This window comes from Chrysemys picta, chromosome 6 (genome assembly GCF_011386835.1).
Source record: "Chrysemys picta bellii isolate R12L10 chromosome 6, ASM1138683v2, whole genome shotgun sequence".
NCBI classification, from domain to species: domain Eukaryota; kingdom Metazoa; phylum Chordata; order Testudines; family Emydidae; genus Chrysemys; species Chrysemys picta.
In genome coordinates this window covers 102,966,536-103,904,882 of record NC_088796.1, presented here as the reverse complement: position 1 = coordinate 103,904,882, position 938,347 = coordinate 102,966,536, and the positions used below count along the sequence as shown (strand labels likewise).

The 938,347-nt window shown below is 42.3% G+C and overlaps 5 protein-coding genes, 2 long non-coding RNA genes and 1 other non-coding gene across 25 annotated transcripts; 4 read left to right on the top strand and 4 right to left on the bottom strand.

Annotated features, from left to right (window-relative positions):
* Window positions 1-14,423: 14,423 nt before the first annotated feature.
* LOC135972498 (uncharacterized) lies at window positions 14,424-28,583 on the top strand. The gene is made up of 5 exons (XR_010588958.1): window positions 14,424-14,544; window positions 15,273-15,345; window positions 23,698-23,842; window positions 24,094-24,184; window positions 25,037-28,583. It is a non-coding gene; the product is annotated as an uncharacterized LOC135972498 (long non-coding RNA).
* Window positions 28,584-70,474: 41,891 nt separating this feature from the next.
* On the top strand, window positions 70,475-761,044 carry ADAMTSL1 (ADAMTS like 1). Of its 10 annotated transcripts, none has more exons than XM_065549471.1 (30): window positions 70,479-70,933; window positions 256,512-256,631; window positions 470,871-470,927; window positions 529,572-529,699; window positions 548,167-548,212; window positions 562,253-562,489; window positions 584,876-585,002; window positions 592,008-592,082; window positions 594,030-594,187; window positions 605,514-605,625; window positions 613,347-613,485; window positions 628,677-628,727; window positions 633,634-633,838; window positions 635,258-635,405; window positions 639,677-639,761; window positions 650,640-650,941; window positions 659,761-659,890; window positions 680,808-681,018; window positions 689,656-689,809; window positions 691,265-692,393; window positions 702,798-702,925; window positions 707,844-707,972; window positions 721,153-721,332; window positions 724,922-725,056; window positions 743,835-744,035; window positions 747,614-747,794; window positions 751,098-751,305; window positions 756,154-756,263; window positions 757,176-757,396; window positions 759,071-761,044. In XM_065549471.1, exons 1-30 carry the CDS (start codon window positions 70,847-70,849, stop codon window positions 759,175-759,177), a joined length of 5,301 nt encoding a protein of 1,766 aa, XP_065405543.1. In that variant the 5' UTR covers window positions 70,479-70,846; the 3' UTR covers window positions 759,178-761,044. The 10 variants fall into 10 exon arrangements, 9 of the variants coding, with proteins under 9 accessions (XP_065405545.1, XP_065405543.1, XP_065405542.1 ...); XM_065549470.1 differs by lacking the exon at window positions 707,844-707,972 and adding an exon at window positions 686,311-686,490; XM_005297670.5 differs by lacking the exon at window positions 470,871-470,927 and adding an exon at window positions 686,311-686,490 and having other exon boundaries at window positions 70,480-70,933.
* A 154-nt stretch (window positions 761,045-761,198) lies between these two features.
* Window positions 761,199-800,237, top strand: LOC135972245 (uncharacterized). Its single transcript, XM_065549475.1, has 3 exons — window positions 761,199-762,058; window positions 795,299-798,798; window positions 799,727-800,237. Exons 2-3 carry the CDS (start codon window positions 798,249-798,251, stop codon window positions 799,891-799,893), a joined length of 717 nt encoding a protein of 238 aa, XP_065405547.1. The 5' UTR covers window positions 761,199-762,058; window positions 795,299-798,248; the 3' UTR covers window positions 799,894-800,237.
* Window positions 775,839-787,358, bottom strand: SAXO1 (stabilizer of axonemal microtubules 1). 2 transcript variants are annotated; one of them, XM_042847697.2, is made up of 3 exons: window positions 787,185-787,358; window positions 783,836-784,038; window positions 775,839-778,421 (listed from the first exon to the last, which is right to left on the bottom strand). In XM_042847697.2, exons 1-3 carry the CDS (start codon window positions 787,196-787,198, stop codon window positions 777,394-777,396), a joined length of 1,245 nt encoding a protein of 414 aa, XP_042703631.2. In that variant the 5' UTR covers window positions 787,199-787,358; the 3' UTR covers window positions 775,839-777,393. The 2 variants fall into 2 exon arrangements, with proteins under 2 accessions (XP_042703631.2, XP_065405546.1); XM_065549474.1 differs by lacking the exon at window positions 787,185-787,358 and adding an exon at window positions 785,221-785,309.
* A 48,200-nt stretch (window positions 800,238-848,437) lies between the features above and the next one.
* On the bottom strand, window positions 848,438-870,136 carry HAUS6 (HAUS augmin like complex subunit 6). 3 transcript variants are annotated; one of them, XM_005297675.4, is made up of 17 exons: window positions 869,735-870,136; window positions 868,302-868,397; window positions 867,425-867,503; window positions 865,895-866,027; window positions 862,584-862,731; window positions 861,368-861,433; window positions 861,204-861,255; window positions 860,824-860,997; window positions 859,591-859,784; window positions 858,651-858,780; window positions 857,949-858,051; window positions 856,073-856,160; window positions 854,853-854,925; window positions 854,002-854,187; window positions 852,916-853,051; window positions 851,378-852,424; window positions 848,438-849,836 (listed from the first exon to the last, which is right to left on the bottom strand). In XM_005297675.4, exons 1-17 carry the CDS (start codon window positions 869,848-869,850, stop codon window positions 849,739-849,741), a joined length of 2,919 nt encoding a protein of 972 aa, XP_005297732.2. In that variant the 5' UTR covers window positions 869,851-870,136; the 3' UTR covers window positions 848,438-849,738. The 3 variants fall into 3 exon arrangements, with proteins under 3 accessions (XP_005297732.2, XP_065405535.1, XP_008166706.2); XM_065549463.1 differs by having other exon boundaries at window positions 868,826-869,993; XM_008168484.4 differs by lacking the exon at window positions 868,302-868,397.
* LOC112059538 (small Cajal body-specific RNA 8) lies at window positions 854,999-855,130 on the bottom strand. The gene has a single exon (XR_002888846.1). It is a non-coding gene; the product is annotated as a small Cajal body-specific RNA 8 (non-coding RNA).
* A 1,987-nt stretch (window positions 870,137-872,123) lies between the features above and the next one.
* On the bottom strand, window positions 872,124-893,817 carry PLIN2 (perilipin 2). Of its 6 annotated transcripts, XM_065549464.1 has the most exons (12): window positions 893,548-893,684; window positions 891,400-891,490; window positions 889,621-889,721; window positions 888,307-888,363; window positions 888,028-888,223; window positions 887,198-887,280; window positions 885,334-885,619; window positions 884,836-885,020; window positions 883,879-884,013; window positions 882,249-882,539; window positions 873,071-873,822; window positions 872,124-872,771 (listed from the first exon to the last, which is right to left on the bottom strand). In XM_065549464.1, the coding sequence occupies exons 3-11, from the start codon at window positions 889,645-889,647 to the stop codon at window positions 873,688-873,690; spliced, it is 1,395 nt and encodes a 464-aa protein (XP_065405536.1). In that variant the 5' UTR covers window positions 889,648-889,721; window positions 891,400-891,490; window positions 893,548-893,684; the 3' UTR covers window positions 872,124-872,771; window positions 873,071-873,687. The 6 variants fall into 6 exon arrangements, with proteins under 6 accessions (XP_065405536.1, XP_065405538.1, XP_065405537.1 ...); XM_065549466.1 differs by lacking the exon at window positions 889,621-889,721 and having other exon boundaries at window positions 893,548-893,706; XM_065549465.1 differs by lacking the exons at window positions 889,621-889,721; window positions 891,400-891,490 and having other exon boundaries at window positions 893,548-893,817.
* Window positions 893,818-893,945: 128 nt separating this feature from the next.
* LOC112059530 (uncharacterized) lies at window positions 893,946-902,919 on the top strand. The gene is made up of 3 exons (XR_002888841.3): window positions 893,946-894,630; window positions 900,848-900,933; window positions 902,787-902,919. It is a non-coding gene; the product is annotated as an uncharacterized LOC112059530 (long non-coding RNA).
* The last annotated feature ends 35,428 nt before the right edge of the window (window positions 902,920-938,347 follow it).

The following is a 938,347-nucleotide window of genomic DNA, read 5'->3' as shown; positions in this document are numbered from 1 at the left end:
AGCCTTAAGGAACATTTCATAATACCTAATTGCCGGACCTGGCACTAGAAACTTCAATGAATGCATTGCCACAAAAAGGGAAACAGAAAATCCCCTGACACTGAAATATTAGCAGCAGAATGTATCAAAATGTTCTTACATATTAAGATGTACACTGAGGTTACGTGGTGTAAGGCTCTGTTCAGCACACCCAGAACCATAAGCCAGTATAACCCCTCTGCCTCAACAAGGGGGTGGGGGATTTGCTGGAATTTAAGCTTTGGTCAGTTCCGACACGCCAGTCTATGTGCCACACCAGCAAACTCCTCAAGACATTGGTGGTCTTAACTTTGTCTCACAGGTAACAATCAACGAATCCCAGTTCCCACATTCCCCAGAGCTCTCTCTCTGCAGTGTCCCATTCATCTAACTGGCCACTCACTCCAAAGAGACCATATACAAACCAGCCTGTTAGGTTAGCAGAGGAGTCAGTCTTTATTTCAGCATAACTGCACTGAGATGGTTTATAGTAAAATGAAGTTTATTAACAAAGAACAGCAATTTAAGTGATACTAAGCAAGAGAAAAAGGCACAGATATGGTGTTCCAGCCTCTTGGGCCTCTCAGCTTCACTAGACTGGCCCCACTTAATTTGCTGTCAGTGAGGTCAGTGTTTGGCCCATCACCCTCCTTAACAAATTAGCCTGTCACGTTCTAGGCTTGTCATCTCTGCCAGTCACCTAGCTTTTTTCTTGGAGGCAGCCTGGTGCAGGGCTGTCACCACCTTGTTACCCCCAGGCCTTTCCGCCTCCTCTTCCTTCTTTGCCCTCTTCCCTTTATAGCAGGCCCTCTTTCCTTTAATAGTTGCAGCTGTGGGGGCCTGCCTCCATGAGTGGCCGCTCTGGCAGCTGCTTGCTTGTAAACAGAAGGGACTCTCCTCCCTCCCTCTGTCTATGTTCAGTATGGGATTTGTAGACCCCCAGTACATATGGTTACAAACAAAAACAAAACAAGCCATGCTTTTTAGTGACTAAAACTCAATTTTAGCAAGTTACAATCTTTGCCTAAGCAGTTTTCTCACTTCAAATTACTAGCATACCAAAACCTTCAGCTCAGAGGATCAGAATCAGAGGGTGCTGTTGCCTTTGTTCTGGAAGTGATGGATAACAAAGGGGTTTTCCCCTGCTGTTTTTTATAGTTCAGTAAACCTTTGAAATATATTCTTGGAAAAGTAAACCCAAACAAAGTTCCTCTGCGCTGCTGGTGTGTATTTGTCATGCTGTGTTCCCCGTCCTCTGATCAATTTGCTTTTTCGATGGGCTTAATCAGTTGTTTACCATAGATGTAAAGATACTTCCATTGTCTTAGCCTCACCTTGCTTAATTTACATTGGAGATGCAGGCAAAGAAGCAAAACAACATTCCTTTGTATGACAAACATGTTTATCTGCTCTACTCAGGTTGCTTGGTCTGAACATATTTTAGAAATGTATTTCCAGCATATAGACATAATTCTTTACATGTTAACCATATATACATCACTCAATAATATTAATGACCAGTGTGTCACCAGTTTTTATCTACCTTACCAAGACACTGTTTGGCTAAATAGTCTGACAACAATGTATGTCGGTGGTGCCCTTTGCCAGTTGGCATAAAGGGGCTCGTAGGGTCACCATGGGGCTTTCCCCTTTCCCTTATATTCCTTGTTATTAAAAACTCACAACCTTATCAGTTCCCAAAACAGTTTTAAGAGTAGAATTCAAATAAAACATAAACAATTGACCTCCAAGGGCCAAATGTATTCTTGATGTAAGCCGGCGGAGTTTGGATACAAATGGAACATGTAAATAGCCTTGTTATGATATACTATGGCTGTGCACTGTGGTGCTCTCCATGTTGTTTACCTTTAAGAGTCCAGTACTAACAGACCCCAAAATGAATGAATGACTTACTTGGAACTGTAAAGACATCACACTAGTGGCCTTCTGACAATCTAAATAATGAAACCCTAGCCCTACTACCCTTCTGATTCCTACTTAAATCACAAGCCAGAGCTCAAATTACACAGCAGAGTCTCACTCAGCTACATAATCACATTTGCTACATGTCTTAATTCTGTTTTTAATCCTGGAGTATCTGGTTGAAAATTCATCCAAAGTTAATAATTGTCTCGACATCCCTCTAATTAATTTCTCAAGTGATCTATATTTGAATCCAATGTGCTGACACATCAGCTAGTGAATGACAGCAAGTGAGAACGAAATGACAGCAAGGGAGAATGAAATAATTCTACATAGTTTTATACCCTGTGGTAGCTGTAAAGAGGGTGATGGGTGCCTTAGAAATACCTTAGAGAGACAAACAGACACAGAGTCAATTGAAAGTAAGGGTACCAGTGAATTCCAGTATGAAAGTTACTCATGTATCTGACAAGTTTGTGAATAAGTGTAACTTGGAAAATCATTTGTGATTAATGGCACTTCAAGCTGTAGTTTGGAAAGGTGACCAGGAAGTTACGGCAGAAGCCAGGCGAGGGTGGAATGGCTGACAGTAGCTTGGCTATCAGTGCATGAATTTAGGGCAAGTCAATGAGAATATTTCAATAATATTTCTTTGCAGTGGAGATGGGGGGGCACAACCCTGGAACAGCTCGACTCATGCCACCCAAGGCAACTCCCCTCCTCCCCCCGAAAGCAGCCCCTCATGTGACCAAGCAATCGGTGGTGGTGGGGGGGCACATGACCCCGCCTTCTGCCCCCCATGCATTGCTTTTGCAGAAACTTATATAAATGTTTCTATTTTTAATATTCTGTATCTTCCTCTGCTTACGAGGATCGCTGAAGTGCTGGCTGGACTTCTCTTGGCTTTGGTCTTCTTTGGCTTTAGCCTCCAACTTTATGTTTTGCCCAGTTCTATTTTATTTTCAGCTTTGATTTCCTGCTATGGGAAATGTGTTCATTCCAGGGAAGAGGTTCAAATAAGAAAGACACTTTCAAAATCAGAGATGCTTCTGCCATCCATTAGTGATTGATTAATCTATGGGTTACATTTGCCTCAAGCTTTAACCTTGAGACTTTTAAATGACAAGTTCGCTGCTATCCTTGTCCAAATGGCTGCAATTCTCTCTTGGGTGTGTTAAATCAGTATTTCCCAAACTGGGGGATGCCAGATGAATGAAAGGGGGAGTGCTGGGGAGAGGAGAAGAAAACGGGGGCGGGAGACTGCAAGACACCATATCCCATACCACCCACGCACACAGTTCAAACCTGCTGCTGTGTGATAGGGTGAGGCAGTCCTTTCCTCCCTGTTCCTATTTTGAACCCCTAACATGTACAGGGCTGGAGGCCTAGAAAAGAATCTGCTAGCCCACTCTTCTCCTTTCTGTTTCCACAGCCATATAAGTGTAGGACTGGCAGGGAACTCAATAGATCATCTAGTCCAGGCCCCTGCACTCAAGCCAGGAGTGCACGGATCAAGGAAGGGCAAGAATATCTTTGGATACAGACTGGCTAACCTAGTCAGGAAGGCTTTAAATTAGGATAGATGGGGACAAGAGACAGAAGCCCACAGGTAAATCAAAAAACATGGAGACCTGAGAGAACAGTTGGAAGCTGGGGGCATAGGCAATTATAGCAGAGGCAGAGGGAACCTAGAGGGGAAATCAAATCAGTATCTTAGATGTCTGTATACTAATGCAAGAAGAATGGGGAATAAATAAGAAGAACTAGAAATATTAGTGAATAAGCACTACTCTGACATAGACATTTAGATCATCCTGGGGTGGCCAAAAGTAGTCTTTTGTTGAATGAGGGACTAGGATGGAACTGGAGCAACCAGAGGCAAACTGGGAAGAGAAGAGTAAGGAAAATAAAAACCACATGGAAAAGACTAGTAAACAGAAAAAGAAAAATACATAGAAAAAGGCAAGGGGAGGAGGACAGAAAAGGAGAAAAGAGAGAAAATGCATAGAAAGAAGCAGAGATGGCAGCCACTGTATCAGGACATGGTGCGAAGGGTGATGGGAAGATAGGAGATGCCCATTCACCAGTCCACCCAATGGGGAGTTGTGACAGGGTGTATTAGACCCTTTGAGCCCCTGCTGGAGGAATCCTGGTCCTACCACACCTTACCCTAAAAAGGCAGCAGTAGAGTTGGTCCTCCAGCCTGCCTAGAGAGGTTGCTGGGAGCAGCCAATCAGAGCCCAGCAGACACCTATAAAAAGGAATTGCTGGCTAGAGCAGGAGGGATAAGGATGGTGCTCCTGGCTGGCTACAGTACCTGGCCAGAGCAGTTGCTGGCTGGAGCAAGGAGGGCATTCTTGGTTGGCTTCTTCAGCCCTAGCTTAAGCGTGAAGGTAAATCAGGGGTTGTGGGGAACTGGCCCATGGAACAGTAGCTGCAGATTAAAAGAGTTGCAGCATGTGGCTGCTGTTTATAGGGTCCTTGGGTCAGGACCCAGAGTAGTGGGTGGGCCTGGGTCTACCCACCCACCCACTGGTGGAATGGCCAAAGCCCTGAAGAAGGGGAATCTAAACAGGCCCATGGGGAGGCTGAAGACCCTGAATAGGATCAGCATTTATGCACTTTGATACCAGCCAGAAGGAGACTGAACTGAGAGGGCTGAAGTTACTAACTGAATGTACTGGGATAGGCTCTTGTTGGACTGACTGAGGACTGAGCCCAGGTCCAGGGCTACCAATAGAGACATAGCTAAGGGCACTGTGAGAGGCCCTGTTGGACTGTGTACCATGGAACGAGTCTGTTTTGTTATACACCTACAGACTGTGTGAGCCTTGGCCAGAGGGCTGAGTCAGTGGAAACCTGCTTGAGAGCTTAACTGCCAACAGGAGACCCTGTGAGCAGAGCCGAGAGACAGAGAGTGCAGGTGCAGACACACCCGACAGGAGGCACTCACAGGAAACAAGTGGCCCCTCACAGAGGCCCTTACCAGGAAAAGGTTGAGAGCCATGCCCTTATAATATGAAATTAGTGACTATTTTAGCCATGGTGTTGGGATGTGAACTGGCACCCTCCTTCCCATGTTTGCCCTTTTCCAGCTATATTGTATTCACTACAAACTACTCCTGCTTGGTATTTGGTTTTGAACTCTAAATAGTTCACACACACACCCCCGATGGGCCAGACTGAGTGCATCTCAGCCTCATACACAACCAGTCACAAGTGATGTCCCTGACAGTGCACCTATCCCAAAGGGTTAGGGAGGAGATAGGGCTATGCCCCTGCCTTCCCTCCTCCTGGCTCTTGATCAGACACACTGAGGGGAGCAAACTAAAAAATGCTGCAGCAGTCCCCGTGAGGCTAATTCCACAATTTATCTCCCCAAAGATGGGGGGGCTGAGAATCTCTGCAGACCCAAGGTAGTTTGTTACCAATGTTTTGGGCCCTATCCTGCGGCTACTGAGTCAGTGGTAAATGCAAATTGAAACAGGGGGGAAGATCTCCCAGCGGGAACCACAAAAGAGAGATGCTGTTGGGGACTGCTGCTATCCAAAGGCAGGGAGAAGAGGGAAGTGAACTCTTTGTTTTAAGCAGAAATTGTGTGTTGGGATGAGGTTGGGGGAGCTCCACTTTACTTTAACCCTGCACTGAGTAGCACATACTTATTCCGGGATTCCCCTTTGAAGTCAGTGGGACCACTGGAGCATGTAAGTGCTACTCCTTGTGAGTGAGGCTGACAGAGTCCTTTATGTGACAAATACAGTGAAATACATCCCACATTGACTTTAATGGGCTTGCAGCTGGCATGAATTAATCCCGGAGTATATACTTCACACTGTGGAAACTTGATTGCCCTCTAGTGGCAAAACTAACGTCTATGTACAAACATTCTCTGTTTTAACTGATAGTTTCCTCATGCTGCAGAATGAAGACTGAAGTTTCTGTCACAGTTACAAAGCTTTAACAACATGGGGTCATAGTCGCAGCCTGGTGTAAGTGAGCATAGCATCATCAGGATCTACTGGGGTATGCCACTTGACACCAGCTAAGGAGCTGGCCCACAGTTTTTTAGTGCACAGAAAATCTTTTCCTTGCTGGATTCAATCAGCTATAAGCTTAACTGTTTCTCCATCCGGTATTGATTTTTCCCCCCCGTATAATAAACAATTGGTGTTCACTGAATATATTGTTTTGTTGATTTGATAAATCCATGTATAATTCTGATTTCAGAGAAAAGGTTCTACAACAGGACACAACTGAATGACATTTTATTAAACTCTCTCTTTCAGTTCACTGTATGCACCATATGATTTAAAGCAAAATATGAAAATTAGCTCAAAAGGAATGTAAATTGTTTGTGTGTAAATTACCTCTTGTATGTTCAATGCTTCCTTTATTTTAGGATTGAACTTTTCAGTGCTCAAAAATTCTGTTAACTAACACGCTAGCTGTTCATGCATGAACTTCCTATTATTGGGATCCTTGTACTTGCTGTACCAGGACAGAACAATGATCCATATGGTCTGGTAATCTGTCTCTGAGAACGGTCTACATAGGATACTTCAGAGGAAAGCCCAGATACCTCTAATAATTAATCATAAACATTTATTCAGACCTTTTCTTCCATAGAACTGAAAGTGATTTAGAAAAGTGGCTAAGTATCTTTGGTCAAAATCTTCAAATTTGGACAGGTAAAGTTGGGCTCCTAATGCCATGATTAGTTTGTGAAATAAAAATTCTCAGAGGTCCTAAGCAACCTGAGCTCTTTTACTGATCAATGGCATTCCCATGCTGTAAAATTAGTGTTTAAAGTACATCAACATACAAAAACTTAAATTTATAGTGGCTGTCATCAGAGGTCGTGAGATCATATGGGAATGAAGTGTCATTTTACCTTCTGACAGCAGTCTGCAGCAAGGGGAACAATCTGGGGATAATTATGGCTTTATACAACACCAATCACCATACTCTGAGAGCCAGGCTTTAAAATATGTTTAGGCACCTAAAGGTGGAGACAGGCACCGAGTGGGACAGATAATCTGTGAGGTGGAGGTGCCAGCAGATCGAGGAACGTGATCGTTCCCCTTTATTCGACATTGGTGAGGCCTCATCTGGAGTACTGTGTCCAGTTTTGGGCCCCACACTACAAGAAGGATGTGGAAAAATTGGAAAGAGTCCAGCGGAGGGCAACAAAAATGATTAGGGGTCTGGAGCACATGACTTATGAGAAGAGGCTGAGGGAACTGGGATTGTTTAGTCTCCAGAAGAGAAGAATGAGGGGGGATTTGATAGCTGCTTTCAACTAATTGAAGGGGGGTTCCAAAGAGGATGGAGCTTGGCTGTTCTCAGTGGTGGCAGATGACAGAACAAGGAGCAATGGTCTCAAGTTGCAGTGAGGGAGGTCTAGATTGGATATTAGGAAACACTTTTTCACTAGGAGGGTGGTGAAGCACTGGAATGCGTTACCTAGGGAGGTGGTGGAATCTCCTTCCCTGGAGGTTTTTAAGGCCTGGCTTGACAAAGCCCTGGCTGGGATGATTTAGTTGGGAATTGGTCCTTCTTTGAGCATGGGGTTGGACTAGATGACCTCCTGAAGTCCCTTCCAACCCTGATATTCTATGATTCTATGATAAAGGACTCCCACCTAGGATACCTCATCAGATCCCTCTGCTGCTCCATTGGCTGATGGGGAAAGGTTCAAGACCCAGAAACTCCCCAAACCAGACTCCATCTTTTTCTACTACATTCTCTTCAGATGCCCCTGCCTCACCAGCTAAAGACCAAGGGGATGCCTAGGAGGAAAAAATAAGGAGGAAAGCTCTTATGTATCTTATCTCATTTTAACAATGGGATCAGAGCTGTACTTCCTTTGTCTTAACCCCTAAACAAAGTGAAATCAGAATCAGGCACTCTGTTTATCTCAGCACTTCCACAATAGAGTAAAAAACAAGCTGCAAAACAATGACAGGGACGCATTAACCCCTCTGCCCTTTTCTCAGCACCTAAAGGAAGGATAGTCTTGTGGTTGAGGCACTAGAATGCCTCATTCCAGTGCATACAAACAGCTAGTGACTGGGATGTTCTCTGGGTTCTTTTTTGAAAGAATGCAATCTTGAACTATTGAGTGAAAATATTTGGGTGAGAATGATCGACTTGGACTGCAGCATATCACTCTTCTTTCTTCTGTTACAATGAGGCCTAAATTAAATGAGTCTGTAAGTGCAGCATATTCACCTGATATCAGGGTGACCTTCTGGCCTACTGTTGAGTTCAGATTCTGAGTGATGAGCAGTGAGAAAGTAAAGATGATGACAAGAAAGCTGCTCAGCTCACTTAAATCTGCAGATTGTAGTCAGACTCAGTGCCCATGGAGAAGGAGAACAAGGAATGGACACTGAGAAAATAGGAGAGAGTCTGACTCTGCCTGACAGCATTTTAACACCCTCTTGTTTATCTAAAGTGTCTAGGACACAACAGGAGAAGTAATAAAGGCAGGACCAGGCACCTCCCTGTAAGAGGTAACATTGACAGTAACCTGATGAGATTGCAAAAAGGCTGAGAAGAGTTTGGATCCTAGGAATACTGCTGAAGGAGAAGGCTTTGAGAGCTGCAGAAAGCTCATGATCTAGCTGGAATTCTTCCTTTCAGTTGCTGCCATTTGCTTTTGTCTCTGAGCATTTAAACATTAATATATTGACTGCCCTGGGAGACTCTTGGTGCAGAAGATGAACCTCAGGTCACCCAGCCTCAGACTGCCTCCCCCACACACTGATACTATGTAGCAGAAGGATGGTCTTGTGGCCAAGGCACTTGGTATGTGACTTAGGCAACATAGGTTCAAGTCCCTGCTGTAATAGAGAAATGTTTTTGTGTGACCATGGGGGGCAAGTCACTTAATCTCTCTGTGCCACAGTTCACCATGTGTAAAATGGAGCTACTAATTCCCTGCCTCACAGATGTTGAGACATAAATTAATATTTATAAGCCACTCAAATGATGGGGGAGCCAGATAAACACCTACAGGGAGTAACCCTGGTAGGCTCTAAAGACCATTTCCTCTCTGCAAATGTTATTTATGTAGATAAATAAATAACTGCTGTAGTTGCCCTCGGCTAGAAACCTGGCTCAAGTTCTATGTCAGCTCTTTCACCAAGGTTATAGAAATATTAGGCAGCAAGGGTGTAATAAAAGGTTACAGGGCCCCAAATGAAATCAAGCTGCAGGTTTCCCTGTATTGTAGTCTTAAAGACTGCTGAGCAGCAGGTGGTAAATGCCCTGCAAATTCAGAATGTATCTGGTAGGTTTCTAGAAGACTTGGATTCAGAGCCATTGCTTCAGCATGTGTGTGTGAGAATGAACTTCCAAGGATTGTTTATCTATTTAGGTACAAATGTGGCCCTCCCACCCCTCAATATCTAAATACCTAACAAGTATTTAAAAATATAAATAATAGCAACAGTGTCTTTCTTTCCTCCTTCCCAGCTTGTAAAAATAAGAAATAGATTTAATTTGTTTGTAGATTTCTGGTTTGAAAGACAGTGGATAAAGATGTTAGTGAGGGAAAGCTAAGTTGAAAGATAATAGCGTCCTTCCCTCCCTACAAGTGAAGAAGGGTTCCATAAGTTCTGGGGGTTTTTTGCTGCTAGTTGAAACTTTACTATAAGCAGGTTCCACCTGTACATGCAGAGAACCTAACTTGTAGCATTGTAAGCAAGATGCCATTCTCCCAGTAAAAGACTGCTTGTAGGCCAAATTGGCAGCACAGCTACTGCCTTGTCTGCAGACAGCCTATTTCTAAAATGCTCCCTAGTCATAGATTTCAAGGCAAGAAGGGACCACTGTGGTCATCTAATATGACCGCCTGTATGACACAGGCCATAGATCTTCCCTAAAATTCCTAGAGCATCTTTTTTTTTTTTAATCCAATCTTGATGTAAAAATTGTCAATGATGGAGAATCCAGTATGACACTTGGTAAATTGTTCCAATGATTAATTATTCACTGTTATAAATTTATGCCATGCAGGGCCAGCTCCAGCAGCCAAAAAAAAACAAAACAAAAACAAAACAAAAGCAGCGATCGCGATGGCAATTCGGCGGGAGGTCCTTTGCTCCCAGCGGGAGTGAGGGACCGTCCGCCGAATTGCCACCGAATACCTGGACATGCCGCCCTTTTCCGGAGCCGCCGCCCCAAGCACCTGCTTGCCAGGCTGGTGCCTGGAGCTGGCCCTGATGCCATGTTGCAAATGTGCGGAGCAGAGAAACAGCATGCCTGCCGTTTTCAGCAAATCGTTCCATGCTATGTCAGGGACCTCAGCCTGGTGTCTGAGGAGATTTCTTTCTGTGTTCAAATTATAAACCTGTTTACCAAATTAACCATAGGCTAGTGCCCATAATTGTCATTGATCCCCAGGGAATGGGATTGGAGCGGGATTGCTTTAGAGCGGTGGGGAAGATCACAATGAATTCTTGGGGATAAAGTCCCACAAGCTTCATAAAGTGTAATGGGACATACTTTGTTTCTATTTTCATACCTTACAAAGGATATTTCCAGTTGTTGCTGAAGCATAATGATTAAACTCTGATAGCAGCAAGATCAATATGCTTCATGTACAGACCTGATCAGCAGTCTCTGGAGAACAGTTCATCATCCTCTTCCAGCTGGATACTGACTTTCCCTTCTCCACTTCTTCAGCACAAATGAGAAGGAACCAAATCTGTGTAACTGTTACAGAATGTTTCACCATAAAGGCACCTGCGGTTAGTTCTTAGCATTCATCCCACAATTCTACGCTGGTTTTACAAAAACTTTGTGTTGCTTGGTGTTTGATAACAGCCAGTAGAGGGCACTCTGGCATTTTATAGGAATATGATTTAACTTTAAGGTTTATATTTTCTTTTTTTAGCTTAACATTTTTTAATAGATTTTTGTTAACAAAAGCAGGGGCTCTCACTAAATTCTGCTAAGGGCAAATATAGGAAGGCAACAAAGGCTGCTCTTGCATTTGCTGAATGAAACTTGGATATTTAAACTACGCATGAAAATGGCTAAAGTTTACTATAGTTGCACTCATAAATAGTGTCAGAATGGAAGCATTTTACATACACATCTAGAGAATTAGCTAATGCAATCCATTTAGCAGTTGAAAAAATGACAGGAAATGGGGCAGCTGACTAGCACCCTTCTATTCAGACCATCCATCTGCTCTAATAAAATTATATTTAGTTACCTGTAGCTGCTACAGTACAGTCCCTTCCAGCACAAAGCTTAATAATTTTAATCAGGTGCACACGTGCTTGGTGGATTTTTTTTTTCCTCCCCTGCTACAATAAGAGAATTGAAGATGCTCACCGTCAGAAGAGATAAATAATAGGAATCGCTTCTGCAACTGTTCGGTCAAGTGCAAACTATTCATCATGAACTGCATTCATCAGCCTTCAGCTACAAGGAAAGTTGTTTGTGTTCCAGTCAAACTGTTGCACAGACGGTATTATAATAGTCATACTTTGTATGTATATAACACCTTTCCTCTGAGTCCCCAAATACTTTACAAGCATTAATTAAGCCTCACAGTTAATTGCAAATATTAATTAAACCATTTGTGGAGGGAAGAATTTTTATTATATCCACTTTACAAGTGGGGGCCCTGAGGCATAAGAGCAATTAAGATCAACATTTCCAAAAGCTTGAGGATGGGTTCAAATATTCATTTGGGTAGCTATCAAAAGGATCAGGAAGGCATTGGGCACCCAGGGTGTTTTGACGGTGTTTTTTGGCTGTGCCCAAGTTGTCTGAGCACCCACTGCCTTAAGCTTTCCAAATGGTGGGGTTTGGTCTTGGGGATAAATGCCCAAGGAGCCTCAAGGAGTGCTCCAAAATTGTCTTGTCAGTGGCATGTCTACACCAGGAGGCACAAGTTAAGTTGCTGAAACAGCAGCTCCTCATTGTTGGGCACCCTTAAAACTGTCAACCCCCAAGGCTAGGATCCACCCCAAACATACGTTTGAGAGAAAGTGTGTGGGTGAGTGGATTTACTGAGGATTTACGGGACTAGTATAGGGAAGGCAGAAAAGAGTCAACCTGGATGCATCATGAAGTAACATGGGAAGGAAGTGCTGGCTGAGGTTTAAAGGAAGCGGAGGCCTTACTCTCACAATGTGGGCTAGGAGCCTCAGGGGATTTTCCTCAACATTACAGAGACACACATCATACAGATAGACTCAGTCCCTAGAGTCTATTGTGCCCCTTTGCAATGAGCTGAAGAGGAAACAAGAGAGGCTGTGCTGGAGGAGCCATGCCTGGTCTATCCTGACTAGGATAGAAAAGTAAACAAAGAGATGGCAAGGGTGGGGAAGGAAGTCAATAAATATAAAAAATATACTCTTTTGTTAATGACTGCACACAAATAGCACAGGTGTAGAATCCAAGATCATGCCACGACTCTTCTGTTATGCCATTGCTACCACAGCACTTATCCAGTTTACACATTAACGCCACATCCTGTGCTTTATATGGGCCTGGAGAGTTTGCCCAGTAGCTTTTCCAAGAGGAGGATCAGTTCTGTAATTATAATAATCAAGTTCTGGCTCTATGCAATTAGGATAGCCCTTGTCCTCTCATCTTCTGTCATCACCCATGCCTGCCCCAAATCCTGACTCTGTAATGGAGTCGAAAATAGTCCTTTTTTACCCTCTTACCTACCATTGCCCCATTTGCATATGTACATTACTAAAAATGACAAAAGGTTTAGAAAACCTGGCCTATGAGGAAAGGTTAAAAGAAGTGGGCACATTTAGGCTTGAGAAAATAAAAATGGGGGAGGGGAAGGGACACCTAATAACAGCCCTTAACATATTTGAAGACTGTTCTAAGAGGATGATTGTTCTCTATGTTCACTGGTGGTAGTATAAGAAGTAATCTGCAGAAGGGAGAGTTAGATTAAATATTAGGAAAAATTTTCCAACTATAATGGTAGGTAAGGGCTGGAATAGGCTTCCAAGGGAGATTGTGGAATCCCCATCATTGGAGGTTTTTAAGAACAGGTTGGACAAACACCTGTCTAGGTTTACATGGTCCTGCATCTGTGCAGGGGACAGGACTAGATGACTTCTCAAGGTCCCTTCCAGTCCTACATTTCTATGATTCTATAATGTGCACCTCATATGCATTGCCATTGTGCCATCAGCACCCAGTAAAACTTCATGGGCTCTTTTGAAAATCCAGGTTGCTCAGCCATCTTGGGTAAAGCCAGTCACTAGCTCTGAAAGCCCTTTGGGTGTGCAGCTCCCACCTGAGCTCCTAGATGGGCAACACAGTGCATATTTGCGTCTGCCCATTACGTGGTTTAATCCTATTTCTGCCACACTCAACTACAGAATGAGAGAACCTGCCTTATAATTACTTTAAAAAAAAAACAATGACTAATTCCTGTTCCCTTTGCCCCATCTGTATCTGAGCCTTCTCCACCAGTTCAAGTCCTGGTGAGGTCATTGCACTGTTTCAGTAGGTGTGCAGATGCCGTATCAGAGAAGTGGTGAAGTATCTTGAAGACTTTAGAAAGGGAGGGGGAAGACTGAGGCTTCTTGAATTAGTGAGACAGCAATGTCATAGAGTAGTGATATTTGAGAATTCCAGGAGTGGGAAGCCAGATAAGTAGCCAAGGGGCTGCAATTGGCTGTACCCACGTTGGCTGAGCTCCCAGGATTTTCAAAAGAGCCCATGAAGTTTTACTGGGTGCTAAGGGCATGACTGCAAAGTGAGCATGTTTTCAGCGAACAAGCACTAACCACGTTCTGCTCTGAAACATCCCCTTTGTGTTCTGAGCACCCAAAGCTAACCACCTACTTCTCTGCAGAGCACCCAAAGGTCCTTAGAAAATTCCCCTCTAAGGGCCTGATTTTTTCAGAGATGATAAGCATCCACAACTGCTCAATACCTCTGAAGATGAGGCTACCAGTGACATTTTCAAAAGTCAGATGAAAGCTAGATGTGAAATCAAGAATAGAACTCAGGATTCTTCACTTTTGGTCCCCTGATGTAACCACTAAAGTTGATCTCTCAATAAACTGTATTTAATGGCTTTTCATTTGATGGGATAGAAAGAAGTCTTAGACTAATGATAGGAGAGCCATGCTCCCCCATATGTTCAAACCACATTTCTTCTGTTTGGGTGGCTCTTGCCAAAGTCAATTGCATTAATATCCTTGCCAAAACTTATTTATTTATTTATTTATTTATTTATTTAACACCAAGTAGCATGGTTTTATTTTGACAGCCAGGGACACCAAGATGAAGTTGTTCTTGTGTCAGACCCAGAATTTCCTGCAGTTGGATTGCATTCTTCTCATGCCTTCTAGGAGCCTTCATTAAGAACTACCTCTTCTTTTATCCATCCTACCACCCAAGGTAATTGGTATCGTTATAAAGTGTCTGACATAACATAATTGTTATACAGTCCCTAACAGATTAACATCTTTCATTCATATTTTGAGACTGTCCCTTAGAGGACACCATGTTGTTGTCTATCAATTTGATTCAACCTGAGTGCTGGGGTAGAGTTTGGAAATCTCAGGAATAAGAGCTTGTAGGGCATGTTAAACACCACAGGTATGTAGTCACCTCCTCATGTATTTTTGTAAAATAACAATAAAATATACGTAACTAGATATAGCCTTCCTGGTGTGGGTTTGGTAAACTCCAAGAAAGTAAATAAGATTGGATGACATGGAAGTAGCAGAAACTAAACAGGGATAGGATTTATTTGCCTCCAGAATGAACGTTCCCTAGCTGTGAACTCATAGTAAAACCAGCAGGCTTACAGGAGAAGATTGCCTCTATTTGTGCATCTGAAGAAGTGAGGTTTTTACCCACGAAAATTTATGCCCAAATAAATCTGTTAGTCTTTAAGGTGCCACCAGACTCCTTGTTAGTAATGATATGGTCATGCTCTCAAAAGGCTGCAATAAAGCAGCCACCCACCAATCCGTGGGCAAATTTGTGTGGCTCACATTCTTTCTGGTGTTTGCAGCCTACCAGGCATGAAGTGGGCCATTGGAGCTTTCTTTTTGCCTGGGAATAAATAGCATTGCTCCCACACTACCAGGTTGGCTACGGAAATCCCCTGCTCTATATGCTGTTGTCTCCCTTGGCTTACGGACTGGTCAATTCCTCAGCCACTCTGAGTTTCCTGCCATATGAAGTTGACTTTTTTGGATTAACTCTTTTTGCCTGAGAAGTCTGAGTGCTGGTAAATGGGCTTGGCAGTCACTGGTGAAGTGTTTACTGGTGCTGTAGTGTTTACTGGTGCTGTAGTGGGCTTTGTTTGTTTTTTCCAGGTGCAATATACAGGCACACTGTTCTGCTTGAAAGGGACAGTAATGCCAGTAGGATTTAAGGGGCAAAAAAAAGGTAAAATTTATCTTTTATTCTTTTAACTGTAATGGAATTTTCCAGGTCCATTAATTACATTATCAAGTCAATGAACCTCTGATCAACTTTCACTACATGGTTCTGAGCAAATCTAGAAACACCACTCCCCTTTTTATTTTTTATTTTTTTAATTATATGCTTAGTAAAACAGGGGAAATAGTTTTCCACCATCCTAGAAAGAGGCCATCTCACGAAGTGTATCTCATGCACTTTAAAGCATATTTCCTATAATATAATGATATCCATATTAACTAATACCTGACTTTAAATTACTTGACAATCTTCACTCGCTTCCCACATATTCTAGGTGCTATTGTAACACAAAGACTCAATAGTAATATGCATTAGAGGTTATTCCATAATGTCTTTTTATGGGATTTCTTGGAAGTATCTGCCCCCCCCCCCCGCTCTGAGTCTAGCTTATTAGTACGCATGTGTGGCCGGTCTCCTCAGTTCCTTCTCTACTGTCCCCAGCCTGAGACGGAGCTCAGCAGACTCGTTTAGAAATCCTTTCATCTAGTTACAATTGCCTTCTAGTTAGTTAGTTTGTTGTTAGTATAGTTAGTTACCACTTTTATCTGTTACAAAAAAAAAAATTCCTGTCAACCGCAGCCACTTTAGACATGCCTGGCTCCACAGGCTTCAAGCGCTGTTCTACATGCAAGGAGGCTATCCCACTGTCAGATGGCCATTCACAATGCATAAAATGTTTGGGGGAAGCCCACATTCCCCAAAAATGTGCCCACTGCAGCAAACTTAGTTCCAGGGCACAGAAGGATAGGGAGCTTAGACTCAAACTGTTCCTCCTTCAAAAATCTCTGGGGTCAGTTTCAGACCCAGGCGCTGATTCCGGCTCCACTGCCCGCCACAGCCCCCAAGCCTCAAAAAAGCTAAAAAAATCTACAAAAAAAGGGCAACCTTCTTCACCAAAGAAGGTTATGAGGCACAAGATTTCTTCAGGCAGATCAACTGTCTCCCTGCCTGTGTTTCCATGCCTGAGCAACTTTGATGAGCCGGGCTCCTCCGGCACCGTGCGAAAACTGCCTGAGGCTGCGGCAGCGGCGCGAAGCTCCGGTGCCAAGGCTTCAGGCTTTCAGCTGCCTGCCTCTCTTCTGGCACCGTTCGGCACCACGACGGACGTGGTGCCGACATTCCACAACCTGTCTGACCCCCTGCAGGCTGATGTTGCCCTCCCAGCACTGACCACAGCACCGGCACCCGCGGAGCTGATTGGCAGTGAGCCAAGAAGCAAAACCCCGACTCAGAGGAATGTTCCCTCACTGCAACTTCCTCCTGCACAGCCTTCACCTCACGCAGGAGCCTCAGCACTTCAATTTACTCAGGCAAGAGATCTGTTGGTGTCACCTATCCTGCAGTCTCCCCTGCTGAATGCCTGTTTCTCTCCAATGGCTGAGTCAGGGTCTGAACAGCCTTCCTCCAGTGAGGAGGAAACTGGACCACAGGAGGTTTTTTCTCCGTATCAAGACTCCCATCCCGAGACCTCAGTCAACAGAGGTTATAGAAAAACTACCTCATCCTATTCTCAGGATCCTGCCCCCTGGGGGGTGAACCCCTGGATGGCACCACCTATTCCCTACCCACCACCATGGCAATATTGGGCACCATGGGCATCGTACCCTTGAGAACATACGCGCTACTCCACTTCAACCAGGCGCAACACCAGTGTAGCACCACCACCTGACGAATCTGCCAATGACACAAGGCATCAGGCAGCACCGTCACTCTTGCAGGATCAACCAAGTCCTGTTCTTATTCCAGTAGAGCTGGAGGTAACGCCTGAAGAAGCCTTACTTCCCTTTCCTCCAACACCGTCAGATGACTATGCAAAATTCCAAGACCTTTTTAAAAGAGTTGCCAGTGACTTGAGAATTAACTTGGAGAAGTACCTGAACAACAGCATGAGTTAACGGACATCCTACAGCCCTCTTCTTCCTCTAGGGTTGCATTACCAATCAACATAGCCCTTTTAGAACATGCTAAGTCCATCTGGCAGACTCCAGCTACAAGCCTACCTACCCGTAAACAAGCGGACCGGAAGTACTTCATCCCTTCTAAGGGCTCTGAATTCCTTTTTGCCCATCCGGCGCCAAACTCATTGGTAGTAGACGCAGCGAACCAAAGGACCAAACAACAGTATTCCCGCTCCACCCCGGCCAACAAGGAAAGTAAACACTTGGACCTCTTTGGTCGTAAAGTATATGCATCCTCAGCGTTACAATTTCATATAGCTAATTATACTGCAGTTCTTGCAAAATATGACCACAGAAACTATAATAAATTCATGGACTTTATTGATGACATCCCAGAACAGAAAAAACAACAATTCACAGCTCTGGTTTCCGAGGGACAGATCATATCACGTACCGCTCTTCAAGCAGCCCTCGATGTAGCCAATACTGCAACAAGATCGACCGCCACAGCAGTGGTCATGCGCCGAGGTTCCTGGCTTTCTTCCTCTTTCTTTCCTTGAGAGGTCCAGAGTACGATTGAAGATCTTCCCTTTGACGGTGAAAAACTTTTTGCTTCCAGCACGAACGACGTGCTTCACTCAGTGAAACACTCAAGGGCAACCCTCCGGTCCTTAGGTTTCCAGACACCTACAACCAGAAGATGACAATATAGATATCAACCTTACCAACGCCCACGCTACCCCACATATACACAACACTTCCACAGAGCACAGGAGCAACAACAGCAACAGCAATGCCAGAGACCGAGATTCCAGCGTCATCGTCCCAATTCTGTGGGGGCGCCTCAACCCCCTCCAACTAATAAGCAGATTTGAAGTCTTGGTTGAGGGTTCAGAAAACAGTGTTCCCACTTCAGCCAGCACACCTATTTTTGGACACCGCCTAGGACCATTCTCCCATCAATGGCAGAACATTACCTCCGACAAGTGGGTTATAGAGGTCGTTACAATTTGATATGCCATCCCCTTCCTCGCCTTGCCTCCCACCCACCAACCCTTCCCGTCCCTCTTCAGGGACCCTTCTCACGAGCAACTACTCCACCAAGAAGTGCAACATCTCCTTCAACTGGGAGCAATAGAAATTGTGCCAGAATGACACAAAGGGAAGGGCTTTTACTCCCATTATTTCTTAACAGAAAAGAAAATGGGGGGATGGCGACCAATCCTCGACCTCAGGTGGCTCAACAAATTTGTCAAAAAGCAAAAGTTCAAGATGGTTACTCTCACCACCATAATCCCAGCGCTGGAGCAGGGTGATTGGTTTTCAGCCCTCAATCTACAGGAAGCCTATACACCCGGCCCACAGATGCTTCCTACATTTTACCCTTGGCTCAACACATTTTCAATACAGGGTTCTCCCCTTCGGATTGTCCACGGCCCCCCGTGTTTTTTCCAAGATCCTAGCCATAGTCACGGCCTACCTCAGGAAACAAGGGGTCGTAATATTTCCTTACCTCGATGATTGCCTCCTCAAAGCCTCAACGTTGGACGAAGCTCTCCGATTCACGCGACTTACCATCGATTGTTTCCTATCTCTAGGCCTGCAAATAAACAGAAACAAATCCACATTATGCCCCACACAACATCTGGAGTTCATAGGAGTATACCTCGACTCCCGGATGGGATTGGCATCTCTCCCACCCGACCGCTTCAACTCCATAAGCCTACTGGCCACAAAACTTCGCAACAGTCCCCAGGTCACTGCCTGAGACTGTCTACAAATACTAGGTCACATGGCCTCATGCACCTTTGTGGTCCAAAATGCACGACTCTACATGAGGTGCTTCTAAGCATGGTTGGCCACGGTTTACAGACCGAATGTGCACTCTCTAAACAAGACTCTCTCCATACCCTTCCAAGTCAAAGATTCTCTACTGTGGTGGACAGTTCACTCCAACTTCTGCTCTGGAGTCCCCTTTCTTCAGGAGGCTACATCCCTCATACTGACTACCGATGCATCTCTGACAGGATGGGGTGCACATATGTCTCACTACACAGTCCAGGGACTATGGTCTTCAACCAAAACCTCTCTGCACATAAATGTCCTAGAACTTCGAGCCATACGCAATGCATACCGTCACTTACTCCCACTAATCAGGAATCACCATGTACGCATAATGACAGACAACATTGCATGCATGTTCTATGTAAACAGGCAGGGAGGGGCTCGCTCCCACTCGCTTTGCACAGAGGCTATGAAGCTCTGGAATTGGTGCCTTGTGAACAACATCTGGATATCAGCTGCCTATCTTCCCGGACTGATGAACACCACAGCGGACGAACTAAGCAGACGCTTTCCCTGGGATCACGAATGGGAGATAGATGAGAGAACCATTTACAACATATTCCGCATTTGGGGTCCCCCAACCATAGACCTTTTTGCAACTGCGAAAAACATGAAATGTCCCGACTTTTGCTCCAGAGCGGGACTGGGCAAACATTCCCTGGGAGACGCATTCATGATTCCATCAAAACTTACTCTATGCGTTTCCCCCGATACCGGTTCTCAACAGAGTCCTGATAAAAATACGAACAGACCGTGCCAAGGTGATCCTGATTGCCCCGTCATGGCCCAATTTCATTGCCTCTCATCCCGAACCTCCTATCACAGCAACACGGCTGATTTCTCCACCCCAACCTGTCCATGCTTCACCTCAAAGCCTGGTTCCTACATGGTTCTCCCAAAACGAACTAGATTGCTCTGAACAAGTTCAAAGAGTGCTCCTACATATCAGAACACAATCTACTCGCACCAGCTATCTACGAAAGTGGAAACGATTCACACATTAGTGCTCAGCTAAACAACTTTGTCCCACGTCGGTACCTCTCCCGCTCATACTTGACTACCTATTGGACCTTAAGCGATCCAGCCTTTCTTTCAGCTCCATCAAAGTCCATTTAGCTGCTATTACAACCTTTCATGACAAAATTGATGATACCTCTGTTTTTGCTCATCCAATCACCAAACGTTTCCTCAAGGGACTCCAAGCCCTATACCCAGCCATTAAACCACCTACCACTCCGTGGGACCTTCATTTAGTACTATCTTGCTTAACTCAACAACCATTTGAACCCCTAGTCACATGCTCCCTTTTACACCTTTTGATGAAAACAGCATTTTTAGTGGCAATTACCTCCGCCAGACGTGCAGGAGAAATAGCAGCTCTTATGGCAGACCCACCATATACGCTATTTTTCAAGGACAAGGTTACTCTCAGATTACACCCCAAATTCCTTCCAAAGGTGCACTCCTCATTCCACATTAATGAGCCGATACACCTACCAACCTTTTCTCCGAAACCACATGCGAATTCGTTCAAAGCCACAATGCATACATTAGATGTACGCAGGGCCTTGTCCTTCTATTTGGATAGAACCAAACCCTTTAGAAACTCTTCTAGACTCTTTGTCTCCATCACGGAGCGTTCCAAAGGGACTCCGATTTCTACCCAGCAACTGTCAAACTGGATTTCTCAGTGGATCCGGTTGTGCTATCAGATGAAGAAGGTTACACCTCCAGCTGGCATCAGAACTCACTCCACTAGATTTCTGGCTACCTCTGTAGCTTTCTTACGCAAAGTTCTCCTGGCTGACATCTGTAAAGCAGCCACTTGGTCCTCTGAACACACATTTGTTAAACACCATGCCCTTACTCAAGACCCTCTCTCTGATATACGTCTGGGCAGGGCTGTACTATCTACGGCATTCCTATCAGATCCAAAGTCCCTATCTCCTTGAGACACACTGCTTTTAAGTCACCTGGAGTGGAGCACCCACAGGGACATCTCTCTCTCTCGAAGAGGTTACTCACCTTGTGCAGTAACTGACGTTCTTCGAGATGAGTGTCCCTGTGGGTGCTCCACTACCCACCCTCCTCCCCTCTACTTCGGAGTTGGGGTAGCCTCGGTTGTAGAGAAGGAACTGAGGAGACCGGCCACGCATGCGTACTATTAAGCTAGACTCAGAGCGGGGGGGGGGGCAGCCTCTGCGCATGTGTGGCCAGTACGAGTACTGCTATAAAAATCTCAGAGCAAAGGCACAGGGACGCACCAACACCTGGAGCGGAGCACCCACAGGGACACTCATCTCGAAGAACGTCAGTTACTGCACTGGGTGAGTAACCTCCTCTTATGACACATATCAGGTGAGATTCCCCCAAACGTGCCTTTCATAGTAGCAGTCATGACCATCTTTGGATGCTGCAATTCAAATAAATGTCACAGAGAAAACATATAAGAGGCATAGTGCCTTTATACCAATTTGCAGTGACAATATTGGAGTTTAACTTCTGAGAGTGGTAAGCAGACTAAAATCTTAGCTAGATAGCTGTAGGCAGAATGTTTAAAAAGCTACAGATGAACATTTCTAAGGCAGAACTTCTTAGTGATAAAGAAGAGGTATCTCTTCAATCCAGAATGAATACTGATTTTTAAATTATTTTAACTTGCAATTTAAATCACACTGGATATAGTTTCACTAGTTTTCCAAAAATTGCCAAATTGTTTTTCTGTCTGCAAATATGTACAGGGTGTTGATCTTTCAGTGTGAACAGAACCCATGAAATAGCTACGCTAATTAAGATGAAAGTTTTTTTTCCCGAATAGGTGTGCTCCTGGAATCATTTCAGGTGGGCATGTAAATCCAGGGTCATGTCAGACCTCCCTCTGCTCAGTGACACAAAGGAGTGAGAGTAGTGATGTCCAAATATCTCAGAAAGATAGGAGGAAAGCCAATGGGATTCCCACTCTTTTCAAGCCTGCAAAAGTCAATTCATATGAACATCACCTGGTTGAGCTTTGTGGCATGGCTAACTAGTTGGGTGGGGGATTGGAGGAGGAGAAGCCATCTGTGCAGTAGGAGACTTGTGCAGATAAAGTTCTGTCTAGGTTTTCATATTACACCATTCACTGTATTGGTGCAGACTATGCCACCATTAACTCCTGCCGAGTCCTGTTATGCACCATCTGTCCCAATACTTGACAAGTATCCTCTAATAAAAAAAATTGCAAATTTGCATTTACTCAGACACAAACTTCCCAAGCATGTGCCTTCCCATGCCTCCTAATTAGCATTTGACCACACATTTGCCTACATAATTTAATATGGTATGACTGATTGTGACTGACAACCTTTGCTCAAGAGCTTGGAACAACAGAGGTGATGTGGAGCAGGACTGAGATGCATTGTTGATAAAGCTTGCACTGAATTTCCTTCTGCGATACTTGGCCTTGGTCAGTGCTTTGTGAGCCGCAGATTCTCACATGTACATTAAAAAAAAAAAAAAGAAAATATAGCAAATTGACATTTCTAGCAGAGGTTACAACATGGAAAAGGGCCATTTGGCATGATGGAGGCAAACATTTTCAGCATCTCCACACATATTCTTAACTGAAAATTTACCTGGCTCAATCTGTTTCAGTTACAACAGAAACTTTTATGTCAGAAACTGAGGAACCAGGAAATCCATTCCCAACACAGAACATACCTTTAAAATCATTAAATGAATGCGACTGCACATTAACTGGAACAGCAATATATTCATCCGCAGTATTTAGAAACCTTGTAACCTTACGTTCTACCTGCATAGTGGAATAACTCTTAACGTTATCATATTTAGGATCTCTGGCTTGCTCATGTGTAAGCTCTCTCATTTTCTGTTATAAGAAACATTCCTAGTTCAAGCAACATTAGCACACCTTCTGGATTCTCTGCATATTTTCAGTTTATAAAAGAAGCTCCATTGTCCTAGTTCTTTTTGATGTAGCAAGGGAAAGAAAAATCTGTTCTCTCTTCTACCCACTATAAAAAGAGAGACAAAAGTGTGGGGAACTGATGAAATACAGTATTGCAAACCATTTTTGAAGTCAGTGTAAATGAGAAAAGAATATAATGTAAAAGATCACACAGGCTTTTGGCTGGGGATATATCAAAGCAATTGTTGGATGACAAGAAGGACAAAAGGAAGAACGAGAGATCTTTTAACAAATTATATCACACCCATTCTCATGCAAAACTAGGCAGGTTTTGTCTTCCTCCTAGCTACTTAACAATTTTGAGCCATTGGCACTAGGCCAAGACAGAGAGGAATAGATATCTGCACATACCTGTAGTGCAGTGGCAAGGCTTACATGCCATCCAATCAAACTGCCTTGCAAGAATGTCAGAGATGAAGAGGGAAATATTGTTTGCACTAAGAAGTGTCTAATAGGTTGTTTCATTTTTGCTTTGTTCCAATGAAAGCACCTATTAACCAGTGAAAATCTAAGTTGTATTCACTTTTCATGAGTGACTGTAATACTTTAGCCTTAATACTTTGCACTCATTATGCTTTCCCCCCCAAGGTTTTCAAAGTAACCCATCAGAGGATACATCTGAGGCAGAAATCAGAGCTCCATGTCACACATTGTGTCATTGGCAGAGTTGAGAAGTGAACCCTTGTCTCAAGTCCTTTGTTTAGTCTAACCACTACAGCACACTATATACCAGGTACTGTAATGTATTATCTAATATCTAGACATTCAGCATATCTTTAATTGTTCATTTTATGAATGGCACTAAAATAGAGCTTTTACATTTCCCAAACGTTACACAGACATTAGTTTAGGTAAAATCAAAACTTCACATTATACTCACAGTTCCATTTACTACAAATTTCTCTTATTGGATACCAGATGGTAATAAGAATTTAAACTTTCTAATAGCCCTGTAGTTAACTCTTATTTTTCTTTCTTAATAAGTTGTTTCATTCATGGATTGCCTACTCTTAAAAAAATATGCCAGAAGAAATCTGCAATAATTTGTATCCCTAGGCATCATACCTTTAGAGAGGTAAGTCAATCATATGTATTCTGTGCTAATACCAGGGGTGCTTTTTATTTTGCAGAATCTCATTATTTGGGTTTTGATTTTGCAAAACCAGAACCACGCGTGGTTTCAAACCAAGTTGTATTTCATCCACACCCTTACAGTTCCGGTAGGGGAGGTGGTTTCCAGATAAGTAGTTTGTTCCAGTTTTGGTTTCTCTTTAATTAAAAAAACTTATTGTGTCATTCAGAGGGATCATTTATTTACACAGGGCCAGATTCTGATCTCTGTTACACCAAATTAAATCCAGTATAACAATTAGTTTCACTTGTGTTTCTCCAAATTTACACTGATATAACAGATCTTTCAAAATCTAGCCAATAGATTCTTATACTGTCCATTAGGCATTCATAACACAGTTTTCATCTCTCCTGAATTTGCTTATTCCAATTTTTTCCACATTATACCGGTATGGTAAGTGATTACTGTAAATAGCTAGGCCCTGTACCCTGGAATCCTCTAGATCAGGGAAGAAATAGTTAATTGCAGAAAAAAGAAATATTACAAAAATATGTAATCCACCTGCATACAGCAGACCTACCTATCTCAGTGACTGATCTGTAGTCTTCACGCTAAATTATTATCTACTTTCTCTGCATCTCCTTTTGGTCAACAAATGGCCTACATACTTTGCCAAATGATTCAATAACTGTTAGCCAAGAGACCTGGGATCTATTCCTGGTTCCAGCATTGACTCACTTAACCTCCCTGTGCATTGGTTTCCCTATGCCACTCACCTTTGTAAAGCACTTTAAGAACTGCTGAGGAATGCTGCTATATATGCATGCTAATTACTTTATCATTTCTTTTCCTTAGTTCCAAATGCCAATTTGCTCCAACTGTGACCATTATGTATGAATGGGCATCTGAATCCTCCTCCATGGCTGAACTATAACACAGCTGTTGTATCTGTAAAGAATAATCCTTCCATTTATTTATTTTCTTCATCTTGGGTGAAAAGCCATCTCTCTGAGCAACATCAGTAACATCTACTTAAAGTGGTGTCTACACCATGCTACATCAGCGGGAGACGCTTTCCTGTCAACATAGCTTTCATCTCTCATTGAGGGGGAGTAATTAAGTCGACGGGAAAGCACCAATGTAGCACAGAAGTATAGACTAACCCTAAGACAAAGCGTGGATTTGATATGTCCTTCAAAGCCTGTTAAACTCAATGGACATCTTTCAACTGACCTCAGTGGTCTTCGGGTCAGTCCCTAAATCCTGTACTTAGCATCATAGACTCAGTGTTCTAATAGATCTTTTCCAATTATGTCTGTTATTAGCTAAATACTTGCCTGGCACACCCAGCACTACCTGCAAGGGAGTCTGACAGAATATTAAAGTCTAAACCCTGTTTAGTCTGCTTATACGCATTCCTCCTGGCTGGGCATGACGAGAGAACATGATATAGCATGCCACTCTGAGCACACTCCCTGTAAAATAATGGGGAATAGTTTTTACTGACCACGTTTAATCTAATACGCATACAGCACATCCTTGTTGTTGTTGTTAGTTTACATTGTATCTCACTGTATGACAGGGTTATTGAGCTCCCAAATATCCATTCATTCATCTAGTTCCATTTCATCTTAAGGTCTCAAAGCCATGTGACAATACAGTTCAGCTCTGCAGCCAATCCTAACTGGCATAGCATTTTGTAAATTCACCTTATGTGTTGGACTCGTGGAGTTTGCAGGAGCTTATGTTTCTGTGCCAGAGGGAGGGTCACAGCTAATGTCTGATATAACTTTAGCTAGTGTCAAAACTGCATATCTATAAGGTGATGTGCCTGCTCTGAGCTCCATTTTAATGACAACAGAATTCGGGACTTAGTAAATTATTGTTTCCATTTGTTTTTCTCTCAAGTGTTCTGCAGGTAAAAGCCTGTTTGGTTTTATCCCTACATTTTCTCAGTGTGCAGTCTCTTCCCTCAGGCACATAAATACATTTTAAACTTTTTTTCTCCATTCTGCCTTTTTATTCTTCTCTTTGCCTAGTTACTTTCTGTCCTATCCTTCCCATTTCTTTTGGTCTGCCTTTCCTTCCCCACCTGAGAACAACTCATGTGTTATTTCAGACAGAGTCAACTAACCCTCGAAACTTCTCTCTCTTAGCTCAGAACTTTCCTTCCTCAAGGCCATGTTGGATACATTCTGCCCTACTTGGCAGGGTTTCAGGAGCCCTACATTCTAAGAACCAACATTTGTAGTCCAACTGTGAAATCCTAACTTCAATGGAAATTTTCAGAATTCTAACTCTACTGTTCTATTGCTCCTCTTGTTTAAAAGGATACTTCACTACACAGTGATCTGGTTTAGCCCACAATAGGTTAGAAGTTGAAGTTTCACTGCAAAATAATATTTCCTGGGATGCCCACTCCCCATCCATCAGTTCCATTTTGAAGTGACTTCAACCATATTCAGGGCTTCTTGCTCGGGTTGCCAGGTGTCCATTTTTTGACCGGAATGCCCGGTCAAAAATGGACCCCAGAGGCTCCAGCCGGCACCGGCGACTGGGCCGTTAGAATTCTGGTCAGCGGTGCAGCGAGGGCCCGGGGCTAATGCAGGCTTCTTATCTGCATTGGGTCTGCGCAGCTCCCGGAAGCATCCACCAGATCCCTGTGGCCCGTAGGCACAGGGAGGCTCCACGTGCTACCCCCACCCAAGTGCCGGGTCCACAGCTCCCATTGGCCGGGAACTGTGACCAGTGGGAGCTGCATGGGGGGTACCTGTGGGTGTGAGGGCAGCATGTGGCTCTGCGGAGCCTCCCTGGCCACCCATGCGTCTAGGGACCCCAGGAACGTGGCAACTACTTCCTGGGAGCCGTAGTAAGCGCCGCCAGGACTCCGCACCCCCTCCTCCACTACAATCCCCTGCCCCAGTCCAGAGGCCCCTCCCACACCCAAACTCCCTCCCAGAGCCTGCACCCCATACCCCCTCCAAGCCAACCCACTCCCCCACCCATAAGCCCTCTCCTGCACCCCAAACCCCTCATCCCTGCCCCCACCCCAGAGCCCGCACCCCCAGCCGGAGCCCTCACCCCCCCCCATACACACCACAACCCCCTGCCCCAGCCCAGTGAAAGTGAGTGAGGGTGGGGGAGAGCAAGCTATGGAAGAAGGGGGATGGAGTGAGCGGGGGCAGAGCCTCAGAGATGGGGTGGGGCAGGGATGTTCGGTTATCTTCTATTAGAAAGTTGGCGACACTACTTCTTGTTAATCTCTTCCTTCCACCCGTTACTGTTTTTTGCCTCCCCTCCAAGAACTCATGTCTGAGTTGATTGATCATTATGGATGTATGAAATATGTCTGGGTGCTTTTCAACAATATGCGTACACTATGTCTAGCTAGCTGCTTTTAAAAGATAGTGACAGTTTTCTAGGAGAAGTAGGCTATCCAAAGGACCATTAATGGGTATTCCACTGCTCACAATCTCTCCAAATTCTTTTTCATCTTGGAATATGACCTTTTTTCTTTAAAGTCCTGATTCTGCATTATTAAAATCATTGGGATTTTTGCCAGAATAGGATCAAGCCATAAAATACGACTCATAATAGAGGAAACATTACAATTGTGTCAAATTTGTCACCCAAATCCACTTACAATGCAGTCACATCTTTCTGAAAACCATTCTTGCCCTATTTGTTAGTTACTGGTATCTGTGTTTAATAGACTTTTGCTCCTTTCCAGTCCATAGCATCTTCCAACTAGCTCATTGGATCAAGTTGTAATAATGCTGTATTTGTAACACTATGTTAATTTCTATGGCAACACAATGCAATATCACAAATGTAGGATTATGGTTGTCAGGGAATAAGTTCTTATCTAAGCACAAAAATGTCAGATAATAAATTACAAATGGAATATAGAAAAAGATGGGCCAGCTAAATTATTTTGCATATAAATATAGAGAAATCGGTCTTAAGTGACCACCCAAGAGATCAACAAAGATTGGTCGCCTAGCAGTGGATGCCTTTAATTGCCAGTCAAATAAAACTGCACTAGAAAGCTGAGGGATACTTTTTAAAATGGTCAATTAAGGTAAGAGGCTTCTTTCTGGAAGTTGGATCCTTGGGACAAGTGGCAGGATATTCTCCTGTTGAGGGACTCCAGTATGAAAATCACACTTTAACAGAAGAACTTTGAAGGGGAATTTTTTTTTAACGCAGACTATTTTCTCTTACTAAATTTAACTCTCACTGACCTTGAGGAATGCTATGGAATTGTCCACAACACAGACCCTGTAAGGAATCTTTCAGGAGTGGATTTGGGATCATTGTGACCAGGTGTCCTTTGTACAGAATCTGTGAGAGTTTCCCTAGAAAAGGGTTATTTAGCAGGGCAGCATCTACCTAACCTCACTGCACTACTATTCCTTTTCTGCACCTTTTGAATAGTAAACACTGTAGCCAAAATCTTAGCCTGAAAGAAGCAATAAATTCCATTTGGTTTGTGTGATTACAATTAGAAATCTGCCAAACTACTCAGATGTTGCTTGTGTATTTATTTCAATAAGTGTTAATAAGTGTTCTTGACTTGTTTTCAGCCTGGCATGTATGAAATAAGATAAATATTTTAATGTGCAGAACAACTCTGGGACAATTATTGGGTCTGCTAAATTCCCTCTGTGCTGAATTGACTGAGCAAAGGCATCATAAATCCAGTTTAATTAGCTATTTGGGAATTCCTTTTAGCATGGTCTCAATCCTGATTCTGCTTAAGTGAATAGCAAAACTCCTGCTGACTTCATTGGTGCAGGATCATACCCCCTAAGTGGAATCTCCAGTTGATGTGGGCTAACCCCTCCTCACAGTGCCCAGCATAGGGGCCATGGCTGGAGCATCTCTGTGCTTCAAATAATAATAATAATAATAATAATAATAATAAAATAACGAGGAGTCCTTGTGCCACCTTAGAGACTAACAAATTTATTTGGGCATCAGTGTTCGTGGGATATAACCCACTTCATCAGATGCCTGGAGTGGAAAATACAGTAAGCAGGTATAAATATACAAGACATGAAAAGATGGGAGTTGCCTTACCAAGTGGGGGGGTCAGTGCTAATGAAGCCAATTTAGTTAGGGTGGATGTGACCCATTCCCAACAGTTGACAAGAAGGGATGAATATCAACAGAGGGAATATTATTTTTTGTAGTTACCCAGCCACTCCTAGTCTTTATTCAGGTCTAATTTGATGGTGTCAAGTTTGCAAATTAATTCCAGTTCTGCAGTTTCTTGTTGAAGTCTGGTTTTGAAGTTTTTTTGTTGAAGAATGGCGACTTTTAAGTCTGCTATTGAGTGTCCAGGAAGATTGAAGTGTTCTCCTACTGGTTTTTGAATGTTACAATTCTTGATGTCTGATTTGTGTCCATTTATTCTTTTGTGTAGACACTGTCTGGTTTGGTCAATGGTCAGAGGGGCATTGCTGGCACATGATGGCATATATCACATTGGTAGATATGCAGTTGAAAGAGCCCTTGAGGGTGTGGCTGATGTGGTTGGGTCCTCATCGTTTTTACTGCTACAGACTAACATGGCTACCCCTCTGAAATCTGTGCTCCAAGTTTTCCCAGCTGCTGGAACCAACCATTAGGACCATAAGCAAACAGGCTTAGTTTAGAGTAGCTATGAAGCTGCTCTAACTTACAAAGGTGGCCAAAGTGCCCCACAACCAGAGAACCACAGTAGTGCTATAATGCCACATTTGCACTTCTCCAAGCCAGCTCTGCACTGAGCACTGCTCAGCCAGTCCTGTGTATCTGGATACACTGAATAATTAGATTTTTTTGTACTTTAATTACACAATGTGAAATTTGGCACAACGTCTGGAATAAGAGTCAGCTACCATATTCTAGTAAACAATTAGTAATACTTAGCTTTGAACAGCTAGTAGACCTCAAATTGCTTTACTAAGGAGGTAAGTATCATTGCTATTTTACAGATGGGGAAACAGAGGCACAGAGAGGTGAAGTGACTTAGCCAGGGCCAGTGGCAGAACTGGGAACAGGATCTGTGTCTCCTGAGTCCCCAGTGCTTTAGTCACGAGCCCACTGTGGTTGAAATGCCTGAGTGGGTTACGTTTTGTTTGAGTCTGTATTGTTCTATTTATTGTGGTTTCATATTGGCGTTTCTGTCACTTTTCAAGCTCCAATACTGATTTTTTTAAATGTGTAGACATAATGCACTATTATGTATTTTCTTTTGAGTGCTCATGAGCGGTACCAGTAGTGGAAACGCAGATCCAATGGCAGAGCAAACTTCCCCTTACTGTCTTATCAATTATTCTCAGTCCTAAACAGTCGGATCACTTCTAAGGCTAAGAGGGTAACTCAGTCTCTAGGATCATTAAGTTCTAGGTTTCTCTGCTGAAATTGCTAACAAGGATGTCAGTTAGTATTGACAGTTATAATAGCTTTTATGCCAGGGAATCTGTCCATTTGGAATTGGGCTGAGATGACTTTGAGCTAGACGTAAAAAGCACCATATCTCATTACCAGTCTTCTGAGATATCACTCATTATATGACATGAATTGGCATCCATTCTGCTGCCACTGTCTTAAACTTTAGATCTGCTATCCACTTTAATTGCATCTATTCATCTTGTAAATGAAATGGCTGCAGATACAAGGGGTGAGTGATACATTTGAAAGGAGGCATTCCCCTCCCCTAATTTCCACATCACTCATGAAGCATTGCTAGTTTGAAAAGTAGGCAACTTAACTATTAATACATAGAACAGTAACCCTATGTTTTGCTTCATGTTTCAATGAGCAAAGGATAGTTAAGGGCTACAGTAGCAGTCTCCAGTGAGAGCAGATGCATGTTATCCTATTACCTTGATCATGATTACTGAGGATCTAAATTTCACTCGTCTTACCTGATCTTCAGTGAAAAGAGTCTCGCCTCGTGCAATCAAGTAATGTACTGGCTCCTTCTCCTCAGTTCTGAAATAATCCAATCCCTTTGTGCTGACTTGGTTGAACATACTGGTGCCAATGTAAAAGGACCCTTGGGAGTAACACTCAATAGCTAGTTCCTTGCCCTCCTTTAAACCTCAAAACTTAAATTACTTACACACCTGTGCCTTGACATGAACTTCAGCCTAAATGATCTGAAGTCTATTTTGGTGCTGCACCTGCTGCCAGCTCTTATTATATAAACCAAAGGATGGTGGGGAGGGGGATATTATGTTCAGTGCTAATCCCATTTTGAATCAACATTCGAGAAGAGGTTCTCCATGCTGATACTTCTGACACGGTTTCAGTGCTGTATGGTGAGACTACAGGAATTAGATTATTTCTCTGCTGGTGTTTTGGCTCACTTAATCAGTGCTGCCAACTCTCAGAATTTTATCATGAGTCTTGCAATATGTAATGTTTTACTTAAACCCCAGCTCCTGGAGACAAAAGATTATACAAGTATCTCACCTTTCTTCAAAAAAATCAAAGTGTCCATCCTTTATGGTTGCAAAAAAAAAAAAAAAAAGCTAAAAAATGTGTCCCAAAAATGTGCATCCTCAAAAAATAGAAGAATCCCACAATTTTTAAAACCAAAATCATGAGATTTCTTTTTGGGGTCCAGTTCATGATTTTTGAGTGATTGGCACTACTACTTGATGCATATCTTTCTCAACAGGCATAAAAAAAACCTCTTAAAGCAAGTACTACGGTGTGTGTGTGTGTGTGTGTGTGTGTGTGTGTGTGTTTAAAGGCTTTTCTTATATGCTTCAATAGGGGGCAAAAGTTTTTTGGCCTGTAGAAAATTGGTTTCCTTCTTATTTGCTCTTTAGTATAATGAAAACAATCAATCTAAGCAAGCACCCTCCGAGTGTTCTTAGCATTTGGGATAGTCTTCAGAGTCCATTTCTGCATTTAAGGTGAAATTCATTCCTGTGGAGAAAGCCAGAGCAAGACCAATGCACAATTTAAGTCCCACAGGAGTTGGGCATGAAGGCATCAATGATGTATAGTTCTTATACTGTCTGCACACTACTTAATCTCCCACATTAAGAATCCTATTTTGCTCCCATTGAAGTCAATGGGAGATTTGCTATTGACCTCGACAAGAGCAGGATTGGGCCCCACAAGTCTCTGCAACAGCATGAATTTTACTCTTTGGGCCAATGTGAGCATCATTAAGTCTTATGTGAACTGTCTGCAACAGGAACTGAATTTCACTTTAAAGGCAGAGATGAACACCAAGCATCCTCCAAATACCAAAAATACTTGGCAGGTCTCCATGGTTTTGACTGGCATGTTTTCTCCATACGAGAGATCAAAGCAATGAAAAGAGAATCCCAGGCATAGCTTTCTGTATACTCAGGAATGGGAGTGAGGGTGGAGATGGGGGAAGAGCAACCACTGGATTTGGTGGATACTCACCCACATTGTGTGACAGTAGTATCACCCCTTTGAAACTATGGTCACCCTTCTGAGGAGATTGGGGCAGATAATAAAGTTCAGGCTCTCTCAGCAGTGTACCTGTGTGTCCCACACATATTACAGTGGGGTTCAGATTTTATGGATTTAATTTTTGGACAGAATTTGTTAGTCTCTGAGCTCTATGATTAGTCTTTTGTGTTTTGTGAAGTATTTTTTATGGCACGAGTGTAGTTCACCCACTCTGTGAAATAATTGGCTTTAAAAAGAATCCAACCACACTTGAACAAGCTTTGTTTTCATCTCTGGCGTGACAGGATGAATGGATCTGTATGACAGTAAACAAGGAAACAAGGAAGTGTTCTTTGCTCATATTTCTGTTCAAACAGAAAAGGTTCTTATCTTACTATTGAAAATATTTTGGTGAATACCACATATCTTCAAGATTTTTTGAAAAGGCTTAGAAACAGTGTTGAGAATTCTGACTCTTGTGTGAGAAAACACACACTATAAAGAGAAGCTTAATTCAATAGGTGATGTTTAATGTTTCCATTGTGCTTATCACAAATGAGTAATGCTATACACGTACCAGAGTGAGAGAAGCACTAGGTTACCTAGACTAAGAGCTAGACAAAAAATGCAGTTTCGATGAGACTGAAATGTTTCACGAATTTGTTTTGGTTTCGGCAAATTGTTTTGGCGGAAAAAAAAAACTTTAAAAATTGTAATATTTCATTTTTACTCTTTCAAAATAAAACATTTTGAGTTTTTGGATCATAATAAGTTTGTTTCAAAATTTGCTTTAATGTTTTTTAAAAATCAAACACTTGGTCAAAATCAAAATGATTTATTTTTATTTTTGTCAGAACAAAGTATTTAGTTTGTTTGACCAACACAATTTTTTCCCACCCCAGAATTGCTAGCTAACCAAAAAAGCCTTTATTCAGACAGCTCTACCCTTATGCATATACAGACTTGTAACCTAGGACAGATCCTGCAAACACTTGCACGTGTGATTTATTTTATGTAGCTTAGTTTCAATGGACTACTCACAGTGTGCAAAGTTACAAATATACGTATATATACAAATATACATGATTGCGACTTAAGCAGAAACAACTTGGGCTAATTTTCTGGTGTTCCTTACAGGTATGAAGAGAATGGTGTGGTAACACCTTTCTTTTGTGCCCCACAAAACTCAAGTATGTGTTAGTGGATCAGACATGTCAAAGACATGCTTATTATAGTTACAGATGGGCCAGAGCTGTGAAGTTTGAATCCAGATCCAAATGTCTTCAAAATTCAGATGTGTTCAGATCCAGGGTTTTGCTTCAACTCGTTATGAGGCAGCTGCAAAGTCTGGATTTTGATACTGTAACTTCCTCAGGGTTTGGAGTGTCCAGATGTTAGATTTTTGTTTGGGCCTATGTTTAATTAGAATTCTTCTGCTTTACTTTTTATATTATCTTACACTTTGTTTTTGTTTTTTTCCCCTATGTGTTTTTTGAGACATGAGGGGTGTTTTGCCCATCTTTACAGGTTTTAAAAAAATATTTGATTAGTTTGAAAATCTCCCATTTTCATTAATTCTCACTTGAAATTTAAATGTATTCTAGGGTAATTCAATTTGCAATAATTTATCAACTGTTCCTTCCAAGTGAATCATCATCTTACAGCTTGTATCTCTAGATGATGAAGCAATACATACTAGAGGGTAGTGAATTCTAAAGTGTACCAACATGTTGCGCATTAACTGGTCCATGTATACCCTGCTGGCATGCACATAGTTGTATGTTACCATGCACTAGGGAACTTTTAGTGCATGCTAGCAAGGTCTTCACGGGCCAGTTAGTGCACATTGTCACACTGTCTAAAAAAGCCCTCAGTACTGAAATACACAAATATGTTCATTGAGCTCAGGTGCCAAATACGGCATTTAATTGTGTTGAATATGCCGTTGTACACTGCTTACAGATCTGGATTTGTTTTCATGTATTGCATGCAATACTTTTTATAGGCTGTATTTTCCTCTCAGATCCACAGGGCAGCTCTTGACTTCAATATTCTGCTCACAATTGCAAGCTTCCATTGATGTTATAAGCAGTGTAGGTAGCACTACCAATAGTTAGGGCTGCCTGACCCTTCCTATTATAAGATCCTGTTTTTCAGTTGCTTATAACTTTGCCAAACTTCAACCACTCAGGCTAAAATTTTCTATGCTGCATATCTGCCTCAAACTGAATTTTTGGGTGAAACCTTGAGCAAAAATGTTTCAGTCATTTCTCAGAGCAAGGATGGGGAAAATATGTTGTTCTGCTCATGTTAAAAATTCTCATATGTTTTGTTGAGAAGCTCTAGAGCCTCCATGCTTTGGAGCAAGGACTGGAAATTTGGCAGGACAATTGTTCTGGTGTCAGGGATGTGCCTTTTGCCATCACTGTGAAAATCTGCCCAAATTTGGCTAAATTATGAGCCTCTGATAATCTTGGTTTGCACATGTTCAACAGAGACTTGTTGGAATTTGGCAGTTAAATTCTCCGAAGATTCCGTGTGCACTGAACATGCTTTAGCCCAGGGCTGCAGGGCTTTCCCTGCAATTGCTTTTCCTAGCTTCTGGAGACTGATGCGGCCCTGGGCACAGGAACTAAGGGCAGGGAGATTCTCTCCTGTGCTCACAATGCTGCTGCTGCTGGTGGTCAGGTGTGGAGGAGGAGCAGCTTGAATGGAATGCATAGGGGTGAGGAACCAGGCCTTGGGAGTGGCAACAGGGGAGACCAGAAAAAGGAACTCAGGGGACAGGGGGAGGGGAGAGACTAGAATGAAGAGCTGATGGAGGATAGTGAGGATATGGGGGGAGAAGGAGCATCATGGGAAGGGAATTGGGATGTGGAGTTGAGTGGGCGAGGGGTTAGACAGGGATGGGGACATGGTATCCAGGGCGGCAAGGAACTAGAGTTGTTGAACTATCATATGTGGCTGATTTATTGCTTGTTTTGTAAACATTAATAATTGCAATTGAGTTGAATGTGCTGTTATCGTTGATTGACAAATACCTAGTTTGAATATTTTATGAAAATGAGCCTGGGAAAAATAATCCTTATGGGATAACTTGATGACATCACCACATGTCTTAATTGTTTTTTGTTTTTTAATAAATCTAAGCCCTGGTGAGGTCCTGGAAGCCAAAAACGTGGGTGTGTGTTTCTGTGTCAACATATTGAATTTGAACAATAAATACAGTATGCTACAATAGCTAATAAATGTGTAAGTAATTGTTCTTCTGATTGAGGCTGTGCAGTGTGGGGATTTTCATCTAGGAAGAGGGTCTAGTTGAAAAACTCTCCTCATCATATGGGACATAAACAAATGGAGAAGATGCATTATCTAATCTCTTAACATACTCATCCCGGCAAAAACAAACAGCAGGTGGTAATAATCAGGAGCCAGCTTTGGAAACACCTGTAAGCAGAATACAGGAAGCCATGACACTTGTGACTTTGCTTTCCCATTAGAAAATCATTAGCAGTAGAATGTTTTTTTTCCCCCATTCTTTCTGTCTCTCCCGGGTCCTAGGATCAGTGTTCACTTGGAGCATGTTAAACGCAGTCAGTATGATTTCATTCACATGGGACACTTTCCACATGTGGGGCTAGGAGGACAAGTGCCTTCCTCTAAATCACAGGGATGTTGACAAAGCTGAGTCTGAGCTGAACGGGAACTGTGTGCGGACAAATGTTTGGCACCGGAATCACACTTGGGCTCCAGCAGTTGAGCTGCTGAAGTCCGGTGAGGCTCCAAAGCCAAAACCACAGCATTCTGACTTCTCGCTTTATAGAGCCCAGTTTTATATTAAGCATCAAACCATGCTCAGTTTAATCTGCTTCACAGTGTGCTAGAAGTAACTACTCATAATGTCCTGTATTGTTTAACCAGGGATACATATTTCTGTAAAGCAGATATTTATTAAGGGAGAGAAAGAGCGGTACCTGTCTTTTTGTTTTATTATAGTAATTTGAAAACTTACTTGCAATGGGAGTGTGGTGGTTAAAATCCTACTGGACTCTTTGCACTATGCACCCATTTAATAAAACTGGTTCAGGACACACTGTTTTCTTTCATAGGGCTGGATCCTGCCACCCTGTTCATTCTGAGCAGTGTAGGGTGACCAAACAGCAAGTGTGAAAAATCGGGACAGAGGGTGGTGGGTAATAGGCATCTGTATAAGACAAAGCCCCCCAAAATTGGGACTGTCCCTATAAAATCGGGACATCTAGTCACCCTAGAGCAATGCCTTACTTCACAATTGTCTCATTGATGTCAGTGGGGATATTGGCATGATGAGTTACTATTCAAAGTAAGTAAGGGTAGCAGAACTGGGCTGTAAAGGAGGGCCAGCCTTACAATTTGTGGAGACTCCAAGTAAGAATGTGGATTAGGTAAATGGTCCTGCAGGGGAACTGGGACTTGTTTGCCTTCTTCTATAGATCCACCTTCTAATCTATTAATGTAAACTTAATCTGTAGCATTTGGCCACACTGCTCTGTTGGGGGAAGCATGGAACTGCACTGGTCCCTGAGGAGAAACAGGAGGCTTCTCAATTGGACTGGAAGAAGTGCAGTCTGCACCCCTTTAAGGTGTGTTCCTAGTGTGGCTGGCCATCTCCTTTTGTCTGCACATAGAAGGAAGAGTTATGCCTCCACCTACTCCCCTTCCTCTTCTGGCAAGGTGATCATGGTAACATCCCAGTAATAGTCTCTGTAATCCCCTCTGCACAGGGGCTGCAGTTCTGGGTCTTGTGCTTAAGTCTAGTCCTGTATTAAAGGCAATTCATTATTCGCTGGTTGTACTAAGACAGTTTTTAAGTATCCCTAGATCTTGCACTTTATAAGCATTGTCCACCATCATACTGGACATTCCTCACACAACATAAATTCCAGCATGCTACAGCAATGATTTTCCATTTTAAAACACTTTGTGTCTGAAAACATATCCAAATGATTTACAAACTTTTCCAGCTTATGGTGTTAACTGTATATACTGCATGCAGCACTAAACAGGTGGCCTCCACTGGGGCAAAAATCAGCATCCAATTTAACAGTGCACAACAATGCTTCACAACGGTTTAGGACAGACTCTAATCCAATGGTTTTGTATGTGTCTTCCACATACCATCAATAGCAACAGTGAAGTCCCTAGCAGATTTTATGGAGTTTCTCTGGTTCTTCCCTCTTTTTGGGGTCAAAACTATATTTGGCATAGTTTGTTTATTATTGGGTGCGGGAGAGAGATGGTAGGAGTTAGGCAATAGAAGGGGTATCCATATTGTGAGCATCATTGTGACAGAGTGCTGGAGGTTAACAAGTGAGACAGCCTTCTGATCACTTAGGCACCAATTAGTTTTCCTGGAGAAGGCTGATTGGGGAGTATGTGGCTAATTAGCTGATCAATCTGAACACTGATGAACCAATTAGCCATCAGCTGAGGGCTATAAAAGAAGATAGGAAGGACGTGGCAGAGTGAGGATTGTGTAGCTGATCCCAGCATGTTCTGAGGTCCCAAGGGAGGGAGATCTCTGTTCCTCTCTGGCCCTGTGGGAAAGGGCAAGAAACCACTGTAAACACTTGGCTGCACAAGGCTGTATTGGTGGTGGTGGGAATATAAATAAATAACATGGGGAAGCCACTCACTAGTGAGCCTAAGAGGTTTCTGGACATCAGAGGGTGGAGACGGTGTGCCATGTTACACCTTATGATGGAAAGAAGTTCTCTGTGATGGAAAGACGTTCTTTAAGAGGAAGGTTTTGCATTGTTTTCTAAAGATGGTCAGCCTTGGGATTCACTTGATCTTCTCTTGACTGAGACTGTTTTGTCCTTAGCTCTCATGTGCTTAATTCTGGGCTTTATGATCTCCGCTGTCCCAGAGAAGCTCAGCTGTTTTGGTGGTTCATAGATCAAAATTCAGTCTTTGAGCTTTGGTTGCTCACCACCCTGATGAGAAGTGGGAAAGATTCTGATCTTTGCCTGGATGAAGTGGTGATCGGGCAAGGAGACTAGTATGTTGGTGACTTCTCCAATATCCAGACCTAGGCTAAAGTTAGGATCCAACATATGTCCGGCTGCACGTGTAGGTCCAGAGGCTGCCTGGGAGAATCCCATGATTTCCCTGTAGGCCACGAGATCAAGTACTACTGTGCTCTTGAGATTGTCTATGTGAAAGGTGAGGTCACTGAGGACAAGGAATCTGGGGGACAGGGTTTCCATCTGGTGGTCTGTACATCATTAGCAGTCATAAGTGTCTCTTATATCCTCCACCTCATTAATCATATGGATATACTCTAATATTTTTTCCTGCAATGGAATGTCTTCTGTAGCTGAGGCTGGAGTGGAACTACTTCTCTACCTCCTCTTTTTTTTTTTCTGGTGTATTCTGGAATCTGTCCTGGCTTGTGACATAGAGTATCCTGTGTGGACTAGCTGTACGAGGGTGCAGTTGGAGGTGGCATATCTCAGCTATGCAAGGAAGGTGAGGTGCTTCACCCAAAATGACATGGTGCTGGTTTGATGACTGACCTTGCATCCAGCAGCTTCAGGCTGTTGTTTTCTTGTACTCTGCTGTTTCACATTGATAATAATTGAACAATTGGCTTTGAATGCCTAGTTTTAGGATTTATGCTAGTGTGTGGTGTTCTAGAATTTATGCTGGTTCATGGGAAAAGTTTCCTCAATCCAGTGATAGCTGGGGTTTGGCAAGGGCTGGAGTAATGTGGTTTGAAATCCTTCTGAAGGGGTTGTGTTCCACTTCTCCAGATTCTGGGGGTCTGGCAGTGCTGTGCTATAGGTCAGAAGATTTTCAGGATGGTCCTTTAGCAGAAGTAGTTGGTGAAGGTTGCTGCTGGAGTAGTGGTTCTGGTGTGGAGGTAGGATGCATGTCTTCCCTTCTCCGTTTACTCTCATCTTTGTCATCAACAAGAGGCACTTTGCATTTCTGTGAACTTGAAGGCTGCTGTTGTGGGGAAGATATGCAGATGAGAGGGCTAGGTGACAGTAGCAGGAGGGGGTAGCCAACATGGTAGAACTAGCCCTTTAAATCTTCTAGATGCTGGGAGAGGGGCAGAGTGAAAAGGAGGAAAACAAAATTAGTTAAAACCCTACATTTACCAGTAAAGTTTTGAAGGAACTTTCAAAGATTCCTGGCTAGCCACAGTAGAAGTGGCTGTGTGATTCCCTGCAGGCAGTGTCCTGACTTATATTCTAACAAATGCATGTATTTGACTCGGAGAGTGTAAGACAGCAAAATTCTGGCCGTTGTATCCAGTTGGAACTTCAAAGAATTGAAGCAGGCAAAAAGTATTGCCCACATTTCAATTTGACCTGGACATCAAAGCTAATACTCTTACACTCACAAAAAATAAATGTGACTTTAAATGATCACAGCTGGTCATTACCTTCAGAGAGTATGGCAGAGGTGTCAGCTAGTGATGAAAGTATCAAACTGGCAGGCAGGAAGTCCTTAATTGTATAATACCAGTTCTGACACTTGACTTCCACTGTGACTTGGGCAAATTCCTAACTCCTCCATGCCTTTGTTCTCCCATCTGTAAAATGGGGCTAATAATACTTAACTACCTTATAGTAGTGTTGTTGAGATAAATTAGTTAGTGTTTGTGAAGAAGAAAGGTCTTAATGCTAATGTTGGTGAGAAGGTTAATCTGGAGCAACTAAGAGTTAGCAAGGTATTAAATAAGGCCAGATTCTCTGCTGATGTAAATTGGCCCAGCTTGATGCAGAGAACTTCGCCCACAATGTGCACGTGTGAGAATTCAAACAAGAAACAACTCGCTCTCTGGCCACCTAGGAAAACTTGAAAACCTCTTTAGTGCATGAAACAATTAATAAATCCCATAGCACAAATAGTATATCTGTGGTTGGAGAAATTTTGACAGAACCCTATTCCGTCAGAATATGCAGGTCCATTGAAACTGAAATGCTTTGTGAAATTGGGTTGATCAGGGGACTTTGCTGAAATTCCATTTTGAAAGAAAACTAGAGACAAAAAGTTCCAACAGTGTCAAAAGGTCCCGTTTCAACATTTTCAGTATGAAATATTTCAATTTGCATTTTGAAATGACTTTTGTTTTTAATTTTATTATATTATTATATGTATAATATAATATAGTCAAAACAAAATATTTAGATCAACCTGATTTTTTTTTAAATTTTTCTTTTATGGAGAATTTTGATACCTTTGGCTTTTCTTCCAATCCATGACAGACAGTCAGTTTATGAAATCTCAAAATCTTTTTGGCAAAATAGAACTCACCCTCCTCACAGCTGTAACAGAGAGGCATAAAAAGGGGAAGTCAAGACGAAATTCTGCCCTCTGAACAGTGCACCAGAGGGCTACACAATGAATGGTACACCATCCCATATCAAATGTTAACATGAGGTATATCAAAGACACCTGTTTGCCTAATTCTGCCCTTCTAGAAACAAGTGTGAGACATCTTACAGAACAATAATGTATGTACAGGTTAACATAGTGAAAAGAGGAACCTGCTTTTTCCTGAAATTTTGAGAAGGTGTTGAAAATAAACAGTAAGGCAGGAAGGAGAGTTAATTGTGCTCGGTGATATCATGCAATATATCTCGAAGTAATGAGATGAAATGAAAAAAGGGAAAAAATAGACTGACCAATTGGGAAAGAAACTCCCAAGGGCAAGGGACATAGTAGAAGCCCAATAGTGTGAAACTTTTAACATTAGACTGGATCAGGTACTGCAAAATGCATTGGATTAGGAAACAACAATGCATTGGGTGGGGGAAGGACTAGATAATGTAATAGGTAGTTTCAGAGTCTAATTCTTTGCCAGTGTAAAGAGCAAAACTCCATTGAATTCAAAGATGTGCCCATTTACACCAGAAGAGGATATGGCCTTCCATACTTCTCTGAACATAACATAGCCTTGGATGGGAATAATTAGTCCTCTTGTGGCAGAGGCCTATGTGAGTTCTTGGCTTGGCATCTGGTTTTACCAGTGTGATAAGAGCCTGGATGACAGTAGACAAATGAAGCATATTACTCTTGTTTTTTTCTGAAATGCTGCATCTGTTTAGGTCTTCCATGTGCTGTATGATTGCTTTCTGACTAAGTTGTGGTTCCACAAATGGAATGTAATTCCCATTTTTATATTTTAATGAGAGTATAATTGATATGACTAAGTGAATATCTAAACAAGGAACAAGCATTCTTATAACAGAAATCTTTACCCTGGCCTTATTTTGTCATTTTGTGGACTTCTGTGTTATTACAGATTACTTAGTTCAGATGATGGCTAAATATCTCACAAAAATAGACAATTTCATTTCAAATAATATATGGTCAAATGTTGGTTTGATATGTATCTAGGGAGATTATTTAACCTAATACTTTCAGACCACCAGGTTCTCTAGGTTTAGCGGCAATTCAAAATTTGCTTGAACTTATTGCTAGTGTTTTTGCAAGGTTTTAGGGAATTATCAAGACTTGCTACCAATTGCAGTGTAGAACTTTTCGGCCACAAATGAGTGTTGTCATTAGGTATATAAAATCATAAGTGATGTAGTCAGAAATCAAAACCACGCCAGCATAAAGCTGCAGGACTTGTGACCCTATGTACCCTCAATACCAGTAGGAATTTGCTGTAGTAGACCTCAGTGGAACTTTGCCCAAAACCCCAAAGGAAAAGAGGTAAGTGTGCATTGATTCAGTTCAGCAGTTGAGAACTTTTATAAGCTAATTAGAATATGTTTAATTCTAGGCTGGGGATCTGAATGGGCTTGAATCTTCTTCCTATTCCTCTTCATTCTGGGACTGCTCCTGCTCCTGTTGCAGTCAAGAGGAATGTTGCCATTGGGAGAAGGAGCAAGCTCCATGTATATTAGTGTCCCAGTTGGTCTGTTTTGGACAAACATTATTCTTTTATGACAGAATGGCATGGATGTGGATTCGCTTTAAAAGAAAAAGTGCTTCCTTGCTGCTGCTTTCATTGCTTTATTTTTAATACTTCTATTTTTAGAGAGGGGGGAAGGCATGTTGTAAGTGAATACCCTTTTCTATTTACATTTATGGAATATATATTGTAAGGTTTTATAGTAAAAGAACACTTTGTTACAAAGCACTTGCGTGCACTCAACCTGTCCAGAATGTGCCCAGCTTACTAGACAAAAGTTTCCTTTTTGATTTCACGTCAATGTTTTATATAGCTTGGGATTTAGTCCAATTCAATTCAAATGGGAAAAAATGCTTTATGCAGCACTCTTGTTTAAAGGGGTGCTGCCATGACGTGTAGCCTAATGAATACCTGTACCAGCTGTGTTTTGCTATGCAGGTATGTTCATGTCTGCTGTCTGGTTCCATTCTGATGAGCAGAGCAGCAAAATAAAAAAAATCCTCTATGACTCTCATGTATTTCTAAATCTTGACTGCAAACATACCTGTCACCTACATGCATACGTCAGCTCATATATCATGTCATACATGTCACCACATTGCAAAATTACCCAGTTCCCTAATGGTTCCCCCCACTCACAGTTGCTATTCAGTCTAGTGGGAGGGTTGCTCAATAGAGTATTTTAATTCTGCTGTAGCCCTCCTATTAGAAAACATATTTTGGGGGAGGTGAGGGCATAGAGGGCAGTGGTTCTTGGGAAGAAGAGTTCAATATGAATGAAAATACATAATTCTCATGTAATTTTTAAAGTACTGTTAGATCCCTTTTAATTATGTGATGTCAGTATTTCAGCTCCTGGAATTAGGTGCTGATTTTGTAGAACTTGCCAGATAACATGTCCTTAAAAAAATTAGGTTGGAGCAAATAGAAAAGAGTAAAGGAGCTGATTTAAATAAGCAAGTTTTATTCTCTACCAAATGTTCTATAGTCTTGGAAAAATTGGGTGTATAAGTTGAAACCACCTCCAGGCAGCTTTAATTCATAGGATTGGCACTTACACAGCCGATCAGACTAGGCCTTACTGAATTTGGCAACAATATAAGGGTAATATTTTTCACATGGATGGGCTGTTCTTGAACAATTTCTCCAAAGTATTAAGCACAAACAGGCTTTCCTCCTGCATCAAGCATGCTGGTGTTTCTCTCTGTCTCTCTCCCTTTCTCTCTTTCATCTCTCCCACAACAACAAACAAGTTATTGTGGCTGCTCTAGTGGAGTGGATACCATGGTGCTATTAAGAATAAGGAATTGAAAAGAAAGATAGTCACTTTGGACCTGACTGTGGCCAGCACAAGTATGCAAGAGAGGAAAGTACAAGGAAATTCCTCCTCCCTTTACACCTTATATACAGGGGCCAGCCACAACTGCAGTCCCTGAAGCAAGAACTGCGCCAGTATAAACTGTTAGAACCTTTAAAAGGGGTGGAGAGGAGACAGAATCATGCCCTTGAAGCACATCTCATCCTGGACCAGCCAGCAGAGTGCACATTGTATCCCTGTCAGCATAGTAGCTTGTGGGAGCACTCCTACTCTACACCAGGGAGCTCAGGGAGGCAAAATGCTGCCCTCAGCTCCATCTAGTGCAGTGTAGCTCCACATTGCTCCCAGTGCAGACCAGTGGCTTATGGGTTGCCATTAAGAGTGGGACTGAAAGGGAATGGCTGTCTGACCGTTCAAGAAAATACCTCCTTGGGTGTCATAGGCACATGAGGGGATAATATGCAAATGAACTGCGGTATATGCAATGGTGGGTTATGCAATATTGCTATTCTTCTTTCTATCTATTTTAAGTACACCTCTACCCCGATATAACGCGACCCAATATAACAATAATTTGGATATAACGTGGCAAAGTAGCGCTCTCGGGGGGGAGGCGGGGCTGCGCACTCCGGCTGATCAAAGCAAGTTCGATATAACGCGGTTTTACCTATAATGCGGTACGATTTTTTGGCTCCTGAGGACAGCGTTATATCAGGGTAGAGGTGTACTTATATAGCTCCATTCACCACAGTATCTGAGCATCTTAACACAATAAAGGGCCTCTTGAAATGCAGAGAGGAAATTGGAACAATAACTACAGAGAGGAGAGCTTTCAATAAATGTTATATCATGGCTATTGTATGGGGAAGGGACCAAGGATTATTTTGCTTTCCAAAAGTATTGCACTTGAGCAAACATTTTATGAATCCAATATAGGACTTCAGGGCTAATATGAAAATTTAGATTCACACTTTGATTTGAAAGATTATCAGGAATGTAGGAGGGGAATGCTATAGAGGTTGGCCACTAATTTTGAAATAGCATCGCAGCATCTCAAAGACTAAGAGCTAGTGAAAGACTTTTACACTCCATAAGAGGCTGACACAAAGACAGGAACTCTAAATAAATGAGGCCTTAGTGGGAGCTATGTCATTTTACTGAAGCTGAGGCTATAGCCCAAGGTTTTTTTCTGTTCCCAAAAGTTTTGGCCCATCTGAGTGAAGTCTGAGGGAAGGTTTAAGCCTAAGCATGTTTCATCTTGTTTATATTTCATCTGATTTCTCTCCATTTTCTAATAAACTTAGATTTATTTAAGATATGAAGATATCTTCGGGATAATTCACTGTCTTTTGTTCTCAAAAGACAAATCTGTTTTTGACCACAGGGAGAAGAAAGAAAAGCTACTAAACCTGAAGGTATTACCAAAAGGTTGACTGATACTGGTAAAGATACAGCAAGTAATGAGAGGTTAAGGAGACTGAAGACTTCAGCACCTACACAGAAAATCCCATTGTCTACATATGTGCTTTTTACATTGTCTCTCTGTCTGAAACACTCTATGATCCTGTTTCGCTCTCACGTCTTTTTGGAGAGATCCTCATTAGTGTTTCGGTGCTAATGAGAAATGTATTATTCTTTCCTATCGTTACCTATGAAACTCAGAGGCAGAGGGATAGTTAGCCTCATCTCTACCTAAGATTCTGGCATGCCTTTTGTTCCATTTCTTCAGGGTGGACATGGGCACAACCAGTCACCACAGCATGGGCTGTGAACACAGAACATAGAAATGACAGCATTTGGACTGAGTATTGTGCTGAGGCTGATCTGCCATGTATTTCCTATAAATGTGAGTAACTCTTGAGGACTTGAGCATTCATTAACAATGCTGCATATTCTTAGAGTACCAGCAATTTGGTGCTTCTCTCCATATTATTTATTTATATATCTTTTGTACAGCACTCTCATAACACTGAATGTTACTCACTGGCAGAGAGACATCTCTTTGTGCCAGAGTGCTGTGTAAGGTACAGATTCTGCTATATAATCACATGGACCCCATTTGGACATATTGATATGTGTCCATGCACTCCTTTCCTATTACTGTACATGCAAGCATTTTCAACATCCAGTGGGCAAAACATCATCTGTAGGGCTGCCAAGACCTGGCTGTTAAAAGGATGAGTGTGGGTTCTCTACATGGAGACCATTCCGACAAAGCTCAGATGTAGTAACTTATGGAACCACTTTTTCTATGAAGAGCATCTCGGAAATTCATAATATTAACTTGTGTTTTTATAGAGCCTTTCATTTGAGACGCTTGGTATGTTTACAAACATTGATTACTGAAGCTCAAGCACCTCTGTTTATACTAGGGGTTGGTAGCAAATTTTATGTCAACTATTTTTCAATGAAAAATTAGGTTTTTGACTAATAGAAATTGTTTGCAAAAAGTCTGCTTTTTGAGCTGTGGTTCTCTGGTGAAATGCTTTTGGATGCAGCTTTGTTAAACTTTGTAACTTTTCTGAGGAAAATTTTGAGTTTCTGTTTTAAAACAAAACAAAACAAAGTTGAATGCTCCGGGATGGGGGCAGAGGAGGAAGGGAGTTTTCAGCCAAAACCAGAAATATTTTGATTCTGGGAACCCAAGGTAAACTACATTTCCCATAAAACATTGTAGCCATGATGGTATTGTCTTGATTCATGGCCTGCCCTCACCAAGAAGGGAAACTCTGGGGCATCATGGAAGATGTAGCTCAGCAAGGGAGCCCAGCCTATAGATGAGAATGGCAGCATGAAGTACCCAAGCTACAATTCCCATGAGGCATTGCAGCAGCATTTCAGAATGAAACTAAGGGCTGCAATATTTTGGTTTTAAACTTTTCCCTGAAAAACTCAACTTTTTTCACAGGAAAGAAAACCTATTTTCCAACCGGGTCAACTTCATACAGCAATCCAGCACAATGGGGCCCCAATCTTGATTTGAAGCCCTTTAGATGCTGCCATACTATAAACAAATGTATATAATTGTATATTGCAAATGGTATACAGTACAATACTGCCTGAAAGTGTCCCTTATATCAAAGAATAAGTGGGCTGTAACAAAATTACAGTAATAAAAATATGTTAATGGCCTGATTTTCAAAGATTCTGGACAACTCCAACTCCCATTGTAATCAGCAGCAGCAGCTGGTGCCCTGCGCCTTTGAAAATCAGGCTATATATACACGATCATACTGAAGTACCGCGATTTAAGGAGTTCCTGAATGTAAAATGAATGTATAAAGAAGCTTCCTAAAATCCATGCAGTTGTGCTTAAATAAAACTGATCCTTGCTGAATAGTGAATATTCCCTGTAGTACATTCTAGCATGATGATGTAAAGTAGTTCGGGTGTGGGAGGCCATACCATGAAGCACAGGAAATAGTTTAAATCTTTTGAAATGTTTATAATGTTCAGTAAATGGGAAATGGCTACAGCTGAGGTTGCCAACCACTTCAGAGTCATTTTTACTGGCAGAAGGTCATTTTTTACTTTCAGCATTTCTCTGAAATCACATACACAAGCAAGGTATGTGGGCACTCCTGTGCACTAATCACAGGCTGTGCTCTTAAAGCTGTTGTTTTCAATCCAACAAGTTTCTCTCTTGATCACTCCTGTCCTGTTCAGCCGGGCTTCTGAAAATTACTCTCCCTTAGGATAACAAGGAGTCCGGTGGCACCTTAAAAAGTAACATTTATTTGGGCATAAGCTTTCGTGGATAAAAAAAACCACTTCTTCCGATGTGGGTACAGACGAACACGGCTAACCCCCTTGATACTTGTCCCTTAGAATGTGTAAATAGTTTGTTTTGCCCAAGGGATTTCAGATGCCCCTTACTGTAGTACAGCTTACATGATTATAAAAACACCTTGACACAAAAGCCAATGGGGTCTGATGCTCTAGGCTTTTGGGACAGCTTTACACCAGCCTGCCAGTGTCAAGCTGCTTACTGAAGGATTCCCCTGCAGCAGGGTGCTAAAGCAGCCTCCTCTTAGATGCCTCCATGGCTGGGGTATAGGGTGTAGCCACAGCTCCTTTATGCCTGGCCGATCACTTGCTTCTGCAGTGGTTCTTTGATGCTTTTGGTAGCCAGCACCATTTAGAAGGGCCTGAAGGCTGATCTAGATTACATAAAGAATAAGGATGGTCCAGGATCAGGGGTGAGCACATGAGATTTAAAAAGCATTTTTTACCCCCACACTGAGGTCCTGATTCAGGAAAGTATCTCTGTTCAGTAAAGCACTTAAACACATGGTTAAAGCTATGCATGTGTTTAAATCCTATTGAAGTCGATGAGATTTAACTGTGCACTTAACATTAAAGATGAGAGCTGGCCAAAAATATCCACATTTAAAGTTTTTGAGCAAGAAAAAAATGACCTTTTTTCCCCCAAAACTTTTTCACAAGCAATCACCCCTTTTTTTCAGCCAGCTTATAGCCGATAAAAATAAATCAAAATTTGAATTCCTGACAAAGTATACATTTTTCACACACCAATTTTTTCTTATTTTCCAACCAGCTCTATTAAGCAAGCACTAAAGTGCTTTCTTGAAATGAGGCCTGACGGCTCCAAGTGCTCCTTGACTATAGGCCAGGATCTGAACCTAAATCTCTTTCCTAATAGAACTTGTCAGGACTACTGCTATCTATTTTCTGACATTATGACCATGCAATCATTAGGAACTTATTTGATCTATATTAGCTAGAGGGATTACATTGAAGAGGAACTTTAGGATACATCTGCACTAGCACTTTTGTAGATAAAATTTTTCTGGTCGGGGTGTGAAAAAAATCACGTAAGTTTCACCAACAGAAGCACTGGTGTGGACAGTGCTATGTCGGCGGGAGATGCTCTCCCACCAACATAGCTACCGCCGCTTGTTGGGGATGGTTTAATTATGCTGATGGGAGACCTCTCTCCTGTCGCCATAGAGCAGCTACACGGGAGACCTTACAGTGGTGCAGCTGCAGCGATACAGCTGTGCCACTGTAAGGTCTGCAGTGCAGACATAGCCTTGGAGTAAACTTGGAGGGGAGGGAGAGAGAATATTTATGCAACATGAAATATGCCTGAGCAGTATTTGGTGTTCCCTTGGCTATTGGTGTCTGGTTAAGCAGTTTCTTCTTTTATAGTTCATGTGCTGTAACTTGCAAGAAAAGCATAGCCTTGTGTTGATTATATCACAGTCGATTGTGATGGAAGTGACTATGATGTCCCAAATACAACAGCAGGACTTTACTTCAGGAACAAGTAAAAAGAGATGTTGGCGATGTAAAGAATAAGCCCATCTTCAAACACAGACATCACTGGGTGAGACTTTCTTATTGTTTGGTGTGAGTGAATTTAGTGCTAGGTCCGTGGTTTATCCATAAAGCAGGAACAGCACAGACAGCAGTAATGCAAACTTCCCCATCAGCATGCATCAACCCTGAACTGGATGGATCACCATAACCATTAATTTTCAAGCCCATTCATTCCTTGTCCTCTCTGAGACTCCCCACCAAAGGACCAGTTATGGTAGTGGGGGTTTTGTTTTTGTGAGGTGTACACTTAGAGAGTTAGAGAGAGAGAGAGAGAGAGACCAGCTATTCATTTCAGAAGTTGAACAATCATGCACAAAATATGACTTAGCCTGTGCTGAATTGGAACTAGTGGCCTACGGTTAACAAGCTCTGTATGCCCTTATCAATCTAGTAGCCAATGAATATCTCTGGAATAGGATTTGATCCTATATAGCTTGAAAATCAATTTAACTAGGGACTCAATCCTGCAGTCCTAAAGTTAGTGGGAATTCTGTCTGTGAAAGGACTGCAGAATCAGATACTTAGAGCTACTTTATTTCCTCTGAAATTCTTATCCATATTACAATAATTATTCAGGACAGGTCTTAAGTCATTTGGGAGATTTTAGTTTGAAACTTAAGTTAAATGAAAGTGGGCTTAAAAAAAATCTTAAATTTAGACAGAAAAATCTGTGAGGACCCACAGTGAGACTGTTTCAAGGCATCCTGAAAAGTACTAGTAGCAAACCATGGAGTTATAGTTCTTTGACACAAAAGCTAGCCATGAAAATATTTATTGTTTACTAAAAGACTCTTTTTCAGTCCATTCAAGTAATTTAATATACTGTGACTTTACAATCCTATCTGATAAAATGCCATTTATAAATAGAATAACAGCAATTTTGCCGTAATGCCCCTAAAATAGCTATAAGTCTGCCCATATACACAGCACCCTCCAGTATGACTGCTATACTTAGCCAACTGTTTTGTCACTAAACTCTGGCCCAGTTTACTCTTAACTATAATCCCCATGGATTACCTAATACCTATTAATTTTTTTTCCCTTTTATAATGTCATAGCTGTATGACCACTTTGTATCACATGTCTCCATTATGACATGGTTATGGCTTCCTCCAATATATGCATGTATTGAAATCCTGGATCTGCTTCTGATTAAGGTAAATTTACCTCTGGTTGACTTCATATTATAAAAGAATTATTTCTGCAAGCAACCGTACTCATGCTCTGGAAAAAATGTATATAAAATAAAGCATCCTACATTAAATTCTGACATGGATTAAAAGTGAGCATTGTTTGAAAAATATATAAGTAACTTTTTTTTAGCAAAACCAGATTTAATTCTAAAAAAATGGTGTAACACTGTACAAATATAGGGCCAGATCTTCAGCTGGCATAAATTTACGTGGCTCCACTGAAGTCAGTGAAGCTACACTGATTTACACCAGCTAGGATCTGGTCCTGCCATCTATGGTTAAACATTTGCCAGCGTATCCATTCTAACCCCATATTTTCAGTGGTTTATTATACCTTGGGCAAATCAAGTCACCTCTCAGTGCTTCAGTTTTCCCATATATAAAATGGGGATAATGATACTTACCTCCTTTTATAAAGTGCTTTGAGATCAATTGATTGAAAAATGCTATATAAGAGCTAGGTATTAAAAGAAAAATTATAAAACAGGTACAAAAGATGCATAAACATAACACCTTAGGTTACAGCTGGATGCTGGCTCAGTCACTATAAAATTGTTAACCAATTAATCTTAATACATGCTCTTTCGCTAGTTATTTTAATTTTCAATTTAATGGCTCAAATTCTTTTCTTGGTTACACCAGTTACATCATTAGTCAGAGGAGTTATTCCAGATTTACACCAGTATAATCAGAAGGAGAATTGTGACCAATGTTTATGAAAGGTGCCATTTCAACAGCATTGGAAAATGCTGCCCATAGAAGAAGTACAGCACAGGCAGCAGCAGTACACATACATTACTTTGCCAATGTGCATCAACCCTGATCTTTATGGACCCTACTATAAGTATAGTTCAGCTTCCATTTCATTCAGTCTCTCTGCTGTCTCTCTCAATCAACGGCTCTCCATTGTGGTGGGTTTTTTGTTTTTATTTTTGATGTTTTTGATGTTAGACACCTGCTCTCCAAAAACAGTCCACCAGTATATTTCAAAGCCTACTGAATAAGTTTAAGTGGGTAATAATTTTTTGTCTGGGACAGATTTTAACATACTCTCATAGGGCTTGTCTATACTTACCGCGCTGGTTCGGCGGCAGGCAATCGAACTTCTGGGTTCGATTTATCGCGTCTTGTCTGGACGCGATAAATCGAACTCAGAAGTGCTCCCCGTCGACTCCGGTAATCCTGCTCGCCGCGAGGAGTACGCGGAGTCGACGGGGGAGCCTGCCTGCCGGGTGTGGACCGCGGTAAGTTCGAACTAAGGTACGTCGACTTCAGCTACGTTATTCACGTAGCTGAAGTTGCGTACCTTACTTCGATTTGGGGGTTTAGTGTAGACCAAGCCATAGTGATTAAGAAGAAGTGGAATCTAAAGTCAGAGTACTACTCTACAGTTTATCATGTAACTGTTTGGCATAATGTCAGTGCTAAAATATTCCTGTAGTCTTCTGGATGTAAAATCTTGAATTCTTTTTTTAAAAAAGATTGGTTTATCCATCTGTCCTTTATCATCTCTTTTTCTAAATAGTTGTTTTTCACTGTTGAAAAGATCTTATAAGAAATTATTTGGCAATACTCATTTTCTTTTGATAAAAAGTGGGTACAGATAAAAGGAGGAGACTATCTATGGAAAATATGTGAATGCTATCTGTAATACTCAATATATTCCTAACCATTTAAGGTCCTTTAACTTTTTGTTCCATTACATCTAAAAATGTAATCGCTTCTGGCAAGCAAGTTATGCATAACTGGTTAAGTCTAAAAAGAAAGGGACAACTGAGTCTTTAAATTTGTCTCTTTAGATTGATGGGCTGTAGCCTTTTAATATATTTTGAAATTAATATCTCTTGGCAATATAATGAAACATGTCTTTCGTGATTCACTCAGTCTGAGTATTGATTTTGATTTAGCCCTGAAGGGTTCAGTTCATGAAGGAGTTAGGCATCTTCCACAATAGGCTTTCTTAGGAAAGTGTGGAATGCTGCACAAACAAGTAAATTCACAAAGACACTCTAACTTTTAAGATTAACACTCCAAGTGAACTCTGAGCTTTCCCTCCCACACCTCTCCCCTTCCCCCCTTCCCCGATGAAATATAGAATTCATTTAAATGGGATGATAGTCCCATTGTAGTGAAGCCTTTGATAAGGGTATTTTAGCTTTTGGAGAAATTTCAAAGTGTGATCTCAGGAGCAAATTTTTTAAAAAACACATTCAGCTTGCAAGACTAACACAGAGTTTAGCAAATGTTATTGGATGTGCCAGTTCATGTTAGTTGCAATGTTTGCATCCAGGAGATTTTTAATTAATCTGAGTTAGAGTGTACTTTTCATTGTACATGCAAAAATTGCCTTTTGCAAAGGTGGGTGAGGGGTGGCATGGATGAATATTTGTATGTGAAATTGCAGTGTTGAATGTTACATATTAGTGAATAGGAAACTGCAAATGTATAGTCACATCCCCACAAGTACAAAGCACTTGCTTTTCACCTGCACCTGTCATTGACCACTCCTACTGCATGTGATTGTTACCTGTCCGCAACCTGTTTATGGAGCAGCAGCAGGGAGGTGATGCAGCTAAGCAAGGGCTGGGAGAAAAGTAAGATGTGGCCAAAGGATCCACGGCCATGTGGATCCACCGATCAAAGGGCCCATGTATGGACTGTGCAGCACCTGTACTGGCACTCCATGGTGGAGATGTCTGTTCCTAGAGTTTTCCTGTGCTTTCCACAGGGGTCCAGATTCTGGCTTTTTCTTTTTTAAAGAAGAGGAAACTAGTTTATAATGTGGTTCAATTTTCCAAAATTTCCTACCCACCCTGGACTATTCTTGTTGCTGTATGATTACTCTTTATTGACCTGTTGTGTGCAATGAGTTTATGATACTAGTCTGGGACTCCTGTTCCAAATAAGCGAGTGTCCATAATACAGAAGTTGCCACTATTTGTAGGCACCCTCAGCCAACAGACCAAAAACTGAATGAGTCCTGGAGCTTGAACTACATTTTCACTCCAGCAGAGGTTTCTCCAACCATAGTGGTGGGGAAGGGAGCACCACCATTATTCATGCTCTCCTTGTTATGTGGATCAGTTTCCAGTGCGATCAGACACACACACACACCCCTTTCACCAAAAATGTTCTTCATCGTTGTAGGCTTTAATTGCTTCTAAATGTTTGAGATCAATATTTTGTGTTTCGCTCCAGGTGTGAGTGAGTCAATGTCCCCTACAACCTAAGGTCAATGCAACTTTTCTCATTCCTGGTGCAGAACTCCCATTGACAGAATGTAAGCAGAAGCTGTCTTCTACTGTATGTTTGTATAGTCCCCAGAACAATGAGCCCACAATCTAGGTTGGGGTCTCCAGGTTGGGTGCTACCATAGTACATATAATTTGATAAGAGTTGGGTGTGCAGATGGAGGGCAGTGCATGGCCATTCATGTTTGGATGTTTTTAAACCCCATTCTGTATGTTTGATGTACTTCGAGCACAAAGAGAAAAGCTACTGAGAAAATTCTAAGAATGTGCACATGCAATTTCTGTTGCAAACCATCAATCAAAATACATGTACAAATTCCTACGTAAAGTTCTTACATAAATAGAACTATTTTGTATTATTTGGGACCTCTGATTAATTTTTTTTAATATGTCAGAGCTTTGAACATGCAAATATTCATGTACAGTTCAACAAAAGCTGGTGTAATTTTTATGGCTTGACTATTCTTGAAAATAGAGCTGTTTGTGCTTTTTTTTTGGGGGGGGGGGGTAAAGAGGTGGTGGCCTGCTGATAAAACACCCCAATTAAAAAAGAAGGTATTTATCCAGTAAATTTTGGGAGAACATCAGAAATGGTTATTTGTTTCTAAGGGCTTGTGTACTTGGAGCAGTGTTGTGGACTACAGGGGTGTGATTTCTAAAGTGCACTAATGTGTTACATGTTAATTGGTTCATGTAGACCCTGCTGGTGTGCACTAAAGGCTCCCTAGGGTACTTTAACATAGTTCTACTTGAAACAGTACTACGTGAAAGCACACTAGGGAAGAGATTACTCATTACATTACTCTTTACAGTGGTATTTAATGTAATACACATTACTCATTACAGTAAAAGAAAGCTTTGAAAAACCCTGATTTCTTTGGGCACACACATGAAAAATGAAAAATTCTTTAAAATAACCCACCCACAATGAAATTAACAAACCCTGAGAAACAGAAGCCAGACTTATTTTGTTGTAGTAGGTTAAATAATTAGCATAAATCAAAACTGCGCTCTTAACGATGCAAGTTATTTTAAAACATTGTGTGTTCAAATGTTCTAGTGAAAAATGCTGTCACTGGACAGACAGTAGCACCAGCTACCACACACAGCTCTATTCATATATCTCTGCCTTGACCATGGAGGGGTGAGAGGGTAGTTCAGTATCTATAACTATTCCTTTGCCTCTCTGCTAGAATGAGAGCCTTGACACGTAAACATCTGCGGCTTTATTCTTACTGAAATTCCACCATATTATCCCCTTAGGAAGTGGGACTATTTGGTGAGAAAGTGACAGGAGTATGGTCAGTGGAATACACGTAGGCCAAGGATCTACTGATGTGGTTTTCAATGCCTCTCTCTTCTTCTTAGCAATGGCAGCTTTGCTAGTTCAGTAGGCATTCTGCAACTGGCCTCGCTCAACTCCTCTGATAATATATAAGAATCTTGGGCCTGATCCAAAGCCTGCTAGGTCAATGGGCTTTGGATCAGACAATTAATGTTTGTTTTGTATTATACATACTTGGAACGGGACTGTGCTTCAAACAGAGATCATTTGCTGTGTGCTTCTTCGTAGGTAAGAGATGCAGAGTGGCTGTTGGTGCTGCAGAGTAATGCTGCTTAACCACCCTCCTCAGTGAATCTGCCACTATCCCTTTTTAGCATCGCATGTCCTTCTGTGCCCTCTGTGCTGCATAAAGGGAAGGGAAAATCCTCCCTAAAAGTAAGAAAATAGTCAGTCTTTTGAATTATAGAATCTTAGAATTGTAGGACTGGAAGGGACCTCGAGAGGTCATCTAGTCCAGTTCTCTGCACTCATGTCCAGACAAGTATTCTCTAGACCATCCCTGACGGGTGTTTGCCTAACTTGTTCTTAAAAATCTCCAATGATGGAGATTCCACAACTTCTCTAGGCAAGTTATCCCAGTGCTTAATCACCTTGACAGCTAGGAAGCTTTTCCTGATGTTCAACCTAAACCACCCTTGCTGCAATTTAAGCCCATTGCTTTTTGTCCTGTCCTCAGAGGTTAAGGAGAACAATTTTTCTCCCTCCTCCTTGTAACAACCTTTCATGTACTTGAAAACTGTTATCATGTCTCCCTTCAGTCTGCTCTTTTCCAGACTAAACAAACCCAATTTTTTTCAATCTTCAAGTTTTCTAGACTTTTAATCATTTTGTTGCTTTTCTCTGGACTTTCTCTAATTTGTCCACGTCTTTCCTCAAATGTGGCACCCAGAACTGGGCACAATACTCCAGTTGAGGCCAAATCAGCATAGAGTAGAGTAGAAGAATTACTTCTCGTGTTTTGCTTACAACACTGCTGCTAATACATCCCAGAATGATGTTTGCTTTTTTTGCAACAGTATTACACTTTTGACTCATATGTAGCTTGTGATCCACTATGACCCGCAGATCTGTCTGCAGTACTCCTTCCTAGACAGTCGTTTCCCATTTTGTATGTGTGCAACTGATTGTTCCTTCCTAAGTGGAGTACTTTTTATTTCTCCTTATTGAATTTCATCCTATTTACTTCAGGCCACTTCTCCAGTTTGTCCAGATCATTTTTAATTTTAATCCTATCGTCCAAAGCACTTGCAACCCCTCCCAGCTTGGTATCGTTATGTACTTGCATGTGGTTCTAAAAGTACTTTCTCATTGAAATGTCTGTTTATTATACAAATTAACAGGGATCTACAAGCAGTAAATTAATTAGAAAGGGAAATAGATTTCTTTTTCACTAGTCACTAGTAGTATAAGCTGTATTTCCAATCTGCAGCTCACTCCTCAGTGAATCAGCTCACGATCACTAGTGCAAAATGATTGCTGTTGCTCTAATAGGGAAGAGATCAAGTTTTTCCAAGCACTGTTCCAGAAAGTCAAATGCACCTGTAGAATTTCATAACGTCCTGCTTCAAACTATCAAGATATAACATGCATTATTGTTGGCTACTGCTTCCGTTTTCACAAGAATTAGTACAGATAACAGGATTTCTGCTTTATTTTGCGTTTGTACTTTAACACAGAAATGTGAAGTGCTTCTCAGTTCCAAAGGAAGGTTACTTAAGATTGTCTAAACTGTTCAGATTGCTTTGGTTTTTCAGACTAATTTAAGCCCCTGTTCAATTATTACTGGCAAAAAGAAAAACATTTCAGTTATTTCTTCATGCCATTGATGAATGTAAATGTTTTCACTATGCATGCACTGTACGTGCAAGGTAAAGAAACACATCTTAAAAGAGATTCCATGCAGGCAGTTTTTCCATAGAATCTCAACATTCCCTCAAATGACATAATCTGGTAAAGGTACATGTGCCGGGCCTGACTTTTTGATCTTGCACCTCTGCAAATCAGGAGTAACTCCACTGAAGTTATTTAAATTACTCTAGTGTGAGAGGAGAATCAGGCCAATGAACAGCACTGATGGGCCTGATTTTCAGAGATACTGAGTGTTCACAGCTCCCATTAACTTCATTTGGAGCAGCAAGGCGGCCCAAAGGATTCAGGGGGCTTGGGGTCTTTGGCGGCGGGGGCCCCCACCGCCGAATTGCTGCCAAAGACCCTGCACTTTGGCAGTGGGTCCCGGAGCGGAAGGACCCCCCGTCGCCGAAGACCCGGAGGGGAAGAGGCTCCGGGGGCCCAGGCCCCGCGAGAGTTTTCTGGGGCCCTCGGAGCAAGTGAAGGACCCCACTCCAAGGGCCCCGAAAAGCTCTCGTGGGGGCTCCTGCGGGACCTGGGATCTGGGGCAAATTGCCCCACTTGCCCACCCCTCTGGGCAGCCCTGTGGAGCAGTGGGTGATCGACACCTGTCATAGATCAGGCCTGGTACATTCAGTATCAGGAGGTCAGTATGATTGCAGAATATCTCACAGATTATAGATGCCTTCGGGGAACTCTGAAAGGTATTAAAGAAGAAGAATGTCCAAATGGTCTTCTTGGAGATCCTTCCAGTCCCATGGACAAAAGAAGACACAAGGCAAAAGATTATCTAAATGAACTGCTAAACTAAAAATCAGTGGTTCCTTAGATGCAAATGATCCCTACTTGATTACACTTGTTATGTGCCAACAGAATAAAGTCCAAACCAGTTAAATTTATATGTACTTGGTTCTTCAAAAGGGGAAATTTCACAAAGCTGAAACAATAATGAGCCAGATTAGATGGGAGAAGGAATTTAAACAGAAAAAATATAAATGATTATTGAGAATTGTTTAAGAACATTTTTACTAGATGCCCCAAAAGCCTCAATACTACAGGCTACTCATGCTTAAAGAAACCTCACCCCACCACACTGGCTCAGATGGAATGAGAGAGCAGCATGATATATATATTAGAATAAATGGAAAAATAAACTAGTTATTGTAGAAAATTGATAAGGGAAGCAAAGGGACATAAGAAGAAATCTATAGCCAGCAGCATTAAGGACAATCAATATGGGTTTATGGAAACAAATCTTGTCAAACTAACTTTATCTTTTTTGATGAGATTACAAGGTTGGTTGATAAAGGTAATAGTGCTATATAATAGACTGCAGTAAGGCATTTAACTTAGAACTGTACAATAGTTTAATTAAGAAAATAGAGTGACACAAAATCAAAATGGGATACATAATGGATTAAAACTGGCTGATTGATAGGTCTGAAAATGTGATTGTAAATGGGGAAACATCATTGAGCGGGTGTGTCCTGCAAGGATCAGTTCTCAGCCCTATGCTATTTGACATTTTATCAATGACCTGGAAGAAAACATAAAATCATTACTAATAAAGTTTGCTTAAGACACAAAGACTGGGGGAGTGATAAATAATGAAGAGGATATATTGGTGTGTTTAATTTATAAATATGTCCGCATCGTTTGCCTGTCTTTAATCAATGTCCTTTTACTGACTTAAAACAAATAGATCTAGATTATATGCAACAGACTATTAGATATTATTCTAAAAGGAGATGAAGCAGCGGGTTAAACGAAGTCATTGCCATCTTTTGGTATTGCAAGAGGAAACTAATGATAAGTTACTTCAAAGTAAGGAAGCCTATTTTGCTTTTGACTGCAACCAGATAGAAAGTATGGATGAGAATATAAGTAGAAGCGTATAATATTGAAAAGTTTCTTAGAAAGCAAATTGGACTGCCTGCTTCTATTGTGAGACATAAAAGACTATTAAGAAACATTCAAAAACAAGCTCCAAGGGGCATAGTACAGATACTCTGTGATAGAGTGTAGGAGTTGCAGCTGTTTGTTTTGGAATAAGTACCTTAGTTCAACTATGAGTTTTCCAGGTATGCCTGTAAGCACACACACACACAAATTACTCCTATGCCTGGATGATGTTGTAATGAAGGAAAACATACCAAAATATGCAAAAATATTTGGCTCATGTCAGAATGCCATTCTAATATAGTAGAAAACTGCCTTTTGTGCTGGAATGTGTAACTGTCTGAGAACTACTGTATCACTAGAATGTTTCCCATGCCATTTAAACTTCCTGTATTGGATACATCATGCACTGTGTTAAAACACTTAGGGCTATATTGCAAGTGGCCTTGTGCAAGCAAGCAGGAGAGAGGGAAGGCTATTCACTGCTACCCCTTGTGTGGTCTGAACAGGGTTCTTCACCATAGAAGTCCTGCTTGTGTCCTCCTCCACTGGGTGATAAAGTCACTTGAAAGGGCATGGGGAGAGGTTCCCACACCAGCACGTGGAACAATGCCAGTGTACTAGGGAAGGAGGGAGCAGATCAAGCCGCACCCCCTAATGGACGACACAGCATGTGTATACTCTGCGTTCATGGAGCGTCCCTGAGAGAGTTTGTATTACTTGTGGTACAATGTGTGTTAATGCTCCCCCTGGGGTGGCTCTGCACTGCCCCCTTGCAGTGGGCTCTTAACAAGCAGGTCAATAGTGCCTTGCTTGTTTGAGTTCATCCATTTGGTTGAGGGGGTTGATTTCATACCCCAATACCTAAGGGAATCCACCCTGCGTGGGGGCAGGCAATTCTTGCACCCCGCCCTCCCTCTGCTTTAATGATGATGAAGCTCTGCTCCCAGAGACTGCTCATGAAATGCCCATCATCGACTTATCTCCTGGCTCGTCATTCACTCCCTGGCCACCAACACTGACTTATGGGGTTGCCCTGGCTAGATATAGGACTTCAGTGAAGTAAATATTGAGGGTTTCTTGGACCACCACAATTCCCATCCAAGCAGGTTTTCTGTTACTGGGGTCCTACATCCTACTATACTCAGGGATGATTCAAACTGCTCATGGAGAAATAGAATATGTGCCAGGATATTACAGGCAGAAGATGTTAAATGAGTTAAAGAAACATTAATAAACCACTAAATGCACATCAAAGTTTCTCATAGCAATGGTGGTGCTGATATTATTTGTAATTCTCTAGCACTTGGAGGCCCATCAAGATTGGGGCCCCATTGTGCTAGGTGCTGTTCAGGCACATGGATTGAGGCAGACCCTGCATCAGAGAGCTTACAATCTAAACAGAGAAGGCAGACAGAAAACCACAGGCAGAGAGGTGAAGAGACTTACTCAAGGTCACATAGCAGGTCATTTGCAGTGCCAGGATTAGAACTCAGTTGTCCAGACTTGGTGTCCAGTGTCCTATCCACTGGACCATGCTGTCTCATATAGTTGATCTGAAATGAGGGGTCTTGAGTTTCCTATCTGTAATAGCGCCTTTGTGTGCACGTATGAGGAGCTAAAATGAACCTGGGCTGAGATTTTAATAAGAACCTAATGGAGTTAGGTGCCCAAATTCCAGTAACTTTTAATGGGAGCTGGGTATCTAATTCCCTTAGTTGTCTTTGGAAATCCCACCCGATACTTAGGGAACTTATTGGTGTATTTACCATTGGCCAGGTTTCCACTGGTATTTCTAAGGTGTTTCTTCCTGTGCACATGCTTTGTAGTCATTATGGCTTAGGACAATTCTTTTTGAGATACTTCGATGACACACTCTGCTTCTGTGTTAAGAATGTAGCTTTTGACACTTATTGTCCCTTTTGCCATCTGATTTCTGTGGTAGTCATATGGTCCCTAGTGATAAGGTGCAAGCTTTTTAATAACTACCTGTCAGTACATTATATCTGCTTTCTAAAAACTGGATTATAGTTACCCAGGTATGTCAGTATAGACTCTTAGAAGAAAACCTTGCAATACTGTACCTGCAACTGAAGCACTTCATACCTTAATACTTCGCATACCTCCAACACTTACCATCTTTTGTGCCCCAAGACTATGATTTGGAGAGATCTTTAAACACCATGAGTGACAATTTCAGCAATTTTTTATTGTTATTAATCCTAGATTTTGTGTGGCTGGTTAAGCCTCACCCAGCACTGTTTATATATGTTGTTATACTCTGGAATGTTAAGTGTTTTAGATGCAGTCCCTTTTGGGAGCTTTTCTATAAAGAACAGGTTTTCTTCCATGATGCAAGCAAGGATTAAAAAAAATAACAATACTGAAGCTGCACTGTATTGTTTAACCTCTTAACAGTTTGTGATATCATTTTTTTAACGTGTTAAGAAAAACAAATGTCACATTTTGAGTTTGAGATTTAGCCAAGCCAACTTCAAGAGATTAAGTGTACATGTTCCAAACATACTAATATTTATCCAATTAGTGAGTGCCAATAATTCATTTTAGCCCTCTTCTTTCTGGCTCACTCTCTAGACCTCTTCAAGTAAACTGTAGGTTGCAAAACGAAAGGATAACCTATTGATAAGCAATAGATAACATTGAGACATTTTTTTGCCCCTGTGAAAAAGAGTTAGTTTTAATGTTTAAATTTTGAGTGTGAATTTCTAGCAGCTATTTTCTGCTGGTATTACTATGCCATTTTATCTAATTATTTTCCACATTCTGTTTTTCATATAGGGCATGTTCCAAAATCTGCTGAAGTCAATGGGAAGGCTATGACTGAATTCAATGGGTGTTGGATCAGGGCTACAATGGACAGGAGAAAAAAATATATAGTAGCTAAAATTAAAAGACAAGTGCTGATTCAAATACAGCCACATTAAATCCAGGGGATGTGTGTTTAATCAACAAACTGCTTCCTTTGTTTATGTTAAAAATGGTTGGGTGAAGATGTAAACATTCTTATTTTTATTAGCACATAATTCTAGGGGTTGAAACTCCTACAGCTGTGGAATAATGTGGATGGGAATATACCATAGAGACAGCCTAATACAGGAAAGATGATGTGGCAGAATAGAAAATGACATCCAATTTGTCAGGATTGAGATCTTTAACTCACTGAAATATTTCATACTATAAGTTATGGTTGTTTACTGAAATGCCTTCTCTGTTGATTGATTATTTAACATCTGACAGAAGGTTGAGGCCAAAACCAAGCAGACGTTAACTGCCAAGAAATGCCTTTTTTGCTGGTCATTAATTATGTTAAATAATGGGAAATTAATAAACATGAAATATAGAAATTTGAAGAACATTTATGAATATGATTTTTAAATTAATTAGTTCAAAGTTGAGCATCTTACTGTAAACAAACCTAGTGGAAGTGGCATTAACCAATAATAACTTACATTTACAAAGTGCCGTTCATCTCAAACTACCCCAATGCACATCTGAAATGCCACTACTTTCGAAGAAGAGGGTTACAATCAACCTGCAAACGGCCTTTTAGCTGTCAACCATGAAGAAAAGGGAAAATTTGGACAAAGCCCAGGGCTAACTCTGTTCTTACAAAAAGTGCCATGCGATCTTCAATGTCCATTGTGAGAAGTCATCTGAAATATAGGAAAGCAGGGCTTCATTCTGTTCAACCCTGGGTGAGACACAAAGGGTCAGATTTTCAGAACGCTTAGCACACCCAAGCGGAGCCAAAAGAGCTCAGCTCCCATTTGGGCATCATGCTAAGTGACCAGATTTTTAAAAGATTTCAATGTCTACAATGGATGCTGCTGGGTGATTCGCTCTTGAATTCTAGTCCCTTCTTTAAATCTAAATGGAAGCTGCACTCTTCTGAGCAATTGAAAAATCTGATCGCAAGGGTCTGATCTTGCAAAGTTCTGAGAACCTCAGGCGTAGTGTTCAGGAACATCAATTCCCATTGGCATTATGGTACTAAGGGGCATTTGGACAGTTGTGCCATAGTGTTGCTATGGTCTATAGCACAAAGGGGTGTGTGTCCCAGGAATGCAACTTAAAATCAATCTGCCATTTTACAGACAGCCTCTGTAAAGCATGCAGAGTACGCATAATAGATTTACAGAGGCAAACATGTGAGGAAAGATGCTGCAGCATTCTGCAGAAACAGCAGCAATGGAAAAGACCGACTCACAGTTTGAGAGAGAGGGAATTACAGTAATCATGTCTTATGGTCATGAGCTTATCTTGTTTCATAGATTCCAAAGCCAGAAGGGACAAGTGTGATCATGTAGTCTGACCTCTGTATAACACAGAACATAGAACTTCCCCAAAATAATTCCTAGAACGTGCCTTTTAGAAAAAAATCCAGCCTTGCTTTTAAAATTGCCATTGATGGAGAATTCACCCATGGCCTTTGGTAACCTATTCCAATAGTTAATTATCCTCACAATTAAAAATGTACCCCTTATTTCCAATCTGAATTTGTCTAGCTTCAACTTCCAGCCATTGGATAATGCTATACCTTTGTCTGCTAGATTGAAGAGCCCATTATCAAATATTTGTTCCCAGGTGGGTACTTATAGACTGTGATCAAATCACCCTTTAACCTTCTCTTTAAGCTAAATAGATAGACTCCAGGAGCTCAGTCACTATAAGGCAAGTTTTCTAATCTTTTAGTCATTCCTGTGGCTCTTCTCTGAATCCTCTCCAATTTATCACCATCCTCTTTGAACAGTGGACACCAGAAGTGGACACAGTATTCCAGAAGCAGTTGCACCAGTGCCCAATACAAAGGTAAAATAACCTCTCTACTTCCCTTGTTTATGCATCCAAGAATTGCATTAGCCCTTTTGGCCACAGAGTTGTACAGGGAGCTTATGTAAAGCTAATTATCCATTATGATCCCCAAATCTTTTTCAGAATCATACTTCCCAGGACAGAATCCCCAAAGCTGTAAATATGGCCTATATTCTTTGTTCCTAGATATGTCTTTACATTTAGCCATTTTAAAATATATATTGTTTGCTTGCCCTCAGTCTGCCAAGCGATCCAGCTCGCTCTATATCAATGACCTGTCTTTATTATTTAGTGCTCCCCCAATTTTTGTGACATCTGCAAACTTTATGTGTCATGATGGTATGTTTTCTTCCAGGTCATTGATAAAAATGTTAAATAGCATGGGACCAAGAACCGATCCCTGCAAGACCCCACTAGAAAGACACCTGCTTGATGTTGAGTCCCTGTTCACAATTACATTTTGAAAGCTATCAGTTAGTCAGCTTTTATTTTATTTAATGTGTACCAAGTTAATTTTATATTGTTCCAGTTTTTTCATCAAAATGTCATGCAGTGCTAAGTCAAACTCCTGGAGAAGTCTAAATATATTTTGGGTTGCAAATCCAGACCAATGTGGGGTTGTCACTACCTGTCCTGTAACCTTGGGAATCTCACAGTGCTTTGCTGCTGCAGCTCCCACGTGGGCCACTCAAGCAGCCTGTCGGCCTGCAGGTCACACTCTGAGAGTCTGTGTGAAAGACAGTCCTGATTCAGCAGCAGTGACTCCCAACAGCCTGGCTACAGCCCCACTCTGGCTTCCACCAGCCTTGGTTACTAGTTGCAGGGTGACCCTAACACACTCCCAGTCCTGCATATTCCCCAAACCATGTGCTCTGCAATGTCCAGCCCTCTCCTGGACAATTCAGAGAAATCATAAGGTTCATTGCTCCTGTAAAGAAACAAAACCACATCACAGTTTATTAACTTAACTGGGGTGAATAGACCCTTCCTTTTAAATACCACACTGAGTTGCTTTCCAGTAAAATAAAACAAATGTATTAATCCTAGGTCATAAGTTAAGTGATGCTAAGTAAAAGGAATAAAGTTAGAAAGGGTTACAAGCAAATAAAAGTGAAAACATGCTTCTAAAAGTCTACAACTTAATCTAGCAAGACACAGGCTTTGTTCAAGATGGTTTCTCTCATCAGTCATTTCCTTCCCAGCCACAATTGACTTTCCCTCAGTAAGGACCTTCTACAAAAATACAAGCTTCTGGCTTCCCTTGTCATCTTAGGTGCAAGATCTTTGCTTAAGCACATAGGCGCCAACTTTCCCCGGCGCCGGTGGGTGCTCGCGCCCCCTGGCCCCGCCCCAACTCCACCTTTCCCTGCCCCTGCCCTGCCCCCATCCCAACCCCTTCCCCAAAGTCCCCACCCCAAAGCCGCCCCCTCCATGCCCCTATTGGCCCCCTTCCCCAAATCCCTGCCCCGGCCCCGCCTCTTCCCCAAGTGCGCCGCATTCCCCCTCCTCCCCCCTCCCTCCCAGCACTTGCTGCATGAAACAGCTGTTTTGGGGCGCAAGCGCTGGGAGCTAGGGGGAAAAGGTGGGGATGCAGCGTGCTCAGGGGAGAAGGTGGAGCGGAGGTGAGCGGGGGTGGGGAGCTGCCAATTTTTCCCCGTGGGTGCTCCAGCCCCGGAGCACCCATGGAGTCCGCACCTATGCTTAAGCAGGATTCTCACCTATATTCAGTTCCAGACACTTCATCACCCTCCCTCCGCCGCCTCCCCCCAACCCCCCGCGTGGTTGAAAATCTCATCTTTCTCAGCTTGCAAAGGCTGTGTTCCCTTATCTGTTTAGGATGGATGCCAAAGATGGCTTCTGTCCTTACTTATATTTTCCAAAGCCCAAGGCTTTGTTTCAAGAGGCAGGATGACCTCATGGTGCTTTTCCCTTCCTTTGGGCTTCCTATCCCCCTGCTGGTTTCTATGTAAATGGAGCTTCCGTTGTATCTGGTCACATCATGCTTAATTTACATACATAGGAGACAGGTAGATAGCTGTGACATTCCCTCCAGTCTGGGGAGACTGTACAACCTAATATCTATGAGCATCCATAATTCCATATATAGTGGTAATACATACATTTCACAATGATATTAATCAGCACTGTGTCATTAGCTTTCAGAAATGACAGTACTATGCACTCTTATAATACAATAATATTGTATACAATCACTGGATTCAATTGCTTATCACTTGAGGTTCAGTCCCATCTTAATAGAACAGTAAACCTTTGAAATGGATTTTTCTGAAAAGTAAAACCCAGACCAAGCTTCTCTGTCCTGCTGGATGTAGATGCCATGCCGTCTTCTCCCCGTCTTGTTAATGTGAGGTTTGCCTCTATACCTTCTTACCTGGATGGGTCTGTTTACTGCTTATATGAAAATTGAGGTAAACACACATTTTTTGTTTAGGATGGACCTGTTTAACAACTCCCCGACATACCTGATTCACACACACTTTAGTTATAATTCCATAATCCTTCATACCCATTGCGTACATACATCACAAGAATATTAATGATCAGTGAATTATTAGTTTTCAAATGATACCTCACAAGGCACATTTTGTACAAAGATTATTACAATGGTATGTAGGGTGTGAATACAAGGATGCTTAGTGTCACAGTGTGCCAGGCTAATTTTTTATCGTTCTAGTTTTTTAATCAAAATATCATGTAACAAGTTAAACCCCTACAAAAGTCTAAGTATATAACATCAACACTATTATCTTTATCAAATTCACAATCTCATAAAAAGATATCAGGTTAGTCTGTCAGGATCTATTTTCTATAAACCTATGTTGACTGGCATTAATTATATTATCCTTGTTTAATTCTTTATTATTTGCATCCCATATGAGTTGTTCCATTATCATACCCTGGATCAATGTCAGACTGACAGTTCTATAATTACCAGGATCATCGTGAGGACTCAAGGTTATTGTGTTCTAAATAAAAGTGCAGCCTGCACAAATGGTGCACTTGGTGGGGAAAAAAGCACTTTAATACCATGCCAAACCACATGGCTTGTCAAGCTAAAGGTCTGGCTGAAACTGACACCAGGGTTCTTAACCTGACTCAGTACCCCTGAACAAGAGGAGTCACATAGGAATGAGCCTCTTTATCTAAATCAGGGGTTCTCAAACTTCATTCCACCCTGACCCCCTTTTGACTACAAGCAGGGGGGCCAAAGCCCAAGGGCTTCTGCCCCAGGTACGGGGCCTGTAACCTGGGCCCTGCCACCCAGGGCTGAAACCCTCAGGCTTTGGCTTCGGCCTTGGGGCCCAGCAAGTCTAAGCCAGCCCTGGCAACCCACAGTTTGAGAACTGCTGATCTAAATTATCTCTGTCCAAATCTTCTGTTTCCCAGATTCAAGGGCTGCTGCTGAAGTAGTTTTGATACATTCAGTTGGCAATATTGTTCAAACATTCCCAGAGATCAGGCATCAGACTTTGCAGAAATGAACAATGAGCATCCTACTATTCTACCTCATGGTTAGAAATCATTTTTCCAATTGGCCTCATGTGTGATTTAAAAACAGAAGACAAGACAGTGACCTTTTCTTCTGCGTATAATTGGAAAAAAAGGAGGGCGGTTCTAGGCACAGCAGCAATGTATCTTTGTCACCAAAGCAACAGCCCAGCGTCATTTGTATCAGAAGCTGCAGAAAGATCCAGCATGGCCAATATAACCAGCAGTCATAGCTCTACTATCCATAGGAAGTTTACTCACGACCCTAATCAGGGTGTTCTCAGCTCCAGATGAAAGCCAATCTAGTCTAAGTGCACCTGAATAGTCACTGCAATCTCAGTCACCTTCCCCAAAAGGTAACGTGTGAGAGTTGGCAACAGTGCCTGTGCCAGGCTATTATCACATTATAACATTAGTAACTGTCAATAAAGAAGGAGTTTCCTGGCATTTAATGACCACCTTGGTTTTGCCTTGAAGTCTCAGGCCCTCTTTCAACCAGTAATTTAAATGCCAGGAAATGCCCTCTCTGTTGGTCATTATTTCTTTAAGTAGATAAGCTTCTCTGGCAATATGAAATCTGCCAGTGAGGTAAACAGCTCATTCCTAACAAACTGGGTGTCATGTTCTGTTTAGCCAAATCACTTTTCTTGGACCATGCATTTTCTATGGCATATTTCCATCCATATTATTCCAAAGCTGTAGGAGTTTCAACCTCAAGAATTATGTGCGAATAAAAATAAGAACTGCAAACAGAAAGTTTACATATTCACTCAACGGTATTTTTTTAAGTAAACAAAGGAAGCTAGCAGTTTATTCACTGTACACACACTTTGTGGATTTTAGGTGGGTGTATTTGAATAAGCACTTGCTTTTTTAATTTTAGCTACTATATTTTGGGGGGGATGTTCATCATATGAACAACAGATTGTAGAGAGTTATTAGATGAAACAGGGTATGAATCCCAATAGAAAATAGTTGCTAAGAATACACTTTCAAATCTAAACATTAAAACCATCCTGCTCTCTTTTCAGGAGTCAAAAATATGTCTCAACAATGGCTGACATAATATGTAAAAGATGAAGAAAGATGAGGCAGTCTTTAATCCACACACACATGCTGCTTCATCAACATATAGTTTTAGTTAGGATTCCCATATGATGTATTTGGCTCCTCACTGAGGTGTGCATTTTCCAGGAATAATCCAAGTATGTAAATAGTATATGCCCAGATGCTATGGGAGCATTCACATAAACGCATGGTGGGAGCTTCAGAAATGTGCATAATAATAATAATACAGTTTCTTGTGGTTTTGGAAGAGACTTATGGGAGATACACTGAACCTTTCACAAGCTGCCAACACAAATTCATCCAGGTTGATATTCCTGTTTGATTGCTAGTTTGTTTTGTGACTTTTCCATTAGCAGATGTGTAGCTGTACATTCAAGCCAACATTTTCAAACCTGAGTGCCTAAAGTTAGGCTAATAAATCCATAGGTCAGCACCTGACTAGAAATGGCTTGATTTTCAGAGGTGCTGAGCAACTGCTGTGCTGACTTCAATGGGATTTGAGGCTAATTAACACCTCTACAAATCAGACCAGTTCTAATTAAGTGCCTAAATATATATATTTATAAGCACTTTGAAGACAACAGGGCTGCTCACATAATTGTAGTTAAGCATGAGCATCAGTGGTTGCAGGCCTGGGACTTTACATTACCATCAGGGAATCTGATTCTCCACTGCCTTGCATTCTGTGTAGTTATTTACACCAGTGTAAAGTGAGTGTGCAACACTACCATTCTGATCTGATAACATTTTGCACCCATGTTGAACAGGTGCAAAAGACTCCACAGGTCCTCAATCATCCCTACCTGCTCCCTAAGTGCTTCTTATGAAAGTACCACCAATAAGAACAGACCAGGAAATAGATAGACCAAAGTCTATCCCAGCCTTATGCTTATTATCTATCCCATATGAATTCAATTGGACTACTCACACTGCTTAAAGCTAAGCATTTGTGTAAGTGTTTGTAGAATTATAGTCCTCCTTAACTTACTGCTACTCTTTTTTTTAATATTTGGCTAACTCTAAATTAGCTTAAGAACTCATTGCAATTAATGAGACTGTATACTAGCTAAAGCAGAGATTTCTGTTGAATGATAGATTCCTGTTACATCCATCCTGCCAAGAAATGGGAAGACAAGTGTTGTAATCCTTTAGAAAACTTCCTGGGTAAAAATGTAGTCTGTGGTAGAGAGCTTTCAATACCACCACCCGAGGAAATATACTGGGGAAAAAAATATCTACAAGAAGAGACATTGTAGGAGAGAAAGAGGGACTCACCTGGTCTGCTGTAATGATGAAGTGAAAATGTGAGTTTTGTTTAGAGAGCAAAACAAAAAACTGACAACAGTACTGTATCTTACAACAATAGGGCCTTTGCCTCCATACATAGAGACAACTAGCAGGTGTGAATTATTGCACGGATGATAAACTGTTCTATTTGTTTCTATATCTTAATATGCATTTCCTTTGCTGATGGAAACAATACTACAGGGTTGGTGGATTTCCCAATTACAAGTTTCTCCTCTGAAATACTATAAGGTCGTGGCTCTCAGAGGCTCCTGCCAGACCCTTGTTAAAATTCCATTACCAGACTGCAGGCAGGGCAGCCAGGGGATTTCCCTGCCTCCCATGGGAATTCACCACCTCTCTCTGCAAGCTGCTAAATGTTCCTTACAAGAGATGGTTCCCCAGGGACTCATAAAAACACTTAAGAGGAAATATTTGGCATTTGCTTTGCACCGAGCATCAGCTAATTTAAAATAATTTCCTGGGCTATGATTCCCAGCGTGGTTTTAAACTCCTTGCTTTTCCTCCCACCCAACCACACAGGCTGAACACTGATCTAGGGGATTCTTTGCAAGCTAAGGGTTATTTGTTTGTTTTAAACAGGAGCCCCCTAATTAGACTATTGATAGCAATATTACCCGATTTTCCGTTTGAAATTCCAGTTGCAGTTTCTCATTTCTAATACTACAGGACTGGTGAATTTCCTCACTTGGAATCCCCTTACTTGCCACCCGAAAACCTACTGGCTCGGGAGGGTGGTTATCCTAGTTACAGTTTCTGGCTAGGAATGCTGTGGGATCCAGTTGGAATCCCAGATTTTTTCAGCTGAAAGGCAATAGGATGAATAGCTCAGCTGTAGGAGAGAGAGAGATGTGGAGTGGGGGAAGCCTCCAGAGCAGAAGTGGAGGAGAGTGACAGTGGGCTGGGACGTGGGTGAGATGAAAACCTTAGACCTCCAGGGAAAGCAGCGGTGTCTCTTTAAGGCGTGCAAGGTGGGGCTAGTCCCTCCCCAGCCAGCCGCCCGCTCAGCAAACTTATAAATTTAGTAACAATATGTTTTAGGCGCTTGGATCCTGAAATTAACACCGCAGCAGCTCCGGGCGGATCGGTGTCTGTTACTCTCCGCCTTCTAGCAGCCCGGACACGAGGAGGGGAGGAGCAGGGGGGAGCGTTTCAACACATTATCCTGCCCTCCTGAGCCAGGACAAGTATCCCCCCGCCCATGCACCATTCACACAAGCCTGCCTATGCCCCATGGACAGACTGCCTTGCCACCAAGGGAGAGGCACTTGGAGCTTGAGCTGCGCCACCAGACGCGGAGCGTAAGCAGGAGCAGCCGCAGTCGTCTCTGGACGGACTAAGGCAGGAGGTCCGAGGTGAGGGGAGGTTTGCTGGCAGATTTCCACCTCCCCCGCCCCGGGGAGAGGATGTCAGCGCCAGGGGAGCAGCACAGCTGGGCTGCTAAGACCCCCATCCTCTCAGCCACCTTGTGGCTCCTGTGCTCCGCTACGCAGGTAAGAGAAGTTGCTTCCCATTTCCTCTGCTAGCCTCTCGGGTGCTGGGCTTCGCTCTGCCGCCCCCGTGAGGGCCGGGCACGGTTATCTCCAGCCGCCCCCATTACCGAGGGGCAGCAGCGCCCGGCTGTCCCGCGGCTCTCCCCGGAGGGCGGCCCCGGTATCGCGCCGCCGGCCGGCCGGCAGCAGGTTCCCCGCTAGGGCGGGCACCGGGTGGCTCTTGCTGGCTGCAGCCGAGTCCGGCGCGCTCAGCCCCCGCGCACCGCTCGCGGTCGGCGCAGGCCGGGGCGGCTCTCGCAGGCGTGCGGCATTCGGCGCTGAGCGGCGGCTGCTGCTCCTGCCCGCCCGCGTGTGCCCAGAGCGGCTGCCATCCCGGCAGGCTTGGGGGCTTGGCACCTCTTGGCTGCTGCAGCGGGAGCAGCTGGGATGGGGAGGAGGGAGGAGCCGGGTTTGGGGTCCCCACTCTCCTCACACATGGCCCCAGCGGCGACTCCTTACTTCTGGGGGCACCGCGTGGGGCAGGAGCCCCGCACATCTCCTTGGGACAGGGTCACAACCTCTGCATGCAGTAGGCCTGTAGTAGTGGGGGGCCAGGCAAATCCAGGTCAGGCTGTGCCCCTCAGGTTTGAATAAGGTCTGGGAGGCCTACACTATCCTCCAGGCACCATCTGGGGCAGGTGCCCTGCTTCCGAGGTAGGACAGCAGTAACAGCACCCCTTTCACACCCTGCATCCAGCCCATGCACCAAGTGGCCTGTCCTCTTCAAATGTACCATGCAGGGCAGGAGACCCTCCCTCACCTGGGGGGCAGACACACTTCCTGGCTGCTGCTAGAACACCATAGCAGCTGGTAAGTGGGGCACCTACAGAGATTTTTTTTTTTTAGAAGTGCCACTGTAGGTCTGGAAACTTGCATACTGGTGGGTGTGATGGCATCAGGTCTCCGCTCATCCTGTAAAAGAGGAGAGCTGTTGTTGTGGGGAGGCAGGCAGAAAGGACGCTGGGTTAACAGCAGCGGAGCAGATTGCCCTGGTCAGGCAGGGAGTGGATAGCTTTGGGGAAACTAATAGCGGCAGTAAAGGTGAGCCTGCAGCTAACTAGTTTTGTATTTTATATGTAACATTTTGCTGATATGTTGTGTGTTTTGTTTAAGAAAACAAAGAAACCCTATCAAAACAAACTCTAGACTGTAAACACAGGTCTCCCAATGGGGAGAGCAAATGAGCCACCTGTCGCCAATAGTAGTAAAGTTGATTGATGCACTACTGAAAGGTGGTGGATACTGCTTGGATGAAGGTGATATAAGAACCTGTATAGGACAGAGCTTAGATAGGCAGGGTCCCTGTACCAAATACCTTAAATTCTAGGTATAGTGCCACAATAGGTTCCCCAGTCTGCAAAGGGCCTACATCAAAATACAGGGAAGAAATAATAGTCAGTTCTTACGAACTTGTGTGTCCAAAACAGACCACTACCCTCTGCAGACTTATCCCCTCCCTTCCTAATCTATAGCCAGATGCACTAACATCAGTAATGGCTGATTTTGTGCATCCCTTTTTATAAATGGCCCTGTATTACAGTCATGCTTTCCCAGCAAAAGTTGTTGAAACTCAAACTGAGGTTAGTTTTAAAGCTCTCAGGAAGGGAGGATGGGAGGGTCTTTATAATAAAAGTTGTGTACTATTAAGCTTTACTGAATGTCAGGAGTGCAGGTTTTTATCCTCTTGTGGGGAGGAAATGTTTCCAAGAAATAGAATAACTTTGGTAGTATCCTGTCTGTGTTTTCAAATGAGTATTTCACTTTCTGAGAGCAATGTGCTGAAGTGGGCTGTGTCAGTGGGTTTCTCATGAGTATAATTTACACCCACTTGCATGCTCTGCAAAGTAATTTACTTTGCTTAGTCATGGATTCACAGTTATGGAGCTTTTACTTCAGGGAGTGTAGTCATGGGGAAATAAGACAGGGGATCCCCATTCAGTGCTCTTGGGACAAACAGTTAATGAAATCACTTTCAGAGTGTGTGTGTGTGTGTGTGTGTATGTGTGAGAATCTTTGATCATTGTGTTTTTAAGGTATAGGTTATTTTCCCAGGCTTGAGAAATAACATTGAGAGGTCTGTGAAAAAAACAGTGCCACAGACAAAATAACTGAAGTGTCGATGTAGAAGTATGATCCTCTCTGGATAAGTGCATCACCAGAGTACACTTGGGCAAAATACTACTATTCTAGTATTGGTGTACTTACAGAGCTTGCATATTAGCCTGCTTAGGTAAATGTCTTCAGATTGCACCATAATATGGAAACTGATGCTGGAAGAGACTTGTTTTGAGAGACAAAGTAAGCCCTGCACCTTATTTTACAGGTTATTAAAGCCACATTAGCCTGGATTCCCTGGTGGAACTCCTGCCTTACCCTTTCCTTATCTACCTTCTCAGTCCTGCCCCTAGACCAATCAGATCTGCCTCTTAGCACTGGGTTCTGTCTCTGCACACCTGCTCTTACTCTGTTTATCTGGTTCTCAGCTTTCCTCTGCTTCCAAAGCAACTTTTCTTTGGGGGGGGGTGTCAAAGTAACTTCTTGCTTTTTGTATAAGGATTTTTTTTTTCAAATTATTCCAATCATGTCTCAGAGTTCGTGGAGTAGTTCTACAGGGCACAGAGGGGCTGGGTTAGAGCTGCAACAGAAATGCAGTGAAGTTTTCTTTGGCTCTTATGTTGAATACTTAACTCTAAATTGAAATTCATTTAGATACTCAGTGTAACAATTGAAGTAGTGGAATTTGGCATTGCCTCTTCACTGTATGGCTGCCTTCGATTTTACATTTAGATGGTTTGGATTGATGAACAACTTCTCTTGGGGCTACCCCAGCACACCGTTGCTGTTTCTTTGTAAAGTGCTAGCAAGAGTCCCCAGGTTAGGATCAGGGTCCCATTGTGCTAGGCACAGAACACACACACAATTAAAAGATGGCCCCTGCCTTGAAGAATTTACAGTTTCTTGGAATGGCATAAAAATGTACATATTAATATTTGGGTTTTTCTGCATTAAATGCTATCTTGACTATGAACTAAGCGTTTAAATGGCATTAAAATATCATGGTAAAAGATAACACTCGAAGTCTTCTGTTGCCCCACATTGATTTGAAAATAAAATTGAACTGTTTATTGTATTTAATAAGATTCCCTCTGGAATTATGAAGGCTGGAAGTGTCAGGTAACAGAAAATAAAGCAGATTTCTGCCTCTTGAATTTTTGGGAGCAAGAAGGTAGACTGACTCTCTAACTTTGTCGAAGTATTATGCTGATGGTGCTGGACTCAAGATCTGGATTCAATTCCTGGCTCTGCAACATAAGAACATAAGAACGGCCATATTGGGTCAGACCAAAGGTTCATCTAGCCCAGTATCCTGTCTTCCGACAGTGGCCAATGTCAGGTGCCCCAGAGGGAATGAACAGACATGTTATCAAGTGATCTGGGCCCTGTCACCCAATCCCAGCTTCTGGCAAACAGAGGCTAGGGACACCATTCCTCCCCATCCTGGCTAATAGGTCCATCAATGGCTATCTTCCATGAATCTATCTAATTCCCTTTTGAACCCTATTATAGTATTGGCCTTCACAACACCCTCTGGCAAGGAGTTCCAGAGGTTGACAGTGCACTGCATGAAAAAATACTTGCTTGTGTTTGTTTTAAACCTGCTACCTATTAATTTCATTTGGTGGCCCCTTGTTCTTGAATTATGAGAAGGAGTAAACACTTTCTTATTCTCTTTCTCCACATCACTCATGATTTTATAGACCTCTATCATATCCCACCTTAGTCGCCTCTTTTCCAAGCAGAAAAGTCCCAGTTTTATTAATCTCTCCTCATACAGAAGCTGTTCTATACCCCTAGTCATTTTTGTTGGCTTCCTATGTGATTTTGGGCAAGCCGCTTAATCTCTGTGCCCCTCATTATACTTCCTGTTTCCCCTCTCTGTGTTGTGCATTTAAATCGTAAGCTCTTTGCAGGGACTGCATCTCGCTTTGTACTAGGCGCTGAATGTGCACAATACACTGATCCTTATTGGGGCCTCTAGGCACTATTATAAAATATTAACAAGTGGCATAGGAAGCTATTCTTCGGAGTGAAGGACATCCTTTTACTGTACGTTTGCAGTGATGAGCTGCCAAAATATTAACAACCGGTTCCCTCCTCCTCACTCCACGAGAGGGTCGTGCCCCCCCCATCCCCAGGCCTCCTGCCCCATCCAACCCCCCACATTCCTTGACAGCCCCCCTGAGAGCCCTGCCCCATCCACCCCCCCTTCCCTGTCCCCTGACTGCCCCCTGCTGCCCCATCCAACCCCTCCTCTCATTCCTGATGCCCCGCCGGGACCCCTGCCCCATCCAGCCACCCTTTCTATCTGTCCCCTGACTGCCCTTGGAATCACTGTCCCTGACTGCCCCCCACTGCCCCGTCCAACCCTGCTCCTTCCTGACTACCCCCCCGTCCCTTGCCCCCATTCAATCCCCCTGTTCCCTGCCCTCTGACCGCCCCAACACTAATCCACCCCCCACAACTCCTCTGCCCTCTATCCAACATCCCCTCCCTGCCCTCTTATCGCGCTGCCTGGAGGTGGCGGCTGGGCCGGGCCACTCGGCCAGAGCCGGAGCCGCTCGGCTGGGGCTGGGTTGGGACCGGAGCCACTCGGCCGGAACCGGGGACAGGGCTGGGCCGGGGGATGGAGCCGGGGTGCCCGGCTGGCTGGGGCCGAGCGGGGTGCCCTCCTTGCGCCCCTGCCCCAGCTCACCTGTGGAAGCCGGTGCTTACTTCTCAGCCCTCCCAGGCTTCCCGCGCGAACAGCTGATTCGCGGGAAGCCGGGGAGGGGGAGGAGAAGCCGGGGGAGCGTTCAGGGGAGGAGGCAGAGGCGGCGTGAGATGAGCTGGGGCCGGGGGAAGGGCAGGGAGCTGCTGGAACTTTTGTTAAATTTAAAAGCCCTTTTCGAACCAGTTGTCCCTCACGGCACAACCAGTTCTAAAAGTGCTTCTAAATTTAACAACTGCGAACCAGTGGGAACCAGCTCCAGCTCACCTCTGCATGTTTGTAGTACAGTAACATTACCCATTGAAAGCTGCAGAAGGTTACATCTAGCTTTGCCTTCTCTTCCATGCTATATTTACTTCATGCTAGTCTACTCCAAGGACATGTTGATTTGTATTTCACTACACAGAAAAATTACCTAATTAAAAACTAGGTTCAATTTTAAATAGGGTATTTCACTGTCAATAGAGATGCTTTTGCAATCCATATGTTTTGAAGACTACATTCACGTTACAATTAGGGAGTTAGTCGGGTTGAAAGATCAAACTACGTCAGCCTTAAAACATATGGGCTGTTGTAAAGACCATTTTTATCTCCAAAAATGACTTGGAGACAGAATCCTATGAGAATAGCAAACTTAAATTATCTAGTCAACCAGCACTTTGATATCAAAACGTCCCTCTTGATTTTTTTTAATCTTTATTATAAAGCAACGTTGCCTCAGAAATCATTAGTATCTATCAACCTATTCTGATGTACGTGTATTGTGTGAATTATGATAGTACCTTGCATTCTGGATCGAGGTTCTGTTATGCAAGGTGTTGTTCAAACACATGAGAAGGTGCTGCCTGCTCTGAAAAGCTTACAATCTAATTAGATGTTTGTCGTCTTTAATAGATAACCTCTCTTTTTGAGCTTTACTGTATACTAGTTTTGGATCTTGGTATACCGTGCGATGAAGGTGTGAGCCGTGTGGGAGAATATTTTCTTTACAGCAACATCCATTAATGTATGTGGTGCTAGTAGCACTACTTGTTGTTAAGGTTGCCTGCTGGTTTCCACTATGAGACTCTGTTTTCTGTTGCTTATAATTTTGCTAAACTTAAACTGAGCTGAAATTTTCCATAAGGGGTGTCTGCCTCAGGCTGATTATCTGAAAGTTGCAGCCAAAACAATGGAGCTATTTCAGAGAATAAGGTTAAGAAGAAATAAATTGTCTTGTCACTTAAAAAAAAAACTTCTGGTGACTCTTCTTTGAGAATCTCTAATACTCCCATGCTTTGGAGCAAGGCCTTGAAATTTGGCAACATGGTGATCTTGTGTCAGGGATGTGCCTTTTGCCATTTCTGTGAAAATCCACCCAAATTTGACCAAGTGATAAGGCTCAGTCTAAACTACAGAGTCGGGTAGATATAAGGCAGCTTACAACCAGCTAATTATATCAGAAGGTTACAATGCTACTTCCGCTTAAGTACACTGACATTGTAACTCCGCCTCCATGAGAGGGGTAGCACTTAGGTCAATGTAGTTAGGGCGATACAGTGTTGGTGTAGACGCTGCATTAGTTAAATTGTCTGTTGGCTGCCAACTGCAAGTGCAGCTGACAGCTGGAGTGCTCCCCTCACTGCCCCGGCGATGACAGCCTGAGCAGTCAACCAGATGTGGGCTCACAACTGGGCCTCCACCCTGCTCCAGTGCTGAAAGCATGAACAGTCAGCTGGGCACAGGGCTCTCTCAGCTTACAGCTTGAGCTGTCAGCACCGGGGTGGGTTTGGGGGCTTGGGCTGTCAGTGCTGGGGTGGGGGGAGAGGAGGCTCGGCTGTGAGCCCCACGCCTGGCTGACACGCCTGAGCCTGTCAGCCCCAGGGCTGCTGGGCTCCAGCTGTCAGTGTCCCACAGTCCCCCACTTCAGTCAATGGAAGCCCTCCTGGTGAGAATGTGCACCACTGACAGAAGGAGCAAGTGTGGACATCAACCACCTCTTTAATTGCTATGGTGGCTGTACATCAACTTGACTTAAGTCGACTTAATTTTGTTGTATAGACAAGTTCTAAATCTTTGAAAAATCTCCACTTGTATATGCCCAGCAGAGACTTCTGAGATTTTAGCTACTAAACATTGAGAAGATTCTGTCCTTCCAAAATAACTGCCATCCCCTCACAGCTCCTAATGCTGGCCAGGCTGCTCATGCAGCATTGGCACAGAGTGACTGAGCAGGTTTCATCCCCTCATAGCTACTATGCTGCTGTGGTGGGTTTCTTTGGTATTTTCCCTGCTACAAGGATTTTACATTTAATTACATTATGGTTGCTATTATGGAGGAGTTCAACTATATTCATTCTTGGACTAGATCCTGTGCTTCTCTTAGGACTAAATCAAGAATTGCCTTTCCCCCTTGTGGGAATTGCTTTTCCAGGGCTAGCTGCTCCAAGAAACAATCATTAATGGTGTCAAGAAATTTATCTCTGCATCCCATCCTGAGGTGACATGTACCCATCAATAAGGGAATAGTTGAAATCCCTCATTATTGTTGAGGTGTGTGTTTGTTTTTTTTCCCCCCCCCCTAGCCTCTGTAATCCCTGAGTATTTCACAATCACTGTCACTATCATGGTCTTATTAAAGCACGGAATTTCTATCCATAGAGATTCTATGATACAGTTTGATTCATTTAAGATTGATGTTGTTTGATTCATTTAAGATTGATGTTGTTTTCTGACCTCTGAAGAGGTCATCTCTTTCTCTGATTGCCTCCAAGAACCAGTTCTTCTGCTATGATACCTCACTCAGGGAGAGGAGACGAGAAGGACTGCACGCAATAGGTCAAACTTCTAGCTGTTGGCCCATGAGTTTGTTCCCTGTATCTGCTGCGATGCCATTCTACCTTATTCCCTTTTGAGGGTAATAGGCACCACCTTTTGGGGGGGAGGGAGGGAAGAGGAGGGAAGGAGAAATACTTTGCCTTGGATTTGATCTGTGCCAGTTAGCCAGTCATCTTTGGTGCCCAGCTGTCTCACGAAATAAGCTGATGGTAATTTCAGTAGTTTCATTCTTTATGCAGGCTAGGAGTTATAGCTGAGAGAAGGACTCAGATTTGCCATATATTAATAGGGGTTAAGGCTGCACTCCTTGACTGTATCATTAACAGTGTTGTCTTCTATATTTGTACAGCACCTAGCACAGTGTGCCCCCAAGTCTTATGAGGCTTTTAGACTCTAAACAAATGCTGTTGAGATGTTTAGATAAGCAGTCCCTTGCTGGATACCTGTAGCATTGTTCTTGGTGTCTTGATGTGTTTTTTTCCCCTTCATTTGGTTAAGTATCAGCAAGTCAATACTATCTTGCAAACTCCACCCTTTTAATGCACTCTATCCCTCGAGGGGTGGCTCAAGACTCCTTCCTGGTATTTGCTACTTGCAGTGGCTTCTCCCAGGGGTTGGATCCTGGTTTCTTTTTCAGACATCAGGTGCCTCCACCCGGGTGACTCCTCACTATCCCCAAAACACAGGTGGTGCTGTCCCTTGGGAAAATGAATAATGCTACTCCCAGGCAAGAGTTAGAAATCCAATACACAAGAAACAATAAAAGTACATCAGCACCAACCATACCAGAAGAACGACACACCTAAAAATAACAGTATAACAAAGAGGGACTTTATTAGGACCAGGAAAATAGGATGTGGGGAAGGAAAGGGATACGGTTAGCTAACAAGTACTAAACACCAAATCAACCACTTCCCAGCACACTCAAATCTTCTCAACCCCAGCTCCCTCCCTGGCACCTTCCCAGGCAGATGGCACATAGAGGCTGGAGTCCTGAGATGAGGGCTGCAGAGCTGTGAATAATGGCCAACTTAAACAACAAGGGTTCCCTTACTTGTTCCTGCCCCTGGGCGGGGCAGGGTCCTCACCTGCCTCCTACCAGCGAGCCGGGTAGGGAGTGCTATGGAGGCCTCAGTTGGCTCTTGCAAGTCAGTGCCAAGTTGGAGCTCTGCTACTTTCTGCAGGGTTGGAACTGCCTGACCCATGCACCATTTCCTGCAACAGGTCAAAGACTCCCTTTGTGGAGAGAGGGAGTTAATCATGTTGTTCTGCTTCTCTCACCGCTCCCACGCTCCAAGCTCAAAACTGAAACTAAACCAAGTTTCTTTGGCTAGATCTAAACTATAAACTTACATGGGTATAACTGTGTTGCTTAAGGTGTGAAAACTCCAAACTCCTGAGTGATACAATTGTACTGACATAAACCCTGGTGTAGCCAGTGCTATGTCGATATGGGGGCTTTCCCCATCATTGAAGTGCTACAGCGACATTTTAAGTGTAGACGTGCCCTTGTCTCTGAGTCAGGCTGTCCTGTCCTGTCCCCCCCCCCCCCACTGAAGGGACTGAGCAGCCCTGGCTCAGAATTGGCCCAGCAAACTGCTTGCCCAGGTCACTCCATGCAGAAATTTCCATATTGGCCTCAACGAGAGTTTCTACTCCAATCTTTCTCCTCCCCTGGCTCCAAGCATTATGGGAAGTGGATTCAGGGTACTCTGGTAGCCATTACAGTTGTAGTCCCTAGGATAGGAACCCTTCCCCCACCCTCTCTCCCCCAATAGGCTCAGTCTGGCACTCCAAGAGCTGGCAAACACCAAGTGGAGTTTACATTAGGAAGTGCGAATAAAATTAAATAGAAACTAGTTCACCCACCACTCAAGGTACTAGTTGAATTCTTTGTAAAAATTGGCCTACAACATGCCTAACTTTCTCCTCTCCCACCTGATTTCTTAAGACAGAAGGGATCTGTGGATGGGTGCTGTGAAATTCTATCCTATATCTTAGCTGTATGGGCTCCATCATCCTCTGACTGATCTATTTTACTTGCCTATTCTAGAACAAAACACTTTTGTCTGCAATCTGGGTTTAGGGATGGAGCTGATCAATGAATTTGGGCAAAATTCTAAAAAAATTAATTAGTGAAGTAATGTCCCAACTCCCACCTGTGATGGTAACCTCGTGTAAAAGATTAGAAAAACTGTATCAAAGAAAGTGTTAGCCTTTTAATCTCTCAGCAGCTCCTAATCCATCTTTGTCTGGTAAAGGGATGATTCTGACTCTCCTGGAATGGGGAAGATGTTACTCAAAGGAAACATTTTATTTTGCACTTCAAGAACATCACTACATCTTTACCCCGATATAATGCTGTCCTCGGGAGCCAAAAAAAAAACTTACCGCATTATAGGTGAAACCGCGTTATATCAAACTTGCTTTGATCCACCGGAGTGTGCAGCCCCGCCCCCTGGAGCATTGCTTTACCGCATTATATCCGAATTCATGTTATATCGGGTTGCGTTATATCGGGGTAGAGGTGTACTTTTAATTACAAGAAAAAAACAATACTTCCTTGAACTAAGAAATAATTATTTTCTTTAAATTGAAAGGAAGATTTAGGGATTTGGCTGATTCAAATTTGGTGCCCACATTTGAAAGATATATTACTTGTATACTATCTATAATAGATTTTTATGTAAGCTGAATAACAATAATTAAAAAAAAAAACCCTGCCACTCTGGCCTTTAAATGGATTACTGTCTCAAATTACACTGGCCAGCGGCGGCTCCAGGCACCAGCGCAGCAAGCGCGTGTCTGGGGCGGCAAGCCGCGGGGGCCGCCCTGCCGGTCCCTGCGAGGGCAGCAGTCAGGCAGCCTTCGGCTGCTTGCCTGCGGGAGGTCTGCAGGTCCCACGGATTCGGTGGCAATTCAGCGGCGGGTACGCCGAAACCATGGGACCAGCTGACCTCCTGCAGGCATGCCACTGAAGGCAGCCTGCCTGCTGTGCTTGGGGCGGCAAAAAAGCTAGAGCTGCCCCTGACATTGGCATTAGCCCTCCATTGGTGCAGGTGCTGAGGAAATTGGCCAAATCGACAAGATCCAATAAGGGAATAAAGGCAGGGTAGAAATTGGCCAATACTGAAAGTGACAGAATATAAATACTCTTCTCCAAATCTGAGTTGGGGAAGTAGGTGTGTAAATTAAAGATCGAATTTTTATGGTCAACATGTACATCTGATCCATAGACGGTGCATGATGTATACAGAATTATAAGTATCAGAGGGGTAGCCGTGTTAGTCTGGATCTGTAAAATGCAACAGAGGGTCCTGTGGCACCTTTAAGACTAACAGATGTATTGGAGCATAAGCTTCGCGGGTGAATGCCCACTTCATCCCATGCGTCTGACGAAGTGGGCATTCACCCACGAAAGCTTATTCTCCAATACGTCTGTTAGTCTTAAAGGTGCCACAGGACCCTCTGTTGCTTTTTACAGAATTATAAGGATCACATTTTTGTACAGCGGAGAAAGTGTGCAAAAACTAAATTCAAATACTTTTCATACATCATAACCTGGTCTTTAGTCTCTAGTTTTTTTTCAGGCTAGTGAATTGTGGCTGTTGCAAGGATATGATCATCTTTGTCTAATTTCCTTGCCATAGGAGCAGATGGTATGTGTGTATCGGATTTGGTTCTGCACTAGTATATTCAGGATTCCTATTTCAAGATGTCAGTGCCATAGAGCAAAGGGTATAGTATGTGGTGTTGCTGTTCTCTATTTCCATCAGTAGCTGGGTTAACAATATTGTCACGCAGATAGAGCAGTCTGAATTCGCACATATCTTATCTCCCTCGGTGTTAACAGGAGCATTGATTGTGAAGACCACGCTCTTCAGGAGTCAAAAGTGACCACATCAATTTTGGTAATCTAGGTTTGGTTAGTCTTATTGCCCAGGGTAAATTTGTGGTCTCTTCCCAGGCTCCCACTCATGGCAGCCATGGAGGTGGCCCCTTGCCTCAGTTTCCTTTTTGGGTCCCCAGTAACGCCATTCAAGTTTGTCTTCTAGTCCATCTACACAATTTATTAACAAAACATAGTGCAAATAATCCATAACAGTCTCAATGTATACTCCATATTACCCCAGTGCACCTATTCCCTGTGCTCACCATACCCCAGTGTCTTCTGTCACAACTAGGTTCCTTAGCCAGTCTTTTCCATCACTCTGCCAGGAAACCCACTCCAGCCCTTCCTTCTGAGGTGCAACCCTGCTCTTCCCACTGGGAACTCCCAAACTCTAGGTATACCTAGACTTTAGTAAGGCATTTGATACGGTCTCGCATGATATTCTTATTGCTAAATTAGGCAAATACAATTTAGATGGGGCTACTATAAGGTGGGTGCATAACTGGCTGGATAACCGTACTCAGAGAGTTGTTATTAATGGTTCCCAATCCTGCTGGAAAGGCATAACGAGTGGGGTTCCACAGGGGTCTGTTTTGGGACTGGCTCTGTTCAATATCTTCATTAACGACTTAGATATTGGCATAGAAAGTACGCTTATTAAGTTTGCGGATGATACTAAACTGGGAGGGATTGCAACTGCTTTGGAGGACAGGGTTATAATTCAAAATGATCTGGACAAATTGGAGAAATGGCCTGAGTTAAACAGGATGAAGTTTAACAAAGACAAATGCAGAGTGCTCCACTTAGGAAGAAAAAATCAGTTTCACACATACAGAATGGGAAGAGACTGTCTAGGAAGGAGTACGGCAGAAAGGGATCTAGGGGTTATAGTGGACCACAAGCTAAATATGAGTCAACAGTGTGATGCTGTTGCAAAAAAAGCAAACATGATTCTGGGATATGTTAACAGGTGTGTTGTGAGCAAGACACGAGAAGTCATTCTTCTGCTCTACTCTGCTCTGGTTAGGCCTCAGCTGGAGTATTGTGTCCAGTTTGGGCACCACATTTCAAGAAAGATGCGGAGAAATTGGAAAGGGTCCGGAGAAGAGCAACAAGAATGCTTAAAGGTCTTGAGAACATGACCTATGAAGGAAGGCTGAAAGAATTGGGTTTGTTTAGTTTGGAAAAGAGAAGATTGAGAGGGGACATGATAGCAGTTTTCAGGTATCTAAAAGGGTGCCATAAGGAGGAGGGAGAAAACTTGTTCACCTTAGCCTCTAAGGATAGAACAAGAAGCAATGGGCTTAAACTGCAGCAAGGGAGGTCTAGGTTGGACATTAGGAAAAAGTTCGTAACTGTCAGGGTGGTTAAACACTGGACTAAATTGCCTAGGGAGGTTGTGGAATCTCCATCTCTGGAGATATTTAAGAGTAGGTTAGATAAATGTCTATCGGGGATGGTCAAGACAGTATTTGGTCCTGCCATGCGGGCAGAGGACTGGACTCGATGACCTCTCGAGGTCCCTTCCAGTCCTAGAATCTATGAATCTATGAAAAGTCTCTCTGCTGGTAGCACCTCACGCTTCCCCTGGCCCAGTCACGGTTCCTCAGGGTCCAGGATGCAAGCACGGAGTCATCAGTGGGCTCTCTACTGCTCCGCCTTCCTTCTGCCCTCTCTGGCCTAGAGCCATCCAGCAACACTTTCTTTCTGCTCTCCTGCCTTCAACCTTCTCCCATGAATCACTGTCTGTCTTGGGAAGCTCTCCTCTCCTGCCCTTCTCCTGAGTGACTCAGTCTGCTGTGACTCCCAGCTAATCTTGTATAGCCCCCTATATTCTTTCCACCCTCTTAATTGACCCAACTGGGAGCATCTAGTCTGGAACAGGAGAGCTGAGCCCAGTTCCGTGTAATGGGCCAGCTGCCCTGTTCCACCCAATTTCTTGTCCACCCAAATCCTCTCCCATGAATATAAACAGATTCTTTTTATTAAACTGCAGTTCTACTCTGGAAAAAAGTCTTTTTTTTTTAATGGCCACTCTCTGCATGCCCAGTGAAGTCTAATGCGGCTGCACAGGTATAACTGAAGACATAGTTTGTTTTGAGGGATATTTATTACTATTGCTGATGCTTGAGGAAGACCAAAATCAGCTTGGTTGTTAGATCAGATTGAGGTAGTGGCTGTAGCTCTGGCAGGTAGAAAATTTATCTTTCTATTTTTTAAACTGAATTAACTTAATATGGAGACATAATAAATGTGGAATGCTATTTTGTAATGACTTTCCATAGTAGGTCCATGATTTAAGGCTGCAGCTCCTCAGCAAAATAGCATAAAATATACATTGTTCATGCAGCTTTGCCTTATGTGATCAAAAAAGGAAATCAAACATGGAGGTATTTTAAATATTCACTTACTATCTTACACTTTTTATGTAGTTTCTTTCATCATGTTTCTTGAAGCACTTTGCACATCTGAAATGCAACCACCTCTGGGGTGAAACATGACATGTCTTTAACAGCACGTAGCAATGATAAAACATTAGTTCACAACAGCTGGTGAAGAATACGTTATCCAAGTGAAATTTGACCCTATCCAAAAAATCATTCTTTAAAGTCTGCCCAGACTTGTGTGTGTATGTATTTTGTATGCCCTTTAAGAGGGATATTGTGCAGTCAATATAATATATATTGGCCTGCTAAACGCAGGGTTGTGAGTTCAGTCCTTGAGGGGGCCATGTAGGGATCTGGGGCAAAAATCTGTCTGGGGATTGGTCCTGCTTGGAGCAGGGGGTTGGACTAGATGACCTCCTGAGGTCCCTTCCAACCCTGATATTCTATGATTCTAACTCTTAAATTATTTGCCTTCTATAACACTGATAGAGAGAGATACACAGCTGTTTGCTCCTCTCCCCCCCAGGTATTAATACCTTTCCACTGCTCTCCACTTCCCTCCTCTTCCTTTCAGACAGGAGGAGAAAGTATCTTTTCCCATGCTCTAGCAGACCCATCATTCCAAGGTACTTTACCTTGAATAGATGGCTGTTGAGTTCTAATGACCACCAGGGTCTCTGATCTGGCAGAGAAGTGACACAGCCCTGCCCACTCATGGTGGATACGTGTGCAGAGGTGCATTCATGATACAGCAATTTTCATAGTAGTAATTTCATAGAATCGGCCAGGATTCATAATTTGTACAGACTGATCCCCCAAATCATTACACTCATGATGAGATTCTCTAAAACTAGAAAGTTTTGTGTCATTTGGAATTAAGATAACAAAGATGTAGGTTTGGTTCAAACACTGAGCTCTATTACACTGTGGAGTAGCCCTTCTAAGGGAAGTAGTGGAAAACCAATTGCTTTAAACCTTTTAGAATATAGATTGGATAAAGCAGTAGCATATAGGCTGTACGGAAGAATTCTGGACTGGCAGGAGGATTGCCTGGATGATCTGATGGGCCTTTCTCATCTCTAATTTCTCTGATGGATGATATTGGAAAACAAATCTTGTTCTTGCATTCATGCTTCAGCTTGTTCAATCCTATGTGGCTGCGTACTATAAATAATGACTGCATTACATCAGTCTTAGATATGGGTCATGGAATCTAGCTTGATACCATTGCTTTTGATTTGACAAAATGTTTCCAGAATTTCCATACAAATACTTTTTTTAAACTAACCACATAAATGTGAGATCTTTTAATGAGGCATTTAATAGCGGGAGAATGGCTTTATGCAAAATTGCCAATAATTATTTCACTTAGCTTTGCATTTATTTTTATATGCATCATGTGAATACACTGTAGTGAACTGAATTTACTGTTTGTGGTTTTTGATGTGATTATAATGTCTCCATTGTGTCTAATGCACACAGCCTGCAGAATCCTTTCTTTAGATTGCACAGGTGTCTTTCTGTGGAGAGCTGACACAGAAGACAGACTTCATTTAAATGAATTTCACTGCCTCTGTGTAGCTCCAATAGTGAAAATTGGCCCTCCATGGCTGTACACATTTTCTTTTTATTTCCATCGTTAATTTTTTAGAGAAATGTGGGGGAGTCAGTCTAACTGTAAGCTGTATTAACTTCCAAAGAAATGCCTGGCCAACATCTGGGTTATGCTACATAAATGTGAAAAGTACCCCTCCCTTTTTTCCATATAAATATCTGGCCTTACATCCTGGGGTGGGGAGTTAGGCAGAAGAGAGTCTTTGGATGGATGGATGACATCATGCTTTTTTTAGATTTGTTAAAGTTGGTGTTTATAGCTTTAATGTTTTGTGATTGGTTGGTGAGTGGAACACAGAGCAGAAGACAGTCCTGCGCATGTAAATGAATACACATTCATTCTGGGGAATTACTGGTGGGGGAAATGGACAGCGTGCTTGTAAAATGACTACGCTTTTCATGTTTCTTCTCAGTTTTGTGAAAATGGGTCCAATTTCATGAAGTACCTCAAATGTCATGGCTTCTTGCTCAACTAGAAGGATGTGAGTGACGAATATGACAACTTTGAGTGAAACTGGACTCAAGTTTACCTCCATTTATGAAAGCCTCCTCATGTGACACTTCTGTTTTGATAGTCTTCGCTTTTTTGAAATCAGAAGCATCTGGCGTTAGGGAAGGTTGGGGTGGGTTTTTTTTTGTTTGTTTGTTTTTTGTTTTTTGTTTTTGCATGTTTCCATGTGAAATCCAAATTTTGCAAAATGTCTGTCATGGGGTGGTGTAGCCCTTTACAGGGCCTTGTTCTGTCTCCCAGAGATGGGGAGAAGCTAGCCTGGAATGGCGCTAATAAAGAATTAATGATTGGTAATTAAGGCATAGGGATCATCTAAAAGGGTTAATGTAATTGACCATCACCAAGGGTGGGTGTGGTTCAGGAGGAGAGAGCACTCAAGAAGAGGAAGTGCTGGAATTAAAAGGGGGTGGGAGAAATGGTAGTGAGTGAGGAGAGGAGGCTTAGAAGAGAAAGGTAGGGTGTAGAGGAGAGGAATGTCTTTGGGCAGTGAGCCCTGACTGAAGGGCAAAACTAAACTGAAACTGGGCCTTGGAAGAAGGTCTGGGCTGAAGGAAATTGGATCATGAAAGAAGGGTCAGAACTAAAAAGAAATGTATGGGAAGACAAGGTGACTCAGGCTCCAGCCACCCAGTCACTGAAAGACTGGCCCCTGGGATACTGTTGAGCAGGTGACCTGAAAGACATTAAAGACTCTGTAACACCAAAAGGGGCCAGACATTACAGAGAGCCTGGCTGGAAGGCCATGGCCCTCCTGCATGCATTGCATGTGGAGAACACGAAGGGGTGCTCTGCAGCAGGTGTGATCTATGACAGTCACACATAGCAAAAAGATGGGGTCACTAAAAAGTCTGGAATTAAATTCCAAATAACTTCTCTTAAACCCTCCTTCCTTCTCCCCGCCCCCAAATCACTATGGCCCTTATCTTGCAAATGATTAAGTGTGTGAGTGTAACATCAGTCCTGAATGATCCCATCAAAGTCTATGAAACCAGTCATATCAGTAAAGTTAAACACATGATTTGCAGCACTGAGCATGAAGTCTGCACAGTTCTAAAAATTGGAATAAGAGCCCCGTGTTTGGTATGCTCACTCTAATTCCTCTTTACTTCTAATCTTTAGCTTCTAGGTAATGGCACTGGATATTGCCTGGCTTATTGTGAGGCACCTGATATTTAGGACAATGCTTCACCTGTGAATTGTACAGTGCATTTATCGATTCTGTTTAGTGGCAGATGGCTGCCAAGAGGTAAGCTACTTAAAGTAAACTAGTAAATTATCTACGGAGTTTCTATACCATGCTGGAATGATTAATTGAAGGCAGTGTTTGCTCTGAGGGAAAGTGCTTTTCAGACTTCATGATTCAAACCTTTCTCTGAGATCCTCTTCGAGTTCCAGGCAGCTTTATACTTATCAACCCATTTACTTAAATGGATTACATCTGCCCCATATATGGCTAAGTTCCGAGAGGTGCTGAGTACCTACAGTGAAGAAGTTTGAGAGGAATACTCCAAGATGTTGAAAACTGATCTTGGAGAATGCTGCCCTTTGTATGAAACTGGCAGACTTCTGCAGATTCAGAGGTTAATACTGTAGTTCAGCTCAGATGATGAAAGGGTGAAATATTTGTTTTAACTTAATTTTACCATTTTTGTGTTCCATAGTTTTATGTACATAAGAATGGCCGTACTGGGTCAGACCAAAGGTCCATCTAGCCCAGTATCCTGTCTACTGACCGTGGCCAATGCCAGATGCCCCAGAGGGAGTGAATCTAACAGGTAATGATCAAGCGATCTCTCTCCACCCTCTGACAATCAGAGGCTAGGGACACCATTCCTTACCCATCCTGGCTAATAGCCATTAATGGACTTAACCTCCATGAATTTATGCAGTTCTCTTTTAAACGCTGTTATAGTCCTAGCCTTCACAACCTCCTCAGGCAAGGAGTTCCACAAGTTGACTGTGCGCTGTGTGAAGAACTACTTCCTTTTATTTGTTTTAAACCTGCTGCCCATTAAATTCATTTGGTGGCCCCGAGTTCTTGTATTATGGGAATAAGTAAATAACTATTCCTTATCTACTTTCTCCATCACTCATGATTTTATATATCTCTATCATATCCCCCACGTAGGGTTTTTTTTTTTTAAATGTGTAACCAAAATTTTGTCTCACTAGATGGTCTCTTAAAACTTCTGTTAATAGTTGTCACGTTCCATTCTGAATGTATTTGGGTGATGCATTCAGAGCTGCAGCCAGAAAAAAGTACATCCACACTGAAAGTGCAATAAGGTGGAATTTATCTCTCTGTTTTAGAGCTTACATGCCCCCCCATTATCATAGTATCTGAGTAAGCCTCACAATCATAACATATTTATCCTTGCAACACCCCTGTGAAGTAGAGAAGTGCTATTACCCCATTTTATAGATGGAGAACTGAGGAGGTAGGGAATGCCTTACGATAGCAGACCAGTGTGCTGAGATGAGCTATGCACAAATAGAAATGACATACAGTTAATATGTATTTAAAAAAAAAAAGCAATAGGAAGTTTGAAAGTGTCACGTCTCAGGTGTCATGCAGGCGGGAAAGTACTTTTTCTTTTTATCCAGTTGCTGATGCTGTATCTATATTTTTATTATGAGACTGTTCATGCCCTCTCTCCATCCTGTGTTTGTTCTCGGGCACTCAGCATCAATACCCACTCTCTGTGGTGTGTGTGTGTGTGTACGCGCGCACGCACGCACGCATGCTTGTTCAATTTGTTTCAAGGTACAAAGGCTACAGTGTTCCAAGGGAAAGCACCTCTAGGAAGGTTTCCCCTGGAACCACACCAACGCAGGAACCATGCCAATGCACATCCTTTTGACAGTAGTGTACATTGGCACTATGGAAAAAGGTCATTATTATGTTGTTTTGCTTTCTGAGACATAGGGCCTCTGCCTTGTTGAATCCCGTACTAGGATGTTCTCTTGCTTTGGCTTCTAATTTGTGCTCCTTGTAAAACAGAATGTGGCATTTTGAATTGTGAACATTTTTCTCTGTGTCAAGGAAGAAGAAACTGATCTCAAGGGGGAAAAATCTTTCTCTAAAGTGAAATCAGTACTTGTGGCAGGTGCTGGGTTGAATCAACTGGGCTGAATCTCTACTGGTAAACTTAGAATCTATAGCTCCCTATTGTTGAAACTCCCCCAGTGCTAGCAATGGTGGTGGCTGTAGTGTAGAAAGGGTTTAATTAGTAATTCGGTGGATATTTAAAGGGGTCTGAGGGACTATGTGCCCAACTTCTGTTGAAAATGGGATTTGGGTGCCTAGTTCTCAGCCCTGGTTTACACTGCAGAATTACTTCAGCATAACTGTTGCTCAGGGGTCTGAATAATCCATACCAACCTACGTGCTGGTGTAGCCAGTGCTATGTCGGCAGGAAAAGCTCTCTCCCATCAGGGCCGGCTCCAGCATTTCTACCGCCCCAAGCAAAAATTAAAAAAAAAAAAGCCGCGATTGGCGGTGGCAATTAGAAAAAAAAAATGCCGCGATCGGCGGCGGCAGTTCAGCATCAGGTCCTTCGCTCCTAGAGGGAGTGAGGGACCTGCCACCCCCGAATTGTCGCAGGTGCCAATTCCTCTCCCTTGGCTGCCCCAGGCACCTGCTTGTTAAGCTGGTGCCTGGAGCCGGCCCTGTCTCCCATCAGCTTAGAGGGTCTTCATTAAAGTGCTACATCAGTGCAGTTATGCTGATGCAGTGTTTTAAGTGTAGACTTGCCCTTAGGCCCCTTTGAAAATCTCAGGCTCTGTTTATTACAATAGTGCTTAGGGCCTCAGTCAAGGGTCAGGACGCCGTTCCGCTAGGCACTGATTGGACAAGTAACAAAGACGACTATGTACATGTCAGATAGGAGACACAAGGTAGATGAAACAGACAAATGGGGTGAAAGGGTGTTGGGAGGAAGAGGTGGTAATGAAATTAACAGAGTTAAGCAGAAATCTCAGCTTGCCCCTTGCATAACCAATGTCAGGCAGTAAAATGAGAACCAGCCAAGAAGGGCATCAATTTTCAGATCTGAAATTACATGTCCTCTATTTTATTCTATGTAGGCTTTTATAAGGCACTCCTCACTAATATCTGAGTGCCTTCCAGCGCACTGAGCAACTTGACAAAACATCTGTCACATGTTGTCTGTTCTCGCATCCTGTCCTTAAAGAGAGAAGTATGCACAATGAAGTGACTTGTGTAGGTTTTGTGTGTGTGTGTGTGTGTTATTTTTTAAATATAAATATACCCATTGCTCTGTGTTTGTATTAGAGAAGGCAACGTTAAAGAAATGTGCCTTTAATTTGAAGCAGAAAGTAGTGAGGTTTGTGCTGGTCCTTTGTTCTTGGGCAAGTTCATTCCACAGTCAGGGACCACACCTGGAGAAGGTTCTGTCTCCTGCACAGATGATCTTTACACTTATTATTGAGAGTTCCATTGTGCCACAGGAGCATAGTTGTCAACCACAGTCTTCATCCTGAAGTTTCAGACATCTTTTTTCAGATAATCTGGGCCCAGGCCATGGAGTGGTTTTAAGATAAGGACTGAGACCTTGAACTTGATTTGAGAGTCTACGGGAAGCCAATGTAGAGAGTGGAGGACAGGTTTGATATGTTTACTTTAACGTGTATCGCTGAGGGGAGACACTGCAGTATTTTGTATTGGATGGGGTTTCCGAAGTGCTGAAGGCTTTATGCCCACGTATGTTGCATTGCTGTAATCCAGCCGAGATGTGATGAAGGCATGAATAACTGGTGCCAGATCTTCATTTGCCAGGATGGGAGGGTGTTTCCTGGCCAAGAAGAGCGGATAGAAAGCATTAATTGCTGATGCTGATATGTTAGAGCTCAGCATCAACCAGGAATCAGATTATTTCTAGAATATGGACTGATCTGACCAATTGTGGGTGTATATTTTTGACCAATGGAGACTGCACTGTGGCTGCAAACTCTTTGAACAACTTTTCTGTGCCCACAAGCATCACTTCTGTCTTGTTCGGCTTCAGCTTCAGTCAGTCATTCTTCATCCATGAGCTGATCTCATCCAAGAACACCTCATCTGCATGTTCCAGGCACTTGAGTCCATGTTGTCTGACCAGTTCACCTAATGGTTGCATGTAGATTTTAAAAAAAGGACCGGAGAGAGAATCTATCCTTGTTGAGCTCTACTAATAAGGGGTCTAGTGGTGAAGGTGCATTTTCCCATTACATCTTATTGGGTCCATCCCTCCAGGAAGGATTCAAACCATTTTAGAACATTACCATGGACCTCTGTGTCAGGTGAGTCAGCTGAATCTCCTGGTCAACAGTTTTGTATGCTGCAAAGCGGTCCAGGAGGATACGAGAGGGTGTCTGTCCTCCATCCACCGATAGGAGGACATTTATCCATGAGTGCCACATAAGCAGTTTTGTTTCTGTGTCCTGGCCAGAATCCAAATTGTGCTGAGTCTAGAACGTTAGCTTCAGTTATAGATTCATAGATTCTAGGACTGGAAGGGACCTCGAGAGGTCATCGAGTCTAGTCCCCTGCCCGCATGGCAGGACCAAATACTGTCTAGACCATCCCTGATAGACATTTATCTAACCTACTCTTAAATATCTCCAGAGATGGAGATTCCATAACCTCCCTTGTCATGATCCATGCTGGCTGTTCCCTATCACCTTACCACCTTCCAAGTGTTTGCAGATGATTTCCTTAATCACTTGCTCCATTATCTTCCCTGGCACAGAAGTTAAACTAACTGGTCTGTAGTTTCCTGGGTTGTTTTTATTTCCCTTTTTATAGATGGGCACTATATTTGCCCTTTTCCAGTCTTCTGGAATCTCTCCTGTCTCCCATGATTTTCCAAAGATAATAGCTAGAGACTCAGATACCTCCTCTATTAGCTCCTTGAATATTCTAGGATGCATTTCATCAGGCCCTGGTGACTTGCAGGCATCTAACTTTTCTAAGTGATTTTTAACTTGTTCTTTTTTCATTTTATCTGCTAAACCTACCCCCTTCCCATTAGCATTCACTATGTTAGGCATTCCTTCAGACTTCTCGGTGAAGACCGAAACAAAAAAGTCATTAAGCATCTCTGCCATTTCCAAGTTTCCTGTTACTGTTTCTCCCTCTTCACTAAGCAATGGGCCTACCCTGTCTTTGGTCTTCCTCTTGCTTCTAATGTATTGATAAAAAGTCTTCTTGTTTCCCTTTATTCCCATAGCTAGTTTGAGCTCATTTTGTGCCTTTGCCTTTCTAATCTTGGCCCTGCATTCCTGTGTTGTTTGCCTATATTCATCCTTTGTAATCTGTCCTAGTTTCCATTTTTTTATATGACTCCTTTTTATTTTTTAGATTATGCAAGATCTCGTGGTTAAGCCAAAGTGGTCTTTTGCCACATTTTCTATCTTTCCTTACCAGCGGAATAGCTTGCTTTTGGGCCCTTAATAGTGTCCCTTTGAAAAACTGTCAACTCTCCTCAGTTGTTTTTCCCCTCAGTCTTGATTCCCATGGGACCTTACCTATCAGCTCTCTGAGCTTACCAAAATCCGCCTTCCTGAAATCCATTGTCTCTATTTTGCTGTTCTCCCTTCTACCCTTCCTTAGAATTGCAAACTCTATGATTTCATGATCACTTTCACCCAAGCTGCCTTCTACTTTCAAATTCTCAACGAGTTCCTCCCTATTTGTTAAAATCAAGTCTAGAACAGCTTCCCCCCAGTAGCTTTTTCAACCTTCTGAAATAAAAAGTTGTCTGCAATGCAGTCCAAGAATTTGTTGGATAGTCTGTGCCCCGCTGTGTTATTTTCCCAACATATATCCAGATAGTTGAAGTCCCCCATCATCACCAAATCTTGGGCTATGGATGATTTTGTTAGTTGTTTAAAAAAAGCCTCATCCACCTCTTCCACCTGGTTAGGTGGCCTGTAGTAGACTCCTAGCATGACATGACCCTTGTTTTTTACCCCTTTTAGCCTAACCCAGAGACTCTCAACACTTCCGTCTCCTATGTCCATCTCTACCTCAGTCCAAGTGTATACATTTTTAATATATAAGGCAACACCACCTCCCTTTCCCCCTGTCTATCCTTCCTGAGCAAGCTGTACCCATCCACACCAACATTCCAATCATGTGTATTATCCCACCAAGTTTCAGTGATGCCAACAATGTCATAGTTGTATTTATTTATTAGCACTTCCAGTTCTTCCTGCTTATTACCCATACTTCTCACATTTGTATATAGGCATCTAAGATACTGGTTTGATCTTTCCTCCCAGTTTTGTCCTGACCCTCCTTTCTCTCTGCCAATATAGCCCACACTCCCTCTCGTTTCCGACCCAACTCCCAGGTCTCCATGTTCCCCACTTACCTGTGGGCTTTGCTCACCTGTCCCCGTCGAACCTAGTTTAAACCCCTTCTCACTAGGTTAGATGAGCTTGCAGTTGCCATTTTGCTAGCTTCTCTGAGGCGTGTGCATTAGGTGTGCATTTAGGGTTAGGATGACATGACATGAGAAAAATGACTGCACCCTGTCCATGCTGTAGCCCCATTATTGCTATCATCTGTGAAGGGCAGTGGGTTGGGTAATGGGTGCTAATTTTCCTAAGGTAGATGAGACCATGGAGAGTGAAGGCCTCTGTCTGTAACTGATAAGATACTTTTTTTTGCAATACTTCTGGACTTTGGTACTCCTTGTCATTATTATGTCATTGAAGCAGGGAACTTAACAAGATTTAAAGAGGTATTGGGCTCCTACATGGAAAGCAAAAATGTCCAGTGTTGTTGTTGGTATAGTTAATGTTAAAACAAAAGTTTTGGAAGGGCTCTAAAACATCATGTTTCAGGACTTAAAATAATCTCTAACTATTAGGGATTAGATTGAGACTTGTATGGGGGACAGATTATCCCACATGTGCTTACTGTGAGGTTTCTTGCACCTTCCTCTGAAACATCTGGTGCTGGCCACTGTCAGAGACAGGATACTGAACTAGGTGGACCATCAGTTTGATCCAGTATAGTGATTCTTATGTTCCTAACTACTACAGCAGGGACCACACTGATGTAGGATTCCTACAATGATCTGCTAATGCAGCCTCAACCCTTACCTGGAGGCCATACCTGCAATGGTGATGGTTTACAAATGTTTGCTTACTGAACTTTTGTAGGCCCCTCCTCATAAATCTATCATCTGTATGGTGAAGTTTAGTGAGCCTCTGGCCATTTCTTTGCTTTTAAAGGAAGAGAGTTGGCAGCTATCTTACTTTTCCCTTCCAGTGACTGTCTCTCCCCTCAAGAGGGTGTCCTGCTCCCATACTTTGATATTTGGCGTTCTCCAAGACTACTATGGTGGCTTGCTTTCTGTAGAAGATTAGACTAAATGTCTTGGTCCCCACACCTTATCTTGTTCCAGTGAAGATGAGTCTCTCTTGAATTCTGCTTGTGTGCTGCTTAAACATCTTAATGTGCTCTGGAGCAGATACATCACAGTGTTACAAAATCAGGGAGTATGTGAAATCTCTCCCTCCAATACTGAAACTCTAAAGGGTAACTGACCAGTGCACTTTGTGAGATCAAATAATTTCTCCATGAGATTGAATGATCCTTGTAGAACTGGAGTAGAGGATCTAGTAGGATCTAGAATTTATTGCATGCAAGAAGTGGGAGGATACAGAGGTTAAGCTCATAATTTGGTTCAGTTTAAGGTAAGTGTCAAAAAGTTGATATTTGTTTTTCTGAACTTCTCCCAGACTTTCAGGAAAAATTCTACCTTGGCATAACATATTGGGAGTGATATTCCAGTGGGATTTCTCTCTTCTGGGGAAGCTGGACTTCAGGTTTAGAGTGAGAAACAACCTTCAACCTTTATTAGGAGCAGCTACTGCTTTTCTGTATTGTCACACTTTTAGCATTGGCACTTTTGCCTATGAAATAGCTGACTAGACAGAATGAGATCTGATATTCTAACATGATCCTTAAAACCCCGGGGTGTGTGGCACAGCCTTTTTCCCGGTTTTTGAGACTGTGGACTGACATGTTTTCATGGTTAAACACTCGGAGTACCTTTCCTAGACCTGACAAACAGCTTTGTGTAGCTTGAAAGTTTCTCTTTCACAGTAGAAATTGGTCCAAAAAAAGATATTGCCTCACCCACCTTGTCTCGCTAATATCTGGGAGCAACATGGCTACAATAACACTGGAAACATGTTTTCACAAATCACTTCTAAAGACTTCTGTATGCTGGAACCCAGTTAACATGAATATTTACTGCATCCCTTTTCAAGCAGTTTTACTACTGCAAAATATATTACATCTATAAACCATACCATTTGTGTGATATCGGACCTATATCTAGATGAAAACGTAAGAGTTAGTTAAAATAACTTGAAGGATTTGAATTAGAGCCACGAAAGCAAGAAAATGTGCAGTTAAGAATGGGTCAGAAAGATTTCCCCTTACTCCAGGCACTGTCCTAGACACAGTGGAGTTTGAGACTACAGTAAAACTGTGTCCAATAGAGCTGGGCAAAATATTTTGCATGAAAAGTTTATTTGCTGAAAGAAGCAGTTTTAGATCAACAGACCGTTTGCAAATTTAGGTAAATTTGCCATATAGTTTCAGATGCCTTTTTTGGATGGGAGAAAAGGGAGGTTACCTCATAAAGAACTTAGATACCATTCACAAAATTGCTGGTGGTTGTCCTGTCCTTATACCCAATAGCCCATTTGTTAGGGCACTCATTTGGGATGAGGGAATGTCAAGTTCCTGCTACAAAGATTATTTATTAATATGCAGTGGACAATGTCAACAGAAGAAATTGAGGCCCACCCCAGAATAACCTATAGTCTGGTGGTCAGGGCACTCACCTTCACCTGTGAGGGGTTCAAGTTCTTCAACCAGAGAGGATAATAAGGGGGCAGCCACCACAATCACCACCATTGTTTTTGTGAATCTAACCCTTAATTTCCTTTGCTTCTGTTGAACTAAAAGTTAAAGATGCCCAGAAATGAAACCGTTTTTAAACATGCTGAAAATTGCAAAATTTTTCATTTGTTTACCTTGATCAGAAACCTTGCTTTTTATTTTGTTGAAATTGCCAGCAAACTGAAAAATGAGTTATTCGCTCAGTTCCAGTGTGAACACCAGGAAAACAGATGCATGTTTTAAAAACATGTCAAAACCCTAACAAGGCCATTTGTATTCTAATGTTTTAGTTGGTAGAGGGTCAACTCCCATCTATAATAAGATTTTAACATGTTTTCAAAAACACACCTTTTCCCCAGCATGGACACCGCCTAATAGAAGAAAGGAGCCTATTTCAATACAGAACTTGGTATACTGAGTGACTCTTATTGCCACACAATGCCTAAATCACAACTGATATCTCTCTGATTGTGTGGAACAGGTTCTAATTTGTATGTTGGTACTTTTGTAAAAGCTAAAGGCTGAGATCTTCTTAGGTCTGTGAGACAATCTTAGCAGCCAAAGATAATAGAAAGTAAGAGGGGACATAGAACAAAGGTAAAATATAAAGCTTTATAAAAAGTTTATTTAAACCCTCATCAGGATTCTATACCATGTGTAACTAATCCAAATATGTCATCTTGTCTTTGCATCAGAAACCATAGCTATATCACAGGGTTAACCTGGACACACAGCAGTATAAGGTAAAACTGTTTGCCAAGATACTTGGCAAAATGATTTAGTAGGTGGTTAATCAAGCATTTATAGGACCCAAAAATATTTCATGATGTAATTGCTGTTGGGGGTTGCTGCAGCTATGATTATCTGACCTAGGAGATTGATAGAAGTGCAATGAAGCAGCTTAGATGACTACTATCTTTTGGTAAAATGTCTCCGAGGAGAGTAAAGGGGGAAAAATGTTCTTGCATCCTCTGCGAACAATTTCATTAGGAACCTGTTTGTTTTCCTGAGATAGCAATTAAATGATGTAATTAAATGAACAAATTGCACTTATAAGCATGAAAGAGTTACATGCGTTCATGCTGTGACAACTAATTGTTTTGCTAATGTTTTATTTGGGAGCTGTTCAGGAGTTTTGTTTGTTTTATTCTCAGAGAAGCCTTATTTTTTCTGTCCCATTGAAACAATTAGAAACGTAATAATACACCTCTATCTCGATATAACGCTGTCCTCAGGAGCCAAAAAATCTTACCGTGTTATAGGTGAAACAGTGTTATATTGAACTTGCTTTGATCCGCTGGAGTGCGCAATCCCGCCTCCCCAGAGCGCTGCTTTACCGCGTTATATCCGAATTCATGTTATATCGGGTCGCGTTATATCGGGGTGGAGGTGTATAAGTAAATCTGCAGAAGAATCATTTCAGGAATTTCCATTTTATGTTGAAATACTGAGTGTTTCTAAAAATAAGACGACGAGGTTGGGAGCTGGAATTCTTGTGTTCTGTTACTGGGTTTCCCACTGACTTGCTGTGTGTTGGATCCTGCAATCATAGAAGTGTATGGTAGCACTCGTGTGTAAAGGACTGAGCTCTTTACCATTTTGTGCTGAATGTACTCATTTGTAAAATGCAGATAAGATTATGATTCTGTATTTCCCAAAGGTTAATTAAGTCATGCCACTATATAAATCCATAGTATGCCCACACCTTGAATACTGTGTGCAGTTCTGGTCACCCCATCTCAAAATAAATAAACAAATAAATTAGAATTGGAAAATGCTTAAGGATATGGAACAGCTTCCGTATGAGGATCGATTAAAAACACTGGAACTTTTCAGTTTGGAGAAGAGATGACTAAGAGGACATATGATAGAGGTCTGTAAAATCATGAATGGTATGGAGGACAATAAATAAGGAAGTGTTGTTTACTCCTTCACATAACAAGAACCAGGGGTCACCCAATGAAATGAATAGGCAGCAGGTTTAAAACAAAAGGAAGTGTGCTGCTTCACATAATGCACAGTGGACCTGTGGAACTTGTTGCCAGGGGATGTTGCAAAAGCCAAAACTATAACTAGGTACAAAAAAGAACTAGATAAGGTTATTGAGGATAGGTACATCAATGGCTATTAGCCAAGATGATCAGGGATGCAACCCCATGATCTGGATGTCCCTAGTTTCTGATTGCCAGAAGCTGGGAGTGGGTGACAGGGGATGGATCACTTGATGATTGCCTATTCTGTTCATTCTCTCTGAAGCACCTGCTTCAGTGTCGGAAGACACGATACTGGGGTAGATGGACCATTTGTCTGACGCAGTATAACAGTTCTTATGTTTATGGTAAATAAAGCACTTTGAGTTCTTTGGATTTCTTTTTTTTTTAAGCTGTGTGATTGAAAAATATTACAGATTGTGTCTTCAGTTGGGGAGGAATGTTTGCACACATCCTTTTTTAGAGCATTGTGAAATAAATGCATTAAAATTGAAAGAAACCCTGAGATCTAGCTTTCGTGCATTTATGTTTCAAATTCGTAAACACATAATGACTTCCCAAAAAACTTATGCAATTTCAATTTTATGATTTTTTTTGCCTTGAAAATGACCATTGACTAAAAATGGATGTTTTCTCAAAAATGAAATTAATAAGTGAAATCCATTTTCACTTAAAATGGCCTATTTATGAGAAAATCCCATTAAAATTTTTGAAACTTCAAAATGTGGGGTTATTTTTGGATCCAGATCAGTTATAAACACATGGTCATGTCCAAATTATAATTTTGTAGTATTTTCAAGTGAAATGTCCTTTCTTAAAAATAAAAAAAGTTGGCAAAAAGTGAAATTTCTTGATTTAGGATGAAATAGCCAATATTTTTCATAGAATTTGTACTTCATTAACCCTTTCCTTCCCTCTAACTTACTCACATTGACTGAGAATAAAATCAAGTCCACCATGCAGCACTGAATCACAAAGAACAAACCTCAGACTGTAATGGAAAGGCTAACTGATTCCTTCATAGGAATATTGTGTATTGTAAGTGATGGTAGTGCACCAGATACTTCTCCTTATATACTGATCTGCCTTATCCCCACAAGATATCCACTGATTTTGAGTAAAATCTTCCCTGGAAGGTAGAGTCTGAGGCCACATGACATTCTCCCTCTTTCCCTGGTTATTCCCTATTCATCTCCTCTCCTCTAAAGAATCTATCTAATTCCCCTATCAGGCACTTTTGCTGCTCCATCTACTGGTGGGAAAGCCTGGGAGCCCCCAAAAATTCTTGAGCCAGACACCAGCAGTTCCCATTTTAAGTTTCTATTCCCTTGAGTGCGGTTACCTCACCTGCCAGAAAGGAGAGGGAGTCTTGCTCCGTCAAGCAAGAGAAAGGCGTGAGGGTTGCCCCATAGTATTTAGCAGCATAGGAGAACTGCAATCCCTCTTATTTAGCTTCTGGTTAGTAGAGACACTTTCTGAACACAGTTCTTACCCATATGGAAAAAAAGTATTTTAAAAATTGTTAGATATTTTCAACTTTTAAATAGTATTTTAAATATTACACAGTTGCCCCTTTCCCTTTTGAAATAATATTTAAAATACATAGGATATATGAAAAATCTGATGTATTTGATAAAATACATACTAATGTAAAACTTGACACAATAAATGTATATATATGTATTTTATATTTTTTCAAATGTCTATAAATTCTTGACTCAAATTTCACTCATATATTATAAATGTTAGAAATATCTAAAATGTTTTTAAAACTCCTGCAGAAGTGTTTCTTCCATTTATAGTTGTAGGAAAAGGTTAGTCACAGATTAAGTCCTAGCAGTTCAAAAGGGTGTGTGTGTGTGTGTGTGTGTGCATGCGTGCGCGCAAGGATAACCTCGCCCCACAAGTATTATCACGTCTAGTACTTGAAATGCTTCAAGTCCATCCCATTAGTGGGCTTTGATCTAGCAAAGCACTTAAGCATGTGCATAACTTTAAGGGATGACACTGGCACTAATGATATTCTTGAAGCTACATACATCCCTGAGTGATTTCCTGGATCATGGTCTAGAGAACAATAAAGTCTGTGGTCCTTAGGCTTTACATGCCCTAGCTAAACCCAAAGACTGTTGTATGGGTGTCCTTCACTTGTTTTCCTCAGCGTCAATTTGTTCTTTCATTATAATATAGCATTAGGGTGACCAGAGAGCAAGTGTGAAAAATCGGGTCAGGGGGTGGGAGGTAATAGGCACCCATAGAAGACAAAGCCTCAAATATTGGGACTGTCCCTATAAAATCGGGACATCTGGTCACCCTATATAGCATAGGGACTAGTCCTTCATCCTCTCTTTGAGATTATGACCAATAGGGCAGACAACTGGGTTAGGAGCATCTCCCAACTTCCACCATGGAAATTCCACAACTGATATGGTGCTATGTAGCTTTCTCTGACCAGAATGCCAAATGGCTCAATTCACAAGCCTTTGGTGTACATTTTCTCTTTCCTTGTATTAAGAACTGTCCCAAACAGGAATCCCCTAATCAGGAGTTTAATGTCTTTCTAAGGTCTGTGCACCTACTGCCCTCTTAAACACACAACCCATCAAACTTTCTCAGATGGGTCTCCCAGGAGGTTTACCCATGCCTGACCTCCCCAAGGCTAAAATTGCAATACCTTGTTTGCCTTTGCCTGAAACAGCCTTTTGGGGGATTCTGTACCTTTAAAATGGCAGTAGAAGACTGTTTCTCTAACTTTTTCTCTGGAGCCCAAGGATATGAAACCTTATACACTGGTAAAAAGCGACAAGGAGTCCTATGGCACCTTATAGACTAACAGACGTATTGGAGCATAAGCTTTCGTGGGTGAATACCCACATCGTCTCTGACCCATGAAAGCTTATGCTCCAATACGTCTGTTAGTCTATAAGGTGCCATAGGACTCCTTGTCGCTTTTTACAGATCCAGACTAACATGGCTACCCCTCTGATACTTGTACACTGGTGTCTTCCTCTTTCAATATGGGCACCTGCTGTGTGTCAGCTATGTTCCCTTGGTCTCAGCTAGTCTCTGCCATCTCACTATCCCTGTTCACCAGTGCCTCCTAGCCTTGTTATCTATGTTTAGTTTTTCCTGGGATCTCTAGCTGTGGCACTCTGCCCAGGCTCCCAGCTCACTTTGCAGTTCTGGTATCCTTCCCAGCTGTTGATATTGCTAAGTCTTTACAGTTCACCCATCTGTACCTATATGGTGATGAGCTGAATTTTCCACTCCACTTCCTCCCATCTTCTGAAACTTCCTTTTCTAATCACCAAATATTTGAAACTTGCAGTCCTGGGCAAATGGTCAATTCCCCTCTCTTCCCACTGCCTTACTGTAGGCATTTCTATTCAGATCTGCACTTGGCCATTAAAATATTTGGTTAAAGTGTAAAAATCTTATAAATTGAGGAGAGAGTGGTCTTAAAAGAAGGTGATAGATTATATATTGTTGCTTTAGCTTTTGATACTTGTTTTTGCTTTCTGTGGTATTTTATATCCTCTTATATTGCATCATACCAAATGTATCTTGCCCCTTTATGCATATTTTATGATGTAAGAGGAGTGTTCTCAGCTATAACTTCTCTACCCTCAGTCCTTTTGAACAAATTCACAAGGGAAACAAAAGCTGCAGTTCAGAATAAAAAGGAAATTCTGCCTTGAAATAAATGTTCAAAGGAAATAATTGTCTGTAGGCATGGATGTGTGAAAAACAAATAAACCTAGGACTATGGTTAATTGGTGAAATATATGCAGGAATATGCTTAGACTAAGTGCATTCAGGATATTGATTAAAGATAGTGACATATTGTTTGCACTATATGTATTTGTTTAGGGCTTCTCAGTATTAATCCTTTTTACATGAAACCATGCGTGCATGGTAGACAAAGTGCTGCAGCTTAATTACCGTTAATTCCAGAAAGATACAACTATTGGACAGTAAAAAGCAGTTAAACAGACACCTTTGTTAAAGCGTTTATTCACTAAAGTTAAATGAAGAAATGCCTGGTAAACATTGCTGTGACATCCTTGGCCCATAAAGGAGTATGGATGATGTGTAACGTTGGGTAGCAGTCTGAGGGCTTGTCTATACTTACGCGCTGGTTCGGCGGCTGGCAATCGAACTTCTGGGTTCAATTTAGCGCGTCTTGTCTGGACGCGATAATTCGAACCCAGAAGTGCTCCCCGTCGACTCTGGTAATCCTGCTTGCCGCGAGGAGTACGCGGCATCGACAGGGGAGCCTGCCTGCTGCGTCTGGACCCGCGGTAAGTTCGAACTAAGGTACGTCGACTTCAGCTACGTTATTCACGTAGCTGAAGTTGCGTACCTTAGTTCAATTTGGGGGGTTAGTGTAGACCAGGCCTGAGAGTATTTGATCTACCAAGGGAATTGTATTGTAACGTTTTACAGGGCTGCATAAAAGTGGTGTCTTGATTTTTAATTTAATGTCTATTCTATTTTTAGAACTGATCCTAGGCATTGATTTGTTTTTAGCATTTCTTTTTTAAAAGGTAGAATAAAGCTATGATAGTTTAAAAAGTAAGTAGAATCTTCCACAACCAACGAAACCACTGGTCCAAATAACAGTGTCCTTTTGGTGGCCATACTGTCGTACAGTGAGGGCTAAATTTAAAAAATAAGTTTTGTGGAAATATTATTTACTACTGAACTACATACTGCTGTTCATTATTAAGACTGCATGTATAGTGGTGCTTTACAAATATATAGTAAGGCATGTTTCCTGCCTTGAGAAAACTGAATAGTCCTTGAATGAGTTAAGAAAAACCTACACAGAAAGGCATTCAGTCAGAATACTTGATAAAAAGGTAGGAAGGATTGCTAGAGTGATCTGAACTAAAGGGAGGACACTTGGCAGAGAAACTGCTTGAGGCAAAGGGATTGGCATGACAGAAAAGCTGAAATGGGAGAAATGTTAAAAGGACTGGGAAGGGTATGAGGGGTATGAGAACAAAGATATACATGAATGAGACTGTGAATTGGTCTTGAAGGAGGGGATAAGGAGCTTGCATTAATACACTAAAGGTAAGGAGGCCAGTGAAAAGAATGGCAGGACAGAAAGGTCTTCATACAGCAGTATTTTAGATAGACTGGAGGCAGCTCAGGTAAAACTTAGGCAAAATCTGTGCAGTAAACTCAAGAGTGTCACTGTATGGGTAAGGGCATTAGTGACAGGGATGATAGGAAAAGACAGATTTTGGTGATATTAAAGAAGTGATGTGATGCCTTCATTCTATTCATAGTTGTGCACTTTTGTATTCCCAGAAGAGAGTGTGAAAAATTGTTTAACTTAATTGGAGCTATTTAGTCAATTAAAAACTTCAAGCAAAGTTTCATTTTCTTTTTTTAATTATTATTAAAGCAGTGAGTACAATACTCGGGGGAGAGGGACCATTGAAAGACTTGCCAGAAACAGACAGGAGTGGAGGAGTTTCGTCGCTGCCCTAAATGCCCTAAATGCCAGAGGCGTAATGGTAGGGTGACCAGATGTCCTGTTTTTAAAGGGACAGTCCCATTTTTGGGGACTTTTTCTTATATAGGTGCCTATTACCTCCCACCCCCTGTCCCGTTTTTTTCACAGTCGCTATCTGGTCACCCTACGTAATGGGAACGTGATGATGGTAATACTGGGGCTAAATTGTCTAAGGTGCCTCATCTTGGCCTCTAAAATTGTGCCTGCAATGTCTCCTGTTTTAAGTTTTTGCTTGCACAATTTTTATAGGGGTAAGCTTTTGACCAACTGAGCTGTGCGTGCAAATTAACTTGCGCACGAATCAAGCAGATGATTGGGCATTCAAATACAGGTACAAAAGTCAGACATGTAAAGTCACAGATGCTGTTTTAGAGGCTGCTTTTGAAAATTTGCCCCTGGAAGTTTTACTAATAGGATCCTAGATGCCAACAATTTAAACACTTTAAGATCATCAACACCATCAAAAGTTTAAGCAATGTTTTAACTTTTAAGTTTTGCTTTAGAATTCAGCACAATAATATTGTTCCCAACAGTCTTCACATTAGTTGTATTTAACTGCTGTAGCATGGCCTGGTGGTTGAGATAAAGGACTGTGGGTAAGAAAACTTGGGCTTTAGCTGTAATTTTGCTACAGGCTTCCTGTGTGCATCTTTCAGCAAGTCACTTAGGCTCAGATCCTCAAAGGTATTTTGGCACCTCACTCCCATTCATACCAATGGGAGTGAGGCACCTAAGTATCTCGGAGGGTCTGGGTCTCAACCCCTCCATGCTTCTATTTCTTCATGTATTTTTTTTTTAAATCTATAAAAATGTCAAAATGGCTGCACACTGTCTTTAAAATGCTAAAATTTAGGTGACCATAGACAACATTAAACTGAAAGGACTGACCTCACTCAACAAAAATGGTCCGAATCAGGCAAAGGCTTGAATAAAATGCCTTGTAATAATTATCTTAATGGAGGAGTTAACTGGAGACAGAGAGCAATTACTGCACTGGAGTGTGGGCCAGGCCCAACTGAAGATAAAGTCCAGCTCGTGGAGGAGCTTGGTGGTAAGCATAAAGGGAGGAAGCCCAAATGAGGAGCAAGAAGAGAGGGAGCAACGCTCTGGTTGCGGGAGTGGAGGAAAGGCCTAGAGAGAGGCAGGTGTACAGTGAGCTAAGGGAAGGGTTGTAGGAAAGGGCCTGAAGGAAGGCTAAGATTGAAAGAAGTCCAGGAGGCAGAGAGAATCTGAGGCAGCTGCTAATCACATAGTCCCTGGACTGGAACCCAGAGGAGACGGAGGGCCTGGGTTTCCCTACTGGTCCACTTGAAAAGGTCGTGTGGGAACACTGACACTAAGGGGAGGAGGATTATTGAACTGGAACCAGATCTCCAGGGAGAAAGCCCTGGAAGGTGTGTGTCTGCCCAAGAGCGGGAGGATCACCCCTTCCAATGCCTGAAAGGTGTGTGGAGGGCTGGGCCTGGGTAGGGGTGAAGAGTTGTTTGCTTGAGTTTAGTTTACTGGATTCTGTTTACCCTGGAAGGGGTAGGACTAAATGTGATATGGTGTGAGTGTCAAATTATGAGAACAGGCAGACCACCACAGGGCTAGAGTGGCTGCCAGCCCAGGATGATAAATGAGGAAAGCCTGATACACTATGCCCAGCCACGAAGAGGTGTGACAAGAGTAAGTCAACTCTTCAACATGGCCTTAAAAATGGGGATATTACTTCTGCATGGGGTGTTCGTTGTTCACACAATACCTAGAAACATACGAGGTCTTGTGGCCCAACATTGTTATGAGTAGAAATTAATATTGCGAAGCACTTGAAGCTCCTAAGGCACTAGAGAAATGCAACATATTGTAATATATTGTCTCTAAGCAAAAGAAACTCCTCCTTGATGGGATGAAATGATGACCTAAAAATAGTTCAGTCATAGGCAGGAATTACAAATCTCAGATGTGGATGGGAACATTTTTATTAGTCACCCAAGAATCCCCAAAGATATATTTCTTTGCACTTACCGAGTCAGCTCTGGAGGCCTGATTTTTGGATCCAAATATATATAATCATCTGTTGACCAAGACGTTCGGTGTGATGAATTGGTATGCTAATGGAGTGGAAAATTGCTAGGAAGGAAGCAGTACATGTTGAATCACGTAGAATCAGCTTGCTGCAACTCTGTATTAAGGATTTGCTCAGAATGAGGTGGGTTGTGGGCTGGATTTTAGGATTCTTCAGGACACACTTGGCATGAGCCACATTTTGGGTAGACTTGCTATAAAGGATTTTGCCTACTGTGTTTGTAGCAAACATACTTTTAAAAGGAGATTCAAACTGTGATGCCTCAAGTAGGGTGGACAAAACTGAGTGTTACAAATTATATTCCTCCAAATTACCAACAATGCACATTTATTTAAATTGTGTTTCAGAACAAGTCTAAATAGTTTTTATCCTTTTGTACATGATGATCTCCCTGAAGTGGTTTATATTTAAACTAGGCTAAAGTTAGCTCAAGTTAACGTCAATTGGCATATAGTAGCAGGATCATCGTGCGGCATCAGTACACTTGGGACTCAAGTAGGAGACAGCTATAAACACTTTGTTTCTGCTGCTGGCACGTTTTGCTGCAATCAGATTATGCACATCAGATCTGACAACACATTTTCTGTAATTGTTATAAGCGATACATCTTCTGCGGTAGAACAGGGTTTGAGGAAATGGGGTTAATCTAGCCAACCCCTAATTATTATTATCCTTCCACAAAGAGGAATTTGATACTGCAGTATGAGTTTTTTCAGTTTGTTTTTAAACTGAGGACTGGTAAATAACTGAATAGATTTTTTGAATTATTGGATCAAATAGTAATGATTTGACATGTGCCATTTCATCTCTTACCCCTTATATTAAATCTGAAGGAGATCTTCCTCCTTATATGAGGCTGTTTAAGGATGTATAAATGCCACCTTACAAAAACATTATTTCATGAATGAGAGAGGCTGTCCATAGGCATTCAAGTATGATATCAAATCAGGTATGATAAGTAAATTGGAATACAAGTGGCTAATATACTTGGAAATTTGTAAGCAGACTAACTGTAAAGGCAGGTTGTATGCTAGAATTGTATTAAACTGTAATTGTCTAGATCAATAAGGAAAGTAGTGATGTGTTTTAATCAGGAAGAAAACTTGATATACAGTACTCCCTTCTGTGTAGTCTTTTCAGGGGATATTTGGAAATACATTTCTAAAGGATTCTCATTTACTCACTGGAACCTCAGTTTGCTGTACACAAGACGTACGATTAACTAGACAGTATAGCTATTGATTATAATATCTATTATTCACTGCAACTACATTAAATAGTAGATATATTTATTGACTGGAAATAGATTTGTAGATTCCAATTTCAACACAATCGAGAGATGTCCATCTAAAGTACATTAATAGGTGATAGGCCATCACTCCATTTTAAAGGCTATCTACCCTGTCTACAAACATCTGTCTCATGGGGGGGCAGGTCCTCAGCTGTTGTTAATTTGCGTAGATCCAACTTGGTGAGATTTACATCAGCTGAGGATCTGCATCATTATAACAAATTAATAGGTACATACAATAAAAGACCATTTCCCCACAAAGAAAACATCATAAATGAATTAAATTTAATTACTTAATGCATATTCTCAATGCAATCTAAGAATTGAAATAGAGAAATATGTGGGACAACGGACTAATGATCTGAGCACAGGAATTGAATTCCAAGCCAGCTTTCACTTGTCCTCCTTTGTGACCTTCAGTAAATAATTTTAAACTTCTTTGGATTGTCCATATGTGAAATGGTGATATTGTGCCTACCTAAAGTAAGAGGGTATTATGAGAAGGATAGATTTGTAAAGCACATAGAAGATGTATTGCACTAAATACATGTTAAGTATTTTTTATTAGAAGAAATAATGGAATAGTTCAGTCACTTCTTGAATTTACACTAGGTTTTGAGAGGATATTTCATCACAAAAACTATTGCTATTAGTTAGAGATCAGCCACTGCTGAAGTATGATGGTTAAAAAAGAATTCTTAGGATGGGATATTTGACTTATTGCCAGTGTTTCAAAGAGAATTCTGTGTAGGTGTTTGATTCTGCTATGTTTGTCAAATGTTGTATTGCTCCTTTTTTAAAGAAAAAAAAATATTTCCTCTAATACAAAAGAGGATTAACATAACATTAAAGCATCAACCAAACCTATTCAGGTGCTTACACTGGATGTTCAGTATGCCAGCAAAGAGAAAAGACTTGTTAATGTAATCTTAACGATATAATAAACACAGAAACATTGGTCATGCTAAGTCTATAACTATATCTACTAGTAAAGCTGCTATACTAAACCTAAAATATTTTGATTTAATAATAGATATTAATACACAGTAGTGGCTGCCCATAATAAAAATGGTCAGGGATCAAATTTAGACAAGCCAGAGCTGAGGGTTAGAACCCCCCCCCCCCCAAGTTGTATTAGCTAATTTCCCAGATACAAATAAGTCCTTAGCTTTCCAACGAAAGGAAAGCTTTCCTCTTTATTGTGGTAAGGAAGCAAGTACTGTAGAAGGTTGAAAGGATATCAAAGTACCAAGTTTCAATAACTAGCATGTATCCATAACTGATGCAGAGGGTGGAGAAGGGCATGACATTGTTTGTAATGCCATAGTGAGGAATGGCAGAATTTTGAGGAGGGACCTCAACTAGTTGGGATGTGTTCAAACAGATTTGATTTATTTTTTTTAAGAACAGATAATTCTGTTGGAGAGAAAGCGAAACTTAGTTGTAGAAAAATGCCATCACCTATTGCTTTTTAAGATGATGATGGGTTAGGAAGAAAAGTTACCTTGGGATGTACGTGCAAATTCCGCCCACCTACAGAAGAAACAGTTTCAAAACTGATGCATACACAAAAGTAAGTTTAAAGTAATGGAGGAAGGGAGAAAGTTTAATAGCCCCAATACAGAAAAAAGTGTCACTAATATGGTAGGAAAGGGATGGGGGGATTAAGCATATGAAATTAACGTATGTCAAGGAGTAGAGAGGAAAGATGCTTTGTTCCCCATACACTGAAGTGTAGATACAATGGTTGAGATTCTCGCCCTTTACAGCAGGTAAAAAGACCAGAGCAATGTGAAGGGAACTTAAAATCCTTTTATCTGGTTGGAGAAAATTGTGTCGGCACAAGACTGTTTTCTCTAAGGACCCCTCTGCAAGTCCTGGTACAGCAGTGGGGTATAGAGTGGGAAGGGTGTGTTCGGTGTGGCTGAACTTTAGTCCCCTGCTATTGGGCTGCAAGTCCTGTGCTGTGTCTCTGAAAGTCTCAGAACTAGTGCACAGTCAAAAGCCTTATAGAAGTGGGATGTATTTCTGCTTTAGACTTCGGACCCGGAAATCAAGTCATGAAGGCAGCTTTGGCTCCTATTCAGAACTTCTTTCTTCTTGTTAACCCCAGTACAATAAGGATAGTAGTGTATCTTTTCTCATGTCTTTTAATCTATTTGTGTAGTGCCCAGTACAAATGAAAACATCTATCTTGGCTGCAGCCTCTAGATTACACTATTAAAATAACTGTAATAAGCAAGTAGAAGCACGGGTGTTAATGGCGGTGTATTTACAATCTGCCACCTTGCTGGCTAGCTATTCTAGGATGAGACATTTAACTACTAAGAATGATTTTCTAACATGTTCTGGATTTAGATTTTTGCCCATAAGACAATTCCAAATCTCACTATTGTAGGATCTGTTGATTTGCATTTTTACTACCTGTAAGATCAAGATTTAATGTCTCCTGAAATTCTTCATTTTGCAAAGAATCTCTAACAATCATGTTACAATCAGAAAATCCTTCACTCCAGAGTTTTCCCTTCGCTCTTATTTGCCTTGTCACTATATTCAGTTTCTCCAAGACTACAATTTCTGATGGTCGTCTTTGTAAGATTGTGTCAAACCATGATCTGGGAAAAAAGCCTATAGGGTAGAGTCAAGGGCCACTTTTGTTGCCAGCGCTTTATTGCTTTTGCCAACCCGTTCTGACATAGTTGGAATGAAAGAGACAGGAACAGAAACAAGGAATATGCCCTCCTGCTGCAGACTTAAACTTCATGAAGAATTTCACTGTTGTGAGTCTGAAGGCTGGCAAGCATATCTAGCTCTGGAGTGGACTCAATTTGAAGAATAACTTGGTGTCACAGAGGCTTTTCTCCACAGGCCATTGCATCTGGACAAGGCACTGGCTTCTGCACGCTCTGTCCCAGGAAGGTTTTGAGTTATACAGACTGTACTTCCTATTCTGGCATAACTTGAAGAGTTATATTGTCAGATTGGTTATTCACTCTCTGACCTGCTTCCCCCTGGCTTCGTAAGGTAAGACACTACAGCACTGTTGTCTGACATAGTAATGCCCTGAGGAATCCATAACCCGCTAACAGCTTTCAAAATTCAATGCATGTCTATCTTGTTTAAGTGTAACAAGTACCTTGAGTGGTCCCACAGCCTGTCTGTTTTTTGGTAATCAAATAAGGTCTAGCCTGTCTTTCAGACATCTTCCTGGGATTTGTATAGTGTGAAAATTTAGAAAGGAGTGGGGCCTAATAACACTGCGGTTCTCCCTGCACCAATATGAGGTTTGAGAAGGCAAACTGAAAAGATACATACATAAATCAGAAGCAGATATGATTTTTTTCCCTGTATGCAATAGACACCTCTGTCTATCCCTGTAATATAGAGTGGTTGAACTAAGAGAAGTGGATGGTAAGGCTTTTCAGACTGTAACAGCCTTGCTCAATTCCTCTGATGTGCACTCTTGACTAGAGCTGGGCAGTAAACTGTTTTCCCGTCCCACAGAAATGAGATTTCAAAAATGTTTCCTGTTCTGCATCAGGACCAAATGAAGACCTTTATTTTTTCACAAAAAATTTAAGAGATCCACCTGCCTCAGAATAGCCAACAGGCCAGTGGTTACAGTGGGTACCTGGGATATGGAAAACCCAGGTTCAAGTCTCTGCTCTGAGCAATATTTCTGTGGAATAATGAAAGTGTCCTCTGCATGAATTAGCATCTTTAGTCTGAGAATTCTGGAAACAAACAATTGGCCTCATAATCCTGGTACATATCCTGGGAACAGTGCACATACCAACAGTCGTCCGCTATTACAATACCCGTTTCCAGAAGAATATTAGGGTTTGTTTGTAGCTTGCATATATAGGAATCATAGAAATGTAGGACTGGAAGGGACCTCAAAGGTTCTAGTCCTGTCCACTGCACTGAGGCAGGGCTAAGTGTTATCTAGAGTCAGACTATCCCTGATATGTGTTTGTCTAACCTATTCTTAAAAACCTCCAGTGATGGAGATTCCATAACTTCCCAGGTAATTTGTTCCAGTGCATAACTACACTTACAGTTAGGATTTTTTCCTAATGTCCAACCTAAATCTCCCTTGCTGCAATGTAAGCCTATTATTTCTTGTCCTGTCCTCAATGGATAAGGAGAAAAATTTATCACCCTCCTCTTTATAACAATATTTTACATATTTGAAGACTTGCATGTCCTCTCTGTCTTCTCTTCTCCAGACTACACAAACCCATTTTTTTCAATCTTTCCTCATATATCATGTTTTCTAGATCTTTCATCATTTTTGTTGCTCTTCACTAGACTTTCTCCAATTTGTCCACATTTTTCCCAAAGTGTGGTGCCCAGAACTGGACACAAGTCCACTTGAGGCCTTATGAATGCTGAGTAGAGTGGAATAATTACTTCCTGTGTCTTGCTTACAAAACTCCTGCCAATACATACCAGAATGATGTGGGTGGGATGTGTTATGGGTGGTATTTTTTTTTCCAACAATATTACATTGTTGATCTCCTAATTCCCAGATCTTTTTCTGAAGTATTTCTTCATAGGCAGTTATTTTCCATTTTGTATTTGTGCAATTGATTATTCTTTCCTAAGTAGTACTTTGCATTTGTCATTACTGAATTTCATCCTATTTTCCTATTTATCTCAGGCCATTTTTCCAGTTTGTCAAGATCACTTTGAATTCTAATCCTGGCCTCCAAAGCACTTGCAACCCCTCCTGGCTTGGCATCACCCACAGACTTTATACATGTACTCTGACATTATCCAAATCAGTTTTGAAGATACTGAATAGACCTGGACCCGAGACAGATCCCTGTGGGATCCCAATAGCTATGCCCTTCCAGCTTGATTGTGAACTATTGATAACTGCTCTCTAAATATCATTTTCCAGCCAGTTGTGCACCCACTTTATCATAGGGTCCTCTAGGCTATATTTCCCTAGTTTGCTTATGAGACGGTCATGTGAGACAGTATCTAAAGTTGACATCTATCATGTCTACTGCCCCCCTGCCCCTGCCATCCACAAGGCTTGCTACCCTGTCAACAAAAGATATTAGGTTGGTTTGATATGTTTTTGTTCTTGACAAATCCATGCTGACTTATTGTCTGATCTTCTAGATACTTAAAAATTGATTATTTGCTTCATTGTCTTTCCCTTGTACTACAGAAGCATTTAGTCATATTATCTGTAAGACTCTCCCTTCTGTTCACAGGTATACAAAGTCTTTCAGAATGTCCTTGCGAAAGGCCAAACTCATAAAAAGGCTTAAGGGATTGCCATTGTAAAAACTCCACTGGAGATGAAGACCATTTTAAGACCGAACTTATTTGACCCTCTTGAAGTGTGTCCTATAGAACCTGAGATGTATGTGTTTAATTTTGTGAAGGATGAACACCTTGTACTGGATTCAAAAGAAAAGTAAACTTTTAGCCCCTCTGAAACCCACTTTAGAATGGATGGAAGGTGATACAGAAGTTCCAGAACTTGAATACAAACCTTCAGAATGCATGTCATTGACAAGGAAAGGTCCCATACCTCTGACTTTAGAAGGGCTACTCTAAAAGAATGGTGACGTTTTAAATTGGTTAGCTTGTAAGTCAGCAACCAAGAGCTTCTTACCTCAGCCATTGCTCTATGGTGCTCAACGCTGTTGAGTGTCCTGAAGGAACTAGAGAAGTAGAGTTGAAGGGCGCATCTAGAGCCTACTATTCCCTATTGAAAGGATGAAGGTGACTTTCCTTGTTGTTGACTTTGAGATTTTTCCTTTTCTTTACCATGGTGTAACTTGGTTCCTCTGAAGTCACAGTTAGCCAGGTTTGGGGGAATGATCTGAAATAGTGGGAGAGAAGAGAGAGTGCGTGTACCTGGGTTGTAGGTGCAGTCTGTTCCTGGGTTCATCGTCATTGGAAGGTGAAGCTAAAGAATAACTCATTTCTAGGTTCGTCTTTGAAACTGGTGAGACCATAAGGAAGGGAGCAGTCCATCAAGCCTCTAGACAGACAGACACATAGTTTTGGTGGGTTCTTTTGCCAGTTTTTAGGAGTGCGATCAGGCAGTCACAAATTTGGCATTACCTAGAAAGCATCCTTGAATGCTCTCATTAATTAGAGGTCTTCAAATTAACAATTGTGGAATTGAACATAAAGTGTCTTCTAAAATAGGTGTATTTTCCACCTTTCCATAAAACTTGGAAAGTGGTAAGTCTGTATGGGGCCACTGCTAAAGAAGCCATGTCAGAGGGGAGGAAGGGCTCCAACAAGTGACTATATAGTAACACACATTAAAGGGAAAAGTGCTTTTATACAGTGGAAGGGAATATGGACATTTGGAATGAGATATCTTGTTCGGTATCAGCTTAATGGGAAAATTGACAACCCAGTTCTAGAGACATAATAAACTATATTCTTTGAGGTATACCTGAAGAAAATCAGAATCATTTGACTCCTTAATGAGTTTATGGATGTGAAGCTTTGAGAGTGACAAGCTGGCAAACTTGTGAGGCAATTATAGCTCATGTAGGTTAATTCTACATTGTTTCCCCCATGACCACAGTATGTAGAAAGTGTGTGCAATAATGTATTGCATACTTTACACTCTCCAGCCTCTGCTGGTGAGGATCAAAAGAAATATCTGAATGGCTTACAGAATGAGGCAGAACAGTCATTGAAATAAAAAAAAAGTCTTGGCAGAGACAGAGAACACAATTTTTGTGATTTTTATATAGAATATACACACTCTCTTTCTCTTTCTCTCTCACGTGTTCGATTGGGTACTGGATAATCACCAGCTCATTTTAGATGTATTTAAATAAAATGTGTCAGCAATTTGCAATTGATTTGACAATGACTGAGTTAATCTCAATTGTATTTCAGCAAGGTAGCAACAAGTAGTCTGCAATGGTAGGTTATAATAATTTAAAATCTTATTTATCATTATTTAAAGGTAGTCAGTATAAAACTGTCTAGTTTTAAGGTAATTGGAAAGCATGTCAGTTAGTGTAAATAATTCATATGAACGGAATAAATTAATATAGCCAATTTGTATAATTTTTGATGAACTACAATCACAGTCTGGTTTGGTTTAATTAGCTAAAACCACAATTCCATATAAGTGTGTGTTTGAGCATTATAAGAGAAGAAATGGCATTTAGAATAGTGCTGTGTGTAACACAGTGATTGAAGTGGATACATACAGTACTGTTTCAAATAGAAACTCCCTAGATGTGGCATCCTTAATACAGTATATCATTATATAGAGGGGCCCTACCAAATTCACCGACCATTTTGGTAAATTTCATGGTCATAGGATTTTAAAAATAATAAATTTCATTATTTCAGCTATTTAAGTCTGAAATTTCATGGTATTGTAATTGTAGGAGTCCTGACCCAAAAGGGAGGGGTGTGTGTGTGTGTGTGGGGGGGGGGGGGGGGGTGTCGCAAGGTTATTGTAGGGAGGGTTGCAGTACTGCTATCTTTATTTCTGTGCTGCTGCTGGCGATGGCGCTGCCTTCAGAACTGGGCGGCTGCTGGCCAGGATCCTTGCTCTGAAGGTGCAGTCGCTGCCAGCAGCAGTGCAGCAGTAAGTATGGCATAGTATGATATTGCCACCCTTACTTCTGCACTGCTGCTTGCAGAGCTGGGCCCTTGGTCAGCAGCCGCCACTCTCCAGCCGCCCAGCTCTGAAGGCAGCAGCGCAGAAGTAAGAGTGGCGGCGAACAGCCATCGCTCTCTGGCCGCCCACTTCTGAAGGCAGCATAGAAGTAAAGGTGGCAATACAGTGACCCCCCTGCAACTTCCTTTTGGGTAAGGACCCCCCCATTTGAGAAACGCTGATCTGGCCCTGTGAAATCTGTACAGTAGAGGGTAAAAGCATACAAAAGACCAGATTTCATGGGGAGAGACCAGATTTCACGGTCCGTGATGGGTTTTTTTTTTTTTTTTTTTCATGGCTGTGAATTTGGTAGGGCTCTAATTATATATAATTACTTGTTATATGCCCGCCAGTTACAAATGTTTTGTAAACCCAGGGATCTGCTGAGGTTATCCACAGATTAGTGGTATGTAACATCCTTGCTAGCAGGCCAAAATACAAGTCTTAGAGGAAATTGTGAAAATGAAATAGACCATGAGCTGTATTTTCAGCTAATCGAGCCCTTTTGGAACATTAACAAGCAGGCAAAAGAATCTCTGATCTCGTGGGAGGCAGTTTGAGTAATAATATGGAACAATATGTTGCATTCTGAATGGAAGGGAGGGTTGGAGGAATATATAGACTCAGAAATACTTGCTTTAGAAGCTGAATAGAACTGTATTGTTATAAGTCATTATTTTCTCCTGTTGCTCCTTATCTTTCCTGGGCAAATCTCTCCTTTCTCAACAGAGCTCTGCCAAAATCTTTTTTTTTTTTCTTGAATTCTCCCTTTCATTTGGGCTTCTGTGGCTGTCAGTTTACCCCCGAAAAGAGGAAGGGTCCTCAAGTCAAGCTGAAGGGCCCTAGTTGTCTTCCCACAACTTCTCTAGCCCTGCATCTCCATTCCTCTTCCTGCCGCCCACCTTGAGTCAGTTTTCCAGCTCCACTCACTCTTCTGCTTCCCAGAATAACACTGCTAGTCTGCCAGATGAGAGACAAAATGAATAGCTTACCCCCACTTTGGACCATCACCTTCGAATTTAACTTCTCCTTTGAAGAAAACACTCAATTTTATTTTTTTGTGAATGAGTTGGACCGATTTCCACCTACAAATGTCTTCGGGCTCACTATGTACTAGTTAATACGTAGGGCTCTACCAAATCCATAGCCATGAAAAATGCATCACGGACCATGAAGTCGAGTCTTACCGTGAATTGTGTGTGTGTGTGTGTGTGTGTGTGTGTGTGTGTGTGTGTGTGCGCGCGCATGCTTTTACCCTATACTATACTATTTTTCCCAGGGGAGAACAGCATTTCTCAAATTGGGGGTCCTGACCCAAAAGGGAGTTGCGGGGGGTGGGGGGTTTCAAGGTTATTTTAGGGTGGCTGCAGTATTACCAGCCTTACTTCTGTGTAGGGTGACCAGATGTCCCGATTTTATAGGGACAGTCCCGATTTTTGGGTCTTTTTCTTATATAGGCTCCTATTACCCCCCACCCCCGTCCCGATTTTTCACATTTGCTGTCTGGTCACCCTACTTCTGTGCTGCCTTCAGAGCCGGATGGCCGGAGAGCAGTGGCTGGGTGCCCAGCTCTGTTTGACTGGGTTAATGGCTGTTCAGACCTGAGGCTCAGAGCACTGTCCATCTTTCCCTTTTCTTTGGTTGTATAATCAGAGCTCTGTTTCCAGTTACTGCATTTTGACCAACAGAAAGCTTTTTAGACACAATATACCAAATGTAGTTTGGGCATCAAGTCAGAATTTTGCTAGTCAGGAATTGGTTTTTCAGCTTGTAAAAAGACACATTTATCTCCTCATCTGACAGGAACAAATTCCGTCTTATCCCTAATGTGTGGGCTTGTGGTTTAAAACAGTTTTTTTGCCCTATTAATCAGGGACTGCCAGACAGCGATCTGAAAGCTTAGTTCTGTATTTAAACGTTCTCTTGCTATGCTAGAACCACCAGAATATGCAACAAGTTGAGCCAAATTCATCCCTTATGTGACATCATTGGCTTTGAAGGAGTTAAATCATGGATAAATTTGGTCCCTTATGAGGGTAGGAGTTCTACAGGCATTTTGACAAAATTATTCAGAGGTTCTGTGAAACAAAAAACAAGACGTATCATCATCCCATATTTCCCTTCCCAACACACTCGCCCCATTTTATTATTCATTTATTTATACATACACCTTCACCCCGATATAACACTGTCTTCAGGAGCCAAAAAATCTTACCGCATTATAGGTGAAACCGTGTTATATCGAACTTGCTTTGATCCGCCAGAGCGTGCAGGCCCCCCCCCTCCCGGAGCACTGCTTTACCGTGTTATATTGGGTCACGTTATATCGGGGTAGAGGTGTATTATAATTAAAAAGACAGTGTAAATCAGTGCTTCCCAAAGTGAGATCATACTAGTGATGTGTAGAGAGCTTCGTGGTTTTATGGTGTCCTCCTTGTTTCCAGCTGCTGCTTCAGGTGTCCGGGCTTTTCAGTGCAAAGACCTGGAGATCTGGGTACTAAGAATTGGAACCAGCAACCCAATCAGCACATAGCTGTGGCACATGTGATATCCCCAGGGCCATACAGGTAGTATATATATTGTGTAGATGTGGCCCACAACACAGAGAGAGCTGAATATGTGGCTCACAATGGTAAATAGGTTGAGAACCACTGGTTTAAACACAGGGTGTGTGCCCTTAAAATGTTAAGCCATTTGGACGAGAATGTCACCTGGTGATCTTTGCATCTAGAGCAATAACTTGTGGGATTTTGAGTTTAGAATGTCTGTATGACAACACTGCCTAAAGAATAGCTAAAAGAATGGCACCTGTAGTTCAAAATAAATGCATAAATGGTGGAGAATAGCAGGACATAGCATTGCCACTTGGGGCAAAGGATGGCTTGTGTTGTACTGTAACCCCTGGGAGGAACCCATTACAATGATTTTGGATGTCCAAAGGTCTTGGAGATTGTGTAAACCCATTCCCAAGGCAGACTGTACCACCAAGAGATAGATCTTACCACAACAGGATGGAGGTGATCGAGCTAATGAAGCAAGCATTCCAGTAGGTGGGTGATATTTTGAGCACTACAGTAAGGTATTTGAAGTAGCCAGAAAAACAACTTTCTTAATGTTGCTTCTGCTTTGGAATCATCCCAGAATGCACAGGGAATAAATGGAAACTAAGACCAGAGTATAGCTGTCTAATGTGAAATCCTGGTGTTACTGAAGTCAATGACAAAGCTCTCTTTGATTTCAGTGGTGCAGGATTTTGAGGCTATCTGCAGCCACAGTGAGGCTTTATAGAAAGTATGCATTGAATATCTGCATTAGCAGTAAGTTTAAAGATGCAGTGAAAGTAGCTACTACTAGGAAATAAGTGTATACACTCTTTTGAAAAGGTCTCTGACTATGTTAGTGGAACTACCGTCCATGTATCAGAAAGATGTGTGAGTTAAGAGCAGCAACAATTAGGCTTTGCTTTTCTAGTCCTTGCTAAAACAAAGATGCCAGAATCCCTGTGTATGGTATACTATATAATGTTCTGCTCCTGATTAATATGTACAGTATGGTCTATGGCGTGACTTGTTCAGAATTCATTGGAGGCTCCTTTTAAAGAAAGAAAGAGAGGGAAAAAAAGGGAAGAAAAAAAAAAACAGCCAACCAACCCAAAAAATCTCCAACCATCCAACTTTTTTGATAATTTTTCTAAGAAAGCACACTTCAAAGGAACATATAGTCACAAAATGAGATGGAGAAATGAGTCTTCAGAATACTTGTCTGATATGATGCATAAAATCATAGCTCTATGGCTGGAAGGGTCCTCAAGCGGTCATCTAGTCCTGCTTCCTGTGCTAAGGCAGGACCAAGTATACCTAGATCATCCCTGAAAGGTGTTTGTCTAACCTGTTCTTAAAAACCTCCAATGACAGGTATTCCACAACCTCCCTTGGAAGCGTATTCCAAAATGTAACATTCGGTTTAGAATTCTTTTTCCTAATATCTCAACCTAAATCTCCCTTGCTGCAGATTAGTTGATTGCTACTTGTCCTACCTATAGTGAACGTGGAGCACAAACACCATCCTCTTTATAACCTTTAACATATTTGAAGACTGTTATCAGGTCCCCCCCATAGTCCTATTTTCTCAAGACTAAACATGCCCAGGTTTTTGTTTTTGTTTTTTTTAGATTTTCTAAACAGCTAATCATTTTATTTTTTTGCCCTCCTCTGGACTCTTTCCAATTTGTTAACATCTTTCTTAAATGTGGCACCTAGAAGTGCCCACAGTACTCCAGCTGGGGCCTCACTGGTGCCCGGTAGAGTGGGACAGTTACCTCCTGTGTCTTACATATGACACTCCTGTTAATACACACTAGAATATTAGTCTTTCACAGTTGCGTCACACTCTTGACTCATATTTTATTTGTGATTCATTATTGTCCCCAGATCTTTTTCAGCAGCACTACTGCCGATCCAGTTCTTCTCCATTTTGTATTTCTGCATTTGCCTTTTTTTCCTTAAGTATAGTACTTTGCACTTGTGTTCACTGAATTTCATCTTGTTGATTTCAGAACCAGCTCTCCAGTTTGTCAAGATAGTTTTGAATTCTAATCCTGTCCACCAAAGCACTTGCAACCCTTTCCAGGATATGATCTATTTGCCTGGCCCTGGAAGCATTTCTCATCAGGCGGTGCCATGATGATCAAAATGAAAAAAGCTAATCTTATTTTACTTGTCTATTTAAAAGAAATCAAAACTAAACCAAATTCTCATTTCAGCTGAGTAGTAGATTCATGCTGCTGTAGTATTCTACTGCTCTTTGCTGTTCCGTGTTGCAGTGGCAAAGTATCAGTTTTGAGGAGGATTTGCAATCTAAAGAAATATTGGTTTCTTTGAATACTCTACCTTATTAACAGGCTTCTTATCTTTTTCAACTTAGTATTAACTGCGTGTGACCATCTTATTTTTTTTCCTCTATAAGAGGTTGAGGAGTTGATACTTGTCAGGAGTATACTGAGGATATTGAGTAGCTGTTAAAGTAGTAAAGGAGGAGCCTAGTCATGCTGCCTTTATCTTTTTTGGCACAGCAATTAGTGCTAGATTGGCCCTTTTGCAGTGCTTAAAGGGCTCTTACTGATCCTGACTTGTTGAACTGGTTGCTCTTGATGTAGTTTCTTGCTATGGTAGGTGAGAGTCAACAGAGGGAACCATTGGCTGGTAGGAGTAGATGGAGGACTTGCAGTTGGAACTGGTGGAGTGGGGAAATAGTGAGAGAAACTGTGGGAGAACAGCTAATAGATATCCATAAAAATATATGTGAAGAGGGGTGGGACAGGTAGATGCTGTTGTCCGTAGATCTGTAAGTAAACACTGGTGTAAATTCCTTCCAAGTATTTGTTGAGGGTGGGATGGAAATGAACTATGACACAGCCTGATGAGAAATGCTTTCAATTTAGGTCGGAATGGTGGGTAATAGCCATTTTCACATCTTAAACTCTGTGCAGAGGTCTCTCTCTCGACAAAGATGAATGGAGGACTTTTCGGTGAGATGTCTCCCATCACTGTTCCTGTGCGAGCAAACGATAACTCTTACTCATAGCGTGGCATTGTAAAAGTACAGTACAATAGGTTTGTTTAAGCACCAGGTGTGAAAGCAGTACCAGTGTTTGACTTTTCCCTTGACAGATGACTAGATTTAAAGACTGTTATCTGGGTGCAAACATTACCTAAGAATATATTTAACATCAGCACAGTTGGCAGAGATTATAAAAGTAAACAATGTGCTAAAATGAAAAAATGGATGCGTAAAGGGAGAGACTTGGTGGAGTAACCCAGAGAATAGCTTATTTCACTGTAATGTAGGTGAATAAAGGGTGGTTAGTTGCAGAAATAACAGTAAGTTCACAGGCAGGGTATAGATGGGGGAATCTGACAATCTAAAATGTAATGATTCTGTGAAAGAGCAAAGGAGACTATATCCCTGGGGTCAGAAGACTTGAGCTGGCCTACCTGTCTGAGTATCCCTGCCCACTGCACTTGGAAAAAAGAGGTGGAACTTTATTATCTGGTTCTCATTTAAAAAAAAAAAAAAGGGGGGGGGGGGAGGGCAGCAGGAAATGAGAAAGCAGAAGAAAAATAAAAGCTGCAACACCTTCCAAGAAGTTGAGGGGCCTGAGATGGTCATCTTGATGGACTGTTACTGGAGTTTCTGCTGAGGGGAACTGCTCCAGAGAACTAAATAAGAGGGTGAGAGCTCTTTGCTGAGACTGTCAGGTAAGAGCCAGGAAATCTTGATACTGAAGTTAAAGTTGAAGAGAGGGATTTCGGAGAGGGACTACTATGCTTACACAGACTTTGAAGAAAGAGTCGGTAAGGCTTTGATTATGTTGTTAAGGCTTAATTAAAAGGAAATACCCTTGCTGAAAGTGGCTTCTGGATTCCTTGAGGTATCTCACGTGAATTAGCCTAGGGAGTGAGCAGAAATGGCAGAACAGAATTTGGTCCAAGAGGAAAAAGGCACTATAAAATAGGCCTAATCCTTTACAGATTCCTATTGCAGGTGGTGACAATGAGGGGAACTGTCTCATTTTTCATACCTAAAGAGGGTTAACAAATGGACATTCTGGTGGTTCTTGTAGTTGGCTACCAAGCTGCAGCTCTTTTGCTTTTTCTGCAGGACCAATTACCCAGTGAACTGCTTGGAAAGAATTCTTCAAGTGACACTTGGTAAGGAGGGGGCTGATCAACTACAGAGTTCCCTGCTGTGGAACTCACCCTGCAATCTGCTCTTAATTCCAGCAAACATTTCTGGTTTTGCTTTCCAGCCATTGGGAATTTTATGGACTGGTTTTCCTTTTTCTCTGTAGAACACACATCAGTAGAGTCAAGATCCATAAGCTTGCTATTGAAAAGTGAAAACAAAGTGCTGATTTAGCCACTGCAAGTTGGAACCCAAGTTGCTCTTGGAATAGGTTTACCTGCAAATAGCCTCTGTGTTAATTGGGAAGGGCTTGCAAGCTACTCTTTATTGAGATTTCCATTAGGAACCTGGAGTTGTGCTTTTGCGTGTGTTAAATTAGGCGTGTGTTTGGGGCTACTGAAATGGTAACGCCTGTAGTGTCTATCAGTATAGTTCAGTGTCTCTGAATCTTCACTATCTGCTGTTAATTATTGGATCCCCTTCATTCTGATGTTTGCAATACTTCACATTGGAAGTCATGTGCTGTAATAACTGAAGTGACAAGTGCAGGCAAAGAATGAGAGTGACTTGTGGGTACCATTTTATTTGTACAGATTCCTTTCTGACTGTGAAATCAGAACTATTCTCTACATTTAGGGGATTGGAGCTTTCAAACTTGGTAGCAGGTTCCCCAGTGCAAGGCATACAATATTGTTGTACTTCTACATTTATTTTTCACTGCAGAGATGATGTAACAAAACCGGTTATGTAAGTTAGTCTTAACTTCCCACTATGGGAAAGTTTATATAGTTATCTGGTTAACATGTGGGATAATATAATAGATGGTTCCAGGTTGAATATGCTGTAAGCCACTCAAGGGACACTGCTGACGTGATCAATCACAAGAATATTTGCTCTAGAGCCATGTGTTATTATTTATATAAAACTCCCTTATCAGTCCTTACCTCATTAAATCAATTTATTGAACAAAAAAGCCAAAAGAATCATCATTTAAAAAAAAAATCTGACTTCACCTGTCAGAAGTAGCCAAATAAATTTTTAACGTCTGTTAATGATTTTACTTTCCCTTTTATTTACGTCAGTAAAAGGGTGTTACCATTCCCAGTCCTCCGTGAAAGGAGACCTGCAATTTACAGAGAAACAAATTGTGCACGTGTATGTATATGTGCATGCATGAATGTATACGTATAATGTTCTACTTGATCAGCTAGAAACTAATGAGGAAATGATTTGGAGCCTAGAAACTATGGTGATGGGAGAACTAGAAATTTGTCAATGCTCGGTGTAGTATGGTAAAGGATTGTTTGTTTTTGTTTTTGGTAATTGAAACCCTTCTCAGAGGTTCCATAGTCTGGATTCACCTTTATTCAATTAAGCTAACAACAATTATTTAAAAAAAAAAAATAAACCAGGCATCATTCTGGTTTCTTTGTATCTTAGACACTTTAGGAGTATAGTTTAAGAACTCTCCAGATTGAAAGGGGATACCTCAAGCCTGGGGAAGGCCATCAAGGTGACACGTTGTCATGTGCTTTCAAGAATAAAGCCTGCTTACAAAGAAAACAATTTAATGAAAACAATACTTTCTTCTGAGACAGGGTGTGTAATGCACAAAGGGAGGCTGTTGATGAAGCCAGTGTTCTTAAAGAGGTCGTTAGCACCGTACTCTGTGCAAGGACAATGTAAGTTTGCTTGAAATGTCTACCCTAATTGTATGTGTGTGTGTATATTTTTGTTTAAATGGGCTTGCACCTCTTGAAAGGGTAAGGAATTTGTGTAATAGGGATAGTGTGGCTGCCCAACCTCTTTCTAGAAATGATTATGATTAATTAGTATTTTTCTTCTTAACTGCTAAGATCCTTTATCTGATATGTTTGAATACACTGAATTCCTAAATAAACTTGACATAATTTTCATATTTAATGTTGTCATTTGTCACACACTCATAGGTTTCCTGTACTTGCATTCTAATATCCACCAGCTATTCCTTTATCAAAAATCAACTTAAAACTGGAATCTGAATCTTATTCAAAATGCCCAATCCCACAGTCCTTTCTTGTGAGGGTAAGGATTATTTTGTATCCATTAAGGGTCAAGCCCTTATTTGATTATTTATTAGTGGTAGGAAATGGCTTATTAATAATTCTCTCCATGTCTGAACTCACTACTTCTATTCTGTTGCCACTCTATTTAGTTCTGATTTTCCATTACTGTCAAGAAGCTCTAAACACCAAATTAGGTCTTATTAGTGAAAAATACTTAACACATTTTTGATATGCTGTAACCATAGTTTCTTGCTGGCATGGCAGTTTATCTTTTTAAATGAATTAGCTGTTTGAATAATTCAGATGCAATATTTTTTCTTAGATTTTTATCCATACAGTATAATCACCTCATACTTTGCTTTGATATACAAAGGTACTATTTCATATCTTTTAAAAACAATGGACAGGGGACTTGAACTATAGGAAGGCATAATTGCCATAAAAGGATACTGTTTGAGTGTAGTTTGAAATCCTGAAGAAAAATTCCTGGTATTAATATGAAAAAATCAAGTCCTATTGTGTCACAGTCAGAGATGCACAATTCTGGTCATAGTGCTCATGTCCTTTCATGTTGGATCAGATGTGAAGGTGCTCATTTCCCATTAGACAGAATATGATGCAGGCAGGTTGGGAAGATCCTCTTGAGTGATCAGACATGTGAACAAGATAAATTGTCCTGGAGCTGTCCAACAAGAATTGGACACAATCAGCTATGTTCTACTGCAGGGGTAGGCAACCTATGGCACGTATGCCAAAGGTGGCACGCGAGCTGATTTTCAGTGGCACACACTGCCCGGGTCCTGGCCACAAGTCTGGGGGGCTCTGCATTTTAATTTAATTTTAAATGAAGCTTCTTAAACATTTTAAAAACCTTATTTACTTTACATACAAGAATAGTTTAGTTATATATTATAGACTTATAGAAAGAGACCTTCTAAAAACGTTAAAATGTATTACTGGCACGTGAAACCTTAAATTAGAGTGAATAAATGAAGACTCAACACAAAGGTTGCCGACCCCTGTTCTACTGCGACATGGTGGAGTTAGCGATGATGGAAGGGACAGTGAATCTGCTTGGAAAGAGCAGAAAGGTGACCCTTATGGATGTAGTCTGTCTGTATGCGTCTGGCTCCAAGCAGCTGAAACTTGCATAAAGGGTTCATTTAATGAAAGAGTTGTTGCCTGATGCTGAGATCTTGGGTAGACTAGAATGAATTTATTTAATTGTACGAGAGGAGGAGGCTGGGTTTGGAGCTCCCCTGACCCAGCCCAACCACGGATTAGTTGTAAAAAGTACAAAGAATGCAATGGTTGTAAGATGAGTTGGAATGAGGAATTATCTAAAAATTCTGGTTGGTGTGTGTGTGTTCCTTTTGGAGAGCAAGGGCATGGTATCATGCTGTCTGGAATGGCTCATGACTACGAGTGCCTACCACATGGCAGACGTTAGAAAACACACCCCAAGCTGGAGGTGTGTTAGATTTCACCAAACCAGTGACAAATGTGAACTCCTGGATCACTATAACAGTCTTACCATGGGATCCCAGACAGTCCCCTTGGACTCTCCAGTCTACCTTGCCACCCAGACAAACCGGACTTTGTCATAAAATGGTCTCTTACACCAAAAATCACACCGCATCAGGTTGCTCCCAGTCCCAAGAGACCAGTCACTTACCCCAGATCAATTGGTACTCTAGATCTTACACCAAAGACAACACTGGTAGCCAGTTCTATAGTAAACTAACAAAAGGTTTATTAGCCTTACTCCTCAGGGCACTCTGCACCAAAAAATTAAAATTCTGCACACAATATTTTAAAATTCTGCAAAATTCTGAAAATTTTATTTGTCAAATAAATGTGAGGTTCCAGTATTTCATTGGGGAGCACAGGCCACTGGCTGCACAGAGATGGGAGATCGCTGTGCAGCTCGCTCGCTCCCACCCCCGGGGCATGGACTCAGCAGTGAGGCGGCAGCCAACCCTGACACAGTGCAAGGACTGCGCCTGCCCCAGAAACACCCCAGAGCCCTGTATCCATGCCAGGCGCAACAGGTGTGTGCGGGCAGGCAGGCTCAGCAAGGCAGGATCCAAGTGTGGAGGGACTTAGTGTGGGGGGATCCAGGTGAGGGTTGAGAGGGTTCTGTGTGGGCAATCTGGGTGTGGGTGGCTGAGTGGGGAATCCAGGTGCAATGGTAATGGGACTCGACAGTGGGGAGAAGGTGGTTGGGGCTAAATGGGGAGGGGGGGTCTGAGTGTGGGGGGGATAGGGCTTGGTAGGAGGGTCCGGGTGTGTGGGGTTCAGTGGGGGGTCCAGATGCTGGGGGAGTGCGACTCAGTGGGGTGGGGATCCAGGTGCAACTGGTTGGGGCTCGGTGGGATGGGGATCTGGGTACAGGTGGCTCGTTGGGATGGTCCAGGTGCAGGGGCAGTGGGGCTCATCGGGAGGGTCTAGGTATGAGGAGGTCTGGATGCATGTGGGTTGGGTGGATGGGGGAGCAGCTCCCTGTACAGAGATATCTCCCCCTGCAGCTGAGGAGCAATGGGCGCAGGAAGTGGGAGGCAGGGAGTTTGCAAAGCTTCCTGCAGCTGGGAGAGAAATCTGGGAGTGGGTCTGACACAACCCTGGATGCTGTGCAGGGGAAGAGGAAGTCCCCTCCTCCCAGGGCCAGCTCCAGGGTTTTGGCTGCCCCAAGCAGCCAAAACAAACAAACAAAAAAAGCCGCGATCGCGATCTGCGGCGGCAATTCGGTGGGAGGTCCTTGGCTCCGAGTAGGAGTGAGGGACCGTCCGCCGTATTGCCGCCGAATACCCGGACGTGCCGCCCCTCTCTGGAGTGGCCGCCCCAAGCACCTGCTTGCCAGGCTGGTGCCTGGAGCTGGCCCTGCCTCCTCCCCAGCCCGGAGTACCAGCTGAGCCCAGTGAAGGGTAGGAGCCACCAGCCAGGTCTTCCCCAGTTCCGCCTCCTGCCCCATAGTGATTTATCTCTCTGCTGGCTGCCCTGGGCACCCGAAACATATTGCTGGGGAGAGTCGTATGACCACTCTTGTGGCTTCCCTTTGCTTCCCCTCAGAAAATAATCTTTCTGTGGGGAAGCGAAGAAATCTGCAGGGGACATAATTTCTGTGCATGCCCAGTGGTGCAGAATTCCCCCATGAGTAATTAGCTAACAAAAGGAAGTGAGAGGTCAAAGCAGGTGAAATATATGTACAGGTGAGTTAGAGTTCATAATTCCAAATGGTGGCAGTGATGTAATAAACTGACTATTTCCCCAAAGTCTTTTCAGGGTTCCCAGATTATCTCTGGGGATCTCTGTTTTGCATCTGGTACACTTCCCTGTAAGAGTCCAAACAGCTCACAGATGCAGGATCCCTTTTGAATCCATACTTATAGCTTCTTCTCACAGAAAACAAACTGACAGTGTCACTACCCACATGGGCTTTTCCTTTTGATGACAAAGTGAGGAATGCATTTTTAGTCTTTAACGTTCAGTCATCACACCCAATGACCACTTGTTTTGAAATCAGTTTTTTTTCTGTTAGAGTTCTTCATTTGCATTCCACAAGGCTTCTTTCTCATTTGATGGATTATTTATTTACAGGAGTATACACAATATAAACGTTTGCTGTTGCATTATAACAGAATACAGATAATTGAAGACCATGCAAGTGACAGACCATTGGTTTTCCTGCAGTTTAAACACCAAATACACTCTTAAACCTGTAACAATAATGTTGACCTATACTAATGCACAAGTGAATTGGTCCAGGGCTTCAGCAGGAGATGGCACCTGGTCTACCTGCATCATATAGGGATTACTGCTGTCTGACACACATTCCATGTCTTGGATGGATACAGTTCTGGTCTGGTTAGTGGTTGTTTGCCACTTAACAATTGATCTTCACAGGAGGCTACCTATCCCAGATAATTCTGCATTTGAGTTCTGTTGTGGCAGGTACCCTGCATTCCCGTGTGTTTTTATAGCACCCAACACAGTGTGAGCAGTTCTGTCATATAAATAGAAATAAATAATACTATGTTTCCCATGATGCCCCCAGCAGCTTTTCAAAGGCTGGTACCTAAGGATTTGTTTAAGATGGATGATCATTTATCGGTGGAAAGAATGTCTCTCTCATAGAGGAGAAGTAGCTTGAAGTTGGCGTGGGGGCAGGGGAAGGATGACTGAAAAGTACTAAGTGCGATGGTGAAGTACTGTTGTGGTGCAAGAATGAAAATGAGCATCTCTGTCCAGAATCCCTGCAGGTTCTATTAAAAATCAAACCGGGATCCTCCCCCCAAAGAAAAACCTAATTTTGTGGGGGAGGGGAGGGATTTTAAGCAGGAAACTGAGATATGGGTTTGACCTGTGATGTTCATGTCTGTTGTTGGGCAATCTTAATATATTCTTTCCTTAGATGAACATGTCCACTAGTGCTCATTGATGTTATTGCCTCTTGAGAGAGGGGAAGACCTACACTCTTTTTACTATGGGCATTTCTACACACAAGTGGTACCACTTTAACAATGCCAGTATAGTTAGTGGTACAACACCCATCCCTCCCTGCCTCTCCACAGTGTGGATAGTTATGACTATACAAGTGTGATTTATTCCAGTATAGCTATTCCTTTAGGACAAGGGGAATAAACTCTACTGGGACAGGCACACTTGTACTGGTATAACTGCATCCACACTAGGGACTGTACCAGCATAACTAATTTGGTCAATCATGCCCCGAAATGAAATGAATATACTGGTCAAAATTAGTGTGTGTAGACCAGGCCTGAGATCTTTCAAAGCTGTAGAAGGCATTAATAGATAATCCAGTCTCATAATAGGGAGCCAGTCTTGTCTGCTAGACATGTGAAGAAGTTTTCACCTAATGAGAGAGGAGGATTAGCTGGTCAACTGACACTGACAGGAGTTAGATGCCAAGTAAAATGTGGTAAAAATAGATATTGGCCTTTTCAAATAAGTATAATGCTTTCTCAGTGCTTTTTAGGTCATACTAAAGTTCAAGAACTTTCACTGTTTTTTTGACTTAGTTACATTAATCTAATCTCAGTTAACTCAAATGCCCACTGTTGGACTAGACAGCAAGGGTCAGACCAGCAGCCAATGTAACCCACTAGTCAGTATATATTACAGATTTCCTTTTTGCCTGATCATAAAGCATGAGAGTCTGTTACAGTTCCTAGCTATAGAGCCTGGCTCTTTAGCACAAACTGTAGTAGTATATGCTTTCAACTCTGGAGGTCCCTAGTTCATTCCCCAGTGTGCTTGCTGAGATGGTGGCCACCACAGATAAAGCTCATTGGTTTCATTAATGGAGTTGTTGCGATTACTGTGTCAGGTGAAGTTCTGATTCTAGCTTGAACAGGAATTAATCCAGGGAAGTTCTGTGGACTGTATTATACAGGATGATCACAATGGTCCCTCTGGCCTTGGTATCTATGAAATCTGACTCCTGGTATGTATGTGTATTCTTGTCTCTGTGCCCTGTCCGTATTAGGATGCATTCCCAGAATCAAAAAACCAAAATGTGTAGTATCCTATTCCCTCTTGCTGGAGCAGAGGCCCCACCCATAATCAAGGCTCCATTATACAATGTCTTGTCAGAAATGGAAGAACCTATTTCAGAGTCCTGACAATCTCAATAGACTAGACAGCCAAAAGGTGGGGGGGAAAGCAGGTGTTACCCCATCTTACAGACGAGAAACCAAGGCACAGAGGGATGAAGTGATTTCCTCAAGGTCTCACAGGAATTCAGTGAAAGAACCAGAACTGAACCCAGGTATTCTTAGGCCTAGTCCAGTGTCTTAAAGCCAGTATTTCCTCTTGGTGAAATTAATTGCACTGTAGCAGGCCTTACATTAAAATAAGTCACAGAATGGAGGAGGAGTTTTAAATCGCCAAATGACAGTCTGTGTGTGTGTGTGTGTGTGTGTGTGTGTGTGTGTATTATATACACATGTAGGGTTTATCAGACCAATCAAATGGAACAGCTTCTTGAACTCTTGGGATATCTTGTGGCCACTTTTGGTTACGCAGAACATGACATTGTTAATCAACAATATGATTTCCCAGATGTCTCAGGAATAACCATGTTGCTGGAGAAAATTAATTTCAAAGCTGTCTAAGGGTGGGGAAAACACTTTGAATTTGTGCTTAGGGGGCCATGAAAATACTATTAACAGCCCTGTCTAGTAGGCTTTCTGTTTGCCTAATGCAATAAATATTCTTTCAGATAGGTAACACCACTGACATCAGGAAGCTAATCATCGTGGAAAAAAATCCATTGAGAGAAAAGACTTGGTTTAATCATTGAAATAGGATTAAGAATGCAGTTAGCACCATAGTTTTAAAACATGCAGTGGAACCTGCATATAGTTAATGAAATAGTTCAACTATATTTAAAGAAAGTTCTGTAATAGCTGTTGTGATAGAGTAAAGTCCGTCATAGCTCATTACTTTAACAGTAAAATAATAAGAGCCAGATATTAAAACTGCTCCTTTATTTTTGAAGATATTATTTGCACCCACAAGAGAGATGAATAATGATTTGCTAACTGAAGGCATGAATGAAATGTGGGTGAGGTTCATTTCAGGTACAAAACTATGCTTGCAAAAATAGTGACATAGTAAGAAAATGAGGCTTACTGTTTCTAAATTTATGCTACTCTTTAACATGACAACCCCTTACCTTCGGATGCAAAGACAGCATATATTGTTGAAACTGGGAAGGCCATTTACAGTATCTGGCCTTTTAGAGCCTGGAAGTACTCAAAAGAAAATACCATGCTACATCTATTGGCCAAAGGGAAGCAAGTCAGTACATGTGAGTCAGAAAGCTAAAAGTGCGGTCTTATCTCTTTAAAAGGGAGGAATAATGAATGAATATTGTTTTCTGATGAGGTAATTAACCACTAATTGGCAGTACTTGAATAGAGCTGTGTGAATAAGTGATTCCAGGGTGAGTGTCAGTCTCTCCTGTTTAAGATGTTCCACTTCATGTGAATAAATATTCATGAGAGCAGGAACTGGAACTGAGGTGTCCTCCCTTGTGGGTTAGTGCCCTACTCACCAGGCTAGCAAGTCATTCTCATTCCCTGTGTCTGGCTCAGTAATTATCCTACAAAGTGGAGCTGCTTCAACAGGAGAGATTGAGAGACTCACCCCATAATAGCCTATTGTCTGGTGGTTAGGGGACTCCCGGGGGAGAGGGAGAGCTGGGTTCAGTGCGCCAGTGCCCTAACCACAGGACTGTTTAGTAAAAGGTGCAGTGGCCACTGCCACCACCTTGGTTTTGTGAATAGCACCTAAATCCCCTCGTGAATCTAGCCTGAAAAATGAAATATTTTGTTTTGATAATATTTAAATGATTTTTTTCTTTTCTTTCCGTTTAATTTCAACTGAAGCAATCAGCCAAGATCGACATAAATTCACAAAATGTTTTGGTTGACTCACATCTGCTTGTCTGGAACAAGGAAGAAAGGTTCAGATGAAAAACTTGCAGCTCTAAAACTTAGTTTCAGAGTCATTGTTCCCAGACTTAAGAGACTTTGTGTGTGTGTGTGTGTGTGTGTGTGTGTGTGTGTGTGTGTGTGTGTGTGTGTGTACACGTACCAATATTGCTTGAAAAGTTACACACAGACCTTTGCTTTTTAGGGTCCAGGTAGGTATATCATCCCGTGCATTCAAAATTCGAGCTATAAACGAGTTTGCAGTCATTTAAGGGTCTGATCCAAAGGTCACTGAAGTCCACGGTGCCTTTTCATTGACTACAGTGTGCTTTAGAACAAGCCCAAGATACTGATTCTAGAACAAGCTACTTTAGAAATAGTGATGAATATCTTTGGTAATTTATACAGAATAAACAACAGTATTAGATTTGCATCTGTTTTGGCATCAGTGAACAAGACCTATTTTGGAAAACTTAAAAATAGGCAAAATTTGCAAAAGTGCCATTTTAAACAATGACTTAGGGGCCTGTGTCCCACTGAAAAATCAATGAGACTTAGAAGCCTAAGGGTATGTCTACACTACGAAATTAGGTTGATTTTTATAGAAGTCGATCTTTAGAAAGCGATTTTATGCAGTGGATTGTGTGTCCCCCCACTAAGGGCATTAATTCGGCGTCCTCAATACCATGGCAAGCATCGACTCAGGGAGTGGTGCACTGTGGGTAGCTATCCCACAGTCCCTGCAGTCTCCGCTGCCCATTGGAATTCTGGGTTAAGCTCCCAATGCCTGCTGGGGCAAAAACATTGTCGCGGGTGGTTTTGGGTACATGTCATCTGTCTCCCCTCCGTCCTTCCCTCCGTGAAAGCAACGGCAGACAATCATTTCACACCTCTTTTCCTGGGTTATCCATGCAGACGCCATAGCATGGCAAGCATGGAGACCATTCAGCTCACTGCTGCTGTTGTGAGCATAGTAAACGCATTATCCTACAATATGTGCAGAACCTGGCTAGGAGCCGTCAGCACGAGGACGATTGTGAGGAGGACATGGACATAGATGTTCCTGAAAACATGGAATATGGCAATTGGGACATCATGGTGGCAGTGGGGCAGGTTGATACAGTGGAATGCCAATTCTGGGCCCGGCAAACAAGCACAGACTGGTGGGACTGCATAGTGTTGCAGGTATGGGATGATTCCCAGTGGCTGCAAAACTTTTGCATACATAAGGCCACTTTCCTGGAACTTTAAGTTGCTTTCCCCCACCCTGAAGCACAGGAATACCAAGATGAGAGCTGCCCTGATAGTTGAGAAGCGAGTGGCGTTAGCCCTGTGGAAGCTTGCAATGCCTGACTGCTACTGGTCAGTCGGGAATCAATTTGGAGTGGGCAAGTCTACTGTGGGGGCTGCTGTGATCCAAGTAGCCAAGGCAATAACTAACCTTCTGCTAGCAAGGGTAGTGACTCTGGGAAATGTGCAGGTCATAGAGGATGACTTTTCTGCAATGGGGTTCCCTAACTGTGGTGGTGCAATAGACGGAACGCATATCCCTATCTTGGCACATGACCACCTTGCCAACCAGTACATAAACTGCAAAGGGTACTTCTCAATGGTGCTGCAAGCCCTGGTGGACCACAAGGGATGTTTCACCTACATCATTGTGGGATGGCTGGGAAAGGTACATGACGCTCGCATCTTTAAGAACTCCGCGCTGTTTGAACAGCTGCAAGAAGGGGCTTGCTTCCCAGACCAGAAAATTACTGTTGGGGATGTTGAAATGCCAATAGTTATCCTTGGAGACCCAGCCTACCTCTTGCTCCCATGGCCCATGAACCATACACAGGCAGCCTGGACAGTAGTAACGAGCAGTTCAACTATATGCTGAGCAAGTGCAGAATGGTGGTAGAATGTGCCTTTGGACGTTTAAAAGCTCGCTGGCGCTGTTTGCTGACTAGGTTAGACCTCAGCGCAACTAATATTCCCATTGTTATCGCTGCTTGGTGTGTGCTCCATAATATCTGTGAGAGTAAGGGGGAGACATTTATGGTGGGGTGGGAGGTTGAGGCAAATCGCGTGGCGGCTAATTTTGAGCAGACAGGCACCAGGGCAATTAGAAGAGCACAGCTAGGTGCGCTGCACATCAGAGAGGCTTTGAAAACCAGTTTCATGACTGGCCAGGCTACCGTGTGAGAGTTGTGTGTTTTTCTCCTTGATGCAAACCCACCCCCTTTGTGGATTTCAATTCTCTGTAAGCCAACCACCCTCCCCCCCCCTTCAATCACAGCTGGCAAAGGAAATAAGGTCACTATTGTTTTGAAACCATGCATGCATTCTTTCTTTATTTAAAAAAAAAAAGTGAGATAACTGACAAGGTAGCCCTGATGGGGTGGGTGAGGAGGGACGGACAAGGCCACATGGCTTATTGTAGCCACACATTCAAAAAGTTTTGATTTGTAGACAGCCTTCTGTTGCTTGGCCATCCTCTGGAGTGGAGTGGCTGGGTGCCCGGAGCCTTTCCCCTCCCCCCCGCCCCCGCATTCTTCTGTGTCTGGGGGAGGAGGGCAGGCGGTTGTACAGTGGATGCAGCAGCGGTCTGTGCTCTTGTTGCCTTTCCTGCAGCTCCACCAGAAGCCTGAGCACGTCCGTTTGCTCCCCCATTAGCCTCAGCATTGCCTCCTGCCTCTTCTTATCGCTCTCACTTAATGATTTCTTGGCCTCTGTCACTGAATGCCTCCATGTATTAAGCTGTGCCCTATTAGTGCAGGAGGACTAAATGAGCTTGGAAAACATGTCATCATGAGTGCGGTTTTTTTCACCTTCTAATCTGCGATAACCTCAGGGACGGAGATGATAGAGGGAGCATAGAAACAAAAGGGAGACTTTCACAGTGAATCAAGCAATTCACAGCAGACAGCACATGTGCTTTAGGTACAAGGTCGCATTTTGCCTTTTATATTGAGTGCCATGGTGACACATCATACATGGTTTGGCAACAGAATTTGGTTTCCAGGCAGCCATGGTAAACTGCCTGGAAAGGGTACGTGGGGTTGGCTTCTTATGCCTTCATAACATGTGGGAATGGTTTCAAACTGCAGTGCCCTCCTTTCCCATAGCAAGCAATGCCGGTTGGATTTGCCATTTAAAAGGAAGGGCTGCGGTTTTTCGGTGGACATGCAGCACACCCCTCCCCCCCACCCCACCGCGTGACTATTCTCTGGGACGATCCCTTCACCCCTCCCTTCACCTTGTGGCTATTCTCAGGGATGATCCCTTTTAGCCAAGCACAAACAGCCAAGCATGAACGTGGTCCTTTTACTGTTCCCTTACAAAAATTCCCCTATTTCAACCAGGTGACCATGAATGATATCGCTCTCCTGAGGCTAACACAGAAAGATAAAGACCGAATGTTGCTTGAATGCGACCAAAACCCAGGACCATTTGCTGCCATGCTTTGTGCTGCAATGATTCCAGACTACTTGCTACTGGCTTGGCATGGTAGTGTCCTACTGTGGAGGACGAAATAAGGCAGCCCTCCCCAGAAACCTTCTGCAAAGGCTTTCAGAGTACCTCCAGGAGAGCTTCATGGAGATGTCCCTGGAGGATTCCTGCTCCATCCCCAGACACGTTAACAGACTTTTGTATTACACCGCTACCTCGATATAACATGACCCGATATAACATGAATTCGGATACAACGCGGTAAAGCAGTGCTCGGGGGGGGGGGGGGGATGCGCACTTCGGTGGATCAAAGCAAGTTCAATATAATGCGGTTTCACTTATAACGCGGTAAGATTTTTTTTGGCTCCTGAGGACAGCATTATATCGAGGTAGAGGTGTAGTTGTACTGGCCGCGAATGCACCCAAAGCCTTCAGGGTAAATCAGACATTAAACACAATTGTTTTTAAACCCTGTAGTATAGTTACAAATGTGCACTCACCAGAGGTGCCTTCTCTGGCTTCAGGGTCCAGGAACCCGCCTTGGGAGGGTATTGGCTCCAGGGTGATGAAAAGGTCCTGGCTGCCAGGGAGAATGGATTCTCCGCTTCCCTGCTATGCATTCTCCTCCTCCTCCTCTTCCTCATCCACCAAATCCTCCTCCCTGTTGCATGAGACTCCCCCCTTGCGGGTGTCCACGGACAGTGGTGGGGGAGTGATAGGACCCCCCCCCTAGAATGCCATGCAGATGATCATAGAAGCAGCATGTATGGGGCTCTGACCCGGAGCGACCGTTTGCCTCCTTTGTCTTTTGGTAGGCTTGCCTGAGCTCCTTAACTTTCACGCGGCACTGCTGTGTGTCCCTGTTGTAGCCTCTCTCCACCATGCCCTGTGCGATTTTGGCATATATATTAGCATTTCTTCTTTTTGATCGGAGTTTGGCCTCCACAGAATTTTCTCCCCATACAGCAATCCGATCCAGTGTCTCCTGTTCAGTCCATGCTGGAGCTCGTTTGCGATTCTGGGACTGCATGGTCACTGCTGCTGAGCTTGCCACGCTGACCAAAAAGGAAATGAAATTCAAAATTTCCCAGGGCTTTTCCTGTGTACCTGGCTAGTGCATCGGAATTCAAAGTGCTGTCCAGAGCGGTCATACTGGAGCACTCTGGGATAGCTCCTGGAGGCCAATACTGTAGAATTGTGTCTGCACTACCCCCAAATTTGACCCAGCAAGGTCAATTTTAGCGCTACTCCCCTTGTCGGGGAGCAGTACAGCAGTCGATTTTAAGAGCCCTTTAGATCGATGGAACGGGGTTGGTTGTGTAGTCGCATTGCTTATAAAATCGACCTAATGTAGCTAAATTTGACCTAACCACGTAGTGTAAACCAGAGCTAAGTCTCACTGATTTTTTTTTCTCAGTGGGACATAGGTTCCTAGGAGCTGAAATTCCGTTTCCAAAAGTGACTTAGGCACTTGTCACTTTAAGTGCTTTTGAAAATTTTACCCAATAACTTTATTATGGTTAGTCTTTAGATTTCTTTTAAGCACACTGCAGTTCTATTTACAATTTTTTGCATGTTATAAATATTTTTTTAAACTTTTTTATGAGCTGTAAATTACTCTACCTAAATCTTGTGGGAGTTCTCTTTTGCCCCACTTCAGTCTTCTTTATGCTCCTTCTTGTATACTATGCCTTCCATCTCCATTTTCTCCCTTTCATTTTAATGGCCAATACAAAAACTGTGCAGTACAATGGCACATTGGAAATGGAACATTTCTGCTCTTACTTTTTGTAACAGAATCCACTGGGGTCATGAATGCCCCACTATTTACCATCAATATACAAGTATTTCCATTTAACTGGAGATAAGAGTGCTTAATTGAACTCCATTTCTTTTCAGAGAGAAAAAAATAGTACTTCCATTTACTTAGTCAGGTTGCCTAAAACTTGATCTTTTGATAATGGGGTGCCCAGTTCACTACTACATTCCATTAGTGCTATTAGCCATTAGCAGGGTCCTTATGTTAGAGGATTAGTGTATGGAGCTGGATTTGTTCCAATCAGTTAGAGTGTAGCTGAAACTCATACAGAACACAAAACAGGAATATTTTGTAAATAAACAAGCTAACCTGCCAAAAGCAGGCTCCTAATTAATTTTATTGAGCTGTTAAAGTCAATCCTTGTGTAGCATTATTTGATACAAATAACCTAATTTGGGGTCTTAAAGAACACCCATCATTGTGGGCTCCTTAGGTTCTACTTTTGGTGTGTCTGAACCAGACTTCTAAGCTATATCTCTGGACTAAAATGGAAGATGTTTTTTATTTATTTTCAGACATTTTAACTAACATGTTACAACTTGTCTTGCCTACACTATGGTTTTATGTTGACATGTTAGTCTAGGCTTCACCTTAACCAGCTATCTTAAAAACACACTTTTTAAGCCTGGTCTGGACATCAGCTGTTTATAGATATGTCTAGTGAGTAGAGAAAACATTGCTGAGGTTATGGCTTGGAAATCTTGTGGATTTTACAGGCTCTAACATCAATGGTTCTGATAAAGTAGCCATCAACTATGTTAAAAGAAAACTTTCAAGTACGCTTTTCTGTTCCAAGGATGAGGATGCTGCTTATGTAGAGTTAATTAGAAGAGTGGAATAAGCAGAATGAAAAGGTCTTATTGTGACTCTTACAGAGAGGGAAAGCAATAAGGAGAGCTAGGTATTTAATAGTCAAAGAGGGAATGGATGGGGCTGAGATGCTTTTTGTTTTCCTCCCTCTCCCCCGTTCCCCAGTTGCAAATATCTGAATTCTGTAACTTGTCAAATGCTGTATTGTCTATAAAACACCTAATATGAATTTAACATGCATTCCGGCCTTCTTTTTGATGATATACACAGAAAATTCCCCAAAATGAGATAATTTGGAACAAGCTCAGATACTGTGTAGATACATTACAAAACCCGTAAAACTTGCTGTTGGTTTTTTTTCAAAAGCTCTGATAACGACAGGTTGCATGCTGCATCTGACAAATCCAATGGCCCAATAAAGAATTCAGCTTCTTTTTGAGTCTTGCTAAAGCAAATTTTATCAACGCCTAATATAAAATGAGTTTGCTGGCTGCATCTGCATGGTAAAGACGGCTAAAAGGAGACATTCAAAATGAGAAGTGCAGCATGGAACAAAGGAAGAAAAACAAACCACCAAAAGTTTGCTTTTTTTAAGCTGAATAAATGTAAACAGGGCACAGGTCTGTGTCTGCTTTAAGAGTAAATAAAGCTAGTAAAAATGGATTAGTCATGTGAGTAAGCACTTTTTTTTAAGAGTAAAATTTTGCGGGATCAGGTCCTAACTTTTCAGGCTCTAGTTTTTTGTTCTTTCTGAAAAAGGGAACTGGGTGCTCTGAACTGACTGAAAAATTATCTTAATTTCACTAGTTTTGGTTAGAATTCCTGTATCCCTGCCAGTACTTCAGTGCTGTAAATAGGGACATTTACAGTAACATTTAAATGCTTTTAGATAGTAGGGGATGGGGGAGGGAAATATGCATAGTTTTAAATACCACTGACATACAGTAAACTAGAGAGCTCTTTGGAGGGGTAGAATGGAGGCAGAAGGAAGTAAATGTTTTGTTTAAAAAAGAGGCAGTTGCTATTTGTGTATCTCTTATCTATTGTTGTTTTCTAACTTGTTAGAGCAGTACCCCCTCAGTAAACTGCAGAAGAGAATCCCTGTGCTTCCTGTAAAGACAGGTCATTAGAACATTGACTCTCTTCCCTTTTTCCCCGTATGTTGGGAGAATGCCACTATCAAACATTCTATACTAATGGTTTTCAACTTGTGGTCTGTGTACCCCTGGAGGTCCACAGACTATGTCTAATATTTCCAAAGGGGTCCATATCTCCATTTGAAATTTTTTAGGGGTCCACAAATTAAAAAAGGTTGATAAATGATTTTAAACCGTATAGAGCAGTAGTTATTTGCTTTTCTATAGTGGTGTGTACAACATACTGGCCCAGATCTTTAATGGCCAAGGAGTTCCCAGTGCTGCTACCATAGCAAAGTAAATGCAGTAACAAACACTAGGATGGCTTAATATATTACCAAATCATTTTATGCAACTTTCTTCTTTTGTTTTGAACTGGCATGTGTTTAAATGCAGAGTTAGCCTTTACTCCCTTGGGAATAAGTTGGTCCTCTTAAAATGCATCTTGTGACCTGGGCACCATCATGGAAGGTGCTGTACAAACATAAAAATGATAGCCCCAGTCCCAAATTGCTTGCAGTCTTAAATGCAAGACACAAGAGGATAAGATGCAAAGGTGGTTTGGGGGGTGGCTTGAAGGGTAATGAAAACAATAGGATGTGTGTAATTCTTAGTCAGGAGCAGTAACCACAATTTGCCACCTATGTAGCTGTTATCAGGGGGCCGGTTTTCTATATGCATTACAAAAGAGGAGTTTTGAGGAAGAACTCAAGGAAGGGTAAGATGGTGGCTTTACAGATTGGGTCAGGGCTGGATGGATTGTGAGCATTTCCTGGTTTTAAGGTGCGGGTGGCAGAGAGCGTGAAAGTACTTGCTGGAGGTGATCGTGGCTGGCATCTTTGGCAGAGCAAAAGTAGGAGTTGTAAGGTGGGATAATTCTACAGAACTGTCCAGCTGCACAACATTACAAATACAATACAATAATACAAATACAATAATTGAGGTCATTGAAGTGGGCTGCGTCCACTTTGTGCTAGTAAATTTTTTTGTTACACTGCTATGAATCAGGAGAAGGGCTGGTAACTTCTCTTTTTGCCACTTGTCACTCTGCTAGACATTCTGTCTGGTTTCGAACGTCAGTCCCCTCCCCAAGATGGGCACTGAGGAGAGAGCTGGGCATCAGGGCGATGTAGATCATGATGAACATTTCCAAGACTGCAACACTGTGCCTAAGCCAATATTATCAGCTGACTTTTTTTCTATGGAATTCTATAAGACTTACCCATAAAAGGCTAGCAGCCTCCCTAATAGAGATGAAGGACCAGGAATACCGTACTCCAGCAATGCAATAAAGGGGGAAATATTAAGTCAGTATACATTATAAGTAGGCAAATAAACCAGCATGAACTGGACTTTCCCATCTGGAGAGAAACAATCTTCACAGCCACTGTGGTGAGAGGCTGTCTCACCCATTCTTTGCCCAGAGCTATTATCTTGGAACTCTAAAAATAGCCATGGAAACCAGGATGATGGTGGTTAAAACTGTTGTCCTTTTTTAAACAAACAAACCAAAAATCAGTTCTCTCCCCTGCATGGTAGAACACTTCATCTGTGGATCTCAAAGCCCCAAGCAAACATTACATAGCACTGCGGGAAGCAGTTTAGTAGTATATTCATTCTATTAAGGGTGGGTCAGAACCAGAATCCTCTGTTTGAACACCTCTGAAATTGGGGCAAATTTGGACCTCAAGTTGACCTCTGTGATTCGCCCCTTCGATGAGTCTGTAATGCACCAAACCAAAACCCCAGAAATGCCTCCAAACTTTTGATCTAAATCAGAACTTCAGTGTTGTGATCCAGCTCTGTGCTTTACAGATGGATGAACTGAGGCACAGAAAGGTCATGAATAAATATAGGCTAGAAATGAGGAGTGAGGTTCTGGAATAGTCTTACAATAGGAGGAGCAGGGCCAAACAACCTAATTAATTTTAAGATGGAGCTTGCTAAGTATATGAACAGGATTATTTGAGTGGGTTGTCTGCAATAGCAGGGAAATAGGCTTGATAACCCAAGAGGCACTATGCTGCAAATCCATGACAGAGCCTAGGAGGACTAGGAAAAAATAATTCCCCGCACTGCAGGAATTACTGGGTGAAATTCTATGGCCTGTGTAATGCAGAAGGTTAGACTAGTTTACTGTTGAAATATACAAACAGACCTAGGTGTCTCCACCTGTAACCATTTGCATATGGACTTTCCAAGTGTAAGGTGCCATTCCTAAAAATCACCAGACTGCAGGGTGTAAACTTAATCACTGGGTGGACTGAAATTTCTCCCTATGTTATAGAACTAGACAATTAAGTGAGGTACATTAGAGGTTGTTTTACCCTTGTCTCTGAATTGTATGCTGTAGGCGACTCTGACCCCTTTTGAATCCTTGTTTTGTTCCAGTATATCAGTTTTTACTCCATGTACTTGCATTTAAAACATTCAAACTACAGGAAAAAAATACTTCTCAAGTAGACCTATTTTCTTTAAGCAGCGAAATTTTCTGTTAGCTCTTTGAAAGTTTCTAGAATGTTAGTTCTCCAACCCTTTCAAATTATGATTCCTTTCATTTGGAAACTGATTTAATTTGTTTTCTCAGCACTGTGATTGGACAAACAAAATGAATTAAAGGGGAACCTCAGACCAAAGACTGATCACATTGACATACAAAATTATCTCCTTTAATTTATCCCTGCTACCATTCCAGCATCTAGAGAGACTGAGACTGATATTGTTCAGGAGGTGTAGAATTCCATCTTGACAGTCCTCTGTAGCCAAATTGGGGTTCACTTATCTTTTTCACTTTTATTATAAAGCTGGATCATACAGAAGGCCCTTTCTGCCTTGTAATCCTATCATGAAGAGCAAGATTAGTTTGAAACGTTCTGAATGTCAATGTTGAAGTACATCTGTCAGCCACACCAGGATACGTCAAAGAAAGGTCACAATGTGATACAATATTTGAAACTGAGAGTCCCATCAGCTCTGCTACCACAGCAGAGGCCCCATCAATTTTTTTTTGTTTTCAAGGACCTCCATAGGCATCCAAGTTACGTTCCCAGCGGTCAGCTCTTCTGTTTCCTCTCAAAGTGCTGAATTATAATAGAGCAGTAGTTAATACATTGATGAGGGAAAACGAGGTGGTGAACAAATAGAGCATGCACAGATGTGAAGCATCTTTCAAGTCTGCTTATTCAGCTCATCCTTGCAACACCTAGCACAACATACTTTGACACTTGATATTCTCTTTACATTTAACAATGACCACGGTAAGACGTGGAAAGCTTCTTGGTCTTTCATCATTCCAGTCATGCTAGCACTATAATGTCAGATGGATGGGTTAAACCTTCCCTCACTTCAAAATTTCCCCTATAAAACATAATGACCCTGTGAAAACCTTTTGTGATTTCATATCAGTTCATATATAATTGTGTTCCTCCATTTTGCTTTTAGAGGGGACCCTAGCGAGGCTTGCCCATGCCAATAAATGTCTTGAAAGAATAAAGGTTATACAGTAACTTTATAGAACCCTTCACTCTTAAGGGAAAAACTTTAAAGGCTCAGTTTCACCAGTAACAACTTGCATCTAGCTCTGAAAGATTCACAGTACTGTTTTAATTTAGTTTTATTGTTTAAAAAAAATTACATTTTTTTTAAATGACTTTGTAGTGAACAATATGAGATTATAAGGAATTGTGATAATGAGTAGCACACGTGACACTAAAACAGAGCCAAAAGCTTTCATTTTTGAACATGCTTTATTATTAGCACTTCTGCCCCTCAGAATTGGGTCTCTGTTATACTCAACACACGGGAAGATCTGGTCCCTGCTGGCTACGGGCCTACCTAGGAAAACGAACTCCTTTACTAGGGGTGAAAGTATATTAATCTCTTACCAGTATGGGGGCCTGGCTCTGGGCCCCCGGAAGGCGCAGGGCCTTGGGTAGAAGGGGCTGGGCTGGGGGTCAGCCTCCCCCAGCCAGCTCATCCGCACTGCCTGGCTTGCATGCCCCGGGGCTCCGGCGACGATTTAAAAGGGTTCTGGGCTCCGGCCGTTGCCGCGGTAGCCGCAGCAGTGGCGGTGGCCAGGAGCCCAGGGCCCTTTTAAATCACCAGCCCCGTGGCAGTTGCCCCTTTCCCCCTGCCCCCCATCGGCGTCCTGGGGGGGAACAAAAGGGGCAGCGACATTAAAGCACTGGTACTGGCCCATATCGGCCTACTTTCAGCCTGTCCTCTACAGATAGTTGTTCCCTTGTCTCCATTCTTTTCCCTGCGCTATGTCCTGTCACACAGGGTGACGCAGTACCATCTCACTATATGATGATGTATGTATGGGTTTCCCTTCCTTTCATGATGGAATTTAACCAACTAGATATGGGATACATTTTCACTAATCTTTTTTCACTCAGCTTAGCTGGATGGTGGTTATATTAAACTCTTCTCCAGTATAAGAAGTTTAAAACGGGGGCTGAAATGCTGACTCTATTTGAACTCCTGAGGCTAGGTGTTCCTTTAAGATTGTTAAAATGAAGTAGATGTTTACCGGTAGCAAGTTGCCCAAAGTTCCTGTTATAACCTAATTTGCAATTGCATATAAGTAGGGCAGACTTTAATTATACAGGCTGAAATTTTCCATGCTTGGTCTCAGCTCCGTGTATGAAATTATTTTTTTAATGTTTGACCAAAACTGATGAAGCCATTTTTGAGAACGGCTATTGGCAAATTGGCAGTTTTGGCAATGGTAAAAATGTTCTGACTCTGATATATATTTTAGCAGCTTTAATAGAGTTGTGTTTTTTCAAGCAGGAACGCAAAATTTGGCAGAGACGTGCCTTTTCCTGTATCAGTGGAAATGCATCCAGACTTGGCTGAACTTTAATCCTGTTTAACAATTTAAAAAAATCTCCATTTGCACATTCACAGAAGAACTTTGTCGCTTAATTTTCAGGCTCCTACCTGCACTGCCTATGCTCCCAGCCCTCTGCTGTGTCTCTTGTATAGTTCTGAAGCAGCCACAGACAACCAAACATCCAGATGAGATACAAACAGAATTGCTTCTGGGGCCACTATATCCAGAGCAGTCAGAGTAAAGTGCCTTCGGGGGGGGGGGGGGGCGCCGGGAGGAGGAGAATAGTATGTGTTCATATAATTAAACGCTGCCTCATAATGTATTCACGGAAAGGGGCAGTGTTAAGGTTGGATTAACAGCCCTAATTGTGTCACTTCCTAATTTGGAAGCGCTTGACTTTACTGCCTACCTCACAAGGCTATTGTCAGACTTGGTGTCACATCCTGCCTTGACTTACTCCTAGTGCAAATGCATAGAAGCCACTAGATGTGAGTGCAGATCTTGGCCCTCTAATTTTTTTTTAAAGCATTTGGGGAACCTTAGTCAATATGTGCTGTATTAATTCTGTTCTGAGATATTGTATCGGTGCAAACAGTGTAGTCAAAATGAATGTCAGTCATTTCCATCACAAGTTAAACATCTGATTTTTATTGTTGAATAATCACTTTTAAGGTAAAAGCTGGCTGTAAAATCCCTTTGCAAATACCAGTACCTCCTAAAAATAGCATTAACAGAAAATACAGAACAGATGAAAGGAATTAAATTGTCATTGTGAAGTATTAGCACACTGTCGATCTAAGTCTTTTATGCTATGATGATGCTACAGTAAATATCATGGGTGATAGTATCACTGCCAATAAATTAGTAAGCTTTTTTTTTTTTCAGTTAGCCCAACTGAAGTTGTTTTTTCCTTTAAGTGGAATATCGTGGTGTGGTTACGGTTACACTAGTGCAGCCTAATAAGTATGTACGTACTTTATGTTTAATGTCTGTCGCATGTAAAATTTGCAATTAGAGCGCTTTGGCAGAGGATGGAAAAAATTTAGTTATTGACAGCCGTCACAGTGGTTTTATAGCTCACTAGATTAAGAACACCTGTTGGTTGGCAACCTGTTCAATTGGCTACATTAGCAACAGATGTTGATTGACAAAATGGTTCTATTGCTAGGCACTGCTGGGACATTGGCTTGTTTGCTTGCTTGCTTAGCAGCGGTGTGTGAAAACACAGAGGCATCCAGTTACCGAAGAAACAGGCATGTAGCTTATTGAAATTCCGAATGGCATCACTGAAACATACAAATACCTCTCTTGCATGCTGGAGCATCAGAGTGCATATCTCACTGGAGAGGATTTAGCAACCATTGACAAATTAAAGACTTCTGAGGCTGAAACTCAAGTGATGTTGTGTTGCTTATTGTTGTAAGACTCTGGGTCTGAAAAGTGCTTGTCAAGGGTTACTTTTCACAATTTTTTTTAATCTTAACACCTCATTCTTCTCAGTTATGGTGAAATGTGACTTCAAACAAATAATTTAAAATAGGAGGAAATATCCTAATGACTAGGTTTATTCCCATATTTTTTCCCCTGATTGCATTAGTGTGTGTTTTGGCTCTAAAAACGTTCTGGTTCATTGGGCGATGTTGGAGACTTTTCTAATTGTAAGAACTTCAGGCCAAGAATTTCAAACCCGGGTGCCTAAAATTAGACATCTAAAAAGAAGTGGTATGGTATTTTGCATTGGTGCTGAGCACTTTTTGCTTCCATGGTGAAGACCATGGAGTTGCATGGGTGTAACTGATGGCAGAATTTAGCTAACGTACTAGTGAGGATGTATGAGCTAGACTTTCAGAGCTAAAGATGCGTCTGTTATTCCAACTGCCAGGCTTAGTCTCTTTAATTGAAAATGAAATCAATTTCAGTGTTGAATCATTAACCCAACAAACGTGCCCTATGATGCCATTTTTATAGTCACTTAAACAAAAATACTGTGTCACTGGGTTGCATTAAAAAACAGAGCAGAGATAACATTTGAACTGAAGTGATAGTTCTGTTTGAAGCTACTGTACTTAATGAGTCCACGGGAATGGTATAGAATAGGTCGCCAGGTGTGCACTTTGAAAACTCATTAATTTCAATAAGGAAAAATCAACAAAAATCCAACATCTTCTGCTGAATTAAACACAATTAGAATATGATAAGAAAAATGCAATAACTTTATAAATTACAAATAATATAAAAACAATATTAAGAGAATAAATATAGTCATTGAGGATTTTCTTGTGGTTTAGACTCTAGGTTGAGACTCAAGAAATCTGGATTCAGTTCTTGGCTCCAACACAGGCTTACTGTTGGACTTTAGGACACACTCTGTGTCTCAGTTTCTCCATCTGTAAAATGGGGATGGTACTTTTAGCTTTTTGATTGTAAGGTCTTTAGGGAAGAACAGACTCTTACTACGCATATGTACCATGCCTAGCACAATGGGGCCCTGATCAACGTAAGTGCAATATATTATTTAATGCTATAACTCTCAAACTTGATCTGATTTGGAAATCATTATCATGAAATAAACAAAATAACTCCCTAAGAAGAGGTTAAATGGTAAGTCAGGCTGAATCATTTGTAAATGGAAACTAGCCACTAACAGAGCACCATTAATTATTAATCACATATCAATAAACCAATCTGTGTGCTTATCTTTATAAGTTATTTTAAGAAAAATCAATGTCTTTTTGATTTTCTTTCCCCCTTTCTACAGTGCTTTTGAATAAATGCAGAGTGAAATCCTGACTCCACTGAAGTCAGTGGCAAAACTCCTATTAACTTCACTGGGGCCAGGATTTCACCCAGTAGGTTCTAACTTTCCATATAGTTGATGTTGAGGGTAATTCTTTTTGGTATAGACTACCGTCCACCCATAACCTCCCGCCCCCTCCCCTCCCCCCCCCCCCCCCCCAAAAGTTTGTTCCTGCAGCCAAAATGATAGAAGACTGACCTTTTGCTATCTGCTCTCCCCCCACAAGTGCTAGAAACTCGTTACAATAGTCCTCATGCATTTAAACTGGTCTGCAGCCAAAATGTGGAGACAAAAATAATCAGTGTATTTTAAGTACAGTGCTTATAATTTCTTGAACAAAAAAAACCACTTAATGAATAAATTCATTGTGACTAAAACATTGGTCACCAGCTTTTTGCTTCCTACAATGCTGATTTTTTGCAAAAGTAGTTTCACTTGAAGAAATTAGTCCCAAGGTAAAAAGCTTGGTCAAATTCTTTACCTCTGCAGCTACCCTGGCAGTAAGATCTGATCATAGTGGTGCCAGAAGTAAGTTTTACCTTGCCACAGTACCTTGGAGGCATTGGAGAGAGCGCTGTTTTGATTATTTAGTATCTTTGGAGAGGGGTAAGGTGATCACTGTGAAACAAGGGGAAAAAGTTGAATGGTGATGAAGTAATTGTCAGATGTGCGTATTTCTGTTGTACCAAGGTTCTTATATTGCACCAGTCACTTTGGTTTCTGAGCTGTCTGGCTAGTTAGAATTTCATACCTCGGGTTAGAAAAATAGTCTCAGAACCTGCAGTATCTGTTTGTTAATCTCTGAACAAAACATCATGGTCCTTTCATCAAAAATCTAGTCTCTTTTGGAATGCATGCATTTCACAGAATATCTGAGGTTTAAAGTGACAAACCTGAATACAACCACTCCCAGAACTCAAATACCAAGTTTTTTCAGAAGTAGGTGCCTAAAGTTAAGTTACAAAATTTAGGTATGCAAATAAGCAACCTGTTTTTTTTTTTTTTTTTTTTTTAAGATGCTAAGCTTCTAGCAATGTGCAATGAAGTCATGGTGCGCAAGGCTATTAAAGATCAGGCTACTTGTTTTGGTGAGTGTGTAACTGATGAATGTGTTACATGTTGCGTACCCCACTGCCTCCAATCTGCAGAGGGTATCAGTTGTGACAGTCCCAACCTAAAGAGGATTGGCTCTACAGTTCCAGCTGTAGCAACTCATGCTTTTTGGCTCTAGAGGTCCTTGGTTTGTTGGCTGAGATGGTGGCTGTCACACCTAAAGAACGATTTAGGAGCCTAATTTTAGGTCCCTGACTTATCCCTAGTAAATATTATTGTAGTTATTTACGAATTTCTCTGAGTAGGGGTAAGGAGACAATACCAAAAAATCCATGAAGTGCTTTTACCAAATATGTTACATCCTAGCTCCATTAAAAAATGGATAGAGATAGGTGTCATCTGGACCCAGACTCTGCCAAGTATCTCAAACTCAAGCTAGAACATGAGCATGTAGAGAGGTAGCCAGTTTAGGCTTTCAGCTCTACTTCTCATCTGCTGATCCAGCAGAAAGTTTTTATCACTGTGAATACAAACTATTCCTGAACATTAAAAACAGGTCCTTGCATGAAATCACGAAGTAGCTAATGTAAGTGGTATTACACAAATTATTGTGATAGTAATAGTATTTAAGATAAAAGTAGCTTTCATCCCAAGGGCCCTGACTCTGCAAAGATGCACATGCTTAACTTTGAGCATGGGAGTAGTTCTATTCAGTGAGGGGATAGGAAACACATATAGCAGGAAAGACAGCAATAGCTATAGTAAAGGTTGCATAGTGGTTTCCATTTAGGGTGACCATAGGTCCCATTTTGGCCAGGACAGTCCCTTTTTTAAGTCATGTCCCGGCTGTCCTGATCTATTTGGCAAAAGTGGGTGTTCGTCCCATTTGCTCTTGCCAACTTGATCAGCTGGCAAGAGCAAATTGGACAAATGACCACTTTTGTCCAAAAAGGTGGGGTGCGGAGGAATGTTAGGGGTGAGAGGCAATGCCAACCCCACGCAAGGAAGCAGGCCTTGGGCAGGGGGCAGGTAGGGCTCAGGCGAGCAGCAACACCAGCCCAAGCCCTGTGCAGCAGGCAGGGCTTGGGTGAGCAGCTCGGGCCAACCCTGCCCGGGGAGAGCAGGCTGGGGCCAGTCCCGCACGGTGTCCCATTTTCTCTTTGGGAAATATGGTCACCCTATTTCCATTCCCTGCATCTCTGGTACAGAAAAAAACGACGGGGAGGGGAAATCAAGGCCGGGAATGCTTTCAGAACCGTGCCTGTCAAGGGCTGTAACAGGGCAGGCACGCCCTATGACAGTAACCACTGATTTCTATTAAAAAAAATTCTTCTTAATGTTTGACTAAAAGCTGTTCAGCCATCTTTGAGCTATTTCCCTATGTTAACAACCAACCAACAAACCAAACCAAACCAAACCCTTTTTTTAGCATAAACCTATGGGCAAAGTGCTGTATATTTTACTAAAGGGTGGACAAAACTGCAAAGCTTGTCAAATGTGGAACTAAGGAAGCCTCTGGAACTAAATTAACCACACCTGCATAGTGAAAAGTGTACCAAAGGTACACCTGGGTTGAAGCAAGGGCTCCTGCAGAATTTGTGGCATGGCTTTGCAAGGTGTACACATGAGTGCCTTGGTTATGGAACCAATAGTGAGCCTGGGTAGAAGTCAGGGTCTGGTTTCTAACCTATTCCTTGTGAAGTGCAGCATTATGCTGCCTCCTAGGCTGTATAGCAAAGATACTATCCAGACCATAGGTTGCAAGAGGGGGGCTTTTCCAGACTTTTACACCCCACTGGAATACCCTCTTCTATAGAGAGCTGCAGATTATGGAATTTACTTATATTATTGTCTATTCTCTTTTCAAAGCCACTAGCACTTTGAAGTTCTGGGGAATGGTTCTTCGCTTGGCTATTACAAATGCAGTCTGTTGTATAACTACAATTTACTATGCAACTTCCATATCTGTGCCATCCAAGGGCTTTGTCTCTCTCTCTCACACACAGGGGATGGCTAGGGAGAGCTCAAAAAATCAGAAGACAGTGCAAAATACCCCACAAATAGTCTCACGATATTTGGGGTCCAATTCATGATTTTTCATCTCTTGAATTTAGCAGTCCTGCACACTTTCTCCAATAATTCACTTTAAATTAAATATTTCTTAAAACTTTAATATGCATGTAGCACTGTGTACAACCATGTCCTATTCTGTGCATTCCAAATAAACAATTTGTGTTGCCAGTGCTTCCAAATTTATTAGGTAAATTTTTAAGGTAATTTTTGGCCCCTGTTGTAGGAGCTCTCACCTCTACATCTGCCCATCCCTTGCCCAGCAATTAATTCTGTCCACCCACTTCAGTTCAGCAACCCTCAGACCCTACCCCCACTCAGTTCAGCCTCCCCTCTGCTCGTCCTGTGGTTCTTCACCCTCTCTCCTAGCCTAGGGACTGCAACAGGGTCCCTCTTCCAGGCTGTGGGTGCAGCTCCAGGGGCTCTTGATCCCCTTCTGCCCCTTTCTCAGGATGGATGTTGCAAGGTGGCCCAGGATGGGGGCAGGCAGCCAGTCAGAGGGCTGAAATTCACTAGAGGGCTGGAGCCTCTCCAGTCATCCCAGACTGGCTCCAGCCCCAGCCAAAATCAAGCCACTCAGAAAAAAATCATGAGATCTGGCAACACTGATTGATGTGATCACACAATTGAAGACTGCATCATGAAGTGTAAACATGGGAACATCGTGAAGGTTGCGCCTACAGCCTTAATGTTGGCTTTCCTGACCTGAGTGATTGACCATGCAATTTTAATGTCCCATTAATGTCTTTTCATATGGAATAGATGAATCACTTACAATCCCTCCTTCAGTGCTTCTAGGAAGAAAAATGAAACTGGCTTTTTAAAGTATGACACCCAGTGTAAAGCATTTTGGGGAGGATTCATGATCACTTCACCTGCTGGTGAAATACAGCCACTTACAAGAACTATTATTGTCATTTATGACACTACAGGGAGGTTTCTTAGAAAATTAAGCTGCTTCTTCTCACTGTGTAATGAGTAGGTACATTTTTATTTTTAATGTATGTACGTCCCCTTTCTTTCCCAGTGAGGACAGGAGCCAGGGTTCACAAATACATTCAAAGTTTCTGCATTTTTGTGTTCCCTTTTATAAAAAAGGATAAGTAAATCATCCATCCCTGGAGTGGACAGTGGCATTTGTTTAACAGCATATAGCCAAGTTGTGACAAGCTAGGCTAGTTTATCCATCTGAAACTAAAGCAAAGTTGCCAACTCTTGTGATTTTTATCATGAGTTTTGTGATATTAGGTGTTGGGGTTTGTTTTTTTTTAAAGTTCCCCCTTTTGCAATTGTGTATGTGATGATGTCAGCCTCCCTGTTGTTTGTAACCCTCATGGTTGCAGAGAAAAGCTTGTGACTTCAGTGCCAGAAAACAAAATAAATTAATAAATTTGAGGCTGTTATCTCCTAATTATTTAAGATAATCTCATAGATTTTTTTAAAGAGGTCTGGCTCGTGATTTTTGAGTATTTGGGAATACTACAGACAGGATAAATGCAGTTATTCACACTAGAATTCAAACAGGACATTGGGGTCAACTCCCTTGTATTTGTGAGAAGTGTAATAGAATCTAAGGGAGGACCTGTGTGTGTGTGTTTTGAAGCTATCAGTTGCCTGAAGCCATTTCTTTTACCCTATAAGCAGTTGGTCTTGTTTTTCCAACAATTCTGTAGCTGTTGTGGGAGAGAAACAGATACAGTATGCTATGTGCTCAAAAACTGATCCCAAGCAGGATAAAATGCAGCAAAATCCCAGCCCATCGTTCACACACTCTCTTTGAACGGACAAAGCCTTTCTGCTCTGGAGAGTAGCCACATAGTAATCCTGGTAAAAAGCGTGCTTGAGTATGCTCAGATGTTTCTGCCAATTGAAAAATTTTGTTCCTCATGCTAAGCACCTCTGAGTACATAAGGGCTGCTTTTAAATCAGCCAGAGATGTCATACAGAGTTGATGTCTTGGAGTGTTGAGACTGGCTGCCTTTGCTGGGCTTTCGGGGAGGAAAAGAGAGCCTTTCTTTCGAATATCTCTTACAGATGCTTATCGTAAAACAATAATAGCTTCAGTGCAGGACAGTTGTGATCTGGGGTTAGACTTGCTAGGTGTCTGGTTTTTGACCAGAGTGCCTGGTCGAAAAGGGACTCTGATGGCTCCAGTCAGCATTGCCGACTGAGCTGTTAGATGTCCGGTCGGGGCTAAGGCAGGCTCCCTGCCTGCCATGGCTCCGAGCGGCTCCCGGAAGCAGCAGCATGTCTCCCCTCCAGCTCCTATGTGTAGGGGTAGCCACGGGGCTTCATGTGCTGCCTCTGCCCTAAGCATCAGTCCCATTGGCCAGGAACCACGACCGGTGGGAGCTGCGGGGGTGGTGCCTGGGGGTGGTGCTGTGCACAGAGCTGCCTGGCTGTGCTTCCGCATAGGAGCCAGATGGGGGACAGCCCAGATCTCCCTCCTACCCTCCAAACCCCTTGGTTCCAGCCCTCACCCCCCGCCCCAGCCCTGATCTCCCTCCCGCCCTCCAAACCCCTTTGTTCTAACCCTCCTGCAGCCCAAACCCCCGGCCGCACCCCCGGCTGTAGCCCTCACCCCCCCCCCCGCCTGCACTCTGAACCCCTCAGCCCCTCCCACACCCTGAAGTCCTCATTTCTGGCCCCAACTCGAAGCCCACACCCGCAGCCAGAGCCCTCACACCCTCCCGCACCCCAACCCTCTGAGTCAGCCCGGTGAAAATGAGCAAGTAAGGGTGCACAGAGCAAGCTGCAGAGGGAAGGGGGGAAGGAATGAGCAGGGGTGGAGCCTCAGAAGGGGCAGGGGCTTTGAGGAGGGGCGGGTCAAGGATGTTCAGTTTTGTGCCAGTAGAAAGTTGGAAACCCTATTTGGGGTCAACAGACAGATGCATCAGCTCTTCCCTGCTGGTCAGTGTTCGATAAAATACCCATAACTCTGAAAACCTGAAATGGTTAGCATGTTACAACTTGTGAAATTTCAATTAAAAGTTTGTTTATATTTTGGCAAAGCAGCTTGATTCTTTGAGGGCAAAAAAAAAAAAAGAGAAAGAGAAAGAAAAACACAATTAATACTAGTTCCTCCTTTACAGCAAATTGCTCCCTTTCACCCAAAATCAAATTAACAATGCTGTGTGCTTTGGAAACAGGGTCCATTTCCTATATCTTGATTTGTCCTCCAAACTAGTGGTTAAAATTTTCAAGAGCACCTAAGTTCCAGTGAATCCTAAGTAACTTAGATGCTCTTGAAAGTTTTACCCTAGGTCATAAATTCCTTGCTGTGTTAAACAAGTAATTATCTGTACTCCTTCGGCAAATTGAATGTTTGGCATCTGCTAATCCTAAGTGGGACAGTGCAGTAAAGGCTCTACATTAATTCTCATTCTGCAATTTATTAGTGTGCAGGAGACTGGTATGTTTCTTACAGAATCAGAACAATTGTAAGTTTCATAGGCCTTAATGCTACCATCACATGCACTGAGTGGATCTGCAGAAAATGGCAAAGCTTGAGGACTAAATTGTTTATGCTGGGGGTGGTGGGGAAGTATCTCATTGGGTAATAAGAGCTATGGGTGGTCATCACTTTTGAAAATAGGTCACTTAGGCCTCTATTTTTGAAAACTTTGGACTATAGAATTAAAGTGAGTTTTCCCCTGCATAGTAGTGCACTGTATATGAAACCTATATATGTGACTATGGCACACAGTAACAACGTGTTTTTGGAAATAAAAAGCATAATTAGTGGGAGGAGAGCCAGGAATTCCTTACTTTGACACTGGCTAGTTATATGGCCTTTTACCATGTGCCTGTGTTACTGACCATACCCAAGGTGGGGACTCTGTCAGGACACCAGGCTATCATAAGTGGACCCTGTAGTAGGAAGAGAACCTGAGACATAATCCCTTGCCTGGTATGAGTCAGGACCCGCTCACAGAATTTGGCAAGAACAGGGCTGATATTGCAGAAATAGACATTCCTAAGAAGTGCTAGTCAGAGAGTGGTCACGCAAACACATCTCGATATAAGTAGTACAAAAACATTCCGCAAGGATAAGAGGAACACACCGATGCCTCCTAAAAGATAAGGTCAGGATGACAGTATGTAATAGAGATGTTTTGATCTAACCAACATGTACAAGATAATGAGTGATAAATAGTGACATTGGGGAGCTAAGCTAACTATGTCAGAGAAGCAGTACTAACATGTTTGTATCAGGGTATAAAGATGCATCTCAGAGGGAGTATCTTTGTCCAGCAGAGGGGGAAATGGAAAGTCCTGCCGTTCACTGAGCTGCATCCATTGTCACAGGAATACCTGCCTTAGTATCCTCATAGAGTCGACAATAGAGTCGTGCTTTGTCGACAATAAACCTGGCCTGGCGCCTTTGTATCTTAATGGATCTTGTGGTCATTGAGCAGTTTGCTCAAGGTCTGCTGTGCTGTCTGTCTGCGCAGAGCTGGGGCAGCAGATGGAGAACATACACGCAGCCAAACATCTAACCACAGACCCAAACTTTGGTTCCAGCAAGTGGGCTTGAGTGGCACTATTTCTATTTTTGGCAAGTCAGGTACACTTCTGAGGGTGCAGACTCCCTGTCTGCCCCCCTCATTGGGATGAGGAACCCTGTGTCCAGCTGCCCTAGGCCTCAAAGTCAGTGCGGAACCCTCACACCACTCCCAGTCTCTCCAGTAGCTTATGCACCCTCTCCAGAGCTCCAGTCTCATGGGCATTCCAGTTTACCTCTCCAAGGAGCATGTGACAGAGAAAGCAAGGAACGCACAAGCTTTGCAAAGGAACTTCTAAAACACTCACTTGATTCATAGATAGCACAGAAGAGATACAGATCCAGGCAAAATAACAAAAACCTGAATGCAACCCCTCTCTCCAGTGTTTTCAGTCCTGGGAGCCTTTGGGTTTTGAACTGTAGTGTTTGGGAAGGTCTGGTCCATCCTACCCTCATTCCTCCTGTTCTGGCAATGGTCTCTCTGCCATTTTGTTAGAGAACCTGGCTCTTCTAAAAGCTGGGTTTGACATCTCTTCCTATTGTTTCATTCTTCTGGCCCTTGAGTGGGGATGCTGGCAGAGGATCACTAAAAGTTAATTCCTGAGTCTGTCATCCCCTTTCCCCCTAATACTGTCTGGCTAAGGCTAATCAGTTGTTGATGACTCTTGTTATGACCCTGTTTCAGGTTCACAAACATGGTCTGTCAACTATAAAATGGAAACTTTAATCTACATTGAAAGTTCTAGTCCTAAAAAGAGTTCATAAAATCAAATGGAATCCATAAGTGTACAAAGACAGGTTTCCAGAACTGTCACAGCTATTACCTCATTTATAAAACACTTCAGATTGATGTGACAGGGTGAAGATGGTAACCTACAAAAGAAACCAAAACAGGGCTCATGCCCGTGTCTGCTTCATGACTTATAAAGAGGCTTTTTCTTGCTTGTATTTCACACCAGAAATTCAGGTGTCATACTTCCATCATTCTTGTAGCTTTTTTTTAATGAACAGTTTTCAGACTTTCATCCTCATTTTAACTGTGGACAGCAGAACTGGACTAGAATCCAGTAATGTTCTCACCAGTGCTATTGAAGGAGAAGTAGATTTGACATTCCTATTGTTTTCCACCATGAGTGGGTGGAGGAGAGAGGAAAAATGTGTGTATCCCCCCCAGCACTTTGTCAGCAGTTTACAAGTAGGAATAATAGAAGGTGAGGAGTGTATGTATGTATGTATGTATATAGATAAAACCAAATCTGGGCCTTAGTCTGTGTGTCTCGGACTAAAACTCATGGCATAATCTGTAAAACAGAACCAAAGAGAGGAGGCCGCTAATAAATCCATAATCCTCACAATGGGAAAATAATTCATTTAAAATAAACAATGCCAAATCTCAGGAGTTGCTGATGCAAACAAACCTTGTGGTAACAAAAACCAAAAACATATTTTTAGATATGCTGTCTGAAGCTCGATAAAACCTCAAGGAATTATTTTATAAAGACATATTCATTTCAGTTGTGGATTATATTATTTGAATAAAGTAGCTTAAATGAATTTAAGTTCTTCGTATCTGACCATGCAGTTTGGCTTGTCAGTCACTAGCTGGTGCACACAGATCTGAAGGGCTCTGTGGCAGTGCATTTCTTGGTTTGAGTGGAGCTGTTGTGTGTAAATAAGATGGCAAATCTTATATTTTGTGGGCAGTATACCCCAAAGGCTGCCTGTAGGGCTACAAAATCCTTTATTCAAACTGATTTTATAGTTTAAAAAAATTAATTGCCAAATTCTGTCTTTAAACACCATGTGGAACTTTGATTAAAATCCATGAGAGTTAAATGCTCATATTTGTGGGCTGATTTTGGCCTCAAGAGCTCAGTTCAGCTCAGTAGTGGATGTGTTTTACATACATAGGGTACTATTTAAAAAGTATCTATTGTGGTATTATGTAAACTTATTATGTTTGCATACTAAATATAGAAAATGGTTCAAGTCAGTATTGTGGTCTGGTATTCGTTGGTGCTCGCTGTGGATAGTAAATAGTTTGATGGCTCCATTTAGGTAATAGTGAGCCATAATATAAATCTATGTTCACTATCAGTAGGTAATGAACCCACGATGTTAACTCTGTCTAGCATTTGGGTCTCAAATGGCACAGAGAATTATGGCTAAAAGAATTATGGCTATCCTCCTTAATGAATGGGGATCATTCGCTGTCAGAGCTCATGGCTCTTTGTGCCTTTGTTAGAAATACATAAACTAAAAAGGTCCTAACTGCATTGTGTGATACAAATATCAAGTGATGGAACATTTTGATGATAGACTTTCCATTGTGCCCGAGCAGAATTTGGGGGATGCAGTGAGCCAGTGATGGCTCTTGAGTTGTGCACCACCCCTCCTTGGTGTAAGTTAGTGCAGCTCAAGAGGAGATCTGTAAGTGACCTTACTCCAGTGCAAGGTAGACACAGTGGAGCTCTGCTACATCTCCCCCTGCTGCATATGCCTTGCCTCCCTACACCAGGTGGCTCAGGAGGTGGCTACACCACTTCCACCAGCTTTACACCAGTTGATAGTTCCCCTGATCCAAAGGGAATTCTCAGCTGGTAGCACATAGCGTGCTGGAGAATGTAGCCTCAGGCTACGTCTTCACTGGGGGGGGGGAGGGGGTCGATTTAAGATACGCAAATTCAGCTACGCGAATAGCATAGCTGAATTCGATGTATCCGAGCCGACTTACCCGCTGTGAGGATGGCGGCAAATCGACCTCCGCGTCTCCCCCATCGACGGCGCTTACTCCTACCTGCGCTGGTGGAGTACAAGCGTCGATTCAGGGATCGATTGTTGCATCCCGACGAGACGCAATAATTCGATCCCCGAGAGATCGATTTCTACCCGCCGATTCAGGGGGGTAGTGAAGACGTAGCCTTAGAGATTGATCTTCCCAGCAGATGCTATTGCTTATTCTGGATGCTGTTGCCAATAGAGGCCTTCTCAGTGCTGCTTTAGTTTCTAGTCTTCATGATGCTGTATAACTAGATGATATGGGTGAGATGGTATGCTGTGCCACGGTCAGCTGCAGCAGTGATGTTTATGGGGAAGACAATGGTGCCTGCCTCTGTCCCTTCTTTTGATATTGTAGGGTACTTGTGAAGTGAGAGAGGCTGGGGTTCATGCATTTTTAATCCAGGGCAGTGTAGCGCCAACCTACCCACATAAAGCATTCACATTACATCTCAAGATTGTCTGGTCCCTACCATAATGCTCTTGTGCACTACCCACAAGGTCTGGTCACAATCTGGGCCAAGGATTGAGCTAGGTATTTGTATGGCCCTGCTCACAGAAGTCTGAGTCCCTCACAAATACCCCTGTGTTAAGTAAGGAGATAGTCTCCTCATTTTAGTGACCCGGATCTCAGGCACAGGGAGAGCAAGTCAATTGCTCTCAGTCAGACGGCAGCCAAGTATGGTGTTGAATGTAAATCTCTTGAGTCCCAACCGTGTGCTTTAGCCACAACATCTTCCTTATTCTTCTTAACAGGATCATGAGGATCCTGGCTTGCAACCCACTTCACCTTTTGCTGCATATAGGATCATGGAATCTAGGATGTTAGTGTCCTGCTCTAAATATAAGTAGATCTTTCCATCTGCTGAACTCTTCTATTCACCCTGACCAACCTTACTTATCTTCACTGCACAAGAGAGAGATTTTAAATAACTGAAAGTATTTGAGGCAATTATAATTTTGGATTGACCTTTAGTTTAGTCATTTAGAGCCTGAATGATATTTAAAGGCTACTCTTTATTTTGTGTTAGCTATTTTGGAGGCTGAAGGTGGAGGAAAGCAACAGGAGTCAGACCTTGCTCCCCATGAAGTCAATGACAAAACTTTTGTTGACTTCAGAGAGCAGGATCAAACCTTGACATGGAAACCATCATTAGGTCTGCCTTTATAAAAAGCTTTGCTGCCACTCTAACAAAACACTTCTTCCCACCCTCCAGTTCTCATATTGTCTCCTTCAACCACAGTCATTTGCATAATGAAAAACTATACCTTTTTTCTTTAAAGGCACTTTCATGTTTGGGAGGTAGCTTTAACCAGCTTAATTACATTTCATTGAAGTTTAATGAAAGATTTTGCATTAAAACATATATCCAAATTGTGCAACCCTTGCTCACGTTAAGTAGTAACTAACTTGGATTCCCATTGATTTTTTTCAGCAGGACTGCTCTCAGTAAGGTACTACTCAGACTGTGCAAAGATCTTAGAATCTGGTTCTATGTAAGATTCCTGTTAAATTGAACAAAGAAATAATAATTTAAAAAAGCTCAAACAATCAACAATATAACCCACAGAGTGAAATTTGCAAAAGTTATTTATTTTAACTAATTTGGCGACTTTTGCAACATCTTCCAGTTTTGCCATGAATTCTTTGCAATGTGAAAAGGAGAAACTTTGCTCACCATTACTGGAACGTCCTGCAGTCATGAATCTTCTATTTCCTCAAACTGAAATTAAAAAGTTTGCTTCTGGCCTCCAATTCTTGTCTGAACTCGACTGTATGGTGCCAAATTCAGCAAACAGAATACTTCAAGTACATCGAAAACTGAATTAGTCTCATCGTGATCACAGACTCAGAAGTCAGTGTATGAGTGAATAATTTTGAAATGGAAATGCTTATGAAGAATCATCTAGTATATCTTTTTACTGCTGGATATTGTCCTGAGTCCTGCCCCATTTGGCTGGCTCATGAGTAAATAAAGCTTTGTCCTCATTAATCTGCACTGAATATTCCTTCCACATTAGAGCACTTTTCTCCTAGAAAAGCATGATCCAAATTCTTAAGTGTTCATATAATGTGTGATACTGCGCGAGTCTGGGATTTGTGTGCACACAACCCTGACTGACTTGTGCCATGTGCATGGAACAATTTTGTATATGCAAAGATACATATGCACTGTTAAAAATTTGAGCCTCTGTGTTTCAGTAATCTTGGCATCCCTTTGTGTCCACTTGTCAAAATTCATTGGCCAGGCACTAAGAGTCGAATGTCTACATGGAAACTCTTTTCCACTTCTTTTGTGTTTAGTAAGGTGTCAGATTCATAGGGATGCTGCGCAAATGAACAACTACTTGTGTTTCTGCACAATGAGACATTGCACAAGTAATGAGTCACAATATCCTAATATACAAGACCACCGAAAATTATTAGTATTTCCTGCAAGTTTTTAATTGAAAATTTTCAACAGCTTTTTGAAAGAAGTGCAGCTAACTGGGCGGTTTCCTCGCAATTTTCTCAATCATCGATATTTCATTGGTATGTTCTAAATTTTTGAAGATGGGAACCAATTGATTCATATGTGAATTAACCAATATTGGGATCATATCACTGTTCATCAAAGCATTCAATTTATAGCTCATCTTCTGTTTGGATGCTACTGCTTTATATTAGCTTAGCCATCACCTTGTTCTAATGTGCACTTTGACTTGGGTAACCTGTGAATCTTCAGTTCAGTTTAGGGGAGCTAACATTTACTTGGTGTTACAATATGCTGATATCACTATGCCTCAGTGCAATAGCTTTGAAACTGACACTGAAATGGAGAGCCCGGTTTAATTCTGCATTCTCTATTTCAGTGTCAAATGGTTAAGGAAATAAAAATAGTTTCCCTATCCATGTTAATTCATGCCGTGTATACCAAAAAACTGAATTCTATCACTTGAATACATGTTTAGCTGATAGGGTTTTCCACCTTATACATCTTAAAGTATTTCTCATTCCTTCTGCTTTACATGATCTTCCTTGGAATTTCTGCACATATGCAGTGTTGGAAAAATTCATACATTTATTGTGCTTCTCCTCACTCTGTTTTTCTGTGGTTTCAACTGTGACCAGTATTTCTTGTTGATATTTTTATACCTTTTAGCCTACAGTAAACAACTGAGCACGCTGGCCCAGATTTCATAATCCAACAATAGATGCACTGTCAGTGTGCCGTTAGTGTGAGTAAGTGCCAAGTGAATAATACTGTCGGAGCGATTACAGCTGTTAAACTTTGCAGTAACTTGGCCTTTGGATTTAACCCTCTCACTTTGCCTGGAGCCACAAATAAACTTGGGAGGACTTCCCAGGTCAGAAGAGAACGCAGACAAACTCCCTGCTGTGGAGATAGTATGTACAATGTTTGTAATGCAGGAGGATTGGTGGTGCTTATTTTGAACGATCTGGTTGCCACGATACTTGTAAAGTATTCCTTACATCAGCAGCTAGAGCTGGCATTGTGGTATGTGGCATGAACTTATACAGCTTAGCTTGATAGCGCCCATCAAACTCACTGGCCAGATTCCCACATACTTAAGTGCAGGATTGGGCGCTGTGGGAGTAGTCACTTGAGGAAAAAAATCACTTCCAATATTTGTGATAACTAGGTAAATCAGAGAAGAAATCCACAGAGACTGATTTTTACATAGTATTTAATTCTCAAGCCTGCGTATGAATACTGCTGTACATGGCTGATTAGCTGATTACTTAGATCTGGGTAGATGTTTTGGTTAAGTGAAGGAACTCTGGGCCAGATCTCAGCTGATGTAAACTGACCTAGCTCCATTGGTGGTATGTTAACTTATAACAACCAGGGATCTGGCCCTCTGCCTCAGGAAGAGGGCTCTACCATAGACGTCTACACTCCCTTTACTCCTTCTCTGCCATCACACAGCCCTTGAGAAAGGGGTATGCTATGAGAACGCTTGCTTTTTTCTCCTTGGTAAAATGGCTTTTTACTAGAGCAGGCTTTTGGAATTAGGGGGAGGGAACCCACTAAAAATACTGATGAAAATGGGAAGGACTTTTCCACCAGAACTTTGTCTTAAAAAAAAAAAAAAAAAACAACTGAGAAATTGTCAGATGACGACTGAAAGTTTTTTTTTTTTGTCTTTGGGCCAAAAGCTTTTGTTGAAAATGTTTTTCCATGGAAAGCACTCTTTACAAAACATATTTGGTTGAAAATCCATTTTTTCCCTCAGAATTTCAATGGAAGACTTTTGACCAGCCCTACTTTCCCTTTACCTTGTGATGCATTTTGGCTTTGTGGGTAAATATTTTTCTTCTCTGGTCCTGTGCCATGCAGTAAAAAATAGCAACTTGTACCAAAACCAGATACTTTCTCTAATTAAATATGGTAGAGTAGCTCTTACCCCCGTCTTGTCTGTGACTCTTTTTAGTATGTCCTTTTGGGATAATAGGTTGAAAAGTATAAGAATTTCATGAGTGCTACTGTTATTTATTGATATTACAACCAAAATAATTACATTAGAAGAACATTAAGGTTTCCAACTCTACTTTCAAAAGTTGGGAATACAGAATTAAGATTGTCTGTGCAACCTTAATTTGATCCTGTGTGGGTCTGCATTATGTTAGTCTGTACTTACATGATCACGTACTGCTTTTTTTCTATAAGATCCCTGCCTCATTCAGTGCTCTTGGTTCCTGAGCCTGATGCCTCGGGAGCTCCTGGCTCCTTGGAAGAACAGTTGCCAGAGAGGTCTGGCTTAGTCTCTGCTGCCTCAGGATAGAGCATGCCCAGTGCAAGTGGAACTTTCTGAGAATTTAGCATGCACTACTGAGCATGTGCAAACTATAATTTGTTTACACAGGGTTATAACTTGTGCAAATTTGGGTGGATTTTCTTAGTTGTGGCTAAAAGGCACATCCTTACAGCAGTGTCTCTCTCTCTCTCTCTCTCTCTCTCTCTCTCTCTCTCTCTAACCCCCCCCCTCTCCTCTAGCTCCCTTTGGCCAAATTTCAAGTTCCTGCTCCAAAACATGGAGGCACTAGAGTTTCTCAATGAAATAGCTGTACGGATTTTTTTAACATGGGCAAAACGATGCATTTTTTCCACAGCGTGTTTTCCCTAACCTTATTCTGAGAGAGAAAGCTGAACTCTTGTTGATGAAACTTTCCAAAAATAGTCATCCTGAGGAGACACTTGGCATGAGCAATTTCAGCCTGAATGGTTGAGTTTTGGCACAGTTATAAGCAATTGAAAACAGGGTCTTCTAAGGGAAAGCATTAGGCAACCTTAACTATAGTTTGTGTAGGGGCTAAAGAGAAGGGAAAGTGTGCAGCATCCCCTTCTCTGCAAAAAGTAGAGGAAGGAGCCATTTGAGGTTGGTCAGCTCCCCTTGTATCTTCCTTTTCAACTGCTGGTGAAATATGTACAATCTGAAATGGGGACTTTAGGAGGAGTTGGTGCCTGGTTGTGGAGTTCTTGGCCCTAAGTCTTCTCTCCAGTTGGTGAAGCAGCACTAGTTCCTAATAGAGGCTCCCTTCTTGGGCAATTCATTTTCTGCCTGCCTCCTCTCTCTACAGGATGGCTTTCCGGGGAAAAGGGAGGAGGGGGAGCCTGCATCATCCAACATTCCTTCTGTTCCAGAGGAAAAAGGAGTCCTTCCAGTGGCTTCTTATTTCCTACCCCCAAATCCAGGGGAAATGGATTCCCTCTCTTCCAAAGTCTCTAGAGGTCCCCAAACTGTTGGCATACACCCTCTTGGGGGGGCATGGAGGAATGTTTGGGGGGGGCATGGCTGGGGCCTGGGCCAGCCCCCACTGGGGATGGGGAGAGGCTCCACTCCTGGCCCCCAGCCCTGCATCTGGGGCCTCGGCTGTGGCCCCAGCCTCAGCCCCTTACTCCTGTCTGCATGTCGCCCGTCCCCCCCGAGCCATAGACCCGCTCTGATAGGGTGGGGTGAGTGGCTGACATCACAGCGGATGTTCCTCTGGGCAGTTCCACACTCTGCATGTGAGGGCGCACACAGAGGGAATGGAGAGGAAAACCAATTAAGCGACTTGCCTTAGGAGCTCTATGAACTAGATCGACCAGTCAAAAGCCTGGGTTCTACTACTTGGCCTGACGCTAGCTTGCTTTGTGAGCTTGGACAACATAGCTTCTGTTTCACCACCTGGGAAATTGCCAGAAAGGGACTTGGTATAATAAACTATAGCTGTTGCTATTGGTGGCCTCTACAAAAAAATCTGTGTTGGACAAAATAAGTGCAAATTCAGGCAGGTGAAATTCAGAGAAGAAAAACAGGTGAAATGGAAAAACTGTAAAATTTCATTTGTTTTGTCTGAAACAAACAAACCCTGTTCTCTTGCTCTTCAGTGAGTCATCCTTCCTCATGCAGGAGTTCCTGTTGAGTATGTGTTAGCAGAATTGGGCCCTTCATTTACATTCTTTAAGTGCGTATGTTAGTATACGTTGACTTCCCCCCCCAAAAAAAATGCTATAAAGATTGTTTTTTAAAGAAACAAAACTTTGATTTCAGAGTAAACCTAAATATAACTGAGGGCAAGTGCACAGAGCAATGTTTTTATTTTAACTTAGAATGGAATCAGGTTTGCTTCAACAAAAACTACACACTGTAAAGAACTTGTAACAGTCTTGGGAAATGCTGAATGCAGCTATCTCCCCTATAGAAAAATCACTGGAATTAAGGCTCGGGGCCATGCATTTTCTAGTGAGCCTAAGGGAGTATTTGTTGGCAATGTAAAGTCTCACTGTGGAGATCTGTATTTGGTCTCTGGGGCTGTGTGAGGGTTTAATCTTCTCCAAAACAAATAAAAGGACAGGACTCTATGCACACTCAACAGCTTTAGTTCTTTTCATATATATTAAATTGTTTAGGCATTGGTTAATTCCTTTGATTAAGGAACTTCCTTTACCATCTAATACTAAAGTTCAAATCTGTATTCCCTGAGAGAAGAGAAACTTCTAGTTTGAAAAGATATATTAAATATATTCTTAAATTTCATGTAACATATGATACAGTTCTCTCAAAAGAGGCCTCACACTGAAGAACTGTGAATTTTTAGGGGTAGTCATCTATATCATGAGGAGGAAAAAAATATGGGAAATTTAATGTTTAAGTGATTTGCATTTAATCTGACTCTTAGCTAAATAGAGGCTAAATGTATATTTAGTTCACAAATATGGCTAAACAGTGAAAGTTTTGAAACAGTACATACAACCATACATCATCTTAAATCACTCATAAGTTTTGATTATTTTGGAGACAAGTTTCCTCTGATTTGTTAAAAGCACCTTTCTTGCAGTGAAGGCTAATTCCATGTGACATTAAAATGTCGTAAAAAGAACCTGTTAAAGTACCAAAAAAAAACCATTTTTTTTAAAGGTGATGTCCTCCTATTGGTGGCTCAAAACCATCAATTTGTTCAAACCAACTTAGTTCAAATGTTTAGAAAACTGCTACTTGTATCTCTTGTTGTGTTGGGAAATGTACAAAAAAAATCTAAAACAAAAAAAAGCAAAAACAAAACTTTGCAGTTCAGCTCTTAAAAAAGCAAGTTTGCCAAGATGTAAAAATATACAGTAAGCACAATTTATGTGCATTACATCAGAATCTATCCATAATCTAGCAGTTTTCTGCAAGAACAGTTCATGGCCATGTCTAACTCTGACAAAAGATCCCTATTTTGTAAACTGATACTAACTTTCTGCTATTTGTTCCTTGGGAAGAAGTGATCCAGATATATTGGAAGATGTTGATACAGTAGTACTCTAGATGATATAGAACAGGAATCTCTCATTCATTACTACAAAGTTGAATCAAAATGCCCAGTCTGGAATATTCATGTGAATTATAATAAAATCAACAACCTCTTAATCCTAGATTAGTAGCGACCCATCAGACTTCCATAAATGCTTATGTTCACGATATTTCTACCATTTTCCTTCTCGGTTAATCCAACATCATGTTTCTTAGGATAGTTGAAATCCCTTATTGCCATATTTACCTGAATTTGCCGCCAATCCAACTTGCACCAAGGATTGCGTGATATGTCTACAGTGAAGATGAATTGGCATTGGTTAATACATAAAGGAGAGACCTCAGAGGGAAATTCAGTTTTACAGGTAGTGATTTTGTGGCCTCAGTAGGTGGCATTCTCCTCTCTGAATGTTTCCAGTTTTTAGTTCTATTTTGTTATTTTTAGGTGACCCTTTAACTTTGAATTTCCATCTTTCTATAATTTGGTTATTTTTCTATTCATGTTGAGAGCTTGGGAGGAACAGACTCTATTGCAAGATCTTCAGGCCTTCTTTTCACTCTATTTGTACTTCCTGGCGCAGGGCAGTGGCTCTCAACCTTTCCAGACTACTGTCCCCTTTCAGGGCTCTGATTTGTCTTGTGTACCCCCAAGTTACACCTCATTTAAAAACTACTTGCTTACAAAATCAGACATAAAAATATGAAAGTGTCACATCACAATATTACTGAAAATTTGCTTTTTTGTTTTTACCATATAATTATAAAATAAATCAATTGGAATATAAATATTGTACTTACATTTCAGTGTATATTATATATAACAGTATAAACAAGCTATTGTGTGTATGAAATTTTATGTTGTACTGATTTTGCTAATGCTTTTTATGTAGCCTGTTGTAAAACAAATATCTAGATGAGTTGAGGAGGAACCCCCTGGAAGACCTCTGCATACCCCCGGTTGAGAACCACTACTCTAGGACCCCTAGGTGCTATTGCAATATAGATAGTGAATTATAATGTTGTAGAATGAGGGGTGGTTTGTCCTGCTTATTTCCTGAATTTGATCTAATCAACAGTTCTGCAACTTAAGATATATCTGATAGAATTAAGGGCCGATATGTTTTCCTGAGTGTCGTCTATTGCTTTTAACCCAATTAAAAACAATATGAGGAAACACAGTGGCACACTTGGGTCCCACATAAAAATATTTACTGAATCTATGCAAACATACAAGACCAAGTTACATATAAACACTGCTGCTCTAGCTGGTTTCTGGCAGCTTCTAAAACTTAGACCACAGTGAGCTGGAGGGCTCACAAATTCATGGGATACTGCCCTATTCCAGTACAGTTATTTGCTGAATAAATCTGATTTTAGACATTGTGGTTTACTAAATTTAATGCTGGAAAAGGTTTTGGGGAAATTTTGTTTGTTGAGATGCTTCCCTTTCCAATAAAGTCGTGTCCCCTTTATGACATGACAGTACATTCTCCCTGCCATTCGAGGCAGTTGGCCCAACAGGCTGTTTGTTGATGGGAAATTTTGTATGGGGAAATTTAAAATGTCTCATTTAAACAAACATAACAGAATCCTCAATCTGGAAAAGAACATAATCATGGGTGCAGGAAAAACTGTGGACCCTTTGATCTGAGTATCTCTCAGCACTGTTCTATTGCTTTCTGCAATATTGAAAACATTCTCAATTTTCATGAACATAAAATAGCTTTGACCAGTTTATATTGTGGGGTAAATTTGGAATGACTCCAGACTTCTTTGGAGTTGTGGAATTACTCCAGATGTATGGCTGGATAGCAGAGAGAAGTCTTTCTTCTGTTGTTAACTGTGACTTAGGGCTGGTCTACATGGGGGCACGAGGGTGGAGTGTGGGTCAATCTAAGATCCGCAACTTCAGCTATGGAAATAGTGTAGCTGAAGTTGACATATCTTATTTCGACTTACCTCGGGTGCTCGCGGCGCGGGATTGACAGCCGCGGCTCCCCCATCGACTCCGCTACCGCTGCTCGCCCTAGTGGAGTTCCGGAGTCGACAGGAGCGCGTTTGGGGATCGATATATCGCGTCTAGACGAGACGCGATATATCGATCCCCAATAGATCGATTACTACCTGCTGATTCAGCAGGTAGTCTGGAAGTACCTGCAGGGTGAAATCCTGGCCTAATTGAACTGCTGCTCCCTTTTTAACCCATCTTTTGTGAAATTAGTTTCCAAACCCACCCGACTCCGCTCAGAAATAGTGGTAGCAAAGATGGGAATTACATTCCCATCTGTGACGTGTGAGCTTCAAAGTTTATTTTGGACCATGCAAGTGTGAATATTGTTAAGAATAAGCAGTTTCCCACCCTCTTTTTTAAAGGAAATTACAGGCTATAAGGCTTAATGAATCAACTCTAAAGTTGAGTAGCTAAAATTAGAAAATGCAGAAATGTAGATTCTACAGTGACACTAACTCAGCCATATTAAACTCTCTCTCTCTCTCTGTGTATGTATTCTAGAGTATTTGTTTTATGACACAAACAGTACTTTGTTTGAATAATACTTTGGGATCCTTCAGGAATAAAGCTATTAGCTAGCATAAAATATTAACATAATCACCCAAAAGACTAAGGACTTTTTACCCAGAAAATCTGTCTCATTGTCTAACTTTTGAAAGAAAAATCCCTGTTTATATACATCTGCGTGTAGACATACACAGATAAAATATGAGAAAACAGTCTTGCCTGCATGTCTTTTGTGTATATGGCGTTTCCTTTTATGAATAAGCCAAAGAGGAACGTTTGCATCCCATAAATCTTTTACCAGAATTATTCCAGCAAAAGAAACCACAGATGTAACTGCCAGTCTTAAGTTTCTAACACATTACTCTGCCAGTCCCATGTGAGCTTCCAAATTGAAAGTCTGTGTTGCTCTGAAATTCAATTGGGGTGCCTGCATTTTAGCTTTCTCAATTGTTTGCCTGACAGAGAATCAAAACTTTATTGAAAGAATAAGTGCAGCAGTGAGTCCTTGTGTTTGAATCTCTTCATTTTTTCTTTCATGCTGAGGATTAGGGTTCTAAATATCTCCCTTCAACTTGATCCCATCCTGGTGCTGCTCATTGAAGGTATTACTGAAAACTTCAAACAAACTTCATCCCTGCATTTGTGTATCACTGTCAAATATGATTAAATGCAGCATGGAACCTACCTGAAAGGATTTGGCTTGCAGGCTGCACACTACTTTAACCTGACCCATATAGTAGGTGTTAGGTGGATTACTCCTGTTTTATCAGTGTTTGCAAAGTTTGAAAATGACGTGTGCATTTGTGACAAAACAAAATAATACCAATAAAATGACACTGTTTGGAAGAAAAATCTCGGTGGTCTGAATCTCTTGATATCCTGAATCTCTTGATTCCTGTCCTGAATGCCGCTCTAATATCTATTACATTCAGAATCCAAGTCTGTGCCATGGTTTCAGAATCGCAATGTGACAAATGAGCCCACTTACATTGCTGTCTTGATCCTGATGTCTTTATTCATTTGCAAGCTAATTCATTGTCATTTAAAGAAGACAAGCTGGGTCTCCTACTGTTTTAGGAAGAGGTGAGAAGACTCCTCAGAAATCCATGGGGAGTTTGAACTGACCTGACACACTGGCATCCTAGATTATCTTCTGGGGTTACATAAACTTCCAGACATTCACAACCATACATGCCAGAGGAATGTGGGAACTCCTCTCTTCTGACTCTGCATGATGTGATCTCAGGATATGGTGATTGGTGTTATAACGTAAACACATTAAAACTGCTAACTGTGATGGATGGTTAAGCAATTGTAGTTTAGGTGAACAGCAGAAACATGCTCCAAAGGAACATAGCACAATTGCAGGCCAGATCTTCAGCTGGTGTAAATTGGCATAGCTATATTGCCAGTTTATGCCAACCAAGGATCTGGCCCTGAGGTGATCACCTTATTGACCCTGCCAGCAGGTAGGGGATCTTGGGGGACAACTACTGCACCGGTGGGGTGTAAAATAAACTTTATTAAGAAAATGCAAAAACAGGGAAAATTTAATAGTGAGGGGTATGGGGTTTGTTAAGGTAGACAATTGGGGAGGGGTTTCTTTTAGGATAGGGGGTTTCAATAGTGGGGTACAATACAGTTGGTAACCAATTAACACTGAAGTATAAATGTAACAGGTAGGTAACAATTTCTATGTAAAGAGTGTGTCACAGCAGCATATAACTAACTAACAGTAGGGGTAAAATATGTTAACTAACCAACAACTTTAGGTAAAAAATGTGTCACAGTGGTGTAAATGTAAACTGTGAGGTGTGTTAGAGAGAAAAGGGGTAACCAATAGGGTTTTATGCTAGACTTCAGTAATACAATTGAGGTTTGGCAGCAGTGGGAGCGGGGTGAGCACGTGAGGGAAGGGATTAAAAGAGAGAGAGTGAGGAAGAAAGTGGTAGGGGAGTGAGGTTGGGGGATGGGGGAAGAGGAGCACGTGGTGGAGCAGAGGCCAAAGGCAGAGGGAGATTTAAACTTAGGGAGACACAGAGAGCAGACAGGCTGCAAGTTTAAACAGCAGAGAGAAAGAAAGAGAGAGAGAGAGCAGACGGGCTGCAAGTTTAAACAGCAGAGACACAATTATACAGAACACAGCAAAATCTTATCTATGATTTAACTTAACCAAGACTACATAAATTAGCAAGTAACAAAACACAATGCAACAATTCTTTAAGCCTAACTTGCAGAGTACAATGCAAGCAATTTTCTAAACCTAACTTAACCACAACTATGCAAAATGAAATTACAATTTATCTAGACTAAAGGCTAAATTTAACCTAATGGGTGCACCTTATACTAGGGGTAGTTCCAGAGGGCAGAGTGGTGTGTGCCCAGGATACAGCTTCAAGGAGGGGGGGGTTAATTAGTGGTGGCTGCAAGCAGGCTTATTTCTAGCAGCAAAGGCGCTGCGGAGCTAGAAGCAGATTACAGATACAGACCAAGGAGTTAGCTTGGGTCTGCCTGAGAAAGCCAGCAGCTAGAACCAGGGGAGTGTGCAAGCGGTTTTTCCTTACCAATCCCCAAAGCAGCAGCAGGAACAGCAGTTTCAGCATCAGAGGACGCAGAGAGGGCTCAATTCACTTACAATAATCAGGAGATCTCCAGGCACAAATTCGTTGTTCGTGGGAGGGGAGTTTAAAAACGGGGGTACACTCAAAAACAAACGAGAGCAGGGAGAGGCCCCCCAAAGACCCCTAGCTGATCAGACCAGGTGGCAAAGCAAGGACCTTCTCCGGGGGTCTGATCAGAAAATGTCTGGTTTTAAGGGCAAACTCAGGCAGTTTCCCGCCAGTAACTTTGATTGGTTCCCCTTAATCCAGGGGAGGAGAGAAGGCAGGGAAACTGCAGGTAGGCACAGGACATGTCTGGGCAAGTTCTGAGTCACAGGTATGACTCGTATGCTCAGCTATGTGGCCACTTTAAGTCTTGCATACCTGGGCAGAGCACCCTACACCGAGCAGGGTCCGAACAAAGAAGCTAGACAAAGGAGCGAAAAAGCCCCCACCTCCCTGAGCAGAGCAATGGCTCCAGTCAGTCTGCACAAGCCATTTCCATGAGCTGGGCCAGGCTGTGACTTTGGTCAGTTCCATGGCCGGGGGGGGGCGGTCACTCAGCACAAACAGAAAGGAAGGGGAAAAGGGAATCCAACAGGGGGACAGCTGTAACAGACACTTATCACACAAACTATTTACACAGTCAAGGATAGCTGATGCCCTTGTGGTTTAGATGTAAGAAGTAACTTCATCTATAAGTGCTGTCCTACTCTGAAAAATGGCATCACACCGTGCCTTGTTTGGAATGCCTCCATAGCATCCACATGCAATGCATCCAATTTTACCAGTTAAAAAGCTGGGATTTCTAATTGCCAGCCTTGCAAACTCAATTAGGATCTGAGAATCAAGCTGGGGTTCTCATTTCCTGACCACAGCGAAGAGTTCTGTTAGCCAATTATGCTCTTTTACACCTGTGCAACCTTGTTACTATGAGGGGGGCTGCTTGGTCTTGGGATAGGAACTTCTGAAACCACTTTCCTAATGATGCACAAGAAGGAATAGAATGCGGCTCAGTCCTGCCTGTGCTGGCTCTAGTTGGCTAACGGGGAGTAGAAAGCAGAAGCTTACATTTGTCAGGTCAAAATATGCAATGTTGACTATGAGGAAGCAGATCAGTTGAGTATGAAAGTGCCACTTTTCCATAGTCCATTTTTCAAAATAAATCAATACCCCCCAAAAAGCAGGGACATTCTCTTCCTTGTGACAATTTTTATATTCTACATGGGTTTGTGGGTTTTATTAACTGAGAGAAGTTACCCTAGGAAATAATGGGCCACATCCACAGTGAAGAAATGATTTATAACACCCGAGGACCTGTCTGGAAATCTTTGGATACAGTTCTAAATATTACTGCCTTACAAAGAGATGATCATTGGCTTGTAGTTATTTTGCCTTTAGAAGGTGATTTTTCTCTGTGCATGTTGGCTGTCAGGTGGTCAGCACACTTTTCAAGGAGCAGAGAAGAATGTTATTAACTGATTAATGTAGAGAAAATGATGCGAGTAGTCCATAATTTAATCTGATATCACCAAATAACCTGGGGGGGGGACACTAATTTTGGCCAATAACTGCAGGTTTTCATAGATTCCAAAGCCACAAAGGACCATAGTGATAATCTAATCTGATCTCTTGTATAACACAGGACATAGAACTTCCCCAAAACAATTCTTGGAGCCTATCTTTTAGAAAAAACCTCCAATATCAATTTTAAAAATGTCAGTGACAGAGACCCAACCAGGACCCTTGGTAAATTGTTCCCGTGGTTAATTACTCACTGTTAAAAATGTTCATCTTGTTTCCAGTCTGAATTTGTCTAGCTTCAACTTCCAGCCATTGGATCGTGTTATACCTTTGCCTGCTAGATCAAAAAGCCCATTATCAAATATTTGTTCCCCACGTAGGTACTTGCAGATCATAGCCAAATCACCTCTTAACCTTCTCATAGTTAAGATAAATTGATTGCGCTCCTTGAGCCTATCTCTATAAGGTATGTGTTCTAATCCTTTAGTCATTCTTCTGGTTCTGTCTGAAGCCTCTCAAATTTATCAACATCCTGCTTGAATTGTGGGCACCAGAACTAGACATAGTATTCCAGCAGCACTTGCACCAGTGCCAAATACAGGGATAAAATAACCACTCTACTCATGCGCGAGATTTCCTTGTTTCTGCATCCAAGGGTTGCATTAGCCCTTTTGGCCACAGTTGTACAGGAAGCTCATGTCCAGCTGATTTATCCACCATGACTTCCAAATCTTTATCAGTCATTGCTTCCCAGGCTAGAGTCTCCCAACATACAAGTATGGCCTACATTCTGTGTTCCTAGATGTATACATTTACATTTAGCCATATTAAAATGCATATTGGTTGCTTGTGCTATGCAATCAAGATCACTCTGTATCAGCGACCTACTCTTTTAATTATTTACCACTCCCCCAATTTTTGCCATCTGCAAACTTTATTAGCCATGATATTATGTTTTCTTCCAGGTCATTGAAAATCATGTTAAATAGCATAGACCCCACTGGAAAGATGAATCCCCATTTACAATTACATTTTGAGGCCTAACAGTTAGCCAATTTTAGGTATAGTGCTTATTGTCATAGTTATAGGGTAGCTGAACTGCTGACCTTTTGCAGTCCTTTGAGTGCATCTTGCTCAGGAATAAGTCCTCATGCCTTTATTTTCTGGGGTGAATCCCGTGATTCTCACGTTCTTAGACCAGGTCTTAGGCTACAGTAACCTGCAGGTCAACTGTGCTCACCCCAACCAGTCCATCTGGGTTGGAGTATGTGTGGTTCTTCCCTTTCAAAGTTTGACCAGCAGCGAGTACAGTGACCCCAAAGAGGCCTTCTTAAACCAAAGTATTGTTTTATCTTATACTTTGTTCTTAACATTAAGAGGAAAAAGGATTCTAAATGCCCCAAAATGACTACATGTCTGACTACCTTACCTAAAGTCTCTAATCTCTGGGAGTCTGGGGATCAGTCTGTTCCCCAGAAGTCTCTGCAACAAATGCTACCCCTCAGAAAAAGTGTATCCTTTTAAAAACTAGTCAGAGCTTTTCTCCTCTCTTGCCAGACTTTTTTAGCTCTGCTAGTCCTGGTGGGCTCTGAGCCAGAACATCAAAGTGAATGGCTCCCGCGGTGTTTCAGGTGTTTGAGATTCAAGTGATAGTAAGAATATGCAACCATTTATTTCCAATATAAAATAAAATCATCATATGGCTTCTAACCCAAAGTTCTAACTAGCATTTTCAGCCATGCCTGGTTGAGACTATTCTTTCATGGATGCAAACTGGCCGTTTACTTCCTAGGTGAAGGATGTCAGGCTATCTTTGTCCCCCAGGTATACTGCAGCAAACCTTTGTTCACCTAAAGACTCGGGGGAAGGGGGTGAAAGACAACCCTCTGTTTACTCCTTCCTGTTACTTGTCTTCATTTGAAGTTTCTTCAATCCTTCATTAGCACTTGGCTCAGACAAGTGAGCAGACCTATTATGAACCATACACTACTTAACTTGCATATAAACAGCCAGATAGGGTTTCTGTCAGACAAGATATGTTTATCTGTCTTTTACCTTTGCTGGTGATCAGTCCCTAAATAGACTTTAAGAACATAATATTTAATGTATATGCCTAACTCCTTGCGTAACATCCATACATGTGTTTTGCAATGCTTTCACAGAATCCTAGGATTGGAAGGGATCTCAGGAGGTCATCTAGTCCAACCCCCTGCTCAAAGCAGGACCAGTCCCCAGACAGATTTTTACCCCAGTTTCCTAAATGGCCCTCTCAAGGCTGAGCTATCCCTCCCCCTCCAATTTATAATTCACCCACGCAGCCAGGTACAAAATTCACTCCAACAGAGTGACAACTCTGGGCTAGTCCTAAGCCCCCTGACCTGAACACCCCTGAACTTCAAAGAAGTTTGGATATGGATCTGTATTACTGCAGCCTGCACCTGCCTCCAATTTGCACAGAGGCTGTCTACTGCTCTCGAGCATGCAAGTTATTTTTCAAACTAACAATCTTTTATATCATTACAATGGTTGCCATAAAAAAGTCATCCTTTACCCACAGTTCACACATCATGGTATTGGAAATAATGTAGGGTTACCCAGGATTAGGAAGAGCAAATTATTTTGATACAGCATGTTAGTCAGATACTCTGGTGTGGTAACTGTTGTCAAGCAATTGGATGCATTAGAATGGACTTTCAGATCCATGAAGCCCGCATTGGTTGCTTCTGAAAACCTGGCTTGTTACAGTAATGTTCTGTTTGTTGAATGGATACATTGCAAAACCAGTCCTCCGTCAAGATTCTTTCTATTGACTGATTCCTGTGTCATGTTGTCTGGAGTGGCTCCCGACCAGGAGCCTCTTATTAATCTTATCACAGAGTCTAGTCTATCTTGTCATCCAGACAGACTGGACTTAGTGATAAACTCACCCACTCGCTGGGTAATCCCACTCCTGAATTTCTCCCCAAAGCATATTTTGCACTGTCCAGCCCTCTCCTGGACAGTTCAGATACTTCAGGTCCATTACCCTTCTAAGGGCATCAGTATCCAATGGTTTGCTACTTTAGAGAGTTACCCACACAATTCAGTTTAAACACAACACTAGATTAGCTTTGATAAATTAATAAAAAGTTTATTTAACTACAAAGAGAGGTTTTAAGCGAGTACAAAAATAAGGCATTAAAGTCAGAAATTATCACAAGAAAAATTCCTAGTACTAAAACTTAACAGCTAGACTTGGTTCAAGGTGAAATCTTTTACCACATCTTTCCAGTAACATTACTGACCAAATTCTTAGGCCAGCATTTGCTCCCAAAGGCTATATATTCTGTCATCTTCGGTGAATAAAAGAGGAAAAGATAGGGTGAGGGAACTTGGGGTGTTTTTGCCCCTCACTCTGATAGTTCCATCACCCTTTGAAATGCATTTTCCTGAGGATTACCCCTCGATAAAGTTCATTCCTGCAGTGAGGACAGAGACAAGGAGTCTTGCAGTGAAAGAGGTTTCATGCTGTTTGCTAAGTTGCAGATCTGTTTGTTCTTACCCCATTTCCTTGCCAAAGAATGGCCACTTGATAGGTGATGGCCCATCAACTTTGACACTTTGCTAAAAGCTTCAGCTTGTCCTTTGTCTCTGAGAAACATGTTAATCCAGACTTGTCTGGTAAACACATTTCATACCTAATTTCAGTTTATGTTTATAACGTTGCATATAATGTTACTACACACATTTCATCATGGTATTATTGACCAGTGAGTTATTTCATTTTCAAATGATAATTTACATGGCACATTTTGTGGAAAATTATTACAATGGTAGGATGTGAATACAGGGGTGCATTTGGTCACAGGATAATGAAAAACATCAATGACTTTTCTGGTTCCTGTTCAGTCTCCCTTAGTGTTCCATTTTAGGGTGAAAATGTGAATGATCCCTGTCAGAGGGCCCAGCCCCAGAGCAAGCCCCACCTATACAGAAATGAGCCACTGGTCAGTGTCCCCTGGTGGCTGGGTGTGGGGTTGCTGGGTCTTCACCTTGGTTGCCTCAGTCTGGACCTTCTATGACCTAGTCCTCTAGGCAGGTCACTTAAAAGTCAATCCCCTTCTGGATACTCAAAGTCCCCAAATAATCACCTTGGAGATTAGTTCCAAATTAACAGGAACAAAAGGTCTTTTGCTTCTCCTGGGTTCAGCTCACAGTTCTTCTCTTATCGGAGCACTGACTCCCCAAGTTTTTCCCAACTGGGAGTCTAAATACAACATAAGCCAGAATGGTCTTGTGCTTCTGCGGTTCCCTGTTCCTCTTGTGGAACACTGGTCCCAAGGCTGCCTCCTTGGAGCTGGCCCTATGTTCCAACAGGAGTTAACTCCACTCCCGTGGTTCGGCTCTCCAGCCACAGCCCAGCATGACTGCTTTTCTCCATAGCCAGTTCCCTATTGCTGGACTTTCTTCCTTTTTAAGTCCTGCACCTAGCACAAGTGTGGCAGGCTCAGTGTTTCTCAAATGCAGCCACCAGGGGCCTTTCTTGCGCCCACAGCCTCCTGGCTTGTAATGGGTGGGGGAGGGGGAGAAGCAGCAGTCCCTCCCTTTCTCTGGTGCTCCTAAATGTACCGCCTTGGTGTTGGCTGCCGGGGCTGCCTGCAGAGGATGGGCCCTGCCCCCCTCTGGAGATACCTGGGACACAACGCTGGAGGAGCAGGCAGCCTGTGAGTTCCCCGCCTTTCCTGGGGCATTGGGGCTCAGGGTTTGGGCTTCAGCCCTGCGGGGGGCTTCGGTCTCCAGCCCTGGGCTCTGGCTGTGCAGGGGCAGGCCCTAAGCTCTGGCTACATGGCTTCAGGCTCTGTCCCCCACTTAGGGTGTGGGGCTTCGGATTCTGGCCCCCCCACTGCCTCCCCAGACCATTTCCTTCCCCCACATTGTCCCTGGCCCCTGCTGCCTGCCTCTCTTCACCCCCCCCCCCCACCCACCGCACCCATATCCAGGGCTTAATTTGTCCCCTGGCTTGCCGGGGCTGAGTTAGTCTGCTGTGAAAAGTGATACGTGTATGTTTGTTAATATCACTTTTCACAACAGACTTACTAACTAGCAATAAATACATTTAGAAGGATTTGGATGTTTATATGTGCATGTTTATTTGTTTTTCCTAAAGCTAATTAAGTATTTTAGGAAAAAAATGTGAGAGCGGCCAACAGCAAGAGTTGGTGGCTGCACTCGGAGGCCACCAAATAATTTGTCCTGAGAACCTCTGGTCTAAATGATATTTCAGGAAAAACACACTGTGGTGAATGTCTCTGCTTTACTGTGTAATGAATCTGCTTCTCCACAGCTTTGCCCTTTGTAGTCATTTATACTTGTGCACAGTGTAGTTATAAATCATTATGGTAGCATTTTACACCCATTCGCCACAAACGTAAATGATTAGACAAGGGGAAGAAAGTTGAGATTCAGGCCCCGTGTTTAGTTTCTTGTGTTCAGGTTTCTTCAGGTAGAAATCCACCTTCTCTCCTCCCCCCCCCCCCATAACAAAACTGTCACAGATTGTATAAAATATATATTATTCATCTGAAGCTCCTAGCATAAATACTGTAGATATTTAGAAAGGATATGTAATGATAGCTAAGGCGAGCACAAATGTCATCAGTGCTGAGATGAAAGTTACATATTCCTGCACTTCCTTCCTCCCCCCCGCCCCGCCCAATTTCTGTGATTCAGCTCAGTGGTACTGATAGGATAGATCACAACATACACAGGACGCACAGCTTGCTGTGAGAAACACTGCATAGCAAAGAAACTGAGCGATAACAGTGCAGGGAAGGAGCAGTAGAGGTGAATGCCTCATGGTAGATCAGAGATGCAACTGTTAGAGAAGAACAAACATTGCAGTTTATGGCATGCCAAAAAAGACATGATTAAGCCAAGTTTGAAGAGGGAATTGCTGTATGAAATATTGCACTGCAAGCTGTCTTGGCATAAACAACTTAACGAATTGTTAATGAATGTTATTCAACTACTCCGCCTCCTGGCTTGAAAACAAAGTAAATTACTATGGTTCATTTTACACTCAAAAATAAAAAGGGACACTTTAGTGAGAACCTTACTGCACTACAGTGCACAATAAATAAGATACTAGGGGTGGGGAAAGGTCATGTCATACTGTGGGTATGATTTAGGGCCAGATTCTGGCACACTTACTCATGGTGAGTTGTATTTGCCTTAGTGAGTAGTCCCATGGATTTAACTGGAGTAGGGTATTACTGAATCAGAAGAATGTGGTCTTCAGAAAGATTATTCATTAGGTAGTACAGCTCAGTATAGATTTCTGCCCAGTAATGTATTACTGTTAGTTATCACTATTGCTCTACTATTGTAGTCTGATGAAGAGCCCAGTGAGGGAAGTTACTAAATACATATTTTGTTTCTTTCAATGTTTATAGAGCAAAAAGGGTGCCTAACCATTTGCTCTGGGCTCCCTTGATATAACTGAAAATACAAATACGGTATATACTCGTTCATAAGCTGAATTTTTTTTAGTAAAAAAAAGGAAGCATCAGAGAAGGGGGTCGGCTTATGAATGGGTATAGAGAGAGAGAGAGGTGGGACACAGCCCCTCCCCCCAACAGAGGGGGTAAGGAGAGGCAGCACAGCCAGCAGAGCCAGAAGGGAAGAGGAGGGGCCAGAGTCTCTCCACTTCTGGCCACGCTGCTCTCCCCCCAGCCTCCGAAGCAGCTGCAGCTCCAGGGCCGACAGGCTGCGGCCGTGCTGCCCAGCCTGCCAGAGCAGCTCCGGCCAGGCCAGAGACATCCTCACCTGGCCTGCCCCAGCTAAGGTGGGAAGCGATGGGATGGGGAGAGTGTGGGGGCCCCAGGCTAGGGGTGGGGTCATGTGAGGGGTGGTCACAGGGGTTACTCCCCTGAACCCCAGCTTCTCCCCCCCCCGCCCCCACCAAAAAAAAAATTCCCCACCAGTTGCTGTCCTGGCCTATCAGCAGACGCTCGAGGTAAACAAACTGTCTCGGCCCGCCAGCAGCTTATCCTGATGACCCTGGAGCCAAAGTTTGTCAACCCCTGAATTATAGGGTCGGCTTATGAATAGGTCATAAACATTTCCCATTTTTACTTCTCCATCTGGGGTGGGGGGTTGGCTTATAAACAAACCAGTTTATGATCGAGTATATACGGTATCTAAAATTCCTTTTGTTACAACAAGACTGCAGCCATTGTAACTCTGTTCTAGACTATGGGTCAGGACTGTCCTATTTATTTGTTCAGTACCTAGTACGTTAGAGCCCTGAACCCTGATAAATGATGCTTAGTGTCCTAGATGCATAGATTCCAAGGCCAGATGGGAACACTGATAATCTAGTATGACTTCCTGTATAACACAAGCTGTAAAATTTTCCTAGAATAGTTACTGTTTGAACTAAAGCATATCTTGTAGGAAAACGTCTAATCTTGATTTAAAAATTGCTAATTGTGAAGAATCCATCATGACCCTTGGTAAATTGTTAATATTAGTTAATTACCTTCAGTGTGAAAAATTTGTGCTTTCGTTCCAGTCTGAATTTGTCTAGCTTCACCTTTCAGCCATTGGATCTTGTTATACCTTTTTCTGCTAGAACAAAGAGTCCATTATCCATTTTTTGCTCTCCATGTAAGTATTTATACTGTGATCAAGTCATCTCTTACCCTACTCTTTGTGCTCTTTGAGTCTAACAATCTATTTATAATCGTATCATTATAAGTCATGTTTTCCAATCCTTCAATCATTTTCTTGGCTCTTCCCTGAACCCACTTCAATTTACCAACCACCTTCTTGAATTCTGGACAGCAGAACTGGACACAGGATTCCAGCAGCGGTTACATCAGTGCCCAATACAAGGATGAAAAAACGTCTCTACTTCTCCTTGAGGTTCCCCTGTTTATGTATCCAAGGATCACATTAGCACTTTTGACTACAGAGTTGCACTGGAAGCTCACATTGTTGACTATATACCCCAAACCCAAATCTTTTTCAGAGCCACTGCTTCTCAGGATAGAGTCCCCCATCCTGTTAGTAAGGCTTAGATTGTCTGTCCTAGTTGTATACATTTACATGTAGCCGTATTAAAAGACATATTGTTCATTTGCACCCATCTTACCAAGTGATCCAGATTGCTCTATCAGTGACCTGTCCTCTTTACTATTTACCACTCCCCCAATTTTCATGTCTGCAAACTTTATCAGTGGTTTAGGTTTTCTTCTGGGTCATTGATAAAAATGTTAAATAGCTTAGGGCCAAGAACTGATCCTTGTGGTACTCCCTGTGATGAGAGAAGAACAGCCACCAGCAAAACTTTCCCATCATTAAGCACCCTCATAAGCATTTTCCTCTTTCAGATGCACGGGAATGGGGAGAAGGGTGAGCTTTGTTAGGTAACTTTGAACACAATCAGATGGCTTTCAAGGGAACTGATGCATTTTTAGAATTGGAAGCATGCTCTAGTGGTTTGAGCACTGGACTGAGAGACGGGATTGGGGTTCTACTTCATTCTTTGCCATGGTCTCCCTGTATAGCATTGGAGAAATCACTTCAACTCTGTATGACCCTTCCGTAGAGTGGGGTTAACACCTACCTTGCAAGAGCATTGTGAACTTTGATTCATTCAAGTTGGTGAAGCCCTTTGATATATTTGGATTGAACTAAACTGTAACTAACAAACAACTGAGCATCACCATTCAACGGAAGCTGTGGAAAAATGCACTAGCAGTGATCTTGTGTGAAATGACTTTGGTTTGGTTGCACAGGTTGTGTGAACCTAAACCGATTAAGTTCAACTTGTTCACCCCTCAGGCTGGCTTGTAATTTCATGTTCACATTAAACCAAAAGAGATGAGATTAAAATAACCTATTTTGATCAGAGTGATTTTTTGTCTGTGCATTCTGGGATGCATGAAAGGACCAGAACAAATAGGTAGAAGCAGTGTATTCATGGTCCTGGTGCTCCCAAGGGGTGTATCTGAGGTGGCCTGCCCATCTACTGAAATTGGCAGTAGCAGGGAAGCCTGAAACTATTGAGTATCTGGAAGGACTCCAGACAGCATCTCATAGATACTGTGGCTTGAAGGAATTGTAGGCCATCAGCTAGACACCAGATGACAGCAGCCATTTGAGGGAGAGTTCCCAAGTACTATTGGAAAGGGCTAGATTATTTAGTCTTGAAGTTCTCTTGCATAATGAAACCTCAATCCATACAAGCTTCAGATGGTTACTTACAGTTTGCAGAGGTTTTGGTTTGTGCTGCCCTTTGAGCATCATTTGTAGAGTGCTCTGGAAGTATTGCAAGGGAAATTTAGATTGTTTTTAACTGTTTCAATTTCTTATGTGTATGGCTTCATAAATGTGTGTGTCTGTAATAATGAAAGGGAAAGGAGGAGAAGGAGCAACATGATTGTGAAATGGGTTTTGTTGTATAATTTGTTCAATTATCATGTTTGATAGGATTTTGCTTATTTATCATCCCTGTGAAGGATTTTTTTAGAAAGCAATATTTTACTCTCAAGTTCATACTATACCTTTTGGAGCCACTAACATCTGTTGTGTAGCCAATTAACTTGGCCACACTGTAAACGTCTTCATGATAGTCCTTTGGGAAGGCGTTATTACACATGTGAAATGGCTGCCTTTATACAAAGTGCTTTTATAAAGATTGTTCTCTGGATTTTAAGAGTGTGAGGCCTTAAGTTAGTGAAAAAGAAAAATGACTCCAATTGCAAGCTGATTTTGCTGCCCTTTTTGTAGTAAAAAGGCCCACATTTTCAGTCAACCTTATAGTTATGCTACAGCTTATATCAGTTATAACATTTGGAGTGAAGTAAACCCCTTGTCCTACTCTCACCCCTTTTCCCTTCCAGCTATCACATGGTTGAACTTTAGATGGCAATCTCCATGGAAGCTAAAATTCACACCTCCAAATTACAAACCGGTCACAATGCTGCACTGTACAGCTCCTTGGCTGCTGGAATAAGTCATTGGTACTTCACCTCTCCAGTGTCATGATTCTAGGCCACTGTAACTCTATAATCATGGATCTAGTGGCCCTTCCAACTTCATGCTGGCTTATTTGGGGCTAGTGTGGGCACACCACATGGGAATGCAGATAAATGTACTCCCATAAAGGATGCAATAGATCTGCATCGGTGGTTCAGAGGTCTAGGCACCAGCTTTCTGCTCCAGGAATGAATTTTCTCTGTGATTGATTGCTTTTAAATTAATCTGATATTTTAATCCTAAATATTTTTTTTTAAAACCTTATCAGGGTTTGGGGAGCACCTGCATTGGTGTGCCCATGTAATTTTTAAAATGCCCACACCCTTCCTTCCATTTTTTAAAAAAAAGGCTTCATGTGTCTCAGACTACAAAGACAAGTTTCACAACAGGAAATGTTTCCCTCTGAGTAAACCAAGGGTTTATAATGGAAATGTAGACAAATCACTAACTATAACTGTGTCCAGGTATCAGCAAAATACTGTACACAGTACACAGGTGAGATGATTATAAATGCTCTGGTTTTTAACCACCCACAAGCCCCATATATTTTAAAGAGACCCTGTTAAACCAAGGCTATGTCTATACTAGAGACATTGCAGTGGCACAGCTGTACCAGTGCAACATAATTAAACCACCCCGATGAGCAGCAGTAGCTATGTTGGTGTGAGAGACTCTCCTGCCGACATAGTGCTGTGCACACTACCACTTACGCTGGCAAAATGTATGTCACTCAGGGGTGTGTTTTTTCACACCCCTGAGTGACATAAGTTTTGCCGACATAAGTGGTAGTGCAGACATGGCATCAGTGGCCCAACATGTAAGATTTATAAAATAAAAAGGCCCGTATCCTTCCAAAGCCTTATGGATCTATTGAATTGCATGCATTGTGAGTAATCTGTAACTGATTAACTAGGAACTGACTATAAAAAACAGAGGAATGAACTACTTCCATTGTTCATGCTGGGGTAAATGCATACAGTTAAAAGTTACAAACGAGATATTAAAATTACTGTCTATTCTAACGTTTTAACGTTTAAGATAACTAAAATTGTAATATTTTGAAAAGAAAACCCTTTAAAGTAGGGTTAAGATTGCAAATAGGCCATTAATTGACAGCATTAGGACTATGAAGTGTGCTAACACAAAGTCAAAAGTCAGGGAATTTGTAGTGTTGTTTTTTTAGCAAAGAATTTAGAAGATTGTAGTTCAAAGCCTAAATACCACAGATATTCACTTGAGTTGCCATCACCAATCTTAACTCTATTCCTTTCCTAACCTCCCTTGCTCGGAGTACCTTTCCTGATATTTCAGAAATCCAGCCAAAATGCTACAGTTGTATAAGATTAAGGTTTACTCAAATCCATCAGCTGCCAAGCCAAACCTTAAAAATTTAGGAAATCCTCTATTTTGTTTCATCCTCCCAGCTTATGCAATATTCCCTTAATATCACCTTCTCAAACACAACAATAGTGATGATCAAGTGTCCATAACACACATCCACCATCACTTTCCAGCAAATGCACATCCAGTTACTACATGAAATGTATCTTCTCTTATGATTTAAAATACATACAATATTTTTATGAGAACCTGTGCTTGTGTAACTTGCATCAACTTAGTGTGGCAGCTCTGTCCCCCTCTAGTGATGGCTAGGCCACAGATAAAGGTTGATGAACCTACTACAGCCTACGCTGAGTGGGAGTGGATTGCACGTGCTCTCCTGGGCAACAATGGGTACACTCCACTCCTGGGGCCCACCTTGCAGCTATCTATAGGTTATTGAGTATCTGTGCCCTGTGCTCAGAATGGATATGAAAAAGTTAGTACATAGCCTGACATTGTATTGTGGTGTATCTGACCAATAGTGGGAAGGTGAATGGGGTAGGACAGAGTATCCAGCCCAAAAGTAAAGTAATGGGCAAGGGTAAATTCTAATGTTTTGACCCACTAGTGTAGAATCCTGACTGTTTCTTAGCAAGGGAAAGTACAATTTCAAGTAAAGTGGTCTACATTTGTGGACTGGTTTAGCATTGATTGGACTGTACTGAGCATGCCAGAAGAGACTTCTTGCTTAAGCCATATGGAGAGAAAGCTAGGCCACTTGGTTAGTAAAGGGCTTGCCATCTGACCAAAATAACTTCAGTTATGGTTTTATTTGCTTACCAAAGATATTTAGAATTCAAGGGTCACTTCTTTCTATAAAACTAAACTAAAATGAAGCTCAATTCTGAATGTCTGTACGGTGCCAGGAAAAGATGATATATGTGGTAAGTAAAATAATAAAAAGAAATTATAAGGAATATGTAAAAATCCAAGAGTGGGGAAATCTGTTCTGACACACAGTGAAAAAGATGAGCTAACTCACTTATAGGAAAGCAGTGTCAAATACTTGCAAAAATAATTTTAAATTATTTTTACTTTTCCATTGTGTGTAATAATCCTCCTGGAAAGTTAAAAATGGCATTTATTTCCTGCCTTGTCATCTTTTTTCCATTTGCCAATTAATTGTGTAGGGCCAGATCCAAAGTCCACTGATGTCTATAGGAAGACTCCCATTAACTTCAGGGGGTGTTGCTTTGTCTCTTATTTCTTCATTTTTCTTACAGTTCAATAGTACGGCTCTGCAGGCTGAGTTGTTTGTCAAATACAACTCTGATCCTATGATGAGCTTTATGCTCACTCGTCGTCCAATTGACTTTAAGGGGGCGTCAGGCAAGGATATCCTTGCAGGAAGCTCATTGCAGACTAGGTTCTTTCACAGATGCTAGCAAGTGTCCCCTCCTGGCCACCTAATAGGATGCTGTGAGGGGAATCCAAGCATTTATGCTCTGGATTTCTAGGGATGTTTTAAGCTACGTCGACTTGAATTATGCTATTCATGTAACTCAAATTGCATAGCTTAGATTGACTTTCCCCTGTAGTGTAGACAAGGCCTAAGTCTTTAGAAACCTGAAAGTAAGGGATAGAATAATTAAAAAGGAGAAGAATGACTTTCCAAACAAAGTAGCCTGTCTAAATACACATCCTGGAGGGAGTTGTTAACAAACCTATGGGAAATGGTTGCCAGACGACTGAGGTGAAGGCCTAAGAAGAGATGTGTTATCAGGCTTGGATACCACAAAAACATCAAAGGAAAGTCAGAGATTCATATGGAGGTGTTTTTTTGTTTTTTTTTTAGTACAACTTGGAAAACGTATATCACATATTGTGGGCAATTTTGCCGTGCTATCAGCTGCCTGCAGAGGTGTGGAGGAGGGAACATAAACTTTATATGGGATATGTAAGTGCTGCTAGAGATGCTGAATTCAGGTCTACATGTGGGGAAATAACATCAGCATCCTCTAAGGAAGGAAAGGTGGATGATTATGATCCAGGGAATAAACTGAATACAACTAATGTTCCTTCCCTTGGGACTCAACAAAAAAGAAGACTAGCAGGAAGTAGGAGCTCTGATTGTGAGAGGTTAAAGAAACAAGAGACAGCTGAGGACTATGAACTCTGGTGACCTCTTGAGATTGAATTGGAGGAGGAACAGGGAAAGGATGCTACATGATATAGCCAGATGCAGAACTACTGCACCTGCTATGGGAAAACAGCAGCCTGCTCAACACTACACTGGAATGAGGGGAGATATGAGGCTAACTAATGCACTGGTAAAGCAGGCAGAACAATGGAGGGAAAAAGTGTTCATGTTGAGGCTAACGGTGGTGTCTTTGAAATCCTATCTGATGTGGGAAATATACTGGCTGCCTATGACCACATGATGCTTATCTGATTCCCTTTCCACTGAGGGCAAAACTCCCACTGGAGACCAGAGAGTTACAGATCCATCTGAGAGAGGAGTCCTATTTAAAATGTCTTCATTACAATTTTGGCAACTGAGGTGGGAGAGAGAGCATGTTGTGGCCTGAAACACAGGACCTAGAGGCGAAAGGTCAGCTTCCTCAACTATACAGTTGAGCAAACGTTTCAAGGACATCAAGTGAAAGAGCAAACAGCTGAGCTCCTGAGGAAGTTAAAGGGCACCTGGAGAGTCAGACACATCAGCCAAACATTAGTCATCAGGATAATAACCACCTTAGTAGTTCTGGCAACAGAACCCTTCCAAACCTGCACTGGACAAATAATAGTCATTAGGAAGCCACCTGCACTAGAAAGTCTCTGTGTAAATCAGTTTCCTCATTCTGTTGTGTGGTACTCTGATATTTAAGCACTATAAAAACCTAGATAATCACTCCATGCCATGTCCTGCAGACCAAAGGCCCAGTGATTTCACCTGTCTGCCTCTAATATTTAGGGAGGTAACTCTATCTGTAGAATAGTGAATACCGCAAGTAAAATATTCCCTTCTCTCCTCTCATCTAAACGTTAGTAATAGCATTTAAAATGTGACTTTCCAATGCTGTATACATTTGTACTTAATCTGTCTGACCCTGTCTCATGTTTGGGGAAAGGGAGACTCAAATGGGGCATGTGAAGCAGTCTTAGAGTTTAACTCGATTTCATCCTATGAGAAAATTGTACAACCCTTTAAAGTCCCTAATTGGAAAAGTCTTTCCATCTGTGCTTGCTTAAGATTTCTACTGAAAAGCCTAATTGGGCAACCACACCCTTGGAATGCCCCTAGCACCATATGCACATAATTAAACTCCCAGTACAGACTCATCTTGTTCACACCTGTTGAAAATCATCTGTATATGCTGCTGGTGTGGTGTGAATCAGTTCAACACACAACAGTGAATCTCTACAAGTAATGCATGCAGAGCTAGAACAATCTATCCTTGAATGAATGGTACAACTTAAGAAGTCAGCTCTGTAAAGGCAAGCAGAACATCAAGGATATGAATATCATGTGAATAGTAGTCAGTGTCCCAGTAAGATGGTCGGATGACTTTTATATTTCTAGTCTTCAGCATTTCAGTTTATAGTGAGAGAAGAGATGCTGTGTCCAAACGTGATATTTAAGTAACTTCTCATTGTTTCCCCTGCCTTCTGTTAGTCTCACTTTATAAAACATTCTCAATCTTTAGGAACAGTTAACAAGCCTGCATCTGACCTTGTATATCGTAGTACTCTATAGTCCTATTAAACATTTAACAAGTCTTGCAAAAATTGCATGCAGGTGGATCTTAGTAAGAGTCATTTAAAATTCAGTATGTTTCGTATGGTAAAACACTGCGTGTTTGAATATTTTATCATTCATTCACTCTCCACTTGCTATATCCAAGATCAGTCAAGGATCTGTAACAGGTCCAACAGTGCTGCTTTCCTCACTGAATGCTTACGTCTTCAGTCAAGAGGAGAGAAAACAGGAATCCTCAAGCCTAGGCTATAGGGTACCCCCTTTGTTGAGATGGCCTCCTTGCTTGTAAAGTGAAAAGGGGATGTCAGTTTCTTGTGGTTTGTTTGTTTGTACCCATTTTGAAAGCTCTTTACAGAAGAACATATAACAATCCTTCCATAAAACATTTAAAATGGAGATTGCTATGCTTAGGATGGTGGGAAAAATCACATCCATTGAAACAAACATAGTTATTTTTAATATACACAAACTGGGTCCAATTTGTAAATGCTGCATTGTATAGCAATTACATTGTTTAACGACTTGTCTTCATTAACAGAGCAAAATACTACAAGATGGTGCTAATCAGAAACTACCATATTAGTGTTGGCAAATCCTTCCAGCTCCCTGTTAGTTTTCATTCTGTAGAACTCTAATATAGTCAGTGTACATAGCTCTCCTCTTTTTGGTTTTCTGAAAATGCTAATTATCTGCAGCAGACTAACCGTACCATTACAGTGCTTTTCTAAGATTTATGTTGGATCGCTCTTTGTTTACAGCAGTAGCATAGCTATTTTGATGTGGGTGGAGAGGAGGGTGGGGGAAATGCTTATTACGTGGGTTACACTAGTGTGGTTGTGTAATTAATAATGGAAACCTACATTTGTATGCATTGGTGAGTATGTTTGTGATTTAAACAGTCACATAATCATGACACTCTCTCATGTGATTATAAATATTTTTGGTTTTGGAGAGGTAGTATTGCACAGCAGATAGCCCAGTGATCTAAGATTAGAAGACCTGGGTTCTATTCCCAGCTCTGCCACTGACCTGCTGGATGACCTCGGCAAGTCACTTCATCCCTCCGCGCCTCTGTTTGCCTATTTGTAAAATAGGTGTAATGGTACTCCCCTCCTCCACTATAAAGCACTTTGAGCTCTACTGATGAACAGGGCTATAAAAGAGCCAGGTATGACATACAAAAGTGACCTTTTTTTTGTATTAAACAATTCATTATATGCCTCTAAGTACTTCTGTAGATGGTCTTCTATGTAAGAAACCGGATGGGGAGTCAGGAGACTTGGGTTTTGCTCCTGCTTCGGTCATAAACTGTGCAACTGTAGGTAAAATGTTTACAGCCCAAATTACCTTCAATTTTGGGGTGCCTATCAGGAGGCAACTTGAGCTGATTTTGAGGGCCAACATTCACAATTCCTTAGGACTCTATATGAAGTGTAGTTGCGCAGCACATTAAATCAGCCCTTTGGTGAGTCAATCTGGCACCCCAAACTTGAGACACTTATAATCAGTGGCCAGTTCTGAAAATATTGGCCATTATTCACTCTGTGCCTCACTTATGTTTTCGTCTATAAAATGGGGGCAGCAATACTTACCTATCTCTTAGAATGATGCGAGGCTAAATTAATATATGTAAAGGCTTTGAGATCATCTGATGGAAGGTGCCATAGAATCAAGTACTATTTGCAAATTAGGATCAAAAGCACTATTCAAATATGTAGTATTTATTTTAGTCACTGGAAACATCTTCTCTATAATTTGCAGATCTCTAGGACAGTTTTCTTGACCTCCACAAATTGCTTGAGAGATATAATTATCAAACAGGTGAAATGAGACTTAGAATCATAACACACAGTTCGGCTCTCTGTTATCCTGCTGTAAATCTGAAATCAGTGAAATCCTTCCAGATTTATGCCAGTGTAACAGAGAGCACAGTTTAGCCAACTGTTTTAGAGATGGATTAAGAATTCTGTTCCATCCTCTGCAAGGGCAAGATGCTTCCTTCAAGGAGCTTCATCCAATTGCTTTAGCTTGCATTTGATTGAGGAATGACTTCTCACTTCCCAGGAAATAAGACCGCTACCTTTCTCTACCTGAATATGTCAGTTAAAACTTCTGACCTCCTCTACTGGTGGGGTGATTTGCTGTGAAGGTCATCGTGTTTCCTTCCGCCAGATTCCTTCATTTGGCTAAACATTTGCCATGCCTGACTGTTTACAAAAATCAATATTTTGGGATTTGGGGGTTGTATGGTATGGGACATAGACACTTTTCAACAGGCAACTTAAAATGGGATTTAAATAACAAATGCAACCATGAATAAGTAAAGGAGTGAAGAGAGAGCACACAATAAATAATTTTACTGATATTTTTTCATGAAACAATTGGCATGCAATATTTTATATTTCATGTGAGTATTTTAAACATTTACAGACATTGAGCTAATGCTTAAACATACATGTAAGGTAGGTAAGTATTATCCCCATTTTTCAGATGGAGCAACGGAGACCTATAGATATGCCCAAGGTCACACAGGAAGTCTATGGTAGAACCAGGAAACAAATGTTAGGGCTTGTCTACATGAACATTTTAGTTCATGGCAAGCAGGTATGAATCTACCCCACGCTAGCGCTCTGTCCGTGTTAATCCTGCTGTAGTGCACGGCTCATTAATGTACTTTAATCTGTTCCTGTTTTCAAAGCAGCATAGATCAAAATGCACTAATGAGCTATTTACCCTTCTTCGAATCAGGAGTGGATTAAAATGCACTAATGGACTGTTTGTGTGTGTATCAGCAGGGTCCACAGAGACACTGCACAGCAAGCTAGTGCAGGGTAGATTGATACCTGAGCTTGATGTAAACTAAATATCCATGTAGACAAGCTGTAAATCTCTTGATTTTCCCGGTCATGTGCTTTCACCACTTGATATTTTTTCTTTAGCTAGTTAGCTACTTTTAAACTCGTATTATCTGTCTAAAAAGTCCATCTGCTAAACACATTAGAAGTGGTGTATTTAATACAGAGTGGAGTCAGGACTCAAGAGCTCACAGCTGCTCCTAAGTTTCTTGGGGTATGATTCCCACAAGCCTCCAAAGGCTTTACAAGGGAACCTGAGCTCTCCCAAGGCTCACTGGGGGCTTTCCCTCTTGCAGAGTCAATGGTTCCCAGGAAAAAGGGAATGGTCCTCTGAACAACAAAAGTCTCACCCAGTTCCTGCTCTGTGCAGGCCTCCTGAGGTGTGTAGCAAGTGGGTCCTGCTCCTGCAGACCTTGACATCTGCAAAGGTGGGTTAAGGCGGGAGAGAACAAGTATGTTCAGAGACCTGATTATGGAGGCAATCCATTCCTTCCTGCGAACTTAGGGAGGATGTTTGCCAGGGGGAGGATCTTCTGATGAGCCCCAAATTGGTCACTGCCACTTTCTGAATGTTCAGAGGCTCTCTGGGGCTCACCTCCCCAGCAGATTTAGATTCACTGGGGGTCCACCCTGTGCCTTAGGCAGTTGATTAGGGCCCACTCCTGACTCCTTGCCACCATGAGCTTTTTGGCTTAGATGAGCCTGTTCTGGCTCGTGTGGGAGGTTGTTGAGCTTTCTCTGGCTGTGTGGAAACCCTGGGAAGTCAACTAAAGCCAGCAGGCAATTGAAGGGCCCCAGCAAACATCCTGTGCCTCATGGAGAGGGCACAAGCCTATTAGATTCATGGTGTGTCTGAAGCACCTAGACCACTAAGCTGTGCCTGCAGCCTTAACTTTGCCATTAACATGGGATAATACATATCACACAGTAGTGTTGTGAGTTCTTCTAAGGAACCTGAAGATCCTCAAATGAAATATTCTATATAAGTGAACATGTTTTTTTACCAATGTTAATAATTTACCTTAAAGTAGCCTTTAAATTCCCAATACTGGGAATTGCCTTGCTGATGCTCATGCCCTTGCACACCACCAATTCCTACACCAGAATGCACCTTGTAATGACTTGTTCATCTGCTACAGCTTCCTCACTGGAGCTAGCGCAGCCTCCCACCAGGATAGTCTAGTCAGGTTACCTCTGGGCCACCAACAGAAAAGGGAGTTGCCAAAGTAAATGTTTTCCAGCAAGACTCATGCCTAATGAAATAGACATTTTTCCAAACTGTTACTTTAGAGCTTAGTTTTTCTTCAAGGTTTGTAATGAAAATATTTCATGACCTGTTGACATATTCATATGGTGATTTTCAAAAGGGAGATTTTGTTTACAAAATGGACTTGGCAACAAGCTGGAATATTTGGGAAGTAGAACAAGGCTGTTGACAGGCAGAATTAGGGATGAATCATAACTGACCCTAGCTTTGCAGCTGAGCCATTTTTAAAACTGACCAATGGGCCTGGGTGTGGTGTTGACTAGAGTTGAAAAATGTTGAGACCAGCAAATGAGTGCTGATGGTGGAGACAGAGAGGGAGTTGCATTGGTGGCAGATTTGACAAACACAGCTAATTGCAAACTAACCCAGTGACTGATCATGCCTAGCACAAACATGGCACAAAGAATGAAAGTCTGTCAAGAAATAACTTCTGGAGGGAAAAAAACCTAAATCTTTTCAATTATTTTTTTAAATTATCTTTCTTCTTGTATAATTACTTTTCTTTACAGTCTCATTTTGTGTTCTCTTACCAACCTCAATTACTTGGTAAATGCGTTAATATTTTGTGATACATGTCAAAACTCATGATGGTTTTTCTCCAAGCAAGCAGTTTGGAGGGGGGGATAGCTCAGTGGTTTGAGCATTGGCCTGCTAAACCGAGGGTTATGAGTTCAGTCCTTGAGGGGGCCATTTAGGGATCTGAGGCAAAAATCTGTCAGGGACAGTACTTGGTCCTGCTGTGAAGGCAGGGGACAGGACTCAACTCAATGACCTTGCAAGGTCCCTTCTAGTTCTATGAGATAGGTATATCTCCATATTATAATAATAATAAAAAAAAATTCTCAGTTCTCCAAGAAATAAACATGGCATAGAATATAGCGTTTGAGGACATGATCATGAACAGGACCAGATTTCCAATTAGGCACAATAGGCACGGGCCTAGGACACTGGCATTCTACAGGCACCTAAAAATTAAGTGGGTTAAAAGCTTTATTTTTTACAGAAAACACAAAAGTCAGCTTTAGGCGGGGGGCACTGAAGATGCTGCGCCTAAGGGCGCATAAGGTGTAAATCCAGCCCTGATCATGAATGCCCTCAGTTTAGATGTCTCACTCAGCACTTCATGGGGAATAGTCCTAGTATTTTAAGTGAACAGTGCACATCTTAAGAAGGAGCTCATTGTGGTATTGGAAATAATGGAGCTGCCTTTAAACAGTACGAATGCCAGGACAAACAAACATACCAGATAGGCAGTTGTCTGGTTGAAATCTATCCTTGTTGTGTTACAATACATTCCTGCTAATCGCTGCTTTGACTACACACTTGCATTGTAGTATCACACAGTGTATAATACCTTTAAATGTGCATTCAGGTGTAACATTTCTTGAAAGGTGTTTTGAACAAATGAAGCAGTATTGTGTAAGATATGGCAAAATTATCACATTAAGATACTAATTAATAACTAGTTTAAAGTGGATTTCTTTCAGTCTAATTACAATGCTCCACAATCTAGGGTGAAAGATTTTTTTTTTCTTCTGGTTTTCCAGGAGTCAGAGTAAAACAGTTTCTAGGACCTCTTCAGAGCTCCCCTGACTATTCAGGACACCTACCTAATGGTTGTGTCTGACACTTTCCTGGCTCTCTAGAAGCCTGTATATCTCCTCTTGGCTCAACCAGTCCTTCTTGCTGCCCCACACTTATCTCATAACTTTGGGAAACGACATTTTTTGTTTTGAACTTTTACTATGCCGTATTTTTATAAGTCAGGAGACCAGCCTTGTGTCTGGGATGCTGGATTGTCTGATATAGGGGAGGGGGCACAATACTCCAAGGATTTGTACAGCATGTTGTAAAACTCTCAAAGCAACATAAAAGAAGAAATGGAGTAAACTTAGTGATCCAGAGAAGCACAGCTTAATGGGATTTAGTTTAATTATGCCAAATGTTAACAAAAGGGTCATGGAATTTTTTCACGGAAAAGACACCTGAAATATTTAGACAGTGTAGATGGATATGAACATAATCCCATTTAGATCAGTGGCAAGGAGAGAATAGTTCTCCTATATGAGATGACAGCTGAGATGGTAAATTTCTCTCTAGAGGTTAGAAGGAAATCTGTGAATTTGGAACTACTGTCAGGTTGTGCATTAGACAAGCCATGAACACCCATCGCCACATTCCCCTTCTCCTTATAAATACTCCTTGAGGTGGTACTGGTATCTGCTTTTGACAATTAACTTTCTAAAAATGTATGTTGTATGTATTTATATCAGTGTTGGAATGTACCATCTTTCTCGTTCTGGCTGTAAGCATCTTGTCCTCTGGGCTTTATACAGTGAAAGACAAAATTTGGCCCCAACAAAGAAGAACTTTAATGGGTTCACTTAAATTCAGAAGGCTTATAAATTAGTTTGCTCAGGCAACAGGTATTTGTATGGGTATTTACATACATAAAACTATCCCTTGGGTGAAATTCACCACCTTTTGTATAAGCTCCTTGTAGTGTAGTTTAAAGCTATGCAACCTATCATCATAGTGGTCGGAGGAAAGCAGTATGTGGGAAAGGCGGATGCCATGTAGGACAAGGGCTGGAATGTGTGCATGTGTATGCTGGCTGATAGAAATATAATAGATTTGTTTGCTCTGTAGATGTACATAACGGCTCTTTGTCATCTCACACCAAGAACCATATTCTTTATAAGCCAACTGGAACTGATTTGACAGGATATAGGAGACAAGCTAAAGAGGAGTAACCCAGTCTTAGGATATTAAGGGCTTTAGTAAATAATAAACATCTTAGATTGCATCCAATAGCAAACTGGCAACCAGGGTGTTAAGTCTGTAGCATTGTCATTAGCCTACCCTAAAATCTAGGCAGTAACATGCTCCCTTGTCAAAGCTTCATTATATTGTATACACTAGAAATCAAGTTTGAGGCTTACTCTGAACTAGTGTATTTAAATGAGTAAACAACTTCAAACACTTTTTAAAAAGAAATACGTATGTACACACACAGATTGTATCAAACTCAAAGGAGCACCCTCTGTTTCCTCCTTCTCTCCTTCACCCCCATGCCTTCCCCCCCTCCCGCCAAAAAAAATACCCTGATACATTGTTAAGGTTGCAAAATTTACTTTTTCACTTTACCAGAACAACCTTAAACCTTCACTGGTAGCTTTGCGCTGTTGTACAATCTGTTTCTGTTTATAATAACAAATATATAAGGTTCACATTGAACAAAGGAAAGAATAGAGAATACTTGGCACAGCATGTGTACTATGCCTATGTTTCAAATATGCTATTTTTTGCAATATTCTTGTCTATTTAAAAAATAAACATAAATTCACCTTTACATAGAGGGGACAAAATCCTGGCCCCATTGAAGGTAATGGAAGTTTTGTCATTGCCTTAAAGGGGGCCGGGATGTTTACCCATAACTTCTAGCCAAAAGGTCAATATACCTGCTAGTTATGGCGAAAATTTATAATGGAAATATTTTATTTCTATGGCAGTTGACATTTCTCTCCCTATGATATCTGACCTGCTACAAGCTAATACTCACTCTCTAGCTGACTGACACACTGCATAGCTACATTTCAGCTTAGCTAGATTCTTAAAATCTGGTGCAGTCTTTGATTATGGGGGGATCTGAGTGAGTGAGTGTGTGAGAGAGAGCGAGAGAGATGATTCAAAACTGATCTTACTGTCACACTTCCTGAGGTAACTGCACTACTCACTCTTTTCTGGCTTCCTTGAGGGCATCCCACTTAGGTCTCTGGCCTCTGGCTGTCACCTTTCTCAGGGTGGAGTCTTGTGATATTTTTTCCCTCTAGACTGAGGATTTAGGCTGCACTTCACTCTGATCAATGTAGCAGGTCTGACTTTAGTTCAACATCTGCAGTCCTGTTTTCTCAGGGGCAATGATGGGATTAACCAATGTCCAGCCAGACTTCATAAAGCAAAGTATTATTTTTTCAGAACAAAAGCATTACAGAGAAAACCTACCTTAAAAACCATACCCTCCTCACTTGCAGATCTTAACTTACCAACCAGTCTCCATCTTCTATGTGAAGACTCTGATAGGAACTAAGTACATCTGGCCCTTTGTATAGGGCCTGTCTGTGGATCACCGTTGCATGTCAGTTCTTGGATTGAGTGAGTGACTTCTCCCCTCATGTTAGGGTGATCACTTTATACAGTTCTCAGTTCTTTGTTTGCACATACCAGTTTGACCTGGCTGAAGAAGCCTGACAACTATCCCAGAGGGTGAGTCTTCTCAGAGCTGTTCTTGGCCTAGGAATATGGATTAATTACACACCCCCTCACCACAGGAAATGCCTGGAACACCCCCATGGCGCTAAAATACAATCTCTAACCCATACCTATACGTATAACATGTAAAAAGTTGATGCAATAGTCTCAGATGTTCCGTATGTCCATAATATCTGTCAGACTTACCGTTAGAGGTCACCTAAAAGTCGTTAATCATTTTTATTTTAGTTCAACCAGTAAAGTGTGCTTGTGAGTAATAGGGGAAACAATTTACCAGAAAAGATGAATTTCTGCCCTCCCGGCCATGAACTAGTTATGTTGGATATAAAGCATTTTAATTTAATTGGAATCAGTCATATTGAGGGAAGCCACCGCCTGTGGAGGGACCTGTTGTTCACAGACGTCTTTAAATAGAAATTGAAACAAGTGAGATGTAACATGAAGCATAGAGGATTGCATCTGTATATACCCAGTTCATTTATTTTTCTATACTGCTGATTTTGAAAAGTCTGTTTCTATAACATCCTAGATATCTCCTGTTGTAACTGTCATAACAGACTAATACCCTTAAGTCTGGTGATGAGGCATTTAACCCTAATGTGTCTCTTTATTCCTACAAAAGTGAGGGGGGGGGAAAGGTATGGCACATGGAAACATTTGAAATGGGGTGTGTGGAAACTGCTGATGATTTGGATACCATTGCCACTTTTACTACTACCACAATTACCCCCATTTCAGCCCCTGAGGGATTTCATCTTCCATTAATTGATTGCCAGTTATCTTGACAGTTAATAATTTCATAAAGGCTAGTTTGTACATTCCCTATTCCGGGATACAAAGGTCTGCAATTACATTTAGGCTTATGTCTGGTATGGACATGCCCTGACAGGGTTAAATCTGGCCCAGGTTGATTGTGATTATCGTTCCTATATGATGAATGTTTGGCGATGAGCAAACAATGAACTGGTTGCTTTCAATCCACTTCCTAGTTCACGTCACAAATGGTACTAACTGGCAGCCTGGTTGCAGTGCTCAAGGACTTCATTCTCCATCGTCTGTCTGACTTTGTCATAAATGTGTTGATTGAATGAACAAAAAAGCCGGGAAGATTGGTGGGGGCTTCGGCCTTTTGATGCAATGTACAAATTCCACAACAGAATATGCTGTTCAAGATAAATCTGCTGCTGGTTCCACATCATTTGATGCTTGCTATATTGAGACTAGCGAGAGAAGACTGATTCTGGATTTCGCAATGCCAGGAAGAACTATTGTGTCATAATTTCCTTCTGATTAAACTGCTGGCAATCTGAAGAACTCATCAAGGAAACCCCTCAAACCTAAACTACAAGTGAGGTGGCTTTTGCACAAAAATAAATGTTTTGTTCAACAGAAGTGGATGTAATGGGAAACAATGCCAGCCATACAAGAGGAGGATCAAAAAAGTTTGAGAGAATATGTGTAATAAAAACGGATTTCCTCAGTAAAATTGCAACCGCTCTGTTGTAGTTCAGACTGTCATAGCATCATAACTGACAAGATGAGCAGGGGTAGCGTACTTGAATGGCTTTCCTTGGAAGTTCCCCAATGTGGTCTGTGTAAGTGTGCTGTCAGTTCAGCAGTCTGCACTCTTCCATCTGAGTCTAAATTAGACCAATACTCAAACCTGGCATTAGAAGGCAGTGTGTTGCTAGATGTTTTATTTTACATCTCATCTGAAGGTCCTTGCTATTTCTGATCATTCAATATCACATGCCATGGTACTTTTCATTCCAAGTGTAGAAGTGTTAACTCTGGTGTCCTGGCCAAATGATACCTTGTTCAATTATTTATTTGGATCGCAGTCGTGCCCATAGGCCTCAGCTCCATTATGCTAAACACCGTGCAAACAAATAACAAAGAGATGGACCCTGCCCTACAGAGCGTACAGTCTAAATATAGGAAAAGAGACAAGTGATCACAAAAACCAGATGGTGGAGCACAAAGTAGCAGTGAGATAATAGTGAGCATGTTAAGCAGGGGTTGCAATACACCACTTGCATCATGTATTAGAATTCTCCCTATGTAAATTCTGCAATCTCCATGGGACTTGATTGTCATAGTTTCAGGGCAGCTGCACCTGTGTACCCCCTTCATGGATCCTTGATGAGCCACTGCACTGGCTTAGTCAGAGGGCAGACTGCAGTGCATCGTGTAGGATGTAGTCTGACTAAAAAAGCTTGGCCCACAGAGGAGAACTGGCGCATGAGGCTTCTAAATTAGAAGTCCTAGGAGGCACCAGGGCATAGTAGGCAGATGCAGTTTCACGCTGAACTGACTGGAAAAAAATGTTTTGGTTCAGTTCAGCAAACCAAAATGTTTTGATTTTAGGTTGAACTAATCTGAAGAAAAAAAACATTGCATTTCTGTTTTGCAACAGAAACTTGATTTTTGCAGAAACGCCATTTTCTGTCTTAAAAAGCCATTTTGATGGAAAATTCCCCACTAGCTCTAACAGTTTTTATAGCACTTGTGGAAGCATGGTGCTATATAAACATTATTATTATTTATTATTATTTTATTATGGTAAGTGAACACATTGAGTATTGAGTACAGTGGTCTGCTCTAACAGACACAGGTTTAACAATAATTAGAAGAGAGATGATCATTGCTAAGCTATGGGATGGATTCATCGATCTGATGTAACAGTCAGTGTTGGATCTTTGTTTTTAATTTTGACTAGCCCAATAAAAAATGGGGAAATTACATTAGGAGTCCAAAATTGGATTTTGAATGTCTAGAAAACTCTGAACAGATTTCCATCCCTTCAAAACATAAGGACAATTCCTTATTTGCACTCTCCTTGCAGTTATTAATGAATCTTCCTATCAGACATCTTTTTCTCATTAATTCAATGATATTTTTTCATTGAACGTCAAGAGAATGAAATATACACTAAAACTCGTTTAGCTCACTTTCAAGGTCTTGGAAACCATCCAGGCAGTCTCTTCTAGGCAAAGCAGAAGGACTGTACAGCTGGAACAACAACAGAATCCATAGTGGTAATGAGCTCAGAACAAACTATTACTATTTATTTGTATTGCTTCTGGAGTGTGTTGTGACAAAAGTATTTAAAAACCTTATCAGTAAGTATTGATTGAGGGGAAAATTATAGTGACTGAAACATATCATCTGACAGATGTTCAGTGACTAATGTAACAGATTGTTGAGTTCAGTCTGCTTCCATATTCTGAAAACTACCACTACAGCTAGCACTGATTGCCACCCATGTTAAGAGTCTTAGTAGAGAGGTCAAGGACTAAGTGGCCATGGAGCCTAACCGAACCTCTTCCTCTATGCTAGACACATTGTCATGGCATTACTGTGCTTGTTTCATGGAAGAGTTGAAGATTTAACTCTTCGCAACTGTCAAAGTGGTAACTTTCTCGAGCATTAAATTGGCGCACAAATATTTTGTAATAAAAAAACTGACTAGAATTGGTACTCATGGATTCCCTTCAGTGAATACCGGCTTATTACTGCAGTGCAATGCAAATCCACCCTGCCCTGAAGTAGCCATTCTTAGATTTGAATGGTATTGTTTTCTAATCTAAACACCCTGCTTGTTTTGGAAACAAATTTTTATTTTACTTTGGAAAATGAGTTATGCTTTATTAGTAAATTGTCCAACTTTGTTGGCCATTGAATATGTGCCAAAGAGTTTTTGAGCAACATGTTTAGAAGATAATAAACTGAAATAATTCCCACCGCTTGAACTGTGGACTACAGAAAGTAGTTCAAGGTGGTTCCAGCTGTCTCTTTCCTGACTAAAGCATAAGTAGATATCCATGAAAATGAGCGGTCAAAAGAGGATAAGAAAAATAAAATAAAACTAGCTGTAGCCTGTCTTCCTCACTTTTCACTGGACATGTTATTTGCAAACATTTTTTGTGTTGGCATATGCATTCGTATGCGATGTATTCTTGCTCAGAGAGTATATGCTCCTGAGGCTAATCACAGGGAGAGAACAATACAGCAGAGGTGAGATGCTTAACAAATGGCTAGATCTAGCATTTTAGTCTTGTTTTTTGAAGCCAGTATTCCTACTTCCTTGCTATATTTTGTTTCGATATAAATAATAAAAAGGCATCCTAACAATTATTTAAAGTTAGTCAAACGCTGACAACCTAGTAGCAAAAAACAATAGCAAACAAATAATTAACTTGCCCAGCTAATCAAAGCAGCTAAATAGCCCCTTTAGCACACCTTTCCTGGAATGGGTACAGTCAGCCACCTCTCAAAACCCTGCCATGTAAATGGTGTTTGCAATATGCCCATAATGTTATCAAATTTGAACCATTTCAGACCAGTTGTGGACTTCAGTTCAAGTCACATTCCCCTACTGGCATTTAATAGTAAGTTAGATAGCACTGTACTTACAACTGGCATGTTACTATGCCATAGGATCCTCTCTGCTTTCTGATGATAAAAATCAGACCCCCAAAACCTCTATTTGAAGGGGGGGAAAGGGTTTTAAGATGAAAATGTTCCTGTTTTCAGGGCTAGGAACTTATAAGCGTGGAATGGAAGCCCAATCATAAAGCAATCACCTGCACATAATATATAGTGGAGAGGGCTCAGCTTTTATAAAACCCACATGAAAAATTTGTTTGACATAGATGAAAAGTTCAATTTTCAGGTCAGTTGTATCAGATAAGGATGGTGTTCTTTTCTGGACTGGCAACTCCGATGAAGAGCCTCTCTCCTCCTGCTTGAAGTGGAGAGGCACCTCTTCTGTTGGGTGAGGGACCTGTTTCTGTCCTCCAAGGCTGGTGCAATTAGAGGATTTTCAGACAGGAATTTTTTTTTGCCTCTGGATCCAGTCCATTGATGGTTCAGTGAGACTATGTAACAGTCTTTTGCCCTTAATATCAAGTAAGTGGCCCCTCATGGCTTTGTTCTCCCAAGTCACCTTGATGTACAGATGACTTGCATCAAACAAAGTGAGACAGATGACTAGTGTGTTGATAATTTGATCTCCTCAGTAAGAGCACTGAGGACTGAGCAGAGGGTGTTCTTTAAATGAAATCTTGCAATTCCAGCCTCCATCTAGCAGGGCTACTATGAGGCTTCTCCCTCTCTGCAACAGCAGTCCCAGTGCTGCTGGTGGCTGCTGCCTTTCCTCCCCGCTGCCCTGGAGCCCCTTCTTGTTTGTCTGAGAGAAAGGAAGTGGGAAGAAGAAAGCCAGAAGCCTTGAGTATGGAGGACAGTGTGGGAGCAGAGTAGGGGAACTGTGAGTAGAGGATGCTCAATAACTTATGTGATCGGAACTTCAAGAACAACTCATTAAAAGTAGCAGCGAGGTTCAGGCCTGCTGAACAGTTGGGAGCTCTTCCTCCTCCCACAATAAATGAATTTTTCATCCCCCAATCTCTTATCTGCTGTAACTCCCACCACTGTTCCCCATCTCCTCCTGAAAATGAGCAGGCAGCCCATCTGTGCTCCCTGTTCCCCTCCCCACTGCAGATCACAGCTTCCCCCCTTCAATGTCCCTTCACAGGCTTCCTGGTCCCTCTGTCCCCGCTGCCTCCTTAAAATCACAGGCTGGCCAGTGCCTTTCTTTCCCTAGTGCTGCCCCTGAACTCTTCACTGAGGCTATGCCTGTGCTCGTGTTTTGAAGCAAATGTTCTTTAGCCCCAAAGAGGACTAAGAAGGTTGCCCACGACCAGGCTCTGATCTCAGCTCAGCTCTGAGTTTTCAGTGGTGGGAGGAGCTCTCTTAGGGTTTCCTACACACCTTGTCTACCCCTGACTGTTTCTGTGGCACTACTATCCTGAGAGCTGCCAGCTCCTTCCTCACAAGATTGCACTTAGCTATGCTGTATTGAAAAGGCTAGACTCTGCCAGCCTCCACTTCTGCTTTCCCCACCTACCACATGTTGCTCTCTCTTTTGTACTGATGGAAACATGGGGAGGGACTGGGATAAAGAAGACATCTGTCCCATTGGTTTCCATAATGAAAGAAAGGGTAAGGGAATTAAGGTGGGGTGGTAAGTTACTTATGTATACATACAGTATGGGTCCCTTTATACAGTAAGAGGGCATCTTTTGGCTACCATCCATTTCCCTTGCTCCAAGGCATGTGGCACTCAGTATGTTCACCTGGGGGCCTTGCATAAGTGCAGCTATTTAAAAAAAAAAATCAAACCTTTCAAAGAGCTATTGTCTAAATAAAGCAGGATACTGGATGCCACTGGTCCCCCATCTGCAGGAGCATTCTGGGAGCACTTGTGTAAATTTCAGATTATTTTCGGTCTTTTTTCCAAATATTTAAGTAAAGAATCCAAAATAGCCAGCAATTTTATGTAACACAGGTGTTCAAAATACCCATCCTATCCATTCCTTCGTTCCATCCCCGTACAGATATATGATAGTGTTAGATGTGGAAATAAAATACCCGAGCATAAGTCAGGTATGTAAAATACACCACTTTCAGGTTGGTTTCTTTCTTGGCTTGTTTCCCCAGGGTTTATTCACCACTTTTTCTCTCCATTTGATTCCTTGAGCCTCAGTTTCTTCTCCTTTAAGACTATGGAAGTACAATTCTGTAAATCCAGTGTGGGAAGAGATTCAGGCCAACTATTTCTATCTCCATACTATTTTAAATTGTTTCACTTTGGTTCACTCTTTTCTTCTCTCCTTGTGTCAGGTCTCCTAGATTCCTGACCTGATTTTTGCTAATGCCTCTCTGTGATCCCAAGCAAGCCATTTTTCTGGACCTCAGTTTCCCCTTTTGTACAATGCAGGTAATAACTTCCTTTCCCACAAGGCTGTTATGAGATTTAGTGAAGATTTGACAGATTTGGGATTAAAGATGATACAGTAAAGCTAGTGCACGGTGTTGTTTGTTATAATATATCACTCTGCTAGACATTTATTAGAGTCTTGAAACCGTTTTTGGTACTTCAAACTATGAAAGAGCTGTTTTTGTGAGGCTTAGGGAAGGGGAGACTGAGGTTATCAGTGTAGCTAGTGACTATTATTAAGAAGAGCAGAGACCATGCAAAATAATTCAGACCCTTTTTCTGTGCTGGAAATCTAAGACACTGTGCTAAATACATTTCTATTTTTGTTTAAGAATGTTTCAGCAATAAACTATCACTTGTGCTAATAATTTTCCAAGGACACTTGTCTAATGTTAGCCTACCTTGTTTTAACATTCAGTTAAGGCAACATGCAGCAGTTGGATGAGGTCCCATTGTTAGGAACACCCCCTACACAAAATGCCCCTCATTACTCAAGATCTGAGTGGTATGTATAAAGAGGCATAGCGGCCAACTATGTCTGGGATTGCCTTTAATGGGGACAAGGGGGAAACTTTGGAGCCATGGAGAAGTTGAAAACAAAGAGAGACGTAGAAACAACATGGTCAAGAGCTGTTTTAATCACATAATGGAGACATGATGATTTTATCCAGTTACACTCACCACTTAAGAATAGATGGGGCTCCTGAAAACTGCAGTATGATCCAAAATGTGATTGAGTGATTGATTGAGTGAATGAAAATTCAAATGATCTGGATTCAGTTATGCTGAAAGATTAACTCTTTCTTTCAACCTTCATCCCTTCCTTTATTATTATTTAAATAAAAGGAGGAATTGTGTGGCATTACCACAGGATGATACCTAACTTAGTACAAGTTACATGAATAGGAAGAAGAGCAGAAGCTGGAATTACTGTTTTGTGTGTGTGTGTGTGTGTGTGTGTGTGTGTGTGTGTGTGTGTGTGTGTGTGTGTGTGTGTGTGTGTGTGCGTGTGCGTGCATGCAAAGGAACTGTTTTCTTTTGCATGGTAGAGATGTCAGAAGGCAGAGCTTTGGCATTACCCATTCCACTCCTTTGCAAAGGGAGGAGGGGTTGGTGGCTTTGGCCTGCTGCTTAGTTACTGTTTTTGGAAAATAGAAACAAAAAAGTTTTACAAAATCTTGAATTCGTTTTGCTTTTATTTTGGTAGTAGCACTAGTGCTATCATTTCTTAGGGTGCCCTTTTTGGGACTATTATTGACAATATCCTTTCTGAATAGTTCATAGCTAGCGCCCTACCAAATTCATGGCCATGAAAAACATGTCATGGACCGTGAAATCTGTATAGTATAGGGTAAAAGCACACACAAGACCAGATTTCACGGAGAGAGACTAGCGTTTCTCAAATTGGGGGTCCTGACCCAAAAGGGAGTTGCAGGGGGGTCACAAGGTTATTTTAGGGGGGGTTGCGGTATTGCCACCCTTCCTTCTATGCCGCTTCAGAACGGGGCAGCTGGAGAGCAGTGGCTGCTGACTGAGGGCCCACCTCTGCAGGCAGCGGCACAGAAGTAAGGGTGGCAATACCATACCATGTCATCCTTCCTTCTGCGCTGCTGGTGGCGGTGGCTCTGCCTTCAGAGCTGGGCTCCCAGCAGTGGCGGCTCCAGGCACCAGCGCTCCAAGCGCGTGCCTGGGGCGGCAAGCCACGGGGACTGCCCTGCCGGTCCCTGCGAGGGCGGCAGTCAGGCAGCCTTCGCCGGCATGACTGCAGGAGGTCCCCGGTCCTGCGGATTCGGCAGCAATTCGGCGGAAGGTATGCCAAAGCCGCGGGACCGGCGGACCTCCTGCAGGCATGCCGCTGAATCCGCGAGACCAGCGGACCTCCCACAGGCATGCCGCCGAATCCGCGGGACCGGGGACCTCCCGCAGGCAAGCCGCCGAAGGCAGCCTGCCTGCCGTGCTTGGGGCGGCAAAAAAGCTAGAGCCGCCCCTGGCTCCTGGCCAGCAGCCGCCGCTTTCTAGATGCCCAGCTCTGAAAGCAGCCGCTGCCAGCAGCAGCACAGAAGTAAGGGTAGCAGTACTGCAACCCCCCCAATCCCATACACAATAAGCTTGCAACCCCTCCCCCCCACTCCTGCCCCACAACTCCTTTTTGGGTCAGGACTCCTACAATTACAACACCATGAAATTTATGATTTTTAAAATCCCATGACCATGAAGTGAACCAAAATGGACACTGAATTTGGTAGGGCCCTATTCATAGCTCTAGAACAAGATAAGTACCAGTATAAATACTGTTTCTGTTGAGTGCTACCTCTGATTATACAAAGATAGTGACACTCTTGAAAACTGTCTAGTAGTTATTAAATATTTTGATGTTTATTGTAATAAGCATGGTAAACTTGAGTACTAAATGAATAACTCCAATAAGCTCCTCATAGGATTTCTACTCTGCTTCATTAATTAGTTATGCCATTTCTTTAATCAGGTACCACTATAAAGGAAGAACATTTTTGGATGCATGTATTATGTTTATAAAATGCATTGCAGTGATTCATATATGTGTATTGAATTGACATTGAGTAAAAACAGGAGTTGGACTGGGCAAGATAACATTGGATCAGGAACCCCATAATTTTTCCTCTTTTGAGTGATGGTCTTGCACTGAGGGTTATGTATATGCCCCATGGGCCTGAAGTCGGAGAATTCTGAAAGTAGCATCCATCGGTCCGGGCATGCACCGTGACTCACCTCATAGTTCCATCCAAGGCAACAAAGGGCAGGGTGGATCGACTGCGTCTCCATTTCCTTCTCACTGCTGCATGGTCCAGATTGGAACTTTAGTGTCCTCATCTCTGATGTACTTCGAAAAGATCATAGTTAGTTTACCGGTTTTATCTACAGTTTTACTAGTTTTTATCTCTCCTGGTTTAATAGTTTATAGTTTTTAACGTTAGTTTTAGGATAGCATTGGGTTTTTCCCCTAACCGCTCCCAAACCCCTAGGCAGGTGCCACACTATTCCCAGCACCTAAGACTTCAAACTCTACACCTCCTGCCCGTGATCCTTCTCTGGTAGCGACGACTATCAATGCTGCCCCTGCTGCCTGGGAGAAGCTCATGTTATGGCTAGGTGAAGTATTTGCTAATCCCTTCTCAGACAAACCCACGAAGGCCAGCTCTTTATCTCTGCAAGTATCTCATGGAGATGGCTGTGAGGATGCACTCAGACCCAGGCCAGGGAATCCCCCCTGTAGATCGGCCTGATTCAGTGAGAAGCATACCTCAGCTAGTATGTCTGACTCCGGTGCTGGCAGGACTACCCCACACTGATCCTATGGTGGGGCCTAGTCAGGAAGTTCGGAAGCACTCCCATAAGCATGGGATTGAGTCTTCTGCCAAGTCCAAAAAAATGGATGCTCCCTACACTAGCTCAGCACAAGGGATCAGTGCGTGGTCCAAGTCCCACAGACACAAAAAGAAGACCCAGAAACTATGATGTCCCACAGTCCCGAGCTTTGAACAGCCATAGTGCCATTAGCAGCACACCATGAGGCCACGACAACTGCCTGTACTGGGGAAGTCCTCAGCGCCAGTACCAAGAGGGAAAGAGTGCCCCTCACACCAGGAACATCTGGATCCAGGCCTGAACCTCATGAGGTCTTTGTTTTACAGACCCAGCTTCCCCTCCTCCATTGGTCCCCTCCACTTCCAGGGACATCATATCCCCTCAATGAGATGTTCTAGAGTACAGGTCTTTGCCTTCCTCACAGGTACTATACTCTGTTCCATTGGCTCTGGCAGTACCTCCACTAGAACTGCATCTGCCTTCTCTTCTTCAGATGAATCGGAGCTGGACAAAGAACCACCTCTTCCATACTGCTCCTATGTACCATCAAGGAGACATGCTCGTCCATGGGAACAACTTACCCCATCACCCTCCTTGGAGTCATTGGTACCCAAAGCCAGGGGGACTTCTATAACCTCCAGTGGATCTAGCTTACTGGCCATATTGAGGTTCCTGGACATAGTACACTCCATTGGAACCAACCTGTCTAGAAGAGAATCACCTCCTGTTTCTCCCCTCTCCCAACCCCAAGAGATCTATCAAGCACATTTGTGGATCTAATAGTGGTGGAAGATCCCTGGTCCTGGAAGTTCTGCCAGAACTTGCTAGGTTCCCATCCTCCTCACTGTATGATTGGTTGCTACATCGTTGTCTTCCCCATCAGATGACTTGAGACAGTTTTTCAGGAGCTTCTGAGGAGAGTTGCAGGAGAACTCCAGGTCCCACTGGAGGAGGTTCAGGACTCGCAGCATAAACTCCTGGATAGCCTATACGCTTTGGCACTGGCAAGAATTGCAGTCCCAATTAACAGTGGAGCCAGCCAGAGCTGTATGGCATACTCCTGACATTTGTTCCACCACCTCAAAGGAACGGAGAAGTAATACTACATCCTGACCAAGGGATCAGAATTCCTCTTCTCCCATCCTGCTCCAAATTTGCTAGTAGTTCAGGCTGCTGCAGAGGGGACCAAGCAGCACCCCCTTCAGTCCATTCCTGGGGATAAAAAAGGAAAACTCCTCAACCTTCTGGGGAGAAAAGTCTTCTCTTCCTTCAGTGTGCAGTTCAGGATAGCCAGTTATTAAGCCCTATTGACTAAATATGACATCCTGAATTACGCTAACTTCAAGGAACTTGCTGGTACCGTACCTCAACAAGACCGTGCCTGGTTCCAGAACCTCATCAAGGAAGGGGAACTTATAGCCAGAACTCCTCTCAAGTCCACCATAGACGTGGCTGACACCTCCTCCAGGGCCATGGCCACTGCTATCGTGTTGCATAGGGGGTCCTGGATTCATGCTTCTGGTTTTCTGAGGGAGGTCCAGAATATCATTGAGCACCTCCCTTTTGATGAATCCTATCTTTTTAACCAAATGACAGATGAGTCTTTACATACATTAAAAAAATCTAGGGCTAGACCTCAACTCCTTGGGAATATACACTCCTGCCCCAACACAAGTTCCGCTGGTCATTCATCCACTGGAACCCTGTGTGAAAATGCCAGAAAACTCAAAATGTTGGTTCCCTCCGCACCCCTCTTTTGGCTTCCTCATCTCAAACCCAGCCTCAGGCCAAGATGTATTTTTGACATGAGCTCGAGAGCTGCCAACCACAAAGCCTAACACCTTGTGACTCCTCCACTTCCTTTCGGGGTCACTTAGCACAATAGACAAATGGGTGCTGAATATCATCTGCATTTGCTATACAATCAAGTTTGTCAGGCTACCTCCTCCAAATCCCCCCTCCCTGTGCCCCTTTGGGGACCACTCTCATGACAGTATCCTCACTCAAGGTGAACACTTCATTGCAACAGGGGGCAATAACACGTTCCTATAGACAGAATATCAAAGAACAGGGTTCTGCTCAACTTACTTCTTAATCCTCAAGAAGAAAGGTGGTTGGAGACCAATCCTTGACCTTCACCACCTCAGTTGCTTCAGCCGCAAACTCAAGTTTCACTTGGTAATGCTGGCAGCAATAATTCCATCCCTATAAAAATGCATGTGGTTCATGGCTTGCGATATGAAGAATGCTTGCTTTTACATTGACATTTATCCCTCCCACAGACATTTTCTCAGATTTACAATGGGTAAATCTGTAAATTTTAGCAAATTTAAAATTTAGTAGCATTTCTAGTAGCAAGTGCTTCCCTTGGGCATAGCTAACGATCCCAGACTCTTCACCAAAGTATTTTCTGTAGTGGCAGCTCAGATCAGATGTTATGGCCTTCTTGTTTTCCCGTATCTCAGTGACTGGCTCCGGGCAGTCAAGTCCCCTCAAGAAGCCCTTGTGTCAACCTCTATGTTACTCAATCTCCTTGCTTCAATGCGAGTCAGCATTAACATTGAGAAATTGATCCTCAGCCCCACTCAGTCACTAGACTTCATCAGGGCTACCTTAAACTGTATCACAGCATGGGTGTACCAGCTCCCAGACAGATTTCAGACAATGAACATCATTTCTCACATCACAAGCAACCCACGGGTACCAGCCAGGACTTGCCTGTCTCTTGGAGCCATGTGGCTCTGTGCTCCCTGTGACCTTTCACAAGGCTCCACTTTCTCTCCCTTGAGACATGGCTCCAGATCGTGTATTCTCCAAGCAGTGACTCTTTGGACCTCGGGCTGACAGTCCCAGCTGTTGCCTCTTCTGTGGTGGACAGATCCACACCACGTACACATTTGCGTTCCCTTTCTCCCCTCCTCTCTGAGCAAGATTATAATCACTGATGCATCCCTCGAAGGCTGGGAAGCCCATATGGAGGCCTTCACAGTGCAAGACGCGTGGAGACTTCAAGAATCCTGGAACTTAGAGCAGTGTGAAGGGCATGAAAACCATTTCTCCCTCTCATTCACTTTCATCATGTCTGACACTACCTCGATTTTCTATATCAACAAGCAGCCTGGAGCAAGATTCTCTGTTTTTTGCACAGAAACAGTCAGTCTCTGAAACTGGTGCATCAATCATCAGATCACTCTATCTGCTACCTATTTTCTGGGGACACAGAACGGACTTGTGGACTCTCTCAATAGACACTTTACCATCAACCACGAGTGGGAGTTTTGCAATACGATGTTACACAACATCTTTGAGAAACGGGGGACCCCAATCAGAGACCTGTTAACTTCTCAGACAAACAGCAAGTGCGCCACATATTCCTCCAGAGGAGCCCTCGGTTATAACTCCCAGGGCAAAGCTCTCCTATCATGGCCAGACGAACTCAACTATGCGTTTCCTCCACTACTGCGCCTACCTCAAGTACTCCACAAGATGAAGTAAGACAGGGCGACAGTCATTCTCCTTGCCCCCTTCTGGCCCAGACAATTCTGGTTCCCCAGTCTCCTCTGCATATTGTTCCATCCCCTGATCCCTGTCCATTACTTCCCTGATCTCCTGACCCAGCATGATGGCAGAATCAAGCACCCCAATCCACATCTGCTCCATTCCAGGGCATGGTATTTCGATGGGCATCTATGCTAGAATGGGAATGCTCCTCAGCTGTACAAGCTATTCTCTCTAACAGCAGGAAGGAATCCACTAGCCAATGTTACCAGGCTTAATGGAGGCACTTTTTGTCTTGGGCCCAATATAAAGGGGTTCTACCAGACAAGGTGGAAATCCCCCTCATCCTACTACTAGGATTCTGTTCCTAAAGTCATGGGTCTTGCCCTCAGCACTTTGACAGTCGACCTGACTGCAGTCTGTGTGTTCCATCCAACTGTGGAGGGTCGCTCCATTTTTATACATTCACTAACTGCTAGATTTTGGAAGGGCCTCCTCAGAACTTTCTGCCCCCCTCCAGCCAATCACTCCTCGAAGGGACCTGAATTTGGTACTCTCCGCTTTAACAAAATCCCCCTTTGAGTCGCTGGCATCTTCCTCCATGTCCTTCTTGTCCATGAAAGTTGCCTTCCTGGTTGCTATCGCTTCGGTGAGGAGAGTTGGGGAACTCAGCACTATGATGGCAGACCCGCTGTTCACAATATTCCACAAGGTCTCCTTATGCCAGCACCCTAAATTTCTACCTAAGGTGGTATCCCATTTTCACATTAACCAAGCTATTCGCTTGCTTGTTTTCTTTCTGAAATTGCATGCCTCCTCAGAAGAATGTCGACTCCATTTCTGCTCTGTTCAGTATGTTCTGGCCTTCTCCCTACAGAGAATGAAACCTACGGGAAATCCCATAGACTGTTCATTGCCATAGCTTGGTCCCCAAGTCTCTTGGCTATCTCCATCCAGACAATCTTAAAGTGGATTTCTAACTGCATCAAGCTGTGCTATCAATCAGGCCTACCTGTGCCTGCAGGGATATGGACTCATTCCACTAGGGCTCTAGCTATAACTACAGCTTCCCTCCAGAACATGCCTCTCATCCACACACGTAGAGCAGCCATGTGGAGTTCGGTGCGCACCTTTGCAACACATTATGCTCTTGTGCAGGACTCAATGACGAATACCTCCTTTGGCATGACTGTCCTCTGAACGACCCTTCCATTTTCATCCTCTCACCCTCTACCAACTTAGGTACTACTTTTCAATCAACCTCAGTGGAATACAATAATGACTATCATTCAAAGAAGAGAAGATTACTTAACTGTAACTGGAGATTCTTTGTGGCGTGTGGTCCCTCTCTGTATTCCACTTCCTGCCCTCCTTCCCCTCTGCATTGGATTGGTCAGATTCGAAGTAGAGAAGGAACTGGGGATTCGGTTGGTCTGCCTCACCCTTTATGAACTCAGATGGAAGCACGAGGCGAGTCAGGGCATGTGCCTGGATCAATGGACCCTGCTTTCAAAGCTCTCCAACTCTGAGAGCATGGTATGTGTTCGTAACACTCAGTGGAATACAGATACGGACCACACATCTAGAAGATCATTCAATTACAGGTAAGTAACCTCCTTTTTGTGGATGACACACTGTACTCAAGGAAAAAAAACTTTTCACTAAAAACAAAAACTATGGGTGCGATGGAGCTATGACAATTTACACAATCTATGGCCTGGTCTACATTACGAGTTTAGGTCGACTTTAGTAGCGTTAAATCAAATTAAGCCTGGACACGTTCACACGACTAAGCCCTTTCTTTTGACTTACAGGGCCCTTTAAACCGTTTTTTTTACTCCATGTCCGACGAGGGGATTAGCGATAAAATCAGCCTTAGCAGGTTGGAATTGGGGTAGTGTGGACGGAATTCAACATTATTGGTCTCCGGGAGCTATCCCACAGTGCTTCATTGTGACCGCTCTGGACAGCACTCTCAACTCAGATGCACTGACCAGGTAGACAGAAAAAGCCCCGCGAACGTTTGAATTTCATTTCCTGTTTGCCCAGCGTGGAGAGCACAGGTGACCACGCAGAGCTCATCAGCACAGGTAACCGTGATGGAGTCCCAGGATCGCAAAAGAGCTCCAGCATGGACCGAACGGGAGGTACGGGATCTCCTCGCCATATGGGGAGATGAAGCAGTGATAGCTGAACTCCGTAGCAGTAAACGAAATGGCAAAATATTAGAAAAGGTCTCCAAGGCCATGAAGGACAGAGGCCATAACAGGGACGCACAGCAGTGCCGCGTGAAAATTAAGGAGCTAAGGCAAGCCTACCACAAAGCCAAAGAGGCAAACGGAAGGTCCGGGGCAGAGCCGCAAACATGCTGCTTCTACTCGGAGCTGCATGCCATGCTAGGGGGTGCAGCCACCACTACCCCAACCGTATGCTATGACTCCGTCACTGGAGAAACACACAGGGAAGCGGGTTCGGGGTACAAGAAAGATGAGGATGAAGATAATGTAGATAGCTCACAGCAGCAAGGAAGCGGAGAAACCGGTTTCCCCAACAGCCAGGATATGTTTATCACCCTGGACCTGGAGTCAGTAACCCCCGAACTCACCCAAGGCATGCTCCCAGACCCTGAGGGCACACAGGGGACCTCTGGTGAGTGTACCTTTGTAAATATTACACATGGTTTAAAAGCAAGTGTGTTTAATGATTAATGATTAATTTGCCCTGGCAATCGCGGCCAGTATAGCTACTGGAAAAGTCTGTTAACGTGTATGGGGATGGAGCGGAAATCCTCCAGGGACATCTCCAGAAAGCTGTCCTTCATGTACTCCCAAAGCCTTTGCAAAAGGTTTCTTGGGAGGGCTGCCTTATCCCGTCTGCCATGATAGGACACTTTACCATGCCAGGCCAGTAGCACGTAGTCTGGAATCATTGCATAACAAAGCATGGCAGCGTATGGTCCCAGTGTTTGCTGGCATGCAGACAACATCCATTCCTTATCGCTCTTTGTTATCCTCAGGAGAGTGAGATCATTCACGGTCACCTGGTTGAAATGGGGCGATTTTATTAAGGGGACATTCAGAGGTGCCCCTTCCTGCTCTGCTGAACAGAAATGTTCCCCACTGTTAGCCACGTGGTGGGGGGGAGGGGTGAAGTGATCATCCCCTATAATTGGGTGTCGGGGGAAGGGGGGGTTAGTTGGGTTTGTGTTGCATGTTAACCCGGAAACCGCAGCCCCTCCTTTTACATTGCAAACCCATTTTAAATGGCCAACCCAACGGGTGCTTGGTATGGGAAATGAGGGTGCTACTGTTTGAAACCATTCCCAGATGTTAAGAAGGTTAAAAAAGCCAAAAGACTGTGGCTTACCATGGCTGCCTGCAAGCCGAAATCTGTTGCCTGGCACTGCGTGAGTGATCTATCACACCAAACCGGCAGGCCCTCAATATAAGAGGAAAAATGCCATCTTGTAACGAAAGCACATGTGCTGTGTAATGTGAACAGCAAAATTTAACGTGAAAGAGTGTACCCATTGTTCTCTAAAATGTGTCTTTTTTAACCACCTCTCCCTTCTCCTCCACCAGCTGCAAATGTTTCTCCTTCACAGAGGCTAGTGAAGATTAGAAGGAGAAAACGGCGGACTCGGGATGATATGTTCACGGAGCTCCAGATGTCCTCCCACGCTGAAAAAGCACAGCAGAATGCGTGGAGGCAGTCAATGTCAGACTACAGAAAAGGACAGTATGAATGAGAGGAGAGGTGGCGGGCTGAATTGTGGGATGAACAGAGCAAGTGGCGGGCTGAAGATGATAGGTGGCGTCAGCTTGCAGACAGAAGGCAAGAGTCGATGCTCCGGCTGCTGGAGCATCAAACTGATATGCTCCAGCGTATGGTTGAGCTGCAGGAAAGGCAGCAGGAGCAGAGACCGCCGCTACAGCCCCTGTGTAACCAACAGCCCTACTCCTCAAGTTCCATAGCCTCCTCACCCAGACGCCCAAGAACACGGTGGGGGGGCCTCCGGCCACCCAGTCACTCCACCCCAGATGATTGCCTGAGCATCAGAAGGCTGGCCTTCAATAAGAGTTAAAGTTTTAAACTGCAGTGTGTCTTTTTCCTTCCCTCCTCCCCCACCCATCCCGGGCTATCTTGGCAATTATCCCCCTAGTTGTGTGATGAATTAATAAAGAATGCATGAATGTGAAGTAACAATGACTTTATTGCCTCTGCAAGCGGTGCTCGAAAGGGGGAGGGGAGGGTGGGGTGGTTGGTTTACAGGGATGTAGAGTGAACCAGATGGGGGGGGGCAGAGGGTTCATCAAGGAGAAACAAACAGAAGTTTCACACCGTAGCCTGGCCAGTCACAAAACTCGTTTTCAAAGCTTCTCTGATGCGCACCGCGTCCTGCTGTGCTCTTCTAACCGCCCTGGTGTCTGGCTGCGCGTAATCAGTGGCCGGGCGATGTGCCTCAACCTCCCACCCTGCCATAAATGTCTCCCCCTTACTCTCACAGATATTGTGGAGTGCACAGCAAGCAGCAATAACAATGGGGATATTCTTTTCGCTGAGGTCTGAGCGAGTCAGTAAGCTGCGCCAGCGTGCTTTTAAACGTCCAAATGCACATTCCACCACCATTCGGCACTTGCTCAGCCTGTAGTTGAACAGGTCCTGACTACTGTCCAGGCTGCCTGTGTACGGCTTCATGAGCCATGGCATTAAGGGGTAGGCTGGGTCCCCAAGGATCACGATAGGCATTTCAACATCCCCAACGGTTATTTTCCGGACGGGGAAGAAAGTCCCTTCCTCCAGCTTTCGAAACAGACCAGAGTGCCTGAAGACGCGAGCATCATGTACCTTTCCCGGCCATCCCACGTTGATGTTGGTGAAATGTCCCTTGTGATCCACCAGGGCTTGCAGCAGCATTGAAAAGTACCCCTTGCGGTTTATGTACCCAATAGCTTGGTGCTCTGGTGCCAAGATAGGGATATGGGTTCCGTCTATCGCCCCACCACAGTTTGGGAATCCCATTGCAGCAAAGCCATCCACTATGGCCTGCACGTTTCCCGGAGTCACTACCCTTGATATCACCAGGTCTTTGATTGCCCTGGCACCTTGGATCACAGCAGCCCCTACAGTAGATTTGCCCACTCCAAATTGATTCCCGACTGACTGGTAGCTGTCTGGCGTTGCAAGCTTCCACAGGGCTATCGCCACTCGCTTCTCAACTGTGAGGGCTGCTCTCATCCTGGTATTCTGGCTCTTCAGGGCAGGGGAAAGCAAGTCACAAAGTTCCATGAAAGTGCCCTTATGCATGCGAAAGTTTCGCAGCCACTGGGAATCGTCCCACACCTGCAGCACGATGCAGTCCCACCAGTCTGTGCTTGTTTCCCGGGCCCAGAATCAGCATTCCACGGCATGAACCTGCCCCAGTAACACCATGATTTGCACATTGCTGGGGCCTGTGCCTTGTGAGAGGTCTATGTCCATGTCAATTTCCTCATCACTCTCGTCACCACGCTGCAATCGCCTCCTCGGCTGGTCCTGGTTTTGCTTTGGCATGTCCTGGCTCTGCATATACTCCAGGACAATGCGTGTAGTGTTCATAGTGCTCATAATTGCCGCGGTGATCTGAGCAGGCTCCATGATCCCAGTGCTATGGCGTCTGGTCTGAAAAAAGGCGCGAAACTAGTATCGGACGGAGGGAGGGGTGAGTGACGACATGGCATACAGGTACAGGGAATTAAAATCAACAAAGGTGGCTATGCATCAGGGAGAAACACAAACAACTGTCACACAGAATGCCCCCCCCCCCCCCCCAAAGATTGAACTCAAAACCCTGGGTTTAGCAGGCCGTTGATTTCACGAAGGGAGGGGGAAGCAAATGAATACAGAACAAATCTATTTTTTACATCTTAAGCTGGCAGACGACGGTGCAGCATGACTGATAGCCCTCGGCATCTTCTGGGTGCTTGGCAGAAAATAGCATACTACGACTGATAGCCATCATCGTCGAGACTGTTCGATAGAACTGAGCATGTCTGCCCAGGTGCCCATGATTGACAGCGACTGCAGTATGACGACGACGGATATCAATCGTAATATACCATCTTCTACCAAAAGGCAAGGGGCTGCTGCTGTGTAGCAATGCAGTACCACGTCTGCCGGCACCCAGATGACATATGGTGATGGTGAGCTGAGCTGAGCGGGCTCCATGCTTGGCGTGGTATGTTGTCTGCACAGGTAACCCAGGTAAAAAGGCACGAATCGATTGTCTGCCATTGCTCTGACGGAGGGGAGGTGCCTGATGACATGTACCCAGAACCCCCTGTGACACTGTTTTGCATCATTCAGGCATTGGGATCTCAACCCAGAATTCCAATGGGCGGCGGAGACTGCAGGAACTGTGGGATAGCTACCCACAGTGCAACGGCCCAGAAGTCGACGCTAGCCTCGGTACTGTGGACGCAGTCCGCCGACTTAATGCACTTAGAGCATTTTATGTGGGGACACACACAATCAGCTGTATACAACCGATTTCTATAAAACCGGCTTCTATAAATTCGACCTAATTTCGTAGTGTAGACATGCCCTAAATCTCTGGTTCCTATGGCTGCGAAGATAATCTTCAGAATATGAACTGAATGCAAGCCAATGCTGTTTTGTCTACTTGAGTCTGCACAGAGACTTAAACAATAGCTTTTACAGGTGTGAATTGCTTCCTTTATCTCAATCGTGTGTTGATTCTGAAGCTTGATGATGATGATTTAACTGCGAACATTGTGTACTTTCACTGATGATCAAAGTAACAAACATAACAAAAAAACCCACGATTATTGTGTCATAAAGAGCCATACTGAGTGGTGCTTTCTGGCATTATAAATGTCAAATGCTTGAGGTATGGATGGGGCTTGGGGGAGAGTACCACCCTTTATCTGTCCCCTACAAAAAAGCAGTATAGAGCTGGGGGACTAAGATGGCATGACAACAGTGAAGAATCACAGTAAAGGAAACTTTATTAGAAAAATAAAAACACTAAATAGTTATTCCTATTTACGGCACAAATATTTTTGTAATCAAAAATAAATATAAGGTGATCCCTGTACTGTGTTCTGTGTTGTAATTGAAATCAATATATATGTAGAAAACATCCAAAAATATTTAAATAACTGGTATTCTATTATTGTTTAACAGTGCAATTAATCGTGTGATTAATTTTTTTAAATTGGTTGACAGCCCAACTCTGTATGCCTTCTGATCTTCTCATTCGGTATGTGATCATGGAGCGATATCTTACACATTCCACTTTCCATTGCTGTCTGGGTGACAGCGAATTTTTCTTCCTCCGCTTTCGTCATTGACCAGCTTTCATCTCCGTATATCATTGCTGGCAGTTAAAGTTAAGTTGGGAGTGGAGTTAAACAGTTCTTTCCTTTTCTTCATGGAGGCTCATCATCTGTTAGAGACATCTTTATTTTGTTGAAACTTGCCCACCCCACCTTTCTCCTCCTCCTCTTTTCAGCTGTTGACCCAGGTAAATATATTTATTGACCTCCTCGATTACTTTCCCATTTTCAGTGATGATTCCTTCTGCACAATGCTCATTCCGCATCCACTTAGTCTTCGACATGTTCACTTCCAACCCGATGTCTGACAAAATGTAAAGGGGATAAATGCTTTAAAATTTGCCAGTGACTGTCCGAATTAAACATATTGAAACTTTGAGCTAGTAACTCAGGATTTAAATGTACTGCAGTGTGGCTCACAAGTTTTTCTAGTTGATACTTTAATCCAGACATTCAATCTTTAAAATCCATTGGTATGATGATGATTAAAATACTTCGTATGTGTTTAAAAAGAGACTCCACTGTGAAATCCAGGCATTCGTCTCCTCTTTGGGATAATTTGAAGATGCACTAGAGTATAAGCACATCCATGTAACCAGTGGCAGAAATCCTGATTACACAGCTGTTACTTGATGTTGCTTGGACTGAGCTGAAGTTACTGTTAAGCACTTTACTTTCAGTTGGAGAGCATTAAATATGGTATTTTAAGCAATCTGCAAACTGTGGTAGTTTGACAGGACTAGGAAGTAAAAGGAAGGTAGGAACACATCTAAAGTTTTTAAAATCCTGGTTTGGCATATCCTTTGTGGCAGGGGCCAATTTTTCAAACTAAGCCTCTGAAATGCACATGTGAATGCTGTGTGTTCAAGCAGCTTATTACATGTGCAAATTGAGTAACTGAGATCTACCACAAATGGGTGTTGTGCTCATAATTCCTGAGGCTGGTTTGAAAATCTGACCCTATGCGTCAAATGTTGTTGCAGTGCTGGAAGTATGTTGTAGCTGCATTTTGAGAAGATGATGGGAGTTCCCAAACAGGAAGGTTGGTTTTAGTGTTTGCTGCCTCTATTGCCAGATGAGAGGCCAGGACAGATCTCTCAAACTGTCCCTTATCTTGGTATAATGTGGCAAGTGGAGACTTCTAAAAACTGTAAAATGAAAATTTCAGAATGTAACTGGGGACTCACTGTTAACATGTCAAGCATATGACGTAGCTGTGAAACTCTTGTGCCAGGCTTGGTGAGCTAGCTTATGAAGCTAAGCAGGCCATTTAAATCTATAGTACTGCTAGTAGGAAAGAAGCAGATAACATTTTTTGTAAAAGCTTAGAAAAATAGACTTGTGATTTATTACCTAAGCCACCAGATGTACTGTACTGTATTGTACTACATCATTGATGTAGCATTATCTGATGTAATAAGGATATAAAATGTGGGGAGGAGGAAAGGGGAGTAGGAGAATTAAGGGCAAGTTGAACAAATAGTTGCATAGTTGTTGCCAGGTTTGGTTTTTTTTTGTATTTTTGTTTTTAACTGTAAAGTGCAAAATCCTAATATGCCTATAACCAAAGGGCTCTTAAAAATAATGGTAGGCTCAGAAGGGCTGATTTTTTTTATCATAGTTCAAATCTCTGGCAAACCGTTCCCTGTATATGCAAAGTTGTTTTAGATTTTGTCATTCTTTTTCAGAGAGTCCTTGCTGTCAGTGCTGGGAAGGTTAGTGACCTAGGGATTGGGTGTGGAGAGGGGAGAGGTTCAAGTTACTCTGGCAACTTTCAGATTATTAGCAGGAAACAGTCATGAGGAAACTTGCAGTTTCTGGAGCCCAGTTCACTGCTTCTACAGAAATGAGATGCATGTAGCATTTTTGGTAGTATATAGATCTTACTGGACACGCAGTGCATGCAATACCCTGCTGTTTCTGTAAGGATAGTTGTTTGCTCTGTAGCAGTATTTAGAGAGAAGAGACCTTTCACAAAAACAATTTTAAAGGCGTCGGCAAAACAGTTAGAGGCTGGGAAGAGAGATCATCGGTAGAGATTGCAGGAAGGGAGGAAGGAGGGTCAGGGTTGGCAGATGGCCGCTGTATTTTATATAAATTGAAAACCTGCCAAGTATTAATTATTTATATAGAGTTGTCAAATGCTTTGCATTGTAACTACAAAAACTTCTATAGTAAATTGGACAAAAAGTGATGTAACTGAAAAAAACATGTTAAATTCACTCCACTTTATGATAGGATCAGAACCTTTTATAACTTTTTTGTAGTAAGAGATTCAGGTAGCTCTGGAAGGAGGAAGATGAGGGAGTAATCAACATTTGTACAAAGTCTGAACTTAGACACATAATGGGGCTCAGTATTTGTAACTGCAACATGGATTTGAGTTTTTGGAGATCAGCTCTTTCTTTGCATACTGGTATTATTACTGTGGGAGTACACTGCAGGGAAAACTGCCAAAATAATATTTTTGATGTTCCAGTTTGGAAAAAGAACAAATTTTGAAATTGCAGAATTTCCCATGAAATGGAAATTCTGATTCCCACATATCTCTAACTCTCAGCAAAAAGCTTTCTAGCTGGAGAACATAAACCTGTCCTTAAAGGCAGGGTCTGTTTGAGTATAAATGAGTAGTGGGTTGGGGCAGCACAAGGTGGGAGTAGGAAGAACTGAAGCTGGGTCCAGGAGCAGTGAATGAGCAGGATAAAGAAAACCTAACATTAATTTTTGGCTCTTTGTACAATTAACTGTCATTAGATTTTTTTTTAATTACTGAATAAACTATATTGACTCAAACTAATACAAAGAAGGTAGAATGGTTTGCAATTTTTTTAAATGATTAAATGCAAAAGTTATTTTAAAAATAATATTTAAAGATTATAAATATAGCTATTGTATTTCAAATGGATTGTGTAATTATGTTAAACTGTGGCCTAAAACAGTAACTCTCTCTGGCATTAAATCTTAATCATGTAAGGATCAGTACTGAATTCAGTGCACATTATCTAGCTGTCTTAGGGTTTTGTACTGCAACCCCTCAGTTCCGAAGTGTGTGTGTGTGTGGTGTGTGAACAAATCTAGGGTTTTCTAAAATAGTCTCATGATTCTTTGTTTTAGGAAGGTTCAGGTGACTGTGTAGTAGGGCAAGAGAATGCCTGGGTGGAAATTCAGGGAATAAGGTTATCTGAATGGAAGGTCAGAAAGTAAGAGAGTAGGGAGTCAATACAACAAGAAGAAATGAATGGCAGTTCCTCTCTCTTAGTGATGAGGCGAAGGATAAGGCGAGTCTCCTTTATAGCATCCAGGGTGAGGTATGCCTTAAAGGTTATTTTTTCAATCTGAAATTATTTCACATGTTGGCAGAGGAGTAGAAGAAAAAAGTCAAGGCAGGCTTAAAAAAAACAAAACCCTGTTTTTAAAATCCCATGATTTTAGGGTCAATCTTTAGGGGTCTACCTGCTGATTTTGATCTCTTGAGGCGAGCAATACAAACTGCATTTAGTTTCAAGTCAGCTTGACCTTCAATTCCATCTGCCTAGGCTTTTGCAATGCCTCATGGGTAGGGCCCTACCACATTTTCGATCAATTTCACGGTCATAAGATTTAAAAAATAGTAAATTTCACCATTTCAGAAACTTGCATCTGAATTCCACAGTGTTGTAATCGTGGGGTCCCAACCCAAATGGGGTTACAGGGAGGTCGGAAGGCTATTGTAGAGGGGTTGCGGTGTTGCCACGCTTACTTGTGTGCTGTTTCTGGTGGTGGCACTGCCTTCAGAGATGGGTGGCGGGAGAGCAGCACCGCTACCAGTAGCAGCGCAAAAGTGAGGGTGGCATGGTATGAGGGGGGGGTCCTCATTGCAGGGGGCAGGGCTGGCCTGGCCTGATGGATGGGCGACATGGGCGACCACCCAGGGCACCATGGTTGGTGGGAGTCAAACTCACCTCCCCCTGCTCTTGGCCCCGGTAACTCCCAAGTGCTGGGGCACTGAGCCTGAAGCCAGGGAGAGGTAGGGCTGGGGGTGCCCTGGCTGAGAGCTCCTACTGTATGCCAGACTCCAGCTGCTGGCCCTGGCCAGACTGGTGAGGGATGGGGAAGACCTACCTTCAGAAACCTCCTCCTGCTGCAGGAAGCTCTGCAGCTGCTGGCTGGGAGCCCAGCTCTGAAGACAGTGCCACTGCCAGCAGCAGTGCAGAAATAAGGGTGTCATGGTATGGTATTGCCACCTGTACTTCTGCGCTGCTGCTGGTTGTGGTGCTGCCTTCAGAGCTGAGTGGCCAGCCAGCCTCCGCCACTCTCCAGCTACCCAGGTCTGAAGGCAGTTTCCCAATTAAGGGGAAAAACAAATGTTGAAATATTGATATTTCCTGCAGAACAGAAATTTCAATTTTTTTGCACAATTGTAGTTAATATTCAATACCTGCTATATAACCTGTGTACTGAAGGAAGTAGGAGTGCTGTGGAAATCATTATCTTATCATGTAATTGAGAACTGTATTGTAACATATATGCCTAAGTGGGCAGAGTTAAGGTTGTGAGGGAAATCTAAATGTTATTACTTGACTTTGCAAACTTATTGTTCTTTTAATGTAGCTTTTTAAACTGAGTTAAATATTAGCCAGTCATATCAAATACATTAAGTGATCTTGCAGCAAAACAGCATTTAGGATTAAAGAGGTGGGTTTATATACAAATTAACAATCTCAATCCTAAAAAACTACAAGAGAGCAATTCAAAATAAACAGCTGTTTAGTTTAATTTCATAAGTGAAAAATAAAGGTACTGAGAGAGAAGGGATGAGGAGGAGGGATTATTGAATTATGGCATGTAAATAATTGTTCAGAAAACTTGTGTATATATAGATCCTCCTACTTGTATATTTAAGGAATACAGTACTAGAGTCCAAGCATATTGTTTTGCCTCCTCAAAATCATGACTATTATCTTCATAAATCTCCATTTGGCAGGATAAAAGATGGATGCTTGCCTACTTGTTGCATTAAACATTGCTCCCAAGGGCATTCTGTGCCAAAAAATTAAAAATTCTGCTCACAGTATTTTAAAATTCAGCAAATTCTGCACATTTTATTTGTCAAATAAATGTGGAGGATCCAGCATGGCATTTGGGAGCACAGGCCACTGGCTGCACAGAGGTGGAAGATCACTGTGCAGCTCCCCCCCGGCCAGGACACAGACTCAGCGGTGAGGCTGCACCCAACCCTGACACAACACAAGGGCTGGGCTTGCCCCAGAAATGCCCCACGGCCCTGCCCCTCTGTGTGGGCAGGCAGACTCAGCAAGGCAGGATCCAAGTGTGGAGCAGCTTAGTGTGGGGGGATCCAGGTGTGGGTTGATAGGGCTCTATCTGGGTGCGGGCGGCTCAGTGGGGAATCTGGATACGGGGGGGATCTGGATGCACAGGGGCTTGTTGGGGGGGGGGTTCTGGGTGCAACGGTAATGGGACTCTGCAGGGGGGTCCAGGTGAAGGTGGTTGGGGCTCAGTTAGGGGGGTCTGGGAGTAGTGGGCTTTGGGGGGGAGTCCAGATGTTGGGGGAGTGGGGCTCATTGGGGGAGTCCTAAGTGTGTGGGGGGTGAGGCTTGGCAGGAGAGTCTGGCTATGAGGGGGGGTCTGGATGCATGGGGGTTGGGTGAATGGGGGAGCTGCTCCCTGTACTGGGATCCCTCCCTCTGCAACTGAGGAGTGATGGGTGTGGGGGGTGGGAGTGGAGGGTAGTTTGCAGAGCTTCCTGCAGCCGGGGGGGAAATCTTGGGTTGGGTCTGACCTGGCCCCAGATGCCGTGCAGGGGAAGCAGAAATCCAGTCCTCCCCAACCCAGCCGGGACTAGAAGCTGAGCCCGGCGCAGGGTAGGCGCCACCAGCTGGGTCTTCCACAGTCCCACCTCCTGTCCCACAATGATTTACCTCTCTGCTTGATTTACCAAAGCATACTGCTGGGGAGGGTCGCATGACCGCTCTTCTGGTTTCCCTCTGCTTCCCCATCAGAAAGTCATTTTTCTGTGAGGAAGCAAAGAAATCTGCAGGGGACATAAATTCTGCTCATGCACAGTGGCACGTAATTCCCCCAGGAGTAAAACATTATTAACATCTTGCTTCTTTCATCACATTAGGGGAAAAGTGGGTTTGCTTTTTTAAATGTTTGTTCTTCACAATAATTATTCTATTTTTATAATAAATAGGAGAAAAAGAAAAAACATCTGATACTCTTGTAGACTGTTCTTTAAAGTCAATTATCTGGAACCTAAAGTTTTTAGTCTGTATCTGGCAAATAAAGGTTGATGTTGCTGGCTCACAATTTTATTGTGAATCTCACAATACTTGATGGGTTTTTTTAGAGAGTTCTCAAGAATTTCTTGATATTTCCTTCAATGACTTGAAATTTTGTCCTTACCCAAAATGGTCACAATCTCCCATTAGTGTCAATGGGACTGAACCCATAGGCTGTCCCCAGCAAAGAAGGATATCTTCTCCTATTTTTTCCCAATGGGGCTGAAGTCAGGCTGCCCTCAGGGAAAATGGGTGACATCTTGCTTTCCAGGTGAGGGCCAGGAAGAGGAGGAGAATGTGGAGGTTTCTGTAAGGAAACTCCAAGGGCAGCAGGCAAGGGAGGTGTTGGGAGACTGGATAGGAGCCTGTGCAAATGTAGGAGGAGGCTAACTGAGGGGAAGTGCAGGGGAATGTGGGGACAGGAGACTGGCGGAGGGGAGTAGTAGGGGAATGTGCCATGGCAGAGACACAATGTGATGGGCAGGTGACTGTGAGAAGAACAATGAGATGCAGGAGTCTGTGGAGCAGCACATAAGCGGGGCATCTGCCTATCATGTGTAGGTATGGGGGAGGAGAGAGAATGGCAGCTCCCACACCCCCAGAGGATAGGAGACGGTAAATAAAATACCCTGTGAGCAGTGAACTGGGATTTGTGAGTGTTTAAGGTTTTGTTTTGACCCTGAGATGACCACACAAGTTTGGACCACACAAAAATGGCAGTTTCCCCCTACAACTGAAAACGATGAAAAGGCAGACAAAAGCCAGTCTGACTCTTTATTTATATTATTATTTTTACATGATTTTAAAACCAATCTCATGTTTTTTGGGATCTGATTTAAGATTTTTGAACCCTTGCGGCTGGCAATTCTGGAATTCCAATTTTTTTCCCCCCCAAGTAATAAAATAATCCTCTTGTTGAGTCTGCAAATTCTAGGGTTCTGCCTGTGCTGTTGTCTTTGCAGGATCAGGTCTTAATGGAACTGAAATTCTAGGAAATAATTCCCATTTTAAGGCCCTGATTGAATCTTTTGGGAAAATCCCTTTGCATATGTGGAGCCTAACTGACATCACTGGGGCTCTTTTCAAATGGGCCTGAAAATGGCTTCAATGTGGCTGTGCGGGGGCACAACAGGGTTCTATTTACAGCATCAAGGCCTTAGGTCCTACTGCATTATAATTAAGGCTCTGATTTTGTCACAGATATTTTTAGTAAAATTTCACGGAAGCCTGTGGCCTGTCCTTGTTTTTTACTAAAAGTATCCCTGACAAAATGGGGAGGGAGGAGGGTCCAGCACCCACAGTGGCTGGACTGCTGCAGGGTCTCCCTGCCCTCCCCTGCCTGCTGTGGCTGGATTGCTGCGGGGTCCCCTTTCCCTGCTGCCCATCGCAGCTGGGCTGCTGCGGGGGGTCCTAGCTGCCCATGTCAAGTGGGAGCCCTGGGGTTCCCCTGCTGCCCAGAGGCTTGGAGCTGCTGGCCCCCCCCCCACCCGCAGCAGCGGCTGAGAGCTGTGGGGCTGCCTGCTGACCGCAGTCTAGCCCTGGGGCAGAAATTGTCAGGGTGGTCCCTGGAATCGTAGACCTAATCATAATGAACCAAAGACTGAGAATCTCTGCTTCAGATTTAACTGTATTTCCTGCAGGAAATAATACAATTTTTCTATGGAAATGAACCCATGTATTCCTGGGTTAAAATTATCCTAGGTTTTGAGAGCATCCAATTTACTATTGTTAGATTTAATGACCACCTTACACATTGAATACTTGAGATTTTTTATTTTTATTTTTTTACTCTAGAGTGGTGAGATGGAGCTGGAAAAATGGCACTAGGTGACCCTAATGTTTTCTCATCTCCAGTGCTAGTGGATGTATAAAAATAACAGCCCATATGCCTCTGCTGGTTCTTTTTTAGAAGACTTGCTCTGAAATAAGACTAACGTTTTAAAAATGTAGATTCTCAGTGATTTAGAAAAACAATTATTTGAAACAAACTGATTGCTGGGTAATTAATACTATTATAAAAAGTCCCTCGTTTTCAAGCCAATCCCTGTATCCACATCTGTAAAAGAGAAACTGTGTATAAACAAATGTAATGCCTACAAATGCCATCAGGCATGTGTGACAGATATTGAAATCGCATGCAGGATTTTTGGGGACCATCTTGTATTAAAGGTATGATTGTATTCCACTCCAAGGGGGGCAGGGTGTGTGTGGGTGTGTGTGCATGACCACAGCTCCTATAGGAACCAAACAGTGGGAGGTGATTAATTTGAAACACTGAGATTAACCACCTCCAGAGAACGGTATCACCCAATGGAGTGATCTACATGCATTGGTTCAAACTCCTTTTTCCAGAGACTAGGAGATAAAGAAAGGGCTTTTGGTATAAAAGGATGAGTTTGAACTGATTTAGGGCCTTCTTTCTGATCCAGCAGTTGAAAAGGACTTCTGTCCAAAAGGGAGGCTCCTAATCCATGTGGAAAGGTTGGAAGGACTTGAATTACTATGGCACCTTCAGAAGACTGGTGACCTCTTGTGAGCTTTTAGCATGTGCATAGGAATTTTTATTGGTTTTTGTTTCTGTAATGCTTTTCCCTTAAGAATAAAGGTGTTTGCTTAGAAAGAGCTATGTGGTAACTTGTAAATGTTGGTAATACAGGCTCTGGCTCTGAGGCAGACGGGCTTGCTTGGACTGTCACAGTGGAAGGCAGGGAGCTGTGCAGCCTTAAAATCCTCCAGTCAGAAGTGAGTGGGACAAGAGTCCCTATCTAGAGACAGGTGATAGTAGGAGACCTCAACGCCTGGAGTGAACCACAGAGAGAGGTGGGGAAGGGGGAATACAGGTACAGTTGCCCAGGAACTGTAACAACATGTATAGTGCTTCATACTGCAAGGGCATGATGACTCTCTTTATCAGGCATTGCAGTTATTACCAAGTGTTTGAAGGAACACAATCCTTAACCTGGGGGAAGAAAACACTGGCTAGCTAGGAGTCTTGCCGCTTATGATCACTCAGGATTTTTGCATCAGTGTAGTTATCCTGATGTAGCTGCCCCACTGCAAGGTAGAGATGGCTGAAACTCTGAATTTCCATTCCATGGGAAATTCCAACATCTTAAAATTTCCTTTCATCCTGAATCAGAAAAAAACATTTTTTTGAAATTTCCTGTGAAACAAAATTTCAGAAAAACAGAACACCTCATTTCGGCTGTATTGTTTCAGCTTTTATATGTATTAAGTTGAAACAAAGTGCTTTGACCTCATTGAAATGAAATGCTTTGATAATTTTCATTAAAAATGTCATTGAAATCTGTATGTTCCTGTGAAATGTTCAGAATTTGTCAAATCAGCATTTTCTGCCTGAAGACTGTTCTGTTGGAAAACTTTCAACCAACTCCATTGCAAACCCCTCCTGTGGACTCACTGCAGTGTGCATGCTATGTTTTACACCAGTGCTGTGTGTCTATTAGGGCTTTGCTTGGGTTAGGTTGACCAGACAGCAAATGTGAAAAATTGGGACAGAGGGTGGGGGGGTAATAGGAGCCTATATAAGAAAAAGACCCAAAAATCGGGACTGTCCCTATAAAATCAGGACATCTGGTCACCCTAGCTCGGGTGCAGCTACATCATTGTAGTTAAACCGGTAGAAAAATCCTTAATGTAGACAAGGCTTTAGGTAGGGATACCATATTTAAAAAATAAAATATGAGGACACTCCACGGGCCCTGGCCCCGCCCCTTTCCCACCCCGGCCCCGCCCCGACTCCACCCCTTCCCCAAAGTCCCCGCCCTAACTCCCCCTCCTCCCTCCCAGCCACGCGAAAAGGGCTGCCCGAGTGCTACCGGCTTCACGGTTTGCTGGGTAGCCCCCAGACCCTGCGCCCCTGGCCGGCGCTTCCCCAGCGCAGCCGGAGCCCGGGAGGGGAAGCGCCCAGCCGGGGGCGCAGGGTCTGGAGGCTGCCCAGCAAACCGTGAAGCCGGTAGCGCTCAGGCTTCGGGCAGCCCCCATGCCTCCGGACCCTGCGCCCCCGGCTGGACACTTCCCCTCCCGGGCTTTGGCGGCTGCTGTGCTCCCTGAACTCCTGGGCTCTGTAAGCGCCGAGCTGCCCCAGCGCTACCGGCTTTGGGCAGCCCCCATGCCTCCGGACCCTGCACCCCTGGAGCCCGGGAGGGGAAGTGCCCGGCCGGCGGCTCAGGGTCCGGAGGCATGGGGGCTGCCCGAAGCCGGTAGCGCTCGGGCAGCTCGGCTTTAAACAGAGCTGAAGAGTCAGGGGAGGAGCACAGCAGCTGCGGGAGGGGAAGTGCCCAGCTGGTGGTATTTTCCCAGACATGTTTGGCTTTTTGGCAATTCCCCCCGGACGGGGGTTTGATTACCAAAAAGCCGGACATGTCCGGGAAAAACCGGACGTATGGTAACCCTACTTTAGGAGGGAGAGCCTAGGTTCCAAAAAGGCTTGTCTTGGTGTTGCTTTCAAGTCACCAGAGCCATAGGTAGAAACCGGTTCAGACAGCAAGAGCCTCGTCCTAGTACTGCCATTAACAGCAGTTGGTCAGGGAAGCAGCAGATTGGGTATGCAACAGATGGCTACACAGTAGCGGTGTCACAGTGTGAGTAGTGTCATACCCTAACCTTGGTGGAAGGGTACAGAGGGTCCAGCACTAGCAAACTCAACTGGGCACCTTGAGGCCTGTCTCAGCAGTCCCGATGAAGGGTGAAGGGAAGCAGAAGCTGCTTTGGTTTGTATTTTAATTTAGCTGACTTAACTTTAAAAAACACTGTGTTTGATTTAGTATTTTTATTCCTCAAGTTTTCTTCCCTACGTTTTACTACATTGGGATTACTTTAATGGTCCTTGTTTCATTGATGCTGGATGTCAGCCATACTGTTGACCCCCATTATGGTTCCTTGTAATTTCCTCCTTTCCTATGTCTTACTTTGGGGAAGAGAAGCAACTGCTACAAGACTCTTTAATGCAAGATGTGGCCAAGCTACTCCCAAGTAAAAGCTGCCGATTCTGCAGCTGCAATTCCTTACTGGAAGATGAACTCTGACGGCCACTTCAGATTACATCATTCTATTAGTCACCACCCACCACTGTAGACAGCCAGCTGGAGGAATAGAATGAACAATTCTTTTTATTGACACTTAATGAATTAGCAGCATAGGTCTACTTTGAGAGGATCACTGTTGGCAGCTCTTCATCCTTGGAGACCCAACGTTGAAGATTTCCAAGGCAGAGGTTCAGGGAACAAGAGAGGATAAAATATAGTAAGTGTCTCATTGTCGCTCTGAAACCTTATTGTCCTTATGACAATGCGGGTTTTTATTTCTTCTGTGCTACTAGGCTAGTAAATCCAATAAAAAGATAAGCCTTTTTATGCAGAACACTTAGGGGAAAGTGCTAAAAATGAGTTCCCATTCTTCTCCAGTGACATCTTCCTGGTTCTCATTAAGAAATGACCATATGGCTCTGCTTTTTATCATCCTTGTTTTATATTTCAGCTCTCAAAATGTGGTGAACAAATGCTTCTTTCCCTATCTTCTCATTGATTTGGGATCTGCCTTTATAATATGAACTGTTGAACTACTCTGTTAGATGTGGTTTTATTTTCAGATTAGAAAATGAATTAAGGCTCCAAGAAAGTGTTTTGAGCCAGGGCTTGCTATAGAGAATCAAGCCAGAAAAGTGACCTGCTAAGTCTTTGCAAAAATAATTCTATTTCAACATCGGTAGACACATGTGGCTTGACTCTTTTCAGCAACCATTGAATGGCTTTTTTCCAAAATGTTATTGTGAGGCCAGTTATGATTAACCTTAATAATCTTCTATTCTCAATCATATTATTAATCATAGTGTGTCTTAGAATTTTTAAGCATCAGTACACTAAATGAATTTGAAGGAAATTGGAGATGCATTATACTGCTAGAACAGTATATACTTGGTAGACAGGTGTTAATGACTATAACGTCTTTTTTTGCATACATTGGCCAATACAGGTAAAATGAAATCTCTTTACTTGACTAGAACTATATTTGATTTCCCCCCCCTCCACCCCATCTGGAAGTGACCAGCTGTTCAGATAATGTCGACCACAAAGAGGTACAATTGGCTTAACTTCCCACTCTGTGCCAAAAAAACAGAGGCGGTGAGTAACCCAATGGTAAAATACAACATATAGTGTGAGTCCAAATCTGACAGATGCATGATTGAAAGATAATGGGTAAAATTTTGAAAGGAGCCTGAGTTACTTATGAGCTTAGATCCCATTTTTAAAAGGGACTTTGACTCCTAAGTGCCATTGATTTTTCAATGAGACTTAGGCCTCCAAGCACTTAAATCAGGCCTTGTCTATATTTAAAACTTAGGGTGATCTACCTGCATTGCTCTGGGCTACAAAAAATTTCATACCCTTGTGCAATGTAGCTATGTCAACCTATCCTCCACTGTAGATGCATCTAGGTTGGCAGAAGAATTCTTCCAGTGACCAAGCTACTGCCTTTTGAGGCAGTACTAGCGTGACAGGAAAAATCCCTTCCATGGCTGCAAGTGTCTACACTATAGTGATATAACTGCAGTGCTACAGCTGTGCTGCTGTAGTGCTTATAGTGTAGATTATCCTCATTATAGAAAATGGAACTTAAACTCCTTAATGCATTTGGGCATTTTTAAAAAAAATTACCCATTAGGAATTTCTTTGCTGACTTTATTTCTTTTTTAAAGTGATATTTGCAAGTCAAGTAGGTCAAGGAGAAAGGAAATACTTGAGCCAATATTAGATATTTTTCTGCTTAAAAAATAAAAATAAAATGAGTCAGCTTAAATGAAATATGAAAAGTCATAATTTGAAATAAAATGATAAATGTTTAAATGTTTATGGTTAATGCCAGTTTGCTCAGCGTTATTCAAAGTTGGCTTGAGAGCATCATGTTTGACAGTGCATTAGGGTTAATCCTCTGAGGTGTTAGATATGCTCCCTTTTCAGTAGGTGTTGGGGGTGATGAGAACATTGCAGGACTGTGCCCTGGGTGATCAGTTTATACGAGTGACGGGGAAGGTCACAAACCACAGAAGGTCTGGATTTCAGCTTAGATTGGATAAGCACCCAAGAGTTTTCATGCTTATCCCAAGTACTGTATCTGTGCTGCCTGAATCTGCAAAATTTGACCAGAAATCTCATGAGAATTTCTTGTGAGTCTTCCAGTACTTTCTGCCGCTTGTTGAGCTGGAAATACTGCAAGCACAGTCTTAAGGCGTTTAGCACTTCCAGACCCTGACAGAAATGAAACCTAATGGGAAAAACATGAACCCAAACACTTGAAACCTCAAAAAGTTTCATTTGTGGTTTTGGTTTTAGAAACATGATTTTTTTTTTTGTAAATAGAGGGAGGTATTTATTTTTCCAAACCAGTTCATGGGTCCCTAGTGAGTAATTCCAGCAGGAACTGTTACTTACTCTGTTCTTATACAGCACCTAGCACAATAAAACCCCAATCTTGTTCGGGGCGTTTGGTGCTATAGTAACCCAAATAAGAGTTTGCATCAAACTCAAATGATCATTTGACTTGCAAACAAAATGCTAAGTAATTAAACACATATGTTGCTTTCTGTTCTGTCTTAGAAATAAATAAATACATGAATAATTCTGGAATCAGGTCACTGTCAGGCAAGAAGAAAACAGTGAAATCTATTTAATAGAATAGTGCAACTGGGAATCAAGTTATTATTAGAGGACACCTGTTTCTTGCATTATTTTTGCAATATGAATATACTGTAGTGATCACATTTCCCGTTTTGCAAAATTAAAATTATAGGAAAAGAACCGTCTATATTTCTACTAAATACAGGAAGAGCTCTTGCAGATGGCTGAGAAAGTGTAATAGCTGAGACTATATATTGTAGAGTGGGTTTATGATTATTTGACATGAGTTAAGTGGTGATCTCTGGTTCATGATAGTCTTTAAATTCTTCCTAAAGTTTACATAAAAACTTCAGAGAAACACATTTTTAGGCATTACAAGGAGGTACCATTAATTTTCATCTGCTCTGTAATATGCCTGAAACTTGCCAGGATTCTTTTTTAAACCAGCCTTAAATAATCCATTTGTAAAATTTGCCAAAAGGTACTTTGAATTCATTCTTGTTCTTCAAGTTGAATATTAAGAAGAAAGTAGTATGTAAGGAAGCATATGCTAGGGGCGATTCATGCTATGCATCTGAGAACAAAACCTAGCCCGTGAAATAAAATGTGTGACAATACAATAGCCATTCTAAGGCCTTGTCTAGATGAGGAAATTGACAGGCAGAGCTATTGTGGAATAAACTATTCTGTAATAGCTAATCTCAAATAGCTCCCCTTAGGAACACTATATTCCAGAATAAAGATCACTTTTATTCCAGAATAATTACTCTGCCAAATCAATCAATTTCCATCTACACAGACCTTAATATTCTAAGAGAATTTTTATACCTTCTTGCTTCTTGTGTTGAGGTGAAATCTGAGATGATTCTTGATATTAATAGTATCCGAAAACATGGACCGAAGCATAGAGGGAGAGACCACCTCTTCTGCTGTGAGTACTATAGACAGCTTTGAAATGGAAGAGAAATCCAAAGCAACCAGCATATGAAATAAAGGAATAGGTAGTTTTAATAAATAAAAAGATAAATTATTAGGTTGTAATGAAAGAATGAAAATGGGAATTGGGAAGAGAGCTTGGTTTATCAAACTGTGATTGGGCTTTCTAATGGAGCAGATGTTTCCATGTGTCAGAGAGGAAGTTCTAATGAACTTTGTCTGAATAGCCTATGTTCATAGACACAGTGGGTAAGCCTACCCTACACTAAGTGATTTGATTGCATCATGTGTAGATATTTCTGAGCTAACTTTAATTTTGCTAGCTCAGGTGCCAATAATGAAGCCACACTTGCACAGACGTCATCCTGGGCTAGTCCCCCAAGTAAGGACCCCCAATCCCAAGTGGGCTGCTGCGCTTCACTGTTAGATTAAAGCTAGCTCGGGTATGTCTACATGTGCTGCAGTCACACACACACACAACCCCCCGAATGCTATATAGACATCATAGGGCCCGATTCTGTTTGCACTGAAGTCTGTGGGAATTATGCGAAAGGGTCTAAGCAAATAAAATACATTACAGTTGGCTCAAAGTCCAACATGATAGCAGGGATTTTAAATCTGCTAGTTTTCTACAAGTCTCTCTGGGTTGTCCAAATAGTTTTGGGAACTTCAGTCCTTTTTGTTTGAAGTTTCTCCAGTTAGAATTCATCAGCAAAGAGATGGCCAGGGGCCTTTCTTCTCCCTTTTATATCTTGACTCTTTCTGCTGGAAAAATCCTGGCTGTGTTGTGGGTCAGGCAGTTCCATGGCATACATGCTTTGCCATCAGTCCTTCACATGAATTATAAATTTTGCTGGCACCTCCTGCATATGTGTGATTTAGGTGTCTTTAGAAATGATATGCAGAGGCCCACGTTTAGTTCTTTTGTTATCCCCGAAGAGCTAATCTGTGGGTGTTTCTCAGACTCATAACATGTTTGAGTTACAAACATATAGCAAAATTTCATAACTCCACATACAATGTTGATTATACATGTTATAACAAGATAATACTCAGCAAGTTCCAACTTTTCCAATGATGCCTCACAAGGCATACTTTTGTACGGGATTTATCACAATTTTGTAACGGTGACCATATTAGTGTAGAAAGCCACCTTCCCCTTTAGATAGCATCACCCCTCACTCCATCCCTGATTGAGGAAAAGACTTACGCATGTGCTCAATGTAACCCTGTTCTAGTGTGCTAGTTTAGTCTCCATTCCCATGTAGCCCTTAGTCTTTGTGACAAGTGCCCCTGTTATGGTGGTGGCTTTTGTGATCTGGATCATCCGACCTCTACGAATTGGACCAAGACCACTACATCACCTGTCACTGGCCACTGAAAAGCCAACTTTCAGAAACCACTAGAGCTTGACAAATTATGTGCTGTAAATAATGAAACGAGTTAGCTCTTTCTGTTGAGAATTATACACAAAGAAATGTTTGTCAAGTATCGGGGTAGCCGTGTTAGTCTGTATCTGCAAAAACAACAAGGAGTCCGGTGGCATCTTAAAGACTAACAGATTTATTTGGGCATAAGGTTTCGTGGGTAAAAAATCTCACTTCTTCAGAAAGCTTATGCCCAAATAAATCTGTTAGTCTTTAAGGTGCCACCGGACTCCTTGTTGTTTAAACAAATGTTTGTTACTTTGAACTGTGAAATGAATATCCTATGTGAACCTATTCCAGCCTATGCATTGCTTTCAAACTATTTGCTTAAACAATATCCCCAACTGTATAGTGTTCCTAGTGTTTCTGCTTTTTGACTAGATTATTGGAACTGACTAAATGACAACTTCTTAGATGGATGAGGAAATAAGATTTCAAACTTCTAGTGTGAACCTTTATGCAAAAATGTTTGCATGAGTGTTTGTGAGACTCCAAGCAAACATTGTTGGGAACAAAACAAAACAAATCTCTCACACAAATGTTATTGGAACTTGAATTAAAGGGCTTTGTGAATACCAACAAAGCAAACTGTTAGGTTTTACTCTAATGAATAATTAGGAATACATTTTTTTAAAAGTATTTGCTCAGCTGTTGTCACTATTGATGTGCATTTGAACCAATGATGTAGAGGTGAAAATTATATCAATCCCCTGAGCTAGCTAGTGTCCGGTGTGTGTGTGTGTGTGTGAGAGAGAGAGAGGGGGAAAAAAACCAAACAGTTTAAACCCCTTGATAGAATAAGTAGATAGTCCTGTTTGAACCAAGACTACATTAACATGATTGAGGTACATTTTAGTTCACGGTAGCAGTGTCTACACGGGGCAGTTACAGTGGAACACTTCAGTGTGGTTGCAGTGCACACCTTCATAGTCCACGCTGCCGGGTTGTGTAGACAAGCCCTTAATCTGCCTGCCATGTGCTTTATCTACAGCTTCAATAATTTTCATAAATGGGCATTTCTGCAGGTGCTAATTAAAGATATTCCTTAGCATAAACATTACACTTTAAGTAGACCATAAGTTTAAAGTTTGGGAGAAATAAAGTTGCATGTGTTGAAAGGTATCAGGTTTTGTTACATTTTAAATGTGTTGAGAAACAGAAACCCATAAAATAACTGAGAGGTTTTTGAAGTGGGGGATTAGCAATATGTGATAATGGGATCCATTTTTAAGCAAGTAATGTGCTGTGAAACATGAAAATAGAAATATTGTATATGTGTGAAATGGGAAAAGCAGCAGGATAGCAAAAGTTTTCACTTCTCAGGTTCAAGCTAGTGAATAATATTGTTTGTGAGAATCCCTTGTGTCTACTGTGTCATGTGGTGTTTTCCACAACCAGTGTTCGACAATTTATCTTGCCTGCTTCTTCTGTTTTAGGTCATTTGAGAACCATGCCGATGGGTGTGGGAGCTGGGTGAGAGTAGTATTAGTAGCAGTAGTTAGGGAGTATGTGTGTGCTTTATCAGTTCTGCTCCTTGGTCTCTTGGCTCACTATATAGTTTAAGTAAAATTTAAAATATGGTTTTCCATGAACATTTGGAGGTGGGCCACAGTGGTAACTGCCTTTTGTCTGGAGTTTGGATAGGAGGTTTTGTGCCTCTGTGTTCAAGGCATTATCTGCATGGATGTTGAAGTCTCTCACCATGATGAGCCTTGTGAACACTGTTGCCATATCGACAACATCTCTGTCACTTTCTCTCAGAAACCTTCAATGTCGTGAGGCCTGTAGATTAGGAGGATGCCCGTGTTAGTCTTGTCTCTAGATTTGCAGACTGTGTAGCCACAAAGGACTTCATTTCACATGAGCCCCCTCTTGGTAGGTGGACGCGAAGGTGTCCTTCATCTTCCATACTTGAGATTTGAGATGAGTCATGGAATCTGTAAGCAGGGCTGAACATGGTTGAGGTGGTTTTCTATTCTACAAGCTATCCAGGTCAGACTGTTGTGTGGTACCCTACCTTAAGGTTAGTGGTTAACCACATTCCTTATTACCCATTTTAGTACAAACCTCTCAGCCTTCTCCAGAAGTTGACACATGAGGACTTCCTAGATGTTATAACCTGTTGCTGTCCTCTATGGTCACAACATGACACTGTGATATAACTTAATGGGCCAAGGTGTGTGTATCCTAGTGATGTGTAGTGCCAGTCTTGTTCCTGTTATCATGGCTGTTTCTGCTGATTCCTCTGCTGTGAAGCATACCACTTCTTGCTCACCTTTGCAATCCTTCATTGGGACAATGGGTTGGGCCAGTGTCTTCCTCTCCTTCCTCCTTAAATCCTAATTCTGGGCTTCTAGCTAGCACCAATGATATGTGAAGTGTACTACTATGGGCTGTACTCAGACACCCGGTTGCCACTGGGCAGTGAGTGTAGATAACAGGTGCCCATCTCATGAAATGACAATGATCGTTATTCTCGGTCTTACTGTAGAAAGCCCAAGGACTGACAAGGCATGATGGAGAATGAACTCCTCTCACTCCTGTAACAGGTTCTTCTAGGTCAGTTTGAAATATGCTGGTGAGTAGTGAGGGTCTCCCATATTGTAACTGTTCAATGAATGACTACTTCACTGGCTAACCAGCTTCATTTGCTGCTCCTCAAAATCTGGCACACTGAAGAAATCCCTGCTGACTTATGTAATGCTAACATTGTCACCATTTTCAAAAAGGGAGACAGGGCTGACTGTGGCAACTATCGAGGCATTGCCTGCCTCTCCATTGCTGGGAAGATTCTTACTGAATTGCCTGATCCCTCTTGCAGATCAAGTACTTCCAGAGTCTCAGTGTGGCTTCAGAACATCATGAGGCACAACTGATATGATTTTCGCAGCCAGGCAGATCCAGGAAAAAGTCAAGAGTAACACCTGTGTGTGGCCTTTATCGATCTGTGGAAAATCATGTCAAAGTTTGGCTGCCCAAGCAAATTTATCACCATTGCAAGACTCCTTCATGACCAGATGACTCCATCCTGTGCAGTGACTCTATCTCTGAGCCCTTTGTCATCTGAACTGGTGTAAAACAAGGTTGTGTACTGGCACCCACCTTTTTCTTTGTTTTCTTAGCACCTATGAAAACATTACCGCAAGACCATCTACCACAGGGCATTGGTATCCAATATCAGACTGATGGCAACCCCTTTAACCTTTCTCATCCCCGTGCCAGAACTAAAGTAACATCATCAACAATAACCGAAATCCAGTATGCAGATGATTGTGCTGTAGTTGCACACTCAAAGGAGGGTCTTCAAACAGCCCTCAATTGCTTCTCTGAAGCTTACAAAAGCCTAGAGATAACTCTGAACATCGGCAAAACAAAAGTTCTCCACCAGCCAGTCCCTGGTCAATCATGAGACCCAGCAAGGAAGATGTATATTGACAAAGAACTGGAAAATGTAGAATACTTTGCCTATCTTGGCAGCCATCTCTCACAGAGGGCAGACATAGACATTGAGATTCAGCATAGAATTCACTGTTCCAGCCTTGCCTTTGGCAGACTGTCTTACCGGGTGTTCAACAATCACAACATCAGAACAAGTACTAGAATTTTAGTTTATAAAGTGGGGGTAATCCCAACTCTCCTCTGTGGCTGAGAGACTTGGGTGACCTACAGAAAACACCTGAAAAACTTGGAACGCCAGCACCAGCACTTTCTTCGGAAGGTCCTCAACATAAAGTGGGAGGATCATCGCACTAATGTCAGAGTCCTCACAGAGGCCAACATCTTCAGTGTCGAGGCCCTGATTATCCAGCACCAGTTGAGGTGGAACGGGCACTGTGTGCGCATGCCTGATGTACGCTTACCAAAACAACTGCTGTATACCCAACCCACCAAAGGAGAAAGGAAATGGGGAGGCCAAAAGAAATGCTTTAAAGACATCCTCAAGACAAACATCAAGAGATGTGGCATCGACACTGCATACTGGGAGACAGCAGGATAGGGGTAACTGGTGAAGACTTGTCTGAGAGGAAATGTCCACTTTTGAGGAAAATCGCCTTGCCCTGGTCGCAGAAAAATGCCAGAAAAGAAAGGAAAGACGACTGTCCCGCAGCAATCGCAGCCCATCCCTGTCTTCCAACACCATTTGCAATGTCTTCCAATGAGCCTGTGGCTCAAGGATCGGACTCTTCAGCCACCAAAGGACCCATGAAAAATAAAACCTGTGAAAGAGATCATCCTTGACCTCGAGGGATTGACGACTTCACTCACCATGTATATTGTCTGTTCATTACTACTAAATTCACTTTATAAAAGAAAAACAAGGGATTGTAAATTGCCGAAAACAAAGAAATTTTCTGTTTTCCCTGTTTCTATTTCCCTCGTGTTTTACTTGTTTTAAGTTGGGTGGTGATACAGAAGGATATTCTTTGGAAGTGTTAATGTCATACGTACAAGTGAGTGTAAATGTGAAGACTCCAGTTTGGACCAAAGTCCCAATGGTTTAACTGTAAATCTGTGAGCATGGAGAGAAATTGTTGAATGACCTATGGTAATAAAACTGGTCATGGAATTTTTCAGCAAACATTTCATTACTCTGTAATAGTTGAATTTATCCCCTGGGGGTTGCACAGTTGCTTCAGGGAACCCAAAAGACAGTCTGAAATAAAACCCCAACAAAAGAAAAATCTCTTATAAAGAATTCCCACCTTAAACCCTGGAGCTCATAGAGTTTTATAATTTCATGTTTTTTTTCAACTCCTGCTTAATGATTGGTGACTTCAGACCTTCTCTGGGTTGACTAATTTGTAGTATTTTCAAGGTAACTTTTTTCTTCAACAGAAATGAAAGAAAAACAGATCCACATAAAAAGGTGTTTCTGAACAAATGACAGTCTTCCTTTGTTACATTTTTTTTTCTTTTTTTAATAGAACCAGACGATTTGGAGATGTAAAAATCATTTTGATCTGCTCCACATTGAGTGTTTTTTTTATTCAGTACAAAATGCTAGTCTGTGCAGCTCTATTTTGTACTCTTTCCTTAAAAAGATTCTAAAAACTGTAGCATCTCTCCCTTTATATAAAACAACTATTTTGTTTGCCACCATTAACTTAATGTGACTTTTAGTTCCTGTTAAAATTGCAGTCAGTGCTCTTCAACAGAAACTTCAGACCATTCCCACAGCTTTCTTCATGGTACACAGGAACTGCCAGACTGGTTCCAGACCAAAGCTCATTCTGTCTCTGCCAGTAGCCAGTTGCAGATGCTCTACTGGAAGGCGTAAGAGCCCTCCAGATGTGGGATAATCTGTGCGTCCCCTTTCCCTTTCCTATTAGGTCTTAAACTGATCTCTAATAGCGACTGGATGAATCATGACATTTGTTATCCTTAATTATAATAACTGGATTATTTTTTTTATCTGTGGGTGGGAGTTTCTACCCTTCAATAAAACATGTGCCTGGCCCACGTCAGCTGACTTAATTTTGGGCTGTGGGGCAATAAAATTGCAGTGTTGATGTTCAGGCTCTGGGATGCAGGCTCTGTGTGTGAAATTTGTACAGTAGGGAAGCTATAGGTTTCTCAAAGCTGCAGACCTTGGTAAAGAGCATGTGGTCACTGATGTACATATGTGTATGTATAACTGATTAGCTGAGTCAGGACAGCATGGGACCCTTAATCCCAGGGGTATGAGTTCAAGCCCTAAATTGGGTGCCACTTTTCTAACCAATCATGCTTGCATTAACAAAAAGGTTAGGATTTCCAGACCATCACTGCTAAAAGCACAAGCCTCTGCCTACTGAGTGAAATGACTAAATTAAATTAGCTAGAAACTGGTGCAGGTTCATAAACCTTTTATGTAGATTAGCCACTAGGGGGGCACAGAGATGCGCACACATCCATGGTGTATGCATATGGGTCTGATCAAAAGCCAACTAAAGTTAATGGAAAGGCTTTGAATCAGGAATGAAATTGACTTCCCTGGGCTTTGGATTGGTCCTTTGAAGGCATTTAGGTTAGGGACACTTACCACTGGGCTGGGATGAGTAGAAAGGTTGCCATTCATTCCTCCAGGCATTCCAGAATCCCTCACCCAATGGCTCCTCTCCTGCTCCAGCTTTCCTCTGTAGAGTCATCCTGGCTTTTCCTGCCTGCGTGTCCCCTGTGCACTTTCATATTCAGCAAGGTGAGCCCAATGGACCTTCCAAATCCTGCAATGCAGTAGGTAGCACATCTGTGTTTGGTGTGTGGGCAAAATCTGGATTTTGCTATCATTGGAAGTGGATCACCATGGATCACCCCAAGAAACTGGGACTTTCTTAGCTACCTAATAAGCTGATCACCCTGTGCTTTGGGAGAGGAGGAGGGAGGAGCACCCTCAGTGCTGATGAAACAAGACATTTTTTAATCTGTCAAAATGTTTAGCTATTTGCATACTTAATACTTGCACACTTGTTTCTATGGAATGTCCTGTCAAACTAATGAAACATGAAGCCACACAGGATAAACATATTAGCTAGATGTGTTGTCTAAGACCATCAGAAATAGTGAAGAATCCTATTTAAACTGTCAAGAGATTGCAATCAAATGAGCAATTTCTCTCCACATAGCTTTTCTGGTAGCTCACACGTATCCTTTGTTTTTTTTAAAGCAAATGCTAGCAAGGAACTCTGCACCCTACCCTTCAATTGTAAGTGGAGAAGAGCTGAAAGTAAAAATTAGCTGTTAGCATTCCAGATCAAGATATTTTACTTCGGAATATATGCCGAGCTTTGAATAGATGCAATAAATTCATCTGGTTTACACAGGTAGTTTACAGTTCCAACAACTTCAGTCTGAGTCTTCAGAATGAATCAAATCTAAATTCCCTAGAGCTAAGTTGGGACACAATGCAGACCATATTGCACAAATTCCTAGCTTCCTAAGAGTTTCCTCTTTTTTTTTTTTTAGTGGTCTGTCTCTTTCCAGAATTTCCAAGTTGTGGAATTCTGCTGCCTCTCAGTCATAACCTTAAATAAAAGGGGTACTCTCCTCGTGATTCTCAGTGGCTGCTGGACACTACTTTTTCTCAGTTTATGTTGTGTTTCTTTCACTCTCAAATTCAGGGGGAAAATAGCTCTAGTTCAGGTTGGGTGATAAAAGGAGAGAACAGCCATGGCTGTATCTCCAATACGGTATTCTTAAATTAATGCAAAAGATTACGGGCTCACGAAACCCATACAAGAGATATGTGTCTTGAGACCCCTAGGAGTCTTTCAATCAATTTTGGATGCATTTCTAAAAGATGTGCGCTACTTCAACCACAAGTTATTGATGAATGATGGCCTGATGCGGGAATTACTGGGTGAAATTCTCTAGTCTGTGTTATGCAGAAGGTCAGACCAGTTGATCATAATGATGCTTTCTGGACTCAGAAATCTATCAATCTCTGTAAATGCTCTGAAGCATTATCTGAGAGGTGCATGTTAAAAACAAGCTTCTGGTAACTCTGTTAAAGAAGCAGTACTGTTGGCATTCCAAGAAACTGTTATCCTGATACTACATGGATAGATTATGGCTAATCCTTGCATGGTTACACAATAGGGAGAAGAGTATTCTTTTTGCACATCCCTATAATGTGGCTGAGGAGGATGGACCATGATGGTGCTTTGAAGATGATAGCTGCTTGAAAGTAGGTGGGGAAAGTGGCTGGGCTCACCTGCCAGACATGGAGAGGAGGGTATGCAGCACCAGCCCTGGGGGCTGTGTGGGTCCTGTTCTGTTGTGCACCTGTCTGACAGAATTCTTCATGGGGACACATGATCTCTGCAAAAGGTGGAATGTAGGTCATAATACTTTAGTAAGTGACCGCCACCAAGAAGAAACACAGGGATGAAAATTTAAAAAAATAATTGCAAGAAGATGTCATCTTTTTGAACATTCTCAACAAGGATTCTACAAATGATTTTTTTTAAAGGAAGGAGTTAATGTTTCAGAGGAAGCAGCTATTGATTTATTTCCTCAGTTGGCATAAATCGCTGACTTAAAGCTATGCTATTTTACACCAGCTGAAAATCTGGCCCATAATTTGCTAATATATGTCAAATATCCCACACTTATTTTAATTACAGAAACTGTTCTGTTCCATATTTAGTGCATAAAGATCGGAGAGCAGTTTGATTCTGATTGTAAGAGTGTGGTCCAACTCACTTCATGAACAACACATGTGACAGAATTTCAGCATACCAAAAATGGAGAGAGGAAAAGAGAGGTCCAACATCATAAACATACATAAAATAAAAAACTACATCCACATACTGTACAGAATTAAAAAAGATGACTCAACAGTTATGAAAACCAGTTTTACTATTGGCAGGAAACATTAAAATTCCATCAAATGCATCCTTGAAACAAAATAGACACAAAAAATCAAACGTGGGAAAAATAATCCCTTTAATGTCTAGAAAATTGGTCTTGATTTAAATGAACCATATTTACCTCATTGTATGAAGTTAGTTCCCTAGAATATTTCATGATGGATCTTTTAAAGTTTCATTTCTTCAGAATCATGCAAAAACCCTGAGTTTTATTTTAGCCTTGTACAAGTGTTCATGAAAACTTACCAGCCTGGACACAAAATACGCACGATGACCCTCTGCCATGAGGATGGAAAATTAAGTTGTTTACTTGCCTATCCAAAAAACCAATTACCAGCCTAGATTTCATAAATTTTTTCAAAAACAGATCATAAATGAAGGAGGTAACCAGAGCAAAACTGAGTTGCAGGTTATATGGATAGGATTACTATTGTACTCTGACCTCAGTTTTTGGCCATTTCAAGTTGTCTAAACTGTTGTAAATACTAGATAAGATTTGAGAGAGACAAGGTAGGTGAGATCTTTTATTGGACCAACTTCTGTTGATGAGAGAGACAAGCTTTTGAGCGACACGGAGCTCATTCTCAGGTCTGGGAAAGGTACTCAGAGTGTCACAGCTAAATACAAGGTTGGATAGTTAGTTTAGTATAAGTAATTAGTGCACATTATAAAGGACCATTCAAGTTGAAGTGACCTGTTAACAACACTGTAGTCATAGTGGGATTAGTGGTTTACAGATTGTTATAACAGACTATAAATCCAGTGTCTTTATTAAGACCATGATTTTGAGTGCCTACCAATGTTATGAATTTAAGCTCATAGAATTGTCTTTTGAAAGCGTTGTGCATGTTTCCTTTGAAAATGAGGACTGATAGGTCAGATATAGAGTGATTGCTTTGTGAAAAGTTTTCACCCATAGGTGTTTTTGTCTTATTATTTTTCTGTGTGAGTTCATTCGAGAGCATAGTGAATGCCAGGTTTCACCCTCGTAGTTGCTATTGGGGCATTTAGTGCACTGCACGAGATAGACCACATGTTGTTGTGATAGGCATGTGTAGGAGCTATGGATCTTGAAAGGTATGTAGGGAAGAGGGTTGTTGTCATTGTAGCAGTGGAGATATGTCTGCAGTTTTGCATCGTTGTTCTGGCTGGGTCTGGTGACACTTTGAGTCAGAGTGTCGTGGTCTGTGGGGAACTTGTTTCTGATGATGAGCTGGAGAGGATGGGGGGTTGTTGGAAGACCAGAAGTGGGGGTTCAGGAAAGACTTCTTTCAGGATGTGGTGCCCATCAAATATGGGTTATAGTTGTTTGATGATGCCCCATATGGGTTCCCATGTGGGGTGGTAGGTCAGACAAGTAGGGGTGTGGTCAGAAGGGGTTTTATTTCTGTATTGAAGCAGGTTCTCCTAGGGTATTAGGGTGGCCCGTTCCATGGTGCGATCTACTTCTCTGGTGGAGTGTCCTTGTTTGGTGAAGGTGGTTTTGAGTGTGTTAAAGTGTATATCCCAGACTTTCTCCTCAGATCATATTCTGTGGTATCTGGGTGTCCGGCTGTAGATAACCGATTTCTTGGTGTGTTTGGGGTGGTTACTGGATTTGTGAAAGAAGGTGTGGTGGTCTGTGGGTTTCTTGTATAGAGCTGTCTGTAGGGTTCCATTGCTGAAACTGATTGAGGTGCCCAGATAGTTGATGCTGGTGTGGGAGTGTTCCAGAGAGAGTTTAATGGACTGGTGGTAGAAATCTGAGGGAGTTTGTCATCCATCCAGAGGATGAGAACATCCTGGCACCAACAGCTACAACACTACATATAGGATTTGCTCAGTAGAAACAATGAAAACAAAAGACATTTTTCCCTCTGCAATACATAGGCTGTTGTTGGAATTCTAATTCCTATTTAATCAGCTAACTGGTGTGATGATCAATCCTATGACAAGACTGCAAAGACAAGCTATAATTGCCTAGGAATCACCAAACTGAAGATACCATTATTTTGAGTTGTCTCCTTTCATGCCATTTAATATGACAGACGTACAGTAAGAGAATCTGGAACTTTCACAGCCAATAACTAAACTTCTCTGGGAAAATGCACTTTAGGGCCTGGTACAAAGCAAATTAAAGTCAATGGGAAGATTTCCCCATAGAGGCCCCTAGAGCCTAAATGGAATCTTGTCTGAACTTTGTTTTGTTTTGTTTTTTGGGCCATAGAAAAGAAACTGGACTCTGTAGGCAGAAGGTAGAATGAAGCAGAAAACAGATCTAAGATAGAGTGGAATATCACTTGTCCTCAAGGGAAATATTTTCCCATAATATTTTAAAAGAAAGTAGACTTCAGTCTCGACAAAGTGGGCAGCAAAGAGAACCTAATGGCAATGACCAAATGAAGGGTTATTGGTAGAGCTCTACCAAATTCATGGCCATGGAAAAACGTGTCACGGACTGTGAACTCTGGTCTGTTGTGTGCTTTTACCCTATACAATATCGAGAGACCAGCATTTCTCAAATTGGGGGTCCTGACTGTTGCATTAACCAGGCAAGGTACTAACAAACTTCAACAGGACTTTATTTTTAAAGTGGAAACCTCTTTACCAAGCTGCTGCTGCACCCTCTGTAACTCTCACTCTGCCTCCTCAACTCCTCCCTGTTTCCTGTCCTTTCAGACTCCCAACAGCCAGTGCTCCCAGTTCTAATAATTACAAGCAACATCTAAACACCACCCTGACCCAAAAGGGAGTTGCAGCAGGGGTTGCAAGGTTATTTTAGGGGGGGTGCAGTATTGCCACCCTTACTTCTGTACTGCCTTCAGAGCTGGGTGGCTGGATAGCAGCGGCTAGTGGCTGGGCGCCCAGCCTGCAGCAGCTCAGAAGTAAGGGTGGCAATACCATACCATGGCACGTTTACTTCTGCGTTGCTGCCTTCAGAGCTGGGCAACTGGAGAGTGGCAGCTGCTGATTGAGGGACCAGCTCTAAGTAAGGGTGGCAATACCATACCATGTCATCCTTACTTCTCTGCTGCAGCTGGTGGCCTCTCTGCCTTCAGAGCAAGGCTCCCGGATAGTGGCAGCTGCTGTCCAGCTGACCAGCCCTGAAGGCAGCGCCACCACCAGCAGCAGCACAGAAGAAAGGGTAGCAGTACTGCAACTGCCTCTTACAATAACCTTGCAACCCCCCGCCCCCCGAAACTTCTTTTTGGGTCAGGATCCCTACAGTTACAACACCGTGACATTACAGATTTACATAGCTGAAACCATGATATTTACAATTTTTAAAATCCTATGACTGGGAAATTGACCAAAATGGACCATGAATTTGGTAGGGCCTTAGTTATTGGCAATTAAATATCTTAATAATGTATATCTTACTTCTTGACTCCCTTGGCTAGGAGTTCACTGACTTAGTACTATGGCTCAGAGGGATTTGATGCTTGAGTATCAAAACACTAGCCCAAAGTAAAACTGTAACCCATCATTCTGAAGTTTTATTTTCGAGAGCAGAATATAGTGCAATGAGTTTCGAGGAAGACCAATCATATCTTCTGCAGAACACCTTATTATTTCATCTTCCAGGATCTCAACTAAGTTCAACAAAAAAGGAGCCTAAAGGATTTTATCTCAGTTAAAATCAAAATAATATGATGGCCTCTGCTTTTTTCAAGCTGAGAAATAAAGCCATGAGGAAAAACCTCTGTAAGCCACTGGAGGAGGATCAAGCGTTCCATTTGTCACATGAAATTTGGGTGGTATAAGAAGATATTAAAGGTTTTGCTTTACTAAATGTCTTCATTGCATCTAATTCACATTAGTTTTAATGATTCATGTGAGACTGGAGGTTGTATGGTTTGTCAGATCTTTAAAACAAGCCTAATATGCAACGGCCTTTCCTAGTACTCTTAAAAACAACAACAAAGTGGAATAAAATATATAGTAACCCAAGTACATTCATAACAATGTGTACTGCAATGTAATTGTACTTTTTGACCTAATTCTAGCGTTGTCTGATAATTAACTAATCCTGATTAGCTCTCAACTAAAAATGACTTGGGTCTCACTAATCCCAAGTAAATATTTATCCACAGCCCTAAACCACCATGTAATCTGCATTCTCTATGGCCTATCTCCTGGAATAGGTTGGAGATTGAGGTGTGTGGCAGGTCAGGACTGAAGTACATTGGTAAAGCTGTGTTTTGACGTTTACACAGTGCTTTCCCAAACCATGCCTTGATCTAGTTCCTCATTTTACACACATTTTAGAATGTGTTTTTGCCCTGAAAAGTGACTAAGAATAGCATGATGAGGTTTTATACTTGTCTAAGAAAAGCTGAATAATGCACTGAGATAAGAGACAGCAGGAATTCCCTTGGTTGTATGTTTTGGGGTTTTCTATGGCATATCCCACAGCAATTTATGTATCTCCAGTACATAACAACAACAACAGTTTGGCATGTTTTGCCAAGAAACACATGGATGGAATCCCAGCTTTGGATGGATCCCACTGTCAAAGTAGAGTAGATTGTTTTGTTTAGTTTTCATCCTGTTTTATTAAACTGAGCTTTAAAGAAATATAAATATTGTCTACGGAGTACCAGTAAATTTAAAAAATAGGTGGTACTGTTAAGCAGAATCTCAGCAGACTAGTACAGTACTTTTTTGCAGCTGCATGTTCTGTGGTGATTTGTTAATTGCTAGGAAGAAGGCTTTAATCAACAGGATTTAAAAGTAGTTGTGTAGCATTGATTTGTTTGCTTCTATGTTAGTTCATCTTTCATTCCCACAGTCTGGGCCTCATATTTTTTTTTTTTTCAGCAAAGGTTGCTCGGCAGCAGTACGACTGATGTGTTTTGTACAGTCTGCATTTTTGCCACTCCATTTGATGGGGCCATATTGGCTTTCTCCCTTGTCGGAACACTGTGGGTCAAGTATAGGCGTGTGGATGCTTTACAAATTTATCCCCATCATTGCTAATGTCTCTCTAAGATGTTAGTTGTCGGTGGTTTTGTTTGAGGGACACTTCATGCTGTAATTCTCGAGTGCAAATCACTTTGTTTCTTTTGTTCACTTATAATGAGAGACTGATGGAGCTTAAATAATTCCTCCAATGAATACATTAACCAGACTCTTCTATTGTGGTTCTTTAAGAACTGAAAATAATTAGCACAAAGCCACTTTTCCATCACTGAACTTTTAAAAGAAGTCAGGGCATTACCTTTAAGAGAATCATGAATTAAATCTTCTCTGTGGAAGAAAGGGGGAAAAAAGATTAAATATATTTCAAGCCCAGCTGAAAGATTTTCTGGTGGGAATGCTTCCCAGCTGAATAAAACATTCCCTGGGGAAATATATTGCTATTTGTATTTGTATTTTGTGACATTTGTGAGTATCTCCAGACAAGCTAAATAACAAGTCTCCTTTTCATTCACAGAAGTAAATCTACAAAAGCACCACACACAGTAGCTAGTTTCCAAAAAGACAAGTTGCTGGTTCAGAAACATCATAATCACAATACAATGGTTTGAAAAGGCCAGAGACAGAAAACCAAATTGTTGATATACAGTCTCCCCCTCCTCCCCCCCAATTTTGTTTTCCACTGTTAAAAATATTTTCTGTACTGCAACTGGGTAGGAGTTTAGGTGAAGGGGGGTGGTTTTTGTCCCCCTCCCCTCTTCAAGGTATGTACTTTTATCTTCAGTTCCCTGAAGAACACGTTGCAATATCTAGAAATGCCATTTTAGGATTGATTTTGATGAAACCGCAATTTCTCCCATTTCTAAAACTAGTTTTTCAAGCTCAGATGCAACAGTATCAAAATTAAAGGGAGATTTTCAAAGGCTGAAAGCAGTGAGGCACCCAGCTCCCACTGAAAATCAGTGAAAGTTGAGCACATAACTCCCATTTGTGCTTTGATAATCTCCCCCATTGTGATCCATGTGAACACAAACTCCTCTTCAAAACCAGTTTGGGGCAGTAAGTAGAGGGAATGCAGCCAATACTTAGACTAGAACACAGTGGAATGTGGTAACTAGCAGGGTCCCCTGAGGATCTGCACTAGGGTTCATACTTGATCTGGAAAAGGGAGTAAACAGTGAGGTGGCAAAATTTGCAGACGATACTAAAATACTCAAGATGGTTAAGTCAAAAGTGAACTGTGAACAATTACAAAAGGATCTATGAAAACTGGGTGACTGGGCAACAAAATGGTAGATTAAATTCAATGTTAATAAATGTAAAGTAATGAACATGGGAAAACATAATCCTAACTATGATTGAGTCTAAATTAGCTGTCACCACTCAAGAAAGAGATCTTGGAGTTGTCATAGGCCTTGGCTACACTCGGGACTTCACAGTGGTGTGGCACCGCTGTGAAGCGCGAGTGTAGTTGCGCCGCCAGCGCTGCGAGAGCTCTCTCGCAGCGCTGTATGTACTCCACCTCTCCGAGGGGAGTAGCTTGCAGCGCTGCGAGCGAGCATGCAGCGCTGCAGGCTCTGATTACACTGGCGCTTTACAGTGCTGTACTTGCTGCGCTCAGGGGGGTGTTTTTTCACACCCCTGAGCGCAACAAGTTGCAGTGTACAGTGCCAGTGTAGCCAAGGCCATAGTTAGTTCCCCGAAAACATCCGCTCAGTGTGCAGCAGTAGTGAGGGGAGAAAAGCTAAAAGAATGTTAGGAATCATTAGGAAAGGGATAAGTAATAAAATAGAAAATATAATGCCACTATATAAATCCATGGTATACCCACACCTTCAATGCTGTGTGCAGTTCTGGTTGACGCATCTCAGAAAAGAGGTATTAGAATTGAAAAAAGGACAGAGAAGGGCAACAAAAATGATTGGGTGTATGGAGCAGCTTCCATATGAAGAGAGATTAAGACAACTGCTACTGTTTATCTTAGAAAAGAGACAACTGAGGGGATATGATATGTCTATAAAATCATGAATGGAGTGGAGAAAGTGAGTAGGGAATGTTATTTACACTTTCACATAACACAAGAACCAGGGGTCACCCGATGAAATTAATAGCTAGAACCTTTAAAAGGAACAAAAGGAAGTACTTCTCCCAGTGCACAGTCAACCTGTGGAACTCCTTGCTAGGGGATGTTGTGAAGGCCAAAATTATAACTGGATTCAAAAAGAATTAGATAAGTTCAAGGATAAATCCATCGATGGCCAAGGTGGTCAGAGACTCAACCCCATGCTCTGGGTGTCCGTAGCCTCTGACTGCCAGAAGCTGGGACTGGATGACGGGATAGATCACTCCAATAATTGCCCTGTTCTGTTCATTCACTCTGAAGCATCTGGCACCAGCTGCTGTGAAACATGACACTGTGCTAGATGGGCCATTTGTCTGACCCAGTATGTGTGTTCTTATGTTCTTAAGAATTTCCCAGTTTTGGTGGTGCCAGAGTAGTTCTGGGAGTGGGGGAATTATGGAGTGGGTGAAAGGAACATTTGTAGATGAAGAAAGCAGTGAGACTCCAGAGTTAGCCCTCTGGAAGAGTGATTTGGTAATCTGTAAGTGTAGAGACAGGTGGCTCCTTAAAAGTCTGTTACCCTTCCTGCTCCTGTTGTGACTCCTAGTTTTCCTGGCTACAAGGGCATCTTATGTGTACAAGCAGTAAGCCATCACCCCAAGTTTCTTCTGTCTGCTCCCAAGGCATTCAACTCCAAATAGGTACACCCAGCAGCATGTAGCGTGTTAAGTGATGGAATGGAGAGGGGAATAAATCAATGGAGTTACATTAGTATTACCCCAGTCAAAATGTGAGTTGAATCAAACCCAGTAACTTTTAGTTGTTCCGAGCTTGTGCTGCCTTTTTAAATGGAAAAATTATTGGCATGTAATTCTCCAAGTTTTGTTTCTTATTTCTTATCAAAGTAACACTACCAAGATGCTAATCATAATGTGATATTACCAATGCCTTAGAGTAGTGTTTCCCAAACTTGGGATACTGCTTGTGTAGGGAAAGCCCCTGGCGGGTCGGGCCGGTTTGTTTACCTACCGTGTCCACAGGTCCGGCCGATCGCGGCTCCTGGCCAATGGGAGCTGCCTGAAGCAGCGCGGGCCGAGGGACGTACTGGCCGCTGCTTCCAGCAGTTCCCATTGGCCTGGAGCAGTGAACCGCAGCCAGTGGGAGCTGCGATCAGCCGGACCTGCAGGGCCTGGCCCGCCAGGGGCTTTCCCTATACAAGCGGCGACCCAAGTTTGGGAAACACTGCCTTAGAGTATGAACATTGGAAGCATTTTGGAAACTGAATTTTTCTTTTCACTCTTCATATTGTTTCTCTGTCACATCTAGTATTCTCTGTCTAAAAACTGGTTGTAAGAAAAGAGTTGGTTAATTCTCTAAAAGGTAAATTACCAGTAATTTGTTTTTGCTGCCACCTACCACCTGGTTTGTCCTTATACAACCCCAGGAATAAAAGGGTTCTCCTGTTGATCCTTCCCTATTTGTAACAGTAGTGCAGTTTTCAAGGTTTGGTCCTGTCTCAGCTGGTTGTTTAGCCATGTGTCTTTGTTTTATGATCGTAGAGAATTGAAATGGATCGGTATCCCATTAAAGCTCACTGCTTTGTGACAGCTAGGAAAGCTCATTGCTATCACACGGCCCCTACTCCTCTCTATCTGCAGCTTTTGGACAGCTGCTGCTGCTGCCATGCCACTGGATTGTGTGTGGGAGATCTTGATGTTAAAGGAGGGGGAAGGGCAAGGTTGATAGGCGTCCTGTACCTCAGAGCAGCAACTAGTGGCTGCCAGAGAGTCAGGAGGTAGGACAGATTTAGTGTTCCAATAGCATTCATGCTACCTATACACCAGAGACAGATTTTTGTATTTTGGTCATACCTGGTCTTTCAGTTTACCATTGGGGAAACATTCTCAGGCTTCGCTCAGTTTAATCTGAAAAGATGATTTACACATAGCAAAGCTGCCTCCTTTGGGTATCTAGATAGTTGACCTTGAACGCTCCTAATATCACTTTAGTATCCAGGATGAGTTGTGTAAACTTAGCATCTTGGGGGCTTGATTCTGCCAACCTTAACTGCACTGATGACAGTGGGACTGTACAAGTAAGGTACTTCCCAATAGGCAACATTCAAAATAGGGCTTCACAGAGCATAGCCTGCTGGCTATCAACCCAATGTTGCCCAATGTGATTAAGAGTGACAGACTCAGGCCCCAAAACTGCAGCCTCCCTTCTACGTTTAAGAAGTGTTTGGATTCAGCAATTTTGATTTGGCCCATTATAAAGATGAGGTCAACTTGCAAAATTCAGATCTGGATTCAGATTTTGAATCCAGGTCTAGTCAAGAACAAAAATGAAGAGCTCATATCAAAACCAGGGTCCAAAATTGTCAGAGATTAAATGCAGTAATAATTTTCATCTTATTTCAGCACTCCCCTAGGGAGTTTTTGTTAAATCCTTCTTTGAGGCAACATAGCAGTGCTAATCAACAAGTGCCTTTGGCAGCCAGCAGGTATGTGGACACACTTGTGACTGCTCCAGGGTGCCTTTTCCTGTTTAAGTAATTGCTGTGTAGAGTCAAGAGTTGCAGTGGGACTTTCACTTAGTGCTCATAGAAGAGGAAGAAGATAGCACTCTTTCACGTAGGAGAAGGCAGGCACATAAAGACTGAAACATTTCTTCCATGGGGGCTTTTTATAATACAAGCATTGCACACTTTGTACCCAGAATTCTGACAGTAATGAGTTTCCTGTTTGATTTTTAAATAGACTTTAAATAGTTTGAGTTCTCTGGACCGAACAGGTGTTATATCTAACCTTCTCTTGAGAGGTGTAAAAAGGTGTTCGAAATACGGTATATATATTTTGGACCACATTCATCTACTCATACTTTGTGAGTAGCCCTACTGGAATCAGTGGGGCTACATGCATGATTAAAGTGTGACAGACCCCGACCAGTGGGGTACAGGAGTCTGGTAGAGGGCAAATATACTGGTCACTGGATGAGTAGTTTTCTGTTCCCTGAGTGACCAGAGCAGGGGCTGCACTAGAGTAATCAGGAACCTGCTAGAACCAGTTAAGGCAGGCAGGCTAATTAGGACACCTGGAGCCAATTAAGAAGAAGCTGCTAGAATCAATTAAGGCAGGCTAATCAGGACACCTGGGTTTTAAAAGAAGCTCACTTCAGTTTGTGGTGCGAGTGTGAGGAGCTGGGAGCAAGAGGTGCAAGGAGCTGAGAGGGTGTGCTGCTGGAGGACTGAGGAGCACAAGTGTTATCAGACCCTAGGAGGAAGGTCCTGTGGTAAGAATAAGGAAGGTGTTTGGAGTAGGCCATGGGGAAGTAGCCCAGGGAGTTGTAGCTGTCATGCAGCTGTTACAGGAGGCACTATAGACAGCTGCAGTCCACAGGGCCCTGGGCTGGAACCCGGAGTAGGGGGTGGGCCCGGGTTCCCCCAAAACCTCCCAATTGACCTGGACTGTGGGTTCTTCCAGAGGGGAAGGTCTCTGGGCTGTTCCCCAACCCACATGGTGAATCTCTGAGGCAAGAAAATCTGCCAATAAGCTCAGGACCCATCAAGATAGAGGAGGAACTTTGTCACAAAAGATATAAATATAAATAAAGATATAAATATCTAGTCCTATGATATTATACTTATATTTGATATGGGCCAGATTGTGCCATCCTTACTCAGGGTGATTAGTATCTTACTCCATGACTAGTCCCAGTGAAGTCAATGAGACTGCTTGTAGAGGGAGGCACTATTCAACAGAAGTAGAAGTTGCATCTTTTCCCTTCTACTTAGTGTTAACTCATTTCTCTTGCTGTTCTGTATTTGTTCTGTAGGCTGATCAGAGCTCTCATCTGCATTGAGTTTACACCATTAGGTGTAATAGTTACTCATGGTTTACACGGATCTGAAGGAGATGGGAAATGAGCCAAATAAGCCTTGTTTTGATTTTTACACAATTAATGTTACCCCATTCCCATCTAATAAAACAATACTTTGTTTTTTTATAGCACCCTAACATACTGTACTGCAAAGCACTGTACAGAGTATTGAGCAACCTTAAGGAATGGAAGAGCACCTTCATCATTTAGTAGCACCAATGAGAGCCCTAAAACACGCATTAAATGATGCTCTGATCTCCTTCCTTATAGTGAGCAACAATTGTGCTGTTTGTTTCCTCCTTTCATATTCACCTTCATCAAATGTTGCTTTCAAAGTTGTTTGCAAGGCCTTATCATTGTCTCCTTTCTCCTTAATTCCTTCAGCATCTCCTTCCCTATAGCAGCTTCAGACTCCCACCCCCAGCGGCGGCTCCAGGCACCAGCGCTCCAACCGCATGCCTGGGGAGGCAATCCGCGGGGGGTGCTCCGCCGGTCCCTGCGAGGGCGGCAGTCAGGCAGCCTTCAGTGGCATGCCTGTGGGAGGTCCGCCGGTCCTGCAGATTTGGCGGGAATTCGGCGGCAGGTACGCCGAAGTCGCGAGACTGGCGGACCTCCCGCAGGCATGCCGCCGAAGGCAGCCTGCCTGCCATGCTTGGGGCGACAAAAAAGCTAGAGCCGACCCTGTCTCCCCCCCCCCCCCACCCACCCACACACCCTTTTCATCCCATCTGCTAAAATGTCAAGTGGTATTGCTAAGCTTCACAGTTAACAACACAATGATATTAATGAAGACTGGGGCAGTTGGGAGCTTCCAGAGCCTTTATTTCAGGTTGTCTGCAGGGTCTGGAAGATGACCATGGGTTGGTTTGTACTTGGTTCGTATTTGGAAGATTTCCTTTGTAACTCACTGCTTTTAAAATGAAAACGTAGTTTCTGCAGAATCTGAACATGTCATGTGGGCTACACACATATACAAATTTAGTGAAGTGTTACCCCTGAGCTTATCAGCTCCTGTATGCAGCTTCCCAAAACTTCACCTGAATAATTAATTGACCTTAGTTATATTCTTAGCTCACTTACCTGAAGTGATTAAATCACAGGTAGAGAAGGGCGCTTTAAAACAAACAAACCAAAAAAAACCCCAAATCCTACAATTTCTATTGTCAAAGTCACTTACTTTTTATTGCTGAATCACAGCTGCCACCATGGGATGAACCATTCAGGATTAATGAGTTGCTACTTTGGGAAGGTTTTGTAGTAATAAAATCTATAATCCATAATCTTTTTTTAATGGAAAATGTATTTTAGTGGTAATTTTTGGTCACAAAAACTTGTATATTTAATGGATCCATCATTGCTATGACACAACCATACATGAGTGTGTTACTCGATGTTCACTACAGTATCAGGCTGGATATAAATTAAACCTCACATCATAAAACCACATTCTTTTCATAGAAACTTTTTTTTTTTTACTTTTATAGCTGAGTAGCTCAAATGAGTAAGGTGCCCTTTACCAAGTCTGACATGTACCCAGAAGGGGCTATCTGCTTTCCGAAGAGGTATAAGCATATAATTCAGGTCGTTCTGTGCAGCCACACCAGGTTTTTCCATCCATTGCCCTTTTTGTATTATTTCCTAATTCCTCCCCTCTTTCCTTATTAGCTCTTCTCCTTCCGAACACCCCATTATAGTCATACTGACTTTGCAGCATCTTTGCTCTCACTGCCCAGCTGGAAGGGAAGACTCGCTCCTCTCAGGCTGCAATACCAGCTAGCTCCCAAGGAGTGATAAATATAGTCTTCATCCTGTCATTGGCCATACTGCATGTCATATTCATGGTGTTCCCAGATGCTCCTTGTGACGGGTTCGGTCATAGAGATCCCCTTGGGACTGTCACCTGATGTACTGAAATTACCTCTGAGCCTGTTTTTCCTGCCAGCTTGGGACTCCAGAACCCTCTGTATCACTGATAGAGAGAGAGATGCACAGCTGTTTGCTCCCCCAGCTATTAATCTCTTACTCTGGGATTATTAATAAATAAAAGTGTTTTTATTAAGTATAAAAAGTAGGATGTAAGTGGTTTCAAGTAATAACAGACAGAACAAAGTAAGTCACCAAACAAAATAAAGCAAAAACGTGCAAGCCTAAGCCTAATACATTAAGAAACTGATTACAGGTAATATCTCACCCTCAGGGATGTTCCAATAAGCTTCTTTCACAGACTAGACTACTTCCTAGTCTGGGCCCAATCCTTTCCCTGGTACAGTCCTTGTTAGTTCCAGCAGACATCTCAGGTAGTAAGCAGGGGTTTCCTCATGACTGGCTGGCCCCTTTTTCCTGTTCCACCCCCTTTCATAGTTTTGGCACAAGGCGGGAATCTTTTGTCTGTGCTTGTCCCCACCCCCACCTTATCAATGGAAAAGTACAAGGATTGAGATGGATTCCAGCATCATGTGACATGGTCACATGTCACTGTAAGACCCCCAGTCTCCATTCTTCCTGGGTTGGTCTACACATACACAGGAAGGTTTGTAGGTAAATAAACCATTTACAACCAATTTTCTGGGTCAATGGGAGCCATTCTAACCCACCGTTAATGGCCCACACTTTGCATAATTACAATAGGACCTCATAGTTATACTTCATATTTTTAGCTTCAGATACAAGAATGATGCATGCATACATATAGGAGGAATATATTCAGTAGGTTATAACCTGTGTTATGATACCTTACAAGAGACCTTTTGCATACAGCATATTCCAGTTGCATCATATTTACCCTCATAAACATATTTCCGTATAACATATGGAGTGCAACGTCACACTCTTCTCCCGCACAGCCTTTTAAAACTAGAGCTAGACTCATGGTAATTATGGCATCTAGTTTTGCAGGTGCAGGGATACAAGAAATAGTATCAGCAGAAGCCGGGGGGGGGGATCAGAACTAGATTTTTTTGTTTACAAAATAGCTGGTAGACGGGTGTGTAATAAGGAATTTGTGAGTAATGCTTCTCCATTTGTAAGTAATGTGCTCTTCTCAAGCTTGCAAGCAATTACCCCTGGTATCATACATTACTATAGCACTTGGTATTCCATATATACCCAAAGTGGTTGCGATTCCAAAATCAACAGTTAACATGTGTTAGTATCTGATCATAAATGTTGACTCTTGAAGGATGTATATATTAGGATTATATTAGATGTATAGGCTGTAGTCCCAATTACTAAAATATAAAAACAAAATGTCTTTATTTACATACAGACCTGGACCTATTTAGATAAAAACAAATCTAGCAAGACTGTACTTTAGCAAGTTGAGCCTTGTTCAAAACATGTTGCAACAGAAATTAAATTGGAAAAGTTACTAGAATTCCAGTTCATAATGAGTTCCCTATTTTCTGTTACTAATTTCCTCAAACATTTCTCTTTGCTGTGGAATTCCTTGTTTCAGCCCAAAGGTAGCTTTTTGTTTGTTAGAACTTTGAAGGAAAAAAACCATAAGTATCACTGGTTTTGAGAATTTAAAACATGTGTTCTAATTTTTAAAAATTTGTTTTGATTCTTTTTGGCTCTGATAATACCAAGGAACACAATGAGAAATTAATTATCATTACTAGCATTACAGTAGCACCTAAGGCATTGTTCTGGCATGTAATGAAATGACCGTCTCTGCCTCAAAGAGCTTACAAACTTTGCTAGGCTTGGAAATAACTACACCTCTACCTCGATATAAGGTGACCTGATATAACACGAATTCTGATATAATGCAGTAAAGCAGTGCTCCGGGGGGCCGAGGCTACACACTCGGGCAGATCAAAGCAAGTTCGATATAACGCAGTTTCACCTATAACACGGTAAGATTTTTTTGGCTCCCGAGGACAGTGTTATATCGAGGTAGAGGTGTAATTCAGAAATTAAATTAAAATGATCAACCATGCATGTATTTTATTTTCCTTACCCATTAAGGTGCATATGCACTTACTTGTATACCTACATGATTTTGGCCTTAGTAGCATCCATCTCTACACATACCTAAACATTTCCCCTTCTTACCACCCAACCTTTACATAGGCCCAATGGGTTAGGACGTCTCTGGGAGTTCTGTCTGTATAGTTCAGAATATGTTTTAAGAAGTTATCACTTCACCACATGGCATTTTAAATCAGTGATGAGCTGCCAAAATCTTAACAACCGGTTCCCTCCTCCTCACCCCACGAGGGGGTCATGGGCCGCCCCCGCCCCCCCGGACTCCTGCCCCATCCACCCCCCTTCCGTGTTCCCTGACTGCCCCCTGCCGTCCCATCCAACCCCTCCTCTCATTCCTGATGGCCCCCCGGGACCCCTGCCCCAGCCAACCACCCCTTCTGTCTGTTCCCTGACTGCCCCTGGAACCCCTGCCCCTGATTGCCTCCCACCGCCCCATCCAACCCCTGCTCCTTCCTGACTGCCCCCCGGGACCCTTGCCCCCATTCAATCCCCCTGTTCCCTGCCCTCTGACCACCCCGACCCCTATCCACGCCCACCCTGAACTCCCCTACTGCCTTACCGCGCTGTCTGGAGGTGGTACTGAAGTACATTGGTAAAGCTGTGTTTTGAAGTTTACACAGTGCTTTCCCAAACCATGCCTTGATCTAGTTCCTCATTTTACACACATTTGAGAACTGGTAAAGCTCTGGCAGCTCTCTTCTCCCCACCCCACCCCCCACCCCTGCTCACCTGCACGAAGCCACTGCTTGCTTCTCAGCCCTCCCGCACGAACAGCTAATTCTTGGGAAGGAGAGGAGAAGCAGGGTGGAGCGTTCAGGGGAGGAGGCGGAGCAGAGGTGAGCTGGGCCTGAGGGGGGGCACAGAGCTGCCAGAGCTTAACTAGTTGTTAAATTTAAAAGCCCTTTTAGAACCGGTTGTCCCACACGGGACAACCAGTTCTAAAAGGGCTTCCAACTTTAACAGCCGGTTCCTGTGAACCAGCTCCAGCTCACCAGTGTTTTAACTGTGAACTACTGCTCTGCAGGCCATACTTTTTGAGAAACAAAATTCCAGCTTGTTCCATCAACAAAGCTTTTGTATCATTGGACATCAGAGTAAACTATTAACTACTTATTTCTTTTAAATGCAGGTCTCCATTTTCATTAATGGCCATTCTGGTCAGAGCTGGAATTAATTTAGTAATCTAAGAGACAAAAGGCAATTAACAAATATGCTAGTTTACTAGGTCTCCTCTTTTTCTTTCTCGGATACATTCCTGATGGCAATGTTGGGGCATTGCTTTTTTTAATGTCATATTATCTTTCTAGGTTTGTGGAGACCAAAACCAAGGAGCTATTTTTCTGCGTGAATTTACATTGATTCGGAGAGAGAGCCTCCATGACGATTTCTTGTCTGACTTGCTGAATAACCATAAAACTGAAGATCCGGTAGGACTCTCCTTTTAAAAATATTTGTTTTATTAATACTTCATACTGAAATGAACATTTTCTGGGCTGTGAAATTTTGCATCTGGTCCTTTGCTCTGTTGTCCCTTTATGGAAAGGTTCAGGCCTTAGATGTTATGAAGAAAACAACAAATATGACCAGAATAGAAATGCAATTAGAATAGTGACAGGCTTGTGTGGAAAATTTCTGGTGCATGATATACCTGCTGTACATTTAGGGACAATTTTTTCAAAGAAGCCATAATGTAGTCCCTAAAATTATGGTAGCAATATTCTTCCTCTGAGATTTTGGGTGTCTAGGTTTCTGCCTTAATTTCATTTGCGCACACATTTCATTTGCACAATTTTTTTTGTGTATCACAAAAAGCTTTGTTGTGGAAAATAACACTTGCTGTTTCAGCATCTCTATTTGAAAATATCATCCTGAAAATTACTTCAGCGTTGACGTTCATTTTGAAGGAACAATAGACAAAACAAATGATGTTTTGTGAAAAGTCAGTAGATGGAATGGCACTAAAAAGGAAGAGAGAAGAATGGATTTAGAAAAAAAAGTTTTCTTGTTATCCAAAGTCTGATGGACTCTGTTTCCACTACCTCTTTTCTGTGTGTCGGTGCAAGATTTCGGTTTAGAAGTGTGAGGGATTTCAAACTGAATAGTTAGCAGTTTGTTCTCTGATACTTGTAAGTTAAAACATTTACAAAGCAAAACAGTTCTGAGTGATATGTTGAATGGTGCTTTAATTTGAAACGAAACAAATCAGATGATTTTATCATGACAGTAATTTGCCGGCCTAATCCTTTCAAAGGCGGTCTTCTTGTTTTCTAATACATTGTGGTTAAACTGGAATAGTGGCAAATCAGTAGCTGATATATTCCTGGATTGTTGATGTGTCTTAGAGGTTATAGCCCAGAATAATGATCCTGTTGGGGTGAAGGAAAGAACAAGAAGCTGAAAAGAAGATTGGCACGATGATGTTTACTGCATACTATATCTACTTATCTAGTAGTCTAGGAAAGCAATACCTCAAGTTATCTTTTCTAGGCCATGAAAGATTAGCCAGTTACCATTTGTGAGAACATAATTGTACTGGGACGTTGGAGGGATGACTTTTAATAAATCTTGTTGCTTAGGTTAAAGAACCCAGTTAACAAAGGGAATACAAAACATTAAACAATCCACTGTGTTTGTGCTAATCCATCTGCTTTCTGACAAACTGTCCTTGGCGTTTTACAATCCCACTAAAAGAGTTCACAGATTGGGCAAAATCAACACTTTGCTTTATCAGTGTTTGTAATTTTATAGGGAGTTCAGAGCAGTATCAAGCAACTGGTTTACTGCCAGTGCAATAAAGATTCTTTGTAAAGATACTATAATTTCTCCCCTCCTTCCCGCAATGATTAATGACGTGGGGCCTGAATCACTGTGTATTAGAACTATTGAGGCCATGCAGCCTAGTCTAGCAAGCAGCTTTTTTATTACAGTTTTGTCTGTATCACTGACTTGGCCTGTTGTTGTCTTGGAATGTCTTGGTCTTGTGCCTGATTGCAAGTGTATTAGGATATTGTTGACAAGTGAAAGCATTGTGTAAATTACCCAACGTTTTCCTCCATCCCTCAAAAAACTACATTAAAAGAGCATTATTAAGGTTGCACAGTCAAGCACTCCAAAGTTAGGAGATGCCAACTTTAAGGTTGCCTGTGCAACCTTAATTCAGCCCTCTTATGCATATGTATATTGACACCGTCTCTAATGACATAATCACGTACTGTTTTTTCCCACAATACCCCTGCCTCTTTCAGTATACAGGATAGCTGGTGCTTAACTAATGAGCAGCTATTCAATATTTTGTTTTCTCCTTGTTCAGTGTGTGGCCTTGTTTACGACACACAATTCAAACCCTGTTCTGAAGACACAATTATTAATATCCTCCTAGGCTTTTGTAAGTTGCTCACGGCTACCAATCTGAGTGCTTCACAGACATTAGTGAATTTATCTTCATGATACCCCTGTAAGATGAGAGAGGTATTATCTCCATTTTAAAGATGGGGAGCTGAGGCACAGAGAGATTAAGGTCAAAAGTATCCACTAATTTTGAGTGGATTTTTGAGACACCTTGGACCTAGTATTATATAGCACTTAATATGTTCAAAGCACAGCTCCAGTTGATTCCAGTTGTAGCTGTGAGTGCTCAGCACTTTTGCACATCAGACTCTCTAGGATCTCAAGTCAAGCACTCCAAAACTGAGGAACACGCAATTAGTGACCAGCTGTGGAAAGTTTGATTTTTAAGTGACTTGTTTAGCATCACATAACAACTGTGTGGCAGAGGCAGGGATAGAATCCAGTTCTCCAGGGTAACATTCAACTGCCTTAACCACGAGACCATCCTTTCTCTGACTGTAATTCACGGCTTCATTCGCTGCATCCCTTCCAACTTCTGCAACAAATAACAGGGATCCTACAGACAATTACCTTCCTCACTGCACAACCTTTATTCATCATGTGCACTGATTGAGGCAGGGGTCTTGTGGAAAAAAAAAATCTGTGATCATGTAACTTAAGACTATCATAATGCATACACACAAAGGGGGCTGAATTAAGGTTGTATGAGCAGCTTCTCAACAAAATGTTTGTAAGATTTTTTTTTAACATGGGCTAAACATTTCCCCCTAACCTTGTTCTGGGAAACAGTTGTACTGTTTTTGCTGGCATTCTATATATATAAAAAAAATAGCATGAGCCAGATACCAAGCATTGGAAATTTCAGGCTGGGTGGTTCAAGTTTGACAAAGTTGTTAAGCAACTAGAAAACAAGCTCTTTTAATGGAAAGTGGTGGATTGATCTTAACTGTAGATAGCACTACCTGCGCCATGTAAAATAAAATGAGACATTTTTTCTGAAAGTGTCTATTGTCTACTCTCTATACAACTTCTAAGGACATATCAGCAAAACACGTAATGAATCCTGATACATTTTTGGAATAAGAAATGCAAGCAGATAATGTTTCAAATAAAAACATTTCTAACAAAAAATGAAGTGACAGTTTAATACAAGGAAAGCTCATCTTGGGTATCTGGTAACATAGAATTTGCCATAGTGGATCAGAGCAATAATTTGTCTACTCTAGTATCTTGCCTCCAACAGAGGCCAATATCTCTGCTTCAGAGGGAACTGTGAAACCCTCCATATATTTATGAAATTATGTATCAGTGAGTGGGGGTGGAGGGAGTTTTCTTCTGATTCCTGCAGAGAATTGGCTTCCTTGCTTTCTACCTCAAAGATTTAGAATTAATTACTCTTCAGTATTTAAGATGGCAAAGCAATAAATGTTTAGTGGTCACCTGAATTATCCATTCACTGTATTTAATTTCCTGATCTTCTGAGTTAGTGAAATCAACAAGCTAACTGCAAACTGCATTGAGATATTAAAATCACTGCACTTTTGTGTGATAATTTGTTTAGAGTTTTCATGTTATGGGAAAGGAGGCACTAGACACATTCACTATCTAACCTAAGGATTATGCATGTGTTTCTGGCAGCCCAAGAAGTTACTCCAGTTCGGATAGCTGTAGGCTCTAGGGTCCCCTGTCAAGAATCCTTTTGAAGGAGGAGCAGTAGAGAGATGTTAACCAGCAGTTAATTATCTTCTTTACCTGGCACAATTGGGGTAATGACCACAATGTGCTAGGTAAGGAGTGCTGCTCTTTGGGACACATCACTGACCATAGGCATGCATATATTTATTAGACAGCCACAGTCAATGATGCCAATTGCCCCAGTGTGCTGTCTTTCATAAGGGAAATGTGTGTGGCTATATGGTGGATAATCTGGTTTACTTAGCACTGGTATTGTAACTACCTCATGCAGCCTCTGCCGAAGGGCTGGGTGTGGTCAAGTGTAGTTGTGCGACATGTGAGTAACTATTGCAGCCACTGTGGTTGGTGGGCTGTGCAGTCACTGTCTATTAGCAACCATATGGGGACTCTTGAGTAAAGTAGAATATGGAGTTGCCCAAATTTTTACTTCACTGCATATAACACCTGGTATAGTGCAGTACAGCACAGTAATTCCTATCTTTCAACTACAGTATCACACAAACCCCAGTTCCATGAGCTTGTGCACCACTTGCTCAATGGCCCGAGACCTCGAACAAATGCTTCTGTTTTCTTCCTTTTGCCTATTCTTCTGTGCAGTAAATCTTAGCTTTTTGACATTGTGGCTTTTAACTCTCATTTTGATACTATCGTCAAGAAACAAGCCTGTCGACCTAGTACTGCGAGCATTAACCTTGGGTACTTGAGATTTAAAAAAGGCTTCTTTAGCTGGGGAAAGATTTTATATTTTGAGTATTTTCCATTCTGTGCTAAACCAATAATTAAAATTATAATGAATGTAGCAGAGTGATGAATCTCCTATCCCCTGAACAGTTGTTTTTTCTTGAAAAATGAGAAAACAAAGAACTATTAACAAGAGAGGTGGACAGAGGGAAGCTGGGACAGAACTAACTAAGCTAGGACAGTTATCAGTGCACATGCATTTTGAGGCTTTAGCGGTAACCAAATGCAAACAGTTTACAGACTTGCTAGGTTTTTTATTTTATTTTTCAGAAATAGTGTCGTCTTATTTTTCCAAATGCTTTACTGTTTATGTTGCAGCCCGTTGTTAAATGGTGGTAATAACATCTGTGACACGCACACAGGGGAGTTGGAGGTATCAGTACAAGAATTATTTGTTGTAGCAAGCAATGATTTTTAAAACAAAGACAGTTAAAGTTTGAAGTATTCTATGGATATGTCTGATTTCGACACAGTGGAATTACTCCGGGCTTGCACCAGTGTAAAGTAGAGTAGAATTAAGCCCTCTGTGTTCAGTAATTGGATCTTAGCTTAGGTTTTACTCTGGTTTTTATAGTGTTTAGTTTAATCTTATGCTTCTGATATATTATTGTTTTTTCATTTCACATGGAGTGGACAATTCTTAGAGTATTTTAAATTTATATATATATAAACACACACACAGGTGCTTTTGCATTGACTTTGTTTTCTTTATACATTAGTTCCTGATTTCTTAAAAAAACATTTTACTCTGATTTAAGTGATGTGGAAGGGTAGAGAACACTTACCTACCCTCTAGTTAAGCAGTGTTCGGCTTTTCTAGGCTGAGGTACAAATGCACTGTTTCAAAAAGATTGAGGTCACAATTGATACTTTCTGGCAGTTTCTCTGCCCTGAGTGACACAAAGGGAATGGAAACAACCTCTAAACTCTTTGCTAGTGATTCCTTGGTAATGGGGGAGTCCCCAGCAGGTGCAGAGACAGCATAGCTTGCTCCCTTGTCTTCTTCCCCAGAGCCCTCGGCTCAGGAGGTGAAGAGGAGTCCATTGGGGAGAGGAGGGCATCAGTATCCTACTAACTATCCACTGGTGACATATAGCATTGCTTGGATGCTAGTTAGAGCATCCCCGGGGTGCTAGAACCATCAGTGTTGCCAACCTGAAGTGTGACATTTTGGCGATTGCCCAGACCAGTAAGGGGTTCTGTCACTACCTGCCTTGTAACTGTATGCCTTAATGCTACATTGCTGTGACACAGAGCTCTGACACCAGTAGCCAGCCTACAAGCGCAAAGGTTTCATACTGGCTTCCAACGGCCTAGTTTCTCCTTGCAGGGTTACCCCAATAGCCCATCTTGTCCTGAATTCACCCAAATCCATCCCCCGCCCCACCCTGTGGTGTTAACTACCAGACTTTTCCCTTATGGTTGTTCACCCCTGAAGGAGTGAAACCTTCCCCCAGTTATCAGTCCACTTGGGATTGCACGCTCTACCTAGTTGGCACAACAGAGGCCTGCATAGGGTAAAAATAATCTAAAAGTGTGTTTTAATAGAAAAATCACAGTTTCAAAGATGAAATAGTAAGACAAAACAAATGCATACAAGTTACATGGAAAAAAGAACACACAGATGTCACCTCAAGCTTTACGCTTCTATATTAGCTAAATTCTCGTCTCTAATACAAGTTACCTGTTGCCTCTGAACAGTTTCCCTGTGTGCCCTCTGTCATAGAGGAGAGCTGGAGTTTCATGGACAGCACCCTGCTTACATGCTGGCCCTGCGTTTCTGGGATCACCTTTACTTCAAACCCCTTCCCTTTTAACAAGATGGGCAGACGTTTTTTCTTTCTTTCAGGCTATGATCATTCATGGTTACATGGTGCAAGGAAACTCCCTCCTTCCTGAGTGTTCCAAGAGTGGGGTATCCTTTTTAGTTTCCATTAACTTCAATGGTCCACCCATTGTCTTTCCCAGGTTGTACAAAGCTAGGCGCTTCATGTGAACCACTAGTCTCAGAGGTGTCTCTCCATGCGTCCCCACATCACTGTGAGGTGATGCTGGAGTAGCACCCTGGTTACAACATGCATACATAGCCCTACCGTGCACACACACCTCCCAATGGCCATCAGATTCAGAACATTATGTGCATTCATAAAAAACTTTACTTGTCATCTATTTATACACAATAACATTGTATAGAACTGGCTGATTCAATTGTTTGTTCTGTGGGGATTGGGCCCCCTGTTTTCTCCAGGGGCTGTCTGGACCCTGATTGTCACACCAAACATTTGAAAACTGAGTCAGGCCCACCAAAATCATGAGACTGGCTTAAAAATAAGGAGATTTAACACGGAGTCAGCTGATCTCCTATTCATAATCTGACAAGGAATCAAGTAATGGACAACAGTTGCTCAGATTGCTCCCAGTTCATGCCATGGCTGCTCCTGGGGCGATAGGGGAAGCAGCAGAGGGCAGTTGGGGAGGTCATACACCCTACCTCCTCTCTTTATCAATAGGACTGATTCAAGCACTTAATTTCCGTTCCACGGTGAGGCTTAGGGAGCACATTTTCAATTCATAACCAAATATACATTTTCTTAATGAAGTCACCTTCAAGACCTCTCGTGGCTCCAGGCCACAGGTTGGTCCCAACTGCTGGAAGAGAATCTGAAAATCACTGCACATGAGTGCAACCTGAAAGTGCCATATAATTTAAACAAAATTCTAATTAAAGGAATTCTGTTCTTCCATCTGAGCTTGTTCCTGCGTTCATAATGTAAGAGAACTGATCGTCTGGTGTCTCATAAATCATATTGTTGTTTCCCTGTCAGTACTATGATGTTTTGCATTCAAGTTCAAAGGAGGTGATAAACTGCTCTCCACTTTGACGTCCCGCAACTTACTTGGAAAATATGTATAGCATTAAACTTCATGAACGTGAGTTGGACTAGGAGAGTGAGTGTCCCTGTGTCCACACAGTTCTTTGAATATAGGCTGTGCTTCTTTGCGAACAGCCTGTTTAAAGAACCTTACTTTATAAATGTCTCCAATAAATATTTCTGGGTCTATATTTACTTTATAAAAATGTTACTTGCTTCCTGCAGCTTAAATTACTTTTAAATTGCTAAATCCTTTTGTTATCTTAATGGTTTATCTGCTTTAAAAAGGCAAAGTTTTTAAAATATGTTTAGGGATCTGTGAATCTTCAAAAACTTAGACAGAGAATTGGCATTTCCCATGTGTCTCAATTCCAGCCCTTTTAGATGTACTCAGACTTTAAAGGTTCTTATTGTTTTCTGGTCCATTTGCCCTGATCTGCTCTTAACAATGACATTTTTTCTATGTCTCTTTAAAAATGGGAGCATGACCCTTTTAACGTTTGAGACCCATTACTGTGGCTATATATTTTTTTCTTTGTTAGAAAGCCAATCAAGATACCACTGCTGAATGAAAATTGCGCTCCAGAGCTTGGACTCTAAGTCCCGCAGCTGCCAAAATTGCCAAAACTGTATCTAGTGTGGGAGTTGACATAGGACAAAAAGGAGGATGTCTTGAAAAAGACAATGTTATTAGCCTTCTCCACGTTAGAAAAACTACCCTTTACTGACATTGGTGCTCTGAGCATGATTTAACTACTACTTGTGAAATGATCTAGAACACAGTTTGTCCTGGTCTACACTTATAGTTAATCAGTGTTCAAACGGATTCATATGTACCTCTCACTGACACCTGTTCTCAGCAGTGGATAATTTCCTTAATGTAGACACAGCAAGTGTGTGTATGTATGGGGTAGCTTTTCCGTTTGCTGTATGAAATTACTGTGGGCCCCTTTCCATCACGCTACTGCCTTTGCTGCTGTGTCCCTCTCTCTAAGCACTGCTACCCCTCTCCTACTGCCTTTTTGTTAGTCTGTCTTCTAGTATTTGCAACACCTGTAAATTTGATATCCTCAGCAAATGGTTGTTAAAATGGTATTTGTGAAAATTGCTGATTAAGCTAAATTGGGAAGAGACTATCAGAAGTCACCAGGATATGAAGGTATTCACCCAAGATATCCGAAGGAACTCAAATATGAAATTGCAGAACTGCTAACTGCGATATGTGACCTATTGCTTAAATCAGTCCCTGTACCAAAAGAATGGAGGATAGCTACCGTAACACTGATGTTTAAAAAGGCTCCACTGGTGATCCTGTGGCTCTTATGAGCCAATAAGCCTAACTTCAGTATCAGGCAAACTGGCTGAAACTATGTAATGAACAGAATTAGCAGACACACAGAGGAACATGTTTTGTTGGGAAAGAGTAAACAAGGCTTTTGTGGTGAGGCATGATTTCCCTTTAATCTATTAAAATTCTTTGAGGGTGTCAAAAAACCTGTGGACAAGGATGATTCAGTTGATATAGTGTACTTGGACTTTTTGAAAGCCTTTGACAAGGTCCCTCACCAAAGGCTCTTAAACAAAGTAGGCAGTCATGGGATAAGAGGGAAGGTCCTCTCAAGGATCAGTAACTGGCTAAAAGTTAGTGAACAAGGGGTCACTTTTCACAATGGAGAGAGATAAATAGCGGGGTCCAGGGATCTGTACTGGGACCAGTGCTGTTCAACATATTCATAAATGATCTGGAAAAAAGTGGTAAACAGTGAGGTGGCAAAATTTGCAGATGACAGAAGGCTGCTCAAGATAATTAAGTCCAAAACGGGCACTGAACAGTTACAAAGGGATCTCACAAAACTGGGTAACTGGGCAGGAAAATGGCACATAAAATTCAGTGTGGATAAATGCAAAGTAATGCACAATGGAAAACATAATCAAACTATGTATACAAAATGATGGGGTCTAAATTACCCGTTAAAGAGATCTTGGAGTCACTGTGGATAGAGGAAACATTCACAATGGATTCAAGTGAAAACATCCGCTCAATGTGCAGTGGCAGTCAAAAAAGCTAACAATGTTAGGAACCATTAGGAAAAGGATAGATAACACAGAAAATATCATAAATGCCACTACATAAATCCATGGTACACCTAGACCTTGAATACTGCATGCAGATCTGGTCGCCCCATGTCAAAAAATGCATTTTGGAATTGGAAAAGGTACAGAAAAGGGCAACAAAAATGATTAAGGGTATGGAACAGCTTCCATATGAGGAGAGATTAAAAAGACTGAGACTGTTCAGCTTGGAAGAGAGACAACTAAGGGGGGGATATGATAGAGGTCTATAAAATCATTAATTATGTGGAGAAAGTGAATAAGAAAGTGTGACTCACCCCTTCATATAACACAAGAACTAGGGGTCACCCAATGAAATTAATAGGTTGTAGATATAAAATAAACATAATAAAGTATTTCACACAACACAGTCAACCTGTGGAACTCATTGCCAGGGGGTGTTGTGAAGGCCAGAAGTATAACTGGATTTAAAAAAAGAATTGGCTGAGTTCATGGAGGGTAAGTCCATCAATGGCTATTAGCCGAGATGATCAGGATGCAACCCCATGTTTTAGATATCCCTAAGCCTCTAATTGCCAGAAGCTGGGCTGGATGACAGGGCATGAATCAATCAATAATTGCCATGTTCTGTTCATTCCCTTTGAAGTATGACACCTGTCACTGGGCTAGATGGACCATTGGTCTGACCCAGTATGACTGTTATGATATGTAGATGCAAATACCAGTAAGGACAGACAAATAATACAAAAAGACTCTGAATAGTGTTGGATGATAAAGTGGTAAGAACACCGACTTGTGGCTATGCTACATCTTCCTTTGTTGCTACCACTACTGGAGCTGTTCTGGTGGTGAATTACAAATTCTGTTTTTTCTGAAGTAGATGAAAACCTGCCTATAGACAGTTAAAAGTTTTCAGCAGGTAGTATGGTGTAACAAATTGCTAATTCAAATGTTTTGGTGATCAGTTTTCCCTTTTGTGGGACTTAGTATTAATCCAGAGTAACAGGAAAACTTTTTGCCTGCTTGGTTAGGACAGTGGGGTTTTTTGGTGTTTTTTTTTTTTTAAATGTTTTCCCTTCCTTCATGGGCATTAACAGATATAAAACCGATTGCTGTACTTTCAGAGCCCACAAATTTGCATTTCTTTATGCCCTCTTATTTCTGTGTTACAGTCAGCATACAACTTTGTTGCTTTTCTTCGAAGGCTTGATCGTCTTTAAAGCAGATAACAGGTATATGTCATGTCTACAATGTGAATTTCAGAACTCTGAAGTTTCATAGGAACCTAGTGGAATCTCCTCTAATCAAACTGCCTACAGCTAAGCTATCTAGAAATAAGTAGAGGAGCAGATCACAATTTCCTCCTGCACTTCATCTATTATTCAAATTAACCCAGTGAATGTGTTTCTAGAATTCTTAATTCAATGGATTTCTTGTGAGCAGCATGATACTGTAGTATATGAAATTTGATCTGTATTGGTGGTGGTGTTCATACATGTAAGCCTAGATTCTCCTCTGCATTAGGGCAGCCTTGTGCCGTTCTGCTGGCACAAAACTGGTTTAACTGGTCATCCACCACTAATATAGCAGCACCTATGCTGCCCTCCACCCTGTGGCTGGCATGAGGTGTGACCAGAGGACCTTATTCCCTGGTAATCACCAGCTGCCATTGTAGCCAACTGGAAATGTTGCCTGCCAGTGCCAACCTTCAGGTTGCTATAACTTCGCCTGGGGGATGGAGCAGCCTCAGAGGAGTTGAAAGTCGCCTTTGCAAAATGCTTCGCTCCATCATCCCAAATTGCACCAAGCGCTCCTCTGTCTAAATTTAATGTTGGAGCCAAAGACGGTAAGGACTTTGGGGGCAGTGACAGTCTCTTGCTATTCGTATATAAAGTGCCCAGTGCAACCTTGATCCTCACAAGAGCCTCTGAGCACTGTAAAGCAAATAAATATTTGTTCCTATTCCCTGTTTGCATGAGCATAAGACTTTTATAGCCAGTAAGGAGGCCTGAGAAGCCACTGGTGCTTTTAGAGTCAGGGAGAGGTAGCAGTTGCAAAGGATTAGAGAATATTAGAAATGTTTAAACCTCTTCCTTTGTGGATCACACAGAGCCTTGTGAAGGCATCGTTCCTAGAAAAAATTATAGTACTGTAAAATTTATTGCCAGGGTTCAGAGTTTAAATTTAGTTTTCTCTTGTAACATTCACACAAAGTAATTGTGCATGCCTGTGTATTTCTTAGCTGTCAAGTGTGCTGTCATATCCTGGTCTGGCTCATTTAATTGCCATTGATCCAGGAAGCTAATGAGGGGGTATTGGGAACCCTGCCCTGCTGTGTTAAGCAGGATACCATCATTTTCAGTGCCGGCAAATTCTCCATGAAAGCAGAGAGGGCATTGTATTGCACTGGTAGTCAGGAGACCTCCGGTGTAACTTTAGTCCAGTCATTTTGCCTCTCTGTGCCTCTTTCTCCTCCGATCCTTTGTCTTGTCTATTTAGACTATAAACTCTCTGGGGCAGGGATTGACTCAAATTATTGTGTGTGCAGGGCCTAGTAAAATGGGGTCCTGAACTCAGGGCTACCATAATTCAAGTAGTTAATGAAACACTTCACACAAACATTCATGTGAGCAAAACTCAGTCCTTTAAATGTTCCCATAAAGAAATGTAAAACAGAGTGCAAGTGTGGCAAATCCATGATTAAAATCAAGTGGATGCTTGCAGAACATTTAGGTGGTATTTGCCCAGCTTCCATTATGCATATTTAAAAAGTAATTGATGAGAAAGCAATGCATGAATGCAGTTGAGATAAAATGCTCATCTCCATTTTAAATACAGTGTTGCTGCTGCAGTACAGTCAAACATAACAATTTGGCTTTAATAATGAGTTGCTACATGCCATAATTGTTAAATCATAATGTATTTAATCAAATGGCATTTAATTAACATTCCATAATTCTTATTAAATCCTTATCCGAGGATTGCATTAATGTAAGCCCCAGAGTTTTATTTTTAGAAGCTTTTCTCTACTTTTCTTTGTGGGTAGCTAGCAATCTTGCTTGCAGATCAGTGAGACAGATGCATATCCATATATCTTGGCTCTGCTCCATCAATCCTTATCGTGAGATGTTTGTAAGATTCTGATTATTCCAGATTCAGATTTTCAGGAAAAGCAAACAGTAAGATCTTCTTGATACAGTCTGAACTTAGGGGTCTGAGAAGAATTTTCCTAAGAGATCTAATACAAATAAACTTTCTAGTTAAGAAGTGCCAGTTCATTGTAGTTTTATTTCTGTTGTGTAGAGGCTATAGTTTAGTGAACTTGAAAACAGTAGCCATTTAGATTTTTGCATTTTCTTTCAGGCAATCTTTTGCACACCCCTCTTTCCTGCCGAGGAATTCTTGTGATTCTGATCCAACAGGATAGTAGTTGTTGTTCAGCATGATCTAAAAGATTTGAATAGAAAATTGTATTCTGTTCTCTCTAGGGTTTTCATATTGCACTTATCACCATAGTATCTGAATCCTTCCAGTACTTCATTAAGGTATGTGACTAACAGCTGTCACCTGTTTTGTTCTTTCATCCTCTATCCATGGGGAGAAGTGCAGTGGAGTGTCTGTTTTCGGTAGGGTTTGGGCTTTTTAAAAAATATACATGTTGCTACGTATTTGTTAGAGAAGGCCAGGTCAAAGAAATGCACCTTGGACTTGGAGTGGAAGGTGCTGAGGTTTTTGATGGCCCACAGGTCTTGAGGGAGCTCTAGCCACAGCCTTGGATTGGCCACTGAGAAAATTGTCTTTCTCACAGATAAGCTTTACCTTTATTGTAGGGAGTTCAGTTGTGTCACAGAGGAGTGTAGCTGTTGACTCTGGTCTTCATCCCAGAGCCTTAGATGGTCTTTTAGATATCCTGGACCCAGGCCATGAAGTGCTTTGAAAATAAGGACCAGGACTTTGAACTTGATTAGAAATTCTATGTGAAACCAGTGTAGAGAGCAGAGGACTGGTTTGATGTTCGCAATAATCTGTGTTGCTGAGAAGCTGCATTAGTGTGTTCTGTCCTAGTTGGCGTTTCTTAAGTGCTAAAGTCTTCATGCATGGGTATATCACAGTGCAGTACTCCAACCATCATTGTAAAGCATTAATGGGAATGTTGGGAATCATTAAGAAAGGGATAGAAAATTATCATATTGCCTCTATATAAATCCATGTAATGCCCACATCTTGAATACTGCGTGCAGCTGTGGTTGCCCCATCTCAAAAAAGATACATTGGACTTGGAAAAGGTTCAGAAAAGGGCAACAAAAATGATTAGGGGTATGGAATGGCTGCCATACGAGGAGAGATTAATAAGACTTGGACTTTTCAGCTTGGAAAAGAGACGACTAAGGGGGATATGCTAGAGGTCTATAAAATCATGACTGGTGTGGAGAAAGTAAATAAGGACGTGTTATTTATTCCTCATAACACAAGAACTAGGAAAGAAGAAATTAAATTAATAGACAGCAGGTTTAAAACAAACAAAAAGGAAGTATTTTTTCACACAGTGCACAGTCAACCTGTGGAACTCCTTGCCAGAGGATGTTGTGAATGCCAAGACTATAACAGGGTTCCAAAGAGAACTATATAAATTCATGGAGAATATGTCCATCAATGGCTATTGGCAGGGATGGTGTCTCTAGCCTCTGTTTGCCAGAAGCTGGAAATGGGCAACAGGGGATGGATCACTTAAATTGGAATTTTCAAAGGAGTTAGGTACCCAACTCCTTTAAGCTCTACTGGAATTTTTGGCCTTCTCTTTTTATCCTGAAGGGTATTTCCCTTTTTTCTCCTACAGAGAAGGAATAATTTTTTTTATCACAGGATGTATGCCTGGCTTAACATGAGTAATGGGTGAGGCCTCATTTCTTGGGAGACAGTATTAGGGAGGTAAATGGATCAGCAGGCTGTAAACAGAATGTCTGTACTAGTTAAGATAAGGGGGACCACCCAGGGAACCATTTACAATAAACAAGTTGATAATGGATAAGGTAAGCCTGGAACGTAAGATGAGGTAAAGTTAGTCGTGCATGTACAGTGCGTGCTATATGAGGATTGGTTCCTACAAAGCAACCAAGTGTGATGCAATGTATATGTAGTGTAATATGTAAATAAATAAAGGAAGCTGCTTGCTATGTAACATTGAATGTATGGTAAGCCCCATATCCACCTCTATGCTTGAGTCTGATTAACTCAGCATAGCTTTGCAAATAAGGAACCTGAGTGACGAGACTGGAGTTGCGAACTGAGTTCCTGGGGAACCAAATGTCCCAACACAGGACAGTTAGTTAGGGATTATATTTCAAGGTCTGTTACTGATCTGGTGTGTGACCACGGGCAAATGACTTCTCGCTGCCTTTGTTTCCCCATTTGTAAAATGGGAAGAGAAGTAAAATAGCTTAGGGATTTTGTAAAAAAGTTTATTAGTGTTTGTAAAGTATTTTGAGATCCTCAGATGGAAAGCATTATAAAAGTGCAAAGTATTAATATTTCAAATGTATTAAGAAAAGTGTGTAGAATTTTGAAAAAATCCCAAAGATTAAAGGCTGATTTAGTAATAAAGCTGGGTGGGATATAGTAAAGTTATTCCCGCTGTGTTTGGAACATGCCCAAAAGAGTTTTTTCCAGCTTACAGAGAGTAGGAAACCTGAGTAATATATTAAAGGAGCAGCTGTATGAAAGAGTTTCAATTTTTTTTATTCTCACAGAAAATGCAGCCTATGCTACCACTGTGTCTGAGTTGACTGGTTTCTCAAATGCAGGTTATTAATATGTAAAATATGGCTGTCTGCGTGTATTGTAAGGGTGGGTGAATTTGTTTTGATCAGTTTTAAACCCATTTTACTATCATGGGCTCAAAAGTCTTGCCCCAAATCAAACAGGGTTGCAATCTGTTTAGGTGAGATTGTGTGGGAAGAGAAATCCTAATGAAAAATAAACCCTGCAAATAGGACAGCCACTTGTTATCCTTTTGAATGGGCTGGCTACTATCCCTAACCCAAAGCACAAGTAATGGAACCTAAATAGCAATGGTAGGGGCTAAAAATCACAGCAGACTTTTCTATCCACATGGGGATGTTGTAATTCAGACCTTAGCACTAGTTTAATGAGGATTTCTGTGAATGTACACACATACATGCACACACAGAGATAATGTATGAAAGATGGTCCTGAGCCACAAAATGGGAATCTGGAGCCATGTTTTCCCTGTTTGTGCCAATTCTGTGGTTCTGGTGCATGCCTTTTTAATAGTTATAACTTAGCATGTTTTAGAATAATAAATTTGTTCCTGACTCTCAGATATACAGAAACCAGTTACCATTTCAAGGCTCTTTACTGGGCTCAGCTTGAATGGTGAGGGACATTTCTTCTCATTAGCAAGGAGCACATAGCACTGAGGGAAATGTACCATTGCTTTTAATTATAGGAGCTTGTGCAGATATCTAAAGCACATGTTCCCAGTGTCAAAGATAATGTGATGTTGTAACAAGTCTCTCCCCCACAGATAATTCCATCTGGAGCTGTGAGGTTATGGTTTTCTGTTGAAATGGATGGGATCATTAATAACAAAAACAAACAAAACAAGTCTGAAAAAGATAAAAAGTTTGTCGTCCTTGTGGTGGGCAAACTATAGGCACGTGAGTCCCAGGAATGGCTCTGGTGCAGACTGGAAAGCCCATTCTCAGAAAACCAGCAATTATTTCAGGAACGTTTCTTATGCCCATCACCTTTGGGTAAATCACAGTCCTGATTGCCTCTCAAACCTCTGCCACAACAATCCTAGCAGTTGATTTGCCAACTCCAGATTGGCTAGCCATGGACTTGTAGCAGCCTGGGATGGCCAGTTTCCAGATGTTTAAAGCAACCTGCTTCTGCATCAGCATGGCTGCCCACATGTGCAGGAATGTCTGCTTCTTCATAAGAAAGTTCTGGACCCACTGCTGGTCATACCAGGCCCGCATGAATATGTAATCCCACCCAGTCTGTGCTTGTGACCCTGCTTCAGAAGCACCAGTCTACACAGAGGGAATCTGTAGGTAAAGCAATAACCGGCATGATCAGCATCAGCTTATTCACAGCTGGCATGTCAGCACCCTCCTCCTTTGGCAGTTCAAAAATGTCCACCAGTATCTTGAAGATGCTCCACCTATGTCTTGAAATAGGACTGACACCATTAGGTAGAGATTTTCTTTCCCCAGGGTGGGATCCATATTGACTCTAGCTGCAGGGAGTGCTCAGACACAAAATAGCTCAGCTGGATATGTTTGTGGGCTATAAAACCACACAAAACAATTCTGGTCAACTCTCGCAGAACAGACAGACAAGTTCTTCCACAACCCATGATGGAAAAAGCTCCAGAGCCGCTTCAGCTGGCACTTGCAACCTGGAGACCGTACACTCCCACCAACGCTGAAGTCCTGATGTGGGTCTGCGTACGGCAGTATGGCTGCACCAGCATGGTTGTGAACTCTGGGTTTCCACTGCTGTGCAGATCATAAAATATCAGGGTTGGAAGGGACCTCAGGAGGTCATCTAGTCCAACTCCCTGCTCAAAGCAGGACCAATCCCCAACTAAATCATCCCAGCCAGGGCTTTGTCAAGACTGACCTTAAAAACCTCGAAGGAAGGAGATTCCACCACCTCCCTAGGTAACGCATTCCAGTGTTTCACCACCCTCCTAGTGAAAACGTTTTTCCTAATATCCAAACTAAACCTCCCCCACTGCAACTTGAGACCATTACTCCTTGTTCTGTCATCTATTACCACTGAGAACAATCTAGATCCATCCTCTTTGGAACCCCCTTTCAGGTAGTTGAAAGCAACTATCAAATCCCCCCTCATTCTTCTCTTCTGCAGACAAACCAATCCCAGTTCCCTTAGCCTCTCCTCATAAGTCATGTGCTCCATCCCACCTAATAATTTTTGTTGCCCTCCGCTGGACTCTTTCCAGTTTGTCCATGTCCTCCTTGTAGTGTAGGGCCCAAAACTGGACACAATACTCCAGATGAGGCCTCACCAATGTCGAATAGAGGGGAATGATCACGTCCCTCGATCTGCTGGCAATGCCCCTACTTATACAGCCCAAAATGCCGTTAGCCTTCTTGGCAACAAGGGCACACTGTTGACTCATATCCGGCTTCTCATCCACTGTAACCCCTAGGTCCTTTTCTGCAGAACTGCTGCCTAGCCATTCGGTCTCTAGTCTGTAGCAGTGGATGGGATTCTTCTGTCCTAAGTGCCGGACTCTGCACTTGTCCTTGTTGAACCTCATCAGATTTCTTTTGGCCCAATCCTCTAATTTGTCTAGGTCCCTCTATATCCTATCCCTACCCTCCAGCGTATCTACCACTCCTCCCAGTTTAGTGTCATCTGCAAACTTGCTAAGGGTGCAGTCCACTCCATCCTCCAGATAATTAATGAAGATATTGAACAAAACCAGCCCCAGGACCAACCCTTGGGGCACTCCGCTTGATACCGGCTGCCAACTAGACATGGAGCCATTGATCACTACCCATTGAGCCCGATGATCTAGCCAGCTTTCTATCTACCTTATAATCCATTCATCCAGCCCATACTTCTTTAACTTGCTGGCAAGAATACTGAGGGAGACCCTATCAAAAGCTTTGCTAAAGTCAAGGAATAACACATCCACTGCTTTCCCCTCATCCACAGAGCCAGTTATCTCATCATAGAAGGCAATTAGGTTCCTTAGTGAATCCATGCCGACTGTTCTTGATCACTTTCCTCTCCTCTAAGTGCTTCAGAATTGATTCCTTGAGGACCTGCTCCATGATTTTTCCAGGGACTGAGATGAGGCTGACTGGCCTGTAGTTCCCCGGATCCTCCTCCTTCCCTTTTTTAAAGATGGGCACTACATTAGCCTTTTTCCAATCATCTGGGACCTCCCCTGATTGCCATGAGTTTTCAAAGATACTGGCCAATGGCTCTGCAATCACATCCGCCAACTCCTTTAGCACCCTCGGATGCAGCGCATCCAGCCCCATGGACTTGTGCTCATCCAGCTTTTCTAAATAGTCCCGAACCACTTCTTTCTCCACAGAGGGCTGGTCACCTCCTCCCCATGCTGTGCTGCCCAGTGCAGTAGTCTGGGAGCTGACCTTGTTCATGAAGACAGATGCAAAAAAAGCATTGTGTACATTAGCTTTTTCCACATCCTCTGTCACTAGGTTGCCTCCCTCATTCACTAAGGAACCCACACTTTCCTTGACTTTCTTCTTGTTGCTAACATTCCTGAAGAAACCCGTCTTGTTATTCTTAACATCTCTTTCTAGTTGCAACTCCAAGTGTGATTTGGCCTTCCTGATTTCACTCCTGCATGCCTGAGCAATATTTTTATACTCCTCCCTGGTCATTTGTCCAATCTTCCACTTCTTGTAAGCTGCTTTTTTGTATTTCAGATCAGCAAGGATTTCACTGTTAAGCCAAGCTGGTCATCTGCCATATTTACTATTCTTTCTACACGTCGGGATGGTTTGTTCCTGCAACCTCAATAAGGATTCTTTAAAATACAGTCAGCTCTCCTGGACTCCTTTCCCCTTCATGTTATTCTCCCAGGGGATCCTGCCCATCAGTTCCCTGAGGGAGTCAAAGTCTCCTTTTCTGAAGTCCAGGGTCTGTATTCTGCTGCTCTCCTTTCTTCCTTGTGTCAGGATCCTGAACTCGACCATCTCATGGTCACTGTCTCCAAGGTTCCCATTTTTGCTTCCCTGCAGCAGGTCAAGAAGAGCTCTGCCCCTAGTTGGTTCCTCCAGCACTTGTACCAGGAAATTGTCCCCTACACTTTCCAAAAACGTCCTAGATTGTCTGTGCACCTCTGTATTGCTCTCTCCGCAGATATCAGGGTGATTGAAGTCTCCCATGAGAACTAGGGCCTGCGATCTAGTAACTTCTGTTTGTTGCCGGAAGAAAGCCTCGTCTACCTCATCCCCCTGGTCTGGTGGTCTAGAGCACACTCCCACCACGACATCACCCTCGTTGCTCACACATCTAAACTTAATCCAGAGACTCAGGTTTTTCTGCAGTTTCATACCAAAACTCTGATCAGTCATACTGCTCTCTTACATACAATGCAACACCCCCCCTTTTCTGCCCCGCCTGGCCTTCCTGAACAGTTTATATCCATTCATGACAGTACTCCAGTCATATGAGTTATCCCACCAAGTCCGTTATTCCAATCACATGATAATTCCTTGACTATGCCAGACTTCCAGTTCTCCTTGCTTGTTTCCCAGCCTTCTTGCATTTGTGTATAGGCACTTAAGATAACTCGCTGATCATCCTGCTTTCTCAGTATGAGACAGGAGTTCTCCCCTCTTGCTCTCTCCTGCTTGTGCTTCCTCCTGGTATCCCACTTTCTCACTTACCTCAGGGCTTTGGTCGTCTTCCCCCAGTGAACCTAGTTTAAAGCCCTCCTCACTGGGTTACCCAGCCTGCTTGCAAAGATGCTCTTCCCTCTCTTCGTTAGGTGGAGCCCGTCTCTGCCTAGCACTCCTCCTTCTTGGAACACCATCCCATAGTCAAAGAATCCAAAGCTTTCTCTCCGACGCCATCTGCGTAGCCATTCGTTGACTTCCACGATTCGACAGTCTCTACTCAGGCCTTTTCCTTCCACAGGGAGGATGGACGAGAACATGAGGATGTTCATATGTGGGCTTGGAAACATGAGTCCACCAGCCCGGGCGTAGCAGGCCTGGGCTTAGTGTGCTGTGTAGACTTATCCTTAGTGGGGGTTGTCTACTTTCCTGTGAAGGGGTAGGGGTAAACTTTGGGAAAAGAGCAGTGTTGTTCTTTGACTTCCATCACTAAGATTCTTCAGGTCAAAGTTTCTCTCTTACTCTCTTGTGAAGCTCTGTGTAAATGTATGATACTACATATATGGTTTTTATTCATAAAGGATTAATTACATGAGATTTCTAGTGCCCTGATGTAAAAATGTCTCTGATTCTAGGATGTCTTAGTGTGTATTGGCTATTTTTGATTTATTAAATGTATCTATAAATACCTCAAGGCATATGTGCCAAATGTAGAATATTTCATGCCTACATCCCATCCTAATGTTCATCCCTCCATTTACTCCAAAAGCAGCTTGGTGAACAGATTGATTCTGTCTGACCCATGGGGCGGGGGGGGGGGAAGCACATTCTAGACATTAGTCATTAAATGGAGCCCCCTAGATCAGAGGTTCTCAAACTGTGGTTCATGAACTCCATTCAGGTGGTCCACGGATAGTTTCCTCTAAGGTGCATGCCTGGGCAGCCACATATAAGAGAATGAAAGGCCACCCACCTAATTAGTGGAGCCACACAGGTGCCTGGATCCTGGAGCAGATGCACACGTAAGGTGAGGTGGTGGCCTTGGAGGGAATAAGTGGGAGGAGGCAGTGGGGTGAGAAGAGGATGTGGGGGGAATTTGGGATGTGCAGGGCTGTGGAGGCCAGAGAAAGAGGCGAATTTCCCCAGCTCCAGGGCTGCAGCTGCCAGGGAGAGACGGCCCTCCTTCCCAGACCCAGCTCGAGGGCTGCCATGGCAGGGAAGAGAGGGAGAGACCCCCCTCCCCTTTCCCAGCCTCAACTCTGTGGGTCCTGTGGCGGGGGAGAGAGGGAGAGACCCTCCTCCTTCCCAGCCCCAGCTTGGGGGCTGCTGTGGCAAGGGAGAGAGGACACATCCATCGCATTAGAAAGGTAAGACTACTGATATTAAAATATGAATGGTGTGCTTTTATTTGAAGAACAAAAAAAGTTAATTATTATTAAAGTTTTTTTATATAGCGTTTTTATCCCAAGCCCTTTACAATAGTTAGCTAACAGTACAAAAAACATTTGGAAAGATCATTAAGTGGCCCGCCGAGACCCTCAGCAATTTTCAAGTGGTCTGCGGAAAAAAAAAGTTTGAGAACCACTGCCCTAGATGACCTCAATTGCTGGGATACAGTGCAAAGAAAGAGAGAAGTCGAAGGTAGCTAGGACCTAAGCTATATAAGGCTTTATAAATTAAAACCAACACACTGAACTATGAATGGAAAAGTGCAGTGTATAGAGCATTGTTGACGTGTAATATCCACTGTCCATAAAAAAAAGTTAAGGGCTGGGAAAGTGCATGGAGGTGGGGAAAGCTTGCAAAGGTGATAATTTTATTTGCTTTAGAATGAGGGAAAAAATTCAAGAATAAATACTTCTATGGAGAAATTAAGTGACTTGCTCAGGGTTGTACAAGAAGTCTGTGGTAGTGCAGGGAACTGAAAATTGAAAACCATATATTTTCTAGTTAAAAGTTCTGTCATCTTTCAGGGCATGTTGCAGTTGGAAATAAAATTGCTGAATTGTGTGCAAAATGCAGGACTTCAAAAGGGTCCTTAAAGTCTCCTTCTGAACCCTGGTGATATCACTGATTAACTCATAAATGTGCTACTAACTGTTAGATCTCTGTTCCATTTTCTTTTTTAAGCAGAAGAAATGTAGTGTATAGTCGAATAGTTCATCTAAAAATGATGAACAGACATAAGGTTAGATTAGATTTAAAAAGCCAAATTTAATGTCCAATGTCTGAAGAGAAAAGTCATTCTCTTGATGAAACAGTGATAAAATTCTGAAAATGGACTGCTGAAAGGCTTTGGTCTTGTAATGAAGTCTCCCACTGCTTCATTTCCACTCAATAGAAAATTCTGTAAGTATGTGAGAAAATAATGCATAAGTAGAATGGAGCAGTGATAGGCAATATGACTTATTTGACAGTTTGACAATATGAATTATATCCAGAAAAATGTATTTCTGTTTTCTGGGGCTGCTTAAAGCAGCCTATTAACTAGAAAAACTCTTGGAGTGAAATAGGTGTTGTAGATGAGAAAAATATGTGTGTAACTAGCTTCTACCTGTTCATCAATGAGATCAAACTTCCCTATTTTCTGTTTCTATTTTTTTAATTATATCTAACAGTTTTTAAATTATTTTATCCCAGCTTTTTCCTTAACTGGTATTCTTTGATATCTTTACCTGCTACCTCTTTGTTTTCCCATTCAAATGAAGAATATCTACTTTAAAGCATGGGTCTACTTTGCACTTTATAATAACAGCATCCCAATGTTCCAAGTTTAATGGGTCTTGGTGGTTTCCACATCAGATTTAATCATTTCACAAGTAAAATGTTTTTTGTAACTACTCGTCTAAAATGCAACCCCTCAAAGTCCATCTGGGATCTGAAAGTCAAGTTTTCTTTCTGTTTTGAGTATTACTACCAATAAGGATTCTACAGGCCAAAGGTTGCTGTCACGTACATTTGTGCAAACCTATTCCTGAACCTACAGTGTGAAGGTAACAAAGGGAAAAGAACAATGAGGATTAAAATAAATTCAGATAATGTGATCTATATGGTACTGTGTAGGAGTCCATCGCAATGTTGGAAATGGTCAGATAATCAGAAGCAAAATGAAAAACAAAGCAAGAAATGAAACTTTTTTGTCATAAGAACATATTCTAACTCCTAGATAGATCCCACAGAAAATGTAAGCCTTTGCAGGTCCAACTAGGATACTGGTTATTCACATTTGCCACTTTCAATGATAAACAGCACTTGAATAATGCTAGTCCAGGTTGTTTACTGCATGTAATTTTTACAGAGATTTGCCAGGTTCCATTTTTTTAAAAAGGGAATGAACAGTACAGCATCTTTTGATTGAAATAATTAAAACTCACCACTTCCTAGTAGTCAGCTATTTATTGACATTTGTAATGTTCATTAGATCTTCCCTTGATGTCTAAAATACCAACTAAGGGTGGACAAAAAATACATTCTCAACTATCTATAAGAACTTTGGCACTCCAGCTCTATAACAATAGTGCTGTGCACCAGTTATCATTGAGGATTAGTGTACAAAACATGATGGAAGCTTTTGTCATAAAGAGTTTTTTGGATGGAAGGTTGTTATGGATGAACAAAAATGTTAGGACAAATTTTAACGAGTAGAAAACATAGAACTTTTTCAAAGTCTCGTAATTCAAAAATGACTTGTCCAATTAACTTTAAGTTTAAAGAAAAATTCTTCTCTGGTTATAGAATATATCTGTTCTATTGTGTCAGGAAAGAAACCTTTTTGGGAGGTAGAAAGGGGGTAGGAAGGGGAGGGATAAATCAGATTTCAGATAGTGACATGGTTTTCATTTTAACTCACTATATTGACTCTACAATATCTGGTTATTAGAAAATATCTATATACCTGTTGCAGCTGTGTATCACCAAAGCTCTCTGTAATAATCTTTTCCTTTTTTGCTCTTCTCATGAGAAACGTAATGTCACAGAACAGTGTGTGAAATGATGTATGGTGTGAACCGCAGAGGAGCATAGTGCATTAGAGACATGTAACTAGATAATAATGGAGATTAATGATGGGAGATGCTGTAAAAAGACTGCTGTTAGCAAAGGTATTTTAAAAATGTGCCATCAAAATGAGACGTGAATAGCTTTAATATTTAATGCGGGGGAAAAAACAGGAATGCTAATGAGCAACTGCCATGAAAGGCTGACTTTTCAGGCACTAGTGACTGTGGAATATTGGATACTAACTATAGAGATGGCCTGTTAAACCATCTTATCCCTCCTACTTCCACAGCAGGAAAAGCAATTGAGTGCTTTATTCAGCATATTCTCAAGTGTTTTGCTCAGTCAAGCTCTAAATGATTTGAGCCACGGAACCTCCACCATTTCCCCCTTGGCATCCATTTCACAAACTGTAGCAGACCCCATGGGAAGACAACTTGTTTTCCTTTTCTGTTAGAGGAAATTCTTTTCTAATTCTTCCTTGCTGATTTGGAGTGTTTTAAATTCCTTAATTTTAGGTGAAATCACATAGCATCTGTCACGTGGCAAATTTTACATTTGTTTACCAGGATGAGTTGTTTTGGAGGAGAAATATATTAAATGGCTTATTTACTGTTTTTCAGTAGAGTCCTTAAAGAAAATACAACTGAGAGTTAATATTTAACATGCTCAGAGAACTTATTCACACTAGATCATGTGAGAAGTGTTTTCAGAAGTTTTGGGGATGGATGGATTGAGTGGGATAACCAAAAGGGAAGAGTTCTGTACTTTTGGGACCACAACAGTAAAGGTTCAGGCACCTACTACAGCCGAAGGGTTAATGGTCGAATTCCGAAAGGTGGTGATTTCCTTTAAAGTGCACTCTTATATTACTGTGATGAGCACCGTGTAAATGCATCTTATTCTAAGGCATGTGAAGCTAGAGTACACATACAAGAGCACAAATTTAGATATAACTAGGCATCATCCAGCTAAGGGCTTTAAAAGCCAACAGAGCAAGCATCAAATAAATGCACCATTTCATAAGATAGCCAGTGTAAAGAATCCAGGGCAGATAAAGTATGATCATGACTGCTCAGTCCTGTAAGTAGGTATTCCGGGGTATTGTGCGCTACCTTCAAGCAATGAGAAAGCACTGTTGAATGTTCTAGGAGGGAATTACAACAACAGATTCCCATGGTCCATGAAAGCATGTGTTGTGAGATAATCATAGGATACGTAAGGATACAACCTGTACGAGTTCTGTATCATGTTTGTTATATGGAAAGAGTATATCTGAAAATGACAACAAGGTCCTTGCTTGGTGCCCCTTTATGAACATTTGCCCCTTATAAATAGAAGACAGAGCTTCCTTGTGCTGATGACCCCTACCCAGCCATGAGACTCCTGTTTTCACAGAGATGAGAATGAGATGTCTCCAGTGCAACCATTTGGCAAGATCATCCTAGCATTCCTCCAGCACAGAGACCCAGCTAGTCAGACCCATGGGCAAAAAGACCTACTGTTGTGCATTATCACTGGTTGTCCTGTAGTCTGTGGTTTAAGAATGACTTTGCCAAAGAACAACACTTTGGAGTTAACTGGATAGAAAAAGAAATTGTATGAATTAGGGTTGCCAGCCCTCCAGGATTGGTCTGGAGTCTCCCGGAATCAGCATCCATCTCTCGGTGACTATTGAAAGCAATCTGGGAGATTTTAATAGGATATTTTAAGAAAATGACATTGCGTTATGTTGGGGGGGAAAAATCTCCCGGAATAGCTTCAGTCAGAGTTGGCAGCCCCTAGTATGAATGCATAAATTGCTTTCATTCAGATAGCTCAGAATAGTTCTTCAGTTGGAGTAATGGTAGCATTAGCAATACCTCCAGAAAAGAACAACATTGAGGCAGTTCTCTGTTAATTGGTAGGAATTTTTGACCTAAATTTCATGCATGGATTTTTTCTTAATTCTCTACTCAGGAATATACTCTATCTGATTATTAGTGTTAACTATATTAATTTAATCCAGGTGTGAAATACATGAGTTGAGTAGCACATGGGGCTAATTAGAAAATCCGTGTGTTTGCAGAGGACGTGTCAGAATGTCAAAAGTCCAGCTGAAGGTGTAGAGATTCATTTAATTCAGTAAAACCAAATGCACACAACCTCCGTAACTCATATTCTGTTATTTATAGCTTTGTAATAATTGGAAAAAACTCACTTCAGGCCATTTAGCTGTGCATAAAGTTGGCCTGTGCTTACACCTCATCTTGTTTTTGTTTCCCTCTCACCCCAGTACTATCTATTGCAGGGATTGGCAACCTTTGGCACATGGCCTGCCAGGGTAAGCACCTTGGTGGGCCAGGCCGGTTTGTTTACCTGCCACATCTGCAGGTTCGGCCGATCGCGGTTCCAACTGGCCGCGGTTCGCTGACTCAGGCCAATGGGGGCTGTGGGAAGCGGCATGGGCTGAGGAATGTGCTGGCTGCCACTTCCCACCACCCCCATTGGCCAGAAGCAGCAAACCGCGGCCAGTGGGAGCCGCGATTGGCCGAACCTGCAGCTGTGGCAGGTAAACAAACCAGCCCAGTCCGCCAGGGGCCTTACCCTGGCAAGCCAAGTGCCAAAGGTTGCCGATCCCTGATCTATTGTTTGGTACATCACATCCACAGTTGCACTTTGTCTTAATTTAGGCCTAAATCCTACAAATACTTAAGAATATGCATACTGATTTGCTGGACTGGGACCTTAGAAACAGGAAGGATGGTTCACTAGTTCAGGCTCTAGCTGAAATATGGGAAATGTGGATTGAATTCCTTGCTGTACCACAGACTTCTTGTGAGACCTTGGGCAAGACACTTAGTGTCTCTGTCCTCATCAGTAAAATGGGCTTAATAACAATTCCCTACTTCACAGGAGTGTTGAGAGAATAAATGCATTAACACTGTGAGATGCCCAGATAATATGCTGATTGGGGCCACAGACAGCAAGTTGTTGTTTTGGGGGGGGGGGGGCAGGGTTGTCTTGTACTCTGTTTGTGCCTAACAGAATGGGGCCCTAATCACACCTCCATGTTTTACCATAACAGAAATAGTTTTATAACCCACTGGTTACGTAAACAGATGCTCATTAGACACTGTCAGCTACAGGGCGAGCTGTGTCTTTAGATCCTTTTGTAGTCACTCCTGACTGCACCCCTCAGGTGGCAGACTTTGTTTCCTTCACCTCTCTCAAGATTGGAACCTCATGGTCCCACCACTCTTTGACTAGATATCTGGGTTGCAGCCCCCTGTTAACCATGTCACCACAACAGCGCCAACTGGCGTTTTGCACTTGTAAGAAACTCCTCTTCTGGAGCCTCTGACCAGTGGCTGACTAAAGTGATGTTAAAACAACTGCTTCAAAACAAAGTTATTGTTTTTTCACCCAAAGGTACATAGCAATCGGAGAACAGGATTAAAATGACAAAAGCCTAAGTGCACCTGGGTCTTACCTAAACTTATGATTTCCCTCAAAGCTTGGGCAACAGGTTGCCACAGATCCTTTCCTCTGGGCCTATTTTTTGGTATGCCTGTGTCTCCCCTTGAGCAGCTGCTGATGGCTGAACTGCTCTCCCTCTCTAGATATGGTTTTTAACCATTGTCTTTTTGATCTTAGCCCCTTAGCCATGGCAAACCAGCTGTGTTACTTTTGGCTGGTGCCTGGAAATAGCATCTTGCCAATTAATGGCCCAGCCAATGTTCTCTTAAGTCCTTGAAGTTATTTACCCAGAGGTGTCTTATCTCTGGCTATTGTTTCATTTCCTCCCTATTCTTCCTAGCAACCCCTTTTGAGTTAACTCCATGTAGTCCGATACAATAATATCTAGCAGGTAAATTGAAGTACACAATATTCATTAAAAATAATAGATATCCAGCTTGTTCTCCACAAACTTAATGCACCAAATAAATCACAAGTGTAACTCCCTTGGCTCGGTGACATCTTATCTGAGAATCTTCTTTTCCTGTGCGTGCTAATATAAGAACATTGGGTAAAGATTAGATCCATGTTTGGTGGTATATGAAATCGTGATATTCTGAGCAATTTGAGGACTTTTGTTGTGCAAGACTTGGAAAATATCTGTATTTTAAATGAATGTCTTAAAATGAATTACATAAATAATTCTTGTTGAAAGTGCCCCTTACAGCACAATTTAATATATAGCAGTGGGAAAAAAATGGAAGCCTGCATCTGGATTAAATATATCTGAATTGCATAATGAAACAAAAGCTTTTGGGGTGAGTTTTAGAGAGGATGTCATATGGTTTGAAGGATAAGATATTTCTTGAAGGAATATGGTCCTTTGTTTCTGGGCTATGTGATTTCTATTATTTACGTATTAAACATACTGGGCCAAATTCATTTCTGATACAATTTCACTGAAGTCAGCAGAAGTTTATTTTGCCTCTTTTTCTAACAGTAATTTACTGAGTAAATGTCTAATTTTTATGCATGTGACTAGTTCTATGCACACCTATACTTATGTATTGTATTATGTCATGTATTTCTCTTACTTTCCCTTTCCTTCCTCTCTCACGATAAAATAAAAACATCTTACCAGAAAATAAGATTATCTCAGAATCCACCAAAATATGTCTTAGCTCAACATCACTCCATTCCTCCCATTTATACTTGGGACCATGCGTAAGCTTCATCATTGAAGCCAATTTTTGTGAGGTCATTAGATTTTTTTTCTGAAAGGGGTAAGACACAAGTTTTGTCCTGATATATGGTAGAATGGAGTTCCATATCTAAGGGTCTTCCTTTGAGAAGTCAGTGGGAGGGGCCAGTGCTCAGCACTCCTCAGGGTCAAGTCTTGTCTTTGTGCAATTGCAGTGTGAGCCCACATCATTGAAATCAAGTAAGGACTCTTATTGCCTTCAGAGAGTATTGGATCAGACCCTTCAACTTGATCTTTTTTCCCAGTCTTTAAATAACAAATTTGTTAGTCTCTAAGGTGCCACAAGGACTCCTCGTTGTTTTTGCTGATACAGACTAACATGGCTACCACTCTGAAACAATTCCCAGTAGAATCTCTAGAACTGGTCATTTGTTGATTTAAAAAGAATAAATAAGCCCCACCACCACTCCCAACTTCCACACACGCATTTGGGTTCTAGCTTTGCTGTACTTTTTCAGGCAAAACTCCTGAAGGACTGTAGGATTGGGCTGCAATTTTTAAAAATTCACTATTTTCCTTCCTGTTTTATGGGACCATGTGACTTTTATAAACTCTGAGGAATAAAGTTGGGTTTCTGAAGCCATTTTAACTTATAATAAGCTATCTTGTCATGTTGGTTTCATCTTCATCTGTACCACAGCGAATGGCTTTTTCATAATGTTTTTGCAAGTTTTCTTCTGAACTGACTTTGGTACACATCTCTGGCTATGTTCATATACTAATCTAGCATAACTGAACAGAGGGAACAGAGGGAAGTTTTTTTAGTGGAAAATGTTTATTTACGAATATGTAATAGGTAAACCACCAACTAATCATCTAATTTACTGGAATTGAAAGATGGCAGGCGACACTGATTACATTCTTAACTTATACTGCCAACAAAAGAGCTTGCAAGCAATATTCCGAACAGCTTTATATGTTTAATGTATTGTATTATTTTATAATAAAACATATTTGATATTGCAATAAAATTAGTTTTGGGGGAAGGGAGGTCATAGTCATTTATTGCAATGATTAAAAATGCAGTTGTACAAACACATCACTGTTTATTGCCACTATTGCCAACTTTGACTAAGTAATGAGCAAGTAAGGCCTGGTCTACACTCGGGGGGGGGGGGAAAGGGGATTGATCTAAGTTATGCAACTTCAGTTCTGTGAATAACGGAGCTGAAGTCGACGTACTTAGATGGACTTACCGTGGTGTTTTCACCGCGGTGAGTCGACTGCTGCTGCTCCCCCGTCGACTCTGCCTGCGCCTCTCGCCGAGCTGGAGTACAGGAGTCGATGGGAGAGCGCTCAGGGGGGATCGATTTATCGCGTCTAGACTAGATGCGATAAATCAATCCCCTTTGGATCGATCGCGCCTGCCGATCTGGCAGGTAGTGAAGACATACCCTAAGAATAATGTCCGTTTTAAAAGCAGTAGTTTGAATGTTTTTACTGCATTCATCTCCAGATTTATGCTATGAAAATCTGCCATTTGATGTGTTAACTTTACATATAATTCTTTCTTTGGGCAAAATCCACCTTCCTTCTCCACTCTGAACCTAAGGAGACAGGTTTGATTCAGGGGAATTCTGTTGAGAGGAGGGCTAAGAATCCTCTCTCCCTAGATGATGAAGCAACAGCATGTGATAAAATGTCAACATCTGAGGCACTCATGTCAGCAACTGCAACTCTGAGGCTGTAATAGTCCCTCTCTGTAGGCTGTAGTGTCTTATGGACTTGAGCTACACATGAATCATCTGACTTTACTATCACTTGCTCCTTGTTCGGCCTCCAACCCAGCTGTGGAGAAGAGCTATATGGCAAACAGGAATTACAAACCAGTCTCGCCTCTTCAAATCACCTTCTTGCTTAACAGAACTAGACTAATTTTGCTGCAGGCAAAAGCCCTCTGTGGCTATAAACAAGGGGCAAAATTTGCCCTTTTAATTTTTGACTTGATTTTAATGTGCAGTAAAGTGGGAACTGCAGGGTATTCTAGCACTTTTGAAAATCAGGCCTTTTACTTAGTGACTGAATATGGGCTTAGAAGACTAACTTTAGGTAACCATTTCTTTAAAATGTTGGCCTTGGCTTTCAAATATGGTAAAATGAATGCCTACTTTTGAGATTACAAGTATGCATTTCCTAAAATGTGTGCTCTTCCTCAGAGCTACATGCTAAAAGAGATTACTTTCCTAATACAGATAGACAACTTGACAACGTGTTACTAAGTATTTAAAATTATTGCATGGATTTGAAGAGGTTGCTTTCGAACTTCTGAGTTTATCTAATTACAGGTGTACTGCTCTGACAAGACTGTACAATTGATAGTGGCTACTCCTTCCTAATTAGCTCTTAAACTGTCTAATTCTCTAATTAGTTCTAATGTGTCATTCCTTTTTAGAATTCTGTACTGTTACCTTTGATGAGCATGCTTTAAATATCTCAGAAGATGTATGTTTGCCTCGGGTGTATGTGATATAATGTCTCCAGAGCCCACCCAAGAGGTGAGAAAGCAACAAAATGACGGGTCTGTGTGAGCAGAAAGCTAGAATAATGTATTTGATTTGAAATTGTTTGTGGGCATAAAGACTGCCGAGGCAGAGACAGGAGAGTTCAGACTCAATTAAATTCTTTCATAAGGGAATTAAAAATGGAACGGACATCAGCGAATGAGATGACCATTGGGAAAAGACCATTTGAGGTTTTTGTGAAATTATCAATTAGGACGGGTCAGCAACCTTTCAGAAGTGGTGTGCCAAGTCTTCATTTATTCACTCTAGTTTAAGGTTTCGCGTGCCAGTAATACATTTTAACGTTTTTAGAAGGTCTCTTTCTATAAGTCTATAATATATAACTAAACTATTGTATGTAAAGTAAAGAAGGTTTTTAAAATGTTTAAGAAGCTTCATTTAAAATTAAGTTAAAATGCAGAGCCCCCCGGACCGGTGGCCAGGACCTGGGCAGTGTGAGTGCCACTGAAAATCAGCTTGTGTGCCGCCTTTGGCACGCGTGCCATAGGTTGCCTACCCCTGAATTAGGAGATGATTACCAGGTTTTGCTTTCTTACTGAGGCACCTACTTTATTACCCTTTGAGTCAGAAGCACCTTTTGAAACATGCATGATTACCACTGTGCTTTCTGTTTTAGGGACAGGCAAGTCCAATAGACATTTTATACAGGGCCGGCTCTAGGCACCAGCAAAACAAGCTGGTGCTTGGGGCGGCACATTTTTAGGGGCGGCATGGCCGGCGCCAGAATGCTGCCCCTAAAAATGTGCCCCGGCCGCCCTAGCTCACCTCTGCTGCTGCTGCCACAGCGTGCGAAACAGCTGATTCGCGCGCCGCTACTCGCCCTCCCTCCCAGGCTCTCAAACCTGGGAGGGAGGGGGAGATCCCGAGCGGCCGTTTCGCATGCCGCTGCTCCCCCTCCCTCCCAGGCTTGGGAGCCTGGGGGGGAGGAGGCAGGGCTGGGGATTTGGGGAAGGGGCGGAGTTGAGGTGGGGCTGGGGGTGGGGTAATTAAATAAGGGGGGGGGCGGTCAAAATTGTTTTTGCTTTGTGTGGCAAAAATCCTAGAGTTGGCCCTGATTTTATAACTTGTGCTGGTTTAAGGTATGTCTGCTAAACATTGTGTTCCAATGAATTTGTCTGATTAATGCTAGCAAATTTGTCGAGAATGCACATAAATGCAGTCAATTTGTTAAAACAGTTTATTGCTGGAGAAAAGCAAATTCTGTGGTGGGATGCACAGTTGCAGGAGCGTACCTCTCAGCCTGCCGAATTCCAAATGTGGGATTCAATTTGTTATAGGTCTAAAATGAGAGGCATACAAAATTATTCATGTAGGAAACTTTAAAATGCCGTTTTTATTTGTCCCTTTATTGTAAATAACATGAAACCGAAGTTACAGAGTTCTTTATTTCTGATTTAAATCATTTTCAACAGTGAAACAGAGGAGGCACCAAATTAGTGCAGAATCTAAGTAATTTCAGGACTAAAATTAATGATGTTCCTTGAAATTTCCCTTCTGTTCAGAGGCTAAGGATGTTAAAGAAATAGGCCACGCACAGTACTTTAAATCTGACAGAAATTAATCTTTGTGGTTTAGTGTCAACTTTTGCTTTCAGACCTCAGCACACAACAAAGCAGCTTTCTTTCAGAGGGAGATGGATGGAAATCATGGCAAAAAGAGTAGAATGTTGTATGAATGAGATAAGCTTGCTCAGAAACTTCATTTAATCCATGCAAACTATATTTATTTTTCAAGCAAGTCAGCTTTATTATGGTGGAGATTATAGAATTTCATATTGACCTCTGATCCTCAATTTTTCCTCCTCCCCTAACTTGTCTGGTTAGTAAATGATCCTGTCTGAAATCTCCTTTTCTGATTAACATCTAGAACAGTTGTTTCAACAGCCAGGAGCCAAATTACAGGCTAGATTTACCTGGTGGATGAGTTCTCTGTTCAGAGACACCAGTGTTCATGAAAAATATTTGCTATTTTTAACAACCTATAGAGATGTCAATTTTTTTTGAAAATATGAGTGCTGCTAAAAAGAAAAGAGATGTTGAACTATTGATGAAAATATTTCTGCATTTTTCAGCCAGTTCTTCTGTTTGGGATAGTTTTGATTTACACAAAGTGCTTTTTGTAGGAGGAGGATCTTCCGATCTGACTCCCTCCTTAATCTCCAGCTCCAGAAGTGGTACTTGTTACTCGTTCCTTTTTTGACTCTAGTGATCAGTTTATTCTGGTTTATAGTGGTTTATGTTTTCAAGGTTGTCTTTGCAAGGAAAAGAGCTCAAAATTAGAGCAAGCCAAGATGTTCTTGGGGGAAAAAAATGAATGACTTTTTAATGGAGTCTGTTGGCAGGATTGGGAAAGCTGAGGGGTAACTGTGCATGTCTGGGGCTTGGGAAGGAAAAAAGGCCAAGATTAATCTGAACCTCAGTTATCTTAAGCACATCCCTCATAACTCTCATTTTTACAGTACAAGATGAAGGGAGCAGGAAGTGATCTGAATATCTGGGGCTTGATTCCCTTTCCTCACTAAACTGTGTTTTTAAACCATGCTCAACTCTGATCTGTCCTGTATCAGTGGAAACTCACCAGTTTATTTATCCTTCCTTTTCCCCTGGGCAAGGAATCCATGAATTTAGGCCTTGTCTACATGTGTAAAACTGGCAAAACTTCCCCTTGTATAACTCTACTTGTATAGCAACCAATGTGGACACTCTTATTCTGGTAGAAGTATAACTCTTCAATTTATCTTAAACTGTTTCCCAGGCAACATAGTCCAAACTGAAAAAGTCTTGTTTATTCCAGAATAAGTGTGTGAATTTGGAGGAGGAGAGGGGCTTACGTTGGATTAAATAACATCTGAGATTATACTGAAAGAACGTTCCCATGTAGAAAAGGTCTGAGATTCGGAAACTTAATACTACAACATTCCGTGCTACAGAAGGAACAGTTTTAGTGATGCTGTTTGTTTGTTTGGCCTAAAGATCACAAAGGCCTAGTAACTGTTGAAGTTTGGCTTTGTGGGTGAATTTATCACCATGGACAGATTCTGTATAAAGCAGATGTCATTCTCCACAAGTCTTATTTGTAACTTGCGCAGAGACATTGGCTTTGCAGATGACAATCTGTTGTTTCTCTTTCAAATTGTTTTCCCCCAGATGAGTTTTTCTTGATGAAATTCAAACCTTGTGCCAGTTTACCAGACTTCTAACGAAGGTTTTAATTAGCTCCCTGAGCTGAGTGTGTCCTTGCAGTTCAGCTTTCCATAAATGTACAGCTTCATCATGGACCTCTGGGGGTTGGGGTGAGGGTTGCTTTAGCTCGTTTGTGATGTTTCAGGATAGTAACCCCCGTTTTTCCATCCCCTCAAGTCAATCCCAGATTACTGCTTTTACGTTTCTCAGCACCACTCTGTTGGGTTTGGCTCTTTTTCAGCAGCCAATAAAAAAATCCCCTTGGTAGTCATGTTGGCAACAAGCCTGCAACCCAACTCTGGGCTCCCCATACTGAGGATCCTGGCTGCAGTGGCTTATGCATGTTTAATAGTACAAATAACTCTCCCTAGTTGTTTGTGTGAGTCAAGCATTTAAAGGCATGTCCCATACCTAGGGTGACCAGATGTCCCGATTTTATAGGGACAGTCCCGATTTTTCTTATTCCTGTTACCCCACACACACACACCTCGCCCCCTATCCCGATTTTTCACACTTGCTGTCTGGTCACCCAACCCATACTCTGCAATTATACCTAGCCTATCAGAAGAGTACTGATTTTTCAGGTCAGGAAGTGGAAATGCATTGGATTCTCAATGCCCCCTGTCCACCCCTTTATAAGTTTACTTATATTAGTGGTTCTCAACCAGGGGTACACAGAGGTCTTTTAAGGGGTACATCAGTTCATCTAGATATTTGCCTAGTTTTACAACGGGCTACATGAAAAGCACTAGCAAAGTCAGTACAAACTAAAATTTCATACAGACTGTGACTCATTTATACTGCTCTATATACCTTACACTGAATTGTAAGTACGATATTTATATTCCAGTTGATTTATTTTATAATTATATGGTAAAAATGAGAGAGGCAACAATTTTTCAGTGACAGTGTGGCTGGCTGAGACACTTTTTTTTGTATTTTTATGTCTGATTTTCTAAGCAAGTAGTTTTTAAGTGAGGTGAAACTCGGCAAAGACAAATCAGGTGAAACTTACACAAGACAAATCAGACTCCTGAAAGGGGTACAGTAGTCTGGAAAGGTTGAGACCCACTGCTTTATATCACCACCTCTTCCCTTCCACTTGTCAGCCTATCCTTCTGCAAGACCATATGCTTTACTGAGAATCCCTGGGCTCATCATTTAGTTTTCCTGTATTTCTCTTTCCTTCTCAATTCTTTGGGGGACAGAGGGGGTGGAGGTGGGAGGGGGAATGGAATCCATTTTAATTGAACAGCAGATGAACAGCTAATTTAGTGAATTGTGGGCTTAGATTGTAAGATTTTTGGGGTATGCATGGACCACATGATCTGTATTTGTCTGCATTAAAAGATCACCAGATGCAGCAGTTTCACTGGCAGATTGAATGATGTTCAAACTGTACTTTACGCTGAAGGCATCAAAGAAATCCTTGATAAAACCTGCCACTGTCATCCTTAGATCTCTTATGCCTGAGTGTATACAGCTTTTAGCACACTTGCTGTGTGTGATCACCAGATATTTGTCAGTGGTAAAGCTGGCTTTACATTTTGAGGTCAATTATGGCTTGAGTCAAGGCTGGCTTGCTCTCAAACGTATCCCTTCTGAAACAATTCTAGACTTCCCCATGCACTTGCACACAGTCCACCTGATACTACTCTGACCATTAAGCCCCAAAGTTTTGGGGTCAAATTCTACTCTCAGATACACCTGTACAAATCTGGAATAACTCCATTAACTTCCATTCACACCTGTGTAGATTTTTGCCTTTGTCTTTAGCAAAGATGAAGGAGTCCACAGGAGGTAGGCGGTGAACCTTTTTTGTTCAGGCATTGTGCATATGCAGTCGGGACAGTGTTTCCAGTTTCTGGGGAAGAGGAGAGGGCTAAGGTTGTTCTAAGTGTGTTTCTGTGCTTGTGGAATGGGAAGCCCAGACAAAAACTGTGGGAAGGGAGCAGCCGACTTGCTTCTTTGAAATAACTATGATTTGTGAGATAGTCGACCTAGTGGCCAGCTTTCCTAGCAGTAAAGATGTAATAGTTAAACTAGATGGCTGACCCCTGAAGATGCAGGATGGGATAGGCTCAGATGACTGCACATGAAGACTTAGGAATGGGAAGGTTGGCTGCAAGTTACTGCCCAACCCTGTAAAGACAAAACCAGTTAACAGGGGAGTCGTTGCTAGACCTGTAGGATGGATGAGGGATTGGTATATGTACTAGGATTAGCAAAATATGCCTGTTTTATTACAAAACTGGCAAGTTTATTAAAGCTTTTGCCTTTGATATACTTATTAATTTGTATTACAGTAGCCCCTAGAGTCCTCAACTGAGACTGAAGCTCCATTTGTGCTGGGTACTGTAAAAACACATAGCAGACAGAGACAGTCTCTGCCTCAAAGAGCTTGCAAACTGAATAGACAAGTCAGACAGAAAAGAGGAGTGGGGAGGAACGTAGCGTCTCAGAGAGGTGAAATGGCTTGCTCAGTGGCAACCAGCCCGCCATGGCATAGCCAAGGATAGGATCTATGTCTCCTGACTCTCAATCTAGTAACTATAGAGATGTGAACTCAGGTCAAATGAACCTGTCATTTTGGGTTCACTTACATTGCTCTGGACCTAATGTGGTAGGTTTTGCACGACACTGTTACCAGCACTGAAAATTACTATGAGCCTTTTGAGAGGCAAAAAAAGCCATACCTAGGTTTCTGTGGGCTTCAAGTGTGTCCCAACAAAACAGTCATTAAATCCTACAAATGCTTCCCCTATTTTCCAATGGATGGCATTTATTTATGTTCATAGGTTCTGCTGTCCTTGCCCTCCACTTCCTGAGATGACATGGTGAGCAGCAGTCAGATTTTTCAGATGTTTCTTTCCTTCTGTACTGTGGTATTTCTCTTGCCAATAACTTTACAGATATCCAGTGTCATCTCCAGAAAAAATTAAGGTCAGGTACTTTAGGACAAAGAAAAGCAGTTAGGCTTGTAAGCAGCTTCATCTGCTTACATTGCAGATGTAAATCAAATTAGCTAGTTCCTGATGACAGATTGTGGTTTTATGCAGTGTTGTTGTAGCCATGTTGGTCCCAGGATATTACAGAAACAAGGTGGGTGAGTGAGATCTTTTATTGGACCAACTTCTGTTGGTGAGAGAGACAAGCTTTTGAGCTTACACGGAGTTCTTCAGGTTATGAGCTTTGTGTCGGCTTGACAGCTTGTCTCTCTCACTAACAGAACATGGTCCAATAAAAGATACTACCTCACCCATCTTGTCTCTCTCAGTAGTTTTGCCTGTCTGATGATCAATAGGCTCATGAGATATAGATATAGATAGATAGATAATGAAGGAAGGATCTAGACTGCCGTGGTAATTATCCCTTATATATAAAGGGACAGTTACTACGGTAGTCTAGATTCTTCCTTCTTTGTGTCTGTATACTTTTACTGGGGAAAGGTTATGTCTGAGCTGGAATTAAATGTTTCAATCTCTTATTTCTGATCATTTAAAAAAAAAAAAGGACAACAGCTTTTTATTTTTTATTTGTTTTTACTTATTTGTATCCATTTAATTTGACAGCAAACAGAACCCATTTGTGAATGTGCGCTATACTGGATTAATTTGCAAAATTAGTCCTAATTTGTAACTCATATCTTTGTTTGCATAATTGAATAGTGGTTGTAATGCCATGAAAACAAATCATGACTGTAATTAGGCATTCTGCATATGGGTGTTCTCAGAATTGTTAGTTCACTTTCAAGGAAAAACTTTAACCCAAGTTAGAGTTTAGTTTTTGACTGAAATATGGATGTGAATTTATGCGCAACCTGCAAAAAATAAAATAAAAAATAATACCCCATGCAAATCCACCCTGAATTTCATTCATTAAAAATAAGTGTGTGTACTATTTTACTGTGTCCTTCTTTTACTTTCTAACTCTATTCTCCCCTAGAACTTTAACTAAATGCAACTGAAATCTTATTGTTAAACAAGGGACTTTTGTGAAAATGAGTAAGTATAAAGGCTTCCACCAAAAAGGGAATTATTCAGGTAGTTAACCCAGGCTAACAAAAGATATAAAGTACTTTTAAAACCCCTATACTACCTCTCCCAACAATCAAAGAGAAGAGCTCTTACCAGAATGCAGGGTTTGAAAATCCACTGGGTAAACCATACTGCACTCAGACATTTAGCTTTGGTACCTCCTCGAGTACTAAAATTTCTTTAAGTATCTTATATTGGAAACCTTCTCCACACTTAATCCCATCACTTGGGGAATATTGTGTATTGTATTGTGAGTCATCCTAACTTCTTAATTAGGATGTGTCTTGACTTTTTTTAGCTGTAGGGCATTAGATAATTTACCTACTGTTTTATATCATTTACCTGAAGGGAAAAAATGTCAGGTTTTAAAAATCATATGATACACCCTAAACAATAAATAAAAGTGCTCACATTTTGCAGGATGTGGAACAATTAAATTGTTCCACTCAGATATAATGACTTAATTATTTATGGCTGTTTTACAAAATGTTGTACTTTGATTCAGAACCTGGAAACAAGTAGAGACATAATTAAACAAGCTCTTGTTCTGTACTTTAGAAAAGGAGAGACTTTTTTTTCTTTTTTATTCTGCTCTTTAAATGTTGGATAAGTGCTTTGCAATATACTGAAAAGGCTGTAAAGGAGTGGGGGCAGGGGTGCTGAAATTTTTGACACTAGCGAATATGTTCATTTCCTTTTGCCCCTAGTTCATTAAGGATAGAATTGTGGCCCCCTAAAACTCATTTGAAGTCCAGCAGGGGACAGTGCCAGATAAATTTTACTTCCGTTTTTACTTATTTCTGCACCTTTTGGAAACTTTTCTTCCCCATAAGAGTACAGTGTACAATCTGGAAATATTTTTGGTTTCATCCCCAGAAAATTTGCCTGCCGTGCCCGTTGGACTGATCTCAAAATGTTCTCTTAGAAAGTACAGTGCAGATAAATTATCTTTGGGACTTAGAGGAAAGAAAGGGATTTCCACGGTAAGCGAGAACAAGTCCAGAAATGAAAACAGCACATCCACATTGCAAAGAATATGTCTGTATTGATCTGAGAAATTATCTGAAAAATAGTAGTTCTGGCCTAAAGATTTATTTTACTGTTTGAGATAATGCTTTGCTACATTTGCTCAAAGAAGAGGAGAGTGTTATGCATCCATATTTTTACAATTCTCCATGCTCATCTTTTATTTTGTGTGCCATCCTTCAGTTGCTTCCCCCACATGGGCCATAGCTGACAAATTCATCCAGGACTCTATGAAATAATATTTGAAGTCTATCTGGCCCCTTGAAAATATCCTTCTTTTAGGATGAATGGACCAATTCAGGTACAATAAGATCACACCTGAGAACTCTGAGAACTTTTTAAAACTTGCAAGTTACCATAGTTAACTTTCAGAGCCCTTTTCCTGTTTTTGTATATTCATACCAGTACTGAGATAGCAAGAGAGAACATTCTTGCAATATTCCTAGCATACTGTTACTACAAGGTGGTGTATTGAGATCTTGTGTTTTCATGAGATTTCTAGACCGAAGAGGTTTCTGTAAATTGAGATAGGTATCCAAAAGTTTGGTTGGTTACACTGCTCTACAGCCAAAATGCTTCTGAAATAAATGTAGTCAAACTTTACTAATTCTGGGTCACTGAGAACGAAAATGATGCTTAAAATTGTTGATTGGCTCTAGTTTTCAAGATATGCTATTGGGTCAGTATATACAACCCTTGACTTGGGAATTGCGGAGGATAAGTGAGTTATAAAGGGAAGGGATCTCAATTTAAACCAGAAATGACTAAAGTACATCTTTGACTGGATCTATGAATAAATCTATGACTGGGTTTGGACAGTACTTGCTTTTTAGGCAAAACAATGAATGATGCAATCTGAAGCTGGTATTGCATCATACATGATATGAATTGCATCATGTTATTCCTAGAAGTCATGGATGATGCAATCATAACGAAGCTTACATCACTCTATCAGCTCTAGAAATCATACAGTGTCGTGCTCTCTTATTTGTCAGTGTTTGATTTTACAAAGGGACACATTTCTGTTTAGCCAGAGTGAGCAGAGATGCCTCGTACTTATGTGAACAGTGCAGATAACTTCTGCTATGTTTGTGGTGAAGTGACGTTTGCATCACAAAAGCGCAGTATAACCACTATGGTTAAGAAAGCCTATCACCTTTATTTTGGCTGCAAAATTGGAGATCAGGACAAGAGGTGGGCCCCACACGTACACTGCAACAAATCTTCGCCAGTGGTTGAACAGGAAAAGGAAATCTATGCCTTTTGCAGTGCCAATGATTTGGAGAGAGCCAACAGATCATACCAGCAATTGTTACTTCTGTATGGTGCCTCCAGTTGGGAAAGGTGTGTCAAAGAAGAAAAAGTGGACTGTGCATTATCCAAACATTCCATCAGCTATCGCCCAGTACCCCACGGAGGAGGACTGCCGGTTCCTGATGCACCAGAATCATTCTCACTTGAGTCGGAAGAGGAAGAGGATGAAACTTCTGGTCCTGAATCATCAATGTCACAGGACCCACATTTTCTCCCATCCTCCTCCTCTGAACCACACCTCATAACACAAGGTGAACTGAATGACCTTGTCAGGGATTTGGAACTACCCAAGAGTAAGGCAGAGCTGTTGGGCTCCAGACTACAGCAGTGGAATCTCCCGGCAGATGATGTTAGGGTTTCCATGTTCCGTGACTGTCAGAAGGATCTTGTCCCATTCTTCTTCATGGAAGGTGATCTTGTAGCCTGCAACAACATCGATGGTGTGATGGCAGCCCTCAACATCGTTCACGATCCAGATGAGTGGAGACTGTTCATTGATTCATCGAAGAAGAGTCTTAAAGCTGTTTTACTGCCTAATGGCAATGTTTTGCCATCAATTCCAGTTGGTCATGCAGTCCATACGAAGGAAACCTATGACAACATGAAATAACTTTTGAGATGCATAAACTATGACCAACATCTGTGGCAGCTTTGTGGTGATTTGAAGGTTGTTGCTCTCTTGCTTGGTCTGCAGACTGGATACACAAAGTACTGCTGTTTTGTCTGCGAATGGGATAGTCGTGCAAGAGATTCCCACTACATCAAGAAAGACTGGCCACTCCGACAGTCATTGGAGCCTGGGAGGAAAAGTGTTCAGCATCCACCATTTGTTGAATCAAGGAAGATTTTGTTACCACCCTTACACATCAAGCTGGGTCTAATGAAGAACTTTGTCAAGGCCATTGACAAAACACAAGCAGCTTTCAAGTACCTATAATAATAATTATTATATAATATAATAATATAATAATAATAATTAATGGAGATATCCCATCTCCTAGAACTGGAAGGGACCTTGAAAGGTCATCGAGTCCAGCCCCCTGCCTTCACTAGAAGGACCAAGTACTGATTTTGCCCCAGATCCCCAAGTGGCCCCCTCAAGGACTGAACGCACAACCCTGGGTTTAGCAGGCCAATGCTCAAACCACTGAGCTATCCCTCCATGGAAAATTTCCAAGGTTAAGTGAAGCTAAGATAAAGGAAGGTGTCTTTGCTGGTCCTCAGATTCGTGAACTTCTTCGAGATGATGCATTTGACCATGCACTGCGTGGCAAGGAAAAGACGGCACGGAAAGCCTTCCAGTTAGTGGCAATAAATTTTCTCTGAAACAACAAGGCAGACAACTACAGGTTGTTGGTGGAAAACCTCCTCAAGGCATACAAAAGCCTTGGTTGCAACATGTCACTAAAGATACATTTTTTGCACTCTCATCTAGATTTTTTTCCACCGAACTGCGGAGCAGTGAGTGACGAGCATGGCGAGTGATTTCACCAAGACATTGCAACAATGGAGAAAGGCTATCAGGGCAAATGGAGCCCATCAATGCTTGCAGACTATTGCTGGACAGTGACAATAGATGCTCCATTTAATGAATACAAGAGACAAGCCAAGAAGCGCTGAGTAGACACTGAATAGGACTAAACTATGTACATGATAGTTTTTTGCATTTTGTTTCATAATAAATTTTATTTATATAACCCTTTTGCTGATTTTTAAAATGTTACATAAACAGGACAAGTGAAAGATTATCATGTAAAGCAACCATAAACACATGAAAAGACCAAGGTTTACAATTTATGATTAAAACTCTACTATCTACACAATATACATAGACATAAAATGTAAAAACTTAAATATCATAGAAACAGTAGCCAATCAGTTGTTTTAATTGTCATATTTGAATTCAGCACATCAAAATACATAATAAATAGCACATTTTATCTCTGAAGCAGACGACTTCTCAAAAATTGTAGACCAGTGTTATTGGAGCTGAAATGAGCCTTCAAACCCGTAACCATTTGGCCATTACTGATAAACAGTGAAAATATAATGTTGTCTTTAGGAAAATTTTAACCTGTATGGGCATTGTTACAGTGCTAGAGGAGCTCTCCCTCATGGATACTCACCAGGCTGCTGTATAGAATCCAAACCTTGGGTCCCATGTGCTCTTGGGTTGCTGGGGTTGTGCAGAACTTAGGCACTCACTCTGATTGTAGACTTCTAGGCATACAGTCCCTGGGTCTGATACTGCTATTGGCAGCAAGGACCCCTCAGTTCAATCATCTAGACCAGGGGTAGGCAACCTATGACACGCGGACCGAAGGTGGCACGCAAGCTGATTTTCAGTGGCACTCACACTGCTCTGGTCCTGGCCACCGGTCCAGGGGGGCTCTACATTTTAAATAAGCTTCTTTACTTTACATACAACAATAGTTTAGTTATATATTATAGTCTTATAGAAAGAGACCTTCTAAAAACGTTAAAATGTATTACTGGCACGCGAAACCTTACATTGGAGTGAATAAATGAAGACTTGGCACACCACTTCTGAAAGGTTGCCAACCCCTGATCTAGACACTGAGGCCAGTGCTGGCTCTCGCAAGCCTCCTCAGTAGGTGTTGCACCTTCTGAGTTCCACTGAAATGTGTTCTTTTGGATTACTGTTCCCGCGCCAGGAACTACGTGACACTGAAAGCAAGTAACACAGGACACCTGAACGGAGGACACACCTTCTCCTCCTGCTAAGCCTTGTCTGCTTCAGGTTTTGGTCTGTTCCCCTCTCTCAAATGGCTGGCGAGAGAGCCTCCATGTTATAAGGTTCCAGTCCCTCATCTGGTGACCCATAGCTTGGTTACAAGCTCACCTTGTTGAACCGGTTCCTTGGGTGGCCCTAGCTTTGGCTTAGGGTGATTGCATTTGAATGGGAGACGCTCCAGATAAATGACCCTTGATTGTTCTGCATTTTTAGCCATCTATTAGATGTAAATATTTCTCCTGACAACTCCCTGGATGTTTCAGCACAAGATGGAAGGTAAAAGGCCAAAGCATAGGCATAGTAGATTCAAATGGAGTTGGTAGTTTTGATACAGATACATACAGATCTACACTGATCTATATACGGATATCATATTTCAAAGATAAAGCCAGATTCCATGGCAGCTGGCAAATAAGTCTCTAATGACATCAGAGATGAAATCAAAGTTCTCTTTCATGTCTCTGACCACCTTGCTATGAAATACAATATTTTAATAAGCCAAGTGTTGAACCCATCCCCCACAAACCATTTTTGACCAATAGGACTGTAACGAATAAATGAATTGAAATCCGCAGTATGCTGATTGGCTGAATCCCTTTATTACAGTCTCAACAGTCAAGAGTCAGCTGTTCTATCACTGTAAGTAAATGAAATGTTGTGGGGAATAGCTACAAAGTGTCAGGTGGAGGACTCCTGGGGCTGGCGAAGTGGTTCCCAGAGCCCCGATCACATGCCTCTAACTAAAAAGCAGCCCCTTTTTCAGTAGGCAATGGTTAATCCCTAGGAATGAACTCTACACTTAACCATGGAGCAATACCTTTATCAGAGGAGGGAGGAGTCCTCCATCTGTAGCAGGGGAATCCCAGGAGGAGATTTCTAAAGGGAGTTACACATATCCTACCCCAGCAACAGGGCAATGTGTAATATACATATTAATGCTTTCCAACCCGATCAAGCATTCAAACAACCCAATTCCCAGCCTCTTAGACTTTGGACAAAGAGACTTGTTAGTTCCCTTTCTGATGCTCTCTGGGGCATGTTATGAGCTCAGAGGGGCATGTCTTTGTTACTTCTGCTCTAGTTGATTCTGGTGCTATTGCTGCTGGGTTGGTTTCTGCTTCCGGGCTGCATCGTTATTTTCTGAGCTGTGATGTCTCTGCCCTCCTGGCTTGGCACTTCTGTGGCTACTTACAGCTGCACGCCTTCTGCTCCCTTGGTTCCTCATCTTTCTAAGCATAAAGTGAAAGTCCAGACAGCTGCAATCGCTTTCCCCTACCCCTCACCCAGCTCTGGGCCAGCTGTTTCACTGAGAATCAGCCAGGTGATCTAGAGCCAATCCCCTCTGTTTTTGGAGTGACATCTGGGCCAAAATCTGAAGCTCACATTCTGTTCAACCCAGTGGTCACTCTGCTATACGTAGGATGCCAGTTAAAGGAAAATAGAACTTAAATGGGAGATTAGTTTTTTATTTTTAACTAGTGGCAACCTGATATGAAATCACAGCCAATTGGAAGTGGAAGGATGGCTCTAAGCTTAATAAAAGGTTTATGGGAATTTGGGAAACGTTAATCATGGAAACACTGATGGATGCAAAGAATAATACACAGTTGTTTTCCATGTACTGATGCTGCCATTTCACAAGTTTATTGAGGAAAACCAGACTACTTGAGTAGTTAAATTTCAGAAGACCCCAACCCTTTGAGATACTAACTGCACCAGGTAGCTTGCGGTTGATTAGATATGCCAAAATAGTCTTGGAAAGCTTTGTATGCAATATATTCTCTAAATAGTCTGACATTTTATGCACAGTGATTGTGACATATTCTATCTTCTGCTTCATTTGATGTATGCTTTGCTCCGAATTATGCAAAAATCTAGATATAAATTTTTAACACCTCTTCAGTCCCTCCCCAAATAAATTTAAAAAGCAAAGCCCTACAAAAAAGAAACAAATTTTAAACCTGGGAATGTTTACTGAAAGATTTAATATCCTATGTTTGTGTCCATCCCAAGTTGCACTCCAGCTGTAGTTTGTCAATGAATGAAATCCAGGCATTACAGTATTTGTCTCGAATGTGTAGGTACAAAATAACTGTTTTAGCTCACGAGTCCTACTGTTCCTAGTAATATTATTAGACTGTAAGCTCTTTGGGGCAGGGACCATGTCTTCCTTTATTATGTTTGTACTGGGCCTCACCCAATGGGACCCTGATCCTGATTTTGGGGGGGGGGGGCTCTTGGCACTACTGTAATATAAATATTCTTGGCTTTCAGGGGAAGTGTGTTAAGTAACTCCAGCTCCATTTACGGTTTCATATAACTCACGCCTATAGCAGATAAAGCACGGGGTTTATTTTAGGGGCTTGTTGTTTTAGCTCTATAAAGTGTCTGAATTTGTGGCCAGAAATAATTTTAATGGGAGGACATTCCCACAAATGATGGAATAATGAGACTCATGGTATGTGGTACTTGCTAAGTGAGGCTGCTGTTGCAGGTCTGGCCAAATTCTGGCAGGCAATGTGCATACCAGAAAAAACACAGCTTGCAGGCAAAGCATGGGGTGGAAATCAGCTCTGTTATTCCCTCCCCACCCCCAAAACTCCACAGGGAGGCCACCTCATGTCATTTCCACAACAGCCAGGAAAAGTGTTCTGCAGCATGATCAGAGGGAGCATGGGTGGATGTGCACCTGTGCCCTGACTCAGGATTGGAACCTTCTTGCAGACCCTCATGTACACATTATTCTTGCTCCTGCCATAAGTATCCTGCTGCAGTCAGTCACAGATGAGGTCACTGTTGGCGAAACCATTGGAAGCATTAACATTTTTCCAGCATATATATGTGCCTGAGTGAGAGTGGACTAGGATGTCATTTTCCCCTCCCCGATCAGAATTTGGCCCTTTTATTTGCGGTTGATGGTAAATAAAAGATTGTGGATTTTAAAATCTTGCATCTGAACTAATTTATTATAGATCATAACTTCATGGAAGTTAGCATCTGTTGCCAGTCAGATCTATATTTATATCAATATCCAGGTCATTATTTCATATCTGGCTAATGACTTGGCTAAAGCCTGCTAGATCTTCGGTCTCAACAGATAGTGATCAATGGCTCCATATCTAGTTGGCAGCCGGTATCAAGCAGAGTGCCCCAAGAGTCGGTCCTGGGGCTGTTTTTGTTCAGTATCTTCATTAATGATCTGGAGGATGGCGTGGATTGCACTCTCAGCAAGTTTGCAGAGGACACTAAACTGGGAGGAGCGGTAGATACGCTGGAGGGTAGGGATAGGATACAGAGGGACCTAGACAAATTAGAGGATTGGGCCAAAAGAAATCTGATGAGGTTCAACAAGGACAAGTGCAGAGTCCTGCACTTAGGACGGAAGAATCCCATGCACCGCTACAGGCTGGGGACTGACTGGCTAAGCAGCAGTTCTGCAGAAAAGGACCTGGGGATTACAATGGATGAGAAGCTGGATATGAGTCAACAGTGTGCCCTTGTTGCCAAGAAGGCTAACTGTATTTTGGGCTGTATAAGTAGGAGCATTGCCAGCAGATCGAAGGACGTGATCACTCCCCTCTATTCAACATTGGTGAGGCCTCATCTGCAATACTGTGTCCAGTTTTGGACACCCCCCCCCCTCCACTACAAGAAGGATGTGGAAAAAATGGAAAGAGTCCAATGAAGGGCAACACAAATGATTAAGGTGCTGGAGCACATGATTTATGAGGAGAGGCTGAAGGATCTGGGATTGTTTAGTCTGCAGAAGAGAAGAATGAGGGGGGATTTGATACTTGCTTTCAACTACCTGAAAGGGTTCCAAAGAGGATGGATCTAGACTGTTCTCAGTGGTAGCAGATGACTGAATAAGGAGTAATGGTCTCAAGTTTGTAGTGGGGGAGGTTTAGGTTGGATATTAGGAAAAACATTTTCACTAGGAGGGTGGTGAAGCACTGGAATGGGTTACCTAGGGAGGTGGTGGAATCTCCTTCCTTTGAGGTTTTTAAGGTCAGGCTTAACAAAGCCCTGGCTGGGATGTTTTAGTTGGGGATTAGTCCTGCTTTGAGCAGGGGCTTGGAGTAGATGACCTCCTGAGGTCCCTTCCAACCTGATATTCTATTCTATTATATTACATCTCTTGAGAGTCACATAGAGTATAATAAAATACCAAACCTACATGTTTAGTGTTTATCTTGTGGCTAGTTAAATCCTTTCACCCACAGATGTTTGACTTGAGAGAGGTGGAAACTGCTTGCGTTAGGGAGACTCTTAACTGCAGGAACAGTGTGATGTTTATTTTCACAAGTTATGGTGGCTACATTAACAACACGTGGCAGAATAGATCACCCTGTTATTGTTACACTAATGGTTGATTGTTAGGTATGGCTCAGATAAGCATCCGATACTTAAGAGACTTATTCAAGGCACACCAGAACTGTCCAACTCCCTTGAATCTCAAAACAGAGTTGGCAATCACCTGAGAATTGAAATTTCCATTTCACGACACACACATGGTCTGCATTTTCAAAACGGCTATACAGCTCCCGTTTGGGTACCTAAATTAGTGGTTGGAAGGTCAAAAAAATTCTGATCCTATTCAGGCACCTAACTAAAGCAGCCAGCTTTTCAAAGTACTCTACACCCAGCATCTGAGCTGGTGTTTGAAAAGAAAGCACTTTTGAAAAACCGGCCTTGTGTTTGTATAGTTAAGAAACTTTTAAATGTAGTGGTGTTCTGAAAATGAGTGTCAATAGCTTCCAGATCAAAAGTGCTGCTTTTATAAGTGTAAAAAGATGATGATTTTTCTAAATTCCATACCTTCAAACCAATTCTGAGATCTGAGAGACGAAACTATGTTCCTTCTATCATCACCAATAATAGATGTACAGGCCATATTTTGCCCACAGCTACACATGTGGAGCTCCATTGTCTTCAAATTATTTTGTTTTCACTTACATTGATGCCACTATGTTGTGGTTCTTTGGGGTTGCATAAGTAAAATGGCATAATCTTGAAAGCGCTCCAAGGTTGCAGAGGTATGAGGGCAAAGTTTGGCCCTGGAATTTAAATTGACCTAACAATTCTAATGATGTGGGAGTAGAATCTCTTAGGGTACATCTACACTACAGGGGGGAGTCGATTTAAGATACGCAAATTCAGCTACGTGAATAGCGTAGCTGAATTCGACGTATCGCAGCCGACTTACCCCGTTGTGAGGACGGCGGCAAAATCGACTTCTGCGGCTTTCTGTCGGCGGCGCTTACTCCCACCTCCGCTGGTGGAGTAAGAGCGTCGATTCGGGGATCGATTGTCGCATCCCAACGGGACGCGATAAATCGATCCCCGAGAGGTCGATTTCTACCCGCCGATTCAGGCGGGTAGTGTAGACCTAGCCTTAGACATATTGATTCTACTGGGAATAAAAAAGCAATTAAAAAAACAAAAACAAAAAAACCTGAAGTCTGCAGACATGACTAAAAACACAAAAGGAGCCAATCTGGGTCCTGATTTAAGAAATCGCTTGAAACTGTACTGACCTGTCCTTAAAATGGGCAGCTTTCTGAGCTGGATTCATGATGCGTATGAATGTTCCATTTTTCCACAGTCCTATTTCTGTGCTATACCATGTATGAAAGTCACAGTTTGAATTCAGTTTCAGAAACAGGTTCATGTTATAGGAATGTCCTGTTTATTTTGTCTTAGTTCTTGCACATCCCTAAGCTGTGTGTGGTGTGGTGTTTCAGACATTTTCTGAAGCGTGTGCATCTGCTTTCTACATGCTTTTAAACTATCTGGCCATCAAAGTGTATTGAAAGGAGGTTGACCATAACCCATACTTGGCTCCCTACCTATAAGGATCTATGCCAGTACATAGTTATATTATTATATGACATTGTTCCCTCTTGTGCATTATATAGAAATCTCTCTGTATATTGACTGTTTTATTAAAATTGTCTTAGTGAGGCTTTAGTTTAGGTGCACCAGCAGTGTCAGAAATGTAAAGCTACGGACCAGCACATTGTCGATAGAGAGATGGGGCATGTGTTCACAATTGAAAATTAAGTAAATCTGAATTGGTTTCATTCATTCAGTAGGGAGTCCAGCTCTCAAGATAGGAGCAAGCCTGTGATATGGAAGGAATGGATTTCTAAGAATCTGACCCAACACTCATTGATGTCAGTGGGAGTTGTTCGGTTGGTTTCAATAGATTTTTTTGGATCAGGCCCTAGAGGTTTATGTATTATTTCCCACTTGCCTGGTAACAGTTCATTTATGCCATTTGAGAAACTAAAGTGGTTACCAATACAATTTTAGAAGTTCCCATTTAGTAACAAACTGTGGAATCTAGGGCATTGTCTAGTTGCAGGATCTGTAATAGATACTCAGGACATGTGCTACAAATGAGAATTTTGGCTTATTCTGTTTGCTTTGTAGCTTGCTTATACTTGCCTCCTGCACTGAAGTGCCTAAGTGTATAAAGAAAAGTCCCCGCCCCGCACACAGATGTATAAGAATATATAATGTTGAGTACTGATTTGTGTATGAAGGTGGCACTTATGATTAGAAGTGGCAGAATATCTTGATAATGGAGTGTTTCTGTCCATAAGAATCCAGGCTTTTCATCTTATATAGTATTACCTTTAAACTTAAATGTCTGGATGTAGAGAGAGAAGCTGAAATCATCCCAGTTTGATTTTAAAGGGCTATTAAAAGGCAGTGCAACGGTGTAAGTTAATACACCTCTACCCCGATATAACGCGGCCCGATATAACACGAATTCGGATACAATACGGTAAAGCAGTGCTCCGGGGGGGTAGGGGCTGCGCATTCCGGAGGATCAAAGCAAGTTCGATATAACGCGGTTTCACCTATAACGCGGTAAGATTTTTTGGCTCGCAAGGACAGCGTTATATGGGGGTAGAGGTGTATTTTGAATAACAGATAGGCACATGGGCCCCATCCTGCAATGAGGACTATGAATATGTTTTCACTGCAGTTAAACACCCATTGCTTGCCCATGTCAGCTGACTTGGGGTCACAGGGCTCAGGCTGTGGGGCTGTAAAATTGCAGTGCGGATGTTTGGGCTCAGGCTGGAGTCTGGGCTCTGGGACCCTCCCACTCCAAACATCTACACCAGTTTTACAGCCCTGGAGCTTGAGCCCCATGAGCCCGAGTTAGATGACATGGGCCAGCCACTGGTATTTACTTGCAGCATAGACATGCTCTCTGTAGGCACAGGGCCGGCGCTTCCACTAGGCAACCCTAGGCGATTGCCTAGGGCGGCAGGATTTGGGAGGTGGCATTTTGCCACCCTTGGCGGAAAATCAGAGGCAGGGGGTCCTTCACTCACTCCGGGACCCGCCTCCAAAGTGCCCCGAAGACGCGGAGCGGAAGGACCCCCGCTGCCGAATGCTCAGAGGAGGAGCGCTGCTTCCTAGGGCGGCAAAAACCCTGGCGCCACTCCTGTGTAGGCAGAATCCTGCTCTAGTCTGGAGACCTGTAATGGTATACCGCCTCTGCACACCGCACCATAATGTGACTTTTCACTGGCACCAGGGCTGCCTGCATGAAGAACATTGCAGAGGATCTGGGTCACAGCAAAACAATATATTGGTCATCATTTTTGCCTGAGTTTCTGACTATTCCAAGTATGTACTTTTAAAAAAAAATGCACATTCTATACAATAAAATCTTAATTAGAATTCTAGCTAAAATAAAACCAATCCTGGCATAACTATAATAAACACCTATGATTTACTATTTTTATATTATACAAAAGCGTTCTATCACTTACATACGAGTGTGAGAGACATTATAGAAAACAATACTTTACAGAAGGAAATGAAGACAAAGGGCCTGGTTCTGATCTCATCAGTTTTGTTAGTGTAAGTCTATTGACTTCAATGTAGTCTCCTGATCTACACTAGTATGAGATCAAAATCAGACCCAATGTCCTTGCCATGAAGTGCTTACAATAGAAAGCCTTGATATATACAAAGAAATCCTTACACCCACAGTGACTCCCAGTGACCTCAGTGGGGCTTTTTGTAGGTGTCTGGGTGTACATGTAGATCAAAGCCAAAATTTGGATTTGATATGATAAATGAAAATAACAAGCCAAAAAGAGGGGGTAAGGCAAGGAAGGACATGTCTTACAGTAGTGAGAAGACGCCGTTACTTAATTTTGGCATGTGCTCATCTTGGTATGATGAAATATAATTTTTTTAAAAATTATTCTTTCTTGTATTGATTACACCCTCTAAATCTTAGCTGATGCACCCGCCACAGGCATTCAGACCTCTGTAAACAGAAAGTGAACATGCATAATGTGTATATATAATAACCTGACAGGCAGTGTGTCTCTGAGCGAGAGCTGCTTGCTTGAGTGCCATCATGAGGCACCAAGACAGGTTCTTTCAGCACCTGAGGCAAGCAGTTACCTTGCAGTAACCATTCACCCCTCATGTTAATTCACGTATAAAACAGATTATTAATTAAAACAAAAATCCCAATTAAATGGCAGTGGTATTATAATATTTAGCTCTTCTTTAGTGCTTTTCCTCAATTGATCTCAGAGAGGATTAGAATCAATCTCAATCTCTCTCTCTTCTCTGCTATAATTTAATTTTAAAAAACACTACTGAGCCTAGGATCCTAAAATCTCCAGTGTCTAGTTTAGCCCCAACCCGACTGTGTCTGCACTTTGAAACCATTTGAAGAAGCTGATGGATAAGTCAAAACTTGGCTGTTAGCAGACATTTCAAACCACTAGTTCCACCCTTATGTTGCTTAGGGCAGTGTCAGTCCGATCTGCAGATACTTCAAAGGCTTCAAAACATCAGACACCACAACTCAGGCTGAAGCTCAAACAACCAGTTTGAGGAAACCTAAAGATCCTGGGGCCTCCAATTTTTTTAAAGCATTTTGAAATGGATTAAAATGGATAGGAAAATAAATGAAAATAAAAATATTCCTTTCTCATTGGGTATATGGATTGGATTTTATGAGGAAGGGATTCAGGCTACCTTCTGATTTATGTGAGGATTGTCTCATAATGAGATTGGCTGGACCCTTCATTATCTAATCAGATTGCTTGCTCACTCTTGCCAATGTTTATTACTTTATATCATCTAGCAATGGTGGTTTCTTGACTAGGCAGGGCTTTTATTTGAATGCTGGGGGATGTTGATAGGAGGACAACTGAAAAAATGTGTTAGTATCCCAAAACTATACAACAACGTTGTTTACTTTTGGCTATTTTGTATTTCACATATTCAGTGAGTTCCCTTAAAAAGCTGCTACTTAACACTGTTACCATTATTTATTCTATTTATGGTAACCGCCATACCTAGAATGAGGAATGATTGCATAAATTTCAACTAATATTTAACATACGTGTCCATAAATTGCAAGCTTTTCAAGGACTTATCTTTTACAGCAACATTACAATTTTTCTTAAAATTAACATTCATGCATATTCTTTGCATTTCCTACTCAGGCACAGTGTAATGTTAGTGATAGAACTGCAAATTAAACTGAGCCATGAACGTGAAATGTTAATTTCACAATTGTCCTGTCACAGGTCTCTTCTTACAGATTTATAGATAAGATTGTCTTTACTTACAATAAGTAGCGTGTTTTTCTGTGTACTCATAAGTGCCAAGATTTGTGCAATTCCATGTGACATTTATGTAAATTATACAATGTGCTAACTTGCATATTAAAATGCACAGAGTTTGCATGTAACCATAAACTGCTGCTGAAAAATAATTAAGTGGATACAGTGCTGGGGAAAGGCATCACATAGTTCTGGTAGAAGAAGTCCTGTGTTTTGCTAGCTGGATGCTGCCCTGCCAACAGACATCAGCACTAATCCAGAAGGATGACTTTTCCTAGTGGTACTGGCATTTATCAGATGGAAACATTTTTTCATCTCTGTTGAGCTGGTCTTGATTAAAACTGGTGATGCACAGATGAAAGACTTGACAGCTCATTAGCAACTCCCTGAGTCAACCAGTCCCAAATGAGATTGGAGTTTACATAGTCAGGCGGGGTCTTCCATACATTGCTCCCATGAAATCTCGCTCCCCCCACTTTTCCCATTCTCCTGCAAACCACTCTGTAATCACATGCCCTCCCTAATCTTCCAGGAAGAGCTGCCAATATTTGCTTCTAAGTATTTTTTTCACAATATTATTACTACATAAACTGATAGATTTTAAGGCTAGACGAGACCATCATGATCATCTAGTCTAGCCTCCTGCTCATCACAAGCCACATAACTTCATCCCCCCCCACTCCAGCAATAGGCCGATAACCTCTGCTGAGTTACTGAAGTCCTCAGATTTTGATTTAAAGACTTCAAGTTACAGAGAATGCACCATTTACTCTCATTCAAACCAGCAAGTGACCCGTGCCCCATGCTGCAGAGGAAAGTGAAAACCCCCCAGGGTCTCTGCCAATCTGACCCAGGGGAAAAATCCTTCCGAAACCCAAATATGGTGATCCGTTAGACCCTGAGCACATGTACATACAACCACCCATCCATTAGAAGAATTTTAAGTTTTCAATGTCAAACACTGAAATGTTAGGAAATGCTAGAATTAAGTTTATCTGTGTAACCTGAATTATGTCGTCTTGCACATAAGCATTATGATATATCTTTAATCACTTAATAGTATACTATTTCCCCCCATATGATGGCCAGCAGAATTTGAACCTGAAACCTTCAGATCCACAACACAGACCTCTTCCATTTGGGCTAATGGGGTAACTGCCAGCAGAAGTAGGTGGTTATCCTCCGAGGACCAGTCCCTATCAAATGGAGACATAAAACGCACTTTGCCACAATTAATTGTTAGGCGGTAATGAATGTTGGGTTCTAATCCTGGCTCTGGGAGTGGTGTCTAATGGTTAGAGCAGTGATTACAGTCAGGAAAACCAAGCACACAGATTTGGCACATTATTTCTGAAAGACCAACGTTGGTGAATGGATGAGACTAGGGCTCTATTACCAGTTCTGTCTGAATTCATTCTGTGCAGTCTCTCTCTTATCTTGTATATAAAACGGGATGGATAATAGTTGCTGGCCTGTAGGGTTGGGATTAGTATTCCTCAAAAAATAATAAAAATTGGCAAAAAAATGTTGAGAGGAAAAAATGTCCTTTTTATCAAAATTAAAAATATTGATTAAATGTTTTGTCAAAATTTGGAAAACTTCAACCACTTATGTAGCTGTTCGAAAACCGGGGTGAATGTTTCACAATTTTTATGAAAAAATCATCAGGTTTTGTTGCTGATGAAAAATTGAGTTAAATTGAAATTTGGAAAATTTCCACTAGTACTAGAAGAGAGAGAGGTCCTTGGTCAGTAACAAAGTTTTAGATTGCACAGAAATATTAAGGGCACTTAGCAGAAAGAGTTAAGACCATAACCCATGCATCTTCCAATGGGCTTCGGGATTCTGTATGCAGGAAGGATCTTGGTCTCTATCTCTCAAATATGTGGGCTTTTACCTGCTATATGGACCGATCTGACAGGACTGCCAAGTGCATGAATGTCAGGAGCTGCAGCACAGGTCTGTGTAGCTTTGCTTAATTGAAGTGAAGCATCTTGCCAAGCCTTTCACTCGTTCATGTAGAATTATTCAATACGGTGGTATTATCAAAGGGGAAAGTGTTGTCTCGTTTCAAGTATTTATGTTCTTGTGTTGGCCTCATTTAAAACTTGAGTAATGCTGTGAATCTGATATGCTACAACAGTCATTACTAGAGCGAGTCCAGGCATTGCTTGCATGTAACATTCAAATTAGCAGCTATCAAATGTCTGTTTAAAAGTGTTTTTTCTTGTTAGGATGGTGTGCACAAATATAGAGGCGGCAGCTTTTAGAAAGGAACCTTTAATTTTGGGCCCTTGAAATTGCATGCCCAGTTTGTGGGTACAATGGCATGAGTGACTGCACTTTTGGGGCATGAAAAAACATGGGTAAAGGGGTACAACTTAGTGTGTGAAGTCAGAGCCTGGGTTAAGGGCACTCTGAAAACTTGGTCCCTTGGGGAAAATCCTTTCTCCAAGGGTGTGCACTTGTCTGATAGCAGAAACTGTGCACAGCTGCAAGAACAGCAGCACAGAGAGGGTGGTACTCTATGGGAGTCCCATCTCCATTGTCATAGGAAGGGTTTAATGACAGAGGGGTGGAGCATGGGGGTTTGAGATGGAGCTGGCAGATCCACAATTATGCATATACACCAGCCAGTTTCCCCTTCTCCCCTACATAGGGACTGCAGCTGCCAGGTGGGGTGCAGAGCCACTATATTATTGCTTCGGGCCCTTAGGAGTAGAGATGGAGGAAGGATTCTGTTCCCATACAACTACCAGTGAACCACACTGCAGCCCACTTACTTAGTTTTAGTGCAGGGACCAGACTTTGTGCAAGAGTAACTATAGACTATATACACAGTACTATATACACCTCTACCCCGATATAACACTGTCCTCGGGAGCCAAAAAATCTTACCGTGTTATAGGTGAAACTGCGTTATCTCGAACTTGCTTTGATCCGCCAGAGTGCGCAGCCCTCCCTCCCCCCGCGAGCACTGCTTTACCGCGTTATATCTGAATTCATGTTATATCGGGTTGCGTTATATCGGGGTAGAGGTGTACTGTGTACTCAACTGCTGTCCTTGAGCAACAACAAGACATTTTCTTCTTATGATGAATTGTAATCAGAGGGGCCATGGAGGTTGTACTGTACTATTAAATATAATCCTTAATGTGTAAGAAGAACTCAGAGCAACATTTATGGCATTTTCAGTCAGGTAGTGTACATACAGGTTGCAAGGATACTAAATTCTACTGTATAGTGAATTATTAATTTATTTCTGATGTCACAAATAACATTCTGATGAAAAAGCAATAAACATCTAGCAGTTTTCAGAGTCCACTTAGCATTTTCACCATACACATTCTCGAATAGTCATCTTCATATACTCATTGTTGTGGTTAAGAATTTATATATAATAATATTTTACATTAATTAATACTTTTGTTCTCTCAGAGGGTCTGATCCAGAGTTCATTGACATTAGTCAGAGTCTTTTTGTTGACTTCCGTGGGCTCTGGTTAAAGTCCCTTGTAAATATTTGGAATGTAGGTTTTTTCAAGGTACTATGTTGGCCCAACAGAACATAAGAACATAAGAAAGGCCGTACCGGGTCAGACCAAAGGTCCATCTAGCCCAGTATCCTGTCTACCGACAGTGGCCAATACCAGGTGCCCCAGTGGCAGTGAACCTAACAGGCAATGATCAAGTGATCTCTCTCCTGCCATCCATCTCCATCCTCTGATAGAGGCTAGGGACACCATTCCTTACCCGTCCTGGCTAATAGCCATTAATGGACTTACCCACCATGAATCTATCCAGTTCTCTTTTAAACTCTGTTATAGTCCTAGCCTTCACAACCTTCTCAGGTAAGGAGTTCCACAAGTTGACTGTGTGCTGCGTGAAGAAGAACTTCCTTTTATTTGTTTTAAACCTGCTGCCTATTAATTTCATTTGATGACCCCTAGTTCTTGTATTATGGGAATAAGTAAATAATAAACAGATATGATTTATTTTTTGCATACCACATTTAACTCCTTGTGACATCATGCATGAATGAATTACATCAAGTAGTAAAAAAAAAAAACCCCACAATTATAAATATTAAATTGGCTGCATGCCTATTCTATACATAGCATATTCTCTGCCTTACATGCAGGCATGTGCACAAATTCTGTTTTGAGGTACAGTACCTGAATCTATGCAGGATGTACTGTACTAGGCAAGACCTCAATTTATAATCCCTCAGATATCCAGAACAAATGATAAAGGATATAGCCTTGTTTTGTAAAGCACCGGTAAAGCTAATAGGAGAGAGCACCTCTTTTAAATATATAAATCTGAGGGATTACTATGGAAAACAAATCAAATTAATTAATTTATTAGCTTTAGCTCTCGGCTTTTTATTGTATGCATTAAGCGACTGATCCTTCAAGACCATTCCATTGTGAATAATCCTGACTTGTCACATTAATTCCAGTGGGTCCATCCACGGGTGTAAGGCTTTGCAGAGTCTATGCCTGGCTCATGATTTTGGCAGAAAGGTTTTGGTAGGAAACAGTTTCATGCATGTGTGTTTTCAAATTAAAGGGCTGCGTAGTTTTAAAGCCGCTCCAAACTGAAATGTGAGTTTTATTAAACTAAAATGAAACAGCTAAAAATTAAAATAAAAATATCAGTGTAAGGTGTGGGTTTTGTTTTTTTTTGTTTTGAAGATTTTCAAACAGTGTTCGGAAACTTATGCAAGTTCATAAGAACCAAAAGGCGAAAGTGACCAGGTCAATGTCACTGACCAAATTGAATTGGGAGGATGGGAAAGATGAAGAAAGGTGAACCGTAGATTACATTTATACGAATGCTTTCTGTGTTGGCAGTAAAAGGTGCTATTCATCTTTATCTCAGTGGTGACACTTCTAAACTTTGGAGTCAGCTAGAGCTTCAGTGCATCTATTGAAAATATTCCATTACCTTAGTGCTGAAGAAAGATGTATTGTTGCTTAATTTCATGTACCAGACCTTACTTTAGAGAAATGTGAGAGAGCCCAGTTTGGTTGGGTGAATAAAAGAAAAGCTATCTAAATTCAATATTTAAGCTAACATAGAGGAAGGGGCGAAATTCAGACATCTGCAAATGATTATTCAGTTCTTCTGATGTCAACTTTTATACTGCTCATAGCACAGGGTCCTTTCTGCATAACCGGCAGCACTTTGAGATTTTGTTATAGTGATGCCTTTTTTATTCTCTTCATTGAACAATGTTGTGAAATATCAACTAAATGTGGCATAGATGATGATATAAAACTTGACCACTGAAAAGATTTCCAGATGTAACAATGTCAATGTCCTGGCCAAAAAAAAAAAAAAGATTGCATTGTGGAAAATGCACTGAAATGTGTGACTGGAGACAAAAAGTTCTACGCTAAAGCAGCTTCTATCAGCAAGCTGCATTCTTTCACTTGTCTTAGTTTCTGGGCTGGATCTATGTTCAAGTGAAGGGAAAGAGAGAGAAACTGGCAGGGTTCTTTTGCTTTTAATTTTAATGAAAATGGCAACAGGGGAATTTAATATTAAGACTAGATATTATCACTGGATGGATATTAGATATGTCTGATTGCATCTATCTGTCAAAATGATGATGACTTAGGCATGGCATTGGAACTCAGGAGAACTGGCTTCAATTCCTGAGTCTGCAACAGACTGTTTGTGTGACCTTGGCCATTATCGTAATTTTGCTGTTTCTCATTTTTCTACCTAAAGTGGGAATAATGCCCCCTTTCCCTCACTCTCTCTTGTCTATGTCGATTGTGAGCACTGTACAAAAACAGTAAGAAACACTCCTCCTCCCAAATTGCTTATGATTGACATAGACAGGAGAGAGAGTAGGGAAAATGGAGCATTATCCCCATTTTAGGTGGAAAAATGAGGATACGCAAGGTATAACAGGCTAAGCTGAAGACAAAGGGATGACATAGACATGGATACAGATAGAGGGATAATGTACAAAAATTTCAAATGCGTGTCCTCACGAAATTCACTGTACAAGATTGTCCTCACAAATTTTCACCTCAAATCTGGGCCTATAGACCATGAAAGCCTATGATGATGGCCAAGCTACCAAGCTAGGGCTCAACCAACCAACCAGTCACCTCTTTTAGCTGCCATATGAAGATAATAAGGAATTCTCACACGAATAATTCCTTAGTCAACTAGATGTAAAACTATAAAGACATGAAAATGTAACAATTCTCTATCTTTCAACACGCACGTGATCCAGCACCAGCCACTAGTAGTGGTTTGTTTATATAATCAGCTGATCTGAGAGGACACACTCATCGTGGTCTAATCTTGTGCCATCAGAACTGATATATTTTTATTAATATTTATGAACATTTCTAGTTCTTTAATATGGCAAAATATATATCAGTTAACAAAAAAAATGTCTTTTACCAAATCATATCTCTTTTACATTTGCAGCTCTAAGCTGAGAGAGTGTGTCAAGTTTTGGTCCGAAAGGGATGTGCATGAAAACAAGTTGCGAAACTTATCAATGCCAAAAAATTAATAAGTGTCTAAATTTGAGGCCCCCTTTGAGCTTGAGGCCCAGGCCAAATGGCCCTCCTGCCCCCTCTGATTGGCCCTGATGCTTGTGTGTTTATACTCTCACATGTGCACACGTCATGGAGTGATACCTATACCCAATTGATGCTGTGGCTTTGAATCCCAATAGCCAGCTCCTTCTAATAGTAAGAACTGGTAATCTAGGGCCTGGTCTACACTATGACTTTAATTCGGATTTAGCAGCGTTAAATCGAATTAACCCTGCACCCGTCCACACAACGAAGCCATTTATTTCGAAATAAAGGGCTCTTTAAATCGATTTCTGTACTCCACCCCGATGAGTGGAGTAGCGCCAAAATCGATATTGTCATTTCGAATTAGGGTTAGTGTGGCCGCAATTCGATGGTATTGGCCTCCGGGAGCTGTCCCACAGGGCACCATTGTGACCGCTCTGGACAGCAATCTGAACTCGGATGCACTGGCCAGGTAGATAGGAAAAGCCCCGCAAACATTTGAATTTCATTTCCTGTTTGCCCAGCATGGAGAGCACAGGTGATCACAGATAGCTCATCAGCACAGGTAACCATGCAGGTCGATAATCGAAAAAGAGCACCAGCATGGACCGTACGGGAGGTACTGGATCTGATCACTATATGGGGAGAGGATTCAGTGCTAGCAGAACTTCGTTTGAAAAGATGAAATGCCAAAACTTTTGAAAAAATCTCCAAGGGGACATGATGGAGAGAGGCCACAATAGGGACTCAGATCAGTGCCGTGTGACAGCCAAGGAGCTCAGACAAGCTTATCAAAAAACAAAGGAGGCAAACGATCGCTCCGGGTCAGAGCCGCGGACATGCCGCTTCTATGCCGAGCTGCATGCAGTTCTAAGGGAGGCCGCCACCACTACCCCACCTCTGACCGTGGATTCTGAGGCGGGGATAATCTCATCAGCTACACCTGAGGATTCTGCGGACGGGGAAGAGGAGGAGGAGGAGGACGAGCTTGCGGAGAGCACCTAGCACTCCGTTCTTCCCAACAGCCAGGATCTTTTTCTCAGCCTGACTGAAGTACCCTCCCAACCCTCCCAAGCCAATATCCAAGACCATGACCCCATGGAAGGGACCTCAGGTGAGTTTACCTTTTAAAATATAAAACTTGTTTTAAAAGCAAGCGTTTTTTAATGATTACTTTGCCCTGAGGACTTGGGATGCATTTGCGGCCAGTACAGCTACTGGAAAAGTCTGTTAACGTGTCTGGGGATGGAGCGGAAATCCTCCAGGGACATCTCTATGACGCTCTCCTGGAAGTACTCCAAAAGCCTTGCCACAAGGTTTCTTGCAGCAAGTAATCTGGTATCATTGCATTACAAAGCCTGGCAGTGTATGGTCCCGGTGTTTGCTGGCATTCAAGCAACATCCGTTCTTTATCTCGTTGTGTAATCCTCAGGAGAGTGATATCGCTCATGGTAACCTGGTTGAAATATGGGAATTTAATTAAGGAGACAGAGGTGGCCGTTCCTACTGAGCTGTTTGCCTGTGGCTGAAAAGAAATCCTTCCCTGCAGTTAGCCAAGCGCCGGGGGCGGGGGAAGGCCCTGAGCTTTTCGCTTTTGGCTAGCAGGGATCTTCCCTGTTTCCAGCCACGCGGTGGGGGGAGGGGTACAGCGATCATCCCAGAGAATTGGATGGGAGGGGGTTTAGTTTGTTTTCTGCTGCTGAAGGTTAACAGGAAAACCGCAGCAGTCAACGGGCTTTGCTTGGTATGTGGGAAAGGAGGGCGCAGAAGCCGAAAGACAATGGCTTACCATGGCCGCATGCAAGCGGAATTCTGTTGCCCGGACCTGCGTCTGTGATCTCTAGCAGCAAAGCCACAGGCACTCAGTATTAAGATGGAAAATGCGACCTTGTACTTGTGGGGAAATAGAGCAGGGGGGCCTTCTTTTTGATAGCCAGAGCTTTGGATCTGTGGGCCCCAAAATAAACCCTCCAACAGAGATCTGTTATGCTGACTGCCCTTGCACAGGGCGGTGCAGGCCTAAGCCTGAGCAAGACTGAACAACACAGTTTTCTGCCAAACTCGGTCAAGGGTCATGACCAGAGGAGGGGGGGGCAAGGAGGCAAAGAATAAAAAAGCCCCAGCAGCAGCACTAATGAAATATTGTTCATGACCAATGAAATATAATAACCACTTGTGTGAAGCAATAGGTAACTTTAGCTAAATGCAATTTCTTAACTTATGCAGCTTCTCCTTTGGGTTATCTGTGACCCATTCCGTGATTCCAGCTATCTGCAAAATAGCCAATCATAGATCCTCTTTAGGCATCCCATGGAAACACCCCCCCCCCCAATCTTTAACCAAAAGACCCCGGAAAATAACATGTGTCTTAAGAAATGTACCCAAACTGGTGCCAAGTACCACCCCTGGGGAAAACCACCAAGCGCCCCTCTACCCAAATAAACATCCAATTCTCGGAAAAATGAGGAAGGTACCTAGGGGGGAGGGAGGGGGAAACTGACCCCAACCCTAGTTTCTTAACTCACGGTTTAGGGGAGGAACTGACCCCAACCCTAATTTCTTAGCTCATGATGCTTTGTTTGTACTTTGTTTGCGGTTTGATGAAATAAAAGCCCGCCTGCGAGCGGCCCTCGGTGTGTCAGTCTTCGGACTGCACCCCAGTGCACTGGTATGTAGGTCAATAAACTGGCCTCAGGCTTGAGTCTTTGAACTAAAATCATTGCGTGGGTGTCTTTGACCACAACATACTGAAATCACATGTGCTATGTAATGTGAATAGTGTTGTTCACCATGAAAGAGTATAAGCATAGTTCTGTAAAATGTATTATTTTAAAAACTTCTCTCCTTTTTTTCAACCCTCCCTCCAGCAGCTGCAAATTTTTCAAGCCTCCCTCCTCCATCCCGAAGGCTATCTCAGATAAGGCGGCGGAGAAAGAGGACGTGAGATGAGATGTTCACGGAAATAATGGAATGCACCCGCAATGAAAGAGCTCATTTGAATGAGTGGAAGGACACGGTATCTAAATTTAGGAAAGATGCCAGTTAATATGAGGTCATGAGGGATGCTCGAGATGCGAGGTGGCAGGCTGCAATGCTGGGGCTGCTGCATGATCAAACGGACATGCTCCGGCGTCTGGTGGAGCTTCAGGAACGGCAGCAGGATAACAGACTGCCGCTGCAGCTGCTGTATAACCTCCCTCCCCCCTCACCATGTTCCATATCCTCCTCACCCAGACGTGTAAGAACACGGGGAGGGAGGCTCCGTGTACCCTCCCACTTCACCCCAGTGGACAGCCCAACCAAAAGGCTGTCATTATATTGAATTTTTTCAGTGGCCTTTTACTTCCCTCCTATCCTCCTCCCAAACCTCACCCAGATTAGCTTGTCGGTTCTCTCCCTATGTTTATAATCAATTAATAAAGAATACATGGTTTTTAAATGATAGTGGCTTTATTTCCTTTGAAAGCAAGCTGGGGGAAGGGGGAGGGTGGGTTCCTTACAGAGAATGAGTCAATAAAGGGGGCAGGTTTTCATGAAGGAGAAACAAACAGAAATTTCACACTGTAGCCTGGCCAGTCATGAAACTGGTTTTCAAAGCTTCTGTGATGCACAGCGCTTCCTGGTGTGCTCTTCTAATTGCCCTGGTGTCTGGCTGCGTATAATCAGCAGCCAGGCGATTTGCCTCAGCCTCCCACCCCACCATAAAGGTCTCCCCCTTACTTTCACAGAGATTGTGGAGCATACAGCAAGCAGAAATAACAATGGGGATATTGGTTTAGCTGAGGTCTGAGCGAGTCAGTAATGATCGCCAGCGACTGTTTAAACGTCCAAATGCACATTCTACCACCATTCTGCACTTGCTCAGCCTGTAGTTGAACAGCTTCTGACTCCTGTCCAGGCTACCTGTGTATGGCTTCTTGAGCCATGGCATTAAGGGGTAGGTTGGGTCCCCAAGAATAACTATTGGCATTTCAACATCCCCAACGGTTATTTTCTGGTCTGGGAAGTAAGTCCCTTGCTGCAGCCGTTTAAACAGATTAGTGTTCCTGAAGACGCGAGCGTCATGAACCCTTCCCGGCCAGCCCACGTTGATGTTGGTGAAACGTCCCTTGTGATCCACAAGTGCTTGCAGCACCATTGAAAAGTACCCCTTGCGGTTTATGTACTGGGTACCCTGGTGCTCCGGTGCCAAGATAAGGATATGGGTTCCATCTATGGCCCCACCACAGTTAGGGAATCCCATTGCAGCAAAGCCATCCACTATGACCTGCACATTTCCCAGAGTCACTACCTTTCGTAGCAGCACCTCGGTGATTGCTTTGGCTACTTGCATCACAGCAGCCCCCACAGTAGATTTGCCCACTCCAAATTGATTCCCGACTGACCGGTAGCAGTCTGGCATTGCAAGCTTCTACAGGGCTATCGCCACTCGCTTCTCAACTGTGAGGGCTGCTCTCATCTTGGTATTCTGGCACTTCAGGGCAGGGGAAAGCAAGTCACAAAGTTCCAAGAAAGTGCCCTTATGCATGCGAAAGTTTTGCAGCCACTGGGAATCATCCCACACCTGCAACACTATGCGGTCCCACCAGTGTGCTTGTTTCCCGGGCCCAGAATCGGCATTCCATGGCTATAACCTGCCCCATTAACAGCATGATCTCCAAAGCACCGGGTCCCGCGGTTCGATAGAATTCCATGTCCATATCCTCATCACTCTCGCCGCTGCACTGCCATAGCCTACTTCTCGCCGCCTGGTTTTGCAGGTTCTGGTTCAGCATAAACTGCACGATAACGCACAAGGTGTTTACAATGTTCATGACTGCTGTCTTGAGCTGAGCGGGCTCCATGCTTGCTGTGGTATGGCATCTGCACTATTCACCCATGAAAAAGGCGTGAAACGGTTGTCTGCCGTTGCTTCCCTGGAGAGGGGGGAGGATATACCCAGAACCACACGCAACAATGTTTTTGGCCCCTTCAGGCATTGGGATCTCAACCCAGAATTCCAATGGGTGGAGGAGACTGCGGGAACTATGGGATAGCTATGGGATAGCTACCCACAGTGCAGTGCTCCAGAAATCGACGCTAGCCCCGGTACATGGACGCACACCACCGAATTAATGTGCTTAGTATGGCCGCATACATTTGACTTTATACAATCTGTTTCCAAAATTCAAATTATATAAATTCGGGTTAATCCCGTAGTGTAGACATACCCTAGGAGAGTTAGTCAGGCAGAAGCTGGTTGGTCTGGAAGCCAGAGAGAAAGATAAACAGTTGAGTAGTAGTGTGACCTGAGACTGCTAATGCAGAATGCTGAATATTAGGACTTCTTTTCAACTCTTCAATCCTCATGGGGCGGGAGATTGGGAGGCCTCATTCCCACTTCCCTAGGAGTTTAGTATGCACACAGACTTTCTTACCCTCCTTTGTAAAACTGTTACCACAGAGGAACTGAATCAGAGGCCTCCGGGGAAAGGGCAGTACTGGGACTCCAAGGTAAAAGGAAATCATTCTGATGTTTGCCTAGAGCAGTGGTTTTCAACCTGTGGTTGGTGGACCCCTGGGAATCTGGGATGGGGGGTTCACACATCCATTCAAAATGTTTTAGGGGTCTGCAAAGGAAAGTGGGTTGGTGGTATAACCTGGACCCAGTGAATTTAAATTGTGGTTTCATTTACACTAGCACTTTGGATGGGTTTTATTTGATTCAGCATTAGTGGGAGTGGATAGTTACTGTCATGCCTTCCAAAGCAGGCCCCAAGGATTTAGTCCAAACAAAAGAAAGCATGACATCTGCAATTACAAATGCTGTTCTGTTGAAGAAATGCCAAGTTTGAGGTCAGGGCACGAAATTAATATTTTATGCTGGGTAAATAAAGGAAATAATGGGCATCTACAGTTGTGATGGTACTGACGCTACCAGCTTAATGCCTTCTGTCAGTTCTACATCGTGGTTGGAATAGGGAACATATTTTTTCCTTTTCCTGAATTAAGAAATGGCTGAATTAGCCAGGCGTGGTTCGTGTGTCTGTTTTTTTTTCCTAGTCACTGGTTACTACTGTGAATTTATATAGATGAAGCTATCAAGGAAAAGCCATGACCATGAGAAAGAAGGAAGAATGCACTCAGTCGTGTGAGGAAAGGATTTCAACCAGGAAAGAGAATAGCATAGAGTTGTGCCATGACAGGCCACAAGGTATCAGTGCTTGCTGCTGACCAGAGACAGCCACCTCTCATAGAAGTGTAGGTGATGTCTAAAGCACCAAGATGCTTATGTATGTGTGAGGGAATGTGAGCAGTGTTTGCCTAGGGCAACTAAAAATGGAGCGTGCCTTTCTGCTGACTCAAGAGTCCAGATGAGCAGCTTCTTGGTGACTTGGACCCTCCAGTTGTACCGGTTCACAGTACAGTAGTCCTGCTGCAAAGCAGTAATATGGCCATCATAAGATGGGATGCAGCTAAAACAAGGAATAGCTGCACCAAAATGTGACTTTTCCTCTCTTTTTTAAAGAGGGAGTATGTGCTCCCTGTTTGTTGCGATTAATGTATCGGAAGATTCGGGGTGTCGTCAGAAAAAACAGTCTACTTACAGGGAAGTGTCAAGTGGGAAACCACAACTTTTTTGAGGAGGCTCGAGTATGTGTAAGGAAAGTGTTGGTGTATTTTCTGCATAGTACAGGAGTTCCTCTCTACATTGCGGTTGGCCCAGTGGGTGGGGTGGAGTGAGAAACATTATAAAGGTGCCTTCTATTCCAGCATTTATTGAGGTGGTTATGACTTTAAGGATGAACTGATTGAATTAACAAAGGGTTAACTGCTCAGTCTTGTTGTTGTGTTTCTGATGATTTGTGAAAAGTGGAGGATCAAGCTTCCTTCAAACAGCCAACTGGCAGGTAGTCTAAAGGCAGGGTGAAGTTGTCCACTTGGCATTGTCCATTTGCTTCAGTCCTGACTTGAAGTGTCAGCCCGTCACTGAAATGATATAGTTGTTTAGTCTTCCTACTCAGTTAGCCCTTGACCTTGTCTGGGCCAAACATGGAAAGTCAGCAAAACATAACGTGTTTTTTTTTATTGGGATCAGAAGAATTAATTTGAAAGTATAATTAAACTGTTCACCCAGGGGCCACAGTATTTACAGTCAGCTGGCTAGAGGGATATTTTGTGGGGTCTTAAAATTGAAGTGTTATGGGGGAGAATCTATCAATGATAGACAAAGGCTAGGTTTAATAAACAGTGACTTTATTTAAACATTCATATTGGATAATAGCACTGCAATGTGCTGCTAGTCCATTTTATTTCCCTTGTTTCTTCTTGCGGTTCTCTGCTTCCCTGACAGAGCTGTCTGCATGGCCTAATGGATTAGGCGTCTGGTTTCAGATTAGAAGATTGATGGTACGAGTCCCTTTGTAGTTGAAGTTTCCTTTGGGGCCAGATACTATGGTGATTGGCACTCCCTAAGTAAGAGAGAGAGAGAGAGAGAGAGAGACCTCTATTTTTCCTACCTGGTACCTTTGGAGGCCTATCATCTCTCCCATTGACAATGATTAGACAGGTATCCTTTTAGAGTCTGCCCATACTTCATCTGTCAGTGGGACTGCTTAAATGGTGTAAGGCATTCCTTTATCTGAGCTTTCTGGCTCTGAAGCACTCTCTGCTGGGCCAAGAGTTGCGAGACTGAGACTAGAGATCGAATGCAATACTCTGAATTAGCACCAAGTCAATTGGTTACTATTACACCACCAGGTTATCTCCTAGAATTTCATATCTACCATTTTACAGTATGGCATTACAGCTCTTGTAAATTCAAACACATGCTAACAGTTAAATAACACAAAGTGCCATATTACAGCCTACAATACTGTGAAACAGCTGCATAGTGACAGTTTTGAGAAATAGCTTTAAATAATTTACCAGGTATTGATATTAAGAGTTGAACTGGCTATAGCTGGTGATGGATTGCTTTAACCCAGTTTTATCTCCCTTACAGACACACACATACAAATGAAGTATGTCGCCCTTTCTCTCCTTTCAGCTTTCTTACTGTGGTGTCAGTTTTAGAAATTCACCTGGACTTCTGGAGCATTTAGCTACATCTTTTTTGAGTAAAAAGTGCAGCAGGGAAAAAAAGAAGAAAAATTCTAAAAAATTGCTCCAAATCAGGAAAGTGATAACTGCATTTTATTCATCCATCCAACTTTGCAGTAATGACAACAAACAGTTGATGTGGTTTAAATGAGGGTGGATCTTCCATGCAAGGAAAGAAGAAAAGAGATAATGTGTACTTAAATGCTGCAAAAGCACAATTCTTCATGGCTCTTGAAGACCCCCTGCACAACTGAATGCCTGAACTACAGCAGTCAGCCTGCATGTGAAAGCCCTCTGTCATGCAGAGAACAAGGATAGTTGCAGCTGATAGGACCAGAAACAGATAGGAAAAGTGTGGTGGATGAGTGAAAAATGGGGCTGCTGTACTTAATCCCAGGAGAGCGAACAATAACAATGGAGGTAAATCAGAGTTGTACAAGGAGAAATACCTGAAGCAAAGGAGTCTGAATATGTTCAGCTACTGATGCTATGTACCATGTCTAATAGTGCTGCATGTACAATATTAAATTTGCTGTGCAGTGTCTGGCTGCCAGCTCCGGCTTGATAATCTCAATGATTCACATGTTGTTGGGAAGGGAGCGTATGGCATTCCACCGAAGTATTCAACAACACAGTAAAATGAGCAAGAATCACATCTATTACAGGCATCTAACCTACTCAAAGACTAATAAAAATAAATAAATGTTTAGTAATCAGAGTGCATTACACACTGCATTAGTTACTCCCAAATACCAATTTATTTATTTATTTGTGTACTTATATGGCCTTCATTACCATAGTATTTGAGCTCCTCACTATCATTCATGTATTTAAGGTATTGCTATTATCCCCATTTTACAGATGGTAAACTGAGGCAGCAAGAGACTAAGTGACTTGCCCAAGGTCCCCCAGGATGTTTGTGGTGGAGCAGGAATTGAATGTGTGTCTCCTACTGGGCAAGTTAGCACTATAACCGCAGGCCCATACTTCTCAAGCTCCAAATGGACTGTACCCCAACACATAGAGGTTTCATTGTCTGTGTTGTCACTGAAATTGTTTGTGTTGTGGAGGACATATTAAACGTAGTTACAGTAGTCGTCAGGTATCCACAGTTCCTCAGACCAGGGCCTGCTCTGGCTTTTTGGCCGCCCCAAGAAAACAAACAAAAAACGGAGCGGCCAGAACAGCAAAGCAAAAAAACAACAGCAACAAACAAACAAAAAAAAAAAAACCTGTGGCGCGGTTGGAGCGCAGGTGCAGGGGGACCGGCTGGGGGGGAGAGGGAGGGAGCGGGCCCCTCCCGCTGCGCCGCCTCCTGCCGCCTACCGTGAGGGCTCCGCTCCGGTCGGCGGGGAGGGAAGGAAGAGGAGTGCCCGGCAGGGCGCTCCGGTTCTCCGCGCCGCCACCCCCTACAGGGCGGCCGGAGCGGAACAAGAACAAAACAAAAAAAAGCGGCCGTGCCGCCCTAGGATTGGGCAGAATGCCGCCTCCAACAATCTGCCGCCCCAAGCACCAGCTTGCTCAGCTGGTGCCTGGAGCCGGCCCTGCCTCAGACATATAGCCCTGCACTGGCACTAATGTCTGCTATGAGCTTGCATATGCAGACTGTAAAATGTGCAGCTTTAACTTGTTCCTCTTCCTTAGGCTGTTTGAAGGGGAGCATGCCAAGTAAGGGATTTTACTTGAGCCTCACCTACATTTTCTATGTGGTGCCAAAAATATGAGCAAACCATCATGCTCCACCTACCCCCTTTGGGCATAGGATTACTACTTTTCTGATCTACCTTACCCCTTCCGGGTGACGTTCACTCTGTGAAGGAGGCCACCCCAAGGTCTCTATAGCATTTAGGTCCAATATAAGTTCTATGAGAGACTTAAGTGTTGCACAGGCCGTGGGTTGGTATTCTGCTGTGACCTAACAGCATCCCCGTGAAAGATGGCAAGGTACTCAGTGATGTCTGGTTGTGAGTGTACCCCAATTCACTACTGTACAAGCTGTATCTGATATGTGCCCTGTGGAGTATCAGTGGAAAACTAATACTACACTGATCATTAATGTTTTTTCATGGTGTGTGTATGGTAAATGTCCAAGGGACCATACAAATATGAAGAATATGTGGAACTAAAATGTGTTTACTGGACAAGTCTGGGAAGTGGGTAAGCAGGTTTCTCCCAAACAAAGGACAACCAGATGCTTCCAGCCAGGTGTGGTCAGAATCAATGGGCAATCGCACATCTGGTGGTCATTCATTTGCCTGGGATAGGGCCAGAACTGATCAATTTGTATTTTAGCAGATTCCAATGGGGGTAAGAAACCAGCATGGTACTTCCTTCACCACTAGACTCCAGGTCTCCTTCCTCACAGCTTTAATGAACTTCAGAGAAGGGCAAAGGACCCCAAGTGATCTTTCACCTAAGATGACAGGGAAATTGAACATTTTGGACTTTGTGGGAGATTCTGATCAGAAGGCCTAGTCAACCATCTTGCTGGAAGGAAGTGCGAAAAGAATCTTACCTTGAACCAAGACTGTAGTTTTGTTAAGTCTTAGTCTCTAGAAAGCATTTTTCTCTTATTTTCTTCTATCCATTTCTAATTATTTTCTTTATACTTGAACTCACTTAAAATTCTATCTCCAAGGGTTAATAAATTTTATTTTTAATCTAAACCAACCCAGTGCTGTATTTGAATTGAAAAGATAGTTAGCTCCAGTTAAAATGATAAGCTGTGCATTTGTCTCATGAGAGGAGAAAATAAACTTTGATTCCTCTGAATGATCCAGGAAAGGGGTGGACATTGGGCAGCACATGGTTTTTGGACTTGGGCAGTGGTGTGTGGGGGTCATTTTGCCAGGTGTAACCAAAAAGCTGGTGAATACCAATGTGTGGCTAGGGTGTGACAAGCAGGCTGCTGGAGTCAGAGTTGTTGGTGCAGAGCGGCTTTTCACACAGACAGCCAGTGTGTGTTGTATGCTGACAAGAGAGCTACAGCAACAGAGCAATTTAAGGCACCCAAAGTTACAAGGCAAGCAGTGACACAACCCCCCCTCACTGGTCTGGATTGCACACCTGAACATGACACCTGCACAGGGTGACTGTCATCCTATGAGAGGATTTAATGTAACTTGCACCAGGGTGGATTTGATTTAAATCACTAGTCAGGAAGACTCGATTTAATCATGGATTTCTACACAAAAGTGCATTCTTGTTGGTTGTTATAACCTTAATACATATTATTCACAACTCAGAGATAGATGTAGGTTTCATTTTTAGAAGGTACACACTATACATTTTTAAGTGATTTATTTTGAAAACTTTTCAGATTAGTTTTACAGCTATATCAGAAAATGAATGATTGTTTGGTTATTTCATTTACCAAAGTTAACTGAAGCAGATATTTATGAAGTCATTGGGAGGTGAACTATCTCCAATTCAACAGGTTAATCATTAATATTTGGAGGATTTTCTTGCCATCCTGTATTAGGAGGAGAACATCACCAGACAGACATTTAAATTGTTTTATTTAACTAAAACAAAGTTATGTATTCTGGATTTTTTTCTTCAACAGCAAACACATAATATTTTAACAAAACAAGAATATGAATTTTGAATTTAGTTAAACATTCAAGTTTTTTAAAATCAGGTTTGTTTTTGTTAAAATTGTTTTTAACTACAATAGTTAAATTAATTTTTTAAAAATATTTAAATTGACTATGTCAGCCAGGTCAACATGAGAAACTTAAAATATTGGCTTCTGCAGCTAACTCAGTCGTCTTCTCCATTTTCCTGTTTGTTCATAATCTGGAAAAGAAAAACAAGCTTTCCTGCTTTTTCAGGTCCCAAACGATTTCTCAATTTGGAATGAATTAGTCCAAAGGAAGAAAATATTTTTTCTACTCCGGCAGAAGAAGCTACTGTTAAAAGTGAGATTATCACTTCAACTGTCTCTGAATCCAAGTGCTTAAATGACTTCCACCAGTTCACTGGTGTGACTTTCTTTAAAACATCATCAGCAAACATATATTTCTTGAATGGTTCATCCTTAGCTCTGAAGTTTATTATAGTTGGCATTATGGAGGGGTGATTGCTGATTGTCCATGTCATAGCCATCTCCTCTTCTTCAGCAGTTAAGGTTTGACCCCGGTATCGAGTATTGAGAATAGTTGCAAGAAAATGAGCTGGAGATTGTGCTTGTCCCATTTGTTTTTTTAATGCTTGTAATTTAACTCTGTCGTTGCATATTTCTCTTTTTACGATCTCACTCAGTTCCTTCCAAATTTCAACAGCATCAGCAATAAACAGCTATTTCCCTGCATTTTGTTCAAGGCTACAGAAATAGGCTTCAGGGTACTCAGCATGTGTTCAACATTTCTCTTAAGCCCAGTGTTGAGAACTTTGGCTGTGACAGTACCATCTATTTTTTGATGATTTTGTTCACAAATGGTCATCGGATTAGGCCAGTTCTTGTTATAGACCTCAATACAGTCCACTACTGATTTCCATTGCACGGCTTGTGGGAGAGTTAGCTTGGTTCCTCCCACTTTTTTCAGAGAAGCTGCTGCAAAGTGGTTGTTATGGAAGTATTTTGCAATTTCAACATTAGCCTTTATTTCTGGAACACTGAAGTCTTTGGCTAGGAGGTGCATCAAATGAGCACTGCAACCGTATTTTGTTAGCTTAGGACTCTTTTTACTCTTCTAAATTTCTTCTCATCTTGGGTACATTTGCAGCATTGTCTGTGACCAAGCTGCGTACTAGACATGTGATTTTTTTTTCACAGTTTGTTATAGCTCAGGGGTTGGGAACCTTTCAGAAGTGGTGTGCCGAGTCGTCATTTATTCACTCTAATTTAAGGTTTCGCGTGCCAGTAATACATTTTAACGTTTTTAGAACATCTTTCTATAAGTCTATAATATATAACTAAACTATTGTTGTATGTAAAGTAAAGAAGGTTTTTAAATGTTTAAGAAACTTCCTTTAAAATTAAATTAAAATGCAGAGCCCCCGGACCAGTGGCCAGGACCTGGGCAGTGTGAGTGCCACTGAAAATCAGCTTGTGTGCCACCATTGGCACATGTACCATAGGTTGCCTACCCGTTATAGCTTTTACTGCTACTTCTTTAAGTATTCTGCTGTGTGTGCATTTCCTGATGTATCCATTGTTTCTGTAAGGAAGACATTCCCTTCTTCTGTTTTCACACAAGCACATACAACAGGATCATTGTGGACATTGCGCCACCCATCAAGACTCAGGTTAACAATTTCATCCTCTAGACCTTTTGCACACTGCTCAATTTCTCTTTCATACACTTTATCCAGCAATTTGCCTGCGACATCTGCTCTGGTGGGTGGACTGTATCCTGGTCTCAATGACTGAACCATGTTAATGAAGTGTGGGTTCTCAATCCTACAGAAAGGAGAGTTTGTTGCATAAACAAACCTGGCAATTTTTTCATCAATTACCTCTTTTTTTAATCTGCTAGTTCTTATCACAAACTTATCTATGGTTGTTTCTGGACGATAGAGATTTTTTTGTTTTGTTTTTGCTACTGGTGATATACTGTGGCTATGTGACATACATGATGTGACTGAAACACTATCATTGGCAGATAACTCTGAAACTATAGAAAATGATGGTGATCTTGAAGGTGGATAATCTTCAGAATCCTGTATGCTGAGGATGGATCTCCTAAACAAAATAAGTCAATGCAGTTATTTAATTATTATTACCATACTGCTCATTTAGTATTAATCATTGCATTCACGGACACTCAGTAGTACTTTAAAGGTGAAATTGTACAAGGAAGATCTGCCTATTTCAACTATTCATTTTTTATCACAATACCATAGAGTAACAACTATATTTTTTTCTCAAACATGAGAATTCAAGAATAGTTCAGAAGGAAGACAGGCAGTCCTTAAGAAAGAAGTATGAAATAAAAAAGTTTACCAACCTGAAGAATCCTGCATGTTCAGACATGTTCCTTTCATCATCTTCAACGCAGCTTCCTTCTAAAAAGGAACACTTCTCATGACGTTGTTTCATTCGGGCAACCAAGCCTTGCATTGCTTCGTTGCACTGTTTACATCTTGCACGCACGGCTGTCTTAGCCATAGGTAGAGGAACTTCATTAAAATATTCCCAAATTGGGTCTCTTTTATGGCCTGCTGCCATTATAGGTTTTCCCTTCTAGTGAGAGAATGGTATGGTAGATCTCAAAACAATGAAGGCTACACTCAGAAAGACCTCAAGACTTATGGAATATGCTGCTCAAACAGTTTCACTTTTGTTTCTACTGCCTTCTCACATTTATCGCCAGACTTCTTCTCCTGGTCCAGATCTATTCCACCCCGAACAATCTTCTATTCATTGAACTTTTTGAAACTTTTCACTTTTAGAGAGAGGTAAGGGATTGACTCTGTGTACACAAATTTGCAGAGGGGGGCAATAAGGTTGAGGTCTGTTATTTCTCACCTCTATATATTTATTTATTTTTATTTTTATTTTAAAACATTTTTGCTGTTAACAAGCATGTTATCTCTGGAGACACAAATCCACAGTTTGAGAACTGCAAAACTAAGCATCTCTGGTGGTATCTTCTACACTGAGCACTGAGTCCCATTGGGTAGATAGAAAGATTAACCTAAGTAATCTATACAAAAGCCCCTTGAACCCAATAAAATTGTGCCCCTAATCCATGAACTATTGGAACTCAGTTACAAAACTTTTCTTAAATATTACATAAATATATTGTCTCATACTATAGAATTAGAATTTATAATCCCTATTCCATGATGAGATATCTTTGAGCTATAATGTATCTTAATTAAAACTATCTTTAGATAGGTTTTTTCCCTCAAAAAAGCATTGTATCAAAAAAATCCGATTTAAATTAAAAAAAAATCTTAAATCATTGATTTTTATCCACCCTGGCTTGCACCCTTTTTGTCATGTGCGATTCATGTTGCAGACAGAAGAACTGACCCTGTAGTTTAAATTTGTTCTATCCCTAGCTGATACTTAAATGCTGTACAGAAATCATGTTAGCCCAGGTCCTTCTCCAAGCAAAGTCAATCAATTTGCCATCGAATGTAGACGTGGGGGAAATCAAGATTTTGTTGTTGTTGTTGCTGCAATGTATGAAAGTGACAGTTTTGCAGCAACAACCTGCAGCATTTGTAGCAACAACCTGCCTTTCATTAGATAAATCTCTTGCTGAACTGTTGGCAAAGATCAAATCCAGAAGTGTTCATTTTTAAAACATTTCTGGTGCTGAGTCTAGTTAATTTTAATTGCAGTCTGTTATACTGAGTCACATCATAAGTCATATAACATTAATTATAATACGTTGGTATCTATTGTAAGTCCCCAAAGGAATTCAATGTCTGCATGTTTTTAGTTTTAAACTTGGAAATACTGTTTGCCAATTACATTCTCTGTCTTGACAAAATTGGATTATATGAGCCTATTCAAATCTCAGGGCTTGGTCTTCGAATGACTGGCATACATCCATGGGTAGATTAATTCTTTGTAATTAGGGTAGGAAACATTTTATTCTTGGTGCTTTATAAAATTCAGCTTGGATATAATTTGACATGACATTTGCAGTAAATTTGTCTCCTGTAAGTCTCATCCTACCCTCCCTCCAAGAGAGTAAACCTGGGGAATAGGAAAGCAGAGAAAGAGTTTACATATGTAGTTTAGCTGATTGCTGGAGAATTGCCATATTGCCAACCCCAAGCATTCAAAAACCAAGAGTCAGATCCCCCAAATCATAAGTGACTTTAAAAACTGTTTTCAGAGTGGTAGCCTTGTTAGTCTGTATCAGCAAAAAGAATGAGGAGTACTTGTGGAATCTTAGAGACTAACACATTTATTTGAGCATAAACTTTCGTGGACTAAAGCCCATTTCATCAGATGCATGCAGTGGAAAATACAGTAAGAAGATATATATATATATATACACACACACACACACACACACAACATGAAAAAATGGGAGTTGCCATACCAACTCTAATGAGACTAATCGATTAAGGTGGACTATTATCAGCAGGAGAAAAAAAAACTTTTGTAGTGATAATCAGGATGGCCCATTTCAAACAGTTGACAAGAAGGTGTGAGTAACAGTAGAGGGAAAATTAGAATAGGGAAATAGTTTTTAGTTTCTGTAATGGCTCATCCATTCCCAGTCTTTATTCAAGCCTAATTTAAAAGTGTCCATTTTGCAAATTAATTCCAGTTCTGCAGTTTCTTGTTGGAGTCTGTTTTTGAAGTTTTTTTGTTGAATAATTGCAACTTTTAGGTCTGTAATTGAGTGACCAGGGAGGTTGAACTGTTCTCCGTCTCTCTCTCTCTCTCTCTCTCTGTGTGTGTGTGTGTGTGTGTGTGTGTGTGTGTGTATACATCTTCCTACTGTATTTTCCACTGCATGCATCTGATGAAGTGGGCTTTAGCCCACGAAATCTTCTGCTCAAATAAATTTGTTAGTCTCTAAGGTGCCACAAGTTCTCCTCGTTCTTTTTTAAAACTGTGAGATTTAATAATAATAAATTTGATGGGGGGATTATTTGCCTTCTGGATTTTGAGCCTTTAGGATGCATTTAGGTAATATATTCAGGCTATTCTCTGCAACTATGAGTGCTAGAAACTTGCTTGTTTTTTAATGAAAACAAATTTTCACAATCACTTGACTACAGTAGCTGAGGCTTGAAATAAAATACAAAATCTCAAGACTCACACAGTATAATCACAAGAGTTGGCAACACTGGAAATGTAATGTCTATGGTTGAGATTTTCAGTACAAAACTGCTGTCTTGAGCGTTGGTTGGCAGAAAATCCTTGGATTATATTTGTCAGCCTGGATTAAGGCGTTGAGTGTTAGAATTGATTTTGCACATACCTGTTTGTTTTGAGTATTGTCTTCTCTTCTCCCTATGTAGATTTTAAGGCCAGAAGGGGCAATTCTAATCCTCTAGCCTGAGCTCTTGCATAATACAAGCTATACAATTTCACTCAGTAATTCCTGCAGTGGAGGGAATTGTGCTTTTTTAAAAAAACAATTATCAGAACAGGCTTCCATTCTACCTACCCCACCCAACAATCTTTCTCTTTATTGGCTTCATTACACAAATGGTGAAAAATTTGTAGCACACATTTGCAGTAGAGTGTACAAATATATAATAAAACCACAAATGCCTGAGAAGTAATGATAAGAACAAATAGTATAGACCTCCTTCTCCCCCTGTCTCCCAGTATTTGTGTTTGAATAGACATTTACAGGTACATACAGTGTTCATTTATATGTAATGTACAGCACAGGTAGCCACACAGGTAAAGGTTTTCAATAGGTGGCTAGACAGATTCTTGGTACTCTGTTGCTTTTTACAGATTCAGACTAACACGGCTACCCCTCTGATACTTGGTACTCTGTAGTTGAACATTATCGGTACCAGATTGCTGCCAATAGTGCATGTATTTGGCACAGCATGTCTGTGTCTGTACAAGCACAAATATTTAGTGTAGCATTCTTGTAGGTGGATACATAAATAGATGACTTAAGATTTGTAGAAGTCTGATGGGGCTGTGTGTATCCGTTAGAATGCTAATAGGAGGTGTGGTATTTCTTAAACATATTCTATTATGAAGACTTCAGGCAGATTCCTTTCAGTGCGGGGTAATGTACCAGTATATAAAAGTATTTGGTGTAGATTCCTGGGAGACACTGAACTGTCTAGCATGTGATATCTATGTACAAGTAGGATCCTGATGGGTTCCTTAATTGTCTGTTCTCACTGGCACATTTGGGTGGAGTAGTAATCTTTATATAAGTCAGGCTCTAGTTCTTTCCTTTTGATTCTCCTCTACTTTAATGCTGGCAGTTTTAGGTTTCTTTCACTAGTATATGTACCTCATGGGAGTCTAGAGCTTCTGTATTAAATGTACTTCAGTGTTTAAGAAGTAGAAGTTTGGGGGAGAAACCCTGATCGTTGGGTATGTTACGTATTGGCACTTCAGATACAGATCTACAGCATGGAGTTGCTCTTGGCTAATAGTGATTGACAGACTGATCTTCCAAGAACATATCTAATTCTTTTTTGAATCCTGTTATACTTTTGGCTTTCACAACATTCCCTGGCAATGAATTCTGCAGGTTGACACTGCATTATGTGAAGAAGTACTTTCCTTATGTTTGTTTTTAAACCCGCTGCCTATCAATTTCATCAGGTGACTCCTGGTTCTTGTGCTATTTGATGAAGAAAATAACACTTCCCTATTTACTTTCTCCACACCATTCATGATGTTACAGACCTCTCATTTCCCCCCTCCCCCTTAGTTGACTCTTTTCTAAGATAAACAGTCCAAGTCTTTTTACTCTTTCCTCATATGGAAGGTGTTCCATACCCCTAATCATTTTTGTTGTCCTTTCTGTACTCTTTCCAATTCTAAAATAACTTTTTTGAGATGGGGCGACCAGAACTGCATGCCGTATTCAAGGTGTGGTCATACCATGATTTATATAGTGACATTATGATATTTTCTGTTTTATTATCTATGCTTTTCCTAATGTTATCATTCTGTTAGGTGTTTTGACTGCTGCTGCACATTGAGCAGATGTTTTCAGAGAACTATCCACAATAACTCCAAGATCTCTTTCCTGAGCGGTAATAGCTCATTGGAACCCCATCATTTTGTATATATAGCTGGGATTATTTTTTCCAGTATACATTACTTTGCACTTATTAACACTGAATTTAATCTGCCATTTTGTTGCCCAGTCTCCCAGTTATATGAGAACCCTTTGCAACTGTTCAAAGTCAGCTTTGGATTTAACTATCTTGAGTACCGGTAATTTATTAGTATCTGCAAATTTTGCCACCTCGGTTTACTCCCTTTTCCAGGTAATTTATGAATATGTTGAAAAGCACAGATCCCACTATAAATCCTTGGGAGACCCCACTATTTACTACTTATAAAATCTGACCATTTATTCCTACCCTTTGTTTCCTCTCTCTTACTGATCCATGAGATGACTGTCCCTCTTATTCCATGACTGCTTACTTTTTTGAAGAGTCTTTGGTTTTACATTAGAATATAAGAACATAAGAATGGACATGCTGGGTCAGATCAAAGGTCCATCTAGCCCAGTATCCTGTCTTCCAACAATGGTCAATGCCAGGTGTCCCAGAGGGAATGAACAGAACAGGTAATCAAGTGATCCATCCCCTGGCAAACAGAAGCTAGGGACACCATTCCTGCCATCCTGGCTAATAGCCATTGATGGACCTATCCTCTTTTTTGAACCCTGTTATAGTCTTGGCCTTTACAACATCCTCTGGCAAAAAGAGTTCCACAGGTTGACTGTGCGTTGTGTGAAAAAAAAAAATACTTCCTCTTGTTTGTTTTAAACCTGCTGCTTATTAATTTCATTTGGTGACCCCTAGTTCTTGTGTTATGAGAAGGAGTAAATAACACTTGCTTATTTACTTTCTCCACACAAGTCATGATTTTATAGACCTCTATCATATCCCCCCTTAATTGTCTCTTTTCCAACCTGAAAAGTCCCAGTCTTCTTAATCTCTCCTCATATGGAAGGCCTTCCATACCCCTAATCATTTTTGTTGCCCTTTTCTGAACCTTTTCCAATTCCAATATATCTTTTTTTTTTAGATAGGGTAACCACATCTGCACACAGTATTCAAAATGTGGGCGTGCCATGGATTTGTATAGAGGCAATATGATATTTTCTGTCTTATCTATCCCTTTCTTAACGATGCCCAACATTCTGTTTGCTTTTTTGACTGCCGCTGCACATTGAGAGGATGTTTTCACAGATCTATCCACAGTGACTCCAAGATCTCTTTCTTGAGTGGTAACAGTTAATTTAGACCCCATCATTTTATATATATATTTGGGATTATGTTTTCCAATGTACATTACTTTGCATTTATCAACATTTAATTTCATCTGCCATTTTGTTACCCAGTTAACCCAGTTTTGAGAGATCCTTTTGTAGCTCTTCGCAGTCTGCCTGGGACTTAACTGTCTTGAGTAGTTTTGTACCATCTGCAAATTTTGCAACCTCACTGTTTACCCCTTTTCCCAGATCATTTATGAATATGTTGAATAGGACTGGTCCCCAGTACAGACCCCAGGGGGACACTACTATTTACCTCTCTCCATTCTGAAAACTGACCATTTATTCCAACCCTTTGTTTCCTATCTTTTAACCAGTTACCAATCCATGAGAGACCTTCCTTCTTATCCCATGATAGCGTACTTTGCTGGTGAGGGACCTTGTCAAACGCTTTCTGAAAATCTAAGTACACTATATCCACTGGACCCCGCCCCCCTTGTCCACATGCTTGTTGGCCCCTCCCCCCCCAAGAATTCTAGTAGATTGGTGAGGCATGATTTCCCTTTACAAAAAGCATGTTGACTCTTCCCCAACAAATTGTGTTCCTCTATATGTCTGACAGTTTTGTTCTTTACTAACATTTCAACCAGTTTGCCCGGTGCTGAAGTCAGGCTTACTGGCCTGTAATTGCTGGGATCACCTCTGGAGCCCTTTTTAAAAATTGGCATCATGTTAGTATCCTTTGGTACAGAAGCTGATTTAAGTGATAGGTTACAGACTACAGTTAGTAGTTCTGCAATTTCACATTTGCGTTCCTTCCGAACTCTTGGGTGAACACCATCTGGTCCTGTTTGGTTTATCAGTTTGTTCCAAAACCTCCTCTAATGTCACCTCACTCTGGGATAGTTCCTCAGACTTGTCACCTAAAAAGAATGGCTCAGGTTTGGAAATCTCCCTCACATCCTCAGCCGTGAAGACCAGTGCAAAGAATTTATTTAGTTTCTCTGCAATGGCCTTATCCTCCTCGAGTGCTCCTTTAGCATCTCAATCATCCAGAGGCTCCACTGGTTGTTTAGCAGGCCTTCCTTGCTATTACTTTGAGTCTTTGGCTAGCTGTTCTTCACATTCTTTTTGGGGCTTTCTAATTATATTTTTACACTTCATTTGCCGAGTTTATGCACGTTTCTATTTTCCTCACTAGGATTTAACTTCCACTTTTTAAAGGATGCCTTTTTGCCTCTCACTGCTTTTTTTACTTTGTTGTTTAGTCACGGTGGCTCTTTTTTGGTTCTCTTACTATGTTTTTTAATTTGGGGTATACATTTAAGTTGAGCCTCTATTATGGTGTCTTTAAAAAGTTTCCATGCAGCTTGCAGGAATTTCTCTTTTGGCACTGTACCTTTTAATTTCTGTTTAACTAACCTCCTCATTTTTTGTGTCGTTCCCCTTTCTGAAATTAAAAGCTACAGTGTTGGGTCGCTGTGGTGTTTTCCCCACCACAGGAATATTAAATTTAATTATATTATGGTCACTATTACCAAGCGGTCCAGCTAGATTCACCTCTTGAACCAGATCCTGTGCTCCACTTAGCACTAAATCAAGAATTGCCTCTCCTCTGGTGGGTTCCAGGACTAGCTGCTCCAAGAAGCAGTTATTTAAGGTATTTAGTAACTTTATCTCTGCATCCTGTCCTGGGGTGACATGTACCGAGTCAATATGGGGAAAGTTGAAATCCCCCATTATTATTGATTTTTTTATTTTAATAGCCTCTCTAATCTCCCTGAGCATTCCAGAGTCACTATCACTATCCTGGTCATGTGGTAAGTAATATAGCCCTACTGCTATATTCTTATTATTAGAGCATGGAATTTCTCTCAATAGAGATTCTATGGTACAGTTTGGTTCATTTAAGATTTTTACTTCATTTGATTCTTTCTTTCTATCCCATATAGTGCCACTCCCCCATCAGCTTGACCTGATCTGTCCTTCCGATATATTTTGTACCCTGGTATTACTGTGTCCCACTGATTATCCTCATTCCACCAAGTTTCTGTGATGCCTATTATATCAATATCCTCATTTAATATGAGGCACTCTAGTTCGTCCATCTTATTATTTAGACTTCTAGCATTGGTATATAAGCACTTTAAAAACTTGTCACTTTTTAGCTCTCTGCCATTACATGATGTAATTGAATGGGACTATTTTCATTTGACTGTTTCTCATCAGATCCTATCTATATTTAATCATCTTCTATCCTCTCCTCCTTACTAGTACCTAGAGAATCTCCATTAATAGATCCTTCCCTAAGGGATGTCGCTGTCCGAACCACCTGCTCCTCCACATCTGTTGGCTTTCCCCCAGCCCTTAGTTTAAAAACTGCTCTATGACCTTTTTAATTTTAAGTGCCAGCAATCTGGTTCCATTTTGGTTTAGGTGGAGCCCATCTTTCCTGTATAGGCTCCCCCTTTCCCAAAAGTTTCCCCAATTCCTAATAAATCTCAACTCCTCCTCCCTACACCATTATCTCATCCACGCATTGAAACCTTGCAGTTCTGCCTAACTGACCCTGCGTGTGGAACTGGAAGCATTTCAGAGAATGCTATCATGGAGGTCCTGGACTTTCAATCTCTTACCTAGCAGCCTAAATTTGTCCTCCAGGACCTCTCTCCTATCCTTCCCTATGTCATTGGTACCTACATGTACCATGACCAATGGCTCCTCCCCAGCACTACACATAAGTCTATCTAGATGACTTGAGATCTCCAACCTTCGCACCAGGCAGCCAAGTCACCATGCAGTTCTCCTGGTCATCTCAAACCCAGCTATCTGTGTTTCTAATTCCCCATAACTATTACCTGTCTCTTCCTAATAACTGGAGTTCTCTCCCCTGGAGGGGTATCCTCAGTGTGAAATGATACCACAACATCAGGAGGGTCTCAATTATGGGATCATTTCCCTCTGCTCCAGTTGGATGTTCTCCTTCCCTGAGACTTTCATCCTCCTCAACATCACAGAGGCCATCATACCGGAGGCGGGACCATTCTACGGTGTCCTGGAAAGTCTCATCTATGTACCTCTCTGTCTCCCTTAGCTCCTCCAGTTCAGCCACTTTGGTCTCCAAAGTCCGTACATTGTCTCTGAGGGCCCAGAGCTCCTTGCACCGAATGCACACATACGCCACCTGTCCAGAGGGAAGGTAATCATACATGCTGCATTGATTGCAATAAACTGGATAGCCCCTACTCTGTTGCTGGACTTCTGCCTGCATTATCTTTTTACTCCTGAAGTTTGTTCCTTTGTTGTTGTTGTTTTTTGTTTTTATCGGGGTATTTTTGGCTTTGTTTTTGGCTTTAAGTTTAAAGAATGCTAAGCTTATCTAGCCCCCTCCCACACACTCCCCCCTCTAAACTCCCTTGCAAAACTCCCCTGTTAACTGCTCTTGTTCCCTAGCTCCTCTGGTCACTTAGGAGCAGGCTTTTTAAAGCCCTGGTCTTCCTGAGTAGCCCCGTCCCCTGGTTAAGGGTTGATGGGTGCTAAAGGGCTTAGGGATCAAACCTCATTAAGAAGCTCTCAGCCTTGTCTACCAGGCCGCTAGGCTCAGCTCACACACAGTCAGCACATGGTACCCCCAAACAAACAGACCACACGGTATATTTCAGTCAAGCAGCATGCACACCACAAACACGCACACTACAGACAACAAACTTACTCCAAGGGTCACATAATTGCTCCTCCTTCACCTGGAGAACTCCCTCGCATTAAAATGTGCGTTGCTTTTTTGCACCTAGCGATCCAGATTGCACTGTATCAATGACGTGTCTTGTCATTGTTTATCACTCCCCCAATTTTTGTCTCATCTGCAACCTTTATCAGTGATGATTTTATGCTTTCTTCCAGTTCATTGATAAGTGTTAAATAGCATAGGGCCAAGAACACATCACTGTGGGATACATACCTGCTTGATGAGGATTCCCCACTTTTAGTTATGTTTTGAGACCTATCAGTTAGCCAATTTTTAATCCATTTAATGTTTTGTTAATTTTATATGGTACCAAGTCAAATGCCTCCAGAAGTCTAGATGTATTACATCAATGCCATTACTTTTATGAACCAAACATGTAAACTCGTCAAAAATATTAAATTAGTCAGTCAGGATCCATTTTCCATAATCCCATGCTGATTGTCATTAATTATATTACCCTCCTTTAATTCTTTATAAATTGAGTCCTGTATCAGCCACTCCATTATCTTGCCCATGATTGATGTCAGATTGACAGCCCTGTAATTATACAGTCATCCTGTTTACCCTTTTTTAAATATTGGCACAACATCAGCTTTTAAAGAATTTCTTCTCTTCATATTCTTTGGTCCTTGATTAATTTTTTCCTCAACATCTTGATTTTGTGCTAAATGAGTGCTCATCTCTTACTCTCCTTTTTATTATTAGTTTAACACCCTCCTTACAACTCTAGCCCACCTGTTTCTGAGGAGATTGGTTTCCCTTTTGCTGAGGGTGAGACCATCCAAACTATACCTCTCCAGTGGTAGATCTGAGATCAAAACTCACACTCAACTTATTGGGTCACATTGCTTTCACTGTATTCTCTGTCTTGTCCATATTTTCTTCCAGGCCAACACTGCACACTTTTTAGCCTGTACCACCACTCTATCCTCCTGTGGTGGACTTTGTCAAAAGAAGCTGGTGTAATCCCATTTCTTAGAGTTACGTATGTTTGTCTGATGAGCCTTGATTCCATTGGATGCAAGGGACAGAAGCTCTACCCGCTTAGTTATTTATCGACCATCTTTCACTGAGTCTAATTTTTTTAAATTGTATGAGGAAACCATATAAAAGTATTAAAGGTAAAAGAATTTGACACAAACTTGTCTGCAGCCAATATAAGTCGATTTCTGAGGGTTAGCAACAGCAGCAGATGCTTGACAGGAAAACCCCTACAGCTACTGTACAGAAATGTATAATTCCTGGTAGTGACAGAACAGAGGTTATATAATTAATCCAGGCATGCAGCAACAACATGCAAGCTTCATCTTAATGTGATAATGTTGCGTGCTATCTGATATTTCTTTCCATAAAGGCAAGCATTTTTCCTCTTCTCCTCCTCTGGCTTCCCTCCACTTCCTTTCTGTCTGCAGACACGAGGTAAATGTTGAACAACTTCCAAGATATTTTTCCCCGAATCAGATTTGCCCCTGTCATAGCCAGGAGTGAGATTCTGATTCTCTAATAACCAGCAACTTTTTCTCATGACTCAAAGTGTGCATGTGTGCGTGAGAAAAGGCTCAATGGCATTCCCTATCTATCAACAGTTTCCTTGATTTGTGGCTGCTTCACTGTGTTTTAAGCAGAGCTGAAAGCACGGGAAGTTGAGACATCGGGGATGTCACAACAATGATATGCTACAATGGGGAATAATTCATATGGTGTTGCATCCTGCTGTGTTATTGGATTTTACTCCTTGTGCTATAGGCTTTCATCTGGCTACTCCCTTGATTTCAGAGCAAGATTCCAAGCTTAGCCTTTTGTCTTTAGTTTCTGTATTTTATTACTAGATTTCATTTACTCATGACAGCAATATAAATTACTGTTACCACAAGAAGATTTGCACAGAGCACAATGATTTTACTTTACCACTACAAGAAACACAGGGATGATTTACTCTGAGTTAAGTAATGATCCTGAGTTTCATTTTCTTCCTCCCCGCCCCCCAGCCCTACCCCCTGGCATGTTTCTTTTGCTTTGAAAATCATTAGTAGATCTTTCCATTGGTCTGGAGAACTTCAGATTCCCTAAAAAACTAACAAGACTTGCAGCTGGATACCTATGTAAGGCACTGAACGACTGCAGTGCTTCAGTGTCATCTTATAGGAGATTAGCATATTCAAGGGGCCTGATCCTGCAAAGTGCTGCTGAGTCCCTTTTTTGGAATGCTGAGAATGCCCTAAACTTCCTGTGAATGCAATGGGAGTTGAGGGCACTCACCGCCTTGCAGGATTGGGCTCTCGTATCCAAATCCTCAGTGACTGTAAGTCAACATAACTCAGTTAACTCCAATGGAGTTTGTCAGTTACACCCACTGAGGATCCGGGGTTGACTCTCTCCCGGTAGCCTTAAATATTGGCTTAGCTTTTGTAGCTTAGTATTTTCACACTGAGTTCATAATTACTTGGACCAGGCAGTACTTAACCTCTTGATTAAAAAAAAAATCTAGTGGCTGTTCTGAATGATCACATCTATTTATTATCATTCCGAACATGATTTGAACATGTTCTTGGGCATTAAAGGTTTGATCTTCCTCCATTCGGGTCAATGGGAGTTTGGTCTTTGACCTCGCTGGGAGCAGGATTGGGCCCTTATTATACAACACAGTGGAGCCAGTGTATGTTTTCATTAGTCTCTTATAACTGTAGATTTAATTTAGATTGATGGGGATCAAAACAGAATCCTGCTGCTCCTTGGCAATTGGCAGAATATAGAGGTGTTATAGCATGACTCTCCACTTGTCCTGGTACCTTTCATACATGATATTGAAGTACATGCATGTTCCATTAGTTGTTTTCATTAAGTAGCTTCACAAGATGACTGGATTATTATCCTGCTGCACTCCTTTCCATTCTGCACATGCAGAACTTTTATCATCATTCTCCTATTAAACCATTTCGAGATTGTTTCTTAAAGATATCCAGGAATGTGGTTATGTTTGGTTCCCCTCCATTTAGTTATTACCAGATTCCCCAGGAGCGTAAACGGTAGTTAGGGAAACGCTACACGTTGTGGCATCAGAGCAATAGCTAGGGAAAGCCAATGGTCTGCTTAGCTACCAGCCATTGAGACCTAGTGGGCAAAGCTGGAGTTGTGGTCAGGAGTCGAGCCCAAGGTTGAAGTCAGCAGCCAAAAGAGACCCAAAGGGCAGAGCCAGAGTCATGGTCAGGAGACAAGCCAGTGGTCAGAGCCAGGAGTTAAGAATCAGGAATTCAGAAGCAGGCAGGGACTAGGGCTGGAGTGGAGCAGGAAAAGGGTGCAGCAAGAGCTGGACAGAAGGCAAGTCTGGTGCAACTGCGGGCTTGCACAGTCCCTTAGTGCAGGTTTATTGGGCACAGCCGAGCTTATTGGGTTGCTTGGTAGCCAAGCCCAGAGGCAGCTGAGTTCCTGACACAGGGCAGTGTATACTCAAAATGGGATTCACAAAGCAAAATGGAGTTTGTATGCATATATCAAACTATAGATATACACCCTAATCCATCACAACATACCATTAGGTACATTGGTTTTTACTTATTGAAGTAAGCCAATAATAACTGAAAAGATATATAATATAATTGGGTTTGGATGCAGTTGTAGGGGTCCTGTTATTAGGGTAATGGTGACAGAGGTTAAAACTGATGCTTTTTAGGAATGTGAGAAATTGGCTTAATATGACCAAATATATACTTTTTTGTCCAGAGCCTCTTATTTGATACTGACATTTTCGATTATAATTATATCAATTTTCCTCCAAGAATATAGTGTTGATGGAAAAAATCCCAAATGTGACTCTGTACATTTTGTTGCTATAGTATTACACAAAGTGATTCAATCATAGAGGACCTGTTTCAGAAAACAAATTTACTTACTTAGAATAGCATTTAGAATAGCCAGGCTGACTTTGTTCCTATATTTAATTACAGTAGAAACCTCTTATTTTGGACAGCCCAGTGGAAAGCCTATTGCCCCAGTTAAGAAGCCTTTAAAGTCTTTTCAGAGATTCTTTGAAACTAAATAAAATACCGTAATGAAGAAAATACAGTGCAATTAATTTGTTTTGTTCTATCTTCCTTTCTTCTCTTAATTTTACTTCAGAACTGTGGCATTAAATAAAACCAAACCTACAACTTAGAATTTTACACCTTTTAAATTTATAGTTAAACACCATTTAACCCTTTGTCACTCAGTAAATAAATCCCTAATTGGGGTCTGATCCTGTAGTCCTTACTCAGGCAAATCTATTACTTACACTTAATGAGGTAAAACTCTCATTAAACTAAGAGCTTTATACTGTAGTATTAAAAAAAAGAGAGAAGAGCAGTGTTAAGGAGGTATGGATTTGTTTGAATCATCTGTATCTTTGCACATGTACAGAGAACCGAGCAGGGCAACTCAACTAGAAGGGCCCAGAAGTAACCAGAAGGGTGCGGTAATTACTAAGTAAGCTCAGTTGTTTTTATCTAGTTTTATAGAAAGCTTTCATTATGAGCTAGTTTTTTGCATGGCTGACATGTCTTCAGCTTGAGAGACAATCCAATCAGAGCTTTAGGTATGGGGGAGGTGGATATAAATATAATCGCTAGTGACCAGCCTAGAAAATTAAGCAAAACCATAAAATGTGTCTATAGGCAAGTCTGGATCCCAATACCTGTAAACATTTTGGATACAGGCCACAGATTTTCTAGCTGACCGCAAACAGAGGAATGAGTCAACTGTTAATAAATGTACTGAAATTTTACTAGCTGCAAGGAGCCCCCAGACTTTTGATTATTGACAAGACAAGTCTTTCGATAAGGACTGAGCAATTCTAAAGAAAATCATGTGACATACTACATTTTAGGTCACATTATAGGCTAAGAATCATCTTTGTAAAGAAAGGAAAATAATGTTTATATATAGTGCTAAAGTACAGAAAATTAATGTTATACTTACATTGTAATATGGATAATAGCAGCGGAGTGTTAGAAGTCTGTATAAAAAGAAATACTGGAAGATTTACCACTTAATGTTTAACTAAAGTTATTTCAGAAATATCCCAAATACCATTTAAAATGGTGTAGTGTAAAGGAATTGGGTAACATCCTTTAAATGGGTTGGAGCCCTCTAGTTGGCCTCCCTGTCTTCTGTTGTAGAAGCCATCAGAACCCTACTGGAGCAGCAATGTACATGGGTAGCTAGATCTTGTATATTTGTACATAATTAATAATGGGGTTGCCAGGCATCCGGTTTCCGACCAGAACGCCTGATCGAAAAGGGACCCTGGCGGCTCCAGTTGGCACCACTGATTGGGCCGTTAAAATTCCAGTCCAGCAGCGCACCGGGGGCCTGGGGTTAAGGCAGGCTCCCTGCCTGCCCTGGCTCTGTGCGGCTCCTGGAAGCGACCACCAGGGCCCTGTGGCCCCTAGACGCATGGACGGCCAGGGAGGCTCTGCACATTGCCCCTGTTCTGAGTGCCGGCTCCGCAGCTCCCGTTAGCTGGGAACTGTGACCAGTGAGAACTGCAGGGGCAGTGCCTGCAGGTGCGAGGGCAGCACATGGAGCCTCCCTAGCTGCCCATGCGTCTGGAGGCCGCAGGGACTTGGCAGCCTCTTCCTGGGAGCCACTGTTAGCACCGCTGAGACCCTTCACCCCAACCCCCCTCCCACACCCGGGAGTCCCCTCCCACACCCAAACTCCCTCCCGAAGCCCGCACCCCACACCTCCCACACACACCCCAACTCCCTGCCCTGAACCCCCTCCCACACCCCAACCGTCATCCCCAGCTCCGAGCCCCCTCCTGCACCCCAAGCCCCTCATCCCCAGCCCCACCCCAGAGTCTGCACCACCTAGCTGGAGCCCTCACCCCCTCACACACCCCAACCCCCTGCCCCACATCTAAGCCCCCTCCTGCACTCCAAACTCTCATCCCCAGCCTCACCCCAGAGCCCGAACCCCCAGCTGGAGCCTTCTCCTCACCCTCCTGCCCCAACCAAGAGCCTTCTCCCACACCCTGAATCCTTTATTTCTGGCCCCACCTGGAGCCTGCACCCCCAGCCCAGACCCCATACCACCTCACACCCCAACACACTGCCCTAACCTGGAGCCCTCTCCCGCACCCCAAAGCCCTCATTCCTGGCCCCACCCCAAAGCCTGAACCCCCAGCTGTAGCCCACCCTCCTCCTGTGCACCCAACCCCCTTGATCCAGCCTGGTAAAAGTAAGTGATGGAGGAAGGGGGGATTGAGCGAGCAGGGGGCGGAGCAGGGGTGTTTGGTGTTGTGCGATTAGAAAGTTGGCAACCCTAGTTAAGAAACAGGATTATTTGGAATCCATCTGTACTAGTGTGGCTTCCCCATATTCTTAATGTTGTGCAGAGAGCAACGGCACAACAAATGGTTTTGTATCTTAAATGTAAATATCTGTTTACTAAGCAGTTGTGTTGTACTCTCTCTTTTTGAAGTTGACTGATAGTTATTACTAACGCCGACATGGAGACTTTGCAGTACAGAAGCCCTGGAAAAGCATTTACACAAAGTCCTGTAAAGAATGAACTTCTGGCCTGTGCTTCAGCAAAGAGTTAAGCTAAAGTGCAGAAATGTGGAGTACAATAGTAGTTGTCCATAATTTACTCTCTCTACAAGTCACATAAGAACAGCAGGTTCATGGAATGTATGCTACAGTAATTCAGTGATGATTAAGAGCAGTCATTATAATTTCACTATTAAGCTAAATAGGAGGCATTCTGATTTATTGCATCTTGGTTAGTTGCATCCTGATTAAGTGGAGAAGACTGCATTTCATTATTTACAGTTAATTACATGACTGATATAAAGGAATGTCCAGGCTCCTAATTGTCGTCTGTTATGATAGAAAACTAGTTACAGATAAATTTATTGCACCGTTTCTGTTTTTATTCATTCAAGAGGATAAGACTGATTTACAAGATCTATTCTCGTTTGCTCCCTAGAAAAATATCAGAGCTGTTGCTTTATCAAATTAATGTTGTTTTGCATTTGAATGGTTTGGTGCAATGGAAGATTATTATGATTGATATTAAGTGGAGGCCCCATTGTGCTGGGCACTCTCCAAACATGGAGTGAGACACAGCCCCTGATCCAAAGAGCTTCTAATCTAAATAGATAAGACGACAAAGGGTAGGAGAGAATACAGAGGTAAAGGGGTGAAGAGACTTGCCCAGGTCACACAGTAGGTTTGTGAGAGAGCCAGGAATAGATACTTGTCATCTAAAACTCCCCGTCCAGTGCCCTATCCACTGATGACACCCTTTAAAACATTTTCTCATTTTTAAATTGCTGAGGGATTTAACAGGGTTATTTCTCGATCAGCTTTTATCATAATACAATGGAGGCTCTTGCAGTAGTTCTGATTGAATAGGATTGTCAAGAACCTCTCTGTGCAAAATTTCTCAACCAAGTGGTTTGAGCATTGGCCTGCTAAACCCAGGGTTGTGAGTTCAATCCTTGAGGGGGCCACTTAGGGATCTGTGGCAAAATCAGTACTTGGTCCTGCTAGTGAAGGCAGGGGGCTGGACTGGAAAAATTTGGATGAGTATCTTTCTCTCTTGGACCCTCCCCCACAACTTAATCAGACCTCTGAGCCTTTTGAGGCTTGCTCATGGTTATGACTCAGAAAAAGTCTATTGTGATCAGCGTTTCAGTGCCTCATATTGTAACCAAATGTTCCTAGGTACCATGGGGTTCTGCGGCTGTAGAATTTTCAACAGGACCTACATTTTACCATAGAATCCGATATTAGAATCTTTTTCTTTATGATTTTATCTGGAGGAGCGTGGATACTACTTTTATTTTGCGTTACTCTATCCTATGACCAGGATACAAAGAGGTGGTTTGAAATAATGTGATAATGGAAATTTTTCCTATGACTACCAGTTCCCCATTGTTCATAGATGAGAATTCACTCTTCATTGTACATATATCAGTTTGACATTCTCTTCTGGTTTTATATCCAACCTAAAATCAATGACACCGGAACAAATTAGGATCTGGAGATGCAAATGCAACTTGTCCCTCCTATCCCAAGCACCAATTCTGGCTCGTTTCAGGTTTTTGTTTTCTCATATTCAAGGTTCTGATTTTATCCATAACTCCGAAAATGGCAGTTTATGTTAAGATTATCTTTTGTCTGCCTCTTTTCCTTCCTTTCTTTTGCCCTCCTCACTCTGAGCCAGGCCTTAGAACAACAACATGCATTTTAAAATCTTCATCTAGAGCTTCAAAATACATATTCTAAACATGTTTTGAAGAGAGTATTAATGTTGGCTCTATTCGATGGAAATGTCACCACGGAGCCACCTGGTGCATTTTTCTTGCAACACCACTTAGAGTATAGAATATTTACCAATATTGTGTGAAATAGTGAATACCTACAGCATTCATTCATATAAATGAATAATTTTTTTAGCTACATTCTACATTTCAGCTTGTGGAAGCTAGTGCCAATGTCTGCTATGGTTAGATTTTAAAAGAGAAAAGAAAATGTGGGAAGAATATGCACCTATTGACTTGTATTAAATTCTAGGTTTTTTTATACAACTGAATAGAGAATAGTTTATTTGCTATCTTTTATTTGAGTTTGAGCTTTGTTACTTTATTGTTTTAATACTGTGATTGTGACCAGAGGCTCTGAGTTTAAACTCTGACCTTATACTTGGTGCTGACAAACGCACTGTAAGAAACTCTCCCCACTCTGAGGACATTACAGTCCAAATGCAAATCATCATCTCTAATATTTTTCAAAAGTTGATCCTCTTATTGATGTAGCACAGAGATTTCTCAACTTGTGTAGTTGTTGCTGTTATTCCTAGGGGATCAGGGCCCAATTGTACCAGGTGCTGTGCATACAGAGTAATACAGTTTCTGGTTTTGCACTTACCGGGAATGAGTAGCTCTTGTTCCTCCACAACCTTCTTTTGTGCCTTTTGAAATTATTAGAGAAAAACAGTTAAAAGACATTTGGGTCATGCTAAGCAAATGGGCTGATGCACCTCTTATGAATGAATGTCCAGTTATGAATGTATTGCAAAGGGAGGTGGTGGGGGGGAAGAAAATACCAAAATTAACTAGCTTTCATTATTTGAACAATTTAATATTATATTAGAGCCATTTAGATGATGCCTATGCTAACTTGTCCTCAGCAAAGCAGGACTGCAGCTGGAGTATACCTCAGGAATGTGTAATCTGTCTTTCAGTTTTGTTTCTGCCTAAATTTCATGCTATTGTAGTCTGAAGTCAGAGAGTTGCCTTGACCATAATATCTGTTACGTTGCCTCACTTTCTTGACCACATGAATATCATGGACAGAAATGGGCATGCTCTCTCTCTGTTGGTATGTTTCCCTTCTGAGAGATAGCTTTTATTTTATATTTTGACAAAAGTTGAAATGCATGCAGTATGATGTCTTCTTCAGTAAGTCACCTCTGCAGAGTTACCTTTGAGCCTGCTGTTTGAAGATAGGCACATATTGAGCTCAACTCAACATTCTCCTTCAAAGTTGATACAGGCATAGATGATAAATGAAGAATCTGCTACTTCAAGCAGCGGTCAGCAAGCCTCTAAGACTTCATGACTCTTTTTCACATGAGGAAGCTGTTTCTCTGTCAATCCAGTCACTTCCAAATATTGTCAAAACTTTAGAGCTTTTCACCTGGGCTAGACACAGTCTCCTATTCAGCAGCAGACACATACATCCTTTACATCCTTTTGTTCAAGAATAAAGTCAAGATTTTTTGAAACTGACCAGAGGTTTTGGGTACCTCCGTTTTTGTGTGACCCAATTTTAGACACTTTAAAGGGGCCTGATTTTCAGAGGAAGTGTTCGCAGGAAGTGAGGAAAGCACCTCGCTGCCACTTTAGGCACTTAAATCCAAAATTTAGATCCTCAAAACCCCTGCTTACCTGCTGCCAAACTTTTTGGGTGCCTAAAATTCTGCTAGTGGGCATATGCACAGCTGCCTGAGTCTTGACACCACCAAGCAGCTCAGCATTTAACTCCCCTGAGGACTACATCTGGGTGGGGAAATTGTATGCAGGGCCATGAATGTAGGGCTGGGGCAGGGGGTTGGGGTGCAGGAGGGGTGGAGCAGGGGGCTCAAGGCAGGGGATTAGGGGGCTCAGGGCAGGGGGTTGCGGTGTGGGGTGCAGACAGGGTTTGGTGTGCGGGCTCCGGCCCGGTGCCACTTACCTCGAGCAGCTCCGGGTGGCAGCGGCGCGCAGCAGGGCTAAGGCAGGCTACCTGCTTGCCCTGGCCCCATGCCGCTCCTGGAAGTGGCTAGCATGTCCGGCAGTGGCTCTTGGGGGTGGGGTGGGACAGACGACTCCACCACGCGCTGCCCTTGCCTGTGGGTGCCACCCCTGAAGCACCACCACCTTGTTTTGACACAAGGCACTAGAAACCGCTTGCAGATGGGGTAACAACTTTTGGTCACCGCCAGTCTGGGCCAGATTTGAGCTGGTGATCTGTAGGTGAAAGTCTCAATATCCCATTACAAATCCCCCAAGACACCAGCTTACATTGGTGAGTGGAGTGTTGATGCAGGATAGATCTTTTTTTCTTCCTTTTTAAAGAAATTATTTGACTACTAAGCTTGATGGTTACATTTCCTGTTGATTCCTGTGCCAGCTCAGCTGTAATCTAAAGATGTGCCACAGCCTTCCTGTAAGATTGAATCCTCTTACAGCTGGTAGATGAATTCATGGCATCAGAGAGAGAGGCCATGTCAACACTAGAGACATTACAGGAGTCTGCCTATGGCACTGCAGCTATGCTGCTGTAGCGATGTAGTATAAACATTTCCTACATTGACGGAAGGTTTTTTCCATCGCTGTTGGTAATCCAGCTCTCTGAGTGGTGGTAAGTGGACCAATGAAAAAATTCTTCCATTGACCTAGCTGCATCTTCACAAGGATTAGAGTTAGCATAGCTACAGCTCTCAATTTTTCACATCCGAGTGCTGTAGCTATGTCGACCTAACTTGTAAGTGTAGACCAGACCACAGAAAAAAGGGGGCGGGTGTTAAAAATAAGATATTGCTGCTGAGCCACTGAAATGAATGCACACACTTCCTCAGTTTATTTAAAGCAAACCCCCAAAACTTTAAGTCCTGTGATGGGCTCTTTTTTGCCAGCTCCCTGTTAAATTCTTACCTTGGTTTATTTCACCTTTGAACCTGTCTATTTAACAAAGAAAGTTGTTCATTGTTGAGCAACATCAAAATGAGTTCCACTTGATTCCTGCCACCCCCCCAGTCTCACCTCTTGGACTATTCTATGAGGACATCAGGCCTGTTTTACAAATTACTTGATAGTGTTGAAAGCAATGTACAAAAACATGTTCAGATGGGAATTTGCAGCAGGTAGCAGTCCAGCACAAAACACACAACTCATGACCCAGCATCCTCTATTGGGATTAGAGGTCAAAGTACCCCCCTATCTGTCAAACTACAAAACAAATGCCGTACTGAGCAATGCTGGTTGGGTTAGTAACAGCACATCATAGGCCTGGAAATTCAATTAGTATGTCACATGAGTGGCAGTCTTAGAGAAATGACAGTTACCCTCATTTTATTCTTCTCTTCACTTTTCCTCACTGAAGCCTTAAGTTGAAAAGGATCTGACTCAAATAATTAATTTCAGTGCTGTCTGACAAAATCTGGCTGTATCTCAATGTGTCTGGAGAATGCAAAGCTTTGTCAGAAAAGGGGGCGGGGGGGACTGATACAAAGTTGATGTAAATCCCTATTTGTACAATGTAGTTGTAAAATTTTTGAGAGAGAGAAAAGGGGTTACAGTTCTGATGAAAAAAGCAAGTAAAGTAACCTTCTTTTGAACAAGCTGGGATTGAAGAGTATTTTTTGTTTTTGTTGTTTTATGCCCCAACCTTTGAGCATCCTAATGTGTATGTTACACATTCAGCAATAAGAAGGCTTGTATTGCCCTTTGACTATCTTGTGGCAGAGCATGTAAGGTAAATGATTCCTAAGGACATGGGGCACCAAGGAGAGCAGCAGACAAAGGGTTTACCTTCCAACAATGGTATTTTCATTGTATTTTTAAAATTAAAATTACAAGGAAGCAAAAAATCAAAACAGCTTTTCTACAGCAGTCTCTGACTTTCCCTCCCTCTGTTCTTGTTTTTGATGTCCTTAAGATGTCATAGGGTAGCTGGTCTTGTGAGTAGACCAGGCCCAGTGCTCCTGTGTCACAGCAGGTGGACCCAATTGAGCCAATTAAAGGGGGGGCAGGGCTACACCTGAGGCTATAAAGGCCTGAGAGAAAGAGAAGTAGTGTCTGGGCAGGCTGTGCTTGGGGATGGGAACTACAGAGAAGTGAAGCTAACTCTGGTTGTGGGTCCCTGGAAAAAGGGGCCAGGAGCTCAGGGAAGTAGCTCTGTGGCTAGTGTTCCAGAAGGGGAACAGATCTGGCCAAATGAGAACTGACTGGGAGAAGTGAACTGACTGAGAAACTGGAAGAGCAGGGTTACCAGAGACCCCTGAGACAAAGGGTGAGCTGAGCAACTGTTTTTGTCTGTTATGTGAGTATGTTTGGACAAATAAACCTACATAAAGGAGACTGGGCATTGCAGAGAGTCCTTGTTAAGCTAAGCAGAAGCCCTACTGTGTGTCACATGGTGGAGAATTCAGGCAACTGATCCCAAGGGAGAGGGAGGTGGATCTTTGGTGCCCATAGAAGTGGTGTGGGGGAAGAGAGGCAAGATGTTGCAGAGCAATCTTTGACCGTGAGGAGGTGCTCGGGTGGTAGCCAGCTCCCTTACAGACACCAAAGCATTTAATGGGAAAACAAGTTTTGAGACTGTGTGAAGTTTTTGTTGTTGTTTTTTTAAAGGCAGGAGAATTATCCTGAGCCTACATTCAGTTGTAATAACTGTCTTTGTCTTGCACAAAAGATTGAGGTAGATTTGCAGTTACTATGAAAAAGAATGTTTGTCACATCTTAGCATCTTGAGTCACCCTGATATTAGTCCTCTTAAACCCATATTCTTAATTGTTCCAATTTAGTCAGACATTCAGTAGATTGAGACACCTAGCCACAGGTATACAATAATCAGATACAGAAAAAAATAGTACAGCAGAGAGGACCCAAAGCAAAAGCTTTGATCCAAATACACTAAAGATTTGAGGAAGCTGCCATCCATATTCAAATCTGGCGGTTTGACCCTAGGCTATCTTGGTGAGTGTCAAGAACTGCAAAATGACTGTTGTGCCATCTATCTCTTAGATGCTTGGCTGCAACTTCAGGGTGTTCTAGTGAAGAGAATAGGGATAGATGGGATAGTGCAGGCATTTGCCAGAGTGAGTTGCTGGTGGTTCAGTCTGCAACTTCAACTATTTATTACAAACCACAGCATCGGTGCCTTCAAGTGCAAGTCTAATAAGATGATACATGAAAAAGAAAAGACTTAAGAATAAATGTATTTTCTTTGTTTTTTTAAAAAGCAAAGAAATATAAAAATGCATTAACATAATGAGAGTCTGTCCCTGAACCACATAAGTTAGGGAATTTTGACAGTCCTCTTACCCCAGCACCTTCTTAGCTGTAGGCACTGCAGCTCATATGTTCTTCCATTAGAGGGTCCTATAACACTAGTTTATACAACATACAGTACTACTGGTAAAATATCAAAATGACCATTAAAATACATGTTGAATGTCTGGGATGCACATGAAAATTTTGGGTGTAATATCTAATTGCAAATGTGAAGAACCGCATAGGGTTTGAAAAACTGTTCAGTGAGAGGAAGGACCGTGTGTATAATGCCTAAATTCAAAGCAGCCGTGGTAACCATAGATGGAGAACTTCTTCCCTTTGTTTGTTTAATGTAGATGTTTATCATTCTGAGATATTTGTAGCCACAGTCAGGGCCGGCACCAGCGCAGGAAGCAGGTGCTTGGGGTGGCCAATAGAAAGAAGCGGCACGTCCGGGTCTTTGGTGGTAATTCGGCGGTGGGTCCCTCAGTCCCTCTTGGAGGGAAGGACTGGCTGCCGAATTGCTGCCAAAGAATGAAGTGGTGTGGTAGAGCAGCCGCCGATCGCGGCTTTATCTTTTTTTTTTTTCTTCCCCTCCTTGCCGCTTGGGGCGGCAAAAAAGCTGGAGCCAGCCCTGGCCACAGTTATCAGCCAGCATATGATGCATTTTGATACACATCTGCATAACAATGTAGTTGCTAGTGATAAGTTCCAGATTTAGAATCACAATAACCATGCATACTACAGCTGTATTTTACGCTCCTTTCTTTGAGTTTTGTCATTGCAGTTTCAGCATTTATTTCACTCCGGAGAATATATTTCAGCTTTTTCCTCATTATCTAATACAGCCTCCGACTTTGGGGTCCAAGTGTTTCACAAAGACCTGCTGTTGTCTCATTTTGTGTTACTATTATTTAATCCTTCTGGAAATGCTAAAATGGTATTATAAAAATGTTATACATTGATGTACAACCTATACTCATTTGCTCAAGCAAAACTATTGAGTTCAATGGGAGTGTTGCCTATCTGAGGCCAGAAGGATTGGTACATACAGAATATACATACACAATATATATGCATTGCTTGGAATTTTCTGTTCTTATGATTTGTTTTTTTGGTATTGGTTCAATTTTTGTAGTAGGCTGGTATCAAGCAAACAGTATGGCAGGTTGAGAGGTAATATTCTATGCTTAGCTTTTTAGAAAGCTCTAATCTTTGTGAATCAGTAAAATTATGGGCTGTATGAGAGAATTTCAGTAGAAAACAACTATTCTCTTTGTATTTTAAGCTCATGCTATAACTCAGATAGTGATTCTATATACCATAGATGTAATATTAGCTATTTGGTAATAGCAAAAGCATTTCTGGATTTTTTGAAACCCCCAAAACTATGAGATCAGGCAGTTAAACCTCTTGTGAAAAAGATTTTTGTTTTGTTTTGTGTTTCTTTTTTACAATTTACAAATCTTTATAAGGGGCAGAGTAAATATCACTGTATTCCAACAGAAATCATTATAGTCAGAAGACTAATAGTAATTTCACATTGTTCTTAGGAATATATTTTTTCCTTTTGTTTGTTTGTTTCAGGGTCAGTAAGTGTGTACATACACCTACACCATGGTATAAACGTTTCTCTAAATTACATACTATTTTTCAAAACTTGGGCTCTTAAGGCCAGCTTTTCAAAGATGCAGAGAGGTGTCTAGTGGGATTTTCAAAAGAGCCTAAGTAGGTTAAGTGGGTTAGAAATCAATGGGAATTAGGTATTTAGGTGCATTTGAGAATGCCACTAAGTACCTATCTTTAGATATCTAAACACTTTTAAAATCTAGCCCTGAAGTACTTTTGAATATGTTACCCATATGTATTTGCACATTGGAAAAACAAATATATATATTTCCAAGATGTTGACATACATAGCCATGTCACGTTTTTTGCAAAACCTAAAACATAAAGTGCAAACGTTATGCAGTGTTTGCTCAATACTCAATGTTGTGGTGATTAAGCAGCTGCAGAGGCCCGGAAGGATCTGCCTTTGGCAGGGTTGAACTCTGAATTCTCTGCGGGTCTAGACTAATGGGTGTTGGCGGTGTTGTGGAGAGCCATAGGCAAAAGTGACAGTAGCCATCTGATCAGGATATCCGGCCAACAGCTTGCTTTCACTCTTGGCTGCAGTGAAGCTTTCTGTATTCCAGTACTTGTCACATTCTCTATATAGTATAAGACCGAGAAGAAGGAATTTTTAAATAAAACACAAACCCTCTTAAGGCTGATTATTGGAGCAGACTAACTTTGAACAGTTATGCATTTCCTAGTTGCGCTTATGACAGCAATAGCTTTAGGTATATATAATATCGCACAACAGTGGGTTTGATCTGCTTTTATACAAGCCCAGAACTCTGAGACACTCCAGTGGAGAAAAAGTACTTGTTTTGTTATGGAATGAAAATGAGTTTCATCAACAGAGCCCCACCCATGAAAGGAGCCTCACCACATTAAGCTTCAGAACCCCCATTGCCTGGTACCATCTAATCTGGAGTATTGCCAGCATCCTTTCTTTTCCCGTTTCCTGCGGGAAAACAATGAACTCCTTCTGGATGTGATACTCCCCCGAATGTACTTTGGTAATTCACCTAAAGGCTGGGTGTATAAATAAGTTAAATATTTTTATTAATTATCCAGTTTAATTTCCTGAGTGGTTTCATCACCTGCATCACTAATTTTGCTGTCATCGACAGTGCCTCTAATTGTAGGGCAACCACCGGATAGCTATTTTCCTGCTATCCTCTATGGTGAAGACTGATGCAAATAAATGATTTAACTTCTCTGAAATCTCTATATCCTCTTTACTCTTTGTACACCCTGATAGGCTGCAAACGTTAAATCTCCCTTGGGTTTCCTGGTTCTGATATACTTAAAGAATTTGTCTTTATATTGTTACTGTTGTTCAGTTTTATCCTTCATCGCTGTTTTACATTTGACCTGCCAAAGCAAATGGCTGCTGTTTGCATGAGTTTTGAATTATTCTGTATTCTTAATGATCTCCCAGCTATAGAATTCTAAGCGTCCACATAACTGCTTCATTCCCAATTAATTTAATTGTCCCAATTTCCCTGGGCTATCTTCACAGCATCTATCAGTTGGTAGTATCAGCCTGATGTCTGCACCACAAAAGCTGCCATTGCGGTTGACTCTAATTGACACCTCTGTTGATCAAAGATGCAATGGCTTGTGGTTGTGGCACTGCCAATGCTACAGGCAGTCCTGACCACTGTGGTCAAAAGTAATAGGTTAGCCACCTAAGGTTTCTTATTTTGCAGATAACCATGAGGGGCATGGCAGGCAGAGGAAATAGGGAGTGGGGGAAACTACAGTCTAACCTCTCCCAAGGTGATCTCTGGTTCTTCGCCCCTTAATTTATTTGTGCAGAGAGGGAAGATGTCTGCAGGTTTTGCACCTGGATGCCCCAGTATGAGGGAGCAAAGTGGGTCTGATGCAAACCATGTAGACTTGGGCCTTGTTTAATAGTGCGGGTCTGGAAAGGAACTTGTGGCTCTGTAGAAGCAAAGATATCACTTGAAGGACCCCCACCCCCATACACACACCTTTCCTCATTAAAACAAAGAGAGCACTTTGAAAAGATTATAATTCTGTTTTGTTCTATTATATTTTTTCACCTTAAAGAAGGTGGGTCTTTGCAAAGGAAATGTGGTGTGTGTTTGTACAAAGCAAGGAGGCAGGTGCATGCATGTTAAAACACAGCATCATAATTCTTTGTAATTACTTTACAGTATGTGCTACTCACCAGGAACTTGCTTGGGCTTTGCAAATCTGCAATCCATTATAGTGGTTCTTCAGAACTAGCTGGCATTTTTAGTAGTGGAGAATGAGGCTATAATGAGTCATGATTGAGATGTGATTGAAATTACGGTTCCTAAATCCTGAGGAGAACAGAATTGTATCAAGGAGTTAGAACTGCTTCCTAGGTAGGGTTACCATATTTCAGCAAGCAAAAAAGAGGACGGGAGGAGCCCCGCCCCAGCCCTGCCCCCGTCCTGCCCTAGCCCTGCCCCTACCCCACCCACTTCCCGCCCCCCTCAGAACCCCCAACCCTCCCCCCCGCTCCTTGTCCCCTGACTGCCCCCTCCTGGGACCCCTGCCCCCAACTGTCCCCCAGGACTCCATCCCCTACATAAGCCTCCCTGTCCCCTGACTGCCCCCTCCTGAGACCCTCCCCCCATCCTAACTGGCCCCCTAGGACCCTACCCCCTACTTGTACCCTGACTGCTCCAACCCTTAGCCACACCCCCACCCCCAGACAGACCCCTGGGACTCCCACGCCCCATCCAACCACTCCCCACCCCCTGACAGCCCCCCCCTGAACTCCCGACCCATCTAAACCCCTCTGCTCCCTGTCCCATTGACTGCTCTGATCCCTCTCCCCACTCCTGCCCCCTGACAGCCCCCCCCCCAGAACTCCCGACCCATCTAAACCCCTCTGTTCCCTGTCCCATTGACTGCTCTGATCCCTCTCCCCACTCCTGCCCCCTGACAGCCCCCCCCCCGAACTCCCAACCCCCTCCCCCTTGCTCCTTGTCCCCTGACTGCCCCCTCCTGGGACCCCTGCTCCTAACTGCCCCCCAGGACTCCACCCCCTACCTAAGCCTCCCTGTTCCTTATCCCCTAACTGCCCCTTCCTAAGACCCCCCTCCCTAACTGCCCCCCAGGACCCTACCCCCTACCTGTACCCTGACTGCCCAAAACCTTATCCACACCCTCCCCCAGAAAGCACCCCTCGAACTCCCGACCCCCCCCCCCGTCTCTTGACTGCCCCATCCAAAACCTCCCTGCCCCTTCTCCAACCCCCTGGCCCCCTTGTTGTTGGCCTTCGCCTAATGTCTCTGTGAACTTGCTCAGGAAGGACCTGAGCCGTTCGTCCCGGCATGCTGGAGAGTGGGGGAGGAGGAGCGGGGGAGGAGCTCCAGACTGCCGGAGGCGATCTGCGAATGCAGGGAGGGAGGGAGTGAGCTCTGCTGCGGGGGGTGGGGAGGAGGGACTCTCTCTGGCTGTCGGAGCCCCATGTAAGTGGCACCATCCGGCCGGCTGCCCTGTTAGCCGCGCGCGCTCTGCATGGGGGGGCGGGGAAGTCCAGACTTTTACAAATTCCCCCCGGACGCTATTTTTAGCTCAAAAATCCGGACATGTCCGGGGGAATCCAGACGAATGGTAACCCTATTCCTAGGTACATAGCTTTGGGGCAAGAGCTGAAATGATTTGTCAGGCCTGAAAGAAAAAAATCTCTTATGAGTCATTTTGGTACAGTATGGGTTCTTATTTAAGCCTCAATTCAGCAAGGTACTTAAGCCTGTGCCTGGGTACTCACATCAAAAACTTTCCTGAATTAAGGCTTTAATGACTAGTTTTCAGCTCTTTTTAAAAAAGAAGTAATATTATTTCGCAGTATGTAGTAATCTATAGATAACATAGGTAAGAGAAAATTGTTTTGGGTGCTTTACTGCACATTTTTGGGAGGCAACAAAATGCTTATTTTCTCTTATCATGGACTAGACCCCATTGCGCTCTAGGCTGTACAAATGCAGAACAAAAAGACACAGTCCGTATGGTCTCAGATATGTTGAGTAAAATCCTGGCTCTACTGAAATGAAAAGCAAAACCCCAATTGACTTCAGTGAGGCCAATGATTTCACTCACTGTGTATTGTCTAATGGTTAGTATAAGGACTGGGAGTCAGAATTCCTGGGAATTGAAACCAATTCTGAACAGAACAGCAGTGTGACCTTTGGAAAGTCATTTGAGGCATCATATAGCTCCCATCGAATCAATAATAAAGCTCCTATTGACTTAAAGAATTGCTGCTGCTCCCATTAAACCTCTTTCTCAGTTTATCAGTAATATTTACCCTCTTTTGATCTATATTAAAGTCAGCATTAGCAAACCTTTGCTATCAAGTGACATCTGAGATCTCTGAGAGAGATTTGCAGTATCCTTAAGATAGGGAAAATGGTGGTATTTAAGATGCCAGTGTGGTAAATGTTGGCAACTGTGTTTTTATAATGGTACTCACTGTATTTAGCAGGTGTGTTGTAAAGCTTAATTAATTAATAGTTTTAAAGTGCTCTAAAAGTTTCAGGCCTACGATCAAATTTTCAGCCTGGCCTTCAGCAGCCCTTTATATTTGCAGTCCCACAATAATTGGAGTAAATAATGAAATTCTTAATCTAAATTTTTTTGTGCCTGCAGTTTAGGTCAGTCAGATATCTAAGTCCCACAAATCAGAAACTGAGTTGTCTCAGCTGATCAATTATATTGTATAAATAATGGGCACAAAGTCACATCCATAATTTAGCTCCTAAGGCTTGCACCTCCAAAAATGGAGGGCACTGTCTGAAAATTTTGCTCTAAAGGGAGAATAAACCAAGATTTTAAAAAATGGTAGTCTGAAATTAGTGCAAGATGTTGGGTGCTCAGCACTTTTGAGAATCAGGCCACTTGTTTTGGTGCCTATTGTTTTTAGAAACTCTCACACCAGTAAATATAACCTTGATTCCTCTCTGTCATACCATTTGATTCCTCATCCCAGTGTGAATGTATGATCACATTATTTCATCACATCCTCTCTATGTTATGGGTCAGAGAAGTGATTAAAAGAAAACTTTAAACCCCAAACATATCACACTATGTAAACAAGAAATAATTAAACCATAAAAAGAAACACCTTTCCAAGGGTTTGAGATAAGGTAGTGTGACATCATGACATGAAAATAAGGCTAGCAACATCTGTTATCAGTTATGTGACTGTGACTTTAAATGTCGACAAATATACACTTCACTTCTCGTTAAATGAGACTATTCATCTTTGGAAAACGCATATATCATTTTATCTTAATGAGGAAAATAATCCTAAATTTCCCATAGTCTTTTTTCATCTCTTCCTACACCGAGATCTATCCAAGAGAGGTGCAGTTTCATGCCAACAACTCAAAAATGGACAGGTTCACTGCATTATATCATAATCATAGTGCAGGCTTCTCTTATTTTTCCTGTATGAATGCTGAGGGCACAGTGCCAGCCTGCACCTCTTGTTGATATCTAGATTACAGGTACTGTAATCTGATTTTTTAACCACAGACTTCCATAGAGCAGAACAATTTCAAGTGTTTGATTACATTTTAGTTGAATGATTTTTCTAAACCTGTAGCTCAGAGCCAGTATCACATGAAGTTTGGCTATAGTCGATCATAGTATACACTTTTTTTTAGGTTAAATAATGGCTACCACAATATGATTTGGGTGGCAGATCTCTAATATGGCTAGAGACTAATTTTAAGAGCATTACTTTTTAAAGATACTTTTGCTCAAGTAAGCTGAAGGAAATATAGGTGCAATCATAATATGGTAATTTTTTAAAACAGAGGTGCTATGGCTTTTTGTTTTTATTTCTTGCAGTATTCAGTTTTTTAAGAGGAAGGAGGTTTGGAATGACAAACCAGAAAAAACAAATCTGGTTCATGGTGCTAAATCCCCAAAAGAAGAAAAAAACTGATGCTACTAATGTCAGTAATTTGGTTGTATAATATTAAGCAATTAATGCTTCAATTGATACGAGGAGTGTAAATTCTGGAATGAATTAATTGATGGATGAATGACAAAATCAAAGTTCCAAAACGTGTTAATCATTTTTAGAGGTTTCCTCTTGGTGTCTAGGGGGTAGAGATGGGGAAAGGTGGCAACACACAACTGTTTATCCAGTTGCATTTATGGAGATGCCTAGGAAGATGAAAGACACAAATGTAAACCCTTTTCTTGTTAGAAATGAGGAGTCTTTATAGCTGTGTGTCCTATTTAATATGACCTCTGTCCATGTTCCTCTATATAGCTAAATTCTGCAGTCCTTAGGTGAAACTCCTGGAGTTTTCCTCATTTAAGGACTGCAGAATTTGGCGCCAGTGGTTTTGTTTAGCTACCTAGTAACACACTTTAAGAGCACTTTTTTTAATGTACTTGTCACAACCTGGCCCAGTCTCCTTCTCTGGATGGACACCAGTCTATTGTAGGTGGACCCAACTGCTGAATCGAATGGGTCTCTAAGCCCCCAATTACTGATCACTGTTCCTAGCTCTGGGTCTGTCAGGCACACTCCCAGGTGTAAACCCCACGTTTGACACACTTCTTGGGCAATGAGACCCTGCACTCCAGTCCTGCTGCTTTAGGCCCCAGAAGCAGTGACCCGTCCCTACAAACCCAGTTTCTTATACATCCTCCCTCAGAGTTCCACTTCTCTGGGGGTGCTCTGAGCTTCTTGATTAACCCCTTCAGGAACAACATGTCAGGCAAGCCAGGAACAACAAAGGAATTTCCTAACCAAAACCACTTTGCTCTTAACAAAGCACACTAGAGAGTTACTGATCTTTGAAAAATAACAAACCATCTTGAACATGACACCTTATATTTGATCTCAACCTGTCCTCTGAGTCCAGGGTTCGGTCAGCATCATTAGACCGTCTCCTTAGCCTGTTTTTTCTTGCATGGTCACCTTCACATTCCCCCTTAAATATAGTCTCTCACCCTTTTGGCCATATGCATGAACTGGGAGAATTTCAGGTTCCAGCTGCTTCTCCCCCATCCTCTCACCACCATTGGCTTCTGTGTAGAAATTGCATTGTCAACTACCAGCCCAGTCACAAAAACAATCAGAGTTGATGTCCCTAGCTCTGTCTGTGCCAGCTTCTCAGACATAGCCCTTCAACTAGATATCAATCCTCTGCTAATCCACAAGTGAAGTCCCAGAAAAGAAACAGGGTTCACCAAAACGAGATGAAGTTCACAATTTATAACTGCCATCTGTCACAGTACTCATGTACCAGAACTCCCATCAGTGCTGATGAGACTGAGTGCATGCTGAATTTGGTGCCTTTGGGAGCTACAGAAATACAATTAAGATCATGGCCATGTTGTGCTAAGTGTTGTGCAAACACACAGAAAAACACTGTCCCTGTTCCAAAGATTTTAGAGTCTAATTTGAGAAGCGCAACAAGTGATGGTGACAACCAGTAGGAGGGAAGGTGGGGAGAGGATAAGAGTAACTGTGATAAGATCACATGGTAAATTAAGCTGCCTAAGGCATAAATGGATACTTCAAAATCATTTCCAAGTATTTATTTACATTTTTAAAAATAAACACAATATCAGCCAAAACCAGCTTCTCAGCTGGGCTATCACTTGATCTGGCTGGTTTCTTGTATATATCGCAGTAGAGCATTTTGGAGCAGGAGAGGTGTGGCCTTATTACAGTGTTGAAAGGGACAATATCAGTTTATCAAATGTCTCTAATTTTACTTATTCACGTGACCCCTATCACCATAGTATCTGAGCACCTCACAATCTTTAATGTATTTATTTTCACAGCACCTGTATCAGGCAGGGAGGTTCTTTTATCCCTATTATACAGATGGGGAACTGAGACGCACAAAGGCGAGGTGACTTGCTCAAGGTCTGAGGGGGAAGTCTGTGTCAGAACAGGGAATTGAATGTAGGTTGCCTGACTCAGAGGCTAGCACTTCATTTATGCTGTTTTCTTACCAGATTCATTTCACTCAGCTTGAATAATAAAAATAGACTAGTCATTTCACTTTGTTTTCATGAATTAGTGCGGAATTGCAGAGGAATGCTTACCTACAAACCAAATGTTTTGAGTGGCATATTTTTAAACTTTTTTTGTAAATGTCCACAATACCCAATAGTCCTCCTTTAGTTTTCCTTATTTCTCTGTATTGTGGAAGACCTCCTCGGTCAATGTCAATCAAGTTATATATTCTATGGGACTCTCACTTCCTGAGGGAAGTGACTTGGGAATTAGAAGCAGGTCACACTTCGCAAGACATACACTTAGCTTTTAATTATAGCATATTATCTCTATGACTGTGTAACCCACACCCTTCTGGGTGTGCAGTTCTGTCCCATCTAGTGGCACCAAGACCTCTTAAAAAGAGAGAGATAAAATGAGTCTGCTCTACAGGCTTAGCTAAGAGCCAGTTGGCTTTTAGCTCATGCTGTAGAGGCTCATGCACTAAGCTCCAGAGATCCCTGGTTCAATCCTGCCTGCCGACAACCGGGGTCTGTCGGCTTTATAGCTGCAGTACCTTAAGCCTTCCCCAGTGTGGCCATGTCCCAGGGGAAGCCAGGGGTTTGAACATCTCAAGAGCTATGTTTAAAAGCCTGGGGCGAGGGGCAATTGGTGATGTGGGTAGGTTACTCTTTCACAGAGGGGTTCATCGGGACCAGTGTTATACCCTTGGTTCTGCCATACTTACTTTTTTTCATAAGCAGGAAAACAAATACATCTTTTGGGGGATTGTGTTGTGCACCTGAATAGATTCACCTTCTCCAGTTGAACTGGTTAGACCACATCCCACTGTGGAGGTAACTGTTTTGAAGCTGATACTTATCCTTTCATCCATAGTTTGTAACACGGTGCTCCAAACAAGGACCCCTGTGGTGTAATAGGTCCCAGACACTCGCATTCACCCTTCTTCCAATAGGTATAAGTCTGGAAGGAGAGTTCTGATGTGGCCCTGAATCATGTTCTCTTGTAGAGTAGTGTATTCACCTTGCATTGCCACATAGTTCATTGTTGGTCTTTTTAATTGAACATTTTCTTTAAAAAAAAATATTTGGGGATCAAAGAAATTAGTTTTAAAAGTTGTAGACTTTGACTTTCAGAAGGGCTGAGTAGCCCCAACTCCAGTTGAAGGCAATGGGAATAGCAAGTGTTTGGCACATCTGAAAATCAGGCCCTTGCAGAATTCGGCTATTTTAGATGCTGGTTACCAGTGAAAGAGTGTTCTACCGTATATAATTGACTGTATTGTCCATTTTGTAAATGGCTTGAGTGTCTGCCTTTTCACCATGTCACTTGGGAAATTATTCCACAAACCTATAGGCCTCTTAGGAAGGCTTTCCTGAAAGTCAGCCTTTGCTATTTATACACCCATTATTTCTAATTATACCACTTTGGAGCACCCTAAACATCTCTCTCCCCAGTTGATGCTTACACTTTCAAATACTCTTGCCCAATTTTATTTCCCTTTACTCTTGTCTTTTAGTCAAGTTATACACTATGTAATTATTTTAGTCTTTCTCCAGGAGCTAACTAGACTTTCTTTTGTAGTTGTAATTTCTGTGCCATTTTAACTTCCTACAAAGAGTAGGTCTGGTTTTTAGAGGCTTTGATGATAAACAATGAAAGTTAGGTTCTATTACACAAGTTACATCAAATACATCAGACACAAGGGGGTGCTGTTACATATACTTACTATAGAATATGCTAGCTGTAACTGGTGATAATGTGGCACAGTAATAATAATTTACATCTGATATATGTTTACTTTCAAACTTAAAAAGATAAGACTGAGAGTAAAAACAGATGAAACTTCGTGTGTCTAATTCTCAAAACGTGATTGGTATAGAGTCAGAAAAATGCTGTTGCTTTTCAGTGAACACTGCCTTATGATTAAGATTGTGAAAAGCAAAAATATTGTAGTTACAAAGTTACTGAGTGGTTTTATGTAAAAGTGTACAGACCATATAATTTCACACTTGCCTTCTCAAAGAGACAGAAAGCACTGACATGCCAGGGCGGAAGTGTGTGAATTTGAGAATGCAAATCTAAACTTTTAAAGAACAAACTGCCCCTCAAGACAGCAAAGTTTTGATCAGCTGTAGGTAGAACTTGTGCAGCACCAAGAACATCAAAATGTGTGTCAATTTGTGCTGAAAATCAAGAAGTAGGTTTAGGCAACTCGCATTCAACTGTAGTAGTTTAACTTAACTACCTAATATACCCGATGTATATTAAAAACTTTAAAGTTAGTGTACGTATGGCAGAGTCTGAAGACTGGTTTACTGGCAAAATTAGAGAGGGCTACAGTCGGACAATATCCACAGAAAAGAAGGTGGCCATTTTGATTTTTCATTTTGAACTACTTCAACAGCTTCTAAAGTGAGGGATTAAAACTGACCAATAGAAATACTAAACAAAATAAGCTATTACAAAGGGCGATATGGATAACTGAAGTAGTTATCTGATTAACTGGAACATAGATAGGAATTAAAGTACATATGAATAAAAGCTGAATATTTGCACATGTTCACTGTTTGTGCCATTACCTGAGAACACAGAGGTTTCTCTGACTTTCACTTTCTTCAAATTAATTACATCTGCTATAGCTAATAAGCAAAACCAGGGTGGTTTTGGCTTTACCAAAATGTGTTCAGCTAGGTTTTGGTTTTGCAAAGCCATGACTGGTTTTGGATTCATCCCCTCTCTGAAAATGGAATACTATTTTACTTTGCACACTTCTGATTTTCAGAGTGCATAAAATAATTAGGTACTGGACCTCAAAGTTCAAACATTCTTATTACCACTTTTTTTCCTCCCCCTTTAAGAAATCCTGGCTCTGGTTCTAGAACTGTCAGTGGAACACAAATTACACTTAGTTTCCCTGGCTCACTTTTGACTCTGAGTTCTGAAACTAAAATAAATGTCTTTCCACTCCTTTGTACTTAAGTAACCATTCACGTGAGTAATTCAAAGTTTCAAAATGACATCTCCTTTGAAGGCTAGTTTTTAAAAAGAAAAAATTCTATCTGTACCAAAAAACTACTTAGTAAGGTATTGAAACCCAGGCTCCTGACCAGAATGCTCTAGTCCTTTTCCCCTCTTTTCTGCACCCCTCTCCCAGTGGGCACCTTTCAAATGGTAAAGAGATTCAGTGGAAAAATAGATTCTCATGGTGTTTTACACTCAAGGCACACTCATCAAATTGCCAAATACAACAAGCACTACAGTGAAGTGACTACTGGGTCCTGTCAGCAAGGGGAAGGAGAGGAGTCAATACTTTCAAAAGTGATTTTTTGGGTGCCCAACCTGTCTCACTGATTTCTCTCAAGCCTGACTTTCGGGTATTGCTAACCACCCACCCGCTGAAAATCAAGCCATTTTAACGTGTCTCAAATTGGGCACCCAAAATTTGGGGCTCCCAAAATCACTAGTTGCTTCTGAAACCCTTAAACAAAGATTTTTGTCTGTTAGTCATTTACCTCCCAAGCCGGATATACCCTGGAAGAAGGGAGTGAGCTACTTGAGTAAAGAGATTATTACCAGAGAGTTAAAAATAAACTGTGAAAGTGCTAAATTGTGTGTATGGGGTGTGATAAGATGAAACCTCTTCCCAAGAGACTCTCTCCTGCTCAAAATCCCATCACTACACTAGAGAGACACCTGATTGTTGGGAACACCCAAAGCAAGCATGTTACTATGGAAGCATAAGAGCAACAAATTGAACTGCTCAGCTCAAAACCTTGTGCAGATTATTTGTGATCTTCAATACACTTCCGCATCATTTTCACACATCCATCTTCATTGTGGCGCTTTAATTGTCTGTTACAGAAAGTGAATAGTGTATCACTGAAGTTGACACCATTGTGTCAGCACATCTTATTATGTAGGCTAGAGCTGTCACACTCACTCTGTAGAGGGCCAAATTTATATTTATAATTATGGTATTTTGGTTAGAGCTGCACAGTTGAGACCGTATGCTACTTTTGATCCTCTGTGGATTGCACTGATGACAATGGGGAGGCTCACACTAAAACTATGTAGAATATAGCCTTTATGTAGTAACCAAATACAAAGTAACTGCTGTATTCAGCATCACTCTGGGAAGGAATGGTCCAGGATATTCTTAGCATCAGTACTGTTTCTGATATTCCTTTATTTGGCCATTTGCATGGTGGATTTATATGCATAATTGAAATAACTTTGTACAAATTAGGCACTCAGTTACATGCCTAAAACATTTGAAAATGTGTCCCTTAAATGTCCCCATTACATTTGAGATAACACACTACTGAGATGCAAAGGGTGTACTCTTATGCTTCTTTTAGATATGTTGTTTTAAGCTATCTAATACTGAGCTCTGCTCACTCACATCTTCTTGGCAACCATAAAGGCTAGAAACAATTTCTTTGTAACTGAAGTTGGGATTCTGCAGAGGTATCAAATGCATTAGACCCTAGCCCCTACCCAGGAGTTTGACACATCTGCATTCTTTTGTATGGATATTAGATATATAGGGATGACCAACTGGGACCTCTCTCTCTCTCAAATTCTGGACTGCCTGCAAAGTTTTAATAAAACATGAAAGCTCTTGGTTCATCACACCACTTGTTTCATCAGTCATGATCAAATTCTTACAAATTCATGTCTGACATGGCAGAGTGAAAGATAAATAAATAAAAGACTAAGAATTTTAGTTTTCAATTGAAATGGGAAAAACAGAATTTTTTATAGAAGTTCATGGGAAACCATGGTGCCTGGTTTGTATGCTCAGGAGGTATCGGCAACAAAGGAAACTAATCAACAGTGCAGTGTATCTCATGGCACAGGGGGAAATAGTTCAAATACAAGTTGTTTGGCAATCATCAGTGAGATGAAAAAGACATCTTTTTTTTTTTTGACAAAATAGTGGTAAGTTTAAATATATGCATGACTTTTTTAATTTCTGCAATCAGGGTGTTAGGGTTTAGGTTTTTTTTCTGGGAGTATACTTGGATTTAACTTACTTTCATTGTGGCCTTTGACGATATTACTTGATGGCCCTGTATCCCCTCTACTGATCATAGTTGGTCATCGCTCTTAGAGAGAGAGAAACCCATTCCCAGTGCTTGGCTCCTCTCTGCCAAGACAGAACCTCTGGCATTGTTTGTCTGCCAGTCTGGTTGCCGCCTTGTTGGCTTTGGAAGCCAGTGCTCTCTGTGGCTTTTGAGGTTGTTTCCATCAGGCAGTGTGGTCCCTTTCAGAGGCAGTAGCATGCCAGACCAGCCTACTTGAATTTGTGCCAGCCCACTTACTTGGGAGGTGAAGCCAAATACCGTATATTTAAAACCCTAATGCTTTGCTTGTCCACCTAGCTCCTGTCTCCTAAAGTCATTAGTTGTGGTTTTACTTCACTGTTAAAATACTCTTCCATTTTTTCTCGCTCAGCTCTGGCTATTTTCAGCTCTGTGTGTTTAGCAAGTTGTGTGTAGATAAAAGTAAAGAGATTCTGCTGTTCTACTTAAGAGCCTTTTATTTTTTTCTTTTTGTTTCCTAAGGAAACAATGTGTTTCTTATTAAATGCAAAACACTACGTTTAACATTTAGAATCTGACTTAACTTTGACTGTCCTGACTCTGGTTGATTTAACATTGATATCCTGTTCCTAGCCTGTGAATACGTATAATGATGGGGCAGGAAAGTCCAATGATTCAGGTTAAGGACAGAGCCATTATCCTTAGCCTGTGATTTGTTGCCTTTTTCTCATTTAAAGCCTTGGTTTTATATTGAAATGATTTGGGGTTTGTGTATATAATTAAGAAAAACCTTCTTATTTCAAGGTTTTAATGATGATTGTACTCTTAGTGCCTTTCTTCTAAGGTCATTGTAAACACTGAGAATCGCTGCACTCCTGTGATGTAAGTATTACTATACCCATTTTATGAATGGATGATCAAAGAAGTTATATAATTTGCTCAAGCTCAGAGCTAGGAGTATAATATAGGATTTCTGATTCTCAGTCCCCTGCTCTAAGAACTCAAAAGTGCGGTCTTTACTTAATACCAACATGAGTTGCCCTAAGTCTAGACATCAGTCCCTCAGGTAAATAGTTAATTAGATAGGAGTCTTGTTCTTGCTCATTGAAGGTGGTAGACTGGTAGTCATGGTGTCATCTATTTATTCACAAGAAAGGTATGCAGCAGGCACAAGCAATGGGAGAGTAGTTCAGTTTCCATGTCCATTTACTTCTCCATCTCTCTGTTCAGCCTGCCCACAAGTTGTCAGTTAAAGCCAATTGTGGTGTGGTTTTCTGTTCCTGGCAACTGTCCACAAGGGGATGGACTGAGACAAGTCTCATACAACCCCTGGACAACCAACATGTGTAAACTACTTTACATTATTACTGACCAGGACGAAGGATGAACTTATCACTGAGGTTGATTTGTAAGAGCTTGATGTACTCAGAGTCATGGCAGAGGGGACTGAAATCACCATGGCAATGCATAGACCCTGCTGCAGGTACCATGACGGAAACAACTTCATTTAAGCGTACTTAGTGGTATGACCCAGAAGTAAACTCCTTTGTTGCCTGTTCCCTGACTCAGCTAATTACAGTAACGAAGCAGTTTGAGGGGTGAGAGAAACCCCAACAATCCATATTTATGCAATAGATCCACCAGAATCTGTTCTTTCCAGTCCATGTTGGAGTATAAATATTTGTTTTATTTTCTAAAAGATGTATATACTGAATGAACAGGAGCTGTTCCTTCTGAGTCTATTGGTTAAATAAGGTATTTCCCCATATTTTTCATGACATGAGCAGGTTTGTTTAATGACCTACTGTATGTTGGCCACACACGATGTATGTTTTTCTTTGTGGAACATACAGTTTATTGGTGCCAGCTGATATTTAGAACATATATAGACCATTTCAAATTTATGAACCCATTTGATTGCCGGTGGTTGTTTTTCACATTTTAAAAAGGTGAAGTTCTTGAATGCAGTCCACTTCCCAATGGATGGATATTCCCATTGGAATAACTAGCATCACAAATATCACTACTATTGACTGTCTCAATACACGGACGCACAGGTCAATGTTTTAAAAACTGTTGAATTACTTAAAAAAACAACAACCAAAAATGGACAAAGGTAAATCTTTGACTGAGACCTTGCGTGCTGCAGTTGATTAAGGAATAGTCAAAATCAAAGCTTTACTCCTTCCTCCCCCAATAATTATCAATAATAGAAATAATGATGCACACACATCTAGTGCATAGAATTCTAGCACTACTGCATAGATGAAGGGTATTTTTCATTTAGAAAAATTCTCTCACAAACTGAGTTTATAAACTCACCTTAATTTTGAGTATGCTCATGCCCAAGAAATTAAATGGGTCCAGAGGCTGGGACTTTGTTATGGTCAAACCTGACCCAATGTAAAAAAAAAAAACCAAAACACTGCTAGAGTAAGAGATCAGTGACAGTTTTGAAGTATAAAAGATCACCTACTGTCAAAGCAATGGATGAATGTTGTATAATTGAAAAACGTTGTACAATTGAAAAATTTAGAATCTTATCAGATTTTTAGTGCTAAGTTTTCATTCCTTGATAGTTCTAAAGAGAGAATGATACTGCTAAGCATTTATATGGTGCTTGACATTTTCAAAATGCTTTACAAACATTAACCTATTTACTGGTCCTGAACATTTTTGTACTGTCAGCAAAAATATTCCTAGCAAGTGAGACATCGAACCTTTAAAAATCATATAATATATTCTGATTCCTGTCTGACTTTATCCACCTCCAAAATGATTTTAGGGTGGGATTTTCAAAGTGCTCAGTCCTCACCTATCGCTGCTCACATTGAAGTTGATGGGAGCATAGTTAGGCCATTACAAACTATGTTCCCTCTCTCAAAATCTTGTTATAGCTATAGAAGTAGTTTCTAATGTATCCCATATAAAAGACTAGAGCCCAGTTTTCAAATGTCATGAAGCACTAATCTCTAATTCAAGGAGTTCATGAGAGATTGGTTCTTAAAATCATATCAGAGTTGGAGTGGGCGGGAAGGAAAAAGCAAGATGGTAATAAGATGTGATTTTTTTTTAATAGATATGGTTTCAGACCCTACAAGAAATTAGTATATCACTAAAACTTTCAGTACTGGATGAAGAACAGGAGTACTTGTGGTACCTTAGAGACTAACAAATTTATTTGAGCATAAGCTTTCGTGGGCTACAGCCCACTTCTTCAGATGCATAGAATGGAACATATATTGAGGAGATGTACATACACATACAGGGAGCATGAAAAGGTGGGAGTTGTCTTACCAACTCTGAGAGGCTAATTAAGTAAGAGAAAAAACGTTTGAAGTGATAATCAAGATAGCCCAGTACAGACAGTTTTTGATAAGAAGTGTGAGAATACTTACATGGGGTGATAGACTCAATGTTTGTAATGCCTCAGCCTTTCCCAGTCTCTATTCAAGCCTAAGTTGATTGTATCTAGTTTGCATATCAATTCAAGTTCAGCAGTTTCTCGTTGGAGTCTGTTTTTGAAGCTTTTCTGTTGCAAAATTGCCACCCTCAGGTCTGTTATTGAGTGACCAGACAGGTTAAAGTGTTCTCCTACTGTTTTTTGAATGTTATGATTCCTGATGTCAGATTTGTGTCCATTTATTCTTTTGCACAGAGACTGTCCGGTTTGGCCAATGTACATGGCAGAGGAGCATTGCTGGCACATGATGGCATATATCACATTGGTAGATGTGCAGGTGAACGAGCCCCGATGGCATGGTTGATGTGATTAGGTCCTATGATGATGTCACTTGAATAGATATGTGGACAGAGTTGGCATCGGGCTTTGTTGCAAGGATAGGTTCCTGGGTCAGTGTTTTTGTTCAGTGGTATGTGGTTGCTGGTGAGTATTTGCTTCAGGCTGGGGGGTTGTCTGTAAGCGAGGACAGGTCTGTCTCCCAAGATCTGTGAGAGTGAGGGATCATCTTTCAGGATAGGTTGTAGATCTTTGATGATGCGCTGGAGAGGTTTTAGTTGGGGGCTGAAGGTGACAGCTAGTGGTGTTCTGTTATTTTCTTTGTTGGGTCTGTCTTGTAGGAGGTGACTTCTGGGTACTCGTCTGTCAATCTGTTTTTTCACTTCAGCAGGTGGGTATTACTTAATTGGCCTCTCAGAGTTGGTAAGACAATTCCCACTTTTTCATTGCTCTCTGTATGTGTATATATATCTCCTCAATATATGTTCCATTCTATGCATGCGAAGAAGTGGGCTGTAGCCCACGAAAGCTTATGCTCAAATAAATTTGTTAGTCTCTAAGGTGCCACAAGCACTCTTGTTCTTTTTGCAGATACAGACTAACACAGTTGCTACTCTGAAACCTTTCTATGGATGGTGTGTTAGTACCCAGAAAATGTTGATTTGATTAATAATATTTAGACAGCTTTGTATATCAGTAATGATTCTGGGCTTGAACCCCTAAACCAGCTAACAGAAACTGTTTTCTGTGACTCATACAAGATGAGTTTTCAGACTGAGAAACCGTTCCCTTGCTAAGTGCACACTTCTGTAACACTTACGCAAGAGGAACATGTGATTTGGTTTTCATTGAAATATGGTATAGTGGTTTAAATTTGTCATATTTGCTGCTGTAGTCAAGACTGAGGAAATAAAATCTCCTTTCATAAGAAATCAGACTTATTATTAAAAAAGATTGATCAAATTTGAGGAGCTAAAGATATTTAAATTATTGTGGTTACAAACTCTGTAGAATGACAAAGGATAGCTTAACAGGATGGTCTATTGCTGGAAGATGGTAACCACAAACACTGATCACATACATTAAGAATGGTAACTAATGCACTTACCTTTGACATCTGAAGTATTGTATGTTAACTAGGCAAAATGTATACTTTTCTATATGTCAAAGTCAACATGAAGTGAAATTTTTCAAGGTAAGCCCAACCAAAGTGAGTTGTCATAAATGACTGGCCACAAGGTTTGTTTACTCCCAGTGTAGTAGTATATTGATACACAGCTCATAAATATAGATATGAAATTTATTCCACCATTAGAAAAGGAGAGAATAAATAGGTATTGATACCCATAGCTAAACAACACAATAAAAGAAGTGGTAATGACAAAAAGATCCAATTTTTAAAGGGTAAGTCAAATCCTACTGAGGAAAATATAAATTTGGGCAAGCGAAAAGAGAATTTGAAGAGCAGCTAGCAAAAGACACACAAACTATCAATAAAAAAATTTGCACAGCAGAAGTGGGAGTCAAACAATCAACGGGACTGCTGGATGATCAACGTGCTAAAGAAGCACTAAGGGAAGACAAAGTCATTGCAGAAAAGCTAAATGAAGGATGTGAGGGAGATTCCCATAACTGAGCCATACTTTTTAGGTGACAGATCTAGGGAACTGTCCCAGATTGAGGTGTCGTTAGAGATAGTTTTGGAACAAATTGAGAAATGTAACAGTAATAAGTCACCAGGACCAGATGGTATTCACCCAAGAGTTCTAAAGGAACTCAAATATGAAATTGCAGAACTACTCACTGGAGTATGTAAATGATCACTTAAATCCGCATCTGTACCAGATGACTGGAGAATAGCTAATGTGATGCTGATTTTTTAAAAAGAAAAATCAGAGATGATCCTGGCTATTGTATTATCTATTGGTAAGCCTAACTTCAGGACCAGGCAAATTGGTTAAAACTATAATAAAGAACAGAATTATCAGACATGCAGATGAACATGATTTGTTGGGAAAGAATCAAGGCTTTTGTAAAAGGAAATCATGTCTCACCAATCTATTAGAATTTTTTTTGGGGGGCCATCAAACACGTGGACAAGGGTGATCAAGTTCATGATACCCACTGGGACTTTTTCTGAAAGCCTTTCAAATGGTCCCTCACCAATGGCTCTTAAACCAAGTAAGGAGTCATGGGATAAGAGTGAAGGTCTTCTCATGGATCAGTAATTGGTTGCAAGATAGGAAACAAAGGGTAGGAATAAATGATCAGTTTTCACAATGGAAACTGGTAAATAGTGGGGACCCCAAGAATCTGTACTGGGACCAGTGCTGTTTAAGATAATCATAAATGATGTGGAAAAGGTGGTGAACAGTGAGATGGTCCAAAACTACTTATGATAGTAAGTCCAAAGCAGATTGGAAGGAGTTACAAAGGGATCTCACAGACTGGTTGACTGGGCAACAAAATGACAGGTGAAATTCAGTGTTGATAAATGCAAAGTAATACACATTGGAAAACAACTATACATACAAAATGATGGGGTCTAAATTATCTGTCACCGCTCAAGAAAGAGATCTTGGAGGCACTACGGGGTTAGTTCTCAAAAAACATATCCCGGGGGAGGGATAGCTCAGTGGTTTGAGCATTGGCCTGCTAAACCCAGGGTTGTGAGTTCAATCCTTGAGGGGACCACTTGGGGATCTGGGGCAAAATCAAGTACTTGGTCCTGCTAGTGAAGGCAGGGGGCTGGACTCGATGACCTTTCAAGGTCCCTTCCAGTTCTAGGAGATGGGATGATATCTCCATTAATTAATTAATCTGGTCAATGAGCAGTAGCAGTCAAAAAAAGCCATTAGGAAAGGCATAAATAATAAGACAGAAAATCTACTACTATCATATACATTCTTGTTACGCCCACACCTTGGGGCAGTTCTGGTCACCCCATCTCAAAAAAGGTATGTTAGAGTTAGAAAAAGTACAAAGAAGGGCAATAAAAATGATTAAGGATATGGAATAACTTCCATATGAGGAGAAATTAAAAAGACTGGGACTGTTCATCTTAGAAAAAAGACAACTGAGGGGATATGATAGAGGTCTATAAAATAATGAATGGCATCAAAAACATGAATAGGCAAGTGTTATTTACCCCTTCACATAACACACTAACCAAAGGGCACCTAATGAAATTAATATGCAGCAGACTAAAAACATAAGGAAGTAGTTCTTCACACAGTGCACAGTCAACCTGTGGAACTCCTTGCCAGGGAGTGCTGTAAAGGCCGAAAGTATAATTGGGTTAAAAAAAAATTAGATACGTTCATGGCGAATAGGCCCATCACTGGCTATTAGGCAAGATGGTCAGGGACACATGCTTTGGGTGACCCTAAATCTCTGACTACTAAAAGCTGGGACTGGACTAGAGGGAATGGATCACTCAATAAATTGCCCTGTTCTGTTCACTGTGTCAGAAGCATCTGGCATTGGCCAATGTTGGAAGACAGGATACTGGGCTAGCAGGACTATTGGTCTGACCCAGTGTGACCGTTCTTATGGTCTTATACAGAGATTAATAATTTATCCAGCTGTTTCATCCTGCTGGTGCTGACTTATGCTAAGCTTGTTGGAGAATAGATGATTCAGTGGCTTATCTTGCATATTTATATTAAGCCTAGAAAAAGCTTCAGCATGGACATTCTCTGCAAGGAATTATAGTTGCTGATAGAGAAACTTCAACCTGAAAAGGAACACAAAACACTATGCAATTGGCCAAGGAGTTTACGCCACCCTGACTAGTGAGGGTCTTTTTATAGACCACAGAGGCCCTGGGAAAGTATGTTCTGTGCAGGTGTCCAATAATTGCTTTAACAATTGAAATTCGAAAAGTGGAACTAGTATGTCCCAAGACATTTGCACATAAAAGACTTATGGACTTTCTCTCCTGGGAACAAAAATCAGTGTCAATGTGCAGTTACAAGTGTGAACTTGCAAAAATGACCCCTGTTTTTAATTTCTCCTGTAAATAAGTGATTGTGATGGTGTGGACTAGATCTGGAGGCCTCACCCTGCCCCAGAAAAGAGAAGAGAAGTATCTGTAGGAGAGCAGTCAATCAGAGGGGCTTCTAGAGTGACCAATCAGGGCAGAATGGCCATATAAAAGGAAGCAGCAGAGAGAGAGCAATCAATTGCTGCATGGAGCTTGAAGAGGTGGGGACTGGGTGCCTGGCTGCTGGAAGAGCAGCAGGACTGTGGACCGCTCATTGCAGGCAGGACTGAGCCCAGGGAAGGCTGCCGAAGACCAGGTGCCTGGTAGCAGAACCATGGGCAGGTCAGTGCGGGCAGATTGAGCCCAGAACCTAAGAAGACTGGGCAAGGTTACCGTGATGGGCCCTGCTGGTCTGTTTAAAGACTGAGCCCAGGGAGGGCTCCTGAAAGGACAGCAGCCGAGGTTATGAAGATGGGCCCCTGTTGGGCTGTTAGAGAAGACAGTTCCTCCAGAGAGGAAGCCTTGGTGCTACAGCTGCATACCAGGGCCTTGAGCGAGAGATGATTAAGAAGAAATGTCAATCCCTGTCATTTTTTTGTTTATAGACCCTCATTTTGTTCAGGAGAATTGGGTATTAGATATTTAGAAATGCAGTCCGGACCTCAAGTTGTCATTGAAAAGCCCATTGCACTTATTGTCAGAGTGATGTGGCATGTTAATCCATATACACCTCTACCCCGATATAATGCTGTCCTCGGGAGCCAAAAAATCTTACCGCGTTATAGGTGAAACCATGTTATATCGAACTTGCTTTGATCCGCTGGAGCGCGCAGCCCTGCCCCCCCCGGAGTGCTGCTTTACCGCGTTATATCCGAATTCGTGTTATATCGGGGTAGAGGTGTGTGTGTATATGTGTGTGTATATGTGTGTGTATATGTGTATATACACACATAAAAATAATTTTATATACACATATATAAAAATAATTTTACTCTAGGTAATTGCATTCTGATGATTTACATTCCCTCTATCAGTGCCACACAGATTGCTTGCTTCTTCTCTAAAAATATTGTATACTATTGCTTTACACAGTTAAACTTTTTTTTTTGTTATTATTGGTAGGTAAATATCTCCCTAGGTCCAATCCCACAACAATTTAAGCATTTGAGTATCATGTGAGTAGCTCCAACAAGACCATTCATGTGAGTAAAGTTACTTTGATCCTTAAGTCTTCATAGGATCAGGCACTAAATATTTCATCTAACATATCTCACAGGAGAACTGAAAATATTTAAATATTGTGGTTGTATCATGGCTATTAAAGGGAACATCATGCAGCTTTATTTGCAGCACAGTTCTTACATTGTCTTGATCTGTCTAATTATTTGATTTACTGTGTGTTACTCCTGATTTGTATCTAGTTGTGTGAGGCAGAGATAGTGTTTTAAGAGTCAATCTTTTCCACTCAAAAGCTTGGGATGAATAATACCTGTAATGGAAAAGATGCAGGTTTTCAATTTATTTTATTTGTTTTGCTCACCATTGTTGATGCTGATGTTTCTTACTTCACACTAACTCTTTTTCTTACCTCTTGTGCTTTTAAGTCCATTCATCAAATTAATCTTGACACATTTCTCTCTCTCTGATCAGTTTCCATTGATACTGTAAATGGCACAGAGAGTAGTGGAAAAGGCTTGGGGAAAATTAATGTAATCATGTGAAAAAAGGGAGAAAAACTGATAGTCCCAGTACTCTACAGTATGGTTTCAGAAGGTATTGAGGATGTGCAATACTCTTAATAGGTTTTATTGGTCACCATTAATCACAACCTGTTTCATGGTTAACTTTGTGATGCTTTTCCACTCTGCAGAAATATCCAGTCTGTAAAACTTTTCGGGGAATGGAAGGGAGCAGAGGTGTTTGTGTAACATATGAAGGTGGAGCAAAAAAGGTTTTCATCATATGAGTTTGGGATGACCACAACGCTCATGAATGTTGATGTCATGTGTGAATTAGGTGGGTCATTCTAAACTACTGCCAGTAAACCCTGTGCAGACCACCGTGCTATCATGTATTCTGTATATGCCATAATTAAACTATTTTACAAACAGTTTCGAGAGTTATAAATATTAGGCCAGATCCTCCACTGGTGTGAATTGATATAGCCCAGTCTTTGAAGTTCAGTGGAGCTACATCAGTGTACATCAGCTGGGACTATTTATTTATTTATTTATTTATTTGATCCTCTGACTGTAAAGGTAGATGCTGTAATCACCACGAGTCCAACTATAGGGCAGAAGGAGGCATTAAAACTAAAGTCCTCTACAATAGCTTTTACCAAAGCTAGAAGTCTATCCTATTGGGAAGCTGAGAATCTCTCATTTGTATTGTTACTGCTTTGGCACAAGTAGTTAGCCAATATTTGGAGCCTTGCACGTTTATTTTAATTAGGAGAAGAGATGGATGAAATGAGGCAGGTATACTCTTTGGTGCAATTCTGTGTATTTACAAAGAATGTACACAGAATCATATTTCTCTGAAAGCAGTAGAAACAAACAGCAGCCGACAGTTTCCTTGCTCTGATCACCAAGCTGGCCAGTTCCAGCCAGTTCTGTGCCCAGAGAGTTGTGTCTGTCTTTTCTTGCTATTTGCTGACTTTTTCGCTGTCTTTTTTTGCCCCCAAAAACATGCATAGCTTGCCAAACAAGTTCCTGTGTTTTCAGCCAAGAAACCCCTCAGCCCATACAATTTAGCACCGGATTAGGCTGTATGCTACCCATTGCCTTGGGTGGTGGCTTCCGTTGTTTCCAGCTATCTCATTAAATAAAAGGACTTAATTGTGCCTTTATTTAGCCTCAAATAAATTGTTCCTTTCTTTAACCAGGTCTATTTGATCTCAGCCATTAACCTTCCAGCATAATAGTATTTACTGTGTATATTTGAATATCTAACCTGCACTGTGTGCACTAACTCATCACCCTGAGACTTATTCTAAAGTATTGTGGTAGCATTAAGAGGCCCTACTTGTGGATCAGGGTCCCATTGTGCTAGGCACTGTAATGTTTCAGGTCTCCTGGAAGCTTCAAACAGCAGCTGCTTAAAAAGATAAATAACACAGAAATGATTTCTACTTTTTACCACAATATGGGATTCCCCCCTAAAATTACAGTAATCATAGGTGCATGATGAGTAATATTGCATCTTGTACCAGTGACAGATTTAGAGTCTGATATCTTTGCACCCCATCTGGACCAGAATTGGGAGTTTGTGTAATGGTGAAAAGCACCTTCTATTTAACCCTGGTAAGAAGATATCAGCCCTTAAAATTGCAGCAGCATTTTGTAATTTTAGGGGGGTTCAAAAAGTATTAGTTATAATTTTTCTTCCTCTGAGTGTAGTACACTTAGGTTCATGGTTTTAAGGAAGCCTCATTTTATAAGTGGAAGAATATGCAAGATAATCCCAATAATTCTGTTTTGAAATAGCTTGTTTGTGTAATATGGTATGTATTGCAACAGGTTCAATTTGATTCAATAACAAGATGTCAGATAGGTAGGCTTAGTCAACTTTGATTAATATAGGTTCTTAGTTAAAAACTAATGTAGACAGGAAGGCCAGTACTTTACCAACTGATCTGGGAGGCAGCAGTGCAGCTGGTCAGCTGTCTCAAAATCTGAACTTCACTTTATCTCTTTATATCCTAGGGTTGTTTACAACAGATGAGGGTTTCAGTATTTCTTTGCATTACTTTAAACCTAACACATCGTTCTTCTCTATCTTTTTCTGACATGTCTTTGAAAACTTTTTGCTAGCTGGCACATACTCTGCAATAAACCGGGCAGAGATTGTAACTAGTTGACCTTTAGAGACATCCTGCACCAGCTATAGTTTGATATAGAGGGCACATTAGCTGTGCATTAGTAGAATGTATGCCTTGTCCTGCGCCCTGGAATGTCTCATTACCTAGCACTAAAATTACAACATTTTACAGCTCCCTGTAGTTAGATAGTTTAACTTAAATAAAAAGCATTTTGGAAGAGATTAACATGAATAAAATGCATAGTTATACAAAACATATGTGGATATTATATATAACATTGTATGTGCTATTGGATAACACTATAATCCTTACAGACTTTCTCTTATCTGACTCCATACATATTTGCAAGATCGGAGGTCTGTAGTAGCCAAATATAGCAGAATACCTAAAGGCAGAGAGTTGAGTATATTTCTTGTTGTATTTTCCTGCAATATACAGAGCAACAATCATGCAAAGTTTACAGGACCTAACTATAGTACGGTTTTAGAGTATCATTTAGAATTCTAAATATACTATACTAATTCCTTAATAACTACTTTCTTATTCTGGATACGTATCTCTTTTTTTAATAATATTTATAACTACAACAACAAACAAATCCCATGTTTTGTTTAATAAAATTTTGCTTGTGAGCTGATGCAGTCTATTGTCTGGTACTTAATAAGTAAGCAATTCTTGGTTGTTAATTTTGATTGTGAGAACTGGTTTCCCAGTATATTTTGTTTATCAAGGTTTGTGAAGCTGACTCTTATAAAGTCCATTGTTTACTGTAGGAGCAGTTGTCAGATAGTTAGCAATGTCTGTAACTAAAACTTAGTATTTTTTTCCCTTTTGCCTTTGGCCTGGCTGCAAAGCACCATGGGACTTTGGAGTAGGTCAGCCAACAGTAGAGAAAATAAGATGGTGTGATGGGGCATAAATATTTTATTGTTGCTCATGTCAGATGAAACTGCATAGCTCAATTCATGGCTTTGCCGTTTGGGAGTTCCCGCAGCCTTCCCTAACTGATGCTGATAAAACCTTTACGCCTCACCATCATGTGTTCCCTATATGGTATTTATTTTTGGTATTTCATATCATAAAGTAAGGAGCTTGCCAAAGAAAACCTGACCTGCTGTCCACAATTCAAGAATTGCTGTGAATTAGTGTCAGTGACTTCTCCAAGGAGAGCTATCAAACCTTGATAAAGTTGAAACACTAGTGCAAAACTTGCTTTTGATCTCATCCAACATGCAGTTTCTATTAATTTCATGCCCTGGCTGCTTTTGCATACCAACCTACAGTGAGCCAGAAGAAATTCAAGTATAGTTCTAGTATAAGCCTTCAATCAGGTGTGTTTTTATGCCTCTTGGGTAATTCTAAGGCTGGTGCAGTTTCACAGGATTTTTTGTCAATATATGGTATGTTGTATATTTGCAGAGCACTGAATACAACAGCAAGCAATACTCTAAAATGTGGTTCTTCAGGTATCATTTATCCTTAGAGGTAAAAATGCCTTGAATACTCAAAGGATGAGTCTGTAAAGTGATTAAATCAAATTCATATTGGTTCACTGCCAAGTGCTTATCAGAAATGTACAGGCCATCAGTAAAAACAAGACAAACAGCAGGGAATTTTAAAAGTCAGGCATTTCCATTCTTAAGTGTGTGACTTGCAAAATCAGCCACAGAGGTTCCCTCTTAATTAACATCCAGATTTGCTCTCCAAACCCCAAACAGAATGTTCAAGACTGAAAATATTTTTCTCTGGGCATTGGGAGAGCTGATCCCTTAACCCATCTGAATGAATGTTTTTCTCGATTAGGAAGCCAATAGTACCTCTAGCAGGGCAGTGGAGGAAAAGTGTGATGCAGGCTGTGCTGTTTTTAGTGTATATGCATCAATCTGTCTTTCTCCTTTTCCAGAAGGCCCCTAGGTATGTTTTGGTGAATATTTCAGTCCTTGTTGGAGGTGTGTATGTAGATTTCCTCCCCTCTCCCCCCCGGATAATGACATCAAACCACAAACACTCATTGCCAGGTGACTTCACTTGCTGTGCTGCTTCATGCATTCTGAACTTTCATTCCTTACAACAGTAATGACTTTTTGTGAATTTAAGCTATGATTTTGTTGTAGTTCTAGGTAGCCCTTTCACATGCCAGTTAAGTTATTTTTAAGGATCTTACAAAAGTGTATTAGTGGTCTAGTCCTCTGAAACTGTGCCTTGACAACGTTTTACCCAGAACTCTGAGTTGTTAAAATTTAAGTGTAGGCCGGTTACATTCAACATCCTGAATCAAAGTCCCTCATCCCAAGTAGATTGATCTCTACCCCATGGGCCCAAAAGTGAACCGTACCCTTCTCCAGCGTAATGTTCTCTTATCCCAGTCATTTAGGGCAGTCTTATCCTCCTAGGGATTCTATTACTTGGATCTTGGCAAGAGTCCTGTCGTCTTTAGAGTCAGAGTGCCTGGAATAGAGTCACAGGAGCCTGTCAACATTGACATGCTAGGCAAGATATCGTGACTAAAAACTTGTCCTGTAGATGCAGATGACAGGAGTATAATTATGCTTGACATGTTATTAAAAGGGGAAAAACAAAACCACACAAAAAAACTACCCACCTTCCCACGTGCGTGCACCACTTTACCGTCCCCTCATGGCCAATAACATGCTCTGTTAAATGATTCTTTTGGTTGCCGACATAACGGGAGCCCTGGTTAATTAGTCTGGATGAGATTTAAGAAGCTGCTTCTTGGTAACGTGTTAGTAATTTCTAAACACTTAAAGGAAGAAGGGAAAAAACGACAAGCAAACTTTGATATTCTTATGAAGCATTCAGATCCTCTTTGTGCTAACAATACCTCTATTCATTTCCCTATACGCTGTTGGGAATTCTCTCTTGCTTCCTTCCAAGAGAGTGGTGTGACTAAAAATGAGAATGAAAAAAAAAAAGAAAGGGCAACATACTCTTCCCTAAATTGTGAACTATTTCTGTAGCTGACTGATTGATTGCCGAGGTTCACTGTATATTATAGATAAGAAAACATGAAGGTACGTTATTTATAAGTGGTATAGTGTCTAGCAGCTTTACTTTGAGGATACTTTACTTTGCCTGGATGCAGAAAAACGAGAGAACTGGAAAACCTGCAAGTCTGACATTTTGTTTCTTTTTGATATCTAACCTTGAATATCAAGGGCCCCACAATTAACTAAGTTTTCAAGGATCGGATGTCAATGATGGTGAGAGTATGTACCCTTGCTTTGTAGCTAAACAGAATCATCCAATAACAATTTAACGGTGGAGGAAATTACAGTCGAAAAGCATAAATTGCACCATTGTGTGAGTATTAATATACTGGGGGGGAAGGGATGGCCCCATCCCTGGTGTTAGAAGTGTTGGGTCAGTTTAAGTACCAGTACATAGAGGCAAAAAAACCTGTCCTCGGGTGATGGAATAGGACACCAGGAATATTCCTGATAATAGAATACTATTTATAAGTTAGAAGGGTTGCTAGTTTCAAATATGGCTTGTTTATGGACATTTTGAATATTCTTTTTTAGGGTGTACAGTTATTAAACAGCAGAACAGTGTTAGTCATTAACTGGTTGTACAAAAAAGGTCAAGTTTCAATTTACAACAAATCTGTTTCAAGAGGTGGTGAGCCATAAAAATGCCATTTCCATGAAAAAGGGGATGGACAAACCTCTGAAGTTAGGTTTGGGCTACATTCAAACCCCAAACCCTCTCAACCTTTCCCAGAACTTGAAATAAACTGAATTGCTACCACAAACCAAAGTGGGGAAACTCCACTGAGAAATCATTTCCTCTTTTTCTTCGTCACTTATTATACATCCCTACCATGTATTTAGCTCTACCCTGTTTTCACATGCATGAAACTGTGTACTCTCTGTGAAGTGAATTTTCATTGGCATGACTTGGGATATTGCCTTGTGAATATGGCAGCAGTTGACTGGTATTTGTAGTGGGTTTTGGGTCTGCCTACTGCTGGATGACTAGAGTGCCACTTGCAGTATCCTATTTTTTGGCTACCATTACTTCCAATCTTTTCAAACAAGACAAGGTGGTGTTTAAATGTTAGTTAGCTGTGCTCTAGAAGTGTGGAAAATATGTCCCAATTCAGCAAAGCTCTTAGGTACCTACTGAAGTGTAAGCATGTGTTTAAATCCCATTGAACTCAGTGGTGTTAAGCTTGTATGAAGTGCTTTGCTAAATAGAGGCCATAGATAGTACGCTGTCTTTGAAGAGAACATCTCACTGAGCCTAAGAACTTTATGTCAAAGTACATTTGGAGATGCTTATGTGGGAGAGGTTGTCAAAAAATCCAGAACAACTTTTACAATTTTTTTAATCAAGTTTTTGAAAAAACGTTGACCACTGTAACAGGTCAAAAAATGCACACACAGGAAATTATTAATAGTTCCAATTTTTGGATTAGCTCTAATCATGAGCGATGGAGAACACCTGGAATCCTCTTCTGGTCCACAGAAAAAGCTTCCCTATGCTGAACTTGAGGACTAAAATGTGTTTCTACAGAAGACCAAGCTCTGAATGAGACTGTTGGCAATATACCACTTCTGATTATGTTTGTTTTATAGACACCTGTCCTCAAGAGACTGTAAACAGACTACAGATTTATTCCATTTTACATTGTTTCCATCTGATGGTTTTCAATCCTTGATCACTACCACCTTGAATTGGGTTTGTATCTGCAATCTAGAAATTACAGCTATTCAGTCCTCCACTAATGGATATTATGTTTCTGTATATACACAAATAGATATTAATCATTGATGTGACTTTGTTTGGGAAGGCCCTTAAAGATTTTAAATAAACACAGCTTGATTTGCACAGCAACAATAACATTGTACATGCTAAGATATTTAAAATTTATCCTTGCAATTGCAAACATATCTCCTTGGATCCCAGATAAACACTAAAAATATACAAAATACAAACTTAAATGGGTATGATTCTGTGTACTTTGTCTCCTTTGTGCCACTCTGCCAGTATATCACATAGGGTCTGCACAGCAGCTTTACGTACACCCCTTTGCGTCCCTTGTGTAAACTGGGGCAAAGGATAAGTGTTTGGAATATGTCTTCATGCCTGGTTCCCAAGGTGATTCTGTGGCACCATTGCCAGTGGAGGCTATGCATGGTCTATAACTAGGACTGCTAGGTGCAATTATAGTACAACAATTTAATGATAATAATTAATAGGCTGCTTTACCATAAACAAGTAAGACTGAACTGGGCCCCAGAATGCAGTAGCTGCAAAGACAGCAGAGAGCCATCTTTGTGCCCTGTATGCACAACCCCCCCAAAACTGTCTCCTACTTCAAGTAGGGCTTGGCTGAATCTGACAATCAGGTCCTAAATACAAAGCAAGGGGGATAAATTACTATTTGTTATGGTATTTTTTGTGCTTTAACATATGCAAGGCATGGGTATATGGGTGCAGTACTTAGTATTTAAAATCTCAACCTTAAAATTTCCAGCATTCTTCACAGGCAAATAGACTCGTTCTTTGTAAAAGGAATGGTGCCCACAAAATTTGATGAAGGATTAACTTGATGGCTTTGACGTACAGATCTTTCATTTGAATCATCATAAATGTTCCTAAGGCTGCAATTCCATCTTTTGGGGCATCTTATTTCACTGATGTTTGTAATCCATTATAGTTTCAGTGTTTATTTGGGATCCAAGGAGATGTGCTTGCAATTGCAAAGAATGTTTTGTGTAATATCTAGTTGGTATAAATGAATATATTTTCTTCCTTTGGCACACGAGCAATACAGTATTATTTATCTGGATATAGCCTTGCTTTCTTACCGTCCCACTGAAAAACCCTGAAGATGTTGTCAATATGCCTTAATGTGCTTTCTGAAATGTAAAGTGAGATCATTCAGCTCATAGAACTTATCCTGGGGTTTATGGCCATCTTGAGAATGTTGATATCTGCCCTAAGGGATTTTTTAAGCAAATTCCGCAGTTGTTGGGTGTTCACAATAACCACTCTTTTTGGACCTGAGCTGAGAGAGGATACACTTTTTGCTCAAATCTAGTTCTGTGTCCTCCTATATCTACAGGTACATTGGTCAATATATTTTCACTCTTTCCATTTCCTCCTGAATGCATGTGTTATCTTTACAGCTACCTAAGCAGTGAAAAAGACCACATGGTTATCATGAAAAGCCAAGATGATGAATCCTTGCTTTAAGTGTAAAATTCAACTCGGCCTTAAATACATGGCCACAACCAATGCCTCCATAATATTTGTTTTTTTTTTAAATATGCTTAAACTATATTTTCTACTATTTCACTGTCCAAGAAATACTGCCATAACATCTTAATGTAGCATTTGTATTGAACCGATTGTCCCAATTTTGGTTGCTGAAAATTAGGAAGCTATAAGTGGGGGTCTATTTTTTGACCAGCTGAGCACTTAAAACAGTTTTAAGTCAAAGACAATAGAAGTTGCTCAGTATCTGAATACCAGGTCACTTATTGAGGTTTCTAATTATGGATTTAAATGCCTAACTTTTTTGGTGCCTACATTTGAAAAATTTGATGCTGTTCACATTATTAAAAATTGAATAACACTTTCCTCCCAGAAGAATTTCAACTGTAATGTTGCTTAAGAGCGTTTTTGCATAAACATCTTTACTTTTTTAAATGTAAGAGAACTCTGATCACATATTCAAATAAATTTGAATGTGCAATGGCTGTATGCAAATGTGCAATATGAAATGCAAATACAGGCATTTATTATGTTTGAATGCTCACCGGCCTAGAGGATCACAGATCAAAACAAATGCATGGTTGAATATATAGTCATTGAGGTAAAAAGGCCTGCACAGTGTTTCAACAGGAGCATAGGGGGGATAGGTCGGAATGGGGTCTCAGGGAAGAGCAGGGAGCAATGTAGAGCTGGTGGCAAAGAGTGGGGAGGAGAAAGAGGAAGAGAAATGGGTGCTAAATGTACCAGGCTTTCCTTTATCCCCTTTGGATGAGTATATTTGTTCTGAGGCACTCAAGGTTAATTTGCGAGCGCCTGGCAATAAGGGCTTAGCATCACTCTTTTGAGGTTATAACAACAAAACCCTTGAATGAGGTAGATCATTGCAGCGAAACGGGAATTTCATAAAAGATAGTAACATGCCATTCACAAAGCTGTATCTTAGGTTGTGTCAGCACTTCCAGCATAAACCTATATTTTCAGGGGGTTGTAGCTTGGCCGAAAGTGAGCACTCTAAGCAGAAATCTGGCATGCTAACATTTCCCTCTATGTGAGGAGAGGTTTTTGCTTTTAAAATTAAAAGTGGTAGCTTCTGAAGTGAATTAAAGTGAGGTATAGGGGATTGGGCTGGTGATAGCGAGAATAGCTCAAAGTTCACATTGTACCCTGTGGTCTTTCAGTACAGAGCCTCGTGGGAGCATTGTGGAGACAAATTTATACAGTCCGTTCTGATGAGGAGTGGGATGTTAAATGCTGCTATCGTAACAGCCTCTACTGGCAGAATTAGATATGGAATATTACATTGCAGGAGGCCTTTGCCTAAGGAGGAGGATGCCATGGCACAGATTTGACGCAAGCCAGGACATGGATGCTTCTGCTGATGGTTGCTGCTGTGCCCTGTGAGTTAGGAGTGCTTTTCTGTTGGAAAGAAGTTTGTCATGCAGCCTTGATGTTAATATTAGAATTTACATTGCCTAATCCTTGCTTCCTAGTTCCCAGAAGAGCATTGTTTCGGGGAAGAATGGAGGGTTGGGATCGTGCCATGGAATGAGGCCAGAGGAACTTGTGGTTATGATGGATGAAAGTTGGCTCAGAACAAAACCAAATAGCCTTATGGATCTTCTTAAACTCCTGTTATTTAAGGTTTTCTCTTTGATGCCAAAGGTCTTTCAGTAGGGCACAGTCTGAGTAGCTGGGCTGTGCAGTGGGAATCTCTGGAGGTCTAGGAAGGAAGGAAACCCCCCACCCTACATGAAGTGTCATTTGACCTACACGCAGCAGCTGTTCCACCCCCAGGCTTGGGGTAGCCTCTGTCACATCTGCACTGTCTCTACCCCACCAGAACAAGGACTAGAGAATCCAGATATAAGAAGAGCCAGTGGCTTCCCTTGAGCTACTCCCCTAAGTGCTTATGGCACACAGGACTGGACTGAAGCATAAGTACTGCAGACCATGCCTATAGCCCTAGCTCTGGGATTCATGTGTTTACATCAGAGTCTCAGCTTTCATTTTTGAAAGAGTAAGTTTTTAGCAATTGTGGATATGAAGTGAAGCTTGAAAAATGTTACACTAGGTGTAACCAGGGCAGTAACATCTGTCAACCTGCAGAGAGCCTGAAAGTATAGCTGTGGGAAGTGTGTGAACTACCCCATTCACCTCTATGGGTTGTCAGTATTGCTCCAGAAGAGGATTCAGTGTGTACCAAGAGGTGAGGAGTGCAGTGAGCCCAGCCCAACCCCCTATAAATCATGCCTACTCAGTATCACATTCTGTCCCTGTCAAGTTGGGGCTAGGTCAACTAGCAATTGATGAGGCTGATACAGCCTTGGCTGAAAGAGGTGAGGCTTTTAGCTCAGACACTAGAGGCTCACACATTAAGATCCAGAGGTCCCAAATTCAATCTCAATCTCCACTGCTGACAAACCCACCCAGGGGTGTCAGTGCTATACACCAAGCTGCTAAGGTAAGTATAGGCCTCTGCTGCCACTCCTGCTGCTCAGGAGGGAAGTGGCATGTCAATTGCTGCTCCCGGAGAGAGGAGAAGAGTTTCTGTCTCTGAAAAGGAAGGAGGTCTCCTCTGCCACTGCCATTAGGGGCGGGCGGGGCAGGGCCATTGTGTGGGGGTGGAGTCATGATGTGATGCTCTAATGTGCCTAGGGCCCTGGAAGGCCTTAATCCAGACCTGATTGCTCTGGAATACCAGGTATTCCCCCATGGAGCTGTACTTCTCCCCCTGTGCACTGGTCAGATCCTGCTTTGCTCCTCACACCCCCACACTGTTTCCACTAGTTCTGTTTGTCCCTTATGCTGAGGGATCGTTATCATTTGTAGCACAACCTTGTGCAATGCTGGTGATAGAAAGGTGTAACAGTACCTGGCACCAGACAATCTTTCAGCCTTTTTGAAAACACTTGCAGTCTTCATTTGGAGGCAGGGTGAAAATACGGAACAAAGACAGGTAACTTTTTATCCCTACAATTGTGGTAAATTTAAATACATCTATGCAGAATCATTGCCCTTAAATGCATATGCTGTATATATAATTTAATATATCTTGCTGTGTCTGCTATTTTTTGTTTGCTTTTTGTTAAGCATCATCACTGGTGATGCTGGCCTGCTAAAATGCAGGAAACACCAAGGGGAATAAAAAACAAACGGACTGCAGTGTACCTAGTATTATGGTACAATTTTAATCCAAAAATAAGAAGGAAACTCTGGCATTGTTCCAGAAACCCTTTCTTTTTAAAAAAGCAATGGAGGTTTGTGCATATATATTTAAGAAGATGAAATTCAGTTAAGTTTGCCAGTAATGCGATCTGTTTATCGGGATTTTGTTTTTGATACTGTTTGATTAATTCAATTTCAGTGCAGCTAAGAAAGAGAGGAAGGTATGATTAAAACGTGAGACATGTTTCAATTCCCTTCCTCCCCTCTTCTTGTGTTTTTCTACTGGATGGCATGAAGGAATGTTTTAAATAGTATAGATAAGTCCTTAAAGCGAATAAAAAGAACCTAGAGATGGAAAAAGATATTCCTTATTTTCATTTTAAAAATGATCATTCATATAAGTAGTGTCTAGTGCACTCAGTATTGTACCAAACAAAAGAGGAAGATGAGGTCCCTTCCACAAGCAACTTACTTTCTAAAGTGAACAATATGGTAGAGCGACACTGCCTGAATGCGATCTTGCCTATTCTGGCATGACTTGGGAGTGTAACTACTGGAATTAATGGAGTTACACAGGTATAAAACTGGTATAAGGGAGATCAAAATCAGGGCCATATTGTGTTATGCACCAGATGACCTGAATCTCGTAGGTTTAGCAATGTGGTTTGTTTATTGTATAACCATTGTTTATTTCTATATCTATTTCTTTGATTGCTTTACAGATTAATCTTAAGCTCCAGAGAAGGAATATCTTAAAAATATGTTTGGGAAAGAATTGTCACTTGAACAATGAAAGGAGGGAAGTTCTGAGCATAATAGGCAGCATGGAAGAAGGCCTGAAGAGTAGAAGGGAATAAAGAAACAAAGGGAGTGTTTAGGATGGTGACTTTACAGGAGTTGAGGAAACAGGAGGAGGAAGAAATGAGAACATCAGTAAGTTGGAGTAGGGCTTTGTAGACGTGTGACCTTGATAGAGAAGATGAGAGGAAACTAGTGTGGAGAGTCAAATACAGGATGGATGAAGAATGAGCAGTGGATGAGGACAATGATTTCAGCAGTGGTGTTTTGGATAGGTGAGAGGAGGCAAGACTGGGAAAGAGACAGGTCAGAGATGAAGAACTGAGGTTGCAGTAGCTGAGGTAGAGATTACCAGGTAATAGATGAGCATGGACAGTCATGGAGTGGGAAAGGAAGAGATTTAAATGTATTAAACTAGATCTGAGGTATATTTTTTTAAATGGCTTCTATTTGCATGTATAATGTTATGAGCAAAAATTATATAAATAGTGTGTGCAAACCAGGAAGTCACAAACTACTGTCTTTGAATGCCTGTCAGGTAGATAGATTACCCAGTTTGTGAGCACAGATTATATTGCTGAGCTCCAAGTCACTGCATGTGTAAAACTGCATACAAATTTTGAAACTGTGTTGAGAGGCCTCTTTGACAGTTTGGACCATTGTCATTTTATCCATTCCCAAGAAATAATGGAGATGGTTTCCCCCCCCCCCCTCCAGATCAGTTGTAAATCAATTCTGTGGATCTGAACACACATTACTATATATGAAACAAGAAAATCTGTATAAGTGGTCAGTGCAAAACTCAGTGGAAAACCTAGATAAGCTAGGGGGAAGATGGTGAGTGGAGGCACTTTTAATCTAGAGTAGGCTATCATGAGAGGGGAAAATCTCATAAAGATGCTGATATTCCATCCTATTCTGAATCATCCTTTTAAATCTGGATGTAAACATGACAGATGAGCTTTAAATACCATGCCTGAAGCGTTATCAATAGAAAGTCAGTTCCTCAACTATTAGGGTAGGTTAAAAAAAAGTCCGTTTTTTGCAGGAAGTTTTTTGTTTTGTTTTTTTTTAATTTCCTTTGAAAATTTTCCATCTTCAGATGAAATCTGAAAAGCCTTTTTTTTTGGGGGGGGGGGGGGGGGGGAGGGGGGCAAATGGTTTTTGGTAAAAGTTTAGTTTTCAAACCAACTTTAAAAAAAAAAAAAAAAAACGGACATTCTTTAAGATATGTACATTTTAGAAAAGAAGCAAACAGAGGACACCGCTGCATCCTCCTCCAAGATTATCTTTGATCAGACATGAGGGAACTGGATGATTGCCAATGACAATGAATTGGTTTTGTTCCTGGGCTGGAATTGGGAACACTTGGCATATCTTGTGACGTCATTTAGCCTATGTGGGAGCTGACATATCACCTTGTATGCAGAGAGAGAGAGCACTGAGTCAGGAACTGAAATGCAACACTGGAGCCCGAAATCAGTAGCCTTCAGACTCTCACAATAACATCAACAATTTCCATGTCTTAGGCAGATCCTCAAAGTAAATTGTCATAGCTACATTGTGAGCTATGACATTTTATGCCAACAGAGGATCTGCCCTGAGTTCTATAAAGTACAAACTATTAATGCTATTGAAAACAATGGGGTTAGGATACCACTATATTTCAGTGTGAAGAGGTTTTTGAATATTTGGCTTTTATTTTTATATCATTCCATATATTATTCCAATGAATAGAGACCCCTGTCTCTCCATATCTATCCTTGCAAATAAACACAATGGCTATACATTTTGGGGGGTTGTGTATAGTTCTGGTTACACACTACATCTAACTAGTACAGTATACTATCTTGTGACTTTGTGGTATTCAGTGTGACCCTGGGCAAGTCACTTCACCTCTTTGTGCCTCAATCACCAATCTGTAAAATGGAGATAATAACAGCAATCTATCTCCCGGTGATGTTTGCGAGAATACATTGATTTTGAGGTGTTCAGGTACTGCAGTGATAAGTGCTAAGTAATGTCCTATAAATAATAGAGGAGCTTACCTATTTAAATTTATTGAAGATATTCTAAGACTGGAATACCAACTAATGCCAAAGCTGATACACAGCTGGCAATCGTGTGGATGCCAAAAGCTTTGGTGGCACAAGAAGATGGCCGGTGATGGACATAAACTGAATATACAATCAGACCAATTTAGCACCTTGCCAGAGAGAGATTCAGATGACCCTTGGTTTGCGAGTAGGCCATGTCCATTTGAGATGTATCGTGATGATGATTTACATGTTGTGCTTTTGTTTATGGTTTTGTTTTGGTCTTTTTGCAAAAGTAGTGAATCTAGCAGTAAAATCTGAGCCTGTGCCTCTAACCATGTTAACAATCAAGATCCATACCATTAATTATTAGTCTTTATTTTTTTAGGACAGGTTTCCTTTTGCAAGCAAGAAATAGTACACTCAGGCATGAAGGAAACATGTTAAAATTGTTTGTGGAACAAAAAAAAATTGCCTCAAGTCTTATACATCCCTGTGGCATTAAGAAAGTCCATGAAAAAAAACACATTGAAAACACAGACATACAATTCCTGTTCAAACCCTTGAGTAGAATTGATGGGATAAAGGCCTCCATGTTAAAAAGGATTTTTTTTGTCTTTGCCTATTGAAGTTGTGTGTAAATATGGAATTGTGTTTACCTTAAGAATATAAGAAAGGCCCTACTGGGTCAGACCAAAGGTCCATCTAGCCCAGTATCCTGTCTTCCGACAGTGGCCAGTGCTAAGTGCCCCAGAGGGAATGAACAGAACAGGTAATCATCACGTGATCCATCCCCTATTGCTCATTCCTAGCTTCTGGCAAACAGAGGCTAGGGACACCATTCCTGCCCATCCTGGCTAATAGCCATTGATGGACCTATCCTCCATGAATTTATCTAGTTTCTTTTTTAACCCTGTTATGGTCTTGGCCTTCACGACATCCTCTGGCAAGGAGTTCCACAGGTTGACTGTGCGTTGTGTGAAGAAATACTTTATTGCAAAAAGGCATAATTCTTCTTCAGGTAATGGTCCACAGAGGGGGAGGGGTTCAAGCATGCGCACCATGAGTCTGGAGCCAGAGAATTTGAAAGAAATAGTGTCCATTGGTCTGCGCATACACCCTCTCCTCTCCTCATGGTTTATCACCTTGGTTTCTATCCAAGGTGATAAAGGATAGAGGGTACCGACTGCATCTCCAGTTCCTTCTCAACGCCACATGATCTCAGTCAGAGCTACTAGTGTCCTTTTGTGTATGACACACCTTAAAAGGTTTAGAATTGTGTATATTTTTTTCTTGTAGTGTTTGCTGTTTTTACTGTTTTAACATAGTGCAACACTGCGCCAGTGAAAGTTAAAAAATCAGCATGCCGGGTGACCTGGAAGCAGCCCTTAAGGACATATCAAAAGGGTATTGAAATAGTAAACAAGGCCATTCCTTGTAGATAGTTATCAAAGCCTTGTTAAGTAAACGCAAATCTTTATTATGTTGGCCTGTATTGTTAGAGATTCAAGAATAGGTGCTAAGTGTATTTGTTAGTGTTTACCTGTATCTTGTTCGAAGTTTAACAGTGTGATCTAATTAGCTTGTAGATGCTAAATACCGTTCCTGTCTCATAAAGCGTTATTACTGTATTCTATTGATTCCTTCAGAGCTCAAAGGGAATATTATCATTTAGATGGGACTTGTGGTGTAATAATATTATTGTCCTAATCTTGCCTTGAAACTTGTAATTCCACATGGTAAACCATTTGTGAACTGTTTTGATAGTTGGAATGGCTAATTGCCTTATGTAAATGAGTGCAACTGGTTTACTTGTGTATGCATACAAAAAAGAAGTTTAGCTTCAAAGCAACAATCTGCACTGACTATTCTTCACTGGGCGAAGGTTCTCCTGTGACAATTGCTGTCAAGAGGCTTATCAGCTTGCTAGAGAACTCTAAAGAAAGTTTAGGGCCTGATCCTTTTTATCTCAGTTCTGCTTAAACTTTAACTGGGAAGGTCTAAGCCACAAGACTGAGGTCTCCAGGTTTACTGTGGATTTACTCTGAAATTCTCATGGAAGAACTTGAACAAACAATACACCTGGACCACTTATTGGACTATAGCCTTTTAAATTTATTCCAGAAATATATTTACAAATCAGCAGCGTCACCTTCTCTGCTATGAAACTGATCTAAGGGCTTTTCAGATATCTGTATGTATATTGATCTTTTAACCACAGCAACTCTGTTCTTTCCTTCCTTTTATTATTAAACCTTGAGTCTTATAGTTATTAAAGGATTGGCATCTGTGTAAAATCTGAGACTCGTATTGACCTGGGGATAAGTGTCTGGTCCTTTGGGATTGATGGACCTCGCATATGGTGCATCAGGTTTTCAATAACTCCTCACTATATTCGACTTTGCTGTCTAGATGGAAGTTGAGGACTAGAATGCTTAAAGGGGACGGTATTTGGCTTCTTGATGACTAGTGTGATATTACAGAAGCTATTCTGTTACTGGCTTGGTGAATCTAATTATAGAATAAACCATATAGTTTGAAGGATATATAATTTGAAGGATATATAGTTTTAAGGATTGTCTGCCCTATTCCTTGCAGTCTGCCCTGATTATAGCATTGTCAGTGTGGCCCATCCAGGCACCCGGTCACATTCGGCATAGTTGGCAGGATCCACAGAACCAGGTCAATTGGGTTTGGATCAAAATCTGCACGCTACTTGAGTTTTAAGGGTTAAAGATTAATTACAATGAATGAGTTGTGATCACATGAGGGTCTTGACAGAAATGCCCTTGAAGATCTATGCTTACAAAGGAGGTTATCCTTTAAGAAGAAAGCCCCAGAGCAAGAACTGGAAAATCTGCTAAGGGACAGTGATCAGAAAACAGGGTCTGTCTTCACCTGTCCCAGATGCAATTACAGCAGAAGCAGTTAGAATGCAATTGGTGGCAAATAAACAGCAGTTTGAGCATAAAGAAAAATTGGTCGAATTTCAGTTGAAAGAGAAATAAAATATCACTAAAATGGAACAAGAAGCTGAGGTAAAAGACACACACACACACACACACACACACACACACACACACACACAAATTAGTATATTTTGAAAAAATTAAAACTAACCTGTGAAAGACTAAAGCAACAGAGATCCGTGAATGTTGTCAACCTGAGACCATATTCCACGTAGTATTACTTTGAAGAGAAATTGTGCTTCTGAAATAGATGGCTGTTTTTAAATAACAAAAAGGCATTAAAGTGCCTGAAGTGCTCTTAATAATTACAGGTAGACTTTGGAATAATTTTGTTTTAAGTTAGCAGGGAAATATGTAAATGGATTAAATAAGCTATTTTCTCTTTCCTCATCATAAGAAGGAAGCATTATACCGTCCAGGAGAACATTGAATATTATTAGATTACAGCATATAACATTTGTTAGATTTATGTTGCTTTGGAGAACATTGAATTTTACTCTGATTATCTTTTTCAACAATTTGTTTTTAAAATGTGTTTCCTGGAAAACAGCTTCTCAAAAACTTGGGACTTCCTGTACTACAGAAACCTATGGAGCATCTATGCATCAGATATTGATCATCTCAAGAGTGAACTCACTGGGCCTGATGAAATAACTTTTATTACATGAAAGAGAATCTGAAGTACTATTCTCTGAGAACAGTATGATCTCACAGGTATCGTGGACTGAAAAATTGTTAATTTATCAGAGATATCTTCTTCATAATAATCTTCTCAACTTGTTGAAATAACCAGATTTCAATAATCAGTTCTGCTGCCATCTTCTAATGGCAAAAATCAGTGGGTGTACCACATTCTGAATCCAATCATGATCTTCTGAGTTGTTAGCTATGGGGATTCTGGTGGCTATGTACTAATGCAGGGTTCCTTCCTTCATTTTATATTCAATAAATTGTGATCTAGGACAAGATGAGTTGCTAAGAGGAGTCATTCTGAGTAAATTGTGGTACTTCTGTGGGACTTCATTCAGAAAGATGAGGTGTTACATGGTTTTGCTCTCATTTTGTAAACTATAATGCATGTGAAAATCAGAAGGTATTTGAAGATCTTACCTGTTTTAATTTTATTTTTCATATAAAATATATAGCAAAACAAAACATATAAATACATGTGCATGATGGAAATAGCATTACGTCACACTATTCAACATTCATTATTTGTAAAACCTGGAACAAAACAAACAAACAAAAACCCATAGAGGTCATGCAGAGCATCAATAGTTAAAATGATTAAATAGATAAATGAAAACATAACTACAAGTATCCAGGACTAATGTATACTAAACTGCAAAAGTATGCAATACTTTCATGTGTGACCAGACATCCTCATTTTTCCAAGTGTTTCTATTAAACGGAGTGACTTTTTTTTCTATTAATGTAGTAGTAGAGAGATCACGAACCCAATCTGTGTATGAGGGAGGAATCCGTGCAGATTTCCATTTTCTCAAAATAACTCTTTTGGCAACTAAAAAGTTACTGCAAAAATTTCATTTCTTAATGTTAACTGGTAATACCAACAGGCTTGGAGAAGGAAAGTTAGTAATACTTTAAAAGTTTTTGAGAGCGCACTGAATATGACGTTCCAGTACACATGCATTTTTGATAGGTATAGGGGATTTGTGAAAGGTTGGCATGTGGTTGTGTGTGAGTGTGTATGTAATCCACACACCTTCTGGATATGGTACTCTGTCCCATCTGGTGGCACCGACACCACTTACAGAGATAAAATGAGTCTGCTCTATTGCCTTCGCTAACAGCCAGTTGGCTTGTAGCTCACGCAGTAGAGGCTCATGTACTAAGCTCCCGATGCCCCAGGTTCAGTCCTGCCTGCCGATGACCAGGGTCTGTCAGCATTACGTGTGCATCTCCAATATCTATTATGAGTTGTCAATAATGTAGCCATCACAAACTCTCACCAATATACTCTTTATAAAACTCCAGACCATGGTGTGTGTGTGTGTGTGTGTGTGTGTACACATGTACATAAACTTACAACACTAGCGTGTGTGTTTACAGACGTTAAATATTATTTGATACAATATGCATTTGTTAACTGTTTTTGCTGAAAACCTGGAGCAACACAGAGATTGAGTCCTTATTAGTAATATGAACCTAAGCAATGTTGCAAGCTATGGAGACCAAAAAAACCCAAGCCCTCATATTTTTTTGTTTTGGCTCCTTTTGTTTCATTTATAATCATGTGTGCTGTGAGCAATCTCTGTCAGCTGCTATCCATCAGGCCTCCTTCTACTGTTAAGAACTGCATGCTGTAATAACTTGCATGTCTGCACTAAATCAGGTAAAATATAGATACTAGTGGGTTTTTTTTTCCCATTTTGAGTTCCTAAAAGTTAGCTCTGAATTCTTTCATACTCGTTACAAATGCCTTTGTTCAGTTTGGAAAAATGCAAACTGTAAGTGACCCTAAGCTGTATTTGGTCATCTTTTGTGCTACAGTTTCTCAGATGTGAACTCTAATATGAAGTTAGAAATCCTTGAAAATGTGTTTGGTTCAATGATTAGTGTCAGCTCTTATACCCTGTCTTCTTTGTTTTTTAACTGCATCAGTGATTTTTTTTTTTTTTTTTTTTTTTTTGCCACTGCAAATTTTGCCTCAAGTTCTAAGGGATTTATAGTTTGACTGGCATGTCTGTGCTCATCAAGATAGTATTTGAGTGCCTATCAACAGCCTACTAGGAGTAGGGGAGAATACTGCCATTTTCTTTGGGGAAAACCAAGGTCTCCTTTTTTTCTAGGCCCCTCTCCTATGTTTTCTTTTCTTTTCTTACCCATTGCTCTCAGTGGTCTGACCTGTGTGCTCTGCCTGGGGGAGCCCAATAGCAGGCAATGTGGCATCATTATCCATACCTTTTCTCTTCTAGTTAGATTCTTTTACTGTGCCTGTCATGGTGGTATCTGAGCACCTTCCAGAATAGAAAGCTGAAAAAAATACTTGCATCATCAAAATGCTTCCTTTCTCCACTCTGTCTTCTTGGGGAGTAAGTTCAAATGTTTCCCCCCATCTTGTACTGTACGTCGCCCAAGGGGAACACTTGGTTGCCTCTTCAGTGCAGCTCTTTGGCTGTCTTGATCCACTGAGCAGGGGCCAAGAACCTTCCCTGCACCTTCAAAAAAAGTCTTTTTAAACATTCAGTTGGCATTTAACATGAAGTAACTTCAATAGAAAGCATTGCAAAGTGATTTATGGATTTTTCCAGAACTTTGTTGATGCATTCACACTTGTCTTTTCCATCTTCTTAGTATGAATGCAGATGATTGTGACTAGTTTGCTGATCAGGACTCTACTTCCCACATTTATGCTGCATTTTCAGTTTTTGTTTTTGTTGTTCCTCACTGTGGAACTCTCATGTAAGAATTTCTACAAAATAAGTCTACCTGTCATTACTCAGGTAAAATATGATCTTTGTCTTTCAGTCCTGATTAAAATAAAATGGGTATTCTTCATTTTGTACCTCCCACTCCCTTGCCTAACAAGTCCAAGTAAGAGAAAAATAATACTTAATTTCCACGCATGGCAAAAAGAAAAGTGCTGTTTTTAAGTCATATGAAATATTAATGTTAGATGTCCAAGTCTAGATTGGTGATCCATTTGATTGCTGCAGGTGACATGGCGTGGATGGCAGAGATACCCCAATATAATAGTTTGGGATGTTGATGAGGTGTTCCATAGTTTGAAGTCTGTTTCCTCAGTCAGAAATAGGATTGTGTCTCAGTCCCCATTTATGGAGAAGGTAAGCACATTTGCCAGGTAATGTGCAGATAAGATTCAGAGTGAATCGTATTTTCCTGGGGAGTGAAAAGCCACTGGGTACTTTGGGTGGGTCCTTGAAGAGATTTTTATTCAGAACGTTGGTATCCTTCCACTTTACTTGCCATTGATCTTCAGGGAAAACCCTGACTCTTCAAGGTCTTGAACTACAAATCCAAAGTGTTTTCTGGATTGGTATATTATTTAGGCCTTCTGTAGTAGAAGGTGATGACAACATTCTCATGGTCTGCCCTGTTATGTGCTAAGGCACAACAAGTAGCGTCAAATAGGCATCTGAATTTCGCTCAGCAAAGTCCTGGATGGAATAGCAATGGAAAACTTACTCTGCAAAATATAAACATAAATGTGTTGCATTCAAGGTCTGTTCCTTAGTGCTTCATTGTAGAGAGGATTTGATCACATTTTGATGCTAGATTGAAGTAACAGAAACTGATATATTAAATGCTGGTATTTTTTATGGACAACTAAGTAGTTCACGTGCCTGTATCCATATTTATGTGGTGTGTGTCATTCTGAATTATGTGTTCACGCTCTCTAAACAGCAGGGCTTCCCTGGTTTATGCAGAAGCCGGCCGTGCAAGAGGGCATTGACAGCTATTTTTTCCCCATGTACTGGAGGATGTATGGAAGCAGACTGACAGTTTCCAGTGACAACATATTTTCACATACTGCTAATACACAGAAGTGGCGCAAAAGACCTATCTATAAAATGTGAGGCCTGCCCAATGGCCATATGTTCTATGATGACCTGTGAGGAACCCAGTTGTGATATTTCTGCTCAGTGGACACACGGTTTAACTGAGGCAGAGTGAAGGGTAGTCCATCTCCTCCCTCCCTCCCCCATGGTTTTCTCCTATCATCTAGAACAGGATCTTTATAAAGGTCCCAAGTAGGCTCAGATTCTCAGCTCCAGGCCAGACCTGCTTGCAATTGCAACTCTTTCCTGAACATTGCATCTCACTGAGTTGCCAGTGTGACTACATTTCCCCATAAGATAATTGTCTATACAAAGATATTGCAAAAAGAGTAAGGCACTTGTTGCTGCTAAAGAAGGGTACGGGCATTAAAGACAGACACAAGGACATTCATGGGTGCTTGCGCCTGAAATAGTTATGCCAGTGCTGTGTGTAAGAGGAAAGGAAATGCGAAATCATGCTACCCACTGGCTGTTTTTTTCTAAGCTGGAGCAGATATTACTGTGCTGCAAATTATGGCCTGCAACTAGGTGCCCTGGGTTGGAACTGTCACTATCAAAACATGAAGGGTGACAATGCTCCATAATGCAAGGAATAAGAAAAAGAAATGGGTAAGTATAGCATTGGTAAGTGCATTTACAAGTAATGACAACTTTCCAGGAAAAAATGGATTTGTAAAGACCCAAATTCTGAGTCAAGTAACGCAGAGCCTTTTGACATACAAACAGTAGAGGAAGGAAAGAAATGCAGAATGCCAGGGATCACAGCAAAGTTGTAGGTGTCTTAGATATCATGTTTACAGTTGCATGTATTTGTAAGTCTTATACAGGGAGCTCCCCCCACAAAATATTTTCCTTCATCATTATCCAGTTAACTTTCAAGATACCTCTGTATTAAAGCACATGAGTGTCAGTAGTTCTGACATTACCTTGAGCCTTCCCCAATTCAGCAATTGAACCAAAATGAAAATAAGATTAAAGAAAGAACAGATACCATATCTCATAACACTTTTATTATATTAGTTGTGGAGACAGAAGGGGGGTGTATTGTAGAATCAACTTGCAACAGTCTCGCCTGTAATTATGTTTTTTCTTGATAAGGCGCTGGCAAGCAGCCCACCAAAATATTGATGCGAAATCTGATCTGCCTGGGCTATGGAATTTCTTCGACACTGGGATTGAGACTGAGAGGTTTGGAAGTGTTTGGCAGCTGTAGTAAATTCAAGAGCTGGAGGCAAGGAATAATTCCTGTAGAACAAACCCTAACATTATATGACTTGACAAGTCATTCTGTCTTCAGTATAAGCATGAGTGTATGTACAATCTACTCTCATTCACACACGCTATTTAATATAATTTATTAAAATAAAGATTCACTTGATGCTCCAGGTGCCAAGCTTTGTCAGTAAAACTACATAACAAATAGGATCAGTGTCTGAGACAGACCCTTCCAAATCAAATCCAAAACCATTCCACCACCAGCTCCCATCTACTCAGCACTTCCTCTTTCCCCTTGAAGAGAGGCCCAGGAGCACAGACAGGCTTGTGATCATGCCCTGATTGTTAACTAATTTGATCTTGGCAGAATCAGTGAGATTCCTCTTTGAAAATACTCTGCCACTAGCTTTCTTCATGACTAAGGCGACTGTTAGCTCAAGTTCCTCAGCTACTGTATTGTCATATGAAGAAAGAAGCAGCCTCTGAGGTAACCAGAACCCAACCCATTTTAAGCTTTAAGTTATGACACACACATTTTAAATTGCCACTGGAAATAAGCAAGTAACCAATACAGATCGGGGAGTGTTTGTGTAATGTGTTTTTTGTGAGAAACGCCCCCTCCTCCCCCCCGGATGAGAGAGCCCAGGGGTCAGATGAACAACCCCAGCACTAACTCCAGCTATGATCCAAATCAAGAGAGAATCTCGATCAGCAAGTTGGGGATGGAAATTGCACAAGTTCAATTCCAGACTCTTAATTGGTATGACAACGAATACAAGTAGCCAAAAGTTTATCAGTGTATCAATTACTTCAACTATCTATCTAGGAACAAGCTGTGCAGTAATGCTTCAAGTCTGTTTAGCATTTCTGATGTGGTAGCAGGTTGTCCTGTTGTTCTGAGGCATTTCTCACAAGAACAGGATTTCTCTTGGTATTTTATCACTTTGCTTCAAGTCTTAACTAGAACCAGGAAGTGCAGAGGTATGTAAAATTAACTATGTAATCAGAAATTTTTAGGATCTGACAAGGTTCATTTGGATTAGACTTAAGCTTTGAACAAAATTGCAGGCCTGCTCCTGCTTTATTGGACGCTCTAAACTACTTCATTGGTGCCTAATGATCCAGTAAAAGAAAGGGAGTGCTTGCTTATTCAGATACTAATGTCTTCCATATAGTGAACATGGAACTAAAGCCTGAGAGAATATGAAAGTAAAAATACTCTCCTGGAAAATCACCATATAACTATACTGTGAAATAGATCAATTTTTGCATGCTAAAATGTATCCAAATATGTATAATCATATAGGGCCTGATCCAAAGCTCATTTAAATTTATGGACTGGGGCCATGGTATATTGCGATCTTCAAAACCTAGTGTTTGGTTCTACACTTGGAAAAAAGGCCACCTTTCCATGTGTTTACATTACACATAATGCAAGCTTTGGCCAGTTCATTCTGACAAACTGCACTGTGGCCCTGATCCAGCAAACCACCCATATGCAGAAATCCTATAGACTAAATCATAGGAGAGAGGTGTGTGTGTGTGCGCGCGCACAAGAAAGAGAGAAAAAGAGAGAGACTGATTACGGGATTGGGTCCTGGATCTCTAGTACCATCATGCTAGTCATTCCCTAGATCAGTGACTATTTCACACACTGAGTAGATCCATATTTATTCCCAACTCTACTTAGATATTTGTCACTACAATGATGTACCACTTTAAAACCCTTGAAGAGAAAGGGAAGAATTTCATTTTCTGAAATGAATAAGTTGCATTCACAGTGATCCAGAAATGTAAAACTTTATGTAAGTGCTAAGAAGTATTTACTATTTTTCTTTTTTTTCATATTGTGGCTAAGTATATATTAACAACCACCTTCATTGACTTGTGCATTGTAAGGTAGCGCACTCATCACCCATAGCACCCCCTTGTGTCAGGGAGCGAACTCAAAGGGGTCCTTCTCTCCAGTGCCTCCTGCATCTCAGCTACAAAGTGCTACAAAGCAATCAAGAGGCTTGTTTAAATATTCAGCTGCTATCCTGAATTGTATTTCAGTAGTGACTTACCAGTTTCCAGGGTACATTCTCAAATGCATCTTGCCTACATTGACATCCTACAGCAGCATAGCTTGTGGTAGGAGCAAAGTTCTCAGAATTGGGACAGGTGGAACTTATTCCCTGCTCTGCTACTGTTTCCCTATGTGACCTGTGGCAAGTCAGCCTGGGTGAAATCCTGGCCCCATGGAAGTCAATGAGAATTTTGCCTTTGACTTCAGTGAAACCAGGATTTCATACACCTGCCACACTCCCCTCCCCCCCCCCCCCCCCAGCGATAATTCTTACCTATGTTTATAAAGACACTTGGAGCAACTTTTAGTGAAGATGATTGTAAGTGCAATGTACTATTATTAAATGATTCTACACATGATTGTGCCGCGTGCAGCATGCATTTCTACACCTAAATCTGTACACATGTTTAACTCATCTTTTTACTGTCATACCTAATATAACATTCATTAAGAGCTATCTAGCTTGCGTATGGCTTGTGTATTCAGTTTGAGTAGCAATAACTTTTATATAATGAATTGCAGTTACATACCTACATATTTGTAAACATTTTTGAATACATCAGCTTTTGTTCAGATGTAATTGGCTCTGCTCAGTAGGAGATAACAGCAGGCTTAACTCCTGACATATACAATGTACTGTTCTAACAACTCTAGTCCTTAAATCTTAGGGTATGTCTACACTGGCAGAGTTACAGCGCCGGCAGTTACAGTGCTGCTCAAAGAGCGCTGAAGGGAAGCTGCTGTTGTCTGTTCACATTGTCAGTTGCCTGCGCAATAGTATGTTCATACTTGCAGCGGTATTTAGAGTGGTGCACTCTGGGCAGCTATCCCACAGAACATCTCTTCCTTTTCTGCCCCTAAGAGTTGTGGGAAGGCAGAAGGAGTCGTGGGGCATCCTGGGTCCTGTTCCAATGCCCCGTGATGCATTGCTTCACATCCCAGAAATCCCTGTACTTCCATCCACATTTGGAGCCATCTTTCAATTGTTTGTGTATTGCACACTCCGCCTCTTCGGTCTTCAGGAATGGATCCTGCACTGTTGACCAGTATGCTGCTCGCTAAGGCCTGGTCTACACTAGGAGGTTATGTCGAATTTAGCAGCGTTAAATCGAATTAACTCTGCACCCGTCCACACAACGAAGCTATTTAGTTCGACATAGAGGTCTCTTAAATTCAATTTCTGTATTCCTCCCCAATGAGGGGAGTAGCGCTAAATTCGACATGGCCATGTCTAATTAGGGTAGGTGTGGATGGAAATCGACGCTAATAGCTCTGGGAGCTATCCCACAGCTATCCCACGACTCCTTCAGCCTTCCCACAACTCTTAGTGGCAGAAAAGGAAGCACCACTCTGTTGATGCTCTGGACAGCAGTCCGAGCTCGGATGCTCTGACCAGCCACACAGGAAAAGACCCGGGAAAATTTGAATTCCTTTTCCTGTCTGGGCAGTTTGAATCTCATTTCCTGTTTGGACATCTTGGCGAGCTCAGCAGCACTGGCAACGATGCAGAGCTCTCCAGCAGAGGTGACCATGCAATCACAGAATAGAAAGAGGGCCCCAGCATGGACTGATCGGGAAGTCTTGGATCTGATCACAGTGTGGGGCGATGAGCCCGTGCTTTCGGAGCTGCGATCGAAAAGACGGAATGCAAAGATCTACGAGAAGATCTCAAAAGCCATGACAGAGAGAGGATACAGCCGGAATGCAATGCAGTGCCGCATGAAAATCAAGGAGCTGAGACAAGCGTACCAGAAGACCAAAGAGTGAAACAGACACTCTGGATCCCAGCCCCAGACATGCCATTTCTACGAGGCACTGCATTCCATTCTAGGTGCGGCCGCCACCACTACCCCACCACTGACCGTGGACTCTGAGGATGGGATATTGTCGATGGCCGCTTCCTCGGAGATGTTAGCGGACGGGGAAGATGAGGAAGGTGATGAGGAGGACGAGGCAGTCAACAGCGCTTACAACGCTGATTTCCCCGACAGCCAGGATCTCTTCATCACCCTCACAGAGATCCCCTACTAACCGTCACCAGGCCCTGAATCAGGTGAAGGATCAGTCGGTAAGTGTTTTAAACATGTAAACATTTATTTTGAACAGAACAGGAATATTAACAATGTCTGGTTTATCATGATTACTGGTAGTTTGCCCTAGGCACTCTACTTTTTAGTCCTTGCCAGTGCAACTACTGCAAAAGAAGGTCTATATGTCCGGGGATAGAGCTGAAATCCTCATGGGACACCTCCACGAAGCTCTCCTGGAGGTAATTGGAAAGCCTTTGCATGAGGTTCCTGGAAAGAGCGGCCTTTTTGTGTCCTCCGTGGTAGGAAACTTTTCCGCGCCAGGCTATCATCAAGTACTCTGGGATCATTGCCTTGCAGAGCATGGTGGCATATGGCCCTGGTTTTTGCTGGCTTTCGCAGCATGCGTTCTTTCTCGATCTCAGAAATCCTCAGCAGAGCGATGTCGCTCATGGTGACCTGCTTAGAATTAGGGGAATGTTACTATTGGGACTGCTTGCCTGTTCCTTTACAGAACTGTCACCGGCAGTTTCCAGCCACGCGGTGGAGGCGGGAGAGGGGCAGCATACAGGGATCTTTCCTGGGGACAGCCGCGAGGGGGTGGGATGGGGCAGAGTTCATGCTTGCTGGATTGCCGGCAGCAGGAACTGGCCAACGCTAGGAGCATTGCTTTGAACGTGAAAGGAGGGCACTGCTATAATTTAAGTTTTAAGCAGCCAAAAGTCTACGGCTTACCATGTCAGCCTGCTACCCGAATTCCGCTGTCCTGCCCCGCTTGTCTGATCTCCACTGCAAGACCCCAGGCACTGAATGCGAAGGCCGAAAATTCGACCTTGTCCTGAGTGCGCATGTGATGGGTGCTGTGCATGGTCTTGTTCACAGAGAAAGGCTATGTTCATTGTTCACAAAAAATTATCTTTGGGAGGAATTCACTCCCTTTTTCCCATCCCACAGCTGCGACTGTCTCCTGACCTACCCTGGCATCCCCCTCCCAGAGGCTGGCGCAGATTAGGCAGAGAAAGAAAAGGACACGGGATGACATGTTCTCAGAACTTATGGGCTGCTCCCGAGCCTAGGCAGCCCAGCAGACCCAGTGGAGGGAGAACATGTCGCAAAACCAGCGATCACACAGCGAACGGGAGGAGAGGTGGCAGCAGGAAGACCATCAGGCGACTCAAACGCTGCTTGGACCTTGTGGATGTTCTGCAGGACCAGAGGCAGGAGGACAGAGCCCCGCTGCAGTCTATCTCTAACCGCCCTCCCCTGCCACAAAGTCCCATACCCCCCTCACCCAAAGTCCCAAGAAGGAGGGGCGGCAGGGGCCGTGAAAACTGTCACTCCACCCCTGCAGACTGCTCAAGTACCAGAAGGCTCTCATTCCCAAAAATTTGATAAGTCCTTTCTTTCCCACCTCACCCAAGCCCCATCCCAGTTTCATCCCCTAACTGTGTAGTTGCTAATAAAAGATACGTTTCTGTTAATTACTGTTTCCATCATGTTCTTTTAGGGGAGTGTGTGTGTTTGAAGGGGGGGAAGGGGGTTGGTAATTGGAGAGGACAGTCACCTTTACCAGGGTACAGACACGGGGGCAGGTTCAGCAGAAGGTCACACACACATTGCAGTCACTAGGCACCCTGGTCAGTCTGGGAGGTGGTTTTCATGTTCTGCGTGTGGGGGCTATGTGAGTTTGTGGCGGGGGAGGGCGTTTACAGATCTTATGCAGCGGTCCTTATCCTGGATCACAGAGCCACGCAGCAGGGGATCTGTAACCGTCTTCCCCCGCCACAAAGTCACATAGCCCCCCCCCCACACAGAGTCCCAAAAAGGAGGAGTAGCAGGCTCCGTTGAAACACCCAGTTCACCACTGCGGACTGCTCTAGAAGCAGGAGCCTGTCGTTCCTCGAGTTTAGAAGCGTCCTTTCCATCACTACGCCCGCTCCCCATCACAGTCTGCGTCCCAGTCTCAACACTTTACCGCGAAATCCGTAATAAAGAAAACGGTGTTAATGAACAAAGTTTCATTTATTTTATTGTTAAAGGTGTGTTGGAAGGGGTGGGATGGGGTGAACGGGGTACATAGCAGGAGAGGATAGTCAACATTAAGTGGGTAAAGAAACGGGGGCAGGTTCAGCTTCTTTTAAACAAACTTAATAGTCACAGGTTATCCTGCTCACTGAGGAGCATAGCTTTCAAAGCCTCCCGGATGCGTCAGGCTGGGCTCTTCTAATCGCACGGCTGTCTGGCTGGGCGTAATCAGTAGCCAGGCTATACGCCTCAACCTCCCATCCCGCCATAAAGGTCTCCCCCTTGCTCTCATAGAGATTGTGGAGCACACGGCAAGCTGCAATAACAATGGGGATACTGGTTTTGCTGAGATCAGAGCGAGTCAGTAAGCTTCTCCATCTCCCCTTGAGACGTCCAAAAGCCCACTCCACCACCATTCTGCGCTTGCTCAGACGGTAGTTGAAGAGTTCTTTTTCAGTGTCCAGGGCGCCTGTATAGGGCTTCATGAGCCAGGGCATTAGCGGGGTAGGCTGGATCCCCGAGGATCACTATAGGCATCTCCACATCCCCAACAGTTATTTTCTGGTCCAGGAAGTAAATGCCTTCCTGCAGCCATCTAAACAGACCAGAGTTCCTGAAAACATGAGTGTCATGAACCTTGCCTGGCCATCCGACGTTGATGTTGGTAAAACGTCCCCTATGGTCCACCAGTGCTTGCAACACCATTGAAAAGTAGCCCTTTCGGTTAATGTACTGGCTGGCCTGGTGGTCCAGTCCCAGGATAGGGATGTGAGTTCCATCTATAGCCCCACCGCAGTTTGGGAATCCCATCGCAGCGAAGCCATCTATGATGACCTGCGCGTTTCCAAGGGTCACTACCTTTGACAGCAGTAGCTCAACGATTGCGTTGGCTACTTGCATCACAGCAACCCCCACGGTAGATTTGCCAACGCCAAAGTGGTTCGCGACTGACCGGTAGCTGTCTGGCGTTGCAAGCTTCCAGAGGGCTATGGCCACTCGCTTCTGGACAGTCAGGGCTGCTCGCATCTGGGTGTCCTTGCGCTTCAGGGCAGGGGACAGCAACTCACAAAGTTCCAGGAAAGTTCCCTTACGCATCCGAAAGTTTCGCAGCCACTGTGATTCATCCCAGACCTGCAGCACTATGCGGTCCCACCAGTCCGTGCTTGTTTCCCGGGCCCAGAATCGCCGTTCCACAGCATCAACATGACCCATTGCCACCATGATGTTCACGGCACAGGGTCCCGTGCTTTGTGAGAGGTCTGTGCCACTCTCAGACTTCATGTCCTCACCGCGCTGCTGTAGCCTCCTCGCCCGATTTCTCAGCATCTGCCTCTGGAAAAGGTGGATAAGGTGCGAGGTGTTGACAACGGCCATAACTGCAGCGATGATCGCAGCGGGCTCCATGCTCGCAGTGCTGTGGCGTCCGCGCTGTCACTCATCCACTTATATGGGGCCTCCTCTCCTGTTTGCACTTTTCCAAGATCCGACAGCTGTGACTGGCTAGCCTTCTCCGGGGTAGAAAAGAGCTCCTGGCTGCATGCATCACTGAACTCTGAGTTGTCCTCTGCCTCTGGGTCCTCCTCCCCCTCCTCATCCTCGTCCAAGATTTCCTCCTCCTGGCTCGGTTCATTTTCGACTGGCACGTGAGCCACCGAAGTATCCATAGTGGCCTTCGCAGTGGAGGTGGGGTCGCCACCGAGTATCACATCCAGCTCTTTGTAGAACCGGCAGCTCATGGGCGCAGCACCGGAGTGGCGGTTTGCCTCCCGCGCATTGTGGTAGGCATTCCGCAGCTCCTTCACTTTGACACTGCACTGCAGTAGTGTCCCAGTCATGGCCCCTTTCTGTCGTGCATCGTGAAATCTGTCTGTAGGTATCATAATTCCTACGGCTGGAATGCAGCCGGGACTGGACAGTCTCCTTTTCCCAGGACCAGTCCCTCGGCATTGCTCCAAGTGGGGAATCGCATGGTACGTGGAGCATGCATGACCACCTGGAAAGATGAGCTGAGACCACTGCACCAATCACCGAGCAAGCAGGAAGGGGACTTTCAAAATTCCAAAGGAATTTACGGGGTGGGGATGATGGTTGGTCACCTGAGGGCAGTGTAGTAGATTTGAAACCGATGACCAGAGAGGCAAGAACAGGCATTGTGGGACACCTCCCGGAGGCCAATCGCAGCACTGTAATCGACCAGGATGTCTACACTGGCACCGCGGTGCTGTATCCCCAGCGCAGAAAGCTGTATGGCTCTCGTCGGGGTGGGTTTGTGGTGTGTTTTTTTTTTTTTTTTTTTACAGCGCTGCAACTGCACAGTTTCTGTGCACTAAGTGGCTTGGCAATGTGTATACCTCAGGAGTTACAATGCAGAAAGCTGCTTTACTGCTTAGAAACTTGCCTATTTAGACAGGGCCTTAGGAAGGAATCAGCTCTGATGCTCTGTTTCATCAAAGCAAGTAAGCACATGCTTATTGACATCAATAGAACTTAAATTTTTGATTTAAGTGCTTTGCTGAGTAAAGGCTTTAATATCTTGAAGTGAAATCGGAACACACAAAACTGCAACCTACTGTTCTATTTCCCACATTCTTGAGTTTCCTTACTTCCCATTAGAACTCCAAGTCTCAATTTATCTGGGTCTAGAATCCCCAAATTTCTTCCAGCCTCAAAACCTGGATGCTTTATGACCTTGGAAAGTAAATGTAGAAATCTCAGCTGGTGATTTTCATTGGCTACTAAATTTTTCCCTCATGTTCTGTTTCTACCTCTTTTTAACAGGCCCTTTACTGAGTTCCTGCTGTGTTTTCCCCATCCTTGTATTGCATAGCAAATACTTCCTAATTCATTTATACTTGTTATGCAAACTTCTTTTTGCAGAGAAAGAACTCAGCCTCAAACTATTTTAGGTGAACATGATTACATAAAGTTGTTGTATAACAAACATAATAAACTTAACTGTTGCCAAATGTTACCATTTTCACAAAACTAAAGTATAACTGATATCTATCCAGGGTGCTGGAACAACTTGTATAGTGAGGGTGCTGAGAGCCATTGAACCAAACGGTAAACCCTGTGTACAATGGAACCCACTTCAAGCCAGGGGGTGCGGCAGTACCCCCAGCAACCCCAGTTCCAGCACCTATGTATCTATCTTGCTGATTTTTTACAGTACTACTTTGTGATTGCTAAATTCTGGGTTTGGTGTGAGACTATTATATTGCAGTCAAACAGTGAGATGTTCCTGTATAGGGACATACAGCAATCCAGATGTTGTTTTTGTTTTTACTTTCCAGCAGTATTTATGGAATCTCTTAGGATTTCATATACTGCTTTGGTTGTTTATATCATGGTCCTGGATGCCACTAATGGTGAGACTTAGATGTTGCCAAATAAAAATGGAGCGTGTGTTTCTGGTCACTTAGGATGGGATTTTCAAAAGCGCTCCGTACTAGCCTACCTCTGTTCCCATTTATGTCAATGGTAAAACTTCCATTGACTTCAGTGTGATCTGCAGTATTGCTTTGGTTGAAATGGCATCAGAAATTGGCCATTCTTTTTGGCATGTTGATTAGCAGAGGGAATAATCCTATTTTTGTATATCAATATGCAAGCACAACTGGACTAATGGAGGTGACAGTTGTGCTTAATTTTTAACTACTGATTTCTTTGCTAACTTATTTTCTAACTTTTATTTCATAGGAAGGCAAAGTTCAGTATGGTTGTACAAACACTTCTGTGAATTTAACTCCAAAAAAGGACAAAGAATATACAGATAATTGAAATCCAGAATTTTTTTAAAACAACTTGAATGTATATAACACATTGAGTATAGGAAAGTTAAGTATCAATTAACTAATTCTCTATTTTGTATCACAAGTAGAAACTATTCCAAGGGGTCTCAGCTGTTGAGAAAGGGGACAATGGTAGAATAAATACATATACATAGTGAAACAAGAATCCAGCTCCATCAGAGAGCCCTGGAAAGGACAGGGCTGGCCTGGAAATTAAATGATTCAGAATCTCTGCTTGATAAATTCCACAGCCAGGCTTCCCTGGAGTCCTGGCTGTAAAATAAAGTTTTGCTACCATGGAGGAGCCCTGTGGTCATATTGATCTATATACTTACCTAGCCCTCATTACCATAGTGTCTGAGTACCTCACTGTCATCAATGGGGTTTAGCCTTGTAACACTCCTGTGAAACAGGGAAGTACTATTCCCATTTTATAGATGGGGGAACTGAGGCACAGGTTAAGTGACTTGCCTGCTGTTAGATGGGAAGTCTGTGGCTCAGGCAGAAATTGACCCTTGTCCCAGTCCATTATCCTAGCCATTAGATATTAGAGCTGAAGGGTGATCCAATGGTTAAGGCACCAGCCTGAGACTTGGAAGACCTTGTTTCTTCCTCCACCACAGATTTCCATATGGCCTTGGGAAAGTCACTAAGGGTCAGATTTACAAAGATATTCAGGCATGTAAAGATGCATATAAGCAGCCAGTGGAATTTTCCTAAGTGCCTTCACATCTAACCCCTATTGAAATGGATGAGATCTCGGTGCCTAGGAGCTGTTGAAAATCCTACTAAGCACCTATCTTCATCTTTAGGAGCCTAAATCCCTTTAAAAATCTGGCCCTTACCCTTTCTGTTTCCCAGTGCCCCATCTGTAAAATACAGTGAATAGCACTTCCCTACCTTGCAGGATGTTGTGAGGACTAATACCTTAACAATTGTGAGCCATTCAGATACAGTGGTAGCGGAGGTCATATAAGTACCTCTGAGTGATAAACCATCCTTCTCACTGGTACAGTCATTTGCCTCCCTGGAGATTGAGTGCTTCTGCCAGTGTCAGTTGTAATAAAGATCTGCTAAGTCACAGGGGTGCCAGCAGGAAGTTGTCTCCTGGCCTCAGTCACATGACAGGTGTCAGTATCCAATGACTCCAGCGACTACTATTACACCCAGGAGAGTTAATCCGGTCCTAGTGGTATTGTTGTATTCTAACTGAAAATGAGTGGTAAAACAAATGAGCTATGGCTCTCTTATGTTTGCAGCATACAAACAGAAGTTAGATCAAAAACATAAAATATTCTTCCTGGAAGGTTGCAGCAAAACATTACTTTATTTCTTAAAATCCAGAACCTTGACATGTGAGAACCGAAAGAGATAGAGAAAGCAGGAAGCTTGTTAAGGCAGCTTGCTCTAGGCTGGCTCTTTTCAGACTGACTCTGAAGACCCAGTTTCATGCTTCCTTATTGAGACCCCTAGCTGGCAAGCAGGACCAGTAAAATCCTTGAGAATTTAAAGTGGATAAATAATTATAATTCTAACACAGTTTTCAATAACACTACAGGTTCAACTTCTGTTTCTCTGACTCAGATTATTCACTTTCTCTGTCTAGCAGTTTGCTGCAGAAGGCTAAATTTGCATCAGCTTCAAAGCATAGCCATTGAAGAAGGAAGCATGTTATTGTAAAGGAAATAGGGTGGGCATGGCTCATCTCTATTGTATGTTTTTATTGTCTCTCAAATGCTCTTTCTTTCTTGATGAACAGCCTGGCTTGTTTGTTCAATCAAGAAGAAGCTGATTAGTGCTTTTGAAATTAGAGATGGGCACAGACCCAAACCCTGGATCTAAATTTGAGGGTTTGGAACCTAGATCCCAATCTGAACTTTCCTGAAATGCATGGTGTTTGGATTTAGCCCAGTATAATAAAAAGTCCAAGCTGCAAACGCTGATTGAAATTGGATGGGTGGGTTGTGGAACAGGAGTTTGATTTAGACCCATATCCAACTAGAATATTCCTTTTTGGAGTTGTCCCTTCCCCCCATCCCACAGCAGTTTTGTTAGGTTTAAGAACTTCTTTTCTTTCACTATACCTATTTCCTGCTTTTTTCCTCCTTCCCCAGTTTTACTATTTGAAAATGAGGTTTCCTGTGCCCGTTTTGTGCCTGAGCAGTGATAAATGACGTGAGCGTTAACTGTAAACTGTAGCCCAACAGGAGCCAGATTAGTTTCAAATCAACCTCTCCTGGTAAACCAGGAGAATATATAATCCTCAGGGATTACTCCTGGAGAATATTTGTGTCACTTGCAATGCCTGCCTTGGAACTTCAGCTGTTCCTCCTTCCCCACTATTTTTTTTAAATAAACCCAGTAGAGAGAAGCAGTGATGAAAGCTGATGTCGTAGATTTATGGGATTTTGAGTAGGTAACACCACCTGAGATGTATATGGAGCTGAGGGCTGGTCCACACTAACCCCCCAGTTCGAACTAAGGTACGCAACTTCAGCTGCTACGTGAATAACGTAGCTGAAGTCGAAGTATCTTAGTTTGAACTACAAGGTACTTACCGCGGGTCCACACGCGGCAGGCAGGCTCCCCCGTCGACTCCGCGTACTCCTCTCGCGGAGCAGGAGTACTGGTGTCGACGGCGAGCACTTCCGGGATCGATTTATCGCGTCTAGACAAGATGCGATAAATCGATCCCAGAAGATCGATTGCTTACCGCCAAACCCGGAGATAAGTATAGACGTACCCTCAGTCTTCATTTCATTAGGCATATTTGTTTAAAGCACTTCTGCTTTTAATTCCTGAAATGTAACCCTAAGAACCCCTCAATGCCAACTGGCAAAAGGGTTCACTGTTCTGTAGCAGCAACTCCTAACACACTGCTTTCGTAGTATTTACCTCAAAAGCGTCCTGTGAAGTGTCTAATGGAAGCTTATGTCACATGGATCCTCATAATCGTTGTGTGGTGTACATACAGGTGATATTTGAGAAGTTGTAGGTATGTTTTAGAATCTGTGTCCCAGGCAGGGTTCGCAGAGTTTTGCAGGACAAAGGGGTGTGAAATCACCTGCCTCAGTTCATATGTAAATTAATCATTTTAAAGCCACCACAAAGGAGGCATAATTTACACGTGAAAGTCAATAGGAGAAATAGGTTGATGGAGGGAGGTGAAACAAGCAGGCGTATGGGAAGATACCTTGGAGCCAACACTCTGGGAAAGAAACCAGAGGGAGTTATCCTGATTCTGGGGACAAAAACAATGGACTTTGTGGTCTAAGAGGAAAGCACAACGACCCCTCTTTTATTCTGCACTTGAGAGGGTAACTGGGCAGCGTGATTGAGCTCATGAAAACAGGATCTCAACCAGTTTTGGTTGAAATGCTTCAATAAAGGGTGTGGTAAGAAGTTGCTTTAGTCGAGGTTAGCCTATTAAAGTTAAGTCTTCATCTGGTAGAAGTGTGTTTATACTTTTTTGTTTTATTTGTAACCTGTTGTTCTTATTACCCTTTCTCGTATCTCTTAAATCTTTATTTTTGTTAACAAACTTATACTTGTTTCTACTATAAATAGGTTACAGCATTGTGGTGTTATTGGAGATGATACTCAGCTGAATCAGTTCTCTTGGGAGAAGCAAATCTGGTAATTTGTCCTGTGACAGGTGCTGGACACTACAGGGGATGCTTCGGAAAAGTTTGGGGACAGAAGTATGCCCAGTGTTAATCTCCATGGCAACATAGCTGGCTGGCAGAGCCCAGAAGAGAGTGCTTGAGTGGCTGAAAGGCTGTCCATGTCAGGGAGCTGACAGAAAGATTCCCTCTTGCTGAAGGCAGGAGGGTAGCGTGGTGACTCTGTGTCCTAGACACCCTGAGAAAGTGTCAAATGGAGTCATCTGCTCTCTGGGGAGGGAGGTGCTGTTTGTTAAATAACCAACCAAAAGTAGCAGTGGGCATTGGAAAAACCCTGATTCATCATGAACTCTTCTATCACAGCAAGAAGTGGCAATTTTTTCATTTAAATTTTTCAGTTTTTGTTCTCTATAAATATCCATTAATTTAGACCTGGTGAAAGGGGCAGGATTTGACAGCTCTGGAAACTGAAGATATATAGCACGAACAGTAGCAGTGAAAGCATCCTCTCCTCACCCCATTGAGGGCTTTGAAGATAAGGACTTGTGACCTTGAATTTGACTCACTCTTGCTGACTTCTTGTACCACATCAAAGCAATCCTTGCCAGCTAGAGACGGGACCAAGTCACGAGGCTGGATCTGAAATTCTCCAAAGTGTGAGGATAGTGTGATGCTGGCAGGCCAGATGCCAGGGGCTGCAGGCATTAGCTAAGAACTGACTTCTGGGTTTTGTTTGGCCTGTTAAGAGCTAGAAATTAGCTGCAAAGTTCAGATCAGGATCATCAGAACTCTTGCAATGATCAGAAGGGCTAAGAACCAGGATTTTGGTTTGGGCTCATCTCTCAGTTCAACATTGTCTTTATTTTTTAAATGAAACTTAATATATACTCCCTTACAAACATAAGGGACCAGATTCTGATCTCACTTACTTTGTTCCAAGTATGGAGAGACGTCCATGAAGTTACTGATATACCTTGCTTTGTAAGTGAGATGAGAATCTGGGCCAATATGCTGCCTCCATGTGTTCCTCCCCAAAATGAATGCTGGCTGTGTTCCCAGCAGGGAATTTGAATATGCCACAACTTTCCAGATATATTTCCAGCAAGTCAGTGAGCCTCCCTGACTCTTGCATTCCTTCAGAGAGGCCAGTCCCAGTCCCTTTGGGACCCCGATAATGCTGGCTTTCTGACAGTGAATGTGAGGGAATAAGGTGAGAATAAAGTCTTGGCTGACCCTCCAGTCCCTCAAAAGGTGGCCAAAGGAGCTGGTCAGGCATAGAAGGGGAGTGAATTATGGCCTCTTCTGGGGCACCACACTGGTGGGCATTTCCCAGAAGTCCTGAGTCAGCCATTAGTCTTCCTGGAGGCTCTGGCTGAAGTGTAGCTTCTCTGCACTCTGTCTGGGGGGGGGGGGGGGAAACAAACCCCAGTATCCAGCCTTTAAATAGATGTAACCCAACAAGGAAAGACAGGAAGGGGAGTGAAGTATTGCCAACCCCCAGTGATGAAAAATCATGTGGCAGACTCCCCAGATTTATGAGATTGGCTTAAAAATAATGAGATTTTAAAAATAATAAATGTTGGATTCTTTTTATTTGCCTTCTGGGTTTTGGGCCTTTAGGATTCATGTTGTCAAGCTTTTATCCTGAGCCACAAGGGCTAGAAATGTCCTTTAAAAATTAATGAAATCTGAGATTTTCACAAATTCACTTGATTTCCAGGAGCAGGAGCTTTAAGAAAACCCACAAATATCATGATAAAAGAATGAGCAGTGGCAACGTTCTTCGTTTGAGGGAGGAGCGTCTAGCAAAAGAATGGGAATTATGGAGTGGAAATTCTGTAGATTACCTCTATTGTAGATGGAATTCATCCTTGTGACAGCTCACTACCATGTTAGGGTTGACAATTTTCTACTTACACAAAACCGAATACCTTTGCCCCGCCCCTCCTTCCAGGCCCTGCCTCTGCCATGTCCCTTCTCCAAGTTCCCTCTCACCACTCACTCCATCTACCCTCCCTCTGTCACTTGCTCTCCCCCACCCTCACTTGCTCGCTGATTTTCACTGGGCTGGGGTGTGGGAGGGGGTGCGGGCTATGGGGTGGGGCCAGAAATGAGATCAAGGTGAAGGAGCGGGCTCTGGGCTGAGGCAGTGGGTTGGCATGCAGGAGGGGGTGAGGGCTCAGGCTGGGGGTGCAGGCTCTGGGGTGGGGTCAGGGATGAGGGATTTGGGGTGCAGGAGGGTACTCTGGGTTGGGATCGAGGGGTTCGGAGGACAGGAGGGGGATAAGGGCTGGGGCAGGGGGTTGGGGAGCGGAAGGGGGTCAGGGGTGCAGGCTCCGGGCAGCGCTTACCTCAAGCAGCTCCTAGAAGCAGAAGCATATCCCCACTCCAGCTCCTACTTGGAGGTGTGGCCAGGCGGCTCTGCATGCTGTCCTGTTCTCAGGTACTGCCTCCGCAGCTCCCACTGGCTACAATTCCCAGCCATTGGGAGCTGCGGAACTGGCGCTTGGGGCAGGAGCAGCGTGCAGAGCCCCCTTGCTTCCCCTACATGTAGAAGGCTGGAGCAGGGACATGCTGCTGCTTCCGGAGCTGCGCAAAGCCATGGCAGGCAGGGAGCCTGCCCTAGCCTCACTGCGCCACTGACCGGATTTTTAACAGCCCGGTCAGTGGTGCTGACCGGGGTTGCCAGGGTCTCTATTCAACCAGGCATTCCAGTTGAAAACTAGACATGTGGCAACCCTATACCCTGTGGGGCATCAAACTGGTGCTAGATTTCCATGCACCTGAGTTCACCGTTCATACACTCACCAAGGCTGATAGGTCTCTGCAAGTCTTGATATTCCTCCTTGTCCATGAGTATTTTGGTCTTGTATAATTGCCATTTGATTCTGTAGAATGAACTGCATTAGCTAATCAATGAACCACTCTTTCCAAACCTCTTACTCTAATAGCTACATTATATATAAAAAGACAATGTGTGCTATGGACAGCTTCTTTTTATGTTCAACGGTATCTGTTCTTTGGTGATTACATTTAGTACATTAGCATTAGTGAGTTTTGACATCTGCAAATAACACAGTTTAACTGGGAGTGTGTTTTTTATTTATTTATTTATTGGTCACTACGTATTTTCCCTTTGGCAAAAAATTATAAGCATTTTAGCTTTGAATACTGTACTTGTCACTGTGTGCGGTGTGAAATTAAAACTTAAGTAAACTAACTATTTCTAATCTTACCAAAGATGTGTTTTAAATGGAAGGTTTGTGTTTTTCTGAAACAGTACAGTATTATTCCATTGTCTTTGTGTGGCTTTTTAATAGCTTGCATTTACATTTCTTTTACGCTCCTGATGAGCCTTTAAAATTTTCTCCCCTTTCTGGGTGGCCTCTTTACCACGAGCCACAGGAGAGAATTTGCGTTTGTTTTGCTTCCCCGAACTTCACTACAAAGATTTATTCAGCAGTTATGTAGATTGGGGGTGAAATTGGACATGTGCAAATTTAAACTGCTCCATCCAGATTGGCACTCACCCTACAGAGTTCCATGCTATAGCAAGGTGACTTTTCTGTCCTCCTTACAGAAACTCTTACCTGCAGTATCCCACTAAGGTAGCTGAAATGAGACAACATAATGAGTAATGAAATATTTAGGGTAGCATTTTCTAAAGCTCCCAGCACTGGCCTAACTTTATACCCCTTGAAGCCAATGGGAGTTTTACCATTGACTTCAGTGGAGCACACTTAAGCCAATGTTTGAGCACTTTTAAATAGCCCACCCTAAATATTTGCTTTTCTTAAGAAAACCTCCAAGAGAAACTGCATTCCTGGTTGTACGTAATGTGCAGTCTGGCTTCTGCATTCTCCCAGTCTGCGTGAGGATGCTACACCAATTCTAGGATGAATTATATATTTCACTGGACAGAAGTCACTACATTAGATATTATGGCATTAAGGAGCTAGCTGGAAGGGGGAAAAGAGTGATCTACTTCATTTTGGTCAATACTAATCCACATGAAAGGTTTCAGAGTAGCAGCCGTGTTAGTCTGTATCCGCAAAAAGAAGAACAGGAGGACTTGTGGCACCTTAGAGACTAACAAATTTATTAGAGCATAAGCTTTCGTGGACTACAGCCCACTTCTTCGGATGCATATAGAATGGAACATATATTGAGGAGATATATATACACACATACAGAGAGCATAAACAGGTGGGAGTTGTCTTACCACCTCTGAGAGGCCAATTAATTAAGAGAAAACAAACTTTTGAAGTGATAATCAAGCTAGCCCAGTACAGACAGACAGTTAGATAACAAGTGTGAGAATACTTACAAGGGGAGATAGATTCAATGTTTGTAATGGCTCAGCCATTCCCAGTCCTTATTCAAACCGGAGTTGATTGTGTCTAGTTTGCATATCAATTCTAGCTCAGCAGTTTCTCGTTGGAGTCTGTTTTTGAAGTTTTTCTGTTGTAATATAGCCACCCGCAGGTCTGTCACTGAATGACCAGACAGGTTAAAGTGTTCTCCCACTGGTTTTTGAGTATTTTGATTCCTGATGTCAGATTTGTGTCCATTAATTCTTTTGCGTAGAGACTGTCCGGTTTGGCCAATGTACATGGCAGAGGGGCATTGCTGGCACATGATGGCATATATCACATTGGTAGATGTGCAGGTGAACGAGCCCCTGATGGTATGGCTGATGTGATTAGGTCCTATGATGATGTCACTGGAATAGATATGTGGACAGAGTTGACATCGGGGTTTGTTACAAGGATAGGTTCCTGGGTTAGTGGTTTTGTTCAGTGATGTGTGGTTGCTGGTGAGTATTTGCTTTAGGTTGGGGGGTTGTCTGTAAGCGAGGACAGGTCTGTCTCCCAAGATCTGTGAGAGTAAAGGATCATCTTTCAGGATAGGTTGTAGATCTCTGATGATGCGCTGGAGAGGTTTTAGTTGGGGGCTGAAGGTGACAGCTAGTGGTGTTCTGTTATTTTCTTTGTTGGGCCTGTCTTGTAGGAGGTGACTTCTGGGTACTCGTCTGGCTCTGTCAATCTGTTTTTTCACTTCAGCAGGTGGGTATTGTAGTTTTAAGAATGCTTGATAGAGATCTTGTAGGTGCTTGTCTCTATCCGAGGGATTGGAGCAAATGCGGTTATATCTTAGAGCTTGGCTGTAGACAATGGATCGTGTGGTGTGTCCTGGATGGAAGCTGGAGGCATGTAGGTAAGTGTAGCGGTCAGTAGGTTTCCGGTATAGGAAAACCTTAGCTCTCGTCCCCTAACGCCCCTACTCTACTTGCGCTACATTGATGACATCTTCATCATCTGGACCCATGGAAAAGAAGCCCTTGAGGAATTTCACCATGATTTCAATAATTTCCATCCCACCATCAACCTCAGCCTAGATCAATCCACACAAGCGGTCCATTTCCTGGACACTACTGTGCTAATAAGCGATGGTCACATAAATACCACCCTATACCGGAAACCTACTGACCGCTACACTTACCTACATGCTCCAGCTTCCATCCAGGACACACCACACGATCCATTGTCTACAGCCAAGCTCTAAGATATAACCGCATTTGCTCCAATCCCTCGGATAGAGACAAGCACCTACAAGATCTCTATCAAGCATTCTTAAAACTACAATACCCACCTGCTGAAGTGAAAAAACAGATTGACAGAGCCAGACGAGTACCCAGAAGTCACCTCCTACAAGACAGGCCCAACAAAGAAAATAACAGAACACCACTAGCTGTCACCTTCAGCCCCCAACTAAAACCTCTCCAGCGCATCATCAGAGATCTACAACCTATCCTGAAAGATGATCCTTTACTCTCACAGATCTTGGGAGACAGACCTGTCCTCGCTTACAGACAACCCCCCAACCTAAAGCAAATACTCACCAGCAACCACACATCACTGAACAAAACCACTAACCCAGGAACCTATCCTTGTAACAAACCCCGATGTCAACTCTGTCCACATATCTATTCCAGTGACATCATCATAGGACCTAATCACATCAGCCATACCAACAGGGGCTCGTTCACCTGCACATCTACCAATGTGATATATGCCATCATGTGCCAGCAATGCCCCTCTGCCATGTACATTGGCCAAACCGGACAGTCTCTACGCAAAAGAATTAATGGACACAAATCTGACATCAGGAATCAAAATACTCAAAAACCAGTGGGAGAACACTTTAACCTGTCTGGTCATTCAGTGACAGACCTGCGGGTGGCTATATTACAACAGAAAAACTTCAAAAACAGACTCCAACGAGAAACTGCTGAGCTAGAATTGATATGCAAACTAGACACAATCAACTCCGGTTTGAATAAGGACTGGGAATGGCTGAGCCATTACAAACATTGAATCTATCTCCCCTTGTAAGTATTCTCACACTTGTTATCTAACTGTCTGTCTGTACTGGGCTAGCTTGATTATCACTTCAAAAGTTTGTTTTCTCTTAATTAATTGGCCTCTCAGAGGTGGTAAGACAACTCCCACCTGTTTATGCTCTCTGTATGTGTGTATATATATCTCCTCAATATATGTTCCATTCTATATGCATCCGAAGAAGTAGGCTGTAGTCCACGAAAGCTTATGCTCTAATAAATTTGTTAGTCTCTAAGGTGCCACAAGTCCTCCTGTTCTTCTTTTTACTAATCCACATATTAGCCATTGGGTTATAGAAGAGATGCTATGGTATGATGCATGTCTATTGGAAAGCAAACATGGGTCACCCAGGAAATGAGTATATGACTCTATACATTGTTGATTCCTGTTACAAATATTGTGGTTTTGACCAAGAAAGCAACCTATAGCAGTCCCTTTACTATTGCACATATGGATGATGCCTGTGAGCAGAGCAACTGCTGTATTCACAAAAAGGCACATCTTTTCAACCCCCAGGCACAGTATTTCACCATGAGAGAGAGGTTCAGACTGCCAGTGAACATAACTGTCATCAGAGTAAACCAGCTTAACTTCCCTATACTTCACCTGGCATTATGATGTACTGAGCAGGGTGTTAAAATGAGCTGATAAGGGCTGACACTGCTCAGTGCCAGAACTTGACCATTGGTTCCTTGCGGTCAAAGATAAACTAAGTGAAGTAGAATTTGGTATGTGCCACTAATTGAGCTGGTTGGGAAAGAAAACATTTGGGCCCATTAATTAAGCTGTTAAGACACACAAATGTTATCACATTCCAAATATGTTGCAGACATATATGCAATGACCTTTAGAGCTAAAAGCCACCATCCTGAACATAATCTCTGTACTGAGTGACTGTTGCAGATAATGTAATATATTGGTGATGGTTACTCTGTGGCTCTCGGCACTAAAGGGGCACTGCAAAAAGTTGATCTCCCCACTCCCACTGCTTAAAAAAAAGTCAGTATTACGTGTAAAATGAATCCTTGTATGAAAATAACTCTTTGACCTCTCAATGGAAGGCTTCAGACATCTCAAAATGTGTCGGTGGGACTTTCAAAGTGGCCTATCGCAGTAAGGTGTCCAAATTTCAGTCCATTGAATTGGGCAGTTAACACCCTTGATCTTTGAAAAATCCAGACATACTTTTTAGAAGACATAACCTAAAGCCTTCCTACAAACCTGAATTTTTTTCGTGCGTATGATATTCTCCCCTCTGTGGACCCCTACAGCACTGCTCTCCATGACGCTGCACTGATTTACACCAGCTGAGCATCTGGTTCACTATGTGCTACATAGATGAATTATTTTTAAAAACACACACGTTCTGTACATCATCCTAATAAGCCCTGAGAGTCGAGTATAATAAATATAAGGATTTATTTGTTTTTAGACGACAAATTACTCATATCAGCTGCAGTTTTCCCCCCCTCCCCAACATTTGTTCGACACTAGAGAATTGCTATATTTCATAATAAATTGGGGTGGGGCGGATCAAAGACAGAGTGGTGATAACCTCCGAAAGCAGAATGTGTTATTGTAGCTGCTTGATACAGCCCTTTGTCATATGATGTCCTGGCATACTTTAATAAGCATGCCCTGTGTTTTTACTGTAGTATCAAAATAGTTGTTAAATGGAAAACAGGTTGTTATAATGCAGCTACACTTTCCTTGATACATTTAGTCTGTTGGAGCCAGTGCTTTCTTTTAGCTAATCGTTCTGGTCATTTTCATAAAGATGTCATGCAATGTAAAAGCAGGGAGGTAACCTGTCTTATTTTTCTTCCCCACTTTTGCTCTGTAACTTCTAAAACCACAAAGAAAGGAATTGGTTCAGAAAAAAAGAACCATTTATCTTTCCTAAAGGAAGCCATGATTCTCACATGAAAGCTGTGGTGATTGCTTGTATAAGGAGACTGTGTGCGTTAGAGGCAACAAAATGGTGATACTGCTGTAAAATCAGTGAACTGTGTTGTGACAGTTGTGGGAAGATGGACTTGATGGTGTAAGCCTCCTGTGTTCCTTATCAGACATTAAACACTTGTCCTCTTGTGAAGTGGACAAGTCTCATTCCAAGACCTGACCGTGGTTTAGAAGAGTAGTTTGGGAGTGTGGGCTAACCTTGCATTTTGTGTCAACAATTAGTATTTTAAATAATAGGCAAACCTCTAAATGTTCAGGGGTTGCTTCACAAGATTGGATGCCCACAGAAGTCTTCTTCCTATCTATGGATATATGCATCTATCTAGGAATGTATATGGTGCTCATCACTGGTATCCCTCCCTCTGCCTGATCCTTCCCTAAACACCGCTCAGACAGTACTTAAGAATACTGGAGGTCAATCCCAACTAGCATAGACTGAGTGTCCCCTTCTTATCCCTACATAACACTAATACTTCTTATTACCTTGAGCAGACTCCCTACCTTTGTTGATACTCAACCCCATCTACTGTAGGAGCTTGACTTGTTTTGCATACTGTGATGCCTCCAAAACTTGCAGTGTCCTTGGGATTCTCAAGGCCACTGGTGCCACAGAATGCATTTTGTGCCTGTAATACTAAAGAGATTCAAAGACATCATCATCTAACTCATCGAAATCTGTTAGACCCGCTAAGACCTTGCAAAATATGTGGCAGAATAACAGCAAAGGCGACTAAGGATGCAGAATAGATCTTAGTTCCAGATGAAAGGAGTGTCTTACTTTTGTCCCAACCTTCAAGAAAGTTCAGTTCAGCATTCAGGTTGTTGCTTAGTTTTCTGTAGTCATTCACTCATCCCTAGTTCAAAACCCAGCAGTTTTATTTTCTATACTGCACTGTTCAGTATGAACACTGCAGAACTAAAGCATATAGTTAAAAACAAAAAGATCCAGAATTTTTTTTCAAGGAATCATTCTTAAATGTTGCTCAGTTGCTCCATAAATGCTGCTGTGTTGTGCCAAGGTGGAGAGAAAATTTAGGTTTGTTAGTTGCTGTGAAATTAAGTAGTGTGCTGTCTTTCTTTCTTTTTAAATCATGTAGCACTGCGTTATAGATAGTCAATTGATAAAGTGGTTTCAGAGCACATTACAAACTGATTTTGTTTTCACAGAGTGGAAGGCTCTGTTTGGGATCCAGATACTTTTGTGAGCACAGAAAAAAACTCCAAAGACTTTGTAGCTTAGTGAATAAAGGATTGGCCTCAAACCAAACCAAACCAAACCAAACCAAGCTAAATGAGTATGGTGGTCTCAGCTGAGTTGCTAGCAAGCTTTAGCCTGCATTACAAATTCATTATGTGCAATTTGGTACAATTGCCAGCCCCTGTTTAGAAGAGGCTCTCTGGACTGAGCTACAGAAGACTGAATTACTTCCCATGCCTAGAGGGAGCAGTACTCCTAGGTCAAGGGTATATGTATATCATGGACACAGAGCAGTGTTGTCAAGCACTTGTTGATTTAGCAACTGTTGTGCTGTATCCGAACAACGGACAAATGTAAAGTCTCTGCTGGTATCTAGGAATCACAGGAGGATGCTCACAGCAGGCCTTTCTCTTTCCTGTTCAAGTCAGGTTCACTAGGCACTTCACTTGTTTAATATTAAATTACCTCTGGATTCACCTCTGCATGGCAGTTTTATTAGCTTTCATTCAGATGTCACTAGCCCTGATTCAGTATTGTCCACGCGTGGTTAGGAAAATGAGAATCTCAACTAGAGCTGGGTGTGACATGGTTTTCCCATAAAACTTTACAAGATTTCAAAACACTTCCTTTTCCACATTGGACTCCTCTGAAATACACTTTCAACCTTTAAAATGAAGTTGTTTGTTTGGGAAATCATGATGTTCAATAGATTGTAAATCTTTTAGTGCTATATAAATGTAAAACATTTTAAAGGATAAGACAGTGGGTCAAGTTAATCAGTGGAATAACTCTGCTGATTTCACCAGTGTTACTCTAGGGAAGAATAGAGCCAGCAATGTGTAGCTTCTCTCTTTGTCCTTGCTGAGACTGGTTTTTAAACCTTTTGAACTGGATTACAACAGTTAGAGGTTTCTTTCGCTTTGTCCAATTTAAGCCTATTTTTTCTTTGCATTAGTGGAGCAGCCCTCTTACCACCTTGACTCCAGAATTAGATCTAGTGATAATCTTGGAATACCAAAGACTATTTGTATATTTACAGTGATATCCACAAAATTAAAAGGGAAGGCTGTGTGGTGGTGAGAACTGCAAGCAGATCCTCAGATTACCACCAGTCTGTTGGAGCTATGCAAGAACATCAATATTGTAAATAGCTTCTTTGGAAACAATATTATGATAGTGCATGTGTATGAAAGAAAGATCTTTTGAACTACGTTACTAATTATTTATATTCCTCTTCAAAGGTTCTGCATATATGTGGGGAGGAGCTGCCTCATTCTTCAACCTTTCCTTTTGTTGTGATGTTTTAGGTAAAGATTTTTTTTATTGAAAAAACAACACTAAATTCATATCCTGTGCATGTTGGTCTTAAATAGTTTACAAACCCAAATCTATCACATGCACTGGTAGCGTGGAGGGTGGGTATGCTTATGTAGGCTCGCTGGGGAATCTTTTACTGCATCAGGTTATCTGAACAACTTTTGTTGAAACACCAAACCAAATAACAGGATTCAGAGTAGCAGCTGTGTTAGTCTGTATCCGCAAAAAGAACAGGAGTACTTGTGGCACCTTAGAGACTAACAAATTTATTAGAGCATAAGCTTTCGTGGGCTACATCAGATGCATAGAATGGAACATATAGTAAGGAGATATATATACACATACAGAGAACATGAAAAGGTGGGAGTTGCCCTACCAACTCTAAGAGGCTAATTAATTAAGATGAGCAATTATCAGGAGAAAAAAACTTTTGCAGTGATAATCAAGATGGCTCATTTCAGACAGTTTGACAAGAAAGTGTGTGGATACTTAACATGGGGAAATAGATTCAAGGTGTGTAATGGTTCAGCCATTCCCAGTCTCTATTCAAGCCTAAATTGATGGTATCTAGTTGGATATCAATTCAAGTTCAGCAGTTTCTCATTGGAGTCAGTTTTTGAAGCTTTTTTGTTGCAAGATTGCTACCTTTAAGTCTGTTACTGAGTGACCAGAGAGGTTGAAGTGTTCTCCTACTGGTTTTTGAATGTTATGATTCCTGATGTCAGATTTGTGTCCATTTATTCTTTTGCGTAGAGACTGTCCAGTTTGGCCAATGTACATCGCAGAGGGGCATTGCTGGCACATGATGGCATATATCACATTGGTAGATGTGCAGGTGAGCGAGCCCCTGATGGCGTGGCTGATGTGATTAGGTCCTATGATGATGTCACTTGAATAGATATGTGGACAGAGTTGGCATTGGGCTTTGTTGCAAGGATAGGTTCCTGGGTTAGTGTTTTTGTTCTGTGATGTGTGGTTGCTGGTGAGTATTTACTTCAGATTGGGGGCTGTCTTTAAACGAGGACAGGTCTGTCTCCCAAGAATGAGGGATCATCTTTCAGGATTGGTTGTAGATCTTTGATGATGCGCTGGAGAGGTTTTAGTTGGGGGCTGAAGGTGACGGCTAGTAGCGTTCTGTTGTTTTCTTTGTTGGGCCTGTCCTGTAGTAGGTGATTTCTGGGTACTCGCCTGGCTCTGTCAATCTGTTTTTTCACTTCGGCAGGTGGGTATTGTAGTTTTAAGAATGCTTGATAGAGATCTTGTAGGTGCTTGTCTCTGTCTGAGGGATTGGAGCAAATGCGGTTGTATCTTAGAGCTTGGCTGTAGACAATAGATCGTGTGGTGTGTCCTGGATGGAAGCTGGAGGCATGTAGGTAAGTATAGTGGTCAGTAGGTTTCTGGTATAGGGTGGTATTTATGTGACCATCGCTTATTAGCACAGTAGTATCCAGGAAATGGACCACTTGTGTGGATTGGTCTAGGCTGAGGTTGATGGTGGGATGGAAATTGTTGTGATCATGATGGAATTCCTCAAGGGCTTCTTTTCCATGGGTCCAGATGATGAAGGTGTCATCAATGTAGCACAAGTAGAGTAGGGGCGTTAGGAGACAAGAACTAAGGAAGTGTTCTAAGTCAGCCATAAAAATGTTGGCATACTGTGGGGCCATGCGGGTACCCATACGGTGCTGCTGACTTTAAGGTATATATTGTCCCTGTCAAAACCCCTGCAACTATCAACTCTCTCTATGCTGCAGCATAAAATTTTTGCCTGTTGTATAAAGAAATGCACGTTATAGTGGTATACTGATAGATAAAGCATGGATGTTTAAAAAAAAAAAAGTAGGAATTCCCATGTCACAAAGTGATCTTAGCAGTTTTTGTTTTGCCTCCCTGGGCAGAATAGAATAATTTTTTTGTTACTGTATGCTTGTGTAACTTGTTTTGTTTTTCTTGTAATGTAGCTCACATGACCTAAACATGGTGTATTTGGCTGGCTTTTGCGTTTGTGTGCCAATGCAGTCTGCTGTAGTGAATGTTAGATCTACTTAAGTACTTGATGTTTTTAACTGCCTGCCCTCTTAGCATTTGGAGGCCTGGAAAGAATAGGTAAGTGCTACAGAAATAGAAGGGCACCAGCAGTACATCATGACAATGACTAGAGGCATGGAAGAAGTGATTCAGAGTGTTCAGTCTGAAAGGAGACGAATAAGAGGGAATATGAAAGATGGACATAGAATGACTGGTATAAAGAAAGTAAATTAAGTGCTGTCATTTACTTTTTCTCATAGTACAAGTTAGACATGCAAAGAAACTGAAAAACAACGCATTTAAATCTAATAAAAGGAAACAAGTACTATTTTTACTCAAAGCATAACTAGCTGTGGGACTTGCTGTGCTAAGGTATCATTGCAGTCAAGGAATCAATCAGAGTCACAAAAGATTTCAACAATTGTATGGATAATGTGAGTATTTCAGACAGGATAAAAGAAGACAGGGTATAACTCTCATACACTGACCACTAACTGCCTGTGGTTAGAAAGAGACTTACTCTACGGGAAAAGAGTGAGAAGCAAAGACATGGAAAGGGTAGAGGGGAAAAAACCAACTCCATCAGAACCCCTCCTGGAGCTCCGGTGAGCACGCACCGCAGTGGCAGCTGTGCCACCTCTGAACAGGTGTAGTGAGTGCTCCCCTTTGGGGAGGCTAGTGTCTGCAATGTCATTACCATGGAGCAATGGCACCACTTCCCAGCAGTAGTATGGCTGGTCCCTGCACAAGGAATGAAGGGGGGTGGCTTGCTCTCATGTACATAGCTATTTTGCGTGCTGCCATTTTGGCTGACGCAGATCCCGTGTCCTCTGTGTATCAGCCACAGAGAGGAACACATGACATCCCCACTGACCACTTTAATTACATTAGCCAAGATCTTGGCTATCTTAAACATTCATAAGGCACTAGATCTGACCAGTTGTTTACATTTAAAAAATTGAACCCTTCAGTTGGAATATGCATCTTCTACATGCTTCATGGGGAAGAAAAACTGGATGTCCCAATCTGGATGACTTGGCAATATTGGTCATAGCAAACATACTGAACCTCTTTCATTGTTCTCCATATAACTAATACTCAAGACTACTGCAAAGAATGATCTCTTATTTTGTAGGTGCTGTTTTGGCTTTATTTCAAATTATAGAAGAAATGATTAATAACAAAAGGTGATGTAAGGCAGAAAGGTGAAACAATATGTGTGTCTTACCCTCTGAGGCAAAAGCTTTGAACCTGCCCGTTCAATTAGTTCTCTGCCTCCTCTTAATATGAAGGTTAAACTTTCTTTATTAGATCCAGAGAAGGCACTTGTAATTCTACACTCAACAATAGAACTTCATTAAAAATATACTGTCCTTTAAATTATATCACTTAAGAGGGAAAACAATGTAACCTTGCGAAAGCAATGCTCAGCCTCACAGGGTAGGTCTGCCAGATGGGGCTTCTGTTAATATCGCTGAGGAATGTAGCTTGTAATGATATCTTTATTTAAATATGGGAAAAACACTAAAAGGTAGATGAGAGTTAACAGATTATGTGTGAGCAGGAAACCTGAGCAGGCAGAAATAAAAAGCTTTCCACAGCTAGAGAGACTGCAAGAGATGGGGATGTAATGAGCTGAAGTACCCCGACTTCAGGTTTGTGAAAGCCAAGGAGAGAGAGTAACCCTAAATTCAGAGAGAGGTAAAGGATTATCAAGTGGACACATGAGCAAATGATTGGCCTGATTGATGGTAGTTCGGAGTCTTGTAAAGCAATCTTTACAACATCAGGATTTGTCTATTTCCGATAGAATTGCAGCATCCTAGAGTCCTATTTAAAAACACTTCCTAATCACTCTTAGTAGGAAGGATGCTGTCTATCATTTCTCCTCTACATTCGCTCTTTCTCTTTTTTTCACCATCAGACTTGGAGTATCCACTATACCCCCACTTATCTTTTGTCTATATAATCTTGGATTTTAGTGGTTTCATTGGGGTAGTGACCCTCAAACTCCACTTCAAATGGCCCAAAGCACCCTTACTGCTTCTAGGGTAGTTGCCATCCCTTTTTAAAGAATATCTCAATTTAAGGTGAGATCCTGCAAACCATAATCCAGTCCTTTACTAGCCACTGAGACTATTCAGATGAATGAAAGCTACTCAAGGGAATGAGAGTTCATGCCCTTGCATTTGGGATGTGGATGCAAGGGCGCTGGAACACGGGGGGCAGAGGGCCATGGTCTCATCACTTTTTACCAGCTGTAAAGGTGAGTGATGGGGGAGAAGGGGTGGAGAGGAGCAAGTGGGGCCTCTGGGGGGGGGGTGGGAAGGGGTGGTACGAGGGTACGGCCTCAAAGGGGCGGCATGAGGGTGAGACCTCAAGGAGAAAGGGCAGCCTGGAGAACAGAGCCACAGTTTGGGCACCAGAGCCCGCCCCCACTTTTAGGAAGCTTCCATCACCCCTGTGTGGATGTTGTCTTGTATTTATCTGTATAGTTTATGCTTATGGTACTTTATCAATAATAATTTAGTGGGAACTGTTATGTAAGTAAGCCCCACAACACCCAGAAAGGATACATAACCTCACATAGTCAGCTCCCCAATGTAATCTTGATACCAGCTCATCCATAGAAGAACAAATGCAAAGTACTCCACTTAGGAAGGAACAATCAATTGCACACATACAAACTGCTGCAAAAAAAGCAAACACAATTCTGTGCTGCATTAGCAGGAGTGTTGTCAGCAAGACACGAGAAATAATTCTTCTGCTCTACTCCATGCTGATTATCCTTCAACTGGAGTATTGTGTCCAGTTCTGGGTGCCACATTTCAGGAAAGAGGTGGACAAATTGGAGAAAGTCCAGAGAAGAACAATAAAAGTGATTAAAGGTCTAGAAAACATGGCCTGTGAGGAAAGATTGAAAAAAAATTGCTTTGTTTAGTCTACCGAAGAGAAGATGGGGGGGGGGGGCAACAGTTTTCAAGTACATAAAAGGTAGGACATTTGGTCTTAAATTGCAAGGACGACAGTTTAGGTTGGCCATTAGGAAAAACTTCTAAACTTTCATGGTGATTAAGCACTGGAATAAATTGTGTAGGGAGGTTGTGGAATCTGCATCATTGGAGACTTTTAAGAGCAGATTAGATAAATACCTGTCAGGGAGTGATCTAGATAATACTTAATCCTGCCATGAGTGCAGGGGGGTGGACTAGATGACCTCTCGAGGTCCCTTCCAGTCCTATGATTCTATATGCAACCACGACCATCTACATAGACAAGAGATAGATGTTCCCATCTAAACAGAGGGATTAGAGTCTCTCCTGTGCAGTACAGAATTCACAGCCCAGGACAAGGTAAAATTACGGTGGCTTTAAGCCACTTTTGCATCTTTCTGGTCCAAGTTACAGCAGCCTCAGGGGGCTCCAGCAATCTCTGCAGTCCCAACCTCACCGTGCCCCTCCCCCTCTGTGCCCCTCCCCCATGGAACACCACTTTCACAAGGCCTTGGAAGGCAACCTTACTGCTGTCTCCCGCTGTGCCTGCACCAAGGGAATCCTCTCTGAGTGGAGGCTTTTAGAGCCCCTTTATGCTTTTTTTACCTGGTGTAAAGGGTCTGGAGGGCTAGGCGTTTGCCCCCCATGTATTATATGTTACATTAAAAAGTAGTAGTGTGGTCACCTGTATTGAATCTCACTAATTCTTGATTCTTGGGGGCTGTTCTAGAACCCAGTTTCTGGTGGTAACAGCTTACAACTTTGTTCTGAACTCATATCTTATTCCATCTTTCATGGCAGCTGTCATAAGACATTTTCACCCCACCCCACCATTTTGTGGTATTTACAACAGGGTATAAAATGAGAGATTCTGAACCCTTCGGGATATTGCTCGTGTACTAAAAACAATCCCTTTTTTATTCAGTTAAGTTTTGATTTGATTGTTTTTTGTTTTGTTTTTTATTCAGAGCCAAATGCAACAATATATAAAATGAACTCCTCATTTTGGGTAGGTCAGTTTGTTGTTGATTTAAGTGTATTTTGAGAAGTGCTTGCATTTTGAAAGTCAGTAATGTTGCTTCTTTGATCCTTGGCCTGGCCCAACTTGTGCTGTAGATTTTGCCCATTAGCTTTGAAACTGAGTGGTCTCAGGGATGAAGAAAATTAGTGTTTTTTCCCTCTTCAATTTGTGGAGTCACACTTAAACTTGGCTCCAGAATTTAAACGCTGTTTTCTAAAGCAGTAGCAGCATTAGTCCCGAGACGCTTCAGTTTCAAAGTGAGTGGGGAAACTTCACAACTCGAGTTGGTCCAGACAAGGGATCAAAAGAGTATATTTAGCTGCACTTCTTCAGCATGCAAACTCTTCTTGAAAACAAACTTAATATCTTCTGAGAACTGTCATTTGCTGTGAATTTGTTTTATTTATTAATTTTGATTTAAATATAAAGCACCCCTGCTAAGCTCTAGGCACCCTGCCATCAATTAAAAATACTAACAAATGATAAAATTAGAGGTTTCAGAGTAGCAGCCGTGTTAGTCTCTATCCGCAAAAAGAACAGGAGTACTTGTGGCACCTTAGAGACTATCAAATTTAGTATGCATCCGAAGAAGTGGGCTGTAGTCCACGAAAGCTTATGCTCTAATAAATTTGTTAGTCGATAAAATTAGAGCAGAACAAAACAGCAGCAAATCCCCACAACATTATAATAGACAATCAGCAACAAAATACTCCAAAACAGAACCTCACCATCCCTCAGAGTCCCTAAGAACTCCTGCTGCACATATGTATGACCCACAGGTCTTTGTTTGTGATGTATTGCCCTCTGTGCCTGATCCACAGAGGATGTTTGTCTGCAGCAGGTCTCAGCTAGACTCTGGCTTTTAGATCAAGCTGTAGCAGCTCACCCTTTTAGCTCCAGAGGCTGTCACATAAGTTGGACATCCAGGATTCTAACTGGTGTGCGCCTCAGATACTCAGGACATACTTTCTCTGATCAAAAAAAAAAAAAAAAAAAAAAGCATGTAACCCGCTGGTGAGTGTGTGTTTAAGTGCCCCTCGGTACCACATCTGCAGAGGATATGGATCTTGCTCAGTCTTAGATACAGAACCTGGCTCTTTAGCACAGGCTGTAGCAGTTCATGCTTTTAACTGTGGAGATCCACAGTTCAGTCCCTGGGTCGGCCACAATGAGGCACATCTTGCATGCGCGCGCGCACACATACAGCCACCACAGCTCATAAGTAGCAATAATAAGGCCTGGGAGGCGCGAGAGAGTTTCTAAGATAGGCAGGTACCAGGCCAATTAAGAATGTACCTGTTTTTAAAAAAAGCCAACACCAGAATTCCTGAAATGCTGGCACCTTCTGCTCCCTAAAGAGTATTCAGCAAGAGATCCACTGCATTCTTCACCCTTTTCAGCTTCCGAATGGATGGTAGGATCTATTCCCAGACAGTGCATTGCAGGAGCCTACCCTACAAAGGAATGGATCTCAGTAGCAAGATCAGTATCTTGAGAGACAAGGTTACAAAGTGCTGGGCTGCTGATTTAAAAAAAAAAAAGGCAGTCTTGATTGATGCTGCAATTTGATCATCAGGCAGCTGGAAATCTAGTTAGACCCCCACGTTTCAAGTTTTGGTCACAAATTATGGGTGAATGGATGGGGGAGTTGGAGGGGAATAGTATAATCTCTCCTAAATCCTCCTGTTTTTTTTTTCCCCAATACACCACCATGATGACAGCGTTATCTGGATTGAAACTCAGCCAACTTGTTTTCATCCATTCCCTATCTGGCCCAGTCAATGAGAGACTGTGCTGTGCTAAGCTGGATCTCATCAGCAAACTGTAGGTACGTCAGCCTGCACGGCCTCGTATTTATATATTACATAGAGGGGGTGAATACAGGAGCTCTAGGAACAAAGAGCAATTACCTAAAACCAACCCTTGTGTTCTTCGCATGAAATAAGCATGTACCCACCTGAGGGCATCTCTGTCCATGCCCACCAACGATCAAAGGTGAGTCAACCACACCTTATGATTCACAGCATCAGATGCAGCTGATAGATGTAATCATATGAGGCTGGAGATTACTGATCTTTATCCATTGCTAAGAGAAGATCAGCCATTACTACAAGTGTAGTCTTTGTGCTATCTGCTGGTTGGAACCCAAGTGATAAAGATGAAGGAGATTGGAGGGATTGGAACACTGCAAGAGTTGTCTAGCATTACCTTTTCTGTATTCTTAACAAAGAGAGCTAATTAGATGCTGGTCAGGAATTAAATAGACTGTCATCATCAAGGGATGACTTTTTGAGCAGAGGTCAAACACATGCTTCCTTTAAAGCAATTGGCACCGTGCCCTCTTCTAAAGGAAGCGAAGACAGGCTCCACCAACAATGGGCTTGCTACTTTCCCACAGGCTTCTCCAGGGAGGGCACGGATCCAAAGCACGAGGTGTGGCGCAAAGTTCTCTTAACACATCCAGAATGTCTCCCCCCAAATGTCAAGCAGGGAAGACTTAACATATGACTCCTCCAGATATTGCCGTACCTCCTACAGACAGTCTGGTCTGAATCCAAATTTATCAATAAATAACTTGACATTTCCTCACAATGCATCAGCCAGCTGAAAAAAAAAGTCAAATGAAAGTGTGCCCACCACTCTGAACCAGTATACTGACTGAGAATTTGCAGACACTACTGTGGAAGCAAGGAAACATTTATTTCCCTTTTGCATAGCCATGGTAAAAATTACTTTGCTGCAGCTGATCAGTTTCAGTACAAGACTTCTGTCACTGGTGCGCTATCTTCTCTCTCACTTCACCTGTCACAGATCATCCCACTCAGGGCACAAACTGCTACATTATACACTAACTGCAGCCTCTTTGTAGACTTCTTATCTAGACCTCGAGAGAGAGTGTTACAAAAGTTCACCTTGAAGTTTCCTGTGTGCACTGAGACAGTTGGGAGACCCCTATCTATAGTGAATGACTAGGATACACAGAGATGAGAGAGTTGTTCGTGTATTGGTGGAATTTTGCTCCATGTCACTTCATTATATCCTTTATCTGGTTGTATGTAGATGTTTAATAAGAGTGGTGACAAGAGCATTGTTGGGCCTTATCTGTCAGATCTCTATAGGTTAGCAGCAGCTGCCTATAACCTATCATAGGAACTCTTTGAAAGAAATGAGCATAGTCACTTTAATACAATTCTGTCATCTCCCACTTGGTCATGAAGGTGGGTCAGCTGCGCTTTGTGATCACCAGCGGCAAAGGCAAATAAGTAATATCAGCATAGATGTTTCACAGCTCTCCAGTGCTATGAGGAGGTGTGTCCGTCAGTTTATGTGCTGTTTCTGTGTCATACCCTGGCCTGAAGTCAGATTTGGGGGGACTAGGACATAACTGAAAGTCATGTATTGTTGGAGCTGCTTCACTCCAAGTCTTCTGCAATAATTTTGCTGAGGAATGAGTGGTTTGAGACTAGACAGTAGCGAGGGAAGTCCTAAGAGTTGAATGGTGTTTTGAGAACAGGCCAGTATTTCACGGCAGTTACGCATGCCTTCCATGAAGGAGGTGGTGTTATTTCTATCAGCAGTAGACCAAGGCATTCCTCACTGCTTTTGACCAGTGTGACAGACCCAGACCAGTGGGGTACAGGAGTCTGGTAGAGGGCAAATATACTGGTCACTGGAGGAGTAGTTTTCTGTTCCCTGAGTGACCAGAGCAGGGGCTGCACTAGAGTAATCAGGAACCTGCTAGAACCAGTTAAGGCAGGCAGGCTAATCAGGGCACCTAGGTTTTAAAAAGGAGCTCACTTCAGTTTGTGGTGTGAGTGTGAGGAGCTGGGAGCAAGAGGCGCAAGGAGCTGAGAGTGAGAGGGTGTGCTGCTGAAGGACTGAGGAGCACAAGCATTATCTGACACCAGGAGGAAGGTCCTGTGGTGAAAATAAGGAAGGTGTTTGGAGGAGGCCATGGGGAAGTAGCCCAGGGAGTTGTAGCTGTCATGCAGCGGTTACAGGAGGCACTATAGACAGCTGCAGTCCACAGGGCCCTGGGCTGGAACCCGGAGTAGAGGGCGGGCCCGGGTTCCCCCCAAACCTCCCAATTGACCTGGACTGTGGGTTCTTCCAGAGGGGAAGGCCTCTGGGCTGTTCCCCAACCCACATGGTGAATCTCTGAGGCAAGAAAATCCGCCAATAAGCACAGGACCCACCAAGATAGAGGAGGAACTTTGTCACACCAGCCAGGAGGATCATGAATTTGTTTGCATCATAGTAGCATCACAGACTTCTTTCAGTATTTTTAATACCACACTGGGCCTATGTGTCAGAGGATTGGAATCCTTGCGTGCATGCTGTTTTCTCTTCCAGCATGTTTATCTCCAGTCCCAAAAGACTCCATGGATTTGCTCTTCCCCACCTCAGTTTCCTCCCCACAGCATGAAGTGGTTGGGCCTGTGATTGAAAGAAGTCAGGGTTACTAGATGGCCTATGAGGTGGAACAGTGCCTTTGTTCAGCATTTGGCTGATGGCAAAAAAGGATCTGTTGGGCTACTGTGATAGTTTTGTTAGAATTCCTTAGATAGCAGCAGTCTGGCTCACAGCTAGGCTCCCTTCACCAGCTTTCTGGCTTCCTGTCTTCACACATTAGCTGTCTGAGTTAATCAGAGAATCAGGAGCCTGTGAATAGGATGTGCTCCCAGGAAGCTTTTTGGAACCAGTATGTCAATTGTTGGTGTAACACTGGCAGACTCCGGTCGTCGGCAGGTGGGATTGAACCTGGGACCTCTGGAGCTTAGTGCATGAGCTAAAAGCCAACTGGCTGTTAGCTAAGGCTGTAGAGCAGACTCATTTTCTCTCGCTCTAAGTGGTCTCGGTGCCACTAGGTGGGACAGAGCACCACACCCAGAAGGTGTGTGAGTTACATACTTCCCCTAGTTGAGGAAGCACGTCCCGAGCTTCAGAGTCTTCCCAGTTGAAATCCCAGATGAGCCCCCACTTGTAACACCAACAGACCCCAGTCATCGGCAGGCGGGATTGAACCTGGGGCCTCTAGAGCTTAAAGGATGAGCCTCTACCGCATGGGCTAGCAGCTAAGGCTGTAGAGCAAACTCATTATATATCTCTGTCTCAGTGGTCTCAGTGCCACAGATGGGACAGAACACCACATCCAGGAGGTGTTGGGTTACATTGGTATATGTAGGGTCATCATGGTATTTTATCAGATCATCAGTGCCTTGCTTCTGGGCTACATAGTATTCCCTGCACAGGAGTTTTAGAAGTTTCTTGTGTCCTTGAGTTTTCAGGACTGGGTCCATGTGATTAATTTTGTTTCTAACTAGGTGGGGGAAAAGTTCTGACTTCACACATACTTTTGGTCAATCACTGATTCTGAACACAGATTTTGATATTTGAGGTTCAAAAAATCAGTTTCCCCCTGTGTGTCTCTACGTATATAGATACTTATGTCAAATATGGTGAATGTGTTGGTATGGATGGGAGAGGGCAGGCTGCTGTAAAGTGAGGCATCAATAAGCCAGAAGGCCAGTCCTGCTTTTAGAGTACTCCATTTAAAAAAACACCCCAAGACAGTTTGTTTTTTGTACTAGAGTATGTCTCCATTTTGCAAATAATAGAAGTAGATGAGGAAAAATCTTTTCAGGATGAAATAAGATATTGCAAACAACAAATTACCTGCTGTAATATGCGATGGATGTTTGTTTTTAAATTACAAAATACTATGGTACCTTCACTAAGAAATAGCAGAACTGACTGGTTAATGTGTGTTAACCTTATTTTATGAATAAGATTTCTATATGTAGATTTCTAAATGAAAGGAAAAACTTTCCCCACAATCTGGAAATTATTTTGCATTTTTAAACAATACATTACCATCATAGTTTGCTTGATTCTGTTAGGTTTTCAAATAAATCCCATTTATAAGATGAAGGTTTGTATAATCTATCATACACAAACACTGTCCCCCTCATTATGAGGCTGTCTCTGTTTTAACATGCTGTTTGGTATAAGGCTCCGGTAGAGCTATCATACATACCATCATTAGAATAATACATTATGCTAACACGCAAAATGCCTGTCTCCTAAAGTTGGTATTTTAACAAGGGTGGAGTGCATCTGAAACTTATATCACATTGCAAACTGCTTATGTTGCCAAACCTTAAATACAAGCTATAGCCACCAGAGGATTTTTTGTAATGGAATCTGATATTATTTTAGTTGTTACTGTTAGGTTTGCTTGGAATTTTTATTTGCTTCTAAATACATGTTTGTTAAAATGTACTGCATTCTTGATGTATGGCCTTATACAGCTCCTTTGGAAATTCCAGCTATTGTTGGATACAAAACAATAAATAGCAATGGAAAAAACAGGCAATTATTTTAAGCATGATGAGATTGACGTTCTGAAATCTGTTCTTTACTACGTCACCCTGAATATTGACATGAATCTAGTATTCATTTATCTCAGATAAGTTTCCATTGCTTACCACATATCTGGACAGTAGAAGTGGGTGGAGTGACCATCTCTTGGTTTTTGAGAAAGGTTTCTTGAGCCAGATTTGCTTTGTTTCAATAATAACTTTGTAGTGATGATTTAAAAAAAAAACAGTTATAAAGTCTGCTTGAATTTCAGATAAATATGTATGGCTTGGATACATGAGTGCAGACTGGGACAAAGCTTGTAAAATGTATTCACTGTTGCTGCCTTTTTTTTTTTTTAAGTTAGTTTTATTTTTCAGGAAAGTGTGGCATAACACACCCTATATCCAAAGCCAAAATTACTCCATACATGGCTAAAGGGAGTTAGTTTTTTAGATACAATCTAACTGCTATTTTGGAAAGCAGGTGGGAAGAACTCACTGCTGTCCACAGTGACCTGGGTATAGTGGTAATTTGCAGGAGATTGGATGAGAACATCTTAAGTGTAACAGGGAACTGAGGCTGAAGCACATTTTCTTGTTTTTGGCTTGGCTATACTGACTCTGTGCTCTCTCTCGCACTCCGTCTGATCAAGGGGCACAGGGGCCATTGTGTTTGTCCTGCTCCTTAAAGCATGTAGCAATCATTTGTGTAATGACTTGTAGAATATTTAAGTCCATTTGAATTTCTCTAAAACTCTAACTATACCTCACAGTCATATGGTTTAAGGTCACAAGTGACTGCTACATAATCTAGTCTGACTTTTATATATCACAGATCACCAACACCACCCAGCACCCACAAACTTAACCCAGCAATGGAAATGAGACCAAAGTATGCCAATCCCTGGGAGATTCAACTATTATGTTTCACAGGCAGAGAATAGGAGGGGCCTAGGTGCTTGAGGCCCCCACACTGGCAGGTAAATGGGAGGTAAATGAGATACACCCAGATAATCCTGGCAAGTGACAAAACCCCACATACTGCAGAGGAAGGTGAAACCTCCCCCCACCAGTCACTGCCAATCTGACCTTGGGAGAAAATTCCTTCCTGATTCCACATATGGTGATCAGTGAAACCCTGAGCATATGAGCAAGAACCAGCCAGTCAAGCACTCAGTGCAACCTCAGAGCTCTGGTCCTCCCTGTCTAATGTCCCATCTCCAGCTGTGGCCCTCCCTGATGCTTAGGAGGAAGGAGATATACAACCAAACAAAAAAGCTCCCAGAATACACTGGGGGAAAATATCCCTTCCTGACCCCCTGCTGATGGTCCAGCTGGAACCCTGAAGCATGAGCTCTAGGATCACAAGACATAATCCAGAAGAGAACTCCAGGGTAGCTGAGCCCTGCCTTCTACCATCAAAAACAACCCCATAATAGAGTCACACTCATAAATTTGTCCAGCCCTCTCATAACAAATTCAGTTGTTTGCCCCCATGACTTCTCCTGGAAAGCTGCTCCAGAACCTCACCCCTCCAATAATTAGAAACCTTCTTCTAATTTCAAGCATTAATTTGTGCATGGCCAGTTTATATCCATTTGTTCTTGTGTCAGCATTGTTCCAGAGCTTAAATTCTTCACCCTCGCTAGTGTATGTATAGAGAGTAATCATATCTGCCCTCAACCACCTTTTTGCTGTACTGAACAAGCCAAACTCTTCCAGTAACCTCACACAAGATCATTCCCCTGGATCATCATAGTAGCTCTTTCCTGCACCTGTTCCAGTTTAAATTAATCTTTGTTGAACATGGATGACCAGAATTGTACACAGTATTCCAAGGGAGGTCTTACCCCAATGCCTTGTACAATGGCATTAATACTTCTCTATGTCTATTGGAAATGCCTTGCCTAATACCTCCTAGGATTGTATTTGCCTTTTTCACAGCTGCATCACATTGGTAGCTCAGTCATCCTGTGATCAACACACATGCCCAGGCCTCTCTCCGCCTCTGTTGCTTCCAATAGATGAGCTCCCACATGCAGCAGAAATTCTTATTAGAAGATCTTAAATGCATGACCTGGGATTTGGTACTGTTGAATTGCATCCCATTTCTGTCGTTCTAGTCTTCAAGGTCATCCAGATCTTCCTGTATAATATTCCAATCCTCCCCTGTATCGATGATGCCTCCCAACTTTGTATCATCAGCAAATTTCATCAGCACACTCCTTGTTATAGTATTAGACCTAACCAGGTTCAGCAGTAGCGTTTTCTGACATGCCCAGGGCAAGTTTTGCCTTCCAGCCCCAATCCATCCCTTGCTCAAAGAAATAAAAGATTTATCTTGTGCCATTCTTCCCCCTAAAAAACCCTAAACAATCTGGCTCTTGTGCTCACACTACAAGCTGTTAATGTGAATGAAAAACACTATCTCCATCTGTATAGATAGGGCAGCCATGTGTGTCACACTAGCAAATATGGAATCAGAAACGTTATCCAATTCCTATGTTTCACCCAAAAGAAAGCCACAAATGTATGGAGGAGGGGGAGAAATGTGTTTCTTATTTCTAATTTGAATTTGTTTGACTTTAACTTAAAGTCATCAATTCTTCTTATGCCTTTTCCCACTAGATTTGTGTCCTTTACTGACTAGTATTTCCTCCCAGTGAAGGTACTTACACCTTAATCAACTCATTTCTTTGTCTTCTTTTAGATAAATTAAACAGATTGAGCTCCTGAAATCTCACTGTGTAAGGCATATTTTCCAGCCCTTGAATAATTTTTGTGGCTCTTCTGTATACCCTTTCCCATTTTTCAACATTTTTTTAAAAATGTGGACACTAAAACAAAATTTGAAAAAAAATCTTTTTTCAGAGCCCGTGAAACAAAAATTATTTCACAATTTCATAAGTCTTTAGCATTATTCAACCAGCTCTAATATTAATGGATTAAATGTTTTAAACTCCATTTTGCCGATGGGGAAACTGATGTGCCTAAGGTTACCCTGGAAGTCTGAGGCAGAGCTCAGAATAGACCCCTGGATGAAATCTTGCAATGTTGAAGTCAGTGGCAAAACTGCATGGAGACCAGAATTTCACCCAGTTTTCCTGTGTCCTAATAATAGGCTTTAATTGTAAGACCATCCCTCCTCCCATATAGTCATCTCTGTTTTTAGGTATCTAAAGGACTCTCTTTTTAGATTAAAAATGCTCTCCTGTGTCTTGCCTAATAGACATGGATAAACCTGGGTCAGATTACCAGATCCAAAGTTTGGAGGATATTTGGGGAAGTTTGGATTCAGATCTAAATACTACATCTCTGGTGAGGACCAAACACTTTATAGCATTAGAAAAGGAGCAAATTATCTTTAAACATTTTTGGCTTTATACCTAGTAGCTTAGGAAGTTCTTTGTCTTAAGGTGTCGGTTTCTTATAAAGGGACCAATAATGTTCTCAATGTAATATCTATGTTTGAGAAAGGGATGCTTGTAGCAGGCAAACGAATGTTCATTTTCATAAACTTTGGCAGCCTGCAGCTGTATTGTACATGGACAGAATGCAATTTTCTCACTGAATTCCAAGTCCAACGCTGAGACTGTACATAATAATCAGTGCTGTGGTAACGCATGAAGCTGGCTATAAGCAAGCAATAATCACAAGCCGTTAGGAAGAGTAAGAAATTAAAAGCTATTTACCAACTAAGGGCCCTAGCTGAGCTGTATGGGTGCAAATGGCTTCTGACACTGGCTCTGCAGTAGTTTAATCTGCAGTACACAGGAAAAGTAAACTCCTTAGGATAGGAACTGTGTCATCTTATGTTTGTATAGCATCTAACTAAATGCGGACCTGACTTCAGGAAAGCAATCTCTTTCTTGGTGCCACAGGACTAATGTGTATAAAATGGGCCTTGGAGCTTGGCTCAGCTATAGCAAGTACTATGCTGATTTCTGGCACTGAGAACAGTCAGTATTTTGTAATCTTGTTGTCAGAAGTGCACTGGGAGGAAAGGGGAACAGAGCAGCAGTAGTCTCCCCAAATCTTTCTGCAAGTGCAGGTCAGATATTGTTAAAATGGCTTTGGGAGGTCTTGGAGGCAGTGCCTCCTGCAGTGTTTCAGCACCTGCCCAATGCCATATGAGGACTGGCCACATTTTCCAGCTTGGTGCCTGAGCAGTAGTATCAGATACGTTAACAGGCCCCACAGCAACATGAATGCTGACTGGTTTCTGCATTAGTACATAGGATCCTGGGAGCAACCATAATTGAACTCACAGTATGTTAACGTTTTAGCATTTGTTACTTAAGTTTTGTACGCACTGCATTCCTAATGGGGGCCTGAAAACATTCTTCTCTGTATTCAAGCAAGACTGAGATGACTCTGGCGAGGCAATCAGGTGAGACTGTACTGCCCAGTGTGTTCGCCAAGCTAGAAGTACAATGAGAGGTTATGCCAGTTAGAAGCATAAGCTATCTCCTATGTGCAGAATCACAGGGAGTCCACTGGCCACTACTGTACTGTACAGGAGATTGCAATGAATAGATATGGATCACAGTGCTGTGTGCAGGATTGTGGACCTATACTTAATCTGTCACTATGGTTAGAGAGCACTTTCATGCTATTCAATTAAACATTCTCTTCCATCTATTAAATTCCCTCTTCTCTCCCGCCCCTCCAAACCACCGAGAGCCTCCTGTCCTTGCCATGATTCACATTCCACTGCTGCCTTTTGGGTTAGTCTAGCTCTTAGTGTTGAGAGACAAGTTTTTGTTCCATAGCCTTGCTATCATTTGCTCCTGGGAGATGAAGGAAAGATAAACCTGAGAATACAGAATCAAATCACTGATGATGAGGGAAGGAATCACTGACTCTGATTTCCCCAAGCGATGTGTCCGTGCAGCCAATGAGAAATGCTGTATAGGGTGTTGGAGGATGTTGGAACCTTCAAAGTTATCCATTTAACATCAGTTTAAAGGCCAATCCGATGCACTCCATGGGGCCAGTTCTCCTATCCTTAAGAAAAACTACCACTGACACTAATGGGAGATTTCCAGGAGTAAGGACTGACTGGTCCTCATGACTTTATAGCCAATGGGAATCAGCAGTTAAGTGAGAATTTTGACCCTTTGATCATTTTTTACACCATCACTGTATTTTGAGCATCAAATTTACTTTCTATCTATTTTCAAATACATTATTTGCATAAGTCCTATGTGCTGTAAACAATTTCACAATGTCCCTGTTTTGGCAGATGGGATAGGCTGGGAGAAGAAAGTGGGCACAAGCTGTAACTAAACAGTCCATGTCTTCAAGCAAGCACATAGACAGACAAAGATGTGGGAGTAATGGTCCTAAATTGCACTGGGGGAGGTTCAGGTTGGATATTAGAAAAAACTTTTTCACTAGGAGGGTGGTGAAGCACTGGAATGGGTTACCTAGGGAGGTGGTGGGATCTCCTTCCTTCGAGGTTTTTAAGGCCCGGCTTGACAAAGCCCTGGCTGGGATGATTTAGTTGGGGATTGGTCCTGCTTTGAGCAGAGGGTTGGACTAGAAGACCTCCCGAGGTCCCTTCCAACTCTGATATTCTAGTATTCTATGTGTGTTCATGCATGTGTTCACACACCATGTGCAATTCTTGGGGATCAATTCTCGTGCTCCCATCCATACACCCTACTAGAAGGCAGAAAGAACAGATAGGACCACTCTGTTTCTGGGTTGTAGCTCGGGAATCGGGTGGCAGGATCTCACTTTTTTCCCCGCAGAGGAGGGAGAACTAGAAAGCAGCATTTAAACTCTCTGTTGCAACAGCTTAAGCTTATAGGCCTGATGCCATGGCTCAAACCTCAGTGACCTCACTTCATTTCTCTGGTTGATGTCAAGGCACAGGCCTTGGTGAGGATGCTGGCTAAGTACCTCTCTCTGTGTCTTGCTGTTGTACTGTCAAGGCACAGGCTTCAGAGTCTACTGGTTCAGAATGTCTATTTGCTGGTCTGCTATCTTTACCATGGTTGGCTGATGTCAAGACACAGATGTCTTGGGTTACTGGCCTGCTCAGTTGATGTCCAGGCAGAATGCTGAGATGATGAGTTAATGGATAGCTGAGAGCGGGGAGTAAGGAGTGAGGTTTCCTAACAAGCTGTAGGGAAAAATTTATTTTCACCACAAACTCTACCTGATCACGTAGGTTTAGAAATGAATTATACAGGTCCTCAAGTCTTCGTTTCAATCCGATGAATGGGCCAGATATCTTTCATGGCAGTGGAGGACAGTGTTCTGGCTTGTTCTTTGAAACCCCCTTTCCAACCAGTATCTCTTTGAAGATGGCTGGGCTGTTTGAACCAGCTGTTATTTCAGGTACTAACCTCCTGTAAGCATTGTGACAGGCCAGTGGTGACTTTGCAAGGTGTGACTCCTTGTAATGGCCCTGCAGTTCTTGATTGCCCACATTCAGGAGTTAGTTGTATTTGTTTAATAAAGTGGGGCTGAACTTACTCCTTTACCTTAAATGGTGTGTTTGGTTTTTCCCCTGTCTGTGGCAGCTTTACTTTACATCCCAGGACAGTTTTCTATACGAGAAGCTGATACTCCACGTTGTTAGCACAGTGAGCTTCCAGTTCTCATCTCTGTTGGCAGGAGTTAGTACGTGTTAGGGAGCTGGTTCTTCACTGCGGGAGTGGGCAGAGTGGTGGAGAAGCATTGAAAAATTCCATCATTCAGCAACCCAGTTTGCTGCCAAGATGTTGGGAGATTCAGGAGTTGATCAGCACTGCTTTTAAAGCAGCAGTGGCTTTGGGAATGTGTTCTAGGTTGTTGCAGATATAAAGAAGGGCCAGTGATTAAACGTCTGAATGTTTTAAGAGTGAACAGAGAAAATAATCACCCTGTATCTTAGTGATATTAATACTTCTGTTTGCCAAATCCATTGCTAACCACTGCATTGAATATACCCACCCCATCCCTCCTTTCTTTTCCTTTTTTAGTTTTTTGGGGTTTTTTTCCACTATGCATTCTTTTCAGGCTTAGTATCAATTTGGAATTTTAAATACAGCCACTTGTTTTGGGGGGGGTCTGAATCCAAAATCCAGACCAAATGTGAAGCTTATCCATTTCCCCTCCCCCCCCTTGGTTGTAATGTAAAGACTTCATTTTTCCTTTAATAAAACATAACCATTTAGTATCTTTCTGGCTGTGTGCACAGAATATATATGTTTGTTTGGGTTTGCTTTGCAGGAGAAGGCCTGCTTATAAATGTTATAAATATTATTAATATTTACTGTCATATCAGAAATATCAGAATCAGCATGAAAATAAGAAGGGCATAACTTTAGAGTTCATCTAGGGTGTCTGCACCACTGAAGTCAATGGGAATTTTGCCATTGATTTCAATGGGAACAGGATCGGGTATCCGAGAGAATGAATTTTCTTTAATGGTAGAGGGCCAGTAATTTTCTTTGGCTAATATATCCTGCTGAACAAAAGAGTACTTTACAGCCGTTAGGAAGCAACAGTTCAATGGGAACCATTTTGCTTGATGATTTAGAAAAGAGTGTTTTGAATCCAAATACTCTATACTGTCCTCTTGAACAGCATTAAGAGCCGGAGGAATAGAGAAAACTCAATTTAAATGGAAACAACAAATGACTGTCAGCATAAGGTTGTAAAAGAAATATAAAGACTTCAAGCAGTTTGGGTGAGGGGTCATGACTTGCACAGTGATCCTAATTTTGCTGAGTTCAAGCTTGTGAGTATCTTTACCCCTGGGAGAAGTCCCATTGAATTGAGTGGGACTATTTAGGTACTTAAAATTAAGCACATGCTTAAGTGCTTTGCTGGATTGAGGCCCCTGGTGCTTAAAGTTACTCAAATGCATAAGGATCAGGGCCTATATTTGTAAAGTGCAATGTATTTCTGTGTTCACTCTGTGTGTTGCTTTAATAATAATTAATCATTCTACCTCATATTTATTAAGGCCAAGTTTCTTTCAAAAGTAGTCCAGAACTTTTCACTGTCCAACTTTCTGGTGGTGCATTTTCCATCTGTAAGTTTTTGAATACACAAAAATGTTACCCGGAGAAATAGCAGACACAGTTTGAGAGGCCATTTAAACTCACTTTGGAAATTTGGCCTTTCATTCACACAGAAGGCCTGAGCCTTCTGCTATCAAAGTCAATGGGGATTATTTCATTCACGTCAATGGGACCAGGGCCAGGCCCTTAGTTAGCTTCACAAAATTAATAGGTGATCTTTAAGCCTGATCCAACTGACACGAGTCTCTTGGTGACTATGACAGTTATGTCTGAGAAAAGGCTGTAAGATTAGTTGTATTCACTTTGCCCAATCTTATTGTGACAAAAGAAATACATACATAATAGCTCTCTGCACATATAATAGCTTCTTTTATTGAAAGATCTCAAGGCACTTTGCACACACAGATGAATTAATAACAAACAATAGTAATTAAACTAAATCTAGGGATATCAATCCAGCTTATTTTTTTTTATCGCAACCTGTGATTCTTGCAGCAAGCAGCATTTTATTAATTACTTTAAAAAACAAAGTCCCTAGTATCTAAGAATGTCGTTTTGGCTCTTGTTTGTACTTCACTGCTAAGCAGAACTTGGCTGACATTTCACTTTCTCTGATGCTTGCCACATTTAGAGCTGCTAACCAGCAACACATGGCACAAGAAAACTATTCTAAGAATACAGTGGCAGGATTTTGTTTTAGTGATATGGGACTGTCTGTCACTGCAGTTACCTTTTGACCTTAATGTTTCAGTTGTTCCTCCACTCCTACCCTACCTGCCTTTCTGTGGTGGTAAAATAAAGAAATCCATATTGGCTCATGAGATATAAATGCATTTATCATCAGAAACTAGCAACCCGTCATAGTGTTCAAAGCAAGGCTCTTGCATTCTGGTTCATATGGACAGATCTTTACACCTGCATGGAGTTCCCTTATTTCAGTACATCTGCATCCGTGTTACTGCAGTTCATTCCTCCTCTAAGTTTTGGCATGAGACTTTGGAATGTATTAACAACACAGTAAGTGTATTGTTTTGTTCTTAGGCATCATTTTTCTTTGCTGTGCTAGAAAGACTATTCACAAAGTTCAGATAGTTAAATGGTAATCTGTGGGCCAGGGGCACCTGGCATTCCAAGTGCTACTGTCTTCAGACCAATTTCTCAAGACAAAACAGCAGATCACTTTCCAGAATCTTTGTGCCTTTCATTAGCTTACATGATCAGTGTTTTCTGCAATAAAATCCTTAGTTGAGTATTTCCACTCAAACAAGGGAGGGACGTGTGGAGTAGGGAGAGCTGGAGGAAAGTGGGAAATCTTCCTCTAAAAGAACGGAGTTGGACTCCCAGTTTGGACAGTTCTTCTCCCATTAGGTGTTGGTGCTCCTCCAGCTTTCTAGTGGAAAGCTCTGGAGATCCATAAACTCCCCAACTAGGCACCAGCTCCTGCTGCTGTTCCTACTTAAGGTTCTTCTGCCTAGTGAGTCCTTGTTTCACCAGCCACTGAAGGAAGAGGCAGGAGAGTTCTGAGGGACCTAAGCTGCCCCAAGTCTCAGGGAGGGTGTAGAGATGGAACAGTGCTCCCACAGGCTCCCTCACAAGCTGCTCTTACTGAGTATCTCTAGTTGGACAAGTGACAGGCCTCTCTGAGCTCACAGGTTTAGCGATTCTAGCTTGCTGGGCTTATTCCAGTGCACGGGCCTTTGTGAGATTACTTGGTAAATACAACTACCTTGCTGTGACAATGTTAAGACAGAAACCTCTTTTGAAGTTCCTGGCTCAGAATCTTTATCTTCTTTCTCTGAGATCAACATACAAGCCTCAATAATGTTTCTGGGTCAGTGCCTCTAACTTGCTGGTTTGATATCAAGGCAAAGGCTTTTCTTTGAGGTTTTGGCTAAACAACTCTAGCTTGCAGAGCTTATGTCAAGGTCTCTGTAGCTCCTTAGCTTATCAGTACCACCTGCCTGCTGGTTTGATGTCAAGGGATGGGCCTCTGAGAGGGAAATGCCTTTGCGCTTCTTAAGAGCTGGTCTGATGTCAAGGCACAGGCCTCCATGAGTGTTACTGGACCAACAGCTGTAGGGTGGTGTGATGTCACGGTGCAGTCCGTCTTTGTGCGATTACTGCCTCATCAACTTTAACTTGCTGGTTTTATGTGAAGATTCCGATTTCTGGGATGTTATTGGCTCAGAAACTCTAACATGTTGTTCTCATTACAAGCAAGATGCGGGAGAATGGGGGATGGTGGGTAGAGAGGGAAGCAATCAAGGATCAGCAGATCGTGAGAAGTGGAGGCAATGATAGCAGAGCTGGGAGGAAAACAAGATAAAAGACAGTAAAGGGAGAGAAAATTGAGCCACAAATGAGAGCGAGAAGACTGAGAAAGCAGACACACAAGATGGGAGAAAATGAAGGAAAGGGGGAGAGAAAAGCAGTAAATCAAAATGAATCACAATGGCCCCCAATTTTCCTCCATCCCCATTTTGATTTCATGTGGCTGATACCAATCAAAGGAAAACATTAGTTCCAGAGCACATGGCCAACAACGTAGAGGGAACATGGAAATTGTGCTGAGGTATTTAAGAAGAAGGTATGTTAATCAGGGGGGCCATGTACCTGTTGGTTGCTTGGATAATGTGGGAACAGATTGCACAAGGGAGAAAACAGTCTTAATGGGAGTGATGGGGAAAATGGAATGGGATGGGAACAGAGAATAGGGGAAGGGCAGTAAATGTGGATGAAAACCTTTAAAAGGGTTAGAGAGGGTGGGTGGCTCAGTGGTTGGGGTGCTAGGTTGGGAGTTAGGGGATATGGATTCACTTCCCAGCCCTGCCACAGGCTACCTATGTGACCTTGGCAAATCACCTAGGTCCAGGTGATTGTGAGCCTGGCTGCTTTGGCCAGCAAGGGTAGGTAAATCTAGAAAGGCAGCAGCATGCTTAGGCTCTGTGTGTGCTGTTGGGAGAAAATGGGGGAGTGAATTGCCCCACATTCCTCAAGTTACCTCCTCTAGCATTATTAAGAAGTGGCATTGATGAGTTCCAAAGGGAATCAGATTTAAGCTGTGTCAGATGCGTCTGGAGATTAGGTGGTGGTAGGGCTAGAAGAAGAAAATAGGTCCAATCTATTTGGCATTTAGTGTATTAGCCACAGAAAGATTTACCTTGGTGTACGTATAATTGAATTATTCAATTTGATTATTTTGTATACAAGTTGAACAAGTACAAACAAAAACGCTGATAGCTCTCCATTTGGTCAGTAAAGTAATAGTGGGTTTGACAGAAGAAAGCATTCTTTGCATTACACTATTAAATGGAACACTTAATCAGCCTTTTTTTTTTTTTTTTTTTTTTTTTTTGCCAAAAGAAAGCTTCCCATTATATTCAAGTTATAAACACTGTGATGGGGGGAAATAAACATACAGGCAAATTTTAGTGTTGTAATGTTACATTTACAGTTCCTTGGTTCTTCTGTATGCTAGTCTTAAGTACAAAGAGTAGACTGATGGCTATTATTGGAAAATACAGATTTAACTAGATCTGTGTGTGCTGGGAGGTTTGGCTTTCAGATTTTGTAAATAGCTCAAGCAATTCCCAAAACAGTTTTGTCAGTCATTTCTCTCTGATTCTCATTCTGAGCCATTACCGGGTTCAGTATTATTTCATCCAAATGCATTATGTCATGGAAAATAAGAAATAGTGTCTTGTGAACCTGTTTTCAAAAGAGCTCACATTAAGTCTATGTGAATTTGCATAGGTTTAATATACATCTGACCACACGTGACTTTGTAAGGTTCTGCCTAAATCTGCTTTGCTCCAGTGGAGCTGAATAAGTGGAGAACTTATATTTTAGCTGCTTCAGAGCCAAATTTTGCCTTCAGAGCACAGTATGGAGCATTCAGCCTCATCCTTTGTTTTGTTCAAAAACGCATTTGTTACGTTATTATTTTGATACAGCTATGTTGTGCCAAAAATGTGGTTGGTACTTTTCAGACAATAAGACGATATGAGGCCAAATCTTTAGCTGGCATAAATTGGTAAACTGTGCTGATTTACATCAGCTGAGGTTCTGGCCCACAACCCCTCTTCCAAAGAGCTTAAAATCAAAATAGAACACGTACAGATGGAGACGGGATACAACTAGAACTAAAATGCTGAAGCTGTCAAGTTTCTCATGTGTCTAGTTTCCATGAGTTTTCTTTTTCTATAATCCATTTTCTGTATATTTTGTAAACACTCTTTGGAGAGGTGGAGGAGGGTTTACAGGTCTCTAGAAAATTGTGTTTTAATGAGGGGTCATGAGATGTAAATGCAAAATGATTTTTGAGCAACCCCAGAAAATAGTGGTCAGTGATTTGTAGCTTTTTAAGGACAGCTATCACTGGCAACAGAAAACACCTAAGGGTTCCTGACTGACATGCTGTAACAAGGATGAGATTTCCTCCTTTGAATATAGATTTAATTTGAGAAAATCAAAAGAACAGATTGTTAAAGAATCTTTGCTGAAGTAGTTATGAGTAGACATAAATGGTATAGAAATTACATTTCTTTTTTAATGAGCACTTAGGTCTAACTTGTTAAATAAATGTTTATTCATGTTTATAAACGGTGCAATGTTACATTCCAAATATTGCATAAGTAAAATGTACTAGTATCTGGCACTCAAGGAAAACTATACAGCAATGGTCAACACATGTAAAGTACAACCTCCCCCACCCTTACCCCCAGGAATTAAAGAAACCAAAGTTACTATACATATGAGCTATTAGCAAATTTATGAGTATCCTATGGGCATACCTTCACCACAGTAAAATCAATCAGATTACACTCCCTTATGGAAGGTGGAGCTTTTCTGTCATTTCAGAGATGGTGTCAGAAACCAGTTTGCTTGCATAAAGTCTAATGCTGCAAGATGCTGATGGTCTTAGACTCATGGAAGTCTATGAGATTTGAGCATGCTCAGAATCTTGCAGTATTGGGTCTAAGTTTTGAATCTTTAAACAGAACAAATATACTTTCCCTGCTTTGTCTTAAGGTTTGAAAAGAATATTTACAATATAGGGCTCTTGGGATACACATTTTTATGTAGAAGAATGACATTAGCCAGAAGCATGAAGTTGATAATATTTTAATATCATTTTATCAACGAAAACTCACTATGAAGTACACAGGTTTGCAGGGTGGGTAATATGAGTGCAGCTACTTCCACATGCACACCTTTTAAAAAAACATTTTCTTATATCTTGCACAGCTGCTAATGAATCTTAGGCAGAATGGGACATTGTTCATGCATTTTATATAAAAGCAATCACACTTCTAACCAAACATTTCTGGGCATGTAAAGCTCTATCCCTGCATTGCTCTTTAACCATGTTGGTTGACAAAGATTAAAAACAATAAAATAAAATTACTCATTCTCTTTCCCCTTCATACTAATAACGATAATACATACTTTTTAAACAAAAAAGCAGTGAAAAAAGCCCAAACCTGCAAGCAAAAAAGCTATTCATCTGCTACTTATGTTAAATAGTGCCCAACTGAGCAACAAGCATCCAGCCAGTTCCTATACTGCCTGAGCCGCTGTTTCAGGGTTTCTTTAAGGGTGTGTAGCATGGATGGTAGATGTTTTGTTTTCTCTGATCTGGAACATTAAAAAAGCTACAATTAGCAATTTATTCTTAATTAATATATATATATATATAACTCCATATACTTCCTAAAAAAGGCAGAAAACCAGAATATAATAGTATTTTAAATCCGATACACATAAAGTCGACATTAGTTTTGTAACACTTTGATTTCAATTAATGGCATTTAACTCTTGTATATGTTGTTTTTCATTGCAAATCACGAGATGCTTTACAAAAAGGGATAGGTACCATTATCCTCATTTTACAGATGGAGAAACTGAGGTACACTAAAAAACTGTCCTATATGTTAGCTGCAGAGTCAGGAATAGCACTTTGGACTCCTGATTCCAAGCTAGTGTTCTGTCCACTGGACCACACTGCCTATATGAGTGTATAAATCTGGACTGGAAGCTATGTAATACAATCCCTGATTAATGTTTCTAATAACTTCTGCACACAGTACCTTTTAAAAAAAAAGGCAATATAATTATTGGAAAAAGTCCAAGATTGACATGCCTGGGTTTTTACCTACAGAACTTGTACCAAGTAGGCAACAGCAGTACAATCTTCCCAAACTATGTCTCCCCCCTACAGGATGAGATGGTAATTCGGTTTCCAGGCTTGTTCAGTCCTTAGTCTCTTGGAGACTCAGCTAAATGCTTGAGGCTGAATTGTAGCTAGAATATTAGACACCAGATAGTGTCAAATTTCAGCCAACCTGGGATATCCCTTTGCCTTTCCAAAGCAGGCGTTATCAATAACTTGCATCCCATGCTTTTCTATTAGCTTCCATAAGCTCATATAAGCACATATCCCGCCTCTCTTATGAGCATCTTGGCACATCCCTCTTCCTCCTACACCCTCTGTGTGTTGTAGAGGGAAACAGTATCACCCTCCCTGGTAGCAGAGGATGCTTTGTGCCCTCTCAGCCTGGCACTGCTTCTGTACTGTAGAAAGCTTTTTTTCTAATTCAAATGAAGATGGACTTTTCCTCATACTCTTCCAATGGTGGATTTAATTGACGACTGTTTTAGGCATGTCACTATTTAGAAGGTCCAGGTGTTCTTGTTTTTGTTTGTTCCTCCAAGCTTCATTCATTTCCCAAAGAATCATATAAGGATCCCAATTTTTCAAGTCAGATCCAAATCAAACCATGGAACCTTTGAAGGATGGCTGCATACTATATAGGATTCCATTTGAATTCATTCCAAAGCTAGTGCGTTTTTTTAAAGAGTAAAGTATGAAGCAAAACCATTGTGCAGTGTATCCTGGAACTATACACAACACCAGACCTACACAATTTAATCCTAATCTATACTGCAAATAACACTGGGAATTTTCATGCATGATGATACTAAATTTCAGACAGTCCAGTGTGGATTGAGGAGTTGGCTCCTTCTTTTTCACCTTCATTTTAGGTTCGGAATCTAAGCAGGAACAGGCCTGGTTAGGCTTAGACCTCCAGAAATAAATCAAGATGTATTTGTAGTTCAGTAGATGAACCTCTGAGTTGGTACTGAACCATTTCCCCAGTGTGATGATAAATGTCACTCCACTGATAGAAGTTCTGTCTTTTGTCTGAGACATAGCAATGGAGAAGACAGATGGCTCATACCCTACTTTCTGGGGCTTTCAGGAGGTGGCTGGCTGGCTTGCCCCACTGTTCATCTTGCCTCTAGCCCTCCACCCCCTTTTTTTTAAGGAGGGTTGGTAAAGAGAGCTCTGCTCCTCCCAACAATAAGCGTGTCTTTTGGGGACTGGAAAGATGTCTGGTCACCAGTTTTGCAGCACTTTTGTTACTATGCAGTGTATTGTGGACCATCTTGGTGACCAGAATAGAGTTAAGCATGAAGTTTGCTGGCAGGAAAACATAGTGGAGACATATATTGGATCCACAGATAATGAACTGGGAGTAGATATGGCAACCACCCTCTAGTAATCCTTCAGGATAAAAGATGTTTTAGCAATATACATTATTACTATTGCTGGCATAAGCATTTTATTAATTCTCTATTGTTTTAAGCTCTGTGGTCATCAGAATTTCTTCAGAAAATCCCTTAATACCATAGGCTGAGCAGGCATCCATCTACTGTGTTGCCTTCATTATATATATAGCAACAGTTAACTACTTCTGCTGATGCAGCTTCATTTTTAAGCATCAGATGGAATGACATCAGAACTCCTTTTTAGTTTAAAAAATGTTAGCTAAATTTTAAAAGCCATATATCTTTCCTTTTTTTAAATAATGAAACAGGCATCATACTTCAAAGTCTGCAAACTCTTGCACAATCTGTTATGAAATTATAGCAATTAACAGTCTTCAGGAATTTTATGATGACTCAAGTCAGGAAAAAACCCACCACCTCCAGAAAGGGAGTGTTATTTATATATTTGTGTAATTTCTTTGAATTTGTGTCCTGATTTGCAGAGAGAAGAAATAGCGTGCATAATAAATTCTCCTAGCTACTACACCTTTCCCCTGTATCTCCTAATGGTGCCTGGTGCTCTCCACAAAAAACACTAAGGATGGCAAAAGGTTTATCTTGGGTTATTTTCACCTTTAGGACACAGGTTCAAATCCAGCCTAGGAGTTTGAGCCCACAAGCGTTGAAGCACGTGTATAACTTTATGCACACAAGTAGTCCTATTTACTTCAATGGGATGACTCCTCACATCAGCAAAGGGTTAGTCACATACGTAAGTGTTTGCAGGACTGGGTCTCAGGTTAGCAGTGGTGGAATGTTGTTACCATTTTGTGTTTGTCCATTGGTCTATGTGAATGAAATTGGTGGTCTCAATCCTTCATTATGGGAACATCCTATAGAATTTAGCAGGGATTAAACCAGGTGGGTTCTATAGAAATTACTCTAAATACTACAGAATTCAGTAGGCAATAAAATCCATTCTATAGGATTTTGGAGCTTTCCCATGGGATTTTTCAGCAGGGATATAATCATAAGGTCTTTAATAAAAACCTATAAAAAGTTATCATTTTTCTATTAAATACTATAGAACTTTTCCACATTGGGCAGGCAGTTCCTAGTGATTAGATATTAAGATCAGATTTTATATCAGTGGACACACTTGATGGCCATCTAAGTAAAGAGACCAAGGATTGACTGGACCTAGGATGGAAAAGTACCCAGCCACCCCTAGTCTTGGGGGAGGAATTCTAGCTGCATTTTAAGTTCATAAGAGTGTTGCCATTGACTTCAGTGGTGCCAGGATTTCCCCTCTGGGGAAAGCTGAATCACATTAAGGCAACATGGGACGCTTGTATGTTTGTGCTGCATCAATTTTGTAAATGGAGAACTTGAGTATCCTGAGTTATGAATATGGCAAATTTCATCAATATTCAATTCACTTCAATAAATGGGACAACTACTCAGTCACGTACAGGCTTTGAAGAACAAGAGCAAAACTTCTCCAAGCCATGTCAAGGCCTCTGACTGTTGGAAAGCATATGTTTATAAATTACTAACAAACTCTCATTTCACTGAAATCCTAGTCAAAACCCTGCCACCTGCAATCTGGCTTTTGAAGTCAGCAGCCACTCATTTGATACCTTACTTCATACTGGAAGCGTGCAGCTGGCATCTGGAAGTGGATGCGTCTCTGCAGCTCATCTTGCCACTGTGAACTTTGGAGGCCACTGCATGCTAATTAACATTGGTTATGGCATCTCTGTCAACTATGATCGTGTGCTTGGAGATGAGTAATACTGATCGCCAGACTTTATATTTGATTGTGGCACGCTAGACTGGAGATACTGTGTTAAATAAGAACTAGAGAGAAAGTCCATGCAGAAAAAGTTAAATGACTTTAGTCACAGGTTGTTAGCATGGGAAATTAAGCACTATTGATCAGAGACAAAGAGTGACATTTTCAAAAATGCTTGGGTGCTTAGGAGCCTGTGTTTCATTCAGAGTCAATGGGGATAAGGCTTTTAAGTTCCTAAATCACTTCTGAAAAGGATTTGAACTCCTAATTCCTAGTGATCCTAAAAGAGTCTCTCTTTGGACAGATGTCATTTAAAAATGCAGAGAGACAATAACTGCTTTAAGGTTAGGGGGGGAAGTTGTAATAGAAAATAATGATAAATTAACTTCTCCAATAACCAGTGACTTGCTCCAGCTGTAATGCATCCTGTAGGAAAAGTATCACATCTGAAAAAAGGGTAGATACAGTTAAAAAGTGGCAGTAAAAGAGCACTTTCCTGATCCATATTTATTCTCCCTCATTGGCCTTCCTCCCAAAAGTCCTCAGTCTACAAGTTAAAACATGTTTCTAACTGCCAGCACAGCAGACTCTCCCTCACTCAGATACCAATAAATGATATCTGAAAATGAAGCTGTTTTTTTTTACCCCTTTAACGAAGCATGGTTGTGAAACAGGCATCAAATTACTGCTATCAGGGTAACTGCAAACAAGATGATATAACACTAAAATGGATGTGACTCTGCTTATATATGTATTGAGCTTCTAGCTTGCTCTGTGTGCTGGTTTACACCGGCTGAGGATCTGGCCCTCAGAACTTTTTTTTTGAAGTTGTATTATCTGGGTTGAGGCAAATTAAAATACACTTTATTCATCTGTAGCTACAGTCCTGTCTTATTCAGCAGCAAATATGTACCTTTGCAGGAGCAATGAAATCCTGATTGCCATCTTGGATTTGCTCCACTTAAGGAGGAAGACTTTGTGGTAGTTTGCAGAGGTTTTCACCTCTTCATCTTGTGCTGGGAAAGCAGATTTGAACATTCAAATGCACCAGGCATTAAGGACAACATTAAAATAGAAGGGCTCAACCAGGCATCTAATCTAGAATGTACAAATTCTCTTTGCATGGGTATATTCCAGCCACTGGTATTAGCAAGTGATCTTGTGCAAATGTGTAGGCCACATTTTGAAAATGTGTCCAGATAGGCTTTAAAAGTAGCTGCAGAGATTTCTTACTCAGAAGGTACAAATCAAGAATAGGGATGGGTTGTGAGCTGAACACCAGATACCAATCCATTTAGAGTTTGGAGAAGTTTTGATACAGATCCAAATTTCATGAGTTAGGTCCATCTCTACTAGAGGCATTTAGTCTGGAATATTGAATCAGAGTTGGAGCTGGTCAAAAATGTCATCTGAATGATTTTCTGATGAAAAATGCCCTTTTTGCAAAACTGAGTGCCCTGATTCTCTGCCTCCCTCCTCTAGCTCTAGGGACTAGAGGCCTGGGCCCGCTGCCTCTCTACCTCCCTCCCCTGCTGCAGGACCCCGATAACCAGAAATTATTGGTAAATTAAGCAATTATGAGCAGGACGAAATCTGAGGAGAAATTACTGTGTCCGCAACAAGAAGCCTTTTTTGTAGCTACATTTCTGAATCTCGAGAGACATACATGCATTACTTTATTGCAAATGGATGGCTGAGTTGGTTTTTTTTGTCTGATATGAATGTTTTTTAAAAAACCTCCCCAGAGCTCTGAACTGTGGTAGAAGATAAGCAGTGCAGTACACTTTACAGTTTGTGACCGAGCCAGGTTTAGCTCTAACATATTAGCAGTAATAGGGTTACCATATTTAAACCTTAAAAAAGGAGGACACTCCACGGGGCCCTGGCCCCGCCCCCAGCCCCACCCAACTCTGTCCCAGCCCCTCCCTGGCCCCATCCCTTCCCCAAAGTCTCCACCCCAACTCCGCCCCCTCCCCTGAGCACCCCACATTCCCCCTCCTCCCTTACAGCCACGCGAAGCTGCCTGAGCGCTACCGGCTTCACAGTTTGCCGGGCAGCCCCCAGATCTCCAGACCCTGCGCCCCCGGGCGGGCGCTTCCCCAGCGCAGACGGAGCCCGGGAGGGGAAGCACCCAGCTGGGGGCACAGGGTCTAGAGATCTGGGGGCTGCCCGGCAAACAGTGAATAGGGTTACCATATTTCAGCAAGCAAAAAAGAGGACGTGAGGAGCCCCGCCCCTGCCCCTCCCACTTCCCGCCCCCCCAGAACCCCCAACCCTCCCCCCGTTCCTTGTCCCCTGACTGCCCCCTCCTGGGACCCCTGCCCCTAACTGCCCCCCAGGACTCCACCCCCTATCTAAGCCTCCCTGCCTCTTGTCCCCTGACTGCCCAACCCTTATCCACACCCCCACCCCCAGACAGACCCCTGGGACTCCCACGCCCCATCCAACCACTCCCCACCCCCTGACAGCCCCCCCCCAGAATTCCCAACCCATCTAAACCCCTCTGCTCCCTGTCCCCTGACTGCTCCGATCCCTCTCCCCACTCCTGCCCCCTGACAGCTCTCCCCCAGAACTCCCAACCTCCCACCCCCCCACTCCTTGTCCCCTGACTGCCCCCTCCTTGGACCCCTGCTCCTAACTGCCCTCCAGAACCCCACCCCCTACCTAAGACTCCCTGTTCCTTGTCCCCTAACTGCCCCCTCCTAAGACCCCCCCCAACTGCCCCCCAGGACCCTACCCCCTACCTGTACCCTGACTGCCCAAAACTTTTTCCACTCCCCCCAAAAAGCCCCCCCCGAACTCCCGACCCCCCCCCCGTCTCTTGACTGCCCCCTCCAGAACCTCCCTGCCCCTTCTCCTGCCCCCTGGCCCCCTTACCCTGCTGCTCAGAACATGGTGTTGGGCTCTGTGCAAGCCGGACACGTGGCTGCGCTCCCCAGCGCAACACACAACCCGGTTCCTGCCCCTGCACAGTGCTGCTGGAGCGGGGCACTGGGCTGCAGGGGAGGAGGAGCTGCCGGCTCAGAATGCAGGAAGGGAGGGAGGGAGGGGGGAGGAGGAGCTCTACAGCTGCTCCGGAGTCCAGCCCGTGACTTTCCTGCAGCCCTCCCAGCCGCTCGCTCTGCTCTGCCTGGGGGGGGAATCCCGGACATTTTGAGTGATTTACAAATTCCCCCCCGGACGCTATTTTTAGCACAAAAAGGAGGACATGTCCAGGTAAATCCGGACGAATGGTAACCCTAACAGTGAAGCCGGTAGCGCTCGGGCAGCTCCGCTCTTCAGCTGCACAGAGCTAAGGTGTCTGGGGGGAGCTGCAGGCAGATTCACCTCATAAAAATACTGTAGTGCAGTCCCTTTATCATGAAAGCACAACTTACAAATGCAGATTTTTTTTTGGTACATAACTGCATTAAAAAACAAAACAATGCAAAACTTGGGAGCCTACAAGTCCACTCAGTCCTACTTCTCGTTCAGCCAATAGCTAAGAGAAACAAGTTTGTTTACATTTATGTGAGATACTGCTGACTGCTTCTTATTTACAATGTCACCTGAAAGTGAGAACAGACGTTCACATGGCACTTTTGTAGCCAGTATTGCAAAGTATTTACTTGCCAGATATGCTAAACATTCGTATGCCCCTTCATGCTTTGGCTACTATTCCAGAGGACATGCTTCCATGCTGATGACACTCGTTAAAAAAAGTAATGCGTTAATTAAATTTGTGACCGAACTTCTTGGGGGAGAATTTCTTGTTCTGTTTTACCTGCATTCTGCCATATATTTCATGTTATAGCAGTCTTGAATGATGACCCAGTACATGTTGTTCGTTTTAATAACACTTTCACAGGAGATTTGACAAAATGCAAAGAAGGTACCAATGTGAGATTTCTAAAGATAGCTACAGCACTCAACCCAAGATTTAAGAATCTGAAGTGCCTTCCAAAATCTGATCAGGATGGGGTGTGGAGCATGCTTTCAGAAGTCTTAAAAGAGCAACACGTCAATCTGGAAACTACAAAACCTGAACCACCAATAAAGAAAATCGACTTTCTGCTGGTGGCATCTGACTCAGATGATGAAAATGAACATGCATTGGTCTGCACTGCTTTGGATCATTATCAAGCAGAACCCATCATTGGCATGGACGCAAGTCCTCTGGAATGGTGGTTGAAGCATGAAGGAACATGTGACTCTTTAGTGCATCTGGCACATAAATATATCGCAACGCAGGCTACAACAGTGCCATGCAAACGCCTGTTCTCGCTTCCAGGTGACATTGTGAATAAGAAGTGGGCAGCATTATCTCCTGCAAATGTAAACAAACTTGTTTGTCTGAGCAATTGGCTGAACAAGAAGTAGGACTGAATGGACTTGTAGGCTCTAAAGTTTTACATTGTTTTATTTTTGAATGCAGTTATTTTTGTACATAATTATACATTTGTAAGTTCAACTTTTATGATTACACTACAGTACTTGTATTAAGTGAATTGAAAAATGCTATTTTATTTTTACAGTGCAAATATAATAAAAATAAATATAAAGTGAGCACTGAACACTTTGTGTTCTGTGTTGTAATTGAAAGCACTATATTTGAAAATGTGGAAAACATTAAAAAATGTATAAATAGTATTCTATTATTGTTTAACAGTGCGATTAATTGCAATTAATTTTTTTTATCACTTAAGAGCCCTAGTTGTATGTTAACTTGGATGCAGATTTTTCAGGGCTCCTGTAAGATCACCCTCTTTTTATTTATTCAATGCAAAAACCTATTACAACTATTGAATTATACAATGTCTTAAATTGTTTGCCCCTGGAAAAAATCATTTACCTAGAGTTATCATAGGTATTTGGAATACCACAATAGTTTCACTTCATTTAATTAGGACATAATTGTATTATCCCAGGTATCAGTCTGTGGGGACTGAGGGTGAATGCTGACTCTGGTATATGTTCCTTGTTCCTGTTATGATTTCTTTGCTGTATACTGCATTTTAAGTGGAGAGAAGTTCTATCAGCAGATATAGCAGGAATTTGTATTTTGTGGGCCCCTTGTTTCAAAGTGACTCAAACCCTGTGTGCTGTCTCATGAAAATCTGTCTTTTTCTTGTTTTGGTTGTTCTCTTTATTTTCTATTAAGGACATTCTGGATGAAATTATATGGTTGCTCTTTATGTGTGGAAAAACAAAACACACCTCTTTGCTTCAGTTGAGGTTTAACTAATATTATGAAATACCTCATAAATGTCTATGCTCTTGCTATCCAATTATTGTTTGCCCATTCACTATTGAGACATTATCAAGTCTCATCTCCTCTTCCCCCCCCCCCAATAAAATTACATTCAAAATTATTCTAATATTGTTTGTATAAAATAGTTTGTTTGAATCAGGTGCCTGGGCATTGGGCAGATGTTTTGGTTCTTAAATAATTTGAAACCTAGTTCATATATAAAGGGGTTAGCTGATTCCACTTTTGCTTATTGGTTCATAATAATTTCATTCTGAGAAAATATAGTCGTTTTTAAAATGAGTAGCATCAGGGTTTTTTTGTATGTCCAATAATAATAATGTTTCCTTTGAGGAAAGGCAGGAAATAATTTTACCCCCCAAAATTGTATTTAAGAATAGCTAGAAATGGTGTTAGTTTTCATCTGGTTACCATATTACTTTTACTGTAGCAAGGTCACTGAAATATTTAACTTTCAGTCCAGACTTGGGCATGTCTTGCTTATAAGACACTTGTATGTGAAAACACTCTCTTATTTAGTGGTAGCTAGCTAACCATATCAGCCTCAGAGTTCTTCCTGGAACCCACTTTAATTAAATTTTCCAGGGCTTTCACTGGTGACCTAAAGGCCCATAGGGATTTCATGTTCAGAAGCAAATCTGGCCTCATGCCCAAATCCTCATGATGGTTTATTGCTTCATGGAGAGAAATTACTTTCTGCTCAATTTAAATAGGAATTTTGTGTGTGTGTGTGTGTGTGCGCGCGCGCGTTCCTGAATCGAGTAGTCTATGGAAGAAAAGCTTTTAAATTGCTATACAATGTATCTAGTCACTCGCCTCTCTCACTGGGCTCAACCTTCCACAACTCCCCTGAAGCAACTCTCATGCCTGAAGAGTTCTCCTGAACGTGGCAGACATCCTTATTGGGGAGGGAGATCATGCTGACAATGTGAGATTTCTCTTCCATCAAGTAGGAGCAGAAAGGAAGGTTCTCCAGATGGACTTCATTCCTAATTTTGTTTCAGTTAAAAAAAAAATTTGTTTGTACACATTATCTGCTATCCTGTGAGTCACACCGCAGATGTCACTGTCTCAGTTAGTGGACAAACTGTACCTCTGACCACTTTTAGTGTCTCTAAGTGCACCCCCTGCAGGTCTCTGGCTTCTGGCAGTCACTTGTCTCTCAGGGTGGAATCATTTGATTCTCCCATTGTCAGTGCAGATGCTCAGTTGTAGTCCCCATGGTTACTTCAACGGGTCTGACTTAGGGCATGTCTACACTACAATCTAAAATTGGCCCGATGTCCCCACTACCCTCTTTCTGTCAGTGGTGCACGTCCTCACCAGGAGCGCTTCCACTGAGTGGGGAGTGGGGGGCGGAGAGCCAGGGCTCTCAGCTCTGCACTGCTCCCTGCCGGGAGCCCAGCTGCCCCCACAGGACTTCTTGCCTCTGCGCTCCCAACTGAGAGTGTGTGGGGGAAGCCGCACCCAGAGTCCAGTCAGCTCCCATGGGCTGTGGGCCAAGCCGGGAGCCTGGGTGGTAGCCCGCCTTGGAGTGGAGACCTGGAAGCAGACCAGCTGGGGAGCTGGGAACCAGCAGCTCTCCCCAATTTCATGGTTCCAGTGGAGCTGTGACATTGACAAGACATCCAACAGCCGGTGTAGGGAATGTAGTCTTTCCACAGACACTGTGTTGCTCTAATTACACTGGCATAAACCCTACGCCTCTTATGGAGGTGGAGTTATGTCAGAGTAGTAGGACACTTACACTGGCGGGAGCAAGGCTGGGAGTGTGTACACTGACATTGTTAGGTCGACATAAGCTGCCTTATGTCAACCTAACTCTGTAGTGTAGACCAGGCCTTAGGCTCAGACTTTACAGTTCCACTCCCTACGCAGCAGTGACAGTTGTAATCATTGATCAAACAGCCTTCTTAAAGCAAAGTATTGTTTTATTTAGAACAAAAGCATATGAGGTAAAACAGATCTTAAAAACAATAAAACAGCCTATATGCATGCCTGTTTTCCAGATGTTCAACCATTTGCCACGTGGGGACTTTGGAATGTATAACTGCCTATAGGCTTTTCTACAGAGCTTTCCACTGTGTTACCTTGTCTTTCTGTGTGAGCTCACTGACGCTCTCTAGGCAGCTCCTGAAAAACAAGGCTTATAGCATGTTGGTAATAGGAGACCGAATCTATAAAGCCAACAACTTTCCCCATTGTCTTTCAAGGGATGACCTAGATGTTCTTATCTGGGAAGCCATTGTGTTGCTTGCTGGTTCTTCCTCTCTTAGTAGATCAATGCATTCACATAGGAAAGATTTATAACCCCAGTTTACAACAGCTTACCCTCACTGTCCTGATCACAGACAAGGTTCATAAAATTGTTACAGCTCAGTATTCATAACATTATTACATAGCAGTTCCACTTCTTTCAGTTACGTTTTGTAGCTCTTTGTACACTAGTTAGTATTAATAGAACTAATGGATCCAAGCCCCTGTTGCCCTGCTTCATTAAGTCCTCTGTCCTCCATATTCTGCTCATGGTAGTTGATGCTCATGTGAGTACAGCATTCTTTATTATGGTCTTCTATCTACAGGAAATGTAGGAGAAGATCAAGAAATCTATATCACCCAAGCTTTTTTGGAAATATTAGAGCACAACTAGAAGTTTTCAGTACTGGAATATCAATTTTTCTGAAGTACTGTTACATTCATCTGATGATTCACAGGCCCATATGTGAACTTTGGAACCACAAGGTACTTCTTTGAAATTTGGCTTTCCCTATTCACGATAGTCAGAAATGTATGGCTAATATGTGCAAAATCTATTATTTAAACATATGCTCAGTGTGCTCATTTGTACAAATATGACTTGTGTATGATCCCATGGAACTTAGTCTCATGTCATTTCATGTGTATCTTTGAAAGCCAGGTCCTAAACATCTCTCACCCACATTTTGGAGAAAGACAGTATAGCTCTGATGGGATCAGATGGCCGTGAGTGACATTAGGTGAATCACTGGTATCACAAGAGGCACTGATGTTTGAATGCAGAAAACTCAAATGCTGTGGGTTTGAGTTGTGACCTTGAAATGGAGTGGTTAACTTAGATTTCTTTTTCAACTGTATCGTCTCTCTTGTCTGTAGGGAGATGACTGAGTATGAGCTCATGCACTAACATGGTATCCCAATGTTTCCTGTTTTCATGTTAGTTGAACCCCAGAATGTGTGGAATTAGTGTAAGAAAACGCACATCAAGCCAAACAATGTTATCTGGAGGAAAAGAATTAAGCTCAGGTTGATGCCAGCTTTAGCAGAAGTAAACTGAGCTCATCAGCGTATGTGTACATTTACGTTAGAGACTTTTATGTGCCTTTCCACATCTGTCAGCTCAATCACAGAACCAAACACAAAATACAGCATGCAGAAGCATTAACTGGATTTGTAACACTCCTTAGAAGACCTTAGTTCCATAAAGCAATGAATGGATTACGTGGAGACATAAATATAGTATTTTCCTCCGTTACAGTTATATCTTGCTCCTGTTATGTCAAAGGAAACCTGACTCATTTTCGTCAGAAGACCAGCACTTTGAAATTTCAAAAGATAAAATGCTGTTCAAAGCAGACATAAACTAAGGTATCTTTATGAACTTAATTTGTCATCTTTTAAAGCTTCCAGAAGGAGCACGAGGGGTGCAGTTTTCCAGTTCCAAGCACCATGTGTGGGCAAACACCCAGGGACAAGATTTATTTATCTAAAATAGAAGATGAAGCTGCAAAATGTTGTGGCATGTGTCACACACGTCATCTGTGTACTGTATATGGCATTTCAGGTAGGAGTAAATGACACCCACAAAAATGGTAATCAAGTGAGAACAACACTGAAATTGTCAGGCAATAGTTCTTTGCTCTCAAAATCACTTATTTGGCAGTGAAAGTTTGTTCTGATGATGTAATGATTCCATCGTACATTTTATTGGTTGAGTATGTTGCTACTCAATAACCTTTTTGGGGAGCTTTGGTGAGGAGAGCACCAACTGAACTGGTCCCTCCCATTTAGACATGTCCCAGCTCTTCTGACTACTTGTCAAGGTTTGTCTGTCGCCACCCAACCACCAGGCTGTTTTGTTTGTAGAATGACACCGGCACCATGCCATGTTGTCACAAGTACAACCTAAGTGATTGGCTACAGCTTAAAGGGCCATGTATGGCTTGTCATGTCGTCATGCTAGAGTGCATTATATTTAGGTATTCAAAAAATCAAGCCGGTTCTTTTCATATTTTTATCACTCTGTATTGTTGAAATGTGGTGTCTCATACATGAAAAGCTCACTGTGCCCATTATAAATCTTCCAAATATAATTGAAAACAGTTACAGTAGTTCAAAGACTGCATAGTTCAGCTATTGCTCTTCTCTGTTACCTATATGTGACTGTTTCTCTAGAAAACTGTGAGGAAAGATCAAACCAGTATCTTAAATGCCTATATACAAATGTGAGAAGTATGGGTAATAAGCAGGAAGAACTGGAAGTGCTAATAAATAAATACAACTATGACATTGTTGGCATTACTGAAACTTGGTGGGATAATACACATGATTGGAATGTTGGTGTGGATGGGTACAGCTTGCTCAGGAAGGATAGGCAGGGGAAAAAGGGAGGAGGTGTTGCCTTATATATTAAAAATGTACACACTTGGACTGAGGTAGAGATGGACATAGGAGATGGAAGTGTTGAGAGTCTCTGGGTTAGGCTAAAAGGGGTAAAAAAACAAGGGTGATGTCATGCTAGGAGTCTACTACAGGCCACCTAACCAGGTGGAAGAGGTGGATGAGGCATTTTTTAAACAACTAACAAAATCATCCAAAGCCCAAGATTTGGTGGTGATGGGGGACTTCAATTATCCTGATATATGTTGGGAAAATAACACAGCGGGGCACAGACTATCCAACAAATTCTTGGACTGCATTGCAGACAACTTTTTATTTCAGAAGGTTGAAAAAGCTATTAGGGGGGAAGCTGTTCTAGATTTGATTTTAACAAATAGGGAGGAACTCGTTAAGAATTTGAAAGTAGAAGGCAGCTTGGGTGAAAGTGATCATGAAATCATAGAGTTTGCAATTCTAAGGAAGGGTAGAAGGGAGAACAGCAAAATAGAGACAATGGATTTCAGGAAGGCGGATTTTGGTAAGCTCAGAGAGCTGATAGGTAAGGTCCCATGGGAATCAAGACTGAGGGGAAAAACAACTGAGGAGAGTTGGCAGTTTTTCAAAGGGACACTATTAAGGGCCCAAAAGCAAGCTATTCCGCTGGTTAGGAAAGATAGAAAATGTGGCAAAAGACCACCTTGGCTTAACCACGAGATCTTGCACGATCTAAAAAATAAAAAGGAGTCATATAAAAAATGGAAACTAGGACAGATTACAAAGGATGAATATAGGCAAACAACACAGGAATGCAGGGGCAAGATTAGAAAGGCAAAGGCACAAAATGAGCTCAAACTAGCTACAGGAATAAAGGGAAACAAGAAGACTTTTTATCAATACATTAGAAGTAAGAGGAAGACCAAAGACAGGGTAGGCCCACTGCTTAGTGAAGAGGGAGAAACAGTAACAGGAAACTTGGAAATGTCAGAGATGCTTAATGACTTCTTTGTTTCGGTCTTCACCGAGAAGTCTGAAGGAATGCCTAACATAGTGAATGCTAATGGGAAGGGGGTAGGTCTAGCAGATAAAATAAAAAAAGAACAAGTTAAAAATCACTTAGAAAAATTAGATGCCTGCAAGTCACCAGGGCCTGATGAAATGCATCCTAGAATACTCAAGGAGCTAATAGAGGAGGTATCTGAGCCTCTAGCTATTATCTTTGGAAAATCTTGGGAGACGGGAGAGATTCCAGAAGACTGGAAAAGGGCAAATATAGTGCCCATCTATAAAAAGGGAAATAAAAACAACCCAGGAAACTACAGACCAGTTAGTTTAACTTCTGTGCCAGGGAAAATAATGGAGCAAGTAATTAAGGAAATCATCTGCCAAACACTTGGAAGGTGGTAAGGTGATAGGGAACAGCCAGCATGGATTTGTAAAGAACAAATCATGTCAAACCAATCTGATAGCTTTCTTCGATAGGATAACGAGTCTTGTGGATAAGGGAGAAGCTGTGGATGTGGTATACCTAGACTTTAGTAAGGCATTTGATACGGTCTCACATGATATTCTTATCAATAAACTAGGCAAATACAATTTAGACGGGGCTACTATAAGGTGGGTGCATAACTGGCTGGATAACCGTACTCAGAGAGTTGTTATTAATGGTTCCCAATCCTGCTGGAAAGGCATAACATGTGGGGTTCCGCAGGGGTCTGTTTTGGGACCGGCTCTGTTCAATATCTTCATTAACGACTTAGATATTGGCATAGAAAGTACACTTATTAAGTTTGTGGATGATACCAAACTGGGAGGGATTGCAACTGCTTTGGAGGACAGGGTCATAATTCAAAATGATCTGGACAAATTGGAGAAATGGTCTGAGTTAAACAGGATGAAGTTTAACAAAGACAAGTGCAAAGTGCTCCACTTAGGAAGAAAAAATCAGTTTCACGCATACAGAATGGGAGGAGACTGTCTAGGAAGGAGTACGGCAGAAAGGGATCTAGGGGTTATAGTGGTCATAAGCTAAATATGAGTCAACAGTGTGATGCTGTTGCAAAAAAAGCAAACATGATTCTGGGATATGTTAACAGGTGTGTTGTGAGCAAGACAGAAGAAGTCATTCTTCTGCTCTACTCTGCTCTGGTTAGGCCTCAGCTGGAGTATTGTGTCCAGTTCTGGGCACCGCATTTCAAGGAAGATGTGGAGAAATTGGAAAGGGTCTAGAGAAGAGCAACAAGAATGATTAAAGGTCTTGAGAATATGACCTATGAAGGAAGGCTGAAGGAATTGGGTTTGTTTAGTTTGGAAAAGAGAAGACTGAGAGGGGACATGATAGCAGTTTTCAGGTATCTAAAAGGGTGTCATAAGGAGGAGGGAGAAAACTTGTTCACCTTAGCCTCTAAGGATAGAACAAGAAGCAATGGGCTTAAACTGCAGCAAGGGAGGTCTAGGTTGGACATTAGGGAAAAGTTCCTAACTGTCAAGGTGGTTAAACACTGGAATAAATTCCCTAGGGAGGTTGTGGAATCTCCATCTCTGGAGATATTTAAGAATAGGTTAGATAAATGTCTATCAGGGATGGTCTAGACAGTATTTGGTCCTGCCATGTGGGCAGGGGACTGGACTCGATGACCTCTCGAGGTCCCTTCCAGTCCTAGAATCTATGAATCTATAAAAACTATATGTGCTGGGACTAAGTAAAAATGAATCAAAAGTAACCTACAGGTTACAATGTCTTCCCAATTTTTTAAGTGAGATATTTAATGTACATAATATACCAAATTATGTTCCCATGAAAGGGAATAGTAGTTTCCCCAAGGAGAATCTTTTATACATATGCATACAATAAATAAATTCTGTGTTCTCACTGTTAGAATACCAGAACTATTTTGGGCAATATTACACAACTCCACTTAGAAATCACAAGCTTAGACTTTCTAAATTTGACTTAATAGCTTTTGCAGCTTCGATCACATATTGTACGACTTTTGCAAAAACTTTATTTTTATTGCATAATAAATGACTGATTTTGTGGCACAATGGAAATCTGCGCACACCTCCTCCTCTTCCTCCACCCCCCCCCCCCAAAAAATAGTTTACATTTTTGCTTGGGAAGAATTTGTGTGTGAGATCGGGGAAGATTGAGGTTAGGAAGGAGTTGTTGTCTTTAAGTTAAAATGAAATTTCATCTTTCAGTTCTACAGCCACTAATTTGATTTAAGTTAAATCACACTTAGAGTACCCTGAAGGCCTCTTTGTGTTCTGTGAAGTAAGTTAATTGCCTCAGATTTCATGTGCAAAAGTCACCTACTGGTTCCACATACATTTTTGGGGCTTGATTCTGCAAGCCCACCACATGTTGAACTCCAGCTGGAGTTGACAGAAATTCCACATAGGGTCTGATTATGCAGACCTTCCATATCTCTTCTCTTGTTTCTCTCTCTTTCAAATGTGAAGAGAAGTATGTATTGTACTGCTGTTTTGGGGTTGTTGGTATTTTTTTCAATTTTGTGGATGCTTTGTTAGCATGTATTGCTCCATTGCTTTTCAAAACCAGTTGGTATCAATTTTTCATAATTTCAAAATAAAAAACAAGCGTGTGTTAAAAAAGGTGTGGGGGGGAAATAGTTGGGGTTGCAGTTCTTTTCAAATGGAATTCAGCTAATGATACCTGTTTTCAGAAGACAAATCATCACCATATTAGTAGAACTTATATGAATGAATAAGAATTGGTATCTTGATGTGGCCATGTGATTATCCTCTTGCTAACAATGAATTCAGGGGAGAAGCAAAAAATAATTAAAGTACTCTCAGTAAGAAAACTAAGAGATAATGGGTAAGCTCAACTGGTTACAAGTAAACCTGTGAGTGGGAAGGAGAGTAAAGAAAGGCAAATAATTAAAAAACGGCAAATAATTAAAAAATTAATAGAAAATAACTCCAAAATGTGAACATGTTTCCAGGAAAGTGAAGTCATTTTTAATCTTTTTGTCTTTAAGTTTCTTGTTGACACAGAACATTAATGTGTACAAAAAGTAAACTCTATATGAATACTACTAATGATTATATAGCGTTAGAGTGAGCTATATGATATGTATGTGCATTGTCATAGGGTGGCAGGCCCCTGTAAATAAAGTAGATCCAGCAGCCCTGAGCCAGAGCCGGCCCGGCCTCCCTCGCTCTCCTGCTTCCCCACTGGCCGCGCGGCCCGCTCTCACCGCCATGGCCTTCACCTTCGCCGGCTTCTGCTACATGCTGGTGCTGCTGCTGCTCACCGCTGCCCTCATCTTCTTCGCCATCTGGCATATTATAGCATTTGATGAGCTGCAGACTCAGGCCTTACAAGAATCCCATAGATCAATGTAATACACTCAATCCTCTTGTACTTCCAGAATACCTCATCCATGCATTCTTCTGTGTTATGTTTCTCTGTGCAGCAGAGTGGCTTACACTGGGTCTCAATATGCCAGTGCTCCTAATTAGCCAATTAGAGCAGTACCTGGGGGCTATAAAGGATCAGGGGGAGTCCTGGTGAGAATCAGGAAAGATCAGGAGACTGGAGGAGCTCTCTGGAGAAAGCTGCAGAAAGCTCTCTGTGGACTCTCCCTGGCAGAGGGAGGAATTGGCTAGGAGACTGTATGTTTGGTTCCTGGAAGAGGGTTGAAGGCAGGGCATTAGCAAGAGGGATTTGCTGGCTGGCATCCCCAAGCCAGGATCAGAGGGCTGAAGGGAGGAGGAGCAGTGGAAAAAAGAAGTTACCTGATGTTTCTAAGCTGAAGAGCTGGAGCCAAGGCCTGGAGAGGGTTGAAGGCAGGGGAGTAGTGGAGGAGCTTACCCACTGACATCCCTATGCCCAGAGAACTGGATCCAGAAGAGCCATGAGAGGGCCAGAGGAAGTGACGGATGCACCTCTGGCCAAGGATGATTTTCCAGCAGAGAGGCTGGGGGGTTCCCATTGGGAAGAGCAGGTGTTCACTCCATTTGGAAGGCCTGGGTGGCTGTCCTGGTACAAGGACCAACAGAGTCTAGGCTTGGTCGAAGGCACCAGTATATGATATGATACGTTGAGCATCGTGGGAAGAGACATCAGGGGATCTTAATGACCATTTGCACTTGAATGGGAAATGAACTACATGTTTGGGACTCTTATTATGGACTGTTTTGAACTATGTTCTGCTAATAACCACATTGTTGAATGAGAGGATAAGCCTGCATGGAATTACTGGTGGCTCTGAGAGGGGAAACTGTCCCTGTCATGTCATGGCCTGCATCAGGGAGGCACTCCAAGAAAGGTTGCCCTATGATATGCATGTAAATATATACCTCTAGTTGGTAGAGGGATGATGGCATGATTTGGGTAAGGTAGCACAACAACAGTTCCAAATTCCCTTACCACCCAGCCCTTCTCAAAATAACAGATGGGAAATTTCAGAAACTGATGGCTGAGTATTTCATTCTGATTTACACACAAATAATTTCAGATTTGTGCTTTTAAAACCCTGTTCCCATATTTGTGAAAAGGGAGAATGGACTAATCTAGTTTTAAGAATCTCCTGTTGGAGATGCTCAAAAGGGTGCTAACCTTAAGCCAATATGCAAATCAAGAGGCTCGAGACTGTTGACTTTCAAGTGCCTGTGTCTGCTAGCAAGAGAGGGATGCTATGGGCTTATGCAAAGCCCACTGAAATCAATAGACTCCCATTGACTTCACTGAACCTTTGATCAAATCTGGTATTTGCATCCTGGATAACGCCAAAAGTTTGTTGCATTGGTCATCACAAATTTATTTTAAATTAATCTTGTGCAAATCTATTATGAGAGTCGTTGTCCGTATTCCCTTGTATATTTATCTTTTAAGATCTGAATATTCTGGTGCCATATTCGGGCTCTTCTTTTTCTATTTTGTTTTTCAGTGTCCAAAATATTTAAACTTCTCATTCCCTCAGAGTTTTCTTATAGCTTTTCTGTCAGGCAGAACTTTCCCTTTAAAGAGCGTAGGTTTCTAAACTGGGTAGGTTATATTATGAATATGCCTCATGATCCAGACCATGCTGGCTCAGCCAGTGTTTTGTCAACTAAAATAAATGTTAAGATGCAGGATCTGAGCATTCATGGGATGGGAAGGTTATAATTTATTGAAAGGAAGCTATGTCCTGCATAAACTAATTCCCTTTGGGTTTCCAGTACAAGAACACAGCCTGGCTTCTGAGTGACATAGCTGACTTACTTTAGCTGTGGTAAAGGCTGCAGTATATCACCAGCAGATGTCTTTGAGACAACCGGAAAGTAGTAGGAGTGCAAGGAATTATACTGATGATGAGGAATCATCAGTATAACTCCAAATAGCTCCAAATGTTAATTTAATTCCTAGTTTTTAAAGCTTTTCCTCTTGTGGTTACTTTTCTCTTCTTTTTTCTTTAGGGCACTGGAGGAGGAGATAATGGTTTGGAGTTACTTGATGAACAGTTAACCAAAGCAGTAAGACTCTCCATAATATTTGTTAATAATACTCTGTGAGGTGCTTTCAGTTATCTTGGTATCAGTGAAAATGAAAATTGTGGCTTCTAGAAATATTGCGTTCACATTAGTCTAATGAGGGCATAAGGGAATTGCATTGTCTCCGTAGCACTAGGCAATCCAGTCAAATTAATGTACTACAATTAGGCAGCATCGTCAATTAGAATCTTGCACTTCCTTAGCAGTTGCACAAAGAGTAACACTCACAAATTATTTTACCTGGCAAATGGCATTCAGAGCGTCATTAACAATAAATATAATACAGGCATCTTTGTGGGTGTTGTTGAAAATGGGCAATTGCCATGCCCTGGTGTTTTGGTTTGCCGCGGGATGCTCTAATGTGCACCTTAAGATGGGAAATATAGCTCACACTGCTCTAAATGTATCTCCGCTGATTAGTAAACATCTCGTTTTTAGTAGCACCACCAACTGTATGCTGTCAACAGGCTTTTGTGTCCTAAATATTAATTCTTGGAGCTTGATTTCACTCAGTGATAAGCACAGGAATGAATTAAACACGAATGTAGCCTGCCTCCATCAAATTTCAGGGCATATTGAAGTCAATGAAGTTACATGGATAAAAGCCAAGAGGAGAATGAGGCTCGCTCTTCTAGGATCTCATAAGCTCACTAAAAATGCAGAAAACCAGAGCATATTTGCAATCTATGTTTTGTGTTTGTTTAAAAAATAATCAATAACTCATATTTAGAAATCACTGCTTTGATCTAAGTAGCAGCAGCAGAAGGCAAACCAGCTGTACCTGGCTGTCCAGACTCTGCAAATGGAGGGGGCTTGTGTTAGATTCAGATATTTTTGTAGTACTTTTTTGTCATTCATGTATCATGGTCTAGTGCAGAGGTGGGTAAACTACAGCCGCCTATCTCCTGCCCGGCCCCTGAGTTCCTGCCCCGGGAGGCTATCCCCCGGCCCCTCCACTGCTGTTCCCCCTCCCTTGCAGCCTCAGCACACTGCGCCACTGGCACAATGCTCTGGGTGGTCAGGCAGCACAGCTGCAGAGCCGGGGCCTCACCCGGTGCTCTGTGCTGCGCGGCGGCGTGGCTGACTCCAGCCGGGCAGTGCGTCTGCCTGTTCTGGTGCTCTAGGCGGCGCAGCTGTAGCGCCGCCAGCCACTGGTGCTCCAGGCAATGTGGTAAGGGGGCAGGGAACAGGTGGGGTTGGATAGAGGGCAGGGGAGTTCAGGGTGGTGGTCAGGGGGCAGGGGTGTGGATAGGGGTCGAGGCGGTCAGAGGGCAGGGAACGGGTGTGTGTGTGAATGGGTGCAGGAGTCCTGGGGGGCAGTCAGGAAGGAGAGGGGGGGCTGGATGGGGCAACAGGGGGCAGTCAGGGGCAAGGGTTCCGGGGGCGAGAAGCAGGGGGGGGGGTGATATGGGGCAGGGGCGGGCCAAGCCTGGCTGTTTGGGGAGGCACAGCCTCCCCTAACCAACCCTCTATACAGTTTCTGAAACCCAATGTGGCCCTCAGGCCAAAAAGTTTGCCCGCCCCTGCTATAATGTATTACATCCCAAAGTGCCTTGCTTTTAGATGCAGGGATCAATTTGCCATCTTCTGTTGAAATGCATCTACCTCTGAAATGGAATGCAGCAGTCAGTCGTTCCCCACTAGAAACAAACAGCCACTTTAGAAGGGAAAGTGATCAAGGAGTGGCTTTAGAAGGGAAGGTGAACAAGAACTTATCCAGTTGAAACAAAGGAGAGAATGATCAGAGGGGTAGCCATGTTAGTCTGTATCCACAAAAACAACAAGGAGTCCAGTGACACCTTAAAGACTAACAGATATATTTGTTTTTATAAATCTGTTAGTCTTAAAGGACAGCATGTAGTTTGGTACAACATAATTAGAGGAAATAAGATTTGAGCCAGGGCAGTGAAGCAAGCTATGCTTGTGAAAAGTATCATGGCATCACTAATATTTAAAATATTCTCTGCCCAAGAGAAAATCCTTGAGTGTGTGTGATTGGAATATTGTGTAGTGTATCTTTGGCTGCTAAAATCTCCGATGTCTGGAAGTAATTGTGACCTCTGGAGTCTTGAATCCAAGATATCTAGCTATAATGAGAGCATTTTTCGTCATTCAGAACTACTAACTAAAATAAGTCAAATTTTAAATTTGCTTTTCATGAGTTTCTGTTTTTCTCCAAATATCTGCTTGTTAATTGACCACTGCTGTTCATGGTCTTCTGCTTACACTATAAAGGTTACACTTTGTGTCAATCACATTATCATTGTAATCTTTGGAAGGAAAGTCATGAAATGCTGCAGGCTGATTTAGTGGGTAAAAAATAGTCTTTCCCTACTGGGCTCTTCGTTTGAGCCCAGATTATATTCTTAAGAAAAATAAGGTTAAAGGCAAGGGATGTATTCTTCTTTTAGGAGAGGGATATATACACAGCACTATTTTTCTTACTTATTCCTGACATTTCGTCTATTATTCCTAACGTCTCCTTAGAGGATAAAAAAAGCAATTGCTCGTCAGTTTCATAAGAAAAATGATTAGCTTTTGGCACAATGCCAAGAATAATTAAGGAACTCAGGGTAAACCTTACATAAAAGCAACAGCATTGTCCTCCTTATAAAGAAGATCGCAAAAATATAGACATTTTCCTTTTTTGAAAAAATTATTTAATCAATATTAACATACATGAACTTTTCATACAAATATTATCAAAATGAACCCATATTTGTTATCTTTAAAAACCCCATTTGTTTTTGGTCAATCTCATCATTAACTTTATATTTATTTTGTTGAAATTCCCAAAATAGTAACCACGTTATATAACTTATTTGATTGTGATAGGAGGAGTCTCTCCACTTGATAACACTCCATAGCATAAAACAAGTAATACATTATTCATCACAGCCTTGGAGAGTTGGTGCTCTTGGACTGAAACTGGTTTAACTCTGAGGTGCTATGGAGGATAATCACTTATTTATTTGTTAAAAAAACAACAATATGCTCGGTGCTAAACATGACAAGGATCAAGACGGTGTCAGCCCTGGAAATGTACAAACTAAAAGATAATTTCTCTGCCAGGCAATCTGTGTTGCTGGCCATCTGACCCCTGCTTCTCTAAGTGGGAGGGGAAGAGAGTTTCTACTGAGCCAAATTATCATGCTCCTTGTAGTACCATGGGCCAAGTTCTGCATTCAGAGCTGCTCCCATTATAATCGATTGAAGCAGTTTGTGCATATCCAAAGGTGAAGCTTGGCCTTGTGTTTGGATAAGCTACTTTCTTGACTGGTTGTAGTGCATATGTGCCTGCACACAAATCCACACGCACAGTGTGTTTCCCCAGCCAATTCTAAATCAATCATAGTAAAAGGAGCCAGCTCTCACCCCATAGTATCAACATCAACAGTATGAGACAAAAATGTCTCTTTCTGCAGTCATCATTTGATACAAGAGAAACAGTGTCATTTTAATTGATCACTGTTGCAGGATTCCTGTCTTCTGCTGGGCAAATAAACATCCCTGCTTTACCATAGCATTAATCAAGCAGCAGGAAACCATTATCCTGTGACAATGTTCTGATGCATCAACATTATGTCTTAATTACTTGTGAAGAAAGTTACCTCTTTGAGCTGACAGGATTGCATCGATTTTGTTCTGTCAGTTCACAAAGTTCTTTTTAGTGTTTCCTCCTGAACAAGAGAGAAAAAATGACAGAAATTAGAGGTGGAGAAGAACTATTAGGTGACTTTTCCTGTCCTCCTGCTGTGTACAGTATTTATTATTGTGTGGTAGCACCTAGGAGCTTCAGCATGAACCAGGACCCCATTGTCATAGTTGCTGTACCCAAACAAAACAAAAAGATGGTCCTGCCCCTAAGAGCTGCCTAAGTGCTTTGTCTCTTATCTCAAGTGAATTTTTTTTTGCGCTTACCAGGTTAGAGACTGTATCACAGTCCAATAGATTTCTCTGTCAGGAAGCGTTTCCTGATATTCAGTCTATATTTTCCTGCTCTTAGTTTCTTTAGGAAGAAGGAGCCAGCAAGAAAAGTCTATTGTACAGTGGGCCAAATTCTACCTGTTGGATTCCTGTGCCCACCTCCTATTGACTTCACCTGGAGTTGTGCATTCATTCGAGGTGAGAATTTGGCCAACTGCAAATAACAGTGTAATGTATTGTGGGATACTGCAAAATGAATGTGTCAGTTTACATATCCCTCCCACACAATCTTTGCCGGATGCCCTCTGAATCAATTCAGTCTAAATAAGTTTTAATTGGACATAGTATCAGTATAACCTGCTGTGAGTTCTTTTACTCATCTGCTGTTGAAAACACTTTGGGCCTGATATTCCTCTGGTTTAAATTGATGCAACTCCATTGAAGTCAGTGGAGCTACCCTGCTTTACGGTTGCTGGGGATCTGGCTCAGCAGATTTGTATCCAGGATGCTCACTTGCTTTCTGCTTATGGTCAAGGGTGAATGGATAAGCTATGCTGAAAGGCTAGACCAATAGCACATGTTGCCATGTCTCGTTGTTTATTTGTAGAAGTGATCTTCTAATTAGAAACACAGCCGCTGACCTAACAATGTGATGAGAGGTTTCAGAGTAGCAGCCGTATTAGTCTGTATCCGCAAAAAGAACAGGAGTACTTGTGGCACCTTAGAGACTAACACATTTATTAGAGCATAAGCTTTCGTGGGCTACAGCCCACTTCATCGGATGTGGCACCTTAGAGACTAACACATTTATTAGAGCATAAGCTTTCGTGGGCTACTGCCCACTTCTTCGGATGCATCCGATGAAGTGGGCTGTAGCCCACGAAAGCTTATGCTCTAATAAATGTGTTAGTCTCTAAGGTGCCACAAGTATTCCTGTTCTTTTAATGTGATGAGAGGCATTTTAATAAATACAAGTATTGATCCCAGGGAACCATGTGACATTTCCACTGCCCAGCGCTGCTTAGAAACCAACAGCTGTCTGATATACAGCCTAATCTGAACACTTGAGTTTTACCACTAAATCCTTTTTTGAAAATGACTTATGTACCCAGCTGTTATCTCTGCTATCGTCTCCGAGCCAGCACCAGATGGCATTTCCAGGGCACTTCACCATCTCCACTGGATTCCTGAGTCATTCTGGGGAGGATCGGGAAGGAGAGCAGTATTGCTCATTAATGAGGCTGCTACGTGAGTCATGCCTCCCACCTGTCCATTCCAGGCCAGATCAAGTAAGCATGGCTGTGCTCATCTGAAGAGCAGGGCCGGCTCCAGGGTTTTGGCTGCCCCAACCAGCCAAAACAAAAACAAAACAAACAAACAAACAAACAAAAAGCCGCGATCGCGATCTGCGGCGGCAATTCGGCGGGAGGTCCTTCACTCCCAGGCTGAGTGAGGGACCGTCCGCCGAATTGCCGCCGAATACCTGGACCTGCCGCCCCTCTCTGGACCGGCCACCCCAAGCACCTGCTTGAGAAGCTGGTGCCTGGAGCCGCCCTGCTGAAGAGACAAGACAGGTTATACTGGTGCACCAACTTGCCAATCTTTTCTTTTACCCAGACAAGCCACTTCTAAGTAATGACATATTTAAAGGCCAAATTTAAAAAAAAAAACAAAAACAACCACCCTCCAACCCCATGGAGACAAAACAATTTAATGGGAATTCATATTAAAAAATATTCCTTGCTGGAACTTGTTTTTATTGCATGGTGGGGTTTTTCTCTAACCTGGAGAAGTCTTGCTTGGTCTCTTTAACAGCCCCTGCTGTTGTTCCCATTGATTCCAGTGGCACATGCTGGGGAGCCCCAAACCCCCACTGTGCTGTTGACCTTTATCACTGAGATAGCTGTGGACTGCAGTGGAGGATTATTCCTTATATGTCCAGCAGGACTTTGCAGACTCTTTCCCTGGAAGTACTTTTATTCTCTCTTCTCCTGTCTTCTTGCACACTCTTTCCTCCTCCTTTTCCCCTTTCCAAGCCTCCCACCACCACCACCACCACTTCCTCACATCCATCCTGCTACTGCTTTCTTCTTTAGCTCCTCAGTGGTACCCTGGAGGGCGCTGTAGCACTGTTGGCTGCTTCTTGACAGCAGTCGCCTGCTTCTGTTGGGTGTTAGTGTGAGGTTCTGTGCCAGCTCGTCAGCGCTGAAGTTTTGCTCTCCCGTTACTCGTGCACTTACACACTTTCTGTTCTTACATACACACATAAAGCCATATTCATTCCTGGCATAGCTATCCTGAGTGACTTCAAGGGAGTTACCCCAGTGATGAATTTAGGCCACTCTGTCTACACTAATGGAACTGCTCTCTGCAAATCAAGCTCCTGCATGGCTTCCTCATTCTGTAGAGTTGTGGTTTGTCTTTATCATGTCATATTCCCTTCCCTTATCTAGCTATGGTCTGCAGTCAGAGCACAGCTGGCTGGTCCTCCTGTTGAAAAGCACAGTGACCATATCTTTTGAAATTTCCACAAACATGTAGCAGTTTTTAAATGTTTGTTTGTTTATGTTTGAGTGTGTGCATGCCACGGGAAGGTGTGTTAGCCTTAGGGTATGTCTACACTACGAGAGTAGTTCGATTTTACTTAAAGCGAATTTGTGGAACCGATATTACAAAGTCGAACGTGTGTATCCACACTAAGGCCAGTAATTTGACTTTGGGAGTCCACACTAACGGGGCAAGCGTCGACGTTGGAAGCGGTGCACTGTGGGCAGCTATCCCACAGTTCCCGCAGTCCCCGCTGCCCATTGGAATTCTGGATCGAGCCCCCAATGCCTGCTGGGGTCAAAAATGTGTCGAGGGTGGTTTTGGGTAACTGTCGTCATTCAACTCTCACTCCCGCCCTCCCTCCATGAAAGCGCCGGCGGGCAATCAGTTCACGCATTTTTCTGGTGATTGACAGCGCGGACGCCACAGCACTGCGAGCATGGAACCCGCTGCGATCATCGCTGCAGTTATGGCCGTTGTCAACACCTCGCACCTTATCATCCACCTTTTCCAGAGGCAGATGCTGAGAAATCGGGCGAGGAGGCTGCAGCAGCGTGGTGAGGACATGAAGTCTGAGAGTGGCACAGACCTCTCACAAAGCACGGGACCCTGCGCCGTGAACATCAGGGTGGCAATGGGTCATGTTGATGCTGTGGAACAGCGATTCTGGGCCCAGGAAACAAGCACGGACTGGTGGGACCGCATAGTGCCGCAGGTCTGGGATGATTCACAGTGGCTGCAAAACTTTCAGATGCGGAAGGGAACTTTCCTGGAACTTTGTGAGTTGCTGTCCCCTGCCCTGAAGTGCAAGGACACCCGGATGCGAGCAGCCCTGACTGTCCAGAAGCAAGTGGCCATAGCCCTCTGGAAGCTTGCAACGCCAGACAGCTACCGGTCAGTCGCGAACCACTTTGGCGTCAGCAAATCTACCATGGGGGTTGCTGTGATGCAATTAGCCAACGCAATCGTTGATGTACTGCTGTCAAAGGTAGTGACCCTAGGAAACGTGCAGGTCATCATAGATGGCTTCGCTGCGATTGGATTCCCAAACTGTGGTGGGGCTATAGATGGAAGTCAAATTGCTATCCTGGGACCAGACCACCAGGCCAGCCAGTACATTAACCGAAAGGGTTACTTTTCAATGGTGCTGCAAGCACTGGTGGACCATAGGGGACGTTTTACAAACATCAACATCGGATGGCCGGGCAAGGTTCATGACGCTCGTGTTTTCAGGAACTCTGGTCTGTTTACACGGCTGCAGGAAGGTATTTACTTCCTGGACCAGAAAATAACTGTTGGGGATGTGGAGATGCCTATAGTGATCCTCGGGGACCCAGCCTACCCGCTAATGCCCTGGCTCATGAAGCCCTATACAGGCGCCCTGGACACTGAAAAAGAACTCTTCAACTACTGTCTGAGCAAGTGCAGAATGGTGGTGGAGTGGGCTTTTGGACGTCTCAAGGGGAGATGGAGAAGCTTACTGACTTACTCTGATCTCAGCAAAACCAATATCCCCATTGTTATTGCAGCTTGCTATGTGCTCCACAATCTCTGTGAGAGCAAGGGGGAGACGTTTATGGTGGGGTGGGAGGTTGAGGCAAATCGCCTGGCTGCTGATTACGCCCAGCCAGACAGCCGGGCGATTAGAAGAGCCCAGCGGGATGTGCTGTGCATCCGGGAGGCTTTGAAAGCTAGGTTCCAGTGTGAGCAGGGTAACCTGTGGCTATTAAGTTTGTTTAAGCAGAAGCTGAACCTGCCCCCGTTTCTTTACCCAGTTAATGTTGACTATCCTCTCCAGTTACCAATCCCCTTCCCCTCCTTCCAACACACCTTTAACAATAAAATAAATGAAACTTTGTTCATTAACACCGTTTTCTTTATTAAGGATTTCGTGGTAAAGTGTTGAAACTGGGACGCAGACTGTGGTGGGGAGTGGGTGTAGTGATGGAAAGGACGCTTCTAAACTCGAGGAATGACAGGCTTCTGCTCCTAGAGCGGTCCGCAGTGGTGGACTGGTTGTTTCAACAGAGCCTGCCACCCCTCCTTTTTGGGACTCTGTGTGTGGGGGCTATGTGACTTTATGGCGGGAGGAGGGCGGTTACAGATCCCCTGCTGCGTGGCTCTGTCATCCAGGATAAGGACCGCTGCATAAGATCTGTAACCGCCCCCCCCTGCCACAAACTCACATAGCCCCCCCACACAGAACATGAAAACCACCTCCCAGACTGACCAGGGTGCCTAGTGACTGCAATGTGTGTGTGACCTTCTGCTGAACCTGCCCCCGTGTCTGTACCCTGGTAAAGGTGACTGTCCTCTCCAATTACCAACCCCCTTCCCCCCTTTCAAACACACTCTCCTTTAAAAGAACATGACGGAAACAGTAATTAACAGAAACGTATTTTTTATTAACAACTACACAGTTAGGGGATGACACTGGGACGGGGGCTTGGGTGAGGTGCTTTTGGAGTGAAGGAAAGGACTTATCAAATCTTTGGGAATGAGAGCCTTCTGCTACTTGAGCAGTCTGCAGGGGTGGAGTGACAGTTTTCACGGCCCCTGCCGCCCCTCCTTCTTGGGACTTTGGGTGAGGGGGGGATGGGACTTTGTGGCGGGGGAGGGCGGTTAGAGATAGAATGCAGCGGGGCTGTGTCCTCCTGCTTCCAGTCCTGCAGAAGATCTATAAGGCGCCGGAGCGTGTCCGTTTGCTCCCTCATTAGTCCAAGCAGCGTTTGAGTCGCCTGCTGGTCTTCCTGCCGCCACCTGTCCTCCTGTTTGCTATGTGATCGCTGGTATTGCGACATGTTCTCCCTCCATTGGGTCTGCTATGCCGCCTCGGCTCGGGAGCAGCCCATAAGTTCTGAGAACATCTCGTCCCGTGTCCTTCTCTTTCGTCGCCAGATCTGCGCCAGCCTCTGGGAGGGGGATGCCGGGGTAGCTCGGGAGACACTCGCAGCTGTGGGATGGGAAAAAGGGAGTGAATTCCTCAGAAAGATACAGTTTTGCGAACAATGAATATAGTCTTTCTCTGTGAACAAGACCATGCACAGCACCTATCACATGCTCACTCAGGACAAGGTCGAATTTTCGGCCTTCCCATTGAGTGCCTGGGGTCTTGCTGTACAGATCACACAAGCGGGGCCGGACAACGGAATTCAGCTAGCAGGCGGACATGGTAAGCCGTAGACTTTTGGCTGCTTAAAGCTTAATTTATAGCAGTGCCCTCCTTTCACGTTCCAAGCAATGCTCCTAGCGTTGGCCAGTTCCTGCTGCCGGCAATCTGGCCAGCATGAACTCTGCCCCTGTCCCACCCCCCTCGTGGCTGTCCCCGGGAAAGATCCCTGCATGCTGCCCCTGTCACACCTCCACCGCGTGGCTGTAAACGGCCGGTTACAGTTATGTAAAGGAACAGGCAATCAGTCCCAATACTAACATTCCCCTAATTCAAAGCAGGTCACTATGAGTGATATCACTCTGATGAGGATTTCGGAGACAGAGAAAGACCACATGCTGCGTGAATGCCAGCAAGCACCAGGGCCGTATGCCGCCATGCTTTGCGAGGCAATGATCCCGGAGTACTTGCTGCTAGCCTGGCGCAGAAAAATTTCCTACCATGGAGGACGCAATAAGGCCGCTCTCCCCAGGAACCTGATGCAAAGGCTTTCATAATACCTCCAGGAGACCTTCGTGGAGATGTCCCAGGAGGATTTCTGCTCTATCCCCGGACATATTGACAGAATTTTCCAGTAGCTGCACTGGCAAGGACTAAAAAGTAAAGCGCCTAGGGCAAACTAATCATGAAAAACCCATTGTTAAGATACCATTCCTATTCTGTTCAAAATAAATGTTTTAAACACTTATCTACTGATGTTTCCCCTGATTCACGGTCTGGGTTACCGCCTTGGGAGGGTTGGTAGGGGATCTCCATGACGGTGATGAAGAGATCCTGGCTGTCGGGGAAATCAGCGTTGAAAGTGCTGTCGACTGCCTTGTCCTCCTCATCTCCTTCCTCATCTTCTCCGTCCGCGAACATCTCCGAGGAAGCGGCCGTCGACAATACCCCATCATCAGAGTCCACGGACAGTGGTGGGGTAGTGGTGGCGGCCGCACCTAGAATGGAATGCAGTGCCTCGTAGAAATGGCATGTCTGGGGCTGGGATCCGAAGTGTCCGTTTGACTCTTTGGTCTTCTGGTACCCTTGTCTCAGCTCCTTGGTTTTCACGTGCCACTGTGTTGCATCCCGGCTGTATCCTCTCTCCGTCATGGCTTTTGAGATCTTCTCATAGATCTTCGCATTCCGTTTTTTCGATCGCAGCTCCGAAAGCATGGACTCATCGCCCCACACAGCAATCAGATCCAAGACTTCCCGATCAGTCCATGCTGGGGCCCTCTTTCTATTCTGTGATTGCATGGTCACCTCTGCTGGAGAGCTTTGCATCGTTGCCAGTGCTGCTGAGCTCACCACAATGTCCAAACAGGAAATAGCAACAGAGGGTCCTGTGGCACCTTTCTCAAAGGTGCCACAGGACCCTCTGTTGCTTTTTACAGATTCAGACTAACACGGCTACCCCTCTGATACCAAACAGGAAATGAGATTCAAACTGGCCAGACAGGAAAAGGAATTCAAATTTTCCCGGGGCTTTTCCTGTGTGGCTGGTCAGAGCATCCGAGCTTGGACTGCTGTCCAGAATATCAACAGACTGGTGCACTGTGGGATAGCTCCCGGAGCTACTAGCATCGAATTACATCCACACCTACCCTAATTCGACATGGCCATGTTGAATTTAGCGCTACTCCCCTCGTCGGGGAGGAGTACAGAAATCGATTTAAAGAGACCTCTATGTCGAACTAAATAGCTTCGTTGCGTGTTCGGGTGCAGGGTTAATTCGAGTTAACGCTGCTAAATTCGACATAACTGCCTAGTGTAGACCAGGCCTTAGATGATACTCCAGGGGTATTTCCTGCCTAACAAATGGAATAAGTATTGTAGTAAGTATAAAAATAATCACCAAGATGACTCCTCGCCTGCTGCATCTCTCTGCACAGCACTCCTGGACCTTTTTTTGTAGCTGGTTCCATTATTTCTTACAGTGCAGGACTAGGGTGTCTGTACATGTAACGTGAATCTATGTGTCTATTTGGTGCCGCTTCAAAAATCTTGCTCTGTAGCTTTTATGGCATCAGAAGGGATGTACTATTTCAATTTGCAAGTTGCTTCTTAATCCAAAACTCGTTGTGGGAGGCGCATCAATTTTACAGGTATTTCATGTGCTTTATTAAAGCTGCCATTTTAGAATTAAACTTCAGTGCTATATTTTGAAAAGGATGCACTTGTAGCCTTTATAGTATTGGTATGTGTGGGTTGGTATTACCCATTACTAATAATCGGTATTAGTATCTTAAACCAGTGACCTTTGTGAAGGGTTTAGTCTCCTGAACGAATACAATGTTGGAATTAGCAGGATGACAATCATCCTTAGGAATATCATTAGATGTAGAGACTCTAGATATACACAAGGAACTGTGACCATTCATCATACACTCACAAGTTATCAAATGTCCTTTTATTAACAATGTCGTTAAGCAGATGAACAATGCCGCAACTAGTGAAACATACACAGCGATGGAAATAAACCATAAGATGTCCAGCATCTGAGCTTTCATACTCTCATTGCCTGGGAAACCATATAGATGAGTAAGATGATCATCAGGTGGCCGTGGCCATCCTGTTGGGTGTCTGCTCATGTGCTTCCCAAACACATACACTCAGGCTGGGCAGCACATTTTATCCTGTGTTACTCTTATGCCCACTAAGCTTCTGCATTTGCATAAAAATATCAGCCCCTTTTCCTTATTTGTGCTTCTACACCTTGCTAATCTGCAGGTGCCCCATTTCTCATAGTTGATCCCCTTAGTTCCCCTTATTTTCATTAACATATACATTGAGTTACTATGGTAACATGAGGTTATTACGGAATTCCCAAAAAAGTTACTATCAGCCATCATGCAATATTAACAGATACATTCGGGCATATTTTCCAGAACATGAACAATTAACACATCTTTTACTGTAATCTTTCATCTTTACTGGCACAGGGTTATCCCTTGGTCATCTAGTCATGTCAACCTGTTTCAGGCCTGAGGCCTTCTGTGGCCAAACTATGTCAGTTACAGGCCTAAATTTGCAGCCTTACCTTACTTATCCTTACCTTCCAGCTTAAACCTATTAACCACACATTGATTTATATGTAAACTAACTGCAAGAATAGGTAGATATACAAATTAATAGTACAGTCAATCACATAACTATATAATCACATCATCTGATTACCTACAAACTCCTGCTTTGGAAACTCCTAGTTGGGAATACTCAAATGAGGGCATAATGAGGAGGCAGGACTTGATTCTGTTGTTCTGAGAGATGAGGGCACTCAGCACATGGCAGGAAGTGCTCAGCACTTCACAGGATTGGAATCATATTGAGGAGTGGCATGACAGTAGTGTGTGGACTTTGCAAAGTTAGGTTCACATTTTCAGAAATCGGCATGCACATGAGAAGTGCATACATGCCTAGGCATATGCCTGTGCAAACCTCCCAATCAGGCACAAGCTCCAGTCATTGGGTGTGCAGAAAACTGCATGCCCATTCTTGCACAAGTCTCTTTGAAAATTTGGCCCATTATGTTCAATACTGTTCAACTGATTCGTGCAGGTAGGAAGCATGGCAACTAGGGTTACCATACGTCCGGATTTTCCCAGACATGTCCGGCTTTTGGGGCCTCAAATCACCATCCGGGAGGAAATCCCAAAAAGCTGGACATGTCCAGGAAAATAGGGAGGGAGGGCCCGGTGGTGCGGGGCCGGGACCCGGCGGTGCTCGGCCCGGGGGCAGGGGGATATAGAGGTAAAAGCATGCTGATGCAATTTTCCCCAAAAGAATGAACATGAACACAAACCCTGAGTTGAACAAAAATATAGGCGGGAAAGGATTTTATTTTCAAATCGGTGAATTTGAAATTACACAGTAGGAGTCTGCCCTGACTGATATCCAGTGCATCCCTGTTGAAGTCAGAGGGGATAGATGTCAGGCCATAATTGGGTCAAATAGTTTTTGCTACCCAATAAAATACTTTTTTTATTTTTAAAAAGTGCTGCTAAAAATGCAGGAAAATGTGAGCACCTAAGGATTTTGCTTCACCTCTCTCCCACACCAGTTAGATGCCAGTGTAGCTGCTCCTAATTTATTTACACAAGTGTAAGTGAGAGGAGAATCAGGTCAAGAACTAAGAGAGCTCCTGCCAACAAATTAACACTTTGCCAAGGACCAAAAATCTACCTGCAGAGGGAGCCATGGGTACCCCCATCTCAAGGCTAAATTTGGTGTTTTAAAATACTGTTTAATTTAACTAATTATTTTTGTTGTTAAATTCCCCCACTGGTGAGTGTGGATCCGTGGGTTTGGATTTCCTAGTTATCTGGGATACCCAACCAAGATAGCTGCAGTTTAATTAAGGTATCTATGAGGTGCTTTACTTTTCCAGTGTTGCACACAAAGCAGGGCCGGCCCACAACATTTTGGCACCTGAGGCGGGGAGCTCAAATCACGACCCCATTCCCCTTGCTTGGGCCAAAACTTTGAAAGGGCTCAATTCTGCCTTCTTCCTGTTGTACTCCCCTCATAGTACTGCTCTGCTACCTACCCCAATAAAGGAGAACTAACAACTTAAAATGCCTTATTCAAAACTTTTAAGTAACACTTACATTTGCTGTTCAGGTGTTTGAAAGTTAACTTGTCTTCTCTACATAGTAAATGCACATGCTCCAGCGCAGGGGCGGGCAAACTTTTTGGCCTGAGGGACGCATCGGGTTTTGTAAATTGTATGGAGGGCTGGTTAGGGGAGGGGGTTGTGGCCTGGCCCCCACCTCTTATCTGCCCCCCCCCAGTACTCCTGCCCCATCCAACCCCCCTGTTCCCTGACAGCCCATCTGGGACCCCTGCACCATCCACACACTCCCGCTCCCTGTCCCCTGACCGGATCCCCACCACCCCATCCAACCCCTCCTCTCATTCCTGACGTCCCCCCCCGGGACCCCTGCCCCATCCATCTACCCCTTCTCCCTGTCCTGACCACCCCTGGACCTCCGCCGCCCCATCCAACCACCCCTTCTCCCTGTCCCCTGGTTACTCCAGGAACCCCTGCCGCCCCATTCAACCCCCCGTCCTTCCTGACTGCCCCTCCTGGGACCCCTGCCCCCATTCAACCTCCTGTTTCCCCCCGCCCCCTGACCACCACCCCAAACTCCCCTGCCCTCTATCCAACACCCCCCCCGCTCCCTGCCCCCTTACCGCGCTGCCTGGAGCACCAGTGGCTGGCGGTGCTACAGCTGCACTGCCCAGCTGAAGCCGGGCCGGGCCATGCCGCCGCCGCCCCAGGAGCTCACAGCCCCGCCGCCTAGAGCATTGCACCAGTGCAGAGCAAGTGAGCTGAGGCTGCGGGGGAGGGGCCAGCAGAGAAGGGGCCAGGGGCTAGCCTCCCAGGCCAGGAGCTCGGGGGCCGGGCAGGATGGTCCCATGGCCGGATGTGGCCCGCTGGCCATAGTTTGCCCACCTCTGTTCTAGTGAGATGGTTGCAAGGCCGACCAACCTCTCCTGTGTCATTCTGGAGGCTAGATGTGTTTTTAGTAACTTTAGCTTGGAGAAGCTGCATTCTCCCCTGGCAACTCTTACAAGAAATGTTAGAAGTATGTGCAGAGCAACAAAAGCGTTTGGAAAGAGGGTGGTCATCTTATTTGTGTACATATATTCCAGAGCAGCCTCTGGAGTTGATCCTGCAGAAATGTATCTTGAAAGGGCTTTCAGTTCATCACCTAAATCACTCGCATTAATATCGCGCATGTCATCATGTGTCAACACTGTCTCTAGTGCCCTACATTGCTGGTGTAGGTCATCTTCAGCTATAGTGAGGAGTTTTGGAATATCATACAACATCCCAAATATGCTGCTGCGGTCTTTGAGCTGCATGAAACGTTCTTCAGATGACTGTATTGCACAATCTAGCACTTGGTTAATGAATTCAACTTTGAATTGTTGTTTGGGGTCTCTTATGGGATTATCCCATGCCTCATAATTAAAATGTCTTCTTCTTTGGTGACTCTTGTATTCTTGAATGGGTGGGAAAATAGCTTCAGTGTGAAGATCCTCTGCCAACTTCTGTGCACTCTTCAGAACATTTTGAAATCCCTCATCTGACCGGTAAGACTGTAGGTATGACTTTGCTTTGTCCAGTTGTTCCATTGCTCTAGATATATCAAGGTCAACACCTTGGAGTCTCTTGCTTAAAACATTTATTTCAAACAGTATGTCATGCCACAACACTAAGCCACACAGAAATTTGAAGTTATGTATGTTTCTGGTGATTCCATTTTCCTCTGCCACTGTTCTCCCACAAACAGTTCCTGTGGTAGCATTATCCTCCATAATGGCAACTATGGCATTATCTGTCTTCCCAATTTGCTGTTTGATAGGCTTTATCGCCTCCACTCGACTTTCCTATGGTGTGGCACTCAGTGGTTTCAGTGTCAGAGAGGATGTTCACAGATGTTGCTTCAAAATTTGCCATTGATGAGTTGATGCAGAGAAAAATACATAGCTACTTTGAATTACATTAAAAAATTCAACAGCCTCACTAGAAACTGATGCTGCATCACTGACCACCAAATTCAATGAATGAGAACTGCATGGAACAAAAAAAGCTCAAGGGTTTAACTCTCGGATTTGTGTCTGCACTCCTCTGTTCTTTCCTCTCATGTTGGCACCATTATCGTAGCCCTGACCTCTCATGTCAGCTATCGCAATTCCCATATCTTCCAGCTTTTTAAGAAGCACATTTGTCATACCAGCTCCTATAGTATCGTCAATGTCAATAAATTCTAGAAAATGCTCTCTGACAGTCACCATTGCAGGGACATTTTCACTAGGTTCTGTTGTTGTTACAAAACACACCATTAAAGTCATTTGTTCTGTATGGTTGATGTCAGGTGTGCAGTCCAGAATAACAGAATAATATCTTGTTGACTTCCAATCTGCCACAATCTTCTGTTTGACTTTTGTTGCCAGTAACTGTATGATCTCATTTTGAATTGTTTTTCCAAGGTAGTGGTGTGTGTACATTTCTTGGGTGGTGACTCTTCTTAGATGCTCCTGGAGTTCAGCATCAAACTCAGCCATCAGCTCCACAATTTTAAGGAAGTTTCCATTGTTTGGCACATACAGTTGATCTGAAGTGCCATGCAGTGCTACGTTTTGGGTAGCAAGTATTCTCACAATGGCAATGAGCCTTTTCAGAACATTTTGCCAGTAAAGAGACACTGATGCAATCTTCTCTCGATGCTGATCATCTGTGGTGGCCTTTAACCTTAGTCTCATCTCAAGCTCTTTCACCCTATGGAATGCTCTCTGGTGATTTGCTGCCTTCTTATGGCATACCAGATTTCTAGCCAGATTTTTTCCAGTCCTTTGTTCCTGTAGTCCTTTGTTCCAACGTGGCTGGAACATTAGACTGGAAGAGTTTGCAATAAAAATAGTATGCAGCACTCTGGGTTTTTGAGTACATAAGCCATGGCCTCTCCACTTTGTCACCATGGGGATTTCACTCCAGTAATGTGTTGGATGGAAACTTCTATTTTCATTGTCTTTGGGGAACATGAAGTTTTTCACTTGCTGTGGCCCATGCAGTACCAGGAAATCCGTCAGGCTACTGCTCAAGTGGGTCCACAGTCCTGGATCGTCTAGACTTAAGGAACTAACCTCAGCAGCAGCTGTTTCTTGCACCTCCACCACACTCTTCTCTGATCTACACTTTTCTCCAGGAATGTGCATGGTTACATCCATTTGAGATGGAGATATGGATGCTGCAGTAGCTGCCAGGTCACCTGCACTCTGACTAACTGGAAGATCAGGCATCTCCTCACCACTCTCATCCTCACTGGGGCCAGAAGGCTCACCGTGAACATTTGTGTCTATGTATCTCAGGAGAGCTCCTTCCTGCTTAGATAGAAAAGCTTCCTTTGCTTTCTTTCTTTTTCTGAATACTGCCCCAGTGGGGCGTTTTCTTCTTTCACTCATGATTGCTATTATGTGCCAGCTATAGTGGCTCTCAACACTCAGTTGAAGGGGACAAAAAAGCAGGCTGGTAGCAGGCCTTGAGTGAGGGAAGATATCAATGTCTTAAGGGCCTAACTGACTCCTACTACTTCAGTTGACTGCCTGTTCTCCTCAAGAGGGTTCAGGGAAGCAGCAGGAAACAGGAAGCTCCCTGAGAAGCTGGTGTTAATCAGTCCAGGCTCCTGGGAGTGCTAGAGAGGTACATAAAAGGCTCCTCCTCCTCGCTCTCCCTGTAGCTCCTGCTGCTTTCTGTTGTTCCCTCTGACCTTTAATCCTGCCTGCCTGTTACGTCTCTTGTGCCCTCCAGCACAGCACTCCACCATCTCTGTGCATCTAGAGCAGAGAGAATACATATGCACCAGCAGCAGACTCAATTTTCTACACTCTGGGTCCTAGTGGCGCGCAGTCTGCCACCTGAAGTGGCCGCTTCAGTTCGCCTTATGGTAAGGCCAGCTCTGACACAAAGCATGCTACGCTTAAGTCTATTTTTAAAACAGTGGTCTCTATCTATGTTCCAGACAGCCAAGGAGGAAGAGATTGGGAGTCAGGAGATCTGGGTTCTACTCACAACTCTGCTAGATAATTCTGGAATCATAGAATACTAGAATATCAGGGTTGGAAGGGACCTCAGAAGGTCATCTAGTCCAACCCCCTGCTCAAAGCAGGACCAATCCCCAGACAGATTTTTGCCCCAGATCCCTAAATGGCCCTCTCAAGGATTGAACTCACAACCCTGGGTTTAGCAGGCCAATGCTCAAACCACTGAGCTATCCCTCCTCCCGGTATGATCTTGGGCAAGTCAGTCATTTTATTTTTCTGTGCATCACTTTCTGCAGCTGTGAAATCCAGATACTTCCCTACTTCACAGTGGTAAATAAGGTTGTTTTATTATTGGTCACATTAATTCATGGCATCCAAGCCCTTTTCAGTTCTCGCTTAGAAGGCCCTAGAAGTGCAAAGTATTATTGGCATCTAGAAGGCATTGTGATAGGTACGTTAAGATTACCTAAAATGGTAGTTATGTCCAGTGTTCTAGTCCGTGCTAAAACTCAGTGATTTTACAATCCTGTAGAGCACTGCACTTCCTAAACTTCACCTGTTACATTGCACTGCTGGCTGCATTTTCAACTGAAGTCTTTTCTGCGTCTTTCCAAATGGCAAGCTATACTCAAGCCTTTGAAAGTCAAGCCTTTGATGTATTTTATAGGGATAGGGAAGCATATTAAAGTGTACTCTGTTAGCCTTATTGAGCTCTATTGCTGGGTCAATACTAAAGCTGTAATTTCATCTCCAGCTTCTTATAATTTAACTGCTTTAGCATCACAGTTGATGATGACATCATAGGAAGTCATTGATGAGCTGACAGCCTTTTATGACCCAGCAGTGTATGATTTACACTCACTCTCTCTCTCTCTTTTTTTTTTTTTTTAATGTGTAGTGTAGTTCTGTGTTCATAAATGTTAAAGAATTACCAACAAAGGAAATCACAATCCTCTGGTTATCCACAGACCAATTACAATGGAGGCCAGCAATACAAACATGTTTGCATTGCTATACCTTGTACTCTGAACTCGAGCAGAGGCACAAGACTGGTATAGGTGGAATGGTCAAAGTGGGAAGAAAAAAGTGGCAGCTCTTGTAGTGCAGCAATGTAAATTCGTGCACAGTGGTTATATTGTAAAATACAGTGAGTGCTGCAGAAAAATTCTGATCACCAGAATACTAAATACAATAAACAATTAAGATTCATCTAGAGCTCCCTATAGTGGACTCTGCTCCTTGCGTCTCCTTGGTTCAGCAGCTTTTCTTTCTTTCTAATTATTGCAGCAAGGCTTTTGCAGGAAAGTGAATCCTTCCCCATGCTCTCATTGCACTGTTAGAATATAGACATACCCTAGCAGTAGATTAGGGATTACCAGCTCAAATGCTGATTTGCAGGTGCATAAAACTATAGACTGCAGTGCTCAGAGCAATTGTTAAAGTCAATTATAAATCAGGACTCAAATAAAAGGAAGCAGGCATAGCCAAAAACTTCATTTAAATGGCTCTGCAAAAAATGTTTCCAAGCTAAAAATACAGCAGGCTATTCTGTGTTCTGGGCAGAAGTAGCATTTGGAAACAAATAGACACTGACATACACAAAGTATGTGTGGATAAAATACCCCGATGCAATAGATGGTATCAGATTCAAACAGCAAAAGATGTAAAACTGTAAGGCATGGGGCTTTAAAAGGATGGGGGGTTATAATATATAATGGGGAATATAGAAGCGTGTAGGATGAAGACCCTACAATAACTGTGACTGTATCCAAGATGCTAGATGATGCAAAACTAAGGACAACTGAACAGACAAGTCAAATGTACTAGCAAAACAGGGACTATCTAGTGAGAGCAAACTGTGAATCGGTGACAAACCGAGATTATGGTGGAATGGGGCTATAGGTTTCTTTTGTGAGGACAAGAGAAGGCATGATAGCCTTTCCCTTCTTCTATCTCTACACTCCTGTGGAGGGGAGGTAGAATCCCACACCTTGTGCGCTCTGTAGTGCAGGAGTCAGTGGGTAGTTGGCATAGCTCAGACTGTCACAAAGATTTATTTGAAGGATGGGCTTGTGCCTAAAGGCCTGTGCTGGTCAAAGCACTGGACTGTGACTCAGAAAGTATGAGGTCAACTCCTGGATCTGCCAGAGACTCTCGTGTATCATTTAATCTCTCTGTGTCTCAGTTCCCCATTTGTAAAAATGGGGGTAACACTTTCCTACTTCACAGGGCTGTTGTGAGACTAGATTTAGTAATGATTGTGAGGTGTTTCAGTTCTGCACTGATGAGAGCAATATATGTAAATAGACCAAATAGAAGCTGACCTAACAGTTCCAGGCCACAGTGGGACTTGCAGAGCTCCCTGGCGCAGAGGAAACTGAGGTGGGAGAGGGACATGAGACCTGAATGCCTGGAATAAAGGTGAATCGGAAGCCCCAAGAAGAAAGGCTTGGGCCTGAAGAGCCAGAGGGAACTGTAGCCTGTAAGAACTTAATGAATTAGATTAATAAATTTGGGACATGTTACTTCACATAATTTGGGCTGGCGAATGAGTTATTGGGAGAATCAAGAGAACTGACAGCAGGGTGTCTGCCACAGAATACTTGAAATGAAACTGATTTAAAACAGGCTTGCATGAACGCTGAAAACCCATACTGTCCACTTTCACTCAGCTCTAGGCCAAATCCTGTAACAGTTATGCTGTTGGTTTTAGTGGAGTTATTGTGGATTTACACCAGTGTAATTGAGCGCAGATTTTCTTTCTTTTCTCAAAAATGGAATCGTGGTAAGATAGTGGATTCAAAGTGCTTTCCCATTTCCACACAGTGAAAAGTGTTGGTAAGATTGGCTTCATGCCTGTGATGCTCATTGATATCAGTGGGAGAAGAAATGAGTGCTAAGCCTTGACTCTGCAAAGTTTTCCGTTTCGGAATTTGGATTTAGGGACAACCTTGGGACTATTTGCTCTCAGGTGAGTGGAAATCAGGAATGCCACAGAGATGTAGAGTTTTTCAAAATGAAAAATTTCCACCCCAAAAAAAAGTATTGATGGAAAAAATTGTGACTAGCTCAAAGTGTTTTTCCCTCAGAATCTGGGGACAGAGCTGGATCCGGGCTCACATGTTGCAGGAGAGTAAAAGCATTTTTATAAAAGAAACCTTGGAAGACTTTTCTCATCGATGGTCCTTCATTTTCCGTTGTTTTTATCTCCCGTCAGTTGCAGGGCAGAGAATCCCGATCCTGCCCGTCATGCAAATGTATTTGTCTGGAATGTCACATTAGCCTCATGAGAGGTTGAGAGGCATTGATTCTGTCGGTCACGTCCATTTCTTTCACTAGCCTTATTACTCAGGGGGTGGTCTTTGTCACACTTGTTGCCACTTATTTCAGTTAATATGAGGTAGGGCCTTTGACTTTCAGCTCAGTTATTTAATATAACATAGGCTTTTATCCAATAAAATGTACCTGCACATATAGAGTTGCATGATTAATTGATCCCTTGATGCCTAAAATACAAATTGACATCCCATTTACATCAATGTTCAACTGTTAAAACTCCATTTATTGCAGTGCAATTGTTCCTGAATTCTTCTTTGTAAGTGAGAAGAGTTGGATCCAGCGGATGTAGGATGAGGGTGATCAGCTTACAAACTGCACGACGGTTAGAGACCGTTGAATTGTGGAAGTCAACAAATGGCTACGCAGGTGGTGTCGGAGAGAAGGCTTTGGATTCTTTGACCATGGGATTAGGGTGACCAGACAGCAAGTGTGAAAAATCAGGACAGGGGGTGGGGGATAATAGGAGCCTATATAAGAAAAAGACCCAAAAATGGGGACTGTCCCTATAAAATCAGGACATCTGGTCACCCTACATGGGATGGTGTTCCAAGAAGGAGGAGTGCTAGGCAGAGACGGACTCCACCTAACAAAGAGAGGGAAGAGCATCTTTGCAAGCAGGCTGGCTAACCTAGTGAGGAGGGCTTTAAACTAGGTTCATCGGGGGAAGGAGACCAAAGCCCTGAGGTAAGTGGGGAAGTGGGATACTGGGAGGAAGCATGAGCAGGAGCGCGCAAGAGGGGAGGACTCCTGCCTCATACTGAGAAAGCAGGACAATTGATGAGTTATCTTAAGTGTCTATACACAAATGCAAGAAGCCTGGGAAACAAGCAGGGAGAACTGTAAGTTCTGGTACAATCAAGGACTTATGATGTGATTGGAATAACAGAGACTTGGTGGGATAATTTACATGACTGTGGAGTACTGTCATGAATGGATATAAACTGTTCAGGAAGGAGAGGCAGGACAGAAAAGATGGGGGAGTTGCATTGTATGTAAGAGAGGAGTATGACTGCTCAGAGCTCTGGTATGAAACTGCCGAAAAACCTGAGAGTCTCTGGATAAAGTTGAGAAGTGTGAGTAACAAGGGTGATGTGGTGGGAGTCTGCTATATACCACCAGACCAGGGGGATGAGGTGGACGAGGCTTCCTTCTGGCAACTAACAGAAGTTACTAGATCACAGGCCCTGGTTCTCATGGGAGACTTCAATCACCCTGATATCTGCTGGCAGAGCAATACAGCGGTGCACAGACAATCCAGAAAGTTTTTGGAAAGTGTAGGGAACAATTTCCTGGTGCAAGTGCTGGAGGAACCAAGTAGGGACAGAGCTCTTCTTAACCTGTGCTCACAAACAGGGAAGAATTAGTAGGGGAAGCAAAAGTGAATGGGAACTTGGGAGGCAGTGACCATGAGATGGTAGAGTTCAGGATCCTGACACAAGGAAGAAGGGAGAGCAGCAGAAGACGGACCCTGGACTTCAGAAAAGCAGACTTTGACTCCCTGAGGGAACTGATGGGCAGGATCCCCTGGGAGAATAATATGAGGGGGAAAGGAGTGCAGGAGAGCTGGCTGTATTTTAAAGAATCCTTATTGAGATTGCAGGAACAAACCATCCCGACGTGTAGAAAGAATAGTAAATAGTATGGCAGGCGACCAGCTTGGCTTAACGGTGAAATCCTTGCTGATCTGAAAAACAAAAAAGAAGCTTACAAGAAATGGAAGATTGGACAAATGACCAGGGAGGAGTATAAAAATATTGCTCAGGCATGCAAGAGTGAAATCAAGAAGGCCAAATCACACTTGGAGTTGCAACTAGCAAGAGATGTTAAGAGTAACAAGAAGAATTTCTTCAGGTATGCTAGCAACAAGAAGGTGGTCAAGGAAAGTGTGGGCCCCTTACTAAATGAGGGAGGCAACCTAGTGACAGAGGATGTGGAAAAAGCTAATGTACGCAATGCTTTTTTTGCCTCTGTCTTCATGAACAAGGTCAGCTCCCAGATACTGCACTGGGCAGCACAGCATGGGGAGGAGGTGACCAGCCCTCTGTGGAGAAAGAAGTGATTCGGGACTATTTAGAAAAGCTGGATGAGCACAAGTCCATGGGGCTGGATGCGCTGCATCCGAGGGTGTTAAAGGAGTTGGCGGATGTGATTGCAGAGCCATTGGCCAGTATCTTTGAAAACTCATGGTGATCAGGGGAGGTCCCGGATGACTGGAAAAAGGCTAATGTAGTGCCCATCTTTAAAAAAGGGAAGGAGGAGGATCTGGGGAACTACAGACCAGTCAGCCTCACCTCAGTCCCTGGAAAAATCATGGAGCAGGTCCTCAAGGAATCAATTCTGAAACACTTAGAGGAGAGGAAAGTGATCAGGAGCAGTCGGCATGGATTCACCAAGGGCAAGTCATGCCTGACTAACCTAATTGTCTTCTATGACAAGATAACTGGCTCTGTGGATGAGGGGAAAGCAGTGGACGTGTTATTCCTTGACTTTAGCAAAGCCTTTGATTCGGTCTCCCCGAGTATTCTTGCCAGCAAGTTAAAGAAGTATGGGCTGGATGACTATAAGGTGGATAGAAAGCTGGCTAGATCATCGGGCTCAATGGGTAGTGATCAATTTATCTTCATTAATGATCTGGAGGATGGTGTGGACTGCACCCTCAGCAAGTTTGCAGATGACACTAAACTGGGAGGTGTGGTAGATACGCTGGAGGGTAGGGATAGGATACAGAGGGACCTAGACAAATTAGAGGATTGGGCCAAAAGAAATCTGATGAGATTTAACAAGGACAAGTGCAGAGTCCTGCACTTAAGATGGAAGAATCCTATGCACTGCTACAGACTAGGGACCGAATGGCTAGGCAGCAGTTCTGCAGAAAAGGACCTATGGATTACAGTGGACGAGAAGCTGGATGAGTCGACAGTCTGCCCTTGTTGTCAAGAAGGCTAACAGCATTTTGGGCTGTATAGGGGAATTACCAGCAGATCGAGGGATGTGTTCATTCCCCTCTACCTGACATTGATGAGGCCTCATTTGGAGTACAGCATCCAGTTTTGGGCCCCACACTACAAGAAGGATGTGGAAAAATTGGAAAGACTCCAGCGGAGGGCAGCCAAAATGATTAGGGGGCTGGAACACATGACTTATGAGGAGAGGCTGAGGGAACTGGGATTGTTTATTCTGCAGAAGAGAAGAATGAGGGGAGATTTGATAGCTGCTTTCAACTACCTGAAAGGGGGTTCCAAAGAGGATGGCTCTAGACTGTTCTCAGTGGTAGCAGATGACAGAACAAGGAGTAATGGTCTCAAGTTGCAGTGGGGGAGGTTTAGGTTGGATATTAGGAAAAACTTTTTCACTAAGAGGGTGGTGAAGCACTGGAATGGGTTACCTAGGGAGGTGGTGGAATCTCCTTCCTTAGAGATTTTTAAGGTCAGGCTTGACAAAGCCCTGGCTGGGATGATTTAGTTGGGGATTGGTCCTGCTTTGAGCAGGGGGTTGGACTAGAAGACCTCCTGAGGTCCCTTCTAACCCTGATATTCCATGATTCTATGATAAGATAATCTAGTCTTTCACAGATGCATCAGCAGCAGTAGGTCTTCAATAACCTGAGTGGTGGCCCTGAGTGATGAAGTTCTGATCCCTGTTTGGGTTTGGACTTAGAGCCCCTAAACCTGTGGTTTCAAAGTGGGGTTCCAGTTAGAGAGAGAAACTTAAAATACGGAAAAGATTTGCTTTTTCACCTGTTTAGCTGAGGCTGAGAATTTTTTCTGCTCAGCTTGAGGGGAGAAATTTATCTGTTTTATTTAATCGTTTCCTGTATTTCTACCATATTGAAACTGTTTAATCCATCAAGTAAAAAATGCTGCTCTTTGCATGGCAATCTTTAGCACTGAGAAATTCAATATGGAACTTGATAACCTCTTAGTTATTAACATTATGATTTCTTCCAGTATTTTACTGGTTGCTTATAAATACATTTTTGTTACAACATAATAGTGCATTCATGGTCACGATTGTATACAGGTAGGAATTGTTCACTGTTCTCAGACATTTGCAAGAAACACAAACAAAACCATATGTTTCAAATATTTCACCAAATACCTTTTCCTTTATGTGCATGTGTTGCAGCAGTTTGAGCCTGGTGCTGCTCCAAAATCCTACCACTTATCTTTTATGTTTTATGACAGGTTTTTTTTCCCCCTTATATATATAAATGTGCTTTGACTTAAATTGGGGGCTGGGGGCTTCTCTGCCAGTACTAAACCCTAATCATTATCATCAAATCACAGGAGCCACAATGTTTCCAGCTTTTAAATTGACCAGGCTGTAATCTGTGATACTATTTATTTCAAATGCTAATATGCATTAATTCTGCTGACTTGATGTCCAATCCTGCCAGTCCTCCGCAGGCGGAGCTCCCATTAGCTTTGGTGAGAGTTCCATTTGCAGAAGCACTTCACTGATATTGTGACATATGAAAGCTGTTAGATGACAAAAGGGATTCCTTTAGAACAGGGGTAGGCAACCTATGGCATGTGAGCTGATTTTCAGTGGCACTCACACTGCCCAGGTCCTGGCCACCGGTCCGGGGGGCTCTGCATTTTAATTTAATTTAAATGAAGCTTCTTATACATTTTTAAAACCTTATTTACTTTGCATACAACAATAGTTTAGTTATATATTATAGACTTATAGAAAGAGACCTTCTAAAAATGTTAAAATGTATTACTGGCACGCGAAACCTTAAATTAGAGTGAATAAATTAAGACTCCACTTCTGAAAGGTTGCCGACCCCTGCTTTAGATGTTCTCTATTCAAAAATCCTTCCACATCATTTCAAAGTCTGCTTTATGCTGTCCAGGCATTCTTCATAATTGTTAACACTAGAGATGGGCCCAAACCATAAACTTGCGTACACCCCTCCCCTGGATTCTGGAAGTACTGGAAATCTGAATCTAGCTGCAGATGTGAATATTGCAAATGGCCATCTTTATACTGGGCCAAACACCAGCCCTACCTCCCCCTATCCTAAGGGTTTTTCAAATCCAGATCCAAAATGCACAGTTTGAGACCTTCTCTAGTTTAAAACGTCTTTCTCTTCCTTCTTATTTATTACAAGCTTAAAATTGATATTTTTGGCAGTTTCAGCTGATTTATTTGAGGGTTGCTCATGAGTGTTTAGTTTTTTTTGTTTGTTTGTTTTATAAAAAGAAGGGTATTGTTTTGGAAAAGCAAAAAAGCATACAAAGAATTACGTAGATATCACAAACTTTTATAAGCAGAAAAAATGCACAGCCTTGCAGATTAAAGAGCTGAGGAGGCTCAAATGTGTGGGTTTTTTTTAAATAAAGTCTGGTATAACTTTCAAAGCCCAAACTGGGTCCAAATTAATTTGAAAGCTTACCAAAGGGGGTAGGGGGGAGGGAGTATGCCCTTTTCTTGCAATGAGCTCCACATAGACACAAACAAACATGTCAAAATCACAAGAGTTGGCAGCACTGCACAGGGATCTGCGTGAACAGCGCTCAGTGCAGGATTGGGGCCTTAAGTCCTTTCAATATTATTATTTATATAATGCCATAAATATGCCTGACACCTTACAGAATAGAGTGAGAAATTCCCTGTCCTAAAGAGCTACAATTAAGGGTGAGATCTTACAAATGCTTGTCCCTGGTGCAGTGCTTAGTATCACTAGTAGTCCTAGTCACTTAATTGGGAGTACACATGAAAGCCAGTACTATTTGGTTAGAGTGCTTGAGAGACCAGTGTTCAGTTCCCTGCCCCACCATGGTTGGGCAAGTCACTTAGCCTCTTTCTGTACCTCAGTTCCTCATTTGTAAAAGGGGGGAAATTAGTATTTCCTGACCTCACAGGGCTGTTCTGAGAATAAATACATTAAAAAGATGCTCAGATACTGTGGTATTGAGGGGGCATATAAGTACCTACGATAGGAAGCAAGTGTTTCCAGAATTGTAAAATATGCAGCAGTATATTAAGAATGGCAGGGAAAGGAGGCTGAAGACCTTCAGATGATGTGGTAACTTCAAAGACTAATGCACAACTAATTACTTTTAGTAACTCCACATATTTCAGTTGTCTAGAACCAGCACCATGAATGTGGTCAGTACACAGCATCTGACAAGCTGATGGCTAGAATTTCCACTGTGTGAATAATTAGGTATTGAGGGCAGGGGGAAGGGAGTGATTGGGGAAAAGCAGTCAGGTGATCTGGAGACAGAGCTAAAGGTGGAGCATTAAAGAAATGTCATGATCATTCTTAAGGGGACCTTGATAGAGACGTGATGTCAGGACATTACATTGTGTTAGCTCACAGATTGGCACTGAACTTGAGCTAAAAGCCTGTGCTCACCTTTTCAGTCTGACCAGAAGAAAGATCCTGGGCTATTGCTGGGGGAGGAGAGGTGTTAAGGGTATGCAAAGGAGAATGATGCTAGCGCAATGGAAGGCCAAGTGGGGAAAAACCAATCATGCCTAAGTGTAGTGATCGAAATCTGCTTGTCTATTGTACCTGAGATTCCCCTCCTAAATAGGATGGAAAAGCAGTTTTGTATTTTCTATTGCAGAATTTCCCTGTTTTGATGTTGTGACTCAGATCTGAAGCATGCTTGTTCAAGATGTTTGGCTAAGCCACTAAGCCACACCCTACCAGTGGAAAACTGTGAATGTAATATAACATTATTGTGAAGAGTGCAATGCAAGTTTTATGAACTATTTTAACATTTATTTATCTTTCCTTCTGTGTGTGTGTGTGTGTGTGTGTGTCTGTCTGTCTGTCTTTTGGCTACCAAAGGTTCAAGAACTTTTACCGCTGGACAAGGTTGTATGATAGGCAGTACAAACAGCCACTTCACACAATCCACCTCCCTGATGTGCCATTAACTCCCTTAACTGTAATCCAGAGGAATTGTCCTATTTCTTGAGATCAGGCTCATTGCTGGATATGCTAAGAACCTTTCAAAATGGCCAGAGCCAGTTGTAAAGCAGCATTGCTGGTGGCTTTATGATACATACAGGGGATTGCTCCAACCTCACCAATTCAATCAGTGCAGTCACGTCTCAAGAAAGAAGAGAGACCATTCCTTTTCTCAAATGTTCCCAACATTTTTGAGGGTGAAGCAGACTGTAGTTCTTCAAGGTTGGGTTAGAATATGTCATCTGATTTAAAGGTACGTCGTCAGCTTGAAATCTAGTCAGTTAAATATAGAGGCATATATTGCTGTGTTCTTTAGTCTGTACCTCACGGGGATGGGGAAGATAAATATATTAATGATTGTAAGGTTCTCAGTTGTTACGCTGAAGGGGGCCATAAAAGTACCTAAACTAGAGAGTCTCAATCCAATCCCCAGGTTACCGGTACTAGATAAGTTCACAGAGGATAGGTCTATCAATGGCTATTAGCCAGGATGGACAGGAATGGTGTCCCTAGCCTCTGTTTGCCAAAAGTTGGGAATGGGCGACAGGGGATGGATCACTTGATGATTACCTGTCCTGTTCATTCCCTCTGGGGCACCTGGCATTGACCACTGTTGGAAGACAAGATACTGGGCTAGATGAACCTTTGGTCTGACCCAGTATGGCCGCTCTTATGTACTATTTGGCAATCTTTTTGGCAGTTTTTCTCAGCATAAAGGCCAAGGACCGAGTGGGTCTGGAGACTGAACTATCCTTTCACCCCTAGAGGCCGTCCTTACAGATAAAAGCAAGGAAACCTGCACAGTGCAGAGTAATGCTATGTTTCTTCAGTGGGAAGTCATTTCTTCCTGTATGGAGTGCTTGCACAAAGACTGTGCATCACTTAAGCCCCAAGAAGGGGTTTATGTAGGATTTAAGAGCCGTGTCAGCCTTGCGCACAGGGGTGAACTTCACTTGCAGGAGATTGTGGTCCCCACAGCTGTCAATCTGACATCTTTCACAGCCATTAAATTCTCTCTCTCACACACACACACACACACACACACACACACACACACCCTTTATAAGCATTGGCTCCCTCCCACTTTCCATGGTTATGTGAACATCCAACATCCCAGAAACCAATCCAAACTAATAAGAGGCAATCTAAGAATAACTGCTAACTGAAAAATAAAATGAAATAAAAAATATTGGTTGCTGCAGATCTGATGGGGAAAAAAGGAGGTTCAGCTCCAGGAAGAGGCAGGTGGCTTCTGAGTGAAAACTGTAACATACTCTCCCCAGGGAGATCAACTCCACAGTTTAGTTCACTCTTTCCTGCTATAAAGCATATTGATGTTACCAGCTTTCTCCTTCCTGGGCTAGTGTTTTTTAAATTAAGCATTGTTAAAATCTGTACAGCTTGGAATGATGCTTCAGACAATCCTGACACCCTCCTTCATTTCTGCTCTCTTTCCACATAATCCGCCATTGCTGTGCAGTGCTGCTAACCAGCACCGCTGCTTACAAACCTGTGCAGACTGCTTTAATTTAGACACCTGAAAGGGGAAAAAAGGAGTGTAGTTAATGGTCAACATGGATACCAGAAGTGGTCATTTTCAGAGCTTGTGAGTGGATGCCCTTCACTTGTGACTTGGAGCCCAATCTTGTGTCCACTAGCGTTAATGGGAGTTTTGTTTTTGAGTGATATGGATTCAGGATTGGACTGAAATGTCTATGAAACTTAATGCTATTGCAATTCAAGAGTTTGCATGGACCTTTACTTTGGATTTGATTCATGTGAGTTTCCACTCCCTGAGGTTCACTTTGAGTTCTTGGTTCAAATGCATTCAGAAACTCAAAGCCAAACTCTCAGAACTGTGACATTTCACCTGGCTTCATGTCAAAACCATGGGTTTTACATGACTTTGTCTTGGAATCAAAAATGGACCTAAGTTCCTGAACCTGGTCTGAGTTTTAAATGTGCAACAAAATCTAAAGTCATGTGAGTTTTGCACCATTTTCTGTTTCATTATGAAAGTCTTGGACAGCTCTGCTATTGTTTTAAATATCAATCTTGAACAAAAACGAGCTCTTTTCGGCCAAATCACATTTTTTAGGCATCTGATGATAGCAGGCAACACCATTTGGCCGCTACCAATATATTTCTTCTGCCATGATTTTGCGTGCAAAATTTCCATTGACTGCAATGGGAGTTCCATACACAGAACAATGGTGGGACTATAAATTGTGCATGTGTAGGCTCCGGTTTTACTAGCGTTAGAGGATGTTATGTGCCTTTTGAGAGTTTTCTTTTAAAAAAATGCAACAACTTACCTTTTCCAAAGCTGAACACGGCATTTCAAGAGTCAGTAAATCTGGGATGGGCATGTGTAGCATCAGTATCTGCTTTTCCACATTAACTGTTTGCTACCAAACAAATGAATATATTATTGTGTTTTGGCTTCAGTCAGAAATATGAACTGGAATTTTAAAGGGCATGCCCATCTCTAATTGGTACATCCCTTACCATTCAGGTAGTCAGGAATTGAGTGGTTTGGTTCTGAAAAATAAAAGCAGAATTTTGTGCATGTCTGGAAGCATTCTACTGGGATCACGTCATATACTCTACTGGAAGCCAGTGTATTGATCATAACAGTGTTGCCTGGTAGTTGAGTGCCCAAAAATTAACTCACTAAGAAGAGGCTGCTTTTGAAAATGCTATAATTATACACCAAAAATATGTGAACAACATTATTAGGGTTGCAAAGTCAAGCACTCAAAACATTAGGAAATTCCAAAATTGAGGGTTGAATGAGCAACCTTAATTTGGCCCCCTTCTGTGTATGCATTGTGATACTATCTTTAATTACATCATTGCTATCATAATGTAGTATAATGCATAGGCACAAGATGGCCAAATTAAGGTTGTGCAAGCCATCTATATTCTGGCATTTCCTTACTTTTGAGTACTTGATTTTGCAACCTTAATGTTCTTTTGTCGTAGTGTTTTTAAACTTGTGTATTTTCTTAGGTTTTCTTAAAAAAGCAAACTGAAAAAAACAGAAATTCCATATATTGATACCAACATGGCTCATTAGCAGGGCTAGAACCTTTAGATTTTGCCCATTCTCCCGCAAGGTTTACCAAATTTGCCCTTTCCCTGTCCATGTCCCACCCCTGGCTCCTCATCCCTGTCCCATTCTCTTACCCTAGCCAGCCCGAGTCCCCCATTCCTTGCCCAAATCCTAGTCTCACCCCTCTGGACTCCTCATTCCAGTACCAGTCTCCTTGCCCAGCTAATCTTCTCCACAAACCCTCCAGCTTCCAGTCTAGTCTCTTCGCCCAGCCACTCTCGGTTCTCCCCTTGCATCCTGGCTCCTCATCAGATCTATCTCCCCTTCTTCCCCACCCCCATAAGCATGCACACATCCCACTAGTTTTCAGTCCCAGTCTCCTTGCCATTGACTCTATTCTCCCTCCACAGCTCCTCCTCCTTTCTTAGCTTCCCCACCTTTCTTCACATTTCCCTTCCTGACTTCCAGTCCCTGTCAATTTGCCAAGCCACTTCCAGTCTCTCCCCCATCTCCTGCCAGCCTATAGTCCCAGTATCCGCCCCCAGGCTCCTTATGCCAGTTTCCCCTTCTCTCCACGCCCCCCCCCCCCCCCCGGTCCAGCTCTTGTCCTGCTCACAGGAGCGTCATTGAGAGCACTGGAGAGGCCCTCCTGCAGCATAGAGGAAAAAACTGCCTCACTTGAATGCAGAGAGGACAAGAGCTGGACCAGCTGTGGGGAGGCTGGGAGCCAATAGGTAGGTGGGGAGGTATGTGTGACCTGTGATTTTTTTTTAAAAAAGCTTATAAGATGGCAGACTTTCAAAAGGACAGCAAGAGGCCCATCACAGACACAGAGGCTCTTGCTCCAAACCAGAAGGTGCTAGAGCTATTGAAAGAAAAGGTTGCCAGAAGTTTTTAACATGGGCAAAAATTTATTTGCCCTTATTCTTGTTCTCAGCAATGGCTGATCCATTCTGGCTGAAATTCTCCAGAAAGCTACAGCATGAGGCAGAGGCCTGGCAGGGGAAATTTCTGCCTAAACATTTAAAGTTTGGCAAGGTTTTATAAGCCACTGAAAACAAGGTATTATGATGGGAAGTGGCAACCTTACTAACAGGCGGCGATACTGTGCTCTAACAGGCACGTATAATAGGCATCACAGACATCAGTGAGAAAGTGGTCAATATAGCTCTGGACTGGTAGTTACCTAACTCATCAGTTGAAGGAGCTAAGCAAGCACATCCCTCAGTCGGTATCTCGGTCCCTTTTGAATGTGGATAATTGAAATTGTTTTTCTTTAGGTGATGAGAACGTTTTTCTTCATTCTTTGTTTTACAGACCAGCATCTTTACCAGCTGACTTGGTTACCACAACATTGCAGCCATCATCCATGTAAAGCAGGAAATTCTGAAACCAGTTTAAAAATAGATAGATATGTGTATGACAAGAGATGATGGGGGGGGGAGGGGAAGAGATGCTTCTTTGTGGCGAAGTGGCATAAAAAAGATTTGCACAGTCCATGTTCCCTTAAGGAATACAGGACCACCTTATTTAAGTAGAATTTATTTTTCTCTGGCAAATTTCTGTCTCTTATGATTTGTGCCCTTTATGGCATGTGTTCTATATTGACAAAGATTAAGTTTCTCTCCTGAATGGAACAATGCACAGTTAGAAGGAACGCGATTGTACTAGCAAAAGCCACAAACAGCTCGTGGCAAGTAGAGGACTAGCTCTCTTGAGTCGGGTTAACTAAAGGCAGAGCACTCCCTTCAGCTTTGCCATTCTCTCTCTCTCTCTCATTCCTTCCCCTCTTTCTTTCTCTCTTATACTTTCCCTGGACCCCTTGGCTTTGTTATTCTGCATGTCTGATTAGCAAGAGCCTGATTGGCTGGCTGCCTGCTCAGAGAGAGATTCCATTCAGCTCACCCCCCACCCACTCACCCCTTAGTCAGGAAATGTGAGCAGAGCTGATGGAAGCTGATAGGCAGGGCTGAAGTGTTAGCACCAGTACTGGATGTGACAGCAGGCAGAGGAGCACTTAGCAGCTTATTCAGTGTCCGATTCAGATTGCGGCAAGGATCCAAGCATGGAATGCTGCAGTTGGGCAACTGCTGGCACCCTGCTCCTGGCGTCTCTGCTCCTGGTAAATGTCATTTCTTTTATTTAAATACTTAACTGTTGCAGTCGAGAGATCCATTTTTCTAAATCTTTAAGACCCAGGTAAAAAGAAATGATTCCGCAGGTATCATCCCCTCTAACCCAACACAGGTTCTAGGGGTATGTCTACACTGCAATTAAACACCCAAGGGTGGACTGTGTCAGCTGACTTGGACTCGCAGGGCTTGGGCTGCGGGGCTATAAAACTGCTGTGTCGAAGTCCAGGCTCCAGGACACTACTATGAGGGTTCTTGTAGTATAGGTTGCTCCAGGTAGAACCAAAAGTTTAATGTTGGCATAGATTATATAAATGTGGGGAGAGATGAACTGTGAATGATGGATTGAGTGCTTGGAATTTGGACAACAGCCTTTTTTCCCCTGTTGAAATCAAACTGTAAAATGTTGTACTGTTCCTGGAAATTTATGTACTAGGGGTTGGGTTTTTCTTCTCTTTTTAAAAACTATTTTTTCCTCTGCAAATGCAGAGAAACCATGTACAGCATGTACTGGGACTTCTGCAGCCAGCTTGGATTATCTCTGATAATTACTGTAAGTTATTAGAGAGACAAGTTAACTCTAAATTTTGGAAGCAAAATATTGTTCTGTGATCTCAGGTGTACATTACAGATGCAAAATTGGTGGTTATTGTTTGGTGGATGTTTGTTTATTTTATTGTGTCTCCCAAGGAGACTGATAAGATGCTCTACAACTGAACACCATTCCTGCGTTGTTTGATTGAAAGTAAATGTTCCATTGTGACTCATACTTAATTTTATGGGTATGAGCTGCGCGTTTACTCTCCAGAAAGTCTGCAGTGAAAACATTAGTAGTAATGCACACATTTTTAACAGGAGAGTGTCGTGGGCATGCACGTTAGCTAAGCTCATCTGAAGGTTAGATTAATTTGTAAATAGTGATCGAAAGCAAAAACTCTTGTGTTTTTTTTAAACATTAATTTACAACTTTGACTCCAATGCAAAGTGCATATTTTTTATACTTAATTACTGAAGAATCATTATTTTATTCCAAAGTTCATTATCTATTTCCAGATCAAACTGAGCTTATGTTTTCATATACATGTGAATGAAACAAAATGTGCTAATTATTGTATGCTAATGTTAACGTTGATAGCCACGAGAGTATCAGAAACAATATATCCCTATTCAAAATGCATGTTATGGATCTTTGTCAGGTCTCAATAACAGTTATTCACAGATCATTAAATATGAGTTTTCAAAATAATTGTAAATATGAATATCTTCCACAAAAATAATTTTGGTTAAAAAAGGCTCTTTCAAATATAAAATAAAATGTAAGCCACACAAATTACTGTAGAGAGGCATGAGAGGGTAGAACATGCTCTCCTTAACCAATGAAAAGTTTATTAGCCTGGCAACTGTTACGCATTATGAGCCAGATTCTGCAGTCCTAACTCAGGGAAAATCAGTAGGAGTTTTTCTTAAGTTAGAACTGAGTAAGGACTGTAGGATTTGACTCCAGGTTAATACCCCTAGCCTCACCACTTGTACTTGCTTCACTCCACTGCTTGTGAATTGCGCACTCAGTCCCTAATTCATGAAAATAAATAGTGCATTTTGCTGCCAACCATTATGCATTATATTTAATACTATACCAGTTTGTGTGGGGGTTTTTTGTGTGTCCCTCCCTCCAGCAGGGATTTTTAAAATAAAACTCTTTTTGTGCCTTAAGAATAGTGATATGAAACAAGCAAAACTTTCTTTTTCGGAGTCAGGGCATTTTTTTCTCAGTCCCCACTTAGGCAAATCCCTTATTTGGTTTCAGTGAAAGTTTTGACTGAGTAACGACTACAGGATTTTGACTTGGATGTTAATATGGTGAAGTGTTGGGATATATTAATATATGTGTCACTCCAGAGTATACCAAACAGTAAATTCATAAAGGGACTGATTCAAAGCCCATTGAAATTAATGGAAAGACTCCCCTTGACTTCAGCTGTAAGTAAAGTCAGAGTTTGGATCTGTACTTAAAAAGTAACTTCTCAGTCTTGCAAAAAGTTAGCACTGTGAGCAGGGCCGGCTCCAGGCACCAGCGAAGGAAGCAGGTGCTTGGGGTGGCCAATGGAAAGGGGCGGCACGTCCGGGTCTTTGGCAGCACTTCGGCAGTGGGTCCCTCAGTCCCTCTCTTCCTCTTTGAGCTGCCGCTGAAGAGGAAGAGAGGGAGCAAAGGACCTGCTGCCAAAGTGCCACCGATCGGCTTTATCTTTTTTTTTTTTCTTTCGCTTCGCCGCTTGGGGCGGCAGAAAGCTGGAGCTGGCCCTGACTGTGAGAGGTCCTTACTACAGCAAGTAGCCCCATTGACTATAATGGGACTGCTCCTGCGAGTAAGCAGTTTACAGTAGAAAGCCTTCACAGGATCTGTCTCTTAAGTCACTTAGCACATGTGTTGCTGTGTGTGATGTGTGTGCAGCAGACCCCCCTGAAAGAAAAACATGCTCAAGGCTAGAAAGTGGCTTGGTCTGCACGGGTGTACCAGCAGGGAAGGTTGGCATAGTCCAGATGCAACCCCAGCCCTTGCATTGCTGGTGCTAAAAGAATGGAGGAATTTAGAGCCAGCTGTGGTGCTAGTCTTCCTGCCTCCTCACCCCAAGGAGCAGAGCAGAGCCAGGGCAGGGCAGACCATTAGACCAGTTTGCACCCTCTAAAAAGATGTAGCAATAGGTGTTGAAGGGTGCAGTCCTCCGGGGCTCCTTAGGATTAAGTCAGAGCAAAATCCTTTTGATTTCAATGGGGTGTTTTCCCTGAGGAAGGACCGCAGGGTCAGGTATTTAACTTGTTAATTGTCCTGGAACAGAGTGCCCAGAGTCTGAGTCTGTAAGAGTTAAAGCAGACTTGATACTTTCTTAAAATATATATTTTTCTCTCTCCAGACTAAAATGAGATATTTGGGGAATTTTGCTCATTGTCCTACAGAGTTTTGCATGCTAAGGAAGTTGTAACACACCTCTTTTGAGGGAAACAAAAATGAGCAGGCATTCTCTTCCAAAGATTTCCTTTCTATTCATTTAAAAATAAAAACCCATCACCAGCAAACCACAATGTCTAAGACCAGTCATTGACGTGTGTTCATCCAAACCTGAAGTCAAGCCACTTCTTGTCAGAAAGGCATTTAATCAAATTTGCATTTGCTCTTCGCTTCTTTTTAGTGGTTTTAGCTCTCTGGCCTGCTATTGTGGTAGTTGTGCGGGAATAACACTAGGAATTATAATAAAGTACATGTGTCTGTAGAATTTCTTTTTTTTTTCTCTCTGCACTAATTTATACATGGAAACTAGTCAAGCACAATAGTCCATTCCTTTCAGGTTCTCTGGCACTCTACTCCTCTATTATCTAACTTGATCTGTCTTGGATGACCATAAGCACAATTAGTCTGTGGAATGAATGTTAAATTCCTTGTTTACAGCTGAATGTAGAAAGCTTGACTCTGTCATTTCTCTTCACGTGCAGATATGTCTGTCTATCACTTGTATATATGCCCATCTGTTTCTACGTTTATAGCTGTATAAGGATGGATTTTCCAGCCTGGATTCCAAAACTGCACATGTACACTTTCTATGCACGCTCGTGTGTGTGCGCAAACTGGCATTTGAACATTCCAACTGGGTAGTGGCATGCTGAACTACACCGTTTGTACATACAAATGCAGGCTTCATTCGTGCAAATGAGGTGCACTCAAAACTTTGCACAGTTTTGGCATTTGAAAACCTAGCCAGTACACTCTCAATCTGAATGTTTCACATCTATACACACAACATACAAATTTCTTTATATGAATGGCCAAATCACTAGTAAGTGTGTCTAATATGTCAGTTTTTTGATATCTTGTGCTAGAGTTTCATGTCTAGACTTGCTTTGCTGAACTTTTCCAGATTGCTTTTCCAAGTATATCATTTATTGTCCCTCCATTCACTGAGGGCAAGGATTTGTGGGAACTGCTGTAATCAGATGAACTGAGTTAGTGGTGCAGTTTTGTTCTTTGGGCCCAAATCCTTACTCAGGCAAAATGCCCATTGAAATTAATGGGATTTGGACCTGAATAAAGACTATTAGGCTAGCTCAGTGGTGTCACTAGTCTCCTGAGGATTAGGGGTTGGGTTTTTCGGGTGGTTTTCTGTCCTTAGTATAATTCTTAGGCCTGGCAAGAGAAAATAAAAAAGACCAGGCAATAAAACACCCTAAAGAATCTGGAGCCTAGAACATATTCAGCCATAATCATGTTGGTCCAGAAACTGTGTATTAACTGAATGAACTAGTCAATCAATAATTAACTTAATGAACTAATCAGTTAGTGTAATGCTTGAACAGTCCACTCACCAGGAGGAAATAAGAAACTATTCAAGGAGAATTCTACATAATATATGCTTTCATTTAAAAAAGTCTCTAGCTCTTATGATTGTGAAGATAGCCATCCAAATGTGAACCAAGAATATCTGGTGCAATGCTGTCCGTCTGAGACTGCAGACTCTGCTGCTGCTCATAGCTGTTTTCTCAAACTGCTGTACAGTCTGTTGGCAGCAGTGAAGCTGATTTAAAAAAAGAAAAAAATCAGATCAATTTCACTCTGCTATGGCATTGAGCATTAGCAGAGGCCGGCACAGAAACAGAGGTTGGGAGAGGGATAGAGTAGCAAGGTCATCCCCATAGCAACAACCAGGATGCTGATCCAAAGGTAGAGTAGTGAAGACACTTCCCACCAATTGCTGCAACCTGAATGCTCTGGGAACAGAGAGCAACAGAAAGAGAATGTTCCATCTTTCTATTGGTAGCTAGTGAGAGTTGTGGAGGCAGCCTTCAAATGTAGCCAAAAGCTAGTAGACAAGTTAGAGTCATCAAAATAGGGCTGAGGGACAGCACCCGGCTAGGAATCACAACACCTTCCCGTTTTCTAGCAGTTGTAGAGGAGAGCAGTTGGCTTCTCACATGGCCATTGCCTTGGTCAGTGGGAAGCATCTTTCATATCAGTTGCTGGCTATTAGGTTTAGTCCTTTAGGTTTTAGGTGTCTGGTAACATTTCCAAACACTGTATGTGGGGGTGCAAGGATGGGAATGTGATGTGTAGGAGGAGAGAGTGATATGGGTTAAGTTAGAAAAAAGGAGTACAATATAGAGAGGATACAGAAAATATGGAGGAGGAGGTAGAAAATATAATTTAGGGAAAGTGAGAGTGAGCGAAAAAAGAATACAGGGCAAGGAGAGAGAAGGAAAAGAAGAAATAGGCAGAGAAGATAAATCATGAAAAGACACACTGTGATCTATTAGAGGTTCCAGCCAATCTCTGCTTAGTGATGGAGAAAGCTTTGCAAAGGGTAGTTAGTGATGGGTAAGACTTCGTTTGGGTGATTGGTGATGACCAATGCTTATCCCAACCTGAATCTTTTGAGATATCATCCTCTCTCGTGGTTTGCTCCCTTCTGACAGGAGTGCCAAGATTTCACTGTATATCAGAGCTTGGGAGATTTGCCGTTGTGGTGCTGGGGGCCCAGCAGAGAAACTGCTGCACCTGCTGAGACCTCTATCTTTATCAGCGAAGATAGAGATGTCTTGGGTAGACAGCAGAGAGAGAAAGGACTCTGGAACAAATCCAGATCTTAAAACAAAATATTGGATTTTAATCTGGGATTGGGCTAAAATTTGGCTAATCCATCCATCCCTAGGAGATGCACCCACACATGAAGGAGTTGAGGGGAGGGGTAGAAGCCTCCTTGTGGAGCAATGTTAATCATTGTGCTACCTCTCTGCATGGGTGGAAATTGCACCTATATAATCAAGACATGATGTTGCAAATACATTTTGATATCTCTGAACATTGGGGGTATTACCTGTCCCCATACACACACCCCAGCATCGAGAAAGTTGACTTTTTTGCAGAGCTTTGTGGGAGCTTGGCAGATGTAACGCACATACGTTCTTACTCCTTGACTTTCACTTTGAGGTTTTGGTTTTGGGAAACCCCAAAAGTTCAAACCAAGCCTCAGCTAAAGCCACCTAGCATTGTCTAGTTTCTGCTGAAACCCATGAAAAATCCACTGAATGTCATGTAGTTTCCACCCAAATATATACCCTATTCCAAGTTTTCTCCAAACTTGCACAGCAGGCCTGAGGTTTTCCGTTTGTAACAAAACCTGAGGCTATGTGTTGCTTTGGACTGCACTATGGAAATCTAACAAAGCTTCTGTATCTAGTTACCTGTGAAGAAGTAGTTCCATATTCATTCTGGAGGAACACATCCAGAAGAGGATTCTTGTGGGGATTATGTTGTGCTGGAAAGATTGAATGCCATTTAATGGTGCTGCAATGTCATTCTCAAATGCTTCACCTTCCTACCAAGAATGACAGAGAAAACTCTGCACATAGATGTCCTGTGACTGGACTTGGTTAGTTGGTGTTTAAACATCTGCACATCTCTACACAAGCTGCAAATATTATACTTAAAGTAGTGATGCCAAAACTAAATGGACATTTGTAAATGTGGTGCTAGCTGAAAACTGATCGTCAGCTGGTGTAAATCAGTTCACCTCCCTTCACTTCAATGGTGCTATGCTGATTAATACCAACTTAGGATCTGGGCCTAAGTATCTTCTTAAATACCTATTTCAAGTGAGCATTTACATGTGTAGCATGTGCACATAGTAGAGAGTATCCATTTTTAAAAAGTGATCATTCACAATTACCATGATTTGTATACTGTGTAGTATTAGATTGTGAATAGTCTTATTGTGGAGACATTTTATTTCACAGAACAACTTGTCTGTAAGTTGGGGGTTCATTATAACCTGAATTTCACAGGCCCCCCTGAAATCCATTGAAACAATCTGGAACTTTCCTTCTATTTCACTATCCATTGGAGTTTCACCATATCAGACTTCACTGTACCCAGATTGTGCTGCATTTCTCAGAAATGGATAAACACTTTTATTTCCTTTTAAATACACTGGTTAGAATTTCCTTTCACATGTGAGCAGCCTCTCTCGCCTGCCAGATATAGACGTTGTCCCAATTTCTTGTAAAAATAACCAAAATAGTTGTGGTGAAATCGGAAGGCATTATGGACGGGTGACTGGGGAAAAAGGAGAGAAAGCAGTGTATGTAGCATGTGAGATTTATTCTGCTTATGAGGCAAGCATCTGCAGAACTCTCTAATAGTTTCACCACCTGTGAATTATTTGGATACATCTCATAAGCGGGTTCCTTTTTCTATTTGCGTAGAGAAATAAGTGGTATATACACTGATTCTACAGTACATTAATTTTCACAGAGTTTCCATTTTCATCTTCATTGGTCTTACAGAATTTCTTCTATGGCTTCAACTGTTCCTTAGAATGGTGCTCTAGGCTTTTTGCCTTTCTGGGATTTCCTTTACAGCAAATTCAACAGAGGGTGTCAGGGCAGAGGGGTGGGGGTATGTGATAAAGTAAGACATCCTAGAATAAATTCCAAGAACACGAAATAAATGAGACAGGAAATTATATGCAACATATAATAAATTTAAACTGTCCCATAAAATAAATATAAGTCATTTTGCTTCCACACGAAGGTACCATAGGGGTGTCAGATTTCCCCTCCCTACTTAGTTGGATATAATTTTTGTTTCCATTTGAAGTCTGCCAGAGTATTGTTCAAATCCTGTGTTGCATCAATAGAGCCAGAAATGAAAAGGAATAAAGGAAGCAATAAGGACTCCTACTGCTCTGGTACTGAAATGAGAGTGGAGAATTTTATTTTATTTTATTTATTTATTTATTTATTTATTTATTTATTTATTTATATCTCTTTCTTTCATTCAACTGTTAAAACCATCTGTCATTGAGGGCTCATATATAACTGCCTGATATGCATGCCCCGCCCTGCCTTTCTTTTTCATTTCAGTATGGGTGGGTTATGATTATAATTGTACTTTGGATGTGATATTTTCATAGTTACTGTAACTTTAAAAAAAAAAGGAAAATTTCAAGTCAGCATGATATCAACAACGTGTTCCTTAAATATCTAGCCCAGGCAGCGATTTTCAAAGAAGAAATAGCTGAGCTAGTGATTTAAAAGAGGGAAGGGGGGATGGAAACTTCTTACCAAAGATTTATATCAAAAGTGAGTAGAACACATAGGAGAACAGTTTCTTATGAAAAACATTTTGACTCCAATGTGTGGATGTCTTTTTTTTTTTTTTTGAGAGAGAGAGAGAGAGAGAGAGAGAGCGCAAGCCGTGCAAATATGTATTTTTCCACATGTGATATCAGAGGGAACTCGTAAGGACAGCTATAATTAATATCCTGGTAATTTATGTGGGTTTTATATGTTATTCAGTTTAAATAAAATCCCTGCTACTCATGGCAAACCTTGCTTTGCTTGGTATATATAAAGTAATATTGGGATAAGGTGTTTTTTCCATCTTTAAAAAAAATACACACACCAATATGAGGTCAACATACCTATATTTTACAATGATTTAAGAGGAAAAAAATGTGGTAGACAAACTCCAAGATTTATAGTAGTTCTTTTGTGTTCTGTGTGCACCCCCCTCCCTTTTTTTTTTTTATTTTAATTCTGATGCGGGAACTTGAGCTTAGATCATGCTTTTTTTTTAATTTCTTTTTATATTTCACATAAACACATGCCTTTCCCTTTTTTGGCTCTGGTAGGGCTAAAGTTCTGAACCCTCTGAATGGCCCATCGTCATTAAAATAAATACAAATATGAGTCCATGAGGTAACTGTGAGTGATGGGAAATGCTCAAAAGATTGGGAGGTTTATTTTGGATCAGCCCCAAAATTGTGGCTGCTTATCTGAAATTATACAAATCTTTGGCGATCTCTCTCCCCACTCCCAAACATTTTCCACCTACTGTCCAGAGATCATCTCTCTATTTCCCTTCCATCCTATTGTAACACCCACTTAGTGTAGCACTCTGTTTTTAGCTGAGGCAGTACAGAATCATGCTTTTAGATCCTGAGATCTCAGGTTCTGCTGTTGATGACTCATGTGAGTGGGTGGGGGAGGGTTACAGATAGTAGCCCATACAGGGATTTGAATTGGGTGAACCTATAAAGCTCAGGATGAGCTCTCCTAGCCAGGTGGAAGTGTATAACCCACATCCACTCAGTGTGATACTCTGTCTCCCTCTAGAGATGGCTGAGCCACAGATAAAAGTTGATGAGTCTGCTACACTTCTATTCCCTGGTTTTCCACACTTTCTGCCAACCATCAACCAGCCTCCATGTAATCACCCTTCTTGTATCTCCATACGTGTCTACTCAGGCCTTGACTTCCATCTCATGGACTTGACACCATCTACCTCTTCTCTTACCTGGAAAGCAGATTCCACAGCCTTCACTCTCCCTTTCAAATTTAATATCAAATCAGAATCCTTCCCAGGGTGTATTGTGCACTTCTGATATGGAAGGCATAGAGTATGCAAGACTAGCACTTGAGGCCTGCTGTGCTTTCCTGTCTCTCAACCACCTCTCTTCAGCCTCTCTTGACTCCCTGGCACAGTGCAACTCTCCATTGTAGCTTGTTGCTAGCTGTATCTTCCCAGCTTGTGGTGTCCATGTTGCAAACATCCTTAAGCATAGGTCACTACTGGTCTCTCAAGTTCCCCATGCATGAGATTGTTTAGAATGCATCCGTCATCTATCCCGCACAGATGACCAAGTCAATGGAGACATCTGTTTGAGAATAGGGATAAGACTTGGCAATTTTGATTTCTCAGGTACTTTGGTATCAGGAACTTTGGTTTCCCACTTGATATTTAGAATACAATGGAGGCAGCGGGTGTATAAGGTGGTGTTGAGTGTCCTCTCATGCCTGCGGTAGGTGGTCCAGATCTTGCCACCATACAGTAGCATGGTCAGAACACACATCTGGTAAATCCATATCTAGGGTGTTCAGTGTTAATTTTCTGCTATCCCATACATGCTCGGTCAGCTGACTGACTACTGACTGATGGCCACCTTTCCAATGTGAGAATTAAGCTCGTCATCTAGAGATAAGTTATCCAATGCAGTTGATCCCAGATAGCAAAACTTTGTCCACAATGCCTAGTGTGGTCTAGCTATTGAAATTTCTGGTGCAGTCAACACAGCTTGTGCCATAATCATTGCCTTCTTTAGACTGATGGGTAGTCCAAATTCATCACAAGCTACCGCAAAGCTACTGCAAATTTGCTGGAGCTCCTCTTCACTGTGTGTAACGAGCATTTCATCATTTGGGAAAAGAAGTTCTCTTATCTGCAAGTGTCTGACTTTGCTTTTTGTCCCTAGTCACGAAGAGTTTTCCATCTGATCTTATATGGAGATGGACACATTCAATGCTAGATGGAAAAAGCATGCAAAAGCAGCACAGAGAAGAATATACCGGAGAGTGTTTCTTCCAAAACATATCCCTATTTAACACCACTGCAGATTTCAAAGCTGTCAGATTGGTCACCTTTTATATTGGGCTAGCTTTCATGCCATTGTGGAAGGATCAAAGCAGACTGAGAAGATTTGAGGGGCAACCAATTCTCTCTAGCAGTTGAAAAAGACCCTTTCTGCTGACAAGGTTAAAAGCCTTTGTAAGATCTATGAAGGCCATGAAGAGAGGTTTTCCTTGTTCTTGACACTTTTTTCTTGCAGTTGCCTCAGTGTGAAGACCGTGCTGCTGGTTGATCTATTGGCATGAAAACCAAACTGACTCTCTGGATACACATGTTCAGCAAGAACTTAGTCTTTTGAGAATGACCCATCTCAGTCTTACTAGCAAGACTAAGGAGAGAAATTCCTCTGGATTGATTGCAACAACTACCATCTCCTTTGATACAACATTAGGATGATCACATCCTTCAAGTCTTGTGATACATCACCTTTCCTCCAGGAGGCAAGCAAAACATTGTGAGGATGTTTAAATGCAACCTGTCATTCTTGTTTCAGTACTTCATTTGGAATTCCATCTTTTCCTGTAGTCTTTCCTGTTAGGGATGTGGTTGCCTTTTCAAGCTCATTTATACATAGATGATTCTAGATCACGTTCTTCAATAGTGTGAAGCCTGATGGTTGCATTTAGTGCTGCTTCAGAAACAGTGGTTTCACATGAATAGAGTTTATGCTAATGTTCCATTCAATATTGCATCTGTTTGCTTCCATCATAATATTGTCTCCATTAAGAGATTTGAGTGGGGCAATCTTCTTGGTTGAGGCACCTATTGATTTCTTGATTCCGTCATACATCTTATATCTCCATTCTCAAAGGATGTTTGTGCCTTCTCACACAGTTTGAGCCAGCGTGACTGAATGTATTGCCTTCCTGTTCATTGTAATGTGCTCTTAGTCACTCTGAGGTTAGCATGTGTCTCAGGAGTGGCGTTCATTGTGCGGTGGTGCTGTGCATTTTGCTTTGATAACTGGAAATATTTCTTCAGGATATGCTGCAAACCAGTCTTTATCTTGTAAAGTCTTTTTACCAAAAACAAGGTTGCACCTAGATGAATATTCATTCTGAGTGTGTTCCATGCTGCATCAATGTTCAGAGAGGGTGCAATCAATGGCTTAGCTTCCCTGAGATTCATAGTGAATTGGTGATACCTTCTTTAGTCATCTTTTGTGTTGATGTTAATGTATGGGCAACTTCTTTGTTTGGCATGATGAAATTTCCATGGTGAAAGTTTTATTTTGCAGCATACAAGCACATGGTCTGTGCAGTAGTCTACACTGTGAAAAACAGTGAGTATGGAGAACATCCTGTATATAATTCTATGGGTGACAAATCCATTTGGTGCCACTGTCCAGATCTAGGGTTTCTCCATGAGACCTTCCAGTGGTGAACCCCTGGAATTAGGTTCTAGTAATGTGGTGCAGAGCTCCAGTAGTCTTTGCCCATTATAAGCCATTTTTTTGGTTCATGGTGGCCTATATATAGTGGCAACATCCAGTGATCTGAGCTGACTCTAGCATTGAAATCTCCCAGTAGGTAGAAAGAAGAACAGGAGTACTTGTGGCACCTTAGAGACTAACAAATTTATTAGAGCATAAGCTTTCGTGGACTACAGCCCACTTCTTCGGATACAGACTAACACGGATACAGACTAACACGGCTGCTACTCTGAAACCAGTAGGTAGAGTTGATCTGATCACCCAAAGGCAGCTTACTGACAATGTTGCAGAAGTGCTGCTAGAACAAATCTTTCTCTTGAGAGATGGAGGAAAGTGGTGAGGCAAATGTACTGATGATGATGGCAAAACCACCTGTTGTAGATATTCCTAGTTATATGATGCATTCTGATGTTGCAATGGGACATTCAACCATGGATGCTAATGAGTTTTTGAATGCAAAACCCATCCTGTGTTGGAAGTCTTGTTTGCTTTTTCCACACCAGAAGGTGTAATGCATCTTGCATCAAGAGCCTGTGTCAGCTAGTCTGGTTTCAGAGAGAGCGGCTACATTGATGTCAAGCTTCTTCAGCTCTCTGTTGGTGATGGTGTCATTGACCTCGTCCAGAACATTTGACATACTAACAAGCAACCTTTTGGCATTCGTGCCTAGGCAGAAAAAAAATGAGGTGGTAGAGGCTTGCCTTCAGACCAAAGCCCTCCCCTGAACACTCAGCACTACGGACTGTACCCAAAAATTGGAGACCAAAATGTTTAGAAGCCAGCACAGTTGCAGCAGATGTTGTAGGGCACAACCGAGTTACAGGGCCAACTGCCTGATGTTGTCTCCAGAGCTGACTTAGTTCAGGGTTTTCCTCCCCATCCTTTGTTCAATCAAGAACTAGCTGTAAGGCAGCAACGCCAGATGGAGTTATTCCTCTGTGGCTATTGTTTTTCACTCCAATGGGTGTCTGGCATACTCCACATAGTTCAGTGAATGGTGGGGTTCCTAGTTTAGTTGATGAGCACCCAACCTACGGCAGGTTATAATCAGTTATGTGGTACCAGTAACAGGCCTTACATGCCTGATCTGACCTGTGCATATTTAAGTCTCTCAGAATTACTCACTTCTTCTGTGCTACTTACAGTGAATTGAGTTGCGCATTGTTGTTGTTCTTCTCATTGTTCCTCTGTCCACTTGTCTCTTGTCCTTTGGTTGTGAGCTTCTTGGAGCAGCTTCCCTTCTTGAGCTTTTGGAAAGCACCTACCATAAACAATAATTTAATTTACTCATTATCCTGCCTCTCTATGCTCCTTCTTTGCCCCTCCCTTCCTCCCCAGTGTCTTCTAAATGGAAAGTGAACCCAAAAGGTTGGAGTTTAAGGTGAACTTTTGAACCCAGCAATGTTTGGATGGGTTCAGAATTCTACAAAAATGATTTCACCCGAACTGAAAGTGAATCAGTCCATGCCTTAAAAACAGTTCTGATTTAATTAGAAAACAAGGCTGACATTGAGCCAGCTTGTACTCTTCTCTCTATTGGATCATCCATGTCTGGTGTTTACACTTGTGCAGAATGAGTAAAATACAGAAGAGCATTGTAACTTTCATCTGTGTGAGCGCGCTTTCTCTCTCTCTCATTCTCGCTCACGTTGCCCAGTGGTGTCTATTTTTCGGTGGTTAAGCGGAATGAGAGTGTGACTGATTTTATAAGGCATTGTTATAACATATTACGGTGAGCATAGTGTGCCACATATTGAAGTAATACAGTGTCAGCGCCATACTCTGCCAACCTCCCTCTCCGCGCCCCCTGCCTCCCAGCTCGGCTGCTGCTCTTTAGAGGGGAACAAGTGAGCTCACCTTTGGCACATTTCTCCTGGGATACAACCATCAGTCCAGCTGTGGGAAATGATTATTTGGATCTTAAATAATCAATTTTTTTTACTTATTGCTGTGGACTAGTGCATGCATTATAAATCATGAAGGGATACATTTGTGAAGTGCTGTATGGCAGTGTAGCCACGTGGCACATGTTCAGGCAATGGGAGTTTTATGAGGATAAGCCAATGGGCATGACCTAGACAATGTACTCCCTTCAGTCACCTCCCATTAAATATTGTTCTGCATATTGAGCTGCAGAATAAGTAGAGGAAGTAAATGTGTGTGTGTGTTCCCCCATTCTTATGGTTAAAGTCATCCTGTGTTAAGGGCACTGGTGCTCAGAGGGTGACTTCAGTCTTAATACTAAACAGTCAAGATTTTGTCCAGATGTTCCTGCCTGGCAGATAGTCACTGCTCCTGTGCTGAAGGAGAGAGGGTCGGCCACCTCTGCAACACCTTTCCACTCCCCCTTTCCATGGCCTGGCATCTATCAGGGGGAGCCCCTAATATCACAACTCCAATTGACCTCCACTGGCGGGAACCAGGGGCTGCTGGGGCTGGTGCAGGTCTGCCAAGTCTTTTCCACTGGGGGAAGGGGGGATCTCTGTCCCACATTGACACAAGCAAAACAGTCAGGGAAACCTTTGTCAGGGGATTCTCATAGAGATTTCCTCCCCTGAGTTGCCTCTCCCTGTTCTGCAAGAGGGATGATCCAAACCAATAATAATAAAGGCTAAAATAAAAATAATCTAGGAATAACTAGGAATCTTCTGTTAAGAAATTTTTAACACATTCATAGTAGAGAACAAACCCTATCCACTTAGAAAATGGGCTTATGGGACAATGCACTTGCCCAAAATAGCCAGTTGCCCCTTACACCCCCAGCACATGCCCTCCATGCCTCTGCCGTGGAGCCTCCCTTGTGGATCAGAGAGAGCCCACTGGGGGTGTCCTGTACCAAGGTATTCCACGGGGGGACTTGTGATCCCTTTGCCCGGGTTAAGCTGGTGCACAGTTAAGAAGTGGATTTTCCAGGCCGAGTAACACTAATGGCTGCTGAGAATTATTGTGCACTGAACTAGTGCTTCATCAGTGGCACATCGGCAGATGGGAGAAAACTACCACTGACCAGGAAGTGGAAGACCCACAACGCAAGCAGACTATGATGACTTCTATCTCTAAGAACTGACACCCATCACTGTTACTGTCAGTGTTACCAAGGAAGAAAGGAGAGCAGCAGAATACGGACCCTGGACTTCAGACTTTGACTCCCTCGGGGAACTGATGGGCAGGACCCTCTGGGAGAATAAGATGAGAGAGAAAGGAGTCCAGGAGAGCTGGCTGTACTTTAAAGAATCCTTATTGAGGTTGCAGGAACAAACCATCCAAATGTATGGAAAGAATAGTAAATATGGCAAGTGACTGGCTTTGATTAACAGTGAAATCCTTGCTGATCTTAAACACAAAAAGGAAGCTTACAAGAACTGGAAGATTGGACAAATGACCAGGGAGGAGTATAAAAATATTGCTCAGGCATGCAGGAGTGAAATCAGGAAGGTCAAATCACACTTGGAGTTGCAGCTAGCAAGGGATGTTAAGAGTAATAAGAAGGGTTTCCTACAGGTATGTTAGCAACAAGAAGGTGGTCAGGGAAAGTGTGGGCCCCTTACTGAATGAGGGAGGTAAACTAGTGACAGAGGATTTAGAAAAAGCTAATGTACTCAATGCTTTTTTTTGCCTCCGTCTTCACGAACAAGGTCAGCTCCCAGACTACTGCACTAGGCAGCACAGCATGGGGAGGAGGTGACCGGCCCTCCGTGGAGAAAGAGGTGGTTCAGGACTATTTAGAAAAGCTGGATGAGCACAAATCCATGGGGCCGGATGCGCTGCATCCGAAGGTGCTAAAGGAGTTGGTGGATGTGATTGCAGAGCCATTGGCCATTATCTTTGAAAACTCATGGCAATCGGGGGAGGTCCCAGATGACTGGAAAAAGGCTAATGTGGTGCCCATCTTTGAAAAAGGGAAGGAGGAGGATCTGGGAAACTACAGGCCAGTCAGCCTCGCCTCAGTCCCTGGAAAAATCGTGAAGGACGTCCTCAAGGAATCAATTTTGAAGCACTTAGGGGAGAGGAAAGTGATCAGGAGCAGTCGGCATGGATTCACCAAGGGCAAGTCATGCCTGACTAACCTAATTGCCTTCTATGACAAGAAAACTGGCTCTGTGGATGAGGGGAAAGCAGTGGACATGTTATTCCTTGACTTTAGCAAAGCTTTTGATCCTGTCTCCCACAGTATTCTTGCCAGCAAGTTAAAGTAGTATGGGCTGGATGAATGGATTATAAGGTAGATAGAAAGCTGGCTAGATCGTCGGGCTCAATGGGTAGTGATCAATGGCTCCATGTCTAGTTGGCAGCCTGTATCAAGCGGAGGGCACCAAAGGTCGGTCCTGGGGCCGGTTTTGTTCAATATCTTCATTAATGATCTGGAGGATGGTGTGGATTGCACCCTCAGCAGGTTTGCAGAGGACACTAAACTGGGAGGAGTGGTAGATATGCAGGAGGGTAGGGATAGGATACAGAGGGACCTAGATAAATTAGAGGATTGGGCCAAAAGAAATCTGTTGAGGTTCAACAAAGACAAGTGCAGAGTCCTGCACTTAGGACGGAAGAATCCCACGCACTGCTACAGGCTAGGGACCAAGTGACTAGGCAGCAGTGCTGCAGAAAAGGACCTAGGGGTTACAGTGGACGAGAAGCTGGATATGATTCAACAGTGTGCCCTTGTTGCCAAGAAGGTTAACTGCATTTGGGGCTGTGTAAGTAGGAGCATTGCCAGCAGATTGAGGGATGTGATCGTTTCCCTCTATTCGGCATTGGTGAGACCTCATCTGGAGTACTGTGTCCAGTTTTGGGCCCCACACTACAAGAAGGATGTGGAAAAATTGGAAAGAGTCCAGCGGAGGGCAACAAAAATAATTAGGGGGCTGGAGCACATGACTTATGAGGAGAGGCTGAGGGAACTGGGATTATTTAGTCTGCAGAAGAGAAGAATGAGGGGGGATTTGATAGCTGCTTTCAACTACCTGAAAGGGGGTTCCAAAGAGGATGGATCTAGACTGTTCTCAGTGGTAGCAGATGACAGAACAAGGAGTAACGGTCTCAAATTGCAGTGGGGGAGGTTTAGGTTGGATATTAGGGAAAACTTTTTCACTAGGAGAGTAGTGAAGCACTGAAATGGGCTACCTAGGGAGGTGGTGGAATTTCCTTCCTTAGAGGTTTTTAAGGTCAGGCTTGACAAAGCCCTGGCTGGGATGATTTAGTTGGGAATTGGTCCTTCTTTGAGCAGGGGGTTGGACTAGATGACCTCCTGAGGTCCCTTCCAACCCTGATATTCTGTGATTCCTTCCATGGTACTTGCCAGAAAACTAAGTGCTTTCCAGGGGTTTGTGTAGTTTTTTAAGCAGCAACATCCTTTTGATTGGGCAATATACAGTAAATCATACCTCCTCTAACAGAGTGGTTGTCATGAAACAACCCCACGTGTGGGCTGCTAACAACAACAGTGGACAGCTAACTGTTTACTTTTTAAAGTAAAACTTCTGTGCAAGCAAAACTCCATTTGCATTCAGTAGCTTTGTGTGTGCAAGGAGCCAAATAATCAAGCTCTTACAGTTTGTGAAACTCTCTTGAAAGTTGGCAGGCTGGCAACTCTGAATACTGTAGTCTTCTATTTAGCCTTAGAAGAGAAACACAGGGGGGAACAGAAATTCAAGCAACCCCACGCCTCTTCCCCATCCTTTCATCCTGACCTGAAGTAAGCACCTCTGGGGTACGAGGCTAGTTCAGTCTTCACACCCATTCAGTCCTTGCAACTCCACTGAGTTTGCCATCAGTGGGTCACCTGTTGTGGTGGTGTTGGTTTCCATGAAATGGGCATGTGTCCATTAGAAGCTGGACTGAGACTACTAATGCATTTCACAGAAGAGCCTGGTGATTTTTGATAACCACTATGCTCCTGCTATGATGAGATATGCAGAATGGTAACATATATTTTGGTACAGCTGATGTACATCACTATTGTGGTACGGTATCATAGTGTACAACTCTTTTTTGTGCCTAAATATAGTAAACATGTGCTCTGGTCACTGGAAACACTGTTAGAATATTTGATTCATGAGATTTCCAGAGAAAATAACCCAGAAAGTTCCAACAGCTAGTCAGAAATGCCTTAGCAGCTAACTTTTTGTTTGACAGTAATTATCAATATGAATTCAACTGGCTGTGAAGTTATCTTCTAGCTTTGCCTTCTGTCAAAAAAACAGAGATTTCCAAGCAATTTCCTAGCCAAGCTTTAATGAAGCTGTCACCTTGGATGGAACACAAGAAAGATGCACAATATTTTGCAAGTGAAAATTTGTAAAACATATATTTACAGTGGGGAAAATTTTGAATTTTTTATTCCTTACAAAAGGATGAGGTCACTTATCCCGTCTCCTAACATTATTCACCTAGATAAGCCCTGAGTGCAGTTACTTCTTCACACTAGAGACAGCATCGTTATACTGTAGCAAATTCATGACCTGTCAGACATACCTGAAGAATAAGAAACACCCACAATTGCAAAAGAGAGTGAATACGTAGCCTGGCAGAAACCCGTGTCGAGATATAACTGTGTGTGTCTGGAGGGAGGGGAGGGCTTTATATGGAAAAAATATTTTTTTCTGTTACTGGCTTCATTTCTGCAGTAGCAAAAGACAAGTTTGGGCAATGGCCTCAGAGGAGCCTTGCATACTGTCACTGACAGGCATCATGTCCCCAAAAGTGGGGCTGTGATAAGAACCAGATGATCTGAATTTCCCAACCAAAACCAGCAGCAGTTGTCATCTGGGAAATAGCTGTGACTCAGATTCCACATCAGCATCCTCATCCGTCAGTGGGCTAATGGCATTTTCAACGGGCTCTGTTACTGGTTCATCTCTAGAACTCACTGGCTGCTTGGAGGATACGACTCCAGCTGCAATTTACTGGAGGAGGAGGAAAATCTGAACTAAACTTATGTGATCTACGTTTGTATGTGGTGGTCTCTGTGTGACACGGGCAAATGGTTGGTTTCAATAGGGAGACTCCCATTTCAAACAGAATTTTTAATTGAATTCCAGTATGTGAACACATCATTTATTTTCTTAGGGATGGGCTTATTTTATAGAACTTAGAATATTAATTGAGGTCTTGCTCCCCATCCCATTCTCCCGTCAGACACACTGAAGAAACATGGTTCTCTCACCAGGGACACAGCTCCTGTTTGGTCAGGGTGGCTGCTGTAACTCAAGGTGTGTGACATTTGGGTTGTATCACATACTACTCCAAATGGTTTAAGTGACTACTACGTGCTGTGTATTAGGGGAGGGGAAGACCTGTTGTTCTGCAACTAACATGAAAACCTGAAGACCATGTAATAAACAGTCCTTCAAGGCAGATTGTTAAACAATGAAGATGGGGTTTTCTGAGAAGCCTAAGGGAGACCCTTGGGTAGCTCATGGCACCCAGCTCCTACTGAGTTTATTGTGATTTGGGTGCCTAACTCCCTTAGATTCCTTTGAAAAACCCAGTCTATTTATCTGCTAGATGAAGGTTTTCTATAGCTCTGTAGTTTAAAACCCGATTCTCCCTTGTAAGGCTCTGGGACCATGTGCCCTGTGCATTCACCACTCTTTATGTATGTGCCTGATTCATCCAGCTTTCATAATCACTAGTGATGGGGATTTCTCTGACTCCTTAAAGAATTTCTCAATTTTCACTTTCCTTTCTTCTGGCGGGGGTCTGTTGCTATGTCCCATGGTAGTGACAGGATCAGTCCTAGGTGAAGTGTATGTTAAGGCAATGAAGTACACCTCTACCCTGATATAACGTGACCTGATATAACACGAATTCAGATATAACGCGGTAAAGCAGTGCTCGGGGGGGGGGGGAGAGGCGGGGCTGCGCACTCTGGTGGATCAAAGCAAGTTCGATATAACACGGGTTCACCTGTAACGCGGTAAGATTTTTTGGCTCCCGAGGACAGCGTTATATCGGGGTAGAGATGTACAAGGAAAGATCTGCTTTCAGTTAATTTTTAATGCTTGTTATTTGTAAGCTTTGTTGGGAATTTCTTGCAGGAGGTGATATTTCTGCAGTTGCTATCTCAGATATTGGGGCAAATATAACAAATAAATGAAATGACTGTAGACAAATCAGTGGATGGCTAAAAGGGAGATCAAATTGAGTCCTGATTATGACTGCCAGCATGAGAAAAACCCTTGGAAACATACAATGAGCCATGCTCAGAGTCTGCATTCTGGGCAATTGGCATTTAGTGCTGTTTAGAGAAACATCAACCTGAAGGAAAGCAACCAGCAGCTTATAAAGGCTTTTCTAAGAAGGAAATAAGTGCTCGTTGAAGGGAGCTTCAAATGGTGGCAGAATTTCTCAGCTGCTCTGGCGTGGGATAGTCCTGCTGCTTCTCATCTGCTAAAGAATTCTATGGTAATGGTTGAAATATTACAAAAGTGTATAGTAGCATAACTAGAATGTTCTGGCCTAATAATGTAGAGGTTGTTTTTTTTAATATGCATTCTTCAGTTTAGTCAAATCTGCTTTCTAGAGTCATTGGCTATGTGGGACTGAAATTATTTTCCTTGGGGTATAAATTTTTGTCTTAAATCTGTACTGTACAGTAAATCCTTAAGTTTTAATGCCATAAACCAAAAAAGAAAATAGATTCAACTGGCTTAAACTACTTATATGTTTATATTCCAGGCTCTTCAAATTTGCAATAAACAAACGATTTTAGATTTGAAATACCTTGGATTTGTTTCTCAAATGCACAGTTCAGAGGAGGGAAATTCACTTTACTTTCTTTAACATTAAACATGGAGTGAGTTGAAAATGAACTATGTTTATTCCACTTGTTAAAAGTTTTCTTGTTAAAAGAAAACTTGGAGCCTGTTCCAACTTGAGATCACATGCTTTCTGGGAATATATAGGTCTTATAACAAATCTTGGAATGCAAATAACTGGCACATGAATCTCTTCTGGGTGGGTGTGCAATTTATTTCAGATAAATTTGGACCCTTCGCATGTCTAGTTGAGCTGCTTGTAACTTGTGATGAGGTTAGAGTCCTCAGTTATGTGGCTTCACCTTGCAACCCTGTTTAGCTGCTCTTCAGAGTGGACTTGATACCAATGCTGAATAATTAGCACATGTATCTGTATGCAATTTGATGATATTTGTTTCTTTGAAAAATAGAAACAAGCAGCACACATTTTTGTTTTATGAAGCTGGTAGCCAGGAAGCTGCCAGTTGAAATAACTTCAGTGAACTGGCACCCAGCTATTCTTATCTCACATGTAAAGGCTAAAAAGATTGCATCGAGGGGATGGAATGCATCTGGGAATCTATTGCATGTGTGATCTTTTGCAGCTGGGGGGTGGATTGGCTATAGTCAAGAGTTTAATCCCTTATCATACTCATTTTAATTGCTGCATTTATTCCTAGCAATTATAGGGTTGATTCAAAATTAAGTTGAGCTGCATTTTCATAAAGATGAGAAAGAGAGGATAGAATTTAGTGTGACTAATCAGTATAATACACACAATGGTTGGATCTAGTGTTCTCTCTCTCTAAATTAATTCAGTCTGTTTTTTACAGCTGGTGGATCCAAAGCAAAACAACATAGTACTGCATGGTCACGGTGGTTAAAACATGATTCAGTTACCCATCTAAATTAGAACCTGCTCTTAAGAAAGCTGCATCTGGGGAAGAAAGTGCTGCACCTGTTTAAGACACATTTCTAGTATCCTCGCCATGTAGCAGAGTTGAAATGGAGACTGGCCACATCCTCAAAACCACCACACAATTTGGCATGATAAGCAACCTCAGCATGGGAGACATCCGGGAATGGAGTAGTAGGTTCACAATTAAGGAGCTTTAGTAGAGCTGCATGAGAAAAGTTTGCCCACTGCATGCTTCTGGCTCAAGCCAGTGATCCCTCAGTCATTAGATTCACTTGCTTATCTCTTTAAGAAGATCCAAACAAAGTCATTTACTCATCACATCCTCTTTTGCACTCCACCTTAAAAATTGTGCTGGGGCCTGCTTGCAGCCTGTTATTTTAAAGTCTGATCCAAAGTCCACTAAACATAATGGGAGTTTTTGCATTGACTTCAGTGTGCTTTGGATAGGCCCTTAATGCCCTCTTGAAAGGGGTGTACCAGGAGGATCTGGCATCATGAGTATCATGTCAAGTGGATAGAGGTTGCTTCAGAATTGAAAAGGCGACTGTATCCTGCTCTGTTTACTTGGGGGGGCGGGACTCTACACACATGTATATTTCAAAATGTATACTCTAATTTAAAAAAAAACCTGTTATCCAAGGGGGGGATAGCTCAGTGGTTTGAGCATTGGCCTGCTAAACCCAGGGTTGTGAGTTCAATCCTTGAGGGGGCCATTTAGGGAACTGGGGTAAAAAACTGTCTGGGGATTGGTCCTGCTTTGAGCAGGGGGTTGGACTAGATGACCTCCTGAGGTCCCTTCCAACCCTGATGTTCTATGATTCTATGCCTGTAAGGATACATGAGAAATAGTGTCAGGAATGCAGCACCAGTGCCATTGCAAGGGTCCAGCGAACAATGGTGTTATATGTCTTTTCCGTCAGCCCTGCACCTTAGCCTCACCGCTGACTCAGGGCTTCCTTTAAAAACAAACAGCTGTATTCAGTGCTGCTGCTGGAGAGTAACAACTTGCTTTTTCACGCATGCGGCCCATATATATGTGACTCATTTTCCAAGACTGGGCTTGGACTGTGTAAGATAAAAAAACAAGTACAGAGATGCAGAAGAAAAATTGGCTTGATCACTGCCCTGAAAATCTTATTTTTTCTTAACAGTTGCCAATTTATGGCCTGGTTCTGATCTCACACTGGTTTAACACCATTGACTTCCACAGGGTAACCGCTGATTCACACCAGTGTCCGTGAAAGTAGAATCAGGCCTTTGGAGTGAATATAACAATATGATTTGATTATCACTTCAACCTGTGCAGTCTAAGTATTTTTACATGAACTAAATTGTTAGTCAAGTGCAGTTTCCATATACCCCACCCATGTAACTGAGGGCAAAATTGGGCCTTCAAAACTTAAGCAATTTTTTTAATTATAAGTATTTACTTGTTACTTTTTTCAGAAAGGGGCTCTTCAGAAGGCATCAGAGAATTAGAAAACATCTATTCTCTGTTAATCGATTTAGCCCTTTGGTGCCTTTAGAGATTGCAGAATAACTGTGTTCCTAGAGAAGCAACACCTGAATTGCCATATGGATATTTGTGGCAATAAAACTAAAAGGAATGCCTTGAAAAAAGGTGTAATGCTTTCATATGTGCTCTGCAGCACAGCATGCATAGGGTTAATCAATTATTTCACAAAGTGTAAGCTACCCATAACTTTTCTTAACACATGTCGAAGTAATAAGGGGTCTTATTGTAAGACACTTGTAGCAACAACTTCTTAAAGGAAAACAAATGCAGAAACCACTATGTAACAACTAGAATAAAGTAGGAAGAATAGAGTCCCATCAAATAAAGTGAACTCATACTGTAATATACAGGAGAGTTTAATAGCATACTGATCATTGTGAAAATCAAACATTTCTGTAATGTTAATCTATTTAATATCGTGAATTAACACAGGCATAGGCACGCACACGAACTGAGTACCAAATTCATCTCCGTGTAAATGGGTGCAACTCCAGTGAAGGCAATCTGCTTTGTCTCTTTTCTACAGTTTTCATTTCCCCCTTATTTGGTTGTTAAGGACATACAGTGTACCACTAAGTCATGGTGAATTGTTTGTACTCAAGTAACTAATATGAGAGGGGTTACGCTAATACCAAAGTTAAGCCTCTGAGCATTCCTGTGTGATCTAGATGTGTCCAGATGCTTGAGCAGAGTCAGCTGAGCTCAGTGTTGGGGCATTGTATAAAAGTGCTGTCTTCTCTTCAGCCAGCCTTGTTGCTGGGTGCTTATCCTGTATAATATATGACTGTGAGAACATATACTACAGCACACCCTGCCATCTCTGATAGGATTAGAAAATTCCCATTTTAGAACATTCCCTCAGTATGAATAATTAGGATAAATAATTAACTCTTGGTTCCTGCATTACAAACAATGGTACCTTTACACTGAATAACACATTTCTCACACTGTAAGTCCCAGTTGGTTAACAGTTTTAAAGACTGAGGGCAGCAGGCATAATGCCCAACTCAGTAGATATTGAGGGTTTGAATTTGGATCTCGGTCTAGGGCTGTGATATGTTCTAAGTCTGTTTTGAATAGACATATACGTAACTGTTCACCGCCCCAGATCAGTCAATGCTTTCTCTTCTGCCTGTGAATAACACCGGAGTCTTTGCCAGGTTTCAGATTTCATTACAAAAGTTGTACATAGCTCTGTTTATGATGATAAAGTGATTTCTATGTTGATCTGTCTCTGCTTCCGAGAAGAATCCCTGCAGATTTACAGCTAACACAAGTTCCCAGACTACTATACGAGTGGTTAATAATGATGCTTAAGATGGTCATCTGCAAAAGTTCCCCCTTATTTTTGTTCATTCCTCTAGTTTGTTCTAAATGCAATTAAAATGAAGCATTCTTTAGGGATGGCTCAAAGTGCAATGAGCCAGTTTTTCAATGAGTACTTTAGTTGGCCTCCATTTGTACACATATACTTTACAAGCCCAATCACCTGCACAGATTATGGAATTTCGCCTCAAAAAACCAATTGTCCAAAGGGGCTTTGTTTTCTTCTTTTCTAGTGTAGCAAAAATACTCTCATGAACAATCCCGTATTTTTTTCTTCTGCCCTAATGACAGCCCCCTTCTCCACAAGCACAGAAAATGCCTGATCTCACTGCTGTATAAAATGCTCTTTCATATTAATCCTCCCGTCTCGAGGCTGGGATGGAATGTGAACACTAAAAGGATGAAATTAGGTACCTTAAATACCCATCTACTGCGAACACCACATTAATGCCCAGCAGTTAGGAATTTCAGCAAAACATCTTTCTGCAGGGTCTGCTAAGACCTGCAGCATATCTGATATGCAGAAAGACTAAGTGAATTACAATAAGATTGATTTAAAACAAGTTTTTCTTCACTAATCTCCTGGGTTATGTTTTTTTTCCCCCTCTTCTAGAGTTCCAGAACAGCTCGGTCTGAAGAAGACCGAGATACACTGTGGGATGCCTGGGGTTCATGGAGTGAATGTTCACGCACTTGTGGAGGAGGGGCTTCCTATTCACTCAGACGCTGCCTGAGCAGCAAGTAAGTTGATAAATGCTTTTATCTTAGCGGTGGGAGAACTCAACATGCTGACATATGTCACAGCATAAAGAGCAGTGGATGTGTTGGATGGTGCTGAAATTTCAGCCTCAGTGGAAGAAGGTTGCTTTTTTTTTTTTTTATTCAGGCAACCAGCCAGCAGGTTTGATAGTCCACTATACCATTTAAAATATGAAACCCATAGAGGAACAAAAGTTTTCTGCACAGTTTTACCTAAGCATACTGTACCTTGCCAGCTATTGAAAAGTGAAACTCCCATGCACCATCTGTGTTTGAGTGGTAATCCTTTTCACACCCACATACTGAACTGGAGCTAATTCTCCAGGTTTAGCACCCTAAAATCTTTAGTAGCATAGAGATTGTAAATGCATCACATAGACACAAAATAATATATTGGGCTGTATAAGTGAGAAGGATAACAGCTCTACAGATGGTATTCTTCAAATTTACCAGAGTTCCCTAAAAACAGTTCATGCAATAAAGTCTCCTTCCATCACAGGCTATGATAAAATTACCAAATAGTTATGAGAGGCAGCATGCACCAGTAGTCAGGACACTTGGCTGAAAGATGGAAGAACTGGGTTCTATTTCTGCTATTGATATGCTGTGGGACCTTGGGGAAATCACTTAACCTATCTGTGCCTCAGTTTCCCATTCTGTAAAATGTAGATGAAAGCACTTTGTACTATTGATAAGCATTATTTCTGAAATATTTCTAGTAAGTATTATTTACATCTACTTAAGTCAGTATAGCCCTCATAAGCCAAGCCTATGTGATCAGTATAAATAGGCATCTGCTTGAGAAGGGTATGAAGAAAAACTCCAGATGTAACTTTTGTGGCTTAAAACTCATCTCCGACACCTTTTATATTGTAGCACATGAACATAATATAATTTTCCATCCTGCATATGTTTACTTTCATGTACCTATGAAATTAAAACATGTAATAAAACAAATCAAGAAAAGCATTCTCTGAAAGTGTTGCATAGGTCTGATATTACAACACATAACACTGCTTAGCAAAGACATGAGATGGCATAAGACATTGCATCACAAGACAAAAATAAAACATTGTGTGTTTTAGCATCAGATCTAGACAGCACAGAGACTAGCGTTGACTCTCCTGGTCCCTGTAATTACTAGGGATGTGTAGAGTGCTCTGTTTGATAAGTGAGTGTCCCATGAAATCAAAGAGAAAACTGTATATTTCCATTCCCTCCCTGGGTAAAACTGCCAGCGGATTGTTCTGCTTCTATACTGAGAGCCAAATTCTTGTCCCTGTGCAAAGCCTCAGCACACAGACTCAGGAGATGTCAGGATGGGAACCTTCTCTACCCAACCATACTTCGGAGTCAAAGAGTGGCTCTCACGCATGCAAGACGTCAAGCATGCTATTGAGTCCAGCTTAAGGTAGCATCTGTTACATGCCACATGTCCCTTATGTGGGGATTGATGTCTGGCAAGAGGATCTGTGTAATGTCTGGGCTTCCTGGACACACCTGTGTCCCCCGCCCCACCCAACTACCTTCAGTGTTGTGTTAGAGGGAGGAGCAGTGATCGATGTTCCATAGTGCACAAGGATGTGTGGAATCCACCCATGCAGCCTCCTGTCCCTACATGCAACAGAACCACAGTGGATCTGCTGCTATGGACGTCCTTGTGTTTAAATAAGGAGAAGGAAGAAGGAGAGTCAGAGAGTGTCTATGGAATAAACTCATAAATCAGTTCCATTGTTGGTCTTTAATACAGTAGGTTTTCACTGCCCCGTTCACACAGAATCAATTCTTCCTGCCTTATGAAACCAGATGAGAGCTTGTGTCCTATCAGAGATTGATCTCCATATTTTTAATGTGGAATGCAGGGGGTTATTACGTGCACAACTTCTGCTAGCCGGTAACAATAAATTGTAAACAGTAAAATTTGACCCAGAATTATCACGGTCATAAATGTAAAACTGTTTTTCCTTTTTTTCTGGTTTGTATGCAGTTCCAAATTTTAAAAATGTTAAATGATTAATTTTTGTGCTCGCAAGCATTTTACAATTTATAAAAAAATAAGCTGGTGGGGTGTAAGGGAGGGAGGAAAGAAACACACCCGAACATTGGGGATTTTGAAATAAACCTAAATACTTGACAGTTGAAAACCTGGCAAGACTATATGAAGAAATACCTGAGGGTATATGTGTGGGACAGTTCATTGCTTGATACATTTGATCACATTACAGAAATGTATATGCTATATAGAATTGTACAACAAATAACTTTACAAGGAGGAAGCTAGAATTTTTTATACAAATTAAAAATTGGCAAGTTAGCTCAATGTTGTGGAAAAAACCAACCCACAAAGCAAACCTAAAGATTTCTTCTCCTGTGAGGAATGTTCATGGTATGTGATGGCTCCCAGAATGGTAAGGGAAAACAGAGAGGGAGCCCATCTTTTCAGCTCTGAAGCTATGCAAAGAATACTTGCTCCATTTCTAAACGAAATGCAGCTGACTGACTGAAATCAATTTCTTTCCAACCTGCAGTTGCCAATGTTTTGATTGGTATCACAGTGCTCCTGCCCTTCGTTAGGTTCAGTACTGTTTTGTTGTTAAGCCTTTGTGGCAATTGTGCAAGAATGAAGTGTTAGCTTGAAATTCTGTTTTCAGATCCCCATGGAAGATCCTAACTCTGACATTCTGATGCTCTAACGTTCAGCAAACTCCAATTAACGTCAGTGTTTGCATAAGTCAATAAAATAACATAATGGGTATGTAGGACTTAATTCTCTTCTCTGAGCTGCATGGTTTATCTCCAAACTAATATTCTGTGCAGAGCTACTTTTGATACCAGTGGGATATAAATACACGTACTATAGGAGGAGCAGAATATTGGAGTTGAGCTCTGGTGTAAGGTTTTTGGTCGTTAAGTAAGAGATAATTAATTAGTAATGCAGCCAATTCCTTTTGAAAATGTGGTTTTAAATATAATGGCTAAATTCTGGTATCAGTTATATGGTTACAACCCTTAGTGAAGTCAGTGGGGCTTGCACATGTGTAAATGAGAGAAGAGTTTGGCCAAATATATATTATTATATTACTGCATATTGCATGAGAAGAAAAGAGAGGGAAAATAATATCCACAAAAACAAAAGGGCTATTTTGTACTGCTTCTAATAGTTCTTACAAAATGCAAAGGAGAAATCATGAGAGAAGCTGTGGATTTTGATCTCGCTGTCACCCCCCTCCCCGTCCCCCCACATTTTGCATGTATTTTGCATGTACAGTACATTTAAGATGTGGGACCCAGTTGTGTGATCCTTATTTGCATGTGGTCCAGTGGACAGCCCATTGGGCTGCGAGCCAGGGGAGCTGTGTTCTAATCTTGTCTCTGCGACTTTTGGGCAAGTCACTTTGCCTCTATGTGTCTGTTTCCTCTCCCACACATTCAGGCTTGTCTTTTAGACAATAAATTCTTCAGGGCGGGAACTGTCATACAATGTATGTATGGACAGTGCATAGCACAAGGGGTCCTGATCTCTTTTGGGGACTACAGGAACTATTGTAATACCAGTAATAAAATAACTAAATTAGGAACACCAGCATTGTCAGACTGGTATAGACCCGAGATTCCTCCAGTCCAGTATACTGTCTTTGATAGTGGCCAGCACCAGATGCCTCAGATGAAGATTAGGAACTCCCACATGTGATTTAATCTGCTCCATGAAGATGTTGTCCTAATCCATAGTAGTTAGATGGATTTAAATAATGAAGCATGCGGCTTTTACTCCATTCAAATATTCTTTGTTAGCATTAATTTTTATAACTTTGGATATTCATGTTCTCTGTATAAATGTCTAATACCTCTTTGAATCTTACTAATTTATTTGCCTCAACAATGCCCTGTAGCAGTGAGTTCCACAGTCTAATTTTATATGGAGTGAAAAAGTAGTTCCTTTTTTTCTAGTTTTGAATTTGCTATCTTTTCAGTTTCGTTGAATGTCCCCTTATTCTTGTGTTGGGAGACAGGGAGAACAGAAGCTCCCAACCTGCCTTCTCTATACTGTGACTTGCCATTTGATTAGTAGTTTTATCATAAAAAATAAGACATCACAATATTAAAATCCATGAGCTATGGAGAAGAGATGATACATTCTCTAGATCTCGTTCTTGAGACTTAAGGTAAAGAGGATAGGTGAGGCACCCTGTATGCTAACAAAACGCCACAAAGTACTTAAATTGCAGTGTGGTGGCACAAGGCAGTATCAGCAATGGAGACCTGACGTAGGGAGATTCCACACACACCCTGGCACTGTGGGGATGATCTTCATGCAGTATCTCTACAGGTTTCCTTGAGAGGGGGATTAAGATTATGCTGCAACATGGCAGCCCTGGGAATGTCCAGTGGGTCCCCACATTACATGCATCCACTGATCTAAAATTCTCAGGTATGGGAGAGCAGCAGGTCACATCTGCTACTCCTTCCTATGCCTTGTAATAGCAACCATGGCACTGCTTTCACACAAACAAAATTTGTATTAGCTGCTAAATACTGTGTTTATGGGAGCCCTAGAAATACATAGATAGACCAGATAGAAAAGCCCTTATACATGGGCTTGGCTCCATTCCCCAGGATCTAGCCTTTATTTATTGCCTACTATAGGAACTGAAGTTATTTCAACACCCAACTGGAATGAAAATAACATTATATCCTTCAGCTTTGTGACTGTTAGAATAAGTGTACGTTGCAATCAAGTAAAGAATATTCCCAGCACGTGTGTTGATGGAAGTGGATTTGCACAGAAAAATAAGTGGCTGGGAACTCTTCGTATATTTCAAATCTATTTTGAGTCCAACTTTCATTGGAAATATTTTACAATTGCAAAGAGCTGTTACATCAGTTCTGCTCATCTAAATTCACCACACCCTAATCCTATAAATACACAGGGAGCTCTGGAATTGAAGTTTGCATGTTAACAAGTGTTGCCATAATATTAAAATTATTCTACTGCTTCTGGTCTTGGCTGGAAGGTAAATGTGATTTTTCCCTCCCTATAACTTCCAGATTCTTCATCAAGTTATAATAAGGAAGGAAGGAGGAGACATCAGGAAAGCAGAAACTCACGGGACTATACAAATGATTTTAGGAGATAATAGGTTAATTGAAAATCCAGAGTATTTGCTTAGAATTCCTAGCCATTATTGTTGCTGCCGTTTCCGGCAGAAGGATGGAACATGGCTGTGTGAATGTAAAGCAGAATGCTTAGTGGAATGTGAAATCCCATGGATACTGACCTGCTGAATCCGAGTTTAAGGGTCAAAATCCATTATCATCATTCTTTCTTCTAGGAAATCCTGTATAAACTGCTTAACAGGATGGAGGGTTTTCTTGACATTAGATGGGTGATATATGTGTGGAGGGAAAGAAAGTAAACATTAACATCTTCCTGCCAAGCTCTCCTCAGCAATAAAAGCAATGGGGGTGAGAAAGGGAAGGAATCCACACGAGTGAGTCACAATCCTAGCATTGTTTAGTGTCTTCATGCTGGTCCAGTCACTTGTTTGAATTCATTTTTTCCTTATTTAAATCCCTCCCTTCCTTCCTGATGGTGACTTCTCCTTGGTAATACGTCCAAACCACAAATCCAGCTGCACCAGCTCCACTTGTTTTGCTAACTGAAATGGTCTCTGAATTCATCTGTCATTGGGGAGCAGTCCCATCCCACTCTTTTTTCACTAGTTGTTACAAGCGGTGAAAGGTATCCATTGAGCCAGATTGGCAGATGCACATCGCTCAGAGGGCTTGAAGATAGTGACGTAGTGGGTTGGATTTTTAGGGCAGCGCTCAGCATTCCTATTATTACATATGGCAGAGTGGATCCAATGTCTCTGCTAAGTTAGAATGATCCTTGGTTCTACTCCAGCTTGATTCAGTCACTCAATATAATAGCCATTGATAGACACCTTTTCTTTGTGGAGTGAGAGAGGATAAATGGCGTACTTTTATGATGCCTGTATCCTGTGTAACATTTTTCCAGGACAGTGTCTAGCTGTGGATTTGTTACACCAGACACTAGATGTCATCTCTTCTTGATGCTGCAGATTATCAATTAAGGAATTAAAATAACCCAACCTCATATAGACCTGTGATTCTGAAACTGCTGTGTGTATGGTGCACTCACATGGTGCACTGGCTGCTTTAAAATGCAATATCAGAACAAGAATCCATTATAACAACACTATTTAACATTATGAAGATGGTACACCAAGTACTTCTGAGTTTGAGATATGTTACGCTACGTCTTGTTTAAGAACTGCTGCAATATATCCTTGGTTCTAAGGTCCATACCATACTCTACTATAGCATTATTAACCTTGGTGCTCCAGCACTTTTTCCAAGCCTCAGTTCAGAATAACTGTTGAGGTCTACACTCCTGATTTGTGGATGCAATCATGGACTTAGCTGTCTCAGTAATGTCAATTGCCAGAGCACCTGCAAAAATGTAGGCCTAGCTAACACTGGGCTAGAAATGTAGCCACATAAGGCTGGTGGCTATTATTGATGTAAAGAATAATAATAATCACAAGGTGGGAGGGTGATGATGATGGTCATCTCTGAAGTGCCCTTGTATAGCTTTACAATATGAGACTATACATTGGGTCATATACAATGGGTGTATTTGCATATTTTCAGCATGAAACAAATGGCATAAAAACCAAATGACAAATTGAAGATAGACAGGTTTATCTGTAATATTTTAACACAGATCACCACAAATTGTAAGAATTCTTTTATTGTAATGTAAAGGAAACCTTAGGTTTAGGAAGATATAATGCATGTGTCCTTCCTGTACAACTGAGATGGGTAAGGTTTTTTCTCTCTGTCCCAAGACTTTATGTACAGAACTTATTTAGTAGAGAATGAAAAAAATTCTTTAGAAATAAAATGTCTATAGTTTTTTTTTTAAACCGACGTATAGAATTCTAAGAACATATGAAGTTCTGTATTAGATCAGAGAGTGGTCCATGTGGTCCAGTACCCTATTGCTGACAGAGGCTAGTAACATGCTTCAGAGGAGGGGGCACACTTGCTGTACTGCCCCCAGGAAAGTCTCCTCCTCCCTCCCCCAACTAGTTAGGGAGTTGGCTTATTCACAGAGGCATGAGGAATTATTGCCTTTCCACAACGCCTTATCATTTTAATGTTTACTGTTATAACTCTGGATATTTTTATTATTCATTAGAAATGTTTAATTTTGTTTTGACTTCTGGTAAACTCCTGGCGTGAATCAGACCTTGTGGCAGTGAATTCCATAAGCCTAATTATGCATTGCATGGAAAAAGGTTTCCTAGGCTCAGTTTTGAACATGACACCTTCTTTAACATGGCTGTCATTCTCCGTTAAGCTCTGCTTTTTTTTTTTTTTTGATCAGGGACCTTCTTAATGGAACTCCTACCCTGAGGATGACATCTGGAGTCCCTGAGGTATGTCTACAGTGCAGTTAAACAGTGGCTGGCTCAAATCAGCTGACTTGGGCTAGCAGGGCTGCGGGGCTGTAAAATGGCAGTGTAGATGTTTGGGCTCGGGCTGGAGCCTGAGCTCTGGGACCCCATGAGAGGGGTGGATCCCAGAGCCCAGGCTCCAGCCCGAGCCCAAACATCTACACCACAGCTTTACAGCCCCGCAGCCCAAGCCCCATGAGCCCAAGTCAGCTGACAAGGGCCAGCCATGGATGTTTAATTGCAATGTAGACATCAGGGGCTGTCTCTAGTGTTTTGTGACTGGCTTTTCTATGTTGCTTGGCACCCGCTGTGACTGTTTTTAATCACTTACATCATCATCACATCCTTTGAATTTTGTTTTCTTTCCTAAGTTTATGTTGGCTGGTAACATCTGGACTGGTCCCAGTTTTGTTCTAAGTCATATTTCACAGCATCCCAGTTACTGTATTTAGAGATGGGTCCTTTTCGAAAGTAACAAGCGCACACCCTAATTAAAATAAATAACTGTTCTAGTTATTATTCCCTCTGCTTCCTTTGTTACATAAACTCACTTTTTAAATGTTCTGAGCAGAGTAGGAATGATTTTTTTAAAATAACGTTTTAAATTTATTCTTTATAATGTTCCCTCTGCTATCACTGGATTAGAAATTCCATATACTACATAGCAGAAATGTTTCTGGGGTAAAAGTGGCATTGTTATTAATAACATATGTATCCAAAAGTTTAGATACAGTATTCTAATGAAACACATATGATCATTAATAGGGTCATTATAACACTTGTGGAATCACTAAGCAGCTTGCACAGGCAAAGTTATTTGATTTGGGAAAATGATTCTCACTGACACCATCATCCTAGAATAGAAACTGGGCGTGTGTGTGTGTGTGTGTGTGTGTACATAATATTGTCCTGTGGTTACAGATCTCAAACCTGGAAGAAACTCTGAATATCATTATTTGGTAGAATTCACTTGGGTAATTTGAACATCCTAGCATCATTTTTGTTTTGTTTTGTTTGTTTTAGTCGCTGTGGGCTAAACAAGGTTTCACAGTGATTGGGAGAACTTTCGTTGTTTTAATTTGGTGGGGGAACATCTAAGGTTCCAACTAAGATAATGTCAAAAACTCCAAGTTTAAATCCTAGTTTTGAGGTAAAAGTCTGTCTACTGAGATGTAGCCCATACTATGAAAATTCTTGGGAATCGCTCATTTAGATGGTAAATATGCCCGGGTTCACCTGAAGAGTTTATGCATGTTCATAAGCCTTTCAACAAACCTGTTCTGATTTTTGAATGAAAAAGTATGAAACCAGCCAAGTTTTTTATGTAGTTCGGAGTTTCATTGTAAATATTTTGCACAACTGTATTAGCTACAGGCAAGAAGTTATATTGTCATTCACTAAAGCTCCTACAGAGAGAAATGGATTAGATGTATAAGAAAGTGAGCATTATAGTATAGTCATGTAGTTCAGATCGAGATTCAAATTTCCTCAAAGTTTACTGTGTTTCAGAGTCTAGAATTTAGTTTGGCCCATTGGGACCAGCCACACAATTTGGATCTAGATCTGAGATTTTACTGAGGTCAGGCATGGTCAGATCTGGGGTTTTATTATTTTGCATCCCAAAGATGTTCTAGATGCTTTTGGCTCAGACCCATCTCTGTGCTACAGTAGGCCAGGTTATATTCGTTTAGGTTTCCAAGAGTAACTCGTAGTACTGTACTTGCTTTCCACTGGAGTAATGGAGAAAGCTGTGATTGTTTTTTTACTGAAAAACATTTATATTAATTCTAACCCTTTCATTCTCTGCCTCTCTTGGCTAAGGAACAACTGCAAAAATATTTGCAGATGTAATGGGCTTTGTGTATATATACAGTATGCACTGTATGTGTATTTTACTGATAATTCTAAAGCCAAAGGCATTGTTTTAAACTATTCTCAGGGAAAGCAAAGATACTGTAGTGACAAACAAACCAGAGAGAGACTAAATATATGAAAATAAACATAAGTCTAAAAGTAATCTGGCCAAGTGTGGGCACTTTTTTTTTCTTCTTTAGCATCTGTATTAGTCTCTCAAGTTTTATTGTTGCCAATTTAGTTAGACTAGAGATGTCTCACTGAGGATTATTACTATAGTCCAACATTCACTGTTCAGGTAGCAAAAGAGTTGTTGAAAGTAGAAACTGATACATACGGGGGTGGGGGGAAGCAAAACACTATGGTCTACAGCATTACGAGACCAAACCCCACATTTGGACATGAGTGTTGTGTGTATATCAGAATTTGAACTAGGATCCAAATTTTGTAACTAACCTTTATTTCAGTAATGGGCCAAATGAAACTTTGGGATCTCAGCCTTCCTTGCCCACAAATATCAGGGTGTTTAAAATATGGACCCAAATTGTGTCCCCAACCCATCCCTGCTTCTGACACTTCAAAGGGATAGCAACATTCACTGTTCCGACTGCCATGTCAATCTTTGTCTCCAGTAGATTCTTTTGCAACTGTTGCTGAAACCAGTGGGAGTCCTGGGTGCAAATCTTCTCATGATTAGACTTTTAGGGCGGGGTGTTCAAATGTACAGCATTGGCCTAACTTTGCTCCTGTTGAAGTCCATAGTAAAACCCCCATTGAATTCATTGGGAATGGAGTTAAACCTATGCTCTCTGTTTGAAAATCCCACCCTTAGTTATATAGAGACAGGCAAGACGAGACATGGCTTTGGTTTTGTGAAGTCCCGTCACTCATGTTAAGGTTATAGAAAACCAAAACGAATGTGATTAGAGTCTCAGACCCATTTTTCTCAATTTTCAATGGAAGCAAAAACAAGGTTGTGATTTGGGTTTTGCCATTCATTCATTGGTCAAGAATTTGGTTGGCCAAATTGTGATTCTGGCTGGTATTGACCAGGGTCTTTGTTTGTCTGAATCCTCAAAACTCAAAGGGAGGTTAGATAAATGGTTAGGGTTTTAACACATGTTTAGCATCTTCAGGTAATACCGTTTATTTAACCATTATCTTCATCACTTTCTTTTGGTTGAATAGAGTAAAGTAATAGCAATGTTGGCTCCCTTTCCGCTGCTCAGCAGCATTGAGTATGTGCTCCCATTTTCATGTGCTTCCACTGGTGACTAAGGGAAGATGCAGCGATGTGTAAGGTCATGCCTATAATGATGCCCTGAATTTGAAGGGTGTATATACCCCAGAATGTAATCAAGCTAATTGCAACCATATTATATGCACTCAGCCACTATATATTAATAAAATAAAACACTACATACTTAAGGGTTAATTTAAAAACAGGCTTTCAGAAGCAAGGCCATAACTACTGGCACTTTTGCTAATCAGAATGGGAAAGGGGGGAAAAAGTAAATAACTAAAAATGAAAAAAAATGTAAATAAACAGCCTTAAAGTCTAAATGTCTCTGATATTAAAAGTTTAAAAAAAACTGATAATTTCATAGGGGTCATTATAACCTGTGGGTTCTGAAAACCCTGGGTAACAATAAGATATTAAACTATGAAAGTTCACTAATTCTCATACCTGATGGTTGATCAAGCTCTCTCTACTGGGCAGAGTTGTCAAAAAAAATAATCAAATTTTGATAAAAGTTGCCTTCAAAATTCAAAAGGTGAAAACTTTTGCAATTTTTTTTTAAATTTTTCAATCAGTTCTACTACTAGTTATATCCAAGTCAATGGTCCTCTGACTGGTGATCCTGTGAAGAGATGGTTGGTCAACATGGTGCTGGTTCTCCTCCATGGTGCCACTGAAGAGGATTTAAAAACCACTAAAAATGAACTACTAGTATTACTTTTCCATAGAAACAATTGCTGTAGTGCTGTAGAATGTTGTGTGTTCATGAGTGGTAGGGCATGATATAATCCATAAGATTATTGTTAAAGTGTGGGCCATCCTGAAAAACTTTGAGAACTTCTAATCTAAGTCAGTCAGCCAGCACTATGAAAGGACATACACCAGGAAAGAAATATTTTCCTTGCATTAATGTCAAATTTTAAAAAGACCCTCAGTGGCTGAAAAGCAGATTGTTTATATGCGCGATTGAGATTTTCAAACACTTACAAGGTCTCAGGGTGTTCGCATCCTCATTTTGGCTCAGGCCTATATTTAGTTAAAGTAATTTAATTCTCTTTACTCTGTATAACAATGTCTCTCTTGTTACAACACAGGCCCTTATTTTGCATTCAGTGATATTGGGGTCAATCCAGAGTAATTCAGTTAACTTCAGTAGATTTACATCAGTGTAACACCAAGCAGAATTTGGCGTGGAGTCTCCCTTTTAAACCCAAATTTACTGCCATCACACACAGGGCCGGTGTTTGTTTCATTTTAATTGTGATAAATTATTTACACCAGAAATGCTGATTCCCTCAAATTGAAACTGTCTGAAATGTTATTTATGCCCAGGTATTAATCTCTAATTATTTTAAGTCTCCTGCATTACTACTTCTAGTCTTGCTCTCACTTTAGGTCATTATCCTACTCCGCTTCCCACATGTGGGCCTTTGGCAACCTGAGACGTATGACTTGTGTTTTGATTTTCCTAGCCAGTTCACTGACTGCAGTGAGTGAAGTTGGCATTTTGCCTTCTGGTTGTTTATTTTGTTACTGCTACAGAAAGTTATTCATAAGATGTATTTCTAAATTTGCCAGGGCATTTTGGCTTGTCTATCCCTGCCCACTTTTCTTGTCTTAAAGTTAACTATTCCCATTACATTTCTGATGTTTTACAGGACAAGGTGTGGGAGTCTAGCAGAAGCTGTTAGTCTTCTAAACTTAAAGAGCTAAATTTTCTAAAATCTGCAAAGTTAAATTGCATGTGCAAAACACGGGGCAGCTCAGTGGCAATATAACAATGGGAAATTGTAAATTCTTTGGACAATTTCTCATTTTGAGCATGTTAACGGCCTGTTTTGCACACCCAATATATGCACACCCCTCCATCTTATAAAAAAAACAATTTTTTGGCCTTGATTTTCAGTGCTTGGGCCTGCCCTCTTGCTACGTTTGATGTCTAGGAAAAGGAACATAAGAGAAATGAGCCACCCATTTTGTTTCCTTACTCCTTGCTGAGGAGAAGCGGGACACAGCAAAGGAAATGAGTTTCTACTGTGTTTCCATACCTCTTCCTAAGAGGAAAGACATGGCTTGACTTGAGTGCCCTTTCCCAGGGGTATCATTCTTATAGTCCCTTTTTTGCTGGCACTATCTTGAGGCTTGGGGTCCTAGTTAGCTATTACCTTGTTCTGAAGACTTGGAACAGGACAGAAGTTTCCTTTGCAGTCCTGCCTTGCACTAGCAAGGGCCACTGCCATTCTCAAGTGTGTTCTATAGGCTGCAGAAGCTGCCTGTCTTTCTAGTCCTCACTTGCTTCTGCTACCTTCTTGCCACGTGCCTCACTGCTACAATCATGTGGGATCCATAGCAGGAGAGAATGCTCTGGTAGCTGTCCTGGGTGGCTGGACAGGTGAGAAAGGAGCAGAGACACAGGAAGCAGCAAAGAGTAGGGGATGAACACTTTAATGGGGAAAGAGAGGAAGTGTACATGGAAGAAGATCGGGAAATCTGCGGGAGAGGGAGAAAGGAAAGTGAAGGTATGGGAAGGGTGAGCGAGGGGGGAACTTCAGGAAAGGGGAGAGGGTATGGTACCAGGAAAGTCAGAGCGTCATTGTGGGGAAAGAGAGGGCTGAAGTGTTGCCCATATGTGATGCAAGGGGGAGGCCTAACATCTGCCCCTCCAGGGGTAGGGAAGGAGGTAGCCTGTGCTCAAACTTCCCTGAAATACCAGAGGACGTAGGAGCTTGCCAGACATCTCCATAGGCAACGCGGGCAAGTGGTAGGGAAGGCGGGGGGAGGTGTTTGCAAATAAAGGAGAATGAGAACAATCTAAAAACTACATCCATTTTCAGACCCCAATGCTGGATATTCATATAAAAATAAAATTAATATTCCCATCACTGACTGGAGCCTCGTGGCCCAGACCCCCAGCAATTTGTTTCTGGAAAAAAAACAGTTCAAATGCTGGCAACTCTGGGGGAAGGGACATTTCCGTAGGCTCTGGTGTCATACCCTCTCTGCGAATCTTAGTGTCACCCTTGCTAGATACAAGGAAAAGGGGCCAGCTGTGGCACTGGAAGAAGGGCGGTTGTACTGCATGAGCTGTTGAAAGGTTTCTAAATCCAGCTGAGTGCAAGGAGCACCATCTCCATCTCCATTGTGAACGTTAGGGGACTTTGAACCAAGCCCCCATGCAGACAGCAATCTAGAGATAAAGAAAAAGTGAGATTTCTTTTTTGTGGGAAAGTGTTCTAAGAAAATATGGTAAGAAAGCTTTGGAATTGTTTACTTTAAATAGGGGTGAATATTTTAATAAACTTAAAGTTGTTTGTGTTCTTTTAAAAGTCCTGTTTGTTCAAGTCCAAGCAGCCTGGGTTTTTCTTCCATATTTGCATATTAATACAACCTGCAAGTTGATTTGAATATCAAGTCACACCCCCAACAAGCCCCTCCTATGTAAAATCCACTACAGCTTGTGCCTGATGGAAGCCCCAGTTGTACAGATGCACAGTTTGTGGATCATCATTGCTCTCAGACGTGCCTTCTCAGTCAGAGAACAAAAGGGTATCATTAGAAATACAAGCTTCAGAAGAAACATCTGTTGGGCTGCAGCTACCCATAATAAATCCTATTTTGATGGAAGCAAGGGTCTGATCCTGCACCATGGGTTAATAATGCTTTTACCATTCATGGGAGCAGGATTAGACCACAGCTCTGCATTTAGCTCTTCCTCATGATAAGGTGTTTTTGCAGCACATTTGGTTCTTTTAGACACTTTTCTGAAAAAATACAGTGATTTGGAGGTCTCAAAGACTTCAGAGGAATGTACAACCTCTTTCAACATCCACCAACAGAGGGCAGTCTTCTGCTGCATGTATTGGCTCAGATAGTCAGGTGAGGCCAAGGAGCGCACAGTGCAGTTCACGAGGGGATGTGTAACAGTAGCCTTTGCACTTTCCTGATATGGGGCTAGACTCCCAGTGTAATATTTATGCTGGTACCAAGTATCAGAGGGGTAGCCATGTTAGTCTGTATCCAAAAAACAACGAGGAGTCCGGTGGCACCTCAAAGACTAACAGATTTATTTGGGTATAAGCGTTCGTGGGTAAAAAACCCACTTCTTCAGATGCCGGAATTCATTGGGACATAAGGATTTCCCAGCCACACCTCTTTGTCAGCAGGGGCTAAGGGAATGCTACCTAAGTTCTGTGCCACCACAGGTTTTCCCCTGGTCTAGGGCGATGCTCCCAATTCTACCATACCAGCTTTCAAGCTGTTTTGGGTTGGGGTGTACTGCAAAGCAGCCACAGTCCAGCACAGCATCTAGACAGGGTGAAAAACAGATGAGGAAATGACATCAATGTTAATGTCGTGCAAAAAGTTTCTATCAAACTAAATTAAATACTCATGGTGCCCTATTTTAAATGCTGAGATAGTCCAAGACATAACTTTGTGTTTAAAGTACAGAGGTTACTAGCATCGTCATTTTCAGGTTTGAGGTTCCCTAAGCCCACACCATTTTGAATAAAATGTTAATGATTGCAGAGGTCTCTCTCATTTTTAAGATTACCTGGTACCTTGTCCTGTACAGCCCAGTATTCTTAGCAGCCTTACCAAGGTGCCATGAAAAAGCACCAGCCCAGACAAAATCTACCTGTCTGCTCTTGATCACGATGAGTGGTGATAATGAAGAAAGGTGCTGTAGTCATACACAAGAAAAATTACGTACTCCAGGCAAGCGGATAAGTAGGATTTTGCAAGACCAACTCCTAGTTTTCATGAGTCATAGTGGCTGTAGTTCCATGCAGATCTGCACACTTGTTGAGAACAAGCACAGCTGCCAGCCAAAGGAGTGAAAGTGGGAGGAAAAAGTGGCTGGGGGTGCGACAGTTGGCTAATCAAAGTACAGTACTTTGTTTTTCCACCAAATACAGGGAATGAATATGAGTGATGTTCTTGATTTTTAGATCAGATAATATGAAGAAACAGAGATCCAGCCTTGGGAAGGCTTCTGTCAAAGAAGATTACATTTCCATGGCTGTTTATCAGTTCTGAGGTTTATAAATTATAGTCATTGAAGCTCCAATAACAGCAGGTCTGCGTGAGGTAGAGATTTTTGATGGTTTGCATGGCATTAATGAATGAGGTATGTGTCAAGTCTGCCAAATGAGTTGCTCTGATATGGTTGATGAAAGTTTTTGCTGCAAAGCCTGCACTGAGTTTGCCTATACACTGCCTTATATGCTCGTCACTTATGCTTTCAGAAAGGGGTGTGCCTGGAGTAGGAAAAAAAGTGACTTTGCAAGGAGCAAAAGTTCTAAAATCTGCCTGTAAACGAAGTAAGGGAGTCTTCTGACTCATTCTTCCCTCACTTTCATTGACAGTACAGTTTAACTAGTATAAAGCCTTGCACTAGAAAAAAAATTACCGGTATCTCTATGTCAGTTAGAGTTGTATTTTTTACTAATATATCAGAATGAGCGCTAGTACGGACACAGTTCTACCAATAGCAAGATATACCTATATTGCTTATTTTGTTCCTGAACCAGAATAAGCTAAACCTGTATAAGTACTTTTATACTAGTACACTATGCTCAGACCTGGCAAGTTATACTGCTTTAAAGATACTGTTATATAAATTAAACGTTTATATATATAAACATACTGTTATATTTAAAGCAGGACAGATTTGTATGTGTAGACAAGCCCTACTAGGAGAATTAGGTCCTTAATTTTTATATCGAAATGGTCAAACTTTTATCTGAATTAATTTTCTTGCACCATGAAAGCATTGCATCAACAGAACTATAGTTATGGTTCACACAGCATTTTCCTACATATTAATTATTTTCAAATTTATTACCTTTGGGCTGAAATTTCTCATGCTCATTCTCATCCCAGAAGACTGACTGGGTATTTTTTCTCCATTCCTTAGCACCTTGTGCAGTCATTTACACAGTGTAAAGCTACCCTTCTGATCTGGTAGCATTTTGTACTCACTTAAGTGTAAATGGCTACATATAGTGCAAGGCAGCAGAGAATTAAGTCTTGTGAGTTTTCTGGTTTGTTTGAGTAGGTTGAAGAAAACCTATTCAGGTGACTTTAGAGTTAACTCAGAATGGAAAAAGTTTTTCGATCATTTAATTAAAAAAAAAAATCAAAATCATGCAGATACTGTCCTGGCACTTGGATAATTCAGAAATGGTTTGGGTTTAAAACTTTTGACTTGGCAGGCATGTAGTCCTCAAGGAATGCATGCTTTGCTCAATCTGGAAAAAAAAGAAATTAAAAATGAAGGGAATTCTGTTCTGGTATAGATGAAGAACAGTGTAAGGGCCGAGTTCTCCATTCTGTTTTTCACTGAGAACCTCTGCTGAATATTCTGAACAGAGCTGGATGAGATTTTTCAACCCAAACCTTTTTTTGGCAAAAATGAAGATTTGATGTTATTGAAACATTTCGCAAATTTGTATCTGTTTCACTCAATTGTTTTGGTCAGGAAATACCTTTTAAAAATTCCCCAAAAATCAAAATGTTTTGTTTCAACATTTTCTTAAATAAAACATAATAACTTTGTTGGTTTGAAATTATTTTTTGTTTCAAAATGTCCTTTAGAAGGCCCTGCTGATGTGGTTCTGCTGTGTGGGAGGAAAAAGAAAGATTTAGCGAAGTCCACATAAGGGGTGCGGAGTCCCTAAGCTCCATAGGGCCCAGCTGCTCAGTGGCTTTGCAGCACAGATTTGGGAGTGAAGTGGGGCTGGGAGATCTGCTTTTACACAGTTATCCTCTTGCCCTGCCAGGTAAGATGTGAGGCAAGCACTGAGGAGCAGGGCCGGCTCTAGCTTTTTTGCTGCCCCAAGCAGCAAAAAAAGTGCCGCCCCCAAGCCCCCCCGCCGAGCGCCGCACCCCCCCCCGAGCGCCGAGCCGTCCCCCCCCCCCCCCCAGCGCCGCGCCGCCGGAGCCCGCCCCCGCCCCCTGCCGAGCGCCGCCGGAACCCCCCTCCAGCGCCGCGCCCGTGCCGCACCCCGGAACCCCCCCACCCCTAGCGCCGAGCCCTGCGCTGCCCCCCCCCCGCCGAGCGCCGCGCCGCCGGAGCCCGCCGCCACCGAGCGCCGCCGGAACCCCCCTCCAGCGCCGCGCCCGCGCCGTCCCCTCACCGAGCCCCGCGCAACCGGAGCCCGCCCCCCCAGCGCCGCGCTGCGCCGCCGGAGCGCCCCCCCCCCCCCGCGGAATGCCGCGCCGCGCTCCCCCCGCCACCCCTTTCCAGGTGCCGCCCCAAGCATGTGCTTGGGTGCCTGGTGCCTGGAGCCGGCCCTGCTGAGGAGGTTGTATGGCTCCACTGCTGCTCTGTGGCTTACTGAAAGGATTCCTTTTCTCCTAGCCCATGAGGAATACCCCCTCATGCAGTCTGGCTGCCAGTGCTGTGTGTCAGTGTTAGGATTTGGGCCGAAGTGGATGCAAAGTATAGTTATGCAGCCAGATACACACTGCTGCAAGGTCACTTATGCGTTCTTGGGAGGTGTGAAAAATTACTGATGAAATTCAGGTATAGGCTTCCAGCTCAGTTTCTGATGCTGCATTTCTTTACTCTGATTACATAGTTGCTGCACTTCTTCAGGAAACCCGCTCCACATCAGGAGAGAGTATTTTAGGGAAGGAATGGAGAAAAGAAACTAATGCTAGGAGTATCTATACAAATATGCAATTGCATTCAAGAAACAGAGTTATGCCTCCATTTCCCCATCTATACAATAGGCATAATGATCCTTACTCTCTTTTGTAAAAAGTGCTTTGAGATCTATGGATGAAAAGTTGCAATATACAGTAAACACTAAAAATTGTGATATTAAGTTATTAATGTGGGGGGGTATTTTTCTTTTTGGACGCAGGAGCTGTGAAGGGCGAAACATTAGATACAGAACATGCAGCAATGTGGTAAGTGAACCTTACTTATGATTGTAATGCTAATAGCATTTATTTGTAATTAATATAATTATGTAAAATAAGTAAATAATAAAAATTGGATGGTAGTACTAATAATGTAATTATTTAAATAATGCTGGTGCCATGGGAATACTGTTATGTACCTCACCATTTCTAGAGCTAATTTGGAGGGTATGGAGCAGGCGTGGTAGAACCATGATACTAGCATCATTCCAGCCATGATTATTTACTTCCTTTATAAACTGGACTGAGCCCATGAAGCATGGAGAAGTGGATTCACTATTCTGTATAGTTAGTTTGGTGGTAGAAATGGCCTGGTCCTCTTCTAGTCCTTACTTTGGTAAAACTCTTACTGACTTGAATAGGAGATTTGTCTGGCTGCAGGACTGAGCCCTAAAGGACTGACTTCCACAGAGAATGGGAGGAAGTTGGTGACTGAAGAGAAATATGTGTGTGTGTGTGTGTGTGTCTCTCTCTCTCTCTCTCTCTCATTCTTCTGTTCCTCCCCAGGGTTGAAATCCCTTTGAACATTTTATTAGGGTGTTTTGCGATGGTCCCTTGCATTCACCTATAATATTTTGCCATTGTCTGCCATTCTAAAGGTTTTCAGTTATATCTGGTAGTGAAATGCAGTTTTCAATACAAGAAAATAAGCATCTCCAACTTCTCTCAGCAGAACAATAAGCTATTTACACTGGTGAAAACAGAAGCAAAGACTATAATGTGGAAAGTCTTGTATTATGCTAAAAATTGTAAAAATTCCAAAATTACCTGGGTCAGCATGAATTTCATTGGTAAAAATGGAAATTAAAGCCAGTCATGCATTCGGTAAAAATTTCACACCTCACAGGGTCAGATGCAGAGGCCTCTCAATGGGAGCTATGTCTGAGAAACAGCAGGGTAAAAAACTGAGTAAATTCCTCTGGATTTGGCTCATGTTTTTCACAGAACACAATTCACCAAGAATTGGTCATTTCTGCACAGCTCTAGCATCCCCATGCAGAGAGAATCGTTGTCCCTTTTTCTTTCACTTCTGCTTCAGTCAAAAATTGTGCGACTCCGGGGGTTTTCCTTGGGTCACTGAAATCTTGCTTCAGTCTAGACGTGTGCTGCACTAACTGACAACAACTTGAGCAGTCAGTAAATAAGCCTGCCTGCTGCTTCATGGGCTGTTTTCCAACTGTGAGGCACTTACACTACACCAGGACACTGAAGAGAGCAGGAAGGTTAATTTGTGTCAGTCAAGCCACATAGCTGTAGCTCCATGGAATATGACATGGAACAAAAGGAAGAGACACTGTCGAGGCTGATAGGCCTAAAATTAGACCCACTGGCTTTAGTTTGGTTTTCAAGTGCATGCACATCATGTCAGCCCTCCTGCCTGCCTGCCTGGCTTCTGTAAGCATTGAGGGAAGCGAAATGTACTAGGATCCTGCTCTGCATGGGTTTGCTGTTGCTGGATCACCCTTCTGAGAAGCTGTGATTTCATGTAGATTATAACCCTGGTTTTGGAGTTGCTGAGCTGATTTTCCACGACACAGGATTTTTTTGGTAAATGTTATTTTTAGGTTAGGTTCAGTTTTGGGCCTGTGGACCTGGATGGTTTCTCTTCAGAATAAAAGCTCCTGTAGTTTTGCCTAGAAGTAGTATCTTTACTTACCTAATACTTAATAATATTGGCTCCAAACTTTTGATCATGTTAGTAATGTAAAATTCTCTTGATTATCCAACACCAATTAACAGAAAGTTAAACTCCTGGTGTGAAATCCAGGCCCTACTGAAGTCAATGAGAGTTTTCCTTTTGATTTCAGTAGGGCCTGGATTGACTCTAACATGAACTTATTCTGAAGAAGGTGCAATACTGAATTTTCCTCCATTGTTCACTTATTGTCAATAAATAGATAGGTTTTAGAAATAAATCTAATTAGGCCTTCTAGATTCAGACCTTAGTGTACTCAGACCTCCACTGTGCTTGCTTTTGGCCATCTGGATGGTCCTAGCATCTGACTGGAATACTCAGCATACTTGATTAACAAGAAACAGTTTCCAGATAGTCATGTATTTAAAGAAAAAGTCCGATGACCTCATGCAATTACATGTCTGTAGAGTGGATACAATTAAGTGTTTTCTATTTACCTTTTTACCATTTTGAATCATTTTAACAAGTTGGGATGTATTCCCTATGTCGCTCTGGTAGTAGGATATCCCTAATGTCTTTCAGAATAGTAAAAGAGTCGTATGTTTCTTTTGAACTATAACCTCTGTATTTGCATGCTCAATTATCATGAGTATACATGCAAATCCGATAACTGGTCCTGCAAATGGCTAGTTACTCGTATAACTTACTTATGTATCCAGGTACAGGAATGTGGACACACAGTTGCATGTGCATTTTTGCTCAAAAATGTCAAGTATCCAGCTTTGAAACTTTGCTCCATAAAAACCTGGAAAACAGAGAAGGCACCATCCTGGATGAACATTCTGCCTCTAGCAAGGGCTTTCAAAATCCATAATGAATCTAGCCACTTCTTCATTATTTAACACATGGAAAAATTCCTTTCTGATTCTTGCAGGGATCAACTTATGCACGAACTTCGATTACCACTATGTTAGCATGGATAACTTCTGCACTAGTGGTATAACGGGACATAAAATTAGCCAGTCTTTTTATTTGCTGCAGAGTGTAGTTATCTCTCAGAGCTCACGTGCCTTTGTTTATATGACTGTCCTCTCCCAGAGAAAGGCAGTTATAAATGCTAAAAGCAAACTCTTTATTTGGGGGAGATGAAATTAGAGAACTGGAAGTGTACTTCTTGGAGTTTGGCAATGAACACGTTTTCACAGACATTATCATTTGTGGGATTTTTGCCACAGCTGTTTTTAATTCATCCTGAAATTAGATTACAGGGGAAAAATGTAGAACGGGAAAAGGGAGAGGAAAGGAAAGAGGAGAGAGAGGTGCATCTGTTTCTTCAGTGACCTGTATTATTCTTCTGAGAGCCCCAACCACAGCTGGGGGCTGTGAGAGAGGTTGACACTGTTTTCTAGAAAGCTTTTGAGCAGTCCTGTAAAGGAACACATCTGATTTGGCTTGCTTACCCGTTACTGTCTTATGTCTACCAGAAACTGGAAATATTATGAATATGAAGCCACATGTGTAAATATTGAAAGTAAGAATGAAAGAATCTGATGATGATTTGGGTTCTTAATTATTTTAGGAAACATTTTTGTAAAATACTAATATTAATTCCAAATATGGTTCCAACCATTGTAGAAATTATGGTGGGGGTTGAGAACCCAGTTGGGTTTTTTTTAGAAAATTATTCTGAATGCAATAAAAACATGTTTTGTTTGATAACTACACATCTTATGGTATGAAAAATAAACAAACATTTTAAAAAGTGACATTCACTCTGGGTGCAATTTCTGGAGTTGGATTCTTCTGCAATGCTGCATTGTGGGCAGATTATAGATGAATTTTTTTTCAGCTGATGAGTTGTGCCTTTTCTTTCCTTCAGTCTGTTTCTCAGCTACCAGATTCTCTCCTATTTATCATATTCAGGTCATCATTCAACCTCCTGTTCTCTCTTTCTGTCCGCCTCTCCCTCACCAACCTCTCACCCCACTGTCCACTGCTTTCTCTGTCTGATCCAAACATCCACTGTCCCCAAAATTCAAACATTTTTGCACAGTTGAAAATGTTCAGATTTGTCACGAATACTTTTCATTTTGATATACTGCTTCTTGGCTCTAGACAGAAACAGTGATAAGCACTTGAGCAGGTTTGACATTCCATCCTGTTGGATTGGTACTTCCCGCGAGCACGCCAGTATGTTACAACACACTGAAGAATCGTTCCCAGATATTGAACACCACAAATAAGGCTCTTGTGGTGTTTTCCTCAAATGAAAACAAGAATGTGCCAGAAATCTCACAAGAATGCCTATATTTGTAATACCTTTTAGATTAATTATACAGACCCAAGATTGAACCTATGGATGTTAGTTCAAACCAAACCTTGTGAGCGTTGCCCATAACCACTTCCCCCTAAAGCCTACCTTCTCTACTTGGCTACATCACAACACGTACATTTTTAACAGTGAGAGTAATTAACCATTGGAACATGTTGTGGAGTCACCATCACTAACAATTTTTAAATCAAAATTGGATTTTTTTAAAGGAATTATTTTGGGGAAGTTCTGTGGCCAGTGTTATGCAGGACATCACACTAGATAATCACTGTGGTCCCTTCTGGCCTTGGAATCTGAGTCTATTTATTTGACTACACCACCTTCTGACTCCCATACAAACTTCCTCCATTCCTGCTTCTTACCACTATGTGCTCCTTTTGTGTAAACAAGCATCAACACCACTGTCCAGTTTTTAAAAGGGGGCAATGTTGTTACGTAGTTACACTTCAAAATATCAAACCTGTAAGGGATATGAAATGTTCTCAGACGGGTTGTACTGGCTTGTACCTGTGGGCAGCACTGTCCTTGCTGGAGGGAATGTCAGATCTGTTCAGGTGTTTAGCACTGTTTAGTTTTTCTACCTTCCTGTGGCTGGCATATCAATAAAATCTTTTGTAACAAAACCACATAGGTTGGGGCTTTATTACAAATGTAGGCATTTTCCGTCACGTGGATGATTCTATAAGCCACTTGCCTAGGCTGCCAACATGTGCAAACTTGCTCATGTGAAGAAGGCAACCATAAGCTAACTCGAATCTCTTTATTAACACCAACTTTACTTAAACTTCCTGAGTAGGAACTGAATTATGTTTTAAATGACAGTTCTCCTGCACTCAGACCACTTATTATGGCTACATCCCTTATTGTGGAAGGTGTTTGGTTTGTGTTTTTCCTCTGGACATGTACATTTTCAGAAGTTATTTTCATAGTAACTGCCTAAGACTTAGTTCTTTATGTTAGTGAACAAGTGCCATTAACTATGTTATTGTAATGATAGATGCTTTAAGGTCTGAATTCGTGTCTCCCTGTCATCCAGCAAAATAACTGTGATCGTGCACAACCGTTGTTTTTTTAAGGTAGGCTTTGTCCTAAATAAATATATCAAGAAGATTGGCAGGGCAGACTAGGGGGACCACTGCAGGTGTTCTTCTCTGTCCCCTCTACACAAGAGGCATTTTAGGATTCTGATCAGACTAGAATTGATCTGGATAATTTAATAGGATTTGTTTTCAGTTTTTCTGTTCAGTCTTTCATTTCAAGCCCTTGTATTTCCATTTTCTGTGTAAGCACCTTTGTAGTATATTATTCTAGCATACACCCTTTAGACCACAAAGTGTCCAGAGTGGCATATTGAAGATCACTCTGCAGCTGGAGAGAATATGGTTTCTCAGCACAGCTGTGCTACTCAGCAAGAGCCCAAAGCAAATTCAGGTTGCAATCCACTGTTCTTCACCTAACATGAAATAACAAATGAGAGAGTCTGTTATAGGTGATTTGATCTGTATCAAATCAGTGATTCTTTACTGAAATAGAGTAATTAAATGTGCAGTAAAGTATGAGAAAAGTGTCACCAAATTCCCACCATCCCAACCCCTGAAACAAACACACACCCCGGAGCAGTTCAGTTTGACAGCATGCTACCTACGTTTATACCATAACTACAGTTGTGAGTATTTTCGTAATAGGTAGAGGCAAACTCTTCTTAGAGGGTTAGGAATTAAAGGTTGTGTCAGAGAATTGGATATGTAATTTTCTCGAGATCTTCATTAATTTATTTTTTTGAATTTTAATTCATGACTTTTTGGGTTTGACCTCAAATAGTCAGCCACAAGCTCCTCATTGGGTATAAGAAGTTGAATGTTGTGCTGTGCTACGTATCATTGGAAAGAAAACTCTCCTTAGACTTTGAAAAGCAGTCTTCATATATGAACTCAGGGTCATGATAATTTGGGAATTCTTAATCAACTTGTTCCTCAGGTGCTTCTGCTAGCAGAAAGACAAAGCCTCCCAATGTATGTGCTGTTGAGTTAGTGATGACTTTTGTATGGTATCAGTAGTGCTGTTTACAGAGTTACTGTACATCTGTAAAGTACACACTCATGTCCTGATCTCACTTGATAACAGAAGTGATTCATGTTTGTTTGGAAAGCTGTTGAATTACCACTGTGTACAAATAAGCAGCACTGGGAATGAAACAAATAGAAGTCTACAAACAAAGCACTGCCCCCCCTGAAATTTTTTTTATCCTTATATAGAAACACCTTTGATAACCTGTTCTTGTCCCTCTGAAACAGCAGTAGATCAAAGTGCACTATGGAACTTTTAGCACATGGCAGCATGGTCCATATGGATACTTAAGGTATGTCTACACTGAATTTTAAAACCCACTGCAGTGAGTCTCAGAGCCTGGGTCTACAGACTTGGGGTACGTCTACACTTACCTCTGGGTCCGGCGGGAGGCAATCGATGTTCTGGGATCGATTTATCGCGTCTGGTTTAGACGCGATAAATCGATCCCGGAAGTGCTCGCCGTCGATGCCGGTACTCCAGCTCAGCGAGAGGAGTACGCGGCATCGACGGGGGAGCCTCCGTGCCGCGTCTGGACCCGCGGTAAGTTCGGACTAAGGTACTTCGAATTCAGCTACGTTATTAACGTAGCTGAATTTGCATACCTTAGTCCGAAGTGGGGACCAGGCCTTGGACTTGCACTATGATGCTAAAAACAGTTGTGTCAATGCTGTGGCTCAGGCTGGAGCATGGGATCTGAAGTTTCCCCCACTTCTGGCTGCACAGCCTGAGCCCAGATGTCTAAACTGCTGTTCCTAGTGCTGTAGTGCAAGCCCGAATCTGCAGACCCGGGCTATGAGACTTATTGCCGTAGGTTTTTAATGCAGTGTAGACCGCATAAGAGCATAGAGTTACACCCCAGATTAGTTTCTAAGTCTCTATATAGATAAACCCCAAATGCTTCATGCAAAATACAGTGCTATCCCAGCTACATAACTAATATCACTAGTCAAAATGTTTCTACTGAAATTTTTTGTTTTTTGAAAAACTGTTTCTCCAATTCAAACTGTTTCATGAAACCTGTTAAGTTTCTGTAACATTTTAGATTATTCAACAAAAAAATTTTGAAACAAAATTTTCATTTTGAACTGAGCATTATGTTTTAGTTTGCATTTTGAAAACAGAAATGAAACTAAAATTTCAGTTAGAAAAGAAACAAAGCAAAAATGTTCATTGCATTTTGGACTTTGAAAGATGAACATTACAATTAGAAACAAAACAAACTAGCTCTGATAACAAACCTCCTTGGAAACTGCTTTGATAGTATCCAGTTCAATGGGTTCATCGAGGGATATACTTGGGATAGGCAGTGAAAGTGTACTTATTCTGAAGATAACTAAAAATATGGGACAGTAGCTTTGCCTTCTCAGAGCAAAATCCTGCCTTGACATAAGACCCATGTAATCCTAGTGGATTTATGCAATTGCACAGAGGTAAGTGATGACTGACTTTGGTCATTATTTGGCTGGTTATCTTAGTTGTGCTGTCACTGTGTGGTGACACAGAGATTGGAATTTGGTACAGAATAGACACTCCAGTTGACAGTACCTCATTTATTTGTAGGTATTTATTTATTCTACATTGCTGTCTCCTTCTTTAGGTGATGCAGTTCTGCAGTGGTTCTCACTGAAAGTTTGTTGTATAGGCTCTAGTTCAGCAAAGCATTTAAACATGTGCATAAGTCCCGTGAAAGTCAACAGAAGGGGCAGGACAATGGAGATTCAGGCTCTAGGAATTTGCACTTGAATCAGGGTAGCTACACTAGCGCAAAAAAAACCCCAACCAGTATAGACAAGGCATTAGGGCCCAGTGAAGGCTCCACTAAATCACAGGACATTTTGCTGTTAATGTCAATGGGAACAGAATGTGGGGTAAAGCCTCTAGATAGTTTGCTTTTAACAAACAAAAGAGAATATAGGTGCGACCTGATCTTATTTTTAAAAAATTCCTCTCACTGTGGTGGTTCTTTCTTCCTTTGGATGACATCATGCAATGAATTTTTCTCTCTTTTTAAAGATTTTTTTATGGAAGGCTTAAAGAAATGTAAGGTTGTGTACAGGGCCAGCTTCAGGTTTTCTGTTACCCCACGTGGGGGGGGGGGAGGGAAAGCTGCGGCAGCGTGATCGTGCCACTCCACTCTTTGGCGGCAATTCAGCGGCAGGTCCTTCATTCCAAGAGGGACTGGTGGACTCACCGCCAAAGACCCAGACGTGCCGCCCCAATAGCGGCCGGAGTGCCACCCCTTGGTATTGGCCGCCCCAAGCACCTGCTTCTTTAGCTGGTGCCTGGAGCCGGCCCTGGTTGTGTAATACCAAAGAAACTGTGCAAAATAATTAGAATAGTACAGAGGAAAATATAGTAGTGAGCTAAGCAGTAGTGAGAGCTCTGTAATGTGAGTCCTACATTTATAGCAAATCTCCCCTATTGCAGCTGATTCTTCTCCCACTGCTTGCATCTCTGGGTATGTCTATAGAACCTGCAGCAGGCAACAAGCCTCCCAGCCCAGGTTGATTGACTTGGGCTAACAGGTAGGTGTGGAGAAGCCCACCTCCTTCCTAGCTTTCAGAGCCCCTGCTCCAGCCCGAGCTGCAACTTCAAAGCACTGTCTACGTAGCTGTTTTTAGGCTACTGGTGTGAGCCCTGCTAGCTCATGTGTGTCAGCCTGGGCCGGGAGGCTCACTGCTGCAGGCCGTGTAGACGTACTCTCAGGTGCTTACTCAGTCTTTACTCGGACAAACTCTGAGTCAGGAGGATCTTTCTTAAATAAGCCTGTGGGGTCAAACTAGAGCACATATGCCATGGAACTGATTCAATAAGCTGTTATGTCAGATGCTACGCAGAATAGTCCAGTTGTTTGCCATTTTTTGCGCAAAGGAAAAGCTCAATCTACAGTAAATCTCTCTTGGCCTCTGAAAATATACAAGTATCTACACTGTAAACTGTTTTAAAGACTCCACAACTGCTTCCACCTTATAACAGCCTAGATATGATCTTTTACATTTCACCCACTAAGTAAACTTTTAAAAGGCTGACCCTCTTTTGTCCCATGTAATCTGATCTACCTATCGCCATCAAGGGACATCTGGGATTCATCTTATCTTTTCCACTGGCTCGTTGATTAATAGAAAGTGTTTTGAATTGGATTCAGATATGGCAGAACTCCACGGACCTTATGAATTACAATAGGGGCAAATAAAAGGTCAGGTTAAAAAAAAATTGGAGGGGAAGGAGTGAATGAAGCCTTAATAATGCAGTCAGGATTAGGTGCTTAAGAGATGAGGCTGAAACTTGTGTTTATTTTAAAATAGTAGGTTTATACACCTAAGGGAATTTCTGGCCATCATTAAAGTGAAGTCTGTTTTCACAGGGATGGAGACAATATCGACCTAACTGGATTAACTGAGTTTATGGACATCCTGCACTGACTCTGTTGGTCAGAAATATTCCACAAACCTTTGTATGTTGATGATCAGCCTTCTACACCTAGCAGAGTGATTCTAGGCAAAGTTAATTCAGGAACTGATGCCTTTTTTTTTTTAACTCATTAGACTTTTACCTGCCCTGAGAAGCCTTAATGAGGAGGGAGGGGAGAACAGCTGAAAAGAGACTTAAGTTGAATGAGTCTTTCCATTCTATCCATCTCTTTCTGATTCTCCAGGGAGAGGAAAGGCCTTTATGTCCTATTTCTACCCAAGCCCACAGCCATCTTTTCTAAATATTAAAATTTGAATGTAGTGCTAAGCTAGAGTAACTCCCATCTCCAGTTCAGTCAGCTTGGCAGGTTACTCTTCCAGGGCTAGATACTTAACTGGTATAAAGCCGTTAATGCTGTAGGGTTGCAATGGAGCTATGCCAGTTTACACTAGTGGAGGATCTTCCAACTCTCCCAACCCCATCCATTTGCAACAGCTGACCTTCTTCTTCTTTTTTTTTTTAAATGGTTGGAGCAAAGCATTTTCAGAAGTGGAAAAGCATCGTGAAATCAGACCCTATGGTTTCTGCTGACTGAAAAATTGCTCGTCTGACATTTAAATTTTAAAAAGTGAGGTGCAGGGAGATTGTGACAGAAAAGAAAAGAAAGTTCATTATCTTATATGAAGGTGTAATAATTGTTTAGCAGTAAATCATATTTTACAGGGTGGGACAAACGTGGCCAAATATCATTACTTTGTCTTGCCTGCTCATTCAGCAGCTACAATACCAATTTTTAGACTCTAAACTCTTTGGGGCAGGGACTATATTCTGTCTTTAATTGAATGGTTGCACAATGCCCAAAACAATGAGGCTCTGCCCACTACCATAATACAAACAACAAATAATAATACTTACCAAAAAAAAAAAAAACCCACCACCCCTGCACATGAGGGGGGGAAAAGATGAGCCAAATTCTGTACTGACTTTCACTCCTTATGTCTTCATTATACCCCATATAATGGAAGAAAGAATTTGGGCTGTTATTTTTCTTAATGGTCTCCCTTTGGGTGTAAAAAGATACTAATTGCTTACATTTCCAAGCAGAATCATAGAATAAAAGTGTGTGTGTGTGTGTGTGTGTGTGTGTGTGTGTGTGTGTGTGTGTGTGTGTATACATGGCAGTGAAATTCACCCCAAGCCCAGTGAAGAGGCTCAAACAAGGCCTTCAAACACGTTTAGTGCCAGTCCTAGGGCATCAATGGGAAAGAAGTGGCATACATGGCTTGTAATGGTTCTCTGCACAACAGGGTCAAATTCTCACCCTCTTTTGCATGTGCATGCCAGTATGTGTACGCTTGTGTAGTATAGGTATGGATGCTTACATTTATTCTTTGAATGGCTTCAAGTTTCCCATGAAAACTTCTTTTAAAAACTAGCTCTATATGCTATTCAAATCCATTGTTTTATTCTGATCAGGGAAATCAAAGACTAGAAGTAGTTAACATTGGGTCTTGATCACCTGCAATGTCCTGAGAGCTTATGTTGACTATGTATTTTTATTTCTTTGATTTAAAAATAAAACCCAAATAAACAAATGTAGTGAAACGTGTACAAAGCAGGATTATGAACTCTCCATGTTGTGCACTTTATTGGGCCTTTTGTCTTCATAAAAATAAAACTGTACAAGCCAGGAAGTTTTGAAGGCAGAGCCAAGCTAGAACCAAACAAGAGTTCTGGCTTGGCTCTGTGAGCTACAGCATAAGCCAAGCTATTAGACCTCACTCTATACACTTATGGACAGGAAAATTCAGAGAGGGATATGCACTGTAAGGTTTTTGTGGCAGGAAGTGAGGCCACAGATTGTCCTGAACGCATAGCTAAACCAGATCTTGGGTCAAGCTTTGATTGCCTTGTTCACCTTTGTTTAAAAGTAGAACGGAAGGCCCAATTCTGCCTGCAGATACACATCTATGGAGGCAGAACGGGACCTAGAATATGAATCTACTCTACTCTGTTCAGTCAGTGTAAAGGGTGCCCAAACTTTGCCCCATGCAGATCCGCATTGGCGGTTTGCCAGGAGCATGAGGAGGGACACAACTAACTTGTGTATAATTTTACAGGGTTTTTTTTAGAATGGAAAATAAATGCATCTAGACATAACATGTATGTGTTCCTGTATTCTTCCATTATGGATTAACAGAAGTTGTGTGTTGTCTGAGTTCTGCAGCAGTAAAGCCTGCAGTTGACCCACTTTGTCCTCACCCACTACACTTATAGGGAGAGGGTGATTGAGTCTCATTTTAGAACTTCGATGTACACTACTCTAGAGTAGGGGGCAGCCAAAGTCCCTTTTCCCACCGCTCCTCCGACTGTCATAAAGTTGTGCTGTTGTCTGCTATGGGGACACCATTTATTTCACACTCTAAGCTTGGAAGACATCCATCCCCTCCCAGTGTGGGCATAGTATATGGGAGACCCAGGCTCAAATCCTTGCTCTGCAGGATTCCTAGGCAAGTGCCCTAACCACTAGGCTATTGTGTCAGTCTTTCTTTGTGGCTCAATGAATAGTTAATTATTTATACAAAGTGGAATAGCTCCAACAGGAGAGATTGAACCTGCTCTGAATCAGGCAGAGCAGCATCTTGAGCCCAGGTCTTCTATATCCCAGGTAAGTGCCATAAACACAGGGCCATTGGCTGTTATTGCTTGTTTTTTAACACTTTTTTTTTTTTTGGCAAGGTCTAGTTTTAGTTCTAGTTCCAAAGCGGAACAAAAACAAATGTCGAAATGTGCATTTTTTCACGAAACAGAATATTTGTTTTCCGTGCAGCCCGAGTGCACCAGTAAAAAGTGTCTCCCAGTTTGCTCACAAGCATAATCTGAAAGCTTGCCAAGTAAGAAATACTACTTCTCAGAACCTGATCAATACAAGCCATAAAGTTTTTACGTTTTAAAATTTACCTGCAACACTCACAATGACTATACCTTTCTTACCGAACAATGTAGAAATTGGAACTATTTAAAAATACCAGCAAGGAGTTAACAAGTGGAAGTGCAAGAGAAGTATTGTAAATAGGTAGCACAGCAGAAACTGGGAGTGATGGTATAAAACTGAGAGGACACATTTTGGCTAAATAGCAGGAAGGCTTTTCTTTGGACAAAGCTGTCGAGAAAGATGTTGGAATCTCCATCAGAGAAGAGGTTTACTTCAAGGCAAGACTAAATATACAGGAAGCTAATAAGGATACTGTAGAATTTTGTGAATACTAGGATCATTGTAGTTAGATATGCTAAAGACCTATTGAATCAAGACCAGGGTCCATTTTTATACTCCTTAGTAGATAAAAGATATAGCCCCCAGATAAAGGAGGTGACAGATATAACACTGAACCAGCACTTAAACAAACACCAAGAAGAATAGCCTTCACTGCAGAAACAGGATGAGCTAGGGAGGATTCAAGGGTCACTGAAATCCTAATGCAGCAGCATTGCAAACTCTTGCTGTTTTACCACAGATCTTGTGATATTTAGTGTTTGTCCTGTAGACCCAGAGCCTGAAATCATGTGATTATTTAAGACTCTTGGCTTCCATTTAATAAAAAAAAGGAGTTTTTAGCCCTGTGGTTGCAGAGAAAAGCTTTAAAACGTGAAACCTACGGGATCAAAAAGCAGAAGACAAATTTTACTATTTTTAGAAATCTCATGATTTTAAGTCAATCTCATGATTTCATGAGACTCAACTAAATATTTTTGAATGCTAAGGCTTAGCAATACTGATACGGTATCTCTCTGTCTATGGAAAGCATTCAACTGTCATCTCAGAGAGAGCAGTTCAAATAAGATCTGTATTCACCAATAAGTGAAATCTGTACTGGGTGGTCTGAATATCAGCAGCTAGCAGTCCTTATCACATAATTTATTGCAAACTAGGGCATTTATGTCTGCACCCAAAATGTTTCAGAAACCTTCCCAGAGAGCTTAAGAAAGGATTTTGTTTTGAACATTTGTACAGCAAAATCTAAAAAATTGCTGATTCTGTGGATTGTGAAATCTGTGCCTGTATTAGCCAGGTTGAAGTAATACAAATATACGTAGCATTTTTCTGGCTCTTGTTGCTTCACTGACTGATTTAGGTCACTTCGGGGGGTGGGGAAGCTAGTTAGGAATGCTTATACAAACAAACATTTGAATTGAGTAATTTGTGATATATTTTTTTTTCCAAAGGAAAAAGAAAAGTTAGCTAAAGATTTGTGTGTGTATGTAGTTTTAAAGTTAATAAGAATGTTTCATGACTGATAAGTTTTATGGGTAGGACAAGCATGTATCTGTCCTATGCTGAAACATATTTCCTAGTGGTGTTGGTGTTTTTCAGTATTGCTACAGTGATCCCCTGAATGCATAGTAGTCTGGTGAACTATCGGCAGATAAAATGGCATGGAATACTTTGACCAGTGTGTTTGCCTAAGTGAAAAACTCCTACATCTAAGTGTGTTACTCTGGTGCTGCCAGCTGTACATCCTTTGACAAAAATGTAATTAGCCCCCTTGGAGCTAACCTCTCTCCCTTTTCTCCTCTTCAGGATTGCCCTCCAGAAGCCGGTGATTTTCGGGCCCAGCAGTGTTCTGCTCATAACGATGTCAAGTACCAGGGACAGTTTTATGAATGGCTTCCTGTCTCTAATGACCCTGACAACCCGTGTTCACTGAAGTGCCAAGCCAAAGGGACAACCCTTGTTGTGGAACTGGCTCCAAAGGTTCTTGACGGCACGCGATGCTACACTGAGTCACTGGACATGTGCATTAGTGGCTTGTGCCAAGTAAGCCGGGAGTTCTTATTCTAGCATATGTTGTAATGATTCTTTTCCTGAATATCTGTCTGTCACTCACTCCTTCTTTCTCTTCTCCTCCATCTCCCCCCCCCCTTTATTTGCACAGCTGTAGGGGTTCTTTTTATGTATTTCTATTTTCACAATCATTTTAATACGCTTTCTGTAAAGTACTATAGGAAGAGCTTGACAGATTCATGAAACAAAGGGATTTTTCTCTTTTGGGGGGGGGGGGGGGACTTTCCTTTCTTTTCACCTGGAAAAAATGTGGTTGATGGTTCCTGCATTTTATACATTTAGCTATAGCAGTTGATCCTATTGGAAAAAATACCCTAAAAAGGAACAATTTAATATTTAATTATATTTTAAAACTTCCCAGGATTGAGGAAATTAATCTGCCCTGGAATATTACTATTCAAATTATTCTCTCTAAAAATCACAAACAATATAGTGATTCAGTGGATGGAGCACTAAACTGGAAACTCAGTCAGTGATTTGTTGAGTAACTCTGAGCAAGTCACTTAGTCTTTCTATGCCTCAGTTTCCCCATCTGTAAAATAGGGAAACTATTGTTAACCCTGCTCTGCAAAGTACTTTCAGATTTACAGGTGGAAAGGGCTGTCAAAATGCTCTGTATTAGCTTTGATTTTTCAGATTTACTTATTGATTCTTTAATTATTTTATTGATTTTCTAATTTCTTCCATTGTACTGGTTTAGCATTGCTATTTATTTTTGAGATTGTACTTAAATTGTCACACATGGGGCTATCTAGAGACTGGATGGACTTAAACTCTAAACTTTGGGGAGGTTCAGATTGAGATCTGAACTCAGCTGCTGGGGCTCTATCTCTCTCATGTGACAAACCAGAACTTTGGATCCAAACATCCCTGAACTTCGGAAGACTCTGGACTTTCTATGCTGCTTAGACACCAAGGGGACAGGTGCATTCAGTATTTCTAAGATAGATAGATAAGTTCTTTAGCTGCTGTCCTAAAGCACGTTAGTACCAGCCTTAGTTGAGAAACTTCAGCTACACTGATCTTTTCCTTAGATGTATCAACCATGTATATGTGGCATAACTTTTAAATTCATAAATAAAATGATCAACTCTTTTCCAAGATCTTGGAAATTATCTTAACCATAAGTATTATTACTCCAAAATTTTCCTCATGATTTGTGACCTATATAAAAATATTGCATAATTTCTGACCAAAATTCCATGTCTCATAATGAATTAACATTGAGATTTCTGTACCTTTTATACTTAAGACAACTTAGGGGTTCAGTCATTGCACCACCTCTGCATCTGGCCAACTGTATTTACTCTTTGTGTCTGATGAAGAATCACAATCTGAGTAGTAGTTTTAATGTACCTGCTATGCTGAAAAAGTTAGTGACTCCTGAGAGCATGGGACAGGGCTAGGAGTGTAGATGAGCAAAGGGAAAAGACTCTTGTATCCTTGTTAAAATTAGTAATGGGGGAACCTTTTGGCCTGGAGGTTCTATTTGGATAAACTCTCAGCTGCATACATTTTGGGTGTATATAGATTTTAGGGGAGGAAAAATAATCCCTTCAAGTTAATATTTTACATTAAGGCAGAGCTAGCATATCCAGGTGGTAACCCATTGTTAATCAGGTCCATAAACTTTAACCTTAACATCTCAAAACTCAAAGTAACTTTTTCTATCTATATTTCTGTGATATTTTCACCGGAGATGACATCACAATTGCGTCAATGAGGACACCATAGCAGACAGTTTCAAGCCTGCAGCCATGTGAATTTGTCATGGCTACAGAAAAAGGCAACCTTCAAAGGTCACAGCTGCAAATTTACTGTGAGGTCCTTCTATGACCCTGGAGTGACAGCGTGTTTATGAATAGACTGGTTGCAAGCCCCAAGATCACTCTGTCACAGGGAGGTAGGGGTACCTTTTCTAGATTATTCATGCTGAAATTGTCACAAAATCCAAGAAAGTCAAAAAGTGTCTTGCTGGCTCACTTGCAGGTTTCCACTGACCTGGGGCACCATTTGACTGATTCTGTAATAAAGGGAACCCCATGGACTCTCGTAGTATATTCTTCTGATTACACGACCATAGCTTTCTTATACTCTCTAGCTGGCAGTAGAGCAGGAAATTAATGTTTTAAAAAAAAAAAAATGTGCACTTTGTAAAGCATATAAACATTGCTACTAAGATTAATGAATCTTAGTAACAATTCTCCATTGGTGTCAGTGACATTAAGATAGGTATGGGCTTTTATAGAAATGGCGCATGTTTTTCCAGTGGATCCAACAATAAGCTATATGTGTCAGATTTCTAGCCCAACTAGATGACTGTTTCTTCGTGTATGTGACAGGGGTCAGTCTGTGGCATATCATGTGTCTACAAGCTGTTCCCAAAGGTGGTAATGTCAGGAATAAAGAGTTAGCTTTCTTTCTGTGTGACTCACTACCATTCCCTGAGTAGAAGGTGGTGTTCTCTGCCCCGCACTGGCGAGTATGCATTTGTTAATTTCCTTCTCAAGTTGCTCCATACAGAATTTAAGTTATATTTTTCAGAGTTTTATTCCTTATTTTTCATATTTCTCAGAGGTTTAGAGATCCCAGTAGCTGAGTGTCATATTTATGAGGATTTTTGTAATAAGTATTACAAGCAATCTGACATTTTTGCTCTACATATGACCACCCACCAGTTTAGCATAAAATCAACACAGACTTCTGACTATATTCAGAATAAGCAAAGCTACCATCATGTGTTTTGGAGTTAGAAGCAGCTGTATCAGGAATCCTAGACTCATTAGGAAAACGTTTAGATGTTGTTGCAGAGATGCTTACGTTATCTTTATTTACAACGTGGCGGGGGAGGGGGGTGTGTGTGTGTGCGAGAAATGTACCATTCATTTGTTGTTGCTGATTCAGTAAATGCTTCTTTTTCACCTTTGACTATTCCTTCCTATGGTAGCAAGCAGAGAGGATGGCTCTGCTATTTAGGGAGTCCTACAAGATATACAGTATCCCTTCCCCCTCCCAGGTCCCTTTGATTACAATATGAAACGATTTGCTAACACATAAGGGCCATATCCTGCCTTTGTTCTGATGTACAACACCCATTGAAGCCAATGGGAGTGTCACATAAACCTCGGTGACCGCGTACATTCTTATCAGCAGTAGAAGTTTAAGAATCCTACTTTGCCTATCCTCCATAACTCTATTTGTTAATTGTGGCTCTAGTGCACTTCATGCAATGTGTCCGTTGATAGGAAAGGCAGATTCTAGCGGAAGAATAGGAATAGTGTGGATAATGTTGTAAACAGATTTTCTTTAATATTTAGAATACACTTAGGGTGGGGTTTTCAAAAGCAAACTTCGCATTGGCCTAATGCTGCTGGGAGTTTTGCTATTGACCTCCATTGGAGCAATGTTTGGCCAACACTGAGCACTTTTGAAAATCCCACCCTTCCTGTTCATTGTTGTTTCTAACGATTTTAAATCTCCTTTTTTTCTTTGGTTTCCTGGACTATTTGAACCCCTTTCTCTTTCCTCCAATCTTCTAGAAGCCCATCTTGCCTTTTGGCAGCTGTTTCTTGTCCCTATCTTCAACTCATTTTTCTGTCATAAAATCCAGATCTGAAATACTGAGCAGTTCTTAGCTTAGACCCCCCCTCCCCATTCTGCAAACCGTATGTTACATATGTATACTTTAGCCCACATGAGTACTTGAACTGAAGTCAATGTAACTGTTCACATGAATAAAGTTAGATACATGTTTACAGGATCAGTATTGTAGTTTTTATAATAGAAAGTGTCTGGAGGGCAACAAACTTGCTGAAAAGGGAGCCTGGGCACACTAGAAAGATTGGAGCAATTTAAAACTGTCCCTTTTCCTTTTTAACTTCAGCTCTTCCTATTTCTAGTCTGTATATCTGGGCTTTGGGATTTTCCTCAAAAGGCTGTTGGACACTCTCCCTTCAGTATCTTGACTAATGGGTCCATCTTGATTTCCTGGTATCACAGGCCACATTCTGATCTCTGTTCCACCAGTGATTCTTAATTACACTAACGAACAAGATAACAAACATCAGAAACCAACCCACTGACCCTACTGTGTGCAGATATTGTTGGTGCCTTCTCATCTCTGATTCAGTAGCCACCTGTGACACTTTGCTTGTGAGCTGATGGAGATATGAAGTTGCTAATTGCTTTCAGAAATAGTCACTTTAGCTAGAGTCATGATAACTTGGTAGCTTTCAATTTTCAGTCTACGTCCAAGGATCAAGATCTCCTGGCATTAGAAATGCATAAGTTATAACAAAGTAAACTGATATGAAAGCAGTTTAGCTATGTTTTTTTTTAAAAGAATATTTTGCATGAAAAAATAAAAAAATACATGGGAATTTGAATATAAGTGGAAAATTCTACTTTCGCTGCTGAATGGTTAAGTTGTATAACAGGGCTCTTTGTTCTTTCATTCTGCTTTTCTTATAAAATATCATATTACACTTATTTGAAATCAAGGTTGCCATTTTTCATCATACTTCAATCATCCTCGTCACCAGCAGCAACAGAGGGTGAGCCAACAGCTCTGAGCATTTGTTAAAGCACTTATATTGTCACTTTGTTTTATGCAGCTCACACCTAACGTGAAAGCAGACTTAAAGGTACATACCATCAGCTCACAATCTACTTGGTTATTTTTTTTAAGTGAATTTAAAGTAGTTTCAGGTCTTACACCTGCCCGTGAGTCCTCCCTGCCCAATCTTTGTGGTTTTACAAACATATTTTCCTGCATTTTAAAATGTTTTTCTCTCCCTCGTTGCTGTGTGAAAGGTCCATTCGAAGAGAGGAGAAGTATGATTATCTGTTTGGAAGAAAAGAATTAAAAATGCTCTTCTATGCTGAAAGGATCCAAACTGAAAATGCATTGGAATATTTTTTTTCTATAACCTCTTTCAGTTCCAATAAGCTGTAGTAAATCTTCTAACAAGCAGTAATGGGGTGAACATTTTGTAGGCAGAAGTGTGATTTTTAAATTGACAGTGAATCCCTTTTAATAAGTATTCCATTTCTGCAGCTTCCTTTTCCCAAAGATCCCCAGGATTGGCAGAGTTTGCAAGTCTCATACTCTCCCTCCTCCACCGTTCCCCACTCCAAATTGATCTCCTGCAAGGGCAGTATTCCAAGGGAAGTTTGTAAGGTTCACGTGGGGGAGTTCCTGCGCTATTTGTATTATGGTAGCGCCGAGAGGCCCCAACCAGTGTCTGGGCCCCAGTCAGTGTTCAGTAACACTGCACTGCATGTAGAATTATTGTTTTCTTCAGTAACAATCTGTAAGTTTTTGAACTGTTCCATATATAGTTACATATTTATATTCTCTCTCTGTATTCATTCAGTAAATTTCGGTAGTTTGTGGACTTTGTTCTTATCTGTTGTCCCGATTGTAACTGATGTAGCATTTCCCTTGGTTATCCAAATAATCAACTGCCTGTTTATGGAGTTCTCCTTTCCCTCGTAATCCCAGCCTATGTGTACTGTAAGCTAGTGCTGGATGTCTGTAGCACAGAAACAGAAAGAAGCATGGCCCCTCTGATTGGCATGTACACATAACAATATTCCATGAAAGTTACTAGGACTTTTAAAAATAAAAACAAAAATTATCTCCTGTCCCACAGTGACCGATTTCTTTCTAGCATTTCCCTGTTTTCTCTTACACCAAAAAACTTGGATTTTGCTCTGTTTCTGATGAGCAGGGAAATGCTTCTTATTCATTGTTGGCCTTTGCTATCTTCACTGTTTTACCCTTGCTTGTCCCTCCTGTTTTCATAACCCTCACACGTTATTCTCCCTCTGTTTCACTTTGTCTCCTACTTTTGCTAACTCCACAAATAGGCTTCTTGAAAACAGCCCAAGATGAAGTACGTGAATCAGTGTTACACTCAGTTTATCTGTGAGGCTCCAGGTTGTGGAGAGAGTTCTCTATCTCTATTTGTGATGATAGTCTCGATACTAAATGAAGTCCCATCCTGAAACTTCCAACTTTTTCAGGTTAAAGGATTAGACTTTGAAAACACATGTAGGCAGACAGCTCCCTGTTAGCTAAATATCTGAAGCGGTGCAAGCGTGTAAGTTATTCTGTCAAACGTCTGTTAGCTGTAAACCAATGCACATGAAACAGATTCTGAACTCACTTGCAAAAAATCGACCATATGAAGAATTGCAACCTGTTAGTACTCTGCTTCTTTTTGGAAAGTCACTAATCTACATACAGACCTGAAGAGGTGCATGTTTGGATATGGAAGAATTCAGGTAGATTGGTACATACATAAGCAGGCAGAAAACAGCTGCTTAATTTTATAAAATATCACAAGGAATCAAGGAAGATGCATGAGGCCAAGTTCTGCCTTCAGTTTTACTGCTATGAGTCTGGAACAATTCCACTCTAATCTGATTGTGTGTCCATTGACAAACCACTTCTTGATGCTGAACAGTCTTGCCTGTTGTTTAAGTCAATGAAATTACTCCACATTTACCCTGGTGTAACAGTGGGCAGCATTTGGCTCATGGTGTAGACCGAAGTGCAGAATTAGACCCAATATTCAAAGAGCTGTCCAGTTCCAACCAGAGGCTTGAGGTAGATGTGGATCTGTTTCTTCCCCTGTTAGTAGTTGCCTCCTTTCTTGTTGTCAGAGTGCTACCCTCCTATACCCCCCTACAGATTCCTTCCTATCAGTGAATTCCTCATCAGCACATTCTGTTTTGCCTGAAACACAGAATCAGAAGGGAACCTAGAGTAATTTGGGAACACTGACCATAGAACGCTCTTTAGATAGGGATTCAGCTTCTCACTATGGGGTGCCCATTGTGACAGTAGGGAGAGAAATTGATTAGTGGAGCAGCACAGATACGGGGGTGGAGGTGAATGGTAAAGGGGAGTTGCTGGGCAAGCAGGAGATCAAAAGAGACTAATGAGAAATTAGACAGGTCTTGCATGTGAGGCACCAAGTTTCAAATGTAAGACGCTCTGGCTTCAGGCAAAAGTCTGGGCAGGTCTGAGTTTGTGAGCAGGGACTTCGCAAGATTCCCATCAAACTCTGCCAATGTTCCTCAGTCCTGACTTGCAACACTATTGATTGCTCCAGTCCTGGACCTCTTAGCTGCTAATCTGTCAGGCTGCATTTGGCTATGTTATGTGGTATGTTTTGTAGTAGCACAAACCAGACCCAGCTTGTGTTCATAAAATTATGACCTAAACTAGGATTGCTTTGTTATGTACAATGTCCCTGTTGTCTGCTTCTACTGGCATTTGCTGTTTTCTGGGGGGAAGAGGGAAAACATACATGACATTCTCTGAACTAATTAATCCACTTTCAGTGTAAAATATTCTTCAATAGCATTAAACTGGTCTTAATGGAACAACTAATAAACATCTAAAATAAGGGAAGGTTTAGTGCAGTTGTCCTCTGAAATGATTTTCTGAAGCAAATAGAGGAATAGTATTTTACTAGCTGTGCTCAAAAGAACACTCAGGTAGTCTGTAAAATATGGCTAGTCCAGTTCAGTCCAAAATAAGGCATCAGATTCATTGAGCTCTAAACATATTGTTGGAGGTGTCAAGTGGACAATCCTATCCTGTGGATTTGATCACAGATACAGCCAGTCTGACATCAAGTATTACAATTTAATATTCTTGCATTATTTCATTGCAATTCAGAACTTATCACAGTTGAAGAAGCATGTAACACTACCAGTATGATGTTTGGAAAAGTTGTTATACCACTACCTAGATAATGGATCCAGATCCACCAATAGTAAAAAAATTAGTTTCAGTAGATGGGAGAAATGGCTTCCTTTCAGATGATATATTGATTGAATGATAATGTGGTAAGGTTTGGGACGATATAAAAAGAATAAAAAAAAACAGAACACATGAAGAATAAATATAATTGTCTATAATTGTATAAGATTACTAAAGTTCCAGACTGCTTTATTTTCTACTTCCTCTCTTCATTCTCTTTCTCTTGTTCTGTGTGTACCATTCATTTCAATGATTTCTTTTTTATGTGTGTATTTTTCACCAGTGTTTTTTTTCTCTTTTGTTGTTGTTACCCCTGCACACCCTGCAAAATCATGACTCTGATTGTAGTAAATATTCTTATATGCTTCAGCAAAGTGCTGTTAAACACTTACCACCATTATTTTCAGACCAGGCATGGCAGGTGTCCATATCATTAAATACAGCATGTTAACTATCCATGACAACTAAGTGTGACTGAAGTTTCAGTGTAACTGAGCCCTGAGATTGTCATACTTGGGTTGTTGCTTTTCACTTCCCATGGCGAGAGAGGCTGGAGTGGAACAGTTATCACAGGCCCTTTGATGGTGAACTGGAAAGAAACACACTCTGGATAATTATCTAACAAGCAGCATTTGGGCTGCTGTCAATATCTGTTCATTTTTAGGGACTTCATTTCTCCTTGCCAGCTGCTACTGTTGATAATTTTTCTTTCTTTTCTCAAGGCAATGACAGAAGTAGTGCAGAAGCCAGACTAAAATGAAAGAAAGCATTTAAAACAAAGCATAGTTTTCACTCTCCTGTAATTCAGCTGCCTTGGTTCCTTTTTTGGTAATTTAATTTTTCCTCTTAAATGGAAACTTTGACATTTGTAATGCACCCATTATTGTAGTTCCTAGGTACAAGGGTGGCTACCTTCCCAAAAATTTAGAAAGCATTAGTGATGGGATCCGTCCTTAATCAGTTTTATCTTGGCATAACATCCTCCTGTGCTGATCATGGTAGCCTCATGACTCTTGAAGTATGTGCTAGGCTCCCAGACTTATATCTTCAAAAAGTTACTGATGATTTTGGGGTGCCTCGATTTTTAGTTGCCAACTTGAGACATCTGAATGGGGCCTCATTTTCAGAGTGCGCTGAGCAACCATCCTCTGAAAATCAGGTGCTTTTATGTTGTATCAGCTTGGGCACCTGAAAATTGAGGCACCCAAAATCACTAATTGCCTTTTGAATGTTTAGGGTACTGAGCGGGAGGGGTGATTCCCAGCTCGAGGAGATGTACTTGTGTTAGCTCTCTGTGATGGTACCTCCCATAAGGCTTTATGGAAATATGCTTAGAATGTGTTTTATGCTACATATGCCATGTAACATATCTCCGTAAAGGTTATGATCTACTGAATGTATTAATCCTATTTGTATGTATCATTTTTGTATTCAAAGTTATGAATGTTATGAATGTTGGCTGTGTACTGGCTTGATTTCTAAATAACCCTAGTAGAGGATTTGGTCAGTTCCTGGAGAAAGGAATGTTGAAATTAAGTACCTAATCAAGAAACATTTAAAGGACAATGTGACTTGCCCAGGTGACTCCTAAACTCCATCTTGGAGCTGGACTTTGCATAGGAGTGAGGAGGGGGTCTCCACCCACAAGAGAGAGTCTATTTAAACCCCTGGGGGACCCCTCCATTTTGTCTTCAGCTGGCTAAAGAGAGACCCTCTCCATCCCCCAGAATACTTGAAAGAAACTGGAACAAAGGACAGTGTGCAAGGGGTGTGAGTGATTGCTGGACCCAGGCTAAAAGAAGATTAGTCTGTAAAAGGGAGCATTCTGGAACTGGTGAGGATCTTATCTGTATTCAGTTTGATTAGACATAGATTTGCGCATTTTATTTTATTTTGCTTGGTGACTTACTTTGTTCCATCTGTTACTACTTGGAACCACTGAAATCCTACTTTCTGTATTTAATAAAATCACTTTTTACTTATTAACTCAGAGTATGTATTAATACCTGGGGGAGCAAACAACTGTGCATATCTCTCTATCAGTGTTCTAGAGGGCAAACAATTTGAGTTTACCCTGTATAAGCTTTATGCAGGGTAAAACGGATTTATTTGGGTTTAGACCCCATTGGAAGTTGGGCATCTGAGTGTTAAAGACAGGAACACTTCTGTTAACTGCTTTCAGGTAAACCTGCAGCTTTGGAAAAAGTAATTCAGACCCTAGGTCTTCGTTGGAGTAGACGAGAGTGTCTGACTCAGCAAGACAGGGTGCTGGGGCCCCGAGCTGGCAGGGAAAGCAGGGGTAGAAGTAGTCTTGGCACATCAGGTGGCAATTCCCAAGAGGGTTTCTGTGATCTAAACCGTCACACTCTCATCTTGCTTGCATGCTAAAAACCGAGTGTAGCTGCAGTGGCCTGGGCATCACAAGGGAGTAGCTGCCTCGAGTACATGCCTAGCATCTCTGATGGGCATGTACTTGGGGCGCCTATCTCAACCCTCACACTGCCTTGGCTACATTCTATTTGTAGCACACTAGCTCATTGCTCTCCTCAAGTTGGGAATCACGCCTCTAGCTTGGAGTCTAGACATACCCTTGGACAGCATTCTCCGTGTTACCTTCATCCCCATCTAAAGATCTTTTGTGTGTAAGGTAGTTTAAATTTTGAGTTTGTTGTTTAAAATCATCATTCTGTCATGGAGAAATAGCCTTTTCTCAGTGTAGTTTCAGCACCGTCCCTAAAGGAATGAAGTCAAGAGCACAACAGGTTTTCTAGTCTGCCAGGGCTATGCACTTATATGCATATATAGCCATCATGGTGCCAGCTACCAACATACATGTGGTATGGGCTAGCAGGAGAATAGGTGCTCTAGAACAGTGGTCTCAAAACTTTTTTGATCGCGCACCCCTATCAGTAAAAAAATTTTGAGCACGCACCCCCTGCCGCGCCGGCTCTACCATTTTTGCCGTAGCAAAAATAAATAAATAAATAAATAAGCTGCTTGGATGAAGCAAAAGAAAAAAACGCTCCTCCTGCTGCGCAACCCCAAGGATCCTTTTGCGCACCCCCTAAAGTACATGCACCCCACTTTGGAGACCACTGATCTAGACCCTGCCATGTGGAAGAATCAGAATTTGAGTCATTAGCTTGGTCCTTTCTCTCCAGGCCCGGAGCTTAGATCTTCCCATTCTAAGCCAGTCGGGATTGGCAGCACTGCAGCAGCAATGTGTTTGTGTGATTCAATAGAATGAGTACTTTGTGTTGTTCAGAAGTGAGCCCTCTGTCTGCTGCAAGGTATAGCGCTGAAGAGCTCCAGAGAGAGAGAGAGACATGTCATACCTTCCTTTTCTGTATGGAAAGACGTTGCAATATTTGAGGATTCCTGGGGAAGTTTCTCCTCAGAAAAAAGAATTGGGAGATGCTTAAAAAGTGATAGCTCCAGGTGAGACTTGTTCTCTCAGGGTCATGATAGAGTCGGGAATGTTTGTCATCCCCTGCTGAGCTGGAAGAAGGTGCTCTGATTATTTTCCTCAGAAGGTATCTTTTCTTAATGAACTTAGTCATGTACAGAATGCTGTGTGACCTGCACTGAGATATCTGTAATGAGCAGCAGTTTTAAGAATCTACAAAGAAGGGGACATAGGGTTGATTGTACTCTCGTTGAAGTTGATGGCAAAGCTCCCAGGATTAGGCCATAGTCCCCTGAAATAGTTGAGAATCTCATTCCTTTTTCACGCACTTATTCCGTTACAGCATGGAGGTTAGGCTGTGATACCATATTGCTTAATGATACAGCACAGGGAGTCTTATTAATGGCTCAGTGACCTGGGATCTCTAAGTCTGTGAGCTGTGGATATAATTTGTTCCTCAAGGGGACAGGTTGCTTGTTGGACTGCAGCATCAGAAAGGCTTGCATTAGCATTGTCTCTGTCAATAACGACGTCCTCCAGCAGGATCCACATTATCATCAGGATAGAAGACTGGCTCCTATCAACAAAAGAGCCCTGTGTTTAAACAGAAAGCATGTATGCCCAAGAGAAAAGAGGGCTCAGTGGAGATATCCAAGTATGCCATGAAGTCATCACCATTGACAAAGGATCACATTCAGTGTAATGGGAAACAAGGGCAAATTAAATGCTCTCACTATTCTAATACTTCACAGTCTGGGAGACCAGAGTGATACTGGAGGGCAGACTTTTTATATAACTTTCAACTTCTTAGGGCACATTGTTCTGAAGATGTTGGTGCAGAGTTGCCTTGACCATTTTGTAACATTGTGTTTTAATTTATACTGTCCTGTGCTAGATAATTCTTGGATCTTCTGCTGGAATATTTTCCTGCTCCTCTGGAAAACCTGGCATCTTTTTCCCCTCAAAAAGTTAAATGAGCTAAATATCCAAGGGAGGGACCTGCAGGATTCCTACAGAGGGAACCAGTAAATATTTCAGGAGGAATCTACTACAGTCGAGTTGTTATTTTTTTTTAAAAGTCACTTACATTCTCACTTGTCAACACTACCACTAACATTCAACCCATAGACTTTACTGAGTGTCCAGGGGATAAAGCCAGAAAATTATTTTTGCTCTGGCAAAGTAGAGTCCACAGAACCAAACTGAAGCAAAACAAAGAAAGAAAACTGTGAACAAAGTGACCGAGTAAAATAAAGGAAAAGAGTTAGTAAACATTACAGAAGCCTTTTTCTTCCACAGCAGTTTTTTCCTCTCATCCTCTGCTTATAAGTCACTGGGGACTGTTTCCTGTTTAAATGGTGCCTATTATAGAATGTGACAGCTTCTGGATTTCTTTGTAACCAGAAAGCTAACAAGCTATGCTTTTCTGTTCCCAGACTCTTGTGTCCTTGTCTGTGGACTAGCCCCAATGGGTAGGTTGCCTATGTTCTACAGTAACTTCTCACTTAAAGTCATCCAGGTTAATGTTGTTTCATTGTTACGTTGCTGATCAATTAGAGACCATGCTCATTTAAAGTTGCACAATGCTCCCTTATAATGTTGTTTGGCAGCCACCTGCTTTGTCTACTGGAAGCCCCTTAAATTCCCTGTGCGGCAGCCGTCCAGCAGGCTATCAATTGCCGGCCAGTTCAGGTGTCCCTCCCCCCACTACCCTGTGCTGCTCCTGCCCTCTGCCTTGAAGCTGCTCCCGGGAGCCTCCTGCTTGCTGTGCAGGGTGGTGGTGGTGGTGGGGTGCTAATGTCAGGGTGTCCCCCTCCCTCTGCTCCTGCCTCCCACTCCTGTATCTCGTCTCCACAGAGTGGGGGGGTGGGAGGGGGACACGACAGTGCTCAGGACAGAGGGAGCTTGCTGGCAGTAGCTGCTGTCTCTAGTTGCTGATCTACTTAAGGCAATGTACTTAGAGTGGGGTCAGTGTATTTAAACGGGCAATGCATGGCTTTCTCTCTCACACAGGGTGTGTCTCTGTCTCTCTCTCTCTGCCATGCTGTCTCCACTCCCTCCATCCTTGCTGCCTTGTAGAGTGTGAGGCTACATTAACAACATGTTAACCCTTGAGGGCTCAGCCGAGTGCTAGTTCATCATTTAGCAGTAAGGCATTCCCTGGGAAATATCCCACCCTCTTCCACCCTCTGGCTTCACAATCATCATTGCAGTATTAAATTGTTTGTCTAAAACGTATATATATTGTCTTTTGTCTGGCAAAAAAAATTTCCCTGGAACCTAATCCCCCGCCCCCTATTTACATAAATTCTTATGGGGAAATTGGATTCACTTAACATTGTTTCACTTAAAGTCGCATTTTTCAGGAACATAACTACAATGTTAAGTGAGGAGTTACTGTACTAATAACAGTTGAGCCTGAAAAGGCAACATTTTTCACATAGGAAGGGTCACCTCTGATGATTTTCATTTAAATCAAGGGTGGTTTCACAAGGAGGCTACATCTTTTTAAAATTCATTTCTCTTTGCTGAGGATTGCTTAGTAAATGTGAAGCCTCTAAATATGGGGTAACTTGTAACAGAAGATGCATGATGGCCACCATGCCTCCCAGGGCTGGCTCCAGGCACCAGCTTACCAAGCAGGTGCTTTGGGTGGCCACTTCGGAGAGGGGAGGCATGTCCAGCTGTTTGGCAGCAATTCGGCGGACGGTCCCTCACTCCTCCTCGGAGCGAAGGACCTCCCCCCGAATTGCCGCCGCAGATCGCGATCGCGGCTTTTTTTTTTTTTTTGGTTGCTTGGGGCGGCCAAAACCCTGGAGCCGGCCCTGATGCCTCCCCTCTCTGACCACTGGGAATGTCTACAGCGTTTTTCCTACTACTATAACTAGCTGTTTTGTCTCCTGGGCTTTGATTCTGCAGCATGGACCCTGGCATCTGCATGCAGTCCCTTAAGGTCATAGTCTGGGCTTAACAAAGGATTACTAAATAATAGGTAGAAAGGCAGAGCAAACTTAGATTGTAAAATCTTTGGGTCAGGGACCATCTTTTTGGTGTTGTAGCGGGGCAGTCGCCCGCTCCATCCCTGGAAGGGTTAAAACCAGCCCTGGGAGAGGGCTGAGGCTGTGAAGGAAAGCCTGGGCTGATTGGGGAGGCAGTAACAGCTGGGGCCATGCCCCAATCAGGCCCAGCTGGTCCCTATAAGAGGCTGCGAGCCAGAAGCCCAACAGAGCTCTGGAGGCTGGAAGCTAATTCCCCGAGACGACCAGCAGGAGGTGCTGCCGGGTGAGTCTGCGCCCGGTTACAGGTGTGTTTGTTCAGAGCCTACCACAATGGGACCCTGAGTCCATGACTGGGACTCCTGGTGCAACTATAATACAAATAATGAATAATAATAATGACAGTAGGAGATGGAGAGAAATATGGTAGCAATATTAAAATGCAATTCAGTTTTAAAAGGTAATTATAGAAATGATTTTGTGGGGTTCCATGTTTGTTTTTCAACAAATTCTATAGAAACTGTACTCAATTTACAAATCAAAAGTGTGTTTTCTTACTGCTAACTCTACAAAATTCACCTTGGAATCTGTATCGCAAAAGGTTCTTTCCTCCTTGGATGTCATCACCAGTAATAAATCATCTGAGACAAAGGCTCTGCAGGCCAAATTCAGCTCTCATACTTACTATATTAAGGCTGTATTTTAAAAATATTGAGAGCAAATGCAAAAAGTGCAAATGCAGAATGTAAGTGGACTGCATAGCTGCACTGCAGATGCAGCAATGACCAGGAATATAAGGCTACAATTCAGTGATCCCATAACCCAGTAACAAACATGGTATGAGTTTTCAGAGTAACTTGGACCTTAGTCCTATTTCATAAATAGACTAAAGTTCAAGGGCACATAATGTGTCAGCCTGATTATAAAACATGGTTAAGGTCTAAATTGAACCCATGGGCCAGATCCTCAGCTGTTTGTAAATGGTCACAGCTCCATTGACTTCAATTGAGCTATGTCAATTTACATAAATCAAGGCTTTGGCCCCTTATTTGTAACCAGCTTAGGGACAATAGTGTTGCTAACGGGGTCTTAGCTGTTCGTATTTGTAGTGTAGACAGGGCCTTTGGAAAGCAGATTTATTTATAATTGGCTAGATTTGCAAGCTTACTTTTATCATATTATTTCCTGCCCAAGATTTCTCAATGCTGAAAAGAAATGATTACGAAAACTTACTCCAGGGCATTTTCAGGCAGGCAGGATTCAACCAGAACATGTCATTGCTGGTGCAGTTTTATTCCTGGAAAAGACTGCTAAGCAGAGCCGGAGTTCATGTCCACCAGGGCAACACACACTCAGCTCTAAGTCATCTTCTCAGACCTTCCATTTGGTATCTTTAAACTGCACAAAAGCAGTTTGCTCTAGCGTGACCAGACAGCAAGTGTGAAAAATCAGGAGGGTAATAGGAGCCTATATAAGAAAAAGCCCCAAATATCGGGACTGTCCCTATAAAATCAGGATATCTGGTCACCCTAGTTTGCTCTGTTAGCTCAATGGCCTTCCTTTCTCATGTTGTGTCTTGTAAAAATATTTTTATGTATGTAGCTAAATGTCAGGAGTATCCCAACTCTTCCAACTTACTTTGCTGTCAGTTCAGTCAAGCATGGTGGTGGGAGGGAATCCAACGCAGCACGAAGTATCGGACTTCAGCCTAAAACGCAATATTGAATCTTTACCTCTGAGCAGAGCCATTGTGCTGCATCCAGAGAACAATATAGTCTGAGCCAACTGAGGCTGAGCTGTTATTGTTCTGGCTTTTTCTTGTTGGGTTATTTCTTTACTAAACCCAAAAGGAGAGTTAAAAGTCAGCTCGGCTAAGGGTGTGCACTGTCAGAAGATGACACACTTGGTAACATCTGTTGTGCAGAGAGCAAACACTATTGTTGATCTAACTGGTGATTTTCCCCAATGTTGTATGGTATGCAAAGTAGCTGTCATCTTCCTTATATTATACAAAGTCTGGGGTGCCTCCAAGGCTTGACATGATGTATTCAAGCACCTCATACTATTAAATGTACTACAGCCATAAGCGCCATAGAAATGCCTATAAAAATAAATAAGGGCCTGATCCAAAATCCACTGACGTAATAATGGCCTTCGTATTGATTTCAATGGGTTTGGGATCAGGCCCAAAATGAATGTCATGATTGCTACTTGTGACATTTTATGCTGTAGCATATTCCAGTGCACAGGTTGTCCCAGCACTGTGAGAGTGTATTGAAGGGATTAGAAACTCCAAGAATTTCAACTTGCAAAGTTTATACTTCATCACCCTATCTGGGTGAGATAAGGCAGATTTTCCTTTCCCCACCCTTTGTGAAATGGGCAGGGATTCATCTCCCTATATTCCATATTCTCCTGAGATCTATGAAGGTCAGAACTAAAATTAATCAAAAAGCAGAATTTCCATCCAGGGGAAATTCCAATTTTTTGACATTTGTTTTCATCATTGATTAAAAGTCGAAATTTCAAAACTTTTTGTGGAATGAAAAATCATGCAATTTTATCATTCAGAAATGTCAACGTTTTTTGTTTCACGTCATGGTGACATTAATCTCTGTCCACCTGAGCAGTCGCGGTGCCTCAGGGGAGTTGTAGATCAAGTGCCTCATGGCCCCATTCTCCCTCATGGGCCAAACTCTGGCCATACATCATCTCCAATGGTACACTTTTCAGTAGTTAGTCCTGACTACAGATGGTTTTTTTTTTCATAGATTCATAGATTCATAGATTATAGGACTGGAAGGGACCTCGAGAGGTCATCGAGTCCAGTCCCCTGCCCGCATGGCAGGACCAAATACTGTCTAGACCATCCCTGATAGACATTTATCTAACCTACTCTTAAATATCTCCAGAGACGGAGATTCCACAACCTCCCTAGGCAATTTGTTCCAGTGTTTAACCACCCTGACAGTTAGGAACTTTTTCCTAATGTCCAACCTAGACCTCCCTTGCTGCAGTTTAAACCCATTGCTTCTTGTTCTATCCTTAGAGGCTAAGGTGAACAAGTTCTCTCCCTCCTCCTTATGACACCCTTTTAGATACCTGAAAACTGCTATCATGTCCCCTCTCAGTCTTCTCTTTTCCAAACTAAACAAACCCAGTTCTTTCAGCCTTCCTTCATAGGTCATGTTCTCAAGACCTTTAATCATTCTTGTTGCTCTTCTTTGGACCCTTTCCAATTTCTCCACATCTTTTTTAAAATGCGGCGCCCAGAACTGGACACAATACTCCAGCTGAGGCCTAACCAGAGCAGAGTAGAGCGGAAGAATGACTTCTCGTGTCTTGCTCACAACACACCTGTTAATGTTGGGAATAATCTGCCCAGGAGCCCTGTGTCTTGGCAATACTTCATAGCCATTTCAACCCAACTGATCCTGGACTCGATGGCAGAAGGATTTCTCTAGGAGTTGTGCTCCTGTGAATGCACTGATGTGCATTACCCCAGAACCTCTTCTCTAGAATTGATTCACATCACCGAGATGGTCAAGGAAGTGTGCTGACTGAGTGACCATTGCTTTCCTCATTGATTCTGTGCAGGTTTCTGGGGATACAATGCCATGGACCGTGGTCATATCCATAGCCCCGCTCTCACCCTCTTTCTGGTCTTGATCCTTGCAGAGGACCTTGTGAGGTCCTAGGGAGGTGAAAATAATGTTACAGAACTGGCATGTCCCTACCCCAGCTCCACCAGAACTAGATTCCCTCTGCTAGTGGAGGAAATGAGAGATCTATACTCATAGATGAGTTGCTTCAGCCTCCTTAGTATTTCAGGAACTCTGTGGGTTTTTTTAGGTTGACTTACCATATTCAAGCACAGTCCCAACTTGTACAGTTTCTTTCCTGTAAACGCCACAAAAGGATTTTCTACATCTTTTTTCATCCTAAAGAATCACCAAGCTCATTACAAACTGTGCAGAAATCATTTCTCCCCATTTCTCCCCTCACCCCCAGCCACCTCACTTAAATACAGATACTTCTGGGGAATGGAACGTGGCAGCCATTTAACAGATAAACACATCTGTTTTCCCAGGCTTTTCCTGGAGCCGAGAGGGGGTGAAGAATGAGTTGGAGGGAACGTTTTTTTCGGGGGGGGAGGGCATTTTTAATTTTGGTCCAGTTGTTGTCTTGTAAGGAACAATTGGTCCAGTTCATCTGTTATGAGGATTTTTTTTATTATAATCTGTACAGGGGCCCAGAGTTTTGGATGGGGATATTTTAAATACATTGACATAAATAACTTAGAGTACAACAAAACTGGGCAGCAATTTAGGAGAAGAACTGAAGAAAAATACTGTGTCCAGTTAAAGCTGCAGAGGAACTTACTCAGGCAGAATATAATGATCTAAACTAGAATTTGGCCAAGACAGTGAGGTTAACATCTCTGATCTTGTATACAGTGCCATAGAATTTTTAGGATCACAAGTGGTTAGAGAATGCTGTTTTGTCCCTTTAAAATACAGCACTTCCAGCAGAAAAGTGCCTTGCTGGGGCAATGACTCCATACTGTTTCAAAAAGAATACTGAATCACAAACACAACTTCCTTCAGCACCTGAGGTTTTCCTTGGCAGTCTTCCATCCAAGTACTGACCTGGTCCAACATTGCTCAATTTATAAATGAGATATAATAAGATCACAGCCGGAGGTGATATGATTGTTGATGAGTCACATGCAAAGTTATGAAGGCTTAAGGGGATAAAAGTTGATGTTGAAATTGGATGGATGGAACAGAATTTGTTTTTATATCCAGGCCCTTTCACACCGAAGGAATTCAGATGTGCTTTACAGTATGAGGTATGCGTGGGCACATTTAGATTTGCATTCCATTGTAGAGCATACCTTTAAATTGTTGTATAGTGCCAGGATCTAGGAAGGGGAAATGCCTGCAGATCCTCTGGCATCAGGATTTTCAACAGGAGCCTATTTGCCTAGTATGTAGGTGTGGGCTGTAGTCCAGCTCCATGCAAAAGCATTTCAATCATGCAGTTGTATCAATCTGATTTCATATCCTAGTGTCCTAATATGGGGGCAAAAAAACCCCATATATAGCCTGACTGATCAGTTGTAATTCACACTTTTTGTTGTTTCAGTGCAAGCCTGTGTGTGTATATTTATTTCAGAATAAAACTGTCCACACACAGAATTTGCACTGAAATAACAAAAAGTGCCAATTAAAACCAGTTTAGTTCTTTTTGTGCAAGTTTGTATGTAGACAAGGCCTTAGACATATGGTCAAGATTGACAATGTAAAATTAGGTCTATTATGGCTCTGCCCACAGGATTCATAAACATATATGCAGAAGCTTCAAATGGAACAAGTAGTTTCTAGTCAGGTTAGAAGTAACTATAAACTTGATTATTTCACCTTTATCTGACATTGTTACAATGCTGAACAGTGTGTCTTTAGATCTTGGCAGTTTTTGTACATGTATATCTGATCAAACATGTTTAACGTTTACCCCGTGGCCTTTGTTAGCTTCTATAGCATCATTATGGCCTCACACAGAAGTATAGTATGCCAAATTGAACAGGGTTGAAGTGGGTGAAGTCAAAGAAATTGGGTCTGCTTCCATCCAACCTGAATTTGACCCCATCGTGTTTTAAAATGTCTACATAGTGTATTGATGTGACCAACGTTAATTCCAGGAGCTTTCACTGTACGGAGTAATATCACTATTATTACTGTGACACTCTGGGGGTTCACTCAGACCAGTAAGGGGTTCTGTCACCATCTGACCTGTAACCCGGGGTGTATCTGTGCTGTGCAGCTTTAGCTCATTGCCCTAACACCAGTAGCTTCTTTGCAGCACAATGGCCTCAGCCTAGCTTCCATCAGCCTGGTTATTCCTGGCAGGGTGACACCAACAGCGCTTCTGGTCCCGATCCCCCCAAAACCATCTACCCTGCAGCACCCAGTGCCGCTCACTGGTTACTCACAGGAGGTATTAAGTTTACAGTCTCGCAGGAGGCAGAGCACATCTGCCTGTTCATGTAGCTGAGGACTTCACCCCTCAGTTTAGTGTACAGCACTGAGATGGTTTTGTAATAAAACCAAGAATATGTTCATTAACAAAGAACATCTATTTAAGTTATAATAAGTAGAACAGAAAAAGCAGTTATTGTTACAAGTCAAACAAAACATGCTTTCTAGTGACTAAAACTTAATTTCAGCACTTTATAATCTTTATCTAAGCAGATTTCTCACCTATAGTCAATTCCAGCTATTCTTTTTGTTAGGTTAAGAGGATCCACTTTTTGTGATCTCCTAGGACGTTGCTCATCCTTGTCCCCTATCATGGATGCCAAAATGGCTTTCTGCCTTTGCTATTGTCTCTGTTTCAAGAACCTAGAAGGCTTCCTGAGGGTGCAGGCTCCATCCCCTGTGATTGTTCAGAGGTCTTTCATTGCTTTTCATTGTCCTCTCAGATGTTACCTGGATCAATTTACAGTGAATACACAGGAAGACAGGCAAAACAGCATTCCTTTGTTTAGGACAGGCTGCGTGTATGCCCTGCTTGCAAAACACCTTCTGAGAACATATTTCCATTACACATCTCTAATTCTTTATACACCTCCCGTACATATTTTTGACCAGCATGTTACTAGTTTGCATATGATACCTAATATGACACCTTTTAGATACAGATTATGACAAGAGTGTGTTGGGGCAATGAGTGTGTCAGGCCTGATGTGAGTTATGGTACGGTGTGCCCTCTGCCAATTGGCATTGAGGGACTCCCTGGATCACAGTTACTACACAATTTTTAAGTTTTAAAAAAAAGAGAGAGAAACTAAACCACTAAAAAGTTAATATTAAGTCATAACATTAAACAGGTTCAACATTTTCCCCAGGAGAACATAAAAGGGGGAACAGACAAAAATAATGAGAACACCCCTTGCTTCAGCAAAGCCCAGCAAAACACAAACAACCATATGCACGTATAAGTCAGGGACTCATGTCTAAAAACCCATTTGCATGCACCATTATTTTAGTGCTCAGTAACCCAATTTGCACATGTACATGTGTGTTTTTATGAGCCCAGCTGATGAGCATACATTTTTACAGCTGCACCTGTTGTAATCGCCTTCTAAAATTTGGCACTTTGAATTTAACTGAAGCCCACAAAAGCATGCAGATTTAGCATTAAGGTTAACACTTTATTCATAACTCACTACTGTTTACATCTATTCTAAATTTGGCTTGAAGTCTTAGCACAAACACTGTAGAAAAGAATTTTATGTACAAACCTGGTCCATGGCTGGCTTTGAAAGCCAGAGTGCTAGGAGGCCTTTCATGCTTATTTAATGTGTGTAATATGGACTTGCTTATTTTCTTGGCTTTAAAACAATGTTGGGTGAAACTCCATAATTTCAGGTCCAGGATCAGTTCAGATAAAAGGCCAAATTCACCCCTGGCTTAAAGTTTAAATCCTGTTTACTTCAGTGGGCACTATAGGTTGTTTAGGAGCTTACATCTGGATTTAGGAGCCCAGTTTGTTCACCCAAGTTTAAAATTTTTAACTAAAATGATTTGCCCAAAGAGAGACAGCCTTTTGCAGAGCTGGGAATAGAATCCAGATCTCCTGGCTCTCAGTCCTTTGTGTTAACCATTCTTCCCCTCCTTCATCAAATCCTTAACATTATCCGAACGCTGGCTTTGATTGTGTGGAATGGGATTATTGTCAAATGTAATTAAAACCACATGGCTTTCCCAACTGCATATCAGGTAAGACACTACTGGGATCACAGCAGAGCTTTTTAGTTATCTGTTCTGTATGTATCTATCAGTCTAACTAGAATCATTTATTTTACTTTATAAACCTTTTAAAAACATTATCTCTGATAGGACAGTTACCAAGAAGCATTCACAAGACCCTAAAAAAATCAACATGCTTTTTCCTTCTCTGAACTGCAAAAGCCATTTAGTGCAGACCTGCCGAGTATCTAGCTCCTGAGTTCAGTTGAAGCTCTCAGCCAGATTCATTCAGATTCTTTCATTGCTAATGTACTTTATGGCCCTCTGGAGATGATGTGAGAGAAATTTGGCGGTAATTAGTTGCAGAGATGTATCCAGCAGTCAGTAGGTGCTCAGTTTGAACTGCACATCTTTCTTTCTTGTCAGATCGTTGGCTGTGATCACCAGCTGGGAAGCACTGTCAAGGAAGATAACTGTGGGGTCTGCAATGGCGATGGGTCCACCTGCCGGCTGGTTCGAGGCCAGTATAAATCCCAGCTCTCAGCAAATAAACGTAAGCTGTTGACTTTAACCTCAAAGGGTAGAACAAGCCCTCCGAACTGAAAGTGGTGATGAGGTGTCAGAGGGACAAGTAGACGGGTAAAATGCCAACTTTCCTCCTCTTAGTGAAGTACACAAGCTTCTTAAGGGCTAGATTGTCCCCAGGCCTTATTAAGCCATGCAGGGGAGTAAGGTAGAGTCAGGCCATGTCCTCCCCATCCTCAATAACCCCTTCTTGGCTAAGTAAGAACTGCTCAGATTGTGGTGCTGTCTGCAGAGGGAAGAGAGTGGGAAAGCAGGGACTTCTTGCCCGTTACTCCCCCTTTGAAGATAGTGGGTAGGGAATGGGAAGAGGGTTGGCTTCATCCACTCCACTCAGGTTAGCTGGTTGGGCACATAGCCTGGAGTGTGTTGCATCCTGAATAGGGGTGAAGAAGTAACTTATGCTACTCCACCAGTACCAGGGGGAGCAGGGGAGGAATTGTCATGTCTTTCTGGGGCACATTTCTACACCAGAGCTCCTCTTGGGATGGTGTAGCTATGCTGCCCTTTATGCTACAAGTTGAGCCTAACCCTAAGGGAGCTCATGCTTTTTCCTACAATACCTGCACCTGCTTTACTCTTTCAGTGAGTTCCATTGGAGTTACATGGGCCCGATCTATATTTTTATCATTCTTTTTTTTTAAATGCTGGATGGTACATGATCTAAACGTTTCAAATAACACTAATTTCCTGTGCGTGTGTGTATGTACATTTGTGGATTCCTGTTGGATATCTTGCTCTTTATATTTGCATTTGGTTTCTGTGGGGAACAATGAGAGGTGTTTGTTTACAGAATCATCTTTACTCTGTCAGAGAATAACTTGTTGAGCAGGGAGCACAGCACACACCACTCATTAGCACAGTGACCTTCTGCATCTTAATGTGCTAGCTGAGGTGGGAGGGAGATGGCTGAGACCTTCTGTTGTACAGAGGAGGGGAAGGAATCATCTGTGGAAGGAGTTGGCATTGTTGAGGTAGGACTGCATATGGCAGAGCTGAGGGAATAATTCATAGCAAAGCAAGGAATGGAATCTCGCCTCTGAAATGTTCATGAGCAGATTGCGCAGTCCTCAGACTTGAAATCACTTCTGAATGTCTTTACAAATGTATTTTATGAATAGCTCATTTTTATCATCATTTATTTGTACTGTAGTAATACCTAACGGCCTCCATCAAGCATCAGGGCACTGTTGACACTGTACAAACACATAACTAAAATGCAGTCCCTGATCCAAAGAGCTTGCAATTAAGTATAAGACAAGAAACAACAGGCAGAAACACATACATGACGGCGAGGTACAAGGTAACCTCCCTCCATATCATTCAGCACGCATCAAACATCTGACAAGAAAAACCAGGTTAAGAAATTTTGTTAGAGCCCTCTCAGATATACCTGTGTAACTTCCAGAGGAACAAACTGGAGTCCTGCATAGAACTGAGGGAATAATTGATTTTACCAACATTTGCAAATATTTTCAGTGGCCCCAAAACTGTGTTTTTCAACAAATTTACTATTTGACCAAAAATTTCACCCAGTGCAGGTCATGCATGCCTGTCTGAAGGCAGAATTGGGCCCTTAGACCTTGATCCTGCAAGCAGTTAAGCACACGGATAACTTTCCTCATCTGAATAGCCCCACTCAAGTTAGTAGGACTAATTCCAAGAGTAAAATATATGCATGTACTTAAGTGTTCACAGGATCAGGGCTTAGTCTGTTCTCTGGGATGCGTGGTGACTTTTGAGTAATGGCCAGTTTAATCTCAGGCCTTCTCTTTAAAAAGAATTGCTTGACCCAGGAAGGACACGTTTCTTTTCTCATACTTCTTTCCTGTGTCCCCCAGGAAAAGCTCTGAGGGCAGCAATAAGAGACTTTTGAGCCATGTTGTTATGTGAGATAGGAAGAATCAGTAGGAGTATATGTGAAGCAGGTGGCTAGAAGTCATCGTAGGTGTCCCCTGGGCATGTGTATGATTTTATTACCCTTGATGGTCGTTGGAACATTTACAAACATGCATTTCTCAGGCTGTGCTGGAGGAATTGGGCAGCGGCTTTTTTCTAGTGTGCCAAGAGTTGCTGGAAATGGTTTATTTTCTCAAAACCATCCCAAACGTGCTGTTGTGCTCATCACACTGAATTCATTTTCTCTTGGTGCTTGTATCTATCTCTGTTCTCCACACTGTTTATACCATGCAGATAGGTGGAGGAAGGATAATACCAGAAAGGGAAGAGGTTCACAGAGCTTTAAAGCAGTTAGCACTTGCTACAGAAATGACTTCCTCAGTATTTATAGGGACAGTATATCTGTGCCAAAGGCATCAGCAATTGAAATGCAGCAGGGTAGGAAAAGATGTGTCCTTGATTTCCCCCCTGCATTTTTCTACAGGAGAAACAGCTGTGCTGATGCCCTTTTTCGCCCATTAAGATAATTACAAGATTTTGGTACAAAAGAGCGCATTCGTTCTTCAGGTCTTGAAGAAGAATTTTGTACACACCTCTACCTTGATATAACGCTGTCCTCAGGAGCCAAAAAATCTTACTGCGTTATAGGTGAAACCGTGTTGTATCGAACTTGGTTTGAGCCACCGGAGTGTGCAGCCTTCCCCCCCCCCCCCACCCGGGAGCGCTGCTTTACCGCGTTATATCCGAATTCATGTTATATCGGGTCACATTATATCAGGGTAGAGGTGTAGTTGGAATGCTTGTACCTTTCACCAACAGAGGTTGGTCCAATAAAAGATATTACTTTATATACCTTGTCTTTTTCACATACTTCAAATGTAGTTACAGGTCCACCATCCCCATATAATGCTACTAGACAATGGGGGGTTAATTATTTTTCTGCTCCTGCCCTTAAGCATGAGTATCGTTGGTAGGACTGCACAGAGTTTTTGCATCAAAACCCAAAGCCAGGAGAATTGATCTGACTTTGGATTTCTATGCATGCTCTTGAAACATCAAGACTTGGGTGGATCATGGACTTTTGTATCCCCTCCACAATTCCTCTGTCTCCCTCCACCCATCAGGCCAGGGCTCCCTCTTCACAATACCTTTAGGTATCTTCTGAAGAAGGAGCCAGAGGCCTCATGTTCTTCCCCACCCTCTCTCCATTCATAGGGCAGCCAGTTGATCCTCTTTTCTCCATATTGTTTGTCTGAGGGTTCAGTCACCAGGTGTTCTCCCACTCCCACCATGTCTCTTCTTGGGGATGAGGGAGGAATGTGTCCACTTCCCTTCTCCTCCTCATAAGCTCATAAGCCCCAAGAAATGGCCCTACTGTCTTGCTGCTGCTTTACATAAGCTGAGACTTTCCAGGATGTGCTATGATAATAAGGAATCCCCTGGAGAGATGCTAGTTCACAAAGAGCGTGCTATGATTTCACATGGAGAATAAGCAACAAGAGTAGGTGAATTATATCCCTAGTAATAAAATGGAGAGAGAAAGAATGCAAAGAAGTTATGTGATATAAGCTGAGTGGTCTTTAAACAATAAGATTTTCCAATTGTTCCATGGCACATTAGTAAGTCTTTAATTTGAAGACTGTGTTCAAAGTATCCTGACACTAATCAGTTTTCAAAATCTGCTGGGACAATTTTCTCTATTTTCTTCAGCACAAAACTCATAAAACAAAAGGAACCCTGTCAGTGTGAGCTACTGAACAATAAGATTTCTAATACAGATGGGGGGGAGGTCTAGTGATTTTTTTAAATATAACATTTGTAAAGGGAATATTAACATTTTTGGAAACGTGACACTATATTCTGTTTTCTGAAACCCACTCAGAAAACTGGTTAAGCAGGGAAACTATATGTCATAGTCATGAATCTCATGCAAGGAAAGATACTTGTGCTACTGGGTTCCTTAAACATTATTGTCACAAGGGTAACAGGGAAATCTGTTAATACACAGTGAAACAGGTAAGAATCTATAGCTGGTCAAATAATTGAACAAGAACCTATGTGTAAAAATGAAATAAATTTGTGTTTGCTATCATGAATGATACCAGACACACACACATGCAGGATACATTACAGAACACAGTTGACTGTTTTAACTTCAATTTTCTAAAGGTCTCAGAGGACACCTGAAGCCTTGGATTATTTTGGGTTAGGGTAATAGCTTTCAAAATCTGCTGGGATAATTTTCACTAATTAGCGTCAGGAAACCCTGAACACAGTCTTCAAATCCTCTGGGCTGCTCTCCCAATTATAGACACTAGCCGGCTTCACCAAGTCTAGCTGGCTTTGCAGCTTCTATTCTGCAAAGTGTAGGAGCTCCCCGAGACTGGAGCTTTAGCCTCGCAGAGCCTAAGGGTTCTGCACAATTGTGCTGCAGAAGAGATCAGTCTGGTACGTTGGACCCCAGCTCAGACTTGTGCTGCTTCTAGGATCTGGTCCTAGAGTATTTGGGAGATCTTTTGGACAATTTTTCAGCAAACCCCTAGGGACATATCCAAACCTTGGATAAGAAAGTGTTCTAGTTAACCAGGGTTTGGATAATCAAATTTTGATTGAATGAACTTACTATCATTACTGTATAAAAGAATCCCTATCTTTTCCTCCTCCGGCTTCCCACTCCTCCTTCTCCACCTCTCCTTGCCATGCACGTACACATACTGTCAGCTCTTATTTGGCCACTGTTCCACAAAAATAAACTGGCATCAGCTGATAAAAGATCCTTTAGGACATCAGCAGGGAAGCTTGCTGAACTTTTTCCCAGCACTGACTGTCCTAAGTTGATTATGGACTTAATGGCTCCCAAATATTTTCCCTAGGAAGAAAGCTTTCTTTAGTGATATTCCAACCAATCAGAAATGAAAGCTGTATCTTCTAGTCAGGGTTTCCCTCATGCTATGAAAGCTGCACCGGGCCAAAAAAGGGAACAGTTTTGTGGTGTCTGGACCAGATGAGATTTATGTCGTATTGATCGGGCAGCTAGATAGAAAGTATTGTAAATACTGAACTGGTCTTACACCTACAAGTCTAGACGGTGACATGACTCGGTGAACTGAGTTACAAGACTTTAACTTGGCTTATAAACAGACTCCATAACTATACACTGAATTTGACAGAGGTGCTAATATCTGGTCATCAGAGGGTCATAGAGTAGTGTGGACACTGAATCACTTTTTGCAAAAGAGTAAGGGTGGGGAATCATGGAGGGGGGAGCCCTTTTAAGGCAGAGTTGAGCACACTGAGGGCTAAAATGGAGAGTTTGTCTTTGCTTGCACTTTCCATGACCTAGGGGTAAACAGAGACTTTCTATTTTCAGCACTCTCAGTCCATTAACTTTTATGAACATACATTTGTACTAAAAATGTTCATAGATGTAGTTTTAAAAGCTCCATCAACCTTTTCCCCACTGTCTGCAACATTTTAAATATATCTACAAAGAACCCAAAGCTTTCCTTTATGGAAAATCATTGTGAGGCAGTGTCATATAGTGGATAACTTTTTGGCTGTTGTTATTATGAATAAAACAGAAGAGAGAACAGAGCACATGTCATCTTCCTGAGCCTGCAGACAGAAAGAATAATTCTAAGAGATGTTTGAACTGCCCTAGTCATCACAACAGGGTGTTGATTCTGAACCACAATAATGACAATTAAAATGTTGACCTTGTTAACTATTTCACGATCGGTTGTTTTTAATAGAAATGCTCATCATTCTAGGATCCAGGGTTGGGCCTGAGTACTGTAAATCTTTTTATTTTCCTTGCCCATGTCTGACCACTGTTCAGAAAGTCCCGGTGACAGTTCAGATCTTCAGATGAAAGCTAGCCTCTTACTGGCTGTGTTGCTTTCACGTGTCAAAATAGCACCCTGCTGCTTTCAAAGCAGGGCCTCACAGTTCCTAGTCAAAGGGAGTCACATGATTCAACCTGGGAATAATTTTTATGGGGGTTGCATTCCCGTGCAAATTTCAGCTTTGAGGGGGACAACACTGTTTTGATTCCTGCCCCCAACTGTCAGCATTGAGCTCGAGAGGAGGGAGGGAGACAGGAAGCAGAGAGAGGAGGAGGGAACAGCCTGAGGCTGCTAGTGAGTGTAGCTGAGCCCTCTCCTGTCTGCCTGGCTAAGCAGCTGATTAGAAGGAAGGTGAGGAATCTGCTCTCTGGAGCCACAACACTCTCCCCTCCTGTACCCCCGCAGAGCACCAAGATGCTATTGAGATAGTTGGTTCTTTAGCTTCATTGGTCTAACAGTAGCATGTAAACAGCAGGAGAGAGCAGATTAGTGACTACTGCCTTGGACTCATTAAGGGCGCAAAATGGCTTCCATTGAAGTCCGTGGCAAAGCTCCCAATGACTTCAATGGTGCAGAATCAGGCCCCAAGAGCCTGTTTATGCTGCAGGTCTAATGGGCCCATGTACTACCATGGCTTTTTGGGGATGGTATGGAAAGGAAAACACAATTATACCACCACAATAGGGGCATGGCTTAGTAGGGTGTGCTGTGAGACAGGAAGGAGTTGCAGAGTTTAGCTGGGAGATCACATGGCATGCTAAGGCATGTGGAAGGGAAAGGGTTTTGGGGGTTCAGCTGGGAGAGGATCATGTGGCATGTGAACGAACAGGGAGTTCTAGAGTTCAGTGTTTTAATTTTTCCCTTTGAACATTTGAATATTTTTATACTTCCCTAATTCAGCACAAATATACATGCCAAAATAAATTGGAAGAGTAAGATATGCTTTGTTTTAATTGGAGGCCAGGTGAAATAAAAAACTGTCAGTCCCTCTTTAGACACTTGGGTAATAGTGGAGTATAAATAACATCAGTAGGTTGGAATGTGAACATCCCTTTAAGATGACTGCTGACGTTTGCCTTTTGTCAGGACTTTGGCAGGGGTGGGGGTGGAAGGGTTATGGTACCAAACGCTTGGCTTTTAATTTTCCTGTGAACAGCTCTTTCAATGATTGGTTGGAGACAGGAAGGCTTCCTTTGCTTACTGACTCCATGCATTTTTGCATTTCTCTGCAGCGGAAGATACTGTTGTCGCTGTTCCCTATGGAAGTAGGCATGTTCGTCTAGTGTTGAAAGGACCTGATCACTTACGTAAGTAGAAAAAGCCAGCGTGGTGTTGCTTTATAAGAGCCTTGGTATCCTCTGGTGTTTTATTTACAACAGAAATGTCTGGTTTCTTTCTCTCAAATCACTGATTTCAACACGGGACAGAATCCTGCCTTCAGGTGCTCTGGACAATCCCAGTGAAATCAATGGACTTGCACATGCATCTGAGAGTAGAATGTGGCCAGAGGCTCAGAATCTTTCTGTCACTCCACAATTTTTCAACCATTTCTGTATGTTCATCTTTTGGCTGACTCGTTCGATGACAAGCACTTCTGTTAAAAAAAAAAATCCCACTGACTGCAGAGATACTGAGGAGGTTAGAGGACAAGCTTCCCTGCTACTGAGCTCTGTCATCAAACTGCTCATGAGTTTAGCACATGCTTCTGTTCGTATGCAAATCTCTTGCTCTTTTTATCCCACATACCCCCCCCATTCATCTACGGTGAGAAGAATAGAAAAGATACACAGGTGTAGAGCCAAATTGTGCAGTTAAGGAGTCACCCTGCCCAGCGGGGATGAGCCCACTGACTATTAGACTAACCTTTTCATGGTTGCAACATCTGCAGCTGGTGTGGAGGGAGCAGGAGTGGGGACGATGGCCCTGCTTCCTCCCTGTACCTTTTGGAGTGCCATGTACTCCAGAGCGTGCAAGCAGAGAACATCCTCTGCACTCAGGAGAACACAGCTTTGACTGGCCTGTGGGCCAGGACACAAGGCAGGGCAGTAAAGCTCTTTGTACTCTTCCCCTCTCTTTCATACCCGTGCAGTAGCCAGCCACCTGCTGCCTCCTTTTCAGCAGTGGCACTGAAGATAGATCAAAACTGAAGTGAGCTGAGTATGCTGTCCATGCTTTTATAGAAGAAAATGCTGCAGTATTCTCTAACAATAGCCCCAAACACTCAAAGTGGTGTAACTGGTAAGATGTAGCATTTGGGGCAATTACAAAATACTGTAGTGGTTTTTTTCCCTTAAGTTTGGATACACCTTTCTGACAGCGTAGACCCCAGTAAGAGACAGCAAGCCATATGTCAACTTTAACAGAGCACCAGTAATAGCACAGAGCTGAAATGCACAGGCAATCATGCCAAGGTGCTTGCATCCTGGTACAATGGAAAGGGTGTTTGGAAATCCCAGTATATGATCTGCTATTTGTGTTGAGACAGCAGTAGTTACTTAATAATCTTTTTATAGCTGTTTAGATTTAGAGCTGTGAATAATGACCAGCAAATTACAGGTTATAAACTAGAACAAAAAATACATAACATTTTCTTAAAAGTTCAAATCCTCTGAAATGCATAATTTTTAAGTGGACCGTCGGGTATTCCTGGCCTGCTTTAGTGTAGTTGTTATTCCTTTCCCTGTAAATTACTTTCCCTCTTCCCTTGCTCCTGCCTTCTCTCCCAGCGTACATGCTCTTTCCCAACCTAGCAAAGTTCGCAATAGAATTAAGCTGTATGGCAGCCAAGCGAGGAAATTTTTAGAAGAGAGAAAAGGTCAATCCAGGATCTTTTTTTATTTTGGAATGAGATGTTGCCTCAGCGAAGATTTGGGATAGTGGGGCACAGATGAAGTCACTAGGTTGAGATTTGGATTTGGATCACTTGGCACAATGCCACTCACTCAAATTTGTCCTGACCAATCCCACTCTCCCCACCCCGTTCCCCGTCATGATGGAGGGGCATCCAGGCCAAACCTGAGTGGCTCTGTGACCCTTTGTACAAGGCCACAACGCCAATCAGTTTTGCTCAGTTCCAATGCCAGCCACACAAATCTGGTGGTTGCCCCCTTGCCCCCCGAGAGGCACTGAGTGCACGTTGGTTAATTTGGGCCTGGTTTTCCTTTACTATTTATTACACTCCATCCCCATGGTATTATTATTTTGTCACTGTCACGTGCTTGCCTGCTCTGGATAATCTTTTTTGTGGTTGTCAGATTTGGAAACCAAGACTCTACAAGGTGTGAAGGGCGAAAACAGCCTCAGCTCCACAGGCTCCTTTTTGGTGGACAATTCTAGCGTCGACTTCCAGAAGTTTCCAGACAAGGAGATACTGAGAATATCTGGGCCTCTCAGTGCAGACTTCACAGTCAAGGTGAGGTGGCCCAAACATGGCTTTGTAAAAACAAAAGCCCAAAGTGAAACCAGGTTGGTGCAGCAGAAAGACCACAGGGATCTTTCCTAGACAGCATCCTTTGCCAGGAAATGTTTATATCTAGGGCTTAGAGAAGGCTATTTCCTGCACCCTCTCTGAATTTCTTGATAAATAGATTATAAAAGTTTCACTGGAAGTTCCTTGGGAAGGAGACTGAGTTTATGGAGAGGAACACACATTCCATGTGTGTCTTACACACAAAAGATGGATTAATGGCAAGAGAAGGCAGATTACTTTCCATGGATGCTGTCTGGGATAGGTATAAACTGAAAGCCAAGCAGCTTACTTAGCTTGTGACATGAAACAAAAAAAAGACCGAGGGCCCGAGTTTTCACTCCATTATGCTGTTTTTTATACCAGTTTAGCCCCACTGAAAGTGTAAAATGGGTGTAATAGAGTAGAGAACTAGGCTCCAAGACCCCAAGGTAAGCAGGATGGCTTTGGTCGAGAAGCCATTGTATTGTTTGGAGGTTCTGTTTTGTGTTGCACTGGCAATAAGAATCAAGTTGTTTCCTCCCATTAGTGCTTTTCTGTTCTTCCAGGTAATACAAAACACATTGCTGGAAGCAATGCACACATTCTGTAGGAAAAACGCACACACAAAACTGAACGTTTGGGGATTACAATAAAATAAAACCTTTTTTCAGTAGGTCAGAGAGACCTGAAGAATTTCATCCATAAAGCTGTAAAACTTGTACCATGTCCAGGACTCCATAAATTTTTCATCATGGGACCTAGAGCCAGAGGATGTTTGATTTAAGCTAATGCTGATGACCTTGTGGCAGCTGGAAGTATGAATGCTGTATTGGAAAATGTGATAGGTGATTGGATTGAATTGGAGCACTGCACTAGAGCACTGTCCTCTGTCTCTCTCAGCATGGTAGCGGCCCCTAATCCAGTCCAGACCCCGCAACCAAAAGTGTCTGGTGAACAAAGAGCCAAAGGAAAACAAGCTGAAGTTGTATCTTCCTGGTCAAAGGCGGGAATAGTTTAAAGAGAGCAGTTCAACCCTCTAAATGTCACCCCACAGCACTGATTGTATATATTCCAACTCAAAAGACTTTTTTCAATTAAAAATGTTTATATATTTTAAAAAATCCTTTCCTGTTTTACAAATTACACCCTCACTTATAAAAGCCAAAATAATCTTAGATTTAATTTACTTTTCATTATTTACTGGTGGTTGGGAATTTCATTCAGCTTGGATGTTTGAAATATAATAGCTGGAAGCAACATGGTCCAGGGCACTGAACGGAGCATCAGAAGAGCTGGCTTGTGTTCCAGGCTCTGTCACTGCTCTGTTGTGTGACTTTGGGCAAGTCCCTTCACCTCTCCATGCCTCCATTTCCTCATCTGTAGAATGGAGATAATAAATCTTCCCTTCCTTTTATAAAGCACTTTAAGACCCATGGATGAAAAATGCCATATAAGAGCTAAGTGGTATTATTTGCAAAGGCTTAGCTTCTACAGTCTGCTCCTGCTTGCCATTGACCTTAATAGAAATTTTGCCATTGATTTCAATGGAAGGTATCTTGTGTCTCTAGTCCATAACGCTTTCAGGTTTTCCCTAGCACCAGGCCACTATGTATGGGCTCCATAAAGTTATGGCTTTGTTTTCTATTTATAACACATTAATTTGGAATTTAAAATAAATAAATGCAAGGAAACATTTCTATTGGTCTTAAGTTATGTAAAGACTTATCTTCACAAAACCTGCTGGTAAATTTTTGGCCAAATTTGACTAACAATGTTCCTGTGTTGCAGTATGAAAAAGGGAATTGTTGAGTGCAGAATAAGAAACGAACAAGATAAGGAGATATTTGATAAATGCTGATAAAGTACTTGGTGCTGCACAATACACAAAAAGCAAAGACAGGTACTGTCCTCTTTTTTCACACACAAAAATTATGGAGGCACTTTAGCATATTTCTCATTAAGGTTTCATAGAAATTTGCATATAGGACCTGAACCAAAGCCATTTGAAGTCCGTGGGAATCTTTCCAAGGATTTCATTGGCTTTAGATCAGGCTCTTAAAGCAGGAATAAAATCCTTCTCACACTTCATTATTTAAATATGTAGATAATTTCAGTTTTTACTCACAGTAAATGTAAGAGCAGACTAGAGGAACATGTATTTAGCCAACAGCTATCCTCAAACACAACAAATCCTGCCCCATTATTCTTTGCTATTTAATTAGTCTCCCTTTTTTGTTTTAATTTTTAGTTGCTAGATTTTCTCTTTGTTAGGCTTATCCTAAGACTAACTTTGCAGAAGGCAGAATATACAAATGCAGGCATCTCCACACCAAACCAGGCGTGCCCACAACCTTTCCTGTCCACGAGAGCGATGAGTGTTTTGCCGGCAATGTGCAGAGCTAACGTATCTCTGAAAAGCCAATTAAAGGCCCTAGAATGGTGGCAGTCAGCTTTACTCACAAAGGGGTGTCCTCACTTGAGTGCCCTGATTTACTTTCCTGGAAAAGCAATTCTTGTGCAAACAGAGCTAAGTGAAAATGTAATAAAAAGGGCTCTAGTTCAGGGGCTTGTCTCTTGAAACACTCCTAGAATCTTTATTAGATTGGCTGAAAATGTTTTCATTTAGAAAAGTCAAGTTAGCAAACTTGTTATAATCCCAGGTATGCAAACATTACATTCCCACTGGCTGAAAAGTTGCTACCAGAAGTGAGAAACCAAAGGAGGGCTGACATTTGGGCTTATTTACTGTTAAGTACTGATTGCTTTGAATTGCAGGAAGCAACTGCATGCAAATCCTACAGGAGTTGTACTGAAATAATTGTTTTGGTTTCTTTTACTTAGTAATAGTGAGTGATAAATTGGAGTCCATAGACCGTGCTGTCCAGCCACCCATCATCTGCTTCCACATTTTGGTAATAGAATGTATGAATAGTCAGGAGAATTGAATGCAAACTCCAATTCTGTTTTTAAAGAATCCTGGTCTCTAGAAATGTAGGAGGAAAAGCCTGGAGTTGTCCTGACAGTTCCATGTTGTTGTTTTTAGTGTCCATAATGTGTGAAACTCCTCACCCCTATGCAGTGGCCAGCACTGGGCATATGCTCCACTTAATTCCCACTTAAGCCTTTTCACCCTCCATCAGAAGCAGTTGGTGGCCGGGCAGTGTGGGGAGCCAGTGGTGGCTACAGCTTTGGTTGCTGGGAGAAATAGGGCTCTTGGAGAGGAGGAAAGAGCTAAGTAGACTGGGGGTATGTCTACACTGGAGTTAAGACACCCATGGCTGGCCCGTGCCAACTGACTCAGGCTTGTGGGACTCGGGCTATGGGGCAGTGTTAATTACTGTGTAGACTTCTGGGCCTCTCAGGGTCCTAGAGCCTGGGCTCCAGCCTAACCCTAAAACTGCCCCAAAGCCCATGAGTCAGCTGGCACGGACCAGCCATGGTTTTTACTTGCAGTGTAGACATACCCTGATTGTTCAGAGAGGGAGAGTAGCTGAATGACTGACTGGCTCCAATAATAGAGGAACAAAACAGACCAGCCAGCTCCATCAGATATGAAAACCTCTAGGGGTAAGATGACCCGTGCCTGCTGATAGTGAGGGGTTAGGGATGCAACCCTGGAACAGCTCGAGTCATGACCTTTCCCCCCTCCCTTCAGCTTCCAACTGTTCCTCCTGCCTCTGCCTCTCCCTGCCTGGCATAGCTCACAGCTCGCTGCCTCAGCTGCCCCACAGGAAGGGGACCCAGCCACACCATATGACCATGCAATCTGGAAGGCATATGGCCCCACATGCCCCCTCATGCATTTCCTCTGGCTTTAGAAGCCATATTTTGGGAGGGTGTTAAGATGACTGGGATATGGGTGGTCGGACTTGAGACCATATTATGCAGTGTAGATGCTGGAGACCTAGGTTTAGACCCAGGATACAAGCATTCCTGACGTGGGGTTACAAATTAGTGTAGACGCTCAAGTCTTAGGTTAACAAACCCAGGCTCTGCTAACTTGAGTTCTGCTAACCCTGGGCTTACATTGCAATGCAGACATACCCTAGATGGCTGGGAAGTGAGCAGAGAGACTCAATATCTGAGAGAGATAGCTGAGCCATTAGCAATTATCTTTGAAAAGTCATGGAAGATGGGAGACGTTCCAGAAGCCTGGAAAAGGACAAATATAGTGCCCATCTATAAAAAGGGAAATAAGGACAACCCAGGGAATTACAGACCAGTCAGCTTAACTTCTGTACCCAGAAAGATAATGGAGCAAATAATTAAGCAATCAATTTGCAAACACCTAGAAGATAGTAAGGTGATAAATAACAGTCAGTGTGGATTTGTCAAGAACAAATTGTGTCAGACCAACCTGATAGCTTTCTTTGACAGGGTAACAAGCCTTGTGGATAGGGGGAAACAGTAAATGTGGTATATCTTGACTTTAGTAATGCTTTTTATACGGTCTCACGTGACCTTCTCATAAACAAACTAGGGAAATACAACCTAGGTGGGTGCATAACTGGTTGGAAAATCATTCCCAGAGAGTAGTTATCAGTGGTTCACAGTCATGCTGGAAGGGCATAAGAAGTGGGGTCCCACTGGGATCAGTTCTGGGTCCGGTTCTATTTAATATCTTCATCAATGATTTAGATAATGGCATAGAGAATACACTTATAACGTTGCAGACGATACCAAGCTGGGAGGGGTTGCAAGTGCTTTGGAGGATAGGATTAAAATTCAAAATGATCTAGACAAACTGGAGAAATGGTCTGAAGTAAATAGGATGAAATTCAATAAAGACAAATGCAAAGTACTCCACTTAGGAAGGAATAATCAGTTGCACACATACAAAATGGGAAATGACTGCCTAGGAAGGAGTACTGTGGAAAGGGATCTGGGGGTCATAGTGAATCACAAGCTAAATATGAATCAACAGTGTAACGCTGTTGCAAAAAAGCAAATATCATTCTGGGATGTATTAGCAGGAGTATTGTAAGCAATACACGAGAAGTAATTCTTCTGCTCTACTTTACGCTGATTAGGCCTCAACTGGAGTATTGTGTCCAATTCTGGGTGCCACATTTCAGGAAAGATGTGGACAAATTGGAGAAAGTCCAGAGAAGAGCAACAAAAATGATTAAAGGTCTAGAAAACATGACCTGTGAGGGAAGATTGAAAAAATTGGGTTTGTTTGTTCTGGAGAAGAGAAGACTGGATGGGGGATGGGAGGGACATAACAGTTTTCAAGTATGTAAAAGGTTGTTACAAGAAGGAGGAAGAAAAATTGTTTTTCTTAACCTCTGAGGATAGGACAAGAAGCAATGGGCTTAAATTGCAGCAAGGGAGGTTTAGGTTGGACATTAGGAAAAACTTCCTAACTGTCAGAGTGGTTAAGCTCTGGAAAAAATTGCCTAGGAAGGTGGTGGAATCTCCATCATTGGGGATTTCTTAAAAGCAGGTTGGACAAACACCTGTCAGGGATGGTCTAGATAATACTTAGTCCTGCCTTGAATGAAGGGGACTGGACTAGATGACCTCTCGAGGTCCCTTCCAGTCCTATGATTCTATGAATAAGAAAGAAGCCACTCGGGAGAGGAAGTTGAGCTATTAAGGTGTGGGGAATGGGCCTGGCAGGAGTCAAACAAAATTTGGGTGATAAGATAAAAAAGATAAAAAAGGTGGGTGATAAGGGTGCATTCTCCCTCAAAAATATTTTTTTGCTTTTCTTCATGAAGTCCATAGTAACCACAAAAAAGGGGGGGGGGCCTATTTCAGTAATGTAATTGGGGGAGGGGGAACTTGCCTGGCCTGCTATAATTTGTGTGTGTGTATAATGTAGATTGTTCATTGCAGTTATGTTTCTCCCTCTCCCCCATTCCATTCCATTCCATTCCATTCATTTGCATGCTGGTTCTTTTCTTGGGGATGCTACTGAGAGTCTAGCAGTCACCTGAACCTGATAGCTTTTTATTTTAGACTTGTAGAAAGCTTAGGTTCAATGACACTTTAAAGAGTCTGTTTTAATAGTCGCCCCAGTGATCATGCTTGATCCCTTGTTCTTGGTGAGCAGAGGCTGACACCACTACAAAGATTTGTGCTTGGTCCCTGGTCCCTGGTCAGTGCCTCCTGTCATTTTTTGGTGATTCCCTTGGCTGATTAAGAAGTGACATTGACAGGCACCAGAGGGAGCTCTCATCTGTCAGAAAGACAGTTGGCCCCACTCTCGGGTCCTTTGAAACTAAGGGAAGTTGAGGCCAAAAATCGACTGGGAGAATAATCCGTGGGGCTCAAACGCCATGCATTCCTTCCTCCAAGGAACGAAAAAGTATTAAAGGAATCAGCCTCTAATTCTGTTTTATACTATACAGTTGAAAGCCTTCAGCATCTCTATTTATTTAGTCTGTTGTGCTTATTGTTTTATTTTAAATGATCATCTTAAATTATTTTTCCTGCATATACAAATTAGGAACAGCAATTAGTCTCCTACACACCCTAGCTCTCTAATTGTAGATATAATTAGGAATATTAAAGCACTATAACTATAGAGTTTTGTACAAAAGAGTCTTGCCATTTTTATTTTTATTAACATAAAAAGGTCAAAATTACATATGCCAGATGTGGCTCACTCGCCCGCCCCCCCTTCTTTATATGTTACTTAATATAAGGCTTTAATGTTCAGTTTGCCATTAAGAAATCAAACTTGATGGTTTGGGATTTGGCACTTGCAAAAGCATCTGTGATAATGATGCAGAAAAATTCTTCAGAACTTTTATGGTAGGGATGGTGGTGACTGAGTTAGATCATAACATGCCAGATCAAACTTGACTAGACAAAAGAGAGTGCAGAGTGATGCAACCCCTGGTTTGGATTATACATAAAAAGAACACAAACACACACATGCACACATACAAATTCCATAAAGTCTCTGGGCATTTTATTAGAATGCAGACATCCTTACTTGACCATAGATCGTACACTGACAACTACCTGATGGGCAGGAAAGGATGAGTTAATAATGCCTGCTGATTAAACAGCATAACTGCTGATGTAAACTTAGTACAGTCCTGGCAGTCAGATTACTGTGATCTATAACAGACAGACATAAATAGATTGCAGAGGCATACATTGCAAAAACCAAATCGCTTTTTTTTAATGATATAGGCTAATTTTGTTCTGATGACTCAAAGGACAGCTCAGCACTATGTAAAATAAAGCCTAAATATTTCAATCTGTTGCTACAGAAGGGTCATTTGGAAATGTAATTGTTCCAAAATATAGTTAATTTTGTGCTTCAAATGTTAGGTTATTTGTTGGTTTTCATTCAGGATGCTGCAGTTTTTCCCAAATCAATATCGTATTTTAACAAAGTGCAGTTATTCATCAGTGAACTAAACAGCCGGTGCCTGTGTACACACACGTGCACCTCTTTGAGAAATGATTTACAAAAACAGTTTTAAAAAGCAGAGAAATGTGGGATAAGAATTAATTACGGGGGCCCTTCCTTCCTTTCTGCCTTAGAGAAAAAAAATCAGTAGTGACTGTTTGTCAAAGAGGAAGTAACCAGTTGGTTCCCCTGGGGCAGATGTGAGCATATGCATTCTCCCAAATCTTCACAAAACTGGTGGTCTTCTGTTGCGTCTTGTTCCTGAAAGATGTTAGCACCTATCTGATGTGATGAGCCTCCTTCCCCCGATTCCCACTGACTGGGATGCTCAACCTACTTAACCCCAGAGCTAGCAGGATTAAGCACAGTGCCAGTGTAACCTACACACCTTCTGGGTGTGGTGTTCTATCCCATCTATTGCCACCGAGACCACTTAAAGAGAGAGCAATTAATGAGTCTGCTCTACAGGCTTAGATAACAGCCAGTTGGCTTTTAGCTCATGATGTAGAGCAGGGGTAGGCAACCTATGGCATGCGTGCCGAAGGCGGCACGCGAGCTGATTTTCAGTGGCACTCACACTGCCCGGGTCCTGGCCACCGGTCTGGAGGGCTCTGCATTTTAATTTAATTTTAAATGAAGCTTCTTAAATATTTTAAAAACCTTATTTACTTTATATACAACAATAGTTTAGTTATATATTATAAACTTATAGAAAGAGACCTTCTAAAAACGTTAAAATGTATGACTGGCACGTGAAACCTTAAATTAGAGTGAATAAATGAAGACTCGGCACACCACTTCTGAAGGGTTGCCGACCCCTGCTGTAGAGGCTCATGCACTAAGCTCCAGAGGTCCCACGTTTGATCCCACCCGCCAACTACCAGGGTCTGTCAGCGTTACACTAGCAAATCTGTTGCTACAGAAGGGCCATTTGGAAATGTAATTGTTCCAAAACATAGTTAATTTTGTGCTTCAAATGTTAGGTTATTTGTTGGTTTTCATTCAGGATGCTGCAGTTTTTCCCAAATCAATATCGTATTTTAACAAAGTGCAGTTATTCATCAGGGAACTAAACAGCCGGTGCTTGTGTACACACACATGTGCACCACTTTGATAAATGATTTACAAAAACAGTTTTAAATGCAATATAAATGGGTATATGCCATTTTGAGACTCAGTGATATCCCTAGGACCACACAGCAAATCAACGTCAGTTGGAGTTTCTTCTCTCTATTATTTTAAAAGACTTTGCCTCCTCTTCTCAGGGTGGTGGCTACCACTATTGGTAGGGCAGAGTCTAGGAGAAGGACAGCTAGGCTACTGGAGATGGGACAGCTTCACAAGTTTCCTAGTCTTCCAATTTGGACTGTGTGTGTGGGAGTTGGCCCTGTGCAACAATCTGAACTGTCTCCTGAAGCATTTGATGTGCTACAGAGCCAGCATGTGTTACTTTCTGGGTCTTGCCTGGGTTAGACAACCACTGATATTTTCTGCTGGATCAAACCCTTAGGTTTAACAAATTGTCAAACAAAATTCGAAAGACGTTGTTGCTGCATGGAATCAGTATACACTGGTCTTCCTGTGCTTATAGTACTCAATAGAGAAAATAAACAGTGATTTGTCTGATTCTTTCACCTGACTTATTTAGTATCATTCAGTTCGCATCTGTAGCTCATTGTGATTCCTTTGTACCCATGTGGTTGTCATGGTTCTGTGGGTAACTTCCACCTAGCTCTGGAAAAGATCCGCATCTGCCTTTTCTCTCTGTCAGATCAGACAGACAATCGCAGACACACAGGGATACTCTTTGGGGAGATGGGTTATTATGTCTTCCTGACTTTTGATGTGAAACTCCTTCCCCCGTCCTCCCTTTTACTAAGCCCTGTGTAATCTATCTTCTCATTTATCTCGTTCCACCTAAGACTGCACAGCTGAGTGGATCTTTTTGGTTTAAGCATCATTGTTGATCTTTATTTTAAAGAGGAAAAGTAAATTCTCCCCAGTGAATTTTGTTTCTGTGTGTTCAAACCAGAGACCTTCTCTAATGGCTTCCAGCATGATACTGTGCTAGTCCCAGGAGTGTGCTGGGCTCTTGTGAACTAAGAAAGGTCTTTCTGAAGAGTTGATTAATGGACCATCCCAGCTCAAGGAATTAGATATCCTGTTTCTGACATACAGAACTAAATGATATGAATCCATACAAGAGGCCTCTCATTTGCTGAGGAACCTATATTGCTACAGCTGTATTTTTTCTGTTGGGAATTTACCTCAGTGTTTACTCTAATTAGAAGAGACCAGCATACTCTCAGTGGACCAGAACTCTTGTGGCCCCCAACATATCCTGCAGCATTTCCGTTTTCTTCTTTCCCCCTTCATGCAGTTCAAGATTTGCTGTGATTTGTTATCATGTTTCTGTCCATCTACGGAGGGCAGGGGAGAAACCCACAACACAGACTCTGCTGTTCAATTCAACTTGATTTGTCATTTTTTTCATTCTTGCTTTTTTGTCTAGTCCCTTTCCCTTTGTCGGTGCTTCTCAATTTTTGGAGGGAGAAATAAAGAAAGAGTTAAAAACAATTAGAGCCCAAAAGATTAAAATGGAGCAACAAACTGACTATATGGAGACAGAGTGTGTGAAACATTTAAAACTAGTCTGGATAAAGCACTAAAAAACTCACTTCAGGGAACAATCTTGCACTGGCAAGGGGAAGGACTAGGTGACCTAATAAACCGTCTCCATTTCTGACTTCTGGGTCAGAATCTCCCCTGTGTTGTGTCCCCTTTGCACCATGGCACTGGTGCAGAACAGCCCTAGCAACACTGACACATTCAGCCCTGGCAATAACACCCAGCCTAGGGGGATTCTCTAGTGGCACAACAGCTCCCATGCTATCCCCCTCCCAGCTGTCAGTGTAAGGAGCATCACTGGGGGAAAGGGTGTGGGACCAGGGCTTCCCTGTGCCCTATAGTGCCTCGTTGTCGTCAACCCCGTGGGGCCATTACCAGCCAGGCACTCTGCTTTATGCCAGGGGACCAGTCCTGCACACAGATCACCCAAGACGGGGGGAGGAGCACAAAGAATGACTTCAATACACATGCACACACATCCCTCCTGAGTGTTAGCATATGCGCCTTGGCCACCACCAAGAACCTGAGCCTGTAATTAAAAATACAATCAGATCCTAAACTGTATGTGGAAATCCAAAATTCAATTAACTAAAAGGACAAGTTTATAATATATAACAGCACCACAGAAAAGAGAGAGAATATGAATGCATTACAGACCGAATAAGAGATACTCCTGGCACAGTAAAGAATTAGACCTTCCTGAAAGCTTTAGTTTGCTCTAGTTGAAGTATTTTACTTCCTTATATATATTAAAGTAACATTGATAGTTGCATCTGTTTCTTTTATGTGCATGTGTTTCTCTCTGGTACAATCAGCTATCTTTCTTTCTATGCTACTACAGTGTCTAGCCTTTCATTGTCTTGAAGCCACTCCCCCTCTTAAGAATGTAACCTTCATTGGAGTGAGGCAGAGGAAAGGTGTGTTGTTTTAAATGAGTAAATGCCAGTGGATGATCTCCTGGTGGTGTGAAGTTCAGTCCAGGTCCTCTGTGTGGTAGCTCTCCTTAAAGTTATTCAATAGCAATAACACTTCTGTTCCTTCATCATTACAGAACACAAGCTGTAAAACACCATGGACCCAACTCGCTAACCGTTTGTGTGCGTGTAATTTCTGGCAATGGTTCAGTCTGAATATCAAGAGGCAACATTCTGTTTGTGCCTCTCAGTTTTTAATTACAAAATGCCTCTGGTATTTCATGTAATGCATGGTATTTACAAGATCCTTACAGCAAAATGAGTGTTAGTGTCACAAACTGTGGCAGCTTTACCATTATCATTACATCTTTTTCAGGTCCGTTACGCTGGTGCTGCTGACAGCGCGGTTCAGTTTATCTTCTATCAGCCCATCATTCACCGATGGAGGGAAACTGATTTCTTTCCTTGTTCAGCATCCTGTGGAGGAGGTAATATATAGCGTGTGTGTGTGTGTGAGAGAGAGAGATCCCACCTACTAGATAGCTCAGACCTGCTCAGTTATTTGTGACTGTGGCCTTCTAGTGGCTAGTCTACAGAAAACGTGAGCACGAATACTACTGCAGGTAAGGGAGATTCTCCTGTCACTTCCATGGTAGTAGCCTGTATTTTTGGATTAGAAAGTCCTAAATTCTATTGTTGCTGAAACCTTGAAGACCATGTGGCCATAGTGAATGATAAAGCTGTCAAATAATGGCCCAGATTAAGTGGTATAAAGCTGGTGTGATGGCTACTGTTGATAAATTGTATAGTCAGTTGCTTGACCTCACTTTGGTTTGTTGTAAAATATACTCAAGATGCCAAATAACCAATGTCAGCCAGGTTTATTGCTTTAAGCCAATAATAATATAGTACAGGGGGAAAGGTTCTATATGATACCAGTCTCCAGGAAATGTATTGTGCAGCGTTGTTACATTACAGCATTACGTGCTTCCCAAGTTACAAATTTCAGCTGGTATTATTTATATGATGATTTTACAAGTTCTCTTTACTAGGGCTGTTGATTAATCTCAGTTAACTAATGCAATTAACTCAAAAAATTAATTGTGATTAAAAAAAATAATTCTAATTAATTGTAGTTTTAATCACACTTTTAAACAATAGAATACCAATTGAAATTTACTAAATATTTTTGGATGTTTTTCTACATTTTCAAATATATGGATTTAAATTAAAACACAGAATACGAAGTGTAACAGTGCTCATTTTATATTATTATTTTTGATTACAAATATTTGCATTATAAAAATGACAAACAAAAGAAATAGTATTTTTCAATTCACCTCATATAAGTACTGTAGTGCAATCTCTTTATCGTGCAAGTCTAATTTACAAATCTAGATTTTTTTGTTACATAACTACTCAAAAATAAAACAATGTAAAACTTTAGAGAGATAATGCTACCCGCTTCTTATTGACAATGTCACCTGAAAGTGAGAATAGACATTCGCATGGCACTGTTGCTGCAAGATATTTACATCACAAGATATTTACATGCCAGATGCCCTAAAGGTTCATATGTCCCTTCATGCTTCAACCACCATTCCAGAGGACATGCGTCCATGCTGATGATGGGTTCTGCTTGATAACGATCCAAAGCAGTGTGAACCAATGCTTGTTCATTTTCATCATCTGAGTCAGATGCCACCAGAGAAGGTTGATTTTCTTTTTTTGGAGGTTTGGGTTCTGTGGTTTCCACATCGGAGTGTTGCTCTTTCAAGACTTCTGAAAGCATGCTCCACACTTCACCCCCCTCTCACATTTTGGAAGGCTCTTCAGATTCTTAAACGTTGGGTCGAGTGCTGGAGCTATCTTTAGAAATCTCACATTGGTATCTTCTTTGCCTTTTGCCAAATCTGCAGTGAAAGTGTTCTTAAAATGAACAACATGTGCTGGGTCATCATCCGAGACTGATATAACATGAACTATATGGCAGAATGTGGGTAAAACAGAGCAGAAGACATACAATTCTCCCCCAAAGAGCTCAGTCACAAATTTAATTACAGCATTATTATTTTTATTGAGCATCATCATTATGGAAGCATGTCCACTGGAATGGAAACCGAAGCATGAAGGGGAATACAAATGTTTAGCATATCTGGCACTTAAATTCCTTGCAATGCCGGCTACAAAAGTGCCATGCGAACGCCTGTTCTGCCTTTCAGGTGACATTGTAAATAAGAAACTGGCAGCATTATCTCCTGTAAATGTAAACAAACTTGTTTGTCTCAGCGATTGGCTGAAGAAGAGGTAGGACTGAGTGGACTTGTAGGCTCTAAAGTTTTACATTGTTTTATTTTGAGTGCAGTTTTTTTCATACATAAATCTACATTTGTAAGTTCAACTTTCATGAGAAAGAGATTGCACTATAGTACGTGTATTAGGTGAATTGAAAAATACCATTTTTTTAACAGTGCAAATATTTGTTATCAAAGATAAATATAAAGTGAGCACTGTACACTTTGTATTCTGTGTTATAATTGAAATCAATCTGAAAATGTAGAAAACATCCAAAATATTTAATTAAATGGTATTCTATTATTGTTTAACAGCATGATTAATTTTTTTTAATTGCTTGAGATTAACGCATGCAGCAATTTACAAATATTTCCTAAAGTCTAAACACGTTCTTATAAACTTAACGTCTATTTTTAAAAATGCTAACATGCAGGTGAGTCAGACTAGTTTCCAGCTATGCATTTGTCACTGTTCAGTGAGGCCTGGGGCCTTGGCATGAGTTGGCACCTGGTCTGCCAGTGTCACAGCTAGCATTCCAGGTACTTGTCTGTGAAGGTACTTCCCTAGCTCGTACTAAGTCACAATGATGTATCTTGATTTTTGACAAGTTTCCTGTCTGCTTATGCCAAATGCTCACTTCAGTAAATGCAAGGAGTTATGAGATATTTAGCATAAGTGAACAGGATTATGGTATAAGTCAGTTTAGGTTATATCACTGTTACAGTATTTGTGCTTAATGTTATTGATGCTCAATGCATACATACATGCATGTATGGTGCGCATAATACATATTCTATATTAGTTAACAGCTCCACTCTTCCCTTGCTAATGGCCTAGGGATGTGACTAAGGAAAATGGAGCATAGCCAGGGATTTCCTTTTCATGCTGATCTGTGGCTGCTCTGTTGGGCCCTTTAGAGCTGTTACTCCTGGGACCAGTGTGCCGTTCAGCAGGCCCAGAATCTTGGGAGTGCAAAGGTCTTCTTTACTGTCCCCTTCCAGAGCTGTACTATGCACCCCTCAGCCGGAGCTGAGGATATGGGCCTTTGTATGCAAGCCATTGTCACAATTAGTTTATCTTTCTTCTTTTGGGCTCTTGAGTTTGTATTTGACAGTGTTTGGTAACTGACTTTCCTTTGCATTCTAACCCTCCTGATGAAGGCAGAAAAATCCATGTTCCTGACAAAATGCTCTCCAGTTTCCTGACTCTGGAACAACTGAAGAAGAGGCTGTCAACAGAATCATTCCAGGCTTTTGCCTAGTGCATCCTGGGCCAGGGATCTGGGGAAGTTAGACTATTCCCTTAATCAGGGCACACGTGATCAGTTATGTAGCTTGATATTAAGCCTCAGGGCTTTAATTCAAGGAGTTCCCAGTAACCTGCTCGTGCCTGGTCCAGTCTTTTCCCAATTTGAAGACCAACAATGAAAACAAAAACTGTAAGACAAGCTGACTTGTCAACACATGTGATACTATGTAGCAATGTGATACTATGTAGCAATGTCATGAGCAATATGTTGCTCATGACCCCAGTAATACATGTAGTGACCAGATTGGAAATCTTGCAGCTTTACTGCTTTCGTGTTCTTCTCATAGTTTTCTACACTGCATTCATGCAAAACTAATTTACAAAGTTGATTGTCACAACTGTTTATAATTAGATACCAAAAGGTATAAATCCTTGCTGGCCAATCTGTCAAACAGCTTTGATGAAAGCCCCTTTTCTAGGGAGGACAAGAATTCCACAAAGGAGAGGGTGTCACCCTGAGGAGGATGGATGAGGCGAAGGAGGGCAGGGGAAAGGTTCACCCAGAATGAAAAGATGGACAGTAACCTGCAACTTATATACTTGGAGAGTGAGTCCACAATCAGGTCCCATGGTGTATGATATTGGCATTGGGCCCCGGAGCAGTACCTCTATACACAGATCTTCTCCTGCCTGGGTGAGAGGTGAGGGAAGTTCCTGGCCCTATGTGGGTTTTTTCCCTTGATCTTGCTCTATTTTATTACCTTTAACCATTCTTAAGTGCAGTAGACAAAGAAGTTTCCATTGCAATTTTGGAAATTCTTGGAATTTTATTTTAAAGGATATATAGTTGTAGCCTTTTATAATATTGATAGGTTGGTATTGCCAGTGATATCTTAAACCACAGTGACAGATGCCAAAGGTTCACATTCCCTAATGGCTACATTATCAGAATGAGCAAGGTGAGACTCACCATGAGGAACATCATTGGGTTGGGGGACTCTAGAAGCACATGAAGAACAGTATCAATGACCTCATCAACATTCACAAGTTATCAGTTGTCCCTTTATTGCAAATCTTCTTATGCCGATAATCAATGCTAATGCCAGTTATATGTACGTGAATCAAGATGGAGAGTAACTATAACGTCCATTCTGATGGTCTCCCATATTTAAGAAGGATGAATTCAAACTCGAACAGGTACAGAGAAGGGCTACTAGGATGATCCAAGGAGTGGAAAACCTGTCTGATGAAAGGAGACTCAAAGAGCTTGGCTTGTTTAGCCTAACCAAAAGAAGGCTGAGGGGAGATCTGATTGCTCTCTATAAATATATCAGAGGGGTAAATACCAGGGAAGGAGGGGAATTATTTAAGCTCAGTACCAATGTGGACACAATAACAAATGGTTATAAACCGGCCATCAGGAAGTTTAGACTTGAAATTAGACGAAGGTTTCTAACCATCAGAGGAGTGAAGTTCTGGAACAGCCTTCCAAGGGGAGCAGTGGAGGCAAAAGACATATCTGGCTTCAAGACTAAGCTTGATAAGTTTATGGCGGGATGGTAATTAATTGATCTTTGACTATTAGCGGTAAATATGCCCAAGGGCCTGTGATGGGACACTAGATAAGGTGGAATATGAGTTACTACAGAGAATTCTTTCTTGGGTGTCTGGCTGGTGAGTCTTGCCCAGATGCTCAGGGTTTAGCTGATCGCCATATTTGGGGTCAGGAAGGAATTTTCCTCCAGGGCAAATTGGCAGAGGCCCTGGCGGGGGGGGTTCACCTTCCTCTGCAGCAGGGGGCCATGGGTCACTTGCTGGAGGATTTTCTGCACCTTGAAGTCTTTAAAGCACAAGTTGAGGACTTCAATAGCTCGGACATAGGTCAGGGATTTGTTACGGGGTGGGTGGGTGAGTTTCTGTGGCCTGCGTTGTGCAGGAGGTCAGACTAGAAGATCATAATGGTCCCTTCTGACCTTAAAGTCCTAGTCTATTATTAATGTTTACATATTCACATCCCCAAGGGCACCATAGAAATGGGTGGATCTTTCAACAGGTGGGTCTCTTGATGGGTTCGTCTTCCCTTATTCATGCCAGGGTACCCCTTTTATCCTGAGTTACACTCATGCTCGTAACCCTTATTAATAAATGTTGGGATGCCCCACTTTGCAGAGGCCATCTTCTTAATTCTCCTTATCTTCATTAACATTTAAATCAACAAGTCCCCATTGTAACTTGCAGTCAATGCAGAATTTCCCATCATGTTACAATTGGGCATCTTGCGATAGCGATGGGCATATTGTGGCATATTTTCCAATCACCCATTATCACATCTGTTACAATAATCTTGAAACTTTATTGTTACAAGGTTGCCCTTGGGTCAGCTAGTTGTGTCAACTTCTTTCCGACCTAAGGCCTGATATGGCTAAGCTGAAATTTGGCAGGCCTCAGGCCTGTAGGTGTTGCTTTACTGCCTTATATTACTTATATACCTAACAAACTCTTACCAATAATACATCCTTATCAATCCTATACCTCTATAATACCTCTACATATTCCTATACTCATACCTACAAATTTAATCTATTCGTCACACATTGATTACATATGGGTTAATTACAACAATAGATAACACAATTCAGTGAATATATAAGATAATTAGATATGTAGTCAAATCAAAAGGAACTCAGTGAAAAGAAAATATGCAAATTCCCTTAAGTACCAGTACAGTGCTGGCCACATACAGTGTTACTTATTGGGTTGTTAGGGTCTGAAGTAAAAATTTCAAAAGCATCGAAGTCCCATTTTCAAAAGTGACTTCGGCACTTAGGAGTCCCATTTTCGAAGTACCTACATCACTTTTGTAAATGGGATTTAGGGTCCCAAGTCACATAGGTATTTCTGAAAATTTTACCCCTGATCCAAACCCACTGAAAAACTGCCTTTGACATCAGTGCATTTTGGATCTGTTACTTAGTCACACCTCTGCTGCAGTTTATTAAATACTGTATTGGTAAATCTTTGGTCCATGTAAAATGTATTAAAATGAAACTAAGACTACAGTCTTGACTGCCTTCATATTTTAAATAATAGCTACACATGTGAAGTAGTGAGCCTTCAAAGTTCTGTCCTGCACATTCATAGTAGCTTTAAATAATGTCATAAAAATTATTGTTTACAATACATACATTTAGATGCTGCATGTGTTTCAACACTTGCATGGTAGGTTTCTCCTTCTTTCTTATTTTTTGAACTATTTTTTTAAGTTGAAAATAAAACAAAATTACATGATCATGAAGTGAGTCTGGCAGCATTACAATTACAAAAGAGGAGAAGGTTAGAGTGCAGACTGAAATGCAAGGAATGACGCAGGATAGCTTACTAACTAAAACTGCATATCTACTGTTGATCATGTAAATATCTCCAGTGGCTGGTGATGGGACACTAGATGGGAGGGCTCCGAGTTACTACTTGCCCATGTGGTCAAGGTCTAACTGATCGCTGGGTTGGGGTTGGGAAGGAATTTTCCCCTGGCAGAGACCCTGGGGGTTTTCACCTTCCTCCGCAGCATGAGGCACAGGTCACTGGAAGATTTAAACTAGTGTAAATGGTGGATTCTCTGTAATTTCAAGTCTTTAAATCATTGTTTGAGGACTTCAGTAACTGAGCCAGAGGCTAGGGGTCTATTACAGGAGTGGGTGGGCAAGGTTCTGTGGCCTGCAATTTGCAGGAGGTGAGACTAGATGATCATGATGCTCCTATCTGACCTTAAAGGCTATGAGTTAAATGGCCACTGAGGTGCACCGTTATCCTTTAAATGTCCATTTGCACATGCAGTTTAGGCATAAGCTTTTGAAAACTGGGCTTTCTTGCCCTAATGCAGATTTCACTTATACTGTTTTTACACCAGCACAAATGAAATAAATTTTACACCAGCATAACACCATTAACAGGAAATATTGTCTTGTGGCTAAGGTATTTGACTGTTACTCAAGGGATCTGGGTTCCATGCCACAAATGCACAGCGGGACCTTGGGCTCCTGGGAGCGGCAGCCCCATGTTCTGCTCCTTTCAGTGCTGTGGTGCCCAGGAGAGCCCTGCAGTTCTGTGGATACCGATTTATATTCACGGATATCTGCATCCGCGGGTATAAATTTGTATCCGCGCAGGGCTCTACAAATAATAGTGCATTTAAGAGCCGAATCAGCTCTTTAGTCTTTTAATGTATATGCTTTTATAATACAATAATATGAACTGTGAAGCATGACTACTTACCTTTGCAGTGCTAACTGAATTATATTGCTCCTGTGGCTCTAAAGTAAAATAAATAAATAAAAGTTAAGAAGTAATTTCAGTAGTGTAGGTATTTTTGTGAGTTAAAGTATGTGTGTGTGTTTATAGATCTATTTATATATATTGATCCTATCTATATTTAATAGATTTAATGGGTAATGTATGGGGGCAAATCTGTTTTATGAAGGTTTGGGGAGACACCTAATCTTTTTGTAAAATAAGTTTGTTAAATCTGGGGTAAGCCTTTTGTTACATTGAGGGGGACTGTCATTTTGGATAATGTTGTACAAAACCAGGGTTTACTTGTATTTAATACATATACAGAGAAAGAAATTGAGCTCAGATGCTCTGTTTTTTTACTCTTTGAATGTCACAGGTTACCAGCTGACATCTGCTGAGTGTTATGATCTGAGAAGCAGCCGGGTGGTGGCTGATCAATACTGTCACTACTACCCTGAAAATATTAAGCCAAAGCCAAAACTTCAGGAGTGCAACTTGGACCCTTGTCCTGCCAGGTCAGTCAGCTCTATCATTAGAAGAGACCAGGCTTTACTTGAGCAAAACCAAATATCTATTTATTCCTCTTCCTGTTTGTTTATTGACCTACAGAATATCTCCGCCTTTTTCGCTGGGCAGTGTGTACTGGGTAAAGTAAAATGGCATGTTTATCCCAGGTACAGTGCAGAGAACAGTTTTAGAGATGGTTGTTTCTTCCCTCCAGATTTTTTCTGCCTCATTGTGTATTGTAAAGTGTGGGAAAACAAACTACCCAGGATAATATCTTATGATAATCACATGTCATTAAAAGTGTTAAGATAATAACAAATCCTGAAGGGCAAAACATGTGGCTAGCAGTGGGTAGATCTTGTTTTTATAGACATTAAATTTTGCCTTTGAAAAAGGACTGCTTGCCACAACAGCAGCTTGTGAAAATTTAGTGCAGGAACATAGTCTAATCATCAACATCCTCTGACCTTTCACCAAAAGCAAAAGACCCCTTCCCTGTCCCCTGCCAAGAACCCCGTCCCATAGAACTAATTGCAGAAACAGGAGATGCACAAAATCAGGGCATCCACCAGATTGTTAGAGCTCTCTGATCCATTTAAAATTAAACAATTAGCCACTTAGGGGTCAGTTCTGTGAGGTACTGAGCACCCTGAACTCAGTGAGAATTGAGGGTGCTGAATGGTGGGGCTGTAACTGCTCACAAATCACGTATTACATGTATCTTCTAAACATGTGTCTCAATTCATGGCTCTGCCAGAAGTGTGCTCAACACAGTTTCGAGGTTGTGTGCGCAAAGATGCCTTAAAGACACCTACTCTCTCCCTTTACCCTGGGGTTGCTCTGTGCCAGGCTCAAACCACACTCAAATTAGAGCAGCCTCAATGGCTTCCAGTGGCCCCGCTGCATGTACACCCTTTGGTATGCCAGGGTGTAAGGCCATCCCCAGTCCCCTTCCTAGCACCAGCTGCAGGGAGGAGGAGGAGGGTGGTCTGGAGCCCTTGTGGTTTCTCTGCACCACCCAAGGAGCCTTCAGTGGTGGGTGGTGTTCCTTTAACCAGGTAAACTGGCTTTTGGCAGAGGAGCACAAAGTTGCTCTCACATTAGGTGACTGCCCCTTGATCCCTTTAAAAAATGACAGAGCCATTGGCATAGTCACAACTGGGAAATCACTCAAGCTCCTACAGTCATGGAGACAGGTAATGTTACACACTTGACAGAAAACCTGAAGTACATTTGCTCTTACACCAATAAATACACCTTGTAGAATCTTTCAAAAAGACTGAGGGGAACAAAGCCCACTGAGCTATGATTAATGATGTGACACAGACTGGTATAAAAGCAGGAAATCCAAAGTTAAAGATGACATAAGGAGGATTGCAGGTGATTTATGTCAAGGTAGAATTTGGTCTCAACCTTCCTTAAATTGTACTGCCCTTGTGATGAGAAGGGAGTGTGCAATGGGAGATGATGGACTTGATATTCCTGGCTTTCATGTGTTTCTGTCACACCCTTAACACACAGTGCTGGCTCTCAGTTGGTATTACTGTGGGCTCTGTGTGCATCTAATTTACAGGCAGAATTTAGCTCAGTATCTCAACCCTAATAAGAGGTTATATTTAGTTAGGCATGCATTAGTGGCAAAGGGAAATGAGCTGGGAAGCAGAAGGGAGTGGTAGTACTGCAATCTCTCACTATTCCCTTGGTGATTCTTATGGATCCAGGAATAGAATACAATGCCCAAAACTTTAGTACAAGAAGAAGCATTGTCTTGAAAAAAAATGAAAGATTAGAAAATAGCATAATATTGATGAATGCAGCCAAATTGAGAATAGGTTATGGCACAAACTTCCAGAGAAGATTAGGCCGATCCAAAGGCTGGTCATGTTTAGGAAACACTGCAAAACCTTCTCTTGGACAAAGCCCAATGACACTCACTGTCAACACACTCTTCTACTTGCCTTCTTCGCCCCCAATCAAAATAAACAAAAACCATGCCTCAAAATAACTAACAAATCAAAAAACCATAACCATGCTCCAAACAGAGGTTTCATACCCCCGAAAGGGAGAAGAACCAGAGATTCCATTAGGTCCATTAGGGACTTTGCTATGGCTGTTGATTTTTACATAGAAGGTGCTCAGATACTACAGCAATGAGCAGCAGTATAAAACTCTCAATAGATCAGATAAAGGAAGACAGACTAAAATTGCTGGATCCATTTCTCCCTCTCCCTCTCTCCCTCGGATTCAATGTTCTCTTGCCCTTGATGTTAAGGCAACATTTTGTGGGGTTTTGCTCTCTGTGGTTTTCCACTGAAACAATTACAATCTTTTTTGGGGGGGGTGAGCGGGGGTGGGAGAGTGATTTTTCCCAAAACAAATTTCCCAGTGAGCACAGACCAACCATGGTCAAGTATTAGAGCTAAAATATTTCAGAAAGCGTGACTATGGAAAAACGGCAGGCTATAATGGAAATCAAGTACTGGGAGTATGTCTACACTTTGAGTTAGGGATGTGATTCTCCGCTCAAGGAAACCTATTCAGGCTAGCTCTCATAGAGCTTGTGGGCCAAAGAAAAAAATGTAGCCACAGCTTCACAAGCTTGCTGCCCCCAATATGTACCTGGTGTCTCCGATGGACATGTATGCATGTTGGCTAGCCCCTCCCACCACTTGCACCACCGTGGCTACCCTTCATTACTTTAGCAGGCTAGCTTTATTTGAGCTCGTGTTGGTATGTTTACTTGAGCTGGGAATCACACCACTGGCTCAAAGGGAGGCGTGAGCAGCACCTACTGTAATGGGATAATTTTACTTTGGCATTGATTTTGATAAACTGTTACCTGACCTGGTTTTTGTTGTGTTTTTTTTAAAAATCCAGTTCTGGATCACACATGTCTTTTCTCTCTGGCATTTACCCCAAGGCTTTTTTTGTTTTTGTTTTTTAATAATCTGAAATTGCACATGCTCAAATGTTAAGGCAGGTGGCTGCAAGGTACGTGGGAGGAAAGAGAGAGAAAAAAGCTTTTGGGCAGATGTCAGGAAGTAATTTTTGTTTTCTCTAAGGCACATAACTAGGTAGAGCTGTTGACATAAAGACCCTGGGGAGGAGAGTCATTTAGAAACAAAGCTATGCTGTCCTAATGTACAGGGAGTACCAGAAATGACTCAACTTACTGGAAGTGTCTCCACAGAATGCCAAGTTACTGACAACCATGACTTTCTGGAGAACACAAAGAATCAGTAACACAGACTCAGAATCAAGGACCGTCTCTGATAAGAAGATAAGATTCAGAAAACTATAGAAAATAAGGATGGTCTTGTGGTTAAAGCATAGGCTGGGGGGATCAGGATTTCTGGGTTCTAGTCTCTACCATGAATTCATTATATGAGTAGCTAAAACACACAATCTCTGTGACTCAATTTCCAAAGCTGTAAAAATGGAATAATAATTCTTCCCTATCTCACGTGGTTGCTGCGAGGCTTAATTCACTAATGTTTGCCAGGTGCTCATATACTATGGTGATAAGTGCCATAGAAAAGCTGATAGATGTAAGTGTTTTTGAAAAAAGAAATGAAGAGGCTTTACTGTAGTGGAGTTTATATCTGAATTCAGACTGAGAGGAAGGACAGCATTGTTTTCTAATAATTGTGTTCCGTGGTTCTGGGGATTTACAGTGGATATATGTACAGTCTTTTACCTCTAGCTTGTTGCTCCCTATTGGCAATAATTAGCACCATTTTTGGCATTGTCAGCAGCAGAGAGGCCAAGGATTGAATGGACATGGAAAATGAACCACCCTCTCTCTTCCTTAGAGGTTGTTCCTCCAGCTCAGAGTTGAGGAGCAGCGTGGGGAAGCTTACACTGCCAAATCCTGTACTGTACCTGCTCTGTGGCAAAATTCAGGACTTCAGTTGCTGAGGTTTTCATGAATGCTAAATTCATAGCAGCCCTCTTTTAACTTTCCAAAACATTCAGATGATGAAGAGCTTTCAGCTGAAAAAAAACTTGATGGGAAGTTCAGGTGTCACCAATAGCCTCCTGATGGCTGCACAAAATGACTCCCTTTTCTAATGACCAGAGAATGGAATTTTATTCCTGTTTGAGAAAGGAAGTCTGTTTGGACTTGACTTAACTGGGTGTGCTGTGGACTTGCTTATATCTTTGAGGTGCTGTAAACTGAACAAACTGTTCCTTTCATAATTCAAAGGCATTCTTCAAAGCAGTGTTGATAACAAGAGTTTGAAAGGTTTTCACTTCACACACCGTTCCAGGTCACTGTTTAGTTCCTACCCCCACTGTTCCTACCCCAATTTCCAGCATTGAAGTTGCATCTAGATTCCAGCTTCCCAAGCTATCTCAGGTGACATTCACTGATGCACAGAACTCTCTCTATCTACTCCATGATCTTATACCATTCCTATCTCCTTTGTCTCTGAACCTATAGTCCTTTGAGTCATTTAAGCTCTACTTAAGCCTTTATTGCAAGGGTTCTCAACCTTTTTCTTTCTAAGCCCCCCCCCCTCCATATGATATTAAAACTCCACAGCCCACCTGTGCCACAACAACTGGTTTTCTGCATATAAAAGCCAGGGCCGGCATTAGGGGGTAGCAAGCAGGGCAATTGCTTGGGGCCCCACGCCACAGTGCCCCCGCGAAGCTACGTTGCTTGGGCTTGGGCTTTGGCTTCAGCCCCGGGTGGCAAGGCTCAGGGCCCTGGGCTTCAGCCCCATGCGGGCTTTGGCTTTCTGCCCTGGGCCCCAGTGAGTCTAATGCTGGCCCTGCTTGGAGGACCACCTGAAACCTGGTCACAGCCCCCCAGTGGGCCCCGGACCGCTGGTTGAGAACCACTGCTTTATTGGGTGGTTTCAGTGGTATGTACGGCTTTGTGCAGGTCCTCTTCACCAAGATGAATTCCACCTATAAGCCTTGTCTATACTGCAAAAAATATTCCATGTGACATGCCCCTGGCAGCTGGAGTACTTCATCAATTAAACCTGCTTAACTGACACTGGTAACAATGCCAGAAGTCACCTGAAGCCTTGACTCTATGGCTCCTACCAGAACTGGTGCTAATACTGGTGGGAATTTTTTGGAAGATTTTCTGGTTCAGACATGGCCTTCAACACCTGGAGACCTGAGGTCATTCCCAAACATAGCTTCAATGTTTAGCATTCCCAGCAAAATTGCAATAAACCATCGCCCTTTGGCATTCTGACGTATCATTTCTGTATGCGCATGTGCGTGTATGTAGTATACGTAATATTATTTGGCACAGTATCTGATAGGTACCAAGAAGCAAAATGAAACTTCAGTATTAAATAAAAATTGTTGTCCCTATTTTTTTTTTTAGTTTTAGTTGTTAACTTTTTAGCTATTCTAACAGCAGTAGCGTGTTACAAATCATAGCACATGAAAGCATTCCTAGTATGTCATGACCATTCAGATCAAGCCAGAGTACTTGGAAACCCATCAGAGAACAAGATCGCATGGACTTTATAGTCCACTTCACTCTGTGATGATTTGATTATGAAGGTCACTAGTATTTCTTCAACAACAATAGAAGACATTTGTGTGGTGACCTTTTGTGAATCTCATCAGAGAGGCAGCTAGTGTTTCAGTATCATGAATGAACACATACAATTAAAAAGCGGACTAAGATATTTTCTTAACTAATCATAAAGGTCTCTTTGGTTCATTACAAATTGGCAGTCAGTGCAGGAAATTGCCAACTGCCTTCCTTTTAGCTTGTCATCACCTCCTTTAAATGTATTTAATTTGATAGCAATTATGAGGCAACTACCGCAGTAAATCAGTATTCCTGTTTTCACTGCACTCTTTGTCAGAAGATAAATGAAATTAGAGTTCTGGCACATTTCTGAAGAGAAGGGGCCCTCTCTCTCTGATGCATGCAGTAGCAACAGTAAATCTGTGATTATGAGGTTCTGAGAGATGATAGTTCACTTATCCCTATTGCCCTCCATTGCAATGTACAATAAACTTTATTTTGAATAGTCTTCCATATAAAATGACTCCAAAATGCCTTGTAGTTACTGTACATAATTTAATTGCAGATTTTAACCAGAGAGAGGCAAAAAGATTATTTTGGATTCAATTTAGAAATAGATCAAGTCAATGAGATGATGAGACAAGGAAGCCTTTTCCAGATGGTAGGAGATGCAAAGAAGGTGGCTGTCACATCAATGCAGATGAAATTGTGTGTACTAGAGAAATGAGGCTGATATTATTTAAACGTAGGGAGTGGATAAATAACAGTGGGGAGACAAGCTCTGTCATACAAGGTAGAGTGAAGTGCATGGAATTATAAAAGTAAGGAGGGCAATTTCTAATTTATTCCTAAATGAATGCAGAGCCAGTGTAGCTGTCGGATGGTATTACTGAAATTGTTCATCCTTCTTTGTATTTGTGAGAAGGTGGACAGTAGGATGTACTGCACATGCTGCAGTCTTCATAGGTAGGATTTAGGAGCCAGAGGAGACTAACTGAATAGTAAAGGCAAGCGGATATGAAAGTATGGATGAGGATTTTAGTAAGCATGGAATTGAATTTGCGATATACTAGGTATGAGCAATGCAGTTGAGATGATAATATACGTGTCTGAAGGCAAAGGAAATATGGGAAGAGAATGAGGTTAGAGTCAAGGATGATACCAGAGTAGCGGCAAGTGGGTCATTAGAGTTGCACAGGAGGATGGATAAAATAGAATTGTGCTTGTGAATCCTCTGCTTGCCTGAAGAAGCAGTTTTCTGTTTTCTTTTGCGGACATGTAGGTAAAAACCGGAAATGCTGCATAGAGCTGAAGGAATCTGAAATGAAGCCACAAGATGATTTTGTTAGGACAGGCAGGGAGGGTGGGTTGGGAGGTGTTAAAAGCTATGTGCAGTTGAGTAACATCAGTGTAAAAGTGTTAATTAATGTTAAAGGACGAGATAAGATAAGGGAAACAAGGAGGGTGCCATCAGCAGCAGTTAATAAGCTACATGGCAGAGAACAGTTTCCATGCTAGTGTTAGCACCAAACTCAGATTTCTGTCTGTCCTAGAGCAAGATATGTTAAAGTTGATTGCAGGCTATTTTAATGAAGCACTTGTTGAGAATGAAACTCCAGCAAATATAGAAAGAAAGTTGACTGCTGGAATCGGCTATGTCTACACTAGCACTTTTGTCGGCATAACTTATGTTGCTCAGGGTGTGAAAAAACACCCCTCTGAGTGACATAAGTTACCCCGACAGAAGCACCAATGTGGACCGTGCTATGTTGGTGGGAGACACTTTCCTGCTGACACAGCTACTGGTGCTCGTTGGAGGTGGCTTAAGTATGTCGACGGGAGAGCTCCCTCCTATTGGCATAGAGCAGCTAGACGAGCAATCTTACAGTGACACAACCGAATAAGTGCAGCTATGCCACTGTAAGCTCGCTAGTATAGACCTGGCCGGTTCGCACTGGATATTCTGCTGTGGTTGTTTAGTGGAAGAAGATATCACAAATTTTAATCCCTATGTACATCAGACCTCATCTAAATCACTATGGAAAAGTTAGACTAGATGAAAATGTTGTTGATTTTGACATCTTCTGTTTTAATTGGTGGCACAGCATATTTTAAGGGGCTTTATTATATGTGCCACAGAAAGAAAAGTAACTTTTGTGCTTTTGCTGCTTCCCAATTTAAATTGACATTACCCATTCCAAGGCATCTAAACAAACTGCCAAGCCTAATCAGAACCCACAACATTACTCTGGGAACCCTTCTCTAAAAAACAAAACAAAACTGTTGTTTGCCACTTTTGATTAACCTCAGTTATGAGAGCTTCAAAAAGTCTGATACAGATTCTGGAATTGGTCTTCAGAAGTCTATAGCAATGTCATGTATAGTAAATGCTAGCAATGCGTTTCTGCAAGGAAAAATGAAAGAGATGCACCCCAGGGAGGTCGCTTTCATTTGTTACAATGACGAGACATTATAGCTCTAGATAGATGAGATGAGAATCCACCAATATCTAGGTATGAGACACTCTAGAATGCTGAGCCAGAGATGTGAGAAAAGCTGGCTTTCTCAAAAGGATCATCTGCAGTTTTTTATTATGAGTATTTAAGTAGCCACTGACAATCAGCTCAGTTTCATAAGTTCCTTAGAGAGCCGACAATGGCTTTTACCTGTCTAATGCACCTGGCAGATGTAAGGCACTGTCAACTTAATAAATAGAATATTACACTTGTGGCTTTTTGACACTGGTGAAGTGTAAGGCACTTGTCTTTTGGCTATATAGTTAGGGATTAAGCATGATGATCCAGATTCCAGAAATGGGAGTGCCTTTACTTTAGAAGTAGGTTGCTCACATACAGAAGTTTGAATTAAAAAGCCATTAGCACAGATATCTCCTAAGACTGGGGGGAATCAGTGGTGATCTCAGATAGTAATGTATGAAAATGCTTCACTTTTAAGGGTGAGTACTGTATCTGTTCTGCAGAACAAAACAATCACAGTGCAATTATCTCACAAAATCATGGTGTCATCGTCCTCACGATGTGACAATGCAGCAGCATCACACTGTGACTTAATGGCAGAATGCCTAACCTAAAATATGAGACTTTCTCATGGTGCATGGGACAGTGCAATGAAATCATGACTCTCCTGTGAATATTGGCCTCTATAGTAACTCTAGTTTTATATGGCAGCATTTTTACAGCCTTTTCAGGTGCAGATCACTAGTGGAGGTGTGACATAAGAATGGCCATACTGAGTCAGACCAAAGGTCCATCTAGCTCAGAATCCTGTCTTCTGACAGTGGCCAATGCCAGGTGCCCCAGAGGGAATGAACAGAACAGGTAATCATCAAGTGATCCATTCCCTGTCACCCATTCCCAACTTCTGGCAAACAGAGGCTAGGGACACCATTCCTGCCCAGGGCCGGCTCCAGGCACCAGCCCACCAAGCTTGTGCTTGGGGCGGCACCTGGAGGGGGGCGGTGCGGTGCTCTGGCTCCAGCCGCCGGGGAGAGCGGGGCCACGGCCGGGGCTCGCCGCCCTCCCCCCGGCGTTCTGGCTGCCGGGGACAGCGGAGCCGCGGCGGGCTCACCGCCCTCCCCCCAGTGCTCTGGCCGCCGGGGACAGCGGAGCCCCGGCTGGGGCTCGTCGCCTTCCCCCCCGGTGCTCTGGCCGCCGGGGACAGCGGAGCCGCGGCGGGCTCGCCGCCCTCCCCTCGGCGCTCTGGCCACCGGGGAGAGCGGAGCCCCAACCGGGACTCGCCGCCCTCCCCCTGGTGCTGCCGGGGAGAGCGGAGCCCGGCTGGGGCTTGCTGCCCTCCCCCCGGGGCTCCGGCCGCCCTCCCCTGCCGCGCTGGGGGGGGGGGGGCGGCCGGAGGCTTTTTTGCCTGGGGCGGCAAAAAAGCCAGAGCCGGCCCTGTTCCTGCCCATCCTGGCTAACAGCCATTGATAGACCTATCCTCCATGAACTTATCTAGTACCGGTAACCTGGGGATTGGATTGAGACTCTCTAGTTTCTCTACTTCTGTCTCCAATTAGCCCAATGTGATTTGGAGGTGAGGGCAGAAAGGCTTGCAGAGATTGGGGGAGAGAAGTGGGGATGAGGGATCTGCAGGATTCCTGTCTTCTGTGCAGAAGTGCCCTCCAATGCTCTTTAGCTAGAAGGCTGAAACCAGGGAGAGTTCCTTTTAAGCCCCCAACCTGACTTCTCTTCAAGCAGCTGATCAGGCCAAGTTTTTCTTCTTTGCTCCCTTTGGAGCTCACAGATAGTCCAGATGCACCAAGAGATCCTGCCCTTGCCTCCTGCATAGATCCTTCCAGTAATCAGTGCTGTGGAAACTGCCAGCATTCCTGCCAGTAGTCCTGGTTAGGTGACAACAGACCCAATTGGAGCCCATCACAAAGAAGTCATGTACACACTATCCTGAGATTGTGAGGAAGACAGCTGCTTTGCAGTCCCCTTCTCTATTTCCTGCTGGTTGCTGCTCCCAGCTCCAACCCTCTGCACCTGTGCTCAGCTCAACAGGTGGCAGATCTGGGAGCCAGATGCATGTAGTGAAGTGGGGAAGAGGCCACTAACAAGCCAGGAGAGGAGCCTGCACTCTCTGTGTCAGTGTCTCCAGGGCAGATGGGCTGAGCTATGGGAGGAAGCCATTTGAGGAGTTGAGTTAAGCCACAAGGAATGGAGGGGGGGACCAGGGAGCTATAGGAGAAGAAAGGGGCAAACACTATTTTCAAGGGATTGCACTAAACATCAGCCAGAAATTTGGGACAACTGGGGGGTTGATGTGCATGCTGGTGAGTTTGCAATGATTTTTCTCTCCATGCTTCACTCACTTCCTAAGAAGAAAACACCCCTGTAATTCACCCGCAAGCCAGAAGAACTGTTTATTGGCTGGGGACCTAGCAGACCCCAGAGTTCCTGATTATTAGGAGAATTGACCCTGGCCACATTTTTCATAGTGGGAGGGATCTAGGAGCGACAGTGAAGAAAAATTGGTGGGGAGAGGAATCTGGGGGAGAGAACTTGGAGAGGGGGATTAAGAAGTGGTGGTTTCACAGAGGGGCAAGGAAGGGGAAGAATAAGAGTCACAAATGGACAGCAAAATCATTAAAAATGAGAAAAGGCAGGGAATGGGGAAGAGGTGGGATGCAGCAATTGCTCTAGGTACATGTGGGGCCCAGGTGCAGATCCACCACAAAGCGGGGCTTCAGCCCCTAAAAGATTCTCTGATTTAAACCAATAATAGGCATCCATTTAGACAGACGAAAGACCATCATTAGCCTCTGGTCCTTAGCATTAGCAATGCTCCACTGTCTCCATAGGTGTAAATTTCCCCCCGCGGGCATAGTCAAAGCCACTTCCACATGAGCCCTTGATGCAGAGGGCAACAGATCAGAGGCAAGAGGGGGTATGGCCAGGACAGGCTTGTGTCCCAGATATTCTATGTCCCTGAGGTCTGCTTTAACGAGCACCCAGGGGCTGTTCAAGCCCCTGCTCATCATGAACTGGGGGAGAGGCAAACTGCCTGCCCTGCATCCCTGTGTCGGCACCTGCACTGACATGGGGCTGAATAAGGCCCCAAGTGTCTAGAAGGTAGATTAATCACTTGGAGGTGCAGTGGTGCTTTTCCATACAATTGAACAGCAGCAGCTTCTAGGACCAACTTTCTGGCCTTAACAGTGAAAAGGGGCATTCTAGGTAAATAGCCGGCCTTCGTAGTGCACCCAGTCTTGGCATGTTTCATTCCCAAGGCAGCTGGGCAGATGCACTCAAAGAGCAAACCTGCCAGGTTCCATGTAGAAATAAAGCAAAACTGCAGTGTGAACGAAGCAACTTGTCAAGTGAGAGAAGACATAATTTACATGTTAGAGAGAGGACAGCCTTCTAAAATCTAGTCCATGCCCATGCCCCTGCCGGAGTAGGATTGTGCCATGTGGTGCATGAAAAGTCCCATTTGTTACTCCCACCGCAGCCTTATTAAACAAGTTTTTCTCTCTCTCTCTTCCCCCACCACCTACCCCCATATATAAGAAGTCCAAAGTATTATTAAATGTCACCTAAACATTTTGGGCCCAGCCCCCGAGTCTAGTTGAGCTGTGCTTAGTGCAGAAACTAGGGGTGAGGAATGGTGGGTCAAGACACTTTTCCATTTGACCAAAATGGACCCCAGTATATCTTAGTGCAGCTTGGGGGCTGCTTTAAATTATACTGGCTGCAGCAGTCCCCTGGAGACTTCTCTGCATCTGATGCACATTTTACTCTGTCTCCGCCCCTCTCACTTGCTCCTTATGCCCAAAATGGGGAGCAGGTGGCACAGAGCTAGTTATGCCAGCTTCACACCACCTAGGGATTCCATTACATCAGAGGAATATCCAGCTGCCCTCCTAGAGCAGCTCTGCATCCCCTTGGCATGGTCAGAGTACCACAAAGTGAACAGAGCCAGGGTCCATGATCTGGCTGTAGATCTCTTCCATCATTAATTTCAATGATGCTACAATTGATTAATAAGAGTTTTAAAAACCCAGAAATACCTTTTGCTGAGTCAGAAACCAGACAATTCAGAACTGTAGAGAAGATCTTTAAGTAAATGTATTTTTTTGTGAATCGCTTTTGTTTGTTTTGATTGGTAGCAACAGGTACATTGTGTAAACTGGCTAGCTAGGATGCAGTTATGTTACAGTAATCATCTTGTATTGTTTTGTGTCTTTTGGGACAGTGGTTCTCAACCTTTCCTGACTACTGTACCCCTTTCAGGAGTCTGAAGCCTGAGCCCCACCACCTGGGGCTAAAGCATGTAACTTAGTTTCTCTGGGCCCCTGGACAATTGCTCTACTTGCCACCCCTTAATGCTGGCCCTGCACTTGCGACCCCCTCCATAAACCCATCCTGCAAGCCCCCCCAGGGTCCTGACCTTTGTGTACTCCGAGGGGTATGCATACCCCTGTTTGAGAACCGGTTTTAGGATATGTCTACACTGCAGTCAGAGATGTGACTACAGCACCTGTAGATATATCTGAGCTAGCTTTGATCCTTAGCAGTGAAGTTGCTGTACAAACTAGCCACTCCAGTACACATCCAGGCAGTGGGCTCCTTCAGCTCGTGGTGCCTCATCTTCACTGCTATTGTATTCACGCTGGCTAAATCAAAGCTAGCTGGGGGTGTGTGTGTGTGCGTGTGTGTGCATACTGCAGTCACACCATAGATTGCAGGGTGGACATACCCTTAGGTAGTTTTTGCGTTGGGTGGGGGGGGATTTAGTCAGCATATAACAATGGCAAAGCAAAGTCATTGTAGTAAAAGTTGTTAAAGGAATAGGATAAATATGTTCTGCTTTGAAAAATCTGCTTGGGGGTTAGTTCAATAAATTTTTCAGCTTCTCTCTGGCACTTTTGCTGCAGAATTTATTATATGGTATTATAGTCCCTTGACAATATTTCCCAAATACACAGTGATTGAATAAACAATATGATACAAATTACATGTGAATGAAAATACAAACTGTGGCCCCAAAATGCTTTACAATGTCAAATACTCTGTACATCCCGAATAAGAGTGTTGTTTGGCCCTTCTGTAGTGCTTTACAAACATTAACTAATTAATCCTCACAACAGCCCTGGGGTGGCAGTGTGTAACCTCGAGAGTCAGTCTCCTGACTAACTGTTCAAACCGGGTTTTATTAGAAGAAAAACTTATTAAAAAGTTTTAATTATTTACTGCAAAGAGTTACAAATTAGGATTTGAAACCCATTTGGCTCTCAAACAATGTAGCCTCATTGGCAATGTAATTGCTTCAATTCTGGACGTGCTGTTAATCTTTTCCTGTATGTTTCTCAGCAGGTTGAGGAGCTGGAGTGAGCTAACAACTTTTGATTGGAGCAGCACTAGTAGAGGGATGGGGGAGGAGGGTGTACTTTGCAAGAGCATTACAAAATGTCCATTATATTTAAAATATTACCAAGAGCTTCCCAAATCAGTACCCCTCTCTCTGTTCAGTCAGAACAAAACTGGAATGATTTGCTTACTGAACAAACTTTAATTGATCCATCCTTCCCTTTCCAAACCTACCCAAATCTTGGAACTCTCTCAGATTTTAAGTCGATGGGGAGGCATGGACTCCTCTCAGTGTGTGCACACACAACTGCTGTCATGTCAGAGAGTTGTTAACCTGACAGAGAGCAGTCCAGTTCTCATCACACACACTTTAGTGGCTTCAGCATCTTCTAATGCATTAGCTGGAAAATTCCATCACACTGACCTGGCTGTGACTCCTCACTGTGGAAATACAGTGGGATCTATTCTCCCATTGTGGAGGAATTATCCACATAAACACTCTGCCCATCAAAAGGAGAACAGAACTCTTTAGCCTGAACATGCCAAGACCCTTTTTAACTCTTGGAGAATGTCTCTTCAGTACATTGCACTGAGGATGAAGAATACTAGTTCTCAATTCTTTATTCTTACCCATTCCCCAAACAGATGCCCTCATCCGCTTTCACCCAACCTCTCTCAGCTATCGAAGCCTCTCTAAAATCATCCAAGCCTTGGCCTCTACATCCAGATACTTCATTCCAATGTGACTTACTTCAGCTCTTCCACAAGCTCCTACTTCAAGCCTCTGGCAGGTTCCCAGCCTGACAAAATGATAACGGGTGGTATATGGGTGACATTGGGAACACTGACCAAGGATCAATGAGAGCTTGCAGTGGCAGGGAGGGAGTCACTCTGGGCAAGAAGTTCATCAAACCCCATTACCCCACCAAAACTTAAAATCCTGGGCTAACCAAATAGGACCCCTCTAGTTAGACCTTCCTGCTCTCACCTCCCACCCAAGTGGCCATTCCTAGGTGCTGTCCACCTTTTAACTAATCAACTTCATAAATTTTCACATATTACATGGTATTCTCAGTTTTACATATTTTGATTTACATAAGTGCCTATCGCAGTCTTTAGACACACAAACAATATTGAATCAGACAAGAATGCCATAAACTCCTCAAAGAACAAGCGCTAAACAACAACAAAAAATGCAACAGCTCAGTCTTCCTCACTCCACACAAACACTTCTTCCAAAAAGGCCAAGTAAATAAATGAACCCTGAAGAGGAACATAATTGAGTTTCTTTGGATTGGAGAGATGTGAGTCTCAGTGTCAGGGACCCGGAATGGAAAATGCCCTTAGTTACGCATCACAAGTTCCTGTAAATCCAGTGGACTGTTTCATCTGCAGGGCAGAAACAACCATGTAATTGTTAAGTAAGGGGCTGATCCAAAGCCCACTGAAGTCAATGGAAGTCTTTTCATTGGCTTCTATGGACTTTGAATCAAGCTCTAAATATATGTTTTCAGAGTACGAATAAAAATGATCCCTCATGGCATGTAATTACTTTGTAAGTGAAGAGAGAATTTATGTGTTTATTAGTGTCATTTGTAACAGTGGAACCAGTGGGGGGTAGCTTACTAAGAAGCAGAGGGTTAATTAGTATGCTAAGTGGTTAACTTGTAGAACAACTTGTGAACTGCGAGAATTACTCTGGAAAGGTTTCTTACATTTTGTTTTCAAAACGTTAGCAATGTGGGTAGAATATTTTGACAGTTTTTTAATACCATGTAAAAACAATTGTATAATGTAATCATTTAGTGTTTGTTTTATTGTGTGTACCTTCTACTCAGAGGGTTGGCATTATTGTTCCTAACAGTGATGGATACAAGCAGATCATGCCCTATGACCTCTACCATCCCCTTCCTCGGTATGTAAAACAATCAACCAGACGCTAGGATTAGCAAATAAGTTTACTGCTTTTTTCCTGCATTGCTGCTTTTCTGTAGAACTAAGACAATTGATGCTGCCTGCCCCTTGTTCTGAACTCTCCTATGGAATAATCATGAGTTGCTCAAGCGCTAAACTTGTTGCTATAAAGACTATTGAAGCAGAGCTAAAATTACATCAAAGTAAGTTGAAGCAGTAATTCAGTCTGATTGTCTACTGGATATCTATCTCTCTATGTCCCTCCCTCCACCCCCAGCCCTTCCATGAATCGTACCTAAACCACTGGCTTTATGGCTAACTAACTGTTCAACTTTTCCCCCACAAAAGTATCTAGCATATGCCATAGTGTATTATATTGCTATGAAAGTAGAACTCCAGATTCTGTAGTTTCATTTTGTGTATTAAATTCTGTTTTAAAAAAGTCACAAGTTTATTAATTGTGAAGGGTTTTATTTTTTACAATGAATAGTGTTCAAAGGCCCAGTCCTGCAAACATTTCCACGCAAGTAACTTTTCTTTACATATGTTTGCACCCAGCTTGCCTTTCATGGGTAAATGTACTCACATGAGTTTGCAGGATCAAGCTGGGATGTAAATCTACAGCACTATAGCTTGCCACGCACTAACTGGCTGGGTGGACCCTGCTACCATCTACTAAAAGTAAGCGCACTATGGAATTTTTAGTGTGCTGTAGCAAGTTCCACACAGCAGTTAGTGTGCAGCAAGCTAGAGCAGCATAAATTTACACCTCGGCTTGCGATGAACTAACACTCCGTTAAAAATATGGCCAATGCAAGAGAGTTCTGACATATCCTATTAATTACCTTATGGTTAAGAATGTCTTTAAAGCATGAGGGGGTGCTTGAAAAATCTCATGTTATTAGCTGTGTTTCTGTGTGTCATTAGAAACCTGGAACATACATGAACAGGAAATATAAGTCTGTTACATTGGTGATTGTATTAATAATAAAGTAAGAGTAAGAGCGCTAACAAAGGTGCTCTCCCAGTTGAAGCAAGCCCATCAATAACCAGAATCTGCACTGTCTTGAGGCAATAGCTTGAAATAGTATTGCTTTTCTGCTTTGTTTCCTGCTGTTAGTTTATTATGTCATTGGGCCTCCTAGCACTAAAGGCACCTGCTAGCCATTGTGTTAATCTCACCACGCTGAGAAAGTGATCCTTCCCCAACCACAGTGAGTCCTAGCATAGGTACCACAGAGCTTTGCTATAGTGTGTGAACAAAGGCAGTGCATTCAGATTTGAAATATGGTATAGGACCACACAACAGACCTCCCAGTTGAGAGTAGGAGGACAGGGAGGAAAACAGCTCTTGCTTGCATTTGTGGCTGCCGCTCACATTGTCACCACTGACCTATCATTTGTATAATTTATATTTATATGCCAAATGCCTGTCTTTCTCACCTTCTAGTAATGTTAGATACATATTTTGGGTGGGTTAGGGATTTTTTTCCCATGCCTGCATGTTTACATATGATTACACAGAGTTAATATATTGGTCATTTACCTCACTATACATATTCTTATAAAATATATATATATATACTTCCAGTTCCTCATTTCTGGAAACCTCTTTTCTCTTTCCTATAAAACAAAAACCCACCACCCTCAAAACTTTACAAAAGATTTTAAAATGGGTGTAAAGGACAATCATTAATAAGATCTGAGGGTCTTGGGGTAAAAAAAGTATTTTGTCTTAATTATGAACAAAATTCTTGAACATTGACAGAGAGAAAGAGACCGAATTTTATAGATCACAGGATGAACCAGCAACACTCAACAGTGGAAGGACTGTATTTGAGCAAAAAGCATCCTGAACCTGGCAGCTAGACAGAGGTTTTCTAACAGTTGTAGAAAATCCAGAATAAAGGACTGACATGCCCTGAAGTATTTGCCTTTCAGCAACACAAAAAGAAAGAAAATATCAGTCCATGGGAAATGATCAAAGGCCCGAAGCAGTGCTTCTCAGCTTTTCTGGGCTTTGGTCTCAACCTATAACAATCCCTTTAGATCCACTATTCCAACCCCACCACCATTCTATACATGGGTGGTATCATTTCCCTCCCCCCAAATCCACATATGGATTGGAACCCTCTGTGCATGGATCAGGGTCAGACACCTCCTTAGCATCACCACTCCCACTCCAGATGTGACAGGTCTAGAATCTGTTTGGGGAAGGAATGGGCTGAGGTTAAAGGAACTAGAGGGAGGATTTGGGGAGACTTGAGGCAGGGCCAGGATCAGGGGGATGCAAATTGTCTTGTCTCTAGACCTATAGAGCTTACAGCCCCAGGCCATATTGTCTTGTCTGTGTAGCCTAGTCACTGCAAGGCTGGTTAGCACCAAGTGGAGTAGGTAGCAAGGCTCCACTGGATCTGAAAGGTTGGAAGCAGGTTGGGATGAGATCTGGGAGGGAATCCTTGCAGGCACTTCCCTCTGCCATGCTTTTTATCACAGAGCGAGGATGATGTGGTCCATTGCATGTAATACACTCTTGTGGTACCAGAGTCCTCATTGGGCACTACTTTCTTCCCAAATTCTTGGTAGTTGGTAATCCTCCCTGAGTCTCAGGTGACTGTGACCCCTCTGCTTTGAGAGCCATGATCCCAGAAACTCTTTCAAAAATTTTATATTGGTATAGTGCCTGAGGGCCGAATTCTTGCTCTCCCCCACCCCCCGCCCCGTTTCTGCTGCTTTGTAGTGTTGAGGTAGCACAAAGCAGCTGGAAAGTTGCTGTAAAAGGGCAGATTTGGATTCCCATGGAAAGTCCCAGGGTATCAGACTCCAACATCACACTTTTATGTATGGAAAAGTTATTGTAGGTAATTATTACAGGCTTTTTTAATGTTTATTAGTTCCAATTTTAGGCCTGTCTAGGTGGGCTCAAACAGAACTCTGGCTCTACAGGGGGAGCATTATTGGAAAGACTCCCTAGCAAAATATTTTAAAACTAAGTTCTAAAAATACCTTTTCTTTAACTTCTGTAGCAGTTGCAGAATAGAAGGTGTGGTGTAAAAGTTTTATTGGCACTCCTTTGAGATGAACTACATAACGGATCGATGGCTTTGCCACTGGTAAACAATGTGGCCATTTCACATTGTTGTCAATATACAACACAATACAATCAGCCATTAGCTAGTGTGTGTGCAGATATACATACATTAGAGCTGGTCAGAAAAAGGTAAGTGTAGTTGGTGAAACATTTGAGAAGAATTGAAAATTTTTAATCCTGTCTGAATTTTTCCATGATTTTTTTCATTTGTTTTTAATTAAAATATTGATTTTGTTTTGATTGGGGAGCACCACACTTTCTTTTTTTATTGCTTATTTTTTTATCTCCTGGAATAAAGAATGGGGGGGGAGATTTTAGTTTTTCCTAAAAATGAAATTTTTGTTTTTGTTTGTCAAAAAAACAGACATTTTTTGTTTTGTTTTTGCAAAAACTTTCATTTTAATTGAAAAGGCATTTTCTCCAGGAAAAATGTTTCACTGAATACTGTTGACTAGCTCTAATATATATTCACTGTGTAGGAATCACCAGTCTGGATTAGACCCAGGGCCCATTTAGTCTTTGATCCTATGTGTGACAATGGCTAATACAACTGCTTCAAGAGAAGCAACATTACTCTGTGCGTATTCTGCGTACACACACACATTGTTTATGCATATATACAATATATATATTTTTCTGAAATCTGTGTATATGTGTGTGTATATATATAGACATTCTCATAAAGCAGCCAGAGCACACACATTTCACTGTTTTTTCTCAACAAAATGTCACTTGTTATATAATCAAATTAAAATGTTCTTCTCATTACCTCAATAGCAGTCAGACAAAAACAACAGTGTTTCCCAAACTAACCAGTCTTTCTCTAATAGTCACTAACCATATCAGTGTAACGCTAGCTATAGTTCTATCCGCTGTTCTCACACACTTCATCACACACTCATTTTATTCTCCTGAGAAAATTGCTTCTATCTTTGTTTTCCCCTCACCCCTCACAGCTCAGGATGGCATTGCCCTTTCCCCTTGCAATGCAAAGAAGGACATCAACTTCATAGCACACTGAGGTCTGGTCTGTACTAGAAAATTAAGTGGGTTCAATTATGTCAGTCAGGGGTGTAAAGGAATTCACACCCCTGAGCAGAGACGTAAAGCCGACCTAAGTCCCCATTTAGGCAGTGCTAGGTTAAAAGTGGGGAGGGATATGTCAGTGGTTTGAGCACTGCCCCGCTAAACCCAGGGTTGTGAGTTCAATCCTTGAGAGGGCTATTTGGGGATTTAGTTGGGGATTGGTACTGCTTTGAGCAGGGGGTTGGACTAGATGACCTCCTGAGGTCCCTTCCAACCCTGATATTCTATGATTCTATGATCTATGAACAGAAACTTTCTTCTCTGCCCTGGCTACCACCTCTCGGGGAGGAGGATTACCTACACCAAGGGGAGAATCCCTCCCATCAGCATAGGTAGTAAGTACACTACAGCTGTGCCGCTGTAACGTTTTAAGTGTAGACATGCCCTGAGCTTTCAACAATTTGGAACTTGGGTCTCTCAATATGTGGCACATAGTGCCAAGATATAATAGTCTCCCTAATTAACATAAGTTAAATTCTCTGTGGTAATAACCTGGACTACTGGGTGTGGGAGAGAAGGGAACATCTTGTAAGTTAAATACTAATGGCAAGAAAACTTTTAAAGGCGCCAGATGTAAGAGTGCTTGGTTGTTCGGGCCATACATATAAATGACCAAGTTTTGCTCATAATAATAATCTTTAAAAAAAAAAAAAGACCGCAAGGAAAGTTCAAGCATTTGGGGTTTTTTTTACCCCTTCATTGATGCCTTTTTTTTTTTTTTAATTTGCAGATGGGAGAGTACTCCATGGACAGCCTGCTCCTCCTCGTGTGGAGGGGGCATTCAGAGCCGCACAGTCTCTTGTGTGGAGGAGGACATTCAGGGGCACATCAGCCCTGTGGAAGAGTGGAAGTGCATGTACACACCAAAGATGCCCATTGTCCAGCCCTGCAACATATTTGACTGCCCCAAATGGCTGGCCCAGGAGTGGTCTCCGGTACACAGTTCTTTGTTGGATTTTGTTGTTGTTGTTGTTTGTATTTAAACCAGGCATTGGGAACAAATCTTCTGTTTTGTTAATGTGTGTGAGTAGGGCTTTGGAGCTGTGCTCCGGCTCAGCTCCAGGCAAAAACCTGCAGCTCCACTGCTCTGGAGCTGCTCCGTGCTCTACTCCAAAGCCCTGTGTGTGAGAATGTAGTAGAATAAGAATGTTCACTAAGCTTATTTACCTTGTGGAATTTTCAGATCTTTCTGCTTCAAGCAATGGCATTTATCCTACTACAGAGTGAATACTCAGGATTTATAACATTAGCTGAGGAGAATGATGGAAGAGCAAATCAGATCACTCATGTTAAATAATGATCAGATATAAATGATGAAGTAGAAACATATATGTACATGCAGAGAGATGCAAGCTGTTCATGGACACTTTCTAATTCACATTTATCTCGTACTCTTTGTCCACAAGTCAAATATCCTGGACTGCCGCTCTGCAGTCTGAAATATAAGCAGCCATGCAAGCATAGTCATGAGAGTCTTTGCTCTATAATCACTGTTTAGTACCACAGTCGCTACCTACTTGTCTAGCCCTGACTCACCTCTTTTTCTTTAAGACTTGTGCTGAAGGCACAAGACTGGAGGAAAACGAGGTCTGGGTCCTATCCCAACAGGTCTGAGCTTAGTCAAGTCATTTATCCTCTTTATGCCGGAGTTTCCTCACCTATAAAACTGACTTTAAAAACTTACCTACTGTATCAAAATGTGAGGCATGGTAGATTATTATCTATAAAGTGCTTGGTGATTTTCAGATTAAAGATTGCAGATATGTGCAAAGCATTATTATTACTCTCTGCTCTCTCCTGTTTGGTTGGTGCTTGCGGCTTCAGAAACCCACTATCCTGGGGAAAATGACGTGCCATATAAAAGAATTCAACTTGAGAAAATGCATGGAGTTTAAAGCCCAAATAGTTTCCCACTCTATACACTCTGTTCCCATGTTCCAAAATACTTTGTTGTTACACCCATTAACCCATAAACTCCAGTGCCTTGTCCAAGCAGAGCAGAAGTGGCCACAGATGAAACTGACAAGGTGTTAGTGAATACATCCAGTAGGAGACTGATGGCCACAGGCCAAGTGACCAATGCTGAGGGAGTTAGTAGAGTGACACTGCGAGAGAAATCCAGCAGCTGAATCTCTAAACCAAACAATTGTGCAGAACAGAAAGGAATGTTTGTCAACTTTATCCCTAACCAGTATCAAACAAGTAATCTATGGGCCAATATGGGCTGTTTCTGATCCAAATTTTGCCCTCTAATGCTGTTACATTATTACTGTGTACTCCATTTTTCTCACAGGGTGTGGTGGGTTTTTTTGTTTTGTTTTTTTTAATTGCTACTTTTTCTTTTCTTCTTTCAGTGCACTGTGACATGTGGCCAGGGGCTGAGATACCGTGTGGTTCTCTGCATTGATCACAGAGGGATGCATACAGGAGGCTGCAGCCCTAAAACAAAGCCTCATATAAAAGAAGAATGCATTGTACCCACTCCTTGCTACAAACCCAAAGGTAAAAAGGCAGATGAAGCTTTACAGCTCTGCCACACTGTTTTTTGCTTGTTGGCTACAAGTTCCCAAGTCTGTCTGAATGCAGTAATTCATGACTTTCTATCGAGAGACACTGCCATTGCTGTACCAGTTTGGATGTAAGTGGTGGGGTTTGAAATGCTGGCAACCTGTAGATCTTTCAAAACAAAATAGATCTTAGTACTGTCAGCTGGTGATCCACCAACCTAGAAAAAAATCCAAATTCAGCCCTGATGTAGGTGGGTGCAACTTCACTGACTACATCAGGGCTAAAGTTGGCCCATAGTGCTTTATTAAAGGGAAACAAAAATGTTTAAAGTGACTGGTTTAAACTTACCTATAAGTTTAAACAGCCTTCAGGCAAATCAGCAGCTTTAACTAAGCTAAAAGCAAGCCCTGTATGTCCCATGGAGAAGCTTCTATTACTAGCCAGGCCGCAAGATTGTATAGACTTGAAAATCACAACAGTTTTATGTGTAGAGAACCCCTCGCTGCTGCAGAATTGAATAGTCCCTGTCTTGAGCCTCAGACAGTAAGTGACATTGAGAGGAATTCCCCACTTTGGTTGAGGGGAGGAGGAAATGTTGCTGAGCCATGTTGATTTCTAAAAGGCAGCTATTTGAAGCTGCTCATGGGGTTGGAATGTAAGAGTAAATCTTGGGGTAAATGGAGTAATGGGCAGGGGGCAGGTGCAGCAGTCAACGGTGCTTGATAAATTATCACATGGTTCTACAATTTTATTTATATAGATATATATATACCTCCACATGGATATACCCTTCTCGTGTGTGTGGTGTGAGTTTATTTTTAATGGAAATTTTCCTGGCTAAAATACGATAAATGTGATCTTCACTTCTCTGAGTTGGAGGCTCCAGACCCAACATGAGCCACTCATGAATAAAAGTAAAATAATTTTGTAAATCACTACGGATAATACACATTAAGGGCACTTGAATGGTTGAAATCCAATAAAAGTGGCCTATAACTTTTTAGCGACAGCAAATGAAAAGGAGAAAGTTGGAATTTTTATTTCCATACCCAGTGGCCCATGATAAGTGAGAGCATCAAATGCCATGATGAGACCTCTGCTGGTGGGGCTCCTATAGAACCCCATCCACATGGCAAAGCTACTTTTCTGATCCAGTATTCTATTCTATCTTGTTCTATGTAGATTCTTATGCCAACCTCATCAAGATAATATCTGAGTGCCTTCCAGTAGCGCTTTAAGTGATATAACCAACATCTGTGACACGTAGTTCATTCTTTCTCTTATTAGCTCCCCAGAGGGGAGAAATGTGCATGCAGTGTAGCAGTTTGGTTTGGTAGAGTTTGGTTTGGGAGTGAGGAGGGGTTGGTGTGATTTTAAAAATACACTCTGCTGTCCTTTCCAGGTCAAATGCCTCCTCTTTCACAGTTGCCCTTTCAAGTGCCAGTGGTACAGTTTCCTGCCTCATGCACTTGCAGGGCTGAATCTTGCTAGAAATCTATCCAAAAAGAGGTGATTTGCTTAATAAATTTAGAGTTATAAATTACAGTTGAACGAGTCAATACCAGTGGCAAAGTATGCATCTGCTAGTCAACACTTCAACAAAGCCTGGCATTGCATTCTGAAGATGGATTACCACAGGGTAAAAAATCCGTGATTATGGCTGGTCAAGATTATAAGAAAAAAATACAAAGCAAGTCTTTATCTTAATACACGTCTGCTAAATAAAAATGAAGGGTATGCAGTTGCTGTAACTTATCCCACCCTTAGCTCATTAAAGCTCTTAGGTGCCTCATAATGTACTGGAGAATCCTAGAGAAAATTTAAGATATCCCTAACTTAAATAGTGATTTGTGGTTTTTAATGATAGGAAGGACCACTGTGCTCATATATCAGAGGGGTAGCCGTGGTAGTCTGTATCCACAAAACCAACGAGGAGTCCAGTAGCACCTTAAAGACTAACAGTTTTATTTGGGCATAAACTTTTGTGGGTAAAAAAACCCACTTCTTCAGTGGCTCTGCATGCCATGCATCTGAAGAAGTGGGTTTTTTACCCACGAAAGCTTATGCCCAAATAAATCTGTTAGACTTTAACGTGCCACTGGACTCCTCGTTGGTTTTGTGTTCATATAGTTGTCCTCCTGCACAACACAGGGCATAGAGTTTAAGAGTTTGTACTAGGCTAAAAACATGAATCTATTGTAAAAGCAGGGGGCTTTTCTTTTATCTCCAAAGTCTTGGTTTCTTCACTAAATTACTTTAGAAATTGGTTTTGTTTCGTTATTTGTAACAAGTTATTTAATAAAAGTGAACATCTCTAATACGGAAGTGTGTTTTACAGTTCAGTTTATTGGAATTGATTTGACCTGCTTTTCCCCACCAACATATAACACTGCTCCCCACACCCCCAAAAAGGGAAGGTTAAAATAAAAGTCACTGTGCAGTCAGCTGTGTAGGAAAGCACAAACTGCTTTTTACAAGATTTTGCATTCAACAAGGAAAGCAAAAGAGTAAGATCTGGCTTTCCAAAGCTCATAAAAATAAGCTGTATGGTATATAAATAAAAATATCTCTTACATATTTTGGATAGCAAATGCGGTAAACTAAGAGCTGTGCTGGCACATATTCATCCTTAAATGTCACTAATAAATATATCAGAGTAGAAGCCTGGCCTGCTATTTCTGGAAGTGAAGGCATAATAACTGTTACTGCACCCTTTCTTCCCAGCCACTGGTTTACTCCCAAAAAACTTTGTATTGCTCAGCTGAAGCTGCAGTAGCTGTGAAATCAAATGGCAAGTTATGATCCCTGTACTTTGCTAATGGTGCTACTGACAGTTTCAGTAGTTTGCATGTTTATGTAAAAATTCCAATGTTGTATGCACCAGTTTCCTGAAAATTTTCATATATTTGGGGTGAAATTAATCCTCTGGAGCAGGCCAGCGCAAGGTGTGTCTGCCACTTAAACCCAAAAGGCTCAAATGGGACTCAGGTGGTACATAGAGCCTGCACTGGTTCTCTGTATAGGGCTGAGTACCACTCTTTGTGTGTTTATCAGTTTTTTTTCTAATCCTGACCCAAACTACTCAGAAGAAATGCAGAGCTGATTTCACAGAAATTGTGCCAAATTTGCTCTCCCTTTAGATCACTGTAAAACCAGAACAGCTCCATTGACTTCAGTGCAGACACTCTGAATTCACACTGCTGTGAAAGTAGAATTTGGCTCATAAAGTGGACTTTTTCTTCCCCAAATCAACTTATGTGCAGATCTTGGAGAATAAAAAGCATCTGTACTGTTTTCTATCAAAAATGACAGAAAAAATATCCAACTCATTTTTTAAAATCCACATAGCTGATGAACTGATAAGCTTACAGTCAGAGAACATCACTGAACTATTTCACTCTAGTTTCTCTGTTTCTTGCAGTATCACTCATCAGATGTGGATTTTCTTCAGTCATAATCTATCAAAAGTGAATTTAATGTACTTTATGAGGCTGTAAAATTTAAGGATACACACAGGGCCAATGCAAGGTTGGTGAAGGTCTGTTGTAGAGTCAGCAACAATGTTACTATGGAGATTGCTCTCCCCTCTCTCCCCCCCGTTAAGTCTTTTGGGGTGCGGTCTTCACAAGGGTTTATGTATTACTTAGGCCCCTAATAAGCCTTATTTTGAGGGTTTACATGAGGTTAATTCATGCTTAGGCCTGGGCTACCCCCCCCCCCCCACAAAAGTTACTTGAGCAGATGAATTTGGTGCACTGCAATTTCCAATTATTTGTCTCCATGTGGTAAGTACAGTTATTGGCAGTGCAGTTATTGTGCAAATACAAAACTCAAAGCCAAAACAACCATCATGAATATTGTAGGTCTGCAGTGTAGATGAAAACCTGATTCTCTCCATAGATGTTAGAAGAGTTTTTGAAAAATACTTTGCTAAAGTGCCCATCTGTGTAGACCACTTGGCTTGCCTCTAAAATGGCATTTAATTTGCCATTCTAGCATTATAAAAACAAACTCTCTTTCTTCATAGAAACTCTGTATTTCTTTATAGACTGTATATTCTGCACCATAGTGGAGTCTCTCTCTCTCTCTCTCTCTCTCTCTCTCTCTCTCTCTCCCCCTGGCCCCCTTCTGTGCTGCTCAGAATGCATGTGTACATCCATACACACAAGAACATTACAGAAATGCAGATATAGTCACTTACAGAAACAAAGCAGTGTGCATAGCTATACAGTTTTTGTTTTCATGTGCCTGTGTATGTTCTCTAGAGAAACTTCCTGTGGAAGCTAAACTGCCATGGTACAAGCAGGCACAAGAGCTGGAAGAAGGAGCAATGGTGTCTGAAGAACCATCGTAAGTCTTAAAACATAATTTGTTGAAAACACGCTATGGTAAGATCAGGATTCAGGGCCTGCCTTAAAATAATACTCTACCCTGAATTGTATTTGGTTCTTTCATTAAGATATAAGGGCCTTATTCAAATCCTGATGAAGTTAATGGGCTTTAGTGGAAGTTATGTCAGGCTCTAGATAAAAGATGGAGAAATTGAGTACAGGAGTATGGTGTACGTTGGAGATTGACTGACTGAATTCAGGCAAACTTATAATCATGATGTCTTTTATTTAAGGGCATTTAAAATAATACTGTGTGGAAAGTCTGTCTATCTATGGTACTTGTATGGCCCTCATTACCATGCTATCTGAGCATCTCGCAGTCTTTCTTTATCCTCACGACATCCCTGTGAGGTCAAGCAGCACTATTATCCCTGTTTTACAGGTAGAGAACTCAGGCACAGAGAGCTTAAGTGACTTACCCAAGGTCAGAGAGGAAGTCAGTGGCACAGCAGGGACTTGAGCCCAGGTCTCCCAAGCTAATGCCTTAACCACTGGAGCATCCTTCCTCTCAAGTAGACACAACACAGTAGTTTCGGGGAAAGTACAGCTGGACCAATGACCAGCATCACTTTAAAACAAGTGGTGTTCAATCACATGCTTTACAGATTCTACAGTCCTTTCACATGCAAACTCCCTCTTGATTTCAGTGGGAGCTCTGTGTGGAAAGGCTGGGGGATTGGCACTGCAAGCTAGTGAAATGACGTAGCAGAGAAAAATACAGAAGCAGCCAGCAAGGGCTTTTTTCTCAAGGGCTAATGCACTGGTAGCAAGTGAAATGAATTACCATAAGCAGAAAATAAATCAGAAAACTCTACAACCTTAGGGTTTAACCCAATCCTGTCACCCCTACAGGGGTTCTTCCCCTCAGTCTTCCGAGCATCTGGTTTATAGTTCTTCCCCATAGTGCCTATACAAAGTTGATCTTGATTAACACCTTGTTCCCCATTGACCAGGTAGTATCCCTGTATCATGCGGCAGGCACGTTTGGATAGCAGATTGGGCTACATCCTTAAGTTAAAAGTCGGAACACAGGGTTTCCTGAAGGAATGTCCTTATGCCTTTTTTTCTAAATCTATGCATTTATTGCATTTGAAACCATACAGATATTTTTTTTCTATTCGTGTTTGTAATGCTCCTATGGAAAAATTAGCAGTGTAACTGAAGGAAAATATGCAGTTACAGCTAATGCTGCAAAATTAAAACAAAACATTCCACCAAGAACCTAAAAAGGGAGCTAAAAATGCTAAATACTTTCTCTTCAATTTAGTACCTGTATTCCTAGTAAAACCAGTAGGAGTTTTGATTGCACCAGGATTGCAGGAATCTGACCTTGATACAGCAAGTTAGAGTAAGGCACACAAAGTTAGAGCCACAATGAGAAATATGCTTCTGCCAGATGGAACTACTGCATACTGTATGTGCGGTATTTATTCACAGTAGGAATACCATAATAAATATGGGGTTATATGTGGTTTTAAAAACCATCAGAAACACACATTTACCACAGTTCCAATGTGGAGGAAAGGGGCGGGGAAAGGAAGCATGCTCATTATGGTATTTGTAATTTCTCTGAAGAAGTTTTGTGGCCCTGCTGAGAGTGCCTGCATTTATCCCATTACTTCCACCACAGCTTCCTTCTCATAGCAATGTAATTGTGCGAAAGATGTTTAATTTTCAATAAATTACAATCTGTTAGACAATCTGTTTATTGACAATTAAATATCTCTCTAGGACAATTGAATTGCTATGAAAAGGAAGCTTCTTTAGAGAAATTACAAATACATAATGAACATGTTGCATTTTTATTTTATTTTACATGGGAACAGTGGTAAATGTGTATTTATAATAATAAATTCTTTATAGTTTTAATCAGAATGGTGCAGTTAAACACATGGCTCTTTCCACTGTAACTACAGCCATCTATTAGGCTAATAAATGTTATCCTTCATGGAGTAAAATTGTAGTTCTGGCACAGTTAATCCAAACTGAAGTAGATTATAGCTGGAGCACTGGTATAACACAAAGGAAATGTATAATATTGTGCTCAAGACAATAATTATTTTTACCCCATCTCCCTGATATATAGATGAGTTCCAGCTGTAGACTATAATATGGTGACATGTATACTGCTTCCATAGTCTTATGTACTTCATATGTTCAGTTCATGCATAGAGAAGATCCAGAAAAACAAATGAACCTATTTGAATTTTTTTTAACTTGTGGAGCACAGTTGGTGTTTTCAGCTTTTATTTTTTTTCTACCATATTAAACCACTCCTCTAAATATGTATTTAACAAATTATAATTACCCCCTAAAAGCATAACGAAAATGCTGTATTGTCAGCAAATTCATAAAAAAGGAATCATATTGCTTAACTACGATGATGATTTGAAATGCAGCCCACATTTCTGCTGGAAAGTGATGAAGGAGGAGGCTGTGATTTTAGCCTATTGACAACAGTCTAAGCTGAATTTTGAGAATTTAATTTTGACATTGCTTTAAAAAATGTTAATTTATTTTATATATTATTACATTCTTTTTTTAATATTAACATGAGGGATTTGTGAACTGCAGCATGGCTGGATCTTAGCAGAAAGTGGATGAATTGCAGAGAAAATACTGAAGAGGTATTTTCAAAATATTCTTGAAAAAAATTGAGTATATGATCCATGATATAAAAACAGGGCTTGGGTTATAAGAGGAAAGGAAGTTAAGAATTTTAAAACATTTAAAGTGTTGTTCTGATACCTTCTTACAGAACAGATCTGCTCTCTGTGTGTATGTAGAGTCATATTTGCTCGCTTTAGTGACCAAATTAAGGTCCCGATCCTGCAAAGAGATCTGCAGATCCTGTCCCATGTGGAACATCCATGTGTCACCATTCTGAGTTTATACTAGAAATCAGGGTGAAGTTTCTTTTATGGCCCATGCATAATCAACACAGTTGTTAAATAAGATCCAACTACCGAGTTTTTATTAATGGTGATTAATAGATGTGAGACAAGATTGCAAAAGGTCCATCCATATTCAATATTCTGTAAAGACAGGTGCCCAAATCTTGGGTTTTAGTTTGGGTCCCTATCTGGTGGTGCATGAGGCAGAAGGAGCACATCTTAACTTTCAGATCCCAAGTTGGGTTTGCTGGGCTGGAGTTGAGAAAACAAAACTGAGGAAATTTTACTCTGAACTCATTGAGATGCTATAAACTGCTGGTTTTATACAGTCACTTGTCAGCAGGGCCGGCTCCAGGCACCAGCTGAGCAAGCTGGTGCTTGGGGTGGCAGACTGTTCGAGGTGGCATTCTGCCCAATTCTAGGGCGGCACGGTGGCTTTTTTTTTGTTTGTTTTTTTTGGTTTTGTTCTTGTTCCGCTCTGGCCACCCTGTAGGGGGCAGCGGCTCAGAGAACCAGAGCGCCCTGCAGGGCAGTCCTCTTCCTTCCCTCCCCGCCGACCGGAGCGGAGCCCTCGCGGCAGGCGGCAGAAGGCGGCGCAGCAGGAGGGGCCGCGTGGCAGCGCCCCTGCTGTAGCCCTGGCCGCCCCCTTCTCTCTCTCCCGCCCGTGCCCTTCCTCTCCCCCAGCCGGTCCCCCTGCACCCGCGCTCCGGCCACGCTGCAGGTTTTTTTTTTTTGCTTGGGGCGGCCAAAAAGCCAGAGCCGGCCCTGCTTGTCAGAGTCTAACACATAGGAATTACAAAAGAAATACCAACATAAACATTAGTTGATAAGTACCCAATAATACATGACAGTGAATCTGACAGTCAGTATACACACCTCTTGAGTATACTGAGACACAAGCTAGAATTGTGTGCCTCAGCACATCCACAGTGTGCATATTTTAGCACGCCCTGGAGTATTGTTGCCCTTATTCTTGAATTTATTGGGTAGGGTTGATGGGGTGGGGAAAGACACATTTTTAGACATTGGGCCAAATACAGCACTGGTATAAGAGGGTGAATGGAGTTCCAGCCTCTTACACCAGCTCTGAATTTGAACCACTGAAATATCATATAGCTATCAAAATTCATCCACCTAAGAGATACAGTTCTGTTTTAACATGTTAACTCATTATAAACATTGTACAGAATAGCTCCAAAAATGCTGCAGTTTTGCAAATATGATAGTTGTTTCTTACCTCATCGTCTCTTATTCATATGGTGGGGAGAGGAGGAGGGCTTCCAAAGGGAAGCCATCCATATTATTCCACTCCATTCAGCTGGGCTCCAGTAGCAGGACTTCATCTGAGAAAGTTTTTTGATTCTCCTTTGAAGCCCCCCTCTCAGCTCAGTAGAGCAGGGCTGTTGTCTTCTCCTTGGGAGCCCCTCTCCCCTTTTCATTAGGAAAGGAGGGGAGGAGAAGAGGTGAATAGAGGGAGAAAGAGAAGGGGAATGTTTTTTAAAACAGAAGCCCCTGTGATTCAGTTGAGTGGCAGATTTGGTAGTGCAGTGATCTGGTTGGTGAAGAGACTGTACAGTTTTGATGGTTGTGTTTTCTTGAAGACCATTATAAAGATTGGAAGTCTCTTCACCCAGTTAGACTGCTGTTTTCATCCATACCATGTCCATGAGATTTTCCTGCCTACACTGTACCAGCCCATGATTAATTGTGAATAAATAGTAATTCTTTCAATATACTTGACAAGATAGCATCAGTCAGCTCTAATATGCTATCAAGCCTTCAACTCCTGCCTCTGTTTTGTTAATAATGCCAGCCATTGTCGCCAGTTAATCCAATTTTCCCCCAAGCACCTTCACACTTTCTTCTATGCCATCCCATAAAAGCGTATAAAGCCACTACATCATCAGTCATAAAATTTACTTCTGTCCTGATTGCCTACCAGACATATAGCAATGTCTGGTCAGCTGGTGCATTGTGACTGTGACATTATACTAAACATGTCTGTTTCACAGTTACATCCCTTCCATTTGTTTGTTGTATCTACTTGTTGTCTGTGGTCAATGCTATATTTGTAAGATTCTAGGAGCAGTGACTCTTTTTTTTAATTTCATATGCATAGAGTATCTAGCATAATGGGACCTAGCTGTCTGATTGAGTCATAGAATGTAAGGCCAAAAGGGACCATTATGATCATCTAGACCAGGGGTCAGCAACGTTCGGCACGCGGCTCGCCAGGGTAAGCACCCTGGTGAGCCGGGCCAGTTTTATTTACCTGCTGACGCGGCCGGTTCGGCCGATCGCGGCCCCCACTGGCCGCGGTTCGCCGTCCCAGGCCAATGGGGGCAGCGAGAAGCCGTGGCCAGCACATTGCTCGCCTGCGCCACTTCTCGCCGCCCCCATTGGCCCGGGACGGCAAACCGCGGCCAGTGGGGGCCGCGATCGGCCGAACCTACCGCGTTAGCAGGTAAATAATACTGGCCTGGCCAGCCAGGGTGCCTGGCCTGGCGAGCCATGTGCCGAACGTTGCCGACCCCTGATCTAGGCTCACCTCCTGCATAATTAGGCTTGGCAGAATTTGATTTCAATGTTTGTTTTGAAGTATTTTTATTATCGATTTAAATTATCATAGCTGTACAAAGTTATGGGTTTTAACCATTTGTTTTTATTTATTTAAATTTTCACCGTTTCAGGAAATAATTGCGGGGTAGGCGGTAGAACAATGGGGGTGGATCAGACAACCAGCTCTGGTGCCCGCAATTCAAATAGGATGTTGATAAATGGGAGAGGCTCAGAGAAGACCCACGAGAATGATTAAAAGGGTACAAAACATGCCTTATAGTGACAGACTCAAAGAGCTCAATCTGTTCAGTTCAACAACTAGAAGGTTAAGGGGTGACTTGATTATAGTCTACACGTATCTGCACGGGGAACAACTATTTTATAATGGGCTCTTCAATCTAGCGGACAAACGTATAACATCATCAAAGGGCTGGAAGTTGAAGCTAGACAAATTTAGACTGGAAATGAGGCATAAATTTTTGACAATGTGTGTAATTAGCCATTGGAACAATTTTCCAAGGGTTGTGGTAGATTCTCTATCAACTGACCATTTTTAAATCAAGATAGGATGCTTTTCTAAAAGATCTGATCTAGGAATGATTTGGGGGTCGTTCTATGGCCTGTGTTGTACACGAGGTCAGACTAGATGATCACAATCGTCCCTTCTGGGCTTGGAATTTATGAATAGTGTTTTAGTGACAGTAGATGTTGAGATTCAAAGGTTAGTTTTGTAACCATTAAAACACTAACTGTCAACATCACATGTCAAAATATACAAAGTAAATATCCTTCCATCAAACTCTAAGCTCTCAAGTATCATTTTTCATACTCTGCCTATCAGTAAATTTCTGTTATCATCAATGGAAATATTTTTTGTGTATGGTGAAATTGATGTTTATCTATGTTTACCAATAAACATCTAATCCTTCCAAGCCTATGCATAACACAGGCCAGAGGATTTCATTTTGACATGCTCCTGAAATAGTTTTTTATATATATATATATATATAATAATGAGTTAGACACCTTTTATATGAATGAACCTCGAATGAAAAGAAAATCACAGAATGATTTTTAAAACTATAGAAGGTAGTTCTATAATTCTTTGTGCTCCTTTGTCTCTACATGTACAGTGTATCTAATATTACCCATTTGGGGAATGGTCATTCACCACTCTCCAGAAAATCTTACATGAGGGATGTTTATATCTATGTGAGAGCTTTTTCACTGGGGCTCAGTTTTATACCAACAGCCTATGACAGCCAGAGTCAGAAAGAGCCTCAGGCATGACTGAAAAGGTATGGGATGCTCTATTATTAATCAGATTGGTTTTGTTGGGAAGGGCTTTGTTTTTTGCTGTGTAACTCTTGAAAAACACTTTTGTACGTTAACATGATACCCAGCTTTTAACATGTTGCCATAAATAACCCTGGTGTGAGCCATAAAAAACAGAGGGCAAACAATAATATCTGGATGCCAGATGGCACCAGCTTAGTGATGGGGCTGAATCAGTAAGAAACAAAAGGAAATTCCTGACATGCATCTGTGTGAACAGAACTCACAGGAAATTGCACACCGGCAGAAAGCCCAGTGTACCAGAGTCACCTAAGCACCATTTCACAGTTTTAAATAAGATTTTTGTGTATGCAAACATCCATATATAGTTTATCCCATTTTTCCTATTAAAATAGTGCATCTTTTAGATATTTATACATAGAAATTGACTAGTTAGCAGGTTAAAAAGTGAACTAAAAGTTGTTCCGACTTAGACTAAAAATACTAAATATATGATTTTTTAATTATTTTTGCCAAATATATTGACGGAGCAAGATGGCAGTAATGACACATACAAATATTACCAATAGGGCCAGTCTTTCAGTGCTTCTCTCCATCAATTTCAGGAAACAGAAGAAAAAGCAAAAACAGGGAAAACTTCTTCCCCTATTGGGGTTTAATCATATCCAATTAGGCTATAAGTGCCGCTGCATAAAAGATCATAAATGTGTTAAACTAACATTAGATAATGTTTGTGTCTTTTTATGTAGAAGAATCCTGCAGTGCCTTAGGGAGTTAACATGTATAATATGTACATACTGTATATCAGAATTGCTATATCCAGCACTGGGGAGAAAAACAGTAAATGTTTAACACTAAATACTGAGACTACAAAATGGTGTGACCCTATGTGAAGAAAAATATTACATTCAATTGAAAGTGCTTTGGGATGTCTTGATTTTTTGGGTGTCTAAATTGACACCTGTGATTTTTTTCAAAGGTTCTGAGCACCCAGATCTTTAGCTAAACCCCAGAGTAACCCAAAGAAGATTTAAAAAATGTAAATAGCATCTTAAGAAAGGAACAAAAGGAAGCATAAGGGAACAGATGGAGGAGTGGCAGTGAAGAAGGGGAGAAGAGGTTTTCACCATGCCCATTAGATCATGTATGTTCTGTCAATCAGTATTCATTCTGACTCTTCATAATATACCTGTGGATACGCAGATTCTCAAGGAGCAGTGTCCATGGCATGTACAGTCAAATGGAATGGTCTGGATCTCCCCATAAAGACAACAGGGCCAGCTGTGGGTCTCATCCAGTGTCCACTGAAGTCATGAGTTGACTGTGAATGTTGGATCAGGCTCTATGTTTCAGCCTCCAGTTCACCAGTTTCCCTGCAGCTACTTTCACAAAGCAAAGTATGCACTGCTGCTCAGCTGCCCTCTGGAGAGTTTTGAAGTTAAATTCATATGATAATTTCATGCCAAAACAAAGTATGGATGTTCTCACCACCAATATCTGTTTAAAATAGCCAAGTCCATTATGTTGTTTTTATAAATGAGATGATCTTTAGCTGAAAAGCCACATTCTAAATGCCAATCATGTTGAATTTTGAAATAAATTCCCTTATGTAATTATAGAAGATCTTAGATCATGCTATCTAAACTAAGAGGGAGAGATATAAAATACCATGCAGCATACCACATGAGACAGCAAGTGAGCTGACATCTTGTGTTTTGAGTATGAGTCTGGAAAAATTAAAATTGAATTTAATGAGGACCGATTTTCAAAAAGATTCTGGTGTCCACAATTTGGCAGGTGCAATTATTTCTGCATGCAAAAGCCTAAATGTGCAAACATTGCTTATGTACACGAAGTAGGTAAATGGATTTGTATCCAATTGTCATGCACAGCTGGGTTTTCACATACAAGCACTATTCACTTGCACATGCAACTGATTGTATGTGCAAACTGAAGGCCGGATGGTGGGACCTTTGAACATTTGGCCCACTTTTATTGATTGCCTTACAAATCCATGTTCTATGTTGTTTTTGTTTTAATTCCCACATTTCCTTAAAATATATTTTCATCAAGGTTTGTTAGCTATGTTACAGAACCAATGAGCCAAAATCTCATCAATCCAGAGTAAATCCATTGAAGTCAATGGTGCTGGGTTCATTCAGCGTACCGGCCTGCACAGTTTGGCATGCTGTATTTATTACATTTTTATGAACCTTGCATACATACTAACTGGTACAGCAAAAATCTTTTCAGCTGAAATAGGTCCTGTGCTCTATGCCCAACAGCAGCAACTAAGAAATCATAATACACTGCCTCTTTTAAATACAGGGTCAGTCACATTGCAAGGGAGCCTAGAAAACTCTTGTAATATGAGAAGGCTGTGTGGCCCACCAGATGAGTGTCTGCAGCTAAAAGGAACAAGTACATGGCTTTCTTTACAAGAACCATTTATTTTTAACTCATATTTTTCTTTGTCAAGTAATCCACTTTTGATCCCAACCCCTCCCCTTTTACCGGCTTGTCAGTGCCACTGATAAAGAGACGCCCGCTGGGGGGTGGCAGACAGTAGCATCCTTCAGACTTTCCCACAGCTGGGCTCCATAATGTCAACTGTGTTCCAGCCATTCAGTAACAACGAACACTATAAGGTCAGTCATAACAGAACAAGGTCACCAAGTGCCCTCCTTCCAGTTTTCCCTTCTCTTCTTAATAGTGGGTCCCCTGAAAGAGTAAGTGAGTGAGTCCTCTTAAAAAGCGGCAGGGGAAGAGAAGAAGAAAGGACATCTCCCCAGAATCCATTTGGGAGGGCAGGCCAACACCCTTGTTGCTTCGGGAAAGAAGCAGCATCACTTTTGCTGCACAGAGGAAGGGAGAAAATTACCTTAGATATGACAGAGCAATGCACCAGTGCCAGAGAAGTGTACTCTTTTTTGTGTTACTTAAATAGCAAGTTTGGAAAGCATTTTGTATTAATTCACTAAAATATTTAGAATTAAGCAGGGACCGTCTTTGTATAGAGCTTAGCACAGTGGAGTCCTGGTCCATGATTCAGGCTTCTAGGGAATTATTGATTATTATTATTGTGAACACAATTGAGAAGGCAACATTTACCAGTAGTTACCACAGCATAGGCTCTGAAACACCACAGTTGCTTCTTATTTCCTAGGGTAACTGCTGCTTGGTAAATCTGCTCCATTACCTCAAGTCTGCAAGATAGACTCTGTCGCTCATACACAGAAAAGCACATCGTGTCAGCAAAGATAGGTATGTTAGGTATAGACCAATCAGAAAAACTTTGCATTCCAAAGCTTGTGAGATTTTGCACTAGTCAGTAAGTAACATTCACCAATGATAACTACACAACAGTATCTGAAAGCCATAATTATTTCCTGGTTTTAGTGTACGGAGAAACTTTGATACTATTACGAGGTTGCTGTTAGTAAATGTATTTCTAATGGCAACCCATGTATGGGTTTTTTTGTTTTCAGCTCCACCAAATTCCTATGTGCTTTTGAGGTCAGTGATTGTAGTAGAGGAAACCTATCCTTCCAGACCTAGAACTCATAATGTAAAAGTTGGGTCTAGGAAGCTGGAAAAAATATATACATTCCTGTAGTTATTTCCAGTATTTGCCTTATCAGCTGCTGAGGATGGTGAAATTATATAATAATAGATGGTATTTATATAGCAACTCCCATTTCCAAAGAGCTCCAAGATGCTGTAACATAGTTTTTTTTTTTTTTTGGTCTGCTTGTGTATTATATATATTTAGGTATAAATGGACTAGATGATGTAATAGGTGTCTTTCATTTCTCACATCTGGGATTCTGAATGTTGTGTGTGTTGATCAGAGGAGTGAGGAAGGGGGTGAGAGAGACATTAGAATTATACTGAGTTTTGCCCTAAGAACCGTAAGGTGTTGAAGACGTATGGCTGTGATGAGCACTTTACAGAAGTACTTGTATGATGAGATGAAACACTTGTTTCCCAGACAAATCATGATGTTTTCTGCAACCACTGGACAAGGGATGCTGTCCAGTTATCTTGAACATTGCTGCTTATTTTGCCCTTTCTCTTGCTTACCATAGGTTTATTCCTGAGGCCTGGTCTGCCTGTAGTGTCACATGTGGGGTGGGCAGCCAGGTGCGGCCTGTGAAGTGTCAGGTGCTCCTGTCTTTCTCTCAGTCTGTGGCTGACCTGCCTATCGATGAATGTGAAGGTCCCAAACCTGCATCACAGCGAGCCTGTTACAGCGGCCCCTGCAGTGGGGAGGCTGCTGAATCTAACCCTGAGGAAACCGAACTGATCTATGGGGGCCTCCAGGATTTTGATGAACTCTATGACTGGGAATACGAGGGCTTTACAGAATGCTCAGAATCCTGTGGAGGAGGTGAGGGCAATTTGCTTTTTGCTCTGGTTAATTTGTTTTCCCCTTTTCCGGTATACAATGCTTTGCAATGCACACTGTCTAAAAGACGGCTTTGCTACGTCTGTTTGAAGACTAAAAAAGGCTTCAATGGAAAGCTATTAAGAATAAACTAAATGTATTTCCCATTTGGACCCCTTGAGTATCAAATGCCATGCTCATGCTCTGAGCTGTGAATGATTAATGCAGCTAATACTGCTGTTTACATTTCGTTCTTGATGACTCACATTTTTTATTCACACAAGGAAGAATAACATAAAGCAGCCTAGTGAGATGAACTAGCATCATTTTTTGTGCTTGTCTCTTGACATGGTCATATATGCACAGACATACAGAACCAAATCGTTCTGCCACTGCAGATGCATTTGCTTACTGAACTACTGGGGGCTCAGCTGGTTTCTGTAGCTTATGCTACCATCTGACGTTAACTTGGATCCCAGTGAAAAAGAAAACATATGGCAAAAATAGCCAACCATTCAATTTCCTAAAGCTTAACAGACTTTGCATTTGGAGAGTCTAAAAGTTGATGAAAGTCAAAGGTTCTGAATATTATGATAATTATTTACATATTGTATAGTATTAATTTGAATTTATACTATCTTTTGTCCAGTTGGCTCTGAAAAATTTTCCCATTGCAATTGTTTAAAACCCTAGGCTTTCCCAGCTGCTGCCCTTCTAAGGCAATTTTCAGGCTGCTTTCAAAAGAATGCAGATAAATAATATGGCCAAAAGAATCAATTTTCTGTATTAAATAGGAATGATATTGCAGAATTGGAAAGAAGTTAGTAGTGGATTGAAGTTTAATAGTTGGCTAAATATTGATCCTCCAGCAGTCAAATACAATAGAAAAAGGTTCCAGAAGATAGAAAAGGATGCAAAGCATATCGCAAAGTGCTTATATATTGCTGGCTACAGTAGCTGGCACTTGATTGCAGTTAACGTACAGTTTTCCAACAATTACCACCATTATTTCTTGCTCTAATTATAACTAGTTATACCCGTGCATGTTGACTAGAGGCAAATGCTGACTTTTTAATAGCAAGCAACCACTGTATTTTGAGTCTGACTGGCCAATAATGATTTGTAATGCTTATATTTTGAACCTGGAATCTTGAATAGCTCAAGCAATGTCCCCTTGAACGGAAAAGAAACAATTTCAGTACATACAGTGTATATATGTATATGCATTTTCATATAGAAGATACATAAAATACATAAATTATCATGACGGAAATACTTTGCTTTACCAATGTAAGATCTTTTGATTATCGACAATGGTTAGCTGGGGGGTTTATTTATTTATTTATTATATGGTTAACCAAAAATATGCCAGATTAAAAAATAGATTCTAAATCAGAATTTTTGTAGCTACAGTTGCAAGACAGGTCAAGCTAATTTTATTGGTTTTGTACTCTCAGGAGATGAAATTGGATAGACATAGAAGTAACCTTTCACCTTGGAGAGGTAGCAACCAGAAGGAACTAGTTAGTAATTTCGTCTGCCGTTAGTGGCTACATTTCCCAGAGCTGTCATCAAATATCATGTAACAATTATGCTATTCTGGTAGATATAAACATAGAAAATCCCATTTGATGGTATATTGAAAGTGAATTTAAACTTCTTAGATTCAGGTCCCACCCCCGTACCCTGTTACATTTTAATTTCCGATTCATGAACTGATAAGTATTTTGAAAGAAAACAGTTTGAAGCAGGACAGCTTCATTGTGGTGAAATGTTGTGTGATAAATAATATTTAGAAGTGAACCTCAATCAAGTGTCCTCTGGAAAGTGGAAGGAGCAGCCTTTTCTTATTTTTTTATTAGTACTTTCCTGCACAGTTTCTGACAGGTAATGGAAGAAGAATATTGGAGGACATAAGCAATGGTTCTTGTATTGATTTAAAACTTGTCTTCAATTACATGCATTGGCCTACCCAAAATATAGGGACAGTTTATTTTAGCCTGCTGAGACACACTTAAGTGTGAGACTGTGGGGAGAGGTGGGCAGGCAAAAGTTGTTTTGAGCCACCTTTATGTTCCCCTGATGCTGGGCCAAGCCAGAAGACTGTTTGGTTCCTGGCACGAGTTACTGCAGCCTGTACCCTATGACCATAGCCTTCAGGAGTCAATCTGGCAGCCAGGGACTAGATGGACTCAGGGGCTCCTTAGCCACCACCCAGTTTTCCACAACACGTATGCTGGCAGACAAGATGGCAGGTCATGTTAGAGCCACTATGGTGGTCCTGTGCCACTGGAAGTCCCCTATATTTGGAGAGTCCCCCTAGTGCCAGTTGAACCAGGTTTCCAGCTCTTTTGTACTACTGTGGTAACTCTCATCAGTAGGATCACACCAGTGAATTTAGCCTATAACATTTATATTGAGAAATCAGCTTTTCATGCATAGCGATAAAAACAATTTAAAAAAAAATTCCAGTTTGCAATGAGTTCCTTTGGGAACTCTTCATTTTCATTAGAAAGATAGAGATTTTTTTATTTCCCAAGACCAAATCCAAATCCTCCCCGTGGCAGCAAAATGCAGTCAGCCTGGGAGCCAGACCTGTACAGAGCAGGCAAGAGACATCCTGCAGTCATCGGGCAAGGTGTTAACAATAGGGCCAGCATACTGCGCTGTGACATGTATTTGCTGTTTGCACTTGCTGATGGTGTCAGAAATCATGTCTGCTGGGCTGAGTGCTAGCCATGCTCCCTGCTTGAATAATCATGACCCCTGTGTCTCTGGTGCCTGTCCCATCATATTAGGAGAGGGCGGGGGGAATGCCAGTTCAAGTCTGTGCATTATGACTAGATGTTGTATCCAGTCCACATCATGAGCACCACAATTTCCACACTGCATTTTGACTTTTTACACCCCTTCTGCCACCATATGTGTCTGTATAGCAGGGGGAGGGTTTAACCCTAGAAGTTGTACAGTGCAACTTACAAAGTTATCATAATGCTGTTGGCTTGTAGGCATCTTAGATGGCAAATACAAGCAATAAATAATAACTGAGTCTGTTCCTATCTTGGATAATTGTTGGAAGGTTCTGAGATTGCATCCAACACATCTTGAATATTTGGGTACATCTGTTATGATAGTGTATATGTTGGAATATTAATTTAAACATTCTGTTGGCATTGCCAGTCAACTGTAATTGAACATGCTACTTAATATGTCCTCAGTTCATGCTAAATATTTTGATATTGACATGACTTTAGATTTGCAATGGCCTGTTGCAGCAAAATACAAATGAACTACCCCCTGAAACCTGCTGTCAGCGTTACAGCATATGGGTAGGGGATGTTTAGTGGTAAGTTTCAAACACTTCACCCTTCATTGACATAACTGTTTTGAAATAAAATCTGGAATTTCTTAAAAAGTTAGCAAGCTTTCTAATGAGTGGGGTGGTATCCTTGCAGGATAGACAATAAAGCTACTGGACATACACTGAGAGACAATTTAGATGGATTGAATAAGCAAGGAGGAGATGCAAACAGGGTCTGGAAGTTTAAAAAAAAAACTGTACAGTAAAGAGTAGTCTAAGAGACTGATCCTGAGAGCAGTAGAGACTCCTCAGTTGCAGGGAGGATTGGGGAGAGGGATTAGACTCAGCACCTTCAGGATTAGACCACTTGTGGATTACAAGTCCAAGGCAAGCACAGTGAAAATGCTAACACTTTTATGTTGCACATAACATTAGACAGCAATTTATTTGTGAAACTCCTACATGGGGAAGCCACAACGAGGTACTGAAGCTACCAGATCAAAATAAATAGTAGAGATGGACTTTAGATGCAAAATCTACATCTGAAAATTTGAAGGTATTTCCTATCACAGTTGTGGTCCAGGCCTATCTCTAGCCCAGGGGAGGGCAAACTTTTTGGTCTGAGGGACGCATCAGGTTTCATAAATTGTATGGAGGGCTGGTTAGGGGAGGGGGTTGTGGCCTGGCCCTCACCTCCTATCTGTGCCCCCCCAGGATTCCTGCCCCATCCACACACACCTGCTCCCTGTCCCCTGACCGGATCCCCACCACCCCATCAACCCCTCCTCTCATTCCTGACGGCCCCCCCGGGGCACCTGCCCCATCCAACCACCCCTTCTCCCTATTCCCTGACCGTCCCCGGAACCCCTGCCTCTATCTACCCCCTGCCGCCCTATCCAACCCCCCCCCCTTCCTGACTGCCCCCCCCCGAAACCCCTGCCCCCATTCAACCCCCTGTTCCTCCCCCGACCACCCCAACCCCTAGCCACACCTCCGCCCCCTGACCATCACCCTGAACTCCCCTGCCCTCTATCCAACCTCCCTGCCCCCTTACCGCACTGCCTGGAGCACTGGTGACTGGCAGCACTCCAGCCGTGCCACCCGGCTGGAGCCAGGCCACGCCATCACCACCATGCAGCACAGAGACCGGGTCAGGCCGGGCTCTGCAGCTGTGCTGCCCCAGGAGCTCACAGCCCCGCCACCCAGAGCATTGCACTGGCGGCCGAGCAAGCGAGCTGAGGCTGTGGGGGAGGGGGACAGCAGGGGAGGGGCCAGGGGCTAGCCTCCTGGGCCAGGAGCTCGGGGGCTGGGCAGGATGGTTCCGCGAGCTGTAGTTTGCCCACCTCTGCTCTAGCCAGTTGTCAGAGAGCTCTGTGAAACTCATTGATTTCATTTCATAGGAGGCAGTACAAACCATTTTCTCTGGTTTCCATCTGCATTGATTGGCAGCCCCTTCTCACCTTGATTGTTGCTTTCACATAATACACTCTGTACGGTTAAGTCTGTACAAGAAACCACCCCAAAGAACTGTCCAATGTCCTGAGCACAATGATGCTTTACTTTGATTAGAAGACCTTCTCTACTATTCAGACAGTAGTTGTAACACCCTTGGATGGTCAAAACAGTGTTCTCTTTAGAGCATATGATAATGCATTCAGCAGAAAAGTGACCTGGTTAGAAAGTTATTGAACATTTAGAGGTAGGGAACATGTAGGGAATTTGTTTGGTTTCCCTTCATACAAATAAATCACTGACATTTGTTTTAATCTCTCAATCAGCTATTGTTTTATTTTTAAAAATCAAATAGAATCATCTTTGGGGGCTATTCTAAGTGTCCCACTAACAAAATATTGTGTTTATAAATACCATTCTCTGGGTCATCTGGTAGGGGAAAAAGACCCACAATGATATTGGCTGACTTTGGGGATTTCAGTAGTGTCCCATGTGATGTAAATATTCAGTAAGAGGCGGATTTCCTTCCTTCTCCCTTTGCCCCAGCTCACTGTGGCTGCAACCAGAACACCTGGGAATGGTGTAGCTCCTGAAGTCCTGTGCACACCTGGAATGGGCATGTGCACTACTCTAGCAGCCCACTCCTGTCTATATCCCCTGCATACTATAGAGCTGTGCTTTATGGGGCTATCACCACCCCAGCCTGCAGTGTATGTTGGGAGCAGAGAACAGAGAAGCAGGGCCAATAGATCCATGAATAGGAAGATCTATGACTTTGAACAAACTGCACTCCAGTAGCATTATTGTAAGTTGTTGCATATTGGTGAATAATATTGTGCTGTTGTTTTCCTAGTGGCATCAGTTTTAGCTTCAAAAATAACACAGTGTATTGCAAGTTCTGTTTATACACACAGCAATATTATTCTTGCTGCTTTCCCATAGTTACTCAAGCTTGTCCAACACTTTTTTGTGAATGTTGTCATCTTCAGGGGATAGGGGTGTTTTGGAAAACAGATTACTGTGGTGGTGGTGGTGGACCAGTTATTAAAGGACAAGTCTAGCTAAACTTTTCCCAGTTAAGTGAAGTCATGATTATAGAAAGTGTGCTCAGATTTCCCTTGAATTACTGAGGGTTGGGTTATCCAGGTAGCATATGCAAATCATCAACTTACATGAACCCTTGTATTGGACATGTTCAAGGAGCTTAAACAGTAAATTAGTTTACATGGATTTTTTTAAAATGTGGGTTTTCCTCTGGTGCTTCTCACAGCAATATCTGAGCACTTCACGTACATTAATTATTTTAACCTCACTACATCCTTGTGAGATAGGGAAGTACTAATATCCCCATTTTACACTTGGGTAAAGAGAGAGAGAGAGAAACTGTCATGCCTAAAAGCTGTGACAGGGTCAGGCCAGATGGCTACAGGAGAGTGATCCTGTTGGTATCCAGGAAGTGGGCGGGCAAAGCCTGCCCACTGCGAAAGGACCTTCACCCAGCCTAAGGGGAGGATACCAAATAAATACGGAGGACAACTAATGAAAAAAACAGGAATGGGAGTGAAGTCATAGGGCTAAACAAAGGGAAGTGATAGAAGGCAGACACATTAGCCCCAGGTTAACTAGGTCCCTTTTCCCTGGGTAAGGTAACAGGGAAGGTTCCAGAACAATCAGGAACTTTCTGGAAACAATTAAGGCAGACAGGCTGATTAGAACACCTGCAGCCAATCAAGAAGCTGCTAGAATCAATTAAGGCAGGCTAATCAGGGAACCTGGGTTTAAAAAGGAGCTCACTGCAGTTTGTGGTGCGTGTGGGAGGAGCTGGGAGCAAGAGGCACAAGGAGCTGAGAGTGAGAGGGTGTGCTGCTGGAGGACTGAGGAGTACAAGGGTTATCAGACACCAGGAGGAAGGTCCTGTGGTGAGAATAAGGAAGGTGTTTGGAAGAGGCCATGGGGAAGTAGCCCAGGGAGTTGTAGCTGTCATGCAGCTGTTACAGGAGGCACTATAGACAGCTGCAGTCCACAGGGCCCTGGGCTGGAACCCGGAGTAGAGGGCGGGCCCGGGTTGACCTGGACTGTGGGTTCCACCAGAGGGGAAAATCTTTGAGGCGAGCAAATCCGCCAATAAGCTCAGGACCCACCAAGGTAGAGGAGGAACTTTGTCACAGAGCACAGTCAGAAGTTGGCAGAACTGGGAACAGAACTTAGATTGCCTGAGTAGACCTGGGTGAAATTTTTCATCCAAAAATTTGTCTAGGTGAAAAATGCAGATTTGGTGACACCAAAACATTTTGTGAGTTTATGTAAATTTCACAAAATTGTTCATTTTGAAAAAAACCTTCAAAAATAGATATTTTGATTTTTCTGTTTGAAACGACTTGTTTCAAAGTTTTATTTTTAAAAATTGTAAAAAGTTTTTAAATGGTTGGAAGCAAAACAAAATATTTTGTTTGCGCCACAATTTTTTTTAACTTTTCAATTTGCCAAAAAAAAAAAAATAATTTGCAGCCTGATCCAAAGCAAATTTCTTTTGATTCTTTGAAATGTCCAGCAAAGTCAAAAATGCTTTATTCACCAAGCTTTACTCCTGAGTTCCAGTCCATCACCTTAATCACAGGACTATACTTCCTCCTGGTTAGTTCCCACAGCTGCTCCTGCTCTGTTCCCTGTCTTCAATCCAACTCTCCAAGGTGCCTTACTCCCCTGCATGACCAGTGTCCAGATTAGATTTAGGCAGGGCAGCTCTAGCTTTTTCGCCGCCCCAAGTACGGCAGTCAGGCAGCCTTTGGCGGCATGCCTGCAGGAGGTCCCTGGTCCCGTGGATTTGGCGGCATGCCTGTGGGAGGTCCCCGGTCCCGTGGCTTTGGCGTACCCGCTGCTGAATCCGCAGGACCAGCGGACCTCCCGCACGCATGCCGCCGAAGGCTGCCTAACTGCCGCCCTCGCAGGGACCTGCAGGGTGCTCCCCGTGGCTTGCCGCCCCAGGCACGTGCTTGGAGCACGGGTGCCTGGAGCCGCCGCTGGATTTAGGGGAGTGCAAGTTAGAGTTCTAGTCTCTGGATGCGGCAGTCTGACAACAGCTATTGTTCACAAATGTTGAATATTATCATATCACTTTTTTTTGTGCACCTAGAACAATCCTGTTGCTGCTTAAAATATAACATATAAATGGGCCATCTTTAACACCACGCCCACTCTTAATTGAATGATCACATCACTGCCTTGGCTGGTATGCAGAATGGTTGCATTCATTGTTTCAGTATTAGAAGGACATTTGTTTTGTGCTTCTGCTTGTTTCAGTAACACTTGTGGAAGGTGGGGGACCAAGGAATTTGTCACCCACATAAAGTTTTCTTATGAGATTGACAGCAATGGCTGATTGAAGCAAAGCTGGGGCCTCCTTTTTAGTTATTTAATTGGAACTTCATATAGGATGACCAGATAGCAAGTGTGAAAAATCATGACCGGGGTGGAGGGTAACAAGTGCCTATATAAGACAAAGCCCCGAATACCAGGACCGTCCCTACAAAATCAAGCCATCTGGTCACCCTACCTTCAGGTAGGTGGGGAACAGGAGGAAAGGAGAGGCAATGGTGAATGTGGCCAGAGGCGTGTTAGTTTCTGGAGAGTTACAGGAATTGTAGGTGGAGGTTTCCTGTTAAAACAAAAGGGAGTGGAAGCCTGTGATTCACCCCAGTCACTCAGGGCCAACATGCCAGGAGAGACATTCCTAGTCTTTAGGTGCTCAAGTTAGTGTCCTCATTGAGCTGCCAGTCAGCATGGAACACCTCGCCCTGCACACTACATGGCTGTAGAGCGTGAGCAGCAAAGCTTCATGCTAGCATGTCAATCAGCTCATCGGGTTTGGGAGCCCCTTCCTTTGCCCCTATCTGCAGGTTTGTCAGCAATGTCTGAACTGGCTCCATTGATCATCCTGAGTATCAAACTGTATTTTCTCATGTGCAGAGGCCCACACAGCAATTTAGCAGGACCTCTGCAGGTGCCATGTCTGCACTTCATCACCCCTTGGGTTCTATGCACTGAGTCCTGACCGGAATGTTGTATGCAGGTGTCCAGGAGGCTGTCGTGACTTGCTTGAACAAACAGACAAGAGAGATTGCAGATGAAACTCTGTGTGTGACCAGCCGCCGTCCTCCACAGCTACTGAAAGCCTGTAATCTGGAGCCCTGCCCCCCAAGGTAGGCTGCTTATATCCTTACCTTCAGCAGCACATGATTTCCTGTGCATGCAGGAGAGGAATAGTTATTATTTGATGCTTGAAACTAATTTGCAATGTCCCAAACTCTCACTTAAAACTATTTTAAATGTCTATGAAACTAGGACATTTGGGGCCAGATTTGCTGGTGTGAATCTGGACTTCACTGGAATTCTATGTGTATATGAGTATAACTGAGAACAGTATCAGGGCCTGAGGTTTTTAGCCCAGTGGCACCTCATAAACTAAACGTTTTGTTTCAATCCCACATGATTCAATCTTTTTAATTGTTGTAAAGTGAAGAGAGAGAATTTAACTGGATGAAAGTCTATGGCCTTTGTTATACAAGAGGTAAGACTAGATGACCTGATGGTTCCTACTGGCTTTAAAAAATTATTAGCTGTGTACCATGGTGATGGAAGGCTCAAGATCATGAGCTTTGCTTGAAGATTTTTCAATGGGATTTAAAGATACCACAGCAGAAACAAATCAAATATACTATCATGAGGTGATTTCAGTGTAAGCTATTTAAACAATATCCACAATACAGACACACACACACAGTGTAATGTATTATAACTTTTTCACTTTATAGTATTATTTTGCTTAGAGTCACAGAACCGTGCTAAAATGGAGGGGTATATCTCAGAAGGCTCATACATTTAACTCAGATAAGCATCCAAATGTTTGGTTGTTCGTCTGAACTTTATCCAAACTTACCTGAAGCTTTTGGATGCCCACATTGTCTTCCCTCCTTCCTCTCAATCCACCTGGCCCTCAAAAGTCCTCCAGAACCTATTCTTCCCAGTGCTTAGATACTATGGTGAAGGATGCTTTGGAAAACACTCACCCTAAAGATAGCACACTTGCCCATTTCCAGGAAAAAGGCAGGTATCCTATCTCTGTCACTCATGAAGCAAAATGGCTTTTAAAAGATTCTTAGGGCTTTGTTTAGATGTGATTAGGCCTTTCCAGGTCTGTAGGTAATTATACTGTATTATGTATGTGAATGTGCTATATATGTTTGTAATTATTTAGGGCCTGATTCTTTTTACATCAAAGCCGCTTTACACTTCTCTGGCAATGTAAATGACCTTAAAATGGGTTTAAAGATAACATAAGCCCACTTTAATGCCCCTTTATATCGACGGAGTGGTATAAAAGGGGCATTGGTGCAAATGAGTGGTATAAAAGGGGCATTGGTGCAAATGACAATCTCTTAGCCTTTACATATGCACATGTATGGTACTATATGTGTGAGTAGTATACTCAGGGGTGTATGGTTATGCTGGTATATCAGTAGATTTAGGTTTCAGAGTAGCAGCTGTGTTAGTCTGTATCCGCAAAAAGAACAGGAGTACTTGTGGCACCTTAGAGACTAACAAATTTATTTCAGCATAAGCTTTCATGGGCTACAGCTCACTTCATCGGATGGATAGACTGGAACATATAGTAAGGAGATAGATATATATATATATATACATACAGAGAACATGAAAAGGTGGCATCATCATAGGACCTAATCACATCAGCCATGCCATCAGGGGCTCGTTCATCTGCACATCTACCAATGTGATATATGCCATCGTGTGCCAGCAATGCCCCTTTGCCATGTACATTGGCCAAACCGGACAGTCTCTATGCAAAAGAATAAATGGACACAAATCTGACATCAGGAATCATAACATTCAAAAACCAGTAGGAGAACACTTCAACCTCTCTGGCCACTAAGTAACAGACTTAAAGGTGGCAATTTTGCCCCTCTCCAGCCATAGCCATATCTAACTCTCCTTTGATGGAAGGTCAGGGTGGGAGTGGGAAAAAGGGAAGTATGTAGATCCAATCTGCTCATACTTATGTCTCTCTTCGCATTTCCTCCGACCTCTTACTAAATGTTCTCCCCACGCTCCTTCCCTGTGCATTTCTCCAGCCTACCTCCCACCTTGCACTCTTGGCTTTGTAACTTTTTATACTGCCCCCTGGATTGGGGCAGCCTTCCACGCCTTATGCACCAACCAACCTCCCTTTCTTCTTTGAAATCCCCCCTTAACACATGATTTCATGAAAGTTTCCAACACTGATTTCCTCTCTCTTGGTGTCAGCACTGCTTTGCAGTTGAACTGTCACCTGTTGTGGTATGTATAATAGGACAGATCCACAGCAGTTGTGGTAGATGTAGTGGCATAGCTCCATTGGATAAGTATATCTAGGTTAGATTGTAAGGGACTGGTTCTCTTTTGGGCTAAGGCCTCTGAACTCAATTCTGGCAATGTAAAGGGGCCTTAAGGTAGGCATTAATTATATTTACTATGTAAATGAGAATCATGCCTTAAGTTCCTTAGGACAGGAGCCTTGTTTCCTAGAAGCTTACAAAGTGCCATTACACTAATGGCATTATATAAATATAAATTACCAAGTAATATTAATAGCAACAGTCCGCAGCTTCCAAAGGGGCGCACATGACATCAAAAAGGTTTGTTTGCTTTTTAATCCTATCACCCTAATGAAAGATCCTTCAGAATCTTAACTCAAGAAATCTTGAGCCAGGAGTTCTGGTGGCAATGTAGAGCAGGGGTAGACAACCTCTGGCACGTGTGCCAAAGGCAGCACGCGAGCTGATTTTCAGTGGCACTCACACTGCCTGGGTCCTGGCCACCAGTCCGGGGGGCTCTGCATTTTAAATTTAAATGAAGCTTCTTAAACATTTTAAAAACCTTATTTACTTTACATACAACAATAGTTTAGTTATATATTATAGACTTATAGAAAGAGACCTTCTAAAAACGTTAAAATGTATGACTGGCATGCGAAACCTTAAATTAGAGTGAATAAATGAAGACTCGGCACACCACTTCTGAAAGGTTGCCGACCCCTGATCTAGAGTAAAATCCTGGCCCCACTGAAGTCAATGGGAGCATTCCTATTGATCTCACTGGGGACAGGATTTTACCTCTAGTGCTTTGAGGCCTCTGCGGCAGAGGTTCCCAAACCGAAATCCATGATTCCCAGTATTCTTGCTGATGAATTATGGGGAAAGCTGGCTCGTCTCGTGGTGCTGGCTCTTCCTCCTTGTTTCCAGCTGCTAAACTACATTAAAAGAAGCTAAAAATGTATTAAATTCTTTCCTAATATGACTGTGCCATGTAAGTGACTGCTGTAATTGTGTTTATTGTGAATAAGAAGAGAGGGAGTCCACTGGACACAGCAAATGGGGTGGCAGGTGGCCCTTAAGATACTAGACTGTAGTTCACACTGTGAAAAACTCTGAGAATCCCTGCCCTATAAAATGAGAATTCCCTCCCTTTTTATTTAGGCAGTCAGGAGAAACTGCTTCAGTGGAGATTCAGCCAGCAAAGGGACAAAACATGGTTACATTTTGAGTCTAATCCACTTTAAGAACTTCCTGTTGGTTTAAGAGTGAGAACATTTGTAGGCTTAAGGGCTTTACCTCTGCTACAGACACTCTCGGGTTACGAATGGCAATCTCCATAGCTTCTCGAAGGGTTATTCCAGCCAGGCATAAGGCTTAAAAACAAGCTTTTCCAGGGCAACAACCAGCTTTATTTGTTACATACCGTATGTGCAAGAATAGTGGACGTTGGAATTCTAGAGGATTTTTACGATTGGCCATTTTTTAAAGGAGACCCTCTCAAAACAGAGAATTACTTACCACAGGAGGAATTGAAAAGAATGACTTTCGCTCTATTTGTTATTCCATCATTTTTCTTGGGCATTTGAGATAGCCCGGGGAAGGGAACTTTACTGTGTGACAACTTTTCTCCCTTTAAGTCAGGATCAGGGCAGTAGGCTGAAGGACTGCAGACTTATGGGATTTATAAGAGCACCTAAGTGAGTTAGGCCCCTAACTCCCAATAGAATGAGGCACTTGCCCTGCTTTAGCTGCTTTTGTAAATACTACCAGGCACCTACCCTCATTTTTAGGTGCCTAAAGAATTTTGTAAATCTGGCCTGCTATCTTAGAACCTTTACACTGTGAATACATCTATTGGTGAGAAACCAAAACCAAACCACAAAACTCAAGTTTTCAAAAATTGACAGCTATATGGAGTCAACAAAAAGTTTTGTTTTGAGTTTAGACAGAAGATTTTCAGAACCCAGAGAAGTTTCACACAAAACTTGGCTGGTTTTGTTTCCTTGTTCAAACCTCAAAGCAGCTGAGTGTCCCGTGGTTTTGGATTTTGTTGTGAGGAAGTTTTTCCTTCAAGAAAAATGGCAGAAGAAAAGCCCAATGACTTTTCTCTTGGATACAGCTAAACAAAACCTCCCCATAAATAATAGATGTTGAAACAAGGAATGGTGGAATGTAGAGGACACTGGCAGTTCTTATTTTTGAACTTGGTGCCTCCATACTGTGGTTTTTGGTGTATTAGAAATTAACAGAATAGAATGGCCTGTCCTTAGACTAAGGTATCCTTATTGGTTATTTCTGAGTGCACACAACAGAGATACACCCAGGGCATAATTCTGATCACACATCAGTGAAAATCAGGTGTAACAGGAGTGCAGAATCAAGCTGTAAGCAATTGATTAGTGAAGATAGAATAGATATATCCAGTAGTAGATTCAGAATAGCTCATCAGTTAAAAATAAAGTCCTCCCCTCCCCCACTGCACTGGGAGAGCGATTCTTTGAGAGAGAAAAACACACATTTCTTCTGCTTGCTATGTTTGTATTTTAAATTGTTCTAAAAATAGTCTGAAGAATTAATTTCCAGTGATGTCTTCACTCTTCTTGACAGCAAAATTGACCCATGTCTAAAAACGTTTCCTTCCCCCGCCCAAAATACAAAGGCAGTCATCTTTTAATCAGATATAATCACCCTTGGTTATAACTGCTATGGCATGAACAGCTCACGATAAACCACTGAGCACTACCAAAAGGAAGAAAGAGTGTGCCATGGCTGTGTTCTTAATTATAACTGCTCAATAGCTTGGTCACTGTGTGTTGTAAAGATTTGGTAAACGTGTGTGGAGGAGGGGAGAGAAGCAAAGCAATGAAAGCCAGATGGCTGAAAAAGAAGGAAATTCCAGGCAATTTCTGCAGCTTTGTTCTCACATACTTTCAAAACTAAACTTTTATTCCTGTGCAATAAAGAACAGCTGAATGGTACAGAACAGATAAACAGTGAAGAAAAAGCACATCATTCCAGGAATAACACAAGGTTTTCCTTCCCACCTCTCCCTACCTCCTCTTTCTCAAAACGGTAGTTCTAATGAGAATAGAGCAGGGATTGTAAGAGCAAATTGATGGACCCAATACATGGCTGAGGTAACAAGGCACCATAAGCCAGGCTGGGCACCCGCTCAATGCTCAGTAACCACCTCCGTTTTTCTTTTTTTTTCCTCTGATGCTGCCTGTTCTATTTTTGTCTAACATAGGACACATTTGAATGTATTGTTTTCTCTGCTGGATGCTGTATTTTTCCCCCCGTTTTGTTCTTTCTCACTTCCCAATTGAATTCAGATTATACAGGTGAAAACAGAATTTACTTTTTTTGTTTTGTTTGGGGACCTGGAGGTGTCAGATTGTTTGTGGGCCAAACCTACTATAAGTGAATTCCACCTGGACACTGAAATGAATTAAGCACGTATTAAGGGTCAAACCCTGAGGTACTTCCTCTGACCCATACACAGGTGCTCAGTGTGTGGGGGAGAGCATAAGAAGCCTGCCCATCCTACGCAGCCAGGCTGAATTGAAGCCTCTCGGTCTGTTTCTTGAAAAACAGTTGCGACTTGTGATTTCATGTTGTGTTATCATTGGTACATTGATATGACAATACAGCGCCACTGGCAGGAAATACCAGTTCTTATTCTCATTACAGCCATTTCCCAGAAAAAGCCTAAGTTATGTCATGCATTGCCTGTCTTCACTGACTGCCTGTGCCACTGTCTAGTAGGGCCAGGTGGTAATTAAACATTGAAACAACATACCAAGGGATGTGGTGCACCAGGGATGCTGGAATAACTTGTAGAGTGAGGGTGCTGAGAGCCATTGAACCAACATGTAAACCCTGTATATCGGGTCGGCAACGTTTGGCACGCGGCTCGCCAGGGTAAGCACCCTGGCGGGCCAGGCCAGTTTATTTACCTGCTGACGCAGCAGGTTCGGCCGATCGCTGCCCCCACTGGCCGCGGTTTGCCATCCCGGGGCCAATGGGGGCGGCGAGAAGCGGCGCGGGCGAGCGATGTGCTGGCTGCGGCTTCCCGCCGCCCCCATTGGCCTGGGACGGCGAACCACGGCCAGTGGGGGCCGCGATCGGCCGAACCTGCCGCGTCAGCAGGTAAATAGACTGGCCCAGCCCGCCAGGGTGCTTACCCTGGCGAGCCGCATGCCAAACATTGCTGACCCCTGCTGTATATGATGGAAACCACTTCAAGCAAGGGGGTGCGGCAGCACCCCTAATTCCAGCACCTCTGCGGTGCCCTCTCCCTCACGTGAAGTCAAGATTGGCTGTCTTCTAAAACATGCTCTAGTTCAACCAGAAGTTCTGGGCATTGTGCAGGAATCACTTGGTGAGGATCTATGGCTTTTGCTATGCAGGAGGTCAAACTAACTCATCCTAATGATCCCTTTTGGCATTAAAATCTATACGTCTTTGACCTGGAGAACCATTTATCTTCTCTGTAATCTCTGCAAGCGTTGCCAACCCTTCTGGTTTCAAGGGTGCCATCCCCTTAAGTGGCTGTCCAAAAGATGCCAAGCGCCTGTCATGCCCAAAGCTGCTCATTTTTTAAATTTACCTTCCCAGCTATACTTGGATATATTAGTAGCTTCATAGCCATCAGTTTTGATTCAATATCAAACATGTACTCCTGTACATCTTATTCTGTAGCAGTCCCAGTACGCCTACCCAATCATGCCCAGACAGAGACTTCATTTCCAGCACAAAGATTTCTACCACAGAGTCAGGGTACACATCAATAATTCAACAACTTCCAAATTGTCTGTTTGAATAAAACAGTTTTAGAAACTCCCTTGCAATTGTTTTTTCCTCAATCCAACTTCTCTAGATTAATATTCATCTTTTCTTTGGCCATTTTGGTTCTTTAATAATATAGGTTTTTACCCATGAATGTTCTCCTTCACTTCAGCTCATGTTCAATTCATAGTCCAATATGTTTGTGAAATATTAGAGCACATCTTTAAATAATCTTTGAAAATGACTTCTGGACATTCTATATTTCCCTCTTACGTCTAAGGACATCACATTACCCTTCTCAGTCAGAGAACCAGATAGTTAGACAGATGCCTTTCTCTGCACAGGTCTCATGGTCACAAACTTTGGCACTGACAGACATGTTAGTACATCCCCAAATTGGAGTATAATTTGATACTTTTCCTCATAGAATAGTTTGTGATGAGTTTGTGCTTACATGGTGGTAGGGTCTTTGTGAGCCATGTAGAGGAAAATTTCTCATTTGCCTTTTCCTGGCACTGTTGTTTTCCTGGTTGCAGCCAGCTTGCTTCAGTCTATTTCCCTCCACCCCTCTCTTTTCTAGTGCCCATTTAATCAGAACCAAATACTTGCTGCCATATAATATTTTTCAATATTTGAAAGACTTGTGCTCTCCGTTTCCCATTTTCTACTTTCACTTCTTATTCTTGGTTTCCTCTTAATTGCCTCAGTAGAAGGAATTCACATTTTTTTTACTACAAAAGGAACGATTTCCCAACCGTGGCTGTAAAGAGGGAGTCTCTGCTTTCAAGCCAAAAATAAAATTGCTTAAGTCCAATACGTTGCACAACAATGGCCTTTGTTAATTTCACATTTATTGCGTTATTCTGCAAAATACCTTACATGATCTCCCAGTTGGTTTATCTGACTGTGAAACCACTATTTTAATTAAAAAAAAAAAAAAAAAAAAAAAAACCAGCAGTATGCCACTGTGAGGCCTAACATGAAGTAGGGTATACTAGCATATACTCAGGGGAGGGATAGCTCAGTGGTTTGAGCATTGGCCTGCTAAACCCAGGGGTGTGAGTTCAATTCTTGAGGGGGCCACTTAGGGATCGGGGGCAAAATCAGTACTTGGTCCTGCTAACGAAGGCAGGGGGCTGGACTCAATGACCTTTCAGTTCTCGGAGATAGGATATCTCCATTACTTTATTTTATTTTATTTTTTTATTTAGCATCATGTTATCTTCCAATCACAACTCTGTTAAAGCATCTTGTTGCTGTAGTGAGTTGAGGAGTGCCTGATATTTGTGGAATCAATGAAAATTTACTAATGAAAACAGGCAGCTTCTATTAGAAGAACAAATAAAAGCAGACCCGACATACTCTAAAGGAACTGTATAATTAATTCAGTCAGTCACATTTATTCATCAAATAAAGGGAGGAAACAGGTTGATTTTCATTTGTAATTGAATTTGGAGTGAAGTACGTTCCCACGAAAAGTGCCAGATTGATAAAACAAAGTGCTCTGTATCCACAAAGTAGGTGCAGCCTGGGAGTAGCAGGATTAGCTTCCCCACACGTGTCCATCAAACTTTCTTTTCCACTAGGGATGAGGATGCAGCTCCTCAGGCTCCATTCCCATTAAGTCCTTGGCCTCTCTGCTAACCTAAAGGTTCAACTGTAGTAGTAGATTTTTGTCACGTGCACTGTTGCCCGTAGGGACAGAACTAAGAGCAACTCACTTCGTACAGACCTCTGAATAGCAGCAAACGTTAACAACTTTTGGTTATTAACACCCTTGAGAGATATTTGAACCACTTACACAGAGGTGAAGGCTTTGTATTTCATTACAGTTACTTGAACCGTCTAATTCTCTAAAAGCCTGGTCTACACTACAGAGTTTTGTTGGAGTCAACTTTAGTTGCCACAGGCTTGCATGAGTCCACACCTAAATTTGTGTCCCACCCACAGGACCCCCCCCGCCATGTCCACTGACACAATAATACCACATCCCGTGGGATACACGCAAATTTTGGACTGGTATAAATATGTTGGATAGGGATATGAATTTTTTTTACCGAAATTTTTATACTACTAGTACAGTGTGAACACAGTTATACTAGTATAAAGGTGCCTTATGCCAGTATGGCTTATTCCCCATCCCATGTGGGAATAGGCACTTTTATACAAGTGTAACTGCATCCACACATTAGCTGGGTCATACCACTTTAATTATGCCTATATAGTTAAAGCAATACAAATTTTGTGTGTAGGCAAGGCCTAACAGGCTAATTTCAGGGCATCTGGTAGAAGTGCCTCAGCATAAGTCTACTCATGTTCATAATGATACTTCTGCTGCCATCATCCTGGATACCATTAAAGCTGCTGCTTCCAGACCCTCTGAGCAGGATTCTGATCTCATTTTAAGCACTATATATCCATTGATTTCATCAGCTAGTTCCAGATTGATAGCGGTGTAACTGAGACTGCAATCTGGCTCTCTGCATCTGGAGCAGCTGCACACATGTGTTTCGATCTCTGTATACCATGATGAGAAAAATCAATTTCTATTCCAAAAGACTGAAGTGGTTACTAAACAGAGTTCTAGTCCGGCAATGGCAGCATTATCTCAAAGGGAGAATTAAAGAGAAAACACTGGTTTTGGACATGATTTTGGAACAAGCCTCTATGCTGCATCACTACCACCATGTTGCAAAAGAGGCATCAGGATGGGGAGCTCAAATACAAGCAGAGGTTGGGTATTCCAATGCTGTAAATATATTTTTATGATGAAATAAATGTGCAAAAAGACCGGCATGCCTGAAATTGAGAGAGAGACTGTTTGTGCCTGATACACTAGGGAAATAGTTCAAGAACAGTTCATCCCAGTGCAAATATTATCTCTGTAATGCTGCCAGCCAGGGTCACCAAGAGTTGCATTATCTGCCATTTAAGTGGCAGCGCTGGTTGCAGAAGTGAGACCGGACAGGGAGTTACTTCAATCCATAGACCACTTTTTCCAACATTGTTTCATTCGTGAATCTACTCTCTTTGTTCATTTGTTTCAGTAACACCTCCTCTCTCTCCTTTTTTCTCTGACTCCATTTCAGCACAGGCATCCTTCAACTCGAGAAGTGTCTTGTTACATTGTGGAATAAAATCTCATGTTGATGAATATTGATCTTTCAGGTTATGAAGTCAAGGCTATGTCTGTGATTTTTTTTTTCCCATGCAGCTCACCGACAATTCAAGGTGACACAGGGTACATTGTTCATTTTAAAAACATTTCATTGCAGGTTCTAAAATGTGTTTTTCTCCATCACAAGGAAATCAGTTTCTTGCACGTCTCCCCCACCGACTGAACACTTTCATACACATCTGCCCTCTAGTATCTGCAGTCTTTTTGTCAATTCACTTTTTACTGGCTGCCCTAATGTTAACTAAAAATGGATCGTTTTGCAAATAGTCATTTTAAAGTGGGAGGTGGGGTTGTGTTGTGTGTTTTCACTTTTTCCAGATTACGTTAACTTAGTACAGGGGAAAGGTGTTGGTTTATTTGACCACCATACAAGGAGATGGAGTCCCTGAAAGACCCCTGCCATGGGTGATATCAATTGGATTGACAGTTTTGGCAGCTGAAATCCACATTCCAACCAAAAATCATATACAATGTGGGCAGTAACCATGCAACCTTCCTCATTCTGATTCCTGGAGGAACCACCTCTAGGACAGTAGTGTGCTTCACAGTTCCTGTGCCCATTCAATCTGTAGCCTTTCTGTTTATACTCTGAACAAGAATGCCAATAGGATGATAGGTTTTGTGGTGTGGACATTTTTCCACTAGGAAACAGGATTTAGACCATCCCTTCACCTTAAAACCCTCTGCTCTGTCTCACAGGCCTTCCGCCTTTCTCTGTCATCCCTGTACCTTACACTCATCCTGTACTAGCTGTCTCTCAGTCCTTCACTCAGATGGTCCAAGTGCAGCTCTTGTCATCTGTAGTAACCGCCTTCCTGTAACTCTCCTTCACCAGTTCTCCATCTTTGCTCCTATTTCTACTAATTTCTCTCACCCTCTGCTACTATTTTGCATTTTAATTTGTAATTGTATTATTTAATTATGTAAATCTTTTGGAATATGTTTTTATGAAAGATATTAGGCCAGGTTTTATTGTATTTCACATATACCACTGAACAGCCTTCTAATGGGAAAGACTTTCCATCACTGCTGTTTTAGGTGAGAGCCTAGATTTGAATCAGCAAGATGGGTGTCTCTATTTAATGTAATCTGTCTACCTATTTCTATCATGCTTGTCACCATCATACCTCACTGCCTCAATTGTTATATTGGGTCACAAAACTCTGTGTGGTAACTATGCGGTTGCCATTTTCTCCCACTGTTGTAATTTGCTGAGCTTATATTTCTATTGCAAATTCCCTTGTGGTCCATGTAGTGTGTGCAATTCTGGTGTTGTCCACCAGGGAACCCACATTGTGTGTTAGACTGCATCCATCTATTTGGCTTCTTACACTAGAAAAAGAGATGTCTACTAGGGCTGGTCAAAATGTTTCCATCTGTACGGTTTTTAATGGAAAATTGTGTCTTCAAATAAAATAATTTTTTTCACAAAAAGTATCTGCTTTAAATCCCCAACGGTTTGGGGTTTTTTAATTTTGGCTTAAAAAAACATTTTTGGCTAAAAATTGAAGAAAAAAATTATTTTAAAATGCCACCACAGTGTCTCATGGGAATTGTGGTTCAGAAACCTCATACACTTCTACCTCAATATAACCCTGTCCTCGGGAACCAAAAAATCTTACCGTGTTATAGGTGAAACCGCGTTATATCGAACTTGCTTTGATCCACCGGAGTGCGCAGCCACGCCCCCCCTGGAGCACCGCTTTACCGCGTTATATCCGAATTCGTGTTATATCGGGTCACGTTATATTGGGGTAGAGGTGTACTTATTTTTCCTCTACTGTCTATGTTCTGCAGCCAGATTACATGATGCATTACGGTTAGGGACTCCCATGATGCAATATGGTAGCCTAGCAAGAGGGAAGAATATGGTGCATCATGGGAGATGTAGTCCAGCCAAGGAGCTCGGTCTCTAGAAGAGAAATAGGAGCATAAGGCACCTGAACTACTATTGCCATAATGTACTGTGGCACCATGTCCAAATTTACATTTTTTGTTTTCATCCAATAAAATTTTAGCTGAAATATTTTAGTTTTCATCAGAAAGTCAAAACATCAGCTAATCAGGATGGTCAGTAGTGGAGATGCTGCTTCCAGGAGGCAGCAGTACCAGCTCTGTGTAACTTCTCTCCCTCTTTGGCTTTAGAGTTTTTCCTCTCTTTAACTTTGTTATAGAAATATTGCTCCCTCCCAGTTATTCATAATGAGCTGCAGTGTTCATTGATACTGACAAAACTGCAGAGTCAATGCAGGCCACCTCTGTCTGTTCCCAAAGTAATCTCAGTAAGCCTTTGATAGGTCTGCATGCACTGGCTTAAAGTGGCTGAAATGTGGTACAATTATCACTTTTCATAGGTTCTCCTCAGTTGTGAGATGGGTGCTTTTTCTCAAAAAGCATCCATCTTTTTACCTTGCTCACAAAGAACCCTAGAACCCACTAGGTTGTACAGAGCAGTTCTGATCCACTCCCAAGACCGGTAATCAAACCACTAGACCTTTAGTCCCTGGGCCTTAGTTTGTCAGATTAGCACTGACGTGCTATAAACATGAATGGCTATAATGTTGTTTATGGTTGTTATTGTTAATAATAATATTTTTTGGCATAAATACAGCCCTTTTTTATCTAAGGTTCAAAGTAGTTTTTCAAACATTAGTGAAACCCCACAACATTCCTCTGAGGTATGTGTGCATTTATTATTAGCCCCGTGTTACAGATGGAGAAACCGAGGCATGGAAATATTAAGATAAAAAAATTCAAAAATTTCAAACTTGAGTGCTTGAAGTTAGACCCCCAAATCTATATTTAGATACCTAAATATGTGGCTTGGCTCTTAGAGGTGCTGAGGTTCCATAGCTCCTATAGCTAAGGAATGGGAAATATGGGTATTCAGCACCTGTAATACAGCCCACTTCTTTAAGTGCTCAAATATGGATTTAGGTTCTTAACTTTACACATCCTAGTTTGAAACAAGTATGAGTAAGCAGCCAGGAATAGAACTCAAGAGTCCTGTCTGATCTGATCTATTAGAAGGCAATGCTTTCCTCTTCAGGATTAACGCTGGTAGCTTTACAATTGGATCTTGGATTTCCTGACAGCAATTAAAATCTAACATTGACTAAACTGATTCACCCCATAGCGGATGTTATAACCAAGTATCCAACAAGCATATATGCACACAGAGAATGGTTGCATTGCCACAAATACAAATCGAGCACTGGAACTGAAATCAAAAGGATGTGTGCATCCCATCAGAGATTCCTCTGTCTCCAGTGTCTGGTGCAGGACGTGTAAGGTGAGAGGCAGAGAGAAAAAGCCCAGTATTGATGTAATATGTGATTAATTCACTCTGATGTGTGTGAATATACACTGTTGCCATGCAGCCCCTGAACAATAAGGAGGGTTTCTATGTGCAGGTGCCAGATGTTAAGAGGTAAGAGGCTCACAGATAGACCTCACTCCAAACTGAAGAATGCTTATTTTAAAAATAAGTCCTCTTGTATCGTTTTCATATGGCTTTAACTACGTAAAATGATAATTTCTTTTTTTTTTTTATAACTGGGCTGGGAGGTCTTTGTGTTTGCTTTTCTCATGTGCTGTTCAATTTTCTTGGCATTACTTGAAGGGAAACTGTCAAGATGACAATCATATATCTTTCAAATTGTTCCTTTCTTATAACATCTCGATTATAAGAATGTTTTAAAATCTACTTTGTTTTTTCGTCATTTCTGCTTTTCATTTATGGCCTGATCCAAAAGACTTCTTTCCATTGGCCTCAAACAGGCTTTGGAGCAGGCACTTCACATTTTTAAACTTCTGCCTATCTAATCTATCTATACTGTGCGTATCACCGTGGTGTCTGAAGTCTAGAGTTTTTTGGGCCCAATTTTGACAGTGAAACTAGATTTTTCAGTTTCACCTTCCATGAATAGTTAGTTAATAGCTATCATCACTTTCTAGTTCCCATATCTTTAAAACTATGATCTATGTCTCTGTCTAGGACCTTATACTGGCACCAATCACTATGGTGAATAGAGGATTATTAACAAAATTATCTGTTTACTATTATTTGTATTGCTGTAGTGCCTAGAGGCTCCAATCAAGATCAGAGTCCCATTGTGCTAGGTACTGTACAAACAAGTAGTCAGAAACAGTCCCTGCCTCAAAGAGCATAGTCTTAAGACAGACAACAGGTGAAAGAACAGAAGTATCATTGTACCCATTTTACAGATGCGGCATTGAGGCACAGAACAGTTGATCCTGAACCAGCAAAACACTTGTGTATTCCCATGGAAGTCAATAGGACTAGTCACATGCTTAAAGTACAGTACATGCTGAAGTGTTTTACTAAATCATGCCTTCAATGATTTGCCCAAAGTCAGAGATGGAGTTTGTGGCAGAGCCAGGAACTGACCCCAGATGTCCTGAGCCTTAATCCAGTACTGCAAGGCCATCATTTCTGTTACTTTTCTTTCATTCTAAAAATAAAAAACAACATGCTTTCATTGAAATTATTTTAAAAGGCCATTTAAAATTTTCCATTCATATTAGGTTATGTAAAACTTAAGAGTTGGATGTAAACCTTTGGGTCCTCTCCCATTCCAAGCTATAGGCCCTTACACAACTAAAAATGCCTTATAACATGATGAAGACATTTTGATTTAGGGACTACTAGCAAAAATCCCATTGACTGTTCTGGGAGCTTTTCCTGTGTAGCAGCTACAGAATCAGACTCTTAATTTAGAGCAGCTCTAAGTTACTATCTACCTGTGCTTCTGCTTTAGAAACTACTTATCCTGTTTCACATTACCAGTAATAGTAATAATATAGTATAATTAATGCCCAAATTATGAATGAAGGTTTGCAGAATGAAGGCATTTTCTGGTACATTCGCTCTTTTGCTGCTAGATTTGAGTTGTCTGTATCTCTGTCCTGTTCTCGCTCTCTCTTGCAAATTGCTAAGCACTCTAGTCCTCAGTTTACTCAGTGGGACCGCTCACATGCCTGAAGTTAAGCACAGACTTAAGTACTTGGCTTGATCAGGCCTAAATTTGAACAATGAATCCATTCAGGAAAATCAGTCTGTTCATGGATAATTTAAAAAATAGAAAAAAAAGGTGGAATTAGTCAAATAAATTATTCATTACAGATTATTTGTCCAGCTCCTTGCAGGAGCTGATCTCTCTAGATTTCCTAAATGGATGTTTTTTCTGTGCACATAATTTGTCTGGAAATTGTAATTATTCAGACTTTATAACATCCATCACACCATACATACTCCCCTTTTATTCTTTAACACTTATTAGAGTTACATGACACTTAGTGCTTTTGATTTTCAGGGCTTTGAATGGACATTTTGTCCCATTCCAATGTACCTCTGAAGCTGCATACACGTGAACCCATAACCTCAAAATAAAACATATTGGAAGCTGCACCGTTTGACCATTTCATTGCAGAACCAGCTTAGGTTCAATACAAGGGCTGGTGGCTGTCTTTGTGTACTGTACAGCTCCAAGTGTATTGTCAGTGCAGAGCAAATACTAAATAATAATAAAGATCTGCAGGAAATTGAGCCTGGCTTCACTTGAAAGGATCATAAACTTTTAAGAAAACTGGTCTGTTTTAAGTTTGTAATGATACAAAATCAGGTGTGTTTCAGTTTTGTCATAGACTTTTCACACAACCTAGCAACAGCAATAATCAGGATGTATAATTTTGATTGTCATCTGCATACTCGGCAGTTCCATAGGAACCTTTGAAAATAAACCTCCTTTCATTTATGCTCATTTGCAAAGTGTAACTATGGGGAAAAAATCCCAACCACATCAAGCGCTGTGAATAGTCTTTTTCCCCCCGTTTTCCCTTCCTCTTTTCAGCAATCTCTGAATGCCTTTGTTTTTCTGCAGCAGTATTAACAGTTTTTCTTCAGCCAGTTCAAAAGTTCAGTGTGGAGTATGTGTGCAAGTCTATGCAAAGGTCAAAAGCTTTCTGCTTCTGGTCCTTGTGAGCTATGGTCGCTGAAATCTTTTAGGTGTCTCATTTATGTTTAAAATATAAAACTCCTTTCCAGGACTTAAGTGGGGTGAGGAGAGGTTTTGGGGAGGTTACTTGTTTAAGCCGTTGCCCTTACAGGTAAACTAATAGACCTAGAGCAAGCACAGCCTAATGGTTTGATACGCACACATGCCAAAGTTTTCTGTGGGAAAAGCTGGAATGGCATTGCAGTTCTGCTGCTACTTATTGATGTTACTTTGGGCACTGGCAGATGTGTGGGGTGGGGAGAGAGAGAGAGAGACAAAGTGTGTTTTACACAAAGATCATGCAATCTTTTTCTTTCGCTTTCAGGAAACAATAGAGAGAGTACAAAGCCAAAAACTGTCAGCTGGTCTGTCAACCAGCAAGAATAAATATTCCTTATAGCTTTTTATGTTATTTTATTCTAACTGCCACAATCAGTTCAGTAAGACACCAGTTCCAGTTAAACAAACCTCTCTCTGTTCAGTTCCTGATCCTGCAAATACTTTATTCATGTGTATAAGTGACTGTAAAATCAGACATTAACTGATTATAATAATTCAGTACTGTTACTAGCAACATGATCTGAGTTATGCCCACAGCCATGCGGTGAAGAGATGTTGTGCTATCTAACCTAATACAGCAACTTTCACCATAGTGTCATGAGAGCGGCTATTCTTCAGATGAGTCTCTAAACTCATCAGGTTCCTATCACTGGTGGCTCAAGTGGAAATTAAATCCCATGATATCCCGGAAAGAACAGGAGTTAACCCTTTGTCCTAACCAGTATTCTCTATTTTGGTAAAACAGATTTTAATGCCCAAGGCTAGCGCAGGGAGAGTATAATCGTTGCCTATATAGCTATTCTGCAGTACCAGTCTTTAACTCATCCTTATAAAGGACTTTGAAATATCTGCAGTATGACAGATACGTATATAATTACACAGCAAATAACCAGATTAAAAGAACATTATCAAGATTGCAAAGTCAATCATTCAAAAGTTAGGAACTGCCAGAATTAAGATTGCCTGCATACCCTTAATTCAGCCCCCTTGGGCATATGCATTAAGATACAGATATATTTTCCACAGGATCCTTGCCTCATTGAATGCACAGAATAGATGGTGCTCATTTAATCAGCAGCTATTTGATATTGTCTTTTCTCCCTATTGTTAAATGTCTGGCCTCAAATCTTATTTACTGCACACTATTCAGACCCTGTTCTGAAGACAGAATTATTAATTTTCTCATGGTCTTCACTACGGTGTTCATCACTATAGTATCTGAGAGCTTCACAAACATAAATTTATTTTCACAACACCCCTGTGAGATGCAGGGGGAGTTGTTATCCCCATTTTACAGATGAGGAACTGAGACACACAGATATTAAGGTTCTCTAATTTTGGGTGCCCAATTTGAGACTCCTAGATCCTGATTTTTCGGAGTATGTAGCATTATCGCTTCCCGACTCTCTGAGCTGTGGTCAAGTGAAAAAATTCTTTATTTAGCATTTTATATGTTCAAAGCACAACTCCCATTAACTTCATTTGCAGCTGTGAGTGCTCAGCATTTCTGCAAATCAGACTCCAGGGTCTGAAGTCAAGCTCAGAAAATGAGGAACACACCATTAGTGACCACCTATGAGAAGTTTGGTTTAAGTGAGTTCTTTGGCTTCACTTAAGAACTCCAGGACAGAGACAGGGATAGAATCCAATTCCCTAGCGCATGATTCAGCTGCCTTAACCACAAGATCATCCTTTCTCTTCCTGAAATCCCCTGCCTCATTCACTACACACCTTCCAATTACTGCAACAAATGAAGCAGGGCTCCTACAAACAACAGCCTTCTTCATCACTCAAATTTGATTTATCCCCAGGGCAGGTCCATCTGGTGCACTGATGAGGCTGGGGTCCCGTGGAAAAATAGTATTTTAAAAGTCTAGAAAATTACACACACACATGCATACATTAAAAGAACATTATCAAAAGTTGGGACAGTTTTATAAGCAACTGAAAAAATAGGGTCTTATAATGGGAAGTGTTAGGCAGTTTTAGTAATAATAGTGATGCTACCAACACTATCCATAGCATTCTATGATAATTTTCTGTGATGTTATCACTGATCTTTGTCCTTTTTTATTATTAGGTTGTAAATACTACTGATTATCCACATAACTCCTGCTTTTTCTGGTTATTCAGACCTGCCCATTAAAGACCAAGTTCTGTTCTCTCTTATATTCCTGAAATGCCATTAAAGTCAGTGGGGTTGCACAAGTGTAAGCAAAGGAAGAATTTGACCCCATATTTCCTGATCCTCTCTAAGACTCTCCCGTTTGGAGCCAATGGAGAAAATTGAACAAGCCAGTGTTACAGATGGGGCAATAGGTGAAACTTTCAACAGAAAAATTTAAAGGCTGCAAAGGCAAATCTTTTCTTCCTATTGAAAAATGACATTATTCTTTGTATAAGGAAACAGACACCCTCTTTCGCAGAAGCCAAGAATTAGGAAGCGTTACTGTGGCACTCTAGCCACTTGGATGTGAACTGTCAACAGAAACATTTATACCAAAACAAACAACGAGTTGCTGGAGGGAACAGTGACTAGCCACTCTTGAAGACAAGAAATTTTGGCAGCTGATATAATGAGCCCTGTATCAAAATAAATTCATGAGGAGGAAAATGCCTTCTTTTTAGCACCCAGCTCAAATATCTCAGTCTAAGACGTTCAATGAACAGAGGGTAGCTGATATCCACATTAATTTTGATTGACAACTTTATAGGAAAATCTGATTTAATACACTCATTTGTAAGGGGAGCACACTGGATTAGCGGAACTGGCTGCCAGATGTCACTGTTGTTTAATGGAAATATAGCTGCTGGTGCATTGATCAGACTTACTGGCGTTTAATGTGTTATGGTCAGGCAAGTGACTATGTAAAAATGGCACCTTCTTACTTGGTATGTGCTCCATGTTATATAGGGTTATTTTATTGACAAAAACAAGTTTTTATTATTGTCACTAGCTTTGCAGAGCCAAACCAGCTAGAGAAGGGTGACTGGATTTCAACAACAAATGGGCATCTAAGTTCCAACTACAGAATCTTTATTGTTTCTGATGGTGTACAAAGCACATCCTCTGCTGGTGTCAAATGATATAGCCCTGTTGACAGATCAGGCCCAGAAAGAGCACACTGTGGCTTTTGGGTCCCCCTCGGAGCAGCTCAGCCCTGTCATTTGCGGGAGGGAATCTTTTTACTTGTAACCTGAATGATTTGATATAGACATAATTGAGAGAGAGAACAAATATAGAACCTACCCTTCTCATAGAACCAGAAGAGTTGGAGATGGAATATATCTGCTATTTTATCTAGTCCATCTCCTTGCCAGTGCAGGGTTGTTCTGCACAGTGCATTTATTAGTGCAGTGTGTGCTCGGCATTCGGATTCCCACCATTTCCATGTGGCTGTTGATTTAGCTCTGTATTGTCATGGGTGGAATAACTATTGTGATTTGTGAGGTTAAATGGCTCTTTAAATGATTCCCTCCTGCTCTTTCTACAGCTTTTAATCAGTCTTTCTTCAGTTTCTACCTTTGTCCTATTCAGAGTCTCCAACTTCCATGTCTCTCCTGATGATTGTTTCCTTTGGTTTCTATCTTGTTTTGCTTCCTCAGGGACAGATTCTTCCACCCTTATTGGTGTTGAGTATTGCCTTACACCCACGCAGTCTGATTTCAGTGGGACTACTCCGGAAGGAAAGTATGACTCAGTATTAGGAAAGGTGGCAGAATCCAGCCCTCATGTCTTCCATACATACATAGGAGCATTCAAGGCTAGCCCTAGTGTTTTGGGGAAGGTTGATGAGATGACATTTTGGGCTCCTGTCATGAACGTCACTTTTAATAATATGTGTGTAAGTCAGAGCCTTAAGTCAGCCACTGGGTTTCTCTGGTGTACAAGGAGTGGGGCCCAGCTATTTGTGCTGGGGTCTGTGCATGGTTGACCACGTTAGTAAATGTTTTCAACAATCAGTTCCTGAAATTAACCTGTGGGGCTGGAGAGGGACCCAGCTGCAAGAAAGTTTTGTGTTTATTGTGATGAACATTAGGGTATTTTTAAGGGCTAATTCAGCCCAGGTTTATGCTGGCACCTACAGTCCCTCTGTTGATACAGAGGTGATGTTTGTAACGGTAGGCATCCAGCCAGTAACTTGGAACGCTAGTGGTGCCATCCTACTGCCATTCATGAAGGCTCTGGCATTCCCCAACCCCAGCAGCAAGTAAATTAGGAATCCTACAACCTAGTCTCCTGGCAGAGATTCCTCCCCAATACTCCAGCAGCATTTACACTGATGAAATTGCTACTAGATTGTTCCTCCCTGCTCTTCCACAAAAGAGTCAATCTGTTTTAGCTCGTTCTATCTTGAGCTCATAAGCCTCAAGTGCTCCAGCCAGCAATAACCTTTTTTTATGAGGCAGAAATGTTTCCCTGGGACAGCAGGCTTCTGAGAGACATGAAGTCAAAGAGCTTTTGATTTGAATTTACAATACAAAACAACAATAATCAATCAGTGGTTCTGTTTAGCTTCTATAATGCAGACATGAGGATGCTGGGGGGGAAGAAGGGCAAAATAATCCAAATTAATCTGAAAGTGAAGCTTCAGAGGTTTCCATTCAGTCACAGCTTCTCCAGTCCAGCTATCACTGGGATAAGAAGTGGGTGATGTTGTTTTCATTGTATACTCAAGGCTTCCTCTTTCTGGTCCCTTCTCAGGTGGGAGATTGGGAAATGGAGCTCCTGTAGTCTCACCTGTGGAGTTGGACTGCAGACTCGAGATGTCTTCTGCTCTCACCTCCTCTCAAGAGAGACGAATGAGACAGTGATTTTGGCAGATGAGCTGTGTCATAAACCCAAGCCCTCCTTAGTGCAAGCCTGCAATCGTTTTGACTGCCCACCATCCTGGTACCCTACAGAATGGCAACAGGTAAGAGTGTACACCTAATCCATTGTATCCCATTTGATGCTCATAAAACAGACTGATCTAGTTTAGTCAGTGATACATAGTCATTCAGTGCAGGCAAGAAGATTCATTTATCACCCAGGGCAGGCTGGTAAGTTCATTTAAAAAATGAAACATAGATGTCTGTCTTGAAGATCCCAGGACAGTGGTATCTTGTTATCTCATCTTAAAGGTCAATATAAAAACAAAGAGACAGAGAATTTTTTTTTCACGAAAGTGATTTTTATTAATTTGTAATTGATTTTCACAAATAAATATTGACTATTATTAAGTCTGAATCAGCTTCAAATCCAAAAGGATCATAAATCAGAGTCACGAGTAATGAAAAAAGGTGCCATGGAGTCGAGCTATACAGAGATTGTATTGATACCAGATGGGGAAGGAGAGAATGAATAGAACAAGTTTTGGGGCACTCCTTGAAAATCAAAGTAATATTTTAGTTGTGGAGGGATTTTTCCTCTACTTATTATGGGTGAGATTTTTCAAAGGCACAAATGGCAGTTTAGACACTTCAGTCTTAGTGACTTCCAGTGGTAGTGGTAGGTGCCTAGTTGCCTGCTGTCTAAAAATCTCCTTCTAAATTGTGTGATACTTTGGGTCAGTGCGGTAGCTCTGTGTTTTTGGAAGGCAATTGGAAGATCTATTTTAGATCACAACTGAACTGAGTTTGTTGCCATGTAGATGCAAAATAAAACACTGAGCTTCTTGACACAACAGAGAGTGCTTGAGTTAGGTGTAACCCTGCACAGCAAGAGGTCTTGCGGGTCAGGACTGAAGGTGAAATTCACTCCCCAACAGAGAGGCCAGAAAAAAGGCCAATGCACCACTTACCTCCCATTAAAACCTTCAAAATATGGTTTGAGTAGGATTTAAGTGGTACATCAGCCCTTTGCTGGCCCTCTGTATGTGGGTTAATTTTGGCCAATAGGAAATGAGTGGGAGTTTTACCCAGTGCTTTCCCGTGCTATGCCTGGCTCCAGCTGTAATGTATGCCACTTATTTAAAAGCCAGTTGAGTTAGATGACATGTTCATATATATTCACCTAGTGGTGCTATTAAACTTGTACAGCAGTAATACATGAGGGAGCTCAGGGCTTATGCAGCCATCTTTGCAACAAAGCTCTGATTCAGTGTGCTCTTTTGCTAAAACCCCACAGTGTGAGTCCATCACGTCTCTTTAAAAAGACTCAACATTATCTACACATTTAAAATATTAAGGTATATATGTATATTACACACATGTATTTTTAAATGTGTCTATCCCACACCCTGGACATACACACTGTAACTATAAACTACATCCAAAAAACTACATTAAAAGGATGTTTGGGTGGCAAAGTCAAGTGCCCCAAAAGTTAGGAAATGCCAGATTTAAGGTTTCCTGTGCCTACACAAAAGCATATAACAAGTTCTTGCAGAGTAGAAACTGCTCTAATGTAGTTGAGAACTGTTAGAATATCGGTATGCTGCAGTTCCATCTAAGTTAGGACATTGAGCTTGGTAGGGAGGCTGGTTTTTGGAAGCAGACTTTAAAGCTGAGGCCCTATCTCCACTCTAGGGCCTTTTTGTAAGAGTAAGGGTTTCCATTGGTGTCCCTAGCTGTGAGTTCTCTTACTCTTCACTGTTGTGGAATGTACAGTGCACTGGTTGGCGTCTGGAACAAAGCATACAATGGTAGAAAGGACACCCAGAGTTGGATGTGATGGCTCCAGGTGTCAGCAGCCATTTCTCCTTTGGGGAAGCCACAACTGGCCAGTGCAGCCCTCACGGTATGGGGTACCAGGGTCTGGCCTGACAGATGGGGTATGTACTGTTTCAGCTTATCTCCCAGGGAGCCTCCACTGGCAGAGCTCCTGTGAAGGTCTGGCCACAGTTTAAAGCTGCAGAACTTTGCATGAAGAGTTTAAACACTGCCTGCCCTGACACAGAGTGAATCCCTCTCCCAAGGTGCAGGGGAGGGTTCATTTCCAGCAGAGGTGAATCAAGCCCCTATAGGAACACACACCTTTCCCACAACAAGGTATGCTGCAATTTCCCTATAAGCATTTTATCTGAAGTAGAATTTACATAGGGTGAAATCTACTCCCTTGCAGGGCCCATGCAAAGCTGATGAATCACTTAGCGCTTGTCTACACTAACACTTAGCCTGTGGCTAGATGGGTTGTGAATCTACCCTGCACTAGCCTGCCATGATTTAGCTGTCCATGTGGACCTTGCTTATGCACAATTGCTGTTCAAAATCCTCTTTGAAACAGGACTGGATCAAAGTGCATTAACAAACTGTTAACATGCATCAGCAGAGTCCACCACAGCTACAGCATGGAAGGCTAGTGCAGGGTAGATTCACACCCCAGCTTGCCACAGGCTAAGTGTTTGTGTAGACAAGCCCTAAGGCCCACTTCAGCCCTTAAGGTGCCACACAGGCCCTTGTGCTTGCCTCCTGACTAGTTGTGAATTTTGCCCATATAATGTCTATGGTTCTGCTTTTCATAGCAGTCCCTCCTGGTAATTTTTAAACAGCAGCAAAAGTTTTAACCTACAAAGGTTCAGGAATGATATTTTCTTCTCTGAGGCTCTTTGTGTTTGTTAAAGGAAGATGGTCTGAATTAGATGTGTTTAAAAGCCCCATGTTCTTGGCAAATAAAGTCCCGATAATCATCCGAGCATGTAACATTCCGAATGATTAAAAATGCATCCTTATAAATTCAAGACTATATTTATTTTAAAAATGCTGTGTCCCTAGGACTGAGCCATTAGGATGTTTATCTTGTTTTCAGTAGTGTGTTTCTGAAGGAAAGTGGATACCAAGTATTCATTTTTTACAAGCCCTAGTAAATATCTGCTCTGCAGAGATCAAGTGGGAGATGTCACATTAATAAATCTTCATCTGTCTTGGTTTTATTACTGAATAAAGGGTGAAGTCTCAGGCCTGTCCCTCTCTGTGGGTGCTCAGTGCTGTCCTGTCACTAAGGTTACTCTGGAACAATTTCCTGACCTAGATCAGCACTGGAAAACCACTCCCCTCTTCAGACTTTTCCAAGCTATTTTTCTCCTTATTTTAAAATGTATTTTTAAATTTAAGAAGTGGCAGGCCTTAGAAGCCAGCTGGATCACACAGAGCTGCTGGCAGGAAGATGCCTGCTGTAGGCTCCCAAAGCAGCTGCTCTGCCTTGCTACGGAACCGTAGAAGCAAGTCGTTTTAGACAGTAAAAACTGTGCTTGAAGGCTAGACTGCAGCACATTGTCCTGTGTAGGGGGCAATGCAGATCTGGATTGCTGCAGGAGGAACTTGGAGTGGGGGGATTGTCCTTAGGAGGTACAGTCCCTTCCCGAATGCCCCAGTGGACAGGGAGAACTGCAAATGCTACACCCTCCCTCAGAACTTTCAGTCAGCTCCATGAACTGGCAAAGATGGGGCACAGAGCCATTGCCCCACCTTCTTTCTCCAAACCTCTCTGTTCTCCACAGTTTGTGCACCACCCCCTGGGGAAGCAGGATTAGCAGCACAGTGGCCCCCCAGTACTTACCCAGTGTGCCTGCTTAGGCGAATGGGCCTAACCCCTAAGCTTTTCTCCTCCTGCCACACTCACAAAGTGCTCTGCTGGAGTGATGTTGATGGAGGGCCCAAGAGCAGTAGAAAGAGTTAACACACACCATAGAGATGCAAGGGGCAAGCCATGAGGGCTAGAAACTTCCATTAAAAAAAAAAGTCTGAAGTAATAACATTATTCTGAGAGCTAATAGTGCCCATGTTTTAGTCTAGCCCTGCACTAGATACAGTCATCAGGACAGAATGGGAATCTGTTGCAGTCTCTGCATTCTATCCAGTGTTTTGAAATACGGAGGCTGATTTAGAGTAGCTGATTAATTTTCACAGAACAAAATTGCCTGACTGGCCGGAGAAAAAAGAATTGGTAGAAAAATTCTGTTTTCTCCCTCTACTCTCAATAAATGCATGGGGTTTGGAAAGAGGCGCAATTCCCCAACATTAGACGGTCAATTCTTTGGAGCAAGGAGCATCTTATTGTTAGGTGTTTTGTACAGCACGTAGCACAATGAGACTCTGATCTCTGATTGGAGTGCCTCAGTGCTCCTGCAATACTACTACTTCTAACAATAATAATAATAAGCTTTACTTGTTTTCTGTTCTTGAATGTGAGGCTTCTCAATCTTTTCATCTGCTGAAAACTCAAGTAGTATTTTATTGGGTTAAACTTTTCTTGAAGCTTTTGTGCTTTCTAACAATTTTGTTGTTGGGCAAAAGCTGTTTTCAGTCCTCAGAGAGCAAAACAAAATTGAATGCAAATCTTTTTACACAATTCTAATGTCTGCACTCCCCACTTTGTCTTTCAAGACCAATTACATTCTAGTAACATGAGGTCTGCACTTAAGCATGTCTGTGTGTGAGAAAGAGAGAGAGACCCATGATGTCTACAATGTTTTATAGAGCGTTCATTTTTTAACTACTTGAATATGTTTGTTAACATTTTTCTACTTCATGCTCTACTTCTCAGGCCTGATTCCCCTGCTGCAGATTATAAGCAGCTCCCACTGATTTCAGAAGATTAGTTCAGGTTTTCTTTTCTCCTCTGATAGGATGAGACAGACCTGGAACTGTATTAGTTGGATCGTACAGGAGAAAAGGAGCGTATTTCTAGCCAAATGACAAGTGCATCAGGAAGTAGGGCTGAGCTGCCATGTTTATAGAAGAGGGTCAAGGAAAGCTCTTAAATATGCTTGTTCTAAAGTTCCTGCCCTCCTTGGGTGGAAATGGATATGGAGGAGGTTATTTATATTAGGAGAGAGGGTAGCTGGAATCCCTAGAAATTAATCTCCCAGATCTACATTGAGTCAAATAAACCTTCCTCCTTCCCTTTTGGAAATAACATACACTGTTGTCACTGACAGTCATAAATATAAAGGGCTATGTGGCTACTTAATGGTTTATTATACTAACCTTATAAACAAACTGTTTAGTGTAGCTGCAGATCAGAGGCCGTGTGCAGCTTTCCCACGAATTAAAAATCCGAGAAATCCCACAATGCAGTACTTATTTCAAATTCAGGACTTTAAGGTGGGGAGTTAAGTTTGGGTTTGTTGATTAATGAATGGGTTCAGAGTGAGCTGAAAGACCAATAGGCAGTTTCCATTGTGCTGTTTGTTTCTTTGCTCTTTACCTGGAAATGGCCACAAGTCAGAATTTAAGGTCAGCATGGATGACTCCCACTCCCTCAGCTTCTCTCGATCTTCCCCCAGTGTTCACAGACCTGTGGAGCAGGCACTCAGAAACGAGATGTGCTCTGTAAGCAGCGCATGGCAGATGGAAGTTTTTTGGAGCTTCCAGAAACCTTCTGCTCCGCTCTGAGACCAGTTGCCCAACAAGCCTGCAAAAACAAAGACTGTCCCAGCGAATGGCTTCTTTCCGACTGGACACAGGTATGTGGTATCTGTATAAGTGAGGAGTCCAATACTGGAAATAGATCTCATTGTCCAGAGGGGCCATCTCCTAGTGTCTTTTTTGAGTTACGAATATCCGGTAAAAGTTCTTGAGACGAGAAATGAAAAGCAAATCCTCATCACTAGAGGGTCTGATGAAGCAGAAACCATTTATAACAATGGGAATCCTATGTCCAGACTGCAAAAAGAGGAGTCAGTTTTACCCAGCTATATCCCTGTGGTGGGGTTCTTTTCTTACTGGCATCCAGTATGACCACTTGCTCTGTGGCCCCTCTCTGGAGACTGGCTCCACTGATGTGGAGTAGTCCTCCAGCCAAACCCTAAAGACCTTCCCTTCTGGGGTAAGCAAGAATCCAAACACAAAATAATAAACTGACCTTTCCCAGGCCACTGCCTTCACTTCTGTTGATGGTTGCAAAGAGTGGTTTACCCTCCCCTAGGCTTCCTCCCCTTGTTAGAGTTCCCTCTGTGGATGCAGGCTGATGCCAATAGAGCCCACCTTGGCATTTTCCCTTGATGCAGGGAAGTGAATGGAACTTCTTCCAATTCTCTGTAGAAGCACCAGCCTGGGCCGCTAAACGAGAAAGGGTTCACATGCCTGGCCGCAGTCCTACACCTCTTCTGTCATCCCAGGCTAGTGCTTTCTCCTGCTTTTCCTGCACCTCTGAACCTCACCCCCTCAGTGTCACAAGCAGACTTTTACTCCACTGAACTTGCTTGTGCCTCCACAGCATTCCCTTCTCCCAAGCTCCTCCATGGGCTAACTTCTCCAGCTCCCTTAGAGCAGAGCCCTACCCCAGGTCCTGACAAATCCCTAGTCTGTCTTCTTACTGAGGAACAGCCCATCTTTTATCCTGCTTTCCCTCTTCCCAGCAAGCCTTGCTCTCAGTCACATGCTCCCTATGAGTCCACAACCCCCAGAATACCAGGCCTCAAAGAGGCCAAGGTCAAGTGACAGGAGTGCTGGGCTGTCCCTGCCCTTTAAGGGATAGTACACCCTGATACATTGCCCCTGCTCCCCTTGTACCAAATTCTGCTCTCACTTACACTCATGCAACCCGACTGAAGTCAAGGGGCTTTTGGTCCTTTGACTTCAGAGGAATTATTCTACATTTACACCAGCATAACTGAGAACAGATTCTGGTCCCTTAATGAAAGGATATTTGTAAACTCTTCCCCCTTTTAATTCCCCCTTTCTCCTTCACACAAGGAGATAGTTAATAACTTCATCATGAAGGAAGCACCAGTCGTGCTGGGGAAGGGAGCTGTTCCACTCGACCCCACATGTGTGGCGATCTCTCTTGACATTCCAGTCAAATAAATGGATTTTCTAATGAAATCTGCTGCCAGGACACACACCCATTCTGGCAGCAAAGGGGTAATTCTATTCCCACCGCCCCCCCCAACCTATCCTCCATTGCGAGGAGTGCAGCTTTAACATTTTTACTGTACATTATTTACATTCAAATCCATACAACTCATGTTTCTCACGCTGGCACTTTTTAAAATTGATTTTTTTTCTGCTCTAAGTAGCCTTTCGTTTGGTTCTTTCTTTTTTTCTGATCACTCTCAACTCTTTTCTTTCCTCTCATTCTGTCTCCCATGCCCAATTCTGTAACAGACTGACAGCCACACACACACGCGCTGGAAAAATACTAGGTATGGTGGCTCCCAAGAAACTGTGTGCCAGGTCCAGGATTGAGTTGAGTCTCCTGAGCTAGGGCTCTCAAACTTTTTCATTGCATGAACACCATCTCAGTGGACCACCAGCAATTGCTTCATGGACCATAATCCACAGGTCATAGTTTGAGGACAACTGCACAGGGGCATCTCTTTTGCATCTGATCATTGCATCATTAATCCCCCGGGTTAATTTTTAATAGTTCTACAATGGTAAAACAGAAAATCAAAGGTTTAATGCAATCTGAAGAATTTTTGCCAGTTTGCATCAAATTTGACAATGTAGGGCTAGATTGTGTGTTGCCCTTGAATGTCTGTGAGCAAGTGCCTTTCCCTCTACTTCGTGTGACTGCAAAACAGCCACACACAATAGCAATAGCTGTGCTGCCTACACTTTAAGTAGCACAGTCACTGTTTGCTTCTGCTCCCCTTTCCAGAGAAAAGTATGCTGAAGAGAAAGCAGGAAAGAAGAAAGGTTATGGCCCTGCCCTTTTTGCTCTCAGAGCTGAGCTAATGCTCCAAGGGGAGCAATCTGCTCTGTGCCAATGGATGCATCAAATTGCTCAACCCCCAGGCACAAGGAGTGGTGCTGGGAGAGATTGTGCCTTTGATGCTTCTCCTTGTGGAGCCTGGCTCCACACTTCCCCTTCCACAGAGGTGTGGTTTAAAAGCTTGATCTTAAGGTACATGTAATACCAAAATCGAGCTTATTTGAAGAGGACAGAAAAAGAAACACTGACAGTGGGATTTTATATATAATGGAAACAGCCACTCAGCCTTCGCAAGAGCAGTTCACTCACTTCACTACTATAGTTAAGGTTGCCTGACAATTCCCAGTATAAGACCCAGTTTTCAATTGTTTGTATAATCAAAAGAGGTCACTCCCCTCCAAAACCTGGAGTTGATCTCAAGAGTGGCTGAGTCTTTACGTTCCTCTGCTTCAAGCAAATAGCTATGAAACCCTTTGGCAAGTGTGTGTCTTATCCCCCTGCTAGTGCAGGGTCTACACAAAGGATGTCAACCTACTACTGCTATCCATTACTCCATTGTCTCAAGAGGAGAAGTCTGTGTGATGGATCCAACACTTCTGAAGACCCAAACTGGGGTGTCAGTGTAGTTCCACATGATAGTATTTTAGTTTTTTCAGTTTATTTAAAAAAAATAGGACATTACATAGAAAAAATCTACTTTAAAAGAATGTCGAAGTTGTAAAGTCAAATGCTCAAAAGTTAGGAAATGCCAGAATTATGGTTACCCATGCTACCTTAATTCATCCTGCTTGTGCCTATCCATTATGATAAAGTCTTTAATTACATTGTCCTGTATTGCTTTTTCCACAGGACCCCATATATAGGTTTTTTGGATATAACATAGATGTACAGTGCGTTTGACTACATAGTATCTGGGCAGTGGGATATATGTCAAATCTAATGCTTCACATACTGTTTCTCGTTTTGTTTCTAGTGTTCAGTGAGCTGTGGAGAGGGCACCCAAACTCGAAATGCCATTTGCAGGAAGATGCTGAAAACTGGAGGTTCTGTCATCATCAATTCCTCAATGTGCCCACCTTTGCCTCTCTCTTCTTTAGTCAGGTCCTGTGCACCAGCAGCTTGCACAAGTGAGTACACAAGAAACTTGGGTGTGTTTGTGGGGAGAGGGCAGGAGCTCCACCACTAAGTATCTGGTACTACAGATTGCTAAATGCACTGCAAGGTGCTGGGAGCCCTCTGCTCCCAACTACCTCACTGGGAGTCAAAGGTGCTCAGCACCTTGAATGACTACTGGGGCCTGTATTTCCTTATTTGAGCCTTTCTCCCATGGTTTATAAGGAGAGCTGAGTGGCTGATGCTTTGCCAGTGTTGGCTGTGAACCTAGCAACAAGCCAGAGTAGGGAATGGGAGCTCTAATGGTAATTATTAGAGGTGGGTCTGAGACAAACCCCCTGAACCAGAACCTCTTCCATTTTGATGAGGAGTGATCCAGACTGAAACCCAGATCTAACTTTCACAATTAGGGTTTAGAGGCATAATACCCTCTTGGCAGTTACAATGTCCTCTCTGCCAGGGGCCATAGGGAGTAAGGGCCACCAATGAAGTGGACAGCACTGGCTGAGGAGGGTGTGTCCTGGTGGTTTGAGGACATGCTCATTTAGCACATCCCCTCAGCAGCCTGTGCCAGCTGGGCTCCTATGCAACCTTACAGCAGAAATTAAACTTGCTTTCTTGGTGGAGACCCTTTGGGAAGACGGTAGGATCCTGTATGCAGGATGAAATGTCAGCACTCCTGTATGCACTTGGATGAAGCGGGATAGTCTGGTGCAGGGAGATTTAAAAGCAAATCTGTCCCTAGCTCTACAATGAGCTGAACCAGAATCCCAGATCTCATAAACTTCAGGTGGAGAGGGGAAGAGAAGCAGAAGCTTTGAAATCCAGAGCCAAACCCAGAACCAAATGTTCAGATTCAAGACGTCTCTGCTAATAATACACCTATGCTGCTTTATGCTGTGCTTCCCATGGAGGCATGTTTTTCCTTTGTCTGGCAGAGAGATCTGGAAGCTGGAGGGACCCACATAACTAATTAAGTCTAATATTATGCACCTTGGGGTTTTAAACCTACTCTAAACAGATTTGTTCTGTTTAATATGAATCACTGAGGTCGTAACACTTTCACTCCTTCTCAATGCTATGAGATACAAAGTTGTGGTGCCTTGCAGGTCCTGAATGGTAAACATTTAACAAGAGGAACTCTCTTTCCCTGTTGTCCTTTCTCCGTGTTTATTAACCACATTCTTCATTTAAATACTCACCCAACAGGGACTGTGTTTCCCCACCAAGTTCCCCTCTCAGTCCAATCCCTGGCACTACGGCTTCTACATTTAACCTCCGCAGAATGACATTTGTGTTGCTGAATTGCACCTTATTTCTTGCATTTTGATGGTGGTAGCTTGATGTTCAGCAGCTGTTAACCTATTATTCCCATAAAACGTAATAGGTGAAATTACTGCCAGTGCCAAAATAAGTGGCTTGTTTTGTTTAACAGTACCCCTATGCTAATATTATTAGTTACATTTCAGGGCACAACAGGCCAGCTCAAAAGCAAAGCCCCCATATTATGGCCCTGAAGAAAGTTTACATCCAGACAAAGAAGCAGAAGAAGCTACACTTTATTGTGGGTGGCTATGCCTACCTGCTGCCCAAAACCTCTGTTGTCCTCCGATGTCCGGTGAGAAGGTTCCGTAAATCAATGATCACCTGGGAGAAAGACAACAAGCGACTCCTCAGTTCAATTCACATTACCATTGCACCGTACGGGTACATGAAGATCCACCGTTTAAAGCCTTCAGATGCTGGGACGTATACCTGCACAGCAGGGCCAGCCCGGGAACATTTTGTGATTAAACTAATTGGAGGCAACAATAAGCTCATCAACCAACCAGCTGGGATTAGAGAGGAAGAGGGTACAAGGAAGTCCAGTTTGAATGAAGCCTTGCACACTCAGGAGAAGCATCAGAATGGGATTCTCTTCAATAGGAGCAAGGCCGAGAAACGAGGGCATCTGGCTGATCCTAGCAGCCAGTACGATGACATTGTCTCAAGACTTCTGGAGCAGAGAGGCTGGCCTGGGGAAAACCTGGAATCCTGGGAGGCTCAGGAGTCAACAGAGAGAAATGCCTCTTCAGAGGAGGAGCACAGTCAGGACTACAGCCTTCCGTTTACCATGGTCACGGAGCAGAAACGCTTGGATGATATCATAAGGAATTTGTCTCAGCAGCCTGAGGAACTTAAGGATGTCTACAGCAAGCAGCTTGTTGTGCAGCTGGCTGATGACATCTTCAGGAGCCATTTGGAAAATCAAGAATCTGTTTTCCAGGGGAGAATTCTTTCAGCTACAGCAGAGTTCTCTTTCCGCAACCCTATGTCTGGATTCACCAGTTCCTTGAGAACGTCGTCTGCCAAAGCACACCTGCCTACTTCAGTGGAGGTGGGGAATGGCTCACGCAGGCCCCATCGAAAGCCTGCAATCCTCAGAAAGATTTCTGCAGCTCAGCAGCTCTCAGCCTCTGAAGTTGTCACCCACTTGGGACAGACAGTCGTCTTAGCCAGCGGGACCCTAAGTGTGCTGCTTCACTGTGAGGCTGTTGGGAACCCAAAGCCCACCATTAGCTGGGCTAAAAATGGAGCAGAGGTGCAATACAGTGACAGGTAGGAGAAGTACTTTCAGTTCCCTTTCTTTTAGGGCCCGTCTACATTACTAATAGAACCATATTTAGCTTTAGTCTGGTTACATGACACAGATAAGGCCACGCTTATGCAGTGGCAAGCTGGACTTTAACTCTGTAGCTCGGTACCTGGATTCTGGAGCAGCTTGGTATTACAGACAGGAGTCTATGGGGCAGTTTCATTTAAATAAAAAAATATTTCAATTAATTGTGAAAATGAGACAATCAGCACAGTTCTCTGTGTTATTTATTTTGATATTAAATTCACCACATGGGGAGGTGCAGGAAGCAATTTTGGGTAGTGGATTAAACACATTTGCTGGATGTTTCTGCTAAAATGATCAGCAATGAAATAGTAAAAATGAGATTCTGGGGTACAATTTTCTGGCAACGAGTGAATTCTGTGGTTGCTGGTTAGAGTCCCATCTCCACTATGAATTGGAGTGATATTTATAACTGCACTTTAACCAGGTTCTCTGATGAGGCTATATTCCTAGAGTTTGTAACCATATCTAAAACTGTTTTAGAAGATGGCTGCAACATAGTTTGTATCCAAAATCACGGTTGCCCAGTTGTACTATAAGAGTGATTGGAAACAATACTCAGTCCATTGGTAGGGTAACTGTCTTGGTATTGAACATGGTTTCAGTTAACCTGGGCAACTTAGCAAAGCGTGGTCCATGCCGGAGAACCAAACTGAGCTGGCTACTACTGTGTTTGCAAATAGATGTCAGTCATATTTATTCTTAATATGGCAGGATCATGCTTAACAGCTATTTTCAGGCATCATTGCTACAAGCACAATATGATGCTCCGTTGCATCAAAGTCTTCTGCTTTGACTAGGTGCATCATGACTGCCAGTATGCAGAATTCTACTCTTGAGTGTGGCTTGAGAACAACTGCAGGAAAAATACTGTCCATGGTCCTCCATGTTAATTTGCTAATGGCTGAAATGCTGCCAGGTCTGCTGAGTCCAGCCTTTATCCTTTATCCTCCAGTGACCTTCGTAGCACATATTTCTCTGATACATTTTGCATATACAGAACATACACAATTGCTGTTTGCACTGCTTTGTGACAGACTGGTAGCCACAGATTGGGTTGAGCTGCATTTCTAGCCATCATTAGCCCCTATAGAATTGATATGGGGACAATCATTTATTTTTCAGGGTGTTTTCACTAGACAGGAGTTCAAGTGAAGGGGCAGGTAAAGGAAATAGGGTTTGAAAAGGCCACATTTTTTGTTCAACCCTTAGACATTGGAAATGTTGCTAAAATAATGTTGCTGTATGAAAATGTCATATTTCATTGCATGAAGAATGCTGTATCCTATCTTCCGTTATTTGCTAAATGGAAAGAAATCTGCACACTCAGGAGTGCCGCCAGCTTTTCTGCCGCCCTAGGCGGCGGAAGGTCCTGCCCCGAAATGCCGCCTCCCACAGAGGCGGCGGAAGGTCCCGCCGCCGAAATATCGCCGCGGTCGCCACCCCCCAAATTGTAGCGCCCTAGGCAACCGCCTAGGTCGCCTAATGGGTTGCGCCAGCCCTGTGCACACTCCTATAAACCTTTAGACTGACCCCCTCAAGTACCCATTTGCAACAAATTTTTGGGAGCACTATGAAAGACTAATACTTACTTACCATTATTTACACACACACAAACACACAGCCACTTTATTTTCTAGTTATGTACTTAGCTATGTGTTGGTAACATGCTGTTATCCTGTATATACTCAGGATTTTATGGTTTACTCCAAGTAGCATACAAGAGGTGATGGTGTGCTTGGAGGCAGCTACATTAGCTGATGTAGTACAAGCCAGCTGTCCAAGAATATGTTGCCAGTTCCCTCTGCATAAGTTATAGGAGTGAGGTTAAACATCTAAGTCTGGTCACCAGGGTCAGCCTGGGAAATGAGAAGAAACTCAGGAGTCTAGTCTCAAGGCTAACATTAATTTCAAGCACTGTTGCTGTGGAACATCTAGTAAATTCTTGATTTATCAAAGGTGCAGTTTGTCCCTGGTTTAGATATACAGTTAGTTTGCCTGCTCCTTTCTCACTTTCATGGTTGAATCACTTCCAGACTCAATGGTTTCTATAATTTATTGGCACTTGCAGTGTCATTGCCCTTTCAACTGTGCTTTTTCTGATTCTTTTTCTTTTCTCTTTCTGGCAGATAGAGTGCTAAGTTTGACAAAAAATGAGAACTATTTTCTTGGTTATGAGAACAAGAATGTATCTCTTGTGGAAACCACATGCAGTCTTAATCAAGACTTGGGCCTACGGTATACATTTGGTTGGACATAGTCCTGTGAAAATATCTTTTTGGCCCCCAAAAAGTTGCATGCACAGATTTCCATTGCCGGTGGTTACATCCTGTTGGAAATTTGTCATCGAGTGATTTCTTCTGTTTGAAACTACTGTGATTTTTGTGGCATGCTTTAAAAGGAGTATAGGTTACATAAAGTCCACCTGTGGTTTATGTTGAATATTAGACTCATGAGAAAATTATATATTTATCCCACACCATATGAGAGACCATAATTTAGCAATAGATGGTTTACTGTTTTGTTGTTAAAGAACAAATAGCCTTTGATTTCTAAAATTTAATTTAAATAATATATATTTACTATATTTAGGGTTGCCAACTTTCCAATTTCTCAAAACTGGACACTACAAAACCAAGGCCCCCCACCTCCCTGTCCAAAGGCTGAACTCACCATAAAGAGAAGAGGGAGGTTGAAAGGGACTGCGTCTCTTCTTCTCCATCCAGCAGCAGCTCCGAGGCAAAGAGTTTGCAGGGAGTGATGGGAGCAGAAAGTGGGGGCGGGGGAGCTTCCTGCAGCTGGGAGAAGTTTCCGGAGATGGGGAGTAGCCCTTGCAGGGGAAGACGAAGTGTCCCTCCCCAGCCTGGCCAGGACTAGTACCTGGGATGCTTCCAGCTCTGCCCCTCCCTGGCTCTGGGCCCAGCATTCTTGGGTTAAAGGGGAGCCATGGGCTGGATTGACCACAAAATTGTGGCAACCAGACTTTTGGTATCCAGTCAATACTTCTGACCAGAGACTGTATAGGTCCTCTGAAAACCGGACTTTCCAGTCAAAAACTGGACACCTGGCAATAGTCTATATTATGCTTTTCAATTTTTTTCCATTCTACTTGGCTAAAATAGCATCAAATGATATGCTATCATTCTGGATAGGCTGGCAACAGACTACTTACTACTACACATACTCAAACATATTATCAGAACTGCTCGTAGGGGCGTGCAGTTATTTGGTGGCCCATGGTACCATATGACAGCTGTACTTCAGACAGCCAGGCAGGCAGTGCTCATTTTGTCATCCTGCCCCCCCACCCCACCCCGATCTTCCTCCAGACTGGGGTGGGAGAAGTTCTAAATGCCAGTGCCCTGATTTTCCGGTGTGCTGAGGACCAATAACTTTGAAGTTAGTGGTAGCTGAGCGACCACAGCACATTTGAAAATCAGGCCACAGATGAGTTGCGAGGTGCTTCAAAGCAGCATTCCTTTCTTGGCTAAATAGCCAGTTGCTAGCTGCCAATCACCTGTGTAAATCAGAACAAAAGTGATGTTTTCCATTAGGAGTGACAAGGCAGCCTGCATGTAGCCAGTAGGTATGCCTGAGTTTCTGCAGTCTGTCTTCTTCATGCTCTGCTGACCACACAAGGGAGAGAAATTAATTTGCCAGCCAACCTCCCAGATGGAAGGGAAGGAGAAAAAGAGTGTGGATACTGCTTCCTGCATCAGCATTGAAGAGAGAGGCTCTCGACCGTGGTGATTTGGTTTGTCTGTGTATTTAGATTGTATGCTCCTGTGTCAGGGGCTGAGTCTTTTCCTGTGTCCTGCACAGCACCAAGCACACTGTTGGCACTTAACACTCATGAATAATGGTAAAAACAACAAGGAGTCCTTGTGGCACCTTAGAGACTAACAAATTTATTTGGGCATAAGCTTTCGTGGGCTAGAACCCACTTCATCGGATGCATAAAGTGAAAAATACAGGAGCTGGTATAAATACATGAAAGGATGGGGGTTGCTTTACCAAGTGTGAGATCAGTCTAACGAGATATAAATCAATTAACAGCAGGATACCAAGGGAGGAAAAATAACTTTTGAAGTGGTAAGAGAGTGGCCCATTACAGACAATTGACAAGAAGGTGTGAGTAACAGTAGGGAGAAATTAGTATTGGGGAAATTAAGTTTAGGTTTTGTAATGACCCAACCACTCCCAGTCTTTATTCAGGCCTAATCAGATGGTATCCAATTTTCAAATTAATTCTAGTTCTGCAGCTTCACGTTGGAGTCTGTTTTTGAAGTTTTTTGTTGTTGAAGAATTGCCACTTTTAGGTCTGTTGTTGAGTGACCAGAGAGACTGAAGTTCTCGTACTGGTTTTTGAATGTTATGATTCCTGATGTCAGATTTGTATCCATTTATTCTTTTGCATAGAGACTTTCCGGTTTGGCCAATGTACATGGCAGAGGGGCATTGCTGGCACATGATGGCATATATCACATTGGTAGATGTGCAAATGAACAAACCCCGGATGGTGTGGCTGATGTGGTTAGGACCTATGATGGTGTCCCTTGAATAGATGTGTGGACAGAGTTGGCACCGGGGTTTGTAACAGGGTTTGGTTCCTGGGTTGGTGTTTTTGTTGTCTGGTGTGTAGTTGCTGGTGAGTATTTGCTTCAGGTTGGGGGGCTGTCTGTAGGCGAGGACTGGCTTGTCTCCCAAGGTCTGTGAGAGTGAGGGATCGTCCTTCAGGATAGGATGTAGATCCTTGATGATGCGCTGGAGAGGTTTTAGTTGGGGGCTGAAGGTGACGGCTAGTGGCGTTCTGTTACTTTCTTTCTTGGTCCTGTCTTGTAGTAGGTGACTTCTCGGTACCCTGCTGGCTCTGTCAGTCTGTTTCTTCACTTCACCAGGTGGGTATTGTAGTTTTAAGAACGCTTGATAGAGATTCTGTAGGTGTTTGTCTCTGTCTGAGGGATTGGAACAAATGCGGTTGTATCTTAGAGCTTGACTGTAGACAATGGATCGTGTGATGTGGTCTGGATGAAAGCTGGAGGCGTGTAGGTAAGTATAGCAGTCAGTAGGTTTCCGGCATAGGGCAGTGTTTATGTGACCATCGCTTATTAGCACTGTAGTGTCTAGGAAGTGGACCTCTTGTGTGGACAGGTCCGGGCTGAGGTTGATGGTAGGGTGGAAATCGTTGAAATCTTGGTGGAATTCCTCAAGGGCCTCCTTCCCATTGGTCCAGATGATGATGATGTCATCAGTGTAGCACAAGTAGAGTAGGGGCGTAAGGGGACGAGAGCTGAGGAAGCGTTGTTCTAAGTCAGCCATAAAAATGTTGGCATATTGAGGGGCCATGCGGGTACCCATAGCAGTCCCGCTGACTCGAAGGTATAAATTGTCCCCAAATCTGAAATAGTTGTGGGTGAGGACAAAGTCACAAAGTTCAGCCACCAGGTTTGCCGTGATGGTATCGGGGATGCTATTCCTGATGGCTTGTAGTCCATCTTTGTGTGGAATGTTGGTGTAGAAGGCTTCTACATCCATACTGGTTAGGATGGTGTTTTCTGGAAAATCACCAAAGGATTGTAGTTTTCTCAGGAAGTCGGTGGTGTCTCGAAGATAACTGGGAGTGCTGGTAGCGTAGGGCCTGAGGCAAATAATCCTGCTGTCAGGATGCCAATCCCAGAGATGATGGGGCATCCAGGATTCCCAGGTTTATGAATTTTGGGTAGCAGGTAGAATACCCTTGGTCGGGGCTCTAGGGGTGTGTCAGTGTAGATTTGTTCCTGTGTTTCTTTAGGGAGTTTCTTGAGCAGATGATGTAGTTTCTTTTGGTAATCCTCAGTGGGGTCAGAGGGTAATAGCCTGTATAATATGGGCTCAATTTGAACCAATGACCTTCCAATGGAAGACTTTATAACCCATTACATAGCCCAACAAGCCACCTAGTCAACCCAAAAGCATACATGATTACTAATATATAGTTCTACTTCTATCTGTATACTGGACAGGCCAAAAAAATAAGAGCAGTGTTGTTGTTTTTTATTTGCTCATGCAAACTAAACATACATCGTAAAAAGTTTCAGTGGCTGGACAAATACATTTGATGGCACTTGCAGGAATTCTGATCTTTGACTTTACATTGTCAATTTTTACACTATAGTATTAAAAGAAGTGTTACCCAGGCTGACACCATCATGTGTTCTGTCTAGCTTCATCCACTATTCAGAGCCAATTCAGTTTCAGAGGGGGGGAAGTGGAAATTCCAGCACCTGGGCCTTCTATAAATTATGAAAAGTTAATATAGGCAAAGAAGGTATTCAGATTAGCTATCTTAGAAATCAAATCTGAGGAATACAGATCTTTGTAAGAGGTTATGAATTGCTCAATTGCTCTAGCTTCAGTAACTTTATAAAAAGTGTCTTGTGTTCCAAATATTCTCTAATTTCCAATGGTGGGAACACTTTGAATACGGGAACCTGAGAATAAGGAGTTTCTATATTAAGCATTTGTTAGATGCCATCTGAACTACAGAATTAGTCAGTATGGCTCAAAATATATTTTCTTGGAGATGATGCATTGTAGGGCAACCAAGATCAGACAGATTAAAATGTGAAGGGAGCTGGGTTATTTTCATAGGGAAAAACAGTTTTTGAAATGATATAGGTTATAAAAAGGATTGTTACATCTGGTAGGTATTTTTTCACAACAGAGAAGACACTCAAAACCTAACAATAAAAACAGGAGACTAGGAGTAAATAGGAATCTCAGGGCAGAATGGTTTCATGCAAAGGATAATAATGTGGAAGAAGTTTTCAAGGAAAGCAATTGAAGCAAAAAGTGTTAATGAATTCAAGAGAAACTTAGATTTATTTCTGGAGAAGGAGGGGATTGAGAGACATGCTGAAAAAGCCAGAAGGTTAAATGAAGCAGATTTTTTTTTAAAGGCGAGTGTGTTGAACTCAGTTGGTCTTTTCCTGTTCCTAAAAGGACTTGAGCTGGATCATCAGCTACATTGATGTCAATGGAGCCAATTTACAACAGCTGAGGATCTAGCCCCTTATGTTTTTGTCTTCACCCCAAAACAGATTGGAAACACCCAGAGTTAATCAACTGTTGTACCAGCACTATAGTAGCATTAAAACCAGAACCATCTAAATTAAAGAAATGTATTCCTACCCTGATGGTGATGTGGACTTTTTAGAAAAGATTCCTATCTGTTTAAAAAAAAGGGTGTTGCTTTAACCCTAGGGATCAATCAGTCTGTCTGTTTATAGAAAGCCCTGAGTCTATATTTGTGGGGGGAGTGGGTGTGTAACATACACATTTTTAGCCCAGGATGGCTCATCAAGAGTCAGCTGAAATGCTTAAACCAGTTAAATCAGCCATGATTAAATATGATGGATACAAGGATACCCGTTATTCATCACCATCAAGTGTTTTTCATTTTGACATCAACACAATGCTTAGTACTAATGTGTTTGCTTTGCTGTTTTCTGGATTCTTTGATATATCCCCGAAAGCAAAGTTAAGCCATTTCTTTGTTGTTGTTTGGAAGGATGCTACTGGGGAAAAAATTGCAAAGTCTTGTGGGTTTAAAGTCCTTTTTATGTGCAGATTGAACCAATAGACCTCTAACTACCAAATTTTTGCATGCACAGCTGTTTGCATATGTAAATATTGCTGGCACGATCTCACCGGCTTGCTGAAAATTTGCCCCTTAAATCCACAGGTTTTTAAGAGATAAAACGATCTTTAAATCTGAAGGAGGGGCTTCTATCAACTATTGTTTTCTTTTGCTACACAAGCATGTCAGCAATTTAAATATGAATAACATTTTTGGCTTGTAAATGACTCTGCATTTCACTAAGCACTTGCAAGACATGGTTGGCACAAGCTGAATCTTTATTATTGTGATTATTATTTTAAAAATGGGTTTTAAAGGAAATCAGACTCCTCTCAGATCTTAATAGAATTCAATGGGTGGCCTGAATCTGGTTTGTTTTAGAGAGCTACCACCCATGGTGTTGAGCAGGATCAAATATCCCTAGCCTTGTGGTCCATGAGACAGCAGTTTTCATTCAAGAAAGAAAACTCTCATCAGCTCAGGGTTAGTGGATCAGACTTTGATTGCATGACTTGGATGGGCTTTTTCCTTCCACCTCTCTTCCCACTCCCACTCCCACCCTTGTCTGAGTTAATCTCCATCCTGGCTAAGGGTTTTATGCAGAACAGCTGCTGAAAGTTTCTGGTGAATAAAGCAAATTTGTCATTAGGTTTTGTCATTAGTTAAATGTACAACTGAATGGAAGTAGGTTCTATATTCCTACCTTAACAGGAAATACATAATGCTGCAGTTGAGGACATTTGATACACATGCTGGTTGAACTCTCAGGGCCCATTTTGATCTCACTTACACAGCATAAATCAGGAGTCAGTGGAGTTACACTGATGTAAAACTAGTTTAGAGGTATAGAACCAAGCTTTAGTGCTCTCAGTTCATACAAAGTTCCACAGTGTACGTCAGGGTGACCTGGAGTCTGTTTCCACCTCTGCCACTGCCTTACTATCTGGCCTGGGTCAACTCACTTCACCTCTCTGTGCTCAGTGTTGTCAACTCTCACAATTTTTAATCACAGGTCTCTCAATGTTCAGTGTTTTCCTTAAAGCCCCAATGTTGAGGGCCCTTTGATTATGAGGGAATCTGTTTTCTTTTCTTTTTTTCTAAAGCAGGTTCTATTCCCCACTATTTCAGAGAAAAGCTTGACAATGTGACTTCAAAAAGACAAAGAAAATAAAGAGAACCCCAAATGTATTATTTTTAAAACCTCCTGATTTACAAGCTTATGAGTTAGGACCTCCAGAATCATAACTTTTGAAGACGTGGCATTGGCAATAGTGATGCCTCCATTTCCACTTCCACCCTCTATTTATCTTGTCTCTTTAGAATGTAAGCGCTTCGAGACAGGGACTGTCTTTGGCTATGATTTTGTACAGTGCCTAGCACAATAGGGTTTCAGTTTCACTTGAGGCATCCAGACGCCACCAAAAAACAAACACTAACTAATTATAGAGGTTCATTCCATTTTAAAAGATACTACCCATTTAAGAGAGAGTCCCGAAACTTAAAATGGTGAATATTGCTGGAATCTGGAATCACTCTAAAAACTGTATTAGTATTTTAAAGTGCAATTACTGTAGCAGTTTAGCAGTGCCTCAAGCCTCTCAGTTGTCCCCAATTGATATCATTTTTGTGAGATAGTTTGTAAGAAGCAAAATTTGATGATAAAATTTGAATGAATAAAAATATGTACCACCTTATTGTGCAGTGTTGTTAAAAGGTGGGGTAAATAATTTGTAGAAAATCTGGTAATTATTTTAAAATGTGACCTGTAATAAAGACTGGAAAATATAAAAGGTTTAGAAAGCCTTTGTAGTTATTACCAGTATAGGCCATGGACTGGAGTCCTGCTCTTTGTGTGAATTGATTTACTTAAGTAATGGTAACGTTGAAGATTTCCGTGTAAGAGAGTTTAAACAAATTGTATTTTACATTCCAGTTGTGAAGGTACCTTTTTCTTTAAAATCAATTGAATCATTCTCAATGTTTCAGTTATTTATGGTATAGGGCGTGATCCTGATCCCTCTTAAATCAGTGGAGAATCAGACCCATAATTTGCTGCTGATTGGTCTTCAGGAATCACCAGATTCATTGTCCAATACACGCAAATGAAAGAGAGCTTTCATACTGAAACCAGTCCAAAAAGTGCAGCTAGCTGTTCTCACATGCTACACCCACCCCACACTTCAAGGCATGTCTAACTAATCTAGCTAGCTAGCTCCTGTTTAGCTAAGGTACTTACCTGGCCTCCAATACCATAGTATCTGAGTACCAAACAACCTTTAATGTATTTATCCTCACTAGTCCCCGAGACATAAGGTAGTGCTATTATCCCCTTTTTACAGGTGGGTAACTGAGGCACAGAGAAGCTAAGTGGCTTGCCCACGATCACACTGGAAGTCTGTGACAGAGTGGAGACCCCACTTTTCCAAGTCCTAGACTAGTGCCCTAGCCTTTGGACCATTCTGCCTCTTCCATCAGCAACCTATTTCAGCAGGGTTGAGAATGAAATTAACCTGCATGTAATCACAATCGCCACATAAGATGTTTAACCCCTGATTTTCATAACTTTATTTCTTTATTTAAACAAAATCTGCAGGCCCAAAATGTGAGGAAACTGTAATTTACTTGTCATTCTGTGTCTCTTTAAACATAACTCTTAAATCCTTGCGAAAGTATTTTCACACAGACTTGCTGAGACCTTCGCTTCTGTATTTCTCTGTTGCTCCAGGATACTCCTTCAGCCAGATGACTCTTTGCAGATTCTAGCACCAGTGGAGGCTGATGTGGGTTTCTACACCTGCAATGCAACTAATGCTTTGGGATCTGACTCTGTCTCCATTGCGGTCACTTTAGCAGGTAACGGAAAAGTTATATCAGTTATACAGAACTCTTTCTGCTACTGGTATGTTATTATCAAGTACAGATGGGTACGTGCATTCAGATATTATGTAACTAAAACACAAATTGCAAAATCCTAAAAACAATAATAAAACTCTCCAAAGCTCACCAAAATAATCCCCAAACTCTCCCTCAACCCCCACCTAACCATTTATCCCTCCCTTCCAGAAAAACCCTGGAAAGACAAATAGGCTTTGTAGCGTGGTCTGAAGATCAGCAGGTTCCAGCTATATCAAACTGAGACTGGAAATGCATTCCACAGTTCTACAAGTTCCCACACCCAGAGCACTCTGCCACTAGTTCCTCTTCCCCATGTGCATAATTAAACTTGGGAGTGGCAGCCTGAGCAGCTTGGACAATCTCAACTACCCTGGGAACACCAGAGGAGACAGGCAGTCTCTGTGGTGCTTAGGCCCCAAAACATTTCCTCCTTCCAAATCTTGTGTGACTAAAAACATGGAACCTCTTAAGCCAAATGTCAAAATGGACAACATAACTTATTCCCTCTCGTGTCTGTATGGAAATAACATCAATCCACTTTGTTCCACTGGAAATTGCTCTGTTAGCTGGGGTGCCCCAGTGAATGAGCTAGATTTGAGGGAAGATATATGTTGGGGCCGGACAGATAATATCCAGGATTTTGGACAGCCGCAGGCCACGTCCCAGGCTCAAGCTTCAAATTATGTAGCGAGCTTTCATTTATAAAATATGTGCATTTTCAGTGACTATTTCAAATTGTCAGTGATTTTCTCACCACCCTTGTACAGCATGCATCCTGTGAGACTCTAGTTACTATTGGCTCCATCCTGTAGTCGCTGAGCACTTTAGTCCCAATCCAGCTAAGCACATAAACCATGACTTTAAACCTTGTTGAACGGTCTTGTTGAAGTCAAGGGGAATGTTCAAGTAGATAAAGTTAAGCAAGTGCTTAAGTGCTTCGCTGGGTTGGGACCAGAGTGCTCGGCACTTTTCAGAAGCAAGCCCTATGTCCTTTCTAACCTGTTCTCGCCAAAGCATGACTGACATTCTTCCACCCACTGAGAAATAAAGATTCATAAAGGATTAACTTTCTGCTTCATATGTATCCAGTAATGGTTCAGTTCCACACCAGACTAAATATTCTTTGTTCATTTAGGCATCAAAACTAATAAAAACCTCCCTGGGGAAAAACATGGGAATTGTAAGATTGTGCTTGTCTCCGCAGAGGGTTCCAGCAGGTTCAGAGCCACAGCAGGAGGACGAGGAGAAAGCCAAAGCAGCAAGAGGGTGAATGGGGAATGGATGCAAAGGGTGGGGAGTAGGAAGGTGGGACAGTCAAAGCTCAGGGGTTATAACAAGACAAAGAGGTCAAGGGGAAGTGGAATGTGTTTTTTAATGGGAGAGAGGGGGGCTGAAGAAAACATATTAGTAAAACTACCACTAAGTAGTTTGAAATTCCATATCTAACAGTATAGCTCACTCGTGTTTCACTGCTGCAGCTCCCCAGTATGTGTCTATGTAAGTAATAATATTCAGCAGTGGGTGTGCTGACTAGAGAGGCAGAGGTGCATCATTGGACTTGTGAGTGAGTGTTTCAACACAGAACACAGGCTGACTCTAGAGCAAGGGAGCACTAGGAGAGACATGGCCTGGGCTGAAAGCAGCTCTTTTATTTAATTAATAAGATTGGTTGAAAAGACACCCCACCTACCCCATGGAGTAGAAGCAGCTGGAGCCCTTGCAGGGACAAGGGAAGAGCTAAATCAGACCTAAAATAATATATTAATTAAACATTTAAAGTTAGCAAAAACAAAGGGCCTGATTTTACTCTCATCTACTCCTATGTAAATCTGGAGTTATGCCACTGTAAAACTGGTGCAAGGCCCTAAATTTTGTATTGATACTATATTATAAAATATTAGACACAGTTCATGCTTGGTGTAATTCTAGAGTTACATCAGAGATGAATTTAACATGCAATTTTAAAATGGCATCTTTAGGAAGTTGCATAGTGGTAAAGAGGCTTTACAGTCCTTATAGTCCTGATGGGTGAATTCCTTGTGGGATAATTAGGAAGCCTCTACGGTCAAATCAGTTTTCATCCCAGGCAATTCATGGAGACAAATGGATCTCAAGCTATAGTAGTGTCCACACAGACTCTGACATGCAGGCGGGATTTTACAGACCCAGCAGCTCTTTTGAGGTAATGAATTATCCAAGGCTTCAGTCAACTTTCTGAGGTGAATTATCAACTGCAGACTTCCTGGACGTGAGCTTGGTGGCCCCTGAGCTCCTCCTGTAAGGTGCTGTGCATCTACATCTTCCACCAGCACTTTGCAAGATGATCCCCAGTTGTACGGATGAGATAATGGGCAGTTTTTGAAACAACGCAACAAAACTTTTTGGCACAAAAGTAGTATTTTCCCAAATGCATTGGAGGCCAGAGAGCTTCTTCAGAGGAACTGGGAAATGTGGGGAAAGCTTATCTCATTAAAAATGAAGGACTTGGCCTCACTGATGAATTTAGCATGTGCAGAGAGACACTGAAAATGTGCTTCCATTTTTGGAGTGGTTTGCTACTTTTTATTGGTTGAACAGTTGACAGATTTTTAATCTAATGAAGAGATCATGAAACCCCCACTGGGAAAATAAAAGCTGAGTTGCTATTTGAGGTCTCTTTACTTCTTTTATGATTTAGTAGTTACATTAAAACATCAGAACTTTGTGAGCATTTCATCAGTGAAGCGAAACATTTGTTGCTGGATATTCCATTCACATGATAGACACAGTAGGTTGATGGATAGATGGATTGATACACTAGCAACTCCATATAAAAAGTGCTTTTAACAGTCCTGGAAATACTCTAAATCCACATGGCAGTTTATGGATTTTAATTAGGGGCAATTGAAACTGTTTGAGCAAAATCATCCATCCAACCAAAACAAGCTGAACTCTTTCTCTCCCCCCCCCCCTTCCTTACCTCCACTCAGGCTTTTTAGGCCAGTTTCCTCCTCTGCTGCCATTGCAGATTTACAGCCAGATTAAATCATAAGTAATATAGGCACAAGCCTAAGGCCAGGGCCGGCTCCAGGGTTTTGGCCGCCCCAAGCAGCCAAAACCAAAAAAAAAAAAAAAAAGCCGCGATCGCGATCTGCGGCGGCAATTCATCGGGAGGTCCTTCACTCCCAGGCGGAGTGATGGACCCTCCGCCGAATTGCCACCGAATACCTGGAACTGCCGCCCCTGTCCGGAACGGCCGCCCCAAGCACCTGCTTGAGAAGCTGGTGCCTGGAGCCGGCCCTGCCTAAGGCCCTGGCCCCTGAAGTTGCATGATGTTGTCACAATCTAAGCTTTCATTTATAAAAACATTTCCAGCCCTTATGGTGGTGAAGATGAGTTGGAAAATGTAAGTCAGGTATAACTGAAGCAATGTCATCTGCCTGAGCATGCAGACAGCCCAAAAAATAGCTCTGAGAGGTTTGAAATTTCCATTTTAATGGGTCGTTAACTTTGAACCCCACAGCTCGGTCCCTCACTGCCATCACCCAAGAAGGATGGATTTTGCTGTTATTATCCTGTCATGGATCTACAGAAGTGTCAACAGGGACCACACAGACACTCCCTCCCCTCATCTGTTTGGTTGGGGGAGTTCTCCCTCCACTAAGATGTACCCAGGCCTCCTGAAAACAGAGAGAGGAGGCCCAGCCCATGTAACATGTAGCAGTAGTGGGCCCCCATCAGACGGCCGTTGTATGGGTGGCCACTACAATCCCCAAAGGAGTGGGCCAAAATACAGGGCCAAGGCTCCACATGCTGCTGTGTCTAGAGCCCCAGATTGCCTAAACCTGGCACTGACCCATACACCACACCAACCCCAAGTCCCATTTAATGCAGAGACATATGCTGCTGCTTCCCTGCACTCATGTCACTGTCATACAGCTCTCACGCCGCTACTCTCAAACACACCTATGGCCCCATGCACACATCAATACACACACTTCCCCTGCTGCCCCTCCACCCTCACGGTCATGCTGTTGTACTAACCCTCACACCATCACACACACCGCACTCACCTCCACCACCGGCTGCTCCCAGGCCACTCTTACAGCCACACTGCTAGCTGCCATTGCATCTTAGTCCCTGCTGGGCCCAGCTTGCTACGTGCTGGGCTTGCTGCATAGGCTGCCCTTCTCTCTCTTCTGCCAGCTGCCCTCTGTTTGCATTTAGGGTGCCACCATGTTATACGTTACGAGAATGTCCCAGAGCAACATAATGCACAACGCCATTGTTAAACAGAAGGGCAGCAGTCAAGGGCTAGAACCTTTGACTGTGAGTTTTTGGCACATTTACCTCGCTCCCATGCAGAACTACTGATGTCTCGCATCTGTTATTATCGATTATTTTGTGCACCTAAAATGGAGTGTATGGAAAATATGACTGATGTTAAAGAAATGGATCACATGTTGTTCTAAGCCTCCTGCACTGCTAAAGAGCCCGTATCCACCCTTTGGGGGCTTTGTCCTATGTTTGGTCCTTGGCAAGTGGTACTGTCTGCCTTGCAATATCAGGTGAACAGCTTGCTGCAGCTCCAGTTGCATTGCTGTTTATTGGTTCAGCTGGTTCTCAGATGTGCTGGCATGACTTTAATGCTATTCATTCACTGCTTTAAGGGATTTTTTTCAAAGCAACATCAACTATGAAATTGAGCAACTCCTGCATAATATAGTAAAGGCCAAGAGCAGGTTGCCTGCATCACTCATACTCCAGCATCACATGCTGGCAGGCAGCTGTCCTACATCAGCCATTTGTATTTCTATACCAAGCATATTGGTCACAGTCTTCCCTTTGTGACTACCATGTACTTTGCTTTGTGAACCATGGTGTCTCTTATGTACAGGAAAACCACTGATCAAGGCATCGAGAGCTACGCTGATCAACACAGAGTCCTCCGCTGTGACGGTTGACATTGGAAGCACAGTGAAAACAATCCAAGGTGCAAATGTTACCATTAGCTGCCAAGTTGCAGGTGAGAGACAGCTCGGTCCTTATAGTTAGCAGGTACCAAGTGTGTTTTTAGCTATAGATTTCCTCTGAAGTTCCTTGGCATGTCTGTGTCTGTGCACAGGTGCCATTGTTTCAGATTTTTGGGTATCAGGCAAAAATTTTCTTTGCTTTCATACTATGGGAGCATTGGAGTTGTCATCCCCTGTCAGATCAGTGTTCCATTTACTCTGGTATTCTGTCTCCAATAGTGGTCAATAACAAATACTTCAGATGAAAGTGTAAAATCCCTGTAATGGAGAATTGGTGGGCATCCTGGAACTATTCAATATTTTCATTAATGACTTGGATAATGGAGTGGAGAGTATGCTTATAAAATGTGCAGGTGACACTATGCTGGGAAGGGTTGCTAGCACTTTGGGGGATATTATTAGAATCCAAAGTGACCTTAACAAATTGTAGAACTGCTCTGAAATCAACAAGATGAATTTTAATAAAGACAAGTTCAAATTATTACACTTGGGCAGGAAAAATCAAATGCACAACTACAAAATGGGATTAACTGGCTAGGCAATAGTACTGCTGAAAAGGATCTGGGATTATGGAGGATCACAAATTGAATATGAGTCAACAACTTGATGTAGTTGCAAAAAAGACTAATATCATTCTTGGGTGTATTAACAGGAGTGTCATATGTAAGACATGGAAGGTAGTTGTCCTGCTATTTTTGGAAGTGGTGAGACCTTGGCCTAAAGTACAGTGTCCAGTTCTGGGTGGAACAAGTCCAGAGTAGATCAACAAAAATGATAAAAGGCTTAGAAAATCTGACCGATGAGGAAAAGTTGAAAAATCTGGGTATATTTAGTCTTGAGAAAAGAAGATGGGGGGGACTTGATAAGTTATTCAAATATTTTAAGGATTGTTATAAAGAGGATGCTGATCAATTGTTCTCCATGTCCACTGAAGGTAGGAGAAGTAGTAATAGGTTTAATCTGCAGCAAGGGAGTTTTAGGTAAGATATTAGGTAAAGCTGTCTAACTATAAGGATCGCTGATCACTGAAATAGACTTTCAAGGAAGAGGTGGAATCCCCATCTCCAGAGGTTTTTAAGAACAGTTTAGACAAACACCTGTCAGGGATGGTCTAGATTTACAGGAGGCTGGAACAGATGTTCTCCTGAGATCTTTTCCAGCCCTGCATTTCTGTGATTCTATGCCAATTTGGGAATTTTACTCCTACCCCCAGGCAGGTAGTGGCTGGCTTCTATCCTGAAGCATGAGAGCTGAGATTCCTCACACATTTTTTATTCTACCTTGTGTATCAGTGACCTCTTCTATTTTTTTTCCACTTACATATACAAATGTATGGGTTCCCTGTTGTATTTGTCATGGATTTTAATTATATACTGCAGTTATTTTTGTATATAATATTATATACAAGTGTATAATTAAAATCAATGACAAATTCTACATAATATAAAAGAGAGCAAATTAAATATGGACATATAGATTTCCCTTTTTTGGATGCCGGGCTCTTTGCAACAGCACCTGGGAAATGCCATTGATTCAGATGGTGAATACTGTTAAGGAACTGTGGCCAAATTCACCCTGAGTTAACATTGGATTCCAGCAGCATAAACCAAAGGACAAATCTACACTGGTGGAGATGCTTCCAGGGAGGAGGATGTGGCAGTGCAAAGTTGCCACAGTATCTTTTACTTCTGAGGAACCATTTCCTGTTTGATCATTGTGGAGAACTTTCCAGCTGATCATGGAGACTCAAGGCCACAAAGGCACTTCAGTATGGATTACCCAGGAGATGATGGATCTTATTGCTGTGTGGGGAGAAGAATCTGTGCAGGCAGAGCTCCGATCCAGCAGCAGAAACGCTGATATCTATGCCAAAATCGTGCGGGGCGGGGGGAGGAGGGCTACAACAGGGACACACAGCAGTGCCACGTGAAAATAAAGGAGCTTCGGGAACCGTACCAGAAGACAAGGGAGGCAAACGGTCATTCTGGTTCTGCCCCACAGACATGCCGCTTTTATGAGGAGCTGCATGCGATTCTCGGTGACGACCCCACCACTACCCCATAATGCTCCGTGGATACCTCCCAGGAACCCCGGGCGACCTCGAGCAACAACGAGGAGGAGGAGGAGGAGAATGTGAGGCAAGCAAGCGGAGGATCCATTCTCCCCAACAGCCAAGAACTATTTTTAACCCTGGAGCCCATCTCTTCACAGAAACAGCGGCGGAGTGTACAGCTGATCATGGTCCGTGCTTATTGTGCTATGGTGTCTGCATGGGTAACCCAGACTTATGAAAAAAGGTGCGAAAAAGGCTTGGTTTTGTTTGCTGTTGATTTCAGGGAGGGAGGGAGGTAAGTGCATCATGGGAGGCTAACACCATGTTCCCATAACCATCCACGCAAATGTTTTGGTCCCTGTGATGGAGTTGAGACTCACCACCTGGCGCCTCCTACTGGTTGTCTCGGGAATTAGCTCTGTCCAGTGGAGCGCCCCCTCTTGGTGGTATCCAGTCCGTCATCTCGCCCTCGGTTGGCGTGTCTGGACCCACATCGCTCCCAAGCTCGCGGCGTCCTCTTCGAGCCACTGCCCTCTGGCAGTGCCCCTTAGTCCATCCACACACCCTTCCGGTGGAGGGTTGATCAGCAGTCCTACTATCCAGCCACCATGTCCAACCACACCCTTTGAGTCTAATCCCTTTCGTCAGGGACCTGGCGGGTCTATGATGGCCGCTCCCTACGGCCGATGGCTGGGTGTACTGCAAGGGGGGAAGGGGAGAACCCAGGCCCGCCCTCTACTCTGGGTCCCGACCCAGGGACCCTCTGGCGGCAGCCTCACTGTCCTTCTCTCCCCTTGTCTGTCCGCTTCCCTGGGCCACTTCCCCTACGGCCCCTTGCACCGGCTAGGCCCTTCCTCTCAGGGCCTGCAGCCTGGCAGACATCGGGCTGGAGTTAGCTTCTGCTCCCCCGGGGCCTGCCCAGCACTGCGCTGTCCTAGGTGCTAACCTCCCCTCCTGGAGACAGACCTTCCCTGTCAAAGGCCTGGGACAGACTGACTCTCCGCTCCCTGAGCAGCCTTCTTATAGGGCTGAGCCAGGCCCTGATTGGCTGCCTCCAATCTGGGCCCTGACTGGCTCCCAGTAAGCCCTTCTCCCATTGACTCCCTGTCTGTGCAGGCCCACTGGCCTGCCGCAGCCCATACTCTCCGGGGAGTGGGGCAGCTGCCCCACTACAGTCCCATAAGGCATTGCAAGCCCAGGCCAAAATTCTACTTGGCTACATGCACTGTGGGATAGCTACCCACAGCGTAGTGCTCCATGTGTCCATGCAAGCCCTGCTAGTGAGGATGCACTCCACCCACACAATGAGCACAGTGGGGACACACAAGATGGACTTGCTTAAATCAGGGGCACAATGTCGACTGACATAAAATCGACTTAACTTTGTAGTGTAGACATAGCCATAGAAACAAAATGATTTCTGTCTGCTGCCTTGTCTATAGTGAGAAAAGGCACCATCTTAGAAAACATGTCAGCAAACTAGCATGACATGAAATACAATTTTGCCTTTAGTGTGGCCAAGGATTAAGTTATCTGATTGTGGTTTAACACAACTGACCTGGTCCACTCTAAGGAGAAAATCATGTGTGACGTTGTGTTGGTTAGAAAATGTATTTTCCCAGTGTAGACAAACTTGATGGCAGAATGTAATGTCACAGTTCCCCAGGTGTCATGAGCAGCTCTCCAGAACATCTTGTTCGATGTGCTAGAGGCAAAGGAATGGTTGGAAAGTGCTACTAAATTCATATAGAGTACTTAATCCTACAGCCTGTTATAGACATTGAGGGAAAGGAGGCAGAATATTGGAGGTAAGAGGAGAGAATCAGAGGTCAAAGTGATATTTACAAAGCCAATGTCAGGAATCTCTGCAGGCAGAAACTTCCCAAAGTTTGTAAAACCTTATTTCTTTTCTCTATGAATTTCAGGGGTGCACCACAGCCAGTAGCACAACGATTGGAGAATTGCTCCAAAAAGCAGCCTTGGAGCCATTCTCCTTTCAACTGAAAGCCCAATTCACCTCATCCTTAGAAGCTTTGTGCAGATGGCACTGCTCTGAATTGTCCATGATGGAGGGCTTCTAGGGTCACAACTTGCAGCTCTGGCTCATGCAGAGAAATACTTTTAACGAAAGTCTGCAGGGCAGCAGAATGAATATACACAGAAAAGAAATATTAGCTGCAAGGCTTAATTATGACATTTGCTATAGCTGCTGCAGGCAGGAGACAGGAATAGGGGCTGGTTGCTGACAGGTGATAAGCCTGGTTTCTTCGAAAATAAGAGATAATGAAAGGGACCATTACTAGAGCCTGGGGAACTGTTTCTATATAGCGCTTTAATTTCTTTTAGGGGCATAAATGCTGACAAATTCTGTGGTCTGAAATGAATTATAGGTGTTTTTTAAAAGTAGTTAAAAATTATAGTACCTCTAAAAAGAGGCTAACTTCCTGCTTGATACACCTTGACTGAGTTACACACCAAGGATGAATGTGGCCCAAGGCATGTGTAGCTGTGGGACCCAGTTCTGCTCTCATTTCACCAGGACTCTGCTGTGGGTTTGCCCCACTGGGACTATGTGTCCTATTGGAAAAAAAATTTAATTAATGGGACTTTGCACCTAGTCTAGAGAGGCCAGGGCGTGTTTAAAGACTTGGTAGGTGATTGTGGCCCCAGGATCCCTCTGGCACTGAGCCTAAGCGCTTATCTACACGTGAAGTGCTATCTTACAACAGGAGAGCTCATCAGTGTAGGTAATCTATCTCCCTGACAGGGTAGCTAGGTTGACAAAGAATTCTTCTTCTTGTCCCTATGGGTGCTCCACTGTAGGTGTATGTGCCTCCCAGCGCTTCTGATCTGAGATCTTTGGTAGCAGTGTCCGTTTGGCCCACATGTGATCTCCCCTCTTCATGCTGTGCCTCGAGGCTAATTAGCACTGTGCGGGCGAACCACCCTCAGTTCCTTCTGAACCGCCCCTGGCTAGACATGGAGCAATTAGCAGTCCACTCACAGATACCTTACTTCTTTAGAAATTCATTCCCAGCTTGTTTTAGTGTTTTTCTTCTTAATCTCAGGGGGTTTCCTTTGATTTTTTTTCTCTGAAACAAAGCTGCTCCTCATGGAGGGAGCTCTTCAGCCTGCAACTGTCCCATGCCCAGAGACTCCCAGGCAACATAAGTCTTCTCCTCAGCCTTCTACCTCCAAGTCCAGTGAACCAAGAAAGAAATCCTTGGGCTCCCCATGTAAGATTAAAAAGAAAGCTTCGAGGCCTCATAGTGAGCCCCAAACCAAGGAGAGGAGATCTCCAGCATGTTCAGTCTCTTCAGTACCGACAGCACTGAAGGCATCTCAGCACGTTACTCACAGATCGTGTGGGTCTAGTGAAACAGATACCGCTTGTATGCCTAAAGACCCTATGGGCACAGGCACCAAAGCAGCGGTACCACCGGTCAGGGAATGAAGTGGAGACCGTACCACTTTCGGGCAGGTGGCATTGATACGGACATTCTCAGTACTGACAGCTGCGAGACAACCATCATTGGACTGCTCCATGCGGTCAAGATTGCCAGTTCCCTCAGTACTGCCGATTCAATACGAGCAACCACTGATGGTACCAACTACTGCAGCACTGCAGGAATTTAATTTCTCTAAGGACCTCACGTTGTCTGAAGTACCAGTGTCTTCTCTAATCGGTACCGGATCCCTGGTACCGTGCACATCTCTAGCCCAGGAATCACCACTGGCACCAAGTCTTGCACCTCCACTCTCCATATCGGCTTCATTGTTTTCCAGTGGAGCGTCAGATAGTGACCAGGAGAAGGTCCTCTCCCGCCACTCTCATCATCCTTCCTTCCACTATAAATGCGGGCCTGCCCAGTCATACTCTCGGTATGGCCAACCCTTGTAGTATGACCAAGCATGGGCTCAATCACCCATGCCTTTTCCACTGCCCCAGTGGCCCTATTGGGATCTGTGGGTAGCTTACAGGCATCATGCTTCTCTGACATCTAGCGTGACCAACCGAGAGACTGTGAGCCATTCCCCCTCAGCCACCATCTCAAGAACCTCAGAACCTCCTCAGGAGATGTTGGAGGAGCAGGAGGTCAGACTAGAGGAGGAGGTTACACCACTTACATCTCTTCCTCCTCTACAGATGAACCACTATCTATGGCAGATGATTTTCAATTCTTCCAAGACCTGACTAAAAAGGTGGCAGACACCTTACAGATACCTCTCAAGGAGGTAAGAGACACTCACCATAAGCTTCTGGATATTCCACATACATCATTCTTCTCCAGGATAGCCCTCCCATCAATGAGGCGCTTTTGGATCCAGCTGAGTTTATATGGCAAACGCCAGCATCGGCCACACCGACATGCAAACAGGCCAAAAAAAATATTATGTACCTCCCTGGGATACGGAATTTCTTTTTTCCTACTCTCCACCTAATTCTATCATGGTAGATGCAGTATCGTAGCAGTGTACTTCCATGGCTGGCAATATCATTCCAAGTCAGACCCTTAGGATAGGGATTGGGAGCACCTTGACTTATTTGGATGAAAGGGCTATTCTTCTGCTACTCTGCAATTTAGAATTGCAAATTACCAGGCCTTAACAGCAAAGTATGACTACATATGAACTATACCAAATTGAACACCCTATTGACCCGTCTCCCAGAATCACAATGGGAACAATTTTGAGCACACCTCAACAACCTCACGACTCAGGGCAAATGGTTGCTCATGGAAGTGATTCTCCACATCAATCTCCTTGAACTCAGGGCAGTCAGGAACACTTGCGCTCACTTTCTCCCACTGATCAGAGGTACACACACAAAGGTCATGACAGACAACATCACATAAATCGTCTGGGAGGTGCCAGATCATCCTCCATCTGCACAGAAGCACTAAAACTCTGGAACTGGTGCATTTGCCATAATGTTCTAATATCAGCAACCTACTGCCAGGAGTGCAGAATACAACAGCGGAGAGTCTCAGTCACAAGTTCTCACACAACCACGAGTGGGAACTGAACCCAGCAGTACTTCACAGCCTAGTCTGTTAATGGGGGATGCCATCAATAAATTTGTTTGCTACTTACGTGAACGGGAAATTCCCACACTACTGCTCCAGGGCTGGGCTCAGACTGCACTCAGTAGGGGACGCTCTCCTTCTTTTCATGGGACAAGAGCCTTCTTCACACCTTTCCCCTGCCCCCTCCGTGGTTGCAGGTCCTGTTGAAAATAAAAAGAGAAAAAGCAAATGTTATACTGATTGCTCCCACTGGCCGAGATAGACATGGTACAGCTGGTGACATGTTCACATGTCCACTGATCTCTCTTCAACCCACTCCTTACCTCCTCTCGCAGAACAAAGGACACACTCTCCATCCCAACCTGCAGATACTCTGGCTCAAGGCTTGGCTCCTTCATGGTTCCAACACATAGAGAGCTCCTGCTCCAAGGAGGTACAGGAAGTGTTACTACACAATAGGAAATCAGCTACCTGTCGTACTTATCTACAAAAGTGGACCAGGTTTCAGGTTTGGTGCGACTCCAGGCAAATTATTCCAATATCTGCTACTCTCCCTGTAGTGTTAGCTTATATACTGGCTCTCAAGAAGTGAGGCCTATCCCTCCATTCGCTCAATGTACACCTGGTGGCCATCGCGACTTTCCATCAACAAGTAGAGGGATATTCAGTTTTCTCATACCCAACTACAAAGAGATTCTTCAAGGGCATAACAAACCAGTTTCCCCAACCCAGATGCCCCACTCCAACATGGGACCTGAATCTAGTTTTAAAGAGCCTGACTAGACAGTCCTTTGAACCTATGGCCACCTGTTGGCTAACACACCTATCAATGAAGACAGCATTTCTCGTGGTCATCACCTCAGTGAGGAGAATAGGGGAAATAGCAGCACTTATGGCACACCCTCTTTATAGTATTCTTTCACGACAAGGTTATTCTGAAGCCACACCCCAAGTTAATTCCCAAGGTGTCCTCATCGTTTCACATGAACCAACCAATTCACCTCCCAGCCTTTTATCCCAAGCCTCATCGTAATAACAGAGGCCATGCTGCACACAGTAGACCTTAGGAGAGCCCTGGCCATCTACCTGGACAGGACGAAGACTTTTAGGAAATCTCTCAAGCTCTTCCTTTCCATTGCGGAAAGGTCTAAAGGCACATCAGTGTTGGCCCAGAAGTTCTCAAAATGGGTCTCAAACTGTATTAGCTCTGCTAGCACATTCACATTATAGTACCTCCATCTGGAATTTGCACACACTCCACAAGGTCAGTTTCCTCCTCTGTCGCCTTCCTCAAGAATGTCCCTCTCTTGGAAATCTGCAGAGCAGCCACCTGGGCATCTGTACATACCTTCGCAGAACACTATGTGATTATTGGAGACTCTGCTTACAATGCTAGCTTTGGCTCTACCGTATTATCATCCAGAACAGACTGGACTCCAAAGCCCCAACCTCCGATTAGGGATACTGCTCGGGAGTCACTTACAGTGGAGCTGTAGGGACACTACTCGAAGAAGAAGAAGAAGTTACTCACCTTGTGCAGTAATGATGGTTCTTCAAGATGTGTGTCCTATGGGTGCTCCACATTCCTCCCTCCTCCCGTCTACTTCGGAGTTCTTGATAAGGACTATGCGGTAGAGAAAGAACTGAAGGTGATTCGCCCCCGCAGCACTCGAGGAGGGGAGAGCACATGTGTGGGCTGAATGGATACTGCTACCAAACATCTCTGATCAGAAGTGCCGGGACATACATACACCTACAGTGGAGCACCCATAGGGGGACACATCTCGAAGCACAATCGTTACTGCACAAGGTGAATAACTTCCTTTTCTGTCAACAAGGTCCATAAATCACCTTAACTATACCATTCAGGGGTATGGATTTTTCACACCCCTGAGTGATGCGATTATGCTGACCTAATTTTCTCATGTAGACCAGGCCAAAGAGAAACAACTCCTACCCATTAGCCTGCGAGGCAGCCTGCAGGTGGCAGCGCCTTTTAGGAAGTGATCTGCAGCCCATCTGTAACTCAAGCACCCTTTTTGTGTCTGAAGATTCAATGTCTATGGGCTCAGTTGTACTCACATAATGACTACTGGGTGCAATTTAGATCATATAGATGTCAATAGAAGTCTTTCCACTACATCAGCTCAGGTCCTAAATTCAAATGCCCTGACTGTATCTGCATGGCAGGCCCTTAGATATCAAAATGGTCACAGTTACAATTGGAAATAATGTTGGGTGCTAAAAGTGAGGTCAGTTTTAAAAATCTGGTGTTGGTCACTACTGACTCTGGCCAACTTAGAAGGGGCAACTTAATATTTTTTGCAAACTCTCTCTTTTCCGTGTATTTTATGTTCTTCATTCTTCCAACTCTTCCCTAAGTTTCTTCCCTCTGTGTTTCATTCAAACGCAAGAGTTTTCTTTTGGGCTCCTGGCTTTCTCTTTAAGCCTTGGTTGCTCATTATCACTACAACACTGTCCGTAAAAGTATCACTATTTCAGAACATCACAGCACTGGAAACTAGTTTTTGTTATAAGATCTCCAAATTGCCTTTAACAGAATATGCACATCATATAGCTAAAGGAGCAGCGGAATTAGCACGCTACTTGTCACTTATACCAGTCAGCCTTTTGTGTGAGGGATAAACTAAGTCCAGTGAAAGGTAGAGGAATAAAGTTGTTGACATCTGCTATTGAAGAAGAATGGAGAAAAGTGAAGTCTTCAGGGGGCATAAATACTATTCGCAAGTATTGACTTGCCGGTGTAAACACCATCATTCAATGCCCAATAGGCTCAACAAAAGAAAAGTTCACAAAGACAAAAGAATCTTACTTCCAAAGGGGAATTTAAATGGCGTAGGGCCAGATCCTCACCTGGTGTAAAGTGTTGTAGTTCCATTGAAACCAAATTAGTGATGCCAACTTTCACCAGCTGAGGATCTGACCCTGAAGGCTGCTCTTTCCTTCACATTTATGAAAAGTATTGTATTATGACTTCACGCTGGAGACTTGGTTTCAGTTCCCTTCTCTCAGCCATTCATTTTCTATTATTATTTTCTTTAAACTGCATTCTCTCCTATATTGGACACTATTATTTAGGCTACTTTCCTCTGGACAACAACTGCATGACAAAACAGAAAGCTGGGGCTGACTGAAATGCTCTTGCTCCCTCTTGTGGTGAGGCTTTGGAAGAGTGGCTTTGCACATGTTTGCACCTGCATCTTTATATTTCAGTTTTTGAAGTGTTTGCCAGCTTGCTATGACCTTGGTTTCATTACCTGTTTCCGTAGTATAAACCTGTGTAAGCCACTCATGTAAGAAGGATACACACTAACAAAGTTGCTGCTCATTGAGATCTACATTTCTTCTCATCCTCCCCCATCCAATTTGCTCTGTGCTGCTATAACATTTGGTTGCAATACATGTATGTTTAACTTGGAAGCTGTACGTTAAAAAAGAAAGGAAGAGTGACCTTTTTGTACAGGTGGTCAGAGAAGGTGTTTATAGATGTTCTGTACTCTTTGGATGTACATAGTTATCTGTTCTGTAGCAAAGGTAGCTGCAGATTGTACAGTGGTGTACAAACTAGATCCTGAAATCCTTGGTGGTACTTATTGAAGCAAAACTCTCTTTTACGTGAATGAGAGTTTTACCAGAGTAAGAGCTGGGTAAGTCTTTCAGGATTTGGCCCATCTGAATAGATATGCAGTCATCTGCAAAGAAGTGAATTAATGTAACACAGTGTTGGCAACTGTTGTGATCACAAGTATTGCCATATCTGATGTTTTTCTTAAAGTCCCAGCTCCAGGGGTCATGTGATTGTGGAAGGTCTCAGCTTTCATTAACAAAAAAAGGCAAATTTCTAGCCTCACAATTGCAGATAAAAGTTTGAAAATGTGACCACATGCACCCAAAAGTCTCAGAAAGCAATGAAAAAGAGCTCCAAACATTTTTTTTTAAATCTCCTGGTGTGTGTGTGTGTGTGTTTGTTTGTTTGTTTAAGCCTGGCTCATGATTTTTGAATGATTGGGGTTGGCAGTGCTGGTAACCTAAAGATGTGATTCATTGTAAGCAGCCTGAAGTAGTGCAGCTACTGTATTAGACTTGAAAGCAGAAATACCTATTCTAGAATGGATTGTGCCTAAATTGGCGTGGCACGGAAGGCACATGCCACATGCTGGCAAAGTCAGCTGGTGGTGCGGGTGGGATGCAAACGTGGGCAAGCTGTTCTCTTTCAAGCTCTGGCTGCTTAGCACTGTATGGTGCTTATTGGCCCCATGGAACATTTAGAATAAGTTAGTCATTGAGACTTCATGCAGTGCCTGCCTAGTCCCTAGAGATGTGTTCATTCTCTGTGCCCCCAGGGTCCTTGTCTTTCTGCTGGGACTGACAACAAAATTGCCAATTGTATGATGGTTTTCATGATGTGGGCACATTACCACAAGGATTGTATTGAGACCACCAGTTCCTTCTGCCTAAGCTACCGAACAGCTGTCCGATGGCAAGGAATTACCTGCACTGGGATGGCTTTAAACCACTGATTTAGAAGAAAAAGAAGACAGAAGTATCCCTGTTATGTAAAAGAGTACAGAGATCAGAGGTGGAGACTGTCTGTTTTACAAACTGGGATAACTACCAGGCAGACTTCAAACCTTATTTAAATTTTTGTACCTTGTCCTTGCCAGTTTACTTGGAGCGAAGTGGAAGGTAGGGTCACACTTTAATAGTCAGTTGCAGCAGGTCTGGGGGATTTCAAAAGGCTACTTTGTATCTTAATACTCTCCAAAAATAACTGACCTCTTCTAGTCTAATAGACTTCTTACCATAAAACGTACAGCACCCTCCCAACTGCCTCAAACCATCTGTTTGTTGGGAAGATCTATCTTTCTGAACAGATAGTCACAGATAAACATACTCCAACAGGAATTTGAAGTGTAACAGCCCCAAGGAAGAGTCTCGTCAGTCTATATCAAAGGATTAGACCTGTGATTCACAAAATGTCATCTATCGACCACTCGTGGTCTGTAGAGCACTTGCTAGTGGCCCACCAACAGCTGGCTCATCACATTGTACTGTCTCCTGCGCCGTGTTCTCAGCTTCTAAATCATCTTAAAAGATTGTAAAAATACAATATGTTCCTAAATATTACTTTGCTCTGTAAGCAATTGCCACAAGGATGTTATATGATCGTGATGGCGAGGGTGGCCCACAAGACAGTTGCCATTTTCACGTGCACTTTGCACTGTGGAAAAAGTGTAAGAACCTTGGGATTAGACAACAAATTGGAAGTTGAAGGAGTTATTGAAATTTGAACCATAGGTGTGGAAATCTGAAAAATTCTCTAGCCAGGTATAACTCCACTAAATCGACTGCTTATCCTGATGTATCTCTTCCCTGTTTATCTGCACCGTATTGTAAAATACAGAACATTCTTCAGTGATATTACATAGAGACCAGTCAATGAAGGTGAGACAGTCCTACGCAGGTGGTGGTACCTCCATGCTGGTGCTGCAGAGGGGGATGTTCTGTTCCTTGTATGCTGCCCCTGTGTTAGATCATGACATGGGAAGAAGCTATAGAAAAGGGTGTCCTTTCCCTCTGCTAAATTGGACTGGAAATCCCCTAAGAACAGGCTTTCTCTTAGGATTTCCAGTGGTGCTGTCTGCTTATAGTCAGAACACAAATCCTACTATAAAATCATCCTCGGAAAAGTTTCAGAGTAGCAGCCGTATTAGTCTGTATCCGCAAAAAGAAGAACAGGAGGACTTGTGGCACCTTAGAGACTAACAAATTTATTAGAGCATAAGCTTTCGTGGACTACAGCCCACTTCTTGTGGGCTGTAGTCCTCGGAAAAGTGTGGCCCTTCTGTATCCAGGCCAGAGTGGATCCAGGAAATCCAAAGGCATTTATTTTATCTTAATATATATTTTAATGTATTGAAAGAGTTGACCAAACTCTCTTGAACCTCAAAAAGCCTTGGGCTGGAAGTTTGGTTAAAGGTTTGTTTTGATTATTATTTTATCCCAACTGTTTTGTCTGTCCCAAGTAGTAAAACCTTCATCCAGCTCCTATTCTTTTTAATGCCTTTCCAGGTGTACCTGAAGCAGAAGTTACTTGGTTGAGGAATAGGATCAAGCTGGCCCCTGCCTATCATCTGCATGATGGCTCATTGCTGATTGCAAATGTAACTCTGTCCGATCAGGGGTTATATTCCTGCAGGGCAGCCAATCTTCGTGGGGAGGTGACTGAAAGCACACAGCTGCTGATTCTTGGTAAGCTACAGAAATGCATGTCGCCTTTGTAATGGCTATTTGTTTATGACATTTCCCACATGTCACTGTAATAATGAAACCTAGGCACCAAACAGACCTTGCTCTTTGGAGCTAGTCAGACGACATAACAGACGAGAGAGTGATATAAACAGCCTTGTATTCCAGTGGGGGGAAAAAAACCTCTAATTGTGTTAGCAGACTACATAAGCAGGAACAAGGCTGTCTTCGTTTGTGGAGAAGGCAGAAGATATTGGAATTGGGGGGAAGGGTGCATGGGTTAAAAGGAAAAAAAAGTATAAGCTAAAAAAAAAACTTTAATATGTCATTTTCACACATTCAGATTTTATGGTTAATAAAAGAACCAGTCCCCTCCTTTGACCATTCCCCAAAATGGCACCTGTGAAATGAAGGCAATACCCTGTGTAATGCTCCATCTCCGAGAAGCAGACCCCCTGAGTGACACTGAGCAATTTCACACCTCACTAACAGATGCATAAACCCTGTGCACTTTTACAAAACAGTAACTCAGTTCATTGAAGGGTGAAGTTTACTTTGTCTTGGGTTTCATGGTAGCAGGCTGAATGTCTAGCTAGGTGATTTAGAAAGATATTGTCAGGCCCAAAGCCTGGATAGAAGTGTTACCCACGACTGATTTATTGTGCTTGCTGATGGATTTTCCTCCCTAATAACACATCTGTGTCATTTCCTGCTGTCTGAGAGATGAAAGATCCGGCAGGACTATGTAAACGCTACTGTACGTTGGGTAATGAAGTGTGCACATTTTGTAACCCTGTACATGTTATTGCAGCAACACCATTAAAAAGCATCCATTACAGAACTCTGTTTTCAGGGCTTAGTATATAGCCTGTTTTAAATCTCAACTACTCAACCTTGCAGGGTGAACCTAGGCCCTGCAGAATCTGCTGCCTCAGGGGCTCCAGTTCTTGGGGCAGATTTGAAAGTGAAAGTTCTTGCAGTCTTATGGACAGCGCTGAAGCCTCTGTTTGATGTTCACATGGGCAGGGCCGGCTCCTGACACCAGCGTACAAAGCAGGTGCTTGGGGCGGCCAATGGGAAGGAGCAGCACGTCCGGGTCTTCGGCGGCCATTCGTCAGTGGGTACCTCAGTCCCTCTTGGAGTGAAGGATCTGCTGCCGAATTGCCACCGAGGAATGAAGCGGCGCGGTAGAGCTCCGCTGAAATGCCGCCAATCGCGGCTTTTTTTTTTTCCCCCTTCGCTGCTTAGGGTGGCAAAAAAGCCTGAGCCAGCCCTGCACATGGGTCCCCTGTGACTTCAAATCAACCCTAGAAACTTGATCTAAAAATTATCTGCCTAGATTTTAAAAAATAACAACCTGAGTTTCATCTTAAAGATCATAATTCTCACATGTCTTTAGACCCTTTTCCTGCTCACGAAAAAATGGCTTCTTTTTTAAAGATACAGTTACCGTTGTTTCTCCAGGCAGCTTATACCCATTTGTAGGCAAATCACTTTCACAATCATTTTAATAAAAAGAAATAGTATGAAACACCTGAGCCACATACATTTCATAATGAGCACACGTGGCAGTAGCAACCCCGGCTCAACATGCAGCCCCATTTAACTGAATGGGAAGGTGCCACCATTCACTTACATTAAGTTTACTGTTTGCAGTGTTGTTGTAGCCATGTTGGTCCCAGGATATTAGCAAGACAAGCTGAGTGAGGTAGTATCTTTCATTGAACTAGGTCTTGACCTGTGTAAGCTCGAAAGCTTGTCTCTCTCACCAGCAGAAGTTGGTCCAGTAAAAGATATCACTTCACTCACCTTCTCTGTCCTCTATCACATTTACCGTCATTTAAATGACAGTGGGGGGAAAACAGGAAACAAAATACAAAAATTGGATCATTGTTATCAGCGTAATTAATAATGGGCCAAATCCTACAGTCTTTAGGGACTGATCCTGTGAAAGGTGATCCTTACGCAGACAGTTACTCCTGCACAGAGTCCCATTGACTTCAGTAGTACAGTAACTCCTCACTTAATGTTGTAGTTATGTTCCTGAAAAATGCGACTTTAAGTGAAACAATGTTAAGCGAATCTAATTTCCCCATAAAAATTAATGTAAATAGGGGGGGTTAGGTTCCAGGGATTATTTTTTTTTGCCAGACAAAAGGCATTATATACATTTTAAACAAGTAATTTAATACAGGTATAAGTTTTAAACCATTTTAAAGAAACAATTTAATACTACAGTCATCACTGCTGAGTATGAAGCTTGGTTGAGGTGGTGGAGTCAGAGAGTGGAAGAGGATGGATTGTCCAGCTGCTCCTCTTGCTGTTCTTGCAAGCACAGGCACTGACTTTGCCGGGAGCAGGGGGCTCAACCCCGGCCCATCCACTCCACCCCTTCCCCCAAGACCCAACCCTTGATCCGCCTCTTCTCCTCCCACACCTACTCCCCCTTTACTTCGCACACTGCATCCTCGCTCCTCCCCCCTCCCTCCCCTCCCTTCTGAACGCTGCAAGCCAGCTGATTGCCGCAGACAGGAGGCGGGGGGAGAGCCTGCACGCCCAGTCCTCGCTCCTCCCTCCTGCCTCCTAAATGCTGCAAGCCAGCTGATTGCCGTGGGCAGGAGGTTGGGGGAGGAGGGGGAAGGTGCTGATCTACGGGGTCTGCCAGCGGGCGGGAGGCGCTGGGGGGGGGGAGTGGCGTAGGGAGGCTGCTAGCTGTGGAGAAAGCAGGCAGCCAAACAACATAAGAGTGGAGCATTGCACAGTTTTAAATGAGTGTGTTCTCTAATTGATCAGCAACGTAACAACGAAACAACGTTAACCGGGACGACGTTAAGTGAGGAGTTACTGTACACAAGAGTAACTGTATTCAATGTAATAACTCTCTGCCGCTTTGGCCTGTTAGGCATTTGGAGTTTTGCCTGAGTAGCTCTCAGGATTTGGCTCAGTGCTAAAACAATCCTGAATTATGACCTTATCCAAAGTCCTCTGAAGTCAATAAAGAGGCTCCCATTGGCTTCAGTGGGCATTGGATCAGACCATTAGTATTGTCACTGTGATTTGAGGCTTCTCTATGTGGCAAATTTCTGGGTGGCAAGCCAAAGTGTGAATCTACATTGTACCAGTTTGCTACTCAATAACGTCCCATGTGGACACAGCTACAGAGCAGTGAATATCCCAGAGTGTGGCTTGGCATACTTCAAGCAGTAGTATGTTATGACTAGATACTGTATTGGCTGTGCTATGTGAATTTACCATCTGTTCTTAGCAACTGTATCTGTTACTGAACAAAATGTGCGGCAGTGCCTGGCTAGTCACAAAAAGGATGCTGTGATAGCCTTAATGCAAATGTTCTTAGCATTTGTGGGCCTGTGCCTGACCCTGAATTATTATTTTAACCTCTTCCCTGCCTCCTCATGTATCTGATACATCAGGCAAAGCACACCTCTAATGCTGTCCAATGTTACCTAGTATGTCCCCTTTGGAATGCTGATGTTCCAGCACAGCAAATAATGTGACAGCTGGTTTAAAACTTCCTCAATATCTTATCCGCTATGGTCATCTTTGTCATCTCAGTCTCTCAATCTGTTTCCAGATCCCCCACAAACCCTCCTTCAATTAGAAGATTTGACAACAATGCTTTTAATCACGGGGCCGGATATTCCCTCAGTGCTGACCTCTCCTTCAGGAACAAGGATGGTGCTAAATCCTGGAAGTTCTGTCCTCATCGGTAAGTTGATCTCTAAAGTTTGTTGGATAAAAGTATGAGAAATAGGCTGAACATGCAAAATTCAGATCCAAATGTTCATCCAGATCAGGGGCATTGGGGGGGAGGGGGGCACTGGGTCAGCCCATTATAAATGGGGGCCATTTGCAAATTCTTACTCTGGATTCAGGGACTCAAGTTCAAATTATAAATACCACCATAGTGCAGGGTTTATTATTATTGTTATTCCCAAAAGCCTCAGACAGGATCAGGGCTCCTTTGTTCTGGACACTGTACATACACGAAGTAAGAGCCACAGCAAGTGGCTGTAACAAACAGAGGGGTGGAGGAGTCAGGATGAGGTTAAAGGTACTCTAGATAGAGCTTCTCTCTCTTTTTCCTCTCCACATAACTACTGGTCTCTACTTTTCAAAGTCATCTATTCCTGTTGTTCTTTCTGCAGGGCTTCTCCCAGAGCTTTGTCCAGCTTTCTACATTTACTTTTCTCTTGTAAACTGATTTTTAGCCTTGCAGAAGCAGGAGTGTAAATCTTTAGCAGAGGATCTGTACCTTGTCTCAGTGCTGATAAGAATGATTGTATTCCTCGCCACAGGCCTCCTACCAGCTCTTTGCTTACATTCAATAGCAAATATTTCTATAATGGGGGGTTGCATTTACATTTTTATTTGTTTTGGATTTATTTTTTCCCCAATGCTGACATCTGTGTCCCTCTGTAATTGTTTCTTAGCAAGCTGCTCTGGATTGCATTTGTGCTTCCACCAAACCTGCAGTTAAGGAGCTCTTTGGGGGTGGGGGGAGAAAATATCTGAAGGTATTTGATAGCATTCAATAAATCATTTCAGGTGTGGTTTTATTGCACTCTCAGTCCTAGGACTTGGTCACACTTCTGTTTCATCCATTTCTTCGCAGGTTTTCAAAGCAAAATCTTTAGAAGTTTTTTGTTGGGGTTTGAAAGAGGTCATAAAATGGGTTTTGCATCTGTTTGTACATAATAACCTTTACTTCAGTCTCGTGGGGCCATATCATCCCCTAGCCTGCTGCTCCTGCTTAGGGGACAGGAAACTCCAGGAGTTCCCAATATCAAGCCAAATTTATTCTTGATGTACTTCTATTTATTCCATGAAGATACACATTGCTGAAGTTGACCTGATATTATAAAAACCTAAGGAAAGTTCTTGATAGATATTCTAATAAGAGATGGGCTGGGACTGAAATATCCAGTCTGCTAGAATTCATACAGATACAACCAAAATGTCCATACGTAAGTGGGTGACACAACATGGCATAGCCATGTGCACAAAGCATTCGATACACAAACAAATTATCCAAACAATTATTGTCCTACCTGCATTCAGCTACAGATAGACCACTTACTTCCGCAAAAACAATTGACCCACACCTCAGCCATTCTTTTAACTGACACTAGATTCATTTTTAAGATTTTGTCAGCATGGACTAGGATAAAAGACTCCCTCCCCTTTGGCTCCCAAATTCTGTTTCTCTGCAACTATCTAATAGACATTCGTTCTCCATAACCCCTCTCCACAGCTACCCCATCTGGCTGTCCCCTCTAGTCTTTCCTATTGTGTAATCTAGAAGGTCCATTTTAATGCCTCCTAAGCATTGAGCCAGCTTCTACACAGAGATCTCACATGCTCTGGATGGTGATATTCTAATTTAATTCTAAAAGACCTGATGGTGGGAGGGTGTGGTGAGTGAAGAGGATGCTGTTGGGAATTGCAAGGAAACAAGAAGCTTGGAGTCAAGTGATTGGGAGATAGGATGTAAGTGGAGAATTCTCTTGGGGAAAAGTTGGGTATCATGGGAGCAGAAGGATGCAGTGAGGAGAGGGAGTTAAGAGATAAGGGAAAGAAGAGAACTTTGAAACCCTTGGATAAATTCTGATAAGTATCCAGACTTCTCGGGATTTATGAGAAATGAGAATCTGAATTGGTGAGGTTTGCCTGCTACCTCGTTAAACAGAACTTCCTTAACAGGAAGAGGAAAAAATGTGCAGCATGAGAAGATGAGGAGGTTAAATTTGCACATTGAGAAGAAGAATGCACTACTTAATTGAGTGAGAATTAAAAGCAGAAGGATATGTCTTGCAGCCTGTCATTTATGCTGCATACGTTCTTCTAGTGTGTCTGCCCCGATATATTTTCAATGACTACATGGATCCATTTGCCATCCTATCTCAACCCCTGTGGACCTCCCTTGTGGTAAAGCTCTGAGTCTTGGGGCCACAACATGGGTGCCAAGTTTGGGGGGCTGCTTTTCACCAGGTGAAAGAGGTCCTTCAGTAGCACACTTCCCAACTGTGTCATTTTGGCTGCAGGGGCAGAGAGGGAGTTCTTTTGGGGCTTCATCCTTTGCCCATTGGAGTCGGTGGCAAAACTCCAATTGTCTTCCAAGGTGGAGGAGCAGATCCTTAAACAATGTCCTTTTTAGAGGTAACAGAAGCAAACCACTGTTAGAAGTGAAGGGACAGTTGTCTCCATAGCCGTGCCCACCAGCTGACTAGTTAGTACACTGTGGTTATCTTTCTCAGTTAGTGACTTGAGGGTACCATTGCTCCTTATCAAATCATCAGTAATATGCATCCAGCTATGCCGCCATTCTCCCTGCAACCCTTTTCTGATGACCCTATAGCAGGCTCTGCTCAGCTATCTAGCAAACACAACTCCTACTATTAAGGACAAGATTTTCTCATAGTAGAACCTGCAGCACCTCTCAGTTTGGGAACTTACCCAATTTTTATATTAACTGAAATTGGCAAGGAGTGATGAGCCAAATATTACATATGCCAATAATTTCTGATTTGCTTAACTTGTGGTATGTGCAAAATAAGATTTCATGTCACAGGTCCAGTTCTTTGCTTTATATTTCCATAAGTGCTTTAAAGTGACACAAACTTAGCATTTAGCCATATTTTGATCATGGAAAACCAATAGAAAGTTTAACATGTATTTTTATATCTGGGAAACAGTAGTAAATTTCTGCAACTACACTTATTTCCTTTGAAAGCTTTCAGATTAGTCCTTATTCTTACAAGATTTTCTGTCAGGAGTACAAAAATATTTTTATTTTGGACACAGTTCTTCAAAAGTTGACCACAAGATTACTATGAGGGAGATAAGTATGCGAAAAGAGAAGCTGTTACTGTTAACTCTCTCATGCTGGGATTTTATAACCATATTTTTGGCCACTTGGCACTTTCCTACGCTTCTGTCAAAATGCAGAATTATTTTTCTGGGTTAAAAGGACAATTTAAGATTAATAATAATATACTTCAACTAGAATTTCTTTACCTACACTCCCAATAAAAACTCATGCAAATTAAAATAATTTTAATAACTAAGGGTCTCATGCCAGATACATTTGCTATCAAACATAGTGCTTACTTCAACGAGTAGTCACTTTTTACTTCACTGGGACCTATTCATGGTAGTAAGCACTATAAGTGGAGTTTTCAAATGTTCCTAAGTGGCTTAGGACCCTGTGGGTATGTCAACACTTAAATTGCTTCAGCGGCACAGCTGCAGCTTTACCATTGTAGCACTTCAGTGTAGACACTCACTACAGTGATGACAGGTGTTCTCATGTCGCTGTAGTTAATCCACATCCCTGAGAGGCAGTAGCTAGGTCAGCAGAAAAATGCTTCCATCAGAATTTTTCTACATTTTCTACATACTGTATTATATTCTATGTTGTAATTGAAATCAAAGTGTATATTTTTATTACAAATATTTGCACTGTAAAAATGATAAACAAAAGAAATAGTGTTTTTTCAATTCACCTCATACAAGTACTGAAGTGCAATCTCTTTGTCATGAAAGTGCAGCTTACAAATGTAGATTTTTTTTTGTTACATAACTGAACTCAAAACCAGAAAAATGTAAAACTTCAGAGCCTACAAGTCCACTCAGTCCTACTTCTTGCTCAGCCAGTCGCTAAGACAAACAAGTTTGTTTACATTTACAGGAGATAATGCTACCCTCTTATTTACAATGTCAACAGAAAGTGAGAACAGGCATTTGCATGGCACTTTTGTAGGTGGCATTGCAAGGTATTTACGTGCCAGATATGCTAAACATTCATGTGCCCCTTCATGCTTCGGCCACCATTCCAGAAGACATGCTTCCATGCTGATGACAGTCGTTAAAAAAATAATGCATTAATTAAATTTGTGTCTGAATTCTTTGGGGGAGAATTGTATGTCCCCAGCTCTGTTTTACTCACATTCTGCCATATATTTCACGTTATAGCAGTCTCGACAAAATGCAAAGAAAGTACCAATGTGAGATTTCTAAAGATAGCTAGAGCACTCGACCCAAGATTTAAGAATCTGAAGTGCCGTCCAAAATCTGATCGGGGTGGGGTGTGCAGCATGTTTTCAGAACATGCATCCGTCAGCACTGCTTTGGATTGTTATCAAGCAGAACCCATCATCAGCATGGATGCATGTCCCCTGTAACAGTGGTTGAAGCATGAAAGGACGTATGAATCTTTAGCACATCTGGCACATAAATATCTTGCGATGCCGGCTACAACAGTGCCATGAGAACGCCTGTTCTCACTTTCAGGTGACGTTGTAAACAAGAAGCGAGCAGCATTACCTCCTGTAAATGTAAACAAACGTGTATGCACATAATTCTACATTTGTAAGTTCAACTTTCATGATAAAGAGATTGCACTACAGTACTTGTATTTTTCAATTCACCTAATACTATTTATTTTGTTTTTTTACAGTGCAAATATTTGTAATAAAAAATAAATATAAAGTGAGCACTGTACACTTTGTATTCTGTGTTGTAATTGAAATCAATATATTTGACAATGTAGAAAACATCCAAAAATATTTAAACAATAATTGAATATCATTTATTTAACTATGCGATTAATCACCATTAATTTTTTTAATCGCTTGACAGCCCTAGTAAATATATGTTTGGACAAAACCTAAAATGTGGGCTAAATTTGACCAATTCCGCAAAATTCTGGAACTAGCAGAACAATTATTAGGTGCTGTCCTAAAGTTTACTGTAGCTTGCTTTTTCTGCAGGCTGCTACATAGAGCTGCTAGAGAGCTGCCAAGAGGGGACTTTTCAGAGATACCAGACTTTTTTTTTTTTTAAGAATCTAAAGACATTGTTTTGTCTTGTTTTTAACTTTATTTTCTCACCACTTTATGCGGGCAACAAAATATGGAATTTGTGGCTTATACTGGGGCAGGCTGTGACTCTGTTACTCCTACTGGTGAGAGCAGTTACCCACACAAGTAGTTCTATGGAAGTCACTGCGGGGAGTCACCACAGTCTGCCCATCCTTTCGCTCATAGGCAAAATGTAATCATAAGAGTAACCTATGGGCCAGGTCTGAGCTGCAGTCAAACTTCAGAGTGCATCTTGGGCCATGTTGTGTAGAGAGGGCTTAAAGGGCATCTTCGCACCCATGCTCCTACTTCTGCTTAAAGCTCCTTTTCCCTTGATTTTAGTAATAAGAGATGTAGTAGATTTGGTGGGAAATGCCCTCTTACTTGCCCATATATGAGAAAACATCAAGGACAATCTACCTCATGCAAGAAGATGCTATTCTTCAGCTATGATGCCTTTTTTTGACTCTGGGACAGGCTGTTTCTGCACTGGTTCTTTGCAAAGGTTCCCCCAGCTAGAAAGGAGATAAATCACTTCTATTGTTCATAAATGAGCTATGTTCCTCTCTGGCTCTGCCTTCTGGGCCAATAGGCAGAGACACATTTTCTACTATGTTACCTCAAGGGGAGTCTCAGTCAGTCCTTATCCATATTTCTAGGAGTGGGGGCTTTCTTTAAGACCTGTGCTTTAGATCAAAGTCTTTGCCTGCCCACATGAGATCACTGGGAATAAGTCTCACTGGAATATCATTCCGTGACATATCCAAGTTTAGAGTTCAAAAAGTCAGGAAGCAGTTTTGCTTGCAATGTGGTGGTGTATTTTGACACAACAATTGCTGCTAACGCTTAGTGCTGAAGAGATGTCACAGAGAATTATGGTGGCAAGTGATGCTGTAGAGCAATACGTCATGTGAGAGCTGCTGCTGAAATGAGGTTGCCCAGTAATAAGGGGGAAAGAAGACAGATTTTTTATCCGTGAGTAGCATCATACCCATGAATGTTAAAAGTGAGCAAAACCTTTTTAAATGAATTGGGCAATGGACTGTCATCTCAAACTGTACCAGCAATGGCATGTTCTGCGTTGTGTATTTGGGGGATAGGAACTACACAAACTCATTCGCACATGCTTGTATTCCATATGCAAGCAAGGAGGCTGGTCTTGTAAAATACTGGGCATCTCCGGGTTCTGAACACATCAGTTCCCATTGAGTGAGGTGCCTGATGGTCCCTTGGAATTCAGTGAGGTCTCATGGTGCATTGATGTATCTGAGAAGGCACTCAGCACCTGGCAGAAAGCATCTCAGGGCAGCAGAGTTCATACCTTCATTTATGAAGGGGAAGATATGGTAAAAGTTGCAGGTTTAGAACAGAGACAGAATTGCTCATTTCAGGCCCAAGATCATAATTTTCTTACATTAGAGAAGATCTCAACTAGAAAGTCAGAGTCTCTCCTGAAATCCTCACTCTGGAAAAGCTAAGTTTTGTTGGAGTCAGACTTTGCTTGGGCCCTAAGTGAAGTTTGTTGCCATTAAAACATAATATGTGTAATTCCCCAATGATTGTGGTATAACGATACCTCCTCATCAAAGTATAGTAAAATACCATGGTTACAGCAGATACTTGGCATGGTGAATGCAGAATCATTAATGGCTCCTTTTTCTATACATGAGACATAATCTTTGCGTGAGGGCATTTGCCTTCAGGCGCACTGGAGTTTGAAGATGCATTGCAGATGAAAACAGTGATTAACTATCCGATGCAGAGATGACGCACAGTAGAAGGAGGAAGAATATATTTTGACCACTTTTTTAAAATAGCATGAGGTTACTTGGCATCTGTTTCTTCATTTAAATATTTCCTTGTAGATTAGCAGCTTGTTGTTGCATGGAAAATGGATATGAAAACATTTGATAAATCATTCCCCAAAGCATCAGTCCACAAGCTGCACGTGTTTTTTTAGATCAGCAGAAATACAATCTTCCTGATGTGTGGTGATTTTTGAAAATATAATGCACACCCGAGGATAAGTATATAGCAGGAGGGAGAAGCACAGCAGCATGCACTATATATAATCAAATAAATGTTGTGGATGGCATTTACAAGGCAGCCACAGGAAGAGATGCTGCAGGTTTTTGGAATGAAGCTCAAGCTCATGAATTTAGAGGGAGACTGGAACATAGGTAACATTTAAAATAGCTGGGAACTGAAACAAAGGCAGTAAATCCATCTGCTCCAGCCACTGCTTAAGAGCTGTGAGAAGAATTTAAGCATCATCCTTAAGAAGAGAAAATAGCAAACAAATGTTGGGTATTTTAATACCCCTGCTAATGATACCTACAATATATTCTGACACTGGTGTCTGCTGTGCCCATCAGTATATATTTTTAAAGCACACATTTCCATGGTACCTACGTGCAGGAAGAGCTGGTCAAAAAAACAGATGGTATTTTATCATGGGGGGAAAACAATCAGAATTTTTTGGACAAAAAAATAGAGTTGATATTCTGAATTTTAAACATTTTAGCTCAAAAGCTGGCCAAAATGCAGGATGCAACATTTCAGTGAAAATTTTATTTTGTAGTTGTTCTGGTTGATATTTCAATTAAAAATCTCATTGTAATATTTTATTTCAAAACCTTTTTTTACAACTGTTCTTGCTGGTTCTCTAGCCAACATTTCTGGTGCTTTCACTTTGTTCTGGACTCAGCTGCCCTCAGATGTGCCCATGCCACTCATAATGAAATCTATGGGAGCCACAGGAATGCCCCTGAGATGCAGTATGTTTAGCAATCATGCTGTAAATGATGGCCGTGGAACTGTGGAGATTGATGCTAAGTGGCTGTAATATGACTGGTTTTCTCAAAGCCAGTCTGGAGTCTATGGGTAAAGATCATAATGTTTTGGATTCAAATCTAGGAGAGCAACGCCTATCTTGAGGAGCCTTCACAGACCATCACCCAAAGTGGGTATCTGAGAGCATGAGGAGAGGATTCACCAGGGAACTGAATTAGAATCTTTCGACTCCAAGGCTAGTGCCACAGTCAGTGGTCCATGACTTGTCCAAGGTTACACAGGCAGAGTCTCTGCCTCTGTTTTCCTTCTGTAATATGGGGGTACTGCTTCTTCCCTACCTCACAGGGGCGCTTTAAGGATAAATACATCAAAAGATGTGAGGTGCCCAGATACTCTGGGGTCATATAACTATTGTGGCTATCACAATACACCAGCTCCTTCAATGGAAACCTGACCATCACCGCAGCAGGAGGCACTGGACTCATTATGGGGGATCCAAACTATGACATGCCTGTTGAGTGTGGCATGCTTAAAAAATAACAAAGTTCCTATATGTAGGGGATACTGAACAATAACAGTAAAGTTAGATGGTGAAGTGTGCTTTTTATGACCAGAAAAGTACAATCGACTGTAAAAAGGAAATCCTGCTGTTCCATATGTTTTGTGCTCTCCCTTGGTGACTTCCATATCAAATTTGCTCAGTTCACAAGTCAGAGCAAGATTTTCCTAACTGGCAGCACTGTGAGCACAGTCTTGGAAAGCAATCTCCTTTCGACTTTTATACCTTATTCCCAATGACTGGAGAGTCAGAGCTTAGTTGCCAATTTCACTCTTGATTCAGGAGGCAGAAGAGTTAGACTACAATTTCCTGTTCTGCAAATAAACAGGCTCTTTGGTGGTGATGCTAGTTTAAAAAACAACCACCCCCCTGTTTACATCAGTAGAGAAAGTGGAATTCACTTGAAAGATACAAATGGCTTAGTTCTGCCACAACAGTATCTCACATGGATTTTCCATTGGAGTCATTCTCTCCTATGCTCTAATGATGTGGCAGGAGAATAGAGCCCATAAAGAGCAGATATCACAGGTTCAGTAGCCAGGTGTCCTTTTGTTAGTTGTTTTTCTGGCTCTAGCTATTGTTTATAGCTATATACATTCTCTTTACACAGTATGATTAAACAACTAATTATAAATCTGCAAAAATTGAGATCTGGATTTTGCAGAACTCAAAGTTCAGAGGAGTTCAAATCCAGAGGCTTGGCTCAGGCCTATTGCTAGTATTTTCATCTCTGGAGACTGGGGAGTATAGCTGGATTTGGTGATGAATAGAAGGAGTTTGTTCATCTCATTTGGATGTCGTGGGGTGTTTTATAGTGAGTACAGTCCAGTGTGATTGACTGGCTGACCAGGAGAGCCCAACATTAATGTATCAACACTTTCTTGGACTCAGGACATCACAGTCTCACAAAATTCACCTTCTTAACATGGAATATCAATATTTGTTAAAAATCAGTGTGAAATGAACCAAAATAATATACTCTTTAATATCATCAGAGCTGTAAATATGAGTCCAACGTGAAGCTCTATGATATACGCAAAAGCGATTAATTCATCCACTTGAAACATCAGAATTTTTCCTAAATACCTTCCTGTCCTGTTCCCTCCCCCATCACTCCCCAGTTCTCTCATGTAAATCTTACTAGGCTTGGCAATTACTGTTATGATTTAAAAGTTATTGATAGAAATACAGAATAATTTACACTGTGCACAAGGAAACAGAACAGGGAAAAACTCACATAATTATGATAAATCTGGTGTCTCAGCTCCCTTGTGGAATAGAATCATAGGACTGGAAGGGACCTCGAGAGGTCATCTAGTCCAGTCCCCTGCACTCATGGCAGGACTAAGTAGTATCTAGACCAAGGAAGGAAAAACAGACAGAAATTGCATATTTGGGGTGAGATAAATTCAGGAATATCCAATGGGCTGTTTTTCAGAACATTGTAGAGGGTTTCATTATTATAAGAAGTTGGACTTTAGTGTGTTTTGAAAGCATGAATTCATTTTAAATAATGTTACTTGAGCAATTGTAGATTGCATAATGATAACATTTCCATTCATATTGATTTTTAAATATAAATCATATCACATGTAAGTTGTATATTTGTCAAGATCAAAGTTAAATACAAATAGAAGATCACTGGATATATATTACTTCATAGGAACCATATCATTCATTCACCAATCTGATGCTATCACTCTAATTTCATACTAAGCATTGGTATAAAGTAGGGCTGTCGATTAATCGCAGTTAACTCAAAAAAATTAATCATAATAAAAAATTAATTGTGATTAATCACAGTTTTAATTGCACTGTTAAACAATAGATTACCAATTGAAATTTATTTAATATTTTTTGATGTTTTTCTATATTTTCAAATATATGGATTTCAATTACAGCCCTAAATACTCCCTATTGCTAGTAATTGGATTTTCCAATAATATCTGTCTAACATGATCAAACTAGATCAAAATAAATGGTGGTGGTTGTATTCTTTTGTTACACACATGGCTTAGTTCCTGCAGATTTGACCAAATTAAACCAGGGACAGAGTTAAGTGGAAGACGTATTCATATAGTGAGATTTGGACAGATTCTGATAAAATAAGACCTGAGCAGAATGTATGTGTCCAAAACTTAAAATTAATCTTCTCAAAAGTTTAAAGAGAAAAAAATAAAAGTTCAATTACCCATTTTTATTTTTTTATTTTCATTCATCTCTTCAGTTTTTGGTTCTTGCTGGGTCCAAAAGTGGAAGAGACAAAATGCCCTAAGAAAGACTTGTCTCAGTGTGTCCAGCTTCACTGGAAGCAGGAAACACTAGTAATCTCTCATGAATTCTTGCTCCTGTGAGATTTCCAGCACAGTTTTGCAGACTGAAGAGATTCAGGTAAACATTCAAACTTTTTGAGTTAAGCCCCTAAAAAAGTCCTTTTCTTCCCTGCAACATGTCATTCATTGCCTGATGTTTCTTTGGTGTGAATTCACTTGTGATCAAATTAACAGACAACACCAAAGCTGAAAAGCTGGCAAAGTGTAGTCAATATTGGTGGACAGACCCAAAGCCATGGTCTACTCTACGGAGTAAGGGCAACGCAAGGCAGTTTACATTGACCTAACTATGTTTCTACACCAAAATTTCACTCCCCCTAACATAACTCGCCCACTACACCAACTTAATAATTCCACCTCCACTAGAGGCAGAGAGTCGATGTTGATGGAGTTAGGTCAATGCAGTGTGTGTGTAGATACTGTGTTGCTTACATCAAGTGTAGTTGACTTTTAGAAGCTGTCCCACAATACTCCACACTGACAATTTAATTGGTGCAAGCATTTGGCCAGACACCCCTCTGTCTAGACACACCTTCTAGAAGTGTACCCATCACATATAAGTGGGTTTATTTTCATCTTGGCTCTATCTGTCTATCCAACCAGCCAGTTATGTATTCTACTGTGCTTTCCGCTGTAGTATCTGATTCTTATGGAGTTTCCTTTATACTCTTCTAATATTAGAGATAATCAGGAAATGGGGGAAAGGGATTCTGCTGAAAATGTTGACTTTTCATCAAAATGGAAACCCAAACTCCAACATTTTTCCAGTTTTTAGCATCCAAAACACAAGAATATTTGCCCAAAACTGCCAGACACCCAAAAATGTGGCCAAAAACTGCCCAGAAACCAAAACAATTCTCTTTTCTGATGAAATTTCAGGTTTTTGACCTGGCCAAAATATAGGAAATTCTTAAGGAAAGCTGACATTTTCCACTCAAAAATCATCTGTTCTGTTGAAAACCCAGTTTTCCATTGGGAAGAAGGTTCAAAGGGAAATATTTGATCAAATTTATCTAAGTACTACTTTGTCTTCATGTAATAATCACTGCTGTTGCTATAGTCAGGGTCTGGGATTAGGGCTGGGAGGGGCAGGAAAGTGGTCCGGAAGAGGATCTCCATTTTTAAGAACTGGTCAAGAGTGAAGCAACTTGGGAACTCCCTTTCTACACTAATGGTTCAACATGCCATATTAAATAATGTTGCTAGTGTCTGGGGCCATTTCTGATTAATACCATGAATGAGGGTTGCAACCCATGAGCTCATGGCTTTAAGCCTGTCCAGACTAGCTGGGCCAGATTCTGCTCTCACTCGCACTGATGTAAACCAGGTATAGCTCCATTAAAGTCAGTGGAATTACTCTGGTGTAAAGGTGGTGGGAGATCACAGTGTGGCCCTGTGTATCACAGACTGGGCATCTGTCATTCTTTTGGCTCCTACTGCAACAGTCAAAAGATCTTTCAGCCTTGTTGAGGTTCTTGTGCACGCCCTAAGCATTGCTGTAGGATAAGCAGAAGAGAACTTCCAGATGGCCTTTCTAATACTGGAGGGTTTCTGAGCTGTGGTCTCTAGGACTTCTCTGCTACAGGCTTTGAAAAGCCATACGCTATCCTGGGTTGGTTGCCAAAGCCTGCCGATCACTGCCAGAACACCTCGTTAGCCAGACAGAAGTTACACTGCAGCTTCATTAGAAACACACAGCAATTGCTTTCCTGTGCTCTCCACCACCACCTCCTCTCTTCCTTGCTTCTGATTTTCCTTGCTTCGTTGGGAAGTTTCAGGGCTGCCAGAATCTCAGGACTCAACAGGCTTATATCAGCACAATAAATACAGAAAGGTCTTCATGCTTCCATAGCACCCCTGACCTTGGTAATCCACTCTGGTGTTCATATTGAGCAGTCATTCCTTCCTGTGACTTGTTGTTGAACTCCACACGGTGCAGTGGCGCCTCTCAGGATACCTGCTGTGAATATCAACCATCCTTCATCTCATGTATAAATATATGGCTATCCTGTGGCTGCTGTGGTGGTGGAGCAGAGATGAACTACAGCATATTCTTTTTCAATCTGTGTGTCTCCATGAACAGATGCATCAGAGTGAGTTAAGGATGGAGTTTCAGCCTTCAGTTTCCATCCTCTCAGACTTCAGCTTCCATTTTTCATAACTGTTAGGTGGCTTCAGCTTGACTCTTAATGATATTGTAAAGTTGTATCTCGGTGTATAAGATTCTCCTTTTCAGAATTATTTTACAAAGCACCTTGTTTCCCCCAACAGTTTGAAAACCCTTTGACATCTTAAAGGGACCACCATGTGGTTAGGTATTTGGGAACATTTTTAGCAATCTCTATGGGGCAAGGAACATATCTGTATCTATGTTTGTGAAATATTGTATACATTTACAGCACTACATACATGATTTCTAAGAAAAAGAACGTGTGGTATTATATAACCAAGATATATAGTCAAGCTGGAAAGGCATATCAAGGTGGGTCCCATAGGGATAATTTCTGGGTCCGGTTCTGTTCAACATCTTCATCAGTGATTTAGGTAATGGCATAAAGAGTACACTTATAAAGTTTGTGTATGATACCAAGCTTGGAGGGGTTGCAAGTGCTTTGGAGGATAGGATTATGAGGGAATATTGAAAAAATTGGGTTTGTTCAGTCTGGAGAAGAGAAGACTGAGGGGTGACATGATAATAGTTTTCAAGTACATAAAAGGTTGTTACAAGGAGGAGGGAGAAAACTTGTTCTCATTTAGCTCTGAGGATAAGACATGAAGCAATAGGCTTAAATTGCAGCAAGGGATGTTTAGGTTGAACATTTGGAAAAACTTCCTAACTGTCAGCGTGGTTAAGCAATGGAATAAATTGCCTAGAATCTGCATCATTGGAGATTTTTAATAGCATATTAGACAAACACCTGTCAGGGCTGGTCTAGATAATACTTAGTCCTGCCATGAGTGCAGGGGACTGGACTAGATGACCTCTTGAGGTCCCTTCCAGTCCTATGATTCTGTGATAAGTGTTTGTGGACTGTTTAAAACCATGTCATTTACTTAATACCATAGATTTTAACTGCTCCTTTGGTGCCATAAAAGCTTTATTTAAAATACCAGGGTTTTTTACTGTTGTCATCAGCTGTATTGGTATATATTAAGAAATGCTAAATACTCAGCTTTACTCTGCTAAAACTAATTCATGCTAATTCTGCCTGATTTTAATTTGTCATACAGTTTGGGAAAAATAATATTTTCACTTACACAGCTCCTTCCTTTTGAGGATCTCAGTGTATATTATAAATATTAATAAAGCCTCACAATATTCCTTTGGAAGTTTTATTTTATCTATATTATGGAGACAGGGAGAGGTTTAGGCTGTATCTACACTGAAAACGCTACAGCAGCACAGCTGCAGCTGCACCACTGTAACACTTCAGCATAGACACTTACTACAGCGACTGGATGGGTTCTGTAGGAAACCCAAGAATGCTTCCATCAACCTAGTACAGTCTACACAGGGACTTAGGTTGGCTTAATTACGTTGCTGAGGGGTAGGGTGACCAGATGTCCCGTTTTTAAAGGGACAGTCCCATATTTAAGCCCTCCTGCAGGTGTTCTGAGTTTTCTTAAAAACGGGCTAATTGTCATGTATTTTCTGTTCCTCCCTACCCCCACGACCACCACCACCACCCATCAGTACTGGCGGGTCCTGCTGCTGGACAGATCCCTGCTCGCCTGCCGCTCACCCACCAGCTGTGAATGGGGGGGGGTCCAGTGGTCGACGTTGGGAGGCGGGTGTACAAGGCTGGTGTCAGGGTGAAGATGCAGCATGCAGGGCTGACTGCTCCCCCTGCTGGTCCATCAGTGCAGCCCCCACTGCGTGCCAGCTCCATCCTCTGTCCCATTTCCGGCCAGCACTGGCTGCGAGCTGCGACTGCTGGTGTATATGGGCAGGCGCCAGGCAGGGGCTGGCTACGTGTCGCCTCTGTTGCCCATCCATCAGACGTTTACATGCTCCCCCTCTTGCTGTCCTCTCCCTGCTTTGTCCCTTCACACCCCCATCCCCGCTGCTCCTCCATATCTCCCCCATTGGGGCGTGTCCCCCTCCCAGCACTGTGCAGAGAACCAGCCCCTGGTTGGAGTGCTCAGCTCACCAACAGCCTGGCCGGCAGGCTCCTTCCTTCCCCCTCTGCCTGTGGCTGGGCCGGCACCCCGGGAAAGCCCAAGACCATCTATCCTGGAGTGCTGGCCAGAAGCAGTTGAGCCCTCCATGTGCCACAGCACTGGCACGGGGAAGCCTCTCCTCCCCTCAGCTAAGTTCTGGAGTGGCAGGGGAGGAAGCAATTTCGAGCCTGTTCAGGCCCCACACCTTCAGGTTCCACAGCAGCCTCCTGGGGCAGGGGCTTAGCACCCTCTTCACCTGTCCTCCTCCTCCCCCCCGCCCCCCCCGGGTCCTGCCCCCTGGGAGCACAGGGCTGCTCCATCCCCACCCTCCCCTGGTGAGCCACATCTCTGACCCTCATTGAAGGCCCTTGCAGTCAGGTTCTCTGGGCCCTTGTGCACAATACATTGTAAGGGCTTAACCCCTTCCTGCCCGTGCTGTAGCTGGGGGACAGGAGGCAGCTGGGTTATGTCAGTGGCCACCAGCAGCCTGGAGGTGTTAGCTGCCTTTGGACCCTGTGCAGGCAGGAAGGAACAAGCTGCTTCCAGCCGCCCTGGGGAGGGGGGGGGCAGGGGCGGAGAAGAGATAAGCTCTGCAATGACACAAGCTAGGTTATTCCCTCCCCTCTCCCCTGGCGGCTGGAAGCAGCTCTCATCCCTTCCCTCCTGCACAGTACTGAAAGGCTGCTGCTGGCCACATTCTAGTATGAACCCTGAGAGAAATCTGGGGAGGGGGGTCCATGATCCTGCGTGACCTCCCACCTCCTCCCCTCCCTTCCCTCCCCACCCCCTGTGTTGCCTCAGGAAGACGCAATGCCATGTAGCAGGAGAGGTGGGTCCGTCCTGGGGGCCCAGCCAGGCATGGAGGGTGGAGAGCACCTCCCCTTGCCTCAGTTTATGCATTGCTAAATTGGATATTATGATACTTACCTTCCTTTGTGAACCACTTTAAGATCTATGGATGAAAACCACTACATAAAAGGCTATGTGTCATTATTAGGCCCAAACTGAAACACAAAATCCAAAGAGGCCCCTTCTCCCACATCCGGTCCGTATCTGAACTCTGTATTTTGGGCCAATCTCTAATAACTATTAGAAAGATCTGCTGGGCACTAGTATTAGGTTGAGAAGAATCCCAAAGAACATTTTGTTGGTCAGACACAGGAGCTTAAGAACAATTTGTAATTGTTTTGGGGGGGTTGTTTTTGTTTTTTTAAAGAAAATTCCATTCATTTTTTCAAATGCCAGGCTTACATCTGACATCACCACTGCTGGCCATAGGGCTCTGCTGGGAATTATAACAGGCTTCTAAAAGGAGCTCTGTATTCAGATGCAGTAATAAACTGCACCCAATGAACAACTGCAGTGTGGCTGGATTCATTTGTTTCTGTCCTTCAGGTGAAAAAGAGGAGTTATGTCTGTTCTGTGATTTGTTCCCTTAGCTTTAGCGCTGCTGGCCCAGATTTGTTCTTCAGCTACAGCTATGCAATGAGGTTGCACTAGTATAACTGAGAACAGGATTTGGCCTGCAGTGTTAATTTATTCTTTCCTCTCATGCAGTCATTGGCATTGCTGTAGAACCTTGGTCTCCTGCCGGCCAAGCCCTTTTTGCTAACTTTGAAATATTAACTTTCCCTTTCTCCCCAGTGTCCCACCGCCCACAAAAATGTATAATTTATATACGTTTTTGTTTGCAATTCCAAAAAAAAAAAAAGAGAGAGAAAAAATATCTCTCACATCTGTGAATCATACCCTGGCTTTAGATCAATTTAGAGTCACAGTGGACCTGGAAGAGGAGGCCTAAAAGCAATATTTTCTTTCACTGGTTAAGAAGGGCTGATAGAGAAGGGTCTTCTACTGCCAGAGTTCTCTCTAGTCAGGAAACATTGCCAAACACTGCTTCCCCACCATAAGAGTCCTGCTGTACTAACACCCCTTAGTAACTGCACTGGCTAGAGATGAAGACAGTTTTTCACTCCCATACTGTTTATCCCATGCTTGGGGCAGGTGTTGAACACTGGAAGGATAAAACAGTCAACGATGACATGTTTGGGAGGAAATGGAAAATAGGTGTTGGTAATCTGTATTAAATGGTATTCATATTATTGCTGGGAGGAGAGGGGAAAAGGGATGTTATGGGAACATATTTTTCATTACAGTCTGATTTTTGCTAAATATGCCTAACATATCATCCCACAGTTTATGCATCTGTCCAAGTGAATACATGTAGGATATATCATCTGTGAAGGGTGATTGATCCTCATTCTGCGTACACAAATGGGAAATATCCATTACATACGAGCCTCGTAGGTACAGGCAAGGTTTTTTTCATTAGAAGTGGAAAAAATTACTAATTATTCATTGGTAACACATATGGAAAGAATGGGGGGTTGATTTTTTCCCATATTATTGGTTACTAGCTATTCCCGTAGCCTATTATTTTATATATAGATCTGGAAAAAGAAATATAGATGATGCAAATAAAATATACAGTGATGGGAAGGGCAGTAATTAATTTATTTGGCAGAAAAATCTGCAAAAGAAACAAAAGAGCTCAGCTATGGATTGTAGTTAATTTCAGTTCCCTTTGTACTTGCGTGTTATTGGGTTGATCTTTCTACTTTCTCATTTTAAACCATGGTAGTTGATTTTGCAGACACACAGTAAAACTGAATTAACTGCATGTCTGTATGTTGATCTTTGAGAGACCTCTTTGTAATCACATTCAAAAAAACTATATATAGGTTAGAATGTTATATTAATAAGATTACCCAACACTTTCCATTATAAGACCCTGTTTTCAGTTTCTTATAACTTTGGTAAACTTTAAACATTTAGGCTAAAATTTCCGATGCTGGGTGTTTGCATCAGGCTAATATTTTTTTTCTTTTGGGTGTGGGGAGATCCAGGTAAATGTCAGCCAAAATGGTTCAGCCAATTCCAAGAATGAGGTTGGGGGGGGGAAGCATATTTTTTTTCAATGTTAAAAAAAAATTCTGGTGACCTTTGCTTTGAGATGCTCTAACTCCCCCACGTTTGGAGCAAGGACCTGAAATTTGGCAAGGGTGTGGCCTTTGTGTCAGGGATGAACCATGTGGGTGTCAATATGATGGCACTGTGTTAAAAGAACATAAACACTGCAAAGTCAAGCACTCAAAAGTTAGGAAATGCACTGACAATCTTAATGCTGGCATTTCCTAGTTTTTGAGTGCTTGACTTTGCAAGTTTTGTGTGTGTGTGTTTATACTCACATACCTTCACACATATACATCCCTGCACTTGTTATGGATGCTAATTCTTTCCCATTAAATCACAAATGGAAAGATGAGCCTGTGGCTTAAAGCACAGGACTAGGCATCAAACAGTGTGGGTTCTATTTCTGCCTCTGCCAAAGACATGTTTCTTAACTTCGCTGTGCCTCAGTTTCCTCATCACGAAAAGGGGAATAATACTGCCCTATTTCACGGGAGGGTTACAAGGCTTAACATGAATTATTCACTCAGATGTGTATGGTGATTTAAAACTTCACATAAAAGACACTATGGAAATGCAAAGCATTATGGACCATTTTAAAACTGTTTTTCCGTTGATAAGAAGGCACCCATTATAAACATCTCTTAGATCTTTAATTATTGAGAGGAAGAGGGAAAATCAGAGAACAACAACTTTTTTTCCTTGTTGTATTGATTTCAAAACACCATGTTCTGCTGTAGGTAACTCATGGATGATTTTATTCTCATTTTGTTGGCAGAAGGCTTATTATTTCTCTTCCCTGGTTTCTAGGTTGCCCCGTGGATGGTCACCCAACTCCAAACATCACTTGGTTTTATGCTGGTCAACCCATCAGCATGAGACATAACATCCTGGCAGCTGGTCAGATTCTTCAGCTACTAAACATCAGTGATGGTTATCAAGGTGAATTCAGCTGCCTGGCTCAGAATGAAGCTGGCTCACTTATGCAAAAAACATCTCTGACAATCCGAGGTAAAATAATTCTATCTTGCTGCCTTTATAAGATCTTGGCATTGCCAGGATGGTGCTGTTAACTGGCTCATCATCGTTCTGGATTCCTTCACTCTGAGGCCACAAGAAACGGCAACCAAGAGATGTTTTGGTACCTTCGCCACTAAGAGTGAATTTGTAGATATATCCAATAATTCTGGGTATCTTGGTTTTTAGAGGTCTACACTGAGATTCATTGGACCTGATTTTCAGGGTTGTTGAGCACATACAGATCATTCTGATTTCAGCTGAACTTGTACATTTTCAACATATCTGAAAGTCAGGACATAGGCATCACAGGATGGGCCGCCAATATTAGAAGCCACCAATTTTAATAACCTAATGATGCTGTTTCTCAACCTTTTCAGGCTGAGCACCTTATCTGAAGTCCAAAAATTTTGCTACCATCTTATATTTGATATAACAGTAAGCGTGAAACATGTATCAATGAGAAAAATTATCAAGCCACACTCTGTGTGTGTGTTTTTTTTCCAAAAAATTTACAGAATACTTGACTTTGAAGAGTAAGAGTGGGCAGGAGTAGGGGAGCAAGACTTTCTTTCCTTTAAATTGTAATAATATTTTCAACATCTCGTGACCGCCTACTCCCCGCATGCATTTTATCACTCCTGTGGGGGGGTCAGGACCCACCAATTGAGAGAAACTGATCTGAGTCTTTTGTTATTAACATAGGTAATGGGTTTTTAATTGTAAATATGTGAATTTTATTTTGGCAGCATCCCTTCTAGGTGCTAACAAAGAAAATTGCTTACTCTTACTAGTTGATCTTTTAATGCGTGATTCGTATATTTCCTTTCCTCTTAAAAAGACCACTTTGAGGGTAGATATTTCCATTAAATTTAAGTTTTGATGTTAAAGTTTTAAGGATAGGTTTTTCAAAGGAAATCATGAAATATTTTTGGTGCCCAATTAATTATGTCCCTTGAAAGCATTGCATTGGAGTTTCAGCCTCATGACACCAATAGCATCTAGAACTTTGTACAATGCATCAACATTACTGAGTGTTTTTATTTTGAGATTCTTGCATCTAGGAATTAATGATAATTCAAGTGCAAAATTGATTTCTTTTCTATATTTAGATACGTTTTCCTTGAATAATGTTATTTAGCACATTATACTTGAAGAAAGTGAAGCTGCATCTTCAAAGTGCTTTACAATCATCCTCTAATTAATCTGTGTGGGTGAACTGTTTCATGCAGAAATTAGAAATAGGATCAAACCTAAACATGAAGTTCATATACCATAATTTGTTGGTATCTGAAACCTGGATCCAAATTTTCTGGTTTGAGCCTATCTGTAAGTGACACTGGACCACATCATCAGGTGCTGTAAATCTGTGTAACTCCACTGCCTTCAATGGAACTCTGATGATTTACACCGGTGGGGGGTTATTTTGCACCAAAAAGTTCAAAATTCTGCATATTTATTTGTCAAAATAATGCATCACTCCAGTTGCAATTGTTTTTGATAATTTATTTAAACTACAATACAGAAAAAAGTCACAACTACTATAGAGCATTTCCTAAACACATGAAAGTTAAGTTACAAACACTTGGTAACTAATACCCTTCATTCCAGTTATAATTCTGGATTTTCATTTAAATTACATTACAGAACACCAAAGAGGGGGGAAAAAGTATGTCATTTTAAATTGCTCAGACTTTCATACATGAAAGTCATACAATTTTGCTAATCATTGTCCTGGACCTGGCTAGGTACTTTGAGAAGTGCTTGGTTCTGAATGTCCTGACATTTTATTGATTGCTTAGTAAATGTTTTATTTGCCCTCAAGGTCTTTTTTTTAATGGGTAAGTAAAATAAATCCTGAGCTGTAATCTAACCCCATTGTGCCACTTTGGCACAGGAAGAAAGTAAGAAAGCACATACATCTTCCTAGCTGAGGATTCCCTTACTGTCATGTATAATAAGGCTCATTTACGTCACTCTGGCAATGTTGGGATCTTAAAACTTTCACAGGTTTTATGCTCTTGGGGGAATTGACTGAGAATAGGAACAGTTAACTAACAATAAGAACATTAACAATGTTACTACGTAGGCAGGCTGCTACATGTCTGCCTCAGAGAATGAGATCAATTAACCATCAACAGCAACTTTAACAATGTTACTACACAGTCAGGCTGCTACATTTCTGCCTCTAGCATGTCTCATGCATAATACACCCTGGGCTGCTGGGGAAGAGGCACGTGTCCCCTGGCAGATTTATTTTTGTGTTTTTCTGCTTGGGGGAGGGGGGCACAGAAAAATGTGGTCTATATGAATTTTTCACCCCCAAAGGGGCACAGAATTCTGTCAGGAGTACATCTAGTATGTGGATTGCTGCCTTTCTGCAAAGGAATGAAGGATTGATTTACAGCATGGATTAATAATATGCTTATTTCCTACCTAGTATGGGAAAGTCTTATTAAATTTAAAAGGATTACTTTAAAGGATATGTATAGAAATTTTATAGAGTTCTACAGAAATTATTCTAAAAAATGATAGAATTTAATATACATTGAAATAATTTCTATACTATTTTAAGTGTCCTATACACTTCTGTATCAGAGATGTTCTCCTTTAAATTCCTCAGGATGATTTTTTAAAAAGCTGTAGAAAGGTTTTTATTTTCTGTTAAATTTTGCAGGACTTTTCCATAAGGGATAGGTGTCATGTGGGACTGATACAATAGTCCCCAGGCCCTGTTTCCCTAGTGTGGTATGTATATATCTTAGGTATTTATATGGCCCCCATTACCACAGTTTCTGAGACCTAACAAACTGGAATGAATTTATCCTCACACCACCCCATTGACAGGGAAGGGCTATTATTCCCATTTTAAAGACTGGGAACTGAGATATAGAGAGACTCGGAGACTTGTCCAAAGTCACACAGAAAGTCTGTGACAGAGCAGAGAATTAAATTAATCTCCTGAGTTGCACGCTTCCATCTTAACTACTGGACCGTCCATTAGCCAGCACTGAAGTCACATATCACTTAGTCGCCATGCCTTACCGTGATGAGTTCCAAAACATAGAATTTGCCCTATCAGAGAGGATTGGTGGTCGGTCTAAGGCTGGTATCCCAGTGCCTGATGATTCCTAGGGTGAAATGCTTTTCCTATACATAATTCACCTATTTTAAGCATTTCTGTAGGAGTCACTTTTATCTTACATCAGAGGAGTAGCCGTGTTAGTCTGTATCCACAAAAACAACAAGGAGTCTGGTGGCACCTTAAAGACTAACAGATTTATTTGGCCATAAGCTTTCATGAGTAAAAAACCCACTTCGCATCTGAAGAACCATTTCAGATTTGGGGACTGGGGATGCATCTGAAGAAGTGGGTTTTTTACCCACGAAAGCTTATGTCCAAATAAATCTGATAGTCTTTAAGGTGCCACTGGACTCCTCATTGTTTTTATCTTACAAAACATCTCCAAAATGACAGGAGCACCTTGGCATCAATCACTGATATTTTACCACTAATTGGCTTTTCCGATTGATTTTTAAATGTTAATTTGGGTGTCTTGTGCTTGTGGCAGAATATTGGTGGTCAGCGGACAGACTGATGGCATGTTCGGCCTCCTGTGGTAACAAAGGAGTGCAGCAACCCCAGCTGAGGTGCTTACTGGACAGGACTGAGGTCAATGCATCCCACTGCATAGAGAAGCCCAAGCCAGTGCTACAGCCTGTTGCTTGTAACAGAAGAGACTGCCCTTCAAGGTTTGTCTTTGCGCTGTAGTATACCGTGTATGCTTTTATGAGGCATTTAATAATACTCTGCCCTGGACAAGGTGTTATCTTTGCTTTTCTAATGTCTGTGCAGGAAACAATTGTATCTGAGAGTAAATTTTCTGAAGCTTAATCCAGATAAATTAGAGGTCATGGTGGTGGATTGGGGAAAACATTCACAGTACATGGCAGAGATTATGTCTACTCCCTCTGTTAAAGTGGTTTATCATCTTTTTATTAGCAAAGCTCACAACCTAATGGTCTTTTGGAGCCTTCCCAGGAAGGATCAGTACCCAAGAATGCTGTTCATTATAGGTGGCTGGCTAGGGGACTGAATTTTCCTCTTTGACTCATTAGTCACCATATCTTTGTCAACTCCAGACTAAAGATATGCTGTTTGGGGGCATGACCGTGCCCTTCTATTTGTTTGTACAGCACCCAGAAAAGAGAGTCTTGATCCTGATTGGAGCCTTTGGGTACTACCATAATATATATGTATTTTTGTCCCTCTGCCAATCAGTAGCAGATTTCAGGGCCCTGCCAGTCAGTTTCCCATTGGAGGGGAAATCAGTGATGTGTAGTCTGTTTATTTTCTTACTCTTGGTCTACTGCAAAGTTATAGAGGCATATCTATGTCAGGCAGGAGTGTATAAAATCACACCTGACTGACATATTTATGTTGATGAACCCCAACCCCCCACCCACACCCACCTCCGGTGTAGATGCATCTATGTCGATGGAAGTGTGCTTCTGCCAGGGTACCTAATGTCATTCAGAGAGGTGGTGTTCCTGCATCCTCCTGTCAAGTTGGCTATGCCAACATAACTATGCCAGGATAGTCCCCATAGTGTACACATAGCCTTAGCATGGCTGGTTTTGTATACTCTATATACACCAGCCCCTAAACAGAGGTGATCACAAACAGCATGCAAGCAAACCCATGTTTCAGAAATTCAGCCCCAGCACCAATGCTCAGTTCCCAAGAAGCCACTCTGCCCCAAGAATTGACTTTAGATAGAGAGATAAAGGGAAGAGAGTAAATTCTCCAGCTGCCTACAACAGCTCCCACAAATGAAACTGCATCCCAAAACTAACAATATACCATTTATTCAATGACTGTACGTTGCTTGCGTAACCACACCAACTAGTGACTCCCCTGAGAACTGTATCAGTATTAATATTCTGTTATGTGATGGGACATGTGTAACAAATCAAAAATTAACAAATCAAAATTAGAGATAGGCCCAAACTACAAATTTCAGGTTAAAATCCAGAGTGACTCCAGTAACTTCACCAGCATGACTCTGGTTTTGCATTCGTATATTTGAGATCAGAATCTGGCCACAATTTCTGACACCAGCGGAGGAGCTGAGAATCAGAAAGTATCCTGATGAGCAGAGAGCAGCCAACTTTCCAGCCATTTGCTTTGGCTGTGGCTTGGGGAGGCGGCATGGCTCCCATTTCATTACCTTTCTATAATGTGTTCCTGCACCTCTATTTAGGCAAATGTTTTCTGGATTGCCAGCTGAGTCATAAGGAGCAGCTGAAACCACGAGAGACTTGATGAAATATGAAACGCACTCATTAATATCAGCAGTTTGACTTGCTGATGGGAATATTTCCACAGGAATGATTTATGTCCTTTTATCCCCTTCCTGAGCTATAATGCAGCCCACGCTTCTCTTCCCGGCTCCCGAGAAAGCTGCTGAACTGTATGTTTGGAAATAAAAGTTGATTGAAATGCAGAGCTGAGCTTTACAAAAGGCAGAGAAGCTGCAGAATCAACCTTGCCAAACTCTATGATACGTGGAGACGTATTTTTTGTCCTTGCCAAGAACTCTATTTATTTTATTGTTTCTGTAACAGTGGGAATCAGTCAGCAGAGCATTAATGAAAATATAATGGATGCCTTTACTTGAATATCAGAGCTCCAAAGGACTGGAAGCACCTACTGCCTGTTTTGTAAAGTAATCATAAATATGGTGCTGCTGGTTGGGGAGATGCTGGGCTTTCCCCCCGCCACCCAGAACACATAAATCCTGCAAAGTAGCCTGAAGCCTAGTTCAGCAGAGCTCCTGACTTGACCAGAAATCTCCCCCTGGAACTAATAATCACTTCCCTCCCTCCTTTCCCCCAAACTCTCTTCAAAAACCATCTGGGTAAATATCGCACCACTGCACTGGGAAACAACTCTCTTTGCCTCCTTGTGCTAACTGCTTGGCACATGGGCCCAGCTCTTGCAGTGTTCAGCATCACTCTTATCTGCAATGTGCATGCCTGAACATGGCCTGTGATTCATGATTACCAAGGGACTCGCTTCTTTCACACATTCCACAAAGTAGTTTTAACAGCCAGTAATAAGCTGCAGACTAGCTGAGCGGGAGGGCCTGGCTATTTCACATTATCCAGGGATTGGAGGAAGGTTGCTGATCTCTGAACAACCAGCTAAATCTGTTACCCAGTTAGTAGTAGGTGGTAGACCAGTATAATAATATTATTAATAATATAAACTTTATTTATTTATTTATTTATTAAATGTTAGTTTGTTAATTTGTTTTAGTGTTTTTAAAAAGTCAATACATATAGGGCCAGATCTTCTATTTCATCCATGCAGCTCAGGGAAAATGGTACAACTCCCTTTGTGCTTTCCCAATCCCTGCCTGGCTGTGCACCAGCCCATTCCCGTGCAGTAAGAGCAGCCTAGAAGTTGCTGTAAGTTATCCAGGGAACCGGTGGCCCCAACAAGCCAATATAGCGACCAGGGGTCAGCAGGGCTGGAGATGTACAAGTCATGCATCTGTGTCAGCAGCAAATTGAGAGTGGGAGCTGCTGTGTGGTCTTTACATAACCGAAGAATCCCCTTATTTGGCTGATCCTCCCATGGCTTGTAATACTGGCCTTAGGTCCAGAATCTGCCAACCTGATGCTGCAAAGTGACCATATTGCACCCCAGGGTTAGAAGTATTTACATGGGTTTTGCAAACAGAAGCAAGAAAATACAGAATAGCTTCTATTCTGGGCCCAACCCCCTTGACAGAGGCACTAAAATGTAACATTAGTGCCTAGCCCGTGATCCTGTGAGGTGCTGAATTTCCTCAGCTCCCATTGACCTCAGTGGATGGTGAGGCTGCTCAGCATCCCCCAAGGTTGAGCCCAAAGTGATCAAATGGCTGGCTTTCCGCAAGGGCCTCTGTGATTTCAGAGGATCTGTGTTATGAGATCCCTGTGACACTGTCATTTCTGCCTCTGGCAATTCTGTACTGCTCCTTGACCCCTTTGCATTTCTCCCATCAGGTGGATGGTGACATCCTGGTCCCTTTGTACACGGAGCTGCGGTGGAGGCGTCCAGACCCGGCGCGTGACATGTCAGAGGTTGACTGCTATGGGCAGTTCTGTCCCCATGTCAAATGAGGCATGTGCCCAGGTTGCCAAACGCCCAGTGGATACCCAGATCTGTAACAGGCAGCTGTGCATGGAGTGGGTGGCTTCCTCTTGGGGTCAGGTAAGAGCCACACAGACACACAAATCTTTGTACAGTTCGGTGACAAGAGGTGCCTGAAGATGAGAGCAATGATTTTGCATCTGTGATTAATGCATCATATGAGCTTTTAAGAGGCAACTCATGTCTTTTGTTTAACGCATTGGATGATTGGGATAACAAAGCTTCACACATTTCATGAAAGAGATAGCAGCCTAAAAGACAGGGCTAGATTGTGCCAGATTGGTACTGCCTAGAGCATGGAGGCACATTGTCCCAGGGGGAGCTCGTGGAGGGATTACATCTCCGGCAGGCATAACTGCTCCCCAGTGCTCAATGGGGCAGTAAGCATCCTTTGGGATGGTGCGGCCTGTTTTCCCTATCCCCTGCAGTGTGTGCTGAGTTTGCTCTGTAAGGTGGATGTGGTCCTGCCTCTTCCTCTCCCCTATTTCCTTTGGGGAGATCTGCAATCTGGAGGGAACAGTCCCAGCCCTCCTCCAAGTACAAAGACTGTGGTTGTGACCAATCTTTGCTTGGGGCAAGCAAGGAGCAAAGAAAAGTTCCTTGCATCTTCTCCCATCCCCAAACCTGTGTACACCCTAGAAGAGCTAGTCACAATCTGGCCCTTCACTCCTCTCCACTGGACTGTCTTCACAGAAGAAGAGGCTTCTTCTTGCAGCCTCTTGTTATGTATTTATTTATTTGTAGTGATGGACACAACCCTGGAGAGCGTGGACATTGGCAGCTCAACCGTCCCCATCCTGTTCTGCCAATGTGCCTCAGTAATGACCCGGAGAAATTGGTCAGTTTCCATGGCCTAGTCAATCCTTGCTATCTCTGCTGACACCTATATATCTGGCCACAGTGAAACACATTTCCAGACCCTGATTGTCTCTGTTATGCAACATTTATATCTGTTCCTGTTCTGGGCTGTCGTGTGTTTTTTAACAAACCCCCAGTTTTACAAAAGTTTTGAATATCCCCTAACACCTCATAAAATCAGGATTTACTTGAACCACTATGTAAGGGAAACTGAAATGATGATACAAGACATTGGGTTCAAAGCGTTTTAAGAATCCCACACAAGTCAGTCTGAAACACCGTCCTTACTGCTTCATGTTGTGCTCAGATACTAAAAAGATGTTCTGTAAATAGTGAATGATTCATAGTATTATGAGTGAAATCCTTCTCTTGGGGAGATTCATGGGAGATCCCCTTATTGTCCGTGGATCTGTGTGGGCCAGCAGATCTCCAGAAAGGATTGTAGCATATATATGCTGTGAATGTAATCCATGCCCAGTCAGTGTGGTATTCTGTCTCTCTCCCTCCCAGCTGTAGCTGGGCCACATGTACAGGCTGATGAGAGTTTTAGCTTAGGTAGAAGAGGCTTATATATTTAGTTGCAAACGTCTGAGGGTCAGTCCATGCTGATGATGACTCATCCAGGGGCAGATTGGAATAAGTGAAGGCCAGAGTTTAATCCACAGGCTAGTTTTACTTGATGTTATGAGTTAAAGTCAGATATTAATGTTGTTATTTTAACATCCATTGAAAACCTTTATTAAGCCAAAAGTGAAGAAGAGTTCATCTATAACAAATCTGAAGAGGTCATACTTTTAAATCAATATCCTTAAACAGTACTAGTCAGGCAACAATAAGGAAATTAAGTTTAGAGGAGCACACTAAAAGCCTAATAAAAACATTATGCAGAGTCAGCTTTGTGCATGCAGAGATTGGCTTCATTCTCAATATACACTGAGTCACCGTGAAATATTTTGCAGCTTTTCATGATTACTGCCTGGTAAGTCAATGTGGAAACAATGGTAAATAAATCACATTATCTCATTTTGTTAGATTTCATAGTGATATGATAGTAGATATTAGCCACATAAATTCTGTAATTTCTGATATGACCATATATAGTCTCATATACTAGATAGATAGATAGATAGATAGAGTACACCTCTATCCCGATAGAACGTGACCCGATATAACACGAATTCGGATATAACGCGGTAAAGCAGCGGGGAGCCCCAGGCCCTTTAAAGCGCCACCCGAGCCCTGCTGCTTTACCACATTATATCCGAATTCGTGTGGCACCCCAGGCCCTTTAAATCACCGCCTGAGCCCGGCAGCCGGAGCTCCGGCAGTGATTTAAAGGGCCCAGGGCTCCCCGCAGCGGCTAGAGCACTGGGCCCTTTAAATCACCCCCGGGGAAACCAGACCGAACCCGATATAACATAGTCTCACCTATAAGGCGGTGAGATTTTTTGTCTCCCGAGGACCGTGTTATATCGGGGTAGAGGTGTATACACTAATATACTAAATACAGCCTTGTAGACAAAAGCTACTCATTACACAGCATACAACACTGACTGTTTTATTCCATCAAGGTCAGTAACTCATTTTATGAAATGTTCATGGACAAACGTTATTGCAGAGCACCCAGCGCCATCATCAAAATGGGATTTGTTACTGCTAGCTAACTGAAAATAACTTCATTAAATCCTATGTCTGTGTATTTTGGAGAAAGTTCACTCAGAACATAGAGTTATGCTGCGTTTATGAGTAAAGAGCTGAACATTCTTTCAAAACAGAGAAGCAAATTGCTCAATTTGTACTTTCTTTGAAATTTCGGGTAAGGATTGTGTAATACTAGCTGTTGGCCAGTTAACTCACATGGGTGGTTGTAACCCGGGGTGGTTTATATCATTCCCCATGATGTCATACCTAGTCTCAATCATCAAAGACGCATGAATTCATCTGTTATACCTGACCTTTGTACTTTATAATATAATATTTCTCCTACCTGAAAAAAGCATTTCTCAAGCTCCATGTAAACCCATACAGCTCTGTTCCAAGCCATGTCTACAAGACAATTACATTAATTACAATTAGGAACAGACCACTGGCTGTGGATCAGTGACATTTCTCCATTGTTTCATAGGTTTCACCCTGGGGGATGTCAGGTTCATATTGGTCAGGTTTAGTGATTAGCTTTCCCAGACTAAAGTGAAAATAAATAGATGACCTACACCCCTCCAAAACGAGTTATTTTCTTGTACCTCCCATCTTCTTTCATTTAGTTTTAAGTGGATTACTGTGGCTATTTAACCTCCACAGCCTGTGTTTTCTTATAGTGCAATAAAGCATCAAGACGTATCCCCTAAAAAATAAATATATGGAGATATACCTATCTCCTAGAACTGGAAGGGACCCTGAAAGGTCATTGAGTCCAGACCCCTGCCTTCACTAGCAGGACCAAGTACTGATTTTGCCCCAGATCCCTAGGTGACCCCCTCAAGGATTGAACTCACACCCCTGAGTTTAGCAGGCCAATGCTCAAACCACTGAGCTATCCCCCCTAAGACTCCCATTCACTCAGGCTTGTTTATGATGAAGATTGCCAGCATGTACAGCTATAGCAGTCCTGCCCTAAGTACACAAAGTAATGTTACCTACATGCACCTGAGCCAGAACCCCCTGTGGAAAGCCTTGCATTGACTTGCATCTCTCTTTTTCAGTCTGCAGGGAAGTGCTATCCTTATTGCGCCTGCACCAAAGCATTAGGCTGCCTAACAATAGAGTATTACTCTGTAGACCACTTAGGTCTTTGGTGGACATTCAAGATGAATTTGAGCATATTCGATCCCACTTTCTCCACCTAACTGGTTCTCTGACCCCAGCCAAGCTGGTGATTACTCCCTTTCCTCTTATCTACTTAACACCCTTCCTTGCAATCAATTCATCTGTCTCCCCACTCCAGCTCACCCTAGTTGTTGTTATCCCAACCAAGCTTCCTCTTTTCTGCTGGACCCTGGTCCAGGTGTTGGTTGAGAACAAGTACCAGATGTGAGGAGGGCATGCCAGGGAGGAAGAAGGTTCCTGGCAGTAGGGAGGTGGCACAGGTCAGTGTCAGGTAGGAATCCCAACCTGCTCCACCTTTGCACTGATGGAAACTCCTTGATCAGGGCCGGCTCCAGCATTTCTGCCGCCCCAAGCAAAAAAAAAAAAAAAAGCCACGATCGGCGGCGGCAATTGGGGAAAAAAAAACGCGATTGGCGGCGGCAGTTCAGCGGCAGGGAGTGAGGGACCTGCCACCCCCGAATTGCCGCAGGTGCTGCCCCTCTCCCTTGGCTGCCCCAAGCACCTGCTTGTTAAGCTGGTGCCTGGAGCCGGCCCTGTCCTTGATCTCTACATTCATGTCCCTTCTCGTCCATCTCCAAATCAGCAGTCCCCCCCTGCCAAAAACAGTTTCCAGATATTGGCTGCCTGGAAACCAAGCAGTTTTCATAAGGTTGATGAAAGATGGTGCCATGGTCACATGCTTCATGCCTTTAGCTTTCTGTGATTTAAGCTGGGAAGAGTAGAAACAAATTAAACCACAAAAGGCTGACTGACAGGTTTGAATTAGTTAGGACATCTTTGTGTTAAAGGAAAAAACATTGCTGGCCTGATTCAGTCTTGCTATGAACCATTTGGCTATAAATTGTGATAGTACAAGCTGTAAAATACACAGTAAAGGGACTGCAGCAAGATTTCCTGTATGGATCACAAGCTCTGGGCTAATAAGATGAGAGCTTTTTATTTGTCCAAGCAGATGGATTTAAGATTGAAATAGGCAAAGGGGGAGGGGAATTAATCTATAGAGCAGATACAGAAATGAGTTTTAATGCTGCCTTGGGGAGGCTGCGTGGGATACAAAAAGACTGTGCACTTGGACTTAAAAACCTACTGATCTCTATGAAGAGATTGAGAGCATCTGCATCTCAGCAACATACATCTCTGTTCATCAGCTCCCAAGAAGGGCTTCATAAAAGCAGGGCATGTTCTCACTTTATGCCACCGAGTGTCCTTTTTCTACTTTCGCAGTGTAATGGGCCATGCATCGGACCACGACTAGCTGTACAGCACAGACAGATTTTCTGCCAGACCAGGGATGGGAATTCTGTGTCTTCTGACCAGTGCGGTGCCCTACCAAGGTATTACAGAATCCCTCGTCATCAGAACCACGCTTCTGTACAGAGACCTATGAATTAGGCCAGAGATTTTACTGCCTTCATAGTTTTTTGGATTTGAGGGCCTGATTCTCCTTTCACTTCTCAGGAATAACTCTGTTGCAGTCAATGGAGTTATGCTGGTACATGTTACAGGAGAATCGGCTCCATGTATGTTTGAGACCATTTTTAAGGAGAAACTGCAATTCTCCCTTCAAGTTTTTTACTAGTGGATGAGCATTCACATTGCCAAAGCCATCCCAACTAGCACTGCTTGGCAGCATCTCAATATTTCTCCTGTGCAATAACTAAATGAGCACCAAGTGCTCTTGAATATTAGCTGATAGCGTGTACAGAAGGAAAAGGATGGATTCTGAACACAGGTTTTTGTTTGTGCCATTTGTAAAACCATAACCACAACATCTGAAACCCAGGTTTGTTGCATTTATAGTAATGAAGCTCTAGTGGCTTACATCAGCCACTTCTTGGTTCATTACAACTCCTCAGTAGATCTGCAGGCAGTATCGGGTTGTTAACTACTTTATGGACAGAAGGAGTGCTAAAGTTGTTTGAGACAGATCCTCAACTGGTGTAAATGGATACATAGCTCCATAGACTTCATTGGAGCTATGCCAATTGACAACAGCTGAGCATCTGGCCTTTTGAGTCCTGTTCTTTAATTGCCAGTTGAACTCAACGGGCCAGAGCCTCAACTTAGTCCATTAAGACAATGGATCTATGCTAGTTTACAACTACTGTGGATCAGGTCCAGTAAGTGTTCAGGATCAGAGCTATAGGGCCCATAGTATCCCCAGTGTTTGAGGAATATCCAGTGTGACTAAGCCTCTTATTTCCTGCCTGGTATTATAATAATATCTCTGTCCTTTTTATTAACAGGCCTTTGAGCACACAGAACTGCTGGACAGACATCTGTGGTGTGCACTGGAGGGTCAGTCTGTGGACTCTGTGTACAGCTACGTGTGGGAACTATGGCTTCCAGTCCAGGCGAGTGGAATGCGTGCATGTCCGCACCAACAAACCCGTGCCGGAGCACTACTGTTCCTGGAGGCCAAGACCTGCGAACTGGCAACGCTGCAACATCACCCCCTGCGAAAACAGTACGTTCCTGTGGGAGAAAGGAGCCATCTGTGAATCTTCACCACAGAGCTGGGCCCCCAGAGCGCGGTGTTGGGCCCCACTGCTGGGCTTCTTGGGAAAACATTTGTCTGAAAAATGGCAAATTGCAGCCTGCAAAATCAAGTGTTCCTATTGGAATGGCTTCAGTGTTGTTTGTTGTTGTTGTTTTCTAAGAGTTGGGATCTCATCTCCCTGCTAATAGGGCTAAAAGTAATAGGTGTTTTCCTAAGTTTCCATTGTTGGTATGGAGAGAAATAATAAGTCATAAACAGGTAGTTAGCTGATGTTAACATCAAGCAAACCTGAAGCGGCTGAGTTGGTTAGTGCTGAGAATTCCTGGAGTGGCTTTCAGGTGACTAGCATTTAATTGGGGCTGCCAAAAAACGCACACATTATAAATATTGCAAAAAGAATAAATGATCTGGAACAGATGTGCCTCTTTGGAAACCAAGCCCAGTGTTATGTCAGTGTTCACCAAGCAGCGTGAGTGTAAATCACAACCTCTTTGCCAGTCACGGTTCCCAAATACTCTGAAGCACTGCGTTTAAAGGCCAAAACCTGGAGTCTAGTGTGCAGCCAGCAATTCTGAGGCTGAGCACTGGGGATCTCCACAGAGGCTGGGCATTCTGGAGCCGCAGCAGAACCACTCTGCAGCACTAGACTACAGAAGGGCTTGCTACAGGCCTTCTCCCCCCTCTAGAGGCAAATACAGGTGCTCGGTGAAACCAGACCAAACACAGTGAGCATGGCTTGGCTTGCTGAGGGAGGACAGGACTGTCAGAGGTGGAGTTTAAAGGAGGTGCGTGAGACCCTCTCCCTCACTCTGGCCCCTTTCTGCCAGATAAAAGGGCATAAAAGGACCCTAAAAGCCACAGCTCCAGCCAGGGGAGAATTCCTTTGGCACCAGCACTACAGCAGACAACAATAAAGCTGCCCTCTGAGGATCCCCTCACAAGCTGGCATGGGGAAGGGTGTGTTGTGGCCACGACACACAGCCTTGTGGAGATTCCAGGCACTGGTGCAGCCCATAGGGCAACACCAAGAGGCTGCTGTAAAAGTGACAGGCCCCTAGGGCTGTCTAAGTTACATTGGGAGGGTCTCTGGGCCTTGAAACAGCGCAAAGGTTGCTTAACCCCCTCCCCAGGCTGCAATTCAGTGCTCCACCTGTTAGAAACACAGCACAGAATCTCACCTGATAACTTCAGAACTAGCCAGTACAGAGCTTCCAAGCTCCAGATCAACCAGTGTGGACCTCCCAAGCCAATAAAGTACATAAAGGTGCCATGGAGTGACTCTCTTAAAAAAGCAGCTCCTTATTTTATATATATCTTTAATGCCAACTTGACAATAGGGATATCTCCTGTGGGTACCCAAGAGCAAAATTCCCACAAGTGCAATAACAGCCCCAAGGTGCAGGTATCCCACTAACCTGTCAACAGTATTACTACTAACCCAGAACTCCCCTCTCTGATTGTGTGGTCTAAAAGCAACCGCTGGATGTTAAATTCTTCAAGCCCATGTCTGTGTAGATTCTTGAGGCACATGTGCACCTCCGGGGAAGGTCCACATGGACAAGAAATCTTGAAGAACCACAGTTACTGGGAGGTAAGTCACTGTTCTTTCATTGCATCTCCTTTTTGTTCCCCCTTTGCCAGTGGAGTGCAGAGACACCACCAGGTACTGTGAGAAGGTGAAGCAGCTCAAACTCTGCCAGCTCACCCAGTTCAAATCTCGCTGCTGTGGGACTTGTGGAAAAGCATGAAGATGAGAGCAATTGAGATAGGGAATCAGAGGCATCAGCCTTTGCTTCACTACAGGAAGGACTGTTATAAAACAAATGGGACAGAATTCAGTTTTCTTCATTTTATTTATTTATTTTTATTTTTTATTTTTTAACTTTACTGAATCATTGTTGTAAAGGACTTGGCAAGTTTTCCCTTCAGTGAGGCTGGGAGATGGAATGCAGCAAAGCACAGTCGTGGTGGGAGACCAAAAAGAAAGAGAAGACAAGCAACATGTCGGGCCTGAGTGGAACAGAGCTGCCTAGAAATCCTCGTACAGGCCTTGTGATACACATCAACCAGCAGATGGGGAAAAACACCAAAGCAAAAACTCCCATTAGCAGCAGATCAGACCACCAGGGCATGGATCAAACAGCTTGACAGATCATGGACTACTGAAAAAAGGGATTGAACTAAACATTCAGCTAAGCAATGGGCAGAGACATCATTTGCCCTAGATGGGTTTGTTAACATAAACGTGTGGTTTTGGTTTTTTAAAACTGCTATCCTAAAGCTGTATTCCTGTTCTCTCTCTCCCTCTCATGCTAAGAACTTAGGATCTGAAAAAGAGGTTAAACATTGTGCAAAAGCATGAATGAGTTTAAAATACACCTAAATAAGTGCAAAAAGTTTTTTCTCTCAACATAAAAAAATGAAGTACAGTATTACGCAGAAAAGGAAAGTGAGTGACAGAATGATCTGTTATTGACAGGCCAACGTGCATACCTGCCATCACTGCACTGTACAGAGCACTTATAGGAGGGGTTGTATATATTTGTGGCAACAAGAGCTACTTACCATGCTGCATCTTAACATGATTAAAATGTATCTGGGGAAGAGAGAAGCCTGAGATTCCAGAGTTATTGGGCTTTCAGATCTGGGGTTTTGGTCTATTTCTAACTTTGAATTTGTAGAAATGATTTCTATGTCCTGCCAGTGTGGAATTTTTCTCTCAATTACAGCCAGATCCTCCAGTGATAATTATTAATTTATCAAGAAGGAGAATTCAGCTGCTCTGATTTGTTATAGTTCTTTCTGTCACGTAGACATGCAGAATGCTACATCATCAGCTTTGGCCCCAAAGTGGTAGCACAGATTCCTAAAAGACACACCAAAAAAGGTTGATGCTAGTAAGTGAAGCGGTTATAGTCCATGAATAGAACTCTACAGTCAGAGGTGAGCTGAGAAGTGAGTGTCCAATTTCACATTCATAACATGATTTTGCCTGCTCATTGTGATTCTCTCTCCTAATTGCATCGATAATCAAAAATCAAGTGCTTCATCCTTCAAGGTGCTAGCATCCTCAAGTCAGTGTAAATCCAGGTTGCTCAGCACCTTGCAGAAATCGTCCTTAACTACAAAGTTTGAATTTGAACTTACCCGAAGTCTGAGGGAGAGGTGCCCAGATCCAGAGTTTTGGTTTAGGACTATCTCTAAATGTAAGGTTTGGCTGGGCCTCTTGTAGCACCCCCAGTGGGACTCTCGTCTTGTGATGCAGTAATAAAACACTGTTCAAGTATTGATATGTTGCAGCTTACCTTACATGTGGATATTTCAACAAGCCTGGAAGTTCTCTTGTGAGGTTAACACCAGGTCCATTGCATTAAATTGCCTCCAGTTTGGTCATTCCAAAGTGTGTCTGGCAGGGAACACTCTCTCTATAAATGGGTCTCTGAGAAATCACGTTGCTAAGAATCAGTGTAACTTTTATTTAAAAACAAACAAAAAAAAGTCTTTTTATGTATGTAAATGTATATCTTTTTGTGTATATTTATTAGGATTCCTTGTATAAAAAGTGCAATATTAATAATTGTACATTGTTGTCCAGATAAAAACTATTTTGGGGACTTTTTTGTGATCTCCCTGCAATTTTGTTCCTCTAAAATTAGTGGTAATAGTGTAATTTTCCTGTTTTTATTAGCACTTTCATTTAACTTTGGATACGTTTCATTGTGTACAGATTGCTTCATAAACTATGACAATTGGGGGGGAGAGGCTTTTCTACTTGTGAAACTATAGTTATGCATGGAATGAGAAGGACAAATTCCTTACTAATAATTTGGTGGTTGTTTCTAGTACAATAGCTAATGAAAAGCATTGCAGGGAAGTATTTACATTTTTTAATAGCAAAACATATTCAGACAATCCCATGTTGGATATTAGCCGTGTAACTGTGCTTAGGATAAACACTTGGAGACAAGGTCTGGCAAGGCCACTGTGTCCCTTTCACACCGTATAAATATAATTTCAGATGTTTGTCCTATGAATTGTGACTTGGCAGCACCCCCATAAGATGATGAGGATTGCTGAGTATTATAGAAAGAGGATTTCCTTGTCAGAAAACCTGTATTTATATCATTTTTGTACAGATAATGCAGCTTATTTATTTAATTACTTTTGTCTGACTCGTTCTTTATTAACCTTAAAACAGGAGCTACCAGGGTAGCAGAGCTTTCAAGGTTCTCCAGCCTCCTCCTCTATCTCCACAGTTGCTCAGGTTTGCAAGGCTAATCATCTCCATGCCATCGCCAATGGATCTTGTAAGTTTCTTGAACAATCAAATGCACACTTAGGGGGAAATCCTGCCTCTGTTTGCACTGGCACACTGAGCCTGAAAAGCAGTGTGGCTAACTCTCCCCATGTGAGCATGGGGGTGGGCCATGAGTCAGGAACTAACACAGATTTATTTGCTCACAAACACCCATTGTGCAAGAAGAGGGTAGTATGTTGCAACCACTAGAATAGCCTCAAACAACAGTGACTTGTACAGCTGAGCCATATCCCAGGTCCAGTTGGGAAGGAGGATTGTCATTCCATGGCAGATATTCTGTCCTCCCCAGCCCTACAAATCCTGAATAAACAGTGAGTCTGAATTCAGTACACACAGGTATGGTGCATCTGTTTCTGCCCAGCTGTTGATTTCCACGGGGCTCAGACTGATAAAAGTGATGTAGTCGTTATATCAAAATATTTTTTTAAACGCAAGCAAAGGTATTAATCCTCAGTTAGGAGTATGTCTGTGCCAAGTTTCAAGTTTCTGCTGGAGCCCTTTTCAAACAAGTGAGGTTGCAGCTTTTACAAAGGGAATAGTGATTTTGTTCGCTCTCCTGTAATTCAAAACCTGATCTAGTTTTTCCAATAGGTGGCTTTTAATTGTAAGTTTCACAGGAAATTCCACATGGAAAAGTTTTTGGTTTAAAAGAGTGGGGGGGGGGGCAACTTGTGACTGGGGGGGGCGGGTCTAATCTAAAATCAGAATCAATCAGAGATTAATTAAAACCTCACCCTTAACAGTCACTTCTGAATTTATTGGCAGCTGAATACTGCTCAGCAGTGACAAAAGGATTCCACAAAAGCCCCTTTACACAAAGACTGATGTTACCTGGCTCCGTGCACTCTGGTAACAAAGTAGCACAAGGAGCCATATTTAAAACAGGGTTGTCAACAGCAGCTTCCCAAAGTCCAGACTTTGTATATTATTTCATCCACCTGTAATGGGTGATTTCATGAGGGGAGGGACAGGAGTAGCACTATGTAAAATGGCTTCATGCTATTTTGTGGCTAAGATTGTTTGAGAATAAAAGAGCCCCCGGAAGCACAGTTGCTATGGAGATTGAGATAAAGACCATATCCTGTGACCTGAACTTGGCAGTAGCTGGACATTTTCTAGATGTGAAAAGCAACGTTTTAAAACGTTTAAAATGATAGTGCCATCCTATAAAAAGGAAAATAAGGACAACCTGGGAAATTACAGACAAGTCAGTTTAATTTCTGTACCAGGAAAGATAATGGAGAAAATAATTAAGAAATCAATTTGCAAACACCTAGAAGGTAATGAGGTGATTGTGACATTGCACTCTATATGTTTATGGAAATATGTGTATAAGTGTAAATATGATGTAACTGGAATATGCTTTATGCAAAAGGTCTCTTGTATGGTATCATTACAAAGCATATAATCTACTGGGTGTATTCATCCTGTTTGTATGAATGTATCATTCTTGTATCTGAAATTAGGAAGATGAAATATAATTCTGAGGCCCTATTTTAGTTATGCAAAGTGTGGGCCATTAATGGTGGTTTGGAATCTTGATGGCCCCCATTAATTAGGACAATTGGTTGTAGATGACTCTGTTTACTTGTAAGCCGTCCTGTATATGTGTGTGCCAGTGAGTGAACAGGTCACATGATACTGGAACTCATCTTTAACCTGGTGCTTTTCCATTTAGAAGGAGGGAGGGATCTCAGATTGAGACAAAGGATTCCCGCCTTGTGCCAAAGCTATAAAAGGGAGTGGAACAGAACAAAGGGGTCCCAGTCATGTGGAATCCCCTGCTTTTCATCTAAGATGCCTGCTGGAACTAACAAGAACTGTACCAGAGTAAAGGATTGGGCCCAGACTAAGGAGGAGTCTAGTCTGTGAAAGAAGCTTATTGGAACATCTTTGAGGGTGAGATTTACCTGTATTCAGTTTCTTAATGTATTAGGCTTAGACTTGCATATTTTGTTTTATTTTACTTGGTGACTTACTTTGTTCTGTCTGTTATTACTTGGAACCACTTAAATCCTACTTTTTATTCTTAATAAAATCACTTTTGTTTATTATTGAACCCAGAATAAGTGATTAATATGTGGGGGAGCAAACAGCTGTGCATATCTCTCTATCGGTGTTATAGAGGCCAGACAATTTATGAGTTTACCCTGTATAAGCTTTATACTGAGTAAAACGGATTTATTTGGGGTTTGGATCCGATTGGGAGCAGGATGTCTGGGTGCTGGAGACAGGAGTACCTGCTGAGTGGTTTTCAGTTAAAGCCTGAAGCTTTGGGGACGTGGTTCAGACCCTGGGTCTGTGTTGCAGCAGGCTTGTGTGTCTGACTCAACAAGATAGGGTTCCGGAGTCCCAAGCTGACAGGGAAAACGGGCTCAGAGGTAGTTTCAGCATGTCAGGTGACAGTCCCAAAGGGGTCTTTGTGACCAGACCCGTCACAGTGGTGTTGTCAACAGGATCTGTGCACAGCTGAATGCTTTGAGACACTGGTAGTGATTTTAAGTGAGTTTTAAGTGTGGTGGCCAGAGAACAGACAAAGTGGTTACTGGTTTGTTATTTTCTGTTTGTTTATTTCGGGTGAGGGAAATAAGCACAAGAAAGCAGGAAAATGACCACCAGTGAGGCAGCTACAAAATTAGAGTTGGCCAGACTGGAAGCAGAAGAGAAGGCAAAGGACCGTGAGTTTCAAATGTGGCAGGCAGAAATGAGGCTCAAAGAAGCAGCTGTGGCCAGAGAAACCATGGAGGCCCAGAAATAGGCTCAAATTAAAGCACAGAAAGCAGCTCACGAAAGAGCCATGGAGCTAAAAGACCAAGAACTTGAAGACCAGAAAGCTGCCCAGGTGGAGAAGGAAAGAGAGAGAGGAGGTTTTAACTCTGGAGTTAAAAGACAGAAAAATACAGGCCCAGATTGAGACCCAGAAGCATGAACTGGCTGTAACGTAGTGGAAGAGACAAAACCCTTCAGCAGTTGGCTCCACTTCCCAAAAAATCCATAAATGGGAGCGGTTATGCCTGTAGTATGATGAATCCAGTGATATTGCCAAACATTTCATCCCCTTGGAGAGACTTTGCACTCTCCATGCAATTCCTGAAGATCAAAAAATGATCTTTGGTTGCAAAATTGACTGGGAGAGCTCTGGACATATTCAGTAAGATGACTATTGCTGATGCTTCAAACTATGGTAAATTTAAGGAACTGGTTTTGAAACAGTTTTTCAGATTACACCTGAAACTTACAGGGTTAAATTCAGGAGTCTTAAGAGGGGATCTGGATTGAGTAATATGGCTTATGTAAATGAAATGAAAAATTTGTTAGACAAGTGGGTGAGGGGAAAAGGCATTACAAGCTTCGAAGAATTGTATGATTTGGTTACTCAGGAACAGGTCCTGAATATGCGCAGTGATGATGTAAAGCAGTATTTGTGGGACAAAAAGGTGAATGCAGTGGGGGAATTAGCTGGGTTTGCAGACTCTTACGAGCAGTCACAAGCTGCAGTTAAACATAAACCACTGGCAGAGGGGTACAGGGTTGGTGGAAAGCAGAATCACCATTTTACCCCTGGGGGAAAAAAAGGCTCGTCATTCACCTCCCCATTCCCCTGTTACTTGTCCCAAGTCTCCTGTACAAGCAGTGAGCATATGCATGCTGTTAAGCTTAATGGCAAAGTGCTCCAAGGATGGAGAGACACTGGTGCAGAAATTTCCATAGTCAAGAGGGGCCTGATCCAGGAGAAGGATTTGTTACCAGGAAAAATGGCAGAATTAGAATTGGTGGGAGGTTACAAAGTCCTTGCACCTTTAGCTAAGGTACACATGGAAACTGGTGATTTGCAGGCTGAACTGACTGTTGCAGCAGTGACACATAATTTTCCACCGTTTCTACTGGGAAATGATTTTTTCGATGTGGCGGAATCTGTCCCAGGGTTTGTTAGCAGCAAGAAGGAATCTTGTGCTAAAAGCCCCAGGGGGAGGCTGAAGTCACATGTGCTGCTGGGGGAATAGGAGAGTGTCTCTCTAATTCCTCTAGCAGTGGAGAATGCAGCTTTGGGGCAGGGTGGTTGAAACCAGTTCCTACAGCCCCGGGTCTCAAGGCAGATCCCTGCGAGAAGGGCTGGATAGAGCCAGCTCCTGTCCTGTGATCATCTCCCTCGGGGAGGGGGATGTTCCACCTTGTAACAGGGAGGCCTTCCCAGCTGCTGACTTCCAGGAGTTGCAGGAAAGCAGGGGACAGGTCCTGCCCTGGGGTGCACAGAGCCATGTATCCCGGAGATGGAAGTTGGGGTCCTGGTGACTGCTGCAGTGGGAACAGACCCCAAGGGCTCTGTAGCTGAAAGCAAGCCCAACTTGAGTGAAAGGGGGAATTTTGCTGGCCAGTGAAAAGTCTGTCATAGCTGGTAGCTATGAGCCCACAGCTGGATAAGGGTCACCTTCCCTTTTAGGGGACACAGGAGTGTCTGCCTCAGAGGGAAGTCCAGATGGAAGGTATGAGGGGACAGGAGGGACCGCCCACCTTTTGTAGGAAGGCTTTTCCCCAGGAGGAGGGTGAAGGATCTGCATCTAAAATGCCAGACCCCCCACCTATGGAGCAGGTTTTAAGGGAAGACTGGGGGTCAGATCTCCTGGAGGAGCAAGTCCACCCCGCTAACCTTTTGGGAACAGAGAATGGGGTGACCGAGGGGATCTTACCAATCCAAAGCACTCCATTGAAAAATGTTGTTCCTGCTACCTTTGTGAAAGATAACACTGTCTCTTCAAGGCTGGAAAAAGGAAAACTTTGCATTTGGGAAGCTTCACAAGGGGGTGAGGTCCAACATAAAGAGATTCCAGAGGGAGGGGCTGAAGGCAGGCACCCTTTCCTTGCCGAAACCTCAAACACATGCCTGAATTAAGAGCCTTCTCCAAAGGGGCAGAAGAATCTGTAGCTGAGGACCTACCATGGTACACAAAGGGATTGGAAAATGGAATAGACACTGAACAAGTCAAACTGTGTGAACAAAGTCTATCTGTCATAAATTGGCTGTTAATCTTGTGCCCTTGCTTCTTCATCTATGGGTCAAGAGAAGGGAGTTAATACTAATGGTAAACCTTTTAAAGATGTGTAACATACCTCATTTGTGGAAAAAACTTTTGTACATGTTAGGGATGGTAACAAGACAGTCCCACAAGCATATTGCTTTTCAGCCTATACCTGTAAACAGGCTTAGAGCTTGGCACAGCAGCAGAAGCATAACAGGCCTACACTGCTGTGTGGATGGGGAAACTGAGGCATGCTGCCTCGTGGCATTGGTGGCTAAATGCCAAGACACCTACACTTTAGCAGATATTGCCATCTGCATTTTGTTAGCAATACTGCCCCCCAACATGTTTTTAGGCACCCAGGGACCAGGAACACAGAACTTTGCTAGGACACCTGTGAATGACATCATAGGGTTTAAGGGTATTGGAAGGGGGTGTGACTAGAGATAAACAGGGATTTTACATGTACTGCCTCCGCCATGGACAGTGTCCAAGACTCCGGCAGTAAGTTCAGGAGGAGGGTGTGATGTTGCACTCCATATGTTTATGGAAATATGTTTATAAGTGTAAATATGATGTAACTGGAATATGCTTTATGCAAAAGGTCTCTTGTAAGGTATCATTACAAAGCATATAATCCACTGAGCGTGTTCATCCTGTTTGTATGAATGTATCATTCTTGTATCTGAAATTAGGAAGATGAAATATAATTCTGAGGTCCTATTGTACTTATGCAAAGTGTGTACTTATGCAAACCATTAATGGTGGTTTGGAATTTTGATGGCCCCCATTAACTAAGACAATTGGTTGTAGATGACTCTGTTTACTTGTAAGCCTTCCTGTATACATATGTGCCAGTGAATGGGTAATGAAGTCTCACAGGACATGTGAACAGGTCACATGATACTGGAATCCATCTTTAACCTGGTGCTTTTCCATTTAGAAGGAGGGAGAGAACCTAGAGAGAAATAAAAGATTCCCGCCTTGTGCCAAAGCTATAAAAGGGAGTGGAACAGAACAAAGGGGTCCCAGTCATGTGGAATCCCCTGTTTTCACCTAAGATGCCTGCTGGAACTAACAAGAACTGTACCAGGGAAAGGATTGGGCCCAGACTAAGAAGGAGTCCAGTCTGTGAAAGAAGCTTATTGGAACATCTCTGAGGGTGAGATTTACCTGTATTCAGTTTCTTAATGTATTAGGTTTAGACTTGCATGTTTTGTTTTATTTTGACTTGGTGACTTACTTTGTTCTGTCTGTTATTACTTGGAACCATTTAAATCCTACTTTTTATTCTTAATAAAATCACTTTTGTTTATTATTGAACCCAGAATAAGTGATTAATACCTGGGGGAACAAACAGCTGTGCATATCTCTCTGTCAGTGTTATAGAGGGTGGACAATTTGAGTTTACCCTTTATAAGCTTTATACTGAGTAAAATGGATTTATTTGGGGTTTGGATCCGATTGGGAGCTGGGTGTCTGGGTGCTGGAGACAGGAGTCTCTGCTGAGTGGTTTTCAGTTAAAGCCTGCAGCTTTGGGGACATGGTTCAGACTCTGGGTCTATGTTGCAGCAGGCTTGCATGTCTGGCTCAACAGGACAGGGTTCTGGAGTCCCAAGCTGACAGGGAAAACGGGCTCAGGGGTAGTTTCAGCACATCAGGTGACAGTCCCAAGAGGGCCTCTGTGACCGAATCCGTCACAGTGATAAGTAACAGTCAGCATGGATTTGTCAAGAACAAATCGTGTCAAACCAACCTGATAGCTTTCTTTGACAGGGTAACAAGCCTTGTGGATGGGGGGAAGTGGTAGATGTGGTATATCTTGACTTTAGTAAGGCTTTTGATATAGTCTCGTATGACCTTCTCATAAACAAACTAAGGAAATACAACCTAGATGGAGCTACTATAAGGTGGGTGCATAACTGGTTGAAAAATCATTCCCAGAGAGTAGTTATCAGTGGTTCACAGTCATGCTGGAAGGGCATAACGAATGAGGTCCCGCAGGAATCGGTTCTGGGTCTGGTTCTCTTCAATATCTTCATCAATGATTTAGATAATGGCATAGAGAGTACACTTATAAAGTTTGTGGACGATACCAAGCTGGGAGGGGTTGCAAGTGCAGGATTAAATTAAATAGGATTAAAATTCAAAACGATCTGGACAAACTGGAGAAATGATCTGAAGTAAATAGGATGAAATTCAATAAGGATAAATGCATAGTACTCTACTTAGGAAGGAACAATCAGTTGCACACATACAAAATGGGAGATGACTGCCTAGGAAGGAGTACTGCGGAAAGGGATCTGGGAGTCATAGTCGATCACAAGCTTAATATGAATCAACAGTGTAACACTTGTGCAAAAAAACCAAACATCATTCTGGGATGTATTAGCAGGAGTATTGTAAGCAAAACATGAGAAGTAATTCTTCCGCTCTACTCCACACTGATTAGGCCTCAACTGGAGTATTGTGTTCAGTTCTGGGCACCACATTTCAGGAAAGATGTGGACAAATTGGAGAAAGTCCAGAGAAGAGCAACAAAAATAATTAAAGGTCTAGAAAATATGACCTATGAGGAAAGATTGAAAAATTGGGTTGTTCAGTCTGGAGAAGAGAAGATTGAGGTGAGACATACCCGTTTTCAAGTACATAAAAGGTTGTTACAAGGAGAAGGGATAAAAATTGTTGTTCTTAACCTCTGAGGTTGGGACAAGAAGCAATGGTTTAAATTGCAGCAAGAGTGGTTTAGGTTGGACATTAGGAAAAACTTCCTAACTGTCAGAGTGGTTAAGCACTGGAATAAATTGCCTAGGGAGGTTGTGGCATCTCCATCATTGGGGATTTTTAAGAGCAGGTTGGACAAACATCTGTCAGGGATGGTCATAATACTCAGTCCTGCCTTGAGTGCAGGGGACTGGACTAGATGACCTCTCGAGGTTCCTTCCAGTTCTATGATTCTATGAAAAGCTGGAATATTTGCTGAATATAATAATCATGTTACTTTAAAAAGGGACCCTTCATTCCCATGTGAATTATGCTGCTGCTTTTTTTTTTTTCTTGCAACAGGCACACAGAGCCTGGTTTCCCCCTCCCTCACTTACACCAGTTTGACACTGGTGTACATTTGTTGGCCCAGATCCTGTGTCGTGGCTGAGGAGTCCGTGGCACACCTCCCTAGACAGAATGGTGCAAGGGTGGCTTTAAGACTCTCTTGTGCTCCCTTGATTCTCTGCTATCTACACCAAGTAAGCCCCCAGTACAACTTGGAACAGCCTGAAGGCTGCTCTAAATTGCACCAGTTTCCAATGGCCCTAATGAACAATTATGGAAGACAGGGGTCACTAAGACCATTGGGTTGCTCTGGGGATGGCCATTGACCCCAACCATGTTCTCTGTCGTAGTCATGGAGAGATGGAATGATGGTACAGTCGCTGCTACTTTAGGTCTTTGGCTGCTGAGGCACCTCATCTGCAGAGCTCCTCGGCCAGTTATGCTGACTTTGAGGCTGCTTAGGATTTGGCCCCTTACTTCTTTTTTTTTTTTTTTTTGCAGCTTAGTGAGAACTTATTTATGAGTTTTCAAGACCAAGCCATTTAAAGAGTGAAGCACAATACAATGTTTTAAAGGAGAGGTACTATTCCACCACACACCCTCCACATGTCCTCCAAAATTACTTTCTCCATCATCAAGTGAGTTGAAGAAGGAGGCCACAATACTGCTTTTCCTGTGATGTGTCCACTTGTGCTATTTGACAGGCAAGATGGTTTTGTGTTCCGGGTTGTTGTTTTTTGGCTTCAGGGGAGTTGCTCCAGATTTACACTGGTGTAACTAAGGGCAGGAGCTATCCTGATATCACTAAGGGTTTGTTCCTCACTAGAGACAAAATTCTCCTCTTGCAATTGCACTGTGGAGCATTATGGGACATTCCACATTTGTTCTTTATACAGATTTTCCATTGATGCCAATGAGACATCCATGCACTCAGCTAAATCCTTCCGCCTATGCAGGGGTTGCTATTCTGTGAGACTTCCCAGAGAGTCCACTCCCCTTGCACCCTGCAGAGCACTTGCTCTCAACCATTCAGGGCAATTTGGCTGGCCTGGGACAGGAGGAGGATGGCTCATGTGTGCTATTAGCTAAAAGCCCCTACAGAGGGTGAACAAGCTAAATGTCACTTGTTTTGGATGTGGTCCTCCAGCCTGTCTGCTAAGGCTGTACATATAAATGTGTTCTATAAACTCTGCATTTAAGCCTTTACTAACTAAATGTTTTATTTAGTTCTGTGCCGACATAAGTAAAACATGGCAGTTTTATGTGGCTGAGAAGGAAGTGGGCACTGGAAGCCTGTACTCTTGGTGCACATAAATAGGGTTTGTTTAGGCAGAACCCTTAGCAGGATGTGATTGAGTGCATGGTCAGCATTTAGATACACATACGTGGTTAAGATCACACCAGCATGGGAAACCATTTCCCCTAGCACCCTCCTCAGTACTATAAAACCGTCTGCTGCCTCTAGATCTCATGTGGGGTTTGGGCTGACCTCATTTACAAATCCCCAGGGCCAATGGTGAATCACAAAAATAAAACCTGAACCAGAAAGATCAGACCAGACAAGCCATGAAGAGCTTAATCACCAAGCAAGGAGCCAGGACATTTTCCTTGCCTTCTTTAAGGAAACGTTTAATGGTTGGGCTGAGGAGTAATTTGGTTTGGGCTGTGTTTTTTCCTTTTCCATGCACTGTTTTTTTAAGCATACATTATTGGTTTAAGTAGCCTCTGAGGTTGGTGGATGCTTGTTAAAACACTTCACTTACTGAAACATTTATGGAGTCAGTTTTCAACTAACAGGCCATCCTAGTGGTTTCAATACCAAAAAAAGAAAATCTCTGTGTCAATCCGTTATATACAAATCACAGCAAATTAAATACAGCTGTGCTCAAGGGGGGTATTTTATTTACTACTTTTAGTGGGGCAGAGCGGGTGAGTAGGAGATGAGGGCAAGGACCAGATGAAACGAGGCCCAGCATTTCTCTGTTTGCCTGCCTATCTTGATGTAACATGATAACTTCTGAATGCCAAATCTGATGGATTGCAAATGTTTAGGCAATGTTCTATGCATCAATAGGCAGACCCCTGTTGACTTTAGTGAAAACTGGAAGAGCTATCATTATTTAAAAAGTTGCTCTTAACTCTCCGTAAAGTCCCTAACATCTATCCAGTGGCTGTTTAGTCAGCAGGAGGAGCCAGAGGGAAAGGAGAGTAAAGGAGGCTTCATTCCTTCCTTCCTCCCTCCTAACTCTCAACATCTCCAGTGCCTGCTTCATGCAGTGGGAAAGATGCCAGCTGTCGGCCTGTCCCTTCCAGTCCAAGAGAAAAAAGCTATTTGGTGGGGAGGGGAAGAGATACACAGTATCCCTGGCATGGGGAGAATGCAAAAAAATCCAGGAATGGGGAAACCCTGTCATGCAGGAGGGACAGAATGGGAGGGCACATAGTGTTCCAAGTATGGGAAAGAAGCTGAGTTTCTGTAGAACACGAGGGCAAAGAAAAAGAACCAAGTCACTGTTCTGGAGTCAGCGGGTCTAACTTAAGTCCTAATGCTAGTTATATTCATGTTATGCATGTGACAAACCTAGACACATCACTAAAGCTCATTTAAAAAGTCAACACGGACACTGTGCAGTTTACAACTTGTCCATGAAATTCCTTGTGCTCTAAGCAGAAACCTCTGTTCAGAAGTAGTAGCAGTCCTGTTGTTGGGGGGGGGGGGGGGCAGGTATGTGTTTAGTTTGTAGCTCTTCAGGGCAGGAAAGTTGGTTTGTTTGTTTTTTGTCATTTTACCTGTTACACTGCACCATGTACACTTAAGGTGTTATGTGGACCACACCAAAAAAAAAAAAAAAAAAAAAAGCCAAAGGACATTCTAGTGGGATTTTGCAAATTATTTATTCATGTGAATAAATTAGGCTCCTTCTATTATTCTGGTTTAGTTTTAAAACAGTAAAGCATTTTATTAAGGTACAAGTCAGCAAAAATACATAGCTAGCTCCCATGCTGTGAAATCCCTGGAAAAAAATCAGTTCCATTGATTTGGCACATGCTTTTGTGGAGTGGAAGTTGGTGTAGTGTTTGCAGAATCTGGACTTTTGTTATTAATGTTTGAAAACCAGCAGTTACTCACACGCTGTAACATTTATACTTAAATCCATATTGATACTGATAAATTCCATATGGCAAAATACAGTAAAAAAGATAGGTTTACATCCTAGACACACGCTGCTCCATTTTCATGGTCAGGTTAAAGTGAGAGTGTTAAATTAACAGGCAAAGAGCTTTACTGTATAAGAAGACAAATTCTTTCCCCAGCACTTAACCTGAGTAGCACCTTTCATAGAACCTGTGTTCCAGAGAGTTTTCAAAATATCTGTAATAAATAGCAGCAAACAGCGAGAAAGAGATTAGCAAGTAAAATCTTTTCAGTTGAGATTTGACCTGAGATGGTTTATTGATGCGCCATAAAGTCTGTTACAGGTGGCACGAGCTGTAAAAGGAGAGAGTTCTTGCACCAGCAGAGGTGAGAGAACATTTACTAGATGTTAACACTGAGAGGGACCATTCTGATCCTCTAGTCTGACCTCCCTGTATAACACAGACCCTGTAATCTCATGCAGTTCCTCCTACATCAAGCCCAGAACTTCTGTCTTAACTAGAGCATGTCTTTTAGAAAGGCATCCAGTCTGGATTTGAAGACTTCAAGTGTTGCAATGATTAATTAAGCTCAATGTAAAAAAAAAAATACTTTATTTCTTGTCGGAATTTGTCTAGCTTCAGTTTCCAATCACTGATATAGAACTTGCATTCCCAAGGGCTTCAGAGGGCTTCACGCATATAACTAAAATGCATATTATACATAGGATCACTTCAATCTATTTAAATGGAGACACCTCTGTGGTTGAAACAGAGTTTCTCTGCAACACTACACAGCAACAATGCTTAGCACTTGAGATTAGAAATTAACAATACTTTAGATCATGATTGCTCAGCCTGTGGGTAGCCATCCACAATTGTGTCAATGGCCTGGGGGTAGGGGAGGGAGTTACTGCGCCTGTGGGGAATGGGCAGTTGTGGGGGGCGGGAAGGGTGGGAGGCAGAGAAGGTGTTGCAACCTAGTGCATGGGTCAGAGTGCTGCTCAGGTTTCTCCCAGCCACCCCTTTGTCTTGATGCTGGGGGATGAGGGGGAGGGGAGCTGTCCAGACCAAATTTGAGTGAGTGCTGCTGTAACCCCACTCCAGGTTGCAATGCCATGCTCATAAATGTGGTCCAACCAGCCCCCACATCAGGGGCCTGGGCCAAACCTGAACGGCACTCCAACTCTAGAGAGCAGAGAGCTGAGCCCAGCCAGACACATGGGACAGGAGATGCACTACGGTACGCACAGTACACTTATTTAGTACTTACTACATTAATCTGTACATTATACAGCATGGGTAAGAAATATTTAATAAGCCAGATTTTTTTTTGCACTATAGCTATTTTCTGGGTCATGATGGGCCATCAAGGTTTACAAATGGGTCGAGAGCCTGGAATGGTTGAGAACCACTGCTTAATTTACAACTGATTTCAGGGGTGGATTTTAGGAAATTGGCCTGGATAACAGAACTAATGTATCTATCTTGCAGAAAAGCACCATGGGAACTTAAATAAGCACCAGTGGTCAGGACCTTGGTTTTCCATCACAGCCAGAAGATGCCACCTCCAGTTGCACCGTGACCCACCTAGCAACATGCATGGGCACTGCTTTAGCACTGACTCAGAGGGAAATGTGCTACTTCAGAGGTTCTCAACCTTTTTCTTTCTCTGGCCCCCCACAACATGCTATAAAAATTCCAGGGCCCAGTGAGGGGGGACCCTTGGGCATAGGTGTAGTTTGACTCTATTTTGGGAGGGCAGGGGCCGGCAGGGCTCCTGTCAGCTCTGCAAGGCGGGGTCAAGGGAGGGAACACCACCTCCACCCCCTGACTCACCTCAGCAGGCCACCCACCCAGCCTGTCTGGGTTGGGGGGAGGGGTGACCAAAAATTATAACTCAAAGGTGCAGGGCTCAGCTCAAAAAGTTTGAAAACCACTCAGGGTGCAGGCAGCAGGTAGATGGGGGCTGTGTGCCGGCAGGGGGGTAGCTCAGGGTGCAGGGAGGGGCTGTGTCGCAGGAGGGTTCCCAGTTCCCCGAGGGCTCTGCCAGCCACAAAGCAGGGTCCCCCGCCCAGGTGACCCTTACCGGCTGCATGAGCAAAGGGGGCTGGGAGCTGAGGAGCAGCTTCAACCCCCTGCAGCAGCAGGAAGCGAGGAAATGCTGTGGCTGCCTGCTCCATGGCACCAGCCGTCCCCCACTGCCTGGCTCTGGCTTCCCACCTCTGACCTGGCCAGGGGGCGGGTAGAGAAGGAGGTGGGGGGAGTGGAGCTGCCCTGGGACTGCCCTGCTCTTGCACTGTAATTTTGGGAGGGGCAACACCCTCATGTCCCCCCCAACTGTGCCCATTGGCTCAGGGCATATGCCCTGTGGGGAGCACCAGGGCTCTGGAATTCAGCCCTTCTGCTTGTAGCTTCAGCCCTGTGGGGGGCACCAAGGATTGGAGCTTCAGACCCATGGGAGGCGCTGGTGCTCGGGGTCTGGGTTTTAGCCACGGGGCCTTGCGGGCCCCCCCCCCATTGAGAACCGCTGTGCTACCTAACAGTATTGACTTCCTAGTACTTGTACAACTTCCTGCAGCAAGAGACCTCCAGGTATACCTATCCAAGTACTGACCCTTCCTACTTTGTGAGATTTGAAGATTTCCCATTTAGTGTTCTAGTTCTGGGCAGTAATGTAACTTGATATCTTGATTTTACTAAGGCATTTGCCCTAGTTCCACATGACATTCTCATAAGTAAACTAGGGAAATGTGGTCTACATGAAATCACTATAACAGGAGTCGGCAACCTCTGGCACGCGGCTCGCCAGGGTAAGCACCCTGGTGGGCTGGGCCAGTTTGTTTACCTGCCACGTCAGCAGGTAAGCCGCGGCCAGCACATCCTGTGCTGCTTCCCGCAGCCCCCATTGGCCTGTGGGAGCCGCGATCGGCCAAACCAGCCGACACGGCAGGTAAACAAACTGGCCCGGCCCACCAGGGTGCTTAGCCTGGCGAGCTCATGCCAGAAGTTGCCGACCCCTGCACTATAAGGTGGATGTACAAGTAGTTGAAGGCCGTACTCACAAATTAGTCATCAATGGTACACTGTCAAACTGGGAGGACATATCTAGTGGAGTCCCGCCAGAGTCAGTCCTGGATCTGGTACTATTCAATATTTTCATTAATGACCTGGATAATCAAGTGGAGCGTATGCTTATAACATTTGTGAATGACACCACCCTGTGAGAGGTTGCAAGCACTTTGGAAGACCGAATTTGAATTCTACATAACTGCAATGAATTGGTCTGAATCAACAAGATGAAAATTCATAAAGATAAGTGCAAAACACTTAAGAAGGAAAAATCAAATGTACAACTACAAAATTGGGAACTACTGGCTAGGCAGTAGTATAGCTGAAAAGGATCTGGGGGTTATGGTGGATCACAAATGAACATGAGTCAACAATGTGATGCAGTTGCAAAAAGGCTAATATTCTGGGGTATATTAACAGGAGTATCATATGGGAGGTAATTGTCCACTCCACTCAGCACTAGTGAAGTCTCAGCTGGAGTACTGTGGCATCTAATTCTAGGCCCCACACTTTAGGAAAGATGTGGATCACTTGGGGAGATTTCAGAGGAGAACAACAAAAAGCTGATCTATAAGGAAAGAGGGTTTTTTTGTTTGTTTTTAAAGCTGGGCATGTTTAATGTTGAAAAAAAGAAGACTGAGCAGGGACCTAATAATTCTTCGAATGTGTTAAGGGCTGTTATAAAGAGGTTGGTGACCACTTATTCCCTGTGTCCATTGAATGTAGGACAAGAAGCAATGGGCTTAATCTGCAGCAAGGGAGATTTAGGTTAGATATTAAGAAAAACTTCCTATCTCTAAGAATAGTTGAGTGCTGGAATAGGCTTTGAAGGTGGAGGTTGTGTTTATTTGGTCGTGCCTCAGCACAGGGGGCTAGATGTTGCAAGGTCCCTTCCAGCCCTACAATTCTGTGATTATTAAGGGAGACAACCCTGAAAAAATCTAATTTTAAACAACATTTTTTTCTTGTCTTTTATGGACTCAATAAATAAGGCTGGACCTTGGGCTTGTGCTATTTACCTGCACTCAAAACTAACCTCTGTTTTTATTGTAACTTAAGGGATCTGTCTACCTATGATCTAGGCTGCTGTACCACACTCATCATGGAGGAAACTTAGTGCCTGATACGTTTGTGAACAAGAAATCTGTCACCACGACATAGACATTGCTTAAATAAAGACAGAGTTTGGGAGATAGAAAAAACACTGACAACCCAGTGATTAAAATGTTCTTACCCCAGACATTTGGATTCTTATTATTCAGGTGTTCCACCAGGAGCTAGGTCCTGGGAGCTATTTTAAGCTCTTTAAAGGAATAAAATCAATGATCAATTTAAAAGAGGGTTACAAAAAAAAAAAAAAAAAATCATCATCAGGCTGTCATTGGTAGTTCCTTTGGGCCAGGTAGGTATAGTCCATTCCCAGAAAAGCTGCTTCTTCGCTCTTTACTCTTTGAACTCATTGGGCGTTCAGCCTCTGAAACAGGGCGGTAGAACTTGTGACCAACAGCATCGATTTCTTGAAGCACATAGCCTGGGGGTTCTTTGTAGGAGGCAAGGCATTTGACAATTTCCTTCGGCGTGTAGCTGGTGGCGTAGGTGGTTTCTGCATCGAGTGGCATGTTAGGCCGTGCAGCTAACCAACCCGGCTTAAAGCTCTTAGTTAAAGTGGGGGGGTGAGGCACGTAATGGGCCCGAAAGGTGGTCAGGTTCTCCATTGGTTCTGCTGGCAAAGTAAGTTCTGAGACAGGTATGATGGGTTTTGCTTTCTTACCATGCCATGGCTTGTAATCATCCTTCATGGTAGAGCAGCTGTCAAAGGGTGCAGTGGTTTTCTGAACATGGCCCAAGGGCCGACATGCCTTGGCTGGCTGTCCCTTAGGGTATGTGTAATGAGTCTTAGTAGTTGTCTGAAGGTCCATTTTCTCTACGGGGGGCACGTACACATCAGGTTTTCTGGTGAACATGGGATGCTGTGGCCAAGCTTGGTATTTTTCCCGAAACTCTGTGGAAGAGGAAAATGGGAGATCGTGGGTTGGCATTGACTGGTACGGTTTGACTATCTTGGCAGGCGGGCCAGCCAGACCCTTGTATGATTGTTTGTGGGTGGTGAGGCCATCAAAGGGGGTTTCACTGGGTTTATACTTCTCATACTCATGGACAAAGCGTTTCTCCAAGGGATGTGGCACATAATTCAATTTATAATTTGTCAGGTCCTCCAAAGGTGCCTTGGTCATGTGGGCTGGATTCAGAGGTTTGCAGCTGTGAGTGGCGACTGGTCCCCTATATACATAATCATCCTGGACAGTGGTTCTGTAGTCAAATTTTGCTTCTGATGGATGGTATTTATTGTCTGGTTTAATCATCTCTCGTTTTGATTCATTCCATGGCACATAATCACCTGAAATGTAAGAATCTGATTTAAATGGCCATCGATGCACAAGTTCTGTAGTTAGTTTAAAAATATAACAGCCTATGCTTTGGTTATTAGTATTTGTTGTTTGTGTTAGTCGTGTCAATCAGGTAGGCACCGTACAAACACATTGTGAGAGACCATCCCTGCCCCTGAGTAGTTTACAATCTAAATAGACCACACAGAGAATGGTAGGAAGAAAGGAGGATTAGTTCATCTCAGTAAGATGGGGATGATGATAAGACACTGGGAGTTAAGTGACTTGCCCAAAGTCACACACTGAGTCTGGGAGAAATCTGGGAATTGAACCAAAGCCTCCTAAGTCTCAATCTAGAGCCTCAGCTACAAGCCAGTCCTTCCTCGCTGTGTCTTCCTCTTTGATGACAACTGATTTTTTCAATTGGCTAGACAGTTTTTCCCTGCCCAGAACTGAGTTCAGGGTTTCTTCTTGATGACATCTAGAGTAGTGCATTGAGAGGCATTTCCTGCTTTCTTTGCACTGTTCTATATGTTAGCAGTGCTATCAACATGGGCAGAACCCTGACCTCTATTTATTATTAATTAGTTGCATTGTGCTGGGCTCTGTGCAAACATAGAACAGAGTTGATCCCTGCCCCAAACTGCTTACAGTCTTAAATATAAGGCTAAGTATAATCTACCACTTTGCCAACATTAGTACACTCTCTGTAGAGCCCTGGGTGATGGGTGCATATTATATCCTATTTTATAGATGGGGAAACCAAGGCATAGGGAGTTAAATTGACTTCCAGAGCATACTGGAAATCTGTGGCAAAAACTCCTGGCTCTCAGACCAGTGTTGTAGCCACAAAGCCATCTTTCTTCCCTCTTACTAATCTTGCGCAATTGCCCCTAGAGAGCAATATGGTTACTGGTAGGAAGTTGAAATGAAATAACCGTGGCAGTAACCCAAGTCTTATTTTTTTGCTTTGAAACCGCATTGAGAGGCATGAGACAAATAACGTTCCAGCTGATTCTTTATAGGAAGGAAGTCTGGATTTCAAAGTACCAGAAAGTAAATGATGCAATTAGGCATCGGGATATTTGAATTTTCCAGTCCAAACAGTATTAGTCCCTCTGAATGATTGTGCTATAACACAGCACAATTACAATTATATTAGAGCTGCGCTCGTTACAATGCAAAGTTGAAAAATTAAAGCTTATTTTTAAATTAAGCATTTGTTCTCCAGTGTCTCTGTCCTGACACCCAGCATGAAGTGGCAGCAGTAGCCAGCACTGCTACTGCTCTGACCTCAGCCTAGCGTCCCCAGTGCACCAGGCAAAAATGGATTCCATGCAAAACTGCAAGGAGGGGCCTGCTAGCATGGGGACCTTCCAAGTGCCATGGCTGATGTTTGAAAATTCAGCTTGGATGAAATCCTGGCCTCATTGAAGTCAATGGCGAAACTTCTAGTGACTTTGGTGGGGCCAGGATTTTATTTTCTTCCTCAGAGTGAAAATCTGTCTAAACTAATCTGGCCTCATTTATTTTAAGTGTTTACATAGTACCAGCCTTCCTCATATTTAGGTACTAAAGGCCAGATTTTAGAGGTATTTAGGCACCTAAAGATGTAGATAGGTCCCTAATGGGATTTTCAGAAGTGCCTAGAAGCTTAGCTACTGTTGAAATCAATGGGAGTCAGATAGTTTGGGAGCTTTTGAAAATCCCACTAATCATTAATCTTCATCTTTAGGTGCCCACATACCTTTAAAATATGGCCCTAAAGTCCTGGCCTCAGTCCATCAGGCTCCACTACTAGATCTGTGGGGATGTCTAGCCATAGTGAGATCTGGAAGGGTGTTTTGCCACCTGCAGCACATCTGAAGTAGTAACTTTTCCAGACACTCAAAGATATCAGCAATGCTCAGATTGTTGCTAGAAATCTAAATAGCGGTGGTCTTGATGTTGTTCAAGGAATATACTGGTTGCATGGCCATGCCCACTCTGTGCAGCTTACGCAACCAGTTAAGTATATAAAGTGGTGTGGTACCCACCTGGATGAGAGTCATGAGCTAAAGGTAATGATCAAGACTGGGTGCATTAGTCCTGGAAACTATAAGGACTGATCCAAATAGGCTGATGTTAATTCTGATCAATTCCCTTTGCTATTATCCCACCTGTCCTTTCTAAGTTAGTTCATCTGCCCATTGCAGCCTCTCACTGATCCCCAATCTACTCCAGCCCCCCTCTGTTGATCCCTTTTCTCCTACTTTTAAAGCCTATTAATGTAGGAGAGAGGAGAGAATGCTCTGCTGCGCCTTCAGTGCCCATGGGCAAAGCACATTGAAGTCATTTGTCCTCCCACCCCAGGGACGGTGCCAGGTTTTTTGCCGCCCCAAGAAAAAAAAAAAAAGCCGGAGTGCCACCCCTTGAAAAGTGCTGCCCCAAGCACATGCTTGGTTTTAGGAAGTTAAAATAAAGTCATTCCATCACCCCCTGCCCCACCCCCAAGATGTGGCAGCATCCTGGAGATGACAGTCTGTCCTGCCTAAAGCTAAAGCTGCCCTTGCACTCGGGTCACACTTCCCAGCACAGTGGGGCTAGCCCTCAGGCTAACTCCAGCCTCACAGACATGCCCCATGATCTCTGAGGCATGTGCTGAGAAGTTTGAAGTGAGCACCCTCCCAGACCCAACTGAAAGGTGGGTGGGCCACATCACTTTACCAAAGTAGGAGGTCTAGAAGGGGAAACAAAGGGCACATGTTAAGATGAATCATAGAGAGGCTGTAAGGAGTGGGTGACTTTGAAGTCTCCACTGCTTATGACATGCAGTCTCCAAGCAAGTGTAGATCCAGTTGAAAAGGCTTGACATTTCAGATGAGCATTAGAAGCTAATCAAAACCAAACTGCACCCCAAAACTGTTCAGGGCTTCCCATCGTCAGTTGTAATAATAGAGTCCAGGCACTTCACTGAGACCATAGTTTTAGAAATAGTTTCCACATGTCTTCAATTTTAAACTTCGATAAGTGCCACACATTTGGAGTCCTCCTAGGCATTATGAATTTACTTTAGTTTAAGCCAACAATGCTACTATCCCTTCAAAATATGTTAGTTTTATTGAAACTAATTCTTTTCCAGTAGATACTAATGGTTTCCCCTGTATCACCAGCTTGAAAACTTTAGGGGGTATGGGAAGGAGCCTACAATACAAACCACATGTTCCTAGGCTCAGGCAGCTCTCCATATAACCAAGCTAGACAACACTTTAATTCGATTATATACCTGTAGATAGACACACACGACTAAGAGGAGATGAAAACTTTGAAACCAGGCTTCATGCAGTGTTAAGAAATCAAGTTTCAAAGCTGTCCGACATTAATTGTGATATCTGATAGCATCATTTAAAACCACCCTATACCACTGGGTTGGGCGGACTCACGACTTCATATGAAAGGCATTTATTGCCAAGGTGGCATTATTTGAAACCTCCTAGAGCAGCACATTACAAATAAATTGCACCTTGAAAGGTGATTAATAAAGCCTTTTTATGCCATAAGGCTGAATAGGTAAAAGCACATTGAAAACCTTCCCATTTGTGACCTATGGCCTTTTAAAATGAATTAACACAATATGGAACCAAATCTTTGTGGGGTTGTTAGATGGAGCTTTCCATTTGCACAGTGTTTTGAAAAATACTGCAAATTGCAACCAAATGTGGCTGTGCTGCATTTTATTAGAGCTCTTGAGCGCACTAGTAAAGGTCCTGACCTAAACACGGATAAAACAAAGATTTACATATGGTTCTTAGGTCGAATGGAAGCATGGCTAAACACATAGGGACAGATCCTCAGCTGGTATAAAGCATTGAGGCTTTGAGTGCTTTAACATGGACACAGATTTTGTGGCTTTTTGTCATTTTAATTGTGTAACCTTAACATTGCAGTCACATGGGTTTTTTCCCCATTTTTATTTTCTTGCATGATTTTTATTTTAAATAGAGAATTACTTATGCTGAACAGGGCCAAACCCTCATACTAGCAATCAGCCTGAGTAAGTAGACTTCTTGTTTGACAGCAGGAAAAAAATAAAATATTCCACCCTTATTTAAAGTAATACACAAAGTGCGAGCCCAGCCTCTAGTGGTAGCACGACAGGCTGCCATTAGCAGATCACTGTTTAAGACCAAGTTCCTGATCCAGCGGAGGTTAGAAGCAGAGGCAAAATGCCTTAGTGTTATATGACAAACAACTCTAAAGCAAGTGGAGTTGCTCTGGATTCATGCTAGTATAACAATTCAGTATTCATCCCAGTGTGCTCAACCCCTAGGGAGAGGGAAGTAGTGCAGGTGGCTTTGTAGCCATTCTATGGCTGTTTCACGAGTAGCGTTTACAGGTTCTGGAGGGAGTAGCATTTAGCACTCATTGAACCAAGAAAGATGATCCCTGCAGTGAGAGACCTTCTGGTGAGGGCAGTAAAAGTTAAATGGGGTGTAATGGTCTAGTAGACGAGGCACAAGACTGGGAGACCAGGCTCTGCCACTGACGTGGTGTGTGGCCTTGGATGAGGATCTAAGGCATAGAGGGAGAGATTAAGTAACTCACCCATCACATGGGGCTAGGAATACTTGCACACTTATCTGACGTGTTTTGTGGGCTATGATGATGAAGTGCGATAGAAGTTGAGCCTTATCTGTGGGAGCAGTTGTCAGAATTTAAAGGACTCCTTCACCTTGGACGGAAAAAGAGAATGCCACTTCCATTCCAGCCCCGATAGGAGCCCCCCCCCCCCCCACACACACACACACACACACACACATCTCATGACATGAAACAGCAGCAATTATTCATTCTTTAAAATATATATAGTTAATTCACAAACACTGGAACAGCTCCCAATTTACACCAGCATCACTGGGAGCAGATTCTTGCCTTGTGTTAGACGCCATTCTGAACTGGACTGGCCCCACTGACTGAGTTACTGAGCTAATCAGGAATTAGTTACGATCCCGGGCTAGCCTGGCCCACTCCGGTAGAGCATTCAGCACTGCTTTTCAGCACTCCCTGTCCCCTCATGGCTGATGTTAGGGCAGTGCTGAAGCTTTCAGTGATGCTCTAGGCAAGGGGCAAGAGAAGGGAAAGGCTCCACAAAGACCCAACACAACAGCCAGCCCACTCCCACCCTCACCCTGAAAAAAGGGCCTGACAAACCTGACACTAAGAAGAAAGTTAAATTAGATTAAAATTCCGTCCTTAGCCTCAGTCCAGCCCAAAGCGCCCAGGTTAGTTGACTTTCCAGTCGTTCTCTTAAGGTTCCTACAGAACCAACCTATCAGGGCAATATAAGAAATAACAAATGCAGAAGTCTCTGTATCCTCATTCTGTTCTCTTGAAGCAAGATGTTACAAGTGAAGCCCTCCTACAAAACAGCTGCGAGGGTACATACCTTTGTACGTAGGTATTGTGTCCATCTTGACATTGGAGGTGTAGTTAGTCTCACGGGGCAAGCAGGGAGGAACTCGACAGATAGGATAGGGGTTGTAGTCTTGTTTATATATTGAGATTAAATCCATGTTCTCGTCACTCTTGACATACTTTTCAGGTGGTTTGAATTTCACTGGCAACACTTCATGAGGTACGTAATCTCTCCTGTGAATAATAAAGGCAATACATCTTACTTGTGTCTTTGTCTGGAGGACTAAGTATATGTTCCTTTTGCTGGATACCCAAAGAAAGTTTGGATAATGCAATAAAGGTGGCTAATGCAATACACAAGACTTTCACATGTAGAAAGCTGGCAGTACTCCTGTAATTACCGTATGTGTGAAACAGGAGCATGGACTCCTTCAAGTGGGCCAAATTCTTCCTTGTTGGAACTCAGTGGCTTTACACAGAGTTAATTATGGACTTCAATGAAGTTAGACCAAGAAATAATCTAGCCAATGAGTTTTGTGGACTCATTCTAATCTGTGCACATCACAAAGCCCACCACACTATTCGGAGGCCCATGTTACAGGTAAGGTCCACATTGGTGGAACAGGTGGGCATGTTTCTCTTAAGGACTGAGCTGGGCCAGTGCTTGTAATAGGCATGGCCTGAGACAACACCATCACTCCATAATATTCATGAGCAATAATTTCTTTAAGGCTGGAATTTTTCAAAGGTGCCTAAATGAATGAGGTGCCCAAATACCATTGACATTCAATATGAGTTGGGCACCTAGCTCCCTTAGGCTCCTTTTAAAAGCCCAATCAAAGTATTTCAGCCCCATGACTATTTTGGGACACATGCAAGACCCCCCTCTGTGCTGGGGAAATGGCAGATATCCTCTGACCATGCATTCCACAGCAGCCCAGCCAACTAAGGGGCTGCTGCATTTCTGGATGGGGCACTATTAATGAAAAAGATGTTAACCATTTCCTTAACTGGTGTTTTTCTGTTCTCACTGTGGATCAACTTCTACTGTGTGTATCATTATAAAAAAACACACACACACACACACACACAACACATTGATGCAATATCTTTATAGTGTGACAAAGTTCCTCCTCTATCTTGGTGGGTCCTGCGCTTATTGGCAGATTTTCTTGCCTCAGAGATTCACCATGTGGGTTAGGAAACAGCCCAGAGACCTTCCCCTCTGGAAGAACCCACAGTCCAGGTCAATTGGGAGGTTTGGGGGGAACCCAGGCCCACCCTCTACTCAGGGTTCCAGCCCAGGGCCCTGTGGACTGCAGCTGTCTATAGTGCCTCCTGTAACAGCTGCATGACAGCTACAACTCCCTGGGCTACTTCCCCATGGCCTCCTCCAAACACCTTCCTTATTCTTACCACAGGACCTTCCTCCTGGTCTCTGATAACACTTGTGCTCCTCAGTCCTCCAGCAGCACACCCTCTTGCTCCCAGCTCCTCATACTCACACCACAAACTGAAGTGAGCTCCTTTTTAAAACCCAGGTGCCCTGATTAGCCTGCCTTAATTGATTCTAGCAGCTTCTTCTTAATTAGCTCCAGGTGTCCTAATTAGCCTGCCTGCCTTAACTGGTTCTAGCAGGTTCCTGATTACTCTAGTGCAGCCCCTGCTCTGGTCACTCAGGGAACAGAAAACTACTCATCCAGTGACCAGTATATTTGCCCTCTACCCAGACTCCTGTACCCCACTGGTCTGGGTCTGGGTCTGTCCCAATATATAAAGTTTTACTGGAGGAAGGTAACTATTTAAACAGCCAGAGACCAGTGCTGGATGACCGATCTATTGTATTTTTGTTAACATGGTCCTATGTCATGCTGTACCATGTGGTACGGGGTACCACAGCCACTTTGCACCAAACCACCAGCCCAAAAGCTACAGTAACTGTCCCCTGAAGGATCTTTCCAACATCAGACAACATAGCAACAACTGTGCCACTACACCTTGTTGCTGGTGGAGGGAGCACAGCAGGGGCGTCTCTGTACCCTGTTGATCCCTAGCAGCTGTATCTGCCCCTGGGGTCACTGACCAGGGAACTAAATCAGCACAACAGCTGTCCCGGTATTGAGACAGCACACCCCACCTTGAGTGGCGCTCTGTGTAGTAAGGATCTAGGCCTTTAGCTTTTGCAGATTATACAAAAGTCACCAAATCTAACCAGAGGACTGAGAATTTGGAATAGGAAAACGGAATTTCAGATGGAAATTTACATTTCCACTAGACTAACAAAGAGATACCATGATTGAAAGCCTTGAGTGGCTCCTGCACGTGGAACTTGAGTCCGGCATTTGTATGAGCTCTGGACAAGTGTTCCACGTCCAGCCACTCTTGCTTCAGCAATGAAAGTAACCATGGCTGCACAAATTGCTAATGGGATCTACTGAAAGAGCAGAGGTCGCCTGACCCATCACACACCAGCACATCCCCCTCAAAGAGAGAAGCGGGGCTTGAAAAGTACCCTCCCCGGCAGCTCTTTGGGTCTTGCATCAGATGGAGCACAGATGAGGAAGGGATTATTGATGACAGAGCCTGAGGCCACAGAGTAAGTAACAGCAATATATTCAAACATCAACCAGAGGCCTTCAGCTGAGGAAAGAGAAATCAAATTGCCAGCTGTGTATTGAAGATTCAGAGTCTTGCATTTCAGTAGCATAACACACCACATGCTCCACTAGCAGGGAGCAGGTTTGCTGATTAATTTAGGGGGAAGTCAGGAAGGGGCACTGTTAAACCCAAGGTCTTGTATTTAAATTTCACAATCTGAACAGCAGCACAGCTACGATTCAAAAATGGTTCAGCATTGCATGGCATGGTACTCTGTGTGTATCTCATTTTCCCCATCATCATTAAAAACACATGGCCACTTATTGTATGTACGGTTTAGCACCTAGAAGCCCCACTCTTGGACCAGGCCCCTGTTGTGCTAGGTACTGTATAAAAAGATAGTCCCTGATCCAATGAGCTTAGGCCTACCAGCCTTACTCAGTTCTTTTTCATGCAGAATTCCTGTTGACTTCCCAGGGAGTCTGCCCAATGCTGCAAGTGAGTAAAACTAGGGTGAAAGCCAAGAGCCCAGACATGCTCTCTCAGCAGATCACATTTCCTCATCCTGGAAGGGTCAGCTGCCTTCACAGCAGCAGCTCACCCCAAACTCTGGCTCCCTACATTATTCCCCAATGTTCCCCCTCCACCCCAGCAAAGTTACACAGCCCCAGAATGGAGCACATAACTAACTGTTCTCCTCAGGCGCTCCTTGAGGGAAGCAATGCTTATTCCCCACCCCCACATTCATTCTCTCACCCTTCCTCCCTTTCACGGTTTCTTACTTGAACGTTGTCATTCCTTCCACAGCCACTGGCTGCTTCTGGTATTCTGCCTTGGGCTTGAACGAGTCTCTGGGATGGGCGTAGGGATACAGGGGGTATTGCTCCACGTACTCCGACAGGAAGCATGGCTTCTCGCTCTTCTCATAGATCCTGGTGGGAAGATGTGGGCAATGGTGGCGCCTGTGCAAGAGAGTAGCATGGACGTTATCGACTGAGCTTCAGGAAGGAGCAGAGATGTTGGTGCAGGGCTTCAGCAGCACTGGTTACAAATCACCCACCATCACAAGTAACTAATTACAACTAACTATAGGCATTATGAAGCATCAGGCAAAGTTCTGGCCTGTGAAAATAGTGACACGCCTCCCTTGGTTACAATAGCCTGCACTAATGACAACCTATAAAAAAACACCAGCCTTAGGTTAGAACAGCGAGTTAGCTCAAGGTTAACTGATCCTAGATTTAGCTAAATACACCCTACTGTGCCAGACTGGGCACTCCATTTAACACCCTTTTGCTCAGTTGTTCTGATTAAGAATTGGAGTCTCCACAACCTGCACCTTGTGCAATTGTCCAAAGCTATGCAAAGTGTTTGTGAAGTACTACCAGGTCAGCACTCACCCCTGTGTGGCATTTCACACTCACGTCACACCAGCGCTAAATGGCTATGCAAGTGCAAGACAAGGGAGAATCCAGCCCTAACAGCATAAACCTGCTCCCATTTCCATTGCCGTCAATAGGAACAGAAGCAAAGGGACCCGATCCCGCAAGGCACTGAGCTCTCGATTCCCAGTGACACTTGGTAGCTATGTCTTCTGAAACCCCGAAGGCCTGTCAGGTTGTGAAACACTATTACAATCTACTGCCAAATGGCATATTTACAGCGCTTTACTTCCTTTTAAACTTACTTACAAACCGCACTCGCATCTAGCACATTTAAAACCATCTCTTTGGCTCTCAACACATCTTGCATTGGCAAAGTAGCATAATGCCTGGAAACATCAGCATACCTCTGGATTTTCAAGTTGATGCAGGTCATAAGCCAGCATTGTAAACAATAAACCTTTCAGTATGGATCCCTGAGGTACACTCTGCACAAGCTTAAAAAATTCTGAAATCTGGTGCTGAGCTAAACAAACATTCTCTTTCAGATTAAGCAAATCAGAACCAAAGTCAAGGTCACTCCGTTTTTCATTGATAGTAAGTCAGGAGCTTTATGGAAATCATCAAATAATATACTCATTTCAAAACCATTAGCCAAAGTTTGATTGATGCTATCTGTAATTTTAAAGAGGTTCCCTCTACTTAAAAAAACCACTCTTCTGTCTGGAAAGTTTTTATATACTATGGTTCCAAGTAACCCCTGAAATCACTTCAAAAGAAATTGGGGGGTGGTGATATTTTCTTTGTGCATTTGACGGCGCTTTGTGTATAGTCAGTTTCACTGTATGGTTAGTTACTCAGTTTCTCTTGTTTATGTGGCTCTTTCACATTGCAGCAAAGGAGACACTGTCCCATAGAAAATGTGACTGTAGCCCTTCTCCCCCCAGCCCCAAAGGGACTTGGAGGTAGGTATAGAAAGGAGCTACTTTTAACTTGTCTTTTGAAATTGATGGGATTTCAAGTTATTTGTAGTAATTATCGTTGCTGTTTCAGGAGCATCCAGGAATCTCAGTCAAGGATCCCCTTTGTGCAAGGTGCTGTACAACAAGACACAAAGACGACAGGCCCAGCCCTGAAGAGAGGGTTACAAATCTAGGTGGCAGTGATCCTTTAAGGAAGGATCTAAAACCAGATTCAGAATAGTTGTTATGAAAGACTTAATTGGTAAATTGTAATAATATTGCTCTAGACAACACTAGAAATAATGAAATGGTGTTGATTAGAACAAGTAAGTTTAATGGCTCATTTGTGGCTTTAAGCCAGGGCTTGAGGCAGACACATCTCTTTGGGAGTGCTGGAAAGTGCATGAAGGGAATAACTATTGCTACACCTTGTTCCAAGCATCAGTGTTCACAAGCCAGTATGGGAAAGACGCGTGTTGTCTCAGATAGGCTCCTGACCAGGTCCTCAGTGACCAGTTTATGCCCTGAAACATGGGGATTTATATTCTTCTTCTTTTTTTCTACTCAACTTCCTGTTGATGTCGATGTGCGTTTTGCTGAGTAAAGACTTCAGGAATGGGCCGACCGGGATTACAGCTAGAAAAGACCTGTGGTTTTATGTCTAGTGCATCATCCCTGCCAGTGTGTGATTATTCCCTTCTGTATGTTCTCCAGTGCTCTAGCCAGTCTCCTTTCAAGTTATTCAAATAATGGGGCTTCCATACTTAATAAAGTAGCTGTTAAATCAAATGTTTGTCTATCTAGCATCAGTCAATGTCTGATTACCCAAAGTTACAGAGGTAGCCGCTGATCTATGTATGGGGTCACATAGAATTATTTTCCAAACTGCAGGTCACAAGGGAAGGACAGACTCTGCGCTCAGATAAAATTCAGCCTTTGCTTGACAAGCCAATTTTCTACTCTGGCGATGAATCTTTCCATGAAACCGTAAATCAGAAAGAGCCCCAGTAGATTCATCTTTGCCTTGGAGAGGCTTTAGGGCTTGGATGGATGGTGGAATGAAGGAAATCATCCCAGTTTGTTACCATGTTCGAAGAGTTAAGTTTAACCTGGCAATTTCAAAAGAGCCTAAGAGAGGTAGGCACCCATCTCCTAATGAAAGGCTAGTGAAAATAGCACCACTCCCCATTCAAGGTCAACTCTTAGGTGCCTTTGAAAATCCCAGATTTTATTCAGCTGGAAAGAGGACAAAAAGGAAAATAAGGGGCAAATCTTCCCCCCAATCCTAACCCAACTTGGCCTTGGTGCAGCGTGTTTCGAGGGGATGGCGAAAACACTCAATCCTCCCAAACAAGAGGCCACTCAGAAGCGACAGACAGACAGTGACCTCTGATGCAGTCTCATAGCATCCCCAGCAATTCCTCCTTAGCCCTCCAGGGGAGGAAATGGACACTGGATCCTTCCAGCCTCAAATGTGCTTGTCTCATACCTGACCCTAAGCTCCTTTCCTTCCTCTGCGGACTGGACACGGTGAACTCCTGCTGAGTTCAGCTTTGCAGTGAGCAAGGAGTGATTGAGGCCCTGATATCCAGCCAGTTACAGTGGAACCACACTGAATCCACTCTTATTTACTACTCAGACTATGGAGAAAACATCTATCCTGCAAAAAACAGGAGGCATTCGGAGCAGGATGGACACCTCATGCCCAGTTTGTCATTGCCCTTCACTGTGACCAGTCTTTTATACCAGAGCAAAGAAAGTGAAAAGAGTTCACTTTACACTGGAGTAAGTGGCTGCATGCAATGCAGGGCAACAGTGAACTGGGTCCTAACTTTCTTTGAAGTATGGGGTATGCCACTAAGCTGGGGTAGTGCCTAGCTAATAGGTGCTTTACAAGGAGCACAGATACTTAACACAGAGCTTTACTGGCACTAGCTAAAAATCCATTTGCCCTGTGTATACTGTTGATAGCAGATAAGAAAGATGGGGCCCCTCTGTTCTTCTATATAACAATCTTAATCAAATGTCCTAAAAGGTTGAAGACATTAAATCAAGGAGTGATTTCATTCATTTACTTATTTGGATTTGTAAAAACACAGGAGACAGTCTCGGCTCCTCAGATACTTATAAATCTAAGGAAAAACAGAAACCCATAACATACAATAATGCTAAGTAACCAAGCAGAAGTAAGCCGTACTCCCCACTTTTCCTAAACATCGCCCCCAATAGTCATGCCTCTCTAGTTGCCCTTCTACAAAGCTGTGCTCTGCATTGTGCCTTTTAGTTTCACCTAATAGGTGCCAGATATTCCTGTCCTCTGCACAGCGTGGAAGGGGGCAGCAATTATGCATGCAAGGCCCTCACTCTGCCTGGAGGTGGAAGCAGCCCCTCCATGTGAACATTGGTCATTTGAGGGCTCTGTTACAAATTGTGTAGAGGTGAGTTTGCCATGCCAACAAAGTGCAGAGCCGTGAAGCTGCAGGTTCTCCCGGCAAGATTACAGGAGACCTAAAATTCACAGCAAAATGCCACAATGATTAATGCTGCTCAGAGCTCCAGCCTCAGGATCCCTGACCAGATAGAGCTGAAATCGTTCCATATGACTTCTAGACTCCTTCCTCTACCCTGACCTCACACCTTGCTCACTAGCTGTTCTATCATTGGTTCTCTCCTTCATTCATTTGCTGAACAGAGGGGTCACAGGAATCGGCTCCCCTGAAGACAGTGGTAAGGTAGTGCTTGAGTGATGTGGACCTCAGGAGGGAGATGATCCTTCTAATGGGAAAGGACCTGGAAATATTCTCAATCTCCTGCAAACAGTCTCATCCCAGGCCCATGGAACTGTGGCAGACCGGGGCAGACATTTATTGTGTTGAGCAGAGCCCAGCATGGTCTAGATGGGCCTGGGTTTAAACCCAGACTCTTCGCCTGCCTCAATATATACACTTAGCCTCTTTCAATTATTTTTTTCATTCTCCAAGCTATACAAGTGTATGTTCTATATTTAATATCAGATTATGAAAACAACACTTGGAGGTGTCTGAAAGCTAGTTGTTGAGTCAAGTGCTTACCCATAATAAATCATCCATGGCAGGGTAGAAAATCTCTAAGTGTTTTGCCTTCTACTTCTTTGCCCAAAATTGTGACGTATGCACACATGTTACTGTAACACTTATAGTATCCCATACACACAATGAGCAGGGGAAAGGATAAACTAGTGGTAATTCACCACTGACATCTGATAAAATAAGCCACTTTTGCATCGAGAGAGCCTTTCTTAAACAATATTTTAAATGGACACTACTGTAAATCACAGAGCAAGATACTTAAAAACAAGGAGTAGACCAATACTGAAGCAAACCTTGAGCTCTACTTTACTGTTCCTTTGGGCCTTTAAATATTTATAAAACAATTACACAGTCATTAGGCACTGAAGTCACTGTTATCTGAACATGGTAAGTCGGTATGTCAGTGAGAGTTTAATAGTTAATACACCTGGGCAAATGATAGATTACCTCATGGATTCTAATTTCTAACCCCTGATTATCCATAAACTGTGACATTTGTTATGCTCCCATGGATGCTTCATAGTCTTGATTCTCCTCTGACGTACACCAGCACAAATTATACATGACTCCATTGGAGTCAATTGAGTTACACTGGTATAAGTAAGAGGAGAATCAGTCCCTATGTTTTTAATTTCTATTAATAATTAGGAAGCAACAGTAGTACTTCCAGAGAGCTTCCATTGTAAATCTAACTTTGCGGCCCAAAATCCTTCAAGTAATATTGACTTCAAATTTAGTAGGTTAGGTCTGGGCTCGACGTAGAATTTTTCTACAAAACGTGAAGTGGATTGGACAGTTAGGCACAAAAATACCTTGGAGGATGTAGGCCCTACTCCCATTGTTATCAATGGGAGTTAGGCACCTAAATACCTTTGAGGATGTGGGGCCTTGGCTCCTGAATGGTGGAACCCTAGACAGAGAGATATTCAGTAGTGTTCAAAAAGGCTTTTCATATTTTTTTTTTTCTGTAAGAAGAGTGATAATGTAGCTATGCGGTACAGGTGTTGACAAGCTTAGGTCAGGACATCAAAGGAGTGCTAGAGACCTAAACTTTCATTTAAGAAAATGTAAATCACTAGCACTTTTCCTTGCAGTGGTACACCTCAAGGTACATCCCAATTGCTGAGGAGATTTGTCATGTAAAAGAAAATCAAACCAAACAACTATAGGCAGTGTCGTGAGGCTAGGGAACGGGGTAGAAGGAAAAAAATAAATTATAGTTCCACACAAAACCTTGGTGTGGTTAAGGTTGCGGGCACATATCAGAAATTTGAGCACATTATCTTTCAAGAACATGAAAACTGAAAATGAAGAAGCAGCGTCAGAAACCCAAGAAATGCAGAATTAAGGTTGCAAGTCTCAGACAATGCACATAAATTCCTTAATTGCCTCCAGGGCGATGCTCTGAGAAAAGAAGAAATACACACTACTCTATCCATCCATAGCTAATATTTTCATTTCATCAGTGACCCCAAAAGACTAGAATTATGCTTTAATCTTAATCATACAGTAGAGGTACCACTTTATGGCCATCTTTACATTAATACACATTACACATACAATAGTTTTACAAATTCTTGATTAGACAATGCAGGATTGAGACCTATGCGAGGGCAGCCAACTCTCCAAGTGTCATTAGACACAGAGCAAGCAAATTTTATATCTTCTGGCCATGAAATTAGAGCACTTACATGAAAAACCAAATGTCAATCCAAAGAAAGAAAGAGTCCTCACTACTAGAGGCAGATGTGCAGTATTGTTTTGTAATCATAAATCAAAGCTAAAGCACATATTGAAGAAGAGCTGTAGATATAAGATAGTCGTCATCATGTGGTCTCATACAGCTGCTTAACTCTGAGCCACATATAGGATGTCTGTAATTTTAGAAGGAAGAAAACAGGTCCCATAGTCACTATTAGGAAAACAAGTGAATGTGTTGCCTACATGAAAGCGGTTAGCACATACATTTTCTTTGTGGGGAAATAAGATACAGAACACAAGGTTTGTACTGATGAATGACCAAGCCACCCTGGGGGTGATTTTCAGCTTTCATAGACATCAATGGAGCAATGGCAGTTTACACCCACTGAGGCTTTGCCCCACATTTTGATTGAGTTAGTTAGGATGCACTAGTGTCCTGGCACTAAACCCATGAGCTGCTTTTTTCATCCTCCTAGGAATGGTTTTGAAAGGGCTTGTAAATAACCCTTGTTCTGAAGTTGCTCTGAAACAAGGCTAGAACATCAGTGGCTGATCACTTCATGTTTTGGCACTTGCTCACTACTATCCGTATCTTCTAAATGGCCGAGGTTATGATTCAGTCACCTCGGAGTAATCAACAGCTTTCCCAGGATCTTACTCTCCTGCCAACTCCCATGGATTTCAGCGACCTTAGTCTCCCACTGTAGGGTACAACTAAGGCCCATTAATTTCAGGGACCCCATAAAGGAAGACAGAATCTTGAATTCTTCTCGCCCAGCACCAAAGTGTGGTCTTGACTCTAGGATTGATGCGTTACAGGGTTTTTTTTTCTTTCTTGCAGCTCTTTGAAGACATAGGGTCAGATTCAGTCCTAGTGTAAGAGGGTGCTACAGCAAAATTTCACCCACTTATGTTAAGGCCAAATTTGGCCTGTGATGCATGATATAAGTGGTTAGTGATAGTACTATGATAGTTTCTTCCCCATGCTAATTTTCCCCCTCCTGTTACTTACACCTTCTTGTCAACTGTTTGAAATGGGCCATCCTGATTATCACAACATAAGTTTTTTTTTCTCCTGCTGATAATAGCCCACCTTAATTGATTAGTCTCATTAGAGTTGGTATGGCAACCCCCATTTTTTTCATGTTCTCTGTGTGTGTATGTCTATATATATATATATCTTCCTACTGTATTTTCCACTGCGTGCATTTGATGAAGTGGGTTTTAGCCCATGAAAGCTTATGCCCAAATAAATTTGTTAGTCTCTAAGGTGCCACAAGTACTCCTCGTTCTTTTTAGTAAAAATATTGTTTTCTCTTATTCAGAAGTCCAGTTCTGATACCTGTGTTGCCCCTCTGCTGAGTGGGTAGCAGGCCCAGCTTCCCAATGGAGTAGAAATCAGTGACATAGAATCTGGATAGACTCTAAGTGTAACTTGCTTTATTTACACATACAAGCCACTCCTAGAAGGGAGGTGGTCAAACAACATGCAGGGCAATTCCTTCTACCAGGAATCTCAACCCAACGCCAAACACCCAGTGCTTCAAGAATTAACTCTAATAAGAGGCCCAAGCAGAGAGCAATCTCTTCTGCTCACACAGATCCCTCTCTCCCAAAGCCACCTCTACACAAAACTTTGCATAACCAAACATTTAACCAACCCAGCATGTCTTTGCAAGAGTCAAAGCTTGCTCAGCCCATACAAAGAAGAACTTGGGAGGGTGTGTGTAACAACGCCACCAGATGCCACCTGTTATAACAATACTATCTTATGTTTCTACAGCACCTTTCATTCCAAAGGATCCAAAGCAGTGCACCAGGGGAAGGACCGCTGCTCATTGTGCAACATTGGACAACAAAAGCAAACACAATATTAAGGTGAATAAGAAATAAAATAGAAAATGACACTGGGAATATTGTAACATCATTACATAAGTCAATGATAGGCCCTCATCTGGAATGCTGGGAGGAGTTCTTGCCAGCCCATCTCAAAAAGGATTTATCAGAAATACAGAGGGTGCAGAGGTGGACAACAAAATGGCTAGAGACCTGGAAACACTTTCATGCAAAGAGAGATTGAAAAGATCCAGACTCTTTAGTTTAGCAAATAGACAAATAAGAGGGGACATGATAGAGGCATTCAGAACTATGATTGGTGTGTAGGATGGAAGGTAAATAGAATGTTCCTATTTACCCTTTCTCATGATACAAAAACAAAGGGATGTTTAAAGAATTTGAAAGGTGACAAATTAAATATCTTTTCACACAAGTAATTAGCTTGTGGAACTCATTGCTACTAGGCCAGGAGCATTTCTGGATTCCTAAAAGGATGGACATTTGTATGGATAATGAGAAAGATCATCTACTATTTGATAAAGGGCAATATATATAATGGTGATATACTCACATGCTTCAGGGAATAAGAAAATTCTTTCCCTTTCGGCTGGGGGTTACTTCAAATTGCCCACTGATGCCTCTGGTGCTGGCTGCTATCAGAAGCAGGATACTAGACTAGATGGACCACTGATGTCATCTGGAATGCAATTCCTACCTTCCTAGAAACTCTCAAATCATAAGGGGTAGCGCCTAACAGTGAAGAATCCGCAGCCCATACCTTTTTCTCTCCATCATAACATACCTTCTGTAGTGCAAGGTATTGCAGAAAAGCTTATTTAGACATGGAACAGCATACGTTGCAGCTACTAAGTCATCGCCTGGGTCTTGTGCCATGATGATTTGCCAGCTCAAACATGTGTTATCTGATGGTTAAATAAGCTTCTCTGTAATACCTTGCACTATAGAAGGCACTTCATGAAGTAGGACTAAAGGTATGGATTAAAGATCCTACGCTGTGTGAGCTGATAGTAGCTGAGCACTCTATGAAGCTTTCCTTGTCCTGCACAGAGCACTTCTGGTAATTAAAAGCAGATTGCAAGATGATTACAAGTAGGACTTATGCTCCTTACAAGCTCTGGGCCAAATTCTCTGCTCCATTGACACAGCTCCATTGACTTCAAGAGAGTTTCACCCATTTACACTAGTAAAAAATCTGACCACATATATACAAGACTCGCTTCATTAAGCACTGGAATGCAGTCAACACTGGAGTGAGAGTAGCAATTGAACAGCTCATGCCACACAATCGTTTAGGTCAGGAAGGATAGTCTTGTGACCATAGTACTGGACTGGGACTCAAAACATCTGGGTTCAATTCTAATCTATTCTCTGTGACATTGGGGAAGTCCCTCAGTCTTGCTGACCCCTAGCTCCCCATCTGTACAAGGTGGCGAATAACATTTCTCAGATACAGAAGGTTGAGAATAAATTCAGTAATGTTTGTGGGCATCTCATACTAGAGCAATGATGCCACAGAAAAATCTATTAATAATAAACAAAGTGAGGGAGAATATTGTATCCAACTGAAACTGCAGCAAGAATGTAAGGCAAGCAAAATGTAAGTACCCACATTAGAATTTGGCCAGGACCACTGGGTTACTATTATTAATTAAAGCATTTCCGTCTCATTGTCTATAGCTGCACACACAGCTGAGGATAACTTAACAATGGGTGCCATGACTGTTACTAAAGAGCAAAGTCTCATGAATTAACCAGAAGTGGTTCTCACAGCATCCCAAAGCCATTGGTTTTATATTGTATCCAACAGTACAATCTCCCCTACTGCCACCCTAAGACATTGGTCCAGTGCGGACTGATAGGAAAGAGGTCCACCTGCTGGGTCACCAGCACTGCTTCCTGCAGCAGCTGGGTCTGCCTTGGAGGTTTCTCATTCGAGTACTGGCCAGGCCTCGCCACGTTTATACAAATCTCTGCTTCAGATCAGATGATACCATCCCTAGGACACCACCATAGCAAGTGTGAGAGAGGTAGTAACAAAGGACTGGGGAGCACATTCTAGCACTACAGCAGGAATCTAGTGTCAGGGGCAGACTGCAAACCAATTCACTGTTCAGACTATATTTATAGAAGTCTCCTTTCTCCCAAGCAATGTAGAAACAATCCGAGGTTCAGTCATATGATTATAGATAGATGTTTAGGGAGGAAAAAAACATACATGCATAATGTGTCAAAATGTAGCACATACATACATTGGGTGTGATACCACCACCAGGAAAATGGAAACACATTGTGCATAAAGGCATATGGAAAATAGAATATGTTGGTTTTACATGGTTTTAAATAAGACTTAAATGCACAATAAAAGGCAACTGTTCCCTCAGGAGAGCAGAAGTTTGAAGTTTCTGTGATTATAACTGTACAAAAGACTTTAATCTGAAACCTTTACAAGGCTAATTGTAATTCCCACAAAGCTCAGAAACAGTTTTCTTAGGCCTGGTCTACACTACAATTTTTGGGTCGAATTTAGCAGCGTTAAATCGAATTAAGCCTGGACACGTCCACACAACGAAGCCCTTTTTTTCGACTTAAAGGGCCCTTTAAACCGGTTTCTTTACTCCACCTCTGACGAGGGGATTAGCGCTAAAATCAGCCTTTGCGGGTCGGATTTGGGGTAGTGTGGATGGAATTCGACGTTATTGGCCTCCAGGAGCTATCCCATAGTGCTTCATTGTGACTACTCTGGACAGCACTCTCAACTCAGATGCACTGACCAGGTAAACAGGAAAAGCCCTGCGAACTTTTGAATTTCATTTCCTGTTTGCCCAGCGTGGAGAGCACAGGTGACCACGCAGAGCTCATCAGCACAGGTAACCGTGATGGAGTCCCAGGATCGCAAAAGAGCTCCAGCATGTGCAGAACGGGAGGTACGGGATCTGCTCGCCATATGGGGAGATGAATCAGTGCTAGCTGAACTCTGTAGCAATAAACGAAATGGCAAAATATTAGAAAAAGTCTCAAAGGCCATGAAGGACAGAGGCCATAACAGGGACGCACAGCAGTGCCACGTGAAAATTAAGGAGCTAAGGCAAGCCTACCACAAAGCCAGAGAGGCAAACGGAAGGTCCGGGGCAGAGCCGCAAACATGCTGCTTCTACGCAGAGCTGCATGCCATGCTAGGGGCTGCAGCCACCACTACCCCAACCGTGTGCTTTGACTCCATCAATGGAGAATCACGCAACAGGGAAGCGGGTTCGGGGTACAAGGAAGAGGAGGATGAAGACAATGAAGATAGCTCACAGCAAGGAAGCGGAGAAACCGGTTTCCCCAACAGCCAGGATATGTTTATCACCCTGGACCTGGAACCAGTAACCCCCGAACTCACCCAAGGCGTGCTCCCAGACCCTGAGGGCACACAAGGGACCTCTGGTGAGTGTACCTTTGTAAATATTACACATGGTTTAAAAGCAAGCATGTTTAATGATTAATGATTAATTTGCCCTGGCAATTGCGGCCAGTACAGCTACTGGAAAAGTCTGTTAACGTGTATGGGGATGGAGCGGAAATCCTCCAGGGACATCTCCAGAAAGCTCTCCTTCATGTACTCCCAAAGCCTTTGCAAAAGGTTTCTGGGGAGGGCTGCCTTATCCCGTCCGCCATGATAGGACACTTTACCATGCCAGGCCAGTAGCACGTAGTCTGGAATCATTGCATAACAAAGCATGGCAGCGTATGGTTCCAGTGTTTGCTGGCATGCAGACAACATCCATTACTTATCTCCCTTTGTTATCCTCAGGAGAGTGATATCATTCACGGTCACCTGGTTGAAATGGGGTGATTTTATTAAGGGGACATTCAGAGGTGCCCGTTCCTGCTCGGCTGAACAGAAATGTTCCCCGCTGTTAGCCACGCGGTAGGGGGGAAGGGTGAAGTGATCATCCCAGAGAATTGGGTGTGTGTGGGGGGGGTAGTTGGGTTTGTGCTGCATGTTAACCCGGAAACCGCAGCCCCTCCTTTTACATGGCAAACCCATTTTAAATGGCCAACCCAATGGGTGCTTGGTATGGGAAATGAGGGCGCTACTGTTTGAAACCATTCCCACATGTTAAGAAGGTTAAAAAAGCCAAAAGACTGTGGCTTACCATGGCTGCCTGCAAGCCAAAATCTGTTGCCTGGCACTGCGTGAGTGATCTCTCACACAAAATCGGCAGGCCCTCAATATAAGAGGAAAAATGCGACCTTGTAACGAAAGCACATGTGCTGTGTAATGTGAACAGCAAAATTTAACGTGAAAGAGTGAACCCATTGTTCTCTAAAATGTGTCTTTTTTAACCACCTCTCCCTTCTCCTCCACCAGCTGCAAATGTTTCTCCTTCACAGAGGCTAGTGAGGATTAGACGGAGAAAACGGCGGACTCGGGATGATATGTTCTCGGAGCTCCAGATGTCCTCCCATGCTGACAGAGCACAGCAGAATGCGTGGAGGCAGTCAATGTCAGAGTGCAAAAAAGCACAATATGAATGAGAGGAGAGGTGGCGGGCTGAATCGCGGCTGAAGAGAGCAAGTGGCGGGCTGAAGAGGATAGGTGGCGTCAGAAGGCAAGAGTCGATGCTCCGGCTGCTGGAGCATCAAACTGATATCCTCCAGCATATGGTTGAGCTGCAGGAAAGGCAGCAGGAGCAGAGACCGCCGCTACAGCCACTGTGTAACCAACAGCCCTCCTCCCCAAGTTACATTGCCTCCTCACCCAGACGCCCAAGAACGCGGTGGGGGGGCCTCCGGCCACCCAGCCACTCCACCCCAGATGATTGCCCAAGCATCAGAAGGCTGGCCTTCAATAAGTGTTAAAGTTTTAAAGTTTTAAACTGCAGTGTGTCCTTTTCCTTCCCTCCTCCCCCACCCATGGCATTAAGGGGTAGGCTGGGTCCCCAAGGATAACAATAGGCATTTCAATATCCCCAACGGTTATTTTCTGGTCCGGGAAGAAAGTCCCTTCCTCCAGCTTTCGAAACAGACCAGAGTTCCTGAAGATGCGAGCATCATGTACCTTTCCCGGCCATCCCACGTTGATGTTAGTGAAACGTCCCTTGTGATCCACCAGGGCTTGCAGCAGCATTGAAAAGTACCCCTTGCGGTTTATGTATTCGGTGGGTTGGTGCTCCGGTGACAAGATAGGGATGTGGGTTCCGTCTATCACCCCACCACAGTTTGGGAATCCCATTGCAGCAAAGCCATCCACTATGACCTGCACGTTTCCCAGAGTCACCACCCTTGATATCAGCAGGTCTTTGATTGCGTTGGCTACTTGGATCACAGCAGCCTCCACAGTAGATTTGCCCACTCCAAATTGATTCCCGACTGACCGGTAGCTGTCTAATGTTGCAAGCTTCCACAGGGCTATCGCCACTCGCTTCTCAACTGTGAGGGCTGCTCTCATCCTGGTATTCTGGCTCTTCAGGGCAGGGGAAAGCAAGTCACAAAGTTCCATGAAAGTGCCCTTATGCATGCGAAAGTTTCGCAGCCACTGGGAATCGTCCCACACCTGCAACACGATGCGGTCCCACCAGTCCCTGCTTGTTTCCCGGGCCCAGAATCAGCGTTCCACGCCATGAACCTGCCCCAGTAACACCATGATTTGCACATTGCTGGGTCCTGTACTTTGTGAGAGGTCTATGTCCATGTCAATTTCCTCATCACTCTCGTCGCCGCTCTGCAATCACTGCAATCGCCTCCTTGTCTGGTTTTGCTTTGGCATGTTCTGGCTCTGCATATACTTCAGGACAATGCGCGTGGTGTTCATAGTGCTCATAATTGCCGTGGTGATCTGAGCGGACTCCATGATCCCAGTGCTATGGCGTCTAGGCTGAAAAAAGGCGCGAAACTATTGTCTGACGGAAGGAGGGAGGGAGGGGCGAGTGACGACATGGCTTACAGGGAATTAAGATCAACAAAGGTGGCTGTGCATCAGGGAGAAACACAACCAACTGTCACACAGAATGGCCCCCCCAAAGATTGAACTCAAAACCCTGGGTTTAGCAGGCCGTTGATTTCACGGAGGGAGGGGGAAGCAAATGAATACAGAACAAATCTGGTCCATCTATCTTTTACATCTTAAGCTGGCAGCAGACGGTGCAGCATGACTGATAGCCATTGGCATCTTCTGGGTGCGTGGCAGAAAATGCTGTATTACGACTGCTAGCCATCATTGTCAAGATGGTTCAATACGACTGCCGGCAGGACTGAGTCTCCAGGAGACAAAATATGTCTGCCCAGGTGCCTCTGACTGAACTCACTGAGGAGTACGACGATGAAGGATACCAGTCGTAATACACCATCCACTGCCAAAAGGCAAGGAGCTGCTGCTGTATGGCAATGCAGCCCCACGTCTGCCAGCACCCAGATAGCCGATGACGGCTACCAGTCATGCTGCACCATCTACTGCCAAAAGGCAATTAGCTGCTGCTGTGTAGCAATGCAGTACCACGTCTGCCAGCACCCAGATGACATATGGTGACGCTGAGCTGAGCTGAGCGGGCTCCATGCTTGCCGTGGTATGTTGTCTGCACAGGTAACCCAGGTAAAAAGGCGTGAATCGATTGTCTGCCGGTGCTCTGACGGAGGGGGAGGGGCCTGACGACATGTACGCAGAACCCCCCGCGACACTGTTTTGCATCATCAGGCATTGGGATCTCAACCCAGAATTCCAATGGGCGGTGGAGACTGCGGGAACTGTGGGATAGCTACCCACAGTGCAACACTCCGGAAGTCGACGCTAGCCTTGGTACTGTGAACGCAGTCCGCCGACTTAATGCACTTAGAGCATTTTATGTGGGGACACACACAATCAACTGTATAAAACCGATTTCTATAAAACCAGCTTCTATAAATTCGACCTCATTTCGTAGTGTAGACATACCCTTAATGTCATGGGTGTAATGTTACACTCTGGATGGTAAACCTCACTTCTCTGCCCCCCACCTCCCAGCCCAACATGTTAAAACATATGGGTCATATCACACAAAAAGCTAATAGTAAAGAGATTCTATTTCACATGACACTGGCATGTGCATGCACACATACACAGAGCCTGCACTATGTGGGCAAAATAAAGCTGTGGGTTTTCTTTAAGTGTGGATTAACTGTGAAAGACAAAAGCTTAGCCTCTGTTCTTGACTAACTCTGCAGGCCATGACAGATTCTGCCACCACTTATCAACAATTTGGAACACTTTATTCATTTGGAATGAGCTCAACCTCCTAAAAGAGGACAGCAGTTTGGAGCGTGTTATTAACCAACGTGAATTTTGTCCCTTTACAAGCTGTGATAATGTGCCAAGGTCATCGTCTTTGCTGAATGTTCACCAGGTCAGCAAAAGATCCACAATGAGGTCACTATATTTCACAAGGCAGCCCCAATGCCTAGCAGCTATTTTCTTAATGCTCTCTTTTCCCCGTCTCTCAAAGTGCACTAGCAGTCAAAAAAAAAAAACAATTATACAAACAAAAAAAATAACCCCACAAAACAAAAACCCCACAAACCTCACCTTCCTACTCAATAGATTTGCTCCCAAAGATCCCTTTTTGGGACGGACAATCTCTCTCTCTACTGTGAGCAAATGTTTTCCCATTTTTTTTCATGCTGTCTCACACCAAAATAATCCAGCTGCTCCAATGCATTTCAAAGAGTGCTATATGTCTGCCTTCATTTTCCTGTTCAAAAGTCCCCATTAACGGTCTGTACATAAAAGGTAAGTATTTATTAATGATTATTATGACAGCTATGTCCTCCCACTTTGGCGTTGTTATAATAAAATAATAATATAAGCAGAGATTAACTACATATACCATTTAAAACAGAAAGCCCAGTGGGCATAGCAATGATGGTTAAAACTGATGGCTTCTCAAAAAGTAACAGCCCTTACAGGTGATTTCAAATGACCTAATAATCTTAGATGAGATTTATCCATTTATCAGGGCCTGATCCTACACCCTTTGAAGTCAAGGCAAAATGCCCATTCCCTCCTGTGGGGTAGGATCAGTCCCCAATCCAGTAAGGCCCTCTTGTAATAATGCTCAATTGAATATGGGGTGGGGGTGGGGGGGTTGGTTTTGCTTAGGAGTGATTTTTGCTCTGGCACAGGATGTTCTAACATATATCAGCAGATTTGTCATCAAAGCATTCTAGACATGAAGGGAAGTTTTAAATGTCTAAGAGCTGGGGTTTCCACCATTATCCTTGGGCTGTTCCACAAGCTAACATCTCAATGTTAGGGAATTTTCATGATATTCTGCCTGAAATATATCTTTTCTTCATTTCATCCCATTACTCCTAGCCATACCCTCTTGGATCATCCTAAATAATTCCTCTCTCTCCTTGATGTTTACGTCTTTTAAAGATAGTGCTAGAGCATGTGTGTGCACGCATACACCTGCCGATTGCCCAATGATTGGAGGTGTCCAGACCTCGGGTTTTGGTTCAGCCTCTCATTAAGAGCTGGGCCACTTTCAAAATTCACAGCTGGGTTCAGCTTTTGAATACTCCCAAAGTTCAGACATGCTGAGCTCCGAGTCTGGGGACAAACCAAGTGCTGAGGTTCAGGGATTGATCCAGCACCATTGAAATCAATGGAAATTATCATGTTTGTTTTTAGCTGTCATTTATCCATAGTCAGGGGTGGGGAAGTTGTCACATTACACTGTATAGATTTAAAGGGGAGTGACTGATTTGGATTTTCAGAGATGACTAAACTTAGCAAATGTAGCAAACAGTGATGAAATTATGCCAGGACAGAGCTTCACTAGTTCAAGGAGCCCCAAAACTATTGGTGGGAGTGCAGAATAAATGTATAAGGCTGCCTTAGCTTTGGCAGCTGGACTCAAATCATTAGCAAGAGAAAGGCACAATATGTTCTAATCATTTAAGTAAATTACTTACAAGAACACTATCTTTTAAAATAGGTATAAGATGTTATCTTGACAGCAGACAACTAGACATCAGTATCCAAAGTATGTTAAAATTTGGTGGATAACTGCAACGGAGTTTAGTTTCATAAACTAAAAATACTGATTTACCTGTGATTTCTTATTGAGGACTAAGATTTTATCCTCCCAGAGAAAGCAATCACAGGATAATTTGATCAGCAATGACATGTTGTAATGCCCTCCTTATGTCACCGTCTGAATGGTTTCTAGATTTTAAACACATTAATACATGCATTGCTTATTATGTTTTGCACAGCCTCACTAGGATGGATTCTGTGGCTTACCATTGTGAAAACTGGTGAGGTTCTACTCTGTTCCCATGTGTACACACCTCTGTCAGAACCAGGAACATATACATCCAATAGCACTCTCTCTTTCATGAGCCCTCATATTTTTGATTTATTTTGTGTAGTTCTACCATAAATTAAGCTTTTTAACAGACACACATACACACTTCATGTATATTTGAAAGAGGGAGAATGCATAAATATAAAAGAATACCTTTGAATTATTTATTTTTAATTCAATCTAATTCATAGATTTACTTGTAAATTCTCAGATAATTCATTCTATACGCAAAGAGTAAGTGCAGTATTTTTGTGGACAAGATGCTGTATTCCTCACACAACACAGGGATTGAATCCCTGCTTTACGTGCAAAACTCACTCAACCTTCACTATGGGACCACAATTGGAACATCCATAATGACAAATTTGGAAACTTGACTTATTCATAATAATAAATGGACTGATGCAAGAGGACATATAATGAATTGAATATTGTTATGGCAAGCATCACCAGGAGGTGTGTTTACATATAGCTTTCCAAGTTCTTTTTCCTAGTGTGTGAGCAAATGTTGAGTGTTAGAGAGACATGCTGCACTGTTAGTTTGGGGGATGTACAAGGCATTGTGTAGAGCCAGTGGTCATTGGAGAGAGATCTGTGAGGACAGCAGGAGAGTTTGCTCTCTACCTTGATCTCTGATTAGAGTCAATTTTTGAAACAGAATTGCTCTCTAGGAACTGGACACTGGTGTGGGGCTGAGATTCCTGAAAAAAAGCGCTTGTCCTGCATGCTGTTTGATCATCTTTGTTCCAGGACAAGTATATGTATAAATAAACCAAGGTATGCAAAGAATATTCCCAGATTCCTTGTTGCTGATTTCTCCGCCTCTGGGAAGCCAACCTGCAAGGCCCCAGACATCTGCTATTGCACTGCAGAGAGGCAATGCTGATGTAAGAGTAGGACACTGATGTCGGGAGAAGGGGCAACAATATGTCTACCGCAAGATTCTGCCCTGGGAATAGCATTGCATTTTCCATTGATGTGTATGGGAGCACTGGGCGTGCAACAGAGGGCAGTATTTGGCTCTCTGTCTGGCAAAAGGCTCTTGGTGGTTGACTTTATAATGAAATATAAATAAATGCAAAGGTCACATATTGGGCTTTCCAACATTTCTGGATGTGCCTGCTGAAAGGTCAGTTAGTCCTGGGGAATGGATTAGATGGATAATGGTTCTTTCAGGCTTAATTTCCTATGTGTACTGTGATCATTTGGCTTTTCACGTGGCAGTAATATACGGCACCTATACTGAACAGTTACTAATGTAAAATGATTTCATTTAAAGGTAACAAACAATTCCTGTAAGTACCATGGACCAGATTATTACTGGTCTTTGTGTGGGATGGGGCAGGGAAGGGTGCAAGTGTGTGTGTCTCACTCTCAAACACATGGCAAAATTTCAAATGTTAACTTGCATTTGATTGCAGTAAAATTACCTTATCGTCGCAAATGGGAAATAAGTATAGACCCCATTCCCCCATACTGTCTATTTGTTACTTGTTCAAAAGGTCAGGCTGTTGTAGAACTATACAAAAATCAATGGGAAAATATCAGTTTTCATGAAGGGGTGGGTGTGATTTTTGGATTTACTCTTTTTCAGTGCTGATGGTCATACACGCACACAGCTAGGTGGGTAGATTCTGTATTTAAAGATGCATGTGAACCCCATCCCTGGGTCTGAACTCCCCAGATTTTAAGTATGGACCCAAGCTTCACATATGGCCTCTAGCTTTATATCAGGCTGAACCAAAACCCTGCATCCTAACACCTCCTAGAGTTGGGGGGTGGATTCAGATCTTGAGCAGAACTTTGTGATTCCAGTCCATCTCTATGTGTTAGATTTTTATTAATTGCTCTTCTCATTTCAATTAATGTTTTGCTGTATGCACTTGTAAGAACAAAAGCAAAATCCTGTTTAATGACACATACATGGAAGATGAAGCAGAAGGGGAGAAGTAGAAGAAGTTTGGCTGAGAGAAGTGAAACATCTGTGAAAATTGAAAGCAGCTCAACGGAATAAATGAGCGCACTAGTTTCAGAATAATGGGGCTTGATTCCGCTCTCACCCCCATGTAAATGGAGAGTAACTCCATCGAAGGAAATGGAGTGACACAGGTGTAAAAACATTGAGAGAGAAGAATCAGGCCCTTTGTTGTCACAATACATTCATGCATGCACAGATACACATGGAGTCAGTTCGTCATACAAACCCCATATGCACGCTTAGGAAACATCCTGGATTATTGGATGATCTTCCTTCCAGATGGTTTCATTTGGCACCCCACAGGCAGCAGAAAATACTGGCAACCTAAAACGAGTACCCCAGTGATCCAAGTGATAATTTAAAAAGTGCAGCCTCCACGTATCTATTGAGAACCTCATTGGCCTATGTGGTAACTCCTTTCTATGTTGGTAATTTAGCATCTGCAGCAACAATAAGTCATGATTGCAGTGGAAATAAACATGGTGTAGCACAGACCAAATGCTGCTGTGCAAACTTAAGAGGAACAGGGAAGAAAGAAGATATTGAACATCTGAATGTACTGTGTAAACTAATGAGACTAGCGTATCATTGGGAGGGCATTATTTCAACTCAATGTTAAGGCAATCAAAATAATAAGTTTTATTGTGTAAAATATAGGATACTTTTTAATCAAATATCTCCCACAGGTGAGCTAAGCCTCCCAGCACTGTAAAATAGATAGTTTTCTCATCTGTAAAATGGACATAATACTGAGCTATAGAATGACTCCTCAGAAAACCAGGTTACTAGTAAACGTTTCCTCATATAAATTATGTATTCAGTCATATGTATGTATTTGTCTCTGCTAAAAATATCTTTTGTATTACCCCACCATCTGTACCTCACTAGTCTGCTTGTTTGATTCATTCACCTATGATGTCTTATCTTTTACCCTGTAAGCTCTTTGGGGCAATGACTATCATTTACTGTATCGGCCTGATCAAAAGCCCATTGAGGTTAATGGGAGTCTTTCCATTGACCTCAGAGACCTTTGATCAGGCTCTTTGTTTGTATAATGCCTAGCACAATGGGGCCCACACTTTTGTGAGCGCTCTAGAACCTACCATAAAAAATTAATATAATACTAATTCTAATTCCAGTCCCTGTGCGAGATATGAGGGTTATCATCGTTACAGAGGAAATGATGGAGAAATGTTTTGACTATGTATATACACCAATATATATTGTTCGGCCTCATTTCATGTATCATGGTAAGACTCAGTAAGGTATGTGAACACTTTTCTTTGGAAGCCCTCCTGGCCTAAGAAAACTTGATTGGAGGTTAAAAAGCTATGGGCCAATTTCTGGGAACACACCTCTACCTTCTATGAAAAGCACAACTAAGTCAAATGGAAATAAGAGCAGGCATTTTCATTAAAATCTCTGCCTCCCTGTGGAGGGTAGCGCCATCATGCCTGTTGCTCATGGCCCAGCTCATCTAAAGCCATGACTAGTGATTTGAGGTGCCTCACCTTAGATGGCCCCGATTGTCTGAGGGCAGGTGTCACCCAGCCCCAACCAAAATAAGTTCTTTTGGGGACTCTGAATCTGAGGCCTGGTCCACACTAAGCCCCCAGTTCGAACTAAGATACGCAACTTCAGCTATGTGAATAACGCAGCTGAAGGCGAAGTATCTTAGTTCGAACTTAAACGTACTTACCGCGGGTCCACACGTGGCAGGCAGGCTCCCCCGTCAACTCCACCTACTCCTCTCGCAGAGCAGGATTACCAGCGTCGACGGCGAGCACTTCCGGGATCAATTTATCGCGTCTAGACAAGACGCGATAAATCGATCCCAGAAGATCGATTGCTGGCCGCCGAACCAGCAGGTAAGTATAGACGTACCCTGACAGTTTTGTAATTTAATAGTGCAAATAGTCAGTCACGTATTCGGTTCCAATGTGGACAGTACAAGAACAATTCAATGAATGCACTGGAAGCCTTCTAAAATCAAGATAGCAAATGGAAAAAAAATCTTACAGAAAGGCCAAACTCTTCAAAAGAGATGGATGATGAGACAAGATGGGCATTGGACCAGGAGCCAGGCTCTCTGTGGAGAGTAGCTAACTAAGGCTATGTCTACACACTGTGGTGTGTATAGTCCATACACCGCATGCCCAGCTAGCACAGGAATATATAGATGGTGAGGCGCTGGTTAGGCGAGGAGAGAACAGACACACCAGAACCTATGGGTATGTACCTATACGGCTCTACATACCCAACCAGTTCCTCCCCCATCTACACTGCTATTTTTAGCAACATAGTGCCCAACTGCTGGAGCCTTTCCCCACCACCTTCCTCTTGCCAGAGCCTTTCCCAGCCACATGTAGCTACACCCCGCAGTCTGCTTTTCACTGCTGCATGTATCTACACATACCCTACGTGCTGCTGGCAGTATAGACAAGGCCTAAACTGTACAGCTTACCAGCAGGTGCAACTATTAGGACCCCAAATATCCATCAAATAGAAGGACTATAATATTTCCACTGTTGGTGAAACTAAATCTAACAAAGAGGCTTTCCTGAGGAAGGATGGGGGAGATCACAGAGTTCCTGAGGCAAGAGGGCAGCTTTCCTGGCAACCAGAAGGGCTCAGCTAGTAGGAGGCACAGCTTCTGGAATGAGCAGCCCTGAATGGCACTTTCATTGAATTTGATGGAGAAATTGATATGCAGGTGCTCAGCAGGATTAGACGTGGGAAATGGAACCTGCTTGGATAATCAGCTGAATATTGCCTTCCGGGTCTGAGATGTCAATTTAAAAAGAAATTCTTCAATTAAAAAAAAAAATCTTACGTGGGACTTTCCTTCTTCTTTTTACTATAAACCAGTGTTTTTCAACCAGAGGAACACATACTCCTGGGGGTTTGCACAGGTCTTCCAGGGGGTACATCAACTCATCTAGATATTTGCCTAGTTTTACAGCAGGCTACATAAAGAGCATTAGCAAAGTCAGTATAAACTAAAATTTTATACAATGACTAGTTTATCCTGCTCTATATACTATACACTGAAATCTAGGTACAATATTTATATTCCAATTGATGTATTGTATGATTATATGGTAAAATGAAAAACTCAGCAATTTCTCAGTAATAGTGTGCTGTGACACTTTTGTATTTTTATGCCTGATTTTCTAAGCAAATAGATTTTAAGTGAGTGAAACTTGGAGAGTACTCAAGACAAATCAGACTCCTGAAAGGGGTACAGTTGTCTGGAAAGGTTGAGAGCCCACTGCTGTAAACAGTTACTTAATCTTAATAAAGAATTAAGTAAGTTTAATTCTCAGGTATAATGTCACCTAGACTCAGATGAGACTGAATACAGTGTCAATGCAGCGAAACAGGAAGGGGGCTTTAATATGCGAGTTGTCATTCATTTAGGGCTAAAGTGATTTTGCCACTAGCCCTGGGGAAGGGGAGTATATAGTTGCACTATCCTAGAGGCAAACCTATATAGAATTTTTCATCTGTAGCTCTTTACAAAGGATAGCATTATCCCCATTTTACAGATGGGGAAACTGAGGCACAGAGTTGCGGTCATTTACCTAAGGTCACCCAGCATACCAGAGGCATCCAGGATAGAATCCAGGTCTCCTGAGTCCCAGTCTAGTCCTCTATCCACTAATCAACACTGCCTCCCAAAACTCTGCCCACTACCTGCACAGGAGTAGCAGCAGCAGCAGATTATTTGTAAACTACAGTGATCTGTGAGGATGGCACAAACAGAGGGGGAAACTTTAGGAGCCACCTTATAAACAGTCAAAGACAAAGGGTGCCCACCAGGATGTAGATAATGTGCATTCTCCCTCAAACAGCTCTGGTTCTATTAATCTCCTGAGGTTGGGCCATCTAAACATATTTCCTCAAGCCACAGGAGGTGGTGATCTGACCACAAAAAGGGCATGACTCTCACTATTTGAGGAATGAATAGGTTTCTCACACGGTAGTCACCAAAGCAGAGATTTGGATAAATCTGTACAAGAGATGGGTTTGAGCCACAAAGGTCAGATCTGAGTCAGGACTGAGACTTGTGCAAAATGTGAGGGTGTTCAGATCTAGAGTTTTGGTTCAAGACCATTCCTTAATTTCCATAGCTTGATTCTCCTTTTATACTATGGCCCCTTTATGCTGCTGTGGCAATATAAAAGGGCCTTAAAAGCAGTATAATTTATATTTATATAAGGCCAGTTTTCACAGATGGAGTGGTGTACAGGGATCTCCGTGTAAATGAGAACCAGGCCCTGTGTTCCTATAGCAGAAAACAATTGCTTGTACATTGGATCCCACTGAACTACATAATATAAAAACTGAATCTTTTTATAAAACATCATTGTAATTTCTGCCCTGGGCTTGATGAGCGTTTGAAGAAACACATGGGATGTAAATCAGACTGGGATGAGCTGTTAGAGAAACAGTTTTGTTTTCGAGTCTTTGTTTGAGGTGTGAAGATTATCTTGGACAAAATTCGGCTCTCAGTTACACCAGTGTAAATCCGAAGGAGCTGAGTGCAGAATGTGGCCCCATAATTCCACCACCGCATTTGCTGGAGTCTTTTTTAACCTTGCACTGCTATTCTGCTCATTATGGCTATCTGTAGGGCACTTTTAGTTGGGGGCCTCTGTTTATCTAAAAAACAACAAGAAAGGGGGCATCATGGCCTCATAAGTTATTGTGTAAAATCTCAAAACACTTAGATTGTAAGCTTGTGGGGGCACAGACCATCCATTCTTGTGTGTTTGCACAGTGCCTAGCACAATGGGGTCTCACTCCATGACTGTGGCTCCTAGCGGCTACCACAATACAAATAAATAAATCATCTACAACAATGATCAGAAAGCAAGCTTTTCTGGGCAGGGACTGTGTTGGCCTGTATGCCTAACACAATAGGGCCCCGATGCTGATCATCGCTTCTCGGTACCACTTTATTATAAATATTAAAGAGGAAGAGGAATATGATTTGATAAAAATGGATTTTATTTTTGATGTTGTCTGGTTGGCATCATGTTTTAGGGCAGTAAGTTAGAAGTGGAAAATCTATGAGATCTGAAAACATGCATCTGAAACAGACTTTTGTCAGAACAGCTTTGTTATGTAATGTGGCTGTGAATTCGGGTAGCCTGCATGGTGCTTGACTAGCTTTTTCAGAACCGTCTTTGGAATTCATTTAGACTACATCTGCACTTAAACCCCTACAGCAGCACAGATGCAACGTTACAGCTGCACCACTGTAGCGCTTCAGTGTAGACACTCAACCCCTCCCACTTGCTGTTGTTTCTCATCACTGTGCTTAATCCACGTCCCCAAGAGGCAGTAGCTGGGTTGACGGAAGAATTCTTTCAGCTGCCTAGCACTGTCTGCACCATGGGTCAGGTTGACATAGTTACAGCTCTCAGGGGTGGGGATTGTTCACACACACACCGAGACACATATCTAAGGCCATGTCTCCACTACCAATTTTTGTCCACAAAAGTGATGTTGACACCCAAAAGATGACATAATAGAAATTGGAATTGCACGGTCACACTTGCTCCCTCTGTCGGCAGATCGCGTCCACAGTGGGGGCACCATCATCGACAATGTGCGCAATGCACTGTGGGTACCTATCCCACAGTCCTCCTGTCGCTAGGTGTTGTGGGAAGGTGGAGCGGATCACAGCACATCTTGGGACCAGGCTCAGTGTCCCATGATGCATTGCTTTCTGTCCCAGCATGCTATAGATTTCCAGCTTTCTTTCATGACATTTTTGCAATGGCCCTTCTTTGCTGTGCACCCCGGCATCTTTGTGAGAAGGGATGGATCCCATACTGCTCTCCTATGCTCTGTTAACTGTCATGAAGACATTGTAGAGGGCAGTGCAGTTTATCATCACGTTCTTAACTGAAGATGACTCGCAAGTGCCCAACATTCTGCGTGATATGGATAGGAACAACTTTAGATTGCTTTTGGCATTCACAGAGCAGCTGCATAGGGTAGACCATCGCTTTTAGGCTCGGGAAACAAGCACTGAATGGTGGGAGTGTATCATCATGCAGGTGTGGGATGAAGAGCAGGAGCTACAGAACTTTTGGATGTGGAAAGTCACCTTCCTGAACTGGGTGCGGAGCTCGCCCCATATGTGCGGCGCAAGGACATAAGAATGAGAGCTGCCCTCTCCATAGAGAAGCGTGAGGCAATTGCTGTATGGAAGCTGGCGACTCCAGCCTGCTAGCAGTCGGTCACGAATCAATTTGGAGCGAGTAAGTCAACTGTTGGGGCTGTGTTAATGCAAGTGTGCAGAGCAATAAATCACATTGTGCTACGAAGGACCGTGACTCTAGGAAATGTACTTGAAATAGTGGATGGCTTTGCAGAAGTGGGTTTCCCTAACTGTGAAGGGGCAATAGTTGGCACACATGTTCCAATTCTGAAACCAGACCACCTTGCGATGGAGTACATCAATAGGAAGGGGTATTTCTCCATGGTATTGCAGATGCTTGTGGATCACCGTGGGCATTTCACTGACATCAACATGGGGCAGTCCAGGAAGGTGCATGATGTACGCATCTTCAGGAACCCCGGCCTGCACAGAAAGCTGCAAGCTGGGACTTTTTTCCCCAAACCAGAAGATTACAGTAGGGGAGGTTGAAATGCCCATAGTGATCCTGGGAGACCTGGCATACCCCTTACAGTTGTGGCTCATGAAACCTTACACGGGACACCTGGACAGCAGGCTGAGTAGCTGTCCGATGAATGTGCCTTTGGCAGATTAAAGGGGCGCTGGTGATGCCTTTATGGCAGGTTAGACCTTACTGAGGCTAATATTCCCCTGGTCATAGCCACATACTGTACATTGCATAATCTCTGTGAAGCTAAGGGTGAAAGGCTTGCTCAGGAGTTGGAGTGCTGAGGCAGACCATTTGGCCACTGATATTGAGTGGCCAGATACCAGGGCTGTCAGAGGAGGCCAGAAGGGGGCAATTCCAATCAGGGAGGCTTTGAGGCAGCACTTAGACAATGACCACCAGTAACATATCTCTCTGTCAGAGGTGCTTCAATGTTACATTACATGTAGTTTTCCTAGGAGGCAATGGTGACAGTTGGTGCCTTATATTCCAGTAAGAAAATGATTAAAATGTATGTGTGTGTGTGTGTGTGTGGTGCCTGTATTCTCAATTTATAGAAAAAAAAATAAAGATGATTTACCATTATAAAACTTTGCTTTTGCACAAGAAACAAAACACACACACACACACACACACACAGAAAGGAGGAACCAGGGAAGGGCAGACTTTCACAGCTGTATGTAGGTCCAGCTATCATTGTGAAAGTTGTCTGAGGGGGTGGAGTGACGGGGAAACCGAGAAGTAATGTGTGGGCAGAGTTTAGGAAGGGGCCTGGAAAAGAGTTCTAAACGTGCTGCTGTGGAGCTGGAACATGGATCTGCTCGGTCTGCAGCATTATTAAGGACTTCACCATCAACATTTGCTCCTCCATTACTTTAATTATCCACTCAGTTGCTTCCTTAACAAACGTGTGATTCTCTTTTCCATCCTGCCCTTCGGTTTCCCAGCACTCCTTGCATTCCCTTTTCTCTGCACTGGAGCAGTGCAGTACCTCCTCAAACGTGTCTTTTTTTGCTGCGTCTTGGGTGCTTTCTTATCCGGCGGAGATGCTCGGCTGGGGTGCATGGGGGGGTTCCTGAAGGCCACATCTGGTGAAGCACAGGGGACAATGCACAGAAGTTGGATTGTTAAATTCACACACTGCATTGAAACATTTCAGTGAAATACACCTTTTGCAACATTGCAATCACTTTCTCAGTGTCCCCAGCCAGGCACACATCTCTGAACACCCAAAGCCTGGTGAGTGTTGGTGTGGTATGGGGGTGCACTCCACATGAGGAAAAAGAGTGCACGCTCTTTGCAAGGGCCGCAGTGCAGCATTCTAGGGAAATAATTATAAAATTCTCCCACGCTTTTCCACAAGCAGGGGTCATTCTAGTAGATATCTGACTGCTAAGGGTAAGCAGGGAAACGAGGCTACATCTACTTCATGGTTGTGGCTTCCATCCTGCTCCCTATGCTGCATGCCTATGTGCTGCTTTGGTCCCTGCACAAGTGATTGTCGAATGGTGTGGGACAGTTTCTTACAATGGGGGAAAAGGAACAAAGCTGCTCTGCCAAGGAGCCTTCAGCAGAGGATTGTAGAGTACCTCCAGGAAACCTTCCTGGAGATCTCTCTGGAGGATTCCCATGAGATCTCAGCGTGCATCAATACACTGTTCTGCCGTATTGATTAGCTACCCGGGGAAATGTACAAGGCTGGCTGTGTTTCTCTGAGCTGAACATTTCTATACCTTGAACCCACCTCTGCCCTACACAAGTTACAGCCACTTACCAGGCGTCTCATCTGCTTCTTGCTCCCCGGATAGCAACTGCTGAGACTGGCTAGACACCTCTGGAGTGGAGAACCGTTTCTGGCTGCCTGCCTCACTGGGCGACCCCGCCGGGAGCTGCACCTCTTCATCAATAACTTTGTCCTCCAAGTTAGGTCCTCTTTCCACGGTCTCTGGGCCTTCTGAAGTATCCACGGGGCTCTTGGCAGTGGAGGTGGGGTCACCAAGTATAGCATCCAGCTCCTTATAGAACCGGCAGGTCTGAGGTGAAGCATGGGAGTGATGGTTTGCCTCCCTCGCCTTATGATACGCCTGTCACCGCTCCTTTATCTTTGCTCTGCACTGATCATAGCCCTTTTTGCACAAGACTCGAGAAATGTGCCCACAGATATCCCAATTCCTACAGCTCAAGCATAGCTGAGACTGCACAGCCTCCTCTCCCCATACACTGATCAGACCCTACAGCTCCGCAGTGGTCCAAGTGGGAGAGTGTTTGGTGCAATAACCAGGACTGGCTGCAGGGTTTTTGCCGCACCAAGAGGCGGGGGGGGGAGACACGATCGCAATTGCGATTGGCGGAACTCCGGCAGCAGCTCCACCTCGCCGCTTTCTTCTTCGGTGGCAGGTGCTTCCCTCCGAGAGGGACCCACTGCTGAATTGCAGCCGAACAGCCTGACATGTCGTCCTTTCCCCTGGGCCGCCCCAAGCACCTGCTTGCTGGGCTGGTGCCTGGAGCCGGCCCTGGCAATAACCCACCATGGTAATCTGGGAAAATGCGATTAAACCTCTCCACACCAAGCCAGCAGGAAATGGAATTTCAAAAATTCCCAGGGCTTCTAAGGGGGGGAGGGATGGATGGTTGTTTACCTGACTGCAGGGCAGGGGAGTTCAAACTGCTGACCAGAGCAGTCAGGATGGGCATTGTGGGACACCTCCTAAAGGCCAATTAAAGTGAAATCAAGCGTGGTGTCTACATTGGTACTTTGTCGAGAAAAATGTATAGGAAAAAGACATACATCTCCCATTGGGGTGGATGTAATTAGTCACCAAAACTGGCATTTTTCCTTGACACAAGTCACACTGTATGCACTCACTGTTTGGTCGACAAAAGGCAGTTTTTGGCAACAAAACTTGGTAGTGTAGACAAGGCCTCAATTCTCAGTGTAGACCAGCCCTTAGAAACAGATTTTCCTGAGGAACACACAGCAATTTACCTACCAATATAAATGTCAGACCCCACCGTGATTTGATCCCTGGATATCATAGAAAAGCAACAACCAACATGGCAAAGGAAAACCATGGTCTCCCTCTGCACCATGGAAGAAAATGAGTTAGTAGCATCGTGGATGGCTCTCCAAACTCATGCAGCACTATAGGTCTTTTCTCACAACCTCACTGCTATTGTTATGAGAGCTGCTCTGTAATCTTTTAACAGCCTTCCTTCATCCCTCGAGGACTCTCCATATCTTTCCAAACCTCACATGAAAATATACAGGCCAGAGCCTCAGCTGCTGAAGCTCTACTGAAGACAATGGAGCTATTCAGATTTACACCAGCTGACCACCTGGCCCCATAGCTTGCTTGCGATGCAGATACCTTTTACTTCTCTCTCCGTTTGTTATTGTTCTTTTGACCAAGCAGATGCTTTAACCACATACACGATACCCATTTTTGTAATTTATCCATATCCTCATCACTGTCTAGTCATTTTTAGTTCTGTAAAGGCTTTGGGGGAATATTGTTTCTATAAAAGATGCCCCATAAAATAAAGTTGTTTATACAAGGGAGGCAGGATCCCAATGGTTTTAGGAAAAAACAGCTATTTGGTAAATGGTCTTAAAAAACTGCTGTGGATGGTCCAATGATGGGGCTACGCTTCTTGGGCCCGATTCTCTTCTCAGACTGATGTAAATCAGAAGTAACTCAACTGAACTCAATGGAATGACATTGGTGTAAAATGGGTGACTGACAGGGGAGTCAGACCCTGTATTCATCTATTAGACCTGAGCTGTTTGATGCCATATGAAACTAAAAGCCTTCGCAAAACAATTTCCAAAGCTGTTTTAACCAACTGTTCCCAGCATTCTGGAAGCACAAGGTTTGCATTGATAAAACTGTGCCAGACAGTCTCCACTTCTATTTGCTGTAGGGTGACCAGACAGCAAGTGTGAAAAATCAGGACAGGGGGCGGGGGAGAGGGGGACGGTAATAGGAGCCTATATATAAGAAAAAGACCCAAAAATCGTGACTGTCCCTATAAAATTGGGACATCTGGCCATCCTAATTTGCTGTGAACTGAGTTCTTTCTAATATATTCTGCAGAATGTGCACAGGAATAAGCAGCAGGGATAGAGATTTAGAAATGACTCATCACTACACCAACCCGACACCTTTCAGCACAAAAGAAAAGCCCTATTTCTGCCACCCCCACTTCGTCAATTGCAACCCGACTCAATATGGGAAAATCTGGCTAGTAGCAGGGAGATACACCACTGATTATATAAACAGCATGGACAGAGAACCCCAATGGTGAGTGGCTTAAGAACTTTTTCTAGGTGAGAGCTACAGGCACTTTTTTGGCTAACAATTAAAGATCCAATCACACACGCACACACAGAGGATGGAGGTTTTGTAGTCATACCAGAAAAAAAAAAGTTTGAATTTAAATCATCTGAGGAAACAAATGGGCCAAACATCAGGAAAAATCAACTTTTCTGGTTGAACTATTCCCTGACCAGAAGTAGTTCAGCCATGGGAAATCAGTCGGAAATCCTGAAATTCTTTAGCTCTCTTCCTCTCTGAAACAATCACTTATTTTCCTTTGCTTCTGGGTTTCAACATTTCCATGCTTCTCAAAGAAAAGAATAGTCGATCCTCCTGGGGGGTGGGGGGAAGATTTATTTTCTAGCGCTGCATCACCTAGTGTGAAAATGGCCTTTATATTTTTCATCTCTGGTTTATTGTATTGGCCAACTTTCACCAGTCAAATTAAAGCTGGGTTCTGAATTATCATGGTCAACATTTTCACATTCGACTAAATGGGGAAACAACAATAAGCCCAGATGGCTTCTCACTACAAGTTTTGTTAATTTCTTCTAGGAAAAAGAGCCATGTTTTTGATAAGGGTACTGTGCTTCTCTACCTGCACATAAGATGTTGCACACTTGATATCTAATTTAATTTATTTACAAGGTGCCCAACAGTGCACCATCTAAGCAGCACCTCTAACAGAATGCTCTGGCTACCATGCCATTTTACTTCCTAACAATGACGTTAAAATCTTGCCCAAAAATTCTGGGAAGTGGAAGAAAAGCAAGAGAGATCTATGAACTTATCATTTAAACTGTAGAGTGTACAGTGGAGATTTATATTACACAGCCCTGAGAGCTGCAAACCAAGACTGAGGCCCCATTGTGCTCAGAGATGTACATTCACACAGTCCATGCCCACAAAGAGTTTATAATCTAAATAAACCTGACAGGCAAAGGAAATATTGTTCCCATTTTACAGATGGGAAATGGAGGCACAGAGTGAAGATTTACCCATGGTCACACAGGAAGCCTATGACAGAGCCAGGAATTGCGCCCTGATCTCCTGAGTCCCAGCCCAATGCCGTAACTAAAGGCCACCTTACTTTATCAATGTGAGAGTAGCTACAGATAACCACATCAAGAGGGCACAAGGATACCCTGCTCAAGAAGATCCTTGAAAAAGATGCTATTCTATCTGCACTAGATGCCAGAAGGCCTTTGACAATACTGAATGGTGCTACCTCTGGTAAAGGTCCTGGGACATATGAGATTTGGGAAGGATCCCTTTGATCATGACCACATACTGTGTGCCACCCCTCAGAGTTGCTGCTACAAGAAATGAAAGCAGAACTAAAAGCTAAATTGCCAGCTGGTTAGAGGCTGCCTCCTTATCTCCCCTTCTCCCCTCGTGGTTACATAGCTTTCCTGCCAGAACCCCGCTCAAATGACCTGCAATAACTCAAGAGCGTATAACAGTCCAGGTGAGGAACAAACACCATGGATGACCCAACAGCATCTGTCCAGAGTAGCTACTGCATATACTGTATACAAAGCCAGATTAGAGTGCATAGTACAGGTCTCCAAATGTTATGCTATGGGATTTGCCCCAGATTACACAATCAAGCAGCAGATGTATGGATCCTGCCTCACCTGCCATTTCCCACTAAAGGCTTAATTAATCTTGGTATACATTAAAGAGGAGATTTCAAAGGCAGAAAGTTGTCCAGCACCCATTGAAAGTCAACAGGAGTTGGGTGCCTAGACTCCATTTGTGCCTTCACCCTGAACTCCTCATCCAGCAGATCTTTACACATGTAATTGTCTTCCATTGCCAAAGCAAGACATTAAAAAAATCTGCCGGAATAGGCACACCTAAGAACTAGCTAGCTAGGCAGAGTGAACATAACCTGCATAGTTACCCCGCCAAGATTTGTAGGCATCTCCTCAAATTGTCTTTAAAATGTTAAAGCACATGGTTTCATGAGTACAAATGACAAAAAAGACAACTAAAACTAGATCTCTTGAAGCTGTATGACTGGACCTGCTTTTGCAGAAACCTCCATTATTGGCATTCCTACTTAGCAGCTGTATCACTAGGTGGACAGAGAAAAAGGATCATTCTCCACATCCAGTTTGGCATGAGAGACAGATGGACTGTCTCAGCATACTGAGTGTTGAATGCAGGACAGTAGCTAGGGTTATTAGCTGTATTTCGACCACAAGTTATTAGGTTTGATACTGAACGTACTGGATGAAATTCTATTTATCATATAGGAGGTCAAACTAGATTATCGATTAGACTAGAACATAATGGTCCCATCTGGCCTTAAGAACTATGGCTGAGATTTTCAAAGACACCTAAGGGATTTAGAGGCCCAGTTCCCATTGAAGTCTATTATCACTGTATGATTTCAAATAACTTTTTTTTTTTTAATTGCAAGGTATCACATCATGACCCCAGGAGCTACACAGGAGTAGACTGTATGTCACATCTTTTCAAAAGAGAAACTAGACTTGATAGATTTCCCTTTTGCCTTTCTTCAGTATCTGCAATTGTATCAGCCATGCCTGCCAAGACACAGGCCTCAGTATATTTAAACAGGGAACTGTTTGAATACAAAAATAAAACAGGGTTGATATTATGCATACACTAAAGCTTCTTGTGTCTCTGTCCAGTTAAGGAACACAGTGCCTGACATACTGAACTGGCAGCAAGAGAAGATATCTGTGATCAAATCTGGGAACATAATGGTCCCATCTGGCCTTAAGAACAAGGATGAGTGTAAGGGGAAAAAGATAAAAATGCAACTCACAATGTGCTTAGAACTATATAGACTCCATCATATGATCAAGACCACCACCACTGTGCTATTCTAGTCTATATAGGTTTTATACTACCCTCATCTCCATAGTAACTGAGTGCCTTCCAGTAGTGCATTAAGTGCTATGACCAACATCTGCTATGTGTGGTACATGCGTAGGAGAAAGGGCATGGATCTCCCCCTCTGGTTGAGATACTCATACATACTTAAGATATGAGCACCCAACACAAATTTAAGATGCTCAAAACTAAATTAAATCAAGGAAACAAAGGACATGAAGAGAAGAAATTCTTTAATTGCCTATACATTAATGGTAGGAGCCTGTATAACAAAGAAAAATTGGAATTGCTCATTTATGAGTATAAATTCAATCTTGTTGGTATTACTGAAACCTGGTGAGAAGATTTGCACAACCAGAATGTTAAAAATCGATGGTTATAACCTATTTAGGAAGAACCAAAAGGGGAGGGGAGTGGCACTGTCAAAAATGGTATTACCTGTTTCCGAGTCACTGATAACTCAGAAGAAAATGATCTTGAATGCTTATGGATAAATGTCTTAACAAATAAAGCACAAAGAGGGATACTAATTGGTGTCCGCTACAGACCACCAAATCACCCTTGGGAACCAGATGATCACTTCCTTATGTGCCTATCTAGGAGTAAGAAAAAAACAGTGAGATCATGGGGAACCTCAATTTGAGTGACACATGCTGGAGGCCTCATGCAACCAGTACTAAAACAGTCTTGGAATTTCAAAATATTATAGATGACAATTTCCTAACTCAAAAAGTGTTGCAGCCAACATGGGGAAATTCTATATTAGACCCTGTCCTAACAGATAAAGAGGAACTGATCACAGAACTAAAAGTTGATGGTAGTTTAGGTACAAATGATCATGACTTGATCACATTAATAAATGTGCAAATGGAATAAATAGAGTAGTAATATATATACTTGGTGCTTTAATAGGGCCAATTTCACAAAGCTGAAAACAATTATGAACCAAATCAACTAGGAGGAAGAATTTAATCAGAAAAATGTGAATGATAATTGGGAATCATTTAAGAACACCTTACGAGATGCCCAGTAAGCTATGGTCAAAGAAGAAGGCTGTGCTGGTTTAAAAACCAACCTGCTTTAGAGAGAAAGTAAAGGCAGTTGTAAAAAAAATGGGGAAAAAAAGTAACAAATATAGTAATGAATATAAATCAGAAGTTAAAAATGTACAAAATTGATAAATGAAGCATAGGGACCAGGAGAAACCTATGGCTAGCAGAGTTAAGGACACTCTGACGTGGCCAAAAGAGCTAATGCGATCCTGAAATGCATAAATAGGAATCTCTAGTAGGATTAGAGAGGTTATTTTATCTCTGTATTTGGCATTGGTGTGACCATTCCTGGAATAGTGTGTCCAGTTCTGGTGTCCACAATTCAAGAAGGATGTTGATAAATTGGAGAGAGTTCAGAGAAAAGCCACAAGGATGATTAAAGGATTAGAAAACATGTCTTATAGTGTGATAGATTGAGTTCCTTGAGTCTATTTAGTTTAACAAAGAGAAGGTTAAGGGGTGACTTGATTATAGTCTATAAGTACCTACATGGGGAACAAATATTTAACAATGGGCTCTTCAGTCTAGCAGAGAAAGGTATAACACAATACAATGGCTGGAAGTTGAAGGTAGACAAATTCAGACTGGAAATAAGGTACACATTTTTAACAGTGAGAGTAATTAATCATTGGAACTATTTACCAAGGGTCATGGTGGATTCTCGTCAGTGACAATTTTTAAATCAAGACTGGATGTTTTTCTAAAAGATCACTGCTGTAGGAATTACTTTGGGGAAGTTCTGTGGCCTGTGCCACACAGGAGGTCAGACTAGATGATCAAAATGGTCCCTTCTGGCCTTAAAAAAAAAAATAAAAATCTATGAATCTGTCTTCTGGCAGGCTGTCAGCATCATCAGTGACAAGTAAATTAGATGAAATGAATCATTCCATTTTTTATAACTAAGGTGCTATTGGGTTAAAGGACTTTTTTTTTAAAAAGGACTTTAACTTGACGGGGTGTCCCTTTTAACAACTGGTACATAATTTGGTGTTTTACCAGTTCCATTTCCCCATCCCTGAGTCCTAAATCTGTTTTAACCACTAGACTATACTACTTCCCCTAATAAAAGGTGCAGTGGGCTTATTTAGAGTAAAAATGTTATCCTTGGGGGGAGGGAGGGAATTAGTTTATTTTCTCTCCTTTTTTTCCTTCAGTTTCTCCACCAGGAATGAAATCTACAAATTATCACGTATCACGTTAAAAGTAGAAGTCTGTGCTACTTTAAAAACCAAAGCAGTATTTGTGTGTAATAAATTATCAGTAGCACAAAGTATAATCAATGTAAACTGAGGCCAAAATGTTCATGGATGTGTCTCTAAAGTTAGGCACCTAAATCCATATTGAGACACCTAAATTAGAGCAGTCTGATGGAGGCAAGGAGCATCCAGAACTCCTATTAAATTTTGGCCTGAATGTTCAGAAAATGTTCTAAAATAAAGAAAGATGTTTAAAATATATGCACCAAGCTGTATGGGTGCGGTGAAAATAGGCAAATGCAATTACAGAAAATCACTGGCTTTTTAAAGTGTATATTGCCACCCTGTGGAAACCAGCTGCAGTGTCAAATTGATGAGAAATAGGAAAAACCTCTCTAGAAAAAATGCTGCTGTTTCCACTAATCTCTATTCCAACTATTCAGACCCAAGATACTCACTGCTGACAAAACATGGTGATACTAAAGAGTATAGGAATCCTAGATCTGCCAGTGACCTGCTGAGAGACTCCAGCTCTGTCTCTCACTTTCCCCTACATTCCCTTTGGTTGTCTGGGCTATCTAGATGGTAAACTCTTCAGGGCAGGAACTGTCTCTCACTGTGTTTGCACAGTGCCTAGTGCAATGGAGAATCACCGTAATACAAACACCACCACAATGCAATTTTCTCATTGTTTTACACATTCATGGTTCTTTTTGTATTCTTCAGAAAAGGAAGCATTGCCACAGAAGGTGCCAAACAGAAATTAGCAGAGGTAGTAAAGTGTACAGACACATATTTACATGGTGAAATCAGCCCGCAGAAAGGTAGACGTTGAAGCTTTGTGTTTGTCTGCAGAAAAATAATTATTGTGATGATCCAAAGATGTGGCCCCAAGATCCCAGTGCAGAGGTGACACTCCCTACACAGTTCTCCCTGTCTTGGCAGAAAGAGGGGTCAGCTACCACCAATGGAAGAGAGAAGATGGGCAGCATAGGAAGGATGGGTCAGAGGAGGAGCGGGCTGGCCAAGAATAGAGCTGCATGAGACATATGTCATCCCCCTATCAGCACCAGCTTATGACAGAAAGTAATACAGCCTGTGACTGGGGCTTCTCTCTTTCACGAAGGCCCAGGGTTGCAGCTCCATTGAATCCACACTGCCAAGGAGCTAGACCAGAGGCACAGGGGGCCAAAACTGCTACAGAGGCACAGAGCCTTTGTGTGGAAGGTTCTGACCTCTCTTATCCCCTGAGGTCTGCCCAGGGACCAATAAGGTTTGCAGACAGGTCCTGTGGCTTGTCCACTGGGGACAAACCTCAGGCCCCCCAAGGCAGAACAACAAGGGAGAAATGTCTGTAAAGCTCACAGAGAGAGCCCCCAGTGACCCACATGGCTCTTCCTGCAGGAGGGATTGATTGGGCCCAGAGTTAATAGCATGGAACTGTAAAACAGGAAGTGTTAGAATTGAGAGATTAAGGGAGGGCTTCCGTAAAGATAAGAAATTGGCACCAGGCTCCTAGGCACTATGGTAATACAAATAATAAACAATAAGATTAAACCCAAATCATCTTGGTTTCCTAAACTGAATAGCTACATAATTCTATTAGTGTAACTAGGGCCTTTGGTCTCTTTGGGAAGAGCCATTCCTGTGGAAGGTTCTGCTCTCCCTGGTCTCTCAGGTGCATATTTAGATTGCACACTCTCTGGGGAGGGAGAGATGGGTGTTTCCCAAGGAGTTCCTGGCCATATGTGGATGCTATAAAAATAAATAAAATAATAGACATGGAAGTAGCCTTCTCAGACAGATACCAGGAACAAATCTTGGGAGGGTGTTCAGAATTCTGGATCAATATGACAGATCATTCTATTAACAGCAATTTTAATATATTTTATAATGCTGATAAAGTTAGTCCTAAGCTAGCTTTTTTCTACATACCACTACAGGGTCTGTTCTTGTTCCCAGCAAAGCCACTCCCATTGAGTTCAGTAGGAAGGATTGGGTCCAGTCTTTGCTTGTTCATCCAAATTAATTATGGGAACCCCGATAGGTGTTGAATGACTTCTTTAAAAGTAAACAAAGTCATATTAATCTGTCATACCGGGTATTTTTATGCATTTGGCCAGCTTTCCAAATTACTTTCACAATGTAGAGGAGTGGAATTTTAATTGCTCTTTTTCTTTTACTCTAATCTGGATAATAGCTTCTCATATGATTAAATCTCTCCAGCAAAGTGCAGATCAGTCTGGAAATTTAAACACAGCCATGCAGGAGGGTATATATAACCACAGATGTATTGACGTTGTTGACACGCACATTCCTGAACCACTTCCCAGCACTCTGCACAGCTACGATAGAGATCCCAAAACTGGCTCCACAGCATAGACTAAATACCTTTTTGTTGATAGATATAGACTTCTTCACATGTAACGCAGACAAAAATTGTAATGGACAAGGCCACAAATAATTACACACAGCATATGGGCCCTGGAATGTGCTGGGAAACATTAACAAGCTTTTCTGAGAGTTGTAGGGTATAGAAATTAGGTGGTAGCACTTTAAATAGTCTGTGAGCCCTCTAGGGCCTTCCCTCTCTTTTGTGTGGTAGAAGCCATCAGAGAACCCTGCCAGAGCAGCAGTGTATATAGGTAGGAAGGCCTTGTATGTTGTCTAGAGTTAGTAAATAGGGTTACTAGGCCCTCATTGCACCCAGGTAGTTTTGTTCCTTCCTTTAAGCTTGTTGTGTACAGAAGACAACAACAGTATCCCTTTAAATAGTTTGTGAACCCTCTAGTGGTGCCCACTGTGTTGTAGAAACAAGCCAGAACTGCAGTGCATGTATTTATATAGAAATAGGCCTCGCATGTTATTGAGAAAACAGTTATTTGGCCCTACCATGCCCATGTTGTTTCTTTGTGTGAATATTGTTGTACAAAGGGCAAAAGACAACAGTTATTCAAAGACGTAATAGGAGAGAGAAAAAAGAAATCAGAGTTGCTACAACTAGGGGTCACCTATTTGAAGGGAAAAGGAAGACAAGAGAATTAGGGCAGTCAGGTCTGAACTTAATTTCATTCAGAAACAAGACACAAAAGCACCTGATTTATATGAAACAGTTTCATGAGCACAGCAATAAAGTGATACCCATGCTTGTATGGCTAACCAAAAGTGAAAAATTCTGAGATAAAGATGGACAAAATCATCTGTGCACAAATATCTTATAATGACGTGCACCAATATTGAAACTGCAGGTTTTGAGTGTGCAAACAGGTGAATGGGCACATTTTAGGTAAGTACATTTTTGAAGGCTCTTTGAAAATGTGGGTCTTTATTACACAAAGACACATACATTGTGTAGTGAGGGGATTCGTGCACTAGCCTTTCCCCTTAGGGGTGAAGGTGCAAATCTTAAATTAACTGCAAATCATGAATTAAACCTCTTCCCTAATAGTCATCAGAAGCTGTAATCACTGCAAATGATGCATTCACTTTATGGATCTGAAAGTTGACTTAGATAATACTTCTCTCGAGGACTTCACCCAGGATTATACATATAATTACATTTTTTTTAAAAACTATATTAAAAGAACATCAAAGTTGCAGAGTCAAGCACTCAAAAAAAGTTAGTGGCACCTTAATTCAGCCCCATTGCATATATGCATTATGAGGTAGTCTTCAATTACATGATCACATACCACATTTTCCATAGGAAGCCATGGAAATCATTGGAAAGATTTCCTTAGGACTGGATTTCCAAGGGATTTCAATCAGGCCCATTGTTTGTTTCAGGACTGTAGATTTTTTAGGTCAAAAGCTTTGTAAAAATGGCTGCTGGTATGTCACTACTGAAGATGAAGGTTAGATATCAACTCATGGGAAGGAGTAACAGCCGCCATGAACACTGCTTATGCTATTGCTAGTCTGGTGCATTTATGCAAGATAGCTAACCAAGCAACTCTGTCTCAGTCAGTGAGTTGATGCCCAATCCTGCAAGCTGATCTAGACTCCTGTGCCCATGTAGAACCCCAATGACCTCAGTGGAACTCCATGAGCTTCTGCTTGTATGGATCACCTTGCAGGACTAGGGCCTTTGCCTCGCACGTTGCAATCCCAGGGCTTGATATAAGGTTCTATCAAACCAAAATCTGATGGTTGATAATATTTTGGATTCTCTTAGACGAGAAGTAAAACAAAATGCAGATGGTTACATTCTTCAGAGGAAATTTTGCCAACAGCAAAATTATCTGTAATTGTTTTGAGCATACAGAAAGGAGACAACCCATAACGTATCTAGACACTGACATACCGCGTTGATTAACATGGAAAACAGCTAGTACAATAAAGGTTACTTCAAGGCTGCAGGGGAAAAACAACAACTTTTGCTTTTTGGCTCACAGAGACAATTTTCCACCAGAGATACTGCACAGTATCTGCAAAAACTGTTCAATGTCACCTTTTATTTAATCAATATTTAGACAGGCTTTTCATTAAAACAAGAATTCTTCCTGTAACATGTAATATCAACTCCAGTCCTCTCGCTTTCATTTTCTCTCTTTGTTTCAGAGTGAACACACAATGTATTTAACTAAATAAAGTTTATTGCCAGGGAAATTAATTCCAAGCATGGAAGCAAACATTTTCCAGAATTAAAAGGCAATACATAACCGATGCAATATGATTTAAGCAGCAGCTCTATTAGCTCTTGGTCTGTCATAGCATTCTTCAGGGAGCAGGGACTCTCGGGTTTCAGTGAAATGCTTTTATGGAACAATGAAAGCCAGGATTTTCAGAAGAGTCTAATGGAGTCAGGTGCCCAGATTAAGCAGGCCATTCATCTGGTTTTAAGCCAGACAGTTCTGTTTTTTTATGGGGGTTTGTCCCAGTCCAATATTGCTATAAAAATCAGAGGTGATTTTGTCCAGTTTCATGCAGGAAGAATGCCACTTTGAAGAGTGTGCTGCTCCAGCCCACCAGCATGACTTCACACACGGTCAGGCTGGCAGGGCTGTGGTGATGTGCTCTTCAAAACGGCATCCTCCATGCATGGAGGCGTGCCCATGCCATTCCCTGTAGTTCTGGTAAAGTAGTACCGGAATGCCAGTACTGGCCACCCTAGCCCAGATCCCATCAAAATTCCTTGGGAGTTGGGTGCTTGATTCCTTTCAGCCCCTTTGATTCCTTTCCCTATGCTGGGAAAAACCCAGCATAAAACAGCAACATTCTGGATGAAGCTGGATTCAGGATCTTATTCAGGGAAATGCCCTAAATTCTGTTTGTCTCCATGTTTCTCTCTCTAGCCTACTGCTTGTTAGATGCCTACAGGGTCCACATGATGGCTCCATGTGACACTCAACCCTGTGCCACACTCCTTACTGTCCCATGACATGTACAGTGCCTAGAGCAGACCCTAACTTTGGCGAGGTTCTCTCCAATACAAGTGCAGGGCCTCTCTCCCACAACTGTGGCTGGATGTCCCTAGTCAGGAAACCCAGTGACCATGACTGTCTTCTTGTAACCCCTGCTCAGGCTGTTAGAACACCTTTCTCTTTTATGAAGCTCTGAAACCTCTCTTGATCCTATTACATGCATCAGGAGGCCACATGGTGGAGCTTTCCAAATAGAAAGCAGGAGGGGACACTTAGGGCCTGATCCAGAGCCTATTGAAATCAAAGGGAGTCTTTCCATTACTGCAAAGGGCTTTGGATCAGGCCCTTAGAGAATGTTGGCTTTGTTGAGGCCCAGTGGCACCAATCAGATGGGAGTATGGACAGCAGACTATGCATGCTGTTCTGGCTGGCACATCAAGTGGGTTCATGTGACATGAAAAGAATGAATGTGTGGCTGAATAGGCCTATGTCTGCCTTTGATGTCCATAGATATACAGGCTAAAGGGGAGATTTTCTAAAGCAACTAAGTGTTTTAGGAACACATCCAATTGAAAGTCAGTAGGGTTTAGGTGCCCAAATCCCTTGGTGCTTTAGAAACTCTCCCCCTTGAGGTAATTTGAAAAGTTAGTAAGGTTCCAAAATTGCCAACAGGAAATGGTTACGAGAAGGTTAGGGAGGGGACTTGAGCACAGTCTACAAGTAAGCCACAGAGATTTCTAATAGCAGAGGGCTCTTTAATCTAACAGACACAGGTCTGAGATGCAGTGACTGGAAATTGAAGCTAGACAAAAATCAAAGTGGAAATTGGCACACATTTTTACCAGCAAGGGTAACTAACCACTGGAACAACATATCAAGGGATGTGGTGGATTCCCCATCATTTGGGGTCATTCAATCAAGAGTTTAAAAGACTTTCTAGCTTAACCAAAAGTTCTAGGCTTGATACAGAAATTACTGGGTGAAATTCTACAGCCTGGGTTCGCCAGGAGGCCAGAATAGATGATCCAATGGTCCCTTCTGGACTTCAAAAACCTATTAAATATGTCTTAGAAGAATTTTAACTTTCCCCCCCCTTTTAATACCAATCAATCAGTCTAAGGATTGGCCACAAAGAGCCTAATAAACCATTTGAATCTGTTTATATTATTTCTTTATTGTCTTGTGAAGTGCCTAGGGACCTTTACCATGTGAGGACCCCATTGTGCTAGTCACTGTACATACATATAGTAAATGGCAGTCCCTCTATCAGTTTGCACAATGCACATTTTTGTGTCTGAATTGAGTAAGTCTATGTTTAAAAGTCTGTGCCATTTAAAGCTATGTGATGCAGAGAGATTTATAAATCTCTAAACCTACTGAACTCTTTGAAACCTGATTCTTTGCAATTTCCTCTTTCTTGCTGTGAACTGTTGAGCTGTGACAAGCTCTTCAGCTCGATGTATTTAACACTGTATCCATCCATCACACAACAACACTATGTGACAGAAATATGACTGATTAGAATTATTTGTTCCTTCTCTTATATGCCAAAGGATAACACAGGCATGACACAAAGTCGCTGGCTGGAGTTACAGCACATGGTTGGTTAGTAGAATGCTGCCATCTTCTGGTTAGAAGAAGTCAGGATGCTAAAGAATGCATGAAACTTTATGAGAGACACAAGGTGGGTGAGATAATATAGTTTATTGGATCAGCGTCAGTTGGTGGAACAAAAGTTGGTCCAATACATGATATTGCCTCACTTACCTTGTCTGTCTCATATCCTGGGACCAACACAGTTACAATGCTAAAAACAACTATGGGTCTTTATGATAACTGAACCATAGTCTAGAGACTAGACCTAGATAGTCCTACTCTCTAGTCATTGTGTCATACTTTACAGTATCCAAACAGTATATGAGGTGCTGTAGCAGAGACCTAGGGTGACCAGATGTCCTGAATTTATACGGACAGTCCCAATTTTTGGGTCTTTTTCTTATATAGGCTCCGATTACCCCCCACCCCCGTCCCAGTTTTTCACATTTGCTGTCTGGTCACCCTCCAGAGGCCTCATGAGACAAACCAGGCATGATTCTCTCCTTCATCCAGTAGTGATTTCTCAGGGAAGTTGTGACTCCTTTCATAGCTTTCATTTTCCTATTGTATACAACATCTCTAATGAGGTCATAACTAAGTAACTTGGGTGGAAATGCTCAGAGTTATAAACCTGATTCAATATAAAAGGTACCAGTTACTGTACTCAATTAGCCAAATAAATCAGTCAGCCCAGCTACTTTTCAAAAGTATATTCTGCCATTTACTGTGGATTCTTCAATTCTATCTTTACTCAAGGCTAAGAAAATTAAAGTATAAATTAATCAGATCAAATCTTCAACTGGTGAAAATTGGGTGTTCCATTGATTTCAGTAGAGTTTCTGTTGATTTACAATAGCTGAGGATCTGGTCCATTATTTCACTTTCCCAGCTAGGAAATCTTGTTTCTTTTATATTCTTTGTGTTAGTCTAGACAGTTGGGCATAGTTCCTCCTTACTAGACAATGAATACACAGGGATGCTAGAAATCTGTGAGAGATTATTCCCTTCTACAAGAGGAGACAAGAATTGACTTGGGCATGTGAAACCAACAAACAGCTACTCATCTGCAGAACCAACCAAATGAGTGCTCTCCGTCTCAGTAGAAGTGGGAGAGGAGATAAGAAATGGGGATGAGAAATTTGCTCTCCTACATCAGTTTAGATGCTTAAAATTTCCAAACGGAACACCAAATAAATAATAATAATTTGAAATCATTTAGGACCTTTTGTCTAAGGACCTCAAGACACTTTACAAATATTAACTAATTAGAACTTAATTCATTGATGAAAAAGTAAGTTCTATGAGGGCTATCTATGAGACACTTAAGATAAAATACATGTTTCTGTTACAGATCACAGGAAGACATTACTGATTAATGTCAACTAAATCTCAAAACAGTACCAAAAGGTACAAAATGAAGAACTGTCTACCACAGCACTTTGGCAGGTCATGTAGTGAAGAATTAGGTGTGCCCCTCTCAATGATCCCTCATTGTAGCTGAGGCGCTCATAAGTGACAGCACATGGCTGTTAAGAATATTATGGTACCTCAAGGAAAAGGAAATACAATACTTTGATATCTCCTGAAAAAATTCAAACACAGACTTTATCAAAGAGAAAGAGAAGATCCAAGGAAGGAACTGGAGAATGAATTGAGGGCCATAAACTCCTAACTGACTTAAGCAGCCTCAGAAATCTGTACCAGTACCTACAGCTCCTGAAAACTGCCTCTAAAAGCATCTCAGAGCAGTTATCTGAGCTGTCAGACAGCTGAGTCCCAAGCCCTCTTATAACTAAAGCTGTTCAAAAAAATTTTCAACAGAACAGTTTTCTGTTGGAAAATACTGTCTGAAATGTTTGGTGGAATGTGTCAATTTCAGCAATATTTCAACTTTGTTTTATTTCAACTTGCTGGTTGCATTTTGTTCTGAGTTTCGAAGCTGAACCAAAATGATAGTGTTTAAAAATTAACTTTGAATTCAGTGTTAATATATTATATATACACCCACATAGAATTACAATGTTTTGACATAAAAACATTTGTAAAAAGGATTGTTTCAATGTTTCAGGGGGAAAAAAATCAGAATTTCTGTTCCTCAATAAGTTTTGAAATTTCAACTTATCCCAATTCAGAAAAAGTTTGGTGAAGAGTCTGAACACTGAGATGCTTATCTAAACTTTAAGCAGGTTTCTCAGCCTCATGGTTCCCATCCCAAGAGCACTGGAAGCTTCCTAGAAGTCTGGGGGGGAGCACTGGTTGCCAGAACTTGGCCTCACCCTGCCCCTTCCCCTGTTCATTCTTCTCCATCTCCTCGCCCTTAAGGCAGGTAAAAAGTGATGGGGGCCCTGGCCCCTGGTCCTCCCCCCCATTCTGGTGCCCCTGTTCCATACCAACTCTCACTGCAAAAGAGTAAATGCTCCATGCACGGCTCAAGAAAAATCTAAAAATAAATATTAAAAACTGCACACTCCAGCTGGCAAGGTCTGCTAGAGGAGAGAGAAAGAACTGGCAAGAGGAATCTGGAAAGTTCCCCTTTCACAGGGGAATGAAATCACTCAGCATCTTAGCATGACTGTCTCCAGCTTCTGGCAGTGTATCACTGCGCTGAATGTCTGGAGTTGGTATAAGAGAATGTCAGGAGAAGAATTATTAGCAATATTTTTGGACTTGGTATTCAGCATTGGAAGAATTCTCTTGCAAGTGACAGAGTGGTGACGTGCAGCTTGTTAAAAAAAGCAGTGTTTTTTATTATAGATGCCTAAATATGCAAAGCTAGGCTGATCAAAATATACAGTGTCTTCTGATTGGCTTTGATTGTTCATACCTCACTAACTGCAACAACTGAATTAAGTACTAAAATGCCATCATAACATTATAGGCCAAGATTTTCCAAAAGGAAAAGGAAGCCTGAATTTAGATTCCTAAATTCTTACTAGAGATCTAAATACACCTCTACCCCAATATAACGCTGGCCTCGGGAGCCAAAACAAAACAAAAATCTTACTGCGTTATAGGTGAAACCGTGTTATATTGAACTTGCTTTGATCCGCCGGAGTGCGCAGCCCCGCTCCCCCCCCCTACCCCCCGGAGTGCTGCTTTACCGCGTTATATCCAAATTCACGTTACCACGTTATATCGGGGTAGACGTGTAAATGGCCTGATATGCAAAGGGGCTGAGCACGCACTGACAACAATTTTGGCTACAATATCATTAAAAAAACAACAACAACTGAGTAACAGCCAGTGTATGCCAATGTATCTTGCTAGCACCTCTCGGAAGCTGCTATCTTCTTCTTCAGAATCTCAACTTTTAAAGACAGAAAAAAGCTGTTTGTGAAGAAAGTCTCAAAACTGTGTAGGCAGTGTAACCAATGCAGAGAGGTCTATGTGAATCTGCAGAGGGCAGGGAACAATACACCCACCATTAATTTTTCCCCCCAATCAAGAAAGAGCCAAGCTCAAGGAGCCTAGCAATGCCCTGGGCATATACAAGCCCCACTACGAGGGAGCAAAGGAGCCCAGCTGAGCTCACAGAGCTGCACAATCATGTTTTGAACAGCTGCAGGATCTACTATGAATAGAGTCTTGTTTTGACAATTTAAATGAGTTGAGCTTATTTTGTGGACAAAGTTTGGAAAGGTACCACCTTTTTCCCCCTGCAGTCTAGGCTTTGAAAAGAATGAATTACATACCTGAACTGAAGGCAATGCAATATGCATATTGGTATCTTATACATGATCTACAAATTGATTATGCCCTCACCTGAATTCTACAGCACCCAATACTGCAAATCAGAGCAAGACCCCTTGATGTGTTACTGTCAAGCATTCTTAGCATTCTTTCCATTACCACAAGCTGACCTAGATCCTAAACATGGTTGTGCATTACATAAGAGAGCCGGTAGGGGGAAAAAATGTGGAAAGAGTGTCCATGGAGGTGTAAGTGCTACAGCACATCCTGCTCCAGGCCATGTCAAACTACCAGGTAAGTTGTCCCTTATGTGCCTTGTCCCGTTGAAGGCTATGTTCTGCACAGCATTGCTCCTGCCTACATCTATGCTCTTGTCCCTTATGTCCTACTTCACCCACTTCAATAGGGATGCCAATCCCTCCTCTTCCTATGTTTCTTTCTCCCCCTCTCCTCTTCGTGCCATCCCTTATGCCTGAAACAACCTCTCCAGTCCAGGGTGCCAGGTTCCTTCCCTCTCTTTATTCAAATATTTTCCATGAGACCCACAAACACTAGATCATCCTGATTTCCACTTTTTAAAAATACATCCATCCTCTGGGTCACCCAGCAGGGTTTCTTTTGGTGTGTGCTTGCTTGTTTGTTTTGTTTGCCGTGGGTTGTTTTTTTGTTGTTGTTTAGGGGAGGTTGTTTGTTTGTTAGATCTTTGTCTACATTTTGGACTACAAGATGTTTGGGACAAGAACTGTGTCTGTTTGCCTCTTGTACAGAATCAAACACTTTGTCAGTGCTTAATTATAAATAAAATAAATATTGCCTATTGGCTAGGCAGTGTTGTGTTGCACACAGTAAGCGTCTTGCCACAAACACAAATCATTTGCACAATAGTGTTATGGTGCCGCTGGCTGTGTGCGGAATTGTACATGTAACCCAAACCCAGCTTCTCGCAGATATCACGGCATGACATCTGTAATGTTAACTGCTGAAATGCGTGCAGCTGGACGGGATGGTTGAATAGCCACACAGTAGGTAAATCAGTGATTAAGGCAATCATGAACCAGATTGACGGCTGGTGTGATTGTGTGTAAATGATCAGAAACCACTGTCAGTACCGTGGAAAAGCACCACCAGATGTGAAATGCTATGCAGAAGTGTTAATATACCCAAAATAAAAAGACACAGATGTACTAACTGTGGGCGATGTGTGTGTCTCTCTGCTCTGTGCCAATTACAGGGAGTTCCCCAGCTGTGAGCCCACACACATTGCTCCAGACACAGACAGCTAAACAGCTTCCCACAGACTGGGGCGTCAAGGTTATGAACCCCGGCTCAAGACAACCAGATCACTCCTAAATGCTGTCAGCCATTGACATTTGAGGGTACTTGGATTGTAGAGCAGTTTACGAGCAACTGGGGGAAGGGCATAGGGAGGAGGACAGCATCTGGGTGATCATGAAAGCACATGGCCGAGTGAGCTGCAGTACATAAGGGGCTTTCAGATCATACGGAAGCAATGCAGGCAGCAGCACTCTTAAAACAAGGTGTCAGCCAGTGCCAGGCATAGTCCCCAGTTATCCTAGCTGCACTTACACAAGCACTGCAGCTGGGTAGGCAGAACTCACACCAGGCCACACACAGCACAGCTGTAACCCATGGCACTCCACCCAAGTGATATACTACACACAGATGAGTGAACCTATTTCCCCACACACACACACACACCTTCCTGAGCCTTTACTCCTAGGCCTTTCATGCTGAACCAGCCTCTGATCACACCTTCTCCCCATGCTTTATGGCATTGGCCCAACTGCAAATGCAGACGACGTATGCCCATCTTTCTTGATGTGCGGGCTGTGCGGATGAGCACCACGCCGACCTAAGTCAAAAGGGGAAGCCACCTGAGGCAAGTTACTCATTGTAATGCACACAAATTTCATCCTCCCTGCACAGCATGATTTACCCATGTGACTGCCCTTCATTTTTTGATCCATAAATGCTAAACTTACTGACCATTTTTCATATTCACCTGCAGGTGTTAATTGTTCAGTGTTGTATCCGAGATAGAAAATGTACTTCCGGTCCCTGGCTTTGATGCAAAATACAAGAGTAATTCTTCAGAGATCGTAGGTTTCACGTTCTTCCCTCCTCAGCAATGTGTCATGACCCTTTAAAATCCTGTCCCTACCAGCACCCGCCCTGGGGTTGCTCATTTCTCTCTATAACTGTAAGCAGAGTCAGGATGAGCTCTACCCTGACATCTGGTGGTGAATTATGGCAAGTGTGGAAAAGAACTCCAAGGGCTGATCTTGTTTGCATAGGCACACCCACTCGCCTGGCATGAAACAGCAGCAACTCAAAGTGGTTACTTTGGCTGGTGTGGGATCCCCAGTTTTCTCTGTTATTGGGGCAGGAAGAATAAAGTTTTGTTACCCTGATTCTGTGAATCAAGGCCAGTGGAACTGTTGTATGACAGAAGGACGGAGTGAGTCCTTCACCATTACCTAAGTAGCACTTGCTTGACAAGGGGCATGGGTTACAAAACCCAGTGAATTGAGAAAGGTTGGGGACAGGCATTTGTAGCTGGTGGTATGAGCCCCTTTCTGAGGGTTTAAAACACCAATTATACCCTGCTGGACTTTATCCCCTGAACCCACCAAATCTAACTGAATCCTGCCATGTGAGGGTCACCCCATCCCCATTACCCAGCCCGCTTACTTATACCCATGACTGTCTCTACCTCCCGTATGGGTGATAGACCCTCACTGCTTATTGACTGTCTCCTGATCCCGCCCACTGGTTACCCACCCCTCATTGGGGATATTGCAGTCTGTATATACTATGTGTGCTGCCCAGCCCCAAAACACCAACATACCCCTATACTCTGTATGTTACCCCCAATGACCAATAACTAACGCTTCAAATTTTCTGTATCATTTATTTTTTCTAAATCTTCTCTCTCCACTGTTGAATGTCAGAGCTAACTTTGATTCCCTTAGGAGTCTAGTTACAGGCTACTGAGCTGAATTCACTTTGGGCCAATGGTGCACTAGCACTGGGGCTCCCCTACTATGAGCTGAAATCACAAAAGAGCTAAAGTTATTAAGAGCTGAGATCACTGAGTGCTGTGTTAACTGGGGGGGGAGGGGAGCCTGAAGCTATATTGCTAAGCAGCTGGCAGAGCAATTTGTGGGGATGACTGGAGGAGCAGTGAGCGGTGTGGGGCTGGTTGGAGCAGCCCAAGGAATGGCAAGTGGAGCTGTTTGTGGGGATGGCTGGAGCGGCTCACAGGTCGGTGAGCGGAGCGGAGCAGCTTGTAGAGCGGAGCAGTTTGTGGGATGGCAGGAAGTGGACTGGCTCGTGGTGAAGACTGTGGCAAAACCCCACGGAGAGATGGCCAGCTGGCCTCGGATCACATAAGGTGCCCCTTAACACCCTGCGTGCCCCCCCCCCTTTTACTCTGGGGCTGCACTGACTAGAGACAGAGACTTTGGGGTCTGTTGGACTTTTGGGACTTTGGGTGGTTGCTGGACCCAAGAGACTTTGGGGGTGTTGGACTTTGGGGATTCTGGGTGATTTTTGGGTTGCTGGATTCAAGAACCAAAGGGAAAGGACACAGCCCAATTTGCTCATGGTTTGTGTTATGAATCCTGTTTGTGGTGTTTTTCCAATTTAATGCTGATGTCGTTTACCTCATGTTATTAAACATTTTCTGTTACACTCAGACTCCGTGCTTGCGAGAGGGGAAGTATTGCCTCTTAGAGGCACCCAGGGGGTGGTATGTAATTGTCCCAGGTCACTGGGTGGGGGGTCGAGCCCGTTTTGCATTGCGTTATTGAAACGGAACCCCTAGAAACAGAACCCGGCCCTTGTTGCGCCAGCTTAGATGGGCAGAAGGGTTACATAACTAACGGCAGCATCCTCGGGGCAAGTATTGGCTCTAGCTTTAGGACATGGTTTATCTATCAAGCCAAAAACACACTCAGGCCTGCAAACAAGGATCCCCTTGGGCCCCCTAACCAAAGCACACATATATCTCCTAGGTGAAAAGGATTTATTTTTTTTTAAATAGAAAAGGAAAAAAGGACAAAAAGGTTAGTTCCCTAATAGAAGAAGGCAGCTGAGACTGGGTGCACACAGTCTCAAGAGCAAACAATTAACATGAAGATGACACTGACACAGCCATCCAACTGCTCAGGATTCCTTCCCAGCTTAGAAAATAAAATAAACAAAAGAATGGAAACATCTGGATTGGTGGTTTAGTGGCAGGGAACATACTGCCATGTAAAGGGTCTGAGCTCAGGACCTTTCTTCTATCCTTCACTTCCTGCACCAGCAGCAAGGAGGGGCCAGAATGTTCACTCACTGTAGGTACGTGGATGTGCAAGGGCTTAAAAGAAGCATCTCAGTTCATGCTCAAGTGGTAGGAGTGAAGTCAAATTGCAAGACAACTAACATCCAGACTTCCTTGTAGGGGTGGGAAGAAGAAAAAGTTTCTCCAATTCCGGGCTCAGAGGGTAGGAGTTAAGGGGCTGTATAAGGCAGTGGGAGGGTCTCAGAGCTGCAGCCCAAATGCCTACACTGCAATTAAACAGCCCCTTAACTTGAGCCCTGTGAGCCCAAGTCAGCTGGCCTGGGCCAGCCATGGGTTTTTAATAACTGTGTAGACATACCCAGAAGGACCATCATCCTACTCACGCTCACTCCCCCTCTAAAATGAAAAGAGAAGACCTACAAAACAATACTTTGCAGACATTTAAAATACTTTTTGAAATAAATCCATTTTACTGAAGGAATACTAATACCCGCCCCCGTGGGAGACTGAAATGAAGACGTCGGGGCTTGCTAGTCTTTATCAGAAGTATAATCATGGCAGTGGGAGGTAGAATACATCCAGTCATACCACTGAGTCCATCCTATCTCAGGCATTCTTGCCCTTGGGGGAGGGTGCATCAGACACTATCATACCGCACTGGATTTAAGCCAACAGGTCAAGAATTCCCACTTACTGTCATGTATAGTTAAGCAGTGCTAGTTGTGTTGGCCAGATTCCTCCCTGTGAAAACACACTAGGGTTACACCAGAGATGAATTCGGCTCATTGTCCCTGTAAGGCATTCAGTGAAAGCAGAGGGTCATTGTTAGGCAACCTCCAGCCTTAGGAGACCCCTTTAACATATTCCCAAATGTAGTGAACAAAATTCTGCTCCAATCTATTAGAAGATTACCTCCTTGAGTTTTGTTCATCCTTTGAGTGACCAGATAAGAAGGCTTCACTCTATTGAATTTGGCAAATGTAATTATTAAGGGCCAAATGTTGCGCCCATGGAAGTAAATAGTTTTTGCACAAGATACTCAAGGGAGAAGGAAAACAGAACTTTTAATTCAGGTCACAGAGCATCAAGCTGGCTGATCTACAGCAGCTCGTCCCTAAGCTCTCCTTACAAGCGGTATTTTTGCCAGTGGATCCACATAGAAGGAAGGTCTGGTGGCTAGCTGGCCTAGTGGTCAGCTCATGGCCTTACTGTTTCTGCCACTCTAGGCATCCAGAGGGGACCCCAGCTGCAGCCTCATTCACCCCCTGGTGCTCTGATTGTAGTAACCAAGCTCTGAGGGACCAAAGGAGCTTGGGGGCAATGGGGGAAAGCAAGGTAGGGGGACCCAGGCCCACCCACTCCACTGGGCCCTGACCTCTCAAAGTGTCCAGCTCAGTCGCTGAGCTACCCCAAAATTATGTTTCCCCTAGGTGACTTCCTACTAGTCTGGAGTGCCTCAGTTTGGCACATGGCCACAGGCTTAGTAGGCTCTCCTCAGTTTCTTAGCATCCAATTCAGTCAGTCCCTCTCTCAGGGCCTTCGACTCCGAATGGCGCAGGGACCCAAGTCCCTGCTGCTAGAGCAGCCTTCACAAAGCCATTGCCACTCCCTGCACAGCTCTCAGCATCAGTCTTGCTTTTTTGTGCTAATTCCTCCCATCTCCTGGGCTACCAGTGTTCTTTTAAACGGTTCCTCCACAGAAAGCAAGCCTTCCACTTATTGAGGGATGATGCCTCCCTAGCCCAGTATTTCTCTACTCCCTGCCCTGATTCAGTGTGGGCCCCATCACAATCCACATAGCTGTGAACTCACTGACCATGCTCCCTCCCCCAAACCCCCTCCTCACTGTGGTACTGCACAGAGAACCAACATGGAGCACTGATCCATGGCACACAGACCCTGACAGAACCCCAGCATCATCTCCCACATGCTCCAGGCAACAGAATCTGTGCCATTCCACCATTTTTTCAGATCTCCTGAACTCACGGGGGGGGGGGGGGGGTCTGGGTTTGCCCCTAAAGGAATAAAAGATATACCCCAGATCTAAAACCATTCATAAATACTATTTATAATTCATTAGCAGATGTTTGGGTAGCATTCCCAGATACAACGTGTTAGATGAGTGCTGAGCATCATTACAATTTTTAGAAAATATGGGGAAGCCAAATGGGATCAACATCCCAGCAATTCACTCATTATACTAGAACTAGATCAAATGAGATTCCTTTCCTACCCTCTGAAAGTGCTAACAAAATTGAACATAGCTTCTTAGAGCTTCAAAAATGTCCTTTGACTCCCCCTGGTGGTTAAAGAAAAATCATATCTTCCCTGTGTCCAGATGAGTACCGTAACAAGACAGTGCAGAAGTATGTATAACTTGTTTCCCTTAAGGGCCATATACTTCCCTCAAACTGCATGCACAAATCCCATTGGCATTAATGGAAGTTCTGGATGAGGAATGAAGACAGAATACAACTCTGTGTTCTCTTTATAATCATTCTTAAGGACACAGTAGCCACCTTTTCTGCTTTGAGTACTTGTTTACATGCATTCCACTTCCGGTGTGCATGCACCACCGGAGAGCCAGCAGTGCCCATTGGTAACATCTGCTCCCCTGATGACATAGAGCCCTTGAGCAGAGCAATCAACTGACCCTCCGTTCCTTTTAACCACTCCTGGCTGTGAGATGGAGCCAGGTAGCAGTGTCCACTCTTTTTTCCAAATGCAAATTTTATTACAGTTTTGTAAATGGTTAATTACTGATTTAGATGAGGTATTTAGCATAGTGATTAGTATGGCGCTTTTAGGAAGTTTTAGCTTTTTCTGGGTTAGTTTTTGTTATGTACAAAGGGATCAGGTGTGATGTTGCCTCCTCCCTCCCCCCTCCCCCCCCCAAAATTAAATTTTGAGAGTCTTCTATGAAAAGTGTCCCAACAATGGCTTTAATCTTCAGGGTGCTGCCTGCTCCTGCCTCTGTGGCTGTGAGTAGTGACAGGCATCACTCCTCTGAGGAGCACAGAGGAAGATCTCCTCACAAGACCTCCTCAGAAAGAAAAGGGGTTGGTTCACCCCTTGCTGTCTCCAGGAAGAAGAGAAGCAGCCCTCACTCCTCGTCTCAGTGGGAGGCAGCAGCCCAGAAGACTTCACTGGTGTCCATGTTTGCTGCTATCGGTCTGCACCAGCTCATTGTGAGAGTGCTCATCCTCCAACATCCAGGTCAGTTACAGGGACCCCTGCAGCACTGACTTGCTCCAGGCATGCTCAGAGCAGCAACTGTCTGTGCCTTTAGCATTTGGAGCCAGCTGCTGTGGCTGCTTTTAACATAGCAGCTCTGACTCCTCCAGCAGCAGAGCGACCACTGCCAGTATTAGTATCTCCAGGCAGCAGGGGCTTTGTTATTACCAGGTCAGCCTATGGCACAGCACCACTTGGGGCCGACCTCTATGGCACACAGTGATTTGGCCATTTCCATGCAGTCCGATTCCCCCTTATTAGATGTTTCTGTCAATCAGGGGATGCTTTGCAAGTCACCTGGAGATTACTCTGGTCGTCCCCTTTCTCCCCCCCCCCCCCCCCCAATCGAGCGCAGTCCATCCCCTTCCTTAGAAGAGGAGGATGGGTATTCCTATTCTGAGAGTGGGGATGTTTCACCCTCTTACTTTTTGAGGGTACTTTTTTTATGACCAATGTATGTTTGAAAGTCAGGTAAGATATATGAGTAAATCTAGGCATGTTCAAAAGCCCCTACTTGGGACCCTCGCCCCACTCATGATATCCTCTAGGCTATTTATTTTTAAACACAGGATAAAGCATGGGAAAATATATTGGCACTGGAAGTGCAGCATTTTTATAGAACATTCTACAGAAACATCACAAATTTTGATCTCTGCTGTCCTGCTTAAAATTATAGACAGATGTATTTTGTTATAGCTACATACACCAGATGTTATAGTAGAGAAAGTGAATGCTTGGTAATGTTGGTTGAAACCAATGTATACTCTGCACTGTGGAACATCCTCTGATGACAATGCTTATCCCCTTTAGTGAGGAGGGAATGTAAGAACAGCTTTCTGATGTTTGGGGAAAACTATGAGAGGTAAATAAAATGGTCCTTTTTATACCAGCATGCTAAAGGTGGGCAAATCTGGGCTGTGACACAGTCATGACAGTTCTGCAGTGGGATATAGCTTTGGACACTAAAGGTCTGGTTTTCAGAGTAAGATGCACAAAGGTGTGTGCAACACTGTATCTATATCCACCATCCAACATCTTGGCAAGAATCTTTTGGGGGCTTACCCATGCCACCTCTTTAAATTGTTCAGTTAAGCAACATGAGGCAGTCTTTGCCCAAGAGGAGCAGAGTACATTGTTTCGGGTTCAATTTTAATTCTGAAAAAGATACAGCAAGACTGACTTTTAAACTCTTATTGGCCATTAGGGACAAAAGTCACCGCAATCCTCAGTAAGTGAGACCATTGCTTGTTACTGGGTAAATGCCAATAGTAATTTGCATAATTATAAAAACATTTTACATTAGTTTAGCTAAAACAAGATTGCTGCACACCTCATTAAACTGAGGGGCGGGCAAGTAGCTGCCTACAGCACTGACAACTCCACAAGTCAGCAAGCAGCAAAAGGGTTCCAGAAGTAAACAGCCATTTCACCCTCAGAGCTAAATATACAGACTTAATCCCATACCTGAGCTTCACAACCCAGGTGGAAACATTTTTGGATGTTCAACTCTCTTAGCTCATTGCCATCAAAAGATAAATGTACTAAAGACCATGGCACAGATTTTGCCAAAATAGGCCCAAATCCAGCAAGACACCCAATATGCTTAACTTAAAGCATGTGAGTAGTTCCATTGACTTCAATGAAATTACTCACATGCTTGAAGATAACTGTGCACTCAAGTACTTCGCTCTGTTGGGGACAAAATGCACAACATCTTGGTGGATCCAGTCCGTAAAGCTAGAAACTTAGCTCCGTCACCACATCCAAAGTACAATGTCAGTCTGAGAGCTACACCATTGCTTGAAGTATCAGTTACATTTCCCAGACAGAGCCAAATGTGGAGTTATCAACATAGATAAAAAAATATATAATAAAATTTAAAAAAAAGAGCTAGAAAGATGAAAGGAATGAACACAGAGATGCTCATATATTACAAAGAGTTTGATACAAGTACTTGGACAGGTAGATTAGATTAATACAATTATATTAGATTTTATATTCTTAAGAACAGAGATGGTCATTTATTATGTTTGTACAGCACCTGGCACGGGGTAGGCAACCTATGGCATGCGTGCCAAAGGCAGCACACAAGCTGATTTTCAGTGGCACTCACACTGCCCGGGTCCTGGCCACCAGTCCGGGGGGCTCTGCATTTCAATTTAATTTTAAATAAAGTTTCTTAAACATTTTAAAAACCTTATTTACTTTACATACAACAATAGTTTAGTTATATATTATAGACTTATAGAAAGAAGACTCGGCACACCACTTCTGAAAGGTTGCCGATCCCTGGCCTAGCACAATGGGGCCCAAACTGGTTGTGACCTTTTAGTTTCTACCACAATATAAATATAAAATGAAAAAAATAATTAACATAATATAATTTAAATTGTTGACAGACATTAGACAGACCATAAGCGAGAACAATAAAGAAAGACATTTTGCAAAAATGTATCTATTGTCATAGTTGAAATACAAAAGTGTGTTAGCAGAATTCTTTTCACTAACAAGCCCAAGCAAGTTGAAACATAGAATAATCTCAGGATAACATTCACATAAATTTATGAACTATAGTATTTTTATTTCCCTCATTTATTATTCAGAGCTTTCCTTTGCCTTGAGGGGAAATTAGATGTGTTTTATAGTCTTAAATCTATGGTGACTATCGGAATTGAGCTGCAACCAGAAAGAGTATTTTGATTTATAATCTTATTCTTTCCTCTGCAGATTTGGGAGGATGGATCCTATGAAAAAGGAGATCTGGTTATTTCTGGACCACTGCTGTGAGCAAGTAGCCACTGGAGAACTGAAATTTAAAAAGTGAGGAATGAAAAGTGTTATTTTTAGATGTCTGCTCCATTTCTACCGTTCTCACCCTGCATACCCTGTGGAACAAACACATTTAGAAGCACTATCGTTTTTCACTACAGGAAAGCAAAGACTTGTAACAATGATACCAGTCCCCCAGAATGGCTCTAGCCAAGAAATTTAAAGCTGTCTTATTGGGGGCACATTTCAATTACCTACAAGAAAGTTTAGAAATAAATAATGAACAGTTAGAATGAAGATTTTACAATAAATAGAAAACAAAACAAGCTACAAATAATGGAGTGATACTGTCGCAGATGGATACAACACAGAAAAGTTACATCCCTGTATATTTTAATAAGACTATTTCAGAAAATATTTAAATCCACTCAAACTCCTCTCTCTCACCCTCTTCCCTTTACTCATCCCCCCGTGAAGTCTTAGCAACTGGGGCACTACCTACAGTCACACGTGCCCCAGGCCCAGGGGAATTTAACATCTACGCAAAATCCATCCTGGAAACCCTCTGATTCGGGGGGGGGGGGGGGGCGCGATACTACTCCTAGATAAGAGCGGCTAAATGCCCACGGGCACCTATGGCAGCAGCACAGCAGGGTCCTGCCCTGAAGCTGCCAGTCCGGCCGTCTCTCTTACATACCCGCAGGAGCACAGCTGGCAGATGCACTTCTTGGTGGGCGGAGTCACAGGAGGCGACATCCTTGCGGCGGGCTGGAGCTAGAGCCGCTGTCTCTCCCCCTCCAGCAGAAGCTCTGAGACCGAGAGCCGCTTTAATAGCAGCCCCTCCAAGGGCGTGTTTCGGAGAAAGTTCCTATAAGCGCCAGGGACAGGGCTAGCCCCGGCCGGAAGCAGGATTCGCTGCAGCAGGTGAGAACGGTACTAAGTGAACTACATAGCACAGCTAGTCCGCTTCCCTGCGGCCGCACGCCCGAGCTTCCCGGCCACCTCTGCTCTCAAGCCTCTCCTCAATCTCTTGCTTCTCATCTAGCCCCAAACAGCACTGCGAGGTCCAGGGGATTACAACCACACTGTCACCCAGGGAGCCTTTGTGAGGTCACCAGGGCAAGCCTTAGCGCTCAGCTCTGCTGTCAGCATAGTCCCTACAGTGTAGGTAATTAATGACTCCCCGACACCTGGGCTGGGCACAATGGGGCTGAATTGGCACCTGGATAGACAAGGCCTTGTCTACACTACTTAAAAATGTTACGGAGGGTGTGGATGGGGGAAGAGAGAGACACACTTGTATAGACTAGCTACTCACATTTTAAGGACCAATTGTTCTTCTAGATGGTGTTAAAATGCTGGCAACTAGTCACTAGGCCACCTGGGCTACCACAGCTGGTGGAGCAGGACTACTGGATAAGAAAGAATGAAATTTCCTCCTCCAGAGTGGGGAAGTTGAAATGAAAAGTCTAGGGTAGGCACAGCCTTTGGCATGAGCAGTTTAATTAGTTTAAAGGAAAGAAGTTGTACACAGGCTGGCAAAACTGCATTACCTGAAACTGCTTCAGAAATGCTTTTGAACACAGCTCAGCCTGTAGAATAAAGGGACTAGAGCTACAGAAAATGGTCCAGTGCCAGCTCTTCTCTACACTACCTGCCTGAATCGGCGGGTAGAAATTGATCTCTCGGGGATCGAATTATCGCGTCTCGTTGGGACGCGACAATCGATCCCCGAATCAACGCGCTTACTCCACCAGCGGAGGTAGGAGTAAGCGCCATCGACGGGGAGCCCCGGAGGTCGATTTTGCCGCCGTCCTCACAGCAGGGTAAGTCGGCTCCGATACGTCGAATTCAGCTACGTATCTTAAATCGACACCCCCCCCCCCCCCCGTAGTGAAGACCTGCCCTGTGTCATTCTTGAATACCACAGGGCTCCTCAATCTCCTATTAGGGAGCCCTGTGGTACTGGAAGAGCTGTCCTTTGGATAAGATGAACTCAAGGCTTTAAGCAGCAGTGACCTTTTGAACAATAGCATTTTGCACAGGAGGTAGCACATTAACTAGGGTTACCATACGTCCGGATTTTCCCAGACATGTCCGGCTTTTTGGGCCTCAAATCCCCGTCCGGGGGGGAAATCCCAAAAAGCCGGACATGTCCGGGAAAATCGGGACATGCGGGGCCGGCACCCCAGGGCCCGAGCCGAGCCAGGTTGGAGACGCCGGGGGGGCCAGACTGGGCCGCGCCTCCTCCCCCCCCGCCCCTTACCTGCTTCAGGCTTCCCGCGAATCAAATGTTCGTGGGAAGCAGGGGAGGGGGCAGAGTTGGGGCAGGGACTTTGGGGAAGGGGTGGAGTTGGGGCAGGGGTGTGGGTGGGGTTGGGGGCGGGGCCAGGGCCCCATGGAGTGTCCTCTTTTTGGACACTTAAAAGATGGTAACCCTACATTAACCCTAGCTGATCTGGCCCAATTGCAATCTGAGTACATTCTACCTGCACTTCCTCTGGCATTTCACCAGGCTAGAGCAGTAATTCTTAAACTACAGCCACCCTCCCTCCCCAGAGAGAGGAAATAGAGTGGGAGGTTAGGCAGTGCACATTTCTTGTTTTAAGAAGTCATCTAACTATAGAAGAGTTAGAAAAACACTGGGATACAATATTCTTCTGTCCTGAATTGCTGATGAAGGTGTTAGGTTCTTAGACAATAGATATGTTTCTTCCCAAACAGCTGGATACATGGCAGTAGTATGTGCACTACACACAGCAACTGAAGTATGCAAGAGCTCATTTGATGTGGAAGAATGCTAAGGTGCATTAAAAGTGAAATCATTGGTACACAATATTTGATTTTATGAGAAGTGGTTAAATAGTTATGCATTTATAACCTGAAGCATGGGATTAAATAAAAAAGCATCAATAAAATATGAACTGACATCTACCACTGATTATTTCATTGTGGAGGGAGTCGAAAGGTTTCCCCACCAGCAAGGACATTCCATGGTTTTGTCTTACAAATAAGTCACTGCAACCTTGATATTACTGCCATATTGTGACTGGGGCAGTAGCCTGCAGTACACATACACTATAGTAAACATAGCAAAATGCATTTGCACAATGTAGTTTAACAAACCTTTCCTATATTTAAATGTATGAAATATGTAACTTAAACAGTCAATGCACTAGATCAACTATCAATATAATGCCAGTGCTGGTAATAGGAAATTTGTTTTTGTCAATACATTAAGCAGGTATGTTTGAATTCTCCCTTCTCTACTCAAATTCTTATTCTGCAATCCCCCTGCTGCTGCTGGCACTCTGAATGGCCCTGACAGCAGCACCTGCTGCTCAACTGTTGCAGGGGACAGATTCTGGCCACCATGTAGGTTATGTTCTTTTTTAATCTTGATTTGTCACACTAGTTTAATGTAAAGGCAACATAGCTTCGACTACTGAACAACACAGTTACTCTGCTTCCATTAATGATGATGTTGCCAATATAGCAAACACCTAGAGTCTGGACCACATAGCTTCTAGGCTGAGTGGGTTATGCAGTTTTAAAGGTACTTCATATCATATTTCAGATTCTTAGATTAAAGCAACTTTAGTATGGCACCATTCATCTTTCTTCCATATCCTCACCTTGTACCCCATCAGCATATCACAAAGCACCAGTACACTGAATGTGACAGTTACATGTTTAATACTGAAGAGTGAGCTAGAATGAAGCACCAATAGTGGCAGCTAAATGTGGATTACAGAATGAGTGACTGACTGTTTGGATCAATGTATACTAATATCGAAAATCACAGAGGATAAACAAGCCCACACTGTACTTTCCGCCCCCCGCCCCAGAGTTACAACTTCAGCTAGTGAAAGTAATCGTGCTCTGCCTTCCAAATTCAGACTTAGCTGTCATCAGAATTCACTGTGTAAAGTAGGACTAGTGAATTAATCTGCTAGGAGAAAGTTGGAAAAAAAAATGGAAATATACTTTTCTAAGATGACATTTTACTTAGCAAATGGCCATCACCTTCTGAACTGCTAACTTACCTGCCATCACAAAGGCATAATGCAAAAATCACATGGAGGGCCCAAGAGGTCAAAGACTTGTATAAAGGGCTTAATTTTTTCACTCTTGCATTGTTTGCTGAAGAGAAATTCCATCTTTCCTAGCCCATGGAATTCAGATTCTTAAAAAACAAACAAGGGCGAAGAAATACTTGTGTAAGCATTTTTATAGCAGTGGAGAATTATATGAAGGGAGGCAGCCACAGTGTCTGTTCATAGGCAGGCTGATGGAAAAAAAAACTTCTCCATGATTAAACAATCCAACCCTTCTAACATGTTTAGTAATTAAAACCTTATATCCAATTGTTTCTCATGAAGACAAAGATTATCTAGTTCTTACTGTACTTGCTCCAACAATACCTACTGGTCTTCTACAAGAATACCTTATCCAGCAAATCCTGGTCATTTGGTGTCAATTATTTTGACCATTTAAAATGGAAATTCATTGAAACATATCATTTTGTATACTCCGATCAGTAGCTGGAGTTCAACAACGATAAAGACAACTCTACAAAGTCCTCAGCCCAGTGCTGGACCGGAGCTCAGTTTATGATTTCTAGAGTAAATATGCTGGTAATTCTCTTTATTTCATAGTAATGCAGAGTCACTTTAGATATCAAGTCCCATTTCACTGCCTAGAACACAAGTAGACAAATCTTAGACTGGGTTTGCAGGATGAAGTTTATAAAATTAAATATTTCTGTAACAAGATTGAAAACTGTTTTTCATTTTAATAAACTATTTAAAAACAAAGTTTAAATAAACACAAGACAAAGTCAAACATGAAATCTAAAGTTAGACAAAAATCCTAAATTACTTTAACCCACAAGTGGATTTCTAATTGGTCTTGTTAGTGGGATTAGTTACAGTGTTTGGGAGCATTCCTTTGTCCTACTCTTCATGTGCCTTTCTTCCACTTGACTCCCCTCTCCCTAAATCTTTCCTCACTTTGCCTTTAGTTCTACTTGAACAGTTACTGGTCCCCAGAGTTTTAAGTCAAGAGGTTTGTTTATGGAAGGTGGAGTAGTGAGGCCATAGACATCAGGGCTCCATCTTACCAAACTGATTCTCTTCCCTTGCAAGTCAATAAATTAGGCTAAATCACACCCACACCTTGATCTGAATACACAGAAGTTTTTAGTTGCTTACAATGGGCAGGGAAGGATGGATACAAATGTATCCCCCTTCAGTCCCAGGTATCCAACCTGGAAAGGTCTCCCGGCCTTTTCTGAATAGCCCCATCATTTCTCCTGACAAACAATGCTATAACCAAGGGTACTACCAGTGGAACCATGCTGCTGTGGAATTGGGGCACCAGAGCTGGTGGCAGAAAAAGGGCCTCCATAAAATAAATTTGACAAGTCAGATTGGGAGGCAAATGTCATTCCCCAAACAGGGAACTGGGGAGAGGAGGCTTTTACAAGAATCCATCCTCTTTCTCCTACAAAGTCCATTCACAATTTGTGTGGTAATTAAAGTTCCAATTTTGCTAGACTTCAAAAATTAAAGAATGATATCCTTGATATCTTATAATGCACGTGGTTAAATGTAATTTTTCAATAGCGTCCTTGACTAGTTTTTTTTTTTTTTTTTAAATACTTCAGATTAAAAAGTGAACTGTTTTAGGAAGTCGCGTCAGCCTCAGGAGTTTCAGTGTGCATGACTTAACCACACAATCCAACAAAATGTTTGATTCCACACATCTGACTATTAGTCTCTCTCATATCAATGGTCAAAAATCTCCAAGTCCCTCTGGTCAATGACCAAAGAAAGAATTCAGCCTTAATGGACACAGTACACAAAGGAAATTTCTTCCCAGGTTACATTTAAATGCTTATTTTAACGATGTATTGGCAGAATTTCTGTCTGAAATGGAAGAATGAGTTTGAAAAATGTAAATTACAAATAGCATTTTAAATTATACGTCTAATTGTTTAGTACAAAAGCATTACGCATCCAATGCATCATAATTCTATTAAGTGTGAAACTGCTTCATCTTTACGTGTCTTTATATCAGATGATGATTCTTTTGCATCCAGTTTCTCCTTCAAATTCTCTTCTTCTAGAAAAAGAATGTATTGGTATATAAATGTATAGTATTAAAAAAATTGACATACCAGATAGCCTTAGGAAAAAGACTGTAGTGTTTCGGGACTCTTCCTACAGATGCAATTGTTCAAAATCAGGGAAAGGAAAAATTCCCATATCTACACAACCAAAGAAGCTGCAACTAATAACTAGAGAGGATTCTGGTGTACACCAACACTGGAAGTACAACCTGTAAGCAGCCAATTTGAAGTGTTATTGCTGTTTAGTATATGTAAAAGCATCAGTTATGTAGCAATATATATTAACTACCCGCTGCTGCCGAGGGAGAAAAGGCTTATCAAATGTGGACTACAGGAGTGATGATCTTTAAGTCACTTCCAATAAATGAGAATGTTACTGAATGTAGATTACTCAGAGCTCTCAGCAAGCAGGGCCAAGGGAGAACTAGTTTAAGTGTCTGCTTGATTTCCTTCCATGGCATTGCATGTAATAAGCAATCTGGTCCCAAACCATTTAGGACATTTAGCTTTCAGGTGTCATCTAGGCTGTTTATAAGTTAACTGACAGCAAGTACAATTTAAGGAGGACCACTTAACCAAGCAGTTACATTCATTACTATCTTCAGTTTCTTGATAGTTGCAGGATGCAGCCCCATAGAGTGCATTGCAATCTTGTAGTCTGTCATTGTCCCTTTAAGATTAACCTGTTAAATTCAATTTATCAACTTTTCCATTTGACATTTAAGTGAAAGTGTCCTGGATACTTACTGTAGACTGACAGTTGAGTAGGGTCCGCGTTAAATGCAAGTGCACTTACAAAGCTAATTCCTGTCATACTAATTACTCAAGTATACTGACTGATGCTTACAGGTGTACCAGTAAATGCCTAGTGCCACTGGATTTCTGTTTCTGGTGTGGAAAGCTATGTTGTGTTTCATTAGCGTAAGTATTACCTAGGTCTCTCTCGCATTTTGGTGTCTATAGTCTGGCAAAGACTCCCATAGTTCCATATTTGGAAAATGTAACTTGCAAGATATGGACTTTATCAATTTCATCACCCACCTCTGGGGAGAGGTGTCATTTTTCAAGAAAGGAAAACTATGCCTATGTGAAATCTTTAGAAACTAGTATATTGGAGGATGACTGTCCTGAATACCTTTATACTTTTTAAAAAGTTTAAAAGGCTCCCTCTACTCCACTGCTGAAAAGACTAAGACAACAGAAAGTGCACACAACCCAAAGGTCAGATCTACATCTTTCTCGCTCCTTCCATGATTTTTTTTTTTTAATATATACACACACACACACACACCCACACACACCCACACCCACACACACACACACACACAAACACCCACCCACCCCTACATTGCTCCTTTCAGGGAGAATGACAGTAGCTGTAATTGTGGCAACAATCCACTACCTTGGTGGTTCCCTTCTTCCCCTTAACTCCTAAAGCAGAAGCCAAGTACTCAGATTATGTTCAGGAAACCCAGAAGTGAAGAGTTCCACATGTACAGATAGTGGCACAATCCTGTCAAAAGCACAAACTTACCCTTCAAGTTATGCAGGAAGTCTCCAGGTTTCTTTTGCATCATTGGCCTTTGTCTGTCTTGAACTGGAGAAAATGCAATCAGTGGAGAAAAAGTGTGCCTTCTTTCAAAAAGAGACATGCGTGAAGGTGTCTTGATATACTCTGCATCCAATGCATAGAGTTTTCCTAGAGGACTAAATACTTCTTTTGTTTCTGTGCATCCTGGAGTAAGGTTTATCTCTGATCTATGCCTCAGAAATTGTTTTCTAGGTGACTGAAATGAATCTACCTCATTTCCAAAAACTGTCTTTTTCAGTGCTTCATACCTGTTGCGAATAGACTGTAAATCCTGTTTACATTCTTGAGCGGCCCATTCATTTTTCACTATGTTTTCTAAAGACTTGCTGTCCCTTGAGTTATCTTCGACGTCATCATCAGTCTCTAAACTTTTAGAGCTATTAAGACTTATGTTGCCAAGTTCCTCTGGAAGAGTCTCATGTAGTATTCCAAACTGGATAACTTCATGACTGTCAGAACTAGTACCACTTACCATTTGAGAAGCATCCCATGACAGAGTTGTATGCATTGAAGAATTCTGACAAAAATAAGGTGATAGAGCATCTGTTTTAATATCTCTCTCTGCACTATTATCCAGAGGATTCATGCTCTTATCTACAGCTGGAAAGACAGATTCTTCTAGATTTTCTGTGAGACTTTTACTTGAAACAGTATGTTTTGATCCAAGCTCCCAGGATCTTTCGTTATCTGGCATTCTTGTAGCTGGTATCTGTGTTGGCGATTCACTGATGTGACTAACCACCACCTGCTTTTTAGGTGCAGGTGTCATCCAGCTTACTGAAGATTTCCCTTCTTGTAAATTAGAAACATTAAGGTCAGACATGTGAGATGAAGACATAAAGCAGGCCATACTAGAATCTATTCGGCTACAAATTGCAGACTCTAGGTCCAATGGAGCTTCTTTTGTCACCATTTCAGTCTGAGCCAACTCTGTATCCGAAGGATCTTCAGCTTGAATAGCTTTTCTCCATGAGCTTCTAATTTCAGTAACTAAGATTGAAACAAATTAAGAACATACTTAAGGGCAATTCCATATTGTTTAGCCACCTATTTTTCTACTTTTATAAAAATGTAAACATGCTACCTTTGAAACGATTGATGTTTTCCCACCCATGCCCCGAAAGCCGACAGCACAGAGGTGATGGCATGGGAGTTCTATACCAGTGTTTCTCAACCTTTTAGATACCAGAAACCACTTTTTGCCTCCTAAACTGTGTCAGGGAGATCTCTGGGACTGGCGCCAGTCCGTGCACCAGTCATTGAGAAACGCTGCTCTACACTGCCTTAGTCATACTACGTTCATTTTGTTACAGGTACTATGTTGTGTTACAGATAAGTATGTCATCCTGATAACAACTGTTAGGAGTTAAAGCCATTGTGATTGAGCAGTGTTTGGAGGGGTGGAGGTGGGGCTGTCCTTTAACATGGCAGCAGAAATTCACTGAAGTTTAACTACTCTACGTTATGAAAACAGAACTTACTCAGATTTTCTGGAGTTCGTGGGATCTGTTTCCTTGTTAAGAAAGGGTTAGACGCCAATGAGCCAATTAGGTCATCTAACTCCATTCCTTTTCCTCCAGCACCCTGAGTCGATTCTGATACCACTACATCTGCAACCTATAGGAGAAAGTTTAGAGAATGGAAACTCTTGAGGAAGATAATAACCTCACATCTGCCACATCCAAATGTTTGTCCAACAATATTCAGATGCTGTAGTTAAATGCCAAAATATGTACTAGTTATAGACCTAAGATCAGTTTTGTAAGTTGCAGAAAGCTTTCAGTAAGTGAAATAAAAGGAAAAGCATCAACTCTGTCAAGCATATACAAAAAAATGCACAAATGGTACAATAAGCTCTATGTCACCAGGGTATGCTTAATCACGTAGTCTCCCAAGGAAGACCAATGATGGCTGCTTAATAAGAACAAGCAATCTTTGATTAACAGCATAGTTTAGTTTCATGAATCTTATACTGGCTCTGATAGTTTGTTGCCTTAATAGCTTTCAGTCCCTTCTATATTTGTGTGATATAGAAAAGGAATTCAAACTTTCTACCCTCCTTCTTCTGGGCTATTAGTTTGTTCCATCAACGGCAGCTACGTATACTTGACTATTATTCTATTTACTGCACAGTGTCAGCAGTAGATGCAACAGAGGGACAGGCTTAAGCCCTCTCCCAGTGGAAGTAGGCCTATTTACAGAAATCTAATACAAATACAGAAATGAGGTACCTTAGAAATATCCAAGCACTGAAAACACTCTCCAGGAATATTATGGGCTTTATAGATTCCTGCACAGCAGCATTACTTTTCTTCTGGTAAATCAGAAAGGCCACCACCCACTAGGATATTCCAATTAAGAGTATTCTATTGTACTGTATTTGAGCAATGTGTACTTTTAAATTATAGCCTTTATCCTTTTCTTCTTAAAGGACTGAAAATTAAGCTTAGAAAGCTACAATTAAATAAGAATAATTATCATAAACAAATGAGTACCAAGATCAAATTATCTTTAGAAGATCAGGATTAGTGAATGAAGCGTAATTAAGAAATGAAACCTCTCCTAACCTCTTCTGCCAGTTGCTCTTGTGCTTTCTTAACGGGATCTTCTCTTCTAATTGCAGTTGGTGATTGGAGTACATGAGTGTCTCCGTTCTCCCAAGCTTCTATTGGTCTAGGTTTGTGCACTGCATATTTTAAGATTTTTTGAGAAACAGACCGTTCTTTCCTTTTTGGAGTTGTAGTATGTACATCCTAAAGGAATATAAAGAAGTTTTTAAGACTTATATTGTGAAAATGTAAAACCTGAAGGAACTACCATACTAAACTGCACACCTGTAGTGTCAGCGTTAGTTTAATCAAATAGTAAATCAAACACTGAAAAACATTTGTTCCAGTCAGATTTTAAGTGGACACAAAGCATGCCTACGTAGGTAAAGTGTTGCATATAGATAACAGCAAGCCCTTGGGTTTGCCCTTTCTGTGTCTAGTGCAGCCAAGATGCAGCAAAGGTGCTTTTTAGACCATACTTACATTCCTCAACCTGGGACCACCATGCAAACCCCAAAGCATAATTTAGGATTGGCCCTATGGATGGTGCTCAAGTTGTGCTGCCACTTCAGAGCCCCCAGAAGGAGCTGTTCCAACAGCCAGATATTACTGGTGTAATACAGACACTTCCTATGCTGGGAGTCGGGCTTGGAAACTTATCACAGGTGCTATGCAGCCTGGCGATTTTCCCAATGCCTGGGGAATCCTCTGGTAGGTGGCTCTGCTAACATCATGACTATTTTCAATCTACCAGCAGGACCCAGGAAAGTATGCCAAGTTTACCTTGCAGTCTCTTAATGCAGACAGAATACAAATTTCTCAAGTGTTTAATTTTTTTCCAAAGACAATTTAAGCTATTAAAAACTGACCTTTTCAAGTACCACACTGCTGGGTTCAGCTGTGAGAAAGCTCTGTGTAGCTGACTGCAAGTGTGAGAGCATCCTAAAAACAGACAAGATTCCAGTTATTGAAACTAAACCAAACATGCTGCATACAAGTCTTATGAAGCTCAGTTTATTGTCTGCCCCGTATCTGTCCGTTATGATTTCCCTCAATTCATCCCGGTCATCAGAAGGCAGTTTTATATAGGGAGGGACTTGTGACAATTAGAGCGAATTTTTAGCCCTATTTGTGTATCAGTCTCCCAAGCAGTAATAAATATGAAACCCACACACATACTTCTCTTTATATAAAGTTCCAGTCTAGAAGTGTATTATTTGTATTGGGAATTTGAGATCAACTTGAGTTCTACAGCAGACGGTTGAAGGATAAGGGCATCATTTTAAGGATCAATGTATTTCAGTTCACTTGTCACACCACATGAAAGTATGTATTCTTTAAGTGTTAAGTAACCTGCCTGTAAGCTTTTTGGTACTTGTGGATTTGAATTGTGTTTTAGGTGTTTTATGAAGTCAGATAGTTGGCTACTAGTACAAGTTTAAGTCAGCTCTGATGGGCAAAGCAGAAGAACGAAACTAAATACCATCACTGCTTCTAAGTAATTTTACCTATTTCTCTTTTAAAAACTATTAAAATTCAGTTCACTCACTAGGAAGCAAGTAATCTAATTATGTATAGTAGTATTCCTACCTGTTTTACCACCTTTTATAACATAGGTATTTGTCCATGTTACACATTTAGTTTCTTGGAATTTTCAGAAAGTTACCTACAGTCACTCAATATAACACAAGTCTAGCTTTAACTGCTTTGATAATCTGAAGAGAACTCCGATGCAGATGATATGAACTGATTTCTAGGAATGAGATAGTCAAAATTTGTTGAAATTTTTACTCCCTTTATTTTTTCAAACATAACAGCTTTCAGGTTTGTAGGAGTCCTTATGTGGCTCCATGAAAAATACAACCTTCTAAAATGCCATAGAGAACCAACTAGGGTAAACAGCTGCCATGCAACTCTGGACCCTCAAGATAGGGATAGTTATATAGTTTCATCCTTTGTAGGGAATATGTAAAAGCTTCATAGAAGAAAGTGTTTAGAGGAAGAATCTTAAAGAGGAAAGTAACCATCTGCACCAGTTGACCTCTTTTACTCATGTATTAAATGGTCCTAGATCATTTTTTAATCATACCTTCCTGTAGATGTGGTGTCCATTATACTTTCCATTGCTGCATCCTCTTTCTTATCGTCATTTGCTTGACAATCCTTTTTTGGCGTATCTAGAATAGAGAATGGAAGAGATTTGTTACCACTTTTTGCCTGGTCCGTTTTCTTTGATTATAAAGGACCAGAGGTGACAACAATTTTAGATCTAGGAGTGCTATAAGCAGACCAGTTCAAAAGGCTATTCAAAATGCCAATTTAACAAAACCCTTATGTACTCTACAGTGATTTGCCAATACCAGAAAATAAGTTATGGCACGAAGCTAGTGGGCAGAAAAGTGTGCAGATATCAAACACATACACAGTTTAGTACAAGGGCTCTTCAATTAACAGAAATTCAGTATTTTGATTCATTGCAGGCATAAAAATTCAACCCCAAGTGATAGTGTTAGGCCCAAAAATATGGCATATAGAACATTGTTTGGCCAGCTTAGCCAAAGTTAGGCTAACAGTAGTTGCTGGGCCATTCCTGTCTCTCTGTGAAACCTGAGGGCATGCTTGCTTGAGCTGCAGAGAATGAGATAAGAGGTTGGGGCCGCATTCTTGTACCAGAAGTGCTAGGAACAGTTTGTTTGGACATATGGAAACTTGCAGTCTCCACTCCCTGTTTCTGTTCTTCATCTGTTCTTAACTCCCTCCTTTCTCCTAGTTTCTGGTGCATGACAACAAAGCTCATAAGAAGTTGCTGAGGCATCACAAATTGTTTGTAGTGTCAAAGAAGATAGATATGCATGAATACTAGAAGCTTTCTAACTAATAAAGGGGGGTTGGTGTTTTAACTATGACGCGACGGAACTGTCTATATAACCTTACTAGTTATTGTGATCGGGGCTGGTTCTCTCTGGAGATGGGCCGCTCTCTATTGTTGTGTGCACTCTTCAATAAAGAGCTTGTGTTTGGACCTTGCTGGTGTTGCCTGTCTCTCTGCGGTCAGACAACGAACCGTGCCGTCTGGGTTCGAGTCCCCGACAATAGGGTTTGTTTTTTTTTAATTAAGTCATCAAAGATAATGCCACTTCAACCACAAGAACCTCTTATTATATCACTACATTTACAATGCCAATATATTCTAAATTAAGCTCTAGGAGTTAGCTACAGTTAATATGCAAGCAGCTCTTTGTAGAAATGGATGTTAGTGAACACAATTTTAACCAACTTAAAAAACACGTTGTGCTAATGCAACAGACAGATCACAAAGGCAGAGTAATAACCAGGATGGTTCTCTAGAATTATTAAAAACTGCAAATTAAAAGAACTTCCAGCCAGGAATCTGCATGCAAGAAAGCCAAGGCAAACATACATGCTATGCAAGTGTTACCAAAATTCTGAGACTTCCTTGGGTTTTTGTAGTGTTACCTATCCAGCCTAAAAATGAATGTTTCTACTAGAAACAGGTTTAAGTTATTGCAGTTAGAAATCTAATAGCTGGACCCACAAGGGTTTTACTTTAATTAAAAAAAAAAGTTGACTAAGTGGGGGAGAAACAAGGCTCACGACAATTGCAAGAGACAATATACTTTAAACGCTCACCATGCATTAGTGAGATGAAAGTGGCACTGAAATCCAGGTTTTAGACCTATTAGCAGTTTTCCTCTGATAAAAGCTGGGTTCTCAGCCCAAGTTTCCTTATTCCTCCATGAACAAGAAAGTCTTATTTTTTGGCAGACACAAGAAGCAGTACTGAAAGGCTCAAAAAAAAAAAAAAATCCTCAGCACTCATCTGTCAGAAGAAGACTGCCATGACAAGGAACTATTGAGGACTGGAGTATCAAAGGCAAGCAGAGAATCCTTTCAGGCCATGCAACACCCTAGGGATAACCAAAAACCTTATATAATTTTCTCACCTGGAATTGATGCTGGATATTTACAGAAGACACTGCTTTTATAAGCCTCTTCTGTTGCAGGATCGAAAGAAAGAGGAGACATAGCTGGTAACAAATCAAGTACCTTTTCAAAATAAAAATAAATTATTAAATAGTTATTTTTTGTGAAAGACTTCAGATCAGTAATATTTGACACTACTGAAAGCGATGCAATAATTTTTTAGCTAAAGGCCAGATGCAGTGAGATTACAAGAAAGTGTTTAGCAGATGCTATGAAACCGTTATCCTTCATTCATTGGAAATAGACTAAAAACTTACCAGATCAAACTTTATAAAGTACATTTTATGCTCAAAGACAGATACGACTTGAAAATTAAGTGCTCTTTTAACTACAGAAAATTTCATGAGGTAATTGCTATGCAAGTTTGCCCACTGACTTGCTACTATGACTCACTCCTGACCTGAAGGGACCAACTTTGAATTACCTATAAGGGTACCAACTTTGATTGGTTATCATAAAGGACTCATGTCTACTTTGAACTAAACTTACACCTACTCATTTTTAAAAGGCCAAAGAGGCTAGAACATTTTTAATATCTGGTACACTGGAAGCATTAAAAGGATTCTACTGCAGTTATATATTTGTTAGAAAGTCTGCTTCAGCTCTCTCAACCCCAGAAAACAGCCATACTCTAACTTCTCCAAAAAGCTCATATTACTTACTGGATTCTGATCTTTAATTAAACTGAAGGGAGACTGGCCAAGGAAGTTTTCCCACTTCATATCCCAATCTCTTTGTTTTTCAGCAATTGATTCCACTATGGACACATGATCCTCTCGCTTCAGTTTGTGCCTGCAACATTTAAAAAACAAACGGACCTTAAGTATTTGTACTGGAAGTAAAATCATGTTACACAGAAAGCAGACTTTGATAGAGATCAGATGTTTTCCCTGGGTATGTTGCAATTGCTTGGGATGGACAACTCTGTGCTATCAAAGTATATTTAGTTGCTGATTTTGTTTATCTTGTAACAATTGTCAGATAATATAGTCACTGAAATTTAACAAGACAGAGTTCTAGAGTATCACCCACTTAAGTGTCCAGTTGTTTCTTTTTTACAAACCAGTTTTACATACCAAATACGAGCTTTGCAAAGAAAGCATAGATAAATGACTAAAACACTGTCATTAGACTCTTTAAAGAACACAATACCTAAAATAATTAAAGGGTGAATACAAGAGATTTAAAATCTTAATTTCAATTTACTATGCTAAAATTTAGCCAGTACAATAGATTTCTCACCTATCATTTAAGATCAAAGGAGTAAGAATCCTTCACTACCATCACTGAACTAAGATGCCCAACCTCCATTTTCACACAGCCAGGAGCAAAGCTGGCTTGCTCATAAAGAGAGAAGAGGGGAAATGCTGAAGTTTGCAGATACTTGGGGTTTTACATCTACAGAGGTAACACCAATGAATTTGTCAGCCAAAATCTCTATCTAGAGTAGAGCTGATATCAGCATGTTCTCTAAGTAAAGCAAATAAGGCCAAAATATGAAGTGTTTTGTTATTTTGGAAGAGGGACACAGGAGACTACAGCTTCCCCTGTGCAAGAAAATAAGCATAGAGAGCCTCAGAAAAAAATGTTAAGAGAGTTTACCTCATGGACTTCAGACCCAATAAAATTTTATTCTGAAATTTGGTCTTCCCTTCAATATACTGACGATCTAATTTTAGTGCCTCATGGTCAACTTGTTGACGTTCATATCTTAAAATCTTCAATGCTTCATTTAATAATTGAATGACTGTTAACAGATTGAGTTTTCCAGCTTCATATACATTTCCTATATGCAACTTCAAATATTGAAAATAAGAGAAAACTGATTAGTAGTTACATAGATGCATCAGTTATTAGACTGCTACTTTTTCTATGAGGAGGTATAGTATAGGGATACAAAAAACTCTTATGATTATCAATCTGTACTTTTTTTTTTTTTTTTTTAAATTAAGAGATACTCACCTTGGTTTAGATCCAGAAAATTAAGGCTGCTTAGAGGGTTATATATAACATGAAATGAAAACATTTTAACAAACACAGTTTGTAACCACCCAGCACTTCTATGAACCTGAACAGCAACATGCACAATGCATGAGTCTGACCAGTCTAGTTTTGTTGTCCAAGCAGAGTGAAATGCAAAATGTAATAAAAAAAAATAAAGTTAGTTTTAAGTGTTCATTTTAATATGGGATTAGCAATGCAGTTATTGATATAATAGCTTTAGTGATGTTTACACTTAAAATAGGACTTCAAATAAAGAATATTTGTAACACCATACTGCAAGACATTTTACCTCAATACCTACAAGCACATTTGAATGTAGAAGAAAATAAGCCCCCAACCAATTGTCTCGTTGCTTTTCCTTATTCCTCAATTTTGACAATGACCAACATCTCCCTCTCTAAACATTTTTTTTTTTTTTTAAGTTTGAGGAAAGATCATGTTTTCCATATAGGTCTTAGAAATTCCCCCTATGTGTTTTTCCAAAAGTAATCTAGGCCTTTTCTTCACCCAAACATGATATCATTACTGCATTTGTGCATGTCTGTAGGGCAGGTTACAGTAAGAACATTAAATATAATCAGATCAGATTTATTCGTTCTCCCCAGCTACGCAAGAATACTTGGCATCTGATGCAACACTAATCAAGGCATGTTCCCAGGTTTATGAGCAGTATGCTGCGTTACTCTGGGCACATAACAGATGACAAAACAAAAGTGCAGCTCCATTAAGTGATAATTTCACTTGTCGCTTTTGTAAGGCAACTAGGAGTTCTATGAATAAAAAGCACAAACATGAAGAGACAAGTATTAGGTACTTTAAAGAATCACATACTTTGTACATTTGATTTTCAATTTTGTCAAGCAGCAGCCTTGGAACGTTGATAGTGACATTAGTTCCATCTAAAGCATACTGGTCCACATGACCATCAATAACAGAATCTACAACTTCTTTCTCCTTTTCCAAGAATGTAAGTGTTTCCATTACAGATGCCCACCTGGAGCGAACCTTAATGGGGGAAGGAAAAAAATGTCATGGCTCAAATGTTTGCCACACTATCTTGGTTAAAAGACCAGAAATGCATAAAGTTAAATGAGGAACGCTAGCATGTTTGAAGTAGGAGAGCAGTATCTGGGATGGAGTAATTGGTGGAGGGGTATGTTAACTTAAAAAAAATAAAGTCAGCCATCTGCCATCAAGAAGAAAATCCTCACCTTTTGAACTCTCTCTGCTTTATTACTTTGCTTTTGGCTATTTTGCTCCATTCTAGTTAAAAAAATAGATAATTGAGTTAGCTATGATGAAACTACCATTAAAGTTTACAATAGTCTGCCTTTAACTTCATGAATCTGAAGAACAGTTAGGAAGGAATACCTACTTTTGAAGCAGTTTGTGAAGCTCTGCACATTCAGATCTTGGATCTCTTATTTGTTTAGTCAATAATCTGCAAAAAACAAATGAGCAAAACAGAGCTACTATATCAAGTTGAAGACTTTCATTTTTGTTCTGATATCCCAATTCTAATAGCCATTGACATTGGAAAATATGAAGCCCAACCTGAATATCCAGATAGCACTGAAGCCTTGCACAGTTCACTATGAATAGGCTCACACAAGTTATTTTGTGCAAGATCTTTCCTAAAGATCTTACCAAAAACTTGAAAGTTTTCCAATCTTCCATTGGATTACACTGAAATATAATTTTCAGTAGCTACAGAAATGATATAGTTACTAGAAATATTATTTCTCAGCTATCCTAGTACTTAAATTATGGCTGAGGGCCAATTTACATGTTAATATACAGTTTCTCAACTATCTGGCATACAAATACCCGTGTTCTAATTGACTAGTACCCACTAGGAGCCAGAGCACTGGGATTTACATAGCTGCAGTGGCTAAACTTTTCAAGACCCAAGGGCCTAGCAGCTTAACTTGATTTTTTATTTTGTCATTTATATATAAATAGCCTGATTTGCAAAAGTACAATGGGCTCTTCAAGTATTCTGAAATGTTTTGATGGAAGAGGAAAAATAAAGAAGAGGAAGCTTTGAAAAGATGTCACTCAGTGGAAGTCGGGGTGTTAATTATTCCCCAGCAGGAAGAGACTGGATGTGCCCCAGGTGAAGACCGAAGAGGATAATTTAGTAAGACAACTAAAGCATGATACTGATAAAGCATATCTCAAACTGATAAACTCAGAGGTCAAACAGCTGTTATAACCACAACATAATTACTATGTTTTTTTAAACAGCAGTAACTTTAAATACACTATTAACTTAAAGTCTACTCTATACCCATCCCAGAGTGCTCCAGCCATTTTGGTGGATGAATAATCACATTTTAATACTTAAAATTTCTCTCTGCTGTTACCTGTTAAGGTCTACAAAAACAGCAAGACTATACAGGGAATTGAAACTAATATGCACAAAGTGTTGTCAATTGCAAAAAGCTGGAATTTCTTAATACTAGTAGGCAAGACATTTGCAAAAATGTTACTATAAGCTGGAAATGTCTATCTATATTGCCACACATGTAATAAGTAATGTTTATGAAGACATTCAATTAAAAATATCCTCCCCCACAAGAGTTACTTACTGTGCTTTTCTCTGGTACTCTCGAATTACAAAATCTTCCCTTTGTATAGACTGTAAAAATCTAATACATGCCACCCTGTATCTTGCTGCTGCCTTATATGAGTCACGAGGCCTTGAATTCACAGCTTCCGGAAAATGTATATTGGGGTCTATATAAATCAGTTAAACAGAAAGTTCAAAATGTGCCATCAAAATTATAGGTAATAAGACATGTTTCTAATTTAGGTGATTTAATTTAAATGCAAAATATAAAACGGAGGTTCCCATCTCTTTAGACGGGATGGATCAACATATATGGCCCCTATTCACCTTGTCCTTTTATCCATTTCTCTTCGCCTTTTTCCCCTTCAGGGTACATTTGTTCTTTCTGCATTCTTCCCTCACCATCTTACCAGAAGACTACATGCTCCTTGGAAAGTGGGAAAATTGCTCCTTGGGGACTCCATAGAGCCAACCCACATGTGCTGTGAAGAGTGCCATCAGAACAGAGAAGACAGTAGCTTTCCTGCTTATCTGAGCTGAGTAGAGGAAAAGTGCCCCTGCAGCAAGGACCACTATTGGAGCTGGGAAGGAAAGGCAGATTTTAAGACCCTGCCTGCTGACTTTCTTGCTGTTACATGAGCACTTTTGCAATGGGGCAGGGAGGAGTAGGAGGACTAGTTTGTCATACACCTTCCCCTTCCAGCATACTGTACAAGAGGGTATGTTTATATGGTAAGCAGAAAACCCCAGCAGTGAGTCTCAGAACCCTGGTCTACAGACTTGGACTCATGCTACAGCACTAAAAATAGCTGTGTAGACCAGGGGTCTCAAACACGCACGACCCACTGAGTTATTTCCTGCGGCCCGCCATAGGCGCCGACTCCACCGGCAGCCAAGCTCCTGTCAGCCCCCATTCCCCACACCTTGAGTGCACCACATCCCTGCTCCTCCGCCTACCTCCCTCGCTTCCCATTAGGAGAGAGGAGCGGGGAGGTGGCGGAGAAGAGGCAGGACCGGGGCAGGGATTTGGGGAAGGAGTGGGAATGGGGGTGGGGGTGGGGAAGGGGTGGGAAGAGGCGGGTCCTCATGGAACAGGTGGAGTGGGGGCAGGGCAGAAGGGGGGCTTTAACCAAAGTAATTCTAAAAGTAAATGCGTGTTTTGTCATTTGAGGTACATTACTGAGTTTATATTTTATTAAAACCCCTCTTCGTATTACAGTTTTAAAAAGTTAATACATTGACTTTTAATAGCATACTGTATTACTCTTCATTTTTTTACTATATTTTTGTATTGTTGTATGAAAATGTTTCAGTGATGCGGCCCTCGGGCCAATGTACTAGTCCTCATGTGGCCCTCGTGGTGATTTGAGTTTGAGATCCCTGCTGTAGACATTTGGGCTTGGGCTTTGAATCCCAACCCCTTCTCTACATTTCAGGGCCAAAGCTACATATACACAGCTATTTTTAGCACTGTAGTGCAATCTCGAGTCTGTTGATCCAGACTTTGAGACTTTCTGCTGTGGGTTTCTGCTTGCTGTGTAGACATAACCTTTCATGCCACTACCCTTCTTGGACTAATATGTTGTCTACTCACCCCCAGATTAGGAAACACTAACACAGTATCTCATAAGAGCATGAAGAAACTGGTTCCTCTACTTCACAGTACCTGCATGTAATAGAGGGGTATTTGGTTGCGTTTGACTAAGTTTGCTCAGATAGAAATTCAACTTAGTCAATTTCAGCAAGTGATTAAACTAGTTTTAGGGAAACTAATTCCCCCTGCCAGTTTTTTAAGTAAAAGTCACATATAAATTTCATCTCGTTCTTTCCACAAGAACCATCTTAACTATACTGGTGTTACCACCCCACTATAAACGCACAAAGTGCTGTCAGGTGTGCCTAGCAACCCAACTACAAAAAGCTGGTCTTTCAGTTACAGTAAACAATTACTTTAACGATAGAAAAATACAGATAAGATGACAGTGTCCCTTTAACTTAAGGCAGCTTTTCATAAGAGCTGGAGTTACTCAAAGAAACTACAGTGAGACCACAATCATCCGTCTAAGTGGTTTTAGTTCCCATTTTAAAAACAGGTGACGTGATAAAGGGTATTTTAGTAAGCAGTAACTCAGACCACCAAGAATAGCAGGCTAGTCTTATTTCTAACAACATGCTTGTTCTATTCTTCAATTAGACCGTAATAAAACTCTGCCATCTTCCCAAGACCCGCCCTGCAGCCATTATTAGCAAAACAAGTTTAACACTGGAAACAATACAAAAACAGGTAACACTGCTAAGAGTGTAGACTGCAGTTTTTAAGTTCCTACACAACTTGTACAATGCTATAGCCTGCATGTGTTGTCAGCTCACTTGCACTGGAATCAGAATGAATTTAATTAATTATGATTTCTGAAGCACTTGCAAAAGATATTTCAGAAGTCATGTTTTCACTTAGTTTCATTCATTAAGTTTCATTCAGCTTGGACCAGATGGGGTTGATAACAGAAGAAAGCTTTGCTGCTCTCACCCCATACCAGTGCATTTAGTACTTACAAAAGGTACCTGATGTACACACCTAGGAGACAAATTCTCTACATAAACACAGAACAGTCAACAGATTCCTAAGCTGCTGTCATTGTGCCTCAAACCTGTTTCCAGACCAGTTTATTTAAGTTGGTCTACCTTGTCTAAACACAAGCTGCAAGAGTGAAGTGAGTAGTTTAGTCTCCATGCTCATATCTTGACTCACTGCTGAAAAAGTGTATCAGCTAGTGCTACTGACACTCAGACAACTGGAGACAAACTACCAGCTCAGTTCACAGAATATTCTGAAACATGCAGACAGAAATATTGTTTATCACGCCTTTAAGGGAATAAAAATCAACCCGTAAAACCTTACACACCTTTATCGCTTAAGGAGATTTGTACTGCCTGATTACCAGTTTTCCATTTAGGAAAAAATAAGGAAACTCTAAATGGCTGCCATTTCTGTGAGGATGAGTATTTTAGAACTACATGGAGCAAGAACACACACATAAGTTTTAGCACCAAGATACAGGCAAGTGTTTTTTGTTAGGAACTAGAAAAGATAATATTAGATAAATCAATTTCCAAACAAAACTACTATACTACCGGGCAGCAATACTACCAGTAATTCAAAATGGGTCTAAAATGAGACCAGATCTGAACCCACTCCCTTCCAACCTCCAATGAAGATCTGGATTAACAACTCAGGCCCTTTTAAGATTTTTATAAGGGATTAAGCCCCAAACAGTTTCACACTGTGCCACATACTACGAATGAATCAATAAACAGGCAACAAAAACTTACCTTCAGAATCTTTTTTCATATGTTGTACTATTACATATCTTGCAAAGTGGTACATTAGATGAATAAATTTAGGACCACCAGGAGAAAGAAATAGTGAGGCTACAACCGGGGGAAAGCTGTTTCCACATTCATCCTAAGGCAATGAAATTGGCTACTATTAATAAATTCTCCAAAGAAGTGATTTTGTCAAAGTAAAAACTACCACACATTTAATTAAATATAAAGGACACTGTAATGGCATAAAGGTCTTTAGCTGCTACATAACTTTGAAGCAAACCCAGTCTATGTGTTGTCAAAATAATAGACAGTTGTGATATGGTAATTTGAAAGTTTGGATCCCCTCCTCCCCATCTCCGGGATGGGAACAAATTGTTTCAAGACTATGGTCGGGATTAGTTATGAATACCCGTTAGACTTCCTCTGCTGTCCCAACCCCTTAAAAGGTAAGTGCTCTATTCCAATTACAGTGTCCTGGAAAATACTTTAGCCACTGTTTCTTTTCCATATCAAAGGCACTGACTGTACTTTTTCCTTTTTTTCAATGATTTTGCATAATAGGGTACGTCTATACTTACCCGCTGGTTCGGCAGCAAACAATCAATCTTCTGGGATCGATTTATTGCGTCTTGTCTAGATGCAATAAACCAATCCCGGAAGTGCTCGCCGTTGACGCGGTAATCCTGCTCCGCGAGAGGAGTAGGCAGAGTCGACGGGGGAGCCTGCCTGCCGCGTGTGGACCCGTGGTAAGTACCTTTAAGTTCGAACTAAGATACTTCAACTTCAGCTACGTTATTCATGTAGCTGAAGTTGCATATCTTAGTTCGAACTGGGGGCTTAGTGTGGACCAGCCCATAGAGTTCACCCAACTTGACATTATGGAAAGGGGTTAGGATCTTGTGACAAACTGGAAACCCTCAAGCATGAAGGCCATGATTAGCAGAATCTCATTTAGACAGAAGCTAATGTAGAGGAAAGATCCAGGATACAGTTAGGGAACCAATTTTGCTTTGGGCCTGATTATCATTTCAATTCAAGAAGCTTGTTTAAACTTTAGCAGCTTTGCCCTTACCCAAGACAGACTAATATTCTACAGCTGCAAAGTTTCTTGTATCAGTAAAATTGCATTCTCAATATCAATGTCTTCTACAATGGCTGTAATTAATTGAAACATACAATATTTATGTTGAAATAAACTCTTCTCAACTTACCTTTTAAGAAAGCCTGTTCACTTATAGGTTTATCTGAGGCATGAAATACGCAGAAAACTAAGTGCATGGCTATAGCTTTTTGCATGCATGAAGCCCAAATGTATCAGCTTTGCAGTCTAAGCTTTACCATACCATGCTGTAACTTTTAGTTCAAATAAGTCTAAAAAAATTGATCTATGCCATATATTGTACTTGGGAAAGTTAGAGTTATTCTTTGGTTGCAGGTACTTTGTTTAATAACCTAAAACGCTACTTATACATGTGGTACTCTAAACAGACAAGAATTTCCTGCAGCGATCATTTCATACTTGCCAATACTTACTGAAATTTTTTTTAGCCATTCGCAGCATTGCTTCCTGAATTCAGCATCTCCCTTTTTATCCGCTGGAGGGCAACAAAATCTTTCCATTCCAAAAGAAGAAAAGTCAGTTTCAGTATATTTGTAAATAATTTAATTTACCTATTTAAGTATGTAGCTGAAAAATGCTAAGATTTGTAGTGATTCTTTTTAGGAGGAAGATAAGGTCGGAAAGAAGTAACAGTACTCAAACTATGATCAAAGGGTACCTGGAAGTTTCCTAAAATGACTAGCAGTGAAATGGTTCACACGCACAGATTTTTGCTATAAGGGCTCACAGTAAATACATTATAGCCAGAGCTGGTAGTGCCACCTATATTTAAGGTTGCCCTTTCGTATTATAAGGCCCTGTTTCCAACTGCTTATAACTTTGCCCAGCTGTTTGGGCTGAAATTTTCCATGCCAGGTGTCTGTTTTAGACAGAATTCTTTTTTTAGAAAGTTTCTGATAAAAAACAGTTTGGCTGCCTGAGAACCAGATTAGGGAAAATCTTTCGCCCATGTTAAAAAAATGCTTGCTGTCATTTCATTGAGAGGCTCTATGGCTTGAACCTGATACTTGATATTTGGATAGAGGGTTAAGAGATGTGCCTTTTGCCATCTCTGTGAAAACTTCCCCAAAATTGTCTACATTACGACTACTGCAGTAAAAATTTGAGCTAGGTAAGTTGTCTGTCATGCATTAAGAAGCTGTAACCCAAGTGTGAGAAACCTACACAGATGGTAGTTTTGTAACGCAATCTCCAAACAGGTTACCTCTGCCCCAGAGACTACATCAGTGATTATTCCTATTGGGTGTGTGTACAGAACATTGTTATTGATTACACAAAAATTGTGCATACCGGAAGATCTCTATTGAGCGTGAATGATCCAGTTTAGTAAACAAGAAGCGCGCAACCACATGAAAAGCATCCTTGTTTGGCTTGTCAAACATATTCCTGATAAATATAAAGTAGTTAGTGAAAACAACCAAAATAATTGACATTTAAGCATTCAAACAAACTAATTTAAGGTTTGTATGTGAATTTAAGACTACAAAACCCTTCAAATTCTTTGGCCTGCAAATTTGGCAGAACCCTTCCAGATTATTTTAACAATTTTTAATCCAATGAAGGAATCTGCAGCATTCTAGTCTCCTTAATAACATTTAGACAATTCCATCAAGAGTTTATTCTGTCTTGAAAGCAGAGATATGTCAGTTCAGTGCCACAACACTACCAAAGTGACTGTTTCCATATAAACTGCATCCAATTGTGTCAAATCCACACAGCAAGAGCTGTTGCTATTTCCAGACCTCATTTTTTCTGACAAATATAACGTACACTTGTAGTGAAAAGCAATCCAATAAAAAGTCCATTTTGTTTACCAGAGATACTGTGCAGGGCACTGTAAAGTCTGACTGCTCCATGTGAAAGGCCTTTCTATAAACCAGTGAACAATAACATGCATAACATCACATTTCGCTGGTCGATACCCACAACAGAAGGGATTTCAGGGACAGCTAGCTCCATGTTGGCAGATGTAGAGTTGGTGAAAGAGTTGTGCTGCCACAGCAAGTCAGGGACAGGCTTCTCAAAGCCACTGTGTTAGAATGGACACATCTCACCCTGCCTTCAAAATGGGAGCCCCACCCCCTTTTACCATCTGTCATGGGTAGGGCTCACTGGGGAAGAGCCAGGCCCTGTACGGGTTACCATAGTCAATGTTTTTCTGGCTATTTCCTCTTTTTGGAGGATCCATCCTCTGTCTGTGCAGATTTTTCAAACAGGAAATTTCTGGATTTTTTCAGAGCAAATGCTGCAGCTCAGAAAGAACCTCGATTGGTCCGTTTCCCAGTTAGTCCCTCACCAGCATCCACAGTTGCCCACCAAGGCCCTGGCACCCAGCCCTGAGCAGGGGGCCCCGCAGGAAGGCACTGACTGACATGTCCTGGGCTTGCGCCAGCCTGCCACTGTATTAGGGAGTGATACTGCTCCCCACATCCAGTGAGTAACCCCACAAGATACCCCCTTCAGCTCCCCAAACATCCTCTTTTTGGAAAAACGAAATATGGCCCCGGCGGGGCCGCATGTGATGCTCCCAGGTGACCAGGCCAGGAAATACCCACGCAAGGCATCTCCTGGCTCAAGGGATCCCCCCCGGCCCGCCAAATCTGCCAGCAGTAGCTCAGAAGCGTCCAGGCTCGCAGTAGCCTGGGCACCCTACTTGGGGATGGGGGTGGTCACGGCTGAAACGCTCGCACGCGCGGCCTGAGGGCGCTCCCCCCTGCACTCACACGCCCAGGCTGAGGTGGATGCTGAGCCTCCCGGCAGCGGCGGCGGCTCCCGCTCCCGGCTCGAAGCCCAGCGCCAGCAGGTAGAGCCAGAGATGCTCCTTCTCCCAGACGCTCATGCTGAGGGCCGGGAGCGCGGGGCGGGGCCGGAGGAATCGTGCGTCTCTACTCCGAGGGTTTCTGTCTCCGGCGGGGCCTTCTCTCGCCGCCGTTCCCGCTTCCTAACGCGGCCGCCATTTCGTTTAACCCGCCAAAGAAAAAAACAGTGCGCGGAGCGTCCTTCGCAGCGGAAGTGACGCCATAAGAGCGCGCCCGCCGCCGACCAATCAGAGCCCGGAAAGAAATCCTCCCGCGCAGCTGTAAGGAAGAACGCTCCACTACGCGAATTCTTAGATGCAGAAATGTAAATCCCAGCGTGCAGCGCGGCACACTCCCTTCCTTCTGGGTAAAGCATGGCCTGATGGGAGCTGTAGTCTCAGCCATGCTGCCAGCTGGGAACTGTAGTCTCTATGGCTATGAACTACTAAGGGCAAGCTACTGTTCTGGTCATAGGTGGCACGGGGCTAGTGATTCCTCAGAGCAGCATGGGGAGCCCCAGGCTTTGGCTGGGTTAATCAGAAGCTCTCAGAGAGGCTTTTGCAGAGAAAAACAAGGCTCTGGATTTCTAATGTTAAACACACACCTGTCCTTGGGAGGATAAAGGGTTTACTACTTGGATGCCATCATGTGCCAGCAATGCCCCTCTGCCATGTACGTTGGCCAAACCAGACAGTCTCTACGCAAAAGGCTAAATGGACACAAATCAGACATCAGGAATGGTAACATACCAAAGCCAGTAGGAGAACACTTCAATCGCCCTGGACATCCAATAACATTTAAAAGTAGCCATCCTACAACAAAAAAACTTCAAAAACAGACTTAAAAGAGAAACTGCAGAGCTACAATTCATTTGGAAACTTAACACCATCTATTTGGGCTTGAAGAGGGACTGGGAGTGGCCAGCTCACTATAAAAGTAATTTCCCCTCTCTTGGTATTGCCACCTCCACCTCCTCCTCAATTATTGGGAGTGGACCACATCCACACTGACTGAATTGGCCTTGTCATCACTGGTTCTCCACTTGTAAGGTAACTCCCTTCTCTTCATGTGCCAATATATATTTATGCCTGTATCTGTAATTTTCACTCCATGCATCTGAAGAAGTAGTTTTTTTACCCACGAAAGCTTATGCCCAAATAAATCTGCTAGTCTTTAAAGTGCCACCGGACTCCTCATTGTTTTCTTGGATAGTCAACATATAACCGTTCAGGACTTCTCTATGCATCATAAACAAACAGACAATCTCTTCCCCCCCCCCCCCACCTTTAAACTAAAGAAGATTACAAACTAAAATTTGTAACATTTAATGCATATTAAACACACCTCCCTCAGCCAGGCAGATTTTGGGCAACTCCAAAAAGACTGGACTTACTGCTATCTTTTGGAATATTTTAATACAGGCTGGTCTACACTGAAAACTTACCTTGGCATAGCGACATCTGTGAGGGGTGTGAAAAATCCACACCTGAGAGACATAGCTATGCCAGTCTAACCCCCAGTGTAGGCAGCACTCCATGGCTACACTACATAGCTTACAGCACTGCACTGTAGCACTGCTAGGGCAGATGCTCTAAGCCTATGGAAGAGAACTCTCCCGCTCACTTAATTAATCCAGCCCAAGCAAGGAGCAGTAGCTATGTTGGCGAGAGAAGTTCCCCCGCCTACATAACGCTGTCTCCACTGGCACTTAGGTCAGTGTAACTTATGTCTTTCAGGGAGGCAGCTTATTCACACCCCTAAGCAACATAACTTGTATTAACATAAACTGTAGTTTCTACATAGCCTCAGTGAGGTGGATTAACTACAATGATGGGAGAACCGCTCCTGTCACTGTAGTGAGCATCTACACTGAAGAGCTACAAGAGCAGTGCTGCAGCTGTACTGCTGTAGCGTTTTAAGCTTAGACATACCCTACCTGTCAAAGTCATTCATGCCACATTGTTGTCAAACATTATCTGTCACTTTGCAAATAAAATCATTACACCATAGCACCTGTTATATTACAACAAATATAATCAGTCCCTATCTGGCTTTGTGAATCTGCATTCAGAATACAGGAGTCAATTTGGGTTGTCCCACAAATGGGTATCTGTGAGCCCCACAAGTGAGTCTGTCCCTTGCCTGGGTAGGGTCAGGTGCAACTCAGTGTATATCAGACTATTTGTGAATCAGAAGCCGATCTGGTCCTTTAAGTGCATTCTTTCCCCTACTTCAAATAATCAAAACGAGAGCTCTTTAGACAGGAATTAAGTACAAGAGACAACGAAGAAGAGAAGTCCAACCATACCAACTCTAAGATTTATAGATCAAACTTTATTTCAAGGCATTTCAGTGACTAGACTTAAAAGCTTTCACAAAAATCAGATAGTACCTTATGATAGAGTAGGAGTGTCAACCTCATTCTATAGCGAGAGCCTAATCAGGATCTGTGGGCCTGGTCTACAAAATTAGCACCATATAAAACCCACAAATCCACAATGGCTTCCCAGTGATGACAGTAGGATTTTTGCACAAAGATCTAAGAATAGAACATGATCTATAAATAATAACATAACATTGAATGGGTCTGATCTGCAGCATCCTCGCATACTCCAAAACTCCCACCGAAGTCAATGGTGCGTGCAAGAAGTGCAGTATCAGGCCATTAAGTTATTAAAGTTAATTGCTCTATTGGTTATTCAGCAAAAAAGATGGTGTGTGTCTAAGTTACTACCACCACAATTTCTCCTTCAATTCAGTTTCTCCTCTATCTTTCTTTCTGTTTGTCTTTTGCCCATGATTATTTGTATCTCTCCTCCATACTTCGTTTTCTCCTTTTCGCTCTCCTTTTTATGTCTTTTTTATTCCTGTCTCCTTTCTCCCTTTTGTGTTCCCTGCCTTCTTATTTGTATTTTTTCTGCACTTTGCCCCATATTTGGCTCTTCTAACCCCAATTCCCATTCTTAGGCCTTGGCTACACTTACGGCAAGTTCGACGGCTGGAAATCGAACTTCTGGGTTCGACTTATCGCGTCTAGTCTGGACGCGATAAGTCGAACCCGGAAGTGCTCGCCGTCGACTGCGGTACTCCAGCTCGCCGAGAGGAGTACCGCGGAGTCGACGGGGGAGCCTGCCTGCCGAGTGTGGACCAAGGTAAGTTTCAACTAATTCGAAATAAGGTACTTCGAACTTCAGCTACGTTATTCACGTAGCTGAAGTTGCGTACCTTAGTTCGAATTAGGGGGGGTAGTGTAGACCAAGCCTTAGTCTCCCCCAGACAGCAGAAGTACTTACACATGTAAGGGATGCAGTGGGAAATGGAGTTTTTTCATTCTAAACTCTTCTTACAAAGGACACTGTTTCAAGCTCTTTAGACACAGAGTCTCACCAAAAACTGACTAGGATCCCATGGACAAGCCAAGCCTGTAGTCCTTTTCAGCAGCAAAGAGGTAGATGCAGAAGTGCTTTACACATAGACTAAAAGGGAAACTTTTATCAGCAAATCCTAGTCAGTTTCCTTTTACTGACAGTCCTTTGTGCAAAATGCTGGAGTGCTATTTTGGCTGTTCCTGACAGCAAACAAAATAGCAGGGCAGTTTTAAATGGATGTGTACACCAGTCAGCTACACACTGATTGGGCCATAGGAGGCCTGGAAGATGGAAGTTTGACACCCATGCTATTGAGTTACACTAAAATGCAGTCCTTAAAAAAAGAGATGCAAATCAGAATTTCAATCCAGCTAAGTGAAACAAAATTGATCCAAAAACTGTACATTCCAAGAGCTAGATAGATTTCTTTTTAAAAAGCAGAAATATAAGTTAACATGGCAAAAAAAAAAAACCCATATCAAATCAAGAGAACAGTTTTGTGCCTGATGTTTATTCAGCTCTTGGTCCCGTGGTGATAGGACCATTTGTGCGTGAAAAATCTTGCTGGTCTTCCTCATCCAAACCCAAAATGTCTGGAATTTCATCAGATTCTGAAGACAAGTCTGTGATAGTGAAATCTGGCACCTGCAGAGGAAGAAATCCAAATAAATGTGAAGGTAAAAACTGAAGGACCTGATTTGCAGGGAACTGAACACTCATGCCTCCAACTGAAGTCAACCAAGGTGTTCAGTACTTCTGAAAATCAGGCCCAAAGTATTAAGCAAATCAAACATTCTCAGTCTTATTTTAGATAGATAGAATGACAGAAACATCTTAAATAATATACATTAGTGTATTAATGGATACATTCTTATAATAAAGGTGGAACAGAACTGCACTCAAACACAGAACATTTCATAATACTTTGGGGTGGTATGTTAAGAAGGTTTTCTAATAAGATTAGTCTCTTGCAGAGACAGTGTATATTATATCTCACATCAATTTATAGGTGTTATATATGTTTGCTATATCATCTTTATCTTCAGTCCTCTTCAAACTTCAGAGGGGAATGAGGGATAGAGAAAAAATTAATGGTTATGTAAGGAGCTAGTTGGAGAGCCTGGTTATTCACAGAACAGATACAGCACAGGTGATATCAACACAAGCTCTTCTACACTGCACTCAATTGAGGCAGTAGGCTTCAATCTTGTTCTGAAGAAATTGTATGGGGAAGTGATTGCCTCTACTTGTGAGAAATTAACATTTCACAATAGTTTGCCAAGGAAAGTTTATATTTGTAATGGACTCACACTGATCAACATTTTAAGAAACAGACTACATGGCTAAACTTTCATTTGTCAAAGCTCAAATCTGCCACCAAGTAACTTCATAATAGTTATCAACTCAAGAGCTACTAATAATATATTTTTAAACCAACCACCATCATCCCAGCAGAATTGACACTACCCTACTACAAGTGGAGAATACCCATTCCATCACTCATGCACTCCTCAGTTTCAATGTTGCATATTATTCAATCCCTACCGTAACTGGGTATGTAGAATTAGTATGGACCGTTAACTGTTGAGTGAGCAATGACGGTCAAAGTGATTTTTATATGTATGTTAAATTGGTTAGTAAAGCTCTTAGCACATCTAGATGTTGGGCAAAATTTTCAGAAGCCATTTAGGAGCTTAATTTCCATTCCTGTCAGTGAAATGTATGTGATTTAGGAGCTTGGGAACATTTGAAAATGGGATTTACGCTAGCTGATTCAGGCGTTTTTGAAAATGTTACCCAGTCTGAGCAAAGTAAATATATTTTTCACAGTTTAATACAGAGTTGGCTTAAATGTAAGCAAGCTGAGAAAACACAAACTCAGCTACAGCATTTGTGCAGCAACTGCAGGATGTGTATGGTGCTGGGGTTTACAGTTAGGATAAAATAGCAAGCAAATAGTTCAATTGGAGTAGGAGATTCATTGCTATTTGAAACATGCTAGACTGAGAAGCAACCCAGTTTATTTTTTCCCCCTCTGTTAAGTTTGTTCTTTAAAGAACTATCTTGATGCACTGTATGCACTGCTATGCAGCAAACTATGCTCAGTCCTTGTTATCGGGGATGACACCTTTGGAACAGGGAGGCATGGGCCCAAGAAGGAAGTGGCTCCTCATATTATTCAGCAACCTCTCTAGATTGTGGAGCTCTGGCTCTGAAGTTGATTTACAGGTAGGGAATCTAGAACAGGGCTCCAGAGAGAGGAGTGCCTCCTGTAAAATAAAACTGGGTTTCAAAAGACATTGCTTGAGCCCCAGGATGATGACACTTAGCATGAGGAGTGCAGCATAAAGGCCTACAGCAGCCATTGACTAGTTTTAGATAGAGCTTGATCTTCTAATGAGATCAATAGCATTAATCCCACTGACTTCAGATGGCAGCAAGAATGAGGCTCCATCCCTCTATTGGCAGAAATTACTCTGCACGCTGCTGCACAAAACATCCACATAGTAAGAAAGACTCCACATAGTAACACATTTAAAATAACTCTGTATACTTTCAGGATCTGGACATAGCACTCCTTGCCACACTAGTAACGGACTAGGAAATCTAAAACAATGTAACCAAGATATCAGGAGCCAAATGTGGAGGCGATACGTAAGTTAGGCTATGTCTACATTGCACTTTTGTCAGTAAAACTTTTGTCAGTCAGGGATGTGAAAAAAAACACACCCTTGCCCAACAAAAGTTTTCCTGACGAAAAGCGCCAGTGTGGACAGCGCTTTGTCTGTGGGGGAGACTCTCTCACCAACAAAGCTATCACCCCTCATTGGAGGTGGTTTTATTTTGTTGGTAGGTGGTAGGAGAGCTTTCTCCTGCTGACAGAGGGGCTACATGGAGTACCTTACAGTGGCACAGATGTAGCAATACAACTGTGCCACTGTAAGATGCACAGTGTTGACATAGCCTTAGACTTGCAATACACTCCTGCAGAACTACTTCTACCCACTATACTCATATTTAAGGGAGTCTACATTGGAGTCACGGTCATTTACACCTTCTCCAGCCACCTTGTCAAGTTACTTGCACTTAAACTCCTTTAGATATTAAAAGAATGGATGTAAGTAGCTCTGAGGGACTCTAAATTAGGGCCTATTAATATTAGCGATTGCTACACCAGCTGCAAACCCTGTGTAAATGCACCATGTCAGCCAACAACAGAGTTTGCATCAGATTTATCTTTATTCTGAATCTGGTAAGTTGCACCAGTGGAGCACATTTATACATTTATGCAAACCCCCATAGAGATCAATGCAAAAGCCCCTACCAATTATAAGCCTTTAATGTAAGAGAGTCTAACTTCTACATCACCTCTGTATTTGCCCTTATAGATCACTTGTTTCATATTTGATGGGGAATGGGAGAACGTGTAATCCTCATTTTTTGTGTGATTATGACCAAAAAAGGCAGGTAAAACATCTCTTGCACTCCTTCCCCCTCCATCAACACTAGTTACATAATCTATTAAGTTACTTTACTCCATAAAAAGTTAAACTGTACTCTAGTGATATGTGCATTTAGCCACTGTCTTATCAGAATTTAATGTGTATTTTGTAACTTTAGTAAGAAAAATGTGGGGGCTATGAAGAGACTTTTGAAACAACTACATACAATGAGCATAGAAAAGCAGTTCCTTACTTTACAGTTTTAGCACATGGATTCTGCCTTTATTTGCATGCATCTAAGAGACTGAAAACTTCAAAAAAACTCAAGTTTCAATCTAAGAAGTTTCAAATACATTCAGAACAGATATCAATATTTAATTAATGAGTATTCACAATACTACTGACCAGATGTTAAAACAACAAGCAGTGAACTGCCTGAGTTTAATACTCTATTGAGAAAGCAATCCACAAAATTAATTGATAATTGCAGGTTAGAATATGGGGCCTCATTTTTGTGGATGAGACTTTTTGGCAATTTTTTCCCAACGCATATAGGGGGAAAAAAAGATTTGTAAGCAGTCAATGCATTATGGAGCCTGAGAGTCCTGGTGTAGTCAGTAATAATATTACAAAGAGCACCAACACGTGTTTTATTAAGATAGTCTGCTGAGAGTAGAATATGTTCCAACCCCTCTTGATCCCCCAAAGAAGCTGTCACTATGTTATTATGGAAACTGAAAGCTCTTTGTTCCAGAGAGCACTGTGTAAAGTAGGGACATATTTTGTAATAATATCCAAGTACATATTCCAGAACTTAACTTCCTCAGGTTAAGTATTCACTTTTGGAGTAGAAAAGCATTGCAAGGTACAAGTGTTTTCTGGAACCTTAAATTGTTATTCTAGACCAAAAACCTGAAGTAGTAGTAACCAGTATCTAAAAGTGGGTGTAGAGTCAGTCAGGCTCATCTTTATGTCAAAGATCTTGCATTACAATTAAGTGAGGCTTAACTTTACCAATTATTACTTTATAACACTTTACTCTAGGGGTCAGTGTACTTGTTTATAAATCAGTATATTGAAGACTCGGGTAGCTTACAAAATGATTGTCACTGTATAGGAAAGGAAGTTATGAGGTGAAGCTGACTGCAGAAACCAATAGCTGAGATGTATAGTGGTTTGGTTTTTTGTTTTCCTCCCACATTTAGAAGAGTGTCTGTTTCAGATCTCTCCCCCACCCACACTAATCATTATGTCACTGCAATCACATTACATTGTATAATGACCTACTAGAATAGTGTATCAAACCACAAACAATGTTTAAAAAAGGATGAAATCTCATGTTTATTCTCAGGCTGATGGTAGAGGGGAGAGTTTCTACCAAGTGCAGTTGAGCTATTCATTATGCAAGCATGGTAAGGAAGGTTTAAAAAGAAAGAAAAAAAAAAAAAAAAAAAAAAAAAGAGTTAGACATCTATATGAACAGCTTCTACTCTTACCAGGGCTTTAGCAGCTGTACAGATTCTTCCCATTTGAAGATTTATTATGCTTTTAGGCTATAGCTTCAAAATAGTCCCATAGCAAATACAGTACAATGTTAAACCATTTTGGTTGAAGTAGCAGGCAAATATGAATGTAGTCAAACCACGGACCAGCCCACGGATGCATCTGCACTAGGTGTTGTAATTTAGCACTGGAGCTATCTAATGGGAGCTTAGACACAGCTGATGTCTGGAGTCATGTGGCAGGAGCTGCTTAGGGAACATCTGTATACAGACAGCTACAGTCTCTCAAGGAAAGAGCTGAATGAGTTAGTTGTGATTCAGTTTAACTAGCATTTGTGAACCATACTGCTCCCCTTCAACTATGAGGGCAAAGGTCAGAACCCAGAATATTCACTTGTTTGACCTCAGTTCTCTATTCATCTACGGAAATTACTCCTAATGCTGTAGTAGCTGTCTCTTCCTGGAAACCTTTTCTGAGCTCTTCCTCAGGTGGCAAGTCTTACCTTCTTAGAAAGAGGTCAGTAAGTCACCTAAATACTTTTGCTCAGTCTTATGGTTCAGGAGAATGGCTGACCAGGGCTGCTCAAGAGCTCCACTCCCAGGTACCCACCAGCCTCAAACAGCTGACATTTGGAAATTCAATCCTGAATCTCTCAGCCTACCTGGGAGTAGCAGTTGGTTTCTTAGTCTTCCCTCTACTGCCCAAGGCTGCCCCTGTGCTCAGATTGGGAGAACTGACAGCATCATGCTTTCACAGGCACCCATTTGGATAGAGTCTAGCACAGGGATAGTCTATTTTTTTGTTAAAGTCCAAATTTCTTGATCAAGGTATAGTCAGGGTCTAAACTACAGAAAAACCATCTCCTGCAACAATAATGTTAAGTAAATAAGATTTTGCAGTCTGTTGAGTGTCTGGCAGTGTGGATTTGGCCCATGGTCCAAATGACTACCCTAGTCTAGCACTACAACCCATTTGTCCTCAGTCCTAGCTACTGTAGCTGCAAGTGCTTTTACTAATAATCCTCTACCACCAACACACTCTTCAACTGATCATGAAACTCCATTGTGTGGCTTCTGCATAAAAAAAAAGTGGGTTTTTGGTTTGTTTTAAGGAGTTCTTAAACTGTCAATTTACCATGGAGAAAGTTTAGGGCCAATTCAGAGATCTAAGCTGCTTTAGATTTTCCACACCTTCAAATCCCTTCAGCAAGGGAGTTAGACAGACTTGCTCATTCATGGTGTGCTATAGTTCCTGACATCCTCTGAATTCATCCCATAGTCTAAGTTGGTGTGTAACTTACATGCCAAAAGGCCCAGAAGAGGGTCCGACAGGAGGCACTAGGACTCCTACTTTAACTTACAACCTCCTGTTGGCTTTTCCTCCTGCACTTTTGGTCCCTCAATATGTAAATTACAGCAGCTTGCTAGTGCCTTAGTTTGAATTAGGACTTTGTTCTCCACTGATAACCACAAGCCAACAATAAGGGAGAATGCAGGGGGTTGTCTGAGCTACCAACAGTTGTTCCAGTATCCACAGTCCTACTTATATTTGTAAAATAATTAAAAAAAAAAAACTATCCAAAACCCTAAGATTAGAGATTTTACAAGGTAAAATACAGGTTAAAGGGAACAGCAGAAATCAGTCCCTATCTCATGGTACATTAAAAACAAATCCATTAGAATACTCTTGAGTCCACTATTAATAACTAGCACCCTACCAAATTCATGGGCATAAAAAAAAAAAAAAAAGTGTCATGAGCCATGAAATCTGGTCTCCCCCATAAAAATTTGGTCTTGTGCGCTTTTACCCTGTACTATATGGATTTTACAGGGGAGATCAGTGTTTCTCAAATTGGGGGTCCTGACCCAAAGGGAGTTGTGTAGGGGGGGCACCAGGTTATTTTAGGTGGGTTGCAGTATTGCCACCCTTACTTTTGTGCTGCCTTTGGAGCTGGGCAACTGGAGAGTGGCAGCTGTTGGCTGGGTGCCCAGCTCTGAAGGCAATACCGTACCATGCCATGCTGCCCTTACTTCTGTGCTGCTGGCTTCAGAGCAGGGCACCCAGCCAGCAGCTGATGCTCTCCAGCTCCAAAGGCACTTATGCACCGTTGGCAGCAGCATTAAGGGTAGCAGTACCGCAACCCTCCCTACAATAACCTTGTGGACTCCCCCACCCCTATAATTACAACACTGAAATTTCAGCTATTTAAAAATCCTATGACTGAAATTGACCAAAATGGACCATGAATTTGGCAAGATGTTATTAACCCAGAAGCTTTAACATCTTAACCTGCCCATTCATTAAGCATGAAGGTCTCTTCCACCAGCCTCGGCCCACTAGTCACTTTGAGTTCACTAGCCACTTTGATTTTCATCTTTAAATAGTTGCTTTACTGCAGTATGGCACAAAAAAAGCCATCCTCATTTCTAGTAGTGGATATGCAGTGGTTTGAGGCTTTAGTTGTGCCAATAGGGAGAGCCCAGATGGGGGAACTGGTTAGTCCAAGCTTGACCTAGGGTAGAATAAATTAACTATTGTCCATTAGTACATATCAGAATTTTTTAAAATTACATCTCTCCAGAGTGTACAATATGCAGCACACATAATAAGCAAATTAAGTAGCGTGATTATGTTTCAAGTCTTTGTAGTTTCAAATGCATGTTTGATTATACAAAAACCACACAACAGCCATCTATTTCCAGTTCTGATTTTTCAAACTAAGAGTATATTGGCTGCAGGGGGAGGACTGCCAGTGCAGTAGGTATTAGAAGTCACATGCAAGAATGCCCATACTGCAAGCAGGACAAACATCTGTCCAGGTCATACTGCACAGACCACCTCCTTTACATTACTGAGCAGTCATTTCTACAGTCCAGGTTTTCACTAAGGCAGACAATAAGCACAGACAAGCTGGAATAAAGCTAAGAGGGAGCGGAAGGGTGGATGGGGACTCACAGGTAGGAAACAAATGCAGCAGCAACATCTGACCCATCTCTATGTGTAATGCATCTGATGTGGGTTAGTAACCAGTAGTTTGTATCTACTTTGTTTGCATTTCAAGCCTGCCTTCTCCTGGACCCAATTCAATTTAACAAGACAGTGAGTCACAGTATTTAATAAGGAAGTGCTAAAATGTTTGTTTTTACACCATTCAAATGAGACAGACTTTGGCTGCTGAAGCATTTATTACTGAACATACAAAAATTACAAAAAAGGTGAAAAAGCACTACAAAGACACATGAGACTAGGCACCCTGGTACAAACAGGTGTTCATATTCCATACTGCAGATTTAATTCTCAGTACTGGTTTTAGTTAATTTATTGGGTAGTTAAATAAGGATTTTTTAGAAAAAAAAAAATTTTTTAATCAGGGCAATGAAAACTCAGCATTTACATAACTTTGGCTGAACAAGTTAGAAGCCTTACTTGAAAGCAAATCAAGTAGCAGATTCATATTAAGGCATTATGCTTGTGTGACCTGTCCAATGAGGTGATTCTTAAGACAATTGTACAGTCTGAGTCATCATAGCCAAGTGCACAATCTGATACTGAAACAGTGGAAGTTTGATCAAGTTCTCTTGCTGAGCTGCAGAACTTTTAAATGGAGTGCCAAATGAGATCATACTACTTTTATATTTTTCCTGCACAGGTCACAAACCAGTCAAAGTTTTTGGGTGCAATGAGTTCCATTTAAGGTCTGATATTGGACACTTTGTCAGACAAGAGGCTTCTTAACCAGGTAACTAAACAAGGTGAACCACTGCTGTAAGCTGCTGAACTTTCAAGCCTCAAGGCACATTATGCTGGTCATTATTTTCAGAGGCACTTAGACAGGACAGCAAAATCATTTTTCTAATGAAAGTTCCTCTCTCCTTAGAGGAGAAAGGACACATTCATATCTTTAGGTCTCCACCATCCCCACACTGTGGATATTTTTCCCCATAGGTCCCGACAGCTACAGTAGTTAAGTCACCTTGTTAGCTCAGACTGCAGAGTATGTGTGTGCTATGCAATTTAATTTGTGCTGTGTTCAGGCTGTTTGTCATCCTGGCTGGCATTTTTCTCCCCTTCACCCTTGCGCTCAGCATGCTGAGACCCAGCCAGTTGTGGGTAAAAGGGACCTACCAGCCAGTTGAGTGGTGTGTTGTTAACAAGATAATCCATCACATCATCCAGAGACTCCTTCATTTTCTTCAGGTGTCCTTTGCTAGTGGTGAGAAGGTTATCTGATACTTCGTGGAAAGACGAAGCAGAGTGGAAACTCCTATAGACGTCTCCTGCCATTGCCCCAACATGATGGGCTTGGTCCTGAATGTTCTGCGGCAACCCCTGTATACTGGACACCAGGGTGAGGCAAGTGGTCTGAAGCTGCTGAGTCAGGCTCCGTGCAATAGCTAGTGTGCGTGATTCAATGTGCTGGAAACAAAGCATAATAGCACTTTAGAGTTAAGCATTTCATTGACCAGAGAGTTGGTCACTGCAGCAACTGTATTGTTGCTGAAAGCTCACACCATGGAATGAAGGGGAGATGGAGAATTGAAGCTGTGGCAGATGAGAGCAGGGCCTTCATTTCATAGAAAGAAAACTATGAAGCGGTTGGCTTGAAGGAGTTTACTAGGGTCCTTGCTTTTGAAAACATGTCTGACAGACCCGGGTTACATGAACCCTTGAAGGCTGCAAGTCTCTGAAGTGCACTACATGTCATGTATAGAAGAGGTCTGGCTGTTCCTTGTCTCAGCTAACTGTACTGTAGTACAAGCTCAATAATTCAATTGGTTTTTAGTGAAACAGTTAATTCTTCCAGCTTAAAGCTACAAGCACTTATGAGATAGCATTTTAAGTTCAGCTAATCAATTACTGCATTTGTGCAGTTAGCAACCAATCCTGCTAAGAGGCTCGGAAGGAGAGGGAATAGTCTGGCAGGGTAGGGGGAAAAAAAAAAAAAAAAAAATTGCATTGTCAGTCCCACCCAAGTTGTTCTGACCTTCCAAAGATAAGCTAGATGAAAAGGTGTCCAGGACAGATCTGAATGCCTGACTAGGTGTGGGAGAGCAAGTCATCAGTAGCTTATCCCCTAGCAATAGTTTGAGCTTGTGAGTATCTGGACAGTAGGTCATGGCAGCTGAGTATAGAGGTCAAAAGGCCAATTTTTTTTTTTAAATTCTCTTAAAAAAAAAAGCTGCAATAAGTATGCCAAAGCTTGACTGCTAAAATTATAGCAGCATTTGGAGACTGTAGTAGAAAATGGCACCCAGTTACTGCATTAGACCATTACTGCAATGTTTAGGGTTCTAGGAAACATCTGCATCTAGTTAAACTAATTTGTTGTTGAAATGAACACAATAGGTGTAGCCAATTAGCTTGCATCACTAATTATGTCTGATGCCAATAACCAAGTCACTACTTAAACTGGCCACCATTGAGCTAAATTTAATTAATTTTGCAGAGCAATGGGAGCAGCAGGGGGAAGGGGTGAGACACCATTCCAGTTCTCCATGCTTGTAGTGCATCTTCGCAGCATAGGATGTTCCATGATTCATTTAAGGTCAATCTTGTCAGAGCCCTGGCTGGGATGATTTAGTTGGGAATTGGTCCTGCTTTGAGCAGGGGGTTGGACTAGATGACCTCCTGAGGTCCCTTCCAACCCTGATATTCTATGATTCTATGATTTTGAAAACTTCAAGGACCAAAAGTTAGTTACTTGTATGTATATACTTTGTAATATGTCATTTATACTCTTGGTACATTTACTTACCTCAGCACTGTGAGAGTCATCACCATCATTTTGGCCTGTGTTTTTCTTCCATTCTACCCAGGACTGATATAGCATTTCCTGGGCATCATGAAGTTTCTGGTTGGCACTATTCATGTTCTTTCTGGCATACTCAATCTAGGAAACAACCAATGAGGTAGTGAAGCAAGGATCCCAAACAGTTTAGGGTGATTATAAATGTTCTCTAGCCCTCCCACTCTGCAAAAAAGTCAATACAAGGGGGACAGTTTTGTTGGGTGAAAGGATATTTTTAGAGTGACGGATGGGTGGGGGGGGGGGGGAAGAAGTCTGCCTTCCTCTTGTTTTCTAGTAGTATCATGTGCAAATGTTGAAGTAATGTACAGGTCTTAGAAAGAAATGAGAAACTGTATACCAGGACTGAGAATGAGGAGTATTCTGTTGCATGATTCTAACAATGCAGGAGCATGCAAGAACAAGTAGTTCCAACTTCAAAAATCAGAGCGGTAACTGTGTTAGTCTGAATTGTAAAAAGCAACAGAGGGTCCTGTGGCACCTTTAAGACTAAAGTCTTAAAGATGCCACAGGACCCTCTGTTCCAACTTCAAAAAGTTAGTCATAACAAGATGTAAAGAATCCTACTCTACTAATGGAATTGAGTAGGATTTTTTTTTTTACTAGAACTGCAAGACATTCTTCACTTTAGGGTCTAAGCTGGTCCTTTAAACAGCAACCAGTATTAAACAAGTACATTTTCCTCTTAGATGCAATCTTATTTTAGGAGTGCAGACTGAATCTGTTTTAGATTAAGAGATGAGAACTTGAAAGATAATGGATGTGTTTTGTACCATTAAGAACCTTTGATTTAATTAGTGAAACAATTTTAGTTAAGTTATCCATGTTTAACAGTTCTAAGATAAGACTACCAAGAGATTTTGCATTTACACTTCACACCCCAAATCAGAATTCTTGTTAACTTACCAGATTAACAGTGTAATTGAGCTGTGAAATGGTCTCTTGGCTTTTGTACTTAGCATCTCTAACCCTGATTAAGGCCTGTTGGTAGGCACGGCTGCGGACCTTTGAAGACAAGGATCCAAGTCTAATGTAGTAGCTTGGCTTTTGAACTCCAGCTTCAAATCCTTCAACCTTTGTAGCTTCTTTTGCTAGAGAGAAAAGTTAGTTAAGACTGACTAAAAGTTAGGTTAGCAGTCCAGCCTCTGAAGGATTACATGGCAGCCCAACATGTATCTGGATGGGGCAAAAACCTACCCCTTCATTCCAAATATCACTTTCCTTCATATGCCTTCCCTGCTGACAAGAAGGCATCCTGGTTGGCATGGTGAAGGGCCATGTCTGAGATTAGTTTCATTACAGTGCCACTCCATTCAACTAGTAGGGTTGTCAAGGGACACTGCTTGTCTCTCCCCCACGGCCAATCCCCATCCCCAGTTAGCGTCTCATCTCAAGTAGTCTTACCTAGCTCCTCTTCAGTAAGTGGAAGATAATGGTCTACAAGAGTCTCCGACCTGCTGAGTGCGCTATCCACCCCACTGCTCACCATCTGCACCACACGGCTTCCCAGGACAGTGTTAATGCTGCCATTGACAACTGACTTAGTCATTTCCACACTGTCATGCACAGCTTCTTTAGTCTTGTCCATGACTCCAGTAATTGTATGGGCAACAGTATCCTTGGCACCAGTCACAGTGATTGTTACAGCATCTTTTGCACCAACAACTACATCCTTGGCATTGGCGACCACCTGCAAGGAAGAGAAGCAGATTCCTCATTTAATAGTGGGGAGGTATTTAAGTTCTGGATTTATACGCACTTTCCAAAAGTAGAGAACTAATGTTTAGTATAACTGGTTTCAGGATTCTTTAAGAGGCATTCACTACAGTGATAGAATTTTGGCTGTCATAACAAGCAGAAACCTACAGCTACTCAATCAGCATTAGAGGAGGCATTTCCACCACAAAGTAGATTAGTAGTTTACACTGATGCAAGCCTAGAATGAGTAGGATAGGAAAAAATGAGACTTGTTCCTTAAGGAACAAGTTTTCCAAAAAGTTGTGTGTGCCTAACCTGTGACTTTTTAGAGGGACCAGGTGTTAATGCCCTGTTCTGATCAAGAGTCCTTTGGGTTAGGAAGATTTAGTCTTCCTACAGTGGATTTTAGTATAGATAGCCTAATTATGACCTGGTGGTATAAGTGGTCATAGATGGTTTGTGTCTCTCCATATCTAGAGAACCTTCCAGGTAGTACTGAAGCATCATTACCAAAAGGAACCCAAGTAGCATAATAGACAGAAACCCAGCTATGTGGCCCATTTGGTAGCACCATACCGGAGACTACTTGATGACAGGTCCCCTAATCCCCCAAACCAAAACACAAACCCCTGCAAAGAAGCTTCCAGCTACCTTAAGGAAGGACAGTAACTCAATATGAAGAGAGGGCCAGGAGATTAGCTTTATTAGAAGACCTTGAAAGACTTCAGGCTAGAAGGCAGCAGTGTTAAGAGTCGAAAGATCTCTCTTGTAAGAGACTGTTGTAATGAAAATTTGAAGGAAAAAAGTGAGCTCTCAGTCACAAAGTATTCTCTCATTGTACTCACATGGTAGCAATGGATGAAAGTAGATCCTCCTACTTTGCAGTATGCTAAGCCACAGGGAAGTAGTTAAATTAAGCTCTTTGAGCAGTGACTGTCATGTCTTGACCAGCACCTAGCACAATGGGGCCCTCATACTAAATGGAACCCTTGGGCACTACAGCAATATGTAGACAAGTTATAAATTCACTACTTAGTTTTCCTTTCCACCCAAATGAATAGTGAAAGCTACAAACTTTCACTTTATAGTTGGTTCTCCAGTTAGAGCTCATTTTTAAGTTATAGAAAATGTTTTTAAATGAAGTATGTGCAAGTCATTGTAACATAAGTTTAATGTGGAAGCTTTCTACTTAAATTAGATACAAGCCATTTCTATAATGCTTAGATATCTGAAGCACTGCAAAAAACATTAACCCTTATATTGCTCGGGTAAGTCAGGAAAGTATTACCCCCCCCCCATTTAAATGGGGGAGGGGAAACAGATGGAGGGCCGGAATTACAATAGTGCCATGCAGTCACTGACTTCAGTTGGAGTTATGGATACTCACACCTGGGGGTGGGGGAGGGAGGAAGAGAAGGCACTAAGTGACTCCAAAGGCCATAGGGTGTCCAGGAGAAATCCAAGGTTCCAAATTTTCTACATTGTGCTCTGCTCCTAGCCTTGCTACTCCAGGAATTACTGAATCTCTGGTTGTCCCACTTAGAGATTTAAATGCAGTAATTGAATCTACCTTGTCAGTTGGTTGATATAGTATAGGCAGCCTCTCTTCAATTTTGTCCAGTCCTATGCATGCATAGCTGTTGGCAACTGCAACTAGAGAAGTTTCAAGAATGATTAAGTTGCCCTTGTGATGTTTAAAAACACCCTACACACAAAGCTAAAGGTGAACATTTGTTGAAACAGGAAGCCCAGTCCAAACAAGTAACATTTTGGTTAGTTTCTTCCTTAAGAGGAGTAAGGGAAAGAGTTCATGCAGCTTAATTCTAGAATAGCTTTCAAGTGCTTTGCAAGTGAAAAAAACAATTGACATATCTTTCAAGGAAGTGACCTTGAGAACAGACTGATGAAATATTTCCTGGCCATTTGCCAATTCTTAAGAATAGGCTCTGAGCTAAAACCAGAGCAAGCAGCCATGAAACAGTTGCCAAATTAGTAACTGCAAGTTTTACTCAGAAGTAGGTGAAAGGGAAGTATGATGCAGAGCTCAAAACTAGGTGAAGGGTTAGGACAGAAGTTGAGCAAGAGGCTTCTTACTCAAGCAATAATCTTAGAAATCAATGTTAGTTAGGAACAAGTCATTAGAGGTTTAATCTTAGGAGATCCAGAACTTGCTTGACTTTATTATTTATAAAAGCTCATTTAATTAGTTGCTCATGGCTTATTGCACAAAGGTAACAGTTTTTCTCCGGTCACTAACTTGTTACAAGTAGGTTTAACTCATAGTGCCCCCGGATTCTTTTCAACACCCCCCCCCCAAAAAAAAAGCCTATATATTTATATAGGAACTCAATGGAATAGTTGAACAAATGCACAGAAAAGTAAAGTAGAGTCATGCCTTACTTTGTGGCTCCAGCTTCTGGATGATAGGCATAGCACTTGTCATGGCCACTGCAGTGATGGTCTTCACTCCTTTCTCTGCTATCTCACATACTGATTTCAGATAGGGATGGTTATCTTTTGTGTTGACATAAGCCGAGGACACCATGTCATAGGTGGAACTCACCAAGGGAAGGTTGACAACCCTGGCTACCACATTCTGTGTAAACAGAGAGAGAAGTTTAAACTCACATCCTTCTTGGCTATGTGACAAAGACTGACTGATTATCAGCTCATACATACCTGTTGTGAGTCAGCTGCTACTAATGCCATTTTTTTAGGTCTTGAATCTTGTACAGCCTACAAGAACAAGATAATCCAAATTAAAAAAGTTAAGTCCCAAATAGCCATACCACTGTTCCACTTCAATAATCTAGGCTGGAGTTCTCTCTCTTCTGGAGAAGAAAGCAGTTCTTAAAGCCACCCAAAAAGGCTTTTGAATACTTGTGAGTGTACCATCTCCTTCATGAGAAGGATCCAGATAGACAATGTGGGCCGTAATGAATTAGAGATTCTACTGTAATAATTTAAGACAGCTACAGCTTTGTTTCTCTACCACATTCACCAGTTTGGGTAATAGGCATTCAGATACTAGATACAAAAATAAAAAGGATGGTCAACTAAATAGTTTGAGAGGTTTGTAACAAATTTTTCACTGATTACTTCACTGATTTGACAGTCAGTCTCTCTAATCTAGGCTACCCCTGTTTGTATGCATCTTCCACATAGCAACAGAAAAATATTGAAGAGTTAAAAATTGTGATTTTAGGTGGGAGGACTGAGTAAAATGGAATATCTGCAGCTACTTTAAAATCAAGTAATATTTCAAAATGGACTAAAGTATCAGGAATAGCTGTGTTAGTCTGGATCTGTAAAAAGCAACAGCGAGTCCTGTGGCACCTTTAAGACTAACAGATGTATTGGAACATGAGCTTTCATGGGTGAATACCCACTTTGTCAGATGGGGACAGCTTATGCTCCAATACATCTGTTAGTCTTAAAGGTGCCACAGGACTCTGTTAGATTTTAAAGTGGTCAACTCATAGGAGAACCTTGAAAAAGGTTAGGAATTTATGTATCGCTAAGGCCCCAAATCCTGCAGACACTTGCACATATGTGTCACTTTAAGCACACAAGTAACTTGTAAGTTAAACATGTGTTTCTGCAGGATCAGATTCTAGTGTACATATTGCTGTACAATAGGTAGTGTATCATCCCACCCCCTACAAAGGATTTAAATTGTAGAGGCATAAACAAATTTGCAACATAGTTGTCTTTATAGCTGGCATTTGTACCGGTTTCCTTCCTCACCTGCACCAAAATGGCAGGGGGTTTCAGCCTGTCACTCCTAAGACATGTAAGCTGTAGATCATTTAGGACTGGGCTATGTGTGCCAAGGTCATGCCCACCACATGGGCATTCTAGGGCAAGCCATTGTCCCACATACAGGGCAGGGTTTCCCCACTGCAGAGAACCCTGAATTAGTTGGCAGGCTAAACATTTATTGCCAAATCACATGGGGTTGGAAGAGAAAGCAGCGGTCACACCAAGACCCACCCATCCTGCTTCTCCACAGGCAGACATCTGTAGTGCCAGGGAAATGGTATTGGCAGTCCTCCCACGCAACTCCCCTAAATCTGCCAGGCTTTCATCCCTGTCTGTGGAGATATAGGGGGAGTAGATAATTCAGTTAGGACTGGTTATACTAGTACTCCTGAACAAGCCATGGTGTACTTTCATAGTGTAGAGAGACATGACAGAAGACACTGAAACTAAGCCACAAGAATATGTGCTCTTTATTTGTAAGAGTCAAACATAACCATGCCTTTTTAAGCGTCTGTTCATTCTCAAAAGACCCATGTGTCTCAGAACATTAGAATGCCACTATAAAGTTTAGGCCACAAAAGAACCATTAAAAAAAACCACGCCACACACACACACCACACACACACACCACATGCAAGCCACCACCTTCAGTGTGGGGGTGTTTGTCAGGAGCTCCTGACAAACAGTTCCACATTTAATAATGTGCCATAGAGTTAGTACAGTAGTTAACACTAGAGTTCCTGTTTCAGTTCTCGATTGTTCTGCTTACAGCTTCAAGCACAGCTTTTTCCCTCTAATGCCCAACGAACAAGGACAAAAGTACACAAACACCGAGGAGTGATAGCATTATACGAACGGCCACATGGGTTAGACCAATGGTCCATCTAGCCCAGTATACTGCCTTCCAACAGTGGCCACTGCCAGGTGACCCACAGGGAATGACCGTGCACAGATGCCTTTTGTATTTCTCCCCTATGCACAGATGCCTTTTGTATTTCTCCCCTCTCTGATATAGTAATAAGATCAGCCACTATTTGTATGCAAAACAAATGTGGCATGCAGCAGACTATTACTAAGGAATACAAATAGACACGTGGGGGGGGGGGGGCGGGGGAAACTTTGTATAAAGTGTTAAGAAGGCTTACAGGATAGATTCCACATCAGATGCCAATAAAATACTGTAGTCATGTTTCCTTTATAGACTATCAGGGTGGATAAAAATCCAGGATTTTAAAAAGCTTGATTTAAAACAGATTTGATAAAATGCTTTGAGGAAAAAGATATATTAATTAAAACTCATCATGGAATAGTGATTGTAAAGTCTAATTCTATAGTATGAGACAATCTATTCATGTAATGTTTAAGTTTTGTAAATTAATTCCAATAGTTCATGGATTAGGGACCCAATCTTATGTGATTCTAGGGGCTTCTGTATAGCTTTAGGTTAATCTTTCTATCTATCCAATGGGTCTCAGTCTAGAAAATACTATCAGAGATGCTTAGTTTTGCAGTTCTCAAACTGTGGATTTGTGTCTCCAGAGATAACATGCTTGTTCACAGCAAAAATGTTTTTAAATATATAGAGGTGAGAAATGACAGATCTCAACCCTATTGTCCCTCTGCAAATTTGTGTACAGAGTCAATCCCTTCTCTCTAAGAGTGCAAAGCTTCAAAAAGTTCAATAATAGAAGATTGTTTGGGGCCCGAATAGCTCTGGAGAAGAAGTCTGGAGGTAAATGTGAGAAGGGAGGGACAGGCAGTAGAAACAAAAGTGAAACTGTTTGAGCAGCATTTTCTAGAACTCTTTGAGTGTAGCCTTCATTGATTTGAGATCTACCAAAGCATTCTGTCACTAGCAGGGAAACCCTATAACGGCAGCAGGCTGTAAAAGAGACCCAGTGTGGGAATAAGAAATGTTTGCTACTAATGTTTTAAAGAAAGTCACACCAGTGAACTGGTGGAAATCACTTAAGCACTTGGATTCAGAGACTGTTGAAGCAATAATCTCACTTTTAAATAGCAGTAGCTTCTTCCTCTGGTGTAGAAAGAATATTTTCTTCCTTTGGACTAATTCATTCCAAACTGAGGAATCGTTTGGGACCTGAAAAAGCAGGAAAGCTTGTTTTTCTTTTCCAGATTATGAACAAACAGGAAAATGGAGAAGACGACTGAGTTAGCTGCAGAAGCGAATATTTTAAGTTTCTCATGTTGACCTGTCTGACAGTCGATTTAATTTGTGGGGGGGTTTTAAACTATTTTAGATAAAACAAAAAACAAACCAAATTTAAAAAAAAAAACTTGAATGTTTAACGAAATTCAAAAATTCATACGCTTGTTTTGTTATAAGGTTTGCTGTTGAAGAAAAAAATTCAGAATACATAATCTTGTTTTAGTTAAATAAAACAATTTAAATGTCTGGTGATGTTCTCCTAATACAGCAAAGCAAGAAAACCCTCCAAATGTTAATGATTAACCTGCCGAATTGGAGATGGTTCACCTCTCAATGACTTCATGAATATCTGCTTCAATTACCTTTGGTAAATGAAATAACCAAACAATCATTCGTTTTCTGATATAGCTGTAAAACTAATCTGAAAAGTTTTCAAAATAAATCACTTAAAAACCTATATATAGTGTGTACCTTCTAAAAATGAAACCTACATCTATCTCTGAGTTGCGAAGAATGTATTAAGAGCCAATAAGAATGCACTTTTATGTAGAAATCCATGATTAAAGCAAGTCTTCTTTACTAGTGATTTAAATCAAATCCACCCTGGACTATATACATAGAGCACATCTGAAGGGGAAAAAAAAAAAAAAAAAAAAACACAACAACCCACCACCTTTGGACTGCAAAGTACCACAACACTGGGATGGGGTAGCAGCACCTAGCTAAAAGCAAGGACACGAAGAGAAATCTACTCTATGAAAAGCTGTGCAAGTTTTAATATCTATGCAGACCAGACGTGACCTTAGTTTTTAAAAGGTCTCGTCCAAAAGACCCACACCACAGAGGACATACTGAATTTCTCTCATGGAAAAGTTGAGTTTAGCCATTCCTGGCATGATTTTAACCTCTCATTCCAGGAGCTAACCCAATACTACTTAAGCCATCTCCAGACCATAATTACTGCAGGTCCCAAAATATTTTAGAGTTCACTACATGAATATAACCCCACAAGAACGCTAGTGTGTATTTTCAGCCACTTTTACTGTCCCTTCTAGTTAAAAGTCAATGTGGGCCTTACCAAAAAAAGCACATTTGAGAAAGGTGTTGGAGTCAGACCCACATTATGTTTGGCATGTTTGATGTTTGAAGGCATATTTTAGAGACAGCTTAGTTCCATAGACAGGAAAATTAATAAGCAGACTGAGTCAGAAGTTTTGTTCCTACTTTCATAAAGAGGAACAGAAGTGAATGGTTTTCAACTTTCAAGCACGGTGACAAGAAACCCCCTTTCCACTCAATACAGTGAGTGGACACAGGAATTTGTTCCTATCTGCTCTGTGTAAACTGCAGACAAAACACCTGTATATGGATATCATAACTGCAGCTTTTCAGTGACCCACTGGGCAGAAACTGGACCAGCATCATGTGTGCTAACAGGAGAGGGGCACCTGGTCACGCCCACAGGCTACTCCAGCTACAAGGACCACTCTCAACAGAGCTCTCCTGCTAGGGCCACCTGAATGAAGAAGGCGTCACACAACGTTAGGAGTGAAAATTTAAATGCCCCATTAAAGCAACAACAAAAAACCCTCTCTGCCCCCAGGGAGACGGGCTTGAACAGCCTCCCAGGCTAGCACAGGAGTGAGGCTGAAAGGGGAACCCTGCATATTAAGATAGCTGGACTGGACATCCCAGAAATACAGCCACTCCCCTCTCCTTCCACACCAGCGTGCGCTTTGCCCTAGCCCCTGCAGCCCTGCCGCAGGGGTGTCAGCGGCTGCGCTGGCGGCCACCCGGCGCTGCGGCATAGGAGGGCGAGAGCCATCGCAGCGCTGTGCTAGCTCCGTGCACGAAGGGGGGCGAGCCCCATTATCGGGGACTCGCTCCGCAGCGAGCCCCGGGGTTTAACCCGGCTCCGCAGCCGCTTAAAATGCGCCAGCGCGGTAGATTACAGGCTGTCCCGCACTGCCAAGGGCAGCTTCACTCACCCGGGAGCAGAGAGCGCTGCCGATCCGCCGCTGGGCTTCCTGCGCCTAGAGACACCCCCTGCGCTAGTGCCAAGCTGCCCTGAGACCCCGTCCCCTGCTTGTTTCTGACCGCCTACCGGACGCTGCCGCGACCCAGGGCAGCCTACCCCGGCTATTTATGCAGAGCGGCTGCCTCGGGGCCGCTTTCTCCTCTCGCGAGATCGCTGCGTGTCACGGCTGCTGCTGCTGCTTCTCCTTCCCCCTCCCCCTGCCTTCTCCTCTCACGTGATTAGCTGCGGCTGGGAAAGGCCGCTCTGTCAGCTGATCCGGCCGAGCGAGCGAGCGAGCGCTGGGTCCGGCCTGCCCGCGGCCGCTCCTGCGCCGGGGAACGCCCCACTGCTGCCGGGCTGCCCGGGCCTGGGGTGCTCGCTGATGCGGGGATCGATCGGGGTGGGGAGAGAAGCCTGCGGCCCTTGCCTTCCCTGCGGTCATGCCGTTATTTGCTTTGTAGCGCGGCACCGGCGGCACTAGAAGACGAGGGGAGGCCGTTTTGAAGTGATCTATAGATAGGTGCGAGCTTCAAGTGTTCCCACCAAACTGGGGTTCGTTCTGTGCCTCTTAGGTGCAGAGGTGAAAGTAAGCCGATAGGGCGCATCGTCAAGAGCCAGTACACAGCCGAGCGTAGCGGCCGGGGGCAGCTTCCCCCGGCTGGCAATTTAATAGGGCCCTGGTCTCCGGGCAGTAGCCAGAGCCCCTGGCCCTTACAATCGCTGTCAGAGCCCCACTGCTGGAGCCCTGCGATAGCGGCTGGGAGCCTCGGGACTCTGGCGGTGATTTAAAGGGCCCGGGGCTCCTAGCCACGGCTACTGCAGCCAGAGCACCGCGCCCTTTAAATTGCTGCCAGAACCCTGCTGCTGGAGCCCCGGGGTAGTGGCTGAGAACCCCAGGGCTCTAGCGACGATTTAAAGGACCTGGTGCTCCCAGCTGCTGCAGCTGGAGCCCCACGCCCTTTAGATCGGGATTTAAAGGTCTTGGGGATTTAATGGCCCGGCCTCTTCGGGTTGAGGCCCCGTCCCCCACTGAGGACCCCGGCCCTGTGTACCGGTAAGTCTCTTAAGTTACTTTCACCCCTGCTTAGGTGTCTGTGCTACTTACGTCTCATGATCAGTTCACGTTTCCCTGTGATCAGGTCTTGGGCCTGGCGCTAAGGGTACCCATTGCTGGCGCCCCCCTGCATCAGCAGGTCTGTCTTCCAGTCTAAGGGGAGGCACCACTAGGCCTAGGGTTCAAATAAAGTCGTGGGACAACAAATGACAATGCAAGAATGGGAGTGAGGGTTACAGACTCAACAGCAGGGAACCAGAAGGGGACACCAAGCAGAGAATCCCAGACAGTGCCGTTTCTGTACCTATTGGGAATCCAGGGATGGGTGGGTACAAGCCCGCCCACAGCTAAAAGTTCCTCCCAGCCTAAGGGGAGGAGCTACTGGATCCAAAGCCCAAGCAATTCCAGTAGACAACTAATGATAAAACATGGACGGGCATGAGGGTTACAGGACTATAAGTAGGGTTACCAGGTAGCAACTGTGAAAAAATGGGATGGCGTGGGGGGGAGAAATAGGCGCCTATATAAGAAAAAACAGGACTGTTCCTTTAAAAATGGGACATCTGGTCACCCTAAAGTAGAGAGGCAGAGGGGGATACTAAGCAGAGGACCCCAGACAGCACCCATAGGCTGTTTCTGTAGAGGAGCTGGTTCTCTCCTTTTCTTCTAAGGTTCTTTTAATCCTTTCCTGGCCCAGCCAGAGTAGGGTGCCTTCATCTCAGTACAGTGTCTCTATTCTGCCTTTTCACTGTAACCTACACCTCGCACTTTGGCTGCCTACTAGCATGCTAAATCTCTTCTTGCATTACAGTTCTTAAGCTCCTGTAACTTGATTCTCATCCACAGTGATGAGGCATTTCCCATGTAACACAGATTATAATCCCTGGCACCGAAACACACCTGATTGGATAGTTGCCTTTTTGTCAGTGCAGTCTGATATTTCTGAGCAGGATTAGGTTCTAGATCACATTAATTATTATTTATAGTACAATAGCACCTTGCAGCCCCAACTGAAAGCAGGGACCCATTATGCTAGGATAGTAGTACATTAAGACATAGTCCTTTGCTACCTCCTACACCAGGAGTCGGCAACGTTTGGCATGCGGCTCGCCAGGGTAAGCACCCTGGCGGGCCGGGCTAGTTTATTTACCTGCTGACACGGCAGGTCTGGCCGCTCGCGGCCCCCACTGGCCGCGGTTCGCCATCCCAGGCCAGTGGGGGCGGCGGGAAGCCTTGGCCAGCACATCCCTCGCCCACACCGCTTCTCACCGTCCCCATTGGCCCGGGGTGGCGAGTGGGGGCCGCGATCGGCCAAACCTGCCACGTCAGCAGGTAAATAAACTGGCCTGGCCCACCAGGGTGCTTACCCTGGCGAGCCGCATGCCAAACGTTGCCGACTCCTGTCCTACACCTTAAGAGGTAAGGCTTAGATCCTGTGACTTGTGTCTGGCTGGAGCCTCACTTAACTCAATGTGGTTCTGAGTGCAAATCTCCACCCTCATGCAACAAATTTCAGGGCTGGGGGTCTGCACCTTTGTTACTTTAGTGTCACTTAGTGATTGAAGATTTGTTATCACTTGTGCCACAGGATGTGTGAATTTCTCAAACAAGCTAATGTTAGGCCACATGCATCTTATTAAAACAAGATTGATTAGGAAATAATATTAAAACAACTTCTAAGTTCTTATATCACACCCATCACTACACTGTATGAGCTTGGCTGAAAATACCTAACATGTAAACATATCCAGCCCTAACTCAGTAAGAGTTCATCTAAAGAGGTACCAACCTATAGATAAGGAAAAGGACAATAACCAGCTTGTATCTTTAGCCTGCTGATTGTTTCTTACAACCTCACCATAGCTTCCTGCCTACTAAATACTGACTCTAGTTTCAGACTCTTGGGCCTTATGTAATGCTCCTCCACCAGTGGTAGCAATGGAAGAAACTGATGTGTAGACAATACTCTCGTGAACTCAGACATTCCTACCAGTATGTTTTGTAACCCTGCTCTGAGAAGCTGAGGGATGAGAGGAGCACATTACTAGCTCCGCTTCTGCTACAGTCTCAGCTGGCTGCTGCTATTTTCACTCAGACTAACTTCTTGTGGTTCCTCAGAGCTAAATATTTAGCCAACTGGAGGGGAGGGGAAATGGCTCAGGGTAGCATACATAGCAGGGACCATGGCTGGGAGCATGGTGAGGGAGCAGAGATTACATTCCCATTCAACAAAGCACAGTTGAGACAATTGCCAGGCAAGGAGCTTCAGAGCTGGAGTGTGTGAGGGGACCTGTGGGTTACTGAAGGGTATACATGGAGTGTGAGAGAGGACTCTAAGCCAGGAAATTAAGTCTTCACTACAAAAATAGCTTTCTTGATGTAAAGACGCACCTATCTCACTGTAAAATCCTAGTAGAGACAAGGCACTCTAGTTTTTACGCTGATGTAACTAGTAGAAATTAGCCTATGCCCTGCTCCTGGGGTTCACCTCCACTAGCAACATTTTAAATTGCAACACTATAGTTGTGCAATTTAAAATTGTTAGTCTTTTTATTTTCTCTGAGTGGGTTTATCTCCTGTGCTTTTAAAAAAAAGATAACAATATTATTGCAGTAATAACACAATCCTGTTTGTTATAAATAGCAGCATTTCAAAATAGGGGTTACAAAGTACTACAACTAATTATCTCAGATCATAGTTTCAAGTATCACAGGGGTAGCCGTGTTAGTCTGAATCTGTAAAAAGCAACAGAGGGTCCTGTGGCACCTTTAAGACTAACAGAAGTATTGGGAGCATAAGCTTTTGTGGGTAAGAACCTCACTTCTTCAGATGCAAGTAATGGAAATTTCCAGAGGCAGGTATAAATCATGCCTCCAGCTTCCACCCTGGACACACCACACGATCCATCGTCTACAGCCAAGCGCTGAGGTACAACCGCATCTGCTCCAACCCCTCAGACAGAGACCAACACCTACAAGATCTTCACCAAGCATTCTCAAAACTACGATACCCGCACAAGGAAATAAAGAAACAAATAACAGAGCCAGATGTGTACCCAGAAGCCTCCTACTACAATACAGGCCCAATCATATCCTTAGCTTCCCTGCTATGCTTATTTTGTTTTTTCTTCACAAGATTATATCATATTTTAAGGCATGATCGTGAATCCATGGTGACTGTTTTTACAAATGACAGCATCTCTCCTATAAAGTCCTCCTTTCTTTTGTTTCTGATCACTGTATCCTGCCTATATCCTCTAGCACCGTGGTTCTCAAACTTTTGTACTGGTGACCCCTTTCACATACCAACCATCTGAGTGCGACCCCCCCCTTATAAATGAAAAACTCTTCTAAATACATTTAATACCATTAAAAATGCTGGAGGCAAAATGGGGTTTGGGGTGGAGGCTGACAGCTTGCGACTGTGACCCCGAGGGGTCCTGACCCCTAGTTTGAGAACCCCTGCTCTAGCAGACATTCTCTCTAATTTCTCTGGGAAGGTGTCTCATCAGTTGTTAGGCACTCTAATTTTTCTTTGTCACCTCTTCTACTGTGACTGAGTTCCCGTGACAGTTGAGAATTTCCCCTTTCCTATTTCCTTTCTTAAACACTAAAGGCACTAGAGTTTTCCTGACTGTCTCATTGCCTCCTGTGGGTTTCTGTTTGAAAGGCATCAGTCTGGCCATGTACAAGAAAGCAGCCCTGTACTTGTGTCCTCAAAATTGCTGTTATTTCTACAGTGAAACTCTATTGGCTTCAGTGCAGGGTTGAATTTGACCCTAATTTGTGATTGATTGTTGAGATTTCCCATTACCTTTAGCATGTCCTGTTCACAAGTTATCTTGGTTTTAGATATTGTCTCATTATGCTGTTCCTTCGGATGTGGTTGTCACTGCAAAAATCTTTCCACCAGCTTGCTTCTTGTGGGCTAAATTTTCAAATGTGCCAGCTTCCTGTTACAGTCATTTATGCAGAGGCCATAATCTAGAGCTACACTGATGTCCTGTCAATTTAAATAAGCAAAAAGGAACGAAAGTTTGGAAGTCAACAATTATGAGCACAATGGGTGGAAGCAAAAGCAAGTGGGGAGAAAATTGCACAATTATCTGTATCTATCATACATCCATTCACCCATCTGATTTCCAGAAAATATAGCACGAAAAGGGGAGGGAACAGATCAGTCCCTAAGCTGCAAGAGCAGGTAGCAGAAGATCAATCTACTGGGCTGCAGATGACTTAAGGACCCATGGACAGATGTAGTAATTCAATAATTTATTTTTCTGTGCATGGCAAGAAGAGGGGAAATGATCCACTTCCCCAGGAGAGATACAGATGCAAGACTAAAGGAAACACAAAAAGGACTGCAGAGGGTGGAGGTGATCACATAAGGAAGTATCATCTGCAGATAGATATAATGTTGAAGTGTCCAGTTCGTGTTCACTGTGCTCATGCACCCGTCTCCAATGTGGTTCCTCCCAGGATTTAGAGCATAGCATCTAGACAAACAAAATAGCCATGGAGGAACAAAAATATCACTAGGTAAAGATAAACACCATTGTCCATACAGGGGACAGCACAGTGCTCCAAGTCATAGGTGGGAGAAGCATGGTGAAGTAAGACACACAGGAGGGGAAGTGAAGTGTGTCTCATTCATGTTGGAGGTGGAGGCACAATATCAATTGCATGTACCTGCATATTGTTCAGGAGGTCACCATTCCTTCAGCCACTGTTGTCCAGATATCAGAGGAATACTGGGCAGGCAACAAGCATGTTGCTATGGCAACAATATACCCTCCCAGGAAGATCACTATAGGCTTCCATGTCACACTGCAGCATGTCACAATAACCCCACCCCAGCACATACCCTGACACTGCAGCACTGTGACTCTCCTGTGTCTATTCACAGGGAGGGACAAACACATCAGAACTGATCTAAAAAAGGACAATTTACAAGGAATGTGTGACTCTAAGAACTGGTCTGACCAGCTCATGGCACCTCACACAGTGTTGCCATGATATTAATTTAAATAGGTGTCTTGTAGTATATTACTGGAAAACTAGTATCTCACTGATCATTAATAGCCTTGTGTGAAGTAGGCATGATTAACGTATAAAGAATTATAAATGTGTACCGGAAATATGTTCTTCAAATGTGCTTGGCCCTAGACAAAGGAATGTGGTTTTGTCTGCTTGAATGTCGGTTTCCAATGTAAATTGAGCAAGGAGAGATCATGGAAGCACATTGACATAAAAGGTGAACAAAGTGATCAAACTAGCGAGTGGAGGAGATAGCCACTTACCTATCATGACAAGGGAAGGAGACTGCAAAAATTAACATAGCGCAGCTCCCTGAGCCCCCGGAAGGGTTTCCTGGATTTGAAAGCCAAGATAAACTTTCAGAATATAAACAGAGAAAAAAGTCATTTTGGCATCCTTCATCTGAAAAGACAAAGAAACCAAACACTTTAAGCTATACATTGGCTCCTGTGTAAAAACTGGCCAACCATGCTGGAAGAATGGGGGTGAGAAAACTACTTTGAACAAAAGACTCTTGTTTGTTAAGTTAGGTTTTGGTCTTAAAAATGTATGTTTGTTTGTTTGTAACCAATTCATTCTACTTGATATTTAAAAAATTGTTCTTTGTTAATATGCGTAATCTTATTTTATTAAACAACCGTCTTAGTGCAGTGTTTCAAACTGAGGAGTAAAATCCTCAGCCAAACTAACAGGCTGGTGCCATGGACTGTCTCTTTAAAGGAGCAACACAATAAGATTTTGTGACTGCTACAGTGAGAAGGGCTGAGCAGGACAGAGAAGACAGTTCTGAGGACACGGGACTGGAAGGGCTATTGGTGTCAGCATCCAAGGAGTAACCAGGCTGGTGGAAGCTATGGTGAGGCTGTAAGCAGGCTGCTGATGTCAGGGCTCTGAGCCAAAGCTGCACAGCACAGAGGCATCCAGGGTTACAGAGCAGGGAGTGATACAACCCCTTATTGGTCTGGGTGAAACCCCCAAAGCATCACAGAATGCTGTCAGGAAGAGCTGCATTATAGTTTATTTCTGGGGGATTTGCAGTGTGAGTTATGATCCATATTTTCAAGCGGTAGGCCCTGACCCCAGCAAAAGGGAAATGTGCATATCAACCAGTCTTGCACATGGTAAACACATGATCAAGACTCCTAAGGCTACTGTAACTAACTTATCTGTATTTCCCCAAGCTCTAGCACTCCAGCCAGTCCCAAACTCCCCAGCTAGTCCAGAGAACCTGCCAATGGAGGAGTTGTGACATTCTTCTGAGTACCAGGTCAGTTTTTCTGTGATGATGTAATTAGCATGGTAGGTAATCTGCACATGAATAGAGTAGAGCTTTTTTCTGTCCCTGAAGGGGGTGTCAGTAGCTGAAAGTACCCTTAGGGGGAACACAAGTACAGCATTCATCACAGATGGCCACATTTTTTAGGACTTGCCATCTGCTGGTGGGAGGAAATCAGTATAAATTAAACCTCTTGAGAATGGCATAAAGAAACTGATTAACATAGGTGTAGATGGCAGACTGGTTTATTCCTGTGATGGCCACCACTCAATCTCTGAAATACTCCTGTTGTGAAGGAATCCCAGAGCTGAGGTGATTTTGACTACTACAGGTAATGTATGGCTCTTCTGTGTTTGACTCAAAACCTGGCCAACACCTCAGAGAAAGGCAGGACAACTGCAGAATTAAACTTGTACCTTCAGATGATTTCTTCCTCAGATAAATCCAAGAAACCTTCCCCATCTCCCCCTGAGTGGGTCCTGTTAGGAGAGTACAGTTTGATTCTTTGTTTTGCCTGGGTCATTTGGGCCCCCTCCTTCACCTTCCCTGATCTCTCATCCTTCAGGGACCTCAGTGTCCGATGTCACCCAAAATGTTTCCAGGTTTCATGCTGTCTCTGTCACCAGTTGACAGTTCGTTCTGGTTTTCCTACATCTGCCCTATAAAACATGGCGGGGTTAATAAGGCAAGTGTGGGATTCTCACTGTATAAAGATTAGGCTAAATTCTGCTTCTCCCAGTGTGATTGGTTGAAAATTCCATGGTGTGGACATTTTTCCTAGCCCCACTCACCCATATCACTCCTGGCAGGTGCAATTCACTTGTGCCTCCATTGCATCTCTGAAAATACTCAGCAACCCAAGTTCTACTTGCACCTGTAAATGTGGATGCAAAAGCCCACTTTAATGGTGCAAAGCCTTTGAAAATTTAGCTTTACTGTGTTACAAGTTCATAAAATGCTTCTCTTTACTTATAGGTGTCCTTGCTAAATTCTAATAGAATTAGTACTCTGTGGTGGATTGGTTCATTCTGGTGTTGTTATTAACTTTTATCAGTGGTGTTTTTCTTGTTTTGACATTGCTTTTGAAGAGGACTACAATCACTGACAATATAACATTTCAGATACCCAGGGAGATCCTTCCAAAATGTTTGGTCAGTGACTCGGGGATTTCCACTGGAACTGTTACCATGAGTCACTTAGCTCCTGGCCTGTGCAATGAGAGAAAGTAGAAATAAAAATGACCTTTTATGTTGTCTAGTCCAGTCTGTTCCTCTAGCAATGCAGGCTTGTTCCCTATAGCACCCTTTCCAGTGCTTTGTTCAATACAGTTTTGAATTATTTAAAGGAGTATTTCTCAAATGGTTGAAAGCTTCAGGAAAATGAAACCAATCACATACCTACTGCACTCCTGCCATAAGTTCTTAACAGCCTACAACTTTTAATGTATACATCTTCTGTGCTCCATGCTTTTGCAAGAACTGGTATAGATCTTGATAATATGACACTTCATTATCACAGTATCACCAACAGGCCCTAACTAAGCTCAAGGCTGCTGCAAACACATGGGATGGGTGTGTTTTAGAAGTCTGTAACATATACCCATTAAATATACTGTGTGGTTGTTATCAGGGTAAAGCATTAGTTAATAAAGATACAAGTAACCACAAATGTTTCCCTAGGGCTTGCTATAAAGGGAAGCTATTGTGAAGAAGGCTACCAGGGGGGTTATGGAAAAAACATATTTAAGGAAAAGTTTTGACAGGAAAAGTTAAAGGGCAGTGAGGACTGAGTGATATGAACCCATTCAAACTCCCTCTATTTATACCTTGGTTTCCTTGGTGTAGGAAAAGAAAACTGGGCCACATTTTCAGCTGGTGTAAATCAGTGCAACTCCGTGGACTTCATTGAAGACATGCTGACTTAAAACATCTGAGGATCTACCCTTAAAAGCTTTGGAAAGGAAATCAAATTTTAGGGGTAACATTGCAAGATTCCCTTTGTTGCATCAGAAATGAGATCCTCTGGGATCTCTTCCCCAATCCCTCCATTTACTCCCTTCACCATCCTTTGATGGCTCCACATCTCAGTGAGTCTCTCTTCAGCTGAACAGGGCCAGATGTGGTTCTCTCAGGAGCATGTTAGCGTCAGAGCAGATGTTGAACAGTGTCCCTTGAGAAGAAATCAGCTTAGAACATGAGATACTGTTGTGCAACTAAGTAATGTGTCAAAATGTTAATGAACCTTGGACTCCATTGGACCTTAGTTCCAATGATATCATTTATAAGAAATGACTCCTCTGTAATACAAAGGTCACTACCCTGCTAAATCAAACAATGTTGTTTGGACAGATTTTTAGTTAGTGAAATGTACTGCAGACAGTTGGCATGGTCCATCAGAGTTATACAACATGTAACTGAGGTGATATGGTCTTGCCAGTGGAACATAGAACTTCAAGTCAAGGGAGCAAGTTTCTAAACCCAGCTGTAACACTAATTCAGTGTATCTTGGGACAAGTCACTTGATTTCTCAGTGTCATCTGTAAAAAGTTTCACAGGGATGTTGTGAGGTTTAATCAGTTTGCTTAATTAATCAAAGGCTTCATAAAATTCTTCAAGATCCTCTGATGAAAGATGCTCTGTAAACAATACATTCTTATTGATATGTAGTGCTATTCATCCATAGATCTTAAAGTGCTTTACAAAGGAAGGTATAATTATCCCAGTTTCACAGATGGGAAAACGGAGATAGAGATAAATAATATAATTATTAATTATTATTATTGTTATTATTATTTATTAGTCATCGATAAGAATAAACTGGCAGTTTTAGGCAACTTGTTCATACAGTTTTAGATAGGATAATTAAAGTACTCTGTTAAGAGTGGGTTTCATGGATGTTGTAGAGAGAAGTGGATCAAAACACAATACTAAGATCTAACCAAGCGCCATCAGATTTTTGGGGAAGATTTAATTCTAATCCAAAATTTATGCTCAGGCCTATCTATAAAAGTGTCGATAGATATATTTGTGCAACACAGGTACAAGGGAGGCCTGACCCAAGGTGAAAGTTGGCCTGGTCACCATGAAGATGGACAAAGAGGGACACATGTAAGCAATCCCTGACCAACTGCTGCACGTTCATGGCATTCCAGTTAGGACAGAAGTGACTGCAAAGAGGCTGTGGGGTAGAGAGGACAGCTGCATTCAAAACAAAGCTTATGGCTGATCCAGAGCAGACCAATCACTGGAGTTGGGTTACTGGCAAAGAGGTCTCCTGATTGAAAGCTCCCAGACTGGCCCAAATCTACTCTACAATGAGCTATTTAAACCACGGTGACACCTTTCTACATTGATCCCACTTTCTGAGGTACTCTGTAGTTCAGTTCTGTATAGGGTGACCAGACATCCCGATAAAACCATCCCAACTTTTAGCTGTTTGTCCCCCAAAGATCGGTCAGGACGCACTTTTTTTTTTTCTCCCCTCTTTTTGCTCAGCCAGCAGCATTCGGGGTTTTTTTGTTTTTTTTTGGCTTGGCCAGCAGCACTCAGCTTTTTTTTTTTTTGCGTTCCCCCGCCCCCGGTGTCCCAATATTTTCCTCATCTCATCTGGTCACCCTAGTTCTGTAGTAGGGGTGATGGCTTTAAATTCACAATGCAGAAGACTGACATGGGAGACAGCAGTGAAGATAGGATGCAAATTTCACCTCTGGCAGAAATTCTGTTCCTGATGTCAAAATGTAATTGCTGTAGTCTGCTATGAGATACTTTTTTCAAGGGCAGCTGGTTTATTAGTGGTTAGTAAACAACAATTGGCTTTGGCACGGATTTGAAATTCTACTTTGATATTGTCATCTAAGATTTTAAGACCCCATGGGTCAAACTCTGATTTTGACCCAAATCCTGAGCTCAGAGCACAGCCCGAACATCTGCTGAAGAGTTCACTTGGGGCTGAGAGGGGGAAGAAGGCAACTTCCCTCTGGGCTGTAGAGTGACAGAACAGCTGCTTTTCAATGGCTATTCTATTTCAGGGCTTGAGTAAACACCTGTGTTGCTTGTGGTCCTCTGAGCGGTAGAATGGTCTGTGGATTGGTGTGGAGGTGGGTCTACCAGCTCCAGATACCCCAAATCTTTCATGTGCAATAACATGGAGGGACCACCCTGACCCAGGGATTGTGTGGCATGCAGGGGATGTACAGGTTCTGCATGGGCTCCCCATCCACTGCTATGCTATGCTAAGAGGGCCTTCTGCAGTGTTGGGAAAGGCAAGTTTTGGCCCTTTATGCGTACAACTAGGTTTTGATCTATTGATCAATCTTCCTTTTGCCATTCTGTCACTGGAACTTGGTTAAAGGTGCCCCTACCTCATTGCCAGCAAACAGGGGAATAACTCCCTGCTCAGGGCTTAAGCCAGTGCTCACTAGAGTCAGTGGAAAGGTTCCTATTAACATTAATGCATGCTGGATCAAATCTTAAGCTCCTGAGGCCTTGTCTTTAGTCAGAAAGAAAAGGTGTTCTCAACTGAGTTAACTAACTCAAGATAAAATCCTAGTGCAGACAAGGCAGTTTGTAGGTTTCACATGAGTTAGCAGATTGAATTAAAGACTATGGGAGTGTGACAAGTTGCCTGGCTCTTTATGACAAGCTGGGCTCAGTCTTGCCTGTGACCTAGCTAAGTGTGATGGAGATTTAATTATGACTGACCCCAACTGTGGGTTTTCAAACAGATGACTACTTAAACAGAGCTGTGAACACTCTAGGGGAGAACAGGAGCTATGTCTCTGGAAAGGGTCTGGTGAAGAACTACAAGGAGCAGGTCAGGCTTGAGAACTTGCTGAGAATCATCCATCTGATTTCCAGGATCCTTTAGTCCCCGAACCATATGTACTCCTCCCACATCTCCTAAACACAAGATGATCCATGATTTTACCCAGGGAATGAATTGGGCTGGAGAGGCCACCCGTGACCTGGTACTTTTTGTTAGGCTGCCATTTTGTGAATGCCAGTTTGTAGTTTTCACATAGTAACAGGTTGAGGTAAAGATTTGGGGAATCTTGGGGTTTATCTTGATGTGTTAGCACTGCCTTATCTTCACTAGAATTTTACCTCATCTTAGTTACCATGTGTTAACTAATATGAGGTAAGAACACACCTTTTTGCCCGATGAAAACAAGGCCAGGATTTCATTCTACGCTTCTCTATGCTAGGAAGACATAGCCTTAGAGGTGTGACCTGTCCCATTCACCTCAATGAGGCTTTAAGTCAGATGTCCAGTAATTATTTATCTGTGAATATTGTAAACTGCTTCATTGCTGACCAAAGCAAGGAGGGGTCTGCAGACGCTACATGAGCAACCTTCCACTTTATTGCCCAGGGGGAGTGGAGTCCCACCAAGGGCTGAGCCACTGCAGAACCCACCTCACCAAAGAGGAGCCAGCAGATCATGAGCAATCACAATTTGAACATCTGTGAAATCTCTATGAGTGGCAACTCACTTGGGTAGCTCAAGCAGGTGGAAATTGGCTTGTGGACAGAGTTTGGGAAAGTACCACTACTTCACAAACACTACCTAATTTGAGCCCAGGTTCTCCCATTCTTTATTACATTAGTTGCCAAGTCTCCAGTGACTTTTGTCAAAATCCTGCTCTAGCTACACAATCTTGGTAGCACTGTGAATGCAGGTTTTTGGCTAACCTGCTCTACAAAAAAGTCTTCTCACTGTGTAGAGTCAAAATTCACCCCCATCCTGGGGCATGGCTTTCTTTAGAAAGAAAACAATAAGGTAAAAAAGCACCCATCCACCCTTCTCCCCAGATTTGGTGGCTCCTAGGGTTTCTCCCTCAAAACTGTTCAGGTTAAATCCTAGATCCTCCCTTTCTAAAGAACCAGGCCTCCTGGATGTGGAAGGTAAGAAACCATGTGCTTCAGTGGGTCAGAAGAACCCACTCACCCTTTTCCTGCAGTATCAACACCTGCTAACGTGGTGGGGACTGGGGTATGTCAGGCTTGTTGCAGAGCCTTACCATGACTGTCATATTTAATCACTGCATCTTTTGCTGACTTCTCTGTACCTTTCTCCTTGCCATTTGCAAAAGTCCTAAGGCCTCCTATATCAGAACCAATGTCCATTGATCACCAAAGATGACAAGGAAAGGGAATAGTTTGGGTAACTAATTACAACAATCCCCTGCCTCACCCCCTTTCTTTATCAGTTGCCTGGGAGGTAACCACACTTATACAAATACTGAGGACAAATATTCAGGCAACAAATGTATAATCCTTGACCTTTCCAGCCCTTTACAACTAACAGATATCCAATGTCAATGGCCTAACTCTTGTTATATCCCTCCAGTAGGCCCTTACTAACAATGCCATCTTTCTTATCAAGTTAGAGGATCATGGAGCCTGCAACAGAAACATTACAGATACCTTCACAAACATATCTGCAGGCCCTGATGTGCCTAAGCATTTGCTCGCGCAAGGGTTCCATTTTACAATGAAAAAAAACTTTGGCTGTTGCAACAGCCTCCCAAATATGACCTTTTCAGAATTGCCTGGGTGCTTCTCAACCACCACCACCATGTACCATCTTGCATTTCCTAGAAGATTTTATAAGTATCAGCTTTTCATTCCCTGTTCTCCACCTTTCATCTCCTAGCTTGATATTTTTCCATCCTCCAATTTGTAATGAAGATGTAGGCATCTTTTTTTTTTTTTTTAAATCTTGGGTCCTTCAGCCAAAATTTATTGCAAAAGGAATCATACTAATATTTTCCCTTTATAAACTTACTTTTCCCAGAAGGAACTCAGTTGTATCAATATGATCCTAGCAACTTCAGACCTAAAATCTGTCATTTTAATTATACCATAAAAAAACATTAAATCTAGGAACTATTAACTAATGGGAGTTACAGCTGTAAATTCCTCATACACTGGAAGACACCATGCATAATTCTCATTCTCTACTATTAACTCTCTGCATCACTACATATTTCTAAATTCACTCTGCTTTCTTCAGGCACACTGATGGTGCTTTCTGTGGAGAGCTGGAACAGCAACATCCTCTACAATAAAAATACTTTGCATTTACAATAGATGGGCCAGGTGTGCCTGGAGCAGTTGGGAAAGGAGATTACAATGCTGGTTCTAATCCATTTTTACAAATGTATGCTTCTGAGTAGGCCAAGCATTGGTCTGCTCCCTAGTGTAAATTAGTGTAGCTGAGGACCATAATTATCATCTATAGTACAGTAGCACTGAGAGGCCCTAGCTTAGAACAGGGCCCCATTCTTGCAAGGTGTTGTACAAACATATAGTGAGAAATGGTCCCTGCGCTGAAGACTTTACTGTCTAAAGAGATTAGGCAAAGGGAAATATCCCAGTTTTTACAAATAGGAAACTGAAGCACAAAGAGATTAAATGCTGATCCAAATCCCCTTGGGGCCAATGAAAAGACTCTCTTTGGCCTCAAGGGAGTTTCAATTACCCCCTAATATCTACACACCATTGTAAACCCAGGTCTGTGGGACGCAGGTGTTTAGAAGTCCACGCTTGAGCAGCCACCCTGCCTTGTCAATCTGGGCTTACAGTTGCTGGACCTGGGTCTCACAGCTGTGCTATCATGTCCATACTGCACTACACAGACCTTCTGACTCAGATCTGCAGTTTGAACTGTATCCACACTGCAAAATGATAGGGCTTGGCCTGTGACTCACCCTTATAGCAGGTCCTGAGTGCTTGCTGACCCAAGACAGACTGATTTCTGTGTGCATTGAAGTGGGGCTTGGTCTGGAACCTAAGCCAGAGCCCAGGCTTAGTGCACAATGTAGAGATATTTTAAAGTGATATGCCAAAGGTCACAAACAGAGTCTGTGGAAGAGCTGGGAACAACTCCCTGGGCTACTTCCCCATAGCCTCCTCCAAACACCTTCCTTAGTCTCACAACAGGACCTTCCTCCTGGTGTCTGATAACGCTTGTGCTCCTCAGTCCTCCAGCAGCACACCCACTCAGCTCCTTGCACCTCTTGCTCCCAGCTCCTCACACTTACACCACAAACTGAAGTGAGCTCCTTTTTAAAACCCAGGTGCCCTGATAAACCTGCCTTAATTGATTCTAGCAGCTTCTTCTTAATTGGCTCCAGGTGTCCTAATTAGCCTGCCTGCCTTAACTGGTTCTAGCAGGTTTCTGATTACTCTAGTGCAGCCCCTGCTCTGGTCACTCAGGGAACAGAAAACTACTCATCCAGTGACCAGTATATTTGCTCTCTACCAGACTCCTGTACACCACTGGTCTGGGTCTTTTTTTTAACTGCCAGTGAATTGAAAAAATCAGTTATTCACAAGTTTTCTACTCCTGGTCTTCCACAGTACATATCAACTTTTATGTGATTAGACCTCTAATATTATCCAAATTAGATGCAGCTTTTGGGCTCCTGGCAAATTTCCAACAGTCTGTATTTAGGTTAAAAACTGAGAGGCCCTGCGCTAAAGGCTCAAGTAATAGCTAGTTATACAAATATATAAGTATTATTAATGTTGATCTTTTTGACTTAACTTGACTGTATTTTGATACCTTCTTTGATTCTCTTCAGCCCTATGTTTCTAACCTGTTTTTCCTAGGAAGCCTTTTTCAAAGTATAAAAATAAAGTTGAACCAAGTAAAGTTGTTCTCTTCCTTATTGACACAGATTAGCTCATGAGAGTCTATTCTACTCCTTTCTTCCACATCTTAACTTTAACTCCACCCTGGAGGTGTTGTCCAGATCTTTTGCATTCTTCCTAGGGACATATCACTGGCATGCCTTTCTGAGTAATAGTCAAATATGGCTATTTTCTCTGGAGAACTCTGTGCGAGTGCTTAGACTGTACTCATGGCTGAACTGAACTGAACTGGATTAAAAGAACATTCCAAAATGCCTCACAATTACTGCAAACTAATGTTTGTTTTTATGAAAAAAGAAAGATACAGTATTTGAATGTAGGCTATTTTCAAAGCATTTCAGTTTCTGCATGTTTCATGTGTGCTATTTCAGTGTTATATGTATTTGCTACATTTTTATATGGTCTGAAAAGTGATTTGTATGCAACTGTTTGTGACTTTACAATAGATTTGTAATTGTTGTAATGTATACAGAAGTCACTGTAGACATGAATGTTTTTCTTACAAAGTTAAAATGTTATTTCCAAAAACTACTTCTGATTTCTTATTACTAACTTCTAAGAAACTATTAGTATCAGAATAATCTATGGGTATTGTTTAAATATACTGAATATATTTTATTTAGATATACTCAGTGCTAAATTATATGTTTAGGTCGTTTGGATTTACAGTGTTTATAAGAAAATATGATTGATTTTTAGACCCACTATTGTTCCCATTGATTTAAATGACATTTATATAATTGACATTGATGAGAACAGGAGCAGAACTTTTAAGGAAAAAAAATCAAGAACAACCATGGAATGAAATGTATCCCAACTATACATATAAAATGATGGGATCTAAATTAGCTGTTACCACTCAAGAAAGAGATCTTGGAGTCATTGTGAATAGTTCTCTGAAAATATCAGCTCAATGGGCAAGCGGCAGTCAAAAAAGCGAACAGAATGTTGGAAATCATTAAGAAAGGGATAGATAATAAGATAGAAAATATCAAATTGCCTCCATATAAATCCATGGTATGCCCTCATCTTGAATACTGTATGCAGATGTGGTCGCCCCATCTCAAAAAATATATATTGGACTTGGAAAAGGTTCAGAAAAGGGCAACAAAAATTATTAGGGGTATGGGACAGCTGCCATAGGAGGAGAGATAAAAAAGACTGGGACTTTTCAGCTTGGAAAAGAGACAACTAAGGGGGGATATGATAGAGTTCTATAAAATCATGACTGGTGTGAAGAAAATAAATAAGGAAGTGTTATTTACTCCTTCTCATAACACAAGAACTAAGGGCCACCAAATGAAATTAATAGGCAACAGGTTTAAAACAAACAAAAGGAAGTATTTTTTCACACCATGCACAGTCAACCTGTGTAACTCCTTGCCAGAGGATGTTGTGAAGGTCAAGACTATAACAGGATTCAAAAAAGAACTAGATAAATTCATGGAGGATAGGTCCATCAATGGCGATTAGCCGGGATTATGTCCCTAGCCTCTGTTTGCCAGAAGCTGGGAATGGGCGACAGAAGCTGGGAATGGGTGACAGGTAATCATGAAGTGATTGATTGATGATGATTACATGTTCTGTTCATTCCCTCTAGACTGGGGCACCTGGCATTGGCCACTGTTGGAAGACAGGATACTGGGCTAGATGGATCTTTGGTCTGACCCAGTATGATCATTCTTATGTTCTTATGAAAAGATGTCTGATGTTTCTTCTAACATTTGAATGTTGATGGCTATATTAAAGTTGAACGTCTAGTAGCTGATGCAATATTTGTTTTCCCTACTCCATTCAGTTATACAGCACTGTTTCTTATTATGTATTTGGAAAGTGCATAGCATATTCTGGGCACTTCTGCAATATAAATACATAATAAAAAGAAGTAACAAGACTTTGTGATGGTTCTAATTATTGTACACTTTAGGTGCCTCATGATGTGCTTCCAGCACTTCCAAGGAGTGCATTGAACAGCACTTAGTGTTTTCATCTAACCATTCAAATCAGCTAATGGAAAAAAAACAAAAATGTGAACAAGGTGCAAACAGACATTGTGGCCCCAATGCAACAAAGTATTTGAGTAGCCACTGAGGCCAACTCACATACTTAAAGTTAAGTGCATAGTTAAGTGCTTTGCTCTGAATTGAGGCCTACCTACCAAAGACATACTATGCACCTGCTACAAGGAAGCTCCAAGGATCTGTATATGGCATTGTGGGATGCAACAACACAGTTTGGGTGAGTCTACTGGACCTGTAATTCCTCACCTGTGCAGCTCCACTGATGGTAGTCATGTTGGGGACCCTAGAGTAGATAAGTCATCAGATGCTGCGGGTGTTTTTACCACCAGGTCATGTAATCCTGGTCAGAGCATGTCAAACATCTGTGCCAGCCAACAACAACATCTTTGTGATAGTACTCCCAGTTTTGCTAACACCAGTAGAGCTGAAACAGTTAGCAACGACAGGACATTTTTAGAATATTTCCCTAGTGTAGATGGGGCCTCAGGGACAGAAAATACAGTGGTTAAAATACCTGCAGTCTGCCTACACTACCCCTTCTACTGTAGCTACTGCTGATGGAACTAAACAAGAGCTGAACCATGGATCCAAATTTTGCTAAGGCAAGGCTTTATAAATTACGCTGTTGCTGAAAGTGGTTTTTGACAACAGTCTCCCCGGACCAATATTGAAAACAGTGTAAATGCTAGTGTAGACCAGACAGTATTGAAAACAGTCTTTTTATAAATGCCATTGTGAGGTTCCTTTTTACTATGGCTCTGATTTCTTTATCAAATTGACTGATTAAAAATAGTTCTTTTCTAATTGCCAGCCCCATAAACTCCACATGGTTCTGACAGTCAAGCTAGACTTTCATCTCATCTATCATTGCCAGGAATTGCAGTTTTCCAGGCCAGATGAGACCCTGAGCTACACTTGTGCAACCCCATTGTCTTAAGGTTATATTCTCAGTGGCCCCTGGTTACACCCACTCAAGGTTAATGAGGTAAACTGTAGCTAAAGGCATAGTTTTGCTTGAAGAACCTCTATTGCTAGTGTTCTCTGAGATGTAAAGAACCCAAGCTTGACAGTCAGAGTCCAGGAGGAGTTGGCAGTTATATAAGTATGTATGTAGATACTTGCAAATAGCTAATTTGATATGGAACTCAGTCAGCTACAATGACATTTTTACAAAGTCACTTTTGAGGTTAGAAACACGTTTTAAACTGTTTTCAATTGTAGTTTAAAGGGAATTCTTGCTGAAAACCATTTTGAGCAACTGTTCCATTTTTTAGGTTTTGTCTACAGGGGAGTTAGTGCAGAGTGCGCTAGGATGTGAATTTAAAGTGTACTAGCTACTCTGCACTAGATACTCCGAGCTTGTTCTCTATATAGAGACACCCTTAGTGCTGACACAGCACAAGTGGCATCGTCACTGAAATCTGGGACCTTTACCCTAGGTGAAAGTCTACAGTAGATGTGCAGTGTAAATGTGTAATTGCCACGAGACTGACTAAAGTTTAAGACTTATGTAATAGTACAGTTAAACATGTATCACCATAAAAGTATGCAGCCCATAAAAAGTGGAAATAATGTTTTAAGGAAAATTATTCAACAGCAGCCATGCAACATTGCATAAAGTGTAGCCTATGTTCTGCATTTTGTCTACTTTTATTTTGCTTTTCCCTACTCATGGGTGATACAACAAGGAGGCAGTAGACATGTCCCCCGATCACTTCCCACACTGCCTTGATCCAGCAGCTAGGAGGAATCTCCTGGGAAGCAGAAGCAAATGTTCTACAAACCTCCATCCTCACACTGGTATTCATTCCATTGGAATGTTGTGCAGCAGTTTGGGACAGAAGTTGGCATATGATCTCATTGATTCTGAGATGAATACAGTTGACCATATCATCAGTAGTTCCATTAGACACACATTAACATATAATGTATGTGTGTTGGCTCATATAGCTTCCACAAAACTTCGATGAGATGCCATCACCCTTAAAAATGCCTGGAGGGCTAAGATTGCTTAAAACAACCTGCTGCACAGAATCCTAATAATAGTTCCAGTAGGTGCAAATAAGCACACTTCCCACAAGAAGATCTGCCCAATTCCAGAAGAAAATACCTTCCCTTGCCATTCCTGCTGACTTGCCATGACTGACTTTGCAACATCCTTTTGCCATAGCCTTTCATGTGTTCAAGTCCAGTGCAGGTGAGCCAGTGCCAGACGCGGATGAACAATGGTATATCAGGAGCAACAGCTGTGTCCTCTCAGAGTGGCAGCAGCTCTGGGATAACAAGACAGGCATGCTGACGAACTTCTGAAACCCTAATTTATACCCACCTGTTTGCAACTTGGTATGCAGATCCTGGACTAGGCTTAACAAACTGCTGTCTGGATGGCCAGAGTGGCTGCCACAATGCAGAAATTTGGCTTAGTCCGGTCTTCACAGTGTGACTGCAGAGCAGCAGTGCAGATGATCAAATGTGGTGGGAGTCTGCACCATTAGAAGATTGGAGTGTGGACTGCAACACCTTGCGACCCTCAATGTTCAGCCATCTATCCACTGAATCAACCTAATATTGACTTGCAATGCATATGAAAGAAGATTTCATAAAATACATATGAAAACTCTAACCAGATTATAAGGACAGAGGTATTGTCTGTTTCAACATGTATTCAGTGTTGCAGTGAAATGATCTTTCCTGTTATGTCAGGGTTTATGCATAAGGTATTTTGAACTAGCTTCATTAGTAGTGTTTAATAATATCATTTTTTTTCTTTGTAGGCTACCTATTTATTTGTCTCTCTTCTAATTAGCGTTGCTATTTTCACTTCTATTACAAATCACGAAGGGGATGTCCAGCACTTGAATTATTCTAGTGGCTGAATATTCTTAGAGGGCCAAATCATAGAATTGTAGGACTGGAAGGGACCTCAAGAGTGCACTCATGGCAGGACTAAGTATTATCTAAAGCAGTGGTGGGCAACCTGCGACCTGCGGGCCACACGCAGCCCATCAGGGTAATCCACTGGCGGGCCACAAAACAGTTTGTTTACATTCAGTGGTATAAGTAGAAATCATTATTGCCGATACTGCACTCATGGGAGCAGGGCCGGCTTTGGCTTTTTTGCTGCTCCAGGCAAAAAAGCCTCCAGCCACCCCCCGCTCCCGGCGGGGAGCGCGGCAGGGGAGGGGGCCAAGCCTGGCCACGGGCCCGCTCTCCCCGACCAGCCGGAGCGCCGGGGGGAGGGCAGAGAGCCCGGCCGGGGCTCTGCCCTCCCCGGCGGCCAGAGCGTCGGGGGGAGGGTGGCGAGCCCACCACGGCTCCACTCTCCCCGACCGGCCAGAGCGCCGGGGGGAGGGCGGTGAGCCCGGCCGGCGCCCCGCTCTCCCTGACCGGCTGGAGCACCGGGGGAGGGCGGCGAGCCCGCTGTGGCTCCGCTCTCCCCGGCAGCCGGAGCGCCACGGGGAGGGCGGCGAGCCCAGTCACGGCCCCGCTCTCGGGCCGGAGCGCCATGCTGTGCCGCCCCCCACCAGGTGCCGCCCCAAGCACATGCTTGGTGGGCTGGTGCCTGGAGCCGGCCCTGCATGGGAGGGACACAAGGGGGGGCACGTGACCTACCGATATGATCCTCCATGTGACTCCTCCCCACCCCAGCCCAGGGTCCACACGATCTCTCCGTCCCCTCCAATGCCCCCCCTTACCTGTCTAAAGTTTTACAACTACATCTGTTAAACAATTGCAGCTGTAAAATGATGCTTTGGGCCCCTGGTGCCACCTGTACTTCCAGGTGTCATTGAGGATCCAGCAGCACCCCAAACTGAAAACTTCTTAAATGAAAGAAGAATTGGAAGGACAAGCACCCCACTTTCTCTTAACACACTATCAGTGCCTCCCTTATGTCCAAACTAAGCTTCCGCCAGCTTACCTTTATCTAAGGGTCTGACTTCACTACCAACATTAAAACGCTGCTGCGGCAGTGCTTTAACATGGCTGTGTAGTCACGGCACCAGTGCTGAGAGAGAGTTCTCCCAGTGCTGTAAAAAACCCACCCCCACGAGGGGAGTAGCTCCCAGAAAGGCTCCCAGCGCTGGTGCATTGTCTACACTGCCACTTTACAGCGCTGAAACTTGCATCGCTCGGGGTGTGTTTTTTCATACCCCTGAGCAAGAAAGTATCAGCGCTGTAAAGTGGCAGTGTAGACAAGGCCTAAGTATTGCTCTCCGCCAGGCACTAGGAATGCAAAGATGCTGAACCATCTGGATTTGATGGAAAAGTGTGTGCGCCATGTGCATCTTGATAGAACTACACCCCAAATTGTTTTATTATTTTCCTCAGCATGACATATAGGAGGGGCAAGCAAAATCAGCCTAGCAGAACATGCATGAGAACTGTCTCTGGACAGATAAGCAATTGATCAAAATCACATTCTCTGATCTCTTGGGGCCAAATCCTGTTCCCATTGAAATCAAAAGAAGTTTTGCTATTGAATTCAATGGGAACAGGCTTTGACATTTGAAGAGGAAAGAACAAAACCACTCAAGCAAGAGCTATGTTGCTTATACCACAGGCATCAAAGGCAGTTGACTCATGTGAGAAAGTCAGCAGACATCTGATCTTTGTCCATTGCAAGGGAGAAATCAGCAATCAATGAGTCTAGAACAGTCTTTGTACCATATCCAACTGATAAGTCCATCTGCAAAGGATCAAGGAAATATGAAGGCTCCAGATTACCTTAAAGTCCTCAGTCCTTTGGTTAGAATGCTCCCATCAGTATATGTTCATAGTCCAGAGGCTGGAGCAGGAATCAAAAACACTGTTTAAACACCTTCCGTCCCCCCACCCCTCCCCTCTTGAGGACTCCTGACCAACTTAACAGCACAATACATATGCTAACAAACGTAAAGCCTTTGTTTAAATTTGTTAACATATGTATTGTGCTCTTAAACCCATATAAAGAATTAATGCCCTCCCTAGCCATGTTCTGCTCCTTTAAGGAGCAGAGTGAAGCTCCACCCCCTCCAGGGGCGGGCGGCTAGCCTCACCAAGTCTTTCTGGTACCCCGTATCCGCTTAAAAATCTCTTGCCGGTACTGCATACTGGAGCATACCACTCCTTGCACTCCTGTTTACATTGACCGTCTGCAGGCATGGCCACCCACACCTCCCAGTAGCTGTGGTTCGCTGTTCCCGGCCAATGGGAGCCACGGGAAGCGGCGCAGGCCACAGCGACATGCTGATCGCTACTTCCCGCAGCTCCCATTGGCCAGGAACTGCAAACTGCGACCACTGGAAGCTGTGGGCAGCTGTACCTGTGGATGATCAATGTAAACAAACTGTCTCCCGGCCCACCAGCAGATTACCCTGATGGTCCGCGTGCGGCCTGCGGGCTGCAGGTTGCCCACCACTGATCTAGACCACCACTGACAGGTCTTTGTCTGCTCTTAAAAGTCTCCAATGATGGAGATTCCACAACCTCCCTAGGCAATTTATTCCAGTGCTTAACCACTAACACTTATGAAGTTTTTCCTAATGTCCAACCTAAACCATCTTTGCTGCAATTTAAGCCCATTGCTTCTTGTCCTATCTTCAGAGATTAAGGAGAACAATTTTTCTCCCTCCTCCTTGTAACAACCGTTTATGTACTTGAAAACTGTTATCATGTCCCTCCTCGATCTTCTCTTCTCCAGACTAAACAAACCCAATTTTTTCAATCTTCCCTCAAAGGTCATGTTTTCTAGACATTTAATCATTTTTCTTGATCTTCTCCGAATTTTCTCCAATTTGTCCACATCTTTCCTAAAATATGGCGCCCAGAACTGGACACAGTATTCCAGTCAAGATCTAATCAGGGCAAAGTAGAGTGAACGATTTACTTCTTGTGTCTTGCTTACAATACTTCTGCTAATACATCCCAGAATGATGTTTGGGTTTTTTGCACCAGTGCTACACTGTTGACTCATATCTAGCTTGTAATCCACTATGACTCCCAGATCACTTTCTGCAGTACTCCTTCCTATGCAGTCATTTCCCATTTTGTATGTGTGATACTAATTGTTCCTTCCTAAGTGGAGCATTTTGCATTTGTCCTTATTGAATTTCATCCTATTTACTTCAGATCATTTCTCCAGTTTGTCCAGATCATTTTGAATTTTAATCCTATCGTCCAAAGCACTTGCAACTCCTCCCAGCTTGATATCATCTGCATACGTTATAAGTGTACTCTTTATGCCATTATCTAAATCATTGATGAAGATAGTGAACAGACCCAGACCCAAAACTGATCCCTATGGGATCCAACTCTATATGCCCTTCCAGCTTGACTGTGAACCACTGACAACTACTCTCTGGGAACAGTTTTCCAACCAGTTGTGCACCCACCTTATAGTAGCTCCATATAGACTGTATTTCCCTAGTTTGTTTATGAGAAGGTCATGCAAGACAGTATCAAAAGCCTTACTAAAGTCAAGATATACCACATCTTCCACTTCTCCCCATCCACAATGCTTGTTACCCTGTCAAAGAAAGCTATTAGGTTATTCTTGACAAATCCATGCTGATAGTCACTTATCTTATTATTTTCTAGGTGTTTGCAAATTGCTTGCTTAAATATTTGCTTCATTATCTTTCTGGGTACTGAAGTTAAGCTGACTGGTCTGTAATTCCCCAGGTTGTCCTTATTTCCCTTTTTATAGATTATCACTATATTTGCCCTTTTCCAGTCCTCTGGAATCTCTCCTGTGCAAACTTTTCAAAGATAATTGCTAATGGCTCAGATATCTCCTCAGTCAGCTCTTTGAGTATTCTAGGATGCATTTCATCAGGCCCTGGTGACTTGAAGACATCTAACTTGTCTAAGTAATTTTTAACTTGTTCTTTCCCTATTTTAGCATCTGATCCCTACCTCATTTTCACTGGAATTCACTATGTTAGATGTCAGATCACTGCTAACCTTTTTAGTGAAATGCTGTAGTCATAACACAGGCAGAATGCCCATGGATTTCAGTCGGACATTTAAGGGGAAAATTTGACCCAGTGTAGAGGGTCAGGAAAGTGCATATGCAACATGTCAGTCCCACTGAAGCCCTCAGGGGATGTAAGTGGTGTCAAGGCTTTATACTGGCCTTCTGCACAGAGATGAGTTACATTCGAAGAGAGTAAAGACTATGGACGAGATCCTACAGTGCTGTAAAACATTGAAAGTTTTGCCTTCACAGGGTGCAGTACTGAGTCGTATTTGTGCGAGTGATGATTTGCAAGATGAGTCCCTAAAATAGAACAGAATAATTATATATGTTTATATAATTATATATATATATAATTTATATATAATTATATAAATCTAGTTATTCTAAAACTCCCCCCACCCCCAATAAAACTGTCACCAAAACCAGATGGAAGCTTTAGCTCTGACTGCCAATTGTCACCCTGCCCGTTCAGCACTATTATATTGGTTTTACATAAATCATCATCAGCAGCACTAATTTATTTTTTCCATATAAAACACATGAATTAAACTTTTTAATTAAAAAGAATATTAACTTCTACACGTGTCTGACACAAATATAAAGAAGTTTGTCTCACTGGAGACACAAGAGAAATCTTTGCCTGCAATGTTGTTTGGTAGATTAAAAGACATTGGAAGTACTTCCAGATGAATGCCCTGTACATTACAAATAACGCTATTACATAGAGCCATGAAGGGCTACCATAGAAGGATGAGGAAAAATAGCCAAAAATTCTCCCATAGGAAAGAATCTTTTATACTGTCTCCATGGAACATTAGCAAAATATACACTTAGCTTGTGGTTTTGTCCATGGATAATTTGTCATCTAAAGCATACTACCAAGGCACTTGGGGAAATAACTATAAATTTGAACTATTTTCCCTTATTCTACAAAAATAATGCTAAAGTTGAATGATCTGAATTTTTTTCCTCAGTGCATAACGAAACCTGTACATCACAAGACCATATTATTTTCATGGAGCAGTTGTATCTTTCTGAAACACAAAGCTGGAATACACATATGCCAAATTATGGCCTGGTCCTGTAATTGGATCTGTGTGGGAAGACCCCTATGCCCATGCGGAGTCCAGTTAACTTCAGTAGAACACTGCACAGAGTAAAGGGTGCACCCACGTGAATCCATCTGCAAGATCATGGCCTTACGCGAGACAACTGTTGTAGCTCATGGTCCTTAATAATAAAATCTGCATTATAAAGATATCTAGAACCACTTACACTGAAAAGTATGGTATGAATGAGTTTAGCTCCATTGACTTCATTCTCAATGTAGAGGCAATTTATGTGCATCAAGCTCAAGCCACTGAGGTAGACATTTAAACCCCATCCAGCAAAGCACTTAACCAGGCATGTACTGTAACTTTAAGCATGTAAATAAATCCATTGATTTCAATTACTCTATCCATATGCTTAAATTTATACATGTGCTTAAATGTTTCATAGAATCTGGGCCATAGTGCATTTTAAAGCTCATAGAATCATAGAAATGTAGGGCTCGAAGGGACCTCAAGAAGTCATCAAGTTATTCCCCTTTTTGAAGATGTTCATTTGATTTTTTCCTTCCTAAGTGAAGTAGTTTGTACTTATCTTTATTGAATTTCATCTTGCTGAATTCAAACCAATTCTCTAATTTGTCAAGGAAATTTTGAATTCTAATCCTGTTCTTCAAAGTGTTTGCGATCCCTCCCAGCATGGTGTCATCTGCAAATTTTGTAAGCATACTCTCTGTGACACTGCACCCCATATTCTTCACAGTGATATTATTATGATATGATTATGGCATAATTATGATGCATTTTATGCAAGATGGGTCATGCAAGGTATCATTGAAAAGGTTATGATTTGCTGAATACGATTATCCTATTTGTATGCATGTATCATTTTTGTATCTGAAGTTATAAATACTGACTATGTATCTGTACTTCAAATGTAGTTACACTGGGTAACGCCCACTAGACAAGATGCTTTCAGTCTATAGTGCATGGGGAAGTGCCTATTCAGGGCAATAGGCCATTAGGAAAAACAATAGGCCTTAGGAGAAGCTTATCCCTCACCTGGTGACCCTTCCTGAGAATGCTACAGACAACCTGTAAGTAATGGCTACTATGACTCTACAAGGACATGTGACAAGGCCACATGATGTTGGACTCCATCTTGGGATGTCAATATTTTTCCACAAACTGGTCTGGGGACCAAGCTTTGAAACAAAGGGTTCCCGCCATATGCACTCCCCACACAAGAAGAGTGCTGGAAACACCTGAGGAACAAAGATTGAACTGGGGGAAGTGCTGGACTCAGGCTACAGGGATTTCTAGCCTGTGTGTGAAGACCTGAGAAACCCAAACTGTAAAGCTAATGCAGCTTGTGCCTTAAGAATCTACAAGTCTGCTTGTACCATCAGTTAGGGTGAGAATCTCCTGTTCACATCCAATCTATTTAGTATATAAAGTTTAGTTTGCATTTTTTGTTTATTTGCTAGGTAATCGGCTTTGATCTGTTCGCTATCACTTATAATCACTTAAAATCTATCTTTTGGAGTTAATAAACTTGTTTTGGTTTTATCTAAACCAGTGATTTGGAGTGAAGTGTATGAAAATTGTAGCTCAAGGGGAAAAGGCCGTTGCATATTCCTCTCCACACTGAGGGAGAGGCGGACCGGGTATTAAACCCATATATTAGCCAGATTTGACCAGGGTAGGATGGCACTGCTTTGGGGCCCGAGGTTAGGAAGCTGGTGGTTAGAGAACCTGTGTGTCACTGCAGCTGGGTGTGTCCTGTCTGTGTGAATGCTGATGAAATGCAGATCGGAGGGCTTTGCAGCTTGTCACAGAAGTACAATGTGAGAGGGAGCCCAAGCTGGTGAGTCAGAGGGCTCAGTGGTACCCCAGTTCCAGGTGTCACCCTGGGGGGAACCCGTCACACTCTCCATTCCATTATCCAAGTCATTAGTGAAAATATTTATATAGAACCGGACCCAAGAATGACCCCTGGGAAACCTCACTAGATATGCCCTCCCAGTTTGACAGAGAACCACTGATAACTACTCTTTGAGTACGGTCTTTCAACCAATTGTGCACCCACCTTATAGTAAGTACATCTAGAGCACATTTCTTCAGTTTGCTTATGAGAATATCATGTGGGACTGTGTCAAAAGCCTTACTAAAATCAAGATATATCATATCTACTGCTTCCCCCCATCCATTAGACTATTAACCCTGTTAAAGAAGGTAATTGGGTTGGTTTGGCACGATTTATTCTTGACACATCCATGCTGTCTATTCCTTTTGGTATGTCTTTTATTGATTCACTCTGACTTACCATTAAAGCATCAAAACAATCAACTACACTTCAAATTCTGTAAAAAAATACAGGCAGATAAAAACACAGTATAATTAAAGAGGGTTTCATTCTCCAGAAGACTTTATTATTAAGTTTCTAAAGAATTATTCAGGTAATATTGAAATATGGGATGGGATTTTCTGAATGCAACCTACTGCACAATGCCACATTCAGAGGAGAAAAAATGAAATCTTGGTCAAGCCCCATTGGTATTGTGAGAAGACCTTTCAAAAACCATCTTTTCCATTTACAGTAGAATCTCAGAGTTATGAACACCTTGGGAATGGAGGTTATTCGTAACTCTGAAATGTTCATAAATCTGAACAAAACATTATGGTAGTTCTTTCAAAAGTTTACAACTGAATATTAACTTAATACAGCTTTGAAACTTTATTATGCAGAAGAAAAATGCTGCTTTTAACCATATTAATTTGCATGAAACAAGCACAGAAACAGTTTCCTTACCTTGTCAAATCTTTTTTTAAACTTTCCCTTTATTTTTTAGTAGTTTGTGTTTTACACAGTACTGTACAGTATTTGCTTTTTATGTATTTGTTTGTTTGTTTGTTTTGTTGTATGCTGCTGCCTGTCTGTGTACTTTGAATTCCAAATGAGGTGACTGACCAGTCAGTTCGTAACTCTGGTGTTCGTAATTCAGAGGTTCAACAATATAGGATATTTAGCCCCACCTAATGGTCAGAAAGAAAATCATTTTACTGTTCAGTTTATATTTTCTATATTAAATCAGTGTTCCAGGTTACAACATTGTAGCATGCATTAAATCAAGAGACATAATAATATTAATATACTATTAAGAGTATCAGTTAAACTAACAAAAGCTAGGAAGTGCCAAATCTCTACATCTGTAACTCACTTCAATGTGCTGTCACAGATGGAACAGTTATGGATCGTCCATTATCTGTGGAGCTATGCCATTTAGCTGTGATCTTTCCATAAGAAGAATACTATATTTTGAATGTTATTCCATCCGTGGTGCACTCAGGCCAGATCATCAGCTGGTATAAATTAGCATAGCACCATTGCAGTTAATGGTACTACACTAATTTGCACCAGCTGAAGTTCTGGCCCAATATATACTATTTTATTTGCTGATGTTTTTGCATATTAACAATATATATCGTACACAGTATTCTTAGTGGAGGAAATTCATTCCATTAAGAAATACAGCATAACATCTATGCACTGCTTAATTGGGAATTAATAATTTGTACCTGTATTCACCAGGCACAAACTTAGAACATAGGTAGTCAACTCAGTGCAATGATTTTTAATATATCAACCCTTTTTCAATTGGACATGTGCATAGTTTGGATTTGTTAACCCTCTAGGGCATGACTACACAGCATATGGTAGGTTAATTCCCAGCACAAGTAAAACACATGCACTAGCACTGCTCAAGCTAGCAAGCCAAAAACAGCAATGTGGCCACGGTGGCAGTGACTCGGTACGTACTTGGGTGGCTTGCTTGAGCTGTGACTTGTGCTACCAGGTCCACACACTTATTTTTAGCACAGTAGCTCGAACAGACCTAGCACATGTCTGCAGGGCCGGCTCCAGGCACCAGCTTCTCAAGCAGGTGCTTGGGGCAGCCGCTCCGGAGAGGGGCGGCAGGTCCAGGTATTCGGCGGCAATTCGGCGGACGGTCCCTCACTCCGCCTGGGAGCGAAGGACCTCCCGCCGAATTGCCGCAGCAGATTGCGATCGCGGCTTTTTTTAGATCGCGATCGCGGCTTTTTATTTTTGTTTTGGTTTTGGTTTTGGCTGCTTGGGGCGGCCAAAACCCTGGAGCTGGCCCTGCATGTCTGCCCACCTGAGCTAGAAATTGTGTTCCACTGCTGTGTAGACATACTTCCAAGTATGCTGTAAAGCCCATCTTTTTTTCATAGGCTTTGGAGAAAGCTGTGAATTTTTAAGAGGTGGAACTGTGGAATTTAGGATGGCATAGCTGGAGTCTGGTGGTTAGTTATATTATTCTTGAGGGGAGTCCAATAGTTCAGTAACTGAAATATTGCAGTGAAGATTTTCAGTGTTACAGAGACTGTTGTATTTTATATGCTGTGAGATGACTGGAGCACAGGCGCTGACTTTCCAAAGTGCCTGGCTCTGCCCCAAGTCCAGCCCCCAATCTACCCCTTTCCCCAAGGACCCACCCCCGCCCCGCCTCTTCCTGCATCCGCTCCATGCCCACCCCGCCTCTTCTCACCCAGTCCACCATGTCCCCTGATCATGCCGCATCCTCGGTCCTTCCCCCTCAGCCCCCCAGAGTCTCCTGAATGCCGCAAAACAGCTGATTGCTGAGGGTGGGAGGTGCAGGGAAGGAATGGGAGGTGCTCATTTGCAGGGCCCGCCGGCAGGCAAGAGGAACTGGGTAGGTGGGGGAGAGCTGATGGGGGGATGCCAGTGGGTGCCCAGCACCCACCATTTTTCCCCGTGGGTGCTCCAGCCCCGGAGCACCCACGGAGTCAGCACCTATGAATCAAAGATTTTGGCTTTTCCACAAGCTCTGAGCAATGGGCAATGCATAAGTACCCTAAACCTGGTACAGATTACTTCCTCTGGTGCCCAGTTTTGCTGTGCTGGCTGGTGCCTTGAAGTAGGGTTGCCAACTTTCTAATAACACAAAACCAAACACCCCTGCCCCACCCCTTGCTCCGCCCTCCCTGAGGCCCTTCCCTGCCCCTTCTCCGAGGCACCACCCCCGCTCACTCCATTCCCCTTCCCTCCATCGCTCTCCTCCACCCTCACTCACTTTCACCAGGCTGGAACAGGGGATTGGGGTGTGGGAGGAGGGTGAGGGCTACAGCTGGGGGAGCAGACTCTGGGGTGGGGCTGGGGATGAGGGGTTTGGGGTGCAGGAGGGGGCTTTGGGCTGGGGCCGAGGGGTTTGGAGTGCGGGAGTGGGTGCAGGCTCTGGCTGGTGGTGTCAACTGTGGAGTGGGGCTGGAGATGAGGCAGGGTTTTTGCCACCCAAGGCGGCAGCGCTCCTCCTCAGAGCATTCGGCGGCGGGGGTCCTTCCGCTCTGCGTCTTCGGGGCGCTTTGGCGGCGGGTCCCGGAGCGAGTGAAGGACCCGCCGCCAAAGCACCCTGAAGATGTGGAGCGGAAGGACCCCCGCTGCTGAATTGCCGCCGAGGATGGCAAAATGTCGCCCCCAAATCCTGCCGCCCTAGGTGACCACCTAGGGTGGCCTAGTAGAAGCGCCGGCCCTGGAATGAGGGGTTTGTGGTGCAGGAGGGGTCTGTGGCAGGGGGTTAGAGTTTTGGGGGAGTGCGGAATCCGGGAAGGAGTTTGGGTGCGAGGGGGACTCTGGGCTGGGGCAGGGGGTTGGGGTGTTGAGGAGAGGGTCGGGGTGCAGGGTCCTGGTGGCACTTATCATGGCTCCCAGGAAGCGTCTGCCAGGTCCCTGCAGCCCCTAGACTCATGGGCAGCCAGGGAGGCTCTGCGCATGACCTCGCACTCGCAGGCTTTGCCCCCGCAGCTCCCATTGGTCACAGTTCCCGGCCAATGGGAGCTTCGGAACCAGCCCTCGGGCAGGGGTAGTGTGCACTGCCTCCCTGGCTGCCTATGCGTCTAGGGGCTACAGGAACCAGGCGGCCGCTTCCGGGAGCCACGTGGAGCTAGGGCAGGCAGTGCTAGGCAAATTCACATTATTTCTTCTGAATTTAAAAGATAGATAAACCAGAAAGTTTATAATGAAAGAGCTTGGACGCCTAGATTATAAACTACAGTGCCTTTTATCTTTACACACAGAAATACGCATCCATTTACAATTATTGGGCCAGAGACTCATTTAATCAAGGCCTATTTACACTTCTCTGGCAGTGTAAATAGGCATTACATAAAAAATCATTATACTTCCACAGTGGTGTAAAGGGGTCTTAGCGTAAATAAGAATAAGGCCTATCATTCTGAAAATGTGAGTCGTTTAGTATAGAACTAGGTATCATATACCACAGAACAGAGTATAAAACGTACTATAGGGGTGACATATGGAGGAAAGCTTCTTGAATCTGTAAAAGCCGATTTCCAAATGTGAATCATTCAACCATTTTAAATAGACCCAAAAATAACAAAACAAAAGTGGGTCTATGCCACCTTATGGATTTGCACTTTCATCAGATTTATATTAAAAAAGGAAATGTGAACACTGCAGAATTATAATTGACAGCTTCAAAATGATACTTTGCAGCGAGTCCTGGAGTATGTAGCATCAATCGACATTTTCAGTTAAATCTAGTTACTTTAAACATATCGTAGAAGTTAGACCAGTTACTAGTGAACCAGGAATCTGATTGTGTCATATGATAGCATTGCAACCAAACATTAAACAATGGTACACTGTTTTAAAGTGATCCCCATTTCTTATCTGACTGAGATCATTGTCATATCAGTTGCTTTGTGTGAAGCAAAGCCATAAAAGTGCTTAATAAGAACATAAAGACAATGAAGAAAACCTAGAAAACATATACGGTATGTTGGCATCGGGAAGTTATTTATTATGACTGCTGCTTGTTCCAATGTACAGCTGGCAATAAATGTACCATAGGCTGATATAGGTTTTGAGTTTTATGCACTGGGGACACCAACAAATTCAATGTCAGCAGATTGATGGTGAGACTGAGCCCTGGGGGATTTTAATGATTAATGACCCACACAAACTTCAATTTTAATTTATATATGCTTTGCCTGTGCAACTTCATTGTTTTGGGAGTTTCATTTTTGCTGCCTTTGGAATGCTGAGACACACCTCTAGTATGCAGTCAGGAGTAGTACAAGCCAAGTGTTCAAATACCAAAGAGATGACCACACTATCTCTAATTATTTGATAGCTAAGAGCATAAAAGAAAATGGGGAATGAGAGGAAGAGTGGGTTAATCCATCACAAAGAAGCAAAGAACACCGATTTACAAATGAAAACCGAAGAAAATGTTTGGAAAAGTTGGATGTGCATATTAAGCTAGATATCGTCTAATTTGTAGGAATATAATTTGAACAGCAAATATGGCAGGCTGATGACCCAGGCAAGCATTGCAAGAGCAATATTTTTGTAAAGTTACGCTATGCATGAACTACTTTCCCCCAGTGTAATGCCAAGAATCCATGCCTCCTTGCTCCTCCTCTTTTATTTGTAAAACAACATTTGTTTTTGGACAATTCGAGGAAAATCCACTCTCTGTGTTTGGGTTACCCAATGCAGGGGATGAAGGAGGGGTGAACCTTTCACATATAAATATGCACAAAAGTTAAAGCTAAGTCTGCTAAATATTATGTTAGTGAAGAATCTTTATTTCTATTTGAAAATTCCACATAATTAATTAATACCTATAATATCATGCACTTATACAGTGCTTTTCATACAAAGATCTCAAAACACTTTACAAGAAGTATGTATGCATAATTATCTGAAGCATAGAGTGATTAAGTGATTTATCCACGGTAGCTTTAAGAAGAATGACAGAGTTGGGAACAGCACTGGTGTGTATATATGCTGATTCCTGTACCATGCTCTAACCATAAGACCATGCTGTTTCCCAAAAAGCATGTATATAGCACCTTTCACCTTGAAGGATCTCAACACATTTCACAAGCAAGCACTACTGAAATGCAATCACTTCTGAGGGGGGAGGGTGCCTACTAGTCATGGATAACTGTCAATCAGCACACTGCATAGCTGTGAGAGGAGAGCAAATTTAGTCCAAGAATACTGAGGCAAACACCTACTCCTATGAAAGGAGCAATAGTTGTACAGGGGACCCTGGAATAAGGGAGGCGGTAATGGGGGCAGACAGAACCCCTGTCAGGGAGAAGACTGGGGGACCCTACTCTGGAGGGGGGGGGAAGACTGGTGAGCACACAGAGCCCCTAGCTTGGGGGGAAAGGTGGGAAAGGGGATGCACATGGATTACCTGGCAGGGGAAGAAAGAGGGACCCTGGCAAAGGTCAAAGGGAGAAATGGGGGACATGAGGGGAAAAGAGAGGATGGGAGTGAACACAGAGCCCATGCCATGGGGAGGAGAAAGGGGGACCGGGACCTGGAATGGGCATGGGGGGAATGAGGGGTACACAGAACTCCTAGTTGGGAAGGAGATTGGGGGGCTCTGATACAGAGGAAGGAGGAAGTGGAGCATACAGAGCCTCTGGCATGGAGGGAATGGGGGAATGGAGGGGATAGCGGGAAGGAGGTGCACACAGAGCCCATGTTATGGAGAGAAATATGGGACCCTGGCAAGTAGTGGAGGGAGAGTTGGGGGACACAGCCCCTGGCATGGGCTGAGAATGAAGGATCCTGGAATTGGGTAGGGGAATCAAACAGAGCCCCTAGCATGGGGGGGGGGAAGTGGAGCAGACAGACTCCCTGGTATGGGGGAATGGGGAAAGTAAGTGACCATGGCATGTGGCAGAGGGGCAAAAACACAGACCCCTTGCCAGAGAGGAATGGTGGATGTCCAAAGCCCCAGGCATGAGGGTGGGGTGGAGGGAGTTGCAGGAAGTCCCTGAAATAGAGGGGGATAGGAGGGTGCTACACAGGGAGCTTGTTGGGGGAATAGAGGGATGCAAGGAGCCCCTCGTGTGTGCAGTGAGGTCAGCCTACAGAACCTGTTAGTTTAGGTCTAGGGTGACCAGACAGCAAATGTGAAAAATCGGGACAAGGGTGGGGGGTAACAGGAGCCTATATAAGAAAAAGACCCAAAAATCGGGACTGTCCCTATAAAATCGGGACATCTGGTCACCCTAGTTTAGGTCACATCTGAAATCACTGCACATGGCAAACTGCACACAACTCCATTTATTTACCTCAGAAGGATGAAAGACTGAATCACTCCTGATAGAATCTGAACCTGTGATATGAACATAGAGTAGGCAGGTAGCCTATCTCAGTCCTCACTCATCTGATGCCAGCAGCATGCTACAAGGTCATTCCCCTCAGGTTTGTTCATGCAGGAGAAATGCAGAGCTTGAGCTGAGGAGGAGCTGTGGAGATTGCAATCTCTTTTATTCTATGAAAACACCATTAACTGAATAAATACAGGGAGAAAACAAAAGGGGTGGGAGCGGGAGGCATTTCTCTAGTTAAATGTTTATCCCTCAAGCCCAAAGAGAGCAGTCACTGCTGTGCTCTGTGGATCTCTAACAGGATCAAAAGAAATAAAAACTAAAAATTTACTTGCAGTCTGACTCCAGCTGCTGTGACCAAGCCAGTCCCCCCCCACAGTGCCTTCCTACACCCTTACCCTGTCAGCACTATTAAAGAACCAGACAGGTTTTACAGTAAAAAAGGCATCCATCTGGTGTAATTAAATACCCATGGGGACCTGAGTTCCACTGTTCTCACTGATTGTTTATCTCAGAGATAAGTACCCTTAATATAAACTTCTGGGACCACATAAGGGTGGTGGCTTTTCTACAAGTCATTCACCCAGAGCAGAGGTTTCTCTAAAAGCCAGCCCTGTTTGAATTTGGCAGATCCTTCTGAAGACTCCCACCCGCATCTTTCTGTGAGGATGTGAACCCCCTAAAATCGCACCTGACCCCCATCTCATATTCTTTTCTATTCAGCTTGTAATCGTGCATCCATTACACTAACAGACAGTCTTAAGAAGGAACAAACTATTAATACCTAAAAGATCCTCCCGACCTGCCTATTATTTGTCTATTAAGAACAGGTAGCATATTAAGTAACTTTTGCTTCATCTCATGCACTCCCAATCAGTTCTTACTGGACTAGTAAAGGGCTGCTCAGGGTGGGCTTTATCTCTTAACAAATTGAATGGAATGTTGAGATTATTCAGTGATTCATAGATTTTTGAGGCCAAAAGGGAACATTGGATCATCTAATTCTAGTCTGACTCCTCCTGTATGACACAAGCATAGAATTTCACTGTTACCCCTGTAGTGAGCCCTGTGTTTGACTAAAGTGTATTTTCCAGAAAGGCATCTAGTCTGATCTGAAGATATCAAGGGATGAGGACCCACCACTTCACTACATAGTCTGTTCCAATGCTTAACTATCTTCACTGTGAAAAATGTGTGCCATATTTCTAATTTGAATATGTCTGGCTTTCACTTCCAGCTATTGTTTTTTGTTATGCCTTTCTCTGCTAGATTGAAGAACCCTTTAGCACCTGGTATTTTCTCGCTATGAGGATACTTAGATATCACGCTCAAATCGCCTCTTGATCTTCTTTTTGATAAACAAAAGAGATTGAGCTCTATGAGTCTCTGACTGTTGGGTATTTTCTCCAGCCCTCAAATAATGTTTGTGGCTCTTCAATTTTTCAACATCCTTTTAAAAATTAGGCTGCTGAAACTGGACCCCGTATTCCAACATCAGTATCATTAAAGCCATTTAAAGAGGTAAAATCACCTCCCACTCTTACTCACTCCTTCCCTGTTTATACATTCAAGGATCGCATTAGCCCTTTTTGCCACGGCATCATACCGGAAGCTCATGTTGAGTTGTTTGTCCATTATTACCGCTGAATCTTTTATTCAGAGCCATTGCTTTCCAGGACACAATCCCCCATTCTGATGGATCTGCAATCCATTCCAGATTATGCCCTTGTATTTGGTTGAATTAAAAGACTTTGTCTAGTTTACCAGGCGGTCCAGATTGTTTTTTATAACTATCCTTTCCTAATCATTATTTACCACTTCACCAATCTTTGTGTCAGCTGCAAATTTCAACAGCAGTGATTTTATATTTACTTCTAGATCACCGATGAAAACATTGAATAGTGTCAGTCCCTGCAGAACTCCACTAGAAATGCCCCTATGTAATGATGATTCCCCATTGACATGTACTCAAGAAATCTGGCTACTGTGCAAAGCACTGTGGGGCAGAGTTGCAGAAATTAAAGCACTCTTGTACATGCAAAAATGAGTTTGCCATTGTGTGTCTAATTTGTGTGTGCAATGAATGCAATTGTGCATGCAAATTGTTCAGCCAGTTATGTGTTTTGGTGCCATTTGTATACAAAAGTACCCAGTTTTCAACACAATTGCAGTAGCTGCATTTGCAAATTAGGCACACAATTGCACTTTCATTTTTGCATACTGGGATTCCTACAATAACCCCAATTCTCTAGAAATGCTCTAGACATTCAATTGAAACTGTATCACCCATAAAAATAACGTATACAGCTATCTCTCCCAGCACTGCCTTTTTCAGTATAAAAGATCAATAGTTATCCTGGCAAAAGAGCATTTTCTGAAGATTAATGACCGTCTCTGCCCTGGGCCTTCAACTCCTCATGGTTAGCAGTAATCTCCAAGATACATCCTGCACCTTGATCATTGTATCTTACATAACAGTGTTATTAGCATGAGAGAAATGAAACCAAGTTCATTAACCTCTAATTTGATTTTCTTTATAGTCCTTCTTCACGCAGCTCACAGTCAACTTGTGGAACTCCTTACCTGAGAAGGTTGTGAAGGCTAGGACTATAACAGAGTTTAAAAGAGAACTGGATAAATTCATGGTGGTTAAGTCCATTAATGGCTATTAGCCAGGATGGGTAAGGAATGGTGTCCCTAGCCTCTGTCTGTCAGAGGATGGAGATGGATGGCAGGAGAGAGATCACTTGATCATTGCCTGTTAGGTTCACTCCCTCTGGGGCACCTGGCATTGGCCACTGTCGGTAGACAGGATACTGGGCTAGATGGACTTTTGGTCTGACCAGGTATGGCCTTTCTTACGTTCTTATGTTCCTAACTGTGTTACAAGAATCCAAGAAGCTAGTTATATGCTTCAGGAAAGGGACTGATCTACCAAAACTAGTGAAAAGTTCATGCCACCAGAGCTCTGCTCCCTTCCCCCTCCCTTCATTCCACTATGTACAATTCCAAATAAAATTCCTTTATTGAGTGTCATTAAGTCAGTCAGTAATAAACCAAGGATCTTTTACAACCAGCAAAAATAGAGAGATATCCTTGACTCCGTTTTACCACAGGGCTAAATCCTGACATCTCTATATAGATGCTCCCCGGGTTACGCAAGACCCGACTTACGCAAATTTGCACTTATGGAAAAAGTTCCATAAGCCAGAAATAGGATTTTCAAGTTGTGGAAATTTTTGCATAACGTATGGGTATACGTTTCCGACTTATGCAAAATTAGAGTTATGCAAGGCTTTCCGGAATGGAACGATTGCATAAGTTGGGGTAGGGTCTGTACGGGATTATGGATTGTGTTAGATGTCTGCTCTCACATTGCCTAGCAGCACAGCATGATGACTGATCCTCTGGATAGTTGGGGTAGTGCAGAATGAAGTGCAGCGGTGCGCCTCAGCTTGGTTGGTATAGAGGTGAGCTTGGAGGCTAGGGTCATGAAAACTACTTAGGTGAGGCTGTTCTGAACGAGAGAAGGGACTGGGCTGGTTCAGAATCAACCCTAGAATTAAGAAACTGTAAATTATTCTTTTGTCCCCCCTGGATAAATACAGAAGAACTGAGTCTGGGGACAGGCTCAGCAGTCGTTGTCTCTGCTGTTGAGGTGGGGCAGAAGGAGGACTAGCAGAGCTGAAGGAGAGATGGACGCTTCCGACCTCATGAGGCAACAACACTAATTACATTTATTTAGGCCTATAAAATTCTGACCTGAGCCTGCAAAATCAGTCCCCTTTTGTACACACTATAATAAATACCTTGTGTAGAGGGCCCTGATTCCTTTTTCTCCTGAAGTGGCTCATCCGCCATCTTTGCTATGTTGTATGGATTCCCAGACTCCCAGAATAGTATGAGATCCTGGAAAGGTCTTTGGCATTTCCTGGTCCAGCCTCTCATTCCTGTGCACTGCCAGGTTCATGGAAATGGTGCTCTCCTTCTGCTCTTCCTCATCCATCACTACAACACTGAGCCTCTGTGTGTCCAATAGAGCAAATTCAATCCAGCTCTTCAAAGAAAGGACAGGTTTTTCTCCTTACACCAGGCACACTATTATTGCCCCTGGACTTACTAGACTGGATTTTAAGGTAAAATTTGCCATAGACTGTTCAAAATGACGGAGGTAAACTGGCACGGAATGTTTTCATCAAATCAGGTAGTTACTAGTGCCACTCATCTGTATCTTGCCAGCTAGCAGCCCATCTGTAGGAAATTTTTATCTCAGGCATGCTTGCTACCAGTGGAGTAGATTGCTAGGAAGACATTGATGCTAGCCAGATAAGAGTGCAAATGAGTTCTACAGTGTTTGCAGTGCACAGAAAAGTAACTTTTGGCAAACTTGACTCTTATTCTGAAGAATTAAAAAAGTAGAGCAAACAGGTCAAATAGTGACTGGTGCACTGTGGAATGGTGGAAGGAGAATTATTTGCACTGTTATAGTTGTTATGCCAGCTATTCCTGTTCACACTGGCAGTACAATGGAAGAGCCTAGCACAGTGGTTAGTTTATCTCAAAGCAAATCTAATCTACCTGCTGGTGATTGCCTGTACACAGTCTGCAGTATTTTTGTGCATGAACATGATGTGTCACAGTTGTGTTAAGGGGACCAAGTGATGGTGAACAGACCGGTTTTCTCTATTGTAGGCAGCGGCCTATGGCATCAACAATTTCTCTGGTACAGCTAAACTCAAGAGCCAAGAAATCAGCCAAATGAAAAGAAAATCTGTCTGAAATTTGATTGGAAGCAAGGGTGAAAATCTCATTCAACTCTGTTCTGATGCTTTGGCTGGGTATTAGACAGCTAGTGCTCCAAAAGCAGTCTTGAATAAGTTCTAACTTACAATGTAAACCAGTCAAGGAGGCTTGTGAACAATGAATGGCAAAATTCCAGTTGAGATGAAGGAAAGGCTTGAATGAATGACTCAGAGTCCTCTGGAGACAATATGGGTCACAGATTTGCTAATTTTCCAGATGACAGTCACAGCATGAGGTTTTTATAATGCAACTAAAATAGTTATTTAAAGGACAGGGATCAAAACCAGCCTCAAAATGATTAACTTTAGCAATACAGTATGCCTCACTCCAATCAAAAAGGACTGCCTCAGAAGCCTGCATAGCAGAATAACAATAAAGTCCCCCAGAATGGAGATTGGGACTTAACTATGCACTAGGTGGCATCTCATGACGATCTGATATTTCACACAAACTTATATGTATGTGTGTGTATAAATTCCAGTAATGTCAGATTTTTTGCAAAAAGCAACAAAGAGTCCTGTGGCACCTTATAGACTAACAGATGAATTGGAGCATAAGCTTTCATGGGTGAATACCCACTTCATCAGACGCATGTCATTTGCCACAGAGAAAATGGGAGGAGATGTTGAGGAAAATCTCTGGCTTTTCAGTCTGCAAATGCAGGCAGGTCTGTCCGAGTGTAGACGGACCATCAGCTTCTGGCAGCATTTTAACCAGCATGTCACTGAGACCAGCTCTGAGTGGAGCAAGGGAACACAGTGGTTAAAAAGCCAGCATCCAGTCTACATGATGGCTCCCCGTTGCTGCCACTGGTGAAGCTGTCATCCTGCTAACAATGGTGGGAGATTTTAAGAATAAAGAGTAGTGTAGACTCAGCCAATGAGATCTAAGTAAGTGTCTAAGGGCCACAAAGCAGTTAAATGAGCTAGTGGCCAGCTGGAAGAGTGAGTCAGGCAAATTGATCCAAACTTTAAAAGGAAGTTCCTAATGTATATTGCAATTATCTAACAACCTACTGGAGGTACAGGTAATAGAAGTCGCAACCGATGGCTGCAAAAACACAGTCCTTTATGTGCTCAATGGACTGAATGAACCAATAGGGAGAGCCTATAAACATTTGAGTATGTCTGGTATTCTGTTCTATAGAGGGCCGTGCTGCATCTGTACAGCAGCTAGTTCATTTCATAATACATGCAAAAAACAAACAAACAAACAAACAAACAAACAAACAAACAAAAAGATGACAATGAGAATGGGACAATAGAGACCTGCAGCAAAAAGGGGGTACAGAAAAGGTCGAATGTGTGTTTCACAGTCATGTTTCTGTGGGCTGTCAGTGCTGTGAGCAGAGCAACTTTAGTGTGGGTTCATGGGTTCAGTTGCACCCACAGAAATCATAAAATCAAGGGTTCCAAACCTGAGTGGTGCTGTGACTCTGTATACCAGATTGCAACACTACTCACTCAAATTTGGCCCAGCCACACCTCTGTCATGAAGGAGGAGTGGCTGCACTGAACCTGAATGGTGCTGTGACCTCACAGGCCAGGTTGCAATGCCTGGAGTGGGGAGCTGGGCCCAGCCCCATTGGACAGGAGCTCCTGCTGCAGGGCTACCCTCCTACCCACTGCCTCCCTTCTGCATTGGCCTAGCATTAGGGCTGTGATGCCAGGATAGAGGGTGAAGCTGTGGGTGGTCAGTGCCCCCCTTGACTACAACCCAAAATCATGTCCAAGAAGAGTCTAGTATAGTGCACCCATTTAATGGGAAGGCTCATTGTCCCCTGGCTATGAGGCAGCATACTCAGCCCCTGTGGGGGCGTGGTGGGGGGAAGGAGTGCCATTTCTGTCACTTTCAGCTAACAATAGTTGATATAAGAAGAAGCACTGATGAGAGCCATATCCAACCATTCTAGGCTGAAGAGAGAGCGGCTGTGATGTGAGGCTTTTGAGAGGAAAGGGAGCATAATGTGTGTCTGGAGAACAGAACAGAGGGATCCTAGAGACTCTAAGGAAAGCTTTGGAGCCTTCTTGAGAAAATTAAAAGCTAAAATAAGCTGACGTAAATCTACCCCATCTATTAGATAAACTCTCCTAAAAATTACATCATTTTATTTTCACTTAAAGGGATTTAAGTGTCAACTTGAATTTTTTCAAAATGACTACTTTCAAAATATTCCAGGGTTTGCTAAAGCATCCCTTAATTTTTGAAGAAATTCCTAACAACAACAAAAAGGGGGGAGAGAGAGAGAGAGATTTCAGCTTTCTTGGTGGTGTTTATGAAGATCTTTCCAGCAAGGGAGAAATTGATGTTACCAAGGTTCTGATCCTGCAAATGACTTTACATACCTGGGGTGAAATTCTGTTCCCATTGAAGTCAACACCAGAAACTCCCACTGACTTCAATGGAGCTTGGATTTCACTCCTGGGATACAATTTGCTCCTGTATTGCAGGCTGCTTAGAGCTTCAGTGGAATTTAAGTGGTGGACAAACCTTGTATTGGCTCTCTACACAGGGTGAATTTAAGACAGGGGTAACCCCAAAAGATACTCCTGAACGTAATTTAGGGAGGTGGATCAGGGTCCAACTGAAAATACAGAGGAAAACAATGAAAACTGTACTACACTATGCTGTCAAGTACACAATAACCAAACTGAAAAAAGAGAAAAATATTTCCCCTCACTAATTTCTTTTAGTTGTAGTTATCTCAGATATTACTTGTAATAATTGTTGGCCAAAAAGTTTCAGACAGAAATTTGATTTTCAAGTTGATGGTTTACCTTCAAATTTATTTGTACAAGCTTTACCTTTTACATGCCAAATGTAAGTCCTATATACTGTACTTTAAACTAAAGCTTACGAGTAACATTGTCCTAACTTTCAGCACTGTGTGATCAGTGGTTAGAACCATGAGGAGCATGTAAACCTTCTATTTCCATCCTCTCTCACAAAATCTAAAGTTAAGTATTGCAAAATTATAGCCAGCTGCAAAATCAGATGAAACACTCAGGCTCAGTTCTTTCACATTTATACAGCTGTTTGACTGAATGGGGCTACCTAGCTGCATGGACCCAGATTCAGTGTGTGGTCTTCTCTTCACTTATCTTCCCCCTTCTTCTCCAAACTCCTATACCATATGCCAGCTTTGGGAAATTAGGGAGTCTCAGGGCTAGTCTACACTAGAAATGCTACAAGGCCACAGCTGCACTGATGCAGCTGTACCACTCTAGTGCGTATGGTGAAGATGCTTTCTGCCAACACAAGAGAGCTCTCCCATCAGCATAATAAAACCACCTCCCTGAGAGGCAATATGTATGTCTGCACTGCGGGAGAAGCTCTTCTGCTGATATAGCACTGTCCACACTGTTGCTTATGTCCGTATAACTTATGTCACTTAGGGGGGTGGCTTATTCAGACCCCTGAGGCCTGGTCTACACTATGAGTTTAGGTCGAATTTAGCAGCGTTAAATTGAATTAAGCCTGGACACGTCCACACGACAAAGCCCTTTTTTTCGACTTAAAGGGCCCTTTAAACCGGTTTCTTTACTCCACCTCCGACGAGGGGATTAGCGCTGAAATCGGCCTTTGCGGGTCGGATTTGGGGTAGTGTGGACGGAATTCGACGTTATTGGCCTCCGGGAGCTATCCCACAATGCTTCATTGTGACCGCTCTGGACAGCACTCTCAACTCAGATGCACTGACCAGGTAGACAGGAAAAGCCCCGCAAACTTTTGAATTTCATTTCCTGTTTGCCCAGCGTGGAGAGCACAGGTGACCACGCAGAGCTCATCAGCACAGGTAACCATGATGGAATCCCAGGATCGCAAAAGAGCTCCAGCATGGACAGAACGGGAGATACGGGATCTGCTCGCCATATGGGGAGACGAATCAGTGCTAGCTGAACTCCGTAGCAGTAAATGAAATGGCAAAATATTAGAAAAAGTCTCAAAGGCCATGAAGGACAGAGGCCATAACAGGGACGCACAGCAGTGCCGCGTGAAAATTAAGGAGCTAAGGCAAGCCTATCACAAAGCCAGAGAGGCAAACGGAAGGTCCGGGGCAGAGCCGCAAACATGCTGCTTCTACGCGGAGCTGCATGCCATGCTAGGGGGTGCAGCCACCACTACCCCAACCATGTGCTTTGACTCCATCAATGGAGAATCACGCAACAGGGAAGCGGGTTCGGGGTACGAGGAAGATGATGATGAAGACAATGAAGATAGCTCACAGCAAGGAAGCTGAGAAACCGGTTTCCCCAACAGCCAGGATATGTTTATCACCCTGGACCTGGAACCAGTAACCCCCGAACTCATCCAACGTGTGCTCCCAGACCCTGAGGGCACACAAGGGACCTCTGGTGAGTGTACCTTTGTAAATATTACACATGTTTAAAAGCGTGTTTAATGATTAATGATTAATTTGCCCTGGCAATCGCGGCCAGTACAGCTACTGGAAAAGTCTGTTAACGTGTATGGGATGGAGCGGAAATCCTCCAGGGACATCTCCAGAAAGCTCTCCTTCATGTACTCCCAAAGCCTTTGCAAAAGGTTTCTGGGGAGGGCTGCCTTATCCCGTCCGCCATGATAGGACACTTTACCAAGCCAGGCCAGTAGCACGTAGTCTGGAATCATTGCATAACAAAGCATGGCAGCATATGATCCCGGTGTTTGCTAGCATGCAGACAACATCCATTCCTTATCTCCCTTTGTTATCCTCAG

Coding starts and splice junctions, on each gene's coding strand:
- ADAMTSL1 (XM_065549469.1), top strand. CDS start 70,847: ATGTCAGCGCCAGGGGAGCAGCACAGCTGGGCTGCTAAGACCCCCATC. Junction 725,057..743,834: donor TGGAAGTTCTGTCCTCATCG/GTAAGTTGATCT, acceptor CCTGGTTTCTAG/GTTGCCCCGTGGATGGTCAC. Junction 756,264..757,175: donor CAGTGCGGTGCCCTACCAAG/GTATTACAGAAT, acceptor TTTTATTAACAG/GCCTTTGAGCACACAGAACT.
- SAXO1 (XM_042847697.2), bottom strand. Junction 778,422..783,835: donor CACAATACCTACGTACAAAG/GTATGTACCCTC, acceptor CTTACATTTCAG/GTGATTATGTGCCATGGAAT.
- LOC135972245 (XM_065549475.1), top strand. CDS start 798,249: ATGGAGTCCCAGGATCGCAAAAGAGCTCCAGCATGTGCAGAACGGGAG. Junction 798,799..799,726: donor GGGCACACAAGGGACCTCTG/GTGAGTGTACCT, acceptor CTCCTCCACCAG/CTGCAAATGTTTCTCCTTCA.
- HAUS6 (XM_005297675.4), bottom strand. CDS start 869,850: ATGAGCGTCTGGGAGAAGGAGCATCTCTGGCTCTACCTGCTGGCGCTG. Junction 867,504..868,301: donor CGCTCAATAGAGATCTTCCG/GTATGCACAATT, acceptor TGGAATGGAAAG/ATTTTGTTGCCCTCCAGCGG. Junction 854,926..856,072: donor GACACCACATCTACAGGAAG/GTATGATTAAAA, acceptor GTCTGTTTTTAG/GATGCTCTCACACTTGCAGT.
- PLIN2 (XM_065549464.1), bottom strand. CDS start 889,647: ATGTCTGCCTGTGGAGAAGCAGGATGG. Junction 885,620..887,197: donor TATATCAACCAACTGACAAG/GTAGATTCAATT, acceptor TCTTCCTTGCAG/GTGGTCGCCAATGCCAAGGA. Junction 873,823..882,248: donor ACACACCACTCAACTGGCTG/GTAGGTCCCTTT, acceptor CTTCCTCTGCAG/GTGCCAGATTTCACTATCAC.